This window comes from Stenella coeruleoalba (assembly GCF_951394435.1).
Source record: "Stenella coeruleoalba genome assembly, contig: scaffold_37, whole genome shotgun sequence".
Lineage (NCBI taxonomy): Eukaryota > Metazoa > Chordata > Mammalia > Artiodactyla > Delphinidae > Stenella > Stenella coeruleoalba.
Genome location: NW_027645927.1, coordinates 19,560 through 1,039,983, shown reverse-complemented (window position 1 = coordinate 1,039,983; position 1,020,424 = coordinate 19,560). Strand labels below are relative to the sequence as shown.

Here is a 1,020,424-nt window from a genome sequence, read left to right as displayed (position 1 = left end):
CCTTAAACCTGGAGAGTTGAGACCCGTGTAATGGGTACCATGCAATATGACTTCAAAGGGTCTTCATTTGCTCACCGAACCTCTCCAATCCTATCACTGCTGCGTTTATGCCCCTGTACACATGCTTGATTCTCTTTCGGAGACATAGCAATCCATAGGTTTTAAGATACTTACTAGTCAGGTACATTCTTAGGCGTTTAATATGGGGTGTTGAGTCCATTTCGTTGAGCAAGGAGTAGCTCTTGTCTATTCCATATTTGGCTTAAGGAACTTTATCTGTGCTCATTTCAATCTCTGGTTTTATGCAGCACCCCAACTCACCTTTACCCTTAAGCAAGAATAAGTTGGTTTTCTAAATTTGAGACCCTGTTCTGTTCTGTAATTCAGTTCCTGTGTAGCCAAGTTTACATTCCGTGTATTACTGATATCTTATGATGTTTCTTTTTCTGTGTGACTTATTTCAGTTAGAATCATCATACCTGAATCCACTCATTGTGCTGCTAAGGGCCTGATGACACAGATTTCATTGCTGAGTGATATTGCTTTGTAAGTAAATACCACAACTTCTTTATCCATTTTTCACTTTCTGCGATGTTGAACTTGTACTGTAAACGAGGTTCTTGTAAACAGAGCCGTTCCAAACTTTGGGGTGGCTGTGTCTTTTTGATTTTAATTTCCCTAAGCTATAGGACCATAAGTGGAAGTGCCCTAGGTTCTGTTGCTTTGTTTTTTAGATGTTTCAGGAAACAGCATACACTTCTCCCGAGTGGTTGTTGGCAATTTACATCCTGCCCATCAGCATAACAAGGCTCCCAGTTCTCCATGGCCTGTCCTGCCTTTCTGGATTTTACACTTTTTTCAGATGGCCCTTTTGACCGGGGGGAAGTGAGACTTCATTGTAGTGCAGATTTCCTTTGCAAGCTTGCTTGGTTGGCCAGAAAGGGCGTATGCGATTTTTCCTGAATATATTCAGGAAAAAACGCATACGCCCTTTTTGGCCAAGTGCATCATTGTGGACGTTCTGCCTCTTTTCCTATGCTTTCAATGCAATTCCAGTCTACCTCCTGAAATCGGTTTCCTGCAATTCTGCCCCGCTTTCAAGTCCTTTGGCAGCCTTACTTCAGTCTATTTTTGGACGATAGCTGTCATTTATAACTCTGCAGGTTTGTGAATTACAGTGCCCCTGAGCTCCTTTCTTCAACTCGCTTTCTTGTGACCTGGCCGCAACACCGCAGGATGGCTTCAGGCCCTAATCTGGTTCCGGTACGGCACGCTGAGCCTTTGGTTATTTCCTCTTCCTGTTGGGAAATGAGAGTTAAATTTGCCCGTCCAGACACCTCCAGCTAGCCTCTCATTGGTTCTCGCTATTCCTGTTCATCTTCCGCAGAAATTGCAAACTGTGCCAAACAGGAGGTTAAAGGCGCTGACTCTCCAAGTGGGGAGAGTGTTAGTAAAGCGTCTGGAATGTTGCACCCGAGTACCAGGGGAGGAAAACTGAGACATATTTGAACACGTCTCCCGATCACATGGTTGATCATACTCTGGGTTCCACATGCATGTTTTAGCTGAAGGAAGAATACCTAAAACCTGGGTAGTTGAAACCCGTGTAATGGGTACCATGCAATATGACTTCAAAGGGTCTTCATTTGCTCACCGAACCTCTCCAATCCTATCACTGCTGCGTTTATGCCCCTGTACACATGCTTGATTCTCTTTCGGAGACATAACAATCCATAGGTTTTAAGATACTTAGTAGTCAGGTACATTCTTAGGCGTTTAATATGCGGTGTTGAGTCCATTTCGTTGAGCAAGGAGTAGCTCTTGTCTATTCCATATTTGGCTTAAGGAACTTTATCTGTGCTCATTTCAATCTCTGGTTTTATGCAGCAACCCAACTCACCTTTCCCCTTAAGCAAGCATAAGTTGCTTTTCTAAATTTGAGAACCTGTTCTGTTTTGGAATTCAGTTCCTGTGTAGCCCAGTTTACATTCCGTGTATTAGTGATATCTTATGATGTTTCTTTTTCTGTGTGACTTATTTCAGTTAGAATCATCATACCTGAATCTACTCATTATGCTGCTACGGGCCTGATGACATAGATTTCATTGCTGAGTGATACTGCATTGTACGTAAGTACCACAAGTTCTTTATCCATTTTTCACTTTCTGCGATGTTGAACTTGTACTGTAAACGAGGTTCTTGTAAACAGAGCCGTTCCAAACTTTGGGGTGGCTGTGTCTTTTTGATTTTAATTTCCCTAAGCTATAGGACCATAAGTGGAAGTGCCCTAGGCTCTGTTGCTTTGTTTTTTAGATGTTTCAGGAAACACCATACACTTCTCCCGAGTGTCTGTTGGCAATTTACATCCCGCCCATCAGCATAACAAGGCTCCCAGTTCTCCATGGCCTGTCCTGCCTTTCTGGATTTTACACTTTTTTCAGATGGCCCTTTTGACCGGGGGGAAGTGAGACTTCATTGTAGTGCAGATTTCCTTTGCAAGCTTGCTTGGTTGGCCAAAAAGGGCGTATGCGTTTTTTCCTGAATATATTCAGGAAAAAACGCATACGCCCTTTTTGGCCAAGTGCATCAATGTGGACGTTCTGCCTCTTTTCCTATGCTTTCAATGCAATTCCAGTCTACCTCCTGAAATCGGTTTCCTGCAATTCTGCCCCGCTTTCAAGTCCTCTTGGCAGCCTTACTTCAGTCTATTTTTGGACGATAGCTGTCATTTATAACTCTGCAGGTTTGTGAATTACAGTGCCCCTGAGCTCCTTTCTTCAACTCGCTTTCTTGTGACCTGGCCGCAACACCGCAGGATGGCTTCAGGCCCTAATCTGGTTCCGGCACGGCACGCTGAGCCTTTCGTTATTTCCTCTTCCTGGTGGGAAATGAGAGTTAAATTTGCCCGTCCAGACACCTCCAGCTAGTCTCTCATTGGTTCTCGCTATTCCTGTTCATCTTCCGCAGAAATTGCAAACTGGGCCAAACAGGAGGTTAAAGGGACTGACTCTCTAAGTGGGGAGAGTGTTAGTAAAGCGTCTGGAATGTTGCACCCGAGTACCAGGGGAGGAAAACTGAGACATATTTGAACACGTCTCCCGATCACATGGTTGATCATACTCTAGGTTCCACATGCATGTTTTAGCTGAAGGAAGAATACCTTAAACCTGGGTAGTTGAAACCCGTGGAATGGGTACCATGCAATATGACTTCAAAGGGTCTTCATTTGCTCACCGAACCTCTCCAATCGTATCACTGCTGCATTTATGCCCCTGTACACATGCTTGATTCTCTTTCGGAGACATAGCAATCCATAGGTTTTACGATACTTACTAGTCAGGTACATTCTTAGGCGTTTAATATGTGGTGTTGAGTCCATTTCGTTGAGCAAGGAGTAGCTCTTGTCTATTCCATATTTGACTTAAGGAACTTTATCTGTGCTCATTTCAATCTCTGGTTTTATGCAGCACCACAACTCACCTTTACCCTTAAGCAAGCATAAGTTGGTTTTCTAAATTTGAGACCCTGTTCTGTTCTGTAATTCAGTTCCTGTGTAGCCAAGTTTACATTCCGTGTATTACTGATATCTTATGATGTTTCTTTTTCTGTGTGACTTATTTCAGTTAGAATCATCATACCTGAATCCACTCATTGTGATGCTAAGGGCCTGATGACATAGATTTCATTGCTGAGTGATATTGCTTTGTAAGTAAATACCACAACTTCTTTATCCATTTTTCACTTTCTGCGATGTTGAACTTGTACTGTAAACGAGGTTCTTGTAAACAGAGCCGTTCCAAACTTTGGGGTGGCTGTGTCTTTTTGATTTTAATTTCCCTAAGCTATAGGACCATAAGTGGAAGTGCCCTAGGTTCTGTTGCTTTGTTTTTTAGATGTTTCAGGAAACACCATACACTTCTCCCGAGTGTCTGTTGGCAATTTACATCCCGCCCATCAGCATAACAAGGCTCCCAGTTCTCCATGGCCTGTCCTGCCTTTCTGGATTTTACACTTTTTTCAGATGGCCCTTTTGACCTGGGGGAAGTGAGACTTCATTGTAGTGCAGATTTCCTTTGCAAGCTTGCTTGGTTGGCCAAAAAGGGCGTATGCATTTTTTCCTGAATATATTCAGGAAAAAACGCATACACCCTTTTTGGCCAAGTGCATCATTGTGGACGTTCGGCCTCTTTTCCTATGCTTTCAATGCAATTCCAGTCTACCTCCTGAAATCGGTTTCCTGCAATTCTGCCCCGCTTTCAAGTCCTCTTGGCAGCCTTACTTCAGTCTATTCTTGGACAATAGCTGTCATTTATAACTCTGCAGGTTTGTGAATTACAGTGCCCCTGAGCTCCTTTCTTCAACTTGCTTTCTTGTGACCTGGCCGCAACACCGCAGGATGGCTTCAGGCCCTAATCTGGTTCCGGCACGGGACGCTGAGCCTTTCGTTATTTCCTCTTCCTGGTTGGAAATGAGAGTTAAATTTGCCCGTCCAGACACCTCCAGCTAGTCTCTCATTGGTTCTCGCTATTCCTGTTCATCTTCCGCAGAAATTGCAAACTGGGACAAACAGGAGGTTAAAGGCGCTGACTCTCCAAGTGGGGAGAGTGTTAGTAAAGCGTCTGGAATGTTGCACCCGAGTACCAGGGGAGGAAAACTGAGACATATTTGAACACGTCTCCCGTTCACATGGTTGATCATACTTGGGTTCCACATGCATGTTTTAGCTGAAGGAAGAATACCTTAAACCTGGAGAGTTAAGACCCGTGTAAAGGGTACCATGCAATATGACTTCAAAGCGTCTTCATTTGCTCACCGAACCTCTCCAATCCTATCACTGCTGCGTTTATGCCCCTGTACACATGCTTGATTCTCTTTCGGAGACATAGCAATCCATAGGTTTTAAGATACTTACTAGTCAGGTACATTCTTAGGCGTTTAATATGGGGTGTTGAGTCCATTTCGTTGAGCAAGGAGTAGCTCTTGTCTATTCCATATTTGGCTTAAGGAACTTTATCTGTGCTCATTTCAATCTCTGGTTTTATGCAGCACCCCAACTCACCTTTACGCTTAAGCAAGAATAAGTTGGATTTCTAAATTTGAGACCCTGTTCTGTTCTGTAATTCAGTTCCTGTGTAGCCAAGTTTACATTCCGTGTATTAGTGATATCTTATGATGTTTCTTTTTCTGTGTGACTTATTTCAGTTAGAATCATCATACCTGAATCCACTCATTGTGCTGCTAAGGGCCTGATGACACAGATTTCATTGCTGAGTGATATTGCTTTGTAAGTAAATACCACAACTTCTTTATCCATTTTTCACTTTCTGCGATGTTGAACTTGTACTGTGAATGAGGTTCTTGTAAACAGAGCCGTTCCAAACTTTGGGGTGGCTGTGTCTTTTTGATTTTAATTTCCCTAAGCTATAGGACCATAAGTGGAAGTGCCCTAGGCTCTGTTGCTTTGTTTTTTAGATGTTTCAGGAAACACCATACACTTCTCCCGAGTGGTTGTTGGCAATTTACATCCCGTCCATCAGCATAACAAGGCTCCCAGTTCTCCATGGCCTGTTCTGCCTTTCTGGATTTTACACTTTTTTCAGATGGCCCTTTTGACCGGGGGGAAGTGAGACTTCATTGTAGTGCAGATTTCCTTTGCAAGCTTGCTTGGTTGGCCAAAAAGGGCGTATGCGTTTTTTCCTGAATATATTCAGGAAAAAACGCATACGCCCTTTTTGGCCAAGTGCATCACTGTGGACGTTCTGCCTCTTTTCCTATGCTTTCAATGCAATTCCAGTCTACCTCCTGAAATCGGTTTCCTGCAATTCTGCCCCGCTTTCAAGTCCTCTTGGCAGCCTTACTTCAGTCTATTTTTGGATGATAGCTGTCATTTATAACTCTGCAGGTTTGTGAATTACAGTGCCCCTGAGCTCCTTTCTTCAACTCGCTTTCTTGTGACCTGGCCGCAACACCGCAGGATGGCTTCAGGCCCTAATCTGGTTCCGGCCCGGCATGCTGAGCCTTTGGTTAATTCCTCTTCCTGGTGGGAAATGAGAGTTAAATTTGCCCGTCCAGACACCTCCAGCTAGCCTCTCATTGGTTCTCACTATTCCTGTTCATCTTCCGCAGAAATTGCAAACTGGGCCAAACAGGAGGTTAAAGGGACTGACTCTCCAAGTCGGGAGAGTGTTAGTAAAGCGTCTGGAATGTTGCACCCGAGTACCAGGGTACGAAAACTGAGACATATTTGAACACGTCTCCCAATCACATGGTTGATCATACTCTAGGTTCCACATGCATGTTTTAGCTGAAGGAAGAATACCTTAAACCTGGGTAGTTGAAACCCGTGGAATGGGTACCATGCAATATGACTTCAAAGGGTCTTCATTTGCTCACCGAACCTCTCCAATCCTATCACTGCTGCGTTTATGCCCCTGTACACATGCTTGATTCTCTTTCGGAGACATAGCAATCCATAGGTTTTAAGATACTTACTAGTCAGGTACATTCTTAGGCGTTTAATATGGGGTGTTGAGTCCATTTCGTTGAGCAAGGAGTAGCTCTTGTCTATTCCATATTTGGCTTAAGGAACTTTATCTGTGCTCATTTCAATCTCTGGTTTTATGCAGCACCCCAACTCACCTTTACCCTTAAGCAAGCATAAGTTGGTTTTCTAAATTTGAGACCCTGTTCTGTTCTGTAATTCAGTTCCTGTGTAGCCAAGTTTACATTCCGTGTATTAGTGATATCTTATGATGTTTCTTTTTCTGTGTGACTTATTTCAGTTAGAATCATCGTACCTGAATCCACTCATTATGCTGCTACGGGCCTGATGACATAGATTTCATTGCTGAGTGATACAGCATTGTACGTAAGTACCACAAGTTCTTTATCCATTTTTCACTTTCTGTGATATTGAACTTGTACGATAAACGAGGTTCTTGTAAACGGAGGCGTCCCAAACTTTGGGGTGGCTGTGTCTTTTTGATTTTAATTTCCCTAAGCTATAGGACCATAAGTGGAAGAGCCCTATGCTCTGTTGCTTTGTTTTTTAGATGTTTCAGGAAACACCATACACTTCTCCTGAGTGTCTGTTGGCAATTTACTTCCCGCCCATCAGCATAACAAGGCTCCCAGTTCTCCATGGCCTGTCCTGCCTTTCTGGATTTTACACTTTTTTCAGATGGCCCTTTTGACCGGGGAGAAGTGAGACTTCATTGTAGTGCAGATTTCCTTTGCAAGTTTGCTTGGTTGGCCAAAAAGGGCGTATGCGTTTTTTCCTGAATATATTCAGGAAAAAACGCATACGCCCTTTTTGGCCAAGTGCATCATTGTGGACGTTCTGCCTCTTTTCCTATGCTTTCAATGCAATTCCAGTCTACCTCCTGAAATCGGTTTCCTGCAATTCTGCCCCGCTTTCAAGTCCTCTTGGCAGCCTTACTTCAGTCTATTTTTGGACGATAGCTGTCATTTATAACTCTGCAGGTTTGTGAATTACAGTGCCCCTGAGCTCCTTTCTTCAACTCGCTTTCTTGTGACATGGCCGCAACACCGCAGGATGGCTTCAGGCCCTAATCTGGTTCCGGCACGGCATGCTGAGCCTTTGGTTATTTCCTCCTCCTGGTGGGAAATGAGAGTTAAATTTGCCCGTCCAGACACCTCCAGCTAGCCTCTCATTGGTTCTCACTATTCCTGTTCATCTTCCGCAGAAATTGCAAACTGGGCCAAACAGGAGGTTAAAGGGACTGACTCTCCAAGTCGGGAGAGTGTTAGTAAAGCGTCTGGAATGTTGCACCCGAGTACCAGGGTACGAAAACAGAGACATATTTGAACACGTCTCCCGATCACATGGTTGATCATACTCTAGGTTCCACATGCATGTTTTAGCTGAAGGAAGAATACCTTAAACCTGGGTAGTTGAAACCCGTGGAATGGGTACCATGCAATATGACTTCAAAGGGTCTTCATTTGCTCACCGAACCTCACCAATCCTATCACTGCTGCGTTTATGCCCCTGAACACATGCTTGATTCTCTTTCGGAGACATAGCAATCCATAGGTTTTAAGATACTTACTAGTCAGGTACATTCTTAGGCGTTTAATATGCGGTGTTGAGTCCATTTCGTTGAGCAAGGAGTAGCTCTTGTCTATTCCATATTTGGCTTAAGGAACTTTATCTGAGCTCATTTCAATCTCTGGTTTTATGCAGCACCCCAACTCACCTTTCCCCTTAAGCAAGCATAAGTTGGTTTTCTAAATTTGAGACCCTGTTCTGTTCTGTAATTCAGTTCCTGTGTAGCCAAGTTTACGTTCCGTGTATTACTGATATCTTATGATGTTTCTTTTTCTGTGTGACTTATTTCAGTTAGAATCATCATACCTGAATCCACTCATTGTGCTGCTAAGGGCCTGATGACATATATTTCATTGCTGAGTGATATTGCTTTGTAAGTAAATACCACAACTTCTTTATCCATTTTTCACTTTCTGCGATGTTGAACTTGTACTGTAAACGAGGTTCTTGTAAACAGAGGCGTCCCAAACTTTGGGGTGGCTGTGTCTTTTTGATTTTAATTTCCCTAAGCTATAGGACCATAAGTGGAAGTGCCCTAGGCTCTGTTGCTTTGTTTTTTAGATGTTTCAGGAAACACCATACACTTCTCCTGAGTGTTTGTCAGCAAATTACATCCCGCCCATCAGCATAACAAGGCTCCCAGTTCTCCATTGCCTGTCCTGCCTTTCTGGATTTTACACTTTTTTCAGATGGCCCTTTTGACCGGGGGGAAGTGAGACTTCATTGTAGTGCAGATTTCCTTTGCAAGCTTGCTTGTTTGGCCAAAAAGGGCGTATGCGTTTTTTCCTGAATATATTCAGGAAGAAACGCATACGCCCTTTTTGGCCAAGTGCATCATTGTGGACGTTCTGCCTCTTTTCCTATGCTTTCAATGCAATTCCAGTCTACCTCCTGAAATCGGTTTCCTGCAATTCTGCCCCGCTTTCAAGTCCTCTTGGCAACCTTACTTCAGTCTATTTTTGGACGATAGCTGTCATTTATAACTCTGCAGGTTTGTGAATTACAGTGCCCCTGAGCTCCTTTCTTCAACTCGCTTTCTTGTGACCTGGCCGCAACACCGCAGGATGGCTTCAGGCCCTAATCTGGTTCCGGCACGGCACGCTGAGCCTTTGGTTATTTCCTCCTCCTTGTGGGAAATGAGAGTTAAATTTGCCCGTCCAGACACCTCCAGCTAGCCTCTCATTGGTTCTCGCTATTCCTGTTCATCTTCCGCAGAAATTGCAAACTGGGCCAAACAGGAGGTAAAAGGCGCTGACTCTCCAAGTCGGGAGAGTGTTAGTAAAGCGTCTGGAATGTTGCACCCGAGTACCAGGGGAGGAAAACTGAGACATATTTGAACACGTCTCCCGATCACATGGTTGATCATACTCTGGGTTCCACATGCATGTTTTAGCTGAAGGAAGAATACCTTAAACCTGGGTAGTTGAAACCCGTGGAATGGGTACCATGCAATATGACTTCAAAGGGTCTTCATTTGCTCACCGAACCTCTCCAATCCTATCACTGCTGCGTTTATGCCCCTGTTCAAATGCTTGATTCTCTTTCGGAGACATAGCAATCCATACGTTTTAAGATACTTATTAGTCAGGTACATTCTTAGCCGTTTAATATGCGGTGTTGAGTCCATTTCGTTGAGCAAGGAGTAGCTCTTGTCTATTCCATATTTGGCTTAAGGAACTTTATCTGTGCTCATTTCAATCTCTGGTTTTATGCAGCACCCCAACTCACCTTTCCCCTTAAGCAAGCATAAGTTGGTTTTCTAAATTTGAGAACCTGTTCTGTTTTGGAATTCAGTTCCTGTGTAGCCAAGTTTACATTCCGTGTATTAGTGATATCTTATGATGTTTCTTTTTCTGTGTGACTTATTTCAGTTAGAATCATCGTACCTGAATCCACTCATTATGCTGCTACGGGCCTGATGACATAGATTTCATTGCTGAGTGATACTGCATTGTACGTAAGTACCACAAGTTCTTTATCCATTTTTCACTTTCTGTGATATTGAACTTGTACAGTAAACGAGGTTCTTGTAAACAGAGGCGTCCCAAACTTTGGGGTGGCTGTGTCTTTTTGATTTTAATTTCCCTAAGCTATAGGACCATAAGTGGAAGTGCCCTAGGCTCTGTTGCTTTGTTTTTTAGATGTTTCAGGAAACACCATACACTTCTCCCCAGTGTCTGTTGGCAATTTACATCCCGCCCATCAGCATAACAAGGCTCCCAGTTCTCCATGGCCTGTCCTGCCTTTCTGGATTTTACACTTTTTTCAGATGGCCCTTTTGACCGGGGGGAAGTGAGACTTCATTGTAGTGCAGATTTCCTTTGCAAGCTTGCTTGGTTGGCCAAAAAGGGCGTATGCGTTTTTTCCTGAATATATTCAGGAAAAAACGCATACGCCCTTTTTGGCCAAGTGCATCATTGTGGACGTTCTTCCTCTTTTCCTATGCTTTCAATGCAATTTCAGTCTACCTCCTGAAATCGGTTTCCTGCAATTCTGCCCCGCTTTCAAGTCCTCTTGGCAGCCTTACTTCAGTCTATTTTTGGACGATAGCTGTCATTTATAAGTCTGCAGGTTTGTGAATTACAGTGCCCCTGAGCTCCTTTCTTCAACTCGCTTTCTTGTGACCTGGCCGCAACACCGCAGGATGGCTTCAGGCCCTAATCGGGTTCTGGCACGGCATGCTGAGCCTTTGGTTATTTCCTCCTCCTGGTGGGAAATGAGAGTTAAATTTGCCCGTCCAGACACCTCCAGCTAGCCTCTCATTGGTTCTCGCTATTCCTGTTCATCTTCCGCAGAAATTGCAAACTGTGCCAAACAGGAGGTTAAAGGCGCTGACTCTCCAAGTGGGGAGAGTGTTAGTAAAGCGTCTGGAATGTTGCACCCGAGTACCAGGGGAGGAAAACTGAGACATATTTGAGCACGTCTCCCGATCACATGGTTGACCATACTCTGGGTTCCACATGCATGTTTTAGCTGAAGGAAGAATACCAAAAACCTGGGTAGTTGAAACCCGTGGAATGGGTACCATGCAATATGACTTCAAAGGGTCTTCATTTGCTCACCGAACCTCTCCAATCTTACCACTGCTGCGTTTATGCCCCTGTACACATGCTTGATTCTCTTTCGGAGACATAGCAATCCATAGGTTTTAAGATACTTACTAGTCAGGTACATTCTTAGGCGTTTAATATGCGGTGTTGAGTCCATTTCGTTGAGCAAGGAGTAGCTCTTGTCTATTCCATATTTGGCTTAAGGAACTTTATCTGTGCTCATTTCAATCTCTGGTTTTATGCAGCACCCCAACTCACATTTCCCCTTAAGCAAGCATAAGTTGCTTTTCTAAATTTGAGACCCTGTTCTGTTTTGGAATTCAGTTCCTGTATAGCCAAGTTTACATTCTGTGTATTAGTGATATCTTATGATGTTTCTTTTTCTGTGTGACTTATTTCAGTTAGAATCATCGTACCTGAATCCACTCATTGTGCTGCTAAGGGCCTGATGACATAGATTTCATTGCTGAGTGATATTGCTTTGTAAGTGAATACCACAACTTCTTTATCCATTTTTCACTTTCTGCGATGTTGAACTTGTACTTTAAACGAGGCTCTTGTAAACAGAGCCATTCCAAACTTTGGGGTGGCTGTTTTTTTTTTATTTTAATTTCCCTAATCTATAGGACCATAAGTGGAAGTGCCCTAGGCTCTGTTGCTTTGTTTTTTAGATGTTTCAGGAAACAGCATACACTTCTCCCGAGTGTCTGTTGGCAATTTACATCCCGCCCATCAGCATAACAAGGCTCCCAGTTCTCCATGGCCTGTCCTGCCTTTCTGGATTTTACACTTTTTTCAGATGGCCCTTTTGACCGGGGGGAAGTGAGACTTCATTGTAGTGCAGATTTCCTTTGCAAGCTTGCTTGGTTGGCCAAAAAGGGCGTATACGTTTTTTCCTGAATATATTCAGGAAAAAACGCATACGCCCTTTTTGGCCAAGTGCATCATTGTGGACGTTCTGCCTCTTTTCCTATGCTTTCAATGCAATTCCAGTCTACCTCCTGAAATCGGTTTCCTGCAATTCTGCCCCGCTTTCAAGTCCTCTTGGCAGCCTTACTTCAGTCTATTTTTGGACGATAGCTGTCATTTATAACTCTGCAGGTTTGTGAATTACAGTGACCCTGAGCTCCTTTCTTCAACTCGCTTTCTTTTGAGCTGGCCGCAACACCGCAGGATGGCTTCAGGCCCTAATCTGGTTCCGGTATGGCACGCTGAGCCTTTGGTTAATTCCTCTTCCTGGTGGGAAATGAGAGTTAAATTTGCCCGTCCAGATACCTCCAGCTAGCCCCTCACTGGTTCTCGCTATTCCTGTTCATCTTCCGCAGAAATTGCAAACTGGGCCAAACAGGAGGTTAAAGGCGCTGACTCTCCAAGTGGGGAGAGTGTTAGTAAAGCGTCTGGAATGTTGCACCCGAGTACCAGGGGAGGAAAACTGAGACATATTTGAACACGTCTCCCGTTCACATGGTTGATCATACTCTGGGTTTCACATGCATGTTTTAGCTGAAGGGAGAATACCTTAAACCTGGAGAGTTGAGACCCGTGTAATGGGTACCATGCAATATGACTTCAAAGGGTCTTCATTTGCTCACCGAACCTCTCCAATCCTATCACTGCTGCATTTATGCCCCTGTACACACGCTTGATTCTCTTTTGGAGACATAGCAATCCATAGGTTTTAAGATACTTACTAGTCAGGTACATTCTTAGGCGTTTAATATGGGGTGTTGAGTCCATTTCGTTGAGCAAGGAGTAGCTCTTGTCTATTCCATATTTGGCTTAAGGAACTTTATCTGTGCTCATTTCAATCTCTGGTTTTATGCAGCACCCCAACTCACCTTTCCCCTTAAGCAAGCATAAGTTGCTTTTCTAAATTTGAGACCCTGTTCTGTTTTGGAATGCAGTTCCTGTGTAGCCAAGTTTACATTCCGTGTATTAGTGATATCTTATGATGTTTCTTTTTCTGTGTGACTTATTTCAGTTAGAATCATCATACCTGAATCCACTCATTATGCTGCTACGGGCCTGATGACATAGATTTCATTGCTGAGTGATACTGCATTGTACGTAAGTTCCACAAGTTCTTTATCCATTTTTCACTTTCTGTGATATTGAACTTGTACGGTAAACGAGGTTCTTGTAAACGGAGGCGTCCCAAATTTTGGGGTGGCTGTGTCTTTTTGATTTTAATTTCCCTAAGCTATAGGACCATAAGTGGAAGTGCCCTAGGTTCTGTTGCTTTGTTTTTTAGATGTTTCAGGAAACACCATACACTTCTCCTGAGTGTCTGTTGGCAATTTACATCCCGCCCATCAGCATAACAAGGCTCCCATTTCTCAATGGCCTGTTGCCTTTCTGGATTTTACACTTTTTTCAGATGGCCCTTTTGACCGGGGGGAAGTGAGACTTCATTGTAGTGCAGATTTCCTTTGCAAGCTTGCTTGGTTGGCCAAAAAGGGCGTATGCGTTTTTTCCTGAATATATTCAGGAAAAAACGCATACGCCCTTTTTGGCCAAGTGCATCATTGTGGCCGTTTTGCCTCTTTTCCTATGCTTTCAATGCAATTCCAGTCTACCTCCTGAAATCGGTTTCCTGCAATTCTGCCCCGCTTTCAAGTCCTCTTGGCAGCCTTACTTCAGTCTATTTTTGGACGATAGCTGTCATTTATAACTCTGCAGGTTTGTGAATTACAGTGCCCCTGAGCTCCTTTCTTCAACTCGCTTTCTTGTGACCTGGCCACAACACCGCAGGATGGCTTCAGGCCCTAATCTGGTTCCGGCACGGCACACTGAGCCTTTGGTTATTTCCTCTTCCTGGTGGGAAATGAGAGTTAAATTTGCCCGTCCAGACACCTCCATCTAGCCTCTCATTGGTTCTCGCTATTGTTGTTCATCTTCCGCAGAAATTGCAAACTGGGCCAAACAGGAGGTTAAAGGCGCTGACTTTCCAAGTGGGGAGAGTGTTAGTAAAGCGTCTGGAATGTTGCACCCGAGTACCAGGGGAGGAAAACTGAGACATATTTGAACACGTCTCCCGTTCACATGGTTGATCATACTTGGGTTCCACATGCATGTTTTAGCTGAAGGAAGAATACCTAAAACCTGGGTAGTTGAAACCCGTGGAATGGGTACCATGCAATATGACTTCAAAGGGTCTTCATTTGCTCACCGAACCTCTCCAATCCTATCACTGCTTCGTTTATGCCCCTGTACACATGCTTGATTCTCTTTCGGAGACATAGCAATCCATAGGTTTTAAGATACTTACTAGTCAGGTACATTCTTAGGCGTTTAATATGCGGTGTTGAGTCGATTTCGTTGAGCAAGGAGTAGCTCTTGTCTATTCCATATTTGGCTTAAGGAACTTTATCTGTGCTCATTTCAATCTCTGGTTTTATGCAGCACCCCAACTCACCTTTCCCCTTAAGCAAGCATAAGTTGGTTTTCTAAATTTGAGACACTGTTCTGTTCTGTAATTCAGTTCCTGTGTACCGAAGTTTCCATTCCGTGTATTACTGATATCTTATGATGTTTCTTTTTCTGTGTGACTTATTTCAGTTAGAATCATCGTACCTGAATCCACTCATTGTGCTGCTAAGGACCTGATGACATAGATTTCATTGCTGAGTGATATTGCTTTGTAAGTGAATACCACAACTTCTTTATCCATTTTTCACTTTCTGCGATGTTGAACTTCTACTTTAAACGAGGTTCTTGTAAACAGAGCCGTTCCAAACTTTGGGGTGGCTGTGTCTTTTTGATTTTAATTTCCCTAAGCTATAGGACCATAAGTGGAAGTGCCCTAGGCTCTGTTGCTTTGTTTTTTAGATGTTTCAGGAAACACCATACACTTCTCCCAAGTGGTTGTTGGCAATTTACATCCCGCCCATCAGCATAACAAGGCTCCCAGTTGTCCATGGCCTGTCCTGCCTTTCTGGATTTTACACTTTTTTCAGATGGCCCTTTTGACCGGGGGGAAGTGAGACTTCATTGTAGTGCAGATTTCCTTTGCAAGCTTGCTTGGTTGGCCAAAAAGGGCGTATGCGTTTTTTCCTGAATATATTCAGGAAAAAACGCATACGCCCTTTTTGGCCAAGTGCATCATTGTGGACGTTCTGCCTCTTTTCCTATGCTTTCAATGCAATTCCAGTCTACCTCCTGAAATCGGTTTCCTGCAATTCTGCCCCGCTTTCAAGTCCTCTTGGCAGTCTTACTTCAGTCTATTTTTGGACGATAGCTGTCATTTATAACTCTGCAGGTTTGTGAATTACAGTGCCCCTGAGCTCCTTTCTTCAACTCGCTTTCTTGTGACCTGGCCGCAACACCGCAGGATGGATTCAGGCCCTAATCTGGTTCCGGCACGGCATGCTGAGCCTTTGGTTATTTCCTCTTCCTGGTGGGAAATGAGAGTTAAATTTGCCCGTCCAGACACCTCCAGCTAGTCTCTCATTGGTTCTCGCTATTCCTGTTCATCTTCCGCAGAAATTGCAAACTGGGCCAAACAGGAGGTTAAAGGCGTTGACTCTCCAAGTGGGGAGAGTGTTAGTAAAGCGTCTGGAATGTTGCACCCGAGTACCAGGGGAGGAAAACTGAGACATATTTGAACACGTCTCCCGATCACATGGTTGATCATACTCTAGGTTCCACATGCATGTTTTAGCTGAAGGAAGAATACCTTAAACCTGGGTAGTTGAAACCCGTGGAATGGGTACCATGCAATATGACTTCAAAGGGTCTTCATTTGCTCTCCGAACCTCTCCAATCCTATCACTGCTGCGTTTATGCCCCTGTACACATGCTTGATTCTCTTTCGGAGACATAGCAATCCATAGGTTTTAAGATACTTACTAGTTAGGTACATTCTTAGGCATTTAATATGCGGTGTTGAGTCCATTTCGTTGAGCAAGGAGTAGCTCTTGTCTATTCCATATTTGGCTTAAGGAACTTTATCTGTGCTCATTTCAATCTCTGGTTTTATGCAGCACCCCAACTCACCTTTCCCCTTAAGCAAGCATAAGTTGGTTTTCTAAATTTGAGACCCTGTTCTGTTCTGTAATTCAGTTCCTGTGTAGCCAAGTTTACATTCCGTGTATTACTGATATCTTATGATGTTTCTTTTTCTGTGTGACTTATTTCAGTTAGAATCATCATACCTGAATCCACTCATTGTGCTGCTAAGGGCCTGATGACACAGATTTCATTGCTGAGTGATATTGCTTTGTAAGTAAATACCACAAGTTCTTTATCCATTTTTCACTTTCTGCGATGTTGAACTTGTACTGTAAACGAGGTTCTTGTAAACAGAGCCGTTCCAAACTTTGGGGTGGCTGTGTCTTTTTGATTTTAATTTCCCTGAGCTATAGTACCATAAGTGGAATTGCCCTAGGTTCTGTTGCTTTGTTTTTTCGATGTTTCAGGAAACACCATACACTTCTCCCAAGTGGTTGTTGGCAATTTACATCCCGCCCATCAGCATAACAAAGCTCCCAGTTCTCCATGGCCTGTCCTGCCTTTCTGGATTTTACACTTTTTTCAGATGGCCCTTTTGACCGGGGGGAAGTGAGACTTCATTGTAGTGCAGATTTCCTTTGCAAGCTTGCTTGGTTGGCCAAAAAGGGCGTATGCGTTTTCTCCTGAATATATTCAGGAAAAAACGCATACGCCCTTTTTGGCCAAGTGCATCATTGTGGACGTTCTGCCTCTTTTCCTATGCTTTCAATGCAATTCCAGTCTACCTCCTGAAATCAGTTTCCTGCAATTCTGCCCCGCTTTCAAGTCCTCTTGGCAGCCTTACTTCAGTCTATTTTTGGACGATAGCTGTCATTTATAACTCTGCAGGTTTGTGAATTACAGTGCCCCTGAGCTCCTTTCTTCAACTCGCTTTCTTGTGACCTGGCCGCAACACCGCAGGATGGCTTCAGGCCCTAATCTGGTTCCGGCACGACACGCTGAGCCTTTGGTTAATTCCTCTTCCTGGTGGGAAATGAGAGTTAAATTTGCCCGTGCAGACACCTCCAGCTAGTCTCTCATTGGTTCTCGCTATTCCTGTTCATCTTCCGCAGAAATTGCAAACTGGGCCAAACAGGAGGTTAAAGGGACTGACTCTCCAAGTCGGGAGAGTGTTAGTAAAGCGTCTGGAATGTTGCACCCGAGTACCAGGGGAGGAAAACTGAGACATATTTGAACACGTCTCCCGATCACATGGTTGATCATACTCTGGGTTCCACATGCATGTTTTAGCTGAAGGAAGAATACCTAAAACCTGGGTAGTTGAAACCCGTGGAATGGGTACCATGCAATATGACTTCAAAGGGTTTTCATTTGCTCAGCGAACCTCTCCAATCCTATCACTGCTGCGTTTATGCCCCTGTACACATGCTTGATTCTCTTTCGGAGACATAGCAATCCATAGGTTTTAAGATACTTACTAGTCAGGTACATTCTTAGGCGTTTAATATGCGGTGTTGAGTCTATTTCGTTGAGCAAGGAGTAGCTCTTGTCTATTCCATATTTGGCTTAAGGAACTTTATCTGTGCTCATTTCAATCTCTGGTTTTATGCAGCACCCCAACTCACCTTTACCCTTAAGCAAGCATAAGTTGGTTTTCTAAATTTGAGAACCTGTTCTGTTTTGGAATTCAGTTCCTGTGTAGCCAAGTTTACATTCCATGTATTAGTGATATCTTATGATGTTTCTTTTTCTGTGTGACTTATTTCAGTTAGAATCATCGTACCTGAATCTACTCATTATGCTGCTATGGGCCTGATGACATGGATTTCATTGCTGAGTGATACTGCATTGTACGTAAGAACCACAAGTTCTTTATCCATTTTTTACTTTCTGCGATGTTGAACTTGTACTGTAAACGAGGTTCTTGTAAACAGAGCCGTTCCAAACTTTGGGGTGGCTGTGTCTTTTTGATTTTAATTTCCCTAAGCTATAGGACCATAAGTGGAAGTGCCCTAGGCTCTGTTGCTTTGTTTTTTAGATGTTTCAGGAAACACCATACACTTCTCCCGAGTGTCTGTTGGCAATTCACATCCCGCCCATCAGCATAACAAGGCTCCCAGTTCTCCATGGCCTGTCCTGCCTTTCTGGATTTTACACTTTTTTCAGATGGCCCTTTTGACCGGGGGGAAGTGAGACTTCATTGTAGTGCAGATTTCCTTTGCAAGCTTGCTTGGTTGGCCAAAAAGGGCGTATGCGTTTTTTCCTGAATATATTCAGGAAAAAACGCATACGCCCTTTTTGGCCAAGTGCATCATTGTGGACGTTCTGCCTCTTTTCCTATGCTTTCAATGCAATTCCAGTCTACCTCCTGAAATCGGTTTCCTGCAATTCTGCCCCGCTTTCAAGTCCTCTTGGCAGCCTTACTTCAGTCTATTTTTGGACGATAGCTGTCATTTATAACTCTGCAGGTTTGTGAATTACAGTGCCCCTGAGCTCCTTTCTTCAACTCGCTTTCTTTTGAGCTGGCCGCATCACCGCAGGATGGCTTCAGGCCCTAATCTGGTTCCGGCACGGCACGCTGAGACTTTGGTTAATTCCTCTTCCTGGTGGGAAATGAGAGTTAAATTTGCCCGTCCAGACACCTCCAGCTAGCCTCTCATTGGTTCTCGCTATTCCTGTTCATCTTCCGCAGAAATTGCAAACTGGGCCAAACAGGAGGTTAAAGGGACTGACTCTCCAAGTCGGGAGAGTGTTAGTAAAGCATCTGGAATGTTGCACCCGAGTACCAGGGTACGAAAACTGGGACATATTTGAACACGTCTCCCGATCACATGGTTGATCATACTCTAGGTTCCACATGCATGTTTTAGCTGAAGGAAGAATACCTTAAACCTGGGTAGTTGAAACCCGTGGAATGGGTACCATGCAATATGACTTCAAAGGGTCTTCATTTGCTCACCGAACCTCTCCAATCCTATCACTGCTGCGTTTATGCCCCTGTACACATGCTTGATTCTCTTTCGGAGACATAGCAATCCATAGGTTTTAAGATACTTACTAGTCAGGTACATTCTTAGGCGTTTAATATGGGGTGTTGAGTCCATTTCATTGAGCAAGGAGTAGCTCTTGTCTATTCCATATTTGGCTTAAGGAACTTTATCTGTGCTCATTTCAATCTCTGGTTTTATGCAGCACTCCAACTCACCTTTCCCCTTAAGCAAGAATAAGTTGGTTTTCTAAATTTGAGACCCTGTTCTGTTCTGTAATTCAGTTCCTGTGTAGCCAAGTTTACATTCCGTGTATTACTGACATCTTATGATGTTTCTTTTTCTGTGTGACTTATTTAAGTTAGAATCATCATACCTGAATCCACTCATTGTGCTGCTAAGGGCCTGATGACACAGATTTCATTGCTGAGTGTTATTGCTTTGTAAGTAAATACCACAACTTCTTTATCCATTTTTCACTTTCTGCGATGTTGAACTTGTACTGTAAACGAGGTTCTTGTAAACAGAGCCGTTCCAAACTTTGGGGTGGCTGTGTCTTTTTGATTTTAATTTCCCTAAGCTATAGGACCATAAGTGGAAGTGCCCTAGGTTCTGTTGCTTTGTTTTTTAGATGTTTCAGGAAACACCATACACTTCTCCCGAGTGGTTGTTGGCAATTTACATCCCGCCCATCAGCATAACAAGGCTCCCAGTTCTCCATGGCCTGTCCTGCCTTTCTGGATTTTACCCTTTTTTCAGATGGCCCTTTTGACCGGGGGGAAGTGAGACTTCATTGTAGTGCAGATTTCCTTTGCAAGCTTGCTTGGTTGGCCAAAAAGGGCGTATGCGTTTTTTCCTGAATATATTCAGGAAAAAACGCATACGCCCTTTTTGGCCAAGTGCATCATTGTGGACGTTCTGCCTCTTTTCCTATGCTTTCAATGCAATTCCAGTCTACGTCCTGAAATCGGTTTCCTGCAATTCTGCCCCGCTTTCAAGTCCTTTGGCAGCCTTACTTCAGTATATTTTTGGACGATAGCTGTCATTTATAACTCTGCAGGTTTGTGAATTACAGTGCCCCTGAGCTCCTTTCTTCAACTCGCTTTCTTTTGAGCTGGCCGCAACACCGCAGGATGGCTTCAGGCCCTAATCTGGTTCCGGCATGGCACGCTGAGCCTTTGGTTATTTCCTCTTCCTGGTGGGAAATGAGAGTTAAATTTGCCCGTCCAGACACCTCCAGCTAGGCTCTCATTGGTTCTCGCTATTCCTGTTCATCTTCCGCAGAAATTGCAAACTGGGGCAAACAGGAGGTTAAAGGCACTGACTCACCAAGTAGGGAGAGTGTTAGTAAAGCGTCTGGAATGTTGCACCCGAGTACCAGGGTATGAAAACTGAGACATATTTGAACACGTCTCCCGATCACATGGTTGATCATACTCTAGGTTCCACATGCATGTTTTAGCTGAAGGAAGAATACCTAAAACCTGGGTAGTTGAAACCCGTGGAATGGGTACCAGGCAATATGACTTCAAAGGGTCTTCATTTGCTCACTGAACCTCTCCAATCCTATCACTGCTGCGTTTATGCCCCTGTTCAAATGCTTGATTCTCTTTCGGAGACATAGCAATCCATAGGTTTTAAGATACTTACAAGTCAGGTACATTCTTAGGCGTTTAATATGCGGTGTTGAGTCCATTTCATTGAGCAAGGAGTAGCTCTTGTCTATTCCATATTTGGCTTAAGGAACTTTATCTGTGCTCATTTCAATCTCTGGTTTTATGCAGCACCCCAACTCACCTTTACCCTTAAGCAAGCATAAGTTGGTTTTCTAAATTTGAGACCCTGTTCTGTTCTGTAATTCAGTTCCTGTGTAGCCAAGTTTACATTCCGTGTATTACTGATATCTTATGATGTTTCTTTTTCTGTGTGACTTATTTCAGTTAGAATCATCATACCTGAATCCACTCATTGTGCTGCTAAGGGCCTGATGACACAGATTTCATTGCTGAGTGATATTGCTTTGTAAGTAAATACCACAACTTCTTTATCCATTTTTCACTTTCTGCGATGTTGAACTTGTACTGTAAACGAGGTTCTTGTAAACAGAGGCGTCCCAAACTTTGGGGTGGCTGTGTCTTTTTGATTTTAATTTCCCTAAGCTATAGGACCATAAGTGGAAGTGCCCTAGGCTCTGTTGCTTTGTTTTTTAGATGTTTCAGGAAACACCATACACTTCTCCCCAGTGTCTGTTGGCAATTTACATCCCGCCCATCAGCATAACAAGGCTCCCAGTTCTCCATGGCCTGTCCTGCCTTTCTGGATTTTACACTTTTTTCAGATGGCCCTTTTGACCGGGGGGAAGTGAGACTTCATTGTAGTGCAGATTTCCTTTGCAAGCTTGCTTGGTTGGCCAAAAAGGGCGTATGCGTTTTTTCCTGAATATATTCAGGAAAAAACGCATACGCCCTTTTTGGCCAAGTGCATCATTGTGGACGTTCTGCCTCTTTTCCTATGCTTTCAATGCAATTCCAGTCTACCTCCTGAAATCGGTTTCCTGCAATTCTGCCCCGCTTTCAAGTCCTCTTGGCAGCCTTACTTCAGTCTATTTTTGGACGATAGCTGTCATTTATAACTCTGCAGGTTTGTGAATTACAGTGCCCCTGAGCTCCTTTCTTCAACTCGCTTTCTTGTGAGCTGGCCGCAACACCGCAGGATGGCTTCAGGCCCTAATCTGGTTCCGGAACGGCACGCTGAGCCTTTGGTTAATTCCTCTTCCTGGTGGGAAATGAGAGTTAAATTTGCCCGTCCAGACACCTCCAGCTAGCCTCTCATTGGTTCTCGCTATTCCTGTTCATCTTCCGCAGAAATTGCAAACTGGGGCAAACAGGAGGTTAAAGGCACTGACTCACCAAGTAGGGAGAGTGTTAGTAAAGCGTCTGGAATGTTGCACCCGAGTACCAGGGTACGAAAACTGAGACATATTTGAGCACGTCTCCCGATCACATGGTTGATCATACTCTAGGTTCCACATGCATGTTTTAGCTGAAGGAAGAATACCTTAAACCTGGGTAGTTGAAACCCGTGGAATGGGTACCATGCAATATGACTTCAAAGGGTCTTCATTTGCTCACTGAACCTCTCCAATCCTATCACTGCTGCGTTTATGCCCCTGTACAAATGCTTGATTCTCTTTCGGAGACATAGCAATCCATAGGTTTTAAGATACTTACAAGTCAGGTACATTCTTAGGCGTTTAATATGTGGTGTTGAGTCCATTTCGCTGAGCAAGGAGTAGCTCTTGTCTATTCCATATTTAGCTTAAGGAACTTTATCTGTGCTCATTTCAATCTCTGGTTTTATGCAGCACCCCAACTCACCTTTCCCCTTAAGCAAGCATAAGTTGGTTTTCTAAATTTGAGACCCTATTCTGTTCTGTAATTCAGTTCCTGTGTAGCCAAGTTTACATTCCGTGTATTACTGATATCTTATGATGTTTCTTTTTCTGTGTGACTTATTTCAGTGAGAATCATCATACCTGAATCCACTCATTGTGCTGCTAAGGGCCTGATGACACAGATTTCATTGCTGAGTGATATTGCTTTGTAAGTAAATACCACAACTTCTTTCTCCATTTTTCACTTTCTGCGATGTTGAACTTGTACTGTAAACGAGGTTCTTGTAAACAGAGCCGTTCCAAACTTTGGGGTGGCTGTGTCTTTTTGATTTTAAATTCTCTAAGCTATAGGACCATAAGTGGAAGTGCCCTAGGCTCTGTTGCTTTGTTTTTTAGATGTTTCAGGAAACACCATACACTTCTCCTGAGTGGTTGTTGGCAATTTACATCCCGCCCATCAGCATAACAAGGCTCCCAGTTGTCCATGGCCTGTCCTGCCTTTCTGGATTTTACACTTTTTTCAGATGGCCCTTTTGACCGGGGGGAAGTGAGACTTCATTGTAGTGCAGATTTCCTTTGCAAGCTTGCTTGGTTGGCCAAAAAGGGCGTATGCGTTTTTTCCTGAATATATTCAGGAAAAAACGCATACGCCCTTTTTGGCCAAGTGCATCATTGTGGACGTTCTGCCTCTTTTCCTATGCTTTCAATGCAATTCCAGTCTACCTCCTGAAATCGGTTTCCTGCAATTCTGCCCCGCTTTCAAGTCCTCTTGGCAGCCTTACTTCAGTCTATTTTTGGACGATAGCTGTCATTTATAACTCTGCATGTTTGTGAATTACAGTGCCCCTGAGATCCTTTCTTCAACTCGCTTTCTTTTGAGCTGGCCGCAACACCGCAGGATGGCTTCAGGCCCTAATCTGGTTCTGGCACGGCACGCTGAGCCTTTGGTTATTTCCTCTTCCTGGTGGGAAATGAGAGTTAAATTTGCCCGTCCAGACACCTCCAGCTAGGCTCTCATTGGTTCTCGCTATTCCTGTTCATCTTCCGCAGAAATTGCAAACTGGGGCAAACAGGAGGTTAAAGGCACTGACTCACCAAGTAGGGAGAGTGTTAGTAAAGCGTCTGGAATGTTGCACCCGAGTACCAGGGTATGAAAACTGAGACATATTTGAACACGTCTCCCGATCACATGGTTGATCATACTCTAGGTTCCACATGCATGTTTTAGCTGAAGGAAGAATACCTAAAACCTGGGTAGTTGAAACCCGTGGAATGGGTACCATGCAATATGACTTCAAAGGGTCTTCATTTGCTCACTGAACCTCTCCAATCCTATCACTGCTGCGTTTATGCCCCTGTACAAATGCTTGATTCTCTTTCGGAGACATAGCAATCCATAGGTTTTAAGATACTTACAAGTCAGGTACATTCTTAGGCGTTTAATATGCGGTGTTGAGTCCATTTCGTTGAGCAAGGAGTAGCTCTTGTCTATTCCATATTTGGCTTAAGGAACTTTATCTGTGCTCATTTCAATCTCTGGTTTTATGCAGCACCCCAACTCACCTTTACCCTTAAGCAAGCATAAGTTGGTTTTCTAAATTTGAGACCCTGTTCTGTTCTGTAATTCAGTTCCTTTGTAGCCAAGTTTACATTCCGTGTATTACTGATATCTTATGATGTTTCTTTTTCTGTGTGACTTATTTCAGTTAGAATCATCATACCTGAATCCACTCATTGTGCTGCTAAGGGCCTGATGACACAGATTTCATTGCTGAGTGATATTGCTTTGTAAGTAAATACCACAACTTGTTTATCCATTTTTCACTTTCTGCGATGTTGAACTTGTACTGTAAACGAGGTTCTTGTAAACAGAGGCGTCCCAAACTTTGGGGTGGCTGTGTCTTTTTGATTTTAATTTCCCTAAGCTATAGGACCATAAGTGGAAGTGCCCTAGGCTCTGTTGCTTTGTTTTTTAGATGTTTCAGGAAACACCATACACTTCTGCCAAGTGTCTGTTGGCAATTTACATCCCGCCCATCAGCATAACAAGGCTCCCAGTTTTCCATGGCCTGTCCTGCTTTTCTGGATTTTACACTTTTTTCAGATGGCCCTTTTGACCGGGGGGGGGGGGTAGTGAGACTTCATTGTAGTGCAGATTTCCTTTGCAAGCTTGCTTGGTTGGCCAAAAAGGGCGTTTGCGTTTTTTCCTGAATATATTCAGGAAAAAACGCATACGCCCTTTTTGGCCAAGTGCATCATTGTGGACGTTCTGCCTCTTTTCCTATGCTTTCAATGCAATTCCAGTCTACCTCCTGAAATCGGTTTCCTGCAATTCTGCCCCGCTTTCAAGTCCTCTTGGCAGCCTTACTTCAGTCTATTTTTGGATGATAGCTGTCATTTATAACTCTGCAGGTTTGTGAATTACAGTGCCCCTGAGCTCCTTTCTTCAACTCGCTTTCTTGTGACCTGGCCGCAACACCGCAGGATGGCTTCAGGCCCTAATCTGGTTCCGGCCCGGCATGCTGAGCCTTTGGTTAATTCCTCTTCCTGGTGGGAAATGAGAGTTAAATTTGCCCGTCCAGACACCTCCAGCTAGTCTCTCATTGGTTCTCGCTATTCCTGTTCATCTTCCGCAGAAATTGCAAACTGGGCCAAACACGAGGTTAAAGACACTGACTCTCCAAGTCGGGAGAGTGTTAGTAAAGCGTCTGGAATGTTGCACCCGAGTACCAGGGTACAAAAACTGAGACATATTTGAACACGTCTCCCGATCACATGGTTGATCATACTCTGGGTTCCACATGCATGTTTTAGCTGAAGGAAGAATACCTAAAACCTGGGTAGTTGAAAACCGTGGAATGGGTAACATGCAATATGACTTCAAAGGGTCTTCATTTGCTCACCGAACCTCTCCAATCCTATCACTGCTGCGTTTATGCCCCTGTACAAATGCTTGATTCTCTTTCTGAGACATAGCAATCCATAGGTTTTAAGATACTTACTAGTCAGGTACATTCTTAGGCGTTTAATATGCGGTGTTGAGTCCATTTCGTTGAGCAAGGAGTAGCTCTTGTCTATTCCATATTTGGCTTAAGGAACGTTATCTGTGCTCATTTCAATCTCTGGTTTTATGCAGCACCCCAACTCACCTTTCCCCTTAAGCAAGCATAAGTTGGTTTTCTAAATTTGAGACCCTGTCCTGTTCTGTAATTCAGTTCCTGTGTAGCCAAGTTTACATTCCGTGTATTACTGATATCTTATGATGTTTCTTTTTCTGTGTGACTTATTTCAGTTAGAATCATCATACCTGAATCCACTCATTGTGCTGCTAAGGGCCTGATGACACAGATTTCATTGCTGAGTGATATTGCTTTGTAAGTAAATACCACAACTTCTTTATCCATTTTTCACTTTCTGCGATGTTGAACTTGTACTGTAAACGAGGTTCTTGTAAACAGAGCCGTTCCAAACTTTGGGGTGGCTGTGTCTTTTTGATTTTAATTTCCCTAATCTATAGGACCATAAGTGGAAGTGCCCTAGGTTCTGTTGCTTTGTTTTTTAGATGTTTCAGGAAACAGCATACACTTCTCCCGAGTGGTTGTTGGCAATTTACATCCCGCCCATCAGCATAACAAGGCTCCCAGTTCTCCATGGCCTGTCCTGCCTTTCTGGATTTTACACTTTTTTCAGATGGCCCTTTTGACCAGGGGGAAGTGAGACTTCATTGTAGTGCAGATTTCCTTTGCAAGCTTGCTTGGTTGGCCAAAAAGGGCGTATGCGTTTTTTCCCTGAATATATTCAGGAAAAAACGCATACGCCCTTTTTGGCCAAGTGCATCATTGTGGACGTTCGGCCTCTTTTCCTATGCTTTCAATGCAATTCCAGTCTACCTCCTGAAATCGGTTTCCTGCAATTCTGCCCCGCTTTCAAGTCCTCTTGGCAGCCTTACTTCAGTCTATTTTTGGACGATAGCTGTCATTTATAACTCTGCAGGTTTGTGAATTACAGTGCCCCTGAGCTTCTTTCTTCAACTCGCTTTCTTGTGAGCTGGCCGCAACACCGCAGGATGGCTTCAGGCCCTAATCTGGTTCCGGAACGGCACGCTGAGCCTTTGGTTAATTCCTCTTCCTGGTGGGAAATGAGAGTTAAATTTGCCCGTCCAGACACCTCCAGCTAGTCTCTCATTGGTTCTCGCTATTCCTGTTCATCTTCCGCAGAAATTGCAAACTGGGGCAAACAGGAGGTTAAAGGCACTGACTCACCAAGTAGGGAGAGTGTTAGTAAAGGATCTGGAATGTTGCACCCGAGTACCAGGGTACGAAAACTGAAACATATTTGAACACGTCTCCCGATCACATGGTTGATCATACTCTAGGTTCCACATGCATGTTTTAGCTGAAGGAAGAATACCTTAAACCTGGGTAGTTGAAACCCGTGGAATGGGTACCATGCAATATGACTTCAAAGGGTCTTCATTTGCTCACTGAACCTCTCCAATCCTATCACTGCTGCGTTTATGCCCCTGTACAAATGCTTGATTCTCTTTCGGAGACATAGCAATCCATAGGTTTTAAGATACTTACAAGTCAGGTACATTCTTAGGCGTTTAATATGCGGTGTTGAGTCCATTTCGTTGAGCAAGGAGTAGCTCTTGTCTATTCCATATTTGGCTTAAGGAACTTTATCTGTGCTCATTTCAATCTCTGGTTTTATGCAGCACCCCAACTCACCTTTCCCCTTAAGCAAGCATAAGTCGGTTTTCGAAATTTGAGACCCTGTTCTGTTCTGTAATTCAGTTCCTCTGTAGCCAAGTTTACATTCCGTGTATTACTGATATCTTATGAAGTTTCTTTTTCTGTGTGACTTATTTCAGTTAGAATCATCATACCTGAATCCACTCATTGTGCTGCTAAGGGCCTGATGACACAGATTTCATTGCTGAGTGATATTGCTTTGTAAGAAAATACCACAACTTCTTTCTCCATTTTTCACTTTCTGCGATGTTGAACTTGTACTGTAAACGAGGTTCTTGTAAACAGAGCCGTTCCAAACTTTGGGGTGGCTGTGTCTTTTTGATTTTAATTTCCCTAATCTATAGGACCATAAGTGGAAGTGCCCTAGGTTTTGTTGCTTTGTTTTTTAGATGTTTCAGGAAACACCATACACTTCTCCCGAGTGCTTGTTGGCAATTTACATCCCGCCCATCAGCATAACAAGGCTCCCAGTTCTCCATGGCCTGTCCTGCCTTTCTGGATTTTACACTTTTTTCAGATGGCCCTTTTGACCAGGGGGAAGTGAGACTTCATTGTAGTGCAGATTTCCTTTGCAAGCTTGCTTGGTTGGCCAAAAAGGGCGTATGCGTTTTTTCCTGAATATATTCAGGAAAAAACGCATACGCCCTTTTTGGCCAAGTGCATCATTGTGGACGTTCGGCCTCTTTTCCTATGCTTTCAATGAAATTCCAGTCTACCTCCTGAAATCGGTTTCCTGCAATTCTGCCCCGCTTTCAAGTCCTCTTGGCAGCCTTACTTCAGTCTATTTTTGGACGATAGCTGTCATTTATAACTCTGCAGGTTTGTGAATTACAGTGCCCCTGAGCTTCTTTCTTCAACTCGCTTTCTTGTGAGCTGGCCACAACACCGCAGGATGGCTTCAGGCCCTAATCTGGTTCTGGCACGCTACGCTGAGCCTTTGGTTAATTCCTCTTCCTGGTGGGAAATGAGAGTTAAATTTGCCCGTCCAGACACCTCCAGCTAGTCTCTCATTGGTTCTCGCTATTCCTGTTCATCTTCCGCAGAAATTGCAAACTGAGGCAAACAGGAAGTTAAAGGCACTGACTCACCAAGTAGGGAGAGTGTTAGTAAAGCGTCTGGAATGTTGCACCCGAGTACCAGGGTACGAAAACTGAGACATATTTGAACACGTCTCCCGATCACATGGTTGATCATACTCTAGGTTCCACATGCATGTTTTAGCTGAAGGAAGAATACCTTAAACCTGGGTAGTTGAAACCCGTGGAATGGGTACCATGCAATATGACTTCAAAGGGTCTTCATTTGCTCACCGAACCTCTCCAATCCTATCACTGCTGCGTTTATGCCCCTGTACACATGCTTGATTCTCTTTCGGAGACATAGCAATCCATAGGTTTTAAGATACTTACTAGTCAGGTACATTCTTAGGCGTTTAATATGCGGTGTTGAGTCCATTTCGTTGAGCAAGGAGTAGCTCTTGTCTATTCCATATTTGGCTTAAGGAACTTTATCTGTGCTCATTTCAATCTCTGGTTTTATGCAGCACCCCAACTCACCTTTCCCCTTAAGCAAGCATAAGTCGGTTTTCGAAATTTGAGACCCTGTTCTGTTCTGTAATTCAGTTCCTGTGTAGCCAAGTTTACATTCCGTGTATTACTGATATCTTATGAAGTTTCTTTTTCTGTGTGACTTATTTCAGTTAGAATCATCATACCTGAATCCACTCATTGTGCTGCTAAGGGCCTGATGACACAGATTTCATTGCTGAGTGATATTGCTTTGTAAGAAAATACCACAACTTCTTTATCCATTTTTCACTTTCTGCGATGTTGAACTTGTACTGTAAACGAGGTTCTTGTAAACAGAGGCGTCCCAAACTTTGGGGTGGCTGTGTCTTTTTGATTTTAATTTCCCTAAGCTATAGGACCATAAGTGGAAGTGCCCTAGGCTCTGTTGCTTTGTTTTTTAGATGTTTCAGGAAACACCATACACTTCTCCGGAATGGTTGTTGGCAATTTACATCCCGCCCATCAGCATAACAAGGCTCCCAGTTCTCCATGGCCTGTCCTGCCTTTCTGGATTTTCCACTTTTTTTCAGATGGCCCTTTTGACCAGGGGTGGGGGGGAAGTGAGACTTCATTGTAGTGCAGATTTCCTTTGCAAGCTTGCTTGGTTGGCCAAAAAGGGCGTATGCGTTTTTTCCTGAATATATTCAGGAAAAAACGCATACGCCCTTTTTGGCCAAGTGCATCATTGTGGACGTTCTGCCTCTTTTCCTATGCTTTCAATGCAATTCCAGTCTACCTCCTGAAATCAGTTTCCTGCAATTCTGCCCCGCTTTCAAGTCCTCTTGGCAGCCTTACTTCAGTCTATTTTTGGACGATAGCTGTCATTTATAACTCTGCAGGTTTGTGAATTACAGTGCCCCTGAGCTCCTTTCTTCAACTCGCTTTCTTGTGACCTGGCCGCAACACCGCAGGATGGCTTCAGGCCCTAATCTGGTTCCGGCCCGGCATGCTGAGCCTTTGGTTAATTCCTCTTCCTGGTGGGAAATGAGAGTTAAATTTGCCCGTCCAGACACCTCCAGCTAGTCTCTCATTGGTTCTCGCTATTCCTGTTCATCTTCCGCAGAAATTGCAAACTGGGCCAAACAGGAGGTTAAAGACACTGACTCTCCAAGTCGGGAGAGTGTTAGTAAAGCGTCTGGAATGTTGCACCCGAGTACCAGGGTACAAAAACTGAGACATATTTGAACACGTCTCCCGATCACATGGTTGATCATACTCTGGGTTCCACATGCATGTTTTAGCTGAAGGAAGAATACCTAAAACCTGGGTAGTTGAAAACCGTGGAATGGGTAACATGCAATATGACTTCAAAGGGTCTTCATTTGCTCACCGAACCTCTCCAATCCTATCACTGCTGCGTTTATGCCCCTGTACAAATGCTTGATTCTCTTTCTGAGACATAGCAATCCATAGGTTTTAAGATACTTACTAGTCAGGTACATTCTTAGGCGTTTAATATGCGGTGTTGAGTCCATTTCGTTGAGCAAGGAGTAGCTCTTGTCTATTCCATATTTGGCTTAAGGAACGTTATCTGTGCTCATTTCAATCTCTGGTTTTATGCAGCACCCCAACTCACCTTTCCCCTTAAGCAAGCATAAGTTGGTTTTCTAAATTTGAGACCCTGTCCTGTTCTGTAATTCAGTTCCTGTGTAGCCAAGTTTACATTCCGTGTATTACTGATATCTTATGATGTTTCTTTTTCTGTGTGACTTATTTCAGTTAGAATCATCATACCTGAATCCACTCATTGTGCTGCTAAGGGCCTGATGACATAGATTTCATTGCTGAGTGATATTGCTTTGTAAGTAAATACCACAACTTCTTTATCCATTTTTCACTTTCTGCGATGTTGAACTTGTACTGTAAACGAGGTTCTTGTAAACAGAGCCGTTCCAAACTTTGGGGTGGCTGTGTCTTTTTGATTTTAATTTCCCTAATCTATAGGACCATAAGTGGAAGTGCCCTAGGTTCTGTTGCTTTGTTTTTTAGATGTTTCAGGAAACAGCATACACTTCTCCCGAGTGGTTGTTGGCAATTTACATCCCGCCCATCAGCATAACAAGGCTCCCAGTTCTCCATGGCCTGTCCTGCCTTTCTGGATTTTACACTTTTTTCAGATGGCCCTTTTGACCAGGGGGAAGTGAGACTTCATTGTAGTGCAGATTTCCTTTGCAAGCTTGCTTGGTTGGCCAAAAAGGGCGTATGCGTTTTTTCCCTGAATATATTCAGGAAAAAACGCATACGCCCTTTTTGGCCAAGTGCATCATTGTGGACGTTCGGCCTCTTTTCCTATGCTTTCAATGCAATTCCAGTCTACCTCCTGAAATCGGTTTCCTGCAATTCTGCCCCGCTTTCAAGTCCTCTTGGCAGCCTTACTTCAGTCTATTTTTGGACGATAGCTGTCATTTATAACTCTGCAGGTTTGTGAATTACAGTGCCCCTGAGCTTCTTTCTTCAACTCGCTTTCTTGTGAGCTGGCCGCAACACCGCAGGATGGCTTCAGGCCCTAATCTGGTTCCGGAACGGCACGCTGAGCCTTTGGTTAATTCCTCTTCCTGGTGGGAAATGAGAGTTAAATTTGCCCGTCCAGACACCTCCAGCTAGTCTCTCATTGGTTCTCGCTATTCCTGTTCATCTTCCGCAGAAATTGCAAACTGGGGCAAACAGGAGGTTAAAGGCACTGACTCACCAAGTAGGGAGAGTGTTAGTAAAGGATCTGGAATGTTGCACCCGAGTACCAGGGTACGAAAACTGAAACATATTTGAACACGTCTCCCGATCACATGGTTGATCATACTCTAGGTTCCACATGCATGTTTTAGCTGAAGGAAGAATACCTTAAACCTGGGTAGTTGAAACCCGTGGAATGGGTACCATGCAATATGACTTCAAAGGGTCTTCATTTGCTCACTGAACCTCTCCAATCCTATCACTGCTGCGTTTATGCCCCTGTACAAATGCTTGATTCTCTTTCGGAGACATAGCAATCCATAGGTTTTAAGATACTTACAAGTCAGGTACATTCTTAGGCGTTTAATATGCGGTGTTGAGTCCATTTCGTTGAGCAAGGAGTAGCTCTTGTCTATTCCATATTTGGCTTAAGGAACTTTATCTGTGCTCATTTCAATCTCTGGTTTTATGCAGCACCCCAACTCACCTTTCCCCTTAAGCAAGCATAAGTCGGTTTTCGAAATTTGAGACCCTGTTCTGTTCTGTAATTCAGTTCCTCTGTAGCCAAGTTTACATTCCGTGTATTACTGATATCTTATGAAGTTTCTTTTTCTGTGTGACTTATTTCAGTTAGAATCATCATACCTGAATCCACTCATTGTGCTGCTAAGGGCCTGATGACACAGATTTCATTGCTGAGTGATATTGCTTTGTAAGAAAATACCACAACTTCTTTCTCCATTTTTCACTTTCTGCGATGTTGAACTTGTACTGTAAACGAGGTTCTTGTAAACAGAGCCGTTCCAAACTTTGGGGTGGCTGTGTCTTTTTGATTTTAATTTCCCTAATCTATAGGACCATAAGTGGAAGTGCCCTAGGTTTTGTTGCTTTGTTTTTTAGATGTTTCAGGAAACACCATACACTTCTCCCGAGTGCTTGTTGGCAATTTACATCCCGCCCATCAGCATAACAAGGCTCCCAGTTCTCCATGGCCTGTCCTGCCTTTCTGGATTTTACACTTTTTTCAGATGGCCCTTTTGACCAGGGGGAAGTGAGACTTCATTGTAGTGCAGATTTCCTTTGCAAGCTTGCTTGGTTGGCCAAAAAGGGCGTATGCGTTTTTTCCTGAATATATTCAGGAAAAAACGCATACGCCCTTTTTGGCCAAGTGCATCATTGTGGACGTTCGGCCTCTTTTCCTATGCTTTCAATGAAATTCCAGTCTACCTCCTGAAATCGGTTTCCTGCAATTCTGCCCCGCTTTCAAGTCCTCTTGGCAGCCTTACTTCAGTCTATTTTTGGACGATAGCTGTCATTTATAACTCTGCAGGTTTGTGAATTACAGTGCCCCTGAGCTTCTTTCTTCAACTCGCTTTCTTGTGAGCTGGCCACAACACCGCAGGATGGCTTCAGGCCCTAATCTGGTTCTGGCACGCTACGCTGAGCCTTTGGTTAATTCCTCTTCCTGGTGGGAAATGAGAGTTAAATTTGCCCGTCCAGACACCTCCAGCTAGTCTCTCATTGGTTCTCGCTATTCCTGTTCATCTTCCGCAGAAATTGCAAACTGAGGCAAACAGGAAGTTAAAGGCACTGACTCACCAAGTAGGGAGAGTGTTAGTAAAGCGTCTGGAATGTTGCACCCGAGTACCAGGGTACGAAAACTGAGACATATTTGAACACGTCTCCCGATCACATGGTTGATCATACTCTAGGTTCCACATGCATGTTTTAGCTGAAGGAAGAATACCTTAAACCTGGGTAGTTGAAACCCGTGGAATGGGTACCATGCAATATGACTTCAAAGGGTCTTCATTTGCTCACCGAACCTCTCCAATCCTATCACTGCTGCGTTTATGCCCCTGTACACATGCTTGATTCTCTTTCGGAGACATAGCAATCCATAGGTTTTAAGATACTTACTAGTCAGGTACATTCTTAGGCGTTTAATATGCGGTGTTGAGTCCATTTCGTTGAGCAAGGAGTAGCTCTTGTCTATTCCATATTTGGCTTAAGGAACTTTATCTGTGCTCATTTCAATCTCTGGTTTTATGCAGCACCCCAACTCACCTTTCCCCTTAAGCAAGCATAAGTCGGTTTTCGAAATTTGAGACCCTGTTCTGTTCTGTAATTCAGTTCCTGTGTAGCCAAGTTTACATTCCGTGTATTACTGATATCTTATGAAGTTTCTTTTTCTGTGTGACTTATTTCAGTTAGAATCATCATACCTGAATCCACTCATTGTGCTGCTAAGGGCCTGATGACACAGATTTCATTGCTGAGTGATATTGCTTTGTAAGAAAATACCACAACTTCTTTATCCATTTTTCACTTTCTGCGATGTTGAACTTGTACTGTAAACGAGGTTCTTGTAAACAGAGGCGTCCCAAACTTTGGGGTGGCTGTGTCTTTTTGATTTTAATTTCCCTAAGCTATAGGACCATAAGTGGAAGTGCCCTAGGCTCTGTTGCTTTGTTTTTTAGATGTTTCAGGAAACACCATACACTTCTCCGGAATGGTTGTTGGCAATTTACATCCCGCCCATCAGCATAACAAGGCTCCCAGTTCTCCATGGCCTGTCCTGCCTTTCTGGATTTTCCACTTTTTTTCAGATGGCCCTTTTGACCAGGGGTGGGGGGGAAGTGAGACTTCATTGTAGTGCAGATTTCCTTTGCAAGCTTGCTTGGTTGGCCAAAAAGGGCGTATGCGTTTTTTCCTGAATATATTCAGGAAAAAACGCATACGCCCTTTTTGGCCAAGTGCATCATTGTGGACGTTCTGCCTCTTTTCCTATGCTTTCAATGCAATTCCAGTCTACCTCCTGAAATCAGTTTCCTGCAATTCTGCCCCGCTTTCAAGTCCTCTTGGCAGCCTTACTTCAGTCTATTTTTGGACGATAGCTGTCATTTATAACTCTGCAGGTTTGTGAATTACAGTGCCCCTGAGCTCCTTTCTTCAACTCGCTTTCTTGTGAGCTGGCTGCAACACCGCAGGATGGCTTCAGGCCCTAATCTGGTTCTGGCACGGCACGCTGAGCCTTTGGTTAATTCCTCTTCCTGGTGGGAAATGAGAGTTAAATTTGCCCGTCCAGACACCTCCAGCTAGTCTCTCATTGGTTCTCGCTATTCCTGTTCATCTTCCGCAGAAATTGCAAACTGGGCCAAACAGGAGGTTAAAGACACTGACTCTCCAAGTCGGGAGAGTGTTAGTAAAGCGTCTGGAATGTTGCACCCGAGTACCATGGTACGAAAACTGAGACATATTTGAACACGTCTCCCAATCACATGGTTGATCATACTCTGGGTTCCACATGCATGTTTTAGCTGAAGGAAGAATACCTAAAACCTGGGTAGTTGAAACCCGTGGAATGGGTACCATGCAATATGACTTCAAAGGGTCTTCATTTGCTCACCGAACCTCTCAAGTGCTATCACTGCTGCGTTTATGCCCCTGTACACATGCTTGATTCTCTTTCGGAGACATAGCAATCCATAGGTTTTAAGATACTTACTAGTCAGGTACATTCTTAGGCGTTTAATATGCGGTGTTGAGTCCATTTCGTTGAGCAAGGAGTAGCTCTTGTCTATTCCATATTTGGCTTAAGGAACTTTATCTGTGCTCATTTCAATCTCTGGTTTTATGCAGCACCCCAACTCACCTTTACCCTTAAGCAAGCATAAGTTGGTTTTCTAAATTTGAGACCATGTTGTAAAGTAATTATACCCCAATAAAGATGTTAAAAAAAAAAAATTTGAGACCATGTCCTGTTCTGTAATTCAGTTCCTGTGTAGCCAAGTTTTCATTCCGTGTATTACTGATATCTTATGATGTTTCTTTTTCTGTGTGACTTATTTCAGTTAGAATCATCATACCTGAATCCACTCATTGTGCTGCTAAGGGCCTGATGACACAGATTTCATTGCTGAGTGATATTGCTTTGTAAGTAAATACCACAACTTCTTTATCCATTTTTCACTTTCTGCGATGTTGAACTTGTACTGTAAACGAGGTTCTTGTAAACAGAGCCGTTCCAAACTTTGGGGTGGCTGTGTCTTTTTGATTTTAATTTCCCTAAGCTATAGGACCATAAGTGGAAGTGCCCTAGGTTCTGTTGCTTTGTTTTTTAGATGTTTCAGGAAACACCATACACTTCTCCGGAATGGTTGTTGGCAATTTACATCCCGCCCATCAGCATAACAAGGCTCCCAGTTCTCCATGGCCTGTCCTGCCTTTCTGGATTTTACACTTTTTTCAGATGGCCCTTTTGACCGGGGGGAAGTGAGACTTCATTGTAGTGCAGATTTCCTTTGCAAGCTTGCTTGGTTGGCCAAAAAGGGCGTATGCGTTTTTTCCTGAATATATTCAGGAAAAAACGCATACGCCCTTTTTGGCCAAGTGCATTATTGTGGACGTTCTGCCTCTTTTCCTATGCTTTCAATGCAATTCCAGTCTACCTCCTGAAATCGGTTTCCTGCAATTCTGCCCCGCTTTCAAGTCCTCTTGGCAGCCTTACTTCAGTCTATTTTTGGACGATAGCTGTCATTTATAACTCTGCAGGTTTGTGAATTACAGTGCCCCTGAGCTCCTTTCTTCAACTCGCTTTCTTGTGACCTGGCCGCAACACCGCAGGATGGCTTCAGGCCCTAATCTGGTTCCGGCCCGGCATGCTGAGCCTTTGGTTAATTCCTCTTCCTGTTGGGAAATGAGAGTTAAATTTGCCCGTCCAGACACCTCCAGCTAGCCTCTCATTGGTTCTCGCTATTCCTGTTCATCTTCCGCAGAAATTGCAAACTGGGCCAAACAGGAGGTTAAAGGGACTGACTCTCCAAGTCGGGAGAGTGTTAGTAAAGCGTCTGGAATGTTGCACCCGAGTACCAGGGGAGGAAAACTGAGACATATTTGAACACGTCTCCCGTTCACATGGTTGATCATACTCTGGGTTCCACATGCATGTTTTAGCTGAAGGAAGAATACCTTAAACCTGGAGAGTTGAGACCCGTGTAATGGGTACCATGCAATATGACTTAAAAGGGTCTTCATTTGCTCACCGAACCTCTCCAATCCTATCACTGCTGCGTTTATTCCCCTGTACACATGCTTGATTCTCTTTTGGAGACATAGCAATCCATAGGTTTTAAGATACTTACTAGTCAGGTACATTCTTAGGGGTTTAATATGGGGTTTTGAGTCCATTTCGTTGAGCAAGGAGTAGCTCTTGTCTATTTCATATTTGGCTTAAGGAACTTTATCTGTGCTCATTTCAATCTCTGGTTTTATGCAGCACCCCAACTCACCTTTCCCCTTAAGCAAGCATAAGTTGGTTTTCTAAATTTGAGACCCTGTTCTGTTCTGTAATTCAGTTCCTGTGTAGCCAAGTTTACATTCCGTGTATTACTGATATCGTATGATGTTTCTTTTTCTGTGTGACTTATTTCAGTTAGAATCATCATACCTGAATCCACTCATTGTGCTGCTAAGGGCCTGATGACACAGATTTCATTGCTGAGTGATATTGCTTTGTAAGTAAATACCACAACTTCTTTATCCATTTTTCACTTTCTGCGATGTTGAACTTGTACTGTAAACGAGGTTTTGTAAACAGAGCCGTTCCAAACTTTGGGGTGGCTGTGTCTTTTTGATTTTAATTTCCCTAAGCTATAGGACCATAAGTGGAAGTGCCCTAGGTTCTGTTGCTTTGTTTTTTAGATGTTTCAGGAAACACCATACACTTTTCCCAAGTGGTTGTTGGCAATTTACATCCCGCCCATCAGCATAACAAGGCTCCCAGTTCTCCATGGCCTGTCCTGCCTTTCTGGATTTTACACTTTTTTCAGATGGCCCTTTTGCCCGGGGGGAAGTGAGACTTCATTGTAGTGCAGATTTCCTTTGCAAGCTTGCTTGGTTGGCCAAAAAGGGCGTATGCGTTTTTTCCTGAATATATTCAGGAAAAAACGCATACGCCCTTTTTGGCCAAGTGCATCATTGTGGACGTTCTGCCTCTTTTCCTATGCTTTCAATGCAATTCCAGTCTACCTCCTGAAATCGGTTTCCTGCAATTCTGCCCCGCTTTCAAGTCCTCTTGGCAGCCTTACTTCAGTCTATTTTTGGACGATAGCTGTCATTTATAACTCTGCAGGTTTGTGAATTACACTGCCCCTGAGCTCCTTTCTTCAACTCGGTTTCTTTTGAGCTGGCCGCAACACCGCAGGATGGCTTCAGGCCCTAATCTGGTTCCGGCCCGGCATGCTGAGCCTTTGGTTAATTCCTCTTCCTGTTGGGAAATGAGAGTTAAATTTGCCCGTCCAGACACCTCCAGCTAGCCTCTCATTGGTTCTCGCTATTCCTGTTCATCTTCTGCAGAAATTACAAACTGTGCCAAACAGGAGGTTAAAGGCGCTGACTCTCCAAGTGGGGAGAGTGTTAGTAAAGCGTCTGGAATGTTGCACCCGAGTACCAGGGGAGGAAAACTGAGACATATTTGAACACGTCTCCCGATCACATGGTTGATCATACTCTGGGTTCCACATGCATGTTTTAGCTGAAGGAAGAATACCTAAAACCTGGGTAGTTGAAACCCGTGGAATGGGTACCATGCAATATGACTTCAAAGGGTCTTCATTTGCTCACCGAACCTCTCCAATCCTATCACTGCTGCGTTTATGCCCCTGTACACATGCTTGATTCTCTTTCGGAGACATAGCAATCCATAGGTTTTAAGATACTTACTAGTCAGGTACATTCTTAGGCGTTTAATATGCGGTGTTGAGTCCATTTCGTTGAGCAAGGAGTAGCTCTTGTCTATTCCATATTTGGCTTAAGGAACTTTATCTGTGCTCATTTCAATCTCTGGTTTTATGCAGCAACCCAACTCACCTTTACCCTTAAGCAAGCATAAGTTGGTTTTCTAAATTTGAGACCGTCTTCTGTTTTGGAATGCAGTTCCTGTGTAGCCAAGTTTACATTCCGTGTATTAGTGATATCTTATGATGTTTCTTTTTCTGTGTGACTTATTTCAGTTAGAATCATCATACCTGAATCTACTTATTATGCTGCTACGGGCCTGATGACATAGATTTCATTGCTGAGTGATATTGCTTTGTAAGTAAATACCACAACTTCTTTATCCATTTTTCACTTTCTGCGATGTTGAACTTGTACTGTAAACGAGGTTCTTGTAAACAGAGCCGTTCCAAACTTTGGGGTGGCTGTGTCTTTTTGATTTTAATTTCCCTAAGCTATAGGACCATAAGTGGAAGTGCCCTAGGCTCTGTTGCTTTGTTTTTTAGATGTTTCAGGAAACACCATACACTTCTCCCAAGTGTCTGTTGGCAATTTACATCCCACCCATCAGCATAACAAGGCTCCCAGTTCTCAATGGCCTGTTGCCTTCCTGGATTTTACACTTTTTTCAGATGGCCCTTTTGACCGGGGGGAAGTGAGACTTCATTGTAGTGCAGATTTCCTTTGCAAGCTTGCTTGGTTGGCCAAAAAGGGCGTATGCGTTTTTTCCTGAATATATTCAGGAAAAAACGCATACGCCCTTTTTGGCCAAGTGCATCATTGTGGACGTTCTGCCTCTTTTCCTATGCTTTCAATGCAATTCCAGTCTACCTCCTGAAATCGGTTTCCTGCAATTCTGCCCCGCTTTCAAGTCCTCTTGGCAGCCTTACTTCAGTCTATTTTTGGACGATAGCTGTCATTTATAACTCTGCAGGTTTGTGAATTACAGTGCCCCTGAGCTCCTTTCTTCAACTCGCTTTCTTGTGACCTGGCCGCAACACCGCAGGATGGCTTCAGGCCCTAATCTGGTTCCGGCCCGGCATGCTGAGCCTTTGGTTAATTCCTCTTCCTGGTGGGAAATGAGAGTTAAATTTGCCCGTCCAGACACCTCCAGCTAGCCTCTCATTGGTTCTCGCTATTCCTGTTCATCTTCCGCAGAAATTGCAAACTGGGCCAAACAGGAGGTTAAAGGGACTGACTCTCCAAGTCGGGAGAGTGTTAGTAAAGCGTCTGGAATGTTGCACCCGAGTACCAGGGGAGGAAAACTGAGACATATTTGAACACGTCTCCCGATCACATGGTTGATCATACTCTAGGTTCCACATGCATGTTTTAGCTGAAGGAAGAATACCTTAAACCTGGGTAGTTGAAACCCGTGGAATGGGTACCATGCAATATGACTTCAAAGGGTCTTCATTTGCTCACCGAACCTCTCCAATCCTATCACTGCTGCGTTTATGCCCCTGTACACATGCTTGATTCTCTTTCGGAGACATAGCAATCCATAGGTTTTAAGATACTTACTAGTCAGGTACATTCTTAGGCGTTTAATATGCGGTGTTGAGTCCATTTCGTTGAGCAAGGAGTAGCTCTTGTCTATTCCATATTTGACTTAAGGAACTTTATCTGTACTCATTTCAATCTCTGGTTTTATGCAGCACCACAACTCACCTTTACCCTTAAGCAAGCATAAGTTGGTTTTCTAAATTTGAGACCCTGTTCTGTTCTGTAATTCAGTTCCTGTGTAGTCAAGTTTCCATTCCGTGTATTACTGATATCTTATGATGTTTCTTTTTCTGTGTGACTTATTTCAGTTAGAATCATCATACCTGAATCCACTCATTGTGCTGCTATGGGCCTGATGACATAGATTTCATTGCTGAGTGATATTGCTTTGTAAGTGAATACCACAACTTCTTTATCCATTTTTCACTTTCTGCAATGTTGAACTTGTACTGTAAACGAGGTTCTTGTAAACAGAGCTGTTCCAAACTTTGGGGTGGCTGTGTCTTTTTGATTTTAATTTCCCTAAGCTATAGGACCATAAGTGGAATTGCCCTAGGCTCTGTTGCTTTGTTTTTTAGATGTTTCAGGAAACACCATACACTTCTCCCAAGTGTCTGTGGCAATTTACATCCCACCCATCAGCATAACAAGGCTCCCAGTTCTCAATGGCCTGTTGCCTTTCTGGATTTTACACTTTTTTCAGATGGCCCTTTTGACCGGGGGGAAGTGAGACTTCATTGTAGTGCAGATTTCCTTTGCAAGCTTGCTTGGTTGGCCAAAAAGGGCGTATGCGTTTTTTCCTGAATATATTCAGGAAAAAACGCATACGCCCTTTTTGGCCAAGTGCATCATTGTGGACGTTCTGCCTCTTTTCCTATGCTTTCAATGCAATTCCAGTCTACCTCCTGAAATCGGTTTCCTGCAATTCTGCCCCGCTTTCAAGTCCTCTTGGCAGCCTTACTTCAGTCTATTTTTGGACGATAGCTGTCATTTATAAGTCTGCAGGTTTGTGAATTACAGTGCCCCTGAGCTCCTTTCTTCAACTTGCTTTCTTGTGACCTAGCCGCAACACCGCAGGATGGCTTCAGGCCCTAATCTGGTTCCAGCACGGCACGCTGAGCCTTTGGTTATTTCCTCTTCCTGTTGGGAAATGAGAGTTAAATTTGCCCGTCCAGACACCTCCAGCTAGCCTCTCATTGGTTCTTGCTATTCCTGCTCATCTTCCGCAGAAATTGCAAACTGGGCCAAACAGGAGGTTAAAGGCGCTGACTCTCCAAGTGGGGAGAGTGTTAGTAAAGCGTCTGGAATGTTGCACCCGAGTACCAGGGGAGGAAAACTGAGACATATTTGAACACGTCTCCCGATCACATGGTTGATCATACTCTGGGTTCCACATGCATGTTTTAGCTGAAGGAAGAATACCTTAAACCTGGAGAGTTAAGACCCGTGTAATGGGTACCATGCAATATGACTTCAAAGGGTCTTCATTTGCTCACCGAACCTCTCCAATCCTATCACTGCTGCGTTTATGCCCCTGTACACATGCTTGATTCTCTTTCGGAGACATAGCAATCCATAGGTTTTAAGATACTTACTAGTCAGGTACATTCTTAGGCGTTTAATGTGCGGTGTTGAGTCCATTTCGTTGAGCAAGGAGTAGCTCTTGTCTATTCCATATTTGACTTAAGGAACTTTATCTGTGCTCATTTCAATCTCTGGTTTTATCCAGCACCCCAACTCACCTTTACCCTTAAGCAAGCATAAGTTGGTTTTCTAAATTTGAGACCCTGTTCTGTTCTGTAATTCAGTTCCTGTGTAGCCAAGTTTACATTCCGTGTATTACTGATATCTTATGATGTTCCTTTTTCTGTGTGACTTATTTCAGTTAGAATCATCATACCTGAAGCCACTCATTGTGATGCTAAGGGCCTGATGACACAGATTTCATTGCTGAGTGATATTGCTTTGTAAGTAAATACCACAACTTCTTTATCCATTTTTCACTTTCTGCGATGTTGAACTTGTACTGTAAACGAGGTTCTTGTAAACAGAGCCGTTCCAAACTTTGGGGTGGCTGTGTCTTTTTGATTTTAATTTCCCTAAGCTATAGGACCATAAGTGGAAGTGCCCTAGGTTCTGTTGCTTTGTTTTTTAGATGTTTCAGGAAACACCATACACTTCTCCCGAGTGGTTGTTGGCAATTTACATCCCGCCCATCAGCATAACAAGGCTCCCAGTTCTCCATGGCCTGTCCTGCCTTTCTGGATTTTACACTTTTTTCAGATGGCCCTTTTGACCGGGGGGAAGTGAGACTTCATTGTAGTGCAGATTTCCTTTGCAAGCTTGCTTGGTTGGCCAAAAAGGGCGTATGCGTTTTTTCCTGAATATATTCAGGAAAAAACGCATACGCCCTTTTTGGCCAAGTGCATCATTGTGGACGTTCTGCCTCTTTTCCTATGCTTTCAATGCAATTCCAGTCTACCTCCTGAAATCGGTTTCCTGCAATTCTGCCCCGCTTTCAAGTCCTCTTGGCAGCCTTACTTCAGTCTATTTTTGGACGATAGCTGTCATTTATAACTCTGCAGGTTTGTGAATTACAGTGCCCCTGAGCTCCTTTCTTCAACTCGCTTTCTTGTGACCTGGCCGCAACACCGCAGGATGGCTTCAGGCCCTAATCTGGTTCCGGCACTGCACGCTGAGCCTTTGGTTATTTCCTTTTCCTGGTGGGAAATGAGAGTTAAATTTGCCCGTCCAGACACCTCCAGCTAGCCTCTCATTGGTTCTCGCTATTCCTGTTCATCTTCCGCAGAAATTGCAAACTGGGCCAAACAGGAGGTTAAAGGCGCTGACTCTCCAAGTGGGGAGAGTGTTAGTAAAGCGTCTGGAATGTTGCACCCGAGTACCAGGGGAGGAAAACTGAGACATATTTGAACACGTCTCCCGTTCACATGGTTGATCATACTTGGGTTCCACATGCATGTTTTAGCTGAAGGAAGAATACCTTAAACCTGGAGAGTTAAGACCCGTGTAATGGTTACCATGCAATATGACTTCAAAGGGTCTTCATTTGCTCACCGAACCTCTCCAATCCTATCACTGCTGCTTTTATGCCCCTGTACAAATGCTTGATTCTCTTTCGGAGACATAGCAATCCATAGGTTTTAAGATACTTACTAGTCAGGTACATTCTTAGGCGTTTAATATGCGGTGTTGAGTCCATTTCGTTGAGCAAGGAGTAGCTCTTGTCTATTCCATATTTGACTTAAGGAACTTTATCTGTGCTCATTTCAATCTCTGGTTTTATGCAGCACCCCAACTCACCTTTACCCTTAAGCAAGCATAAGTTGGTTTTCTAAATTTGAGACCCTGTTCTGTTCTGTAATTCAGTTCCTGTGTAGCCAAGTTTACATTCCGTGTATTACTGATATCTTATGATGTTTCTTTTTCTGTGTGACTTACTTCAGTTAGAATCATCATACCTGAATCCACTCATTGTGCTGCTAAGGGCCTGATGACACAGATTTCATTGCTGAGTGATATTGCTTTGTAAGTAAATACCACAACTTCTTTATCCATTTTTCACTTTCTGCGATGTTGAACTTGTACTGTAAACGAGGTTCTTGTAATCAGAGCCGTTCCAAACTTTGGGGTGGCTGTGTCTTTTTGATTTTAATTTCCCTAAGCTATAGGACCATAAGTGGAAGTGCCCTAGGTTCTGTTGCTTTGTTTTTTAGATGTTTCAGGAAACACCATACACTTCTCCCGAGTGGTTGTTGGCAATTTACATCCCGCCCTTCAGCATAACAAGGCTCCCAGTTCTCCATGGCCTGTCCTGCCTTTCTGGATTTTACACTTTTTTCAGATGGCCCTTTTGACCGGAGGGAATTGAGACTTCATTGTAGTGCAGATTTCCTTTGCAAGCTTGCTTGGTTGGCCAAAAAGGGCGTATGCGTTTTTTCCTGAATATATTCAGGAAAAAACGCATACGCCCTTTTTGGCCAAGTGCATCATTGTGGACGTTCTGCCTCTTTTCCTATGCTTTCAATGCAATTCCAGTCTACCTCCTGAAATCGGTTTCCTGCAATTCTGCCCCGCTTTCAAGTCCTCTTGGCAGCCTTACTTCAGTATATTTTTGGACGATAGCTGTCATTTATAACTCTGCAGGTTTGTGAATTACAGTGCCCCTGAGCTCCTTTCTTCAACTCGCTTTCTTTTGAGCTGGCCGCAACACCGCAGGATGGCTTCAGGCCCTAATCTGGTTCCGGTACGGCACGTTGAGCCTTTGGTTATTTCCTCTTCCTGGTGGGAAATGAGAGTTAAATTTGCCCGTCCAGACACCTCCAGCTAGCCTCTCATTGGTTCTCGCTATTCCTGTTCATCTTCCGCAGAAATTGCAAACTGGGCCAAACAGGAGGTTAAAGGCGCTGACTCTCCAAGTGGGGAGAGTGTTAGTAAAGCGTCTGGAATGTTGCACCCGAGTACCAGGGGAGGAAAACTGAGACATATTTGAACACGTCTCCCGTTCACATGGTTGATCATACTTGGGTTCCACATGCATGTTTTAGCTGAAGGAAGAATACCTTAAACCTGGAGAGTTGAGACCCGTGTAATGGGTACCATGCAATATGACTTCAAAGGGTCTTCATTTGCTCACCGAACCTCTCCAATCCTATCACTGCTGCGTTTATGCCCCTGTACACATGCTTGATTCTCTTTTGGAGACATAGCAATCCATAGGTTTTACGATACTTACTAGTCAGGTACATTCTTAGGCGTTTAATATGCGGTGTTGAGTCCATTTCGTTGAGCAAGGAGTAGCTCTTGTCTATTCCATATTTGACTTAAGGAACTTTATCTGTGCTCATTTCAATCTCTGGTTTTATGCAGCACCCCAACTCACCTTTCCCCTTAAGCAAGCATAAGTTGGTTTTCTAAATTTGAGACCCTGTTCTGTTCTGTAATTCAGTTCCTGTGTAGCCAAGTTTACATTCCGTGTATTACTGATATCTTATGATGTTTCTTTTTCTGTGTGACTTATTTCAGTTAGAATCATCATACCTGAAGCCACTGATTGTGATGCTAAGGGCATGATGACACAGATTTCATTGCTGAGTGATATTGCTTTGTAAGTAAATACCACAACTTCTTTATCCATTTTTCACTTTCTGCGATGTTGAACTTGTACTGTAAACGAGGTTCTTGTAAACAGAGGCGTCCCAAACTTTGGGGTGGCTGTGTCTTTTTGATTTTAATTTCCCTAAGCTATAGGACCATAAGTGGCAGTGCCCTAGGCTCTGTTGCTTTGTTTTTTAGATGTTTCAGGAAACACCATACAATTCTCCCGAGTGGTTGTTGGCAATTTACATCCCGCCCATCAGCATAACAAGGCTCCCAGTTCTCCATGGCCTGTCCTGCCTTTCTGGATTTTACACTTTTTTCAGATGGCCCTTTTGACCGGGGGGAAGTGAGACTTCATTGTAGTGCAGATTTCCTTTGCAAGCTTGCTTGGTTGGCCAAAAAGGGCGTATGCGTTTTTTCCTGAATATATTCAGGAAAAAACGCATACGCCCTTTTTGGCAAAGTGCATCATTGTGGACGTTCTGCCTCTTTTCCTATGCTTTCAATGCAATTCCAGTCTACCTCCTGAAATCGGTTTCCTGCAATTCTGCCCCGCTTTCAAGTCCTCTTGGCAGCCTTACTTCAGTCTATTTTTGGACGATAGCTGTCATTTATAACTCTGCAGGTTTGTGAATTACAGTGTCCCTGAGCTCCTTTCCTCAACTCGCTTTCTTGTGACCTGGCCGCAACACCGCAGGATGGCTTCAGGCCCTAATTTGGTTCCGGCCCGGCATGCTGAGCCTTTGGTTAATTCCTCTTCCTGGTGGGAAATGAGAGTTAAATTTGCCCGTCCAGACACCTCCAGCTAGCCTCTCATTGGTTCTCGCTATTCCTGTTCATCTTCCGCAGAAATTGCAAACTGGGACAAACAGGAGGTTAAAGGGACTGACTCTCCAAGTGGGGAGAGTGTTAGTAAAGCGTCTGGAATGTTGCACCCGAGTACCAGGGGAGGAAAACTGAGACATATTTGAACACGTCTCCCGATCACATGGTTGATCATACTCTAGGTTCCACATGCATGTTTTAGCTGAAGGAATAATACCTTAAACCTGGGTAGTTGAAACCCGTGGAATGGGTACCATGCAATATGACTTCAAAGGGTCTTCATTTGCTCACCGAACCTCTCCAATCCTATCACTGCTGCGTTTATGCCCCTGTACACATGCTTGATTCTCTTTTGGAGACATAGCAATCCATAGGTTTTAAGATACTTACTAGTCAGGTACATTCTTAGGCGTTTAATATGGGGTGTTGAGTCCATTTCGTTGAGCAAGGAGTAGCTCTTGTCTATTCCATATTTGGCTTAAGGAACTTTATCTGTGCTCATTTCAATCTCTGGTTTTATGCAGCACCCCAACTCACCTTTACCCTTAAGCAAGAATAAGTTGGTTTTCTAAATTTGAGACCCTGTTCTGTTCTGTAATTCAGTTCCTGTGTAGCCAAGTTTACATTCTGTGTATTACTGATATCTTATGATGTTTCTTTTTCTGTGTGACTTATTTCAGTTAGAATCATCATACCTGAATCCACTCATTGTGCTGCTAAGGGCCTGATGACACAGATTTCATTGCTGAGTGATATTGCTTTGTAAGTAAATACCACAACTTCTTTATCCATTTTTCACTTTCTGCGATGTTGAACTTGTACTGTAAACGAGGTTCTTGTAAACAGAGCCGTTCCAAACTTTGGGGTGGCTGTGTCTTTTTGATTTTAATTTCCCTAAGCTATAGGACCATAAGTGGAAGTGCCCTAGGTTCTGTTGCTTTGTTTTTTAGATGTTTCAGGAAACACCATACACTTCTCCCGAGTGGTTGTTGGCAATTTACATCCCGCCCATCAGCATAACAAGGCTCCCAGTTCTCCATGGCCTGTCCTGCCTTTCTGGATTTTACACTTTTTTCAGATGGCCCTTTTGACCGGGGGGAAGTGAGACTTCATTGTAGTGCAGATTTCCTTTGCAAGCTTGCTTGGTTGGCCAAAAAGGGCGTATGCGTTTTTTCCTGAATATATTCAGGAAAAAACGCATATGCCATTTTTGGCCAAGTGCATCATTGTGGACGTTCTGCCTCTTTTCCTATGCTTTCAATGCAATTCCAGTCTACCTCCTGAAATCGGTTTCCTGCAATTCTGACCCGCTTTCAAGTCCTCTTGGCAGCCTTACTTCAGTCTATTTTTGGACGATAGCTGTCATTTATAACTCTGCAGGTTTGTGAATTACAGTGCCCCTGAGCTCCTTTCTTCAACTCGCTTTCTTGTGACCTGGCCGCAACACCGCAGGATGGCTTCAGGCCCTAATCTGGTTCCGGCCCGGCATGCTGAGCCTTTGGTTAATTCCTCTTCCTGGTGGGAAATGAGAGTTAAATTTGCCCGTCCAGACACCTCCAGCTAGCCTCTCATTGGTTCTCGCTATTCCTGTTCATCTTCCGCAGAAATTGCAAAGTGGGCCAAACAGGAAGTTAAACGGACTGACTCTCCAAGTGGGGAGAGTGTTAGTAAAGCGTCTGGAATGTTGCACCCGAGTACCAGGGGAGGAAAACTGAGACATATTTGAACACGTCTCCCGATCACATGGTTGATCATACTCTAGGTTCCACATGCATGTTTTAGCTGAAGGAAGAATACCTTAAACCTGGGTAGTTGAAACCCGTGGAATGGGTACCATGCAATATGACTTCAAAGGGTCTTCATTTGCTCACCGAACCTCTCCAATCCTATCACTGCTGCGTTTATGCCCCTGTACACATGCTTGATTCTCTTTCGGAGACATAGCAATCCATAGGTTTTAAGATACTTACTAGTCAGGTACATTCTTAGGCGTTTAATATGGGGTGTTGAGTCCATTTCGTTGAGCAAGGAGTAGCTCTTGTCTATTCCATATTTGGCTTAAGGAACTTTATCTGTGCTCATTTCAATCTCTGGTTTTATGCAGCACCCCAACTCACCTTTCCCCTTAAGCAAGAATAAGTTGGTTTTCTAAATTTGAGACCCTGTTCTGTTCTGTAATTCAGTTCCTGTGTACCAACGTTTACATTCCGTGTATTACTGATATCTTATGATGTTTCTTTTTCTGTGTGACTTATTTCAGTTAGAATCATCGTACCTGAATCTACTCATTATGCTGCTACGGGCCTGATGACATAGATTTCATTGCTGAGTGATACTGCATTGTACGTAAGTACCACAAGTTCTTTATCCATTTTTCACTTTCTGCGATGTTGAACTTGTACTGTAAACGAGGTTCTTGTAAACAGAGGCGTCCCAAACTTTGGGGTGGCTGTGTCTTTTTGATTTTAATTTCCCTAAGCTATAGGACCATAAGTGGAAGTGCCCTAGGCTCTGTTGCTTTGTTTTTTAGATGTTTCAGGAAACACCATACACTTCTCCCGAGTGTCTGTTGGCAATTTACATCCCGCCCATCAGCATAACAAGGCTCCCAGTTCTCCATGGCCTGTTGCCTTTCTGGATTTTACACTTTTTTCAGATGGCCCTTTTGACCGGGGGGAAGTGAGACTTCATTGTAGTGCAGATTTCCTTTGCAAGCTTGCTTGGTTGGCAAAAAAGGGCGTATGCGTTTTTTCCTGAATATATTCAGGAAAAAACGCATACGCCCTTTTTGGCCAAGTGCATCAATGTGGACGTTCTGCCTCTTTTCCTATGCTTTCAATGCAATTCCAGTCTACCTCCTGAAATCAGTTTCCTGCAATTCTGCCCCGCTTTCAAGTCCTCTTGGCAGCCTTACTTCAGTCTATTTTTGGACGATAGCTGTCATTTATAACTCTGCAGGTTTGTGAATTACAGTGCCCCTGAGCTCCTTTCTTCAACTCGCTTTCTTGTGAGCTGGCCGCAACACCGCAGGATGGCTTCAGGCCCTAATCTGGTTCCGGCACGGCACGCTGAGCCTTTGGTTATTTCCTCTTCCTGGTGGGAAATGAGAGTTAAATTTGCCCGTCCAGACACCTCCAGCTAGTCTCTCATTGGTTCTCGCTATTCCTGTTCATCTTCCGCAGAAATTGCAAACTGGGCCAAACAGGAGGTTAAAGACACTGACTCTCCATGTCGGGAGAATGTTAGTAAAGCATCTGGAATGTTGCACCCGAGTACCAGGGTACGAAAACTGAGACATATTTGAACACGTCTCCCGATCACATGGTTGATCATACTCTGGGTTCCACATGCATGTTTTAGCTGAAGGAAGAATACCTAAAACCTGGGTATTTGAAACCCGTGGAATGGGTACCATGCAATATGATTTCAAAGGGTCTTCATTTGCTCACCGAACCTCTCCAATCCTATCACTGCTGCGTTTATGCCCCTGTACACATGCTTGATTCTCTTTCAGAGACATAGCAATCCATAGGTTTTAAGATACTTACTAGTCAGGTACATTCTTAGGCGTTTAATATGCGGTGTTGAGTCCATTTCGTTGAGCAAGGAGTAGCTCCTGTCTATTCCATATTTGGCTTAAGGAACTTTATCTGTGCTCATTTCAATCTCTGGTTTTATGCAGCACCCCAACTCACCTTTCCCCTTAAGCAAGCATAAGTTGGTTTTCTAAATTTGAGACCCTGTCCTGTTCTGTAATTCAGTTCCTGTGTAGCCAAGTTTACATTCCGTGTATTACTGATATCTTATGATGTTTCTTTTTCTGTGTGACTTATTTCAGTTAGAATCATCATACCTGAATCCACTCATTGTGCTGCTAAGGGCCTGATGACACAGATTTCATTGCTGAGTGATATTGCTTTGTAAGTAAATACCACAACTTCTTTATCCATTTTTCACTTTCTGCGATGTTGAACTTGTACTGTAAACGAGGTTCTTGTAAACAGAGCCGTTCCAAACTTTGGGGTAGCTGTGTCTTTTTGATTTTAATTTCCCTAAGCTATAGGACCGTAAGTGGAAGTGCCCTAGGTTCTGTTGCTTTGTTTTTTAGATGTTTCAGGAAACACCATACACTTCTCCTGAGTGGTTGTTGGCAATTTACATCCCGCCCATCAGCATAACAAGGCTCCCAGTTCTCCATGGCCTGTCCTGCCTTTCTGGATTTTACACTTTTTTCAGATGGCCCTTTTGACCGGGGGGAAGTGAGACTTCATTGTAGTGCAGATTTCCTTTGCAAGCTTGCTTGGTTGGCCAAAAAGGGCGTATGCGTTTTTTCCTGAATATATTCAGGAAAAAACGCATACGCCCTTTTTGGCCAAGTGCATCATTGTGGACGTTCTGCCTCTTTTCCTATGCTTTCAATGCAATTCCAGTCTACCTCCTGAAATCGGTTTCCTGCAATTCTGCCCCGCTTTCAAGTCCTCTTGGCAGCCTTACTTCAGTCTATTTTTGGACGATAGCTGTCATTTATAACTCTGCAGGTTTGTGAATTACAGTGCCCCTGAGCTCCTTTCTTCAACTCGCTTTCTTTTGAGCTGGCCGCAACACCGCAGGATGGCTTCAGGCCCTAATCTGGTTCCGGCACGGCACACTGAGCCTTTGGTTATTTCCTCTTCCTGGTGGGAAATGAGAGTTAAATTTGCCCGTCCAGACACCTCCAGCTAGCCTCTCATTGGTTCTCGCTATTCCTGTTCATCTTCCGCAGAAATTGCAAACTGAGCCAAACAGGAGGTTCGCTGACTCTCCAAGTGGGGAGAGTGTTAGTAAAGCGTCTGGAGTGTTGCACCCGAGTACCAGGGGAGGAAAACTGAGACATATTTGAACACGTCTCCCATTCACATGGTTGATCATACTTGGGTTCCACATGCATGTTTTAGCTGAAGGAAGAATACCTTAAACCTGGAGAGTTAAGACCCGTGTAATGGGTACCATGCAATATGACTTCAAAGGGTCTTCATTTGCTCACCGAACCTCTCCAATCCTATCACTGCTGCGTTTATGCCCCTGTACACATGCTTGATTCTCTTTCGGAGACATAGCAATCCATAGGTTTTAAGATACTTACTAGTCAGGTACATTCTTAGGCGTTTAATATGCGGTGTTGAGTCCATTTCGTTGAGCAAGGAGTAGCTCTTGTCTATTCCATATTTGGCTTAAGGAACTTTATCTGTGCTCATTTCAATCTCTGGTTTTATGCAGCACCCCAACTCACCTTTACCCTTAAGCAAGAATAAGTTGGTTTTCTAAATTTGAGTCCCTGTTCTGTTCTGTAATTCAGTTCCTGTGTAGCCAAGTTTACATTCCGTGTATTACTGATATCTTATGATGTTTCTTTTTCTGTGTGACTTACTTCAGTTAGAATCATCATACCTGAATCCACTCATTGTGCTGCTAAGGGCCTGATGACACAGATTTCATTGCTGAGTGATATTGCTTTGTAAGTAAATACCACAACTTCTTTATCCATTTTTCACTTTCTGCGATGTTGAACTTGTACTGTAAACGAGGTTCTTGTAAACAGAGCCGTTCCAAACTTTGGGGTGGCTGTGTCTTTTTGATTTTAATTTCCCTAAGCTATAGGACCATAAGTGGAAGTGCCCTAGGTTCTGTTGCTTTGTTTTTTAGATGTTTCAGGAAACACCATACACTTCTCCCGAGTGGTTGTTGGCAATTTACATCCCGCCCATCAGCATAACAAGGCTCCCAGTTCTCCATGGCCTGTCCTGCCTTTCTGGATTTTACACTTTTTTCAGATGGCCCTTTTTACCAGGGGGAAGTGAGACTTCATTGTAGTGCAGATTTCCTTTGCAAGCTTGCTTGGTTGGCCAAAAAGGGCGTATGCGTTTTTTCCTGAATATATTCAGGAAAAAACGCATACGCCCTTTTTGGCCAAGTGCATCATTGTGGACGTTCTGCCTCTTTTCCTATGCTTTCAATGCAATTCCAGTCTACCTCCTGAAATCGGTTTCCTGCAATTCTGCCCCGATTTCAAGTCCTCTTGGCAGCCTTACTTCAGTCTATTTTTGGACGATAGCTGTCATTTATAACTCTGCAGGTTTGTGAATTACAGTGCCCCTGAGCTCCTTTCTTCAACTTGCTTTCTTGTGACCTGGCCGCAACACCGCAGGATGGCTTCAGGCCCTAATCTGGTTCCGGCACGGCACGCTGAGCCTTTGGTTAATTCCTCTTCCTGGTGGGAAATGAGAGTTAAATTTGCCCGTCCAGACACCTCCAGCTAGCCTCTCATTGGTTCTCCCTATTCCTGTTCATCTTCCGCAGAAATTGCAAACTGGGCCAAACAGGAGGTTAAAGGGACTGACTCTCCAAGTGGGGGAGAGTGTTAGTAAAGCGTCTGGAATGTTGCACCCGAGTACCAGGGGAGGAAAACTGAGACATATTTGAACACGTCTCCCGATCACATGGTTGATCATACTCTAGGTTCCACATGCATGTTTTAGCTGAAGGAAGAATACCTTAAACCTGGGTAGTTGAAACCCGTGGAATGGGTACCATGCAATATGACTTCAAAGGGTCTTCATTTGCTCACCGAACCTCTCCAATCCTATCACTGCTGCGTTTATGCCCCTGTACACATGCTTGATTCTCTTTCGGAGACATAGCAATCCATAGGTTTTAAGATACTTACTAGTCAGGAATATTCTTAGGCGTTTAATATGGGGTGTTGAGTCCATTTCGTTGAGCAAGGAGTAGCTCTTGTCTATTCCATATTTGGCTTAAGGAACTTTATCTGTGCTCATTTCAATCTCTGGTTTTATGCAGCACCCCAACTCACCTTTACCCTTAAGCAAGAATAAGTTGGTTTTCTAAATTTGAGACCCTGTTCTGTTCTGTAATTCAGTTCCTGTGTAGCCAAGTTTCCATTCCGTGTATTACTGATATCTTATGATGTTTCTTTTTCTGTGTGACTTATTTCAGTTAGAATCATCATACCTGAATCCACTCACTGTGCTGCTAAGGGCCTGATGACACAGATTTCATTGCTGAGTGATATTGCTTTGTAAGTAAATACCACAACTTCTTTATCCATTTTTCACTTTCTGCGATGTTGAACTTGTACTGTAAACGAGGTTCTTGTAAACAGAGCCGTTCCAAACTTTGGGGTGGCTGTGTCTTTTTGATTTTAATTTCCCTAAGCTATAGGACCATAAGTGGAAGTGCCCTAGGTTCTGTTGCTTTGTTTTTTAGATGTTTCAGGAAACACCATACACTTCTCCCGAGTGGTTGTTGGCAATTTACATCCCGCCCATCAGCATAACAAGGCTCCCAGTTCTCCATGGCCTGTCCTGCCTTTCTGGATTTTACACTTTTTTCAGATGGCCCTTTTGACCGGGGGGAAGTGAGACTTCATTGTAGTGCAGATTTCCTTTGCAAGCTTGCTTGGTTGGCCAAAAAGGGCGTATGCGTTTTTTCCTGAATATATTCAGGAAAAAACGCATACGCCCTTTTTGGCCAAGTGCATCATTGTGGACGTTCTGCCTCTTTTCCTATGCTTTCAATGCAATTCCAGTCTACCTCCTGAAATCGGTTTCCTGCAATTCTGCCCCGCTTTCAAGTCCTCTTGGCAGCCTTACTTCAGTCTATTTTTGGACGATAGCTGTCATTTATAACTCTGCAGGTTTGTGAATTACAGTGCCCCTGAGCTCCTTTCTTCAACTTGCTTTCTTGTGACCTGGCCGCAACACCGCAAGATGGCTTCAGGCCCTAATCTGGTTCCGGCACGGCACGCTGAGCCTTTGGTTATTTCCTTTTCCTGGTGGGAAATGAGAGTTAAATTTGCCCGTCCAGACACCTCCAGCTAGTCTCTCATTGGTTCTCGCTATTCCTGTTCATCTTCCGCAGAAATTGCAAACTGGGCCAATCAGGAGGTTAAAGGCGCTGAGTCTCCAAGTGGGGAGAGTGTTAGTAAAGCGTCTGGAATGTTGCACCCGAGTACCAGGGGCGGAAAACTGAGACATATTTGAACACGTCTCCCGTTCACATGGTTGATCATACTTGGGTTCCACATGCATGTTTTAGCTGAAGGAAGAATACCTTAAACCTGGAGAGTTAAGACCCGTGTAATGGGTACCATGCAATATGACTTCAAAGGGTCTTCATTTGCTCACCAAACCTCTCCAATCCTATCACTGCTGCGTTTATGCCCCTGTACACATGCTTGATTCTCTTTCGGAGACATAGCAATCCATAGGTTTTAAGATACTTACTAGTCAGGTACATTCTTAGGCGTTTAATATGCGGTGTTGAGTCCATTTCGTTGAGCAAGGAGTAGTTCTTGTCTATTCCATATTTGGCTTAAGGAACTTTATCTGTGCTCATTTCAATCTCTGGTTTTATGCAGCACCCCAACTCACCTTTACCCTTGAGCAAGAATAAGTTGGTTTTCTAAATTTGAGACCCTGTTCTGTTCTGTAATTCAGTTCCTGTGTAGCCAAGTTTACATTCCGTGTATTACTGATATCTTATGATGTTTCTTTTTCTGTGTGACTTATTTCAGTTAGAATCATCATACCTGAATCCACTCATTGTGCTGCTAAGGGCCTGATGACACAGATTTCATTGCTGAGTGATATTGCTTTGTAAGTAAATACCACAACTTCTTTATCCATTTTTCACTTTCTGCGATGTTGAACTTGTACTGTAAACGAGGTTCTTGTAAACAGAGCCGTTCCAAACTTTGGGGTGGCTGTGTCTTTTTGATTTTAATTTCCCTAAACTATAGGACCATAAGTGGAAGTGCCCTAGGTTCTGTTGCTTTGTTTTTTAGATGTTTCAGGAAACACCATACACTTCTCCCGAGTGGTTGTTGGCAATTTACATCCCGCCCATCAGCATAACAAGGCTCCCAGTTCTCCATGGCCTGTCCTGCCTTTCTGGATTTTACACTTTTTTCAGATGGCCCTTTTGACCGGGGGGAAGTGAGACTTCATTGTAGTGCAGATTTCCTTTGCAAGCTTGCTTGGTTGGCCAAAAAGGGCGTATGCGTTTTTTCCTGAATATATTCAGGAAAAAACGCATACGCCCTTTTTGGCCAAGTGCATCATTGTGGACGTTCTGCCTCTTTTCCTATGCTTTCAATGCAATTCCAGTCTACCTCCTGAAATCGGTTTCCTGCAATTCTGCCCCGCTTTCAAGTCCTCTTGGCAGCCTTACTTCAGTCTATTTTTGGACGATAGCTGTCATTTATAACTCTGCAGGTTTGTGAATTACAGTGCCCCTGAGCTCCTTTCTTCAACTTGCTTTCTTGTGACCTGGCCGCAACACTGCAGGATGGCTTCAGGCCCTAATCTGGTTCCGGCACGGCACGCTGAGCCTTTGGTTAATTCCTCTTCCTGGTGGGAAATGAGAGTTAAATTTGCCCGTCCAGACACCTCCAGCTAGCCTCTCATTGGTTCTTGCTATTCCTGTTCATCTTCCGCAGAAATTGCAAACTGGGCCAAACAGGAGGTTAAAGGCGCTGACTCTCCAAGTGGGGAGAGTGTTAGTAAAGCGTCTGGAATGTTGCACCCGAGTACCAGGGGAGGAAAACTGAGACATATTTGAACACGTCTCCCGTTCACATGGTTGATCATACTTGGGTTCCACATGCATGTTTTAGCTGAAGGAAGAATACCTTAAACCTGGAGAGTTGAGACCCGTGTAATGGGTACCATGCAATATGACTTCAAAGGGTCTTCATTTGCTCACCGAACCTCTCCAATCCTATCACTGCTGCGTTTATGCCCCTGTACACATGCTTGATTCTCTTTTGGAGACATAGCAATCCATAGGTTTTAAGATACTTACTAGTCAGGTACATTCTTAGGCGTTTAATATGCGGTGTTGAGTCCATTTCGTTGAGCAAGGAGTAGCTCTTGTCTATTCCATATTTGACTTAAGGAACTTTATCTGTGCTCATTTCAATCTCTGGTTTTATGCAGCACCCCACCTCACCTTTCCCCTTAAGCAAGCATAAGTTGGTTTTCTAAATTTGAGACCCTGTTCTGTTCTGTAATTCAGTTCCTGTGTAGCCAAGTTTACATTCCGTGTATTACTGATATCTTATGATGTTTCTTTTTCTGTGTGACTTATTTCAGTTAGAATCATCATACCTGAATCCACTCATTGTGCTGCTAAGGGCCTGATGACACAGATTTCATTGCTGAGTGATATTGCTTTGTAAGTAAATACCACAACTTTTTTATCCATTTTTCACTTTCTGCGATGTTGAACTTGTACTGTAAACGAGGTTCTTGTAAACAGAGCCGTTCCAAACTTTGGGGTGGCTGTGTCTTTTTGATTTTAAATTCCCTAAGCTATAGGACCATAAGTGGAAGTACCCTAGGCTCTGTTGCTTTGTTTTTTAGATGTTTCAGGAAACACCATACACTTCTCCCGAGTGTTTGTTGGCAATTTACATCCCGCCCTTCAGCATAACAAGGCTCCCAGTTCTCCATGGCCTGTCCTGCCTTTCTGGATTTTACCCTTTTTTCAGATGGCCCTTTTGACCAGGGGGAGTGAGATTTCATTGTAGTGCAGATTTCCTTTGCAAGCTTGCTTGGTTGGCCAAAAAGGGCGTATGCGTTTTTTCCTGAATATATTCAGGAAAAAACGCATACGCCCTTTTTGGCCAAGTGCATCATTGTGGACGTTCTGCCTCTTTTCCTATGGTTTCAATGCAATTCCAGTCTACCTTCTGAAATCGGTTTCCTGCAATTCTGCCCCGCTTTCAAGTCCTCTTGGCAGCCTTACTTCAGTCTATTTTTCGACGATAGCTGTCATTTATAACTCTGCAGGTTTGTGAATTACAGTGCCCCTGAGCTCCTTTCTTCAACTTGCTTTCTTGTGACCTGGCCGCAACACCGCAGGATGGCTTCAGGCCCTAATCTGGTTCCGGCACGGCACGCTGAGCCTTTGGTTAATTCCTCTTCCTGGTGGGAAATGAGAGTTAAATTTGCCCGTCCAGACACCTCCAGCTAGCCTCTCATTGGTTCTTGCTATTCCTGTTCATCTTCCACAGAAATTGCAAACTGGGCCAAACAGGAGGTTAAAGGGACTGACTCTCCAGGTCGGGAGAGTGTTAGTAAAGCGTCTGGAATGTTGCACCCGAGTACCAGGGGAGGAAAACTGAGTCATATTTGAACACATCTCCCGATCACATGGTTGATCATACTCTAGGTTCCACATGCATGTTTTAGCTGAAGGAAGAATACCTTAAACCTGGGTAGTTGAAACCCGTGGAATGGGTACCATGCAATATGACTTCAAAGGGTCTTCATTTGCTCACCGAACCTCTCCAATCCTATCACTGCTGCGTTTATGCCCCTGTACACATGCTTGATTCTCTTTCGGAGACATAGCAATCCATAGGTTTTAAGATACTTACTAGTCAGGAATATTCTTAGGCGTTTAATATGGGGTGTTGAGTCCATTTCGTTGAGCAAGGAGTAGCTCTTGCCTATTCCATATTTGGCTTAAGGAACTTTATCTGTGCTCATTTCAATCTCTGGTTTTATGCAGCACCCCAACTCACCTTTACCCTTGAGCAAGAATAAGTTCGTTTTCTAAATTTGAGACCCTGTTCTGTTCTGTAATTCAGTTCCTGTGTAGCCAAGTTTACATTCCGTGTATTACTGATATCTTATGATGTTTCTTTTTCTGTGTGACTTATTTCAGTTAGAATCATCATACCTGAATCCACTCACTGTGCTGCTAAGGGCCTGATGACACAGATTTCATTGCTGAGTGATATTGCTTTGTAAGTAAATACCACAACTTCTTTATCCATTTTTCACTTTCTGCGATGTTGAACTTGTACTGTAAACGAGGTTGTTGTAAACAGAGCCGTTCCAAACTTTGGGGTGGCTGTGTCTTTTTGATTTTAATTTCCCTAAGCTATAGGACCATAAGTGGAAGTGCCCTAGGTTCTGTTGCTTTGTTTTTTAGATGTTTCAGGAAACACCATACACTTCTCCCGAGTGGTTGTTGGCAATTTACATCCCGCCCATCAGCATAACAAGGCTCCCAGTTCTCCATGGCCTGTCCTGCCTTTCTGGATTTTACACTTTTTTCAGATGGCCCTTTTGACCGGGGGGAAGTGAGACTTCATTGTAGTGCAGATTTCCTTTGCAAGCTTGCTTGGTTGGCCAAAAAGGGCGTATGCGTTTTTTCCTGAATATATTCAGGAAAAAACGCATACGCCCTTTTTGGCCAAGTGCATCATTGTGGACGTTCTGCCTCTTTTCCTATGCTTTCAATGCAATTCCAGTCTACCTCCTGAAATCGGTTTCCTGCAATTCTGCCCCGCTTTCAAGTCCTCTTGGCAGCCTTACTTCAGTCTATTTTTGGACGATAGCTGTCATTTATAACTCTGCAGGTTTGTGAATTACAGTGCCCCTGAGCTCCTTTCTTCAACTCGCTTTCTTGTGACCTGGCCGCAACACCGCAGGATGGCTTCAGGCCCTAATCTGGTTCCGGTACGGCACGCTGAGGCTTTGGTTAATTCCTCTTCCTGGTGGGAAATGAGAGTTAAATTTGCCCGTCCAGACACCTCCAGCTAGCCTCTCATTGGTTCTCGCTATTCCTGTTCATCTTCCGCAGAAATTGCAAACTGGGCCAAACAGGAGGTTAAAGGCGCTGACTCTCCAGGTCGGGAGAGTGTTAGTAAAGCGTCTGGAATGTTGCACCCGAGTACCAGGGGAGGAAAACTGAGACATATTTGAACACGTCTCCCGATCACATGGTTGATCATACTCTAGGTTCCACATGCATGTTTTAGCTGAAGGAAGAATACCTTAAACCTGGGTAGTTGAAACCCGTGGAATGGGTACCATGCAATATGACTTCAAAGGGTCTTCATTTGCTCACCGAACCTCTCCAATCCTATCACTGCTGCGTTTATGCCCCTGTACACATGCTTGATTCTCTTTTGGAGACATAGCAATCCATAGGTTTTAAGATACTTACTAGTCAGGTACATTCTTAGGCGTTTAATATGCGGTGTTGAGTCCATTTCGTTGAGCAAGGAGTAGCTCTTGTCTATTCCATATTTGACTTAAGGAACTTTATCTGTGCTCATTTCAATCTCTGGTTTTATGCAGCACCCCACCTCACCTTTCCCCTTAAGCAAGCATAAGTTGGTTTTCTAAATTTGAGACCCTGTTCTGTTCTGTAATTCAGTTCCTGTGTAGCCAAGTTTACATTCCGTGTATTACTGATATCTTATGATGTTTCTTTTTCTGTGTGACTTATTTCAGTTAGAATCATCATACCTGAATCCACTCATTGTGCTGCTAAGGGCCTGATGACACAGATTTCATTGCTGAGTGATATTGCTTTGTAAGTAAATACCACAACTTCTTTATCCATTTTTCACTTTCTGCGATGTTGAACTTGTACTGTAAACGAGGTTCTTGTAAACAGAGCCGTTCCAAACTTTGGGGTGGCTGTGTCTTTTTGATTTTAAATTCCCTAAGCTATAGGACCATAAGTGGAAGTACCCTAGGCTCTGTTGCTTTGTTTTTTAGATGTTTCAGGAAACACCATACACTTCTCCCCAGTGTTTGTTGGCAATTTACATCCCGCCCTTCAGCATAACAAGGCTCCCAGTTCTCCATGGCCTGTCCTGCCTTTCTGGATTTTACCCTTTTTTCAGATGGCCCTTTTGACCAGGGGGAAGTGAGACTTCATTGTAGTGCAGATTTCCTTTGCAAGCTTGCTTGGTTGGCCAAAAAGGGCGTATGCGTTTTTTCTTGAATATATTCAGGAAAAAACGCATACGCCCTTTTTGGCCAAGTGCATCATTGTGGACGTTCTGCCTCTTTTCCTATGCTTTCAATGCAATTCCAGTCTACCTTCTGAAATCGGTTTCCTGCAATTCTGCCCCGCTTTCAAGTCCTCTTGGCAGCCTTACTTCAGTCTATTTTTCGACGATAGCTGTCATTTATAACTCTGCAGGTTTGTGAATTACAGTGCCCCTGAGCTCCTTTCTTCAACTTGCTTTCTTGTGACCTGGCCGCAACACCGCAGGATGGCTTCAGGCCCTAATCTGGTTCCGGCACGGCACGCTGAGCCTTTGGTTAATTCCTCTTCCTGGTGGGAAATGAGAGTTAAATTTGCCCGTCCAGACACCTCCAGCTAGCCTCTCATTGGTTCTCGCTATTCCTGTTCATCTTCCACAGAAATTGCAAACTGGGCCAAACAGGAGGTTAAAGGGACTGACTCTCCAGGTCGGGAGAGTGTTAGTAAAGCGTCTGGAATGTTGCACCCGAGTACCAGGGGAGGAAAACTGAGACATATTTGAACACGTCTCCCGATCACATGGTTGATCATACTCTAGGTTCCACATGCATGTTTTAGCTGAAGGAAGAATACCTTAAACCTGGGTAGTTGAAACCCGTGGAATGGGTACCATGCAATATGACTTCAAAGGGTCTTCATTTGCTCACCGAACCTCTCCAATCCTATCACTGCTGCGTTTATGCCCCTGTACACATGCTTGATTCTCTTTCGGAGACATAGCAATCCATAGGTTTTAAGATACTTACTAGTCAGGAATATTCTTAGGCGTTTAATATGGGGTGTTGAGTCCATTTCGTTGAGCAAGGAGTAGCTCTTGCCTATTCCATATTTGGCTTAAGGAACTTTATCTGTGCTCATTTCAATCTCTGGTTTTATGCAGCACCCCAACTCACCTTTACCCTTAAGCAAGAATAAGTTGGTTTTCTAAATTTGAGACCCTGTTCTGTTCTGTAATTCAGTTCCTGTGTAGCCAAGTTTACATTCCGTGTATTACTGATATCTTATGATGTTTCTTTTTCTGTGTGACTTATTTCAGTTAGAATCATCATACCTGAATCCACTCACTGTGCTGCTAAGGGCCTGATGACACAGATTTCATTGCTGAGTGATATTGCTTTGTAAGTAAATACCACAACTTCTTTATCCATTTTTCACTTTCTGCGATGTTGAACTTGTACTGTAAACGAGGTTCTTGTAAACAGAGCCGTTCCAAACTTTGGGGTGGCTGTGTCTTTTTGATTTTAATTTCCCTAAGCTATAGGACCATAAGTGGAAGTGCCGTAGGTTCTGTTGCTTTGTTTTTTAGATGTTTCAGGAAACACCATACACTTCTCCGGAGTGGTTGTTGGCAATTTACATCCCGCCCATCAGCATAACAAGGCTCCCAGTTCTCCATGGCCTGTCCTGCCTTTCTGGATTTTACACTTTTTTCAGATGGCCCTTTTGACCGGGGGGAAGTGAGACTTCATTGTAGTGCAGATTTCCTTTGCAAGCTTGCTTGGTTGGCCAAAAAGGGCGTATGCGTTTTTTCCTGAATATATTCAGGAAAAAACGCATACGCCCTTTTTGGCCAAGTGCATCATTGTGGACGTTCTGCCTCTTTTCCTATGCTTTCAATGCAATTCCAGTCTACCTCCTGAAATCGGTTTCCTGCAATTCTGCCCCGCTTTCAAGTCCTCTTGGCAGCCTTACTTCAGTCTATTTTTGGACGATAGCTGTCATTTATAACTCTGCAGGTTTGTGAATTACAGTGCCCCTGAGCTCCTTTCTTCAACTTGCTTTCTTTTGACCTGGCCGCAACACCGCAAGATGGCTTCAGGCCCTAATCTGGTTCCGGCACGGCACGCTGAGCCTTTGGTTATTTCCTTTTCCTGGTGGGAAATGAGAGTTAAATTTGCCCGTCCAGACACCTCCAGCTAGTCTCTCATTGGTTCTCGCTATTCCTGTTCATCTTCCGCAGAAATTGCAAACTGGGCCAATCAGGAGGTTAAAGGCGCTGACTCTCCAAGTGGGGAGAGTGTTAGTAAAGCGTCTGGAATGTTGCACACGATTACCAGGGGCAGAAAACTGAGACATATTTGAACACGTCTCCCGTTCACATGGTTGATCATACTTGGGTTCCACATGCATGTTTTAGCTGAAGGAAGAATACCTTAAACCTGGAGAGTTAAGACCCGTGTAATGGGTACCATGCAATATGACTTCAAAGGGTCTTCATTTGCTCACCAAACCTCTCCAATCCTATCACTGCTGCGTTTATGCCCCTGTACACATGCTTGATTCTCTTTCGGAGACATAGCAATCCATAGGTTTTAAGATACTTACTAGTCAGGTACATTCTTAGGCGTTTAATATGCGGTGTTGAGTCCATTTCGTTGAGCAAGGAGTAGCTATTGTCTATTCCATATTTGACTTAAGGAACTTTATCTGTGCTCATTTCAATCTCTGGTTTTATGCAGCACCCCAACTCACCTTTACCCTTAAGCAAGAATAAGTTGGTTTTCTAAATTTGAGACCCTGTTCTGTTCTGTAATTCAGTTCCTGTGTAGCCAAGTTTACATTCCGTGTATTACTGATATCTTATGATGTTTCTTTTTCTGTGTGACTTATTTCAGTTAGAATCATCGTACCTGAATCCACTCATTGTGCTGCTAAGGGCCTGATGACACAGATTTCATTGCTGAGTGATATTCTTTGTAAGTAAATACCACAACTTCTTTATCCATTTTTCACTTTCTGCGATGTTGAACTTGTACTGTAAACGAGGTTGTTGTAAACAGAGCCGTTCCAAACTTTGGGGTGGCTGTGTCTTTTTGATTTTAATTTCCCTAAGCTATAGGACCATAAGTGGAAGTGCCCTAGGTTCTGTTGCTTTGTTTTTTAGATGTTTCAGGAAACACCATACACTTCTCCCGAGTGGTTGTTGGCAATTTACATCCCGCCCATCAGCATAACAAGGCTCCCAGTTCTCCATGGCCTGTCCTGCCTTTCTGGATTTTACACTTTTTTCAGATGGCCCTTTTGACCGGGGGGAAGTGAGACTTCATTGTAGTGCAGATTTCCTTTGCAAGCTTGCTTGGTTGGCCAAAAAGGGCGTATGCGTTTTTTCCTGAATATATTCAGGAAAAAACGCATACGCCCTTTTTGGCCAAGTGCATCATTGTGGACGTTCTGCCTCTTTTCCTATGCTTTCAATGCAATTCCAGTCTACCTCCTGAAATCGGTTTCCTGCAATTCTGCCCCGCTTTCAAGTCCTCTTGGCAGCCTTACTTCAGTCTATTTTTGGACGATAGCTGTCATTTATAACTCTGCAGGTTTGTGAATTACAGTGCCCCTGAGCTCCTTTCTTCAACTTGCTTTCTTGTGACCTGGCCGCAACACCGCAGGATGGCTTCAGGCCCTAATCTTGTTCCGGCACGGCATGCTGAGGCTTTGGTTAATTCCTCTTCCTGGTGGGAAATGAGAGTTAAATTTGCCCGTCCAGACACCTCCAGCTAGCCTCTCATTGGTTCTCGCTATTCCTGTTCATCTTCCGCAGAAATTGCAAACTGGGCCAAACAGGAGGTTAAAGGCGCTGACTCTCCAAGTGGGGAGAGTGTTAGTAAAGCGTCTGGAATGTTTCACCCGAGTACCATGGGAGGAAAACTGAGACATATTTGAACACGTCTCCCGTTCACATGGTTGATCATACTTGGGTTCCACATGCATGTTTTAGCTGAAGGAAGAATACCTTAAACCTGGAGAGTTGAGACCCGTGTAATGGGTACCATGCAATATGACTTCAAAGGGTCTTCATTTGCTCACCGAACCTCTCCAATCCTATCACTGCTGTGTTTATGCCCCTGTACACATGCTTGATTCTCTTTTGGAGACATAGCAATCCATAGGTTTTAAGATACTTACTAGTCAGGTACATTCTTAGGCATTTAATATGCGGTGTTGAGTCCATTTCGTTGAGCAAGGAGTAGCTCTTGTCTATTCCATATTTGACTTAAGGAACTTTATCTGTGCTCATTTCAATCTCTGGTTTTATGCAGCACCCCAACTCACCTTTCCCCTTAAGCAAGAATAAGTTGGTTTTCTAAATTTGAGACCCTGTTCTGTTCTGTAATTCAGTTCCTGTGTAGCCAAGTTTACATTCCGTGTATTACTGATATCTTATGATGTTTCTTTTTCTGTGTGACTTATTTCAGTTAGAATCATCATACCTGAATCCACTCACTGTGCTGCTAAGGGCCTGATGACACAGATTTCATTGCTGAGTGATATTGCTTTGTAAGTAAATACCACAACTTCTTTATCCATTTTTCACTTTCTGTGATGTTGAACTTGTACTGTAAACGAGGTTCTTGTAAACAGAGCCGTTCCAAACTTTGGGGTGGCTGTGTCTTTTTGATTTTAATTTCCCTAAACTATAGGACCATAAGTGGAAGTGCCCTAGGTTCTGTTGCTTTGTTTTTTAGATGTTTCAGGAAACACCATACACTTCTCCCGAGTGGTTGTTGGCAATTTACATCCCGCCCATCAGCATAACAAGGCTCCCAGTTCTCCATGGCCTGTCCTGCCTTTCTGGATTTTACACTTTTTTCAGATGGCCCTTTTGACCGGGGGGAAGTGAGACTTCATTGTAGTGCAGATTTCCTTTGCAAGCTTGCTTGGTTGGCCAAAAAGGGCGTATGCGTTTTTTCCTGAATATATTCAGGAAAAACCGCATACGCCCTTTTTGGCCAAGTGCATCATTGTGGACGTTCTGCCTCTTTTCCTATGCTTTCAATGCAATTCCAGTCTACCTCCTGAAATCGGTTTCCTGCAATTCTGCCCCGCTTTCAAGTCCTCTTGGCAGCCTTACTTCAGTCTATTTTTGGACGATAGCTGTCATTTATAACTCTGCAGGTTTGTGAATTACAGTGCCCCTGAGCTCCTTTCTTCAACTTGCTTTCTTGTGACCTGGCCGCAACACCGCAGGATGGCTTCAGGCCCTAATCTGGTTCCGGCACGGCACGCTGAGCCTTTCGTTATTTCCTTTTCCTGGTGGGAAATGAGAGTTAAATTTGCCCGTCCAGATACCTCCAGCTAGTCTCTCATTGGTTCTCGCTATTCCTGTTCATCTTCCGCAGAAATTGCAAACTGGGCCAAACAGGAGGTTAAAGGCGCTGACTCTCCAAGTGGGGAGAGTGTTAGTAAAGCGTCTGGAATGTTGCACCCGAGTACCAGGGGAGGAAAACTGAGAAATATTTGAACACGTCTCCCGTTCACATGGTTGATCATACTTGGATTCCACATGCATGTTTTAGCTGAAGGAAGAATACCTTAAACCTGGAGAGTTAAGACCCGTGTAATGGGTACCATGCAATATGACTTCAAAGGGTCTTCATTTGCTCACCGAACCTCTCCAATCCTATCACTGCTGCGTTTATGCCCCTGTACACATGCTTGATTCTCTTTCGGAGACATAGCAATCCATAGGTTTTAAGATACTTACTAGTCAGGTACATTCTTAGGCATTTAATATGCGGTGTTGAGTCCATTTCGTTGAGCAAGGAGTAGCTCTTGTCTATTCCATATTTGACTTAAGGAACTTTATCTGTGCTCATTTCAATCTCTGGTTTTATGCAGCACCCCAACTCACCTTTACCCTTAAGCAAGCATAAGTTGGTTTTCTAAATTTGAGACCCTGTTCTGTTCTGTAATTCAGTTCCTGTGTAGCCAAGTTTACATTCCGTGTATTACTGATATCTTATGATGTTTCTTTTTCTGTGTGACTTACTTCAGTTAGAATCATCATACCTGAATCCAGTCATTGTGCTGCTAAGGGCCTGATGACACAGATTTCATTGCTGAGTGATATTGCTTTGTAAGTAAATACCACATCTTCTTTATCCATTTTTCACTTTCTGCGATGTTGAACTTGTACTGTAAACGAGGTTCTTGTAAACAGAGCCGTTCCAAACTTTGGGGTGGCTGTGTCTTTTTGATTTTAATTTCCCTAAGCTATAGGACCATAAGTGGAAGTGCCCTAGGTTCTGTTGCTTTGTTTTTAAGATGTTTCAGGAAACACCATACACTTCTCCCGAGTGGTTGTTGGCAATTTACATCCCGCCCATCAGCATAACAAGGCTCCCAGTTCTCCATGGCCTGTCCTGCCTTTCTGGATTTTACACTTTTTTCAGATGGCCCTTTTGACCGGGGGGAAGTGAGACTTCATTGTAGTGCACATTTCCTTTGCAAGCTTGCTTGGTTGGCCAAAAAGGGCGTATGCGTTTTTTCCTGAATATATTCAGGAAAAAACGCATACGCCCTTTTTGGCCAAGTGCATCATTGTGGACGTTCTGCCTCTTTTCCTATGCTTTCAATGCAATTCCAGTCTACCTCCTGAAATCGGTTTCCTGCAATTCTGCCCCGCTTTCAAGTCCTCTTGGCAGCCTTACTTCAGTCTATTTTTGGACGATAGCTGTCATTTATAACTCTGCAGCTTTGTGAATTACAGTGCCCCTGAGCTCCTTTCTTCAACTCGCTTTCTTGTGACCTGGCCGCAACACCGCAGGATGGCTTCAGGCCCTAATCTGGTTCCGGCCCGGCATGCTGAGTCTTTGGTTAATTCCTCTTCCTGGTGGGAAATGAGAGTTAAATTTGCCCGTCCAGACACCTCCAGCTAGCCTCTCATTGGTTCTCGCTATTCCTGTTCATCTTACGCAGAAATTGCAAACTGGGCCAAACAGGAGGTTAAAGGGACTGACTCTCCAAGTGGGGAGAGTGTTACTAAAGCGTCTGGAATGTTGCACCCGAGTACCAGGGGAGGAAAACTGAGACATATTTGAACACGTCTCCCGTTCACATGGTTGATCATACTCTGGGTTCCACATGCATGTTTTAGCTGAAGGAAGAATACCTTAAACCTGGAGAGTTGAGACCCGTGGAATGGGTACCATGCAATATGACTTCAAAGGGTCTTCATTTGCTCACCGAACCTCTCCAATCCTATCACTGCTGCGTTTATGCCCCTGTACACATGCTTGATTCTCTTTCGGAGACATAGCAATCCATAGGTTTTAAGATACTTACTAGTCAGATACATTCTTAGGCGTTTAATATGGGGTGTTGAGTCCATTTCGTTGAGCAAGGAGTAGCTCTTGTCTATTCCATATTTGGCTTAAGGAACTTTATCTGTGCTCATTTCAATCTCTGGTTTTATGCAGCACCCCAACTCACCTTTACCCTTAAGCAAGAATAAGTTGGTTTTCTAAATTTGAGACCCTGTTCTGTTCTGTAATTCAGTTCCTGTGTAGCCAAGTTTCCATTCCGTGTATTACTGATATCTTATGATGTTTCTTTTTCTGTGTGACTTATTTCAGTTAGAATCATCATACCTGAATCCACTCATTGTGCTGCTAAGGGCCTGATGACACAGATTTCATTGCTGAGTGATATTGCTTTGTAAGTAAATACCACAACTTCTTTATCCATTTTTCACTTTCTGCGATGTTGAACTTGTACTGTAAACGAGGTTCTTGTAAACAGAGCCGTTCCAAACTTTGGGGTGGCTGTGTCTTTTTGATTTTAATTTCCCTAAGCTATAGGACCATAAGTGGAAGTGCCCTAGGTTCTGTTGCTTTGTTTTTTAGATGTTTCAGGAAACACCATACACTTCTCCCGAGTGGTTGTTGGCAATTTACATCCCGCCCATCAGCATAACAAGGCTCCCAGTTCTCCATGGCCTGTCCTGCCTTTCTGGATTTTACACTTTTTTCAGATGGCCCTTTTGACCGGGGGGAAGTGAGACTTCATTGTAGTGCACATTTCCTGTGCAAGCTTGCTTGGTTGGCCAAAAAGGGCGTATGCGTTTTTTCCTGAATATATTCCTGAATCCTGAATATATTTCCTGATTCAGGATTCAGAATATATTACTGAATCCTGATTATATTTCCTGAATATATTCAGGAAAAAACGCATACGCCCTTTTTAGCCAAGTGCATCATTGTGGACGTTCTGCCTCTTTTCCTATGCTTTCAATGCAATTCCAGTCTACCTCCTGAAATCGGTTTCCTGCAATTCTGCCCCGCTTTCAAGTCCTCTTGGCAGCCTTACTTCAGTCTATTTTTGGACGATAGCTGTCATTTATAACTCTGCAGGTTTGTGAATTACAGTGCCCCTGAGCTCCTTTCTTCAACTCGCTTTCTTTTGAGCTGGCCGCAACACCGCAGGATGGCTTCAGGCCCTAATCTGGTTCCGGTACGGCACGCTGAGCCTTTGGTTATTTCCTCTTCCTGGTGGGAAATGAGAGTTAAATTTGCCCGTCCAGACACCTGCAGCTAGCCTCTCATTGGTTCTCGCAATTCCTGTTCATCTTCCGCAGAATTTGCAAACTGGGCCAAACAGGAGGTTAAAGGCGCTGACTCTCCAAGTGGGGAGAGTGTTAGTAAAGCGTCTGGAATGTTGCACCCGAGTACCAGGGGAGGAAAACTGAGACATATTTGAACACGTCTCCCGTTCACATGGTTGATCATACTTGGGCTCCACATGCATGTTTTAGCTGAAGGAAGAATACCTTAAACCTGGAGAGTTGAGACCCGTGTAATGGCTACCATGCAATATGACTTCAAAGGGTCTTCATTTGCTCACCGAACCTCTCCAATCCTATCACTGCTGCGTTTATGCCCCTGTACACATGATTGATTCTCTTTTGGAGACATAGCAATCCATAGGTTTTACGATACTTACTAGTCAGGTACATTCTTAGGCGTTTAATATGCGGTGTTGAGTCCATTTCGTTGAGCAAGGAGTAGCTCTTGTCTATTCCATATTTGACTTAAGGAACTTTATCTGTGCTCATTTCAATCTCTGGTTTTATGCAGCACCCCAACTCACCTTTACCCTTAAGCAAGCATAAGTTGTTTTTCTAAATTTGAGACCCTGTTCTGTTCTGTAATTCAGTTCCTGTGTGGCCAAGTTTACATTCCGTGTATTACTGATATCTTATGATGTTTCTTTTTCTGTGTGACTTATTTCACTTAGAATCATCATACCTGAATCCACTCATTGTGATGCTAAGGGCCTGATGACATAGATTTCATTGCTGAGTGATATTGCTTTGTACGTAAGTACCACAAGTTCTTTATCCATTTTTCACTTTCTGCGATGTTGAACTTGTACTGTAAACGAGGTTCTTGTAAACAGAGCCGTTCCAAACTTTGGGGTGGCTGTGTCTTTTTGATTTTAATTTCCCTAAGCTATAGGACCATAAGTGGAAGTGCCCTAGGTTCTGTTGCTTTGTTTTTTAGATGTTTCAGGAAACACCATACACTTCTCCCGAGTGGTTGTTGGCAATTTTCATCCCGCCCATCAGCATAACAAGGCTCCCAGTTCTCCATGGCCTGTCCTGCCTTTCTGGATTTTACACTTTTTTCAGATGGCCCTTTTGACCGGGGGGAAGTGAGACTTCATTGTAGTGCAGATTTCCTTTGCAAGCTTGCTTGGTTGGCCAAAAAGGGCGTATGCGTTTTTTCCTGAATATATTCAGGAAAAAACGCATACGCCCTTTTTGGCCAAGTGCATCATTGTGGACGTTCTGCCTCTTTTCCTATGCTTTCAATGCAATTCCAGTCTACCTCCTGAAATCGGTTTCCTGCAATTCTGCCCCGCTTTCAAGTCCTCTTGGCAGCCTTACTTCAGTCTATTTTTGGACGATAGCTGTCATTTATAAGTCTGCAGGTTTGTGAATTACAGTGCCCCTGAGCTCCTTTCTTCAACTCGCTTTCTTGTGACCTGGCCGCAACACCGCTGGATGGCTTCAGGCCCTAATCTGGTTCCGGCCCGGCATGCTGAGCCTTTGGTTAATTCCTCTTCCTGGTGGGAAATGAGAGTTAAATTTGCCCGTTCAGACACCTCCAGCTAGCCTCTCGTTGGTTCTCGCTATTCCTGTTCATCTTACACAGAAATTGCAAACTGGGCCAAACAGGAGGTTAAAGGGACTGACTCTCCAAGTCGGGAGAGTGTTAGTAAAGCGTCTGGAATGTTGCACCCGAGTACCAGGGGAGGAAAACTGAGACATATTTGAACACGTCTCCCGTTCACATGGTTGATCATACTCTGGGTTCCACATGCATGTTTTAGCTGAAGGAAGAATACCTTAAACCTGGAGAGTTGAGACCCGTGGAATGGGTACCATGCAATATGACTTCAAAGGGTCTTCATTTGCTCACCGAACCTCTCCAATCCTATCACTGCTGCGTTTATGCCCCTGTACACACGCTTGATTCTCTTTTGGAGACATAGCAATCCATAGGTTTTAAGATACTTACTAGTCAGGTACATTCTTAGGCGTTTAATATGGGGTGTTGAGTCCATTTACTTGAGCAAGGAGTAGCTCTTGTCTATTCTATATTTGGCTTAAGGAACTTTATCTGTGCTCATTTCAATCTCTGGTTTTATGCAGCACCCCAACTCACCTTTCCCCTTAAGCAAGCATAAGTTGGTTTTCTAAATTTGAGACCCTGTTCTGTTTTGGAATGCAGTTCCTGTGTAGCGAAGTTCACATTCCGTGTATTACTGATATCTTATGATGTTTCTTTTTCTGTGTGACTTATTTCAGTTAGAATCATCGTACCTGAATCCACTCATTATGCTGCTACGGGCCTGATGACATAGATTTCATTGCTGAGTGATACTGCATTGTACGTAAGTACCACAAGTTCTTTATCCATTTTTCACTTTCTGTGATATTGAACTTGTACAGTAAACGAGGTTCTTGTAAACGGAGGCATCCCAAACTTTGGGGTGGCTGTGTCTTTTTGATTTTAATTTCCCTAAGCTATAGGACCATAAGTGGAAGTGCCCTAGGCTCTGTTGCTTTGTTTTTTCGATGTTTCAGGAAACACCATACACTTCTCCGAAGTTTCTGTTGGCAATTTACATCCCGCCCATCAGCATAACAAGGCTCCCAGTTCTCCATGGCCTGTCCTGCCTTTCTGGATTTTACACTTTTTTCAGATGGCCCTTTTGACCGGGGGGAAGTGAGACTTCATTGTAGTGCAGATTTCCTTTGCAAGCTTGCTTGGTTGGCCAAAAAGGGCGTATGCGTTTTTACCTGAATATATTCAGGAAAAAACGCATACGCCCTTTTTGGCCAAGTGCATCATTGTGGACGTTCTGCCTCTTTTCCTATGCTTTCAATGCAATTCCAGTCTACCTCCTGAAATTGGTTTCCTGCAATTCTGCCCCGCTTTCAAGTCCTCTTGGCAGCCTTACTTCAGTCTATTTTTGGACGATAGCTGTCATTTATAACTCTGCAGGTTTGTGAATTACAGTGCCCCTGAGCTCCTTTCTTCAACTCGCTTTCTTTTGAACTGGCCGCAACACCGCAGGATGGCTTCAGGCCCTAATCTGGTTCCGGCCCGGCATGCTGAGCCTTTGGTTAATTCCTCTTCCTGGTGGGAAATGAGAGTTAAATTTGCCCGTCCAGACACCTCCAGCTAGCCTCTCATTGGTTCTCGCTATTCCTGTTCATCTTCCGCAGAAATTGCAAACTGGGCCAAACAGGAGGTTAAAGGCGCTGACTCTCCAAAGTGGGGAGAGTGTTAGTAAAGCGTCTGGAATGTTGCACCCGAGTACCAGGGGAGGAAAACTGAGACATATTTGAACACGTCTCCCGTTTACATGGTTGATCATACTTGGGTTCCACATGCATGTTTTAGCTGAAGGAAGAATACCTTAAACCTGGAGAGTTAAGACCCGTGTAATGGGTACCATGCAATATGACTTCAAAGGGTCTTCATTTGCTCACCGAACCTCTCCAATCCTATCACTGCTGCGTTTATGCCCCTGTACACATGCTTGATTCTCTTTCGGAGACATTGCAATCCATAGGTTTTAAGATACTTACTAGTCAGGTACATTCTTAGGCGTTTAATATGCGGTGTTGAGTCCATTTCGTTGAGCAAGGAGTAGCTCTTGTCTATTCCATATTTGACTTAAGGAACTTTATCTGTGCTCATTTCAATCTCTGGTTTTATGCAGCACCCCAACTCACCATTACCCTTAAGCAAGCATAAGTTGGTTTTCTAAATTTGAGACCCTGTTCTGTTCTGTAATTCAGTTCCTGTGTAGCCAAGTTTACATTCCGTGTATTACTGATATCTTATGATGTTTCTTTTTCTGTGTGACTTATTTCAGTTAGAATCATCATACCTGAATCCACTCATTGTGATGCTAAGGGCCTGATGACAGAGATTTCATTGCTGAATGATATTGCTTTGTAAGTAAATACCACAACTTCTTTATCCATTTTTCACTTTCTGCGATGTTGAACTTGTACTGTAAACGAGGTTCTTGTAAACAGAGGCGTCCCAAACTTTGGGGTGGCTGTGTCTTTTTGATTTTAATTTCCCTAAGCTATAGGACCATAAGTGGAAGTGCCCTAGGCTCTGTTGCTTTGTTTTTTAGATGTTTCAGGAAACACCATACACTTCTCCCCAGTGTCTGTTGGCAATTTACATCCCGCCCATCAGCATAACAAGGCTCCCAGTTCTCCATGGCCTGTCCTGCCTTTCTGGATTTTACACATTTTTCAGATGGCCCTTTTGACCGGGGGGAAGTGAGACTTCATTGTAGTGCAGATTTCCTTTGCAAGCTTGCTTGGTTGGCCAAAAAGGGCGTATGCGTTTTTTCCTGAATATATTCAGGAAAAAACGCATACGCCCTTTTTGGCCAAGTGCATCATTGTGGACGTTCTGCCTCTTTTCCTATGCTTTCAATGCAATTCCAGTCTACCTCCTGAAATCGGTTTCCTGCAATTCTACCCCGCTTTCAAGTCCTCTTGGCAGCCTTACTTCAGTCTATTTTTGGACGATAGCTGTCATTTATAACTCTGCAGGTTTGTGAATTACAGTGCCCCTGAGCTCCTTTCTTCAACTCGCTTTCTTGGGACCTGGCCGCAACACCGCAGGATGGCTTCAGGCCCTAATCTTGTTCCGGCCCGGCATGCTGAGCCTTTGGTTAATTCCTCTTCCTGGTGGGAAATTAGAGTTAAATTTGCCCGTCCAGACACCTCCAGCTAGCCTCTCATTGGTTCTCGCTATTCCTGTTCATCTTCCGCAGAAATTGCAAACTGGGCCAAACAGGAGGTTAAAGGCGCTGACTCTCCAAGTGGGGAGAGTGTTAGTAAAGCGTCTGGAATGTTGCACCCGAGTACCAGGGGAGGAAAACTGAGACATATTTGAACACGTCTCCCGATCACATGGTTGATAATACTCTAGGTTCCACATGCATGTTTTAGCTGAAGGAAGAATACCTTAAACCTGGGTAGTTGAAACCCGTGGAATGGGTACCATGCAATATGACTTCAAAGGGTCTTCATTTGCTCACCGAACCTCTCCAATCCTATCACTGCTGCGTTTATGCCCCTGTACACATGCTTGATTCTCTTTCGGAGACATAGCAATCCATAGGTTTTAAGATACTTACTAGTCAGGTACATTCTTAGGCGTTTAATATGGGGTGTTGAGTCCATTTCGTTGAGCAAGGAGTAGCTCTTGTCTATTCCATATTTGGCTTAAGGAACTTTATCTGTGCTCATTTCAATCTCTGGTTTTATGCAGCACCCCAACTCACCTTTACCCTTAAGCAAGAATAAGTTGGTTTTCTAAATTTGAGACCCTGTTCTGTTCTGTAATTCAGTTCCTGTGTAGCCAAGTTTACATTCCGTGTATTACTGATATCTTATGATGTTTCTTTTTCTGTGTGACTTATTTCAGTTAGAATCATCATACCTGAATCCACTCATTATGCTGCTAAGGGCCTGATGACACAGATTTCATTGCTGAGTGATATTGCTTTGTAAGTAAATACCACAACTTCTTTATCCATTTTTCACTTTCTGCGATGTTGAACTTGTACTGTAAACGAGGTTCTTGTAAACAGAGCCGTTCCAAACTTTGGGGTGGCTGTGTCTTTTTGATTTTAATTTCCCTAAGCTATAGGACCATAAGTGGAAGTGCCCTAGGTTCTGTTGCTTTGTTTTTTAGATGTTTCAGGAAACACCATACACTTCTCCCGAGTGGTTGTTGGCAATTTACATCCCGCCCATCAGCATAACAAGGCTCCCAGTTCTCCATGGCCTGTCCTGCCTTTCTGGATTTTACACTTTTTTCAGATGGCCCTTTTGACCGGGGGGAAGTGAGACTTCATTGTAGTGCAGATTTCCTTTGCAAGCTTGCTTGGTTGGCCAAAAAGGGCGTATGCGTTTTTTCCTGAATATGTTCAGGAAAAAACGCATACGCCCTTTTTGGCCAAGTGCATCATTGTGGACGTTCTGCCTCTTTTCCTATGCTTTCAATGCAATTCCAGTCTACCTCCTGAAATCGGTTTCCTGCAATTCTGCCCCGCTTTCAAGTCCTCTTGGCAGCCTTACTTCAGTCTATTTTTGGACGATAGCTGTCATTTATAACTCTGCAGGTTTGTGAATTACAGTGCCCCTGAGCTCCTTTCTTCAACTCGCTTTCTTGTGACCTGGCCGCAACACCGCAGGATGGCTTCAGGCCCTAATCTTGTTCCGGCCCGGCATGCTGAGTCTTTGGTTAATTCCTCTTCCTGGTGGGAAATGAGAGTTAAATTTGCCCGTCCAGACACCTCCAGCTAGCCTCTCGTTGGTTCTCGCTATTCCTGTTCATCTTCCGCAGAAATTGCAAACTGGGCCAAACAGGAGGTTAAAGGGACTGACTCTCCAAGTGGGGAGAGTGTTAGTAAAGCGTCTGGAATGTTGCACCCGAGTACCAGGGGAGGAAAACTGAGACATATTTGAACACGTCTCCCGATCACATGGTTGATCATACTCTGGGTTCCACATGCATGTTTTAGCTGAAGGAAGAATACCTAAAACCTGGGTAGTTGAAACCCGTGGAATGGGTACCATGCAATATGACTTCAAAGGGTCTTCATTTGCTCACCGAACCTCTCCAATCCTATCACTGCTGCATTTATGCCCCTGTACACATGCTTGATTCTTTTTCGGATACATAGCAATCCATAGGTTTTAAGATACTTACTAGTCAGGTACATTCTTTGGTGTTTAATATGCAGTGTTGAGTCCATTTCGTTGAGCAAGGAGTAGCTCTTGTCTATTCCATATTTGGCTTAAGGAACTTTATCTGTGCTCATTTCAATCTCTGGTTTTATGCAGCAACCCAACTCACCTTTCCCCTTAAGCAAGCATAAGTTGGTTTTCTAAATTTGAGAACCTGTTCTGTTTTGGAATTCAGTTCCTGTGTAGCCAAGTTTACATTCCGTGTATTACTGATATCTTATGATGTTTCTTTTTCTGTGTGACTTATTTCAGTTAGAATCATCATACCTGAATCCACTCATTGTGATGCTAAGGGCCTGATGACAGAGATTTCATTGCTGAATGATATTGCTTTGTAAGTAAATACCACAACTTCTTTATCCATTTTTCACTTTCTGCGATGTTGAACTTGTACTGTAAACGAGGTTCTTGTAAACAGAGGCGTCCCAAACTTTGGGGTGGCTGTGTCTTTTTGATTTTAATTTCCCTAAGCTATAGGACCATAAGTGGAAGTGCCCTAGGCTCTGTTGCTTTGTTTTTTAGATGTTTCAGGAAACACCATACACTTCTCCCCAGTGTCTGTTGGCAATTTACATCCCGCCCATCAGCATAACAAGGCTCCCAGTTCTCCATGGCCTGTCCTGCCTTTCTGGATTTTACACTTTTTTCAGATGGCCCTTTTGACCGGGGGGAAGTGAGACTTCATTGTAGTGCAGATTTCCTTTGCAAGCTTGCTTGGTTGGCCAAAAAGGGCGTATGCGTTTTTTCCTGAATATATTCAGGAAAAAACGCATACGCCCTTTTTGGCCAAGTGCATCATTGTGGACGTTCTGCCTCTTTTCCTATGCTTTCAATGCAATTCCAGTCTACCTCCTGAAATCGGTTTCCTGCAATTCTACCCCGCTTTCAAGTCCTCTTGGCAGCCTTACTTCAGTCTATTTTTGGACGATAGCTGTCATTTATAACTCTGCAGGTTTGTGAATTACAGTGCCCCTGAGCTCCTTTCTTCAACTCGCTTTCTTGGGACCTGGCCGCAACACCGCAAGATGGCTTCAGGCCCTAATCTTGTTCCGGCCCGGCATGCTGAGCCTTTGGTTAATTCCTCTTCCTGGTGGGAAATTAGAGTTAAATTTGCCCGTCCAGACACCTCCAGCTAGCCTCTCATTGGTTCTCGCTATTCCTGTTCATCTTCCGCAGAAATTGCAAACTGGGCCAAACAGGAGGTTAAAGGGACTGACTCTCCAAGTGGGGAGAGTGTTAGTAAAGCGTCTGGAATGTTGCACCCGAGTACCAGGGGAGGAAAACTGAGACATATTTGAACACGTCTCCTGATCACATGGTTGATAATACTCTAGGTTCCACATGCATGTTTTAGCTGAAGGAAGAATACCTTAAACCTGGGTAGTTGAAACCCGTGGAATGGGTACCATGCAATATGACTTCAAAGGGTCTTCATTTGCTCACCGAACCTCTCCAATCCTATCACTGCTGCGTTTATGCCCCTGTACACATGCTTGATTCTCTTTCGGAGACATAGCAATCCATAGGTTTTAAGATACTTACTAGTCAGGTACATTCTTAGGCGTTTAATATGGGGTGTTGAGTCCATTTCGTTGAGCAAGGAGTAGCTCTTGTCTATTCCATATTTGGCTTAAGGAACTTTATCTGTGCTCATTTCAATCTCTGGTTTTATGCAGCACCCCAACTCACCTTTACCCTTAAGCAAGAATAAGTTGGTTTTCTAAATTTGAGACCCTGTTCTGTTCTGTAATTCAGTTCCTGTGTAGCCAAGTTTACATTCCGTGTATTACTGATATCTTATGATGTTTCTTTTTCTGTGTGACTTATTTCAGTTAGAATCATCATACCTGAATCCACTCATTATGCTGCTAAGGGCCTGATGACACAGATTTCATTGCTGAGTGATATTGCTTTGTAAGTAAATACCACAACTTCTTTATCCATTTTTCACTTTCTGCGATGTTGAACTTGTACTGTAAACGAGGTTCTTGTAAACAGAGCCGTTCCAAACTTTGGGGTGGCTGTGTCTTTTTGATTTTAATTTCCCTAAGCTATAGGACCATAAGTGGAAGTGCCCTAGGTTCTGTTGCTTTGTTTTTTAGATGTTTCAGGAAACACCATACACTTCTCCCGAGTGGTTGTTGGCAATTTACATCCCGCCCATCAGCATAACAAGGCTCCCAGTTCTCCATGGCCTGTCCTGCCTTTCTGGATTTTACACTTTTTTCAGATGGCCCTTTTGACCGGGGGGAAGTGAGACTTCATTGTAGTGCAGATTTCCTTTGCAAGCTTGCTTGGTTGGCCAAAAAGGGCGTATGCGTTTTTTCCTGAATATGTTCAGGAAAAAACGCATACGCCCTTTTTGGCCAAGTGCATCATTGTGGACGTTCTGCCTCTTTTCCTATGCTTTCAATGCAATTCCAGTCTACCTCCTGAAATCGGTTTCCTGCAATTCTGCCCCGCTTTCAAGTCCTCTTGGCAGCCTTACTTCAGTCTATTTTTGGACGATAGCTGTCATTTATAACTCTGCAGGTTTGTGAATTACAGTGCCCCTGAGCTCCTTTCTTCAACTCGCTTTCTTGTGACCTGGCCGCAACACCGCACGATGGCTTCAGGCCCTAATCTTGTTCCGGCCCGGCATGCTGAGCCTTTGGTTAATTCCTCTTCCTGGTGGGAAATTAGAGTTAAATTTGCCCGTCCAGACACCTCCAGCTAGCCTCTCATTGGTTCTCGCTATTCCTGTTCATCTTCCGCAGAAATTGCAAACTGGGCCAAACAGGAGGTTAAAGGCGCTGACTCTCCAAGTGGGGAGAGTGTTAGTAAAGCGTCTGGAATGTTGCACCCGAGTACCAGGGGAGGAAAACTGAGACATATTTGAACACGTCTCCCGATCACATGGTTGATAATACTCTAGGTTCCACATGCATGTTTTAGCTGAAGGAAGAATACCTTAAACCTGGGTAGTTGAAACCCGTGGAATGGGTACCATGCAATATGACTTCAAAGGGTCTTCATTTGCTCACCGAACCTCTCCAATCCTATCACTGCTGCGTTTATGCCCCTGTACACATGCTTGATTCTCTTTCGGAGACATAGCAATCCATAGGTTTTAAGATACTTACTAGTCAGGTACATTCTTAGGCGTTTAATATGGGGTGTTGAGTCCATTTCGTTGAGCAAGGAGTAGCTCTTGTCTATTCCATATTTGGCTTAAGGAACTTTATCTGTGCTCATTTCAATCTCTGGTTTTATGCAGCACCCCAACTCACCTTTACCCTTAAGCAAGAATAAGTTGGTTTTCTAAATTTGAGACCCTGTTCTGTTCTGTAATTCAGTTCCTGTGTAGCCAAGTTTACATTCCGTGTATTACTGATATCTTATGATGTTTCTTTTTCTGTGTGACTTATTTCAGTTAGAATCATCATACCTGAATCCACTCATTATGCTGCTAAGGGCCTGATGACACAGATTTCATTGCTGAGTGATATTGCTTTGTAAGTAAATACCACAACTTCTTTATCCATTTTTCACTTTCTGCGATGTTGAACTTGTACTGTAAACGAGGTTCTTGTAAACAGAGCCGTTCCAAACTTTGGGGTGGCTGTGTCTTTTTGATTTTAATTTCCCTAAGCTATAGGACCATAAGTGGAAGTGCCCTAGGTTCTGTTGCTTTGTTTTTTAGATGTTTCAGGAAACACCATACACTTCTCCCGAGTGGTTGTTGGCAATTTACATCCCGCCCATCAGCATAACAAGGCTCCCAGTTCTCCATGGCCTGTCCTGCCTTTCTGGATTTTACACTTTTTTCAGATGGCCCTTTTGACCGGGGGGAAGTGAGACTTCATTGTAGTGCAGATTTCCTTTGCAAGCTTGCTTGGTTGGCCAAAAAGGGCGTATGCGTTTTTTCCTGAATATGTTCAGGAAAAAACGCATACGCCCTTTTTGGCCAAGTGCATCATTGTGGACGTTCTGCCTCTTTTCCTATGCTTTCAATGCAATTCCAGTCTACCTCCTGAAATCGGTTTCCTGCAATTCTGCCCCGCTTTCAAGTCCTCTTGGCAGCCTTACTTCAGTCTATTTTTGGACGATAGCTGTCATTTATAACTCTGCAGGTTTGTGAATTACAGTGCCCCTGAGCTCCTTTCTTCAACTCGCTTTCTTGTGACCTGGCCGCAACACCGCAGGATGGCTTCAGGCCCTAATCTTGTTCCGGCCCGGCATGCTGAGTCTTTGGTTAATTCCTCTTCCTGGTGGGAAATGAGAGTTAAATTTGCCCGTCCAGACACCTCCAGCTAGCCTCTCGTTGGTTCTCGCTATTCCTGTTCATCTTCCGCAGAAATTGCAAACTGGGCCAAACAGGAGGTTAAAGGGACTGACTCTCCAAGTGGGGAGAGTGTTAGTAAAGCGTCTGGAATGTTGCACCCGAGTACCAGGGGAGGAAAACTGAGACATATTTGAACACGTCTCCCGATCACATGGTTGATCATACTCTGGGTTCCACATGCATGTTTTAGCTGAAGGAAGAATACCTAAAACCTGGGTAGTTGAAACCCGTGGAATGGGTACCATGCAATATGACTTCAAAGGGTCTTCATTTGCTCACCGAACCTCTCCAATCCTATCACTGCTGCATTTATGCCCCTGTACACATGCTTGATTCTTTTTCGGATACATAGCAATCCATAGGTTTTAAGATACTTACTAGTCAGGTACATTCTTTGGTGTTTAATATGCAGTGTTGAGTCCATTTCGTTGAGCAAGGAGTAGCTCTTGTCTATTCCATATTTGGCTTAAGGAACTTTATCTGTGCTCATTTCAATCTCTGGTTTTATGCAGCAACCCAACTCACCTTTCCCCTTAAGCAAGCATAAGTTGGTTTTCTAAATTTGAGAACCTGTTCTGTTTTGGAATTCAGTTCCTGTGTAGCCAAGTTTACATTCCGTGTATTACTGATATCTTATGATGTTTCTTTTTCTGTGTGACTTATTTCAGTTAGAATCATCATACCTGAATCCACTCATTGTGATGCTAAGGGCCTGATGACAGAGATTTCATTGCTGAATGATATTGCTTTGTAAGTAAATACCACAACTTCTTTATCCATTTTTCACTTTCTGCGATGTTGAACTTGTACTGTAAACGAGGTTCTTGTAAACAGAGGCGTCCCAAACTTTGGGGTGGCTGTGTCTTTTTGATTTTAATTTCCCTAAGCTATAGGACCATAAGTGGAAGTGCCCTAGGCTCTGTTGCTTTGTTTTTTAGATGTTTCAGGAAACACCATACACTTCTCCCCAGTGTCTGTTGGCAATTTACATCCCGCCCATCAGCATAACAAGGCTCCCAGTTCTCCATGGCCTGTCCTGCCTTTCTGGATTTTACACTTTTTTCAGATGGCCCTTTTGACCGGGGGGAAGTGAGACTTCATTGTAGTGCAGATTTCCTTTGCAAGCTTGCTTGGTTGGCCAAAAAGGGCGTATGCGTTTTTTCCTGAATATATTCAGGAAAAAACGCATACGCCCTTTTTGGCCAAGTGCATCATTGTGGACGTTCTGCCTCTTTTCCTATGCTTTCAATGCAATTCCAGTCTACCTCCTGAAATCGGTTTCCTGCAATTCTACCCCGCTTTCAAGTCCTCTTGGCAGCCTTACTTCAGTCTATTTTTGGACGATAGCTGTCATTTATAACTCTGCAGGTTTGTGAATTACAGTGCCCCTGAGCTCCTTTCTTCAACTCGCTTTCTTGGGACCTGGCCGCAACACCGCAAGATGGCTTCAGGCCCTAATCTTGTTCCGGCCCGGCATGCTGAGCCTTTGGTTAATTCCTCTTCCTGGTGGGAAATTAGAGTTAAATTTGCCCGTCCAGACACCTCCAGCTAGCCTCTCATTGGTTCTCGCTATTCCTGTTCATCTTCCGCAGAAATTGCAAACTGGGCCAAACAGGAGGTTAAAGGGACTGACTCTCCAAGTGGGGAGAGTGTTAGTAAAGCGTCTGGAATGTTGCACCCGAGTACCAGGGGAGGAAAACTGAGACATATTTGAACACGTCTCCTGATCACATGGTTGATAATACTCTAGGTTCCACATGCATGTTTTAGCTGAAGGAAGAATACCTTAAACCTGGGTAGTTGAAACCCGTGGAATGGGTACCATGCAATATGACTTCAAAGGGTCTTCATTTGCTCACCGAACCTCTCCAATCCTATCACTGCTGCGTTTATGCCCCTGTACACATGCTTGATTCTCTTTCGGAGACATAGCAATCCATAGGTTTTAAGATACTTACTAGTCAGGTACATTCTTAGGCGTTTAATATGGGGTGTTGAGTCCATTTCGTTGAGCAAGGAGTAGCTCTTGTCTATTCCATATTTGGCTTAAGGAACTTTATCTGTGCTCATTTCAATCTCTGGTTTTATGCAGCACCCCAACTCACCTTTACCCTTAAGCAAGAATAAGTTGGTTTTCTAAATTTGAGACCCTGTTCTGTTCTGTAATTCAGTTCCTGTGTAGCCAAGTTTACATTCCGTGTATTACTGATATCTTATGATGTTTCTTTTTCTGTGTGACTTATTTCAGTTAGAATCATCATACCTGAATCCACTCATTATGCTGCTAAGGGCCTGATGACACAGATTTCATTGCTGAGTGATATTGCTTTGTAAGTAAATACCACAACTTCTTTATCCATTTTTCACTTTCTGCGATGTTGAACTTGTACTGTAAACGAGGTTCTTGTAAACAGAGCCGTTCCAAACTTTGGGGTGGCTGTGTCTTTTTGATTTTAATTTCCCTAAGCTATAGGACCATAAGTGGAAGTGCCCTAGGTTCTGTTGCTTTGTTTTTTAGATGTTTCAGGAAACACCATACACTTCTCCCGAGTGGTTGTTGGCAATTTACATCCCGCCCATCAGCATAACAAGGCTCCCAGTTCTCCATGGCCTGTCCTGCCTTTCTGGATTTTACACTTTTTTCAGATGGCCCTTTTGACCGGGGGGAAGTGAGACTTCATTGTAGTGCAGATTTCCTTTGCAAGCTTGCTTGGTTGGCCAAAAAGGGCGTATGCGTTTTTTCCTGAATATGTTCAGGAAAAAACGCATACGCCCTTTTTGGCCAAGTGCATCATTGTGGACGTTCTGCCTCTTTTCCTATGCTTTCAATGCAATTCCAGTCTACCTCCTGAAATCGGGTTCCTGCAATTCTGCCCCGCTTTCAAGTCCTCTTGGCAGCCTTACTTCAGTCTATTTTTGGACGATAGCTGTCATTTATAACTCTGCAGGTTTGTGAATTACAGTGCCCCTGAGCTCCTTTCTTCAACTCGCTTTCTTGTGACCTGGCCGCAACACCGCACGATGGCTTCAGGCCCTAATCTTGTTCCGGCCCGGCATGCTGAGTCTTTGGTTAATTCCTCTTCCTGGTGGGAAATGAGAGTTAAATTTGCCCGTCCAGACACCTCCAGCTAGCCTCTCGTTGGTTCTCGCTATTCCTGTTTATCTTCCGCAGAAATTGCAAACTGGGCCAAACAGGAGGTTAAAGGGACTGACTCTCCAAGTGGGGAGAGTGTTGGTAAAGCGTCTGGAATGTTGCACCCGAGTACCAGGGGAGGAAAACTGAGACATATTTGAACACGTCTCCCGATCACATGGTTGATCATACTCTGGGTTCCACATGCATGTTTTAGCTGAAGGAAGAATACCTAAAACCTGGGTAGTTGAAACCCGTGGAATGGGTACCATGCAATATGACTTCAAAGGGTCTTCATTTGCTCACCGAACCTCTCCAATCCTATCACTGCTGCATTTATGCCCCTGTACACATGCTTGATTCTTTTTCGGATACATAGCAATCCATAGGTTTTAAGATACTTACTAGTCAGGTACATTCTTAGGTGTTTAATATGCGGTGTTGAGTCCATTTCGTTGAGCAAGGAGTAGCTCTTGTCTATTCCATATTTGGCTTAAGGAACTTTATCTGTGCTCATTTCAATCTCTGGTTTTATGCAGCAACCCAACTCACCTTTCCCCTTAAGCAAGCATAAGTTGGTTTTCTAAATTTGAGAACCTGTTCTGTTTTGGAATTCAGTTCCTGTGTAGCCAAGTTTACATTCCGTGTATTAGTGATATCTTATGATGTTTCTTTTTCTGTGTGACTTATTTCAGTTAGAATCATCGTACCTGAATCTACTCATTATGCTGCTACGGGCCTGATGACATAGATTTCATTGCTGAGTGATACTGCATTGTACGTAAGTACCACAAGTTCTTTATCCATTTTTCACTTTCTGCGATGTTGAACTTGTACTGTAAATGAGGTTCTTGTAAACAGAGCCGTTCCAAACTTTGGGGTGGCTGTGTCTTTTTGATTTTAATTTCCCTAAGCTATAGGACCATAAGTGGAAGTGCCCTAGGTTCTGTTGCTTTGTTTTTTAGATGTTTCAGGAAACACCATACACTTCTCCCGAGTGGTTGTTGGCAATTTACATCCCGCCCATCAGCATAACAAGGCTCCCAGTTCTCCATGGCCTGTCCTGCCTTTCTGGATTTTACACTTTTTTCAGATGGCCCTTTTGACCGGGGGGAAGTGAGACTTCATTGTAGTGCACATTTCCTGTGCAAGCTTGCTTGGTTGGCCAAAAAGGGCGTATGCGTTTTTTCCTGAATATATTCCTGAATCCTGAATATATTTCCTGATTCAGGATTCAGAATATATTCCTGAATCCTGAATATATTTCCTGAATATATTCAGGAAAAAACGCATACGCCCTTTTTAGCCAAGTGCATCATTGTGGACGTTCTGCCTCTTTTCCTATGCTTTCAATGCAATTCCAGTCTACCTCCTGAAATCGGTTTCCTGCAATTCTGCCCCGCTTTCAAGTCCTCTTGGCAGCCTTACTTCAGTCTATTTTTGGACGATAGCTGTCATTTATAACTCTGCAGGTTTGTGAATTACAGTGCCCCTGAGCTCCTTTCTTCAACTCGCTTTCTTTTGAGCTGGCCGCAACACCGCAGGATGGCTTCAGGCCCTAATCTGGTTCCGGTACGGCACGCTGAGCCTTTGGTTATTTCCTCTTCCTGGTGGGAAATGAGAGTTAAATTTGCCCGTCCAGACACCTCCAGCTAGCCTCTCATTGGTTCTCGCTATTCCTGTTCATCTTCCGCAGAATTTGCAAACTGGGCCAAACAGGAGGTTAAAGGCGCTGACTCTCCAAGTGGGGAGAGTGTTAGTAAAGCGTCTGGAATGTTGCACCCGAGTACCAGGGGAGGAAAACTGAGACATATTTGAACACGTCTCCCGTTCACATGGTTGATCATACTTGGGCTCCACATGCATGTTTTAGCTGAAGGAAGAATACCTTAAACCTGGAGAGTTGAGACCCGTGTAATGGCTACCATGCAATATGACTTCAAAGGGTCTTCATTTGCTCACCGAACATCTCCAATCCTATCACTGCTGCGTTTATGCCCCTGTACACATGATTGATTCTCTTTTGGAGACATAGCAATCCATAGGTTTTACGATACTTACTAGTCAGGTACATTCTTAGGCGTTTAATATGCGGTGTTGAGTCCATTTCGTTGAGCAAGGAGTAGCTCTTGTCTATTCCATATTTGACTTAAGGAACTTTATCTGTGCTCATTTCAATCTCTGGTTTTATGCAGCACCCCAACTCACCTTTACCCTTAAGCAAGCATAAGTTGTTTTTCTAAATTTGAGACCCTGTTCTGTTCTGTAATTCAGTTCCTGTGTGGCCAAGTTTACATTCCGTGTATTACTGATATCTTATGATGTTTCTTTTTCTGTGTGACTTATTTCACTTAGAATCATCATACCTGAATCCACTCATTGTGATGCTAAGGGCCTGATGACATAGATTTCATTGCTGAGTGATATTGCTTTGTAAGTAAATACCACAACTTCTTTATCCATTTTTCACTTTCTGCGATGTTGAACTTGTACTGTAAACGAAGTTCTTGTAAACAGAGGCGTCCCAAACTTTGGGGTGGCTGTGTCTTTTTGATTTTAATTTCCCTAAGCTATAGGACCATAAGTGGAAGTGCCCTAGGCTCTGTTGCTTTGTTTTTTAGATGTTTCAGGAAACACCATACACTTCTCCCGAGTGTCTGTTGGCAATTTACATCCCGCCCATCAGCATAACAAGGCTCCCAGTTCTCCATGGCCTGTCCTGCCTTTCTGGATTTTACACTTTTATCAGATGGCCCTTTTGACCGGGGGGAAGTGAGACTTCATTGTAGTGCAGATTTCCTTTGCAAGCTTGCTTGGTTGGCCAAAAAGTGCGTATGCGTTTTTTCCTGAATATATTCAAGAAAAAACGTATACGCCCTTTTTGGCCAAGTGCATCATTGTGGACGTTCTGCCTCTTTTCCTATGCTTTCAATGCAATTCCAGTCTACCTCCTGAAATCGGTTTCCTGCAATTCTGCCCCGCTTTCAAGTCCTCTTGGCAGCCTTACTTCAGTCTATTTTTGGACGATAGCTGTCATTTATAACTCTGCAGGTTTGTGAATTACAGTGCCCCTGAGCTCCTTTCTTCAACTCGCTTTCTTGGGACCTGGCCGCAACACCGCAGGATGGCTTCAGGCCCTAATCTGGTTCCGGCCCGGCATGCTGAGCCTTTGGTTAATTCCTCTTCCTGGTGGGAAATGAGAGTTAAATTTGCCCGTCCAGACACCTCCAGCTAGCCTCTCATTGGTTCTCGCTATTCCTGTTCATCTTCCGCAGAAATTGCAAACTGGGCCAAACAGGAGGTTAAAGGGACTGACTCTCCAAGTGGGGAGAGTGTTAGTAAAGCGTCTGGAATGTTGCACCCGAGTACCAGGGGAGGAAAACTGAGACATATTTGAACACGTCTCCTGATCACATGGTTGATCATACTCTAGGTTCCACATGCATGTTTTAGCTGAAGGAAGAATACCTTAAACCTTGGTAGCTGAAACCCGTGGAATGGGTACCATGCAATATGACTTCAAAGGGTCTTCATTTGCTCACCGAACCTCTCCAATCCTATCACTGCTGCGTTTATGCCCCTGTACACATGCTTGATTCTCTTTCGGAGACATAGCAATCCATAGGTTTTAAGATACTTACTAGTCAGGTACATTCTTAGGCGTTTAATATGCGGTGTTGAGTCCATTTCGTTGAGCAAGGAGTAGCTCTTGTCTATTCCATATTTGGCTTAAGGAACTTTATCTGTGCTCATTTCAATCTCTGGTTTTATGCAGCAACCCAACTCACCTTTCCCCTTAAGCAAGCATAAGTTGGTTTTCTAAATTTGAGAACCTGTTCTGTTTTGGAATTCAGTTCCTGTGTAGCCAAGTTTACATTCCGTGTATTAGTGATATCTTATGATGTTTCTTTTTCTGTGTGACTTATTTCAGTTAGAATCATCGTACCTGAATCTACTCATTATGCTGCTACGGGCCTGATGACATAGATTTCATTGCTGAGTGATACTGCATTGTACGTAAGTACCACAAGTTCTTTATCCATTTTTCACTTTCTGCGATGTTGAACTTGTACTGTAAACGAGGTTCTTGTAAACAGAGCCGTTCCAAACTTTGGGGTGGCTGTGTCTTTTTGATTTTAATTTCCCTAAGCTATAGGACCATAAGTGGAAGTGCCCTAGGTTCTGTTGCTTTGTTTTTTAGATGTTTCAGGAAACACCATACACTTCTCCCGAGTGGTTGTTGGCAATTTACATCCCGCCCATCAGCATAACAAGGCTCCCAGTTCTCCATGGCCTGTCCTGCCTTTCTGGATTTTACACTTTTTTCAGATGGCCCTTTTGACCGGGGGGAAGTGAGACTTCATTGTAGTGCAGATTTCCTTTGCAAGCTTGCTTGGTTGGCCAAAACGGGCGTATGCGTTTTTTCCTGAATATATTCAGGAAAAAACGCATACGCCCTTTTTGGCCAAGTGCATCATTGTGGACGTTCTGCCTCTTTTCCTATGCTTTCAATGCAATTCCAGTCTACCTCCTGAAATTGGTTTCCTGCAATTCTGCCCCGCTTTCAAGTCCTCTTGGCAGCCTTACTTCAGTCTATTTTTGGACGATAGCTGTCATTTATAACTCTGCAGGTTTGTGAATTACAGTGCCCCTGAGCTCCTTTCTTCAACTCGCTTTCTTTTGACCTGGCCGCAACACCGCAGGATGGCTTCAGGCCCTAATCTGGTTCCGGCCCGGCATGCTGAGCCTTTGGTTAATTCCTCTTCCTGGTGGGAAATGAGAGTTAAATTTGCCCGTCCAGACACCTCCAGCTAGCCTCTCATTGGTTCTCGCTATTCCTGTTCATCTTCCGCAGAAATTGCAAACTGGGCCAAACAGGAGGTTAAAGGCGCTGACTCTCCAAGTGGGGAGAGTGTTAGTAAAGCGTCTGGAATGTTGCACCCGAGTACCAGGGGAGGAAAACTGAGACATATTTGAACACGTCTCCCGTTTACATGGTTGATCATACTTGGGTTCCACATGCATGTTTTAGCTGAAGGAAGAATACCTTAAACCTGGAGAGTTAAGACCCGTGTAATGGGTACCATGCAATATGACTTCAAAGGGTCTTCATTTGCTCACCGAACCTCTCCAATCCTATCACTGCTGCATTTATGCCCCTGTACACATGCTTGATTCTTTTTCGGATACATAGCAATCCATAGGTTTTAAGATACTTACTAGTCAGGTACATTCTTAGGTGTTTAATATGCGATGTTGAGTCCATTTCGTTGAGCAAGGAGTAGCTCTTGTCTATTCCATATTTGGCTTAAGGAACTTTATCTGTGCTCATTTCAATCTCTGGTTTTATGCAGCAACCCAACTCACCTTTCCCCTTAAGCAAGCATAAGTTGGTTTTCTAAATTTGAGACCCTGTTCTGTTTTGGAATGCAGTTCCTGTGTAGCCAAGTTTACATTCCGTGTATTAGTGATATCTTATGATGTTTCTTTTTCTGTGTGACTTATTTCAGTTAGAATCATCGTACCTGAATCCACTCATTATGCTGCTACGGGCCTGATGACATAGATTTCATTGCTGAGTGATACTGAATTGTACGTAAGTACCACAAGTTCTTTATCCATTTTTCACTTTCTGTGATATTGAACTTGTACGGTAAATGAGGTTCTTGTAAACGGAGGCGTCCCAAATTTTGGGGTGGCTGTGTCTTTTTGATTTTAATTTCCCTAAGCTATAGGACCATAAGTGGCAGTGCCCTAGGCTCTGTTGCTTTGTTTTTTAGATGTTTCAGGAAACACCATACACTTCTCCCGAGTGGTTGTTGGCAATTTACATCCCGCCCATCAGCATAACAAGGCTCCCAGTTCTCCATGGCCTGTCCTGCCTTTCTGGATTTTACACTTTTTTCAGATGGCCCTTTTTACCGGGGGGAAGTGAGACTTCATTGTAGTGCAGATTTCCTTTGCAAGCTTGCTTGGTTGGCCAAAAAGGGCGTATGCGTTTTTTCCTGAATATATTCAGGAAAAAACGCATACGCCCTTTTTGGCCAAGTGCATCATTGTGGACGTTCTGCCTCTTTTCCTATGCTTTCAATGCAATTCCAGTCTACCTCCTGAAATCGGTTTCCTGCAATTCTGCCCCGCTTTCAAGTCCTCTTGGCAGCCTTACTTCAGTCTATTTTTGGACGATAGCTGTCATTTATAACTCTGCAGGTTTGTGAATTACAGTGCCCCTGAGCTCCTTTCTTCAACTCGCTTTCTTTTGAGCTGGCCGCAACACCGCAGGATGGCTTCAGGCCCTAATCTGGTTCTGGCATGGCACGCTGAGCCTTCGGTTATTTCCTCTTCCTGGTGGGAAATGAGAGTTAAATTTGCCCGTCCAGACACCTCCAGCTAGCCTCTCATTGGTTCTCGCTATTCCTGTTCATCTTCCGCAGAAATTGCAAACTGGGCCAAACAGGAGGTTAAAGGCGCTGACTCTCCAAGTGGGGAGAGTGTTAGTAAAGCGTCTGGAATGTTGCACCCGAGTACCTGGGGAGGAAAACTGAGACATATTTGAACACGTCTCCCGTTCACATGGTTGATCATACTTGGGTTCCACATGCATGTTTTAGCTGAAGGAAGAATACCTGAAACCTGGAGAGTTGAGACCCGTGTAATGGGTACCATGCAATATGACTTCAAAGGGTCTTCATTTGCTCACCGAACCTCTCCAATCCTATCACTGCTGCGTTTATGCCCCTGTACACATGCTTGATTCTCTTTCGGAGACATAGCAATCCATAGGTTTTAAGATACTTACTAGTCAGGTACATTCTTAGGCGTTTAATATGGGGTGTTGAGTCCATTTCGTTGAGCAAGGAGTAGCTCTTGTCTATTCCATATTTGGCTTAAGGAACTTTATCTGTGCTCATTTCAATCTCTGGTTTTATGCAGCACCCCAACTCACCTTTACCCTTAAGCAAGAATAAGTTGGTTTTCTAAATTTGAGACCCTGTTCTGTTCTGTAATTCAGTTCCTGTGTAGCCAAGTTTGAATTCCGTGTATTACTGATATCTTATGATGTTTCTTTTTCTGTGTGACTTATTTCAGTTAGAATCATCATACCTGAATCCACTCATTGTGCTGCTAAGGGCCTGATGACACAGATTTCATTGCTGAGTGATATTGCTTTGTAAGTAAATACCACAACTTCTTTATCCATTTTTCACTTTCTGCGATGTTGAACTTGTACTGTAAAGGAGGTTCTTGTAAACAGAGCCATTCCAAACTTTGGGGTGGCTGTGTTCTTTTGATTTTAATTTCCCTAAGCTATAGGCCCATAAGTGGAAGTGCCCTAGGTTCTGTTGCTTTGTTTTTTAGATGTTTCAGGAAACACCATACACTTCTCCCGAGTGGTTGTTGGCAATTTACATCCCACCCATCAGCATAACAAGGCTCCCAGTTCTCCATGGCCTGTCCTGCCTTTCTGGATTTTACACTTTTTTCAGATGGCCCTTTTGAGCAGGGGGAAGTGAGACTTCATTGTAGTGCAGATTTCCTTTGCAAGCTTGCTTGGTTGGCCAAAAAGGGCGTATGCGTTTTTTCCTGAATATATTCAGAAAAAAACGCATACGCCCTTTTTGGCCAAGTGCATCATTGTGGACGTTCTGCCTCTTTTCCTATGCTTTCAATGCAATTCCAGTCTACCTCCTGAAATCGGTTTCCTGCAATTCTGCCCCGCTTTCAAGTCCTCTTGGCAGCCTTACTTCAGTCTATTTTTGGACGATAGCTGTCATTTATAACTCTGCAGGTTTGTGAATTACAGTGCCCCTGAGCTCCTTTCTTCAACTCGCTTTCTTGTGACCTGGCCGCAACACCGCAGGATGGCTTCAGGCCCTAATCTGGTTCCGGCCCGGCATGCTGAGCCTTTGGTTAATTCCTCTTCCTGGTGGGAAATGAGAGTTAAATTTGCCCGTCCAGACACCTCCAGCTAGCCTCTCATTGGTTCTCGCTATTCCTGTTCATCTTCCGCAGAAATTGCAAACTGGGCCAAACAGGAGGTTAAAGGGACTGACTCTCCAAGTGGGGAGAGTGTTAGTAAAGCGTCTGGAATGTTGCACCCGAGTACCAGGGGAGGAAAACTGAGACATATTTGAACACGTCTCCCGATCACATGGTTGATCATACTCTAGGTTCCACATGCATGTTTTAGCTGAAGGAAGAATACCTTAAACCTGGGTAGTTGAAACCCGTGGAATGGGTACCATGCAATATGACTTCAAAGGGTCTTCATTTGCTCACCGAACCTCTCCAATCCTATCACTGCTGCGTTTATGCCCCTGTACACACGCTTGATTCTCTTTCGGAGACATAGCAATCCATAGGTTGTAAGATACTTACTAGTCAGGTACATTCTTAGGCGTTTAATATGGGGTGTTGAGTCCATTTCGTTGAGCAAGGAGTAGCTCTTGTCTATTCCATATTTGGCTTAAGGAACTTTATCTGTGCTCATTTCAATCTCTGGTTTTATGCAGCACCCCAACTCACCTTTACCCTTAAGCAAGAATAAGTTGGTTTTCTAAATTTGAGACACTGTTCTGTTCTGTAATTCAGTTCCTGTGTAGCCAAGTTTCCATTCCGTGTATTACTGATAACTTATGATGTTTCTTTTTCTGTGTCTTATTTCAGTTAGAATCATCATACCTGAATCCACTCATTGTGCTGCTAAGGGCCTGATGACACAGATTTCATTGCTGAGTGATATTGCTTTGTAAGTAAATACCACAACTTCTTTATCCATTTTTCACTTTCTGCGATGTTGAACTTGTACTGTAAAGGAGGTTCTTGTAAACAGAGCCGTTCCAAACTTTGGGGTGGCTGTGTCCTTTTGATTTTAATTTCCCTAAGCTATAGGACCATAAGTGGAAGTGCCCTAGGTTCTGTTGCTTTGTTTTTTAGATGTTTCAGGAAACACCATACACTTCTCCCGAGTGTCTGCTGGCAATTTACATCCCGCCCATCAGCATAACAAGGCTCCCAGTTCTCCATGGCCTGTCCTGCCTTTCTGGATTTTACACTTTTTTCAGATGTCCCTTTTGACCGGGGGGAAGTGAGACTTCATTGTAGTGCAGATTTCCTTTGCAAGCTTGCTTGGTTGGCTAAAAAGGGCGTATGCGTTTTTTCCTGAATATATTCAGGAAAAAACGCATACGCCCTTTTTGGCCAAGTGCATCATTGTGGACGTTCTGCCTCTTTTCCTATGCTTTCAATGCAATTCCAGTGTACCTCCTGAAATCGGTTTCCTGCAATGCTGCCCCGCTTTCAAGTCCTCTTGGCAGCCTTACTTCAGTCTATTTTTGGACGATAGCTGTCATTTATAACTCTGCAGGTTTGTGAATTACAGTGCCCCAAGCTCCTTTCTTCAACTCGCTTTCTTGTGACCTGGCCGCAACACAGCAGTATGGCTTCAGGCCCTAATCTGGTTCCGGCACGGCATGCTGAGCCTTTGGTTATTTCCTCTTTCTGGTGGGAAATGAGAGTTAAATTTGCCCGTCCAGACACCTCCAGCTAGTCTGTAATTGGTTCTCCCTATTCCTGTTCATCTTCCGCAGAAATTGCAAACGGGGCCAAACAGGAGGTTAAAGGTGCTGACTCTCCAAGTGGGGAGAGTGTTAGTAAAGCGTCTGGAATGTTGCACCCGAGTACCAGGGGAGGCAAACTGAGACATATTTGAACACGTCTCCCGTTCACACGGTTGATCATACTCTGGGTTCCACATGCATGTTTTAGCTGAAGGAAGAATACCTTAAACCTGGAGAGTTGAGACCCGTGTAATGGTTACCATGCAATATGACTTCAAAGGGTCTTCATTTGCTCACCGAACCTCTCCAATCCTATCACTGCTGCGTTTATGCCCCTGTACACACGCTTGATTCTCTTTTGGAGACATAGCAATCCATAGGTTTTAAGATACTTACTAGTCAGGTACATTCTTAGGCGTTTAATATGGGGTGTTGAGTCCATTTCGTTGAGCAAGGAGTAGCTCTTGTCTATTCCATATTTGGCTTAAGGAACTTTATCTGTGCTCATTTCAATCTCTGGTTTTATGCAGCACCCCAACTCACCTTCCCCCTTAAGCAAGCATAAGTTGGTTTTCTAAACTTGAGACCCTGTTCTGTTTTGTAATTCAGTTCATGTGTAGCCAAGTTCACATTCTGTGTATTAGTGATACCTTATGATGTTTCTTTTCTGTGTGACTTATTTCAGTTCGAATCATCATACCTGAATCCACTCATTATGCTGCTACGGGCCTGATGACATAGATTTCATTGCTGTGTGATATTGCATTGTACGTAAGTACCACAAGTTCTTTATCCATTTTTCACTTTCTGCGATATTGAACTTGTACTGTAAACGAGGTTCTTGTAAACAGAGCCGTCCCAAACTTTGGGGTGGCTGTGTCTTTTTGATTTTAATTTCCCTAAGCTATAGGACCATAAGTGGAAGTGCCCTAGTCTCTGTTGCTTTGTTTTTTAGATGTTTCAGGAAACACCATACACTTCTCCAGAGTGGCTGTTGGCAATTTACATCCCGCCCATCAGCATAAGAAGGCTCCCAGTTCTCCATGGCCTGTCGTGCCTTTATGGATTTTACACTTTTTTCAGATGGCCCTTTTGACCAGGTGCAAGTGAGACTTCATTGTAGTGCAGATTTCCTTTGCAAGCTTGCTTGGTTGGCCAAAAAGTGCGTATGCGTTTTTTCCTGAATATATTCAGGAAAAAACACATACGCCCTTTTTGGCCAAGTGCATCATTGTCGAGTTTCTGACTCTCTTCATATGCTTTCAATGCAATTCCAGTCTACCTCCTGAAATCGGTTTCCTGCAATTCTGCCTTGCTTTCAATGCCTCTTCATAGCCTTACCTCAATATATTTTTTAAAAATAGTTGGCCTTTATAACTCTGCAGGTTTTTGAATTGCAGTGGCCCTTAGCTCCATTTTTTAGCTCTTATCTTTGTGGTATTGCCCCATAACCACAGGATTCCTTGAAGCCCTATTTTTCTTCTGGGGCACCTGCTGTGCCTTTGGTTAATTCTTCTTACTGATGTGATATTAGAGTGACATGTGCCCATTGAAACCGCTACAGCTAGTTTCTCACTGGTTCCCCCTATTCCCATTCATCCTCTGCACTAACTGCAGACTGTGCGATACCAGAACTTAAAGGCATTGACTCCATGTGGGGATGTTGTTAGTAAAGCGGCTGGAATGTCGATCCGGAGCCCCAGGAGAGGAAAAATGAGGTGCGTTTTAGAAACCTTTCCCGATCATATGGTATACCAGTCGCTGGGTTTCCCAAGCATGGTTTAGCTGTAGGAAGATTCCCTTCAACCTGGAGTGTTGGGACCCTTGGACTGAGTAGCATGAAGTATTGCATTAAACTTTCGGCAGTTGCTCACCAAAGCTCACCAATCCTGTCAGCCCCAAGTGTCCAGCCTTATGTCTTATCCAGCTGTGGGTTTATATGTGGTCAATCCAGGTTGCATCACAGCCCCTGAGCGAATTTTGTAAGAATTTTTCTCTCTTTCATTGTTTCAGCGTTTTGTTTTTAAAATTTATTTCTATAATGGGGTTTAGCTCCTTTTCACTGCTGTGTTTGTGCCGCTCTGCACACACTTGATTCCCTTATGGAGATATATCAATACATGGGTTTTAAGATTCTTATTCCTCAGATATATTTCTCTGCGGTGTATAGGGTGTGTTGAGGCCTGTTCATTGAGCAAGGTGTAGATCTTGTCTAATACCTATTTGGTTTATTGAACGGTATCTGTGCTAATTTCAAACTCTGGTTTTATGCATCACCCCACCTCTCCTTTCCCCTTAAGCTGACATAAGTGTGTTTTCTAAATGTGAGACACTGTTCTGTTCTGTAATTCATTTCTTGTGCAGCCATATTTACCCTCCCTCTATAAGTGATATCTTATGATATGTTTCTTTTTCTGTTTGACTTATTTCAAGTAGTATTATCGGACCTAAATCCACTCTTTATCCTTCTACTAGCCTTATTACATTGATTTCATGGTGAAGAGATATTCCATTGTACATAAGTACCACATCTTCTTTATCCATTGTTCTCTTTCCTGGGATATTTAAGGTGTACTGAAGTTGAGGTTCTTGTAGACAGAGTAGCCCTAAACTGTGGTGTGCTTGTGTCTTGTTGATTTTTAGACTTCCCTAGATATACTCCCATGATTGGAAGTGTCCTATGCTCTGTAGCTCTGTTTTTTAGATGATTTAGGAACCACCATACACTTCTCCAGAGTGGCTCTCGGCAGTTCACACACTGCCCATCAGCGTATAAAGGCTCCCTGTTCTCCATGGCCTGTCCTGCATTTCTGGTTTTTACAATTTTTTAGGATGGCCCTTTTGACCGGTGGGAAGTGAGACTTCTTTGTTGTGCACATTTGCATTGCTTGCTTGCTTCGTTGCCCATAAAGTGCGTATGCGTTTTTTCCTGGATATAATCAGGAAAAAACGCATATGCCCTTTTGGGCCAACTGCATCATTGTCGAAATTCTGCCGCTTTTCATGTGCGTTAAAGACGAGTCCAATCTATCTCTTGAAATCTGTTTCTTGCAATTCTGTCTTGCATTCAGATCCTCTTCTTTGCCTTACCTCAACATATTTTTGGACGTTAGTTTTCATTTATAACTCTGCAGGTTTGTGAATTGCAGTGACCCTGAGCTCCATTTTTTAAGTTGCTCTTTTGTGAGCTGGCCTCAAACCCGCAGGATTGCTTCAGGCCCTATTTTGGCTCCGGCGAGGCAGGCTGAGCCTTTCTTTAATTCTTACTCTTAATGGGAAATTAGAGTGATATGTGCCCGTCCAAACTCCTACAACTCTTCTCTCATTGGTTCCCCCTCTTCCCGTTCATCCTCCTCACAATTTGCAAAATGTGTGAAACAGAAGTTTAAATGTGCTGATTCTCCAAGTGGGGAGATTCTAAGTAGCGTGGCTGGAATGGTGAACAGGAGCACCAGGAGAGGATAAATGAGGTGCATTTTAGACACATCTCCCGATCACATGGTGTACAGTCCTCTGGGTTTTCCATGCATGTTTTAGCTGTAGGAAGATCCCTTGAACCTGCAGATTTGGGACCCATTGAATGGGTACCAGGTAGTATTACTTTAAAGGGTGTGCATTTCCTCACCCAACCTCACATTTCTCTTAGCGCAAACAGTTTCCAGCCTTATGTCTCATCCTGCTGTGGGTCTAGATGTGTTCAATCCATGTTGCATCACCGTCCCTGAGGAAAAGTTGTAAGAGGTTTCCTCTGTCTCTCTGTCGTTTATTTTTTTCAATTTATTACTATATTGGTTACAGCTGATTTTCAAAGCTCTGTTTCTTGCTGCTGTACATCCACTTGATTCGCGTACAGAGAGACATCAATAAATTCTTTTTCAGATTCTTACCAGTCGTATATATTCTTTTCCGGTGACTTGAGTGTGCTGAGTGCAGTTCTTTTAGCTACCGTGTAGGCCTTGTTGATTATCAGTTTGGTATTTGGAATGGTATCTTTGCTAATTTCAACCTCCTGGATGATGCCTCACCCCTCCCCACCTTTCCCGTTTAGCAGCCTTATGCGTGTTTTCTACATATTTGACTATGTTTTTGTTTTGTAATTTATTTCATGTGTAGCCATTTTGGATTCCACCTTTAAGTGATATCTTATGATATGTGTCTTTTTCTTTTTGAATTCTGTCACTTAGAATGATCATACGTAACTCCTCCGGAGTTGTTACAACTGGCCATATTTCATTGATTTCCAGGCTGAATAATATTCCACTCTACCTAAGTACCACATCTCTATCCATTTTTTCCCTCCAGAGACATTTAAGTTATATCCTAGTCGAGGATCTTTTAAACAGAGAGGGGGTAAACATTGGGGTGCCTGTGTCCTCTCGATTTTTGTTTTTCCCAAGATATACGCCCATGAGTGCAAGTGCCCTATGCTCTGTAGCTCATTTTTTAGATGCTTTAGTAAACACAATACACTTCTCCAGAATGGCCGTTGGCAATATACATTTCCACTATAAGTCTCACAGGGCTCCCTCTTCTCGTTGCCCTGTCCTGCATTTCTGTTGTTTACGCTTTATGAGGATGGCTCTTCTGACTGATGCGAAGTGATATCTTTTGTAGTATTGACTTCCAGTGCCCACCTGTTTGGTTGGCTAAAAAAGTGTATGCCCTTTTCTTGAATATATACAGAAAAGAATGCATACACCCTTTTTGGCCAACTGCAATGTTGGCAATGTTGGCAATGTTCAGCTCCTTTTCTTGTGCTTAATGGCGAGTCCTTTCTACCTCCTCAAATCCCTTTCCTGCCATTCTCCCTTGCTTACAAGTCCTTTTCTCTGACTTTCCTCAAGACATTTTTCAGTGATGGATATTTTCAACTCTGCAGTTTTGTGAATTTTACTGCCCCTGAGTTCCATTGTTCAACTCGTGTTTATGGGAACTGGCCACAAAGCAGCGGGATTTCCTCAAGCCCTATACTGTTTCCATGGGCAACCCTAGCCTTTGGTCAATTCGTCTTCCTGATTGGAAATTAGAGTGACATGTGCCTGTCTGAACACCTAGGACTTGTCTCTCATTGTTCCTCATCCTTCCGCTTCATCCTCTGGACAAATTCCAAACTGTACGCAACAGGATGTTGACAGTGCTGACATCTCCAAGTGGGGAGACTGTTAGTAAAGACGCTGGAGGGGTGAACCCGAGCACCAGGAGATGAGGAGATGAGATGCCTTTTCCAAACTCTTCCCGATCAGACGGTATACCATCCTCTGGGTGTGACAGACATGTTTTAGCAGTAGGAAGAGTCCCATTCATGTAAGGAGAACACCAGGGCTTTTTCAAAATCAGTGTCTCCCCGAAACCCAAACTGGGGAATTTTTTAAGCTACGGCTACACATATGTTCATTAAGGGCCTTGGGAAGTAGGCAGAGTCCAAACTTTAGATGATTGAAGTCTTCAGGGTCAGAAGCACTCACCACCAGCTTCCCTTAGGCTACACTTTAACTGTCATTGATAGATGATGTCAATAAAAATATCTATTCTTTTTCAGATTATTTCCCCTTATAGGTTATTGCAAAATGTTGAGTGTAGTTCCCTGTGCTATACAGTAGTTCCTTGTTGATGATCTATTTTATACATAGCAGTGTGTATGTGTTCATTCCAAACTGTTAATTTATCCCTCCTCCCACCTTTCCCCTTTGGTAATAATAAATTATAAGATTTTATACTTCTCAGAAATGGGGGAGCTGAAAGAGAGGTATCATTTTCAATGGAAAAGCATTTAAAACAAGATTGAAGGTTTAACCAAGATTATTAGCTGTACATCCTTGGAAAGAAATCACTTCGTTTCTCTAATATTGACCTGACAAATAAGACAAACCTTTTCACTGAACTTGCTTATAAAAAGTGATGGAAATATCAAATGGAAGTGTTAAAAACATCTTATTTTACCCGAGCCTTATACACTGTTCTATGTTAACTACAGTTTGGCTCACACATCTGTTCATTGAGGTTACAATAGTCTCAATTTCTGTTACTGATCCTCCAGAGTGGACCCCAACAAGTGTCCCCCTGCCCAGTGTCATTGGGGCCAACAGATCGAGACTGAGTTTGGTTCACAAGCAAAGGAAACTTTATATTTTGATCAGAGAATGGAGAGGTGAGAGCATGCACTACCCCGTGGGCTGTGGGCTGGGCTGCTGTGTAGAGATCCTGTCAGAGTCAGTGGGAGGGAGGGAGGCGGCGGAGCTCTCGAGGGCCGGGTTGGCTGTAGCTCAGGCTCTATATCGTGGAGTCTGCACTGGGCCCCAGGAGCTGAGGTGTCGACCCAGCCATTCTGCACTAGGAAATCTGGTCTGAAGTGCCGGGTGTGGAACCTCTGCATGCGGGACCCTAGGAGCACGTGAAATTAGACAAAGCACAAAGGATAAAAAAGGTTAGACTTGACTTTATTGCCCAGATTCTATTTTTATCTCCCAGGGATTTTTAATGGGCTTTGCTGGGGACAAACCCCTCCTCTGCCTTTTGTCCCGTTCCTCATTCTTGGAGTGCTGAGGGTGCAGACCCTTCTTCTGTAACTGCTGAGTGCTGAGTTGGGAGCCCTCATACCCTGGGGCGAGGGTCAGAGCTTCTCCCCAGCAGCCTCCCTGTGACGTTGATTGTCCCCAGGACCCCTGCCTCCCTGCTCGTCCACCTGAGCACCAGCATTGGAAGTGTTATAGATTCTAATGACCTTTAAGGGTCCAGGAAAGAGATGTGCAGAGACGCTGTGGGGGCCGGTTTCACCCCGCCCCACATTTGTTCGGCCACCTTAGGCTGACCGTCTCTGCCAGCCTAGATGCTCTGACCAGTAGTCTGCGCTTTCTTCAATTAGGCCCCTGAATTAACGTACAAACAGCACCAGGTGTCAGAGCCCTGCCCGCTCAACTCCCAGACAGTCCAGGGTCAGTGGTGACCAAGGACCATGATGGCTACTGAGTCAACAGCCTTTTGAAGTAAACAGGAGTCCAGCCGGTCTTATTGGCCACCATCATCACGGTGTCTGTAGGCTTTTCTATGGTGACAGTGTGGTATACTGTTCCCCCGCCAAGATTATTAGCTCCCCTCTGGGTGCAGTAAGTCCTGCAAGCAGTAGTCTACTCTTTTGGGACACACTCTTGTTGTTTTATGAGAGAAACTCCAGGTCAAGTGATGTTCACACGAGTCGTCATGGTGCCCTGTTGCCCCCGGTTATCTCTCTGGATGTTGGAGTTGGAGGGCCTCCTCACTCGAGGTCGGTGTGCCCACGGAGCGAACCCTGCAACTTCAGGGCATGGTTGGTGGTTAGGATCACCACGTGGGGTCCTTTTCCCTTAGGAGGGAGGTGGCCTTTTGGGCTGCTGATTTCCAGGTTTTTAGATACCGCCAGTATCTTGGCCAGATGTGGCAGTGGGCCAAGCCCCTTAGTGACCGTAGTTTATCCTACCTGGATGGCAATCTTGCATTGTTCCATTTCAAGCGGTCCCAGTTTTTGCACTAATTCTCCAATGGCGATTCACCTTTCACCGGGAATGTAAAGGTCAAAGGGTTTAGCTAAATTAGGGAGTTCCAGGGCAAGTGTCTGAATTGACTGCTCTTTCCATTCTTGAAAGGCCACTTCTGGATTCTATTCAAAAGGATCATCATCTTTTCCTTTCAGTGTTTCATATAGAGGCCCAGCTAGTAGACTGTAGTTAGGGATCCAGAAGCAGCAAACCCTGGCCTCCCCAGGAACCCCTAAGCTGTCTTCTAGTTTTAGAAAGGGGTAAGGCTGAAAATGGTTTCTTCCCTTTCCTGGGATGGGCTTCTCTGACCTTCTGTGAGAATGAAGCCCAGGCAGGTCACCGCAGTCTGTGATATTTGAGCTTTTTCTTGGACAACTTCTATCCTTTATTGGCTTGGTAGTTCAGAGGCCTCCTTAGTAGGGCTGGTGATCAGAATGTCGTCTGCATATTGAAGGAGGGTTTCCTTTTCCAGAGGTAGAACTTTTAGGTCTTTAGCTAAGCTTTCCCCAAAGATGGTGTGGGAATTTTTGCACCCTTGGGGCCAGACGGCCCGGAAGTATTGTTTTAGTTGTATGTGGAGTCCTGCCACTCACAAGCCAAAATTTCTTGTGACTCTGGGACTAATGGAATACAAAAGAAGGCATCATTGAAGACTAATACAGAATACCATGTCCTGGTGGTTGGTAGAATGACCAGCAGGGTGTAGGAATTAGGAGCAACTGGAGGTATATCCTCGGTGGCTTCACTGACTGTCCTGACATCCTTTACCAGGTCCCCAGCAGCCCATGGGGCTCTCGTGGTCAGACCAATCCCAGAATATGGAGCTCACCTGGGCAGGTACCCCACCCCCACCCCAGCCCACGGGGCTCTCGTGGTCAGGCCCCTCCCAGGATACAGAGCTACCCTTGCAGGTACTGTGGCAGGGCTGGGCACACAGGAACCGTGCACATAGCCCTCATTGCAGAGCACCCCCAGCTCACCTGTCGCTCAGAGCTGACACAGAGCACCTCAGAGCAGGACTTGAACTAACAAACAGCAGCTGTGACAGGTCTGTGACCCTGGGCATCACTCCGTGAGGCCTCCCTCCACCTGGTCTTCCAGAGACTTCCACTGCACCCGGGGCACCAGGCCTCTGTCTCCAACCACCACCCACCCCTCCTCTCCCTGACTCCTGGGTTCCTCTCATTAGGAGAGGGTTTTCTTGAAGTTGTCTCCCACTCATGGGCCAGATAAAATGATTAGAAAACAAGCCAAAGCTGCAGCCCCTTGTCTATCCTGACTCTCAGGAGCCCACACCTGTTCCTTGGACCTGGCCGGTTCAGCAAGTTCCATTTTCTGCAACTGTGAGCCCCTGAGGGGTGATGATTGGCTGACCTGGGCAGCCTTACCGTGCCGGCCAGCCCTCCCCAGGTGTGCCTGGGTTGAGATCAATATAAATACCACTCCAGGCAGCAAGAGCCCCTGCAGCCGTGCCTGACGCCATTTTCTCTGCCCTGTCAGCAGTCTCGGGGCTGGGCTGGTGGGAGGGAGTGAGAGGCCACGGCTTTGTGGGTGGCCCAGTGTGAGTGGGGCTCTGCTGGACTTTCTGCAGCAGTTGCCAGGCTGCCACCTGCTAAAGAAGAGGATGTGTCACCCATACCTGCTGCTGGAATTTCTCCCTGGGCAGAGGTGAGGAAGGAAAAAAGCAATGGGGGCAGGGACAGGACGAGTATCTCAGGCAGGGAAATGGAAATCTTCCAGAAGAGCACCCAGGGCCAGGACCATCCTGGCTGGCCTGCAGGCACCAAGTCGGCCGGCATGCTGTCACTCGTGTGGCTCTATGGCCCTTCCTCTAGGCTTTCAAGTCCTTGTATATATTCAGGTGTTTTACCTGGGACGGGTGGGAATAGTTCAGCAGCAACTGGCCTGGGGCTCAGCTCACGTTTACTCACAGATGCCTCGGCACGGTGCCCCAGCTTTGCAATGAGGACGCTTGTTGCGTGGGGGCTGCTGGCTGAATGGGAGACGATTCCCCACCACTGACCAACTTCAGAATTGTTTACAACTGGAGCAAGTGCCCTGATACGGTTTTCCTCTGTGTAACTGGTGGGTTCTGTGTTTTTTTTCTCTTTTTCGTTTTTGGTTCAAGGTAGATTTTATTCCTCTTTTTTGTATTTACAGATATAAGCATGGAAATAATTTATTCATATAAATACATGTATGTGCAGGGAATAATTGTTTTTTCTGTTTTATTTTTTAAATTTTACTTCTTTTTAATTTTGAATTTTATTTTATATTTTTATACAGCAGGTTCTTATTGGTTATCTATTTTATACATATAAATGTATACATGCCAATCCCAGTCTCTCAACTCCTCCCACCACCACCCCCCCAACAGCTTTCCCCCCTTGTTGTCCATACGTTTGTTGTCTACATCTGTTGCTCTATTTATGCCTTGCAAAATGGTTAATCTGTACAGTTTTTCTAGGTTCCACATATATGCATGAATATACAAGATTTGTTTTTCTCTTTCTGACTTACTTCACTCTGTATGACAGTCTCTAGATCCATCGACGTCTCTACAAATGACCCAATTTCATTCCTTTTCATGGCTTAGTAATATTCCATTTTATATATGTACCACAGCTTTATGCATTCGTCTGTCTGTGGGCATTTAGGTTGCTTCCATTACCTCGATATTGTAAATAGTGATGCAATGAACATTGCGGTGAATGACTCTTTTGGATTTATGGTTTTGTCTGGGTATATGTCCAGTACTGGGATTGCTGTATCATATGGTAATTCTATTGTTAGTTTCTTAAGAAATTCCATATTGTTCTCCATAATGACTGTATCAATTTATATTCCCAACAATAGTGGAAGAGGGTTCCTTTTCTCCACACCCTTTCCAGCATTTTTTGTTTGTAGATTTTCAATGATGCCTATTCTACCAGGTGTGAGGTGATACCTCATTGTTGAATCCATTTCGTTGAGCAAGGGGTAGCTCTTGTCTATTACATATTTGGCTTATGGAACGGTATCTGTGCTAATTTCAAACTCTGCTTTTATGCAGCACCCCAACTCACCTTCCCCTTAAGCAGGCATAAGTTGGTTCTCTAAACTTGAGACCCTGTTCTGTTTTGTAATTCAGTTCATGTGTAGCCAAGTTCACATTCCGTGTATTAGTGATACCTTATGATGTTTCTTTTTCTGTGTGACTTATTTCACTTAGAATCATCGTGCCTCAATCCACTCATTATGCTGGTACGGGCCTGGTGACATAAATTTCATTGCTGAGTGGTATTCTGTTGTACAGAAGTACCGCAACTTCTTTATCCATTATTTGCTCTCTGGGATATTTAACTTGTGCCGTAGAACAGATTCCTGTAAAAAGAGCCGTCCCAAATTTTGGGGTTGCTGTGTCTTTTTGATATTAATTTCCCTAAGCTATAGGACCATAAGTGGAAGTGCCCTAGGCTCTGTTGCTTTGTTTTTTAGATGTTTCAGGAAACACCATACACATCTCCCAAGTGTCTGTTGGCAATTTACATCCCGCCCATCAGCATAACAAGGCTCCCAGTTCTCCATGGCCTGTCCTGCCTTTCTGGGTTTTACACTTTTTTCAGATGGCCCTTTTGACCGGGGGGAAGTGAGACTTCATTGTAGTGCAGATTTCCTTTGCAAGCTTGCTTGGTTGGCCAAAAAGGGCGTATGCGTTTTTTCCTGAATATATTCAGGAAAAAACGCATACGCCCTTTTGGCAAAGTGCATCATTGTGGACGTTCTGCCTCTTTTCCTATGCTTTCAATGCAATTCCAGTCTACCTCCTGAAATCGGTATCCTGCAATTCTGCCCCGCTTTCAAGTCCTCTTGGCAGCTTTACTTCAGTCTATTTTTCGACGATAGCTGTCATTTATAACTCTGCAGGTTTGTGAATTACAGAGACCCTGAGCTCCTTTCTTCAACTCGCTTTCTTTTGAGCTGGCCGCAACACCGCAGGATGGCTTCAGGCCGTAATCTGGTTCCGGCACGGCACGCTGAGCCTTTGGTTATTTCCTCTTCCTGGTGGGAAATGAGAGTTAAATTTGCCCGTCCAGACACCTCCAGCTAGTCTCTCATTGGTTCTCGCTATTCCTGTTCATCTTCCGCAGAAATTGCAAACTGGGCCAAACAGGAGGTTAAAGGCGCTGACTCTCCAAGTCGGGAGAGTGTTAGTAAAGGGTCTGGAATGTTGCACCCGAGTACCAGGGGAGGAAAACTGAGACATATTTGAACACGTCTCCCGTTCACACGGTTGATCATACTCGGGGTTCCACATGCATGTTTTAGCTGAAGGAAGAATACCTTAAACCTGGAGAGTTGAGACCCGTGTAATGGGTACCATGCAATATGACTTCAAAGGGTCTTCATTTGCTCACCGAACCTCTCCAATCCTATCACTGCTGCATTCATGCCCCTGTACACATGCTTGATTCTCTTTCGGAGACATAGCAATCCATAGGTTTTAAGATACTTACTAGTCAGGTACATTCTTAGGCGTTTAATATGCGGTGTTGAGTCCATTTCGTTGAGCAAGGAGTAGCTCTTGTCTATTCCATATTTGGCTTAAGGAACTTTATCTGTGCTCATTTCAATCTCTGGTTTTATGCAGCACCCCAACTCACCTTTCCCCTTAAGCAAGCATAAGTTAGTTTTCTAAATTTGAGACCCTGTTCTGTTCTGTAATTCAGTTCCTGTGTAGCCAAGTTTACATTCCGTGTATTACTGATATCTTATGATGTTTCTTTTTCTGTGTGACTTATTTCAGTTAGAATCATCATACCTGAATCCACTCATTGTGCTGCTAAGGGCCTGATGACACAGATTTCATTGCTGAGTGATATTGCTTTGTAAGTAAATACCACAACTTCTTTATCCATTTTTCACTTTCTGCGATGTTGAACTTGTACTGTAAACGAGCTTCTTGTAAACAGAGCCATTCCAAACTTTGGGGTGGCTGTGTCTTTTTGATTTTAATTTCCCTAAGCTATAGGACCATAAGTGGAAGTGCCCTAGGTTCTGTTGCTTTGTTTTTTAGTTGTTTCAGGAAACACCATAAACTTCTCCCAAGTGGTTCTTGGCAATTTACATCCCGCCCATCAGCATAACAAGGCTCCCAGTTCTCCATGGCCTGTCCTGCCTTTCTGGATTTTACACTTTTTTCAGATGGCCCTTTTGACCGGGGGGAAGTGAGACTTCATTGTAGTGCAGATTTCCTTTGCAAGCTTGCTTGGTTGGCCAAAAAGGGCGTATGCGTTTTTTCCTGAATATATTCAGGAAAAAACGCATACGCCCTTTTTGGTCAAGTGCATCATTGTGGACGTTCTGCCTCTTTTCCTATGCTTTCAATGCAATTCCAGTCTACCTCCTGAAATCGGTTTCCTGCAATTCTGCCCCGCTTTCAAGTCCTCTTGGCAGCCTTACTTCAGTCTATTTTTGGACGATAGCTGTCATTTATAACTCTGCAGGTTTCTGAATTACAGTGCCCATGAGCTCCTTTCTTCAACTCGCTTTCTTGTGACCTGGCCGCAACACCGCAGGATGGCTTCAGGCCCTAATCTGGTTCTGGCACGGCACGCTGAGCCTTTGGTTAATTCCTCTTCCTGGTGGGAAATGAGAGTTAAATTTGCCCATCCAGACACCTCCAGCTAGTCTTTCATTGGTTCTCGCTATTCCTGTTCATCTTCCACAGAAATTGCAAACTGGGCCAAACAGGAAGTTAAAGGGACTGACTCTCCAAGTGGGGAGAGTGTAATAAAGCGTCTGGAATGTTGCACCCGAGTACCAGGGTACGAAAACTGAGACATATTTGAACACGTCTCCCGATCACATGGTTGATCATACTCTAGGTTCCACATGCATGTTTTAGCTGAAGGAAGAATACCTTAAACCTGGGTAGTTGAAACCCGTGGAATGGGTACCATGCAATATGACTTCAAAGGGTCTTCATTTGCTCACGAACCTCTCCAATCCTATCACTGCTGCGTTTATGCCCCTGTACACATGCTTGATTCTCTTTCGGAGACATAGCAATCCATAGGTTTTAAGATACTTACTAGTCAGGTACATTCTTAGGCGTTTAATATGCAGTGTTGAGTCCATTTCGTTGAGCAAGGAGTAGCTCTTGTCTATTCCATATTTGGCTTAAGGAACTTTATCTGTGCTCATTTCAATCTCTGGTTTTATGCAGCACCCCAACTCACCTTTCCCCTTAAGCAAGCATAAGTTAGTTTTCTAAATTTGAGACCCTGTTCTGTTCTGTAATTCAGTTCCTGTGTAGCCAAGTTTACATTCCGTGTATTACTGATATCTTATGATGTTTCTTTTTCTGTGTGACTTATTTCAGTTAGAATCATCATACCTGAATCCACTCATTGTGCTGCTAAGGGCCTGATGACACAGATTTCATTGCTGAGTGATATTGCTTTGTAAGTAAATACCACAACTTCTTTATCCATTTTTCACTTTCTGCGATGTTGAACTTGTACTGTAAACGAGGTTCTTGTAAACAGAGCCGTTCCAAACTTTGGGGTGGCTGTGTCTTTTTGATTTTAATTTCCCTAAGCTATAGGACCATAAGTGGAAGTGCCCTAGGTTCTGTTGCTTTGTTTTTTAGATGTTTCAGGAAACACCATACACTTCTCCCAAGTGGTTGTTGGCAATTTACATCCCGCCCATCAGCATAACAAGGTTCCCAGTTCTCCATGGCCTGTCCTGCCTTTCTGGATTTTACACTTTTTTCAGATGGCCCTTTTGACCGGGGGGAAGTGAGACTTCATTGTAGTGCAGATTTCCTTTGCAAGCTTGCTTGGTTGGCCAAAAAGGGCGTATGCGTTTTTTCCTGAATATATTCAGGAAAAAACGCATACGCCCTTTTTGGCCAAGTGCATCATTGTGGACGTTCTGCCTCTTTTCCTATGCTTTCAATGCAATTCCAGTCTACCTCCTGAAATCGGTTTCCTGCAATTCTGCCCCGCTTTCAAGTCCTCTTGGCAGCCTTACTTCAGTCTATTTTTGGACGATAGCTGTCATTTATAACTCTGCAGGTTTGTGAATTACAGTGCCCCTGAGCTCCTTTCTTCAACTCGCTTTCTTGTGACCTGGCCGCAACACCGCAGGATGGCTTCAGGCCCTAATCTGGTTTTGGCACGGAACGCTGAGCCTTTGGTTAATTCCTCTTCCTGGTGGGAAATGAGAGTTAAATTTGCCCATCCAGACACCTCCAGGTAGTCTCTCATTGGTTCTCACTATTCCTGTTCATCTTCCGCAGAAATTGCAAACTGGGCCAAACAGGAGGTTAAAGGCGCTGACTCTCCAAGTGGGGAGAGTGTTAGTAAAGCGTCTGGAATGTTGCACCCGAGTACCAGGGTACGAAAACTGAGACATATTTGAACACGTCTCCCGATCACATGGTTGATCATACTCTAGGTTCCACATGCATGTTTTAGCTGAAGGAACAATACCTTACACCTGGGTAGTTGAAACCCGTGGAATGGGTACCATGCAATATGACTTCAAAGGGTCTTCATTTGCTCACGAACCTCTCCAATCCTATCACTGCTGCATTTATGCCCCTGTACACATGCTTGATTCTCTTTCGGAGACATAGCAATCCATAGGTTTTAAGATACTTACTAGTCAGGTACATTCTTAGGCGTTTAATATGCGGTGTTGAGTCCATTTCGTTGAGCAAGGAGTAGCTCTTGTCTATTCCATATTTGGCTTAAGGAACTTTATCTGTGCTCATTTCAATCTCTGGTTTTATGCAGCACCCCAACTCACATTTCCCCTTAAGCAAGCATAAGTTGGTTTTCTAAATTTGAGACCCTGTTCTGTTCTGTAATTCAGTTCCTGTGTAGCCAAGTTTCCATTCCGTGTATTACTGATATCTTATGATGTTTCTTTTTCTGTGTGACTTATTTCAGTTAGAATCATCATACCTGAATCCACTCATTGTGATGCTAAGGGCCTGATGACACAGATTTCATTGCTGAGTGATATTGCTTTGTAAGTAAATACCACAACTTCTTTATCCATTTTTCACTTTCTGCGATGTTGAACTTGTACTGTAAACGAGGTTTTTGTAAACATAGCCGTTCCACACTTTGGGGTGGCTGTGTCTTTTTGATTTTAATTTCCCTAAGCTATAGGACCATAAGTGGAAGTGCCCTAGGTTCTGTTGCTTTGTTTTTTAGTTGTTTCAGGAAACACCATACACTTCTCCCAAGTGGTTCTTGGCAATTTACATCCCGCCCATCAGCATAACAAGGCTCCCAGTTCTCCATGGCCTGTCCTGCCTTTCTGGATTTTACACTTTTTTCAGATGGCCCTTTTGACCGGGGGGAAGTGAGACTTCATTGTAGTGCAGATTTCCTTTGCAAGCTTGCTTGGTTGGCCAAAAAGGGCGTATGCGTTTTTTCCTGAATATATTCAGGAAAAAACGCATACGCCCTTTTTGGCCAAGTGCATCATTGTGGACGTTCTGCCTCTTTTCCTATGCTTTCAATGCAATTCCAGTCTACCTCCTGAAATCGGTTTCCTGCAATTCTGCCCCGCTTTCAAGTCCTCTTGGCAGCCTTACTTCAGTCTATTTTTGGACGATAGCTGTCATTTATAACTCTGCAGGTTTGTGAATTACAGTGCCCCTGAGCTCCTTTCTTCAACTCGCTTTCTTGTGACCTGGCCGCAACACCGCAGGATGGCTTCAGGCCCTAATCTGGTTCCGGCCCGGCATGCTGAGCCTTTGGTTAATTCCTCTTCCTGGTGGGAAATGAGAGTTAAATTTGCCCGTCCAGACACCTCCAGCTAGCCTCTCATTGGTTCTCGCTATTCCTGTTCATCTTCCGCAGAAATTGCAAACTGGGCCAAACAGGAGGTTAAAGGGACTGACTCTCCAAGTCGGGAGACTGTTAGTAAAGCGTCTGGAATGTTGCACCCGAGTACCAGGGGAGGAAAACTGAGACATATTTGAACACGTCTCCCGTTCACATGGTTGATCATACTCTGGGTTCCACATGCATGTTTTAGCTGAAGGAAGAATACCTTAAACCTGGGTAGGTGAAACCCGTGGAAAGGGTACCATGCAATATGACTTCAAAGGGTCTTCATTTGCTCACCGAACCACTCCAATCCTATCACTGCTGCGTTTATGCCCCTGTACACATGCTTGATTCTCTTTCGGAGACATAGCAATCCATAGGTTTTAAGATACTTACTAGTCAGGTACATTCTTAGGCATTTAATATGCGGTGTTGAGTCCATTTCGTTGAGCAAGGAGTAGCTCTTGTCTATTCCATATTTGGCTTAAGGAACTTTATCTGTGCTCATTTCAATCTCTGGTTTTATGCAGCACCCCAACTCACCTTTCCCCTTAAGCAAGCATAAGTTGGTTTTCTAAATTTGAGACACTGTCCTGTTCTGTAATTCAGTTCCTGTGTAGCCAAGTTTCCATTCCGTGTATTACTGATATCTTATGATGTTTCTTTTTCTGTGTGACTTATTTCAGTTAGAATCATCATACCTGAATCCACTCATTGTGCTGCTAAGGGCCTGATGACATAGATTTCATTACTGAGTGATATTGCTTTGTAAGTGATTACCACAACTTCTTTATCCATTTTTCACTTTCTGCGATGTTGAACTTGTACTGTAAACGAGGTTCTTGTAAACAGAGCTGTTCCAAACTTTGGGGTGGCTGTGTCTTTTTGATTTTAATTTCCCTAAGCTATAGGACCATAAGTGGAAGTGCCCTAGGCTCTGTTGCTTTGTTTTTTAGATGTTTCAGGAAACACCATACACTTCTCCCAAGTGTCTGTTGGCAATTTACATCCCGCCCATCAGCATAACAAGGCTCCCAGTTCTCAATGGCCTGTTGCCTTTCTGGTTTTTACACTTTTTTCAGATGGCCCTTTTGAACGGGGGGAAGTGAGACTTCATTGTAGTGCAGATTTCCTTTGCAAGCTTGCTTGGTTGGCCAAAAAGGGCGTATGCGTTTTTTCCTGAATATATTCAGGAAAAAACGCATACGCCCTTTTTGGCCAAGTGCATCATTGTGGACGTTCTGCCTCTTTTCCTATGCTTTCAATGCAATTCCAGTCTACCTCCTGAAATTGGTTTCCTGCAATTCTGCCCCGCTTTCAAGTCCTCTTGGCAGCCTTACTTCAGTCTATTTTTGGACGATAGCTGTCATTTATAACTCTGCAGGTTTGTGAATTACAGTGCCCCTGAGCTCCTTTCTTCAACTCGCTTTCTTGTGACCTGGCCGCAACACCGCAGGATGGCTTCAGGCCCTAATCTGGTTCCGGCCCGGCATGCTGAGCCTTTGGTTAATTCCTCTTCCTGGTGGGAAATGAGAGTTAAATTTGCCCATCCAGACACCTCCAGCTAGCCTCTCATTGGTTCTCGCTATTCCTGTTCATCTTCCACAGAAATTGCAAACTGGGCCAAACAGGAGGTTAAAGGGACTGACTCTCCAAGTGGGGAGAGTGTTAGTAAAGCGTCTGGAATGTTGCACCCGAGTACCAGGGGAGGAAAACTGAGACATATTTGAACACGTCTCCCGATCACATGGTTGATCATACTCTAGGTTCCACATGCATGTTTTAGCTGAAGGAAGAATACCTTAAACCTGGGTAGTTGAAACCCGTGGAATGGGTACCATGCAATATGACTTCAAAGGGTCTTCATTTGCTCACGAACCTCTCCAATCCTATCACTGCTGCGTTTATGCCCCTGTACACATGCTTGATTCTCTTTTGGAGACATAGCAATCCATAGGTTTTAAGATACTTACTAGTCAGGTGCATTCTTAGGCGTTTAATATGGGGTTTTGTGTCCATTTCGTTGAGCAAGGAGTAGCTCTTGTCTATTCCATATTTGGCTTAAGGAACTTTATCTGTGCTCATTTCAATCTCTGGTTTTATGCAGCACCCCAACTCACCTTTCCCCTTAAGCAAGCATAAGTTGGTTTTCTAAATTTGAGACCCTGTTCTGTTTTGGAATGCAGTTCCTGTGTAGCCAAGTTTACATTCCGTGTATTAGTGATATCTTATGATGTTTCTTTTTCTGTGTGACTTATTTCAGTTAGAATCATCGTACCTGAATCCACTCATTATGCTGCTACGGGCCTGATGACATAGATTTCATTGCTGAGTGATACTGCATTGTACGTAAGTTCCACAAGTTCTTTATCCATTTTTCACTTTCTGTGATATTGAACTTGTACGGTAAACGCGGTTCTTGTAAACGGAGGCGTCCCAAACTTTGGGGTGGCTGTGTCTTTTTGATTTTAATTTCCCTAAGCTATAGGACCATAAGCGGAAGTGCCCTAGGCTCTGTTGCTTGGTTTTTAGATGTTTCAGGAAACAGCATACACTTCTCCCGAGTGGTTGTTGGCAATTTACATCCCGCCCATCAGCATAACAAGGCTCCCAGTTCTCCATGGCCTGTCCTGCCTTTCTGGATTTTACACTTTTTTCAGATGGCCCTTTTGACCGGAGGGAAGTGAGACTTCATTGTAGTGCAGATTTCCTTTGCAAGCTTGCTTGGTTGGCCAAAAAGGGCATATGCGTTTTTTCCTGAATATATTCAGGAAAAAACGCATACGCCCTTTTTGGCCAAGTGCATCATTGTGGACGTTCTGCCTCTTTTCCTATGCTTTCAAAGCAATTCCAGTCTACCTCCTGAAATCGGTTTCCTGCAATTCTGCCCTGCTTTCAAGTCCTCTTGGCAGCCTTATTTCAGTCTATTTTTGGACGATAGCTGTCATTTATAACTCTGCAGGTTTGTGAATTACAGTGCCCCTGAGCTCCTTTCTTCAACTCGCTTTCTTGTGACGTGGCCGCAACACCGCAGGACGTCTTCAGGCCCTAATCTGGTTCTGGCACGGCATGCTGAGCCTTTGGTTAATTCCTCTTCCTGGTGGGAAATGAGAGTTAAATTTGCCCATCCAGACACCTCCAGCTAGTCTTTCATTGGTTCTCGCTATTCCTGTTCATCTTCCACAGAAATTGCAAACTGGGCCAAACAGGAAGTTAAATGGACTGACTCTCCAAGTAGGGAGAGTGTTAGTAAGCGTCTGGAATGTTGCACCCGAGTACCAGGGTACGAAAACTGAGACATATTTGAACACGTCTCCCGATCACATGGTTGATCATACTCTAGGTTCCGCATGCATGTTTTAGCTGAAGGAAGAATACCTTAAACCTGGGTAGTTGAAACCCGTGGAATGGGTACCATGCAATATGACTTCAAAGGGTCTTCATTTGCTCACCGAACCTCTCCAATCCTATCACTGCTTCGTTTATGCCCCTGTACACATGCTTGATTCTCTTTCGGAGACATAGCAATCCATAGGTTTTAAGATACTTACTAGTCAGGTACATTCTTAGGCGTTTAATATGCAGTGTTGAGTCCATTTCGTTGAGCAAGGAGTAGCTCTTGTCTATTCCATATTTGGCTTAAGGAACTTTATCTGTGCTCATTTCAATCTCTGGTTTTATGCAGCACCCCAACTCACCTTTCCCCTTAAGCAAGCATAAGTTGGTTTTCTAAATTTGAGACCCTGTTCTGTTCTGTAATTCAGTTCCTGTGTAGCCAAGTTTCCATTCCGTGTATTACTGATATCTTATGATGTTTCTTTTTCTGTGTGACTTATTTCAGTTAGAATCATCATACCTGAATCCACTCATTGTGCTGCTAAGGGCCTGATGACATAGATTTCATTACTGAGTGATATTGCTTTGTAAGTGATTACCACAACTTCTTTATCCATTTTTCACTTTCTGCGATGTTGAACTTGTACTGTAAACGAGGTTCTTGTAAACAGAGCCGTTCCAAACTTTGGGGTGGCTGTGTCTTTTTGATTTTAATTTCCCTAAGCTATAGGACCATAAGTGGAAGTGCCCTAGGCTCTGTTGCTTTGTTTTTTAGATGTTTCAGGAAACACCATACACTTCTCCCAAGTGTCTGTTGGCAATTTATATCCCGCCCATCAGCATAACAAGGCTCCCAGTTCTCAATGGCCTGTTGCCTTTCTGGATTTTACACTTTTTTCAGATGGCCCTTTTGAACGGGGGGAAGTGAGACTTCATTGTAGTGCAGATTTCCTTTGCAAGCTTGCTTGGTTGGCCAAAAAGGGCGTATGCGTTTTTTCCTGAATATATTCAGGAAAAAACGCATACGCCCTTTTTGGCCAAGTGCATCATTGTGGACGTTCTGCCTCTTTTCCTATGCTTTCAATGCAATTCCAGTCTACCTCCTGAAATCGGTTTCCTGCAATTCTGCCCCGCTTTCAAGTCCTCTTGGCAGCCTTACTTCAGTCTATTTTTGGACGATAGCTGTCATTTATAACTCTGCAGGTTTGTGAATTACAGTGCCCCTGAGCTCCTTTCTTCAACTCGCTTTCTTGTGACCTGGCCGCAACACCGCAGGATGGCTTCAGGCCCTAATCTGGTTCCGGCCCGGCATGCTGAGCCTTTGGTTAATTCCTCTTCCTGGTGGGAAATGAGAGTTAAATTTGCCCGTCCAGACACCTCCAGCTAGCCTCTCATTGGTTCTCGCTATTCCTGTTCATCTTCCACAGAAATTGCAAACTGGGCCAAACAGGAGGTTAAAGGGACTGACTCTCCAAGTTGGGAGACTGTTAGTAAAGCGTCTGGAATGTTGCACCCGAGTACCAGGGGAGGAAAACTGAGACATATTTGAACACGTCTCCCGATCACATGGTTGATCATACTCTAGGTTCCACATGCATGTTTTAGCTGAAGGAAGAATACCTTAAACCTGGGTAGTTGAAACCCGTGGAATGGGTACCATGCAATATGACTTCAAAGGGTCTTCATTTGCTCACGAACCTCTCCAATCCTATCACTGCTGCGTTTATGCCCCTGTACACATGCTTGATTCTCTTTTGGAGACATAGCAATCCATAGGTTTTAAGATACTTACTAGTCAGGTGCATTCTTAGGCGTTTAATATGGGGTTTTGTGTCCATTTCGTTGAGCAAGGAGTAGCTCTTGTCTATTCCATATTTGGCTTAAGGAACTTTATCTGTGCTCATTTCAATCTCTGGTTTTATGCAGCACCCCAACTCACCTTTCCCCTTAAGCAAGCATAAGTTGGTTTTCTAAATTTGAGACCCTGTTCTGTCTTGGAATGCAGTTCCTGTGTAGCCAAGTTTACATTCCGTGTATTAGTGATATCTTATGATGTTTCTTTTTCTGTGTGACTTATTTCAGTTAGAATCATCGTACCTGAATCCACTCATTATGCTGCTACGGGCCTGATGACATAGATTTCATTGCTGAGCGATACTGCATTGTACGTAAGTACCACAAGTTCTTTATCCATTTTTCACTTTCTGTGATATTGAACTTGTACGGTAAACGCGGTTCTTGTAAACGGAGGCGTCCCAAACTTTGGGGTGGCTGTGTCTTTTTGATTTTAATTTCCCTAAGCTATAGGACCATAAGCGGAAGTGCCCTAGGCTCTGTTGCTTGGTTTTTAGATGTTTCAGGAAACAGCATACACTTCTCCCAAGTGGTTGTTGGCAATTTACATCCCGCCCATCAGCATAACAAGGCTCCCAGTTCTCCATGGCCTGTCCTGCCTTTCTGGATTTTACACTTTTTTCAGATGGCCCTTTTGACCGGGGGGAAGTGAGACTTCATTGTAGTGCCGATTTCCTTTGCAAGCTTGCTTGGTTGGCCAAAAAGGGCGTATGCGTTTTTTCCTGAATATATTCAGGAAAAAACGCATACGCCCTTTTTGGCCAAGTGCATCATTGTGGACGTTCTGCCTCTTTTCCTATGCTTTCAATGCAATTCCAGTCTACCTCCTGAAATCGGTTTCCTGCAATTCTGCCCCGCTTTCAAGTCCTCTTGGCAGCCTTACTTCAGTCTATTTTTGGACGATAGCTGTCATTTATAACTCTGCAGGTTTGTGAATTACAGTGCCCCTGAGCTCCTTTCTTCAACTCGCTTTCTTGTGACCTGGCCGCAACACCGCAGGATGGCTTCAGGCCCTAATCTGGTTCCGGCCCGGCATGCTGAGCCTTTGGTTAATTCCTCTTCCTGGTGGGAAATGAGAGTTAAATTTGCTTGTCCAGACACCTCCAGCTAACCTCTCATTGGTTCTCGCTATTCCTGTTCATCTTCCGCAGAAATTGCAAACTGGGCCAAACAGGAGGTTAAAGGGACTGACTCTTCAAGTCGGGAGACTGTTAGTAAAGCGTCTGGAATGTTGCACCCGAGTACCAGGGGAGGAAAACTGAGACATATTTGAACACGTCTCCCGTTCACATGGTTGATCATACTCTGGGTTCCACATGCATGTTTTAGCTGAAGGAAGAATACCTTAAACCTGGGTAGGTGAAACCCGTGGAATGGGTACCATGCAATATGACTTCAAAGGGTCTTCATTTGCTCACCGAACCTCTCCAAACCTATCACTGCTGCGTTTATGCCCCTGTACACATGCTTGATTCTCTTTCGGAGACATAGCAATCCATAGGTTTTAAGATACTTACTAGTCAGGTACATTCTTAGGCGTTTAATATGCGGTGTTGAGTCCATTTCGTTGAGCAAGGAGTAGCTCTTGTCTATTCCATATTTGGCTTAAGGAACTTTATCTGTGCTCATTTCAATCTCTGGTTTTATGCAGCACCCCAACTCACCTTTCCCCTTAAGCAAGCATAAGTTGGTTTTCTAAATTTGAGACCCTGTTCTGTTCTGTAATTCAGTTCCTGTGTAGCCAAGTTTCCATTCCGTGTATTACTGATATCTTATGATGTTTCTTTTTCTGTGTGACTTATTTCAGTTAGAATCATCATACCTGAATCCACTCATTGTGCTGCTAAGGGCCTGATGACATAGATTTCATTACTGAGTGATATTGCTTTGTAAGTGATTACCACAACTTCTTTATCCATTTTTCAGTTTCTGCGATGTTGAACTTGTACTGTAAACGAGGTTCTTGTAAACAGAGCCGTTCCAAACTTTGGGGTTGCTGTGTCTTTTTGATTTTAATTTCCCTAAGCTATAGGACCATAAGTGGAAGTGCCCTAGGCTCTGTTGCTTTGTTTTTTAGATGTTTCAGGAAACACCATACACTTCTCCCAAGTGTCTGTTGGCAATTTACATCCCGCCCATCAGCATAACAAGGCTCCCAGTTCTCAATGGCCTGTTGCCTTTCTGGATTTTACACTTTTTTCAGATGGCCCTTTTGAACGGGGGGAAGTGAGACTTCATTGTAGTGCAGATTTCCTTTGCAAGCTTGCTTGGTTGGCCAAAAAGGGCGTATGCGTTTTTTCCTGAATATATTCAGGAAAAAACGCATACGCCCTTTTTGGCCAAGTACATCATTGTGGACGTTCTGCCTCTTTTCCTATGCTTTCAATGCAATTCCAGTCTACCTCCTGAAATCGGTTTCCTGCAATTCTGCCCCGCTTTCAAGTCCTCTTGGCAGCCTTACTTCAGTCTATTTTTGGACGATAGCTGTCATTTATAACTCTGCAGGTTTGTGAATTACAGTGCCCCTGAGCTCCTTTCTTCAACTCGCTTTCTTGTGACCTGGCCGCAACACCGCAGGATGGCTTCAGGCCCTAATCTGGTTCCGGCCCGGCATGCTGAGCCTTTGGTTAATTCCTCTTCCTGGTGGGAAATGAGAGTTAAATTTGCCCGTCCAGACACCTCCAGCTAGCCTCTCATTGGTTCTCGCTATTCCTGTTCATCTTCCGCAGAAATTGCAAACTGGGCCAAACAGGAGGTTAAAGGGACTGACTCTCCAAGTGGGGAGAGTGTTAGTAAAGCGTCTGGAATGTTGCACCCGAGTACCAGGGGAGGAAAACTGAGACATATTTGAACACGTCTCCCGATCACATGGTTGATCATACTCTAGGTTCCACATGCATGTTTTAGCTGAAGGAAGAATACCTTAAACCTGGGTAGTTGAAGCCGTGGAATGGGTACCATGCAATATGACTTCAAAGGGTCTTCATTTGCTCACCGAACCTCTCCAATCCTATCACTGCTGCGTTTATGCCCCTGTACACATGCTTGATTCTCTTTCGGAGATATAGCAATCCATAGGTTTTAAGATACTTACAAGTCATGTACATTCTTAGGCGTTTAATATGCGGTGTTGAGTCCATTTCGTTGAGCAAGGAGTAGCTCTTGTCTATTCCATATTTGGCTTAAGGAACTTTATCTGTGCACATTTCAATCTCTGGTTTTACGCAGCACCCCAACTCACCTTTACCCTTAAGCAAGCATAAGTTGTTTTTCTAAATTTGAGACCTTGTTCTGTTCTGTAATTCAGTTCCTGTGTAGCCAAGTTTCAATTCCGTGTATTACTGATATCTCATGATGTTTCTTTTTCTGTGTGACTTATTTCAGTTAGAATCATCATACCTGAATCCACTCATTGTGTTGCTAAGGGCCTGATGACATAGATTTCATTGCTGAGTGATATTGCTTTGTAAGTGAATACCACAACTTCTTTATCCATTCTTCACTTTCTGCGATGTTGAACTTGTACTGTAAACGAGGTTCTTGTAAACAGAGGCGTCCCAAACTTTGGGGTGGCTGTGTCTTTTTGATTTTAATTTCCCTAAGCTATAGGACCATAAGTGGCAGTGCCCTAGGCTCTGTTGCTTTGTTTTTTAGATGTTTCAGGAAACACCATACACTTCTCCCGAGTGGTTGTTGGCAATTTACATCCCGCCCATCAGCATAACAAGGCTCCCAGTTCTCCATGGCCTGTCCTGCCTTTCTGGATTTTACACTTTTTTCAGAAAGCCCTTTTGACCGGGGGGAAGTGAGACTTCATTGTAGTGCAGATTTCCTTTGCAAGCTTGCTTGGTTGGCCAAAAAGGGCGTATGCGTTTTTTCCTGAATATATTCAGGAAAAAACGCATACGCCCTTTTTGGCCAAGTGCATCATTGTGGACGTTCTGCCTCTTTTCCTATGCTTTCAATGCAATTCCAGTCTACCTCCTGAAATCGGTTTCCTGCAATTCTGCCCCACTTTCAAGTCCTCTTGGCAGCCTTACTTCAGTCTATTTTTGGACGATAGCTGTCATTTATAACTCTGCAGGTTTGTGAATTACAGTGCCCCTGAGCTCCTTTCTTCAACTCGCTTTCTTGTGACCTGGCCGCAACACCGCAGGATGGCTTCAGGCCCTAATCTGGTTCCGGTACGGCACGCTGAGCCTTTGGTTATTTCCTCTTCCTGGTGGGAAATGAGAGTTAAATTTGCCCGTCCAGGCACCTCCAGCTAGCCTCTCATTGGTTCTCACTATTCCTGTTCATCTTCCGCAGAAATTGCAAACTGGGCCAAACAGGAGGTTAAAGGCGCTGACTCTCCAAGTGGGGAGAGTGTTAGTAAAGCGTCTGGAATGTTGCACCCGAGTACCAGGGGAGGAAAACTGAGACATATTTGAACACGTCTCCCGTTCACATGGTTGATCATACTTGGGTTCCACATGCATGTTTTAGCTGAAGGAAGAATACCTTAAACCTGGAGAGTTGAGACCCGTGTAATGGGTACCATGCAATATGACTTCAAAGGGTCTTCATTTGCTCACCGAACCTCTCCAATCCTATCACTGCTGCGTTTATGCCCCTGTACACATGCTTGATTCTCTTTTGGAGACATAGCAATCCATAGGTTTTACGATACTTACTAGTCAGGTACATTCTTAGGCGTTTAATATGCGGTGTTGTGTCCATTTCGTTGAGCAAGGAGTAGCTCTTGTCTATTCCATATTTGACTTAAGGAACTTTATCTGTGCTCATTTCAATCTCTGGTTTTATGCAGCACCCCAACTCACCTTTCCCCTTAAGCAAGCATAAGTTGGTTTTCTAAATTTGAGACCCTGTTCTGTTCTGTAATTCAGTTTCTGTTTAGCCAAGTTTACATTCCGTGTATTACTGATATCTTATGATGTTTCTTTTTCTGTGTGACTTATTTCAGTTAGAATCATCGTACCTGAATCCACTCATTGTGATGCTAAGGGCCTGATGACATAGATTTCATTGCTGAGTGATATTGTTTTGTAAGTAAATACCACAACATCTTTATCCATTTTTCACTTTCTGCGATGTTGAACTTGTACTGTAAATGAGGTTCTTGTAAACAGAGGCGTCCCAAACTTTGGGGTGGCTGTGTCTTTTTGATTTTAATTTCCCTAAGCTATAGGACCATAAGTGGCAGTGCCCTAGGCTCTGTTGCTTTGTTTTTTAGATGTTTCAGGAAACACCATACACTTCTCCTGAGTGTCTGTTGGCAATTTACATCCCGCCCATCAGCATAACAAGGCTCCCAGTTCTCCATGGCCTGTCCTGCCTTTCTGGATTTTACACTTTTTTCAGATGGCCCTTTTGACTGGGGGGAAGTGAGACTTCATTGTAGTGCAGATTTCCTTTGCAAGCTTGCTTGGTTGGCCAAAAAGGGCGTATGCGTTTTTTCCTGAATATATTCAGGAAAAAACGCATACGCCCTTTTTGGCCAAGTGCATCATTGTGGACGTTCTGCCTCTTTTCCTATGCTTTCAATGCAATTCCAGTCTACCTCCTGAAATCGGTTTCCTGCAATTCTGCCCCGCTTTCAAGTCCTCTTGGCAGCCTTACTTCAGTCTATTTTTGGACGATAGCTGTCATTTATAACTCTGCAGGTTTGTGAATTACAGTGCCCCTGAGCTCCTTTCTTCAACTCGCTTTCTTGTGACCTGGCCGCAACACCGCAGGATGGCTTCAGGCCCTAATCTGGTTCCGGCACGGCACGCTGAGCCTCTGGTTATTTCCTCCTCCTGTTGGGAAATGAGAGTTAAATTTGCCTGTCCAGACACCTCCAGCTAGTCTCTCATTGGTTCTCGCTATTCCTGTTCATCTTCCGCAGAAATTGCAAACTGGGCCAAACAGGAGGTTAAAGGCGCTGACTCTCCAAGTGGGGAGAGTGTTAGTAAAGCGTCTGGAATGTTGCACCCGAGTACCAGGGGAGGAAAACTGAGACATATTTGAACACGTCTCCCGTTCACACGGTTGATCATACTTGGGGTTCCACATGCATGTTTTAGCTGAAGGAAGAATACCTTAAACCTGGAGAGTTGAGACCCGTGGAATGGGTACCATGCAATATGACTTCTAAGGGTCTTCATTTGCTCACCGAACCTCTCCAATCCTATCACTGCTGCGTTTATGCCCTTGTACACACGCTTGATTCTCTTTCAGAGACATAGCAATCCATAGGTTTTAAGATACTTACTAGTCAGGTACATTCTTAGGCGTTTAATATGGGGTGTTGAGTCCATTTCGTTGAGCAAGGAGTAGCTCTTGTCTATTCCATATTTGGCTTAAGGAACTTTATCTGTGCTCATTTCAATCTCTGGTTTTATGCAGCACCCCAACTCACCTTCCCCCTTAAGCAAGCGTAAGTTGGTTTTCTAAACTTGAGACACTGTTCTGTTTTGTAATTCAGTTCATGTGTAGCCAAGTTCACATTCTGTGTATTAGTGATACCTTATGATGTTTCTTTTCTGTGTGACTTATTTCAGTTCGAATCATCATACCTGAATCCACTCATTATGCTGCCACGGGCCTGATGACATAGATTTCATTGCTGAGTGATATTGCATTGTACGTAAGTACCACAAGTTCTTTATCCATTTTTCACTTTCTGCGATATTGAACTTGTACCGTAAACGAGGTTCTTGTAAACAGAGCCGTTCCAAACTTTGGGGTGGCTGTGTCTTTTTGATTTTAATTTCCCTAAGCTATAGGACCATAAGTGGAAGTGCCCTAGGCTCTGTTGCTTTGTTTTTTAGATGTTTCAGGAAACACCATACACTTCTCCAGAATGGCTGTTGGCAATTTACATCCCGCCCATCAGCATAAGAAGGCTCCCAGTTCTCCATGGCCTGTCCTGCCTTTATGGATTTTACACTTTTTTCAGATGGCCCTTTTGACCGGGTGCAAGTGAGACTTCATTGTAGTGCAGATTTCCTTTGCAAGCTTGCTTGTTTGGCCAAAAAGGGCGTATGCGTTTTTTCCTGAATATATTCAGGAAAAAACGCATACGCCCTTTTTGGCCAAGTGCATCATTGTCGAGTTTCTGACTCTCTTCATATGCTTTCAATGCAATTCCAGTCTACCTCCTGAAATCGGTTTCCTGCAATTCTGCCTTGCTTTCAATGCCTCTTCATAGCCTTACCTCAATATATTTTTTAAAAATAGTTGGCCTTTATAACTCTGCAGGTTTTTGAATTGCAGTGGCCCTTAGCTCCATTTTTTAGCTCTTATTTTTGTGGTCTTGCCCCATAACCACAGGATTCCTTGAAGCCCTATTTTTCTTCTGGGGCACCTTGCTGTGCCTTTGGTTAATTCTTCTTACTGATGTGATATTAGAGTGACATGTGCCCATTGAAACCGCTACAGCTAGTTTCTCACTGGTTCCCCCTATTCCCATTCATCCTCTGCACTAACTGCAGACTGTGCGATACCAGAACTTAAAGGCATTGACTCCATGTGGGGATGTTGTTAGTAAAGCGGCTGGAATGTCGATCCGGAGCCCCAGGAGAGGAAAAATGAGGTGCGTTTTAGAAACCTTTCCCGATCATATGGTATACCAGTCGCTGGGTTTCCCAAGCATGGTTTAGCTGTAGGAAGATTCCCTTCAACCTGGAGTGTTGGGACCCTTGGACTGAGTAGCATGAAGTATTGCATTAAACTTTCGGCAGTTGCTCACCAAAGCTCACCAATCCTGTCAGCCCCAAGTGTCCAGCCTTATGTCTTATCCAGCTGTGGGTTTATATGTGGTCAATCCAGGTTGCATCACAGCCCCTGAGCGAATTTTGTAAGAATTTTTCTCTCTTTCATTGTTTCAGCGTTTTGTTTTTAAAATTTATTTCTATAATGGGGTTTAGCTCCTTTTCACTGCTGTGTTTGTGCCGCTCTGCACACACTTGATTCCCTTATGGAGATATATCAATACATGGGTTTTAAGATTCTTATTCCTCAGATATATTTCTCTGCGGTGTATAGGGTGTGTTGAGGCCTGTTCATTGAGCAAGGTGTAGATCTTGTCTAATACCTATTTGGTTTATTGAACGGTATCTGTGCTAATTTCAAACTCTGGTTTTATGCATCACCCCACCTCTCCTTTCCCCTTAAGCTGACATAAGTGTGTTTTCTAAATGTGAGACACTGTTCTGTTCTGTAATTCATTTCTTGTGCAGCCATATTTACCCTCCCTCTATAAGTGATATCTTATGATATGTTTCTTTTTCTGTTTGACTTATTTCAAGTAGTATTATCGGACCTAAATCCACTCTTTATCCTTCTACTAGCCTTATTACATTGATTTCATGGTGAAGAGATATTCCATTGTACATAAGTACCACATCTTCTTTATCCATTGTTCTCTTTCCTGGGATATTTAAGGTGTACTGAAGTTGAGGTTCTTGTAAACAGAGTAGCCCTAAACTGTGGTGTGCTTGTGTCTTGTTGATTTTTAGACTTCCCTAGATATACTCCCATGATTGGAAGTGTCCTATGCTCTGTAGCTCTGTTTTTTAGATGATTTAGGAACCACCATACACTTCTCCAGAGTGGCTCTCGGCAGTTCACACACTGCCCATCAGCGTATAAAGGCTCCCTGTTCTCCATGGCCTGTCCTGCATTTCTGGTTTTTACAATTTTTTAGGATGGCCCTTTTGACCGGTGGGAAGTGAGACTTCTTTGTTGTGCACATTTGCATTGCTTGCTTGCTTCGTTGCCCATAAAGTGCGTATGCGTTTTTTCCTGGATATAATCAGGAAAAAACGCATACGCCCTTTTGGGCCAACTGCATCGTTGTCGAAATTCTGCCGCTTTTCATGTGCGTTAAAGACGAGTCCAATCTATCTCTTGAAATCTGTTTCTTGCAATTCTGTCTTGCATTCAGATCCTCTTCTTTGCCTTACCTCAACATATTTTTGGACGTTAGTTTTCATTTATAACTCTGCAGGTTTGTGAATTGCAGTGACCCTGAGCTCCATTTTTTAAGTTGCTCTTTTGTGAGCTGGCCTCAAACCCGCAGGATTGCTTCAGGCCCTATTTTGGCTCCGGCGAGGCAGGCTGAGCCTTTCTTTAATTCTTATTCTTAATGGGAAATTAGAGTGATATGTGCCCGTCCAAACCCCTACAACTCTTCTCTCATTGGTTCCCCCTCTTCCCGTTCATCCTCCTCACAATTTGCAAAATGTGTGAAACAGAAGTTTAAATGTGCTGATTCTCCAAGTGGGGAGATTCTAAGTAGCGTGGCTGGAATGGTGAACAGGAGCACCAGGAGAGGATAAATGAGGTGCATTTTAGACACATCTCCCGATCACATGGTGTACAGTCCTCTGGGTTTTCCATGCATGTTTTAGCTGTAGGAAGATCCCTTGAACCTGCAGATTTGGGACCCATTGAATGGGTACCAGGTAGTATTACTTTAAAGGGTGTGCATTTCCTCACCCAACCTCACATTTCTCTTAGCGCAAACAGTTTCCAGCCTTATGTCTCATCCTGCTGTGGGTCTAGATGTGTTCAATCCATGTTGCATCACCGTCCCTGAGGAAAAGTTGTAAGAGGTTTTCTCTGTCTCTCTGTCGTTTATTTTTTTCAATTTATTACTATATTGGTTACAGCTGATTTTCAAAGCTCTGTTTCTTGCTGCTGTACATCCACTTGATTCGCGTACAGAGAGACATCAATAAATTCTTTTTCAGATTCTTACCAGTCGTATATATTCTTTTCCGGTGACTTGAGTGTGCTGAGTGCAGTTCTTTTAGCTACCGTGTAGGCCTTGTTGATTATCAGTTTGGTATTTGGAATGGTATCTTTGCTAATTTCAACCTCCTGGATGATGCCTCACCCCTCCCCACCTTTCCCGTTTAGCAGCCTTATGCGTGTTTTCTACATATTTGACTATGTTTTTGTTTTGTAATTTATTTCATGTGTAGCCATTTTGGATTCCACCTTTAAGTGATATCTTATGATATGTGTCTTTTTCTTTTTGAATTCTGTCACTTAGAATGATCATACGTAACTCCTCCGGAGTTGTTACAACTGGCCATATTTCATTGATTTCCAGGCTGAATAATATTCCACTCTACCTAAGTACCACATCTCTATCCATTTTTTCCCTCCAGAGACATTTAAGTTATATCCTAGTCGAGGATCTTTTAAACAGAGAGGGGGTAAACATTGGGGTGCCTGTGTCCTCTCGATTTTTGTTTTTCCCAAGATATACGCCCATGAGTGCAAGTGCCCTATGCTCTGTAGCTCATTTTTTAGATGCTTTAGTAAACACAATACACTTCTCCAGAATGGCCGTTGGCAATATACATTTCCACTATAAGTCTCACAGGGCTCCCTCTTCTCGTTGCCCTGTCCTGCATTTCTGTTGTTTACGCTTTATGAGGATGGCTCTTCTGACTGATGCGAAGTGATATCTTTTGTAGTATTGACTTCCAGTGCCCACCTGTTTGGTTGGCTAAAAAAGTGTATGCCCTTTTCTTGAATATATACAGAAAAGAACGCATACACCCTTTTTGGCCAACTGCAATGTTGGCAATGTTGGCAATGTTCAGCTCCTTTTCTTGTGCTTAATGGCGAGTCCTTTCTACCTCCTCAAATCCCTTTCCTGCCATTCTCCCTTGCTTACAAGTCCTTTTCTCTGACTTTCCTCAAGACATTTTTCAGTGATGGATATTTTCAACTCTGCAGTTTTGTGAATTTTACTGCCCCTGAGTTCCATTGTTCAACTCGTGTTTATGGGAACTGGCCACAAAGCAGCGGGATTTCCTCAAGCCCTATACTGTTTCCATGGGCAACCCTAGCCTTTGGTCAATTCGTCTTCCTGATTGGAAATTAGAGTGACATGTGCCTGTCTGAACACCTAGGACTTGTCTCTCATTGTTCCTCATCCTTCCGCTTCATCCTCTGGACAAATTCCAAACTGTACGCAACAGGATGTTGACAGTGCTGACATCTCCAAGTGGGGAGACTGTTAGTAAAGACGCTGGAGGGGTGAACCCGAGCACCAGGAGATGAGGAGATGAGATGCCTTTTCCAAACTCTTCCCGATCAGACGGTATACCATCCTCTGGGTGTGACAGACATGTTTTAGCAGTAGGAAGAGTCCCATTCATGTAAGGAGAACACCAGGGCTTTTTCAAAATCAGTGTCTCCCCGAAACCCAAACTGGGGAAGTTTTTAAGCTACGGCTACACATATGTTCATTAAGGGCCTTGGGAAGTAGGCAGAGTCCAAACTTTAGATGATTGAAGTCTTCAGGGTCAGAAGCACTCACCACCAGCTTCCCTTAGGCTACACTTTAACTGTCATTGATAGATGATGTCAATAAAAATATCTATTCTTTTTCAGATTATTTCCCCTTATAGGTTATTGCAAAATGTTGAGTGTAGTTCCCTGTGCTATACAGTAGTTCCTTGTTGATGATCTATTTTATACATAGCAGTGTGTATGTGTTCATTCCAAACTGTTAATTTATCCCTCCTCCCACCTTTCCCCTTTGGTAATAATAAATTATAAGATTTTATACTTCTCAGAAATGGGGGAGCTGAAAGAGAGGTATCATTTTCAATGGAAAAGCATTTAAAACAAGATTGAAGGTTTAACCAAGATTATTAGCTGTACATCCTTGGAAAGAAATCACTTCGTTTCTCTAATATTGACCTGACAAATAAGACAAACCTTTTCACTGAACTTGCTTATAAAAAGTGATGGAAATATCAAATGGAAGTGTTAAAAACATCTTATTTTACCCGAGCCTTATACACTGTTCTATGTTAACTACAGTTTGGCTCACACATCTGTTCATTGAGGTTACAATAGTCTCAATTTCTGTTACTGATCCTCCAGAGTGGACCCCAACAAGTGTCCCCCTGCCCAGTGTCATTGGGGCCAACAGATCGAGACTGAGTTTGGTTCACAAGCAAAGGAAACTTTATATTTTGATCAGAGAATGGAGAGGTGAGAGCATGCACTACCCCGTGGGCTGTGGGCTGGGCTGCTGTGTAGAGATCCTGTCAGAGTCAGTGGGAGGGAGGGAGGCGGCGGAGCTCTCGAGGGCCGGGTTGGCTGTAGCTCAGGCTCTATATCGTGGAGTCTGCACTGGGCCCCAGGAGCTGAGGTGTCGACCCAGCCATTCTGCACTAGGAAATCTGGTCTGAAGTGCCGGGTGTGGAACCTCTGCATGCGGGACCCTAGGAGCACGTGAAATTAGACAAAGCACAAAGGATAAAAAAGGTTAGACTTGACTTTATTGCCCAGATTCTATTTTTATCTCCCAGGGATTTTTAATGGGCTTTGCTGGGGACAAACCCCTCCTCTGCCTTTTGTCCCGTTCCTCATTCTTGGAGTGCTGAGGGTGCAGACCCTTCTTCTGTAACTGCTGAGTGCTGAGTTGGGAGCCCTCATACCCTGGGGCGAGGGTCAGAGCTTCTCCCCAGCAGCCTCCCTGTGACGTTGATTGTCCCCAGGACCCCTGCCTCCCTGCTCGTCCACCTGAGCACCAGCATTGGAAGTGTTATAGATTCTAATGACCTTTAAGGGTCCAGGAAAGAGATGTGCAGAGACGCTGTGGGGGCCGGTTTCACCCCGCCCCACATTTGTTCGGCCACCTTAGGCTGACCGTCTCTGCCAGCCTAGATGCTCTGACCAGTAGTCTGCGCTTTCTTCAATTAGGCCCCTGAATTAACGTACAAACAGCACCAGGTGTCAGAGCCCTGCCCGCTCAACTCCCAGACAGTCCAGGGTCAGTGGTGACCAAGGACCATGATGGCTACTGAGTCAACAGCCTTTTGAAGTAAACAGGAGTCCAGCCGGTCTTATTGGCCACCATCATCACGGTGTCTGTAGGCTTTTCTATGGTGACAGTGTGGTATACTGTTCCCCCGCCAAGATTATTAGCTCCCCTCTGGGTGCAGTAAGTCCTGCAAGCAGTAGTCTACTCTTTTGGGACACACTCTTGTTGTTTTATGAGAGAAACTCCAGGTCAAGTGATGTTCACACGAGTCGTCATGGTGCCCTGTTGCCCCCGGTTATCTCTCTGGATGTTGGAGTTGGAGGGCCTCCTCACTCGAGGTCGGTGTGCCCACGGAGCGAACCCTGCAACTTCAGGGCATGGTTGGTGGTTAGGATCACCACGTGGGGTCCTTTTCCCTTAGGAGGGAGGTGGCCTTTTGGGCTGCTGATTTCCAGGTTTTTAGATACCGCCAGTATCTTGGCCAGATGTGGCAGTGGGCCAAGCCCCTTAGTGACCGTAGTTTATCCTACCTGGATGGCAATCTTGCATTGTTCCATTTCAAGCGGTCCCAGTTTTTGCACTAATTCTCCAATGGCGATTCACCTTTCACCGGGAATGTAAAGGTCAAAGGGTTTAGCTAAATTAGGGAGTTCCAGGGCAAGTGTCTGAATTGACTGCTCTTTCCATTCTTGAAAGGCCACTTCTGGATTCTATTCAAAAGGATCATCATCTTTTCCTTTCAGTGTTTCATATAGAGGCCCAGCTAGTAGACTGTAGTTAGGGATCCAGAAGCAGCAAACCCTGGCCTCCCCAGGAACCCCTAAGCTGTCTTCTAGTTTTAGAAAGGGGTAAGGCTGAAAATGGTTTCTTCCCTTTCCTGGGATGGGCTTCTCTGACCTTCTGTGAGAATGAAGCCCAGGCAGGTCACCGCAGTCTGTGATATTTGAGCTTTTTCTTGGACAACTTCTATCCTTTATTGGCTTGGTAGTTCAGAGGCCTCCTTAGTAGGGCTGGTGATCAGAATGTCGTCTGCATATTGAAGGAGGGTTTCCTTTTCCAGAGGTAGAACTTTTAGGTCTTTAGCTAAGCTTTCCCCAAAGATGGTGTGGGAATTTTTGCACCCTTGGGGCCAGACGGCCCGGAAGTATTGTTTTAGTTGTATGTGGAGTCCTGCCACTCACAAGCCAAAATTTCTTGTGACTCTGGGACTAATGGAATACAAAAGAAGGCATCATTGAAGACTAATACAGAATACCATGTCCTGGTGGTTGGTAGAATGACCAGCAGGGTGTAGGAATTAGGAGCAACTGGAGGTATATCCTCGGTGGCTTCACTGACTGTCCTGACATCCTTTACCAGGTCCCCAGCAGCCCATGGGGCTCTCGTGGTCAGACCAATCCCAGAATATGGAGCTCACCTGGGCAGGTACCCCACCCCCACCCCAGCCCACGGGGCTCTCGTGGTCAGGCCCCTCCCAGGATACAGAGCTACCCTTGCAGGTACTGTGGCAGGGCTGGGCACACAGGAACCGTGCACATAGCCCTCATTGCAGAGCACCCCCAGCTCACCTGTCGCTCAGAGCTGACACAGAGCACCTCAGAGCAGGACTTGAACTAACAAACAGCAGCTGTGACAGGTCTGTGACCCTGGGCATCACTCCGTGAGGCCTCCCTCCACCTGGTCTTCCAGAGACTTCCACTGCACCCGGGGCACCAGGCCTCTGTCTCCAACCACCACCCACCCCTCCTCTCCCTGACTCCTGGGTTCCTCTCATTAGGAGAGGGTTTTCTTGAAGTTGTCTCCCACTCATGGGCCAGATAAAATGATTAGAAAACAAGCCAAAGCTGCAGCCCCTTGTCTATCCTGACTCTCAGGAGCCCACACCTGTTCCTTGGACCTGGCCGGTTCAGCAAGTTCCATTTTCTGCAACTGTGAGCCCCTGAGGGGTGATGATTGGCTGACCTGGGCAGCCTTACCGTGCCGGCCAGCCCTCCCCAGGTGTGCCTGGGTTGAGATCAATATAAATACCACTCCAGGCAGCAAGAGCCCCTGCAGCCGTGCCTGACGCCATTTTCTCTGCCCTGTCAGCAGTCTCGGGGCTGGGCTGGTGGGAGGGAGTGAGAGGCCACGGCTTTGTGGGTGGCCCAGTGTGAGTGGGGCTCTGCTGGACTTTCTGCAGCAGTTGCCAGGCTGCCACCTGCTAAAGAAGAGGATGTGTCACCCATACCTGCTGCTGGAATTTCTCCCTGGGCAGAGGTGAGGAAGGAAAAAAGCAATGGGGGCAGGGACAGGACGAGTATCTCAGGCAGGGAAATGGAAATCTTCCAGAAGAGCACCCAGGGCCAGGACCATCCTGGCTGGCCTGCAGGCACCAAGTCGGCCGGCATGCTGTCACTCGTGTGGCTCTATGGCCCTTCCTCTAGGCTTTCAAGTCCTTGTATATATTCAGGTGTTTTACCTGGGACGGGTGGGAATAGTTCAGCAGCAACTGGCCTGGGGCTCAGCTCACGTTTACTCACAGATGCCTCGGCACGGTGCCCCAGCTTTGCAATGAGGACGCTTGTTGCGTGGGGGCTGCTGGCTGAATGGGAGACGATTCCCCACCACTGACCAACTTCAGAATTGTTTACAACTGGAGCAAGTGCCCTGATACGGTTTTCCTCTGTGTAACTGGTGGGTTCTGTGTTTTTTTTCTCTTTTTCGTTTTTGGTTCAAGGTAGATTTTATTCCTCTTTTTTGTATTTACAGATATAAGCATGGAAATAATTTATTCATATAAATACATGTATGTGCAGGGAATAATTGTTTTTTCTGTTTTATTTTTTAAATTTTACTTCTTTTTAATTTTGAATTTTATTTTATATTTTTATACAGCAGGTTCTTATTGGTTATCTATTTTATACATATAAATGTATACATGCCAATCCCAGTCTCTCAACTCCTCCCACCACCACCCCCCCAACAGCTTTCCCCCCTTGTTGTCCATACGTTTGTTGTCTACATCTGTTGCTCTATTTATGCCTTGCAAAATGGTTAATCTGTACAGTTTTTCTAGGTTCCACATATATGCATGAATATACAAGATTTGTTTTTCTCTTTCTGACTTACTTCACTCTGTATGACAGTCTCTAGATCCATCGACGTCTCTACAAATGACCCAATTTCATTCCTTTTCATGGCTTAGTAATATTCCATTTTATATATGTACCACAGCTTTATGCATTCGTCTGTCTGTGGGCATTTAGGTTGCTTCCATTACCTCGATATTGTAAATAGTGATGCAATGAACATTGCGGTGAATGACTCTTTTGGATTTATGGTTTTGTCTGGGTATATGTCCAGTACTGGGATTGCTGTATCATATGGTAATTCTATTGTTAGTTTCTTAAGAAATTCCATATTGTTCTCCATAATGACTGTATCAATTTATATTCCCAACAATAGTGGAAGAGGGTTCCTTTTCTCCACACCCTTTCCAGCATTTTTTGTTTGTAGATTTTCAATGATGCCTATTCTACCAGGTGTGAGGTGATACCTCATTGTTGAATCCATTTCGTTGAGCAAGGGGTAGCTCTTGTCTATTACATATTTGGCTTATGGAACGGTATCTGTGCTAATTTCAAACTCTGCTTTTATGCAGCACCCCAACTCACCTTCCCCTTAAGCAGGCATAAGTTGGTTCTCTAAACTTGAGACCCTGTTCTGTTTTGTAATTCAGTTCATGTGTAGCCAAGTTCACATTCCGTGTATTAGTGATACCTTATGATGTTTCTTTTTCTGTGTGACTTATTTCACTTAGAATCATCGTGCCTCAATCCACTCATTATGCTGGTACGGGCCTGGTGACATAAATTTCATTGCTGAGTGGTATTCTGTTGTACAGAAGTACCGCAACTTCTTTATCCATTATTTGCTCTCTGGGATATTTAACTTGTGCCGTAGAACAGATTCCTGTAAAAAGAGCCGTCCCAAATTTTGGGGTTGCTGTGTCTTTTTGATATTAATTTCCCTAAGCTATAGGACCATAAGTGGAAGTGCCCTAGGCTCTGTTGCTTTGTTTTTTAGATGTTTCAGGAAACACCATACACATCTCCCAAGTGTCTGTTGGCAATTTACATCCCGCCCATCAGCATAACAAGGCTCCCAGTTCTCCATGGCCTGTCCTGCCTTTCTGGGTTTTACACTTTTTTCAGATGGCCCTTTTGACCGGGGGGAAGTGAGACTTCATTGTAGTGCAGATTTCCTTTGCAAGCTTGCTTGGTTGGCCAAAAAGGGCGTATGCGTTTTTTCCTGAATATATTCAGGAAAAAACGCATACGCCCTTTTGGCAAAGTGCATCATTGTGGACGTTCTGCCTCTTTTCCTATGCTTTCAATGCAATTCCAGTCTACCTCCTGAAATCGGTATCCTGCAATTCTGCCCCGCTTTCAAGTCCTCTTGGCAGCTTTACTTCAGTCTATTTTTCGACGATAGCTGTCATTTATAACTCTGCAGGTTTGTGAATTACAGAGACCCTGAGCTCCTTTCTTCAACTCGCTTTCTTTTGAGCTGGCCGCAACACCGCAGGATGGCTTCAGGCCGTAATCTGGTTCCGGCACGGCACGCTGAGCCTTTGGTTATTTCCTCTTCCTGGTGGGAAATGAGAGTTAAATTTGCCCGTCCAGACACCTCCAGCTAGTCTCTCATTGGTTCTCGCTATTCCTGTTCATCTTCCGCAGAAATTGCAAACTGGGCCAAACAGGAGGTTAAAGGCGCTGACTCTCCAAGTCGGGAGAGTGTTAGTAAAGGGTCTGGAATGTTGCACCCGAGTACCAGGGGAGGAAAACTGAGACATATTTGAACACGTCTCCCGTTCACACGGTTGATCATACTCGGGGTTCCACATGCATGTTTTAGCTGAAGGAAGAATACCTTAAACCTGGAGAGTTGAGACCCGTGTAATGGGTACCATGCAATATGACTTCAAAGGGTCTTCATTTGCTCACCGAACCTCTCCAATCCTATCACTGCTGCATTCATGCCCCTGTACACATGCTTGATTCTCTTTCGGAGACATAGCAATCCATAGGTTTTAAGATACTTACTAGTCAGGTACATTCTTAGGCGTTTAATATGCGGTGTTGAGTCCATTTCGTTGAGCAAGGAGTAGCTCTTGTCTATTCCATATTTGGCTTAAGGAACTTTATCTGTGCTCATTTCAATCTCTGGTTTTATGCAGCACCCCAACTCACCTTTCCCCTTAAGCAAGCATAAGTTGGTTTTCTAAATTTGAGACCCTGTTCTGTTTTGGAATGCAGTTCCTGTGTAGCCAAGTTTACATTCCGTGTATTAGTGATATCTTATGATGTTTCTTTTTCTGTGTGACTTATTTCAGTTAGAATCATCGTACCTGAATCCACTCATTATGCTGCTACGGGCCTGATGACATAGATTTCATTGCTGAGTGATACTGCATTGTACGTAAGTACCACAAGTTCTTTATCCATTTTTCACTTTCTGTGATATTGAACTTGTACGGTAAACGAGGTTCTTGTAAACGGAGGCGTCCCAAACTTTGGGGTGGCTGTGTCTTTTTGATTTTAATTTCCCTAAGCTATAGGACCATAAGTGGAAGTGCCCTAGGCTCTGTTGCTTTGTTTTTTCGATGTTTCAGGAAACACCATACACTTCTCCCGAGTGTCTGTTGGCAATTTACATTCCGCCCATCAGCATAACAAGGCTCCCAGTTCTCCATGGCCTGTCCTGCCTTTCTGGATTTTACACTTTTTTCAGATGGCCCTTTTGACCGGGGGGAAGTGAGACTTCATTGTACTGCAGATTTCCTTTGCAAGCTTGCTTGGTTGGCCAAAAAGGGCGTATGCGTTTTTTCCTGAATATATTCAGGAAAAAACGCATACGCCCTTTTTGGCCAAGTGCATCATTGTCGAGTTTCTGACTCTCTTCATATGTTTTCAATGCAATTCCAGTCTACCTCCTGAAATCGGTTTCCTGCAATTCTGCCTTGCTTTCAATGCCTCTTCATAGCCTTACCTCAATATATTTTTTAAAAATAGTTGGCCTTTATAACTCTGCAGGTTTTTGAATTGCAGTGGCCCTCAGCTCCATTTTTTAGCTCTTATTTTTGTGGTCTTGCCCCGTAACCACAGGATTCCTTGAAGCCCTATTTTTCTTCTGGGGCACCTTGCTGTGCCTTTGGTTAATTCTTCTTACTGATGTGATATTAGAGTGACATGTGCCCATTGAAACCGCTACAGCTAGTTTCTCACTGGTTCCCCCTATTCCCATTCATCCTCTGCACTAACTGCAGACTGTGCGATACCAGAACTTAAAGGCATTGACTCCATGTGGGGATGTTGTTAGTAAAGCGGCTGGAATGTCGATCCGGAGCCCCAGGAGAGGAAAAATGAGGTGCGTTTTAGAAACCTTTCCCGATCATATGGTATACCAGTCGCTGGGTTTCCCAAGCATGGTTTAGTTGTAGGAAGATTCCCTTCAACCTGGAGTGTTGGGACCCTTGGACTGAGTAGCATGAAGTATTGCATTAAACTTTCGGCAGTTGCTCACCAAAGCTCACCAATCCTGTCAGCCCCAAGTGTCCAGCCTTATGTCTTATCCAGCTGTGGGTTTATATGTGGTCAATCCAGGTTGCATCACAGCCCCTGAGCGAATTTTGTAAGAATTTTTCTCTCTTTCATTGTTTCAGCGTTTTGTTTTTAAAATTTATTTCTATAATGGGGTTTAGCTCCTTTTCACTGCTGTGTTTGTGCCGCTCTGCACACACTTGATTCCCTTATGGAGATATATCAATACATGGGTTTTAAGATTCTTATTCCTCAGATATATTTCTCTGCGGTGTATAGGGTGTGTTGAGGCCTGTTCATTGAGCAAGGTGTAGATCTTGTCTAATACCTATTTGGTTTATTGAACGGTATCTGTGCTAATTTCAAACTCTGGTTTTATGCATCACCCCACCTCTCCTTTCCCCTTAAGCTGACATAAGTGTGTTTTCTAAATGTGAGACACTGTTCTGTTCTGTAATTCATTTCTTGTGCAGCCATATTTACCCTCCCTCTATAAGTGATATCTTATGATATGTTTCTTTTTCTGTTTGACTTATTTCAAGTAGTATTATCGGACCTAAATCCACTCTTTATCCTTCTACTAGCCTTATTACATTGATTTCATGGTGAAGAGATATTCCATTGTACATAAGTACCACATCTTCTTTATCCATTGTTCTCTTTCCTGGGATATTTAAGGTGTACTGAAGTTGAGGTTCTTGTAAACAGAGTAGCCCTAAACTGTGGTGTGCTTGTGTCTTGTTGATTTTTAGACTTCCCTAGATATACTCCCATGATTGGAAGTGTCCTATGCTCTGTAGCTCTGTTTTTTAGATGATTTAGGAACCACCATACACTTCTCCAGAGTGGCTCTCGGCAGTTCACACACTGCCCATCAGCGTATAAAGGCTCCCTGTTCTCCATGGCCTGTCCTGCATTTCTGGTTTTTACAATTTTTTAGGATGGCCCTTTTGACCGGTGGGAAGTGAGACTTCTTTGTTGTGCACATTTGCATTGCTTGCTTGCTTCATTGCCCATAAAGTGCGTATGCGTTATTTCCTGGATATAATCAGGAAAAAACGCATACGCCCTTTTGGGCCAACTGCATCATTGTCGAAATTCTGCCGCTTTTCATGTGCGTTAAAGACGAGTCCAATCTATCTCTTGAAATCTGTTTCTTGCAATTCTGTCTTGCATTCAGATCCTCTTCTTTGCCTTACCTCAACATATTTTTGGACGTTAGTTTTCATTTATAACTCTGCAGGTTTGTGAATTGCAGTGACCCTGAGCTCCATTTTTTAAGTTGCTCTTTTGTGAGCTGGCCTCAAACCCGCAGGATTGCTTCAGGCCCTATTTTGGCTCCGGCGAGGCAGGCTGAGCCTTTCTTTAATTCTTATTCTTAATGGGAAATTAGAGTGATATGTGCCCGTCCAAACCCCTACAACTCTTCTCTCATTGGTTCCCCCTCTTCCCGTTCATCCTCCTCACAATTTGCAAAATGTGTGAAACAGAAGTTTAAATGTGCTGATTCTCCAAGTGGGGAGATTCTAAGTAGCGTGGCTGGAATGGTGAACAGGAGCACCAGGAGAGGATAAATGAGGTGCATTTTAGACACATCTCCCGATCACATGGTGTACAGTCCTCTGGGTTTTCCATGCATGTTTTAGCTGTAGGAAGATCCCTTGAACCTGCAGATTTGGGACCCATTGAATGGGTACCAGGTAGTATTACTTTAAAGGGTGTGCATTTCCTCACCCAACCTCACATTTCTCTTAGCGCAAACAGTTTCCAGCCTTATGTCTCATCCTGCTGTGGGTCTAGATGTGTTCAATCCATGTTGCATCACCGTCCCTGAGGAAAAGTTGTAAGAGGTTTTCTCTGTCTCTCTGTCGTTTATTTTTTTCAATTTATTACTATATTGGTTACAGCTGATTTTCAAAGCTCTGTTTCTTGCTGCTGTACATCCACTTGATTCGCGTACAGAGAGACATCAATAAATTCTTTTTCAGATTCTTACCAGTCGTATATATTCTTTTCCGGTGACTTGAGTGTGCTGAGTGCAGTTCTTTTAGCTACCGTGTAGGCCTTGTTGATTATCAGTTTGGTATTTGGAATGGTATCTTTGCTAATTTCAACCTCCTGGATGATGCCTCACCCCTCCCCACCTTTCCCGTTTAGCAGCCTTATGCGTGTTTTCTACATATTTGACTATGTTTTTGTTTTGTAATTTATTTCATGTGTAGCCATTTTGGATTCCACCTTTAAGTGATATCTTATGATATGTGTCTTTTTCTTTTTGAATTCTGTCACTTAGAATGATCATACGTAACTCCTCCGGAGTTGTTACAACTGGCCATATTTCATTGATTTCCAGGCTGAATAATATTCCACTCTACCTAAGTACCACATCTCTATCCATTTTTTCCCTCCAGAGACATTTAAGTTATATCCTAGTCGAGGATCTTTTAAACAGAGAGGGGGTAAACATTGGGGTGCCTGTGTCCTCTCGATTTTTGTTTTTCCCAAGATATACGCCCATGAGTGCAAGTGCCCTATGCTCTGTAGCTCATTTTTTAGATGCTTTAGTAAACACAATACACTTCTCCAGAATGGCCGTTGGCAATATACATTTCCACTATAAGTCTCACAGGGCTCCCTCTTCTCGTTGCCCTGTCCTGCATTTCTGTTGTTTACGCTTTATGAGGATGGCTCTTCTGACTGATGCGAAGTGATATCTTTTGTAGTATTGACTTCCAGTGCCCACCTGTTTGGTTGGCTAAAAAAGTGTATGCCCTTTTCTTGAATATATACAGAAAAGAACGCATACACCCTTTTTGGCCAACTGCAATGTTGGCAATGTTGGCAATGTTCAGCTCCTTTTCTTGTGCTTAATGGCGAGTCCTTTCTACCTCCTCAAATCCCTTTCCTGCCATTCTCCCTTGCTTACAAGTCCTTTTCTCTGACTTTCCTCAAGACATTTTTCAGTGATGGATATTTTCAACTCTGCAGTTTTGTGAATTTTACTGCCCCTGAGTTCCATTGTTCAACTCGTGTTTATGGGAACTGGCCACAAAGCAGCGGGATTTCCTCAAGCCCTATACTGTTTCCATGGGCAACCCTAGCCTTTGGTCAATTCGTCTTCCTGATTGGAAATTAGAGTGACATGTGCCTGTCTGAACACCTAGGACTTGTCTCTCATTGTTCCTCATCCTTCCGCTTCATCCTCTGGACAAATTCCAAACTGTACGCAACAGGATGTTGACAGTGCTGACATCTCCAAGTGGGGAGACTGTTAGTAAAGACGCTGGAGGGGTGAACCCGAGCACCAGGAGATGAGGAGATGAGATGCCTTTTCCAAACTCTTCCCGATCAGACGGTATACCATCCTCTGGGTGTGACAGACATGTTTTAGCAGTAGGAAGAGTCCCATTCATGTAAGGAGAACACCAGGGCTTTTTCAAAATCAGTGTCTCCCCGAAACCCAAACTGGGGAAGTTTTTAAGCTACGGCTACACATATGTTCATTAAGGGCCTTGGGAAGTAGGCAGAGTCCAAACTTTAGATGATTGAAGTCTTCAGGGTCAGAAGCACTCACCACCAGCTTCCCTTAGGCTACACTTTAACTGTCATTGATCGATGATGTCAATAAAAATATCTATTCTTTTTCAGATTATTTCCCCTTATAGGTTATTGCAAAATGTTGAGTGTAGTTCCCTGTGCTATACAGTAGTTCCTTGTTGATGATCTATTTTATACATAGCAGTGTGTATGTGTTCATTCCAAACTGTTAATTTATCCCTCCTCCCACCTTTCCCCTTTGGTAATAATAAATTATAAGATTTTATACTTCTCAGAAATGGGGGAGCTGAAAGAGAGGTATCATTTTCAATGGAAAAGCATTTAAAACAAGATTGAAGGTTTAACCAAGATTATTAGCTGTACATCCTTGGAAAGAAATCACTTCGTTTCTCTAATATTGACCTGACAAATAAGACAAACCTTTTCACTGAACTTGCTTATAAAAAGTGATGGAAATATCAAATGGAAGTGTTAAAAACATCTTATTTTACCCGAGCCTTATACACTGTTCTATGTTAACTACAGTTTGGCTCACACATCTGTTCATTGAGGTTACAATAGTCTCAATTTCTGTTACTGATCCTCCAGAGTGGACCCCAACAAGTGTCCCCCTGCCCAGTGTCATTGGGGCCAACAGATCGAGACTGAGTTTGGTTCACAAGCAAAGGAAACTTTATATTTTGATCAGAGAATGGAGAGGTGAGAGCATGCACTACCCCGTGGGCTGTGGGCTGGGCTGCTGTGTAGAGATCCTGTCAGAGTCAGTGGGAGGGAGGGAGGCGGCGGAGCTCTCGAGGGCCGGGTTGGCTGTAGCTCAGGCTCTATATCGTGGAGTCTGCACTGGGCCCCAGGAGCTGAGGTGTCGACCCAGCCATTCTGCACTAGGAAATCTGGTCTGAAGTGCCGGGTGTGGAACCTCTGCATGCGGGACCCTAGGAGCACGTGAAATTAGACAAAGCACAAAGGATAAAAAAGGTTAGACTTGACTTTATTGTCCAGATTCTATTTTTATCTCCCAGGGATTTTTAATGGGCTTTGCTGGGGACAAACCCCTCCTCTGCCTTTTGTCCCGTTCCTCATTCTTGGAGTGCTGAGGGTGCAGACCCTTCTTCTGTAACTGCTGAGTGCTGAGTTGGGAGCCCTCATACCCTGGGGCGAGGGTCAGAGCTTCTCCCCAGCAGCCTCCCGGTGACGTTGATTGTCCCCAGGACCCCTGCCTCCCTGCTCGTCCACCTGAGCACCAGCATTGGAAGTGTTATAGATTCTAATGACCTTTAAGGGTCCAGGAAAGAGATGTGCAGAGACGCTGTGGGGGCCGGTTTCACCCCGCCCCACATTTGTTCGGCCACCTTAGGCTGACCGTCTCTGCCAGCCTAGATGCTCTGACCAGTAGTCTGCGCTTTCTTCAATTAGGCCCCTGAATTAACGTACAAACAGCACCAGGTGTCAGAGCCCTGCCCGCTCAACTCCCAGACAGTCCAGGGTCAGTGGTGACCAAGGACCATGATGGCTACTGAGTCAACAGCCTTTTGAAGTAAACAGGAGTCCAGCCGGTCTTATTGGCCACCATCATCACGGTGTCTGTAGGCTTTTCTATGGTGACAGTGTGGTATACTGTTCCCCCGCCAAGATTATTAGCTCCCCTCTGGGTGCAGTAAGTCCTGCAAGCAGTAGTCTACTCTTTTGGGACACACTCTTGTTGTTTTATGAGAGAAACTCCAGGTCAAGTGATGTTCACACGAGTCGTCATGGTGCCCTGTTGCCCCCGGTTATCTCTCTGGATGTTGGAGTTGGAGGGCCTCCTCACTCGAGGTCGGTGTGCCCACGGAGCGAACCCTGCAACTTCAGGGCATGGTTGGTGGTTAGGATCACCACGTGGGGTCCTTTTCCCTTAGGAGGGAGGTGGCCTTTTGGGCTGCTGATTTCCAGGTTTTTAGATACCGCCAGTATCTTGGCCAGATGTGGCAGTGGGCCAAGCCCCTTAGTGACCGTAGTTTATCCTACCTGGATGGCATTCTTGCATTGTTCCATTTCAAGCGGTCCCAGTTTTTGCACTAATTCTCCAATGGCGATTCACCTTTCACCGGGAATGTAAAGGTCAAAGGGTTTAGCTAAATTAGGGAGTTCCAGGGCAAGGGTCTGAATTGACTGCTCTTTCCATTCTTGAAAGGCCACTTCTGGATTCTATTCAAAAGGATCATCATCTTTTCCTTTCAGTGTTTCATATAGAGGCCCAGCTAGTAGACTGTAGTTAGGGATCCAGAAGCAGCAAACCCTGGCCTCCCCAGGAACCCCTAAGCTGTCTTCTAGTTTTAGAAAGGGGTAAGGCTGAAAATGGTTTCTTCCCTTTCCTGGGATGGGCTTCTCTGACCTTCTGTGAGAATGAAGCCCAGGCAGGTCACCGCAGTCTGTGATATTTGAGCTTTTTCTTGGACAACTTCTATCCTTTATTGGCTTGGTAGTTCAGAGACCTCCTTAGTAGGGCTGGTGATCAGAATGTCGTCTGCATATTGAAGGAGGGTTTCCTTTTCCAGAGGTAGAACTTTTAGGTCTTTAGCTAAGCTTTCCCCAAAGATGGTGTGGGAATTTTTGCACCCTTGGGGCCAGACGGCCCGGAAGTATTGTTTTAGTTGTATGTGGAGTCCTGCCACTCACAAGCCAAAATTTCTTGTGACTCTGGGACTAATGGAATACAAAAGAAGGCATCATTGAAGACTAATACAGAATACCATGTCCTGGTGGTTGGTAGAATGACCAGCAGGGTGTAGGAATTAGGAGCAACTGGAGGTATATCCTCGGTGGCTTCACTGACTGTCCTGACATCCTTTACCAGGTCCCCAGCAGCCCATGGGGCTCTCGTGGTCAGACCAATCCCAGAATATGGAGCTCACCTGGGCAGGTACCCCACCCCCACCCCAGCCCACGGGGCTCTCGTGGTCAGGCCCCTCCCAGGATACAGAGCTACCCTTGCAGGTACCGTGGCAGGGCTGGGCACACAGGAACCGTGCACATAGCCCTCATTGCAGAGCACCCCCAGCTCACCTGTCGCTCAGAGCTGACACAGAGCACCTCAGAGCAGGACTTGAACTAACAAACAGCAGCTGCGACAGGTCTGTGACCCTGGGCATCACTCCGTGAGGCCTCCCTCCACCTGGTCTTCCAGAGACTTCCACTGCACCCGGGGCACCAGGCCTCTGTCTCCAACCACCACCCACCCCTCCTCTGCCTGACTCCTGGGTTCCTCTCATTAGGAGAGGGTTTTCTTGAAGTTGTCTCCCACTCATGGGCCAGATAAAATGATTAGAAAACAAGCCAAAGCTGCAGCCCCTTGTCTATCCTGACTCTCAGGAGCCCACACCTGTTCCTTGGACCTGGCCGGTTCAGCAAGTTCCATTTTCTGCAACTGTGAGCCCCTGAGGGGTGATGATTGGCTGACCTGGGCAGCCTTACCGTGCCGGCCAGCCCTCCCCAGGTGTGCCTGGGTTGAGATCAATATAAATACCACTCCAGGCAGCAAGAGCCCCTGCAGCCGTGCCTGACGCCATTTTCTCTGCCCTGTCAGCAGTCTCGGGGCTGGGCTGGTGGGAGGGAGTGAGAGGCCACGGCTTTGTGGGTGGCCCAGTGTGAGTGGGGCTCTGCTGGACTTTCTGCAGCAGTTGCCAGGCTGCCACCTGCTAAAGAAGAGGATGTGTCACCCATACCTGCTGCTGGAATTTCTCCCTGGGCAGAGGTGAGGAAGGAAAAAAGCAGTGGGGGCAGGGACAGGACGGGTATCTCAGGCAGGGAAATGGAAATCTTCCAGAAGAGCACCCAGGGCCAGGACCATCCTGGCTGGCCTGCAGGCACCAAGTCGGCCGGCATGCTGTCACTCGTGTGGCTCTATGGCCCTTCCTCTAGGCTTTCAAGTCCTTGTATATATTCAGGTGTTTTACCTGGGACGGGTGGGAATAGTTCAGCAGCAACTGGCCTGGGGCTCAGCTCACGTTTACTCACAGATGCCTCGGCACGGTGCCCCAGCTTTGCAATGAGGACGCTTGTTGCGTGGGGGCTGCTGGCTGAATGGGAGACGATTCCCCACCACTGACCAACTTCAGAATTGTTTACAACTGGAGCAAGTGCCCTGATACGGTTTTCCTCTGTGTAACTGGTGGGTTCTGTGTTTTTTTTCTCTTTTTCGTTTTTGGTTCAAGGTAGATTTTATTCCTCTTTTTTGTATTTACAGATATAAGCATGGAAATAATTTATTCATATAAATACATGTATGTGCAGGGAATAATTGTTTTTTCTGTTTTATTTTTTAAATTTTACTTCTTTTTAATTTTGAATTTTATTTTATATTTTTATACAGCAGGTTCTTATTGGTTATCTATTTTATACATATAAATGTATACATGCCAATCCCAGTCTCTCAACTCCTCCCACCACCACCCCCCCAACAGCTTTCCCCCCTTGTTGTCCATACGTTTGTTGTCTACATCTGTTGCTCTATTTATGCCTTGCAAAATGGTTAATCTGTACAGTTTTTCTAGGTTCCACATATATGCATGAATATACAAGATTTGTTTTTCTCTTTCTGACTTACTTCACTCTGTATGACAGTCTCTAGATCCATCGACGTCTCTACAAATGACCCAATTTCATTCCTTTTCATGGCTTAGTAATATTCCATTTTATATATGTACCACAGCTTTATGCATTCGTCTGTCTGTGGGCATTTAGGTTGCTTCCATTACCTCGATATTGTAAATAGGGATGCAATGAACATTGCGGTGAATGACTCTTTTTGATTTATGGTTTTGTCTGGGTATATGTCCAGTACTGGGATTGCTGTATCATATGGTAATTCTATTGTTAGTTTCTTAAGAAATTCCATATTGTTCTCCATAATGACTGTATCAATTTATATTCCCAACAATAGTGGAAGAGGGTTCCTTTTCTCCACACCCTTTCCAGCATTTTTTGTTTGTAGATTTTCAATGATGCCTATTCTACCAGGTGTGAGGTGATACCTCATTGTTGAATCCATTTCGTTGAGCAAGGGATAGCTCTTGTCTATTACATATTTGGCTTATGGAACGGTATCTGTGCTAATTTCAAACTCTGCTTTTATGCAGCACCCCAACTCACCTTCCCCCTTAAGCAGGCATAAGTTGGTTTTCTAAACTTGAGACCCTGTTCTGTTTTGTAATTCAGTTCATGTGTAGCCAAGTTCACATTCCGTGTATTAGTGATACCTTATGATGTTTCTTTTTCTGTGTGACTTATTGCACTTAGAATCATCGTGCCTCAATCCACTCATTATGCTGGTACGGGCCTGGTGACATAGATTTCATTGCTGAGTGGTATTCTGTTGTACAGAAGTACCGCAACTTCTTTATCCATTATTTGCTCTCTGGGATATTTAACTTGTGCCGTAGAAGAGATTCCTGTAAAAAGAGCCGTCCCAAATTTTGGGGTTGCTGTGTCTTTTTGATATTAATTTCCCTAAGCTATAGGACCATAAGTGGAAGTGCCCTAGGCTCTGTTGCTTTGTTTTTTAGATGTTTCAGGAAACACCATACACTTCTCCTGAGTGTCTGTTGGCAATTTACATCCCGCACATCAGCATAACAAGGCTCCCAGTTCTCCATGGCCTGTCCTGCCTTTCTGGATTTTACACTTTATTCTGATGGCCCTTTTGACCGGGGGGAAGTGAGACTTCATTGTAGTGCAGATTTCCTTTGCAAGCTTGCTTGGTTGGCCAAAAAGGGCGTATGCGTTTTTTCCTGAATATATTCAGGAAAAAACGCATACGCCCTTTTTGGCCAAGTGCATCATTGTGGACGTTCTGCCTCTTTTCCTATGCTTTCAATGCAATTCCAGTCTACCTCCTGAAATCGGTTTCCTGCAATTCTGCCCCGCTTTCAAGTCCTCTTGGCAGCCTTACTTCAGTCTATTTTTGGACGATAGCTGTCATTTATAACTCTGCAGGTTTGTGAATTACAGTGCCCCTGAGCTCCTTTCTTCAACTCGCTTTCTTTTGAGCTGGCCGCAACACCGCAGGATGGCTTCAGGCCCTAATCTGGTTCCGGCCCGGCATGCTGAGCCTTTGTTTAATTCCTCTTCCTGGTGGGAAATTAGAGTTAAATTTGCCCGTCCAGACACCTCCAGCTAGCCTCTCATTGGTTCTCGCTATTCCTGTTCATCTTCCGCAGAAATTGCAAACTGGGCCAAACAGGAGGTTAAAGGGACTGACTCTCCAAGTGGGGAGAGTGTTAGTAAAGCGTCTGGAATGTTGCACCCGAGTACCAGGGTACGAAAACTGAGACATATTTGAATACGTCTCCCGTTCACATGGTTGATCATACTCTGGGTTCCACATGCATATTTTAGCTGAAGGAAGAATACCTTAAACCTGGAGAGTTGAGACCCGTGTAATGTGTACCATGCAATATGACTTCAAAGGGTCTTCATATGCTCACCGAACCTCTCCAATCCTATCACTGCTGCGTTTATGCCCCTGTACACATGCTTGATTCTCTTTCGGAGACATAGCAATCCATAGGTTTTAAGATACTTACTAGTCAGGTACATTCTTAGGCGTTTAATATGGGGTGTTGAGTCCATTTCGTTGAGCAAGGAGTAGCTCTTGTCTATTCCATATTTGGCTTAAGGAACTTTATCTGTGCTCATTTCAATCTCTGGTTTTATGCAGCACCCCAACTCACCTTTCCCCTTAAGCAAGCATAAGTTGGTTTTCTAAATTTGAGACCCTGTTCTGTTCTGTAATTCAGTTCCTGTGTAACCAAGTTTACATTCCGTGTATTACTGATATCTTATGATGTTTCTTTTTCTGTGTGACTTATTTCAGTTAGAATCATCATACCTGAATCCACTCATTGTGCTGCTAAGGGCCTGATGACACAGATTTCATTGCTGTGTGATATTGCTTTGTAAGTAAATACCACAACTTCTTTATCCATTTTTCACTTTCTGCGATGTTGAACTTGTACTGTAAACGAGGTTCTTGTAAACAGAGCCGATCCAAACTTTGGGGTGGCTGTGTCTTTTTGATTTTAATTTCCCTAAGCTATAGGACCATAAGTGGAAGTGCCCTAGGCTCTGTTGCTTTGTTTTTTAGATGTTTCAGGAAACACCATACACTTCTCCTGAGTGGTTGTTGGCAATTTACATCCCGCCCATCAGCATAACAAGGCTCCCAGTTCTCCATGGCCTGTCCTGCCTTTCTGGATTTTACCCTTTTTTCAGATGGCCCTTTTGACCGGGGGGAAGTGAGACTTCATTGTAGTGCAGATTTCCTTTGCAAGCTTGCTTGGTTGGCCAAAAAGGGCGTATGCGTTTTTTCCTGAATATATTCAGGAAAAAACGCATACGCCCTTTTTGGACAAGTGCATCATTGTGGACGTTCTGCCTCTTTTCCTATGCTTTCAATGCAATTCCAGTCTACCTCCTGAAATTGGTTTCCTGCATTTCTGCCCCGCTTTCAAGTCCTCTTGGCAGCCTTACTTCAGTCTATTTTTGGACGATAGCTGTCATTTATAACTCTGCAGGTTTGTGAATTAAAGTGCCCCTGAGCTCCTTTCTTCAACTCGCTTTATTTTGAGCTGGCCGCAACACCGCAGGATGGCTTCAGGCCCTAATCTGGTTCCGGTACGGCACGCTGAGACTTTGGTTATTTCCTCTTCCTGGTGGGAAATGAGAGTTATATTTGCCCGTCCAGACACCTCCAGCTAGCCTCTCATTGGTTCTCGCTATTCCTGTTCATCTTCCGCAGAAATTGCAAACTGGGCCAAACAGGAGGTTAAAGGGATTGACTCTCCAAGTGGGGAGAGTGTTAGTAAAGCGTCTGGAATGTTGCACCCGAGTACCAGGGTACAAAAACTGAGACATATTTGAACACGTCTCCCGATCACATGGTTGATCATACTCTAGGTTCCACATGCATGTTTTAGCTGAAGGAACAATACCTTACACCTGGGTAGTTGAAACCCGTGGAATGGGTACCATGCAATATGACTTCAAAGGGTCTTCATTTGCTCACGAACCTCTCCAATCCTATCACTGCTGCAGGTATGCCCCTGTACACATGCTTGATTCTTTTTCGGAGACATAGCAATCCATAGGTTTTAAGATACTTACTACTCAGGTACATTCTTAGGCGTTTAATATGCGGTGTTGAGTCCATTTCGTTGAGCAAGGAGTAGCTCTTGTCTATTCCATATTTGGCTTAAGGAACTTTATCTGTGCTCATTTCAATCTCTGGTTTTATGCAGCACCCCAACTCACCTTTCCCCTTAAGCAAGCATAAGTTGGTTTTCTAAATTTGAGACCCTGTTCTGTTTTGGAGTGCAGTTCCTGTGTAACCAAGTTTACATTCCGTGTATTACTGATATCTTATGATGTTTCTTTTTCTGTGTGACTTATTTCAGTTAGAATCATCGTACCTGAATCCACTCATTATGCTGCTACGGGCCTGATGACATAGATTTCATTGCTGAGTGATACTGCATTGTACGTAAGTACCACAAGTTCTTTATCCATTTTTCACTTTCTGTGATATTGAACTTGTATGGTAAAGGAGGTTCTTGTAAACAGAGGCGTCCCAAACTTTGGGGTGGCTGTGTCTTTTTGATTTTAATTTCCCTAAGCTATAGGACCATAAATGGAAGTGCCCTAGGTTCTGTTGCTTTGTTTTTTAGATGTTTCAGGAAACACCATACACTTCTCCTGAGTGTCTGTTGGCAATTTACATCCCGCCCATCAGCATAACAAGGCTCCCAGTTCTCAATGGCCTGTTGCCTTTCTGGATTTTACACTTTTTTCAGATGGCCCTTTTGACCGGGGAGAAGTGAGACTTCATTGTAGTGCAGATTTCCTTTGCAAGCTTGCTTGGTTGGCCAAAAAGGGCGTATGCGTTTTTTCCTGAATATATTCAGGAAAAAACGCATACGCCCTTTTTGGCCAAGTGCATCATTGTGGACGTTCTGCCTCTTTTCCTATGCTTTCAATGCAATTCCAGTCTACCTCCTGAAATCGGTTTCCTGCAATTCTGCCCCGCTTTCAAGTCCTCTTGGCAGCCTTACTTCAGTCTATTTTTGGACGATAGCTGTCATTTATAACTCTGCAGCTTTGTGAATTACAGTGCCCCTGAGCTCCTTTCTTCAACTCGCTTTCTTTTGAGCTGGCCGCAACACCGCAGGATGGCCTCAGGCCCTAATCTGGTTCCGGCCCGGCATGCTGAGCCTTTGGTTAATCCTCTTCCTGGTGGGAAATTAGAGTTAAATTTGCCCGTCCAGACACCTCCAGCTAGCCTCTCATTGGTTCTCGCTATTCCTGTTCATCTTCCGCAGAAATTGCAAACTGGGCCAAACAGGAGGTTAAAGGGACTGACTCTCCAAGTAGGGAGAGTGTTAGTAAAGCGTCTGGAATGTTGCACCCGAGTACCAGGGGAGGAAAACTGAGACATATTTGAATACGTCTCCCGTTCACATGTTTGATCATACTCTGGGTTCCACATGCATGTTTTAGCTGAAGGAAGAATACCTTAAACCTGGAGAGTTGAAACCCGTGTAATGGGTACCATGCAATATGACTTCAAAGGGTCTTCATATGCTCACCGAACCTCTCCAATCCTATCACTGCTGCGTTTATGCCCCTGTACACATGCTTGATTCTCTTTTGGAGACATAGCAATCCATAGGTTTTAAGATACTTACTAGTCAGGTACATTCTTAGGCGTTTAATATGGGGTGTTGAGTCCATTTCGTTGAGCAAGGAGTAGCTCTTGTCTATTCCATATTTGGCTTAAGGAACTTTATCTGTGCTCATTTCAATCTCTGGTTTTATGCAGCACCCCAACTCACCTTTCCCCTTAAGCAAGCATAAGTTGGTTTTCTAAATTTGAGACCCTGTTCTGTTCTGTAATTCAGTTCCTGTGTAGCCAAGTTTACATTCCGTGTATTACTGATATCTTATGATGTTTCTTTTTCTTTGTGACTTATTTCAGTTAGAATCATCATACCTGAATCCACTCATTGTGCTGCTAAGGGCCTGATGACACAGATTTCATTGCTGTGTGATATTGCTTTGTAAGTAAATACCACAACTTCTTTATCCATTTTTCACTTTCTGCGATGTTGAACTTGTACTGTTAACGAGGTTCTTGTAAACAGAGCCGTTCCAAACTTTGGGGTGGCTGTGTCTTTTTGATTTTAATTTCCCTAAGCTATAGGACCATAAGTGGAAGTGCCCTAGGTTCTGTTGCTTTGTTTTTTAGATGTTTCAGGAAACACCATACACTTCTCCCAAGTGGTTCTTGGCAATTTACATCCCGCCCATCAGCATAACAAGGCTCCCAGTTCTCCATGGCCTGTCCTGCCTTTCTGGATTTTACCCTTTTTTCAGATGGCCCTTTTGACCGGGGGGAAGTGAGACTTCATTGTAGTGCAGATTTCCTTTGCAAGCTTGCTTGGTTGGCCAAAAAGGGCGTATGCGTTTTTTCCTGAATATATTCAGGAAAAAACGCATATGCCCTTTTTGGCCAAGTGCATCATTGTGGACGTTCTGCCTCTTTTCCTATGCTTTCAATGCAATTCCAGTCTACCTCCTGAAATTGGTTTCCTGCAATTCTGCCCCGCTTTCAAGTCCTCTTGGCAGCCTTACTTCAGTATATTTTTGGACGATAGCTGTCATTTATAACTCTGCAGGTTTGTGAATTACAGTGCCCCTGAGCTCCTTTCTTCAACTCGCTTTCTTTTGAGCTGGCCGCAACACCGCAGGATGGCTTCAGGCCCTAATCTGGTTCCGGTACGGCACGCTGAGCCTTTGGTTATTTCCTCTTCCTGGTGGGAAATGAGAGTTAAATTTGCCCGTCCAGACACCTCCAGCTAGTCTCTCATTGGTTCTCGCTATTCCTGTTCATCTTCCGCAGAAATTGCAAACTGGGCCAAACAGGAGGTTAAAGGGACTGACTCTCCAAGTCGGGAGAGTGTTAGTAAAGCGTCTTGAATGTTCCACCGAAGTACCAGGGGACGAAAACTGAGACATATTTGAACACGTCTCCCGTTCACACGGTTGATCATACTCTGGGTTCCACATGCATGTTTTAGCTGAAGAAAGAATACCTTAAACCTGGAGAGTTGAGACCCGTGTAATGGGTACCATGCAATATGACTTCAAAGGGTTTTCATTTGCTCACCGAATCTCTCCAATCTTATCACTGCTGCGTTTATGACCCTTGTACACACGCTTGATTCTCTTTTGGAGACATAGCAATCCATAGGTTTTAAGATACTTACTAGTCAGCTATATTCTTAGGCGTTTAATATGGGGTGTGGAGTCCATTTCGTTGAGCAAGGAGTAGCTCTTGTCTATTCCATATTTGGCTTAAGGAACTTTATCTGTGCTCATTTCAATCTCTGGTTTTATGCAGCACCCCAACTCACGTTTCCACTTAAGCAAGCATAAGTTGGTTTTCTAAATTTGAGACCCTGTTCTGTTTTGTAATTCAGTTCCTCTGTAGCCAAGTTTAAATTCCATGTATTAGTGATATTTTTTGATGTTTCTTTTTCTGTGTGACTTATTTCAGTTAGAATCACCATACCCGAATCCACTCATTATGCTACTACGGGCCTGGTGACATAGATTTCATTGCTGAGTGATATTGCTTTGTACATGAGTACCACAACTTCTTTATCCATTTTTCACTTTCTGTGATATTGAACTTGTACGGTAAACGAGGTTCTTGTAAACAGAGGCGTCCCAAACTTTGGGGTGGCTGTGTCTTTTTGATTTTAATTTCCCTAAGCTATAGGACCATAAGTGGAAGTGCACTAGGCTCTGTTGCTTTGTTTTTTAGATGTTTCAGGAAACACCATACACTTCTCCGGAGTGGCTGTTGGCAATTTACATCCCGCCCATCAGCATAACAAGGCTCCCAGTTCTCCATGTCCTGTCCTGCCTTTCTGGATTTTACACTTTTTTCAGATGGCCCTTTTGACCGGGGGGAAGTGAGACTTCATTGTAGTGCAGATTTCCTTTGCAAGCTTGCTTGGTTGGCCAAAAAGGGCGTATGCGTTTTTTCCTGAATATATTCAGGAAAAAACGCATACGCCCTTTTTGGCCAAGTGCATCATTGTGGACGTTCTGCCTCTTTTCCTATGCTTTCAATGCAATTCCAGTCTACCTCCTGAAATCGGTTTCCTGCAATTCTGCCCCGCTTTCAAGTCCTCTTGGCAGCCTTACTTCAGTCTATTTTTGGACGATAGCTGTCATTTATAACTCTGCAGGTTTGTGAATTACAGTGCCCCTGAGCTCCTTTCTTCAACTCGCTTTCTTGTGAGCTGGCCGCAACACCGCAGGATGGCTTCAGGCCCTAATCTGGTTCCGGTACGGCACGCTGAGCCTTTGGTTATTTCCTCTTCCTGGTGGGAAATGAGAGTTAAATTTGCCCGTCCAGACACCTCCAGCTAGCCTCTCATTGGTTCTCACTATTCCTGTTCATCTTCCGCAGAAATTGCAAACTGGGCCAAACAGGAGGTTAAAGGGACTGACTCTCCAAGTGGGGAGAGTGTTAGTAAAGCGTCTGGAATGTTGCATCCGAGTACCAGGGGAGGAAAACTGAGACATATTTGAACACGTCTCCCGATCACATGGTTGATCATACTCTGGGTTCCACATGCATGTTTTAGCTGAAGGAAGAATACCTAAAATCTGCGTAGTTGAAACCCATGGAATGGGTACCATGCAATATGACTTCAAAGGTCTTCATTTGCTCACTGAACCTCTCCAATCCTATCACTGCTGCGTTTATGCCCCTGTACACATGCTTGATTCTCTTTCAGAGACATAGCAATCTATAGGTTTTAAGATACTTACCAGTCAGGTACATTCTTAGGCGTTTAATATGCGGTGTTGAGTCCATTTCGTTGAGCAAGGAGTAGCTCTTGTCTATTCCATATTTGGCTTAAGGAACTTTATCTGTGCTCATTTCAATCTCTGGTTTTATGCAGCACCCCAACTCACCTTTCCCCTTAAGCAAGCATAAGTTGGTTTTCTAAATTTGAGACCCTGTTCTGTTCTGTAATTCAGTTCCTGTGTAGCCAAGTTTACATTCCGTGTATTACTGATATCTTATGATGTTTCTTTTTCTGTGTGACTTATTTCAGTTAGAATCATCATACCTGAATCCACTCATTGTGCTGCTAAGGGCCTGATGACACAGATTTCATTGCTGAGTGATATTGCTTTGTAAGTAAATACCACAACTTCTTTATCCATTTTTCACTTTCTGTGATGTTGAACTTGTACTGTAAACGAGGTTCTTGTAAACAGAGCCGTTCGAAACTTTGGGGTGGCTGTGTCTTTTTGATTTTAATTTCCCGAAGCTATAGGACCATAAGTGGAAGTGCCCTAGGCTCTGTTGCTTTGTTTTTTAGATGTTTCAGGAAACACCATACACTTCTCCCAAGTGTCTGTTGGCAATTTACATCCCGCCCATCAGCATAACAAGGCTCCCAGTTCTCAATGGCCTGTTGCCTTTCTGGATTTTACACTTTTTTCAGATGGCCCTTTTGACCGGGGGGAAGTGAGACTTCATTGTAGTGTAGATTTCCTTTGCAAGCTTGCTTGGTTGGCCAAAAAGGGCGTATGCGTTTTTTCCTGAATATATTCAGGAAAAAACGCATACGCCCTTTTTGGCCAAGTGCATCATTGTGGACGTTCTGCCTCTTTTCCTATGCTTTCAATGCAATTCCAGTCTACCTCCTGAAATCGGTTTCCTGCAATTCTGCCCCGCTTTCAAGTCCTCTTGGCAGCCTTACTTCAGTCTATTTTTGGACGATAGCTGTCATTTATAACTCTGCAGGTTTGTGAATTACAGTGCCCCTGAGCTCCTTTCTTCAACTCGCTTTCTTGTGACCTGGCCGCAACACCGCAGGATGGCTTCAGGCCCTAATCTGGTTCCGGCCCGGCATGCTGAGCCTTTGGTTAATTCCTCTTCCTGGTGGGAAATGAGAGTTAAATTTGCCCGTCCAGACACCTCCAGCTAGCCTCTCATTGGTTCTCGCTATTCCTGTTCATCTTCCGCAGAAATTGCAAACTGGGCCAAACAGGAGGTTAAAGGGCCTGACTCTCCAAGTGGGGAGAGTGTTAGTAAAGCGTCTGGAATGTTGCACCCGAGTACCAGGGGAGGAAAACTGAGACATATTTGAACACGTCTCCCGATCACATGGTTGATCATACTCTAGGTTCCACATGCATGTTTTAGCTGAAGGAAGAATACCTTAAACCTGGGTAGTTGAAACCCGTGGAATAGGTACCATGCAATATGACTTCAAAGGGTCTTCATTTGCTCACCGAACCTCTCCAATCCTATCACTGCTGCGTTTATGCCCCTGTACACATGCTTGATTCTCTTTCGGAGACATAGCAATCCATAGGTTTTAAGATACTTACTAGTCAGGTACATTCTTAGGCGTTTAATATGCGGTGTTGAGTCCATTTCGTTGAGCAAGGAGTAGCTCTTGTCTATTCCATATTTGGCCTAAGGAACTTTATCTGTGCTCATTTCAATCTCTGGTTTTATGCAGCACCCCAACTCACCTTTACCCTTAAGCAAGCATAAGTTGGTTTTCTAAATTTGAGACCCTGTTCTGTTCTGTAATTCAGTTCCTGTGTAGCCAAGTTTACATTCCGTGTATTACTGATATCTTATGATGTTTCTTTTTCTGTGTGACTTATTTCAGTTAGAATCATCATACCTGAATCCACTCATTGTGTTGCTAATGGCCTGATGACATAGATTTCATTGCTGAGTGATATTGCTTTGTAAGTAAATACCACAACTTCTTTATCCATTTTTCACTTTCTGCGATGTTGAACTTGTACTGTAAACGAGGTTCTTGTAAACAGAGGCGTCCCAAACTTTGGGGTGGCTGTGTCTTTTTGATTTTAATTTCCCTAAGCTCTAGGACCATAAGTGGCAGTGCCCTAGGCTCTGTTGCTTTGTTTTTTAGATGTTTCAGGAAACACCATACACTTCTCCCGAGTGTCTGTTGGCAATTTACATCACTCCCATCAGCATAACAAGGCTCCCAGTTCTCCATGGCCTGTCCTGCCTTTCTGGATTTTACACTTTTTTCAGATGGCCCTTTTGACCGGGGGGAAGTGAGACTTCATTGTAGTGCAGATTTCCTTTGCAAGCTTGCTTGGTTGGCCAAAAAGGGCGTATGCGTTTTTTCCTGAATATATTCAGGAAAAAACGCATACGCCCTTTTTGGCCAAGTGCATCATTGTGGACGTTCTGCCTCTTTTCCTATGCTTTCAATGCAATTCCAGTCTACCTCCTGAAATCGGTTTCCTGCAATTCTGCCCCGCTTTCAAGTCCTCTTGGCAGCCTTACTTCAGTATATTTTTGGACGATAGCTGTCATTTATAACTCTGCAGGTTTGTGAATTATAGTGCCCCTGAGCTCCTATCTTCAACTCGGTTTCTTTTGAGCTGGCCGCAACACCACAGGATGGCTTCAGGCCCTAATCTGGTTCCGGTACGGCACGCTGAGCCTTTGGTTATTTCCTCTTCCTGTTGGGAAATGAGAGTTAAATTTGCCCGTCCAGACACCTCCAGCTAACCTCTCATTGGTTCTCGCTATTCCTGTTCATCTTCCGCAGAAATTGCAAACTGGGCCAAGCAGGAGGTTAAAGGGACTGACTCTCCAAGTGGGGAGAGTGTTAGTAAAGCGTCTGGAATGTTGCACCCGAGTACCAGGGGAGGAAAACTGAGACATATTTGAACACATCTCCCGATCACATGGTTGATCATACTCTAGGTTCCACATGCATGTTTTAGCTGAAGGAAGAATACCTTAAACCTGGGTAGTTGAAACCCGTGTAATGGGTACCATGCAATATGACTTCAAAGGGTCTTCATATGCTCACCGAACCTCTCCAATCCTATCACTGCTGCGTTTATGCCCCTGTACACATGCTTGATTCTCTTTTGGAGACATAGCAATCCATAGGTTTTAAGATACTTACTAGTCAGGTACATTCTTAGGCGTTTAATATGGGGTGTTGAGTCCATTTCGTTGAGCAAGGAGTAGCTCTTGTCTATTCCATATTTGGCTTAAGGAACTTTATCTGTGCTCATTTCAATCTCTGGTTTTATGCAGCACCCCAACTCACCTTTCCCCTTAAGCAAGCATAAGTTGGTTTTCTAAATTTGAGACCCTGTTCTGTTCTGTAATTCAGTTCCTGTGTAGCCAAGTTTACATTCCGTGTATTACTGATATCTTATGATGTTTCTTTTTCTGTGTGACTTATTTCAGTTAGAATCATCATACCTGAATCCACTCATTGTGCTGCTAAGGGCCTGATGACACAGATTTCATTGCTGTGTGATATTGCTTTGTAAGTAAATACCACAACTTCTTTATCCATTTTTCACTTTCTGCGATGTTGAACTTGTACTGTTAACGAGGTTCTTGTAAACAGAGCCGTTCAAAACTTTGGGGTGGCTGTGTCTTTTTGATTTTAATTTCCCTAAGCTATAGGACCATAAGTGGAAGTGCCCTAGGTTCTGTTGCTTTGTTTTTTAGATGTTTCAGGAAACACCATACACTTCTCCCGAGTGGTTCTTGGCAATTTACATCCCGCCCATCAGCATAACAAGGCTCCCATTTCTCCATGGCCTGTCCTGCCTTTCTGGATTTTACCCTTTTTTCAGATGGCCCTTTTGACCGGGGGGAAGTGAGACTTCATTGTAGTGCAGATTTCCTTTGCAAGCTTGCTTGGTTGGCCAAAAAGGGCGTATGCGTTTTTTCCTGAATATATTCAGGAAAAAACGCATACGCCCTTTTTGGCCAAGTGCATCATTGTGGACGTTCTGCTTCTTTTCCTATGCTTTCAATGCAATTCCAGTCTACCTCCTGAAATTAGTTTCCTGCAATTCTGCCCCGCTTTCAAGTCCTCTTGGCAGCCTTACTTCAGTATATTTTTGGACGATAGCTGTCATTTATAACTCTGCAGGTTTGTGAATTACAGTGCCCCTGAGCTCCTTTCTTCAACTCGCTTTCTTTTGAGCTGGCCGCAACACCGCAGGATGGCTTCAGGCCCTAATCTGGTTCCGGTACGGCACGCTGAGCCTTTGGTTATTTCCTCTTCCTGGTGGGAAATGAGAGTTAAATTTGCCCGTCCAGACACCTCCAGCTAGTCTCTCATTGGTTCTCGCTATTCCTGTTCATCTTCCGCAGAAATTGCAAACTGGGCCAAACAGGAGGTTAAAGGGACTGGCTCTCCAAGTCGGGAGAGTGTTAGTAAAGCGTCTGGAATGTTCCACCGAAGTACCAGGGGACGAAAACTGAGACATATTTGAACACGTCTCCCGTTCACACGGTTGATCATACTCTGGGTTCCACATGCATGTTTTAGCTGAAGAAAGAATACCTTAAACCTGGAGAGTTGAGACCCGTGTAATGGGTACCATGCAATATGACTTCAAAGGGTTTTCATTTGCTCACCGAATCTCTCCAATCTTATCACTGCTGCGTTTATGACCCTTGTACACACGCTTGATTCTCTTTTGGAGACATAGCAATCCATAGGTTTTAAGATACTTACTAGTCAGCTATATTCTTAGGCGTTTAATATGGGGTGTGGAGTCCATTTCGTTGAGCAAGGAGTAGCTCTTGTCTATTCCATATTTGGCTTAAGGAACTTTATCTGTGCTCATTTCAATCTCTGGTTTTATGCAGCACCCCAACTCACGTTTCCACTTAAGCAAGCATAAGTTGGTTTTCTAAATTTGAGACCCTGTTCTGTTTTGTAATTCAGTTCCTCTGTAGCCAAGTTTAAATTCCATGTATTAGTGATATTTTTTGATGTTTCTTTTTCTGTGTGACTTATTTCAGTTAGAATCACCATACCCGAATCCACTCATTATGCTACTACGGGCCTGGTGACATAGATTTCATTGCTGAGTGATATTGCTTTGTACATGAGTACCACAACTTCTTTATCCATTTTTCACTTTCTGTGATATTGAACTTGTACAGTAAACGAGGTTCTTGTAAACAGAGGCGTCCCAAACTTTGGGGTGGCTGTGTCTTTTTGATTTTAATTTCCCTAAGCTATAGGACCATAAGTGGAAGTGCACTAGGCTCTGTTGCTTTGTTTTTTAGATGTTTCAGGAAACACCATACACTTCTCCGGAGTGGCTGTTGGCAATTTACATCCCGCCCATCAGCATAACAAGGCTCCCAGTTCTCCATGTCCTGTCCTGCCTTTCTGGATTTTACACTTTTTTCAGATGGCCCTTTTGACCGGGGGGAAGTGAGACTTCATTGTAGTGCAGATTTCCTTTGCAAGCTTGCTTGGTTGGCCAAAAAGGGCGTATGCGTTTTTTCCTGAATATATTCAGGAAAAAACGCATACGCCCTTTTTGGCCAAGTGCATCATTGTGGACGTTCTGCCTCTTTTCCTATGCTTTCAATGCAATTCCAGTCTACCTCCTGAAATCGGTTTCCTGCAATTCTGCCCCGCTTTCAAGTCCTCTTGGCAGCCTTACTTCAGTCTATTTTTGGACGATAGCTGTCATTTATAACTCTGCAGGTTTGTGAATTACAGTGCCCCTGAGCTCCTTTCTTCAACTCGCTTTCTTTTGAGCTGGCCGCAACACCGCAGGATGGCTTCAGGCCCTAATCTGGTTCCGGTACGGCACGCTGAGCCTTTGGTTATTTCCTCTTCCTGGTGGGAAATGAGAGTTAAATTTGCCCGTCCAGACACCTCCAGCTAGCCTCTCATTGGTTCTCACTATTCCTGTTCATCTTCCGCAGAAATTGCAAACTGGGCCAAACAGGAGGTTAAAGGGACTGACTCTCCAAGTGGGGAGAGTGTTAGTAAAGCGTCTGGAATGTTGCACCCGAGTACCAGGGGAGGAAAACTGAGACATATTTGAACACGTCTCCCGATCACATGGTTGATCATACTCTGGGTTCCACATGCATGTTTTAGCTGAAGGAAGAATACCTAAAATCTGCGTAGTTGAAACCCATGGAATGGGTACCATGCAATATGACTTCAAAGGTCTTCATTTGCTCACTGAACCTCTCCAATCCTATCACTGCTGCGTTTATGCCCCTGTACACATGCTTGATTCTCTTTCAGAGACATAGCAATCTATAGGTTTTAAGATACTTACCAGTCAGGTACATTCTTAGGCGTTTAATATGCGGTGTTGAGTCCATTTCGTTGAGCAAGGAGTAGCTCTTGTCTATTCCATATTTGGCTTAAGGAACTTTATCTGTGCTCATTTCAATCTCTGGTTTTATGCAGCACCCCAACTCACCTTTCCCCTTAAGCAAGCATAAGTTGGTTTTCTAAATTTGAGACCCTGTTCTGTTCTGTAATTCAGTTCCTGTGTAGCCAAGTTTACATTCCGTGTATTACTGATATCTTATGATGTTTCTTTTTCTGTGTGACTTATTTCAGTTAGAATCATCATACCTGAATCCACTCATTGTGCTGCTAAGGGCCTGATGACACAGATTTCATTGCTGAGTGATATTGCTTTGTAAGTAAATACCACAACTTCTTTATCCATTTTTCACTTTCTGTGATGTTGAACTTGTACTGTAAACGAGGTTCTTGTAAACAGAGCCGTTCCAAACTTTGGGGTGGCTGTGTCTTTTTGATTTTAATTTCCCGAAGCTACAGGACCATAAGTGGAAGTGCCCTAGGCTCTGTTGCTTTGTTTTTTAGATGTTTCAGGAAACACCATACACTTCTCCCAAGTGTCTGTTGGCAATTTACATCCCGCCCATCAGCATAACAAGGCTCCCAGTTCTCAATGGCCTGTTGCCTTTCTGGATTTTACACTTTTTTCAGATGGCCCTTTTGACCGGGGGGAAGTGAGACTTCATTGTAGTGTAGATTTCCTTTGCAAGCTTGCTTGGTTGGCCAAAAAGGGCGTATGCGTTTTTTCCTGAATATATTCAGGAAAAAACGCATACGCCCTTTTTGGCCAAGTGCATCATTGTGGACGTTCTGCCTCTTTTCCTATGCTTTCAATGCAATTCCAGTCTACCTCCTGAAATCGGTTTCCTGCAATTCTGCCCCGCTTTCAAGTCCTCTTGGCAGCCTTACTTCAGTCTATTTTTGGACGATAGCTGTCATTTATAACTCTGCAGGTTTGTGAATTACAGTGCCCCTGAGCTCCTTTCTTCAACTCGCTTTCTTGTGACCTGGCCGCAACACCGCAGGATGGCTTCAGGCCCTAATCTGGTTCCGGCCCGGCATGCTGAGCCTTTGGTTAATTCCTCTTCCTGGTGGGAAATGAGAGTTAAATTTGCCCGTCCAGACACCTCCAGCTAGCCTCTCATTGGTTCTCGCTATTCCTGTTCATCTTCCGCAGAAATTGCAAACTGGGCCAAACAGGAGGTTAAAGGGACTGACTCTCCAAGTGGGGAGAGTGTTAGTAAAGCGTCTGGAATGTTGCACCCGAGTACCAGGGGAGGAAAACTGAGACATATTTGAACACGTCTCCCGATCACATGGTTGATCATACTCTAGGTTCCACATGCATGTTTTAGCTGAAGGAAGAATACCTTAAACCTGGGTAGTTGAAACCCGTGGAATAGGTACCATGCAATATGACTTCAAAGGGTCTTCATTTGCTCACCGAACCTCTCCAATCCTATCACTGCTGCGTTTATGCCCCTGTACACATGCTTGATTCTCTTTCGGAGACATAGCAATCCATAGGTTTTAAGATACTTACTAGTCAGGTACATTCTTAGGCGTTTAATATGCGGTGTTGAGTCCATTTCGTTGAGCAAGGAGTAGCTTTGTCTATTCCATATTTGGCCTAAGGAACTTTATCTGTGCTCATTTCAATCTCTGGTTTTATGCAGCACCCCAACTCACCTTTACCCTTAAGCAAGCATAAGTTGGTTTTCTAAATTTGAGACCCTGTTCTGTTCTGTAATTCAGTTCCTGTGTAGCCAAGTTTACATTCCGTGTATTACTGATATCTTATGATGTTTCTTTTTCTGTGTGACTTATTTCAGTTAGAATCATCATACCTGAATCCACTCATTGTGTTGCTAATGGCCTGATGACATAGATTTCATTGCTGAGTGATATTGCTTTGTAAGTAAATACCACAACTTCTTTATCCATTTTTCACTTTCTGCGATGTTGAACTTGTACTGTAAACGAGGTTCTTGTAAACAGAGGCGTCCCAAACTTTGGGGTGGCTGTGTCTTTTTGATTTTAATTTCCCTAAGCTATAGGACCATAAGTGGCAGTGCCCTAGGCTCTGTTGCTTTGTTTTTTAGATGTTTCAGGAAACACCATACACTTCTCCCGAGTGTCTGTTGGCAATTTACATCACTCCCATCAGCATAACAAGGCTCCCAGTTCTCCATGGCCTGTCCTGCCTTTCTGGATTTTACACTTTTTTCAGATGGCCCTTTTGACCGGGGGGAAGTGAGACTTCATTGTAGTGCAGATTTCCTTTGCAAGCTTGCTTGGTTGGCCAAAAAGGGCGTATGCGTTTTTTCCTGAATATATTCAGGAAAAAACGCATACGCCCTTTTTGGCCAAGGGCATCATTGTGGACGTTCTGCCTCTTTTCCTATGCTTTCAATGCAATTCCAGTCTACCTCCTGAAATCGGTTTCCTGCAATTCTGCCCCGCTTTCAAGTCCTCTTGGCAGCCTTACTTCAGTCTATTTTTGGACGATAGCTGTCATTTATAACTCTGCAGGTTTGTGAATTACAGTGCCCCTGAGCTCCTTTCTTCAACTCGCTTTCTTTTGAGCTGGCCGCAACACCGCAGGATGGCTTCAGGCCCTAATCTGGTTCCGGCACGGCACGCTGAGCCTTTGGTTAATTCCTCTTCCTGGTGGGAAATGAGAGTTAAATTTGCCCGTCCAGACACCTCCAGCTAGCCTCTCATTGGTTCTCGCTATTCCTGTTCATCTTCCGCAGAAATTGCAAACTGGGCCAAACAGGAGGTTAAAGGGAGTGACTCTCCAAGTGGGGAGAGTGTTAGTAAAGCGTCTGGAATGTTGCACCCGAGTACCAGGGGAGGAAAACTGAGACATATTTGAACACATCTCCCGATCACATGGTTGATCATACTCTAGGTTCCACATGCATGTTTTAGCTGAAGGAAGAATACCTTAAACCTGGGTAGTTGAAACCCGTGGAATGGGTACCATGCAATATGACTTCAAAGGGTCTTCATTTGCTCACCGAACCTCTCCAATCCTATCACTGCTGCGTTTATGCCCCTGTACACATGCTTGATTCTCTTTCGGAGACATAGCAATCCATAGGTTTTAAGATACTTACTAGTCAGGTACATTCTTAGGCGTTTAATATGCGGTGTTGAGTCCATTTCGTTGAGCAAGGAGTAGCTCTTGTCTATTCCATATTTGGCTTAAGGAACTTTATCTGTGCTCATTTCAATCTCTGGTTTTATGCAGCACCCCAACTCACCTTTACCCTTAAGCAAGAATAAGTTGGTTTTCTAAATTTGAGACCCTGTTCTGTTCTGTAATTCAGTTCCTGTGTAGCCAAGTTTACATTCCGTGTATTACTGATATCTTATGATGTTTCTTTTTCTGTGTGACTTATTTCAGTTAGAATCATCATACCTGAATCCACTCATTGTGCTGCTAAGGGCCTGATGACACAGATTTCATTGCTGAGTGATATTGCTTTGTAAGTAAATACCACAACTTCTTTATCCATTTTTCACTTTCTGCGATGTTGAACTTGTACTGTAAACGAGGTTCTTGTAAACAGAGCCGTTCCAAACTTTGGGGTGGCTGTGTCTTTTTGATTTTAATTTCCCTAAGCTATAGGACCATAAGTGGAAGTGCCCTAGGTTCTGTTGCTTTGTTTTTTAGATGTTTCAGGAAACACCATACACTTCTCCCGAGTGGTTGTTGGCAATTTACATCCCGCCCATCAGCATAACAAGGCTCCCAGTTCTCCATGGCCTGTCCTGCCTTTCTGGATTTTACACTTTTTTCAGATGGCCCTTTTGACCGGGGGGAAGTGAGACTTCATTGTAGTGCAGATTTCCTTTGCAAGCTTGCTTGGTTGGCCAAAAAGGGCGTATGCGTTTTTTCCTGAATATATTCAGGAAAAAACGCATACGCCCTTTTTGGCCAAGTGCATCATTGTGGACGTTCTGCCTCTTTTCCTATGCTTTCAATGCAATTCCAGTCTACCTCCTGAAATCGGTTTCCTGCAATTCTGCCCCGCTTTCAAGTCCTCTTGGCAGCCTTACTTCAGTCTATTTTTGGACGATAGCTGTCATTTATAACTCTGCAGGTTTGTGAATTATAGTGCCCCTGAGCTCCTATCTTCAACTCGGTTTCTTTTGAGCTGGCCGCAACACCACAGGATGGCTTCAGGCCCTAATCTGGTTCCGGTACGGCACGCTGAGCCTTTGGTTATTTCCTCTTCCTGTTGGGAAATGAGAGTTAAATTTGCCCGTCCAGACACCTCCAGCTAACCTCTCATTGGTTCTCGCTATTCCTGTTCATCTTCCGCAGAAATTGCAAACTGGGCCAAGCAGGAGGTTAAAGGGACTGACTCTCCAAGTGGGGAGAGTGTTAGTAAAGCGTCTGGAATGTTGCACCCGAGTACCAGGGGAGGAAAACTGAGACATATTTGAACACATCTCCCGATCACATGGTTGATCATACTCTAGGTTCCACATGCATGTTTTAGCTGAAGGAAGAATACCTTAAACCTGGGTAGTTGAAACCCGTGGAATGGGTACCATGCAATATGACTTCAAAGGGTCTTCATTTGCTCACCGAACCTCTCCAATCCTATCACTGCTGCGTTTATGCCCCTGTCCACATGCTTGATTCTCTTTCGGAGACATAGCAATCCATAGGTTTTAAGATACTTACTAGTCAGGTACATTCTTAGGCGTTTAATATGCGGTGTTGAGTCCATTTCGTTGAGCAAGGAGTAGCTCTTTTCTATTCCATATTTGGCTTAAGGAACTTTATCTGTGCTCATTTCAATCTCTGGTTTTATGCAGCACCCCAACTCACCTTTACCCTTAAGCAAGAATAAGTTGGTTTTCTAAATTTGAGACCCTGTTCTGTTCTGTAATTCAGTTCCTGTGTAGCCAAGTTTACATTCCGTGTATTACTGATATCTTATGATGTTTCTTTTTCTGTGTGACTTATTTCAGTTAGAATCATCATACCTGAATCCACTGATTGTGCTGCTAAGGGCCTGATGACACAGATTTCATTGCTGAGTGATATTGCTTTGTAAGTAAATACCACAACTTCTTTATCCATTTTTCACTTTCTGCGATGTTGAACTTGTACTGTAAACGAGGTTCTTGTAAACAGAGCCGTTCCAAACTTTGGGGTGGCTGTGTCTTTTTGATTTTAATTTCCCTAAGCTATAGGACCATAAGTGGAAGTGCCCTAGGTTCTGTTGCTTTGTTTTTTAGATGTTTCAGGAAACACCATACACTTCTCCCGAGTGGTTGTTGGCAATTTCCATCCCGCCCATCAGCATAACAAGGCTCCCAGTTCTCCATGGCCTGTCCTGCCTTTCTGGATTTTACACTTTTTTCAGATGGCCCTTTTGACCGGGGGGAAGTGAGACTTCATTGTAGTGCAGATTTCCTTTGCAAGCTTGCTTGGTTGGCCAAAAAGGGCGTATGCGTTTTTTCCTGAATATATTCAGGAAAAAACGCATACGCCCTTTTTGACCAAGTGCATCATTGTGGACGTTCTGCCTCTTTTCCTATGCTTTCAATGCAATTCCAGTCTACCTCCTGAAATCGGTTTCCTGCAATTCTGCCCCGTTTTCAAGTCCTCTTGGCAGCCTTACTTCAGTCTATTTTTGGACGATAGCTGTCATTTATAACTCTGCAGGTTTGTGAATTACAGTGCCCCTGAGCTCCTTTCTTCAACTCGCTTTCTTTTGAGCTGGCCGCAACACCGCAGGATGGCTTCAGGCCCTAATCTGGTTCCGGTAAGGCACGCTGAACCTTTGGTTATTTCCTCTTCCTGTTGGGAAATGAGAGTTAAATTTGCCCGTCCAGACACCTCCAGCTAGCCTCTCATTGGTTCTCGCTATTCCTGTTCATCTTCCGCAGAAATTGCAAACTGTGCCAAACAGGATGTTAAAGGCGCTGACTCTCCAAGTGGGGAGAGTGTTAGTAAAGCGTCTGGAATGTTGCACCCGAGTACCAGAGGAGGAAAACTGAAACATATTTGAACACATCTCCCGATCACATGGTTGATCATACTCTGGGTTCCACATGCATATTTTAGCTGAAGGAAGAATACCTAAAACCTTGGTAGTTGAAACCCGTGGAATGGGTACCATGCAATATGACTTCAAAGGGTCTTCATTTGCTCACCGAACCTCTCCAATCCTATCACTGCTGCGTTTATGCCCCTGTACACATGCTTGATTCTCTTTCGGAGACATAGCAATCCATAGGTTTTAAGATACTTACTAGTCAGGTACATTCTTAGGCGTTTAATATGGGGTGTTGAGTCCATTTCGTTGAGCAAGGAGTAGCTCTTGTCTATTCCATATTTGGCTTAAGGAACTTTACCTGTGCTCATTTCAATCTCTGGTTTTATGCAGCACCCCAACTCACCTTTCCCCTTAAGCAAGCATAAGTTGGTTTTCTAAATTTGAGACCCTGTTCTGTTTTGGAATGCAGTTCCTGTGTAGCCAAGTTTACATTCCGTGTATTAGTGATATCTTATGATGTTTCTTTTTCTGTGTGACTTATTTCAGTTAGAATCATCGTACCTGAATCCACTCATTATGCTGCTACGGGCCTGATGGCATAGATTTCATTGCTGAGTGATACTGCATTGTACGTAAGTACCACAAGTTCTTTATCCATTTTTCACTTTCTGTGATATTGAACTTCTACGGTAAATGAGGTTCTTGTAAACGGAGGCGTCCCAAACTTTGGGGTGGCTGTGTCTTTTTGATTTTAATTTCCCTAAGCTATAGGACCATAAATGGAAGTGCCCTAGGTTCTGTTGCTTTGTTTTTTAGATGTTTCAGGAAACACCATACACTTCTCCTGAGTGTCTGTTGGCAATTTACATCCCGCCCATCAGCATAACAAGGCTCCCAGTTCTCAATGGCCTGTTGCCTTTCTGGATTTTACACTTTTTTCAGATGGCCCTTTTGACCGGGGGGAAGTGAGACTTCATTGTAGTGCAGATTTCCTTTGCAAGCTTGCTTGGTTGGCCAAAAAGGGCGTATGCGTTTTTTCCTGAATATATTCAGGAAAAAACGCATACGCCCTTTTTGGCCAAGTGCATCATTGTGGACGTTCTGCCTCTTTTCCTATGCTTTCAATGCAATTCCAGTCTACCTCCTGAAATCGGTTTCCTGCAATTCTGCCCCGCTTTCAAGTCCTCTTGGCAGCCTTACTTCAGTATATTTTTGGACGATAGCTGTCATTTATAACTCTGCAGGTTTGTGAATTATAGTGCCCCTGAGCTCCTATCTTCAACTCGGTTTCTTTTGAGCTGGCCGCAACACCACAGGATGGCTTCAGGCCCTAATCTGGTTCCGGTACGGCACGCTGAGCCTTTGGTTATTTCCTCTTCCTGTTGGGAAATGAGAGTTAAATTTGCCCGTCCAGACACCTCCAGCTAGCCTCTCATTGGTTCTCGCTATTCCTGTTCATCTTCCGCAGAAATTGCAAACTGGGCCAAGCAGGAGGTTAAAGGGACTGACTCTCCAAGTGGGGAGAGTGTTAGTAAAGCATCTGGAATGTTGCACCCGAGTACCAGGGGAGGAAAACTGAGACATATTTGAACACGTCTCCCGTTCACGTGGTTGATCATACTTGGGTTCCACATGGATGTTTTAGCTGAAGGAAGAATACCTTAAACCTGGAGAGTTAAGACCCGTGTAATGGGTACCATGCAATATGACTTCAAAGGGTCTTCATTTGCTCACCGAACCTCTCCAATCCTATCACTGCTGCGTTTATGCCCCTATACACATGCTTGATTCTCTTTCGGAGACATAGCAATCCATAGGTTTTAAGATACTTACTAGTCAGGTACATTCTTAGGCGTTTAATATGCGAAGCTGAGTCCATTTCGTTGAGCAAGGACTAGCTCTTGTCTATTCCATATTTGACTTAAGGAACTTTATCTGTGCTCATTTCAATCTCTGGTTTTATGCAGCACCCCACCTCACCTTTACCCTTAAGCAAGCATAAGTTGGTTTTCTAAATTTGAGACCCTGTTCTGTTCTGTAATTCAGTTCCTGTGTAGCCAAGTTTACATTCCGTGTATTACTGATATCTTATGATGTTTCTTTTTCTGTGTGACTTACTTCAGTTAGAATCATCATACCTGAATCCACTCATTGTGCTGCTAAGGGCCTGATGACATAGATTTCATTGCTGAGTGATATTGCTTTGTAAGTAAATACCACAACTTCTTTATCCATTTTTCACTTTCTGCGATGTTGAACTTGTACTGTAAACGAGGTTCTTGTAAACAGAGGCGTCCCAAACTTTGGGGTGGCTGTGTTTTTGATTTTAATTTCCCTAAGCTATAGGACCATAAGTGGCAGTGCCCTAGGCTCTGTTGCTTTGTTTTTTAGATGTTTCAGGAAACACCATACACTTCTCCCGAGTGGTTGTTGGCAATTTACATCCCGCCCATCAGCATAACAAGGCTCCCAGTTCTCCATGGCCTGTCCTGACTTTCTGGATTTTACACTTTTTTCAGATGGCCCTTTTGACCGGGGGGAAGTGAGACTTCATTGTAGTGCAGATTTCCTTTGCAAGCTTGCTTGGTTGGCCAAAAAGGGCGTATGCGTTTTTTCCTGAATATATTCAGGAAAAAACGCATACGCCCTTTTTGGCCAAGTGCATCATTGTGGACGTTCTGCCTCTTTTCCTATGCTTTCAATGCAATTCCAGTCTACCTCCTGAAATCGGTTTCCTGCAATTCTGCCCCGCTTTCAAGTCCTCTTGGCAGCCTTACTTCAGTCTATTTTTGGACAATAGCTGTCATTTATAACTCTGCAGGTTTGTGAATTACAGTGCCCCTGAGCTCCTTTCTTCAACTTGCTTTTTTGTGACCTGGCCGCAACACCGCAGGATGGCTTCAGGCCCTAATTTGTTTCCGGCACGGCACGCTGAGCCTTTGGTTATTTCCTCTTCCTGGTGGGAAATGAGAGTTAAATTTGCCCGTCCAGACACCTCCATCTAGTCTCTCATTGGTTCTCGCTATTCCTGTTCATCTTCCGCAGAAATTGCAAACTGGGCCAAACAGGAGGTTAAAGGCGCTGACTCTCCAAGTGGGGAGAGTGTTAGTAAAGCGTCTGGAATGTTGCACCCGAGTACCAGAGGAGGAAAACTGAAACATATTTGAACACGTCTCCCGATCACATGGTTGATCATACTCTGGGTTCCACATGCATATTTTAGCTGAAGGAAGAATACCTTAAACCTGGGTAGTTGAAACCCGTGGAATGGGTACCATGCAATATGACTTCAAAGGGTCTTCATTTGCTCACCGAACCTCTCCAATCCTATCACTGCTGCGTTTATGCCCCTGTACACATGCTTGATTCTCTTTCAGAGACATAGCAATCCATAGGTTTTAAGATACTTACTAGTCAGGTACATTCTTAGGCGTTTAATATGCGGTGTTGAGTCCATTTCATTGAGCAAGGAGTAGCTCTTGTCTATTCCATATTTGGCTTAAGGAACTTTATCTGTGCTCATTTCAATCTCTGGTTTTATGCAGCACCCCAACTCACCTTTCCCCTTAAGCAAGCGTAAGTTGGTTTTCTAAATTTGAGACCCTGTTCTGTTTTGGAATGCAGTTCCTGTGTAGCCAAGTTTACATTCCGTGTATTAGTGATATCTTATGATGTTTCTTTTTCTGTGTGACTTATTTCAGTTAGAATCATCGTACCTGAATCCACTCATTATGCTGCTACGGGCCTGATGGCATAGATTTCATTGCTGAGTGATACTGCATTGTACGTAAGTACCACAAGTTCTTTATCCATTTTTCACTTTCTGTGATATTGAACTTGTACGGTAAATGAGGTTCTTGTAAACGGAGGCGTCCCAAACTTTGGGGTGGATGTGTCTTTTTGATTTTAATTTCCCTAAGCTATAGGACCATAAGTGGAAGTGCCCTAGGCTCTGTTGCTTTGTTTTTTAGATGTTTCAGGAAACACCATACACTTCTCCCGAGTGGTTGTTGGCAATTTACATCCCGCCCATCAGCATAACAAGGCTCCCAGTTCTCCATGGCCTGTCCTGACTTTCTGGATTTTACACTTTTTTCAGATGGCCCTTTTGACCGGGGGGAAGTGAGACTTCATTGTAGTGCAGATTTCCTTTGCAAGCTTGCTTGGTTGGCCAAAAAGGGCGTATGCGTTTTTTCCTGAATATATTCAGGAAAAAACGCATACGCCCTTTTTGGCCAAGTGCATCATTGTGGACGTTCTGCCTCTTTTCCTATGCTTTCAATGCAATTCCAGTCTACCTCCTGAAATCGGTTTCCTGCAATTCTGCCCCGCTTTCAAGTCCTCTTGGCAGCCTTACTTCAGTCTATTTTTGGACAATAGCTGTCATTTATAACTCTGCAGGTTTGTGAATTACAGTGCCCCTGAGCTCCTTTCTTCAACTTGCTTTCTTGTGACCTGGCCGCAACACCGCAGGATGGCTTCAGGACCTAATTTGGTTCCGGCACGGCACGCTGAGCCTTTGGTTATTTCCTCTTCCTGGTGGGAAATGAGAGTTAAATTTGCCCGTCCAGACACCTCCAGCTAGTCTCTCATTGGTTCTCGCTATTCCTGTTCATCTTCCGCAGAAATTGCAAACTGGGCCGAACAGGAGGTTAAAGGCGCTGACTCTCCAAGTGGGGAGAGTGTTAGTAAAGCGTCTGGAAGGTTGCACCCGAGTACCAGGGGAGGAAAACTGAGACATATTTGAACACATCTCCCGATCACATGGTTGATCATACTCTAGGTTCCACATGCATGTTTTAGCTGAAGGAAGAATACCTTAAACCTGGGTAGTTGAAACCCGTGGAATGGGTACCATGCAATATGACTTCAAAGGGTCTTCATTTGCTCACCGAACCTCTCCAATCCTATCACTGCTGCGTTTATGCCCCTGTACACATGCTTGATTCTCTTTCGGAGACATAGCAATCCATAGGTTTTAAGATACTTACTAGTCAGGTACATTCTTAGGCGTTTAATATGGGGTGTTGAGTCCATTTCGTTGAGCAAGGAGTAGCTCTTGTCTATTCCATATTTGACTTAAGGAACTTTATCTGTGCTCATTTCAATCTCTGGTTTTATGCAGCACCCCAACTCACCTTTACCCTTAAGCAAGAATAAGTTGGTTTTCTAAATTTGAGACCCTGTTCTGTTCTGTAATTCAGTTCCTGTGTAGCCAAGTTTACATTCCGTGTATTACTGATATCTTATGATGTTTCTTTTTCTGTGTGACTTATTTCAGTTAGAATCATCATACCTGAATCCACTCATTGTGCTGCTAAGGGCCTGATGACACAGATTTCATTGCTAAGTGATATTGCTTTGTAAGTAAATACCACAACTTCTTTATCCATTTTTCACTTTCTGCGATGTTGAACTTGTACTGTAAACGAGGTTCTTGTAAACAGAGCCGTTCCAAACTTTGGGGTGGCTGTGTGTTTTTGATTTTAATTTCCCTAAGCTATAGGACCATAAGTGGAAGTGCCCTAGGTTCTGTTGCTTTGTTTTTTAGATGTTTCAGGAAACACCATACACTTCTCCCGAGTGGTTGTTGGCAATTTACATCCCGCCCATCAGCATAACAAGGCTCCCAGTTCTCCATGGCCTGTCCTTCCTTTCTGGATTTTACACTTTTTTCAGATGGCCCTTTTGACCGGGGGGAAGTGAGACTTCATTGTAGTGCAGATTTCCTTTGCAAGCTTGCTTGGTTGGCCAAAAAGGGCGTATGCGTTTTTTCCTGAATATATTCAGGAAAAAACGCATACGCCCTTTTTGGCCAAGTGCATCATTGTGGACGTTCTGCCTCTTTTCCTATGCTTTCAATGCAATTCCAGTCTACCTCCTGAAATCGGTTTCCTGCAATTCTGCCCCGCTTTCAAGTCCTCTTGGCAGCCTTACTTCAGTCTATTTTTGGACGATAGCTGTCATTTGTAACTCTGCAGGTTTGTGAATTATAGTGCCCCTGAGCTCCTTTCTTCAACTCGGTTTCTTTTGAGCTGGCCGCAACACCGCAGGATGGCTTCAGGCCCTAATCTGGTTCCGGTACGGCACGCTGAGCCTTTGGTTATTTCCTCTTCCTGTTGGGAAATGAGAGTTAAATTTGCCCGTCCAGACACCTCCAGCTAGCCTCTCATTGGTTCTCGCTATTCCTGTTCATCTTCCGCAGAAATTGCAAACTGGGCCAAACAGGAGGTTAAAGGCGCTGACTCTCCAAGTGGGGAGAGTGTTAGTAAAGCGTCTGGAATGTTGCACCCGAGTACCAGGGGAGGAAAACTGAGACATATTTGAACACGTCTCCCGATCACATGGATGATCATACTCTGGGTTCCACATGCATATTTTAGCTGAAGGAAGAATACCTAAAACCTGGGTAGTTGAAACCCGTGGAATGGGTACCATGCAATATGACTTCAAAGGGTCTTCATTTGCTCACCGAACCTCTCCAATCCTATCACTGCTGCGTTTATGCCCCTGTACACATGCTTGATTCTCTTTCGGAGACATAGAAATCCATAGGTTTTAAGATACTTACTAGTCAGGTACATTCTTAGGCGTTTAATATGGGGTGTTGAGTCCATTTCGTTGAGCAAGGAGTAGCTCTTGTCTATTCCATATTTGACTTAAGGAACTTTATCTGTGCTCATTTCAATCTCTGGTTTTATGGAGCACCCCAACTCACCTTTACCCTTAAGCAAGCATAAGTTGGTTTTCTAAATTTGAGACCCTGTTCTGTTCTGTAATTCAGTTCCTGTGTAGCCAAGTTTACATTCCGTGTATTACTGATATCTTATGATGTTTCTTTTTCTGTGTGACTTACTTCAGTTAGAATCATCATACCTGAATCCACTCATTGTGCTGCTAAGGGCCTGATGACACAGATTTCATTGCTGAGTGATATTGCTTTGTAAGTAAATACCACAACTTCTTTATCCATTTTTCACTTTCTGCAATGTTGAACTTGTACTGTAAACGAGGTTCTTGTAAACAGAGCAGTTCCAAACTTTGGGGTGGCTGTGTCTTTTTGATTTTAATTTCCCTAAGCTATAGGACCATAAGTGGAAGTGCCCTAGGTTCTGTTGCTTTGTTTTTTAGATGTTTCAGGAAACACCATACACTTCTCCCGAGTGGTTGTTGGCAATTTACATCCCGCCCATCAGCATAACAAGGCTCCCAGTTCTCCATGGCCTGTCCTGCCTTTCTGGATTTTACACTTTTTTCAGATGGCCCTTTTGACCGGGGGGAAGTGAGACTTCATTGTAGTGCAGATTTCCTTTGCAAGCTTGCTTGGTTGGCCAAAAAGGGCGTATGCGTTTTTTCCTGAATATATTCAGGAAAAAACGCATACGCCCTTTTTGGCCAAGTGCATCATTGTGGACGTTCTGCCTCTTTTCCTATGCTTTCAATGCAATTCCAGTCTACCTCCTGAAATCGGTTTCCTGCAATTCTGCCCCGCTTTCAAGTCCTCTTGGCAGCCTTACTTCAGTATATTTTTGGACGATAGCTGTCATTTATAACTCTGCAGGTTTGTGAATTATAGTGCCCCTGAGCTCCTATCTTCAACTCGGTTTCTTTTGAGCTGGCCGCAACACCACAGGATGGCTTCAGGCCCTAATCTGGTTCCGGTACGGCACGCTGAGCCTTTGGTTATTTCCTCTTCCTGTTGGGAAATGAGAGTTAAATTTGCCCGTCCAGACACCTCCAGCTAGCCTCTCATTGGTTCTCGCTATTCCTGTTCATCTTCCGCAGAAATTGCAAACTGGGCCAAGCAGGAGGTTAAAGGGACTGACTCTCCAAGTGGGGAGAGTGTTAGTAAAGCATCTGGAATGTTGCACCCGAGTACCAGGGGAGGAAAACTGAGACATATTTGAACACATCTCCCGATCACATGGTTGATCATACTCTAGGTTCCACATGCATGTTTTAGCTGAAGGAAGAATACCTTAAACCTGGGTAGTTGAAACCCGTGGAATGGGTACCATGCAATATGACTTAAAAGGGTCTTCATTTGCTCACCGAACCTCTCCAATCCTATCACTGCTGCGTTTATGCCCCTGTACACATGCTTGATTCTCTTTCGGAGACATAGCAATCCATAGGTTTTAAGATACTTACTAGTCAGGTACATTCTTAGGCGTTTAATATGGGGTGTTGAGTCCATTTCGTTGAGCAAGGAGTAGCTCTTTTCTATTCCATATTTGGCTTAAGGAACTTTATCTGTGCTCATTTCAATCTCTGGTTTTATGCAGCACCCCAACTCACCTTTACCCTTAAGCAAGAATAAGTTGGTTTTCTAAATTTGAGACCCTGTTCTGTTCTGTAATTCAGTTCCTGTGTAGCCAAGTTTACATTCCGTGTATTACTGATATCTTATGATGTTTCTTTTTCTGTGTGACTTATTTCAGTTAGAATCATCATACCTGAATCCACTCATTGTGCTGCTAAGGGCCTGATGACACAGATTTCATTGCTGAGTGATATTGCTTTGTAAGTAAATACCACAACTTCTTTATCCATTTTTCACTTTCTGCGATGTTGAACTTGTACTGTAAACGAGGTTCTTGTAAACAGAGCCGTTCCAAACTTTGGGGTGGCTGTGTCTTTTTGATTTTAATTTCCCTAAGCTATAGGACCATAAGTGGAAGTGCCCTAGGTTCTGTTGCTTTGTTTTTTAGATGTTTCAGGAAACACCATACACTTCTCCCGAGTGGTTGTTGGCAATTTACATCCCGCCCATCAGCATAACAAGGCTCCCAGTTCTCCATGGCCTGTCCTGACTTTCTGGATTTTACACTTTTTTCAGATGGCCCTTTTGACCGGGGGGAAGTGAGACTTCATTGTAGTGCAGATTTCCTTTGCAAGCTTGCTTGGTTGGCCAAAAAGGGCGTATGCGTTTTTTCCTGAATATATTCAGGAAAAAACGCATACGCCCTTTTTGGCCAAGTGCATCATTGTGGACGTTCTGCCTCTTTTCCTATGCTTTCAATGCAATTCCAGTCTACCTCCTGAAATCGGTTTCCTGCAATTCTGCCCCGCTTTCAAGTCCTCTTGGCAGCCTTACTTCAGTCTATTTTTGGACGATAGCTGTCATTTATAACTCTGCAGGTTTGTGAATTATAGTGCCCCTGAGCTCCTTTCTTCAACTCGGTTTCTTTTGAGCTGGCCGCAACACCGCAGGATGGCTTCAGGCCCTAATCTGGTTCCGGTACGGCACGCTGAGCCTTTGGTTATTTCCTCTTCCTGTTGGGAAATGAGAGTTAAATTTGCCCGTCCAGACACCTCCAGCTAGCCTCTCATTGGTTCTCGCTATTCCTGTTCATCTTCCGCAGAAATTGCAAACTGGGCCAAACAGGAGGTTAAAGGCGCTGACTCTCCAAGTGGGGAGAGTGTTAGTAAAGCGTCTGGAATGTTGCACCCGAGTACCAGGGGAGGAAAACTGAGACATATTTGAACACGTCTCCCGATCACATGGTTGATCATACTCTGGGTTCCACATGCATATTTTAGCTGAAGGAAGAATACCTAAAACCTGGGTAGTTGAAACCCGTGGAATGGGTACCATGCAATATGACTTCAAAGGGTCTTCATTTGCTCACCGAACCTCTCCAATCCTATCACTGCTGCGTTTATGCCCCTGTACACATGCTTGATTCTCTTTCGGAGACATAGAAATCCATAGGTTTTAAGATACTTACTAGTCAGGTACATTCTTAGGCGTTTAATATGGGGTGTTGAGTCCATTTCGTTGAGCAAGGAGTAGCTCTTGTCTATTCCATATTTGACTTAAGGAACTTTATCTGTGCTCATTTCAATCTCTGGTTTTATGGAGCACCCCAACTCACCTTTACCCTTAAGCAAGCATAAGTTGGTTTTCTAAATTTGAGACCCTGTTCTGTTCTGTAATTCAGTTCCTGTGTAGCCAAGTTTACATTCCGTGTATTACTGATATCTTATGATGTTTCTTTTTCTGTGTGACTTACTTCAGTTAGAATCATCATACCTGAATCCACTCATTGTGCTGCTAAGGGCCTGATGACACAGATTTCATTGCTGAGTGATATTGCTTTGTAAGTAAATACCACAACTTCTTTATCCATTTTTCACTTTCTGCAATGTTGAACTTGTACTGTAAACGAGGTTCTTGTAAACAGAGCCGTTCCAAACTTTGGGGTGGCTGTGTGTTTTTGATTTTAATTTCCCTAAGCTATAGGACCATAAGTGGAAGTGCCCTAGGTTCTGTTGCTTTGTTTTTTAGATGTTTCAGGAAACACCATACACTTCTCCCGAGTGGTTGTTGGCAATTTACATCCCGCCCATCAGCATAACAAGGCTCCCAGTTCTCCATGGCCTGTCCTGCCTTTCTGGATTTTACACTTTTTTCAGATGGCCCTTTTGACCGGGGGGAAGTGAGACTTCATTGTAGTGCAGATTTCCTTTGCAAGCTTGCTTGGTTGGCCAAAAAGGGCGTATGCGTTTTTTCCTGAATATATTCAGGAAAAAACGCATACGCCCTTTTTGGCCAAGTGCATCATTGTGGACGTTCTGCCTCTTTTCCTATGCTTTCAATGCAATTCCAGTCTACCTCCTGAAATCGGTTTCCTGCAATTCTGCCCCGCTTTCAAGTCCTCTTGGCAGCCTTACTTCAGTATATTTTTGGACGATAGCTGTCATTTATAACTCTGCAGGTTTGTGAATTATAGTGCCCCTGAGCTCCTATCTTCAAATCGGTTACTTTTGAGCTGGCCGCAACACCACAGGATGGCTTCAGGCCCTAATCTGTTTCCGGTACGGCACGCTGAGCCTTTGGTTATTTCCTCTTCCTGTTGGGAAATGAGAGTTAAATTTGCCCGTCCAGACACCTCCAGCTAGCCTCTCATTGGTTCTCGCTATTCCTGTTCATCTTCCGCAGAAATTGCAAACTGGGCCAAGCAGGAGGTTAAAGGGACTGACTCTCCAAGTGGGGAGAGTGTTAGTAAAGCGTCTGGAAGATTGCACCCGAGTACCAGGGGAGGAAAACTGAGACATATTTGAACACATCTCCCGATCACATGGTTGATCATACTCTAGGTTCCACATGCATGTTTTAGCTGAAGGAAGAATACCTTAAACCTGGGTAGTTGAAACCCGTGGAATGGGTACCATGCAATATGACTTAAAAGGGTCTTCATTTGCTCACCAAACCTCTCCAATCCTATCACTGCTGCGTTTATGCCCCTGTCCACATGCTTGATTCTCTTTCGGAGACATAGCAATCCATAGGTTTTAAGATACTTACTAGTCAGGTACATTCTTAGGCGTTTAATATGCGGTGTTGAGTCCATTTCGTTGAGCAAGGAGTAGCTCTTTTCTATTCCATATTTGGCTTAAGGAACTTTATCTGTGCTCATTTCAATCTCTGGTTTTATGCAGCACCCCAACTCACCTTTACCCTTAAGCAAGAATAAGTTGGTTTTCTAAATTTGAGACCCTGTTCTGTTCTGTAATTCAGTTCCTGTGTAGCCAAGTTTACATTCCGTGTATTACTGATATCTTATGATGTTTCTTTTTCTGTGTGACTTATTTCAGTTAGAATCATCATACCTGAATCCACTCATTGTGCTGCTAAGGGCCTGATGACACAGATTTCATTGCTGAGTGATATTGCTTTGTAAGTAAATACCACAACTTCTTTATCCATTTTTCACTTTCTGCGATGTTGAACTTGTACTGTAAACGAGGTTCTTGTAAACAGAGCCGTTCCAAACTTTGGGGTGGCTGTGTCTTTTTGATTTTAATTTCCCTAAGCTATAGGACCATAAGTGGAAGTGCCCTAGGTTCTGTTGCTTTGTTTTTTAGATGTTTCAGGAAACACCATACACTTCTCCCGAGTGGTTGTTGGCAATTTACATCCCGCCCATCAGCATAACAAGGCTCCCAGTTCTCCATGGCCTGTCCTGACTTTCTGGATTTTACACTTTTTTCAGATGGCCCTTTTGACCGGGGGGAAGTGAGACTTCATTGTAGTGCAGATTTCCTTTGCAAGCTTGCTTGGTTGGCCAAAAAGGGCGTATGCGTTTTTTCCTGAATATATTCAGGAAAAAACGCATACGCCCTTTTTGGCCAAGTGCATCATTGTGGACGTTCTGCCTCTTTTCCTATGCTTTCAATGCAATTCCAGTCTACCTCCTGAAATCGGTTTCCTGCAATTCTGCCCCGCTTTCAAGTCCTCTTGGCAGCCTTACTTCAGTCTATTTTTGGACGATAGCTGTCATTTATAACTCTGCAGGTTTGTGAATTACAGTGCCCCTGAGCTCCTTTCTTCAACTCGCTTTCTTTTGAGCTGGCCGCAACACCGCAGGATGGCTTCAGGCCCTAATCTGGTTCCGGTAAGGCACGCTGAGCCTTTGGTTATTTCCTCTTCCTGTTGGGAAATGAGAGTTAAATTTGCCCGTCCAGACACCTCCAGCTAGTCTCTCATTGGTTCTCGCTATTCCTGTTCATCTTCCGCAGAAATTGCAAACTGTGCCAAACAGGATGTTAAAGGCGCTGACTCTCCAAGTGGGGAGAGTGTTAGTAAAGCGTCTGGAATGTTGCACCCGAGTACCAGAGGAGGAAAACTGAAACATATTTGAACACGTCTCCCGATCACATGGTTGATCATACTCTGGGTTCCACATGCATATTTTAGCTGAAGGAAGAATACCTTAAACCTGGGTAGTTGCAACCCGTGGAATGGGTACCATGCAATATGACTTCAAAGGGTCTTCATTTGCTCACCGAACCTCTCCAATCCTATCACTGCTGCGTTTATGCCCCTGTACACATGCTTGATTCTCTTTCAGAGACATAGCAATCCATAGGTTTTAAGATACTTACTAGTCAGGTACATTCTTAGGCGTTTAATATGCGGTGTTGAGTCCATTTCATTGAGCAAGGAGTAGCTCTTGTCTATTCCATATTTGGCTTAAGGAACTTTATCTGTGCTCATTTCAATCTCTGGTTTTATGCAGCACCCCAACTCACCTTTCCCCTTAAGCAAGCATAAGTTGGTTTTCTAAATTTGAGACCCTGTTCTGTTTTGGAATGCAGTTCCTGTGTAGCCAAGTTTACATTCCGTGTATTAGTGATATCTTATGATGTTTCTTTTTCTGTGTGACTTATTTCAGTTAGAATCATCGTACCTGAATCCACTCATTATGCTGCTACGGGCCTGATGGCATAGATTTCATTGCTGAGTGATACTACATTGTACGTAAGTACCACAAGTTCTTTATCCATTTTTCACTTTCTGTGATATTGAACTTGTACGGTAAATGAGGTTCTTGTAAACGGAGGCGTCCCAAACTTTGGGGTGGCTGTGTCTTTTTGATTTTAATTTCCCTAAGCTATAGGACCATAAGTGGAAGTGCCCTAGGCTCTGTTGCTTTGTTTTTTAGATGTTTCAGGAAACACCATACACTTCTCCCGAGTGGTTGTTGGCAATTTACATCCCGCCCATCAGCATAACAAGGCTCCCAGTTCTCCATGGCCAGTCCTGACTTTCTGGATTTTACACTTTTTTCAGATGGCCCTTTTGACCGGGGGGAAGTGAGACTTCATTGTAGTGCAGATTTCCTTTGCAAGCTTGCTTGGTTGGCCAAAAAGGGCGTATGCGTTTTTTCCTGAATATATTCAGGAAAAAACGCATACGCCCTTTTTGGCCAAGTGCATCATTGTGGACGTTCTGCCTCTTTTCCTATGCTTTCAATGCAATTCCAGTCTACCTCCTGAAATCGGTTTCCTGCAATTCTGCCCCGCTTTCAAGTCCTCTTGGCAGCCTTACTTCAGTCTATTTTTGGACAATAGCTGTCATTTATAACTCTGCAGGTTTGTGAATTACAGTGCCCCTGAGCTCCTTTCTTCAACTTGCTTTCTTGTGACCTGGCCGCAACACCGCAGGATGGCTTCAGGACCTAATTTGGTTCCGGCACGGCACGCTGAGCCTTTGGTTATTTCCTCTTCCTGGTGGGAAATGAGAGTTAAATTTGCCGGTCCAGACACCTCCAGCTAGTCTCTCATTGGTTCTCGCTATTCCTGTTCATCTTCCGCAGAAATTGCAAACTGGGCCAAACAGGAGGTTAAAGGCGCTGACTCTCCAAGTGGGGAGAGTGTTAGTAAAGCGTCTGGAATGTTGCACCCGAGTACCAGGGGAGGAAAACTGAGACATATTTGAACACATCTCCCGATCACATGGTTGATCATACTCTAGGTTCCACATGCATGTTTTAGCTGAAGGAAGAATACCTTAAACCTGGGTAGTTGAAACCCGTGGAATGGGTACCATGCAATGTGACTTCAAAGGGTCTTCATTTGCTCACCGAACCTCTCCAATCCTATCACTGCTGCGTTTATGCCCCTGTACACATGCTTGATTCTCTTTCGGAGACATAGCAATCCATAGGTTTTAAGATACTTACTAGTCAGGTACATTCTTAGGCGTTTAATATGGGGTGTTGAGTCCATTTCGTTGAGCAAGGAGTAGCTCTTGTCTATTCCATATTTGGCTTAAGGAACTTTATCTGTGCTCATTTCAATCTCTGGTTTTATGCAGCACCCCAGCTCACCTTTACCCTTAAGCAAGAATAAGTTGGTTTTCTAAATTTGAGACCCTGTTCTGTTCTGTAATTCAGTTCCTGTGTAGCCAAGTTTACATTCCGTGTATTACTGATATCTTATGATGTTTCTTTTTCTGTGTGACTTATTTCAGTTAGAATCATCATACCTGAATCCACTCATTGTGCTGCTAAGGGCCTGATGACACAGATTTCATTGCTAAGTGATATTGCTTTGTAAGTAAATACCACAACTTCTTTATCCATTTTTCACTTTCTGCGATGTTGAACTTGTACTGTAAACGAGGTTCTTGTAAACAGAGCCGTTCCAAACTTTGGGGTGGCTGTGTGTTTTTGATTTTAATTTCCCTAAGCTATAGGACCATAAGTGGAAGTGCCCTAGGTTCTGTTGCTTTGTTTTTTAGATGTTTCAGGAAACACCATACACTTCTCCCGAGTGGTTGTTGGCAATTTACATCCCGCCCATCAGCATAACAAGGCTCCCAGTTCTCCATGGCCTGTCCTGCCTTTCTGGATTTTACACTTTTTTCAGATGGCCCTTTTGACCGGGGGGAAGTGAGACTTCATTGTAGTGCAGATTTCCTTTGCAAGCTTGCTTGGTTGGCCAAAAAGGGCGTATGCGTTTTTTCCTGAATATATTTCCTGAATATATTTCCTGAATATATTCAGGAAAAAACGCATACGCCCTTTTTGGCCAAGTGCATCATTGTGGACGTTCTGCCTCTTTTCCTATGCTTTCAATGCAATTCCAGTCTACCTCCTGAAATCGGTTTCCTGCAATTCTGCCCCGCTTTCAAGTCCTCTTGGCAGCCTTACTTCAGTCTATTTTTGGACGATAGCTGTCATTTATAACTCTGCAGCTTTGTGAATTACAGTGCCCCTGAGCTCCTTTCTTCAACTCGCTTTCTTGTGACCTGGCCGCAACACCGCAGGATGGCTTCAGGCCCTAATCTGGTTCCGGTACGGCACGCTGAGCCTTTGGTTATTTCCTCTTCCTGGTGGGAAATGAGAGTTAAATTTGCCCGTCCAGACACCTCCAGCTAGCCTCTCATTGGTTCTCGCTATTCCTGTTCATCTTCCGCAGAAATTGCAAACTGGGCCAAACAGGAGGTTAAAGGCGCTGACTCTCCAAGTGGGGAGAGTGTTAGTAAAGCGTCTGGAATGTTGCACCCGAGTACCAGGGGAGGAAAACTGAGACATATTTGAACACGTCTCCCGATCACATGGTTTATCATACTCTGGGTTCCACATGCATATTTTAGCTGAAGGAAGAATACCTAAAACCTGGGTAGTTGAAACCCGTGGAATGGGTACCATGCAATATGACTTCAAAGGGTCTTCATTTGCTCACCGAACCTCTCCAATCCTATCACTGCTGCGTTTATGCCCCTGTACACATGCTTGATTCTCTTTCGGAGACATAGCAATCCATAGGTTTTAAGATACTTACTAGTCAGGTACATTCTTAGGCGTTTAATATGCGGTGTTGAGTCCATTTCATTGAGCAAGGAGTAGCTCTTGTCTATTCCATATTTGGCTTAAGGAACTTTATCTGTGCTCATTTCAATCTCTGGTTTTATGCAGCACCCCAACTCACCTTTCCCCTTAAGCAAGCATAAGTTGGTTTTCTAAATTTGAGACCCTGTTCTGTTTTGGAATGCAGTTCCTGTGTAGCCAAGTTTACATTCCGTGTATTAGTGATATCTTATGATGTTTCTTTTTCTGTGTGACTTATTTCAGTTAGAATCATCGTACCTGAATCCACTCATTATGCTGCTACGGGCCTGATGGCATAGATTTCATTGCTGAGTGATACTACATTGTACGTAAGTACCACAAGTTCTTTATCCATTTTTCACTTTCTGTGATATTGAACTTGTACGGTAAATGAGGTTCTTGTAAACGGAGGCGTCCCAAACTTTGGGGTGGCTGTGTCTTTTTGATTTTAATTTCCCTAAGCTATAGGACCATAAGTGGAAGTGCCCTAGGCTCTGTTGCTTTGTTTTTTAGATGTTTCAGGAAACACCATACACTTCTCCCGAGTGGTTGTTGGCAATTTACATCCCGCCCATCAGCATAACAAGGCTCCCAGTTCTCCATGGCCTGTCCTGACTTTCTGGATTTTACACTTTTTTCAGATGGCCCTTTTGACCGGGGGGAAGTGAGACTTCATTGTAGTGCAGATTTCCTTTGCAAGCTTGCTTGGTTGGCCAAAAAGGGCGTATGCGTTTTTTCCTGAATATATTCAGGAAAAAACGCATACGCCCTTTTTGGCCAAGTGCATCATTGTGGACGTTCTGCCTCTTTTCCTATGCTTTCAATGCAATTCCAGTCTACCTCCTGAAATCGGTTTCCTGCAATTCTGCCCCGCTTTCAAGTCCTCTTGGCAGCCTTACTTCAGTCTATTTTTGGACAATAGCTGTCATTTATAACTCTGCAGGTTTGTGAATTACAGTGCCCCTGAGCTCCTTTCTTCAACTTGCTTTCTTGTGACCTGGCCGCAACACCGCAGGATGGCTTCAGGACCTAATTTGGTTCCGGCACGGCACGCTGAGCCTTTGGTTATTTCCTCTTCCTGGTGGGAAATGAGAGTTAAATTTGCCGGTCCAGACACCTCCAGCTAGTCTCTCATTGGTTCTCGCTATTCCTGTTCATCTTCCGCAGAAATTGCAAACTGGGCCAAACAGGAGGTTAAAGGCGCTGACTCTCCAAGTGGGGAGAGTGTTAGTAAAGCGTCTGGAAGGTTGCACCCGAGTACCAGGGGAGGAAAACTGAGACATATTTGAACACATCTCCCGATCACATGGTTGATCATACTCTAGGTTCCACATGCATGTTTTAGCTGAAGGAAGAATACCTTAAACCTGGGTAGTTGAAACCCGTGGAATGGGTACCATGCAATATGACTTCAAAGGGTCTTCATTTGCTCACCGAACCTCTCCAATCCTATCACTGCTGCGTTTATGCCCCTGTACACATGCTTGATTCTCTTTCGGAGACATAGCAATCCATAGGTTTTAAGATACTTACTAGTCAGGTACATTCTTAGGCGTTTAATATGGGGTGTTGAGTCCATTTCGTTGAGCAAGGAGTAGCTCTTGTCTATTCCATATTTGGCTTAAGGAACTTTATCTGTGCTCATTTCAATCTCTGGTTTTATGCAGCACCCCAGCTCACCTTTACCCTTAAGCAAGAATAAGTTGGTTTTCTAAATTTGAGACCCTGTTCTGTTCTGTAATTCAGTTCCTGTGTAGCCAAGTTTACATTCCGTGTATTACTGATATCTTATGATGTTTCTTTTTCTGTGTGACTTATTTCAGTTAGAATCATCATACCTGAATCCACTCATTGTGCTGCTAAGGGCCTGATGACACAGATTTCATTGCTAAGTGATATTGCTTTGTAAGTAAATACCACAACTTCTTTATCCATTTTTCACTTTCTGCGATGTTGAACTTGTACTGTAAACGAGGTTCTTGTAAACAGAGCCGTTCCAAACTTTGGGGTGGCTGTGTGTTTTTGATTTTAATTTCCCTAAGCTATAGGACCATAAGTGGAAGTGCCCTAGGTTCTGTTGCTTTGTTTTTTAGATGTTTCAGGAAACACCATACACTTCTCCCGAGTGGTTGTTGGCAATTTACATCCCGCCCATCAGCATAACAAGGCTCCCAGTTCTCCATGGCCTGTCCTGCCTTTCTGGATTTTACACTTTTTTCAGATGGCCCTTTTGACCGGGGGGAAGTGAGACTTCATTGTAGTGCAGATTTCCTTTGCAAGCTTGCTTGGTTGGCCAAAAAGGGCGTATGCGTTTTTTCCTGAATATATTCAGGAAAAAACGCATACGCCCTTTTTGGCCAAGTGCATCATTGTGGACGTTCTGCCTCTTTTCCTATGCTTTCAATGCAATTCCAGTCTACCTCCTGAAATCGGTTTCCTGCAATTCTGCCCCGCTTTCAAGTCCTCTTGGCAGCCTTACTTCAGTCTATTTTTGGACGATAGCTGTCATTTATAACTCTGCAGCTTTGTGAATTACAGTGCCCCTGAGCTCCTTTCTTCAACTCGCTTTCTTGTGACCTGGCCGCAACACCGCAGGATGGCTTCAGGCCCTAATCTGGTTCCGGTACGGCACGCTGAGCCTTTGGTTATTTCCTCTTCCTGGTGGGAAATGAGAGTTAAATTTGCCCGTCCAGACACCTCCAGCTAGCCTCTCATTGGTTCTCGCTATTCCTGTTCATCTTCCGCAGAAATTGCAAACTGGGCCAAACAGGAGGTTAAAGGCGCTGACTCTCCAAGTGGGGAGAGTGTTAGTAAAGCGTCTGGAATGTTGCACCCGAGTACCAGGGGAGGAAAACTGAGACATATTTGAACACGTCTCCCGATCACATGGTTTATCATACTCTGGGTTCCACATGCATATTTTAGCTGAAGGAAGAATACCTAAAACCTGGGTAGTTGAAACCCGTGGAATGGGTACCATGCAATATGACTTCAAAGGGTCTTCATTTGCTCACCGAACCTCTCCAATCCTATCACTGCTGCGTTTATGCCCCTGTACACATGCTTGATTCTCTTTCGGAGACATAGCAATCCATAGGTTTTAAGATACTTACTAGTCAGGTACATTCTTAGGCGTTTAATATGGGGTGTTGAGTCCATTTCGTTGAGCAAGGAGTAGCTCTTGTCTATTCCATATTTGGCTTAAGGAACTTTATCTGTGCTCATTTCAATCTCTGGTTTTATGCAGCACCCCAACTCACCTTTACCCTTAAGCAAGAATAAGTTGGTTTTCTAAATTTGAGACCCTGTTCTGCTCTGTAATTCAGTTCCTGTGTAGCCAAGTTTACATTCCGTGTATTACTGATATCTTATGATGTTTCTTTTTCTGTGTGACTTATTTCAGTTAGAATCATCATACCTGAATCCACTCATTGTGCTGCTAAGGGCCTGATGACACAGATTTCATTGCTAAGTGATATTGCTTTGTAAGTAAATACCACAACTTCTTTATCCATTTTTCACTTTCTGCGATGTTGAACTTGTACTGTAAACGAGGTTCTTGTAAACAGAGCCGTTCCAAACTTTGGGGTGGCTGTGTGTTTTTGATTTTAATTTCCCTAAGCTATAGGACCATAAGTGGAAGTGCCCTAGGTTCTGTTGCTTTGTTTTTTAGATGTTTCAGGAAACACCATACACTTCTCCCGAGTGGTTGTTGGCAATTTACATCCCGCCCATCAGCATAACAAGGCTCCCAGTTCTCCATGGCCTGTCCTGCCTTTCTGGATTTTACACTTTTTTCAGATGGCCCTTTTGACCGGGGGGAAGTGAGACTTCATTGTAGTGCAGATTTCCTTTGCAAGCTTGCTTGGTTGGCCACAAAGGGCGTATGCGTTTTTTCCTGAATATATTCAGGAAAAAACGCATACGCCCTTTTTGGCCAAGTGCATCATTGAGGATGTTCTGCCTCTTTTCCTATGCTTTCAATGCAATTCCAGTCTACTTCCTGAAATCGGTTTCCTGCAATTCTGCCCCGCTTTCAAGTCCTCTTGGCAGCCTTACTTCAGTCTATTTTTGGACGATAGCTGTCATTTATAACTCTGCAGGTTTGTGAATTATAGTGCCCCTGAGCTCCTTTCTTCAACTCGGTTTCTTTTGAGCTGGCCGCAACACCGCAGGATGGCTTCAGGCCCTAATCTGGTTCCGGTACGGCACGCTGAGCCTTTGGTTATTTCCTCTTCCTGTTGGTAAATGAGAGTTAAATTTGCCCGTCCAGACACCTCCAGCTAGTCTCTCATTGGTTCTCGCTATTCCTGTTCATCTTCCGCAGAAATTGCAAACTGGGCCAAACAGGAGGTTAAAGGGACTGACTCTCCAAGTGGGGAGAGTGTTAGTAAAGCGTCTGGAATGTTGCACCCGAGTACCAGGGGAGGAAAACTGAGACATATTTGAACACGTCTCCCGATCACATGGTTGATCATACTCTGGGTTCCACATGCATATTTTAGCTGAAGTAAGAATACCTAAAACCTGGGTAGTTGAAACCCGTGGAATGGGTACCATGCAATATGACTTCAAAGGGTCTTCATTTGCTCACCGAACCTCTCCAATCCTATCACTGTTGCGTTTATGCCCCTGTCCACATGCTTGATTCTCTTTCGGAGACATAGCAATCCATAGGTTTTAAGATACTTACTAGTCAGGTACATTCTTAGGCGTTTAATATGCCGTGTTGAGTCCATTTCGTTGAGCAAGGAGTAGCTCTTGTCTATTCCATATTTGACTTAAGGAACTTTATCTGTGCTCATTTCAATCTCTGGTTTTATGGAGCACCCCAACTCACCTTTACCCTTAAGCAAGCATAAGTTGGTTTTCTAAATTTGAGACCCTGTTCTGTTCTGTAATTCAGTTCCTGTGTAGTCAAGTTTACATTCCGTGTATTACTGATATCTTATGATGTTTCTTTTTCTGTGTGACTTACTTCAGTTAGAATCATCATACCTGAATCCACTCATTGTGCTGCTAAGGGCCTGATGACACAGATTTCATTGCTGAGTGATATTGCTTTGTAAGTAAATACCAGAACTTCTTTATCCATTTTTCACTTTCTGCGATGTTGAACTTGTACTGTAAACGAGGTTCTTGTAAACAGAGCCGTTCCAAACTTTGGGGTGGCTGTGTCTTTTTGATTTTAATTTCCCTAAGCTATAGGACCATAAGTGGAAGTGCCCTAGGTTCTGTTGCTTTGTTTTTTAGATGTTTCAGGAAACACCATACACTTCTCCCGAGTGGTTGTTGGCAATTTACATCCCGCCCATCAGCATAACAAGGCTCCCAGTTCTCCATGGCCTGTCCTGCCTTTCTGGATTTTACACTTTTTTCAGATGGCCCTTTTGACCGGGGGGAAGTGAGACTTCATTGTAGTGCAGATTTCCTTTGCAAGCTTGCTTGGTTGGCCAAAAAGGGCGTATGCGTTTTTTCCTGAATATATTCAGGAAAAAACGCATACGCCCTTTTTGGCCAAGTGCATCATTGTGGACGTTCTGCCTCTTTTCCTATGCTTTCAATGCAATTCCAGTCTACCTCCTGAAATCGGTTTCCTGCAATTCTGCCCCGTTTTCAAGTCCTCTTGGCAGCCTTACTTCAGTCTATTTTTGGACGATAGCTGTCATTTATAACTCTGCAGGTTTGTGAATTACAGTGCCCCTGAGCTCCTTTCTTCAACTTGCTTTCTTGTGACCTGGCCGCAACACCGCAGGATGGCTTCAGGCCCTAATCTGGTTCCGGCATGGCACGCTGAGCCTTTGGTTATTTCCTCTTCCTGGTGGGAAATGAGAGTTAAATTTGCCCGTCCAGACACCTCCAGCTAGCCTCTCATTGGTTCTCGCTATTCCTGTTCATCTTCCGCAGAAATTGCAAACTGGGCCAAACAGGAGGTTAAAGGCGCTGACTCTCCAAGTGGGGAGAGTGTTAGTAAAGCGTCTGGAATGTTGCACCCGAGTACCAGGGGAGGAAAACTGAGACATATTTGAACACGTCTCCCGATCACATGGTTGATCATACTCTGGGTTCCACATGCATATTTTAGCTGAAGGAAGAATACCTAAAACCTGGGTAGTTGAAACCCGTGTAATGGGTACCATGCAATATGACTTCAAAGGGTCTTCATTTGCTCACCGAACCTCTCCAATCCTATCACTGCTGCGTTTATGCCCCTGTACACATGCTTGATTCTCTTTTGGAGACATAGCAATCCATAGGTTTTACGATACTTACTAGTCAGGTACATTCTTAGGCGTTTAATATGGGGTGTTGAGTCCATTTCGTTGAGCAAGGAGTAGCTCTTGTCTATTCCATATTTGACTTAAGGAACTTTATCTGTGCTCATTTCAATCTCTGGTTTTATGCAGCACCCCAACTCACCTTTACCCTTAAGCAAGCATAAGTTGGTTTTCTAAATTTGAGACCCTGTTCTGTTCTGTAATTCAGTTCCTGTGTAGCCAAGTTTACATTCCGTGTATTACTGATATCTTATGATGTTTCTTTTTCTGTGTGACTTATTTCAGTTAGAATCATCATACCTGAATCCACTCATTGTGATGCTAAGGGCCTGATGACACAGATTTCATTGCTGAGTGATATTACTTTGTAAGTAAATACCACAAATTCTTTATCCATTTTTCACTTTCTGCGATGTTGAACTTGTACTGTAAACGAGGTTCTTGTAAACAGAGCCGTTCCAAACTTTGGGGTGGCTGTGTCTTTTTGATTTTAATTTCCCTAAGCTATAGGACCATAAGTGGAAGTGCCCTAGGCTCTGTTGCTTTGTTTTTTAGATGTTTCAGGAAACACCATACACTTCTCCCGAGTGGTTGTTGGCAATTTACATCCCGCCCATCAGCATAACAAGGCTCCCAGTTCTCCATGGCCTGTCCTGACTTTCTGGATTTTACACTTTTTTCAGATGGCCCTTTTGACCGGGGGGAAGTGAGACTTCATTGTAGTGCAGATTTCCTTTGCAAGCTTGCTTGGTTGGCCAAAAAGGGCGTATGCGTTTTTTCCTGAATATATTCAGGAAAAAACGCATACGCCCTTTTTGGCCAAGTGCATCATTGTGGACGTTCTGCCTCTTTTCCTATGCTTTCAATGCAATTCCAGTCTACCTCCTGAAATCGGTTTCCTGCAATTCTGCCCCGCTTTCAAGTCCTCTTGGCAGCCTTACTTCAGTCTATTTTTGGACGATAGCTGTCATTTATAACTCTGCAGGTTTGTGAATTACAGTGCTCCTGAGCTCCTTTCTTCAACTCGCTTTCTTTTGAGCTGGCCGCAACACCGCAGGATGGCTTCAGGCCCTAATCTGGTTCCGGTACGGCACGCTGAGCCTTTGGTTATTTCCTCTTCCTGTTGGGAAATGAGAGTTAAATTTGCCCGTCCAGACACCTCCAGCTAGCCTCTCATTGGTTCTCGCTATTCCTGTTCATCTTCCGCGGAAATTGCAAACTGGGCCAAACAGGAGGTTAAAGGCGCTGACTCTCCAAGTGGGGAGAGTGTTAGTAAAGCGTCTGGAATGTTGCACCCGAGTACCAGGGGAGGAAAACTGAGACATATTTGAACACGTCTCCCGATCACATGGTTGATCATACTCTGGGTTCCACATGCATATTTTAGCTGAAGGAAGAATACCTAAAACCTGGGTAGTTGAAACCCGTGGAATGGGTACCATGCAATATGACTTCAAAGGGTCTTCATTTGCTCACCGAACCTCTCCAATCCTATCACTGCTGCGTTTATGCCCCTGTACACATGCTTGATTCTCTTTCGGAGACATAGCAATCCATAGGTTTTAAGATACTTACTAGTCAGGTACATTCTTAGGCGTTTAATATGGGGTGTTGAGTCCATTTCGTTGAGCAAGGAGTAGCTCTTGTCTATTCCATATTTGGCTTAAGGAACTTTATCTGTGCTCATTTCAATCTCTGGTTTTATGCAGCACCCCAACTCACCTTTCCCCTTAAGCAAGAATAAGTTGGTTTTCTAAATTTGAGACCCTGTTCTGTTCTGTAATTCAGTTCCTGTGTAGCCAAGTTTACATTCCGTGTATTACTGATATCTTATGATGTTTCTTTTTCTGTGTGACTTATTTCAGTTAGAATCATCATACCTGAATCCACTCATTGTGCTGCTAAGGGCCTGATGACACAGATTTCATTGCTGAGTGATATTGCTTTGTAAGTAAATACCACAACTTCTTTATCCATTTTTCACTTTCTGCGATGTTGAACTTGTACTGTAAACGAGGTTCTTGTAAACAGAGCCGTTCCAAACTTTGGGGTGGCTGTGTCTTTTTGATTTTAATTTCCCTAAGCTATAGGACCATAAGTGGAAGTGCCCTAGGCTCTGTTGCTTTGTTTTTTAGATGTTTCAGGAAACAGGATACACTTCTCCGGAGTGTCTGTTGGCAATTTACATCCGGCCCATCAGCATAACAAGGCTCCCAGTTCTCCATGGCCTGTCCTGCCTTTCTGGATTTTACCCTTTTTTCAGATGGCCCTTTTGACCGGGGGGAAGTGAGACTTCATTGTAGTGCAGATTTCCTTTGCAAGCTTGCTTGGTTGGCCAAAAAGGGCGTATGCGTTTTTTCCTGAATATATTCAGGAAAAAACGCATACGCCCTTTTTGGCCAAGTGCATCATTGTGGACGTTCTGCCTCTTTTCCTATGCTTTCAATGCAATTCCAGTCTACCTCCTGAAATCGGTTTCCTGCAAGTCTGCCCCGCTTTCAAGTCCTCTTGGCAGCCTTACTTCAGTCTATTTTTGGACGATAGCTGTCATTTATAACTCTGCAGCTTTGTGAATTACAGTGCCCCTGAGCTCCTTTCTTCAACTCGCTTTCTTGTGACCTGGCCGCAACACCGCAGGATGGCTTCAGGCCCTAATCTGGTTCCGGTACGGCACGCTGAGCCTTTGGTTATTTCCTCTTCCTGGTGGGAAATGAGAGTTAAATTTGCCCGTCCAGACACCTCCAGCTAGCCTCTCATTGGTTCTCGCTATTCCTGTTCATCTTCCGCAGAAATTGCAAACTGGGCCAAACAGGAGGTTAAAGGCGCTGACTCTCCAAGTGGGGAGAGTGTTAGTAAAGCGTCTGGAATGTTGCACCCAAGTACCAGGGGAGGAAAACTGAGACATATTTGAACACGTCTCCCGTTCACATGGTTGATCATACTTGGGTTCCACATGCATGTTTTAGCTGAAGGAAGAATACCTTAAACCTGGAGAGTTGAGACCCGTGGAATGGGTCCCATGCAATATGACTTCAAAGGGTCTTCATTTGCTCACCGAACCTCTCCAATCCTATCACTGCTGCGTTTATGCCCCTGTACACATGCTTGATTCTCTTTCGGAGACATAGCAATCCATAGGTTTTACGATACTTACTAGTCAGGTACATTCTTAGGCGTTTAATATGCGGTGTTGAGTCCATTTCGTTGAGCAAGGAGTAGCTCTTGTGTATTCCATATTTGGCCTAAGGAACTTTATCTGTGCTCATTTCAATCTCTGGTTTTATGCAGCACCCCAACTCACCTTTCCCCTTAAGCAAGCATAAGTTGGTTTTCTAAATTTGAGAACCTGTTCTGTTTTGGAATTCAGTTCCTGTGTAGCCAAGTTTACATTCCGTGTATTAGTGATATCTTATGATGTTTCTTTTTCTGTGTGACTTATTTCAGTTAGAATCATCGTACCTGAATCTACTCATTATGCTGCTACGGGCCTGATGACATAGATTTCATTGCTGAGTGATACTGCATTGTACGTAAGTACCACAAGTTCTTTATCCATTTTTCACTTTCTGCGATGTTGAACTTGTACTGTAAACGAGGTTCTTGTAAACAGAGCCGTTCCAAACTTTGGGGTGGCTGTGTCTTTTTGATTTTAATTTCCCTAAGCTATAGGACCATAAGTGGAAGTGCCCTAGGCTCTGTTGCTTTGTTTTTTAGATGTTTCAGGAAACACCATACACATCTCCCAAGTGTCTGTTGGCAATTTACATCCCACCCATCAGCATAAGAAGGCTCCCAGTTCTCAATGGCCTGTTGCCTTTCTGGATTTTACACTTTTTTCAGATGGCCCTTTTGACCGGGGGGAAGTGAGACTTCATTGTAGTGCAGATTTCCTTTGCAAGCTTGCTTGGTTGGCCAAAAAGGGCGTATGCGTTTTTTCCTGAATATATTCAGGAAAAAACGCATACGCCCTTTTTGGCCAAGTGCATCATTGTGGACGTTCTGCCTCTTTTCCTATGCTTTCAATGCAATTCCAGTCTACCTCCTGAAATCGGTTTCCTGCAATTCTACCCCGCTTTCAAGTCCTCTTAGCAGCCTTACTTCAGTCTATTTTTGGACGATAGCTGTCATTTATAACTCTGCAGGTTTGTGAATTACAGTGCCCCTGAGCTCCTTTCTTCAACTCGCTTTCTTGTGACCTGGCCGTAACACCGCAGGATGGCTTCAGGCCCTAATCTGGTTCCGGCACGGCACGCTGAGCCTTTGGTTAATTCCTCTTCCTGGTGGGAAATGAGAGTTAAATTTGCCCGTCCAGACACCTCCAGCTAGTCTCTCATTGGTTCTCGCTATTCCTGTTCATCTTCCGCAGAAATTGCAAACTGGGCCAAATAGGAGGTTAAAGGGACTAACTCTCCAGGTCGGGAGAGTGTTAGTAAAGCGTCTGGAATGTTGCACCCGAGTACCAGGGGAGGAAAACTGAGACATATTTGAACACGTCTCCCGATCACATGGTTGATCATACTCTAGGTTCCACATGCATGTTTTAGCTGAAGGAAGAATACCTTAAACCTGGGTAGTTGAAACCCGTGGAATGGGTACCATGCAATATGACTTCAAAGGGTCTTCATTTGCTCACCGAACCTCTCCAATCCTATCACTGCTGCGTTTATGCCCCTGTACACATGCTTGATTCTCTTTTGGAGGCATAGCAATCCATAGGTTTTAAGATACTTACTAGTCAGGTACATTCTTAGGCGTTTAATATGGGGTGTTGAGTCCATTTCGTTGAGCAAGGAGTAGCTCTTGTCTATTCCATATTTGGCTTAAGGAACTTTATCTGTGCTCATTTCAATCTCTGGTTTTATGCAGCACCCCAACTCACGTTTACCCTTAAGCAAGAATAAGTTGGTTTTCTAAATTTGAGACCCTGTTCTGTTCTGTAATTCAGTTCCTGTGTAGCCAAGTTTACATTCCGTGTATTACAGATATCTTATGATGTTTCTTTTTCTGTGTGACTTATTTCAGTTAGAATCATCATAACTGAATCCACTCACTGTGCTGCTAAGGGCCTGATGACACAGATTTCATTGCTGAGTGATATTGCTTTGTAAGTAAATACCACAACTTCTTTATCCATTTTTCACTTTCTGCGATGTTGAACTTGTACTGTAAACGAGGTTCTTGTAAACAGAGCCGTTCCAAACTTTGGGGTGGCTGTGTCTTTTTGATTTTAATTTCCCTAAGCTATAGGACCATAAGTGGAAGTTCCCTAGGCTCTGTTGTTTCGTTTTTTAGATGTTTCAGGAAACACCATACACTTCTCCCGAGTGTCTGTTGGCAATTTACATCCCGCCCATCAGCATAACAAGGCTCCCAGTTCTCAATGGCCTGTTGCCTTTCTGGATTTTACACTTTTTTCAGATGGCCCTTTTGACCGGGGGGAAGTGAGACTTCATTGTAGTGCAGATTTCCTTTGCAAGCTTGCTTGGTTGGCCAAAAAGGGCGTATGCGTTTTTTCCTGAATATATTCAGGAAAAAACGCATACGCCCTTTTTGGCCAAGTGCATCATTGTGGACGTTCTGCCTCTTTTCCTATGCTTTCAATGCAATTCCAGTCTACCTCCTGAAATCGGTTTCCTGCAATTTTGCCCCGCTTTCAAGTCCTCTTGGCAGCCTTACTTCAGTCTATTTTTGGACGATAGCTGTCATGTATAACTCTGCAGGTTTGTGAATTGCAGTGCCCCTGAGCTCCTTTCTTCAACTCGCTTTCTTGTGACCTGGACGCAACTCCGCAGGATGGCTTCAGGCCCTAATCTGGTTCCGACCCGGCATGCTGAGCCTTTGGTTATTTCCTCTTCCTGGTGGGAAATGAGAGTTAAATTTGCCCGTCCAGACACCTCCAGCTAGCCTCTCATTGGTTCTCGCTATTCCTGTTCATCTTCCGCTGAAATTGCAAACTGGGCCAAACAGGAGGTTAAAGGCGCTGACTCTCCAAGTGGGGAGAGTGTTAGTAAAGCGTCTGGAATGTTGCACCCGAGTACCAGGGGAGGAAAACTGAGACATATTTGAACACGTCTCACGTTCACATGGTTGATCATACTCTGGGTTCCACATGCATGTTTTAGCTGATGGAAGAATACCTTAAACCTGGAGAGTTGAGACCCGTGGAATGGGTACCATGCAATATGACTTCAAAGGGTCTTCATTTGCTCACCGAACCTCTCCAATCCTATCACTGCTGCGTTTATGCCCCTGTACACATGCTTGATTCTCTTTTGGAGGCATAGCAATCCATAGGTTTTAAGATACTTACTAGTCAGGTACATTCTTAGGCGTTTAATATGGGGTTTTGAGTCCATTTCGTTGAGCAAGGAGTAGCTCTTGTCTATTCCATATTTGGCTTAAGGAACTTTATCTGTGCTCATTTCAATCTCTGGTTTTATGCAGCACCCCAACTCACCTTTCCCCTTAAGCAAGCATAAGTTGGTTTTGTAAATTTGAGACCCTGTTCTGTTCTGTAATTCAGTTCCTGTGTAGCCAAGTTTACATTCCGTGTATTACTGATATCTTATGATGTTTCTTTTTCTGTGTGACTTACTTCAGTTAGAATCATCATACCTGAATCCACTCATTGTGCTGCTAAGGGCCTGATGACACAGATTTCATTGCTGAGTGATATTGCTTTGTAAGTAAATACCACAACTTCTTTATCCATTTTTCACTTTCTGCGATGTTGAACTTGTACGGTAAACGAGGTTCTTGTAAACAGAGCCGTTCCAAACTTTGGGGTGGCTGTGTCTTTTTGATTTTAATTTCCCTAAGCTATAGGACCATAAGTGGAAGTGCCTTAGGTTCTGTTGCTTTGTTTTTTAGATGTTTCAGAAAACACCATACACTTCTCCCGAGTGGTTGTTGGCAATTTCCATCCCGCCCATCAGCATAACAAGGCTCCCAGTTCTCCATGGCCTGTCCTGCCTTTCTGGATTTTACACTTTTTTCAGATGGCCCTTTTGACCGGGGGGAAGTGAGACTTCATTGTAGTGCAGATTTCCTTTGCAAGCTTGCTTGGTTGGCCAAAAAGGGCGTATGCGTTTTTTCCTGAATATATTCAGGAAAAAACGCATACGCCCTTTTTGGCCAAGTGCATCATTGTGGACGTTCTGCCTCTTTTCCTATGCTTTCAATGCCATTCCAGTCTACCTCCTGAAATCGGTTTCCTGCAATTCTGCCCCGCTTTCAAGTCCTCTTGGCAGCCTTACTTCAGTCTATTTTTGGACGATAGCTGTCATTTATAATTCTGCAGGTTTGTGAATTACAGTGCCCCTGAGCTCCTTTCTTCAACTCGCTTTCTTTTGAGCTGGCCGCAACACCGCAGGATGTCTTCAGGCCCTAATCTGGTTCCGGTACGGCACGCTGAGCCTTTGGTTATTTCCTCTTCCTGGTGGGAAATGAGAGTTAAATTTGCCCGTCCAGACACCTCCAGCTAGTCTCTCATTGGTTCTCGCTATTCCTGTTCATCTTCCACAGAAATTGCAAACTGGGCCAAACAGGAGGTTAAAGGGACTGACTCTCCAAGTGGGGAGAGTGTTAGTAAAGCGTCTGGAATGTTGCACCCGAGTACCAGGGGAGGAAACCTGAGACATATTTGAACACGTCTCCCGTTCACATGTTTGATCATACTTGGGTTCCACATGCATGTTTTAGCTGAAGGAAGAATACATTAAACCTGTAGAGTTAAGACCCGTGTAATGGGTACCATGCAATATGACTTCAAAGGGTCTTCATTTGCTCACCGAACCTCTCCAATCCTATCACTGCTGCGTTTATGCCCCTGTACACATGCTTGATTCTCTTTCGGAGACATAGCAATCCATAGGTTTTAAGATACTTACTAGTCAGGTACATTCTTAGGCGTTTAATATGGGGTGTTGAGTCCATTTCGTTGAGCAAGGAGAAGCTCTTGTCTATTCCATATTTGACTTAAGGAACTTTATCTGTGCTCATTTCAATCTCTGGTTTTATGCAGCACCCCAACTCACCTTTCCCCTTAAGCAAGAATAAGTTGGTTTTCTAAATTTGAGACCCTGTTCTGTTCTGTAATTCAGTTCCTGTGTAGCCAAGTTTACATTCCGTGTATTACTGATATCTTATGATGTTTCTTTTTCTGTGTGACTTATTTCAGTTAGAATCATCATACCTGAATCCACTCATTGTGCTGCTAAGGGCCTTGTGACACAGATTTCATTGCTGAGTGATATTGCTTTGTAAGTAAATACCACAACTTCTTTATCCATTTTTCACTTTCTGCGATGTTGAACTTGTACTGTAAACGAGGTTCTTGTAAACAGAGCCGTTCCAAACTTTGGGGTGGCTGCGTCTTTTTGATTTTAATTTCCCTAAGCTATAGGACCATAAGTGGAAGTGCCCTAGGTTCTATTGCTTTGTTTTTTAGATGTTTCAGGAAACACCATACACTTCTCCCGAGTGGTTGTTGGCAATTTACATCCCGCCCATCAGCATAACAAGGCTCCCAGTTCTCCATGGCCTGTCCTGCCTTTCTGGATTTTACACTTTTTTCAGATGGCCCTTTTGACCGGGGGGAAGTGAGACTTCATTGTAGTGCAGATTTCCTTTGCAAGCTTGCTTGGTTGGCCAAAAAGGGCGTATGCGTTTTTTCCTGAATATATTCAGGAAAAAACGCATACGCCCTTTTTGGCCAAGTGCATCATTGTGGACGTTCTGCCTCTTTTCCTATGCTTTCAATGCAATTCCAGTCTACCTCCTGAAATCGGTTTCCTGCAATTCTGCCCCGCTTTCAAGTCCTCTTGGCAGCCTTACTTCAGTCTATTTTTGGACGATAGCTGTCATTTATAACTCTGCAGGTTTGTGAATTACAGTGCCCCTGAGCTCCTTTCTTCAACTCGCTTTCTTGTGACCTGGCCGCAACACCGCAGGATGGCTTCAGGCCCTAATCTGGTTCCGGCCCGGCATGCTGCGCCTTTGGTTAATTCGTCTTGCTGGTGGGAAATGAGAGTTAAATTTGCCCGTCCAGACACCTCCAGCTAGTCTCTCATTGGTTCTCGCTATTCCTGTTCATCTTCCGCAGAAATTGCAAACTGGGCCAAACAGGAGGTTAAAGGGACTGACTCTCCAAGTCGGGAGAGTGTTAGTAAAGCGTCTGGAATGTTGCACCCGAGTACCAGGGGAGGAAAACTGAGACATATTTGAACACGTCTCCCGTTCACATGGTTGATCATACTTGGGTTCCACATGCATGTTTTAGCTGAAGGAAGAATACCTTAAACCTGGAGAGTTGAGACCCTTGAAATGGGTACCATGCAATATGACTTCAAAGGGTCTTCATTTGCTCACCGAACCTCTCCAATCCTATCACTGCTGCGTTTATGCCCCTGTACACACGCTTGATTCTCTTTTGGAGACCTAGCAATCCATAGGTTTTAAGATACTTACTAGTCAGGTACATTCTTAGGCGTTTAATATGGGGTTTTGAGTCCATTTCGTTGAGCAAGGAGTAGCTCTTGTCTATTCCATATTTGGCTTAAGGAACTTTATCTGTGCTCATTTCAATCTCTGGTTTTATGCAGCACCCCAACTCACCTTTCCCCTTAAGCAAGCATAAGTTGCTTTTCTAAATTTGAGACACTGTTCTGTTTTGGAATGCAGTTCCTGTGTAGCCAAGTTTACATTCCGTGTATTACTGATATCTTATGATGTTTCTTTTTCTGTGTGACTTATTTCAGTTAGAATCATCGTACCTGAATCCACTCATTATGCTGCTACGGGCCTGATGACATAGATTTCATTGCTGAGTGATACTGCATTGTACGTAAGTACCACAAGTTCTTTATCCATTTTTCACTTTCTGTGATATTGAACTTGTACGGTAAACGAGGTTCTTGTAAACGGAGGCGTCCCAAACTTTGGGGTGGCTGTGTCTTTTTGATTTTAATTTCCCTAAGCTATAGGACCATAAGTGGAAGTGCCCTAGGCTCTGTTGCTTTGTTTTTTAGATGTTTCAGGAAACACCATACACTTCTCCCGAGTGGTTGTTGGCAATTTACATCCCGCCCATCAGCATAACAAGGCTCCCACTTCTCCATGGCCTGTCCTGCCTTTCTGGATTTTACACTTTTTTCAGATGGCCCTTTTGACCGGGGAGAAGTGAGTCTTCATTGTAGTGCAGATTTCCTTTGCAAGTTTGCTTGGTTGGCCAAAAAGGGCGTATGCGTTTTTTCCTGAATATATTCAGGAAAAAACGCATACGCCCTTTTTGGCCAAGTGCATCATTGTGGACGTTCTGCCTCTTTTCCTATGCTTTCAATGCAATTCCAGTCTACCTCCTGAAATCGGTTTCCTGCAATTCTGCCCCGCTTTCAAGTCCTCTTGGCAGCCTTACTTCAGTCTATTTTTGGACGATAGCTGTCATTTATAACTCTGCAGGTTTGTGAATTACAGCGTCCCTGATCTTCTGTCTTCAACTCGCTTTCTTGTGACCTGGCCGCAACACCGCACGATGTCTTCAGGCCCTAATCTGGTTCTGGCACGGCACGCTGAGCCTTTGGTTAATTCCTCTTCCTGGTGGGAAATGAGAGTTAAATTTGCCCATCCAGACATCTCCAGCTAGCCTCTCATTGGTTCTCGCTATTCCTGTTCATCTTCCGCAGAAATTGCAAACTGGGCCAAACAGGAGGTTAAAGGGACTGACTCTCCACGTGGGGAGAGTGTTAGTAAGCGTCTGGAATGTTGCACCCGAGTACCAGGGTACGAAAACTGAGACATATTTGAACACGTCTCCCGATCACATGGTTGATCATACTCTAGGTTCCACATGCATGTTTTAGCTGAAGGAAGAATACCTTAAACCTGGGTAGTTGAAACCCGTGGAATGGGTACCATGCAATATGACTTCAAAGGGTCTTCATTTGCTCACGAACCTCTCCAATCCTATCACTGCTGCGTTTATGCCCCTGTACACATGCTTGATTCTCTTTCGGAGACATAGCAATCCATAGGTTTTAAGATACTTACTAGTCAGGTACATTCTTAGGCGTTTAATATGCGGTGTTGAGTCCATTTCGTTGAGCAAGGAGTAGCTCTTGTCTATTCCATATTTGGCTTAAGGAACTTTATCTGTGCTCATTTCAATCTCTGGTTTTATGCAGCACCCCAACTCACCTTTCCCCTTAAGCAAGCATAAGTTAGTTTTCTAAATTTGAGACCCTGTTCTGTTCTGTAATTCAGTTCCTGTGTAGCCAAGTTTACATTCCGTGTATTACTGATATCTTATGATGTTTCTTTTTCTGTGTGACTTATTTCAGTTAGAATCATCATAACTGAATCCACTCATTGTGCTGCTAAGGGCCTGATGACACAGATTTCATTGCTGAGTGATATTGCTTTGTAAGTAAATACCACAACTTCTTTATCCATTTTTCACTTTCTGCGATGTTGAACTTGTACTGTAAACGAGGTTCTTATAAACAGAGCCGTTCCAAACTTTGGGGTGGCTGTGTCTTTTTGATTTTAATTTCCCTAAGCTATAGGAGCATAAGTGGAAGTGCCCTAGGTTCTGTTGCTTTGTTTTTTAGTTGTTTCAGGAAACACCATACACTTCTCCCGAGTGGTTCTTGGCAATTGACATCCCGCCCATCAGCATAAGAAGGCTCCCATTTCTCCATGGCCTGTCCTGCCTTTCTGGATTTTACACTTTTTTCAGATGGCCCTTTTGACCGGGGGGAAGTGAGACTTCATTGTAGTGCAGATTTCCTTTGCAAGCTTGCTTGGTTGGCCAAAAAGAGCGTATGCGTTTTTTCCTGAATATATTCAGGAAAAAACGCATACGCCCTTTTTGGCCAAGTGCATCATTGTGGACGTTCTGCCTCTTTTCCTATGCTTTCAATGCAATTCCAGTCTACCTCCTGAAATCGGTTTCCTGCAATTCTGCCCCGCTTTCAAGTCCTCTTGGCAGCCTTACTTCAGTCTATTTTTGGACGATAGCTGTCATTTATAACTCTGCAGGTTTGTGAATTACAGTGCCCCTGAGCTCCTTTCTTCAACTCGCTTTCTTGTGACCTGGCCGCAACACCGCAGGACGGCTTCAGGCCCTAATCTGGTTCCGGCCCGGCATGCTGAGCCTTTGGTTAATTCCTCTTCCTGGTGGGAAATGAGAGTTAAATTTGCCCGTCCAGACACCTCCAGCTAGCCTCTCATTGGTTCTCGCTATTCCTGTTCATCTTCCGCAGAAATTGCAAACTGGGCCAAACAGGAGGTTAAAGGGACTGACTCTCCAAGTCGGGAGAGTGTTAGTAAAGCATCTGGAATGTTGCACCTGAGTACCAGGGGAGGAAAACTGAGACATATTTGAACACATCTCCCGTTCACATGGTTGATCATACTCTGGGTTCCACATGCATGTTTTAGCTGAAGGAAGAATACCTTAAACCTGGAGAGTTGAGACCCGTGTAATGGGTACCATGCAATATGACTTCAAAGGGTCTTCATTTGCTCACCAAACCTCTCCAATCCTATCACTGCTGCGTTTATGCCCCTGTACACATGCTTGATTCTCTTTCGGAGACATAGCAATCCATAGGTTTTAAGATACTTACTAGTCAGGTACATTCTTAGGCGTTTAATATGGGGTGTTGAGTCCATTTCGTTGAGCAAGGAGTAGCTCTTGTCTATTCCATATTTGGCTTAAGGAACTTTATCTGTGCTCATTTCAATCTCTGGTTTTATGCAGCACCCCAACTCACCTTTCCCCTTAAGCAAGCATAAGTTGCTTTTCTAAATTTGAGACCCTGTTCTGTTTTGGAATGCAGTTCCTGTGTAGCCAAGTTTACATTCCGTGTATTAGTGATATCTTATGATGTTTCTTTTTCTGTGTGACTTATTTCAGTTAGAATCATCGTACCTGAATCCACTCATTATGCTACTACGGGCCTGATGACATAGATTTCATTGCTGAGTGATACTGCATTGTACGTAAGTACCACAAGTTCTTTATCCATTTTTCACTTTCTGTGATATTGAACTTGTACGGTAAACGAGGTTTTTGTAAACAGAGGCATCCCAAACTTTGGGGTGGCTGTGTCTTTTTGATTTTAATTTCCCTAAGCTATAGGACCATAAAGGGAAGTGCCCTAGGCTCTGTTGCTTTGTTTTTTAGATGTTTCAGGAAACACCATACACTTCTCCCAAGTGTCTGTTGGCAATTTACATCCCGCCCATCAGCATAACAAGGCTCCCAGTTCTCCATGGCCTGTCCTGCCTTTCTGGATTTTACACTTTTTTCAGATGGCCCTTTTGACCGGGGGGAAGTGAGACTTCATTGTAGTGCAGATTTCCTTTGCAAGTTTGCTTGGTTGGCCAAAAAGGGCGTATGCGTTTTTTCCTGAATATATTCAGGAAAAAACGCATACGCCCTTTTTGACCAAGTGCATCATTGTGGACGTTCTGCCTCTTTTCCTATGCTTTCAATGCAATTCCAGTCTACCTCCTGAAATCGGTTTCCTGCAATTCTGCCCCGCTTTCAAGTCCTCTTGGCAGCCTTACTTCAGTCTATTTTTGGACGGTAGCTGTCATTTATAACTCTGCAGGTTTGTGAATTACAGTGCCCCTGAGCTCCTTTCTTCAACTCGCTTTCTTGTGACCTGGCCGCAACTCCGCAGGATGTCTTCAGGCACTAATCTGGTTCCGGCACGGCACGCTGAGCCTTTGGTTATTTCCTCTTCCTGGTGGGAAATGAGAGTTAAATTTGCCCATCCAGACACCTCCAGCTAGTCTCTCATTGGTTCTCGCTATTCCTGTTCATCTTCCACAGAAATTGCAAACTGGGCCAAACAGGAGGTTAAAGGGACAGACTCTCCAAGTGGGGAGAGTGTTAGTAAAGCATCTGGAATGTTGCACCCGAGTACCAGGGTACGAAAACTGAGACATATTTGAACACGTCTCCCGATCACATGGTTGATCATACTCTAGGTTCCACATGCATGTTTTAGCTGAAGGAAGAATACCTTAAACATGGGTAGTTGAAACCCGTGGAATGGGTACCATGCAATATGACTTCAAAGGGTCTTCATTTGCTCACGAACCTCTCCAATCCTAACACTGCTGCGTTTATGCCCCTGTACACATGCTTGATTCTCTTTCGGAGACATAGCAATCCATAGGTTTTAAGATACTTACTAGTCAGGTACATTCTTAGGCGTTTAATATGCGGTGTTGAGTCCATTTCGTTGAGCAAGGAGTAGCTCTTGTCTATTCCATATTTGGCTTAAGGAACTTTATCTGTGCTCATTTCAATCTCTGGTTTTATGCAGCACCCCAACTCACCTTTCCCCTTAAGCAAGCATAAGTTGGTTTTCTAAATTTGAGACCCTGTTTTGTTCTGTAATTCAGTTCCTGTGTAGCCAAGTTTACATTCCGTGTATTACTGATACCTTATGATGTTTCTTTTTCTGTGTGACTTATTTCAGTTAGAATCATCATACCTGAATCCACTCATTGTGCTGCTAAGGGCCTGATGACACAGATTTCATTGCTGAGTGATATTGCTTTGTAAGTAAATACCACAACTTCTTTATCCATTTTTCACTTTCTGCGATGTTGAACTTGTACTGTAAACGAGGTTCTTGTAAACAGAGCCGTTCCAAACATTGGGGTGGCTGTGTCTTTTTGATTTTAAATTCCCTAAGCTATAGGACCATAAGTGGCAGTGCCCTAGGCTCAGTTGCTTTGCTTTTTAGATGTTTAAGGAAACACCATACACTTCTCCCGAGTGTCTGTTGGCAATTTACATCCCGCCCATCAGCATAACAAGGCTCCCAGTTCTCCATGGCCTGTCCTGCCTTTCTGGATTTTACACTTTTTTCAGATGGCCCTTTTGACCAGGGGGAAGTGAGACTTCATTGTAGTGCAGATTTCCTTTGCAAGCTTGCTTGGTTGGCCAAAAAGGGCGTATGCGTTTTTTCCTGAATATATTCAGGAAAAAACGCATACGCCCTTTTTGGCCAAGTGTATCATTGTGTACGTTCTGCCTCTTTTCTTATGCTTTCAATGCAATTCCACTCTACCTCCTGAAATCGGTTTCCTGCAATTCTGCCCCGCTTTCAAGTCCTCTTGGCAGCCTTACTTCAGTCTATTTTTGGACGATAGCTGTCATTTATAACTCTGCAGGTTTGTGAATTACAGTGCCCCTGAGCTCCTTTCTTCAACTCGCTTTCTTTTGAGCTGGCCGCAACACTGCAGGATGGCTTCAGGCCCTAATCTGGTTCCGGTACGGCACGCTGAGCCTTTGGTTAATTCCTCTTCCTGGTGGGAAATGAGAGTTAAATTTGCCCGTCCAGACACCTCCAGCTAGTCTCTCATTGGTTCTCGCTATTCCTGTTCTTCTTCCACAGAAATTGCAAACTGGGCCAAACAGGAGGTTAAAGGCGCTGACTCTCCAAGTGGGGAGAGTGTTAGTAAAGCTTCTGGAATGTTGCACCCGAGTACCAGGGGAGGAAAACTGAGACATATTTGAACACATCTCCCGTTCACATGGTTTATCATACTTGGGTTCCACATGCATGTTTTAGCTGAAGGAAGAATACCTTAAACCTGTGTATTTGAAACCCGTGGAATGGGTACCATGCAATATGACTTCAAAGGGTCTTCATTTGCTCACCGAACCTCTCCAATCCTATCACTGCTGCATTTATGCCCCTGTACACATGCTTGATTCTCTTTCGGAGACATAGCAATCCATAGGTTTTAAGATACTTACAAGTCAGGTACATTCTTAGGCGTTTAATATGTGGTGTTGAGTCCATTTCGTTGAGCAAGGAGTAGCTCTTGTCTATTCCATATTTGGCTTAAGGAACTTTATCTGTGCTCATTTCAATCTCTGGTTTTATGCAGCACCCCAACTCACCTTTACCCTTAAGCAAGCATAAGTTGGTTTTCTAAATTTGAGACCCTGTTCTGTTCTGTAATTCAGTTCCTGTGTAGCCAAGTTTACATTCCGTGTATTACTGATATCTTATGATGTTTCATTTTCTGTGTGACTTATTTCAGTTAGAATCATCATACCTGAATCCACTCATTGTGCTGCTAAGGGCCTGATGACATAGATTTCATTGCTGAGTGATATTGCTTTGTAAGTAAATACCACAACTTCTTTATCCATTTTTCACTTTCTGCGATGTTGAACTTGTACTGTAAACGATGTTCTTGTAAACAGAGGCGTCCCAAACTTTGGGGTGGCTGTGTCTTTTTGATTTTAATTTCCCTAAGCTATAGGACCATATGTGGCAGTGCCCTAGGCTCTGTTGCTTTGTTTTTTAGATGTTTCAGGAAACACCATACACTTCTCCCGAGTGTCTGTTGGCAATTTACATCCCGCCCATCAGCATAACAAGGCTCCCAGTTCTCCATGGCCTGTCCTGCCTTTCTGGATTTTACACTTTTTTTAGATGGCCCTTTTGACCAGGGGGAAGTGAGACTTCATTGTAGTGCAGATTTCCTTTGCAAGCTTGCTTGGTTGGCCAAAAAGGGCGTATGCGTTTTTTCCTGAATATATTCAGGAAAAAACGCATACGCCCTTTTTGGCCAAGTGCATCATTGTGGACGTTCTGCCTCTTTTCCTATGCTTTCAATGCAATTCCAGTCTACCTCCTGAAATCGGTTTCCTGCAATTCTGCCCCGCTTTCAAGTCCTCTTGGCAGCCTTACTTCAGTCTATTTTTGGACGATAGCTGTCATTTATAACTCTGCAGGTTTGTGAATTACAGTGCCCCTGAGCTCCTTTCTTCAACTCGCTTTCTTTTGAGCTGGCCGCAACACTGCAGGATGGCTTCAGGCCCTAATCTGGTTCCGGCACGGCACGCTGAGCCTCTGGTTATTTCCTCTTCCTGTTGGGAAATGAGAGTTAAATTTGCCCATCCAGACACCTCCAGCTAGTCTCTCATTGGTTCTCGCTATTCCTGTTCATCTTCCGCAGAAATTGCAAACTGGGCCAAACAGGAGGTTAAAGGCGCTGTCTCTCCAAGTGGGGAGAGTGTTAGTAAAGCGTCTGGAATGTTGCACCCGAGTACCAGGGGAGGAAAACTGAGACATATTTGAACACGTCTCCCGATCACATGGTTGATAATACTCTGGGTTCCACATGCATGTTTTAGCTGAAGGAAGAATACCTTAAACCTGGGTAGTTGAAACCCGTGGAATGGGTACCATGCAATATGACTTCAAAGGGTCTTCATTTGCTCACCGAACCTCTCCAATCCTATCACTGCTGCGTTTATGCCCCTGTACACATGCTTGATTCTCTTTCAGAGACATAGCAATCCCTAGGTTTTAAGATACTTACTAGTCAGGTACATTCTTAGGCGTTTAATATGCGGTGTTGAGTCCATTTCGTTGAGCAAGGAGTAGCTCTTCTCTATTCCATATTTGGCTTAAGGAACTTTATCTGTGCTCATTTCAATCTCTGGTTTTATGCAGCACCCCAACTCACCTTTACCCTTAAGCAAGCATAAGTTGGTTTTCTAAATTTGAGACCCTGTTCTGTTCTGTCATTCAGTTCCTGTGTAGCCAAGTTTACAATCCGTGTATTAGTGATATCTTATGATGTTTCTTTTTCTGTGTGACTTATTTCAGTTAGAATCATCGTACCTGAATCCACTCATTATGATGCTACGGGCCTGATGACATAGATTTCATTGCTGAGTGATACTGCATTGTACGTAAGTACCACAAGTTCTTTATCCATTTTTCACTTTCTGTGATATTGAACTTGTACGGTAAACGAGGTTTTTGTAAACAGAGGCATCCCAAACTTTGGGGTGGCTGTGTCTTTTTGATTTTAATTTCCCTAAGCTATAGGACCATAAGGGGAAGTGCCCTAGGCTCTGTTGCTTTGTTTTTTAGATGTTTCAGGAAACACCATACACTTCTCCCGAGTGTCTGTTGGCAATTTACATCCCGCCCATCAGCATAACAAGGCTCCCAGTTCTCCATGGCCTGTCCTGCCTTTCTGGATTTTACACTTTTTTCAGATGGCCCTTTTGACCGGGGGGAAGTGAGACTTCATTGTAGTGCAGATTTCCTTTGCAAGCTTGCTTGGTTGGCCAAAAAGGGCGTATGCGTTTTTTCCTGAATATATTCAGGAAAAAACGCATACGCCCTTTTTGGCCAAGTGCATCATTGTGGACGTTCTGCCTCTTTTCCTATGCTTTCAATGCAATTCCAGTCTACCTCCTGAAATCGGTTTCCTGCAATTCTGCCCCGCTTTCAAGTCCTCTTGGCAGCCTTACTTCAGTCTATTTTTGGACGATAGCTGTCATTTATAACTCTGCAGGTTTGTGAATTACAGTGCCCCTGAGCTCCTTTCTTCAACTCGCTTTCTTGTGACCTGGCCGCAACACCGCAGGATGTCTTCAGGCCCTAATCTGGTTCCGGCACGGCACGCTGAGCCTTTGGTTATTTCCTCTTCCTGGTGGGAAATGAGAGTTAAATTTGCCCATCCAGACACCTCCAGCTAGTCTCTCATTGGTTCTCGCTATTCCTGTTCATCTTCCACAGAAATTGCAAACTGGGCCAAACAGGAGGTTAAAGGGACAGACTCTCCAAGTGGGGAGAGTGTTAGTAAAAAGTCTGGAATGTTGCACCCGAGTACCAGGGTACGAAAACTGAGACATATTTGAACACGTCTCCCGATCACATGGTTGATCATACTCTAGGTTCCACATGCATGTTTTAGCTGAAGGAAGAATACCTTAAACCTGGGTAGTTGAAACCCGTGGAATGGGTACCATGCAATATGACTTCAAAGGGTCTTCATTTGCTCACGAACCTCTCCAATCCTAACACTGCTGCGTTTATGCCCCTGTACACATGCTTGATTCTCTTTCGGAGACATAGCAATCCATAGGTTTTAAGATACTTACTAGTCAGGTACATTCTTAGGCGTTTAATATGCGGTGTTGAGTCCATTTCGTTGAGCAAGGAGTAGCTCTTGTCTATTCCATATTTGGCTTAAGGAACTTTATCTGTGCTCATTTCAATCTCCGGTTTTATGCAGCACCCCAACTCACCTTTCCCCTTAAGCAAGCATAAGTTGGTTTTCTAAATTTGAGACCCTGTTTTGTTCTGTAATTCAGTTCCTGTGTAGCCAAGTTTACATTCCGTGTATTACTGATACCTTATGATGTTTCTTTTTCTGTGTGACTTATTTCAGTTAGAATCATCATACCTGAATCCACTCATTGTGCTGCTAAGGGCATGATGACACAGATTTCATTGCTGAGTGATATTGCTTTTTAAGTAAATACCACAACTTCTTTATCCATTTTTCACTTTCTGCGATGTTGAACTTGTACTGTAAACGAGGTTCTTGTAAACAGAGCCGTTCCAAACATTGGGGTGGCTGTGTCTTTTTGATTTTAATTTCCCTAAGCTATAGGACCATAAGTGGCAGTGCCCTAGGCTCAGTTGCTTTGTTTTTTAGATGTTTAAGGAAACACCATACACTTCTCCCGAGTGTCTGTTGGCAATTTACATCCCGCCCATCAGCATAACAAGGCTCCCAGTTCTCCATGGCCTGTCCTGCCTTTCTGGATTTTACACTTTTTTCAGATGGCCCTTTTGACCAGGGGGAAGTGAGACTTCATTGTAGTGCAGATTTCCTTTGCGAGCTTGCTTGGTTGGCCAAAAAGGGCGTATGCGTTTTTTCCTGAATATATTCAGGAAAAAACGCATACGCCCTTTTTGGCCAAGAGTATCATTGTGTACGTTCTGCCTCTTTTCTTATGCTTTCAATGCAATTCCACTCTACCTCCTGAAATCGGTTTCCTGCAATTCTGCCCCGCTTTCAAGTCCTCTTGGCAGCCTTACTTCAGTGTATTTTTGGACGATAGCTGTCATTTATAACTCTGCAGGTTTGTGAATTACAGTGCCCCTGAGCTCCTTTCTTCAACTCGCTTTCTTTTGAGCTGGCCGCAACACTGCAGGATGGCTTCAGGCCCTAATCTGGTTCCGGTACGGCACGCTGAGCCTTTGGTTAATTCCTCTTCCTGGTGGGAAATGAGAGTTAAATTTGCCCGTCCAGACACCTCCAGCTAGTCTCTCATTGGTTCTCGCTATTCCTGTTCTTCTTCCACAGAAATTGCAAACTGGGCCAAACAGGAGGTTAAAGGCGCTGACTCTCCAAGTGGGGAGAGTGTTAGTAAAGCTTCTGGAATGTTGCACCCGAGTACCAGGGGAGGAAAACTGAGACATATTTGAACACGTCTCCCGTTCACATGGTTGATCATACTTGGGTTCCACATGCATGTTTTAGCTGAAGGAAGAATACCTTAAACCTGTGTATTTGAAACCCGTGGAATGGGTACCATGCAATATGACTTCAAAGGGTCTTCATTTGCTCACCGAACCTCTCCAATCCTATCACTGCTGCGTTTATGCCCCTGTACACATGCTTGATTCTCTTTCGGAGACATAGCAATCCATAGGTTTTAAGATACTTACAAGTCAGGTACATTCTTAGGCGATTAATATGCCGTGTTGAGTCCATTTCGTTGAGCAAGGAGTAGCTCTTGTCTATTCCATATTTGACTTAAGGAACTTTATCTGTGCTCATTTCAATCTCTGGTTTTATGCAGCACCCCAACTCACCTTTACCCTTAAGCAAGCATAAGTTGGTTTTCTAAATTTGAGACCCTGTTCTGTTCTGTAATTCAGTTCCTGTGTAGCCAAGTTTACATTCCGTGTATTACTGATATCTTATGATGTTTCTTTTTCTGTGTGACTTATTTCAGTTAGAATCATCATACCTGAATCCACTCATTGTGCTGCTAAGGGCCTGATGACATAGATTTCATTGCTGAGTGATATTGCTTTGTAAGTAAATACCACAACTTCTTTATCCATTTTTCACTTTCTGCGATGTTGAACTTGTACTGTAAACGAGGTTCTTGTAAACAGAGGCGTCCCAAACTTTGGGGTGGCTGTGTCTTTTTGATTTTAATTTCCCTAAGCTATAGGACCATAAGTGGCAGTGCCCTAGGCTCTGTTGCTTTGTTTTTTAGATGTTTCAGGAAACACCATACACTTCTCCCGAGTTTTTGTTGGCAATTTACATCCCGCCCTTCAGCATAACAAGGCTCCCAGTTCTCCATGGCCTGTCCTGCCTTTCTGGATTTTACACTTTTTTCAGATGGCCCTTTTGACCGGGGGGAAGTCAGACTTCATTGTAGTGCAGATTTCCTTTGCAAGCTTGCTTGGTTGGCCAAAAAGGGCGTATGCGTTTTTTCCTGAATATATTCAGGAAAAAACGCATACGCCCTTTTTGGCCAAGTGCATCATTGTGGACGTTCTGCCTCTTTTCCTATGCTTTCAATGCAATTCCAGTCTACCTCCTGAAATCGGTTTCCTGCAATTCTGCCCCGCTTTCAAGTCCTCTTGGCAGCCTTACTTCAGTCTATTTTTGGACGATAGCTGTCATTTATAACTCTGCAGGTTTGTGAATTACAGTGCCCCTGAGCTCCTTTCTTCAACTCGCTTTCTTGTGACCTGGCCGCAACACCGCAGGACGGCTTCAGGCCCTAATCTGGTTCCGGCCCGGCATGCTGAGCCTTTGGTTAATTCCTCTTCCTGGTGGGAAATGAGAGTTAAATTTGCCCGTCCAGACACCTCCAGCTAGCCTCTCATTGGTTCTCGCTATTCCTGTTCATCTTCCGCAGAAATTGCAAACTGGGCCAAACAGGAGGTTAAAGGGACTGACTCTCCAAGTCGGGAGAGTGTTAGTAAAGCGTCTGGAATGTTGCACCTGAGTACCAGGGGAGGAAAACTGAGACATATTTGAACACATCTACCGTTCACATGGTTGATCATACTCTGGGTTCCACATGCATGTTTTAGCTGAAGGAAGAATACCTTAAACCTGGAGAGTTGAGACCCGTGTAATGGGTACCATGCAATATGACTTCAAAGGGTCTTCATTTGCTCACCAAACCTCTCCAATCCTATCACTGCTGCGTTTATGCCCCTGTACACATGCTTGATTCTCTTTCGGAGACATAGCAATCCATAGGTTTTAAGATACTTACTAGTCAGGTACATTCTTAGGCGTTTAATATGCGGTGTTGAGTCCATTTCGTTGAGCAAGGAGTAGCTCTTGTCTATTCCATATTTGGCTTAAGGAACTTTATCTGTGCTCATTTCAATCTCTGGTTTTATGCAGCACCCCAACTCACCTTTCCCCTTAAGCAAGCATAAGTTTGTTTTCTAAATTTGAGACCCTGTTCTGTTCTGCAATTCAGTTCCTCTGTAGCCAAGTTTACATTCCGTGTATTAGTGATATCTTATGATGTTTCTTTTTCTGTGTGACTTATTTCAGTTAGAATCATCATACCTGAATCCACTCATTGTGATGCTAAGGGCCTGATGACACAGATTTCATTGCTGAGTGATATTGCTTTGTAAGTAAATACCACAACTTCTTTATCCATTTTTCACTTTCTGCGATGTTGAACTTGTACTGTAAACGAGTTTCTTGTAAACAGAGGCGTCCCAAACTTTGGGGTGGCTGTGTCTTTTTGATTTTAATTTGCCTAAGCTATAGGACCATAAGTGGAAGTGCCCTAGGTTCTGTTGCTTTGTTTTTTAGATGTTTCAGGAAAGACAATACACTTCTCCCTAGTGTCTGTTGGCAATTTACATCCCGCCCATCAGCATAACAAGGCTCCCAGTTCTCCATGGCCTGTCCTGCCTTTCTGGATTTTACACTTTTTTCAGATGGCCCTTTTGACCGGGGGGAAGTGAGACTTCATTGTAGTGCAGATTTCTTTGCAAGCTTGCTTGGTTGGCCAAAAAGGGCGTATGCGTTTTTCCTGAATATATTCAGGAAAAACGCATACGCCCTTTTTGGCCAAGTGCATCATTGTGGACGTTCTGCCTCTTTTCCTATGCTTTCAATGCAATTCCAGTCTACCTCCTGAAATCGGTTTCCTGCAATTCTGCCCCGCTTTCAAGTCCTCTTGGCAGACTTACTTCAGTATATTTTTGGACAATAGCTGTCATTTATAACTCTGCAGGTTTGTGAATTACAGTGCCCCTGAGCGCCTTTCTTCAACTCGCTTTCTTGTGACCTGGCCGCAACACCGCAGGACGTCTTCAGGCCCTAATCTGGTTCTGGCACGGCACGCTGAGCCTTTGGTTAATTCCTCTTCCTGGTGCGAAATGAGAGTTAAATTTGCCCATCCAGACACCTCCAGCTAGTCTTTCATTGGTTCTCCCTATTCCTGTTCATCTTCCACAGAAATTGCAAACTGGGCCAAACAGGAAGTTAAAGGGACTGACTCTCCAAGTGGGGAGAGTGTTAGTAAAGCGTCTGGAATGTTGCACCCGAGTACCAGGGTACGAAAACTGAGACATATTTGAACACGTCTCCCGATCACATGGTTGATCATACTCTAGGTTCCACATGCATGTTTTAGATGAAGGAAGAATACCTTAAACCTGGAGAGTTGAAACCCGTGGAATGGGTACCATGCAATATGACTTCAAAGGGTCTTCATTTGCTCACCGAACCTCTCCAATCCTATCACTGCTGCGTTTATGCCCCTGTACACATGCTTGATTCTCTTTCGGAGACATAGCAATCCATAGGTTTTAAGATACTTACTAGTCAGGTACATTCTTAGGCGTTTAATATGGGGTTTTGTGTCCATTTCGTTGAGCAAGGAGTAGCTCTTGTCTATTCCATATTTGGCTTAAGGAACTTTATCTGTGCTCATTTCAATCTCTGGTTTTATGCAGCACCCCAACTCACCTTTCCCCTTAAGCAAGCATAAGTTGGTTTTCTAAATTTGAGACCCTGTTCTGTTTTGGAATGCAGTTCCTGTGTAGCCAAGTTTACAATCCGTGTATTAGTGATATCTTATGATGTTTCTTTTTCTGTGTGACTTATTTCAGTTAGAATCATCGTACCTGAATCCACTCATTATGATGCTACGGGCCTGATGACATAGATTTCATTGCTGAGTGATACTGCATTGTACGTAAGTACCACAAATTCTTTATCCATTTTTCACTTTCTGTGATATTGAACTTGTACGGTAAACGAGGTTTTTGTAAACAGAGGCATCCCAAACTTTGGGGTGGCTGTGTCTTTTTGATTTTAATTTCCCTAAGCTATAGGACCATAAGGGGAAGTGCCCTAGGCTCTGTTGCTTTGTTTTTTAGATGTTTCAGGAAACACCATACACTTCTCCCGAGTGTCTGTTGGCAATTTACATCCCGCCCATCAGCATAACAAGGCTCCCAGTTCTCCATGGCCTGTCCTGCCTTTCTGGATTTTACACTTTTTTCAGATGGCCCTTTTGACCGCGGGGAAGTGAGACTTCATTGTACTGCAGATTTCCTTTGCAAGTTTGCTTGGTTGGCCAAAAAGGGCGTATGCGTTTTTTCCTGAATATATTCAGGAAAAAACGCATACGCCCTTTTTGGCCAAGTGCATCATTGTGGACGTTCTGCCTCTTTTCCTATGCTTTCAATGCAATTCCAGTCTACCTCCTGAAATCGGTTTCCTGCAATTCTGCCCCGCTTTCAAGTCCTCTTGGCAGCCTTACTTCAGTCTATTTTTGGACGATAGCTGTCATTTATAACTCTGCAGGTTTGTGAATTACAGTGCCCCTGAGCTCCTTTCTTCAACTCGCTTTCTTGTGACCTGGCCGCAACACCGCAGGATGTCTTCAGGCCCTAATCTGGTTCCGGCACGGCACGCTGAGCCTTTGGTTATTTCCTCTTCCTGGTGGGAAATGAGAGTTAAATTTGCCCATCCAGACACCTCCAGCTAGTCTCTCATTGGTTCTCGCTATTCCTGTTCATCTTCCACAGAAATTGCAAACTGGGCCAAACAGGAGGTTAAAGGGACAGACTCTCCAAGTGGGGAGAGTGTTAGTAAAGCGTCTGGAATGTTGCACCCGAGTACCAGGGGAGGAAAACTGAGACATATTTGAACACGTCTCCCGATCACATGGTTGATCATACTCTAGGTGCCACATGCATGTTTTAGCTGAAGGAAGAATACCTTAAACCTGTGTATTTGAAACCCGTGGAATGGGTACCATGCAATATGACTTCAAAGGGTCTTCATTTGCTCACCGAACCTCTCCAATCCTATCACTGCTGCGTTTATGCCCCTGTACACATGCTTGATTCTCTTTCGGAGACATAGCAATCCATAGGTTTTAAGATACTTACTAGTCAGGTACATTCTTAGGCGTTTAATATGGGGTGTTGAGTCCATTTCGTTGAGCAAGGAGTAGCTCTTGTCTATTCCATATTTGGCTTAAGGAACTTTATCTGTGCTCATTTCAATCTCTGGTTTTATGCAGCACCCCAACTCACCTTTACCCTTAAGCAAGCATAAGTTGGTTTTCTAAATTTGAGACCCTGTTCTGTTCTGTAATTCAGTTCCTGTGTAGCCAAGTTTACATTCCGTGTATTACTGATATCTTATGATGTTTCTTTTTCTGTGTGACTTATTTCGGTTAGAATCATCATACCTGAATCCACTCATTGTGCTGCTAAGGGCCTGATGACATAGATTTCATTGCTGAGTGATATTGCTTTGTAAGTAAATACCACAACTTCTTTATCCATTTTTCACTTTCTGCGATGTTGAACTTGTACTGTAAACGATGTTCTTGTAAACAGAGGCGTCCCAAACTTTGGGGTGGCTGTGTCTTTTTGATTTTAATTTCCCTAAGCTATAGGACCATAAGTGGCAGTGCCCTAGGCTCTGTTGCTTTGTTTTTTAGATGTTTCAGGAAACACCATACACTTCTCCCGAGTGTCTGTTGGCAATTTACATCCCGCCCATCAGCATAACAAGGCTCCCAGTTCTCCATGGCCTGTCCTGCCTTTCTGGATTTTACACTTTTTTCAGATGGCCCTTTTGACCGGGGGGAAGTGAGACTTCATTGTAGTGCAGATTCCCTTTGCAAGCTTGCTTGGTTGGCCAAAAAGGGCGTATGCGTTTTTTCCTGAATATATTCAGGAAAAAACGCATACGCCCTTTTTGGCCAAGTGCATCATTGTGGACGTTCTGCCTCTTTTCCTATGCTTTCAATGCAATTCCAGTCTACCTCCTGAAATCGGTTTCCTGCAATTCTGCCCCGCTTTCAAGTCCTCTTGGCAGCCTTACTTCAGTCTATTTTTGGACGATAGCTGTCATTTATAACTCTGCAGGTTTGTGAATTACAGTGCCCCTGAGCTCCTTTCTTCAACTCGCTTTCTTTTGAGCTGGCCGCAACACTGCAGGATGGCTTCAGGCCCTAATCTGGTTCCGGCACGGCACGCTGAGCCTCTGGTTATTTCCTCTTCCTGTTGGGAAATGAGAGTTAAATTTGCCCATCCAGACACCTCCAGCTAGTCTCTCATTGGTTCTCGCTATTCCTGTTCATCTTCCGCAGAAATTGCAAACTGGGCCAAACAGGAGGTTAAAGGCGCTGTCTCTCCAAGTGGGGAGAGTGTTAGTAAAGCGTCTGGAATGTTGCACCCGAGTACCAGGGGAGGAAAACTGAGACATATTTGAACACGTCTCCCGATCACATGGTTGATCATACTCTGGGTTCCACATGCATGTTTTAGCTGAAGGAAGAATACTTTAAACCTGGGTAGTTGAAACCCGTGGAATGGGTACCATGCAATATGACTTCAAAGGGTCTTCATTTGCTCACCGAACCTCTCCAATCCTATCACTGCTGCGTTTATGCCCCTGTACACATGCTTGATTCTCTTTCAGAGACATAGCAATCCCTAGGTTTTAAGATACTTACTAGTCAGGTACATTCTTAGGCGTTTAATATGCGGTGTTGAGTCCATTTCGTTGAGCAAGGAGTAGCTCTTCTCTATTCCATATTTGGCTTAAGGAACTTTATCTGTGCTCATTTCAATCTCTGGTTTTATGCAGCACCCCAACTCACCTTTACCCTTAAGCAAGCATAAGTTGGTTTTCTAAATTTGAGACCCTGTTCTGTTCTGTAATTCAGTTCCTGTGTAGCCAAGTTTACATTCCGTGTATTAGTGATATCTTATGATGTTTCTTTTTCTGTGTGACTTATTTCAGTTAGAATCATCATACCTGAATCCACTCATTGTGCTGCTAAGGGCCTGATGACACAGATTTCATTGCTGAGTGATATTGCTTTGTAAGTAAATACCACAACTTTTTTATCCATTTTTCACTTTCTGCGATGTTGAACTTGTACTGTAAACGAGGTTCTTGTAAACAGAGCCGTTCCAAACTTTGGGGTGGCTGTGTCTTTTTGATTTTAAATTCCCTAAGCTATAGGACCATAAGTGGAAGTGCCCTAGGCTCTGTTGCTTTGTTTTTTAGATGTTTCAGGAAACACCATACACTTCTCCTGAGTTTTTGTTGGCAATTTACATCCCGCCCTTCAGCATAACAAGGCTCCCAGTTCTCCATGGCCTGTCCTGCCTTTCTGGATTTTACACTTTTTTCAGATGGCCCTTTTGCCCGGGGGGAAGTGAGACTTCATTGTAGTGCAGATTTCCTTTGCAAGCTTGCTTGGTTGGCCAAAAAGGGCGTATGCGTTTTTTCCTGAATATATTCAGGAAAAAACGCATACGCCCTTTTTGGCCAAGTGCATCATTGTGGACGTTCTGCCTCTTTTCCTATGCTTTCAATGCAATTCCAGTCTACCTCCTGAAATCGGTTTCCTGCAATTCTGCCCCGCTTTCAAGTCCTCTTGGCAGCCTTACTTCAGTCTATTTTTGGACGATAGCTGTCATTTATAACTCTGCAGGTTTGTGAATTACAGTGCCCCTGAGCTCCTTTCTTCAACTCGCTTTCTTGTGACCTGGCCGCAACACCGCAGGATGGCTTCAGGCCCTAATCTGGTTCCGGCCCGGCATGCTGAGCCTTTGGTTAATTCCTCTTCCTGGTGGGAAATGAGAGTTAAATTTGCCCGTCCAGACACCTCCAGCTAGTCTCTCATTGGTTCTCGCTATTCCTGTTCATCTTCCGCAGAAATTGCAAACTAGGCCAAACAGGAGGTTAAAGGGACTGACTCTCCAAGTGGGGAGAGTGTTAGTAAAGCGTCTGGAATGTTGCACCCGAGTACCAGGGTACAAAAACTGAGACATATTTGAACACGTCTCCCGATCACATGGTTGATCATACTCTAGGTTCCACATGCATGTTTTAGCTGAAGGAAGAATACCTTAAACCTGGGTAGTTGAAACCCGTGGAATGGGTACCATGCAATATGACTTCAAAGGGTCTTCATTTGCTCACGAACCTCTCCAATCCTATCACTGCTGCGTTTATGCCCCTGTACACATGCTTGATTCTCTTTCAGAGACATAGCAATCCATAGGTTTTAAGATACTTACTAGTCAGGTACATTCTTAGGCGTTTAATATGCGGTGTTGAGTCCATTTCGTTGAGCAAGGAGTAGCTCTTGTCTATTCCATATTTGGCTTAAGGAACTTTATCTGTGCTCATTTCAATCTCTGGTTTTATGCAGCACCCCAACTCACCTTTACCCTTAAGCAAGCATAAGTTGGTTTTCTAAATTTGAGACCCTGTTCTGTTCTGTAATTCAGTTCCTGTGTAGCCAAGTTTACATTCCGTGTATTAGTGATATCTTATGATGTTTCTTTTTCTGTGTGACTTATTTCAGTTAGAATCATCATACCTGAATCCACTCATTGTGCTGCTAAGGGCCTGATGACACAGATTTCATTGCTGAGTGATATTGCTTTGTAAGTAAATACCACAACTTTTTTATCCATTTTTCACTTTCTGCGATGTTGAACTTGTACTGTAAACGAGGTTCTTGTAAACAGAGCCGTTCCAAACTTTGGGGTGGCTGTGTCTTTTTGATTTTAAATTCCCTAAGCTATAGGACCATAAGTGGAAGTGCCCTAGGCTCTGTTGCTTTGTTTTTTAGATGTTTCAGGAAACACCATACACTTCTCCCGAGTTTTTGTTGGCAATTTACATCCCGCCCTTCAGCATAACAAGGCTCCCAGTTCTCCATGGCCTGTCCTGCCTTTCTGGATTTTACACTTTTTTCAGATGGCCCTTTTGACCGGGGGGAAGTGAGACTTCATTGTAGTGCAGATTTCCTTTGCAAGCTTGCTTGGTTGGCCAAAAAGGGCGTATGCGTTTTTTCCTGAATATATTCAGGAAAAAACGCATACGCCCTTTTTGGCCAAGTGCATCATTGTGGACGTTCTGCCTCTTTTCCTATGCTTTCAATGCAATTCCAGTCTACCTCCTGAAATCGGTTTCCTGCAATTCTGCCCCGCTTTCAAGTCCTCTTGGCAGCCTTACTTCAGTCTATTTTTGGACGATAGCTGTCATTTATAACTCTGCAGCTTTGTGAATTACAGTGCCGCTGAGCTCCTTTCTTCAACTCGCTTACTTGTGACCTGGCCGTAACACTGAAGGATGGCTTCAGGCCCTAATCTGGTTCCGGCCCGGCATGCTGAGCCTTTGGTTAATTCCTCTTCCTGGTGGGAAATGAGAGTTAAATTTGCCCGTCCAGACACCTCCAGCTAGTCTCTCATTGGTTCTCGCTATTCCTGTTCATCTTCCGCAGAAATTGCAAACTGGGCCAAACAGGAGGTTAAAGGTGCTGACTCTCCAAGTGGGGAGAGTGTTAGTAAAGCGTCTGGAATGTTGCACCCGAGTACCAGGGGAGGAAAACTGAGACATATTTGAACACGTCTCCCGATCACATGGTTGATCATACTCTGGGTTCCACATGCATGTTTTAGCTGAAGGAAGAAAACCTAAAACCTGGGTAGTTGAAACCCGTGGAATGGGTACCATGCAATATGACTTCAAAGGGTCTTCATTTGCTCACCGAACCTCTCCAATCCTATCACTGCTGCGTTTATGCCCCTGTATACATGCTTGATTCTCTTTCGGAGACATAGCAATCCATAGGTTTTAAGATACTTACTAGTCAGGTACATTCTTAGGCGTTTAATATGCGGTGTTGAGTCCATTTCTTTGAGCAAGGAGTAGCTCTTCTCTATTCCATATTTGGCTTAAGGAACTTTATCTGTGCTCATTTCAATCTCTGGTTTTATGCAGCACCCCAACTCACCTTTACCCTTAAGCAAGCATAAGTTGGTTTTCTAAATTTGAGACCCTGTTCTGTTCTGTAATTCAGTTCCTGTGTAGCCAAGTTTACATTCCGTGTATTACTGATATCTTATGATGTTTCTTTTTCTGTGTGACTTATTTCAGTTAGAATCATCATACCTGAATCCACTCACTGTGCTGCTAAGGGCCTGATGACACACATTTCATTGCTGAGTGATATTGCTTTGTAAGTAAATACCACAATTTTTTATCCATTTTTCACTTTCTGCGATGTTGAACTTGTACTGTAAACGAGGTTCTTGTAAACAGAGCCGTTCCAAACTTTGGGGTGGCTGTGTCTTTTTGATTTTAAATTCCCTAAGCTATAGGACCATAAGTGGAAGTGCCCTAGGCTCTGTTGCTTTGTTTTTTAGATGTTTCAGGAAACAGGATACACTTCTCCGGAGTGTCTGTTGGCAATTTACATCCCGCCCATCAGCATAACAAGGCTCCCAGTTCTCCATGGCCTGTCCTGCCTTTCTGGATTTTACACTTTTTTCAGATGGCCCTTTTGACCGGGGGGAAGTGAGACTTCATTGTAGTGCAGATTTCCTTTGCAAGCTTGCTTGGTTGGCCAAAAAGGGCGTATGCGTTTTTTCCTGAATATATTCAGGAAAAAACGCATACGCCCTTTTTGGCCAAGTGCATCATTGTGGACGTTCTGCCTCTTTTCCTATGCTTTCAATGCAATTCCAGTCTACCTCCTGAAATCGGTTTCCTGCAATTCTGCCCCGCTTTCAAGTCCTCTTGGCAGCCTTACTTCAGTCTATTTTTGGACGATAGCTGTCATTTATAACTCTGCAGGTTTGTGAATTACAGTGCCCCTGAGCTCCTTTCTTCAACTCGCTTTCTTGTGAACTGGCCGCAACACCGCAGGATGGTTTCAGGCCCTAATCTGGTTCCGGCACGGCACGCTGAGCCTCTGGTTATTTCCTCTTCCTGGTGGGAAATGAGAGTTAAATTTGCCCATCCAGACACCTCCAGCTAGTCTCTCATTGGTTCTCGCTATTCCTGTTCATCTTCCGCAGAAATTGCAAACTGGGCCAAACAGGAGGTTAAAGGCGCTGACTCTCCAAGTGGGGAGAGTGTTAGTAAAGCGTCTGGAATGTTGCACCCGAGTACCAGGGGAGGAAAACTGAGACATATTTGAACACGTCTCCCGATCACATGGTTGATCATACTCTTGGTTCCACATGCATGTTTTAGCTGAAGGAAGAATACCTAAAACCTGGGTAGTTGAAACCCGTGGAATGGGTACCATGCAATATGACTTCAAAGGGTCTTCATTTGCTCACCGAACCTCTCCAATCCTATCACTGCTGCGTTTATGCCCCTGTACACATGCTTGATTCTCTTTCGGAGACATAGCAATCCCTAGGTTTTAAGATACTTACTAGTCAGGTACATTCTTAGGCGTTTAATATGCGGTGTTGAGTCCATTTCGTTGAGCAAGGAGTAGCTTTGTCTATTCCATATTTGGCTTAAGGAACTTTATCTGTGCTCATTTCAATCTCTGGTTTTATGCAGCACCCCAACTCACCTTTACCCTTAAGCAAGCATAAGTTGGTTTTCTAAATTTGAGACCCTGTTCTGTTCTGTAATTCAGTTCCTGTGTAGCCAAGTTTACATTCCGTGTATTACTGATATCTTATGATGTTTCTTTTTCTCTGTGACTTATTTCAGTTAGAATCATCATACCTGAATCCACTCATTGTGCTGCTAAGGGCCTGATGACACAGATTTCATTGCTGACTGATATTGCTTTGTAAGTAAATACCACAACTTCTTTATCCATTTTTCACTTTCTGCGATGTTGAACTTGTACTGTAAACGAGGTTCTTGTAAATAGAGCCGTTCCAAACTTTGGGGTGGCTGTGTCTTTTTGAGTTTAATTTCCCTAAGCTATAGGACCATAAGTGGAAGTGCCCTAGGTTCTGTTGCTTTGTTTTTTAGATGTTTTAGGAAACACCATACACTTCTCCCGAGTGGTTGTTGGCAATTTATATCCTGCCCATCAGCATAACAAGGCTCCCAGTTCTCCATGGCCTGTCCTGCCTTTCTGGATTTTACACTTTTTTCAGATGGCCCTTTTGACCGGGGGGAAGTGAGACTTCATTGTAGTGCAGATTTCCTTTGCAAGCTTGCTTGGTTGGCCAAAAAGGGCATATGCGTTTTTTCCTGAATATATTCAGGAAAAAACGCATACGCCCTTTTTGGCCAAGTGCATCATTGTGGACGTTCTGCCTCTTTTCCTATGCTTTCAATGCAATTCCAGTCTACCTCCTGAAATCGGTATCCTGCAATTCTGCCCCGCTTTCAAGTCCTCTTGGCAGCCTTACTTCAGTCTATTTTTGGACGATAGCTGTCATTTATAACTCTGCAGCTTTGTGAATTACAGTGCCCCTGAGCTCCTTTCTTCAACTCGCTTTCTTTTGAGCTGGCCGCAACACCGCAGGATGGCTTCAGGCCCTAATCTGGTTCCGGTACGGCACACTGAGCCTTTGGTTATTTCCTCTTCCTGGTGGGAAATGAGAGTTAAATTTGCCCGTCCAGACACCTCCAGCTAGTCTCTCATTGGTTCTCGCTATTCCTGTTCATCTTCCGCAGAAATTGCAAACTGTGCCAAACAGGAGGTTAAAGGCGCTGACTCTCCAAGTGGGGAGAGTGTTAGTAAAGCGTCTGGAATGTTGCACCCGAGTACCAGGGGAGGAAAACTGAGACATATTTGAACACGTCTCCCGATCACATGGTTGATCATACTCTGGGTTCCACATGCATGTTTTAGCTGAAGGAAGAATACCTAAAACCTGGGTAGTTGAAACCCGTGGAATGGGTACCATGCAATATGACTTCAAAGGATCTTCATTTGCTCACCGAACCTCTCCAATCCTATCACTGCTGCGTTTATGCCCCTGTACACATGCTTGATTCTCTTTCGGAGACATAGCAATCCATAGGTTTTAAGATACTTACTAGTCAGGTACATTCTTAGGCGTTTAATATGCGGTGTTGAGTCCATTTCGTTGAGCAAGGAGTAGCTCTTGTCTATTCCATATTTGGCTTAAGGAACTTTATCTGTGCTCATTTCAATCTCTGGTTTTATGCAGCACCCCAACTCACCTTTCCCCTTAAGCAAGCATAAGTTGGTTTTCTAAATTTGAGAACCTGTTCTGTTTTGGAATTCAGTTCCTGTGTAGCCAAGTTTACATTCCGTGTATTAGTGATATCTTATGATGTTTCTTTTTCTGTGTGACTTATTTCAGTTAGAATCATCGTACCTGAATCTACTCATTATGCTACTACGGGCCTGATGACATAGATTTCATTGCTGAGTGATACTGCATTGTACGTAAGTACCACAAGTTCTTTATCCATTTTTCACTTTCTGTGATATTGAACTTGTACGGTAAACGAGGTTCTTGTAAACAGAGGCGTCCCAAACTTTGGGGTGGCTGTGTCTTTTTGATTTTAATTTCCCTAAGCTATCGACCATAAGTGGAAGTGCCCTAGGTTCTGTTGCTTTGTTTTTTCGATGTTTCAGGAAACACCATACACTTCTCCCGAGTGGTTGTTGGCAATTTACATCCCGCCCATCAGCATAACAAGGCTCCCAGTTCTCCATGGCCTGTCCTGCCTTTCTGGATTTTACACTTTTTTCAGATGGCCCTTTTGACCGGGGGGAAGTGAGACTTCATTGTAGTGCAGATTTCCTTTGCAAGCTTGCTTGGTTGGCCAAAAAGGGCGTATGCGTTTTTTCCTGAATATATTCAGGAAAAAACGCATACGCCCTTTTTGGCCAAGTGCATCATTGTGGACGTTCTGCCTCTTTTCCTATGCTTTCAATGCAATTCCAGTCTACCTCCTGAAATCGGTTTCCTGCAATTCTGCCCCGCTTTCAAGTCCTCTTGGCAGCCTTACTTCAGTCTATTTTTGGACGATAGCTGTCATTTATAACTCTGCAGGTTTGTGAATTACAGTGCCCCTGAGCTCCTTTCTTCAACTCGCTTTCTTTGAGCTGGCCGCAACACCGCAGGATGGCTTCAGGCCCTAATCTGGTTCCGGCACGGCACGCTGAGCCTTTGGTTAATTCCTCTTCCTGGTGGGAAATGAGAGTTAAATTTGCCCGTCCAGACACCTCCAGCTAGCCTCTCATTGGTTCTCGCTATTCCTGTTCATCTTCCGCAGAAATTGCAAACTGGGCCAAACAGGAGGTTAAAGGGACTGACTCTCCAAGTCGGGAGAGTGTTAGTAAAGCGTCTGGAATGTTGCACCCGAGTACCAGGGGAGGAAAACTGAGACATATTTGAACACGTCTCCCGTTCACATGGTTGATCATACTTGGGTTCCACATGCATGTTTTAGCTGAAGGAAGAATACCTTAAACCTGGAGAGTTAAGACCCGTGTAATGGGTACCATGCAATATGACTTCAAAGGGTCTTCATTTGCTCACCAAACATCTCCAATCTTATCACTGCTGCGTTTATGCCCCTGTACACATGCTTGATTCTCTTTCGGAGACATAGCAATCCATAGGTTTTAAGATACTTACTAGTCAGGTACATTCTTAGGCGTTTAATATGGGGTGTTGAGTCCATTTCGTTGAGCAAGGAGTAGCTCTTGTCTATTCCATATTTGGCTTAAGGAACTTTATCTGTGCTCGTTTCAATCTCTGGTTTTATGCAGCACCCCAACTCACCTTTACCCTTAAGCAAGCATAAGTTGGTTTTCTAAATTTGAGACCCTGTTCTGTTCTGTAATTCAGTTCCTGTGTAGCCAAGTTTACATTCCGTGTATTACTGATATCTTATGATGTTCCTTTTTCTGTGTGACTTATTTCAGTTAGAATCATCATACCTGAATCCACTCATTGTGCTGCTAAGGGCCTGATGACACAGATTTCATTGCTGAGTGATATTGCTTTGTAAGTAAATACCACAACTTCTTTATCCATTTTTCACTTTCTGCGATGTTGAACTTGTACTGTAAACGAGGTTCTTGTAAACAGAGCCGTTCCAAACTTTGGGGTGGCTGTGTCTTTTTGATTTTAATTTCCCTAAGCTATAGGACCATAAGTGGAAGTGCCCTAGGCTCTGTTGCTTTGTTTTTTAGATGTTTCAGGAAACACCATACACTTCTCCCGAGTGTCTGTTGGCAATTTACATCCCGCCCATCAGCATAACAAGGCTCCCAGTTCTCAATGGCCTGTTGCCATTCTGGATTTTACACTTTTTTCAGATGGCCCTTTTGACCGGGGGGAAGTGAGACTTCATTGTAGTGCAGATTTCCTTTGCAAGCTTGCTTGGTTGGCCAAAAAGGGCGTATGCGTTTTTTCCTGAATATATTCAGGAAAAAACGCATACGCCCTTTTTGGCCATGTGCATCATTGTGGACGTTCTGACTCTTTTCCTATGCTTTCAATGCAATTCCAGTCTACCTCCTGAAATCGGTTTCCTGCAATTCTGCCCCGCTTTCAAGTCCTCTTGGCAGTCTTACTTCAGTCTATTTTTGGACGATAGCTGTCATTTATAACTCTGCAGGTTTGTGAATTACAGTGCCCCTGAGCTCCTTTCTTCAACTCGCTTTCTTGTGACCTGGCCGCAACACCGCAGGATGTCTTCAGGCCCTAATCTGGTTCCGGCCCGGCATGCTGAGCCTTTGGTTAATTCCTCTTCCTGGTGGGAAATGAGAGTTAAATTTGCCCGTCCAGACACCTCCAGCTAGCCTCTCATTGGTTCTCGCTATTCCTGTTCATCTTCCGCAGAAATTGCAAACTGTGCCAAACAGGAGGTTAAAGGCGCTGACTCTCCAAGTGGGGAGAGTGTTAGTAAAGCGTCTGGAATGTTGCACCCGAGTACCAGGGGAGGAAAACTGAGACATATTTGAACACGTCTCCCGATCACATGGTTGATCATACTCTGGGTTCCACATGCATGTTTTAGCTGAAGGAAGAATACCTAAAACCTGGGTAGTTGAAACCCGTGTAATGGGTACCATGCAATATGACTTCAAAGGGTCTTCATTTGCTCACCAAACCTCTCCAATCCTATCACTGCTGCGTTTATGCCCCTGTACACATGCTTGATTCTCTTTCGGAGACATAGCAATCCATAGGTTTTAAGATACTTACTAGTCAGGTACATTCTTAGGCGTTTAATATTCGGTGTTGAGTCCATTTCCTTGAGCAAGGAGTAGCTCTTGTCTATTCCATATTTGGCTTAAGGAACTTTATCTGTGCTCATTTCAATCTCTGGTTTTATGCAGCACCCCAACTCACCTTTACCCTTAAGCAAGCATAAGTTGCTTTTCTAAATTTGAGACCCTGTTCTGTTTTGGAATGCAGTTCCTGTGTAGCCAAGTTTACATTCCGTGTATTAGTGATATCTTATGATGTTTCTTTTTCTGTGTGACTTATTTCAGTTAGAATCATCGTACCTGAATCCACTCATTATGCTAGTACGGGCCTGATTACATAGATTTCATTGCTGAGTGATACTGCATTGTACGTAAGTACCACAAGTTCTTTATCCATTTTTCACTTTCTGTGATATTGAACTTGTACGGTAAACGAGGTTCTTGTAAACGGAGGCGTCCCAAACTTTGGGGTGGCTGTGTCTTTTTGATTTTAATTTCCCTAAGCTATAGGACCATAAGTGGAAGTGCCCTAGGCTCTGTTGCTTTGTTTTTTAGATGTTTCAGGAAACACCATACACTTCTCCCGAGTGGTTGTTGGCAATTTACATCCCGTCCATCAGCATAACAAGGCTCCCAGTTCTCCATGGCCTGTCCTGCCTTTCTGGATTTTACACTTTTTTCAGATGGCCCTTTTGACCGGGGGGAAGTTAGACTTCATTGTAGTGCACATTTCCTTTGCAAGCTTGCTTGGTTGGCCAAAAAGGGCGTATGCGTTTTTTCCTGAATATATTCAGAATAAAACGCATACGCCCTTTTTGGCCAAGTGCATCATTGTGGACGTTCTGCCTCTTTTCCTATGCTTTCAATGCAATTCCAGTCTACCTCCTGAAATCGGTTTCCTGCAATTCTGCCCCGCTTTCAAGTACTCTTGGCAGCCTTACTTCAGTCTATTTTTGGATGATAGCTGTCATTTATAACTCTGCAGGTTTGTGAATTACAGTGCCCCTGAGCTCCTTTCTTCAACTCGCTTTCTTGTGACCTGGCCGCAACACCGCAGGATGGCTTCAGGCCCTAATCTGGTTCTGGCATGGCACGCTGAGCCTTTGGTTAATTCCTCTTCCTGGTAGGAAATGAGAGTTAAATTTGCCCGTCCAGACACCTCCAGCTAGTCTCCATTGGTTCTCGCTATTCCTGTTCATCTTCCGCAGAAATTGCAAACTGGGCCAAACAGGAGGTTAAAGGGACTGACTCTCCAAGTGGGGAGAGTGTTAGTAAAGCGTCTGGAATGTTGCACCCGAGTACCAGGGGAGGAAAACTTAGACATATTTGAACACGTCTCCCGATCACATGGTTGATCATACTCTGGGTTCCACATGCATGTTTTAGCTGAAGGAAGAATACCTAAAACCTGGGTAGTTGAAACCCGTGTAATGGGTACCATGCAATATGACTTCAAAGGGTCTTCATTTGCTCACCGAACCTCTCCAATCCTATCACTGCTGCGTTTATGCCCCTGTACACATGCTTGATTCTCTTTCGGAGACATAGCAATCCATAGGTTTTAAGATACTTACTAGTCAGGTACATTCTTAGGCGTTTAATATGCGGTGTTGAGTCCATTTCGTTGAGCAAGGAGTAGCTCTTGTCTATTTCATATTTGACTTAAGGAACTTTATCTGTGCTCATTTCAATCTCTGGTTTTATGCAGCAACCCAACTCACCTTTCCCCTTAAGCAAGCATAAGTTGGTTTTCTAAATTTTTGAACCTGTGCTGTTTTGGAATTCAGTTCCTGTGTAGCCAAGTTTACATTCCGTGTATTACTGATATCTTATGATGTTTCTTTTTCTGTGTGACTTATTTCAGTTAGAATCATCGTACCTGAATCCACTCATGATGCTGCTACGGGCCTGATGACATAGATTTCATTGCTGAGTGATACTGCATTGTACGTAAGTACCACAAGTTCTTTATCCATTTTTCACTTTCTGTGATATTGAACTTGTACTGTAAACGAGGTTCTTGTAAACGGAGGCGTCCCAAACTTTGGGGTGGTTGTGTCTTTTTGATTTTAATTTCCCTAAGGTATAGGACCATAAGTGGAAGTGCCCTAGGCTCTGTTGCTTTGTTTTTTAGATGTTTCAGGAAACACCATACACTTCTCCCGAGTGTCTGTTGGCAATTTACATCCCGCCCTTCAGCATAACAAGGCTCCCAGTTCTCCATGGCCTGTCCTGCCTTTCTGGATTTTACACTTTTTTCAGATGGCCCTTTTGACCGGGGGGAAGTGAGACTTCATTGTAGTGCAGATTTCCTTTGCAAGCTTGCTTGGTTGGCCAAAAAGGGCGTATGCGTTTTTTCCTGAATATATTCAGGAAAAAACGCATACGCCCTTTTTGGCCAAGTGCATCATTGTGGACGTTCTGCCTCTTTTCCTATGCTTTCAATGCAATTCCAGTCTACCTCCTGAAATCGGTTTCCTGCAATTCTGCCCCGCTTTCAAGTCCTCTTGGCAGCCTTACTTCAGTCTATTTTTGGACGATAGCTGTCATTTATAACTCTGCAGCTTTGTGAATTACAGTGCCCCTGAGCTCCTTTCTTCAACTCGCTTTCTTTTGAGCTGGCCGCAACACCGCAGGATGGCTTCAGGCCCTAATCTGGTTCCGGCACGGCACGCTGAGCCTTTGGTTATTTCCTCTTCCGGGTGGGAAATGAGAGTTAAATTTGCCCGTCCAGACACCTCCAGCTAGCCTCTCATTGGTTCTCGCTATTCCTGTTCATCTTCCGCAGAAATTGCAAACTGTGCCAAACAGGAGGTTAAAGTGACTGACTCTCCAAGTGGGGAGAGTGTTAGTAAAGCGTCTGGAATGTTGCACCCGAGTACCAGGGGAGGAAAACTGAGACATATTTGAACACGTCTCCCGATCACATGGTTGATTATACTCTGGGTTCCACATGCATGTTTTAGCTGAAGGAAGAATACCTAAAACCTGGGTAGTTGAAACCCGTGTAATGGGTACCATGCAATATGACTTCAAAGGGTCTTCATTTGCTCACCAAACCTCTCCAATCCTATCACTGCTGCGTTTATGCCCCTGTACACATGCTTGATTCTCTTTCGGAGACATAGCAATCCATAGGTTTTAAGATACTTACTAGTCAGGTACATTCTTAGGCGTTTAATATGGGGTGTTGAGTCCATTTCGTTGAGCAAGGAGTAGCTCTTGTCTATTCCATATTTGGCTTAAGGAACTTTATCTGTGCTCATTTCAATCTCTGGTTTTATGCAGCACCCCAACTCACCTTTCCCCTTAAGCAAGCATAAGTTGGTTTTCTAAATTTGAGACCCTGTTCTGTTTTGGAATGCAGTTCCTGTGTAGCCAAGTTTACATTCCGTGTATTAGTGATATCTTATGATGTTTCTTTTTCTGTGTGACTTATTTCAGTTAGAATCATCGTACCTGAATCCACTCATTATGCTGCTACGGGCCTGATGACATAGATTTCATTGCTGAGTGATACTGCATTGTACGTAAGTACCACAAGTTCTTTATCCATTTTTCACTTTCTGTGATATTGAACTTGTACGGTAAACGAGGTTCTTGTAAACGGAGGCGTCCCAAACTTTGGGGTGGCTGTGTCTTTTTGATTTTAATTTCCCTAAGCTATAGGACCATAAGTGGAAGTGCCCTAGGCTCTGTTGCTTTGTTTTTTAGATGTTTCAGGAAACACCATACACTTCTCCCGAGTGGTTGTTGGCAATTTACATCCCGCCCATCAGTATAACAAGGCTCCCAGTTCTCCATGGCCTGTCCTGCCTTTCTGGATTTTACACTTTTTTCAGATGGCCCTTTTGACCGGGGGGAAGTGAGACTTCATTGTAGTGCAGATTTCCTTTGCAAGCTTGCTTGGTTGGCCAAAAAGGGCGTATGCGTTTTTTCCTGAATATATTCAGAAAAAAACGCATACGCCCTTTTTGGCCAAGTGCATCATTGTGGACGTTCTGCCTCTTTTCCTATGCTTTCAATGCAATTCCAGTCTACCTCCTGAAATCGGTTTCCTGCAATTCTGCCCCGCTTTCAAGTCCTCTTGGCAGCCTTACTTCAGTCTATTTTTGGACGATAGCTGTCATTTATAACTCTGCAGGTTTGTGAATTACAGTGCCCCTGAGCTCCTTTCTTCAACTCGCTTTCTTGTGACCTGGCCGCAACACCGCAGGATGGCTTCAGGCCCTAATCTGGTTCTGGCATGGCACGCTGAGCCTTTGGTTAATTCCTCTTCCTGGTAGGAAATGAGAGTTAAATTTGCCCGTCCAGACACCTCCAGCTAGTCTCCATTGGTTCTCGCTATTCCTGTTCATCTTCCGCAGAAATTGCAAACTGGGCCAAACAGGAGGTTAAAGGGACTGACTCTCCAAGTGGGGAGAGTGTTAGTAAAGCGTCTGGAATGTTGCACCCGAGTACCAGGGGAGGAAAACTGAGACATATTTGAACACGTCTCCCGATCACATGGTTGATCATACTCTGGGTTCCACATGCATGTTTTAGCTGAAGGAAGAATACCTAAAACCTGGGTAGTTGAAACCCGTGTAATGGGTACCATGCAATATGACTTCAAAGGGTCTTCATTTGCTCACCGAACCTCTCCAATCCTATCGCTGCTGCGTTTATGCCCCTGTACACATGCTTGATTCTCTTTCGGAGACATAGCAATCCATAGGTTTTAAGATACTTACTAGTCAGGTACATTCTTAGGCGTTTAATATGCGGTGTTGAGTCCATTTCGTTGAGCAAGGAGTAGCTCTTGTCTATTCCATATTTGGCTTAAGGAACTTTATCTGTGCTCATTTCAATCTCTGGTTTTATGCAGCAACCCAACTCACCTTTCCCCTTAAGCAAGCATATGTTGGTTTTCTAAATTTGAGAACCTGTGCTGTTTTGGAATTCAGTTCCTGTGTAGCCAAGTTTACATTCCGTGTATTACTGATATCTTATGATGTTTCTTTTTCTGTGTGACTTATTTCAGTTAGAATCATCGTACCTGAATCTACTCATTATGCTGCTACAGGCCTGATGACATAGATTTCATTGCTGAGTGATACTGCATTGTACGTAAGTACCACAAGTTCTTTATCCATTTTTCACTTTCTGCGATGTTGAACTTGTACTGTAAACGAGGTTCTTGTAAACAGAGCCGTTCCAAACTTTGGGGTGGCTGTGTCTTTTTGATTTTAATTTCCCTAAGCTATAGGACCATAAGTGGAAGTGCCCTAGGCTCTGTTGCTTTGTTTTTTCGATGTTTCAGGAAACACCATACACTTCTCCCGAGTGTCTGTTGGCAATTTACATCCCGCCCATCAGCATAACAAGGCTCCCAGTTCTCAATGGCCTGTTGCCATTCTGGATTTTACACTTTTTTCAGATGGCCCTTTTGACCGGGGGGAAGTGAGACTTCATTGTAGTGCAGATTTCCTTTGCAAGCTTGCTTGGTTGGCCAAAAAGGGCGTATGCGTTTTTTCCTGAATATATTCAGGAAAAAACACATACGCGCTTTTTGGCCAAGTGCATCATTGTGGACGTTCTGCCTCTTTTCCTATGCTTTCAATGCAATTCCAGTCTACCTCCTGAAATCGGTTTCCTGCAATTCTGCCCCGCTTTCAAGTCCTCTTGGCAGCCTTACTTCAGTCTATTTTTGGACGATAGCTGTCATTTATAACTCTGCAGTTTGTGAATTACAGTGCCCCTGAGCTCCTTTCTTCAACTTGCTTTCTTGTGACCTGGCCGCAACACCGCAGGACGGCTTCATGCCCTAATCTGGTTCCGGCCCGGCATGCTGAGCCTTTGGTTAATTCCTCTTCCTGGTGGGAAATGAGAGTTAAATTTGCCCGTCCAGACACCTTCAGCTAGCCTCTCATTGGTTCTCGCTATTCCTGTTCATCTTCCGCAGAAATTGCAAACTGTGCCAAACAGGAGGTTAAAGGGACTGACTCTCCAAGTGGGGAGAGTGTGAGTAAAGCGTCTGGAATGTTGCACCCGAGTACCAGGGGAGGAAAACTGAGACATATTTGAACACGTCTCCCGATCACATGGTTGATTATACTCTGGGTTCCACATGCATGTTTTAGCTGAAGGAAGAATACCTAAAACCTGGGTAGTTGAAACCCGTGGAATGGGTACCATGCAATATGACTTCAAAGGGTCTTCATTTGCTCACCAAACCTCTCCAATCCTATCACTGCTGCGTTTATGCCCCTGTACACATGCTTGATTCTCTTTCGGAGACATAGCAATCCATAGGTTTTAAGATACTTACTAGTCAGGTACATTCTTAGGCGTTTAATATGGGGTTTTGAGTCCATTTCCTTGAGCAAGGAGTAGCTCTTGTCTATTCCATATTTGGCTTAAGGAACTTTATCTGTGCTCATTTCAATCTCTGGTTTTATGCAGCACCCCAACTCACCTTTCCCCTTAAGCAAGCATAAGTTGGTTTTCTAAATTTGAGACCCTGTTCTGTTTTGGAATGCAGTTCCTGTGTAGCCAAGTTTACATTCCGTGTATTAGTGATATCTTATGATGTTTCTTTTTCTGTGTGACTTATTTCAGTTAGAATCATCGTACCTGAATCCACTCATTATGCTGCTACGGGCCTGATGACATAGATTTCATTGCTGAGTGATACTGCATTGTACGTAAGTACCACAAGTTCTTTATCCATTTTTCACTTTCTGTGATATTGAACTTGTACGGTAAACGAGGTTCTTGTAAACGGAGGCGTCCCAAACTTTGGGGTGGCTGTGTCTTTTTGATTTTAATTTCCCTAAGCTATAGGACCATAAGTGGGAGTGCCCTAGGTTCTGTTGCTTTGTTTTTTACATGTTTCAGGAAACACCATACACTTCTCCCAAGTGGTTGTTGGCTATTTACATCCCGCCCATCAGCATAACAAGGCTCCCAGTTCTCCATGGCCTGTCCTGCCTTTCTGGATTTTACACTTTTTTCAGATGGCCCTTTTGACCGGGGGGAAGTGAGACTTCATTGTACTGCAGATTTCCTTTGCAAGCTTGCTTCGTTGGCCAAAAAGGGCGTATGAGTTTTTTCCTGAATATATTCAGGAAAAAACGCATACGCCCTTTTTGGCCAAGTGCATCATTGTGGACGTTCTGCCTCTTTTCCTATGCTTTCAATGCAATTCCAGTCTACCTCCTGAAATCGGTTTCCTGCAATTCTGCCCCGCTTTCAAGTCCTCTTGGCAGCCTTACTTCAGTCTATTTTTGGACGATAGCTGTCATTTATAACTCTGCAGGTTTGTGAATTACAGTGCCCCTGAGCTCCTTTCTTCAACTCGCTTTCTTGTGACCTGGCCGCAACACCGCAGGATGGCTTCAGGCCCTAATCTGGTTCTGGCATGGCACGCTGAGCATTTGGTTAATTCCTCTTCCTGGTAGGAAATGAGAGTTAAATTTGCCCGTCCAGACACCTCCAGCTAGTCTCCATTGGTTCTCGCTATTCCTGTTCATCTTCCGCAGAAATTGCAAACTGGGCCAAACAGGAGGTTAAAGGGACTGACTCTCCAAGTGGGGAGAGTGTTAGTAAAGCGTCTGGAATGTTGCACCCGAGTACCAGGGGAGGAAAACTGAGACATATTTGAACACGTCTCCCGATCACATGGTTGATCATACTCTGGGTTCCACATGCATGTTTTAGCTGAAGGAAGAATACCTAAAACCTGGGTAGTTGAAACCCGTGTAATGGGTACCATGCAATATGACTTCAAAGGGTCTTCATTTGCTCACCGAACCCCTCCAATCCTATCACTGCTGCGTTTATGCCCCTGTACACATGCTTGATTCTCTTTCGGAGACGTAGCAATCCATAGGTTTTAAGATACTTACTAGTCAGGTACATTCTTAGGCGTTTAATATGCGGTGTTGAGTCCATTTCGTTGAGCAAGGAGTAGCTCTTGTCTATTCCATATTTGGCTTAAGGAACTTTATCTGTGCTCATTTCAATCTCTGGTTTTATGCAGCAACCCAACTCACCTTTACCCTTAAGCAAGCATAAGTTGGTTTTCTAAATTTGAGAACCTGTGCTGTTTTGGAATTCAGTTCCTGTGTAGCCAAGTTTACATTCCGTGTATTACTGATATCTTATGATGTTTCTTTTTCTGTGTGACTTATTTCAGTTAGAATCATCATACCTGAATCCACTCATTGTGATGCTAAGGGCCTGATGACATAGATTTCATTGCTGAGTGATATTGCTTTGTAAGTAAATACCACAACTTCTTTATCCATTTTTCACTTTCTGCGATGTTGAACTTGTACTGTAAACGAGGTTCTTGTAAACAGAGGCGTCCCAAACATTGGGGTGGCTGTGTCTTTTTGATTTTAATTTCCCTAAGCTATAGGACCATAAGTGGCAGTGCCCTAGGCTCTGTTGCTTTGTTTTTTAGATGTTTCAGGAAACACCATACACTTCTCCCGAGTGTCTGTTGGCAATTTACATCCCGCCCATCAGCATAACAAGGCTCCCAGTTCTCCATGGCCTGTCCTGCCTTTCTGGATTTTACACTTTATTCAGATGGCCCTTTTGACCGGGGGGAAGTGAGACTTCATTGTAGTGCAGATTTCCTTTGCAAGCTTGCTTGGTTGGCCAAAAAGGGCGTATGCGTTTTTTCCTGAATATATTCAGGAAAAAACGCATACGCCCTTTTTGGCCAAGTGCATCATTGTGGACGTTCTGCCTCTTTTCCTATGCTTTCAATGCAATTCCAGTCTACCTCCTGAAATCGGTTTCCTGCAATTCTGCCCCGCTTTCAAGTCCTCTTGGCAGCCTTACTTCAGTCTATTTTTGGACGATAGCTGTCATTTATAACTCTGCAGGTTTGTGAATTACAGTGCCCCTGAGCTCCTTTGTTCAACTCGCTTTCTTGTGAGCTAGCTGCAACACCGCAGGATGGCTTCAGGCCCTAATCTGGTTGCGGCCCGGCATGCTGAGCCTTTGGTTAATTCCTCTTCCTGGTGGGAAATGAGAGTTAAATTTGCCCGTCCAGACACCTCCAGCTAGCCTCTCATTGGTTCTCGCTATTCCTGTTCATCTTCCGCAGAAATTGCAAACTGGGCCAAACAGGAGGTTAAAGGGACTGACTCTCCAAGTGGGGAGAGTGTTAGTAAAGCGTCTGGAATGTTGCACCCGAGTACCAGGGGAGGAAAACTGAGACATATTTGAACACGTCTCCCGATCACATGGTTGATCATACTCTGGGTTCCACATGCATGTTTTAGCTGAAGGAAGAATACTTTAAACCTGGGTAGTTGAAACCCGTGGAATGGGTACCATGCAATATGACTTCAAAGGGTCTTCATTTGCTCACCGAACCTCTCCAATCCTATCACTGCTGCGTTTATGCCCCTGTACACATGCTTGATTCTCTTTTGGAGACATAGCAATCCATAGGTTTTAAGATACTTACTAGTCAGGTACATTCTTAGGCGTTTAATATGCGGTGTTGAGTCCATTTCGTTGAGCAAGGAGTAGCGCTTGTCTATTCCATATTTGGCTTAAGGAACTTTATCTGTGCTCATTTCAATCTCTGGTTTTATGCAGCACCCCAACTCACCTTTCCCCTTAAGCAAGCATAAGTTGGTTTTCTAAATTTGAGACCCTGTTCTGTTCTGTAATTCAGTTCCTGTGTAGCCAAGTTTACATTCCGTGTATTACTGATATCTTATGATGTTTCTTTTTCTGTGTGACTTATTTCAGTTAGAATCATCATACCTGAATCCACTCATTGTGCTGCTAAGGGTCTGATGACACAGATTTCATTGCTGAGTGATATTGCTTTGTAAGTAAATACCACAACTTCTTTATCCATTTTTCACTTTCTGCGATGTTGAACTTGTACTGTAAATGAGGTTCTTGTAAACAGAGCCGTTCCAAACTTTGGGGTGGCTGTGTCTTTTTGATTTTAATTTCCCTAAGCTATAGGACCATAAGTGGAAGTGCCCTAGGTTCTGTTGCTTTGTTTTTTAGATGTTTCAGGAAACACCATACACTTCTCCCGAGTGGTTGTTGGCAATTTACATCCCGCCCATCAGCATAACAAGGCTCCCAGTTCTCCATGGCCTGTCCTGCCTTTCTGGATTTTACACTTTTTTCAGATGGCCCTTTTGACCGGGGGGAAGTGAGACTTCATTGTAGTGCAGATTTCCTTTGCAAGCTTGCTTGGTTGGCCAAAAAGGGCGTATGCGTTTTTTCCTGAATATATTCAGGAAAAAACGCATACGCCCTTTTTGGCCAAGTGCATCATTGTGGACGTTCTGCCTCTTTTCCTATGCTTTCAATGCAATTCCAGTCTACCTCCTGAAATCGGTTTCCTGCAATTCTGCCCCGCTTTCAAGTCCTCTTGGCAGCCTTACTTCAGTCTATTTTTGGACGATAGCTGTCATTTATAACTCTGCAGGTTTGTGAATTACAGTGCCCCTGAGCTCCTTTCTTCAACTCGGTTTCTTTTGAGCTGGCCGCAACACCGCAGGATGGCTTCAGGCCCTAATCTGGTTCCGGTACGGCACGCTGAGCCTTTGGTTATTTCCACTTCCTGTTGGGAAATGAGAGTTAAATTTGCCCGTCCAGACACCTCCAGCTAGCCTCTCATTGGTTCTCGCTATTCCTGTTCATCTTCCGCAGAAATTGCAAACTGGGCCAAACAGGAGGTTAAAGGCGCTGACTCTCCAAGTGGGGAGAGTGTTAGTAAAGCGTCTGGAATGTTGCACCCGAGTACCAGGGGAGGAAAACTGAGACATATTTGAACACGTCTCCCGATCACATGGTTGATCATACTCTGGGTTCCACATGCATATTTTAGCTGAAGGAAGAATACCTAAAACCTGGGTAGTTGAAACCCGTGGAATGGGTACCATGCAATATGACTTCAAAGGGTCTTCATTTGCTCACCGAACCTCTCCAGTCCTATCACTGCTGCGTTTATGACCCTGTACACATGCTTGATTCTCTTTCGGAGACATAGCAATCCATAGGTTTTAAGATACTTACTAGTCAGGTACATTCTTAGGCGTTTAATATGCGGTGTTGAGTCCATTTCGTTGAGCAAGGAGTAGCTCTTGTCTATTCCATATTTGGCTTAAGGAACTTTATCTGTGCTCATTTCAATCTCTGGTTTTATGCAGCACCCCAACTCACCTTTCCCCTTAAGCAAGCATAAGTTGGTTTTCTAAATTTGAGACCCTGTTCTGTTTTGGAATGCAGTTCCTGTGTAGCCAAGTTTACATTCCGTGTATTAGTGATATCTTATGATGTTTCTATTTCTGTGTGACTTATTTCAGTTAGAATCATCGTACCTGAATCCACTCATTATGCTGCTACGGGCCTGATGACATAGATTTCATTGCTGAGTGATACTGCATTGTACGTAAGTACCACAAGTTCTTTATCCATTTTTCACTTTCTGTGATATTGAACTTGTACGGTAAACGAGGTTCTTGTAAACGGAGGCGTTCCAAATTTTGGGGTGGCTGTGTCTTTTTGATTTTAATTTCCCTAAGCTATAGGACCATAAGTGGAAGTGCCCTAGGCTCTGTTGCTTTGTTTTTTAGATGTTTCAGGAAACACCATACACTTCTCCCGAGTGGTTGTTGGCAATTTACATCCCGCCCATCAGCATAACAAGGCTCCCAGTTCTCCATGGCCTGTCCTGCCTTTCTGGATTTTACACTTTTTTCAGATGGCCCTTTTGACCGGGGGGAAGTGAGACTTCATTGTAGTGCAGATTTCCTTTGCAAGCTTGCTTGGTTGGCCAAAAAGGGCGTATGCGTTTTTTCCTGAATATATTCAGGAAAAAACGCATACGCCGTTTTTGGCCAAGTGCATCATTGTGGACGTTCTGCCTCTTTTCCTATGCTTTCAATGCAATTCCAGTCTACCTCCTGAAATCGGTTTCCTGCAATTCTGCCCCGCTTTCAAGTCCTCTTGGCAGCCTTACTTCAGTCTATTTTTGGACGATAGCTGTCATTTATAACTCTGCAGGTTTGTGAATTACAGTGCCCCTGAGCTCCTTTCTTCAACTTGCTTTCTTGTGACCTGGCCGCAACACCACAGGATGGCTTCAGGCCCTAATCTGGTTCTGGCACGGCACGCTGAGCCTTTGGTTATTTCCTCTTCCTCGTGGGAAATGAGAGTTAAATTTGCCCGTCCAGACACCTCCAGCTAGCCTCTCATTGGTTCTCGCTATTCCTGTTCATCTTCCGCAGAAATTGCAAACTGGGCCAAACAGGAGTTTAAAGGCGCTGACTCTCCAAGTGGGGAGAGTGTTAGTAAAGCGTCTGGAATGTTGCACCCGAGTACCAGGGGAGGAAAACTGAGACATATTTGAACACGTCTCCCGTTCACATGGTTGATCATACTTGGGTTCCACATGCATGTTTTAGCTGAAGGAAGAATACCTTAAACCTGGAGAGTTAAGACCCGTGTAATGGGTACCATGCAATATGACTTCAAAGGTTCTTCATTTGCTCACCGAACCTCTCCAATCCTATCACTGCTGCGTTTATGCCCCTGTACACATGCTTGATTCTCTTTCGGAGACATAGCAATCCATAGGTTTTAAGATACTTACTAGTCAGGTACATTCTTAGGCGTTTAATATGCGGTGTTGAGTCCATTTCGTTGAGCAAGGAGTAGCTCTTGTCTATTCCATATTTGACTTAAGGAACTTTATCTGTGCTCATTTCAATCTCTGGTTTTATGCAGCACCCCAACTCACCTTTCCCCTTAAGCAAGCATAAGTTGGTTTTCTAAATTTGAGACCCTGTTCTGTTCTGTAATTCAGTTCCTGTGTAGCCAAGTTTACATTCCGTGTATTACTGATATCTTATGATGTTTCTTTTTCTGTGTGACTTATTTCAGTTAGAATCATCATACCTGAATCCACTCATTGTGCTGCTAAGGGCCTGATGACACAGATTTCATTGCTGAGTGATATTGCTTTGTAAGTAAATACCACAACTTCTTTTTCCATTTTTCACTTTCTGCGATGTTGAACTTGTACTGTAAACGAGGTTCTTGTAAACAGAGCCGTTCCAAACTTTGGGGTGGCTGTGTCTTTTTGATTTTAATTTCCCTAACTATAGGACCATAAGTGGAAGTGCCCTAGGTTCTGTTGCTTTGTTTTTTAGATGTTTCAGGAAACACCATACACTTCTCCCGAGTGGTTGTTGGCAATTTACATCCCGCCCATCAGCATAACAAGGCTCCCAGTTCTCCATGGCCTCTTCTGCCTTTCTGGATTTTACACTTTTTTCAGATGGCCCTTTTGACCGGGGGGAAGTGAGACTTCATTGTAGTGCAGATTTCCTTTGCAAGCTTGCTTGGTTGGCCAAAAAGGGCGTATGCGTTTTTTCCTGAATATATTCAGGAAAAAACGCATACGCCCTTTTTGGCCAAGTGCATCATTGTGGACGTTCTGCCTCTTTTCCTATGCTTTCAATGCAATTCCAGTCTACCTCCTGAAATCGGTTTCCTGCAATTCTGCCCCGCTTTCAAGTCCTCTTGGCAGCCTTACTTCAGTCTATTTTTGGACGATAGCTGTCATTTATAACTCTGCAGGTTTGTGAATTACAGTGCCCCTGAGCTCCTTTCTTCAACTCGCTTTCTTGTGACCTGGCCGCAACACCGCAGGATGGCTTCAGGCCCTAATCTGGTTCCGTTACGGCACGCTGAACCTTTGGTTATTTCCTCTTCCTGTTGGGAAATGAGAGTTAAATTTGCCCGCCCAGACACCTCCAGCTAGCCTCTCATTGGTTCTCGCTATTCCTGTTCATCTTCCGCAGAAATTGCAAACTGGGCCAAACAGGAGGTTAAAGGCGCTGACTCTCCAAGTGGGGAGAGTGTTAGTAAAGCGTCTGGAATGTTGCACCCGAGTACCAGGGGAGGAAAACTGAGACATATTTGAACACGTCTCCCGATCACATGGTTGATCATACTCTGGGTTCCACATGCATATTTTAGCTGAAGGAAGAATACCTAAGACCTGGGTAGTTGAAACCCGTGGAATGGGTACCATGCAATATGACTTCAAAGGGTCTTCATTTGCTCACCGAACCTCTCCAATCCTATCACTGCTGCGTTTATGCCCCTGTACACATGCTTGATTCTCTTTCGGAGACATAGCAATCCATAGGTTTTAAGATACTTACTAGTCAGGTACATTCTTAGGCGTTTAATATTCGGTGTTGAGTCCATTTCTTTGAGCAAGGAGTAGCTCTTGTCTATTCCATATTTGGCTTAAGGAACTTTATCTGTGCTCATTTCAATCTCTGGTTTTATGCAGCACCCCAACTCACCTTTCCCCTTAAGCAAGCATAAGTTCCTTTTCTAAATTTGAGACCCTGTTCTGTTTTGGAATGCAGTTCCTGTGTAGCCAAGTTTACATTCCGTGTATTAGTGATATCTTATGATGTTTCTTTTTCTGTGTGACTTATTTCAGTTAGAATCATCGTACCTGAATCCACTCATTATGCTGCTACGGGCCTGATGACATAGATTTCATTGCTGAGTGATACTGCATTGTACGTAAGTACCACAAGTTCTTTATCCATTTTTCACTTTCTGTGATATTGAACTTGTACGGTAAACGAGGTTCTTGTAAACGGAGGCGTCCCAAACATTGGGGTGGCTGTGTCTTTTTGATTTTAATTTCCCTAAGCTATAGGACCATAAGTGGAAGTGCCCTAGGCTCTGTTGCTTTGTTTTTTAGATGTTTCAGGAAACACCATACACTTCTCCCGAGTGGTTGTTGGCAATTTACATCCCGCCCATCAGCATAACAAGGCTCCCAGTTCTCCATGGCCTGTCCTGCCTTTCTGGATTTTACACTTTTTTCAGATGGCCCTTTTGACCGGGGGGAAGTGAGACTTCATTGTAGTGCAGATTTCCTTTGCAAGCTTGCTTGGTTGGCCAAAAAGGGCGTATGCGTTTTTTCCTGAATATATTCAGGAAAAAACGCATACGCCCTTTTTGGCCAAGTGCATCATTGTGGACGTTCTGCCTCTTTTCATATGCTTTCAATGCAATTCCTGTCTACCTCATGAAATCGGTTTCCTGCAATTCTGCCCCGCTTTCAAGTCCTCTTGGCAGCCTTACTTCAGTCTATTTTTGGACGATAGCTGTCATTTATAACTCTGCAGGTTTATGAATTACAGTGCCCCTGAGCTCCTTTCTTCAACTCGCTTTCTTGTGACCTGGCCGCAACACCGCAGGATGGCTTCAGGCCCTAATCTGGTTCCGGCATGGCACGCTGGGCCTTTCGTTATTTCCTTTTCCTGGTGGGAAATGAGAGTTAAATTTGCCCGTCCAGACACCTCCAGCTAGCCTCTCATTGGTTCTCGCTATTCCTGTTCATCTTCCGCAGAAATTGCAAACTGGGCCAAACAGGAGGTTAAAGGCGCTGACTCTCCAAGTGGGGAGAGTGTTAGTAAAGCGTCTGGAATGTTGCACCCGAGTACCAGGGGAGGAAAACTGAGACATATTTGAACACGTCTCCCGTTCACATGGTTGATCATACCTGGGTTCCACATGCATGTTTTAGCTGAAGGAAGAATACCTTAAACCTGGAGAGTTAAGACCCGTGTAATGGGTACCATGCAATATGACTTCAAAGGGTCTTCATTTGCTCACCGAACCTCTCCAATCCTATCACTGCTGCGTTTATGCCCCTGTACACATGCTTGATTCTCTTTCGGAGACATAGCAATCCATAGGTTTTAAGATACTTACTAGTCAGGTACATTCTTAGGCATTTAATATGCGGTGTTGAGTCCATTTCATTGAGCAAGGAGTAGCTCTTGTCTATTCCATATTTGGCTTAAGGAACTTTATCTGTGCTCATTTCAATCTCTGGTTTTATGCAGCACCCCAACTCACCTTTACCCTTAAGCAAGCATAAGTTGGTTTTCTAAATTTGAGACCCTGTTCTGTTCTGTAATTCAGTTCCTGTGTAGCCAAGTTTACATTCCGTGTATTACTGATATCTTATGATGTTTCTTTTTCTGTGTGACTTATTTCAGTTAGAATCATCATACCTGAATCCACTCATTGTGCTGCTAAGGGCCTGATGACACAGATTTCATTGCTGAGTGATATTGCTTTGTAAGTAAATACCACAACTTCGTTTTCCATTTTTCACTTTCTGCGATGTTGAACTTGTACTGTAAACGAGGTTCTTGTAAACAGAGCCGTTCCAAACTTTGGGGTGGCTGTGTCTTTTTGATTTTAATTTCCTTAAGCTATAGGACCATAAGTGGAAGTGCCCTAGGTTCTGTTGCTTTGTTTTTTAGATGTTTCAGGAAACACCATACACTTCTCCCGAGTGGTTCTTGGCAATTTACATCCCGCCCATCAGCATAACAAGGCTCCCAGTTCTCCATGGCCTGTTCTGCCTTTCTGGATTTTACACTTTTTTCAGATGGCCCTTTTGACCGGGGGGAAGTGAGACTTCATTGTAGTGCAGATTTCCTTTGCAAGCTTGCTTGGTTGGCCAAAAAGGGCGTATGCGTTTTTTCCTGAATATATTCAGGAAAAAACGCATATGCCCTTTTTGGCCAAGTGCATCATTGTGGACGTTCTGCCTCTTTTCCTATGCTTTCAATGCAATTCCAGTCTACCTCCTGAAATCGGTTTCCTGCAATTCTGCCCCGCTTTCAAGTCCTCTTGGCAGCCTTACTTCAGTCTATTTTTGGACGATAGCTGTCATTTGTAACTCTGCAGGTTTGTGAATTACAGTGCCCCTGAGCTCCTTTCTTCAACTCGCTTTCTTGTGACCTGGCCACAACACCGCAGGATGGCTTCAGGCCCTAATCTGGTTCCGGTACGGCACGCTGAACCTTTGGTTATTTCCTCTTCCTGTTGGGAAATGAGAGTTAAATTTGCCCGCCCAGACACCTCCAGCTAGCCTCTCATTGGTTCTCGCTATTCCTGTTCATCTTCCGCAGAAATTGCAAACTGGGCCAAACAGGAGGTTAAAGGCGCTGACTCTCCAAGTGGGGAGAGTGTTAGTAAAGCGTCTGGAATGTTGCAACCGAGTACCAGGGGAGGAAAACTGAGACATATTTGAACACGTCTCCCGATCACATGGTTGATCATACTCTGGGTTCCACATGCATATTTTAGCTGAAGGAAGAATACCTAAGACCTGGGTAGTTGAAACCCGTGGAATGGGTACCATGCAATATGACTTCAAAGGGTCTTCATTTGCTCACCGAACCTCTCCAATCCTATCACTGCTGCGTTTATGCCCCTGTACACATGCTTGATTCTCTTTCGGAGACATAGCAATCCATAGGTTTTAAGATACTTACTAGTCAGGTACATTCTTAGGCGTTTAATATGCGGTGTTGAGTCCATTTCGTTGAGCAAGGAGTAGCTCTTGTCTATTCCATATTTGGCTTAAGGAACTTTATCTGTGCTCATTTCAATCTCTGGTTTTATGCAGCACCCCAACTCACCTTTCCCCTTAAGCAAGCATAAGTTGGTTTTCTAAAGTTGAGACCCTGTTCTGTTTTGGAATGCAGTTCCTGTGTAGCCAAGTTTACATTCCGTGTATTAGTGATATCTTATGATGTTTCTTTTTCTGTGTGACTTATTTCAGTTAGAATCATCGTACCTGAATCCACTCATTATGCTGCTACGGGCCTGATGACATAGATTTCATTGCTGAGTGATACTGCATTGTACGTAAGTACCACAAGTTCTTTATCCATTTTTCACTTTCTGTGATATTGAACTTGTACGGTAAACGAGGTTCTTGTAAACGGAGGCGTCCCAAACTTTGGGGTGGCTGTGTCTTTTTGATTTTAATTTCCCTAAGCTATAGGACCATAAGTGGAAGTGCCCTAGGCTCTGTTGCTTTGTTTTTTAGATGTTTCAGGAAACACCATACACTTCTCCCGAGTGGTTGTTGGCAATTTACATCCCGCCCATCAGCATAACAAGGCTCCCACTTCTCCATGGCCTGTCCTGCCTTTCTGGATTTTACACTTTTTTCAGATGGCCCTTTTGACCGGGGAGAAGTGAGTCTTCATTGTAGTGCAGATTTCCTTTGCAAGTTTGCTTGGTTGGCCAAAAACGGCGTATGCGTTTTTTCCTGAATATATTCAGGAAAAAACGCATACGCCCTTTTTGGCCAAGTGCATCATTGTGGACGTTCTGCCTCTTTTCCTATGCTTTCAATGCAATTCCTGTCTACCTCATGAAATCGGTTTCCTGCAATTCTGCCCCGCTTTCAAGTCCTCTTGGCAGCCTTACTTCAGTCTATTTTTGGACGATAGCTGTCATTTATAACTCTGCAGGTTTGTGAATTACAGTGCCCCTGAGCTCCTTTCTTCAACTTGCTTTCTTGTGACCTGGCCGCAACACCGCAGGATGGCTTCAGGCCCTAATCTGGTTCCCTCACGGCACGCTGAGCCTTTCGTTATTTCCTTTTCCTGGTGGGAAATGAGAGTTAAATTTGCCCGTCCAGACACCTCCAGCTAGCCTCTCATTGGTTCTCACTATTCCTGTTCATCTTCCGCAGAAATTGCAAACTGGGCCAAACAGGAGGTTAAAGGCGCTGACTCTCCAAGTGGGGAGAGTGTTAGTAAAGCGTCTGGAATGTTGCACCCGAGTACCAGGGGAGGAAAACTGAGACATATTTGAACACGTCTCCCGTTCACATGGTTGATCATACTTGGGTTCCACATGCATGTTTTAGCTGAAGGAAGAATACCTTAAACCTGGAGAGTTAAGACCCGTGTAATGGGTACCATGCAATATGACTTCAAAGGGTCTTCATTTGCTCACCGAACCTCTCCAATCCTATCACTGCTGCGTTTATGCCCCTGTACACATGCTTGATTCTCTTTCGGAGACATAGCAATCCATAGGTTTTAAGATACTTACTAGTCAGGTACATTCTTAGGCATTTAATATGCGGTGTTGAGTCCATTTCGTTGAGCAAGGAGTAGCTCTTGTCTATTCCATATTTGGCTTAAGGAACTTTATCTTTGCTCATTTCAATCTCTGGTTTTATGCAGCACCCCAACTCACCTTTCCCCTTAAGCAAGCATAAGTTTGTTTTCTAAATTTGAGACCCTGTTCTGTTCTGTAATTCAGTTCCTGTGTAGCCAAGTTTACATTCCGTGTATTACTGATATCTTATGATGTTTCTTTTTCTGTGTGACTTACTTCAGTTAGAATCATCATACCTGAATCCACTCATTGTGCTGCTAAGAGCCTGATGACATAGATTTCATTGCTGAGTGATATTGCTTTGTAAGTGAATACCACAACTTCTTTATCCATTTTTCACTTTCTGCGATGTTGAACTTGTACTGTAAACGAGGTTCTTGTAAACAGAGGCGTCCCCAACTTTGGGGTGGCTGTGTCTTTTTGATTTTAATTTCCCTAAGCTATAGGACCATAAGTGGCAGTGCCCTAGGCTCTGTTGCTTTGTTTTTTAGATGTTTCAGGAAACACCGTACACTTCTCCCGAGTGTCTGTTGGCAATTTACATCCCGCCCATCAGCATAACAAGGCTCCCAGTTCTCCATGGCCTGTCCTGCCTTTCTGGATTTTACACTTTTTTCAGATGGCCCTTTTGACCGGGGGGAAGTGAGACTTCATTGTAGTGCAGATTTCCTTTGCAAGCTTGCTTGGTTGGCCAAAAAGGGCGTATGCGTTTTTTCCTGAATATATTCAGGAAAAAACGCATACGCCCTTTTTGGCCAAGTGCATCATTGTGGACGTTCTGCCTCTTTTCCTATGCTTTCAATGCAATTCCAGTCTACCTACTGAAATCGGTTTCCTGCAATTCTGCCCCTCTTTCAAGTCCTCTTGGCAGCCTTACTTCAGTCTATTTTTGGACGATAGCTGTCATTTATAACTCTGCAGGTTGGTGAATTACTGTGCCCCTGAGCTCCTTTCTTCAACTCGCTTTCTTGTGACCTGGCCGCAACACCGCAGGATGGCTTCAGGCCCTAATCTGGTTCCGGCCCGGCATGCTGAGCCTTTGGTTAATTCCTCTTCCTGGTGGGAAATGAGAGTTAAATTTGCCCGTCCAGACACCTCCAGCTAGCCTCTCATTGTTTCTCGCTATTCCTGTTCATCTTCCGCAGAAATTGCAAACTGGGCCAAACAGGAGGTTAAAGGGACTGACTCTCCAAGTGGGGAGAGTGTTAGTAAAGCGTCTGGAATGTTGCACTCGAGTACCAGGGGAGGAAAACTGAGACATATTTGAACACGTCTCCCGATCACATGGTTGATCATACTCTAGGTTCCACATGCATGTTTTAGCTGAAGGAAGAATACCTTAAACCTGGGTAGTTGAAACCCGTGGAATGGGTACCATGCAATATGACTTCAAAGGGTCTTCATTTGCTCACCGAACCTCTCCAATCCTATCACTGCTGCGGTTATGCCCCTGTACACATGCTTGATTCTTTTTAAGAGACATAGCAATCCATAGGTTTTAAGATACTTACAAGTCAGGTACATTCTTAGGCGTTTAATATGCGGTGTTGAGTCCATTTTGTTGAGCAAGGAGTAGCTCTTGTCTATTCCATATTTGGCTTAAGGAACTTTATCTGTGCTCATTTCAATCTCTGGTTTTATGCAGCACCCCAACTCACCTTTACCCTTAAGCAAGCATAAGTTGTTTTTCTAAATTTGAGGCCCTGTTCTGTTCTGTAATTCAGTTCCTGTGTAGCCAAGTTTCCATTCCGTGTATTACTGATATCTTATGATGTTTCTTTTTCTGTGTGACTTATTTCAGTTAGAATCATCATACCTGAATCCACTCATTGTGCTGCTAAGGGCCTGATGACATAGATTTCATTGCTGAGTGATATTGCTTTGTAAGTGAATACCACAACTTCTTTATCCATTTTTCACTTTCTGCGATGTTGAACTTGTACTGTAAACGAGGTTCTTGTAAACAGAGCCGTTCCAAACTTTGGGGTGGCTGTGTCTTTTGGATTTTAATTTCCCTAAGCTATAGGACCATAAGTGGAAGTGCCCTAGGCTCTGTTGCTTTGTTTTTTAGATGTTTCAGGAAACACCATACACTTCTCCCAAGTGTCTGTTGGCAATTTACATCCCGCCCATCAGCATAACAAGGCTCCCAGTTCTCCATGGCCTGTCCTGCCTTTCTGGATTTTACACTTTTTTCAGATGGCCCTTTTGACCGGGGGGAAGTGAGACTTCATTGTAGTGCAGATTTCCTTTGCAAGCTTGCTTGGTTGGCCAAAAAGGGCGTATGCGTTTTTTCCTGAATATATTCAGGAAAAAACGCATACGCCCTTTTTGGCCAAGTGCATCATTGTGGACGTTCTGCCTCTTTTCCTATGCTTTCAATGCAATTCCTGTCTACCTCATGAAATCGGTTTCCTGCAATTCTGCCCCGCTTTCAAGTCCTCTTGGCAGCCTTACTTCAGTCTATTTTTGGACGATAGCTGTCATTTATAACTCTGCAGGTTTGTGAATTACAGTGCCCCTGAGCTCCTTTCTTCAACTTGCTGTCTTGTGACCTGGCCGCAGCACCGCAGGATGGCTTCAGGCCCTAATCTGGTTCCGGCACGGCACGCTGAGCCTTTCGTTATTTCCTTTTCCTGGTGGGAAATGAGAGTTAAATTTGCCCGTCCAGAAACCTCCAGCTAGCCTCTCATTGGTTCTCGCTATTCCTGTTCATCTTCCGCAGAAATTGCAAACTGGGCCAAACAGGAGGTTAAAGGCGCTGACTCTCCAAGTGGGGAGAGTGTTAGTAAAGCGTCTGGAATGTTGCACCCGAGTACCAGGGGAGGAAAACTGAGACATATTTGAACACGTCTCCCGATCACATGGTTGATCATACTTGGGTTCCACATGCATGTTTTAGCTGAAGGAAGAATACCTTAAACCTGGAGAGTTAAGACCCGTGTAATGGGTACCATGCAATATGACTTCAAAGGGTCTTCATTTGCTCACCGAACCTCTCCAATCCTATCACTGCTGCGTTTATGCCCCTGTACACATGCTTGATTCTCTTTCGGAGACATAGCAATCCATAGGTTTTAAGATACTTACTAGTCAGGTACATTCTTAGGCATTTAATATGCGGTGTTGAGTCCATTTCGTTGAGCAAGGAGTAGCTCTTGTCTATTCCATATTTGGCTTAAGGAACTTTATCTGTGCTCATTTCAATCTCTGGTTTTATGCAGCACCCCAACTCACCTTTACCCTTAAGCAAGCATAAGTTGGTTTTCTAAATTTGAGACCCTGTTCTGTTCTGTAATTCAGTTCCTGTGTAGCCAAGTTTACATTCCGTGTATTACTGATATCTTATGATGTTTCTTTTTCTGTGTGACTTACTTCAGTTAGAATCATCATACCTGAATCCACTCATTGTGCTGCTAAGAGCCTGATGACATAGATTTCATTGCTGAGTGATATTGCTTTGTAAGTGAATACCACAACTTCTTTATCCATTTTTCACTTTCTGCGATGTTGAACTTGTACTGTAAACGAGGTTCTTGTAAACAGAGGCGTCCCCAACTTTGGGGTGGCTGTGTCTTTTTGATTTTAATTTCCCTAAGCTATAGGACCATAAGTGGCAGTGCCCTAGGCTCTGTTGCTTTGTTTTTTAGATGTTTCAGGAAACACCGTACACTTCTCCCGAGTGTCTGTTGGCAATTTACATCCCGCCCATCAGCATAACAAGGCTCCCAGTTCTCCATGGCCTGTCCTGCCTTTCTGGATTTTACACTTTTTTCAGATGGCCCTTTTGACCGGGGGGAAGTGAGACTTCATTGTAGTGCAGATTTCCTTTGCAAGCTTGCTTGGTTGGCCAAAAAGGGCGTATGCGTTTTTTCCTGAATATATTCAGGAAAAAACGCATACGCCCTTTTTGGCCAAGTGCATCATTGTGGACGTTCTGCCTCTTTTCCTATGCTTTCAATGCAATTCCAGTCTACCTCCTGAAATCGGTTTCCTGCAATTCTGCCCCGCTTTCAAGTCCTCTTGGCAGCCTTACTTCAGTCTATTTTTGGACGATAGCTGTCATTTATAACTCTGCAGGTTTGTGAATTACAGTGCCCCTGAGCTCCTTTCTTCAACTCGCTTTCTTTTGAGCTGGCCGCAACACCGCAGGATGGCTTCAGGCCCTAATCTGGTTCCGGCCCGGCATGCTGAGCCTTTGGTTAATTCCTCTTCCTGGTGGGAAATGAGAGTTAAATTTGCCCGTCCAAACACCTCCAGCTAGCCTCTCATTGGTTCTCGCTATTCCTGTTCATCTTCCGCAGAAATTGCAAACTGGGCCAAACAGGAGGTTAAAGGGACTGACTCTCCAAGTGGGGAGAGTGTTAGTAAAGCGTCTGGAATGTTGCACCCGAGTACCAGGGGAGGAAAACTGAGACATATTTGAACACGTCTCCCGATCACATGGTTGATCATACTCTAGGTTCCACATGCATGTTTTAGCTGAAGGAAGAATACCTTAAACCTGGGTAGTTGAAACCCGTGGAATGGGTACCATGCAATATGACTTCAAAGGGTCTTCATTTGCTCACCGAACCTCTCCAATCCTATCACTGCTGCGTTTATGCCCCTGTACACATGCTTGATTCTCTTTCGGAGACATAGCAATCCATAGGTTTTAAGATACTTACTAGTCAGGTACATTCTTAGGCGTTTAATATGCGGTGTTGAGTCCATTTCGTTGAGCAAGGAGTAGCTCTTGTCTATTCCATATTTGGCTTAAGGAACTTTATCTGTGCTCATTTCAATCTCTGGTTTTATGCAGCACCCCAACTCACCTTTACCCTTAAGCAAGCATAAGTTGGTTTTCTAAATTTGAGACCCTGTTCTGTTCTGTAATTCAGTTCCTGTGTAGCCAAGTTTACATTCCGTGTATTACTGATATCTTATGATGTTTCTTTTTCTGTGTGACTTACTTCAGTTAGAATCATCATACCTGAATCCACTCATTGTGCTGCTAAGGGCCTGATGACACAGATTTCATTGCTGAGTGATATTGCTTTGTAAGTAAATACCACAACTTCTTTATCCATTTTTCACTTTCTGCGATGTTGAACTTGTACTGTAAACAAGGTTCTTGTAAACAGAGCCGTTCCAAACTTTGGGGTGGCTGTGTCTTTTTGATTTTAATTTCCCTAAGCTATAGGACCATAAGTGGAAGTGCCCTAGGCTCTGTTGCTTTGTTTTTTAGATGTTTCAGGAAACACCATACACTTCTCCCGAGTGGTTGTTGGCAATTTACATCCCGCCCATCAGCATAACAAGGCTCCCAGTTCTCCATGGCCTGTCCTGCCTTTCTGGATTTTACACTTTTTTCAGATGGCCCTTTTGACCGGGGGGAAGTGAGACTTCATTGTAGTGCAGATTTCCTTTGCAAGCTTGCTTGGTTGGCCAAAAAGGGCGTATGCGTTTTTTCCTGAATATATTCAGGAAAAAACGCATACGCCCTTTTTGGCCAAGTGCATCATTGTGGACGTTCTGCCTCTTTTCCTATGCTTTCAATGCAATTCCAGTCTACCTCCTGAAATCGGTTTCCTGCAATTCTGCCCCGCTTTCAAGTCCTCTTGGCAGCCTTACTTCAGTCTATTTTTGGATGATAGCTGTCATTTATAACTCTGCAGGTTTGTGAATTACAGTGCCCCTGAGCTCCTTTCTTCAACTCGCTTTCTTGTGACCTGGCCGCAACAACGCAGGATGGCTTCAGGCCCTAATCTGGTTCCGGCACGGCACGCTGAGCCTTTGGTTATTTCCTCTTCCTGGTGGGAAATGAGAGTTAAATTTGCCCGTCCAGACACCTCCAGCTAGCCTCTCATTGGTTCTCGCTATTCCTGTTCATCTTCCGCAGAAATTGCAAACTGGGCCAAACAGGAGGTTAAAGGCGCTGACTCTGCAACTGGGGAGAGTGTTAGTAAAGCGTCTGGAATGTTGCACCCGAGTACCAGGGGAGGAAAACTGAGACATATTTGAACACGTCTCCCGTTCACATGGTTGATCATACTTGGGTTCCACATGCATGTTTTAGCTGAAGGAAGAATACCTTAAACCTGGAGAGTTAAGACCCGTGTAATGGGTACCATGCAATATGACTTCAAAGGGTCTTCATTTGCTCACCGAACCTCTCCAATCCTATCACTGCTGCGTTTATGCCCCTGTACACATGCTTGATTCTCTTTCGGAGACATAGCAATCCATAGGTTTTAAGATACTTACTAGTCAGGTACATTCTTAGGCGTTTAATATGCGGTGTTGAGTCCATTTCGTTGAGCAAGGAGTAGCTCTTGTCTATTCCATATTTGGCTTAAGGAACTTTATCTGTGCTCATTTCAATCTCTGGTTTTATGCAGCACCCCAACTCACCTTTACCCTTAAGCAAGCATAAGTTGGTTTTCTAAATTTGAGACCCTGTTCTGTTCTGTAATTCAGTTCCTGTGTAGCCAAGTTTACATTCCGTGTATTACTGATATCTTATGATGTTTCTTTTTCTGTGTGACTTACTTCAGTTAGAATCATCATACCTGAATCCACTCATTGTGCTGCTAAGGGCCTGATGACACAGATTTCATTGCTGAGTGATATTGCTTTGTAAGTAAATACCACAACTTCTTTATCCATTTTTCACTTTCTGCGATGTTGAACTTGTACTGTAAACGAGGTTCTTGTAAACAGAGCCGTTCCAAACTTTGGGGTGGCTGTGTCTTTTTTATTTTAATTTCCCTAAGCTATAGGACCATAAGTGGAAGTGCCCTAGGTTCTGTTGCTTTGTTTTTTAGATGTTTCAGGAAACACCATACACTTCTCCCGAGTGGTTGTTGGCAATTTACATCCCGCCCATCAGCATAACAAGGCTCCCAGTTCTCCATGGCCTGTCCTGCCTTTCTGGATTTTACACTTTTTTCAGATGGCCCTTTTGACCGGGGGGAAGTGAGACTTCATTGTAGTGCAGATTTCCTTTGCAAGCTTGCTTGGTTGGCCAAAAAGGGCGTATGCGTTTTTTCCTGAATATATTCAGGAAAAAACGCATACGCCCTTTTTGGCCAAGTGCATCATTGTGGACGTTCTGCCTCTTTTCCTATGCTTTCAATGCAATTCCAGTCTACCTCCTGAAATCGGTTTCCTGCAATTCTGCCCCGCTTTCAAGTCCTCTTGGCAGCCTTACTTCAGTCTATTTTTGGACGATAGCTGTCATTTATAACTCTGCAGGTTTGTGAATTACAGTGCCCCTGAGCTCCTTTCTTCAACTCGCTTTCTTTTGAGCTGGCCGCAACACCGCAGGATGGTTTCAGGCCCTAATCTGGTTCCGGTACGGCACGCTGAGCCTTTGGTTATTTCCTCTTCCTGGTGGGAAATGAGAGTTAAATTTGCCCGTCCAGACACCTCCAGCTAGCCTCTCATTGGTTCTTGCTATTCCTGTTCATCTTCCGCAGAAATTGCAAACTGGGCCAAACAGGAGTTTAAAGGGACTGACTCTCAAAGTGGGGAGAGTGTTAGTAAAGCGTCTGGAATGTTGCACCCGAGTACCAGGGGAGGAAAACTGAGACATATTTGAACACGTCTCCCGATCACATGGTTGATCATACTCTGGGTTCCACATGCATATTTTAGCTGAAGGAAGAATACCTAAAACCTGGGTAGTTGAAACCCGTGGAATGGGTACCATGCAATATGACTTCAAAGGGTCTTCATTTGCTCACCGAACCTCTCCAATCCTATCACTGCTGCGTTTATGCCCCTGTACACATGCTTGATTCTCTTTCGGAGACATAGCAATCCATAGGTTTTAAGATACTTACTAGTCAGGTACATTCTTAGGCGTTTAATATGCGGTGTTGAGTCCATTTCGTTGAGCAAGGAGTAGCTCTTGTCTATTCCATATTTGGCTTAAGGAACTTTATCTGTGCTCATTTCAATCTCTGGTTTTATGCAGCACCCCAACTCACCTTTACCCTTAAGCAAGCATAAGTTGGTTTTCTAAATTTGAGACCCTGTTCTGTTCTGTAATTCAGTTCCTGTGTAGCCAAGTTTACATTCCGTGTATTAGTGATATCTTATGATGTTTCTTTTTCTGTGTGACTTATTTCAGTTAGAATCATCGTACCTGAATCCACTCATTATGCTGCTACGGGCCTGATGACATAGATTTCATTGCTGAGTGATACTGCATTGTACGTAAGTACCACAAGTTCTTTATCCATTTTTCACTTTCTGTGATATTGAACTTGTACGGTAAACGAGGTTCTTGTAAACGGAGGCGTCCCAAACTTTGGGGTGGCTGTGTCTTTTTGATTTTAATTTCCCTAAGCTATAGGACCATAAGTGGAAGTGCCCTAGGCTCTGTTGCTTTGTTTTTTAGATGTTTCAGGAAACACCATACACTTCTCCCGAGTGGTTGTTGGCAATTTACATCCCGCCCATCAGCATAACAAGGCTCCCAGTTCTCCATGGCCTGTCCTGCCTTTCTGGATTTTACACTTTTTTCAGATGGCCCTTTTGACCGGGGGGAAGTGAGACTTCATTGTAGTGCAGATTTCCTTTGCAAGCTTGCTTGGTTGGCCAAAAAGGGCGTATGCGTTTTTTCCTGAATATATTCAGGAAAAAACGCATACGCCCTTTTTGGCCAAGTGCATCATTGTGGACGTTCTGCCTCTTTTCCTATGCTTTCAATGCAATTCCAGTCTACCTCCTGAAATCGGTTTCCTGCAATTCTGCCCCGCTTTCAAGTCCTCTTGGCAGCCTTACTTCAGTCTATTTTTGGATGATAGCTGTCATTTATAACTCTGCAGGTTTGTGAATTACAGTGCCCCTGAGCTCCTTTCTTCAACTCGCTTTCTTGTGACCTGGCCGCAACACCGCAGGATGGCTTCAGGCCCTAATCTGGTTCCGGCACGGCACGCTGAGCCTTTGGTTATTTCCTCTTCCTGGTGGGAAATGAGAGTTAAATTTGCCCGTCCAGACACCTCCAGCTAGCCTCTCATTGGTTCTCGCTATTCCTGTTCATCTTCCGCAGAAATTGCAAACTGGGCCAAACAGGAGGTTAAAGGCGCTGACTCTGCAACTGGGGAGAGTGTTAGTAAAGCGTCTGGAATGTTGCACCCGAGTACCAGGGGAGGAAAACTGAGACATATTTGAACACGTCTCCCGTTCACATGGTTGATCATACTTGGGTTCCACATGCATGTTTTAGCTGAAGGAAGAATACCTTAAACCTGGAGAGTTAAGACCCGTGTAATGGGTACCATGCAATATGACTTCAAAGGGTCTTCATTTGCTCACCGAACCTCTCCAATCCTATCACTGCTGCATTTATGCCCCTGTACACATGCTTGATTCTCTTTCGGAGACATAGCAATCCATAGGTTTTAAGATACTTACTAGTCAGGTACATTCTTAGGCGTTTAATATGCGGTGTTGAGTCCATTTCGTTGAGCAAGGAGTAGCTCTTGTCTATTCCATATTTGACTTAAGGAACTTTATCTGTGCTCATTTCAATCTCTGGTTTTATGCAGCACCCCAACTCACCTTTACCCTTAAGCAAGCATAAGTTGGTTTTCTAAATTTGAGACCCTGTTCTGTTCTGTAATTCAGTTCCTGTGTAGCCAAGTTTACATTCCGTGTATTACTGATATCTTATGATGTTTCTTTTTCTGTGTGACTTACTTCAGTTAGAATCATCATACCTGAATCCACTCATTGTGCTGCTAAGGGCCTGATGACACAGATTTCATTGCTGAGTGATATTGCTTTGTAAGTAAATACCACAACTTCTTTATCCATTTTTCACTTTCTGCGATGTTGAACTTGTACTGTAAACGAGGTTCTTGTAAACAGAGCCGTTCCAAACTTTGGGGTGGCTGTGTCTTTTTGATTTTAATTTCCCTAAGCTATAGGACCATAAGTGGAAGTGCCCTAGGTTCTGTTGCTTTGTTTTTTAGATGTTTCAGGAAACACCATACACTTCTCCCGAGTGGTTGTTGGCAATTTACATCCCGCCCATCAGCATAACAAGGCTCCCAGTTCTCCATGGCCTGTCCTGCCTTTCTGGATTTTACACTTTTTTCAGATGGCCCTTTTGACCGGGGGGAAGTGAGACTTCATTGTAGTGCAGATTTCCTTTGCAAGCTTGCTTGGTTGGCCAAAAAGGGCGTATGCGTTTTTTCCTGAATATATTCAGGAAAAAACGCATACGCCCTTTTTGGCCAAGTGCATCATTGTGGACGTTCTGCCTCTTTTCCTATGCTTTCAATGCAATTCCAGTCTACCTCCTGAAATCGGTTTCCTGCAATTCTGCCCAGCTTTCAAGTCCTCTTGGCAGCCTTACTTCAGTCTATTTTTGGACGATAGCTGTCATTTATAACTCTGCAGGTTTGTGAATTACATGGCCCTGAGCTCCTTTCTTCAACTCGCTTTCTTTTGAGCTGGCCGCAACACCGCAGGATGGCTTCAGGCCCCAATCTGGTTCCGGTACGGCACGCTGAGCCTTTGGTTATTTCCTCTTCCTGTTGGGAAATGAGAGTTAAATTTGCCCGTCCAGACACCTCCAACTAGCCTCTCATTGGTTCTCGCTATTCCTGTTCATCTTCCGCAGAAATTGCAAACTGTGCCAAACAGGAGGTTAAAGGCGCTGACTCTCCAAGTGGGGAGAATGTTAGTAAAGCGTCTGGAATGTTGCACCCGAGTACCAGGGGAGGAAACCTGAGACATATTTGAACACGCCTCCCGATCACATGGTTGATCATACTCTGGGTTCCACATGCATATTTTAGCTGAAGGAAGAATACCTAAAATCTGGGTAGTTGAAACCCGTGGAATGGGTACCATGCAATATGACTTCAAAGGGTCTTCATTTGCTCACCGAACCTCTCCAATCCTATCACTGCTGCGTTTATGCCCCTGTACACATGCTTGATTCTCTTTCGGAGACATAGCAATCCATAGGTTTTAAGATACTTACTAGTCAGGTACATTCTTAGGCGTTTAATATGCGGTGTTGAGTCCATTTCGTTGAGCAAGGAGTAGCTCTTGTCTATTCCATATTTGACTTAAGGAACTTTATCTGTGCTCATTTCAATCTCTGGTTTTATGCAGCACCCCAACTCACCTTTCCCCTTAAGCAAGCATAAGTTGGTTTTCTAAATTTGAGACCCTGTTCTGTTCTGTAATTCAGTTCCTGTGTAGCCAAGTTTACATTCCGTGTATTAGTGATATCTTATGATGTTTCTTTTTCTGTGTGACTTATTTCAGTTAGAATCATCATACCTGAATCCACTCATTGTGATGCTAAGGGCCTGATGACATAGATTTCATTGCTGAGTGATATTGTTTTGTAAGTAAATACCACAACTTCTTTATCCATTTTTCACTTTCTGCGATGTTGAACTTGTACTGTAAACGAGGTTCTTGTAAACAGAGGCGTCCCAAACTTTGGGGTGGCTGTGTCTTTTTGATTTTAATTTCCCTAAGCTATAGGACCATAAGTGGCAGTGCCCTAGGCTCTGTTGCTTTGTTTTTTAGATGTTTCAGGAAACACCATACACTTCTCCCGAGTGTCTGTTGGCAATTTACATCCCGCCCATCAGCATAACAAGGCTCCCAGTTCTCCATGGCCTGTCCTGCCTTTCTGGATTTTACACTTTTTTCAGATGGCCCTTTTGACCGGGGGGAAGTGAGACTTCATTGTAGTGCAGATTTCCTTTGCAAGCTTGCTTGGTTGGCCAAAAAGGGCGTATGCGTTTTTTCCTGAATATATTCAGGAAAAAACGCATACGCCCTTTTTGGCCAAGTGCATCATTGTGGACGTTCTGCCTCTTTTCCTATGCTTTCAATGCAATTCCAGTCTACCTCCTGAAATCGGTTTATTGCAATTCTGTCCCGCTTTCAAGTCCTCTTGGCAGCCTTACTTCAGTCTATTTTTGGATGATAGCTGTCATTTATAACTCTGCAGGTTTGTGAATTACAGTGCCCCTGAGCTCCTTTCTTCAACTCGCTTTCTTGTGACCTGGCCGCAACACCGCAGGATGGCTTCAGGCCCTAATCTGGTTCCGGGCCGGCATACTGAGCCTTTGGTTAATTCCTCTTCCTGGTGGGAAATGAGAGTTAAATTTGCCCGTCCAGAAACCTCCAGCTAGCCTCTCATTGGTTCTCGCTATTCCTGTTCATCTTCCGCAGAAATTGCAAACTGGGCCAAACAGGAGGTTAAAGGGACTGACTCTCCAAGTCGGGAGAGTGTTAGTAAAGCGTCTGGAATGTTGCACCCGAGTACCAGGGGAGGAAAACTGAGACATATTTGAACACGTCTCCTGATCACATGGTTGATCATACTCTAGGTTCCACATGCATGTTTTAACTGAAGGAAGAATACCTTAAACCTGGGTAGTTGAAACCCGTGTAATGGGTACCATGCAATATGACTTCAAAGGGTCTTCATTTGCTCACCGAACCTCTCCAATCCTATCACTGCTGCATTTATGCCCCTGTACACATGCTTGATTCTCTTTCGGAGACATAGCAATCCATAGGTTTTAAGATACTTACTAGTCAGGTACATTCTTAGGCGTTTAATATGCGGTGTTGAGTCCATTTCGTTGAGCAAGGAGTAGCTCTTGTCTATTCCATATTTGGCTGAAGGAACTTTATCTGTGCTCATTTCAATCTCTGGTTTTATGCAGCACCCCAACTCACCTTTACCCTTAAGCAGGAATAAGTTGGTTTTCTAAATTGGAGACCCTGTTCTGTTCTGTAATTCAGTTCCTGTGTAGCCAAGTTTACATTCCGTGTATTACTGATATCTTATGATGTTTCTTTTTCTGTGTGACTTATTTCAGTTAGAATCATCATACCTGAATCCACTCATTGTGCTGCTAAGGGCCTGATGACACAGATTTCATTGCTGAGTGATATTGCTTTGTAAGTAAATACCACAACTTCTTTATCCATTTTTCACTTTCTGCGATGTTGAACTTGTACTGTAAACGAGGTTCTTGTAAACAGAGCCGTTCCAAACTTTGGGGTGGCTGTGTCTTTTTGATTTTAATTTCCCTAAGCTATAGGACCATAAGTGGAAGTGCCCTAGGTTCTGTTGCTTTGTTTTTTAGATGTTTCAGGAAACACCATACACTTCTCCCGAGTGGTTGTTGGCAATTTACATCCCGCCCATCAGCATAACAAGGCTCCCAGTTCTCCATGGCCTGTCCTGCCTTTCTGGATTTTACACTTTTTTCAGATGGCCCTTTTGACCGGGGGGAAGTGAGACTTCATTGTAGTGCAGATTTCCTTTGCAAGCTTGCTTGGTTGGCCAAAAAGGGCGTATGCGTTTTTTCCTGAATATATTCAGGAAAAAACGCATACGCCCTTTTTGGCCAAGTGCATCATTGTGGACGTTCTGCCTCTTTTCCTATGCTTTCAATGCAATTCCAGTCTACCTCCTGAAATCGGTTTCCTGCAATTCTGCCCCGCTTTCAAGTCCTCTTGGCAGCCTTACTTCAGTCTATTTTTGGACGATAGCTGTCATTTATAACTCTGCAGGTTTGTGAATTACAGTGCCCCTGAGCTCCTTTCTTCAACTCGCTTTCTTTTGAGCTGTCCGCAACACCGCAGGATGGCTTCAGGCCCTAATCTGGTTCCGGCACGGCACGCTGAGCCTTTGGTTATTTCCTCTTCCTGGTGGGAAATGAGAGTTAAATTTGCCCGTCCAGACACCTCCAGCTAGCCTCTCATTGGTTCTCGCTATTCCTGTTCATCTTCCGCAGAAATTGCAAACTGGGCCAAACAGGAGGTTAAAGGCGCTGACTCTCCAAGTGGGGAGAGTGTTAGTAAAGCGTCTGGAATGTTGAACCCGAGTACCAGGGGAGGAAAACTGAGACATATTTGAACACGTCTCCCGTTCACATGGTTGATCATACTTGGGTTCCACATGCATGTTTTAGCTGAAGGAAGAATACCTTAAACCTGGAGAGTTGAGACCCGTGTAATGGGTACCATGCAATATGACTTCAAATGGTCTTCATTTGCTCACCGAACCTCTCCAATCCTATCACTGCTGCGTTTATGCCCCTGTACACATGCTTGATTCTCTTTCGGAGACATAGCAATCCCTAGGTTTTAAGATACTTACTAGTCAGGTACATTCTTAGGCGTTTAATATGCGGTGTTGAGTCCATTTCATTGAGCAAGGAGTAGCTCTTGTCTATTCCTTATTTGACTTAAGGAACTTTATCTGTGCTCATTTCAATCTCTGGTTTTATGCAGCACCCCAACTCACCTTTCCCCTTAAGCAAGCATAAATTGGTTTTCTAAATTTGAGACCCTGTTCTGTTCTGTAATTCAGTTCCTGTGTAGCCAAGTTTACATTCCGTGTATTACTGATATCTTATGATGTTTCTTTTTCTGTGTGACTTATTTCAGTTAGAATCATCATACCTGAATCCACTCATTGTGCTGCTAAGGGCCTGATGACACAGATTTCATTGCTGAGTGATATTGTTTTGTAAGTAAATACCACAACTTCTTTATCCATTTTTCACTTTCTGCGATGTTGAACTTGTACTGTAAACGAGGTTCTTGTAAACAGAGCCGTTCCAAACTTTGGGGTGGCTGTGTCTTTTTGATTTTAATTTCTCTAAGCTATAGGACCATAAGTGGAAGTGCCCTAGGCTCTGTTGCTTTGTTTTTTAGATGTTTCAGGAAACACCATACACTTCTCCCGAGTGTCTGTTGGCAATTTACATCCCGCCCATCAGCATAACAAGGCTCCCAGTTCTCCATGGCCTGTCCTGCCTTTCTGGATTTTACACTTTTTTCAGATGGCCCTTTTGACCGGGGGGAAGTGAGACTTCATTGTAGTGCAGATTTCCTTTGCAAGCTTGCTTGGTTGGCCAAAAAGGGCGTATGCGTTTTTTCCTGAATATATTCAGGAAAAAACGCATACACCCTTTTTGGCCAAGTGCATCATTGTGGACGTTCTGCCTCTTTTCCTATGCTTTCAATGCAATTCCTGTCTACCTCCTGAAATCGGTTTCCTGCAATTCTGCCCCGCTTTCAAGTCCTCTTGGCAGCCTTACTTCAGTCTATTTTTGGACGATAGCTGTCATTTATAACTCTGCAGGTTTGTGAATTACAGTGCCCCTGAGCTCCTTTCTTCAACTCGCTTTCTTTTGAGCTGGCCGCAACACCGCAGGATGGCTTCAGGCCCCAATCTGGTTCCGGTACGGCACGCTGAGCCTTTGGTTATTTCCTCTTCCTGTTGGGAAATGAGAGTTAAATTTGCCCGTCCAGACACCTCCAACTAGCCTCTCATTGGTTCTCGCTATTCCTGTTCATCTTCCGCAGAAATTGCAAACTGTGCCAAACAGGAGGTTAAAGGCGCTGACTCTCCAAGTGGGGAGAATGTTAGTAAAGCGTCTGGAATGTTGCACCCGAGTACCAGGGGAGGAAACCTGAGACATATTTGAACACGCCTCCCGATCACATGGTTGATCATACTCTGGGTTCCACATGCATATTTTAGCTGAAGGAAGAATACCTAAAATCTGGGTAGTTGAAACCCGTGGAATGGGTACCATGCAATATGACTTCAAAGGGTCTTCATTTGCTCACCGAACCTCTCCAATCCTATCACTGCTGCGTTTATGCCCCTGTACACATGCTTGATTCTCTTTCGGAGACATAGCAATCCATAGGTTTTAAGATACTTACTAGTCAGGTACATTCTTAGGCGTTTAATATGCGGTGTTGAGTCCATTTCGTTGAGCAAGGAGTAGCTCTTGTCTATTCCATATTTGACTTAAGGAACTTTATCTGTGCTCATTTCAATCTCTGGTTTTATGCAGCACCCCAACTCACCTTTCCCCTTAAGCAAGCATAAGTTGGTTTTCTAAATTTGAGACCCTGTTCTGTTCTGTAATTCAGTTCCTGTGTAGCCAAGTTTACATTCCGTGTATTACTGATATCTTATGATGTTTCTTTTTCTGTGTGACTTATTTCAGTTAGAATCATCATACCTGAATCCACTCATTGTGATGCTAAGGGCCTGATGACATAGATTTCATTGCTGAGTGATATTGTTTTGTAAGTAAATACCACAACTTCTTTATCCATTTTTCACTTTCTGCGATGTTGAACTTGTACTGTAAACGAGGTTCTTGTAAACAGAGGCGTCCCAAACTTTGGGGTGGCTGTGTCTTTTTGATTTTAATTTCCCTAAGCTATATGACCATAAGTGGCAGTGCCCTAGGCTCTGTTGCTTTGTTTTTTAGATGTTTCAGGAAACACCATACACTTCTCCCGAGTGTCTGTTGGCAATTTACATCCCGCCCATCAGCATAACAAGGCTCCCAGTTCTCCATGGCCTGTCCTGCCTTTCTGGATTTTACACTTTTTTCAGATGGCCCTTTTGACCGGGGGGAAGTGAGACTTCATTGTAGTGCAGATTTCCTTTGCAAGCTTGCTTGGTTGGCCAAAAAGGGCGTATGCGTTTTTTCCTGAATATATTCAGGAAAAAACGCATACGCCCTTTTTGGCCAAGTGCATCATTGTGGACGTTCTGCCTCTTTTCCTATGCTTTCAATGCAATTCCAGTCTACCTCCTGAAATCGGTTTCCTGCAATTCTGTCCCGCTTTCAAGTCCTCTTGGCAGCCTTACTTCAGTCTATTTTTGGATGATAGCTGTCATTTATAACTCTGCAGGTTTGTGAATTACAGTGCCCCTGAGCTCCTTTCTTCAACTCGCTTTCTTGTGACCTGGCCGCAACACCGCAGGATGGCTTCAGGCCCTAATCTGGTTCCGGGCCGGCATACTGAGCCTTTGGTTAATTCCTCTTCCTGCTGGGAAATGAGAGTTAAATTTGCCCGTCCAGACACCTCCAGCTAGCCTCTCATTGGTTCTCGCTATTCCTGTTCATCTTCCGCAGAAATTGCAAACTGGGCCAAACAGGAGGTTAAAGGGACTGACTCTCCAAGTGGGGAGAGTGTTAGTAAAGCGTCTGGAATGTTGCACCCGTGTACCAGGGGAGGAAAACTGAGACATATTTGAACACGTCTCCTGATCACATGGTTGATCATACTCTAGGTTCCACATGCATGTTTTAACTGAAGGAAGAATACCTTAAACCTGGGTAGTTGAAACCCGTGTAATGGGTACCATGCAATATGACTTCAAAGGGTCTTCATTTGCTCACCGAACCTCTCCAATCCTATCACTGCTGCATTTATGCCCCTGTACACATGCTTGATTCTCTTTCGGAGACATAGCAATCCATAGGTTTTAAGATACTTACTAGTCAGGTACATTCTTAGGCGTTTAATATGCGGTGTTGAGTCCATTTCGTTGAGCAAGGAGTAGCTCTTGTCTATTCCATATTTGGCTGAAGGAACTTTATCTGTGCTCATTTCAATCTCTGGTTTTATGCAGCACCCCAACTCACCTTTACCCTTAAGCAGGAATAAGTTGGTTTTCTAAATTTGAGACCCTGTTCTGTTCTGTAATTCAGTTCCTGTGTAGCCAAGTTTACATTCCGTGTATTACTGATATCTTATGATGTTTCTTTTTCTGTGTGACTTACTTCAGTTAGAATCATCATACCTGAATCCACTCATTGTGATGCTAAGGGCCTGATGACAGAGATTTCATTGCTGAGTGATATTGCTTTGTAAGTAAATACCACAACTTGTTTATCCATTTTTCACTTTCTGCGATGTTGAACTTGTACTGTAAACGAGGTTCTTGTAAACAGAGGCGTCCCAAACTTTGGGGTGGCTGTGTCTTTTTGATTTTAATTTCCCTAAGCTATAGGACCATAAGTGGCAGTGCCCTAGGTTCTGTTGCTTTGTTTTTTAGATGTTTCAGGAAACACCATACACTTCTCCCGAGTGTCTGTTGGCAATTTACATCCCGCCCATCAGCATAACAAGGCTCCCAGTTCTCCATGGCCTGTCCTGCCTTTCTGGATTTTACACTTTTTTCAGATGGCCCTTTCGACCGGGGGGAAGTGAGACTTCATTGTAGTGCAGATTTCCTTTGCAAGCTTGCTTGGTTGGCCAAAAAGGGCGTATGCGTTTTTTCCTGAATATATTCAGGAAAAAACGCATACGCCCTTTTTGGCCAAGTGCGTCATTGTGGACGTTCTGCCTCTTTTCCTATGCTTTCAATGCAATTCCAGTCTACCTCCTGAAATCGGTTTCCTGCAATTCTGCCCCGCTTTCAAGTCCTCTTGGCAGCCTTACTTCAGTCTATTTTTGGACGATAGCTGTCATTTATAACTCTGCAGGTTTGTGAATTACAGTGCCCCTGAGCTCCTTTCTTCAACTCGCTTTCTTTTGAGCTGGCCGCAACACGGCAGGATGGCTTCAGGCCCTAATCTGGTTCTGGCATGGCACGCTGAGCCTTTGATTAATTCCTCTTCCTGGTAGGAAATGAGAGTTAAATTTGCCCGTCCAGACACCTCCAGCTAGTCTCCATTGGTTCTCGCTATTCCTGTTCATCTTCCGCAGAAATTGCAAACTGGGCCAAACAGGAGGTTAAAGGGACTGACTCTCCAAGTCGGGAGAGTGTTAGTAAAGCGTCTGGAATGTTGCACCCGAGTACCAGGGTACGAAAACTGAGACATATTTGAACACGTCTCCCGATCACATGGTTCTTCATACTCTAGGTTCCACATGCATGTTTTAGCTGAAGGAAAAATACCTTAAACCTGGGTAGTTGAAACCCGTGGAATGGGTACCATGCAATATGACTTCAAAGGGTCTTCATTTGTTCACCGAACCTCTCCAATCCTATCACTGCTGCGTTTATGCCCCTGTACACATGCTTGATTCTCTTTTGGAGACATAGCCATCCATAGGTTTTAAGATACTTACAAGTCAGGTACATTCTTAGGCGTTTAATATGCGGTGTTGAGTCCATTTCGTTGAGCAAGGAGTAGCTCTTGTCTATTCCATATTTGGCTTAAGGAACTTTATCTGTGCTCATTTCAATCTCTGGTTTTATGCAGCACCCCAACTCACCTTTACCCTTAAGAAAGCATAAGTTGTTTTTCTAAATTTGAGTCCCTGTTCTGTTCTGTAATTCAGTTCCTGTGTAGCCAAGTTTACATTCCGTGTATTACTGATATCTTATGATATTTCTTTTTCTGTGTGACTTACTTCAGTTAGAATCATCATACCTGAATCCACTCATTGTGATGCTAAGGGCCTGATGACACAGATTTCATTGCTGAGTGATATTGCTTTGTAAGTAAATACCAGAACTTCTTTATCCATTTTTCACTTTCTGCGATGTTGAACTTGTACTGTAAACGAGGTTCTTGTAAACAGAGCCGTTCCAAACTTTGGGGTGGCTGTGTCTTTTTGATTTTAATTTCCCTAAGCTATAGGACCATAAGTGGAAGTGCCCTAGGTTCTGTTGCTTTGTTTTTTAGATGTTTCAGGAAACACCATACACTTCTCCCGAGTGGTTGTTGGCAATTTACATCCCGCCCATCAGCATAACAAGGCTCCCAGTTCTCCATGGCCTGTCCTGCCTTTCTGGATTTTACACTTTTTTCAGATGGCCCTTTTGACCGGGGGGAAGTGAGACTTCATTGTAGTGCAGATTTCCTTTGCAAGCTTGCTTGGTTGGCCAAAAAGGGCGTATGCGTTTTTTCCTGAATATATTCAGGAAAAAACGCATACGCCCTTTTTGGCCAAGTGCATCATTGTGGACGTTCTGCCTCTTTTCCTATGCTTTCAATGCAATTCCAGTCTACCTCCTGAAATCGGTTTCCTGCAATTCTGCCCCGCTTTCAAGTCCTCTTGGCAGCCTTACTTCAGTCTATTTTTGGACGATAGCTGTCATTTATAACTCTGCAGGTTTGTGAATTACAGTGCCCCTGAGCTCCTTTCTTCAACTCGCTTTCTTGTGACCTGGCCGCAACACCGCAGGATGGCTTCAGGCCCTAATCTGGTTCCGGCACGGCACACTGAGCCTTTGGTTATTTCCTCTTCCTGGTGGGAAATGAGAGTTAAATTTGCCCGTCCAGACACCTCCAGCTAGCCTCTCATTGGTTCTCGCTATTCCTGTTCATCTTCCGCAGAAATTGCAAACTGGGCCAAACAGGAGGTTAAAGGAACTGACTCTCCAAGTGGGGAGAGTGTTAGTAAAGCGTCTGGAATGTTGCACCCGAGTACCAGGGGAGGAAAACTGAGACATATTTGAACACGTCTCCCGATCACATGGTTGATCATACTCTAGGTTCCACATGCATGTTTTAGCTGAAGGAAGAATACCTGAAACCTGGGTAGTTGAAACCCGTGGAATGTGTACCATGCAATATGACTTCAAAGGGTCTTCATTTGCTCACCGAACCTCTCCAATCCTATCACTGCTGCGTTTATGCCCCTGTACACATGCTTGATTCTCTTTCGGAGACATAGCAATCCATAGGTTTTAAGATACTTACAAGTCAGGTACATTCTTAGGCATTTAATATGCGGTGTTGAGTCCATTTTGTTGAGCAAGGAGTAGCTCTTGTCTATTCCATATTTGGCTTAAGGAACTTTATCTGTGCTCATTTCAATCTCTGGTTTTATGCAGCACCCCAACTCACCTTTCCCCTTAAGCAAGCATAAGTTGGTTTTCTAAATTTGAGACCCTGTTCTGTTCTGTAATTCAGTTCCTGTGTAGCCAAGTTTCCATTCCGTGTATTACTGATATCTTATGATGTTTCTTTTTCTGTGTGACTTATTTCAGTTAGAATCATCATACCTGAATCCACTCATTGTGCTGCTAAGGGCCTGATGACATAGATTTCATTGCTGAGTGATATTGCTTTGTAAGTGAATACCACAACTTCTTTATCCATTTTTCACTTTCTGCGATGTTGAACTTGTACTGTAAACGAGGTTCTTGTAAACAGAGCCGTTCCAAACTTTGGGGTGGCTGTGTCTTTTTGATTTTAATTTCCCTAAGCTATAGGACCGTAAGTGGAAGTGCCCTAGGTTCTGTTGCTTTGTTTTTTAGATGTTTCAGGAAACACCATACACTTCTCCCGAGTGGTTGTTGGCAATTTACATCCCGCCCATCAGCATAACAAGGCTCCCAGTTCTCCATGGCCTGTCCTGCCTTTCTGGATTTTACACTTTTTCAGATGGCCCTTTTGACCGGGGGGAAGTGAGACTTCATTGTAGTGCAGATTTCCTTTGCAAGCTTGCTTGGTTGGCCAAAAAGGGCGTATGCGTTTTTTCCTGAATATATTCAGGAAAAAACGCATACGCCCTTTTTGGCCAAGTGCATCATTGTGGACGTTCTGCCTCTTTTCCTATGCTTTCTATGCAATTCCAGTCTACCTCCTGAAATCGGTTTCCTGCAATTCTGCCCCGCTTTCAAGTCCTCTTGGCAGCCTTACTTCAGTCTATTTTTGGACGATAGCTGTCATTTATAACTCTGCAGGTTTGTGAATTACAGTGCCCCTGAGCTCCTTTCTTCAACTCGCTTTCTTGTGACCTGGCCGCAACACGGCAGGATGGCTTCAGGCCCTAATCTGGTTCCGGCACGGCACGCTGAGCCTTTGGTTATTTCCTCTTCCTGGTGGGAAATGAGAGTTAAATTTGCCCGTCCAGACACCTCCAGCTAGTCTCTCATTGGTTCTCGCTATTCCTGTTCATCTTCCGCAGAAATTGCAAACTGGGCCAAAGAGTAGGTTAAAGGCGCTGACTCTCCAAATGGGGAGAGTGTTAGTAAAGCGTCTGGAATGTTGCACCCGAGTACCAGGGGAGGAAAACTGAGACATATTTGAACACGTCTCCCGTTCACATGGTTGATCATACTTGGGTTCCACATGCATGTTTTAGCTGAAGGAAGAATACCTTAAACCTGGAGAGTTAAGACCCGTGTAATTGGTACCATGCAATATGACTTCAAAGGGTCTTCATTTGCTCACCGAACCTCTCCAATCCTATCACTGCTGCGTTTATGCCCCTGTACACATGCTTGATTCTCTTTTGGAGACATAGCAATCCATAGGTTTTACGATACTTACTAGTCAGGTACATTCTTAGGCGTTTAATATGCGGTGTTGAGTCCATTTCGTTGAGCAAGGAGTAGCTCTTGTCTATTCCATATTTGACTTAAGGAACATTATCTGTGCTCATTTCACTCTCTGGTTTTATGCAGCACCCCAACTCACCTTTACCCTTAAGCAAGCATAAGTTGGTTTTCTAAATTTGAGACCCTGTTCTGTTCTGTAATTCAGTTCCTTTGTAGCCAAGTTTCCATTCCGTGTATTACTGATATCTTATGATGTTTCTTTTTCTTTGTGACTTACTTCAGTTAGAATCATCATACCTGAATCCACTCATTGTGCTTCTAAGGGCCTGATGACATAGATTTCATTGCTGAGTGATATTGCTTTGTAAGTAAATACCACAACTTCTTTATCCATTTTTCACTTTCTGCGATGTTGAACTTGTACTGTAAACGAGGTTCTTGTAAACAGAGGCGTCCCAAACTTTGGGGTGGCTGTGTCTTTTTGATTTTAATTTCCCTAAGCTATAGGACCATAAGTGGCAGTGCCCTAGGCTCTGTTGCTTTGTTTTTTAGATGTTTCAGGAAACACCATACACTTCTCCCAAGTGTCTGTTGGCAATTTACATCCCGCCCATCAGCATAACAAGGCTCCCAGTTCTCCATGGCCTGTCCTGCCTTTCTGGATTTTACACTTTTTTCAGATGGTCCTTTTGACCGGGGGGAAGTGAGACTTCATTGTAGTGCAGATTTCCTTTGCAAGCTTGCTTGGTTGGCCAAAAAGGGCGTATGCGTTTTTTCCTGAATATATTCAGGAAAAAACGCATACGCCCTTTTTGGCCAAGTGCATCATTGTGGACGTTCTGCCTCTTTTCCTATGCTTTCAATGCAATTCCAGTCTACCTCCTGAAATCGGTTTCCTGCAATTCTGCCCGGCTTTCAAGTCCTCTTGGCAGCCTTACTTCAGTCTATTTTTGGACGATAGCTGTCATTTATAACTCTGCAGGTTTGTGAATTACAGTGCCCCTGAGCTCCTTTCTTCAACTCGCTTTCTTGTGACCTGGCCGCAACACCGCAGGATGGCTTCAGGCCCTAATCTGGTTCCGGCCCGGCATGCTGAGCCTTTGGTTAATTCCTCTTCCTGGTGGGAAATGAGAGTTAAATTTGCCCGTCCAGACACCTCCAGCTAGCCTCTCATTGGTTCTCGCTATTCCTGTTCATCTTCCGCAGAAATTGCAAACTGTGCCAAACAGGAGGTTAAAGGGACTGACTCTCCAAGTGGGGAGAGTGTTAGTAAAGCGTCTGGAATGTTGCACCCGAGTACCAGGGGAGGAAAACTGAGACATATTTGAACACGTCTCCCGATCACATGGTTGATCATACTCTAGGTTCCACATGCATGTTTTAGCTGAAGGAAGAATACCTTAAACCTGGGTAGTTGAAACCCGTGGAATGGGTACCATGCAATATGACTTCAAAGGGTCTTCATTTGCTCACCGAACCTCTCCAATCCTATCACTGCTGCGTTTATGCCCCTGTACACATGCTTGATTCTCTTTCGGAGACATAGCAATCCATAGGTTTTAAGATACTTACTAGTCAGGTACATTCTTAGGCGTTTAATATGGGGTTTTGAGTCCATTTCGTTGAGCAAGGAGTAGCTCTTGTCTATTCCATATTTGACTTAAGGAACTTTATCTGTGCTCATTTCAATCTCTGGTTTTATGCAGCACCCCAACTCACCTTTCCCCTTAAGCAAGCATAAGTTGGTTTTCTAAATTTGAGACCCTGTTCTGTTCTGTAATTCAGTTCCTGTGTAGCCAAGTTTACATTCCGTGTATTACTGATATCTTATGATGTTTCTTTTTCTGTGTGACTTACTTCAGGTAGAATCATCATACCTGAATCCACTCATTGTGCTGCTAAGGGCCTGATGACACAGATTTCATTGCTGAGTGATATTGCTTTGTAAGTAAATACTACAACTTCTTTATCCATTTTTCACTTTCTGCGATGTTGAACTTGTACTGTAAACGAGGTTCTTGTAAACAGAGCCGTTCCAAACTTTGGGGTGGCTGTGTCTTTTGGATTTTAATTTCCCTAAATATAGGACCATAAGTGGAAGTGCCCTAGGCTCTGTTGCTTTGTTTTTTAGATGTTTCAGGAAACACCATACACTTCTCCCGAGTGGTTGTTGGCAATTTACATCCCGCCCATCAGCATAACAAGGCTCCCAGTTCTCCATGGCCTGTCCTGCCTTTCTGGATTTTACACTTTTTTCAGATGGCCCTTTTGACCAGGGGGAAGTGAGACTTCATTGTAGTGCAGATTTCCTTTGCAAGCTTGCTTGGTTGGCCAAAAAGGGCGTATGCGTTTTTTCCTGAATATATTCAGGAAAAAACGCATACGCCCTTTTTGGCCAAGTGCATCATTGTGGACGTTCTGCCTCTTTTCCTATGCTTTCAATGCAATTCCAGTCTACCTCCTGAAATCGGTTTCCTGCAATTCTGCCCCGCTTTCAAGTCCTCTTGGCAGCCTTAATTCAGTCTATTTTTGGACGATAGCTGTCATTTATAACTCTGCAGGTTTGTGAATTACAGTGCCCCTGAGCTCCTTTCTTCAACTCGCTTTCTTTTGAGCTGGCCGCAACACCGCAGGATGGCTTCAGGCCCTAATCTGGCTCCGGTATGGCACGCTGAGCCTTTGGTTATTTCCTCTTCCTGGTGGGAAATGAGAGTTAAATTTGCCCGTCCAGACACCTCCAGCTAGCCTCTCATTGGTTCTCGCTATTCCTGTTCATCTTCCGCAGAAATTGCAACCTCGGCCAAACAGGAGGTTAAAGGCGCTGACTCTCCAAGTGGGGAGAGTGTTAGTAAAGCGTCTGGAGTGTTGCACCCGAGTACCAGGGGAGGAAAACTGAGACATATTTGAACACGTCTCCCGATCACATGGTTGATCATACTTGGGTTCCACATGCATGTTTTAGCTGAAGGAAGAATACCTTAAACCTGGTTAGTTGAAACCCGTGGAATGGGTACCATGCAATATGACTTCAAAGGGTCTTCATTTGCTCACTGAACCTCTCCAATCCTATCACTGCTGCGTTTATGCCCCTGTACACATGCTTGATTCTCTTTCGGAGACATAGCAATCCATAGGTTTAAGATACTTACTACTCAGGTACATTCTTAGGCGTTTAATATGGGGTGTTGAGTCCATTTCGTTGAGCAAGGAGTAGCTCTTGTCTATTCCATATTTGGCTTAAGGAACTTTATCTGTGCTCATTTCAATCTCTGGTTTTATGCAGCACCCCAACTCACCTTTACCCTTAAGCAAGAATAAGTTGGTTTTCTAAATTTGAGACCCTGTTCTGTTCTGTAATTCAGTTCCTGTGTAGCCAAGTTTCCATTCCGTGTATTACTGATATCTTATGATGTTTCTTTTTCTGTGTGACTTATTTCAGTTAGAATCATCATACCTGAATCCACTCATTGTGCTGCTAAGGGCCTGATGACACAGATTTCATTGCTGAGTGATATTGCTTTGTAAGTAAATACCACAACTTCTTTATCCATTTTTCACTTTCTGCGATGTTGAACTTGTACTGTAAACGAGGTTCTTGTAAACAGAGCCGTTCCAAACTTTGGGGTGGCTGTGTCTTTTTGATTTTAATTTCCCTAAGCTATAGGACCATAAGTGGAAGTGCCCTAGGTTCTGTTGCTTTGTTTTTTAGATGTTTCAGGAAACACCATACACTTCTCCCGAGTGTTTGTTGGCAATTTACATCCCGCCCATCAGCATAACAAGGCTCCCAGTTCTCCATGTCCTGTCCTGCCTTTCTGGATTTTACACTTTTTTCAGATGGCCCTTTTGACCGGGGAGAAGTGAGACTTCATTGTAGTGCAGATTTCCTTTGCAAGCTTGCTTGGTTGGCCAAAAAGGGCGTATGCGTTTTTTCCTGAATATATTCAGGAAAAAACGCATACGCCCTGTTTGGCCAAGTGCATCATTGTGGACGTTCTGCCTCTTTTCCTATGCTTTCAATGCAATTCCAGTCTACCTCCTGAAATCGGTTTCCTGCAATTCTACCCCGCTTTCAAGTCCTCTTGGCAGCCTTACTTCAGTCTATTTTTGGACGATAGCTGTCATTTATAACCCTGCAGGTTTGCGAATTACAGTGCCCCTGAGCTCCTTTCTTCAACTCGCTTTCTTGTGACCTGGCCGCAACACCGCAGGATGGCTTCAGGCCCTAATCTGGTTCCGGTACGGCACGCTGAGCCTTTGGTTATTTCCTCTTCCTGGTGGGAAATGAGAGTTAAATTTGCCCGTCCAGACACCTCCAGCTAGCCTCTCATTGGTTCTCGCTATTCCTGTTCATCTTCCGCAGAAATTGCAAACTGGGCCAAACAGGAGGTTAAAGGCGCTGACTCTCCAAGTGGGGAGAGTGTTAGTAAAGCGTCTGGAATGTTGCACCCGAGTACCAGGGGAGGAAAACTGAGACATATTTGAACACGTCTCCCGATCACATGGTTGATCATACTCTGGGTTCCACATGCATGTTTTAGCTGAAGGAAGAATACCTGAAACCTGGGTAGTTGAAACCCGTGGAATGGGTACCATGCAATATGACTTCAAAGGGTCTTCATTTGCTCACCGAACCTCTCCAATCCTATCACTGCTGCGTTTAGGCCCCTGTACACACGCTTGATTCTCTTTCGGAGACATAGCAATCCATAGGTTTTAAGGTACTCACTAGTCAGGTACATTCTTAGGCGTTTAATATGCGGTGTTGAGTCCATTTCGTTGAGCAAGGAGTAGCTCTTGTCTATTCCATATTTGGCTTAAGGAACTTTATCTGTGCTCATTTCAATCTCTGGTTTTATGCAGCACCCCAACTCACCTTTCCCCTTAAGCAAGCATAAGTTGGTTTTCTAAATTTGAGACCCTGTTCTGTTTTGGAATGCAGTTCCTGTGTAGCCAAGTTCACATTCCGTGTATTAGTGATATCTTATGATGTTTCTTTTTCTGTGTGACTTACTTCAGTTAGAATCATCATACCTGAATCCACTCATTGTGCTGCTAAGTGCCTGATGACACAGATTTCATTGCTGAGTGATATTGCTTTGTAAGTAAATACCACAACTTCTTTATCCATTTTTCACTTTCTGCGATGTTGAACTTGTACTGTAAACGAGGTTCTTGTAAACAGAGGCGTCTCAAACTTTGGGGTGGCTGTGTCTTTTTGATTTTAATTTCCCTAAGCTATAGGACCATAAGTGGCAGTGCCCTAGGCTCTGTTGCTTTGTTTTTTAGATGTTTCAGGAAACACCATACACTTCTTCCGAGTGGTTGTTGGCAATTTACATCCCGCCCATCAGCATAACAAGGCTCCCAGTTCTCCATGGCCTGTCCTGCCTTTCTGGATTTTACACTTTTTTCAGATGGCCCTTTTGACCGGGGGGAAGTGAGACTTCATTGTAGTGCAGATTTCCTTTGCAAGCTTGCTTGGTTGGCCAAAAAGGGCGTATGCGTTTTTTCCTGAATATATTCAGGAAAAAACGCATACGCCCTTTTTGGCCAAGTGCATCATTGTGGACGTTCTGCCTCTTTTCCTATGCTTTCAATGCAATTCCAGTCTACCTCCTGAAATCGGTTTCCTGCAATTCTGCCCCGCTTTCAAGTCCTCTTGGCAGCCTTACTTCAGTCTATTTTTGGACGATAGCTGTCATTTATAACTCTGCAGGTTTGTGAATTACAGTGCCCCTGAGCTCCTTTCTTCAACTCGCTTTCTTGTGAACTGGCCGCAACACCGCAGGATGGCTTCAGGCCCTAATCTGGTTCCGGCACGGCACGCTGAGCCTCTGGTTATTTCCTCTTCCTGGTGGGAAATGAGAGTTAAATTTGCCCATCCAGACACCTCCAGCTAGTCTCTCATTGGTTCTCGCTATTCCTGTTCATCTTCCGCAGAAATTGCAAACTGGGCCAAACAGGAGGTTAAAGGCGCTGACTCTCCAAGTGGGGAGAGTGTTAGTAAAGCGTCTGGAATGTTGCACCCGAGTACCAGGGGAGGAAAACTGAGACATATTTGAACACGTCTCCCGATCACATGGTTGATCATACTCTGGGTTCCACATGCATGTTTTAGCTGAAGGAAGAATACCTAAAACCTGGGTAGTTGAAACCCGTGGAATGGGTACCATGCAATATGACTTCAAAGGATCTTCATTTGCTCACCGAACCTCTCCAATCCTATCACTGCTGCGTTTATGCCCCTGTACACATGCTTGATTCTCTTTCGGAGACATAGCAATCCATAGGTTTTAAGATACTTACTAGTCAGGTACATTCTTAGGCGTTTAATATGCGGTGTTGAGTCCATTTCGTTGAGCAAGGAGTAGCTCTTGTCTATTCCATATTTGGCTTAAGGAACTTTATCTGTGCTCATTTCAATCTCTGGTTTTATGCAGCACCCCAACTCACCTTTCCCCTTAAGCAAGCATAAGTTGGTTTTCTAAATTTGAGAACCTGTTCTGTTTTGGAATTCAGTTCCTGTGTAGCCAAGTTTACATTCCGTGTATTAGTGATATCTTATGATGTTTCTTTTTCTGTGTGACTTATTTCAGTTAGAATCATCGTACCTGAATCTACTCATTATGCTACTACGGGCCTGATGACATAGATTTCATTGCTGAGTGATACTGCATTGTACGTAAGTACCACAAGTTCTTTATCCATTTTTCACTTTCTGTGATATTGAACTTGTACGGTAAACGAGGTTCTTGTAAACAGAGGCGTCCCAAACTTTGGGGTGGCTGTGTCTTTTTGATTTTAATTTCCCTAAGCTATCGACCATAAGTGGAAGTGCCCTAGGTTCTGTTGCTTTGTTTTTTCGATGTTTCAGGAAACACCATACACTTCTCCCGAGTGGTTGTTGGCAATTTACATCCCGCCCATCAGCATAACAAGGCTCCCAGTTCTCCATGGCCTGTCCTGCCTTTCTGGATTTTACACTTTTTTCAGATGGCCCTTTTGACCGGGGGGAAGTGAGACTTCATTGTAGTGCAGATTTCCTTTGCAAGCTTGCTTGGTTGGCCAAAAAGGGCGTATGCGTTTTTTCCTGAATATATTCAGGAAAAAACGCATACGCCCTTTTTGGCCAAGTGCATCATTGTGGACGTTCTGCCTCTTTTCCTATGCTTTCAATGCAATTCCAGTCTACCTCCTGAAATCGGTTTCCTGCAATTCTGCCCCGCTTTCAAGTCCTCTTGGCAGCCTTACTTCAGTCTATTTTTGGACGATAGCTGTCATTTATAACTCTGCAGGTTTGTGAATTACAGTGCCCCTGAGCTCCTTTCTTCAACTCGCTTTCTTTGAGCTGGCCGCAACACCGCAGGATGGCTTCAGGCCCTAATCTGGTTCCGGCACGGCACGCTGAGCCTTTGGTTAATTCCTCTTCCTGGTGGGAAATGAGAGTTAAATTTGCCCGTCCAGACACCTCCAGCTAGCCTCTCATTGGTTCTCGCTATTCCTGTTCATCTTCCGCAGAAATTGCAAACTGGGCCAAACAGGAGGTTAAAGGGACTGACTCTCCAAGTCGGGAGAGTGTTAGTAAAGCGTCTGGAATGTTGCACCCGAGTACCAGGGGAGGAAAACTGAGACATATTTGAACACGTCTCCCGTTCACATGGTTGATCATACTTGGGTTCCACATGCATGTTTTAGCTGAAGGAAGAATACCTTAAACCTGGAGAGTTAAGACCCGTGTAATGGGTACCATGCAATATGACTTCAAAGGGTCTTCATTTGCTCACCAAACATCTCCAATCTTATCACTGCTGCGTTTATGCCCCTGTACACATGCTTGATTCTCTTTCGGAGACATAGCAATCCATAGGTTTTAAGATACTTACTAGTCAGGTACATTCTTAGGCGTTTAATATGGGGTGTTGAGTCCATTTCGTTGAGCAAGGAGTAGCTCTTGTCTATTCCATATTTGGCTTAAGGAACTTTATCTGTGCTCGTTTCAATCTCTGGTTTTATGCAGCACCCCAACTCACCTTTACCCTTAAGCAAGCATAAGTTGGTTTTCTAAATTTGAGACCCTGTTCTGTTCTGTAATTCAGTTCCTGTGTAGCCAAGTTTACATTCCGTGTATTACTGATATCTTATGATGTTCCTTTTTCTGTGTGACTTATTTCAGTTAGAATCATCATACCTGAATCCACTCATTGTGCTGCTAAGGGCCTGATGACACAGATTTCATTGCTGAGTGATATTGCTTTGTAAGTAAATACCACAACTTCTTTATCCATTTTTCACTTTCTGCGATGTTGAACTTGTACTGTAAACGAGGTTCTTGTAAACAGAGCCGTTCCAAACTTTGGGGTGGCTGTGTCTTTTTGATTTTAATTTCCCTAAGCTATAGGACCATAAGTGGAAGTGCCCTAGGCTCTGTTGCTTTGTTTTTTAGATGTTTCAGGAAACACCATACACTTCTCCCGAGTGTCTGTTGGCAATTTACATCCCGCCCATCAGCATAACAAGGCTCCCAGTTCTCAATGGCCTGTTGCCATTCTGGATTTTACACTTTTTTCAGATGGCCCTTTTGACCGGGGGGAAGTGAGACTTCATTGTAGTGCAGATTTCCTTTGCAAGCTTGCTTGGTTGGCCAAAAAGGGCGTATGCGTTTTTTCCTGAATATATTCAGGAAAAAACGCATACGCCCTTTTTGGCCATGTGCATCATTGTGGACGTTCTGACTCTTTTCCTATGCTTTCAATGCAATTCCAGTCTACCTCCTGAAATCGGTTTCCTGCAATTCTGCCCCGCTTTCAAGTCCTCTTGGCAGTCTTACTTCAGTCTATTTTTGGACGATAGCTGTCATTTATAACTCTGCAGGTTTGTGAATTACAGTGCCCCTGAGCTCCTTTCTTCAACTCGCTTTCTTGTGACCTGGCCGCAACACCGCAGGATGTCTTCAGGCCCTAATCTGGTTCCGGCCCGGCATGCTGAGCCTTTGGTTAATTCCTCTTCCTGGTGGGAAATGAGAGTTAAATTTGCCCGTCCAGACACCTCCAGCTAGCCTCTCATTGGTTCTCGCTATTCCTGTTCATCTTCCGCAGAAATTGCAAACTGTGCCAAACAGGAGGTTAAAGGCGCTGACTCTCCAAGTGGGGAGAGTGTTAGTAAAGCGTCTGGAATGTTGCACCCGAGTACCAGGGGAGGAAAACTGAGACATATTTGAACACGTCTCCCGATCACATGGTTGATCATACTCTGGGTTCCACATGCATGTTTTAGCTGAAGGAAGAATACCTAAAACCTGGGTAGTTGAAACCCGTGTAATGGGTACCATGCAATATGACTTCAAAGGGTCTTCATTTGCTCACCAAACCTCTCCAATCCTATCACTGCTGCGTTTATGCCCCTGTACACATGCTTGATTCTCTTTCGGAGACATAGCAATCCATAGGTTTTAAGATACTTACTAGTCAGGTACATTCTTAGGCGTTTAATATTCGGTGTTGAGTCCATTTCCTTGAGCAAGGAGTAGCTCTTGTCTATTCCATATTTGGCTTAAGGAACTTTATCTGTGCTCATTTCAATCTCTGGTTTTATGCAGCACCCCAACTCACCTTTACCCTTAAGCAAGCATAAGTTGCTTTTCTAAATTTGAGACCCTGTTCTGTTTTGGAATGCAGTTCCTGTGTAGCCAAGTTTACATTCCGTGTATTAGTGATATCTTATGATGTTTCTTTTTCTGTGTGACTTATTTCAGTTAGAATCATCGTACCTGAATCCACTCATTATGCTAGTACGGGCCTGATTACATAGATTTCATTGCTGAGTGATACTGCATTGTACGTAAGTACCACAAGTTCTTTATCCATTTTTCACTTTCTGTGATATTGAACTTGTACGGTAAACGAGGTTCTTGTAAACGGAGGCGTCCCAAACTTTGGGGTGGCTGTGTCTTTTTGATTTTAATTTCCCTAAGCTATAGGACCATAAGTGGAAGTGCCCTAGGCTCTGTTGCTTTGTTTTTTAGATGTTTCAGGAAACACCATACACTTCTCCCGAGTGGTTGTTGGCAATTTACATCCCGTCCATCAGCATAACAAGGCTCCCAGTTCTCCATGGCCTGTCCTGCCTTTCTGGATTTTACACTTTTTTCAGATGGCCCTTTTGACCGGGGGGAAGTTAGACTTCATTGTAGTGCACATTTCCTTTGCAAGCTTGCTTGGTTGGCCAAAAAGGGCGTATGCGTTTTTTCCTGAATATATTCAGAATAAAACGCATACGCCCTTTTTGGCCAAGTGCATCATTGTGGACGTTCTGCCTCTTTTCCTATGCTTTCAATGCAATTCCAGTCTACCTCCTGAAATCGGTTTCCTGCAATTCTGCCCCGCTTTCAAGTACTCTTGGCAGCCTTACTTCAGTCTATTTTTGGATGATAGCTGTCATTTATAACTCTGCAGGTTTGTGAATTACAGTGCCCCTGAGCTCCTTTCTTCAACTCGCTTTCTTGTGACCTGGCCGCAACACCGCAGGATGGCTTCAGGCCCTAATCTGGTTCTGGCATGGCACGCTGAGCCTTTGGTTAATTCCTCTTCCTGGTAGGAAATGAGAGTTAAATTTGCCCGTCCAGACACCTCCAGCTAGTCTCCATTGGTTCTCGCTATTCCTGTTCATCTTCCGCAGAAATTGCAAACTGGGCCAAACAGGAGGTTAAAGGGACTGACTCTCCAAGTGGGGAGAGTGTTAGTAAAGCGTCTGGAATGTTGCACCCGAGTACCAGGGGAGGAAAACTTAGACATATTTGAACACGTCTCCCGATCACATGGTTGATCATACTCTGGGTTCCACATGCATGTTTTAGCTGAAGGAAGAATACCTAAAACCTGGGTAGTTGAAACCCGTGTAATGGGTACCATGCAATATGACTTCAAAGGGTCTTCATTTGCTCACCGAACCTCTCCAATCCTATCACTGCTGCGTTTATGCCCCTGTACACATGCTTGATTCTCTTTCGGAGACATAGCAATCCATAGGTTTTAAGATACTTACTAGTCAGGTACATTCTTAGGCGTTTAATATGCGGTGTTGAGTCCATTTCGTTGAGCAAGGAGTAGCTCTTGTCTATTTCATATTTGACTTAAGGAACTTTATCTGTGCTCATTTCAATCTCTGGTTTTATGCAGCAACCCAACTCACCTTTCCCCTTAAGCAAGCATAAGTTGGTTTTCTAAATTTTTGAACCTGTGCTGTTTTGGAATTCAGTTCCTGTGTAGCCAAGTTTACATTCCGTGTATTACTGATATCTTATGATGTTTCTTTTTCTGTGTGACTTATTTCAGTTAGAATCATCGTACCTGAATCCACTCATGATGCTGCTACGGGCCTGATGACATAGATTTCATTGCTGAGTGATACTGCATTGTACGTAAGTACCACAAGTTCTTTATCCATTTTTCACTTTCTGTGATATTGAACTTGTACTGTAAACGAGGTTCTTGTAAACGGAGGCGTCCCAAACTTTGGGGTGGTTGTGTCTTTTTGATTTTAATTTCCCTAAGGTATAGGACCATAAGTGGAAGTGCCCTAGGCTCTGTTGCTTTGTTTTTTAGATGTTTCAGGAAACACCATACACTTCTCCCGAGTGTCTGTTGGCAATTTACATCCCGCCCTTCAGCATAACAAGGCTCCCAGTTCTCCATGGCCTGTCCTGCCTTTCTGGATTTTACACTTTTTTCAGATGGCCCTTTTGACCGGGGGGAAGTGAGACTTCATTGTAGTGCAGATTTCCTTTGCAAGCTTGCTTGGTTGGCCAAAAAGGGCGTATGCGTTTTTTCCTGAATATATTCAGGAAAAAACGCATACGCCCTTTTTGGCCAAGTGCATCATTGTGGACGTTCTGCCTCTTTTCCTATGCTTTCAATGCAATTCCAGTCTACCTCCTGAAATCGGTTTCCTGCAATTCTGCCCCGCTTTCAAGTCCTCTTGGCAGCCTTACTTCAGTCTATTTTTGGACGATAGCTGTCATTTATAACTCTGCAGCTTTGTGAATTACAGTGCCCCTGAGCTCCTTTCTTCAACTCGCTTTCTTTTGAGCTGGCCGCAACACCGCAGGATGGCTTCAGGCCCTAATCTGGTTCCGGCCCGGCATGCTGAGCCTTTGGTTAATTCCTCTTCCGGGTGGGAAATGAGAGTTAAATTTGCCCGTCCAGACACCTCCAGCTAGCCTCTCATTGGTTCTCGCTATTCCTGTTCATCTTCCGCAGAAATTGCAAACTGTGCCAAACAGGAGGTTAAAGTGACTGACTCTCCAAGTGGGGAGAGTGTTAGTAAAGCGTCTGGAATGTTGCACCCGAGTACCAGGGGAGGAAAACTGAGACATATTTGAACACGTCTCCCGATCACATGGTTGATTATACTCTGGGTTCCACATGCATGTTTTAGCTGAAGGAAGAATACCTAAAACCTGGGTAGTTGAAACCCGTGTAATGGGTACCATGCAATATGACTTCAAAGGGTCTTCATTTGCTCACCAAACCTCTCCAATCCTATCACTGCTGCGTTTATGCCCCTGTACACATGCTTGATTCTCTTTCGGAGACATAGCAATCCATAGGTTTTAAGATACTTACTAGTCAGGTACATTCTTAGGCGTTTAATATGGGGTGTTGAGTCCATTTCGTTGAGCAAGGAGTAGCTCTTGTCTATTCCATATTTGGCTTAAGGAACTTTATCTGTGCTCATTTCAATCTCTGGTTTTATGCAGCACCCCAACTCACCTTTCCCCTTAAGCAAGCATAAGTTGGTTTTCTAAATTTGAGACCCTGTTCTGTTTTGGAATGCAGTTCCTGTGTAGCCAAGTTTACATTCCGTGTATTAGTGATATCTTATGATGTTTCTTTTTCTGTGTGACTTATTTCAGTTAGAATCATCGTACCTGAATCCACTCATTATGCTGCTACGGGCCTGATGACATAGATTTCATTGCTGAGTGATACTGCATTGTACGTAAGTACCACAAGTTCTTTATCCATTTTTCACTTTCTGTGATATTGAACTTGTACGGTAAACGAGGTTCTTGTAAACGGAGGCGTCCCAAACTTTGGGGTGGCTGTGTCTTTTTGATTTTAATTTCCCTAAGCTATAGGACCATAAGTGGAAGTGCCCTAGGCTCTGTTGCTTTGTTTTTTAGATGTTTCAGGAAACACCATACACTTCTCCCGAGTGGTTGTTGGCAATTTACATCCCGCCCATCAGTATAACAAGGCTCCCAGTTCTCCATGGCCTGTCCTGCCTTTCTGGATTTTACACTTTTTTCAGATGGCCCTTTTGACCGGGGGGAAGTGAGACTTCATTGTAGTGCAGATTTCCTTTGCAAGCTTGCTTGGTTGGCCAAAAAGGGCGTATGCGTTTTTTCCTGAATATATTCAGAAAAAAACGCATACGCCCTTTTTGGCCAAGTGCATCATTGTGGACGTTCTGCCTCTTTTCCTATGCTTTCAATGCAATTCCAGTCTACCTCCTGAAATCGGTTTCCTGCAATTCTGCCCCGCTTTCAAGTCCTCTTGGCAGCCTTACTTCAGTCTATTTTTGGACGATAGCTGTCATTTATAACTCTGCAGGTTTGTGAATTACAGTGCCCCTGAGCTCCTTTCTTCAACTCGCTTTCTTGTGACCTGGCCGCAACACCGCAGGATGGCTTCAGGCCCTAATCTGGTTCTGGCATGGCACGCTGAGCCTTTGGTTAATTCCTCTTCCTGGTAGGAAATGAGAGTTAAATTTGCCCGTCCAGACACCTCCAGCTAGTCTCCATTGGTTCTCGCTATTCCTGTTCATCTTCCGCAGAAATTGCAAACTGGGCCAAACAGGAGGTTAAAGGGACTGACTCTCCAAGTGGGGAGAGTGTTAGTAAAGCGTCTGGAATGTTGCACCCGAGTACCAGGGGAGGAAAACTGAGACATATTTGAACACGTCTCCCGATCACATGGTTGATCATACTCTGGGTTCCACATGCATGTTTTAGCTGAAGGAAGAATACCTAAAACCTGGGTAGTTGAAACCCGTGTAATGGGTACCATGCAATATGACTTCAAAGGGTCTTCATTTGCTCACCGAACCTCTCCAATCCTATCGCTGCTGCGTTTATGCCCCTGTACACATGCTTGATTCTCTTTCGGAGACATAGCAATCCATAGGTTTTAAGATACTTACTAGTCAGGTACATTCTTAGGCGTTTAATATGCGGTGTTGAGTCCATTTCGTTGAGCAAGGAGTAGCTCTTGTCTATTCCATATTTGGCTTAAGGAACTTTATCTGTGCTCATTTCAATCTCTGGTTTTATGCAGCAACCCAACTCACCTTTCCCCTTAAGCAAGCATATGTTGGTTTTCTAAATTTGAGAACCTGTGCTGTTTTGGAATTCAGTTCCTGTGTAGCCAAGTTTACATTCCGTGTATTACTGATATCTTATGATGTTTCTTTTTCTGTGTGACTTATTTCAGTTAGAATCATCGTACCTGAATCTACTCATTATGCTGCTACAGGCCTGATGACATAGATTTCATTGCTGAGTGATACTGCATTGTACGTAAGTACCACAAGTTCTTTATCCATTTTTCACTTTCTGCGATGTTGAACTTGTACTGTAAACGAGGTTCTTGTAAACAGAGCCGTTCCAAACTTTGGGGTGGCTGTGTCTTTTTGATTTTAATTTCCCTAAGCTATAGGACCATAAGTGGAAGTGCCCTAGGCTCTGTTGCTTTGTTTTTTCGATGTTTCAGGAAACACCATACACTTCTCCCGAGTGTCTGTTGGCAATTTACATCCCGCCCATCAGCATAACAAGGCTCCCAGTTCTCAATGGCCTGTTGCCATTCTGGATTTTACACTTTTTTCAGATGGCCCTTTTGACCGGGGGGAAGTGAGACTTCATTGTAGTGCAGATTTCCTTTGCAAGCTTGCTTGGTTGGCCAAAAAGGGCGTATGCGTTTTTTCCTGAATATATTCAGGAAAAAACACATACGCGCTTTTTGGCCAAGTGCATCATTGTGGACGTTCTGCCTCTTTTCCTATGCTTTCAATGCAATTCCAGTCTACCTCCTGAAATCGGTTTCCTGCAATTCTGCCCCGCTTTCAAGTCCTCTTGGCAGCCTTACTTCAGTCTATTTTTGGACGATAGCTGTCATTTATAACTCTGCAGTTTGTGAATTACAGTGCCCCTGAGCTCCTTTCTTCAACTTGCTTTCTTGTGACCTGGCCGCAACACCGCAGGACGGCTTCATGCCCTAATCTGGTTCCGGCCCGGCATGCTGAGCCTTTGGTTAATTCCTCTTCCTGGTGGGAAATGAGAGTTAAATTTGCCCGTCCAGACACCTTCAGCTAGCCTCTCATTGGTTCTCGCTATTCCTGTTCATCTTCCGCAGAAATTGCAAACTGTGCCAAACAGGAGGTTAAAGGGACTGACTCTCCAAGTGGGGAGAGTGTGAGTAAAGCGTCTGGAATGTTGCACCCGAGTACCAGGGGAGGAAAACTGAGACATATTTGAACACGTGTCCCGATCACATGGTTGATTATACTCTGGGTTCCACATGCATGTTTTAGCTGAAGGAAGAATACCTAAAACCTGGGTAGTTGAAACCCGTGGAATGGGTACCATGCAATATGACTTCAAAGGGTCTTCATTTGCTCACCAAACCTCTCCAATCCTATCACTGCTGCGTTTATGCCCCTGTACACATGCTTGATTCTCTTTCGGAGACATAGCAATCCATAGGTTTTAAGATACTTACTAGTCAGGTACATTCTTAGGCGTTTAATATGGGGTTTTGAGTCCATTTCCTTGAGCAAGGAGTAGCTCTTGTCTATTCCATATTTGGCTTAAGGAACTTTATCTGTGCTCATTTCAATCTCTGGTTTTATGCAGCACCCCAACTCACCTTTCCCCTTAAGCAAGCATAAGTTGGTTTTCTAAATTTGAGACCCTGTTCTGTTTTGGAATGCAGTTCCTGTGTAGCCAAGTTTACATTCCGTGTATTAGTGATATCTTATGATGTTTCTTTTTCTGTGTGACTTATTTCAGTTAGAATCATCGTACCTGAATCCACTCATTATGCTGCTACGGGCCTGATGACATAGATTTCATTGCTGAGTGATACTGCATTGTACGTAAGTACCACAAGTTCTTTATCCATTTTTCACTTTCTGTGATATTGAACTTGTACGGTAAACGAGGTTCTTGTAAACGGAGGCGTCCCAAACTTTGGGGTGGCTGTGTCTTTTTGATTTTAATTTCCCTAAGCTATAGGACCATAAGTGGGAGTGCCCTAGGTTCTGTTGCTTTGTTTTTTACATGTTTCAGGAAACACCATACACTTCTCCCAAGTGGTTGTTGGCTATTTACATCCCGCCCATCAGCATAACAAGGCTCCCAGTTCTCCATGGCCTGTCCTGCCTTTCTGGATTTTACACTTTTTTCAGATGGCCCTTTTGACCGGGGGGAAGTGAGACTTCATTGTACTGCAGATTTCCTTTGCAAGCTTGCTTGGTTGGCCAAAAAGGGCGTATGAGTTTTTTCCTGAATATATTCAGGAAAAAACGCATACGCCCTTTTTGGCCAAGTGCATCATTGTGGACGTTCTGCCTCTTTTCCTATGCTTTCAATGCAATTCCAGTCTACCTCCTGAAATCGGTTTCCTGCAATTCTGCCCCGCTTTCAAGTCCTCTTGGCAGCCTTACTTCAGTCTATTTTTGGACGATAGCTGTCATTTATAACTCTGCAGGTTTGTGAATTACAGTGCCCCTGAGCTCCTTTCTTCAACTCGCTTTCTTGTGACCTGGCCGCAACACCGCAGGATGGCTTCAGGCCCTAATCTGGTTCTGGCATGGCACGCTGAGCATTTGGTTAATTCCTCTTCCTGGTAGGAAATGAGAGTTAAATTTGCCCGTCCAGACACCTCCAGCTAGTCTCCATTGGTTCTCGCTATTCCTGTTCATCTTCCGCAGAAATTGCAAACTGGGCCAAACAGGAGGTTAAAGGGACTGACTCTCCAAGTGGGGAGAGTGTTAGTAAAGCGTCTGGAATGTTGCACCCGAGTACCAGGGGAGGAAAACTGAGACATATTTGAACACGTCTCCCGATCACATGGTTGATCATACTCTGGGTTCCACATGCATGTTTTAGCTGAAGGAAGAATACCTAAAACCTGGGTAGTTGAAACCCGTGTAATGGGTACCATGCAATATGACTTCAAAGGGTCTTCATTTGCTCACCGAACCCCTCCAATCCTATCACTGCTGCGTTTATGCCCCTGTACACATGCTTGATTCTCTTTCGGAGACGTAGCAATCCATAGGTTTTAAGATACTTACTAGTCAGGTACATTCTTAGGCGTTTAATATGCGGTGTTGAGTCCATTTCGTTGAGCAAGGAGTAGCTCTTGTCTATTCCATATTTGGCTTAAGGAACTTTATCTGTGCTCATTTCAATCTCTGGTTTTATGCAGCAACCCAACTCACCTTTACCCTTAAGCAAGCATAAGTTGGTTTTCTAAATTTGAGAACCTGTGCTGTTTTGGAATTCAGTTCCTGTGTAGCCAAGTTTACATTCCGTGTATTACTGATATCTTATGATGTTTCTTTTTCTGTGTGACTTATTTCAGTTAGAATCATCATACCTGAATCCACTCATTGTGATGCTAAGGGCCTGATGACATAGATTTCATTGCTGAGTGATATTGCTTTGTAAGTAAATACCACAACTTCTTTATCCATTTTTCACTTTCTGCGATGTTGAACTTGTACTGTAAACGAGGTTCTTGTAAACAGAGGCGTCCCAAACATTGGGGTGGCTGTGTCTTTTTGATTTTAATTTCCCTAAGCTATAGGACCATAAGTGGCAGTGCCCTAGGCTCTGTTGCTTTGTTTTTTAGATGTTTCAGGAAACACCATACACTTCTCCCGAGTGTCTGTTGGCAATTTACATCCCGCCCATCAGCATAACAAGGCTCCCAGTTCTCCATGGCCTGTCCTGCCTTTCTGGATTTTACACTTTATTCAGATGGCCCTTTTGACCGGGGGGAAGTGAGACTTCATTGTAGTGCAGATTTCCTTTGCAAGCTTGCTTGGTTGGCCAAAAAGGGCGTATGCGTTTTTTCCTGAATATATTCAGGAAAAAACGCATACGCCCTTTTTGGCCAAGTGCATCATTGTGGACGTTCTGCCTCTTTTCCTATGCTTTCAATGCAATTCCAGTCTACCTCCTGAAATCGGTTTCCTGCAATTCTGCCCCGCTTTCAAGTCCTCTTGGCAGCCTTACTTCAGTCTATTTTTGGACGATAGCTGTCATTTATAACTCTGCAGGTTTGTGAATTACAGTGCCCCTGAGCTCCTTTGTTCAACTCGCTTTCTTGTGAGCTAGCTGCAAAACCGCAGGATGGCTTCAGGCCCTAATCTGGTTGCGGCCCGGCATGCTGAGCCTTTGGTTAATTCCTCTTCCTGGTGGGAAATGAGAGTTAAATTTGCCCGTCCAGACACCTCCAGCTAGCCTCTCATTGGTTCTCGCTATTCCTGTTCATCTTCCGCAGAAATTGCAAACTGGGCCAAACAGGAGGTTAAAGGGACTGACTCTCCAAGTGGGGAGAGTGTTAGTAAAGCGTCTGGAATGTTGCACCCGAGTACCAGGGGAGGAAAACTGAGACATATTTGAACACGTCTCCCGATCACATGGTTGATCATACTCTGGGTTCCACATGCATGTTTTAGCTGAAGGAAGAATACTTTAAACCTGGGTAGTTGAAACCCGTGGAATGGGTACCATGCAATATGACTTCAAAGGGTCTTCATTTGCTCACCGAACCTCTCCAATCCTATCACTGCTGCGTTTATGCCCCTGTACACATGCTTGATTCTCTTTTGGAGACATAGCAATCCATAGGTTTTAAGATACTTACTAGTCAGGTACATTCTTAGGCGTTTAATATGCGGTGTTGAGTCCATTTCGTTGAGCAAGGAGTAGCGCTTGTCTATTCCATATTTGGCTTAAGGAACTTTATCTGTGCTCATTTCAATCTCTGGTTTTATGCAGCACCCCAACTCACCTTTCCCCTTAAGCAAGCATAAGTTGGTTTTCTAAATTTGAGACCCTGTTCTGTTCTGTAATTCAGTTCCTGTGTAGCCAAGTTTACATTCCGTGTATTACTGATATCTTATGATGTTTCTTTTTCTGTGTGACTTATTTCAGTTAGAATCATCATACCTGAATCCACTCATTGTGCTGCTAAGGGTCTGATGACACAGATTTCATTGCTGAGTGATATTGCTTTGTAAGTAAATACCACAACTTCTTTATCCATTTTTCACTTTCTGCGATGTTGAACTTGTACTGTAAATGAGGTTCTTGTAAACAGAGCCGTTCCAAACTTTGGGGTGGCTGTGTCTTTTTGATTTTAATTTCCCTAAGCTATAGGACCATAAGTGGAAGTGCCCTAGGTTCTGTTGCTTTGTTTTTTAGATGTTTCAGGAAACACCATACACTTCTCCCGAGTGGTTGTTGGCAATTTACATCCCGCCCATCAGCATAACAAGGCTCCCAGTTCTCCATGGCCTGTCCTGCCTTTCTGGATTTTACACTTTTTTCAGATGGCCCTTTTGACCGGGGGGAAGTGAGACTTCATTGTAGTGCAGATTTCCTTTGCAAGCTTGCTTGGTTGGCCAAAAAGGGCGTATGCGTTTTTTCCTGAATATATTCAGGAAAAAACGCATACGCCCTTTTTGGCCAAGTGCATCATTGTGGACGTTCTGCCTCTTTTCCTATGCTTTCAATGCAATTCCAGTCTACCTCCTGAAATCGGTTTCCTGCAATTCTGCCCCGCTTTCAAGTCCTCTTGGCAGCCTTACTTCAGTCTATTTTTGGACGATAGCTGTCATTTATAACTCTGCAGGTTTGTGAATTACAGTGCCCCTGAGCTCCTTTCTTCAACTCGGTTTCTTTTGAGCTGGCCGCAACACCGCAGGATGGCTTCAGGCCCTAATCTGGTTCCGGTACGGCACGCTGAGCCTTTGGTTATTTCCACTTCCTGTTGGGAAATGAGAGTTAAATTTGCCCGTCCAGACACCTCCAGCTAGCCTCTCATTGGTTCTCGCTATTCCTGTTCATCTTCCGCAGAAATTGCAAACTGGGCCAAACAGGAGGTTAAAGGCGCTGACTCTCCAAGTGGGGAGAGTGTTAGTAAAGCGTCTGGAATGTTGCACCCGAGTACCAGGGGAGGAAAACTGAGACATATTTGAACACGTCTCCCGATCACATGGTTGATCATACTCTGGGTTCCACATGCATATTTTAGCTGAAGGAAGAATACCTAAAACCTGGGTAGTTGAAACCCGTGGAATGGGTACCATGCAATATGACTTCAAAGGGTCTTCATTTGCTCACCGAACCTCTCCAGTCCTATCACTGCTGCGTTTATGACCCTGTACACATGCTTGATTCTCTTTCGGAGACATAGCAATCCATAGGTTTTAAGATACTTACTAGTCAGGTACATTCTTAGGCGTTTAATATGCGGTGTTGAGTCCATTTCGTTGAGCAAGGAGTAGCTCTTGTCTATTCCATATTTGGCTTAAGGAACTTTATCTGTGCTCATTTCAATCTCTGGTTTTATGCAGCACCCCAACTCACCTTTCCCCTTAAGCAAGCATAAGTTGGTTTTCTAAATTTGAGACCCTGTTCTGTTTTGGAATGCAGTTCCTGTGTAGCCAAGTTTACATTCCGTGTATTAGTGATATCTTATGATGTTTCTATTTCTGTGTGACTTATTTCAGTTAGAATCATCGTACCTGAATCCACTCATTATGCTGCTACGGGCCTGATGACATAGATTTCATTGCTGAGTGATACTGCATTGTACGTAAGTACCACAAGTTCTTTATCCATTTTTCACTTTCTGTGATATTGAACTTGTACGGTAAACGAGGTTCTTGTAAACGGAGGCGTTCCAAATTTTGGGGTGGCTGTGTCTTTTTGATTTTAATTTCCCTAAGCTATAGGACCATAAGTGGAAGTGCCCTAGGCTCTGTTGCTTTGTTTTTTAGATGTTTCAGGAAACACCATACACTTCTCCCGAGTGGTTGTTGGCAATTTACATCCCGCCCATCAGCATAACAAGGCTCCCAGTTCTCCATGGCCTGTCCTGCCTTTCTGGATTTTACACTTTTTTCAGATGGCCCTTTTGACCGGGGGGAAGTGAGACTTCATTGTAGTGCAGATTTCCTTTGCAAGCTTGCTTGGTTGGCCAAAAAGGGCGTATGCGTTTTTTCCTGAATATATTCAGGAAAAAACGCATACGCCGTTTTTGGCCAAGTGCATCATTGTGGACGTTCTGCCTCTTTTCCTATGCTTTCAATGCAATTCCAGTCTACCTCCTGAAATCGGTTTCCTGCAATTCTGCCCCGCTTTCAAGTCCTCTTGGCAGCCTTACTTCAGTCTATTTTTGGACGATAGCTGTCATTTATAACTCTGCAGGTTTGTGAATTACAGTGCCCCTGAGCTCCTTTCTTCAACTTGCTTTCTTGTGACCTGGCCGCAACACCACAGGATGGCTTCAGGCCCTAATCTGGTTCTGGCACGGCACGCTGAGCCTTTGGTTATTTCCTCTTCCTCGTGGGAAATGAGAGTTAAATTTGCCCGTCCAGACACCTCCAGCTAGCCTCTCATTGGTTCTCGCTATTCCTGTTCATCTTCCGCAGAAATTGCAAACTGGGCCAAACAGGAGTTTAAAGGCGCTGACTCTCCAAGTGGGGAGAGTGTTAGTAAAGCGTCTGGAATGTTGCACCCGAGTACCAGGGGAGGAAAACTGAGACATATTTGAACACGTCTCCCGTTCACATGGTTGATCATACTTGGGTTCCACATGCATGTTTTAGCTGAAGGAAGAATACCTTAAACCTGGAGAGTTAAGACCCGTGTAATGGGTACCATGCAATATGACTTCAAAGGTTCTTCATTTGCTCACCGAACCTCTCCAATCCTATCACTGCTGCGTTTATGCCCCTGTACACATGCTTGATTCTCTTTCGGAGACATAGCAATCCATAGGTTTTAAGATACTTACTAGTCAGGTACATTCTTAGGCGTTTAATATGCGGTGTTGAGTCCATTTCGTTGAGCAAGGAGTAGCTCTTGTCTATTCCATATTTGACTTAAGGAACTTTATCTGTGCTCATTTCAATCTCTGGTTTTATGCAGCACCCCAACTCACCTTTACCCTTAAGCAAGCATAAGTTGGTTTTCTAAATTTGAGACCCTGTTCTGTTCTGTAATTCAGTTCCTGTGTAGCCAAGTTTACATTCCGTGTATTACTGATATCTTATGATGTTTCTTTTTCTGTGTGACTTATTTCAGTTAGAATCATCATACCTGAATCCACTCATTGTGCTGCTAAGGGCCTGATGACACAGATTTCATTGCTGAGTGATATTGCTTTGTAAGTAAATACCACAACTTCTTTTTCCATTTTTCACTTTCTGCGATGTTGAACTTGTACTGTAAACGAGGTTCTTGTAAACAGAGCCGTTCCAAACTTTGGGGTGGCTGTGTCTTTTTGATTTTAATTTCCCTAACTATAGGACCATAAGTGGAAGTGCCCTAGGTTCTGTTGCTTTGTTTTTTAGATGTTTCAGGAAACACCATACACTTCTCCCGAGTGGTTGTTGGCAATTTACATCCCGCCCATCAGCATAACAAGGCTCCCAGTTCTCCATGGCCTCTTCTGCCTTTCTGGATTTTACACTTTTTTCAGATGGCCCTTTTGACCGGGGGGAAGTGAGACTTCATTGTAGTGCAGATTTCCTTTGCAAGCTTGCTTGGTTGGCCAAAAAGGGCGTATGCGTTTTTTCCTGAATATATTCAGGAAAAAACGCATACGCCCTTTTTGGCCAAGTGCATCATTGTGGACGTTCTGCCTCTTTTCCTATGCTTTCAATGCAATTCCAGTCTACCTCCTGAAATCGGTTTCCTGCAATTCTGCCCCGCTTTCAAGTCCTCTTGGCAGCCTTACTTCAGTCTATTTTTGGACGATAGCTGTCATTTATAACTCTGCAGGTTTGTGAATTACAGTGCCCCTGAGCTCCTTTCTTCAACTCGCTTTCTTGTGACCTGGCCGCAACACCGCAGGATGGCTTCAGGCCCTAATCTGGTTCCGTTACGGCACGCTGAACCTTTGGTTATTTCCTCTTCCTGTTGGGAAATGAGAGTTAAATTTGCCCGCCCAGACACCTCCAGCTAGCCTCTCATTGGTTCTCGCTATTCCTGTTCATCTTCCGCAGAAATTGCAAACTGGGCCAAACAGGAGGTTAAAGGCGCTGACTCTCCAAGTGGGGAGAGTGTTAGTAAAGCGTCTGGAATGTTGCACCCGAGTACCAGGGGAGGAAAACTGAGACATATTTGAACACGTCTCCCGATCACATGGTTGATCATACTCTGGGTTCCACATGCATATTTTAGCTGAAGGAAGAATACCTAAGACCTGGGTAGTTGAAACCCGTGGAATGGGTACCATGCAATATGACTTCAAAGGGTCTTCATTTGCTCACCGAACCTCTCCAATCCTATCACTGCTGCGTTTATGCCCCTGTACACATGCTTGATTCTCTTTCGGAGACATAGCAATCCATAGGTTTTAAGATACTTACTAGTCAGGTACATTCTTAGGCGTTTAATATTCGGTGTTGAGTCCATTTCTTTGAGCAAGGAGTAGCTCTTGTCTATTCCATATTTGGCTTAAGGAACTTTATCTGTGCTCATTTCAATCTCTGGTTTTATGCAGCACCCCAACTCACCTTTCCCCTTAAGCAAGCATAAGTTCCTTTTCTAAATTTGAGACCCTGTTCTGTTTTGGAATGCAGTTCCTGTGTAGCCAAGTTTACATTCCGTGTATTAGTGATATCTTATGATGTTTCTTTTTCTGTGTGACTTATTTCAGTTAGAATCATCGTACCTGAATCCACTCATTATGCTGCTACGGGCCTGATGACATAGATTTCATTGCTGAGTGATACTGCATTGTACGTAAGTACCACAAGTTCTTTATCCATTTTTCACTTTCTGTGATATTGAACTTGTACGGTAAACGAGGTTCTTGTAAACGGAGGCGTCCCAAACATTGGGGTGGCTGTGTCTTTTTGATTTTAATTTCCCTAAGCTATAGGACCATAAGTGGAAGTGCCCTAGGCTCTGTTGCTTTGTTTTTTAGATGTTTCAGGAAACACCATACACTTCTCCCGAGTGGTTGTTGGCAATTTACATCCCGCCCATCAGCATAACAAGGCTCCCAGTTCTCCATGGCCTGTCCTGCCTTTCTGGATTTTACACTTTTTTCAGATGGCCCTTTTGACCGGGGGGAAGTGAGACTTCATTGTAGTGCAGATTTCCTTTGCAAGCTTGCTTGGTTGGCCAAAAAGGGCGTATGCGTTTTTTCCTGAATATATTCAGGAAAAAACGCATACGCCCTTTTTGGCCAAGTGCATCATTGTGGACGTTCTGCCTCTTTTCATATGCTTTCAATGCAATTCCTGTCTACCTCATGAAATCGGTTTCCTGCAATTCTGCCCCGCTTTCAAGTCCTCTTGGCAGCCTTACTTCAGTCTATTTTTGGACGATAGCTGTCATTTATAACTCTGCAGGTTTATGAATTACAGTGCCCCTGAGCTCCTTTCTTCAACTCGCTTTCTTGTGACCTGGCCGCAACACCGCAGGATGGCTTCAGGCCCTAATCTGGTTCCGGCATGGCACGCTGGGCCTTTCGTTATTTCCTTTTCCTGGTGGGAAATGAGAGTTAAATTTGCCCGTCCAGACACCTCCAGCTAGCCTCTCATTGGTTCTCGCTATTCCTGTTCATCTTCCGCAGAAATTGCAAACTGGGCCAAACAGGAGGTTAAAGGCGCTGACTCTCCAAGTGGGGAGAGTGTTAGTAAAGCGTCTGGAATGTTGCACCCGAGTACCAGGGGAGGAAAACTGAGACATATTTGAACACGTCTCCCGTTCACATGGTTGATCATACCTGGGTTCCACATGCATGTTTTAGCTGAAGGAAGAATACCTTAAACCTGGAGAGTTAAGACCCGTGTAATGGGTACCATGCAATATGACTTCAAAGGGTCTTCATTTGCTCACCGAACCTCTCCAATCCTATCACTGCTGCGTTTATGCCCCTGTACACATGCTTGATTCTCTTTCGGAGACATAGCAATCCATAGGTTTTAAGATACTTACTAGTCAGGTACATTCTTAGGCATTTAATATGCGGTGTTGAGTCCATTTCATTGAGCAAGGAGTAGCTCTTGTCTATTCCATATTTGGCTTAAGGAACTTTATCTGTGCTCATTTCAATCTCTGGTTTTATGCAGCACCCCAACTCACCTTTACCCTTAAGCAAGCATAAGTTGGTTTTCTAAATTTGAGACCCTGTTCTGTTCTGTAATTCAGTTCCTGTGTAGCCAAGTTTACATTCCGTGTATTACTGATATCTTATGATGTTTCTTTTTCTGTGTGACTTATTTCAGTTAGAATCATCATACCTGAATCCACTCATTGTGCTGCTAAGGGCCTGATGACACAGATTTCATTGCTGAGTGATATTGCTTTGTAAGTAAATACCACAACTTCGTTTTCCATTTTTCACTTTCTGCGATGTTGAACTTGTACTGTAAACGAGGTTCTTGTAAACAGAGCCGTTCCAAACTTTGGGGTGGCTGTGTCTTTTTGATTTTAATTTCCTTAAGCTATAGGACCATAAGTGGAAGTGCCCTAGGTTCTGTTGCTTTGTTTTTTAGATGTTTCAGGAAACACCATACACTTCTCCCGAGTGGTTCTTGGCAATTTACATCCCGCCCATCAGCATAACAAGGCTCCCAGTTCTCCATGGCCTGTTCTGCCTTTCTGGATTTTACACTTTTTTCAGATGGCCCTTTTGACCGGGGGGAAGTGAGACTTCATTGTAGTGCAGATTTCCTTTGCAAGCTTGCTTGGTTGGCCAAAAAGGGCGTATGCGTTTTTTCCTGAATATATTCAGGAAAAAACGCATATGCCCTTTTTGGCCAAGTGCATCATTGTGGACGTTCTGCCTCTTTTCCTATGCTTTCAATGCAATTCCAGTCTACCTCCTGAAATCGGTTTCCTGCAATTCTGCCCCGCTTTCAAGTCCTCTTGGCAGCCTTACTTCAGTCTATTTTTGGACGATAGCTGTCATTTGTAACTCTGCAGGTTTGTGAATTACAGTGCCCCTGAGCTCCTTTCTTCAACTCGCTTTCTTGTGACCTGGCCACAACACCGCAGGATGGCTTCAGGCCCTAATCTGGTTCCGGTACGGCACGCTGAACCTTTGGTTATTTCCTCTTCCTGTTGGGAAATGAGAGTTAAATTTGCCCGCCCAGACACCTCCAGCTAGCCTCTCATTGGTTCTCGCTATTCCTGTTCATCTTCCGCAGAAATTGCAAACTGGGCCAAACAGGAGGTTAAAGGCGCTGACTCTCCAAGTGGGGAGAGTGTTAGTAAAGCGTCTGGAATGTTGCACCCGAGTACCAGGGGAGGAAAACTGAGACATATTTGAACACGTCTCCCGATCACATGGTTGATCATACTCTGGGTTCCACATGCATATTTTAGCTGAAGGAAGAATACCTAAGACCTGGGTAGTTGAAACCCGTGGAATGGGTACCATGCAATATGACTTCAAAGGGTCTTCATTTGCTCACCGAACCTCTCCAATCCTATCACTGCTGCGTTTATGCCCCTGTACACATGCTTGATTCTCTTTCGGAGACATAGCAATCCATAGGTTTTAAGATACTTACTAGTCAGGTACATTCTTAGGCGTTTAATATGCGGTGTTGAGTCCATTTCGTTGAGCAAGGAGTAGCTCTTGTCTATTCCATATTTGGCTTAAGGAACTTTATCTGTGCTCATTTCAATCTCTGGTTTTATGCAGCACCCCAACTCACCTTTCCCCTTAAGCAAGCATAAGTTGGTTTTCTAAAGTTGAGACCCTGTTCTGTTTTGGAATGCAGTTCCTGTGTAGCCAAGTTTACATTCCGTGTATTAGTGATATCTTATGATGTTTCTTTTTCTGTGTGACTTATTTCAGTTAGAATCATCGTACCTGAATCCACTCATTATGCTGCTACGGGCCTGATGACATAGATTTCATTGCTGAGTGATACTGCATTGTACGTAAGTACCACAAGTTCTTTATCCATTTTTCACTTTCTGTGATATTGAACTTGTACGGTAAACGAGGTTCTTGTAAACGGAGGCGTCCCAAACTTTGGGGTGGCTGTGTCTTTTTGATTTTAATTTCCCTAAGCTATAGGACCATAAGTGGAAGTGCCCTAGGCTCTGTTGCTTTGTTTTTTAGATGTTTCAGGAAACACCATACACTTCTCCCGAGTGGTTGTTGGCAATTTACATCCCGCCCATCAGCATAACAAGGCTCCCACTTCTCCATGGCCTGTCCTGCCTTTCTGGATTTTACACTTTTTTCAGATGGCCCTTTTGACCGGGGAGAAGTGAGTCTTCATTGTAGTGCAGATTTCCTTTGCAAGTTTGCTTGGTTGGCCAAAAACGGCGTATGCGTTTTTTCCTGAATATATTCAGGAAAAAACGCATACGCCCTTTTTGGCCAAGTGCATCATTGTGGACGTTCTGCCTCTTTTCCTATGCTTTCAATGCAATTCCTGTCTACCTCATGAAATCGGTTTCCTGCAATTCTGCCCCGCTTTCAAGTCCTCTTGGCAGCCTTACTTCAGTCTATTTTTGGACGATAGCTGTCATTTATAACTCTGCAGGTTTGTGAATTACAGTGCCCCTGAGCTCCTTTCTTCAACTTGCTTTCTTGTGACCTGGCCGCAACACCGCAGGATGGCTTCAGGCCCTAATCTGGTTCCCTCACGGCACGCTGAGCCTTTCGTTATTTCCTTTTCCTGGTGGGAAATGAGAGTTAAATTTGCCCGTCCAGACACCTCCAGCTAGCCTCTCATTGGTTCTCACTATTCCTGTTCATCTTCCGCAGAAATTGCAAACTGGGCCAAACAGGAGGTTAAAGGCGCTGACTCTCCAAGTGGGGAGAGTGTTAGTAAAGCGTCTGGAATGTTGCACCCGAGTACCAGGGGAGGAAAACTGAGACATATTTGAACACGTCTCCCGTTCACATGGTTGATCATACTTGGGTTCCACATGCATGTTTTAGCTGAAGGAAGAATACCTTAAACCTGGAGAGTTAAGACCCGTGTAATGGGTACCATGCAATATGACTTCAAAGGGTCTTCATTTGCTCACCGAACCTCTCCAATCCTATCACTGCTGCGTTTATGCCCCTGTACACATGCTTGATTCTCTTTCGGAGACATAGCAATCCATAGGTTTTAAGATACTTACTAGTCAGGTACATTCTTAGGCATTTAATATGCGGTGTTGAGTCCATTTCGTTGAGCAAGGAGTAGCTCTTGTCTATTCCATATTTGGCTTAAGGAACTTTATCTTTGCTCATTTCAATCTCTGGTTTTATGCAGCACCCCAACTCACCTTTCCCCTTAAGCAAGCATAAGTTTGTTTTCTAAATTTGAGACCCTGTTCTGTTCTGTAATTCAGTTCCTGTGTAGCCAAGTTTACATTCCGTGTATTACTGATATCTTATGATGTTTCTTTTTCTGTGTGACTTACTTCAGTTAGAATCATCATACCTGAATCCACTCATTGTGCTGCTAAGAGCCTGATGACATAGATTTCATTGCTGAGTGATATTGCTTTGTAAGTGAATACCACAACTTCTTTATCCATTTTTCACTTTCTGCGATGTTGAACTTGTACTGTAAACGAGGTTCTTGTAAACAGAGGCGTCCCCAACTTTGGGGTGGCTGTGTCTTTTTGATTTTAATTTCCCTAAGCTATAGGACCATAAGTGGCAGTGCCCTAGGCTCTGTTGCTTTGTTTTTTAGATGTTTCAGGAAACACCGTACACTTCTCCCGAGTGTCTGTTGGCAATTTACATCCCGCCCATCAGCATAACAAGGCTCCCAGTTCTCCATGGCCTGTCCTGCCTTTCTGGATTTTACACTTTTTTCAGATGGCCCTTTTGACCGGGGGGAAGTGAGACTTCATTGTAGTGCAGATTTCCTTTGCAAGCTTGCTTGGTTGGCCAAAAAGGGCGTATGCGTTTTTTCCTGAATATATTCAGGAAAAAACGCATACGCCCTTTTTGGCCAAGTGCATCATTGTGGACGTTCTGCCTCTTTTCCTATGCTTTCAATGCAATTCCAGTCTACCTACTGAAATCGGTTTCCTGCAATTCTGCCCCTCTTTCAAGTCCTCTTGGCAGCCTTACTTCAGTCTATTTTTGGACGATAGCTGTCATTTATAACTCTGCAGGTTGGTGAATTACTGTGCCCCTGAGCTCCTTTCTTCAACTCGCTTTCTTGTGACCTGGCCGCAACACCGCAGGATGGCTTCAGGCCCTAATCTGGTTCCGGCCCGGCATGCTGAGCCTTTGGTTAATTCCTCTTCCTGGTGGGAAATGAGAGTTAAATTTGCCCGTCCAGACACCTCCAGCTAGCCTCTCATTGTTTCTCGCTATTCCTGTTCATCTTCCGCAGAAATTGCAAACTGGGCCAAACAGGAGGTTAAAGGGACTGACTCTCCAAGTGGGGAGAGTGTTAGTAAAGCGTCTGGAATGTTGCACTCGAGTACCAGGGGAGGAAAACTGAGACATATTTGAACACGTCTCCCGATCACATGGTTGATCATACTCTAGGTTCCACATGCATGTTTTAGCTGAAGGAAGAATACCTTAAACCTGGGTAGTTGAAACCCGTGGAATGGGTACCATGCAATATGACTTCAAAGGGTCTTCATTTGCTCACCGAACCTCTCCAATCCTATCACTGCTGCGGTTATGCCCCTGTACACATGCTTGATTCTTTTTAAGAGACATAGCAATCCATAGGTTTTAAGATACTTACAAGTCAGGTACATTCTTAGGCGTTTAATATGCGGTGTTGAGTCCATTTTGTTGAGCAAGGAGTAGCTCTTGTCTATTCCATATTTGGCTTAAGGAACTTTATCTGTGCTCATTTCAATCTCTGGTTTTATGCAGCACCCCAACTCACCTTTACCCTTAAGCAAGCATAAGTTGTTTTTCTAAATTTGAGGCCCTGTTCTGTTCTGTAATTCAGTTCCTGTGTAGCCAAGTTTCCATTCCGTGTATTACTGATATCTTATGATGTTTCTTTTTCTGTGTGACTTATTTCAGTTAGAATCATCATACCTGAATCCACTCATTGTGCTGCTAAGGGCCTGATGACATAGATTTCATTGCTGAGTGATATTGCTTTGTAAGTGAATACCACAACTTCTTTATCCATTTTTCACTTTCTGCGATGTTGAACTTGTACTGTAAACGAGGTTCTTGTAAACAGAGCCGTTCCAAACTTTGGGGTGGCTGTGTCTTTTGGATTTTAATTTCCCTAAGCTATAGGACCATAAGTGGAAGTGCCCTAGGCTCTGTTGCTTTGTTTTTTAGATGTTTCAGGAAACACCATACACTTCTCCCAAGTGTCTGTTGGCAATTTACATCCCGCCCATCAGCATAACAAGGCTCCCAGTTCTCCATGGCCTGTCCTGCCTTTCTGGATTTTACACTTTTTTCAGATGGCCCTTTTGACCGGGGGGAAGTGAGACTTCATTGTAGTGCAGATTTCCTTTGCAAGCTTGCTTGGTTGGCCAAAAAGGGCGTATGCGTTTTTTCCTGAATATATTCAGGAAAAAACGCATACGCCCTTTTTGGCCAAGTGCATCATTGTGGACGTTCTGCCTCTTTTCCTATGCTTTCAATGCAATTCCTGTCTACCTCATGAAATCGGTTTCCTGCAATTCTGCCCCGCTTTCAAGTCCTCTTGGCAGCCTTACTTCAGTCTATTTTTGGACGATAGCTGTCATTTATAACTCTGCAGGTTTGTGAATTACAGTGCCCCTGAGCTCCTTTCTTCAACTTGCTGTCTTGTGACCTGGCCGCAGCACCGCAGGATGGCTTCAGGCCCTAATCTGGTTCCGGCACGGCACGCTGAGCCTTTCGTTATTTCCTTTTCCTGGTGGGAAATGAGAGTTAAATTTGCCCGTCCAGAAACCTCCAGCTAGCCTCTCATTGGTTCTCGCTATTCCTGTTCATCTTCCGCAGAAATTGCAAACTGGGCCAAACAGGAGGTTAAAGGCGCTGACTCTCCAAGTGGGGAGAGTGTTAGTAAAGCGTCTGGAATGTTGCACCCGAGTACCAGGGGAGGAAAACTGAGACATATTTGAACACGTCTCCCGATCACATGGTTGATCATACTTGGGTTCCACATGCATGTTTTAGCTGAAGGAAGAATACCTTAAACCTGGAGAGTTAAGACCCGTGTAATGGGTACCATGCAATATGACTTCAAAGGGTCTTCATTTGCTCACCGAACCTCTCCAATCCTATCACTGCTGCGTTTATGCCCCTGTACACATGCTTGATTCTCTTTCGGAGACATAGCAATCCATAGGTTTTAAGATACTTACTAGTCAGGTACATTCTTAGGCATTTAATATGCGGTGTTGAGTCCATTTCGTTGAGCAAGGAGTAGCTCTTGTCTATTCCATATTTGGCTTAAGGAACTTTATCTGTGCTCATTTCAATCTCTGGTTTTATGCAGCACCCCAACTCACCTTTACCCTTAAGCAAGCATAAGTTGGTTTTCTAAATTTGAGACCCTGTTCTGTTCTGTAATTCAGTTCCTGTGTAGCCAAGTTTACATTCCGTGTATTACTGATATCTTATGATGTTTCTTTTTCTGTGTGACTTACTTCAGTTAGAATCATCATACCTGAATCCACTCATTGTGCTGCTAAGAGCCTGATGACATAGATTTCATTGCTGAGTGATATTGCTTTGTAAGTGAATACCACAACTTCTTTATCCATTTTTCACTTTCTGCGATGTTGAACTTGTACTGTAAACGAGGTTCTTGTAAACAGAGGCGTCCCCAACTTTGGGGTGGCTGTGTCTTTTTGATTTTAATTTCCCTAAGCTATAGGACCATAAGTGGCAGTGCCCTAGGCTCTGTTGCTTTGTTTTTTAGATGTTTCAGGAAACACCGTACACTTCTCCCGAGTGTCTGTTGGCAATTTACATCCCGCCCATCAGCATAACAAGGCTCCCAGTTCTCCATGGCCTGTCCTGCCTTTCTGGATTTTACACTTTTTTCAGATGGCCCTTTTGACCGGGGGGAAGTGAGACTTCATTGTAGTGCAGATTTCCTTTGCAAGCTTGCTTGGTTGGCCAAAAAGGGCGTATGCGTTTTTTCCTGAATATATTCAGGAAAAAACGCATACGCCCTTTTTGGCCAAGTGCATCATTGTGGACGTTCTGCCTCTTTTCCTATGCTTTCAATGCAATTCCAGTCTACCTCCTGAAATCGGTTTCCTGCAATTCTGCCCCGCTTTCAAGTCCTCTTGGCAGCCTTACTTCAGTCTATTTTTGGACGATAGCTGTCATTTATAACTCTGCAGGTTTGTGAATTACAGTGCCCCTGAGCTCCTTTCTTCAACTCGCTTTCTTTTGAGCTGGCCGCAACACCGCAGGATGGCTTCAGGCCCTAATCTGGTTCCGGCCCGGCATGCTGAGCCTTTGGTTAATTCCTCTTCCTGGTGGGAAATGAGAGTTAAATTTGCCCGTCCAAACACCTCCAGCTAGCCTCTCATTGGTTCTCGCTATTCCTGTTCATCTTCCGCAGAAATTGCAAACTGGGCCAAACAGGAGGTTAAAGGGACTGACTCTCCAAGTGGGGAGAGTGTTAGTAAAGCGTCTGGAATGTTGCACCCGAGTACCAGGGGAGGAAAACTGAGACATATTTGAACACGTCTCCCGATCACATGGTTGATCATACTCTAGGTTCCACATGCATGTTTTAGCTGAAGGAAGAATACCTTAAACCTGGGTAGTTGAAACCCGTGGAATGGGTACCATGCAATATGACTTCAAAGGGTCTTCATTTGCTCACCGAACCTCTCCAATCCTATCACTGCTGCGTTTATGCCCCTGTACACATGCTTGATTCTCTTTCGGAGACATAGCAATCCATAGGTTTTAAGATACTTACTAGTCAGGTACATTCTTAGGCGTTTAATATGCGGTGTTGAGTCCATTTCGTTGAGCAAGGAGTAGCTCTTGTCTATTCCATATTTGGCTTAAGGAACTTTATCTGTGCTCATTTCAATCTCTGGTTTTATGCAGCACCCCAACTCACCTTTACCCTTAAGCAAGCATAAGTTGGTTTTCTAAATTTGAGACCCTGTTCTGTTCTGTAATTCAGTTCCTGTGTAGCCAAGTTTACATTCCGTGTATTACTGATATCTTATGATGTTTCTTTTTCTGTGTGACTTACTTCAGTTAGAATCATCATACCTGAATCCACTCATTGTGCTGCTAAGGGCCTGATGACACAGATTTCATTGCTGAGTGATATTGCTTTGTAAGTAAATACCACAACTTCTTTATCCATTTTTCACTTTCTGCGATGTTGAACTTGTACTGTAAACAAGGTTCTTGTAAACAGAGCCGTTCCAAACTTTGGGGTGGCTGTGTCTTTTTGATTTTAATTTCCCTAAGCTATAGCACCATAAGTGGAAGTGCCCTAGGTTCTGTTGCTTTGTTTTTTAGATGTTTCAGGAAACACCATACACTTCTCCCGAGTGGTTGTTGGCAATTTACATCCCGCCCATCAGCATAACAAGGCTCCCAGTTCTCCATGGCCTGTCCTGCCTTTCTGGATTTTACACTTTTTTCAGATGGCCCTTTTGACCGGGGGGAAGTGAGACTTCATTGTAGTGCAGATTTCCTTTGCAAGCTTGCTTGGTTGGCCAAAAAGGGCGTATGCGTTTTTTCCTGAATATATTCAGGAAAAAACGCATACGCCCTTTTTGGCCAAGTGCATCATTGTGGACGTTCTGCCTCTTTTCCTATGCTTTCAATGCAATTCCAGTCTACCTCCTGAAATCGGTTTCCTGCAATTCTGCCCAGCTTTCAAGTCCTCTTGGCAGCCTTACTTCAGTCTATTTTTGGACGATAGCTGTCATTTATAACTCTGCAGCTTTGTGAATTCCAGTGCCCCTGAGCTCCTTTCTTCAACTCGCTTTCTTTTGAGCTGGCCGCAACACCGCAGGATGGTTTCAGGCCCTAATCTGGTTCCGGTACTGCATGCTGAGCCTTTGGTTATTTCCTCTTCCTGGTGGGAAATGAGAGTTAAATTTGCCCATCCAGACACCTCCAGCTAGCCTCTCATTGGTTCTTGCTATTCCTGTTCATCTTCCGCAGAAATTGCAAACTGGGCCAAACAGGAGTTTAAAGGGACTGACTCTCCAAGTGGGGAGAGTGTTAGTAAAGCGTCTGGAATGTTGCACCCGAGTACCAGGGGAGGAAAACTGAGACATATTTGAACACGTCTCCCGATCACATGGTTGATCATACTCTGGGTTCCACATGCATATTTTAGCTGAAGGAAGAATACCTAAAACCTGGGTAGTTGAAACCCGTGGAATGGGTACCATGCAATATGACTTCAAAGGGTCTTCATTTGCTCACCGAACCTCTCCAATCCTATCACTGCTGCGTTTATGCCCCTGTACACATGCTTGATTCTCTTTCGGAGACATAGCAATCCATAGGTTTTAAGATACTTACTAGTCAGGTACATTCTTAGGCGTTTAATATGCGGTGTTGAGTCCATTTCGTTGAGCAAGGAGTAGCTCTTGTCTATTCCATATTTGGCTTAAGGTACTTTATCTGTGCTCATTTCAATCTCTGGTTTTATGCAGCACCCCAACTCACCTTTCCCCTTAAGCAAGCATAAGTTGGTTTTCTAAATTTGAGACCCTGTTCTGTTCTGTAATTCAGTTCCTGTGTAGCCAAGTTTACATTCCGTGTATTAGTGATATCTTATGATGTTTCTTTTTCTGTGTGACTTATTTCAGTTAGAATCATCGTACCTGAATCCACTCATTATGCTGCTACGGGCCTGATGACATAGATTTCATTGCTGAGTGATACTGCATTGTACGTAAGTACCACAAGTTCTTTATCCATTTTTCACTTTCTGTGATATTGAACTTGTACGGTAAACGAGGTTCTTGTAAACGGAGGCGTCCCAAACTTTGGGGTGGCTGTGTCTTTTTGATTTTAATTTCCCTAAGCTATAGGACCATAAGTGGAAGTGCCCTAGGCTCTGTTGCTTTGTTTTTTAGATGTTTCAGGAAACACCATACACTTCTCCCGAGTGGTTGTTGGCAATTTACATCCCGCCCATCAGCATAACAAGGCTCCCAGTTCTCCATGGCCTGTCCTGCCTTTCTGGATTTTACACTTTTTTCAGATGGCCCTTTTGACCGGGGGGAAGTGAGACTTCATTGTAGTGCAGATTTCCTTTGCAAGCTTGCTTGGTTGGCCAAAAAGGGCGTATGCGTTTTTTCCTGAATATATTCAGGAAAAAACGCATACGCCCTTTTTGGCCAAGTGCATCATTGTGGACGTTCTGCCTCTTTTCCTATGCTTTCAATGCAATTCCAGTCTACCTCCTGAAATCGGTTTCCTGCAATTCTGCCCCGCTTTCAAGTCCTCTTGGCAGCCTTACTTCAGTCTATTTTTGGATGATAGCTGTCATTTATAACTCTGCAGGTTTGTGAATTACAGTGCCCCTGAGCTCCTTTCTTCAACTCGCTTTCTTGTGACCTGGCCGCAACAACGCAGGATGGCTTCAGGCCCTAATCTGGTTCCGGCACGGCACGCTGAGCCTTTGGTTATTTCCTCTTCCTGGTGGGAAATGAGAGTTAAATTTGCCCGTCCAGACACCTCCAGCTAGCCTCTCATTGGTTCTCGCTATTCCTGTTCATCTTCCGCAGAAATTGCAAACTGGGCCAAACAGGAGGTTAAAGGCGCTGACTCTGCAACTGGGGAGAGTGTTAGTAAAGCGTCTGGAATGTTGCACCCGAGTACCAGGGGAGGAAAACTGAGACATATTTGAACACGTCTCCCGTTCACATGGTTGATCATACTTGGGTTCCACATGCATGTTTTAGCTGAAGGAAGAATACCTTAAACCTGGAGAGTTAAGACCCGTGTAATGGGTACCATGCAATATGACTTCAAAGGGTCTTCATTTGCTCACCGAACCTCTCCAATCCTATCACTGCTGCGTTTATGCCCCTGTACACATGCTTGATTCTCTTTCGGAGACATAGCAATCCATAGGTTTTAAGATACTTACTAGTCAGGTACATTCTTAGGCGTTTAATATGCGGTGTTGAGTCCATTTCGTTGAGCAAGGAGTAGCTCTTGTCTATTCCATATTTGGCTTAAGGAACTTTATCTGTGCTCATTTCAATCTCTGGTTTTATGCAGCACCCCAACTCACCTTTACCCTTAAGCAAGCATAAGTTGGTTTTCTAAATTTGAGACCCTGTTCTGTTCTGTAATTCAGTTCCTGTGTAGCCAAGTTTACATTCCGTGTATTACTGATATCTTATGATGTTTCTTTTTCTGTGTGACTTACTTCAGTTAGAATCATCATACCTGAATCCACTCATTGTGCTGCTAAGGGCCTGATGACACAGATTTCATTGCTGAGTGATATTGCTTTGTAAGTAAATACCACAACTTCTTTATCCATTTTTCACTTTCTGCGATGTTGAACTTGTACTGTAAACGAGGTTCTTGTAAACAGAGCCGTTCCAAACTTTGGGGTGGCTGTGTCTTTTTTATTTTAATTTCCCTAAGCTATAGGACCATAAGTGGAAGTGCCCTAGGTTCTGTTGCTTTGTTTTTTAGATGTTTCAGGAAACACCATACACTTCTCCCGAGTGGTTGTTGGCAATTTACATCCCGCCCATCAGCATAACAAGGCTCCCAGTTCTCCATGGCCTGTCCTGCCTTTCTGGATTTTACACTTTTTTCAGATGGCCCTTTTGACCGGGGGGAAGTGAGACTTCATTGTAGTGCAGATTTCCTTTGCAAGCTTGCTTGGTTGGCCAAAAAGGGCGTATGCGTTTTTTCCTGAATATATTCAGGAAAAAACGCATACGCCCTTTTTGGCCAAGTGCATCATTGTGGACGTTCTGCCTCTTTTCCTATGCTTTCAATGCAATTCCAGTCTACCTCCTGAAATCGGTTTCCTGCAATTCTGCCCCGCTTTCAAGTCCTCTTGGCAGCCTTACTTCAGTCTATTTTTGGACGATAGCTGTCATTTATAACTCTGCAGGTTTGTGAATTACAGTGCCCCTGAGCTCCTTTCTTCAACTCGCTTTCTTTTGAGCTGGCCGCAACACCGCAGGATGGTTTCAGGCCCTAATCTGGTTCCGGTACGGCACGCTGAGCCTTTGGTTATTTCCTCTTCCTGGTGGGAAATGAGAGTTAAATTTGCCCGTCCAGACACCTCCAGCTAGCCTCTCATTGGTTCTTGCTATTCCTGTTCATCTTCCGCAGAAATTGCAAACTGGGCCAAACAGGAGTTTAAAGGGACTGACTCTCAAAGTGGGGAGAGTGTTAGTAAAGCGTCTGGAATGTTGCACCCGAGTACCAGGGGAGGAAAACTGAGACATATTTGAACACGTCTCCCGATCACATGGTTGATCATACTCTGGGTTCCACATGCATATTTTAGCTGAAGGAAGAATACCTAAAACCTGGGTAGTTGAAACCCGTGGAATGGGTACCATGCAATATGACTTCAAAGGGTCTTCATTTGCTCACCGAACCTCTCCAATCCTATCACTGCTGCGTTTATGCCCCTGTACACATGCTTGATTCTCTTTCGGAGACATAGCAATCCATAGGTTTTAAGATACTTACTAGTCAGGTACATTCTTAGGCGTTTAATATGCGGTGTTGAGTCCATTTCGTTGAGCAAGGAGTAGCTCTTGTCTATTCCATATTTGGCTTAAGGAACTTTATCTGTGCTCATTTCAATCTCTGGTTTTATGCAGCACCCCAACTCACCTTTACCCTTAAGCAAGCATAAGTTGGTTTTCTAAATTTGAGACCCTGTTCTGTTCTGTAATTCAGTTCCTGTGTAGCCAAGTTTACATTCCGTGTATTAGTGATATCTTATGATGTTTCTTTTTCTGTGTGACTTATTTCAGTTAGAATCATCGTACCTGAATCCACTCATTATGCTGCTACGGGCCTGATGACATAGATTTCATTGCTGAGTGATACTGCATTGTACGTAAGTACCACAAGTTCTTTATCCATTTTTCACTTTCTGTGATATTGAACTTGTACGGTAAACGAGGTTCTTGTAAACGGAGGCGTCCCAAACTTTGGGGTGGCTGTGTCTTTTTGATTTTAATTTCCCTAAGCTATAGGACCATAAGTGGAAGTGCCCTAGGCTCTGTTGCTTTGTTTTTTAGATGTTTCAGGAAACACCATACACTTCTCCCGAGTGGTTGTTGGCAATTTACATCCCGCCCATCAGCATAACAAGGCTCCCAGTTCTCCATGGCCTGTCCTGCCTTTCTGGATTTTACACTTTTTTCAGATGGCCCTTTTGACCGGGGGGAAGTGAGACTTCATTGTAGTGCAGATTTCCTTTGCAAGCTTGCTTGGTTGGCCAAAAAGGGCGTATGCGTTTTTTCCTGAATATATTCAGGAAAAAACGCATACGCCCTTTTTGGCCAAGTGCATCATTGTGGACGTTCTGCCTCTTTTCCTATGCTTTCAATGCAATTCCAGTCTACCTCCTGAAATCGGTTTCCTGCAATTCTGCCCCGCTTTCAAGTCCTCTTGGCAGCCTTACTTCAGTCTATTTTTGGATGATAGCTGTCATTTATAACTCTGCAGGTTTGTGAATTACAGTGCCCCTGAGCTCCTTTCTTCAACTCGCTTTCTTGTGACCTGGCCGCAACACCGCAGGATGGCTTCAGGCCCTAATCTGGTTCCGGCACGGCACGCTGAGCCTTTGGTTATTTCCTCTTCCTGGTGGGAAATGAGAGTTAAATTTGCCCGTCCAGACACCTCCAGCTAGCCTCTCATTGGTTCTCGCTATTCCTGTTCATCTTCCGCAGAAATTGCAAACTGGGCCAAACAGGAGGTTAAAGGCGCTGACTCTGCAACTGGGGAGAGTGTTAGTAAAGCGTCTGGAATGTTGCACCCGAGTACCAGGGGAGGAAAACTGAGACATATTTGAACACGTCTCCCGTTCACATGGTTGATCATACTTGGGTTCCACATGCATGTTTTAGCTGAAGGAAGAATACCTTAAACCTGGAGAGTTAAGACCCGTGTAATGGGTACCATGCAATATGACTTCAAAGGGTCTTCATTTGCTCACCGAACCTCTCCAATCCTATCACTGCTGCATTTATGCCCCTGTACACATGCTTGATTCTCTTTCGGAGACATAGCAATCCATAGGTTTTAAGATACTTACTAGTCAGGTACATTCTTAGGCGTTTAATATGCGGTGTTGAGTCCATTTCGTTGAGCAAGGAGTAGCTCTTGTCTATTCCATATTTGACTTAAGGAACTTTATCTGTGCTCATTTCAATCTCTGGTTTTATGCAGCACCCCAACTCACCTTTACCCTTAAGCAAGCATAAGTTGGTTTTCTAAATTTGAGACCCTGTTCTGTTCTGTAATTCAGTTCCTGTGTAGCCAAGTTTACATTCCGTGTATTACTGATATCTTATGATGTTTCTTTTTCTGTGTGACTTACTTCAGTTAGAATCATCATACCTGAATCCACTCATTGTGCTGCTAAGGGCCTGATGACACAGATTTCATTGCTGAGTGATATTGCTTTGTAAGTAAATACCACAACTTCTTTATCCATTTTTCACTTTCTGCGATGTTGAACTTGTACTGTAAACGAGGTTCTTGTAAACAGAGCCGTTCCAAACTTTGGGGTGGCTGTGTCTTTTTGATTTTAATTTCCCTAAGCTATAGGACCATAAGTGGAAGTGCCCTAGGTTCTGTTGCTTTGTTTTTTAGATGTTTCAGGAAACACCATACACTTCTCCCGAGTGGTTGTTGGCAATTTACATCCCGCCCATCAGCATAACAAGGCTCCCAGTTCTCCATGGCCTGTCCTGCCTTTCTGGATTTTACACTTTTTTCAGATGGCCCTTTTGACCGGGGGGAAGTGAGACTTCATTGTAGTGCAGATTTCCTTTGCAAGCTTGCTTGGTTGGCCAAAAAGGGCGTATGCGTTTTTTCCTGAATATATTCAGGAAAAAACGCATACGCCCTTTTTGGCCAAGTGCATCATTGTGGACGTTCTGCCTCTTTTCCTATGCTTTCAATGCAATTCCAGTCTACCTCCTGAAATCGGTTTCCTGCAATTCTGCCCAGCTTTCAAGTCCTCTTGGCAGCCTTACTTCAGTCTATTTTTGGACGATAGCTGTCATTTATAACTCTGCAGGTTTGTGAATTACATGGCCCTGAGCTCCTTTCTTCAACTCGCTTTCTTTTGAGCTGGCCGCAACACCGCAGGATGGCTTCAGGCCCCAATCTGGTTCCGGTACGGCACGCTGAGCCTTTGGTTATTTCCTCTTCCTGTTGGGAAATGAGAGTTAAATTTGCCCGTCCAGACACCTCCAACTAGCCTCTCATTGGTTCTCGCTATTCCTGTTCATCTTCCGCAGAAATTGCAAACTGTGCCAAACAGGAGGTTAAAGGCGCTGACTCTCCAAGTGGGGAGAATGTTAGTAAAGCGTCTGGAATGTTGCACCCGAGTACCAGGGGAGGAAACCTGAGACATATTTGAACACGCCTCCCGATCACATGGTTGATCATACTCTGGGTTCCACATGCATATTTTAGCTGAAGGAAGAATACCTAAAATCTGGGTAGTTGAAACCCGTGGAATGGGTACCATGCAATATGACTTCAAAGGGTCTTCATTTGCTCACCGAACCTCTCCAATCCTATCACTGCTGCGTTTATGCCCCTGTACACATGCTTGATTCTCTTTCGGAGACATAGCAATCCATAGGTTTTAAGATACTTACTAGTCAGGTACATTCTTAGGCGTTTAATATGCGGTGTTGAGTCCATTTCGTTGAGCAAGGAGTAGCTCTTGTCTATTCCATATTTGACTTAAGGAACTTTATCTGTGCTCATTTCAATCTCTGGTTTTATGCAGCACCCCAACTCACCTTTCCCCTTAAGCAAGCATAAGTTGGTTTTCTAAATTTGAGACCCTGTTCTGTTCTGTAATTCAGTTCCTGTGTAGCCAAGTTTACATTCCGTGTATTAGTGATATCTTATGATGTTTCTTTTTCTGTGTGACTTATTTCAGTTAGAATCATCATACCTGAATCCACTCATTGTGATGCTAAGGGCCTGATGACATAGATTTCATTGCTGAGTGATATTGTTTTGTAAGTAAATACCACAACTTCTTTATCCATTTTTCACTTTCTGCGATGTTGAACTTGTACTGTAAACGAGGTTCTTGTAAACAGAGGCGTCCCAAACTTTGGGGTGGCTGTGTCTTTTTGATTTTAATTTCCCTAAGCTATAGGACCATAAGTGGCAGTGCCCTAGGCTCTGTTGCTTTGTTTTTTAGATGTTTCAGGAAACACCATACACTTCTCCCGAGTGTCTGTTGGCAATTTACATCCCGCCCATCAGCATAACAAGGCTCCCAGTTCTCCATGGCCTGTCCTGCCTTTCTGGATTTTACACTTTTTTCAGATGGCCCTTTTGACCGGGGGGAAGTGAGACTTCATTGTAGTGCAGATTTCCTTTGCAAGCTTGCTTGGTTGGCCAAAAAGGGCGTATGCGTTTTTTCCTGAATATATTCAGGAAAAAACGCATACGCCCTTTTTGGCCAAGTGCATCATTGTGGACGTTCTGCCTCTTTTCCTATGCTTTCAATGCAATTCCAGTCTACCTCCTGAAATCGGTTTATTGCAATTCTGTCCCGCTTTCAAGTCCTCTTGGCAGCCTTACTTCAGTCTATTTTTGGATGATAGCTGTCATTTATAACTCTGCAGGTTTGTGAATTACAGTGCCCCTGAGCTCCTTTCTTCAACTCGCTTTCTTGTGACCTGGCCGCAACACCGCAGGATGGCTTCAGGCCCTAATCTGGTTCCGGGCCGGCATACTGAGCCTTTGGTTAATTCCTCTTCCTGGTGGGAAATGAGAGTTAAATTTGCCCGTCCAGAAACCTCCAGCTAGCCTCTCATTGGTTCTCGCTATTCCTGTTCATCTTCCGCAGAAATTGCAAACTGGGCCAAACAGGAGGTTAAAGGGACTGACTCTCCAAGTCGGGAGAGTGTTAGTAAAGCGTCTGGAATGTTGCACCCGAGTACCAGGGGAGGAAAACTGAGACATATTTGAACACGTCTCCTGATCACATGGTTGATCATACTCTAGGTTCCACATGCATGTTTTAACTGAAGGAAGAATACCTTAAACCTGGGTAGTTGAAACCCGTGTAATGGGTACCATGCAATATGACTTCAAAGGGTCTTCATTTGCTCACCGAACCTCTCCAATCCTATCACTGCTGCATTTATGCCCCTGTACACATGCTTGATTCTCTTTCGGAGACATAGCAATCCATAGGTTTTAAGATACTTACTAGTCAGGTACATTCTTAGGCGTTTAATATGCGGTGTTGAGTCCATTTCGTTGAGCAAGGAGTAGCTCTTGTCTATTCCATATTTGGCTGAAGGAACTTTATCTGTGCTCATTTCAATCTCTGGTTTTATGCAGCACCCCAACTCACCTTTACCCTTAAGCAGGAATAAGTTGGTTTTCTAAATTGGAGACCCTGTTCTGTTCTGTAATTCAGTTCCTGTGTAGCCAAGTTTACATTCCGTGTATTACTGATATCTTATGATGTTTCTTTTTCTGTGTGACTTATTTCAGTTAGAATCATCATACCTGAATCCACTCATTGTGCTGCTAAGGGCCTGATGACACAGATTTCATTGCTGAGTGATATTGCTTTGTAAGTAAATACCACAACTTCTTTATCCATTTTTCACTTTCTGCGATGTTGAACTTGTACTGTAAACGAGGTTCTTGTAAACAGAGCCGTTCCAAACTTTGGGGTGGCTGTGTCTTTTTGATTTTAATTTCCCTAAGCTATAGGACCATAAGTGGAAGTGCCCTAGGTTCTGTTGCTTTGTTTTTTAGATGTTTCAGGAAACACCATACACTTCTCCCGAGTGGTTGTTGGCAATTTACATCCCGCCCATCAGCATAACAAGGCTCCCAGTTCTCCATGGCCTGTCCTGCCTTTCTGGATTTTACACTTTTTTCAGATGGCCCTTTTGACCGGGGGGAAGTGAGACTTCATTGTAGTGCAGATTTCCTTTGCAAGCTTGCTTGGTTGGCCAAAAAGGGCGTATGCGTTTTTTCCTGAATATATTCAGGAAAAAACGCATACGCCCTTTTTGGCCAAGTGCATCATTGTGGACGTTCTGCCTCTTTTCCTATGCTTTCAATGCAATTCCAGTCTACCTCCTGAAATCGGTTTCCTGCAATTCTGCCCCGCTTTCAAGTCCTCTTGGCAGCCTTACTTCAGTCTATTTTTGGACGATAGCTGTCATTTATAACTCTGCAGGTTTGTGAATTACAGTGCCCCTGAGCTCCTTTCTTCAACTCGCTTTCTTTTGAGCTGTCCGCAACACCGCAGGATGGCTTCAGGCCCTAATCTGGTTCCGGCACGGCACGCTGAGCCTTTGGTTATTTCCTCTTCCTGGTGGGAAATGAGAGTTAAATTTGCCCGTCCAGACACCTCCAGCTAGCCTCTCATTGGTTCTCGCTATTCCTGTTCATCTTCCGCAGAAATTGCAAACTGGGCCAAACAGGAGGTTAAAGGCGCTGACTCTCCAAGTGGGGAGAGTGTTAGTAAAGCGTCTGGAATGTTGAACCCGAGTACCAGGGGAGGAAAACTGAGACATATTTGAACACGTCTCCCGTTCACATGGTTGATCATACTTGGGTTCCACATGCATGTTTTAGCTGAAGGAAGAATACCTTAAACCTGGAGAGTTGAGACCCGTGTAATGGGTACCATGCAATATGACTTCAAATGGTCTTCATTTGCTCACCGAACCTCTCCAATCCTATCACTGCTGCGTTTATGCCCCTGTACACATGCTTGATTCTCTTTCGGAGACATAGCAATCCCTAGGTTTTAAGATACTTACTAGTCAGGTACATTCTTAGGCGTTTAATATGCGGTGTTGAGTCCATTTCATTGAGCAAGGAGTAGCTCTTGTCTATTCCTTATTTGACTTAAGGAACTTTATCTGTGCTCATTTCAATCTCTGGTTTTATGCAGCACCCCAACTCACCTTTCCCCTTAAGCAAGCATAAATTGGTTTTCTAAATTTGAGACCCTGTTCTGTTCTGTAATTCAGTTCCTGTGTAGCCAAGTTTACATTCCGTGTATTACTGATATCTTATGATGTTTCTTTTTCTGTGTGACTTATTTCAGTTAGAATCATCATACCTGAATCCACTCATTGTGCTGCTAAGGGCCTGATGACACAGATTTCATTGCTGAGTGATATTGTTTTGTAAGTAAATACCACAACTTCTTTATCCATTTTTCACTTTCTGCGATGTTGAACTTGTACTGTAAACGAGGTTCTTGTAAACAGAGCCGTTCCAAACTTTGGGGTGGCTGTGTCTTTTTGATTTTAATTTCTCTAAGCTATAGGACCATAAGTGGAAGTGCCCTAGGCTCTGTTGCTTTGTTTTTTAGATGTTTCAGGAAACACCATACACTTCTCCCGAGTGTCTGTTGGCAATTTACATCCCGCCCATCAGCATAACAAGGCTCCCAGTTCTCCATGGCCTGTCCTGCCTTTCTGGATTTTACACTTTTTTCAGATGGCCCTTTTGACCGGGGGGAAGTGAGACTTCATTGTAGTGCAGATTTCCTTTGCAAGCTTGCTTGGTTGGCCAAAAAGGGCGTATGCGTTTTTTCCTGAATATATTCAGGAAAAAACGCATACACCCTTTTTGGCCAAGTGCATCATTGTGGACGTTCTGCCTCTTTTCCTATGCTTTCAATGCAATTCCTGTCTACCTCCTGAAATCGGTTTCCTGCAATTCTGCCCCGCTTTCAAGTCCTCTTGGCAGCCTTACTTCAGTCTATTTTTGGACGATAGCTGTCATTTATAACTCTGCAGGTTTGTGAATTACAGTGCCCCTGAGCTCCTTTCTTCAACTCGCTTTCTTTTGAGCTGGCCGCAACACCGCAGGATGGCTTCAGGCCCCAATCTGGTTCCGGTACGGCACGCTGAGCCTTTGGTTATTTCCTCTTCCTGTTGGGAAATGAGAGTTAAATTTGCCCGTCCAGACACCTCCAACTAGCCTCTCATTGGTTCTCGCTATTCCTGTTCATCTTCCGCAGAAATTGCAAACTGTGCCAAACAGGAGGTTAAAGGCGCTGACTCTCCAAGTGGGGAGAATGTTAGTAAAGCGTCTGGAATGTTGCACCCGAGTACCAGGGGAGGAAACCTGAGACATATTTGAACACGCCTCCCGATCACATGGTTGATCATACTCTGGGTTCCACATGCATATTTTAGCTGAAGGAAGAATACCTAAAATCTGGGTAGTTGAAACCCGTGGAATGGGTACCATGCAATATGACTTCAAAGGGTCTTCATTTGCTCACCGAACCTCTCCAATCCTATCACTGCTGCGTTTATGCCCCTGTACACATGCTTGATTCTCTTTCGGAGACATAGCAATCCATAGGTTTTAAGATACTTACTAGTCAGGTACATTCTTAGGCGTTTAATATGCGGTGTTGAGTCCATTTCGTTGAGCAAGGAGTAGCTCTTGTCTATTCCATATTTGACTTAAGGAACTTTATCTGTGCTCATTTCAATCTCTGGTTTTATGCAGCACCCCAACTCACCTTTCCCCTTAAGCAAGCATAAGTTGGTTTTCTAAATTTGAGACCCTGTTCTGTTCTGTAATTCAGTTCCTGTGTAGCCAAGTTTACATTCCGTGTATTACTGATATCTTATGATGTTTCTTTTTCTGTGTGACTTATTTCAGTTAGAATCATCATACCTGAATCCACTCATTGTGATGCTAAGGGCCTGATGACATAGATTTCATTGCTGAGTGATATTGTTTTGTAAGTAAATACCACAACTTCTTTATCCATTTTTCACTTTCTGCGATGTTGAACTTGTACTGTAAACGAGGTTCTTGTAAACAGAGGCGTCCCAAACTTTGGGGTGGCTGTGTCTTTTTGATTTTAATTTCCCTAAGCTATATGACCATAAGTGGCAGTGCCCTAGGCTCTGTTGCTTTGTTTTTTAGATGTTTCAGGAAACACCATACACTTCTCCCGAGTGTCTGTTGGCAATTTACATCCCGCCCATCAGCATAACAAGGCTCCCAGTTCTCCATGGCCTGTCCTGCCTTTCTGGATTTTACACTTTTTTCAGATGGCCCTTTTGACCGGGGGGAAGTGAGACTTCATTGTAGTGCAGATTTCCTTTGCAAGCTTGCTTGGTTGGCCAAAAAGGGCGTATGCGTTTTTTCCTGAATATATTCAGGAAAAAACGCATACGCCCTTTTTGGCCAAGTGCATCATTGTGGACGTTCTGCCTCTTTTCCTATGCTTTCAATGCAATTCCAGTCTACCTCCTGAAATCGGTTTCCTGCAATTCTGTCCCGCTTTCAAGTCCTCTTGGCAGCCTTACTTCAGTCTATTTTTGGATGATAGCTGTCATTTATAACTCTGCAGGTTTGTGAATTACAGTGCCCCTGAGCTCCTTTCTTCAACTCGCTTTCTTGTGACCTGGCCGCAACACCGCAGGATGGCTTCAGGCCCTAATCTGGTTCCGGGCCGGCATACTGAGCCTTTGGTTAATTCCTCTTCCTGCTGGGAAATGAGAGTTAAATTTGCCCGTCCAGACACCTCCAGCTAGCCTCTCATTGGTTCTCGCTATTCCTGTTCATCTTCCGCAGAAATTGCAAACTGGGCCAAACAGGAGGTTAAAGGGACTGACTCTCCAAGTGGGGAGAGTGTTAGTAAAGCGTCTGGAATGTTGCACCCGTGTACCAGGGGAGGAAAACTGAGACATATTTGAACACGTCTCCTGATCACATGGTTGATCATACTCTAGGTTCCACATGCATGTTTTAACTGAAGGAAGAATACCTTAAACCTGGGTAGTTGAAACCCGTGTAATGGGTACCATGCAATATGACTTCAAAGGGTCTTCATTTGCTCACCGAACCTCTCCAATCCTATCACTGCTGCATTTATGCCCCTGTACACATGCTTGATTCTCTTTCGGAGACATAGCAATCCATAGGTTTTAAGATACTTACTAGTCAGGTACATTCTTAGGCGTTTAATATGCGGTGTTGAGTCCATTTCGTTGAGCAAGGAGTAGCTCTTGTCTATTCCATATTTGGCTGAAGGAACTTTATCTGTGCTCATTTCAATCTCTGGTTTTATGCAGCACCCCAACTCACCTTTACCCTTAAGCAGGAATAAGTTGGTTTTCTAAATTTGAGACCCTGTTCTGTTCTGTAATTCAGTTCCTGTGTAGCCAAGTTTACATTCCGTGTATTACTGATATCTTATGATGTTTCTTTTTCTGTGTGACTTACTTCAGTTAGAATCATCATACCTGAATCCACTCATTGTGATGCTAAGGGCCTGATGACAGAGATTTCATTGCTGAGTGATATTGCTTTGTAAGTAAATACCACAACTTGTTTATCCATTTTTCACTTTCTGCGATGTTGAACTTGTACTGTAAACGAGGTTCTTGTAAACAGAGGCGTCCCAAACTTTGGGGTGGCTGTGTCTTTTTGATTTTAATTTCCCTAAGCTATAGGACCATAAGTGGCAGTGCCCTAGGTTCTGTTGCTTTGTTTTTTAGATGTTTCAGGAAACACCATACACTTCTCCCGAGTGTCTGTTGGCAATTTACATCCCGCCCATCAGCATAACAAGGCTCCCAGTTCTCCATGGCCTGTCCTGCCTTTCTGGATTTTACACTTTTTTCAGATGGCCCTTTCGACCGGGGGGAAGTGAGACTTCATTGTAGTGCAGATTTCCTTTGCAAGCTTGCTTGGTTGGCCAAAAAGGGCGTATGCGTTTTTTCCTGAATATATTCAGGAAAAAACGCATACGCCCTTTTTGGCCAAGTGCGTCATTGTGGACGTTCTGCCTCTTTTCCTATGCTTTCAATGCAATTCCAGTCTACCTCCTGAAATCGGTTTCCTGCAATTCTGCCCCGCTTTCAAGTCCTCTTGGCAGCCTTACTTCAGTCTATTTTTGGACGATAGCTGTCATTTATAACTCTGCAGGTTTGTGAATTACAGTGCCCCTGAGCTCCTTTCTTCAACTCGCTTTCTTTTGAGCTGGCCGCAACACGGCAGGATGGCTTCAGGCCCTAATCTGGTTCTGGCATGGCACGCTGAGCCTTTGATTAATTCCTCTTCCTGGTAGGAAATGAGAGTTAAATTTGCCCGTCCAGACACCTCCAGCTAGTCTCCATTGGTTCTCGCTATTCCTGTTCATCTTCCGCAGAAATTGCAAACTGGGCCAAACAGGAGGTTAAAGGGACTGACTCTCCAAGTCGGGAGAGTGTTAGTAAAGCGTCTGGAATGTTGCACCCGAGTACCAGGGTACGAAAACTGAGACATATTTGAACACGTCTCCCGATCACATGGTTCTTCATACTCTAGGTTCCACATGCATGTTTTAGCTGAAGGAAAAATACCTTAAACCTGGGTAGTTGAAACCCGTGGAATGGGTACCATGCAATATGACTTCAAAGGGTCTTCATTTGTTCACCGAACCTCTCCAATCCTATCACTGCTGCGTTTATGCCCCTGTACACATGCTTGATTCTCTTTTGGAGACATAGCCATCCATAGGTTTTAAGATACTTACAAGTCAGGTACATTCTTAGGCGTTTAATATGCGGTGTTGAGTCCATTTCGTTGAGCAAGGAGTAGCTCTTGTCTATTCCATATTTGGCTTAAGGAACTTTATCTGTGCTCATTTCAATCTCTGGTTTTATGCAGCACCCCAACTCACCTTTACCCTTAAGAAAGCATAAGTTGTTTTTCTAAATTTGAGTCCCTGTTCTGTTCTGTAATTCAGTTCCTGTGTAGCCAAGTTTACATTCCGTGTATTACTGATATCTTATGATATTTCTTTTTCTGTGTGACTTACTTCAGTTAGAATCATCATACCTGAATCCACTCATTGTGATGCTAAGGGCCTGATGACACAGATTTCATTGCTGAGTGATATTGCTTTGTAAGTAAATACCAGAACTTCTTTATCCATTTTTCACTTTCTGCGATGTTGAACTTGTACTGTAAACGAGGTTCTTGTAAACAGAGCCGTTCCAAACTTTGGGGTGGCTGTGTCTTTTTGATTTTAATTTCCCTAAGCTATAGGACCATAAGTGGAAGTGCCCTAGGTTCTGTTGCTTTGTTTTTTAGATGTTTCAGGAAACACCATACACTTCTCCCGAGTGGTTGTTGGCAATTTACATCCCGCCCATCAGCATAACAAGGCTCCCAGTTCTCCATGGCCTGTCCTGCCTTTCTGGATTTTACACTTTTTTCAGATGGCCCTTTTGACCGGGGGGAAGTGAGACTTCATTGTAGTGCAGATTTCCTTTGCAAGCTTGCTTGGTTGGCCAAAAAGGGCGTATGCGTTTTTTCCTGAATATATTCAGGAAAAAACGCATACGCCCTTTTTGGCCAAGTGCATCATTGTGGACGTTCTGCCTCTTTTCCTATGCTTTCAATGCAATTCCAGTCTACCTCCTGAAATCGGTTTCCTGCAATTCTGCCCCGCTTTCAAGTCCTCTTGGCAGCCTTACTTCAGTCTATTTTTGGACGATAGCTGTCATTTATAACTCTGCAGGTTTGTGAATTACAGTGCCCCTGAGCTCCTTTCTTCAACTCGCTTTCTTGTGACCTGGCCGCAACACCGCAGGATGGCTTCAGGCCCTAATCTGGTTCCGGCACGGCACACTGAGCCTTTGGTTATTTCCTCTTCCTGGTGGGAAATGAGAGTTAAATTTGCCCGTCCAGACACCTCCAGCTAGCCTCTCATTGGTTCTCGCTATTCCTGTTCATCTTCCGCAGAAATTGCAAACTGGGCCAAACAGGAGGTTAAAGGAACTGACTCTCCAAGTGGGGAGAGTGTTAGTAAAGCGTCTGGAATGTTGCACCCGAGTACCAGGGGAGGAAAACTGAGACATATTTGAACACGTCTCCCGATCACATGGTTGATCATACTCTAGGTTCCACATGCATGTTTTAGCTGAAGGAAGAATACCTGAAACCTGGGTAGTTGAAACCCGTGGAATGTGTACCATGCAATATGACTTCAAAGGGTCTTCATTTGCTCACCGAACCTCTCCAATCCTATCACTGCTGCGTTTATGCCCCTGTACACATGCTTGATTCTCTTTCGGAGACATAGCAATCCATAGGTTTTAAGATACTTACAAGTCAGGTACATTCTTAGGCATTTAATATGCGGTGTTGAGTCCATTTTGTTGAGCAAGGAGTAGCTCTTGTCTATTCCATATTTGGCTTAAGGAACTTTATCTGTGCTCATTTCAATCTCTGGTTTTATGCAGCACCCCAACTCACCTTTCCCCTTAAGCAAGCATAAGTTGGTTTTCTAAATTTGAGACCCTGTTCTGTTCTGTAATTCAGTTCCTGTGTAGCCAAGTTTCCATTCCGTGTATTACTGATATCTTATGATGTTTCTTTTTCTGTGTGACTTATTTCAGTTAGAATCATCATACCTGAATCCACTCATTGTGCTGCTAAGGGCCTGATGACATAGATTTCATTGCTGAGTGATATTGCTTTGTAAGTGAATACCACAACTTCTTTATCCATTTTTCACTTTCTGCGATGTTGAACTTGTACTGTAAACGAGGTTCTTGTAAACAGAGCCGTTCCAAACTTTGGGGTGGCTGTGTCTTTTTGATTTTAATTTCCCTAAGCTATAGGACCGTAAGTGGAAGTGCCCTAGGTTCTGTTGCTTTGTTTTTTAGATGTTTCAGGAAACACCATACACTTCTCCCGAGTGGTTGTTGGCAATTTACATCCCGCCCATCAGCATAACAAGGCTCCCAGTTCTCCATGGCCTGTCCTGCCTTTCTGGATTTTACACTTTTTCAGATGGCCCTTTTGACCGGGGGGAAGTGAGACTTCATTGTAGTGCAGATTTCCTTTGCAAGCTTGCTTGGTTGGCCAAAAAGGGCGTATGCGTTTTTTCCTGAATATATTCAGGAAAAAACGCATACGCCCTTTTTGGCCAAGTGCATCATTGTGGACGTTCTGCCTCTTTTCCTATGCTTTCTATGCAATTCCAGTCTACCTCCTGAAATCGGTTTCCTGCAATTCTGCCCCGCTTTCAAGTCCTCTTGGCAGCCTTACTTCAGTCTATTTTTGGACGATAGCTGTCATTTATAACTCTGCAGGTTTGTGAATTACAGTGCCCCTGAGCTCCTTTCTTCAACTCGCTTTCTTGTGACCTGGCCGCAACACGGCAGGATGGCTTCAGGCCCTAATCTGGTTCCGGCACGGCACGCTGAGCCTTTGGTTATTTCCTCTTCCTGGTGGGAAATGAGAGTTAAATTTGCCCGTCCAGACACCTCCAGCTAGTCTCTCATTGGTTCTCGCTATTCCTGTTCATCTTCCGCAGAAATTGCAAACTGGGCCAAAGAGTAGGTTAAAGGCGCTGACTCTCCAAATGGGGAGAGTGTTAGTAAAGCGTCTGGAATGTTGCACCCGAGTACCAGGGGAGGAAAACTGAGACATATTTGAACACGTCTCCCGTTCACATGGTTGATCATACTTGGGTTCCACATGCATGTTTTAGCTGAAGGAAGAATACCTTAAACCTGGAGAGTTAAGACCCGTGTAATTGGTACCATGCAATATGACTTCAAAGGGTCTTCATTTGCTCACCGAACCTCTCCAATCCTATCACTGCTGCGTTTATGCCCCTGTACACATGCTTGATTCTCTTTTGGAGACATAGCAATCCATAGGTTTTACGATACTTACTAGTCAGGTACATTCTTAGGCGTTTAATATGCGGTGTTGAGTCCATTTCGTTGAGCAAGGAGTAGCTCTTGTCTATTCCATATTTGACTTAAGGAACATTATCTGTGCTCATTTCACTCTCTGGTTTTATGCAGCACCCCAACTCACCTTTACCCTTAAGCAAGCATAAGTTGGTTTTCTAAATTTGAGACCCTGTTCTGTTCTGTAATTCAGTTCCTTTGTAGCCAAGTTTCCATTCCGTGTATTACTGATATCTTATGATGTTTCTTTTTCTTTGTGACTTACTTCAGTTAGAATCATCATACCTGAATCCACTCATTGTGCTTCTAAGGGCCTGATGACATAGATTTCATTGCTGAGTGATATTGCTTTGTAAGTAAATACCACAACTTCTTTATCCATTTTTCACTTTCTGCGATGTTGAACTTGTACTGTAAACGAGGTTCTTGTAAACAGAGGCGTCCCAAACTTTGGGGTGGCTGTGTCTTTTTGATTTTAATTTCCCTAAGCTATAGGACCATAAGTGGCAGTGCCCTAGGCTCTGTTGCTTTGTTTTTTAGATGTTTCAGGAAACACCATACACTTCTCCCAAGTGTCTGTTGGCAATTTACATCCCGCCCATCAGCATAACAAGGCTCCCAGTTCTCCATGGCCTGTCCTGCCTTTCTGGATTTTACACTTTTTTCAGATGGTCCTTTTGACCGGGGGGAAGTGAGACTTCATTGTAGTGCAGATTTCCTTTGCAAGCTTGCTTGGTTGGCCAAAAAGGGCGTATGCGTTTTTTCCTGAATATATTCAGGAAAAAACGCATACGCCCTTTTTGGCCAAGTGCATCATTGTGGACGTTCTGCCTCTTTTCCTATGCTTTCAATGCAATTCCAGTCTACCTCCTGAAATCGGTTTCCTGCAATTCTGCCCGGCTTTCAAGTCCTCTTGGCAGCCTTACTTCAGTCTATTTTTGGACGATAGCTGTCATTTATAACTCTGCAGGTTTGTGAATTACAGTGCCCCTGAGCTCCTTTCTTCAACTCGCTTTCTTGTGACCTGGCCGCAACACCGCAGGATGGCTTCAGGCCCTAATCTGGTTCCGGCCCGGCATGCTGAGCCTTTGGTTAATTCCTCTTCCTGGTGGGAAATGAGAGTTAAATTTGCCCGTCCAGACACCTCCAGCTAGCCTCTCATTGGTTCTCGCTATTCCTGTTCATCTTCCGCAGAAATTGCAAACTGTGCCAAACAGGAGGTTAAAGGGACTGACTCTCCAAGTGGGGAGAGTGTTAGTAAAGCGTCTGGAATGTTGCACCCGAGTACCAGGGGAGGAAAACTGAGACATATTTGAACACGTCTCCCGATCACATGGTTGATCATACTCTAGGTTCCACATGCATGTTTTAGCTGAAGGAAGAATACCTTAAACCTGGGTAGTTGAAACCCGTGGAATGGGTACCATGCAATATGACTTCAAAGGGTCTTCATTTGCTCACCGAACCTCTCCAATCCTATCACTGCTGCGTTTATGCCCCTGTACACATGCTTGATTCTCTTTCGGAGACATAGCAATCCATAGGTTTTAAGATACTTACTAGTCAGGTACATTCTTAGGCGTTTAATATGGGGTTTTGAGTCCATTTCGTTGAGCAAGGAGTAGCTCTTGTCTATTCCATATTTGACTTAAGGAACTTTATCTGTGCTCATTTCAATCTCTGGTTTTATGCAGCACCCCAACTCACCTTTCCCCTTAAGCAAGCATAAGTTGGTTTTCTAAATTTGAGACCCTGTTCTGTTCTGTAATTCAGTTCCTGTGTAGCCAAGTTTACATTCCGTGTATTACTGATATCTTATGATGTTTCTTTTTCTGTGTGACTTACTTCAGGTAGAATCATCATACCTGAATCCACTCATTGTGCTGCTAAGGGCCTGATGACACAGATTTCATTGCTGAGTGATATTGCTTTGTAAGTAAATACTACAACTTCTTTATCCATTTTTCACTTTCTGCGATGTTGAACTTGTACTGTAAACGAGGTTCTTGTAAACAGAGCCGTTCCAAACTTTGGGGTGGCTGTGTCTTTTGGATTTTAATTTCCCTAAATATAGGACCATAAGTGGAAGTGCCCTAGGCTCTGTTGCTTTGTTTTTTAGATGTTTCAGGAAACACCATACACTTCTCCCGAGTGGTTGTTGGCAATTTACATCCCGCCCATCAGCATAACAAGGCTCCCAGTTCTCCATGGCCTGTCCTGCCTTTCTGGATTTTACACTTTTTTCAGATGGCCCTTTTGACCAGGGGGAAGTGAGACTTCATTGTAGTGCAGATTTCCTTTGCAAGCTTGCTTGGTTGGCCAAAAAGGGCGTATGCGTTTTTTCCTGAATATATTCAGGAAAAAACGCATACGCCCTTTTTGGCCAAGTGCATCATTGTGGACGTTCTGCCTCTTTTCCTATGCTTTCAATGCAATTCCAGTCTACCTCCTGAAATCGGTTTCCTGCAATTCTGCCCCGCTTTCAAGTCCTCTTGGCAGCCTTAATTCAGTCTATTTTTGGACGATAGCTGTCATTTATAACTCTGCAGGTTTGTGAATTACAGTGCCCCTGAGCTCCTTTCTTCAACTCGCTTTCTTTTGAGCTGGCCGCAACACCGCAGGATGGCTTCAGGCCCTAATCTGGCTCCGGTATGGCACGCTGAGCCTTTGGTTATTTCCTCTTCCTGGTGGGAAATGAGAGTTAAATTTGCCCGTCCAGACACCTCCAGCTAGCCTCTCATTGGTTCTCGCTATTCCTGTTCATCTTCCGCAGAAATTGCAACCTCGGCCAAACAGGAGGTTAAAGGCGCTGACTCTCCAAGTGGGGAGAGTGTTAGTAAAGCGTCTGGAGTGTTGCACCCGAGTACCAGGGGAGGAAAACTGAGACATATTTGAACACGTCTCCCGATCACATGGTTGATCATACTTGGGTTCCACATGCATGTTTTAGCTGAAGGAAGAATACCTTAAACCTGGTTAGTTGAAACCCGTGGAATGGGTACCATGCAATATGACTTCAAAGGGTCTTCATTTGCTCACTGAACCTCTCCAATCCTATCACTGCTGCGTTTATGCCCCTGTACACATGCTTGATTCTCTTTCGGAGACATAGCAATCCATAGGTTTAAGATACTTACTACTCAGGTACATTCTTAGGCGTTTAATATGGGGTGTTGAGTCCATTTCGTTGAGCAAGGAGTAGCTCTTGTCTATTCCATATTTGGCTTAAGGAACTTTATCTGTGCTCATTTCAATCTCTGGTTTTATGCAGCACCCCAACTCACCTTTACCCTTAAGCAAGAATAAGTTGGTTTTCTAAATTTGAGACCCTGTTCTGTTCTGTAATTCAGTTCCTGTGTAGCCAAGTTTCCATTCCGTGTATTACTGATATCTTATGATGTTTCTTTTTCTGTGTGACTTATTTCAGTTAGAATCATCATACCTGAATCCACTCATTGTGCTGCTAAGGGCCTGATGACACAGATTTCATTGCTGAGTGATATTGCTTTGTAAGTAAATACCACAACTTCTTTATCCATTTTTCACTTTCTGCGATGTTGAACTTGTACTGTAAACGAGGTTCTTGTAAACAGAGCCGTTCCAAACTTTGGGGTGGCTGTGTCTTTTTGATTTTAATTTCCCTAAGCTATAGGACCATAAGTGGAAGTGCCCTAGGTTCTGTTGCTTTGTTTTTTAGATGTTTCAGGAAACACCATACACTTCTCCCGAGTGTTTGTTGGCAATTTACATCCCGCCCATCAGCATAACAAGGCTCCCAGTTCTCCATGTCCTGTCCTGCCTTTCTGGATTTTACACTTTTTTCAGATGGCCCTTTTGACCGGGGAGAAGTGAGACTTCATTGTAGTGCAGATTTCCTTTGCAAGCTTGCTTGGTTGGCCAAAAAGGGCGTATGCGTTTTTTCCTGAATATATTCAGGAAAAAACGCATACGCCCTGTTTGGCCAAGTGCATCATTGTGGACGTTCTGCCTCTTTTCCTATGCTTTCAATGCAATTCCAGTCTACCTCCTGAAATCGGTTTCCTGCAATTCTACCCCGCTTTCAAGTCCTCTTGGCAGCCTTACTTCAGTCTATTTTTGGACGATAGCTGTCATTTATAACCCTGCAGGTTTGCGAATTACAGTGCCCCTGAGCTCCTTTCTTCAACTCGCTTTCTTGTGACCTGGCCGCAACACCGCAGGATGGCTTCAGGCCCTAATCTGGTTCCGGTACGGCACGCTGAGCCTTTGGTTATTTCCTCTTCCTGGTGGGAAATGAGAGTTAAATTTGCCCGTCCAGACACCTCCAGCTAGCCTCTCATTGGTTCTCGCTATTCCTGTTCATCTTCCGCAGAAATTGCAAACTGGGCCAAACAGGAGGTTAAAGGCGCTGACTCTCCAAGTGGGGAGAGTGTTAGTAAAGCGTCTGGAATGTTGCACCCGAGTACCAGGGGAGGAAAACTGAGACATATTTGAACACGTCTCCCGATCACATGGTTGATCATACTCTGGGTTCCACATGCATGTTTTAGCTGAAGGAAGAATACCTGAAACCTGGGTAGTTGAAACCCGTGGAATGGGTACCATGCAATATGACTTCAAAGGGTCTTCATTTGCTCACCGAACCTCTCCAATCCTATCACTGCTGCGTTTAGGCCCCTGTACACACGCTTGATTCTCTTTCGGAGACATAGCAATCCATAGGTTTTAAGGTACTCACTAGTCAGGTACATTCTTAGGCGTTTAATATGCGGTGTTGAGTCCATTTCGTTGAGCAAGGAGTAGCTCTTGTCTATTCCATATTTGGCTTAAGGAACTTTATCTGTGCTCATTTCAATCTCTGGTTTTATGCAGCACCCCAACTCACCTTTCCCCTTAAGCAAGCATAAGTTGGTTTTCTAAATTTGAGACCCTGTTCTGTTTTGGAATGCAGTTCCTGTGTAGCCAAGTTCACATTCCGTGTATTAGTGATATCTTATGATGTTTCTTTTTCTGTGTGACTTACTTCAGTTAGAATAATCGTACCTGAATCCACTCATTATGCTGCTACGGGCCTGATGACATAGATTTCATTGCTGAGTGATACTGCATTGTACGTAAGTACCACAAGTTCTTTATCCATTTTTCACTTTCTGTGATATTGAACTTGTACGGTAAACGAGGTTCTTGTAAACGGAGGCGTCCCAAACTTTGGGGTGGCTGTGTCTTTTTGATTTTAATTTCCCTAAGCTATAGGACCATAAGTGGCAGTGCCCTAGGCTCTGTTGCTTTGTTTTTTAGATGTTTCAGGAAACACCATACACTTCTCCCGAGTGGTTGTTGGCAATTTACATCCCGCCCATCAGCATAACAAGGCTCCCAGTTCTCCATGGCCTGTCCTGCCTTTCTGGATTTTACACTTTTTTCAGATGGCCCTTTTGACCGGGGGGAAGTGAGACTTCATTGTAGTGCAGATTTCCTTTGCAAGCTTGCTTGGTTGGCCAAAAAGTGCGTATGCGTTTTTTCCTGAATATATTCAGGAAAAAACGCATACGCCCTTTTTGGCCAAGTGCATCATTGTGGACGTTCTGCCTCTTTTCCTATGCTTTCAATGCAATTCCAGTCTACCTCCTGAAATCGGTTTCCTGCAATTCTGCCCCGCTTTCAAGTCCTCTTGGCAGCCTTACTTCAGTCTATTTTTGGACGATAGCTGTCATTTATAACTCTGCAGGTTTGTGAATTACAGTGCCCCTGAGCTCCTTTCTTCAACTCGGTTTCTTTTGAGCTGGCCGCAACACCGCAGGATGGCTTCAGGCCCTAATCTGGTTGCGGCCCGGCACGCTTAGCCTTTGGTTATTTCCTCTTCCTGTTGGGAAATGAGAGTTAAATTTGCCCATCCAGACACCTCCAGCTAGCCTCTCATTGGTTCTCTCTATTCCTGTTCATCTTCCGCAGAAATTGCAAACTGGGCCAAACAGGAGGTTAAAGGGACTGACTCTCCAAGTCGGGAGAGTGTTAGTAAAGCGTCTGGAATGTTGCACCCGAGTACCAGGGTACGAAAACGGAGACATATTTGAACACGTCTCCCGATCACATGGTTGATCATACTCTAGGTTCCACATGCATGTTTTAGCTGAAGGAAGAATACCTTAAACCTGGGTAGTTGAAACCCGTGGAGTGGGTACCATGCAATATGACTTCAAAGGGTCTTCATTTGCTCACCGAACCTCTCCAATCCTATCACTGCTGCGTTTATGCCCCTGTACACATGCTTGATTCTCTTTTGGAGACATACCAATCCATAGGTTTTAAGATACTTACAAGTCAGGTACATGCTTAGGCGTTTAATATGCGGTGTTGAGTCCATTTCGTTGAGCAAGGAGTAGCTCTTGTCTATTCCATATTTGGCTTAAGGAACTTTATCTGTGCTCATTTCAATCTCTGGTTTTATGCAGCACCCCAACTCACCTTTACCCTTAAGCAAGCATAAGTTGTTTTTCTAAATTTGAGTCCCTGTTCTGTTCTGTAATTCAGTTCCTGTGTAGCCAAGTTTACATTCCGTGTATTACTGATATCTTATGATGTTTCTTTTTCTGTGTGACTTACTTCAGTTAGAATCATCATACCTGAATCCACTCATTGTGCTGCTAAGGGCCTGATGACACAGATTTCATTGCTGAGTGATATTGCTTTGTAAGTAAATACCACAACTTCTTTATCCATTTTTCACTTTCAGCGATGTTGAACTTGTACTGTAAACGAGGTTCTTGTAAACAGAGCCGTTCCAAACTTTGGGGTGGCTGTGTGTTTTTGATTTTAATTTCCCTAAGCTATAGGACCATAAGTGGAAGTGCCCTAGGTTCTGTTGCTTTGTTTTTTAGATGTTTCAGGAAACACCATACACTTCTCCTGAGTGGTAGTTGGCAATTTACATCCCGCCCATCAGCATAACAATGATCCCAGTTCTCCATGGCCTGTCCTGCCTTTCTGGATTTTACACTTTTTTCAGATGGCCCTTTTGACCGGGGGGAAGTGAGACTTCATCGTAGTGCAGATTTTCTTTGCAAGCTTGCTTGGTTGGCCAAAAAGGGCGTATGCGTTTTTTCCTGAATATATTCAGGAAAAAACGCATACGCCCTTTTTGGCCAAGTGCATCATTGTGGACGTTCTGCCTCTTTTCCTATGCTTTCAATGCAATTCCAGTCTACCTCCTGAAATTGGTTTCCTGCAATTCTGCCCCGCTTTCAAGTCCTCTTGGCAGCCTTACTTCAGTATATTTTTGGACGATAGCTGTCATTTATAACTCTGCAGGTTTGTGAATTACAGTGCCCCTGAGCTCCTTTCTTCAACTCACTTTCTTTTGAGCTGGCCGCAACACCGCAGGATGGCTTCAGGCCCTAATCTGGTTCCGGTACGGCACGCTGAGCCTTTGGTTTTTTCCTCTTCCTGGTGGGAAATGAGAGTTAAATTTGCCCGTCCAGACACCTCCAGCTAGCCTATCATTGGTTCTCGCTATTCCTGTTCATCTTCCGCAGAAATTGCAAACTGGGCCAAACAGGAGGTTAAAGGCGCTGACTCTGCAATTGGAGAGAGTGTTAGTAAAGCGTCTGGAATATTGCACCCGAGTACCAGGGGAGGAAAACTGAGACATATTTGAACACGTCTCCCGTTCACATGGTTGATCATACTTGGGTTCCACATGCATGTTTTAGCTGAAGGAAGAATACCTTAAACCTGGAGAGTTGAGACCCGTGTAATGGGTACCATGCAGTATGACTTCAAAGGGTCTTCATTTGCTCACCGAACCTCTCCAATCCTATCACTGCTGCGTTTATGCCCCTGTACACATGCTTGATTCTCTTTCGGAGACATAGCAATCCATAGGTTTTAAGATACTTACTAGTCAGGTACATTCTTAGGCGTTTAATATGCGGTGTTGAGTCCATTTCGTTGAGCAAGGAGTAGCTCTTGTCTATTCCATATTTGACCTAAGGAACTTTATCTGTGCTCATTTCAATCTCTGGTTTTATGCAGCACCCCAACTCACCTTTACCCTTAAGCAAGCATAAGTTGGTTTTCTAAATTTGAGACCCTGTTCTGTTCTGTAATTCAGTTCCTGTGTAGCCAAGTTTACATTCTGTGTATTACTGATATCTTATGATGTTTCTTTTTCTGTGTGACTTATTTCAGTTAGAATCATCATACCTGAATCCACTCATTGTGATGCTAAGGGCCTGATGACATAGATTTCATTGCTGAGTGATATTGCTTTGTAAGTAAATACCACAACTTCTTTATCCATTTTTCACTTTCTGCGATGTTGAACTTGTACTGTAAACGAGGTTCTTGTAAACAGAGGCGTCCCAAACTTTGGGGTGGCTGTGTCTGTTTGATTTTAATTTCCCTAAGCTATAGGACCATAAGTGGCAGTGCCCTAGGCTCTGTTGCTTTGTTTTTTAGATGTTTCAGGAAACACCATACACTTCTCCCGAGTGTCTGTTGGCAATTTACATCCCGCCCATCAGCATAACAAGGCTCCCAGTTCTCCATGGCCTGTCCTGCCTTTCTGGATTTTACACTTTTTTCAGATGGCCCTTTTGACCGGGGGGAAGTGAGACTTCATTGTAGTGCAGATTTCCTTTGCAAGCTTGCTTGGTTGGCCAAAAAGGGCGTATGCGTTTTTTCCTGAATATATTCAGGAAAAAACGCATACGCCCTTTTTGGCCAAGTGCGTCATTGTGGACGTTCTGCCTCTTTTCCTATGCTTTCAATGCAATTCCAGTCTACCTCCTGAAATCGGTTTCCTGCAATTCTGCCCCGCTTTCAAGTCCTCTTGGCAGCCTTACTTCAGTCTATTTTTGGACGATAGCTGTCATTTATAACTCTGCAGGTTTGTGAATTACAGTGCCCCTGAGCTCCTTTCTTCAACTCGCTTTCTTGTGAGCTGACAGCAACACCGCAGGATGGCTTCAGGCCCTAATCTGGTTCCGGCACGGCACGCTGAGCCTTTGGTTATTTCCTCTTCCTGTTGGGAAATGAGAGTTAAATTTGCCCGTCCAGACACCTCCAGCTAGCCTCTCATTGGTTCTCGCTATTCCTGTTCATCTTCCGCAGAAATTGCAAACTGGGCCAAACAGGAGGTTAAAGGGAGTGACTCTCCAAGTCGGGAGAGTGTTAGTAAAGCGTCTAGAATGTTGCACCCGAGTACCAGGGTACGAAAACTGAGACATATTTGAACACGTCTCCCGATCACATGGTTGATCATACTCTGGGTTCCACATGCATGTTTTAGCTGAAGGAAGAATACCTTAAACCTGGGTAGTTGAAACCCGTGGAATAGGTACCATGCAATATGAGTTCAAAGGGTCTTCATTTGCTCACCGAACCTCTCCAATCCTATCACTGCTGCATTTATGGCCCTGTACACATGCTTGATTCTTTTTCGGAGACATAGCAATCCATAGGTTTTAAGATACTTACTAGTCAGGTACATTCTTAGGCGTTTAATATGTGGTGTTGAGTCCATTTCGTTGAGCAAGGAGTAGCTCTTGTCTATTCCATATTTGGCTTAAGGAACTTTATCTGTGCTCATTTCAATCTCTGGTTTATTGCAGCACCCCAACTCACCTTTCCCCTTAAGCAAGCATAAGTTGGTTTTCTAAATTTGAGACCCTGTCCTGTTCTGTAATTCAGTTCCTGTGTAGCCAAGTTTACATTCCGTGTATTACTGATATCTTATGATGTTTCTTTTTCTGTGTGACTTATTTCAGTTAGAATCATCATACCTGAATCCACTCATTGTGCTGCTAAGGGCCTGATGACACAGATTTCATTGCTGAGTGATATTGCTTTGTAAGTAAATACCACAACTTCTTTATCCATTTTTCACTTTCTGTGATGTTGAACTTGTACTGTAAACGAGGATCTTGTAAACAGAGCCGTTCCAAACATTGGGGTGGCTGTGTCTTTTTGATTTTAATTTCCCTAAGCTATAGGACCAGAAGTGGAAGTGCCCTAGGTTCTGTTGCTTTGTTTTTTAGATGTTTCAGGAAACACCATACACTTCTCCCGAGTGTTTGTTGGCAATTTACATCCCGCCCATCAGCATAACAAGGCTCCCAGTTCTCCATGTCCTGTCCTGCCTTTCTGGATTTTACACTTTTTTCAGATGGCCCTTTTGACCGGGGAGAAGTGAGACTTCATTGTAGTGCAGATTTCCTTTGCAAGCTTGCTTGGTTGGCCAAAAAGGGCGTATGCGTTTTTTCCTGAATATATTCAGGAAAAAACGCATACGCCCTGTTTGGCCAAGTGCATCATTGTGGACGTTCTGCCTCTTTTCCTATGCTTTCAATGCAATTCCAGTCTACCTCCTGAAATCGGTTTCCTGCAATTCTACCCCGCTTTCAAGTCCTCTTGGCAGCCTTACTTCAGTCTATTTTTGGACGATAGCTGTCATTTATAACTCTGCAGGTTTGCGAATTACAGTGCCCCTGAGCTCCTTTCTTCAACTCGCTTTCTTGTGACCTGGCCGCAACACCGCAGGATGGCTTCAGGCCCTAATCTGGTTCCGGTACGGCACGCTGAGCCTTTGGTTATTTCCTCTTCCTGGTGGGAAATGAGAGTTAAATTTGCCCGTCCAGACACCTCCAGCTAGCCTCTCATTGGTTCTCGCTATTCCTGTTCATCTTCCGCAGAAATTGCAAACTGGGCCAAACAGGAGGTTAAAGGCGCTGACTCTCCAAGTGGGGAGAGTGTTAGTAAAGCGTCTGGAATGTTGCACCCGAGTACCAGGGGAGGAAAACTGAGACATATTTGAACACGTCTCCCGATCACATGGTTGATCATACTCCGGGTTCCACATGCATGTTTTAGCTGAAGGAAGAATACCTGAAACCTGGGTAGTTGAAACCCGTGGAATGGGTACCATGCAATATGACTTCAAAGGGTCTTCATTTGCTCACCGAACCTCTCCAATCCTATCACTGCTGCGTTTAGGCCCCTGTACACACGCTTGATTCTCTTTCGGAGACATAGCAATCCATAGGTTTTAAGGTACTTACTAGTCAGGTACATTCTTAGGCGTTTAATATGCGGTGTTGAGTCCATTTCGTTGAGCAAGGAGTAGCTCTTGTCTATTCCATATTTGGCTTAAGGAACTTTATCTGTGCTCATTTCAATCTCTGGTTTTATGCAGCACCCCAACTCACCTTTCCCCTTAAGCAAGCATAAGTTGGTTTTCTAAATTTGAGACCCTGTTCTGTTTTGGAATGCAGTTCCTGTGTAGCCAAGTTCACATTCCGTGTATTAGTGATATCTTATGATGTTTCTTTTTCTGTGTGACTTACTTCAGTTAGAATAATCGTACCTGAATCCACTCATTATGCTGCTACGGGCCTGATGACATAGATTTCATTGCTGAGTGATACTGCATTGTACGTAAGTACCACAAGTTCTTTATCCATTTTTCACTTTCTGTGATATTGAACTTGTACGGTAAACGAGGTTCTTGTAAACGGAGGCGTCCCAAACTTTGGGGTGGCTGTGTCTTTTTGATTTTAATTTCCCTAAGCTATAGGACCATAAGTGGCAGTGCCCTAGGCTCTGTTGCTTTGTTTTTTAGATGTTTCAGGAAACACCATACACTTCTCCCGAGTGGTTGTTGGCAATTTACATCCCGCCCATCAGCATAACAAGGCTCCCAGTTCTCCATGGCCTGTCCTGCCTTTCTGGATTTTACACTTTTTTCAGATGGCCCTTTTGACCGGGGGGAAGTGAGACTTCATTGTAGTGCAGATTTCCTTTGCAAGCTTGCTTGGTTGGCCAAAAAGTGCGTATGCGTTTTTTCCTGAATATATTCAGGAAAAAACGCATACGCCCTTTTTGGCCAAGTGCATCATTGTGGACGTTCTGCCTCTTTTCCTATGCTTTCAATGCAATTCCAGTCTACCTCCTGAAATCGGTTTCCTGCAATTCTGCCCCGCTTTCAAGTCCTCTTGGCAGCCTTACTTCAGTCTATTTTTGGACGATAGCTGTCATTTATAACTCTGCAGGTTTGTGAATTACAGTGCCCCTGAGCTCCTTTCTTCAACTCGGTTTCTTTTGAGCTGGCCGCAACACCGCAGGATGGCTTCAGGCCCTAATCTGGTTGCGGCCCGGCACGCTTAGCCTTTGGTTATTTCCTCTTCCTGTTGGGAAATGAGAGTTAAATTTGCCCATCCAGACACCTCCAGCTAGCCTCTCATTGGTTCTCTCTATTCCTGTTCATCTTCCGCAGAAATTGCAAACTGGGCCAAACAGGAGGTTAAAGGGACTGACTCTCCAAGTCGGGAGAGTGTTAGTAAAGCGTCTGGAATGTTGCACCCGAGTACCAGGGTACGAAAACGGAGACATATTTGAACACGTCTCCCGATCACATGGTTGATCATACTCTAGGTTCCACATGCATGTTTTAGCTGAAGGAAGAATACCTTAAACCTGGGTAGTTGAAACCCGTGGAGTGGGTACCATGCAATATGACTTCAAAGGGTCTTCATTTGCTCACCGAACCTCTCCAATCCTATCACTGCTGCGTTTATGCCCCTGTACACATGCTTGATTCTCTTTTGGAGACATACCAATCCATAGGTTTTAAGATACTTACAAGTCAGGTACATGCTTAGGCGTTTAATATGCGGTGTTGAGTCCATTTCGTTGAGCAAGGAGTAGCTCTTGTCTATTCCATATTTGACCTAAGGAACTTTATCTGTGCTCATTTCAATCTCTGGTTTTATGCAGCACCCCAACTCACCTTTACCCTTAAGCAAGCATAAGTTGGTTTTCTAAATTTGAGACCCTGTTCTGTTCTGTAATTCAGTTCCTGTGTAGCCAAGTTTACATTCTGTGTATTACTGATATCTTATGATGTTTCTTTTTCTGTGTGACTTATTTCAGTTAGAATCATCATACCTGAATCCACTCATTGTGATGCTAAGGGCCTGATGACATAGATTTCATTGCTGAGTGATATTGCTTTGTAAGTAAATACCACAACTTCTTTATCCATTTTTCACTTTCTGCGATGTTGAACTTGTACTGTAAACGAGGTTCTTGTAAACAGAGGCGTCCCAAACTTTGGGGTGGCTGTGTCTGTTTGATTTTAATTTCCCTAAGCTATAGGACCATAAGTGGCAGTGCCCTAGGCTCTGTTGCTTTGTTTTTTAGATGTTTCAGGAAACACCATACACTTCTCCCGAGTGTCTGTTGGCAATTTACATCCCGCCCATCAGCATAACAAGGCTCCCAGTTCTCCATGGCCTGTCCTGCCTTTCTGGATTTTACACTTTTTTCAGATGGCCCTTTTGACCGGGGGGAAGTGAGACTTCATTGTAGTGCAGATTTCCTTTGCAAGCTTGCTTGGTTGGCCAAAAAGGGCGTATGCGTTTTTTCCTGAATATATTCAGGAAAAAACGCATACGCCCTTTTTGGCCAAGTGCGTCATTGTGGACGTTCTGCCTCTTTTCCTATGCTTTCAATGCAATTCCAGTCTACCTCCTGAAATCGGTTTCCTGCAATTCTGCCCCGCTTTCAAGTCCTCTTGGCAGCCTTACTTCAGTCTATTTTTGGACGATAGCTGTCATTTATAACTCTGCAGGTTTGTGAATTACAGTGCCCCTGAGCTCCTTTCTTCAACTCGCTTTCTTGTGAGCTGACAGCAACACCGCAGGATGGCTTCAGGCCCTAATCTGGTTCCGGCACGGCACGCTGAGCCTTTGGTTATTTCCTCTTCCTGTTGGGAAATGAGAGTTAAATTTGCCCGTCCAGACACCTCCAGCTAGCACCTCATTGGTTCTCGCTATTCCTGTTCATCTTCCGCAGAAATTGCAAACTGGGCCAAACAGGAGGTTAAAGGGAGTGACTCTCCAAGTCGGGAGAGTGTTAGTAAAGCGTCTAGAATGTTGCACCCGAGTACCAGGGTACGAAAACTGAGACATATTTGAACACGTCTCCCGATCACATGGTTGATCATACTCTGGGTTCCACATGCATGTTTTAGCTGAAGGAAGAATACCTTAAACCTGGGTAGTTGAAACCCGTGGAATAGGTACCATGCAATATGAGTTCAAAGGGTCTTCATTTGCTCACCGAACCTCTCCAATCCTATCACTGCTGCATTTATGGCCCTGTACACATGCTTGATTCTTTTTCGGAGACATAGCAATCCATAGGTTTTAAGATACTTACTAGTCAGGTACATTCTTAGGCGTTTAATATGTGGTGTTGAGTCCATTTCGTTGAGCAAGGAGTAGCTCTTGTCTATTCCATATTTGGCTTAAGGAACTTTATCTGTGCTCATTTCAATCTCTGGTTTATTGCAGCACCCCAACTCACCTTTCCCCTTAAGCAAGCATAAGTTGGTTTTCTAAATTTGAGACCCTGTCCTGTTCTGTAATTCAGTTCCTGTGTAGCCAAGTTTACATTCCGTGTATTACTGATATCTTATGATGTTTCTTTTTCTGTGTGACTTATTTCAGTTAGAATCATCATACCTGAATCCACTCATTGTGCTGCTAAGGGCCTGATGACACAGATTTCATTGCTGAGTGATATTGCTTTGTAAGTAAATACCACAACTTCTTTATCCATTTTTCACTTTCTGCGATGTTGAACTTGTACTGTAAACGAGGTTCTTGTAAACAGAGCCGTTCCAAACTTTGGGGTGGCTGTGTCTTTTTCATTTTAATTTCCCTAAGCTATAGGACCATAAGTGGAAGTGCCCTAGGTTCTGTTGCTTTGTTTTTTAGATGTTTCAGGAAACACCATACACTTCTCCCGAGTGGTTGTTGGCAATTTACATCCCGCCCATCAGCATAACAAGGCTCCCAGTTCTCCATGGCCTGTCCTGCCTTTCTGGATTTTACACTTTTTTCAGATGGCCCTTTTGACCGGGGGGAAGTGAGACTTCATTGTAGTGCAGATTTCCTTTGCAAGCTTGCTTGGTTGGCCAAAAAGGGCGTATGCGTTTTTTCCTGAATATATTCAGGAAAAAACGCATACGCCCTTTTTGGCCAAGTGCATCATTGTGGACGTTCGGCCTCTTTTCTTATGCTTTCAATGCAATTCCAGTCTACCTCCTGAAATCGGTTTCCTGCAATTCTGCCCCGCTTTCAAGTCCTCTTGGCAGCCTTACTTCAGTCTATTTTTGGACGATAGCTGTCATTTATAACTCTGCAGGTTTGTGAATTACAGTGCCCCTGAGCTCCTTTCTTCAACTCGCTTTCTTGTGAGCTGGCCGCAACACCGCAGGATGGCTTCAGGCCCTAATCTGGTTCCGGCCCGGCACGCTGAGCCTTTGGTTAATTCCTCTTCCTGGTGGGAAATGAGAGTTAAATTTGCCCGTCCAGACACCTCCAGCTAGTCTCTCATTGGTTCTCGCTATTCCTGTTCATCTTCCGCTGAAATTGCAAACTGGGGCAAACAGGAGGTTAAAGGCACTGACTCTCCAAGTAGGGAGAGTGTTAGTAAAGTGTCTGGAATGTTGCACCCGAGTACCAGGGGAGGAAAACTGAGACATATTTGAACACGTCTCCCGATCACATGGTTGATCATACTCTAGGTTCCACATGCATGTTTTAGCTGAAGGAAGAATACCTTAAACCTGGGTAGTTGAAACCCGTGGAATGGGTACCATGCAATATGACTTCAAAGGGTCTTCATTTGCTCACTGAACCTCTCCAATCCTATCACTGCTGCGTTTATGCCCCTGTACAAATGCTTGATTCTCTTTCGGAGACATAGCAATCCATAGGTTTTAAGATACTTACAAGTCAGGTACATTCTTAGGCGTTTAATATGCGGTGTTGAGTCCATTTCGTTGAGCAAGGAGTAGCTCTTGTCTATTCCATATTTGGCTTAAGGAACTTTATCTGTGCTCATTTCAATCTCTGGTTTTATGTAGCACCCCAACTCACCTTTCCCCTTAAGCAAGCATAAGTTGGTTTTCTAAATTTGAGACCCTGTTCTGTTCTGTAATTCAGTTCCTGTGTAGCCAAGTTTACATTCTGTGTATTACTGATATCTTATGATGTTTCTTTTTCTGTGTGACTTATTTCAGTTAGAATCATCATACCTGAATCCCCTCATTGTGCTGCTAAGGGCCTGATGACACAGATTTCATTGCTGAGTGATAGTGCATTGTAAGTAAATACCACAAGTTCTTTATCCATTTTTCACTTTCTGCGATGTTGAACTTGTACTGTAAATGAGGTTCTTGTAAACAGAGGCGTCCTAAACTTTGGGGTGGCTGTGTCTTTTTGATTTTAATTTCCCTAAGCTATAGGACCATAAGTGGAAGTGCCCTAGGTTCTGTTGCTTTGTTTTTTAGATGTTTCAGGAAACACCATACACTTCTCCCGAGTGGTTGTTGGCAATTTACAACCCGCCCATCAGCATAACAAGGCTCCCAGTTCTCCATGGCCTGTCCTGCCTTTCTGGATTTTACACTTTTTTCAGATGGCCCTTTTGACCGGGGGGAAGTGAGACTTCATTGTAGTGCAGATTTCCTTTGCAAGCTTGCTTGGTTGGCCAAAAAGGGCGTATGCGTTTTTTCGTGAATATATTCAGGAAAAAACGCATATGCCCTTTTTGGCCAAGTGCATCATTGTGGACGTTCTGCCTCTTTTCCTATGCTTTCAATGCAATTCCAGTCTACCTCCTGAAATCGGTTTCCTGCAATTCTGCCCCGCTTTCAAGTCCTCTTGGCAGCCTTACTTCAGTCTATTTTTGGACGATAGCTGTCATTTATAACTCTGCAGGTTTGTGAATTACAGTGCCCCTGAGCTCCTTTCTTCAACTCGCTTTCTTTTGAGCTGGCCGCAACACCGCAGGATGGCTTCAGGCCCTAATCTGGTTCTGGCATGGCACGCTGAGCCTTTGGTTAATTCCTCTTCCTGGTAGGAAATGAGAGTTAAATTTGCCCGTCCAGACACCTCCAGCTAGTCTCCATTGGTTCTCGCTATTCCTGTTCATCTTCCGCAGAAATTGCAAACTGGGCCAAACAGGAAGTTAAAGGGACTGACTCTCCAAGTCGGGAGAGTGTTAGTAAAGCGTCTGGAATGTTGCACCCGAGTACCAGGGTACGAAAACTGAGACATATTTGAACACGTCTCCCGATCACATGGTTGATCATACTCTAGGTTCCACATGCATGTTTTAGCTGAAGGTAGAATACCTTAAACCTGGGTAGTTGAAACCCGTGGAATGGGTACCATGCAATATGAGTTCAAAGGGTCTTCATTTGCTCACCGAACCTCTCCAATCCTATCACTGCTGCGTTTATGCCCCTGTACACATGCTTGATTCTCTTTTGGAGACATAGCAATCCATAGGTTTTAAGATACTTACAAGTCAGGTACATTCTTAGGCGTTTAATATGCGGTGTTGAGTCCATTTCGTTGAGCAAGGAGTAGCTCTTGTCTATTCCATATTTGGCTTAAGGAACTTTATCTGTGCTCATTTCAATCTCTGGTTTTATGCAGCACCCCAACTCACCTTTACCCTTAAGCAAGCATAAGTTGTTTTTCTAAATTTGAGACCCTGTTCTGTTCTGTAATTCAGTTCCTGTGTAGCCAAGTTTCCATTCCGTGTATTACTGATATCTTATGATGTTTCTTTTTCTGTGTGACTTATTTCAGTTAGAATCATCATACCTGAATCCACTCATTGTGCTGCTAAGGGCCTGATGACACAGATTTCATTGCTGAGTGATATTGCTTTGTAAGTAAATACCACAACTTCTTTATCCATTTTTCACTTTCTGCGATGTTGAACTTGTACTGTAAACGAGGTTGTTGTAAACAGAGCCGTTCCAAACTTTGGGGTGGCTGTGTCTTTTTGATTTTAATTTCCCAAAGCTATAGGACCATAAGTGGGAGTGCCCTAGGTTCTGTTGCTTTGTTTTTTACATGTTTCAGGAAACACCATACACTTCTCCCAAGTGGTTGTTGGCTATTTACATCCCGCCCATCAGCATAACAAGGCTCCCAGTTCTCCATGGCCTGTCCTGCCTTTCTGGATTTTACACTTTTTTCAGATGGCCCTTTTGACCGGGGGGAAGTGAGACTTCATTGTACTGCAGATTTCCTTTGCAAGCTTGCTTGGTTGGCCAAAAAGGGCGTATGAGTTTTTTCCTGAATATATTCAGGAAAAAACGCATACGCCCTTTTTGGCCAAGTGCATCATTGTGGACGTTCTGCCTCTTTTCCTATGCTTTCAATGCAATTCCAGTCTACCTCCTGAAATCGGTTTCCTGCAATTCTGCCCCGCTTTCAAGTCCTCTTGGCGGCCTTACTTCAGTCTATTTTTGGACGATAGCTGTCATTTATAACTCTGCAGGTTTGTGAATTACAGTGCCCCTGAGCTCCTTTCTTCAACTCGCTTTCTTGTGAGCTGGCCGCAACACCGCAGGATGGCTTCAGGCCCTAATCTGGTTCTGGCATGGCACGCTGAGCCTTTGGTTAATTCCTCTTCCTGGTAGGAAATGAGAGTTAAATTTGCCCGTCCAGACACCTCCAGCTAGTCTCCATTGGTTCTCGCTATTCCTGTTCATCTTCCGCAGAAATTGCAAACTGGGCCAAACAGGAAGTTAAAGGGACTGACTCTCCAAGTCGGGAGAGTGTTAGTAAAGCGTCTGGAATGTTGCACCCGAGTACCAGGGTACGAAAACTGAGACATATTTGAACACGTCTCCCGATCACATGGTTGATCATACTCTGGGTTCCACATGCATGTTTTAGCTGAAGGAAGAATACCTTAAACCTGGGTAGTTGAAACCCGTGGAATGGGTACCATGCAATATGACTTCAAAGGGTCTTCATTTGCTCACCGAACCTCTCCAATCCTATCACTGCTGCGTTTATGCCCCTGTACACATGCTTGATTCTCTTTTGGAGACATAGCAATCCATAGGTTTTAAGATACTTACAAGTCAGGTACATTCTTAGGCGTTTAATATGCGGTGTTGTGTCCATTTCGTTGAGCAAGGAGTAGCTCTTGTCTATTCCATATTTGGCTTAAGGAACTTTATCTGTGCTCATTTCAATCTCTGGTTTTATGCAGCACCCCAACTCACCTTTACCCTTAAGCAAGCATAAGTTGTTTTTCTAAATTTGAGACCCTGTTCTGTTCTGTAATTCAGTTCCTGTGTAGCCAAGTTTCCATTCCGTGTATTACTGATATCTTATGATGTTTCTTTTTCTGTGTGACTTATTTCAGTTAGAATCATCATACCTGAATCCACTCATTGTGCTGCTAAGGGCCTGATGACACAGATTTCATTGCTGAGTGATATTGCTTTGTAAGTAAATACCACAACTTCTTTATCCATTTTTCACTTTCTGCGATGTTGAACTTGTACTGTAAACGAGGTTGTTGTAAACAGAGCCGTTCCAAACTTTGGGGTGGCTGTGTCTTTTTGATTTTAATTTCCCTAAGCTATAGGACCATAAGTGGAAGTGCCCTAGGTTCTGTTGCTTTGTTTTTTACATGTTTCAGGAAACACCATACACTTCTCCCAAGTGGTTGTTGGCTATTTACATCCCGCCCATCAGCATAACAAGGCTCCCAGTTCTCCATGGCCTGTCCTGCCTTTCTGGATTTTACACTTTTTTCAGATGGCCCTTTTGACCGGGGGGAAGTGAGACTTCATTGTAGTGCAGATTTCCTTTGCAAGCTTGCTTGGTTGGCCAAAAAGGGCGTATGCGTTTTTTCCTGAATATATTCAGGAAAAAACGCATACGCCCTTTTTGGCCAAGTGCATCATTGTGGACGTTCTGCCTCTTTTCCTATGCTTTCAATGCAATTCCAGTCTACCTCCTGAAATCGGTTTCCTGCAATTCTGCCCCGCTTTCAAGTCCTCTTGGCAGCCTTACTTCAGTCTATTTTTGGACGATAGCTGTCATTTATAACTCTGCAGGTTTGTGAATTACAGTGCCCCTGAGCTCCTTTCTTCAACTCGCTTTCTTTTGAGCTGGCCGCAACACCGCAGGATGGCTTCAGGCCCTAATCTGGTTCTGGCATGGCACGCTGAGCCTTTGGTTAATTCCTCTTCCTGGTAGGAAATGAGAGTTAAATTTGCCCGTCCAGACACCTCCAGCTAGTCTCCATTGGTTCTCGCTATTCCTGTTCATCTTCCGCAGAAATTGCAAACTGGGCCAAACAGGAAGTTAAAGGGACTGACTCTCCAAGTCGGGAGAGTGTTAGTAAAGCGTCTGGAATGTTGCACCCGAGTACCAGGGGAGGAAAACTGAGACATATTTGAACACGTCTCCCGTTCACATGGTTGATCATACTCTGGGTTCCACATGCATGTTTTAGCTGAAGGAAGAATACCTTAAACCTGGAGAGTTGAGACCCTTGTAATGGGTACCATGCAATATGACTTCAAAGGGTCTTCATTTGCTCACCGAACCTCTCCAATCCTATCACTGCTGCGTTTATGCCCCTGTACACACGCTTGATTCTGTTTTGGAGACCTAGCTATCCATAGGTTTTAAGACACTTTCTAGTCAGGTACATTCTTAGGCGTTTAATATGGGGTTTTGAGTCCATTTCGTTGAGCAAGGAGTAGCTCTTGTCTATTCCATATTTGGCTTAAGGAACTTTATCTGTGCTCATTTCAATCTCTGGTTTTATGCAGCACCCCAACTCACCTTTCCCCTTAAGCAAGCATAAGTTGGTTTTCTAAATTTGAGACCCTGTTCTGTTTTGGAATGCAGTTCCTGTGTAGCCAAGTTTACATTCCGTGTATTACTGATATCTTATGATGTTTCTTTTTCTGTGTGACTTATTTCAGTTAGAATCATCATACCTGAATCCACTCATTATGCTGCTACGGGCCTGATGACATAGATTTCATTGCTGAGTGATACTGCATTGTACGTAAGTACCACAAGTTCTTTATCCATTTTTCACTTTCTGTGATATTGAACTTGTACGGTAAACGAGGTTCTTGTAAACGGAGGCGTCCCAAACTTTGGGGTGGCTGTGTCTTTTTGATTTTAATTTCCCTAAGCTATAGGACCATAAGTGGAAGTGCCCTAGGCTCTGTTGCTTTGTTTTTTAGATGTTTCAGGAAACACCATACACTTCTCCCAGGTGTCTGTTGGCAATTTACATCCCGCCCATCAGCATAACAAGGCTCCCAGTTCTCCATGGCCTGTCCTGCCTTTCTGGATTTTACACTTTTTTCAGATGGCCCTTTTGACCGGGGGGAAGTGAGACTTCATTGTAGTGCAGATTTCCTTTGCAAGCTTGCTTGGTTGGCCAAAAAGGGCGTATGCGTTTTTTCCTGAATATATTCAGGAAAAAACGCATACGCCCTTTTTGGCCAAGTGCATCATTGTGGACGTTCTGCCTCTTTTCCTATGCTTTCAATGCAATTCCAGTCTACCTCCTGAAATCGGTTTCCTGCAATTCTGCCCCGCTTTCAAGTCCTCTTGGCAGCCTTACTTCAGTCTATTTTTGGACGATAGCTGTCATTTATAACTCTGCAGGTTTGTGAATTACAGTGTCCCTGAGCTCCTTTCTTCAACTCGCTTTCTTTTGAGCTGGCCGCAACACCGCAGGATGGCTTCAGGCCCTAATCTGGTTCCGGCCCGGCATGCTGAGCCTTTGGTTAATTCCTCTTCCTGGTGGGAAATGAGAGTTAAATTTGCCCGTCCAGACACCTCCAGCTATCCTCTCATTGCTTCTCGCTATTCCTGTTCATCTTCCGCAGAAATTTCAAACTGGGCCAAACAAGAGGTTAAAGGGACTGACTCTCCAAGTCGGGAGAGTGTTAGTAAAGCGTCTGGAATGTTGCACCCGAGTACCAGGGGAGGAAAACTGAGACATATTTGAACACGTCTCCCGTTCACATGGTTGATCATACTTGGGTTCCACATGCATGTTTTAGCTGAAGGAAGAATACCTTAAACCTGGAGAGTTAAGACCCATGTAATGGGTACCATGCAATATGACTTCAAAGGGTCTTCATTTGCTCACCGAACCTCTCCAATCCTATCACTGCTGCGTTTATGCCTCTGTACACATGCTTGATTCTCTTTCGGAGACATAGCAATCCATAGGTTTTAAGATACTTACTAGTCAGGTACATTCTTAGGCGTTTAATATGCGGTGTTGAGTCCATTTCGTTGAGCAAGGAGTAGCTCTTGTCTATTCCATATTTGACTTAAGGAACTTTATCTGTGCTCATTTCAATCTCTGGTTTTATGCAGCACCCCAACTCACCTTTACCCTTAAGCAAGCATAAGTTGGTTTTCTAAATTTGAGACCCTGTTCTGTTCTGTAATTCAGTTCCTGTGTAGCCAAGTTTCCATTCCGTGTATTACTGATATCTTATGATGTTTCTTTTTCTGTGTGACTTATTTCAGTTAGAATCATCATACCTGAATCCACTCATTGTGCTGCTAAGGGCCTGATGACACAGATTTCATTGCTGAGTGATATTGCTTTGTAAGTAAATACCACAACTTCTTTATCCATTTTTCACTTTCTGTGATGTTGAACTTGTACTGTAAACAAGGTTCTTGTAAACAGAGCCATTCCAAACTTTGGGGTGGCTGTGTCTTTTTGATTTTAATTTCCCTAAGGTATAGGACCATAAGTGGAAGTGCCCTAGGTTCTGTTGCTTTGTTTTTTAGATGTTTCAGGAAACACCATACACTTCTCCCGAGTGGTTGTTGGCAATTTACATCCCGCCCATCAGCATAACAAGGCTCCCAGTTCTCCATGGCCTGTCCTGTCTTTCTGGATTTTACACTTTTTTCAGATGGCCCTTTTGACCGGGGGGAAGTGAGACTTCATTGTAGTGCAGATTTCCTTTGCAAGCTTGCTTGGTTGGCCAAAAAGGGCGTATGCGTTTTTTCCTGAATATATTCAGGAAAAAACGCATACGCCCTTTTTGGCCAAGTGCATCATTGTGGACGTTCTGCCTCTTTTCCTATGCTTTCAATGCAATTCCAGTCTACCTCCTGAAATCGGTTTCCTGCAATTCTGCCCCGCTTTCAAGTCCTCTTGGCAGCCTTACCTCAGTCTATTTTTGGACGATAGCTGTCATTTATAAATTTGCAGGTTTGTGAATTACAGTGCCCCTGAGCTCCTTTCTTCAACTCGGTTTCTTTTGAGCTGGCCGCAACACCGCAGGATGGCTTCAGGCCCTAATCTAGTTCCGGTACGGCACGCTGAGCCTTTGGTTATATCCTCTTCCTGGTGGGAAATGAGAGTTAAATTTGCCCGTCCAGACACCTCCAGCTATCCTCTCATTGCTTCTCGCTATTCCTGTTCATCTTCCGCAGAAATTTCAAACTGGGCCAAACAAGAGGTTAAAGGGACTGACTCTCCAAGTCGGGAGAGTGTTAGTAAAGCGTCTGGAATGTTGCACCCGAGTACCAGGGGAGGAAAACTGAGACATATTTGAACACGTCTCCCGTTCACATGGTTGATCATACTTGGGTTCCACATGCATGTTTTAGCTGAAGGAAGAATACCTTAAACCTGGAGAGTTAAGACCCATGTAATGGGTACCATGCAATATGACTTCAAAGGGTCTTCATTTGCTCACCGAACCTCTCCAATCCTATCACTGCTGCGTTTATGCCTCTGTACACATGCTTGATTCTCTTTCGGAGACATAGCAATCCATAGGTTTTAAGATACTTACTAGTCAGGTACATTCTTAGGCGTTTAATATGCGGTGTTGAGTCCATTTCGTTGAGCAAGGAGTAGCTCTTGTCTATTCCATATTTGACTTAAGGAACTTTATCTGTGCTCATTTCAATCTCTGGTTTTATGCAGCACCCCAACTCACCTTTACCCTTAAGCAAGCATAAGTTGGTTTTCTAAATTTGAGACCCTGTTCTGTTCTGTAATTCAGTTCCTGTGTAGCCAAGTTTCCATTCCGTGTATTACTGATATCTTATGATGTTTCTTTTTCTGTGTGACTTATTTCAGTTAGAATCATCATACCTGAATCCACTCATTGTGCTGCTAAGGGCCTGATGACACAGATTTCATTGCTGAGTGATATTGCTTTGTAAGTAAATACCACAACTTCTTTATCCATTTTTCACTTTCTGTGATGTTGAACTTGTACTGTAAACAAGGTTCTTGTAAACAGAGCCATTCCAAACTTTGGGGTGGCTGTGTCTTTTTGATTTTAATTTCCCTAAGGTATAGGACCATAAGTGGAAGTGCCCTAGGTTCTGTTGCTTTGTTTTTTAGATGTTTCAGGAAACACCATACACTTCTCCCGAGTGGTTGTTGGCAATTTACATCCCGCCCATCAGCATAACAAGGCTCCCAGTTCTCCATGGCCTGTCCTGTCTTTCTGGATTTTACACTTTTTTCAGATGGCCCTTTTGACCGGGGGGAAGTGAGACTTCATTGTAGTGCAGATTTCCTTTGCAAGCTTGCTTGGTTGGCCAAAAAGGGCGTATGCGTTTTTTCCTGAATATATTCAGGAAAAAACGCATACGCCCTTTTTGGCCAAGTGCATCATTGTGGACGTTCTGCCTCTTTTCCTATGCTTTCAATGCAATTCCAGTCTACCTCCTGAAATCGGTTTCCTGCAATTCTGCCCCGCTTTCAAGTCCTCTTGGCAGCCTTACCTCAGTCTATTTTTGGACGATAGCTGTCATTTATAAATTTGCAGGTTTGTGAATTACAGTGCCCCTGAGCTCCTTTCTTCAACTCGGTTTCTTTTGAGCTGGCCGCAACACCGCAGGATGGCTTCAGGCCCTAATCTAGTTCCGGTACGGCACGCTGAGCCTTTGGTTATATCCTCTTCCTGGTGGGAAATGAGAGTTAAATTTGCCCGTCCAGACACCTCCAGCTATCCTCTCATTGGTTCTCGCTATTCCTGTTCATCTTCCGCAGAAATTGCAAACTGGGCCAAACAGGAGGTTAAAGGCGCTGACTCTCCAAGTGGGGAGAGTGTTAGTAAAGCGTCTGGAATGTTGCACCCGAGTACCAGGGGCGGAAAACTGAGACATATTTGAACACGTCTCCCGATCACATGGTGGATCATACTCTGGGTTCCACATGCATGTTTTAGCTGAAGGAGGAATACCTAAAATCTGGGTAATTGAAACCCGTGGAATGGGTACCATGCAATATGACTTCAAAGGGTCTTCATTTGCTCACCGAACCTCTCCAATCCTATCACTGCTGCGTTTATGCCCCTGTACACATGCTTGATTCTCTTTCGGAGGCATAGCAATCCTTAGGTTTTAAGATACTTACTAGTCAGTTACATTCTTAGGCGTTTAATATGCGGTGTTGAGTCCATTTCGTTGAGCAAGGAGTAGCTCTTGTCTATTCCATATTTGGCTTAAGGAACTTTATCTGTGCTCATTTCAATCTCTGGTTTTATGCAGCAACCCCAACTCACCTTTCCCCTTAAGCAAGCATAAGTTGGTTTTCTAAATTTGAGACCCTGTTCTGTTCTATAATTCAGTTCCTGTGTAGCCAAGTTTACATTCTGTGTATTACTGATATCTTATGATGTTTCTTTTTCTGTGTGACTTATTTCAGTTAGATTCATCGTACCTGAATCCACTCATTGTGCTGCTAAGGGCCTGATGACACAGATTTCATTGCTGAGTGATATTGCTTTGTAAGTAAATACCACAACTTCTTTATCCATTTTTCATTTTCTGCGATGTTGAACTTGTACTGTAAACGAGGTTCTTGTAAACAGAGCCGTTCGAAACTTTGGGGTGGCTGTGTCTTTTTGATTTTAATTTCCCTAAGCTATAGGACCATAAGTGGAAGTGCTCTAGGCTGTGTTGTTTCGTTTTTTAGATGTTTCAGGAAACACCATACACTTCTCCCCAGGGTTTGTTGGCAATTTACATCCCGCCTATCAGCATAACAAGGCTCCCAGTTCTCCATGGCCTGTCCTGCCTTTCTGGATTTTACACTTTTTTCAGATGGCCCTTTTGACCGGGGGGTAGTGAGACTTCATTGTAGTGAAGATTTCCTTTGCAAGCTTGCTTGGTTGGCCAAAAAGGGCGTATGCGTTTTTTCCTGAATATATTCAGGAAAAAACGCATACGCCCTTTTTGGCCAAGTGCATCATTGTGGACGTTCTGCCTCTTTTCCCATGCTTTCAATGCAATTCCAGTCTACCTCCTGAAATCGGTTTCCTGCAATTCTGCCCCGCTTTCAAGTCCTCTTGGCAGCCTTACTTCAGTCTATTTTTGGACGATAGCTGTCATTTGTAACTCTGCAGGTTTGTGAATTACAGTGCCCCTGAGCTCCTTTCTTCAACTCGCTTTCTTTTGAGCTGGCCGCAACACCGCAGGATGACTTCAGGCCCTAATCTGGTTCCGGCACGGCACACTGAGCCTTTGGTTATTTCCTCTTCCTGTTGGGAAATGAGAGTTAAATTTGTCCGTCCAGACACCTCCAGCTAGTCTCTCATTGGTTCTCGCTATTCCTGTTCATCTTCCGCAGAAATTGCAAACTGGGCCAAACAGGAGGTTAAAGGCGCTGACTTTCCAAGTGGGGAGAGTGTTAGTAAAGCGTCTGGAATGTTGCACCCGAGTACCAGGGGAGGAAAACTGAGACATATTTGAACACGTCTCCCGTTCACATGGTTGATCATACTTGGGTTCCACATGCATGTTTTAGCTGAAGGAAGAATACCTAAAACCTGGGTAGTTGAAACCCGTGGAATGGGTACCATGCAATATGACTTCAAAGGGTCTTCATTTGCTCACCGAACCTCTCCAATCCTATCACTGCTGCGTTTATGCCCCTGTACACATGCTTGATTCTCTTTCGGAGACATAGCAATCCATAGGTTTTAAGATACTTACTAGTCAGGTACATTCTTAGGCGTTTAATATGCGGTGTTGAGTCCATTTCGTTGAGCAAGGAGTAGCTCTTGTCTATTCCATATTTGGCTTAAGGAACTTTATCTGTGCTCATTTCAATCTCTGGTTTTATGAAGCACCCCAACTCACCTTTCCCCTTAAGCAAGCATAAGTTGGTTTTCTAAATTTGAGACCCTGTTCTGTTCTGTAATTCAGTTCCTGTGTAGCCAAGTTTACATTCCGTGTATTACTGATATCTTATGATGTTTCTTTTTCTGTGTGACTTATTTCAGTTAGAATCATCATACCTGAATCCACTCATTGTGCTGCTAAGGGCCTGATGACACAGATTTCATTGCTGAGTGATATTGCTTTGTAAGTAAATACCACAACTTCTTTATCCATTTTTCAATTTCTGCGATGTTGAACTTGTACTGTAAACGAGGTTCTTGTAAACAGAGCCATTCCAAACTTTGGAGTGGCTGTGTCTTTTTGATTTTAAATTCCCTAAGCTATAGGACCATAAGTGGAAGTGCCCTAGGCTCTGTTGCTTTGTTTTTTAGATGTTTCAGGAAACACCATACACTTCTCCCGAGTGGTTGTTGGCAATTTACATCCCACCCATCAGCATAACAAGTCTCCCAGTTCTCCATGGCCTGTCCTGCCTTTCTGGATTTTACACTTTTTTCAGATGGCCCTTTTGACCGGGGGGAAGTGAGACTTCATTGTAGTGCAGATTTCCTTTGCAAGCTTGCTTGGTTGGCCAAAAAGGGCGTATGCGTTTTTTACTGAATATATTCAGGAAAAAACGCATACGCCCTTTTTGGCCAAGTGCATCATTGTGGACGTTCTGCCTCTTTTCCTATGCTTTCAATGCAATTCCAGTCTACCTCCTGAAATCGGTTTCCTGCAATTCTGCCCCGCTTTCAAGTCCTCTTGGCAGCCTTACTTCAGTCTATTTTTGGACGATAGCTGTCATTTATAACTCTGCAGGTTTGTGAATTACAGTGCCCCTGAGCTCCTTTCTTCAACTCGCTTTCTTTTGAGCTGGCCGCAACACCGCAGGATGGCTTCAGGCCCTAATCTGGTTCCGGCACGGCACACTGAGCCTTTGGTTATTTCCTCTTCCTGGTGGGAAATGAGAGTTAAAATTGTCCGTCCAGACACCTCCAGCTAGCCTCTCATTGGTTCTCGCTATTCCTGTTCATCTTCCGCAGAAATTGCAAACTGGGCCAAACAGGAGGTTAAAGGCGCTGACTTTCCAAGTGGGGAGAGTGTTAGTAAAGCATCTGGAATGTTGCACCCGAGTACCAGGGGAGGAAAACTGAGACATATTTGAACACGTCTCCCATTCACATGGTTGATCATACTTGGGTTCCACATGCATGTTTTAGCTGAAGGAAGAATACCTAAAACCTGGGTAGTTGAAACCCGTGGAATGGGTACCATGCAATATGACTTGAAAGGGTCTTCATTTGCTCACCGAACCTCTCCAATCCTATCACTGCTGCGTTTATGCCCCTGTACACATGCTTGATTCTGTTTCAGAGACATAGCAATCCATAGGTTTTAAGATACTTACTAGTCAGGTACATTCTTAGGCGTTTAATATGCGGTGTTGAGTCCATTTCGTTGAGCAAGGAGTAGCTCTTGTCTATTCCATATTTGGCTTAAGGAACTTTATCTGTGCTCATGTCAATCTCTGGTTTTATACAGCACCCCAACTCACCTTTCCCCTTAAGCAAGCATAAGTTGGTTTTCTAAATTTGAGACCCTGTTCTGTTCTGTAATTCAGTTCCTGTGTAGCCAAGTTTACATTCCGTGTATTACTGATATCTTATGATGTTTCTTTTTCTGTGTGACTTATTTCAGTTAGAATCATCATACCTGAATCCACTCATTGTGCTTCTAAGGGCCTGATGACACAGATTTCATTGCTGAGTGATATTGCTTTGTAAGTAAATACCACAACTTCTTTATCCATTTTTCACTTTCTGTGATATTGAACTTGTACGGTAAACGAGGTTCTTGTAAACAGAGGCGTCCCAAACTTTGGGGTGGCTGTGTCTTTTTCATTTTAATTTCCCTAAGCTATAGGACCATAAGTGGAAGTGCCCTAGGCTCTGTTGCTTTGTTTTTTAGATGTTTCAGGAAACACCATACACTTCTCCGGAGTGGTTGTTGGCAATTTACATCCCGCCCATCAGCATAACAAGGCTCCCAGTTCTCCATGGCCTGTCCTGCCTTTCTGGATTTTACACTTTTTTCAGATGGCCCTTTTGACCGGGGGGAAGTGAGACTTCATTGTAGTGCAGATTTCCTTTGCAAGCTTGCTTGGTTGGCCAAAAAGGGCGTATGCGTTTTTTCCTGAATATATTCAGGAAAAAACGCATACGCCCTTTTTGGCCAAGTGCATCATTGTGGACGTTCTGCCTCTTTTCCTATGCTTTCAATGCAATTCCAGTCTACCTCCTGAAATCGGTTTCCTGCAATTCTGCCCCGCTTTCAAGTCCTCTTGGCAGCCTTACTTCAGTCTATTTTTGGACGATAGCTGTCATTTATAACTCTGCAGGTTTGTGAATTATAGTGCCCCTGAGCTCCTTTCTTCAACTCGGTTTCTTTTGAGCTGGCCGCAACACCGCAGGATGGCTTCAGGCCCTAATCTGGTTCCGGTACGGCACGCTGAGCCTTTGGTTATTTCCTCTTCCTGTTGGGAAATGAGAGTTAAATTTGCCCGTCCAGACACCTCCAGCTAGCCTCTCATTGGTTCTCGCTATTCCTGTTCATCTTCCGCAGAAATTGCAAACTGGGCCAAACAGGAGGTTAAAGGGACTGACTCTCCAAGTGGGGAGAGTGTTAGTAAAGCGTCTGGAATGTTGCACCCGAGTACCAGGGGAGGAAAACTGAGACATATTTGAACACGTCTCCCGATCACATGGTTGATCATACTCTGGGTTCCACATGCATATTTTTGCTGAAGGAAGAATACCTAAAACCTGGGTAGTTGAAACCCGTGGAATGGGTACCATGCAATATGACTTCAAAGGGTCTTCATTTGCTCACCGAACCTCTCCAATCCTATCACTGCTGCGTTTATGCCCCTGTACACATGCTTGATTCTCTTTTGGAGACATAGCAATCCATAGGTTTTAAGATACTTACAAGTCAGGTACATTCTTAGGCGTTTAATATGCGGTGTTGAGTCCATTTCATTGAGCAAGGAGTAGCTCTTGTCTATTCCATATTTGGCTTAAGGAACTTTATCTGTGCTCATTTCAATCTCTGGTTTTATGCAGCACCCCAACTCCCCTTTAACCTTAAGCAAGCATAAGTTGTTTTTCAAAATTTGAGTCCCTGTTCTGTTCTGTAATTCAGTTCCTGTGTAGCCAAGTTTACATTCCGTGTATTACTGATATCTTATGATGTTTCTTTTTCTGTGTGACTTACTTTAGTTAGAATCATCATACCTGAATCCACTCATTGTGCTGCTAAGGGCCTGATGACACAGATTTCATTGCTGAGTGATATTGCTTTGTAAGTAAATACCACAACTTCTTTATCCATTTTTCACTTTCTGCGATGTTGAACTTGTACTGTAAACGAGGTTCTTGTAAACAGAGCCGTTCCAAACTTTGGGGTGGCTGTGTCTTTTTGATTTTAATTTCCCTAAGCTATAGGACCATAAATGGAGGTGCCCAAGGTTCTGTTGCTTTGTTTTTTAGATGTTTCAGGAAGCACCATACACTTCTCCCGAGTGGTTGTTGGCAATTTACATCCCGCCCATCAGCATAACAAGGCTCCCAGTTCTCCATGGCCTGTCCTGCCTTTCTGGATTTTACACTTTTTTCAGATGGCCCTTTTGACCGGGGGGAAGTGAGACTTCATTGTAGTGCAGATTTCCTTTGCAAGCTTGCTTGGTTGGCCAAAAAGGGCGTATGCGTTTTTTCCTGAATATATTCAGGAAAAAACGCATACGCCCTTTTTGGCCAAGTGCATCATTGTGGACGTTCTGCCTCTTTTCCTATGCTTTCAATGCAATTCCAGTCTACCTCCTGAAATCGGTTTCCTGCAATTCTGCCCCGCTTTCAAGTCCTCTTGGCAGCCTTACTTCAGTCTATTTTTGGACGATAGCTGTCATTTATAACTCTGCAGGTTTGTGAATTACAGTGCCCCTGAGCTCCTTTCTTCAACTCGCTTTCTTTTGAGCTGGCCGCAACACCGCAGGATGGCTTCAGGCCCTAATCTGGTTCTGGCATGGCACGCTGAGCCTTTGGTTAATTCCTCTTCCTGGTAGGAAATGAGAGTTAAATTTGCCCGTCCAGACACCTCCAGCTAGTCTCCATTGGTTCTCGCTATTCCTGTTCATCTTCCGCAGAAATTGCAAACTGGGCCAAACAGGAGGTTAAAGGGACTGACTCTCCAAGTGGGGAGAGTGTTAGTAAAGCGTCTGGAATGTTGCACCCGAGTACCAGGGTACGAAAACTGAGACATATTTGAACACGTCTCCCGATCACATGGTTGATCATACTCTAGGTTCCACATGCATGTTTTAGCTGAAGGAAGAATACCTTAAACCTGGGTAGTTGAAACCCGTGTAATGGGTACCATGCAATATGACTTCAAAGGGTCTTCATTTGCTCACCGAACCTCTCCAATCCTATCACTGCTGCGTTTATGCCCCTGTACACACGCTTGATTCTCTTTTGGAGACCTAGCTATCCATAGGTTTTAAGACACTTTCTAGTCAGGTACATTCTTAGGCGTTTAATATGGGGTTTTGAGTCCATTTCGTTGAGCAAGGAGTAGCTCTTGTCTATTCCATATTTGGCTTAAGGAACTTTATCTGTGCTCATTTCAATCTCTGGTTTTATGCAGCACCCCAACTCACCTTTCCCCTTAAGCAAGCATAAGTTGGTTTTCTAAATTTGAGACCCTGTTCTGTTTTGGAATGCAGTTCCTGTGTAGCCAAGTTTACATTCCGTGTATTACTGATATCTTATGATGTTTCTTTTTCTGTGTGACTTATTTCAGTTAGAATCATCATACCTGAATCCACTCATTATGCTGCTACGGGCCTGATGACATAGATTTCATTGCTGAGTGATACTGCATTGTACGTAAGTACCACAAGTTCTTTATCCATTTTTCACTTTCTGTGATATTGAACTTGTACGGTAAACGAGGTTCTTGTAAACGGAGGCGTCCCAAACTTTGGGGTGGCTGTGTCTTTTTGATTTTAATTTCCCTAAGCTATAGGACCATAAGTGGAAGTGCCCTAGGCTCTGTTGCTTTGTTTTTTAGATGTTTCAGGAAACACCATACACTTCTCCCAGGTGTCTGTTGGCAATTTACATCCCGCCCATCAGCATAACAAGGCTCCCAGTTCTCCATGGCCTGTCCTGCCTTTCTGGATTTTACACTTTTTTCAGATGGCCCTTTTGACCGGGGGGAAGTGAGACTTCATTGTAGTGCAGATTTCCTTTGCAAGCTTGCTTGGTTGGCCAAAAAGGGCGTATGCGTTTTTTCCTGAATATATTCAGGAAAAAACGCATACGCCCTTTTTGGCCAAGTGCATCATTGTGGACGTTCTGCCTCTTTTCCTATGCTTTCAATGCAATTCCAGTCTACCTCCTGAAATCGGTTTCCTGCAATTCTGCCCCGCTTTCAAGTCCTCTTGGCAGCCTTACTTCACTCTATTTTTGGACGATAGCTGTCATTTATAACTCTGCAGGTTTGTGAATTACAGTGTCCCTGAGCTCCTTTCTTCAACTCGCTTTCTTTTGAGCTGGCCGCAACACCGCAGGATGGCTTCAGGCCCTAATCTGGTTCCGGCCCGGCATGCTGAGCCTTTGGTTAATTCCTCTTCCTGGTGGGAAATGAGAGTTAAATTTGCCCGTCCAGACACCTCCAGCTATCCTCTCATTGCTTCTCGCTATTCCTGTTCATCTTCCGCAGAAATTTCAAACTGTGCCAAACAAGAGGTTAAAGGGACTGACTCTCCAAGTCGGGAGAGTGTTAGTAAAGCGTCTGGAATGTTGCACCCGAGTACCAGGGGAGGAAAACTGAGACATATTTGAACACGTCTCCCGTTCACATGGTTGATCATACTTGGGTTCCACATGCATGTTTTAGCTGAAGGAAGAATACCTTAAACCTGGAGAGTTAAGACCCATGTAATGGGTACCATGCAATATGACTTCAAAGGGTCTTCATTTGCTCACCGAACCTCTCCAATCCTATCACTGCTGCGTTTATGCCTCTGTACACATGCTTGATTCTCTTTCGGAGACATAGCAATCCATAGGTTTTAAGATACTTACTAGTCAGGTACATTCTTAGGCGTTTAATATGCGGTGTTGAGTCCATTTCGTTGAGCAAGGAGTAGCTCTTGTCTATTCCATATTTGACTTAAGGAACTTTATCTGTGCTCATTTCAATCTCTGGTTTTATGCAGCACCCCAACTCACCTTTACCCTTAAGCAAGCATAAGTTGGTTTTCTAAATTTGAGACCCTGTTCTGTTCTGTAATTCAGTTCCTGTGTAGCCAAGTTTCCATTCCGTGTATTACTGATATCTTATGATGTTTCTTTTTCTGTGTGACTTATTTCAGTTAGAATCATCATACCTGAATCCACTCATTGTGCTGCTAAGGGCCTGATGACACAGATTTCATTGCTGAGTGATATTGCTTTGTAAGTAAATACCACAACTTCTTTATCCATTTTTCACTTTCTGTGATGTTGAACTTGTACTGTAAACAAGGTTCTTGTAAACAGAGCCATTCCAAACTTTGGGGTGGCTGTGTCTTTTTGATTTTAATTTCCCTAAGGTATAGGACCATAAGTGGAAGTGCCCTAGGTTCTGTTGCTTTGTTTTTTAGATGTTTCAGGAAACACCATACACTTCTCCCGAGTGGTTGTTGGCAATTTACATCCCGCCCATCAGCATAACAAGGCTCCCAGTTCTCCATGGCCTGTCCTGTCTTTCTGGATTTTACACTTTTTTCAGATGGCCCTTTTGACCGGGGGGAAGTGAGACTTCATTGTAGTGCAGATTTCCTTTGCAAGCTTGCTTGGTTGGCCAAAAAGGGCGTATGCGTTTTTTCCTGAATATATTCAGGAAAAAACGCATACGCACTTTTTGGCCAAGTGCATCATTGTGGACGTTCTGCCTCTTTTCCTATGCTTTCAATGCAATTCCAGTCTACCTCCTGAAATCGGTTTCCTGCAATTCTGCCCCGCTTTCAAGTCCTCTTGGCAGCCTTACCTCAGTCTATTTTTGGACGATAGCTGTCATTTATAAATTTGCAGGTTTGTGAATTACAGTGCCCCTGAGCTCCTTTCTTCAACTCGGTTTCTTTTGAGCTGGCCGCAACACCGCAGGATGGCTTCAGGCCCTAATCTAGTTCCGGTACGGCACGCTGAGCCTTTGGTTATATCCTCTTCCTGGTGGGAAATGAGAGTTAAATTTGCCCGTCCAGACACCTCCAGCTATCCTCTCATTGCTTCTCGCTATTCCTGTTCATCTTCCGCAGAAATTTCAAACTGGGCCAAACAAGAGGTTAAAGGGACTGACTCTCCAAGTCGGGAGAGTGTTAGTAAAGCGTCTGGAATGTTGCACCCGAGTACCAGGGGAGGAAAACTGAGACATATTTGAACACGTCTCCCGTTCACATGGTTGATCATACTTGGGTTCCACATGCATGTTTTAGCTGAAGGAAGAATACCTTAAACCTGGAGAGTTAAGACCCATGTAATGGGTACCATGCAATATGACTTCAAAGGGTCTTCATTTGCTCACCGAACCTCTCCAATCCTATCACTGCTGCGTTTATGCCTCTGTACACATGCTTGATTCTCTTTCGGAGACATAGCAATCCATAGGTTTTAAGATACTTACTAGTCAGGTACATTCTTAGGCGTTTAATATGCGGTGTTGAGTCCATTTCGTTGAGCAAGGAGTAGCTCTTGTCTATTCCATATTTGACTTAAGGAACTTTATCTGTGCTCATTTCAATCTCTGGTTTTATGCAGCACCCCAACTCACCTTTACCCTTAAGCAAGCATAAGTTGGTTTTCTAAATTTGAGACCCTGTTCTGTTCTGTAATTCAGTTCCTGTGTAGCCAAGTTTCCATTCCGTGTATTACTGATATCTTATGATGTTTCTTTTTCTGTGTGACTTATTTCAGTTAGAATCATCATACCTGAATCCACTCATTGTGCTGCTAAGGGCCTGATGACACAGATTTCATTGCTGAGTGATATTGCTTTGTAAGTAAATACCACAACTTCTTTATCCATTTTTCACTTTCTGTGATGTTGAACTTGTACTGTAAACAAGGTTCTTGTAAACAGAGCCATTCCAAACTTTGGGGTGGCTGTGTCTTTTTGATTTTAATTTCCCTAAGGTATAGGACCATAAGTGGAAGTGCCCTAGGTTCTGTTGCTTTGTTTTTTAGATGTTTCAGGAAACACCATACACTTCTCCCGAGTGGTTGTTGGCAATTTACATCCCGCCCATCAGCATAACAAGGCTCCCAGTTCTCCATGGCCTGTCCTGTCTTTCTGGATTTTACACTTTTTTCAGATGGCCCTTTTGACCGGGGGGAAGTGAGACTTCATTGTAGTGCAGATTTCCTTTGCAAGCTTGCTTGGTTGGCCAAAAAGGGCGTATGCGTTTTTTCCTGAATATATTCAGGAAAAAACGCATACGCCCTTTTTGGCCAAGTGCATCATTGTGGACGTTCTGCCTCTTTTCCTATGCTTTCAATGCAATTCCAGTCTACCTCCTGAAATCGGTTTCCTGCAATTCTGCCCCGCTTTCAAGTCCTCTTGGCAGCCTTACCTCAGTCTATTTTTGGACGATAGCTGTCATTTCTAAATTTGCAGGTTTGTGAATTACAGTGCCCCTGAGCTCCTTTCTTCAACTCGGTTTCTTTTGAGCTGGCCGCAACACCGCAGGATGGCTTCAGGCCCTAATCTAGTTCCGGTACGGCACGCTGAGCCTTTGGTTATTTCCTCTTCCTGTTGGGAAATGAGAGTTAAATTTGTCCGTCCAGACACCTCCAGCTAGTCTCTCATTGGTTCTCGCTATTCCTGTTCATCTTCCGCAGAAATTGCAAACTGGGCCAAACAGGAGGTTAAAGGCGCTGACTTTCCAAGTGGGGAGAGTGTTAGTAAAGCGTCTGGAATGTTGCACCCGAGTACCAGGGGAGGAAAACTGAGACATATTTGAACACGTCTCCCGTTCACATGGTTGATCATACTTGGGTTCCACATGCATGTTTTAGCTGAAGGAAGAATACCTAAAACCTGGGTAGTTGAAACCCGTGGAATGGGTACCATGCAATATGACTTCAAAGGGTCTTCATTTGCTCACCGAACCTCTCCAATCCTATCACTGCTGCGTTTATGCCCCTGTACACATGCTTGATTCTCTTTCGGAGACATAGCAATCCATAGGTTTTAAGATACTTACTAGTCAGGTACATTCTTAGGCGTTTAATATGCGGTGTTGAGTCCATTTCGTTGAGCAAGGAGTAGCTCTTGTCTATTCCATATTTGGCTTAAGGAACTTTATCTGTGCTCATTTCAATCTCTGGTTTTATGCAGCACCCCAACTCACCTTTCCTCTTAAGCAAGCATAAGTTGGTTTTCTAAATTTGAGACCCTGTTCTGTTCTGTAATTCAGTTCCTGTGTAGCCAAGTTTACATTCCGTGTATTACTGATATCTTATGATGTTTCTTTTTCTGTGTGACTTATTTCAGTTAGAATCATCATACCTGAATCCACTCATTGTGCTGCTAAGGGCCTGATGACACAGATTTCATTGCTGAGTGATATTGCTTTGTAAGTAAATACCACAACTTCTTTATCCATTTTTCAATTTCTGCGATGTTGAACTTGTACTGTAAACGAGGTTCTTGTAAACAGAGCCATTCCAAACTTTGGAGTGGCTGTGTCTTTTTGATTTTAAATTCCCTAAGCTATAGGACCATAAGTGGAAGTGCCCTAGGCTCTGTTGCTTTGTTTTTTAGATGTTTCAGGAAACACCATACACTTCTCCCGAGTGGTTGTTGGCAATTTACATCCCACCCATCAGCATAACAAGTCTCCCAGTTCTCCATGGCCTGTCCTGCCTTTCTGGATTTTACACTTTTTTCAGATGGCCCTTTTGACCGGGGGGAAGTGAGACTTCATTGTAGTGCAGATTTCCTTTGCAAGCTTGCTTGGTTGGCCAAAAAGGGCGTATGCGTTTTTTACTGAATATATTCAGGAAAAAACGCATACGCCCTTTTTGGCCAAGTGCATCATTGTGGACGTTCTGCCTCTTTTCCTATGCTTTCAATGCAATTCCAGTCTACCTCCTGAAATCGGTTTCCTGCAATTCTGCCCCGCTTTCAAGTCCTCTTGGCAGCCTTACTTCAGTCTATTTTTGGACGATAGCTGTCATTTATAACTCTGCAGGTTTGTGAATTACAGTGCCCCTGAGCTCCTTTCTTCAACTCGCTTTCTTTTGAGCTGGCCGCAACACCGCAGGATGGCTTCAGGCCCTAATCTGGTTCCGGCACGGCACACTGAGCCTTTGGTTATTTCCTCTTCCTGGTGGGAAATGAGAGTTAAAATTGTCCGTCCAGACACCTCCAGCTAGCCTCTCATTGGTTCTCGCTATTCCTGTTCATCTTCCGCAGAAATTGCAAACTGGGCCAAACAGGAGGTTAAAGGCGCTGACTTTCCAAGTGGGGAGAGTGTTAGTAAAGCATCTGGAATGTTGCACCCGAGTACCAGGGGAGGAAAACTGAGACATATTTGAACACGTCTCCCATTCACATGGTTGATCATACTTGGGTTCCACATGCATGTTTTAGCTGAAGGAAGAATACCTAAAACCTGGGTAGTTGAAACCCGTGGAATGGGTACCATGCAATATGACTTGAAAGGGTCTTCATTTGCTCACCGAACCTCTCCAATCCTATCACTGCTGCGTTTATGCCCCTGTACACATGCTTGATTCTGTTTCGGAGACATAGCAATCCATAGGTTTTAAGATACTTACTAGTCAGGTACATTCTTAGGCGTTTAATATGCGGTGTTGAGTCCATTTCGTTGAGCAAGGAGTAGCTCTTGTCTATTCCATATTTGGCTTAAGGAACTTTATCTGTGCTCATGTCAATCTCTGGTTTTATACAGCACCCCAACTCACCTTTACCCTTAAGCAAGCATAAGTTGGTTTTCTAAATTTGAGACCCTGTTCTGTTCTGTAATTCAGTTCCTGTGTAGCCAAGTTTACATTCCGTGTATTACTGATATCTTATGATGTTTCTTTTTCTGTGTGACTTATTTCAGTTAGAATCATCATACCTGAATCCACTCATTGTGCTGCTAAGGGCCTGATGACACAGATTTCATTGCTGAGTGATATTGCTTTGTAAGTAAATACCACAACTTCTTTATCCATTTTTCACTTTCTGTGATATTGAACTTGTACGGTAAACGAGGTTCTTGTAAACAGAGGCGTCCCAAACTTTGGGGTGGCTGTGTCTTTTTCATTTTAATTTCCCTAAGCTATAGGACCATAAGTGGAAGTGCCCTAGGCTCTGTTGCTTTGTTTTTTAGATGTTTCAGGAAACACCATACACTTCTCCGGAGTGGTTGTTGGCAATTTACATCCCGCCCATCAGCATAACAAGGCTCCCAGTTCTCCATGGCCTGTCCTGCCTTTCTGGATTTTACACTTTTTTCAGATGGCCCTTTTGACCGGGGGGAAGTGAGACTTCATTGTAGTGCAGATTTCCTTTGCAAGCTTGCTTGGTTGGCCAAAAAGGGCGTATGCGTTTTTTCCTGAATATATTCAGGAAAAAACGCATACGCCCTTTTTGGCCAAGTGCATCATTGTGGACGTTCTGCCTCTTTTCCTATGCTTTCAATGCAATTCCAGTCTACCTCCTGAAATCGGTTTCCTGCAATTCTGCCCCGCTTTCAAGTCCTCTTGGCAGCCTTACTTCAGTCTATTTTTGGACGATAGCTGTCATTTATAACTCTGCAGGTTTGTGAATTATAGTGCCCCTGAGCTCCTTTCTTCAACTCGGTTTCTTTTGAGCTGGCCGCAACACCGCAGGATGGCTTCAGGCCCTAATCTGGTTCCGGTACGGCACGCTGAGCCTTTGGTTATTTCCTCTTCCTGTTGGGAAATGAGAGTTAAATTTGCCCGTCCAGACACCTCCAGCTAGCCTCTCATTGGTTCTCGCTATTCCTGTTCATCTTCCGCAGAAATTGCAAACTGGGCCAAACAGGAGGTTAAAGGGACTGACTCTCCAAGTGGGGAGAGTGTTAGTAAAGCGTCTGGAATGTTGCACCCGAGTACCAGGGGAGGAAAACTGAGACATATTTGAACACGTCTCCCGATCACATGGTTGATCATACTCTGGGTTCCACATGCATATTTTTGCTGAAGGAAGAATACCTAAAACCTGGGTAGTTGAAACCCGTGGAATGGGTACCATGCAATATGACTTCAAAGGGTCTTCATTTGCTCACCGAACCTCTCCAATCCTATCACTGCTGCGTTTATGCCCCTGTACACATGCTTGATTCTCTTTTGGAGACATAGCAATCCATAGGTTTTAAGATACTTACAAGTCAGGTACATTCTTAGGCGTTTAATATGCGGTGTTGAGTCCATTTCATTGAGCAAGGAGTAGCTCTTGTCTATTCCATATTTGGCTTAAGGAACTTTATCTGTGCTCATTTCAATCTCTGGTTTTATGCAGCACCCCAACTCCCCTTTAACCTTAAGCAAGCATAAGTTGTTTTTCAAAATTTGAGTCCCTGTTCTGTTCTGTAATTCAGTTCCTGTGTAGCCAAGTTTACATTCCGTGTATTACTGATATCTTATGATGTTTCTTTTTCTGTGTGACTTACTTTAGTTAGAATCATCATACCTGAATCCACTCATTGTGCTGCTAAGGGCCTGATGACACAGATTTCATTGCTGAGTGATATTGCTTTGTAAGTAAATACCACAACTTCTTTATCCATTTTTCACTTTCTGCGATGTTGAACTTGTACTGTAAACGAGGTTCTTGTAAACAGAGCCGTTCCAAACTTTGGGGTGGCTGTGTCTTTTTGATTTTAATTTCCCTAAGCTATAGGACCATAAATGGAGGTGCCCAAGGTTCTGTTGCTTTGTTTTTTAGATGTTTCAGGAAGCACCATACACTTCTCCCGAGTGGTTGTTGGCAATTTACATCCCGCCCATCAGCATAACAAGGCTCCCAGTTCTCCATGGCCTGTCCTGCCTTTCTGGATTTTACACTTTTTTCAGATGGCCCTTTTGACCGGGGGGAAGTGAGACTTCATTGTAGTGCAGATTTCCTTTGCAAGCTTGCTTGGTTGGCCAAAAAGGGCGTATGCGTTTTTTCCTGAATATATTCAGGAAAAAACGCATACGCCCTTTTTGGCCAAGTGCATCATTGTGGACGTTCTGCCTCTTTTCCTATGCTTTCAATGCAATTCCAGTCTACCTCCTGAAATCGGTTTCCTGCAATTCTGCCCCGCTTTCAAGTCCTCTTGGCAGCCTTACTTCAGTCTATTTTTGGACGATAGCTGTCATTTATAACTCTGCAGGTTTGTGAATTACAGTGTCCCTGAGCTCCTTTCTTCAACTCGCTTTCTTTTGAGCTGGCCGCAACACCGCAGGATGGCTTCAGGCCCTAATCTGGTTCCGGCCCGGCATGCTGAGCCTTTGGTTAATTCCTCTTCCTGGTGGGAAATGAGAGTTAAATTTGCCCGTCCAGACACCTCCAGCTATCCTCTCATTGCTTCTCGCTATTCCTGTTCATCTTCCGCAGAAATTTCAAACTGGGCCAAACAAGAGGTTAAAGGGACTGACTCTCCAAGTCGGGAGAGTGTTAGTAAAGCGTCTGGAATGTTGCACCCGAGTACCAGGGGAGGAAAACTGAGACATATTTGAACACGTCTCCCGTTCACATGGTTGATCATACTTGGGTTCCACATGCATGTTTTAGCTGAAGGAAGAATACCTTAAACCTGGAGAGTTAAGACCCATGTAATGGGTACCATGCAATATGACTTCAAAGGGTCTTCATTTGCTCACCGAACCTCTCCAATCCTATCACTGCTGCGTTTATGCCTCTGTACACATGCTTGATTCTCTTTCGGAGACATAGCAATCCATAGGTTTTAAGATACTTACTAGTCAGGTACATTCTTAGGCGTTTAATATGCGGTGTTGAGTCCATTTCGTTGAGCAAGGAGTAGCTCTTGTCTATTCCATATTTGACTTAAGGAACTTTATCTGTGCTCATTTCAATCTCTGGTTTTATGCAGCACCCCAACTCACCTTTACCCTTAAGCAAGCATAAGTTGGTTTTCTAAATTTGAGACCCTGTTCTGTTCTGTAATTCAGTTCCTGTGTAGCCAAGTTTCCATTCCGTGTATTACTGATATCTTATGATGTTTCTTTTTCTGTGTGACTTATTTCAGTTAGAATCATCATACCTGAATCCACTCATTGTGCTGCTAAGGGCCTGATGACACAGATTTCATTGCTGAGTGATATTGCTTTGTAAGTAAATACCACAACTTCTTTATCCATTTTTCACTTTCTGTGATGTTGAACTTGTACTGTAAACAAGGTTCTTGTAAACAGAGCCATTCCAAACTTTGGGGTGGCTGTGTCTTTTTGATTTTAATTTCCCTAAGGTATAGGACCATAAGTGGAAGTGCCCTAGGTTCTGTTGCTTTGTTTTTTAGATGTTTCAGGAAACACCATACACTTCTCCCGAGTGGTTGTTGGCAATTTACATCCCGCCCATCAGCATAACAAGGCTCCCAGTTCTCCATGGCCTGTCCTGTCTTTCTGGATTTTACACTTTTTTCAGATGGCCCTTTTGACCGGGGGGAAGTGAGACTTCATTGTAGTGCAGATTTCCTTTGCAAGCTTGCTTGGTTGGCCAAAAAGGGCGTATGCGTTTTTTCCTGAATATATTCAGGAAAAAACGCATACGCCCTTTTTGGCCAAGTGCATCATTGTGGACGTTCTGCCTCTTTTCCTATGCTTTCAATGCAATTCCAGTCTACCTCCTGAAATCGGTTTCCTGCAATTCTGCCCCGCTTTCAAGTCCTCTTGGCAGCCTTACCTCAGTCTATTTTTGGACGATAGCTGTCATTTATAAATTTGCAGGTTTGTGAATTACAGTGCCCCTGAGCTCCTTTCTTCAACTCGGTTTCTTTTGAGCTGGCCGCAACACCGCAGGATGGCTTCAGGCCCTAATCTAGTTCCGGTACGGCACGCTGAGCCTTTGGTTATATCCTCTTCCTGGTGGGAAATGAGAGTTAAATTTGCCCGTCCAGACACCTCCAGCTATCCTCTCATTGCTTCTCGCTATTCCTGTTCATCTTCCGCAGAAATTTCAAACTGGGCCAAACAAGAGGTTAAAGGGACTGACTCTCCAAGTCGGGAGAGTGTTAGTAAAGCGTCTGGAATGTTGCACCCGAGTACCAGGGGAGGAAAACTGAGACATATTTGAACACGTCTCCCGTTCACATGGTTGATCATACTTGGGTTCCACATGCATGTTTTAGCTGAAGGAAGAATACCTTAAACCTGGAGAGTTAAGACCCATGTAATGGGTACCATGCAATATGACTTCAAAGGGTCTTCATTTGCTCACCGAACCTCTCCAATCCTATCACTGCTGCGTTTATGCCTCTGTACACATGCTTGATTCTCTTTCGGAGACATAGCAATCCATAGGTTTTAAGATACTTACTAGTCAGGTACATTCTTAGGCGTTTAATATGCGGTGTTGAGTCCATTTCGTTGAGCAAGGAGTAGCTCTTGTCTATTCCATATTTGACTTAAGGAACTTTATCTGTGCTCATTTCAATCTCTGGTTTTATGCAGCACCCCAACTCACCTTTACCCTTAAGCAAGCATAAGTTGGTTTTCTAAATTTGAGACCCTGTTCTGTTCTGTAATTCAGTTCCTGTGTAGCCAAGTTTCCATTCCGTGTATTACTGATATCTTATGATGTTTCTTTTTCTGTGTGACTTATTTCAGTTAGAATCATCATACCTGAATCCACTCATTGTGCTGCTAAGGGCCTGATGACACAGATTTCATTGCTGAGTGATATTGCTTTGTAAGTAAATACCACAACTTCTTTATCCATTTTTCACTTTCTGTGATGTTGAACTTGTACTGTAAACAAGGTTCTTGTAAACAGAGCCATTCCAAACTTTGGGGTGGCTGTGTCTTTTTGATTTTAATTTCCCTAAGGTATAGGACCATAAGTGGAAGTGCCCTAGGTTCTGTTGCTTTGTTTTTTAGATGTTTCAGGAAACACCATACACTTCTCCCGAGTGGTTGTTGGCAATTTACATCCCGCCCATCAGCATAACAAGGCTCCCAGTTCTCCATGGCCTGTCCTGTCTTTCTGGATTTTACACTTTTTTCAGATGGCCCTTTTGACCGGGGGGAAGTGAGACTTCATTGTAGTGCAGATTTCCTTTGCAAGCTTGCTTGGTTGGCCAAAAAGGGCGTATGCGTTTTTTCCTGAATATATTCAGGAAAAAACGCATACGCCCTTTTTGGCCAAGTGCATCATTGTGGACGTTCTGCCTCTTTTCCTATGCTTTCAATGCAATTCCAGTCTACCTCCTGAAATCGGTTTCCTGCAATTCTGCCCCGCTTTCAAGTCCTCTTGGCAGCCTTACCTCAGTCTATTTTTGGACGATAGCTGTCATTTATAAATTTGCAGGTTTGTGAATTACAGTGCCCCTGAGCTCCTTTCTTCAACTCGGTTTCTTTTGAGCTGGCCGCAACACCGCAGGATGGCTTCAGGCCCTAATCTAGTTCCGGTACGGCACGCTGAGCCTTTGGTTATATCCTCTTCCTGGTGGGAAATGAGAGTTAAATTTGCCCGTCCAGACACCTCCAGCTATCCTCTCATTGGTTCTCGCTATTCCTGTTCATCTTCCGCAGAAATTGCAAACTGGGCCAAACAGGAGGTTAAAGGCGCTGACTCTCCAAGTGGGGAGAGTGTTAGTAAAGCGTCTGGAATGTTGCACCCGAGTACCAGGGGCGGAAAACTGAGACATATTTGAACACGTCTCCCGATCACATGGTGGATCATACTCTGGGTTCCACATGCATGTTTTAGCTGAAGGAGGAATACCTAAAATCTGGGTAATTGAAACCCGTGGAATGGGTACCATGCAATATGACTTCAAAGGGTCTTCATTTGCTCACCGAACCTCTCCAATCCTATCACTGCTGCGTTTATGCCCCTGTACACATGCTTGATTCTCTTTCGGAGGCATAGCAATCCATAGGTTTTAAGATACTTACTAGTCAGTTACATTCTTAGGCGTTTAATATGCGGTGTTGAGTCCATTTCGTTGAGCAAGGAGTAGCTCTTGTCTATTCCATATTTGGCTTAAGGAACTTTATCTGTGCTCATTTCAATCTCTGGTTTTATGCAGCAACCCCAACTCACCTTTCCCCTTAAGCAAGCATAAGTTGGTTTTCTAAATTTGAGACCCTGTTCTGTTCTATAATTCAGTTCCTGTGTAGCCAAGTTTACATTCTGTGTATTACTGATATCTTATGATGTTTCTTTTTCTGTGTGACTTATTTCAGTTAGATTCATCGTACCTGAATCCACTCATTGTGCTGCTAAGGGCCTGATGACACAGATTTCATTGCTGAGTGATATTGCTTTGTAAGTAAATACCACAACTTCTTTATCCATTTTTCATTTTCTGCGATGTTGAACTTGTACTGTAAACGAGGTTCTTGTAAACAGAGCCGTTCGAAACTTTGGGGTGGCTGTGTCTTTTTGATTTTAATTTCCCTAAGCTATAGGACCATAAGTGGAAGTGCTCTAGGCTGTGTTGTTTCGTTTTTTAGATGTTTCAGGAAACACCATACACTTCTCCCCAGGGTTTGTTGGCAATTTACATCCCGCCTATCAGCATAACAAGGCTCCCAGTTCTCCATGGCCTGTCCTGCCTTTCTGGATTTTACACTTTTTTCAGATGGCCCTTTTGACCGGGGGGTAGTGAGACTTCATTGTAGTGAAGATTTCCTTTGCAAGCTTGCTTGGTTGGCCAAAAAGGGCGTATGCGTTTTTTCCTGAATATATTCAGGAAAAAACGCATACGCCCTTTTTGGCCAAGTGCATCATTGTGGACGTTCTGCCTCTTTTCCCATGCTTTCAATGCAATTCCAGTCTACCTCCTGAAATCGGTTTCCTGCAATTCTGCCCCGCTTTCAAGTCCTCTTGGCAGCCTTACTTCAGTCTATTTTTGGACGATAGCTGTCATTTGTAACTCTGCAGGTTTGTGAATTACAGTGCCCCTGAGCTCCTTTCTTCAACTCGCTTTCTTTTGAGCTGGCCGCAACACCGCAGGATGACTTCAGGCCCTAATCTGGTTCCGGCACGGCACACTGAGCCTTTGGTTATTTCCTCTTCCTGTTGGGAAATGAGAGTTAAATTTGTCCGTCCAGACACCTCCAGCTAGTCTCTCATTGGTTCTCGCTATTCCTGTTCATCTTCCGCAGAAATTGCAAACTGGGCCAAACAGGAGGTTAAAGGCGCTGACTTTCCAAGTGGGGAGAGTGTTAGTAAAGCGTCTGGAATGTTGCACCCGAGTACCAGGGGAGGAAAACTGAGACATATTTGAACACGTCTCCCGTTCACATGGTTGATCATACTTGGGTTCCACATGCATGTTTTAGCTGAAGGAAGAATACCTAAAACCTGGGTAGTTGAAACCCGTGGAATGGGTACCATGCAATATGACTTCAAAGGGTCTTCATTTGCTCACCGAACCTCTCCAATCCTATCACTGCTGCGTTTATGCCCCTGTACACATGCTTGATTCTCTTTCGGAGACATAGCAATCCATAGGTTTTAAGATACTTACTAGTCAGGTACATTCTTAGGCGTTTAATATGCGGTGTTGAGTCCATTTCGTTGAGCAAGGAGTAGCTCTTGTCTATTCCATATTTGGCTTAAGGAACTTTATCTGTGCTCATTTCAATCTCTGGTTTTATGAAGCACCCCAACTCACCTTTCCCCTTAAGCAAGCATAAGTTGGTTTTCTAAATTTGAGACCCTGTTCTGTTCTGTAATTCAGTTCCTGTGTAGCCAAGTTTACATTCCGTGTATTACTGATATCTTATGATGTTTCTTTTTCTGTGTGACTTATTTCAGTTAGAATCATCATACCTGAATCCACTCATTGTGCTGCTAAGGGCCTGATGACACAGATTTCATTGCTGAGTGATATTGCTTTGTAAGTAAATACCACAACTTCTTTATCCATTTTTCAATTTCTGCGATGTTGAACTTGTACTGTAAACGAGGTTCTTGTAAACAGAGCCATTCCAAACTTTGGAGTGGCTGTGTCTTTTTGATTTTAAATTCCCTAAGCTATAGGACCATAAGTGGAAGTGCCCTAGGCTCTGTTGCTTTGTTTTTTAGATGTTTCAGGAAACACCATACACTTCTCCCGAGTGGTTGTTGGCAATTTACATCCCACCCATCAGCATAACAAGTCTCCCAGTTCTCCATGGCCTGTCCTGCCTTTCTGGATTTTACACTTTTTTCAGATGGCCCTTTTGACCGGGGGGAAGTGAGACTTCATTGTAGTGCAGATTTCCTTTGCAAGCTTGCTTGGTTGGCCAAAAAGGGCGTATGCGTTTTTTACTGAATATATTCAGGAAAAAACGCATACGCCCTTTTTGGCCAAGTGCATCATTGTGGACGTTCTGCCTCTTTTCCTATGCTTTCAATGCAATTCCAGTCTACCTCCTGAAATCGGTTTCCTGCAATTCTGCCCCGCTTTCAAGTCCTCTTGGCAGCCTTACTTCAGTCTATTTTTGGACGATAGCTGTCATTTATAACTCTGCAGGTTTGTGAATTACAGTGCCCCTGAGCTCCTTTCTTCAACTCGCTTTCTTTTGAGCTGGCCGCAACACCGCAGGATGGCTTCAGGCCCTAATCTGGTTCCGGCACGGCACACTGAGCCTTTGGTTATTTCCTCTTCCTGGTGGGAAATGAGAGTTAAAATTGTCCGTCCAGACACCTCCAGCTAGCCTCTCATTGGTTCTCGCTATTCCTGTTCATCTTCCGCAGAAATTGCAAACTGGGCCAAACAGGAGGTTAAAGGCGCTGACTTTCCAAGTGGGGAGAGTGTTAGTAAAGCATCTGGAATGTTGCACCCGAGTACCAGGGGAGGAAAACTGAGACATATTTGAACACGTCTCCCATTCACATGGTTGATCATACTTGGGTTCCACATGCATGTTTTAGCTGAAGGAAGAATACCTAAAACCTGGGTAGTTGAAACCCGTGGAATGGGTACCATGCAATATGACTTGAAAGGGTCTTCATTTGCTCACCGAACCTCTCCAATCCTATCACTGCTGCGTTTATGCCCCTGTACACATGCTTGATTCTGTTTCAGAGACATAGCAATCCATAGGTTTTAAGATACTTACTAGTCAGGTACATTCTTAGGCGTTTAATATGCGGTGTTGAGTCCATTTCGTTGAGCAAGGAGTAGCTCTTGTCTATTCCATATTTGGCTTAAGGAACTTTATCTGTGCTCATGTCAATCTCTGGTTTTATACAGCACCCCAACTCACCTTTCCCCTTAAGCAAGCATAAGTTGGTTTTCTAAATTTGAGACCCTGTTCTGTTCTGTAATTCAGTTCCTGTGTAGCCAAGTTTACATTCCGTGTATTACTGATATCTTATGATGTTTCTTTTTCTGTGTGACTTATTTCAGTTAGAATCATCATACCTGAATCCACTCATTGTGCTTCTAAGGGCCTGATGACACAGATTTCATTGCTGAGTGATATTGCTTTGTAAGTAAATACCACAACTTCTTTATCCATTTTTCACTTTCTGTGATATTGAACTTGTACGGTAAACGAGGTTCTTGTAAACAGAGGCGTCCCAAACTTTGGGGTGGCTGTGTCTTTTTCATTTTAATTTCCCTAAGCTATAGGACCATAAGTGGAAGTGCCCTAGGCTCTGTTGCTTTGTTTTTTAGATGTTTCAGGAAACACCATACACTTCTCCGGAGTGGTTGTTGGCAATTTACATCCCGCCCATCAGCATAACAAGGCTCCCAGTTCTCCATGGCCTGTCCTGCCTTTCTGGATTTTACACTTTTTTCAGATGGCCCTTTTGACCGGGGGGAAGTGAGACTTCATTGTAGTGCAGATTTCCTTTGCAAGCTTGCTTGGTTGGCCAAAAAGGGCGTATGCGTTTTTTCCTGAATATATTCAGGAAAAAACGCATACGCCCTTTTTGGCCAAGTGCATCATTGTGGACGTTCTGCCTCTTTTCCTATGCTTTCAATGCAATTCCAGTCTACCTCCTGAAATCGGTTTCCTGCAATTCTGCCCCGCTTTCAAGTCCTCTTGGCAGCCTTACTTCAGTCTATTTTTGGACGATAGCTGTCATTTATAACTCTGCAGGTTTGTGAATTATAGTGCCCCTGAGCTCCTTTCTTCAACTCGGTTTCTTTTGAGCTGGCCGCAACACCGCAGGATGGCTTCAGGCCCTAATCTGGTTCCGGTACGGCACGCTGAGCCTTTGGTTATTTCCTCTTCCTGTTGGGAAATGAGAGTTAAATTTGCCCGTCCAGACACCTCCAGCTAGCCTCTCATTGGTTCTCGCTATTCCTGTTCATCTTCCGCAGAAATTGCAAACTGGGCCAAACAGGAGGTTAAAGGGACTGACTCTCCAAGTGGGGAGAGTGTTAGTAAAGCGTCTGGAATGTTGCACCCGAGTACCAGGGGAGGAAAACTGAGACATATTTGAACACGTCTCCCGATCACATGGTTGATCATACTCTGGGTTCCACATGCATATTTTTGCTGAAGGAAGAATACCTAAAACCTGGGTAGTTGAAACCCGTGGAATGGGTACCATGCAATATGACTTCAAAGGGTCTTCATTTGCTCACCGAACCTCTCCAATCCTATCACTGCTGCGTTTATGCCCCTGTACACATGCTTGATTCTCTTTTGGAGACATAGCAATCCATAGGTTTTAAGATACTTACAAGTCAGGTACATTCTTAGGCGTTTAATATGCGGTGTTGAGTCCATTTCATTGAGCAAGGAGTAGCTCTTGTCTATTCCATATTTGGCTTAAGGAACTTTATCTGTGCTCATTTCAATCTCTGGTTTTATGCAGCACCCCAACTCCCCTTTAACCTTAAGCAAGCATAAGTTGTTTTTCAAAATTTGAGTCCCTGTTCTGTTCTGTAATTCAGTTCCTGTGTAGCCAAGTTTACATTCCGTGTATTACTGATATCTTATGATGTTTCTTTTTCTGTGTGACTTACTTTAGTTAGAATCATCATACCTGAATCCACTCATTGTGCTGCTAAGGGCCTGATGACACAGATTTCATTGCTGAGTGATATTGCTTTGTAAGTAAATACCACAACTTCTTTATCCATTTTTCACTTTCTGCGATGTTGAACTTGTACTGTAAACGAGGTTCTTGTAAACAGAGCCGTTCCAAACTTTGGGGTGGCTGTGTCTTTTTGATTTTAATTTCCCTAAGCTATAGGACCATAAATGGAGGTGCCCAAGGTTCTGTTGCTTTGTTTTTTAGATGTTTCAGGAAGCACCATACACTTCTCCCGAGTGGTTGTTGGCAATTTACATCCCGCCCATCAGCATAACAAGGCTCCCAGTTCTCCATGGCCTGTCCTGCCTTTCTGGATTTTACACTTTTTTCAGATGGCCCTTTTGACCGGGGGGAAGTGAGACTTCATTGTAGTGCAGATTTCCTTTGCAAGCTTGCTTGGTTGGCCAAAAAGGGCGTATGCGTTTTTTCCTGAATATATTCAGGAAAAAACGCATACGCCCTTTTTGGCCAAGTGCATCATTGTGGACGTTCTGCCTCTTTTCCTATGCTTTCAATGCAATTCCAGTCTACCTCCTGAAATCGGTTTCCTGCAATTCTGCCCCGCTTTCAAGTCCTCTTGGCAGCCTTACTTCAGTCTATTTTTGGACGATAGCTGTCATTTATAACTCTGCAGGTTTGTGAATTACAGTGCCCCTGAGCTCCTTTCTTCAACTCGCTTTCTTTTGAGCTGGCCGCAACACCGCAGGATGGCTTCAGGCCCTAATCTGGTTCTGGCATGGCACGCTGAGCCTTTGGTTAATTCCTCTTCCTGGTAGGAAATGAGAGTTAAATTTGCCCGTCCAGACACCTCCAGCTAGTCTCCATTGGTTCTCGCTATTCCTGTTCATCTTCCGCAGAAATTGCAAACTGGGCCAAACAGGAGGTTAAAGGGACTGACTCTCCAAGTGGGGAGAGTGTTAGTAAAGCGTCTGGAATGTTGCACCCGAGTACCAGGGTACGAAAACTGAGACATATTTGAACACGTCTCCCGATCACATGGTTGATCATACTCTAGGTTCCACATGCATGTTTTAGCTGAAGGAAGAATACCTTAAACCTGGGTAGTTGAAACCCGTGTAATGGGTACCATGCAATATGACTTCAAAGGGTCTTCATTTGCTCACCGAACCTCTCCAATCCTATCACTGCTGCGTTTATGCCCCTGTACACACGCTTGATTCTCTTTTGGAGACCTAGCTATCCATAGGTTTTAAGACACTTTCTAGTCAGGTACATTCTTAGGCGTTTAATATGGGGTTTTGAGTCCATTTCGTTGAGCAAGGAGTAGCTCTTGTCTATTCCATATTTGGCTTAAGGAACTTTATCTGTGCTCATTTCAATCTCTGGTTTTATGCAGCACCCCAACTCACCTTTCCCCTTAAGCAAGCATAAGTTGGTTTTCTAAATTTGAGACCCTGTTCTGTTTTGGAATGCAGTTCCTGTGTAGCCAAGTTTACATTCCGTGTATTACTGATATCTTATGATGTTTCTTTTTCTGTGTGACTTATTTCAGTTAGAATCATCATACCTGAATCCACTCATTATGCTGCTACGGGCCTGATGACATAGATTTCATTGCTGAGTGATACTGCATTGTACGTAAGTACCACAAGTTCTTTATCCATTTTTCACTTTCTGTGATATTGAACTTGTACGGTAAACGAGGTTCTTGTAAACGGAGGCGTCCCAAACTTTGGGGTGGCTGTGTCTTTTTGATTTTAATTTCCCTAAGCTATAGGACCATAAGTGGAAGTGCCCTAGGCTCTGTTGCTTTGTTTTTTAGATGTTTCAGGAAACACCATACACTTCTCCCAGGTGTCTGTTGGCAATTTACATCCCGCCCATCAGCATAACAAGGCTCCCAGTTCTCCATGGCCTGTCCTGCCTTTCTGGATTTTACACTTTTTTCAGATGGCCCTTTTGACCGGGGGGAAGTGAGACTTCATTGTAGTGCAGATTTCCTTTGCAAGCTTGCTTGGTTGGCCAAAAAGGGCGTATGCGTTTTTTCCTGAATATATTCAGGAAAAAACGCATACGCCCTTTTTGGCCAAGTGCATCATTGTGGACGTTCTGCCTCTTTTCCTATGCTTTCAATGCAATTCCAGTCTACCTCCTGAAATCGGTTTCCTGCAATTCTGCCCCGCTTTCAAGTCCTCTTGGCAGCCTTACTTCACTCTATTTTTGGACGATAGCTGTCATTTATAACTCTGCAGGTTTGTGAATTACAGTGTCCCTGAGCTCCTTTCTTCAACTCGCTTTCTTTTGAGCTGGCCGCAACACCGCAGGATGGCTTCAGGCCCTAATCTGGTTCCGGCCCGGCATGCTGAGCCTTTGGTTAATTCCTCTTCCTGGTGGGAAATGAGAGTTAAATTTGCCCGTCCAGACACCTCCAGCTATCCTCTCATTGCTTCTCGCTATTCCTGTTCATCTTCCGCAGAAATTTCAAACTGTGCCAAACAAGAGGTTAAAGGGACTGACTCTCCAAGTCGGGAGAGTGTTAGTAAAGCGTCTGGAATGTTGCACCCGAGTACCAGGGGAGGAAAACTGAGACATATTTGAACACGTCTCCCGTTCACATGGTTGATCATACTTGGGTTCCACATGCATGTTTTAGCTGAAGGAAGAATACCTTAAACCTGGAGAGTTAAGACCCATGTAATGGGTACCATGCAATATGACTTCAAAGGGTCTTCATTTGCTCACCGAACCTCTCCAATCCTATCACTGCTGCGTTTATGCCTCTGTACACATGCTTGATTCTCTTTCGGAGACATAGCAATCCATAGGTTTTAAGATACTTACTAGTCAGGTACATTCTTAGGCGTTTAATATGCGGTGTTGAGTCCATTTCGTTGAGCAAGGAGTAGCTCTTGTCTATTCCATATTTGACTTAAGGAACTTTATCTGTGCTCATTTCAATCTCTGGTTTTATGCAGCACCCCAACTCACCTTTACCCTTAAGCAAGCATAAGTTGGTTTTCTAAATTTGAGACCCTGTTCTGTTCTGTAATTCAGTTCCTGTGTAGCCAAGTTTCCATTCCGTGTATTACTGATATCTTATGATGTTTCTTTTTCTGTGTGACTTATTTCAGTTAGAATCATCATACCTGAATCCACTCATTGTGCTGCTAAGGGCCTGATGACACAGATTTCATTGCTGAGTGATATTGCTTTGTAAGTAAATACCACAACTTCTTTATCCATTTTTCACTTTCTGTGATGTTGAACTTGTACTGTAAACAAGGTTCTTGTAAACAGAGCCATTCCAAACTTTGGGGTGGCTGTGTCTTTTTGATTTTAATTTCCCTAAGGTATAGGACCATAAGTGGAAGTGCCCTAGGTTCTGTTGCTTTGTTTTTTAGATGTTTCAGGAAACACCATACACTTCTCCCGAGTGGTTGTTGGCAATTTACATCCCGCCCATCAGCATAACAAGGCTCCCAGTTCTCCATGGCCTGTCCTGTCTTTCTGGATTTTACACTTTTTTCAGATGGCCCTTTTGACCGGGGGGAAGTGAGACTTCATTGTAGTGCAGATTTCCTTTGCAAGCTTGCTTGGTTGGCCAAAAAGGGCGTATGCGTTTTTTCCTGAATATATTCAGGAAAAAACGCATACGCCCTTTTTGGCCAAGTGCATCATTGTGGACGTTCTGCCTCTTTTCCTATGCTTTCAATGCAATTCCAGTCTACCTCCTGAAATCGGTTTCCGGCAATTCTGCCCCGCTTTCAAGTCCTCTTGGCAGCCTTACCTCAGTCTATTTTTGGACGATAGCTGTCATTTATAAATTTGCAGGTTTGTGAATTACAGTGCCCCTGAGCTCCTTTCTTCAACTCGGTTTCTTTTGAGCTGGCCGCAACACCGCAGGATGGCTTCAGGCCCTAATCTAGTTCCGGTACGGCACGCTGAGCCTTTGGTTATATCCTCTTCCTGGTGGGAAATGAGAGTTAAATTTGCCCGTCCAGACACCTCCAGCTATCCTCTCATTGCTTCTCGCTATTCCTGTTCATCTTCCGCAGAAATTTCAAACTGGGCCAAACAAGAGGTTAAAGGGACTGACTCTCCAAGTCGGGAGAGTGTTAGTAAAGCGTCTGGAATGTTGCACCCGAGTACCAGGGGAGGAAAACTGAGACATATTTGAACACGTCTCCCGTTCACATGGTTGATCATACTTGGGTTCCACATGCATGTTTTAGCTGAAGGAAGAATACCTTAAACCTGGAGAGTTAAGACCCATGTAATGGGTACCATGCAATATGACTTCAAAGGGTCTTCATTTGCTCACCGAACCTCTCCAATCCTATCACTGCTGCGTTTATGCCTCTGTACACATGCTTGATTCTCTTTCGGAGACATAGCAATCCATAGGTTTTAAGATACTTACTAGTCAGGTACATTCTTAGGCGTTTAATATGCGGTGTTGAGTCCATTTCGTTGAGCAAGGAGTAGCTCTTGTCTATTCCATATTTGACTTAAGGAACTTTATCTGTGCTCATTTCAATCTCTGGTTTTATGCAGCACCCCAACTCACCTTTACCCTTAAGCAAGCATAAGTTGGTTTTCTAAATTTGAGACCCTGTTCTGTTCTGTAATTCAGTTCCTGTGTAGCCAAGTTTCCATTCCGTGTATTACTGATATCTTATGATGTTTCTTTTTCTGTGTGACTTATTTCAGTTAGAATCATCATACCTGAATCCACTCATTGTGCTGCTAAGGGCCTGATGACACAGATTTCATTGCTGAGTGATATTGCTTTGTAAGTAAATACCACAACTTCTTTATCCATTTTTCACTTTCTGTGATGTTGAACTTGTACTGTAAACAAGGTTCTTGTAAACAGAGCCATTCCAAACTTTGGGGTGGCTGTGTCTTTTTGATTTTAATTTCCCTAAGGTATAGGACCATAAGTGGAAGTGCCCTAGGTTCTGTTGCTTTGTTTTTTAGATGTTTCAGGAAACACCATACACTTCTCCCGAGTGGTTGTTGGCAATTTACATCCCGCCCATCAGCATAACAAGGCTCCCAGTTCTCCATGGCCTGTCCTGTCTTTCTGGATTTTACACTTTTTTCAGATGGCCCTTTTGACCGGGGGGAAGTGAGACTTCATTGTAGTGCAGATTTCCTTTGCAAGCTTGCTTGGTTGGCCAAAAAGGGCGTATGCGTTTTTTCCTGAATATATTCAGGAAAAAACGCATACGCCCTTTTTGGCCAAGTGCATCATTGTGGACGTTCTGCCTCTTTTCCTATGCTTTCAATGCAATTCCAGTCTACCTCCTGAAATCGGTTTCCTGCAATTCTGCCCCGCTTTCAAGTCCTCTTGGCAGCCTTACCTCAGTCTATTTTTGGACGATAGCTGTCATTTCTAAATTTGCAGGTTTGTGAATTACAGTGCCCCTGAGCTCCTTTCTTCAACTCGGTTTCTTTTGAGCTGGCCGCAACACCGCAGGATGGCTTCAGGCCCTAATCTAGTTCCGGTACGGCACGCTGAGCCTTTGGTTATTTCCTCTTCCTGTTGGGAAATGAGAGTTAAATTTGTCCGTCCAGACACCTCCAGCTAGTCTCTCATTGGTTCTCGCTATTCCTGTTCATCTTCCGCAGAAATTGCAAACTGGGCCAAACAGGAGGTTAAAGGCGCTGACTTTCCAAGTGGGGAGAGTGTTAGTAAAGCGTCTGGAATGTTGCACCCGAGTACCAGGGGAGGAAAACTGAGACATATTTGAACACGTCTCCCGTTCACATGGTTGATCATACTTGGGTTCCACATGCATGTTTTAGCTGAAGGAAGAATACCTAAAACCTGGGTAGTTGAAACCCGTGGAATGGGTACCATGCAATATGACTTCAAAGGGTCTTCATTTGCTCACCGAACCTCTCCAATCCTATCACTGCTGCGTTTATGCCCCTGTACACATGCTTGATTCTCTTTCGGAGACATAGCAATCCATAGGTTTTAAGATACTTACTAGTCAGGTACATTCTTAGGCGTTTAATATGCGGTGTTGAGTCCATTTCGTTGAGCAAGGAGTAGCTCTTGTCTATTCCATATTTGGCTTAAGGAACTTTATCTGTGCTCATTTCAATCTCTGGTTTTATGCAGCACCCCAACTCACCTTTCCTCTTAAGCAAGCATAAGTTGGTTTTCTAAATTTGAGACCCTGTTCTGTTCTATAATTCAGTTCCTGTGTAGCCAAGTTTACATTCCGTGTATTACTGATATCTTATGATGTTTCTTTTTCTGTGTGACTTATTTCAGTTAGAATCATCATACCTGAATCCACTCATTGTGCTGCTAAGGGCCTGATGACACAGATTTCATTGCTGAGTGATATTGCTTTGTAAGTAAATACCACAACTTCTTTATCCATTTTTCAATTTCTGCGATGTTGAACTTGTACTGTAAACGAGGTTCTTGTAAACAGAGCCATTCCAAACTTTGGAGTGGCTGTGTCTTTTTGATTTTAAATTCCCTAAGCTATAGGACCATAAGTGGAAGTGCCCTAGGCTCTGTTGCTTTGTTTTTTAGATGTTTCAGGAAACACCATACACTTCTCCCGAGTGGTTGTTGGCAATTTACATCCCACCCATCAGCATAACAAGTCTCCCAGTTCTCCATGGCCTGTCCTGCCTTTCTGGATTTTACACTTTTTTCAGATGGCCCTTTTGACCGGGGGGAAGTGAGACTTCATTGTAGTGCAGATTTCCTTTGCAAGCTTGCTTGGTTGGCCAAAAAGGGCGTATGCGTTTTTTACTGAATATATTCAGGAAAAAACGCATACGCCCTTTTTGGCCAAGTGCATCATTGTGGACGTTCTGCCTCTTTTCCTATGCTTTCAATGCAATTCCAGTCTACCTCCTGAAATCGGTTTCCTGCAATTCTGCCCCGCTTTCAAGTCCTCTTGGCAGCCTTACTTCAGTCTATTTTTGGACGATAGCTGTCATTTATAACTCTGCAGGTTTGTGAATTACAGTGCCCCTGAGCTCCTTTCTTCAACTCGCTTTCTTTTGAGCTGGCCGCAACACCGCAGGATGGCTTCAGGCCCTAATCTGGTTCCGGCACGGCACACTGAGCCTTTGGTTATTTCCTCTTCCTGGTGGGAAATGAGAGTTAAAATTGTCCGTCCAGACACCTCCAGCTAGCCTCTCATTGGTTCTCGCTATTCCTGTTCATCTTCCGCAGAAATTGCAAACTGGGCCAAACAGGAGGTTAAAGGCGCTGACTTTCCAAGTGGGGAGAGTGTTAGTAAAGCATCTGGAATGTTGCACCCGAGTACCAGGGGAGGAAAACTGAGACATATTTGAACACGTCTCCCATTCACATGGTTGATCATACTTGGGTTCCACATGCATGTTTTAGCTGAAGGAAGAATACCTAAAACCTGGGTAGTTGAAACCCGTGGAATGGGTACCATGCAATATGACTTGAAAGGGTCTTCATTTGCTCACCGAACCTCTCCAATCCTATCACTGCTGCGTTTATGCCCCTGTACACATGCTTGATTCTGTTTCGGAGACATAGCAATCCATAGGTTTTAAGATACTTACTAGTCAGGTACATTCTTAGGCGTTTAATATGCGGTGTTGAGTCCATTTCGTTGAGCAAGGAGTAGCTCTTGTCTATTCCATATTTGGCTTAAGGAACTTTATCTGTGCTCATGTCAATCTCTGGTTTTATACAGCACCCCAACTCACCTTTACCCTTAAGCAAGCATAAGTTGGTTTTCTAAATTTGAGACCCTGTTCTGTTCTGTAATTCAGTTCCTGTGTAGCCAAGTTTACATTCCGTGTATTACTGATATCTTATGATGTTTCTTTTTCTGTGTGACTTATTTCAGTTAGAATCATCATACCTGAATCCACTCATTGTGCTGCTAAGGGCCTGATGACACAGATTTCATTGCTGAGTGATATTGCTTTGTAAGTAAATACCACAACTTCTTTATCCATTTTTCACTTTCTGTGATATTGAACTTGTACGGTAAACGAGGTTCTTGTAAACAGAGGCGTCCCAAACTTTGGGGTGGCTGTGTCTTTTTCATTTTAATTTCCCTAAGCTATAGGACCATAAGTGGAAGTGCCCTAGGCTCTGTTGCTTTGTTTTTTAGATGTTTCAGGAAACACCATACACTTCTCCGGAGTGGTTGTTGGCAATTTACATCCCGCCCATCAGCATAACAAGGCTCCCAGTTCTCCATGGCCTGTCCTGCCTTTCTGGATTTTACACTTTTTTCAGATGGCCCTTTTGACCGGGGGGAAGTGAGACTTCATTGTAGTGCAGATTTCCTTTGCAAGCTTGCTTGGTTGGCCAAAAAGGGCGTATGCGTTTTTTCCTGAATATATTCAGGAAAAAACGCATACGCCCTTTTTGGCCAAGTGCATCATTGTGGACGTTCTGCCTCTTTTCCTATGCTTTCAATGCAATTCCAGTCTACCTCCTGAAATCGGTTTCCTGCAATTCTGCCCCGCTTTCAAGTCCTCTTGGCAGCCTTACTTCAGTCTATTTTTGGACGATAGCTGTCATTTATAACTCTGCAGGTTTGTGAATTATAGTGCCCCTGAGCTCCTTTCTTCAACTCGGTTTCTTTTGAGCTGGCCGCAACACCGCAGGATGGCTTCAGGCCCTAATCTGGTTCCGGTACGGCACGCTGAGCCTTTGGTTATTTCCTCTTCCTGTTGGGAAATGAGAGTTAAATTTGCCGTCCAGACACCTCCAGCTAGCCTCTCATTGGTTCTCGCTATTCCTGTTCATCTTCCGCAGAAATTGCAAACTGGGCCAAACAGGAGGTTAAAGGGACTGACTCTCCAAGTGGGGAGAGTGTTAGTAAAGCGTCTGGAATGTTGCACCCGAGTACCAGGGGAGGAAAACTGAGACATATTTGAACACGTCTCCCGATCACATGGTTGATCATACTCTGGGTTCCACATGCATATTTTTGCTGAAGGAAGAATACCTAAAACCTGGGTAGTTGAAACCCGTGGAATGGGTACCATGCAATATGACTTCAAAGGGTCTTCATTTGCTCACCGAACCTCTCCAATCCTATCACTGCTGCGTTTATGCCCCTGTACACATGCTTGATTCTCTTTTGGAGACATAGCAATCCATAGGTTTTAAGATACTTACAAGTCAGGTACATTCTTAGGCGTTTAATATGCGGTGTTGAGTCCATTTCATTGAGCAAGGAGTAGCTCTTGTCTATTCCATATTTGGCTTAAGGAACTTTATCTGTGCTCATTTCAATCTCTGGTTTTATGCAGCACCCCAACTCCCCTTTAACCTTAAGCAAGCATAAGTTGTTTTTCAAAATTTGAGTCCCTGTTCTGTTCTGTAATTCAGTTCCTGTGTAGCCAAGTTTACATTCCGTGTATTACTGATATCTTATGATGTTTCTTTTTCTGTGTGACTTACTTTAGTTAGAATCATCATACCTGAATCCACTCATTGTGCTGCTAAGGGCCTGATGACACAGATTTCATTGCTGAGTGATATTGCTTTGTAAGTAAATACCACAACTTCTTTATCCATTTTTCACTTTCTGCGATGTTGAACTTGTACTGTAAACGAGGTTCTTGTAAACAGAGCCGTTCCAAACTTTGGGGTGGCTGTGTCTTTTTGATTTTAATTTCCCTAAGCTATAGGACCATAAATGGAGGTGCCCAAGGTTCTGTTGCTTTGTTTTTTAGATGTTTCAGGAAGCACCATACACTTCTCCCGAGTGGTTGTTGGCAATTTACATCCCGCCCATCAGCATAACAAGGCTCCCAGTTCTCCATGGCCTGTCCTGCCTTTCTGGATTTTACACTTTTTTCAGATGGCCCTTTTGACCGGGGGGAAGTGAGACTTCATTGTAGTGCAGATTTCCTTTGCAAGCTTGCTTGGTTGGCCAAAAAGGGCGTATGCGTTTTTTCCTGAATATATTCAGGAAAAAACGCATACGCCCTTTTTGGCCAAGTGCATCATTGTGGACGTTCTGCCTCTTTTCCTATGCTTTCAATGCAATTCCAGTCTACCTCCTGAAATCGGTTTCCTGCAATTCTGCCCCGCTTTCAAGTCCTCTTGGCAGCCTTACTTCAGTCTATTTTTGGACGATAGCTGTCATTTATAACTCTGCAGGTTTGTGAATTACAGTGCCCCTGAGCTCCTTTCTTCAACTCGCTTTCTTTTGAGCTGGCCGCAACACCGCAGGATGGCTTCAGGCCCTAATCTGGTTCTGGCATGGCACGCTGAGCCTTTGGTTAATTCCTCTTCCTGGTAGGAAATGAGAGTTAAATTTGCCCGTCCAGACACCTCCAGCTAGTCTCCATTGGTTCTCGCTATTCCTGTTCATCTTCCGCAGAAATTGCAAACTGGGCCAAACAGGAGGTTAAAGGGACTGACTCTCCAAGTGGGGAGAGTGTTAGTAAAGCGTCTGGAATGTTGCACCCGAGTACCAGGGTACGAAAACTGAGACATATTTGAACACGTCTCCCGATCACATGGTTGATCATACTCTAGGTTCCACATGCATGTTTTAGCTGAAGGAAGAATACCTTAAACCTGGGTAGTTGAAACCCGTGGAATGGGTACCATGCAATATGACTTCAAAGGGTCTTCATTTGCTCACCGAACCTCTCCAATCCTATCACTGCTGCGTTTATGCCCCTGTACACATGCTTGATTCTCTTTTGGAGACATAGCAATCCATAGGTTTTAAGATACTTACAAGTCAGGTACATTCTTAGGCGTTTAATATGCGGTGTTGAGTCCATTTCGTTGAGCAAGGAGTAGCTCTTGTCTATTCCATATTTGGCTTAAGGAACTTTATCTGTGCTCATTTCAATCTCTGGTTTTATGCAGCACCCCAACTCACCTTTACCCTTAAGCAAGCATAAGTTGGTTTTCTAAATTTGAGTCCCTGTTCTGTTCTGTAATTCAGTTCCTGTGTAGCCAAGTTTACATTCCGTGTATTACTGATATCTTATGATGTTTCTTTTTCTGTGTGACTTACTTTAGTTAGAATCATCATACCTGAATCCACTCATTGTGCTGCTAAGGGCCTGATGACACAGATTTCATTGCTGAGTGATATTGCTTTGTAAGTAAATACCACAACTTCTTTATCCATTTTTCACTTTCTGCGATGTTGAACTTGTACTGTAAACGAGGTTCTTGTAAACAGAGCCGTTCCAAACTTTGGGGTGGCTGTGTCTTTTTGATTTTAATTTCCCTAAGCTATAGGACCATAAGTGGAAGTGCCCTAGGTTCTGTTGCTTTGTTTTTTAGATGTTTCAGGAAGCACCATACACTTCTCCCGAGTGGTTGTTGGCAATTTACATCCCGCCCATCAGCATAACAAGGCTCCCAGTTCTCCATGGCCTGTCCTGCCTTTCTGGATTTTACACTTTTTTCAGATGGCCCTTTTGACCGGGAGGAAGTGAGACTTCATTGTAGTGCAGATTTCCTTTGCAAGCTTGCTTGGTTGGCCAAAAAGGGCGTATGCGTTTTTTCCTGAATATATTCAGGAAAAAACGCATACGCCCTTTTTGGCCAAGTGCATCATTGTGGACGTTCTGCCTCTTTTCCTATGCTTTCAATGCAATTCCAGTCTACCTCCTGAAATCGGTTTCCTGCAATTCTGCCCCGCTTTCAAGTCCTCTTGGCAGCCTTACTTCAGTCTATTTTTGGACGATAGCTGTCATTTATAACTCTGCAGGTTTGTGAATTACAGTGCCCCTGAGCTCCTTTCTTCAACTCGCTTTCTTTTGAGCTGGCCGCAACACCGCAGGATGGCTTCAGGCCCTAATCTTGTTGCGGCCCGGCATGCTGAGCCTTTGGTTAATTCCTCTTCCTGGTGGGAAATGAGAGTTAAATTTGCCCGTCCAGACACCTCCAGCTAGCCTCTCATTGGTTCTCGCTATTCCTGTTCATCTTCCGCAGAAATTGCAAACTGGGCCAAACAGGAGGTTAAAGGCGCTGACTCTCCAAGTGGGGAGAGTGTTAGTAAAGCGTCTGGAATGTTGCACCCGAGTACCAGGGTACGAAAACTGAGACATATTTGAACACGTCTCCCGATCACATGGTTGATCATACTTGGGTTCCACATGCATGTTTTAGCTGAAGGAAGAATACCTTAAACCTGGAGAGTTGAGACCCGTGGAATGGGTACCATGCAATATGACTTCAAAGGGTCTTCATTTGCTCACCGAACCTCTCCAATCCTATCACTGCTGCGTTTATGCCCCTGTACACATGCTTGATTCTCTTTCGGAGACATAGCAATCCATAGGTTTTAAGATACTTACTAGTCAGGTACATTCTTAGGCGTTTAATATGCGGTGTTGAGTCCATTTCGTTGAGCAAGGAGTAGCTCTTGTCTATTCCATATTTGGCTTAAGGAACTTTATCTGTGCTCATTTCAATCTCTGGTTTTATGCAGCACCCCAACTCACCTTTACCCTTAAGCAAGCATAAGTTGGTTTTCTAAATTTGAGACCCTGTTCTGTTCTGTAATTCAGTTCCTGTGTAGCCAAGTTTACATTCCGTGTATTACTGATATCTTATGATGTTTCTTTTTCTGTGTGACTTACTTCAGTTAGAATCATCATACCTGAATCCACTCATTGTGCTGCTAAGGGCCTGATGACACAGATTTCATTGCTGAGTGATATTGCTTTGTAAGTAAATACCACAACTTCTTTATCCATTTTTCACTTTCTGCGATGTTGAACTTGTACTGTAAACGAGGTTCTTGTAAACAGAGCCGTTCCAAACTTTGGGGTGGCTGTGTCTTTTTGATTTTAATTTCCCTAAGCTATAGGACCATAAATGGAGGTGCCCTAGGTTCTGTTGCTTTGTTTTTTAGATGTTTCAGGAAGCACCATACACTTCTCCCGAGTGGTTGTTGGCAATTTACATCCCGCCCATCAGCATAACAAGGCTCCCAGTTCTCCATGGCCTGTCCTGCCTTTCTGGATTTTACACTTTTTTCAGATGGCCCTTTTGACCGGGGGGAAGTGAGACTTCATTGTAGTGCAGATTTCCTTTGCAAGCTTGCTTGGTTGGCCAAAAAGGGCGTATGCGTTTTTTCCTGAATATATTCAGGAAAAAACGCATACGCCCTTTTTGGCCAAGTGCATCATTGTGGACGTTCTGCCTCTTTTCCTATGCTTTCAATGCAATTCCAGTCTACCTCCTGAAATCGGTTTCCTGCAATTCTGCCCCGCTTTCAAGTCCTCTTGGCAGCCTTACTTCAGTCTATTTTTGGACGATAGCTGTCATTTATAACTCTGCAGGTTTGTGAATTACAGTGCCCCTGAGCTCCTTTCTTCAACTCGCTTTCTTTTGAGCTGGCCGCAACACCGCAGGATGGCTTCAGGCCCTAATCTGGTTGCGGCCCGGCATGCTGAGCCTTTGGTTAATTCCTCTTCCTGGTGGGAAATGAGAGTTAAATTTGCCCGTCCAGACACCTCCAGCTAGCCTCTCATTGGTTCTCGCTATTCCTGTTCATCTTCCGCAGAAATTGCAAACTGGGCCAAACAGGAGGTTAAAGGCGCTGACTCTCCAAGTGGGGAGAGTGTTAGTAAAGCGTCTGGAATGTTGCACCCGAGTACCAGGGTACGAAAACTGAGACATATTTGAACACGTCTCCCGATCACATGGTTGATCATACTTGGGTTCCACATGCATGTTTTAGCTGAAGGAAGAATACCTTAAACCTGGAGAGTTGAGACCCGTGGAATGGGTACCATGCAATATGACTTCAAAGGGTCTTCATTTGCTCACCGAACCTCTCCAATCCTATCACTGCTGCGTTTATGCCCCTGTACACATGCTTGATTCTCTTTCGGAGACATAGCAATCCATAGGTTTTAAGATACTTACTAGTCAGGTACATTCTTAGGCGTTTAATATGCGGTGTTGAGTCCATTTCGTTGAGCAAGGAGTAGCTCTTGTCTATTCCATATTTGGCTTAAGGAACTTTATCTGTGCTCATTTCAATCTCTGGTTTTATGCAGCACCCCAACTCACCTTTCCCCTTAAGCAAGCATAAGTTGGTTTTCTAAATTTGAGACCCTGTTCTGTTCTGTAATTCAGTTCCTGTGTAGCCAAGTTTACATTCCGTGTATTACTGATATCTTATGATGTTTCTTTTTCTGTGTGACTTATTTCAGTTAGAATCATCATACCTGAATCCACTCATTGTGCTGCTAAGGGCCTGATGACACAGATTTCATTGCTGAGTGATATTGCTTTGTAAGTAAATACCACAACTTCTTTATCCATTTTTCACTTTCTGTGATATTGAACTTGTACGGTAAATGAGGTTCTTGTAAACGGAGGCGTCCCAAACTTTGGGGTGGCTGTGTCTTTTTCATTTTATTTTCCCTAAGCTATAGGACCATAAGTGGAAGTGCCCTAGGCTCTGTTGCTTTGTTTTTTAGATGTTTCAGGAAACACCATACACTTCTCCGGAGTGGTTGTTGGCAATTTACATCCCGCCCATCAGCATAACAAGGCTCCCAGTTCTCCATGGCCTGTCCTGCCTTTCTGGATTTTACACTTTTTTCAGATGGCCCTTTTGACCGGGGGGAAGTGAGACTTCATTGTAGTGCAGATTTCCTTTGCAAGCTTGCTTGGTTGGCCAAAAAGGGCGTATGCGTTTTTTCCTGAATATATTCAGGAAAAAACGCATACGCCCTTTTTGGCCAAGTGCATCATTGTGGACGTTCTGCCTCTTTTCCTATGCTTTCAATGCAATTCCAGTCTACCTCCTGAAATCGGTTTCCTGCAATTCTGCCCCGCTTTCAAGTCCTCTTGGCAGCCTTACTTCAGTCTATTTTTGGACGATAGCTGTCATTTATAACTCTGCAGGTTTGTGAATTATAGTGCCCCTGAGCTCCTTTCTTCAACTCGGTTTCTTTTGAGCTGGCCGCAACACCGCAGGATGGCTTCAGGCCCTAATCTGGTTCCGGTACGGCACGCTGAGCCTTTGGTTATTTCCTCTTCCTGTTGGGAAATGAGAGTTAAATTTGCCCGTCCAGACACCTCCAGCTAGCCTCTCATTGGTTCTCGCTATTCCTGTTCATCTTCCGCAGAAATTGCAAACTGGGCCAAACAGGAGGTTAAAGGGACTGACTCTCCAAGTGGGGAGAGTGTTAGTAAAGCGTCTGGAATGTTGCACCCGAGTACCAGGGGAGGAAAACTGAGACATATTTGAACACGTCTCCCGATCACATGGTTGATCATACTCTGGGTTCCACATGCATATTTTTGCTGAAGGAAGAATACCTTAAACCTGGGTAGTTGAAACCCGTGGAATGGGTACCATGCAATATGACTTCAAAGGGTCTTCATTTGCTCACCGAACCTCTCCAATCCTATCACTGCTGCGTTTATGCCCCTGTACACATGCTTGATTCTCTTTTGGAGATATAGCAATCCATAGGTTTTAAGATACTTACAAGTCAGGTACATTCTTAGGCGTTTAATATGCGGTGTTGAGTCCATTTCATTGAGCAAGGAGTAGCTCTTGTCTATTCCATATTTGGCTTAAGGAACTTTATCTGTGCTCATTTCAATCTCTGGTTTTATGCAGCACCCCAACTCCCCTTTACCCTTAAGCAAGCATAAGTTGTTTTTCTAAATTTGAGTCCCTGTTCTGTTCTGTAATTCAGTTCCTGTGTAGCCAAGCTTACATTCCGTGTATTACTGATATCTTATGATGTTTCTTTTTCTGTGTGACTTACTTTAGTTAGAATCATCATACCTGAATCCACTCATTGTGCTGCTAAGGGCCTGATGACACAGATTTCATTGCTGAGTGATATTGCTTTGTAAGTAAATACCACAACTTCTTTATCCATTTTTCACTTTCTGCGACGTTGAACTTGTACTGTAAACGAGGTTCTTGTAAACAGAGCCGTTCCAAACTTTGGGGTGGCTGTGTCTTTTTGATTTTAATTTCCCTAAGCTATAGTACCATAAATGGAAGTGCCCTAGGTTCTGTTGCTTTGTTTTTTAGATGTTTCAGGAAGCACCATACACTTCTCCCGAGTGGTTGTTGGCAATTTACATCCCGCCCATCAGCATAACAAGGCTCCCAGTTCTCCATGGCCTGTCCTGCCTTTCTGGATTTTACACTTTTTTCAGATGGCCCTTTTGACCGGGGGGAAGTGAGACTTCATTGTAGTGCAGATTTCCTTTGCAAGCTTGCTTGGTTGGCCAAAAAGGGCGTATGCGTTTTTTCCTGAATATATTCAGGAAAAAACGCATACGCCCTTTTTGGCCAAGTGCATCATTGTGGACGTTCTGCCTCTTTTCCTATGCTTTCAATGCAGTTCCAGTCTACCTCCTGAAATCGGTTTCCTGCAATTCTGCCCCGCTTTCAAGTCCTCTTGGCAGCCTTACTTCAGTCTATTTTTGGACGATAGCTGTCATTTATAACTCTGCAGGTTTGTGAATTACAGTGCCCCTGAGCTCCTTTCTTCAACTCGCTTTCTTTTGAGCTGGCCGCAACACCGCAGGATGGCTTCAGGCCCTAATCTGGTTGCGGCCCGGCATGCTGAGCCTTTGGTTAATTCCTCTTCCTGGTGGGAAATGAGAGTTAAATTTGCCCGTCCAGACACCTCCAGCTAGCCTCTCATTGGTTCTCGCTATTCCTGTTCATCTTCCGCAGAAATTGCAAACTGGGCCAAACAGGAGGTTAAAGGCGCTGACTCTCCAAGTGGGGAGAGTGTTAGTAAAGCGTCTGGAATGTTGCACCCGAGTACCAGGGGAGGAAAACTGAGACATATTTGAACACGTCTCCCGTTCACATGGTTGATCATACTTGGGTTCCACATGCATGTTTTAGCTGAAGGAAGAATACCTTAAACCTGGAGAGTTGAGACCCGTGGAATGGGTACCATGCAATATGACTTCAAAGGGTCTTCATTTGCTCACCGAACCTCTCCAATCCTATCACTGCTGCGTTTATGCCCCTGTACACATGCTTGATTCTCTTTCGGAGACATAGCAATCCATAGGTTTTAAGATACTTACTAGTCAGGTACATTCTTAGGCGTTTAATATGGGGTGTTGAGTCCATTTCGTTGAGCAAGGAGTAGCTCTTGTCTATTCCATATTTGGCTTAAGGAACTTTATCTGTGCTCATTTCAATCTCTGGTTTTATGCAGCACCCCAACTCACCTTTACCCTTAAGCAAGAATAAGTTGGTTTTCTAAATTTGAGACCCTGTTCTGTTCTGTAATTCAGTTCCTGTGTAGCCAAGTTTACATTCCGTGTATTACTGATATCTTATGATGTTTCTTTTTCTGTGTGACTTATTTCAGTTAGAATCATCGTACCTGAATCCACTCATTGTGCTGCTAAGGGCCTGATGACACAGATTTCATTGCTGAGTGATATTGCTTTGTAAGTAAATACCACAACTTCTTTATCCATTTTTCACTTTCTGCGATGTTGAACTTGTACTGTAAACGAGGTTCTTGTAAACAGAGCCGTTCCAAACTTTGGGGTGGCTGTGTCTTTTTGATTTTAATTTCCCTAAGCTATAGGACCATAAGTGGAAGTGCCCTAGGTTCTGTTGCTTTGTTTTTTAGATGTTTCAGGAAACACCATACACTTCTCCCGAGTGGTTGTTGGCAATTTACATCCCGCCCATCAGCATAACAAGGCTCCCAGTTCTCCATGGCCTGTCCTGCCTTTCTGGATTTTACACTTTTTTCAGATGGCCCTTTTGACCGGGGGGAAGTGAGACTTCATTGTAGTGCAGATTTCCTTTGCAAGCTTGCTTGGTTGGCCAAAAAGGGCGTATGCGTTTTTTCCTGAATATATTCAGGAAAAAACGCATACGCCCTTTTTGGCCAAGTGCATCATTGTGGACGTTCTGCCTCTTTTCCTATGCTTTCAATGCAATTCCAGTCTACCTCCTGAAATCGGTTTCCTGCAATTCTGCCCCGCTTTCAAGTCCTCTTGGCAGCCTTACTTCAGTCTATTTTTGGACGATAGCTGTCATTTATAACTCTGCAGGTTTGTGAATTACAGTGCCCCTGAGCTCCTTTCTTCAACTCGCTTTCTTTTGAGCTGGCCGCAACACCGCAGGATGGCTTCAGGCCCTAATCTGGTTCTGGCATGGCACGCTGAGCCTTTGGTTAATTCCTCTTCCTGGTAGGAAATGAGAGTTAAATTTGCCCGTCCAGACACCTCCAGCTAGTCTCCATTGGTTCTCGCTATTCCTGTTCATCTTCCGCAGAAATTGCAAACTGGGCCAAACAGGAGGTTAAAGGGACTGACTCTCCAAGTGGGGAGAGTGTTAGTAAAGCGTCTGGAATGTTGCACCCGAGTACCAGGGGAGGAAAACTGAGACATATTTGAACACGTCTCCCGATCACATGGTTGATCATACTCTAGGTTCCACATGCATGTTTTAGCTGAAGGAAGAATACCTTAAACCTGGGTAGTTGAAACCCGTGGAATGGGTACCATGCAATATGACTTCAAAGGGTCTTCATTTGCTCACCGAACCTCTCCAATCCTATCACTGCTGCGTTTATGCCCCTGTACACATGCTTGATTCTCTTTTGGAGACATAGCAATCCATAGGTTTTAAGATACTTACAAGTCAGGTACATTCTTAGGCGTTTAATATGCGGTGTTGAGTCCATTTCGTTGAGCAAGGAGTAGCTCTTGTCTATTCCATATTTGGCTTAAGGAACTTTATCTGTGCTCATTTCAATCTCTGGTTTTATGCAGCACCCCAACTCACCTTTACCCTTAAGCAAGCATAAGTTGTTTTTCTAAATTTGAGTCCCTGCTCTGTTCTGTAATTCAGTTCCTGTGTAGCCAAGTTTACATTCCGTGTATTACTGATATCTTATGATGTTTCTTTTTCTGTGTGACTTACTTTAGTTAGAATCATCATACCTGAATCCACTCATTGTGCTGCTAAGGGCCTGATGACACAGATTTCATTGCTGAGTGATATTGCTTTGTAAGTAAATACCACAACTTCTTTATCCATTTTTCACTTTCTGCGATGTTGAACTTGTACTGTAAACGAGGTTCTTGTAAACAGAGCCGTTCCAAACTTTGGGGTGGCTGTGTCTTTTTGATTTTAATTTCCCTAAGCTATAGGACCATAAGTGGAAGTGCCCTAGGTTCTGTTGCTTTGTTTTTTAGATGTTTCAGGAAGCACCATACACTTCTCCCGAGTGGTTGTTGGCAATTTACATCCCGCCCATCAGCATAACAAGGCTCCCAGTTCTCCATGGCCTGTCCTTCCTTTCTGGATTTTACACTTTTTTCAGATGGCCCTTTTGACCGGGGGGAAGTGAGACTTCATTGTAGTGCAGATTTCCTTTGCAAGCTTGCTTGGTTGGCCAAAAAGGGCGTATGCGTTTTTTCCTGAATATATTCAGGAAAAAACGCATACGCCCTTTTTGGCCAAGTGCATCATTGTGGACGTTCTGCCTCTTTTCCTATGCTTTCAATGCAATTCCAGTCTACCTCCTGAAATCGGTTTCCTGCAATTCTGCCCCGCTTTCAATTCCTCTTGGCAGCCTTACTTCAGTCTATTTTTGGACGATAGCTGTCATTTATAACTCTGCAGGTTTGTGAATTACAGTGCCCCTGAGCTCCTTTCTTCAACTCGCTTTCTTTTGAGCTGGCCGCAACACCGCAGGATGGCTTCAGGCCCTAATCTGGTTCCGGCCCGGCATGCTGAGCCTTTGGTTAATTCCTCTTCCTGGTGGGAAATGAGAGTTAAATTTGCCCGTCCAGACACCTCCAGCTAGCCTCTCATTGGTTCTCGCTATTCCTGTTCATCTTCCGCAGAAATTGCAAACTGGGCCAAACAGGAGGTTAAAGGCGCTGACTCTCCAAGTGGGGAGAGTGTTAGTAAAGCGTCTGGAATGTTGCACCCGAGTACCAGGGTACGAAAACTGAGACATATTTGAACACGTCTCCCGATCACATGGTTGATCATACTTGGGTTCCACATGCATGTTTTAGCTGAAGGAAGAATACCTTAAACCTGGAGAGTTGAGACCCGTGTAATGGGTACCATGCAATATGACTTCAAAGGGTCTTCATTTGCTCACCGAACCTCTCCAATCCTATCACTGCTGCATTTATGCCCCTGTACACATGCTTGATTCTCTTTCGGAGACATAGCAATCCATAGGTTTTAAGATACTTACTAGTCAGGTACATTCTTAGGCGTTTAATATGCGGTGTTGAGTCCATTTCGTTGAGCAAGGAGTAGCTCTTGTCTATTCCATATTTGGCTTAAGGAACTTTATCTGTGCTCATTTCAATCTCTGGTTTTATGCAGCACCCCAACTCACCTTTACCCTTAAGCAAGAATAAGTTGGTTTTCTAAATTTGAGACCCTGTTCTGCTCTGTAATTCAGTTCCTGAGTAGCCAAGTTTACATTCCGTGTATTACTGATATCTTATGATGTTTCTTTTTCTGTGTGACTTACTTCAGTTAGAATCATCATACCTGAATCCACTCATTGTGCTGCTAAGGGCCTGATGACACAGATTTCATTGCTGAGTGATATTGCTTTGTAAGTAAATACCACAACTTCTTTATCCATTTTTCACTTTCTGCGATGTTGAACTTGTACTGTAAACGAGGTTCTTGTAAACAGAGCCGTTCCAAACTTTGGGGTGGCTGTGTCTTTTTGATTTTAATTTCCCTAAGCTATAGGACCATAAGTGGAAGTGCCCTAGGTTCTGTTGCTTTGTTTTTTAGATGTTTCAGGAAACACCATACACTTCTCCCGAGTGGTTGTTAGCAATTTACATCCCGCCCATCAGCATAACAAGGCTCCCAGTTCTCCATGGCCTGTCCTGCCTTTCTGGATTTTACACTTTTTTCAGATGGCCCTTTTGACCGGGGGGAAGTGAGACTTCATTGTAGTGCAGATTTCCTTTGCAAGCTTGCTTGGTTGGCCAAAAAGGGCGTATGCGTTTTTTCCTGAATATATTCAGGAAAAAACGCATACGCCCTTTTTGGCCAAGTGCATCATTGTGGACGTTCTGCCTCTTTTCCTATGCTTTCAATGCAATTCCAGTCTACCTCCTGAAATCGGTTTCCTGCAATTCTGCCCCGCTTTCAAGTCCTCTTGGCAGCCTTACTTCAGTCTATTTTTGGACGATAGCTGTCATTTATAACTCTGCAGGTTTGTGAATTACAGTGCCCCTGAGCTCCTTTCTTCAACTCGCTTTCTTTTGAGCTGGCCGCAACACCGCAGGATGGCTTCAGGCCCTAATCTGGTTCTGGCATGGCACGCTGAGCCTTTGGTTAATTCCTCTTCCTGGTGGGAAATGAGAGTTAAATTTGCCCGTCCAGACACCTCCAGCTAGCCTCTCATTGGTTCTCGCTATTCCTGTTCATCTTCCGCAGAAATTGCAAACTGGGCCAAACAGGAGGTTAAAGGCGCTGACTCTCCAAGTGGGGAGAGTGTTAGTAAAGCGTCTGGAATGTTGCACCCGAGTACCAGGGGAGGAAAACTGAGACATATTTGAACACGTCTCCCGATCACATGGTTGATCATACTCTAGGTTCCACATGCATGTTTTAGCTGAAGGAAGAATACCTTAAACCTGGGTAGTTGAAACCCGTGGAATGGGTACCATGCAATATGACTTCAAAGGGTCTTCATTTGCTCACCGAACCTCTCCAATCCTATCACTGCTGCGTTTATGCCCCTGTACACACACTTGATTCTCTTTTGGAGACATAGCAATCCATAGGTTTTAAGATACTTACAAGTCAGGTACATTCTTAGGCGTTTAATATGCGGTGTTGAGTCCATTTCGTTGAGCAAGGAGTACCTCTTGTCTATTCCATATTTGGCTTAAGGAACTTTATCTGTGCTCATTTCAATCTCTGGTTTTATGCAGCACCCCAACTCACCTTTACCCTTAAGCAAGCATAAGTTGTTTTTCTAAATTTGAGTCCCTGTTCTGTTCTGTAATTCAGTTCCTGGGTAGCCAAGTTTACATTCCGTGTATTACTGATATCTTATGATGTTTCTTTTTCTGTGTGACTTACTTCAGTTAGAATCATCATACCTGAATCCACTCATTGTGCTGCTAAGGGCCTGATGACACAGATTTCATTGCTGAGTGATATTGCTTTGTAAGTAAATACCACAACTTCTTTATCCATTTTTCACTTTCTGCGATGTTGAACTTGTACTGTAAACGAGGTTCTTGTAAACAGAGCCATTCCAAACTTTGGGGTGGCTGTGTCTTTTTGATTTTAATTTCCCTAAGCTATAGGACCATAAGTGGAAGTGCCCTAGGTTCTGTTGCTTTGTTTTTTAGATGTTTCAGGAAACACCATACACTTCTCCCGAGTGGTTGTTGGCAATTTACATCCCGCCCATCAGCATAACAAGGCTCCCAGTTCTCCATGGCCTGTCCTGCCTTTCTGGATTTTACACTTTTTTCAGATGGCCCTTTTGACCGAGGGGAAGTGAGACTTCATTGTAGTGCAGATTTCCTTTGCAAGCTTGCTTGGTTGGCCAAAAAGGGCGTATGCGTTTTTTCCTGAATATATTCAGGAAAAAACGCATACGCCCTTTTTGGCCAAGTGCATCATTGTGGAAGTTCTGCCTCTTTTCCTATGCTTTCAATGCCATTCCAGTCTACCTCCTGAAATCGGTTTCCTGCAATTCTGCCCCGCTTTCAAGTCCTCTTGGCAGCCTTACTTCAGTCTATTTTTGGACGATAGCTGTCATTTATAACTCTGCAGGTTTGTGAATTACAGTGCCCCTGAGCTCCTTTCTTCAACTTGCTTTCTTGTGACCTGGCCGCAACACCACAGGATGGCTTCAGGCCCTAATCTGGTTCCGGCACGGCACGCTGAGCCTTTGGTTATTTCCTTTTCCTGGTGGGAAATGAGAGTTAAATTTGCCCGTCCAGACACCTCCAGCTAGTCTCTCATTGGTTCTCGCTATTCCTGTTCATCTTCCGCAGAAATTGCAAACTGGGCCAAACAGGAGGTTAAAGGCGCTGACTCTCCAAGTCGGGAGAGTGTTAGTAAAGCGTCTGGAATGTTGCACCCGAGTACCAGGGGAGGAAAACTGAGACATATTTGAACACGTCTCCCGTTCACATGGTTGATCATACTTGGGTTCCACATGCATGTTTTAGCTGAAGGAAGAATACCTTAAACCTGGAGAGTTAAGACCCGTGTAATGGGTACCATGCAATATGACTTGAAAGGGTCTTCATTTGCTCACCGAACCTCTCCAATCCTATCACTGCTGCGTTTATGCCCCTGTACACATGCTTGATTCTCTTTTGGAGACATAGCAATCCATAGGTTTTAAGATACTTACTAGTCAGGTACATTCTTAGGCGTTTAATATGCGGTGTTGAGTCCATTTCATTGAGCAAGGAGTAGCTCTTGTCTATTCCATATTTGACTTAAGGAACTTTATCTGTGCTCATTTCAATCTCTGGTTTTATGCAGCACCCCAACTCACCTTTACCCTTAAGCAAGCATAAGTTGGTTTTCTAAATTTGAGACCCTGTTCTGTTCTGTAATTCAGTTCCTGTGTAGCCAAGTTTACATTCCGTGTATTACTGATATCTTATGATGTTTCTTTTTCTGTGTGACTTACTTCAGTTAGAATCATCATACCTGAATCCACTCATTGTGCTGCTAAGGGCCTGATGACACAGATTTCATTGCTGAGTGATATTGCTTTGTAAGTAAATACCACAACTTCTTTATCCATTTTTCACTTTCTGCGATTTTGAACTTTTACTGTAAACGAGGTTCTTGTAAACAGAGCCGTTCCAAACTTTGGGGTGGCTGTGTCTTTTTGATTTTAATTTCCCTAAGCTGTAGGACCATAAGTGGAAGTGCCCTAGGTTCTGTTGCTTTGTTTTTTAGATGTTTCAGGAAACACCATACACTTCTCCCGAGTGGTTGTTCGCAATTTACATCCCGCCCATCAGCATAACAAGGCTCCCAGTTCTCCATGGCCTGTCCTGCCTTTCTGGATTTTACACTTTTTTCAGATGGCCCTTTTGACCGGGGGGAAGTGAGACTTCATTGTAGTGCAGATTTCCTTTGCAAGCTTGCTTGGTTGGCCAAAAAGGGCGTATGCGTTTTTTCCTGAATATATTCAGGAAAAAACGCATACGCCCTTTTTGGCCAAGTGCATCATTGTGGAAGTTCTGCCTCTTTTCCTATGCTTTCAATGCAATTCCAGTCTACCTCCTGAAATCGGTTTCCTGCAATTCTGCCCCGCTTTCAAGTCCTCTTGGCAGCCTTACTTCAGTCTATTTTTGGATGATAGCTGTCATTTATAACTCTGCAGGTTTGTGAATTACAGTGCCCCTGAGCTCCTTTCTTCAACTCGCTTTCTTGTGACCTGGCCGCAACACCGCAGGATGGCTTCAGGCCCTAATCTGGTTCCGGTACGGCACGCTGAGCCTTTGGTTATTTCCTCTTCCTGGTGGGAAATGAGAGTTAAATTTGCCCGTCCAGACACCTCCAGCTAGCCTCTCATTGGTTCTCGCTATTCCTGTTCATCTTCCGCAGAAATTGCAAACTGGGCCAAACAGGAGGTTAAAGGGACTGACTCTCCAAGTGGGGAGAGTGTTAGTAAAGCGTCTGGAATGTTGCACCCGAGTACCAGGGGAGGAAAACTGAGACATATTTGAACACGTCTCCCGTTCACATGGTTGATCATACTTGGGTTCCACATGCATGTTTTAGCTGAAGGAAGAATACCTTAAACCTGGAGAGTTGAGACCCGTGGAATGGGTACCATGCAATATGACTTCAAAGGGTCTTCATTTGCTCACCGAACCTCTCCAATCCTATCACTGCTGCGTTTATGCCCCTGTACACATGCTTGATTCTCTTTCGGAGACATAGCAATCCATAGGTTTTACGATACTTACTAGTCAGGTACATTCTTAGGCGTTTAATATGCGGTGTTGAGTCCATTTCGTTGAGCAAGGAGTAGCTCTTGTCTCTTCCATATTTGACTTAAGGAACTTTATCTGTGCTCATTTCAATCTCTGGTTTTATGCAGCACCCCAACTCACCTTTACCCTTAAGCAAGCATAAGTTGGTTTTCTAAATTTGAGACCCTGTTCTGTTCTGTAATTCAGTTCCTGTGTAGCCAAGTTTACATTCCGTGTATTACTGATATCTTATGATGTTTCTTTTTCTGTGTGACTTATTTCAGTTAGAATCATCATACCTGAATCCACTCATTGTGATGCTAAGGGCCTGATGACAAAGATTTCATTGCTGAGTGATATTGCTTTGTAAGTGAATACCACAACTTCTTTATCCATTTTTCACTTTCTGCGATGTTGAACTTGTACTGTAAACGAGGTTCTTGTAAACAGAGGCGTCCCAAACTTTGGGGTGGCTGTGTCTTTTTGATTTTAATTTCCCTAAGCTATAGGACCATAAGTGGCAGTGCCCTAGGCTCTGTTGCTTTGTTTTTTAGATGTTTCAGGAAACACCATACACTTCTCCCGAGTGGTTGTTGGCAATTTACATCCCGCCCATCAGCATAACAAGGCTCCCAGTTCTCCATGGCCTGTCCTGCCTTTCTGGATTTTACACTTTTTTCAGATGGCCCTTTTGACCGGGGGGAAGTGAGACTTCATTGTAGTGCAGATTTCCTTTGCAAGCTTGCTTGGTTGGCCAAAAAGGGCGTATGCGTTTTTTCCTGAATATATTCAGGAAAAAACGCATACACCCTTTTTGGCCAAGTGCATCATTGTGGACGTTCTGCCTCTTTTCCTATGCTTTCAATGCAATTCCAGTCTACCTCCTGAAATCGGTTTCCTGCAATTCTGCCCCGCTTTCAAGTCCTCTTGGCAGCCTTACTTCAGTCTATTTTTGGACGATAGCTGTCATTTATAACTCTGCAGGTTTGTGAATTACAGTGCCCCTGAGCTCCTTTCTTCAACTCGCTTTCTTGTGACCTGGCCGCAACACCGCAGGATGGCTTCAGGCCCTAATCTGGTTCCGGCACGGCACGCTGAGCCTTTGGTTAATTCCTCTTCCTGGTGGGAAATGAGAGTTAAATTTGCCCGTCCAGACACCTCCAGCTAGCCTCTCATTGGTTCTCGCTATTCCTGTTCATCTTCCGCAGAAATTGCAAACTGGGCCAAACAGGAGGTTAAAGGCGCTGACTCTCCAAGTGGGGAGAGTGTTAGTAAAGCGTCTGGAATGTTGCACCCGAGTTCCAGGGGAGGAAAACTGAGACATATTTGAACACGTCTCCCATTCACATGGTTGATCATACTTGGGTTCCACATGCATGTTTTAGCTGAAGGAAGAATACCTTAAACCTGGAGAGTTGAGACCCGTGTAATGGGTACCATGCAATATGACTTCAAAGGGTCTTCATTTGCTCACCAAACCTCTCCAATCCTATCACTGCTGCGTTTATGCCCCTGTACACATGCTTGATTCTCTTTTGCAGACATAGCAATCCATAGGTTTTAAGATACTTACTAGTCAGGTACATTCTTAGGCGTTTAATATGCGGTGTTGAGTCCATTTCGTTGAGCAAGGAGTAGCTCTTGTCTATTCCATATTTGGCTTAAGGAACTTTATCTGTGCTCATTTCAATCTCTGGTTTTATGCAGCACCCCAACTCACCTTTACCCTTAAGCAAGAATAAGTTGGTTTTCTAAATTTGAGACCCTGTTCTGTTCTGTAATTCAGTTCCTGTGTAGCCAAGTTTACATTCCGTGTATTACTGATATCTTATGATGTTTCTTTTTCTGTGTGACTTATTTCAGTTAGAATCATCATACCTGAATCCACTCATTGTGATGCTAAGGGCCTGATGACATAGATTTCATTGCTGAGGGATATTGCTTTGTAAGTAAATACCACAACTTCTTTATCCATTTTTCACTTTCTGCGATGTTGAACTTGTACTGTAAACGAGGTTCTTGTAAACAGAGCCGTTCCAAACTTTGGGGTGGCTGTGTCTTTTTGATTTTAATTTCCCTAAGCTATAGGACCATAAGTGGCAGTGCCCTAGGCTCTGTTGCTTTGTTTTTTAGATGTTTCAGGAAACACCATACACTTCTCCCGAGTGGTTGTTGGCAATTTACATCCCGCCCATCAGCATAACAAGGCTCCCAGTTCTCCATGGCCTGTCCTGCCTTTCTGGATTTTACACTTTTTTCAGATGGCCCTTTTGACCGGGGGGAAGTGAGACTTCATTGTAGTGCAGATTTCCTTTGCAAGCTTGCTTGGTTGGCCAAAAAGGGCGTATGCGTTTTTTCCTGAATATATTCAGGAAAAAACGCATACGCCCTTTTTGGCCAAGTGCATCAATGTGGACGTTCTGCCTCTTTTCCTATGCTTTCAATGCAATTCCAGTCTACCTCCTGAAATCGGTTTTCTGCAATTCTGCCCCGCTTTCAAGTCCTCTTGGCAGCCTTACTTCAGTCTATTTTTGGACGATAGCTGTCATTTATAACTCTGCAGGTTTGTGAATTACAGTGCCCCTGAGCTCCTTTGTTCAACTCGCTTTCTTTTGAGCTGGCCGCAACACCGCAGGATGGCTTCAGGCCCTAATCTGGTTCCGGTACGGCACGCTGAGCCTTTGGTTATTTCCTCTTCCTGGTGGGAAATGAGAGTTAAATTTGCCCGTCCAGACACCTCCAGCTAGCCTCTCATTGGTTCTCGCTATTCCTGTTCATCTTCCGCAGAAATTGCAAACTGGGCCAAACAGGAGGTTAAAGGCGCTGACTTTCCAAGTGGGGAGAGTGTTAGTAAAGCATCTGGAATGTTGCACCCGAGTACCAGGGGAGGAAAACTGAGACATATTTGAACACGTCTCCCGTTCACATGGTTGATCATACTTGGGTTCCACATGCATGTTTTAGCTGAAGGAAGAATACCTAAAACCTGGGTAGTTGAAACCCGTGGAATGGGTACCATGCAATATGACTTGAAAGGGTCTTCATTTGCTCACCGAACCTCTCCAATCCTATCACTGCTGCGTTTATGCCCCTGTACACATGCTTGATTCTGTTTCGGAGACATAGCAATCCATAGGTTTTAAGATACTTACTAGTCAGGTACATTCTTAGGCGTTTAATATGCGGTGTTGAGTCCATTTCGTTGAGCAAGGAGTAGCTCTTGTCTATTCCATATTTGGCTTAAGGAACTTTATCTGTGCTCATGTCAATCTCTGGTTTTATACAGCACCCCAACTCACCTTTCCCCTTAAGCAAGCATAAGTTGGTTTTCTAAATTTGAGACCCTGTTCTGTTCTGTAATTCAGTTCCTGTGTAGCCAAGTTTACATTCCGTGTATTACTGATATCTTATGATGTTTCTTTTTCTGTGTGACTTATTTCAGTTAGAATCATCATACCTGAATCCACTCATTGTGCTGCTAAGGGCCTGATGACACAGATTTCATTGCTGAGTGATATTGCTTTGTAAGTAAATACCACAACTTCTTTATCCATTTTTCACTTTCTGTGATATTGAACTTGTACGGTAAACGAGGTTCTTGTAAACAGAGGCGTCCCAAACTTTGGGGTGGCTGTGTCTTTTTCATTTTAATTTCCCTAAGCTATAGGACCATAAGTGGAAGTGCCCTAGGCTCTGTTGCTTTGTTTTTTAGATGTTTCAGGAAACACCATACACTTCTCCGGAGTGGTTGTTGGCAATTTACATCCCGCCCATCAGCATAACAAGGCTCCCAGTTCTCCATGGCCTGTCCTGCCTTTCTGGATTTTACACTTTTTTCAGATGGCCCTTTTGACCGGGGGAAGTGAGACTTCATTGTAGTGCAGATTTCCTTTGCAAGCTTGCTTGGTTGGCCAAAAAGGGCGTATGCGTTTTTTCCTGAATATATTCAGGAAAAAACGCATACGCCCTTTTTGGCCAAGTGCATCATTGTGGACGTTCTGCCTCTTTTCCTATGCTTTCAATGCAATTCCAGTCTACCTCCTGAAATCGGTTTCCTGCAATTCTGCCCCGCTTTCAAGTCCTCTTGGCAGCCTTACTTCAGTCTATTTTTGGACGATAGCTGTCATTTATAACTCTGCAGGTTTGTGAATTACAGTGCCCCTGGGCTCCTTTCTTCAACTCGGTTTCTTTTGAGCTGGCCGCAACACCGCAGGATGGCTTCAGGCTCTAATCTGGTTCCGGTACGGCACGCTGAGCCTTTGGTTATTTCCTCTTCCTGTTGGGAAATGAGAGTTAAATTTGCCCGTCCAGACACCTCCAGCTAGCCTCTCATTGGTTCTCGCTATTCCTGTTCATCTTCCGCAGAAATTGCAAACTGGGCCAAACAGGAGGTTAAAGGGACTGACTCTCCAAGTGGGGAGAGTGTTAGTAAAGCGTCTGGAATGTTGCACCCGAGTACCAGGGGAGGAAAACTGAGACATATTTGAACACGTCTCCCGATCACATGGTTGATCATACTCTGGGTTCCACATGCATATTTTTGCTGAAGGAAGAATACCTAAAACCTGGGTAGTTGAAACCCGTGGAATGGGTACCATGCAATATGACTTCAAAGGGTCTTCATTTGCTCACCGAACCTCTCCAATCCTATCACTGCTGCGTTTATGCCCCTGTACACATGCTTGATTCTCTTTTGGAGACATAGCAATCCATAGGTTTTAAGATACTTACAAGTCAGGTACATTCTTAGGCGTTTAATATGCGGTGTTGAGTCCATTTCATTGAGCAAGGAGTAGCTCTTGTCTATTCCATATTTGGCTTAAGGAACTTTATCTGTGCTCATTTCAATCTCTGGTTTTATGCAGCACCCCAACTCCCCTTTAACCTTAAGCAAGCATAAGTTGTTTTTCAAAATTTGAGTCCCTGTTCTGTTCTGTAATTCAGTTCCTGTGTAGCCAAGTTTACATTCCGTGTATTACTGATATCTTATGATGTTTCTTTTTCTGTGTGACTTACTTTAGTTAGAATCATCATACCTGAATCCACTCATTGTGCTGCTAAGGGCCTGATGACACAGATTTCATTGCTGAGTGATATTGCTTTGTAAGTAAATACCACAACTTCTTTATCCATTTTTCACTTTCTGCGATGTTGAACTTGTACTGTAAACGAGGTTCTTGTAAACAGAGCCGTTCCAAACTTTGGGGTGGCTGTGTCTTTTTGATTTTAATTTCCCTAAGCTATAGGACCATAAATGGAGGTGCCCTAGGTTCTGCTGCTTTGTTTTTTAGATGTTTCAGGAAGCACCATACACTTCTCCCGAGTGGTTGTTGGCAATTTACATCCCGCCCATCAGCATAACAAGGCTCCCAGTTCTCCATGGCCTGTCCTGCCTTTCTGGATTTTACACTTTTTTCAGATGGCCCTTTTGACCGGGGGGAAGTGAGACTTCATTGTAGTGCACATTTCCTTTGCAAGCTTGCTTGGTTGGCCAAAAAGGGCGTATGCGTTTTTTCCTGAATATATTCAGGAAAAAACGCATACGCCCTTTTTGGCCAAGTGCATCATTGTGGACGTTCTGCCTCTTTTCCTATGCTTTCAATGCAATTCCAGTCTACCTCCTGAAATCGGTTTCCTGCAATTCTGCCCCGCTTTCAAGTCCTCTTGGCAGCCTTACTTCAGTCTATTTTTGGACGATAGCTGTCATTTATAACTCTGCAGGTTTGTGAATTACAGTGCCCCTGAGCTCCTTTCTTCAACTCGCTTTCTTTTGAGCTGGCCGCAACACCGCAGGATGGCTTCAGGCCCTAATCTGGTTCTGGCATGGCACGCTGAGCCTTTGGTTAATTCCTCTTCCTGGTAGGAAATGAGAGTTAAATTTGCCCGTCCAGACACCTCCAGCTAGTCTCCATTGGTTCTCGCTATTCCTGTTCATCTTCCGCAGAAATTGCAAACTGGGCCAAACAGGAGGTTAAAGGGACTGACTCTCCAAGTGGGGAGAGTGTTAGTAAAGCGTCTGGAATGTTGCACCCGAGTACCAGGGTACGAAAACTGAGACATATTTGAACACGTCTCCCGATCACATGGTTGATCATACTCTAGGTTCCACATGCATGTTTTAGCTGAAGGAAGAATACCTTAAACCTGGGTAGTTGAAACCCGTGGAATGGGTACCATGCAATATGACTTCAAAGGGTCTTCATTTGCTCACCGAACCTCTCCAATCCTATCACTGCTGCGTTTATGCCCCTGTACACATGCTTGATTCTCTTTTGGAGACATAGCAATCCATAGGTTTTAAGATACTTACAAGTCAGGTACATTCTTAGGCGTTTAATATGCGGTGTTGAGTCCATTTCGTTGAGCAAGGAGTAGCTCTTGTCTATTCCATATTTGGCTTAAGGAACTTTATCTGTGCTCATTTCAATCTCTGGTTTTATGCAGCACCCCAACTCACCTTTACCCTTAAGCAAGCATAAGTTGGTTTTCTAAATTTGAGTCCCTGTTCTGTTCTGTAATTCAGTTCCTGTGTAGCCAAGTTTACATTCCGTGTATTACTGATATCTTATGATGTTTCTTTTTCTGTGTGACTTACTTTAGTTAGAATCATCATACCTGAATCCACTCATTGTGCTGCTAAGGGCCTGATGACACAGATTTCATTGCTGAGTGATATTGCTTTGTAAGTAAATACCACAACTTCTTTATCCATTTTTCACTTTCTGCGATGTTGAACTTGTACTGTAAACGAGGTTCTTGTAAACAGAGCCGTTCCAAACTTTGGGGTGGCTGTGTCTTTTGGATTTTAATTTCCCTAAGCTATAGGACCATAAGTGGAAGTGCCCTAGGTTCTGTTGCTTTGTTTTTTAGATGTTTCAGGAAGCACCATACACTTCTCCCGAGTGGTTGTTGGCAATTTACATCCCGCCCATCAGCATAACAAGGCTCCCAGTTCTCCATGGCCTGTCCTGCCTTTCTGGATTTTACACTTTTTTCAGATGGCCCTTTTGACCGGGAGGAAGTGAGACTTCATTGTAGTGCAGATTTCCTTTGCAAGCTTGCTTGGTTGGCCAAAAAGGGCGTATGCGTTTTTTCCTGAATATATTCAGGAAAAAACGCATACGCCCTTTTTGGCCAAGTGCATCATTGTGGACGTTCTGCCTCTTTTCCTATGCTTTCAATGCAATTCCAGTCTACCTCCTGAAATCGGTTTCCTGCAATTCTGCCCCGCTTTCAAGTCCTCTTGGCAGCCTTACTTCAGTCTATTTTTGGACGATAGCTGTCATTTATAACTCTGCAGGTTTGTGAATTACAGTGCCCCTGAGCTCCTTTCTTCAACTCGCTTTCTTTTGAGCTGGCCGCAACACCGCAGGATGGCTTCAGGCCCTAATCTTGTTGCGGCCCGGCATGCTGAGCCTTTGGTTAATTCCTCTTCCTGGTGGGAAATGAGAGTTAAATTTGCCCGTCCAGACACCTCCAGCTAGCCTCTCATTGGTTCTCGCTATTCCTGTTCATCTTCCGCAGAAATTGCAAACTGGGCCAAACAGGAGGTTAAAGGCGCTGACTCTCCAAGTGGGGAGAGTGTTAGTAAAGCGTCTGGAATGTTGCACCCGAGTACCAGGGTACGAAAACTGAGACATATTTGAACACGTCTCCCGATCACATGGTTGATCATACTTGGGTTCCACATGCATGTTTTAGCTGAAGGAAGAATACCTTAAACCTGGAGAGTTGAGACCCGTGGAATGGGTACCATGCAATATGACTTCAAAGGGTCTTCATTTGCTCACCGAACCTCTCCAATCCTATCACTGCTGCGTTTATGCCCCTGTACACATGCTTGATTCTCTTTCGGAGACATAGCAATCCATAGGTTTTAAGATACTTACTAGTCAGGTACATTCTTAGGCGTTTAATATGCGGTGTTGAGTCCATTTCGTTGAGCAAGGAGTAGCTCTTGTCTATTCCATATTTGGCTTAAGGAACTTTATCTGTGCTCATTTCAATCTCTGGTTTTATGCAGCACCCCAACTCACCTTTACCCTTAAGCAAGCATAAGTTGGTTTTCTAAATTTGAGACCCTGTTCTGTTCTGTAATTCAGTTCCTGTGTAGCCAAGTTTACATTCCATGTATTACTGATATCTTATGATGTTTCTTTTTCTGTGTGACTTACTTCAGTTAGAATCATCATACCTGAATCCACTCATTGTGCTGCTAAGGGCCTGATGACACAGATTTCATTGCTGAGTGATATTGCTTTGTAAGTAAATACCACAACTTCTTTATCCATTTTTCACTTTCTGCGATGTTGAACTTGTACTGTAAACGAGGTTCTTGTAAACAGAGCCGTTCCAAACTTTGGGGTGGCTGTGTCTTTTTGATTTTAATTTCCCTAAGCTATAGGACCATAAATGGAGGTGCCCTAGGTTCTGTTGCTTTGTTTTTTAGATGTTTCAGGAAGCACCATACACTTCTCCCGAGTGGTTGTTGGCAATTTACATCCCGCCCATCAGCATAACAAGGCTCCCAGTTCTCCATGGCCTGTCCTGCCTTTCTGGATTTTACACTTTTTTCAGATGGCCCTTTTGACCGGGGGGAAGTGAGACTTCATTGTAGTGCAGATTTCCTTTGCAAGCTTGCTTGGTTGGCCAAAAAGGGCGTATGCGTTTTTTCCTGAATATATTCAGGAAAAAACGCATACGCCCTTTTTGGCCAAGTGCATCATTGTGGACGTTCTGCCTCTTTTCCTATGCTTTCAATGCAATTCCAGTCTACCTCCTGAAATCGGTTTCCTGCAATTCTGCCCCGCTTTCAAGTCCTCTTGGCAGCCTTACTTCAGTCTATTTTTGGACGATAGCTGTCATTTATAACTCTGCAGGTTTGTGAATTACAGTGCCCCTGAGCTCCTTTCTTCAACTCGCTTTCTTTTGAGCTGGCCGCAACACCGCAGGATGGCTTCAGGCCCTAATCTGGTTCTGGCATGGCACGCTGAGCCTTTGGTTAATTCCTCTTCCTGGTAGGAAATGAGAGTTAAATTTGCCCGTCCAGACACCTCCAGCTAGTCTCCATTGGTTCTCGCTATTCCTGTTCATCTTCCGCAGAAATTGCAAACTGGGCCAAACAGGAGGTTAAAGGGACTGACTCTCCAAGTGGGGAGAGTGTTAGTAAAGCGTCTGGAATGTTGCACCCGAGTACCAGGGTACGAAAACTGAGACATATTTGAACACGTCTCCCGATCACATGGTTGATCATACTCTAGGTTCCACATGCATGTTTTAGCTGAAGGAAGAATACCTTAAACCTGGGTAGTTGAAACCCGTGGAATGGGTACCATGCAATATGACTTCAAAGGGTCTTCATTTGCTCACCGAACCTCTCCAATCCTATCACTGCTGCGTTTATGCCCCTGTACACATGCTTGATTCTCTTTTGGAGACATAGCAATCCATAGGTTTTAAGATACTTACAAGTCAGGTACATTCTTAGGCGTTTAATATGCGGTGTTGAGTCCATTTCGTTGAGCAAGGAGTAGCTCTTGTCTATTCCATATTTGGCTTAAGGAACTTTATCTGTGCTCATTTCAATCTCTGGTTTTATGCAGCACCCCAACTCACCTTTACCCTTAAGCAAGCATAAGTTGGTTTTCTAAATTTGAGTCCCTGTTCTGTTCTGTAATTCAGTTCCTGTGTAGCCAAGTTTACATTCCGTGTATTACTGATATCTTATGATGTTTCTTTTTCTGTGTGACTTACTTTAGTTAGAATCATCATACCTGAATCCACTCATTGTGCTGCTAAGGGCCTGATGACACAGATTTCATTGCTGAGTGATATTGCTTTGTAAGTAAATACCACAACTTCTTTATCCATTTTTCACTTTCTGCGATGTTGAACTTGTACTGTAAACGAGGTTCTTGTAAACAGAGCCGTTCCAAACTTTGGGGTGGCTGTTTCTTTTTGATTTTAATTTCCCTAAGCTATAGGACCATAAGTGGAAGTGCCCTAGGTTCTGTTGCTTTGTTTTTTAGATGTTTCAGGAAGCACCATACACTTCTCCCGAGTGGTTGTTGGCAATTTACATCCCGCCCATCAGCATAACAAGGCTCCCAGTTCTCCATGGCCTGTCCTTCCTTTCTGGATTTTACACTTTTTTCAGATGGCCCTTTTGACCGGGAGGAAGTGAGACTTCATTGTAGTGCAGATTTCCTTTGCAAGCTTGCTTGGTTGGCCAAAAAGGGCGTATGCGTTTTTTCCTGAATATATTCAGGAAAAAACGCATACGCCCTTTTTGGCCAAGTGCATCATTGTGGACGTTCTGCCTCTTTTCCTATGCTTTCAATGCAATTCCAGTCTACCTCCTGAAATCGGTTTCCTGCAATTCTGCCCCGCTTTCAAGTCCTCTTGGCAGCCTTACTTCAGTCTATTTTTGGACGATAGCTGTCATTTATAACTCTGCAGGTTTGTGAATTACAGTGCCCCTGAGCTCCTTTCTTCAACTCGCTTTCTTTTGAGCTGGCCGCAACACCGCAGGATGGCTTCAGGCCCTAATCTGGTTGCGGCCCGGCATGCTGAGCCTTTGGTTAATTCCTCTTCCTGGTGGGAAATGAGAGTTAAATTTGCCCGTCCAGACACCTCCAGCTAGCCTCTCATTGGTTCTCGCTATTCCTGTTCATCTTCCGCAGAAATTGCAAACTGGGCCAAACAGGAGGTTAAAGGCGCTGACTCTCCAAGTGGGGAGAGTGTTAGTAAAGCGTCTGGAATGTTGCACCCGAGTACCAGGGTACGAAAACTGAGACATATTTGAACACGTCTCCCGATCACATGGTTGATCATACTTGGGTTCCACATGCATGTTTTAGCTGAAGGAAGAATACCTTAAACCTGGAGAGTTGAGACCCGTGGAATGGGTACCATGCAATATGACTTCAAAGGGTCTTCATTTGCTCACCGAACCTCTCCAATCCTATCACTGCTGCGTTTATGCCCCTGTACACATGCTTGATTCTCTTTCGGAGACATAGCAATCCATAGGTTTTAAGATACTTACTAGTCAGGTACATTCTTAGGCGTTTAATATGCGGTGTTGAGTCCATTTCGTTGAGCAAGGAGTAGCTCTTGTCTATTCCATATTTGGCTTAAGGAACTTTATCTGTGCTCATTTCAATCTCTGGTTTTATGCAGCACCCCAACTCACCTTTCCCCTTAAGCAAGCATAAGTTGGTTTTCTAAATTTGAGACCCTGTTCTGTTCTGTAATTCAGTTCCTGTGTAGCCAAGTTTACATTCCGTGTATTACTGATATCTTATGATGTTTCTTTTTCTGTGTGACTTATTTCAGTTAGAATCATCATACCTGAATCCACTCATTGTGCTGCTAAGGGCCTGATGACACAGATTTCATTGCTGAGTGATATTGCTTTGTAAGTAAATACCACAACTTCTTTATCCATTTTTCAATTTCTGCGATGTTGAACTTGTACTGTAAACGAGGTTCTTGTAAACAGAGCCATTCCAAACTTTGGAGTGGCTGTGTCTTTTTGATTTTAAATTCCCTAAGCTATAGGACCATAAGTGGAAGTGCCCTAGGCTCTGTTGCTTTGTTTTTTAGATGTTTCAGGAAACACCATACACTTCTCCCGAGTGGTTGTTGGCAATTTACATCCCACCCATCAGCATAACAAGGCTCCCAGTTCTCCATGACCTGTCCTGCCTTTCTGGATTTTACACTTTTTTCAGATGGCCCTTTTGACCGGGGGGAAGTGAGACTTCATTGTAGTGCAGATTTCCTTTGCAAGCTTGTTTGGTTGGCCAAAAAGGGCGTATGCGTTTTTTACTGAATATATTCAGGAAAAAACGCATACGCCCTTTTTGGCCAAGTGCATCATTGTGGACGTTCTGCCTCTTTTCCTATGCTTTCAATGCAATTCCAGTCTACCTCCTGAAATCGGTTTCCTGCAATTCTGCCCCGCTTTCAAGTCCTCTTGGCAGCCTTACTTCAGTCTATTTTTGGACGATAGCTGTCATTTATAACTCTGCAGGTTTGTGAATTACAGTGCCCCTGAGCTCCTTTCTTCAACTCGCTTTCTTTTGAGCTGGCCGCAACACCGCAGGATGGCTTCAGGCCCTAATCTGGTTCCGGCACGGCACACTGAGCCTTTGGTTATTTCCTCTTCCTGGTGGGAAATGAGAGTTAAAATTGTCCGTCCAGACACCTCCAGCTAGCCTCTCATTGGTTCTCGCTATTCCTGTTCATCTTCCGCAGAAGTTGCAAACTGGGCCAAACAGGAGGTTAAAGGCGCTGACTTTCCAAGTGGGGAGAGTGTTAGTAAAGCATCTGGAATGTTGCACCCGAGTACCAGGGGAGGAAAACTGAGACATATTTGAACACGTCTCCCGTTCACATGGTTGATCATACTTGGGTTCCACATGCATGTTTTAGCTGAAGGAAGAATACCTAAAACCTGGGTAGTTGAAACCCGTGGAATGGGTACCATGCAATATGACTTGAAAGGGTCTTCATTTGCTCACCGAACCTCTCCAATCCTATCACTGCTGCGTTTATGCCCCTGTACACATGCTTGATTCTGTTTCGGAGACATAGCAATCCATAGGTTTTAAGATACTTACTAGTCAGGTACATTCTTAGGCGTTTAATATGCGGTGTTGAGTCCATTTCGTTGAGCAAGGAGTAGCTCTTGTCTATTCCATATTTGGCTTAAGGAACTTTATCTGTGCTCATGTCAATCTCTGGTTTTATGCAGCACCCCAACTCACCTTTCCCCTTAAGCAAGCATAAGTTGGTTTTCTAAATTTGAGACCCTGTTCTGTTCTGTAATTCAGTTCCTGTGTAGCCAAGTTTACATTCCGTGTATTACTGATATCTTATGATGTTTCTTTTTCTGTGTGACTTATTTCAGTTAGAATCATCATACCTGAATCCACTCATTGTGCTGCTAAGGGCCTGATGACACAGATTTCATTGCTGAGTGATATTGCTTTGTAAGTAAATACCACAACTTCTTTATCCATTTTTCACTTTCTGTGATATTGAACTTGTACGGTAAACGAGGTTCTTGTAAACGGAGGCGTCCCAAACTTTGGGGTGGCTGTGTCTTTTTCATTTTATTTTCCCTAAGCTATAGGACCATAAGTGGAAGTGCCCTAGGCTCTGTTGCTTTGTTTTTTAGATGTTTCAGGAAACACCATACACTTCTCCGGAGTGGTTGTTGGCAATTTACATCCCGCCCATCAGCATAACAAGGCTCCCAGTTCTCCATGGCCTGTCCTGCCTTTCTGGATTTTACACTTTTTTCAGATGGCCCTTTTGACCGGGGGGAAGTGAGACTTCATTGTAGTGCAGATTTCCTTTGCAAGCTTGCTTGGTTGGCCAAAAAGGGCGTATGCGTTTTTTCCTGAATATATTCAGGAAAAAACGCATACGCCCTTTTTGGCCAAGTGCATCATTGTGGACGTTCTGCCTCTTTTCCTATGCTTTCAATGCAATTCCAGTCTACCTCCTGAAATCGGTTTCCTGCAATTCTGCCCCGCTTTCAAGTCCTCTTGGCAGCCTTACTTCAGTCTATTTTTGGACGATAGCTGTCATTTATAACTCTGCAGGTTTGTGAATTATAGTGCCCCTGAGCTCCTTTCTTCAACTCGGTTTCTTTTGAGCTGGCCGCAACACCGCAGGATGGCTTCAGGCCCTAATCTGGTTCCGGTACGGCACGCTGAGCCTTTGGTTATTTACTCTTCCTGTTGGGAAATGAGAGTTAAATTTGCCCGTCCAGACACCTCCAGCTAGCCTCTCATTGGTTCTCGCTATTCCTGTTCATCTTCCGCAGAAATTGCAAACTGGGCCAAACAGGAGGTTAAAGGGACTGACTCTCCAAGTGGGGAGAGTGTTAGTAAAGCGTCTGGAATGTTGCACCCGAGTACCAGGGGAGGAAAACTGAGACATATTTGAACACGTCTCCCGATCACATGGTTGATCATACTCTGGGTTCCACATGCATATTTTTGCTGAAGGAAGAATACCTAAAACCTGGGTAGTTGAAACCCGTGGAATGGGTACCATGCAATATGACTTCAAAGGGTCTTCATTTGCTCACCGAACCTCTCCAATCCTATCACTGCTGCGTTTATGCCCCTGTACACATGCTTGATTCTCTTTTGGAGATATAGCAATACATAGGTTTTAAGATACTTACAAGTCAGGTACATTCTTAGGCGTTTAATATGCGGTGTTGAGTCCATTTCATTGAGCAAGGAGTAGCTCTTGTCTATTCCATATTTGGCTTAAGGAACTTTATCTGTGCTCATTTCAATCTCTGGTTTTATGCAGCACCCCAACTCCCCTTTACCCTTAAGCAAGCATAAGTTGTTTTTCTAAATTTGAGTCCCTGTTCTGTTCTGTAATTCAGTTCCTGTGTAGCCAAGCTTACATTCCGTGTATTACTGATATCTTATGATGTTTCTTTTTCTGTGTGACTTACTTTAGTTAGAATCATCATACCTGAATCCACTCATTGTGCTGCTAAGGGCCTGATGACACAGATTTCATTGCTGAGTGATATTGCTTTGTAAGTAAATACCACAACTTCTTTATCCATTTTTCACTTTCTGCGACGTTGAACTTGTACTGTAAACGAGGTTCTTGTAAACAGAGCCGTTCCAAACTTTGGGGTGGCTGTGTCTTTTTGATTTTAATTTCCCTAAGCTATAGGACCATAAATGGAAGTGCCCTAGGTTCTGTTGCTTTGTTTTTTAGATGTTTCAGGAAGCACCATACACTTCTCCCGAGTGGTTGTTGGCAATTTACATCCCGCCCATCAGCATAACAAGGCTCCCAGTTCTCCATGGCCTGTCCTGCCTTTCTGGATTTTACACTTTTTTCAGATGGCCCTTTTGACCGGGGGGAAGTGAGACTTCATTGTAGTGCAGATTTCCTTTGCAAGCTTGCTTGGTTGGCCAAAAAGGGCGTATGCGTTTTTTCCTGAATATATTCAGGAAAAAACGCATACGCCCTTTTTGGCCAAGTGCATCATTGTGGACGTTCTGCCTCTTTTCCTATGCTTTCAATGCAATTCCAGTCTACCTCCTGAAATCGGTTTCCTGCAATTCTGCCCCGCTTTCAAGTCCTCTTGGCAGCCTTACTTCAGTCTATTTTTGGACGATAGCTGTCATTTATAACTCTGCAGGTTTGTGAATTACAGTGCCCCTGAGCTCCTTTCTTCAACTCGCTTTCTTTTGAGCTGGCCGCAACACCGCAGGATGGCTTCAGGCCCTAATCTGGTTGCGGCCCGGCATGCTGAGCCTTTGGTTAATTCCTCTTCCTGGTGGGAAATGAGAGTTAAATTTGCCCGTCCAGACACCTCCAGCTAGCCTCTCATTGGTTCTCGCTATTCCTGTTCATCTTCCGCAGAAATTGCAAACTGGGCCAAACAGGAGGTTAAAGGCGCTGACTCTCCAAGTGGGGAGAGTGTTAGTAAAGCGTCTGCAATGTTGCACCCGAGTACCAGGGGAGGAAAACTGAGACATATTTGAACACGTCTCCCGTTCACATGGTTGATCATACTTGGGTTCCACATGCATGTTTTAGCTGAAGGAAGAATACCTTAAACCTGGAGAGTTGAGACCCGTGGAATGGGTACCATGCAATATGACTTCAAACGGTCTTCATTTGCTCACCGAACCTCTCCAATCCTATCACTGCTGCGTTTATGCCCCTGTACACATGCTTGATTCTCTTTCGGAGACATAGCAATCCATAGGTTTTAAGATACTTACTAGTCAGGTACATTCTTAGGCGTTTAATATGGGGTGTTGAGTCCATTTCGTTGAGCAAGGAGTAGCTCTTGTCTATTCCATATTTGGCTTAAGGAACTTTATCTGTGCTCATTTCAATCTCTGGTTTTATGCAGCACCCCAACTCACCTTTACCCTTAAGCAAGAATAAGTTGGTTTTCTAAATTTGAGACCCTGTTCTGTTCTGTAATTCAGTTCCTGTGTAGCCAAGTTTACATTCCGTGTATTACTGATATCTTATGATGTTTCTTTTTCTGTGTGACTTATTTCAGTTAGAATCATCGTACCTGAATCCACTCATTGTGCTGCTAAGGGCCTGATGACACAGATTTCATTGCTGAGTGATATTGCTTTGTAAGTAAATACCACAACTTCTTTATCCATTTTTCACTTTCTGCGATGTTGAACTTGTACTGTAAACGAGGTTCTTGTAAACAGAGCCGTTCCAAACTTTGGGGTGGCTGTGTCTTTTTGATTTTAATTTCCCTAAGCTATAGGACCATAAGTGGAAGTGCCCTAGGTTCTGTTGCTTTGTTTTTTAGATGTTTCAGGAAACACCATACACTTCTCCCGAGTGGTTGTTGGCAATTTACATCCCGCCCATCAGCATAACAAGGCTCCCAGTTCTCCATGGCCTGTCCTGCCTTTCTGGATTTTACACTTTTTTCAGATGGCCCTTTTGACCGGGGGGAAGTGAGACTTCATTGTAGTGCAGATTTCCTTTGCAAGCTTGCTTGGTTGGCCAAAAAGGGCGTATGCGTTTTTTCCTGAATATATTCAGGAAAAAACGCATACGCCCTTTTTGGCCAAGTGCATCATTGTGGACGTTCTGCCTCTTTTCCTATGCTTTCAATGCAATTCCAGTCTACCTCCTGAAATCGGTTTCCTGCAATTCTGCCCCGCTTTCAAGTCCTCTTGGCAGCCTTACTTCAGTCTATTTTTGGACGATAGCTGTCATTTATAACTCTGCAGGTTTGTGAATTACAGTGCCCCTGAGCTCCTTTCTTCAACTCGCTTTCTTTTGAGCTGGCCGCAACACCGCAGGATGGCTTCAGGCCCTAATCTGGTTCTGGCATGGCACGCTGAGCCTTTGGTTAATTCCTCTTCCTGGTAGGAAATGAGAGTTAAATTTGCCCGTCCAGACACCTCCAGCTAGTCTCCATTGGTTCTCGCTATTCCTGTTCATCTTCCGCAGAAATTGCAAACTGGGCCAAACAGGAGGTTAAAGGGACTGACTCTCCAAGTGGGGAGAGTGTTAGTAAAGCGTCTGGAATGTTGCACCCGAGTACCAGGGGAGGAAAACTGAGACATATTTGAACACGTCTCCCGATCACATGGTTGATCATACTTGGGTTCCACATGCATGTTTTAGCTGAAGGAAGAATACCTTAAACCTGGAGAGTTGAGACCCGTGTAATGGGTACCATGCAATATGACTTCAAAGGGTCTTCATTTGCTCACCGAACCTCTCCAATCCTATCACTGCTGCGTTTATGCCCCTGTACACATGCTTGATTCTCTTTCGGAGACATAGCAATCCATAGGTTTTAAGATACTTACTAGTCAGGTACATTCTTAGGCGTTTAATATGGGGTGTTGAGTCCATTTCGTTGAGCAAGGAGTAGCTCTTGTCTATTCCATATTTGGCTTAAGGAACTTTATCTGTGCTCATTTCAATCTCTGGTTTTATGCAGCACCCCAACTCACCTTTACCCTTAAGCAAGAATAAGTTGGTTTTCTAAATTTGAGACCCTGTTCTGCTCTGTAATTCAGTTCCTGAGTAGCCAAGTTTACATTCCGTGTATTACTGATATCTTATGATGTTTCTTTTTCTGTGTGACTTACTTCAGTTAGAATCATCATACCTGAATCCACTCATTGTGCTGCTAAGGGCCTGATGACACAGATTTCATTGCTGAGTGATATTGCTTTGTAAGTAAATACCACAACTTCTTTATCCATTTTTCACTTTCTGCGATGTTGAACTTGTACTGTAAACGAGGTTCTTGTAAACAGAGCCGTTCCAAACTTTGGGGTGGCTGTGTCTTTTTGATTTTAATTTCCCTAAGCTATAGGACCATAAGTGGAAGTGCCCTAGGTTCTGTTGCTTTGTTTTTTAGATGTTTCAGGAAACACCATACACTTCTCCCGAGTGGTTGTTGGCAATTTACATCCCGCCCATCAGCATAACAAGGCTCCCAGTTCTCCATGGCCTGTCCTGCCTTTCTGGATTTTACACTTTTTTCAGATGGCCCTTTTGACCGGGGGGAAGTGAGACTTCATTGTAGTGCAGATTTCCTTTGCAAGCTTGCTTGGTTGGCCAAAAAGGGCGTATGCGTTTTTTCCTGAATATATTCAGGAAAAAACGCATACGCCCTTTTTGGCCAAGTGCATCATTGTGGACGTTCTGCCTCTTTTCCTATGCTTTCAATGCAATTCCAGTCTACTTCCTGAAATCGGTTTCCTGCAATTCTGCCCCGCTTTCAAGTCCTCTTGGCAGCCTTACTTCAGTCTATTTTTGGACGATAGCTGTCATTTATAACTCTGCAGGTTTGTGAATTACAGTGCCCCTGAGCTCCTTTCTTCAACTCGCTTTCTTTTGAGCTGGCCGCAACACCGCAGGATGGCTTCAGGCCCTAATCTGGTTCTGGCATGGCACGCTGAGCCTTTGGTTAATTCCTCTTCCTGGTGGGAAATGAGAGTTAAATTTGCCCGTCCAGACACCTCCAGCTAGCCTCTCATTGGTTCTCGCTATTCCTGTTCATCGTCCGCAGAAATTGCAAACTGGGCCAAACAGGAGGTTAAAGGCGCTGACTCTCCAAGTGGGGAGAGTGTTAGTAAAGCGTCTGGAATGTTGCACCCGAGTACCAGGGGAGGAAAACTGAGACATATTTGAACACGTCTCCCGATCACATGGTTGATCATACTCTAGGTTCCACATGCATGTTTTAGCTGAAGGAAGAATACCTTAAACCTGGGTAGTTGAAACCCGTGGAATGGGTACCATGCAATATGACTTCAAAGGGTCTTCATTTGCTCACCGAACCTCTCCAATCCTATCACTGCTGCGTTTATGCCCCTGTACACACACTTGATTCTCTTTTGGAGACATAGCAATCCATAGGTTTTAAGATACTTACAAGTCAGGTACATTCTTAGGCGTTTAATATGCGGTGTTGAGTCCATTTCGTTGAGCAAGGAGTACCTCTTGTCTATTCCATATTTGGCTTAAGGAACTTTATCTGTGCTCATTTCAATCTCTGGTTTTATGCAGCATGCCAACTCACCTTTACCCTTAAGCAAGCATAAGTTGTTTTTCTAAATTTGAGTCCCTGTTCTGTTCTGTAATTCAGTTCCTGGGTAGCCAAGTTTACATTCCGTGTATTACTGATATCTTATGATGTTTCTTTTTCTGTGTGACTTACTTCAGTTAGAATCATCATACCTGAATCCACTCATTGTGCTGCTAAGGGCCTGATGACACAGATTTCATTGCTGAGTGATATTGCTTTGTAAGTAAATACCACAACTTCTTTATCCATTTTTCACTTTCTGCGATGTTGAACTTGTACTGTAAACGAGGTTCTTGTAAACAGAGCCATTCCAAACTTTGGGGTGGCTGTGTCTTTTTGATTTTAATTTCCCTAAGCTATAGGACCATAAGTGGAAGTGCCCTAGGTTCTGTTGCTTTGTTTTTTAGATGTTTCAGGAAACACCATACACTTCTCCCGAGTGGTTGTTGGCAATTTACATCCCGCCCATCAGCATAACAAGGCTCCCAGTTCTCCATGGCCTGTCCTGCCTTTCTGGATTTTACACTTTTTTCAGATGGCCCTTTTGACCGAGGGGAAGTGAGACTTCATTGTAGTGCAGATTTCCTTTGCAAGCTTGCTTGGTTGGCCAAAAAGGGCGTATGCGTTTTTTCCTGAATATATTCAGGAAAAAACGCATACGCCCTTTTTGGCCAAGTGCATCATTGTGGAAGTTCTCCCTCTTTTCCTATGCTTTCAATGCCATTCCAGTCTACCTCCTGAAATCGGTTTCCTGCAATTCTGCCCCGCTTTCAAGTCCTCTTGGCAGCCTTACTTCAGTCTATTTTTGGACGATAGCTGTCATTTATAACTCTGCAGGTTTGTGAATTACAGTGCCCCTGAGCTCCTTTCTTCAACTTGCTTTCTTGTGACCTGGCCGCAACACCACAGGATGGCTTCAGGCCCTAATCTGGTTCCGGCACGGCACGCTGAGCCTTTGGTTATTTCCTTTTCCTGGTGGGAAATGAGAGTTAAATTTGCCCGTCCAGACACCTCCAGCTAGTCTCTCATTGGTTCTCGCTATTCCTGTTCATCTTCCGCAGAAATTGAAACTGGGCCAAACAGGAGGTTAAAGGCGCTGACTCTCCAAGTCGGGAGAGTGTTAGTAAAGCGTCTGGAATGTTGCACCCGAGTACCAGGGGAGGAAAACTGAGACATATTTGAACACGTCTCCCGTTCACATGGTTGATCATACTTGGGTTCCACATACATGTTTTAGCTGAAGGAAGAATACCTTAAACCTGGAGAGTTAAGACCCGTGTAATGGGTACCATGCAATATGACTTGAAAGGGTCTTCATTTGCTCACCGAACCTCTCCAATCCTATCACTGCTGCGTTTATGCCCCTGTACACATGCTTGATTCTCTTTTGGAGACATAGCAATCCATAGGTTTTAAGATACTTACTAGTCAGGTACATTCTTAGGCGTTTAATATGCGGTGTTGAGTCCATTTCATTGAGCAAGGAGTAGCTCTTGTCTATTCCATATTTGACTTAAGGAACTTTATCTGTGCTCATTTCAATCTCTGGTTTTATGCAGCACCCCAACTCACCTTTACCCTTAAGCAAGCATAAGTTGGTTTTCTAAATTTGAGACCCTGTTCTGTTCTGTAATTCAGTTCCTGTGTAGCCAAGTTTACATTCCGTGTATTACTGATATCTTATGATGTTTCTTTTTCTGTGTGACTTACTTCAGTTAGAATCATCATACCTGAATCCACTCATTGTGCTGCTAAGGGCCTGATGACACAGATTTCATTGCTGAGTGATATTGCTTTGTAAGTAAATACCACAACTTCTTTATCCATTTTTCACTTTCTGCGATGTTGAACTTGTACTGTAAACGAGGTTCTTGTAAACAGAGCCGTTCCAAACTTTGGGGTGGCTGTGTCTTTTTGATTTTAATTTCCCTAAGCTATAGGACCATAAGTGGAAGTGCCCTAGGTTCTGTTGCTTTGTTTTTTAGATGTTTCAGGAAACACCATACACTTCTCCCGAGTGGTTGTTCGCAATTTACATCCCGCCCATCAGCATAACAAGGCTCCCAGTTCTCCATGGCCTGTCCTGCCTTTCTGGATTTTACACTTTTTTCAGATGGCCCTTTTGACCGGGGGGAAGTGAGACTTCATTGTAGTGCAGATTTCCTTTGCAAGCTTGCTTGGTTGGCCAAAAAGGGCGTATGCGTTTTTTCCTGAATATATTCAGGAAAAAACGCATACGCCCTTTTTGGCCAAGTGCATCATTGTGGAAGTTCTGCCTCTTTTCCTATGCTTTCAATGCAATTCCAGTCTACCTCCTGAAATCGGTTTCCTGCAATTCTGCCCCGCTTTCAAGTCCTCTTGGCAGCCTTACTTCAGTCTATTTTTGGATGAGAGCTGTCATTTATAACTCTGCAGGTTTGTGAATTACAGTGCCCCTGAGCTCCTTTCTTCAACTCGCTTTCTTGTGACCTGGCCGCAACACCGCAGGATGGCTTCAGGCCCTAATCTGGTTCCGGTACGGCACGCTGAGCCTTTGGTTATTTCCTCTTCCTGGTGGGAAATGAGAGTTAAATTTGCCCGTCCAGACACCTCCAGCTAGCCTCTCATTGGTTCTCGCTATTCCTGTTCATCTTCCGCAGAAATTGCAAACTGGGCCAAACAGGAGGTTAAAGGCGCTGACTCTCCAAGTGGGGAGAGTGTTAGTAAAGCGTCTGGAATGTTGCACCCGAGTACCAGGGGAGGAAAACTGAGACATATTTGAACACGTCTCCCGTTCACATGGTTGATCATACTTGGGTTCCACATGCATGTTTTAGCTGAAGGAAGAATACCTTAAACCTGGAGAGTTGAGACCCGTGGAATGGGTACCATGCAATATGACTTCAAAGGGTCTTCATTTGCTCACCGAACCTCTCCAATCCTATCACTGCTGCGTTTATGCCCCTGTACACATGCTTGATTCTCTTTCGGAGACATAGCAATCCATAGGTTTTACGATACTTACTAGTCAGGTACATTCTTAGGCGTTTAATATGCGGTGTTGAGTCCATTTCGTTGAGCAAGGAGTAGCTCTTGTCTCTTCCATATTTGACTTAAGGAACTTTATCTGTGCTCATTTCAATCTCTGGTTTTATGCAGCACCCCAACTCACCTTTACCCTTAAGCAAGCATAAGTTGGTTTTCTAAATTTGAGACCCTGTTCTGTTCTGTAATTCAGTTCCTGTGTAGCCAAGTTTACATTCCGTGTATTACTGATATCTTATGATGTTTCTTTTTCTGTGTGACTTATTTCAGTTAGAATCATCATACCTGAATCCACTCATTGTGATGCTAAGGGCCTGATGACATAGATTTCATTGCTGAGTGATATTGCTTTGTAAGTGAATACCACAACTTCTTTATCCATTTTTCACTTTCTGCGATGTTGAACTTGTACTGTAAACGAGGTTCTTGTAAACAGAGGCGTCCCAAACTTTGGGGTGGCTGTGTCTTTTTGATTTTAATTTCCCTAAGCTATAGGACCATAAGTGGCAGTGCCCTAGGCTCTGTTGCTTTGTTTTTTAGATGTTTCAGGAAACACCATACACTTCTCCCGAGTGGTTGTTGGCAATTTACATCCCGCCCATCAGCATAACAAGGCTCCCAGTTCTCCATGGCCTGTCCTGCCTTTCTGGATTTTACACTTTTTTCAGATGGCCCTTTTGACCGGGGGGAAGTGAGACTTCATTGTAGTGCAGATTTCCTTTGCAAGCTTGCTTGGTTGGCCAAAAAGGGCGTATGCGTTTTTTCCTGAATATATTCAGGAAAAAACGCATACGCCCTTTTTGGCCAAGTGCATCATTGTGGACGTTCTGCCTCTTTTCCTATGCTTTCAATGCAATTCCAGTCTACCTCCTGAAATCGGTTTCCTGCAATTCTGCCCCGCTTTCAAGTCCTCTTGGCAGCCTTACTTCAGTCTATTTTTGGACGATAGCTGTCATTTATAACTCTGCAGGTTTGTGAATTACAGTGCCCCTGAGCTCCTTTCTTCAACTCGCTTTCTTGTGACCTGGCCGCAACACCGCAGGATGGCTTCAGGCCCTAATCTGGTTCCGGCACGGCACGCTGAGCCTTTGGTTAATTCCTCTTCCTGGTGGGAAATGAGAGTTAAATTTGCCCGTCCAGACACCTCCAGCTAGCCTCTCATTGGTTCTCGCTATTCCTGTTCATCTTCCGCAGAAATTGCAAACTGGGCCAAACAGGAGGTTAAAGGCGCTGACTCTCCAAGTGGGGAGAGTGTTAGTAAAGCGTCTGGAATGTTGCACCCGAGTTCCAGGGGAGGAAAACTGAGACATATTTGAACACGTCTCCCGTTCACATGGTTGATCATACTTGGGTTCCACATGCATGTTTTAGCTGAAGGAAGAATACCTTAAACCTGGAGAGTTGAGACCCGTGTAATGGGTACCATGCAATATGACTTCAAAGGGTCTTCATTTGCTCACCGAACCTCTCCAATCCTATCACTGCTGCGTTTATGCCCCTGTACACATGCTTGATTCTCTTTTGCAGACATAGCAATCCATAGGTTTTAAGATACTTACTAGTCAGGTACATTCTTAGGCGTTTAATATGCGGTGTTGAGTCCATTTCGTTGAGCAAGGAGTAGCTCTTGTCTATTCCATATTTGGCTTAAGGAACTTTATCTGTGCTCATTTCAATCTCTGGTTTTATGCAGCACCCCAACTCACCTTTACCCTTAAGCAAGAATAAGTTGGTTTTCTAAATTTGAGACCCTGTTCTGTTCTGTAATTCAGTTCCTGTGTAGCCAAGTTTACATTCCGTGTATTACTGATATCTTATGATGTTTCTTTTTCTGTGTGACTTATTTCAGTTAGAATCATCATACCTGAATCCACTCATTGTGATGCTAAGGGCCTGATGACATAGATTTCATTGCTGAGGGATATTGCTTTGTAAGTAAATACCACAACTTCTTTATCCATTTTTCACTTTCTGCGATGTTGAACTTGTACTGTAAACGAGGTTCTTGTAAACAGAGCCGTTCCAAACTTTGGGGTGGCTGTGTCTTTTTGATTTTAATTTCCCTAAGCTATAGGACCATAAGTGGCAGTGCCCTAGGCTCTGTTGCTTTGTTTTTTAGATGTTTCAGGAAACACCATACACTTCTCCCGAGTGGTTGTTGGCAATTTACATCCCGCCCATCAGCATAACAAGGCTCCCAGTTCTCCATGGCCTGTCCTGCCTTTCTGGATTTTACACTTTTTTCAGATGGCCCTTTTGACCGGGGGGAAGTGAGACTTCATTGTAGTGCAGATTTCCTTTGCAAGCTTGCTTGGTTGGCCAAAAAGGGCGTATGCGTTTTTTCCTGAATATATTCAGGAAAAAACGCATACGCCCTTTTTGGCCAAGTGCATCAATGTGGACGTTCTGCCTCTTTTCCTATGCTTTCAATGCAATTCCAGTCTACCTCCTGAAATCGGTTTTCTGCAATTCTGCCCCGCTTTCAAGTCCTCTTGGCAGCCTTACTTCAGTCTATTTTTGGACGATAGCTGTCATTTATAACTCTGCAGGTTTGTGAATTACAGTGCCCCTGAGCTCCTTTGTTCAACTCGCTTTCTTTTGAGCTGGCCGCAACACCGCAGGATGGCTTCAGGCCCTAATCTGGTTCCGGTACGGCACGCTGAGCCTTTGGTTATTTCCTCTTCCTGGTGGGAAATGAGAGTTAAATTTGCCCATCCAGACACCTCCAGCTAGCCTCTCATTGGTTCTCGCTATTCCTGTTCATCTTCCGCAGAAATTGCAAACTGGGCCAAACAGGAGGTTAAAGGCGCTGACTCTCCAAGTGGGGAGAGTGTTAGTAAAGCGTCTGGAATGTTGCACCCGAGTACCAGGGGAGGAAAACTTAGACATATTTGAACACGTCTCCCGTTCACATGGTTGATCATACTTGGGTTCCACATGCATGTATTAGCTGAAGGAAGAATACCTTAAACCTGGAGAGTTGAGACCCGTGTAATGGGTACCATGCAATATGACTTCAAAGGGTCTTCATTTGCTCACCGAACCTCTCCAATCCTATCACTGCTGCGTTTATGCCCCTGTACACACGCTTGATTCTCTTTTGGAGACATAGCAATCCATAGGTTTTAAGATACTTACTAGTCAGGTACATTCTTAGGCATTTAATATGGGGTGTTGAGTCCATTTCGTTGAGCAAGGAGTAGCTCTTGTCTAGTCCATATTTGGCTTAAGGAACTTTATCTGTGCTCATTTCAATCTCTGGTTTTATGCAGCACCCCAACTCACCTTTCCCCTTAAGCAAGCATAAGTTGGTTTTCTAAATTTGAGACCCTGTTCTGTTTTGGAATGCAGTTCCTGTGTTGCCAAGTTTACATTCCGTGTATTAGTGATATCTTATGATGTTTCTTTTTCTGTGTGACTTATTTCAGTTAGAATCATCGTACCTGAATCCACTCATTATGCTGCTACGGGCCTGATGACATAGATTTCATTGCTGAGTGATACTGCATTGTACGTAAGTACCACATGTTCTTTATCCATTTTTCACTTTCTTTGATATTGAACTTGTATGGTGAACGAGGTTCTTGTAAACGGAGGCGTCCCAAACTTTGGGGTGGCTGTGTCTTTTTGATTTTAATTTCCCTAAGCTATAGGACCATAAGTGGCAGTGCCCTAGGCTCTGTTGCTTTGTTTTTTAGATGTTTCAGGAAACACCATACACTTCTCCCAAGTGTCTGTTGGCAATTTACATCCCGCCCATCAGCATAACAAGGCTCCCAGTTCTCCATGGCCTGTCCTGCCTTTCTGGATTTTACACTTTTTTCAGATGGCCCTTTTGACCGGGGGGAAGTGAGACTTCATTGTAGTGCACATTTCCTTTGCAAGCTTGCTTGGTTGGCCAAAAAGGGCGTATGCATTTTTTCCTGAATATATTCAGGAAAAAACGCATACGCCCTTTTTGGCCAAGTGCATCATTGTGGACGTTCTGCCTCTTTTCCTATGCTTTCAATGCAATTCCAGTCTACCTCCTGAAATCGGTTTCCTGCAATTCTGCCCCGCTTTCAAGTCCTCTTGGCAGCCTTACTTCAGTCTATTTTTGGACGATAGCTGTCATTTATAACTCTGCAGGTTTGTGAATTACAGTGCCCCTGAGCTCCTTTCTTCAACTCGCTTTCTTGTGACCTGGCCGCAACACCGCAGGATGGCTTCAGGCCCTAATCTGGTTCTGGCACGGCACGCTGAGCCTTTGGTTAATTCCTCTTCCTGGTGGGAAATGAGAGTTAAATTTGCCCGTCCAGACACCTCCAGCTAGTCTCTCATTGGTTCTCGCTATTCCTGTTCATCTTCCGCAGAAATTGCAAACTGTGCCAAACAGGAGGTTAAAGGGACTGACTCTCCAAGTCGGGAGAGTGTTAGTAAAGCGTCTGGAATGTTGCACCCGAGTACCAGGGGAGGAAAACTGAGACATATTTGAACACGTCTCCCGTTCACATGGTTGCTCATACTCTAGGTTCCACATGCATGTTTTAGCTGAAGGAAGAATACCTTAAACCTGGAGACTTGAGACCCGTGTAATGCGTACCATGCAATATGACTTCAAAGGGTCTTCATTTGCTCACCGAACCTCTCCAATCCTATCACTGCTGCGTTTATGTCCCTGTACACATGCTTGATTCTCTTTTGGAGACATAGCAATCCATAGGTTTTAAGATACTTAGTAGTCAGGTACATTCTTAGGCGTTAATATGCGGTGTTGAGTCCATTTCGTTGAGCAAGGAGTAGCTCTTGTCTATTCCATATTTGACTTAAGGAACTTTATCTGTGCTCATTTCAATCTCTGGTTTTATGCAGCACCCCAACTCACCTTTCCCCTTAAGAAAGCATAAGTTGGTTTTCTAAATTTGAGACCCTGTTCTGTTCTGTAATTCAGTTCCTGTGTAGCCAAGTTTACATTCCGTGTATTACTGATATCTTATGATGTTTCTTTTCTGTGTGACTTATTTCAGTTAGAATCATCATACCTGAATCCACTCATTGTGATGCTAAGGGCCTGATGACATAGATTTCATTGCTGAGTGATATTGCTTTGTAAGTAAATACCACAACTTCTTTATCCATTTTTCACTTTCTGCGATGTTGAACTTGTACTGTAAACGAGGTTCTTGTAAACAGAGCCGTTCCAAACTTTGGGGTGGCTGTGTCTTTTTGATTTTAATTTCCCTAAGCTATAGGACCATAAGTGGAAGTGCCCTAGGCTCTGTTGCTTTGTTTTTTAGATGTTTCAGGAAACACCATACACTTCTCCCGAGTGTCTGTTGGCAATTTACATCCCGCCCATCAGCATAACAAGGCTCCCAGTTCTCCATGGCCTGTCCTGCCTTTCTGGATTTTACACTTTTTTCAAATGGCCCTTTTGACCGGGGGCAGTGAGACTTCATTGTAGTGCAGATTTCCTTTGCAAGCTTGCTTGGTTGGCCAAAAAGTGCGTATGCGTTTTTTACTGAATATATTCAGGAAAAAACGCATACGCCCTTTTTGGCCAAGTGCATCATTGTGGACGTTCTGCCTCTTTTCCTATGCTTTCAATGCAATTCCAGTCTACCTCCTGAAATCGGTTTCCTGCAATTCTGCCCCGCTTTCAAGGCCTCTTGGCAGCCTTACTTCAGTCTATTTTTGGACGATAGCTGTCATTTATAACTCTGCAGGTTTGTGAATTACTGTGCCCCTGAGCTCCTTTCTTCAACTCGCTTTCTTGTGACCTGGCCGCAACACCGCAGGATGGCTTCAGGCCCTAATCTGGTTCCGGCATGGCATGCTGAGCCTTTGGTTATTTCCTCTTCCTGGTGGGAAATGAGAGTTAAATTTGCCCGTCCAGACACCTCCAGCTAGTCTGTCATTGGTTCTCGCTATTCCTGTTCATCTTCCGCAGAAATTGCAAACTGGGCCAAACAGGAGGTTAAAGGCGCTGACTCTCCAAGTGGGGAGAGTGTTAGTAAAGCGTCTGGAATGTTGAACCCGAGTACCAGGGGAGGAAAACTGAGACATATTTGAACACGTCTCCCTTTCACATGGTTGATCATACTTGGGTTCCACATGCATGTTTTAGCTGAAGGAAGAATACCTTAAACCTGGAGAGTTAAGACCCGTGTAATGGGTACCATGCAATATGACTTCAAAGGGTCTTCATTTGCTCACCGAACCTCTCCAATCCTATCACTGCTGCGTTTATGCCCCTGTACACATGCTTGATTCTCTTTTGGAGACATAGCAATCCATAGGTTTTAAGATACTTACTAGTCAGGTACATTCTTAGGCGTTTAATATGCGGTGTTGAGTCCATTTCGTTGAGCAAGGAGTAGCTCTTGTCTATTCCATATTTGACTTAAGGAACTTTATCTGTGCTCATTTCAATCTCTGGTTTTATGCAGCACCCCAACTCACCTTTACCCTTAAGCAAGCATAAGTTGGTTTTCTAAATTTGAGACCCTGTTCTGTTCTGTAATTCAGTTCCTGTGTAGCCAAGTTTACATTCCGTGTATTACTGATATCTTATGATGTTTCTTTTTCTGTGTGACTTACTTCAGTTAGAATCATCATACCTGAATCCACTCATTGTGCTGCTAAGGGCCTGATGACACAGATTTCATTGCTGAGTGATATTGCTTTGTAAGTAAATACCACAACTTCTTTATCCATTTTTCACTTTCTGCGATGTTGAACTTGTACTGTAAACGAGGTTCTTGTAAACAGAGGCGTCCCAAACTTTGGGGTGGCTGTGTCTTTTTGATTTTAATTTCCCTAAGCTATAGGACCATAAGTGGCAGTGCCCTAGGCTCTGTTGCTTTGTTTTTTAGATGTTTCAGGAAACACCATACACTTCTCCCGAGTGTCTGTTGGCAATTTACATCCCGCCCATCAGCATAACAAGGCTCCCAGTTCTCCATGGCCTGTCCTGCCTTTCTGGATTTTACACTTTTTTCAGATGGCCCTTTTGACCGGGGGGAAGTGAGACTTCATTGTAGTGCAGATTTCCTTTGCAAGCTTGCTTGGTTGGCCAAAAAGGGCGTATGCGTTTTTTCCTGAATATATTCAGGAAAAAACGCATACGCCCTTTTTGGCCAAGTGCATCATTGTGGACGTTCTGCCTCTTTTCCTATGCTTTCAATGCAATTCCAGTCTACCTCCTGAAATCGGTTTCCTGCAATTCTGCCCCGCTTTCAAGTCCTCTTGGCAGCCTTACTTCAGTCTATTTTTGGACGATAGCTGTCATTTATAACTCTGCAGGTTTGTGAATTACAGTGCCCCTGAGCTCCTTTCTTCAACTCGCTTTCTTGTGACCTGGCCGCAACACCGCAGGATGGCTTCAGGCCCTAATCTGGTTCCGGCACGGCACGCTGAGCCTTTGGTTATTTCCTCTTCCTTGTGGGAAATGAGAGTTAAATTTGCCCGTCCAGACACCTCCAGCTAGTCTCTCATTGGTTCCCGCTATTCCTGTTCATCTTCCGCAGAAATTGCAAACTGGGCCAAACAGGAGGTTAAAGGAGCTGACTCTCCAAATGGGGAGAGTGTTAGTAAAGCGTCTGGAATGTTGCACCCGAGTACCAGGGGAGGAAAACTGAGACATATTTGAACACGTCTCCCGTTCACATGGTTGATCATACTTGGGTTCCACATGCATGTTTTAGCTGAAGGAAGAATACCTTAAACCTGGAGAGTTAAGACCCGTGTAATGGGTACCATGCAATATGACTTCAAAGGGTCTTCATTTGCTCACCGAACCTCTCCAATCCTATCACTGCTGCGTTTATGCCCCTGTACACATGCTTGATTCTCTTTCGGAGACATAGCAATCCATAGGTTTTAAGATACTTACTAGTCAGGTACATTCTTAGGCGTTTAATATGGGGTGTTGAGTCCATTTCGTTGAGCAAGGAGTAGCTCTTGTCTATTCCATATTTGGCTTAAGGAACTTTATCTGTGCTCATTTCAATCTCTGGTTTTATGCAGCACCCCAACTCACCTTTCCCCTTAAGCAAGCATAAGTTGGTTTTCTAAATTTGAGACCCTGTTCTGTTTTGGAATGCAGTTCCTGTGTAGCCAAGTTTACATTCCGTGTATTAGTGATATCTTATGATGTTTCTTTTTCTGTGTGACTTATTTCAGTTAGAATCATCGTACCTGAATCCACTCATTATGCTGCTACGGGCCTGATGACATAGATTTCATTGCTGAGTGATACTGCATTGTACGTAAGTACCACAAGTTCTTTATCCATTTTTCACTTTCTGTGATATTGAACTTGTATGGTAAACGAGGTTCTTGTAAACAGAGGCGTCCCAAACTTTGGGGTGGCTGTGTCTTTTTGATTTTAATTTCTCTAAGCTATAGGACCATAAGTGGAAGTGCCCTAGGCTCTGTTGCTTTGTTTTTTAGATGTTTCAGGAAACACCATACACTTCTCCCGAGTGGTTGTTGGCAATTTACACCCCGCCCATCAGCATAACAAGGCTCCCAGTTCTCCATGGCCTGTCCAGCCTTTCTGGATTTTACACTTTATTCAGATGGCCCTTTTGCCCGGGGGGAAGTGAGACTTCATTGTAGTGCAGATTTCCTTTGCAAGCTTGCTTGGTTGGCCAAAAAGGGCGTATGCATTTATTCCTGAATATATTCAGGAAAAAACGCATAGGCCCTTTTTGGCCAAGTGCATCATTGTGGACGTTCTGCCTCTTTTCCTATGCTTTCCATGCAATTCCAGTCTACCTCCTGAAATCGGTTTCCTGCAATTCTGCCCCGCTTTCAAGTCCTCTTGGCAGCCTTACTTCAGTCTATTTTTGGACGATAGCTGTCATTTATAACTCTGCAGGTTTGTGAATTACAGTGCCCCTGAGCTCCTTCCTTCAACTCGCTTTCTTTGAGCTGGCCACAACTCCGCAGGATGGCTTCAGGCCCTAATCTGGTTCCGGCACGGCACGCTGAGCCTTTGGTTAATTCCTCTTCATGGTGGGAAATGAGAGTTAAATTTGCCCGTCCAGACACCTCCAGCTAGCCTCTCATTGGTTCTCGCTATTCCTGTTCATCTTCCGCAGAAATTGCAAACTGGGCCAAACAGGAGGTTAAAGGGACTGACTCTCCAAGTGGGGAGAGTGTTAGTAAAGCGTCTGGAATGTTGCACCCGAGTACCAGGGTACGAAAACTGAGACATATTTGAACACGTCTCCCGATCACATGGTTGATCATACTCTAGGTTCCACATGCATGTTTTTGCTGAAGGAAGAATACCTTAAACCTGGGTAGTTGAAACCCGTGGAATGGGTACCATGCAATATGACTTCAAAGGGTCTTCATTTGCTCACCGAACCTCTCCAATCCTATCACTGCTGCGTTTATGCCCCTGTACACATGCTTGATTCTCTTTCAGAGACATAGCAATCCATAGGTTTTAAGATACTTACTAGTCAGGTACATTCTTAGGCGTTTAATATGCGGTGTTGAGTCCATTTCGTTGAGCAAGGAGTAGCTCTTGTCTATTCCATATTTGGCTTAAGGAACTTTATCTGTGCTCATTTCAATCTCTGGTTTTATGCAGCACCCCAACTCACCTTTACCCTTAAGCAAGCATAAGATGGTTTTCTAAATTTGAGTCCCTGTTCTGTTGTGTAATTCAGTTCCTGTGTAGCCAAGTTTACATTCCGTGTATTACTGATATCTTATCATGTTTCTTTTTCTGTGTGACTTACTTCAGTTAGAATCATCATACCTGAATCCACTCATTGTGCTGCTAAGGGCCTGATGACACAGATTTCATTGCTGAGTGATATTGCTTTGTAAGTAAATACCACAACTTCTTTATCCATTTTTCACTTTCTGCGATGTTGAACTTGTACGGTAAACGAGGTTCTTGTAAACAGAGCCGTTCCAAACTTTGGGGTGGCTGTGTCTTTTTGATTTTAATTTCCCTAAGCTATAGGACCATAAGTGGAAGTGCCCTAGGCTCTGTTGCTTTGTTTTTTAGATGTTTCAGGAAACACCATACACTTCTCCCGAGTGTCTGTTGGCAATTTACATCCCACCCATCAGCATAACAAGGCTCCCAGTTCTCCATGGCCTGTCCTGCCTTTCTGGATTTTACACTTTTTTCAGATGGCCCTTTTGACGGGGGAAGTGAGACTTCATTGTAGTGCAGATTTCCTTTGCAAGCTTGCTTGGTTGGCCAAAAAGGGCGTATACGTTTTTTCCTGAATATATTCAGGAAAAAACGCTTACGCCCTTTTTGGCCAAGTGCATCATTGTGGACGTTCTGCCTCTTTTCCTATGCTTTCAATGCAATTCCAGTCTACCTCCAGAAATCGGTTTCTTGCAATTCTGCCCCGCTTTCAAGTCCTCTTGGCAGCCTTACTTCAGTCTATTTTTGGACGATAGCTGTCATTTATAAGTCTGCAGGTTTGTGAATTACAGTGCCACTGAGCTCCTTTCTTCAACTCGCTTTCTTGTGACCTGGCCGCAACACCGCAGGATGGCTTCAGGCCCTAATCTGGTTCTGGCACGGCACGCTTAGCCTTTGGTTAATTCCTCTTCCTGGTGGGAAATGAGAGTTAAATTTGCCCGTCCAGACACCTCCAGCTAGTCTCTCATTGGTTCTCGCTATTCCTGTTCATCTTCCGCAGAAATTGCAAACTGGGCCAAACAGGAGGTTAAAGGGACTGACTCTCCAAGTCGGGAGAGTGTTAGTAAAGCGTCTGGAATGTTGCACCCGAGTACCAGGGGAGGAAAACTGAGACATATTTGAACATGTCTCCCGATCACATGGTTGATCATACTCTAGGTTCCACATGCATGTTTTAGCTGAAGGAAGAATACCTTAAACCTGGAGAGTTGAGACCCGTGTAATGCGTACCATGCAATATGACTTCAAAGGGTCTTCATTTGCTCACCGAACCTCTCCAATCCTATCACTGCTGCGTTTATGCCCCTGTACACATGCTTGATTCTCTTTTGGAGACATAGCAATCCATAGGTTTTCCGATACTTACTAGTCAGGTACATTCTTAGGCGTTTAATATGCGGTGTTGAGTCCATTTCGTTGAGCAAGGAGTAGCTCTTGTCTATTCCATATTTGACTTAAGGAACTTTATCTGTGCTCATTTCAATCTCTGGTTTTATGCAGCACCCCAACTCACCTTTACCCTTAAGCAAGCGTAAGTTGGTTTTCTAAATTTGAGACCCTGTTCTGTTCTGTAATTCAGTTCCTGTGTAGCCAAGTTTACATTCCGTGTATTACTGATATCTTATTATGTTTCTTTTCTGTGTGACTTATTTCAGTTAGAATCATCGTACCTGAATCCACTCATTATGCTGCTACGGGCCTGATGACATAGATTTCATTGCTGAGTGATACTGCATTGTACGTAAGTACCACAAGTTCTTTATCCATTTTTCACTTTCTGTGATATTGAACTTGTATGATAAACGAGGTTCTTGTAAACGGAGGCGTCCCAAACTTTGGGGTGGCTGTGTCTTTTTGATTTTAATTTCCCTAAGCTATAGGACCATAAGTGGAAGTGCCCTAGGCTCTGTTGCTTTGTTTTTTAGATGTTTCAGGAAACACCATACACTTCTCCCGAGTGGTTGTTGGCAATTTACATCCCGCCCATCAGCATAACAAGGCTCCCAGTTCTCCATGGCCTGTCCTGCCTTTCTGGATTTTACACTTTTTTCAGATGGCCCTTTTGACCGGGGGGAAGTGAGACTTCATTGTAGTGCACATTTCCTGTGCAAGCTTGCTTGGTTGGCCAAAAAGGGCGTATGCGTTTTTTCCTGAATATATTCAGGAAAAAACGCATACGCCCTTTTTTCCAAGTGCGGCGAGCCGTTTCCGACCAGCAGAATAACGAGCCGCCACACGCAAGATTCTTCTCGTATCACACTTTATTGGAGCACAGCTTGGTTGAAGAAAGATGAAAGGAAGACCCCGCAATCCTATAGCAGTCTGCTTATATAGGGATTAAGAACATGTGTCGCTCTGTGATTGGCTTTCGCCGATGGTGCGATTTGTGAGCCAGCATCGGATAGGTCGCTACTTTAAAACCTCATTAGTATACTTAGCGCAAGCGCAGTGGCCACAGGAAGGATGACTCAGCTTATTTCAGCTTCCTGCCGCGTAGCAGTTAGCTGACCGCGCCCTACATCTCCCCCTTTTTTATTTATTAGAACACCAAGCAGAACATAGCCCGTACGAGGGCAGTTTTCTGTTGGCATGTCTGAGGCACCCTCCTGCGTGCAATGCCAACAAGGGCCGCAGGGTGCAAGGGCTGCCTCAGAATAATGGCTGATTCCCTATAGAGGTGCGATGGCGACAAGGCCTCTCTGTGCAAGGGCAATCAGGACTCCCTATAGAGGTGAATGGATGACTCCCTATAGAGGTGCAATGGCAACAAGGCCTCTCTGTGCAAGGGCAATCATTTCGAATTATTCAGGGCGGAGAGCCAGGCTGCGGGAGAATCTCCTTCATTAATAGCCAGAAGTGCCTGAGTGAGCAGGACCCTATCTCGATGTGCCCTGATGCGCACACGACAGACCAACCAGAGACACAGCATAATCCCAAATACACAGCAGACTCCAAAGATTCCTACCCCCACCCACTCCCCAAAGAAGGAAAAGGCAGAAGAGAGCCAAGAGGCAAAATCTCCAAAGGCAACGGGCTCCAGCCCGGCAGCACTCAGTTGCACAATCTGAATTATCCTTTGTGGAATTCCAACTAATACAAAGACTTCGATTAAGAATCATCAGGAACATCCAGCTCAGCATCTTCTCCGAAGTTTTCTTCAACAATTCTCGTCAGTCTTGATGGCACCCAGATCGGATCTTGATCCTGACTGGACTACTCACCGACGGTTACCACTCCGTGTGTCGAGTTCTGAATCGGTCCTCCATGCAGGGCGCGAAGTTCCCGGGTTTCGGCACCAAATGCGGCGAGCCGTTTCCGACCAGCAGAATAACGAGCCGCCACACGCAAGATTCTTCTCGTATCACACTTTATTGGAGCACAGCTTGGTTGAAGAAAGATGGAAGGAAGACCCCGCAATCCTATAGCAGTCTGCTTATATAGGGATTAAGAACATGTGTCGCTCTGTGATTGGCTTTCGCCGATGGTGCGATTTGTGAGCCAGCATCGGATAGGTCGCTACTTTAAAACCTCATTAGTATACTTAGCGCAAGCGCAGTGGCCACAGGAAGGATGACTCAGCTTATTTCAGCTTCCTGCCGCGTAGCAGTTAGCTGACCGCGCCCTACAGCCAAGTGCATCATTGTGGACGTTCTGCCTCTTTTCCTATGCTTTCAATGCAATTCCAGTCTACCTCCTGAAATCGGTTTCCTGCAATTCTGCCCCGCTTTCAAGTCCTCTTGGCAGCCTTACTTCAGTCTATTTTTGGACGATAGCTGTCATTTATAACTCTGCAGGTTTTTGAATTACAGTGCCCCTGAGCTCCTTTCTTCAACTCGCTTTCTTTTGAGCTGGCCACAACACCGCAGGATGGCTTCAGGCCCTAATCTGGTTCCGGCACGGCACACTGAGCCTTTGGTTATTTCCTCTTCCTGGTGGGAAATGAGAGTTAAATTTGCCCGTCCAGACACCTCCAGCTAGCCTCTCATTGGTTCTCGCTATTCCTGTTCATCTTCCGCAGAAATTGCAAACTGAGCCAAACAGGAGGTTAAAGGCGCTGACTCTCCAAGTGGGGAGAGTGTTAATAAAGCGTCTGGAATGTTGCACCTGAGTACCAGGGGAGGAAAACTGAGACATATTTGAACACGTCTCCCGTTCACACGGTTGATCATACTTGGGTTCCACATGCATGTTTTAGCTGAAGGAAGAATACCTTAAACCTGGAGAGTTGAGACCCGTGGAATGGGTCCCATGCAATATGACTTCAAAGGGTCTTCATTTGCTCACCGAACCTCTCCAATCCTATCACTGCTGCGTTTATGCCCCTGTACACACACTTGATTCTCTTTTGGAGACATAGCAATCCATAGGTTTTAAGATACTTACTAGTCAGGTACATTCTTAGGCGTTTAATATGGGGTGTTGAGTCCATTTCGTTGAGCAAGGAGTAGCTCTTGTCTATTCCATATTTGGCTTAAGGAACTTTATCTGTGCTCATTTCAATCTCTGGTTTTATGCAGCACCCCAACTCACCTTTCCCCTTAAGCAAGCATAAGTTGCTTTTCTAAATTTGAGACCCTGTTCTGTTCTGTAATTCAGTTCCTGTGTAGCCAAGTTTACATTCTGTGTATTAGTGATATCTTATGATGTTTCTTTTTCTGTGTGACTTATTTCAGTTAGAATCATCGTACCTGAATCCACTCATTATGCTGCTACGGGCCTGATGACATAGATTTCATTGCTGAGTGATACTGCATTGTACGTAAGTACCACAAGTTCTTTATCCATTTTTCACTTTCTGTGATATTGAACTTGTACTGTAAACGAGGTTCTTGTAAACAGAGGCGTCCCAAACTTTGGGGTGGCTGTGTCTTTTTTATTTTAATTTCCCTAAGCTATAGGACCATAAGTGGCAGTGCCCTAGGCTCTGTTGCTTTGTTTTTTAGATGTTTCAGGAAACACCATACACTTCTCCCGAGTGTCTGTTGGCAATTTACATCCCGCCCATCAGCATAACAGGGCTCCCAGTTCTCCATGGCCTGTCCTGTCTTTCTGGATTTTACACTTTTTTCAGATGGCCCTTTTGACCGGGGGGAAGTGAGACTTCATTGTAGTGCAGATTTCCTTTGCAAGCTTGCTTGGTTGGCCAAAAAGGGCGTATGCGTTTTTTCCTGAATATATTCAGGAAAAAACGCATACGCCCTTTTTGGCCAAGTGCATCATTGTGGACGTTCTGCCTCTTTTCCTATGCTTTCAATGCAATTCCAGTCTACCTCCTGAAATCGGTTTCCTGCAATTCTGCCCCACTTTCAAGTCCTCTTGGCAGCCTTACCTCAGTATATTTTTGGACGATAGCTGTCATTTATAACTCTGCAGGTTTGTGAATTACAGTGCCCCTGAGCTCCTTTCTTCAACTCGCTTTCTTGTGACCTGGCCGGAACACCGCACGATGGCTTCAGGCCCTAATCTGGTTCTGGCACGGCACGCTGAGCCTTTGGTTAATTCCTCTTCCTGGTGGGAAATGAGAGTTAAATTTGCCCGTCCAGACACCTCCAGCTAGTCTCTCATTGGTTCTCGCTATTCCTGTTCATCTTCCGCAGAAATTGCAAACTGGGCCAAACAGGAGGTTAAAGGGACTGACTCTCCAAGTCGGGAGAGTGTTAGTAAAGCGTCTGGAATGTTGCACCCGACTACCAGGGTACGAAAACTGAGACATATTTGAACACGTCTCCCGATCACATGGTTGATCATACTCTAGGTTCCACATGCATGTTTTAGCTGAAGGAAGAATACCTTAAACCTGGGTAGTTGAAACCCGTGGAATGGGTACCATGCAATGTGACTTCAAAGGGTCTTCATTTGCTCACCGAACCTCTCCAATCCTATCACTGCTGCGTTTATGCCCCTGTACACATGCTTGATTCTCTTTCGGAGACATAGCAATCCATAGGTTTTAAGATACTTACTAGTCAGGTACATTCTTAGGCGTTTAATATGCGGTGTTGAGTCCATTTCGTTGAGCAAGGAGTAGCTCTTGTCTATTCCATATTTGACTTAAGGAACTTTATCTGTGCTCATTTCAATCTCTGGTTTTATGCAGCACCCCAACTCACCTTTACCCTTAAGCAAGCATAAGTTGGTTTTCTAAATTTGAGACCCTGTTCTGTTCTGTAATTCAGTTCCTGTGTAGCCAAGTTTACATTCCGTGTATTACTGATATCTTATGATGTTTCTTTTCTGTGTGACTTATTTCAGTTAGAATCATCATACCTGAATCCACTCATTGTGCTGCTACGGGCCTGATGACACAGATTTCATTGCTGAGTGATATTGCTTTGTAAGTAAATACCACAACTTCTTTATCCATTTTTCACTTTCTGCAATGTTGAACTTGTACTGTAAACGAGGTTCTTGTAAACAGAGCCGTTCAAAACTTTGGGGTGGCTGTGTCTTTTTGATTTTAATTTCCCTAAGCTATAGGACCATAAGTGGCAGTGCCCTAGGCTCTGTTGCTTTGTTTTTTAGATGTTTCAGGAAACACCATACACTTCTCCCGAGTGTCTGTTGGCAATTTACATCCCGCCCATCAGCATAACAAGGCTCCCAGTTCTCCATGGCCTGTCCTGCCTTTCTGGATTTTACACTTTTTTCAGATGGCCCTTTTGACCGGGGGAAAGTGAGACTTCATTGTAGTGCAGATTTCCTTTGCAAGCTTGCTTGGTTGGCCAAAAAGGGCGTATGCGTTTTTTCCTGAATATATTCAGGAAAAAACGCATACGCCCTTTTTGGCCAAGTGCATCATTGTGGACGTTCTGCCTCTTTTCCTATGCTTTCAATGCAATTCCAGTCTACCTCCTGAAATCGGTTTCCTGCAATTCTGCCCCGCTTTCAAGTCCTCTTGGCAGCCTTACTTCAGTCTATTTTTGGACGATAGCTGTCATTTATAACTCTGCAGGTTTGTGAATTACAGTGCCCCTGAGCTCCTTTCTTCAACTCGCTTTCTTTGAGCTGGCCGCAACTCCGCAGGATGGCTTCAGGCCCTAATCTGGTTCCGGCACGGCACGCTGAGCCTTTGGTTAATTCCTCTTCCTGGTGGGAAATGAGAGTTAAATTTGCCCGTCCAGACACCTCCAGCTAGCCTCTCATTGGTTCTCGCTATTCCTGTTCATCTTCCGCAGAAATTGCAAACTGGGCCAAACAGGAGGTTAAAGGGACTTACTCTCCAAGTCGGGAGAGTGTTAGTAAAGCGTCTGGAATGTTGCACCCGAGTACCAGGGGAGGAAAACTGAGACATATTTGAACACGTCTCCCGTTCACATGGTTGATCATACTTGGGTTCCACATGCATGTTTTAGCTGAAGGAAGAATACCTTAAACCTGGAGAGTTGAGACCCGTGTAATGGGTACCATGCAATATGACTTCAAAGGGTCTTCATTTGCTCACCGAACCTCTCCAATCCTATCACTGCTGCGTTTATGCCCCTGTACACATGCTTGATTCTCTTTTGGAGACATAGCAATCCATAGGTTTTCCGATACTTACTAGTCAGGTACATTCTTAGGCGTTTAATATGCGGTGTTGAGTCCATTTCGTTGAGCAAGGAGTAGCTCTTGTCTATTCCATATTTGGCTTAAGGAACTTTATCTGTGCTCATTTCAATCTCTGGTTTTATGCAGCACCCCAACTCACCTTTACCCTTAAGCAAGCATAAGTTGCTTTTCTAAATTTGAGACCCTGTTCTGTTCTGTAATTCAGTTCCTGTGTAGCCAAGTTTACATTCCGTGTATTACTGATATCTTATGATGTTTCTTTTTCTGTGTGACTTATTTCAGTTAGAATCATCATACCTGAATCCACTCATTGTGATGCTAAGGGCCTGATGACATAGATTTCATTGCAGAGTGATATTGTTTGTAAGTAAATACCACAACTACTTTATCCATTTTTCACTTTCTGCGATGTTGAACTTGTACTGTAAACGAGGTTCTTGTAAACAGAGGCGTCCCAAACTTTGGGGTGGCTGTGTCTTTTTGATTTTAATTTCCCTAAGCTATAGGACCATAAGTGGCAGTGCCCTAGGCTCTGTTGCTTTGTTTTTTAGATGTTTCAGGAAACACCATACACTTCTCCCGAGTGGTTGTTGGCAATTTACATCCCGCCCATCAGCATAACAAGGCTCCCAGTTCTCCATGGCCTGTCCTGCCTTTCTGGATTTTACACTTTTTTCAGATGGCCCTTTTGACCGGGGGGAAGTGAGACTTCATTGTAGTGCAGATTTCCTTTGCAAGCTTGCTTGGTTGGCCAAAAAGGGCGTATGCGTTTTTTCCTGAATATATTCAGGAAAAAACGCATACGCCCTTTTTGGCCAAGTGCATCATTGTGGACGTTCTGCCTCTTTTCCTATGCTTTCAATGCAATTCCAGTCTACCTCCTGAAATCGGTTTCCTGCAATTCTGCCCCGCTTTCAAGTCCTCTTGGCAGCCTTACTTCAGTCTATTTTTGGACGATAGCTGTCATTTATGACTCTGCAGGTTTGTGAATTACAGTGCCCCTGAGCTCCTTTCTTCAACTCGCTTTCTTTTGAGCTGGCCGCAACACCGCAGGATGGCTTCAGGCCCTAATCTGGTTCCGGTACGGCACGCTGAGCCTTTGGTTATTTCCTCTTCCTGGTGGGAAATGAGAGTTAAATTTGCCCGTCCAGACACCTCCAGCTAGCCTCTCATTGGTTCTCGCTATTCCTGTTCATCTTCCGCAGAAATTGCAAACTGGGCCAAACGGGAGGTTAAAGGCGCTGACTCTCCAAGTGGGGAGAGTGTTAGTAAAGCGTCTGGAATGTTGCACCCGAGTACCAGGGGAGGAAAACTGAGATATGTTTGAACACATCTCCCATTCACATGGTTGATCATACTTGGGTTCCACATGCATGTTTTAGCTGAAGGAAGAATACCTTAAATCTGGAGAGTTGAGACCCGTGTAATGGGTACCATGCAATATGACATCAAAGGGTCTTCATTTGCTCACCGAACCTCTCCAATCCTATCACTGCTGCGTTTATGCCCCTGTACACACGCTTGATTCTCTTTTGGAGACATAGCAATCCATAGGTTTTAGGATACTTACTAGTCAGGTACATTCTTAGGCGTGTAATATGCGGTGTTGAGTCCATTTCGTTGAGCAAGGAGTAGCTCTTGTCTATTCCATATTTGACTTAAGGAACTTTATCTGTGCTCATTTCAATCTCTGGTTTTATGCAGCACCCCAACTCACCTTTACCCTTAAGCAAGCATAAGTTGGTTTTCTAAATTTGAGACCCTATTCTGTTCTGTAATTCAGTTCCTGTGTAGCCAAGTTTACATTCCATGTATTACTGATATCTTATGATGTTTCATTTTCTGTGTGACTTATTTCAGTTAGAATCATCATACCTGAATCCACTCATTGTGATGCTAAGGGCCTGATGACATAGATTTCATTGCTGAGTGATATTGCTTTGTAAGTAAATACCACAACTTCTTTTTCCATTTTTCACTTTCTGCGATGTTGAACTTGTACTGTAAACGAGGTTCTTGTAAACAGAGGCGTCCCAAACTTTGGGGTGGCTGTGTCTTTTTGATTTTAATTTCCCTAAGCTATAGGACCATAAGTGGCAGTGCCCTAGGCTCTGTTGCTTTGTTTTTTAGATGTTTCAGGAAACACCATACACTTCTCCCGAGTGTCTGTTGGCAATTTACATCCCGCCCATCAGCATAACAAGGCTCCCAGTTCTCCATGGCCTGTCCTGCCTTTCTGGATTTTACACTTTTTTCAGATGGCCCTTTTGACTGGGGGGAAGTGAGACTTCATTGTAGTGCAGATTTCCTTTGCAAGCTTGCTTGGTTGGCCAAAAAGGGCGTATGCGTTTTTTCCTGAATATATTCAGGAAAAAACGCATACGCCCTTTTTGGCCAAGTGCATCATTGTGGACGTTCTGCCTCTTTTCCTATGCTTTCAATGCAATTCCAGTCTACCTCCTGAAATCGGTTTCCTGCAATTCTGCCCCGATTTCAAGTCCTCTTGGCAGCCTTACTTCAGTCTATTTTTGGACGATAGCTGTCATTTATAACTCTGCAGGTTTGTGAATTACAGTGCCCCTGAGCTCCTTTCTTCAACTCGCTTTCTTGTGACCTGGCCGCAACACCGCAGGATGGCTTCAGGCCCTAATCTGGTTCTGGCACGGCACGCTGAGCCTTTGGTTATTTCCTCCTCCTGGTGGGAAATGAGAGTTAAATTTGCCCGTCCAGACACCTCCAGCTAGCGTCTAATTGGTTCTCGCTATTCCTGTTCATCTTCCGCAGAAATTGCAAACTGTGCCAAACAGGAGGTTAAAGGCGCTGACTCTCCAAGTGGGGAGAGTGTTAGTAAAGCGTCTGGAATGTTGCACCCGAGTACCAGGGGAGGAAAACTGAGACATATTTGAACACGTCTCCCGATCACATGGTTGATCATACTCTGGGTTCCACATGCATGTTTTAGCTGAAGGAAGAATACCTAAAACCTGGGTAGTAGAAACCCGTGGAATGGGTACCATGCAATATGACTTCAAAGGGTCTTCATTTGCTCACCGAACCTCTCCAATCCTATCACTGCTGCGTTTATGCCCCTGTACACATGCTTGATTCTCTTTCGGAGACATAGCAATCTATAGGTTTTAAGATACTTACTAGTCAGGTACATTCTTAGGCGTTTAATATGCGGTGTTGAGTCCATTTCGTTGAGCAAGGAGTAGCTCTTGTCTATTCCATATTTGGCTTAAGGAACTTTATCTGTGCTCATATCAATCTCTGGTTTTATGCAGCACCCCAACTCACCTTTACCCTTAAGCAAGCATAAGTTGGTTTTCTAAATTTGAGACCCTGTTCTGTTCTGTAATTCAGTTCCTGTGTAGCCAAGTTTACATTCCGTGTATTACTGATATCTTATGATGTTTCTTTTTCTGTGTGATTTATTTCAGTTAGAATCATCATACCTGAATCCACTCATTGTGATGCTAAGGGCCTGATGACACAGATTTCATTGCTGAGTGATATTGCTTTGTAAGTAAATACCACAACTTCTTTATCCTTTTTTCACTTTCTGCGATGTTGAACTTGTACTGTAAACGAGGTTCTTGTAAACAGAGCCGTTCCAAACTTTGGGGTGGCTGTGTCTTTTTGATTTTAATTTCCCTAAGCTATAGGACCATAAGTGGAAGTGCCCTAGGTTCTGTTGCTTTGTTTTTTAGATGATTCAGGAAACACCATACACTTCTCCCGAGTGTCTGTTGGCAATTTACATCCCGCCCATCAGCATAACAAGGCTCCCAGTTCTCCATGGCCTGTCCTGCCTTTCTGGATTTTACACTTTTTTCAGATGGCCCTTTTGACCGGGGGGAAGTGAGACTTCATTGTAGTGCAGATTTCCTTTGCAAGCTTGCTTGGTTGGCCAAAAAGGGCGTATGCGTTTTTTCCTGAATATATTCAGGAAAAAACGCATACGCCCTTTTTGGCCAAGTGCATCATTGTGGACGTTCTGCCTCTTTTCCTATGCTTTCAATGCAATTCCAGTCTACCTCCTGAAATCGGTTTCCTGCAATTCTGCCCCGCTTTCAAGTCCTCTTGGCAGCCTTACTTCAGTCTATTTTTGGACGATAGCTGTCATTTATAACTCTGCAGGTTTGTGAATTACAGTGCCCCTGAGCTCCTTTCTTCAACTCGCTTTCTTTTGAGCTGGCCGCAACACCGCAGGATGGCTTCAGGCCCTAATCTGGTTCCGGTACGGCACACTGAGCCTTTGGTTATTTCCTCTTCCTGGTGGGAAATGAGAGTTAAATTTGCCTGTCCAGACACCTCCAGCTAGCCTCTCATTGGTTCTCGCTATTCCTGTTCATCTTCCGCAGAAATTGCAAACTGGGCCAAACAGGAGGTTAAAGGCGCTAACTCTCCAAGTGGGGAGAGTGTTAGTAAAGCGTCTGGAATGTTGCACCCGAGTACCAGGGGAGGAAGACTGAGACATATTTGAACACGTCTCCCGTTCACATGGTTGATCATACTCTGGGTTCCACATGCATGTTTTAGCTGAAGGAAGAATACCTTAAACCTGGAGAGTTGAGACCCGTGTAATGGGTACCATGCAATATGACTTCAAAGGGTCTTCATTTGCTCACCGAACCTCTCCAATCCTATCACTGCTGCGTTTATTCCCCTGTACACACGCTTGATTCTCTTTTGGAGACATAGCAATCCATAGGTTTTAAGATACTTACTAGTCAGGTACATTCTTAGGGGTTTAATATGGGGTTTTGAGTCCATTTCGTTGAGCAAGGAGTAGCTCTTGTCTATTCCATATTTGGCTTAAGGAACTTTATCTGTGCTCATTTCAATCTCTGGTTTTATGCAGCACCCCAACTCACCTTTACCCTTAAGCAAGCATAAGTTGGGTTTCTAAATTTGAGACCCTGTTCTGTTTTGGAATGCAGTTCCTGTGTAGCCAAGTTTACATTCCGTGTATTAGTGATATCTTATGATGTTTCTTTTTCTGTGTGACTTATTTCAGTTAGAATCATCGTACCTGAATCCACTCATTATGCTGCTACGGGCCTGATGACATAGATTTCATTGCTGAGTGACACTGCATTGTACGTAAGTACCACAAGTTCTTTATCCATTTTTCACTTTCTGCGATGTTGAACTTGTACTGTAAACGAGGTTCTTGTAAACAGAGGCGTCCCAAACATTGGGGTGGCTGTGTCTTTTTGATTTTAATTTCCCTAAGCTATAGGACCATAAGTGGCAGTGCCCTAGGCTCTGTTGCTTTGTTTTTTAGATGTTTCAGGAAACACCATACACTTCTCCCGAGTGTCTGTTGGCAATTTACATCCCGCCCATCAGCATAACAAGGCTCCCAGTTCTCCATGGCCTGTCCTGCCTTTCTGGATTTTACACTTTTTTCAGATGGCCCTTTTGACCGGGGGGAAGTGAGACTTCATTGTAGTGCAGATTTCCTTTGCAAGCTTGCTTGGTTGGCCAAAAAGGGCGTATGCGTTTTTTCCTGAATATATTCAGGAAAAAACGCATACACCCTTTTTGGCCAAGTGCATCATTGTGGACGTTCTGCCTCTTTTCCTATGCTTTCAATGCAATTCCAGTCTACCTCCTGAAATCGGTTTCCTGCAATTCTGCCCCGCTTTCAAGTCCTCTTGGCAGCCTTACTTCAGTCTATTTTTGGACGATAGCTGTCATTTATAACTCTGCAGGTTTGTGAATTACAGTGCCCCTGAGCTCCTTTCTTCAACTTGCATTCTTGTGACCTGGCCGCAACACCGCAGGATGGCTTCAGGCCCTAATCTGGTTCCGGCACGGCACGCTGAGCGTTTGGTTATTTCCTCTTCCTGGTGGGAAATGAGAGTTAAATTTGCCCGTCCAGACACCTCCAGCTAGTCTCTCATTGGTTCTCGCTATTCCTGTTCATCTTCCGCAGAAATTGCAAACTGGGCCAAACAGGAGGTTAAAGGCGCTGACTCTCCAAGTGGGGAGAGTGTTAGTAAAGCGTCTGGAATGTTGCACCCGAGTACCAGGGGAGGAAAACTGAGACATATTTGAACACGTCTCCCGTTCACATGGTTGATCATAGTTGGGTTCCACATGCATGTTTTAGCTGAAGGAAGAATACCTTAAACCTGGATAGTTGAAACCCGTGGAATGGGTACCATGCAATATGACTTCAAAGGGTCTTCATTTGCTCACCGAACCTCTCCAATCGTATCACTGCTGCGTTTATGCCCCTGTACACATGCTTGATTCTCTTTCGGAGACATAGCAATACATAGGTTTTCGGATACTTACTAGTCAGGTACATTCTTTGGCGTTTAATATGCGGTGTTGAGTCCATTTCGTTGAGCAAGGAGTAGCTCTTGTCTATTCTATATTTGACTTAAGGAACTTTATCTGTGCTCATTTCAATCTCTGGTTTTATGCAGCACCCCAACTCACCTTTACCCTTAAGCAAGCATAAGTTGGTTTTCTAAATTTGAGACCCTGTTCTGTTCTGTAATTCAGTTCCTGTGTAGCCAAGTTTACATTCCGTGTATTACTGGTATCTTATGATGTTTCTTTTTCTGTGTGACTTATTTCAGTTAGAATCATCATACCTGAATCCACTCATTGTGCTGCTAAGGGCCTGATGACACAGATTTCATTGCTGAGTGATATTGCTTTGTAAGTAAATACCACAACTTCTTTATCCATTTTTCACTTTCTGCGATGTTGAACTTGTACTGTAAACGAGGTTCTTGTAAACAGAGCCGTTCCAAACTTTGGGGTGGCTGTGTCTTTTTGATTTTAATTTCCCTAAGCTATAGGACCATAAGTGGAAGTGCCCTAGGTTCTGTTGCTTTGTTTTTTAGATGTTTCAGGAAACACCATACACTTCTCCCGAGTGGTTGTTGGCAATTTACATCCTGCCCATCAGCATAACAAGGCTCCCAGTTCTCCATGGCCTGTCCTGCCTTTCTGGATTTTACACTTTTTTCAGATGGCCCTTTCGACCGGGGGGAAGTGAGACTTCATTGTAGTGCAGATTTCCTTTGCAAGCTTGCTTGGTTGGCCAAAAAGGGCGTATGCGTTTTTTCCTGAATATATTCAGGAAAAAACGCATACGCCCTTTTTGGCCAAGTGCATCATTGTGGACGTTCTGCCTCTTTTCCTATGCTTTCAATGCAATTCCAGTCTACCTCCTGAAATCGGTTTCCTGCAATTCTGCCCCGCTTTCAAGTCCTCTTGGCAGCCTTACTTCAGTATATTTTTGGACGATAGCTGTCATTTATAACTCTGCAGGTTTGTGAATTACAGTGCCCCTGAGCTCCTTTCTTCAACTCGCTTTCTTTTGAGCTGGCCGCAACACCGCAGGATGGCTTCAGGCCCTAATCTGGTTCCGGTACGGCACGCTGAGCCTTTGGTTATTTCCTCTTCCTGGTGGGAAATGAGAGTTAAATTTGCCCGTCCAGACACCTCCAGCTAGCCTCTCATTGGTTCTCACTATTCCTGTTCATCTTCCTTAGAAATTGCAAACTGTGCCAAACAGGAGGTTAAAGGCGCTGACTCTCCAAGTGGGGAGAGTGTTAGTAAAGCGTCTGGAATGTTGCACCCGAGTACCAGGGGAGGAAAACTGAGACATATTTGAACACGTCTCCCGATCACATGGTTGATCATACTCTGGGTTCCACATGCATGGTTTAGCTGAAGGAAGAATACCTTAAACCTGTAGAGTTGAGACCCGTGTAATGGGTACCATGCAATATGACTTCAAAGGGTCTTCATTTGCTCACCGAACCTCTCCAATCCTATCACTGCTGCGTTTATGCCCCTGTACACATGCTTGATTCTCTTTCGGAGACATAGCAATCCATAGGTTTTAAGATACTTACTAGTCAGGTACATTCTTAGGCGTTTAATATGCGGTGTTGAGTCCATTTCGTTGAGCAAGGAGTAGCTCTTGTCTATTCCATATTTGACTTAAGGAACTTTATCTGTGCTCATTTCAATCTCTGGTTTTATGCAGCACCCCAACTCACCTTTACCCTTAAGCAAGCATAAGTTGGTTTTCTAAATTTGAGACCCTGTTCTGTTCTGTAATTCAGTTCCTGTGTAGCCACGTTTCCATTCCGTGTATTACTGATATCTTATGATGTTTCTTTTTCTGTGTGATTTACTTCAGTTAGAATCATCATACCTGAATCCACTCACTGTGCTGCTAAGGGCCTGATGACACAGATTTCATTGCTGAGTGATATTGCTTTGTAAGTAAATACCACAAGTTCTTTATCCATTTTTCACTTTCTGCGATGTTGAACTTGTACTGTAAACGAGGTTCTTGTAAACAGAGCCGTTCCAAACTTTGGGGTGGCTGTGTCTTTTTGATTTTAATTTCCCTAAGCTATAGGACCATAAGTGGAAGTGCCCTAGGCTCTGTTGCTTTGTTTTTTAGATGTTTCAGGAAACACCATACACTTCTCCCGAGTGTCTGTTGGCAATTTACATCCCGCCCATCAGCATAACAAGGCTCCCAGTTCTCAATGGCCTGTTGCCTTTCTGGATTTTACACTTTTTTCAGATGGCCCTTTTGACCGGGGGGAAGTGAGACTTCATTGTAGTGCAGATTTCCTTTGCAAGCTTGCTTGGTTGGCCAAAAAGGGCGTATGCGTTTTTTCCTGAATATATTCAGGAAAAAACGCATACGCCCTTTTTGGCCAAGTGCATCATTGTGGACGTTCTGCCTCTTTTCCTATGCTTTCAATGCAATTCCAGTCTACCTCCTGAAATCGGTTTCTTGCAATTCTGCCCCGCTTTCAAGTCCTCTTGGCAGCCTTACTTCAGTCTATTTTTGGACGATAGCTGTCATTTATAACTCTGCAGGTTTGTGAATTACAGTGCCCCTGAGCTCCTTTCTTCAACTCGCTTTCTTGTGACCTGGCCGCAACACCGCAGGATGGCTTCAGGCCCTAATCTGGTTCCGGCCCGGCATGCTGAGCCTTTGGTTAATTCTTCTTCCTGGTGGGAAATGAGAGTTAAATTTGCCCGTTCAGACACCTCCAGCTAGTCTCTCATTGGTTCTCGCTATTCCTGTTCATCTTCCGCAGAAATTGCAAACTGGGCCAAACAGGAGGTTAAAGGGACTGACTCTCCAAGTCGGGAGAGTGTTAGTAAAGCGTCTGGAATGTTGCACCCTAGTACCAGGGGAGGAAAACTGAGACATATTTGAACACGTCTCCCGTTCACATGGTTGATCATACTCTGGGTTCCACATGCATGTTTTAGCTGAAGGAAGAATACCTTAAACCTGGAGAGTTGAGACCCGTGGAATGGGTACCATGCAATATGACTTCAAAGGGTCTTCATTTGCTCACCGAACCTCTCCAATCCTATCACTGCAGCGTTTATGCCCCTGTACACACGCTTGATTCTCTTTTGGAGACATAGCAATCCATAGGTTTTAAGATACTTACTAGTCAGGTACATTCTTAGGCGTTTAATATGGGGTGTTGAGTCCATTTCATTGAGCAAGGAGTAGCTCTTGTCTATTCTATATTTGGCTTAAGGAACTTTATCTGTGCTCATTTCAATCTCTGGTTTTATGCAGCACCCCAACTCACCTTTCCCCTTAAGAAAGCATAAGTTGGTTTTCTAAATTTGAGACCCTGTTCTGTTTTGGAATGCAGTTCCTGTGTAGCGAAGTTTACATTCTGTGTATTACTGATATCTTATGATGTTTCTTTTTCTGTGTGACTTATTTCAGTTAGAATCATCATACCTGAATCCACTCATTGTGATGCTAAGGGCCTGATGACAGAGATTTCATTGCTGAGTGATATTGCTTTGTAAGTAAATACCACAACTTCTTTATCCATTTTTCACTTTCTGCGATGTTGAACTTGTACTGTAAACGAGGTTCTTGTAAACAGAGGCGTCCCAAACTTTGGGGTGGCTGTGTCTTTTTGATTTTAATTTCCCTAAGCTATAGGACCATAAGTGGCAGTGCCCTAGGCTCTGTTGCTTTGTTTTTTAGATGTTTCAGGAAACACCATACACTTCTCCCGAGTGTCTGTTGGCAATTTACATCCCGCCCATCAGCATAACAAGGCTCCCAGTTCTCCATGGCCTGTCCTGCCTTTCTGGATTTTACACTTTTTTCAGATGGCCCTTTCGACCGGGGGGAAGTGAGACTTCATTGTAGTGCAGATTTCCTTTGCAAGCTTGCTTGGTTGGCCAAAAAGGGCGTATGCGTTTTTTTCTGAATATATTCAGGAAAAAACGCATACGCCCTTTTTGGCCAAGTGCATCATTGTGGACGTTCTGCCTCTTTTCCTATGCTTTCAATGCAATTCCAGTCTACCTCCTGAAATCGGTTTCCTGCAATTCTGCCCCGCTTTCAAGTCCTTTGGCAGCCTTACTTCAGTCTATTTTTGGACGATAGCTGTCATTTATAACTCTGCAGGTTTGTGAATTACAGTGCCCCTGAGCTCCTTTCTTCAACTCGCTTTCTTGTGACCTGGCCGCAATACCGCAGGATGGCTTCAGGCCCTAATCTGGTTCCGGTACGGCACGCTGAGCCTTTGGTTATTTCCTCTTCCTGTTGGGAAATGAGAGTTAAATTTGCCCGTCCAGACACCTCCAGCTAGCCTCTCATTGGTTCTCGCTATTCCTGTTCATCTTCCGCAGAAATTGCAAACTGTGCCAAACAGGAGGTTAAAGGCGCTGACTCTCCAAGTGGGGAGAGTGTTAGTAAAGCGTCTGGAATGTTGCACCCGAGTACCAGGGGAGGAAAACTGAGACATATTTGAACACGTCTCCCGATCACATGGTTGATCATACTCTGGGTTCCACATGCATGTTTTAGCTGAAGGAAGAATACCTAAAACCTGGGTAGTTGAAACCCGTGGAATGGGTACCATGCAATATGACTTCAAAGGGTCTTCATTTGCTCACTGAACCTCTCCAATCCTATCACTGCTGCGTTTATGCCCCTTACACATGCTTGATTCTCTTTCGGAGACATAGCAATCCACAGGTTTTAAGATACTTACTAGTCAGGTACATTCTTAGGCGTTTAATATGCGGTGTTGAGTCCATTTCGTTGAGCAAGGAGTAGCTCTTGTCTATTCCATATTTGGCTTAAGGAACTTTATCTGTGCTCATTTCAATCTCTGGTTTTATGCAGCAACCCAACTCACCTTTCCCCTTAAGCAAGCATAAGTTGGTTTTCTAAATTTGAGAACCTGTTCTGTTTTGGAATTCAGTTCCTGTGTAGCCAAGTTTACATTCCGTGTATTAGTGATATCTTATGATGTTTCTTTTTCTGTGTGACTTATTTCAGTTAGAATCATCGTACCTGAATCTACTCATTATGCTGCTACGGGCCTGATGACATAGATTTCATTGCTGAGTGATACTGCATTGTACGTAAGTACCACAAGTTCTTTATCCATTTTTCACTTTCTGCGATGTTGAACTTGTACTGTAAACGAGGTTCTTGTAAACAGAGCCGTTCCAAACTTTGGGGTGGCTGTGTCTTTTTGATTTTAATTTCCCTAAGCTATAGGACCATAAGTGGCAGTGCCCTAGGCTCTGTTGCTTTGTTTTTTAGATGTTTCAGGAAACACCATACACTTCTCCCGAGTGTCTGTTGGCAGTTTACATCCCGCCCATCAGCATAACAAGGCTCCCAGTTCTCCATGGCCTGTCCTGCCTTTCTGGATTTTACACTTTTTTCAGATGGCCCTTTTGACCGGGGGGAAGTGAGACTTCATTGTAGTGCAGATTTCCTTTGCAAGCTTGCTTGGTTGGCCAAAAAGGGCGTATGCGTTTTTTCCTGAATATATTCAGGAAAAAACGCATATGCCCTTTTTGGCCAAGTGCATCATTGTGGACGTTCTGCCTCTTTTCCTATGCTTTCAATGCAATTCCAGTCTACCTCCTGAAATCGGTTTCCTGCAATTCTGCCCCGCTTTCAAGTCCATTGGCAGCCTTACTTCAGTCTATTTTTGGACGATAGCTGTCATTTATAACTCTGCAGGTTTGTGAATTACAGTGCCCCTGAGCTCCTTTCTTCAACTCGCTTTCTTGTGACCTGGCCGCAATACCGCAGGATGGCTTCAGGCCCTAATCTGGTTTCGGTACGGCACGCTGAGCCTTTGGTTATTTCCTCTTCCTGGTGGGAAATGAGAGTTAAATTTGCCCGTCCAGACACCTCCAGCTAGCCTCTCATTGGTTCTCGCTATTCCTGTTCATCTTCCGCAGAAATTGCAAACTGTGCCAAACAGGAGGTTAAAGGCGCTGACTCTCCAAGTGGGGAGACTGTTAGTAAAGCGTCTGGAATGTTGCACCCGAGTACCAGGGGAGGAAAACTGAGACATATTTGAACACGTCTCCCGATCACAGGGTTGATCATACTCTGGGTTCCACATGCATGTTTTAGCTGAAGGAAGAATACCTAAAACCTGGGTAGTTGAAACCCGTGGAATGGGTACCATGCAATATGACTTCAAAGGGTCTTCATTTGCTCACCGAACCTCTCCAATCCTATCACTGCTGCGTTTATGCCCCTGTACACATGCTTGATTCTCTTTCGGAGACATAGCAATCCATAGGTTTTAAGATACTTACTAGTCAGGTACATTCTTAGGCGTTTAATATGGGGTGTTGAGTCCATTTCGTTGAGCAAGGAGTAGCTCTTGTCTATTCCATATTTGGCTTAAGGAACTTTATCTGTGCTCATTTCAATCTCTGGTTTTATGCAGCAACCCAACTCACCTTTCCCCTTAAGCAAGCATAAGTTGGTTTTCTAAATTTGAGAACCTGTTCTGTTTTGGAATGCAGTTCCTGTGTAGCCAAGTTTACATTCCGCGTATTAGTGATATCTTATGATGTTTCTTTTTCTGTGTGACTTATTTCAGTTAGAATCATCGTACCTGAATCTACTCATTATGCTGCTACGGGCTGATGACATAGATTTCATTGCTGAGTGATACTGCATTGTACGTAAGTACCACAAGTTCTTTATCCATTTTTCACTTTCTGCGATGTTGAACTTGTACTGTAAACGAGGTTCTTGTAAACAGAGCCGTTCCAAACGTTGGGGTGGCTGTGTCTTTTTGATTTTAATTTCCCTAAGCTATAGGACCATAAGTGGAAGTGCCCTAGGTTCTATTGCTTTGTTTTTTAGATGTTTCAGGAAACACCATACACTTCTCCCGAGTGGTTGTTGGCAATTTACATCCCGCCCTTCAGCATAACAAGGCTCCCAGTTCTCCATGGCCTGTCCTGCCTTTCTGGATTTTACACTTTTTTCAGATGGCCCTTTTGACCGGGGGGAAGTGAGACTTCATTGTAGTGCAGATTTCCTTTGCAAGCTTGCTTGGTTGGCCAAAAAGGGCGTATGCGTTTTTTCCTGAATATATTCAGGAAAAAACGCATACGCCCTTTTTGGCCAAGTGCATCATTGTGGACGTTCTGCCTCTTTTCCTATGCTTTCAATGCAATTCCAGTCTACCTCCTGAAATCGGTTTCCTGCAATTCTGCCCCGCTTTCAAGTCCTCTTGGCAGCCTTACTTCAGTCTATTTTTGGACGATAGCTGTCATTTATAACTCTGCAGGTTTGTGAATTACAGTGCCCCTGAGCTCCTTTCTTCAACTCGCTTTCTTGTGACCTGGCCGCAACACCGCAGGATGGCTTCAGGCCCTAATCTGGTTCCGGCACGGCACGCTGAGCCTTTGGTTAATTCCTCTTCCTGGTGGAAATGAGAGTTAAATTTGCCCGTCCAGACACCTCCAGCTAGTCTCTCATTGGTTCTCGCTATTCCTGTTCATCTTCCGCAGAAATTGAAAACTGGGCCAAACAGGAGGTTAAAGGCGCTGACTCTCCAAGTGGGGAGAGTGTTAGTAAAGCGTCTGGAATGTTGCACCCGAGTACCAGGGGAGGAAAACTGAGACATATTTGAACACGTCTCCCGTTCACACGGTTGATCATACTCGGGGTTCCACATGCATGTTTTAGCTGAAGGAAGAATACCTTAAACCTGGAGAGTTGAGACCCGTGGAATGGGTACCATGCAATATTACTTCTAAGGGTCTTCATTTGCTCACCGAACCTCTCCAATCCTATCACTGCTGCGTTTATGCCCCTGTACACACGCTTGATTCTCTTTCGGAGACATAGCAATCCATAGGTTTTAAGGTACTTACTAGTCAGGTACATTCTTAGGCGTTTAATATGGGGTGTTGAGTCCATTTCGTTGAGCAAGGAGTAGCTCTTGTCTATTCCATATTTGGCTTAAGGAACTTTATCTGTGCTCATTTCAATCTCTGGTTTTATGCAGCACCCCAACTCACCTTCCCCCTTAAGCAAGCGTAAGTTGGTTTTCTAAACTTGAGACACTGTTCTGTTTTGTAATTCAGTTCATGTGTAGCCAAGTTCACATTCTGTGTATTAGTGATACCTTATGATGTTTCTTTTCTGTGTGACTTATTTCAGTTCGAATCATCATACCTGTATCCACTCATTATGCTGCTACGGGCCTGATGACATAGATTTCATTGCTGAGTCATATTGCATTGTACGTAAGTACCACAAGTTCTTTATCCATTTTTCACTTTCTGCGATATTGAACTTGTACCGTAAATGAGGTTCTTGTAAACAGAGCCGTTCCAAACTTTGGGGTGGCTGTGTCTTTTTGATTTTAATTTCCCTAAGCTATAGGACCATAAGTGGAAGTGCCCTAGGCTCTGTTGCTTTGTTTTTTAGATGTTTCAGGAAACACCATACAATTCTCCAGAATGGCTGTTGGCAATTTACATCCCGCCCATCAGCATAAGAAAGCTCCCAGTTCTCCATGGCCTGTCGTGCCTTTATGGATTTTACACTTTTTTCAGATGGCCCTTTTGACCGGGGGGAAGTGAGACTTCATTGTAGTGCAGATTTCCTTTGCAAGCTTGCTTGGTTGGCCAAAAAGGGCGTATGCGTTTTTTCCTGAATATATTCAGGAAAAAACGCATACGCCCTTTTTGGCCAAGTGCATCATTGTCGAGTTTCTGACTCTCTTCATATGCTTTCAATGCAATTCCAGTCTACCTCCTGAAATCGGTTTCCTGCAATTCTGCCTTGCTTTCAATGCCTCTTCATAGCCTTACCTCAATATATTTTTTAAAAATAGTTGGCCTTTATAACTCTGCAGGTTTTTGAATTGCAGTGGCCCTTAGCTCCATTTTTTAGCTCTTATTTTTGTGGTCTTGCCCCATAACCACAGGATTCCTTGAAGCCCTATTTTTCTTCTGGGGCACCTTGCTGTGCCTTTGGTTAATTCTTCTTACTGATGTGATATTAGAGTGACATGTGCCCATTGAAACCGCTACAGCTAGTTTCTCACTGGTTCCCCCTATTCCCATTCATCCTCTGCACTAACTGCAGACTGTGCGATACCAGAACTTAAAGGCATTGACTCCATGTGGGGATGTTGTTAGTAAAGCGGCTGGAATGTCGATCCGGAGCCCCAGGAGAGGAAAAATGAGGTGCGTTTTAGAAACCTTTCCCGATCATATGGTATACCAGTCGCTGGGTTTCCCAAGCATGGTTTAGCTGTAGGAAGATTCCCTTCAACCTGGAGTGTTGGGACCCTTGGACTGAGTAGCATGAAGTATTGCATTAAACTTTCGGCAGTTGCTCACCAAAGCTCACCAATCCTGTCAGCCCCAAGTGTCCAGCCTTATGTCTTATCCAGCTGTGGGTTTATATGTGGTCAATCCAGGTTGCATCACAGCCCCTGAGCGAATTTTGTAAGAATTTTTCTCTCTTTCATTGTTTCAGCGTTTTGTTTTTAAAATTTATTTCTATAATGGGGTTTAGCTCCTTTTCACTGCTGTGTTTGTGCCGCTCTGCACACACTTGATTCCCTTATGGAGATATATCAATACATGGGTTTTAAGATTCTTATTCCTCAGATATATTTCTCTGCGGTGTATAGGGTGTGTTGAGGCCAGTTCATTGAGCAAGGTGTAGATCTTGTCTAATACCTATTTGGTTTATTGAACGGTATCTGTGCTAATTTCAAACTCTGGTTTTATGCATCACCCCACCTCTCCTTTCCCCTTAAGCTGACATAAGTGTGTTTTCTAAATGTGAGACACTGTTCTGTTCTGTAATTCATTTCTTGTGCAGCCATATTTACCCTCCCTCTATAAGTGATATCTTATGATATGTTTCTTTTTCTGTTTGACTTATTTCAAGTAGTATTATCGGACCTAAATCCACTCTTTATCCTTCTACTAGCCTTATTACATTGATTTCATGGTGAAGAGATATTCCATTGTACATAAGTACCACATCTTCTTTATCCATTGTTCTCTTTCCTGGGATATTTAAGGTGTACTGAAGTTGAGGTTCTTGTAAACAGAGTAGCCCTAAACTGTGGTGTGCTTGTGTCTTGTTGATTTTTAGACTTCCCTAGATATACTCCCATGATTGGAAGTGTCCTATGCTCTGTAGCTCTGTTTTTTAGATGATTTAGGAACCACCATACACTTCTCCAGAGTGGCTCTCGGCAGTTCACACACTGCCCATCAGCGTATAAAGGCTCCCTGTTCTCCATGGCCTGTCCTGCATTTCTGGTTTTTACAATTTTTTAGGATGGCCCTTTTGACCGGTGGGAAGTGAGACTTCTTTGTTGTGCACATTTGCATTGCTTGCTTGCTTCATTGCCCATAAAGTGCGTATGCGTTTTTTCCTGGATATAATCAGGAAAAAACGCATACGCCCTTTTGGGCCAACTGCATCATTGTCGAAATTCTGCCGCTTTTCATGTGCGTTAAAGACGAGTCCAATCTATCTCTTGAAATCTGTTTCTTGCAATTCTGTCTTGCATTCAGATCCTCTTCTTTGCCTTACCTCAACATATTTTTGGACGTTAGTTTTCATTTATAACTCTGCAGGTTTGTGAATTGCAGTGACCCTGAGCTCCATTTTTTAAGTTGCTCTTTTGTGAGCTGGCCTCAAACCCGCAGGATTGCTTCAGGCCCTATTTTGGCTCCGGTGAGGCAGGCTGAGCCTTTCTTTAATTCTTATTCTTAATGGGAAATTAGAGTGATATGTGCCCGTCCAAACCCCTACAACTCTTCTCTCATTGGTTCCCCCTCTTCCCGTTCATCCTCCTCACAATTTGCAAAATGTGTGAAACAGAAGTTTAAATGTGCTGATTCTCCAAGTGGGGAGATTCTAAGTAGCGTGGCTGGAATGGTGAACAGGAGCACCAGGAGAGGATAAATGAGGTGCATTTTAGACACATCTCCCGATCACATGGTGTACAGTCCTCTGGGTTTTCCATGCATGTTTTAGCTGTAGGAAGATCCCTTGAACCTGCAGATTTGGGACCCATTGAATGGGTACCAGGTAGTATTACTTTAAAGGGTGTGCATTTCCTCACCCAACCTCACATTTCTCTTAGCGCAAACAGTTTCCAGCCTTATGTCTCATCCTGCTGTGGGTCTAGATGTGTTCAATCCATGTTGCATCACCGTCCCTGAGGAAAAGTTGTAAGAGGTTTTCTCTGTCTCTCTGTCGTTTATTTTTTTCAATTTATTACTATATTGGTTACAGCTGATTTTCAAAGCTCTGTTTCTTGCTGCTGTACATCCACTTGATTCGCGTACAGAGAGACATCAATAAATTCTTTTTCAGATTCTTACCAGTCGTATATATTCTTTTCCGGTGACTTGAGTGTGCTGAGTGCAGTTCTTTTAGCTACCGTGTAGGCCTTGTTGATTATCAGTTTGGTATTTGGAATGGTATCTTTGCTAATTTCAACCTCCTGGATGATGCCTCACCCCTCCCCACCTTTCCCGTTTAGCAGCCTTATGCGTGTTTTCTACATATTTGACTATGTTTTTGTTTTGTAATTTATTTCATGTGTAGCCATTTTGGATTCCACCTTTAAGTGATATCTTATGATATGTGTCTTTTTCTTTTTGAATTCTGTCACTTAGAATGATCATACGTAACTCCTCCGGAGTTGTTACAACTGGCCATATTTCATTGATTTCCAGGCTGAATAATATTCCACTCTACCTAAGTACCACATCTCTATCCATTTTTTCCCTCCAGAGACATTTAAGTTATATCCTAGTCGAGGATCTTTTAAACAGAGAGGGGGTAAACATTGGGGTGCCTGTGTCCTCTCGATTTTTGTTTTTCCCAAGATATACGCCCATGAGTGCAAGTGCCCTATGCTCTGTAGCTCATTTTTTAGATGCTTTAGTAAACACAATACACTTCTCCAGAATGGCCGTTGGCAATATACATTTCCACTATAAGTCTCACAGGGCTCCCTCTTCTCGTTGCCCTGTCCTGCATTTCTGTTGTTTACGCTTTATGAGGATGGCTCTTCTGACTGATGCGAAGTGATATCTTTTGTAGTATTGACTTCCAGTGCCCACCTGTTTGGTTGGCTAAAAAAGTGTATGCCCTTTTCTTGAATATATACAGAAAAGAACGCATACACCCTTTTTGGCCAACTGCAATGTTGGCAATGTTCAGCTCCTTTTCTTGTGCTTAATGGCGAGTCCTTTCTACCTCCTCAAATCCCTTTCCTGCCATTCTCCCTTGCTTACAAGTCCTTTTCTCTGACTTTCCTCAAGACATTTTTCAGTGATGGATATTTTCAACTCTGCAGTTTTGTGAATTTTACTGCCCCTGAGTTCCATTGTTCAACTCGTGTTTATGGGAACTGGCCACAAAGCAGCGGGATTTCCTCAAGCCCTATACTGTTTCCATGGGCAACCCTAGCCTTTGGTCAATTCGTCTTCCTGATTGGAAATTAGAGTGACATGTGCCTGTCTGAACACCTAGGACTTGTCTCTCATTGTTCCTCATCCTTCCGCTTCATCCTCTGGACAAATTCCAAACTGTACGCAACAGGATGTTGACAGTGCTGACATCTCCAAGTGGGGAGACTGTTAGTAAAGACGCTGGAGGGGTGAACCCGAGCACCAGGAGATGAGGAGATGAGATGCCTTTTCCAAACTCTTCCCGATCAGACGGTATACCATCCTCTGGGTGTGACAGACATGTTTTAGCAGTAGGAAGAGTCCCATTCATGTAAGGAGAACACCAGGGCTTTTTCAAAATCAGTGTCTCCCCGAAACCCAAACTGGGGAAGTTTTTAAGCTACGGCTACACATATGTTCATTAAGGGCCTTGGGAAGTAGGCAGAGTCCAAACTTTAGATGATTGAAGTCTTCAGGGTCAGAAGCACTCACCACCAGCTTCCCTTAGGCTACACTTTAACTGTCATTGATCGATGATGTCAATAAAAATATCTATTCTTTTTCAGATTATTTCCCCTTATAGGTTATTGCAAAATGTTGAGTGTAGTTCCCTGTGCTATACAGTAGTTCCTTGTTGATGATCTATTTTATACATAGCAGTGTGTATGTGTTCATTCCAAACTGTTAATTTATCCCTCCTCCCACCTTTCCCCTTTGGTAATAATAAATTATAAGATTTTATACTTCTCAGAAATGGGGGAGCTGAAAGAGAGGTATCATTTTCAATGGAAAAGCATTTAAAACAAGATTGAAGGTTTAACCAAGATTATTAGCTGTACATCCTTGGAAAGAAATCACTTCGTTTCTCTAATATTGACCTGACAAATAAGACAAACCTTTTCACTGAACTTGCTTATAAAAAGTGATGGAAATACCAAATGGAAGTGTTAAAAACATCTTATTTTACCCGAGCCTTATACACTGTTCTATGTTAACTACAGTTTGGCTCACACATCTGTTCATTGAGGTTACAATAGTCTCAATTTCTGTTACTGATCCTCCAGAGTGGACCCCAACAAGTGTCCCCCTGCCCAGTGTCATTGGGGCCAACAGATCGAGACTGAGTTTGGTTCACAAGCAAAGGAAACTTTATATTTTGATCAGAGAATGGAGAGGTGAGAGCATGCACTACCCCGTGGGCTGTGGGCTGGGCTGCTGTGTAGAGATCCTGTCAGAGTCAGTGGGAGGGAGGGAGGCGGCGGAGCTCTCGAGGGCCGGGTTGGCTGTAGCTCAGGCTCTATATCGTGGAGTCTGCACTGGGCCCCAGGAGCTGAGGTGTCGACCCAGCCATTCTGCACTAGGAAATCTGGTCTGAAGTGCCGGGTGTGGAACCTCTGCATGCGGGACCCTAGGAGCACGTGAAATTAGACAAAGCACAAAGGATAAAAAAGGTTAGACTTGACTTTATTGCCCAGATTCTATTTTTATCTCCCAGGGATTTTTAATGGGCTTTGCTGGGGACAAACCCCTCCTCTGCCTTTTGTCCCGTTCCTCATTCTTGGAGTGCTGAGGGTGCAGACCCTTCTTCTGTAACTGCTGAGTGCTGAGTTGGGAGCCCTCATACCCTGGGGCGAGGGTCAGAGCTTCTCCCCAGCAGCCTCCCAGTGACGTTGATTGTCCCCAGGACCCCTGCCTCCCTGCTCGTCCACCTGAGCACCAGCATTGGAAGTGTTATAGATTCTAATGACCTTTAAGGGTCCAGGAAAGAGATGTGCAGAGACGCTGTGGGGGCCGGTTTCACCCCGCCCCACATTTGTTCGGCCACCTTAGGCTGACCGTCTCTGCCAGCCTAGATGCTCTGACCAGTAGTCTGTGCTTTCTTCAATTAGGCCCCTGAATTAACGTACAAACAGCACCAGGTGTCAGAGCCCTGCCCGCTCAACTCCCAGACAGTCCAGGGTCAGTGGTGACCAAGGACCATGATGGCTACTGAGTCAACAGCCTTTTGAAGTAAACAGGAGTCCAGCCGGTCTTATTGGCCACCATCATCACGGTGTCTGTAGGCTTTTCTATGGTGACAGTGTGGTATACTGTTCCCCCGCCAAGATTATTAGCTCCCCTCTGGGTGCAGTAAGTCCTGCAAGCAGTAGTCTACTCTTTTGGGACACACTCTTGTTGTTTTATGAGAGAAACTCCAGGTCAAGTGATGTTCACACGAGTCGTCATGGTGCCCTGTTGCCCCCGGTTATCTCTCTGGATGTTGGAGTTGGAGGGCCTCCTCACTCGAGGTCGGTGTGCCCACGGAGCGAACCCTGCAACTTCAGGGCATGGTTGGTGGTTAGGATCACCACGTGGGGTCCTTTTCCCTTAGGAGGGAGGTGGCCTTTTGGGCTGCTGATTTCCAGGTTTTTAGATACCGCCAGTATCTTGGCCAGATGTGGCAGTGGGCCAAGCCCCTTAGTGACCGTAGTTTATCCTACCTGGATGGCATTCTTGCATTGTTCCATTTCAAGCGGTCCCAGTTTTTGCACTAATTCTCCAATGGCGATTCACCTTTCACCGGGAATGTAAAGGTCAAAGGGTTTAGCTAAATTAGGGAGTTCCAGGGCAAGGGTCTGAATTGACTGCTCTTTCCATTCTTGAAAGGCCACTTCTGGATTCTATTCAAAAGGATCATCATCTTTTCCTTTCAGTGTTTCATATAGAGGCCCAGCTAGTAGACTGTAGTTAGGGATCCAGAAGCAGCAAACCCTGGCCTCCCCAGGAACCCCTAAGCTGTCTTCTAGTTTTAGAAAGGGGTAAGGCTGAAAATGGTTTCTTCCCTTTCCTGGGATGGGCTTCTCTGACCTTCTGTGAGAATGAAGCCCAGGCAGGTCACCGCAGTCTGTGATATTTGAGCTTTTTCTTGGACAACTTCTATCCTTTATTGGCTTGGTAGTTCAGAGGCCTCCTTAGTAGGGCTGGTGATCAGAATGTCGTCTGCATATTGAAGGAGGGTTTCCTTTTCCAGAGGTAGAACTTTTAGGTCTTTAGCTAAGCTTTCCCCAAAGATGGTGTGGGAATTTTTGCACCCTTGGGGCCAGACGGCCCGGAAGTATTGTTTTAGTTGTATGTGGAGTCCTGCCACTCACAAGCCAAAATTTCTTGTGACTCTGGGACTAATGGAATACAAAAGAAGGCATCATTGAAGACTAATACAGAATACCATGTCCTGGTGGTTGGTAGAATGACCAGCAGGGTGTAGGAATTAGGAGCAACTGGAGGTATATCCTCGGTGTCTTCACTGACTGTCCTGACATCCTTTACCAGGTCCCCAGCAGCCCATGGGGCTCTCGTGGTCAGACCAATCCCAGAATATGGAGCTCACCTGGGCAGGTACCCCACCCCCACCCCAGCCCACGGGGCTCTCGTGGTCAGGCCCCTCCCAGGATACAGAGCTACCCTTGCAGGTACCGTGGCAGGGCTGGGCACACAGGAACCGTGCACATAGCCCTCATTGCAGAGCACCCCCAGCTCACCTGTCGCTCAGAGCTGACACAGAGCACCTCAGAGCAGGACTTGAACTAACAAACAGCAGCTGCGACAGGTCTGTGACCCTGGGCATCACTCCGTGAGGCCTCCCTCCACCTGGTCTTCCAGAGACTTCCACTGCACCCGGGGCACCAGGCCTCTGTCTCCAACCACCACCCACCCCTCCTCTGCCTGACTCCTGGGTTCCTCTCATTAGGAGAGGGTTTTCTTGAAGTTGTCTCCCACTCATGGGCCAGATAAAATGATTAGAAAACAAGCCAAAGCTGCAGCCCCTTGTCTATCCTGACTCTCAGGAGCCCACACCTGTTCCTTGGACCTGGCCGGTTCAGCAAGTTCCATTTTCTGCAACTGTGAGCCCCTGAGGGGTGATGATTGGCTGACCTGGGCAGCCTTACCGTGCCGGCCAGCCCTCCCCAGGTGTGCCTGGGTTGAGATCAATATAAATACCACTCCAGGCAGCAAGAGCCCCTGCAGCCGTGCCTGACGCCATTTTCTCTGCCCTGTCAGCAGTCTCGGGGCTGGGCTGGTGGGAGGGAGTGAGAGGCCACGGCTTTGTGGGTGGCCCAGTGTGAGTGGGGCTCTGCTGGACTTTCTGCAGCAGTTGCCAGGCTGCCACCTGCTAAAGAAGAGGATGTGTCACCCATACCTGCTGCTGGAATTTCTCCCTGGGCAGAGGTGAGGAAGGAAAAAAGCAGTGGGGGCAGGGACAGGACGGGTATCTCAGGCAGGGAAATGGAAATCTTCCAGAAGAGCACCCAGGGCCAGGACCATCCTGGCTGGCCTGCAGGCACCAAGTCGGCCGGCATGCTGTCACTCGTGTGGCTCTATGGCCCTTCCTCTAGGCTTTCAAGTCCTTGTATATATTCAGGTGTTTTACCTGGGACGGGTGGGAATAGTTCAGCAGCAACTGGCCTGGGGCTCAGCTCACGTTTACTCACAGATGCCTCGGCACGGTGCCCCAGCTTTGCAATGAGGACGCTTGTTGCGTGGGGGCTGCTGGCTGAATGGGAGACGATTCCCCACCACTGACCAACTTCAGAATTGTTTACAACTGGAGCAAGTGCCCTGATACGGTTTTCCTCTGTGTAACTGGTGGGTTCTGTGTTTTTTTTCTCTTTTTCGTTTTTGGTTCAAGGTAGATTTTATTCCTCTTTTTTGTATTTACAGATATAAGCATGGAAATAATTTATTCATATAAATACATGTATGTGCAGGGAATAATTGTTTTTTCTGTTTTATTTTTTAAATTTTACTTCTTTTTAATTTTGAATTTTATTTTATATTTTTATACAGCAGGTTCTTATTGGCTATCTATTTTATACATATAAATGTATACATGCCAATCCCAGTCTCTCAACTCCTCCCACCACCACCCCCCCAACAGCTTTCCCCCCTTGTTGTCCATACGTTTGTTGTCTACATCTGTTGCTCTATTTATGCCTTGCAAAATGGTTAATCTGTACAGTTTTTCTAGGTTCCACATATATGCATGAATATACAAGATTTGTTTTTCTCTTTCTGACTTACTTCACTCTGTATGACAGTCTCTAGATCCATCGACGTCTCTACAAATGACCCAATTTCATTCCTTTTCATGGCTTAGTAATATTCCATTTTATATATGTACCACAGCTTTATGCATTCGTCTGTCTGTGGGCATTTAGGTTGCTTCCATTACCTCGATATTGTAAATAGTGATGCAATGAACATTGCGGTGAATGACTCTTTTTGATTTATGGTTTTGTCTGGGTATATGTCCAGTACTGGGATTGCTGTATCATATGGTAATTCTATTGTTAGTTTCTTAAGAAATTGCATATTGTTCTCCATAATGACTGTATCAATTTATATTCCCAACAATAGTGGAAGAGGGTTCCTTTTCTCCACACCCTTTCCAGCATTTTTTGTTTGTAGATTTTCAATGATGCCTATTCTACCAGGTGTGAGGTGATACCTCATTGTTGAATCCATTTCGTTGAGCAAGGGGTAGCTCTTGTCTATTACATATTTGGCTTATGGAACGGTATCTGTGCTAATTTCAAACTCTGCTTTTATGCAGCACCCCAACTCACCTTCCCCCTTAAGCAGGCATAAGTTGGTTTTCTAAACTTGAGACCCTGTTCTGTTTTGTAATTCAGTTCATGTGTAGCCAAGTTCACATTCCGTGTATTAGTGATACCTTATGATGTTTCTTTTTCTGTGTGACTTATTGCACTTAGAATCATCGTGCCTCAATCCACTCATTATGCTGGTACGGGCCTGGTGACATAGATTTCATTGCTGAGTGGTATTCTGTTGTACAGAAGTACCGCAACTTCTTTATCCATTATTTGCTCTCTGGGATATTTAACTTGTGCCGTAGAAGAGATTTCTGTAAAAAGAGCCATCCCAAATTTTGGGGTTGCTGTGTCTTTTTGATATTAATTTGCCTAAGCTATAGGACCATAAGTGGAAGTGCCCTAGGCTCTGTTGCTTTGTTTTTTAGATGTTTCAGGAAACACCATACACATCTCCCAAGTGTCTGTTGGCAATTTACATCCCGCCCATCAGCATAACAAGGCTCCCAATTCTCCATGGCCTGTCCTGCCTTTCTGGGTTTTACACTTTTTTCAGATGGCCCTTTTGACCTGGGGGAAGTGAGACTTCATTGTAGTGCAGATTTCCTTTGCAAGCTTGCTTGGTTGGCCAAAAAGGGCGTATGCGTTTTTTCCTGAATATATTCAGGAAAAAACGCATACGCCCTTTTGGCAAAGTGCATCATTGTGGACGTTCTGCCTCTTTTCCTATGCTTTCAATGCAATTCCAGTCTACCTCCTGAAATCGGTATCCTGCAATTCTGCCCCGCTTTCAAGTCCTCTTGGCAGCCTTACTTCAGTCTATTTTTGGACGATAGCTGTCATTTATAACTCTGCAGGTTTGTGATTTACAGAGACCCTGAGCTCCTTTCTTCAACTCGCTTTCTTTTGAGCTGGCCGCAACACCGCAGGATGGCTTCAGGCCCTAATCTGGTTCCGGCACGGCACGCTGAGCCTTTGGTTATTTCCTCTTCCTGGTGGGAAGTGAGAGTTAAATTTGCCCGTCCAGACACCTCCAGCTAGTCTCTCATTGGTTCTCCCTATTCCTGTTCATCTTCCGCAGAAATTGCAAACTGGGCCAAACAGGAGGTTAAAGGCGCTGACTCTCCAAGTCGGGAGAGTGTTAGTAAAGGGTCTGGAATGTTGCACCCGAGTACCAGGGGAGGAAAACTGAGACATATTTGAACACGTCTCCCGTTCACACGGTTGATCATACTCGGGGTTCCACATGCATGTTTTAGCTGAAGGAAGAATACCTTAAACCTGGAGAGTTGAGACCCGTGTAATGGGTACCATGCAATATGACTTCAAAGGGTCTTCATTTGCTCACCGAACCTCTCCAATCCTATCACTGCTGCGTTCATGCCCCTGTACACATGCTTGATTCTCTTTCGGAGACATAGCAATCCATAGGTTTTAAGATACTTAATAGTCAGGTACATTCTTAGGCGTTTAATATGGGGTGTTGAGTCCATTTCGTTGAGCAAGGAGTAGCTCTTGTCTATTCCATATTTGGCTTAAGGAACTTTATCTGTGCTCATTTCAATCTCTGGTTTTATGCAGCACCCCAACTCACCTTTACCCTTAAGCAAGCATAAGTTGGTTTTCTAAATTTGAGACCCTGTTCTGTTCTGTAATTCAGTTCCTGTGTAGCCAAGTTTACATTCCATGTATTACTGATATCTTATGATGTTTCTTTTTCTGTGTGACTTATTTCAGTTCGAATCATCATACCTGAATCCACTCATTGTGCTGCTAAGGGCCTGATGACATAGATTTCATTGCTGAGTGATATTGCTTTGTAAGTGAATACCACAACTTCTTTATCCATTTTTCACTTTCTGCGATGTTGAACTTGTACTGTATACGAGGTTCTTGTAAACAGAGGCGTCCCAAACTTTGGGGTGGCTGTGTCTTTTTGATTTTAATTTCCCTAAGCTATAGGACCATAAGTGGAAGTGCCCTAGGCTCTGTTGCTTTGTTTTTTAGATGTTTCAGGAAACACCATACACTTCTCCCAAGTGTCTGTTGGCAATTTACATCCGGCCCATCAGCATAACAAGGCTCCCAGTTCTCAATGGCCTGTCCTGCCTTTCTGGATTTTACACTTTTTTCAGATGGCCCTTTTGACCGGGGGGAAGTGAGACTTCATTGTAGTGCAGATTTCCTTTGCAAGCTTGCTTGGTTGGCCAAAAAGGGCGTATGCGTTTTTTCCTGAATATATTCAGGAAAAAACGCATACGCCCTTTTTGGCCAAGTGCATCATTGTGGACGTTCTGCCTCTTTTCCTATGCTTTCAATGCAATTCCAGTCTACCTCTTGAAATCGGTTTCCTGCAATTCTGCCCCGCTTTCAAGTCCTCTTGGCAGCCTTACTTCAGTCTATTTTTGGACGATAGCTGTCATTTATAACTCTGCAGGTTTGTGAATTACAGTGCCCCTGAGCTCCTTTCTTCAACTCGCTTTCTTGTGACCTGGCCGCAACACCGCAGCATGGCTTCAGGCCCTAATCTGGTTCCGGCCCGGCACGCTGAGCCTTTGGTTAATTCCTCTTCCTGGTGGGAAATGAGAGTTAAATTTGCCCGTTTAGACACCTCCAGCTAGCCTCTCATTGGTTCTCGCTATTCCTGTTCATCTTCCGCAGAAATTGCAAACTGGGCCAAACAGGAGGTTAAAGGCACTTACTCTCCAAGTCGGGAGAGTGTTAGTAAAGCGTCTGGAATGTTGCACCCGAGTACCAGGGGAGGAAAACTGAGACATATTTGAACACGTCTCCCGTTCACATGGTTGATCATACTTGGGTTCCACATGCATGTTTTAGCTGAAGGAAGAATACCTTAAACCTGGAGAGTTGAGACCCGTGTAATGGGTACCATGCAATATGACTTCAAAGGGTCTTCATTTGCTCACCGAACCTCTCCAATCCTATCACTGCTGCGTTTATACCCCTGTACACACGCTTGATTCTCTTTTGGAGACATAGCAATCCATAGGTTTTAAGATACTTACTAGTCAGGTACATTCTTAGGCGTTTAATATGGGGTGTTGAGTCCATTTCGTTGAGCAAGGAGTAGCTCTTGTCTATTCCATGTTTGGCTTAAGGAACTTTATCTGTGCTCATTTCAATCTCTGGTTTTATGCAGCACCCCAACTCACCTTTCCCCTTAAGCAAGCATAAGTTGGTTTTCTAAATTTGAGACCCTGTTCTGTTTTGGAATGCAGTTCCTGTGTAGTCAAGTTTACATTCCGTGTATTAGTGATATCTTATGATGTTTCTTTTTCTGTGTGACTTATTTCAGTTAGAATCATCGTACCTGAATCCACTCATTATCCTGCTAAGGGCCTGATGACATAGATTTCATTGCTGAGTGATACTGCATTGTACGTAAGTACCTCAAGTTCTTTATCCATTTTTCACTTTTTGTGATATTGAACTTGTATGGTAAACGAGGTTCTTGTAAACGGAGGTGTCCCAAACTTTGGGGTGGCTGTGTCTTTTTGATTTTAATTTCCCTAAGCTATAGGACCATAAGTGGAAATGCCCTAGGCTCTGTTGCTTTGTTTTTTAGATGTTTCAGGAAACACCATACACTTCTCCAGAGTGGCTGTTGGCAATTTACATCCCGCCCATCAGCATAAGAAGGCTCCCAGTTCTCCATGGCCTGTCGTGCCTTTATGGATTTTACACTTTTTCCAGATGGCCCATTTGACCGGGGGGAAGTGAGACTTCATTGTAGTGTAGGTTTCATTTGCAAGCTTGCTTGGTTGGCCAAAAAGGGCGTATGCGTTTTTCCTGAATATATTCAGGAAAAAACGCATACGCCCTTTTTGGCCAAGTGCATCATTGTGGACGTTCTGCCTCTTTTCCTATGCTTTCAGTGCAATTCCAGTCTACCTCCTGAAATCGGTTTCCTGCAATTTTGCCCCGCTTTCAAGTCCTCTTGGCAGCCTTACTTCAGTCTATTTTTGGACGATAGCTGTCATTTATAACTCTGCAGGTTTGTGAATTACAGTGCCCCTGAGCTCCTTTCTTCAACTCGCTTTCTTGTGACCTGGCCGCAACACCGCAGGATGGCTTCAGGCCCTAATCTGGTTCCGGCACGGCACGCTGAGCCTTTGGTTAATTCCTCTTCCTGGTGGGAAATGAGAGTTAAATTTGCCCGTCCAGACACCTCCAGCTAGTCTCTCATTGGTTCTCGCTATTCCTGTTCATCTTCCGCAGAAATTGCAAACTGGGCCAAACAGGAGGTTAAAGGGACTGACTCTCCAAGTCGGGAGAGTGTTAGTAAAGCGTCTGGAATGTTGCACCCGAGTACCAGGGTACAAAAACTGAGACATATTTGAACACGTCTCCCGATCACATGGTTGATCATACTCTGGGTTCCACATGCATGTTTTAGCTGAAGGAAGAATACCTAAAACCTGGGTAGTTGAAACCCGTGGAATGGGTACCATGCAATATGACTTCAAAGGGTCTTCATTTGCTCACCGAACCTCTCCAATCCTATCACTGCTGCGTTTATGCCCCTTACACATGCTTGATTCTCTTTCGGAGACATAGCAATCTATAGGTTTTAAGATACTTACTAGTTAGGTACATTCTTAGGCGTTTAATATGCGGTGTTGAGTCCATTTCGTTGAGCAAGGAGTAGCTCTTGTCTATTCCATATTTGGCTTAAGGAACTTTATCTGTGCTCATTTCAATCTCTGGTTTTATGCAGCACCCCAACTCACCTTTCCCCTTAAGCAAGCATAAGTTGGTTTTCTAAATTTGAGACCCTGTTCTGTTCTGTAATTCAGTTCCTGTGTAGCCAAGTTTACATTCCGTGTATTACTGATATCTTATGATGTTTCTTTTTCTGTGTGACTTATTTCAGTTAGAATCATCATACCTGAATCCACTCATTGTGCTGCTAAGGGCCTGATGACATAGATTTCATTGCTGAGTGATATTGCTTTGTAAGTAAATACCACAACTTCTTTATCCAATTTTCACTTTCTGCGATGTTGAACTTGTACTGTAAACGAGGTTCTTGTAAACAGAGCCGTTCCAAACTTTGGGGTGGCTGTGTCTTTTTGATTTTAATTTCCCTAAGCTATAGGACCATAAGTGGAAGTGCCCTAGGTTCTGTTGCTTTGTTTTTTAGATGTTTCAGGAAGCACCATACACTTCTCCCGAGTGGTTGTTGGCAATTTACATCCCGCCCATCAGCATAACAAGGCTCCCAGTTCTCCATGGCCTGTCCTGCCTTTCTGGATTTTACACTTTTTTCAGATGGCCCTTTTGACCGGGGGGAAGTGAGACTTCATTGTAGTGCAGATTTCCTTTGCAAGCTTGCTTGGTTGGCCAAAAAGGGCGTATGCGTTTTTTCCTGAATATATTCAGGAAAAAACGCATACGCCCTTTTTGGCCAAGTGCATCATTGTGGACGTTCTGCCTCTTTTCCTATGCTTTCAATGCAATTCCAGTCTACCTCCTGAAATCGGTTTCCTGCAATGCTGCCCCGCTTTCAAGTCCTCTTGGCAGCCTTACTTCAGTCTATTTTTGGATGATAGCTGTCATTTATAACTCTGCAGGTTTGTGAATTACAGTGCCCCTGAACTCCTTTCTTCAACTCGCTTTCTTGTGACCTGGCCGCAACACCGCAGGATGGCTTCAGGCCCTAATCTGGTTCTGGCACGGCACGCTGAGCCTTTGGTTAATTCCTCTTCCTGGTGGGAAATGAGAGTTAAATTTGCCCGTCCAGACTCCTCCAGCTAGTCTCTCATTGTTTCTCGCTATTCCTGGTCATCTTCCGTAGAAATTGCAAACTGGGCCAAACAGGAGGTTAAAGGGACTGACTCTCCAAGTCGGGAGAGTGTTAGTAAAGCATCTGGAATGTTGCACCCGAGTACCAGGGGAGGAAAACTGAGACATATTTGAACACGTCTCCCGTTCACATGGTTGATCATACTCTGGGTTCCACATGCATGTTTTAGCTGAAGGAAGAATAACCTAAAACCTGGAGAGTTGAGACCCGTGTAATGGGTACCATGCAATATGACTTCAAAGGGTCTTCATTTGCTCACCGAACCTCTCCAATCCTATCACTGCAGCGTTTATGCCCCTGTACACACGCTTGATTCTCTTTTGGAGACATAGCAATCCATAGGTTTTAAGATACTTACTAGTCAGGTACATTCTTAGGCGTTTAATATGGGGTGTTGAGTCCATTTCGTTGAGCAAGGAGTAGCTCTTGTCTATTCCATATTTGGCTTAAGGAACTTTATCTGTGCTCATTTCAATCTCTGGTTTTATGCAGCACCCCAACTCACCTTCCTCCTTAAGCAAGCATAAGTTGGTTTTCTAAACTTGAGACACTGTTCTGTTTTGTAATTCAGTTCATGTGTAGCCAAGTTCACATTCTGTGTATTAGTGATACCTTATGATGTTTCTTTTCTGTGTGACTTATTTCAGTTCGAATCATCATACCTGAATCCACTCATTATGCTGCTACGGGCCTGATGACATAGATTTCATTGCTGAGTGATATTGCATTGTACGTAAGTATCACAAGTTTTTTATCCATTTTTCACTTTCTGCGATATTGAACTTGTACTGTAAATGAGGTTCTTGTAAACAGAGCCGTCCCAAACTTTGGGGTGGCTGTGTCTTTTTGATTTTAATTTCCCTAAGCTATAGGACCATAAGTGGAAGTGCCCTAGGCTCTGTTGCTTTGTTTTTTAGATGTTTCAGGAAACACCATACACTTCTCCAGAGTGGCTGTTGGCAATTTACATCCTGCCCATCAGCATAAGAAGGCTCCCAGTTCTGCATGGCCTGTCGTGCCTTTCTGGATTTTACACTTTTTTCAGATGGCCCTTTTGACCAGTTGGAAGTGAGACTTCATTGTAGTGCAGATTTCCTTTGCAAGCTTGCTTGGTTGGCCAAAAAGTGCGTATGCGTTTTTTCCTGAATATATTCAGGAAAACACACATACGCCCTTTTTGGCCAAGTGCATCATTGTCGAGTTTCTGACTCTCTTCATATGCTTTGAATGCAATTCCAGTCTACCTCCTGAAATCGGTTTCCTGCAATTCTGCCTTGCTTTCAATGCCTCTTCATAGCCTTACCTCAATATATTTTTTAAAAATAGTTGGCCTTTATAACTCTGCAGGTTTTTGAATTGCAGTGGCCCTTAGCTCCATTTTGTAGCTCTTATTTTTGTGGTATTGCCCCATAACCACAGGATTCCTTGAAGCCCTATTTTTCTTCTGGGGCACCTGCTGTGCCTTTGGTTAATTCTTCTTACTGATGTGATATTAGAGTGACATGTGCCCATTGAAACCGCTACAGCTAGTTTCTCACTGGTTCCCCCTATTCCCATTCATCCTCTGCACTAACTGCAGACTGTGCGATACCAGAACTTAAAGGCATTGACTCCATGTGGGGATGTTGTTAGTAAAGCGGCTGGAATGTCGATCCGGAGCCCCAGGAGAGGAAAAATGAGGTGCGTTTTAGAAACCTTTCCCGATCATATGGTATACCAGTCGCTGGGTTTCCCAAGCATGGTTTAGCTGTAGGAAGATTCCCTTCAACCTGGAGTGTTGGGACCCTTGGACTGAGTAGCATGAAGTATTGCATTAAACTTTCGGCAGTTGCTCACCAAAGCTCACCAATCCTGTCAGCCCCAAGTGTCCAGCCTTATGTCTTATCCAGCTGTGGGTTTATATGTGGTCAATCCAGGTTGCATCACAGCCCCTGAGCGAATTTTGTAAGAATTTTTCTCTCTTTCATTGTTTCAGCGTTTTGTTTTTAAAATTTATTTCTATAATGGGGTTTAGCTCCTTTTCACTGCTGTGTTTGTGCCGCTCTGCACACACTTGATTCCCTTATGGAGATATATCAATACATGGGTTTTAAGATTCTTATTCCTCAGATATATTTCTCTGCGGTGTATAGGGTGTGTTGAGGCCTGTTCATTGAGCAAGGTGTAGATCTTGTCTAATACCTATTTGGTTTATTGAACGGTATCTGTGCTAATTTCAAACTCTGGTTTTATGCATCACCCCACCTCTCCTTTCCCCTTAAGCTGACATAAGTGTGTTTTCTAAATGTGAGACACTGTTCTGTTCTGTAATTCATTTCTTGTGCAGCCATATTTACCCTCCCTCTATAAGTGATATCTTATGATATGTTTCTTTTTCTGTTTGACTTATTTCAAGTAGTATTATCGGACCTAAATCCACTCTTTATCCTTCTACTAGCCTTATTACATTGATTTCATGGTGAAGAGATATTCCATTGTACATAAGTACCACATCTTCTTTATCCATTGTTCTCTTTCCTGGGATATTTAAGGTGTACTGAAGTTGAGGTTCTTGTAAACAGAGTAGCCCTAAACTGTGGTGTGCTTGTGTCTTGTTGATTTTTAGACTTCCCTAGATATACTCCCATGATTGGAAGTGTCCTATGCTCTGTAGCTCTGTTTTTTAGATGATTTAGGAACCACCATACACTTCTCCAGAGTGGCTCTCGGCAGTTCACACACTGCCCATCAGCGTATAAAGGCTCCCTGTTCTCCATGGCCTGTCCTGCATTTCTGGTTTTTACAATTTTTTAGGATGGCCCTTTTGACCGGTGGGAAGTGAGACTTCTTTGTTGTGCACATTTGCATTGCTTGCTTGCTTCGTTGCCCATAAAGTGCGTATGCGTTTTTTCCTGGATATAATCAGGAAAAAACGCATACGCCCTTTTGGGCCAACTGCATCATTGTCGAAATTCTGCCGCTTTTCATGTGCGTTAAAGACGAGTCCAATCTATCTCTTGAAATCTGTTTCTTGCAATTCTGTCTTGCATTCAGATCCTCTTCTTTGCCTTACCTCAACATATTTTTGGACGTTAGTTTTCATTTATAACTCTGCAGGTTTGTGAATTGCAGTGACCCTGAGCTCCATTTTTTAAGTTGCTCTTTTGTGAGCTGGCCTCAAACCCGCAGGATTGCTTCAGGCCCTATTTTGGCTCCGGCGAGGCAGGCTGAGCCTTTCTTTAATTCTTACTCTTAATGGGAAATTAGAGTGATATGTGCCCGTCCAAACCCCTACAACTCTTCTCTCATTGGTTCCCCCTCTTCCCGTTCATCCTCCTCACAATTTGCAAAATGTGTGAAACAGAAGTTTAAATGTGCTGATTCTCCAAGTGGGGAGATTCTAAGTAGCGTGGCTGGAATGGTGAACAGGAGCACCAGGAGAGGATAAATGAGGTGCATTTTAGACACATCTCCCGATCACATGGTGTACAGTCCTCTGGGTTTTCCATGCATGTTTTAGCTGTAGGAAGATCCCTTGAACCTGCAGATTTGGGACCCATTGAATGGGTACCAGGTAGTATTACTTTAAAGGGTGTGCATTTCCTCACCCAACCTCACATTTCTCTTAGCGCAAACAGTTTCCAGCCTTATGTCTCATCCTGCTGTGGGTCTAGATGTGTTCAATCCATGTTGCATCACCGTCCCTGAGGAAAAGTTGTAAGAGGTTTTCTCTGTCTCTCTGTCGTTTATTTTTTTCAATTTATTACTATATTGGTTACAGCTGATTTTCAAAGCTCTGTTTCTTGCTGCTGTACATCCACTTGATTCGCGTACAGAGAGACATCAATAAATTCTTTTTCAGATTCTTACCAGTCGTATATATTCTTTTCCGGTGACTTGAGTGTGCTGAGTGCAGTTCTTTTAGCTACCGTGTAGGCCTTGTTGATTATCAGTTTGGTATTTGGAATGGTATCTTTGCTAATTTCAACCTCCTGGATGATGCCTCACCCCTCCCCACCTTTCCCGTTTAGCAGCCTTATGCGTGTTTTCTACATATTTGACTATGTTTTTGTTTTGTAATTTATTTCATGTGTAGCCATTTTGGATTCCACCTTTAAGTGATATCTTATGATATGTGTCTTTTTCTTTTTGAATTCTGTCACTTAGAATGATCATACGTAACTCCTCCGGAGTTGTTACAACTGGCCATATTTCATTGATTTCCAGGCTGAATAATATTCCACTCTACCTAAGTACCACATCTCTATCCATTTTTTCCCTCCAGAGACATTTAAGTTATATCCTAGTTGAGGATCTTTTAAACAGAGAGGGGGTAAACATTGGGGTGCCTGTGTCCTCTCGATTTTTGTTTTTCCCAAGATATACGCCCATGAGTGCAAGTGCCCTATGCTCTGTAGCTCATTTTTTAGATGCTTTAGTAAACACAATACACTTCTCCAGAATGGCCGTTGGCAATATACATTTCCACTATAAGTCTCACAGGGCTCCCTCTTCTCGTTGCCCTGTCCTGCATTTCTGTTGTTTACGCTTTATGAGGATGGCTCTTCTGACTGATGCGAAGTGATATCTTTTGTAGTATTGACTTCCAGTGCCCACCTGTTTGGTTGGCTAAAAAAGTGTATGCCCTTTTCTTGAATATATACAGAAAAGAATGCATACACCCTTTTTGGCCAACTGCAATGTTGGCAATGTTGGCAATGTTCAGCTCCTTTTCTTGTGCTTAATGGCGAGTCCTTTCTACCTCCTCAAATCCCTTTCCTGCCATTCTCCCTTGCTTACAAGTCCTTTTCTCTGACTTTCCTCAAGACATTTTTCAGTGATGGATATTTTCAACTCTGCAGTTTTGTGAATTTTACTGCCCCTGAGTTCCATTGTTCAACTCGTGTTTATGGGAACTGGCCACAAAGCAGCGGGATTTCCTCAAGCCCTATACTGTTTCCATGGGCAACCCTAGCCTTTGGTCAATTCGTCTTCCTGATTGGAAATTAGAGTGACATGTGCCTGTCTGAACACCTAGGACTTGTCTCTCATTGTTCCTCATCCTTCCGCTTCATCCTCTGGACAAATTCCAAACTGTACGCAACAGGATGTTGACAGTGCTGACATCTCCAAGTGGGGAGACTGTTAGTAAAGACGCTGGAGGGGTGAACCCGAGCACCAGGAGATGAGGAGATGAGATGCCTTTTCCAAACTCTTCCCGATCAGACGGTATACCATCCTCTGGGTGTGACAGACATGTTTTAGCAGTAGGAAGAGTCCCATTCATGTAAGGAGAACACCAGGGCTTTTTCAAAATCAGTGTCTCCCCGAAACCCAAACTGGGGAAGTTTTTAAGCTACGGCTACACATATGTTCATTAAGGGCCTTGGGAAGTAGGCAGAGTCCAAACTTTAGATGATTGAAGTCTTCAGGGTCAGAAGCACTCACCACCAGCTTCCCTTAGGCTACACTTTAACTGTCATTGATAGATGATGTCAATAAAAATATCTATTCTTTTTCAGATTATTTCCCCTTATAGGTTATTGCAAAATGTTGAGTGTAGTTCCCTGTGCTATACAGTAGTTCCTTGTTGATGATCTATTTTATACATAGCAGTGTGTATGTGTTCATTCCAAACTGTTAATTTATCCCTCCTCCCACCTTTCCCCTTTGGTAATAATAAATTATAAGATTTTATACTTCTCAGAAATGGGGGAGCTGAAAGAGAGGTATCATTTTCAATGGAAAAGCATTTAAAACAAGATTGAAGGTTTAACCAAGATTATTAGCTGTACATCCTTGGAAAGAAATCACTTCGTTTCTCTAATATTGACCTGACAAATAAGACAAACCTTTTCACTGAACTTGCTTATAAAAAGTGATGGAAATATCAAATGGAAGTGTTAAAAACATCTTATTTTACCCGAGCCTTATACACTGTTCTATGTTAACTACAGTTTGGCTCACACATCTGTTCATTGAGGTTACAATAGTCTCAATTTCTGTTACTGATCCTCCAGAGTGGACCCCAACAAGTGTCCCCCTGCCCAGTGTCATTGGGGCCAACAGATCGAGACTGAGTTTGGTTCACAAGCAAAGGAAACTTTATATTTTGATCAGAGAATGGAGAGGTGAGAGCATGCACTACCCCGTGGGCTGTGGGCTGGGCTGCTGTGTAGAGATCCTGTCAGAGTCAGTGGGAGGGAGGGAGGCGGCGGAGCTCTCGAGGGCCGGGTTGGCTGTAGCTCAGGCTCTATATCGTGGAGTCTGCACTGGGCCCCAGGAGCTGAGGTGTCGACCCAGCCATTCTGCACTAGGAAATCTGGTCTGAAGTGCCGGGTGTGGAACCTCTGCATGCGGGACCCTAGGAGCACGTGAAATTAGACAAAGCACAAAGGATAAAAAAGGTTAGACTTGACTTTATTGCCCAGATTCTATTTTTATCTCCCAGGGATTTTTAATGGGCTTTGCTGGGGACAAACCCCTCCTCTGCCTTTTGTCCCATTCCTCATTCTTGGAGTGCTGAGGGTGCAGACCCTTCTTCTGTAACTGCTGAGTGCTGAGTTGGGAGCCCTCATACCCTGGGGCGAGGGTCAGAGCTTCTCCCCAGCAGCCTCCCGGTGACGTTGATTGTCCCCAGGACCCCTGCCTCCCTGCTCGTCCACCTGAGCACCAGCATTGGAAGTGTTATAGATTCTAATGACCTTTAAGGGTCCAGGAAAGAGATGTGCAGAGACGCTGTGGGGGCCGGTTTCACCCCGCCCCACATTTGTTCGGCCACCTTAGGCTGACCGTCTCTGCCAGCCTAGATGCTCTGACCAGTAGTCTGCGCTTTCTTCAGTTAGGCCCCTGAATTAACGTACAAACAGCACCAGGTGTCAGAGCCCTGCCCGCTCAACTCCCAGACAGTCCAGGGTCAGTGGTGACCAAGGACCATGATGGCTACTGAGTCAACAGCCTTTTGAAGTAAACAGGAGTCCAGCCGGTCTTATTGGCCACCATCATCACGGTGTCTGTAGGCTTTTCTATGGTGACAGTGTGGTATACTGTTCCCCCGCCAAGATTATTAGCTCCCCTCTGGGTGCAGTAAGTCCTGCAAGCAGTAGTCTACTCTTTTGGGACACACTCTTGTTGTTTTATGAGAGAAACTCCAGGTCAAGTGATGTTCACACGAGTCGTCATGGTGCCCTGTTGCCCCCGGTTATCCCTCTGGATGTTGGAGTTGGAGGGCCTCCTCACTCGAGGTCGGTGTGCCCACGGAGCGAACCCTGCAACTTCAGGGCATGGTTGGTGGTTAGGATCACCACGTGGGGTCCTTTTCCCTTAGGAGGGAGGTGGCCTTTTGGGCTGCTGATTTCCAGGTTTTTAGATACCGCCAGTATCTTGGCCAGATGTGGCAGTGGGCCAAGCCCCTTAGTGACCGTAGTTTATCCTACCTGGATGGCATTCTTGCATTGTTCCATTTCAAGCGGTCCCAGTTTTTGCACTAATTCTCCAATGGCGATTCACCTTTCACCGGGAATGTAAAGGTCAAAGGGTTTAGCTAAATTAGGGAGTTCCAGGGCAAGGGTCTGAATTGACTGCTCTTTCCATTCTTGAAAGGCCACTTCTGGATTCTATTCAAAAGGATCATCATCTTTTCCTTTCAGTGTTTCATATAGAGGCCCAGCTAGTAGACTGTAGTTAGGGATCCAGAAGCAGCAAACCCTGGCCTCCCCAGGAACCCCTAAGCTGTCTTCTAGTTTTAGAAAGGGGTAAGGCTGAAAATGGTTTCTTCCCTTTCCTGGGATGGGCTTCTCTGACCTTCTGTGAGAATGAAGCCCAGGCAGGTCACCGCAGTCTGTGATATTTGAGCTTTTTCTTGGACAACTTCTATCCTTTATTGGCTTGGTAGTTCAGAGGCCTCCTTAGTAGGGCTGGTGATCAGAATGTCGTCTGCATATTGAAGGAGGGTTTCCTTTTCCAGAGGTAGAACTTTTAGGTCTTTAGCTAAGCTTTCCCCAAAGATGGTGTGGGAATTTTTGCACCCTTGGGGCCAGACGGCCCGGAAGTATTGTTTTAGTTGTATGTGGAGTCCTGCCACTCACAAGCCAAAATTTCTTGTGACTCTGGGACTAATGGAATACAAAAGAAGGCATCATTGAAGACTAATACAGAATACCATGTCCTGGTGGTTGGTAGAATGACCAGCAGGGTGTAGGAATTAGGAGCAACTGGAGGTATATCCTCGGTGTCTTCACTGACTGTCCTGACATCCTTTACCAGGTCCCCAGCAGCGCATGGGGCTCTCGTGGTCAGACCAATCCCAGAATATGGAGCTCACCTGGGCAGGTACCCCACCCCCACCCCAGCCCACGGGGCTCTCGTGGTCAGGCCCCTCCCAGGATACAGAGCTACCCTTGCAGGTACCGTGGCAGGGCTGGGCACACAGGAACCGTGCACATAGCCCTCATTGCAGAGCACCCCCAGCTCACCTGTCGCTCAGAGCTGACACAGAGCACCTCAGAGCAGGACTTGAACTAACAAACAGCAGCTGCGACAGGTCTGTGACCCTGGGCATCACTCCGTGAGGCCTCCCTCCACCTGGTCTTCCAGAGACTTCCACTGCACCCGGGGCACCAGGCCTCTGTCTCCAACCACCACCCACCCCTCCTCTGCCTGACTCCTGGGTTCCTCTCATTAGGAGAGGGTTTTCTTGAAGTTGTCTCCCACTCATGGGCCAGATAAAATGATTAGAAAACAAGCCAAAGCTGCAGCCCCTTGTCTATCCTGACTCTCAGGAGCCCACACCTGTTCCTTGGACCTGGCCGGTTCAGCAAGTTCCATTTTCTGCAACTGTGAGCCCCTGAGGGGTGATGATTGGCTGACCTGGGCAGCCTTACCGTGCCGGCCAGCCCTCCCCAGGTGTGCCTGGGTTGAGATCAATATAAATACCACTCCAGGCAGCAAGAGCCCCTGCAGCCGTGCCTGACGCCATTTTCTCTGCCCTGTCAGCAGTCTCGGGGCTGGGCTGGTGGGAGGGAGTGAGAGGCCACGGCTTTGTGGGTGGCCCAGTGTGAGTGGGGCTCTGCTGGACTTTCTGCAGCAGTTGCCAGGCTGCCACCTGCTAAAGAAGAGGATGTGTCACCCATACCTGCTGCTGGAATTTCTCCCTGGGCAGAGGTGAGGAAGGAAAAAAGCAGTGGGGGCAGGGACAGGACGGGTATCTCAGGCAGGGAAATGGAAATCTTCCAGAAGAGCACCCAGGGCCAGGACCATCCTGGCTGGCCTGCAGGCACCAAGTCGGCCGGCATGCTGTCACTCGTGTGGCTCTATGGCCCTTCCTCTAGGCTTTCAAGTCCTTGTATATATTCAGGTGTTTTACCTGGGACGGGTGGGAATAGTTCAGCAGCAACTGGCCTGGGGCTCAGCTCACGTTTACTCACAGATGCCTCGGCACGGTGCCCCAGCTTTGCAATGAGGACGCTTGTTGCGTGGGGGCTGCTGGCTGAATGGGAGACGATTCCCCACCACTGACCAACTTCAGAATTGTTTACAACTGGAGCAAGTGCCCTGATACGGTTTTCCTCTGTGTAACTGGTGGGTTCTGTGTTTTTTTTCTCTTTTTCGTTTTTGGTTCAAGGTAGATTTTATTCCTCTTTTTTGTATTTACAGATATAAGCATGGAAATAATTTATTCATATAAATACATGTATGTGCAGGGAATAATTGTTTTTTCTGTTTTATTTTTAAATTTTACTTCTTTTTAATTTTGAATTTTATTTTATATTTTTATACAGCAGGTTCTTATTGGTTATCTATTTTATACATATAAATGTATACATGCCAATCCCAGTCTCTCAACTCCTCTCACCACCACCCCCCCAACAGCTTTCCCCCCTTGTTGTCCATACGTTTGTTGTCTACATCTGTTGCTCTATTTATGCCTTGCAAAATGGTTAATCTGTACAGTTTTTCTAGGTTCCACATATATGCATGAATATACAAGATTTGTTTTTCTCTTTCTGACTTACTTCACTCTGTATGACAGTCTCTAGATCCATCGACGTCTCTACAAATGACCCAATTTCATTCCTTTTCATGGCTTAGTAATATTCCATTTTATATATGTACCACAGCTTTATGCATTCGTCTGTCTGTGGGCATTTAGGTTGCTTCCATTACCTCGATATTGTAAATAGGGATGCAATGAACATTGCGGTGAATGACTCTTTTTGATTTATGGTTTTGTCTGGGTATATGTCCAGTACTGGGATTGCTGTATCATATGGTAATTCTATTGTTAGTTTCTTAAGAAATTCCATATTGTTCTCCATAATGACTGTATCAATTTATATTCCCAACAATAGTGGAAGAGGGTTCCTTTTCTCCACACCCTTTCCAGCATTTTTTGTTTGTAGATTTTCAATGATGCCTATTCTACCAGGTGTGAGGTGATACCTCATTGTTGAATCCATTTCGTTGAGCAAGGGGTAGCTCTTGTCTATTACATATTTGGCTTATGGAACGGTATCTGTGCTAATTTCAAACTCTGCTTTTATGCAGCACCCCAACTCACCTTCCCCCTTAAGCAGGCATAAGTTGGTTTTCTAAACTTGAGACCCTGTTCTGTTTTGTAATTCAGTTCATGTGTAGCCAAGTTCACATTCCGTGTATTAGTGATACCTTATGATGTTTCTTTTTCTGTGTGACTTATTTCACTTAGAATCATCGTGCCTCAATCCAATCATTATGCTGGTACGGGCCTGGTGACATAGATTTCATTGCTGAGTGGTATTCTGTTGTACAGAAGTACCGCAACTTCTTTATCCATTATTTGCTCTCTGGGATATTTAACTTGTGCCGTAGAAGAGATTTCTGTAAAATGAGCCATCCCAAATTTTGGGGTTGCTGTGTCTTTTTGATATTAATTTCCCTAAGCTATAGGACCATAAGTGGCAGTGCCCTGGGCTCTGTTGCTTTGTTTTTTAGATGTTTCAGGAAACACCATACACATCTCCCAAGTGTCTGTTGGCAATTTACATCCCGCCCATCAGCATAACAAGGCTCCCAGTTCTCCATGGCCTGTCCTGCCTTTCTGGGTTTTACACTCTTTTCAGATGGCCCTTTTGACCCGGGGGAAGTGAGACTTCATTGTAGTGCAGATTTCCTTTGCAAGCTTGCTTGGTTGGCCAAAAAGGGCATATGCGTTTTTTCCTGAATATATTCAGGAAAAAACGCATACGCCCTTTTGGCAAAGTGCATCATTGTGGACGTTCTGCCTCTTTTCCTATGCTTTCAATGCAATTCCAGTCTACCTCCTGAAATCGGTATCCTGCAATTCTGCCCCGCTTTCAAGTCCTCTTGGCAGCCTTAGTTCAGTATATTTTTGGACGATAGCTGTCATTTATAACTCTGCAGGTTTGTGAATTACAGAGACCCTGAGCTCCTTTCTTCAACTCGCTTTCTTTTGAGCTGGCCGCAACACCGCAGGATGGCTTCAGGCCCTAATCTGGTTCCGGCACGGCACGCTGAGCCTTTGGTTATTTCCTCTTCCTGGTGGGAAATGAGAGTTAAATTTGCCCGTCCAGACACCTCCAGCTAGTCTCTCATTGGTTCTCCCTATTCCTGTTCATCTTCCACAGAAATTGCAAACTGGGCCAAACAGGAGGTTAAAGGCGCTGACTCTCCAAGTCGGGAGAGTGTTAGTAAAGGGTCTGGAATGTTGCACCCGAGTACCAGGGGAGGAAAACTGAGACATATTTGAACACGTCTCCCGTTCACACGGTTGATCATACTCGGGGTTCCACATGCATGTTTTAGCTGAAGGAAGAATACCTTAAACCTGGAGAGTTGAGACCCGTGTAATGGGTACCATGCAATATGACTTCAAAGGGTCTTCATTTGCTCACTGAACCTTTCCAATCCTATCACTGCTGCGTTCATGCCCCCGTACACATGCTTGATTCTCTTTCGGAGACATAGCAATCCATAAGTTTTAAGATACTTACTAGTCAGGTACATTCTTAGGCGTTTAATATGCGGTGTTGAGTCCATTTCGTTGAGCAAGGAGTAGCTCTTGTCTATTCCATATTTGGCTTAAGGAACTTTATCTGTGCTCATTTCAATCTCTGGTTTTATGCAGCACCCCAACTCACCTTTCCCCTTAAGCAAGCATAAGTTGGTTTTCTAAATTTGAGACCCTGTTCTGTTCTGTAATTCAGTTCCTGTGTAGACAAGTTTACATTCCGTGTATTAGTGATATCTTATGATGTTTCTTTTTCTGTGTGACTTATTTCAGTTAGAATCATCATACCTGAATCCACTCATTGTTCTGCTAAGGGCCTGATGACATAGATTTCATTGCTGAGTGATATTGCTTTGTAAGTAAATACCACAACTTCTTTATCCATTTTTCACTTTCTGTGATGATGAACTTGTACTGTAAACGAGGTTCTTGTAAACAGAGGCATCCCAAACTTTGGGGTGGCTGTGTCTTTTTGATTTTAATTTCCCTAAGCTATAGGACCATAAGTGGCAGTGCCCTAGGCTCTGTTGCTTTGTTTTTTAGATGTTTCAGGAAACACCATACACTTCTCCCGAGTGTCTGTTGGCAATTTACATCCCGCCCATCAGCATAACAAGGCTCCCAGTTCTCCATGGCCTGTCCTGCCTTTCTGGATTTTACACTTTTTTCAGATGGCCCTTTTGACCGGGGGGAAGTGAGACTTCATTGTAGTGCAGATTTCCTTTGCAAGCTTGCTTGGTTGGCCAAAAAGGGCGTATGCGTTTTTTCCTGAATATATTCAGGAAAAAACGCATACGCCCTTTTTGGCCAAGTGCATCATTGTGGACGTTCTGCCTCTTTTCCTATGCTTTCAATGCAATTCCAGTCTACCTCCTGAAATCGGTTTCCTGCAATTCTGCCCCGCTTTCAAGTCCTCTTGGCAGCCTTACTTCAGTCTATTTTTGGACGATAGCTGTCATTTATAACTCTGCAGGTTTGTGAATTACAGTGCCCCTGAGCTCCTTTCTTCAACTCGCTTTCTTGTGAGCTGGCCGCAACACCAAAGGATGGCTTCAGGTCCTAATCTGGTTCCGGCACGGCACGCTGAGCCTTTGGTTAATTCCTCTTCCTGGTGGGAAATGAGAGTTAAATTTGCCCGTCCAGACACCTCCAGCTAGTCTCTCATTGGTTCTCGCTATTCCTGTTCATCTTGCGCAGAAATTGCAAACTGTGCCAAACAGGAGGTTAAAGGCACTGACTCTCCAAGTGGGGAGAGTGTTAGTAAAGCGTCTGGAATGTTGCACCCGAGTACCAGGGTACGAAAACTGAGACATATTTGAACACGTCTCCCGTTCACATGGTTGATCATACTCTAGGTTCCACATGCATGTTTTAGCTGAAGGAAGAATACCTTAAACCTGGGTAGTTGAAACCCGTGGAATGGGTACCATGGAATATGACTTCAAAGGGTCTTCATTTGCTCACCGAACCTCTCCAATCCTATCACTGCTGCGTTTATGCCCCTGTACACATGCTTGATTCTCTTTTGGAGACATAGCAATCCATAGGTTTTAAGATACTTACAAGTCAGGTACATTCTTAGGCGTTTAATATGCGGTGTTGAGTCCATTTCGTTGAGCAAGGAGTAGCTCTTGTCTATTCCATATTTGGCTTAAGGAAGTTTATCTGTGCTCATTTCAATCTCTGGTTTTATGCAGCACCCCAACTCACCTTTACCCTTAAGCAAGCATAAGTTGGTTTTCTAAATTTGAGACCCTGTTCTGTTTTGGAATTCAGTTCCTGTGTAGCCAAGTTTACATTCCGTGTATTAGTGATATCTTATGATGTTTCTTTTTCTGTGTGACTTACTTCAGTTAGAATCATCATACCTGAATCCACTCATTGTGCTGCTAAGGGCCTGATGACACAGATTTCATTGCTGAGTGATATTGCTTTGTAAGTAAATACCACAACTTCTTTATCCATTTTTCACTTTCTGCGATGTTGAATTTGTACTGTAAATGACGTTCTTGTAAACAGAGGCGTCCCAAACTTTGGGGTGGCTGTGTCTTTTTTATTTTAATTTCCCTAAGCTATAGGACCATAAGTGGCAGTGCCCTAGGCTCTGTTGCTTTGTTTTTTAGATGTTTCAGGAAACACCATAGACTTCTCCCGAGTGTCTGTTGGCAATTTACATCCCGCCCATCAGCATAACAAGGCTCCCAATTCTCCATGGCCTGTCCTGCCTTTCTGGATTTTACACTTTTTTCAGATGGCCCTTTTGACCGGGGGGAAGTGAGACTTCACTGTAGTGCAGATTTCCTTTGCTAGCTTGCTTGGTTGGCCAAAAAGGGCGTATGCGTCTTTTCCTGAATATATTCAGGAAAAAACGCATACGCCCTTTTTGGCCAAGTGCATCATTGTGGACGTTCTGCCTCTTTTCCTATGCTTTCAATGCAATTCCAGTCTACCTCCTGAAATCGGTTTCCTGCAATTCTGCCCTGCTTTCAAGTCCTCTTGGCAGCCTTACTTCAGTCTATTTTTGGACGATAGCTGTCATTTATAACTCTGCAGGTTTGTGAATTACAGTGCCCCTGAGCTCCTTTCTTCAACTCGCTTTCTTTTGAGCTGGCCGCAACACCGCAGGATGGCTTCAGGCCCTAATCTGGTTCCGGTATGGCACGCTGAGCCTTTGGTTATTTCCTCTTCCTGGTGGGAAATGAGAGTTAAATTTGCCCGTCCAGACACCTCCAGCTAGCCTCTCATTGGTTCTTGCTATTCCTGTTCATCTTCCGCAGAAATTGCAAACTGGGCCAAACAGGAGGTTAAAGGCGCTGACTCTCCAAGTGGGGAGAGTGTTAGTAAAGCGTCTGGAATGTTGCACCCGAGTACCAGGGGAGGAAAACTGAGACATATTTGAACACGTCTCCCGTTCACATGGTTGATCATACTTGGGTTCCACATGCATGTTTTAGCTGAAGGAAGAATACCTAAAACCTGGAGAGTTGAGACCCGTGTAATGGGTACCATGCAATATGACTTCAAAGGGTCTTCATTTGCTCACCGAACCTCTCCAATCCTATCACTGCTGCGTTTATGCCCCTGTACACATGCTTGATTCTCTTTCGGAGACATAGCAATCCATAGGTTTTAAGATACTTACTAGTCAGGTACATTCTTAGGCGTTTAATATGCGGTGTTGAGTCCATTTCGTTGAGCAAGGAGTAGCTCTTGTCTATTCCATATTTGACTTAAGGAACTTTATCTGTGCTCATTTCAATCTCTGGTTTTATGCAGCACCCCAACTCACCTTTACCCTTAAGCAAGCATAAGTTGGTTTTCTAAATTTGAGACCCTGTTCTGTTCTGTAATTCAGTTCTTGTGTAGCCAAGTTTACATTCCGTGTATTACTGATATCTTATGATGTTTCTTTTTCTGTGTGACTTATTTCAGTTAGAATCATCATACCTGAATCCACTCATTGTGATGCTAAGGGCCTGATGACATAGATTTCATTGCTGAGTGATATTGTTTTGTAAGTAAATACCACAACTTCTTTATCCATTTTTCACTTTCTGCGATGTTGAACTTGTACTGTAAACGAGGTTCTTGTAAACAGAGGCATCCCAAAGTTTGGGGTGGCTGTGTCTTTTGGATTTTAATTTCCCTAAGCTATAGGACCATAAGTGGCAGTGCCCTAGGCTCTGTTGCTTTGTTTTTTAGATGTTTCAGGAAACACCATACACTTCTCCCGAGTGTCTGTTGGCAATTTACATCCCGCCCATCAGCATAACAAGGCTCCCAGTTCTCCATGGCCTGTCCTGCCTTTCTGGATTTTACACTTTTTTCAGATGGCCCTTTTGACCGGGGGGAAGTGAGACTTCATTGTAGTGCAGATTTCCTTTGCAAGCTTGCTTGGTTGGCCAAAAAGGGCGTATGCGTTTTTTCCTGAATATATTCAGGAAAAAACGCATACGCCCTTTTTGGCCAAGTGCATCATTGTGGACGTTCTGCCTCTTTTCCTATGCTTTCAATGCAATTCCAGTCTACCTCCTGAAATCGGTTTCCTGCAATTCTGCCCCGCTTTCAAGTCCTCTTGGCAGCCTTACTTCAGTCTATTTTTGGACGATAGCTGTCATTTATAACTCTGCAGGTTTGTGAATTACAGTGCCCCTGAGCTCCTTTCTTCAACTTGCTTTCTTTTGAGCTGGCCGCAACACCGCAGGATGGCTTCAGGCCCTAATCTGGTTCCGGCACGGCACGCTGAGCCTTTGGTTATTTCCTCTTCCTGGTGGGAAATGAGAGTTAAATTTGCCCGTCCAGACACCTCCAGCTAGTCTCTCATTGGTTCTCGCTATTCCTGTTCATCTTCCGCAGAAATTGCAAACTGGGCCAAACAGGAGGTTAAAGGCGCTGACTCTCCAAGTGGGGAGAGTGTTAGTAAAGCGTCTGGAATGTTGCACCCGAGTACCAGGGGAGGAAAACTGAGATATATTTGAACACGTCTCCCGTTCACATGGTTGATCATACTTGGGTTCCACATGCATGTTTTAGCTGAAGGAAGAATACCTTAAACCTGGAGAGTTAAGACCCGTGGAATGGGTACCATGCAATATGACTTCAAAGGGTCTTCATTTGCTCACCGAACCTCTCCAATCCTATCACTGCTGCGTTTATGCCCCTGTACACATGCTTGATTCTCTTTCGGAGACTTAGCAATCCATAGGTTTTAAGATACTTACTAGTCAGGTACATTCTTAGGCGTTTAATATGCGGTGTTGAGTCCATTTCGTTGAGCAAGGAGTAGCTCTTGTCTATTCCATATTTGGCTTAAGGAACTTTATCTGTGCTCATTTCAATCTCTGGTTTTATGCAGCACCCCAACTCACCTTTACCCTTAAGCAAGCATAAGTTGGTTTTCTAAATTTGAGACCCTGTTCTGTTCTGTAATTCAGTTCCTGTGTAGCCAAGTTTACATTCCGTGTATTACTGATATCTTATGATGTTTCATTTTCTGTGTGACTTATTTCAGTTAGAATCATCATACCTGAATCCACTCATTGTGCTGCTAAGGGCCTGATGACATAGATTTCATTGCTGAGTGATATTGCTTTGTAAGTAAATACCACAACTTCTTTATCCATTTTTCACTTTCTGCGATGTTGAACTTGTACTGTAAACGATGTTCTTGTAAACAGAGGCGTCCCAAACTTTGGGGTGGCTGTGTCTTTTTGATTTTAATTTCCCTAAGCTATAGGACCATATGTGGCAGTGCCCTAGGCTCTGTTGCTTTGTTTTTTAGATGTTTCAGGAAACACCATACACTTCTCCCGAGTGTCTGTTGGCAATTTACATCCCGCCCATCAGCATAACAAGGCTCCCAGTTCTCCATGGCCTGTCCTGCCTTTCTGGATTTTACACTTTTTTCAGATGGCCCTTTTGACCAGGGGGAAGTGAGACTTCATTGTAGTGCAGATTTCCTTTGCAAGCTTGCTTGGTTGGCCAAAAAGGGCGTATGCGTTTTTTCCTGAATATATTCAGGAAAAAACGCATACGCCCTTTTTGGCCAAGTGCATCATTGTGGACGTTCTGCCTCTTTTCCTATGCTTTCAATGCAATTCCAGTCTACCTCCTGAAATCGGTTTCCTGCAATTCTGCCCCGCTTTCAAGTCCTCTTGGCAGCCTTACTTCAGTCTATTTTTGGACGATAGCTGTCATTTATAACTCTGCAGGTTTGTGAATTACAGTGCCCCTGAGCTCCTTTCTTCAACTCGCTTTCTTTTGAGCTGGCCGCAACACCGCAGGATGGCTTCAGGCCCTAATCTGGTTCCGGTACGGCACGCTGAGCCTTTGGTTATTTCCTCTTCCTGGTGGGAAATGAGAGTTAAATTTGCCCGTCCAGACACCTCCAGCTAGCCTCTCATTGGTTCTTGCTATTCCTGTTCATCTTCCGCAGAAATTGCAAACTGGGCCAAACAGGAGGTTAAAGGCGCGGACTCTCCAAGTGTGGAGAGTGTTAGTAAAGCAACTGGAATGTTGCACCCGAGTACCAGGGGCGGAAAACTGAGACATATTTGAACACGTCTCCCGATCACATGGTTGATCATACTCTGGGTTCCACATGCATGTTTTAGCTGAAGGAAGAATACCTAAAATCTGGGTAGTTGAAACCCGTGGAATGGGTAACATGCAATATGACTTCAAAGGGTCTTCATTTGCTCACTGAACCTCTCCAATCCTATCACTGCTGCGTTTATGCCCCTGTACACATGCTTGATTCTCTTTCGGAGACATAGCAATCTATAGGTTTTAAGATACTTACTAGTCAGGTACATTCTTAGGCGTTTAATATGCGGTGTTGAGTCCATTTCGTTGAGCAAGGAATAGCTTTTGTCTATTCCATATTTGGCTTAAGGAACTTTGTGCTCATTTCAATCTCTGGTTTTATGCAGCACCCCAACTCACCTTTACCCTTAAGCAAGCATAAGTTGGTTTTCTAAATTTGAGACCCTGTTCTGTTCTGTAATTCAGTTCCTGTGTAGCCAAGTTTACATTCCGTGTATTACTGATATCTTATGATGTTTCTTTTTCTGTGTGACTTATTTCAGTTAGAATCATCATACCTGAATCCACTCATTGTGCTGCTAAGGGCCTGATGACACAGATTTCATTGCTGAGTGATATTGCTTTGTAAGTAAATACCACAACTTCTTTATCCATTTTTCACTTCCTGCGATGTTGAACTTGTATTGTAAACGAGGTTCTTGTAAACAGAGGCGTCCCAAACTTTGGGGTGGCTGTGTCTTTTTGATTTTAATTTCCCTAAGCTATAGGACCATAAGTGGAAGTGCCCTAGGTTCTGTTGCTTTGTTTTTTAGATGTTTCAGGAAACACCATACACTTCTCCCGAGTGTCTGTTGGCAATTTACATCCCGCCCATCAGCATAACAAGGCTCCCAGTTCTCCATGGCCTGTCCTGCCTTTCTGGATTTTACACTTTTTTCAGATGGCCCTTTTGACCGGGGGGAAGTGAGACTTCATTGTAGTGCAGATTTCCTTTGCAAGCTTGCTTGGTTGGCCAAAAAGGGCGTATGCGTTTTTTCCTGAATATATTCAGGAAAAAACGCATACGCCCTTTTTGGCCAAGTGCATCATTGTGGACGTTCTGCCTCTTTTCCTATGCTTTCAATGCAATTCCAGTCTACCTCCTGAAATCGGTTTCCTGCAATTCTGCCCCGCTTTCAAGTCCTCTTGGCAGCCTTACTTCAGTCTATTTTTGGACGATAGCTGTCATTTATAACTCTGCAGGTTTGTGAATTACAGTGCCCCTGAGCTCCTTTCTTCAACTCGCTTTCTTGTGACCTGGCCGCAACACCGCAGGATGGCTTCAGGCCCTAATCTGGTCCCGGCACGGCACACTGAGCCTTTGGTTATTTCCTCTTCCTGGTGGGAAATGAGAGTTAAGTTTGCCCGTCCAGACACCTCCAGCTAGCCTCTCATTGGTTCTCGCTATTCCTGTTCATCTTCCGCAGAAATTGCAAACTGGGCCAAACAGGAGGTTAAAGGCGCTGACTCTCCAAGTGGGGAGAGTGTTAGTAAAGCGTCTGGAATGTTGCACCCGAGTACCAGGGGAGGAAAACTGAGACATATTTGAACACGTCTCCCGTTCACATGGTTGATCATACTTGGGTTCCCCATGCATGTTTTAGCTGAAGGAAGAATACCTAAAACCTGGGTAGTTGAAACCCGTGGAATGGGTACCATGCAATATGACTTCAAAGGGTCTTCATTTGCTCACCGAACCTCTCCAATCCTATCACTGCTGCGTTTATGCCCCTGTACACATGCTTGATTCTGTTTCGGAGACATAGCAATCCATAGGTTTTAAGATACTTACTAGTCAGGTACATTCTTAGGCGTTTAATATGCGGTGTTGAGTCCATTTCGTTGAGCAAGGAGTAGCTCTTGTCTATTCCATATTTGGCTTAAGGAACTTTATCTGTGCTCATGTCAATCTCTGCTTTTATACAGCACCCCAACTCACCTTTCCCCTTAAGCAAGCATAAGTTGGTTTTCTAAATTTGAGACCCTGTTCTGTTCTGTAATTCAGTTCCTGTGTAGCCAAGTTTACATTCCGTGTATTACTGATATCTTATGATGTTTCTTTTTCTGTGTGACTTATTTCAGTTAGAATCATCATACCTGAATCCACTCATTGTGCTGCTAAGGGCCTGATGACACAGATTTCATTGCTGAGTGATATTGCTTTGTAAGTAAATACCACAACTTCTTTATCCATTTTTCAATTTCTGCGATGTTGAACTTGTACTGTAAACGAGGTTCTTGTAAACAGAGCCGTTCCAAACGTTGGAGTGGCTGTGTCTTTTTGATTTTAAATTCCCTAAGCTATAGGACCATAAGTGGAAGTGCCGTAGGCTCTGTTGCTTTGTTTTTTAGATGTTTCAGGAAACACCATACACTTCTCCAGAGTGGTTGTTGGCAATTTACATCCCGCCCATCAGCATAACAAGGCTCCCAGTTCTCCATGGCCTGTCCTGCCTTTCTGGATTTTACACTTTTTTCAGATGGCCCTTTTGACCGGGGGGAAGTGAGACTTCATTGTAGTGCAGATTTCCTTTGTAAGCTTGCTTGGTTGGCCAAAAAGGGCGTATGCGTTTTTTCCTGAATATATTCAGGAAAAAACGCATACGCCCTTTTTGGCCAAGTGCATCATTGTGGACGTTCTGCCTCTTTTCCTATGCTTTCAATGCAATTCCAGTCTACCTCCTGAAATCGGTTTCCTGCAATTCTGCCCCGCTTTCAAGTCCTCTTGGCAGCCTTACTTCAGTCTATTTTTGGACGATAGCTGTCATTTATAACTCTGCAGGTTTGTGAATTACAGTGCCCCTGAGCTCCTTTCTTCAACTCGCTTTCTTGTGACCTGGCCGCAACACCGCAGGATGGCTTCAGGCCCTAATCTGGTTCCGGCACGGCACACTGAGCCTTTGGTTATTTCCTCTTCCTGGTGGGAAATGAGAGTTAAATTTGTCCGTCCAGACACCTCCAGCTAGCCTCTCATTGGTTCTCGCTATTCCTGTTCATCTTCCGCAGAAATTGCAAACTGGGCCAAACAGGAGGTTAAAGGCGCTGACTTTCCAAGTAGGGAGAGTGTTAGTAAAGCGTCTGGAATGTTGCACCCGAGTACCAGGGGAGGAAAACTGAGACATATTTGAACACGTCTCCCGTTCACATGGTTGATCATACTTGGGTTCCACATGCATGTTTTAGCTGAAGGAAGAATACCTTAAACCTGGGTAGTTGAAACCCGTGGAATGGGTACCATGCAATATGACTTCAAAGGGTCTTCATTTGCTCACCGAACCTCTCCAATCCTATCACTGCTGCGTTTATGCCCCTGTACACATGCTTGATTGTCTTTCGGAGACATAGCAATCCATAGGTTTTAAGATACTTACTAGTCAGGTACCTTTTTAGGCGTTTAATATGCGGTGTTGAGTCCATTTCGTTGAGCAAGGAGTAGCTCTTGTCTATTCCATATTTGGCTTAAGGAACTTTATCTGTGCTCATGTCAATCTCTGGTTTTATACAGCACCCCAACTCACCTTTCCCCTTAAGCAAGCATAAGTTGGTTTTCTAAATTTGAGACCCTGTTCTGTTCTGTAATTCAGTTCCTGTGTAGCCAAGTTTACATTCCGTGTATTACTGATATCTTATGATGTTTCTTTTTCTGTGTGACTTATTTCAGTTAGAATCATCGTACCTGAATCCACTCATTATGCTGCTACGGGCCTGATGACATAGATTTCATTGCTGAGTGATACTGCATTGTACGTAAGTACCACAAGTTCTTTATCCATTTTTCACTTTCTGCGATGTTGAACTTGTACTTTAAACGAAGTTCTTGTAAACAGAGCCGTTCCAAACTTTGGGGTGGTTGTGTCTTTTTGATTTTAATTTCCCTAAGCTATAGGACCATAAGTGGAAGTGCCCTAGGCTCTGTTGCTTTGTTTTTTAGATGTTTCAGGAAACACCATACACTTCTCCCGAGTGGTTGTTGGCAATTTACATCCCGCCCATCAGCATAACAAGGCTCCCAGTTCTCCATGGCCTGTCCTGCCTTTCTGGATTTTACACTTTTTTCAGATGGCCCTTTTGACCAGGGGGAAGTGAGACTTCATTGTAGTGCAGATTTCCTTTGCAAGCTTGCTTGGTTGGCCAAAAAGGGCGTATGCGTTTTTTCCTGAATATATTCAGGAAAAAACGCATACGCCCTTTTTGGCCAAGTGCATCATTGTGGACGTTCTGCCTCTTTTCCTATGCTTTCAATGCAATTCCAGTCTACCTCCTGAAATCGGTTTCCTGCAATTCTGCCCCGCTTTCAAGTCCTCTTGGCAGCCTTACTTCAGTCTATTTTTGGACGATAGCTGTCATTTATAACTCTGCAGGTTTGTGAATTACAGTGCCCCTGAGCTCCTTTCTTCAACTCGCTTTCTTCTGACTTGGCCGCAACACTGCAGGATGTCTTCAGGCCCTAATCTGGTTCTGGCACGGCACGCTGAGCCTTTGGTTAATTCCTCTTCCTGGTGGGAAATGAGAGTTAAATTTGCCCATCCAGACACCTCCAGCTAGTCTCTCATTGGTTCTCGCTATTCCTGTTCATCTTCCACAGAAATTGCAAACTGGGCCAAACAGGAGGTTAAAGGGACTTACTCTCCAAGTCGGGAGAGTGTTAGTAAAGCGTCTGGAATGTTGCACCCGAGTACCAGGGGAGGAAAACTGAGACATATTTGAACACGTCTCCCGTTCACATGGTTGATCATACTTGGGTTCCACATGCATGTTTTAGCTGAAGGAAGAATACCTTAAACCTGGAGAGTTAAGACCCGTGTAATGGGTACAATGCAATATGACTTCAAAGGGTCTTCATTTGCTCACCGAACCTCTCCAATCCTATCAATGCTGCGTTTATGCCCCTGTACACATGCTTGATTCTCTTTCGGAGACATAGCAATCCATAGGTTTTAAGATACTTACTAGTCAGGTACATTCTTAGGCGTTTAATATGCGGTGTTGAGTCCATTTTGTTGAGCAAGGAGTAGCTCTTGTCTATTCCATATTTGGCTTAAGGAACTTTATCTGTGCTCATTTCAATCTCTGGTTTTACACAGCATCCCAACTCACCTTTCCCCTTAAGCAAGCATAAGTTGGTTTTCTAAATTTGAGACCCTGTTCTGTTCTGTAATTCAGTTCCTGTGTAGCCAAGTTTACATTCCGTGTATTACTGATATCTTATGATGTTTCTTTTTCTGTGTGACTTATTTCAGTTAGAATCATCATACCTGAATCCACTCATTGTGCTGCTAAGGGCCTGATGACACAGATTTCATTGCTGAGTGATATTGCTTTGTAAGTAAATACCACAACTTCTTTATCCATTTTTCACTTTCTGCGATGTTGAACTTGTACTGTAAACGAGGTTCTTGTAAACAGAGCCATTCAAAACTTTGGGCTGGCTGTGTCTTTTTGATTTTAATTTCCCTAAGCTATAGGACCATAAGTGGAAGTGCCCTAGGCTCTGTTGCTTTGTTTTTTAGATGTTTCAGGAAACACCATACACTTCTCCCGAGTGGTTGTTGGCAATTTACATCCCTCCCATCAGCATAACAAGGCTCCCAGTTCTCCATGGCCTGTCCTGCCTTTCTGGATTTTACACTTTTTTCAGATGGCCCATTTGACCGGGGGAAAGTGAGACTTCATTGTAGTGCAGATTTCCTTTGCAAGCTTGCTTGGTTGGCCAAAAAGGGCGTATGCGTTTTTTCCTGAATATATTCAGGAAAAAACGCATACGCCCTTTTTGGCCAAGTGCATCATTGTGGACGTTCTGCCTCTTTTCCTATGCTTTCAATGCAATTCCAGTCTACCTCCTGAAATCGGTTTCCTGCAATTCTGCCCCGCTTTCAAGTCCTCTTGGCAGCCTTACTTCAGTCTATTTTTGGACGATAGCTGTCATTTATAACTCTGCAGGTTTGTGAATTACAGTGCCCCTGAGCTCCTTTCTTCAACTCGCTTTCTTGTGACCTGGCCGCAACACCGCAGGATGTCTTCAGGCCCTAATCTGGTTCTGGCATGGCACGCTGAGCCTTTGGTTATTTCCTCCTCCTGGTGGGAAATGAGAGTTGAATTTGCCCATCCAGACACCTCCAGCTAGTCTTTCATTGGTTCTCGCTATTCCTGTTCAACTTCCACAGAAATTGCAAACTGGGCCAAACAGGAAGTTAAAGGGAATGATCTCCAAGTGGGGAGAGTGTTAGTAAAGCGTCTGGAATGTTGCACCCGAGTACCAGGGTACGAAAATTGAGACATATTTGAACACGTCTCCCGATCACATGGTTGATCATACTCTAGGTTCCACATGCATGTTTTAGATGAAGGAAGAATACCTTAAACCTGGGTAGTTGAAACCCGTGGAATGGGTACCATGCAATATGACTTCAACGGTTCTTCATTTGCTCACGAACCTCTCCAATCCTCTCACTGCTGCGTTTATGCCCCTGTACACATGCTTGATTGTCTTTCGGAGACATAGCAATCCATAGGTTTTAAGATACTTACTAGTCAGGTACATTCTTAGGCGTTTAATATGCGGTGTTGAGTCCATTTCGTTGAGCAAGGAGTAGCTCTTGTCTATTCCATATTTGGCTTAAGGAACTTTATCTGTGCTCATGTCAATCTCTGGTTTTATACAGCACCCCAACTCACCTTTCCCCTTAAGCAAGCATAAGTTGGTTTTCTAAATTTGAGACCCTGTTCTGTTCTGTAATTCAGTTCCTGTGTAGCCAAGTTTACATTCCGTGTATTACTGATATCTTATGATGTTTCTTTTTCTGTGTGACTTATTTCAGTTAGAATCATCATACCTGAATCCACTCATTGTGCTGCTAAGGGCCTGATGACACAGATTTCATTGCTGAGTGATATTGCTTTGTAAGTAAATACCACAACTTCTTTATCCATTTTTCACTTTCTGCGATGTTGAACTTGTACTGTAAATGAGGTTCTTGTAAACAGAGCCGTTCCAAACTTTGGGGTGGCTGTGTCTTTTTGATTTTAATTTCCCTAAGCTATAGGACCATAAGTGGAAGTGCCCTAGGTTCTGTTGCTTTGTTTTTTAGATGTTTCAGGAAACACCATACACTTCTCCCGAGTGGTTGTTGGCAATTTACATCCCGCCCATCAGCATAACAAGGCTCCCAGTTCTCCATGGCCTGTCCTGCCTTTCTGGATTTTACACTTTTTTCAGATGGCCCTTTTGACCGGGGGGAAGTGAGACTTCATTGTAGTGCAGATTTCCTTTGCAAGCTTGCTTGGTTGGCCAAAAAGGGCGTATGCGTTTTTTCCTGAATATATTCAGGAAAAAACGCATACGCCCTTTTTGGACAAGTGCATCATTGTGGACGTTAGGCCTCTTTTCCTATGCTTTCAATGCAATTTCAGTCTACCTCCTGAAATCGGTTTCCTGCAATTCTGCCCCGCTTTCAAGTCCTCTTGGCAGCCTTACATCAGTCTATTTTTGGACGATAGCTGTCATTTATAACTCTGCAGGTTTGTGAATTACAGTGCCCCTGAGCTCCTTTCTTCAACTCGCTTTCTTGTGACCTGGCCGCAACACCACAGGATGGCTTCAGGCCCTAATCTTGTCCCGGCACGGCACACTGAGCCTTTGGTTATTTCCTCTTCCTGGTGGGAAATGAGAGTTAAATTTGCCCGTCCAGACACCTCCAGCTAGTCTCTCATTGGTTCTCGCTATTCCTGTTCATCTTCCGCAGAAATTGCAAACTGGGCCAAACAGGAGGTTAAAGGGACTGACTCTCCAAGTCGGGAGAGTGTTAGTAAAGCGTCTGGAATGTTGCACCCGAGTACCAGGGGAGGAAAACTGAGACATATTTGAACACGTCTCTCGATCACATGGTTGATCATACTCTAGGATCCACATGCATGTTTTAGCTGAAGGAAGAATACCTTAAACCTGGGTAGTTGAAACCCGTGGAATGGGTACCATGCAATATGACTTCAAAGGGTCTTCATTTGCTCACCGAACCTCTCCAATCCTATCACTGCTGCGTTTATGCCCCTGTACACATGCTTGATTCTCTTTCGGAGACATAGCAATCCATAGGTTTTAAGATACTTACTAGTCAGGTACATTCTTAGGCGTTTAATATGCGGTGTTGAGTCCATTTCGTTGAGCAAGGAGTAGCTCTTGTCTATTCCATATTTGGCTTAAGGAACTTTATCTGTGCTCATTTCAATCTCTGGTTTTATGCAGCACCCCAACTCACCTTTCCCCTTAAGCAAGCATAAGTTGGTTTTCTAAATTTGAGACCCTGTTCTGTTCTGTAATTCAGTTCCTGTGTAGCCAAGTTTACATTCCGTGTATTACTGATATCTTATGATGTTTCTTTTTCTGTGTGACTTATTTCAGTTAGAATCATCATACCTGAATCCACTCATTGTGCTGCTAAGGGCCTGATGACACAGATTTCATTGCTGAGTGATATTGCTTTGTAAGTAAATACCACAACTTCTTTCTCCATTTTTCACTTTCTGCGATGTTGAACTTGTACTGTAAACGAGGTTCTTGTAAACAGAGCCGTTCCAAACTTTGGGGTGGCTGTGTCTTTTTGATTTTAATTTCCCTAAGCTATAGGACCATAAGTGGAAGTGCCCTAGATTCTGTTGCTCTGTTTTGTAGATGTTTCAGGAAACACCATACACTTCTCCCGAGTGTCTGTTGGCAATTTACATCCCGCCCATCAGCATAACAAGGCTCCCAGTTCTCCATGGCCTGTCCTGCCTTTCTGGATTTTACACTTTTTTCAGATGGCCCTTTTGACCGGGGGGAAGTGAGACTTCATTGTAGTGCAGATTTCCTTTGCAAGCTTGCTTGGTTGGCCAAAAAGGGCGTATGCGTTTTTTCCTGAATATATTCAGGAAAAAACGCATACGCCCTTTTTGGCCAAGTGCATCATTGTGGACGTTCTGCCTCTTTTCCTATGCTTTCAATGCAATTCCAGTCTACCTCCTGAAATCGGTTTCCTGCAATTCTGCCCCGCTTTCAAGTCCTCTTGGCAGCCTTACTTCAGTCTATTTTTGGACGATAGCTGTCATTTATAACTCTGCAGGTTTGTGAATTACAGTGCCCCTGAGCTCCTTTCTTCAACTCGCTTTCTTGTGACCTGGCCGCAACACCGCAGGATGGCTTCAGGCCCTAATCTGGTTCCGGCACGGCACGCTGAGCCTTTGGTTATTTCCTCTTCCTGGTGGGAAATGAGAGTTAAATTTGCCCGTCCAGACACCTCCAGCTAGCCTCTCATTGGTTCTCGCTATTCCTGTTCATCTTCCGCAGAAATTGCAAACTGGGCCAAACAGGAGGTTAAAGGCGCTGACTCTCCAAGTGGGGAGAGTGTTAGTAAAGCGTCTGGAATGTTGCACCCGAGTACCAGGGGAGGAAAACTGAGACATATTTGAACACGTCTCCCGATCACATGGTTGATCATACTCTAGGTTCCACATGCATGTTTTAGCTGAAGGAAGAATACCTGAAAACTTGGTAGTTGAAACCCGTGGAATGGGTACCATGCAATATGACTTCAAAGGGTCTTCATTTGCTCACCGAACCTCTCCAATCCTATCACTGTTGCGTTTATGCCCCCGTACACATGCTTGATTCTCTTTCGGAGACATAGCAATCCATAGGTTTTAAGATACTTACAAGTCAGGTACATTCTTAGGCGTTTAATATGCGGTGTTGAGTCCATTTTGTTGAGCAAGGAGTAGCTCTTGTCTATTCCATATTTGGCTTAAGGAACTTTATCTGTGCTCATTTCAATCTCTGGTTTTATGCAGCACCCCAACTCACCTTTACCCTTAAGCAAGCATAAGTTGTTTTTCTAAATTTGAGACCCTGTTCTGTTCTGTAATTCAGTTCCTGTGTAGCCAAGTTTCCATTCCGTGTATTACTGATATCTTATGATGTTTCATTTTCTGTGTGACTTATTTCAGTTAGAATCATCATACCTGAATCCACTCATTGTGCTGCTAAGGGCCTGATGACATAGATTTCATTGCTGAGTGATATTGCTTTGTAAGTGAATACCACAACTTCTTTATCCATTTTTCACTTTCTGCGATGTTGAACTTGTACTGTAAACGAGGTTCTTGTAAACAGAGCCGTTCCAAACTTTGGGGTGGCTGTGTCTTTTTGATTTTAATTTCCCTAAGCTATAGGACCATAAGTGGAAGTGCCCTAGGTTCTGTTGCTTTGTTTTTTAGATGTTTCAGGAAACACCATACACTTCTCCCGAGTGGTTGTTGGCAATTTACATCCCGCCCATCAGCATAACAAGGCTCCCAGTTCTCTATGGCCTGTCCTGCCTTTCTGGATTTTACACTTTTTTCAGATGGCCCTTTTGACCGGGGGGAAGTGAGACTTCATTGTAGTGCAGATTTCCTTTGCAAGCTTGCTTGGTTGGCCAAAAAGGGCGTATGCGTTTTTTCCTGAATATATTCAGGAAAAAACGCATATGCCCTTTTTGGCCAAGTGCATCATTGTGGACGTTCTGCCTCTTTTCCTATGCTTTCAATGCAATTCCAGTCTACCTCCTGAAATCGGTTTCCTGCAATTCTGCCCCGCTTTCAAGTCCTCTTGGCAGCCTTACTTCAGTCTATTTTTGGACGATAGCTGTCATTTATAACTCTGCAGGTTTGTGAATTACAGTGCCCCTGAGCTCCTTTCTTCAACTCGCTTTCTTTTGAGCTGGCCGCAACACCGCAGGATGGCTTCAGGCCCTAATCTGGTTCCGGTACGGCACGCTGAGCCTTTGGTTATTTCCTCTTCCTGGTGGGAAATGAGAGTTAAATTTGCCCGTCCAGACACCTCCAGCTAGCCTCTCATTGGTTCTCGCTATTCCTGTTCATCTTCCGCAGAAATTGCAAACTGGGCCAAACAGGAGGTTAAAGGCGCTGACTCTCCAAGTGGGGAGAGTGTTAGTAAAGCGTCTGGAATGTTGCACCCGAGTACCAGGGGAGGAAAACTGAGACATATTTGAACACATCTCCCGTTCACATGGTTGATCATACTTAGGTTCCACATGCATGTTTTAGCTGAAGGAAGAATACCTTAAACCTGGAGAGTTGAGACCCGTGTAATGGGTACCATGCAATATGACTTCAAAGGGTCTTCATTTGCTCACCGAACCTCTCCAATCCTATCACTGCTGCGTTTATGCCCCTGTACACATGCTTGATTCTCTTTCGGAGACATAGCAATCCATAGGTTTTAAGATACTTACTAGTCAGGTACATTCTTAGGCGTTTAATATGCGGTGTTGAGTCCATTTCGTTGAGCAAGGAGTAGCTCTTGTCTATTCCATATTTGACTTAAGGAACTTTATCTGTGCTCATTTCAATCTCTGGTTTTATGCAGCACCCCAACTCACCTTTCCCCTTAAGCAAGCATAAGTTGGTTTTCTAAATTTGAGACCCTGTTCTGTTCTGTAATTCAGTTCCTGTGTAGCCAAGTTTACATTCCGTGTATTACTGATATCTTATGATGTTTCTTTTTCTGTGTGACTTATTTCAGTTAGAATCATCATACCTGAATCCACTCATTGTGCTGCTAAGGGCCTGATGACATAGATTTCATTGCTGAGTGATATTGCTTTGTAAGTAAATACCACAACTTCTTTATCCATTTTTCACTTTCTGCGATGTTGAACTTGTACTGTAAACGAGGTTCTTGTAAACAGAGGCGTCCCAAACTTTGGGGTGCCTGTGTCTTTTTGATTTTAATTTCCCTAAGCTATAGGACCATAAGTGGCAGTGCCCTAGGCTCTGTTGCTTTGTTTTTTCGATGTTTCAGGAAACACCATACACTTCTCCCGAGTGTCTGTTGGCAATTTACATCCCGCCCATCAGCATAACAAGGCTCCCAGTTCTCCATGGCCTGTCCTGCCTTTCTGGATTTTACACTTTTTTCAGATGGCCCTTTTGACCGGGGGGAAGTGAGACTTCATTGTAGTGCAGATTTCCTTTGCAAGCTTGCTTGGTTGGCCAAAAAGGGCGTATGCGTTTTTTCCTGAATATATTCAGGAAAAAACGCATACGCCCTTTTTGGCCAAGTGCATCATTGTGGACGTTCTCCCTCTTTTCCTATGCTTTCAATGCAATTCCAGTCTACCTCCTGAAATCGGTTTCCTGCAATTCTGCCCCGCTTTCAAGTCCTCTTGGCAGCCTTACTTCAGTCTATTTTTGGACGATAGCTGTCATTTATAACTCTGCAGGTTTGTGAATTACAGTGCCCCTGAGCTCCTTTCTTCAACTCGCTTTCTTGTGACCTGGCCGCAACACCGCAGGATGGCTTCAGGCCCTAATCTGGTTCCGGCACGGCACGCTGAGCCTTTGGTTATTTCCTCTTCCTGGTGGGAAATGAGAGTTAAATTTCCCCGTCCAGACACCTCCAGCTAGCCTCTCATTGGTTCTCGCTATTCCTGTTCATCTTCCGCAGAAATTGCAAACTGGGCCAAACAGGAGGTTAAAGGCGCTGACTCTCCAAGTGGGGAGAGTGTTAGTAAAGCGTCTGGAATGTTGCACCCGAGTACCAGGGGAGGAAAACTGAGACATATTTGAACACGTCTCCCGTTTACATGGTTGATCATACTTGGGTTCCACATGCATGTTTTAGCTTAAGGAAGAATACCTTAAACCTGGAGAGTTAAGACCCGTGTAATGGGTACCATGCAATATGACTTCAAAGGGTCTTCATTTGCTCACCGAACCTCTCCAATCCTATCACTGCTGCGTTTATGCCCCTGTACACATGCTTGATTCTCTTTCGGAGACATAACAATCCATAGGTTTTAAGATACTTACTAGTCAGGTACATTCTTAGGCATTTAATATGCGGTGTTGAGTCCATTTCGTTGAGCAAGGAGTAGCTCTTGTCTATTCCATATTTGGCTTAAGGAACTTTATCTGTGCTCATTTCAATCTCTGGTTTTATGCAGCACCCCAACTCACCTTTACCCTTAAGCAAGCATAAGTTGTTTTTCTAAATTTGAGACCCTGTTCTGTTCTGTAATTCAGTTCCTGTGTAGCCAAGTTTCCATTCCGTGTATTACTGATATCTTATGATGTTTCATTTTCTGTGTGACTTATTTCAGTTAGAATCATCATACCTGAATCCACTCATTGTGCTGCTAAGGGCCTGATGACATAGATTTCATTGCTGAGTGATATTGCTTTGTAAGTGAATACCACAACTTCTTTATCCATTTTTCACTTTCTGCGATGTTGAACTTGTACTGTAAACGAGGTTCTTGTAAACAGAGCCGTTCCAAACTTTGGGGTGGCTGTGTCTTTTTGATTTTAATTTCCCTAAGCTATAGGACCATAAGTGGAAGTGCCCTAGGTTCTGTTGCTTTGTTTTTTAGATGTTTCAGGAAACACCATACACTTCTCCCGAGTGGTTGTTGGCAATTTACATCCCGCCCATCAGCATAACAAGGCTCCCAGTTCTCTATGGCCTGTCCTGCCTTTCTGGATTTTACACTTTTTTCAGATGGCCCTTTTGACCGGGGGGAAGTGAGACTTCATTGTAGTGCACATTTCCTTTGCAAGCTTGCTTGGTTGGCCAAAAAGGGCGTATGCGTTTTTTCCTGAATATATTCAGGAAAAAACGCATACGCCCTTTTTGGCCAAGTGCATCATTGTGGACGTTCTGCCTCTTTTCCTATGCTTTCAATGCAATTCCAGTCTACCTCCTGAAATCGGTTTCCTGCAATTCTGCCCCGCTTTCAAGTCCTCTTGGCAGCCTTACTTCAGTCTATTTTTGGACGATAGCTGTCATGTATAACTCTGCAGGTTTGTGAATTACAGTGCCCCTGAGCTCCTTTCTTCAACTCGCTTTCTTTTGAGCTGGCCGCAACACCGCAGGATGGCTTCAGGCCCTAATCTGGTTCCGGTACGGCACGCTGAGCCTTTGGTTATTTCCTCTTCCTGGTGGGAAATGAGAGTTAAATTTGCCCGTCCAGACACCTCCAGCTAGCCTCTCATTGGTTCTCGCTATTCCTGTTCATCTTCCGCAGAAATTGCAAACTGGGCCAAACAGGAGGTTAAAGGCGCTGACTCTCCAAGTGGGGAGAGTGTTAGTAAAGCGTCTGGAATGTTGCACCCGAGTACCAGGGGAGGAAAACTGAGACATATTTGAACACATCTCCCGTTCACATGGTTGATCATACTTAGGTTCCACATGCATGTTTTAGCTGAAGGAAGAATACCTTAAACCTGGAGAGTTGAGACCCGTGTAATGGGTACCATGCAATATGACTTCAAAGGGTCTTCATTTGCTCACCGAACCTCTCCAATCCTATCACTGCTGCGTTTATGCCCCTGTACACATGCTTGATTCTCTTTCGGAGACATAGCAATCCATAGGTTTTAAGATACTTACTAGTCAGGTACATTCTTAGGCGTTTAATATGCGGTGTTGAGTCCATTTCGTTGAGCAAGGAGTAGCTCTTGTCTATTCCATATTTGACTTAAGGAACTTTATCTGTGCTCATTTCAATCTCTGGTTTTATGCAGCACCCCAACTCACCTTTCCCCTTAAGCAAGCATAAGTTGGTTTTCTAAATTTGAGACCCTGTTCTGTTCTGTAATTCAGTTCCTGTGTAGCCAAGTTTCCATTCCGTGTATTACTGATATCTTATGATGTTTCATTTTCTGTGTGACTTATTTCAGTTAGAATCATCATACCTGAATCCACTCATTGTGCTGCTAAGGGCCTGATGACATAGATTTCATTGCTGAGTGATATTGCTTTGTAAGTGAATACCACAACTTCTTTATCCATTTTTCACTTTCTGCGATGTTGAACTTGTACTGTAAACGAGGTTCTTGTAAACAGAGCCGTTCCAAACTTTGGGGTGGCTGTGTCTTTTTGATTTTAATTTCCCTAAGCTATAGGACCATAAGTGGAAGTGCCCTAGGTTCTGTTGCTTTGTTTTTTAGATGTTTCAGGAAACACCATACACTTCTCCCGAGTGGTTGTTGGCAATTTACATCCCGCCCATCAGCATAACAAGGCTCCCAGTTCTCTATGGCCTGTCCTGCCTTTCTGGATTTTACACTTTTTTCAGATGGCCCTTTTGACCGGGGGGAAGTGAGACTTCATTGTAGTGCAGATTTCCTTTGCAAGCTTGCTTGGTTGGCCAAAAAGGGCGTATGCGTTTTTTCCTGAATATATTCAGGAAAAAACGCATACGCCCTTTTTGGCCAAGTGCATCATTGTGGACGTTCTGCCTCTTTTCCTATGCTTTCAATGCAATTCCAGTCTACCTCCTGAAATCGGTTTCCTGCAATTCTGCCCCGCTTTCAAGTCCTCTTGGCAGCCTTACTTCAGTCTATTTTTGGACGATAGCTGTCATTTATAACTCTGCAGGTTTGTGAATTACAGTGACCCTGAACTCCTTTCTTCAACTCGCTTTCTTTTGAGCTGGCCGCAACACCGCAGGATGGCTTCAGGCCCTAATCTGGTTCCGGTACGGCACGCTGAGCCTTTGGTTATTTCCTCTTCCTGGTGGGAAATGAGAGTTAAATTTGCCCGTCCAGACACCTCCAGCTAGCCTCTCATTGGTTCTCGCTATTCCTGTTCATCTTCCGCAGAAATTGCAAACTGGGCCAAACAGGAGGTTAAAGGCGCTGACTCTCCAAGTGGGGAGAGTGTTAGTAAAGCGTCTGGAATGTTGCACCTGAGTACCAGGGGAGGAAAACTGAGACATATTTGAACACGTCTCCCGTTCACATGGTTGATCATACTTGGGTTCCACATGCATGTTTTAGCTGAAGGAAGAATACCTTAAACCTGGAGAGTTGAGACCCGTGTAATGGGTACCATGCAATATGACTTCAAAGGGTCTTCATTTGCTCACCGAACCTCTCCAATCCTATCACTGCTGCGTTTATGCCCCTGTACACATGCTTGATTCTCTTTCGGAGACATAGGAATCCATAGGTTTTAAGATACTTACTAGTCAGGTACATTCTTAGGCGTTTAATATGCGGTGTTGAGTCCATTTCGTTGAGCAAGGAGTAGCTCTTGTCTATTCCATATTTGACTTAAGGAACTTTATCTGTGCTCATTTCAATCTCTGGTTTTATGCAGCACCCCAACTCACCTTTACCCTTAAGCAAGCATAAGTTGGTTTTCTAAATTTGAGACCCTGTTCTGTTCTGTAATTCAGTTCCTGTGTAGCCAAGTTTCCATTCCGTGTATTACTGATATCTTATGATGTTTCTTTTTCTGTGTGACTTATTTCAGTTAGAATCATCATACCTGAATCCACTCATTGTGCTGCTAAGGGCCTGATGACATAGATTTCATTGCTGAGTGATATTGCTTTGTAAGTATATACCACAACTTCTTTATCCATTTTTCACTTTCTGCGATGTTGAACTTGTACTGTAAACAAGGTTCTTGTAAACAGAGGCGTCCCAAACTTTGGGGTGGCTGTGTCTTTTTGATTTTAATTTCCCTAAGCTATAGGACCATAAGTGGTAGTGCCCTAGGCTCTGTTGCTTTGTTTTTTAGATGTTTCAGGAAACACCATACACTTCTCCCGAGTGTCTGTTGGCAATTTACATCCCGCCCATCAGTATAACAAGGCTCGCAGTTCTCCATGGCCTGTCCTGCCTTTCTGGATTTTACACTTTTTTCAGATGGCCCTTTTGACCGGGGAGAAGTGAGACTTCATTGTAGTGCAGATTTCCTTTGCAAGCTTGCTTGGTTGGCCAAAAAGGGCGTATGCGTTTTTTCCTGAATATATTCAGGAAAAAACGCATACGCCCTTTTTGGCCAAGTGCATCACTGTGGACGTTCTGCCTCTTTTCCTATGCTTTCAATGCAATTCCAGTCTACCTCCTGAAATCGGTTTCCTGCAATTCTGCCCCGCTTTCAAGTCCTCTTGGCAGCCTTACTTCAGTCTATTTTTGGACGATAGCTGTCATTTATAACTCTGCAGGTTTGTGAATTACAGTGCCCCCGAGCTCCTTTCTTCAACTCGCTTTCTTTTGAGCTGGCCGCAACACCGCAGGATGGCTTCAGGCCCTAATCTGGTTCCGGTACGGCACGCTGAGCCTTTGGTTATTTCCTCTTCCTGTTGGGAAATGAGAGTTAAATTTGCCCGTCCAGACACCTCCAGCTAGCCTCTCATTGGTTCTCGCTATTCCTGTTCATCTTCCGCAGAAATTGCAAACTTTGCCAAACAGGAGGTTAAAGGCGCTGACTCTCCAAGTGGGGAGAGTGTTAGTAAAGCGTCTGGAATGTTGCACCTGAGTACCAGGGGAGGAAAACTGAGACATATTTGAACACGTCTCCCGTTCACATGGTTGATCATACTTGGGTTCCACATGCATGTTTTAGCTGAAGGAAGAATACCTTAAACCTGGAGAGTTGAGACCCGTGTAATGGGTACCATGCAATTTGACTTCAAAGGGTCTTCATTTGCTCACCGAACCTCTCCAATCCTATCACTGCTGCGTTTATGCCCCTGTACACATGCTTTATTCTCTTTCGGAGACATAGCAATCCATAGGTTTTAAGATACTTACTAGTCAGGTACATTCTTAGGTGTTTAATATGCGGTGTTGAGTCCATTTCGTTGAGCAAGGAGTAGCTCTTGTCTATTCCATATTTGACTTAAGGAACTTTATCTGTGCTCATTTCAATCTCTGGTTTTATGCAGCACCCCAACTCACCTTTCCCTTTAAGCAAGCATAAGTTGGTTTTCTAAATTTGAGACCCTGTTCTGTTCTGTAATTCAGTTCCTGTGTAGCCAAGTTTCCATTCCGTGTATTACTGATATCTTATGATGTTTCTTTTTCTGTGTGACTTATTTCAGTTAGAATCATCATACCTGAATCCTCTCATTGTGATGCTAAGGGCCTGATGACATAGATTTCATTGCTGAGTGATATTGCTTTGTAAGTAAATACCACAACTTCTTTATCCATTTTTCACTTTCTGCGATGTTGAACTTGTACTGTAAACGAGGTTCTTGTAAACAGAGGCGTCCCAAACTTTGGGGTGGCTGTGTCTTTTTGATTTTAATTTCCCTAAGCTATAGGACCATAAGTTGCAGTGCCCTAGGCTCTGTTGCTTTGTTTTTTAGATGTTTCAGGAAACACCATACACTTCTCCCGAGTGTCTGTTGGCAATTTACATCCCGCCCATCAGCATAACAAGGCTCCCAGTTCTCCATGGCCTGTCCTGCCTTTCTGGATTTTACACTTTTTTCAGATGGCCCTTTTGACCGGGGGGAAGTGAGACTTCATTGTAGTGCAGATTTCCTTTGCAAGCTTGCTTGGTTGGCCAAAAAGGGCGTATGCGTTTTTTCCTGAATATATTCAGGAAAAAACGCATACGCCCTTTTTGGCCAAGTGCATCATTGTGGACGTTCTGCCTCTTTTCCTATGCTTTCAATGCAATTCCAGTCTACCTCCTGAAATCGGTTTCCTGCAATTCTGCCCCGCTTTCAAGTCCTCTTGGCAGCCTTACTTCAGTCTATTTTTGGACGATAGCTGTCATTTATAACTCTGCAGGTTTGTGAATTACAGTGCCCCTGAGCTCCTTTCTTCAACTCGCTTTCTTGTGACCTGGCCGCAACACCGCAGGATGGCTTCAGGCCCTAATCTGGTTCCGGCACGGCACGCTGAGCCTTTGGTTATTTCCTCTTCCTGGTGGGAAATGAGAGTTAAATTTGCCCGTCCAGACACCTCCAGCTAGTCTCTCATTGGTTCTCGCTATTCCTGTTCATCTTCCGCAGAAATTGCAAACTGGGCCAAACAGGAGGTTAAAGGCGCTGACTCTCCAAGTGGGGAGAGTGTTAGTAAAGCGTCTGGAATGTTGCACCCGAGTACCAGGGGAGGAAAACTGAGACATATTTGAACACGTCTCCCGATCACATGGTTGATCATACTCTAGGTTCCACATGCATGTTTTAGCTGAAGGAAGAATACCTGAAACCTTGGTAGTTGAAACCCGTGGAATGGGTACCATGCAATATGACTTCAAAGGGTCTTCATTTGCTCACCGAACCTCTCCAATCCTATCACTGTTGCGTTTATGCCCCCGTACACATGCTTGATTCTCTTTCGGAGACATAGCAATCCATAGGTTTTAAGATACTTACAAGTCAGGTACATTCTTAGGCGTTTAATATGCGGTGTTGAGTCCATTTTGTTGAGCAAGGAGTAGCTCTTGTCTATTCCATATTTGGCTTAAGGAACTTTATCTGTGCTCATTTCAATCTCTGGTTTTATGCAGCACCCCAACTCACCTTTACCCTTAAGCAAGCATAAGTTGTTTTTCTAAATTTGAGACCCTGTTCTGTTCTGTAATTCAGTTCCTGTGTAGCCAAGTTTCCATTCCGTGTATTACTGATATCTTATGATGTTTCATTTTCTGTGTGACTTATTTCAGTTAGAATCATCATACCTGAATCCACTCATTGTGCTGCTAAGGGCCTGATGACATAGATTTCATTGCTGAGTGATATTGCTTTGTAAGTGAATACCACAACTTCTTTATCCATTTTTCACTTTCTGCGATGTTGAACTTGTACTGTAAACGAGGTTCTTGTAAACAGAGCCGTTCCAAACTTTGGGGTGGCTGTGTCTTTTTGATTTTAATTTCCCTAAGCTATAGGACCATAAGTGGAAGTGCCCTAGGCTCTGTTGCTTTGTTTTTTAGATGTTTCAGGAAACACCATACACTTCTCCCAAGTGTCTGTTGGCAATTTACATCCCGCCCATCCGCATAACAAGGCTCCCAGTTCTCAATGGCCTGTTGCCTTTCTGGATTTTACACTTTTTTCAGATGGCCCTTTTGACCGGGGGGAAGTGAGACTTCATTGTAGTGCAGATTTCCTTTGCAAGCTTGCTTGGTTGGCCAAAAAGGGCGTATGCGTTTTTTCCTGAATATATTCAGGAAAAAACGCATACGCCCTTTTTGGCCAAGTGCATCATTGTGGACGTTCTGCCTCTTTTCCTATGCTTTCAATGCAATTCCAGTCTACCTCCTGAAATCGGTTTCCTGCAATTCTGCCCCGCTTTCAAGTCCTCTTGGCAGCCTTACTTCAGTCTATTTTTGGACGATAGCTGTCATTTATAACTCTGCAGGTTTGTGAATTACAGTGCCCCTGAGCTCCTTTCTTCAACTCGCTTTCTTGTGACCTGGCCGCAACACCGCAGGATGGCTTAAGGCCCTAATCTGGTTCCGGCCCGGCACGCAGAGCCTTTGGTTAATTCCTCTTCCTGGTGGGAAATGAGAGTTAAATTTGCCCGTCCAGACACCTCCAGCTAGCCTCTCATTGGTTCTCGCTATTCCTGTTCATCTTCCGCAGAAATTGCAAACTGGGCCAAACAGGAGGTTAAAGGGACTGACTCTCCAAGTGGGGAGAGTGTTAGTAAAGCGTCTGGAATGTTGCACCCGAGTACCAGGGGAGGAAAACTGAGACATATTTGAACACGTCTCCCGATCACATGGTTGATCATACTCTAGGTTCCACATGCATGTTTTAGCTGAAGGAAGAATACCTGAAACCTGGGTAGTTGAAACCCGTGGAATGGGTACCATGCAATATGACTTCAAAGGGTCTTCATTTGCTCACCGAACCTCTCCAATCCTATCACTGCTGCGTTTATGCCCCTGTACACATGCTTGATTCTCTTTCGGAGACATAGCAATCCATAGGTTTTAAGATACTTACAAGTCAGGTACATTCTTAGGCGTTTAATATGCGGTGTTGAGTCCATTTTGTTGAGCAAGGAGTAGCTCTTGTCTATTCCATATTTGGCTTAAGGAACTTTATCTGTGCTCATTTCAATCTCTGGTTTTATGCAGCACCCCAACTCACCTTTACCCTTAAGCAAGCATAAGTTGTTTTTCTAAATTTGAGACCCTGTTCTGTTCTGTAATTCAGTTCCTGTGTAGCCAAGTTTCCATTCCGTGTATTACTGATATCTTATGATGTTTCATTTTCTGTGTGACTTATTTCAGTTAGAATCATCATACCTGAATCCACTCATTGTGCTGCTAAGGGCCTGATGACATAGATTTCATTGCTGAGTGATATTGCTTTGTAAGTAAATACCACAACTTCTTTATCCATTTTTCACTTTCTGCGATGTTGAACTTGTACTGTAAGCGAGGTTCTTGTAAACAGAGCCGTTCCAAACTTTGGGGTGGCTGTGTCTTTTTGATTTTAATTTCCCTAAGCTATAGGACCATAAGTGGAAGTGCCCTAGGTTCTGTTGCTTTGTTTTTTAGATGTTTCAGGAAACACCATACACTTCTCCCGAGTGGTTGTTGGCAATTTACATCCCGCCCATCAGCATAACAAGGCTCCCAGTTCTCCATGGCCTGTCCTGCCTTTCTGGATTTTACACTGTTTTCAGATGGCCCTTTTGACCGGGGGGAAGTGAGACTTCATTGTAGTGCAGATTTCCTTTGCAAGCTTGCTTGGTTGGCCAAAAAGGGCGTATGCGTTTTTTCCTGAATATATTCAGGAAAAAACGCATACGCCCTTTTTGGCCAAGTGCATCATTGTGGACGTTCTGCCTCTTTTCCTATGCTTTCAATGCAATTCCAGTCTACCTCCTGAAATCGGTTTCCTGCAATTCTGCCCCGCTTTCAAGTCCTCTTGGCAGCCTTACTTCAGTCTATTTTTGGACGATAGCTGTCATTTATAACTCTGCAGGTTTGTGAATTACAGTGCCCCTGAGCTCCTTTCTTCAACTCGCTTTCTTGTGACCTGGCCGCAACACCGCAGGATGGCTTCAGGCCCTAATCTGGTTCCGGTACGGCACGCTGAGCCTTTGGTTATTTCCTCTTCCTGGTGGGAAATGAGAGTTAAATTTGCCCGTCCAGACACCTCCAGCTAGCCTCTCATTGGTTCTCGCTATTCCTGTTCATCTTCCGCAGAAATTGCAAACTGGGCCAAACAGGAGGTTAAAGGGACTGACTCTCCAAGTGGGGATAGTGTTAGTAAAGCGTCTGGAATGTTGCACCCGAGTACCAGGGGAGGAAAACTGAGACATATTTGAACACGTCTCCCGATCACATGGTTGATCATACTCTAGGTTCCACATGCATGTTTTAGCTGAAGGAAGAATACCTGAAACCTGGGTAGTTGAAACCCGTGGAATGGGTACCATGCAATATGACTTCAAAGGGTCTTCATTTGCTCACCGAACCTCTCCAATCCTATCACTGCTGCGTTTATGCCCCTGTACACATGCTTGATTCTCTTTCGGAGACATAGCAATCCATAGGTTTTAAGATACTTACAAGTCAGGTACATTCTTAGGCGTTTAATATTCGGTGTTGAGTCCATTTTGTTGAGCAAGGAGTAGCTCTTGTCTATTCCATATTTGGCTTAAGGAACTTTATCTGTGCTCATTTCAATCTCTGGTTTTATGCAGCACCCCAACTCACCTTTACCCTTAAGCAAGCATAAGTTGTTTTTCTAAATTTGAGACCCTGTTCTGTTCTGTAATTCAGTTCCTGTGTAGCCAAGTTTCCATTCCGTGTATTACTGATATCTTATGATGTTTCATTTTCTGTGTGACTTATTTCAGTTAGAATCATCATACCTGAATCCACTCATTGTGCTGCTAAGGGCCTGATGACATAGATTTCATTGCTGAGTGATATTGCTTTGTAAGTGAATACCACAACTTCTTTATCCATTTTTCACTTTCTGCGATGTTGAACTTGTACTGTAAACGAGGTTCTTGTAAACAGAGCCGTTCCAAACTTTGGGGTGGCTGTGTCTTTTTGATTTTAATTTCCCTAAGCTATAGGACCATAAGTGGAAGTGCCCTAGGCTCTGTTGCTTTGTTTTTTAGATGTTTCAGGAAACACCATACACTTCTCCCAAGTGTCTGTTGGCAATTTACATCCCGCCCATCCGCATAACAAGGCTCCCAGTTCTCAATGGCCTGTTGCCTTTCTGGATTTTACACTTTTTTCAGATGGCCCTTTTGACCGGGGGGAAGTGAGACTTCATTGTAGTGCAGATTTCCTTTGCAAGCTTGCTTGGTTGGCCAAAAAGGGCGTATGCGTTTTTTCCTGAATATATTCAGGAAAAAACGCATACGCCCTTTTTGGCCAAGTGCATCATTGTGGACGTTCTGCCTCTTTTCCTATGCTTTCAATGCAATTCCAGTCTACCTCCTGAAATCGGTTTCCTGCAATTCTGCCCCGCTTTCAAGTCCTCTTGGCAGCCTTACTTCAGTATGTTTTTGGACGATAGCTGTCATTTATAACTCTGCAGGTTTGTGAATTACAGTGCCCCTGAGCTCCTTTCTTCAACTCGCTTTCTTGTGACCTGGCCGCAACACCGCAGGATGGCTTAAGGCCCTAATCTGGTTCCGGCCCGGCACGCTGAGCCTTTGGTTAATTCCTCTTCCTGGTGGGAAATGAGAGTTAAATTTGCCCGTCCAGACACCTCCAGCTAGCCTCTCATTGGTTCTCGCTATTCCTGTTCATCTTCCGCAGAAATTGCAAACTGGGCCAAACAGGAGGTTAAAGGGACTGACTCTCCAAGTGGGGATAGTGTTAGTAAAGCGTCTGGAATGTTGCACCCGAGTACCAGGGGAGGAAAACTGAGACATATTTGAACACGTCTCCCGATCACATGGTTGATCATACTCTAGGTTCCACATGCATGTTTTAGCTGAAGGAAGAATACCTGAAACCTGGGTAGTTGAAACCCGTGGAATGGGTACCATGCAATATGACTTCAAAGGGTCTTCATTTGCTCACCGAACCTCTCCAATCCTATCACTGCTGCGTTTATGCCCCTGTACACATGCTTGATTCTCTTTCGGAGACATAGCAATCCATAGGTTTTAAGATACTTACAAGTCAGGTACATTCTTAGGCGTTTAATATTCGGTGTTGAGTCCATTTTGTTGAGCAAGGAGTAGCTCTTGTCTATTCCATATTTGGCTTAAGGAACTTTATCTGTGCTCATTTCAATCTCTGGTTTTATGCAGCACCCCAACTCACCTTTACCCTTAAGCAAGCATAAGTTGTTTTTCTAAATTTGAGACCCTGTTCTGTTCTGTAATTCAGTTCCTGTGTAGCCAAGTTTCCATTCCGTGTATTACTGATATCTTATGATGTTTCTTTTTCTGTGTGACTTATTTCAGTTAGAATCATCATACCTGAATCCACTCATTGTGCTGCTAAGGGCCTGATGACACAGATTTCATTGCTGAGTGATATTGCTTTGTAAGTAAATACCACAACTTCTTTATCCATTTTTCACTTTCTGCGATGTTGAACTTGTACTGTAAACGAGGTTCTTGTAAACAGAGCCGTTCCAAACTTTGGGGTGGCTGTGTCTTTTTGATTTTAATTTCCCTAAGCTATAGGACCATAAGTGGAAGTGCCCTAGGTTCTGTTGCTTTGTTTTTTAGATGTTTCAGGAAACACCATACACTTCTCCCGAGTGGTTGTTGGCAATTTACATCCCGCCCATCAGCATAACAAGGCTCCCAGTTCTCCATGGCCTGTCCTGCCTTTCTGGATTTTACACTTTTTTCAGATGGCCCTTTTGACCGGGGGGAAGTGAGACTTCATTGTAGTGCAGATTTCCTTTGCAAGCTTGCTTGGTTGGCCAAAAAGGGCGTATGCGTTTTTTCCTGAATATATTCAGGAAAAAACGCATACGCCCTTTTTGGCCAAGTGCATCATTGTGGACGTTCTGCCTCTTTTCCTATGCTTTCAATGCAATTCCAGTCTACCTCCTGAAATCGGTTTCCTGCAATTCTGCCCCGCTTTCAAGTCCTCTTGGCAGCCTTACTTCAGTCTATTTTTGGACGATAGCTGTCATTTATAACTCTGCAGGTTTGTGAATTACAGTGCCCCTGAGCTCCTTTCTTCAACTTGCTTTCTTGTGACCTGGCCGCAACACCGCAGGATGGCTTCAGGCCCTAATCTGGTTCCGGCAGGGCACGCTGAGCCTTTGGTTATTTCCTCTTCCTGGTGGGAAATGAGAGTTAAATTTGCCCGTCCAGACACCTCCAGCTAGCCTCTCATTGGTTCTCGCTATTCCTGTTCATCTTCCGCAGAAATTGCAAACTGGGCCAAACAGGAGGTTAAAGGCGCTGACTCTCCAAGTGGGGAGAGTGTTAGTAAAGCGTCTGGAATGTTGCACCCGAGTACCAGGGGAGGAAAACTGAGACATATTTGAACACGTCTCCCGTTCACATGGTTGATCATACTTGGGTTCCACATGCATGTTTTAGCTGAAGGAAGAATACCTTAAACCTGGAGAGTTGAGACCCGTGTAATGGGTACCATGCAATATGACTTCAAAGGGTCTTCATTTGCTCACCGAACATCTCCAATCCTATCACTGCTGCGTTTATGCCCCTGTACACATGCTTGATTCTCGTTCGGAGACATAGCAATCCATAGGTTTTAAGATACTTACTAGTCAGGTACATTCTTAGGCGTTTAATATGCGGTGTTGAGTCCATTTCTTTGAGCAAGGAGTAGCTCTTGTCTATTCCATATTTGACTTAAGGAACTTTATCTGTGCTCATTTCAATCTCTGGTTTTATGCAGCACCCCAACTCACCTTTACCCTTAAGCAAGCATAAGTTGGTTTTCTAAATTTGAGACCCTGTTCTGTTCTGTAATTCAGTTCCTGTGTAGCCAAGTTTACATTCCGTGTATTACTGATATCTTATGATGTTTCTTTTTCTGTGTGACTTACTTCAGTTAGAATCATCATACCTGAATCCACTCATTGTGCTGCTAAGGGCCTGATGACACAGATTTCATTGCTGAGTGATATTGCTTTGTAAGTAAATACCACAACTTCTTTATCCATTTTTCACTTTCTGCGATGTTGAACTTGTACTGTAAACGAGGTTCTTGTAAACAGAGCCGTTCCAAACTTTGGGGTGGCTGTGTCTTTTTGATTTTAATTTCCCTAAGCTATAGGACCATAAGTGGAAGTGCCCTAGGTTCTGTTGCTTTGTTTTTTAGATGTTTCAGGAAACACCATACACTTCTCCCGAGTGGTTGTTGGCAATTTACATCCCGCCCATCAGCATAACAAGGCTCCCAGTTCTCCATGGCCTGTCCTGCCTTTCTGGATTTTACACTTTTTTCAGATGGCCCTTTTGACCGGGGGGAAGTGAGACTTCATTGTAGTGCAGATTTCCTTTGCAAGCTTGCTTGGTTGGCCAAAAAGGGCGTATGCGTTTTTTCCTGAATATATTCAGGAAAAAACGCATACGCCCTTTTTGGCCAAGTGCATCATTGTGGACGTTCTGCCTCTTTTCCTATGCTTTCAATGCAATTCCAGTCTACCTCCTGAAATCGGTTTCCTGCAATTCTGCCCCGCTTTCAAGTCCTCTTGGCAGCCTTACTTCAGTCTATTTTTGGACGATAGCTGTCGTTTATAACTCTGCAGGTTTGTGAATTACAGTGCCCCTGAGCTCCTTTCTTCAACTTGCTTTCTTGTGACCTGGCCGCAACACCGCAGGATGGCTTCAGGCCCTAATCTGGTTCCGGCACGGCACGCTGAGCCTTTGGTTGTTTCCTCTTCCTGGTGGGAAATGAGAGTTAAATTTGCCCGTCCAGACACCTCCAGCTAGTCTCTCATTGGTTCTCGCTATTCCTGTTCATCTTCCGCAGAAATTGCAAACTGGGCCAAACAGGAGGTTAAAGGCGCTGACTCTACAAGTGGGGAGAGTGTTAGTAAAGCATCTGGAATGTTGCATCCGAGTACCAGGGGAGGAAAACTGAGACATATTTGAACACGTCTCCCGTTCACATGGTTGATCATACTTGGGTTCCACATGCATGTTTTAGCTGAAGGAAGAATACCTTAAACCTGGAGAGTTAAGACCCGTGTAATGGGTACCATGCAATATGACTTCAAAGGGTCTTCATTTGCTCACCGAACCTCTCCAATCCTATCACTGCTGCGTTTATGCCCCTGTACACATGCTTGATTCTCTTTCGGAGACATAGCAATCCATAAGTTTTAAGATACTTACTAGTCAGGTACATTCTTAGGCGTTTAATATGCGGTGTTGAGTCCATTTCGTTGAGCAAGGAGTAGCTCTTGTCTATTCCATATTTGACTTAAGGAACTTTATCTGTGCTCATTTCAATCTCTGGTTTTATGCAGCACCCCAACTCACCTTTACCCTTAAGCAAGCATAAGTTGGTTTTCTAAATTTGAGACCCTGTTCTGTTCTGTAATTCAGTTCCTGTGTAGCCAAGTTTACATTCCGTGTATTACTGATATCTTATGATGTTTCTTTTTCTGTGTGACTTACTTCAGTTAGAATCATCATACCTGAATCCACTCATTGTGCTGCTAAGGGCCTGATGACACAGATTTCATTGCTGAGTGATATTGCTTTGTAAGTAAATACCACAACTTCTTTATCCATTTTTCACTTTCTGCGATGTTGAACTTGTACTGTAAACGAGGTTCTTGTAAACAGAGCCGTTCCAAACTTTGGGGTGGCTGTGTCTTTTTGATTTTAATTTCCCTAAGCTATAGGACCATAAGTGGAAGTGCCCTAGGTTCTGTTGCTTTGTGTTTTAGATGTTTCAGGAAACACCATACACTTCTCCCGAGTGGTTGTTGGCAATTTACATCCCGCCCATCAGCATAACAAGGCTCCCAGTTCTCCATGGCCTGTCCTGCCTTTCTGGATTTTACACTTTTTTCAGATGGCCCTTTTGACCGGGGGGAAGTGAGACTTCATTGTAGTGCAGATTTCCTTTGCAAGCTTGCTTGGTTGGCCAAAAAGGGCGTATGCGTTTTTTCCTGAATATATTCAGGAAAAAACGCATACGCCCTTTTTGGCCAAGTGCATCATTGTGGACGTTCTGCCTCTTTTCCTATGCTTTCAATGCAATTCCAGTCTACCTCCTGAAATCGGTTTCCTGCAATTCTGCCCCGCTTTCAAGTCCTCTTGGCAGCCTTACTTCAGTCTATTTTTGGACGATAGCTGTCATTTATAACTCTGCAGGTTTGTGAATTACAATGCCCCTGAGCTCCTTTCTTCAACTCGGTTTCTTTTGAGCTGGCCGCAACACCGCAGGATGGCTTCAGGCCCTAATCTGGTTCCGGTACGGCACGCTGAGCCTTTGGTTATTTCCTCTTCCTGGTGGGAAATGAGAGTTAAATTTGCCCGTCCAGACACCTCCAGCTAGCCTCTCATTGGTTCTCGCTATTCCTGTTCATCTTCCGCAGAAATTGCAAACTGTGCCAAACAGGAGGTTAAAGGCGCTGACTCTCCAAGTGGGGAGAGTGTTAGTAAAGCGTCTGGAATGTTGCACCCGAGTACCAGGGGAGGAAAACTGAGACATATTTGAACACGTCTCCCGTTCACATGGTTGATCATACTTGGGTTCCACATGCATGTTTTAGCTGAAGGAAGAATACCTTAAACCTGGAGAGTTGAGACCCGTGTAATGGGTACCATGCAATATGACTTCAAAGGGTCTTCATTTGCTCACCGAACCTCTCCAATCCTATCACTGCTGCGTTTATGCCCCTGTACACATGCTTGATTATCTTTCGGAGACATAGCAATCCATAGGTTTTAAGATACTTACTAGTCAGGTACATTCTTAGGCGTTTAATATGGGGTGTTGAGTGCATTTCGTTGAGCAAGGAGTAGCTCTTGTCTATTCCATATTTGGCTTAAGGAAATTTATCTGTGCTCATTTCAATCTCTGGTTTTATGCAGCACCCCAACTCACCTTTACCCTTAAGCAGGAATAAGTTGGTTTTCTAAATTTGAGACCCTGTTCTGTTCTGTAATTCAGTTCCTGTGTAGCCAAGTTTCCATTCCGTGTATTACTGATATCTTATGATGTTTCTTTTTCTGTGTGACTTATTTCAGTTAGAATCATCATACCTGAATCCACTCATTGTGCTGCTAAGGGCCTGATGACACAGATTTCATTGCTGAGTGATATTGCTTTGTAAGTAAATACCACAACTTCTTTATCCATTTTTCACTTTCTGCGATGTTGAACTTGTACTGGAAACGAGGTTCTTGTAAACAGAGCCGTTCCAAACTTTGGGGTGGCTGTGTCTTTTTGATTTTAATTTCCCTAAGCTATAGGACCATAAGTGGAAGTGCCCTAGGTTCTGTTGCTTTGTTTTTTAGATGTTTCAGGAAACACCATACACTTCTCCCGAGTGGTTGTTGGCAATTTACATCCCGCCCATCAGCATAACAAGGCTCCCAGTTCTCCATGGCCTGTCCTGCCTTTCTGGATTTTACACTTTTTTCAGATGGCCCTTTTGACCGGGGGGAAGTGAGACTTCATTGTAGTGCAGATTTCCTTTGCAAGCTTGCTTGGTTGGCCAAAAAGGGCGTATGCGTTTTTTCCTGAATATATTCAGGAAAAAACGCATACGCCCTTTTTGGCCAAGTGCATCATTGTGGACGTTCTGCCTCTTTTCCTATGCTTTCAATGCAATTCCAGTCTACCTCCTGAAATCGGTTTCCTGCAATTCTGCCCCGCTTTCAAGTCCTCTTGGCAGCCTTACTTCAGTCTATTTTTGGACGATAGCTGTCATTTATAACTCTGCAGGTTTGTGAATTACAGTGCCCCTGAGCTCCTTTCTTCAACTCGCTTTCTTTTGAGCTGGCCGCAACACCGCAGGATGGCTTCAGGCCCTAATCTGGTTCCGGTACGGCACGCTGAGCCTTTGGTTATTTCCTCTTCCTGTTGGGAAATGAGAGTTAAATTTGCCCGTCCAGACACCTCCAGCTAGCCTCTCATTGGTTCTCGCTATTCCTGTTCATCTTCCGCAGAAATTGCAAACTTTGCCAAACAGGAGGTTAAAGGCGCTGACTCTCCAAGTGGGGAGAGTGTTAGTAAAGCGTCTGGAATGTTGCACCTGAGTACCAGGGGAGGAAAACTGAGACATATTTGAACACGTCTCCCGTTCACATGGTTGATCATACTTGGGTTCCACATGCATGTTTTAGCTGAAGGAAGAATACCTTAAACCTGGAGAGTTGAGACCCGTGTAATGGGTACCATGCAATTTGACTTCAAAGGGTCTTCATTTGCTCACCGAACCTCTCCAATCCTATCACTGCTGCGTTTATGCCCCTGTACACATGCTTGATTCTCTTTCGGAGACATAGCAATCCATAGGTTTTAAGATACTTACTAGTCAGGTACATTCTTAGGTGTTTAATATGCGGTGTTGAGTCCATTTCGTTGAGCAAGGAGTAGCTCTTGTCTATTCCATATTTGACTTAAGGAACTTTATCTGTGCTCATTTCAATCTCTGGTTTTATGCAGCACCCCAACTCACCTTTCCCTTTAAGCAAGCATAAGTTGGTTTTCTAAATTTGAGACCCTGTTCTGTTCTGTAATTCAGTTCCTGTGTAGCCAAGTTTCCATTCCGTGTATTACTGATATCTTATGATGTTTCTTTTTCTGTGTGACTTATTTCAGTTAGAATCATCATACCTGAATCCACTCATTGTGCTGCTAAGGGCCTGATGACATAGATTTCATTGCTGAGTGATATTGCTTTGTAAGTGAATACCACAACTTCTTTATCCATTTTTCACTTTCTGCGATGTTGAACTTGTACTGTAAACGAGGTTCTTGTAAACAGAGCCGTTCCAAACTTTGGGGTGGCTGTGTCTTTTTGATTTTAATTTCCCTAAGCTATAGGACCATAAGTGGAAGTGCCCTAGGCTCTGTTGCTTTGTTTTTTAGATGTTTCAGGAAACACCATACACTTCTCCCAAGTGTCTGTTGGCAATTTACATCCCGCCCATCCGCATAACAAGGCTCCCAGTTCTCAATGGCCTGTTGCCTTTCTGGATTTTACACTTTTTTCAGATGGCCCTTTTGACCGGGGGGAAGTGAGACTTCATTGTAGTGCAGATTTCCTTTGCAAGCTTGCTTGGTTGGCCAAAAAGGGCGTATGCGTTTTTTCCTGAATATATTCAGGAAAAAACGCATACGCCCTTTTTGGCCAAGTGCATCATTGTGGACGTTCTGCCTCTTTTCCTATGCTTTCAATGCAATTCCAGTCTACCTCCTGAAATCGGTTTCCTGCAATTCTGCCCCGCTTTCAAGTCCTCTTGGCAGCCTTACTTCAGTATATTTTTGGACGATAGCTGTCATTTATAACTCTGCAGGTTTGTGAATTACAGTGCCCCTGAGCTCCTTTCTTCAACTCGCTTTCTTGTGACCTGGCCGCAACACCGCAGGATGGCTTAAGGCCCTAATCTGGTTCCGGCCCGGCACGCTGAGCCTTTGGTTAATTCCTCTTCCTGGTGGGAAATGAGAGTTAAATTTGCCCGTCCAGACACCTCCAGCTAGCCTCTCATTGGTTCTCGCTATTCCTGTTCATCTTCCGCAGAAATTGCAAACTGGGCCAAACAGGAGGTTAAAGGGACTGACTCTCCAAGTGGGGAGAGTGTTAGTAAAGCGTCTGGAATGTTGCACCCGAGTACCAGGGGAGGAAAACTGAGACATATTTGAACACGTCTCCCGATCACATGGTTGATCATACTCTAGGTTCCACATGCATGTTTTAGCTGAAGGAAGAATACCTGAAACCTGGGTAGTTGAAACCCGTGGAATGGGTACCATGCAATATGACTTCAAAGGGTCTTCATTTGCTCACCGAACCTCTCCAATCCTATCACTGCTGCGTTTATGCCCCTGTACACATGCTTGATTCTCTTTCGGAGACATAGCAATCCATAGGTTTTAAGATACTTACAAGTCAGGTACATTCTTAGGCGTTTAATATGTGATGTTGAGTCCATTTCGTTGAGCAAGGAGTAGCTCTTGTCTATTCCATATTTGGCTTAAGGAACTTTATCTGTGCTCATTTCAATCTCTGGTTTTATGCAGCACCCCAACTCACCTTTACCCTTAAGCAAGCATAAGTTGTTTTTCTAAATTTGAGACCCTGTTCTGTTCTGTAATTCAGTTCCTGTGTAGCCAAGTTTCCATTCCGTGTATTACTGATATCTTATGATGTTTCTTTTTCTGTGTGACTTACTTCAGTTAGAATCATCATACCTGAATCCACTCATTGTGCTGCTAAGGGCCTGATGACACAGATTTCATTGCTGAGTGATATTGCTTTGTAAGTAAATACCACAACTTCTTTATCCATTTTTCACTTTCTGCGATGTTGAACTTGTACTGTAAACGAGGTTCTTGTAAACAGAGCCGTTCCAAACTTTGGGGTGGCTGTGTCTTTTTGATTTTAATTTCCCTAAGCTATAGGACCATAAGTGGAAGTGCCCTAGGTTCTGTTGCTTTGTTTTTTAGATGTTTCAGGAAACACCATACACTTCTCCCGAGTGGTTGTTGGCAATTTACATCCCGCCCATCAGCATAACAAGGCTCCCAGTTCTCCATGGCCTGTCCTGCCTTTCTGGATTTTACACTTTTTTCAGATGGCCCTTTTGACCGGGGGGAAGTGAGACTTCATTGTAGTGCAGATTTCCTTTGCAAGCTTGCTTGGTTGGCCAAAAAGGGCGTATGCGTTTTTTCCTGAATATATTCAGGAAAAAACGCATACGCCCTTTTTGGCCAAGTGCATCATTGTGGACGTTCTGCCTCTTTTCCTATGCTTTCAATGCAATTCCAGTCTACCTCCTGAAATCGGTTTCCTGCAATTCTGCCCCGCTTTCAAGTCCTCTTGGCAGCCTTACTTCAGTCTATTTTTGGACGATAGCTGTCATTTATAACTCTGCAGGTTTGTGAATTACAGTGCCCCTGAGCTCCTTTCTTCAACTCGCTTTCTTTTGAGCTGGCCGCAACACCGCAGGATGGCTTCAGGCCCTAATCTGGTTCCGGCACGGCACGCTGAGCCTTTGGTTATTTCCTCTTCCTGGTGGGAAATGAGAGTTAAATTTGCCCGTCCAGACACCTCCAGCTAGTCTCTCATTGGTTCTCGCTATTCCTGTTCATCTTCCGCAGAAATTTCAAACTGGGCCAAACAGGAGGTTAAAGGCGCTGACTCTCCAAGTGGGGAGAGTGTTAGTAAAGCGTCTGGAATGTTGCACCCGAGTACCAGGGGAGGAAAACTGAGACATATTTGAACACGTCTCCCGTTCACATGGTTGATCATACTTGGGTTCCACATGCATGTTTTAGCTGAAGGAAGAATACCTTAAACCTGGAGAGTTGAGACCCGTGTAATGGGTACCATGCAATATGACTTCAAAGGGTCTTCATTTGCTCACCGAACCTCTCCAATCCTATCACTGCTGCGTTTATGCCCCTGTACACATGCTTGATTCTCTTTCGGAGACATAGCAATCCATAGGTTTTAAGATACTTACTAGTCAGGTACATTCTTAGGCATTTAATATGCGATGTTGAGTCCATTTCGTTGAGCAAGGAGTAGCTCTTGTCTATTCCATATTTGACTTAAGGAACTTTATCTGTGCTCATTTCAATCTCTGGTTTTATGCAGCACCCCAACTCACCTTTACCCTTAAGCAAGCATAAGTTGGTTTTCTAAATTTGAGACCCTGTTCTGTTCTGTAATTCAGTTCCTGTGTAGCCAAGTTTACATTCCGTGTATTACTGATATCTTATGATGTTTCTTTTTCTGTGTGACTTACTTCAGTTAGAATCATCATACCTGAATCCACTCATTGTGCTGCTAAGGGCCTGATGACACAGATTTCATTGCTGAGTGATATTGCTTTGTAAGTAAATACCACAACTTCTTTATCCATTTTTCACTTTCTGCGATGTTGAACTTGTACTGTAAACGAGGTTCTTGTAAACAGAGGCGTCCCAAACTTTGGGGTGGCTGTGTCTTTTTGATTTTAATTTCCCTAAGCTATAGGACCATAAGTGGCAGTTTCCTAGGCTCTGTTGCTTTGTTTTTTAGATGTTTCAGGAAACACCATACACTTCTCCCGAGTGGTTGTTGGCAATTTACATCCCGCCCATCAGCATAACAAGGCTCCCAGTTCTCCATGGCCTGTCCTGCCTTTCTGGATTTTACACTTTTTTCAGATGGCCCTTTTGACCGGGGGGAAGTGAGACTTCATTGTAGTGCAGATTTCCTTTGCAAGCTTGCTTGGTTGGCCAAAAAGGGCGTATGCGTTTTTTCCTGAATATATTCAGGAAAAAACGCATACGCCCTTTTTGGCCAAGTGCATCATTGTGGACGTTCTGCCTCTTTTCCTATGCTTTCAATGCAATTCCAGTCTACCTCCTGAAATCGGTTTCCTGCAATTCTGCCCTGCTTTCAAGTCCTCTTGGCAGCCTTACTTCAGTCTATTTTTGGACGATAGCTGTCATTTATAACTCTGCAGGTTTGTGAATTACAGTGCCCCTGAGCTCCTTTCTTCAACTCGCTTTCTTGTGACCTGGCCGCAACACCGCAGGATGGCTTCAGGCCCTAATCTGGTTCCGGCCCGGCATGCTGAGCCTTTGGTTAATTCCTCTTCCTGGTGGGAAATGAGAGTTAAATTTGCCCGTCCAGACACCTCCAGCTAGCCTCTCATTTGTTCTCACTATTCCTGTTCATCTTCCGCAGAAATTGCAAACTGGGCCAAACAGGAGGTTAAAGGGACTGACTCTCCAAGTGGGGAGAGTGTTAGTAAAGCGTCTGGAATGTTGCACCCGAGTACCAGGGGAGGAAAACTGAGACATATTTGAACACGTCTCCCGATCACATGGTTGATTATACTCTAGGTTCCACATGCATGTTTTAGCTTAAGGAAGAATACCTTAAACCTGGGTAGTTGAAACCCGTGGAATGGGTACCATGCAATATGACTTCAAAGGGTCTTCATTTGCTCACCGAACCTCTCCAATCCTATCACTGCTGCGTTTATGCCCCTGTACACATGCTTGATTCTCTTTCGGAGACATAGCAATCCATAGGTTTTAAGATACTTACTAGTCAGGTACATTCTTAGGCGTTTAATATGCGATGTTGAGTCCATTTCGTTGAGCAAGGAGTAGCTCTTGTCTATTCCATATTTGGCTTAAGGAACTTTATCTGTGCTCATTTCAATCTCTGGTTTTATGCAGCACCCCAACTCACCTTTACCCTTAAGCAAGCATAAGTTGTTTTTCTAAATTTGAGACCCTGTTCTGTTCTGTAATTCAGTTCCTGTGTAGCCAAGTTTCCATTCCGTGTATTACTGATATCTTATGATGTTTCTTTTTCTGTGTGACTTATTTCAGTTAGAATCATCGTACCTGAATCCACTCATTATGCTGCTACGGGCCTGATGACATAGATTTCATTGCTGAGTGATACTGCATTGTACGTAAGTACCACAAGTTCTTTATCCATTTTTCACTTTCTGCAATGTTGAACTTGTACTGTAAACGAGGTTCTTGTAAACAGAGGCGTCCCAAACTTTGGGGTGGCTGTGTCTTTTTGATTTTAATTTCCCTAAGCTATAGGACCATAAGTGGTAGTGCCCTAGGTTCTGTTGCTTTGTTTTTTAGATGTTTCAGGAAACACCATACACTTCTCCCGAGTGGTTGTTGGCAATTTACATCCCGCCCATCAGCATAACAAGGCTCTCAGTTCTCCATGGCGTGTCCTGCCTTTCTGGATTTTACACTTTTTTCAGATGGCCCTTTTGACCGGGGGGAAGTGAGACTTCATTGTAGTGCAGATTTCCTTTGCAAGCTTGCTTGGTTGGCCAAAAAGGGCGTATGCGTTTTTTCCTGAATATATTCAGGAAAAAACGCATACGCCCTTTTTGGCCAAGTGCATCATTGTGGACGTTCTGCCTCTTTTCCTATGCTTTCAATGCAATTCCAGTCTACCTCCTGAAATCGGTTTCCTGCAATTCTGCCCCGCTTTCAAGTCCTCTTGGCAGCCTTACTTCAGTCTATTTTTGGACGATAGCTGTCATTTATAACTCTGCAGGTTTGTGAATTACAGTGCCCCTGAGCTCCTTTCTTCAACTCGCTTTCTTTTGAGCTGGCCGCAACACCGCAGGATGGCTTCAGTCCCTAATCTGGTTACGGCACGGCACGCTGAGCCTTTGGTTATTTCCTCTTCCTGGTGGGAAATGAGAGTTAAATTTGCCCGTCCAGACACCTCCAGCTAGTCTCTCATTGGTTCTCGCTATTCCTGTTCATCTTCCGCAGAAATTGCAAACTGGGCCAAACAGGAGGTTAAAGGCGCTGACTCTCCAAGTGGGGAGAGTGTTAGTAAAGCGTCTGGAATGTTGCACCCGAGTACCAGGGGAGGAAAACTGAGACATATTTGAACACGTCTCCCGTTCACATGGTTGATCATACTTGGGTTCCACATGCATGTTTTAGCTGAAGGAAGAATACCTTACACCTGGAGAGTTAAGACCCGTGTTATGGGTACCATGCAATATGACTTCAAAGGGTCTTCATTTGCTCACCGAACCTCTCCAATCCTATCACTGCTGCGTTTATGCCCCTGTACACATGCTTGATTCTCTTTCGGCGACATAGCAATCCATAGGTTTTAAGATACTTACTAGTCAGGTACATTCTTAGGCGTTTAATATGGGGTGTTGAGTCCATTTCGTTGAGCAAGGAGTAGCTCTTGTCTATTCCATATTTGACTTAAGGAACTTTATCTGTGCTCATTTCAATCTCTGGTTTTATGCAGCACCCCAACTCACCTTTACCCTTAAGCAAGCATAAGTTGGTTTTCTAAATTTGAGACCCTGTTCTGTTCTGTAATTCAGTTCCTGTGTAGCCAAGTTTCCATTCCGTGTATTACTGATATCTTATGATGTTTCTTTTTCTGTGTGACTTACTTCAGTTAGAATCATCATACCTGAATCCACTCATTGTGCTGCTAAGGGCCTGATGACAGAGATTTCATTGCTGAGTGATATTGCTTTGTAAGTAAATACCACAAGTTCTTTATCCATTTTTCACTTTCTGCGATGTTGAACTTGTACTGTAAACGAGGTTCTTGTAAACAGAGCCGTTCCAAACTTTGGGGTGGCTGTGTCTTTTTGATTTCAATTTCCCTAAGCTATAGGACCATAAGTGGAAGTGCCCTAGGTTCTGTTGCTTTGTTTTTTAGATGTTTCAGGAAACACCATACACTTCTCCCGAGTGTCTGTTGGCAATTTACATCCCGCCCATCAGCATAACAAGGCTCCCAGTTCTCCATGACCTGTCCTGCCTTTCTGGATTTTACACTTTTTTCAGATGGCCCTTTTGACCGGGGGGAAGTGAGACTTCATTGTAGTGCAGATTTCCTTTGCAAGCTTGCTGGGTTGGCCAAAAAGGGCGTATGCGTTTTTTCCTGAATATATTCAGGAAAAAACGCATACGCCCTTTTTGGCCAAGTGCATCATTGTGGACGTTCTGCCTCTTTTCCTATGCTTTCAATGCAATTCAAGTCTACCTCCTGAAATCGGTTTCCTGCAATTCTGCCCCGTTTTCAAGTCCTCTTGGCAGCCTTACTTCAGTCTATTTTTGGACGATAGCTGTCATTTATAACTCTGCAGGTTTGTGAATTACAGTGCCCCTGAGCTCCTTTCTTCAACTCGCTTTCTTTTGAGCTGGCCGCAACACCGCAGGATGGCTTCAGGCCCTAATCTGGTTCCGGTACGGCAAGCTGAGCCTTTGGTTATTTCCTCTTCCTGGTGGGAAATGAGAGTTAAATTTGCCCGTCCAGACACCTCCAGCTAGCCTCTCATTGGTTCTCGCTATTCCTGTTCATCTTCCGCAGAAATTGCAAACTGGGCCAAACAGGAGGTTAAAGGCGCTGACTCTCCAAGTGGGAAGAGTGTTAGTAAAGCGTCTGGAATGTTGCACCCGAGTACCAGGGGAGGAAAACTGAGACATATTTGAACACGTCTCCTGATCACATGGTTGATCATACTTGGGTTCCACATGCATGTTTTAGCTGAAGGAAGAATACCTTAAACCAGGAGAGTTGAGACCCGTGTAATGGGTACCATGCAATATGACTTCAATGGGTCTTCATTTGCTCACTGAACCTCTCCAATCCTATCACTGCTGCGTTTATGCCCCTGTACACATGCTTGATTCTCTTTCGGAGACATAGCAATCCATAGGTTTTAAGATACTTACTAGTCAGGTACATTCTTAGGCGTTTAATATGGGGTGTTGAGTCCATTTCATTGAGCAAGGAGTAGCTCTTGTCTCTTCCATATTTGACTTAAGGAACTTTATCTGTGCTCATTTCAATCTCTGGTTTTATGCAGCACCCCAACTCACCTTTACCCTTAAGCAAGCATAAGTTGGTTTTCTAAATTTGAGACCCTGTTCTGTTCTGTAATTCAGTTCCTGTGTAGCCAAGTTTACATTCCGTGTATTACTGATATCTTATGATGTTTCTTTTTCTGTGTGACTTACTTCAGTTAGAATCATCATACCTGAATCCACTCATTGTGCTGCTAAGGGCCTGATGACACAGATTTCATTGCTGAGTGATATTGCTTTGTAAGTAAATACCACAACTTCTTTATCCATTTTTCACTTTCTGCGATGTTGAACTTGTACTGTAAACGAGGTTCTTGTAAACGGAGCCGTTCCAAACTTTGGGGTGGCTGTGTCCTTTTGATTTTAATTTCCCTAAGCTATAGGACCATAAGTGGCAGTGCCCTAGGTTCTGTTGCTTTGTTTTTTAGATGTTTCAGGAAACACCATACACTTCTCCGGAGTGTCTGTTGGCAATTTACATCCCGCCCATCAGCATAACACGGCTCCCAGTTCTCCATGGCCTGTCCTGCCTTTCTGGATTTTACACTTTTTTCAGATGGCCCTTTTGACCGGGGGGAAGTGAGACTTCATTGTAGTGCAGATTTCCTTTGCAAGCTTGCTTGCTTGGCCAAAAAGGGCGTATGCGTTTTTTCCTGAATATATTCAGGAAAAAACGCATACGCCCTTTTTGGCCAAGTGCATCATTGTGGACGTTCTGCCTCTTTTCCTATGCTTTCAATGCAATTCCAGTCTACCTCCTGAAATCGGTTTCCTGCAATTCTGCCCCGCTTTCAAGTCCTCTTGGCAGCCTTACTTCAGTCTATTTTTGGACGATAGCTGTCATTTATAACTCTGCAGGTTTGTGAATTACAGTGCCCCTGAGCTCCTTTCTTCAACTCGCTTTCTTGTGACCTGGCCGCAACACCGCAGGATGGCTTCAGGCCCTAATCTGGTTCCGGCCCGGCATGCTGAGCCTTTGGTTAATTCCTCTTCCTGGTGGGAAATGAGAGTTAAATTTGCCCGTCCAGACACCTCCAGCTAGCCTCTCATTGGTTCTCGCTATTCCTGTTCATCTTCCGCAAAAATTGCAAACTGGGCCAAACAGGTGGTTAAAGGCGCTGACTCTCCAAGTGGGGAGAGTGTTAGTAAAGCGTCTGGAATGTTGCACCCGAGTACCAGGGGAGGAAAACTGAGACATATTTGAACACGTCTCCCGTTCACATGGTTGATCATACTTGGGTTCCACATGCATGTTTTAGCTGAAGGAAGAATACCTTAAACCTGGAGAGTTGAGACCCGTGTAATGGGTACCACGCAATATGACTTCAAAGGGTCTTCATTTGCTCACCGAACCTCTCCAATCCTATCACTGCTGCATTTATGCCCCTGTACACATGCTTGATTCTCTTTTGGAGACATAGCAATCCATAGGTTTTACGATACTTACTAGTCAGGTACATTCTTAGGCGTTTAATATGCGGTGTTGAGTCCATTTCGTTGAGCAAGGAGTAGCTCTTCTCTATTCCATATTTGACTTAAGGAACTTTATCTGTGCTCATTTCAATCTCTGGTTTTATGCAGCACCCCAACTCACCTTTACCCTTAAGCAAGCATAAGTTGGTTTTCTAAATTTGAGACCCTGTTCTGTTCTGTAATTCAGTTCCTGTGTAGCCAAGTTTCCATTCCGTGTATTACTGATATCTTATGATGTTTCTTTTTCTGTGTGACTTATTTCAGTTAGAATCATCATACCTGAATCCACTCATTGTGATGCTAAGGGCCTGATGACATAGATTTCATTGCTGAGTGATATTGCTTTGTAAGTAAATACCACAACTTCTTTATCCATTTTTCACTTTCTGCGATGTTGAACTTGTACTGTAAACGAGGTTCTTGTAAACAGAGGCGTCCCAAACTTTGGGGTGGCTGTGTCTTTTTGATTTTAATTTCCCTAAGCTATAGGACCATAAGTGGCAGTGCCCTAGGCTCTGTTGCTTTGGTTTTAGATGTTTCAGGAAACACCATACACTTCTCCCGAGTGTCTGTTGGCAATTTACATCCCGCCCATCAGCATAACAAGGCTCCCAGTTCTCCATGGCCTGTCCTGCCTTTCTGGATTTTACACTTTTTTCAGATGACCCTTTTGACCGGGGGGAAGTGAGACTTCATTGTAGTGCAGATTTCCTTTGCAAGCTTGCTTGGTTGGCCAAAAAGGGCGTATGCGTTTTTTCCTGAATATATTCAGGAAAAAACGCATACGCCCTTTTTGGCCAAGTGCATCATTGTGGACGTTCTGCCTCTTTTCCTATGCATTCAATGCAATTCCAGTCTACCTCCTGAAATCGGTTTGCTGCAATTCTGCCCCGCTTTCAAGTCCTCTTGGCAGCCTTACTTCAGTCTATTTTTGGACGATAGCTGTCATTTATAACTCTGCAGGTTTGTGAATTACAGTGCCCCTGAGCTCCTTTCTTCAACTCGCTTTCTTGTTACCTGGCCGCAACACCGCAGGATGGCTTCAGGCCCTAATCTGGTTCCGGCCCGGCATGCTGAGCCTTTGGTTAATTCCTCTTCCTAGTGGGAAATGAGAGTTAAATTTGCCCGTCCAGACACCTCCAGCTAGTCTCTCATTGGTTCTCGCTATTCCTGTTCATCTTCCGCAGAAATTGCAAACTGGGCCAAACAGGAGGTTAAAGGCGCTGACTCTCCAAGTGGGGAGAGTGTTAGTAAAGCATCTGGAATGTTGCACCCGAGTACCAGGGGAGGAAAACTGAGACATATTTGAACACGTCTCCCGTTCACATGGTTGATCATACTTGGGTTCCACATGCATGTTTTAGCTGAAGGAAGAATACCTTAAACCTGGAGAGTTAAGACCCGTGGAATGGGTACCATGCAATATGACTTCAAAGGGTCTTCATTTGCTCACCGAACCTCTCCAATCCTATCACTGCTGCGTTTATGCCCCTGTACACATGCTTGATTCTCTTTCGGAGACATAGCAATCCATAGGTTTTAAGATACTTACTAGTCAGGTACATTCTTAGGCGTTTAATATGCGGTGTTGAGTCCATTTCGTTGAGCAAGGAGTAGCTCTTGTCTATTCCATATTTGACTTAAGGAACTTTATCTGTGCTCATTTCAATCTCTGGTTTTATGCAGCACCCCAACTCACCTTTACCCTTAAGCAAGCATAAGTTGGTTTTCTAAATTTGAGACCCTGTTCTGTTCTGTAATTCAGTTCCTGTGTAGCCAAGTTTACATTCCGTGTATTACTGATATCTTATGATGTTTCTTTTTCTGTGTGACTTACTTCAGTTAGAATCATCATACCTGAATCCACTCATTGTGCTGCTAAGGGCCTGATGACACAGATTTCATTGCTGAGTGATATTGCTTTGTAAGTAAATACCACAACTTCTTTATCCATTTTTCACTTTCTGCGATGTTGAACTTGTACTGTAAACGAGGTTCTTGTAAACAGAGCCGTTCCAAACTTTGGGGTGGCTGTGTCTTTTTGATTTTAATTTCCCTAAATATAGGACCATAAGTGGAAGTGCCCTAGGTTCTGTTGCTTTGTTTTCTAGATGTTTCAGGAAACACCATACACTTCTCCCGAGTGGTTGTTGGCAATTTACATCCCGCCCATCAGCATAACAAGGCTCCCAGTTCTCCATGGCCTGTCCTGCCTTTCTGGATTTTACACTTTTTTCAGATGGCCCTTTTGACCGGGGGGAAGTGAGACTTCATTGTAGTGCAGATTTCCTTTGCAAGCTTGCTTGGTTGGCCAAAAAGGGCGTATGCGTTTTTTCCTGAATATATTCAGGAAAAAACGCATACGCCCTTTTTGGCCAAGTGCATCATTGTGGACGTTCTGCCTCTTTTCCTATGCTTTCAATGCAATTCCAGTCTACCTCCTGAAATCGGTTTCCTGCAATTCTGCCCCGCTTTCAAGTCCTCTTGGCAGCCTTACTTCAGTCTATTTTTGGACGATAGCTGTCATTTATAACTCTGCAGGTTTGTGAATTACAGTGCCCCTGAGCTCCTTTCTTCAACTCGCTTTCTTTTGAGCTGACCGCAACACCGCAGGATGGCTTCAGGCCCTAATCTGGCTCTGGTACGGCACGCTGAGCCTTTGGTTATTTCCTCTTCCTGGTGGGAAATGAGAGTTAAATTTGCCCGTCCAGACACCTCCAGCTAGCCTCTCATTGGTTCTCGCTATTCCTGTTCATCTTCCGCAGAAATTGCAAACTGGGCCAAACAGGAGGTTAAGGCGCTGACTCTCCAAGTGGGGAGAGTGTTAGTAAAGCGTCTGGAATGTTGCACCCGAGTACCAGGGGAGGAAAACTGAGACATATTTGAACACATCTCCCGTTCACATGGTTGATCATACTTGGGTTCCACATGCATGTTTTAGCTGAAGGAAGAATACCTTAAACCTGGAGAGTTGAGACCCGTGTAATGGGTACCATGCAATATGACTTCAAAGGGTCTTCATTTGCTCACCGAACCTCTCCAATCCTATCACTGCTGCGTTTATGCCCCTGTACACATGCTTGATTCTCTTTTGGAGACATAGCAATCCATAGGTTTTACGATACTTACTAGTCAGGTACATTCTTAGGCGTTTAATATGCGGTGTTGAGTCCATTTCGTTGAGCAAGGAGTAGCTCTTGTCTATTCCATATTTGACTTAAGGAACTTTATCTGTGCTCATTTCAATCTCTGGTTTTATGCAGCACCCCAACTCACCTTTACCCTTAAGCAAGCATAAGTTGGTTTTCTAAATTTGAGACCCTGTTCTGTTCTGTAATTCAGTTCCTGTGTAGCCAAGTTTCCATTCCGTGTATTACTGATATCTTATGATGTTTCTTTTTCTGTGTTTCTTATTTCAGTAAGAATCATCATACCTGAATCCACTCATTATGATGCTAAGGGCCTGATGACATAGATTTCATTGCTGAGTGATATTGCTTTGTAAGTAAATACCACAACTTCTTTATCCATTTTTCACTTTCTGCGATGTTGAACTTGTACTGTAAACGAGGTTCTTGTAAACAGAGGCGTCCCAAACTTTGGGGTGGCTGTGTCTTTTTGATTTTAATTTCCCTAAATATAGGACCATAAGTGGAAGTGCCCTAGGTTCTGTTGCTTTGTTTTTTAGATGTTTCAGGAAACACCATACACTTCTCCCGAGTGGTTGTTGGCAATTTACATCCCGCCCATCAGCATAACAAGGCTCCCAGTTCTCCATGGCCTGTCCTGCCTTTCTGGATTTTACACTTTTTTCAGATGGCCCTTTTGACCGGGGGGAAGTGAGACTTCATTGTAGTGCAGATTTCCTTTGCAAGCTTGCTTGGTTGGCCAAAAAGGGCGTATGCGTTTTTTCCTGAATATATTCAGGAAAAAACGCATACGCCCTTTTTGGCCAAGTGCATCATTGTGGACGTTCTGCCTCTTTTCCTATGCTTTCAATGCAATTCCAGTCTACCTCCTGAAATCGGTTTCCTGCAATTCTGCCCCGCTTTCAAGTCCTCTTGGCAGCCTTACTTCAGTCTATTTTTGGACGATAGCTGTCATTTATAACTCTGCAGGTTTGTGAATTACAGTGCCCCTGAGCTCCTTTCTTCAACTCGCTTTCTTTTGAGCTGGTCGCAACACCGCAGGATGGCTTCAGGCCCTAATCTGGCTCCGGTACGGCACGCTGAGCCTTTGGTTATTTCCTCTTCCTGGTGGGAAATGAGAGTTAAATTTGCCCGTCCAGACACCTCCAGCTAGCCTCTCATTGGTTCTCGCTATTCCTGTTCATCTTCCGCAGAAATTGCAAACTGGGCCAAACAGGAGGTTAAAGGCGCTGACTCTCCAAGTGGGGAGAGTGTTAGTAAAGCGTCTGGAATGTTGCACCCGAGTACCAGGGGAGGAAAACTGAGACATATTTGAACACATCTCCCGTTCACATGGTTGATCATACTTGGGTTCCACATGCATGTTTTAGCTGAAGGAAGAATACCTTAAACCTGGAGAGTTGAGACCCGTGGAATGGGAACCATGCAATATGACTTCAAAGGGTCTTCATTTGCTCACCGAACCTCTCCAATCCTATCACTGCTGCGTTTATGCCCCTGTACACATGCTTGATTCTCTTTTGGAGACATAGCAATCCATAGGTTTTACGATACTTACTAGTCAGGTACATTCTTAGGCGTTTAATATGGGGTGTTGAGTCCATTTCGCTGAGCAAGGAGTAGCTCTTGTCTATTCCATATTTGACTTAAGGAACTTTATCTGTGCTCATTTCAATCTCTGGTTTTATGCAGCATCCCAACTCACCTTTACCCTTAAGCAAGCATAAGTTGGTTTTCTAAATTTGAGACCCTGTTCTGTTCTGTAATTCAGTTCCTGTGTAGCCAAGTTTCCATTCCGTGTATTACTGATATCTTATGATGTTTCTTTTTCTGTGTGACTTATTTCAGTAAGAATCATCATACCTGAATCCACTCATTATGATGCTAAGGGCCTGATGACATAGATTTCATTGCTGAGTGATATTGCTTTGTAAGTAAATACCACAACTTCTTTATCCATTTTTCACTTTCTGCGATGTTGAACTTGTACTGTAAACGAGGTTCTTGTAAACAGAGGCGTCCCAAACTTTGGGGTGGCTGTGTCTTTTTGATTTTAATTTCCCTAAGCTATAGGACCATAAGTGGCAGTGCCCTAGGCTCTGTTGCTTTGTTTTTTAGATGTTTCAGGAAACACCATACACTTCTCCCGAGTGTCTGTTGGCAATTTACATCCCGCCCATCAGCATAACAAGGCTCCCAGTTCTCCATGGCCTGTCCTGCCTTTCTGGATTTTACACTTTTTTCAGATGGCCCTTTTGACCGGGGGGAAGTGAGACTTCATTGTAGTGCAGATTTCCTTGGCAAGCTTGCTTGGTTGGCCAAAAAGGGCGTATGCGTTTTTTCCTGAATATATTCAGGAAAAAACGTATACGCCCTTTTTGGCCAAGTGCATCATTGTGGACGTTCTGCCTCTTTTCCTATGCTTTCAATGCAATTCCAGTCTACCTCCTGAAATCAGTTTCCTGCAATTCTGCCCCGCTTTCAAGTCCTCTTGGCAGCCTTACTTCAGTCTATTTTTGGACGATAGCTGTCATTTATAACTCTGCAGGTTTGTGAATTACAGTGCCCCTGAGCTCCTTTCTTCAACTCGCTTTCTTGTGACCTGGCCGCAACACCGCAGGATGGCTTCAGGCCCTAATCTGGTTCCGGCCCGGCATGCTGAGCCTTTGGTTAATTCCTCTTCCTGGTGGGAAATGAGAGTTAAATTTGCCCGTCCAGACACCTCCAGCTAGCCTCTCATTGGTTCTCGCTATTCCTGTTCATCTTCGGCAGAAATTGCAAACTGGGCCAAACAGGAGGTTAAAGGGACTGACTCTCCAAGTGGGGAGAGTGTTAGTAAAGCGTCTGGAATGTTGCACCCGAGTACCAGGGGAGGAAAACTGAGACATATTTGAACACGTCTCCCGATCACATGGTTGATCATACTCTAGGTTCCACATGCATGTTTTAGCTGAAGGAAGAATACCTTAAACCTGGGTAGTTGAAACCCGTGGAATGGGTACCATGCAATATGACTTCAAAGGGTCTTCATTTGCTCACTGAACCTCTCCAATCCTATCACTGCTGCGTTTATGCCCCTGTACACATGCTTGATTCTCTTTCGGAGACATAGCAATCCATAGGTTTTAAGGTACTTACTAGTCAGGTACATTCTTAGGCGTTTAATATGGGGTGTTGAGTCCATTTCGTTGAGCAAGGAGTAGCTCTTGTCTATTCCATATTTGGCTTAAGGAACTTTATCTGTGCTCATTTCAATCTCTGGTTTTATGCAGCACCCCAACTCACCTTTACCCTTAAGCAAGAATAAGTTGGTTTTCTAAATTTGAGACCCTGTTCTGTTCTGTAATTCAGTTCCTGTGTAGCCAAGTTTCCATTCCGTGTATTACTGATATCTTATGATGTTTCTTTTTCTGTGTGACTTATTTCAGTTAGAATCATCATACCTGAATCCACTCATTGTGCTGCTAAGGGCCTGATGACACAGATTTCATTGCTGAGTGATATTGCTTTGTAAGTAAATACCACAACTTCTTTATCCATTTTTCACTTTCTGCGATGTTGAACTTGTACTGTAAACGAGGTTCTTGTAAACAGAGCCGTTCCAAACTTTGGGGTGGCTGTGTCTTTTTGATTTTAATGTCCCTAAGCTATAGGACCATAAGTGGAAGTGCCCTAGGTTCTGTTGCTTTGTTTTTTAGATGTTTCAGGAAACACCATACACTTCTCCCGAGTGGTTGTTGGCAATTTACATCCCGCCCATCAGCATAACAAGGCTCCCAGTTCTCCATGGCCTGTCCTGCCTTTCTGGATTTTACACTTTTTTCAGATGGCCCTTTTGACCGGGGGGAAGTGAGACTTCATTGTAGTGCAGATTTCCTTTGCAAGCTTGCTTGGTTGGCCAAAAAGGGCGTATGCGTTTTTTCCTGAATATATTCAGGAAAAAACGCATACGCCCTTTTTGGCCAAGTGCATCATTGTGGACGTTCTGCCTCTTTTCCTATGCTTTCAATGCAATTCCAGTCTACCTCCTGAAATCGGTTTCCTGCAATTCTGCCCCGCTTTCAAGTCCTCTTGGCAGCCTTACTTCAGTCTATTTTTGGACGATAGCTGTCATTTATAACTCTGCAGGTTTGTGAATTACAGTGCCCCTGAGCTCCTTTCTTCAACTCGCTTTCTTGTGACCTGGCCGCAACACCGCAGGATGACTTCAGGCCCTAATCTGGTTCCGGTACGGCACGCTGAGCCTTTGGTTATTTCCTCTTCCTGGTGGGAAATGAGAGTTAAATTTGCCCGTCCAGACACCTCCAGCTAGCCTCTCATTGGTTCTCGCTATTCCTGTTCATCTTCCGCAGAAATTGCAAACTGTGCCAAACAGGAGGTTAAAGGCGCTGACTCTCCAAGTGGGGAGAGTGTTAGTAAAGCGTCTGGAATGTTGCACCCGAGTACCAGGGGAGGAAAACTGAGACATATTTGAACACGTCTCCCGATCACATGGTTGATCATACTCTGGGTTCCACATGCATGTTTTAGCTGAAGGAAGAATACCTAAAACCTGGGTAGTTGAAACCCGTGGAATGGGTACCATGCAATATGACTTCAAAGGGTCTTCATTTGCTCACCGAACCTCTCCAATCCTATCACTGCTGCGTTTATGCCCCTGTACACACGCTTGATTCTCTTTCGGAGACATAGCAATCCATAGGTTTTAAGGTACTTACTAGTCAGGTACATTCTTAGGCGTTTAATATGCGGTGTTGAGTCCATTTCGTTGAGCAAGGAGTAGCTCTTGTCTATTCCATATTTGACTTAAGGAACTTTATCTGTGCTCATTTCAATCTCTGGTTTTATGCAGCACCCCAACTCACCTTTACCCTTAAGCAAGCATAAGTTGGTTTTCTAAATTTGAGACCCTGTTCTGTTCTGTAATTCAGTTCCTGTGTAGCCAAGTTTACATTCCGTGTATTACTGATATCTTATGATGTTTCTTTTTCTGTGTGACTTACTTCAGTTAGAATCATCATACCTGAATCCACTCATTGTGCTGCTAAGGGCCTGATGACACAGATTTCATTGCTGAGTGATATTGTTTTGTAAGTAAATACCACAACTTCTTTATCCATTTTTCACTTTCTGCGATGTTGAACTTGTACTGTAAACGAGGTTCTTGTAAACAGAGCCGTTCCAAACTTTGGGGTGGCTGTGTCTTTTTGATTTTAATTTCCCTAAGCTATAGGACCATAAGTGGAAGTGCCCTAGGTTCTGTTGCTTTGTTTTTTAGATGTTTCAGGAAACACCATACACTTCTCCCGAGTGGTTGTTGGCAATTTACATCCCGCCCATCAGCATAACAAGGCTCCCAGTTCTCCATGGCCTGTCCTGCCTTTCTGGATTTTACACTTTTTTCAGATGGCCCTTTTGACCGGGGGGAAGTGAGACTTCATTGTAGTGCAGATTTCCTTTGCAAGCTTGCTTGGTTGGCCAAAAAGTGCGTATGCGTTTTTTCCTGAATATATTCATGAAAAAATGCATACGCCCTTTTTGGCCAAGTGCATCATTGTGGACGTTCTGCCTCTTTTCCTATGCTTTCAATGCAATTCCAGTCTACCTCCTGAAATCGGTTTCCTGCAATTCTGCCCCGCTTTCAAGTCCTCTTGGCAGCCTTACTTCAGTCTATTTTTGGACGATAGCTGTCATTTATAACTCTGCAGGTTTGTGAATTACAGTGCCCCTGAGCTCCTTTCTTCAACTCGCTTTCTTTTGAGCTGGCCGCAACTACGCAGGATGGCTTCAGGCCCTAATCTGGTTCCGGTACGGCACGCTGAGCCTTTGGTTATTTCCTCTTCCTGGTGGGAAATGAGAGTTAAATTTGCCCGTCCAGACACCTCCAGCTAGCCTCTCATTGGTTCTCGCTATTCCTGTTCATCTTCCGCAGAAATTGCAAACTGGTCCAAACAGGAGGTTAAAGGGACTGACTCTCCAAGTGGGGAGAGTGTTAGTAAAGCGTCTGGAATGTTGCACCCGAGTACCAGGGGAGGAAAACTGAGACATATTTGAACACGTCTCCCGTTCACATGGTTGATCATACTTGGGTTCCACATGCATGTTTTAGCTGAAGGAAGAATACCTTAAACCTGGAGAGTTGGGACCCGTGTAATGGGTACCATGCAATATGACTTCAAAGGGTCTTCATTTGCTCACCGAACCTCTCCAATCCTATCACTGCTGCGTTTATGCCCCTGTACACATGCTTGATTCTCTTTCGGAGACATAGCAATCCATAGGTTTTAAGATACTTACTAGTCAGGTACATTCTTAGGCGTTTAATATGCAGTGTTGAGTCCATTTCGTTGAGCAAGGAGTAGCTCTTGTCTATTCCATATTTGACTTAAGGAACTTTATCTGTGCTCATTTCAATCTCTGGTTTTATGCAGCACCCCAACTCACCTTTACCCTTAAGCAAGAATAAGTTGGTTTTCTAAATTTGACACCCTGTTCTGTTCTGTAATTCAGTTCCTGTGTAGCCAAGTTTACATTCCGTGTATTACTGATATCTTATGATGTTTCTTTTTCTGTGTGACTTATTTCAGTTAGAATCATCATACCTGAATCCACTCATTGTGCTGCTAAGGGCCTGATGACACAGATTTCATTGCTGTGTGATATTGCTTTGTAAGTAAATACCACAACTTCTTTATCCATTTTTCACTTTCTGCGATGTTGAACTTGTACTGTAAACGAGGTTCTTGTAAACAGAGCCGTTCCAAACTTTGGGGTGGCTGTGTGTTTTTGATTTTAATTTCCCTAAGATATAGGACCATAAGTGGAAGTGCCCTAGGTTCTGTTGCTTTGTTTTTTAGATGTTTCAGGAAACACCATACACTTCTCCCGAGTGGTTGTTGGCAATTTACATCCCGCCCATCAGCATAACAAGGCTCCCAGTTCTCCATGGCCTGTCCTGCCTTTCTGGATTTTACACTTTTTTCAGATGGCCCTTTTGACCGGGGGGAAGTGAGACTTCATTGTAGTGCAGATTTCCTTTGCAAGCTTGCTTGGTTGGCCAAAAAGGGCGTATGCGTTTTTTCCTGAATATATTCAGGAAAAAACGCATACGCCCTTTTTGGCCAAGTGCATCATTGTGGACGTTCTGCCTCTTTTCCTATGCTTTCAATGCAATTCCAGTCTACCTCCTGAAATCGGTTTCCTGCAATTCTGCCCCGCTTTCAAGTCCTCTTGGCAGCCTTACTTCAGTCTATTTTTGGACGATAGCTGTCATTTATAACTCTGCAGGTTTGTGAATTACAGTGCCCCTGAGCTCCTTTCTTCAACTCGCTTTCTTTTGAGTTGGCCGCAACACCGCAGGATGGCTTCAGGCCCTAATCTGGTTCCGGCACGGCACGCTGAGCCTTTGGTTATTTCCTCTTCCTGTTGGGAAATGAGAGTTAAATTTGCCCGTCCAGACACCTCCAGCTAGCCTCTCATTGGTTCTCGCTATTCCTGTTCATCTTCCACAGAAATTGCAAACTGTGCCAAACAAGAGGTTAAAGGGACTGACTCTCCAAGTGGGGAGAGTGTTAGTAAAGCGTCTGGAATGTTGCACCCGAGTACCAGGGGAGGAAAACTGAGACATATTTGAACACGTCTCCCGTTCACATGGTTGATCATACTCTGGGTTCCACATGCATGTTTTAGCTGAAGGAAGAATACCTTAAACCTGGAGAGTTGAGACCCGTGGAATGGGTACCATGCAATATGACTTCAAAGGGTCTTCATTTGCTCACCGAACCTCTCCAATCCTATCACTGCTGCGTTTATGCCCCTGTACACACGCTTGATTCTCTTTCGGAGACATAGCAATCCATAGGTTTTAAGATACTTACTAGTCAGGTACATTCTTAGGCGTTTAATATGGGGTGTTGAGTCCATTTCGTTGAGCAAGGAGTAGCTCTTGTCTAGTCCATATTTGGCTTAAGGAACTTTATCTGTGTTCATTTCAATCTCTGGTTTTATGCAGCACCCCAACTCACCTTTCCCCTTAAGCAAGCATAAGTTGGTTTTCTAAATTTGAGACCGTGTTCTGTTTTGGAATGCAGTTCCTGTGTAGCCAAGTTTACATTCCGTGTATTAGTGATATCTTATGATGTTTCTTTTTCTGTGTGACTTATTTCAGTTAGAATCATCGTACCTGAATCCACTCATTATGCTGCTACGGGCCTGATGACATAGATTTCATTGCTGAGTGATACTGCATTGTACGTAAGTACCACAAGTTCTTTCTCCATTTTTCACTTTCTGTGATATTGAACTTGTACGGTAAACGAGGTTCTTGTAAACGGAGGCGTCCCAAACTTTGGGGTGGCTGTGTCTTTTTGATTTTAATTTCCCTAAGCTATAGGACCATAAGTGGAAGTGCCCTAGGCTCTGTTGCTTTGTTTTTTAGATGTTTCAGGAAACACCATACACTTCTCCCGAGTGGTTGTTGGCAATTTACATCCCGCCCATCAGCATAACAAGGCTCCCAGTTCTCCATGGCCTGTCCTGCCTTTCTGGATTTTACACTTTTTTCAGATGGCCCTTTTGACCGGGGGGAAGTGAGACTTCATTGTAGTGCAGATTTCCTTTGCAAGCTTGCTTGGTTGGCCAAAAAGGGCGTATGCGTTTTTTCCTGAATATATTCAGGAAAAAACGCATACGCCCTTTTTGGCCAAGTGCATCATTGTGGACGTTCTGCCTCTTTTCCTATGCTTTCAATGCAATTCCAGTCTACCTCCTGAAATCGGTTTCCTGCAATTCTGCCCCGCTTTCAAGTCCTCTTGGCAGCCTTACTTCAGTCTATTTTTGGACGATAGCTGTCATTTATAACTCTGCAGGTTTGTGAATTACAGTGCCCCTGAGCTCCTTTCTTCAACTTGCTTTCTTGTGACCTGGCCGCAACACCGCAGGATGGCTTCAGGCCCTAATCTGGTTCCGGCAGGGCACGCAGAGCCTTTGGTTATTTCCTCTTCCTGGTGGGAAATGAGAGTTAAATTTGCCCGTCCAGACACCTCCAGCTAGTCTCTCATTGGTTCTCGCTATTCCTGTTCATCTTCCGCAGAAATTGCAAACTGGGCCAAACAGGAGGTTAAAGGCGCTGACTCTCCAAGTGGGGAGAGTGTTAGTAAAGCGTCTGGAATGTTGCACCCGAGTACCAGGGGAGGAAAACTGAGACATATTTGAACACGTCTCCCGTTCACATGGTTGATCATACTTGGGTTCCACATGCATGTTTTAGCTGAAGGAAGAATACCTTAAACCTGGATAGTTGAGACCCGTGCAATGGGTACCATGCAATATGACTTCAAAGGGTCTTCATTTGCTCACCGAACCTCTCCAATCCTATCACTGCTGCGTTTATGCCCCTGTACACATGCTTGATTCTCTTTCGGAGACATAGCAATCCATAGGTTTTAAGATACTTACTAGTCAGGTACATTCTTAGGCGTTTAATATGCGATGTTGAGTCCATTTCGTTGAGCAAGGAGTAGCTCTTGTCTATTCCATATTTGACTTAAGGAACTTTATCTGTGCTCATTTCAATCTCTGGTTTTATGCAGCACCCCAACTCACCTTTACCCTTAAGCAAGCATAAGTTGGTTTTCTAAATTTGAGACCCTGTTCTGTTCTGTAATTCAGTTCCTGTGTAGCCAAGTTTCCATTCCGTGTATTACTGATATCTTATGATGTTTCTTTTTCTGTGTGACTTACTTCAGTTAGAATCATCATACCTGAATCCACTCATTGTGCTGCTAAGGGCCTGATGACACAGATTTCATTGCTGAGTGATATTGCTTTGTAAGTAAATACCACAACTTCTTTATCCATTTTTCACTTTCTGCGATGTTGAACTTGTACTGTAAACGAGGTTCTTGTAAACAGAGCCGTTCCAAACTTTGGGGTGGCTGTGTCTTTTTGATTTTAATTTCCCTAAGCTATAGGACCATAAGTGGAAGTGCCCTAGGTTCTGTTGCTTTGTTTTTTAGATGTTTCAGGAAACACCATACACTTCTCCCGAGTGGTTGTTGGCAATTTACATCCCGCCCATCAGCATAACAAGGCTCCCAGTTCTCCATGGCCTGTCCTGCCTTTCTGGATTTTACACTTTTTTCAGATGGCCCTTTTGACCGGGGGAAAGTGAGACTTCATTGTAGTGCAGATTTCCTTTGCAAGCTTGCTTGGTTGGCCAAAAAGTGCGTATGCGTTTTTTCCTGAATATATTCAGGAAAAAACGCATACGCTCTTTTTGGCCAAGTGCATCATTGTGGACGTTCTGCCTCTTTTCCTATGCTTTCAATGCAATTCCAGTCTACCTCCTGAAATCGGTTTCCTGCAATTCTGCCCCGCTTTCAAGTCCTCTTGGCAGCCTTACTTCAGTCTATTTTTGGACGATAGCTGTCATTTATAACTCTGCAGGTTTGTGAATTACAGTGCCCCTGAGCTCCTTTCTTCAACTCGCTTTCTTTTGAGCTGGCCGCAACACCGCAGGATGGCTTCAGGCCCTAATCTGGTTCCGGCATGGCACACTGAGCCTTTGGTTATTTCCTCTTCCTGGTGGGAAATGAGAGTTAAATTTGCCCGTCCAGACACCTCCAGCTAGTCTCTCATTGGTTCTCGCTATTCCTGTTCATCTTCCGCAGAAATTGCAAACTGGGCCAAACAAGAGGTTAAAGGCGCTGACTCTCCAAGTGGGGAGAGTGTTAGTAAAGCGTCTGGAATGTTGCACCCGAGTACCAGGGGAGGAAAACTGAGACATATTTGAACACGTCTCCCGTTCACATGGTTGATCATACTTGGGTTCCACATGCATGTTTTAGCTGAAGGAAGAATACCTTAAACCTGGAGAGTTGAGACCCGTGTAATGGGTACCATGCAATATGACTTCAAAGGGTCTTCATTTGCTCACCGAACCTCTCCAATCCTATCACTGCTGCGTTTATGCCCCTGTACACATGCTTGATTCTCTTTCGGAGACATAGCAATCCATAGGTTTTAAGATACTTACAAGTCAGGTACATTCTTAGGCGTTTAATATGCGATGTTGAGTCCATTTCGTTGAGCAAGGAGTAGCTCTTGTCTATTCCATATTTGACTTAAGGAACTTTATCTGTGCTCATTTCAATCTCTGGTTTTATGCAGCACCCCAACTCACCTTTACCCTTAAGCAAGCATAAGTTGGTTTTCTAAATTTGAGACCCTGTTCTGTTCTGTAATTCAGTTCCTGTGTAGCCAAGTTTACATTCCGTGTATTACTGATATCTTATGATGTTTCTTTTTCTGTGTGACTTACTTCAGTTAGAATCATCATACCTGAATCCACTCATTGTGCTGCTAAGGGCCTGATGACACAGATTTCATTGCTGAGTGATATTGCTTTGTAAGTAAATACCACAACTTCTTTATCCATTTTTCACTTTCTGCGATGTTGAACTTGTACTGTAAACGAGGTTCTTGTAAACAGAGGCGTCCCAAACTTTGGGGTGGCTGTGTCTTTTTGATTTTAATTTCCCTAAGCTATAGGACCATAAGTGGCAGTTTCCTAGGCTCTGTTGCTTTGTTTTTTAGATGTTTCAGGAAACACCATACACTTCTCCCGAGTGGTTGTTGGCAATTTACATCCCGCCCATCAGCATAACAAGGCTCCCAGTTCTCCATGGCCTGTCCTGCCTTTCTGGATTTTACACTTTTTTCAGATGGCCCTTTTGACCGGGGGGAAGTGAGACTTCATTGTAGTGCAGATTTCCTTTGCAAGCTTGCTTGGTTGGCCAAAAAGGGCGTATGCGTTTTTTCCTGAATATATTCAGGAAAAAACGCATACGCCCTTTTTGGCCAAGTGCATCATTGTGGACGTTCTGCCTCTTTTCCTATGCTTTCAATGCAATTCCAGTCTACCTCCTGAAATCGGTTTCCTGCAATTCTGCCCTGCTTTCAAGTCCTCTTGGCAGCCTTACTTCAGTCTATTTTTGGACGATAGCTGTCATTTATAACTCTGCAGGTTTGTGAATTACAGTGCCCCTGAGCTCCTTTCTTCAACTCGCTTTCTTGTGACCTGGCCGCAACACCGCAGGATGGCTTCAGGCCCTAATCTGGTTCCGGCCCGGCATGCTGAGCCTTTGGTTAATTCCTCTTCCTGGTGGGAAATGAGAGTTAAATTTGCCCGTCCAGACACCTCCAGCTAGCCTCTCATTTGTTCTCACTATTCCTGTTCATCTTCCGCAGAAATTGCAAACTGGGCCAAACAGGAGGTTAAAGGGACTGACTCTCCAAGTGGGGAGAGTGTTAGTAAAGCGTCTGGAATGTTGCACCCGAGTACCAGGGGAGGAAAACTGAGACATATTTGAACACGTCTCCCGATCACATGGTTGATTATACTCTAGGTTCCACATGCATGTTTTAGCTTAAGGAAGAATACCTTAAACCTGGGTAGTTGAAACCCGTGGAATGGGTACCATGCAATATGACTTCAAAGGGTCTTCATTTGCTCACCGAACCTCTCCAATCCTATCACTGCTGCGTTTATGCCCCTGTACACATGCTTGATTCTCTTTCGGAGACATAGCAATCCATAGGTTTTAAGATACTTACAAGTCAGGTACATTCTTAGGCGTTTAATATGCGATGTTGAGTCCATTTCGTTGAGCAAGGAGTAGCTCTTGTCTATTCCATATTTGGCTTAAGGAACTTTATCTGTGCTCATTTCAATCTCTGGTTTTATGCAGCACCCCAACTCACCTTTACCCTTAAGCAAGCATAAGTTGTTTTTCTAAATTTGAGACCCTGTTCTGTTCTGTAATTCAGTTCCTGTGTAGCCAAGTTTCCATTCCGTGTATTACTGATATCTTATGATGTTTCTTTTTCTGTGTGACTTATTTCAGTTAGAATCATCGTACCTGAATCCACTCATTATGCTGCTACGGGCCTGATGACATAGATTTCATTGCTGAGTGATACTGCATTGTACGTAAGTACCACAAGTTCTTTATCCATTTTTCACTTTCTGCAATGTTGAACTTGTACTGTAAACGAGGTTCTTGTAAACAGAGGCGTCCCAAACTTTGGGGTGGCTGTGTCTTTTTGATTTTAATTTCCCTAAGCTATAGGACCATAAGTGGAAGTGCCCTAGGTTCTGTTGCTTTGTTTTTTAGATGTTTCAGGAAACACCATACACTTCTCCCGAGTGGTTGTTGGCAATTTACATCCCGCCCATCAGCATAACAAGGCTCTCAGTTCTCCATGGCCTGTCCTGCCTTTCTGGATTTTACACTTTTTTCAGATGGCCCTTTTGACCGGGGGGAAGTGAGACTTCATTGTAGTGCAGATTTCCTTTGCAAGCTTGCTTGGTTGGCCAAAAAGGGCGTATGCGTTTTTTCCTGAATATATTCAGGAAAAAACGCATACGCCCATTTTGGCCAAGTGCATCATTGTGGACGTTCTGCCTCTTTTCCTATGCTTTCAATGCAATTCCAGTCTACCTCCTGAAATCGGTTTCCTGCAATTCTGCCCCGCTTTCAAGTCCTCTTGGCAGCCTTACTTCAGTCTATTTTTGGACGATAGCTGTCATTTATAACTCTGCAGGTTTGTGAATTACAGTGCCCCTGAGCTCCTTTCTTCAACTCGCTTTCTTGTGACCTGGCCGCAACACCGCAGGATGGCTTCAGGCCCTAATCTGGTTCCGGCACGGCATGCTGAGCCTTTGGTTATTTCCTCTTCCTGTTGGGAAATGAGAGTTAAATTTGCCCGTCCAGACACCTCCAGCTAGCCTCTCATTGGTTCTCGCTATTCCTGTTCATCTTCCGCAGAAATTGCAAACTGTGCCAAACAGGAGGTTAAAGGCGCTGACTCTCCAAGTGGGGAGAGTGTTAGTAAAGCGTCTGGAATGTTGCACCCGAGTACCAGGGGAGGAAAACTGAGACATATTTGAACACGTCTCCCGTTCACATGGTTGATCATACTCTGGGTTCCACATGCATGTTTTAGCTGAAGGAAGAATACCTTAAAACTGGAGAGTTAAGACCCGTGTAATGGGAACCATGCAATATGACTTCAAAGGGTCTTCATTTGATCACCGAACCTCTCCAATCCTATCACTGCTGCGTTTATGCCCCTGTACACATGCTTGATTCTCTTTCGGAGACATAGCAATCCATAGGTTTTAAGATACTTACTAGTCAGGTACATTCTTAGGCGTTTAATATGCGGTGTTGAGTCCATTTCATTGAGCAAGGAGTAGCTCTTGTCTATTCCATATTTGACTTAAGGAACTTTATCTGTGCTCATTTCAATCTCTGGTTTTATGCAGCACCCCAACTCACCTTTACCCTTAAGCAAGCATAAGTTGGTTTTCTAAATTTGAGAACCTGTTCTGTTCTGTAATTCAGTTCCTGTGTAGCCAAGTTTACATTCCGTGTATTACTGATATCTTATGATGTTTCTTTTTCTGTGTGACTTACTTCAGTTAGAATCATCATACCTGAATCCACTCATTGTGCTGCTAAGGGGCTGATGACACAGATTTCATTGCTGAGTGATATTGCTTTGTAAGTAAATACCACAACTTCTTTATCCGTTTTTCACTTTCTGCGATGTTGAACTTGTACTGTAAACGAGGTTCTTGTAAACAGAGCCGTTCCAAACTTTGGGGTGGCTGTGTCTTTTTGATTTTAATTTCCCTAAGCTATAGGACCATAAGTGGAAGTGCCCTAGGTTCTGTTGCTTTGTTTTTTAGATGTTTCAGGAAACACCATACACTTCTCCCAAGTGGTTGTTGGCAATTTACATCCCGGCCATCAGCATAACAAGGCTCCCAGTTCTCCATGGCCTGTCCTGCCTTTCTGGATTTTACCCTTTTTTCAGATGGCCCTTTTGACCGGGGGGAAGTGAGACTTCATTGTAGTGCAGATTTCCTTTGCAAGCTTGCTTGGTTGGCCAAAAAGGGCATATGCGTTTTTTCCTGAATATATTCAGGAAAAAACGCATACGCCCTTTTTGGCCAAGTGCATCATTGTGGACGTTCTGCCTCTTTTCCTATGCTTTCAATGCAATTCCAGTCTACCTCCTGAAATCGGTTTCCTGCAATTCTGCCCCGCTTTCAAGTCCTCTTGGCAGCCTTACTTCAGTCTATTTTTGGACGATAGCTGTCATTTATAACTCTGCAGGTTTGTGAATTACAGTGCCCCTGAGCTCCTTTCTTCAACTCGCTTTCTTTTGAGCTGGCCGCAACACCGCAGGATGGCTTCAGGCCCTAATCTGGTTCTGGTACTGCATGCTGAGCCTTTGGTTATTTCCTCTTCCTGGTGGGAAATGAGAGTTAAATTTGCCCGTCCAGACACCTCCAGCTAGCCTCTCATTGGTTCTCGCTATTCCTGTTCATCTTCCGCAGAAATTGCAAACTGGGCCAAACAGGAGGTTAAAGGGACTGACTCTCCAAGTGGGGAGAGTGTTAGTAAAGCGTCTGGAATGTTGCACCCGAGTACCAGGGGAGGAAAACTGAGACATATTTGAACACGTCTCCCGTTCTCATGGTTGATGATACTCTGGGTCCCACATGCATGTTTTAGCTGAAGGAAGAATACCTTAAACCTGGAGAGTTGAGACCCGTGTAATGGGTAACATGCAATATGACTTCAAAGGGTCTTCATTTGCTCACCGAACCTCTCCAATCCTATCACTGCTGTGTTTATTCCCCTGTACACACGCTTGATTCTCTTTTGGAGACATAGCAATCCATAGGTTTTAAGATACTTACTAGTCAGGTACATTCTTAGGGGTTTAATATGGGGTTTTGAGTCCATTTCGTTGAGCAAGGAGTAGCTCTTGTCTATTCCATATTTGGCTTAAGGAACTTTATCTGTGCTCATTTCAATCTCTGGTTTTATGCAGCACCCCAACTCACCTTTCCCCTTAAGCAAGCATAAGTTGGTTTTCTAAATTTGAGACCCTGTTCTGTTTTGGAATGCAGTTCCTGTGTAGCCAAGTTTATATTCCGTGTATTACTGATATCTTATGATGTTTCTTTTTCTGTGTGACTTACTTCAGTTAGAATCATCATACCTGAATCCACTCATTGTGCTGCTAAGGGCCTGATGACACAGATTTCATTGCTGTGTGATATTGCTTTGTAAGTAAATACCACAACTTCTTTATCCATTTTTCACTTTTTGCGATGTTGAATTTGTACTGTAAACGAGGTTCTTGTAAACAGAGGCGTCCCAAACTTTGGGGTGGCTGTGTCTTTTTGATTTTAATTTCCCTAAGCTATAGGACCATAAGTGGCAGTGCCCTAGGCTCTGTTGCTTTGTTTTTTAGATGTTTCAGGAAACACCATACACTTCTCCAGAGTGTCTGTTGGCAATTTACATCCCGCCCATCAGCATAACAAGGCTCCCAGTTCTCCATGGCCTGTCCTGCCTTTCTGGATTTTACACTTTTTTCAGATGGCCCTTTTGACCGGGGGGAAGTGAGACTTCAATGTAGTGCAGATTTCCTTTGCAAGCTTGCTTGGTTGGCCAAAAAGGGCGTATGCGTTTTTTCCTGAATATATTCAGGAAAAAACGCATACGCCCTTTTTGGCCAAGTGCATCATTGTGGACGTTCTGCCTCTTTTCCTATGCTTTCAATGCAATTCCAGTCTACCTCCTGAAATCGGTTTCCTGCAATTCTGCCCCGCTTTCAAGTCCTCTTGGCAGCCTTACTTCAGTCTATTTTTGGACGATAGCTGTCATTTATAACTCTGCAGGTTTGTGAATTACAGTGCCCTTGAGCTCCTTTCTTCAACTCGCTTTCTTTTGAGCTGGCCGCAACACCGCAGGATGGCTTCAGGCCCTAATCTGGTTCTGGCACGGCACGCTGAGCCTTTGGTTATTTCCTCTTCCTGGTGGGAAATGAGAGTTAAATTTGCCCGTCCAGACACCTCCAGCTAGTCTCTCATTGGTTCTCGCTATTCCTGTTCATCTTCCGCAGAAATTGCAAACTGGGCCAAACAGGAGGTTAAAGGCGCTGACTCTGCAAGTGGGGAGAGTGTTAGTAAAGCGTCTGGAATGTTGCACCCGAGTACCAGGGGAGGAAAACTGAGACATATTTGAACACGTCTCCCGTTCACATGGTTGATCATACTTGGGTTCCACATGCATGATTTAGCTGAAGGAAGAATACCTTAAACCTGGAGAGTTAAGACCCGTGTTATGGGTACCATGCAATATGACTTCAAAGGGTCTTCATTTGCTCACCGAACCTCTCCAATCCTATCACTGCTGCGTTTATTCCCCTGTACACACGCTTGATTCTCTTTTGGAGACATAGCAATCCATAGGTTTTAAGATACTTACTAGTCAGGTACATTCTTAGGGGTTTAATATGGGGTTTTGAGTCCATTTCGTTGAGCAAGGAGTAGCTCTTGTCTATTCCATATTTGGCTTAAGGAACTTTATCTGTGCTCATTTCAATCTCTGGTTTTATGCAGCACCCCAACTCACCTTTCCCCTTAAGCAAGCATAAGTTGGTTTTCTAAATTTGAGACCCTGTTCTGTTTTGGAATGCAGTTCCTGTGTAGCCAAGTTTACATTCCGTGTATTACTGATATCTTATGATGTTTCTTTTTCTGTGTGACTTATTTCAGTTAGAATCATCATACCTGAATCCACTCATTGTGCTGCTAAGGGCCTGATGACACAGATTTCATTGCTGAGTGATATTGCTTTGTAAGTAAATACCACAACTTCTTTATCCATTTTTCACTTTCTGCGATGTTGAACTTGTACTGTAAACGAGGTTCTTGTAAACAGAGGCGTCCCAAACTTTGGGGTGGCTGTGTCTTTTTGATTTTAATTTCCCTAAGCTATAGGACCATAAGTGGCAGTGCCCTAGGCTCTGTTGCTTTGTTTTTTAGATGTTTCAGGAAACACCATACACTTCTCCAGAGTGTCTGTTGGCAATTTACATCCCGCCCATCAGCATAACAAGGCTCCCAGTTCTCCATGGCCTGTCCTGCCTTTCTGGATTTTACACTTTTTTCAGATGGCCCTTTTGACCGGGGGGAAGTGAGACTTCATTGTAGTGCAGATTTCCTTTGCAAGCTTGCTTGGTTGGCCAAAAAGGGCGTATGCGTTTTTTCCTGAATATATTCAGGAAAAAACGCATACGCCCTTTTTGGCCAAGTGCATCATTGTGGACGTTCTGCCTCTTTTCCTATGCTTTCAATGCAATTCCAGTCTACCTCCTGAAATCGGTTTCCTGCAATTCTGCCCCGCTTTCAAGTCCTCTTGGCAGCCTTACTTCAGTCTATTTTTGGACGATAGCTGTCATTTATAACTCTGCAGGTTTGTGAATTACAGTGCCCCTGAGCTCCTTTCTTCAACTCGCTTTCTTTTGAGCTGGCCGCAACACCGCAGGATGGCTTCAGGCCCTAATCTGGTTACGGCACGGCACGCTGAGCCTTTGGTTATTTCCTCTTCCTGGTGGGAAATGAGAGTTAAATTTGCCCGTCCAGACACCTCCAGCTAGTCTCTCATTGGTTCTCGCTATTCCTGTTCATCTTCCGCAGAAATTGCAAACTGGGCCAAACAGGAGGTTAAAGGCGCTGACTCTCTAAGTGGGGAGAGTGTTAGTAAAGCGTCTGGAATGTTGCACCCGAGTACCAGGGGAGGAAAACTGAGACATATTTGAACACGTCTCCCGTTCACATGGTTGATCATACTTGGGTTCCACATGCATGTTTTAGCTGAAGGAAGAATACCTTACACCTGGAGAGTTAAGACCCGTGTTATGGGTACCATGCAATATGACTTCAAAGGGTCTTCATTTGCTCACCGAACCTCTCCAATCCTATCACTGCTGCGTTTATGCCCCTGTACACATGCTTGATTCTCTTTCGGAGACATAGCAATCCATAGGTTTTAAGATACTTACTAGTCAGGTACATTCTTAGGCGTTTAATATGGGGTGTTGAGTCCATTTCGTTGAGCAAGGAGTAGCTCTTGTCTATTCCATATTTGACTTAAGGAACTTTATCTGTGCTCATTTCAATCTCTGGTTTTATGCAGCACCCCAACTCACCTTTACCCTTAAGCAAGCATAAGTTGGTTTTCTAAATTTGAGACCCTGTTCTGTTCTGTAATTCAGTTCCTGTGTAGCCAAGTTTCCATTCCGTGTATTACTGATATCTTATGATGTTTCTTCTTCTGTGTGACTTACTTCAGTTAGAATCATCATACCTGAATCCACTCATTGTGCTGCTAAGGGCCTGATGACAGAGATTTCATTGCTGAGTGATATTGCTTTGTAAGTAAATACCACAAGTTCTTTATCCATTTTTCACTTTCTGCGATGTTGAACTTGTACTGTAAACGAGGTTCTTGTAAACAGAGCCGTTCCAAACTTTGGGGTGGCTGTGTCTTTTTGATTTCAATTTCCCTAAGCTATAGGACCATAAGTGGAAGTGCCCTAGGTTCTGTTGCTTTGTTTTTTAGATGTTTCAGGAAACACCATACACTTCTCCCGAGTGTCTGTTGGCAATTTACATCCCGCCCATCCGCATAACAAGGCTCCCAGTTCTCCATGGCCTGTCCTGCCTTTCTGGATTTTATACTTTTTTCAGATGGCCCTTTTGACCGGGGGGAAGTGAGACTTCATTGTAGTGCAGATTTCCTTTGCAAGCTTGCTTGGTTGGCCAAAAAGGGCGTATGCGTTTTTTCCTGAATATATTCAGGAAAAACCGCATACGCCCTTTTTGGCCAAGTGCATCATTGTGGACGTTCTGCCTCTTTTCCTATGCTTTCAATGCAATTCCAGTCTACCTCCTGAAATCGGTTTCCTGCAATTCTGCCCCGCTTTCAAGGCCTCTTGGCAGCCTTACTTCAGTCTATTTTTGGATGATAGCTGTCATTTATAACTCTGCAGGTTTGTGAATTACAGTGCCCCTGAGCTCCTTTCTTCAACTTGCTTTCTTGTGACCTGGCCGCAACACCGCAGGATGGCTTCAGGCCCTAATCTGGTTCCGGTACGGCACGCTGAGCCTTTGGTTATTTCCTTTTCCTGGTGGGAAATGAGAGTTAAATTTGCCCGTCCAGACACCTCCAGGTAGTCTCTCATTGGTTCTCGCTATTCCTGTTCATCTTCCGCAGAAATTGCAAACTGGGCCAAACAGGAGGTTAAAGGCGCTGACTCTCCAAGTGGGGAGAGTGTTAGTAAAGCGTCTGGAATGTTGCACCCGAGTACCAGGGGAGGAAAACTGAGACATATTTGAACACGTCTCTCGTTCACATGGTTGATCATACTTGGGTTCCACATGCATGTTTTAGCTGAAGGAAGAATACCTTAAACCTGGAGAGTTAAGACCCGTGTAATGGGTCCCATGCAATATGACTTCAAAGGGTCTTCATTTGCTCACCGAACCTCTCCAATCCTATCACTGCTGCGTTTATGCCCCTGTACACATGCTTGAATCTCTTTCGGAGAAATAGCAATCCATAGGTTTTAAGATACTTACTAGTCAGGTACATTCTTAGGCGTTTAATATGCGGTGTTGAGTCCATTTCGTTGAGCAAGGAGTAGCTCTTGTCTATTCCATATTTGGCCTAAGGAACTTTATCTGTGCTCATTTCAATCTCTGGTTTTATGCAGCACCCCAACTCACCTTTACCCTTAAGCAAGCATAAGTTGGTTTTCTAAATTTGAGACCCTGTTCTGTTCTGTAATTCAGTTCCTATGTAGCCAAGTTTCCATTCCGTGTATTACTGATATCTTATGATGTTTCTTTTTCTGTGTGACTTATTTCAGTTAGAATCATCATACCTGAATCCACTCATTGTGATGCTAAGGGCCTGATGAAATAGATTTCATTGCTGAGTTATATTGCTTTGTAAGTAAATACCACAACTTCTTTATCCATTTTTCACTTTCTGCGATGTTGAACTTGTACTGTAAACGAGGTTCTTGTAAACAGAGGCGTCCCAAACATTGGGGTGGCTGTGTCTTTTTGATTTTAATTTCCCTAAGCTATAGGACCATAAGTGGCAGTGCCCTAGGCTCTGTTGCGTTGTTTTTTAGATGTTTCAGGAAACACCATACACTTCTCCCGAGTGTCTGTTGGCAATTTACATCCCGCCCATCAGCATAACAAGGCTCCCAGTTCTCCATGGCCTGTCCTGCCTTTCTGGATTTTACACTTTTATCAGATGGCTCTTTTGACCAGGGGGAAGTGAGACTTCATTGTAGTGCAGATTTCCTTTGCAAGCTTGCTTGGTTGGCCAAAAAGGGCGTATGCGTTTTTTCCTGAATATATTCAGGAAAAAACGCATACGCCCTTTTTGGCCAAGTGCATCATTGTGGACGTTCTGCCTCTTTTCCTATGCTTTCAATGCAATTCCAGTCTACCTCCTGAAATCGGTTTCCTGCAATTCTGCCCCGCTTTCAAGTCCTCTTGGCAGCCTTATTTCAGTCTATTTTTGGACGATAGCTGTCATTTATAACTCTGCAGGTTTGTGAATTACAGTGCCCCTGAGCTCCTTTCTTCAACTCGCTTTCTTGTGACCTGGCCGCAACACCGCAGGATGGCTTCAGGCCCTAATCTGGTTCCGGCTCGGCACGCTGAGCGTTTGGTTATTTCCTCTTCCTGGTGGGAAATGAGAGTTAAATTTGCCCGTCCAGACACCTCCAGCTAGCCTCTCATTGGTTCTCGCTATTCCTGTTCATCTTCCGCAGAAATTGCAAACTGGGCCAAACAGGAGGTTAAAGGCGCTGACTCTCCAAGTGGGGAGAGTGTTAGTAAAGCGTCTGGAATGTTGCACCCGAGTACCAGGGGAGGAAAACTGAGACATATTTGAACACGTCTCCGGATCACATGGTTGATCATACTTGGGTTCCACATGCATGTTTTAGCTGAAGGAAGAATACCTTAAACCTGGAGAGTTGAGACCCGTGTAATGGGTACCATGCAATATGACTTCAATGGGTCTTCATTTGCTCACTGAACCTCTCCAATCCTATCACTGCTGCGTTTATGCCCCTGTACACATGCTTGATTCTCTTTCGGAGACATAGCAATCCATAGGTTTTAAGATACTTACTAGTCAGGTACATTCTTAGGCGTTTAATATGGGGTGTTGAGTCCATTTCATTGAGCAAGGAGTAGCTCTTGTCTCTTCCATATTTGACTTAAGGAACTTTATCTGTGCTCATTTCAATCTCTGGTTTTATGCAGCACCCCAACTCACCTTTACCCTTAAGCAAGCATAAGTTGGTTTTCTAAATTTGAGACCCTGTTCTGTTCTGTAATTCAGTTCCTGTGTAGCCAAGTTTACATTCCGTGTATTACTGATATCTTATGATGTTTCTTTTTCTGTGTGACTTATTTCAGTTAGAATCATCATACCTGAATCCACTCATTGTGCTGCTAAGGGCCTGATGACACAGATTTCATTGCTGAGTGATATTGCTTTGTAAGTAAATACCACAACTTCTTTATCCATTTTTCACTTTCTGCGATGTTGAACTTGTACTGTAAACGAGGTTCTTGTAAACAGAGCCGTTCCAAACTTTGGGGTGGCTGTGTCTTTTTGATTTTAATTTCCCTAAGCTATAGGACCATAAGTGGAAGTGCCCTAGGTTCTGTTGCTTTGTTTTTTAGATGTTTCAGGAAACACCATACACTTCTCCCGAGTGTCTGTTGGCAATTTACATCCCGCCCATCAGCATAACAAGGCTCCCAGTTCTCCATGACCTGTCCTGCCTTTCTGGATTTTACACTTTTTTCAGATGGCCCTTTTGACCGGGGGGAAGTGAGACTTCATTGTAGTGCAGATTTCCTTTGCAAGCTTGCTTGGTTGGCCAAAAAGGGCGTATGCGTTTTTTCCTGAATATATTCAGGAAAAAACGCATACGCCCTTTTTGGCCAAGTGCATCATTGTGGACGTTCTGCCTCTTTTCCTATGCTTTCAATGCAATTCCAGTCTACCTCCTGAAATCGGTTTCCTGCAATTCTGCCCCGCTTTCAAGTCCTCTTGGCAGCCTTACTTCAGTCTATTTTTGGACGATAGCTGTCATTTATAACTCTGCAGGTTTGTGAATTACAGTGCCCCTGAGCTCCTTTCTTCAACTTGCTTTCTTTTGAGCTGGCCGCAACACCGCAGGATGGCTTCAGGCCCTAATCTGGTTCCGGTACGGCACGCTGAGCCTTTGGTTATTTCCTCTTCCTGGTGGGAAATGAGAGTTAAATTTGCCCGTCCAGACACCTCCAGCTAGCCTCTCATTGGTTCTCGCTATTCCTGTTCATCTTCCGCAGAAATTGCAAACTGGGCCAAACAGGTGGTTAAAGGCGCTGACTCTCCAAGTGGGGAGAGTGTTAGTAAAGCGTCTGGAATGTTGCACCCGAGTACCAGGGGAGGAAAACTGAGACATATTTGAACACGTCTCCCGTTCACATGGTTGATCATACTTGGGTTCCACATGCATGTTTTAGCTGAAGGAAGAATACCTTAAACCTGGAGAGTTGAGACCCGTGTAATGGGTACCATGCAATATGACTTCAAAGGGTCTTCATTTGCTCACCGAACCTCTCCAATCCTATCACTGCTGCGTTTATGCCCCTGTACACATGCTTGATTCTCTTTCGGAGACATAGCAATCCATAGGTTTTACGATACTTACTAGTCAGGTACATTCTTAGGCGTTTAATATGCGGTGTTGAGTCCATTTCGTTGAGCAAGGAGTAGCTCTTGTCTATTCCATATTTGGCCTAAGGAACTTTATCTGTGCTCATTTCAATCTCTGGTTTTATGCAGCACCCCAACTCACCTTTACCCTTAAGCAAGCATAAGTTGGTTTTCTAAATTTGAGACCCTGTTCTGTTCTGTAATTCAGTTCCTGTGTAGCCAAGTTTCCATTCCGTGTATTACTGATATCTTATGATGTTTCTTTTTCTGTGTGACTTATTTCAGTTAGAATCATCATACCTGAATCCACTCATTGTGATGCTAAGGGCCTGATGACATAGATTTCATTGCTGAGTTATATTGCTTTGTAAGTAAATACCACAACTTCTTTATCCATTTTTCACTGTCTGCGATGTTGAACTTGTACTGTAAACGAGGTTCTTGTAAACAGAGGCGTCCCAAACTTTGGGGTGGCTGTGTCTTTTTGATTTTAATTTCCCTAAGCTATAGGACCATAAGTGGCAGTGCCCTAGGCTCTGTTGCTTTGTTTTTTAGATGTTTCAGGAAACACCATACACTTCTCCCGAGTGTCTGTTGGCAATTTACATCCCGCCCATCAGCATAACAAGGCTCCCAGTTCTCCATGGCCTGTCCTGCCTTTCTGGATTTTACACTTTTTTCACATGGCTCTTTTGACCGGGGGGAAGTGAGACTTCATTGTAGTGCAGATTTCCTTTGCAAGCTTGCTTGGTTGGCCAAAAAGGGCGTATGCGTTTTTTCCTGAATATATTCAGGAAAAAACGCATACGCCCTTTTTGGCCAAGTGCATCATTGTGGACGTTCTGCCTCTTTTCCTATGCTTTCAATGCAATTCCAGTCTACCTCCTGAAATCGGTTTCCTGCAATTCTGCCCCGCTTTCAAGTCCTCTTGGCAGCCTTACTTCAGTCTATTTTTGGACGATAGCTGTCATTTATAACTCTGCAGGTTTGTGAATTACAGTGCCCCTGAGCTCCTTTCTTCAACTCGCTTTCTTTTGAGCTGGCCGCAACACCGCAGGATGGCTTCAGGCCCTAATCTGGTTCCGGTACGGCAAGCTGAGCCTTTGGTTATTTCCTCTTCCTGGTGGGAAATGAGAGTTAAATTTGCCCGTCCAGACACCTCCAGCTAGCCTCTCATTGGTTCTCGCTATTCCTGTTCATCTTCCGCAAAAATTGCAAACTGGGCCAAACAGGTGGTTAAAGGCGCTGACTCTCCAAGTGGGGAGAGTGTTAGTAAAGCGTCTGGAATGTTGCACCCGAGTACCAGGGGAGGAAAACTGAGACATATTTGAACACGTCTCCCGTTCACATGGTTGATCATACTTGGGTTCCACATGCATGTTTTAGCTGAAGGAAGAATACCTTAAACATGGAGAGTTGAGACCCGTGTAATGGGTACCATGCAATATGACTTCAAAGGGTCTTCATTTGCTCACCGAACCTCTCCAATCCTATCACTGCTGCGTTTATGCCCCTGTACACATGCTTGATTCTCTTTCGGAGACATAGCAATCCATAGGTTTTACGATACTTACTAGTCAGGTACATTCTTAGGCGTTTAATATGCGGTGTTGAGTCCATTTCGTTGAGCAAGGAGTAGCTCTTGTCTATTCCATATTTGGCCTAAGGAACTTTATCTGTGCTCATTTCAATCTCTGGTTTTATGCAGCACCCCAGCTCACCTTTACCCTTAAGCAAGCATAAGTTGGTTTTCTAAATTTGAGACCCTGTTCTGTTCTGTAATTCAGTTCCTGTGTAGCCAAGTTTCCATTCCGTGTATTACTGATATCTTATGATGTTTCTTTTTCTGTGTGACTTATTTCAGTTAGAATCATCATACCTGAATCCACTCATTGTGATGCTAAGGGCCTGATGACACAGATTTCATTGCTGAGTGATATTGCTTTGTAAGTAAATACCACAAATTCTTTATCCATTTTTCACTTTCTGCGATGTTGAACTTGTACTGTAAACGAGGTTCTTGTAAACAGAGGCGTCCCAAACTTTAGGGTGGCTGTGTCTTTTTGATTTTAATTTCCCTAAGCTATAGGACCATAAGTGGCAGTGCCCTAGGCTCTGTTGCTTTGTTTTTTAGATGTTTCAGGAAACACCATACACTTCTCCCGAGTGTCTGTTGGCAGTTTACATCCCGCCCATCAGCATAACAAGGCTCCCAGTTCTCCATGGCCTGTCCTGCCTTTCTGGATTTTACACTTTTTTCAGATGGCTCTTTTGACCGGGGGGAAGTGAGACTTCATTGTAGTGCAGATTTCCTTTGCAAGCTTGCTTGGTTGGCCAAAAAGGGCGTATGCGTTTTTTCCTGAATATATTCAGGAAAAAACGCATACGCCCTTTTTGGCCAAGTGCATCATTGTGGACGTTCTGCCTCTTTTCCTATGCTTTCAATGCAATTCCAGTCTACCTCCTGAAATCGGTTTCCTGCAATTCTGCCCGGCTTTCAAGTCCTCTTGGCAGCCTTATTTCAGTCTATTTTTGGACGATAGCTGTCATTTATAACTCTGCAGGTTTGTGAATTACAGTGCCCCTGAGCTCCTTTCTTCAACTCGCTTTCTTGTGACCTGGCCGCAACACCGCAGGATGGCTTCAGGCCCTAATCTGGTTCCGGCCCGGCATGCTGCGCCTTTGGTTAATTCCTCTTCCTGGTGGGAAATGAGAGTTAAATTTGCCCGTCCAGACACCTCCAGCTAGCCTCTCATTGGTTCTCGCTATTCCTGTTCATCTTCCACAGAAATTGCAAACTGGGCGAAACAGGAGGTTAAAGGGACTGACTCTCCAAGTGGGGAGAGTGTTAGTAAAGCGTCAGGAATGTTGCACCCGAGTACCAGGGGAGGAAAACTGAGACATATTTGAACACGTCTGCCGATCACATGGTTGATCATACTCTAGGTTCCACATGCATGTTTTAGCTGAAGGAAGAATACCTTAAACCTGGGTAGTTGAAACCCGTGGAATGGGTACCATGCAATATGACTTCAAAGGGTCTTCATTTGCTCACCGAACCTCTCCAATCCTATCACTGCTGCGTTTATGCCCCTGTACACATGCTTGATTCTCTTTCGGAGACATAGCAATCCATAGGTTTTAAGATACTTACAAGTCAGGTACATTCTTAGGCGTTTAGTATGCGGTGTTGAGTCCATTTCGTTGAGCAAGGAGTAGCTCTTGTCTATTCCATATTTGGCTTAAGGAACTTTATCTGTGCTCATTTCAATCTCTGGTTTTATGCAGCACCCCAACTCACCTTTACCCTTAAGCAAGCATAAGTTGGTTTTCTAAATTTGAGACCCTGTTCTGTTCTGTAATTCAGTTCCTATGTAGCCAAGTTTCCATTCCGTGTATTACTGATATCTTATGATGTTTCTTTTTCTGTGTGACTTATTTCAGTTAGAATCATCATACCTGAATCCACTCATTGTGATGCTAAGGGCCTGATGACATAGATTTCATTGCTGAGTGATATTGCTTTGTAAGTGAATACCACAACTTCTTTATCCATTTTTCACTTTCTGCGATGTTGAACTTGTACTGTAAACGAGGTTCTTGTAAACAGAGGCGTCCCAAACTTTTGTGTGGCTGTGTCTTTTTGATTTTAATTTCCCTAAGCTATAGGACCATAAGTGGCAGTGCCCTAGGCTCAGTTGCTTTGTTTTTTAGATGTTTCAGGAAACACCATACACTTCCCCGAGTGTCTGTTGGCAATTTACATCCCGCCCATCAGCATAACAAGGCTCCCAGTTCTCAATGGCCTGTTGCCTTTCTGGATTTTACACTTTTTTCAGATGGCCCTTTTGACCGGGGGGAAGTGAGACTTCATTGTAGTGCAGATTTCCTTTGCAAGCTTGCTTGGTTGGCCAAAAAGGGCGTATGCGTTTTTTCCTGAATATATTCAGGGAAAAACGCATACGCCCTTTTTGGCCAAGTGCATCATTGTGGACGTTCTGCCTCTTTTCCTATGCTTTCAATGCAATTCCTGTCTACCTCCTGAAATCGATTTCCTGCAATTCTGCCCCGCTTTCAAGTCCTCTTGGCAGCCTTACTTCAGTCTATTTTTGGACGATAGCTGTCATTTATAACTCTGCAGGTTTGTGAATTACAGTGCCCCTGAGCTCCTTTCTTCAACTCGGTTTCTTTTGAGCTGGCCGCAACACCGCAGGATGGCTTCAGGCCCTAATCTGGTTCCGGTACGGCACGCTGAGCCTTTGGTTATTTCCTCTTCCTGGTGGGAAATGAGAGTTAAATTTGCCCGTCCAGACACCTCCAGCTAGCCTCTCATTGGTTTTCGCTATTCCTGTTCATCTTCCGCAGAAATTGCAAACTGTGCCAAACAGGAGGTTAAAGGCGCTGACTCTCCAATTGGGGAGAGTGTTAGTAAAGCGTCTGGAATGTTGCACCCAAGTACCAGGGGAGGAAAACTGAGACATATTTGAACACGTCTCCCGTTCACATGGTTGATCATACTTGGGTTCCACATGCATGTTTTAGATGAAGGAAGAATACCTTAAACCTGGAGAGTTGAGACCCGTGTAATGGGTACCACGCAATATGACTTCAAAGGGTCTTCATTTGCTCACCGAACCTCTCCAATCCTATCACTGCTGCATTTATGCCCCTGTACACATGCTTGATTCTCTTTTGGAGACATAGCAATCCATAGGTTTTACGATACTTACTAGTCAGGTACATTCTTAGGCGTTTAATATGCGGTGTTGAGTCCATTTCGTTGAGCAAGGAGTAGCTCTTCTCTATTCCATATTTGACTTAAGGAACTTTATCTGTGCTCATTTCAATCTCTGGTTTTATGCAGCACCCCAACTCACCTTTACCCTTAAGCAAGCATAAGTTGGTTTTCTAAATTTGAGACCCTGTTCTGTTCTGTAATTCAGTTCCTGTGTAGCCAAGTTTCCATTCCGTGTATTACTGATATCTTATGATGTTTCTTTTTCTGTGTGACTTATTTCAGTTAGAATCATCATACCTGAATCCACTCATTGTGATGCTAAGGGCCTGATGACATAGATTTCATTGCTGAGTGATATTGCTTTGTAAGTAAATACCACAACTTCTTTATCCATTTTTCACTTTCTGCGATGTTGAACTTGTACTGTAAACGAGGTTCTTGTAAACAGAGGCGTCCCAAACTTTGGGGTGGCTGTGTCTTTTTGATTTTAATTTCCCTAAGCTATAGGACCATAAGTGGCAGTGCCCTAGGCTCTGTTGCTTTGGTTTTAGATGTTTCAGGAAACACCATACACTTCTCCCGAGTGTCTGTTGGCAATTTACATCCCGCCCATCAGCATAACAAGGCTCCCAGTTCTCCATGGCCTGTCCTGCCTTTCTGGATTTTACACTTTTTTCAGATTACCCTTTTGACCGGGGGGAAGTGAGACTTCATTGTAGTGCAGATTTCCTTTGCAAGCTTGCTTGGTTGGCCAAAAAGGGCGTATGCGTTTTTTCCTGAATATATTCAGGAAAAAACGCATACGCCCTTTTTGGCCAAGTGCATCATTGTGGACGTTCTGCCTCTTTTCCTATGCATTCAATGCAATTCCAGTCTACCTCCTGAAATCGGTTTGCTGCAATTCTGCCCCGCTTTCAAGTCCTCTTGGCAGCCTTACTTCAGTCTATTTTTGGACGATAGCTGTCATTTATAACTCTGCAGGTTTGTGAATTACAGTGCCCCTGAGCTCCTTTCTTCAACTCGCTTTCTTGTTACCTGGCCGCAACACCGCAGGATGGCTTCAGGCCCTAATCTGGTTCCGGCCCGGCATGCTGAGCCTTTGGTTAATTCCTCTTCCTGGTGGGAAATGAGAGTTAAATTTGCCCGTCCAGACACCTCCAGCTAGTCTCTCATTGGTTCTCGCTATTCCTGTTCATCTTCCGCAGAAATTGCAAACTGGGCCAAACAGGAGGTTAAAGGCGCTGACTCTCCAAGTGGGGAGAGTGTTAGTAAAGCGTCTGGAATGTTGCACCCGAGTACCAGGGGAGGAAAACTGAGACATATTTGAACACGTCTCCCGTTCACATGGTTGATCATACTTGGGTTCCACATGCATGTTTTAGCTGAAGGAAGAATACCTTAAACCTGGAGAGTTAAGACCCGTGGAATGGGTACCATGCAATATGACTTCAAAGGGTCTTCATTTGCTCACCGAACCTCTCCAATCCTATCACTGCTGCGTTTATGCCCCTGTACACATGCTTGATTCTCTTTCGGAGACATAGCAATCCATAGGTTTTAAGATACTTACTAGTCAGGTACATTCTTAGGCGTTTAATATGCGGTGTTGAGTCCATTTCGTTGAGCAAGGAGTAGCTCTTGTCTATTCCATATTTGACTTAAGGAACTTTATCTGTGCTCATTTCAATCTCTGGTTTTATGCAGCACCCCAACTCACCTTTACCCTTAAGCAAGCATAAGTTGGTTTTCTAAATTTGAGACCCTGTTCTGTTCTGTAATTCAGTTCCTGTGTAGCCAAGTTTACATTCCGTGTATTACTGATATCTTATGATGTTTCTTTTTCTGTGTGACTTACTTCAGTTAGAATCATCATACCTGAATCCACTCATTGTGCTGCTAAGGGCCTGATGACACAGATTTCATTGCTGAGTGATATTGCTTTGTAAGTAAATACCACAACTTCTTTATCCATTTTTCACTTTCTGCGATGTTGAACTTGTACTGTAAACGAGGTTCTTGTAAACAGAGGCGTCCCAAACTTTGGGGTGGCTGTGTCTTTTTGATTTTAATTTCCCTAAGCTATAGGACCATAAGTGGCAGTGCCCTAGGCTCTGTTGCTTTGTTTTTTAGATGTTTCAGGAAACACCATACACTTCTCCAGAGTGTCTGTTGGCAATTTACATCCCGCCCATCAGCATAACAAGGCTCCCAGTTCTCCATGGCCTGTCCTGCCTTTCTGGATTTTACACTTTTTTCAGATGGCCCTTTTGACCGGGGGGAAGTGAGACTTCATTGTAGTGCAGATTTCCTTTGCAAGCTTGCTTGGTTGGCCAAAAAGGGCGTATGCGTTTTTTCCTGAATATATTCAGGAAAAAACGCATACGCCCTTTTTGGCCAAGTGCATCATTGTGGACGTTCTGCCTCTTTTCCTATGCTTTCAATGCAATTCCAGTCTACCTCCTGAAATCGGTTTCCTGCAATTCTGCCCCGCTTTCAAGTCCTTTGGCAGCCTTACTTCAGTCTATTTTTGGACGATAGCTGTCATTTATAACTCTGCAGGTTTGTGAATTACAGTGCCCCTGAGCTCCTTTCTTCAACTCGCTTTCTTGTGACCTGGCCGCAACACCGCAGGATGGCTTCAGGCCCTAATCTGGTTCCGGCCCGGCATGCTGAGCCTTTGGTTAATTCCTCTTCCTGTTGGGAAATGAGAGTTAAATTTGCCCGTCCAGACACCTCCAGCTAGTCTCTCATTGGTTCTCGCTATTCCTGTTCATCTTCCGCAGAAATTGCAAACTGGGCCAAACAGGAGGTTAAAGGCGCTGACTCTCCAAGTGGGGAGAGTGTTAGTAAAGCGTCTGGAATGTTGCACCCGAGTACCAGGGTAGGAAAACTGAGACATATTTGAACACGTCTCCCGCTCACATGGTTGATCATACTTGGGTTCCACATGCATGTTTTAGCTGAAGGAAGAATACCTTAAACCTGGAGAGTTAAGACCCGTGGAATGGGTACCATGCAATATGACTTCAAAGGGTCTTCATTTGCTCACCGAACCTCTCCAATCCTATCGCTGCTGCGTTTATGCCCCTGTACACATGCTTGATTCTCTTTCGGAGACATAGCAATCCATAGGTTTTAAGATACTTACTAGTCAGGTACATTCTTAGGCGTTTAATATGCGGTGTTGAGTCCATTTCGTTGAGCAAGGAGTAGCTCTTGTCTATTCCATATTTGACTTAAGGAACTTTATCTGTGCTCATTTCAATCTCTGGTTTTATGCAGCACCCCAACTCACCTTTCCCCTTAAGCAAGCATAAGTTGGTTTTCTAAATTTGAGACCCTGTTCTGTTCTGTAATTCAGTTCCTGTGTAGCCAAGTTTACATTCCGTGTATTACTGATATCTTATGATGTTTCTTTTTCTGTGTGACTTACTTCAGTTAGAATCATCATACCTGAATCCACTCATTGTGCTGCTAAGGGCCTGATGACACAGATTTCATTGCTGAGTGATATTGCTTTGTAAGTAAATACCACAACTTCTTTATCCATTTTTCACTTTCTGCGATGTTGAACTTGTACTGTAAACGAGGTTCTTGTAAACAGAGCCGTTCCAAACTTTGGGGTGCCTGTGTCTTTTTGATTTTAATTTCCCTAAATATAGGACCATAAGTGGAAGTGCCCTAGGTTCTGTTGCTTTGTTTTTTAGATGTTTCAGGAAACACCATACACTTCTCCCGAGTGGTTGTTGGCAATTTACATCCCGCCCATCAGCATAACAAGGCTCCCAGTTCTCCATGGCCTGTCCTGCCTTTCTGGATTTTACACTTTTTTCAGATGGCCCTTTTGACCGGGGGGAAGTGAGACTTCATTGTAGTGCAGATTTCCTTTGCAAGCTTGCTTGGTTGGCCAAAAAGGGCGTATGCGTTTTTTCCTGAATATATTCAGGAAAAAACGCATACGCCCTTTTTGGCCAAGTGCATCATTGTGGACGTTCTGCCTCTTTTCCTATGCTTTCAATGCAATTCCAGTCTACCTCCTGAAATCGGTTTCCTGCAATTCTGCCCCGCTTTCAAGTCCTCTTGGCAGCCTTACTTCAGTCTATTTTTGGACGATAGCTGTCATTTATAACTCTGCAGGTTTGTGAATTACAGTGCCCCTGAGCTCCTTTCTTCAACTCGCTTTCTTTTGAGCTGGTCGCAACACCGCAGGATGGCTTCAGGCCCTAATCTGTCTCCGGTACGGCACGCTGAGCCTTTGGTTATTTCCTCTTCCTGGTGGGAAATGAGAGTTAAATTTGCCCGTCCAGACACCTCCAGCTAGCCTCTCATTGGTTCTCGCTATTCCTGTTCATCTTCCGCAGAAATTGCAAACTGGGCCAAACAGGAGGTTAAAGGCGCTGACTCTCCAAGTGGGGAGAGTGTTAGTAAAGCGTCTGGAATGTTGCACCCGAGTACCAGGGGAGGAAAACTGAGACATATTTGAACACATCTCCCGTTCACATGGTTGATCATACTTGGGTTCCACATGCATGTTTTAGCTGAAGGAAGAATACCTTAAACCTGGAGAGTTGAGACCCGTGGAATGGGTACCATGCAATATGACTTCAAAGGGTCTTCATTTGCTCACCGAACCTCTCCAATCCTATCACTGCTGCGTTTATGCCCCTGTACACATGCTTGATTCTCTTTTGGAGACATAGCAATCCATAGGTTTTACGATACTTACTAGTCAGGTACATTCTTAGGCGTTTAATATGCGGTGTTGAGTCCATTTCGTTGAGCAAGGAGTAGCTCTTGTCTATTCCATATTTGACTTAAGGAACTTTATCTGTGCTCATTTCAATCTCTGGTTTTATGCAGCACCCCAACTCACCTTTACCCTTAAGCAAGCATAAGTTGGTTTTCTAAATTTGAGACCCTGTTCTGTTCTGTAATTCAGTTCCTGTGTAGCCAAGTTTCCATTCCGTGTATTACTGATATCTTATGATGTTTCTTTTTCTGTGTGACTTATTTCAGTAAGAATCATCATACCTGAATCCACTCATTATGATGCTAAGGGCCTGATGACATAGATTTCATTGCTGAGTGATATTGCTTTGTAAGTAAATACCACAACTTCTTTATCCATTTTTCACTTTCTGCGATGTTGAACTTGTACTGTAAACGAGGTTCTTGTAAACAGAGGCGTCCCAAACTTTGGGGTGGCTGTGTCTTTTTGATTTTAATTTCCCTAAGCTATAGGACCATAAGTGGCAGTGCCCTAGGCTCTGTTGCTTTGTTTTTTAGATGTTTCAGGAAACACCATACACTTCTCCCGAGTGTCTGTTGGCAATTTACATCCCGCCCATCAGCATAACAAGGCTCCCAGTTCTCCATGGCCTGTCCTGCCTTTCTGGATTTTACACTTTTTTCAGATGGCCCTTTTGACCGGGGGGAAGTGAGACTTCATTGTAGTGCAGATTTCCTTGGCAAGCTTGCTTGGTTGGCCAAAAAGGGCGTATGCGTTTTTTCCTGAATATATTCAGGAAAAAACGTATACGCCCTTTTTGGCCAAGTGCATCATTGTGGACGTTCTGCCTCTTTTCCTATGCTTTCAATGCAATTCCAGTCTACCTCCTGAAATCAGTTTCCTGCAATTCTGCCCCGCTTTCAAGTCCTCTTGGCAGCCTTACTTCAGTCTATTTTTGGACGATAGCTGTCATTTATAACTCTGCAGGTTTGTGAATTACAGTGCCCCTGAGCTCCTTTCTTCCACTCGCTTTCTTGTGACCTGGCCGCAACACCGCAGGATGGCTTCAGGCCCTAATCTGGTTCCGGCCCGGCATGCTGAGCCTTTGGTTAATTCCTCTTCCTGGTGGGAAATGAGAGTTAAATTTGCCCGTCCAGACACCTCCAGCTAGCCTCTCATTGGTTCTCGCTATTCCTGTTCATCTTCCGCAGAAATTGCAAACTGGGCCAAACAGGAGGTTAAAGGGACTGACTCTCCAAGTGGGGAGAGTGTTAGTAAAGCGTCTGGAATGTTGCACCCGAGTACCAGGGGAGGAAAACTGAGACATATTTGAACACGTCTCCCGATCACATGGTTGATCATACTCTAGGTTCCACATGCATGTTTTAGCTGAAGGAAGAATACCTTAAACCTGGGTAGTTGAAACCCGTGGAATGGGTACCATGAAATATGACTTCAAAGGGTCTTCATTTGCTCACCGAACCTCTCCAATCCTATCACTGCTGCGTTTATGCCCCTGTACACATGCTTGATTCTCTTTCGGAGACATAGCAATCCATAGGTTTTAAGGTACTTACTAGTCAGGTACATTCTTAGGCGTTTAATATGGGGTGTTGAGTCCATTTCGTTGAGCAAGGAGTAGCTCTTGTCTATTCCATATTTGGCTTAAGGAACTTTATCTGTGCTCATTTCAATCTCTGGTTTTATGCAGCACCCCAACTCACCTTTACCCTTAAGCAAGAATAAGTTGGTTTTCTAAATTTGAGACCCTGTTCTGTTCTGTAATTCAGTTCCTGTGTAGCCAAGTTTCCATTCCGTGTATTACTGATATCTTATGATGTTTCTTTTTCTGTGTGACTTATTTCAGTTAGAATCATCATACCTGAATCCACTCATTGTGCTGCTAAGGGCCTGATGACACAGATTTCATTGCTGAGTGATATTGCTTTGTAAGTAAATACCACAACTTCTTTATCCATTTTTCACTTTCTGTGATGTTGAACTTGTACTGTAAACGAGGTTCTTGTAAACAGAGCCGTTCCAAACTTTGGGGTGGCTGTGTCTTTTTGATTTTAATTTCCCTAAGCTATAGGACCATAAGTGGAAGTGCCCTAGGTTCTGTTGCTTTGTTTTTTAGATGTTTCAGGAAACACCATACACTTCTCCCGAGTGGTTGTTGGCAATTTACATCCCGCCCATCAGCATAACAAGGCTCCCAGTTCTCCATGGCCTGTCCTGCCTTTCTGGATTTTACACTTTTTTCAGATGGCCCTTTTGACCGGGGGGAAGTGAGACTTCATTGTAGTGCAGATTTCCTTTGCAAGCTTGCTTGGTTGGCCAAAAAGGGCGTATGCGTTTTTTCCTGAATATATTCAGGAAAAACGCATACGCCCTGTTTGGCCAAGTGCATCATTGTGGACGTTCTGCCTCTTTTCCTATGCTTTCAATGCAATTCCAGTCTACCTCCTGAAATCGGTTTCCTGCAATTCTGCCCCGCTTTCAAGTCCTCTTGGCAGCCTTACTTCAGTCTATTTTTGGACGATAGCTGTCATTTATAACTCTGCAGGTTTGTGAATTACAGTGCCCCTGAGCTCCTTTCTTCAACTCGCTTTCTTGTGACCTGGCCGCAACACCGCAGGATGACTTCAGGCCCTAATCTGGTTCCGGTACGGCACGCTGAGCCTTTGGTTATTTCCTCTTCCTGGTGGGAAATGAGAGTTAAATTTGCCCGTCCAGACACCTCCAGCTAGCCTCTCATTGGTTCTCGCTATTCCTGTTCATCTTCCGCAGAAATTGCAAACTGTGCCAAACAGGAGGTTAAAGGCGCTGACTCTCCAAGTGGGGAGAGTGTTAGTAAAGCGTCTGGAATGTTGCACCCGAGTACCAGGGGAGGAAAACTGAGACATATTTGAACACGTCTCCCGATCACATGGTTGATCATACTCTGGGTTCCACATGCATGTTTTAGCTGAAGGAAGAATACCTAAAACCTGGGTAGTTGAAACCCGTGGAATGGGTACCATGCAATATGACTTCAAAGGGTCTTCATTTGCTCACCGAACCTCTCCAATCCTATCACTGCTGCGTTTATGCCCCTGTACACACGCTTGATTCTCTTTCGGAGACATAGCAATCCATAGGTTTTAAGGTTCTTACTAGTCAGGTACATTCTTAGGCGTTTAATATGCGGTGTTGAGTCCATTTCGTTGAGCAAGGAGTAGCTCTTGTCTATTCCATATTTGTCTTAAGGAACTTTATCTGTGCTCATTTCAATCTCTGGTTTTATGCAGCACCCCAACTCACCTTTCCCCTTAAGCAAGCATAAGTTGGTTTTCTAAATTTGAGACCCTGTTCTGTTTTGGAATGCAGTTCCTGTGTAGCCAAGTTCACATTCCGTGTATTAGTGATATCTTATGATGTTTCTTTTTCTGTGTGACTTATTTCAGTTAGAATCATCGTACCTGAATCCACTCATTATGCTGCTACGGGCCTGATGACATAGATTTCATTGCTGAGTGATACTGCATTGTACGTAAGTACCACAAGTTCTTTATCCATTTTTCACTTTCTGCGATATTGAACTTGTACGGTAAACGAGGTTCTTGTAAACGGAGGCGTCCCAAACTTTGGGGTGGCTGTGTCTTTTTGATTTTAATTTCCCTAAGCTATAGGACCATAAGTGGAAGTGCCCTAGGCTCTGTTGCTTTGTTTTTTAGATGTTTCAGGAAACACCATACACTTCTTCCGAGTGGTTGTTGGCAATTTACATCCCGCCCATCAGCATAACAAGGCTCCCAGTTCTCCATGGCCTGTCCTGCCTTTCTGGATTTTACACTTTTTTCAGATGGCCCTTTTGACCGGGGGGAAGTGAGACTTCATTGTAGTGCAGATTTCCTTTGCAAGCTTGCTTGGTTGGCCAAAAAGGGCGTATGCGTTTTTTCCTGAATATATTCAGGAAAAAACGCATACGCCCTTTTTGGCCAAGTGCATCATTGTGGACGTTCTGCCTCTTTTCCTATGCTTTCAATGCAATTCCAGTCTACCTCCTGAAATCGGTTTCCTGCAATTCTGCCCAGATTTCAAGTCCTCTTGGCAGCCTTACTTCAGTCTATTTTTGGACGATAGCTGTCATTTATAACTCTGCAGGTTTGTGAATTACAGTGCCCCTGAGCTCCTTTCTTCAACTCGCTTTCTTGTGAGCTGGCCGCAACACCGCAGGATGGCTTCAGGCCCTAATCTGGTTCCGGTACGGCACGCTGAGCCTTTGGTTATTTCCTCTTCCTGGTGGGAAATGAGAGTTAAATTTGCCCGTCCAGACACCTCCAGCTAGCCTCTCATTGGTTCTCGCTATTCCTGTTCATCTTCCGCAGAAATTGCAAACTGGGCCAAACAGGAGGTTAAAGGCGCTGACTCTCCAAGTGGGGAGAGTGTTAGTAAAGCATCTGGAATGTTGCACCCGAGTACCAGGGGAGGAAAACTGAGACATATTTGAACACGTCTCCCGTTCACATGGTTGATCATACTTGGGTTCCACATGCATGTTTTAGCTGAAGGAAGAATACCTTAAACCTGGAGAGTTAAGACCCGTGTAATGGGTACCATGCAATATGACTTCAAAGGGTCTTCATTTGCTCACCGAACCTCTCCAATCCTATCACTGCTGCGTTTATGCCCCTGTACACATGCTTGATTCTCTTTCGGAGACATAGCAATCCATAGGTTTTAAGATACTTACTAGTCAGGTACATTCTTAGGCGTTTAATATGCGGTGTTGAGTCCATTTCGTTGAGCAAGGAGTAGCTCTTGTCTATTCCATATTTGACTTAAGGAACTTTATCTGTGCTCATTTCAATCTCTGGTTTTATGCAGCACCCCAACTCACCTTTACCCTTAAGCAAGCATAAGTTGGTTTTCTAAATTTGAGACCCTGTTCTGTTCTGTAATTCAGTTCCTGTGTAGCCAAGTTTACATTCCGTGTATTACTGATATCTTATGATGTTTCTTTTTCTGTGTGACTTACTTCAGTTAGAATCATCATACCTGAATCCACTCATTGTGCTGCTAAGGGCCTGATGACACAGATTTCATTGCTGAGTGATATTGTTTTGTAAGTAAATACCACAAATTCTTTATCCATTTTTCACTTTCTGCGATGTTGAACTTGTACTGTAAACGAGGTTCTTGTAAACAGAGCCGTTCCAAACTTTGGGGTGGCTGTGTCTTTTTGATTTTAATTTCCCTAAGCTATAGGACCATAAGTGGAAGTGCCCTAGGTTCTGTTGCTTTGTTTTTTAGATGTTTCAGGAAACACCATACACTTCTCCCGAGTGGTTGTTGGCAATTTACATCCCGCCCATCAGCATAACAAGGCTCCCAGTTCTCCATGGCCTGTCCTGCCTTTCTGGACTTTACACTTTTTTCAGATGGCCCTTTTGACCGGGGGGAAGTGAGACTTCATTGTAGTGCAGATTTCCTTTGCAACCTGCTTGGTTGGCCAAAAAGGGCGTATGCGTTTTTTCCTGAATATATTCAGGAAAAAACGCATACGCCCTTTTTGGCCAAGTGCATCATTGTGGACGTTCTGCCTCTTTTCCTATGCTTTCAATGCAATTCCAGTCTACCTCCTGAAATCGGTTTCCTGCAATTCTGCCCCGCTTTCAAGTCCTCTTGGCAGCCTTACTTCAGTCTATTTTTGGACGATAGCTGTCATTTATAACTCTGCAGGTTTGTGAATTACAGTGCCCCTGAGCTCCTTTCTTCAACTCGCTTTCTTGTGACCTGGCCGCAACACCGCAGGATGGCTTCAGGCCCTAATTTTGTTCCGGCCCGGCACGCTGAGCCTTTGGTTAATTCCTCTTCCTGGTGGGAAATGAGAGTTAAATTTGCCCGTCCAGACACCTCCAGCTAGCCTCTCATTGGTTCTCGCTATTCCTGTTCATCTTCCGCAGAAATTGCAAACTGGGCCAAACAGGAGGTTAAAGGCGCTGACTCTCCAAGTCGGGAGAGTGTTAGTAAAGCGTCTGGAATGTTGCACCCGAGTACCAGGGGAGGAAAACTGAGACATATTTGAACACGTCTCCCGTTCACATGGTTGATCATACTCTGGGTTCCACATGCATGTTTTAGCTGAAGGAAGAATACCTTAAACCTGGAGAGTTGAGACCCGTGGAATGGGTACCATGCAATATGACTTCAAAGGGTCTTCATTTGCTCACCGAACCTCTCCAATCCTATCACTGCTGCGTTTATGCCCCTGTACACATGCTTGATTCTCTTTCGGAGACATAGCAATCCATAGGTTTTAAGATACTTACTAGTCAGGTACATTCTTAGGCGTTTAATATGCGGTGTTGAGTCCATTTCGTTGAGCAAGGAGTAGCTCTTGTCTATTCCATATTTGACTTAAGGAACTTTATCTGTGCTCATTTCAATCTCTGGTTTTATGCAGCACCCCAACTCACCTTTACCCTTAAGCAAGCATAAGTTGGTTTTCTAAATTTGAGACCCTGTTCTGTTCTGTAATTCAGTTCCTGTGTAGCCAAGTTTACATTCCGTGTATTACTGATATCTTATGATGTTTCTTTTTCTGTGTGACTTATTTCAGTTAGAATCATCATACCTGAATCCACTCATTGTGCTGCTAAGGGCCTGATGACACAGATTTCATTGCTGTGTGATATTGCTTTGTAAGTAAATACCACAACTTCTTTATCCATTTTTCACTTTCTGCGATGTTGAACTTGTACTGTAAACGAGGTTCTTGTAAACAGAGCCGTTCCAAACTTTGGGGTGGCTGTGTGTTTTTGATTTTAATTTCCCTAAGATATAGGACCATAAGTGGAAGTGCCCTAGGTTCTGTTGCTTTGTTTTTTAGATGTTTCAGGAAACACCATACACTTCTCCCGAGTGGTTGTTGGCAATTTACATCCCGCCCATCAGCATAACAAGGCTCCCAGTTCTCCATGGCCTGTCCTGCCTTTCTGGATTTTACACTTTTTTCAGATGGCCCTTTTGACCGGGGGGAAGTGAGACTTCATTGTAGTGCAGATTTCCTTTGCAAGCTTGCTTGGTTGGCCAAAAAGGGCGTATGCGTTTTTTCCTGAATATATTCAGGAAAAAACGCATACGCCCTTTTTGGCCAAGTGCATCATTGTGGACGTTCTGCCTCTTTTCCTATGCTTTCAATGCAATTCCAGTCTACCTCCTGAAATCGGTTTCCTGCAATTCTGCCCCGCTTTCAAGTCCTCTTGGCAGCCTTACTTCAGTCTATTTTTGGACGATAGCTGTCATTTATAACTCTGCAGGTTTGTGAATTACAGTGCCCCTGAGCTCCTTTCTTCAACTCGCTTTCTTTTGAGTTGGCCGCAACACCGCAGGATGGCTTCAGGCCCTAATCTGGTTCCGGCACGGCACGCTGAGCCTTTGGTTATTTCCTCTTCCTGTTGGGAAATGAGAGTTAAATTTGCCCGTCCAGACACCTCCAGCTAGCCTCTCATTGGTTCTCGCTATTCCTGTTCATCTTCCACAGAAATTGCAAACTGTGCCAAACAAGAGGTTAACGGGACTGACTCTCCAAGTGGGGAGAGTGTTAGTAAAGCGTCTGGAATGTTGCACCCGAGTACCAGGGGAGGAAAACTGAGACATATTTGAACACGTCTCCCGTTCACATGGTTGATCATACTCTGGGTTCCACATGCATGTTTTAGCTGAAGGAAGAATACCTTAAACCTGGAGAGTTGAGACCCGTGGAATGGGTACCATGCAATATGACTTCAAAGGGTCTTCATTTGCTCACCGAACCTCTCCAATCCTATCACTGCTGCGTTTATGCCCCTGTACACACGCTTGATTCTCTTTCGGAGACATAGCAATCCATAGGTTTTAAGATACTTACTAGTCAGGTACATTCTTAGGCGTTTAATATGGGGTGTTGAGTCCATTTCGTTGAGCAAGGAGTAGCTCTTGTCTAGTCCATATTTGGCTTAAGGAACTTTATCTGTGTTCATTTCAATCTCTGGTTTTATGCAGCACCCCAACTCACCTTTCCCCTTAAGCAAGCATAAGTTGGTTTTCTAAATTTGAGACCGTGTTCTGTTTTGGAATGCAGTTCCTGTGTAGCCAAGTTTACATTCCGTGTATTAGTGATATCTTATGATGTTTCTTTTTCTGTGTGACTTATTTCAGTTAGAATCATCGTACCTGAATCCACTCATTATGCTGCTACGGGCCTGATGACATAGATTTCATTGCTGAGTGATACTGCATTGTACGTAAGTACCACAAGTTCTTTATCCATTTTTCACTTTCTGTGATATTGAACTTGTACGGTAAACGAGGTTCTTGTAAACGGAGGCGTCCCAAACTTTGGGGTGGCTGTGTCTTTTTGATTTTAATTTCCCTAAGCTATAGGACCATAAGTGGAAGTGCCCTAGGCTCTGTTGCTTTGTTTTTTAGATGTTTCAGGAAACACCATACACTTCTCCCGAGTGGTTGTTGGCAATTTACATCCCGCCCATCAGCATAACAAGGCTCCCAGTTCTCCATGGCCTGTCCTGCCTTTCTGGATTTTACACTTTTTTGAGATGGCCCTTTTGACCGGGGGGAAGTGAGACTTCATTGTAGTGCAGATTTCCTTTGCAAGCTTGCTTGGTTGGCCAAAAAGGGCGTATGCGTTTTTTCCTGAATATATTCAGGAAAAAACGCATACGCCCTTTTTGGCCAAGTGCATCATTGTGGACGTTCTGCCTCTTTTCCTATGCTTTCAATGCAATTCCAGTCTACCTCCTGAAATCGGTTTCCTGCAATTCTGCCCCGCTTTCAAGTCCTCTTGGCAGCCTTACTTCAGTCTATTTTTGGACGATAGCTGTCATTTATAACTCTGCAGGTTTGTGAATTACAGTGCCCCTGAGCTCCTTTCTTCAACTCGCTTTCTTTTGAGCTGGCCGCAACACCGCAGGATGGCTTCAGGCCCTAATCTGGTTCTGGCATGGCACGCTGAGCCTTTGGTTAATTCCTCTTCCTGGTAGGAAATGAGAGTTAAATTTGCCCGTCCAGACACCTCCAGCTAGTCTCCATTGGTTCTCGCTATTCCTGTTCATCTTCCGTAGAAATTGCAAACTGGGCCAAACAGGAGGTTAAAGGGACTGACTCTCCAAGTCGGGAGAGTGTTAGTAAAGCGTCTGGAATGTTGCACCCGAGTACCAGGGGAGGAAAACTGAGACATATTTGAACACGTCTCCCGTTCACATGGTTGATCATACTTGGGTTCCACATGCATGTTTTAGCTGAAGGAAGAATACCTTAAACCTTGAAAGTTGAGACCCGTGTAATGGGTACCATGCAATATGACTTCAAAGGGTCTTCATTTGCTCACCGAACCTCTCCAATCCTATCACTGCTGCGTTTATGCCCCTGTACACATGCTTGATTCTCTTTCGGAGACATAGCAATCCATAGGTTTTAAGATACTTACTAGTCAGGTACATTCTTAGGCGTTTAATATGCGGTGTTGAGTCCATTTCGTTGAGCAAGGAGTAGCTCTTGTCTATTCCATATTTGACTTAAGGAACTTTATCTGTGCTCATTTCAATCTCTGGTTTTATGCAGCACCCCAACTCACTTTTACCCTTAAGCAAGCATAAGTTGGTTTTCTAAATTGGAGACCCTGTTCTGTTCTGTAATTCAGTTCCTGTGTAGCCAAGTTTACATTCCGTGTATTACTGATATCTTATGATGTTTCTTTTTCTGTGTGACTTATTTCAGTTAGAATCATCATACCTGAATCCACTCATTGTGATGCTAAGGGCCTGATGACATAGATTTCATTGCTGAGTGATATTGCTTTGTAAGTAAATACCACAACTTCTTTATCCATTTTTCACTTTCTGCGATGTTGAACTTGTACTGTAAACGAGGTTCTTGTAAACAGAGGCGTCCCAAACTTTGGGGTGGCTGTGTCTGTTTGATTTTAATTTCCCTAAGCTATAGGACCATAAGTGGCAGTGCCCTAGGCTCTGTTGCTTTGTTTTTTAGATGTTTCAGGAAACACCATACACTTCTCCCGAGTGTCTGTTGGCAATTTACATCCCGCCCATCAGCATAACAAGGCTCCCAGTTCTCCATGGCCTGTCCTGCCTTTCTAGATTTTACACTTTTTTCAGATGGCCCTTTTGACCGGGGGGAAGTGAGACTTCATTGTAGTGCAGATTTCCTTTGCAAGCTTGCTTGGTTGGCCAAAAAGGGCGTATGCGTTTTTTCCTGAATATTTTCAGGAAAAAACGCATACGCCCTTTTTGGCCAAGTGCATCATTGCGGACGTTCTGCCTCTTTTCCTATGCTTTCAATGCAATTCCAGTCTACCTCCTGAAATCGGTTTCCTGCAATTCTGCCCCGCTTTCAAGTCCTCTTGGCAGCCTTACTTCAGTCTATTTTTGGACGATAGCTGTCATTTATAACTCTGCAGGTTTGTGAATTACAGTGCCCCTGAGCTCCTTTCTTCAACTCGCTTTCTTTTGAGCTGGTCGCAACACCACAGGATGGCTTCAGGCCCTAATCTGGTTCCGGGCCGGCATGTTGAGCCTTTGGTTAATTCCTCTTCCTGGTGGGAAATGAGAGTTAAATTTGCCCGTCCAGACACCTCCAGCTAGCCTCTCATTGGTTCTCGCTATTCCTGTTCATCTTCCGCAGAAATTGCAAACTGGGCCAAACAGGAGGTTAAAGGGACTGACTCTCCAAGTGGGGAGAGTGTTAGTAAAGCGTCTGGAATGTTGCACCCGAGTACCAGGGGAGGAAAACTGAGACATATTTGAACACGTCTCCTGATCACATGGTTGATCATACTCTAGGTTCCACATGCATGTTTTAGCTGAAGGAAGAATACCTTAAACCTGGGTAGTTGAAACCCGTGGAATGGGTACCATGCAATATGACTTCAAAGGGTCTTCATTTGATCACCGAACCTCTCCAATCCTATCACTGCTGCGTTTATGCCCCTGTACACATGCTTGATTCTCTTTCAGAGACATAGCAATCCATAGGTTTTAAGATACTTACAAGTCAGGTACATTCTTAGGCGTTTAATATGGGGTGTTGAGTCCATTTCGTTGAGCAAGGAGTAGCTCTTGTCTATTCCATATTTGGCTTAAGGAACTTTATCTGTGCTCATTTCAATCTCTGGTTTTATGCAGCACCCCAACTCACCTTTACCCTTAAGCAAGAATAAGTTGGTTTTCTAAATTTGAGACCCTGTTCTGTTCTGTAATTCAGTTCCTGTGTAGCCAAGTTTACATTCCGTGTATTAGTGATATCTTATGATGTTTCTTTTTCTGTGTGACTTATTTCAGTTAGAATCATCGTACCTGAATCCACTCATTATGCTGCTACGGGCCTGATGACATAGATTTCATTGCTGAGTGATACTGCATTGTACGTAAGTACCACAAGTTCTTTATCCATTTTTCACTTTCTGTGATATTGAACTTGTACGGTAAACGAGGTTCTTGTAAACGGAGGCGTCCCAAACTTTGGGGTGGCTGTGTCTTTTTGATTTTAATTTCCCTAAGCTATAGGACCATAAGTGGAAGTGCCCTAGGCTCTGTTGCTTTGTTTTTTAGATGTTTCAGGAAACACCATACACTTCTCCCGAGTGGTTGTTGGCAATTTACATCCCGCCCATCAGCATAACAAGGCTCCCAGTTCTCCATGGCCTGTCCTGCCTTTCTGGATTTTACACTTTTTTCAGATGGCCCTTTTGACCGGGGGGAAGTGAGACTTCATTGTAGTGCAGATTTCCTTTGCAAGCTTGCTTGGTTGGCCAAAAAGGGCGTATGCGTTTTTTCCTGAATATATTCAGGAAAAAACGCATACGCCCTTTTTGGCCAAGTGCATCATTGTGGACGTTCTGCCTCTTTTCCTATGCTTTCAATGCAATTCCAGTCTACCTCCTGAAATCGGTTTCCTGCAATTCTGCCCCGCTTTCAAGTCCTCTTGGCAGCCTTACTTCAGTCTATTTTTGGACGATAGCTGTCATTTATAACTCTGCAGGTTTGTGAATTACAGTGCCCCTGAGCTCCTTTCTTCAACTCGCTTTCTTTTGAGCTGGCCGCAACACCGCAGGATGGCTTCAGGCCCTAATCTGGTTCTGGCATGGCACGCTGAGCCTTTGGTTAATTCCTCTTCCTGGTAGGAAATGAGAGTTAAATTTGCCCGTCCAGACACCTCCAGCTAGTCTCCATTGGTTCTCGCTATTCCTGTTCATCTTCCGTAGAAATTGCAAACTGGGCCAAACAGGAGGTTAAAGGGACTGACTCTCCAAGTCGGGAGAGTGTTAGTAAAGCGTCTGGAATGTTGCACCCGAGTACCAGGGGAGGAAAACTGAGACATATTTGAACACGTCTCCCGTTCACATGGTTGATCATACTTGGGTTCCACATGCATGTTTTAGCTGAAGGAAGAATACCTTAAACCTGGAGAGTTGAGACCCGTGTAATGGGTACCATGCAATATGACTTCAAAGGGTCTTCATTTGCTCACCGAACCTCTCCAATCCTATCACTGCTGCGTTTATGCCCCTGTACACATGCTTGATTCTCTTTCGGAGACATAGCAATCCATAGGTTTTAAGATACTTACTAGTCAGGTACATTCTTAGGCGTTTAATATGCGGTGTTGAGTCCATTTCGTTGAGCAAGGAGTAGCTCTTGTCTATTCCATATTTGACTTAAGGAACTTTATCTGTGCTCATTTCAATCTCTGGTTTTATGCAGCACCCCAACTCACTTTTACCCTTAAGCAAGCATAAGTTGGTTTTCTAAATTTGAGACCCTGTTCTGTTCTGTAATTCAGTTCCTGTGTAGCCAAGTTTACATTCCGTGTATTACTGATATCTTATGATGTTTCTTTTTCTGTGTGACTTATTTCAGTTAGAATCATCATACCTGAATCCACTCATTGTGATGCTAAGGGCCTGATGACATAGATTTCATTGCTGAGTGATATTGCTTTGTAAGTAAATACCACAACTTCTTTATCCATTTTTCACTTTCTGCGATGTTGAACTTGTACTGTAAACGAGGTTCTTGTAAACAGAGGCGTCCCAAACTTTGGGGTGGCTGTGTCTGTTTGATTTTAATTTCCCTAAGCTATAGGACCATAAGTGGCAGTGCCCTAGGCTCTGTTGCTTTGTTTTTTAGATGTTTCAGGAAACACCATACACTTCTCCCGAGTGTCTGTTGGCAATTTACATCCCGCCCATCAGCATAACAAGGCTCCCAGTTCTCCATGGCCTGTCCTGCCTTTCTAGATTTTACACTTTTTTCAGATGGCCCTTTTGACCGGGGGGAAGTGAGACTTCATTGTAGTGCAGATTTCCTTTGCAAGCTTGCTTGGTTGGCCAAAAAGGGCGTATGCGTTTTTTCCTGAATATTTTCAGGAAAAAACGCATACGCCCTTTTTGGCCAAGTGCATCATTGCGGACGTTCTGCCTCTTTTCCTATGCTTTCAATGCAATTCCAGTCTACCTCCTGAAATCGGTTTCCTGCAATTCTGCCCCGCTTTCAAGTCCTCTTGGCAGCCTTACTTCAGTCTATTTTTGGACGATAGCTGTCATTTATAACTCTGCAGGTTTGTGAATTACAGTGCCCCTGAGCTCCTTTCTTCAACTCGCTTTCTTTTGAGCTGGTCGCAACACCACAGGATGGCTTCAGGCCCTAATCTGGTTCCGGGCCGGCATGTTGAGCCTTTGGTTAATTCCTCTTCCTGGTGGGAAATGAGAGTTAAATTTGCCCGTCCAGACACCTCCAGCTAGCCTCTCATTGGTTCTCGCTATTCCTGTTCATCTTCCGCAGAAATTGCAAACTGGGCCAAACAGGAGGTTAAAGGGACTGACTCTCCAAGTGGGGAGAGTGTTAGTAAAGCGTCTGGAATGTTGCACCCGAGTACCAGGGGAGGAAAACTGAGACATATTTGAACACGTCTCCTGATCACATGGTTGATCATACTCTAGGTTCCACATGCATGTTTTAGCTGAAGGAAGAATACCTTAAACCTGGGTAGTTGAAACCCGTGGAATGGGTACCATGCAATATGACTTCAAAGGGTCTTCATTTGATCACCGAACCTCTCCAATCCTATCACTGCTGCGTTTATGCCCCTGTACACATGCTTGATTCTCTTTCAGAGACATAGCAATCCATAGGTTTTAAGATACTTACAAGTCAGGTACATTCTTAGGCGTTTAATATGGGGTGTTGAGTCCATTTCGTTGAGCAAGGAGTAGCTCTTGTCTATTCCATATTTGGCTTAAGGAACTTTATCTGTGCTCATTTCAATCTCTGGTTTTATGCAGCACCCCAACTCACCTTTACCCTTAAGCAAGAATAAGTTGGTTTTCTAAATTTGAGACCCTGTTCTGTTCTGTAATTCAGTTCCTGTGTAGCCAAGTTTACATTCCGTGTATTAGTGATATCTTATGATGTTTCTTTTTCTGTGTGACTTATTTCAGTTAGAATCATCGTACCTGAATCCACTCATTATGCTGCTACGGGCCTGATGACATAGATTTCATTGCTGAGTGATACTGCATTGTACGTAAGTACCACAAGTTCTTTATCCATTTTTCACTTTCTGTGATATTGAACTTGTACGGTAAACGAGGTTCTTGTAAACGGAGGCGTCCCAAACTTTGGGGTGGCTGTGTCTTTTTGATTTTAATTTCCCTAAGCTATAGGACCATAAGTGGAAGTGCCCTAGGCTCTGTTGCTTTGTTTTTTAGATGTTTCAGGAAACACCATACACTTCTCCCGAGTGGTTGTTGGCAATTTACATCCCGCCCATCAGCATAACAAGGCTCCCAGTTCTCCATGGCCTGTCCTGCCTTTCTGGATTTTACACTTTTTTCAGATGGCCCTTTTGACCGGGGGGAAGTGAGACTTCATTGTAGTGCAGATTTCCTTTGCAAGCTTGCTTGGTTGGCCAAAAAGGGCGTATGCGTTTTTTCCTGAATATATTCAGGAAAAAACGCATACGCCCTTTTTGGCCAAGTGCATCACTGTGGACGTTCTGCCTCTTTTCCTATGCTTTCAATGCAATTCCAGTCTACGTCCTGAAATCGGTTTCCTGCAATTCTGCCCCGCTTTCAAGTCCTCTTGGCAGCCTTACTTCAGTCTATTTTTGGATGATAGCTGTCATTTATAACTCTGCAGGTTTGTGAATTACAGTGCCCCTGAGCTCCTTTCTTCAACTCGCTTTCTTGTGACCTGGCCGCAACACCGCAGGATGGCTTCAGGCCCTAATCTGGTTCCGGCCCGGCATGCTGAGCCTTTGGTTAATTCCTCTTCCTGGTGGAAATGAGAGTTAAATTTGCCCGTTCAGACACCTCCAGCTAGTCTCTCATTGGTTCTCGCTATTCCTGTTCATCTTCCGCAGAAATTGCAAACTGGGCCAAACAGGAGGTTAAAGGGACTGACTCTCCAAGTCGGGAGAGTGTTAGTAAAGCGTCTGGAATGTTGCACCCGAGTACCAGGGGAGGAAAACTGAGACATATTTGAACACGTCTCCCGTTCACATGCTTGATCATACTCTGGGTTCCACATGAATGTTTTAGCTGAATGAAGAATACCTTAAACCTGGAGAGTTGAGACCCGTGGAATGGGTACCATGCAATATGACTTCAAAGGGTCTTCATTTGCTCACCGAACCTCTCCAATCCTATCACTGCTGCGTTTATGCCCCTGTACACACGCTTGATTCTCTTTTGGAGACATAGCAATCCATAGGTTTTAAGATACTTACTAGTCAGGTACATTCTTAGGCGTTTAATATGGGGTGTTGAGTCCATTTCGTTGAGCAAGGAGTAGCTCTTGTCTAGTCCATATTTGGCTTAAGGAACTTTATCTGTGCTCATTTCAATCTCTGGTTTTATGCAGCACCCCAACTCACCTTTCCCCTTAAGCAAGCATAAGTTGGTTTTCTAAATTTGAGACCCTGTTCTGTTTTGGAATGCAGTTCCTGTGTAGCCAAGTTTACATTCCGTGTATTAGTGATATCTTATGATGTTTCTTTTTCTGTGTGACTTATTTCAGTTAGAATCATCGTACCTGAATCCACTCATTATGCTGCTACGGGCCTGATGACATAGATTTCATTGCTGAGTGATACTGCATTGTACGTAAGTACCACAAGTTCTTTATCCATTTTTCACTTTCTGTGATATTGAACTTGTACGGTAAACGAGGTTCTTGTAAACGGAGGCGTCCCAAACTTTGGGGTGGCTGTGTCTTTTTGATTTTAATTTCCCTAAGCTATAGGACCATAAGTGGAAGTGCCCTAGGCTCTGTTGCTTTGTTTTTTAGATGTTTCAGGAAACACCATACACTTCTCCCGAGTGGTTGTTGGCAATTTACATCCCGCCCATCAGCATAACAAGGCTCCCAGTTCTCCATGGCCTGTCCTGCCTTTCTGGATTTTACACTTTTTTCAGATGGCCCTTTTGACCGGGGGGAAGTGAGACTTCATTGTAGTGCAGATTTCCTTTGCAAGCTTGCTTGGTTGGCCAAAAAGGGCGTATGCGTTTTTTCCTGAATATATTCAGGAAAAAACGCATACGCCCTTTTTGGCCAAGTGCATCATTGTGGACGTTCTGCCTCTTTTCCTATGCTTTCAATGCAATTCCAGTCTACCTCCTGAAATCGGTTTCCTGCAATTCTGCCCCGCTTTCAAGTCCTCTTGGCAGCCTTACTTCAGTCTATTTTTGGACGATAGCTGTCATTTATAACTCTGCAGGTTTGTGAATTACAGTGCCCCTGAGCTCCTTTCTTCAACTCGCTTTCTTTTGAGCTGGCCGCAACACCGCAGGATGGCTTCAGGCCCTAATCTGGTTCTGGCATGGCACGCTGAGCCTTTGGTTAATTCCTCTTCCTGGTAGGAAATGAGAGTTAAATTTGCCCGTCCAGACACCTCCAGCTAGTCTCCATTGGTTCTCGCTATTCCTGTTCATCTTCCGTAGAAATTGCAAACTGGGCCAAACAGGAGGTTAAAGGGACTGACTCTCCAAGTCGGGAGAGTGTTAGTAAAGCGTCTGGAATGTTGCACCCGAGTACCAGGGGAGGAAAACTGAGACATATTTGAACACGTCTCCCGTTCACATGGTTGATCATACTTGGGTTCCACATGCATGTTTTAGCTGAAGGAAGAATACCTTAAACCTGGAGAGTTGAGACCCGTGTAATGGGTACCATGCAATATGACTTCAAAGGGTCTTCATTTGCTCACCGAACCTCTCCAATCCTATCACTGCTGCGTTTATGCCCCTGTACACATGCTTGATTCTCTTTCGGAGACATAGCAATCCATAGGTTTTAAGATACTTACTAGTCAGGTACATTCTTAGGCGTTTAATATGCGGTGTTGAGTCCATTTCGTTGAGCAAGGAGTAGCTCTTGTCTATTCCATATTTGACTTAAGGAACTTTATCTGTGCTCATTTCAATCTCTGGTTTTATGCAGCACCCCAACTCACTTTTACCCTTAAGCAAGCATAAGTTGGTTTTCTAAATTTGAGACCCTGTTCTGTTCTGTAATTCAGTTCCTGTGTAGCCAAGTTTACATTCCGTGTATTACTGATATCTTATGATGTTTCTTTTTCTGTGTGACTTATTTCAGTTAGAATCATCATACCTGAATCCACTCATTGTGATGCTAAGGGCCTGATGACATAGATTTCATTGCTGAGTGATATTGCTTTGTAAGTAAATACTACAACTTCTTTATCCATTTTTCACTTTCTGCGATGTTGAACTTGTACTGTAAACGAGGTTCTTGTAAACAGAGGCGTCCCAAAATTTGGGGTGGCTGTGTCTGTTTGATTTTAATTTCCCTAAGCTATAGGACCATAAGTGGCAGTGCCCTAGGCTCTGTTGCTTTGTTTTTTAGATGTTTCAGGAAACACCATACACTTCTCCCGAGTGTCTGTTGGCAATTTACATCCCGCCCATCAGCATAACAAGGCTCCCAGTTCTCCATGGCCTGTCCTGCCTTTCTGGATTTTACACTTTTTTCAGATGGCCCTTTTGACCGGGGGGAAGTGAGACTTCATTGTAGTGCAGATTTCCTTTGCAAGCTTGCTTGGTTGGCCAAAAAGGGCGTATGCGTTTTTTCCTGAATATTTTCAGGAAAAAACGCATACGCCCTTTTTGGCCAAGTGCATCATTGCGGACGTTCTGCCTCTTTTCCTATGCTTTCAATGCAATTCCAGTCTACCTCCTGAAATCGGTTTCCTGCAATTCTGCCCCGCTTTCAAGTCCTCTTGGCAGCCTTACTTCAGTCTATTTTTGGACGATAGCTGTCATTTATAACTCTGCAGGTTTGTGAATTACAGTGCCCCTGAGCTCCTTTCTTCAACTCGCTTTCTTTTGAGCTGGTCGCAACACCACAGGATGGCTTCAGGCCCTAATCTGGTTCCGGGCCGGCATGTTGAGCCTTTGGTTAATTCCTCTTCCTGGTGGGAAATGAGAGTTAAATTTGCCCGTCCAGACACCTCCAGCTAGCCTCTCATTGGTTCTCGCTATTCCTGTTCATCTTCCGCAGAAATTGCAAACTGGGCCAAACAGGAGGTTAAAGGGACTGACTCTCCAAGTGGGGAGAGTGTTAGTAAAGCGTCTGGAATGTTGCACCCGAGTACCAGGGGAGGAAAACTGAGACATATTTGAACACGTCTCCTGATCACATGGTTGATCATACTCTAGGTTCCACATGCATGTTTTAGCTGAAGGAAGAATACCTTAAACCTGGGTAGTTGAAACCCGTGGAATGGGTACCATGCAATATGACTTCAAAGGGTCTTCATTTGATCACCGAACCTCTCCAATCCTATCACTGCTGCGTTTATGCCCCTGTACACATGCTTGATTCTCTTTCGGAGACATAGCAATCCATAGGTTTTAAGATACTTACAAGTCAGGTACATTCTTAGGCGTTTAATATGGGGTGTTGAGTCCATTTCGTTGAGCAAGGAGTAGCTCTTGTCTATTCCATATTTGGCTTAAGGAACTTTATCTGTGCTCATTTCAATCTCTGGTTTTATGCAGCACCCCAACTCACCTTTACCCTTAAGCAAGAATATGTTGGTTTTCTAAATTTGAGACCCTGTTCTGTTCTGTAATTCAGTTCCTGTGTAGCCAAGTTTACATTCCGTGTATTACTGATATCTTATGATGTTTCTTTTTCTGTGTGACTTATTTCAGTTAGAATCATCATACCTGAATCTACTCATTATGCTGCTACGGGCCTGATGACATAGATTTCATTGCTGAGTGATACTGCATTGTACGTAAGTACCACAAGTTCTTTATCCATTTTTCACTTTCTGCGATGTTGAACTTGTACTGTAAACGAGGTTCTTGTAAACAGAGCCGTTCCAAACTTTGGGGTTGCTGTGTCTTTTTGATTTTAATTTCCCTAAGCTATAGGACCATAAGTGGAAGTGCCCTAGGCTCTGTTGCTTTGTTTTTTAGATGTTTCAGGAAACACCATACACTTCTCCCGAGTGTCTGTTGGCAATTTACATCCCGCCCATCAGCATAACAAGGCTCCCAGTTCTCAATGGCCTGTTGCCTTTCTGGATTTTACACTTTTTTCAGATGGCCCTTTTGACCGGGGGGAAGTGAGACTTCATTGTAGTGCAGATTTCCTTTGCAAGCTTGCTTGGTTGGCCAAAAAGGGCGTATGCGTTTTTTCCTGAATATATTCAGGAAAAAACGCATACGCCCTTTTTGGCCAAGTGCATCACTGTGGACGTTCTGCCTCTTTTCCTATGCTTTCAATGCAATTCCAGTCTACGTCCTGAAATCGGTTTCCTGCAATTCTGCCCCGCTTTCAAGTCCTCTTGGCAGCCTTACTTCAGTCTATTTTTGGATGATAGCTGTCATTTATAACTCTGCAGGTTTGTGAATTACAGTGCCCCTGAGCTCCTTTCTTCAACTCGCTTTCTTGTGACCTGGCCGCAACACCGCAGGATGGCTTCAGGCCCTAATCTGGTTCCGGCCCGGCATGCTGAGCCTTTGGTTAATTCCTCTTCCTGGTGGAAATGAGAGTTAAATTTGCCCGTTCAGACACCTCCAGCTAGTCTCTCATTGGTTCTCGCTATTCCTGTTCATCTTCCGCAGAAATTGCAAACTGGGCCAAACAGGAGGTTAAAGGGACTGACTCTCCAAGTCGGGAGAGTGTTAGTAAAGCGTCTGGAATGTTGCACCCGAGTACCAGGGGAGGAAAACTGAGACATATTTGAACACGTCTCCCGTTCACATGCTTGATCGTACTCTGGGTTCCACATGAATGTTTTAGCTGAATGAAGAATACCTTAAACCTGGAGAGTTGAGACCCGTGGAATGGGTACCATGCAATATGACTTCAAAGGGTCTTCATTTGCTCACCGAACCTCTCCAATCCTATCACTGCTGCGTTTATGCCCCTGTACACATGCTTGATTCTCTTTTGGAGACATAGCAATCCATAGGTTTTAAGATACTTACTAGTCAGGTACATTCTTAGGCGTTTAATATGGGGTGTTGAGTCCATTTCGTTGAGCAAGGAGTAGCTCTTGTCTAGTCCATATTTGGCTTAAGGAACTTTATCTGTGCTCATTTCAATCTCTGGTTTTATGCAGCACCCCAACTCACCTTTCCCCTTAAGCAAGCATAAGTTGGTTTTCTAAATTTGAGACCCTGTTCTGTTTTGGAATGCAGTTCCTGTGTAGCCAAGTTTACATTCCGTGTATTAGTGATATCTTATGATGTTTCTTTTTCTGTGTGACTTATTTCAGTTAGAATCATCGTACCTGAATCCACTCATTATGCTGCTACGGGCCTGATGACATAGATTTCATTGCTGAGTGATACTGCATTGTACGTAAGTACCACAAGTTCTTTATCCATTTTTCACTTTCTGTGATATTGAACTTGTACGGTAAACGAGGTTCTTGTAAACGGAGGCGTCCCAAACTTTGGGGTGGCTGTGTCTTTTTGATTTTAATTTCCCTAAGCTATAGGACCATAAGTGGCAGTGCCCTAGGCTCTGTTGCTTTGTTTTTTAGATGTTTCAGGAAACACCATACACTTCTCCCGAGTGGTTGTTGGCAATTTACATCCCGCCCATCAGCATAACAAGGCTCCCAGTTCTCCATGGCCTGTCCTGCGTTTCTGGATTTTACACTTTTTTCAGATGGCCCTTTTGACCGGGGGGAAGTGAGACTTCATTGTAGTGCAGATTTCCTTTGCAAGCTTGCTTGGTTGGCCAAAAAGGGCGTATGCGTTTTTTCCTGAATATATTCAGGAAAAAACGCATACGCCCTTTTTGGCCAAGTGCATCATTGTGGACGTTCTGCCTCTTTTCCTATGCTTTCAATGCAATTCCAGTCTACCTCCTGAAATCGGTTTCCTGCAATTCTGCCCCGCTTTCAAGTCCTCTTGGCAGCCTTACTTCAGTCTATTTTTGGACGATAGCTGTCATTTATAACTCTGCAGGTTTGTGAATTACAGTGCCCCTGAGCTCCTTTCTTCAACTCGCTTTCTTTTGAGCTGGCCGCAACACCGCAGGATGGCTTCAGGCCCTAATCTGGTTCTGGCATGGCACGCTGAGCCTTTGGTTAATTCCTCTTCCTGGTAGGAAATGAGAGTTAAATTTGCCCGTCCAGACACCTCCAGCTAGTCTCCATTGGTTCTCGCTATTCCTGTTCATCTTCCGCAGAAATTGCAAACTGGGCCAAACAGGAGGTTAAAGGGACTGACTCTCCAAGTGGGGAGAGTGTTAGTAAAGCATCTGGAATGTTGCACCCGAGTACCAGGGGAGGAAAACTGAGACATATTTGAACACGTCTCCCGTTCACATGGTTGATCATACTTGGGTTCCACATGCATGTTTTAGCTGAAGGAAGAATACCTTAAACCTGGAGAGTTGAGACCCGTGTAATGGGTACCATGCAATATGATTTCAAAGGGTCTTCATTTGCTCACCGAACCTCTCCAATCCTATCACTGCTGCGTTTATGCCCCTGTACACATGCTTGATTCTCTTTCGGAGACATAGCAATCCATAGGTTTTAAGATACTTACTAGTCAGGTACATTCTTAGGCGTTTAATATGCGGTGTTGAGTCCATTTCGTTGAGCAAGGAGTAGCTCTTGTCTATTCCATATTTGACTTAAGGAACTTTATCTGTGCTCATTTCAATCTCTGGTTTTATGCAGCACCCCAACTCACTTTTACCCTTAAGCAAGCATAAGTTGGTTTTCTAAATTTGAGACCATGTTCTGTTCTGTAATTCAGTTCCTGTGTAGCCAAGTTTACATTCCGTGTATTACTGATATCTTATGATGTTTCTTTTTCTGTGTGACTTATTTCAGTTAGAATCATCATACCTGAATCCACTCATTGTGATGCTAAGGGCCTGATGACATAGATTTCATTGCTGAGTGATATTGCTTTGTAAGTAAATACCACAACTTCTTTATCCATTTTTCACTTTCTGCGATGTTGAACTTGTACTGTAAACGAGGTTCTTGTAAACAGAGGCGTCCCAAACTTTGGGGTGGCTGTGTCTGTTTGATTTTAATTTCCCTAAGCTATAGGACCATAAGTGGCAGTGCCCTAGGCTCTGTTGCTTTGTTTTTTAGATGTTTCAGGAAACACCATACACTTCTCCCGAGTGGTTGTTGGCAATTTACATCCCGCCCATCAGCATAACAAGGCTCCCAGTTCTCCATGGCCTGTCCTGCGTTTCTGGATTTTACACTTTTTTCAGATGGCCCTTTTGACCGGGGGGAAGTGAGACTTCATTGTAGTGCAGATTTCCTTTGCAAGCTTGCTTGGTTGGCCAAAAAGGGCGTATGCGTTTTTTCCTGAATATATTCAGGAAAAAACGCATACGCCCTTTTTGGCCAAGTGCATCATTGTGGACGTTCTGCCTCTTTTCCTATGCTTTCAATGCAATTCCAGTCTACCTCCTGAAATCGGTTTCCTGCAATTCTGCCCCGCTTTCAAGTCCTCTTGGCAGCCTTACTTCAGTCTATTTTTGGACGATAGCTGTCATTTATAACTCTGCAGGTTTGTGAATTACAGTGCCCCTGAGCTCCTTTCTTCAACTCGCTTTCTTTTGAGCTGGCCGCAACACCGCAGGATGGCTTCAGGCCCTAATCTGGTTCTGGCATGGCACGCTGAGCCTTTGGTTAATTCCTCTTCCTGGTAGGAAATGAGAGTTAAATTTGCCCGTCCAGACACCTCCAGCTAGTCTCCATTGGTTCTCGCTATTCCTGTTCATCTTCCGCAGAAATTGCAAACTGGGCCAAACAGGAGGTTAAAGGGACTGACTCTCCAAGTGGGGAGAGTGTTAGTAAAGCATCTGGAATGTTGCACCCGAGTACCAGGGGAGGAAAACTGAGACATATTTGAACACGTCTCCCGTTCACATGGTTGATCATACTTGGGTTCCACATGCATGTTTTAGCTGAAGGAAGAATACCTTAAACCTGGAGAGTTGAGACCCGTGTAATGGGTACCATGCAATATGATTTCAAAGGGTCTTCATTTGCTCACCGAACCTCTCCAATCCTATCACTGCTGCGTTTATGCCCCTGTACACATGCTTGATTCTCTTTCGGAGACATAGCAATCCATAGGTTTTAAGATACTTACTAGTCAGGTACATTCTTAGGCGTTTAATATGCGGTGTTGAGTCCATTTCGTTGAGCAAGGAGTAGCTCTTGTCTATTCCATATTTGACTTAAGGAACTTTATCTCTGCTCATTTCAATCTCTGGTTTTATGCAGCACCCCAACTCACTTTTACCCTTAAGCAAGCATAAGTTGGTTTTCTAAATTTGAGACCATGTTCTGTTCTGTAATTCAGTTCCTGTGTAGCCAAGTTTACATTCCGTGTATTACTGATATCTTATGATGTTTCTTTTTCTGTGTGACTTATTTCAGTTAGAATCATCATACCTGAATCCACTCATTGTGATGCTAAGGGCCTGATGACATAGATTTCATTGCTGAGTGATATTGCTTTGTAAGTAAATACCACAACTTCTTTATCCATTTTTCACTTTCTGCGATGTTGAACTTGTACTGTAAACGAGGTTCTTGTAAACAGAGGCGTCCCAAACTTTGGGGTGGCTGTGTCTGTTTGATTTTAATTTCCCTAAGCTATAGGACCATAAGTGGCAGTGCCCTAGGCTCTGTTGCTTTGTTTTTTAGATGTTTCAGGAAACACCATACACTTCTCCCGAGTGTCTGTTGGCAGTTTACATCCCGCCCATCAGCATAACAAGGCTCCCAGTTCTCCATGGCCTGTCCTGCCTTTCTGGATTTTACACTTTTTTCAGATGGCCCTTTTGACCGGGGGGAAGTGAGACTTCATTGTAGTGCAGATTTCCTTTGCAAGCTTGCTTGGTTGGCCAAAAAGGGCGTATGCGTTTTTTCCTGAATATATTCAGGAAAAAACGCATACGCCCTTTTTGGCCAAGTGCATCATTGTGGACGTTCTGCCTCTTTTCCTATGCTTTCAATGCAATTCCAGTCTACCTTCTGAAATCGGTTTCCTGCAATTCTGCCCCGCTTTCAAGTCCTCTTGGCAGCCTTACTTCAGTCTATTTTTGGACGATAGCTGTCATTTATAACTCTGCAGGTTTGTGAATTACAGTGCCCCTGAGCTCCTTTCTTCAACTCACTTTCTTGTGACCTGGCCGCAACACCGCAGGATGGCTTCAGGCCCTAATCTGGTTCCGGCCCGGCATGCTGAGCCTTTGGTTAATTCCTCTTCCTGGTGGGAAATGAGAGTTAAATTTGCCCGTCCAGACACCTCCAGCTAGCCTCTCATTGGTTCTCGCTATTCCTGTTCATCTTCCGCAGAAATTGCAAACTGGGCCAAACAGGAGGTTAAAGGGACTGACTCTCCAAGTGGGGAGAGTGTTAGTAAAGCGTCTGGATTGTTGCACCCGAGTACCAGGGGAGGAAAACTGAGACATATTTGAACACGTCTCCCGATCACATGGTTGATCATACTCTAGGTTCCACATGCATGGTTTAGCTGAAGGAAGAATACCTTAAACCTGGGTAGTTGAAACCCGTGGAATGGGTACCATGCAATATGACTTCAAAGGGTCTTCATTTGCTCACCGAACCTCTCCAATCCTATCACTGCTGCGTTTATGCCCCTGTACACATGCTTGATTCTCTTTCGGAGACATAGCAATCCATAGGTTTTAAGATACTTACTAGTCAGGTACATTCTTAGGCGTTTAATATGGGGTGTTGAGTCCATTTCGTTGAGCAAGAGTAGCTCTTGTCTATTCCATATTTGGCTTAAGGAACTTTATCTGTGCTCATTTCAATCTCTGGTTTTATGCAGCACCCCAACTCACCTTTACCCTTAAGCAAGAATAAGTTGGTTTTCTAAATTTGAGACCCTGTTCTGTTCTGTAATTCAGTTCCTGTGTAGCCAAGTTTACATTCCGTGTATTACTGATATCTTATGATGTTTCTTTTTCTGTGTGACTTATTTCAGTTAGAATCATCATACCTGAATCCACTCATTGTGCTGCTAAGGGCCTGATGACACAGATTTCATTGCTGAGTGATATTGCTTTGTAAGTGAATACCACAACTTCTTTATCCATTTTTCACTTTCTGCGATGTTGAACTTGTACTGTAAACGAGGTTCTTGTAAACAGAGCCGTTCCAAACTTTGGGGTGGCTGTGTCTTTTTGATTTTAATTTCCCTAAGCTATAGGACCATAAGTCGAAGTACCCTAGGCTCTGTTGCTTTGTTTTTAGATGTTTCAGGAAACACCATACACTTCTCCCAAGTGTCTGTTGGCAATTTACATCCCGCCCATCAGCATAACAAGGCTCCCAGTTCTCAATAGCCTGTTGCCTTTCTGGATTTTACACTTTTTTCAGATGGCCCTTTTGACCGGGGGGAAGTGAGACTTCATTGTAGTGCAGATTTCCTTTGCAAGCTTGCTTGGTTGACCAAAAAGGGTGTATGCGTTTTTTCCTGAATATATTCAGGAAAAAACGCATACGCCCTTTTTGGCCAAGTGCATCATTGTGGACGTTCTGCCTCTTTTCCTATGCTTTCAATGCAATTCCAGTCTACCTCCTGAAATCGGTTTCCTGCAATTCTGCCCCGCATTCAAGTCCTCTTGGCAGCCTTACTTCAGTCTATTTTTGGACGATAGCTGTCATTTATAACTCTGCAGGTTTGTGAATTACAGTGCCCCTGAGCTCCGTTCTTCAACTCGGTTTCTTTTGAGCTGGCCGCAACACCGCAGGATGGCTTCAGGCCCTAATCTGGTTCCGGCACGGCACGCTGAGCCTTTGGTTATTTCCTCTTCCTGGTGGGAAATGAGAGTTAAATTTGCCCGTCCAGACACCTCCAGCTAGTCTCTCATTGGTTCTCGCTATTCCTGTTCATCTTCCGCAGAAATTGCAAACTGTGCCAAACAGGAGGTTAAAGGCGCTGACTCTCCAAGTGGGGAGAGTGTTAGTAAAGCGTCTGGAATGTTGCACCCGAGTACCAGGGGAGGAAAACTGAGACATATTTGAACACGTCTCCCGTTCACATGGTTGATCATACTTGGGTTCCACATGCATGTTTTAGCTGAAGGAAGAATACCTTAAACCTGGAGAGTTGAGACCCGTGTAATGGGTACCATGCAGTATGACTTCAAAGGGTCTTCATTTGCTCACCGAGCCTCTCCAATCCTATCACTGCTGCGTTTATGCCCCTGTACACATGCTTGATTCTCTTTTGGAGACATAGCAATCCATAGGTTTTACGATACTTACTAGTCAGGTACATTCTTAGGCGTTTAATATGCGGTGTTGAGTCCATTTCGTTGAGCAAGGAGTAGCTCTTGTCTATTCCATATTTGACTTAAGGAACTTTATCTGTGCTCATTTCAATCTCTGGTTTTATGCAGCACCCCAACTCACCTTTACCCTTAAGCAAGCATAAGATGGTTTTCTAAATTTGAGACCCTGTTCTGTTCTGTAATTCAGTTCCTGTGTAGCCAAGTTTACATTCCGTGTATTACTGATATCTTATGATGTTTCTTTTTCTGTGTGACTTATTTCAGTTAGAATCATCATACCTGAATCCACTCATTGTGATGCTAAGGGCCTGATGACATAGATTTCATTGCTGAGTGATATTGCTTTGTAAGTAAATACCACAACTTCTTTATCCATTTTTCACTTTCTGCGATGTTGAACTTGTACTGTAAACGAGGTTCTTGTAAACAGAGGCGTCCCAAACTTTGGGGTGGCTGTGTCTTTTTGATTTTAATTTCCCTAAGCTATAGAACCATAAGTGGAAGTACCCTAGGCTCTGTTGCTTTCTTTTTTAGATGTTTCAGGAAACACCATACACTTCTCCCGAGTGTCTGTTGGCAATTTACATCCCGCCCATCAGCATAACAAGGCTCCCAGTTCTCCATGGCCTGTCCTGCCTTTCTGGATTTTACACTTTTTTCAGATGGCCCTTTTGACCGGGGGGAAGTGAGACTTCATTGTAGTGCAGATTTCCTTTCCAAGCTTGCTTGGTTGGCCAAAAAGGGCGTATGCGTTTTTTCCTGAATATATTCAGGAAAAAACGCATACGCCCTTTTTGGCCAAGTGCATCATTGTGGACGTTCTGCCTCTTTTCCTATGCTTTCAATGCAATTCCAGTCTACCTCCTGAAATCGGTTTCCTGCAATTCTGCCCCGCTTTCAAGTCCTCTTGGCAGCCTTACTTCAGTCTATTTTTGGACGATAGCTGTCATTTATAACTCTGCAGGTTTGTGAATTACAGTGCCCCTGAGCTCCTTTCTTCAACTTGCTTTCTTGTGACCTGGCCGCAACACCGCAGGATGGCTTCAGGCCCTAATCTGGTTCCGGCACGGCACGCTGAGCCTTTGGTTATTTCCTCTTCCTGGTGGGAAATGAGAGTTAAATTTGCCCGTCCAGACACCTCCAGCTAGTCTCTCATTGGTTCTCGCTATTCCTGTTCATCTTCCGCAGAAATTGCAAACTGGGCCAAACAGGAGGTTAAAGGCGCTGACTCTCCAAGTGGGGAGAGTGTTAGTAAAGCGTCTGGAATGTTGCACCCGAGTACCAGGGGAGGAAAACTGAGACATATTTGAACACGTCTCCTGATCACATGGTTGATCATACTTGGGTTCCACATGCATGTTTTAGCTGAAGGAAGAATACCTTAAACCTGGGTAGTTGAAACCCGTGGAATGGGTACCATGCAATATGACTTCAAAGGGTCTTCATTTGCTCACCGAACCTCTCCAATCCTATCACTGCTGCGTTTATGCCCCTGTACACATGCTTGATTCTCTTTCGGAGACATAGCAATCCATAGGTTTTAAGATACTTACAAGTCAGGTATATTCTTAGGCGTTTAATATGCGGTGTTGAGTCCATTTCGTTGAGCAAGGAGTAGCTCTTGTCTATTCCATATTTGGCTTAAGGAACTTTATCTGTGCTCATTTCAATCTCTGGTTTTATGCAGCACCCCAACTCACCTTTACCCTTAAGCAAGCATAAGTTGGTTTTCTAAATTTGAGACCCTGTTCTGTTCTGTAATTCAGTTCCTGTGTAGCCAAGTTTACATTCCGTGTATTACTGATATCTTATGATGTTTCTTTTTCTGTGTGACTTATTTCAGTTAGAATCATCATACCTGAATCCACTCATTTTGCTGCTAAGGGCCTGATGACACAGATTTCATTGCTGAGTGATATTGCTTTGTAAGTAAATACCACAACTTCTTTATCCATTTTTCACTTTCTGCGATGTTGAACTTGTACTGTAAAGGAGGTTCTTGTAAACAGAGCCATTCCAAACTTTGGGGTGGCTGTGTCTTTTTGATTTTAATTTCCCTAAGCTATAGGACCATAAGTGGAAGTGCCCTTGGCTCTGTTGCTTTGTTTTTTAGATGTTTCAGGAAACACCATACACTTCTCCTGAGTGCCTCTTGGCAATTTACATCCCGCCCATCAGCATAACAAGGCTCCCAGTTCTCCATGGCCTGTCCTGCCTTTCTGGATTTTACACTTTTTTCAGATGGCCCTTTTGACCGGGGGGAAGTGAGACTTCATTGTAGTGCAGATTTCCTTTGCAAGCTTGCTTGGTTGGCCAAAAAGGGCGTATGCGTTTTTTCCTGAATATATTCAGGAAAAAACGCATACGCCCTTTTTGGCCAAGTGCATCATTGTGGACGTTCTGCCTCTTTTCCTATGCTTTCAATGCAATTCCAGTCTACCTCCTGAAATCGGTTTCCTGCAATTCTGCCCCGCTTTCAAGTCCTCTTGGCAGCCTTACTTCAGTCTATTTTTGGACGATAGCTGTCATTTATAACTCTGCAGGATTGTGAATTACAGTGCCCCTGAGCTCCTTTCTTCAACTTGCTTTCTTGTGACCTGGCCGCAACACCGCAGGATGGCTTCAGGTCCTAATCTGGTTCCGGAACGGCACGCTGAGCCTTTGGTTATTTCCTCTTCCTGGTGGGAAATGAGAGTTAAATTTGCCCGTCCAGACACCTCCAGCTAGTCTCTCATTGGTTCTCGCTATTCCTGTTCATCTTCCGCAGAAATTGCAAACTGGGCCAAACAGGCGGTTAAAGGCGCGGACTCTCCAAGTGGGGAGAGTGTTAGTAAAGCGTCTGGAATGTTGCACCCGAGTACCAGGGGAGGAAAACTGACACATATTTGAACACGTCTCCTGATCACATGATTGATCATACTCTAGGTTCCACATGCATGTTTTAGCTGAAGGAAGAATACCTTAAACCTGGGTAGTTGAAACCCGTGGAATGGGTACCATGCAATATGACTTCAAAGGGTCTTCATTTGCTCACCGAACCTCTCCAATCCTATCACTGCTGCGTTTATGCCCCTGTACACATGCTTGATTCTCTTTCGGAGACATAGCAATCCATAGGTTTTAAGATACTTACAAGTCAGGTACATTCTTAGGCGTTTAATATGGGGTGTTGAGTCCATTTCGTTGAGCAAGGAGTAGCTCTTGTCTATTCCATATTTGGCTTAAGGAACTTTATCTGTGCTCATTTCAATCTCTGGTTTTATGCAGCACCCCAACTCACCTTTACCCTTAAGCAAGCATAAGTTGTTTTTCTAAATTTGAGACCCTGTTCTGTTCTGTAATTCAGTTCCTGTGTAGCCAAGTTTCCATTCCGTGTATTACTGATATCTTATGATGTTTCTTTTTCTGTGTGACTTATTTCAGTTAGAATCATCATACCTGAATCCACTCATTGTGCTGCTAAGGACCTGATGACATAGATTTCATTGCTGAGTGATATTGCTTTGTAAGTGAATACCACAACTTCTTTATCCATTTTTCACTTTCTGCGATGTTGAACTTGTACTGTAAACGAGGTTCTTGTAAACAGAGGCGTCCCAAACTTTGGGGTGGCTGTGTCTTTTTGATTTTAATTTCCCTAAGCTATAGGACCATAAGTGGCAGTGCCCTAGGCTCTGTTGCTTTGGTTTTAGATGTTTCAGGAAACACCATACACTTCTCCCGAGTGTCTGTTGGCAATTTACATCCCGCCCATCAGCATAACAAGGCTCCCAGTTCTCCATGGCCTGTCCTGCCTTTCTGGATTTTACACTTTTTTCAGATGACCCTTTTGACCGGGGGGAAGTGAGACTTCATTGTAGTGCAGATTTCCTTTGCAAGCTTGCTTGGTTGGCCAAAAAGGGCGTATGCGTTTTTTCCTGAATATATTCAGGAAAAAACGCATACGCCCTTTTTGGCCAAGTGCATCATTGTGGACGTTCTGCCTCTTTTCCTATGCATTCAATGCAATTCCAGTCTACCTCCTGAAATCGGTTTGCTGCAATTCTGCCCCGCTTTCAAGTCCTCTTGGCAGCCTTACTTCAGTCTATTTTTGGACGATAGCTGTCATTTATAACTCTGCAGGTTTGTGAATTACAGTGCCCCTGAGCTCCTTTCTTCAACTCGCTTTCTTGTGACCTGGCCGCAACACCGCAGGATGGCTTCAGGCCCTAATCTGCTTCCGGCCCGGCATGCTGAGCCTTTGGTTAATTCCTCTTCCTGGTGGGAAATGAGAGTTAAATTTGCAAGTCCAGACACCTCCAGCTAGCCTCTCATTGGTTCTCGCTATTCCTGTTCATCTTCCGCAGAAATTGCAAACTGGGCCAAACAGGAGGTTAAAGGGACTTACTCTCCAAGTGGGGGAGAGTGTTAGTAAAGCGTCTGGAATGTTGCACCCGAGTACCAGGGGAGGAAAACTGAGACATATTTGAACACGTCTCCCGATCACATGGTTGATCATACTCTAGGTTCCACATTCATGTTTTAGCTGAAGTAATCATACCTTAAACCTGGGTAGTTGAAACCCGTGGAATGGGTACCATGCAATATGACTTCAAAGGGTCTTCATTTGCTCACCGAACCTCTGCAATCCTATCACTGCTGCGTTTATGCCCCTGTACACAAGCTTGATTCTCTTTCGGAGACATAGCAATCCATAGGTTTTAAGATACTTACTAGTCAGGTACATTCTTAGGCGTTTAATATGGGGTGTTGAGTCCATTTCGTTGAGCAAGGAGTAGCTCTTGTCTCTTCCATATTTGACTTAAGGAACTTTATCTGTGCTCATTTCAATCTCTGGTTTTATGCAGCACCCCAACTCACCTTTCCCCTTAAGCAAGCATAAGTTGGTTTTCTAAATTTGAGACCCTGTTCTGTTCTGTAATTCAGTTCCTGTGTAGCCAAGTTTACATTACGTGTATTAGTGATATCTTATGATGTTTCTTTTTCTGTGTGACTTATTTCAGTTAGAATCATCGTACCTCAATCTACTCATTATGCTGCTACGGGCCTGATGACATAGATTTCATTGCTGAGTGATACTGCATTGTACGTAAGTACCACAAGTTCTTTATCCATTTTTCACTTTCTGCGATGTTGAACTTGTACTGTAAACGAGGTTCTTGTAAACAGAGCCGTTCCAAACTTTGGGGTGGCTGTGTCTTTTTGATTTTAATTTCCCTAAGCTATAGGACCATAAGTGGAAGTGCCCTAGGCTCTGTTGCTTTGTTTTTTAGATGTTTCAGGAAACACCATACACTTCTCCCAAGTGTCTGTTGGCAATTTACATCCCACCCATCAGCATAACAAGGCTCCCAGTTCTCAATGGCCTGTTGCCTTTCTGGATTTTACACTTTTTTCAGATGGCCCTTTTGACCGGGGGGAAGTGAGACTTCATTGTAGTGCAGATTTCCTTTGCAAGCTTGCTTGGTTGGCCAAAAAGGGCGTATGCGCAGGAAAAAACGCATACGCCCTTTTTGGCCAAGTGCATCATTGTGGACGTTCTGCCTCTTTTCCTATGCTTTCAATGCAATTCCAGTCTACCTCCTGAAATCGGTTTCCTGCAATTCTGCCCCGCTTTCAAGTCCTCTTGGCAGCCTTACTTCAGTCTATTTTTGGACGATAGCTGTCATTTATAACTCTGCAGGTTTGTGAATTACAGTGCCCCTGAGCTCCTTTCTACAACTTGCTTTCTTGTGACCTGGCCGCAACACCGCAGGATGGCTTCAGGCCCTAATCTGGTTCCGGCCCGGCATGCTGAGCCTTTGGTTAATTCCTCTTCCTGGTGGGAAATGAGAGTTAAATTTGCCCGTCCAGACACCTCCAGCTAGCCTCTCATTGGTTCTCGCTATTCCTGTTCATCTTCCGCAGAAATTGCAAACTGGGCCAAACAGGAGGTTAAAGGGACTGACTCTCCAAGTGGGGAGAGTGTTAGTAAAGCGTCTGGAATGTTGCACCCGAGTACCAGGGGAGGAAAACTGAGACATATTTGAACACGTCTCCCGATCACATGGTTGATCATACTCTAGGTTCCACATGCATGTTTTAGCTGAAGGAAGAATACCTTAAACCTGGGTAGTTGAAACCCGTGGAATGGGTACCATGCAATATGACTTCAAAGGGTCTTCATTTGCTCACCGAACCTCTCCAATCCTATCACTGCTGCATTTATGCCCCTGTACACATGCTTGATTCTCTTTCAGAGACATAGCAATCCATAGGTTTTAAGATACTTACTAGTCAGGTACATTCTTAGGCGTTTAATATGGGGTGTTGAGTCCATTTCGTTGAGCAAGGAGTAGCTCTTGTCTATTCCATATTTGGCTTAAGGAACTTTATCTGTGCTCATTTCAATCTCTGGTTTTATGCAGCACCGCAACTCACCTTTCCCCTTAAGCAAGCATAAGTTGGTTTTCTAAATTTGAGACCCTGTTCTGTTCTGTAATTCAGTTCCTGTGTAGCCAAGTTTCCATTCCGTGTATTACTGATATCTTATGATGTTTCTTTTTCTGTGTGACTTATTTCAGTTAGAATCATCATACCTGAATCCACTCATTGTGCTGCTAAGGGCCTGATGACACAGATTTCATTGCTGAGTGATATTGCTTTGTAAGTAAATACCACAACTTCTTTATCCATTTTTCACTTTCTGCGATGTTGAACTTGTACTGTAAACGAGGTTCTTGTAAACAGAGCCGTTCCAAACTTTGGGGTGGCTGTGTCTTTTTGATTTTAATTTCCCTAAGCTATAGGACCATAAGTGGAAGTGCCCTAGGTTCTGTTGCTTTGTTTTTTAGATGTTTCAGGAAACACCATACACTTCTCCCGAGTGGTTGTTGGCAATTTACATCCGGCCCATCAGCATAACAAGGCTCCCAGTTCTCCATGGCCTGTCCTGCCTTTCTGGATTTTACACTTTTTTCAGTTGGCCCTTTTGACCGGGCGGAAGTGAGACTTCATTGTAGTGCAGATTTCCTTTGCAAGCTTGTTTGGTTGGCCAAAAAGGGCGTATGCGTTTTTTCCTGAATATATTCAGGAAAAAACGCATACGCCCTTTTTGGCCAAGTGCATCATTGTGGACGTTCTGCCTCTTTTCCTATGCTTTCAATGCAATTCCAGTCTACCTCCTGAAATCGGTTTCCTGCAATTCTGCCCCGCTTTCAAGTCCTCTTGGCAGCCTTACTTCAGTATATTTTTGGACGATAGCTGTCATTTATAAATTTGCAGGTTTGTGAATTACAGTGCCCCTGAGCTCCTTTCTTCAACTCGCTTTCTTGTGACCTGGCCGCAACACCGCAGGATGGCTTCAGGCCCTAATCTGGTTCCGGTACGGCACGCTGAGCCTTTGGTTATTTCCTCTTCCTGTTGGGAAATGAGAGTTAAATTTGCCCGTCCAGACACCTCCAGCTAGCCTCTCATTGGTTCTCGCTATTCCTGTTCATCTTCCGCAGAAATTGCAAACTGTGCCAAACAGGAGGTTAAAGGCGCTGACTCTCCAAGTGGGGAGAGTGTTAGTAAAGCGTCTGGAATGTTGCACCCGAGTACCAGGGGAGGAAAACTGAGACATATTTGAACACGTCTCCCGATCACATGGTTGATCATACTCTGGGTTCCACATGCATGTTTTAGCTGAAGGAAGAATACCTAAAACCTGGGTAGTTGAAACCCGTGGAATGGGTACCATGCAATATGACTTCAAAGGGTCTTCATTTGCTCACCGAACCTCTCCAATCCTATCACTGCTGCGTTTATGCCCCTGTACACATGCTTGATTCTCTTTCGGAGACATAGCAATCCATAGGTTTTAAGATACTTACTAGTCAGGTACATTCTTAGGCGTTTAATATGCGGTGTTGAGTCCATTTCGTTGAGCAAGGAGTAGCTCTTGTCTATTCCATATTTGGCTTAAGGAACTTTATCTGTGCTCATTTCAATCTCTGGTTTTATGCAGCAACCCAACTCACCTTTCCCCTTAAGCAAGCATAAGTTGGTTTTCTAAATTTGAGAACCTGTTCTGTTTTGGAATTCAGTTCCTGTGTAGCCAAGTTTACATTCCGTGTATTACTGATATCTTATGATGTTTCTTTTTCTGTGTGACTTATTTCAGTTAGAATCATCATACCTGAATCCACTCATTGTGCTGCTAAGGGCCTGATGACACAGATTTCATTTCTGAGTGATATTGCTTTGTAAGTAAATACCACAACTTCTTTATCCATTTTTCACTTTCTGCGATGTTGAACTTGTACTGTAAACGAGGTTCTTGTAAACAGAGCTGTTCCAAACTTTGGGGTGGCTGTGTCTTTTTGATTTTAATTTCCCTAAGCTATAGGACCATAAGTGGAAGTGCCCTAGGTTCTGTTGCTTTGTTTTTTAGATGTTTCAGGAAACACCATACACTTCTCCCGAGTGGTTGTTGGCAATTTACATCCCGCCCATCAGCATAACAAGGCTCCCAGTTCTCCATGGCCTGTCCTGCCTTTCTGGATTTTACACTTTTTTCAGTTGGCCCTTTTGACCGGGCGGAAGTGAGACTTCATTGTAGTGCAGATTTCCTTTGCAAGCTTGTTTGGTTGGCCAAAAAGGGCGTATGCGTTTTTTCCTGAATATATTCAGGAAAAAACGCATACGCCCTTTTTGGCCAAGTGCATCATTGTGGACGTTCTGCCTCTTTTCCTATGCTTTCAATGCAATTCCAGTCTACCTCCTGAAATCGGTTTCCTGCAATTCTGCCCCGCTTTCAAGTCCTCTTGGCAGCCTTACTTCAGTATATTTTTGGACGATAGCTGTCATTTATAAATTTGCAGGTTTGTGAATTACAGTGCCCCTGAGCTCCTTTCTTCAACTCGCTTTCTTGTGACCTGGCCGCAACACCGCAGGATGGCTTCAGGCCCTAATCTGGTTCCGGTACGGCACGCTGAGCCTTTGGTTATTTCCTCTTCCTGTTGGGAAATGAGAGTTAAATTTGCCCGTCCAGACACCTCCAGCTAGCCTCTCATTGGTTCTCGCTATTCCTGTTCATCTTCCGCAGAAATTGCAAACTGTGCCAAACAGGAGGTTAAAGGCGCTGACTCTCCAAGTGGGGAGAGTGTTAGTAAAGCGTCTGGAATGTTGCACCCGAGTACCAGGGGAGGAAAACTGAGACATATTTGAACACGTCTCCCGATCACATGGTTGATCATACTCTGGGTTCCACATGCATGTTTTAGCTGAAGGAAGAATACCTAAAACCTGGGTAGTTGAAACCCGTGGAATGGGTACCATGCAATATGACTTCAAAGGGTCTTCATTTGCTCACCGAACCTCTCCAATCCTATCACTGCTGCGTTTATGCCCCTGTACACATGCTTGATTCTCTTTCGGAGACATAGCAATCCATAGGTTTTAAGATACTTACTAGTCAGGTACATTCTTAGGCGTTTAATATGCGGTGTTGAGTCCATTTCGTTGAGCAAGGAGTAGCTCTTGTCTATTCCATATTTGGCTTAAGGAACTTTATCTGTGCTCATTTCAATCTCTGGTTTTATGCAGCAACCCAACTCACCTTTACCCTTAAGCAAGCATAAGTTGGTTTTCTAAATTTGAGACCTTGTTCTGTTCTGTAATTCAGTTCCTGTGTAGCCAAGTTTACATTCCGTGTATTACTGATATCTTATGATGTTTCTTTTTCTGTGTGACTTATTTCAGTTAGAATCATCATACCTGAATCCACTCATTGTGCTGCTAAGGGCCTGATGACACAGATTTCATTGCTGAGTGATATTGCTTTGTAAGTAAATACCACAACTTCTTTATCCATTTTTCACTTTCTGCGATGTTGAACTTGTACTGTAAACGAGGTTCTTGTAAACAGAGCCGTTCCAAACTTTGGGGTGGCTGTGTCTTTTTGATTTTAATTTCCCTAAGCTATAGGACCATAAGTGGAAGTGCCCTAGGTTCTGTTGCTTTGTTTTTTAGATGTTTCAGGAAACACCATACACTTCTCCCGAGTGGTTGTTGGCAATTTACATCCCGCCCATCAGCAAAACAAGGCTCCCAGTTCTCCATGGCCTGTCCTGCCTTTCTGGATTTTACACTTTTTTCAGATGGCCCTTTTGACCGGGGGGAAGTGAGACTTCATTGTAGTGCAGATTTCCTTTGCAAGCTTGCTTGGTTGGCCAAAAAGGGCGTATGCGTTTTTTCCTGAATATATTCAGGAAAAAACGCATACGCCCTTTTTGGCCAAGTGCATCATTGTGGACGTTCTGCCTCTTTTCCTATGCTTTCAATGCAATTCCAGTCTACCTCCTGAAATCGGTTTCCTGCAATTCTGCCCCGCTTTCAAGTCCTCTTGGCAGCCTTACTTCAGTATATTTTTGGACGATAGCTGTCATTTATAAATTTGCAGGTTTGTGAATTACAGTGCCCCTGAGCTCCTTTCTTCAACTCGCTTTCTTGTGACCTGGCCGCAACACCGCAGGATGGCTTCAGGCCCTAATCTGGTTCCGGTACGGCACGCTGAGCCTTTGGTTATTTCCTCTTCCTGTTGGGAAATGAGAGTTAAATTTGCCCGTCCAGACACCTCCAGCTAGCCTCTCATTGGTTCTCGCTATTCCTGTTCATCTTCCGCAGAAATTGCAAACTGTGCCAAACAGGAGGTTAAAGGCGCTGACTCTCCAAGTGGGGAGAGTGTTAGTAAAGCGTCTGGAATGTTGCACCCGAGTACCAGGGGAGGAAAACTGAGACATATTTGAACACGTCTCCCGATCACATGGTTGATCATACTCTGGGTTCCAGATGCATGTTTTAGCTGAAGGAAGAATACCTTAAACCTGGGTAGTTGAAACCCGTGGAATGGGTACCATGCAATATGACTTCAAAGGGTCTTCATTTGCTCACCGAACCTCTCCAATCCTATCACTGCTGCGTTTATGCCCCTGTACACATGCTTGATTCTCTTTCGGAGACATAGCAATCCATAGGTTTTAAGATACTTACTAGTCAGGTACATTCTTAGGCGTTTAATATGCGGTGTTGAGTCCATTTCATTGAGCAAGGAGTAGCTCTTGTCTATTCCATATTTGGCTTAAGGAACTTTATCTGTGCTCATTTCAATCTCTGGTTTTATGCAGCAACCCAACTCACCTTTCCCCTTAAGCAAGCATAAGTTGGTTTTCTAAATTTGAGAACCTGTTCTGTTTTGGAATTCAGTTCCTGTGTAGCCAAGTTTACATTCCGTGTATTACTGATATCTTATGATGTTTCTTTTTCTGTGTGACTTATTTCAGTTAGAATCATCATACCTGAATCCACTCATTGTGCTGCTAAGGGCCTGATGACACAGATTTCATTGCTGAGTGATATTGCTTTGTAAGTAAATACCACAACTTCTTTATCCATTTTTCACTTTCTGCGATGTTGAACTTGTACTGTAAACGAGGTTCTTGTAAACAGAGCCGTTCCAAACTTTGGGGTGGCTGTGTCTTTTTGATTTTAATTTCCCTAAGCTATAGGACCATAAGTGGAAGTGCCCTAGGTTCTGTTGCTTTGTTTTTTAGATGTTTCAGGAAACACCATACACTTCTCCCGAGTGGTTGTTGGCAATTTACATCCCGCCCATCAGCATAACAAGGCTCCCAGTTCTCCATGGCCTGTCCTGCCTTTCTGGATTTTACACTTTTTTCAGATGGCCCTTTTGACCGGGGGGAAGTGAGACTTCATTGTAGTGCAGATTTCCTTTGCAAGCTTGCTTGGTTGGCCAAAAAGGGCGTATGCGTTTTTTCCTGAATATATTCAGGAAAAAACGCATACGCCCTTTTTGGCCAAGTGCATCATTGTGGACGTTCTGCCTCTTTTCCTATGCTTTCAATGCAATTCCAGTCTACCTCCTGAAATCGGTTTCCTGCAATTCTGCCCCGCTTTCAAGTCCTCTTGGCAGCCTTACTTCAGTCTATTTTTGGACGATAGCTGTCATTTATAACTCTGCAGGTTTGTGAATTACAGTGCCCCTGAGCTCCTTTCTTCAACTCGCTTTCTTGTGACCTGGCCGCAACACCGCAGGATGGCTTCAGGCCCTAATCTGGTTCCGGCCCGGCATGCTGAGCCTTTGGTTATTTCCTCTTCCTGGTGGGAAATGAGAGTTAAATTTGCCCGTCCACACACCTCCAGCTAGCCTCTCATTGGTTCTCGCTATTCCTGTTCATCTTCCGCAGAAATTGCAAACTGGGCCAAACAGGAGGTTAAAGGGACTGACTCTCCAAGTCGGGAGAGTGTTAGTAAAGCGTCTGGAACGTTGCACCCGAGTACCAGGGAAGGAAAACTGAGACATATTTGAACACGTCTCCCATTCACATGGTTGATCATACTCTGGGTTCCACATGCATGTTTTAGCTGAAGGAAGAATACCTTAAACCTGGAGAGTTGAGACCCGTGTAATGGGTACCATGCAATATGACTTCAAAGGGTCTTCATTTGCTCACCGAATCTCTCCAATCCTATCACTGCTGCGTTTATTCCCCTGTACACACGCTTGATTCTCTTTTGGAGACATAGCAATCCATAGGTTTTAAGATACTTACTAGTCAGGTACATTCTTAGGGGTTTAATGTGGGGTTTTGAGTCCATTTCGTTGAGCAAGGAGTAGCTCTTGTCTATTCCATATTTGGCTTAAGGAACTTTATCTGTGCTCATTTCAATCTCTGGTTTTATGCATCAACCCAACTCACCTTTCCCCTTAAGCAAGCATAAGTTGGTTTTCTAAATTTGAGAACCTGTTCTGTTTTGGAATTCAGTTCCTGTGTAGCCAAGTTTACATTCCGTGTATTAGTGATATCTTATGATGTTTCATTTTCTGTCTGACTTATTTCAGTTAGAATCATCGTACCTGAATCTACTTATTATGCTGCTACGGGCCTGATGACATAGATTTCAGTGCTGAGTGATACTGCATTGTACGTAAGTACCACAAGTTCTTTATCCATTTTTCACTTTCTGCGATGTTGAACTTGTACTGTAAACGAGGTTCTTGTAAACAGAGCCATTCCAAACTTTGGGGTGGCTGTGTCTTTTTGATTTTAATTTCCCTAAGCTATAGGACCAGAAGTGGAAGTGCCCTAGGCTCTGTTGCTTTGTTTTTTAGATGTTTCAGGAAACACCATACACTTCTCCCAAGTGTCTGTTGGCAATTTACATCCCGCCCATCAGCATAACAAGGCTCCCAGTTCTCAATGGCCTGTTGCCTTTCTGGATTTTACACTTTTTTCAGATGGCCCTTTTGACCGGGGGGAAGTGAGACTTCATTGTAGTGCAGATTTCCTTTGCAAGCTTGCTTGGTTGGCCAAAAAGGGCGTATGCGTTTTTTCCTGAATATATTCAAGAAAAAACGCATACGCCCTTTTTGGCCAAGTGCATCATTGTGGACGTTCTGCCTCTTTTCCTATGCTTTCAATGCAATTCCAGTCTACCTCCTGAAATCGGTTTCCTGCAATTCTGCCCCGCTTTCAAGTCCTCTTGGCAGCCTTACTTCAGTCTATTTTTGGACGATAGCTGTCATTTATAACTCTGCAGGTTTGTGAATTACAGTGCCCCTGAGCTCCTTTCTTCAACTCGCTTTCTTGTGACCTGGCCGCAACACCGCAGGATGGCTTCAGGCCCTAATTTGGTTCCGGCCCGGCATGCTGAGCCTTTGGTTAATTCCTCTTCCTGGTGGGAAATGAGAGTTAAATTTGCCCGTCCAGACACCTCCAGCTAGCCTCTCATTGGTTCTCGCTATTCCTGTTCATCTTCCGCAGAAATTGCAAACTGGGCCAAACAGGAGGTTAAAGGGACTGACTCTCCAAGTCGGGAGAGTGTTAGTAAAGCGTCTGGAACGTTGCACCCGAGTACCAGGGGAGGAAAACTGACACATATTTGAACACGTCTCCCATTCACGTGGTTGATCATACTCTGGGTTCCACATGCATGTTTTAGCTGAAGGAAGAATACCTTAAACCTGGAGAGTTGAGACCCGTGGAATGGGTACCATGCAATATGACTTCAAAGGGTCTTCATTTGCTCACCGAATCTCTCCAATCCTATCACTGCTGCGTTTATTCCCCTGTACACACGCTTGATTCTCTTTTGGAGACATAGCAATCCATAGGTTTTAAGATACTTACTAGTCAGGTACATTCTTAGGGGTTTAATGTGGGGTTTTGAGTCCATTTCGTTGAGCAAGGAGTAGCTCTTGTCTATTCCATATTTGGCTTAAGGAACTTTATCTGTGCTCATTTCAATCTCTGGTTTTATGCAGCACCCCAACTCACCTTTACCCTTAAGCAAGCATAAGTTGGTTTTCTAAATTTGAGACCCTGTTCTGTTTTGGAATGCAGTTCCTGTGTAGCCAAGGTTACATTCCGTGTATTAGTGATATCTTATGATGTTTCTTTTTCTGTGTGACTTATTTCAGTTAGAATCATCGTACCTGAATCCACTCATTATGCTGCTACGGGCCTGATGACATAGATTTCATTGCTGAGTGATACTGCATTGTACGTAAGTACCACAAGTTCTTTATCCATTTTTCACTTTCTGTGATGTTGAACTTGTACTGTAAACGAGGTTCTTGTAAACAGAGGCGTCCCAAACTTTGGGGTGGCTGTGTCTTTTTGATTTTAATTTCCCTAAGCTATAGGACCATAAGTGGCAGTGCCCTAGGCTCTGTTGCTTTGTTTTTTAGATGTTTCAGGAAACACCATACACTTCTCCCGAGTGTCTGTTGGCAATTTACATCCCGCCCATCAGCATAACAAGGCTCCCAGTTCTCAATGGCCTGTCCTGCCTTTCTGGATTTTACACTTTTTTCAGATGGCCCTTTTGACCGGGGGGAAGTGAGACTTCATTGTAGTGCAGATTTCCTTTGCAAGCTTGCTTGGTTGGCCAAAAAGGGCGTATGCGTTTTTTCCTGAATATATTCAGGAAAAAACGCATACGCCCTTTTTGGCCAAGTGCATCATTGTGGACGTTCTGCCTCTTTTCCTATGCTTTCAATGCAATTCCAGTCTACCTCCTGAAATCGGTTTCCTGCAATTCTGCCCCGCTTTCAAGTCCTCTTGGCAGCCTTACTTCAGTCTATTTTTGGACGATAGCTGTCATTTATAACTCTGCAGGTTTGTGAATTACAGTGCCCCTGAGCTCCTTTCTTCAACTCGCTTTCTTGTGACCTGGCCGCAACACCGCAGGATGGCTTCAGGCCCTAATCTGGTTCCGGTACGGCACGCTGAGCCTTTGGTTATTTCCTCTTCCTGTTGGGAAATGAGAGTTAAATTTGCCCGTCCAGACACCTCCAGCTAGCCTCTCATTGGTTCGCGCTATTCCTGTTCATCTTCCGCAGAAATTGCAAACTGTGCCAAACAGGAGGTTAAAGGCGCTGACTCTCCAAGTGGGGAGAGTGTTAGTAAAGCGTCTGGAATGTTGCACCCGAGTACCAGGGGAGGAAAACTGAGACATATTTGAACACGTCTCCCGATCACATGGTTGATCATACTCTGGGTTCCACATGCATGTTTTAGCTGAAGGAAGAATACCTTAAACCTGGGTAGTTGAAACCCGTGTAATGGGTACCATGCAATATGACTTCAAAGGGTCTTCATTTGCTCACCGAACCTCTCCAATCCTATCACTGCTGCGTTTATGCCCCTGTACACATGCTTGATTCTCTTTCGGAGACATAGCAATCCATAGGTTTTAAGATACTTACTAGTCAGGTACATTCTTAGGCGTTTAATATGCGGTGTTCAGTCCATTTCGTTGAGCAAGGAGTAGCTCTTGTTTATTCCATATTTGGCTTAAGGAACTTTATCTGTGCTCATTTCAATCTCTGGTTTTATGCAGCAACCCAACTCACCTTTCCCCTTAAGCAAGCATAAGTTGGTTTTCTAAATTTGAGAACCTGTTCTGTTTTGGAATTCAGTTCCTGTGTAGCCAAGTTTACATTCCGTGTATTAGTGATATCTTATGATGTTTCTTTTTCTGTGTGACTTATTTCAGTTAGAATCATCGTACCTGAATCTACTTATTATGCTGCTACGGGCCTGATGACATAGATTTCATTGCTGAGTGATACTGCATTGTACGTAAGTACCACAAGTTCTTTATCCATTTTTCACTTTCTGCGATGTTGAACTTGTACTGTAAACGAGGTTCTTGTAAACAGAGCCGTTCCAAACTTTGGGGTGGCTGTGTCTTTTTGATTTTAATTTCCCTAAGCTATAGGACCATAAGTGGAAGTGCCCTAGGCTCTGTTGCTTTGTTTTTTAGATGTTTCAGGAAACACCATACACTTCTCCCAAGTGTCTGTTGGCAATTTACATCCCGCCCATCAGCATAACAAGGCTCCCAGTTCTCAATGGCCTGTTGCCTTTCTGGATTTTACACTTTTTTCAGATGGCCCTTTTGACCGAGGGGAAGTGAGACTTCATTGTAGTGCAGATTTCCTTTGCAAGCTTGCTTGGTTGGCCAAAAAGGGCGTATGCGTTTTTTCCTGAATATATTCAAGAAAAAACGCATACGCCCTTTTTGGCCAAGTGCATCATTGTGGACGTTCTGCCTCTTTTCCTATGCTTTCAATGCAATTCCAGTCTACCTCCTGAAATCGGTTTCCTGCAATTCTGCCCCGCTTTCAAGTCCTCTTGGCAGCCTTACTTCAGTGTATTTTTGGACGATAGCTGTCATTTATAACTCTGCAGGTTTGTGAATTACAGTGCCCCTGAGCTCCTTTCTTCAACTCGCTTTCTTGTGACCTGGCCGCAACACCGCAGGATGGCTTCAGGCCCTAATCTGGTTCCGGCCCGGCATGCTGAGCCTTTGGTTAATTCCTCTTCCTGGTGGGAAATGAGAGTTAAATTTGCCCGTCCAGACACCTCCAGCTAGCCTCTCATTGGTTCTCGCTATTCCTGTTCATCTTCCGCAGAAATTGCAAACTGGGCCAAACAGGAGGTTAAAGGGACTGACTCTCCAAGTCGGGAGAGTGTTAGTAAAGCGTCTGGAATGTTGCACCCGAGTACCAGGGGAGGAAAACTGAGACATATTTGAACACGTCTCCCATTCACATGTTTGATCATACTCTGGGTTCCACATGCATGTTTTAGCTGAAGGAAGAATACCTTAAACCTGGAGAGTTGAGACCCGTGTAATGGGTACCATGCAATATGACTTCAAAGGGTCTTCATTTGCTCACCGAATCTCTCCAATCCTATCACTGCTGTGTTTATTCCCCTGTACACACGCTTGATTCTCTTTTGGAGACATAGCAATCCATAGGTTTTAAGATACTTACTAGTCAGGTACATTCTTAGGGGTTTAATGTGGGGTTTTGAGTCCATTTCGTTGAGCAAGGAGTAGCTCTTGTCTATTCCATATTTGGCTTAAGGAACTTTATCTGTGCTCATTTCAATCTCTGGTTTTATGCAGCACCCCAACTCACCTTTCCCCTTAAGCAAGCATAAGTTGGTTTTCTAAATTTGAGACCCTGTTCTGTTTTGGAATGCAGTTCCTGTGTAGCCAAGTTTACATTCCGTGTATTAGTGATATCTTATGATGTTTCTTTTTCTGTGTGACTTATTTCAGTTAGAATCATCGTACCTGAATCCACTCATTATGCTGCTACGGGCCTGATGACATAGATTTCATTGCTGAGTGATACTGCATTGTACGTAAGTACCACAAGTTCTTTATCCATTTTTCACTTTCTGCGATGTTGAACTTGTACTGTAAACGAGGTTCTTGTAAACAGAGGCGTCCCAAACTTTGGGGTGGCTGTGTCTTTTTGATTTTAATTTCCCTAAGCTATAGGACCATAAGTGGCAGTGCCCTAGGCTCTGTTGCTTTGTTTTTTAGATGTTTCAGGAAACACCATACACTTCTCCCGAGTGGTTGTTGGCAATTTACATCCCGCCCATCAGCATAACAAGGCTCCCAGTTCTCCATGGCCTGTCCTGCCTTTCTGGATTTTACACTTATTTCAGATGGCCCTTTTGACCGGGCAGAAGTGAGACTTCATTGTAGTGCAGATTTCCTTTGCAAGCTTGCTTGGTTGGCCAAAAAGGGTGTATGCGTTTTTTCCTGAATATATTCAAGAAAAAACGCATACACCCTTTTTGGCCAAGTGCATCATTGTGGACGTTCTGCCTCTTTTCCTATGCTTTCAATGCAATTCCAGTCTACCTCCTGAAATCGGTTTCCTGCAATTCTGCCCCGCTTTCAAGTCCTCTTGGCAGCCTTACTTCAGTCTATTTTTGGACGATAGCTGTCATTTATAACTCTGCAGGTTTGTGAATTACAGTGCCCCTGAGCTCCTTTCTTCAACTCGCTTTCTTGTGACCTGGCCGCAACACCGCAGGATGGCTTCAGGCCCTAATCTGGTTCCGGCCCGGCATGCTGAGCCTTTGGTTAATTCCTCTTCCTGGTGGGAAATGAGAGTTAAATTTGCCCGTCCAGACACCTCCAGCTAGCCTCTCATTGGTTCTCGCTATTCCTGTTCATCTTCCGCAGAAATTGCAAACTGGGCCAAACAGGAGTTTAAAGGGACTGACTCTCCAAGTCGGGAGAGTGTTAGTAAAGCGTCTGGAATGTTGCACCCGAGTACCAGGGGAGGAAAACTGAGACATATTTGAACACGTCTCCCGTTCACATGGTTGATCATACTCTGGGTTCCACATGCATGTTTTAGCTGAAGGAAGAATACCTAAAACCTGGGTAGTTGAAACCCGTGGAATGGGTACCATGCAATATGACTTCAAAGGGTCTTCATTTGCTCACCGAACCTCTCCAATCCTATCACTGCTGCGTTTATGCCCCTGTACACATGCTTGATTCTCTTTCGGAGACATAGCAATCCATAGGTTTTAAGATACTTACTAGTCAGGTACATTCTTAGGCGTTTAATATGCGGTGTTGAGTCCATTTCGTTGAGCAAGGAGTAGCTCTTGTCTATTCCATATTTGGCTTAAGGAACTTTATCTGTGCTCATTTCAATCTCTGGTTTTATGCAGCACCCCAACTCACCTTTCCCCTTAAGCAAGCATAAGTTGGTTTTCTAAATTTGAGACCCTGTTCTGTTCTGTAATTCAGTTCCTGTGTAGCCAAGTTTACATTCCGTGTATTAGTGATATCTTATGATGTTTCTTTTTCTGTGTGACTTATTTCAGTTAGAATCATCGTACCTGAATCTACTTATTATGCTGCTACGGGCCTGATGACATAGATTTCATTGCTGAGTGATACTGCATTGTACGTAAGTACCACAAGTTCTTTATCCATTTTTCACTTTCTGCGATGTTGAACTTGTACTGTAAACGAGGTTCTTGTAAACAGAGCCGTTCCAAACTTTGGGGTGGCTGTGTCTTTTTGATTTTAATTTCCCTAAGCTATAGGACCATAAGTGGAAGTGCCCTAGGCTCTGTTGCTTTGTTTTTTAGATGTTTCAGGAAACACCATACACTTCTCCCAAGTGTCTGTTGGCAATTTACATCCCGCCCATCAGCATAACAAGGCTCCCAGTTCTCAATGGCCTGTTGCCTTTCTGGATTTTACACTTTTTTCAGATGGCCCTTTTGACCGAGGGGAAGTGAGACTTCATTGTAGTGCAGATTTCCTTTGCAAGCTTGCTTGGTTGGCCAAAAAGGGCGTATGCGTTTTTTCCTGAATATATTCAGGAAAAAACGCATACGCCCTTTTTGGCCAAGTGCATCATTGTGGACGTTCTGCCTCTTTTCCTATGCTTTCAATGCAATTCCAGTCTACCTCCTGAAATCGGTTTCCTGCAATTCTGCCCCGCTTTCAAGTCCTCTTGGCAGCCTTACTTCAGTCTATTTTTGGACGATAGCTGTCATTTATAACTCTGCAGGTTTGTGAATTACAGTGCCCCTGAGCTCCTTTCTTCAACTCGCTTTCTTGTGACCTGGCCGCAACACCGCAGGATGGCTTCAGGCCCTAATCTGGTTCCGGCCCGGCATGCTGAGCCTTTGGTTAATTCCTCTTCCTGGTGGGAAATGAGAGTTAAATTTGCCCGTCCAGACACCTCCAGCTAGCCTCTCATTGGTTCTCGCTATTCCTGTTCATCTTCCGCAGAAATTGCAAACTGGGCCAAACAGGAGGTTAAAGGGACTGACTCTCCAAGTCGGGAGAGTGTTAGTAAAGCGTCTGGAATGTTGCACCCGAGTACCAGGGGAGGAAAACTGAGACATATTTGAACACGTCTCCCGTTCACATGGTTGATCATACTCTGGGTTCCACATGCATGTTTTAGCTGAAGGAAGAATACCTAAAACCTGGGTAGTTGAAACCCGTGGAATGGGTACCATGCAATATGACTTCAAAGGGTCTTCATTTGCTCACCGAACCTCTCCAATCCTATCACTGCTGCGTTTATGCCCCTGTACACATGCTTGATTCTCTTTCGGAGACATAGCAATCCATAGGTTTTAAGATACTTACTAGTCAGGTACATTCTTAGGCGTTTAATATGCGGTGTTGAGTCCATTTCGTTGAGCAAGGAGTAGCTCTTGTCTATTCCATATTTGGCTTAAGGAACTTTATCTGTGCTCATTTCAATCTCTGGTTTTATGCAGCAACCCAACTCACCTTTCCCCTTAAGCAAGCATAAGTTGGTTTTCTAAATTTGAGAACCTGTTCTGTTTTGGAATTCAGTTCCTGTGTAGCCAAGTTTACATTCCGTGTATTAGTGATATCTTATGATGTTTCTTTTTCTGTGTGACTTATTTCAGTTAGAATCATCGTACCTGAATCTACTTATTATGCTGCTACGGGCCTGATGACATAGATTTCATTGCTGAGTGATACTGCATTGTACGTAAGTACCACAAGTTCTTTATCCATTTTTCACTTTCTGCGATGTTGAACTTGTACTGTAAACGAGGTTCTTGTAAACAGAGCCGTTCCAAACTTTGGGGTGGCTGTGTCTTTTTGATTTTAATTTCCCTAAGCTATAGGACCATAAGTGGAAGTGCTCTAGGGTCTGTTGCTTTGTTTTTTAGATGTTTCAGGAAACACCATACACTTCTCCCAAGTGTCTGTTGGCAATTTACATCCCGCCCATCAGCATAACAAGGCTCCCAGTTCTCAATGGCCTGTTGCCTTTCTGGATTTTACACTTTTTTCAGATGGCCCTTTTGACCGAGGGGAAGTGAGACTTCATTGTAGTGCAGATTTCCTTTGCAAGCTTGCTTGGTTGGCCAAAAAGGGCGTATGCGTTTTTTCCTGAATATATTCAAGAAAAAACGCATACGCCCTTTTTGGCCAAGTGCATCATTGTGGACGTTCTGCCTCTTTTCCTCTGCTTTCAATGCAATTCCAGTCTACCTCCTGAAATCGGTTTCCTGCAATTCTGCCCCGCTTTCAAGTCCTCTTGGCAGCCTTACTTCAGTCTATTTTTGGACGATAGCTGTCATTTATAACTCTGCAGGTTTGTGAATTACAGTGCCCCTGAGCTCCTTTCTTCAACTCGCTTTCTTGTGACCTGGCCGCAACACCGCAGGATGGCTTCAGGCCCTAATCTGGTTCCGGCCCGGCATGCTGAGCCTTTGGTTAATTCCTCTTCCTGGTGGGAAATGAGAGTTAAATTTGCCCGTCCAGACACCTCCAGCTAGCCTCTCATTGGTTCTCGCTATTCCTGTTCATCTTCCGCAGAAATTGCAAACTGGGCCAAACAGGAGGTTAAAGGGACTGACTCTCCAAGTCGGGAGAGTGTTAGTAAAGCGTCTGGAACGTTGCACCCGAGTACCAGGGGAGGAAAACTGAGATATATTTGAACACGTCTCCCATTCACATGGTTGATCATACTCTGGGTTCCACATGCATGTTTTAGCTGAAGGAAGAATACCTTAAACCTGGAGAGTTGAGACCCGTGTAATGGGTACCATGCAATATGACTTCAAAGGGTCTTCATTTGCTCACCGAATCTCTCCAATCCTATCACTGCTGCATTTATTCCCCTGTACACACGCTTGATTCTCTTTTGGAGACATAGCAATCCATAGGTTTTAAGATACTTACTAGTCAGGTACATTCTTAGGGGTAATGTGGGGTTTTGAGTCCATTTCGTTGAGCAAGGAGTAGCTCTTGTCTATTCCATATTTGGCTTAAGGAACTTTATCTGTGCTCATTTCAATCTCTGGTTTTATGCAGCACCCCAACTCACCTTTACCCTTAAGCAAGCATAAGTTGGTTTTCTAAATTTGAGACCCTGTTCTGTTTTGGAATGCAGTTCCTGTGTAGCCAAGTTTACATTCCGTGTATTAGTGATATCTTATGATGTTTCTTTTTCTGTGTGACTTATTTCAGTTAGAATCATCGTACCTGAATCCACTCATTATGCTGCTACGGGCCTGATGACATAGATTTCATTGCTGAGTGATACTGCATTGTACGTAAGTACCACAAGTTCTTTATCCATTTTTCACTTTCTGCGATGTTGAACTTGTACTGTAAACGAGGTTCTTGTAAACAGAGGCGTCCCAAACTTTGGGGTGGCTGTGTCTTTTTGATTTTAATTTCCCTAAGCTATAGGACCATAAGTGGCAGTGCCCTAGGCTCTGTTGCTTTGTTTTTTAGATGTTTCAGGAAACACCATACACTTCTCCCGAGTGTCTGTTGGCAATTTACATCCCGCCCATCAGCATAACAAGGCTCCCAGTTCTCAATGGCCTGTCCTGCCTTTCTGGATTTTACACTTTTTTCAGATGGCCCTTTTGACCGGGGGGAAGTGAGACTTCATTGTAGTGCAGATTTCCTTTGCAAGCTTGCTTGGTTGGCCAAAAAGGGCGTATGCGTTTTTTCCTGAATATATTCAGGAAAAAACGCATACGCCCTTTTTGGCCAAGTGCATCATTGTGGACGTTCTGCCTCTTTTCCTATGCTTTCAATGCAATTCCAGTCTACCTCCTGAAATCGGTTTCCTGCAATTCTGCCCCGCTTTCAAGTCCTCTTGGCAGCCTTACTTCAGTCTATTTTTGGACGATAGCTGTCATTTATAACTCTGCAGGTTTGTGAATTACAGTGCGCCTGAGCTCCTTTCTTCAACTCGCTTTCTTGTGACCTGGCCGCAACACCGCAGGATGGCTTCAGGCACTAATCTGGTTCCGGCACGGCACGCTGAGCCTTTGGTTATTTCCTCTTCCTGGTGGGAAATGAGAGTTAAATTTGCCCGTCCAGACACCTCCAGCTAGTCTCTCATTGGTTCTCGCTATTCCTGTTCATCTTCCGCAGAAATTGCAAACTGGGCCAAACAGGAGGTTAAAGGCGCTGACTCTCCAAGTGGGAAGAGTGTTAGTAAAGCGTCTGGAATGTTGCACCCGAGTACCAGGGGAGGAAAACTGAGACATATTTGAACACGTCTCCCGTTCACATGGTTGATCATACTTGGGTTCCACATGCATGTTTTAGCTGAAGGAAGAATACCTTAAACCTGGAGAGTTAAGACCCGTGTAATGGGTACCATGCAATATGATTTCAAAGGGTCTTCATTTGCTCACCGAACCTCTCCAATCCTTACACTGCTGCGTTTATGCCCCTGTACACATGCTTGATTCTCTTTCGGAGACATAGCAATCCATAGGTTTTAAGATACTTACTAGTCAGGTACATTCTTAGGCGTTTAATATGCGGTGTTGAGTCCATTTCGTTGAGCAAGGAGTAGCTCTTGTCTATTCCATATTTGGCCTAAGGAACTTTATCTGTGCTCATTTCAATCTCTGCTTTTATGCAGCACCCCAACTCACCTTTACCCTTAAGCAAGCATAAGTTGGTTTTCTAAATTTGAGACCCTGTTCTGTTCTGTAATTCAGTTCCTGTGTAGCCAAGTTTACATTCCGTGTATTACTGATATCTTATGATGTTTCTTTTTCTGTGTGACTTATTTCAGTTAGAATCATCATACCTGAATCCACTCATTGTGTTGCTAAGGGCCTGATGACATAGATTTCATTGCTGAGTGATATTGCATTGTAAGTAAATACCACAACTTCTTTATCCATTTTTCACTTTCTGCGATGTTGAACTAGTACTGTAAACGAGGTTCTTGTAAACAGAGGCGTCCCAAACTTTGGGGTGGCTGTGTCTTTTTGATTTTAATTTCCCTAAGCTATAGGACCATAAGTGGCAGTGCCCTAGGCTCTGTTGCTTTGTTTTTTAGATGTTTCAGGAAACACCATACACTTCTCCCGAGTGGTTGTTGGCAATTTACATCCCGCCCATCAGCATAACAAGGCTCCCAGTTCTCCATGGCCTGTCCTGCCTTTCTGGATTTTACACTTTTTTCAGATGGCTCTTTTGACCGGGGGGAAGTGAGACTTCATTGTAGTGCAGATTTCCTTTGCAAGCTTGCTTGGTTGGCCAAAAAGGGCGTATGCGTTTTTTCCTGAATATATTCAGGAAAAAACGCATACGCCCTTTTTGGCCAAGTGCATCATTGTGGACGTTCTGCCTCTTTTCCTATGCTTTCAATGCAATTCCAGTCTACCTCCTGAAATCGGTTTCCTGCAATTCTGCCCCGCTTTCAAGTCCTCTTGGCAGCCTTACTTCAGTCTATTTTTGGACGATAGCTGTCATTTATAACTCTGCAGGTTTGTGAATTACAGTGCCCCTGAGCTCCTTTCTTCAACTCGCTTTCTTGTGACCTGGCCGCAACACCGCAGGATGGCTTCAGGCCCTAATCTGGTTCCGGCCCGGCATGCTGAGCCTTTGGTTAATTCCTCTTCCTGGTGGGAAATGAGAGTTAAATTTGCCCGTCCAGACACCTCCAGCTAGCCTCTCATTGGTTCTCGCTATTCCTGTTCATCTTCCGCAGAAATTGCAAACTGGGCCAAACAGGAGGTTAAAGGGACTGACTCTCCAAGTGGGGAGAGTGTTAGTAAAGCGTCTGGAACGTTGCACCCGAGTACCAGGGGAGGAAAACTGAGACATATTTGAACACGTCTCCCATTCACATGGTTGATCATACTCTGGGTTCCACATGCATGTTTTAGCTGAAGGAAGAATACCTTAAACCTGGAGAGTTGAGACCCGTGTAATGGGTACCATGCAATATGACTTCAAAGGGTCTTCATTTGCTCACCGAATCTCTCCAATCCTATCACTGCTGTGTTTATTCCCCTGTACACACGCTTGATTCTCTTTTGGAGACATAGCAATCCATAGGTTTTAAGATACTTACTAGTCAGGTACATTCTTAGGGGTTTAATGTGGGGTTTTGAGTCCATTTCGTTGAGCAAGGAGTAGCTCTTGTCTATTCCATATTTGGCTTAAGGAACTTTATCTGTGCTCATTTCAATCTCTGGTTTTATGCAGCACCCCAACTCACCTTTCCCCTTAAGCAAGCATAAGTTGGTTTTCTAAATTTGAGACCCTGTTCTGTTTTGGAATGCAGTTCCTGTGTAGCCAAGTTTACATTCCGTGTATTAGTGATATCTTATGATGTTTCTTTTTCTGTGTGACTTATTTCAGTTAGAATCATCGTACCTGAATCCACTCATTATGCTGCTACGGGCCTGATGACATAGATTTCATTGCTGAGTGATACTGCATTGTACGTAAGTACCACAAGTTCTTTATCCATTTTTCACTTTCTGCGATGTTGAACTTGTACTGTAAACGAGGTTCTTGTAAACAGAGGCGTCCCAAACTTTGGGGTGGCTGTGTCTTTTTGATTTTAATTTCCCTAAGCTATAGGACCATAAGTGGCAGTGCCCTAGGCTCTGTTGCTTTGTTTTTTAGATGTTTCAGGAAACACCATACACTTCTCCCGAGTGGTTGTTGGCAATTTACATCCCGCCCATCAGCATAACAAGGCTCCCAGTTCTCCATGGCCTGTCCTGCCTTTCTGGATTTTACACTTATTTCAGATGGCCCTTTTGACCGGGCAGAAGTGAGACTTCATTGTAGTGCAGATTTCCTTTGCAAGCTTGCTTGGTTGGCCAAAAAGGGTGTATGCGTTTTTTCCTGAATATATTCAAGAAAAAACGCATACACCCTTTTTGGCCAAGTGCATCATTGTGGACGTTCTGCCTCTTTTCCTATGCTTTCAATGCAATTCCAGTCTACCTCCTGAAATCGGTTTCCTGCAATTCTGCCCCGCTTTCAAGTCCTCTTGGCAGCCTTACTTCAGTCTATTTTTGGACGATAGCTGTCATTTATAACTCTGCAGGTTTGTGAATTACAGTGCCCCTGAGCTCCTTTCTTCAACTCGCTTTCTTGTGACCTGGCCGCAACACCGCAGGATGGCTTCAGGCCCTAATCTGGTTCCGGCCCGGCATGCTGAGCCTTTGGTTAATTCCTCTTCCTGGTGGGAAATGAGAGTTAAATTTGCCCGTCCAGACACCTCCAGCTAGCCTCTCATTGGTTCTCGCTATTCCTGTTCATCTTCCGCAGAAATTGCAAACTGGGCCAAACAGGAGGTTAAAGGGACTGACTCTCCAAGTCGGGAGAGTGTTAGTAAAGCGTCTGGAATGTTGCACCCGAGTACCAGGGGAGGAAAACTGAGACATATTTGAACACGTCTCCCGTTCACATGGTTGATCATACTCTGGGTTCCACATGCATGTTTTAGCTGAAGGAAGAATACCTAAAACCTGGGTAGTTGAAACCCGTGGAATGGGTACCATGCAATATGACTTCAAAGGGTCTTCATTTGCTCACCGAACCTCTCCAATCCTATCACTGCTGCGTTTATGCCCCTGTACACATGCTTGATTCTCTTTCGGAGACATAGCAATCCATAGGTTTTAAGATACTTACTAGTCAGGTACATTCTTAGGCGTTTAATATGCGGTGTTGAGTCCATTTCGTTGAGCAAGGAGTAGCTCTTGTCTATTCCATATTTGGCTTAAGGAACTTTATCTGTGCTCATTTCAATCTCTGGTTTTATGCAGCACCCCAACTCACCTTTCCCCTTAAGCAAGCATAAGTTGGTTTTCTAAATTTGAGACCCTGTTCTGTTCTGTAATTCAGTTCCTGTGTAGCCAAGTTTACATTCCGTGTATTAGTGATATCTTATGATGTTTCTTTTTCTGTGTGACTTATTTCAGTTAGAATCATCGTACCTGAATCTACTTATTATGCTGCTACGGGCCTGATGACATAGATTTCATTGCTGAGTGATACTGCATTGTACGTAAGTACCACAAGTTCTTTATCCATTTTTCACTTTCTGCGATGTTGAACTTGTACTGTAAACGAGGTTCTTGTAAACAGAGCCGTTCCAAACTTTGGGGTGGCTGTGTCTTTTTGATTTTAATTTCCCTAAGCTATAGGACCATAAGTGGAAGTGCCCTAGGCTCTGTTGCTTTGTTTTTTAGATGTTTCAGGAAACACCATACACTTCTCCCAAGTGTCTGTTGGCAATTTACATCCCGCCCATCAGCATAACAAGGCTCCCAGTTCTCAATGGCCTGTTGCCTTTCTGGATTTTACACTTTTTTCAGATGGCCCTTTTGACCGAGGGGAAGTGAGACTTCATTGTAGTGCAGATTTCCTTTGCAAGCTTGCTTGGTTGGCCAAAAAGGGCGTATGCGTTTTTTCCTGAATATATTCAGGAAAAAACGCATACGCCCTTTTTGGCCAAGTGCATCATTGTGGACGTTCTGCCTCTTTTCCTATGCTTTCAATGCAATTCCAGTCTACCTCCTGAAATCGGTTTCCTGCAATTCTGCCCCGCTTTCAAGTCCTCTTGGCAGCCTTACTTCAGTCTATTTTTGGACGATAGCTGTCATTTATAACTCTGCAGGTTTGTGAATTACAGTGCCCCTGAGCTCCTTTCTTCAACTCGCTTTCTTGTGACCTGGCCGCAACACCGCAGGATGGCTTCAGGCCCTAATCTGGTTCCGGCCCGGCATGCTGAGCCTTTGGTTAATTCCTCTTCCTGGTGGGAAATGAGAGTTAAATTTGCCCGTCCAGACACCTCCAGCTAGCCTCTCATTGGTTCTCGCTATTCCTGTTCATCTTCCGCAGAAATTGCAAACTGGGCCAAACAGGAGGTTAAAGGGACTGACTCTCCAAGTCGGGAGAGTGTTAGTAAAGCGTCTGGAATGTTGCACCCGAGTACCAGGGGAGGAAAACTGAGACATATTTGAACACGTCTCCCGTTCACATGGTTGATCATACTCTGGGTTCCACATGCATGTTTTAGCTGAAGGAAGAATACCTAAAACCTGGGTAGTTGAAACCCGTGGAATGGGTACCATGCAATATGACTTCAAAGGGTCTTCATTTGCTCACCGAACCTCTCCAATCCTATCACTGCTGCGTTTATGCCCCTGTACACATGCTTGATTCTCTTTCGGAGACATAGCAATCCATAGGTTTTAAGATACTTACTAGTCAGGTACATTCTTAGGCGTTTAATATGCGGTGTTGAGTCCATTTCGTTGAGCAAGGAGTAGCTCTTGTCTATTCCATATTTGGCTTAAGGAACTTTATCTGTGCTCATTTCAATCTCTGGTTTTATGCAGCAACCCAACTCACCTTTCCCCTTAAGCAAGCATAAGTTGGTTTTCTAAATTTGAGAACCTGTTCTGTTTTGGAATTCAGTTCCTGTGTAGCCAAGTTTACATTCCGTGTATTAGTGATATCTTATGATGTTTCTTTTTCTGTGTGACTTATTTCAGTTAGAATCATCGTACCTGAATCTACTTATTATGCTGCTACGGGCCTGATGACATAGATTTCATTGCTGAGTGATACTGCATTGTACGTAAGTACCACAAGTTCTTTATCCATTTTTCACTTTCTGCGATGTTGAACTTGTACTGTAAACGAGGTTCTTGTAAACAGAGCCGTTCCAAACTTTGGGGTGGCTGTGTCTTTTTGATTTTAATTTCCCTAAGCTATAGGACCATAAGTGGAAGTGCTCTAGGGTCTGTTGCTTTGTTTTTTAGATGTTTCAGGAAACACCATACACTTCTCCCAAGTGTCTGTTGGCAATTTACATCCCGCCCATCAGCATAACAAGGCTCCCAGTTCTCAATGGCCTGTTGCCTTTCTGGATTTTACACTTTTTTCAGATGGCCCTTTTGACCGAGGGGAAGTGAGACTTCATTGTAGTGCAGATTTCCTTTGCAAGCTTGCTTGGTTGGCCAAAAAGGGCGTATGCGTTTTTTCCTGAATATATTCAAGAAAAAACGCATACGCCCTTTTTGGCCAAGTGCATCATTGTGGACGTTCTGCCTCTTTTCCTCTGCTTTCAATGCAATTCCAGTCTACCTCCTGAAATCGGTTTCCTGCAATTCTGCCCCGCTTTCAAGTCCTCTTGGCAGCCTTACTTCAGTCTATTTTTGGACGATAGCTGTCATTTATAACTCTGCAGGTTTGTGAATTACAGTGCCCCTGAGCTCCTTTCTTCAACTCGCTTTCTTGTGACCTGGCCGCAACACCGCAGGATGGCTTCAGGCCCTAATCTGGTTCCGGCCCGGCATGCTGAGCCTTTGGTTAATTCCTCTTCCTGGTGGGAAATGAGAGTTAAATTTGCCCGTCCAGACACCTCCAGCTAGCCTCTCATTGGTTCTCGCTATTCCTGTTCATCTTCCGCAGAAATTGCAAACTGGGCCAAACAGGAGGTTAAAGGGACTGACTCTCCAAGTCGGGAGAGTGTTAGTAAAGCGTCTGGAACGTTGCACCCGAGTACCAGGGGAGGAAAACTGAGATATATTTGAACACGTCTCCCATTCACATGGTTGATCATACTCTGGGTTCCACATGCATGTTTTAGCTGAAGGAAGAATACCTTAAACCTGGAGAGTTGAGACCCGTGTAATGGGTACCATGCAATATGACTTCAAAGGGTCTTCATTTGCTCACCGAATCTCTCCAATCCTATCACTGCTGCATTTATTCCCCTGTACACACGCTTGATTCTCTTTTGGAGACATAGCAATCCATAGGTTTTAAGATACTTACTAGTCAGGTACATTCTTAGGGGTAATGTGGGGTTTTGAGTCCATTTCGTTGAGCAAGGAGTAGCTCTTGTCTATTCCATATTTGGCTTAAGGAACTTTATCTGTGCTCATTTCAATCTCTGGTTTTATGCAGCACCCCAACTCACCTTTACCCTTAAGCAAGCATAAGTTGGTTTTCTAAATTTGAGACCCTGTTCTGTTTTGGAATGCAGTTCCTGTGTAGCCAAGTTTACATTCCGTGTATTAGTGATATCTTATGATGTTTCTTTTTCTGTGTGACTTATTTCAGTTAGAATCATCGTACCTGAATCCACTCATTATGCTGCTACGGGCCTGATGACATAGATTTCATTGCTGAGTGATACTGCATTGTACGTAAGTACCACAAGTTCTTTATCCATTTTTCACTTTCTGCGATGTTGAACTTGTACTGTAAACGAGGTTCTTGTAAACAGAGGCGTCCCAAACTTTGGGGTGGCTGTGTCTTTTTGATTTTAATTTCCCTAAGCTATAGGACCATAAGTGGCAGTGCCCTAGGCTCTGTTGCTTTGTTTTTTAGATGTTTCAGGAAACACCATACACTTCTCCCGAGTGTCTGTTGGCAATTTACATCCCGCCCATCAGCATAACAAGGCTCCCAGTTCTCAATGGCCTGTCCTGCCTTTCTGGATTTTACACTTTTTTCAGATGGCCCTTTTGACCGGGGGGAAGTGAGACTTCATTGTAGTGCAGATTTCCTTTGCAAGCTTGCTTGGTTGGCCAAAAAGGGCGTATGCGTTTTTTCCTGAATATATTCAGGAAAAAACGCATACGCCCTTTTTGGCCAAGTGCATCATTGTGGACGTTCTGCCTCTTTTCCTATGCTTTCAATGCAATTCCAGTCTACCTCCTGAAATCGGTTTCCTGCAATTCTGCCCCGCTTTCAAGTCCTCTTGGCAGCCTTACTTCAGTCTATTTTTGGACGATAGCTGTCATTTATAACTCTGCAGGTTTGTGAATTACAGTGCGCCTGAGCTCCTTTCTTCAACTCGCTTTCTTGTGACCTGGCCGCAACACCGCAGGATGGCTTCAGGCACTAATCTGGTTCCGGCACGGCACGCTGAGCCTTTGGTTATTTCCTCTTCCTGGTGGGAAATGAGAGTTAAATTTGCCCGTCCAGACACCTCCAGCTAGTCTCTCATTGGTTCTCGCTATTCCTGTTCATCTTCCGCAGAAATTGCAAACTGGGCCAAACAGGAGGTTAAAGGCGCTGACTCTCCAAGTGGGAAGAGTGTTAGTAAAGCGTCTGGAATGTTGCACCCGAGTACCAGGGGAGGAAAACTGAGACATATTTGAACACGTCTCCCGTTCACATGGTTGATCATACTTGGGTTCCACATGCATGTTTTAGCTGAAGGAAGAATACCTTAAACCTGGAGAGTTAAGACCCGTGTAATGGGTACCATGCAATATGATTTCAAAGGGTCTTCATTTGCTCACCGAACCTCTCCAATCCTTACACTGCTGCGTTTATGCCCCTGTACACATGCTTGATTCTCTTTCGGAGACATAGCAATCCATAGGTTTTAAGATACTTACTAGTCAGGTACATTCTTAGGCGTTTAATATGCGGTGTTGAGTCCATTTCGTTGAGCAAGGAGTAGCTCTTGTCTATTCCATATTTGGCCTAAGGAACTTTATCTGTGCTCATTTCAATCTCTGCTTTTATGCAGCACCCCAACTCACCTTTACCCTTAAGCAAGCATAAGTTGGTTTTCTAAATTTGAGACCCTGTTCTGTTCTGTAATTCAGTTCCTGTGTAGCCAAGTTTACATTCCGTGTATTACTGATATCTTATGATGTTTCTTTTTCTGTGTGACTTATTTCAGTTAGAATCATCATACCTGAATCCACTCATTGTGTTGCTAAGGGCCTGATGACATAGATTTCATTGCTGAGTGATATTGCATTGTAAGTAAATACCACAACTTCTTTATCCATTTTTCACTTTCTGCGATGTTGAACTAGTACTGTAAACGAGGTTCTTGTAAACAGAGGCGTCCCAAACTTTGGGGTGGCTGTGTCTTTTTGATTTTAATTTCCCTAAGCTATAGGACCATAAGTGGCAGTGCCCTAGGCTCTGTTGCTTTGTTTTTTAGATGTTTCAGGAAACACCATACACTTCTCCCGAGTGGTTGTTGGCAATTTACATCCCGCCCATCAGCATAACAAGGCTCCCAGTTCTCCATGGCCTGTCCTGCCTTTCTGGATTTTACACTTTTTTCAGATGGCTCTTTTGACCGGGGGGAAGTGAGACTTCATTGTAGTGCAGATTTCCTTTGCAAGCTTGCTTGGTTGGCCAAAAAGGGCGTATGCGTTTTTTCCTGAATATATTCAGGAAAAAACGCATACGCCCTTTTTGGCCAAGTGCATCATTGTGGACGTTCTGCCTCTTTTCCTATGCTTTCAATGCAATTCCAGTCTACCTCCTGAAATCGGTTTCCTGCAATTCTGCCCCGCTTTCAAGTCCTCTTGGCAGCCTTACTTCAGTCTATTTTTGGACGATAGCTGTCATTTATAACTCTGCAGGTTTGTGAATTACAGTGCCCCTGAGCTCCTTTCTTCAACTCGCTTTCTTGTGACCTGGCCGCAACACCGCAGGATGGCTTCAGGCCCTAATCTGGTTCCGGCCCGGCATGCTGAGCCTTTGGTTAATTCCTCTTCCTGGTGGGAAATGAGAGTTAAATTTGCCCGTCCAGACACCTCCAGCTAGCCTCTCATTGGTTCTCGCTATTCCTGTTCATCTTCCGCAGAAATTGCAAACTGGGCCAAACAGGAGGTTAAAGGGACTGACTCTCCAAGTGGGGAGAGTGTTAGTAAAGCGTCTGGAACGTTGCACCCGAGTACCAGGGGAGGAAAACTGAGACATATTTGAACACGTCTCCCATTCACATGGTTGATCATACTCTGGGTTCCACATGCATGTTTTAGCTGAAGGAAGAATACCTTAAACCTGGAGAGTTGAGACCCGTGTAATGGGTACCATGCAATATGACTTCAAAGGGTCTTCATTTGCTCACCGAATCTCTCCAATCCTATCACTGCTGCGTTTATTCCCCTGTACACACGCTTGATTCTCTTTTGGAGACATAGCAATCCATAGGTTTTAAGATACTTACTAGTCAGGTACATTCTTAGGGGTTTAATGTGGGGTTTTGAGTCCATTTCGTTGAGCAAGGATAGCTCTTGTCTATTCCATATTTGGCTTAAGGAACTTTATCTGTGCTCATTTCAATCTCTGGTTTTATGCAGCACCCCAACTCACCTTTACCCTTAAGCAAGCATAAGTTGGTTTTCTAAATTTGAGACCCTGTTCTGTTTTGGAATGCAGTTCCTGTGTAGCCAAGTTTACATTCCGTGTATTAGTGATATCTTATGATGTTTCTTTTTCTGTGTGACTTATTTCAGTTAGAATCATCGTACCTGAATCCACTCATTATGCTGCTACGGGCCTGATGACATAGATTTCATTGCTGAGTAATACTGCATTGTACGTAAGTACCACAAGTTCTTTATCCATTTTTCACTTTCTGCGATGTTGAACTTGTACTGTAAACGAGGTTCTTGTAAACAGAGGCGTCCCAAACATTTGGGGTGGCTGTGTGTTTTTGATTTTAATTTCCCTAAGCTATAGGACCATAAGTGGCAGTGCCCTAGGCTCTGTTGCTTTGTTTTTTAGATGTTTCAGGAAACACCATACACTTCTCCCAAGTGTCTGTTGGCAATTTACATCCCGCCCATCAGCATAACAAGGCTCCCAGTTCTCAATGGCCTGTCCTGCCTTTCTGGATTTTACACTTTTTTCAGATGGCCCTTTTGACCGGGGGGAAGTGAGACTTCATTGTAGTGCAGATTTCCTTTGCAAGCTTGCTTGGTTGGCCAAAAAGGGCGTATGCGTTTTTTCCTGAATATATTCAGGAAAAAACGCATACGCCCTTTTTGGCCAAGTGCATCATTGTGGACGTTCTGCCTCTTTTCCTATGCTTTCAATGCAATTCCAGTCTACCTCCTGAAATCGGTTTCCTGCAATTCTGCCCCGCTTTCAAGTCCTCTTGGCAGCCTTACTTCAGTCTATTTTTGGACGATAGCTGTCATTTATAACTCTGCAGGTTTGTGAATTACAGTGCCCCTGAGCTCCTTTCTTCAACTCGCTTTCTTGTGACCTGGCCGCAACACCGCAGGATGGCTTCAGGCCCTAATCTGGTTCCGGCACGGCACGCTGAGCCTTTGGTTATTTCCTCTTCCTGGTGGGAAATGAGAGTTAAATTTGCCCGTCCAGACACCTCCAGCTAGTCTCTCATTGGTTCTCGCTATTCCTGTTCATCTTCCGCAGAAATTGCAAACTGGGCCAAACAGGAGGTTAAAGGCGCTGACTCTCCAAGTGGGGAGAGTGTTAGTAAAGCGTCTGGAATGTTGCACCCGAGTACCAGGGGAGGAAAACTGAGACATATTTGAACACGTCTCCCGTTCACATGGTTGATCATACTTGGGTTCCACATGCATGTTTTAGCTGAAGGAAGAATACCTTAAACCTGGAGAGTTGAGACCCGTGTAATGGGTACCATGCAATATGACTTCAAAGGGTCTTCATTTGCTCACCGAATCTCTCCAATCCTATCACTGCTGCGTTTATTCCCCTGTACACACGCTTGATTCTCTTTTGGAGACATAGCAATCCATAGGTTTTAAGATACTTACTAGTCAGGTACATTCTTAGGGGTTTAATGTGGGGTTTTGAGTCCATTTCGTTGAGCAAGGATAGCTCTTGTCTATTCCATATTTGGCTTAAGGAACTTTATCTGTGCTCATTTCAATCTCTGGTTTTATGCAGCACCCCAACTCACCTTTACCCTTAAGCAAGCATAAGTTGGTTTTCTAAATTTGAGACCCTGTTCTGTTTTGGAATGCAGTTCCTGTGTAGCCAAGTTTACATTCCGTGTATTAGTGATATCTTATGATGTTTCTTTTTCTGTGTGACTTATTTCAGTTAGAATCATCGTACCTGAATCCACTCATTATGCTGCTACGGGCCTGATGACATAGATTTCATTGCTGAGTAATACTGCATTGTACGTAAGTACCACAAGTTCTTTATCCATTTTTCACTTTCTGCGATGTTGAACTTGTACTGTAAACGAGGTTCTTGTAAACAGAGGCGTCCCAAACTTTGGGGTGGCTGTGTGTTTTTGATTTTAATTTCCCTAAGCTATAGGACCATAAGTGGCAGTGCCCTAGGCTCTGTTGCTTTGTTTTTTAGATGTTTCAGGAAACACCATACACTTCTCCCAAGTGTCTGTTGGCAATTTACATCCCGCCCATCAGCATAACAAGGCTCCCAGTTCTCAATGGCCTGTCCTGCCTTTCTGGATTTTACACTTTTTTCAGATGGCCCTTTTGACCGGGGGGAAGTGAGACTTCATTGTAGTGCAGATTTCCTTTGCAAGCTTGCTTGGTTGGCCAAAAAGGGCGTATGCGTTTTTTCCTGAATATATTCAGGAAAAAACGCATATGCCCTTTTTGGCCAAGTGCATCATTGTGGACGTTCTGCCTCTTTTCCTATGCTTTCAATGCAATTCCAGTCTACCTCCTGAAATCGGTTTCCTGCAATTCTGCCCCGCTTTCAAGTCCTCTTGGCAGCCTTACTTCAGTCTATTTTTGGACGATAGCTGTCATTTATAACTCTGCAGGTTTGTGAATTACAGTGCCCCTGAGCTCCTTTCTTCAACTCGCTTTCTTGTGACCTGGCCGCAACACCGCAGGATGGCTTCAGGCCCTAATCTGGTTCCGGCACGGCACGCTGAGCCTTTGGTTATTTCCTCTTCCTGGTGGGAAATGAGAGTTAAATTTGCCCGTCCAGACACCTCCAGCTAGTCTCTCATTGGTTCTCGCTATTCCTGTTCATCTTCCGCAGAAATTGCAAACTGGGCCAAACAGGAGGTTAAAGGCGCTGACTCTCCAAGTGGGGAGAGTGTTAGTAAAGCGTCTGGAATGTTGCACCCGAGTACCAGGGGAGGAAAACTGAGACATATTTGAACACGTCTCCCGTTCACATGGTTGATCATACTTGGGTTCCACATGCATGTTTTAGCTGAAGGAAGAATACCTTAATCCTGGAGAGTTAAGACCCGTGTAATGGGTACCATGCAATATGACTTCAAAGGGTCTTCATTTGCTCACCGAACCTCTCCAATCCTATCACTGCTGCGTTTATGCCCCTGTACACATGCTTGATTCTCTTTCGGAGACATAGCAATCCATAGGTTTTAAGATACTTACTAGTCAGGTACATTCTTAGGCGTTTAATATGCGGTGTTGTGTCCATTTCGTTGAGCAAGGAGTAGCTCTTGTCTATTCCATATTTGGCTTAAGGAACTTTATCTGTGCTCATTTCAATCTCTGGTTTTATGCAGCACCCCAACTCACCTTTACCCTTAAGCAAGCATAAGTTGGTTTTCTAAATTTGAGACCCTGTTCTGTTCTGTAATTCAGTTCCTGTGTAGCCAAGTTTACATTCCGTGTATTACTGATATCTTATGATGTTTCTTTTTCTGTGTGACTTATTTCAGTTAGAATCATCATACCTGAATCCACTCATTGTGTTGCTAAGGGCCTGATGACATAGATTTCATTGCTGAGTGATATTGCATTGTAAGTAAATACCACAACTTCTTTATCCATTTTTCACTTTCTGCGATGTTGAACTAGTACTGTAAACGAGGTTCTTGTAAACAGAGGCGTCCCAAACTTTGGGGTGGCTGTGTCTTTTTGATTTTAATTTCCCTAAGCTATAGGACCATAAGTGGCAGTGCCGTAGGTTCTGTTGCTTTGTTTTTTAGATGTTTCAGGAAACACCATACACTTCTCCCGAGTGGTTGTTGGCAATTTACATCCCGCCCATCAGCATAACAAGGCTCCCAGTTCTCCATGGCCTGTCCTGCCTTTCTGGATTTTACACTTTTTTCAGATGGCTCTTTTGACCGGGGGGAAGTGAGACTTCATTGTAGTGCAGATTTCCTTTGCAAGCTTGCTTGGTTGGCCAAAAAGGGCGTATGCGTTTTTTCCTGAATATATTCAGGAAAAAACGCATACGCCCTTTTTGGCCAAGTGCATCATTGTGGACGTTCTGCCTCTTTTCCTATGCTTTCAATGCAATTCCAGTCTACCTCCTGAAATCGGTTTCCTGCAATTCTGCCCCGCTTTCAAGTCCTCTTGGCAGCCTTACTTCAGTCTATTTTTGGACGATAGCTGTCATTTATAACTCTGCAGGTTTGTGAATTACAGTGCCCCTGAGCTCCTTTCTTCAACTCGCTTTCTTGTGACCTGGCCGCAACACCGCAGGATGGCTTCAGGCCCTAATCTGGTTCCGGCCCGGCATGCTGAGCCTTTGGTTAATTCCTCTTCCTGGTGGGAAATGAGAGTTAAATTTGCCCGTCCAGACACCTCCAGCTAGCCTCTCATTGGTTCTCGCTATTCCTGTTCATCTTCCGCAGAAATTGCAAACTGGGCCAAACAGGAGGTTAAAGGGACTGACTCTCCAAGTGGGGAGAGTGTTAGTAAAGCGTCTGGAACGTTGCACCCGAGTACCAGGGGAGGAAAACTGAGACATATTTGAACACGTCTCCCATTCACATGGTTGATCATACTCTGGGTTCCACATGCATGTTTTAGCTGAAGGAAGAATACCTTAAACCTGGAGAGTTGAGACCCGTGTAATGGGTACCATGCAATATGACTTCAAAGGGTCTTCATTTGCTCACCGAATCTCTCCAATCCTATCACTGCTGCGTTTATTCCCCTGTACACACGCTTGATTCTCTTTTGGAGACATAGCAATCCATAGGTTTTAAGATACTTACTAGTCAGGTACATTCTTAGGGGTTTAATGTGGGGTTTTGAGTCCATTTCGTTGAGCAAGGATAGCTCTTGTCTATTCCATATTTGGCTTAAGGAACTTTATCTGTGCTCATTTCAATCTCTGGTTTTATGCAGCACCCCAACTCACCTTTTCCCTTAAGCAAGCATAAGTTGGTTTTCTAAATTTGAGACACTGTTCTGTTTTGGAATGCAGTTCCTGTGTAGCCAAGTTTACATTCCGTGTATTAGTGATATCTTATGATGTTTCTTTTTCTGTGTGACTTATTTCAGTTAGAATCATCGTACCTGAATCCACTCATTATGCTGCTACGGGCCTGATGACATAGATTTCATTGCTGAGTGATACTGCATTGTACGTAAGTACCACAAGTTCTTTATCCATTTTTCACTTTCTGCGATGTTGAACTTGTACTGTAAACGAGGTTCTTGTAAACAGAGGCGTCCCAAACTTTGGGGTGGCTGTGTGTTTTTGATTTTAATTTCCCTAAGCTATAGGACCATAAGTGGCAGTGCCCTAGGCTCTGTTGCTTTGTTTTTTAGATGTTTCAGGAAACACCATACACTTCTCCCGAGTGTCTGTTGGCAATTTACATCCCGCCCATCAGCATAACAAGGCTCCCAGTTCTCAATGGCCTGTCCTGCCTTTCTGGATTTTACACTTTTTTCAGATGGCCCTTTTGACCGGGGGGAAGTGAGACTTCATTGTAGTGCAGATTTCCTTTGCAAGCTTGCTTGGTTGGCCAAAAAGGGCGTATGCGTTTTTTCCTGAATATATTCAGGAAAAAATGCATATGCCCTTTTTGGCCAAGTGCATCATTGTGGACGTTCTGCCTCTTTTCCTATGCTTTCAATGCAATTCCAGTCTACCTCCTGAAATCGGTTTCCTGCAATTCTGCCCCGCTTTCAAGTCCTCTTGGCAGCCTTACTTCAGTCTATTTTTGGACGATAGCTGTCATTTATAACTCTGCAGGTTTGTGAATTATTACAGTGCCCCTGAGCTCCTTTCTTCAACTCGCTTTCTTGTGACCTGGCCGCAACACCGCAGGATGGCTTCAGGCCCTAATCTGGTTCCGGCCCGGCATGCTGAGCCTTTGGTTAATTCCTCTTCCTGGTGGGAAATGAGAGTTAAATTTGCCCGTCCAGACACCTCCAGCTAGCCTCTCATTGGTTCTCGCTATTCCTGTTCATCTTCCGCAGAAATTGCAAACTGGGCCAAACAGGAGGTTAAAGGGACTGACTCTCCAAGTGGGGAGAGTGTTAGTAAAGCGTCTGGAATGTTGCACCCGAGTACCAGGGGAGGAAAACTGAGACATATTTGAACACGTCTCCCGATCACATGGTTGATCATACTCTAGGTTCCACATGCATGTTTTAGCTGAAGGAAGAATACCTTAAACCTGGAGAGTTGAGACCCGTGGAATGGGTACCATGCAATATGACTTCAAAGGGTCTTCATTTGCTCACCGAACCTCTCCAATCCTATCACTGCTGCGTTTATGCCCCTGTACACATGCTTGATTCTCTTTCGGAGACATAGCAATCCATAGGTTTTAAGATACTTACAAGTCAGGTACATTCTTAGGCGTTTAATATGCGGTGTTGAGTCCATTTCGTTGAGCAAGGAGTAGCTCTTGTCTATTCCATATTTGGCTTAAGGAACTTTATCTGTGCTCATTTCAATCTCTGGTTTTATGCAGCACCCCAACTCACCTTTACCCTTAAGCAAGCATAAGTTGTTTTTCTAAATTTGAGACCCTGTTCTGTTCTGTAATTCAGTTCCTGTGTAGCCAAGTTTCCATTCCGTGTATTACTGATATCTTATGATGTTTCTTTTTCTGTGTGACTTATTTCAGTTAGAATCATCATTCCTGAATCCACTCATTGTGCTGCTAAGGGCCTGATGACATAGATTTCATTGCTGAGTGATATTGCTTTGTAAGTGAATACCACAACTTCTTTATCCATTTTTCACTTTCTGCGATGTTGAACTTGTACTGTAAACGAGGTTCTTGTAAACAGAGCCGTTCCAAACTTTGGGGTGGCTGTGTCTTTTTGATTTTAATTTCCCTAAGCTATAGGACCATAAGTGGAAGTGCCCTAGGCTCTGTTGCTTTGTTTTTTCGATGTTTCAGGAAACACCATACACTTCTCCCAAGTGTCTGTTGGCAATTTACATCCCACCCATCAGCATAACAAGGCTCCCAGTTCTCAATGGCCTGTTGCCTTTCTGGATTTTACACTTTTTTCAGATGGCCCTTTTGACCGGGTGGAAGTGAGACTTCATTGTAGTGCAGATTTCCTTTGCAAGCTTGCTTGGTTGGCCAAAAAGGGCATACGCGTTTTTTCCTGAATATATTCAGGAAAAAACGCATACGCACTTTTTGGCCAAGTGCATCATTGTGGACGTTCTGCCTCTTTTCCTATGCTTTCAATGCAATTCCAGTCTACCTCCTGAAATCGGTTTCCTGCAATTCTGCCCCGCTTTCAAGTCCTCTTGGCAGCCTTACTTCAGTCTATTTTTGGACGACAGCTGTCATTTATAACTCTGCAGGTTTGTGAATTACAGTGCCCCTGAGCTCCTTTCTTCAACTCGCTTTCTTGTGACCTGGCCGCAACACCGCAGGATGGCTTCAGGCCCTAATCTGGTTCCGGCCCGGCATGCTGAGCCTTTGGTTAATTCCTCTTCCTGGTGGGAAATGAGAGTTAAATTTGCCCGTCCAGACACCTCCAGCTAGCCTCTCATTGGTTCTCGCTATTCCTGTTCATCTTCCGCAGAAATTGCAAACTGGGCCAAACAGGAGGTTAAAGGGACTGACTCTCCAAGTGGGGAGAGTGTTAGTAAAGCGTCTGGAATGTTGCACCCGAGTACCAGGGGAGGAAAACTGAGACATATTTGAACACGTCTCCCGATCACATGGTTGATCATACTCTAGGTTCCACATGCATGTTTTAGCTGAAGGAAGAATACCTTAAACCTGGGTAGTTGAAACCCGTGGAATGGGTACCATGCAATATGACTTCAAAGGGTCTTCATTTGCTCACCGAACCTCTCCAATCCTATCACTGCTGCGTTTATGCCCCTGTACACATGCTTGATTCTCTTTCGGAGACATAGCAATCCATAGGTTTTAAGATACTTACTAGTCAGGTACATTCTTAGGCGTTTAATATGGGGTGTTGAGTCCATTTCGTTGAGCAAGGAGTAGCTCTTGTCTATTCCATATTTGGTTTAAGGAACTTTATCTGTGCTCATTTCAATCTCTGGTTTTATGCAGCACCCCAACTCACCTTTCCCCTTAAGCAAGCATAAGTTGGTTTTCTAAATTTGAGACCCTGTTCTGTTCTGTAATTCAGTTCCTGTGTAGCCAAGTTTACATTCCGTGTATTACTGATATCTTATGATGTTTCTTTTTCTGTGTGACTTATTTCAGTTAGAATCATCATACCTGAATCCACTCATTGTGCTGCTAAGGGCCTGATGACTCAGATTTCATTGCTGAGTGATATTGCTTTGTAAGTAAATACCACAACTTCTTTATCCATTTTTCACTTTCTGCGATGTTGAACTAGTACTGTAAACGAGGTTCTTGTAAACAGAGCTGTTCCAAACTTTGGGGTGGCTGTGTCTTTTTGATTTTAATTTCCCTAAGCTATAGGACCATAAGTGGAAGTGCCCTAGGTTCTGTTGCTTTGTTTTTTAGATGTTTCAGGAAACACCATACACTTCTCCCAAGTGGTTGTTGGCAATTTACATCCCGCCCATCAGCATAACAAGGCTCCCAGTTCTCCATGGCCTGTCCTGCCTTTCTGGATTTTACACTTTTTTCAGATGGCTCTTTTGACCGGGGGGAAGTGAGACTTCATTGTAGTGCAGATTTCCTTTGCAAGCTTGCTTGGTTGGCCAAAAAGGGCGTATGCGTTTTTTCCTGAATATATTCAGGAAAAAATGCATACGCCCTTTTTGGCCAAGTGCATCATTGTGGACGTTCTGCCTCTTTTCCTATGCTTTCAATGCAATTCCAGTCTACCTCCTGAAATCGGTTTCCTGCAATTCTGCCCCGCTTTCAAGTCCTCTTGGCAGCCTTACTTCAGTCTATTTTTGGACGATAGCTGTCATTTATAACTCTGCAGGTTTGTGAATTACAGTGCCCCTGAGCTCCTTTCTTCAACTCGCTTTCTTGTGACCTGGCCACAACACCGCAGGATGTCTTCAGGCCCTAATCTGGTTCCGGCCCGGCATGTTGAGCCTTTGGTTAATTCCTCTTCCTGGTGGGAAATGAGAGTTAAATTTGCCCGTCCAGACACCTCCAGCTAGCCTCTCATTGGTTCTCGCTATTCCTGTTCATCTTCCGCAGAAATTGCAAACTGGGCCAAACAGGAGGTTAAAGGGACTGACTCTCCAAGTGGGGAGAGTGTTAGTAAAGCGTCTGGAATGTTGCACCCGAGTACCAGGGGAGGAAAACTGAGACATATTTGAACACGTCTCCCGATCACATGGTTGATCATACTCTAGGTTCCACATGCATGTTTTAGCTGAAGGAAGAATACCTTAAACCTGGGTAGTTGAAACCCGTGGAATGGGTACCATGCAATATGACTTCAAAGGGTCTTCATTTGCTCACCGAACCTCTCCAATCCTATCACTGCTGCGTTTATGCCCCTGTACACATGCTTGATTCTCTTTCGGAGACATAGCAATCCATAGGTTTTAAGATACTTACAAGTCAGGTACATTCTTAGGCGTTTAATATGCGGTGTTGAGTCCATTTCGTTGAGCAAGGAGTAGCTCTTGTCTATTCCATATTTGGCTTAAGGAACTTTATCTGTGCTCATTTCAATCTCTGGTTTTATGCAGCACCCCAACTCACCTTTACCCTTAAGCAAGAATAAGTTGGTTTTCTAAATTTGAGACCCTGTTCTGTTCTGTAATTCAGTTCCTGTGTAGCCAAATTTCCATTCCGTGTATTACTGATATCTTATGATGTTTCTTTTTCTGTGTGACTTATTTCAGTTAGAATCATCATACCTGAATCCACTCATTGTGCTGCTAAGGGCCTGATGACATAGATTTCATTGCTGAGTGATACTGCATTGTACGTAAGTACCACAAGTTCTTTATCCGTTTTTCACTTTCTGTGATATTGAACTTGTACGGTAAACGAGGTTCTTGTAAACGGAGGCGTCCCAAACTTTGGGGTGGCTGTGTCTTTTTGATTTTAATTTCCCTAAGCTATAGGACCATAAGTGGAAGTGCCCTAGGCTCTTTTGCTTTGTTTTTTATATGTTTCAGGAAACACCATACACTTCTCCCGAGTGGTTGTTGGCAATTTACATCCCGCCCATCAGCATAACAAGGCTCCCAGTTCTCCATGGCCTGTCCTGCCTTTCTGGATTTTACACTTTTTTCAGATGGCCCTTTGGACCGGGGGGAAGTGAGACTTCATTGTACTGCAGATTTCCTTTGCAAGCTTGCTTGGTTGGCCAAAAAGGGCATATGCGTTTTTTCCTGAATATATTCAGGAAAAAACGCATACGCCCTTTTTGGCCAAGTGCATCATTGTGGACGTTCTGCCTCTTTTCCTATGCTTTCAGTGCAATTCCAGTCTACCTCCTGAAATCGGTTTCCTGCAATTCTGCCCCACTTTCAAGTCCTCTTGGCAGCCTTACTTCAGTCTATTTTTGGACGATAGCTGTCATTTATAACTCTGCAGGTTTGTGAATTACAGTGCCCCTGAGCTCCTTTCTTCAACTCGCTTTCTTGTGACCTGGCCGCAACACCGCAGGATGGCTTCAGGCCCTAATCTGGTTCCGGTACGGCACACTGAGCCTTTGGTTATTTCCTCTTCCTGGTGGGAAATGAGAGTTAAATTTGCCCGTCCAGACACCTCCAGCTAGCCTCTCATTGGTTCTCGCTATTCCTGTTCATCTTCCGCAGAAATTGCAAATGGGCCAAACAGGAGGTTAAAGGCGCTGACTCTCCAAGTGGGGAGAATGTTAGTAAAGCGTCTGGAATGTTGCACCCGAGTACCAGGGGAGGAAAACTGAGACATATTTGAACACGTCTCCTGATCACATGGTTGATCATACTCTGGGTTCCACATGCATGTTTTAGCTGAAGGAAGAATACCTAAAATCTGGGTAGTTGAAACCCGTGGAATGGGTACCATGCAATATGACTTCAAAGGGTCTTCATTTGCTCACTGAACCTCTCCAATCCTATCACTGCTGCGTTTATGACCCTGTACACATGCTTGATTCTCTTTCGGAGACATAGCAATCCATAGGTTTTAAGATACTTACTAGTCAGGTACATTCTTAGGCGTTTAATATGCGGTGTTGAGTCCATTTAATTGAGCAAGGAGTAGCTCTTGTCTATTCCATATTTGGCTTAAGGAACTTTATCTGTGCTCATTTCAATCTCTGGTTTTATGCAGCACCCCAACTCACCTTTACCCTTAAGCAAGCATAAGTTGGTTTTCTAAATTTGAGACCCTGTTCTGTTTTGGAATGAAGTTCCTGTGTAGCCAAGTTTACATTCCGTGTATTACTGATATCTTATGATGTTTCTTTTTCTGTGTGACTTATTTCAGTTAGAATCATCATACCTGAATCCACTCATTGTGCTGCTAAGGGCCTGATGACACAGATTTCATTGCTGAGTGATATTGCTTTGTAACTAAATACCACAACTTCTTTATCCATTTTTCACTTTCTGCGACGTTGAACTTGTACTGTAAACGAGGTTCTTGTAAACAGAGCCGTTCCAAACTTTGGGGTGGCTGTGTCTTTTTGATTTTAATTTCCCTAAGCTATGGGACCATAAGTGGAAGTGCACTAGGCTCTGTTGCTTTGTTTTTTAGATGTTTCAGGAAACACCATACACTTCTCCAGAGTGGCTGTTGGCAATTTACATCCCGCCCATCAGCATAACAAGGCTCCCAGTTCTCCATGTCCTGTCCTGCCTTTCTGGATTTTACACTTTTTTCAGATGGCCCTTTTGACCGGGGGGAAGTGAGACTTCATTGTAGTGCAGATTTCCTTTGCAAGTTTGCTTGGTTGGCCAAAAAGGGCGTATGCGTTTTTTCCTGAATATATTCAGGAAAAAACGCATACGCCCTTTTTGGCCAAGTGCATCATTGTGGACGTTCTGCCTCTTTTCCTATGCTTTCAATGCAATTCCATTCTACCTCCTGAAATCGGTTTCCTGCAATTCTGCCCCACTTTCAAGTCCTCTTGGCAGCCTTACTTCAGTCTATTTTTGGACGATAGCTGTCATTTATAACTCTGCAGGTTTGTGAATTACAGTGCCCCTGAGCTCCTTTCTTCAACTCGCTTTCTTGTGACCTGGCCGCAACACCGCAGGATGGCTTCAGGCCCTAATCTGGTTCCGGCACGGCACACTGAGCCTTTGGTTATTTCCTCTTCCTGGTGGGAAATGAGAGTTAAATTTGCCCGTCCAGACACCTCCAGCTAGCCTCTCATTGGTTCTCGCTATTCTTGTTCATCTTCCGCAGAAATTGCAAACTGGGCCAAACAGGAGGTTAAAGGCGCTGACTTTCCAAGTGGGGAGAGTATTAGTAAAGCATCTGGAATGTTGCACCCGAGTACCAGGGGAGGAAAACTGAGACATATTTGAACACGTCTCCCGTTCACATGGTTGATCATACTTGGGATCCACATGCATGTTTTAGCTGAAGGAAGAATACCTAAAACCTGGGTAGTTGAAACCCGTGGAATGGGTACCATGCAATATGACTTCAAAGGGTCTTCATTTGCTCACCGAACCTCTCCAATCCTATCACTGCTTCGTTTATGCCCCTGTACACATGCTTGATTCTCTTTCGGAGACATAGCAATCCATAGGTTTTAAGATACTTACTAGTCAGGTACATTCTTAGGCGTTTAATATGCGGTGTTGAGTCCATTTCGTTGAGCAAGGAGTAGCTCTTGTCTATTCCATATTTGGCTTAAGGAACTTTATCTGTGCTCATTTCAATCTCTGGTTTTATGCAGCACCCCAACTCACCTTTACCCTTAAGCAAGCATAAGTTGGTTTTCTAAATTTGAGACCCTGTTCTGTTTTGGAATGCAGTTCCTGTGTAGCCAAGTTTACATTCCGTGTATTAGTGATATCTTATGATGTTTCTTTTTCTGTGTGACTTATTTCAGTTAGAATCATCGTACCTGAATCCACTCATTATGCTGCTACGGGCCTGATGACATAGATTTCATTGCTGAGTGATACTGCATTGTACGTAAGTACCACAAGTTCTTTATCCATTTTTCACTTTCTGCGATGTTGAACTTGTACTGTAAACGAGGTTCTTGTAAACAGAGCCGTTCCAAACTTTGGGGTGGCTGTGTGTTTTTGATTTTAATTTCCCTAAGCTATAGGACCATAAGTGGAAGTGCCCTAGGCTCTGTTGCTTTGTTTTTTAGATGTTTCAGGAAACACCATACACTTCTCCCGAGTGGTTGTTGGCAATTTACATCCCGCCCATCAGCATAACAAGGCTCCCAGTTCTCCATGGCCTGTCCTGCCTTTCTGGATTTTACACTTTTATCAGATGGCCCTTTTGACCGGGGGGAAGTGAGACTTCATTGTAGTGCAGATTTCCTTTGCAAGCTTGCTTGGTTGGCCAAAAAGGGCGTATGCGTTTTTTCCTGAATATATTCAGGAAAAAACGCATACGCCCTTTTTGGCCAAGTGCATCATTGTGGACGTTCTGCCTCTTTTCCTATGCTTTCAATGCAATTCCAGTCTACCTCCTGAAATCGGTTTCCTGCAATTCTGACCCGCATTCAAGTCCTCTTGGCAGCCTTACTTCAGTCTATTTTTGGACGATAGCTCTCATTTATAACTCTGCAGGTTTGTGAATTACAGTGCCCCTGAGCTCCTTTCTTCAACTCGCTTTCTTGTGACCTGGCCGCAACACCGCAGGATGGCTTCAGGCCCTAATCTGGTTCCGGCACGGCATGCTGAGCCTTTGGTTATTTCCTCTTCCTGGTGGGAAATGAGAGTTAAATTTGCCCGTCCAGACACCTCCAGCTAGTCTCTCATTGGTTCTCGCTATTCCTGTTCATCTTCCGCAGAAATTGCAAACTGGGCCAAACAGGAGGTTAAAGGCGCTGACTCTCCAAGTGGGGAGAGTGTTAGTAAAGCGTCTGGAATGTTGCACCCGAGTACCAGGGGAGGAAAACTGAGACATATTTGAACACGTCTCCCGTTCACATGGTTGATCATACTTGGGTTCCACATGCATGTTTTAGCTGAAGGAAGAATACCTTAAACCTGGAGAGTTGAGACCCGTGTAATGGGTACCATGCAACATGACTTCAAAGGGTCTTCATTTGCTCTCCGAACCTCTCCAATCCTATCACTGCTGCGTTTATGACCCTGTACACATGCTTGATTCTCTTTCGGAGACATAGCAATCCATAGGTTTTACGCTACTTACTAGTCAGGTACATTCTTAGGCATTTAATATGGGGTGTTGAGTCCATTTCGTTGAGCAAGGAGTAGCTCTTGTCTATTCCATATTTGGCTTAAGGAACTTTATCTGTGCTCATTTCAATCTCTGGTTTTATGCAGCACCCCAACTCACCTTTCCCCTTAAGCAAGCATAAGTTGGTTTTCTAAATTTGAGACCCTGTTCTGTTCTGTAATTCAGTTCCTGTGTAGCCAAGTTTACATTCCGTGTATTACTGATATCTTATGATGTTTCTTTTTCTGTGTGACTTATTTCAGTTAGAATCATCATACCTGAATCCATTCATTGTGCTGCTAAGGGCCTGATGACACAGATTTCATTGCTGAGTGATATTGCTTTGTAAGTAAATACCACAACTTCTTTATCCATTTTCCACTTTCTGCGATGTTGAACTTGTACTGTAAACGAGGTTCTTGTAAACAGAGCCGTTCCAAACTTTGGGGTGGCTGTGTCTTTTTGATTTTAATTTCCCTAAGCTATAGGACCATAAGTGGAAGTGCCCTAGGTTCTGTTGCTTTGTTTTTTAGATGTTTCAGGAAACACCATACACTTCTCCCGAGTGTCTGTTGGCAATTTACATCCCGCCCATCAGCATAACAAAGCTCCCAGTTCTCCATGGCCTGTCCTGCCTTTCTGGATTTTACACTTTTTTCAGATGGCCCTTTTGACCGGGGGGAAGTGAGACTTCATTGTAGTGCAGATTTCCTTTGCAAGCTTGCTTGGTTGGCCAAAAAGGGCGTATGCATTTTTTCCTGAATATATTCAGGAAAAAACGCATACGCCCTTTTTGGCCAAGTGCATCATTGTGGACGTTCTGCCTCTTTTCCTATGCTTTCAATGCAATTCCAGTCTACCTCCTGAAATCGGTTTCCTGCAATTCTGCCCCGCTTTCAAGTCCTCTTGGCAGCCTTACTTCAGTCTATTTTTGGACGATAGCTGTCATTTATAACTCTGCAGGTTTGTGAATTACAGTGCCCCTGAGCTCCTTTCTTCAACTCGCTTTCTTTTGAGCTGGCCGCAACACCGCAGGATGGCTTCAGGCCCTAATCTGGTTACGGTACGGCACGCTGAGCCTTTGGTTATTTCCTCTTCCTGGTGGGAAATGAGAGTTAAATTTGCCCGTCCAGACACCTCCAGCTAGCCTCTCATTGGTTCTCACTATTCCTGTTCATCTTCCGCAGAAATTGCAAACTGGGCCAAACAGGAGGTTAAAGGCGCTGACTCTCCAAGTGGGGAGAGTGTTAGTAAAGCGTCTGGAATGTTGCACCCGAGTACCAGGGGAGGAAAACTGAGACATATTTGAACACGTCTCCCGTTCACATGGTTGATCATACTTGGGTTCCACATGCATGTTTTAGCTGAAGGAAGAATACCTTAAACCTGGAGAGTTGAGACCCGTGTAATGGGTACCATGCAATATGACTTCAAAGGGTCTTCATTTGCTCACCGAACCTCTCCAATCCTATCACTGCTGCGTTTATGCCCCTGTACACATGCTTGATTCTCTTTTGGAGACATAGCAATCCATAGGTTTTAAGATACTTACAAGTCAGGTACATTCTTAGACGTTTAATATGCGGTGTTGAGTCCATTTCGTTGAGCAAGGAGTAGCTCTTGTCTATTCCATATTTGGCTTAAGGAACTTTATCTGTGCTCATTTCAATCTCTGGTTTTATGCAGCACCCCTACTCACCTTTCCCCTTAAGCAAGCATAAGTTGTTTTTCTAAATTTGAGTCCCTGTTCTGTTCTGTAACTCAGTTCCTGTGTAGCCAAGTTTACATTCCGTGTATTACTGATATCTTATGATGTTTCTTTTTCTGTGTGACTTACTTTAGTTAGAATCATCATACCTGAATCCACTCATTGTGCTGCTAAGGGCCTGATGACATAGATTTCATTGCTGAGTGATATTGCTTTGTAAGTAAATACCACAACTTCTTTATCCATTTTTCACTTTCTGCGATGTTGAACTTGTACTGTAAACGAGGTTCTTGTAAACAGAGCCGTTCCAAACTTTGGGGTGGCTGTGTGTTTTTGATTTTAATTTCCCTAAGCTATAGGACCATAAGTGGAAGTGCCCTAGGTTCTGTTGCTTTGTTTTTTAGATGTTTCAGGAAACACCATACACTTCTCCCGAGTGGTTGTTGGCAATTTACATCCCGCCCATCAGCATAACAAGGCTCCCAGTTCTCTATGGCCTGTCCTGCCTTTCTGGATTTTACACTTTTTTCAGATGGCCCTTTTGACCGGGGGGAAGTGAGACTTCATTGTAGTGCAGATTTCCTTTGCAAGCTTGCTTGGTTGGCCAAAAAGGGCGTATGCGTTTTTTCCTGAATATATTCAGGAAAAAACGCATACGCCCTTTTTGGCCAAGTGCATCATTGTGGACGTTCTGCCTCTTTTCCTATGCTTTCAATGCAATTGCAGTCTACCTCCTGAAATCGGTTTCCTGCAATTCTGCCCCGCTTTCAAGTCCTCTTGGCAGCCTTACTTCAGTATATTTTTGGACGATAGCTGTCATTTATAACTCTGCAGGTTTGTGAATTACAGTGCCCCTGAGCTCCTTTCTTCCACTCGCTTTCTTGTGAGCTGGCCGCAACACCGCAGGATGGCTTCAGGCCCTAATCTGGTTCCGGTACGGCACGCTGAGCCTTTGGTTATTTCCTCTTCCTGGTGGGAAATGAGAGTTAAATTTGCCCGTCCAGACACCTCCAGCTAGCCTTTCATTGGTTCTCGCTATTCCTGTTCATCTTCCGCAGAAATTGCAACCTGGGCCAAACAGGAGGTTAAAGGGACTGACTCTCCACGTGGGGAGAGTGTTAGTAAAGCGTCTGGAATGTTGCACCCGAGTACCAGGGGAGGAAAACTGAGACATATTTGAACACGTCTCCCTTTCACATGGTTGATCATACTTGGGTTCCACATGCATGTTTTAGCTGAAGGAAGAATACCTTAAACCTGTAGAGTTGAGACCCGTGTAATGGGTACCATGCAATATGACTTCAAAGGGTCTTCATTTGCTCACCGAACCTCTCCAATCCTATCACTGCTGCGTTTATGACCCTGTACACATGCTTGATTCTCTTTCGGAGACATAGCAATCCATAGGTTTTAAGATACTTGCTAGTCAGGTACATTCTTAGGCGTTTAATATGCGGTGTTGAGTCCATTTCGTTGAGCAAGGAGTAGCTCTTGTCTATTCAATATTTGACTTAAGTTACTTTATCTGTGCTCATTTCAATCTCTGGTTTTATGCAGCACCCCAACTCACCTTTCCCCTTAAGCAAGCATAAGTTGGTTTTCTAAATTTGAGACCCTGTTCTGTTCTGTAATTCAGTTCCTGTGTAGCCAAGTTTACATTCCGTGTATTACTGATATCTTATGATGTTTCTTTTTCTGTGTGACTTATTTCAGTTAGAATCATCATACCTGAATCCACTCATTGTGATGCTAAGGGCCTGATGACATAGATTTCATTGCTGAGTGATATTGCTTTGTAAGTAAATACCACAAGTTCTTTATCCATTTTTCACTTTCTGCGATGTTGAACTTGTACTGTAAACGAGGTTCTTGTAAACAGAGGCGTCCCAAACTTTGGGGTGGCTGTGTCTTTTTGATTTTAATTTCCCTAAGCTATAGGACCATAAGTGGCAGTGCCCTAGGCTCTGTTGCTTTGTTTTTTAGATGTTTCAGGAAACACCATACACTTCTCCCGAGTGTCTGTTGGCAATTTACATCCCGCCCATCAGCATAACAAGGCTCCCAGTTCTCCATGGCCTGTCCTGCCTTTCTGGATTTTACACTTTTTTCAGATGGCCCTTTTGACCGGGGGGAAGTGAGACTTCATTGTAGTGCAGATTTCCTTTGCAAGCTTGCTTGGTTGGCCAAAAAGGGCGTATGCGTTTTTTCCTGAATATATTCAGGAAAAAACGCATACGCCCTTTTTGGCCAAGTGCATCATTGTGGACGTTCTGCCTCTTTTCCTATGCTTTCAGTGCAATTCCAGTCTACCTCCTGAAATCGGTTTCCTGCAATTCTGCCCCGCTTTCAAGTCCTCTTGGCAGCCTTACTTCAGTCTATTTTTGGACGATAGCTGTCATTTATAACTCTGCAGGTTTGTGAATTACAGTGTCCCTGAGCTCCTTTCTTCAACTCGCTTTCTTTTGAGCTGGCCGCAACACCGCAGGATGGCTTCAGGCCCTAATCTGGTTCCGGACCGGCATGCTGAGCCTTTGGTTAATTCCTCTTCCTGGTGGGAAATGAGAGTTCAATTTGCCCGTCCAGACACCTCCAGCTAGCCTCTCATTGGTTCTCGCTATTCCTGTTCATCTTCCGCAGAAATTGCAAACTGGGCCAAACAGGAGGTTAAAGGCGCTGACTCTCCAAGTGGGGAGAGTGTTAGTAAAGCGTCTGGAATGTTGCACCCGAGTACCAGGGTACGAAAACTGAGACATATTTGAACACGTCTCCCGATCACATGGTTGATCATACTCTAGGTTCCACATGCATGTTTTAGCTGAAGGAAGAATACCTTAAACCTGGGTAGTTGAAACCCGTGGAATGGGTACCATGCAATATGACTTCAAAGGGTCTTCATTTGCTCACCGAACCTCTCCAATCCTATCACTGCTGCGTTTATGCCCCTGTACACATGCTTGATTCTCTTTCGGAGACATAGCAATCCATAGGTTTTAAGATACTTACTAGTCAGGTACATTCTTAGGCGTTTAATATGCGGTGTTGAGTCCATTTCGTTGAGCAAGGAGTAGCTCTTGTCTATTCCATATTTGGCTTAAGGAACTTTATCTGTGCTCATTTCAATCTCTGGTTTTATGCAGCACCCCAACTCACCTTTCCCCTTAAGCAAGCATAAGTTGGTTTTCTAAATTTGAGACCCTGTTCTGTTTTGGAATGCAGTTCCTGTGTAGCCAAGTTTACATTCCGTGTATTACTGATATCTTATGATGTTTCTTTTTCTGTGTGACTTATTTCAGTTAGAATCATCGTACCTGAATCCACTCATTATGCTGCTACGGGCCTGATGACATAGATTTCATTGCTGAGTGATACTGCATTGTACGTAAGTACCACAAGTTCTTTTTCCATTTTTCACTTTCTGTGATATTGAACTTGTACGGTAAACGAGGTTCTTGTAAACGGAGGCGTCCCAAACTTTGGGGTGGCTGTGTCTTTTTGATTTTAATTTCCCTAAGCTATAGGACCATAAGTGGAAGTGCCCTAGGCTCTGTTGCTTTGTTTTTTAGATGTTTCAGGAAACACCATACACTTCTCCCGAGTGGTTGTTGGCAATTTACATCCCGCCCATCAGCATAACAAGGCTCCCAGTTCTCCATGGCCTGTCCTGCCTTTCTGGATTTTACACTTTTTTCAGATGGCCCTTTTGACCTGGGGGAAGTGAGACTTCATTGTAGTGCAGATTTCCTTTGCAAGCTTGCTTGGTTGGCCAAAAAGGGCGTATGCGTTTTTTCCTGAATATATTCAGGAAAAAACGCATACGCCCTTTTTGGCCAAGTGCATCATTGTGGACGTTCTGCCTCTTTTCCTATGCTTTCAATGCAATTCCAGTCTACCTCCTGAAATCGGTTTCCTGCAATTCTGCCCCGCTTTCAAGTCCTCTTGGCAGCCTTACTTCAGTATACTTTTGGACGATAGCTGTCATTTATAACTCTGCAGGTTTGTGAATTACAGTGCCCCTGAGCTCCTTTCTTCAACTCGCTTTCTTGTGAGCTGGCCGCAACACCGCAGGATGGCTTCAGGCCCTAATCTGGTTCCGGTACGGCACGCTGAGCCTTTGGTTATTTCCTGTTCCTGGTGGGAAATGAGAGTTAAATTTGCCCGTCCAGACACCTCCAGCTAGCCTTTCATTAGTTCTCGCTATTCCTGTTCATCTTCCGCAGAAATTGCAAACTGGGCCAAACAGGAGGTTAAAGGCACTGACTCTCCAAGTGGGGAGAGTGTTAGTAAAGCGTCTGGAATGTTGCACCCGAGTACCAGGGGAGGAAAACTGAGACATATTTGAACACGTCTCCCTTTCACATGGTTGATCATACTTGGGTTCCACATGCATGTTTTAGCTGAAGGAAGAATACCTTAAACCTGTAGAGTTGAGACCCGTGTAATGGGTACCATGCAATATGACTTCAAAGGGTCTTCATTTGCTCACCGAACCTCTCCAATCCTATCACTGCTGCGTTTATGACCCTGTACACATGCTTGATTCTCTTTCGGAGACATAGCAATCCATAGGTTTTAAGATACTTGCTAGTCAGGTACATTCTTAGGCGTTTAATATGCGGTGTTGAGTCCATTTCGTTGAGCAAGGAGTAGCTCTTGTCTATTCCATATTTGACTTAAGGAACTTTATCTGTGCTCATTTCAATCTCTGGTTTTATGCAGCACCCCAACTCACCTTTCCCCTTAAGCAAGCATAAGTTGGTTTTCTAAATTTGAGACCCTGTTCTGTTCTGTAATTCAGTTCCTGTGTAGCCAAGTTTACATTCCGTGTATTACTGATATCTTATGATGTTTCTTTTTCTGTGTGACTTATTTCAGTTAGAATCATCATACCTGAATCCACTCATTGTGATGCTAAGGGCCTGATGACATAGATTTCATTGCTGAGTGATATTGCTTTGTAAGTAAATACCACAAGTTCTTTATCCATTTTTCACTTTCTGCGATGTTGAACTTGTACTGTAAACGAGGTTCTTGTAAACAGAGGCGTCCCAAACTTTGGGGTGGCTGTGTCTTTTTGATTTTAATTTCCCTAAGCTATAGGACCATAAGTGGCAGTGCCCTAGGCTCTGTTGCTTTGTTTTTTAGATGTTTCAGGAAACACCATACACTTCTCCCGAGTGTCTGTTGGCAATTTACATCCCGCCCATCAGCATAACAAGGCTCCCAGTTCTCCATGGCCTGTCCTGCCTTTCTGGATTTTACACTTTTTTCAGATGGCCCTTTTGACCGGGGGGAAGTGAGACTTCATTGTAGTGCAGATTTCCTTTGCAAGCTTGCTTGGTTGGCCAAAAAGGGCGTATGCGTTTTTTCCTGAATATATTCAGGAAAAAACGCATACGCCCTTTTTGGCCAAGTGCATCATTGTGGACGTTCTGCCTCTTTTCCTATGCTTTCAGTGCAATTCCAGTCTACCTCCTGAAATCGGTTTCCTGCAATTCTGCCCCGCTTTCAAGTCCTCTTGGCAGCCTTACTTCAGTATATTTTTGGACGATAGCTGTCATTTATAACTCTGCAGGTTTGTGAATTACAGTGCCCCTGAGCTCCTTTCTTCAACTCACTTTCTTTTGAGCTGGCCGCAACACCGCAGGATGGCTTCAGGCCCTAATCTGGTTCCGGCCCGGCATGCTGAGCCTTTGGTTAATTCCTCTTCCTGGTGGGAAATGAGAGTTAAATTTGCCCGTCCAGACACCTCCAGCTAGCCTCTCATTGGTTCTCGCTATTCCTGTTCAACTTCCGCAGAAATTGCAAACTGTGCCAAACAGGAGGTTAAAGGCGCTGACTCTCCAAGTGGGGAGAGTGTTAGTAAAGCATCTGGAATGTTGCACCTGAGTACCAGGGGAGGAAAACTGAAACATATTTGAACACGTCTCCCGATCACATGGTTGATCATACTCTGGGTTCCACATGCATATTTTAGCTGAAGGAAGAATACCTAAAACCTGGGTAGTTGAAACCCGTGGAATGGGTACCATGCAATATGACTTCAAAGGGTCTTCATTTGCTGACCGAACCTCTCCAATCCTATCACTGCTGCGTTTATGCCCCTGTACACATGCTTGATTCTCTTTCGGAGACATAGCAATCCATAGGTTTTAAGATACTTACTAGTCAGGTACATTCTTAGGCGTTTAATATGCGGTGTTGAGTCCATTTCGTTGAGCAAGGAGTAGCTCTTGTCTATTCCATATTTGGCTTAAGGAACTTTATCTGTGCTCATTTCAATCTCTGGTTTTATGCAGCACCCCAACTCACCTTTGACCTTAAGCAAGCATAAGTTGGTTTTCTAAATTTGAGACCCTGTTCTGTTTTGGAATGCAGTTCCTGTGTAGCCAAGTTTACATTCCGTGTATTAGTGATATCTTATGATGTTTCTTTTTCTGTGTGACTTATTTCAGTTAGAATCATCGTACCTGAATCCACTCATTATGCTGCTACGGGCCTGATGACATAGATTTCATTGCTGAGTGATACTGCATTGTACGTAAGTACCACAAGTTCTTTATCCATTTTTCACTTTCTGTGATATTGAACTAGTACGGTAAACGAGGTTCTTGTAAACGGAGGCGTCCCAAACTTTGGGGTGGCTGTGTCTTTTTGATTTTAATTTCCCTAAGCTATAGAACCATAAGTGGAAGTGCCCTAGGCTCTGTTGCTTTGTTTTTTAGATGTTTCAGGAAACACCATACACATCTCCCGAGTGGTTGTTGGCAATTTACATCCCGCCCATCAGCATAACAAGGCTCCCAGTTCTCCATGGCCTGTCCTGCCTTTCTGGATTTTACACTTTTTTCAGATGGCCCTTTTGACCGGGGGGAAGTGAGACTTCATTGTAGTGCAGATTTCCCTTGCAAGCTTGCTTGGTTGGCCAAAAAGTGCGTATGCGTTTTTTCCTGAATATATTCAGGAAAAAACGCATACGCCCTTTTTGGCCAAGTGCATCATTGTGGACGTTCTGCCTCTTTTCCTATGCTTTCAATGCAATTCCAGTCTACCTCCTGAAATCGGTTTCCTGCAATTCTGCCCCGCATTCAAGTCCTCTTGGCAGCCTTACTTCAGTCTATTTTTGGACGATAGCTGTCATTTATAACTCTGCAGGTTTGTGAATTACAGTGCCCCTGAGCTCCTTTCTTCAACTTGTTTTCTTGTGACCTGGCCGCAACACCGCAGGATGGCTTCAGGCCCTAATTTGGTTCCGACACGGCACGCTGAGCCTTTGGTTATTTCCTCTTCCTGGTGGGAAATGAGAGTTAAATTTGCCCGTCCAGACACCTCCAGCTAGTCTCTCATTGGTTCTCGCTATTCCTGTTCATCTTCCGCAGAAATTGCAAACTGGGCCAAACAGGAGGTTAAAGGCGCTGACTCTCCAAGTGGGGAGAGTGTTAGTAAAGCATCTGGAATGTTGCACCCGAGTACCAGGGGAGGAAAACTGAGACATATTTGAACACGTCTCCCGTTCACATGGTTGATCATACTTGGGTTCCACATGCATGTTTTAGCTGAAGGAAGAATACCTTAAACCTGGAGAGTTAAGACCCGTGTAATGGGTACCATGCAATATGACTTCAAAGGGTCTTCATTTGCTCACCGAACCTCTCCAATCCTATCACTGCTGCGTTTATGCCCCTGTACACATGCTTGATTCTCTTTCGGAGACATAGCAATCCATAGGTTTTAAGATACTTACTAGTCAGGTACATTCTTAGGCGTTTAATATGCGGTGTTGAGTCCATTTCGTTGAGCAAGGAGTAGCTCTTGTCTATTCCATATTTGACTTAAGGAACTTTATCTGTGCTCATTTCAATCTCTGGTTTTATGCAGCACCCCAACTCACCTTTACCCTTAAGCAAGCATAAGTTGGTTTTCTAAATTTCAGACCCTGTTCTGTTCTGTAATTCAGTTCCTGTGTAGCCAAGTTTACATTCCGTGTATTACTGATATCTTATGATGTTTCTTTTTCTGTGTGACTTACTTCAGTTAGAATCATCATACCTGAATCCACTCATTGTGCTGCTAAGGGCCTGATGACACAGCTTTCATTGCTGAGTGATATTGCTTTGTAAGTAAATACCACAACTTCTTTATCCATTTTTCACTTTCTGCGATGTTGAACTTGTACTGTAAACGAGGTTCTTGTAAACAGAGGCGTCCCAAACTTTGGGGTGGCTGTGTCTTTTTGATTTTAATTTCCCTAAGCTATAGGACCATAAGTGGCAGTGCCCTAGGCTGTGTTGCTTTGTTTTTTAGATGTTTCAGGAAACACCATACACTTCTCCCGAGTGTCTGTTGGCAATTTACATCCCGCCCATCAGCATAACAAGGCTCCCAGTTCTCCATGGCCTGTCCTGCCTTTCTGGATTTTACACTTTTTTCAGATGGCCCTTTTGACCGGGGGGAAGTGAGACTTCATTGTAGTGCAGATTTCCTTTGCAAGCTTGCTTGGTTGGCCAAAAAGGGCGTATGCGTTTTTTCCTGAATATATTCAGGAAAAAACGCATACGCCCTTTTTGGCCAAGTGCATCATTGTGGACGTTCTGCCTCTTTTCCTATGCTTTCAATGCAATTCCAGTCTACCTCCTGAAATCGGTTTCCTGCAATTCTGCCCCGCTTTCAAGTCCTCTTGGCAGCCTTACTTCAGTCTATTTTTGGACGATAGCTGTCATTTATAACTCTGCAGGTTTGTGAATTACAGTGCCCCTGAGCTCCTTTCATCAACTCGCTTTCTTGTGAGCTGGCCGCAACACCGCAGGATGGCTTCAGGCCCTAATCTGGTTCCGCAACGGCACGCTGAGCCTTTGGTTATTTCCTCTTCCTGGTGGGAAATGAGAGTTAAATTTGCCCGTCCAGACACCTCCAGCTAGTCTCTCATTGGTTCTCGCTATTCCTGTTCATCTTCCGCAGAAATTGCAAACTGGGCCAAACAGGAGGTTAAAGGCGCTGACTCTCCAAGTGGGGAGAGTGTTAGTAAAGCGTCTGGAATGTTGCACCCGAGTACCAGGGGAGGAAAACTGAGACATATTTGAACACGTCTCCCGTTCACATGGTTGATCATACTTGGGTTCCACATGCATGTTTTAGCTGAAGGAAGAATACCTTAAACCTGGAGAGTTAAGACCCGTGTAATGGGAACCACGCAATATGACTTCAAAGGGTCTTCATTTGCTCACCGAACCTCTCCAATCCTATCACTGCTGCGTTTATGCCCCTGTACACATGCTTGATTCTCTTTCGGAGACTTAACAATCCATAGGTTTTAAGATACTTACTAGTCAGGTACATTCTTAGGCGTTTAATATGGGGTGTTGAGTCCATTTCGTTGAGCAAGGAGTAGCTCTTGTCTATTCCATATTTGGCTTAAGGAACTTTATCTGCGCTCATTTCAATCTCTGGTTTTATGCAGCACCCCAACTCACCTTTACCCTTAAGCAAGCATAAGTTGGTTTTCTAAATTTGAGACCCTGTTCTGTTCTGTAATTCAGTTCCTGTGTAGCCAAGTTTCCATTCCGTGTATTACTGATATCTTATGATGTTTCTTTTTCTGTGTGACTTACTTCAGTTAGAATCATCATACCTGAATCCACTCATTGTGCTGCTAAGGGCCTGATGACACAGATTTCATTGCTGAGTGATATTGCTTTGTAAGTAAATACCACATCTTCTTTATCCATTTTTCACTTTCTGCGATGTTGAACTTGTACTGTAAACGAGGTTCTTGTAAACAGAGGCGTCCCAAACTTTGGGGTGGCTGTGTCTTTTTGATTTTAATTTCCCTAAGCTATAGGACCATAAGTGGAAGTGCCCTAGGCTCTGTTGCTTTGTTTTTTAGATGTTTCAGGAAACACCATACACTTCTCCCGAGTGGTTGTTGGCAATTTACATCCCGCCCATCAGCATAACAAGGCTCCCAGTTTTCCATGGCCTGTCCTGCCTTTCTGGATTTTACACTTTTTTCAGATGGCCCTTTTGACCGGGGGGAAGTGAGACTTCATTGTAGTGCAGATTTCCTTTGCAAGCTTGCTTGGTTGGCCAAAAAGGGCGTATGCGTTTTTTCCTGAATATATTCAGGAAAAAACGCATACGCCCTTTTTGGCCAAGTGCATCATTGTGGACGTTCTGCCTCTTTTCCTATGCTTTCAATGCAATTCCAGTCTACCTCCTGAAATCGGTTTCCTGCAATTCTGCCCCACTTTCAAGTCCTCTTGGCAGCCTTACTTCAGTATATTTTTGGACGATAGCTGTCATTTATAACTCCGCAGTATTGTGAATTACAGTGCCCCTGAGCTCCTTTCTTCAACTCGCTTTCTTGTGTGCTGGCCGCAACACCGCAGGATGGCTTCAGGCCCTAATCTGGTTCCGGCACGGCACGCTGAGCCTTTGGTTAATTCCTCTTCCTGGTGGGAAATGAGAGTTAAATTTGCCCGTCCAGACACCTCCAGCTAGTCTCTCATTGGTTCTCGCTATTCCTGTTCATCTTCCGCAGAAATTGCAAACTGGGGCAAACAGGAGGTTAAAGGCACTGACTCTCCAAGTAGGGAGAGTGTTAGTAAAGCGTCTGGAATGTTGCACCCGAGTACCAGGGTACGAAAACTGAGACATATTTGAACACGTCTCCCGATCACATGGTTGATCATACTCTAGGTTCCACATGCATGTTTTAGCTGAAGGAAGAATACCTTAAACCTGGGTAGTTGAAACCCGTGGAATGGGTACCATGCAATATGACTTCAAAGGGTCTTCATTTGCTCACCGAACCTCTCCAATCCTATCACTGCTGCGTTTATGCCCCTCTACAAATGCTTGATTCTCTTTCGGAGACATAGCAATCCATAGGTTTTAAGATAATTACAAGTCAGGTACATTCTTAGACGTTTAATATGCGGTGTTGAGTCCATTTCGTTGAGCAAGGAGTAGCTCTTGTCTATTCCATATTTGGCTTAAGGAACTTTATCTGTGCTCATTTCAATCTCTGGTTTTATGCAGCACCCCAACTCACCTTTGACCTTAAGCAAGCATAAGTTGGTTTTCTAAATTTGAGACCCTGTTCTGTTTTGGAATGCAGTTCCTGTGTAGCCAAGTTTACATTCCGTGTATTAGTGATATCTTATGATGTTTCTTTTTCTGTGTGACTTATTTCAGTTAGAATCATCGTACCTGAATCCACTCATTATGCTGCTACGGGCCTGATGACATAGATTTCATTGCTGAGTGATACTGCATTGTACGTAAGTACCACAAGTTCTTTATCCATTTTTCACTTTCTGTGATATTGAACTAGTACGGTAAACGAGGTTCTTGTAAACGGAGGCGTCCCAAACTTTGGGGTGGCTGTGTCTTTTTGATTTTAATTTCCCTAAGCTATAGAACCATAAGTGGAAGTGCCCTAGGCTCTGTTGCTTTGTTTTTTAGATGTTTCAGGAAACACCATACACATCTCCCGAGTGGTTGTTGGCAATTTACATCCCGCCCATCAGCATAACAAGGCTCCCAGTTCTCCATGGCCTGTCCTGCCTTTCTGGATTTTACACTTTTTTCAGATGGCCCTTTTGACCGGGGGGAAGTGAGACTTCATTGTAGTGCAGATTTCCCTTGCAAGCTTGCTTGGTTGGCCAAAAAGTGCGTATGCGTTTTTTCCTGAATATATTCAGGAAAAAACGCATACGCCCTTTTTGGCCAAGTGCATCATTGTGGACGTTCTGCCTCTTTTCCTATGCTTTCAATGCAATTCCAGTCTACCTCCTGAAATCGGTTTCCTGCAATTCTGCCCCGCATTCAAGTCCTCTTGGCAGCCTTACTTCAGTCTATTTTTGGACGATAGCTGTCATTTATAACTCTGCAGGTTTGTGAATTACAGTGCCCCTGAGCTCCTTTCTTCAACTTGTTTTCTTGTGACCTGGCCGCAACACCGCAGGATGGCTTCAGGCCCTAATTTGGTTCCGACACGGCACGCTGAGCCTTTGGTTATTTCCTCTTCCTGGTGGGAAATGAGAGTTAAATTTGCCCGTCCAGACACCTCCAGCTAGTCTCTCATTGGTTCTCGCTATTCCTGTTCATCTTCCGCAGAAATTGCAAACTGGGCCAAACAGGAGGTTAAAGGCGCTGACTCTCCAAGTGGGGAGAGTGTTAGTAAAGCATCTGGAATGTTGCACCCGAGTACCAGGGGAGGAAAACTGAGACATATTTGAACACGTCTCCCGTTCACATGGTTGATCATACTTGGGTTCCACATGCATGTTTTAGCTGAAGGAAGAATACCTTAAACCTGGAGAGTTAAGACCCGTGTAATGGGTACCATGCAATATGACTTCAAAGGGTCTTCATTTGCTCACCGAACCTCTCCAATCCTATCACTGCTGCGTTTATGCCCCTGTACACATGCTTGATTCTCTTTCGGAGACATAGCAATCCATAGGTTTTAAGATACTTACTAGTCAGGTACATTCTTAGGCGTTTAATATGCGGTGTTGAGTCCATTTCGTTGAGCAAGGAGTAGCTCTTGTCTATTCCATATTTGACTTAAGGAACTTTATCTGTGCTCATTTCAATCTCTGGTTTTATGCAGCACCCCAACTCACCTTTACCCTTAAGCAAGCATAAGTTGGTTTTCTAAATTTCAGACCCTGTTCTGTTCTGTAATTCAGTTCCTGTGTAGCCAAGTTTACATTCCGTGTATTACTGATATCTTATGATGTTTCTTTTTCTGTGTGACTTACTTCAGTTAGAATCATCATACCTGAATCCACTCATTGTGCTGCTAAGGGCCTGATGACACAGCTTTCATTGCTGAGTGATATTGCTTTGTAAGTAAATACCACAACTTCTTTATCCATTTTTCACTTTCTGCGATGTTGAACTTGTACTGTAAACGAGGTTCTTGTAAACAGAGGCGTCCCAAACTTTGGGGTGGCTGTGTCTTTTTGATTTTAATTTCCCTAAGCTATAGGACCATAAGTGGCAGTGCCCTAGGCTGTGTTGCTTTGTTTTTTAGATGTTTCAGGAAACACCATACACTTCTCCCGAGTGTCTGTTGGCAATTTACATCCCGCCCATCAGCATAACAAGGCTCCCAGTTCTCCATGGCCTGTCCTGCCTTTCTGGATTTTACACTTTTTTCAGATGGCCCTTTTGACCGGGGGGAAGTGAGACTTCATTGTAGTGCAGATTTCCTTTGCAAGCTTGCTTGGTTGGCCAAAAAGGGCGTATGCGTTTTTTCCTGAATATATTCAGGAAAAAACGCATACGCCCTTTTTGGCCAAGTGCATCATTGTGGACGTTCTGCCTCTTTTCCTATGCTTTCAATGCAATTCCAGTCTACCTCCTGAAATCGGTTTCCTGCAATTCTGCCCCGCTTTCAAGTCCTCTTGGCAGCCTTACTTCAGTCTATTTTTGGACGATAGCTGTCATTTATAACTCTGCAGGTTTGTGAATTACAGTGCCCCTGAGCTCCTTTCATCAACTCGCTTTCTTGTGAGCTGGCCGCAACACCGCAGGATGGCTTCAGGCCCTAATCTGGTTCCGCAACGGCACGCTGAGCCTTTGGTTATTTCCTCTTCCTGGTGGGAAATGAGAGTTAAATTTGCCCGTCCAGACACCTCCAGCTAGTCTCTCATTGGTTCTCGCTATTCCTGTTCATCTTCCGCAGAAATTGCAAACTGGGCCAAACAGGAGGTTAAAGGCGCTGACTCTCCAAGTGGGGAGAGTGTTAGTAAAGCGTCTGGAATGTTGCACCCGAGTACCAGGGGAGGAAAACTGAGACATATTTGAACACGTCTCCCGTTCACATGGTTGATCATACTTGGGTTCCACATGCATGTTTTAGCTGAAGGAAGAATACCTTAAACCTGGAGAGTTAAGACCCGTGTAATGGGAACCACGCAATATGACTTCAAAGGGTCTTCATTTGCTCACCGAACCTCTCCAATCCTATCACTGCTGCGTTTATGCCCCTGTACACATGCTTGATTCTCTTTCGGAGACTTAACAATCCATAGGTTTTAAGATACTTACTAGTCAGGTACATTCTTAGGCGTTTAATATGGGGTGTTGAGTCCATTTCGTTGAGCAAGGAGTAGCTCTTGTCTATTCCATATTTGGCTTAAGGAACTTTATCTGCGCTCATTTCAATCTCTGGTTTTATGCAGCACCCCAACTCACCTTTACCCTTAAGCAAGCATAAGTTGGTTTTCTAAATTTGAGACCCTGTTCTGTTCTGTAATTCAGTTCCTGTGTAGCCAAGTTTCCATTCCGTGTATTACTGATATCTTATGATGTTTCTTTTTCTGTGTGACTTACTTCAGTTAGAATCATCATACCTGAATCCACTCATTGTGCTGCTAAGGGCCTGATGACACAGATTTCATTGCTGAGTGATATTGCTTTGTAAGTAAATACCACATCTTCTTTATCCATTTTTCACTTTCTGCGATGTTGAACTTGTACTGTAAACGAGGTTCTTGTAAACAGAGGCGTCCCAAACTTTGGGGTGGCTGTGTCTTTTTGATTTTAATTTCCCTAAGCTATAGGACCATAAGTGGAAGTGCCCTAGGCTCTGTTGCTTTGTTTTTTAGATGTTTCAGGAAACACCATACACTTCTCCCGAGTGGTTGTTGGCAATTTACATCCCGCCCATCAGCATAACAAGGCTCCCAGTTTTCCATGGCCTGTCCTGCCTTTCTGGATTTTACACTTTTTTCAGATGGCCCTTTTGACCGGGGGGAAGTGAGACTTCATTGTAGTGCAGATTTCCTTTGCAAGCTTGCTTGGTTGGCCAAAAAGGGCGTATGCGTTTTTTCCTGAATATATTCAGGAAAAAACGCATACGCCCTTTTTGGCCAAGTGCATCATTGTGGACGTTCTGCCTCTTTTCCTATGCTTTCAATGCAATTCCAGTCTACCTCCTGAAATCGGTTTCCTGCAATTCTGCCCCACTTTCAAGTCCTCTTGGCAGCCTTACTTCAGTATATTTTTGGACGATAGCTGTCATTTATAACTCCGCAGTATTGTGAATTACAGTGCCCCTGAGCTCCTTTCTTCAACTCGCTTTCTTGTGTGCTGGCCGCAACACCGCAGGATGGCTTCAGGCCCTAATCTGGTTCCGGCACGGCACGCTGAGCCTTTGGTTAATTCCTCTTCCTGGTGGGAAATGAGAGTTAAATTTGCCCGTCCAGACACCTCCAGCTAGTCTCTCATTGGTTCTCGCTATTCCTGTTCATCTTCCGCAGAAATTGCAAACTGGGGCAAACAGGAGGTTAAAGGCACTGACTCTCCAAGTAGGGAGAGTGTTAGTAAAGCGTCTGGAATGTTGCACCCGAGTACCAGGGTACGAAAACTGAGACATATTTGAACACGTCTCCCGATCACATGGTTGATCATACTCTAGGTTCCACATGCATGTTTTAGCTGAAGGAAGAATACCTTAAACCTGGGTAGTTGAAACCCGTGGAATGGGTACCATGCAATATGACTTCAAAGGGTCTTCATTTGCTCACCGAACCTCTCCAATCCTATCACTGCTGCGTTTATGCCCCTCTACAAATGCTTGATTCTCTTTCGGAGACATAGCAATCCATAGGTTTTAAGATAATTACAAGTCAGGTACATTCTTAGACGTTTAATATGCGGTGTTGAGTCCATTTCGTTGAGCAAGGAGTAGCTCTTGTCTATTCCATATTTGGCTTAAGGAACTTTATCTGTGCTCATTTCAATCTCTGGTTTTATGCAGCACCCCAACTCACCTTTCCCCTTAAGCAAGCATAAGTTGGTTTTCTAAATTTGAGACCCTGTTCTGTTCTGTAATTCAGTTCCTGTGTAGCCAAGTTTACATTCTGTGTATTACTGATATCTTATGATGTTTCTTTTTCTGTGTGACTTATTTCAGTTAGAATCATCATACCTGAATCCACTCATTGTGCTGCTAATGGCCTGATGACACAGATTTCATTGCTGAGTGATAGTGCATTGTAAGTAAATACCACAAGTTCTTTATCCATTTTTCACTTTCTGCGATGTTGAACTTGTACTGTAAACGAGGTTCTTGTAAACAGAGGCGTCCCAAACTTTGGGGTGGCTGTGTCTTTTTGATTTTAATTTCCCTAAGCTATAGGACCATAAGTGGAAGTGCCCTAGGCTCTGTTGCTTTGTTTTTTAGATGTTTCAGGAAACACCATACACTTCTCCCGAGTGGTTGTTGACAATTTACATCCCGCCCTTCAGCATAACAGGGTTCCCAGTTCTCCATGGCCTGTCCTGCCTTTCTGGATTTTACACTTTTTTCAGATGGCCCTTTTGACAGGGGGGAAGTGAGACTTCATTGTAGTGCAGATTTCCTTTGCAAGCTTGCTTGGTTGGCCAAAAAGGGCGTATGCGTTTTTTCCTGAATATATTCAGGAAAAAACGCATACGCCCTTTTTGGCCAAGTGCATCATTGTGGACGTTCTGCCTCTTTTCCTATGCTTTCAATGCAATTCCAGTCTACCTCCTGAAATCGGTTTCCTGCAATTCTGCCCCGCTTTCAAGTCCTCTTGGCAGCCTTACTTCAGTCTATTTTTGGACGATAGCTGTCATTTATAACTCTGCAGGTTTGTGAATTACAGTGCCCCTGAGCTCCTTTCTTCAACTCGCTTTCTTGTGACCTGGCCGCAACACCGCAGGATGGCTTCAGGCCCTAATCTGGTTCCGGCCCGGCATTCTGAGCCTTTGGTTAATTCCTCTTCCTGGTGGGAAATGAGAGTTAAATTTGCCCATCCAGACACCTCCAGCTAGCCTCTCATTGGTTCTCGCTATTCCTGTTCATCTTCCGCAGAAATTGCAAACTGGGCCAAACAGGAGGTTAAAGGGACTGACTCTCCAAGTGGGGAGAGTGTTAGTAAAGCGTCTGGAATGTTGCACCCGAGTACCAGGGGAGGAAAACTGAGACATATTTGAACACGTCTCCTGATCACATGGTTGATCATACTCTAGGTTCCACATGCATGTTTTAGCTGAAGGAAGAATACCTTAAACCTGGGTAGTTGAAACCCGTGGAATGGGTACCATGCAATATGACTTCAAAGGGTCTTCATTTGCTCACCGAACCTCTCCAATCCTATCACTGCTGCGTGTATGCCCCTGTACACATGCTTGATTCTCTTTCGGAGACATAGCAATCCATAGGTTTTAAGATACTTACTAGTCAGGTACATTCTTAGGCGTTTAATATGGGGTGTTGAGTCCATTTCGTTGAGCAAGGAGTAGCTCTTGTCTATTCCATATTTGGCTTAAGGAACTTTATCTGTGCTCATTTCAATCTCTGGTTTTATGCAGCACCCCAACTCACCTTTACCCTTAAGCAAGAATAAGTTGGTTTTCTAAATTTGAGACCCTGTTCTGTTCTGTAATTCAGTTCCTGTGTAGCCAAGTTTACATTCCGTGTATTACTGATATCTTATGATGTTTCTTTTTCTGTGTGACTTATTTCAGTTAGAATCATCATACCTGAATCCACTCATTGTGCTGCTAAGGGCCTGATGACACAGATTTCATTGCTGAGTGATATTGCTTTGTAAGTAAATACCACAACTTCTTTATCCATTTTTCACTTTCTGCGATGTTGAACTTGTACTGTAAACGAGGTTCTTGTAAACAGAGCCGTTCCAAACTTTGGGGTGGCTGTGTCTTTTTGATTTTATTTCCCTAAGCTATAGGACCATAAGTGGAAGTGCCCTAGGTTCTGTTGCTTTGATTTTTAGATGTTTCAGGAAACACCATACACTTCTCCCGAGTGGTTGTTGGCAATTTACAACCCGCCCATCAGCATAACAAGGCTCCCAGTTCTCCATGGCCTGTCCTGCCTTTCTGGATTTTACACTTTTTTCAGATGGCCCTTTTGACCGGGGGTAAGTGAGACTTCATTGTAGTGCAGATTTCCTTTGCAAGCTTGCTTGGTTGGCCAAAAAGGGCGTATGCGTTTTTTCCTGAATATATTCAGGAAAAAACGCATACGCCCTTTTTGGCCAAGTGCATCATTGTGGACGTTCTGCCTCTTTTCCTATGCTTTCAATGCAATTCCAGTCTACCTCCTGAAATCGGTTTCCTGCAATTCTGCCCCGCTTTCAAGTCCTCTTGGCAGCCTTACTTCAGTCTATTTTTGGATGATAGCTGTCATTTATAACTCTGCAGGTTTGTGAATTACAGTGCCCCTGAGCTCCTTTCTTCAACTCGGTTTCTTTTGAGCTGGCCGCAACACCGCAGGATGGCTTCAGGCCCTAATCTGGTTCCGGCACGGAACGCTGAGCCTTTGGTTATTTCCTCTTCATGTTGGGAAATGAGAGTTAAATTTGCCCGTCCAGACACCTCCAGCTAGCCTCTCATTGGTTCTCGCTATTCCTGTTCATCTTCCGCAGAAATTGCAAACTGTGCCAAACAGGAGGTTAAAGGCGCTGACTCTCCAAGTGGGGAGAGTGTTAGTAAAGCATCTGGAATGTTGCACCCGAGTACCAGGGGAGGAAAACTGAGACATATTTGAACACGTCTCCCGATCACATGGTTGATCATACTCCGGGTTCCACATGCATGTTTTAGCTGAAGGAAGAATACCTAAAACCTGGGTAGTTGAAACCCGTGGAATGGGTACCATGCAATATGACTTCAAAGGGTCTTCATTTGCTCACCAAACCTCTCCAATCCTATCACTGCTGCGTTTATGCCCCTGTACACACGCTTGATTCTCTTTTGGAGACATAGCAATCCATAGGTTTTAAGATACTTACTAGTCAGGTACATTCTTAGGCGTTTAATATGCGGTGTTGAGTCCATTTCGTTGAGCAAGGAGTAGCTCTTGTCTATTCCATATTTGGCTTAAGGAACTTTATCTGTGCTCATTTCAATCTCTGGTTTTATGCAGCACCCCAACTCACCTTTCCCCTTAAGCAAGCATAAGTTGGTTTTCTAAATTTGAGACCCTGTTCTGTTTTGGAATGCAGTTCCTGTGTAGCCAAGTTTACATTCCGTGTATTAGTGATATCTTATGATGTTTCTTTTTCTGTGTGACTTATTTCAGTTAGAATCATCGTACCTGAATCCACTCATTATGCTGCTACGGGCCTGATGACATAGATTTCATTGCTGAGTGATACTGCATTGTACGTAAGTACCACAAGTTCTTTATCCATTTTTCACTTTCTGTGATATTGAACTTGTACGGTAAACGAGGTTCTTGTAAACGGAGGCGTCCCAAACTTTGGGGTGGCTGTGTCTTTTTGATTTTAATTTCCCTAAGCTATAGGACCATAAGTGGAAGTGCCCTAGGCTCTGTTGCTTTGTTTTTTAGATGTTTCAGGAAACACCATACACTTCTCTCGAGTGGTTGTTGGCAATTTACATCCCGCCCATCAGCATAACAAGGCTCCCAGTTCTCCATGGCCTGTCCTGCCTTTCTGGATTTTACACTTTTTTCAGATGGCCCTTTTGACCGGGGGGAAGTGAGACTTCATTGTAGTGCAGATTTCCTTTGCAAGCTTGCTTGGTTGGCCAAAAAGGGCGTATGCGTTTTTTCCTGAATATATTCAGGAAAAAACGCATACGCCCTTTTTGGCCAAGTGCATCATTGTGGACGTTCTGCCTCTTTTCCTATGCTTTCAATGCAATTCCAGTCTACCTCCTGAAATCGGTTTCCTGCAATTCTGCCCCGCTTTCAAGTCCTCTTGGCAGCCTTACTTCAGTCTATTTTTGGACGATAGCTGTCATTTATAACTCTGCAGGTTTGTGAATTACAGTGCCCCTGAGCTCCTTTCTTCAACTCGCTTTCTTGTGACCTGGCCGCAACACCGCAGGATGGCTTCAGGCCCTAAGCTGGTTCTGGTACGGCACGCTGAGCCTTTGGTTATTTCCTCTTCCTGTTGGGAAATGAGAGTTAAATTTGCCCGTCCAGACACCTCAAGCTAGCCTCTCATTGGTTCTCGCTATTCCTGTTCATCTTCCGCAGAAATTGCAAACTGGGCCAAACAGGAGGTTAAAGGCGCTGACTCTCCAAGTGGGGAGAGTGTTAGTAAAGCGTCTGGAATGTTGCACCCGAGTACCAGGGGAGGAAAACTGAGACATATTTGAACACGTCTCCCGTTCACATGGTTGATCATACTTGGGTTCCACATGCATGTTTTAGATGAAGGAAGAATACCTTAAACCTGGAGAGTTGAGACCCGTGTAATGGGTACCATGCAATATGACTTCAAAGGGTCTTCATTTGCTCACCGAACCTCTCCAATCCTATCACTGCTGCGTTTATGCCCCTGTACACATGCTTGATTCTCTTTCGGAGACATAGCAATCCATAGGTTTTACGATACTTACTAGTCAGGTACATTCTTAGGCGTTTAATATGCGGTGTTGAGTCCATTTCGTTGAGCAAGGAGTAGCTCTTGTCTATTCCATATTTGACTTAAGGAACTTTATCTGTGCTCATTTCAATCTCTGGTTTTATGCAGCACCCCAACTCACCTTTACCCTTAAGCAAGCATAAGATGGTTTTCTAAATTTGAGACCCTGTTCTGTTCTGTAATTCAGTTCCTGTGTAGCCAAGTTTCCATTCCGTGTATTACTGATATCTTATGATGTTTCTTTTTCTGTGTGACTTATTTCAGTTAGAATCATCATACCTGAATCCACTCATTGTGATGCTAAGGGCCTGATGACATAGATTTCATTGCTGAGTGATATTGCTTTGTAAGTAAATACCACAACTTCTTTATCCATTTTTCACTTTCTGCGATGTTGAACTTGTACTGTAAACGAGGTTCTTGTAAACAGAGGCGTCCCAAACTTTGGGGTGGCTGTGTCTTTTTGATTTTAATTTCCCTAAGCTATAGGACCATAAGTGGCAGTGCCCTAGGCTCTGTTGCTTTGTTTTTTAGATGTTTCAGGAAACACCATACACTTCTCCGGAGTGTCTGTTGGCAATTTACATCCCGCCCATCAGCATAACAAGGCTCCCAGTTCTCCATGGCCTGTCCTGCCTTTCTGGATTTTACACTTTTTTCAGATGGCCCTTTTGACCGGGGGGAAGTGAGACTTCATTGTAGTGCAGATTTCCTTTGCAAGCTTGCTTGGTTGGCCAAAAAGGGCGTATGCGTTTTTTCCTGAATATTTTCAGGAAAAAACGCATACGCCCTTTTTGGCCAAGTGCATCATTGCGGACGTTCTGCCTCTTTTCCTATGCTTTCAATGCAATTCCAGTCTACCTCCTGAAATCGGTTTCCTGCAATTCTGCCCCGCTTTCAAGTCCTCTTGGCAGCCTTACTTCAGTCTATTTTTGGACGATAGCTGTCATTTATAACTCTGCAGGTTTGTGAATTACAGTGCCCCTGAGCTCCTTTCTTCAACTCGCTTTCTTGTGACCTGGCCGCAACACCACAGGATGGCTTCAGGCCCTAATCTGGTTCCGGGCCGGCATGCTGAGCCTTTGGTTAATTCCTCTTCCTGGTGGGAAATGAGAGTTAAATTTGCCCGTCCAGACACCTCCAGCTAGCCTCTCATTGGTTCTCGCTATTCCTGTTCATCTTCCGCAGAAATTGCAAACTGGGCCAAACAGGAGGTTAAAGGGACTGACTCTCCAAGTGGGGAGAGTGTTAGTAAAGCGTCTGGAATGTTGCACCCGAGTACCAGGGGAGGAAAACTGAGACATATTTGAACACGTCTCCTGATCACATGGTTGATCATACTCTAGGTTCCACATGCATGTTTTAGCTGAAGGAAGAATACCTTAAACCTGGGTAGTTGAAACCCGTGGAATGGGTACTATGCAATATGACTTCAAAGGGTCTTCATTTGATCACCGAACCTCTCCAATCCTATCACTGCTGCGATTATGCCCCTGTACACATGCTTGATTCTCTTTCGGAGACATAGCAATCCATAGGTTTTAAGATACTTACTAGTCAGGTACATTCTTAGGCGTTTAATATGGGGTGTTGAGTCCATTTCGTTGAGCAAGGAGTAGCTCTTGTCTAGTCCATATTTGGCTTAAGGAACTTTATCTGTGCTCATTTCAATCTCTGGTTTTATGCAGCACCCCAACTCACCTTTCCCCTTAAGCAAGCATAAGTTGGTTTTCTAAATTTGAGACCCTGTTCTGTTTTGGAATGCAGTTCCTGTGTAGCCAAGTTTACATTCCGTGTATTAGTGATATCTTATGATGTTTCTTTTTCTGTGTGACTTATTTCAGTTAGAATCATCGTACCTGAATCCACTCATTATGCTGCTACGGGCCTGATGACATAGATTTCATTGCTGAGTGATACTGCATTGTACGTAAGTACCACAAGTTCTTTATCCATTTTTCACTTTCTGTGATATTGAACTTGTACGGTAAACGAGGTTCTTGTAAACGGAGGCGTCCCAAACTTTGGGGTGGCTGTGTCTTTTTGATTTTAATTTCCCTAAGCTATAGGACCATAAGTGGAAGTGCCCTAGGCTCTGTTGCTTTGTTTTTTAGATGTTTCAGGAAACACCATACACTTCTCCCAAGTGGTTGTTGGCAATTTACATCCCGCCCATCAGCATAACAAGGCTCCCATTTCTCCATAGCCTGTCCTGTGTTTCTGGATTTTACACTTTTTTCAGATGGCCCTTTTGACCGGGGGGAAGTGAGACTTCATTGTAGTGCAGATTTCCTTTGCAAGCTTGCTTGGTTGGCCAAAAATGGTGTATGCGTTTTTTCCTGAATATATTCAGGAAAAAACGCATACGCCCTTTTTGGCCAAGTGCATCATTGTGGACGTTCTGCCTCTTTTCCTATGCTTTCAATGCAATTCCAGTCTACCTCCTGAAATCGGTTTCCTGCAATTCTGCCCCGCTTTCAAGTCCTCTTGGCAGCCTTACTTCAGTCTATTTTTGGACGATAGCTGTCATTTATAACTCTGCAGGTTTGTGAATTACAGTGCCCCTGAGCTCGTTCTTCAACTCGCTTTCTTTTGAGCTGGCCGCAACACCGCAGGATGGCTTCAGGCCCTAATCTGGTTCTGGCATGGCACGCTGAGCCTTTGGTTAATTCCTCTTCCTGGTAGGAAATGAGAGTTAAATTTGCCCGTCCAGACACCTCCAGCTAGTCTCCATTGGTTCTCGCTATTCCTGTTCATCTTCCGCAGAAATTGCAAACTGGGCCAAACAGGAGGTTAAAGGGACTGACTCTTCAAGTCGGGAGAGTGTTAGTAAAGCGTCTGGAATGTTGCACCCGAGTACCAGGGGAGGAAAACTGAGACATATTTGAACACGTCTCCCGTTCACATGGTTGATCATACTTGGGTTCCACATGCATGTTTTAGCTGAAGGAAGAATACCTTAAACCTGGAGAGTTGAGACCCGTGTAATGGGTACCATGCAATATGATTTCAAAGGGTCTTCATTTGCTCACCGAACCTCTCCAATCCTATCACTGCTGCGTTTATGCCCCTGTACACATGCTTGATTCTCTTTCGGAGACATAGCAATCCATAGGTTTTAAGATACTTACTAGTCAGGTACATTCTTAGGCGTTTAATATGCGGTGTTGAGTCCATTTCGTTGAGCAAGGAGTAGCTCTTGTCTATTCCATATTTGGCTTAAGGAACTTTATCTGTGCTCATTTCAATCTCTGGTTTTATGCAGCACCCCAACTCACTTTTACCCTTAAGCAAGCATAAGTTGGTTTTCTAAATTTGAGACCCTGTTCTGTTCTGTAATTCAGTTCCTGTGTAGCCAAGTTTACATTCCGTGTATTACTGATATCTTATGATGTTTCTTTTTCTGTGTGACTTATTTCAGTTAGAATCATCATACCTGAATCCACTCATTGTGATGCTAAGGGCCTGATGACATAGATTTCATTGCTGAGTGATATTGCTTTGTAAGTAAATACCACAACTTCTTTATCCATTTTTCACTTTCTGCGATGTTGAACTTGTACTGTAAACGAGGTTCTTGTAAACAGAGGCGTCCCAAACTTTGGGGTGGCTGTGTCTGTTTGATTTTAATTTCCCTAAGCTATAGGACCATAAGTGGCAGTGCCCTAGGCTCTGTTGCTTTGTTTTTTAGATGTTTCAGGAAACACCATACACTTCTCCCAAGTGTCTGTTGGCAGTTTACATCCCGCCCATCAGCATAACAAGGCTCCCAGTTCTCCATGGCCTGTCCTGCCTTTCTGGATTTTACACTTTTTTCAGATGGCCCTTTTGACCGGGGGGAAGTGAGACTTCATTGTAGTGCAGATTTCCTTTGCAAGCTTGCTTGGTTGGCCAAAAAGGGCGTATGCGTTTTTTCCTGAATATATTCAGGAAAAAACGCATACGCCCTTTTTGGCCAAGTGCATCATTGTGGACGTTCTGCCTCTTTTCCTATGCTTTCAATGCAATTCCAGTCTACCTCCTGAAATCGGTTTCCTGCAATTCTGCCCCGCTTTCAAGTCCTCTTGGCATCCTTACTTCAGTCTATTTTTGGACGATAGCTGTCATTTATAACTCTGCAGGTTTGTGAATTACAGTGCCCCTGAGCTCCTTTCTTCAACTCGCTTTCTTTTGAGCTGGCCGCAACACCGCAGAATGGCTTCAGGCCCTAATCTGGTTCCGGCCCGGCATGCTGAGCCTTTGGTTAATTCCTCTTCCTGGTGGGAAATGAGAGTTAAATTTGCCCGTCCAGACACCTCCATCTAGCCTCTCATTGGTTCTCGCTATTCCTGTTCATCTTCCGCAGAAATTGCAAACTGGGCCAAACAGGAGGTTAAAGGGACTGACTCTCCAAGTGGGGAGAGTGTTAGTAAAGCGTCTGGAATGTTGCACCCGAGTACCAGGGGAGGAAAACTGAGACATATTTGAACACGTCTCCCGATCACATGGTTGATCATACTCTAGGTTCCACATGCATGTTTTAGCTGAAGGAAGAATACCTTAAACCTGGGTAGTTGAAACCCGTGGAATGGGTACCATGCAATATGACTTCAAAGGGTCTTCATTTGCTCACCGAACCTCTCCAATCCTATCACTGCTGCGTTTATGCCCCTGTACACATGCTTGATTCTCTTTCGGAGACATAGCAATCCATAGGTTTTAAGATACTTACTAGTCAGGTACATTCTTAGGCGTTTAATATGCGGTGTTGAGTCCATTTCGTTGAGCAAGGAGTAGCTCTTGTCTATTCCATATTTGGCTTAAGGAACTTTATCTGTGCTCATTTCAATCTCTGGTTTTATGCAGCACCCCAACTCAACTTTACCCTTAAGCAAGCATAAGTTGTTTTTCTAAATTTGAGTCCCTGTTCTCTTCTGTAATTCAGTTCCTGTGTAGCCAAGTTTACATTCCATGTATTACTGATATCTTATGATGTTTCTTTTTCTGTGTGACTTATTTCAGTTAGAATCATCATACCTGAATCCACTCATTGTGCTGCTAAGGGCCTGATGACACAGATTTCATTGCTGAGTGATATTGCTTTGTTAGTAAATACCACAACTTCTTTATCCATTTTTCACTTTCTGCGATGTTGAACTTGTACTGTAAACGAGGTTCTTGTAAACAGAGGCGTCCCAAACTTTGGGGTGGCTGTGTCTGTTTGATTTTAATTTCCCTAAGCTATAGGACCATAAGTGGCAGTGCCCTAGGCTCTGTTGCTTTGTTTTTTAGATGTTTCAGGAAACACCATACACTTCTCCGGAGTGTCTGTTGGCAATTTACATCCCGCCCATCAGCATAACAAGGCTCCCAGTTCTCCATGGCCTGTCCTGCCTTTCTGTATTTTACACTTTATTCAGATGGCCCTTTTGACCGGGGGGAAGTGAGACTTCATTGTAGTGCAGATTTCCTTTGCAAGCTTGCTTGGTTGGCCAAAAAGGGCGTATGCGTTTTTTCCTGAATATATTCAGGAAAAAACGCATACGCCCTTTTTGGCCAAGTGCATCATTGTGGACGTTCTGCCTCTTTTCCTATGCTTTCAATGCAATTCCAGTCTACCTCCTGAAATCGGTTTCCTGCAATTCTGCCCCGCTTTCAAGTCCTCTTGGCAGCCTTACTTCAGTGTATTTTTGGACGATAGCTGTCATTTATAACTCTGCAGGTTTGTGAATTACAGTGCCCCTGAGCTCCTTTCTTCAACTAGCTTTCTTGCGACCTGGCCGCAACACCGCAGGATGGCTTCAGGCCCTAATCTGGTTCTGGTACGGCACGCTGAGCCTTTGGTTAATTCCTCGTCCTGGTGGGAAATGAGAGTTAAATTTGCCCGTCCAGACACCTCCAGCTAGCCTCTCATTGGTTCTCGCTATTCCTGTTCATCTTCCGCAGAAATTGCAAACTGGGCCAAACAGGAGGTTAAAGGGACTGACTCTCCAAGTGGGGAGAGTGTTAGTAAAGCATCTGGAATGTTGCACCCGAGTACCAGGGGAGGAAAACTGAGACATATTTGAACACGTCTACCATTCACATGGTTGATCATACTTGGGTTCCACATGCATGTTTTAGCTGAAGGAAGAATACCTTAAACCTGGGTAGTTGAAACCCGTGGAATGGGTACCATGCAATATGACTTCAAAGGGTCTTCATTTGCTCACCGAACCTATCCAATCCTATCACTGCTGCGTTTATGCCCCTGTACACATGCTTGATTCTCTTTTGGAGACATAGCAATCCATAGGTTTTAAGATACTTACTAGTCAGGTACATTCTTAGGCGTTTAATATGGGGTGTTGAGTCCATTTCGTTGAGCAAGGAGTAGCTCTTGTCTATTCCATATTTGGCTTAAGGAACTTTATCTGTGCTCATTTCAATCTCTGGTTTTATGCAGCACCCCAACTCACCTTTACCCTTAAGCAAGAATAAGTTGGTTTTCTAAATTTGAGACCCTGTTCTGTTCTGTAATTCAGTTCCTGTGTAACCAAGTTTACCTTCCGTGTATTACTGATATCTTATGATGTTTCTTTTTCTGTGTGACTTATTTCAGTTAGAATCATCATACCTGAATCCACTCATTGTGCTGCTAAGGGCCTGATGACACAGATTTCATTGCTGAGTGATATTGCTTTGTAAGTGAATACCACAACTTCTTTATCCATTTTTCACTTTCTGCGATGTTGAACTTGTACTGTAAACGAGGTTCTTGTAAACAGAGGCGTCCCAAACTTTGGGGTGGCTGTGTCTTTTTGATTTTAATTTCCCTAAGCTATAGGACCATAAGTGGAAGTGCCCTAGGCTCTGTTGCTTTGTTTTTTAGATGTTTCAGGAAACACCATACACTTCTCCCGAGTGTCTGTTGGCAATTTACATCCCGCCCATCAGCATAACAAGGCTCCCAGTTCTCAATGGCCTGTCCTGCCTTTCTGGATTTTACACTTTTTTCAGATGGCCCTTTTGACCGGGGGGAAGTGAGACTTCATTGTAGTGCAGATTTCCTTTGCAAGCTTGCTTGGTTGGCCAAAAAGGGCGTATGCGTTTTTTCCTGAATATATTCAGGAAAAAACGCATACGCCCTTTTTGGCCAAGTGCATCATTGTGGACGTTCTGCCTCTTTTCCTATGCTTTCAATGCAATTCCAGTCTACCTCCTGAAATCGGTTTCCTGCAATTCTGCCCCGCTTTCAAGTCCTCTTGGCATCCTTACTTCAGTCTATTTTTGGACGATAGCTGTCATTTATAACTCTGCAGGTTTGTGAATTACAGTGCCCCTGAGCTCCTTTCTTCAACTCGCTTTCTTGTGACCTGGCCGCAACACCGCAGGATGGCTTCAGGCCCTAATCTGGTTCCGGCCCGGCATGCTGAGCCTTTGGTTAATTCCTCTTCCTGGTGGGAAATGAGAGTTAAATTTGCCCGTCCAGACACCTCCAGCTAGCCTCTCATTGGTTCTCGCTATTCCTGTTCATCTTCCGCAGAAATTGCAAACTGGGCCAAACAGGAGGTTAAAGGGACTGACTCTCCAAGTGGGGAGAGTGTTAGTAAAGCGTCTGGAATGTTGCACCCGAGTACCAGGGGAGGAAAAGTGAGACATATTTGAACACGTCTCCCATTCACATGGTTGATCATACTTGGGTTCCACATGCATGTTTTAGCTGAAGGAAGAATACCTTAAACCTGGAGAGTTGAGACCCGTGTAATGGGTACCATGCAATATGACTTCAAAGGGTCTTCATTTGCTCACCGAACCTCTCCAATCCTATCACTGCTGCGTTTATGCCCCTGTACACATGCTTGATTCTCTTTCGGAGACATAGCAATCCATAGGTTTTACGATACTTACTAGTCAGGTACATTCTTAGGCGTTTAATATGCGGTGTTGAGTCCATTTCGTTGAGCAAGGAGTAGCTCTTGTCTATTCCATATTTGACTTAAGGAACTTTATCTGTGCTCATTTCAATCTCTGGTTTTATGCAGCACCCCAACTCACCTTTACCCTTAAGCAAGCATAAGATGGTTTTCTAAATTTGAGACCCTGTTCTGTTCTGTAATTCAGTTCCTGTGTAGCCAAGTTTACATTCCGTGTATTACTGATATATTATGATGTTTCTTTTTCTGTGTGACTTATTTCAGTTAGAATCATCATACCTGAATCCACTCATTGTGATGCTAAGGGCCTGATGACATAGATTTCATTGCTGAGTGATATTGCTTTGTAAGTAAATACCACAACTTCTTTATCCATTTTTCACTTTCTGCAATGTTGAACTTGTACTGTAAACGAGGTTCTTGTAAACAGAGTCGTCCCAAACTTTGGGGTGGCTGTGTCTTTTTGATTTTAATTTCCCTAAGCTATAGGACCATAAGTGGCAGTGCCCTAGGCTCTGTTGCTTTGTTTTTTAGATGTTTCAGGAAACACCATACACTTCTCCCGAGTGTCTGTTGGCAGTTTACATCCCACCCATCAGCATAACAAGGCTCCCAGTTCTCCATGGCCTGTCCTGCCTTTCTGGATTTTACACTTTTTTCAGATGGCCCTTTTGACCGGGGGGAAGTGAGACTTCATTGTAGTGCAGATTTCCTTTGCAAGCTTGCTTGGTTGGCCAAAAAGGGCGTATGCGTTTTTTCCTGAATATATTCAGGAAAAAACGCATACGCCCTTTTTGGCCAAGTGCATCATTGTGGACGTTCTGCCTCTTTTCCTATGCTTTCAATGCAATTCCAGTCTACCTCCTGAAATCGGTTTCCTGCAATTCTGCCCCGCTTTCAAGTCCTCTTGGCATCCTTACTTCAGTCTATTTTTGGACGATAGCTGTCATTTATAACTCTGCAGGTTTGTGAATTACAGTGCCCCTGAGCTCCTTTCTTCAACTCGCTTTCTTTTGAGCTGGCCGCAACACCGCAGGGTGGCTTCAGGCCCTAATCTGGTTCCGGCCCGGCATGCTGAGCCTTTGGTTAATTCCTCTTCCTGGTGGGAAATGAGAGTTAAATTTGCCCGTCCAGACACCTCCAGCTAGCCTCTCATTGGTTCTCGCTATTCCTGTTCATCTTCCGCAGAAATTGCAAACTGGGCCAAACAGGAGGTTAAAGGGACTAACTCTCCAAGTGGGGAGAGTGTTAGTAAAGCGTCTGGAATGTTGCACCCGAGTACCAGGGGAGGAAAACTGAGACATATTTGAACACGTCTCCCGATCACATGGTTGATCATACTCTAGGTTCCACATGCATGTTTTAGCTGAAGGAAGAATACCTTAAACCTGGGTAGTTGAAACCCGTGGAATGGGTACCATGCAATATGACTTCAAAGGGTCTTCATTTGCTCACCGAACCTCTCCAATCCTATCACTGCTGCGTTTATGCCCCTGTACACATGCTTGATTCTCTTTCGGAGACATAGCAATCCATAGGTTTTAAGATACTTACAAGTCAGGTACATTCTTAGGCGTTTAATATGCGGTGTTGAGTCCATTTCATTGAGCAAGGAGTAGCTCTTGTCTATTCCATATTTGGCTTAAGGAACTTTATCTGTGCTCATTTCAATCTCTGGTTTTATGCAGCACCCCAACTCACCTTTACCCTTAAGCAAGCATAAGTTGTTTTTCTAAATTTGAGTCCCTGTTCTCTTCTGTAATTCAGTTCCTGTGTAGCCAAGTTTACATTCCATGTATTACTGATATCTTATGATGTTTCTTTTTCTGTGTGACTTATTTCAGTTAGAATCATCATACCTGAATCCACTCATTGTGCTGCTAAGGGCCTGATGACACAGATTTCATTGCTGAGTTATATTGCTTTGTTAGTAAATACCACAACTTCTTTATCCATTTTTCACTTTCTGCGATGTTGAACTTGTACTGTAAATGAGGTTCTTGTAAACAGAGCCGTCCCAAACTTTGGGGTGGCTGTGTCTTTTTGATTTTAATTTCCCTAAGCTATAGGACCATAAGTGGCAGTGCCCTAGGCTCTGTTGCTTTGTTTTTTAGATGTTTCAGGAAACACCATACACTTCTCCGGAGTGTCTGTTGGCAATTTACATCCCGCCCATCAGCATAACAAGGCTCCCAGTTCTCCATGGCCTGTCCTGCCTTTCTGTATTTTACACTTTATTCAGATGGCCCTTTTGACTGGGGGGAAGTGAGACTTCATTGTAGTGCAGATTTCCTTTGCAAGCTTGCTTGGTTGGCCAAAAAGGGCGTATGCGTTTTTTCCTGAATATATTCAGGAAAAAACGCATACACCCTTTTCGACCAAGTGCATCATTGTGGACGTTCGGCCTCTTTTCCTATGCTTTCAATGCAATTCCAGTCTACCTCCTGAAATCGGTTTCCTGCAATTCTGCCCCGCTTTCAAGTCCTCTTGGCAGCCTTACTTCAGTGTATTTTTGGACGATAGCTGTCATTTATAACTCTGCAGGTTTGTGAATTACAGTGCCCCTGAGCTCCTTTCTTCAACTAGCTTTCTTGCGACCTGGCCGCAACACCGCAGGATGGCTTCAGGCCCTAATCTGGTTCTGGTACGGCACGCTGAGCCTTTGGTTAATTCCTCGTCCTGGTGGGAAATGAGAGTTAAATTTGCCCGTCCAGACACCTCCAGCTAGCCTCTCATTGGTTCTCGCTATTCCTGTTCATCTTCCGCAGAAATTGCAAACTGGGCCAAACAGGAGGTTAAAGGGACTGACTCTCCAAGTGGGGAGAGTGTTAGTAAAGCATCTGGAATGTTGCACCCGAGTACCAGGGGAGGAAAACTGAGACATATTTGAACACGTCTACCATTCACATGGTTGATCATACTTGGGTTCCACATGCATGTTTTAGCTGAAGGAAGAATACCTTAAACCTGGGTAGTTGAAACCCGTGGAATGGGTACCATGCAATATGACTTCAAAGGGTCTTCATTTGCTCACCGAACCTATCCAATCCTATCACTGCTGCGTTTATGCCCCTGTACACATGCTTGATTCTCTTTTGGAGACATAGCAATCCATAGGTTTTAAGATACTTACTAGTCAGGTACATTCTTAGGCGTTTAATATGGGGTGTTGAGTCCATTTCGTTGAGCAAGGAGTAGCTCTTGTCTATTCCATATTTGGCTTAAGGAACTTTATCTGTGCTCATTTCAATCTCTGGTTTTATGCAGCACCCCAACTCACCTTTACCCTTAAGCAAGAATAAGTTGGTTTTCTAAATTTGAGACCCTGTTCTGTTCTGTAATTCAGTTCCTGTGTAACCAAGTTTACCTTCCGTGTATTACTGATATCTTATGATGTTTCTTTTTCTGTGTGACTTATTTCAGTTAGAATCATCATACCTGAATCCACTCATTGTGCTGCTAAGGGCCTGATGACACAGATTTCATTGCTGAGTGATATTGCTTTGTAAGTGAATACCACAACTTCTTTATCCATTTTTCACTTTCTGCGATGTTGAACTTGTACTGTAAACGAGGTTCTTGTAAACAGAGGCGTCCCAAACTTTGGGGTGGCTGTGTCTTTTTGATTTTAATTTCCCTAAGCTATAGGACCATAAGTGGAAGTGCCCTAGGCTCTGTTGCTTTGTTTTTTAGATGTTTCAGGAAACACCATACACTTCTCCCGAGTGTCTGTTGGCAATTTACATCCCGCCCATCAGCATAACAAGGCTCCCAGTTCTCAATGGCCTGTCCTGCCTTTCTGGATTTTACACTTTTTTCAGATGGCCCTTTTGACCGGGGGGAAGTGAGACTTCATTGTAGTGCAGATTTCCTTTGCAAGCTTGCTTGGTTGGCCAAAAAGGGCGTATGCGTTTTTTCCTGAATATATTCAGGAAAAAACGCATACGCCCTTTTTGGCCAAGTGCATCATTGTGGACGTTCTGCCTCTTTTCCTATGCTTTCAATGCAATTCCAGTCTACCTCCTGAAATCGGTTTCCTGCAATTCTGCCCCGCTTTCAAGTCCTCTTGGCATCCTTACTTCAGTCTATTTTTGGACGATAGCTGTCATTTATAACTCTGCAGGTTTGTGAATTACAGTGCCCCTGAGCTCCTTTCTTCAACTCGCTTTCTTGTGACCTGGCCGCAACACCGCAGGATGGCTTCAGGCCCTAATCTGGTTCCGGCCCGGCATGCTGAGCCTTTGGTTAATTCCTCTTCCTGGTGGGAAATGAGAGTTAAATTTGCCCGTCCAGACACCTCCAGCTAGCCTCTCATTGGTTCTCGCTATTCCTGTTCATCTTCCGCAGAAATTGCAAACTGGGCCAAACAGGAGGTTAAAGGGACTGACTCTCCAAGTGGGGAGAGTGTTAGTAAAGCGTCTGGAATGTTGCACCCGAGTACCAGGGGAGGAAAACTGAGACATATTTGAACACGTCTCCCATTCACATGGTTGATCATACTTGGGTTCCACATGCATGTTTTAGCTGAAGGAAGAATACCTTAAACCTGGAGAGTTGAGACCCGTGTAATGGGTACCATGCAATATGACTTCAAAGGGTCTTCATTTGCTCACCGAACCTCTCCAATCCTATCACTGCTGCGTTTATGCCCCTGTACACATGCTTGATTCTCTTTCGGAGACATAGCAATCCATAGGTTTTACGATACTTACTAGTCAGGTACATTCTTAGGCGTTTAATATGCGGTGTTGAGTCCATTTCGTTGAGCAAGGAGTAGCTCTTGTCTATTCCATATTTGACTTAAGGAACTTTATCTGTGCTCATTTCAATCTCTGGTTTTATGCAGCACCCCAACTCACCTTTACCCTTAAGCAAGCATAAGATGGTTTTCTAAATTTGAGACCCTGTTCTGTTCTGTAATTCAGTTCCTGTGTAGCCAAGTTTACATTCCGTGTATTACTGATATATTATGATGTTTCTTTTTCTGTGTGACTTATTTCAGTTAGAATCATCATACCTGAATCCACTCATTGTGATGCTAAGGGCCTGATGACATAGATTTCATTGCTGAGTGATATTGCTTTGTAAGTAAATACCACAACTTCTTTATCCATTTTTCACTTTCTGCAATGTTGAACTTGTACTGTAAACGAGGTTCTTGTAAACAGAGTCGTCCCAAACTTTGGGGTGGCTGTGTCTTTTTGATTTTAATTTCCCTAAGCTATAGGACCATAAGTGGCAGTGCCCTAGGCTCTGTTGCTTTGTTTTTTAGATGTTTCAGGAAACACCATACACTTCTCCCGAGTGTCTGTTGGCAGTTTACATCCCACCCATCAGCATAACAAGGCTCCCAGTTCTCCATGGCCTGTCCTGCCTTTCTGGATTTTACACTTTTTTCAGATGGCCCTTTTGACCGGGGGGAAGTGAGACTTCATTGTAGTGCAGATTTCCTTTGCAAGCTTGCTTGGTTGGCCAAAAAGGGCGTATGCGTTTTTTCCTGAATATATTCAGGAAAAAACGCATACGCCCTTTTTGGCCAAGTGCATCATTGTGGACGTTCTGCCTCTTTTCCTATGCTTTCAATGCAATTCCAGTCTACCTCCTGAAATCGGTTTCCTGCAATTCTGCCCCGCTTTCAAGTCCTCTTGGCAGCCTTACTTCAGTGTATTTTTGGACGATAGCTGTCATTTATAACTCTGCAGGTTTGTGAATTACAGTGCCCCTGAGCTCCTTTCTTCAACTAGCTTTCTTGTGACCTGGCCGCAACACCGCAGGATGGCTTCAGGCCCTAATCTGGTTCTGGTACGGCACGCTGAGCCTTTGGTTAATTCCTCGTCCTGGTGGGAAATGAGAGTTAAATTTGCCCGTCCAGACACCTCCAGCTAGCCTCTCATTGGTTCTCACTATTCCTGTTCATCTTCCGCAGAAATTGCAAACTGGGCCAAACAGGAGGTTAAAGGGACTGACTCTCCAAGTGGGGAGAGTGTTAGTAAAGCATCTGGAATGTTGCACCCGAGTACCAGGGGAGGAAAACTGAGACATATTTGAACACGTCTACCATTCACATGGTTGATCATACTTGGGTTCCACATGCATGTTTTAGCTGAAGGAAGAATACCTTAAACCTGGGTAGTTGAAACCCGTGGAATGGGTACCATGCAATATGACTTCAAAGGGTCTTCATTTGCTCACCGAACCTATCCAATCCTATCACTGCTGCGTTTATGCCCCTGTACACATGCTTGATTCTCTTTTGGAGACATAGCAATCCATAGGTTTTAAGATACTTACTAGTCAGGTACATTCTTAGGCGTTTAATATGGGGTGTTGAGTCCATTTCGTTGAGCAAGGAGTAGCTCTTGTCTATTCCATATTTGGCTTAAGGAACTTTATCTGTGCTCATTTCAATCTCTGGTTTTATGCAGCACCCCAACTCACCTTTACCCTTAAGCAAGAATAAGTTGGTTTTCTAAATTTGAGACCCTGTTCTGTTCTGTAATTCAGTTCCTGTGTAACCAAGTTTACCTTCCGTGTATTACTGATATCTTATGATGTTTCTTTTTCTGTGTGACTTATTTCAGTTAGAATCATCATACCTGAATCCACTCATTGTGCTGCTAAGGGCCTGATGACACAGATTTCATTGCTGAGTGATATTGCTTTGTAAGTGAATACCACAACTTCTTTATCCATTTTTCACTTTCTGCGATGTTGAACTTGTACTGTAAACGAGGTTCTTGTAAACAGAGGCGTCCCAAACTTTGGGGTGGCTGTGTCTTTTTGATTTTAATTTCCCTAAGCTATAGGACCATAAGTGGCAGTGCCCTAGGCTCTGTTGCTTTGTTTTTTAGATGTTTCAGGAAACACCATACACTTCTCCCGAGTGTCTGTTGGCAATTTACATCCCGCCCATCAGCATAACAAGGCTCCCAGTTCTCAATGGCCTGTCCTGCCTTTCTGGATTTTACACTTTTTTCAGATGGCCCTTTTGACCGGGGGGAAGTGAGACTTCATTGTAGTGCAGATTTCCTTTGCAAGCTTGCTTGGTTGGCCAAAAAGGGCGTATGCGTTTTTTCCTGAATATATTCAGGAAAAAACGCATACGCCCTTTTTGGCCAAGTGCATCATTGTGGACGTTCTGCCTCTTTTCCTATGCTTTCAATGCAATTCCAGTCTACCTCCTGAAATCGGTTTCCTGCAATTCTGCCCCGCTTTCAAGTCCTCTTGGCAGCCTTACTTCAGTCTATTTTTGGACGATAGCTGTCATTTATAACTCTGCAGGTTTGTGAATTACAGTGCCCCTGAGCTCCTTTCTTCAACTCGCTTTCTTTTGAGCTGGCCGCAACACCGCAGGATGGCTTCAGGCCCTAATCTGGTTCTGGCATGGCACGCTGAGCCTTTGGTTAATTCCTCTTCCTGGTAGGAAATGAGAGTTAAATTTGCCCGTCCAGACACCTCCAGCTAGTCTCCATTGGTTCTCGCTATTCCTGTTCATCTTCCGCAGAAATTGCAAACTGGGCCAAACAGGAGGTTAAAGGGACTGACTCTCCAAGTCGGGAGAGTGTTAGTAAAGCGTCTGGAATGTTGCACCCGAGTACCAGGGGAGGAAAACTGAGACATATTTGAACACGTCTCCCGTTCACATGGTTGATCATACTTGGGTTCCACATGCATGTTTTAGCTGAAGGAAGAATACCTTAAACCTGGAGAGTTAAGACCCGTGTAATGGGTACCATGCAATATGATTTCAAAGGGTCTTCATTTGCTCACCGAACCTCTCCAATCCTATCACTGCTGCGTTTATGCCCCTGTACACATGCTTGATTCTCTTTTGGAGACATAGCAATCCATAGGTTTTAAGATACTTACTAGTCAGGTACATTCTTAGGCGTTTAATATGCGGTGTTGAGTCCATTTCGTTGAGCAAGGAGTAGCTCTTGTCTATTCCATATTTGACTTAAGGAACTTTATCTGTGCTCATTTCAATCTCTGGTTTTATGCAGCACCCCAACTCACTTTTACCCTTAAGCAAGCATAAGTTGGTTTTCTAAATTTGAGACCCTGTTCTGTTCTGTAATTCAGTTCCTGTGTAGCCAAGTTTACATTCCGTGTATTACTGATATCTTATGATGTTTCTTTTTCTGTGTGACTTATTTCAGTTAGAATCATCATACCTGAATCCACTCATTGTGATGCTAAGGGCCTGATGACATAGATTTCATTGCTGAGTGATATTGCTTTGTAAGTAAATACCACAACTTCTTTATCCATTTTTCACTTTCTGCGATGTTGAACTTGTACTGTAAACGAGGTTCTTGTAAACAGAGGCGTCCCAAACTTTGGGGTGGCTGTGTCTGTTTGATTTTAATTTCCCTAAGCTATAGGACCATAAGTGGCAGTGCCCTAGGCTCTGTTGCTTTGTTTTTTAGATGTTTCAGGAAACACCATACACTTCTCCCGAGTGTCTGTTGGCAGTTTACATCCCTCCCATCAGCATAACAAGGCTCCCAGTTCTCCATGGCCTGTCCTGCCTTTCTGGATTTTACACTTTTTTCAGATGGCCCTTTTGACCGGGGGGAAGTGAGACTTCATTGTAGTGCAGATTTCCTTTGCAAGCTTGCTTGGTTGGCCAAAAAGGGCGTATGCGTTTTTTCCTGAATATTTTCAGGAAAAAACGCATATGCCCTTTTTGGCCAAGTGCATCATTGTGGACGTTCTGCCTCTTTTCCTATGCTTTCAATGCAATTCCAGTCTACCTCCTGAAATCAGTTTCCTGCAATTCTGCCCCGCTTTCAAGTCCTCTTGGCATCCTTACTTCAGTCTATTTTTGGACGATAGCTGTCATTTATAACTCTGCAGGTTTGTGAATTACAGTGCCCCTGAGCTCCTTTCTTCAACTCGCTTTCTTGTGACCTGGCCGCAACACCGCAGGATGGCTTCAGGCCCTAATCTGGTTCCGGCCCGGCATGCTGAGCCTTTGGTTAATTCCTCTTCCTGGTGGGAAATGAGAGTTAAATTTGCCCGTCCAGACACCTCCAGCTAGCCTCTCATTGGTTCTCGCTATTCCTGTTCATCTTCCGCAGAAATTGCAAACTGGGCCAAACAGGAGGTTAAAGGGACTGACTCTCCAAGTGGGGAGAGTGTTAGTAAAGCGTCTGGAATGTTGCACCCGAGTACCAGGGGAGGAAAACTGAGACATATTTGAACACGTCTCCCATTCACATGGTTGATCATACTTGGGTTCCACATGCATGTTTTAGCTGAAGGAAGAATACCTTAAACCTGGAGAGTTGAGACCCGTGTAATGGGTACCATGCAATATGACTTCAAAGGGTCTTCATTTGCTCACCGAACCTCTCCAATCCTATCACTGCTGCGTTTATGCCCCTGTACACATGCTTGATTCTCTTTCGGAGACATAGCAATCCATAGGTTTTAAGATACTTACTAGTCAGGTACATTCTTAGGCGTTTAATATGCGGTGTTGAGTCCATTTCGTTGAGCAAGGAGTAGCTCTTGTCTATTCCATATTTGACTTAAGGAACTTTATCTGTGCTCATTTCAATCTCTGGTTTTATGCAGCACCCCAACTCACCTTTACCCTTAAGCAAGCATAAGATGGTTTTCTAAATTTGAGACCCTGTTCTGTTCTGTAATTCAGTTCCTGTGTAGCCAAGTTTCCATTCCGTGTATTACTGATATCTTATGATGTTTCTTTTTCTGTGTGACTTATTTCAGTTAGAATCATCATACCTGAATCCACTCATTGTGCTGCTAAGGGCCTGATGACACAGATTTCATTGCTGAGTGATATTGCTTTGTAAGTAAATACCACAACATCTTTATCCATTTTTCACTTTCTGCAATGTTGAACTTGTACTGTAAACGAGGTTCTTGTAAACAGAGCCGTCCCAAACTTTGGGGTGGCTGTGTCTTTTTGATTTTAATTTCCCTAAGCTATAGGACCATAAGTGGCAGTGCCCTAGGCTCTGTTGCTTTGTTTTTTAGATGTTTCAGGAAACACCATACACTTCTCCCGAGTGTCTGTTGGCAGTTTACATCCCGCCCATCAGCATAACAAGGCTCCCAGTTCTCCATGGCCTGTCCTGCCTTTCTGGATTTTACACTTTTTTCAGATGGCCCTTTTGACCGGGGGGAAGTGAGACTTCATTGTAGTGCAGATTTCCTTTGCAAGCTTGCTTGGTTGGCCAAAAAGGGCGTATGCGTTTTTTCCTGAATATATTCAGGAAAAAACGCATACACCCATTTCGACCAAGTGCATCATTGTGGACGTTCGGCCTCTTTTCCTATGCTTTCAATGCAATTCCAGTCTACCTCCTGAAATCGGTTTCCTGCAATTCTGCCCCGCTTTCAAGTCCTCTTGGCAGCCTTACTTCAGTGTATTTTTGGACGATAGCTGTCATTTATAACTCTGCAGGTTTGTGAATTACAGTGCCCCTGAGCTCCTTTCTTCAACTAGCTTTCTTGTGACCTGGCCGCAACACCGCAGGATGGCTTCAGGCCCTAATCTGGTTCCGGTACGGCACGCTGAGCCTTTGGTTAATTCCTCGTCCTGGTGGGAAATGAGAGTTAAATTTGCCCGTCCAGACACCTCCAGCTAGCCTCTCATTGGTTCTCGCTATTCCTGTTCATCTTCCGCAGAAATTGCAAACTGGGCCAAACAGGAGGTTAAAGGGACTGACTCTCCAAGTGGGGAGAGTGTTAGTAAAGCGTCTGGAATGTTGCACCCGAGTACCAGGGGAGGAAAACTGAGACATATTTGAACACGTCTACCATTCACATGGTTGATCATACTTGGGTTCCACATGCATGTTTTAGCTGAAGGAAGAATACCTTAAACCTGGGTAGTTGAAACCCGTGGAATGGGTACCATGCAATATGACTTCAAAGGGTCTTCATTTGCTCACCGAACCTATCCAATCCTATCACTGCTGCGTTTATGCCCCTGTACACATGCTTGATTCTCTTTTGGAGACATAGCAATCCATAGGTTTTAAGATACTTACTAGTCAGGTACATTCTTAGGCGTTTAATATGGGGTGTTGAGTCCATTTCGTTGAGCAAGGAGTAGCTCTTGTCTATTCCATATTTGGCTTAAGGAACTTTATCTGTGCTCATTTCAATCTCTGGTTTTATGCAGCACCCCAACTCACCTTTACCCTTAAGCAAGAATAAGTTGGTTTTCTAAATTTGAGACCCTGTTCTGTTCTGTAATTCAGTTCCTGTGTAACCAAGTTTACCTTCCGTGTATTACTGATATCTTATGATGTTTCTTTTTCTGTGTGACTTATTTCAGTTAGAATCATCATACCTGAATCCACTCATTGTGCTGCTAAGGGCCTGATGACACAGATTTCATTGCTGAGTGATATTGCTTTGTAAGTGAATACCACAACTTCTTTATCCATTTTTCACTTTCTGCGATGTTGAACTTGTACTGTAAACGAGGTTCTTGTAAACAGAGCCGTTCCAAACTTTGGGGTGGCTGTGTCTTTTTGATTTTAATTTCCCTAAGCTATAGGACCATAAGTGGAAGTACCCTAGGCTCTGTTGCTTTGTTTTTTAGATGTTTCAGGAAACACCATACACTTCTCCCAAGTGTCTGTTGGCAATTTACATCCCGCCCATCAGCATAACAAGGCTCCCAGTTCTCAATGGCCTGTTGCCTTTCTGGATTTTACACTTTTTTCAGATGGCCCTTTTGACCGGGGGGAAGTGAGACTTCATTGTAGTGCAGATTTCCTTTGCAAGCTTGCTTGGTTGGCCAAAAAGGGCGTATGCGTTTTTTCCTGAATATATTCAGGAAAAAACGCATACGCCCTTTTTGGCCAAGTGCATCATTGTGGACGTTCTGCCTCTTTTCCTATGCTTTCAATGCAATTCCAGTCTACCTCCTGAAATCGGTTTCCTGCAATTCTGCCCCGCTTTCAAGTCCTCTTGGCAGCCTTACTTCAGTCTATTTTTGGACGATAGCTGTCATTTATAACTCTGCAGGTTTGTGAATTACAGTGCCCCTGAGCTCCTTTCTTCAACTCGCTTTCTTTTGAGCTGGCCGCAACACCGCAGGATGGCTTCAGGCCCTAATCTGGTTCTGGTATGGCACGCTGAGCCTTTGGTTAATTCCTCTTCCTGGTAGGAAATGAGAGTTAAATTTGCCCGTCCAGACACCTCCAGCTAGTCTCCATTGGTTCTCGCTATTCCTGTTCATCTTCCGCAGAAATTGCAAACTGGGCCAAACAGGAGGTTAAAGGGACTGACTCTCCAAGTCGGGAGAGTGTTAGTAAAGCGTCTGGAATGTTGCACCCGAGTACCAGGGGAGGAAAACTGAGACATATTTGAACACGTCTCCCGTTCACATGGTTGATCATACTTGGGTTCCACATGCATGTTTTAGCTGAAGGAAGAATACCTTAAACCTGGAGAGTTGAGACCCGTGTAATGGGTACCATGCAATATGATTTCAAAGGGTCTTCATTTGCTCACCGAACCTCTCCAATCCTATCACTGCTGCGTTTATGCCCCTGTACACATGCTTGATTCTCTTTCGGAGACATAGCAATCCATAGGTTTTAAGATACTTACTAGTCAGGTACATTCTTAGTCGTTTAATATGCGGTGTTGAGTCCATTTCGTTGAGCAAGGAGTAGCTCTTGTCTATTCCATATTTGACTTAAGGAACTTTATCTGTGCTCATTTCAATCTCTGGTTTTATGCAGCACCCCAACTCACTTTTACCCTTAAGCAAGCATAAGTTGGTTTTCTAAATTTGAGACCCTGTTCTGTTCTGTAATTCAGTTCCTGTGTAGCCAAGTTTACATTCCGTGTATTACTGATATCTTATGATGTTTCTTTTTCTGTGTGACTTATTTCAGTTAGAATCATCATACCTGAATCCACTCATTGTGATGCTAAGGGCCTGATGACATAGATTTCATTGCTGAGTGATATTGCTTTGTAAGTAAATACCACAACTTCTTTATCCATTTTTCACTTTCTGCGATGTTGAACTTGTACTGTAAACGAGGTTCTTGTAAACAGAGGCGTCCCAAACTTTGGGGTGGCTGTGTCTGTTTGATTTTAATTTCCCTAAGCTATAGGACCATAAGTGGCAGTGCCCTAGGCTCTGTTGCTTTGTTTTTTAGATGTTTCAGGAAACACCATACACTTCTCCCGAGTGTCTGTTGGCAGTTTACATCCCGCCCATCAGCATAACAAGGCTCCCAGTTCTCCATGGCCTGTCCTGCCTTTCTGGATTTTACACTTTTTTCAGATGGCCCTTTTGACCGGGGGGAAGTGAGACTTCATTGTAGTGCAGATTTCCTTTGCAAGCTTGCTTGGTTGGCCAAAAAGGGCGTATGCGTTTTTTCCTGAATATATTCAGGAAAAAACGCATACGCCCTTTTTGGCCAAGTGCATCATTGTGGACGTTCTGCCTCTTTTCCTATGCTTTCAATGCAATTCCAGTCTACCTCCTGAAATCGGTTTCCTGCAATTCTGCCCCGCTTTCAAGTCCTCTTGGCAGCCTTACTTCAGTCTATTTTTGGACGATAGCTGTCATTTATAACTCTGCAGGTTTGTGAATTACAGTGCCCCTGAGCTCCTTTCTTCAACTCGCTTTCTTGTGACCTGGCCGCAACACCGCAGGATGGCTTCAGGCCCTAATCTGTTTCCGGCCCGGCATGCTGAGCCTTTGGTTAATTCCTCTTCCTGGTGGGAAATGAGAGTTAAATTTGCCCGTCCAGACACCTCCAGCTAGCCTCTCAATGGTTCTCGCTATTCCTGTTCGTCTTCCGCAGAAATTGCAAACTGGGCCAAACAGGAGGTTAAAGGGAATGCCTCTCCAAGTGGGGAGAGTATTAGTAAAGCGTCTGGAATGTTGCACCCGAGTACCAGGGGAGGAAAACTGAGACATATTTGAACACGTCTCCCGATCACATGGTTGATCATACTCTAGGTTCCACATGCATGTTTTAGCTGAAGGAAGAATACCTTAAACCTGGGTAGTTGAAACCCGTGGAATGGGTACCATGCAATATGACTTCAAAGGGTCTTCATTTGCTCACCGAACCTCTCCAATCCTATCACTGCTGCGTTTATGCCCCTGGACACATGCTTGATTCTCTTTCAGAGACATAGCAATCCATAGGTTTTAAGATACTTACTAGTCAGGTACATTCTTAGGCGTTTAATATGGGGTGTTGAGTCCATTTCGTTGAGCAAGGAGTAGCTCTTGTCTATTCCATATTTGGCTTAAGGAACTTTATCTGTGCTCATTTCAATCTCTGGTTTTATGCAGCACCCCAACTCACCATTACCCTTAAGCAAGAATAAGTTGGTTTTCTAAATTTGAGACCCTGTTCTGTTCTGTAATTCAGTTCCTGTATAGCCAAGTTTACATTCCGTGTATTACTGATATCTTATGATGTTTCTTTTTCTGTGTGACTTATTTCAGTTAGAATCATCATACCTGAATCCACTCATTGTGCTGCTAAGGGCCTGATGACACAGATTTCATTGCTGAGTGATATTGCTTTGTAAGTAAATACCACAACTTCTTTATCCATTTTTCACTTTCTGCAATGTTGAACTTGTACTGTAAACGAGGTTCTTGTAAACAGAGCCGTTCCAAACTTTGGGGTGGCTGTGTCCTTTTGATTTTAATTTCCCTAAGCTATAGGACCATAAGTGGAAGTGCCCTTGGCTCTGTTGCTTTGTTTTTTAGATGTTTCAGGAAACACCATACACTTCTCCCGAGTGCCTCTTGGCAATTTACATCCCGCCCATCAGCATAACAAGGCTCCCAGTTCTCCATGGCCTGTCCTGCCTTTCTGGATTTTACACTTTTTTCAGATGGCCCTTTTGACCGGGGGGAAGTGAGACTTCATTGTAGTGCAGATTTCCTTTGCAAGCTTGCTTGGTTGGCCAAAAAGGGCGTATGCGTTTTTTCCTGAATATATTCAGGAAAAAACGCATACGCCCTTTTTGGCCAAGTGCATCATTGTGGACGTTCTGCCTCTTTTCCTATGCTTTCAATGCAATTCCAGTCTACCTCCTGAAATCGGTTTCCTGCAATTCTGCCCCGCTTTCAAGTCCTCTTGGCAGCCTTACTTCAGTCTATTTTTGGACGATAGCTGTCATTTATAACTCTGCAGGTTTGAGAATTACAGTGCCCCTGAGCTCCTTTCTTCAACTTGCTTTCTTGTGACCTGGCCGCAACACCGCAGGATGGCTTCAGGTCCTAATCTGGTTCCGCAACGGCACGCTGAGCCTTTGGTTATTTCCTCTTCCTGGTGGGAAATGAGAGTTAAATTTGCCCGTCCAGACACCTCCAGCTAGTCTCTCATTGGTTCTCGCTATTCCTGTTCATCTTCCGCAGAAATTGCAAACTGGGCCAAACAGGCCGTTAAAGGGACTGACTCTCCAAGTGGGGAGAGTGTTAGTAAAGCGTCTGGAATGTTGCACCCGAGTACCAGGGGAGGAAAACTGAGACATATTTGAACACGTCTCCTGATCACATGGTTGATCATACTTGGGTTCCACATGCATGTTTTAGCTGAAGGAAGAATACCTTAAACCTGGGTAGTTGAAACCCGTGGAATGGGTACCATGCAATATGACTTCAAAGGGTCTTCATTTGATCACCGAACCTCTCCAATCCTATCACTGCTGCGTTTATGCCCCTGTACACATGCTTGATTCTCTTTCGGAGACATAGCAATCCATAGGTTTTAAGATACTTACTAGTCAGGTACATTCTTAGGCGTTTAATATGGGGTGTTGAGTCCATTTCGTTGAGCAAGGAGTAGCTCTTGTCTATTCCATATTTGGCTTAAGGAACTTTATCTGTGCTCATTTCAATCTCTGGTTTTATGCAGCACCCCAACTCACCTTTACCCTTAAGCAAGAATAAGTTGGTTTTCTAAATTTGAGACCCTGTTCTGTTCTGTAATTCAGTTCCTGTGTAGCCAAGTTTACATTCCGTGTATTACTGATATCTTATGATGTTTCTTTTTCTGTGTGACTTATTTCAGTTAGAATCATCATACCTGAATCCACTCATTGTGCTGCTAAGGGCCTGATGACACAGATTTCATTGCTGATTGATATTGCTTTGTAAGTGAATACCACAACTTCTTTATCCATTTTTCACTTTCTGCGATGTTGAACTTGTACTGTAAAGGAGGTTCTTGTAAACAGAGCCGTTCCAAACTTTGGGGTGGCTGTGTCTTTTTTATTTTAATTTCCCTAAGCTATAGGACCATAAGTGGAAGTACCCTAGGCTCTGTTGCTTTGTTTTTTAGATGTTTCAGGAAACACCATACACTTCTCCCAAGTGTCTGTTGGCAATTTACATCCCGCCCATCAGCATAACAAGGCTCCCAGTTCTCAATGGCCTGTTGCCTTTCTGGATTTTACACTTTTTTCAGATGGCCCTTTTGACCGGGGGGAAGTGAGACTTCATTGTAGTGCAGATTTCCTTTGCAAGCTTGCTTGGTTGGCCAAAAAGGGCGTATGCGTTTTTTCCTGAATATATTCAGGAAAAAACGCATACGCCCTTTTTGGCCAAGTGCATCATTGTGGACGTTCTGCCTCTTTTCCTATGCTTTCAATGCAATTCCAGTCTACCTCCTGAAATTGGTTTCCTGCAATTCTGCCCCGCTTTCAAGTCCTCTTGGCAGCCTTACTTCAGTCTATTTTTGGACGATAGCTGTCATTTATAACTCTGCAGGTTTGTGAATTACAGTGCCCCTGAGCTCCTTTCTTCAACTTGCTTTCTTGTGACCTGGCCGCAACACCGCAGGATGGCTTCAGGCCCTAATCTGGTTCCGGCACGGCACGCTGAGCCTTTGGTTATTTCCTCTTCCTGGTGGGAAATGAGAGTTAAATTTGCCCGTCCAGACACCTCCAGCTAGTCTCTCATTGGTTCTCGCTATTCCTGTTCATCTTCCGCAGAAATTGCAAACTGGGCCAAACAGGAGGTTAAAGGCGCTGACTCTCCAAGTGGGGAGAGTGTTAGTAAAGCGTCTGGAATGTTGCACCCGAGTACCAGGGGAGGAAATCTGAGACATATTTGAACACGTCTCCCGTTCACATGGTTGATCATACTTGGGTTCCACATGCATGTTTTAGCTGAAGGAAGAATACCTTAAACCTGGAGAGTTGAGACCCATGTAATGGGTACCATGCAGTATGACTTCAAAGGGTCTTCATTTGCTCACCGAACCTCTCCAATCCTATCACTGCTGCGTTTATGCCCCTGTACACATGCTTGATTCTCTTTCGGAGACATAGCAATCCATAGGTTTTACGATACTTACTAGTCAGGTACATTCTTAGGCGTTTAATATGGGGTGTTGAGTCCATTTCGTTGAGCAAGGAGTAGCTCTTGTCTATTCCATATTTGACTTAAGGAACTTTATCTGTGCTCATTTCAATCTCTGGTTTTATGCAGCACCCCAACTCACCTTTACCCTTAAGCAAGCATAAGTTGGTTTTGTAAATTTGAGACCCTCTTCTGTTCTGTAATTCAGTTCCTGTGTAGCCAAGTTTACATTCCGTGTATTACTGATATCTTATGATGTTTCTTTTTCTGTGTGACTTATTTCAGTTAGAATCATCATACCCGAATCCACTCATTGTGCTGCTAAGGGCCTGATGACACAGATTTCATTGCTGAGTGATATTGCTTTGTAAGTAAATACCACAACTTCTTTATCCATTTTTCACTTTCTGCGATGTTGAACTTGTACTGTAAATGAGGTTCTTGTAAACAGAGGCGTCCCAAACTTTGGGGTGGCTGTGTCTTTTTGATTTTAATTTCCCTAAGCTATAGGACCATAAGTGGAAGTGCCCTTGGCTCGGTTGCTTTGTTTTTTAGATGTTTCAGGAAACACCATACACTTCTCCGGAGTGGCTGTTGGCAATTTACATCCCGCCCATCAGCATAACAAGGCTCCCAGTTCTCCATGGCCTGTCCTGCCTTTCTGGATTTTACACTTTTTTCAGATGGCCCTTTTGACCGGGGGGAAGTGAGACTTCATTGTAGTGCAGATTTCCTTTGCAAGCTTGCTTGGTTGGCCAAAAAGAGCGTATGCGTTTTTTCCTGAATATATTCAGGAAAAAACGCATACGCCCTTTTTGGCCAAGTGCATCATTGTGGACGTTCTGCCTCTTTTCCTATGCTTTCAATGCAATTCCAGTCTACCTCCTGAAATTGGTTTCCTGCAATTCTGCCCCGCTTTCAAGTCCTCTTGGCAGCCTTACTTCAGTCTATTTTTGGACGATAGCTGTCATTTATAACTCTGCAGGTTTGTGAATTACAGTGCCCCTGAGCTCCTTTCTTCAACTTGCTTTCTTGTGACCTGGCCGCAACACCGCAGGATGGCTTCAGGTCCTAATCTGGTTCCGCAACGGCACGCTGAGCCTTTGGTTATTTCCTCTTCCTGGTGGGAAATGAGAGTTAAATTTGCCCGTCCAGACACCTCCAGCTAGTCTCTCATTGGTTCTCGCTATTCCTGTTCATCTTCCGCAGAAATTGCAAACTGGGCCAAACAGGCGGTTAAAGGGACTGACTCTCCAAGTGGGGAGAGTGTTAGTAAAGCGTCTGGAATGTTGCACCCGAGTACCAGGGGAGGAAAACTGAGATATATTTGAACACGTCTCCCGTTCACATGGTTGATCATACTTGGGTTCCACATGCATGTTTTAGCTGAAGGAAGAATACCTTAAACCTGGGTAGTTGAAACCCGTGGAATGGGTACCATGCAGTATGACTTCAAAGGGTCTTCATTTGCTCACCGAACCTCTCCAATCCTATCACTGCTGCGTTTATGCCCCTGTACACATGCTTGATTCTCTTTTGGAGACATAGCAATCCATAGGTTTTACGATACTTACTAGTCAGGTACATTCTTAGGCGTTTAATATGGGGTGTTGAGTCCATTTCATTGAGCAAGGAGTAGCTCTTGTCTATTCCATATTTGACTTAAGGAACTTTATCTGTGCTCATTTCAATCTCTGGTTTTATGCAGCACCCCAACTCACCTTTACCCTTAAGCAAGCATAAGTTGGTTTTCTAAATTTGAGACCCTGTTCTGTTCTGTAATTCAGTTCCTGTGTAGCCAAGTTTACATTCCGTGTATTACTGATATGTTATGATGTTTCTTTTTCTGTGTGACTTATATCAGTTAGAATCATCATACCTGAATCCACTCATTGTGCTGCTAAGGGCCTGATGACACAGATTTCATTGCTGATTGATATTGCTTTGTAAGTGAATACCACAACTTCTTTATCCATTTTTCACTTTCTGCGATGTTGAACTTGTACTGTAAAGGAGGTTCTTGTAAACAGAGCCGTTCCAAACTTTGGGGTGGCTGTGTCTTTTTTATTTTAATTTCCCTAAGCTATAGGACCATAAGTGGAAGTACCCTAGGCTCTGTTGCTTTGTTTTTTAGATGTTTCAGGAAACACCATACACTTCTCCCAAGTGTCTGTTGGCAATTTACATCCCGCCCATCAGCATAACAAGGCTCCCAGTTCTCAATGGCCTGTTGCCTTTCTGGATTTTACACTTTTTTCAGATGGCCCTTTTGACCGGGGGGAAGTGAGACTTCATTGTAGTGCAGATTTCCTTTGCAAGCTTGCTTGGTTGGCCAAAAAGGGCGTATGCGTTTTTTCCTGAATATATTCAGGAAAAAACGCATACGCCCTTTTCGGCCAAGTGCATCATTGTGGACGTTCTGCCTCTTTTCCTATGCTTTCAATGCAATTCCTGTCTACCTCCTGAAATCGGTTTCCTGCAATTCTGCCCCGCTTTCAAGTCCTCTTGGCAGCCTTACTTCAGTCTATTTTTGGACGATAGCTGTCATTTATAACTCTGCAGGTTTGTGAATTACAGTGCCCCTGAGCTCCTTTCTTCAACTTGCTTTCTTGTGACCTGGCCGCAACACCGCAGGATGGCTTCAGGCCCTAATCTGGTTCCGGCACGGCACGCTGAGCCTTTGGTTATTTCCTCTTCCTGGTGGGAAATGAGAGTTAAATTTGCCCGTCCAGACACCTCCAGCTAGTCTCTCATTGGTTCTCGCTATTCCTGTTCATCTTCCGCAGAAATTGCAAACTGAGCCAAACAGGAGGTTAAAGGCGCTGACTCTCCAAGTGGGGAGAGTGTTAGTAAAGCGTCTGGAATGTTGCACCCGAGTACCAGGGGAGGAAAACTGAGACATATTTGAACACGTCTCCCGTTCACATGGTTGATCATACTTGGGTTCCACATGCATGTTTTAGCTGAAGGAAGAATACCTTAAACCTGGAGAGTTGAGACCCGTGTAATGGGTACCATGCAGTATGACTTCAAAGGGTCTTCATTTGCTCACCGAACCTCTCCAATCCTATCACTGCTGCGTTTATGCCCCTGGACACATGCTTGATTCTCTTTTGGAGACATAGCAATCCATAGGTTTTACGATACTTACTAGTCAGGTACATTCTTAGGCGTTTAATATGGGGTGTTGAGTCCATTTCGTTGAGCAAGGAGTAGCTCTTGTCTATTCCATATTTGACTTAAGGAACTTTATCTGTGCTCATTTCAATCTATGGTTTTATGCAGCACCCCAACTCACCTTTACCCTTAAGCAAGCATAAGTTGGTTTTCTAAATTTGAGACCCTGTTCTGTTCTGTAATTCAGTTCCTGTGTAGCCAAGTTTACATTCCGTGTATTACTGATATCTTATGATGTTTCTTTTTCTGTGTGACTTATTTCAGTTAGAATCATCATACCTGAATCCACTCATTGTGATGCTAAGGGCCTGATGACATAGATTTCATTGCTGAGTGATATTGCTTTGTAAGTAAATACCACAACTTCTTTATCCATTTTTCACTTTCTGCGATGTTGAACTTGTACTGTAAACGAGGTTCTTGTAAACAGAGGCGTCCCAAACTTTGGGGTGGCTGTGTCTTTTTGATTTTAATTTCCCTAAGCTATAGAACCATAAGTGGCAGTGCCCTAGGCTCTGTTGCTTTGTTTTTTAGATGTTTCAGGAAACACCATACACTTCTCCCGAGTGTCTGTTGGCAATCTACATCCCGCCCATCAGCATAACAAGGCTCCCAGTTCTCCACGGCCTGTCCTGCCTTTCTGGATTTTACACTTTTTTCAGATGGCCCTTTTGACCGGGGGGAAGTGAGACTTCATTGTAGTGCAGATTTCCTTTGCAAGCTTGCTTGGTTGGCCAAAAAGGGCATATGCGTTTTTTCCTGAATATATTCAGGAAAAAACGCATACGCCCGTTTTGGCCAAGTGCATCATTGTGGACGTTCTGCCTCTTTTTCTATGCTTTCAATGCAATTCCAGTCTACCTCCTGAAATCGGTTTCCTGCAATTCTGCCCTGCTTTCAAGTCCTCTTGGCAGCCTTACTTCAGTATATTTTGGATGATAGCTGTCATTTATAACTCTGCAGGTTTGTGAATTACAGTGCCCCTGAGCTCCTTTCTTCAACTTGCTTTCTTGTGACCTGGCCGCAACACCGCAGGATGGCTTCAGGCCCTAATCTGGTTCCGGCACGGCACGCTGAGCCTTTGGTTATTTCCTCTTCCTGGTGGGAAATGAGAGTTAAATTTGCCCGTCCAGACACCTCCAGCTAGTCTCTCATTGGATCTCGCTATTCCTGTTCATCTTCCGCAGAAATTGCAAACTGGGCCAAACAGGAGGTTAAAGGGACTGACTCTCCAAGTGGGGAGAGTGTTAGTAAAGCGTCTGGAATGTTGCACCCGAGTACCAGGGAAGGAAAACTGAGACATATTTGAACACGTCTCCCGTTCACATGGTTGATCATACTTGGGTTCCACATGCATGTTTTAGCTGAAGGAAGAATACCTTAAACCTGGAGATTTGAGACCCGTGTAATGGGTACCACGCAATATGACTTCAAAGGGTCTTCATTTGCTCACCGAACCTCTCCAATCCTATCACTGCTGCGTTTATGACCCTGTACTCATGCTTGATTCTCTTTTGGAGACATAGCAATCCATAGGTTTTACGATACTTACTAGTCAGGTACATTCTTAGGCATTTAATATGCGGTGTTGAGTCCATTTCGTTGAGCAAGGAGTAGCTCTTGTCTATTCCATATTTGACTTAAGGAACTTTATCTGTGCTCATTTCAATCTCTGGTTTTATGCAGCACCCCAACTCACCTTTACCCTTAAGCAAGCATAAGTTGGTTTTCTAAATTTGAGACCCTGTTCTGTTCTGTAATTCAGTTCCTGTGTAGCCAAGTTTACATTCCGTGTATTACTGATATGTTATGATGTTTCTTTCTGTGTGACTTATTTCAGTTAGAATCATCATACCTGAATCCACTCATTGTGATGCTAAGGGCCTGATGACATAGATTTCATTGCTGAGTGATATTGCTTTGTAAGTAAATACCACAACTTCTTTATCCATTTTTCACTTTCTGCGATGTTGAACTTGTACTGTAAACGAGGTTCTTGTAAACAGAGGCGTCCCAAACTTTGGGGTGGCTGTGTCTTTTTGATTTTAATTTCCCTAAGCTATAGAACCATAAGTGGCAGAGCCGTAGGCTTTGTTGCTTTGTTTTTTAGATGTTTCAGGAAACACCATACACTTCTCCCGAGTGTCTGTTGGCAATTTACATCCCGCCCATCAGCATAACAAGGCTCCCACTTCTCCATGGCCTGTCCTGCCTTTCTGGATTTTACACTTTTTTCAGATGGCCCTTTTGACCGGGGGGAAGTGAGACTTCATTGTAGTGCAGATTTCCTTTGCAAGCTTGCTTGGTTGGCCAAAAAGGGCGTATGCGTTTTTTCCTGAATATATTCAGGAAAAAACACATACACCCTTTTTGGCCAAGTGCATCATTGTGGACGTTCTGCCTCTTTTCCTATGCTTTCAATGCAATTCCAGTCTACCTCCTGAAATCGGTTTCCTGCAATTCTGCCCCGCTTTCAAGTCCTCTTGGCAGCCTTACTTCAGTCTATTTTTGGACGATAGCTGTCATTTATAACTCTGCAGGTTTGTGAATTACAGTGCCCCTGAGCTCCTTTCTTCAACTCGCTTTCTTGTGACCTGGCCGCAACACCGCAGGATGGCTTCAGGCCCTAAGCTGGTTCCGGCCCGGCACGCTGAGCCTTTGGTTAATTCCTCTTCCTGGTGGGAAATGAGAGTTAAATTTGCCCGTCCAGACACCTCCAGCTAGCCTCTCATTGGTTCTCGCTATTCCTGTTCATCTTCCGCAGAAATTGCAAACTGGGCCAAACAGGAGGTTAAAGGGACTGACTCTCCAAGTGGGGAGAGTGTTAGTAAAGCGTCTGGAATGTTGCACCCGAGTACCAGGGGAGGAAAACTGAGACATATTTGAACACGTCTACCGATCACATGGTTGATTATACTCTAGGTTCCACATGCATGTTTTAGCTGAAGGAAGAATACCTTAAACCTGGAGAGTTAAGACCCGTGTAATGGATACCATGCAATATGACTTCAAAGGGTCTTCATTTGCTCACCGAACCTCTCCAATCCTATCACTGCTGCGTTTATGCCCCTGTACACATGCTTGATTCTCTTTCGGAGACATAGCAATCCATAGGTTTTACGATACTTACTAGTCAGGTACATTCTTAGGCATTTAATATGCGGTGTTGAGTCCATTTCGTTGAGCAAGGTGTAGCTCTTGTCTATTCCATATTTGACTTAAGGAACTTTATCTGTGCTCATTTCAATCTCTGGTTTTATGCAGCACCCCAACTCACCTTTACCCTTAAGCAAGCATAAGTTGGTTTTCTAAATTTGAGACCCTGTTCTGTTCTGTAATTCAGTTCCTGTGTAGCCAAGTTTACATTCCGTGTATTACTGATATGTTATGATGTTTCTTTCTGTGTGACTTATTTCAGTTAGAATCATCATACCTGAATCCACTCATTGTGATGCTAAGGGCCTGATGACACAGATTTCATTGCTGAGTGATATTGCTTTGTAAGTAAATACCACAACTTCTTTATCCATTTTTCACTTTCTGCGATGTTGAACTTGTACTGTAAACGAGGTTCTTGTAAACAGAGCCGTTCCAAACTTTGGGGTGGCTGTGTCTTTTTGATTTTAATTTCCCTAAGCTATAGGACCATAAGTGGAAGTGCCCTAGGTTCTGTTGCTTTGTTTTTTAGATGTTTCAGGAAACACCATACACTTCTCCCGAGTGGTTGTTGGCAATTTACATCCCGCCCATCAGCATAACAAGGCTCCCAGTTCTCCATGGCCTGTCCTGCCTTTCTGGATTTTACACTTTTTTCAGATGGCCCTTTTTCCCAGGGGGAAGTGATACTTCATTGTAGTGCAGATTTCCTTTGCAAGCTTGCTTGGTTGGCCAAAAAGGGCATATGCGTTTTTTCCTGAATATATTCAGGAAAAAACACATACACCCTTTTTGGCCAAGTGCATCATTGTGGACGTTCTGCCTCTTTTCCTATGCTTTCAATGCAATTCCAGTCTACCTCCTGAAATCGGTTTCCTGCCATTCTGCCCCGCTTTCAAGTCCTCTTGGCAGCCTTACTTCAGTCTATTTTTGGACGATAGCTGTCATTTATAACTCTGCAGGTTTGTGAATTACAGTGCCCCTGAGCTCCTTTCTTCAACTCGCTTTCTTTTGAGCTGGCCGCAACACCGCGGGATGGCTTCAGGCCCTAATATGGTTCCGGTACGGCACGTTGAGCCTTTGGTTATTTCCTCTTCCTGTTGGGAAATGAGAGTTAAATTTGCCCGTCCAGACACCTCCAGCTAGCCTCTCATTGGTTCTCGCTATTCCTGTTCATCTTCCGCAGAAATTGCAAACTGGGCCAAACAGGAGGTTAAAGGGACTGACTCTCCAAGTGGGGAGAGTGTTAGTAAAGCGTCTGGAATGTTGCACCCGAGTTTCAGGGGAGGAAAACTGAGACATATTTGAACACGTCTCCCATTCACATGGTTGATCATACTTGGGTTCCACATGCATGTTTTAGCTGAAGGAAGAATACCTTAAACCTGGAGAGTTGAGACCCGTGTAATGGGTACCATGCAATATGACTTCAAAGGGTCTTCATTTGCTCACCGAACCTCTCCAATCCTATCACTGCTGCGTTTATGCCCCTGTACACATGCTTGATTCTCTTTTGGAGACATAGCAATCCATAGGTTTTACGATACTTACTAGTCAGGTACATTCTTAGGTGTTTAATATGCGGTGTTGAGTCCATTTCGTTGAGCAAGGAGTAGCTCTTGTCTATTCCATATTTGACTTAAGGAACTTTATCTGTGCTCATTTAAATCTCTGGTTTTATGCAGCACCCCAACTCACCTTTACCCTTAAGCAAGCATAAGTTGGTTTTCTAAATTTGAGACCCTGTTCTGTTCTGTAATTCAGTTCCTGTGTAGCCAAGTTTACATTCCGTGTATTACTGATATCTTATGATGTTTCTTTTTCTGTGTGACTTATTTCATTTAGAATCATCATACCCGAATCCACTCATTGTGATGCTAAGGGCCTGATGACATAGATTTCATTGCTGAGTGATATTGCTTTGTAAGTAAATACCACAACTTCTTTATCCATTTTTCACTTTCTGCGATGTTGAACTTGTACTGTAAACGAGGTTCTTGGAAACAGAGGCGTCCCAAACTTTGGGGTGGCTGTGTCTTTTTGATTTTAATTTCCCTAAGCTATAGGACCGTAAGTGGAAGTGCCCTAGGCTCTGTTGCTTTGTTTTTTAGATGTTTCAGGAAACACCATACACTTCTCCCGAGTGTCTGTTGGCAATTTATATCCCGCCCATCAGCATAACAAGGCTCCCAGTTCTCCATGGCCTGTCCTGCCTTTCTGGATTTTACACTTTTTTCAGATGGCCCTTTTGACCGGGGGGAAGTGAGACTTCATTGTAGTGCAGATTTCCTTTGCAAGCTTGCTTGGTTGGCCAAAAAGGGCGTATGCGTTTTTTCCTGAATATATTCAGGAAAAAACGCATACGCCCTTTTTGGCCAAGTGCATCATTGTGGACGTTCTGCCTCTTTTCCTATGCTTTCAATGCAATTTCAGTCTACCTCCTGAAATCGGTTTCCTGCAATTCTGCCCCGCTTTCAAGTCCTCTTGGCAGCCTTACTTCAGTCTATTTTTGGACGATAGCTGTCATTTATAACTCTGCAGGTTTGTGAATTACAGTGTCCCTGAGCTATTTTCTTCAACTCGCTTTCTTGTGACCTGGCCGCAACACCGCAGGATGGCTTCAGGCCCTAATCTGGTTCTGGCACGGCACGCTGAGCCTTTGGTTATTTCCTCCTCCTGGTGGGAAATGAGAGTTAAATTTGCCCGTCCAGACACCTCCAGCTAACCTCTCATTGGTTCTCGCTATTCCTGTTCATCTTCCGCAGAAATCGCAATCTGTGCCAAACAGGAGGTTAAAGGCGCTGACTCTCCAAGTGGGGAGAGTGTTAGTAAGGCGTCTGGAATGTTGCACCCGAGTACCAGGGGAGGAAAACTGAGACATATTTGAACATGTCTCCCAATCACATGGTTGATCATACTCTGGGTTCCACATGCATGTTTTAGCTGAAGGAAGAATACCTAAAACCTGGGTAGTTGAAATCCGTGGAATGGGTACCATGCAATATGACTTCAAAGGGTCTTCATTTGCTCACCGAACCTCTCCAATCCTATCACTGCTGCGTTTATGCCCCTGTACACATGCTTGATTCTCTTTCGGAGACATAGCAATCCATAGGTTTTAAGATACTTACTAGTCAGGTACATTCTTAGGCGTTTAATATGCGGTGTTGAGTCCATTTCGTTGAGCAAGGAGTAGCTCTTGTCTATTCCATATTTGGCTTAAGGAACTTTATCTGTGCTCATTTCAATCTCTGGTTTTATGCAGCACCCCAACTCACCTTTACCCTTAAGCAAGCATAAGTTGGTTTTCTAAATTTGAGACCCTGTTCTGTTCTGTAATTCAGTTCCTGTGTAGCCAAGTTTACATTCCGTGTATTACTGATATCTTATGATGTTTCTTTTTCTGTGTGACTTATTTCAGTTAGAATCATCATACCTGAATCCACTCATTGTGCTGCTAAGGGCCTGATGACACAGATTTCATTGCTGAGTGATATTGCTTTGTAAGTAAATACCACAACTTCTTTATCCATTTTTCACTTTCTGCGATGTTGAACTTGTACTGTAAACGAGGTTCTTGTAAACAGAGCCGTTCCAAACTTTGGGGTGGCTGTGTCTTTTTGATTTTAATTTCCCTAAGCTATAGGACCATAAGTGGAAGTGCCCTAGGTTCTGTTGCTTTGTTTTTTAGATGTTTCAGGAAACACCATACACTTCTCCCGAGTGGTTGTTGGCAATTTACATCCCGACCATCAGCATAACAAGGCTCCCAGTTCTCCATGGCCTGTCCTGCCTTTCTGGATTTTACACTTTTTTCAGATGGCCCTTTTGACCGGGGGGAAGTGAGACTTCAAGCTTGCTTGGTTGGCCAAAAAGGGCGTATGCGTTTTTTCCTGAATATATTCAGGAAAAAACGCATACGCCCTTTTTGGCCAAGTGCATCATTGTGGACGTTCTGCCTCTTTTCCTATGTTTTCAGTGGAATTCCAGTCTACCTCCTGAAATCGGTTTCCTGCAATTCTGCCCTGCTTTCAAGTCCTCTTGGCAGACTTACTTCAGTCTATTTTTGGACGATAGCTGTCATTTATAACTCTGCAGGTTTGTGAATTACAGTACCCCTGAGCTCCTTTCTTCAACTCGCTTTCTTTTCAGCTGGCCGCAACACCGCAGGATGGCTTCAGGCCCTAATCTGGTTCCGGTACGGCATGCTGAGCCTTTGGTTATTTCCTCTTCCTGGTGGGAAATGAGAGTTAAATTTGCCCGTCCAGACACCTCCAGCTAGCCTCTCATTGGTTCTCGCTATTCCTGTTCATCTTCCGCAGAAATTGCAAACTGGGCCAAACAGGAGGTTAAAGGCGCTGACTCTCCAAGTGGGGAGAGTGTTAGTAAAGCGTCTGGAATGTTGCACCCGAGTACCAGGGGAGGAAAACTGAGACATATTTGAACACGTCGCCCGTTCACATGGTTGATCAAACTTGGGTTCCACATGCATGTTTTACCTGAAGGAAGAATACCTTAAACCTGGGTAGTTGAAACCCGTGGAATGGGTACCATGCAATATGACTTCAAAGGGTCTTCATTTGCTCACCGAACCTCTCCAATCCTATCACTGCTGCGTTATGCCCCTGTACACATGCTTGATTCTCTTTCGGAGACACAGCAATCCATAGGTTTTAAGATACTTACTAGTCAGGAACATTCTTAGGCGTTTAATATGGGGTGTTGAGTCCATTTCGTTGAGCAAGGAGTAGCTCTTGTCTATTACATATTTGGCTTAAGGAACTTTATCTGTGCTCATTTCAATCTCTGGTTTTATGCAGCACCCCAACTCACCTTTACCCTTAAGCAAGCATAAGTTGGTTTTCTAAATTTGAGACCCTGTTCTGTTTTGGAATGCAGTTCCTGTGTAGCCAAGTTTACATTCCGTGTATTACTGATATCTTATGATGTTTCTTTTTCTGTGTGACTTATTTCAGTTAGAATCATCATACCTGAAGCCACTCATTGTGATGCTAAGGGCCTGATGACATAGATTTCATTGCTGAGTGATATTGCTTTGTAAGTAAATACCACAACTTCTTTATCCATTTTTCACTTTCTGCGATGTTGAACTTGTACTGTAAACGAGGTTCTTGTAAACAGAGGCGTCCCAAACCTTGGGGTGGCTGTGTCTTTTTGATTTTAATTTCCCTAAGCTATAGGACCATAAGTGGCAGTGCCCTAGGCTCTGTTGCTTTGTTTTTTAGATGTTTCAGGAAACACCATACACTTCTCCCGAGTGGTTGTTGGCAATTTACATCCCGCCCATCAGCATAACAAGGCTCCCAGTTCTCCATGGCCTGTCCTGCCTTTCTGGATTTTACACTTTTTTCAGATGGCCCTTTTGACCGGGGGGAAGTGAGACTTCATTGTAGTGCAGATTTCCTTTGCAAGCTTGCTTGGTTGGCCAAAAAGGGCGTATGCGTTTTTTCCTGAATATATTCAGGAAAAAACGCATACGCCCTTTTTGGCCAAGTGCATCATTGTGGACGTTCTGCCTCTTTTCCTATGCTTTCAATGCAATTCCAGTCTACCTGCTGAAATCGGTTTCCTGCAATTCTGCCCCGCTTTCAAGTCCTCTTGGCAGCCTTACTTCAGTCTATTTTTGGACGATAGCTGTCATTTATAACTCTGCAGGTTTGTGAATTACAGTGTCCCTGAGCTCCTTTCCTCAACTCGCTTTCTTGTGACCTGGCCGCAACACGGCAGGATGGCTTCAGGCCCTAATCTGGTTCCGGCCCGGCATGCTGAGCCTTTGGTTAATTCCTCTTCCTGGTGGGAAATGAGAGTTAAATTTGCCCGTCCAGACACCTCCAGCTAGCCTCTCATTGGTTCTCGCTATTCCTGTTCATCTTCCGCAGAAATTGCAAACTGGGCCAAACAGGAGGTTAAAGGGACTGACTCTCCAAGTGGGGAGAGTGTTAGTAAAGCGTCTGGAATGTTGCACCCGAGTACCAGGGGAGGAAAACTGAGACATATTTGAACACGTCTCCCGATCACATGGTTGATCATACTCTAGGTTCCACATGCATGTTTTAGCTGAAGGAAGAATACCTTAAACCTGGGTAGTTGAAACCCGTGGAATGGGTACCATGCAATATGACTTCAAAGGGTCTTCATTTGCTCACCGAACCTCTCCAATCCTATCACTGCTGCGTTTATGCCCCTGTACACATGCTTGATTCTCTTTCGGAGACATAGCAATCCATAGGTTTTAAGATACTTACTAGTCAGGTACATTCTTAGGCGTTTAATATGGGGTGTTGAGTCCATTTCGTTGAGCAAGGAGTAGCTCTTGTCTATTCCATATTTGGCTTAAGGAACTTTATCTGTGCTCATTTCAATCTCTGGTTTTATGCAGCACCCCAACTCACCTTTCCCCTTAAGCAAGCATAAGTTGGTTTTCTAAATTTGAGACCCTGTTCTGTTCTGTAATTCAGTTCCTGTGTAGCCAAGTTTACATTCTGTGTATTACTGATATCTTATGATGTTTCTTTTTCTGTGTGACTTATTTCAGTTAGAATCATCATACCTGAATCCACTCATTGTGCTGCTAAGGGCCTGATGACACAGATTTCATTGCTGAGTGATATTGCTTTGTAAGTAAATACCACAACTTCTTTATCCATTTTTCACTTTCTGCGATGTTGAACTTGTACTGTAAACGAGGTTCTTGTAAACAGAGCCGTTCCAAACTTTGGGGTGGCTGTGTCTTTTTGATTTTAATTTCCCTAAGCTATAGGACCATAAGTGGAAGTGCCCTAGGTTCTGTTGCTTTGTTTTTTAGATGTTTCAGGAAACACCATACACTTCTCCCGAGTGGTTGTTGGCAATTTACATCCCGCCCATCAGCATAACAAGGCTCCCAGTTCTCCATGGCCTGTCCTGCCTTTCTGGATTTTACACTTTTTTCAGATGGCCCTTTTGACCGGGAGGAAGTGAGACTTCATTGTAGTGCAGATTTCCTTTGCAAGCTTGCTTGGTTGGCCAAAAAGGGCGTATGCGTTTTTTCCTGAATATATTCAGGAAAAAACGCATACGCCCTTTTTGGCCAAGTGCATCATTGTGGACGTTCTGCCTCTTCTCCTGTGCTTTCAATGCAATTCCAGTCTACCTCCTGAAATCGGTTTCCTGCAATTCTGCCCCGCTTTCAAGTCCTCTTGGCAGCCTTACTTCAGTCTATTTTTGGACGATAGCTGTCATTTATAACTCTGCAGGTTTGTGAATTACAGGGCCCCTGAGCTCCTTTCTTCAACTTGCTTTCTTGTGACCTGGCCGCAACACCGCAGGATGGCTTCAGGCCCTAATCTGGTTCTGGCACGGCACGCTGAGCCTTTGGTTATTTCCTCTTCCTGGTGGGAAATGAGAGTTAAATTTGCCCGTCCAGACACCTCCAGCTAGCCTCTCATTGGTTCTCGCTATTGCTGTTCATCTTCCGCAGAAATTGCAAACTGTGCCAAACAGGAGGTTAAAGGGACTGACTCTCCAAGTGGGGAGAGTGTTAGTAAAGCGTCTGGAATGTTGCACCCGAGTACCAGGGGAGGAAAACTGAGACATATTTGAACACGTCTCCCGATCACATGGTTGATCATACTCTGGGTTCCACATGCATGTTTTAGCTGAAGGAAGAATACCTAAAACATGGGTAGTTGAAACCCGTGGAATGGGTACCATGCAATATGACTTCAAAGGGTCTTCATTTGCTCACCGAACCTCTCCAATCCTATCACTGCTGCGTTTATGCCCCTGTACACATGCTTGATTCTCTTTTGGAGACATAGCAATCTATAGGTTTTAAGATACTTACTAGTCAGGTACATTCTTAGGCGTTTAATATGCGGTGTTGAGTCCATTTCGTTGAGCAAGGAGTAGCTCTTGTCTATTCCATATTTGGCTTAAGGAACTTTATCTGTGCTCATTTCAATCTCTGGTTTTATGCAGCACCCCAACTCACCTTTCCCCTTAAGCAAGCATAAGTTGTTTTTCTAAATTTGAGACCCTGTTCTGTTCTGTAATTCAGTTCCTGTGTAGCCAAGTTTACATTCCGTGTATTACTGATATCTTATGATGTTTCTTTTTCTGTGTGACTTACTTCAGTTAGAATCATCATACCTGAATCCACTCATTGTGCTGCTAAGGGCCTGATGACACAGATTTCATTGCTGAGTGATATTGCTTTGTAAGTAAATACCACAACTTCTTTATCCATTTTTCACTTTCTGCGATGTTGAACTTGTACTGTAAACGAGGTTCTTGTAAACAGAGCCGTTCCAAACTTTGGGGTGGCTGTGTCTTTTTGATTTTAATTTCCCTAAGCTATAGGACCATAAGTGGAAGTGCCCTAGGTTCTGTTGCTTTGTTTTTTAGATGTTTCAGGAAACACCATACACTTCTCCCGAGTGGTTGTTGGCAATTTACATCCCGCCCATCAGCATAACAAGGCTCCCAGTTCTCCATGGCCTGTCCTGCCTTTCTGGATTTTACACTTTTTTCAGATGGCCCTTTTGACCGGGGGGAAGTGAGACTTCATTGTAGTGCAGATTTCCTTTGCAAGCTTGCTTGGTTGGCCAAAAAGGGCGTATGCGTTTTTTCCTGAATATATTCAGGAAAAAACGCATACGCCCTTTTTGGCCAAGTGCATCATTGTGGACGTTCTGCCTCTTCTCCTGTGCTTTCAATGCAATTCCAGTCTACCTCCTGAAATCGGTTTCCTGCAATTCTGCCCCGCTTTCAAGTCCTCTTGGCAGCCTTACTTCAGTCTATTTTTGGACGATAGCTGTCATTTATAACTCTGCAGGTTTGTGAATTACAGGGCCCCTGAGCTCCTTTCTTCCACTCGCTTTCTTGTGACCTGGCCGCAACACCGCAGGATGGCTTCAGGCCCTAATCTGGTTCTGGCACGGCACGCTGAGCCTTTGGTTAATTCCTCCTCCTGGTGGGAAATGAGAGTTAAATTTGCCCGTCCAGACACCTCCAGCTAGCCTCTCATTGGTTCTCGCTATTCCTGTTCATCTTCCGCAGAAATTGCAAACTGGACCAAACAGGAGGTTAAAGGGACTGACTCTCCAAGTGGGGAGAGTGTTAGTAAAGCGTCTGGAATGTTGCACCCGAGTACCAGGGGAGGAAAACTGAGACATATTTGAACACGTCTCCCGATCACATGGTTGATCATACTCTGGGTTCCACATGCATGTTTTAGCTGAAGGAAGAATACCTAAAACCTGGGTAGTTGAAACCCGTGGAATGGGTACCATGCAGTATGACTTCAAAGAGTCTTCATTTGCTCACCAAACCTCTCCAATCCTATCACTGCTGCGTTTATGCCCCTGTACACATGCTTGATTCTCTTTCGGAGACATAGCAATCCATAGGTTTTAAGATACTTACTAGTCAGGTACATTCTTAGGCGTTTAATATGCGGTGTTGAGTCCATTTCGTTGAGCAAGGAGTAGCTCTTGTCTATTCCATATTTGGCTTAAGGAACTTTATCTGTGCTCATTTCAATCTCTGGTTTTATGCAGCAACCCAACTCACTTTTCCCCTTAAGCAAGCATAAGTTGGTTTTCTAAATTTGAGAACCTGTTCTGTTTTGGAATTCAGTTCCTGTGTAGCCAAGTTTACATTCCGTGTATTAGTGATATCTTATGATGTTTCTTTTTCTGTGTGACTTATTTCAGTTAGAATCATCGTACCTGAATCTACTCATTATGCTGCTATGGGCCTGATGACATAGATTTCATTGTTGAGTGATACTGCATTGTACGTAAGTACAACAAGTTCTTTATCCATTTTTCAATTTCTGCGATGTTGAACTTGTACTGTAAACGAGGTTCTTGTAAACAGAGCCGTTCCAAACTTTGGGGTGGCTGTGTCTTTTTGATTTATTTTCCCTAAGCTATAGGACCATAAGTGGAAGTGCCCTAGGCTCTGTTGCTTTGTTTTTTAGATGTTTCAGGAAACACCATACACTTCTCCCAAGTGTCTGTTGGCAATTTACATCCCGCCCATCAGCATAACAAGGCTCCCAGTTCTCAATGGCCTGTTGCCTTTCTGGATTTTACACTTTTTTCGGATGTCCCTTTTGACCAGGGGGAAGTGAGACTTCATTGTAGTGCAGATTTCCTTTGCAAGCTTGCTTGGTTGGCCAAAAAGTGCGTATGTGTTTTTTCCTGAATATATTCAGGAAAAATATATTTCCTGGTGGGAAATGAGAGTTAAATTTGCCCGTCCAGACACCTCCAGCTAGCCTCTCATTGGTTCTCGCTATTCCTGTTCATCTTCCGCAGAAATTGCAAACTGGACCAAACAGGAGGTTAAAGGGACTGACTCTCCAAGTGGGGAGAGTGTTAGTAAAGCGTCTGGAATGTTGCACCCGAGTACCAGGGGAGGAAAACTGAGACATATTTGAACACGTCTCCCGATCACATGGTTGATCATACTCTGGGTTCCACATGCATGTTTTAGCTGAAGGAAGAATACCTAAAACCTGGGTAGTTGAAACCCGTGGAATGGATACCATGCAGTATGACTTCAAAGAGTCTTCATTTGCTCACCAAACCTCTCCAATCCTATCACTGCTGCGTTTACGCCCCTGTACACATGCTTGATTCTCTTTCGGAGACATAGCAATCCATAGGTTTTAAGATACTTACTAGTCAGGTACATTCTTAGGCGTTTAATATGCGGTGTTGAGTCCATTTCGTTGAGCAAGGAGTAGCTCTTGTCTATTCCATATTTGGCTTAAGGAACTTTATCTGTGCTCATTTCAATCTCTGGTTTTATGCATCAACCCAACTCACCTTTCCCCTTAAGCAAGCATAAGTTGGTTTTCTAAATTTGAGAACCTGTTCTGTTTTGGAATTCAGTTCCTGTGTAGCCAAGTTTACATTCCGTGTATTAGTGATATCTTATGATGTTTCTTTTTCTGTGTGACTTATTTCAGTTAGAATCATCGTACCTGAATCTACTCATTATGCTGCTATGGGCCTGATGACATAGATTTCATTGTTGAGTGATACTGCATTGTACGTAAGTACAACAAGTTCTTTATCCATTTTTCAATTTCTGCGATGTTGAACTTGTACGGTAAACGAGGTTCTTGTAAACAGAGGCGTCCCAAACTTTGGGGTGGCTGTGTCTTTTTGATTTTAATTTCCCTAAGCTATAGGACCATAAGTGGAAGTGCCTTAGGTTCTGTAGCTTTGTTTTTTAGATGTTTCAGGAAATACCATACACTTCTCCTGAGTGGTTGTTGGCAATTTACATCCCGCCCATCAGCATAACAAGGCTCCCAGTTCTCCATGGCCTGTCCTGCCTTTCTGGATTTTACACTTTTTTCAGATGGCCCTTTTGACCGGGGGGAAGTGAGACTTCATTGTAGTGCAGATTTCCTTTGCAAGCTTGCTTGGTTGGCCAAAAAGGGCGTATGCGTTTTTTCCTGAATATATTCAGGAAAAAACGCATACGCCCTTTTTGGCCAAGTGCATCATTGTGGACGTTCTGAATCTTTTCCTATGCTTTCAATGCAATTCCAGTCTACCTCCTGAAATCGGTTTCCTGCAATTCTGCCCCGCTTTCAAGTCCTCTTGGCAGCCTTACTTCAGTCTATTTTTGGACGATAGCTGTCATTTATAACTCTGCAGGTTTCTGAATTACAGTGCCCCTGAGCTCCTTTCTTCAACTCGCTTTCTTGTGACCTGGCCGCAACACCGCAGGATGGCTTCAGGCCCTAATCTGGTTCCGGCACGGCACGCTGAGCCTTTGGTTAATTCCTCTTCCTGGTGGGAAATGAGAGTTAAATTTGCCCGTCCAGACACCTCCAGCTAGTCTCTCATTGGTTCTCGCTATTCCTGTTCATCTTCCGCAGAAATTGCAAACTGGGCCAAACAGGAGGTTAAAGGGACTGACTCTCCAAGTGGGGAGAGTGTTAGTAAAGCGTCTGGAATGTTGCACCCGAGTACCAGGGTACGAAAACTGAGACATATTTGAACACGTCTCCCGATCACATGGTTGATCATACTCTAGGTTCCACATGCATGTTTTAGCTGAAGGAAGAATACCTTAAACCTGGGTAGTTGAAACCCGTGGAATGGGTACCATGCAATATGACTTCAAAGGGTCTTCATTTGCTCACCGAACCTCTCCAATCCTATCACTGCTGCGTTTATGCCCCTGTACACATGCTTGATTCTCTTTCGGAGACATAGCAATCCATAGGTTTTAAGATACTTACTAGTCAGGAACATTCTTAGGCGTTTAATATGCGGTGTTGAGTCCATTTCGTTGAGCAAGGAGTAGCTCTTGTCTGTTCCATATTTGGCTTAAGGAACTTTATCTGTGCTCATTGCAATCTCTGGTTTTATGCAGCAACCCAACTCACCTTTACCCTTAAGCAAGAATAAGTTGGTTTTCTAAATTTGAGACACTGTTCTGTTCTGTAATTCAGTTCCTGTGTAGCCAAGTTTACATTCCGTGTATTACTGATATCTTATGATGTTTCTTTTTCTGTGTGACTTACTTCAGTTAGAATCATCATACCTGAATCCACTCATTGTGCTGCTAAGGGCCTGATGACACAGATTTCATTGCTGAGTGATATTGCTTTGTAAGTAAATACCACAACTTCTTTATCCATTTTTCACTTTCTGCGATGTTGAACTTGTACTGTAAACGAGGTTCTTGTAAACAGAGCCGTTCCAAACTTTGGGATGGCTGTGTCTTTTTGATTTTAATTTCCCTAAGCTATAGGACCATAAGTGGAAGTGCCCTAGGTTCTGTTGCTTTGTTTTTTAGATGTTTCAGGAAACACCATACACTTCTCCCGAGTGGTTGTTGGCAATTTACATCCCGCCCATCAACATAACAAGTCTCCCAGTTCTCCATGGCCTGTCCTGCCTTTCTGGATTTTACACTTTTTTCAGATGGCCCTTTTGACCGGAGGGAAGTGAGACTTCATTGTAGTGCAGATTTCCTTTGCAAGCTTGCTTGGTTGGCCAAAAAGGGCGTATGCGTTTTTTCCTGAATATATTCAGGAAAAAACGCATACGCCCTTTTTGGCCAAGTGCATCATTGTGGACGTTCTGAATCTTTTCCTATGCTTTCAATGCAATTCCAGTCTACCTCCTGAAATCGGTTTCCTGCAATTCTGCCCCGCTTTCAAGTCCTCTTGGCAGCCTTACTTCAGTCTATTTTTGGACGATAGCTGTCATTTATAACTCTGCAGGTTTCTGAATTACAGTGCCCCTGAGCTCCTTTCTTCAACTCGCTTTCTTGTGACCTGGCCGCAACACCGCAGGATGGCTTCAGGCCCTAATCTGGTTCCGGCACGGCACGCTGAGCCTTTGGTTAATTCCTCTTCCTGGTGGGAAATGAGAGTTAAATTTGCCCGTCCAGACACCTCCAGCTAGTCTCTCATTGGTTCTCGCTATTCCTGTTCATCTTCCGCAGAAATTGCAAACTGGGCCAAACAGGAGGTTAAAGGGACTGACTCTCCAAGTGGGGAGAGTGTTAGTAAAGCGTCTGGAATGTTGCACCCGAGTACCAGGGTACGAAAACTGAGACATATTTGAACACGTCTCCCGATCACATGGTTGATCATACTCTAGGTTCCACATGCATGTTTTAGCTGAAGGAAGAATACCTTAAACCTGGGTAGTTGAAACCCGTGGAATGGGTACCATGCAATATGACTTCAAAGGGTCTTCATTTGCTCACCGAACCTCTCCAATCCTATCACTGCTGCGTTTATGCCCCTGTACACATGCTTGATTCTCTTTCGGAGACATAGCAATCCATAGGTTTTAAGATACTTACTAGTCAGGAACATTCTTAGGCGTTTAATATGCGGTGTTGAGTCCATTTCGTTGAGCAAGGAGTAGCTCTTGTCTGTTCCATATTTGGCTTAAGGAACTTTATCTGTGCTCATTGCAATCTCTGGTTTTATGCAGCAACCCAACTCACCTTTACCCTTAAGCAAGAATAAGTTGGTTTTCTAAATTTGAGACACTGTTCTGTTCTGTAATTCAGTTCCTGTGTAGCCAAGTTTACATTCCGTGTATTACTGATATCTTATGATGTTTCTTTTTCTGTGTGACTTACTTCAGTTAGAATCATCATACCTGAATCCACTCATTGTGCTGCTAAGGGCCTGATGACACAGATTTCATTGCTGAGTGATATTGCTTTGTAAGTAAATACCACAACTTCTTTATCCATTTTTCACTTTCTGCGATGTTGAACTTGTACTGTAAACGAGGTTCTTGTAAACAGAGCCGTTCCAAACTTTGGGATGGCTGTGTCTTTTTGATTTTAATTTCCCTAAGCTATAGGACCATAAGTGGAAGTGCCCTAGGTTCTGTTGCTTTGTTTTTTAGATGTTTCAGGAAACACCATACACTTCTCCCGAGTGGTTGTTGGCAATTTACATCCCGCCCATCAACATAACAAGTCTCCCAGTTCTCCATGGCCTGTCCTGCCTTTCTGGATTTTACACTTTTTTCAGATGGCCCTTTTGACCGGAGGGAAGTGAGACTTCATTGTAGTGCAGATTTCATTTGCAAGCTTGCTTGGTTGGCCAAAAAGGGCGTATGCGTTTTTTCCTGAATATATTCAGGAAAAAACGCATACGCCCTTTTTGGCCAAGTGCATCATTGTGGACGTTCTGCCTCTTTTCCTATGCTTTCAATGCAATTCCAGTCTACCTCCTGAAATCGGTTTCCTGCAATTCTGCCCCGCTTTCAAGTCCTCTTGGCAGCCTTACTTCAGTCTATTTTTGGACGATAGCTGTCATTTATAACTCTGCAGGTTTGTGAATTACAGTGCCCCTGAGCTCCTTTCTTCAACTCACTTTCTTTTGAGCTGGCCGCAACACCGCAGGATGGCTTCAGGCCCTAATCTGGTTCCGGTACGGCACGCTGAGCCTTTGGTTATTTCCTCTTCCTGGTGGGAAATGAGAGTTAAATTTGCCCGTCCAGACACCTCCAGCTAGCCTCTCATTGGTTCTCGCTATTCCTGTTCATCTTCCGCAGAAATTGCAAACTGGGCCAAACAGGAGGTTAAAGGCGCTGACTCTCCAAGTTGGGAGAGTGTTAGTAAAGCGTCTGGAATGTTGCACCCGAGTACCAGGGGAGGAAAACTGAGACATATTTGAACACGTCTCCCGTTCACATGGTTGATCATACTTGGGTTCCACATGCATGTTTTAGCTGAAGGAAGAATACCTTAAACCTGGAGAGTTGAGACCCGTGTAATGGGTACCATGCAATATGACTTCAAAGGGTCTTCATTTGCTCACCGAACCTCTCCAATCCTATCACTGCTGCGTTTATGCCCCTGTACACATGCTTGATTCTCTTTTGGAGACATAGCAATCCATAGGTTTTACGATACTTACTAGTCAGGTACATTCTTAGGCGTTTAATATGCGGTGTTGAGTCCATTTCGTTGAGCAAGGAGTAGCTCTTGTCTATTCCATATTTGACTTAAGGAACTTTATCTGTGCTCATTTCAATCTCTGGTTTTATGCAGCACCCCAACTCACCTTTACCCTTAAGCAAGCATAAGTTGGTTTTCTAAATTTGAGACCCTGTTCTGTTCTGTAATTCAGTTCCTGTGTAGCCAAGTTTACATTCCATGTATTACTGATATCTTATGATGTTTCTTTTTCTGTGTGACTTATTTCAGTTAGAATCATCATACCTGAAGCCACTCATTGTGATGCTAAGGGCCTGATGACACAGATTTCATTGCTGAGTGATATTGCTTTGTAAGTAAATACCACAACTTCTTTATCCATTTTTCACTTTCTGCGATGTTGAACTTGTACTGTAAACGAGGTTCTTGTAAACAGAGGCGTCCCAAACTTTGGGGTGGCTGTGTCTTTTTGATTTTAATTTCCCTAAGCTATAGGACCATAAGTGGCAGTGCCCTAGGCTCTGTTGCTTTGTTTTTTAGATGTTTTAGGAAACACCATACACTTCTCCCGAGTGGTTGTTGGCAATTTACATCCCGCCCATCAGCATAACAAGGCTCCCAGTTCTCCATGGCCTGTCCTGCCTTTCTGGATTTTACACTTTTTTCAGATGGCCCTTTTGACCGGGGGGAAGTTAGACTTCATTGTAGTGCAGATTTCCTTTGCAAGCTTGCTTGGTTGGCCAAAAAGGGCGTATGCGTTTTTTCCTGAATATATTCAGGAAAAAACGCATATACCCTTTTTGGCCAAGTGCATCATTGTGGACATTCTGCCTCTTTTCCTATGCTTTCAATGCAACTCCAGTCTACCTCCTGAAATCGGTTTCCTGCAATTCTGCCCCGCTTTCAAGTCCTCTTGGCAGCCTTACTTCAGTCTATTTTTGGACGATAGCTGTCATTTATAACTCTGCAGGTTTGTGAATTACAGTGCCCCTGAGCTCCTTTCTTCAACTCGCTTTCTTGTGACCTGGCCGCAACACCGCAGGATGGCTTCAGGCCCTAATCTGGTTCCGGCCCGGCATGCTGAGCCTTTGGTTAATTCCTCTTCCTGGTGGGAAATGAGAGTTAAATTTGCCCGTCCAGACACCTCCAGCTAGCCTCTCATTGGTTCTCGCTATTCCTGTTCATCTTCCGCAGAAATTGCAAACTCGGCCAAACAGGAGGTTAAAGGGACTGACTCTCCAAGTGGGGAGAGTGTTAGTAAAGCGTCTGGAATGTTGCACCCGAGTACCAGGGGAGGAAAACTGAGACATATTTGAACACGTCTCCCGATCACATGGTTGATCATACTCTAGGTTCCACATGCATGTTTTAGCTGAAGGAAGAATACCTTAAACCTGGGTAGTTGAAACCCGTGGAATGGGTACCATGCAATATGACTTCAAAGGGTCTTCATTTGCTCACCGAACCTCTCCAATCCTATCACTGCTGCGTTTATGCCCCTGTACACATGCTTGATTCTCTTTTGGAGACATAGCAATCCATAGGTTTTAAGATACTTACTAGTCAGGTACATTCTTAGGCGTTTAATATGGGGTGTTGAGTCCATTTCGTTGAGCAAGGAGTAGCTCTTGTCTATTCCATATTTGGCTTAAGGAACTTTATCTGTGCTCATTTCAATCTCTGGTTTTATGCAGCACCCCAACTCACCTTTACCCTTAAGCAAGCATAAGTTGGTTTTCTAAATTTGAGACCCTGTTCTGTTCTGTAATTCAGTTCCTGTGTAGCCAAGTTTACATTCTGTGTATTACTGATATCTTATGATGTTTCTTTTTCTGTGTGACTTACTTCAGTTAGAATCATCATACCTGAATCCACTCATTGTGCTGCTAAGGGCCTGATGACACAGATTTCATTGCTGAGTGATATTGCTTTGTAAGTAAATACCACAACTTCTTTATCCATTTTTCACTTTCTGCGATGTTGAACTTGTACTGTAAACGAGGTTCTTGTAAACAGAGCCGTTCCAAACTTTGGGGTGGCTGTGTCTTTTTGATTTTAATTTCCCTAAGCTATAGGACCATAAGTGGAAGTGCCCTAGGTTCTGTTGCTTTGTTTTTTAGATGTTTCAGGAAACAGCATACACTTCTCCCCAGTGGTTGTTGGCAATTTACATCCCGCCCATCAGCATAACAAGGCTCCCAGTTCTCCTTGGCCTGTCCTGCCTTTCTGGATTTTACACTTTTTTCAGATGTCCCTTTTGACCGGGGGGAAGTGAGACTTCATTGTAGTGCAGATTTCCTTTGCAAGCTTGCTTGGTTGGCCAAAAAGGGCGTATGCGTTTTTTCCTGAATATATTCAGGAAAAAACGCATACGCCCTTTTTGGCCAAGTGCATCATTGTGGACGTTCTGCCTCTTTTCCTATGCTTTCAATGCAATTCCAGTCTACCTCCTGAAATCGGTTTCCTGCAATTCTGCCCCGCTTTCAAGTCCTCTTGGCAGCCTTACTTCAGTCTATTTTTGGACGATAGCTGTCATTTATAACTCTGCAGGTTTGTGAATTACAGTGCCCCTGAGCTCCTTTCTTCAACTCGCTTTCTTGTGAGCTGGCCGCAACACCGCAGGATGGCTTCAGGCCCTAATCTGGTTCCGGCCCGGCATGCTGAGCCTTTGGTTAATTCCTCTTCCTGGTGGGAAATGAGAGTTAAATTTGCCCGTCCAGACACCTCCAGCTAGCCTCTCATTGGTTCTCGCTATTCCTGTTCATCTTCCGCAGAAATTGCAAACTGGGCCAAACAGGAGGTTAAAGGGACTGACTCTCCAAGTGGGGAGAGTGTTAGTAAAGCGTCTGGAATGTTGCACCCGAGTACCAGGGGAGGAAAACTGAGACATATTTGAACACGTCTCCCGATCACATGGTTGATCATACTCTAGGTTCCACATGCATGTTTTAGCTGAAGGAAGAATACCTTAAACCTGGGTAGTTGAAACCCGTGGAATGGGTACCATGCAATATGACTTCAAAGGGTCTTCATTTGCTCACCGAACCTCTCCAATCCTATCACTGCTGCGTTTATGCCCCTGTACACATGCTTGATTCTCTTTTGGAGACATAGCAATCCATAGGTTTTAAGATACTTACTAGTCAGGTACATTCTTAGGCGTTTAATATGGGGTGCTGAGTCCATTTCGTTGAGCAAGGAGTAGCTCTTGTCTATTCCATATTTGGCTTAAGGAACTTTATCTGTGCTCATTTCAATCTCTGCTTTTATGCAGCACCCCAACTCACCTTTACCCTTAAGCAAGCATAAGATGGTTTTCTAAATTTGAGACCCTGTTCTGTTCTGTAATTCAGTTCCTGTGTAGCCAAGTTTACATTCTGTGTATTACTGATATCTTATGATGTTTCTTTTTCTGTGTGACTTACTTCAGTTAGAATCATCATACCTGAATCCACTCATTGTGCTGCTAAGGGCCTGATGACACAGATTTCATTGCTGAGTGATATTGCTTTGTAAGTAAATACCACAACTTCTTTATCCATTTTTCACTTTCTGCGCTGTTGAACTTGTACTGTAAACGAGGTTCTTGTAAACAGAGCCGTTCGAAACTTTGGGGTGGCTGTGTCTTTTTGATTTTAATTTCCCTAAGCTATAGGACCATAAGTGGAAGTGCACTAGGCTCTGTTGCTTTGTTTTTTAGATGTTTCAGGAAACACCATACACTTCTCCCAAGTGTCTGTTGGCAATTTACATCCCGCCCATCAGCATAACAAGGCTCCCAGTTCTCAATGGCCTGTTGCCTTTCTGGATTTTACACTTTTTTCAGATGGCCCTTTTGACCGGGGGGAAGTGAGACTTCATTGTAGTGCAGATTTCCTTTGCAAGCTTGCTTGGTTGGCCAAAAAGGGCGTATGCGTTTTTTCCTGAATACATTCAGGAAAAAACGCATACGCCCTTTTTGGCCAAGTGCATCATTGTGGACGTTCTGCCTCTTTTCCTATGCTTTCAATGCAATTCCAGTCTACCTCCTGAAATCGGTTTCCTGCAATTCTGCCCCGCTTTCAGGTCCTCTTGGCAGCCTTACTTCAGTCTATTTTTGGACGATAGCTGTCATTTATAACTCTGCAGGTTTGTGAATTACAGTGCCCCTGAGCTCCTTTCTTCAACTCGCTTTCTTGTGACCTGGCCGCAACACCGCAGGATGGCTTCAGGCCCTAATCTGGTTCCGGCACGGCACGCTGAGCCTTTGGTTAATTCCTCTTCCTGGTGGGAAATGAGAGTTAAATTTGCCCGTCCAGACACCTCCAGCTAGTCTCTCATTGGTTCTCGCTATTGCTGTTCATCTTCCGCAGAAATTGCAAACTGGGCCAAACAGGAGGTTAAAGGGACTGACTCTCCAAGTCGGGAGAGTGTTAGTAAAGCGTCTGGAATGTTGCACCCGAGTACCAGGGTACGAAAACTGAGACATATTTGAACACGTCTGCCGATCACATGGTTGATCATACTCTGGGTTCCACATGCATGTTTAGCTGAAGGAAGAATACCTAAAACCTGGGTAGTTGAAACCCGTGGAATGGGTACCATGCAATATGACTTCAAAGGGTCTTCATTTGCTCACCGAACCTCTCCAATCCTATCACTGCTGCGTTTATGCCCCTGTACACATGCTTGCTTCTCTTTCGGAGACATAGCAATCTATAGGTTTTAAGATACTTACTAGTCAGGTACATTCTTAGGCGTTTAATATGCGATGTTGAGTCCATTTCGTTGAGCAAGGAGTAGCTCTTGTCTATTCCATATTTGGCTTAAGGAACTTTATCTGTGCTCATTGCAATCTCTGGTTTTATGCAGCACCCCAACTCACCTTTCCCCTTAAGCAAGCATAAGTTGGTTTTCTAAATTTGAGACCCTGTTCTGTTCTGTAATTCAGTTCCTGTGTAGCCAAGTTTACATTCTGTGTATTACTGATATCTTATGATGTTTCTTTTTCTGTGTGACTTACTTCAGTTAGAATCATCATACCTGAATACACTCATTGTGCTGCTAAGGGCCTGATGACACAGATTTCATTGCTGAGTGATATTGCTTTGTAAGTAAATACCACAACTTCTTTATCCATTTTTCACTTTCTGCGATGTTGAACTTGTACTGTAAACGAGGTTCTTGTAAACAGAGCCGTTCCAAACTTTGGGGTGGCTGTGTCTTTTTGATTTTAATTTCCCTAAGCTATAGGACCATAAGTGGAAGTGCACTAGGCTCTGTTGCTTTGTTTTTTAGATGTTTCAGGAAACACGATACACTTCTCCCAAGTGTCTGTTGGCAATTTACATCCCGCCCATCAGCATAACAAGGCTCCCAGTTCTCAATGGCCTGTTGCCTTTCTGGATTTTACACTTTTTTCAGATGGCCCTTTTGACCGGGGGGAAGTGAGACTTCATTGTAGTGCAGATTTCCTTTGCAAGCTTGCTTGGTTGGCCAAAAAGGGCGTATGCATTTTTTCCTGAATATATTCAGGAAAAAACGCATACGCCCTTTTTGGCCAAGTGCATCATTGTGGACGTTCTGCCTCTTTTCCTATGCTTTCAATGCAATTCCAGTCTACCTCCTGAAATCGGTTTCCTGCAATTCTGCCCCGCTTTCAGGTCCTCTTGGCAGCCTTACTTCAGTCTATTTTTGGACGATAGCTGTCATTTATAACTCTGCAGGTTTGTGAATTACAGTGCCCCTGAGCTCCTTTCTTCAACTCGCTTTCTTGTGACCTGGCCGCAACACCGCAAGATGGCTTCAGGCCCTAATCTGGTTCCGGCATGGCACGCTGAGCCTTTGGTTAATTCCTCTTCCTGGTGGGAAATGAGAGTTAAATTTGCCCGTCCAGACACCTCCAGCTAGTCTCTCATTGGTTCTCGCTATTGCTGTTCATCTTGCGCAGAAATTGCAAACTGGGCCAAACAGGAGGTTAAAGGGACTGACTCTCCAAGTGGGGAGAGTGTTAGTAAAGCGTCTGGAATGTTGCACCCGAGTACCAGGGGAGGAAAACTGAGACATATTTGAACACGTCTCCCGATCACATGGTTGATCATACTCTAGGTTCCACATGCATGTTTTAGCTGAAGGAAGAATACCTTAAACCTGGGTAGTTGAAACCCGTGGAATGGGTACCATGCAATATGACTTCAAAGGGTCTTCATTTGCTCACCGAACCTCTCCAATCCTATCACTGCTGCGTTTATGCCCCTGTACACATGCTTGATTCTCTTTCGGAGACATAGCAATCCATAGGTTTTAAGATACTTACTAGTCAGGAACATTCTTAGGCGTTTAATATGCGGTGTTGAGTCCATTTCGTTGAGCAAGGAGTAGCTCTTGTCTGTTCCATATTTGGCTTAAGGAACTTTATCTGTGCTCATTGCAATCTCTGGTTTTATGCAGCACCCCAACTCACCTTTACCCTTAAGCAAGAATAAGTTGGTTTTCTAAATTTGAGACCCTGTTCTGTTCTGTAATTCAGTTCCTGTGTAGCCAAGTTTACATTCCGTGTATTACTGATATCTTATGATGTTTCTTTTTCTGTGTGACTTACTTCAGTTAGAATCATCATACCTGAATCCACTCATTGTGCTGCTAAGGGCCTGATGACACAGATTTCATTGCTGAGTGATACTGCATTGTACGTAAGTACCACAAGTTCTTTATCCATTTTTCACTTTCTGCGATGTTGAACTTGTACTGTAAACGAGGTTCTTGTAAACAGAGACGTTCCAAACTTTGGGGTGGCTGTGTCTTTTTGATTTATTTTCCCTAAGCTATAGGACCATAAGTGGAAGTGCCCTAGGCTCTGTTGCTTTGTTTTTTAGATGTTTCAGGAAACACCATACACTTCTCCCTAGTGTCTGTTGGCAATTTACATCCCGCCCATCAGCATAACAAGGCTCCCAGTTCTCCATGGCCTGTCCTGCCTTTCTGGATTTTACACTTTTTTCAGATGGCCCTTTTGACCGGGGGGAAGTGAGACTTCATTGTAGTGCAGATTTCCTTTGCAAGCTTGCTTGGTTGGCCAAAAAGGGCGTATGCGTTTTTTCCTGAATATATTCAGGAAAAAACGCATACGCCCTTTTTGGCCAAGTGCATCATTGTGGACGTTCTGCCTCTTTGCCTATGCTTTCAATGCAATTCCAGTCAACTCCTGAAATCGGTTTCCTGCAATTCTGCCCCGCTTTCAAGTCCTCTTGGCAGCCTTACTTCAGTCTATTTTTGGACGATAGCTGTCATTTATAACTCTGCAGGTTTGTGAATTACAGTGCCCCTGAGCTCCTTTCTTCAACTCGCTTTCTTGTGACCTGGCCGCAACACCGCAGGATGGCTTCAGGCCCTAATCTGGTTCCGGCACGGCACGCTGAGCCTTTGGTTAATTCCTCTTCCTGGTGGGAAATGAGAGTTAAATTTGCCCGTCCAGACACCTCCAGCTAGTCTCTCATTGGTTCTCGCTATTCCTGTTCATCTTCCGCAGAAATTGCAAACTGGGCCAAACAGGAGGTTAAAGGCGCTGACTCTCCAAGTGGGGAGAGTGTTAGTAAAGCGTCTGGAATGTTGCACCCGAGTACCAGGGTACGAAAACTGAGACATATTTGAATACGTCTCCCGATCACATGGTTGATCATACTCTAGGTTCCACATGCATATTTTAGCTGAAGGAAGAATACCTTAAACATGGGTAGTTGAAACCCGTGGAATGGGTACCATGCAATATGACTTCAAAGGGTCTTCATTTGCTCACCGAACCTCTCCAATCCTATCACTGGTGCGTTTATGCCCCTGTACACATGCTTGATTCTCTTTTGGAGACATAGCAATCCATAGGTTTTAAGATACTTACTAGTCAGGTACATTCTTAGGCGTTTAATATGCGGTGTTGAGTCCATTTCGTTGAGCAAGGAGTAGCTCTTGTCTATTCCATATTTGACTTAAGGAACTTTATCTGTGCTCATTTCAATCTCTGGTTTTATGCAGCACCCCAACTCACCTTAACCTTAAGCAAGAATAAGTTGGTTTTCTAAATTTGAGACCCTGTTCTGTTGTGTAATTCAGTTCCTGTGTAGCCAAGTTTACATTCCGTGTATTACTGATATCTTATGATGTTTCTTTTTCTGTGTGACTTACTTCAGTTAGAATCATCATACCTGAATCCACTCATTGTGCTGCTAAGGGCCTGATGACACAGATTTCATTGCTGAGTGATATTGCTTTGTAAGTAAATACCACAACTTCTTTATCCATTTTTCACTTTCTGCGATGTTGAACTTGTACTGTAAACGAGGTTCTTGTAAACAGAGCCGTTCCATACTTTGGGGTGGCTGTGTCTTTTTGATTTTAATTTCCCTAAGCTATAGGACCATAAGTGGAAGTGCCCTAGGTTCTGGTGCTTTGTTTTTTAGATGTTTCAGGAAACACCATACACTTCTCCCGAGTGGTTGTTGGCAATTTACATCCCGCCCATCAGCATAACAAGGCTCCCAGTTCTCCATGGCCTGTCCTGCCTTTCTGGATTTTACACTTTTTTCAGATGGCCCTTTTGACCGGGGGGAAGTGAGACTTCATTGTAGATCAGATTTCCTTTGCAAGCTTGCTTGGTTGGCCAAAAAGGGCGTATGCGTTTTTTCCTGAATATATTCAGGAAAAAACGCATATGCCCTTTTTGGCCAAGTGCATCATTGTGGACGTTCTGCCTCTTTTCCTATGCTTTCAATGCAATTCCAGTCTACCTCCTGAAATCGGTTTCCTGCAATTCTGCCCCGCTTTCAAGTCCTCTTGGCAGCCTTACTTCAGTCTATTTTTGGACGATAGCTGTCATTTATAACTCTGCAGGTTTGTGAATTACAGTGCCCCTGAGCTCCTTTCTTCAACTTGCTTTCTTGTGACCTGGCCGCAACACCGCAGGATGGCTTCAGGCCCTAATCTGGTTCCGGCACGGCACGCTGAGCCTTTGGTTATTTCCTCTTCCTGGTGGGAAATGAGAGTTAAATTTGCCCGTCCAGACACCTCCAGCTAGTCTCTCATTGGTTCTCACTATTCCTGTTCATCTTCCGCAGAAATTGCAAACTGGGCCAAACAGGAGGTTAAAGGCGCTGACTCTCCAAGTGGGGAGAGTGTTAGTAAAGCGTCTGGAGTGTTGCACCCGAGTACCAGGGGAGGAAAACTGAGACATATTTGAACACGTCTCCCGTTCACATGGTTGATCATACTTGGGTTCCACATGCATGTTTTAGCTGAAGGAAGAATACCTTAAACCTGGAGAGTTAAGACCCGTGTAATGGGTACCATGCAATATGACTTCAAAGGGTCTTCATTTGCTCACCGAACCTCTCCAATCCTATCACTGCTGCGTTTATGCCCCTGTACACATGCTTGATTCTCTTTCGGAGACATAGCAATCCATAGGTTTTACGATACTTACTAGTCAGGTACATTCTTAGGCGTTTAATATGCGGTGTTGAGTCGATTTCGTTGAGCAAGGAGTAGCTCTTGTCTATTCCATATTTGACTTAAGGAACTTTATCTGTGCTCATTTCAATCTCTGGTTTTATGCAGCACCCCAACTCACCTTTACCCTTAAGCAAGCATAAGTTGGTTTTCTAAATTTGAGACCCTGTTCTGTTCTGTAATTCAGTTCCTGTGTAGCCAAGTTTACATTCCGTGTATTACTGATATCTTATGATGTTTCTTTTTCTGTGTGACTTACTTCAGTTAGAATCACCATACCTGAATCCACTCATTGTGCTGCTAAGGGCCTGATGACACAGATTTCATTGCTGAGTGATATTGCTTTGTAAGTAAATACCACAACTTCTTTATCCATTTTTCACTTTCTGCGATGTTGAACTTGTACTGTAAACGAGGTTCTTGTAAACAGAGCCGTTCCAAACTTTGGGGTGGCTGTGTCTTTTTGATTTTAATTTCCCTAAGCTATAGGACCATAAGTGGAAGTGCCCTAGGTTCTGTTGCTTTGTTTTTTAGATGTTTCAGGAAACACCATACACTTCTCCCGAGTGGTTGTTGGCAATTTACATCCCGCCCATCAGCATAACAAGGCTCCCAGTTCTCCATGGCCTGTCCTGCCTTTCTGGATTTTACACTTTTTTCAGATGGCCCTTTTGACCGGGGGGAAGTGAGACTTCATTGTAGTGCAGATTTCCTTTGCAAGCTTGCTTGGTTGGCCAAAAAGGGCGTTTGCGTTTTTTCCTGAATATATTCAGGAAAAAACGCATACGCCCTTTTTGGCCAAGTGCATCATTGTGGACGTTCTGCCTCTTTTCCTATGCTTTCAATGCAATTCCAGTCTACCTCCTGAAATCGGTTTCCTGCAATTCTGCCCCGCTTTCAAGTCCTCTTGGCAGCCTTACTTCAGTCTATTTTTGGACGATAGCTGTCATTTATAACTCTGCAGGTTTGTGAATTACAGTGCCCCTGAGCTCCTTTCTTCAACTCGCTTTCTTTTGAGCTGGCCGCAACACCGCAGGATGGCTTCAGGCCCTAATCTGGTTCCGGTACGGCACGCTGAGCCTTTGGTTATTTCCTCTTCCTGGTGGGAAATGAGAGTTAAATTTGCCCGTCCAGACACCTCCAGCTAGCCTCTCATTGGTTCTCGCTATTCCTGTTCATCTTCCGCAGAAATTGCAAACTGGGCCAAACAGGAGGTTAAAGGCGCTGACTCTCCAAGTGGGGAGAGTGTTAGTAAAGCGTCTGGAATGTTGCACCCGAGTACCAGGGGAGGAAAACTGAGACATATTTGAACACGTCTCCCATTCACATTTTTGATCATACTTGGGTTCCTCATGTATGATTTAGCTGAAGGAAGAATACCTTAAACCTGGAGAGTTAAGACCCGTGTAATGGGTACCATGCAATATGACTTCAAAGGGTCTTCATTTGCTCACCGAACCTCTCCAATCCTATCACTGCTGCGTTTATGCCCCTGTACACATGCTTGATTCTCTTTTGGAGACATAGCAGTCCATAGGTTTTACGATACTTACTAGTCAGGTACATTCTTAGGCGTTTAATATGCGGTGTTGAGTCCATTTCGTTGAGCAAGGAGTAGCTCTTGTCTCTTCCATATTTGACTTAAGGAACTTTATCTGTGCTCATTTCAATCTCTGGTTTTATGCAGCACCCCAACTCACCTTTACCCTTAAGCAAGCATAAGTTGGTTTTCTAAATTTGAGACCCTGTTCTGTTCTGTAATTCAGTTCCTGTGTAGCCAAGTTTACATTCCGTGTATTAGTGATATCTTATGATGTTTCTTTTTCTGTGTGACTTATTTCAGTTAGAATCATCATACCTGAATCCACTCATTGTGATGCTAAGGGCCTGATGACATAGATTTCATTGCTGAGTGATATTGCTTTGTAAGTAAATACCACAACTTCTTTATCCATTTTTCACTTTCTGCGATGTTGAACTTGTACTGTAAATGAGGTTCTTGTAAACAGAGGCGTCCCAAACTTTGGGGTGGCTGTGTCTTTTTGATTTTAATTTCCCTAAGCTATAGGACCATAAGTGGCAGTGCCCTAGGCTCTGTTGCTTTGTTTTTTCGATGTTTCAGGAAACACCATACAATTCTCCCGAGTGGTTGTTGGCAATTTACATCCCGCCCATCAGCATAACAAGGCTCCCAGTTCTCCATGGCCTGTCCTGCCTTTCTGGATTTTACACTTTTTTCAGATGGCCCTTTTGACCGGGGGGAAGTGAGACTTCATTGTAGTGCAGATTTTCTTTGCAAGCTTGCTTGGTTGGCCAAAAAGGGCGTATGCTTTTTTTCCTGAATATATTCAGGAAAAAAAGCATACGCCCTTCTTGGCCAAGTGCATCATTGTGGACGTTCTGCCTCTTTTCCTATGCTTTCAATGCAATTCCAGTCTACCTCCTGAAATCGGTTTCCTGCAATTCTGCCCCGCTTTCAAGTCCTCTTGGCAGCCTTACTTCAGTATATTTTTGGACGATAGCTGTCATTTATAACTCTGCAGGTTTGTGAATTACAGTGCCCCTGAGCTCCTTTCTTCAACTCGCTTTCTTGTGACCTGGCCGCAACACCGCAGGATGGCTTCAGGCCCTAATCTGGTTCCGGCACGGCACGCTGAGCCTTTGGTTAATTCCTCTTCCTGGTGGGAAATGAGAGTTAAATTTGCCCGTCCAGACACCTCCAGCTAGTCTCTCATTGGTTCTCGCTATTCCTGTTCATCTTCCGCAGAAATTGCAAACTGGGGCAAACAGGAGGTTAAAGGCACTGACTCTCCAAGTAGGGAGAGTGTTAGTAAAGCGTCTGGAATGTTGCACCCGAGTACCAGGGTACGAAAACTGAGACATATTTGAACACGTCTCCCGATCACATGGTTGATCATACTCTAGGTTCCACATGCATGTTTTAGCTGAAGGAAGAATACCTTAAACCTGGGTAGTTGAAACCCGTGGAATGGGTTTCCCCCTTAAGCAAGCATAAGTTGGTTTTCTAAACTTGAGACACTGTTCTGTTTTGTAATTCAGTTCATGTGTAGCCAAGTTCACATTCTCTGTATTAGTGATACCTTATGATGTTTCTTTTCTGTGTGACTTATTTCAGTTCAAATCATCATACCTGAATCCACTCATTATGCTGCTAAGGGCCTGATGACATAGATTTCATTGCTGAGTGATATTGCATTGTACGTAAGTACCACAAGTTCTTTATCCATTTTTCACTTTCTGCGATATTGAACTTGTACTGTAAACGAGGTTCTTGTAAACAGAGCCGTCCCAAACTTTGGGGTGGCTGTGTCTTTTTGATTTTAATTTCCCTAAGCTATAGGACCATAAGTGGCAGTGCCCTAGGCTCTGTTGCTTTGTTTTTTAGATGTTTCAGGAAACACCATACACTTCTCCAGAGTGGCTGTTGGCAATTCACATCCCGCCCATCAGCATAATAAGGCTCCCAGTTCCCCATGCCCTGTCGTGCCTTTCTGGATTTTACACTTTTTTCAGATGGCCCTTTTGACCAGGTGGAAGTGAGACTTCATTGTAGTGCAGATTTCCTTTGCAAGCTTGCTTGGTTGGCCAAAAGGTGCGTATGCGTTTTTTCCTGAATATATTCAGGAAAAAACACATACGCCCTTTTTGGCCAAGTGCATCATTGTCGAGTTTCTGACTCTCTTCATATGCTTTCAATGCAATTCCAGTCTACCTCCTGAAATCGGTTTCCTGCAATTCTGCCCCGCTTTCAAGTCCTCTTGGCATCCTTACTTCAGTCTATTTTTGGACGATAGCTGTCATTTATAACTCTGCAGGTTTGTGAATTACAGTGCCCCTGAGCTCCTTTCTTCAACTCGCTTTCTTTTGAGCTGGCCGCAACACCGCAGGATGGCTTCAGGCCCTAATCTGGTTCTGGTATGGCACGCTGAGCCTTTGGTTAATTCCTCTTCCTGGTAGGAAATGAGAGTTAAATTTGCCCGTCCAGACACCTCCAGCTAGTCTCCATTGGTTCTCGCTATTCCTGTTCATCTTCCGCAGAAATTGCAAACTGGGCCAAACAGGAGGTTAAAGGGACTGACTCTCCAAGTCGGGAGAGTGTTAGTAAAGCGTCTGGAATGTTGCACCCGAGTACCAGGGGAGGAAAACTGAGACATATTTGAACACGTCTCCCGATCACATGGTTGATCATACTCTGGGTTCCACATGCATGTTTTAGCTGAAGGAAGAATACCTTAAACCTGGAGAGTTGAGACCCGTGTAATGGGTACCATGCAATATGACTTCAAAGGGTCTTCATTTGCTCACCGAACCTCTCCAATCCTATCACTGCTGCGTTTATGCCCCTGTACACATGCTTGATTCTCTTTTGGAGACATAGCAATCCATAGGTTTTAAGATACTTACTAGTCAGGTACATTCTTAGGCGTTTAATATGGGGTTTTGAGTCCATTTCGTTGAGCAAGGAGTAGCTCTTGTCTATTCCATATTTGGCTTAAGGAACTTTACCTGTGCTCATTTCAATCTCTGGTTTTATGCAGCACCCCAACTCACCTTTCCCCTTAAGCAAGCATAAGTTGGTTTTCTAAATTTGAGACCCTGTTTTGTTTTGGAATGCAGTTCCTGTGTAGCCAAGTTTACATTCCGTGTATTAGTGATATCTTATGTTGTTTCTTTTTCTGTGTGACTTATTTCAGCTAGAATCATCGTACCTGAATCCACTCATTATGCTGCTACGGGCCTGATGACATAGATTTCATTGCTGAGTGATACTGCATTGTACGTAAGTACCACAAGTTCTTTATCCATTTTTCACTTTTTGTGATATTGAACTTGTACGGTAAACGAGGTTCTTGTAAACGGAGGCGTCCCAAACTTTGGGGTGGCTGTGTCTTTTTGATTTTAATTTCCCTAAGCTATAGGACCATAAGTGGAAGTGCCCTAGGCTCTGTTGCTTTGTTTTTTAGATGTTTCAGGAAACACCATACACTTCTCTCTAGTGTCTGTTGGCAATTTACATCCCGCCCATCAGCATAACAAGGCTCCCAGTTCTCCATGGCCTGTCCTGCCTTTCTGTATTTTACACTTTTTTCAGATGGCCCTTTTGACCGGGGGGAAGTGAGACTTCATTTTAGTGCAGATTTCCTTTGCAAGCTTGCTTGGTTGGCCAAAAAGTGCGTATGCGTTTTTCCGTGAATATATTCAGGAAAAAACGCATACGCCCTTTTTGGCCAAGTGCATCATTGTGGACGTTCTGCCTCTTTTCCTATGCTTTCAATGCAATTCCAGTCTACCTCCTGAAATCGGTTTCCTGCAATTCTGCCCCGCTTTCAAGTCCTCTTGGCAGCCTTACTTCAGTCTATTTTTGGACGATTGCTGTCATTTATAACTCTGCAGGTTTGTGAATTACAGTGCCCCTGAGCTCCTTTCTTCAACTCGCTTTCTTGTGACCTGGCCGCAACACCGCAGGATGGCTTCAGGCCCTAATCTGGTTCCGGCACGGCACGCTGAGCCTTTGGTTAATTCCTCTTCCTGGTGGGAAATGAGAGTTAAATTTGCCCGTCCAGACACCTCCAGCTAGTCTCTCATTGGTTCTCGCTATTCCTGTTCATCTTCCGCAGAAATTGCAAACTGGGCCAAACAGGAGGTTAAAGGTGCTGACTGACCAAGTAGGGAGAGTGTTAGTAAAGCGTCTGGAATGTTGCACCCGAGTACCAGGGTACGAAAACTGAGACATATTTGAACACGTCTCCTGATCACATGGTTGATCATACTCTGGGTTCCACATGCATGTTTTAGCTGAAGGAAGAATACCTAAAACCTGGGTAGTTGAAACCCGTGGAATGGGTACCATGCAATATGACTTCAAAGGGTCTTCATTTGCTCACAGAACCTCTCCAATCCTATCACTGCTGCGTTTATGCCCCTGTACACATGCTTGATTCTCTTTCGGAGACATAGCAATCCATAGGTTTTAAGATACTTACTAGTCAGGTACATTCTTAGGCGTTTAATATGCGGTGTTGAGTCCATTTCGTTGAGCAAGTAGTAGCTCTTGTCTATTCCATATTTGACTTAAGGAACTTTATCTGTGCTCATTTCAATCTCTGGTTTTATGCAGCACCCCAACTCACCTTTACCCTTAAGCAAGCATAAGTTGGTTTTCTAAATTTGAGACCCTGTTCTGTTCTGTAATTCAGTTCCTGTGTAGCCAAGTTTACATTCCGTGTATTACTGATATCTTATGATGTTTCTTTTTCTGTGTGACTTACTTCAGTTAGAATCATCATACCTGACTCTACTCATTGTGCTGCTAAGGGCCTGATGACACAGATTTCATTGCTGAGTGATATTGCTTTGTAAGTAAATACCACAACTTCTTTATCCATTTTTCACTTTCTGCGATGTTGAACTTGTACTGTAAACGAGGTTCTTGTAAACAGAGCCGTTCCAAACTTTGGGGTGGCTGTGTCTTTTTGATTTTAATTTTCCTAAGCTATAGGACCATAAGTGGAAGTGCCCTAGGTTCTGTTGCTTTGTTTTTTAGATGTTTCAGGAAACACCATACACTTCTCCCGAGTGGTTGTTGGCAATTTACATCCCGCCCATCAGCATAACAAGGCTCCCAGTTCTCCATGGCCTGTCCTGCCTTTCTGGATTTTACACTTTTTTCAGATGGCCCTTTTGACCGGGGGGAAGTGAGACTTCATTGTAGTGCAGATTTCCTTTGCAAGCTTGCTTGGTTGGCCAAAAAGGGCGTATGCGTTTTTTCCTGAATATATTCAGGAAAAAACGCATACGCCCTTTTTGGCCAAGTGCATCATTGTGGACGTTCTGCCTCTTTTCCTATGCTTTCAATGCAATTCCAGTCTACCTCCTGAAATCGGTTTCCTGCAATTCTGCCCCGCTTTCAAGTCCTCTTGGCAGCCTTACTTCAGTCTATTTTTGGACGATAGCTGTCATTTATAACTCTGCAGGTTTGTGAATTACAGTGCCCCTGAACTCCTTTCTTCAACTCGCTTTCTTTTGAGCTGGCCGCAACACCGCAGGATGGCTTCAGGCCCTAATCTGGTTCCGGTACGGCACGCTGAGCCTTTGGTTATTTCCTCTTCCTGGTGGGAAATGAGAGTTAAATTTGCCCGTCCAGGCACCTCCAGCTAGCCTCTCATTGGTTCTCGCTATTCCTGTTCATCTTCCGCAGAAATTGCAAACTGGGCCAAACAGGAGGTTAAAGGCGCTGACTCTCCAAGTGGGGAGAGTGTTAGTAAAGCGTCTGGAATGTTGCACCCGAGTACCAGGGGAGGAAAACTGAGACATATTTGAACACGTCTCCCGTTCACATGGTTGATCATACTTGGGTTCCACATGCATGTTTTAGCTCAAGGAAGAATACCTTAAACCTGGAGAGTTGAGACCCGTGTAATGGGTACCATGCAATATGACTTCAAAGGGTCTTTATTTGCTCACCGAACCTCTCCAATCCTATCACTGCTGCGTTTATGCCCCTGTACACATGCTTGATTCTCTTTTGTAGACATAGCAATCCATAGGTTTTACGATACTTACTAGTCAGGTACATTCTTAGGCGTTTAATATGCGGTGTTGAGTCCATTTCGTTGAGCAAGGAGTAGCTCTTGTCTATTCCATATTTGACTTAAGGAACTTTATCTGTGCTCATTTCCATCTCTGGTTTTATGCAGCACCCCAACTCACCTTTACCCTTAAGCAAGCATAAGTTGGTTTTCTAAATTTGAGACCCTGTTCTGTTCTGTAATTCAGTTCCTGTGTAGCCAAGTTTACATTCCGTGTATTACTGATATCTTATGATGTTTCTTTTTCTGTGTGACTTATTTCAGTTAGAATCATCATACCTGAATCCACTCATTGTGATGCTAAGGGCCTGATGACATAGATTTCATTGTTGAGTGATATTGCTTTGTAAGTAAATACCACAACATCTTTATCCATTTTTCACTTTCTGCGATGTTGAACTTGTACTGTAAACGAGGTTCTTGTAAACAGAGGCGTCCCAAACTTTGGGGTGGCTGTGTCTTTTTGATTTTAATTTCCCTAAGCTATAGGACCATAAGTGGCAGTGCCCTAGGCTCTGTTGCTTTGTTTTTTAGATGTTTCAGGAAACACCATACACTTCTCCCAAGTGTCTGTTGGCAATTTACATCCCGCCCATCAGCATAACAAGGCTCCCAGTTCTCCATGGCCTGTCCTGCCTTTCTGGATTTTACACTTTTTTCAGATGGCCCTTTTGACCGGGGGGAAGTGAGACTTCATTGTAGTGCAGATTTCCTTTGCAAGCTTGGTTGGTTGGCCAAAAAGGGCGTATGCTTTTTTTCCTGAATATATTCAGGAAAAAACGCATACGCCCTTTTTGGCCAAGTGCATCATTGTGGACGTTCTGCCTCTTTTCCTATGCTTTCAATGCAATTCCAGTCTACCTCCTGAAATCGGTTTCCTGCAATTCTGCCCCGCTTTCAAGTCCTCTTGGCAGCCTTACTTCAGTCTATTTTTGGACGATAGCTGTCATTTATAACTCTGCAGGTTTGTGAATTACAGTGCCCCTGAGCTCCTTTCTTCAACTCGCTTTCTTGTGACCTGGCCACAACACCGCAGGATGGCTTCAGGCCCTAATCTGGTTCCGGCACGGCACGCTGAGCCTTTGGTTAATTCCTCTTCCTGGTGGGAAATGAGAGTTAAATTTGCCCATCCAGACACCTCCAGCTAGTCTCTCATTGGTTCTGGCTATTCCTGTTCATCTTCCGCAGAAATTGCAAACTGGCCAAACAGGAGGTTAAAGGCGCTGACTCTCCAAGTGGGGAGAGTGTTAGTAAAGCGTCTGGAATGTTGCACCCGAGTACCAGGGGAGGAAAACTGAGACATATTTGAACACGTCTCCCGTTCACACGGTTGATCATACTCTGGGTTCCACATGCATGTTTTAGCTGAAGGAAGAATACCTTAAACCTGGAGAGTTGAGACCCGTGGAATGGGTACCATGCAATATGACTTCTAAGGGTCTTCATTTGCTCACCGAACCTCTCCAATCCTATCACTGCTGCGTTTATGCCCCTGTACACATGCTTGATTCTCTTTCGGAGACATAGCAATCCATAGGTTTTAAGATACTTACTAGTCAGGTACATTCTTAGGCGTTTAATATGCGGTGTTGAGTCCATTTCGTTGAGCAAGGAGTAGCTCTTGTCTATTCCATATTTGACTTAAGGAACTTTATCTGTGCTCATTTCAATCTCTGGTTTTATGCAGCACCCCAACTCACCTTCCCCCTTAAGCAAGCGTAAGTTGGTTTTCTAAACTTGAGACACTGTTCTGTTTTGTAATTCAGTTCATGTGTAGCCAAGTTCACATTCTGTGTATTAGTGATACCTTATGATGTTTCTTTTCTGTGTGACTTATTTCAGTTCGAATCATCATACCTGAATCCACTCATTATGCTGCTACGGGCCTGATGACATAGATTTCATTGCTTAGTGATATTGCATTGTACGTAAGTACCACAAGTTCTTTATCCATTTTTCACTTTCTGTGATATTGAACTTGTACCGTAAACGAGGTTCTTGTAAACAGAGCCGTTCCAAACTTTGGGGTGGCTGTGTCTTTTTGATTTTAATTTCCCTAAGCTATAGGACCATAAGTGGAAGTGCCCTAGGTTCTGTTGCTTTGTTTTTTAGATGTTTCAGGAAACACCATACACTTCTCCAGAATGGCTGTTGGCAATTTACATCCCGCCCATCAGCATAAGAAGGCTCCCAGTTCTCCATGGCCTGTCGTGCCTTTGTGGATTTTACACTTTTTTCAGATGGCCCTTTTGACCGGGGGGAAGTGAGACTTCATTGTAGTGCAGATTTCCTTTGCAAGCTTGCTTGGTTGGCCAAAAAGGGCGTATGCGTTTTTTCCTGAATATATTCAGGAAAAAACGCATACGCCCTTTTTGGCCAAGTGCATCATTGTCGAGTTTCTGACTCTCTTCATATGCTTTCAATGCAATTCCAGTCTACCTCCTGAAATCGGTTTCCTGCAATTCTGCCTTGCTTTCAATGCCTCTTCATAGCCTTACCTCAATATATTTTTTAAAAATAGTTGGCCTTTATAACTCTGCAGGTTTTTGAATTGCAGTGGCCCTTAGCTCCATTTTTTAGCTCTTATTTTTGTGGTCTTGCCCCATAACCACAGGATTCCTTGAAGCCCTATTTTTCTTCTGGGGCACCTTGCTGTGCCTTTGGTTAATTCTTCTTACTGATGTGATATTAGAGTGACATGTGCCCATTGAAACCGCTACAGCTAGTTTCTCACTGGTTCCCCCTATTCCCATTCATCCTCTGCACTAACTGCAGACTGTGCGATACCAGAACTTAAAGGCATTGACTCCATGTGGGGAGTTGTTAGTAAAGCGGCTGGAATGTCGATCCGGAGCCCCAGGAGAGGAAAAATGAGGTGCGTTTTAGAAACCTTTCCCGATCATATGGTATACCAGTCGCTGGGTTTCCCAAGCATGGTTTAGCTGTAGGAAGATTCCCTTCAACCTGGAGTGTTAGGACCCTTGGACTGAGTAGCATGAAGTATTGCATTAAACTTTCGGCAGTTGCTCACCAAAGCTCACCAATCCTGTCAGCCCCAAGTGTCCAGCCTTATGTCTTATCCAGCTGTGGGTTTATATGTGGTCAATCCAGGTTGCATCACAGCCCCTGAGCGAATTTTGTAAGAATTTTTCTCTCTTTCATTGTTTCAGCGTTTTGTTTTTAAAATTTATTTCTATAATGGGGTTTAGCTCCTTTTCACTGCTGTGTTTGTGCCGCTCTGCACACACTTGATTCCCTTATGGAGATATATCAATACATGGGTTTTAAGATTCTTATTCCTCAGATATATTTCTCTGCGGTGTATAGGGTGTGTTGAGGCCTGTTCATTGAGCAAGGTGTAGATCTTGTCTAATACCTATTTGGTTTATTGAACGGTATCTGTGCTAATTTCAAACTCTGGTTTTATGCATCACCCCACCTCTCCTTTCCCCTTAAGCTGACATAAGTGTGTTTTCTAAATGTGAGACACTGTTCTGTTCTGTAATTCATTTCTTGTGCAGCCATATTTACCCTCCCTCTATAAGTGATATCTTATGATATGTTTCTTTTTCTGTTTGACTTATTTCAAGTAGTATTATCGGACCTAAATCCACTCTTTATCCTTCTACTAGCCTTATTACATTGATTTCATGGTGAAGAGATATTCCATTGTACATAAGTACCACATCTTTTTTATCCATTGTTCTCTTTCCTGGGATATTTAAGGTGTACTGAAGTTGAGGTTCTTGTAAACAGAGTAGCCCTAAACTGTGGTGTGCTTGTGTCTTGTTGATTTTTAGACTTCCCTAGATATACTCCCAATGATTGGAAGTGTCCTATGCTCTGTAGCTCTGTTTTTTAGATGATTTAGGAACCACCATACACTTCTCCAGAGTGGCTCTCGGCAGTTCACACACTGCCCATCAACGTATAAAGGCTCCCTGTTCTCCATGGCCTGTCCTGCATTTCTGGTTTTTACAATTTTTTAGGATGGCCCTTTTGACCGGTGGGAAGTGAGACTTCTTTGTTGTGCACATTTGCATTGCTTGCTTGCTTCGTTGCCCATAAAGTGCGTATGCGTTTTTTCCTGGATATAATCAGGAAAAAACGCATACGCCCTTTTGGGCCAACTGCATCATTGTCGAAATTCTGCCGCTTTTCATGTGCGTTAAAGACGAGTCCAATCTATCTCTTGAAATCTGTTTCTTGCAATTCTGTCTTGCATTCAGATCCTCTTCTTTGCCTTACCTCAACATATTTTTGGACGTTAGTTTTCATTTATAACTCTGCAGGTTTGTGAATTGCAGTGACCCTGAGCTCCATTTTTTAAGTTGCTCTTTTGTGAGCTGGCCTCAAACCCGCAGGATTGCTTCAGGCCCTATTTTGGCTCCGGCGAGGCAGGCTGAGCCTTTCTTTAATTCTTACTCTTAATGGGAAATTAGAGTGATATGTGCCCGTCCAAACCCCTACAACTCTTCTCTCATTGGTTCCCCCTCTTCCCGTTCATCCTCCTCACAATTTGCAAAATGTGTGAAACAGAAGTTTAAATGTGCTGATTCTCCAAGTGGGGAGATTCTAAGTAGCGTGGCTGGAATGGTGAACAGGAGCACCAGGAGAGGATAAATGAGGTGCATATTAGACACATCTCCCGATCACATGGTGTACAGTCCTCTGGGTTTTCCATGCATGTTTTAGCTGTAGGAAGATCCCTTGAACCTGCAGATTTGGGACCCATTGAATGGGTACCAGGTAGTATTACTTTAAAGGGTGTGCATTTCCTCACCCAACCTCACATTTCTCTTAGCGCAAACAGTTTCCAGCCTTATGTCTCATCCTGCTGTGGGTCTAGATGTGTTCAATCCATGTTGCATCACCGTCCCTGAGGAAAAGTTGTAAGAGGTTTTCTCTGTCTCTCTGTCGTTTATTTTTTTCAATTTATTACTATATTGGTTACAGCTGATTTTCAAAGCTCTGTTTCTTGCTGCTGTACATCCACTTGATTCGCGTACAGAGAGACATCAATAAATTCTTTTTCAGATTCTTACCAGTCGTATATATTCTTTTCCGGTGACTTGAGTGTGCTGAGTGCAGTTCTTTTAGCTACCGTGTAGGCCTTGTTGATTATCAGTTTGGTATTTGGAATGGTATCTTTGCTAATTTCAACCTCCTGGATGATGCCTCACCCCTCCCCACCTTTCCCGTTTAGCAGCCTTATGCGTGTTTTCTACATATTTGACTATGTTTTTGTTTTGTAATTTATTTCATGTGTAGCCATTTTGGATTCCACCTTTAAGTGATATCTTATGATATGTGTCTTTTTCTTTTTGAATTCTGTCACTTAGAATGATCATACGTAACTCCTCCGGAGTTGTTACAACTGGCCATATTTCATTGATTTCCAGGCTGAATAATATTCCACTCTACCTAAGTACCACATCTCTATCCATTTTTTCCCTCCAGAGACATTTAAGTTATATCCTAGTCGAGGATCTTTTAAACAGAGAGGGGGTAAACATTGGGGTGCCTGTGTCCTCTCGATTTTTGTTTTTCCCAAGATATACGCCCATGAGTGCAAGTGCCCTATGCTCTGTAGCTCATTTTTTAGATGCTTTAGTAAACACAATACACTTCTCCAGAATGGCCGTTGGCAATATACATTTCCACTATAAGTCTCACAGGGCTCCCTCTTCTCGTTGCCCTGTCCTGCATTTCTGTTGTTTACGCTTTATGAGGATGGCTCTTCTGACTGATGCGAAGTGATATCTTTTGTAGTATTGACTTCCAGTGCCCACCTGTTTGGTTGGCTAAAAAAGTGTATGCCCTTTTCTTGAATATATACAGAAAAGAACGCATACACCCTTTTTGGCCAACTGCAATGTTGGCAATGTTGGCAATGTTCAGCTCCTTTTCTTGTGCTTAATGGCGAGTCCTTTCTACCTCCTCAAATCCCTTTCCTGCCATTCTCCCTTGCTTACAAGTCCTTTTCTCTGACTTTCCTCAAGACATTTTTCAGTGATGGATATTTTCAACTCTGCAGTTTTGTGAATTTTACTGCCCCTGAGTTCCATTGTTCAACTCGTGTTTATGGGAACTGGCCACAAAGCAGCGGGATTTCCTCAAGCCCTATACTGTTTCCATGGGCAACCCTAGCCTTTGGTCAATTCGTCTTCCTGATTGGAAATTAGAGTGACATGTGCCTGTCTGAACACCTAGGACTTGTCTCTCATTGTTCCTCATCCTTCCGCTTCATCCTCTGGACAAATTCCAAACTGTACGCAACAGGATGTTGACAGTGCTGACATCTCCAAGTGGGGAGACTGTTAGTAAAGACGCTGGAGGGGTGAACCCGAGCACCAGGAGATGAGGAGATGAGATGCCTTTTCCAAACTCTTCCCGATCAGACGGTATACCATCCTCTGGGTGTGACAGACATGTTTTAGCAGTAGGAAGAGTCCCATTCATGTAAGGAGAACACCAGGGCTTTTTCAAAATCAGTGTCTCCCCGAAACCCAAACTGGGGAAGTTTTTAAGCTACGGCTACACATATGTTCATTAAGGGCCTTGGGAAGTAGGCAGAGTCCAAACTTTAGATGATTGAAGTCTTCAGGGTCAGAAGCACTCACCACCAGCTTCCCTTAGGCTACACTTTAACTGTCATTGATCGATGATGTCAATAAAAATATCTATTCTTTTTCAGATTATTTCCCCTTATAGGTTATTGCAAAATGTTGAGTGTAGTTCCCTGTGCTATACAGTAGTTCCTTGTTGATGATCTATTTTATACATAGCAGTGTGTATGTGTTCATTCCAAACTGTTAATTTATCCCTCCTCCCACCTTTCCCCTTTGGTAATAATAAATTATAAGATTTTATACTTCTCAGAAATGGGGGAGCTGAAAGAGAGGTATCATTTTCAATGGAAAAGCATTTAAAACAAGATTGAAGGTTTAACCAAGATTATTAGCTGTACATCCTTGGAAAGAAATCACTTCGTTTCTCTAATATTGACCTGACAAATAAGACAAACCTTTTCACTGAACTTGCTTATAAAAAGTGATGGAAATATCAAATGGAAGTGTTAAAAACATCTTATTTTACCCGAGCCTTATACACTGTTCTATGTTAACTACAGTTTGGCTCACACATCTGTTCATTGAGGTTACAATAGTCTCAATTTCTGTTACTGATCCTCCAGAGTGGACCCCAACAAGTGTCCCCCTGCCCAGTGTCATTGGGGCCAACAGATCGAGACTGAGTTTGGTTCACAAGCAAAGGAAACTTTATATTTTGATCAGAGAATGGAGAGGTGAGAGCATGCACTACCCCGTGGGCTGTGGGCTGGGCTGCTGTGTAGAGATCCTGTCAGAGTCAGTGGGAGGGAGGGAGGCGGCGGAGCTCTCGAGGGCCGGGTTGGCTGTAGCTCAGGCTCTATATCGTGGAGTCTGCACTGGGCCCCAGGAGCTGAGGTGTCGACCCAGCCATTCTGCACTAGGAAATCTGGTCTGAAGTGCCGGGTGTGGAACCTCTGCATGCGGGACCCTAGGAGCACGTGAAATTAGACAAAGCACAAAGGATAAAAAAGGTTAGACTTGACTTTATTGCCCAGATTCTATTTTTATCTCCCAGGGATTTTTAATGGACTTTGCTGGGGACAAACCCCTCCTCTGCCTTTTGTCCCGTTCCTCATTCTTGGAGTGCTGAGGGTGCAGACCCTTCTTCTGTAACTGCTGAGTGCTGAGTTGGGAGCCCTCATACCCTGGGGCGAGGGTCAGAGCTTCTCCCCAGCAGCCTCCCGGTGACGTTGATTGTCCCCAGGACCCCTGCCTCCCTGCTCGTCCACCTGAGCACCAGCATTGGAAGTGTTATAGATTCTAATGACCTTTAAGGGTCCAGGAAAGAGATGTGCAGAGACGCTGTGGGGGCCGGTTTCACCCCGCCCCACATTTGTTCGGCCACCTTAGGCTGACCGTCTCTGCCAGCCTAGATGCTCTGACCAGTAGTCTGCGCTTTCTTCAATTAGGCCCCTGAATTAACGTACAAACAGCACCAGGTGTCAGAGCCCTGCCCGCTCAACTCCCAGACAGTCCAGGGTCAGTGGTGACCAAGGACCATGATGGCTACTGAGTCAACAGCCTTTTGAAGTAAACAGGAGTCCAGCCGGTCTTATTGGCCACCATCATCACGGTGTCTGTAGGCTTTTCTATGGTGACAGTGTGGTATACTGTTCCCCCGCCAAGATTATTAGCTCCCCTCTGGGTGCAGTAAGTCCTGCAAGCAGTAGTCTACTCTTTTGGGACACACTCTTGTTGTTTTATGAGAGAAACTCCAGGTCAAGTGATGTTCACACGAGTCGTCATGGTGCCCTGTTGCCCCCGGTTATCTCTCTGGATGTTGGAGTTGGAGGGCCTCCTCACTCGAGGTCGGTGTGCCCACGGAGCGAACCCTGCAACTTCAGGGCATGGTTGGTGGTTAGGATCACCACGTGGGGTCCTTTTCCCTTAGGAGGGAGGTGGCCTTTTGGGCTGCTGATTTCCAGGTTTTTAGATACCGCCAGTATCTTGGCCAGATGTGGCAGTGGGCCAAGCCCCTTAGTGACCGTAGTTTATCCTACCTGGATGGCATTCTTGCATTGTTCCATTTCAAGCGGTCCCAGTTTTTGCACTAATTCTCCAATGGCGATTCACCTTTCACCGGGAATGTAAAGGTCAAAGGGTTTAGCTAAATTAGGGAGTTCCAGGGCAAGGGTCTGAATTGACTGCTCTTTCCATTCTTGAAAGGCCACTTCTGGATTCTATTCAAAAGGATCATCATCTTTTCCTTTCAGTGTTTCATATAGAGGCCCAGCTAGTAGACTGTAGTTAGGGATCCAGAAGCAGCAAACCCTGGCCTCCCCAGGAACCCCTAAGCTGTCTTCTAGTTTTAGAAAGGGGTAAGGCTGAAAATGGTTTCTTCCCTTTCCTGGGATGGGCTTCTCTGACCTTCTGTGAGAATGAAGCCCAGGCAGGTCACCGCAGTCTGTGATATTTGAGCTTTTTCTTGGACAACTTCTATCCTTTATTGGCTTGGTAGTTCAGAGGCCTCCTTAGTAGGGCTGGTGATCAGAATGTCGTCTGCATATTGAAGGAGGGTTTCCTTTTCCAGAGGTAGAACTTTTAGGTCTTTAGCTAAGCTTTCCCCAAAGATGGTGTGGGAATTTTTGCACCCTTGGGGCCAGACGGCCCGGAAGTATTGTTTTAGTTGTATGTGGAGTCCTGCCACTCACAAGCCAAAATTTCTTGTGACTCTGGGACTAATGGAATACAAAAGAAGGCATCATTGAAGACTAATACAGAATACCATGTCCTGGTGGTTGGTGGTTGGTAGAATGACCAGCAGGGTGTAGGAATTAGGAGCAACTGGAGGTATATCCTCGGTGGCTTCACTGACTGTCCTGACATCCTTTACCAGGTCCCCAGCAGCCCATGGGGCTCTCGTGGTCAGACCAATCCCAGAATATGGAGCTCACCTGGGCAGGTACCCCACCCCCACCCCAGCCCACGGGGCTCTCGTGGTCAGGCCCCTCCCAGGATACAGAGCTACCCTTGCAGGTACCGTGGCAGGGCTGGGCACACAGGAACCGTGCACATAGCCCTCATTGCAGAGCACCCCCAGCTCACCTGTCGCTCAGAGCTGACACAGAGCACCTCAGAGCAGGACTTGAACTAACAAACAGCAGCTGCGACAGGTCTGTGACCCTGGGCATCACTCCGTGAGGCCTCCCTCCACCTGGTCTTCCAGAGACTTCCACTGCACCCGGGGCACCAGGCCTCTGTCTCCAACCACCACCCACCCCTCCTCTCCCTGACTCCTGGGTTCCTCTCATTAGGAGAGGGTTTTCTTGAAGTTGTCTCCCACTCATGGGCCAGATAAAATGATTAGAAAACAAGCCAAAGCTGCAGCCCCTTGTCTATCCTGACTCTCAGGAGCCCACACCTGTTCCTTGGACCTGGCCGGTTCAGCAAGTTCCATTTTCTGCAACTGTGAGCCCCTGAGGGGTGATGATTGGCTGACCTGGGCAGCCTTACCGTGCCGGCCAGCCCTCCCCAGGTGTGCCTGGGTTGAGATCAATATAAATACCACTCCAGGCAGCAAGAGCCCCTGCAGCCGTGCCTGACGCCATTTTCTCTGCCCTGTCAGCAGTCTCGGGGCTGGGCTGGTGGGAGGGGGTGAGAGGCCACGGCTTTGTGGGTGGCCCAGTGTGAGTGGGGCTCTGCTGGACTTTCTGCAGCAGTTGCCAGGCTGCCACCTGCTAAAGAAGAGGATGTGTCACCCATACCTGCTGCTGGAATTTCTCCCTGGGCAGAGGTGAGGAAGGAAAAAAGCAATGGGGGCAGGGACAGGACGGGTATCTCAGGCAGGGAAATGGAAATCTTCCAGAAGAGCACCCAGGGCCAGGACCATCCTGGCTGGCCTGCAGGCACCAAGTCGGCCGGCATGCTGTCACTCGTGTGGCTCTATGGCCCTTCCTCTAGGCTTTCAAGTCCTTGTATATATTCAGGTGTTTTACCTGGGACGGGTGGGAATAGTTCAGCAGCAACTGGCCTGGGGCTCAGCTCACGTTTACTCACAGATGCCTCGGCACGGTGCCCCAGCTTTGCAATGAGGACGCTTGTTGCGTGGGGGCTGCTGGCTGAATGGGAGACGATTCCCCACCACTGACCAACTTCAGAATTGTTTACAACTGGAGCAAGTGCCCTGATACGGTTTTCCTCTGTGTAACTGGTGGGTTCTGTGTTTTTTTTCTCTTTTTCGTTTTTGGTTCAAGGTAGATTTTATTCCTCTTTTTTGTATTTACAGATATAAGCATGGAAATAATTTATTCATATAAATACATGTATGTGCAGGGAATAATTGTTTTTTCTGTTTTATTTTTTAAATTTTACTTCTTTTTAATTTTGAATTTTATTTTATATTTTTATACAGCAGGTTCTTATTGGTTATCTATTTTATACATATAAATGTATACATGCCAATCCCAGTCTCTCAACCCCTCCCACCACCACCCCCCCAACAGCTTTCCCCCCTTGTTGTCCATACGTTTGTTGTCTACATCTGTTGCTCTATTTATGCCTTGCAAAATGGTTAATCTGTACAGTTTTTCTAGGTTCCACATATATGCATGAATATACAAGATTTGTTTTTCTCTTTCTGACTTACTTCACTCTGTATGACAGTCTCTAGATCCATCGACGTCTCTACAAATGACCCAATTTCATTCCTTTTCATGGCTTAGTAATATTCCATTTTATATATGTACCACAGCTTTATGCATTCGTCTGTCTGTGGGCATTTAGGTTGCTTCCATTACCTCGATATTGTAAATAGTGATGCAATGAACATTGCGGTGAATGACTCTTTTTGATTTATGGTTTTGTCTGGGTATATGTCCAGTACTGGGATTGCTGTATCATATGGAAATTCTATTGTTAGTTTCTTAAGAAATTCCATATTGTTCTCCATAATGACTGTATCAATTTATATTCCCAACAATAGTGGAAGAGGGTTCCTTTTCTCCACACCCTTTCCAGCATTTTTTGTTTGTAGATTTTCAATGATGCCTATTCTACCAGGTGTGAGGTGATACCACATTGTTGAATCCATTTCGTTGAGCAAGGGGTAGCTCTTGTCTATTACATATTTGGCTTATGGAACGGTATCTGTGCTAATTTCAAACTCTGCTTTAATGCAGCACCCCAAATCACCTTCCCCTTAAGCAGGCATAAGTTGGTTTTCTAAACTTGAGACCCTGTTCTGTTTTGTAATTCAGTTCATGTGTAGCCAAGTTCACATTCCGTGTATTAGTGATACCTTATGATGTTTCTTTTTCTGTGTGACTTATTTCACTTAGAATCATCGTGCCTCAATCCACTCATTATGCTGGTACGGGCCTGGTGACATAGATTTCATTGCTGAGTGGTATTCTGTTGTACAGAAGTACCGCAACTTCTTTATCCATTATTTGCTCTCTGGGATATTTAACTTGTGCCGTAGAAGAGATTCCTGTAAAAAGAGCCGTCCCAAATTTTGGGGTTGCTGTGTCTTTTTGATATTAATTTCCCTAAGCTATAGGACCATAAGTGGAAGTGCCCTAGGCTCTGTTGCTTTGTTTTTTAGATGTTTCAGGAAACACCATACACTTCTCCCGAGTGTCTGTTGGCAATTTACATCCCGCCCATCAGCATAACAAGGCTCCCAGTTCTCCATGGCCTGTCCTGCCTTTCTGGATTTTACACTTTATTCTGATGGCCCTTTTGACCGGGGGGAAGTGAGACTTCATTGTAGTGCACATTTCCTTTGCAAGCTTGCTTGGTTGGCCAAAAAGGGCGTATGCGTTTTTTCCTGAATATATTCAGGAAAAAACGCATATGCCCTTTTGGCAAAGTGCATCATTGTGGACGTTCTGCCTCTTTTCCTACACTTTCAATGCAATTCCAGTCTACCTCCTGAAATCGGTATCCTGCAATTCTGCCCCGCTTTCAAGTCCTCTTGGAAGCCTTACTTCAGTATATTTTTGGACGATAGCTGTCATTTATAACTCTGCAGGTTTGTGAATTACAGTGCCCCTGAGCTCCTTTCTTCAACTCGCTTTCTTTTGAGCTGGCCGCAACACCGCAGGATGGCTTCAGGCCCTAATCTGGTTCTGGCACGGCACGCTGAGCCTTTGGTTATTTCCTCTTCCTGGTGGGAAATGAGAGTTAAATTTGCCCGTCCAGACACCTCCAGCTAGTCTCTCATTGGTTCTCCCTTTTCCTGTTCATCTTCCGCAGAAATTGCAAACTGGGCCAAACAGGAGGTTAAAGGCAGTGACTCTCCAAGTTGGGAGAGTGTTAGTAAAGGGTCTGGAATGTTGCACCCGAGTACCAGGGGAGGAAAACTGAGACATATTTGAACACGTCTCCCGTTCACACGGATGATCATACTCGGGGTTCCACATGCATGTTTTAGCTGAAGGAAGAATACCTTAAACCTGGAGAGTTGAGACCCGTGGAATGGGTACCATGCAATATGACTTCTAAGGGTCTTCATTTGCTCACCGAACCTCTCCAATCCTATCACTGCTGCGTTTATGCCCCTGTACACACGCTTGATTCTCTTTCGGAGACATAGCAATCCATAGGTTTTAAGATACTTACTAGTCAGGTACATTCTTAGGCGTTTAATATGGGGTGTTGAGTCCATTTCGTTGAGCAAGGAGTAGCTCTTGTCTATTCCATATTTGGCTTAAGGAAGTTTATCTGTGCTCATTTCAATCTCTGGTTTTATGCAGCACCCCAACTCACCTTCCCCCTTAAGCAAGCGTAAGTGGGTTTTCTAAACTTGAGACACTGTTCTGTTTTGTAATTCAGTTCATGTGTAGCCAAGTTCACATTCTGTGTATTAGTGATACCTTATGATGTTTCTTTTCTGTGTGACTTATTTCAGTTCGAATCATCATACCTGAATCCACTCATTATGCTGCTACAGGCCTGATGACATAGATTTCATTGCTGAGTGATATTGCATTGTACGTAAGTACCACAAGTTCTTTATCCATTTTTCACTTTCTGCGATATTGAACTTGTACCGTAAACGAGGTTCTTGTAAACAGAGGCGTCCCAAACTTTGGGGTGGCTGTGTCTTTTTGATTTTAATTTCCCTAAGCTATAGGACCATAAGTGGAAGTGCCCTAGGCTCTGTTGCTTTGTTTTTTAGATGTTTCAGGAAACACCATACACTTCTCCAGAATGGCTGTTGGCAATTTACATCCCGCCCATCAGCATAAGAAGGCTCCCAGTTCTCCATGGCCTGTCGTGCCTTTATGGATTTTACACTTTTTTCAGATGGCCCTTTTGACCGGGTGGAAGTGAGACTTCATTGTAGTGCAGATTTCCTTTGCAAGCTTGCTTGGTTGGCCAAAAAGGGTGTATGCGTTTTTTCCTGAATATATTCAGGAAAAAACGCATACGCCCTTTTTGGCCAAGTGCATCATTGTCGAGTTTCTGACTCTCTTCATATGCTTTCAATGCAATTCCAGTCTACCTCCTGAAATCGGTTTCCTGCAATTCTGCCTTGCTTTCAATGCCTCTTCATAGCCTTACTTCTGTATATTTTTGGACGATAGCTGTCATTTATAACTCTGCAGGTTTTTGAATTGCAGTGGTCCTTAGCTCCATTTTTTAGCTCTTATTTTTGTGGTCTTTCCCCATAACCACAGGATTCCTTGAAGCCCTATTTTTCTTCTGGGGCACCTTGCTGTGCCTTTGGTTAATTCTTCTTACTGATGTGATATTAGAGTGACATGTGCCCATTGAAACCGCTACAGCTAGTTTCTCACTGGTTCCCCCTATTCCCATTCATCCTCTGCACTAACTGCAGACTGTGCGATACCAGAACTTAAAGGCATTGACTCCATGTGGGGATGTTGTTAGTAAAGCGGCTGGAATGTCGATCCGGAGCCCCAGGAGAGGAAAAATGAGGTGCGTTTTAGAAACCTTTCCCGATCATATGGTATACCAGTCGCTGGGTTTCCCAAGCATGGTTTAGCTGTAGGAAGATTCCCTTCAACCTGGAGTGTTGGGACCCTTGGACTGAGTAGCATGAAGTATTGCATTAAACTTTCGGCAGTTGCTCACCAAAGCTCACCAATCCTGTCAGCCCCAAGTGTCCAGCCTTATGTCTTATCCAGCTGTGGGTTTATATGTGGTCAATCCAGGTTGCATCACAGCCCCTGAGCGAATTTTGTAAGAATTTTTCTCTCTTTCATTGTTTCAGCGTTTTGTTTTTAAAATTTATTTCTATAATGGGGTTTAGCTCCTTTTCACTGCTGTGTTTGTGCCGCTCTGCACACACTTGATTCCCTTATGGAGATATATCAATACATGGGTTTTAAGATTCTTATTCCTCAGATATATTTCTCTGCGGTGTATAGGGTGTGTTGAGGCCTGTTCATTGAGCAAGGTGTAGATCTTGTCTAATACCTATTTGGTTTATTGAACGGTATCTGTGCTAATTTCAAACTCTGGTTTTATGCATCACCCCACCTCTCCTTTCCCCTTAAGCTGACATAAGTGTGTTTTCTAAATGTGAGACACTGTTCTGTTCTGTAATTCATTTCTTGTGCAGCCATATTTACCCTCCCTCTATAAGTGATATCTTATGATATGTTTCTTTTTCTGTTTGACTTATTTCAAGTAGTATTATCGGACCTAAATCCACTCTTTATCCTTCTACTAACCTTATTACATTGATTTCATGGTGAAGAGATATTCCATTGTACATAAGTACCACATCTTCTTTATCCATTGTTCTCTTTCCTGGGATATTTAAGGTGTACTGAAGTTGAGGTTCTTGTAAACAGAGTAGCCCTAAACTGTGGTGTGCTTGTGTCTTGTTGATTTTTAGACTTCCCTAGATATACTCCCATGATTGGAAGTGTCCTATGCTCTGTAGCTCTGTTTTTTAGATGATTTAGGAACCACCATACACTTCTCCAGAGTGGCTCTCGGCAGTTCACACACTGCCCATCAGCGTATAAAGGCTCCCTGTTCTCCATGGCCTGTCCTGCATTTCTGGTTTTTACAATTTTTTAGGATGGCCCTTTTGACCGGTGGGAAGTGAGACTTCTTTGTTGTGCACATTTGCATTGCTTGCTTGCTTCGTTGCCCATAAAGTGCGTATGCGTTTTTTCCTGGATATAATCAGGAAAAAACGCATACGCCCTTTTGGACCAACTGCATCATTGTCGAAATTCTGCCGCTTTTCATGTGCGTTAAAGACGAGTCCAATCTATCTCTTGAAATCTGTTTCTTGCAATTCTGTCTTGCATTCAGATCCTCTTCTTTGCCTTACCTCAACATATTTTTGGACGTTAGTTTTCATTTATAACTCTGCAGGTTTGTGAATTGCAGTGACCCTGAGCTCCATTTTTTAAGTTGCTCTTTTGTGAGCTGGCCTCAAACCCGCAGGATTGCTTCAGGCCCTATTTTGGCTCCGGTGAGGCAGGCTGAGCCTTTCTTTAATTCTTACTCTTAATGGGAAATTAGAGTGATATGTGCCCGTCCAAACCCCTACAACTCTTCTCTCATTGGTTCCCCCTCTTCCCGTTCATCCTCCTCACAATTTGCAAAATGTGTGAAACAGAAGTTTAAATGTGCTGATTCTCCAAGTGGGGAGATTCTAAGTAGCATGGCTGGAATGGTGAACAGGAGCACCAGGAGAGGATAAATGAGGTGCATTTTAGACACATCTCCCGATCACATGGTGTACAGTCCTCTGGGTTTTCCATGCATGTTTTAGCTGTAGGAAGATCCCTTGAACCTGCAGATTTGGGACCCATTGAATGGGTACCAGGTAGTATTACTTTAAAGGGTGTGCATTTCCTCACCCAACCTCACATTTCTCTTAGCGCAAACAGTTTCCAGCCTTATGTCTCATCCTGCTGTGGGTCTAGATGTGTTCAATCCATGTTGCATCACCGTCCCTGAGGAAAAGTTGTAAGAGGTTTTCTCTGTCTCTCTGTCGTTTATTTTTTTCAATTTATTACTATATTGCTTACAGCTGATTTTCAAAGCTCTGTTTCTTGCTGCTGTACATCCACTTGATTCGCGTACAGAGAGACATCAATAAATTCTTTTTCAGATTCTTACCAGTCGTATATATTCTTTTCCGGTGACTTGAGTGTGCTGAGTGCAGTTCTTTTAGCTACCGTGTAGGCCTTGTTGATTATCAGTTTGGTATTTGGAATGGTATCTTTGCTAATTTCAACCTCCTGGATGATGCCTCACCCCTCCCCACCTTTCCCGTTTAGCAGCCTTATGCGTGTTTTCTACATATTTGACTATGTTTTTGTTTTGTAATTTATTTCATGTGTAGCCATTTTGGATTCCACCTTTAAGTGATATCTTATGATATGTGTCTTTTTCTTTTTGAATTCTGTCACTTAGAATGATCATACGTAACTCCTCCGGAGTTGTTACAACTGGCCATATTTCATTGATTTCCAGGCTGAATAATATTCCACTCTACCTAAGTACCACATCTCTATCCATTTTTTCCCTCCAGAGACATTTAAGTTATATCCTAGTCGAGGATCTTTTAAACAGAGAGGGGGTAAACATTGGGGTGCCTGTGTCCTCTCGATTTTTGTTTTTCCCAAGATATACGCCCATGAGTGCAAGTGCCCTATGCTCTGTAGCTCATTTTTTAGATGCTTTAGTAAACACAATACACTTCTCCAGAATGGCCGTTGGCAATATACATTTCCACTATAAGTCTCACAGGGCTCCCTCTTCTCGTTGCCCTGTCCTGCATTTCTGTTGTTTACGCTTTATGAGGATGGCTCTTCTGACTGATGCGAAGTGATATCTTTTGTAGTATTGACTTCCAGTGCCCACCTGTTTGGTTGGCTAAAAAAGTGTATGCCCTTTTCTTGAATATATACAGAAAAGAACGCATACACCCTTTTTGGCCAACTGCAATGTTGGCAATGTTCAGCTCCTTTTCTTGTGCTTAATGGCGAGTCCTTTCTACCTCCTCAAATCCCTTTCCTGCCATTCTCCCTTGCTTACAAGTCCTTTTCTCTGACTTTCCTCAAGACATTTTTCAGTGATGGATATTTTCAACTCTGCAGTTTTGTGAATTTTACTGCCCCTGAGTTCCATTGTTCAACTCGTGTTTATGGGAACTGGCCACAAAGCAGCGGGATTTCCTCAAGCCCTATACTGTTTCCATGGGCAACCCTAGCCTTTGGTCAATTCGTCTTCCTGATTGGAAATTAGAGTGACATGTGCCTGTCTGAACACCTAGGACTTGTCTCTCATTGTTCCTCATCCTTCCGCTTCATCCTCTGGACAAATTCCAAACTGTACGCAACAGGATGTTGACAGTGCTGACATCTCCAAGTGGGGAGACTGTTAGTAAAGACGCTGGAGGGGTGAACCCGAGCACCAGGAGATGAGGAGATGAGATGCCTTTTCCAAACTCTTCCCGATCAGACGGTATACCATCCTCTGGGTGTGACAGACATGTTTTAGCAGTAGGAAGAGTCCCATTCATGTAAGGAGAACACCAGGGCTTTTTCAAAATCAGTGTCTCCCCGAAACCCAAACTGGGGAAGTTTTTAAGCTACGGCTACACATATGTTCATTAAGGGCCTTGGGAAGTAGGCAGAGTCCAAACTTTAGATGATTGAAGTCTTCAGGGTCAGAAGCACTCACCACCAGCTTCCCTTAGGCTACACTTTAACTGTCATTGATCGATGATGTCAATAAAAATATCTATTCTTTTTCAGATTATTTCCCCTTATAGGTTATTGCAAAATGTTGAGTGTAGTTCCCTGTGCTATACAGTAGTTCCTTGTTGATGATCTATTTTATACATAGCAGTGTGTATGTGTTCATTCCAAACTGTTAATTTATCCCTCCTCCCACCTTTCCCCTTTGGTAATAATAAATTATAAGATTTTATACTTCTCAGAAATGGGGGAGCTGAAAGAGAGGTATCATTTTCAATGGAAAAGCATTTAAAACAAGATTGAAGGTTTAACCAAGATTATTAGCTGTACATCCTTGGAAAGAAATCACTTCGTTTCTCTAATATTGACCTGACAAATAAGACAAACCTTTTCACTGAACTTGCTTATAAAAAGTGATGGAAATATCAAATGGAAGTGTTAAAAACATCTTATTTTACCCGAGCCTTATACACTGTTCTATGTTAACTACAGTTTGGCTCACACATCTGTTCATTGAGGTTACAATAGTCTCAATTTCTGTTACTGATCCTCCAGAGTGGACCCCAACAAGTGTCCCCCTGCCCAGTGTCATTGGGGCCAACAGATCGAGACTGAGTTTGGTTCACAAGCAAAGGAAACTTTATATTTTGATCAGAGAATGGAGAGGTGAGAGCATGCACTACCCCGTGGGCTGTGGGCTGGGCTGCTGTGTAGAGATCCTGTCAGAGTCAGTGGGAGGGAGGGAGGCGGCGGAGCTCTCGAGGGCCGGGTTGGCTGTAGCTCAGGCTCTATATCGTGGAGTCTGCACTGGGCCCCAGGAGCTGAGGTGTCGACCCAGCCATTCTGCACTAGGAAATCTGGTCTGAAGTGCCGGGTGTGGAACCTCTGCATGCGGGACCCTAGGAGCACGTGAAATTAGACAAAGCACAAAGGATAAAAAAGGTTAGACTTGACTTTATTGCCCAGATTCTATTTTTATCTCCCAGAGATTTTTAATGGGCTTTGCTGGGGACAAACCCCTCCTCTGCCTTTTGTCCCGTTCCTCATTCTTGGAGTGCTGAGGGTGCAGACCCTTCTTCTGTAACTGCTGAGTGCTGAGTTGGGAGCCCTCATACCCTGGGGCGAGGGTCAGAGCTTCTCCCCAGCAGCCTCCCGGTGACGTTGATTGTCCCCAGGACCCCTGCCTCCCTGCTCGTCCACCTGAGCACCAGCATTGGAAGTGTTATAGATTCTAATGACCTTTAAGGGTCCAGGAAAGAGATGTGCAGAGACGCTGTGGGGGCCGGTTTCACCCCGCCCCACATTTGTTCGGCCACCTTAGGCTGACCGTCTCTGCCAGCCTAGATGCTCTGACCAGTAGTCTGCGCTTTCTTCAATTAGGCCCCTGAATTAACGTACAAACAGCACCAGGTGTCAGAGCCCTGCCCGCTCAACTCCCAGACAGTCCAGGGTCAGTGGTGACCAAGGACCATGATGGCTACTGAGTCAACAGCCTTTTGAAGTAAACAGGAGTCCAGCCGGTCTTATTGGCCACCATCATCACGGTGTCTGTAGGCTTTTCTATGGTGACAGTGTGGTATACTGTTCCCCCGCCAAGATTATTAGCTCCCCTCTGGGTGCAGTAAGTCCTGCAAGCAGTAGTCTACTCTTTTGGGACACACTCTTGTTGTTTTATGAGAGAAACTCCAGGTCAAGTGATGTTCACACGAGTCGTCATGGTGCCCTGTTGCCCCCGGTTATCTCTCTGGATGTTGGAGTTGGAGGGCCTCCTCACTCGAGGTCGGTGTGCCCACGGAGCGAACCCTGCAACTTCAGGGCATGGTTGGTGGTTAGGATCACCACGTGGGGTCCTTTTCCCTTAGGAGGGAGGTGGCCTTTTGGGCTGCTGATTTCCAGGTTTTTAGATACCGCCAGTATCTTGGCCAGATGTGGCAGTGGGCCAAGCCCCTTAGTGACTGTAGTTTATCCTACCTGGATGGCATTCTTGCATTGTTCCATTTCAAGCGGTCCCAGTTTTTGTACTAATTCTCCAATGGCGATTCACCTTTCACCGGGAATGTAAAGGTCAAAGGGTTTAGCTAAATTAGGGAGTTCCAGGGCAAGGGTCTGAATTGACTGCTCTTTCCATTCTTGAAAGGCCACTTCTGGATTCTATTCAAAAGGATCATCATCTTTTCCTTTCAGTGTTTCATATAGAGGCCCAGCTAGTAGACTGTAGTTAGGGATCCAGAAGCAGCAAACCCTGGCCTCCCCAGGAACCCCTAAGCTGTCTTCTAGTTTTAGAAAGGGGTAAGGCTGAAAATGGTTTCTTCCCTTTCCTGGGATGGGCTTCTCTGACCTTCTGTGAGAATGAAGCCCAGGCAGGTCACCGCAGTCTGTGATATTTGAGCTTTTTCTTGGACAACTTCTATCCTTTATTGGCTTGGTAGTTCAGAGGCCTCCTTAGTAGGGCTGGTGATCAGAATGTCGTCTGCATATTGAAGGAGGGTTTCCTTTTCCAGAGGTAGAACTTTTAGGTCTTTAGCTAAGCTTTCCCCAAAGATGGTGTGGGAATTTTTGCACCCTTGGGGCCAGACGGCCCGGAAGTATTGTTTTAGTTGTATGTGGAGTCCTGCCACTCACAAGCCAAAATTTCTTGTGACTCTGGGACTAATGGAATACAAAAGAAGGCATCATTGAAGACTAATACAGAATACCATGTCCTGGTGGTTGGTAGAATGACCAGCAGGGTGTAGGAATTAGGAGCAACTGGAGGTATATCCTCGGTGGCTTCACTGACTGTCCTGACATCCTTTACCAGGTCCCCAGCAGCCCATGGGGCTCTCGTGGTCAGACCAATCCCAGAATATGGAGCTCACCTGGGCAGGTACCCCACCCCCACCCCAGCCCACGGGGCTCTCGTGGTCAGGCCCCTCCCAGGATACAGAGCTACCCTTGCAGGTACCGTGGCAGGGCTGGGCACACAGGAACCGTGCACATAGCCCTCATTGCAGAGCACCCCCAGCTCACCTGTCGCTCAGAGCTGACACAGAGCACCTCAGAGCAGGACTTGAACTAACAAACAGCAGCTGCGACAGGTCTGTGACCCTGGGCATCACTCCGTGAGGCCTCCCTCCACCTGGTCTTCCAGAGACTTCCACTGCACCCGGGGCACCAGGCCTCTGTCTCCAACCACCACCCACCCCTCCTCTCCCTGACTCCTGGGTTCCTCTCATTAGGAGAGGGTTTTCTTGAAGTTGTCTCCCACTCATGGGCCAGATAAAATGATTAGAAAACAAGCCAAAGCTGCAGCCCCTTGTCTATCCTGACTCTCAGGAGCCCACACCTGTTCCTTGGACCTGGCCGGTTCAGCAAGTTCCATTTTCTGCAACTGTGAGCCCCTGAGGGGTGATGATTGGCTGACCTGGGCAGCCTTACCGTGCCGGCCAGCCCTCCCCAGGTGTGCCTGGGTTGAGATCAATATAAATACCACTCCAGGCAGCAAGAGCCCCTGCAGCCGTGCCTGACGCCATTTTCTCTGCCCTGTCAGCAGTCTCGGGGCTGGGCTGGTGGGAGGGGGTGAGAGGCCACGGCTTTGTGGGTGGCCCAGTGTGAGTGGGGCTCTGCTGGACTTTCTGCAGCAGTTGCCAGGCTGCCACCTGCTAAAGAAGAGGATGTGTCACCCATACCTGCTGCTGGAATTTCTCCCTGGGCAGAGGTGAGGAAGGAAAAAAGCAGTGGGGGCAGGGACAGGACGGGTATCTCAGGCAGGGAAATGGAAATCTTCCAGAAGAGCACCCAGGGCGGGCCAGGACCATCCTGGCTGGCCTGCAGGCACCAAGTCGGCCGGCATGCTGTCACTCGTGTGGCTCTATGGCCCTTCCTCTAGGCTTTCAAGTCCTTGTATATATTCAGGTGTTTTACCTGGGACGGGTGGGAATAGTTCAGCAGCACCTGGCCTGGGGCTCAGCTCACGTTTACTCACAGATGCCTCGGCACGGTGCCCCAGCTTTGCAATGAGGACGCTTGTTGCGTGGGGGCTGCTGGCTGAATGGGAGACGATTCCCCACCACTGACCAACTTCAGAATTGTTTACAACTGGAGCAAGTGCCCTGATACGGTTTTCCTCTGTGTAACTGGTGGGTTCTGTGTTTTTTTTCTCTTTTTCGTTTTTGGTTCAAGGTAGATTTTATTCCTCTTTTTTGTATTTACAGATATAAGCATGGAAATAATTTATTCATATAAATACATGTATGTGCAGGGAATAATTGTTTTTTCTGTTTTATTTTTTAAATTTTACTTCTTTTTAATTTTGAATTTTATTTTATATTTTTATACAGCAGGTTCTTATTGGTTATCTATTTTATACATATAAATGTATACATGCCAATCCCAGTCTCTCAACCCCTCCCACCACCACCCCCCCAACAGCTTTCCCCCCTTGTTGTCCATACGTTTGTTGTCTACATCTGTTGCTCTATTTATGCCTTGCAAAATGGTTAATCTGTACAGTTTTTCTAGGTTCCACATATATGCATGAATATACAAGATTTGTTTTTCTCTTTCTGACTTACTTCACTCTGTATGACAGTCTCTAGATCCATCGACGTCTCTACAAATGACCCAATTTCATTCCTTTTCATGGCTTAGTAATATTCCATTTTATATATGTACCACAGCTTTATGCATTCGTCTGTCTGTGGGCATTTAGGTTGCTTCCATTACCTCGATATTGTAAATAGTGATGCAATGAACATTGCGGTGAATGACTCTTTTTGATTTATGGTTTTGTCTGGGTATATGTCCAGTACTGGGATTGCTGTATCATATGGAAATTCTATTGTTAGTTTCTTAAGAAATTCCATATTGTTCTCCATAATGACTGTATCAATTTATATTCCCAACAATAGTGGAAGAGGGTTCCTTTTCTCCACACCCTTTCCAGCATTTTTTGTTTGTAGATTTTCAATGATGCCTATTCTACCAGGTGTGAGGTGATACCTCATTGTTGAATCCATTTCATTGAGCAAGGGGTAGCTCTTGTCTATTACATATTTGGCTTATGGAACGGTATCTGTGCTAATTTCAAACTCTGCTTTAATGCAGCACCCCAACTCACCTTCCCCTTAAGCAGGCATAAGTTGGTTTTCTAAACTTGAGACCCTGTTCTGTTTTGTAATTCAGTTCATGTGTAGCCAAGTTCACATTCCGTGTATTAGTGATACCTTATGATGTTTCTTTTTCTGTGTGACTTATTTCACTTAGGATCATCGTGCCTCAATGCACTCATTATGCTGGTACGGGCCTGGTGACATAGATTTCATTGCTGAGTGGTATTCTGTTGTACAGAAGTACCGCAACTTCTTTATCCATTATTTGCTCTCTGGGATATTTAACTTGTGCCATAGAAGAGATTCCTGTAAAAAGAGCCGTCCCAAATTTTGGGGTTGCTGTGTCTTTTTGATATTAATTTCCCTAAGCTATAGGACCATAAGTGGAAGTGCCCTAGGCTCTGTTGCTTTGTTTTTTAGATGTTTCAGGAAACACCATACACTTCTCCCGAGTGTCTGTTGGCAATTTACATCCCGCCCATCAGCATATCAGGGCTCCCAGTTCTCCATGGCCTGTCCTGCCTTTCTGGATTTTACACTTTATTCTGATGGCCCTTTTGACCGGGGGGAAGTGAGACTTCATTGTAGTGCAGATTTCCTTTGCAAGCTTGCTTGGTTGGCCAAAAAGGGCGTATGCGTTTTTTCCTGAATATATTCAGGAAAAAACGCATATGCCCTTTTGGCAAAGTGCATCATTGTGGACGTTCTGCCTCTTTTCCTACGCTTTCAATGCAATTCCAGTCTACCTCCTGAAATCGGTATCCTGCAATTCTGCCCCGCTTTCAAGTCCTCTTGGAAGCCTTACTTCAGTCTATTTTTGGACGATAGCTGTCATTTATAACTCTGCAGGTTTGTGAATTACAGTGCCCCTGAGCTCCTTTCTTCAACTCGCTTTCTTTTGAGCTGGCCGCAACACCGCAGGATGGCTTCAGGCCCTAATCTGGTTCTGGCACGGCACGCTGAGCCTTTGGTTATTTCCTCTTCCTGGTGGGAAATGAGAGTTAAATTTGCCCGTCCAGACACCTCCAGCTAGTCTCTCATTGGTTCTCCCTTTTCCTGTTCATCTTCCGCAGAAATTGCAAACTGGGCCAAACAGGAGGTTAAAGGCAGTGACTCTCCAAGTTGGGAGAGTGTTAGTAAAGGGTCTGGAATGTTGCACCCGAGTACCAGGGGAGGAAAACTGAGACATATTTGAACACGTCTCCCGTTCACACGGATGATCATACTCGGGGTTCCACATGCATGTTTTAGCTGAAGGAAGAATACCTTAAACCTGGAGAGTTGAGACCCGTGGAATGGGTACCATGCAATATGACTTCTAAGGGTCTTCATTTGCTCACCGAACCTCTCCAATCCTATCACTGCTGCGTTTATGCCCCTGTACACACGCTTGATTCTCTTTCGGAGACATAGCAATCCATAGGTTTTAAGATACTTACTAGTCAGGTACATTCTTAGGCGTTTAATATGGGGTGTTGAGTCCATTTCGTTGAGCAAGGAGTAGCTCTTGTCTATTCCATATTTGGCTTAAGGAAGTTTATCTGTGCTCATTTCAATCTCTGGTTTTATGCAGCACCCCAACTCACCTTCCCCCTTAAGCAAGCGTAAGTGGGTTTTCTAAACTTGAGACACTGTTCTGTTTTGTAATTCAGTTCATGTGTAGCCAAGTTCACATTCTGTGTATTAGTGATACCTTATGATGTTTCTTTTCTGTGTGACTTATTTCAGTTCGAATCATCATACCTGAATCCACTCATTATGCTGCTACAGGCCTGATGACATAGATTTCATTGCTGAGTGATATTGCATTGTACGTAAGTACCACAAGTTCTTTATCCATTTTTCACTTTCTGCGATATTGAACTTGTACCGTAAACGAGGTTCTTGTAAACAGAGGCGTCCCAAACTTTGGGGTGGCTGTGTCTTTTTGATTTTAATTTCCCTAAGCTATAGGACCATAAGTGGAAGTGCCCTAGGCTCTGTTGCTTTGTTTTTTAGATGTTTCAGGAAACACCATACACTTCTCCAGAATGGCTGTTGGCAATTTACATCCCGCCCATCAGCATAAGAAGGCTCCCAGTTCTCCATGGCCTGTCGTGCCTTTATGGATTTTACACTTTTTTCAGATGGCCCTTTTGACCGGGTGGAAGTGAGACTTCATTGTAGTGCAGATTTCCTTTGCAAGCTTGCTTGGTTGGCCAAAAAGGGTGTATGCGTTTTTTCCTGAATATATTCAGGAAAAAACGCATACGCCCTTTTTGGCCAAGTGCATCATTGTCGAGTTTCTGACTCTCTTCATATGCTTTCAATGCAATTCCAGTCTACCTCCTGAAATCGGTTTCCTGCAATTCTGCCTTGCTTTCAATGCCTCTTCATAGCCTTACTTCTGTATATTTTTGGACGATAGCTGTCATTTATAACTCTGCAGGTTTTTGAATTGCAGTGGTCCTTAGCTCCATTTTTTAGCTCTTATTTTTGTGGTCTTTCCCCATAACCACAGGATTCCTTGAAGCCCTATTTTTCTTCTGGGGCACCTTGCTGTGCCTTTGGTTAATTCTTCTTACTGATGTGATATTAGAGTGACATGTGCCCATTGAAACCGCTACAGCTAGTTTCTCACTGGTTCCCCCTATTCCCATTCATCCTCTGCACTAACTGCAGACTGTGCGATACCAGAACTTAAAGGCATTGACTCCATGTGGGGATGTTGTTAGTAAAGCGGCTGGAATGTCGATCCGGAGCCCCAGGAGAGGAAAAATGAGGTGCGTTTTAGAAACCTTTCCCGATCATATGGTATACCAGTCGCTGGGTTTCCCAAGCATGGTTTAGCTGTAGGAAGATTCCCTTCAACCTGGAGTGTTGGGACCCTTGGACTGAGTAGCATGAAGTATTGCATTAAACTTTCGGCAGTTGCTCACCAAAGCTCACCAATCCTGTCAGCCCCAAGTGTCCAGCCTTATGTCTTATCCAGCTGTGGGTTTATATGTGGTCAATCCAGGTTGCATCACAGCCCCTGAGCGAATTTTGTAAGAATTTTTCTCTCTTTCATTGTTTCAGCGTTTTGTTTTTAAAATTTATTTCTATAATGGGGTTTAGCTCCTTTTCACTGCTGTGTTTGTGCCGCTCTGCACACACTTGATTCCCTTATGGAGATATATCAATACATGGGTTTTAAGATTCTTATTCCTCAGATATATTTCTCTGCGGTGTATAGGGTGTGTTGAGGCCTGTTCATTGAGCAAGGTGTAGATCTTGTCTAATACCTATTTGGTTTATTGAACGGTATCTGTGCTAATTTCAAACTCTGGTTTTATGCATCACCCCACCTCTCCTTTCCCCTTAAGCTGACATAAGTGTGTTTTCTAAATGTGAGACACTGTTCTGTTCTGTAATTCATTTCTTGTGCAGCCATATTTACCCTCCCTCTATAAGTGATATCTTATGATATGTTTCTTTTTCTGTTTGACTTATTTCAAGTAGTATTATCGGACCTAAATCCACTCTTTATCCTTCTACTAGCCTTATTACATTGATTTCATGGTGAAGAGATATTCCATTGTACATAAGTACCACATCTTCTTTATCCATTGTTCTCTTTCCTGGGATATTTAAGGTGTACTGAAGTTGAGGTTCTTGTAAACAGAGTAGCCCTAAACTGTGGTGTGCTTGTGTCTTGTTGATTTTTAGACTTCCCTAGATATACTCCCATGATTGGAAGTGTCCTATGCTCTGTAGCTCTGTTTTTTAGATGATTTAGGAACCACCATACACTTCTCCAGAGTGGCTCTCGGCAGTTCACACACTGCCCATCAGCGTATAAAGGCTCCCTGTTCTCCATGGCCTGTCCTGCATTTCTGGTTTTTACAATTTTTTAGGATGGCCCTTTTGACCGGTGGGAAGTGAGACTTCTTTGTTGTGCACATTTGCATTGCTTGCTTGCTTCGTTGCCCATAAAGTGCGTATGCGTTTTTTCCTGGATATAATCAGGAAAAAACGCATACGCCCTTTTGGACCAACTGCATCATTGTCGAAATTCTGCCGCTTTTCATGTGCGTTAAAGACGAGTCCAATCTATCTCTTGAAATCTGTTTCTTGCAATTCTGTCTTGCATTCAGATCCTCTTCTTTGCCTTACCTCAACATATTTTTGGACGTTAGTTTTCATTTATAACTCTGCAGGTTTGTGAATTGCAGTGACCCTGAGCTCCATTTTTTAAGTTGCTCTTTTGTGAGCTGGCCTCAAACCCGCAGGATTGCTTCAGGCCCTATTTTGGCTCCGGTGAGGCAGGCTGAGCCTTTCTTTAATTCTTACTCTTAATGGGAAATTAGAGTGATATGTGCCCGTCCAAACCCCTACAACTCTTCTCTCATTGGTTCCCCCTCTTCCCGTTCATCCTCCTCACAATTTGCAAAATGTGTGAAACAGAAGTTTAAATGTGCTGATTCTCCAAGTGGGGAGATTCTAAGTAGCATGGCTGGAATGGTGAACAGGAGCACCAGGAGAGGATAAATGAGGTGCATTTTAGACACATCTCCCGATCACATGGTGTACAGTCCTCTGGGTTTTCCATGCATGTTTTAGCTGTAGGAAGATCCCTTGAACCTGCAGATTTGGGACCCATTGAATGGGTACCAGGTAGTATTACTTTAAAGGGTGTGCATTTCCTCACCCAACCTCACATTTCTCTTAGCGCAAACAGTTTCCAGCCTTATGTCTCATCCTGCTGTGGGTCTAGATGTGTTCAATCCATGTTGCATCACCGTCCCTGAGGAAAAGTTGTAAGAGGTTTTCTCTGTCTCTCTGTCGTTTATTTTTTTCAATTTATTACTATATTGCTTACAGCTGATTTTCAAAGCTCTGTTTCTTGCTGCTGTACATCCACTTGATTCGCGTACAGAGAGACATCAATAAATTCTTTTTCAGATTCTTACCAGTCGTATATATTCTTTTCCGGTGACTTGAGTGTGCTGAGTGCAGTTCTTTTAGCTACCGTGTAGGCCTTGTTGATTATCAGTTTGGTATTTGGAATGGTATCTTTGCTAATTTCAACCTCCTGGATGATGCCTCACCCCTCCCCACCTTTCCCGTTTAGCAGCCTTATGCGTGTTTTCTACATATTTGACTATGTTTTTGTTTTGTAATTTATTTCATGTGTAGCCATTTTGGATTCCACCTTTAAGTGATATCTTATGATATGTGTCTTTTTCTTTTTGAATTCTGTCACTTAGAATGATCATACGTAACTCCTCCGGAGTTGTTACAACTGGCCATATTTCATTGATTTCCAGGCTGAATAATATTCCACTCTACCTAAGTACCACATCTCTATCCATTTTTTCCCTCCAGAGACATTTAAGTTATATCCTAGTCGAGGATCTTTTAAACAGAGAGGGGGTAAACATTGGGGTGCCTGTGTCCTCTCGATTTTTGTTTTTCCCAAGATATACGCCCATGAGTGCAAGTGCCCTATGCTCTGTAGCTCATTTTTTAGATGCTTTAGTAAACACAATACACTTCTCCAGAATGGCCGTTGGCAATATACATTTCCACTATAAGTCTCACAGGGCTCCCTCTTCTCGTTGCCCTGTCCTGCATTTCTGTTGTTTACGCTTTATGAGGATGGCTCTTCTGACTGATGCGAAGTGATATCTTTTGTAGTATTGACTTCCAGTGCCCACCTGTTTGGTTGGCTAAAAAAGTGTATGCCCTTTTCTTGAATATATACAGAAAAGAACGCATACACCCTTTTTGGCCAACTGCAATGTTGGCAATGTTCAGCTCCTTTTCTTGTGCTTAATGGCGAGTCCTTTCTACCTCCTCAAATCCCTTTCCTGCCATTCTCCCTTGCTTACAAGTCCTTTTCTCTGACTTTCCTCAAGACATTTTTCAGTGATGGATATTTTCAACTCTGCAGTTTTGTGAATTTTACTGCCCCTGAGTTCCATTGTTCAACTCGTGTTTATGGGAACTGGCCACAAAGCAGCGGGATTTCCTCAAGCCCTATACTGTTTCCATGGGCAACCCTAGCCTTTGGTCAATTCGTCTTCCTGATTGGAAATTAGAGTGACATGTGCCTGTCTGAACACCTAGGACTTGTCTCTCATTGTTCCTCATCCTTCCGCTTCATCCTCTGGACAAATTCCAAACTGTACGCAACAGGATGTTGACAGTGCTGACATCTCCAAGTGGGGAGACTGTTAGTAAAGACGCTGGAGGGGTGAACCCGAGCACCAGGAGATGAGGAGATGAGATGCCTTTTCCAAACTCTTCCCGATCAGACGGTATACCATCCTCTGGGTGTGACAGACATGTTTTAGCAGTAGGAAGAGTCCCATTCATGTAAGGAGAACACCAGGGCTTTTTCAAAATCAGTGTCTCCCCGAAACCCAAACTGGGGAAGTTTTTAAGCTACGGCTACACATATGTTCATTAAGGGCCTTGGGAAGTAGGCAGAGTCCAAACTTTAGATGATTGAAGTCTTCAGGGTCAGAAGCACTCACCACCAGCTTCCCTTAGGCTACACTTTAACTGTCATTGATCGATGATGTCAATAAAAATATCTATTCTTTTTCAGATTATTTCCCCTTATAGGTTATTGCAAAATGTTGAGTGTAGTTCCCTGTGCTATACAGTAGTTCCTTGTTGATGATCTATTTTATACATAGCAGTGTGTATGTGTTCATTCCAAACTGTTAATTTATCCCTCCTCCCACCTTTCCCCTTTGGTAATAATAAATTATAAGATTTTATACTTCTCAGAAATGGGGGAGCTGAAAGAGAGGTATCATTTTCAATGGAAAAGCATTTAAAACAAGATTGAAGGTTTAACCAAGATTATTAGCTGTACATCCTTGGAAAGAAATCACTTCGTTTCTCTAATATTGACCTGACAAATAAGACAAACCTTTTCACTGAACTTGCTTATAAAAAGTGATGGAAATATCAAATGGAAGTGTTAAAAACATCTTATTTTACCCGAGCCTTATACACTGTTCTATGTTAACTACAGTTTGGCTCACACATCTGTTCATTGAGGTTACAATAGTCTCAATTTCTGTTACTGATCCTCCAGAGTGGACCCCAACAAGTGTCCCCCTGCCCAGTGTCATTGGGGCCAACAGATCGAGACTGAGTTTGGTTCACAAGCAAAGGAAACTTTATATTTTGATCAGAGAATGGAGAGGTGAGAGCATGCACTACCCCGTGGGCTGTGGGCTGGGCTGCTGTGTAGAGATCCTGTCAGAGTCAGTGGGAGGGAGGGAGGCGGCGGAGCTCTCGAGGGCCGGGTTGGCTGTAGCTCAGGCTCTATATCGTGGAGTCTGCACTGGGCCCCAGGAGCTGAGGTGTCGACCCAGCCATTCTGCACTAGGAAATCTGGTCTGAAGTGCCGGGTGTGGAACCTCTGCATGCGGGACCCTAGGAGCACGTGAAATTAGACAAAGCACAAAGGATAAAAAAGGTTAGACTTGACTTTATTGCCCAGATTCTATTTTTATCTCCCAGAGATTTTTAATGGGCTTTGCTGGGGACAAACCCCTCCTCTGCCTTTTGTCCCGTTCCTCATTCTTGGAGTGCTGAGGGTGCAGACCCTTCTTCTGTAACTGCTGAGTGCTGAGTTGGGAGCCCTCATACCCTGGGGCGAGGGTCAGAGCTTCTCCCCAGCAGCCTCCCGGTGACGTTGATTGTCCCCAGGACCCCTGCCTCCCTGCTCGTCCACCTGAGCACCAGCATTGGAAGTGTTATAGATTCTAATGACCTTTAAGGGTCCAGGAAAGAGATGTGCAGAGACGCTGTGGGGGCCGGTTTCACCCCGCCCCACATTTGTTCGGCCACCTTAGGCTGACCGTCTCTGCCAGCCTAGATGCTCTGACCAGTAGTCTGCGCTTTCTTCAATTAGGCCCCTGAATTAACGTACAAACAGCACCAGGTGTCAGAGCCCTGCCCGCTCAACTCCCAGACAGTCCAGGGTCAGTGGTGACCAAGGACCATGATGGCTACTGAGTCAACAGCCTTTTGAAGTAAACAGGAGTCCAGCCGGTCTTATTGGCCACCATCATCACGGTGTCTGTAGGCTTTTCTATGGTGACAGTGTGGTATACTGTTCCCCCGCCAAGATTATTAGCTCCCCTCTGGGTGCAGTAAGTCCTGCAAGCAGTAGTCTACTCTTTTGGGACACACTCTTGTTGTTTTATGAGAGAAACTCCAGGTCAAGTGATGTTCACACGAGTCGTCATGGTGCCCTGTTGCCCCCGGTTATCTCTCTGGATGTTGGAGTTGGAGGGCCTCCTCACTCGAGGTCGGTGTGCCCACGGAGCGAACCCTGCAACTTCAGGGCATGGTTGGTGGTTAGGATCACCACGTGGGGTCCTTTTCCCTTAGGAGGGAGGTGGCCTTTTGGGCTGCTGATTTCCAGGTTTTTAGATACCGCCAGTATCTTGGCCAGATGTGGCAGTGGGCCAAGCCCCTTAGTGACTGTAGTTTATCCTACCTGGATGGCATTTTTGCATTGTTCCATTTCAAGCGGTCCCAGTTTTTGTACTAATTCTCCAATGGCGATTCACCTTTCACCGGGAATGTAAAGGTCAAAGGGTTTAGCTAAATTAGGGAGTTCCAGGGCAAGGGTCTGAATTGACTGCTCTTTCCATTCTTGAAAGGCCACTTCTGGATTCTATTCAAAAGGATCATCATCTTTTCCTTTCAGTGTTTCATATAGAGGCCCAGCTAGTAGACTGTAGTTAGGGATCCAGAAGCAGCAAACCCTGGCCTCCCCAGGAACCCCTAAGCTGTCTTCTAGTTTTAGAAAGGGGTAAGGCTGAAAATGGTTTCTTCCCTTTCCTGGGATGGGCTTCTCTGACCTTCTGTGAGAATGAAGCCCAGGCAGGTCACCGCAGTCTGTGATATTTGAGCTTTTTCTTGGACAACTTCTATCCTTTATTGGCTTGGTAGTTCAGAGGCCTCCTTAGTAGGGCTGGTGATCAGAATGTCGTCTGCATATTGAAGGAGGGTTTCCTTTTCCAGAGGTAGAACTTTTAGGTCTTTAGCTAAGCTTTCCCCAAAGATGGTGTGGGAATTTTTGCACCCTTGGGGCCAGACGGCCCGGAAGTATTGTTTTAGTTGTATGTGGAGTCCTGCCACTCACAAGCCAAAATTTCTTGTGACTCTGGGACTAATGGAATACAAAAGAAGGCATCATTGAAGACTAATACAGAATACCATGTCCTGGTGGTTGGTAGAATGACCAGCAGGGTGTAGGAATTAGGAGCAACTGGAGGTATATCCTCGGTGGCTTCACTGACTGTCCTGACATCCTTTACCAGGTCCCCAGCAGCCCATGGGGCTCTCGTGGTCAGACCAATCCCAGAATATGGAGCTCACCTGGGCAGGTACCCCACCCCCACCCCAGCCCACGGGGCTCTCGTGGTCAGGCCCCTCCCAGGATACAGAGCTACCCTTGCAGGTACCGTGGCAGGGCTGGGCACACAGGAACCGTGCACATAGCCCTCATTGCAGAGCACCCCCAGCTCACCTGTCGCTCAGAGCTGACACAGAGCACCTCAGAGCAGGACTTGAACTAACAAACAGCAGCTGCGACAGGTCTGTGACCCTGGGCATCACTCCGTGAGGCCTCCCTCCACCTGGTCTTCCAGAGACTTCCACTGCACCCGGGGCACCAGGCCTCTGTCTCCAACCACCACCCACCCCTCCTCTCCCTGACTCCTGGGTTCCTCTCATTAGGAGAGGGTTTTCTTGAAGTTGTCTCCCACTCATGGGCCAGATAAAATGATTAGAAAACAAGCCAAAGCTGCAGCCCCTTGTCTATCCTGACTCTCAGGAGCCCACACCTGTTCCTTGGACCTGGCCGGTTCAGCAAGTTCCATTTTCTGCAACTGTGAGCCCCTGAGGGGTGATGATTGGCTGACCTGGGCAGCCTTACCGTGCCGGCCAGCCCTCCCCAGGTGTGCCTGGGTTGAGATCAATATAAATACCACTCCAGGCAGCAAGAGCCCCTGCAGCCGTGCCTGACGCCATTTTCTCTGCCCTGTCAGCAGTCTCGGGGCTGGGCTGGTGGGAGGGGGTGAGAGGCCACGGCTTTGTGGGTGGCCCAGTGTGAGTGGGGCTCTGCTGGACTTTCTGCAGCAGTTGCCAGGCTGCCACCTGCTAAAGAAGAGGATGTGTCACCCATACCTGCTGCTGGAATTTCTCCCTGGGCAGAGGTGAGGAAGGAAAAAAGCAGTGGGGGCAGGGACAGGACGGGTATCTCAGGCAGGGAAATGGAAATCTTCCAGAAGAGCACCCAGGGCGGGCCAGGACCATCCTGGCTGGCCTGCAGGCACCAAGTCGGCCGGCATGCTGTCACTCGTGTGGCTCTATGGCCCTTCCTCTAGGCTTTCAAGTCCTTGTATATATTCAGGTGTTTTACCTGGGACGGGTGGGAATAGTTCAGCAGCACCTGGCCTGGGGCTCAGCTCACGTTTACTCACAGATGCCTCGGCACGGTGCCCCAGCTTTGCAATGAGGACGCTTGTTGCGTGGGGGCTGCTGGCTGAATGGGAGACGATTCCCCACCACTGACCAACTTCAGAATTGTTTACAACTGGAGCAAGTGCCCTGATACGGTTTTCCTCTGTGTAACTGGTGGGTTCTGTGTTTTTTTTCTCTTTTTCGTTTTTGGTTCAAGGTAGATTTTATTCCTCTTTTTTGTATTTACAGATATAAGCATGGAAATAATTTATTCATATAAATACATGTATGTGCAGGGAATAATTGTTTTTTCTGTTTTATTTTTTAAATTTTACTTCTTTTTAATTTTGAATTTTATTTTATATTTTTATACAGCAGGTTCTTATTGGTTATCTATTTTATACATATAAATGTATACATGCCAATCCCAGTCTCTCAACCCCTCCCACCACCACCCCCCCAACAGCTTTCCCCCCTTGTTGTCCATACGTTTGTTGTCTACATCTGTTGCTCTATTTATGCCTTGCAAAATGGTTAATCTGTACAGTTTTTCTAGGTTCCACATATATGCATGAATATACAAGATTTGTTTTTCTCTTTCTGACTTACTTCACTCTGTATGACAGTCTCTAGATCCATCGACGTCTCTACAAATGACCCAATTTCATTCCTTTTCATGGCTTAGTAATATTCCATTTTATATATGTACCACAGCTTTATGCATTCGTCTGTCTGTGGGCATTTAGGTTGCTTCCATTACCTCGATATTGTAAATAGTGATGCAATGAACATTGCGGTGAATGACTCTTTTTGATTTATGGTTTTGTCTGGGTATATGTCCAGTACTGGGATTGCTGTATCATATGGAAATTCTATTGTTAGTTTCTTAAGAAATTCCATATTGTTCTCCATAATGACTGTATCAATTTATATTCCCAACAATAGTGGAAGAGGGTTCCTTTTCTCCACACCCTTTCCAGCATTTTTTGTTTGTAGATTTTCAATGATGCCTATTCTACCAGGTGTGAGGTGATACCTCATTGTTGAATCCATTTCATTGAGCAAGGGGTAGCTCTTGTCTATTACATATTTGGCTTATGGAACGGTATCTGTGCTAATTTCAAACTCTGCTTTAATGCAGCACCCCAACTCACCTTCCCCTTAAGCAGGCATAAGTTGGTTTTCTAAACTTGAGACCCTGTTCTGTTTTGTAATTCAGTTCATGTGTAGCCAAGTTCACATTCCGTGTATTAGTGATACCTTATGATGTTTCTTTTTCTGTGTGACTTATTTCACTTAGAATCATCGTGCCTCAATGCACTCATTATGCTGGTACGGGCCTGGTGACATAGATTTCATTGCTGAGTGGTATTCTGTTGTACAGAAGTACCGCAACTTCTTTATCCATTATTTGCTCTCTGGGATATTTAACTTGTGCCACAGAAGAGATTCCTGTAAAAAGAGCCGTCCCAAATTTTGGGGTTGCTGTGTCTTTTTGATATTAATTTCCCTAAGCTATAGGACCATAAGTGGAAGTGCCCTAGGCTCTGTTGCTTTGTTTTTTAGATGTTTCAGGAAACACCATACACTTCTCCCGAGTGTCTGTTGGCAATTTACATCCCGCCCATCAGCATATCAGGGCTCCCAGTTCTCCATGGCCTGTCCTGCCTTTCTGGATTTTACACTTTATTCTGATGGCCCTTTTGACCGGGGGGAAGTGAGACTTCATTGTAGTGCAGATTTCCTTTGCAAGCTTGCTTGGTTGGCCAAAAAGGGCGTATGCGTTTTTTCCTGAATATATTCAGGAAAAAACGCATATGCCCTTTTGGCGAAGTGCATCATTGTGGACGTTCTGCCTCTTTTCCTACGCTTTCAATGCAATTCCAGTCTACCTCCTGAAATCGGTATCCTGCAATTCTGCCCCGCTTTCAAGTCATCTTGGAAGCCTTACTTCAGTCTATTTTTGGACGATAGCTGTCATTTATAACTCTGCAGGTTTGTGAATTACAGTGCCCCTGAGCTCCTTTCTTCAACTCGCTTTCTTTTGAGCTGGCCGCAACACCGCAGGATGGCTTCAGGCCCTAATCTGGTTCTGGCACGGCACGCTGAGCCTTTGGTTATTTCCTCTTCCTGGTGGGAAATGAGAGTTAAATTTGCCCGTCCAGACACCTCCAGCTAGTCTCTCATTGGTTCTCCCTTTTCCTGTTCATCTTCCGCAGAAATTGCAAACTGGGCCAAACAGGAGGTTAAAGGCAGTGACTCTCCAAGTTGGGAGAGTGTTAGTAAAGGGTCTGGAATGTTGCACCCGAGTACCAGGGGAGGAAAACTGAGACATATTTGAACACGTCTCCCGTTCACACGGATGATCATACTCGGGGTTCCACATGCATGTTTTAGCTGAAGGAAGAATACCTTAAACCTGGAGAGTTGAGACCCGTGGAATGGGTACCATGCAATATGACTTCTAAGGGTCTTCATTTGCTCACCGAACCTCTCCAATCCTATCACTGCTGCGTTTATGCCCCTGTACACACGCTTGATTCTCTTTCGGAGACATAGCAATCCATAGGTTTTAAGATACTTACTAGTCAGGTACATTCTTAGGCGTTTAATATGGGGTGTTGAGTCCATTTCGTTGAGCAAGGAGTAGCTCTTGTCTATTCCATATTTGGCTTAAGGAACTTTATCTGTGCTCATTTCAATCTCTGGTTTTATGCAGCACCCCAACTCACCTTCCCCCTTAAGCAAGCGTAAGTGGGTTTTCTAAACTTGAGACACTGTTCTGTTTTGTAATTCAGTTCATGTGTAGCCAAGTTCACATTCTGTGTATTAGTGATACCTTATGATGTTTCTTTTCTGTGTGACTTATTTCAGTTCGAATCATCATACCTGAATCCACTCATTATGCTGCTACAGGCCTGATGGCATAGATTTCATTGCTGAGTGATATTGCATTGTACGTAAGTACCACAAGTTCTTTATCCATTTTTCACTTTCTGCGATATTGAACTTGTACCGTAAACGAGGTTCTTGTAAACAGAGGCGTCCCAAACTTTGGGGTGGCTGTGTCTTTTTGATTTTAATTTCCCTAAGCTATAAGACCATAAGTGGAAGTGCCCTAGGCTCTGTTGCTTTGTTTTTTAGATGTTTCAGGAAACACCATACACTTCTCCAGAATGGCTGTTGGCAATTTACATCCCGCCCATCAGCATAAGAAGGCTTCCAGTTCTCCATGGCCTGTCGTGCCTTTATGGATTTTACACTTTTTTCAGATGGCCCTTTTGACCGGGTGGAAGTGAGACTTCATTGTAGTGCAGATTTCCTTTGCAAGCTTGCTTGGTTGGCCAAAAAGGGTGTATGCGTTTTTTCCTGAATATATTCAGGAAAAAACGCATACGCCCTTTTTGGCCAAGTGCATCATTGTGGACGTTCTGCCTCTTTTCCTATGCTTTCAATGCAATTCCAGTCTACCTCCTGAAATCGGTTTCCTGCAATTCTGCCTTGCTTTCAATGCCTCTTCATAGCCTTACTTCTGTATATTTTTGGACGATAGCTGTCATTTATAACTCTGCAGGTTTTTGAATTGCAGTGGCCCTTAGCTCCATTTTTTAGCTCTTATTTTTGTGGTCTTTCCCCATAACCACAGGATTCCTTGAAGCCCTATTTTTCTTCTGGGGCACCTTGCTCTGCCTTTGGTTAATTCTTCTTACTGATGTGATATTAGAGTGACATGTGCCCATTGAAACCGCTACAGCTAGTTTCTCACTGGTTCCCCCTATTCCCATTCATCCTCTGCACTAACTGCAGACTGTGCGATACCAGAACTTAAAGGCATTGACTCCATGTGGGGATGTTGTTAGTAAAGCGGCTGGAATGTCGATCCGGAGCCCCAGGAGAGGAAAAATGAGGTGCGTTTTAGAAACCTTTCCCGATCATATGGTATACCAGTCGCTGGGTTTCCCAAGCATGGTTTAGCTGTAGGAAGATTCCCTTCAACCTGGAGTGTTGGGACCCTTGGACTGAGTAGCATGAAGTATTGCATTAAACTTTCGGCAGTTGCTCACCAAAGCTCACCAATCCTGTCAGCCCCAAGTGTCCAGCCTTATGTCTTATCCAGCTGTGGGTTTATATGTGGTCAATCCAGGTTGCATCACAGCCCCTGAGCGAATTTTGTAAGAATTTTTCTCTCTTTCATTGTTTCAGCGTTTTGTTTTTAAAATTTATTTCTATAATGGGGTTTAGCTCCTTTTCACTGCTGTGTTTGTGCTGCTCTGCACACACTTGATTCCCTTATGGAGATATATCAATACATGGGTTTTAAGATTCTTATTCCTCAGATATATTTCTCTGTGGTGTATAGGGTGTGTTGAGGCCTGTTCATTGAGCAAGGTGTAGATCTTGTCTAATACCTATTTGGTTTATTGAACGGTATCTGTGCTAATTTCAAACTCTGGTTTTATGCATCACCCCACCTCTCCTTTCCCCTTAAGCTGACATAAGTGTGTTTTCTAAATGTGAGACACTGTTCTGTTCTGTAATTCATTTCTTGTGCAGCCATATTTACCCTCCCTCTATAAGTGATATCTTATGATATGTTTCTTTTTCTGTTTGACTTATTTTAAGTAGTATTATCGGACCTAAATCCACTCTTTATCCTTCTACTAGCCTTATTACATTGATTTCATGGTGAAGAGATATTCCATTGTACATAAGTACCACATCTTCTTTATCCATTGTTCTCTTTCCTGGGATATTTAAGGTGTACTGAAGTTGAGGTTCTTGTAAACAGAGTAGCCCTAAACTGTGGTGTGCTTGTGTCTTGTTGATTTTTAGACTTCCCTAGATATACTCCCATGATTGGAAGTGTCCTATGCTCTGTAGCTCTGTTTTTTAGATGATTTAGGAACCACCATACACTTCTCCAGAGTGGCTCTCGGCAGTTCACACACTGCCCATCAGCGTATAAAGGCTCCCTGTTCTCCATGGCCTGTCCTGCATTTCTGGTTTTTACAATTTTTTAGGATGGCCCTTTTGACCGGTGGGAAGTGAGACTTCTTTGTTGTGCACATTTGCATTGCTTGCTTGCTTCGTTGCCCATAAAGTGCGTATGCGTTTTTTCCTGGATATAATCAGGAAAAAACGCATACGCCCTTTTGGGCCAACTGCATCATTGTCGAAATTCTGCCGCTTTTCATGTGCGTTAAAGACGAGTCCAATCTATCTCTTGAAATCTGTTTCTTGCAATTCTGTCTTGCATTCAGATCCTCTTCTTTGCCTTACCTCAACATATTTTTGGACGTTAGTTTTCATTTATAACTCTGCAGGTTTGTGAATTGCAGTGACCCTGAGCTCCATTTTTTAAGTTGCTCTTTTGTGAGCTGGCCTCAAACCCGCAGGATTGCTTCAGGCCCTATTTTGGCTCCGGTGAGGCAGGCTGAGCCTTTCTTTAATTCTTACTCTTAATGGGAAATTAGAGTGATATGTGCCCGTCCAAACCCCTACAACTCTTCTCTCATTGGTTCCCCCTCTTCCCGTTCATCCTCCTCACAATTTGCAAAATGTGTGAAACAGAAGTTTAAATGTGCTGATTCTCCAAGTGGGGAGATTCTAAGTAGCATGGCTGGAATGGTGAACAGGAGCACCAGGAGAGGATAAATGAGGTGCATTTTAGACACATCTCCCGATCACATGGTGTACAGTCCTCTGGGTTTTCCATGCATGTTTTAGCTGTAGGAAGATCCCTTGAACCTGCAGATTTGGGACCCATTGAATGGGTACCAGGTAGTATTACTTTAAAGGGTGTGCATTTCCTCACCCAACCTCACATTTCTCTTAGCGCAAACAGTTTCCAGCCTTATGTCTCATCCTGCTGTGGGTCTAGATGTGTTCAATCCATGTTGCATCACCGTCCCTGAGGAAAAGTTGTAAGAGGTTTTCTCTGTCTCTCTGTCGTTTATTTTTTTCAATTTATTACTATATTGGTTACAGCTGATTTTCAAAGCTCTGTTTCTTGCTGCTGTACATCCACTTGATTCGCGTACAGAGAGACATCAATAAATTCTTTTTCAGATTCTTACCAGTCGTATATATTCTTTTCCGGTGACTTGAGTGTGCTGAGTGCAGTTCTTTTAGCTACCGTGTAGGCCTTGTTGATTATCAGTTTGGTATTTGGAATGGTATCTTTGCTAATTTCAACCTCCTGGATGATGCCTCACCCCTCCCCACCTTTCCCGTTTAGCAGCCTTATGCGTGTTTTCTACATATTTGACTATGTTTTTGTTTTGTAATTTATTTCATGTGTAGTCATTTTGGATTCCACCTTTAAGTGATATCTTATGATATGTGTCTTTTTCTTTTTGAATTCTGTCACTTAGAATGATCATACGTAACTCCTCCGGAGTTGTTACAACTGGCCATATTTCATTGATTTCCAGGCTGAATAATATTCCACTCTACCTAAGTACCACATCTCTATCCATTTTTTCCCTCCAGAGACATTTAAGTTATATCCTAGTCGAGGATCTTTTAAACAGAGAGGGGGTAAACATTGGGGTGCCTGTGTCCTCTCGATTTTTGTTTTTCCCAAGATATACGCCCATGAGTGCAAGTGCCCTATGCTCTGTAGCTCATTTTTTAGATGCTTTAGTAAACACAATACACTTCTCCAGAATGGCCGTTGGCAATATACATTTCCACTATAAGTCTCACAGGGCTCCCTCTTCTCGTTGCCCTGTCCTGCATTTCTGTTGTTTACGCTTTATGAGGATGGCTCTTCTGACTGATGCGAAGTGATATCTTTTGTAGTATTGACTTCCAGTGCCCACCTGTTTGGTTGGCTAAAAAAGTGTATGCCCTTTTCTTGAATATATACAGAAAAGAACGCATACACCCTTTTTGGCCAACTGCAATGTTGGCAATGTTGGCAATGTTCAGCTCCTTTTCTTGTGCTTAATGGCGAGTCCTTTCTACCTCCTCAAATCCCTTTCCTGCCATTCTCCCTTGCTTACAAGTCCTTTTCTCTGACTTTCCTCAAGACATTTTTCAGTGATGGATATTTTCAACTCTGCAGTTTTGTGAATTTTACTGCCCCTGAGTTCCATTGTTCAACTCGTGTTTATGGGAACTGGCCACAAAGCAGCGGGATTTCCTCAAGCCCTATACTGTTTCCATGGGCAACCCTAGCCTTTGGTCAATTCGTCTTCCTGATTGGAAATTAGAGTGACATGTGCCTGTCTGAACACTTAGGACTTGTCTCTCATTGTTCCTCATCCTTCCGCTTCATCCTCTGGACAAATTCCAAACTGTACGCAACAGGATGTTGACAGTGCTGACATCTCCAAGTGGGGAGACTGTTAGTAAAGACGCTGGAGGGGTGAACCCGAGCACCAGGAGATGAGGAGATGAGATGCCTTTTCCAAACTCTTCCCGATCAGACGGTATACCATCCTCTGGGTGTGACAGACATGTTTTAGCAGTAGGAAGAGTCCCATTCATGTAAGGAGAACACCAGGGCTTTTTCAAAATCAGTGTCTCCCCGAAACCCAAACTGGGGAAGTTTTTAAGCTACGGCTACACATATGTTCATTAAGGGCCTTGGGAAGTAGGCAGAGTCCAAACTTTAGATGATTGAAGTCTTCAGGGTCAGAAGCACTCACCACCAGCTTCCCTTAGGCTACACTTTAACTGTCATTGATCGATGATGTCAATAAAAATATCTATTCTTTTTCAGATTATTTCCCCTTATAGGTTATTGCAAAATGTTGAGTGTAGTTCCCTGTGCTATACAGTAGTTCCTTGTTGATGATCTATTTTATACATAGCAGTGTGTATGTGTTCATTCCAAACTGTTAATTTATCCCTCCTCCCACCTTTCCCCTTTGGTAATAATAAATTATAAGATTTTATACTTCTCAGAAATGGGGGAGCTGAAAGAGAGGTATCATTTTCAATGGAAAAGCATTTAAAACAAGATTGAAGGTTTAACCAAGATTATTAGCTGTACATCCTTGGAAAGAAATCACTTCGTTTCTCTAATATTGACCTGACAAATAAGACAAACCTTTTCACTGAACTTGCTTATAAAAAGTGATGGAAATATCAAATGGAAGTGTTAAAAACATCTTATTTTACCCGAGCCTTATACACTGTTCTATGTTAACTACAGTTTGGCTCACACATCTGTTCATTGAGGTTACAATAGTCTCAATTTCTGTTACTGATCCTCCAGAGTGGACCCCAACAAGTGTCCCCCTGCCCAGTGTCATTGGGGCCAACAGATCGAGACTGAGTTTGGTTCACAAGCAAAGGAAACTTTATATTTTGATCAGAGAATGGAGAGGTGAGAGCATGCACTACCCCGTGGGCTGTGGGCTGGGCTGCTGTGTAGAGATCCTGTCAGAGTCAGTGGGAGGGAGGGAGGCGGCGGAGCTCTCGAGGGCCGGGTTGGCTGTAGCTCAGGCTCTATATCGTGGAGTCTGCACTGGGCCCCAGGAGCTGAGGTGTCGACCCAGCCATTCTGCACTAGGAAATCTGGTCTGAAGTGCCGGGTGTGGAACCTCTGCATGCGGGACCCTAGGAGCACGTGAAATTAGACAAAGCACAAAGGATAAAAAAGGTTAGACTTGACTTTATTGCCCAGATTCTATTTTTATCTCCCAGGGATTTTTAATGGACTTTGCTGGGGACAAACCCCTCCTCTGCCTTTTGTCCCGTTCCTCATTCTTGGAGTGCTGAGGGTGCAGACCCTTCTTCTGTAACTGCTGAGTGCTGAGTTGGGAGCCCTCATACCCTGGGGCGAGGGTCAGAGCTTCTCCCCAGCAGCCTCCCGGTGACGTTGATTGTCCCCAGGACCCCTGCCTCCCTGCTCGTCCACCTGAGCACCAGCATTGGAAGTGTTATAGATTCTAATGACCTTTAAGGGTCCAGGAAAGAGATGTGCAGAGACGCTGTGGGGGCCGGTTTCACCCCGCCCCACATTTGTTCGGCCACCTTAGGCTGACCGTCTCTGCCAGCCTAGATGCTCTGACCAGTAGTCTGCGCTTTCTTCAATTAGGCCCCTGAATTAACGTACAAACAGCACCAGGTGTCAGAGCCCTGCCCGCTCAACTCCCAGACAGTCCAGGGTCAGTGGTGACCAAGGACCATGATGGCTACTGAGTCAACAGCCTTTTGAAGTAAACAGGAGTCCAGCCGGTCTTATTGGCCACCATCATCACGGTGTCTGTAGGCTTTTCTATGGTGACAGTGTGGTATACTGTTCCCCCGCCAAGATTATTAGCTCCCCTCTGGGTGCAGTAAGTCCTGCAAGCAGTAGTCTACTCTTTTGGGACACACTCTTGTTGTTTTATGAGAGAAACTCCAGGTCAAGTGATGTTCACATGAGTCGTCATGGTGCCCTGTTGCCCCCGGTTATCTCTCTGGATGTTGGAGTTGGAGGGCCTCCTCACTCGAGGTCGGTGTGCCCACGGAGCGAACCCTGCAACTTCAGGGCATGGTTGGTGGTTAGGATCACCACGTGGGGTCCTTTTCCCTTAGGAGGGAGGTGGCCTTTTGGGCTGCTGATTTCCAGGTTTTTAGATACCGCCAGTATCTTGGCCAGATGTGGCAGTGGGCCAAGCCCCTTAGTGACCGTAGTTTATCCTACCTGGATGGCATTCTTGCATTGTTCCATTTCAAGCGGTCCCAGTTTTTGCACTAATTCTCCAATGGCGATTCACCTTTCACCGGGAATGTAAAGGTCAAAGGGTTTAGCTAAATTAGGGAGTTCCAGGGCAAGGGTCTGAATTGACTGCTCTTTCCATTCTTGAAAGGCCACTTCTGGATTCTATTCAAAAGGATCATCATCTTTTCCTTTCAGTGTTTCATATAGAGGCCCAGCTAGTAGACTGTAGTTAGGGATCCAGAAGCAGCAAACCCTGGCCTCCCCAGGAACCCCTAAGCTGTCTTCTAGTTTTAGAAAGGGGTAAGGCTGAAAATGGTTTCTTCCCTTTCCTGGGATGGGCTTCTCTGACCTTCTGTGAGAATGAAGCCCAGGCAGGTCACCGCAGTCTGTGATATTTGAGCTTTTTCTTGGACAACTTCTATCCTTTATTGGCTTGGTAGTTCAGAGGCCTCCTTAGTAGGGCTGGTGATCAGAATGTCGTCTGCATATTGAAGGAGGGTTTCCTTTTCCAGAGGTAGAACTTTTAGGTCTTTAGCTAAGCTTTCCCCAAAGATGGTGTGGGAATTTTTGCACCCTTGGGGCCAGACGGCCCGGAAGTATTGTTTTAGTTGTATGTGGAGTCCTGCCACTCACAAGCCAAAATTTCTTGTGACTCTGGGACTAATGGAATACAAAAGAAGGCATCATTGAAGACTAATACAGAATACCATGTCCTGGTGGTTGGTAGAATGACCAGCAGGGTGTAGGAATTAGGAGCAACTGGAGGTATATCCTCGGTGGCTTCACTGACTGTCCTGACATCCTTTACCAGGTCCCCAGCAGCCCATGGGGCTCTCGTGGTCAGACCAATCCCAGAATATGGAGCTCACCTGGGCAGGTACCCCACCCCCACCCCAGCCCACGGGGCTCTCGTGGTCAGGCCCCTCCCAGGATACAGAGCTACCCTTGCAGGTACCGTGGCAGGGCTGGGCACACAGGAACCGTGCACATAGCCCTCATTGCAGAGCACCCCCAGCTCACCTGTCGCTCAGAGCTGACACAGAGCACCTCAGAGCAGGACTTGAACTAACAAACAGCAGCTGCGACAGGTCTGTGACCCTGGGCATCACTCCGTGAGGCCTCCCTCCACCTGGTCTTCCAGAGACTTCCACTGCACCCGGGGCACCAGGCCTCTGTCTCCAACCACCACCCACCCCTCCTCTCCCTGACTCCTGGGTTCCTCTCATTAGGAGAGGGTTTTCTTGAAGTTGTCTCCCACTCATGGGCCAGATAAAATGATTAGAAAACAAGCCAAAGCTGCAGCCCCTTGTCTATCCTGACTCTCAGGAGCCCACACCTGTTCCTTGGACCTGGCCGGTTCAGCAAGTTCCATTTTCTGCAACTGTGAGCCCCTGAGGGGTGATGATTGGCTGACCTGGGCAGCCTTACCGTGCCGGCCAGCCCTCCCCAGGTGTGCCTGGGTTGAGATCAATATAAATACCACTCCAGGCAGCAAGAGCCCCTGCAGCCGTGCCTGACGCCATTTTCTCTGCCCTGTCAGCAGTCTCGGGGCTGGGCTGGTGGGAGGGGGTGAGAGGCCACGGCTTTGTGGGTGGCCCAGTGTGAGTGGGGCTCTGCTGGACTTTCTGCAGCAGTTGCCAGGCTGCCACCTGCTAAAGAAGAGGATGTGTCACCCATACCTGCTGCTGGAATTTCTCCCTGGGCAGAGGTGAGGAAGGAAAAAAGCAGTGGGGGCAGGGACAGGACGGGTATCTCAGGCAGGGAAATGGAAATCTTCCAGAAGAGCACCCAGGGCCAGGACCATCCTGGCTGGCCTGCAGGCACCAAGTCGGCCGGCATGCTGTCACTCGTGTGGCTCTATGGCCCTTCCTCTAGGCTTTCAAGTCCTTGTATATATTCAGGTGTTTTACCTGGGACGGGTGGGAATAGTTCAGCAGCAACTGGCCTGGGGCTCAGCTCACGTTTACTCACAGATGCCTCGGCACGGTGCCCCAGCTTTGCAATGAGGACGCTTGTTGCGTGGGGGCTGCTGGCTGAATGGGAGACGATTCCCCACCACTGACCAACTTCAGAATTGTTTACAACTGGAGCAAGTGCCCTGATACGGTTTTCCTCTGTGTAACTGGTGGGTTCTGTGTTTTTTTTCTCTTTTTCGTTTTTGGTTCAAGGTAGATTTTATTCCTCTTTTTTGTATTTACAGATATAAGCATGGAAATAATTTATTCATATAAATACATGTATGTGCAGGGAATAATTGTTTTTTCTGTTTTATTTTTTAAATTTTACTTCTTTTTAATTTTGAATTTTATTTTATATTTTTATACAGCAGGTTCTTATTGGTTATCTATTTTATACATATAAATGTATACATGCCAATCCCAGGCTCTCAACTCCTCCCACCACCACCCCCCCAACAGCTTTCCCCCTTTGTTGTCCATACGTTTGTTGTCTACATCTGTTGCTCTATTTATGCCTTGCAAAATGGTTAATCTGTACAGTTTTTCTAGGTTCCACATATATGCATGAATATACAAGATTTGTTTTTCTCTTTCTGACTTACTTCACTCTGTATGACAGTCTCTAGATCCATCGACGTCTCTACAAATGACCCAATTTCATTCCTTTTCATGGCTTAGTAATATTCCATTTTATATATGTACCACAGCTTTATGCATTCGTCTGTCTGTGGGCATTTAGGTTGCTTCCATTACCTCGATATTGTAAATAGTGATGCAATGAACATTGCGGTGAATGACTCTTTTTGATTTATGGTTTTGTCTGGGTATATGTCCAGTACTGGGATTGCTGTATCATATGGAAATTCTATTGTTAGTTTCTTAAGAAATTCCATATTGTTCTCCATAATGACTGTATCAATTTATATTCCCAACAATAGTGGAAGAGGGTTCCTTTTCTCCACACCCTTTCCAGCATTTTTTGTTTGTAGATTTTCAATGATGCCTATTCTACCAGGTGTGAGGTGATACCTCATTGTTGAATCCATTTCGTTGAGCAAGGGGTAGCTCTTGTCTATTACATATTTGGCTTATGGAACGGTATCTGTGCTAATTTCAAACTCTGCTTTTATGCAACACCCCAACTCACCTTCCCCCTTAAGCAGGCATAAGTTGGTTTTCTAAACTTGAGAACCTGTTCTGTTTTGTAATTCAGTTCATGTGTAGCCAAGTTCACATTCCGTGTATTAGTGATACCTTATGATGTTTCTTTTTCTGTGTGACTTATTTCACTTAGAATCATCGTGCCTCAATCCACTCATTATGCTGGTACGGGCCTGGTGACATAGATTTCATTGCTGAGTGGTATTCTGTTGTACAGAAGTACCGCAACTTCTTTATCCATTATTTGCTCTCTGGGATATTTAACTTGTGCCATAGAAGAGATTCCTGTAAAAAGAGCCGTCCCAAATTTTGGGGTTGCTGTGTCTTTTTGATATTAATTTCCCTAAGCTATAGGACCATAAGTGGAAGTGCCCTAGGCTCTGTTGCTTTGTTTTTTAGATGTTTCAGGAAACACCATACACTTCTCCTGAGTGTCTGTTGGCAATTTACATCCCGCCCATCAGCATAACAAGGCTCCCAGTTCTCCATGGCCTGTCCTGCCTTTCTGGATTTTACACTTTATTCTGATGGCCCTTTTGACCGGGGGGAAGTGAGACTTCATTGTAGTGCAGATTTCCTTTGCAAGCTTGCTTGGTTGGCCAAAAAGGGCGTATGCGTTTTTTCCTGAATATATTCAGGAAAAAACGCATATGCCCTTTTGGCAAAGTGCATCATTGTGGACGTTCTGCCTCTTTTCCTACGCTTTCAATACAATTCCAGTCTACCTCCTGAAATTGGTATCCTGCAATTCTGCCCCGCTTTCAAGTCCTCTTGGAAGCCTTACTTCTGTCTATTTTTGGACGATAGCTGTCATTTATAACTCTGCAGGTTTGTGAATTACAGAGCCCCTGAGCTCCTTTCTTCAACTCACTTTCTTGTGAGCTGGCCGCAACACCGCAGGATGGCTTCAGGCCCTAATCTGTTTCCGCCACGGCACGCTGAGCCTTTGGTTAATTCCTCTTCCTAGTGGGAAATGAGAGTTAAATTTGCCCGTCCAGACACCTCCAGCTAGTCTCTCATTGGTTCTCCCTATTCCTGTTCATCTTCCGCAGAAATTACAAACTGGGCCAAACAGGAGGTTAAAGGCACTGACTGTCCAAGTCGGGAGAGTGTTAGTAAAGCGTCTGGAATGTTGCACCCGAGTACCAGGGTATGAAAACTGAGACATATTTGAACACGTCTCCCGATCACACGGTTGATCATACTCTGGGTTCCACATGCATGTTTTAGCTGAAGGAAGAATACCTTAAACCTGGAGAGTTGAGACCCGTGGAATGGGTACTATGCAATATGACTTCAAAGGGTCTTCATTTGCTCACCGAACCTCTCCAATCCTATCACTGCTGCATTTATGCCCCAGTACACACGCTTGATTCTCTTTCGGAGACATAGCAATCCATAGGTTTTAAGATACTTACTAGTCAGGTACATTCTTAGACGTTTAATATGGGGTGTTGAGTCCATTTCGTTGAGCTAGGAGTAGCTCTTGTCTATTCCATATTTGGCTTAAGGAATTTATCTGTGCTCATTTCAATCTCTGGTTTTATGCAGCACCCCAACTCACCTTTCCCCTTAAGCAAGCATAAGTTGGTTTTCTAAATTTGAGACCCTGTTCTGTTCTGTAATTCAGTTCCTGTGTATCCAAGTTTACATTCCGTGTATTACTGATATCTTATGATGTTTCTTTTTCTGTGTGACTTATTTCAGTTAGAATCATCATACCTGAATCCACTCATTGTGCTGCTAAGGGCCTGATGACACAGATTTCATTGCTGTGTGATATTGCTTTGTAAGTAAATACCACAACTTCTTTATCCATTTTTCACTTTCTGCGATGTTGAACTTGTACTGTAAACGAGGTTCTTGTAAACAGAGCCGATCCAAACTTTGGGGTGGCTGTGTCTTTTTGATTTTAATTTCCCTAAGCTATAGGACCGTAAGTGGAAGTGCCCTAGGTTCTGTTGCTTTGTTTTTTAGACGTTTCAGGAAACACCATACACTTCTCCCGAGTGGTTGTTGGCAATTTACATCCCGCCCATCAGCATAACAAGGCTCCCAGTTCTCCATGGCCTGTCCTGCCTTTCTGGATTTTACCCTTTTTTCAGATGGCCCTTTTGACCGGGGGGAAGTGAGACTTCATTGTAGTGCAGATTTCCTTTGGAAGCTTGCTTGGTTGGCCAAAAAGGGCGTATGCGTTTTTTCCTGAATATATTCAGGAAAAAACGCATACGCCCTTTTTGGCCAAGTGCATCATTGTGGACGTTCTGCCTCTTTTCCTATGCTTTCAATGCAATTCCAGTCTACCTCCTGAAATTGGTTTCCTGCAATTCTGCCCCGCTTTCAAGTCCTCTTGGCAGCCTTACTTCAGTATATTTTTGGACGATAGCTGTCATTTATAACTCTGCAGGTTTGTGAATTATAGTGCCCCTGAGCTCCTTTCTTCAACTCGCTTTCTTTTGAGCTGGCCGCAACACCGCAGGATGGCTTCAGGCCCTAATCTGGTTCCGGTTCGGCACGCTGAGCCTTTGGTTATTTCCTCTTCCTGGTGGGAAATGAGAGTTAAATTTGCCCGTCCAGACACCTCCAGCTAGCCTCTCATTGGTTCTCGCTATTCCTGTTCATCTTCCGCAGAAATTGCAAACTGAGCCAAACAGGAGGTTAAAGGAACTGACTGTCCAAGTCGGGAGAGTGTTAGTAAAGCGTCTGGAATGTTCCACCGAAGTACCAGGGGACGAAAACTGAGACATATTTGAACACGTCTCCCGTTCACACGGTTGATCATACTCTGGGTTCCACATGCATTTTTTAGCTGAAGAAAGAATACCTTAAACCTGGAGAGTTGGGACCCGTGGAATGGGTACCATGCAATATGACTTCAAAGAGTCTTCATTTGCTCACCGAATCTCTCCAATCCTATCACTGCTGCGTTTATGACCCTTGTACACACGCTTGTTTCTCTTTTGGAGACATAGCAATCCATAGGTTTTAAGATACTTACTAGTCAGGTATATTCTTAGGCGTTTAATATGGGGTGTGGAGTCCATTTCGTTGAGCAAGGAGTAGCTCTTGTCTATTCCATATTTGGCTTAAGGAACTTTATCTGTGATCATTTCAATCTCTGGTTTTATGCAGCACCCCAACTCACCTTTCCACTTAAGCAAGCATAAGTTGGTTTTCTAAATTTGAGACCCTGTTCTGTTTTGCAATTCAGTTCCTCTGTAGCCAAGTTTAAATTCCATGTATTAGTGATATTTTTTGATGTTTCTTTTTCTGTGTGACTTATTTCAGTTAGAATCACCATACCCGAATCCACTCATTATGCTGCTACGGGCCTGGTGACATAGATTTCATTGCTGAGTGATATTGCTTTGTACATGAGTACCACAACTTCTTTATCCATTTTTCACTTTCTGTGATATTGAACTTGTACTGTAAACGAGGTTCTTGTAAACAGAGGCGTCCCAAACTTTGGGGTGGCTGTGTCTTTTTGATTTTAATTTCCCTAAGCTATAGGACCATAAGTGGAAGTGCACTAGGCTCTGTTGCTTTGTTTTTTAGATGTTTCAGGAAACACCATACACTTCTCCGGAGTGGCTGTTGGCAATTTACATCCCGCCCATCAGCATAACAAGGCTCCCAGTTCTCCATGTCCTGTCCTGCCTTTCTGGATTTTACACTTTTTTCAGATGGCCCTTTTGACCGGGGGGAAGTGAGACTTCATTGTAGTGCAGATTTCCTTTACAAGCTTGCTTGGTTGGCCAAAAAGGGCGTATGCGTTTTTTCCTGAATATATTCAGGAAAAAACGCATACGCCCTTTTTGGCCAAGTGCATCATTGTGGACGTTCTGCCTCTTTTCCTATGCTTTCAATGCAATTCCAGTCTACTTCCTGAAATCGGATTCCTGCAATTCTGCCCCGCTTTCAAGTCCTCTTGGCTGCCTTACTTCAGTCTATTTTTGGACGATAGCTGTCATTTATAACTTTGCAGGTTTGTGAATTACAGTGCCCCTGAGCTCCTTTCTTCAACTCGCTTTCTTTTGAGCTGGCCGCAACACCGCAGGATGGCTTCAGGCCCTAATCTGGTTCCGGTACGGCACGCTGAGCCTTTGGTTATTTCCTCTTCCTGGTGGGAAATGAGAGTTAAATTTGCCCGTCCAGACACCTCCAGCTAGCCTCTCATTGGTTCTCGCTATTCCTGTTCATCTTCCGCAGAAATTGCAAACTGGGCCAAACAGGAGGTTAAAGGGACTGACTCTCCAAGTGGGGAGAGTGTTAGTAAAGCGTCTGGAATGTTGCACCCGAGTACCAGGGGAGGAAAACTGAGACATATTTGAACACGTCTCCCGATCACATGGTTGATCATACTCTGGGTTCCACATGCATGTTTTAGCTGAAGGAAGAATACCTAAAATCTGTGTAGTTGAAACCCGTGGAATGGGTACCATGCAATATGACTTCAAAGGTCTTCATTTGCTCACTGAACCTCTCCAATCCTATCACTGCTGCGTTTATGCCCCTGTACACATGCTTGATTCTCTTTCGGAGACATAGCAATCTATAGGTTTTAAGATACTTACTAGTCAGGTACATTCTTAGGCGTTTAATATGCGGTGTTGAGTCCATTTCGTTGAGCAAGGAGTAGCTCTTGTCTATTCCATATTTGGCTTAAGGAACTTTGTGCTCATTTCAATCTCTGGTTTTATGCAGCACCCCAACTCACCTTTACCCTTAAGCAAGCATAAGTTGGTTTTCTAAATTTAAGACCCTGTTCTGTTCTGTAATTCACTTCCTGTGTAGCCAAGTTTACATTCCGTGTATTACTGATATCTTATGATGTTTCTTTTTCTGTGTGACTTATTTCAGTTAGAATCACCATACCCGAATCCACTCATTATGCTGCTACGGGCCTGGTGACATAGATTTCATTGCTGAGTGATATTGCTTTGTACATGAGTACCACAACTTCTTTATCCATTTTTCACTTTCTGTGATATTGAACTTGTACGGTAAACGAGGTTCTTGTAAACAGAGGCGTCCCAAACTTTGGGGTGGCTGTGTCTTTTTGATTTTAATTTCCCTAAGCTATAGGACCATAAGTGGAAGTGCACTAGGCTCTGTTGCTTTGTTTTTTAGATGTTTCAGGAAACACCATACACTTCTCCGGAGTGGCTGTTGGCAATTTACATCCCGCCCATCAGCATAACAAGGCTCCCAGTTCTCCATGTCCTGTCCTGCCTTTCTGGATTTTACACTTTTTTCAGATGGCCCTTTTGACCGGGGGGAAGTGAGACTTCATTGTAGTGCAGATTTCCTTTGCAAGCTTGCTTGGTTGGCCAAAAAGGGCGTATGCGTTTTTTCCTGAATATATTCAGGAAAAAATGCATACGCCCTTTTTGGCCAAGTGCATCATTGTGGACGTTCTGCCTCTTTTCCTATGCTTTCAATGCAATTCCAGTCTACCTCCTGAAATCGGTTTCCTGCAATTCTGCCCCGCTTTCAAGTCCTCTTGGCAGCCTTACTTCAGTCTATTTTTGGACGATAGCTGTCATTTATAACTCTGCAGGTTTGTGAATTACAGTGCCCCTGAGCTCCTTTCTTCAACTCGCTTTCTTTTGAGCTGGCCGCAACACCGCAGGATGGCTTCAGGCCCTAATCTGGTTCCGGTACGGCACGCTGAGCCTTTGGTTATTTCCTCTTCCTGGTGGGAAATGAGAGTTAAATTTGCCCGTCCAGACACCTCCAGCTAGCCTCTCATTGGTTCTCGCTATTCCTGTTCATCTTCCGCAGAAATTGCAAACTGGGCCCAACAGGAGGTTAAAGGGACTGACTCTCCAAGTGGGGAGAGTGTTAGTAAAGCGTCTGGAATGTTGCACCCGAGTACCAGGGGAGGAAAACTGAGACATATTTGAACACGTCTCCCGATCACATGGTTGATCATACTCTGGGTTCCACATGCATGTTTTACCTGAAGGAAGAATACCTAAAATCTGCGTAGTTGAAATCCGTGGAATGGGTACCATGCAATATGACTTCAAAGGTCTTCATTTGCTCACTGAACCTCTCCAATCCTATCACTGCTGCGTTTATGCCCCTGTACACATGCTTGATTCTCTTTCGGAGACATAGCAATCTATAGGTTTTAAGATACTTACTAGTCAGGTACATTCTTAGGCGTTTAATATGGGGTGTTGAGTCCATTTCGTTGAGCAAGGAGTAGCTCTTGTCTATTCCATATTTGGCTTAAGGAACTTTGTGCTCATTTCAATCTCTGGTTTTATGCAGCACCCCAACTCACCTTTCCCCTTAAGCAAGCATAAGTTGGTTTTCTAAATTTGAGACCCTGTTCTGTTCTGTAATTCAGTTCCTGTGTAGCCAAGTTTACATTCCGTGTATTACTGATATCTTATGATGTTTCTTTTTCTGTGTGACTTATTTCAGTTAGAATCACCATACCCGAATCCACTCATTATGCTGCTACGGGCCTGGTGACATAGATTTCATTGCTGAGTGATATTGCTTTGTACATGAGTACCACAACTTCTTTATCCATTTTTCACTTTCTGTGATATTGAACTTGTACGGTAAACGAGGTTCTTGTAAACAGAGGCGTCCCAAACTTTGGGGTGGCTGTGTCTTTTTGATTTTAATTTCCCTAAGCTATAGGACCATAAGTGGAAGTGCACTAGGCTCTGTTGCTTTGTTTTTTAGATGTTTCAGGAAACACCATACACTTCTCCGGAGTGGCTGTTGGCAATTTACATCCCGCCCATCAGCATAACAAGGCTCCCAGTTCTCCATGTCCTGTCCTGCCTTTCTGGATTTTACACTTTTTTCAGATGGCCCTTTTGACCGGGGGGAAGTGAGACTTCATTGTAGTGCAGATTTCCTTTGCAAGCTTGCTTGGTTGGCCAAAAAGGGCGTATGCGTTTTTTCCTGAATATATTCAGGAAAAAACGCATACGCCCTTTTTGGCCAAGTGCATCATTGTGGACGTTCTGCCTCTTTTCCTATGCTTTCAATGCAATTCCAGTCTACCTCCTGAAATTGGTTTCCTGCAATTCTGCCCCGCTTTCAAGTCCTCTTGGCAGCCTTACTTCAGTATATTTTTGGACGATAGCTGTCATTTATAACTCTGCAGGTTTGTGAATTACAGTGCCCCTGAGCTCCTTTCTTCAACTCGCTTTCTTTTGAGCTGGCCGCAACACCGCAGGATGGCTTCAGGCCCTAATCTGGTTCCGGTTCGGCACGCTGAGCCTTTGGTTATTTCCTCCTCCTGGTGGGAAATGAGAGTTAAATTTGCCCGTCCAGACACCTCCAGCTAGCCTCTCATTGGTTCTCGCTATTCCTGTTCATCTTCCGCAGAAATTGCAAACTGAGCCAAACAGGAGGTTAAAGGAACTGACTGTCCAAGTCGGGAGAGTGTTAGTAAAGCGTCTGGAATGTTCCACCGAAGTACCAGGGGACGAAAACTGAGACATATTTGAACACGTCTCCCGTTCACACGGTTGATCATACTCTGGGTTCCACATGCATTTTTTAGCTGAAGAAAGAATACCTTAAACCTGGAGAGTTGAGACCCGTGGAATGGGTACCATGCAATATGACTTCAAAGGGTCTTCATTTGCTCACCGAATCTCTCCAATCCTATCACTGCTGCGTTTATGACCCTTGTACACACGCTTGTTTCTCTTTTGGAGACATAGCAATCCATAGGTTTTAAGATACTTACTAGTCAGGTATATTCTTAGGCGTTTAATATGGGGTGTTGAGTCCATTTCATTGAGCAAGGAGTAGCTCTTGTCTATTCCATATTTGGCTTAAGGAACTTTATCTGTGATCATTTCAATCTCTGGTTTTATGCAGCACCCCAACTCACCTTTCCACTTAAGCAAGCATAAGTTGGTTTTCTAAATTTGAAACCCTGTTCTGTTTTGCAATTCAGTTCCTCTGTAGCCAAGTTTAAATTCCATGTATTAGTGATATTTTTTGATGTTTCTTTTTCTGTGTGACTTATTTCAGTTAGAATCACCATACCCGAATCCACTCATTATGCTGCTACGGGCCTGGTGACATAGATTTCATTGCTGAGTGATATTGCTTTGTACATGAGTACCACAACTTCTTTATCCATTTTTCACTTTCTGTGATATTGAACTTGTACTGTAAACGAGGTTCTTGTAAACAGAGGCGTCCCAAACTTTGGGGTGGCTGTGTCTTTTTGATTTTAATTTCCCTAAGCTATAGGACCATAAGTGGAAGTGCACTAGGCTCTGTTGCTTTGTTTTTTAGATGTTTCAGGAAACACCATACACTTCTCCGGAGTGGCTGTTGGCAATTTACATCCCGCCCATCAGCATAACAAGGCTCCCAGTTCTCCATGTCCTGTCCTGCCTTTCTGGATTTTACACTTTTTTCAGATGGCCCTTTTGACCGGGGGGAAGTGAGACTTCATTGTAGTGCAGATTTCCTTTGCAAGCTTGCTTGGTTGGCCAAAAAGGGCGTATGCGTTTTTTCCTGAATATATTCAGGAAAAAACGCATACGCCCTTTTTGGCCAAGTGCATCATTGTGGACGTTCTGCCTCTTTTCCTATGCTTTCAATGCAATTCCAGTCTACCTCCTGAAATCGGTTTCCTGCAATTCTGCCCCGCTTTCAAGTCCTCTTGGCAGCCTTACTTCAGTCTATTTTTGGACGATAGCTGTCATTTATAACTCTGCAGGTTTGTGAATTACAGTGCCCCTGAGCTCCTTTCTTCAACTCGCTTTCTTTTGAGCTGGCCGCAACACCGCAGGATGGCTTCAGGCCCTAATCTGGTTCCGGTACGGCACGCTGAGCCTTTGGTTATTTCCTCTTCCTGGTGGGAAATGAGAGGTAAATTTGCCCGTCCAGACACCTCCAGCTAGCCTCTCATTGGTTCTCGCTATTCCTGTTCATCTTCCGCAGAAATTGCAAACTGGGCCAAACAGGAGGTTAAAGGGACTGACTCTCCAAGTGGGGAGAGTGTTAGTAAAGCGTCTGGAATGTTGCACCCGAGTACCAGGGGAGGAAAACTGAGACATATTTGAACACGTCTCCCGATCACATGGTTGATCATACTCTGGGTTCCACATGCATGTTTTAGCTGAAGGAAGAATACCTAAAATCTGCGTAGTTGAAATCCGTGGAATGGGTACCATGCAATATGACTTCAAAGGTCTTCATTTGCTCACTGAACCTCTCCAATCCTATCACTGCTGCGTTTATGCCCCTGTACACATGCTTGATTCTCTTTCGGAGACATAGCAATCTATAGGTTTTAAGATACTTACTAGTCAGGTACATTCTTAGGCGTTTAATATGCGGTGTTGAGTCCATTTCGTTGAGCAAGGAGTAGCTCTTGTCTATTCCATATTTGGCTTAAGGAACTTTGTGCTCATTTCAATCTCTGGTTTTATGCAGCACCCCAACTCACCTTTCCCCTTAAGCAAGCATAAGTTGGTTTTCTAAATTTGAGACCCTGTTCTGTTCTGTAATTCAGTTCCTGTGTAGCCAAGTTTACATTCCGTGTATTACTGATATCTTATGATGTTTCTTTTTCTGTGTGACTTATTTCAGTTAGAATCACCATACCCGAATCCACTCATTATGCTGCTACGGGCCTGGTGACATAGATTTCATTGCTGAGTGATATTGCTTTGTACATGAGTACCACAACTTCTTTATCCATTTTTCACTTTCTGTGATATTGAACTTGTACGGTAAACGAGGTTCTTGTAAACAGAGGCGTCCCAAACTTTGGGGTGGCTGTGTCTTTTTGATTTTAATTTCCCTAAGCTATAGGACCATAAGTGGAAGTGCACTAGGCTCTGTTGCTTTGTTTTTTAGATGTTTCAGGAAACACCATACACTTCTCCGGAGTGGCTGTTGGCAATTTACATCCCGCCCATCAGCATAACAAGGCTCCCAGTTCTCCATGTCCTGTCCTGCCTTTCTGGATTTTACACTTTTTTCAGATGGCCCTTTTGACCGGGGGGAAGTGAGACTTCATTGTAGTGCAGATTTCCTTTGCAAGCTTGCTTGGTTGGCCAAAAAGGGCGTATGCGTTTTTTCCTGAATATATTCAGGAAAAAACGCATACGCCCTTTTTGGCCAAGTGCATCATTGTGGACGTTCTGCCTCTTTTCCTATGCTTTCAATGCAATTCCAGTCTACCTCCTGAAATCGGTTTCCTGCAATTCTGCCCCGCTTTCAAGTCCTCTTGGCAGCCTTACTTCAGTCTATTTTTGGACGATAGCTGTCATTTATAACTCTGCAGGTTTGTGAATTACAGTGCCCCTGAGCTCCTTTCTTCAACTCGCTTTCTTTTGAGCTGGCCGCAACACCGCAGGATGGCTTCAGGCCCTAATCTGGTTCCGGTACGGCACGCTGAGCCTTTGGTTATTTCCTCTTCCTGGTGGGAAATGAGAGTTAAATTTGCCCGTCCAGACACCTCCAGCTAGCCTCTCATTGGTTCTCGCTATTCCTGTTCATCTTCCGCAGAAATTGCAAACTGGGCCAAACAGGAGGTTAAAGGGACTGACTCTCCAAGTGGGGAGAGTGTTAGTAAAGCGTCTGGAATGTTGCACCCGAGTACCAGGGGAGGAAAACTGAGACATATTTGAACACGTCTCCCGATCACATGGTTGATCATACTCTGGGTTCCACATGCATGTTTTAGCTGAAGGAAGAATACCTAAAATCTGCGTAGTTGAAATCCGTGGAATGGGTACCATGCAATATGACTTCAAAGGTCTTCATTTGCTCACTGAACCTCTCCAATCCTATCACTGCTGCGTTTATGCCCCTGTACACATGCTTGATTCTCTTTCGGAGACATAGCAATCTATAGGTTTTAAGATACTTACTAGTCAGGTACATTCTTAGGCGTTTAATATGGGGTGTTGAGTCCATTTCGTTGAGCAAGGAGTAGCTCTTGTCTATTCCATATTTGGCTTAAGGAACTTTGTGCTCATTTCAATCTCTGGTTTTATGCAGCACCCCAACTCACCTTTCCCCTTAAGCAAGCATAAGTTGGTTTTCTAAATTTGAGACCCTGTTCTGTTCTGTAATTCAGTTCCTGTGTAGCCAAGTTTACATTCCGTGTATTACTGATATCTTATGATGTTTCTTTTTCTGTGTGACTTATTTCAGTTAGAATCACCATACCCGAATCCACTCATTATGCTGCTACGGGCCTGGTGACATAGATTTCATTGCTGAGTGATATTGCTTTGTACATGAGTACCACAAGTTCTTTATCCATTTTTCACTTTCTGTGATATTGAACTTGTACGGTAAACGATGTTCTTGTAAACAGAGGCGTCCCAAACTTTGGGGTGGCTGTGTCTTTTTGATTTTAATTTCCCTAAGCTATAGGACCATAAGTGGAAGTGCACTAGGCTCTGTTGCTTTGTTTTTTAGATGTTTCAGGAAACACCATACACTTCTCCGGAGTGGCTGTTGGCAATTTACATCCCGCCCATCAGCATAACAAGGCTCCCAGTTCTCCATGTCCTGTCCTGCCTTTCTGGATTTTACACTTTTTTCAGATGGCCCTTTTGACCGGGGGGAAGTGAGACTTCATTGTAGTGCAGATTTCCTTTGCAAGCTTGCTTGGTTGGCCAAAAAGGGCGTATGCGTTTTTTCCTGAATATATTCAGGAAAAAACGCATACGCCCTTTTTGGCCAAGTGCATCATTGTGGACGTTCTGCCTCTTTTCCTATGCTTTCAATGCAATTCCAGTCTACCTCCTGAAATCGGTTTCCTGCGATTCTGCCCCGCTTTCAAGTCCTCTTGGCAGCCTTACTTCAGTCTATTTTTGGACGATAGCTGTCATTTATAACTCTGCAGGTTTGTGAATTACAGTGCCCCTGAGCTCCTTTCTTCAACTCGCTTTCTTTTGAGCTGGCCGCAACACCGCAGGATGGCTTCAGGCCCTAATCTGGTTCCGGTACGGCACGCTGAGCCTTTGGTTATTTCCTCTTCCTGGTGGGAAATGAGAGGTAAATTTGCCCGTCCAGACACCTCCAGCTAGCCTCTCATTGGTTCTCGCTATTCCTGTTCATCTTCCGCAGAAATTGCAAACTGGGCCAAACAGGAGGTTAAAGGGACTGACTCTCCAAGTGGGGAGAGTGTTAGTAAAGCGTCTGGAATGTTGCACCCGAGTACCAGGGGAGGAAAACTGAGACATATTTGAACACGTCTCCCGATCACATGGTTGATCATACTCTGGGTTCCACATGCATGTTTTAGCTGAAGGAAGAATACCTAAAATCTGCGTAGTTGAAATCCGTGGAATGGGTACCATGCAATATGACTTCAAAGGTCTTCATTTGCTCACTGAACCTCTCCAATCCTATCACTGCTGCGTTTATGCCCCTGTACACATGCTTGATTCTCTTTCGGAGACATAGCAATCTATAGGTTTTAAGATACTTACTAGTCAGGTACATTCTTAGGCGTTTAATATGGGGTGTTGAGTCCATTTCGTTGAGCAAGGAGTAGCTCTTGTCTATTCCATATTTGGCTTAAGGAACTTTGTGCTCATTTCAATCTCTGGTTTTATGCAGCACCCCAACTCACCTTTCCCCTTAAGCAAGCATAAGTTGGTTTTCTAAATTTGAGACCCTGTTCTGTTCTGTAATTCAGTTCCTGTGTAGCCAAGTTTACATTCCGTGTATTACTGATATCTTATGATGTTTCTTTTTCTGTGTGACTTATTTCAGTTAGAATCACCATACCCGAATCCACTCATTATGCTGCTACGGGCCTGGTGACATAGATTTCATTGCTGAGTGATATTGCTTTGTACATGAGTACCACAAGTTCTTTATCCATTTTTCACTTTCTGTGATATTGAACTTGTACGGTAAACGATGTTCTTGTAAACAGAGGCGTCCCAAACTTTGGGGTGGCTGTGTCTTTTTGATTTTAATTTCCCTAAGCTATAGGACCATAAGTGGAAGTGCACTAGGCTCTGTTGCTTTGTTTTTTAGATGTTTCAGGAAACACCATACACTTCTCCGGAGTGGCTGTTGGCAATTTACATCCCGCCCATCAGCATAACAAGGCTCCCAGTTCTCCATGTCCTGTCCTGCCTTTCTGGATTTTACACTTTTTTCAGATGGCCCTTTTGACCGGGGGGAAGTGAGACTTCATTGTAGTGCAGATTTCCTTTGCAAGCTTGCTTGGTTGGCCAAAAAGGGCGTATGCGTTTTTTCCTGAATATATTCAGGAAAAAACGCATACGCCCTTTTTGGCCAAGTGCATCATTGTGGACGTTCTGCCTCTTTTCCTATGCTTTCAATGCAATTCCAGTCTACCTCCTGAAATCGGTTTCCTGCGATTCTGCCCCGCTTTCAAGTCCTCTTGGCAGCCTTACTTCAGTCTATTTTTGGACGATAGCTGTCATTTATAACTCTGCAGGTTTGTGAATTACAGTGCCCCTGAGCTCCTTTCTTCAACTCGCTTTCTTTTGAGCTGGCCGCAACACCGCAGGATGGCTTCAGGCCCTAATCTGGTTCCGGTACGGCACGCTGAGCCTTTGGTTATTTCCTCTTCCTGGTGGGAAATGAGAGGTAAATTTGCCCGTCCAGACACCTCCAGCTAGCCTCTCATTGGTTCTCGCTATTCCTGTTCATCTTCCGCAGAAATTGCAAACTGGGCCAAACAGGAGGTTAAAGGGACTGACTCTCCAAGTGGGGAGAGTGTTAGTAAAGCGTCTGGAATGTTGCACCCGAGTACCAGGGGAGGAAAACTGAGACATATTTGAACACGTCTCCCGATCACATGGTTGATCATATTCTGGGTTCCACATGCATGTTTTAGCTGAAAGAAGAATACCTAAAATCTGCGTAGTTGAAATCCGTGGAATGGGTACCATGCAATATGACTTCAAAGGTCTTCATTTGCTCACTGAACCTCTCCAATCCTATCACTGCTGCGTTTATGCCCCTGTACACATGCTTGATTCTCTTTCGGAGACATAGCAATCTATAGGTTTTAAGATACTTACTAGTCAGGTACATTCTTAGGCGTTTAATATGCGGTGTTGAGTCCATTTCGTTGAGCAAGGAGTAGCTCTTGTCTATTCCATATTTGGCTTAAGGAACTTTGTGCTCATTTCAATCTCTGGTTTTATGCAGCACCCCAACTCACCTTTCCCCTTAAGCAAGCATAAGTTGGTTTTCTAAATTTGAGACCCTGTTCTGTTCTGTAATTCAGTTCCTGTGTAGCCAAGTTTACATTCCGTGTATTACTGATATCTTATGATGTTTCTTTTTCTGTGTGACTTATTTCAGTTAGAATCATCATACCTGAATCCACTCATTGTGCTGCTAAGGGCCTGATGACACAGATTTCATTGCTGAGTGATATTGCTTTGTAACTAAATACCACAACTTCTTTATCCATTTTTCACTTTCTGCAATGTTGAACTTGTACTGTAAACGAGGTTCTTGTAAACAGAGCCGTTCCAAACTTTGGGGTGGCTGTGTCTTTTTGATTTTAATTTCCCTAAGCTATAGGACCATAAGTGGAAGTGCCCTAGGTTCTGTTGCTTTGTATTTTAGATGTTTCAGGAAACACCATACACTTCTCCCGAGTGGTTGTTGGCAATTTACATCCCGCCCATCAGCATAACAAGGCTCCCAGTTCTCCATGGCCTGTCCTGCCTTTCTGGATTTTACACTTTTTTCAGATGGCCCTTTTGACCGGGGGGAAGTGAGACTTCATTGTAGTGCAGATTTCCTTTGCAAGCTTGCTTGGTTGGCCAAAAAGGGCGTATGCGTTTTTTCCTGAATATATTCAGGAAAAAACGCATACGCCCTTTTTGGCCAAGTGCATCATTGTGGACGTTCTGCCTCTTTTCCTATGCTTTCAATGCAATTCCAGTCTACCTCCTGAAATCGGTTTCCTGCAATTCTGCCCCGCTTTCAAGTCCTCTTGGCAGCCTTAGTTCAGTCTATTTTTGGACGATAGCTGTCATTTATAACTCTGCAGGTTTGTGAATTACAGTGCCCCTGAGCTCCTTTCTTCAACTCGCTTTCTTGTGACCTGGCCGCAACACCACAGGATGGCTTCAGGCCCTAATCTGGTTCCGGCACGGCACGCTGAGCCTTTGGTTAATTCCTCTTCCTGGTAGGAAATGAGAGTTAAATTTGCCCGTCCAGACACCTCCAGCTAGTCTCCATTGGTTCTCGCTCTTCCTGTTCATCTTCCGCAGAAATTGCAAACTGGGCCAAACAGGAGGTTAAAGGGACTGACTCTCCAAGTGGGGAGAGTGTTAGTAAAGCGTCTGGAATGTTGCACCCGAGTACCAGGGTACGAAAACTGAGACATATTTGAACACGTCTCCCGATCACATGGTTGATCATACTCTAGGTTCCACATGCATGTTTTAGCTGAAGGAAGAATACCTTAAACCTGGGTAGTTGAAACCCGAGGAATGGGTACCATGCAATATGACTTCAAAGGGTCTTCATTTGCTCACCGAACCTCTCCAATCCTATCACTGCTGCGTTTATGCCCCTGTACACATGCTTGATTCTCTTTTGGAGACATAGCAATCCATAGGTTTTAAGATACTTACAAGTCAGGTACATTCTTAGGCGTTTAATATGCGGTGTTGAGTCCATTTCTTTGAGCAAGGAGTAGCTCTTGTCTATTCCATATTTGGCTTAAGGAACTTTATCTGTGCTCATTTCAATCTCTGGTTTTATGCAGCACCCCAACTCACCTTTCCCCTTAAGCAAGAATAAGTTGGTTTTCTAAATTTGAGACCCTGTTCTGTTCTGTAATTCAGTTCCTGTGTAGCCAAGTTTCCATTCCGTGTATTACTGATATCTTATGATGTTTCTTTTTCTGTGTGACTTATTTCAGTTAGAATCATCATACCTGAATCCACTCATTGTGCTGCTAAGGGCCTGATGACACAGATTTCATTGCTGAGTGATATTGCTTTGTAAGTAAATACCACAACTTCTTTATCCATTTTTCACTTTCTGCGATGTTGAACTTGTACTGTAAACGAGGTTCTTGTAAACAGAGCCGTTCCAAACTTTGGGGTGGCTGTGTCTTTTTGATTTTAAATTCCCTAAGCTATAGGACCATAAGTGGAAGTGCCCTAGGCTCTGTTGCTTTGTTTTTTAGATGTTTCAGGAAACACCATACACTTCTCCCGAGTGGTTGTTGGCAATTTACATCCCACCCATCAGCATAACAAGGCTCCCAGTTCTCCATGGCCTGTCCTGCATTTCTGGATTTTACACTTTTTTCAGATGGCCCTTTTGACCGGGGGGAAGTGAGACTTCATTGTAGTGCAGATTTCCTTTGCAAGCTTGCTTGGTTGGCCAAAAAGGGCGTATGCGTTTTTTCCTGAATATATTCAGGAAAAAACGCATACGCCCTTTTTGGCCAAGTGCATCATTGTGGACATTCTGCCTCTTTTCCTATGCTTTCAATGCAATTCCAGTCTACCTCCTGAAATCGGTTTCCTGCAATTCTGCCCCGCTTTCAAGTCCTCTTGGCAGCCTTACTTCAGTCTATTTTTGGACGATAGCTGTCATTTATAACTCTGCAGGTTTGTGAATTACAGTGCCCCTGAGCTCCTTTCTTCAACTCGCTTTCTTGTGACCTGGCCGCAACACCGCAGGATGCCTTCTCAGGCCCTAATCTGGTTCCGGCCCGGCATGCTGAGCCTTTGGTTAATTCCTCTTCCTGGTGGGAAATGAGAGTTAAATTTGCCCGTCCAGACACCTCCAGCTAGCCTCTCATTGGTTCTCGCTATTCCTGTTCATCTTCCACAGAAATTGCAAACTGGGCCAAACAGGAGGTTAAAGGCGCTGACTCTCCAAGTGCGGAGAGTGTTAGTAAAGCGTCTGGAATGTTGCACCCGAGTACCAGGGGAGGAAAACTGAGACATATTTGAACACGTCTCCCGTTCACATGGTTGATCATACTTGGGTTCCACATGCATGTTTTAGCTGAAGGAAGAATACCTTAAACCTGGAGAGTTGAGACCCGTGGAATGGGTACCATGCAATATGACTTCAAAGGGTCTTCATTTGCTCACCGAACCTCTCCAATCCTATCACTGCTGCGTTTATGCCCCTGTACACATGCTTGATTCTCTTTTGGAGACATAGCAATCCATAGGTTTTACGATACTTACTAGTCAGGTACATTCTTAGGCGTTTAATATGCGGTGTTGAGTCCATTTCGTTGAGCAAGGAGTAGCTCTTGTCTATTCCATATTTGACTTAAGGAACTTTATCTGTGCTCATTTCAATCTCTGGTTTTATGCAGCACCCCAACTCACCTTTACCCTTAAGCAAGCATAAGTTGGTTTTCTAAATTTGAGACCCTGTTCTGTTCTGTAATTCAGTTCCTGTGTAGCCAAGTTTACATTCCGTGTATTACTGATATCTTATGGTGTTTCTTTTTCTGTGTGACTTATTTCAGTTAGAATCATCATACCTGAATCCACTCATTGTGATGCTAAAGGCCTGATGACATAGATTTCATTGCTGAGTGATATTTTTTTGAAAGTGAATACCACAACTTCTTTATCCATTTTTCACTTTCTGCGATGTTGAACTTGAACTGTAAACGAGGTTCTTGTAAACAGAGGCGTCCCAAACTTTGGGGTGGCTGTGTCTTTTTGATTTTAATTTCCCTAAGCTATAGGACCATAAGTGGCAGTGCCCTAGGCTCTGTTGCTTTGTTTTTTAGATGTTTCAGGAAACACCATACACTTCTCCCGAGTGTCTGTTGGCAATTTACATCACGCCCATCAGCATAACAAGGCTCCCAGTTCTCCATGGCCTGTCCTGCCTTTCTGGATTTTACACTTTTTTCAGATGGCCCTTTTGACCGGGGGGAAGTGAGACTTCATTGTAGTGCAGATTTCCTTTGCAAGCTTGCTTGGTTGGCCAAAAAGGGCGTATGCGTTTTTTCCTGAATATATTCAGGAAAAAACGCATACGCCCTTTTTGGCCAAGTGCATCATTGTGGACGTTCTGCCTCTTTTCCTATGCTTTCAATGCAATTCCAGTCTACCTCCTGAAATCGGTTTCCTGCAATTCTGCCCCGCTTTCAAGTCCTCTTGGCAGCCTTACTTCAGTCTATTTTTGGACGATAGCTGTCATTTATAACTCTGCAGGTTTGTGAATTACAGTGCCCCTGAGCTCCTTTCTTCAACTCGCTTTCTTGTGACCTGGCCGCAACACCGCAGGATGGCTTCAGGCCCTAATCTGGTTCCGGCCCGGCATTCTGAGCCTTTGGTTAATTCCTCTTCCTGGTGGGAAATGAGAGTTAAATTTGCCCATCCAGACACCTCCAGCTAGCCTCTCATTGGTTCTCGCTATTCCTGTTCATCTTCCGCAGAAATTGCAAACTGGGCCAAACAGGAGGTTAAAGGGACTGACTCTCCAAGTGGGGAGAGTGTTAGTAAAGCGTCTGGAATGTTGCACCCGAGTACCAGGGGAGGAAAACTGAGACATATTTGAACACGTCTCCTGATCACATGGTTGATCATACTCTAGGTTCCACATGCATGTTTTAGCTGAAGGAAGAATACCTTAAACCTGGGTAGTTGAAACCCGTGGAATGGGTACCATGCAATATGACTTCAAAGGGTCTTCATTTGCTCACCGAACCTCTCCAATCCTATCACTGCTCCGTGTATGCCCCTGTACACATGCTTGATTCTCTTTCGGAGACATAGCAATCCATAGGTTTTAAGATACTTACTAGTCAGGTACATTCTTAGGCGTTTAATATGGGGTGTTGAGTCCATTTCGTTGAGCAAGGAGTAGCTCTTGTCTATTCCATATTTGGCTTAAGGAACTTTATCTGTGCTCATTTCAATCTCTGGTTTTATGCAGCACCCCAACTCACCTTTACCCTTAAGCAAGAATAAGTTGGTTTTCTAAATTTGAGACCCTGTTCTGTTCTGTAATTCAGTTCCTGTGTAGCCAAGTTTACATTCCGTGTATTACTGATATCTTATGATGTTTCTTTTTCTGTGTGACTTATTTCAGTTAGAATCATCATACCTGAATCCACTCATTGTGCTGCTAAGGGCCTGATGACACAGATTTCATTGCTGAGTGATATTGCTTTGTAAGTAAATACCACAACTTCTTTATCCATTTTTCACTTTCTGCGATGTTGAACTTGTACTGTAAACGAGGTTCTTGTAAACAGAGCCGTTCCAAACTTTGGGGTGGCTGTGTCTTTTTGATTTTAATTTCCCTAAGCTATAGGACCATAAGTGGAAGTGCCCTAGGTTCTGTTGCTTTGATTTTTAGATGTTTCAGGAAACACCATACACTTCTCCCGAGTGGTTGTTGGCAATTTACAACCCGCCCATCAGCATAACAAGGCTCCCAGTTCTCCATGGCCTGTCCTGCCTTTCTGGATTTTACACTTTTTTCAGATGGCCCTTTTGACCGGGGGTAAGTGAGACTTCATTGTAGTGCAGATTTCCTTTGCAAGCTTGCTTGGTTGGCCAAAAAGGGCGTATGCGTTTTTTCCTGAATATATTCAGGAAAAAACGCATACGCCCTTTTTGGCCAAGTGCATCATTGTGGACGTTCTGCCTCTTTTCCTATGCTTTCAATGCAATTCCAGTCTACCTCCTGAAATCGGTTTCCTGCAATTCTGCCCCGCTTTCAAGTCCTCTTGGCAGCCTTACTTCAGTCTATTTTTGGATGATAGCTGTCATTTATAACTCTGCAGGTTTGTGAATTACAGTGCCCCTGAGCTCCTTTCTTCAACTCGCTTTCTTTTGAGCTGGCCGCAACACCGCAGGATGGCTTCAGGCCCTAATCTGGTTCCGGCACGGAACGCTGAGCCTTTGGTTATTTCCTCTTCATGTTGGGAAATGAGAGTTAAATTTGCCCGTCCAGACACCTCCAGCTAGCCTCTCATTGGTTCTCGCTATTCCTGTTCATCTTCCGCAGAAATTGCAAACTGTGCCAAACAGGAGGTTAAAGGCGCTGACTCTCCAAGTGGGGAGAGTGTTAGTAAAGCGTCTGGAATGTTGCACCCGAGTACCAGGGGAGGAAAACTGAGACATATTTGAACACGTCTCCCGATCACATGGTTGATCATACTCCGGGTTCCACATGCATGTTTTAGCTGAAGGAAGAATACCTAAAACCTGGGTAGTTGAAACCCGTGGAATGGGTACCATGCAATATGACTTCAAAGGGTCTTCATTTGCTCACCAAACCTCTCCAATCCTATCACTGCTGCGTTTATGCCCCTGTACACACGCTTGATTCTCTTTTGGAGACATAGCAATCCATAGGTTTTAAGATACTTACTAGTCAGGTACATTCTTAGGCGTTTAATATGCGGTGTTGAGTCCATTTCGTTGAGCAAGGAGTAGCTCTTGTCTATTCCATATTTGGCTTAAGGAACTTTATCTGTGCTCATTTCAATCTCTGGTTTTATGCAGCACCCCAACTCACCTTTCCCCTTAAGCAAGCATAAGTTGGTTTTCTAAATTTGAGACCCTGTTCTGTTTTGGAATGCAGTTCCTGTGTAGCCAAGTTTACATTCCGTGTATTAGTGATATCTTATGATGTTTCTTTTTCTGTGTGACTTATTTCAGTTAGAATCATCGTACCTGAATCCACTCATTATGCTGCTACGGGCCTGATGACATAGATTTCATTGCTGAGTGATACTGCATTGTACGTAAGTACCACAAGTTCTTTATCCATTTTTCACTTTCTGTGATATTGAACTTGTACGGTAAACGAGGTTCTTGTAAACGGAGGCGTCCCAAACTTTGGGGTGGCTGTGTCTTTTTGATTTTAATTTCCCTAAGCTATAGGACCATAAGTGGAAGTGCCCTAGGCTCTGTTGCTTTGTTTTTTAGATGTTTCAGGAAACACCATACACTTCTCTCGAGTGGTTGTTGGCAATTTACATCCCGCCCATCAGCATAACAAGGCTCCCAGTTCTCCATGGCCTGTCCTGCCTTTCTGGATTTTACACTTTTTTCAGATGGCCCTTTTGACCGGGGGGAAGTGAGACTTCATTGTAGTGCAGATTTCCTTTGCAAGCTTGCTTGGTTGGCCAAAAAGGGCGTATGCGTTTTTTCCTGAATATATTCAGGAAAAAACGCATACGCCCTTTTTGGCCAAGTGCATCATTGTGGACGTTCTGCCTCTTTTCCTATGCTTTCAATGCAATTCCAGTCTACCTCCTGAAATCGGTTTCCTGCAATTCTGCCCCGCTTTCAAGTCCTCTTGGCAGCCTTACTTCAGTCTATTTTTGGACGATAGCTGTCATTTATAACTCTGCAGGTTTGTGAATTACAGTGCCCCTGAGCTCCTTTCTTGAACTCGCTTTCTTGTGACCTGGCCGCAACACCGCAGGATGGCTTCAGGCCCTAAGCTGGTTCTGGTACGGCACGCTGAGCCTTTGGTTATTTCCTCTTCCTGTTGGGAAATGAGAGTTAAATTTGCCCGTCCAGACACCTCCAGCTAGCCTCTCATTGGTTCTCGCTATTCCTGTTCATCTTCCGCAGAAATTGCAAACTGGGCCAAACAGGAGGTTAAAGGCGCTGACTCTCCAAGTGGGGAGAGTGTTAGTAAAGCGTCTGGAATGTTGCACCCGAGTACCAGGGGAGGAAAACTGAGACATATTTGAACACGTCTCCCGTTCACATGGTTGATCATACTTGGGTTCCACATGCATGTTTTAGATGAAGGAAGAATACCTTAAACCTGGAGAGTTGAGACCCGTGTAATGGGTACCATGCAATATGACTTCAAAGGGTCTTCATTTGCTCACCGAACCTCTCCAATCCTATCACTGCTGCGTTTATGCCCCTGTACACATGCTTGATTCTCTTTCGGAGACATAGCAATCCATAGGTTTTACGATACTTACTAGTCAGGTACATTCTTAGGCGTTTAATATGCGGTGTTGAGTCCATTTCGTTGAGCAAGGAGTAGCTCTTGTCTATTCCATATTTGACTTAAGGAACTTTATCTGTGCTCATTTCAATCTCTGGTTTTATGCAGCACCCCAACTCACCTTTACCCTTAAGCAAGCATAAGATGGTTTTCTAAATTTGAGACCCTGTTCTGTTCTGTAATTCAGTTCCTGTGTAGCCAAGTTTCCATTCCGTGTATTACTGATATCTTATGATGTTTCTTTTTCTGTGTGACTTATTTCAGTTAGAATCATCATACCTGAATCCACTCATTGTGATGCTAAGGGCCTGATGACATAGATTTCATTGCTGAGTGATATTGCTTTGTAAGTAAATACCACAAGTTCTTTATCCATTTTTCACTTTCTGCGATGTTGAACTTGTACTGTAAACGAGGTTCTTGTAAACAGAGGCGTCCCAAACTTTGGGGTGGCTGTGTCTTTTTGATTTTAATTTCCCTAAGCTATAGGACCATAAGTGGCAGTGCCCTAGGCTCTGTTGCTTTGTTTTTTAGATGTTTCAGGAAACACCATACACTTCTCCCGAGTGTCTGTTGGCAATTTACATCCCGCCCATCAGCATAACAAGGCTCCCAGTTCTCCATGGCCTGTCCTGCCTTTCTGGATTTTACACTTTTTTCAGATGGCCCTTTTGACCGGGGGGAAGTGAGACTTCATTGTAGTGCAGATTTCCTTTGCAAGCTTGCTTGGTTGGCCAAAAAGGGCGTATGCGTTTTTTCCTGAATATTTTCAGGAAAAAACGCATACGCCCTTTTTGGCCAAGTGCATCATTGCGGACGTTCTGCCTCTTTTCCTATGCTTTCAATGCAATTCCAGTCTACCTCCTGAAATCGGTTTCCTGCAATTCTGCCCCGCTTTCAAGTCCTCTTGGCAGCCTTACTTCAGTCTATTTTTGGACGATAGCTGTCATTTATAACTCTGCAGGTTTGTGAATTACAGTGCCCCTGAGCTCCTTTCTTCAACTCGCTTTCTTGTGACCTGGCCGCAACACCACAGGATGGCTTCAGGCCCTAATCTGGTTCCGGGCCGGCATGCTGAGCCTTTGGTTAATTCCTCTTCCTGGTGGGAAAAGAGAGTTAAATTTGCCCGTCCAGACACCTCCAGCTAGCCTCTCATTGGTTCTCGCTATTCCTGTTCATCTTCCGCAGAAATTGCAAACTGGGCCAAACAGGAGGTTAAAGGGACTGACTCTCCAAGTGGGGAGAGTGTTAGTAAAGCGTCTGGAATGTTGCACCCGAGTACCAGGGGAGGAAAACTGAGACATATTTGAACACGTCTCCTGATCACATGGTTGATCATACTTGGGTTCCACATGCATGTTTTAGCTGAAGGAAGAATACCTTAAACCTGGGTAGTTGAAACCCGTGGAATGGGTACTATGCAATATGACTTCAAAGGGTCTTCATTTGATCACCGAACCTCTCCAATCCTATCACTGCTGCGATTATGCCCCTGTACACATGCTTGATTCTCTTTCGGAGACATAGCAATCCATAGGTTTTAAGATACTTACTAGTCAGGTACATTCTTAGGCGTTTAATATGGGGTGTTGAGTCCATTTCGTTGAGCAAGGAGTAGCTCTTGTCTAGTCCATATTTGGCTTAAGGAACTTTATCTGTGCTCATTTCAATCTCTGGTTTTATGCAGCACCCCAACTCACCTTTCCCCTTAAGCAAGCATAAGTTGGTTTTCTAAATTTGAGACCCTGTTCTGTTTTGGAATGCAGTTCCTGTGTAGCCAAGTTTACATTCCGTGTATTAGTGATATCTTATGATGTTTCTTTTTCTGTGTGACTTATTTCAGTTAGAATCATCGTACCTGAATCCACTCATTATGCTGCTACGGGCCTGATGACATAGATTTCATTGCTGAGTGATACTGCATTGTACGTAAGTACCACAAGTTCTTTATCCATTTTTCACTTTCTGTGATATTGAACTTGTACGGTAAACGAGGTTCTTGTAAACGGAGGCGTCCCAAACTTTGGGGTGGCTGTGTCTTTTTGATTTTAATTTCCCTAAGCTATAGGACCATAAGTGGAAGTGCCCTAGGCTCTGTTGCTTTGTTTTTTAGATGTTTCAGGAAACACCATACACTTCTCCCAAGTGGTTGTTGGCAATTTACATCCCGCCCATCAGCATAACAAGGCTCCCATTTCTCCATAGCCTGTCCTGTGTTTCTGGATTTTACACTTTTTTCAGATGGCCCTTTTGACCGGGGGGAAGTGAGACTTCATTGTAGTGCAGATTTCCTTTGCAAGCTTGCTTGGTTGGCCAAAAATGGTGTATGCGTTTTTTCCTGAATATATTCAGGAAAAAACGCATACGCCCTTTTTGGCCAAGTGCATCATTGTGGACGTTCTGCCTCTTTTCCTATGCTTTCAATGCAATTCCAGTCTACCTCCTGAAATCGGTTTCCTGCAATTCTGCCCCGCTTTCAAGTCCTCTTGGCAGCCTTACTTCAGTCTATTTTTGGACGATAGCTGTCATTTATAACTCTGCAGGTTTGTGAATTACAGTGCCCCTGAGCTCGTTCTTCAACTCGCTTTCTTTTGAGCTGGCCGCAACACCGCAGGATGGCTTCAGGCCCTAATCTGGTTCTGGCATGGCACGCTGAGCCTTTGGTTAATTCCTCTTCCTGGTAGGAAATGAGAGTTAAATTTGCCCGTCCAGACACCTCCAGCTAGTCTCCATTGGTTCTCGCTATTCCTGTTCATCTTCCGCAGAAATTGCAAACTGGGCCAAACAGGAGGTTAAAGGGACTGACTCTTCAAGTCGGGAGAGTGTTAGTAAAGCGTCTGGAATGTTGCACCCGAGTACCAGGGGAGGAAAACTGAGACATATTTGAACACGTCTCCCGTTCACATGGTTGATCATACTTGGGTTCCACATGCATGTTTTAGCTGAAGGAAGAATACCTTAAACCTGGAGAGTTGAGACCCGTGTAATGGGTACCATGCAATATGATTTCAAAGTGTCTTCATTTGCTCACCGAACCTCTCCAATCCTATCACTGCTGCGTTTATGCCCCTGTACACATGCTTGATTCTCTTTCGGAGACATAGCAATCCATAGGTTTTAAGATACTTACTAGTCAGGTACATTCTTAGGCGTTTAATATGCGGTGTTGAGTCCATTTCGTTGAGCAAGGAGTAGCTCTTGTCTATTCCATATTTGGCTTAAGGAACTTTATCTGTGCTCATTTCAATCTCTGGTTTTATGCAGCACCCCAACTCACTTTTACCCTTAAGCAAGCATAAGTTGGTTTTCTAAATTTGAGACCCTGTTCTGTTCTGTAATTCAGTTCCTGTGTAGCCAAGTTTACATTCCGTGTATTACTGATATCTTATGATGTTTCTTTTTCTGTGTGACTTATTTCAGTTAGAATCATCATACCTGAATCCACTCATTGTGATGCTAAGGGCCTGATGACATAGATTTCATTGCTGAGTGATATTGCTTTGTAAGTAAATACCACAACTTCTTTATCCATTTTTCACTTTCTGCGATGTTGAACTTGTACTGTAAACGAGGTTCTTGTAAACAGAGGCGTCCCAAACTTTGGGGTGGCTGTGTCTGTTTGATTTTAATTTCCCTAAGCTATAGGACCATAAGTGGCAGTGCCCTAGGCTCTGTTGCTTTGTTTTTTAGATGTTTCAGGAAACACCATACACTTCTCCCAAGTGTCTGTTGGCAGTTTACATCCCGCCCATCAGCATAACAAGGCTCCCAGTTCTCCATGGCCTGTCCTGCCTTTCTGGATTTTACACTTTTTTCAGATGGCCCTTTTGACCGGGGGGAAGTGAGACTTCATTGTAGTGCAGATTTCCTTTGCAAGCTTGCTTGGTTGGCCAAAAAGGGCGTATGCGTTTTTTCCTGAATATATTCAGGAAAAAACGCATACGCCCTTTTTGGCCAAGTGCATCATTGTGGACGTTCTGCCTCTTTTCCTATGCTTTCAATGCAATTCCAGTCTACCTCCTGAAATCGGTTTCCTGCAATTCTGCCCCGCTTTCAAGTCCTCTTGGCATCCTTACTTCAGTCTATTTTTGGACGATAGCTGTCATTTATAACTCTGCAGGTTTGTGAATTACAGTGCCCCTGAGCTCCTTTCTTCAACTCGCTTTCTTTTGAGCTGGCCGCAACACCGCAGAATGGCTTCAGGCCCTAATCTGGTTCCGGCCCGGCATGCTGAGCCTTTGGTTAATTCCTCTTCCTGGTGGGAAATGAGAGTTAAATTTGCCCGTCCAGACACCTCCATCTAGCCTCTCATTGGTTCTCGCTATTCCTGTTCATCTTCCGCAGAAATTGCAAACTGGGCCAAACAGGAGGTTAAAGGGACTGACTCTCCAAGTGGGGAGAGTGTTAGTAAAGCGTCTGGAATGTTGCACCCGAGTACCAGGGGAGGAAAACTGAGACATATTTGAACACGTCTCCCGATCACATGGTTGATCATACTCTAGGTTCCACATGCATGTTTTAGCTGAAGGAAGAATACCTTAAACCTGGGTAGTTGAAACCCGTGGAATGGGTACCATGCAATATGACTTCAAAGGGTCTTCATTTGCTCACCGAACCTCTCCAATCCTATCACTGCTGCGTTTATGCCCCTGTACACATGCTTGATTCTCTTTCGGAGACATAGCAATCCATAGGTTTTAAGATACTTACAAGTCAGGTACATTCTTAGGCGTTTAATATGCGGTGTTGAGTCCATTTCGTTGAGCAAGGAGTAGCTCTTGTCTATTCCATATTTGGCTTAAGGAACTTTATCTGTGCTCATTTCAATCTCTGGTTTTATGCAGCACCCCAACTCAACTTTACCCTTAAGCAAGCATAAGTTGTTTTTCTAAATTTGAGTCCCTGTTCTCTTCTGTAATTCAGTTCCTGTGTAGCCAAGTTTACATTCCATGTATTACTGATATCTTATGATGTTTCTTTTTCTGTGTGACTTATTTCAGTTAGAATCATCATACCTGAATCCACTCATTGTGCTGCTAAGGGCCTGATGACACAGATTTCATTGCTGAGTGATATTGCTTTGTTAGTAAATACCACAACTTCTTTATCCATTTTTCACTTTCTGCGATGTTGAACTTGTACTGTAACCGAGGTTCTTGTAAACAGAGGCGTCCCAAACTTTGGGGTGGCTGTGTCTGTTTGATTTTAATTTCCCTAAGCTATAGGACCATAAGTGGCAGTGCCCTAGGCTCTGTTGCTTTGTTTTTTAGATGTTTCAGGAAACACCATACACTTCTCCGGAGTGTCTGTTGGCAATTTACATCCCGCCCATCAGCATAACAAGGCTCCCAGTTCTCCATGGCCTGTCCTGCCTTTCTGTATTTTACACTTTATTCAGATGGCCCTTTTGACCGGGGGGAAGTGAGACTTCATTGTAGTGCAGATTTCCTTTGCAAGCTTGCTTGGTTGGCCAAAAAGGGCGTATGCGTTTTTTCCTGAATATATTCAGGAAAAAACGCATACGCCCTTTTTGGCCAAGTGCATCATTGTGGACGTTCTGCCTCTTTTCCTATGCTTTCAATGCAATTCCAGTCTACCTCCTGAAATCGGTTTCCTGCAATTCTGCCCCGCTTTCAAGTCCTCTTGGCAGCCTTACTTCAGTGTATTTTTGGACGATAGCTGTCATTTATAACTCTGCAGGTTTGTGAATTACAGTGCCCCTGAGCTCCTTTCTTCAACTAGCTTTCTTGCGACCTGGCCGCAACACCGCAGGATGGCTTCAGGCCCTAATCTGGTTCTGGTACGGCACGCTGAGCCTTTGGTTAATTCCTCGTCCTGGTGGGAAATGAGAGTTAAATTTGCCCGTCCAGACACCTCCAGCTAGCCTCTCATTGGTTCTCGCTATTCCTGTTCATCTTCCGCAGAAATTGCAAACTGGGCCAAACAGGAGGTTAAAGGGACTGACTCTCCAAGTGGGGAGAGTGTTAGTAAAGCATCTGGAATGTTGCACCCGAGTACCAGGGGAGGAAAACTGAGACATATTTGAACACGTCTACCATTCACATGGTTGATCATACTTGGGTTCCACATGCATGTTTTAGCTGAAGGAAGAATACCTTAAACCTGGGTAGTTGAAACCCGTGGAATGGGTACCATGCAATATGACTTCAAAGGGTCTTCATTTGCTCACCGAACCTATCCAATCCTATCACTGCTGCGTTTATGCCCCTGTACACATGCTTGATTCTCTTTTGGAGACATAGCAATCCATAGGTTTTAAGATACTTACTAGTCAGGTACATTCTTAGGCGTTTAATATGGGGTGTTGAGTCCATTTCGTTGAGCAAGGAGTAGCTCTTGTCTATTCCATATTTGGCTTAAGGAACTTTATCTGTGCTCATTTCAATCTCTGGTTTTATGCAGCACCCCAACTCACCTTTACCCTTAAGCAAGAATAAGTTGGTTTTCTAAATTTGAGACCCTGTTCTGTTCTGTAATTCAGTTCCTGTGTAACCAAGTTTACCTTCCGTGTATTACTGATATCTTATGATGTTTCTTTTTCTGTGTGACTTATTTCAGTTAGAATCATCATACCTGAATCCACTCATTGTGCTGCTAAGGGCCTGATGACACAGATTTCATTGCTGAGTGATATTGCTTTGTAAGTGAATACCACAACTTCTTTATCCATTTTTCACTTTCTGCGATGTTGAACTTGTACTGTAAACGAGGTTCTTGTAAACAGAGGCGTCCCAAACTTTGGGGTGGCTGTGTCTTTTTGATTTTAATTTCCCTAAGCTATAGGACCATAAGTGGCAGTGCCCTAGGCTCTGTTGCTTTGTTTTTTAGATGTTTCAGGAAACACCATACACTTCTCCCGAGTGTCTGTTGGCAATTTACATCCCGCCCATCAGCATAACAAGGCTCCCAGTTCTCAATGGCCTGTCCTGCCTTTCTGGATTTTACACTTTTTTCAGATGGCCCTTTTGACCGGGGGGAAGTGAGACTTCATTGTAGTGCAGATTTCCTTTGCAAGCTTGCTTGGTTGGCCAAAAAGGGCGTATGCGTTTTTTCCTGAATATATTCAGGAAAAAACGCATACGCCCTTTTTGGCCAAGTGCATCATTGTGGACGTTCTGCCTCTTTTCCTATGCTTTCAATGCAATTCCAGTCTACCTCCTGAAATCGGTTTCCTGCAATTCTGCCCCGCTTTCAAGTCCTCTTGGCATCCTTACTTCAGTCTATTTTTGGACGATAGCTGTCATTTATAACTCTGCAGGTTTGTGAATTACAGTGCCCCTGAGCTCCTTTCTTCAACTCGCTTTCTTGTGACCTGGCCGCAACACCGCAGGATGGCTTCAGGCCCTAATCTGGTTCCGGCACGGCACGCTGAGCCTTTGGTTATTTCCTCTTCCTGGTGGGAAATGAGAGTTAAATTTGCCCGTCCAGACACCTCCAGCTAGTCTCTCATTGGATCTCGCTATTCCTGTTCATCTTCCGCAGAAATTGCAAACTGGGCCAAACAGGAGGTTAAAGGGACTGACTCTCCAAGTGGGGAGAGTGTTAGTAAAGCGTCTGGAATGTTGCACCCGAGTACCAGGGAAGGAAAACTGAGACATATTTGAACACGTCTCCCGTTCACATGGTTGATCATACTTGGGTTCCACATGCATGTTTTAGCTGAAGGAAGAATACCTTAAACCTGGAGATTTGAGACCCGTGTAATGGGTACCACGCAATATGACTTCAAAGGGTCTTCATTTGCTCACCGAACCTCTCCAATCCTATCACTGCTGCGTTTATGACCCTGTACTCATGCTTGATTCTCTTTTGGAGACATAGCAATCCATAGGTTTTACGATACTTACTAGTCAGGTACATTCTTAGGCATTTAATATGCGGTGTTGAGTCCATTTCGTTGAGCAAGGAGTAGCTCTTGTCTATTCCATATTTGACTTAAGGAACTTTATCTGTGCTCATTTCAATCTCTGGTTTTATGCAGCACCCCAACTCACCTTTACCCTTAAGCAAGCATAAGTTGGTTTTCTAAATTTGAGACCCTGTTCTGTTCTGTAATTCAGTTCCTGTGTAGCCAAGTTTACATTCCGTGTATTACTGATATGTTATGATGTTTCTTTCTGTGTGACTTATTTCAGTTAGAATCATCATACCTGAATCCACTCATTGTGATGCTAAGGGCCTGATGACATAGATTTCATTGCTGAGTGATATTGCTTTGTAAGTAAATACCACAACTTCTTTATCCATTTTTCACTTTCTGCGATGTTGAACTTGTACTGTAAACGAGGTTCTTGTAAACAGAGGCGTCCCAAACTTTGGGGTGGCTGTGTCTTTTTGATTTTAATTTCCCTAAGCTATAGAACCATAAGTGGCAGAGCCGTAGGCTCTGTTGCTTTGTTTTTTAGATGTTTCAGGAAACACCATACACTTCTCCCGAGTGTCTGTTGGCAATTTACATCCCGCCCATCAGCATAACAAGGCTCCCACTTCTCCATGGCCTGTCCTGCCTTTCTGGATTTTACACTTTTTTCAGATGGCCCTTTTGACCGGGGGGAAGTGAGACTTCATTGTAGTGCAGATTTCCTTTGCAAGCTTGCTTGGTTGGCCAAAAAGGGCGTATGCGTTTTTTCCTGAATATATTCAGGAAAAAACACATACACCCTTTTTGGCCAAGTGCATCATTGTGGACGTTCTGCCTCTTTTCCTATGCTTTCAATGCAATTCCAGTCTACCTCCTGAAATCGGTTTCCTGCAATTCTGCCCCGCTTTCAAGTCCTCTTGGCAGCCTTACTTCAGTCTATTTTTGGACGATAGCTGTCATTTATAACTCTGCAGGTTTGTGAATTACAGTGCCCCTGAGCTCCTTTCTTCAACTCGCTTTCTTGTGACCTGGCCGCAACACCGCAGGATGGCTTCAGGCCCTAAGCTGGTTCCGGCCCGGCACGCTGAGCCTTTGGTTAATTCCTCTTCCTGGTGGGAAATGAGAGTTAAATTTGCCCGTCCAGACACCTCCAGCTAGCCTCTCATTGGTTCTCGCTATTCCTGTTCATCTTCCGCAGAAATTGCAAACTGGGCCAAACAGGAGGTTAAAGGGACTGACTCTCCAAGTGGGGAGAGTGTTAGTAAAGCGTCTGGAATGTTGCACCCGAGTACCAGGGGAGGAAAACTGAGACATATTTGAACACGTCTACCGATCACATGGTTGATTATACTCTAGGTTCCACATGCATGTTTTAGCTGAAGGAAGAATACCTTAAACCTGGAGAGTTAAGACCCGTGTAATGGGTACCATGCAATATGACTTCAAAGGGTCTTCATTTGCTCACCGAACCTCTCCAATCCTATCACTGCTGCGTTTATGCCCCTGTACACATGCTTGATTCTCTTTCGGAGACATAGCAATCCATAGGTTTTACGATACTTACTAGTCAGGTACATTCTTAGGCATTTAATATGCGGTGTTGAGTCCATTTCGTTGAGCAAGGTGTAGCTCTTGTCTATTCCATATTTGACTTAAGGAACTTTATCTGTGCTCATTTCAATCTCTGGTTTTATGCAGCACCCCAACTCACCTTTACCCTTAAGCAAGCATAAGTTGGTTTTCTAAATTTGAGACCCTGTTCTGTTCTGTAATTCAGTTCCTGTGTAGCCAAGTTTACATTCCGTGTATTACTGATATGTTATGATGTTTCTTTCTGTGTGACTTATTTCAGTTAGAATCATCATACCTGAATCCACTCATTGTGATGCTAAGGGCCTGATGACACAGATTTCATTGCTGAGTGATATTGCTTTGTTAGTAAATACCACAACTTCTTTATCCATTTTTCACTTTCTGCGATGTTGAACTTGTACTGTAAACGAGGTTCTTGTAAACAGAGCCGTTCCAAACTTTGGGGTGGCTGTGTCTTTTTGATTTTAATTTCCCTAAGCTATAGGACCATAAGTGGAAGTGCCCTAGGTTCTGTTGCTTTGTTTTTTAGATGTTTCAGGAAACACCATACACTTCTCCCGAGTGGTTGTTGGCAATTTACATCCCGCCCATCAGCATAACAAGGCTCCCAGTTCTCCATGGCCTGTCCTGCCTTTCTGGATTTTACACTTTTTTCAGATGGCCCTTTTTACCAGGGGGAAGTGATACTTCATTGTAGTGCAGATTTCCTTTGCAAGCTTGCTTGGTTGGCCAAAAAGGGCATATGCGTTTTTTCCTGAATATATTCAGGAAAAAACACATACACCCTTTTTGGCCAAGTGCATCATTGTGGACGTTCTGCCTCTTTTCCTATGCTTTCAATGCAATTCCAGTCTACCTCCTGAAATCGGTTTCCTGCAATTCTGCCCCGCTTTCAAGTCCTCTTGGCAGCCTTACTTCAGTCTATTTTTGGACGATAGCTGTCATTTATAACTCTGCAGGTTTGTGAATTACAGTGCCCCTGAGCTCCTTTCTTCAACTCGCTTTCTTGTGACCTGGCCGCAACACCGCAGGATGGCTTCAGGCCCTAAGCTGGTTCCGGCCCGGCATGCTGAGCCTTTGGTTAATTCCTCTTCCTGGTGGGAAATGAGAGTTAAATTTGCCCGTCCAGACACCTCCAGCTAGCCTCTCATTGGTTCTCGCTATTCCTGTTCATCTTCCGCAGAAATTGCAAACTGGGCCAAACAGGAGGTTAAAGGGACTGACTCTCCAAGTGGGGAGAGTGTTAGTAAAGCGTCTGGAATGTTGCACCCGAGTACCAGGGGAGGAAAACTGAGACATATTTGAACACGTCTACCGATCACATGGTTGATTATACTCTAGGTTCCACATGCATGTTTTAGCTGAAGGAAGAATACCTTAAACCTGGGTAGTTGAAACCCGTGGAATGGGTACCATGCAATATGACTTCAAAGGGTCTTCATTTGCTCACCGAACCTCTCCAATCCTATCACTGCTGCGTTTATGCCCCTGTACACATGCTTGATTCTCTTTCGGAGACATAGCAATCCATAGGTTTTAAGATACTTACTAGTCAGGTACATTCTTAGGCGTTTAATATGCGGTGTTGAGTCCATTTCGTTGAGCAAGGAGTAGCTCTTGTCTATTCCATATTTGGCTTAAGGAACTTTATCTGTGCTCATTTCAATCTCTGGTTTTATGCAGCACCCCAACTCACCTTTACCCTTAAGCAAGCATAAGTTGGTTTTCTAAATTTGAGACCCTGTTCTGTTCTGTAATTCAGTTCCTGTGTAGCCAAGTTTACATTCCGTGTATTACTGATATCTTATGATGTTTCTTTTTCTGTGTGACTTATTTCAGTTAGAATCATCATACCTGAATCCACTCATTGTGCTGCTAAGGGCCTGATGACACAGATTTCATTGCTGAGTGATATTGCTTTGTAAGTAAATACCACAAATTCTTTATCCATTTTTCACTTTCTGCGATGTTGAACTTGTACTGTAAACGAGGTTCTTGTAAACAGAGCCATTCCAAACTTTGGGGTGGCTGTGTCTTTTTGATTTTAATTTCCCTAAGCTATAGGACCATAAGTGGAAGTGCCCTAGGTTCTGTTGCTTTGTTTTTTAGATGTTTCAGGAAACACCATACACTTCTCCCGAGTGGTTGTTGGCAATTTACATCCCGCCCATCAGCATAACAAGGCTCCCAGTTCTCCATGGCCTGTCCTGCCTTTCTGGATTTTACACTTTTTTCAGATGGCCCTTTTGACCGGGGGGAAGTGAGACTTCATTGTAGTGCAGATTTCCTTTGCAAGCTTGCTTGGTTGGCCAAAAAGGGCGTATGCGTTTTTTCCTGAATATATTCAGGAAAAAACACATACGCCCTTTTTGGCCAAGTGCATCATTGTGGACGTTCTGCCTCTTTTCCTATGCTTTCAATGCAATTCCAGTCTACCTCCTGAAATCGGTTTCCTGCCATTCTGCCCCGCTTTCAAGTCCTCTTGGCAGCCTTACTTCAGTCTATTTTTGGACGATAGCTGTCATTTATAACTCTGCAGGTTTGTGAATTACAGTGCCCCTGAGCTCCTTTCTTCAACTCGCTTTCTTTTGAGCTGGCCGCAACACCGCGGGATGGCTTCAGGCCCTAATATGGTTCCGGTACGGCACGTTGAGCCTTTGGTTATTTCCTCTTCCTGTTGGGAAATGAGAGTTAAATTTGCCCGTCCAGACACCTCCAGCTAGCCTCTCATTGGTTCTCGCTATTCCTGTTCATCTTCCGCAGAAATTGCAAACTGGGCCAAACAGGAGGTTAAAGGGACTGACTCTCCAAGTGGGGAGAGTGTTAGTAAAGCGTCTGGAATGTTGCACCCGAGTTTCAGGGGAGGAAAACTGAGACATATTTGAACACGTCTCCCATTCACATGGTTGATCATACTTGGGTTCCACATGCATGTTTTAGCTGAAGGAAGAATACCTTAAACCTGGAGAGTTGAGACCCGTGTAATGGGTACCATGCAATATGACTTCAAAGGGTCTTCATTTGCTCACCGAACCTCTCCAATCCTATCACTGCTGCGTTTATGCCCCTGTACACATGCTTGATTCTCTTTTGGAGACATAGCAATCCATAGGTTTTACGATACTTACTAGTCAGGTACATTCTTAGGTGTTTAATATGCGGTGTTGAGTCCATTTCGTTGAGCAAGGAGTAGCTCTTGTCTATTCCATATTTGACTTAAGGAACTTTATCTGTGCTCATTTAAATCTCTGGTTTTATGCAGCACCCCAACTCACCTTTACCCTTAAGCAAGCATAAGTTGGTTTTCTAAATTTGAGACCCTGTTCTGTTCTGTAATTCAGTTCCTGTGTAGCCAAGTTTACATTCCGTGTATTACTGATATCTTATGATGTTTCTTTTTCTGTGTGACTTATTTCATTTAGAATCATCATACCCGAATCCACTCATTGTGATGCTAAGGGCCTGATGACATAGATTTCATTGCTGAGTGATATTGCTTTGTAAGTAAATACCACAACTTCTTTATCCATTTTTCACTTTCTGCGATGTTGAACTTGTACTGTAAACGAGGTTCTTGGAAACAGAGGCGTCCCAAACTTTGGGGTGGCTGTGTCTTTTTGATTTTAATTTCCCTAAGCTATAGGACCGTAAGTGGAAGTGCCCTAGGCTCTGTTGCTTTGTTTTTTAGATGTTTCAGGAAACACCATACACTTCTCCGGAGTGTCTGTTGGCAATTTATATCCCGCCCATCAGCATAACAAGGCTCCCAGTTCTACATGGCCTGTCCTGCCTTTCTGGATTTTACACTTTTTTCAGATGGCCCTTTTGACCGGGGGGAAGTGAGACTTCATTGTAGTGCAGATTTCCTTTGCAAGCTTGCTTGGTTGGCCAAAAAGGGCGTATGCGTTTTTTCCTGAATATATTCAGGAAAAAACGCATACGCCCTTTTTGGCCAAGTGCATCATTGTGGACGTTCTGCCTCTTTTCCTATGCTTTCAATGCAATTTCAGTCTACCTCCTGAAATCGGTTTCCTGCAATTCTGCCCCGCTTTCAAGTCCTCTTGGCAGCCTTACTTCAGTCTATTTTTGGACGATAGCTGTCATTTATAACTCTGCAGGTTTGTGAATTACAGTGTCCCTGAGCTATTTTCTTCAACTCGCTTTCTTGTGACCTGGCCGCAACACCGCAGGATGGCTTCAGGCCCTAATCTGGTTCTGGCACGGCACGCTGAGCCTTTGGTTATTTCCTCCTCCTGGTGGGAAATGAGAGTTAAATTTGCCCGTCCAGACACCTCCAGCTAGCCTCTCATTGGTTCTCGCTATTCCTGTTCATCTTCCGCAGAAATCGCAATCTGTGCCAAACAGGAGGTTAAAGGCGCTGACTCTCCAAGTGGGGAGAGTGTTAGTAAGGCGTCTGGAATGTTGCACCCGAGTACCAGGGGAGGAAAACTGAGACATATTTGAACATGTCTCCCAATCACATGGTTGATCATACTCTGGGTTCCACATGCATGTTTTAGCTGAAGGAAGAATACCTAAAACCTGGGTAGTTGAAATCCGTGGAATGGGTACCATGCAATATGACTTCAAAGGGTCTTCATTTGCTCACCGAACCTCTCCAATCCTATCACTGCTGCGTTTATGCCCCTGTACACATGCTTGATTCTCTTTCGGAGACATAGCAATCCATAGGTTTTAAGATACTTACTAGTCAGGTACATTCTTAGGCGTTTAATATGCGGTGTTGAGTCCATTTCGTTGAGCAAGGAGTAGCTCTTGTCTATTCCATATTTGGCTTAAGGAACTTTATCTGTGCTCATTTCAATCTCTGGTTTTATGCAGCACCCCAACTCACCTTTACCCTTAAGCAAGCATAAGTTGGTTTTCTAAATTTGAGACCCTGTTCTGTTCTGTAATTCAGTTCCTGTGTAGCCAAGTTTCCATTCCGTGTATTACTGATATCTTATGATGTTTCTTTTTCTGTGTGACTTATTTCAGTTAGAATCATCATACCTGAATCCACTCATTGTGCTGCTAAGGGCCTGATGACACAGATTTCATTGCTGAGTGATATTGCTTTGTAAGTAAATACCACAACTTCTTTATCCATTTTTCACTTTCTGCGATGTTGAACTTGTACTGTAAACGAGGTTCTTGTAAACAGAGCCGTTCCAAACTTTGGGGTGGCTGTGTCTTTTTGATTTTAATTTCCCTAAGCTATAGGACCATAAGTGGAAGTGCCCTAGGTTCTGTTGCTTTGTTTTTTAGATGTTTCAGGAAACACCATACACTTCTCCCGAGTGGTTGTTGGCAATTTACATCCCGACCATCAGCATAACAAGGCTCCCAGTTCTCCATGGCCTGTCCTGCCTTTCTGGATTTTACACTTTTTTCAGATGGCCCTTTTGACCGGGGGGAAGTGAGACTTCAAGCTTGCTTGGTTGGCCAAAAAGGGCGTATGCGTTTTTTCCTGAATATATTCAGGAAAAAACGCATACGCCCTTTTTGGCCAAGTGCATCATTGTGGACGTTCTGCCTCTTTTCCTATGTTTTCAGTGGAATTCCAGTCTACCTCCTGAAATCGGTTTCCTGCAATTCTGCCCTGCTTTCAAGTCCTCTTGGCAGACTTACTTCAGTCTATTTTTGGACGATAGCTGTCATTTATAACTCTGCAGGTTTGTGAATTACAGTACCCCTGAGCTCCTTTCTTCAACTCGCTTTCTTTTGAGCTGGCCGCAACACCGCAGGATGGCTTCAGGCCCTAATCTGGTTCCGGTACGGCATGCTGAGCCTTTGGTTATTTCCTCTTCCTGGTGGGAAATGAGAGTTAAATTTGCCCGTCCAGACACCTCCAGCTAGCCTCTCATTGGTTCTCGCTATTCCTGTTCATCTTCCGCAGAAATTGCAAACTGGGCCAAACAGGAGGTTAAAGGCGCTGACTCTCCAAGTGGGGAGAGTGTTAGTAAAGCGTCTGGAATGTTGCACCCGAGTACCAGGGGAGGAAAACTGAGACATATTTGAACACGTCGCCCGTTCACATGGTTGATCAAACTTGGGTTCCACATGCATGTTTTACCTGAAGGAAGAATACCTTAAACCTGGGTAGTTGAAACCCGTGGAATGGGTACCATGCAATATGACTTCAAAGGGTCTTCATTTGCTCACCGAACCTCTCCAATCCTATCACTGCTGCGTTATGCCCCTGTACACATGCTTGATTCTCTTTCGGAGACACAGCAATCCATAGGTTTTAAGATACTTACTAGTCAGGAACATTCTTAGGCGTTTAATATGGGGTGTTGAGTCCATTTCGTTGAGCAAGGAGTAGCTCTTGTCTATTACATATTTGGCTTAAGGAACTTTATCTGTGCTCATTTCAATCTCTGGTTTTATGCAGCACCCCAACTCACCTTTACCCTTAAGCAAGCATAAGTTGGTTTTCTAAATTTGAGACCCTGTTCTGTTTTGGAATGCAGTTCCTGTGTAGCCAAGTTTACATTCCGTGTATTACTGATATCTTATGATGTTTCTTTTTCTGTGTGACTTATTTCAGTTAGAATCATCATACCTGAAGCCACTCATTGTGATGCTAAGGGCCTGATGACATAGATTTCATTGCTGAGTGATATTGCTTTGTAAGTAAATACCACAACTTCTTTATCCATTTTTCACTTTCTGCGATGTTGAACTTGTACTGTAAACGAGGTTCTTGTAAACAGAGGCGTCCCAAACCTTGGGGTGGCTGTGTCTTTTTGATTTTAATTTCCCTAAGCTATAGGACCATAAGTGGCAGTGCCCTAGGCTCTGTTGCTTTGTTTTTTAGATGTTTCAGGAAACACCATACACTTCTCCCGAGTGGTTGTTGGCAATTTACATCCCGCCCATCAGCATAACAAGGCTCCCAGTTCTCCATGGCCTGTCCTGCCTTTCTGGATTTTACACTTTTTTCAGATGGCCCTTTTGACCGGGGGGAAGTGAGACTTCATTGTAGTGCAGATTTCCTTTGCAAGCTTGCTTGGTTGGCCAAAAAGGGCGTATGCGTTTTTTCCTGAATATATTCAGGAAAAAACGCATACGCCCTTTTTGGCCAAGTGCATCATTGTGGACGTTCTGCCTCTTTTCCTATGCTTTCAATGCAATTCCAGTCTACCTGCTGAAATCGGTTTCCTGCAATTCTGCCCCGCTTTCAAGTCCTCTTGGCAGCCTTACTTCAGTCTATTTTTGGACGATAGCTGTCATTTATAACTCTGCAGGTTTGTGAATTACAGTGTCCCTGAGCTCCTTTCCTCAACTCGCTTTCTTGTGACCTGGCCGCAACACGGCAGGATGGCTTCAGGCCCTAATCTGGTTCCGGCCCGGCATGCTGAGCCTTTGGTTAATTCCTCTTCCTGGTGGGAAATGAGAGTTAAATTTGCCCGTCCAGACACCTCCAGCTAGCCTCTCATTGGTTCTCGCTATTCCTGTTCATCTTCCGCAGAAATTGCAAACTGGGCCAAACAGGAGGTTAAAGGGACTGACTCTCCAAGTGGGGAGAGTGTTAGTAAAGCGTCTGGAATGTTGCACCCGAGTACCAGGGGAGGAAAACTGAGACATATTTGAACACGTCTCCCGATCACATGGTTGATCATACTCTAGGTTCCACATGCATGTTTTAGCTGAAGGAAGAATACCTTAAACCTGGGTAGTTGAAACCCGTGGAATGGGTACCATGCAATATGACTTCAAAGGGTCTTCATTTGCTCACCGAACCTCTCCAATCCTATCACTGCTGCGTTTATGCCCCTGTACACATGCTTGATTCTCTTTCGGAGACATAGCAATCCATAGGTTTTAAGATACTTACTAGTCAGGTACATTCTTAGGCGTTTAATATGGGGTGTTGAGTCCATTTCGTTGAGCAAGGAGTAGCTCTTGTCTATTCCATATTTGGCTTAAGGAACTTTATCTGTGCTCATTTCAATCTCTGGTTTTATGCAGCACCCCAACTCACCTTTCCCCTTAAGCAAGCATAAGTTGGTTTTCTAAATTTGAGACCCTGTTCTGTTCTGTAATTCAGTTCCTGTGTAGCCAAGTTTACATTCTGTGTATTACTGATATCTTATGATGTTTCTTTTTCTGTGTGACTTATTTCAGTTAGAATCATCATGCCTGAATCCACTCATTGTGCTGCTAAGGGCCTGATGACACAGATTTCATTGCTGAGTGATATTGCTTTGTAAGTAAATACCACAACTTCTTTATCCATTTTTCACTTTCTGCGATGTTGAACTTGTACTGTAAACGAGGTTCTTGTAAACAGAGCCGTTCCAAACTTTGGGGTGGCTGTGTCTTTTTGATTTTAATTTCCCTAAGCTATAGGACCATAAGTGGAAGTGCCCTAGGTTCTGTTGCTTTGTTTTTTAGATGTTTCAGGAAACACCATACACTTCTCCCGGGTGGTTGTTGGCAATTTACATCCCGCCCATCAGCATAACAAGGCTCCCAGTTCTCCATGGCCTGTCCTGCCTTTCTGGATTTTACACTTTTTTCAGATGGCCCTTTTGACCGGGAGGAAGTGAGACTTCATTGTAGTGCAGATTTCCTTTGCAAGCTTGCTTGGTTGGCCAAAAAGGGCGTATGCGTTTTTTCCTGAATATATTCAGGAAAAAACGCATACGCCCTTTTTGGCCAAGTGCATCATTGTGGACGTTCTGCCTCTTCTCCTGTGCTTTCAATGCAATTCCAGTCTACCTCCTGAAATCGGTTTCCTGCAATTCTGCCCCGCTTTCAAGTCCTCTTGGCAGCCTTACTTCAGTCTATTTTTGGACGATAGCTGTCATTTATAACTCTGCAGGTTTGTGAATTACAGGGCCCCTGAGCTCCTTTCTTCAACTTGCTTTCTTGTGACCTGGCCGCAACACCGCAGGATGGCTTCAGGCCCTAATCTGGTTCTGGCACGGCACGCTGAGCCTTTGGTTATTTCCTCTTCCTGGTGGGAAATGAGAGTTAAATTTGCCCGTCCAGACACCTCCAGCTAGCCTCTCATTGGTTCTCGCTATTGCTGTTCATCTTCCGCAGAAATTGCAAACTGTGCCAAACAGGAGGTTAAAGGGACTGACTCTCCAAGTGGGGAGAGTGTTAGTAAAGCGTCTGGAATGTTGCACCCGAGTACCAGGGGAGGAAAACTGAGACATATTTGAACACGTCTCCCGATCACATGGTTGATCATACTCTGGGTTCCACATGCATGTTTTAGCTGAAGGAAGAATACCTAAAACATGGGTAGTTGAAACCCGTGGAATGGGTACCATGCAATATGACTTCAAAGGGTCTTCATTTGCTCACCGAACCTCTCCAATCCTATCACTGCTGCGTTTATGCCCCTGTACACATGCTTGATTCTCTTTTGGAGACATAGCAATCTATAGGTTTTAAGATACTTACTAGTCAGGTACATTCTTAGGCGTTTAATATGCGGTGTTGAGTCCATTTCGTTGAGCAAGGAGTAGCTCTTGTCTATTCCATATTTGGCTTAAGGAACTTTATCTGTGCTCATTTCAATCTCTGGTTTTATGCAGCACCCCAACTCACCTTTCCCCTTAAGCAAGCATAAGTTGTTTTTCTAAATTTGAGACCCTGTTCTGTTCTGTAATTCAGTTCCTGTGTAGCCAAGTTTACATTCCGTGTATTACTGATATCTTATGATGTTTCTTTTTCTGTGTGACTTACTTCAGTTAGAATCATCATACCTGAATCCACTCATTGTGCTGCTAAGGGCCTGATGACACAGATTTCATTGCTGAGTGATATTGCTTTGTAAGTAAATACCACAACTTCTTTATCCATTTTTCACTTTCTGCGATGTTGAACTTGTACTGTAAACGAGGTTCTTGTAAACAGAGCCGTTCCAAACTTTGGGGTGGCTGTGTCTTTTTGATTTTAATTTCCCTAAGCTATAGGACCATAAGTGGAAGTGCCCTAGGTTCTGTTGCTTTGTTTTTTAGATGTTTCAGGAAACACCATACACTTCTCCCGAGTGGTTGTTGGCAATTTACATCCCGCCCATCAGCATAACAAGGCTCCCAGTTCTCCATGGCCTGTCCTGCCTTTCTGGATTTTACACTTTTTTCAGATGGCCCTTTTGACCGGGGGGAAGTGAGACTTCATTGTAGTGCAGATTTCCTTTGCAAGCTTGCTTGGTTGGCCAAAAAGGGCGTATGCGTTTTTTCCTGAATATATTCAGGAAAAAACGCATACGCCCTTTTTGGCCAAGTGCATCATTGTGGACGTTCTGCCTCTTCTCCTGTGCTTTCAATGCAATTCCAGTCTACCTCCTGAAATCGGTTTCCTGCAATTCTGCCCCGCTTTCAAGTCCTCTTGGCAGCCTTACTTCAGTCTATTTTTGGACGATAGCTGTCATTTATAACTCTGCAGGTTTGTGAATTACAGGGCCCCTGAGCTCCTTTCTTCAACTCGCTTTCTTGTGACCTGGCCGCAACACCGCAGGATGGCTTCAGGCCCTAATCTGGTTCTGGCACGGCACGCTGAGCCTTTGGTTAATTCCTCCTCCTGGTGGGAAATGAGAGTTAAATTTGCCCGTCCAGACACCTCCAGCTAGCCTCTCATTGGTTCTCGCTATTCCTGTTCATCTTCCGCAGAAATTGCAAACTGGACCAAATAGGAGGTTAAAGGGACTGACTCTCCAAGTGGGGAGAGTGTTAGTAAAGCGTCTGGAATGTTGCACCCGAGTACCAGGGGAGGAAAACTGAGACATATTTGAACACGTCTCCCGATCACATGGTTGATCATACTCTGGGTTCCACATGCATGTTTTAGCTGAAGGAAGAATACCTAAAACCTGGGTAGTTGAAACCCGTGGAATGGGTACCATGCAGTATGACTTCAAAGAGTCTTCATTTGCTCACCAAACCTCTCCAATCCTATCACTGCTGCGTTTATGCCCCTGTACACATGCTTGATTCTCTTTCGGAGACATAGCAATCCATAGGTTTTAAGATACTTACTAGTCAGGTACATTCTTAGGCGTTTAATATGCGGTGTTGAGTCCATTTCGTTGAGCAAGGAGTAGCTCTTGTCTATTCCATATTTGGCTTAAGGAACTTTATCTGTGCTCATTTCAATCTCTGGTTTTATGCAGCAACCCAACTCACTTTTCCCCTTAAGCAAGCATAAGTTGGTTTTCTAAATTTGAGAACCTGTTCTGTTTTGGAATTCAGTTCCTGTGTAGCCAAGTTTACATTCCGTGTATTAGTGATATCTTATGATGTTTCTTTTTCTGTGTGACTTATTTCAGTTAGAATCATCGTACCTGAATCTACTCATTATGCTGCTATGGGCCTGATGACATAGATTTCATTGTTGAGTGATACTGCATTGTACGTAAGTACAACAAGTTCTTTATCCATTTTTCAGTTTCTGCGATGTTGAACTTGTACTGTAAACGAGGTTCTTGTAAACAGAGCCGTTCCAAACTTTGGGGTGGCTGTGTCTTTTTGATTTATTTTCCCTAAGCTATAGGACCATAAGTGGAAGTGCCCTAGGCTCTGTTGCTTTGTTTTTTAGATGTTTCAGGAAACACCATACACTTCTCCCAAGTGTCTGTTGGCAATTTACATCCCGCCCATCAGCATAACAAGGCTCCCAGTTCTCAATGGCCTGTTGCCTTTCTGGATTTTACACTTTTTTCGGATGTCCCTTTTGACCAGGGGGAAGTGAGACTTCATTGTAGTGCAGATTTCCTTTGCAAGCTTGCTTGGTTGGCCAAAAAGTGCGTATGTGTTTTTTCCTGAATATATTCAGGAAAAATATATTTCCTGGTGGGAAATGAGAGTTAAATTTGCCCGTCCAGACACCTCCAGCTAGCCTCTCATTGGTTCTCGCTATTCCTGTTCATCTTCCGCAGAAATTGCAAACTGGACCAAACAGGAGGTTAAAGGGACTGACTCTCCAAGTGGGGAGAGTGTTAGTAAAGCGTCTGGAATGTTGCACCCGAGTACCAGGGGAGGAAAACTGAGACATATTTGAACACGTCTCCCGATCACATGGTTGATCATACTCTGGGTTCCACATGCATGTTTTAGCTGAAGGAAGAATACCTAAAACCTGGGTAGTTGAAACCCGTGGAATGGATACCATGCAGTATGACTTCAAAGAGTCTTCATTTGCTCACCAAACCTCTCCAATCCTATCACTGCTGCGTTTACGCCCCTGTACACATGCTTGATTCTCTTTCGGAGACATAGCAATCCATAGGTTTTAAGATACTTACTAGTCAGGTACATTCTTAGGCGTTTAATATGCGGTGTTGAGTCCATTTCGTTGAGCAAGGAGTAGCTCTTGTCTATTCCATATTTGGCTTAAGGAACTTTATCTGTGCTCATTTCAATCTCTGGTTTTATGCAGCAACCCAACTCACCTTTCCCCTTAAGCAAGCATAAGTTGGTTTTCTAAATTTGAGAACCTGTTCTGTTTTGGAATTCAGTTCCTGTGTAGCCAAGTTTACATTCCGTGTATTAGTGATATCTTATGATGTTTCTTTTTCTGTGTGACTTATTTCAGTTAGAATCATCGTACCTGAATCTACTCATTATGCTGCTATGGGCCTGATGACATAGATTTCATTGTTGAGTGATACTGCATTGTACGTAAGTACAACAAGTTCTTTATCCATTTTTCAATTTCTGCGATGTTGAACTTGTACGGTAAACGAGGTTCTTGTAAACAGAGGCGTCCCAAACTTTGGGGTGGCTGTGTCTTTTTGATTTTAATTTCCCTAAGCTATAGGACCATAAGTGGAAGTGCCTTAGGTTCTGTAGCTTTGTTTTTTAGATGTTTCAGGAAATACCATACACTTCTCCTGAGTGGTTGTTGGCAATTTACATCCCGCCCATCAGCATAACAAGGCTCCCAGTTCTCCATGGCCTGTCCTGCCTTTCTGGATTTTACACTTTTTTCAGATGGCCCTTTTGACCGGGGGGAAGTGAGACTTCATTGTAGTGCAGATTTCCTTTGCAAGCTTGCTTGGTTGGCCAAAAAGGGCGTATGCGTTTTTTCCTGAATATATTCAGGAAAAAACGCATACGCCCTTTTTGGCCAAGTGCATCATTGTGGACGTTCTGCCTCTTTTCCTATGCTTTCAATGCAATTCCAGTCTACCTCCTGAAATCGGTTTCCTGCAATTCTGCCCCGCTTTCAAGTCCTCTTGGCAGCCTTACTTCAGTCTATTTTTGGACGATAGCTGTCATTTATAACTCTGCAGGTTTCTGAATTACAGTGCCCCTGAGCTCCTTTCTTCAACTCGCTTTCTTGTGACCTGGCCGCAACACCGCAGGATGGCTTCAGGCCCTAATCTGGTTCCGGCACGGCACGCTGAGCCTTTGGTTAATTCCTCTTCCTGGTGGGAAATGAGAGTTAAATTTGCCCGTCCAGACACCTCCAGCTAGTCTCTCATTGGTTCTCGCTATTCCTGTTCATCTTCCGCAGAAATTGCAAACTGGGCCAAACAGGAGGTTAAAGGGACTGACTCTCCAAGTGGGGAGAGTGTTAGTAAAGCGTCTGGAATGTTGCACCCGAGTACCAGGGTACGAAAACTGAGACATATTTGAACACGTCTCCCGATCACATGGTTGATCATACTCTAGGTTCCACATGCATGTTTTAGCTGAAGGAAGAATACCTTAAACCTGGGTAGTTGAAACCCGTGGAATGGGTACCATGCAATATGACTTCAAAGGGTCTTCATTTGCTCACCGAACCTCTCCAATCCTATCACTGCTGCGTTTATGCCCCTGTACACATGCTTGATTCTCTTTCGGAGACATAGCAATCCATAGGTTTTAAGATACTTACTAGTCAGGAACATTCTTAGGCGTTTAATATGCGGTGTTGAGTCCATTTCGTTGAGCAAGGAGTAGCTCTTGTCTGTTCCATATTTGGCTTAAGGAACTTTATCTGTGCTCATTGCAATCTCTGGTTTTATGCAGCAACCCAACTCACCTTTACCCTTAAGCAAGAATAAGTTGGTTTTCTAAATTTGAGACACTGTTCTGTTCTGTAATTCAGTTCCTGTGTAGCCAAGTTTACATTCCGTGTATTACTGATATCTTATGATGTTTCTTTTTCTGTGTGACTTACTTCAGTTAGAATCATCATACCTGAATCCACTCATTGTGCTGCTAAGGGCCTGATGACACAGATTTCATTGCTGAGTGATATTGCTTTGTAAGTAAATACCACAACTTCTTTATCCATTTTTCACTTTCTGCAATGTTGAACTTGTACTGTAAACGAGGTTCTTGTAAACAGAGCCGTTCCAAACTTTGGGATGGCTGTGTCTTTTTGATTTTAATTTCCCTAAGCTATAGGACCATAAGTGGAAGTGCCCTAGGTTCTGTTGCTTTGTTTTTTAGATGTTTCAGGAAACACCATACACTTCTCCCGAGTGGTTGTTGGCAATTTACATCCCGCCCATCAACATAACAAGGCTCCCAGTTCTCCATGGCCTGTCCTGCCTTTCTGGATTTTACACTTTTTTCAGATGGCCCTTTTGACCGGAGGGAAGTGAGACTTCATTGTAGTGCAGATTTCATTTGCAAGCTTGCTTGGTTGGCCAAAAAGGGCGTATGCGTTTTTTCCTGAATATATTCAGGAAAAAACGCATACGCCCTTTTTGGCCAAGTGCATCATTGTGGACGTTCTGCCTCTTTTCCTATGCTTTCAATGCAATTCCAGTCTACCTCCTGAAATCGGTTTCCTGCAATTCTGCCCCGCTTTCAAGTCCTCTTGGCAGCCTTACTTCAGTCTATTTTTGGACGATAGCTGTCATTTATAACTCTGCAGGTTTGTGAATTACAGTGCCCCTGAGCTCCTTTCTTCAACTCACTTTCTTTTGAGCTGGCCGCAACACCGCAGGATGGCTTCAGGCCCTAATCTGGTTCCGGTACGGCACGCTGAGCCTTTGGTTATTTCCTCTTCCTGGTGGGAAATGAGAGTTAAATTTGCCCGTCCAGACACCTCCAGCTAGCCTCTCATTGGTTCTCGCTATTCCTGTTCATCTTCCGCAGAAATTGCAAACTGGGCCAAACAGGAGGTTAAAGGCGCTGACTCTCCAAGTGGGGAGAGTGTTAGTAAAGCGTCTGGAATGTTGCACCCGAGTACCAGGGGAGGAAAACTGAGACATATTTGAACACGTCTCCCGTTCACATGGTTGATCATACTTGGGTTCCACATGCATGTTTTAGCTGAAGGAAGAATACCTTAAACCTGGAGAGTTGAGACCCGTGTAATGGGTACCATGCAATATGACTTCAAAGGGTCTTCATTTGCTCACCGAACCTCTCCAATCCTATCACTGCTGCGTTTATGCCCCTGTACACATGCTTGATTCTCTTTTGGAGACATAGCAATCCATAGGTTTTACGATACTTACTAGTCAGGTACATTCTTAGGCGTTTAATATGCGGTGTTGAGTCCATTTCGTTGAGCAAGGAGTAGCTCTTGTCTATTCCATATTTGACTTAAGGAACTTTATCTGTGCTCATTTCAATCTCTGGTTTTATGCAGCACCCCAACTCACCTTTACCCTTAAGCAAGCATAAGTTGGTTTTCTAAATTTGAGACCCTGTTCTGTTCTGTAATTCAGTTCCTGTGTAGCCAAGTTTACATTCCATGTATTACTGATATCTTATGATGTTTCTTTTTCTGTGTGACTTATTTCAGTTAGAATCATCATACCTGAAGCCACTCATTGTGATGCTAAGGGCCTGATGACACAGATTTCATTGCTGAGTGATATTGCTTTGTAAGTAAATACCACAACTTCTTTATCCATTTTTCACTTTCTGCGATGTTGAACTTGTACTGTAAACGAGGTTCTTGTAAACAGAGGCGTCCCAAACTTTGGGGTGGCTGTGTCTTTTTGATTTTAATTTCCCTAAGCTATAGGACCATAAGTGGCAGTGCCCTAGGCTCTGTTGCTTTGTTTTTTAGATGTTTCAGGAAACACCATACACTTCTCCCGAGTGGTTGTTGGCAATTTACATCCCGCCCATCAGCATAACAAGGCTCCCAGTTCTCCATGGCCTGTCCTGCCTTTCTGGATTTTACACTTTTTTCAGATGGCCCTTTTGACCGGGGGGAAGTTAGACTTCATTGTAGTGCAGATTTCCTTTGCAAGCTTGCTTGGTTGGCCAAAAAGGGCGTATGCGTTTTTTCCTGAATATATTCAGGAAAAAACGCATATACCCTTTTTGGCCAAGTGCATCATTGTGGACATTCTGCCTCTTTTCCTATGCTTTCAATGCAACTCCAGTCTACCTCCTGAAATCGGTTTCCTGCAATTCTGCCCCGCTTTCAAGTCCTCTTGGCAGCCTTACTTCAGTCTATTTTTGGACGATAGCTGTCATTTATAACTCTGCAGGTTTGTGAATTACAGTGCCCCTGAGCTCCTTTCTTCAACTCGCTTTCTTGTGACCTGGCCGCAACACCGCAGGATGGCTTCAGGCCCTAATCTGGTTCCGGCATGGCACGCTGAGCCTTTGGTTAATTCCTCTTCCTGGTGGGAAATGAGAGTTAAATTTGCCCGTCCAGACACCTCCAGCTAGCCTCTCATTGGTTCTCGCTATTCCTGTTCATCTTCCGCAGAAATTGCAAACTCGGCCAAACAGGAGGTTAAAGGGACTGACTCTCCAAGTGGGGAGAGTGTTAGTAAAGCGTCTGGAATGTTGCACCCGAGTACCAGGGGAGGAAAACTGAGACATATTTGAACACGTCTCCCGATCACATGGTTGATCATACTCTAGGTTCCACATGCATGTTTTAGCTGAAGGAAGAATACCTTAAACCTGGGTAGTTGAAACCCGTGGAATGGGTACCATGCAATATGACTTCAAAGGGTCTTCATTTGCTCACCGAACCTCTCCAATCCTATCACTGCTGCGTTTATGCCCCTGTACACATGCTTGATTCTCTTTTGGAGACATAGCAATCCATAGGTTTTAAGATACTTACTAGTCAGGTACATTCTTAGGCGTTTAATATGGGGTGTTGAGTCCATTTCGTTGAGCAAGGAGTAGCTCTTGTCTATTCCATATTTGGCTTAAGGAACTTTATCTGTGCTCATTTCAATCTCTGGTTTTATGCAGCACCCCAACTCACCTTTACCCTTAAGCAAGCATAAGTTGGTTTTCTAAATTTGAGACCCTGTTCTGTTCTGTAATTCAGTTCCTGTGTAGCCAAGTTTACATTCTGTGTATTACTGATATCTTATGATGTTTCTTTTTCTGTGTGACTTACTTCAGTTAGAATCATCATACCTGAATCCACTCATTGTGCTGCTAAGGGCCTGATGACACAGATTTCATTGCTGAGTGATATTGCTTTGTAAGTAAATACCACAACTTCTTTATCCATTTTTCACTTTCTGCGATGTTGAACTTGTACTGTAAACGAGGTTCTTGTAAACAGAGCCGTTCCAAACTTTGGGGTGGCTGTGTCTTTTTGATTTTAATTTCCCTAAGCTATAGGACCATAAGTGGAAGTGCCCTAGGTTCTGTTGCTTTGTTTTTTAGATGTTTCAGGAAACAGCATACACTTCTCCCCAGTGGTTGTTGGCAATTTACATCCCGCCCATCAGCATAACAAGGCTCCCAGTTCTCCTTGGCCTGTCCTGCCTTTCTGGATTTTACACTTTTTTCAGATGTCCCTTTTGACCGGGGGGAAGTGAGACTTCATTGTAGTGCAGATTTCCTTTGCAAGCTTGCTTGGTTGGCCAAAAAGGGCGTATGCGTTTTTTCCTGAATATATTCAGGAAAAAACGCATACGCCCTTTTTGGCCAAGTGCATCATTGTGGACGTTCTGCCTCTTTTCCTATGCTTTCAATGCAATTCCAGTCTACCTCCTGAAATCGGTTTCCTGCAATTCTGCCCCGCTTTCAAGTCCTCTTGGCAGCCTTACTTCAGTCTATTTTTGGACGATAGCTGTCATTTATAACTCTGCAGGTTTGTGAATTACAGTGCCCCTGAGCTCCTTTCTTCAACTCGCTTTCTTGTGAGCTGGCCGCAACACCGCAGGATGGCTTCAGGCCCTAATCTGGTTCCGGCCCGGCATGCTGAGCCTTTGGTTAATTCCTCTTCCTGGTGGGAAATGAGAGTTAAATTTGCCCGTCCAGACACCTCCAGCTAGCCTCTCATTGGTTCTCGCTATTCCTGTTCATCTTCCGCAGAAATTGCAAACTGGGCCAAACAGGAGGTTAAAGGGACTGACTCTCCAAGTGGGGAGAGTGTTAGTAAAGCGTCTGGAATGTTGCACCCGAGTACCAGGGGAGGAAAACTGAGACATATTTGAACACGTCTCCCGATCACATGGTTGATCATACTCTAGGTTCCACATGCATGTTTTAGCTGAAGGAAGAATACCTTAAACCTGGGTAGTTGAAACCCGTGGAATGGGTACCATGCAATATGACTTCAAAGGGTCTTCATTTGCTCACCGAACCTCTCCAATCCTATCACTGCTGCGTTTATGCCCCTGTACACATGCTTGATTCTCTTTTGGAGACATAGCAATCCATAGGTTTTAAGATACTTACTAGTCAGGTACATTCTTAGGCGTTTAATATGGGGTGCTGAGTCCATTTCGTTGAGCAAGGAGTAGCTCTTGTCTATTCCATATTTGGCTTAAGGAACTTTATCTGTGCTCATTTCAATCTCTGCTTTTATGCAGCACCCCAACTCACCTTTACCCTTAAGCAAGAATAAGTTGGTTTTCTAAATTTGAGACCCTGTTCTGTTCTGTAATTCAGTTCCTGTGTAGCCAAGTTTACATTCTGTGTATTACTGATATCTTATGATGTTTCTTTTTCTGTGTGACTTATTTCAGTTAGAATCATCATACCTGAATCCACTCATTGTGCTGCTAAGGGCCTGATGACACAGATTTCATTACTGAGTGATATTGCTTTGTAAGTAAATACCACAACTTCTTTATCCATTTTTCACTTTCTGCGATGTTGAACTTGTACTGTAAACGAGGTTCTTGTAAACAGAGCCGTTCCAAACTTTGGGGTGGCTGTGTCTTTTTGATTTTAATTTCCCTAAGCTATAGGACCATAAGTGGAAGTGCCCTAGGTTCTGTTGCTTTGTTTTTTAGATGTTTCAGGAAACACCATACACTTCTCCCGAGTGGTTTTTGGCAATTTACATCCCGCCCATCAGCATAACAAGGCTCCCAGTTCTCCATGGCCTGTCCTGCCTTTCTGGATTTTACACTTTTTTCAGATGGCCCTTTTGACCGGGGGGAAGTGAGACTTCATTGTAGTGCAGATTTCCTTTGCAAGCTTGCTTGGTTGGCCAAAAAGGGCGTATGCGTTTTTTCCTGAATATATTCAGGAAAAAACGCATACGCCCTTTTTGGCCAAGTGCATCATTGTGGACGTTCTGCCTCTTCTCCTATGCTTTCAATGCAATTCCAGTCTACCTCCTGAAATCGGTTTCCTGCAATTCTGCCCCGCTATCAAGTCCTCTTGGCAGCCTTACTTCAGTCTATTTTTGGACGATAGCTGTCATTTATAACTCTGCAGGTTTGTGAATTACAGTGCCCCTGAGCTCCTTTCTTCAACTCGCTTTCTTGTGACCTGGCCGCAACACCGCAGGATGGCTTCAGGCCCTAATCTGGTTCCGGCACGGCATGCTGAGCCTTTGGTTATTTCCTCCTCCTGGTGGGAAATGAGAGTTAAATTTGCCCGTCCAGACACCTCCAGCTAGCCTCTCATTGGTTCTTGCTATTCCTGTTCATCTTCCGCAGAAATTGCAAACTGTGCCAAACAGGAGGTTAAAGGGACTGACTCTCCAAGTGGGGAGAGTGTTAGTAAAGCGTCTGGAATGTTGCACCCGAGTACCAGGGGAGGAAAACTGAGACATATTTGAACACGTCTCCCGATCACATGGTTGATCATACTCTGGGTTCCACATGCATGTTTTAGCTGAAGGAAGAATACCTAAAACCTGGGTAGTTGAAACCCGTGGAATGGGTACCATGCAATATGACTTCAAAGGGTCTTCATTTGCTCACCGAACCTCTCCAATCCTATCACTGCTGCGTTTATGCCCCTGTACACATGCTTGATTCTCTTTCGGAGACATAGCAATCTATAGGTTTTAAGATACTTACTAGTCAGGTACATTCTTAGGCGTTTAATATGCGATGTTGAGTCCATTTCGTTGAGCAAGGAGTAGCTCTTGTCTATTCCATATTTGGCTTAAGGAACTTTATCTGTGCTCATTTCAATCTCTGGTTTTATGCAGCACCCCAACTCACCTTTCCCCTTAAGCAAGCATAAGTTGGTTTTCTAAATTTGAGACCCTGTTCTGTTCTGTAATTCAGTTCCTGTGTAGCCAAGTTTACATTCCATGTATTACTGATATCTTATGATGTTTCTTTTTCTGTGTGACTTACTTCAGTTAGAATCATCATACCTGAATCCACTCATTGTGCTGCTAAGGGCCTGATGACACAGATTTCATTGCTGAGTGATATTGCTTTGTAAGTAAATACCACAACTTCTTTATCCATTTTTCACTTTCTGCGATGTTGAACTTGTACTGTAAACGAGGTTCTTGTAAACAGAGCCGTTCGAAACTTTGGGGTGGCTGTGTCTTTTTGATTTTAATTTCCCTAAGCTATAGGACCATAAGTGGAAGTGCACTAGGCTCTGTTGCTTTGTTTTTTAGATGTTTCAGGAAACACCATACACTTCTCCCAAGTGTCTGTTGGCAATTTACATCCCGCCCATCAGCATAACAAGGCTCCCAGTTCTCAATGGCCTGTTGCCTTTCTGGATTTTACACTTTTTTCAGATGGCCCTTTTGACCGGGGGGAAGTGAGACTTCATTGTAGTGCAGATTTCCTTTGCAAGCTTGCTTGGTTGGCCAAAAAGGGCGTATGCGTTTTTTCCTGAATATATTCAGGAAAAAACGCATACGCCCTTTTTGGCCAAGTGCATCATTGTGGACGTTCTGCCTCTTTTCCTATGCTTTCAATGCAATTCCAGTCTACCTCCTGAAATCGGTTTCCTGCAATTCTGCCCCGCTTTCAGGTCCTCTTGGCAGCCTTACTTCAGTCTATTTTTGGACGATAGCTGTCATTTATAACTCTGCAGGTTTGTGAATTACAGTGCCCCTGAGCTCCTTTCTTCAACTCGCTTTCTTGTGACCTGGCCGCAACACCGCAGGATGGCTTCAGGCCCTAATCTGGTTCCGGCACGGCACGCTGAGCCTTTGGTTAATTCCTCTTCCTGGTGGGAAATGAGAGTTAAATTTGCCCGTCCAGACACCTCCAGCTAGTCTCTCATTGGTTCTCGCTATTGCTGTTCATCTTCCGCAGAAATTGCAAACTGGGCCAAACAGGAGGTTAAAGGGACTGACTCTCCAAGTCGGGAGAGTGTTAGTAAAGCGTCTGGAATGTTGCACCCGAGTACCAGGGTACGAAAACTGAGACATATTTGAACACGTCTGCCGATCACATGGTTGATCATACTCTGGGTTCCACATGCATGTTTAGCTGAAGGAAGAATACCTAAAACCTGGGTAGTTGAAACCCGTGGAATGGGTACCATGCAATATGACTTCAAAGGGTCTTCATTTGCTCACCGAACCTCTCCAATCCTATCACTGCTGCGTTTATGCCCCTGTACACATGCTTGCTTCTCTTTCGGAGACATAGCAATCTATAGGTTTTAAGATACTTACTAGTCAGGTACATTCTTAGGCGTTTAATATGCGATGTTGAGTCCATTTCGTTGAGCAAGGAGTAGCTCTTGTCTATTCCATATTTGGCTTAAGGAACTTTATCTGTGCTCATTGCAATCTCTGGTTTTATGCAGCACCCCAACTCACCTTTCCCCTTAAGCAAGCATAAGTTGGTTTTCTAAATTTGAGACCCTGTTCTGTTCTGTAATTCAGTTCCTGTGTAGCCAAGTTTACATTCTGTGTATTACTGATATCTTATGATGTTTCTTTTTCTGTGTGACTTACTTCAGTTAGAATCATCATACCTGAATCCACTCATTGTGCTGCTAAGGGCCTGATGACACAGATTTCATTGCTGAGTGATATTGCTTTGTAAGTAAATACCACAACTTCTTTATCCATTTTTCACTTTCTGCGATGTTGAACTTGTACTGTAAACGAGGTTCTTGTAAACAGAGCCGTTCCAAACTTTGGGGTGGCTGTGTCTTTTTGATTTTAATTTCCCTAAGCTATAGGACCATAAGTGGAAGTGCACTAGGCTCTGTTGCTTTGTTTTTTAGATGTTTCAGGAAACACGATACACTTCTCCCAAGTGTCTGTTGGCAATTTACATCCCGCCCATCAGCATAACAAGGCTCCCAGTTCTCAATGGCCTGTTGCCTTTCTGGATTTTACACTTTTTTCAGATGGCCCTTTTGACCGGGGGGAAGTGAGACTTCATTGTAGTGCAGATTTCCTTTGCAAGCTTGCTTGGTTGGCCAAAAAGGGCGTATGCATTTTTTCCTGAATATATTCAGGAAAAAACGCATACGCCCTTTTTGGCCAAGTGCATCATTGTGGACGTTCTGCCTCTTTTCCTATGCTTTCAATGCAATTCCAGTCTACCTCCTGAAATCGGTTTCCTGCAATTCTGCCCCGCTTTCAGGTCCTCTTGGCAGCCTTACTTCAGTCTATTTTTGGACGATAGCTGTCATTTATAACTCTGCAGGTTTGTGAATTACAGTGCCCCTGAGCTCCTTTCTTCAACTCGCTTTCTTGTGACCTGGCCGCAACACCGCAGGATGGCTTCAGGCCCTAATCTGGTTCCGGCATGGCACGCTGAGCCTTTGGTTAATTCCTCTTCCTGGTGGGAAATGAGAGTTAAATTTGCCCGTCCAGACACCTCCAGCTAGTCTCTCATTGGTTCTCGCTATTGCTGTTCATCTTGCGCAGAAATTGCAAACTGGGCCAAACAGGAGGTTAAAGGGACTGACTCTCCAAGTGGGGAGAGTGTTAGTAAAGCGTCTGGAATGTTGCACCCGAGTACCAGGGGAGGAAAACTGAGACATATTTGAACACGTCTCCCGATCACATGGTTGATCATACTCTAGGTTCCACATGCATGTTTTAGCTGAAGGAAGAATACCTTAAACCTGGGTAGTTGAAACCCGTGGAATGGGTACCATGCAATATGACTTCAAAGGGTCTTCATTTGCTCACCGAACCTCTCCAATCCTATCACTGCTGCGTTTATGCCCCTGTACACATGCTTGATTCTCTTTCGGAGACATAGCAATCCATAGGTTTTAAGATACTTACTAGTCAGGAACATTCTTAGGCGTTTAATATGCAGTGTTGAGTCCATTTCGTTGAGCAAGGAGTAGCTCTTGTCTGTTCCATATTTGGCTTAAGGAACTTTATCTGTGCTCATTGCAATCTCTGGTTTTATGCAGCACCCCAACTCACCTTTACCCTTAAGCAAGAATAAGTTGGTTTTCTAAATTTGAGACCCTGTTCTGTTCTGTAATTCAGTTCCTGTGTAGCCAAGTTTACATTCCGTGTATTACTGATATCTTATGATGTTTCTTTTTCTGTGTGACTTACTTCAGTTAGAATCATCATACCTGAATCCACTCATTGTGCTGCTAAGGGCCTGATGACACAGATTTCATTGCTGAGTGATACTGCATTGTACGTAAGTACCACAAGTTCTTTATCCATTTTTCACTTTCTGCGATGTTGAACTTGTACTGTAAACGAGGTTCTTGTAAACAGAGACGTTCCAAACTTTGGGGTGGCTGTGTCTTTTTGATTTATTTTCCCTAAGCTATAGGACCATAAGTGGAAGTGCCCTAGGCTCTGTTGCTTTGTTTTTTAGATGTTTCAGGAAACACCATACACTTCTCCCTAGTGTCTGTTGGCAATTTACATCCCGCCCATCAGCATAACAAGGCTCCCAGTTCTCAATGGCCTGTCCTGCCTTTCTGGATTTTACACTTTTTTCAGATGGCCCTTTTGACCGGGGGGAAGTGAGACTTCATTGTAGTGCAGATTTCCTTTGCAAGCTTGCTTGGTTGGCCAAAAAGGGCGTATGCGTTTTTTCCTGAATATATTCAGGAAAAAACGCATACGCCCTTTTTGGCCAAGTGCATCATTGTGGACGTTCTGCCTCTTTTCCTATGCTTTCAATGCAATTCCAGTCTACCTCCTGAAATCGGTTTCCTGCAATTCTGCCCCGCTTTCAAGTCCTCTTGGCAGCCTTACTTCAGTCTATTTTTGGACGATAGCTGTCATTTATAACTCTGCAGGTTTGTGAATTACAGTGCCCCTTAGCTCCTTTCTTCAACTCGCTTTCTTGTGACCTGGCCGCAACACCGCAGGATGGCTTCAGGCCCTAATCTGGTTCCGGCACGGCACGCTGAGCCTTTGGTTATTTCCTCTTCCTGGTGGGAAATGAGAGTTAAATTTGCCCGTCCAGACACCTCCAGCTAGTCTCTCATTGGTTCTCGCTATTCCTGTTCATCTTCCGCAGAAATTGCAAACTGGGCCAAACAGGAGGTTAAAGGCGCTGACTCTCCAAGTGGGGAGAGTGTTAGTAAAGCGTCTGGAGTGTTGCACCCGAGTACCAGGGGAGGAAAACTGAGACATATTTGAACACGTCTCCCGTTCACATGGTTGATCATACTTGGGTTCCACATGCATGTTTTAGCTGAAGGAAGAATACCTTAAACCTGGAGAGTTAAGACCCGTGTAATGGGTACCATGCAATATGACTTCAAAGGGTCTTCATTTGCTCACCGAACCTCTCCAATCCTATCACTGCTGCGTTTATGCCCCTGTACACATGCTTGATTCTCTTTCGGAGACATAGCAATCCATAGGTTTTACGATACTTACTAGTCAGGTACATTCTTAGGCGTTTAATATGCGGTGTTGAGTCGATTTCGTTGAGCAAGGAGTAGCTCTTGTCTATTCCATATTTGACTTAAGGAACTTTATCTGTGCTCATTTCAATCTCTGGTTTTATGCAGCACCCCAACTCACCTTTACCCTTAAGCAAGCATAAGTTGGTTTTCTAAATTTGAGACCCTGTTCTGTTCTGTAATTCAGTTCCTGTGTAGCCAAGTTTACATTCCGTGTATTACTGATATCTTATGATGTTTCTTTTTCTGTGTGACTTACTTCAGTTAGAATCACCATACCTGAATCCACTCATTGTGCTGCTAAGGGCCTGATGACACAGATTTCATTGCTGAGTGATATTGCTTTGTAAGTAAATACCACAACTTCTTTATCCATTTTTCACTTTCTGCGATGTTGAACTTGTACTGTAAACGAGGTTCTTGTAAACAGAGCCGTTCCAAACTTTGGGGTGGCTGTGTCTTTTTGATTTTAATTTCCCTAAGCTATAGGACCATAAGTGGAAGTGCCCTAGGTTCTGTTGCTTTGTTTTTTAGATGTTTCAGGAAACACCATACACTTCTCCCGAGTGGTTGTTGGCAATTTACATCCCGCCCATCAGCATAACAAGGCTCCCAGTTCTCCATGGCCTGTCCTGCCTTTCTGGGTTTTACACTTTTTTCAGATGGCCCTTTTGACCGGGGGGAAGTGAGACTTCATTGTAGTGCAGATTTCCTTTGCAAGCTTGCTTGGTTGGCCAAAAAGGGCGTTTGCGTTTTTTCCTGAATATATTCAGGAAAAAACGCATACGCCCTTTTTGGCCAAGTGCATCATTGTGGACGTTCTGCCTCTTTTCCTATGCTTTCAATGCAATTCCAGTCTACCTCCTGAAATCGGTTTCCTGCAATTCTGCCCCGCTTTCAAGTCCTCTTGGCAGCCTTACTTCAGTCTATTTTTGGACGATAGCTGTCATTTATAACTCTGCAGGTTTGTGAATTACAGTGCCCCTGAGCTCCTTTCTTCAACTCGCTTTCTTTTGAGCTGGCCGCAACACCGCAGGATGGCTTCAGGCCCTAATCTGGTTCCGGTACGGCACGCTGAGCCTTTGGTTATTTCCTCTTCCTGGTGGGAAATGAGAGTTAAATTTGCCCGTCCAGACACCTCCAGCTAGCCTCTCATTGGTTCTCGCTATTCCTGTTCATCTTCCGCAGAAATTGCAAACTGGGCCAAACAGGAGGTTAAAGGCGCTGACTCTCCAAGTGGGGAGAGTGTTAGTAAAGCGTCTGGAATGTTGCACCCGAGTACCAGGGGAGGAAAACTGAGACATATTTGAACACGTCTCCCATTCACATTTTTGATCATACTTGGGTTCCTCATGTATGATTTAGCTGAAGGAAGAATACCTTAAACCTGGAGAGTTAAGACCCGTGTAATGGGTACCATGCAATATGACTTCAAAGGGTCTTCATTTGCTCACCGAACCTCTCCAATCCTATCACTGCTGCGTTTATGCCCCTGTACACATGCTTGATTCTCTTTTGGAGACATAGCAGTCCATAGGTTTTACGATACTTACTAGTCAGGTACATTCTTAGGCGTTTAATATGCGGTGTTGAGTCCATTTCGTTGAGCAAGGAGTAGCTCTTGTCTATTCCATATTTGACTTAAGGAACTTTATCTGTGCTCATTTCAATCTCTGGTTTTATGCAGCACCCCAACTCACCTTTACCCTTAAGCAAGCATAAGTTGGTTTTCTAAATTTGAGACCCTGTTCTGTTCTGTAATTCAGTTCCTGTGTAGCCAAGTTTACATTCCGTGTATTACTGATATCTTATGATGTTTCTTTTTCTGTGTGACTTATTTCAGTTAGAATCATCATACCTGAATCCACTCATTGTGATGCTAAGGGCCTGATGACATAGATTTCATTGCTGAGTGATATTGCTTTGTAAGTAAATACCACAACTTCTTTATCCATTTTTCACTTTCTGCGATGTTGAACTTGTACTGTAAATGAGGTTCTTGTAAACAGAGGCGTCCCAAACTTTGGGGTGGCTGTGTCTTTTTGATTTTAATTTCCCTAAGCTATAGGACCATAAGTGGCAGTGCCCTAGGCTCTGTTGCTTTGTTTTTTCGATGTTTCAGGAAACACCATACAATTCTCCCGAGTGGTTGTTGGCAATTTACATCCCGCCCATCAGCATAACAAGGCTCCCAGTTCTCCATGGCCTGTCCTGCCTTTCTGGATTTTACACTTTTTTCAGATGGCCCTTTTGACCGGGGGGAAGTGAGACTTCATTGTAGTGCAGATTTTCTTTGCAAGCTTGCTTGGTTGGCCAAAAAGGGCGTATGCTTTTTTTCCTGAATATATTCAGGAAAAAAAGCATACGCCCTTCTTGGCCAAGTGCATCATTGTGGACGTTCTGCCTCTTTTCCTATGCTTTCAATGCAATTCCAGTCTACCTCCTGAAATCGGTTTCCTGCAATTCTGCCCCGCTTTCAAGTCCTCTTGGCAGCCTTACTTCAGTATATTTTTGGACGATAGCTGTCATTTATAACTCTGCAGGTTTGTGAATTACAGTGTCCCTGAGCTCCTTTCTTCAACTCGCTTTCTTGTGACCTGGCCGCAACACCGCAGGATGGCTTCAGGCCCTAATCTGGTTCCGGCACGGCACGCTGAGCCTTTGGTTAATTCCTCTTCCTGGTGGGAAATGAGAGTTAAATTTGCCCGTCCAGACACCTCCAGCTAGTCTCTCATTGGTTCTCGCTATTCCTGTTCATCTTCCGCAGAAATTGCAAACTGGGGCAAACAGGAGGTTAAAGGCACTGACTCTCCAAGTAGGGAGAGTGTTAGTAAAGCGTCTGGAATGTTGCACCCGAGTACCAGGGTACGAAAACTGAGACATATTTGAACACGTCTCCCGATCACATGGTTGATCATACTCTAGGTTCCACATGCATGTTTTAGCTGAAGGAAGAATACCTTAAACCTGGGTAGTTGAAACCCGTGGAATGGGTTTCCCCCTTAAGCAAGCATAAGTTGGTTTTCTAAACTTGAGACACTGTTCTGTTTTGTAATTCAGTTCATGTGTAGCCAAGTTCACATTCTCTGTATTAGTGATACCTTATGATGTTTCTTTTCTGTGTGACTTATTTCAGTTCAAATCATCATACCTGAATCCACTCATTATGCTGCTAAGGGCCTGATGACATAGATTTCATTGCTGAGTGATATTGCATTGTACGTAAGTACCACAAGTTCTTTATCCATTTTTCACTTTCTGCGATATTGAACTTGTACTGTAAACGAGGTTCTTGTAAACAGAGCCGTCCCAAACTTTGGGGTGGCTGTGTCTTTTTGATTTTAATTTCCCTAAGCTATAGGACCATAAGTGGCAGTGCCCTAGGCTCTGTTGCTTTGTTTTTTAGATGTTTCAGGAAACACCATACACTTCTCCAGAGTGGCTGTTGGCAATTCACATCCCGCCCATCAGCATAATAAGGCTCCCAGTTCTCCATGCCCTGTGGTGCCTTTCTGGATTTTACACTTTTTTCAGATGGCCCTTTTGACCAGGTGGAAGTGAGACTTCATTGTAGTGCAGATTTCCTTTGCAAGCTTGCTTGGTTGGCCAAAAGGTGCGTATGCGTTTTTTCCTGAATATATTCAGGAAAAAACACATACGCCCTTTTTGGCCAAGTGCATCATTGTCGAGTTTCTGACTCTCTTCATATGCTTTCAATGCAATTCCAGTCTACCTCCTGAAATCGGTTTCCTGCAATTCTGCCCCGCTTTCAAGTCCTCTTGGCATCCTTACTTCAGTCTATTTTTGGACGATAGCTGTCATTTATAACTCTGCAGGTTTGTGAATTACAGTGCCCCTGAGCTCCTTTCTTCAACTCGCTTTCTTTTGAGCTGGCCGCAACACCGCAGGATGGCTTCAGGCCCTAATCTGGTTCTGGTATGGCACGCTGAGCCTTTGGTTAATTCCTCTTCCTGGTAGGAAATGAGAGTTAAATTTGCCCGTCCAGACACCTCCAGCTAGTCTCCATTGGTTCTCGCTATTCCTGTTCATCTTCCGCAGAAATTGCAAACTGGGCCAAACAGGAGGTTAAAGGGACTGACTCTCCAAGTCGGGAGAGTGTTAGTAAAGCGTCTGGAATGTTGCACCCGAGTACCAGGGGAGGAAAACTGAGACATATTTGAACACGTCTCCCGATCACATGGTTGATCATACTCTGGGTTCCACATGCATGTTTTAGCTGAAGGAAGAATACCTTAAACCTGGAGAGTTGAGACCCGTGTAATGGGTACCATGCAATATGACTTCAAAGGGTCTTCATTTGCTCACCGAACCTCTCCAATCCTATCACTGCTGCGTTTATGCCCCTGTACACACGCTTGATTCTCTTTTGGAGACATAGCAATCCATAGGTTTTAAGATAATTACTAGTCAGGTACATTCTTAGGCGTTTAATATGGGGTTTTGAGTCCATTTCGTTGAGCAAGGAGTAGCTCTTGTCTATTCCATATTTGGCTTAAGGAACTTTACCTGTGCTCATTTCAATCTCTGGTTTTATGCAGCACCCCAACTCACCTTTCCCCTTAAGCAAGCATAAGTTGGTTTTCTAAATTTGAGACCCTGTTTTGTTTTGGAATGCAGTTCCTGTGTAGCCAAGTTTACATTCCGTGTATTAGTGATATCTTATGTTGTTTCTTTTTCTGTGTGACTTATTTCAGCTAGAATCATCGTACCTGAATCCACTCATTATGCTGCTACGGGCCTGATGACATAGATTTCATTGCTGAGTGATACTGCATTGTACGTAAGTACCACAAGTTCTTTATCCATTTTTCACTTTTTGTGATATTGAACTTGTACGGTAAACGAGGTTCTTGTAAACGGAGGCGTCCCAAACTTTGGGGTGGCTGTGTCTTTTTGATTTTAATTTCCCTAAGCTATAGGACCATAAGTGGAAGTGCCCTAGGCTCTGTTGCTTTGTTTTTTAGATGTTTCAGGAAACACCATACACTTCTCTCTAGTGTCTGTTGGCAATTTACATCCCGCCCATCAGCATAACAAGGCTCCCAGTTCTCCATGGCCTGTCCTGCCTTTCTGTATTTTACACTTTTTTCAGATGGCCCTTTTGACCGGGGGGAAGTGAGACTTCATTTTAGTGCAGATTTCCTTTGCAAGCTTGCTTGGTTGGCCAAAAAGTGCGTATGCGTTTTTCCGTGAATATATTCAGGAAAAAACGCATACGCCCTTTTTGGCCAAGTGCATCATTGTGGACGTTCTGCCTCTTTTCCTATGCTTTCAATGCAATTCCAGTCTACCTACTGAAATCGGTTTCCTGCAATTCTGCCCCGCTTTCAAGTCCTCTTGGCAGCCTTACTTCAGTCTATTTTTGGACGATTGCTGTCATTTATAACTCTGCAGGTTTGTGAATTACAGTGCCCCTGAGCTCCTTTCTTCAACTCGCTTTCTTGTGACCTGGCCGCAACACCGCAGGATGGCTTCAGGCCCTAATCTGGTTCCGGCACGGCACGCTGAGCCTTTGGTTAATTCCTCTTCCTGGTGGGAAATGAGAGTTAAATTTGCCCGTCCAGACACCTCCAGCTAGTCTCTCATTGGTTCTCGCTATTCCTGTTCATCTTCCGCAGAAATTGCAAACTGGGCCAAACAGGAGGTTAAAGGTGCTGACTGACCAAGTAGGGAGAGTGTTAGTAAAGCGTCTGGAATGTTGCACCCGAGTACCAGGGTACGAAAACTGAGACATATTTGAACACGTCTCCTGATCACATGGTTGATCATACTCTGGGTTCCACATGCATGTTTTAGCTGAAGGAAGAATACCTAAAACCTGGGTAGTTGAAACCCGTGGAATGGGTACCATGCAATATGACTTCAAAGGGTCTTCATTTGCTCACAGAACCTCTCCAATCCTATCACTGCTGCGTTTATGCCCCTGTACACATGCTTGATTCTCTTTCGGAGACATAGCAATCCATAGGTTTTAAGATACTTACTAGTCAGGTACATTCTTAGGCGTTTAATATGCGGTGTTGAGTCCATTTCGTTGAGCAAGTAGTAGCTCTTGTCTATTCCATATTTGACTTAAGGAACTTTATCTGTGCTCATTTCAATCTCTGGTTTTATGCAGCACCCCAACTCACCTTTACCCTTAAGCAAGCATAAGTTGGTTTTCTAAATTTGAGACCCTGTTCTGTTCTGTAATTCAGTTCCTGTGTAGCCAAGTTTACATTCCGTGTATTACTGATATCTTATGATGTTTCTTTTTCTGTGTGACTTACTTCAGTTAGAATCATCATACCTGACTCTACTCATTGTGCTGCTAAGGGCCTGATGACACAGATTTCATTGCTGAGTGATATTGCTTTGTAAGTAAATACCACAACTTCTTTATCCATTTTTCACTTTCTGCGATGTTGAACTTGTACTGTAAACGAGGTTCTTGTAAACAGAGCCGTTCCAAACTTTGGGGTGGCTGTGTCTTTTTGATTTTAATTTTCCTAAGCTATAGGACCATAAGTGGAAGTGCCCTAGGTTCTGTTGCTTTGTTTTTTAGATGTTTCAGGAAACACCATACACTTCTCCCGAGTGGTTGTTGGCAATTTACATCCCGCCCATCAGCATAACAAGGCTCCCAGTTCTCCATGGCCTGTCCTGCCTTTCTGGATTTTACACTTTTTTCAGATGGCCCTTTTGACCGGGGGGAAGTGAGACTTCATTGTAGTGCAGATTTCCTTTGCAAGCTTGCTTGGTTGGCCAAAAAGGGCGTATGCGTTTTTTCCTGAATATATTCAGGAAAAAACGCATACGCCCTTTTTGGCCAAGTGCATCATTGTGGACGTTCTGCCTCTTTTCCTATGCTTTCAATGCAATTCCAGTCTACCTCCTGAAATCGGTTTCCTGCAATTCTGCCCCGCTTTCAAGTCCTCTTGGCAGCCTTACTTCAGTCTATTTTTGGACGATAGCTGTCATTTATAACTCTGCAGGTTTGTGAATTACAGTGCCCCTGAACTCCTTTCTTCAACTCGCTTTCTTTTGAGCTGGCCGCAACACCGCAGGATGGCTTCAGGCCCTAATCTGGTTCCGGTACGGCACGCTGAGCCTTTGGTTATTTCCTCTTCCTGGTGGGAAATGAGAGTTAAATTTGCCCGTCCAGGCACCTCCAGCTAGCCTCTCATTGGTTCTCGCTATTCCTGTTCATCTTCCGCAGAAATTGCAAACTGGGCCAAACAGGAGGTTAAAGGCGCTGACTCTCCAAGTGGGGAGAGTGTTAGTAAAGCGTCTGGAATGTTGCACCCGAGTACCAGGGGAGGAAAACTGAGACATATTTGAACACGTCTCCCGTTCACATGGTTGATCATACTTGGGTTCCACATGCATGTTTTAGCTCAAGGAAGAATACCTTAAACCTGGAGAGTTGAGACCCGTGTAATGGGTACCATGCAATATGACTTCAAAGGGTCTTTATTTGCTCACCGAACCTCTCCTATCCTATCACTGCTGCGTTTATGCCCCTGTACACATGCTTGATTCTCTTTTGTAGACATAGCAATCCATAGGTTTTACGATACTTACTAGTCAGGTACATTCTTAGGCGTTTAATATGCGGTGTTGAGTCCATTTCGTTGAGCAAGGAGTAGCTCTTGTCTATTCCATATTTGACTTAAGGAACTTTATCTGTGCTCATTTCCATCTCTGGTTTTATGCAGCACCCCAACTCACCTTTACCCTTAAGCAAGCATAAGTTGGTTTTCTAAATTTGAGACCCTGTTCTGTTCTGTAATTCAGTTCCTGTGTAGCCAAGTTTACATTCCGTGTATTACTGATATCTTATGATGTTTCTTTTTCTGTGTGACTTATTTCAGTTAGAATCATCATACCTGAATCCACTCATTGTGATGCTAAGGGCCTGATGACATAGATTTCATTGTTGAGTGATATTGCTTTGTAAGTAAATACCACAACATCTTTATCCATTTTTCACTTTCTGCGATGTTGAACTTGTACTGTAAACGAGGTTCTTGTAAACAGAGGCGTCCCAAACTTTGGGGTGGCTGTGTCTTTTTGATTTTAATTTCCCTAAGCTATAGGACCATAAGTGGCAGTGCCCTAGGCTCTGTTGCTTTGTTTTTTAGATGTTTCAGGAAACACCATACACTTCTCCCAAGTGTCTGTTGGCAATTTACATCCCGCCCATCAGCATAACAAGGCTCCCAGTTCTCCATGGCCTGTCCTGCCTTTCTGGATTTTACACTTTTTTCAGATGGCCCTTTTGACCGGGGGGAAGTGAGACTTCATTGTAGTGCAGATTTCCTTTGCAAGCTTGCTTGGTTGGCCAAAAAGGGCGTATGCTTTTTTTCCTGAATATATTCAGGAAAAAACGCATACGCCCTTTTTGGCCAAGTGCATCATTGTGGACGTTCTGCCTCTTTTCCTATGCTTTCAATGCAATTCCAGTCTACCTCCTGAAATCGGTTTCCTGCAATTCTGCCCCGCTTTCAAGTCCTCTTGGCAGCCTTACTTCAGTCTATTTTTGGACGATAGCTGTCATTTATAACTCTGCAGGTTTGTGAATTACAGTGCCCCTGAGCTCCTTTCTTCAACTCGCTTTCTTGTGACCTGGCCGCAACACCGCAGGATGGCTTCAGGCCCTAATCTGGTTCCGGCACGGCACGCTGAGCCTTTGGTTAATTCCTCTTCCTGGTGGGAAATGAGAGTTAAATTTGCCCATCCAGACACCTCCAGCTAGTCTCTCATTGGTTCTGGCTATTCCTGTTCATCTTCCGCAGAAATTGCAAACTGGCCAAACAGGAGGTTAAAGGCGCTGACTCTCCAAGTGGGGAGAGTGTTAGTAAAGCGTCTGGAATGTTGCACCCGAGTACCAGGGGAGGAAAACTGAGACATATTTGAACACGTCTCCCGTTCACACGGTTGATCATACTCTGGGTTCCACATGCATGTTTTAGCTGAAGGAAGAATACCTTAAACCTGGAGAGTTGAGACCCGTGGAATGGGTACCATGCAATATGACTTCTAAGGGTCTTCATTTGCTCACCGAACCTCTCCAATCCTATCACTGCTGCGTTTATGCCCCTGTACACATGCTTGATTCTCTTTCGGAGACATAGCAATCCATAGGTTTTAAGATACTTACTAGTCAGGTACATTCTTAGGCGTTTAATATGCGGTGTTGAGTCCATTTCGTTGAGCAAGGAGTAGCTCTTGTCTATTCCATATTTGACTTAAGGAACTTTATCTGTGCTCATTTCAATCTCTGGTTTTATGCAGCACCCCAACTCACCTTCCCCCTTAAGCAAGCGTAAGTTGGTTTTCTAAACTTGAGACACTGTTCTGTTTTGTAATTCAGTTCATGTGTAGCCAAGTTCACATTCTGTGTATTAGTGATACCTTATGATGTTTCTTTTCTGTGTGACTTATTTCAGTTCGAATCATCATACCTGAATCCACTCATTATGCTGCTACGGGCCTGATGACATAGATTTCATTGCTTAGTGATATTGCATTGTACGTAAGTACCACAAGTTCTTTATCCATTTTTCACTTTCTGTGATATTGAACTTGTACCGTAAACGAGGTTCTTGTAAACAGAGCCGTTCCAAACTTTGGGGTGGCTGTGTCTTTTTGATTTTAATTTCCCTAAGCTATAGGACCATAAGTGGAAGTGCCCTAGGTTCTGTTGCTTTGTTTTTTAGATGTTTCAGGAAACACCATACACTTCTCCAGAATGGCTGTTGGCAATTTACATCCCGCCCATCAGCATAAGAAGGCTCCCAGTTCTCCATGGCCTGTCCTGCCTTTCTGGATTTTACACTTTTTTCAGATGGCCCTTTTGACCGGGGGGAAGTGAGACTTCATTGTAGTGCAGATTTCCTTTGCAAGCTTGCTTGGTTGGCCAAAAAGGGCGTATGCGTTTTTTCCTGAATATATTCAGGAAAAAACGCATACGCTCTTTTTGGCCAAGTGCATCATTGTCGAGTTTCTGACTCTCTTCATATGCTTTCAATGCAATTCCAGTCTACCTCCTGAAATCGGTTTCCTGCAATTCTGCCTTGCTTTCAATGCCTCTTCATAGCCTTACCTCAATATATTTTTTAAAAATAGTTGGCCTTTATAACTCTGCAGGTTTTTGAATTGCAGTGGCCCTTAGCTCCATTTTTTAGCTCTTATTTTTGTGGTCTTGCCCCATAACCACAGGATTCCTTGAAGCCCTATTTTTCTTCTGGGGCACCTTGCTGTGCCTTTGGTTAATTCTTCTTACTGATGTGATATTAGAGTGACATGTGCCCATTGAAACCGCTACAGCTAGTTTCTCACTGGTTCCCCCTATTCCCATTCATCCTCTGCACTAACTGCAGACTGTGCGATACCAGAACTTAAAGGCATTGACTCCATGTGGGGAGTTGTTAGTAAAGCGGCTGGAATGTCGATCCGGAGCCCCAGGAGAGGAAAAATGAGGTGCGTTTTAGAAACCTTTCCCGATCATATGGTATACCAGTCGCTGGGTTTCCCAAGCATGGTTTAGCTGTAGGAAGATTCCCTTCAACCTGGAGTGTTGGGACCCTTGGACTGAGTAGCATGAAGTATTGCATTAAACTTTCGGCAGTTGCTCACCAAAGCTCACCAATCCTGTCAGCCCCAAGTGTCCAGCCTTATGTCTTATCCAGCTGTGGGTTTATATGTGGTCAATCCAGGTTGCATCACAGCCCCTGAGCGAATTTTGTAAGAATTTTTCTCTCTTTCATTGTTTCAGCGTTTTGTTTTTAAAATTTATTTCTATAATGGGGTTTAGCTCCTTTTCACTGCTGTGTTTGTGCCGCTCTGCACACACTTGATTCCCTTATGGAGATATATCAATACATGGGTTTTAAGATTCTTATTCCTCAGATATATTTCTCTGCGGTGTATAGGGTGTGTTGAGGCCTGTTCATTGAGCAAGGTGTAGATCTTGTCTAATACCTATTTGGTTTATTGAACGGTATCTGTGCTAATTTCAAACTCTGGTTTTATGCATCACCCCACCTCTCCTTTCCCCTTAAGCTGACATAAGTGTGTTTTCTAAATGTGAGACACTGTTCTGTTCTGTAATTCATTTCTTGTGCAGCCATATTTACCCTCCCTCTATAAGTGATATCTTATGATATGTTTCTTTTTCTGTTTGACTTATTTCAAGTAGTATTATCGGACCTAAATCCACTCTTTATCCTTCTACTAGCCTTATTACATTGATTTCATGGTGAAGAGATATTCCATTGTACATAAGTACCACATCTTCTTTATCCATTGTTCTCTTTCCTGGGATATTTAAGGTGTACTGAAGTTGAGGTTCTTGTAAACAGAGTAGCCCTAAACTGTGGTGTGCTTGTGTCTTGTTGATTTTTAGACTTCCCTAGATATACTCCCAATGATTGGAAGTGTCCTATGCTCTGTAGCTCTGTTTTTTAGATGATTTAGGAACCACCATACACTTCTCCAGAGTGGCTCTCGGCAGTTCACACACTGCCCATCAACGTATAAAGGCTCCCTGTTCTCCATGGCCTGTCCTGCATTTCTGGTTTTTACAATTTTTTAGGATGGCCCTTTTGACCGGTGGGAAGTGAGACTTCTTTGTTGTGCACATTTGCATTGCTTGCTTGCTTCGTTGCCCATAAAGTGCGTATGCGTTTTTTCCTGGATATAATCAGGAAAAAACGCATACGCCCTTTTGGGCCAACTGCATCATTGTCGAAATTCTGCCGCTTTTCATGTGCGTTAAAGACGAGTCCAATCTATCTCTTGAAATCTGTTTCTTGCAATTCTGTCTTGCATTCAGATCCTCTTCTTTGCCTTACCTCAACATATTTTTGGACGTTAGTTTTCATTTATAACTCTGCAGGTTTGTGAATTGCAGTGACCCTGAGCTCCATTTTTTAAGTTGCTCTTTTGTGAGCTGGCCTCAAACCCGCAGGATTGCTTCAGGCCCTATTTTGGCTCCGGCGAGGCAGGCTGAGCCTTTCTTTAATTCTTACTCTTAATGGGAAATTAGAGTGATATGTGCCCGTCCAAACCCCTACAACTCTTCTCTCATTGGTTCCCCCTCTTCCCGTTCATCCTCCTCACAATTTGCAAAATGTGTGAAACAGAAGTTTAAATGTGCTGATTCTCCAAGTGGGGAGATTCTAAGTAGCGTGGCTGGAATGGTGAACAGGAGCACCAGGAGAGGATAAATGAGGTGCATATTAGACACATCTCCCGATCACATGGTGTACAGTCCTCTGGGTTTTCCATGCATGTTTTAGCTGTAGGAAGATCCCTTGAACCTGCAGATTTGGGACCCATTGAATGGGTACCAGGTAGTATTACTTTAAAGGGTGTGCATTTCCTCACCCAACCTCACATTTCTCTTAGCGCAAACAGTTTCCAGCCTTATGTCTCATCCTGCTGTGGGTCTAGATGTGTTCAATCCATGTTGCATCACCGTCCCTGAGGAAAAGTTGTAAGAGGTTTTCTCTGTCTCTCTGTCGTTTATTTTTTTCAATTTATTACTATATTGGTTACAGCTGATTTTCAAAGCTCTGTTTCTTGCTGCTGTACATCCACTTGATTCGCGTACAGAGAGACATCAATAAATTCTTTTTCAGATTCTTACCAGTCGTATATATTCTTTTCCGGTGACTTGAGTGTGCTGAGTGCAGTTCTTTTAGCTACCGTGTAGGCCTTGTTGATTATCAGTTTGGTATTTGGAATGGTATCTTTGCTAATTTCAACCTCCTGGATGATGCCTCACCCCTCCCCACCTTTCCCGTTTAGCAGCCTTATGCGTGTTTTCTACATATTTGACTATGTTTTTGTTTTGTAATTTATTTCATGTGTAGTCATTTTGGATTCCACCTTTAAGTGATATCTTATGATATGTGTCTTTTTCTTTTTGAATTCTGTCACTTAGAATGATCATACGTAACTCCTCCGGAGTTGTTACAACTGGCCATATTTCATTGATTTCCAGGCTGAATAATATTCCACTCTACCTAAGTACCACATCTCTATCCATTTTTTCCCTCCAGAGACATTTAAGTTATATCCTAGTCGAGGATCTTTTAAACAGAGAGGGGGTAAACATTGGGGTGCCTGTGTCCTCTCGATTTTTGTTTTTCCCAAGATATACGCCCATGAGTGCAAGTGCCCTATGCTCTGTAGCTCATTTTTTAGATGCTTTAGTAAACACAATACACTTCTCCAGAATGGCCGTTGGCAATATACATTTCCACTATAAGTCTCACAGGGCTCCCTCTTCTCGTTGCCCTGTCCTGCATTTCTGTTGTTTACGCTTTATGAGGATGGCTCTTCTGACTGATGCGAAGTGATATCTTTTGTAGTATTGACTTCCAGTGCCCACCTGTTTGGTTGGCTAAAAAAGTGTATGCCCTTTTCTTGAATATATACAGAAAAGAACGCATACACCCTTTTTGGCCAACTGCAATGTTGGCAATGTTGGCAATGTTCAGCTCCTTTTCTTGTGCTTAATGGCGAGTCCTTTCTACCTCCTCAAATCCCTTTCCTGCCATTCTCCCTTGCTTACAAGTCCTTTTCTCTGACTTTCCTCAAGACATTTTTCAGTGATGGATATTTTCAACTCTGCAGTTTTGTGAATTTTACTGCCCCTGAGTTCCATTGTTCAACTCGTGTTTATGGGAACTGGCCACAAAGCAGCGGGATTTCCTCAAGCCCTATACTGTTTCCATGGGCAACCCTAGCCTTTGGTCAATTCGTCTTCCTGATTGGAAATTAGAGTGACATGTGCCTGTCTGAACACTTAGGACTTGTCTCTCATTGTTCCTCATCCTTCCGCTTCATCCTCTGGACAAATTCCAAACTGTACGCAACAGGATGTTGACAGTGCTGACATCTCCAAGTGGGGAGACTGTTAGTAAAGACGCTGGAGGGGTGAACCCGAGCACCAGGAGATGAGGAGATGAGATGCCTTTTCCAAACTCTTCCCGATCAGACGGTATACCATCCTCTGGGTGTGACAGACATGTTTTAGCAGTAGGAAGAGTCCCATTCATGTAAGGAGAACACCAGGGCTTTTTCAAAATCAGTGTCTCCCCGAAACCCAAACTGGGGAAGTTTTTAAGCTACGGCTACACATATGTTCATTAAGGGCCTTGGGAAGTAGGCAGAGTCCAAACTTTAGATGATTGAAGTCTTCAGGGTCAGAAGCACTCACCACCAGCTTCCCTTAGGCTACACTTTAACTGTCATTGATCGATGATGTCAATAAAAATATCTATTCTTTTTCAGATTATTTCCCCTTATAGGTTATTGCAAAATGTTGAGTGTAGTTCCCTGTGCTATACAGTAGTTCCTTGTTGATGATCTATTTTATACATAGCAGTGTGTATGTGTTCATTCCAAACTGTTAATTTATCCCTCCTCCCACCTTTCCCCTTTGGTAATAATAAATTATAAGATTTTATACTTCTCAGAAATGGGGGAGCTGAAAGAGAGGTATCATTTTCAATGGAAAAGCATTTAAAACAAGATTGAAGGTTTAACCAAGATTATTAGCTGTACATCCTTGGAAAGAAATCACTTCGTTTCTCTAATATTGACCTGACAAATAAGACAAACCTTTTCACTGAACTTGCTTATAAAAAGTGATGGAAATATCAAATGGAAGTGTTAAAAACATCTTATTTTACCCGAGCCTTATACACTGTTCTATGTTAACTACAGTTTGGCTCACACATCTGTTCATTGAGGTTACAATAGTCTCAATTTCTGTTACTGATCCTCCAGAGTGGACCCCAACAAGTGTCCCCCTGCCCAGTGTCATTGGGGCCAACAGATCGAGACTGAGTTTGGTTCACAAGCAAAGGAAACTTTATATTTTGATCAGAGAATGGAGAGGTGAGAGCATGCACTACCCCGTGGGCTGTGGGCTGGGCTGCTGTGTAGAGATCCTGTCAGAGTCAGTGGGAGGGAGGGAGGCGGCGGAGCTCTCGAGGGCCGGGTTGGCTGTAGCTCAGGCTCTATATCGTGGAGTCTGCACTGGGCCCCAGGAGCTGAGGTGTCGACCCAGCCATTCTGCACTAGGAAATCTGGTCTGAAGTGCCGGGTGTGGAACCTCTGCATGCGGGACCCTAGGAGCACGTGAAATTAGACAAAGCACAAAGGATAAAAAAGGTTAGACTTGACTTTATTGCCCAGATTCTATTTTTATCTCCCAGGGATTTTTAATGGACTTTGCTGGGGACAAACCCCTCCTCTGCCTTTTGTCCCGTTCCTCATTCTTGGAGTGCTGAGGGTGCAGACCCTTCTTCTGTAACTGCTGAGTGCTGAGTTGGGAGCCCTCATACCCTGGGGCGAGGGTCAGAGCTTCTCCCCAGCAGCCTCCCGGTGACGTTGATTGTCCCCAGGACCCCTGCCTCCCTGCTCGTCCACCTGAGCACCAGCATTGGAAGTGTTATAGATTCTAATGACCTTTAAGGGTCCAGGAAAGAGATGTGCAGAGACGCTGTGGGGGCCGGTTTCACCCCGCCCCACATTTGTTCGGCCACCTTAGGCTGACCGTCTCTGCCAGCCTAGATGCTCTGACCAGTAGTCTGCGCTTTCTTCAATTAGGCCCCTGAATTAACGTACAAACAGCACCAGGTGTCAGAGCCCTGCCCGCTCAACTCCCAGACAGTCCAGGGTCAGTGGTGACCAAGGACCATGATGGCTACTGAGTCAACAGCCTTTTGAAGTAAACAGGAGTCCAGCCGGTCTTATTGGCCACCATCATCACGGTGTCTGTAGGCTTTTCTATGGTGACAGTGTGGTATACTGTTCCCCCGCCAAGATTATTAGCTCCCCTCTGGGTGCAGTAAGTCCTGCAAGCAGTAGTCTACTCTTTTGGGACACACTCTTGTTGTTTTATGAGAGAAACTCCAGGTCAAGTGATGTTCACACGAGTCGTCATGGTGCCCTGTTGCCCCCGGTTATCTCTCTGGATGTTGGAGTTGGAGGGCCTCCTCACTCGAGGTCGGTGTGCCCACGGAGCGAACCCTGCAACTTCAGGGCATGGTTGGTGGTTAGGATCACCACGTGGGGTCCTTTTCCCTTAGGAGGGAGGTGGCCTTTTGGGCTGCTGATTTCCAGGTTTTTAGATACCGCCAGTATCTTGGCCAGATGTGGCAGTGGGCCAAGCCCCTTAGTGACCGTAGTTTATCCTACCTGGATGGCATTCTTGCATTGTTCCATTTCAAGCGGTCCCAGTTTTTGCACTAATTCTCCAATGGCGATTCACCTTTCACCGGGAATGTAAAGGTCAAAGGGTTTAGCTAAATTAGGGAGTTCCAGGGCAAGGGTCTGAATTGACTGCTCTTTCCATTCTTGAAAGGCCACTTCTGGATTCTATTCAAAAGGATCATCATCTTTTCCTTTCAGTGTTTCATATAGAGGCCCAGCTAGTAGACTGTAGTTAGGGATCCAGAAGCAGCAAACCCTGGCCTCCCCAGGAACCCCTAAGCTGTCTTCTAGTTTTAGAAAGGGGTAAGGCTGAAAATGGTTTCTTCCCTTTCCTGGGATGGGCTTCTCTGACCTTCTGTGAGAATGAAGCCCAGGCAGGTCACCGCAGTCTGTGATATTTGAGCTTTTTCTTGGACAACTTCTATCCTTTATTGGCTTGGTAGTTCAGAGGCCTCCTTAGTAGGGCTGGTGATCAGAATGTCGTCTGCATATTGAAGGAGGGTTTCCTTTTCCAGAGGTAGAACTTTTAGGTCTTTAGCTAAGCTTTCCCCAAAGATGGTGTGGGAATTTTTGCACCCTTGGGGCCAGACGGCCCGGAAGTATTGTTTTAGTTGTATGTGGAGTCCTGCCACTCACAAGCCAAAATTTCTTGTGACTCTGGGACTAATGGAATACAAAAGAAGGCATCATTGAAGACTAATACAGAATACCATGTCCTGGTGGTTGGTGGTTGGTAGAATGACCAGCAGGGTGTAGGAATTAGGAGCAACTGGAGGTATATCCTCGGTGGCTTCACTGACTGTCCTGACATCCTTTACCAGGTCCCCAGCAGCCCATGGGGCTCTCGTGGTCAGACCAATCCCAGAATATGGAGCTCACCTGGGCAGGTACCCCACCCCCACCCCAGCCCACGGGGCTCTCGTGGTCAGGCCCCTCCCAGGATACAGAGCTACCCTTGCAGGTACCGTGGCAGGGCTGGGCACACAGGAACCGTGCACATAGCCCTCATTGCAGAGCACCCCCAGCTCACCTGTCGCTCAGAGCTGACACAGAGCACCTCAGAGCAGGACTTGAACTAACAAACAGCAGCTGCGACAGGTCTGTGACCCTGGGCATCACTCCGTGAGGCCTCCCTCCACCTGGTCTTCCAGAGACTTCCACTGCACCCGGGGCACCAGGCCTCTGTCTCCAACCACCACCCACCCCTCCTCTCCCTGACTCCTGGGTTCCTCTCATTAGGAGAGGGTTTTCTTGAAGTTGTCTCCCACTCATGGGCCAGATAAAATGATTAGAAAACAAGCCAAAGCTGCAGCCCCTTGTCTATCCTGACTCTCAGGAGCCCACACCTGTTCCTTGGACCTGGCCGGTTCAGCAAGTTCCATTTTCTGCAACTGTGAGCCCCTGAGGGGTGATGATTGGCTGACCTGGGCAGCCTTACCGTGCCGGCCAGCCCTCCCCAGGTGTGCCTGGGTTGAGATCAATATAAATACCACTCCAGGCAGCAAGAGCCCCTGCAGCCGTGCCTGACGCCATTTTCTCTGCCCTGTCAGCAGTCTCGGGGCTGGGCTGGTGGGAGGGGGTGAGAGGCCACGGCTTTGTGGGTGGCCCAGTGTGAGTGGGGCTCTGCTGGACTTTCTGCAGCAGTTGCCAGGCTGCCACCTGCTAAAGAAGAGGATGTGTCACCCATACCTGCTGCTGGAATTTCTCCCTGGGCAGAGGTGAGGAAGGAAAAAAGCAATGGGGGCAGGGACAGGACGGGTATCTCAGGCAGGGAAATGGAAATCTTCCAGAAGAGCACCCAGGGCCAGGACCATCCTGGCTGGCCTGCAGGCACCAAGTCGGCCGGCATGCTGTCACTCGTGTGGCTCTATGGCCCTTCCTCTAGGCTTTCAAGTCCTTGTATATATTCAGGTGTTTTACCTGGGACGGGTGGGAATAGTTCAGCAGCAACTGGCCTGGGGCTCAGCTCACGTTTACTCACAGATGCCTCGGCACGGTGCCCCAGCTTTGCAATGAGGACGCTTGTTGCGTGGGGGCTGCTGGCTGAATGGGAGACGATTCCCCACCACTGACCAACTTCAGAATTGTTTACAACTGGAGCAAGTGCCCTGATACGGTTTTCCTCTGTGTAACTGGTGGGTTCTGTGTTTTTTTTCTCTTTTTCGTTTTTGGTTCAAGGTAGATTTTATTCCTCTTTTTTGTATTTACAGATATAAGCATGGAAATAATTTATTCATATAAATACATGTATGTGCAGGGAATAATTGTTTTTTCTGTTTTATTTTTTAAATTTTACTTCTTTTTAATTTTGAATTTTATTTTATATTTTTATACAGCAGGTTCTTATTGGTTATCTATTTTATACATATAAATGTATACATGCCAATCCCAGTCTCTCAACCCCTCCCACCACCACCCCCCCAACAGCTTTCCCCCCTTGTTGTCCATACGTTTGTTGTCTACATCTGTTGCTCTATTTATGCCTTGCAAAATGGTTAATCTGTACAGTTTTTCTAGGTTCCACATATATGCATGAATATACAAGATTTGTTTTTCTCTTTCTGACTTACTTCACTCTGTATGACAGTCTCTAGATCCATCGACGTCTCTACAAATGACCCAATTTCATTCCTTTTCATGGCTTAGTAATATTCCATTTTATATATGTACCACAGCTTTATGCATTCGTCTGTCTGTGGGCATTTAGGTTGCTTCCATTACCTCGATATTGTAAATAGTGATGCAATGAACATTGCGGTGAATGACTCTTTTTGATTTATGGTTTTGTCTGGGTATATGTCCAGTACTGGGATTGCTGTATCATATGGAAATTCTATTGTTAGTTTCTTAAGAAATTCCATATTGTTCTCCATAATGACTGTATCAATTTATATTCCCAACAATAGTGGAAGAGGGTTCCTTTTCTCCACACCCTTTCCAGCATTTTTTGTTTGTAGATTTTCAATGATGCCTATTCTACCAGGTGTGAGGTGATACCACATTGTTGAATCCATTTCGTTGAGCAAGGGGTAGCTCTTGTCTATTACATATTTGGCTTATGGAACGGTATCTGTGCTAATTTCAAACTCTGCTTTAATGCAGCACCCCAACTCACCTTCCCCTTAAGCAGGCATAAGTTGGTTTTCTAAACTTGAGACCCTGTTCTGTTTTGTAATTCAGTTCATGTGTAGCCAAGTTCACATTCCGTGTATTAGTGATACCTTATGATGTTTCTTTTTCTGTGTGACTTATTTCACTTAGAATCATCGTGCCTCAATCCACTCATTATGCTGGTACGGGCCTGGTGACATAGATTTCATTGCTGAGTGGTATTCTGTTGTACAGAAGTACCGCAACTTCTTTATCCATTATTTGCTCTCTGGGATATTTAACTTGTGCCGTAGAAGAGATTCCTGTAAAAAGAGCCGTCCCAAATTTTGGGGTTGCTGTGTCTTTTTGATATTAATTTCCCTAAGCTATAGGACCATAAGTGGAAGTGCCCTAGGCTCTGTTGCTTTGTTTTTTAGATGTTTCAGGAAACACCATACACTTCTCCCGAGTGTCTGTTGGCAATTTACATCCCGCCCATCAGCATAACAAGGCTCCCAGTTCTCCATGGCCTGTCCTGCCTTTCTGGATTTTACACTTTATTCTGATGGCCCTTTTGACCGGGGGGAAGTGAGACTTCATTGTAGTGCAGATTTCCTTTGCAAGCTTGCTTGGTTGGCCAAAAAGGGCGTATGCGTTTTTTCCTGAATATATTCAGGAAAAAACGCATATGCCCTTTTGGCAAAGTGCATCATTGTGGACGTTCTGCCTCTTTTCCTACACTTTCAATGCAATTCCAGTCTACCTCCTGAAATCGGTATCCTGCAATTCTGCCCCGCTTTCAAGTCCTCTTGGAAGCCTTACTTCAGTATATTTTTGGACGATAGCTGTCATTTATAACTCTGCAGGTTTGTGAATTACAGTGCCCCTGAGCTCCTTTCTTCAACTCGCTTTCTTTTGAGCTGGCCGCAACACCGCAGGATGGCTTCAGGCCCTAATCTGGTTCTGGCACGGCACGCTGAGCCTTTGGTTATTTCCTCTTCCTGGTGGGAAATGAGAGTTAAATTTGCCCGTCCAGACACCTCCAGCTAGTCTCTCATTGGTTCTCCCTTTTCCTGTTCATCTTCCGCAGAAATTGCAAACTGGGCCAAACAGGAGGTTAAAGGCAGTGACTCTCCAAGTTGGGAGAGTGTTAGTAAAGGGTCTGGAATGTTGCACCCGAGTACCAGGGGAGGAAAACTGAGACATATTTGAACACGTCTCCCGTTCACACGGATGATCATACTCGGGGTTCCACATGCATGTTTTAGCTGAAGGAAGAATACCTTAAACCTGGAGAGTTGAGACCCGTGGAATGGGTACCATGCAATATGACTTCTAAGGGTCTTCATTTGCTCACCGAACCTCTCCAATCCTATCACTGCTGCGTTTATGCCCCTGTACACACGCTTGATTCTCTTTCGGAGACATAGCAATCCATAGGTTTTAAGATACTTACTAGTCAGGTACATTCTTAGGCGTTTAATATGGGGTGTTGAGTCCATTTCGTTGAGCAAGGAGTAGCTCTTGTCTATTCCATATTTGGCTTAAGGAAGTTTATCTGTGCTCATTTCAATCTCTGGTTTTATGCAGCACCCCAACTCACCTTCCCCCTTAAGCAAGCGTAAGTGGGTTTTCTAAACTTGAGACACTGTTCTGTTTTGTAATTCAGTTCATGTGTAGCCAAGTTCACATTCTGTGTATTAGTGATACCTTATGATGTTTCTTTTCTGTGTGACTTATTTCAGTTCGAATCATCATACCTGAATCCACTCATTATGCTGCTACAGGCCTGATGACATAGATTTCATTGCTGAGTGATATTGCATTGTACGTAAGTACCACAAGTTCTTTATCCATTTTTCACTTTCTGCGATATTGAACTTGTACCGTAAACGAGGTTCTTGTAAACAGAGGCGTCCCAAACTTTGGGGTGGCTGTGTCTTTTTGATTTTAATTTCCCTAAGCTATAGGACCATAAGTGGAAGTGCCCTAGGCTCTGTTGCTTTGTTTTTTAGATGTTTCAGGAAACACCATACACTTCTCCAGAATGGCTGTTGGCAATTTACATCCCGCCCATCAGCATAAGAAGGCTCCCAGTTCTCCATGGCCTGTCGTGCCTTTATGGATTTTACACTTTTTTCAGATGGCCCTTTTGACCGGGTGGAAGTGAGACTTCATTGTAGTGCAGATTTCCTTTGCAAGCTTGCTTGGTTGGCCAAAAAGGGTGTATGCGTTTTTTCCTGAATATATTCAGGAAAAAACGCATACGCCCTTTTTGGCCAAGTGCATCATTGTCGAGTTTCTGACTCTCTTCATATGCTTTCAATGCAATTCCAGTCTACCTCCTGAAATCGGTTTCCTGCAATTCTGCCTTGCTTTCAATGCCTCTTCATAGCCTTACTTCTGTATATTTTTGGACGATAGCTGTCATTTATAACTCTGCAGGTTTTTGAATTGCAGTGGTCCTTAGCTCCATTTTTTAGCTCTTATTTTTGTGGTCTTTCCCCATAACCACAGGATTCCTTGAAGCCCTATTTTTCTTCTGGGGCACCTTGCTGTGCCTTTGGTTAATTCTTCTTACTGATGTGATATTAGAGTGACATGTGCCCATTGAAACCGCTACAGCTAGTTTCTCACTGGTTCCCCCTATTCCCATTCATCCTCTGCACTAACTGCAGACTGTGCGATACCAGAACTTAAAGGCATTGACTCCATGTGGGGATGTTGTTAGTAAAGCGGCTGGAATGTCGATCCGGAGCCCCAGGAGAGGAAAAATGAGGTGCGTTTTAGAAACCTTTCCCGATCATATGGTATACCAGTCGCTGGGTTTCCCAAGCATGGTTTAGCTGTAGGAAGATTCCCTTCAACCTGGAGTGTTGGGACCCTTGGACTGAGTAGCATGAAGTATTGCATTAAACTTTCGGCAGTTGCTCACCAAAGCTCACCAATCCTGTCAGCCCCAAGTGTCCAGCCTTATGTCTTATCCAGCTGTGGGTTTATATGTGGTCAATCCAGGTTGCATCACAGCCCCTGAGCGAATTTTGTAAGAATTTTTCTCTCTTTCATTGTTTCAGCGTTTTGTTTTTAAAATTTATTTCTATAATGGGGTTTAGCTCCTTTTCACTGCTGTGTTTGTGCCGCTCTGCACACACTTGATTCCCTTATGGAGATATATCAATACATGGGTTTTAAGATTCTTATTCCTCAGATATATTTCTCTGCGGTGTATAGGGTGTGTTGAGGCCTGTTCATTGAGCAAGGTGTAGATCTTGTCTAATACCTATTTGGTTTATTGAACGGTATCTGTGCTAATTTCAAACTCTGGTTTTATGCATCACCCCACCTCTCCTTTCCCCTTAAGCTGACATAAGTGTGTTTTCTAAATGTGAGACACTGTTCTGTTCTGTAATTCATTTCTTGTGCAGCCATATTTACCCTCCCTCTATAAGTGATATCTTATGATATGTTTCTTTTTCTGTTTGACTTATTTCAAGTAGTATTATCGGACCTAAATCCACTCTTTATCCTTCTACTAGCCTTATTACATTGATTTCATGGTGAAGAGATATTCCATTGTACATAAGTACCACATCTTCTTTATCCATTGTTCTCTTTCCTGGGATATTTAAGGTGTACTGAAGTTGAGGTTCTTGTAAACAGAGTAGCCCTAAACTGTGGTGTGCTTGTGTCTTGTTGATTTTTAGACTTCCCTAGATATACTCCCATGATTGGAAGTGTCCTATGCTCTGTAGCTCTGTTTTTTAGATGATTTAGGAACCACCATACACTTCTCCAGAGTGGCTCTCGGCAGTTCACACACTGCCCATCAGCGTATAAAGGCTCCCTGTTCTCCATGGCCTGTCCTGCATTTCTGGTTTTTACAATTTTTTAGGATGGCCCTTTTGACCGGTGGGAAGTGAGACTTCTTTGTTGTGCACATTTGCATTGCTTGCTTGCTTCGTTGCCCATAAAGTGCGTATGCGTTTTTTCCTGGATATAATCAGGAAAAAACGCATACGCCCTTTTGGGCCAACTGCATCATTGTCGAAATTCTGCCGCTTTTCATGTGCGTTAAAGACGAGTCCAATCTATCTCTTGAAATCTGTTTCTTGCAATTCTGTCTTGCATTCAGATCCTCTTCTTTGCCTTACCTCAACATATTTTTGGACGTTAGTTTTCATTTATAACTCTGCAGGTTTGTGAATTGCAGTGACCCTGAGCTCCATTTTTTAAGTTGCTCTTTTGTGAGCTGGCCTCAAACCCGCAGGATTGCTTCAGGCCCTATTTTGGCTCCGGTGAGGCAGGCTGAGCCTTTCTTTAATTCTTACTCTTAATGGGAAATTAGAGTGATATGTGCCCGTCCAAACCCCTACAACTCTTCTCTCATTGGTTCCCCCTCTTCCCGTTCATCCTCCTCACAATTTGCAAAATGTGTGAAACAGAAGTTTAAATGTGCTGATTCTCCAAGTGGGGAGATTCTAAGTAGCATGGCTGGAATGGTGAACAGGAGCACCAGGAGAGGATAAATGAGGTGCATTTTAGACACATCTCCCGATCACATGGTGTACAGTCCTCTGGGTTTTCCATGCATGTTTTAGCTGTAGGAAGATCCCTTGAACCTGCAGATTTGGGACCCATTGAATGGGTACCAGGTAGTATTACTTTAAAGGGTGTGCATTTCCTCACCCAACCTCACATTTCTCTTAGTGCAAACAGTTTCCAGCCTTATGTCTCATCCTGCTGTGGGTCTAGATGTGTTCAATCCATGTTGCATCACCGTCCCTGAGGAAAAGTTGTAAGAGGTTTTCTCTGTCTCTCTGTCGTTTATTTTTTTCAATTTATTACTATATTGCTTACAGCTGATTTTCAAAGCTCTGTTTCTTGCTGCTGTACATCCACTTGATTCGCGTACAGAGAGACATCAATAAATTCTTTTTCAGATTCTTACCAGTCGTATATATTCTTTTCCGGTGACTTGAGTGTGCTGAGTGCAGTTCTTTTAGCTACCGTGTAGGCCTTGTTGATTATCAGTTTGGTATTTGGAATGGTATCTTTGCTAATTTCAACCTCCTGGATGATGCCTCACCCCTCCCCACCTTTCCCGTTTAGCAGCCTTATGCGTGTTTTCTACATATTTGACTATGTTTTTGTTTTGTAATTTATTTCATGTGTAGCCATTTTGGATTCCACCTTTAAGTGATATCTTATGATATGTGTCTTTTTCTTTTTGAATTCTGTCACTTAGAATGATCATACGTAACTCCTCCGGAGTTGTTACAACTGGCCATATTTCATTGATTTCCAGGCTGAATAATATTCCACTCTACCTAAGTACCACATCTCTATCCATTTTTTCCCTCCAGAGACATTTAAGTTATATCCTAGTCGAGGATCTTTTAAACAGAGAGGGGGTAAACATTGGGGTGCCTGTGTCCTCTCGATTTTTGTTTTTCCCAAGATATACGCCCATGAGTGCAAGTGCCCTATGCTCTGTAGCTCATTTTTTAGATGCTTTAGTAAACACAATACACTTCTCCAGAATGGCCGTTGGCAATATACATTTCCACTATAAGTCTCACAGGGCTCCCTCTTCTCGTTGCCCTGTCCTGCATTTCTGTTGTTTACGCTTTATGAGGATGGCTCTTCTGACTGATGCGAAGTGATATCTTTTGTAGTATTGACTTCCAGTGCCCACCTGTTTGGTTGGCTAAAAAAGTGTATGCCCTTTTCTTGAATATATACAGAAAAGAACGCATACACCCTTTTTGGCCAACTGCAATGTTGGCAATGTTCAGCTCCTTTTCTTGTGCTTAATGGCGAGTCCTTTCTACCTCCTCAAATCCCTTTCCTGCCATTCTCCCTTGCTTACAAGTCCTTTTCTCTGACTTTCCTCAAGACATTTTTCAGTGATGGATATTTTCAACTCTGCAGTTTTGTGAATTTTACTGCCCCTGAGTTCCATTGTTCAACTCGTGTTTATGGGAACTGGCCACAAAGCAGCGGGATTTCCTCAAGCCCTATACTGTTTCCATGGGCAACCCTAGCCTTTGGTCAATTCGTCTTCCTGATTGGAAATTAGAGTGACATGTGCCTGTCTGAACACCTAGGACTTGTCTCTCATTGTTCCTCATCCTTCCGCTTCATCCTCTGGACAAATTCCAAACTGTACGCAACAGGATGTTGACAGTGCTGACATCTCCAAGTGGGGAGACTGTTAGTAAAGACGCTGGAGGGGTGAACCCGAGCACCAGGAGATGAGGAGATGAGATGCCTTTTCCAAACTCTTCCCGATCAGACGGTATACCATCCTCTGGGTGTGACAGACATGTTTTAGCAGTAGGAAGAGTCCCATTCATGTAAGGAGAACACCAGGGCTTTTTCAAAATCAGTGTCTCCCCGAAACCCAAACTGGGGAAGTTTTTAAGCTATGGCTACACATATGTTCATTAAGGGCCTTGGGAAGTAGGCAGAGTCCAAACTTTAGATGATTGAAGTCTTCAGGGTCAGAAGCACTCACCACCAGCTTCCCTTAGGCTACACTTTAACTGTCATTGATCGATGATGTCAATAAAAATATCTATTCTTTTTCAGATTATTTCCCCTTATAGGTTATTGCAAAATGTTGAGTGTAGTTCCCTGTGCTATACAGTAGTTCCTTGTTGATGATCTATTTTATACATAGCAGTGTGTATGTGTTCATTCCAAACTGTTAATTTATCCCTCCTCCCACCTTTCCCCTTTGGTAATAATAAATTATAAGATTTTATACTTCTCAGAAATGGGGGAGCTGAAAGAGAGGTATCATTTTCAATGGAAAAGCATTTAAAACAAGATTGAAGGTTTAACCAAGATTATTAGCTGTACATCCTTGGAAAGAAATCACTTCGTTTCTCTAATATTGACCTGACAAATAAGACAAACCTTTTCACTGAACTTGCTTATAAAAAGTGATGGAAATATCAAATGGAAGTGTTAAAAACATCTTATTTTACCCGAGCCTTATACACTGTTCTATGTTAACTACAGTTTGGCTCACACATCTGTTCATTGAGGTTACAATAGTCTCAATTTCTGTTACTGATCCTCCAGAGTGGACCCCAACAAGTGTCCCCCTGCCCAGTGTCATTGGGGCCAACAGATCGAGACTGAGTTTGGTTCACAAGCAAAGGAAACTTTATATTTTGATCAGAGAATGGAGAGGTGAGAGCATGCACTACCCCGTGGGCTGTGGGCTGGGCTGCTGTGTAGAGATCCTGTCAGAGTCAGTGGGAGGGAGGGAGGCGGCGGAGCTCTCGAGGGCCGGGTTGGCTGTAGCTCAGGCTCTATATCGTGGAGTCTGCACTGGGCCCCAGGAGCTGAGGTGTCGACCCAGCCATTCTGCACTAGGAAATCTGGTCTGAAGTGCCGGGTGTGGAACCTCTGCATGCGGGACCCTAGGAGCACGTGAAATTAGACAAAGCACAAAGGATAAAAAAGGTTAGACTTGACTTTATTGCCCAGATTCTATTTTTATCTCCCAGAGATTTTTAATGGGCTTTGCTGGGGACAAACCCCTCCTCTGCCTTTTGTCCCGTTCCTCATTCTTGGAGTGCTGAGGGTGCAGACCCTTCTTCTGTAACTGCTGAGTGCTGAGTTGGGAGCCCTCATACCCTGGGGCGAGGGTCAGAGCTTCTCCCCAGCAGCCTCCCGGTGACGTTGATTGTCCCCAGGACCCCTGCCTCCCTGCTCGTCCACCTGAGCACCAGCATTGGAAGTGTTATAGATTCTAATGACCTTTAAGGGTCCAGGAAAGAGATGTGCAGAGACGCTGTGGGGGCCGGTTTCACCCCGCCCCACATTTGTTCGGCCACCTTAGGCTGACCGTCTCTGCCAGCCTAGATGCTCTGACCAGTAGTCTGCGCTTTCTTCAATTAGGCCCCTGAATTAACGTACAAACAGCACCAGGTGTCAGAGCCCTGCCCGCTCAACTCCCAGACAGTCCAGGGTCAGTGGTGACCAAGGACCATGATGGCTACTGAGTCAACAGCCTTTTGAAGTAAACAGGAGTCCAGCCGGTCTTATTGGCCACCATCATCACGGTGTCTGTAGGCTTTTCTATGGTGACAGTGTGGTATACTGTTCCCCCGCCAAGATTATTAGCTCCCCTCTGGGTGCAGTAAGTCCTGCAAGCAGTAGTCTACTCTTTTGGGACACACTCTTGTTGTTTTATGAGAGAAACTCCAGGTCAAGTGATGTTCACACGAGTCGTCATGGTGCCCTGTTGCCCCCGGTTATCTCTCTGGATGTTGGAGTTGGAGGGCCTCCTCACTCGAGGTCGGTGTGCCCACGGAGCGAACCCTGCAACTTCAGGGCATGGTTGGTGGTTAGGATCACCACGTGGGGTCCTTTTCCCTTAGGAGGGAGGTGGCCTTTTGGGCTGCTGATTTCCAGGTTTTTAGATACCGCCAGTATCTTGGCCAGATGTGGCAGTGGGCCAAGCCCCTTAGTGACCGTAGTTTATCCTACCTGGATGGCATTCTTGCATTGTTCCATTTCAAGCGGTCCCAGTTTTTGCACTAATTCTCCAATGGCGATTCACCTTTCACCGGGAATGTAAAGGTCAAAGGGTTTAGCTAAATTAGGGAGTTCCAGGGCAAGGGTCTGAATTGACTGCTCTTTCCATTCTTGAAAGGCCACTTCTGGATTCTATTCAAAAGGATCATCATCTTTTCCTTTCAGTGTTTCATATAGAGGCCCAGCTAGTAGACTGTAGTTAGGGATCCAGAAGCAGCAAACCCTGGCCTCCCCAGGAACCCCTAAGCTGTCTTCTAGTTTTAGAAAGGGGTAAGGCTGAAAATGGTTTCTTCCCTTTCCTGGGATGGGCTTCTCTGACCTTCTGTGAGAATGAAGCCCAGGCAGGTCACCGCAGTCTGTGATATTTGAGCTTTTTCTTGGACAACTTCTATCCTTTATTGGCTTGGTAGTTCAGAGGCCTCCTTAGTAGGGCTGGTGATCAGAATGTCGTCTGCATATTGAAGGAGGGTTTCCTTTTCCAGAGGTAGAACTTTTAGGTCTTTAGCTAAGCTTTCCCCAAAGATGGTGTGGGAATTTTTGCACCCTTGGGGCCAGACGGCCCGGAAGTATTGTTTTAGTTGTATGTGGAGTCCTGCCACTCACAAGCCAAAATTTCTTGTGACTCTGGGACTAATGGAATACAAAAGAAGGCATCATTGAAGACTAATACAGAATACCATGTCCTGGTGGTTGGTAGAATGACCAGCAGGGTGTAGGAATTAGGAGCAACTGGAGGTATATCCTCGGTGGCTTCACTGACTGTCCTGACATCCTTTACCAGGTCCCCAGCAGCCCATGGGGCTCTCGTGGTCAGACCAATCCCAGAATATGGAGCTCACCTGGGCAGGTACCCCACCCCCACCCCAGCCCACGGGGCTCTCGTGGTCAGGCCCCTCCCAGGATACAGAGCTACCCTTGCAGGTACCGTGGCAGGGCTGGGCACACAGGAACCGTGCACATAGCCCTCATTGCAGAGCACCCCCAGCTCACCTGTCGCTCAGAGCTGACACAGAGCACCTCAGAGCAGGACTTGAACTAACAAACAGCAGCTGCGACAGGTCTGTGACCCTGGGCATCACTCCGTGAGGCCTCCCTCCACCTGGTCTTCCAGAGACTTCCACTGCACCCGGGGCACCAGGCCTCTGTCTCCAACCACCACCCACCCCTCCTCTCCCTGACTCCTGGGTTCCTCTCATTAGGAGAGGGTTTTCTTGAAGTTGTCTCCCACTCATGGGCCAGATAAAATGATTAGAAAACAAGCCAAAGCTGCAGCCCCTTGTCTATCCTGACTCTCAGGAGCCCACACCTGTTCCTTGGACCTGGCCGGTTCAGCAAGTTCCATTTTCTGCAACTGTGAGCCCCTGAGGGGTGATGATTGGCTGACCTGGGCAGCCTTACCATGCCGGCCAGCCCTCCCCAGGTGTGCCTGGGTTGAGATCAATATAAATACCACTCCAGGCAGCAAGAGCCCCTGCAGCCGTGCCTGACGCCATTTTCTCTGCCCTGTCAGCAGTCTCGGGGCTGGGCTGGTGGGAGGGGGTGAGAGGCCACGGCTTTGTGGGTGGCCCAGTGTGAGTGGGGCTCTGCTGGACTTTCTGCAGCAGTTGCCAGGCTGCCACCTGCTAAAGAAGAGGATGTGTCACCCATACCTGCTGCTGGAATTTCTCCCTGGGCAGAGGTGAGGAAGGAAAAAAGCAGTGGGGGCAGGGACAGGACGGGTATCTCAGGCAGGGAAATGGAAATCTTCCAGAAGAGCACCCAGGGCGGGCCAGGACCATCCTGGCTGGCCTGCAGGCACCAAGTCGGCCGGCATGCTGTCACTCGTGTGGCTCTATGGCCCTTCCTCTAGGCTTTCAAGTCCTTGTATATATTCAGGTGTTTTACCTGGGACGGGTGGGAATAGTTCAGCAGCACCTGGCCTGGGGCTCAGCTCACGTTTACTCACAGATGCCTCGGCACGGTGCCCCAGCTTTGCAATGAGGACGCTTGTTGCGTGGGGGCTGCTGGCTGAATGGGAGACGATTCCCCACCACTGACCAACTTCAGAATTGTTTACAACTGGAGCAAGTGCCCTGATACGGTTTTCCTCTGTGTAACTGGTGGGTTCTGTGTTTTTTTTCTCTTTTTCGTTTTTGGTTCAAGGTAGATTTTATTCCTCTTTTTTGTATTTACAGATATAAGCATGGAAATAATTTATTCATATAAATACATGTATGTGCAGGGAATAATTGTTTTTTCTGTTTTATTTTTTAAATTTTACTTCTTTTTAATTTTGAATTTTATTTTATATTTTTATACAGCAGGTTCTTATTGGTTATCTATTTTATACATATAAATGTATACATGCCAATCCCAGTCTCTCAACCCCTCCCACCACCACCCCCCCAACAGCTTTCCCCCCTTGTTGTCCATACGTTTGTTGTCTACATCTGTTGCTCTATTTATGCCTTGCAAAATGGTTAATCTGTACAGTTTTTCTAGGTTCCACATATATGCATGAATATACAAGATTTGTTTTTCTCTTTCTGACTTACTTCACTCTGTATGACAGTCTCTAGATCCATCGACGTCTCTACAAATGACCCAATTTCATTCCTTTTCATGGCTTAGTAATATTCCATTTTATATATGTACCACAGCTTTATGCATTCGTCTGTCTGTGGGCATTTAGGTTGCTTCCATTACCTCGGTATTGTAAATAGTGATGCAATGAACATTGCGGTGAATGACTCTTTTTGATTTATGGTTTTGTCTGGGTATATGTCCAGTACTGGGATTGCTGTATCATATGGAAATTCTATTGTTAGTTTCTTAAGAAATTCCATATTGTTCTCCATAATGACTGTATCAATTTATATTCCCAACAATAGTGGAAGAGGGTTCCTTTTCTCCACACCCTTTCCAGCATTTTTTGTTTGTAGATTTTCAATGATGCCTATTCTACCAGGTGTGAGGTGATACCTCATTGTTGAATCCATTTCGTTGAGCAAGGGGTAGCTCTTGTCTATTACATATTTGGCTTATGGAACGGTATCTGTGCTAATTTCAAACTCTGCTTTAATGCAGCACCCCAACTCACCTTCCCCTTAAGCAGGCATAAGTTGGTTTTCTAAACTTGAGACCCTGTTCTGTTTTGTAATTCAGTTCATGTGTAGCCAAGTTCACATTCCGTGTATTAGTGATACCTTATGATGTTTCTTTTTCTGTGTGACTTATTTCACTTAGAATCATCGTGCCTCAATGCACTCATTATGCTGGTACGGGCCTGGTGACATAGATTTCATTGCTGAGTGGTATTCTGTTGTACAGAAGTACCGCAACTTCTTTATCCATTATTTGCTCTCTGGGATATTTAACTTGTGCCATAGAAGAGATTCCTGTAAAAAGAGCCGTCCCAAATTTTGGGGTTGCTGTGTCTTTTTGATATTAATTTCCCTAAGCTATAGGACCATAAGTGGAAGTGCCCTAGGCTCTGTTGCTTTGTTTTTTAGATGTTTCAGGAAACACCATACACTTCTCCCGAGTGTCTGTTGGCAATTTACATCCCGCCCATCAGCATATCAGGGCTCCCAGTTCTCCATGGCCTGTCCTGCCTTTCTGGATTTTACACTTTATTCTGATGGCCCTTTTGACCGGGGGGAAGTGAGACTTCATTGTAGTGCAGATTTCCTTTGCAAGCTTGCTTGGTTGGCCAAAAAGGGCGTATGCGTTTTTTCCTGAATATATTCAGGAAAAAACGCATATGCCCTTTTGGCAAAGTGCATCATTGTGGACGTTCTGCCTCTTTTCCTACGCTTTCAATGCAATTCCAGTCTACCTCCTGAAATCGGTATCCTGCAATTCTGCCCCGCTTTCAAGTCCTCTTGGAAGCCTTACTTCAGTCTATTTTTGGACGATAGCTGTCATTTATAACTCTGCAGGTTTGTGAATTACAGTGCCCCTGAGCTCCTTTCTTCAACTCGCTTTCTTTTGAGCTGGCCGCAACACCGCAGGATGGCTTCAGGCCCTAATCTGGTTCTGGCACGGCACGCTGAGCCTTTGGTTATTTCCTCTTCCTGGTGGGAAATGAGAGTTAAATTTGCCCGTCCAGACACCTCCAGCTAGTCTCTCATTGGTTCTCCCTTTTCCTGTTCATCTTCCGCAGAAATTGCAAACTGGGCCAAACAGGAGGTTAAAGGCAGTGACTCTCCAAGTTGGGAGAGTGTTAGTAAAGGGTCTGGAATGTTGCACCCGAGTACCAGGGGAGGAAAACTGAGACATATTTGAACACGTCTCCCGTTCACACGGATGATCATACTCGGGGTTCCACATGCATGTTTTAGCTGAAGGAAGAATACCTTAAACCTGGAGAGTTGAGACCCGTGGAATGGGTACCATGCAATATGACTTCTAAGGGTCTTCATTTGCTCACCGAACCTCTCCAATCCTATCACTGCTGCGTTTATGCCCCTGTACACACGCTTGATTCTCTTTCGGAGACATAGCAATCCATAGGTTTTAAGATACTTACTAGTCAGGTACATTCTTAGGCGTTTAATATGGGGTGTTGAGTCCATTTCGTTGAGCAAGGAGTAGCTCTTGTCTATTCCATATTTGGCTTAAGGAACTTTATCTGTGCTCATTTCAATCTCTGGTTTTATGCAGCACCCCAACTCACCTTCCCCCTTAAGCAAGCGTAAGTGGGTTTTCTAAACTTGAGACACTGTTCTGTTTTGTAATTCAGTTCATGTGTAGCCAAGTTCACATTCTGTGTATTAGTGATACCTTATGATGTTTCTTTTCTGTGTGACTTATTTCAGTTCGAATCATCATACCTGAATCCACTCATTATGCTGCTACAGGCCTGATGGCATAGATTTCATTGCTGAGTGATATTGCATTGTACGTAAGTACCACAAGTTCTTTATCCATTTTTCACTTTCTGCGATATTGAACTTGTACCGTAAACGAGGTTCTTGTAAACAGAGGCGTCCCAAACTTTGGGGTGGCTGTGTCTTTTTGATTTTAATTTCCCTAAGCTATAAGAGCATAAGTGGAAGTGCCCTAGGCTCTGTTGCTTTGTTTTTTAGATGTTTCAGGAAACACCATACACTTCTCCAGAATGGCTGTTGGCAATTTACATCCCGCCCATCAGCATAAGAAGGCTTCCAGTTCTCCATGGCCTGTCGTGCCTTTATGGATTTTACACTTTTTTCAGATGGCCCTTTTGACCGGGTGGAAGTGAGACTTCATTGTAGTGCAGATTTCCTTTGCAAGCTTGCTTGGTTGGCCAAAAAGGGTGTATGCGTTTTTTCCTGAATATATTCAGGAAAAAACGCATACGCCCTTTTTGGCCAAGTGCATCATTGTGGACGTTCTGCCTCTTTTCCTATGCTTTCAATGCAATTCCAGTCTACCTCCTGAAATCGGTTTCCTGCAATTCTGCCTTGCTTTCAATGCCTCTTCATAGCCTTACTTCTGTATATTTTTGGACGATAGCTGTCATTTATAACTCTGCAGGTTTTTGAATTGCAGTGGCCCTTAGCTCCATTTTTTAGCTCTTATTTTTGTGGTCTTGCCCCATAACCACAGGATTCCTTGAAGCCCTATTTTTCTTCTGGGGCACCTTGCTGTGCCTTTGGTTAATTCTTCTTACTGATGTGATATTAGAGTGACATGTGCCCATTGAAACCGCTACAGCTAGTTTCTCACTGGTTCCCCCTATTCCCATTCATCCTCTGCACTAACTGCAGACTGTGCGATACCAGAACTTAAAGGCATTGACTCCATGTGGGGATGTTGTTAGTAAAGCGGCTGGAATGTCGATCCGGAGCCCCAGGAGAGGAAAAATGAGGTGCGTTTTAGAAACCTTTCCCGATCATATGGTATACCAGTCGCTGGGTTTCCCAAGCATGGTTTAGCTGTAGGAAGATTCCCTTCAACCTGGAGTGTTGGGACCCTTGGACTGAGTAGCATGAAGTATTGCATTAAACTTTCGGCAGTTGCTCACCAAAGCTCACCAATCCTGTCAGCCCCAAGTGTCCAGCCTTATGTCTTATCCAGCTGTGGGTTTATATGTGGTCAATCCAGGTTGCATCACAGCCCCTGAGCGAATTTTGTAAGAATTTTTCTCTCTTTCATTGTTTCAGCGTTTTGTTTTTAAAATTTATTTCTATAATGGGGTTTAGCTCCTTTTCACTGCTGTGTTTGTGCTGCTCTGCACACACTTGATTCCCTTATGGAGATATATCAATACATGGGTTTTAAGATTCTTATTCCTCAGATATATTTCTCTGTGGTGTATAGGGTGTGTTGAGGCCTGTTCATTGAGCAAGGTGTAGATCTTGTCTAATACCTATTTGGTTTATTGAACGGTATCTGTGCTAATTTCAAACTCTGGTTTTATGCATCACCCCACCTCTCCTTTCCCCTTAAGCTGACATAAGTGTGTTTTCTAAATGTGAGACACTGTTCTGTTCTGTAATTCATTTCTTGTGCAGCCATATTTACCCTCCCTCTATAAGTGATATCTTATGATATGTTTCTTTTTCTGTTTGACTTATTTTAAGTAGTATTATCGGACCTAAATCCACTCTTTATCCTTCTACTAGCCTTATTACATTGATTTCATGGTGAAGAGATATTCCATTGTACATAAGTACCACATCTTCTTTATCCATTGTTCTCTTTCCTGGGATATTTAAGGTGTACTGAAGTTGAGGTTCTTGTAAACAGAGTAGCCCTAAACTGTGGTGTGCTTGTGTCTTGTTGATTTTTAGACTTCCCTAGATATACTCCCATGATTGGAAGTGTCCTATGCTCTGTAGCTCTGTTTTTTAGATGATTTAGGAACCACCATACACTTCTCCAGAGTGGCTCTCGGCAGTTCACACACTGCCCATCAGCGTATAAAGGCTCCCTGTTCTCCATGGCCTGTCCTGCATTTCTGGTTTTTACAATTTTTTAGGATGGCCCTTTTGACCGGTGGGAAGTGAGACTTCTTTGTTGTGCACATTTGCATTGCTTGCTTGCTTCGTTGCCCATAAAGTGCGTATGCGTTTTTTCCTGGATATAATCAGGAAAAAACGCATACGCCCTTTTGGGCCAACTGCATCATTGTCGAAATTCTGCCGCTTTTCATGTGCGTTAAAGACGAGTCCAATCTATCTCTTGAAATCTGTTTCTTGCAATTCTGTCTTGCATTCAGATCCTCTTCTTTGCCTTACCTCAACATATTTTTGGACGTTAGTTTTCATTTATAACTCTGCAGGTTTGTGAATTGCAGTGACCCTGAGCTCCATTTTTTAAGTTGCTCTTTTGTGAGCTGGCCTCAAACCCGCAGGATTGCTTCAGGCCCTATTTTGGCTCCGGTGAGGCAGGCTGAGCCTTTCTTTAATTCTTACTCTTAATGGGAAATTAGAGTGATATGTGCCCGTCCAAACCCCTACAACTCTTCTCTCATTGGTTCCCCCTCTTCCCGTTCATCCTCCTCACAATTTGCAAAATGTGTGAAACAGAAGTTTAAATGTGCTGATTCTCCAAGTGGGGAGATTCTAAGTAGCATGGCTGGAATGGTGAACAGGAGCACCAGGAGAGGATAAATGAGGTGCATTTTAGACACATCTCCCGATCACATGGTGTACAGTCCTCTGGGTTTTCCATGCATGTTTTAGCTGTAGGAAGATCCCTTGAACCTGCAGATTTGGGACCCATTGAATGGGTACCAGGTAGTATTACTTTAAAGGGTGTGCATTTCCTCACCCAACCTCACATTTCTCTTAGCGCAAACAGTTTCCAGCCTTATGTCTCATCCTGCTGTGGGTCTAGATGTGTTCAATCCATGTTGCATCACCGTCCCTGAGGAAAAGTTGTAAGAGGTTTTCTCTGTCTCTCTGTCGTTTATTTTTTTCAATTTATTACTATATTGGTTACAGCTGATTTTCAAAGCTCTGTTTCTTGCTGCTGTACATCCACTTGATTCGCGTACAGAGAGACATCAATAAATTCTTTTTCAGATTCTTACCAGTCGTATATATTCTTTTCCGGTGACTTGAGTGTGCTGAGTGCAGTTCTTTTAGCTACCGTGTAGGCCTTGTTGATTATCAGTTTGGTATTTGGAATGGTATCTTTGCTAATTTCAACCTCCTGGATGATGCCTCACCCCTCCCCACCTTTCCCGTTTAGCAGCCTTATGCGTGTTTTCTACATATTTGACTATGTTTTTGTTTTGTAATTTATTTCATGTGTAGTCATTTTGGATTCCACCTTTAAGTGATATCTTATGATATGTGTCTTTTTCTTTTTGAATTCTGTCACTTAGAATGATCATACGTAACTCCTCCGGAGTTGTTACAACTGGCCATATTTCATTGATTTCCAGGCTGAATAATATTCCACTCTACCTAAGTACCACATCTCTATCCATTTTTTCCCTCCAGAGACATTTAAGTTATATCCTAGTCGAGGATCTTTTAAACAGAGAGGGGGTAAACATTGGGGTGCCTGTGTCCTCTCGATTTTTGTTTTTCCCAAGATATACGCCCATGAGTGCAAGTGCCCTATGCTCTGTAGCTCATTTTTTAGATGCTTTAGTAAACACAATACACTTCTCCAGAATGGCCGTTGGCAATATACATTTCCACTATAAGTCTCACAGGGCTCCCTCTTCTCGTTGCCCTGTCCTGCATTTCTGTTGTTTACGCTTTATGAGGATGGCTCTTCTGACTGATGCGAAGTGATATCTTTTGTAGTATTGACTTCCAGTGCCCACCTGTTTGGTTGGCTAAAAAAGTGTATGCCCTTTTCTTGAATATATACAGAAAAGAACGCATACACCCTTTTTGGCCAACTGCAATGTTGGCAATGTTGGCAATGTTCAGCTCCTTTTCTTGTGCTTAATGGCGAGTCCTTTCTACCTCCTCAAATCCCTTTCCTGCCATTCTCCCTTGCTTACAAGTCCTTTTCTCTGACTTTCCTCAAGACATTTTTCAGTGATGGATATTTTCAACTCTGCAGTTTTGTGAATTTTACTGCCCCTGAGTTCCATTGTTCAACTCGTGTTTATGGGAACTGGCCACAAAGCAGCGGGATTTCCTCAAGCCCTATACTGTTTCCATGGGCAACCCTAGCCTTTGGTCAATTCGTCTTCCTGATTGGAAATTAGAGTGACATGTGCCTGTCTGAACACTTAGGACTTGTCTCTCATTGTTCCTCATCCTTCCGCTTCATCCTCTGGACAAATTCCAAACTGTACGCAACAGGATGTTGACAGTGCTGACATCTCCAAGTGGGGAGACTGTTAGTAAAGACGCTGGAGGGGTGAACCCGAGCACCAGGAGATGAGGAGATGAGATGCCTTTTCCAAACTCTTCCCGATCAGACGGTATACCATCCTCTGGGTGTGACAGACATGTTTTAGCAGTAGGAAGAGTCCCATTCATGTAAGGAGAACACCAGGGCTTTTTCAAAATCAGTGTCTCCCCGAAACCCAAACTGGGGAAGTTTTTAAGCTACGGCTACACATATGTTCATTAAGGGCCTTGGGAAGTAGGCAGAGTCCAAACTTTAGATGATTGAAGTCTTCAGGGTCAGAAGCACTCACCACCAGCTTCCCTTAGGCTACACTTTAACTGTCATTGATCGATGATGTCAATAAAAATATCTATTCTTTTTCAGATTATTTCCCCTTATAGGTTATTGCAAAATGTTGAGTGTAGTTCCCTGTGCTATACAGTAGTTCCTTGTTGATGATCTATTTTATACATAGCAGTGTGTATGTGTTCATTCCAAACTGTTAATTTATCCCTCCTCCCACCTTTCCCCTTTGGTAATAATAAATTATAAGATTTTATACTTCTCAGAAATGGGGGAGCTGAAAGAGAGGTATCATTTTCAATGGAAAAGCATTTAAAACAAGATTGAAGGTTTAACCAAGATTATTAGCTGTACATCCTTGGAAAGAAATCACTTCGTTTCTCTAATATTGACCTGACAAATAAGACAAACCTTTTCACTGAACTTGCTTATAAAAAGTGATGGAAATATCAAATGGAAGTGTTAAAAACATCTTATTTTACCCGAGCCTTATACACTGTTCTATGTTAACTACAGTTTGGCTCACACATCTGTTCATTGAGGTTACAATAGTCTCAATTTCTGTTACTGATCCTCCAGAGTGGACCCCAACAAGTGTCCCCCTGCCCAGTGTCATTGGGGCCAACAGATCGAGACTGAGTTTGGTTCACAAGCAAAGGAAACTTTATATTTTGATCAGAGAATGGAGAGGTGAGAGCATGCACTACCCCGTGGGCTGTGGGCTGGGCTGCTGTGTAGAGATCCTGTCAGAGTCAGTGGGAGGGAGGGAGGCGGCGGAGCTCTCGAGGGCCGGGTTGGCTGTAGCTCAGGCTCTATATCGTGGAGTCTGCACTGGGCCCCAGGAGCTGAGGTGTCGACCCAGCCATTCTGCACTAGGAAATCTGGTCTGAAGTGCCGGGTGTGGAACCTCTGCATGCGGGACCCTAGGAGCACGTGAAATTAGACAAAGCACAAAGGATAAAAAAGGTTAGACTTGACTTTATTGCCCAGATTCTATTTTTATCTCCCAGGGATTTTTAATGGACTTTGCTGGGGACAAACCCCTCCTCTGCCTTTTGTCCCGTTCCTCATTCTTGGAGTGCTGAGGGTGCAGACCCTTCTTCTGTAACTGCTGAGTGCTGAGTTGGGAGCCCTCATACCCTGGGGCGAGGGTCAGAGCTTCTCCCCAGCAGCCTCCCGGTGACGTTGATTGTCCCCAGGACCCCTGCCTCCCTGCTCGTCCACCTGAGCACCAGCATTGGAAGTGTTATAGATTCTAATGACCTTTAAGGGTCCAGGAAAGAGATGTGCAGAGACGCTGTGGGGGCCGGTTTCACCCCGCCCCACATTTGTTCGGCCACCTTAGGCTGACCGTCTCTGCCAGCCTAGATGCTCTGACCAGTAGTCTGCGCTTTCTTCAATTAGGCCCCTGAATTAACGTACAAACAGCACCAGGTGTCAGAGCCCTGCCCGCTCAACTCCCAGACAGTCCAGGGTCAGTGGTGACCAAGGACCATGATGGCTACTGAGTCAACAGCCTTTTGAAGTAAACAGGAGTCCAGCCGGTCTTATTGGCCACCATCATCACGGTGTCTGTAGGCTTTTCTATGGTGACAGTGTGGTATACTGTTCCCCCGCCAAGATTATTAGCTCCCCTCTGGGTGCAGTAAGTCCTGCAAGCAGTAGTCTACTCTTTTGGGACACACTCTTGTTGTTTTATGAGAGAAACTCCAGGTCAAGTGATGTTCACACGAGTCGTCATGGTGCCCTGTTGCCCCCGGTTATCTCTCTGGATGTTGGAGTTGGAGGGCCTCCTCACTCGAGGTCGGTGTGCCCACGGAGCGAACCCTGCAACTTCAGGGCATGGTTGGTGGTTAGGATCACCACGTGGGGTCCTTTTCCCTTAGGAGGGAGGTGGCCTTTTGGGCTGCTGATTTCCAGGTTTTTAGATACCGCCAGTATCTTGGCCAGATGTGGCAGTGGGCCAAGCCCCTTAGTGACCGTAGTTTATCCTACCTGGATGGCATTCTTGCATTGTTCCATTTCAAGCGGTCCCAGTTTTTGCACTAATTCTCCAATGGCGATTCACCTTTCACCGGGAATGTAAAGGTCAAAGGGTTTAGCTAAATTAGGGAGTTCCAGGGCAAGGGTCTGAATTGACTGCTCTTTCCATTCTTGAAAGGCCACTTCTGGATTCTATTCAAAAGGATCATCATCTTTTCCTTTCAGTGTTTCATATAGAGGCCCAGCTAGTAGACTGTAGTTAGGGATCCAGAAGCAGCAAACCCTGGCCTCCCCAGGAACCCCTAAGCTGTCTTCTAGTTTTAGAAAGGGGTAAGGCTGAAAATGGTTTCTTCCCTTTCCTGGGATGGGCTTCTCTGACCTTCTGTGAGAATGAAGCCCAGGCAGGTCACCGCAGTCTGTGATATTTGAGCTTTTTCTTGGACAACTTCTATCCTTTATTGGCTTGGTAGTTCAGAGGCCTCCTTAGTAGGGCTGGTGATCAGAATGTCGTCTGCATATTGAAGGAGGGTTTCCTTTTCCAGAGGTAGAACTTTTAGGTCTTTAGCTAAGCTTTCCCCAAAGATGGTGTGGGAATTTTTGCACCCTTGGGGCCAGACGGCCCGGAAGTATTGTTTTAGTTGTATGTGGAGTCCTGCCACTCACAAGCCAAAATTTCTTGTGACTCTGGGACTAATGGAATACAAAAGAAGGCATCATTGAAGACTAATACAGAATACCATGTCCTGGTGGTTGGTGGTTGGTAGAATGACCAGCAGGGTGTAGGAATTAGGAGCAACTGGAGGTATATCCTCGGTGGCTTCACTGACTGTCCTGACATCCTTTACCAGGTCCCCAGCAGCCCATGGGGCTCTCGTGGTCAGACCAATCCCAGAATATGGAGCTCACCTGGGCAGGTACCCCACCCCCACCCCAGCCCACGGGGCTCTCGTGGTCAGGCCCCTCCCAGGATACAGAGCTACCCTTGCAGGTACCGTGGCAGGGCTGGGCACACAGGAACCGTGCACATAGCCCTCATTGCAGAGCACCCCCAGCTCACCTGTCGCTCAGAGCTGACACAGAGCACCTCAGAGCAGGACTTGAACTAACAAACAGCAGCTGCGACAGGTCTGTGACCCTGGGCATCACTCCGTGAGGCCTCCCTCCACCTGGTCTTCCAGAGACTTCCACTGCACCCGGGGCACCAGGCCTCTGTCTCCAACCACCACCCACCCCTCCTCTCCCTGACTCCTGGGTTCCTCTCATTAGGAGAGGGTTTTCTTGAAGTTGTCTCCCACTCATGGGCCAGATAAAATGATTAGAAAACAAGCCAAAGCTGCAGCCCCTTGTCTATCCTGACTCTCAGGAGCCCACACCTGTTCCTTGGACCTGGCCGGTTCAGCAAGTTCCATTTTCTGCAACTGTGAGCCCCTGAGGGGTGATGATTGGCTGACCTGGGCAGCCTTACCGTGCCGGCCAGCCCTCCCCAGGTGTGCCTGGGTTGAGATCAATATAAATACCACTCCAGGCAGCAAGAGCCCCTGCAGCCGTGCCTGACGCCATTTTCTCTGCCCTGTCAGCAGTCTCGGGGCTGGGCTGGTGGGAGGGGGTGAGAGGCCACGGCTTTGTGGGTGGCCCAGTGTGAGTGGGGCTCTGCTGGACTTTCTGCAGCAGTTGCCAGGCTGCCACCTGCTAAAGAAGAGGATGTGTCACCCATACCTGCTGCTGGAATTTCTCCCTGGGCAGAGGTGAGGAAGGAAAAAAGCAGTGGGGGCAGGGACAGGACGGGTATCTCAGGCAGGGAAATGGAAATCTTCCAGAAGAGCACCCAGGGCCAGGACCATCCTGGCTGGCCTGCAGGCACCAAGTCGGCCGGCATGCTGTCACTCGTGTGGCTCTATGGCCCTTCCTCTAGGCTTTCAAGTCCTTGTATATATTCAGGTGTTTTACCTGGGACGGGTGGGAATAGTTCAGCAGCAACTGGCCTGGGGCTCAGCTCACGTTTACTCACAGATGCCTCGGCACGGTGCCCCAGCTTTGCAATGAGGACGCTTGTTGCGTGGGGGCTGCTGGCTGAATGGGAGACGATTCCCCACCACTGACCAACTTCAGAATTGTTTACAACTGGAGCAAGTGCCCTGATACGGTTTTCCTCTGTGTAACTGGTGGGTTCTGTGTTTTTTTTCTCTTTTTCGTTTTTGGTTCAAGGTAGATTTTATTCCTCTTTTTTGTATTTACAGATATAAGCATGGAAATAATTTATTCATATAAATACATGTATGTGCAGGGAATAATTGTTTTTTCTGTTTTATTTTTTAAATTTTACTTCTTTTTAATTTTGAATTTTATTTTATATTTTTATACAGCAGGTTCTTATTGGTTATCTATTTTATACATATAAATGTATACATGCCAATCCCAGGCTCTCAACTCCTCCCACCACCACCCCCCCAACAGCTTTCCCCCTTTGTTGTCCATACGTTTGTTGTCTACATCTGTTGCTCTATTTATGCCTTGCAAAATGGTTAATCTGTACAGTTTTTCTAGGTTCCACATATATGCATGAATATACAAGATTTGTTTTTCTCTTTCTGACTTACTTCACTCTGTATGACAGTCTCTAGATCCATCGACGTCTCTACAAATGACCCAATTTCATTCCTTTTCATGGCTTAGTAATATTCCATTTTATATATGTACCACAGCTTTATGCATTCGTCTGTCTGTGGGCATTTAGGTTGCTTCCATTACCTCGATATTGTAAATAGTGATGCAATGAACATTGCGGTGAATGACTCTTTTTGATTTATGGTTTTGTCTGGGTATATGTCCAGTACTGGGATTGCTGTATCATATGGAAATTCTATTGTTAGTTTCTTAAGAAATTCCATATTGTTCTCCATAATGACTGTATCAATTTATATTCCCAACAATAGTGGAAGAGGGTTCCTTTTCTCCACACCCTTTCCAGCATTTTTTGTTTGTAGATTTTCAATGATGCCTATTCTACCAGGTGTGAGGTGATACCTCATTGTTGAATCCATTTCGTTGAGCAAGGGGTAGCTCTTGTCTATTACATATTTGGCTTATGGAACGGTATCTGTGCTAATTTCAAACTCTGCTTTTATGCAACACCCCAACTCACCTTCCCCCTTAAGCAGGCATAAGTTGGTTTTCTAAACTTGAGAACCTGTTCTGTTTTGTAATTCAGTTCATGTGTAGCCAAGTTCACATTCCGTGTATTAGTGATACCTTATGATGTTTCTTTTTCTGTGTGACTTATTTCACTTAGAATCATCGTGCCTCAATCCACTCATTATGCTGGTACGGGCCTGGTGACATAGATTTCATTGCTGAGTGGTATTCTGTTGTACAGAAGTACCGCAACTTCTTTATCCATTATTTGCTCTCTGGGATATTTAACTTGTGCCATAGAAGAGATTCCTGTAAAAAGAGCCGTCCCAAATTTTGGGGTTGCTGTGTCTTTTTGATATTAATTTCCCTAAGCTATAGGACCATAAGTGGAAGTGCCCTAGGCTCTGTTGCTTTGTTTTTTAGATGTTTCAGGAAACACCATACACTTCTCCTGAGTGTCTGTTGGCAATTTACATCCCGCCCATCAGCATAACAAGGCTCCCAGTTCTCCATGGCCTGTCCTGCCTTTCTGGATTTTACACTTTATTCTGATGGCCCTTTTGACCGGGGGGAAGTGAGACTTCATTGTAGTGCAGATTTCCTTTGCAAGCTTGCTTGGTTGGCCAAAAAGGGCGTATGCGTTTTTTCCTGAATATATTCAGGAAAAAACGCATATGCCCTTTTGGCAAAGTGCATCATTGTGGACGTTCTGCCTCTTTTCCTACGCTTTCAATACAATTCCAGTCTACCTCCTGAAATTGGTATCCTGCAATTCTGCCCCGCTTTCAAGTCCTCTTGGAAGCCTTACTTCTGTCTATTTTTGGACGATAGCTGTCATTTATAACTCTGCAGGTTTGTGAATTACAGAGCCCCTGAGCTCCTTTCTTCAACTCACTTTCTTGTGAGCTGGCCGCAACACCGCAGGATGGCTTCAGGCCCTAATCTGTTTCCGCCACGGCACGCTGAGCCTTTGGTTAATTCCTCTTCCTAGTGGGAAATGAGAGTTAAATTTGCCCGTCCAGACACCTCCAGCTAGTCTCTCATTGGTTCTCCCTATTCCTGTTCATCTTCCGCAGAAATTACAAACTGGGCCAAACAGGAGGTTAAAGGCACTGACTGTCCAAGTCGGGAGAGTGTTAGTAAAGCGTCTGGAATGTTGCACCCGAGTACCAGGGTATGAAAACTGAGACATATTTGAACACGTCTCCCGATCACACGGTTGATCATACTCTGGGTTCCACATGCATGTTTTAGCTGAAGGAAGAATACCTTAAACCTGGAGAGTTGAGACCCGTGGAATGGGTACTATGCAATATGACTTCAAAGGGTCTTCATTTGCTCACCGAACCTCTCCAATCCTATCACTGCTGCATTTATGCCCCAGTACACACGCTTGATTCTCTTTCGGAGACATAGCAATCCATAGGTTTTAAGATACTTACTAGTCAGGTACATTCTTAGACGTTTAATATGGGGTGTTGAGTCCATTTCGTTGAGCTAGGAGTAGCTCTTGTCTATTCCATATTTGGCTTAAGGAATTTATCTGTGCTCATTTCAATCTCTGGTTTTATGCAGCACCCCAACTCACCTTTCCCCTTAAGCAAGCATAAGTTGGTTTTCTAAATTTGAGACCCTGTTCTGTTCTGTAATTCAGTTCCTGTGTATCCAAGTTTACATTCCGTGTATTACTGATATCTTATGATGTTTCTTTTTCTGTGTGACTTATTTCAGTTAGAATCATCATACCTGAATCCACTCATTGTGCTGCTAAGGGCCTGATGACACAGATTTCATTGCTGTGTGATATTGCTTTGTAAGTAAATACCACAACTTCTTTATCCATTTTTCACTTTCTGCGATGTTGAACTTGTACTGTAAACGAGGTTCTTGTAAACAGAGCCGATCCAAACTTTGGGGTGGCTGTGTCTTTTTGATTTTAATTTCCCTAAGCTATAGGACCGTAAGTGGAAGTGCCCTAGGTTCTGTTGCTTTGTTTTTTAGACGTTTCAGGAAACACCATACACTTCTCCCGAGTGGTTGTTGGCAATTTACATCCCGCCCATCAGCATAACAAGGCTCCCAGTTCTCCATGGCCTGTCCTGCCTTTCTGGATTTTACCCTTTTTTCAGATGGCCCTTTTGACCGGGGGGAAGTGAGACTTCATTGTAGTGCAGATTTCCTTTGGAAGCTTGCTTGGTTGGCCAAAAAGGGCGTATGCGTTTTTTCCTGAATATATTCAGGAAAAAACGCATACGCCCTTTTTGGCCAAGTGCATCATTGTGGACGTTCTGCCTCTTTTCCTATGCTTTCAATGCAATTCCAGTCTACCTCCTGAAATTGGTTTCCTGCAATTCTGCCCCGCTTTCAAGTCCTCTTGGCAGCCTTACTTCAGTATATTTTTGGACGATAGCTGTCATTTATAACTCTGCAGGTTTGTGAATTATAGTGCCCCTGAGCTCCTTTCTTCAACTCGCTTTCTTTTGAGCTGGCCGCAACACCGCAGGATGGCTTCAGGCCCTAATCTGGTTCCGGTTCGGCACGCTGAGCCTTTGGTTATTTCCTCTTCCTGGTGGGAAATGAGAGTTAAATTTGCCCGTCCAGACACCTCCAGCTAGCCTCTCATTGGTTCTCGCTATTCCTGTTCATCTTCCGCAGAAATTGCAAACTGAGCCAAACAGGAGGTTAAAGGAACTGACTGTCCAAGTCGGGAGAGTGTTAGTAAAGCGTCTGGAATGTTCCACCGAAGTACCAGGGGACGAAAACTGAGACATATTTGAACACGTCTCCCGTTCACACGGTTGATCATACTCTGGGTTCCACATGCATTTTTTAGCTGAAGAAAGAATACCTTAAACCTGGAGAGTTGGGACCCGTGGAATGGGTACCATGCAATATGACTTCAAAGAGTCTTCATTTGCTCACCGAATCTCTCCAATCCTATCACTGCTGCGTTTATGACCCTTGTACACACGCTTGTTTCTCTTTTGGAGACATAGCAATCCATAGGTTTTAAGATACTTACTAGTCAGGTATATTCTTAGGCGTTTAATATGGGGTGTGGAGTCCATTTCGTTGAGCAAGGAGTAGCTCTTGTCTATTCCATATTTGGCTTAAGGAACTTTATCTGTGATCATTTCAATCTCTGGTTTTATGCAGCACCCCAACTCACCTTTCCACTTAAGCAAGCATAAGTTGGTTTTCTAAATTTGAGACCCTGTTCTGTTTTGCAATTCAGTTCCTCTGTAGCCAAGTTTAAATTCCATGTATTAGTGATATTTTTTGATGTTTCTTTTTCTGTGTGACTTATTTCAGTTAGAATCACCATACCCGAATCCACTCATTATGCTGCTACGGGCCTGGTGACATAGATTTCATTGCTGAGTGATATTGATTTGTACATGAGTACCACAACTTCTTTATCCATTTTTCACTTTCTGTGATATTGAACTTGTACTGTAAACGAGGTTCTTGTAAACAGAGGCGTCCCAAACTTTGGGGTGGCTGTGTCTTTTTGATTTTAATTTCCCTAAGCTATAGGACCATAAGTGGAAGTGCACTAGGCTCTGTTGCTTTGTTTTTTAGATGTTTCAGGAAACACCATACACTTCTCCGGAGTGGCTGTTGGCAATTTACATCCCGCCCATCAGCATAACAAGGCTCCCAGTTCTCCATGTCCTGTCCTGCCTTTCTGGATTTTACACTTTTTTCAGATGGCCCTTTTGACCGGGGGGAAGTGAGACTTCATTGTAGTGCAGATTTCCTTTACAAGCTTGCTTGGTTGGCCAAAAAGGGCGTATGCGTTTTTTCCTGAATATATTCAGGAAAAAACGCATACGCCCTTTTTGGCCAAGTGCATCATTGTGGACGTTCTGCCTCTTTTCCTATGCTTTCAATGCAATTCCAGTCTACTTCCTGAAATCGGATTCCTGCAATTCTGCCCCGCTTTCAAGTCCTCTTGGCTGCCTTACTTCAGTCTATTTTTGGACGATAGCTGTCATTTATAACTTTGCAGGTTTGTGAATTACAGTGCCCCTGAGCTCCTTTCTTCAACTCGCTTTCTTTTGAGCTGGCCGCAACACCGCAGGATGGCTTCAGGCCCTAATCTGGTTCCGGTACGGCACGCTGAGCCTTTGGTTATTTCCTCTTCCTGGTGGGAAATGAGAGTTAAATTTGCCCGTCCAGACACCTCCAGCTAGCCTCTCATTGGTTCTCGCTATTCCTGTTCATCTTCCGCAGAAATTGCAAACTGGGCCAAACAGGAGGTTAAAGGGACTGACTCTCCAAGTGGGGAGAGTGTTAGTAAAGCGTCTGGAATGTTGCACCCGAGTACCAGGGGAGGAAAACTGAGACATATTTGAACACGTCTCCCGATCACATGGTTGATCATACTCTGGGTTCCACATGCATGTTTTAGCTGAAGGAAGAATACCTAAAATCTGTGTAGTTGAAACCCGTGGAATGGGTACCATGCAATATGACTTCAAAGGTCTTCATTTGCTCACTGAACCTCTCCAATCCTATCACTGCTGCGTTTATGCCCCTGTACACATGCTTGATTCTCTTTCGGAGACATAGCAATCTATAGGTTTTAAGATACTTACTAGTCAGGTACATTCTTAGGCGTTTAATATGGGGTGTTGAGTCCATTTCGTTGAGCAAGGAGTAGCTCTTGTCTATTCCATATTTGGCTTAAGGAACTTTGTGCTCATTTCAATCTCTGGTTTTATGCAGCACCCCAACTCACCTTTCCCCTTAAGCAAGCATAAGTTGGTTTTCTAAATTTGAGACCCTGTTCTGTTCTGTAATTCACTTCCTGTGTAGCCAAGTTTACATTCCGTGTATTACTGATATCTTATGATGTTTCTTTTTCTGTGTGACTTATTTCAGTTAGAATCACCATACCCGAATCCACTCATTATGCTGCTACGGGCCTGGTGACATAGATTTCATTGCTGAGTGATATTGCTTTGTACATGAGTACCACAACTTCTTTATCCATTTTTCACTTTCTTTGATATTGAACTTGTACGGTAAACGAGGTTCTTGTAAACAGAGGCGTCCCAAACTTTGGGGTGGCTGTGTCTTTTTGATTTTAATTTCCCTAAGCTATAGGACCATAAGTGGAAGTGCACTAGGCTCTGTTGCTTTGTTTTTTAGATGTTTCAGGAAACACCATACACTTCTCCGGAGTGGCTGTTGGCAATTTACATCCCGCCCATCAGCATAACAAGGCTCCCAGTTCTCCATGTCCTGTCCTGCCTTTCTGGATTTTACACTTTTTTCAGATGGCCCTTTTGACCGGGGGGAAGTGAGACTTCATTGTAGTGCAGATTTCCTTTGCAAGCTTGCTTGGTTGGCCAAAAAGGGCGTATGCGTTTTTTCCTGAATATATTCAGGAAAAAATGCATACGCCCTTTTTGGCCAAGTGCATCATTGTGGACGTTCTGCCTCTTTTCCTATGCTTTCAATGCAATTCCAGTCTACCTCCTGAAATCGGTTTCCTGCAATTCTGCCCCGCTTTCAAGTCCTCTTGGCAGCCTTACTTCAGTCTATTTTTGGACGATAGCTGTCATTTATAACTCTGCAGGTTTGTGAATTACAGTGCCCCTGAGCTCCTTTCTTCAACTCGCTTTCTTTTGAGCTGGCCGCAACACCGCAGGATGGCTTCAGGCCCTAATCTGGTTCCGGTACGGCACGCTGAGCCTTTGGTTATTTCCTCTTCCTGGTGGGAAATGAGAGTTAAATTTGCCCGTCCAGACACCTCCAGCTAGCCTCTCATTGGTTCTCGCTATTCCTGTTCATCTTCCGCAGAAATTGCAAACTGGGCCCAACAGGAGTTTAAAGGGACTGACTCTCCAAGTGGGGAGAGTGTTAGTAAAGCGTCTGGAATGTTGCACCCGAGTACCAGGGGAGGAAAACTGAGACATATTTGAACACGTCTCCCGATCACATGGTTGATCATACTCTGGGTTCCACATGCATGTTTTAGCTGAAGGAAGAATACCTAAAATCTGCGTAGTTGAAATCCGTGGAATGGGTACCATGCAATATGACTTCAAAGGTCTTCATTTGCTCACTGAACCTCTCCAATCCTATCACTGCTGCGTTTATGCCCCTGTACACATGCTTGATTCTCTTTCGGAGACATAGCAATCTATAGGTTTTAAGATACTTACTAGTCAGGTACATTCTTAGGCGTTTAATATGGGGTGTTGAGTCCATTTCGTTGAGCAAGGAGTAGCTCTTGTCTATTCCATATTTGGCTTAAGGAACTTTGTGCTCATTTCAATCTCTGGTTTTATGCAGCACCCCAACTCACCTTTCCCCTTAAGCAAGCATAAGTTGGTTTTCTAAATTTGAGACCCTGTTCTGTTCTGTAATTCAGTTCCTGTGTAGCCAAGTTTACATTCCGTGTATTACTGATATCTTATGATGTTTCTTTTTCTGTGTGACTTATTTCAGTTAGAATCACCATACCCGAATCCACTCATTATGCTGCTACGGGCCTGGTGACATAGATTTCATTGCTGAGTGATATTGCTTTGTACATGAGTACCACAACTTCTTTATCCATTTTTCACTTTCTGTGATATTGAACTTGTACGGTAAACGAGGTTCTTGTAAACAGAGGCGTCCCAAACTTTGGGGTGGCTGTGTCTTTTTGATTTTAATTTCCCTAAGCTATAGGACCATAAGTGGAAGTGCACTAGGCTCTGTTGCTTTGTTTTTTAGATGTTTCAGGAAACACCATACACTTCTCCGGAGTGGCTGTTGGCAATTTACATCCCGCCCATCAGCATAACAAGGCTCCCAGTTCTCCATGTCCTGTCCTGCCTTTCTGGATTTTACACTTTTTTCAGATGGCCCTTTTGACCGGGGGGAAGTGAGACTTCATTGTAGTGCAGATTTCCTTTGCAAGCTTGCTTGGTTGGCCAAAAAGGGCGTATGCGTTTTTTCCTGAATATATTCAGGAAAAAACGCATACGCCCTTTTTGGCCAAGTGCATCATTGTGGACGTTCTGCCTCTTTTCCTATGCTTTCAATGCAATTCCAGTCTACCTCCTGAAATCGGTTTCCTGCAATTCTGCCCCGCTTTCAAGTCCTCTTGGCAGCCTTACTTCAGTCTATTTTTGGACGATAGCTGTCATTTATAACTCTGCAGGTTTGTGAATTACAGTGCCCCTGAGCTCCTTTCTTCAACTCGCTTTCTTTTGAGCTGGCCGCAACACCGCAGGATGGCTTCAGGCCCTAATCTGGTTCCGGTACGGCACGCTGAGCCTTTGGTTATTTCCTCTTCCTGGTGGGAAATGAGAGTTAAATTTGCCCGTCCAGACACCTCCAGCTAGCCTCTCATTGGTTCTCGCTATTCCTGTTCATCTTCCGCAGAAATTGCAAACTGGGCCAAACAGGAGGTTAAAGGGACTGACTCTCCAAGTGGGGAGAGTGTTAGTAAAGCGTCTGGAATGTTGCACCCGAGTACCAGGGGAGGAAAACTGAGACATATTTGAACACGTCTCCCGATCACATGGTTGATCATACTCTGGGTTCCACATGCATGTTTTAGCTGAAGGAAGAATACCTAAAATCTGCGTAGTTGAAATCCGTGGAATGGGTACCATGCAATATGACTTCAAAGGTCTTCATTTGCTCACTGAACCTCTCCAATCCTATCACTGCTGCGTTTATGCCCCTGTACACATGCTTGATTCTCTTTCGGAGACATAGCAATCTATAGGTTTTAAGATACTTACTAGTCAGGTACATTCTTAGGCGTTTAATATGGGGTGTTGAGTCCATTTCGTTGAGCAAGGAGTAGCTCTTGTCTATTCCATATTTGGCTTAAGGAACTTTGTGCTCATTTCAATCTCTGGTTTTATGCAGCACCCCAACTCACCTTTCCCCTTAAGCAAGCATAAGTTGGTTTTCTAAATTTGAGACCCTGTTCTGTTCTGTAATTCAGTTCCTGTGTAGCCAAGTTTACATTCCGTGTATTACTGATATCTTATGATGTTTCTTTTTCTGTGTGACTTATTTCAGTTAGAATCACCATACCCGAATCCACTCATTATGCTGCTACGGGCCTGGTGACATAGATTTCATTGCTGAGTGATATTGCTTTGTACATGAGTACCACAACTTCTTTATCCATTTTTCACTTTCTGTGATATTGAACTTGTACGGTAAACGAGGTTCTTGTAAACAGAGGCGTCCCAAACTTTGGGGTGGCTGTGTCTTTTTGATTTTAATTTCCCTAAGCTATAGGACCATAAGTGGAAGTGCACTAGGCTCTGTTGCTTTGTTTTTTAGATGTTTCAGGAAACACCATACACTTCTCCGGAGTGGCTGTTGGCAATTTACATCCCGCCCATCAGCATAACAAGGCTCCCAGTTCTCCATGTCCTGTCCTGCCTTTCTGGATTTTACACTTTTTTCAGATGGCCCTTTTGACCGGGGGGAAGTGAGACTTCATTGTAGTGCAGATTTCCTTTGCAAGCTTGCTTGGTTGGCCAAAAAGGGCGTATGCGTTTTTTCCTGAATATATTCAGGAAAAAACGCATACGCCCTTTTTGGCCAAGTGCATCATTGTGGACGTTCTGCCTCTTCTCCTATGCTTTCAATGCAATTCCAGTCTACCTCCTGAAATCGGTTTCCTGCAATTCTGCCCCGCTTTCAAGTCCTCTTGGCAGCCTTACTTCAGTCTATTTTTGGACGATAGCTGTCATTTATAACTCTGCAGGTTTGTGAATTACAGTGCCCCTGAGCTCCTTTCTTCAACTCGCTTTCTTTTGAGCTGGCCGCAACACCGCAGGATGGCTTCAGGCCCTAATCTGGTTCCGGTACGGCACGCTGAGCCTTTGGTTATTTCCTCTTCCTGGTGGGAAATGAGAGTTAAATTTGCCCGTCCAGACACCTCCAGCTAGCCTCTCATTGGTTCTCGCTATTCCTGTTCATCTTCCGCAGAAATTGCAAACTGGGCCAAACAGGAGGTTAAAGGGACTGACTCTCCAAGTGGGGAGAGTGTTAGTAAAGCGTCTGGAATGTTGCACCCGAGTACCAGGGGAGGAAAACTGAGACATATTTGAACACGTCTCCCGATCACATGGTTGATCATACTCTGGGTTCCACATGCATGTTTTAGCTGAAGGAAGAATACCTAAAATCTGCGTAGTTGAAACCCGTGGAATGGGTACCATGCAATATGACTTCAAAGGTCTTCATTTGCTCACTGAACCTCTCCAATCCTATCACTGCTGCGTTTATGCCCCTGTACACATGCTTGATTCTCTTTCGGAGACATAGCAATCTATAGGTTTTAAGATACTTACTAGTCAGGTACATTCTTAGGCGTTTAATATGCGGTGTTGAGTCCATTTCGTTGAGCAAGGAGTAGCTCTTGTCTATTCCATATTTGGCTTAAGGAACTTTGTGCTCATTTCAATCTCTGGTTTTATGCAGCACCCCAACTCACCTTTCCCCTTAAGCAAGCATAAGTTGGTTTTCTAAATTTGAGACCCTGTTCTGTTCTGTAATTCAGTTCCTGTGTAGCCAAGTTTACATTCCGTGTATTACTGATATCTTATGATGTTTCTTTTTCTGTGTGACTTATTTCAGTTAGAATCATCATACCTGAATCCACTCATTGTGCTGCTAAGGGCCTGATGACACAGATTTCATTGCTGAGTGATATTGCTTTGTAACTAAATACCACAACTTCTTTATCCATTTTTCACTTTCTGTGATATTGAACTTGTACAGTAAACGAGGTTCTTGTAAACAGAGGCGTCCCAAACTTTGGGGTGGCTGTGTCTTTTTGATTTTAATTTCCCTAAGCTATAGGACCATAAGTGGAAGTGCCCTAGGCTCTGTTGCTTTGTTTTTTAGATGTTTCAGGAAACACCATACACTTCTCCGGAGTGGCTGTTGGCAATTTACATCCCGCCCATCAGCATAACAAGGCTCCCAGTTCTCCATGTCCTGTCCTGCCTTTCTGGATTTTACACTTTTTTCAGATGGCCCTTTTGACCGGGGGGAAGTGAGACTTCATTGTAGTGCAGATTTCCTTTGCAATCTTGCTTGGTTGGCCAAAAAGGGCGTATGCGTTTTTTCCTGAATATATTCAGGAAAAAACGCATACGCCCTTTTTGGCCAAGTGCATCATTGTGGACGTTCTGCCTCTTTTCCTATGCTTTCAATGCAATTCCAGTCTACCTCCTGAAATCGGTTTCCTGCAATTCTGCCCCGCTTTCAAGTCCTCTTGGCAGCCTTACTTCAGTCTATTTTTGGACGATAGCTGTCATTTATAACTCTGCAGGTTTGTGAATTACAGTGCCCCTGAGCTCCTTTCTTCAACTCGCTTTCATTTGAGCTGGCCGCAACACCGCAGGATGGCTTCAGGCCCTAATCTGGTTCCGGTACGGCACGCTGAGCCTTTGGTTATTTCCTCTTCCTGGTGGGAAATGAGAGTTAAATTTGCCCGTCCAGACACCTCCAGCTAGCCTCTCATTGGTTCTCGCTATTCCTGTTCATCTTCCGCAGAAATTGCAAACTGGGCCAAACAGGAGGTTAAAGGGACTGACTCTCCAAGTGGGGAGAGTGTTAGTAAAGCGTCTGGAATGTTGCACCCGAGTACCAGGGGAGGAAAACTGAGACATATTTGAACACGTCTCCCGATCACATGGTTGATCATACTCTGGGTTCCACATGCATGTTTTAGCTGAAGGAAGAATACCTAAAATCTGCGTAGTTGAAAGCCGTGGAATGGGTACCATGCAATATGACTTCAAAGGTCTTCATTTGCTCACTGAACCTCTCCAATCCTATCACTGCTGCGTTTATGCCCCTGTACACATGCTTGATTCTCTTTCGGAGACATAGCAATCTATAGGTTTTAAGATACTTACTAGTCAGGTACATTCTTAGGCGTTTAATATGCGGTGTTGAGTTCATTTCGTTGAGCAAGGAGTAGCGCTTGTCTATTCCATATTTGGCTTAAGGAACTTTGTGCTCATTTCAATCTCTAGTTTTATGCAGCACCCCAACTCACCTTTCCCCTTAAGCAAGCATAAGTTGGTTTTCTAAATTTGAGACCCTGTTCTGTTCTGTAATTCAGTTCCTGTGTAGCCAAGTTTACATTCCGTGTATTACTGATATCTTATGATGTTTCTTTTTCTGTGTGACTTATTTCAGTTAGAATCATCATACCTGAATCCACTCATTGTGCTGCTAAGGGCCTGATGACACAGATTTCATTGCTGAGTGATATTGCTTTGTAACTAAATACCACAACTTCTTTATCCATTTTTCACTTTCTGCAATGTTGAACTTGTACTGTAAACGAGGTTCTTGTGAACAGAACCGTTCGAAACTTTGGGGTGGTTGTGTCTTTTTGATTTTAAATTCCCTAAGCTATAGGATCATAAGTGACAGTGCCCTAGGCTCTGTTGCTTTGTTTTTTAGATGTTTCAGGAAACACCATACACTTCTCCCGAGTGTTTGTTGACAATTTATATCCCGCCCTTCAGCATAACAAGGCTCCCAGTTCTCCATGGCCTGTCCTGCCTTTCTGGATTTTACACTTTTTTCAGATGGCCCTTTTGACCGGGGGGAAGTGAGACTTCATTGTAGTGCAGATTTCCTTTGCAAGCTTGCTTGGTTGGCCAAAAAGGGCGTATGCGTTTTTCCCTGAATATATTCAGGAAAAAACGCATACGCCCTTTTTGGCCAAGTGCATCATTGTGGACGTTCTGCCTCTTTTCCTATGCTTTCAATGCAATTCCAGTCTACCTCCTGAAATCGGTTTCCTGCAATTCTGCCCCGCTTTCAAGTCCTCTTGGCAGCCTTACTTCAGTCTATTTTTGGACGATAGGTGTCATTTATAACTCTGCAGGTTTGTGAATTACAGTGCCCCTGAGCTCCTTTCTTCAACTCGCTTTCTTGTGACCTGGCCGCAACACCGCAGGATGGCTTCAGGCCCTAATCTGGTTCCGGCACGGCACACTGAGCCTTTGGTTATTTCCTCTTCCTGGTGGGAAATGAGAGTTAAATTTGCCCGTCCAGACACCTCCAGCTAGCCTCTCATTGGTTCTCGCTATTCTTGTTCATCTTCCGCAGAAATTGCAAACTGGGCCAAACAGGAGTTTAAAGGCGCTCACTTTCCAAGTGGGGAGAGTGTTAGTAAAGCGTCTGGAATGTTGCACCCGAGTACCAGGGGAGGAAAACTGAGACATATTTGAACACGTCTCCCGTTCACATGGTTGATCATACTCTGGGTTCCACATGCATGTTTTAGCTGAAGGAAGAATACCTAAAACCTGGGTAGTTGAAACCCGTGGAATGGGTACCATGCAATATGACTTCAAAGGGTCTTCATTTGCTCACCGAACCTCTCCAGTCCTATCACTGCTTCGTTTATGTCCCTGTCCACATGCTTGATTCTCTTTCAGAGACATAGCAATCCATAGGTTTTAAGATACTTACTAGTCAGGTACATTCTTAGGCGTTTAATATGCGGTGTTGAGTCGATTTCGTTGAGCAAGGAGTAGCTCTTGTCTATTCCATATTTGGCTTAAGGAACTTTATCTGTGCTCATTTCAATCTCTGGTTTTATGCAGCACCCCAACTCACCTTTACCCTTAAGCAAGCATAAGTTGGTTTTCTAAATTTGAGACCCTGTTCTGTTCTGTAATTCAGTTCCTGTGTACCGAAGTTTCCATTCCGTGTATTACTGATATCTTATGATGTTTCTTTTTCTGTGTGACTTATTTCAGTTAGAATCATCGTACCTGAATCCACTCATTGTGCTGCTAAGGGCCTGATGACATAGATTTCATTGCTGAGTGATATTGCTTTTTAAGTGAATACCACAACTTCTTTATCCATTTTTCACTTTCTGCGATGTTGAACTTGTACTTTAAACGAGGTTCTTGTAAACAGAGCCATTCCAAACTTTGGGGTGGCTGTGTCTTTTTGATTTTAATTTCCCTAAGCTATAGGACCATAAGTGGAAGTGCCCTAGGCTCTGTTGCTTTGTTTTTTAGATGTTTCAGGAAACACCATACACTTCTCCCAAGTGGTTGTTGGCAATTTACATCCCGCCCATCAGCATAACAAGGCTCCCAGTTCTCCATGGCCTGTCCTGCCTTTCTGGATTTTACACTTTTTTCAGATGGCCCTTTTGACCGGGGGGAAGTGAGACTTCATTGTAGTGCAGATTTCCTTTGCAAGCTTGCTTGGTTGGCCAAAAAGGGCGTATGCGTTTTTTCCTGAATATATTCAGGAAAAAACGCATACGCCCTTTTTGGCCAAGTGCATCATTGTGGACGTTCTGCCTCTTTTCCTATGCTTTCAATGCAATTCCAGTCTACCTCCTGAAATAGGTTTCCTGCAATTCTGCCCCGCTTTCAAGTCCTCTTGGCAGCCTTACTTCAGTCTATTTTTGGACGATAGCTGTCATTTATAACTCTGCAGGTTTGTGAATTACAGTGCCCCTGAGCTCCTTTCTTCAACTCGCTTTCTTTTGAGCTGGCCGCAACACCGCAGGATGGCTTCAGGCCCTAATCTGGTTCCGGTACGGCACGCTGAGCCTTTGGTTATTTCCTCTTACTGGTGGGAAATGAGAGTTAAATTTGCCCGTCCAGACACCTCCAGCTAGCCTCTCATTGGTTCTCGCTATTCCTGTTCATCTTCCGCAGAAATTGCAAACTGGGCCAAACAGGAGGTTAAAGGCGCTGACTCTCCAAGTGGGGAGAGTGTCAGTAAAGCGTCTGGAATGTTGCACCCGAGTACCAGGGGAGGAAAACTGAGACATATTTGAACACGTCTTCCGTTCACATGGTTGATCATACTCTGGGTTCCACATGCATGTTTTAGCTGAAGGAAGAATACCTAAAACCTGGGTAGTTGAAACCCGTGGAATGGGTACCATGCAATATGACTTCAAAGGGTCTTCATTTGCTCACCGAACATCTCCAATCCTATCACTGCTGCGTTTATGCCCCTGTACACATGCTTGATTCTCTTTCGGAGACATAGCAATCCATAGGTTTTAAGATACTTACTAGTCAGGTACATTCTTAGGCGTTTAATATGCGGTGTTGAGTCCATTTCGTTGAGCAAGGAGTAGCTCTTGTCTATTCCATATTTGGCTTAAGGAACTTTATCTGTGCTCATTTCAATCTCTGGTTTTATGCAGCACCCCAACTCACCTTTCCCCTTAAGCAAGCATAAGTTGGTTTTCTAAATTTGAGACCCTGTTCTGTTCTGTAATTCAGTTCCTGTGTAGCCAAGTTTACATTCCGTGTATTACTGATATCTTATGATGTTTCTTTTTCTGTGTGACTTATTTCAGTTAGAATCATCATACCTGAATCCACTCATTGTGCTGCTAAGGGCCTGATGACACAGATTTCATTGCTGAGTGATATTGCTTTGTAAGTAAATACCACAACTTCTTTATCCATTTTTCACTTTCTGCGATGTTGAACTTGTACTGCAAACGAGGTTCTTGTAAACAGAGTCGTCCCAAACTTTGGGGTGGCTGTGTCTTTTTGATTTTAATTTCCCTAAGCTATAGGACCATAAGTGGAAGTGCCCTAGGCTCTGTTGCTTTGTTTTTTAGATGTTTCAGGAAACACCATACACTTCTCCCAAGTGGTTGTTGGCAATTTACATCCCGCCCATCAGCATAACAAGGCTCCCAGTTCTCCATGGCCTGTCCTGCCTTTCTGGATTTTACACTTTTTTCAGATGGCCCTTTTGACCGGGGGTGGGGGGGAAGTGAGACTTCATTGTAGTGCAGATTTCCTTTGCAAGCTTGCTTGGTTGGCCAAAAAGGGCGTATGCGTTTTTTCCTGAATATATTCAGGAAAAAACGCATACGCCCTTTTTGGCCAAGTGCATCATTGTGGACGTTCTGCCTCTTTTCCTATGCTTTCAATGCAATTCCAGTCTACCTCCTGAAATCGGTTTCCTGCAATTCTGCCCCGCTTTCAAGTCCTCTTGGCAGCCTTACTTCAGTCTATTTTTGGACGATAGCTGTCATTTATAACTCTGCAGGTTTGTGAATTACAGTGCCCCTGAGCTCCTTTCTTCAACTCGCTTTCTTGTGAGCTGGCCGCAACACCGCAGGATGGCTTCAGGCCGTAATCTGGTTCTGGCACGGCACGCTGAGCCTTTGGTTAATTCCTATTCCTGGTGGGAAATGAGAGTTAAATTTGCCCGTCCAGACACCTCCAGCTAGTCTCTCATTGGTTCTCGCTATTCCTGTTCATCTTCCGCAGAAATTGCAAACTGGGCCAAACAGGAGGTTAAAGGGACTGACTCTCCAAGTCGGGAGAGTGTTAGTAAAGCGTCTGGAATGTTGCACCCGAGTACCAGGGTACGAAAACTGAGACATATTTGAACACGTCTCCCGATCACATGGTTGATCATACTCTGGGTTCCACATGCATGTTTTAGCTGAAGGAAGAATACCTAAAACCTGGGTAGTTGAAACCCGTGGAATGGGTACCATGCAATATGACTTCAAAGGGTCTTCATTTGCTCACCGAACCTCTCCAATCCTATCACTGCTGCGTTTATGCCCCTGTACACATGCTTGATTCTCTTTCGGAGACATAGCAATCCATAGGTTTTAAGATACTTACTAGTCAGGTACATTCTTAGGCGTTTAATATGCGGTGTTGAGTCCATTTCGTTGAGCAAGGAGTAGCTCTTGTCTATTACATATTTGGCTTAAGGAACTTTATCTGTGCTCATTTCAATCTCTGGTTTTATGCAGCACCCCAACTCACCTTTACCCTTAAGCAAGCATAAGTTGGTTTTCTAAATTTGAGACCCTGTCCTGTTCTGTAATTCAGTTCCTGTGTAGCCAAGTTTACATTCCATGTATTACTGATATCTTATGATGTTTCTTTTTCTGTGTGACTTATTTCAGTTAGAATCATCATACCTGAATCCACTCATTGTGCTGCTAAGGGCCTGATGACACAGATTTCATTGCTGAGTGATATTGCTTTGTAAGTAAATACCACAACTTCTTTATCCATTTTTCACTTTCTGCGATGTTGAACTTGTACTGTAAACGAGGTTCTTGTAAACAGAGCCGTTCCAAACTTTGGGGTGGCTGTGTCTTTTTGATTTTAATTTCCCTAAGCTATAGGACCATAAGTGGAAGTGCCCTAGGTTCTGTTGCTTTGTTTTTTAGATGTTTCAGGAAACACCATACACTTCTCCCGAGTGGTTGTTGGCAATTTACATCCCGCCCATCAGCATAACAAGGCTCCCAGTTCTCCATGGCCTGTTCTGCCTTTCTGGATTTTACACTTTTTTCAGATGGCCCTTTTTACCGGGGGAAGTGAGACTTCATTGTAGTGCAGATTTCCTTTGCAAGCTTGCTTGGTTGGCCAAAAAGGGCGTATGCGTTTTTTCCTGAATATATTCAGGAAAAAACGCATACGCCCTTTTTGGCCAAGTGCATCATTGTGGACGTTCTGCCTCTTTTCCTATGCTTTCAATGCAATTCCAGTCTACCTCCTGAAATCGGATTCCTGCAATTCTGCCCCGCTTTCAAGTCCTCTTGGCAGCCTTACTTCAGTCTATTTTTGGACGATAGCTGTCATTTATAACTCTGCAGGTTTGTGAATTACAGTGCCCCTGAGCTCCTTTCTTCAACTCGCTTTCTTTTGAGCTGGCCGCAACACCGCAGGATGGCTTCAGGCCCTAATCTGGTTCCGGTACGGCACGCTGAGCCTTTGGTTATTTCCTCTTCCTGGTGGGAAATGAGAGTTAAATTTGCCCGTCCAGACACCTCCAGCTAGCCTCTCATTGGTTCTCGCTATTCCTGTTCATCTTCCGCAGAAATTGCAAACTGGGCCAAACAGGAGGTTAAAGGGACTGACTCTCCAAGTGGGGAGAGTGTTAGTAAAGCGTCTGGAATGTTGCACCCGAGTACCAGGGGAGGAAAACTGAGACATATTTGAACACGTCTCCCGATCACATGGTGGATCATACTCTGGGTTCCACATGCATGTTTTAGCTGAAGGAAGAATACCTAAAATCTGCGTAGTTGAAACCCGTGGAATGGGTACCATGCAATATGACTTCAAAGGTCTTCATTTGCTCACTGAACCTCTCCAATCCTATCACTGCTGCGTTTATGCCCCTGTACACATGCTTGATTCTCTTTCGGAGACATAGCAATCTATAGGTTTTAAGATACTTACTAGTCAGGTACATTCTTAGGCGTTTAATATGCGGTGTTGAGTCCATTTCGTTGAGCAAGGAGTAGCTCTTGTCTATTCCATATTTGGCTTAAGGAACTTTGTGCTCATTTCAATCTCTGGTTTTATGCAGCACCCCAACTCACCTTTCCCCTTAAGCAAGCATAAGTTGGTTTTCTAAATTTGAGACCCTGTTCTGTTCTGTAATTCAGTTCCTGTGTAGCCAAGTTTACATTCCGTGTATTACTGATATCTTATGATGTTTCTTTTTCTGTGTGACTTATTTCAGTTAGAATCATCATACCTGAATCCAGTCATTGTGCTGCTAAGGGCCTGATGACACAGATTTCATTGCTGAGTGATATTGCTTTGTAACTAAATACCACAACTTCTTTATCCATTTTTCACTTTCTGCAATGTTGAACTTGTACTGTAAACGAGGTTCTTGTAAACAGAGCCGTTCCAAACTTTGGGGTGGCTGTGTCTTTTTGATTTTAATTTCCCTAAGCTATAGGACCATAAGTGGAAGTGCCCTAGGTTCTGTTGCTTTGTTTTTTAGATGTTTCAGGAAACACCATACACTTCTCCCGAGTGGTTGTTGGCAATTTACATCCCGCCCATCAGCATAACAAGGCTCCCAGTTCTCCATGGCCTGTCCTGCCTTTCTGGATTTTACACTTTTTTCAGATGGCCCTTTTGACCGGGGGGAAGTGAGACTTCATTGTAGTGCAGATTTCCTTTGCAAGCTTGCTTGGTTGGCCAAAAAGGGCGTATGCGTTTTTTCCTGAATATATTCAGGAAAAAACGCATACGCCCTTTTTGGCCAAGTGCATCATTGTGGACGTTCTGCCTCTTTTCCTATGCTTTCAATACAATTCCAGTCTACCTCCTGAAATAGGTTTCCTGCAATTCTGCCCCACTTTCAAGTCCTCTTGGCAGCCTTACTTCAGTCTATTTTTGGACGATAGCTGTCATTTATAACTCTGCAGGTTTGTGAATTACAGTGCCCCTGAGCTCCTTTCTTCAACTCGCTTTCTTTTGAGCTGGCCGCAACACCGCAGGATGGCTTCAGGCCCTAATCTGGTTCCGGTACGGCACGCTGAGCCTTTGGTTATTTCCTCTTACTGGTGGGAAATGAGAGTTAAATTTGCCCGTCCAGACACCTCCAGCTAGCCTCTCATTGGTTCTCGCTATTCCTGTTCATCTTCCGCAGAAATTGCAAACTGGGCCAAACAGGAGGTTAAAGGCGCTGACTCTCCAAGTGGGGAGAGTGTTAGTAAAGCGTCTGGAATGTTGCACCCGAGTACCAGGGGAGGAAAACTGAGACATATTTGAACACGTCTCCCGTTCACATGGTTGATCATACTCTGGGTTCCACATGCATGTTTTAGCTGAAGGAAGAATACCTTAAACCTGGAGAGTTGAGACCCTTGTAATGGGTACCATGCAATATGACTTCAAAGGGTCTTCATTTGCTCACCGAACCTCTCCAATCCTATCACTGCTGCGTTTATGCCCCTGTACACACGCTTGATTCTCTTTCGGAGACATAGCAATCCATAGGTTTTAAGATACTTACTAGTCAGGTACATTCTTAGGCGTTTAATATGCGGTGTTGAGTCCATTTCGTTGAGCAAGGAGTAGCTCTTGTCTGTTCCATATTTGGCTTAAGGAACTTTATCTGTGCTCATTTCAATCTCTGGTTTTATGCAGCACCCCAACTCACCTTTACCCTTAAGCAAGCATAAGTTGGTTTTCTAAATTTGAGACCCTGTTCTGTTCTGTAATTCAGTTCCTGTGTAGCCAAGTTTACATTCCGTGTATTACTGATATCTTATGATGTTTCTTTTTCTGTGTGACTTATTTCAGTTAGAATCATCATACCTGAATCCACTCATTGTGCTGCTAAGGGCCTGATGACACAGATTTCATTGCTGAGTGATATTGCTTTGTAAGTAAATACCACAACTTCTTTATCCATTTTTCACTTTCTGCGATGTTGAACTTGTACTGTAAACGAGGTTCTTGTAAACAGAGCCGTTCCAAACTTTGGGGTGGCTGTGTCTTTTTGATTTTAATTTCCCTAAGCTATAGGACCATAAGTGGAAGTGCCCTAGGTTCTGTTGCTTTGTTTTTTAGATGTTTCAGGAAACACCATACACTTCTCCCAAGTGGTTGTTGGCAATTTACATCCCGCCCATCAGCATAACAAGGCTCCCAGTTCTCCATGGCCTGTCCTGCCTTTCTGGATTTTACACTTTTTTCAGAGGGCCCTTTTGACCGGGGGGAAGTGAGACTTCATTGTAGTGCAGATTTCCTTTGCAAGCTTGCTTGGTTGGCCAAAAAGGGCGTATGCGTTTTTTCCTGAATATATTCAGGAAAAAACGCATACGCCCTTTTCGGCCAAGTGCATCATTGTGGACGTTCTGCCTCTTTTCCTATGCTTTCAATGCAATTCCAGTCTACCTCCTGAAATCGGTTTCCTGCAATTCTGCCCCGCTTTCAAGTCCTCTTGGCAGCCTTACTTCAGTCTATTTTTGGACGATAGCTGTCATTTATAACTCTGCAGGTTTGTGAATTACAGTGCCCCTGAGCTCCTTTCTTCAACTCGCTTTCTTTTGAGCTGGCCGCAACACCGCAGGATGGCTTCAGGCCCTAATCTGGTTCCGGCACGGCACGCTGAGCCTTTGGTTATTTCCTCTTCCTGGTGGGAAATGAGAGTTAAATTTGCCCGTCCAGACACCTCCAGCTAGCCTCTCATTGGTTCTCGCTATTCCTGTTCATCTTCCGCAGAAATTGCAAACTGGGCCAAACAGGAGGTTAAAGGGACTGACTCTCCAAGTGGGGAGAGTGTTAGTAAAGCGTCTGGAATGTTGCACCCGAGTACCAGGGGAGGAAAACTGAGACATATTTGAACACGTCTCCCGATCACATGGTTGATCATACTCTGGGTTCCACATGCATGTTTTAGCTGAAGGAAGAATACCTAAAATCTGCGTAGTTGAAACCCGTGGAATGGGTACCATGCAATATGACTTCAAAGGTCTTCATTTGCTCACTGAACCTCTCCAATCCTATCACTGCTGCGTTTATGCCCCTGTACACATGCTTGATTCTCTTTCGGAGACATAGCAATCTATAGGTTTTAAGATACTTACTAGTCAGGTACATTCTTAGGCGTTTAATATGCGGTGTTGAGTCCATTTCGTTGAGCAAGGAGTAGCTCTTGTCTATTCCATATTTGGCTTAAGGAACTTTGTGCTCATTTCAATCTCTGGTTTTATGCAGCACCCCAACTCACCTTTCCCCTTAAGCAAGCATAAGTTGGTTTTCTAAATTTGAGACCCTGTTCTGTTCTGTAATTCAGTTCCTGTGTAGCCAAGTTTACATTCCGTGTATTACTGATATCTTATGATGTTTCTTTTTCTGTGTGACTTATTTCAGTTAGAATCATCATACCTGAATCCACTCATTGTGCTGCTAAGGGCCTGATGACACAGATTTCATTGCTGAGTGATATTGCTTTGTAACTAAATACCACAACTTCTTTATCCATTTTTCACTTTCTGTGATATTGAACTTGTACAGTAAACGAGGTTCTTGTAAACAGAGGCGTCCCAAACTTTGGGGTGGCTGTGTCTTTTTGATTTTAATTTCCCTAAGCTATAGGACCATAAGTGGAAGTGCACTAGGCTCTGTTGCTTTGTTTTTTAGATGTTTCAGGAAACACCATACACTTCTCCGGAGTGGCTGTTGGCAATTTACATCCCGCCCATCAGCATAACAAGGCTCCCAGTTCTCCATGGCCTGTCCTGCCTTTCTGGATTTTACACTTTTTTCAGATGGCCCTTTTGACCGGGGGGAAGTGAGACTTCATTGTAGTGCAGATTTCCTTTGCAAGCTTGCTTGGTTGGCCAAAAAGGGCGTATGCGTTTTTTCCTGAATATATTCAGGAAAAAACGCATACGCCCTTTTTGGCCAAGTGCATCATTGTGGACGTTCTGCCTCTTTTCCTATGCTTTCAATGCAATTCCAGTCTACCTCCTGAAATCGGTTTCCTGCAATTCTGCCCCGCTTTCAAGTCCTCTTGGCAGCCTTACTTCAGTCTATTTTTGGACGATAGCTGTCATTTATAACTCTGCAGGTTTGTGAATTACAGTGCCCCTGAGCTCCTTTCTTCAACTCGCTTTCTTTTGGGCTGGCCGCAACACCGCAGGATGGCTTCAGGCCGTAATCTGGTTCCGGTACGGCACGCTGAGCCTTTGGTTATTTCCTCTTCCTGGTGGGAAATGAGAGTTAAATTTGCCCGTCCAGACACCTCCAGCTAGCCTCTCATTGGTTCTCGCTATTCCTGTTCATCTTCCGCAGAAATTGCAAACTGGGCCAAACAGGAGGTTAAAGGGACTGACTCTCCAAGTGGGGAGAGTGTTAGTAAAGCGTCTGGAATGTTGCACCCGAGTACCAGGGGAGGAAAACTGAGACATATTTGAACACGTCTCCCGATCACATGGTTGATCATACTCTGGGTTCCACATGCATATTTTAGCTTAAGGAAGAATACCTAAAATCTGCTTAGTTGAAACCCGTGGAATGGGTACCATGCAATATGACTTCAAAGGTCTTCATTTGCTCACTGAACCTCTCCAATCCTATCACTGCTGCGTTTATGCCCCTGTACACATGCTTGATTCTCTTTCGGAGACATAGCAATCTATAGGTTTTAAGATACTTACTAGTCAGGTACATTCTTAGGCGTTTAATATGCGGTGTTGAGTCCATTTCGTTGAGCAAGGAGTAGCTCTTGTCTATTCCATATTTGGCTTAAGGAACTTTGTGCTCATTTCAATCTCTAGTTTTATGCAGCACCCCAACTCACCTTTCCCCTTAAGCAAGCATAAGTTGGTTTTCTAAATTTGAGACCCTGTTCTGTTCTGTAATTCAGTTCCTGTGTAGCCAAGTTTACATTCCGTGTATTACTGATATCTTATGATGTTTCTTTTTCTGTGTGACTTATTTCAGTTAGAATCATCATACCTGAATCCACTCATTGTGCTGCTAAGGGCCTGATGACACAGATTTCATTGCTGAGTGATATTGCTTTGTAACTAAATACCACAACTTCTTTATCCATTTTTCACTTTCTGCAATGTTGAACTTGTACTGTAAACGAGGTTCTTGTAAACAGAACCGTTCGAAACTTTGGGGTGGCTGTGTCTTTTTGATTTTAAATTCCCTAAGCTATAGGATCATAAGTGGCAGTGCCCTAGGCTCTGTTGCTTTGTTTTTTAGATGTTTCAGGAAACACCATACACTTCTCCCGAGTGTTTGTTGGCAATTTATATCCCGCCCTTCAGCATAACAAGGCTCCCAGTTCTCCATGGCCTGTCCTGCCTTTCTGGATTTTACACTTTTTTCAGATGGCCCTTTTGACCGGGGGGAAGTGAGACTTCATTGTAGTGCAGATTTCCTTTGCAAGCTTGCTTGGTTGGCCAAAAAGGGCGTATGCGTTTTATCCTGAATATATTCAGGAAAAAACGCATACGCCCTTTTTGGCCAAGTGCATCATTGTGGACGTTCTGCCTCTTTTCCTATGCTTTCAATGCAATTCCAGTCTACCTCCTGAAATCGGTTTCCTGCAATTCTGCCCTGCTTTCAAGTCCTCTTGGCAGCCTTACTTCAGTCTATTTTTGGACGATAGGTGTCATTTATAACTCTGCAGGTTTGTGAATTACAGTGCCCCTGAGCTCCTTTCTTCAACTCGCTTTCTTGTGACCTGGCCGCAACACCGCAGGATGGCTTCAGGCCCTAATCTGGTTCCGGCACGGCACACTGAGCCTTTGGTTATTTCCTCTTCCTGGTGGGAAATGAGAGTTAAATTTGCCCGTCCAGACACCTCCAGCTAGCCCTCATTGGTTCTCGCTATTCTTGTTCATCTTCCGCAGAAATTGCAAACTGGGCCAAACAGGAGGTTAAAGGCGCTCACTTTCCAAGTGGGGTGAGTGTTAGTAAAGCGTCTGGAATGTTGCACCCGAGTACCAGGGGAGGAAAACTGAGACATATTTGAACACGTCTCCTGTTCACATGGTTGATCATACTTGGGTTCCACATGCATGTTTTAGCTGAAGGAAGAATACCTAAAATCTGTGTAGTTGAAACCCGTGGATTGGTACCATGCAATATGACTTCAAAGGTCTTCATTTGCTCACTGAACCTCTCCAATCCTATCACTGCTGCGTTTATGCCCCTGTACACATGCTTGATTCTCTTTTGGAGACATAGCAATCTATAGGTTTTAAGATACTTACTAGTCAGGTACATTCTTAGGCGTTTAATATGCGGTGTTGAGTCCACTTCGTTGAGCAAGGAGTAGCTCTTGTCTATTCCATATTTGGCTTAAGGAACTTTGTGCTCATTTCAATCTCTGGTTTTATGCAGCACCCCAACTCACCTTTCCCCTTAAGCAAGCATAAGTTGGTTTTCTAAATTTGAGACCCTGTTCTGTTCTGTAATTCAGTTCCTGTGTAGCCAAGTTTACATTCCGTGTATTACTGATATCTTATGATGTTCCTTTTTCTGTGTGACTTATTTCAGTTAGAATCACCATACCCGAATCCACTCATTATGCTGCTACGGGCCTGGTGACATAGATTTCATTGCTGAGTGATATTGTTTGTACATGAGTACCACAACTTCTTTATCCATTTTTCACTTTCTGTGATATTGAACTTGTACGGTAAACGAGGTTCTTGTAAACAGAGGCGTCCCAAACTTTGGGGTGGCTGTGTCTTTTTGATTTTAATTTCCCTAAGCTATAGGACCATAAGTGGAAGTGCACTAGGCTCTGTTGCTTTGTTTTTTAGATGTTTCAGGAAACACCATACACTTCTCCGGAGTGGCTGTTGGCAATTTACATCCCGCCCATCAGCATAACAAGGCTCCCAGTTCTCCATGTCTTGTCCTGCCTTTCTGGATTTTACACTTTTTTCAGATGGCCCTTTTGACCGGGGGGAAGTGAGACTTCATTGTAGTGCAGATTTCCTTTGCAAGCTTGCTTGGTTGGCCAAAAAGGGCGTATGCGTTTTTTCCTGAATATATTCAGGAAAAAACGCATACGCCCTTTTTGGCCAAGTGCATCATTGTGGACGTTCTGCCTCTTTTCCTATGCTTTCAATGCAATTCCAGTCTACCTCCCGAAATCGGTTTCCTGCAATTCTGCCCCGCTTTCAAGTCCTCTTGGCAGCCTTACTTCAGTCTATTTTTGGACGATAGCTGTCATTTATAACTCTGCAGGTTTGTGAATTACAGTGCCCCTGAGCTCCTTTCTTCAACTCGCTTTCTTTTGAGCTGGCCGCAACACCGCAGGATGGCTTCAGGCCCTAATCTGGTTCCGGCACGGCACGCTGAGCCTTTGGTTATTTCCTCTTCCTGGTGGGAAATGAGAGTTAAATTTGCCCGTCCAGACACCTCCAGCTAGCCTCTCATTGGTTCTCGCTATTCCTGTTCATCTTCCGCAGAAATTGCAAACTGGGCCAAACAGGAGGTTAAAGGGACTGACTCTCCAAGTGGGGAGAGTGTTAGTAAAGCGTCTGGAATGTTGCACCCGAGTACCAGGGGAGGAAAACTGAGACATATTTGAACACGTCTCCCGATCACATGGTTGATCATACTCTGGGTTCCACATGCATGTTTTAGCTGAAGGAAGAATACCTAAAATCTGCGTAGTTGAAACCCGTGGAATGGGTACCATGCAATATGACTTCAAAGGTCTTCATTTGCTCACTGAACCTCTCCAATCCTATCACTGCTGCGTTTATGCCCCTGTACACATGCTTGATTCTCTTTCGGAGACATAGCAATCTATAGGTTTTAAGATACTTACTAGTCAGGTACATTCTTAGGCGTTTAATATGCGGTGTTGAGTCCATTTCGTTGAGCAAGGAGTAGCTCTTGTCTATTCCATATTTGGCTTAAGGAACTTTGTGCTCATTTCAATCTCTGGTTTTATGCAGCACCCCAACTCACCTTTCCCCTTAAGCAAGCATAAGTTGGTTTTCTAAATTTGAGACCCTGTTCTGTTCTGTAATTCAGTTCCTGTGTAGCCAAGTTTACATTCCGTGTATTACTGATATCTTATGATGTTTCTTTTTCTGTGTGACTTATTTCAGTTAGAATCACCATACCCGAATCCACTCATTATGCTGCTACGGGCCTGGTGACATAGATTTCATTGCTGAGTGATATTGCTTTGTACATGAGTACCACAACTTCTTTATCCATTTTTCACTTTCTGTGATATTGAACTTTTACGGTAAACGAGGTTCTTGTAAACAGAGGCGTCCCAAACTTTGGGGTGGCTGTGTCTTTTTGATTTTAATTTCCCTAAGCTATAGGACCATAAGTGGAAGTGCACTAGGCTCTGTTGCTTTGTTTTTTAGATGTTTCAGGAAACACCATACACTTCTCCGGAGTGGCTGTTGGCAATTTACATCCCGCCCATCAGCATAACAAGGCTCCCAGTTCTCCATGTCCTGTCCTGCCTTTCTTGATTTTACACTTTTTTCAGATGGCCCTTTTGACCGGGGGGAAGTGAGACTTCATTGTAGTGCAGATTTCCTTTGCAAGCTTGCTTGGTTGGCCAAAAAGGGCGTATGCGTTTTTTCCTGAATATATTCAGGAAAAAACGCATACGCCCTTTTTGGCCAAGTGCATCATTGTGGACGTTCTGCCTCTTTTCCTATGCTTTCAATGCAATTCCAGTCTACCTCCTGAAATCGGTTTCCTGCAATTCTGCCCCGCTTTCAAGTCCTCTTGGCAGCCTTACTTCAGTCTATTTTTGGACGATAGCTGTCATTTATAACTCTGCAGGTTTGTGAATTACAGTGCCCCTGAGCTCCTTTCTTCAACTCGCTTTCTTTTGAGCTGGCCGCAACACCGCAGGATGGCTTCAGGCCCTAATCTGGTTCCGGTACGGCACGCTGAGCCTTTGGTTATTTCCTCTTCCTGGTGGGAAATGAGAGTTAAATTTGCCCGTCCAGACACCTCCAGTAGACTCTCATTGGTTCTCGCTATTCCTGTTCATCTTCCGCAGAAATTGCAAACTGGGCCAAACAGGAGGTTAAAGGGACTGACTCTCCAAGTCGGGAGAGTGTTAGTAAAGCGTCTGGAATGTTGCACCCGAGTACCAGGGGAGGAAAGCTGAGACATATTTGAACACGTCTCCCGATCACATGGTTGATCATACTCTGGGTTCCACATGCATGTTTTAGCTGAAGGAAGAATACCTAAAATCTGCGTAGTTGAAACCCGTGGAATGGGTACCATGCAATATGACTTCAAAGGTCTTCATTTGCTCACTGAACCTCTCCAATCCTATCACTGCTGCGTTTATGCCCCTGTACACATGCTTGATTCTCTTTCGGAGACATAGCAATCTATAGGTTTTAAGATACTTACTAGTCAGGTACATTCTTAGGCGTTTAATATGCGGTGTTGAGTCCATTTCGTTGAGCAAGGAGTAGCTCTTGTCTATTCCATATTTGGCTTAAGGAACTTTGTGCTCATTTCAATCTCTGGTTTTATGCAGCACCCCAACTCACCTTTACCCTTAAGCAAGCATAAGTTGGTTTTCGAAATTTGAGACCCTGTTCTGTTCTGTAATTCAGTTCCTGTGTAGCCAAGTTTACATTCCGTGTATTACTGATATCTTATGATGTTTCTTTTTCTGTGTGACTTATTTCAGTTAGAATCATCATACCTGAATCCACTCATTGTGCTGCTAAGGGCCTGATGACACAGATTTCATTGCTGAGTGATATTGTTTGTAACTAAATACCACAACTTCTTTATCCATTTTTCACTTTCTGCAATGTTGAACTTGTACTGTAAACGAGGTTCTTGTAAACAGAGCCGTTCCAAACTTTGGGGTGGCTGTGTCTTTTTGATTTTAATTTCCCTAAGCTATAGGATCATAAGTGGAAGTGCCCTAGGTTCTGTTGCTTTGTTTTTTCGATGTTTCAGGAAACACCATACACTTCTCCCGAGTGGTTGTTGGCAATTTACATCCCGCCCATCAGCATAACAAGGCTCCCAGTTCTCCATGGCCTGTCCTGCCTTTCTGGATTTTACACTTTTTTCAGATGGCCCTTTTGACCGGGGGGAAGTGAGACTTCATTGTAGTGCAGATTTCCTTTGCAAGCTTGCTTGGTTGGCCAAAAAGGGCATATGCGTTTTTTCCTGAATATATTCAGGAAAAAACGCATACGCCCTTTTTGGCCAAGTGCATCATTGTGGACGTTCTGCCTCTTTTCCTATGCTTTCAATGCAATTCCAGTCTACCTCCTGAAATCGGTTTCCTGCAATTCTGCCCCGCTTTCAAGTCTTCTTGGCAGCCTTACTTCAGTCTATTTTTGGACGATAGCTGTCATTTATAACTCTGCAGGTTTGTGAATTACAGTGCCCCTGAGCTCCTTTCTTCAACTCGCTTTCTTTTGAGCTGGCCGCAACACCGCAGGATGGCTTCAGGCCCTAATCTGGTTCCGGCACGGCACGCTGAGCCTTTGGTTATTTCCTCTTCCTGGTGGGAAATGAGAGTTAAATTTGCCCGTCCAGACACCTCCAGCTAGCCTCTCATTGGTTCTCGCTATTCCTGTTCATCTTCCGCAGAAATTGCAAACTGGGCCAAACAGGAGGTTAAAGGGACTGACTCTCCAAGTGGGGAGAGTGTTAGTAAAGCGTCTGGAATGTTGCACCCGAGTACCAGGGGAGGAAAACTGAGACATATTTGAACACGTCTCCCGATCACATGGTTGATCATACTCTGGGTTCCACATGCATGTTTTAGCTGAAGGAAGAATACCTAAAATCTGCGTAGTTGAAACCCGTGGAATGGGTACCATGCAATATGACTTCAAAGGTCTTCATTTGCTCACTGAACCTCTCCAATCCTATCACTGCTGCGTTTATGCCCCTGTACACATGCTTGATTCTCTTTCGGAGACATAGCAATCTATAGGTTTTAAGATACTTACTAGTCAGGTACATTCTTAGGCGTTTAATATGCGGTGTTGAGTCCATTTCGTTGAGCAAGGAGTAGCTCTTGTCTATTCCATATTTGGCTTAAGGAACTTTGTGCTCATTTCAATCTCTGGTTTTATGCAGCACCCCAACTCACCTTTCCCCTTAAGCAAGCATAAGTCGGTTATCGAAATTTGAGACCCTGTTCTGTTCTGTAATTCAGTTCCTGTGTAGCCAAGTTTACATTCCGTGTATTACTGATATCTTATGATGTTTCTTTTTCTGTGTGACTTATTTCAGTTAGAATCATCATACCTGAATCCACTCATTGTGCTGCTAAGGGCCTGATGACACAGATTTCATTGCTGAGTGATATTGCTTTGTAAGTAAATACCACAACTTCTTTATCCATTTTTCACTTTCTGCGATGTTGAACTTGTACTGTAAACGAGGTTCTTGTAAACAGAGCCGTTCCAAACTTTGGGGTGGCTGTGTCTTTTTGATTTTAATTTCCCTAAGCTATAGGACCATAAGTGGAAGTGCCCTAGGCTCTGTTGCTTTGTTTTTTAGATGTTTCAGGAAACACCATACACTTCTCCCAAGTGGTTGTTGGCAATTTACATCCCGCCCATCAGCATAACAAGGCTCCCATTTCTCCATGGCCTGTCCTGCCTTTCTGGATTTTACACTTTTTTCAGATGGCCCTTTTGACCGGGGGTGGGGGGGAAGTGAGACTTCATTGTAGTGCAGATTTCCTTTGCAAGCTTGCTTGGTTGGCCAAAAAGGGCGTATGCGTTTTTTCCTGAATATATTCAGGAAGAAACGCATACGCCCTTTTTGGCCAAGTGCATCATTGTGGACGTTCTGCCTCTTTTCCTATGCTTTCAATGCAATTCCAGTCTACCTCCTGAAATCGGTTTCCTGCAATTCTGCCCCGCTTTCAAGTCCTCTTGGCAGCCTTACTTCAGTCTATTTTTGGACGATAGCTGTCATTTATAACTCTGCAGGTTTGTGAATTACAGTGCCCCTGAGCTCCTTTCTTCAACTCGCTTTCTTGTGAGCTGGCCGCAACACCGCAAGATGGCTTCAGGCCCTAATCTGGTTCTGGCACGGCACCATGAGCCTTTGGTTAATTCCTCTTCCTGGTGGGAAATGAGAGTTAAATTTGCCCGTCCAGACACCTCCAGCTAGTCTCTCATTGGTTCTCGCTATTCCTGTTCATCTTCCGCAGAAATTGCAAACTGGGCCAAACAGGAGGTTAAAGGCACTGACTCTCCAAGTCGGGAGAGTGTTAGTAAAGCGTCTGGAGTGTTGCACCCGAGTACCAGGGTACGAAAACTGAGACATATTTGAACACGTCTCCCGATCACATGGTTGATCATACTCTGGGTTCCACATGCATGTTTTAGCTGAAGGAAGAATACCTAAAACCTGGGTAGTTGAAACCCGTGGAATGGGTACCATGCAATATGACTTCAAAGGGTCTTCATTTGCTCACCGAACCTCTCCAATCCTATCACTGCTGCGTTTATGCCCCTGTACACATGCTTGATTCTCTTTCAGAGACATAGCAATCCATAGGTTTTAAGATACTTACTAGTCAGGTACATTCTTAGGCGTTTAATATGCGGTGTTGAGTCCATTTCGTTGAGCAAGGAGTAGCTCTTGTCTATTCCATATTTGGCTTAAGGAACTTTATCTGTGCTCATTTCAATCTCTGGTTTTATGCAGCACCCCAACTCACCTTTCCCCTTAAGCAAGCATAAGTTGGTTTTCTAAATTTGAGACCCTGTCCTGTTCTGTAATTCAGTTCCTGTGTAGCCAAGTTTACATTCCGTGTATTACTGATATCTTATGATGTTTCTTTTTCTGTGTGACTTATTTCAGTGAGAATCATCATACCTGAATCCACTCATTGTGCTGCTAAGGGCCTGATGACACAGATTTCATTGCTGAGTGATATTGCTTTGTAAGTAAATACCACAACTTCTTTATCCATTTTTCACTTTCTGCGATGTTGAACTTGTACTGTAAACGAGGTTCTTGTAAACAGAGACGTCCCAAACTTTGGGGTGGCTGTGTCATTTTGATTTTAATTTCCCTAAGCTATAGGACCATAAGTGGAAGTGCCCTAGGTTCTGTTGCTTTGTTTTTTAGATGTTTCAGGAAACACCATACACTTCTCCCCTGTGGTTGTTGGCAATTTACATCACGCCCATCAGCATAACAAGGCTCCCAGTTCTCCATGGCCTGTCCTGCCTTTCTGGATTTTACACTTTTTTCAGATGGCCCTTTTGACCGGGGGGAAGTGAGACTTCATTGTAGTGCAGATTTCCTTTGCAAGCTTGCTTGGTTGGCCAAAAAGGGCGTATGCGTTTTTTCCTGAATATATTCAGGAAAAAACGCATACGCCCTTTTTGGCCAAGTGCATCATTGTGGACGTTCTGCCTCTTTTCCTATGCTTTCAATGCAATTCCAGTCTACCTCCTGAAATCGGTTTCCTGCAATTCTGCCCCGCTTTCAAGTCCTCTTGGCAGCCTTACTTCAGTCTATTTTTGGACGATAGCTGTCATTTATAACTCTGCAGGTTTGTGAATTACAGTGCCCCTGAGCTCCTTTCTTCAACTCGCCTTCTTTTGAGCTGGCCGCAACACCGCAGGATGGCTTCAGGCCCTAATCTGGTTCCGGCACGGCACACTGAGCCTTTGGTTATTTCCTCTTCCTGGTGGGAAATGAGAGTTAAATTTGCCCGTCCAGACACCTCCAGCTAGTCTCCATTGGTTCTCGCTATTCCTGTTCATCTTCCGCAGAAATTGCAAACTGAGCCAAACAGGAGGTTAAAGGCGCTGACTCTCCAAGTGGGGAGAGTTTTAATAAAGCGTCTGGAATGTTGCACCCGAGTACCAGGGGAGGAAAACTGAGACATATTTGAACACGTCTCCCGTTCACATGGTTGATCATACTTGGGTTCCACATGCATGTTTTAGCTGAAGGAAGAATACCTTAAACCTGGAGAGTTGAGACCCGTGGAATGGGTCCCATGCAATATGACTTCAAAGGGTCTTCATTTGCTCACCGAACCTCTCCAATCCTATCACTGCTGCGTTTATGCCCCTGTACACACGCTTGATTCTCTTTTGGAGACATAGCAATCCATAGGTTTTAAGATACTTACTAGTCAGGTACATTCTTAGGCGTTTAATATGGGGTGTTGAGTCCATTTCGTTCAGCAAGGAGTAGCTCTTGTCTATTCCATATTTGGCTTAAGGAACTTTATCTGTGCTCATTTCAATCTCTGGTTTTATGCAGCACCCCAACTCACCTTTCCCCTTAAGCAAGCATAAGTTGCTTTTCTAAATTTGAGACCCTGTTCTGTTTTGGAATTCAGTTCCTGTGTAGCCAAGTTTACATTCTGTGTATTAGTGATATCTTATGATGTTTCTTTTTCTGTGTGACTTATTTCAGTTAGAATCATCGTACCTGAATCCACTCATTATGCTGCTACGGGCCTGATGACATAGATTTCATTGCTGAGTGATACTGCATTGTACGTAAGTACCACAAGTTCTTTATCCATTTTTCACTTTCTGTGATATTGAACTTGTACGGTAAACAAGGTTCTTGTAAACAGAGGCGTCCCAAACTTTGGGGTGGCTGTGTCTTTTTGATTTTAATTTCCCTAAGCTATAGAACCATAAGTGGAAGTGCCCTAGGTTCTGTTGCTTTGTTTTTTAGATGTTTCAGGAAACACCATACACTTCTCCCGAGTGGTTGTTGGCAATTTACATCCCGCCCATCAGCATAACAAGGCTCCCAATTCTCCATGGCCTGTCCTGCCTTTCTGGATTTTACACTTTTTTCAGATGGCCCTTTTGACCGGGGGGAAGTGAGACTTCATTGTAGTGCAGATTTCCTTTGCAAGCTTGCTTGGTTGGCCAAAAAGGGCGTATGCGTTTTTTCCTGAATATATTCAGGAAAAAACGCATACGCCCTTTTTGGCCAAGTGCATCATTGTGGACGTTCTGCCTCTTTTCCTATGCTTTCAATGCAATTCCAGTCTACCTCCTGAAATCGGTTTCCTGCAATTCTGCCCCGCTTTCAAGTCCTCTTGGCAGCCTTACTTCAGTCTATTTTTGGACGATAGCTGTCATTTATGACTCTGCAGGTTTGTGAATTACAGTGCCCCTGAGCTCCTTTCTTCAACTCGCTTTCTTTTGAGCTGGCCGCAACACCGCAGGATGGCTTCAGGCCCTAATCTGGTTCCGGCACGGCTCACTGAGCCTTTGGTTATTTCCTCTTCCTGGTGGGAAATGAGAGTTAAATTTGCCCGTCCAGACACCTCCAGCTAGCCTCTCATTGGTTCTCGCTATTCCTGTTCATCTTCCGCAGAAATTGCAAACTGAGCCAAACAGGAGGTTAAAGGCGCTGACTCTCCAAGTGGGGAGAGTGTTAGTAAAGCGTCTGGAATGTTGCACCCGAGTACCAGGGGAGGAAAACTGAGACATATTTGAACACGTCTCCCGATCACATGGTTGATCATACTCTAGGTTCCACATGCATGTTTTACCTGAAGGAAGAATACCTTAAACCTGTGTAGTTGAAACCCGTGGAATGGGTACCATGCAATACGACTTCAAAGGGTCTTCATTTGCTCTCCGAACCTCTCCAATCCTATCACTGCTGCGTTTATGCCCCTGTACACATGCTTGATTCTCTTTCGGAGACATAGCAATCCATAGGTTTTAAGATACTTACTAGTCAGGTACATTCTTAGGCGTTTAATATGGGGTGTTGAGTCCATTTTGTTGAGCAAGGAGTAGCTCTTGTCTATTCCATATTTGGCTTAAGGAACTTTATCTGTGCTCATTTCAATCTCTGGTTTTATGCAGCACCCCAACTCACCTTTACCCTTAAGCAAGAATAAGTTGGTTTTCTAAATTTGAGACCCTGTTCTGTTCTGTAATTCAGTTCCTGTGTAGCCAAGTTTACATTCCGTGTATTACTGACATCTTATGATGTTTCTTTTTCTGTGTGACTTATTTCAGTTAGAATCATCATACCTGAATCCACTCATTGTGCTGCTAAGGGCCTGATGACACAGATTTCATTGCTGTGTGATATTGCTTTGTAAGTAAATACCACAACTTCTTTATCCATTTTTCACTTTCTGCGATGTTGAACTTGTACTGTAAACGAGGTTCTTGTAAACAGAGCCGTTCCAAACTTTGGGGTGGCTGTGTCTTTTTGATTTTAAATTCCCTAAGCTATAGGACCATAAGTGGAAGTGCACTAGGCTCTGTTGCTTTGTTTTTTAGATGTTTCAGGAAACACCATACACTTCTCCCGAGTGGTTGTTGGCAATTTACATCCCGCCCATCAGCATAACAAGGCTCCCAGTTCTCCATGGCCTGTCCTGCCTTTCTGGATTTTACACTTTTTTCAGATGGCCCTTTTGACCGGGGGGAAGTGAGACTTCATTGTAGTGCAGATTTCCTTTGCAAGCTTGCTTGGTTGGCCAAAAAGGGCGTATGCGTTTTTTCCTGAATATATTCAGGAAAAAACGCATACGCCCTTTTTGGCCAAGTGCATCATTGTGGACGTTCTGCCTCTTTTCCTATGCTTTCAATGCAATTCCAGTCTACCTCCTGAAATCGGTTTCCTGCAATTCTGCCCCGCTTTCAAGTCCTCTTGGCAGCCTTACTTCAGTCTATTTTTGGACGATAGCTGTCATTTATAACTCTGCAGGTTTGTGAATTACAGTGCCCCTGAGCTCCTTTCTTCAACTCGCTTTCTTTTGAGCTGGCCGCAACACCGCAGGATGGCTTCAGGCCCTAATCTGGTTCCGGCACGGCCCGCTGAGCCTTTGGTTATTTCCTCTTCCTGGTGGGAAATGAGAGTTAAATTTGCCCGTCCAGACACCTCCAGCTAGCCTCTCATTGGTTCTCGCTATTCCTGTTCATCTTCTGCAGAAATTGCAAACTGGGCCAAACAGGAGGTTAAAGGCGCTGACTCTCCAAGTGGGGAGAGTGTTAGTAAAGCATCTGGAATGTTGCACCCGAGTACCAGGGGAGGAAAACTGAGACATATTTGAACACGTCTCCCGTTCACATGGTTGATCATACTTGGGTTCCACATGCATGTTTTAGCTGAAGGAAGAATACCTAAAATCTGTGTAGTTGAAACCCGTGGAATTGGTACCATGCAATATGACTTCAAAGGTCTTCATTTGCTCACTGAACCTCTCCAATCCTATCACTGCTGCGTTTATGCCCCTGTACACATGCTTGATTCTCTTTCGGAGACATAGCAATCTATAGGTTTTAAGATACTTACTAGTCAGGTACATTCTTAGGCGTTTAATATGCGGTGTTGAGTCCACTTCGTTGAGCAAGGAGTAGCTCTTGTCTATTCCATATTTGGCTTAAGGAACTTTGTGCTCATTTCAATCTCTGGTTTTATGCAGCACCCCAACTCACCTTTCCCCTTAAGCAAGCATAAGTTGGTTTTCTAAATTTGAGACCCTGTTCTGTTCTGTAATTCAGTTCCTGTGTAGCCAAGTTTACATTCCGTGTATTACTGATATCTTATGATGTTCCTTTTTCTGTGTGACTTATTTCAGTTAGAATCACCATACCCGAATCCACTCATTATGCTGCTACGGGCCTGGTGACATAGATTTCATTGCTGAGTGATATTGCTTTGTACATGATTACCACAACTTCTTTATCCATTTTTCACTTTCTGTGATATTGAACTTGTACGGTAAACGAGGTTCTTGTAAACAGAGGCGTCCCAAACTTTGGGGTGGCTGTGTCTTTTTGATTTTAATTTCCCTAAGCTATAGGACCATAAGTGGAAGTGCACTAGGCTCTGTTGCTTTGTTTTTTAGATGTTTCAGGAAACACCATACACTTCTCCGGAGTGGCTGTTGGCAATTTACATCCCGCCCATCAGCATAACAAGGCTCCCAGTTCTCCATGTCTTGTCCTGCCTTTCTGGATTTTACACTTTTTTCAGATGGCCCTTTTGACCGGGGGGAAGTGAGACTTCATTGTAGTGCAGATTTCCTTTGCAAGCTTGCTTGGTTGGCCAAAAAGGGCGTATGCGTTTTTTCCTGAATATATTCAGGAAAAAACGCATACGCCCTTTTTGGCCAAGTGCATCATTGTGGACGTTCTGCCTCTTTTCCTATGCTTTCAATGCAATTCCAGTCTACCTCCTGAAATCGGTTTCCTGCAATTCTGCCCCGCTTTCAAGTCCTCTTGGCAGCCTTACTTCAGTCTATTTTTGGACGATAGCTGTCATTTATAACTCTGCAGGTTTGTGAATTACAGTGCCCCTGAGCTCCTTTCTTCAACTCGCTTTCTTTTGAGCTGGCCGCAACACCGCAGGATGGCTTCAGGCTCTAATCTGGTTCCGGTACGGCACGCTGAGCCTTTGGTTATTTCCTCTTCCTGGTGGGAAATGAGAGTTAAATTTGCCCGTCCAGACACCTCCAGCTAGACTCTCATTGGTTCTCGCTATTCCTGTTCATCTTCCGCAGAAATTGCAAACTGGGCCAAACAGGAGGTTAAAGGGACTGACTCTCCAAGTGGGGAGAGTGTTAGTAAAGCGTCTGGAATGTTGCACCCGAGTACCAGGGGAGGAAAACTGAGACATATTTGAACACGTCTCCCGATCACATGGTTGATCATACTCTGGGTTCCACATGCATGTTTTAGCTGAAGGAAGAATACCTAAAATCTGCGTAGTTGAAACCCATGGAATGGGTACCATGCAATATGACTTCAAAGGTCTTCATTTGCTCACTGAACCTCTCCAATCCTATCACTGCTGCGTTTATGCCCCTGTACACATGCTTGATTCTCTTTCGGAGACATAGCAATCTATAGGTTTTAAGATACTTACTAGTCAGGTACATTCTTAGGCGTTTAATATGCGGTGTTGAGTCCATTTCGTTGAGCAAGGAGTAGCTCTTGTCTATTCCATATTTGGCTTAAGGAACTTTGTGCTCATTTCAATCTCTGGTTTTATGCAGCACCCCAACTCACCTTTCCCCTTAAGCAAGCATAAGTTGGTTTTCTAAATTTGAGACCCTGTTCTGTTCTGTAATTCAGTTCCTGTGTAGCCAAGTTTACATTCCGTGTATTACTGATATCTTATGATGTTTCTTTTTCTGTGTGACTTATTTCAGTTAGAATCATCATACCTGAATCCACTCATTGTGCTGCTAAGGGCCTGATGACACAGATTTCATTGCTGAGTGATATTGCTTTGTAACTAAATACCACAACTTCTTTATCCATTTTTCACTTTCTGCAATGTTGAACTTGTACTGTAAACGAGGTTCTTGTAAACAGAGCCGTTCCAAACTTTGGGGTGGCTGTGTCTTTTCGATTTTAATTTCCCTAAGCTATAGGATCATAAGTGGAAGTGCCCTAGGTTCTGTTGCTTTGTTTTTTCGATGTTTCAGGAAACACCATACACTTCTCCCGAGTGGTTGTTGGCAATTTACATCCCGCCCATCAGCATAACAAGGCTCCCAGTTCTCCATGGCCTGTCCTGCCTTTCTGGATTTTACACTTTTTTCAGATGGCCCTTTTGACCGGGGGGAAGTGAGACTTCATTGTAGTGCAGATTTCCTTTGCAAGCTTGCTTGGTTGGCCAAAAAGGGCATATGCGTTTTTTCCTGAATATATTCAGGAAAAAAACGCATACGCCCTTTTTGGCCAAGTGCATCATTGTGGACGTTCTGCCTCTTTTCCTATGCTTTCAATGCAATTCCAGTCTACCTCCTGAAATCGGTTTCCTGCAATTCTGCCCCGCTTTCAAGTCTTCTTGGCAGCCTTACTTCAGTCTATTTTTGGACGATAGCTGTCATTTATAACTCTGCAGGTTTGTGAATTACAGTGCCCCTGAGCTCCTTTCTTCAACTCGCTTTCTTTTGAGCTGGCCGCAACACCACAGGATGGCTTCAGGCCCTAATCTGGTTCCGGCACGGCACGCTGAGCCTTTGGTTATTTCCTCTTCCTGGTGGGAAATGAGAGTTAAATTTGCCCGTCCAGACACCTCCAGCTAGCCTCTCATTGGTTCTCGCTATTCCTGTTCATCTTCCGCAGAAATTGCAAACTGGGCCAAACAGGAGGTTAAAGGGACTGACTCTCCAAGTGGGGAGAGTGTTAGTAAAGCGTCTGGAATGTTGCACCCGAGTACCAGGGGAGGAAAACTGAGACATATTTGAACACGTCTCCCGATCACATGGTTGATCATACTCTGGGTTCCACATGCATGTTTTAGCTGAAGGAAGAATACCTAAAATCTGCGTAGTTGAAACCCGTGGAATGGGTACCATGCAATATGACTTCAAAGGTCTTCATTTGCTCACTGAACCTCTCCAATCCTATCACTGCTGCGTTTATGCCCCTGTACACATGCTTGATTCTCTTTCGGAGACATAGCAATCTATAGGTTTTAAGATACTTACTAGTCAGGTACATTCTTAGGCGTTTAATATGCGGTGTTGAGTCCATTTCGTTGAGCAAGGAGTAGCTCTTGTCTATTCCATATTTGGCTTAAGGAACTTTGTGCTCATTTCAATCTCTGGTTTTATGCAGCACCCCAACTCACCTTTCCCCTTAAGCAAGCATAAGTCGGTTTTCGAAATTTCAGACCCTGTTCTGTTCTGTAATTCAGTTCCTGTGTAGCCAAGTTTACATTCCGTGTATTACTGATATCTTATGATGTTTCTTTTTCTGTGTGACTTATTTCAGTTAGAATCATCATACCTGAATCCACTCATTGTGCTGCTAAGGGCCTGATGACACAGATTTCATTGCTGAGTGATATTGCTTTGTAAGTAAATACCACAACTTCTTTATCCATTTTTCACTTTCTGCGATGTTGAACTTGTACTGTAAACGAGGTTCTTGTAAACAGAGGCGTCCCAAACTTTGGGGTGGCTGTGTCTTTTTGATTTTAATTTCCCTAAGCTATAGGACCATAAGTGGAAGTGCCCTAGGCTCTGTTGCTTTGTTTTTTAGATGTTTCAGGAAACACCATACACTTCTCCCAAGTGGTTGTTGGCAATTTACATCCCGGCCATCAGCATAACAAGGCTCCCAGTTCTCCATGGCCTGTCCTGCCTTTCTGGATTTTACACTTTTTTCAGATGGCCCTTTTGACCGGGGGTGGGGGGGAAGTGAGACTTCATTGTAGTGCAGATTTCCTTTGCAAGCTTGCTTGGTTGGCCAAAAAGGGCATATGCGTTTTTTCCTGAATATATTCAGGAAGAAACGCATACGCCCTTTTTGGCCAAGTGCATCATTGTGGACGTTCTGCCTCTTTTCCTATGCTTTCAATGCAATTCCAGTCTACCTCCTGAAATCGGTTTCCTGCAATTCTGCCCCGCTTTCAAGTCCTCTTGGCAGCCTTACTTCAGTCTATTTTTGGACGATAGCTGTCATTTATAACTCTGCAGGTTTGTGAATTACAGTGCCCCTGAGCTCCTTTCCTCAACTCGCTTTCTTGTGAGCTGGCCGCAACACCGCAAGATGGCTTCAGGCCCTAATCTGGTTCTGGCACGGCACCATGAGCCTTTGGTTAATTCCTCTTCCTGGTGGGAAATGAGAGTTAAATTTGCCCGTCCAGACACCTCCAGCTAGTCTCTCATTGGTTCTCGCTATTCCTGTTCATCTTCCGCAGAAATTGCAAACTGGGCCAAACAGGAGGTTAAAGACACTGACTCTCCAAGTCGGGAGAGTGTTAGTAAAGCGTCTGGAGTGTTGCACCCGAGTACCAGGGTACGAAAACTGAGACATATTTGAACACGTCTCCCGATCACATGGTTGATCATACTCTGGGTTCCACATGCATGTTTTAGCTGAAGGAAGAATACCTAAACCTGGGTAGTTGAAACCCGTGGAATGGGTACCATGCAATATGACTTCAAAGGGTCTTCATTTGCTCACCGAACCTCTCCAATCCTATCACTGCTGCGTTTATGCCCCTGTACACATGCTTGATTCTCTTTCGGAGACATAGCAATCCATAGGTTTTAAGATACTTACTAGTCAGGTACATTCTTAGGCGTTTAATATGCGGTGTTGAGTCCATTTCGTTGAGCAAGGAGTAGCTCTTGTCTATTCCATATTTGGCTTAAGGAACTTTATCTGTGCTCATTTCAATCTCTGGTTTTATGCAGCACCCCAACTCACCTTTCCCCTTAAGCAAGCATAAGTTGGTTTTCTAAATTTGAGACCCTGTCCTGTTCTGTAATTCAGTTCCTGTGTAGCCAAGTTTACATTCCGTGTATTACTGATATCTTATGATGTTTCTTTTTCTGTGTGACTTATTTCAGTGAGAATCATCATACCTGAATCCACTCATTGTGCTGCTAAGGGCCTGATGACACAGATTTCATTGCTGAGTGATATTGCTTTGTAAGTAAATACCACAACTTCTTTATCCATTTTTCACTTTCTGTGATGTTGAACTTGTACTGTAAACGAGGTTCTTGTAAACAGAGACGTCCCAAACTTTGGGGTGGCTGTGTCTTTTTGATTTTAATTTCCCTAAGCTATAGGACCATAAGTGGAAGTGCCCTAGGTTCTGTTGCTTTGTTTTTTAGATGTTTCAGGAAACACCATACACTTCTCCCCTGTGGTTGTTGGCAATTTACATCCCGCCCATCAGCATAACAAGGCTCCCAGTTCTCCATGGCCTGTCCTGCCTTTCTGGATTTTACACTTTTTTCAGATGGCCCTTTTGACCGGGGGGAAGTGAGACTTCATTGTAGTGCAGATTTCCTTTGCAAGCTTGCTTGGTTGGCCAAAAAGGGCGTATGCGTTTTTTCCTGAATATATTCAGGAAAAAACGCATACGCCCTTTTTGGCCAAGTGCATCATTGTGGACGTTCTGCCTCTTTTCCTATGCTTTCAATGCAATTCCAGTCTACCTCCTGAAATCGGTTTCCTGCAATTCTGCCCCGCTTTCAAGTCCTCTTGGCAGCCTTACTTCAGTCTATTTTTGGACGATAGCTGTCATTTATAACTCTGCAGGTTTGTGAACTACAGTGCCCCTGAGCTCCTTTCTTCAACTCGCCTTCTTTTGAGCTGGCCGCAACACCGCAGGATGGCTTCAGGCCCTAATCTGGTTCTGGCATGGCACGCTGAGCCTTTGGTTAATTCCTCTTCCTGGTAGGAAATGAGAGTTAAATTTGCCCGTCCAGACACCTCCAGCTAGTCTCCATTGGTTCTCGCTATTCCTGTTCATCTTCCGCAGAAATTGCAAACTGGGCCAAACAGGAGGTTAAAGGGACTGACTCTCCAAGTCGGGAGAGTGTTAGTAAAGCGTCTGGAATGTTGCACCCGAGTACCAGGGTACGAAAACTGAGACATATTTGAACACGTCTCCCGATCACATGGTTGATCATACTCTAGGTTCCACATGCATGTTTTAGCTGAAGGAAGAATACCTTAAACCTGGAGAGTTGAAACCCGTGGAATGGGTACCATGCAATATGACTTTAAAGGATCTTCATTTGCTCACCGAACCTCTCCAATCCTATCACTGCTGCGTTTATGCCCCTGTACACATGCTTGATTCTCTTTCAGAGACATAGCAATCCATAGGTTTTAAGATACTTACTAGTCAGGTACATTCTTAGGCGTTTAATATGCGGTGTTGAGTCCATTTCGTTGAGCAAGGAGTAGCTCTTGTCTATTCCATATTTGGCTTAACGAACTTTATCTGTGCTCATTTCAATCTCTGGTTTTATGCAGCACCCAAACTCACCTTTCCCCTTAAGCAAGCATAAGTTGTTTTTCTAAATTTGAGACCCTGTTCTGTTCTGTAATTCAGTTCCTGTGTAGCCAAGTTTACATTCCGTGTATTACTGATATCTTATGATGTTTCTTTTTCTGTGTGACTTATTTCAGTTAGAATCATCATACCTGAATCCACTCATTGTGCTGCTAAGGGCCTGATGACACAGATTTCATTGCTGAGTGATATTGCTTTGTAAGTAAATACCACAACTTCTTTATCCATTTTTCACTTTCTGCGGTGTTGAACTTGTACTGTAAACGAGGTTCTTGTAAACAGAGGCATCCCAAACTTTGGGGTGGCTGTGTCTTTTTGATTTTAATTTCCCTAAGCTATAGGACCATAAGTGGAAGTGCCCTAGGTTCTGTTGCTTTGTTTTTTTGATGTTTCAGGAAACACCATACACTTCTCCCGAGTGGTTGTTGGCAATTTACATCCCGCCCATCAGCATAACAAGGCTCCCAGTTCTCCATGGCCTGTCCTGCCTTTCTGGATTTTACACTTTTTTCAGATGGCCCTTTTGACCAGGGGGAAGTGAGACTTCATTGTAGTGCAGGTTTCCTTTGCAAGCTTGCTTGGTTGGCCAAAAAGGGCGTATGCGTTTTTTCCTGAATATATTCAGGAAAAAACGCATACGCCCTTTTTGGCCAAGTGCATCATTGTGGACGTTCTGCCTCTTTTCCTATGCTTTCAATGCAATTCCAGTCTACCTCCTGAAATCGGTTTCCTGCAATTCTGCCCCGCTTTCAAGTCCTCTTGGCAGCCTTACTTCAGTCTATTTTTGGACGATAGCTGTCATTTATAACTCTGCAGGTTTGTGAATTACAGTGCCCCTGAGCTCCTTTCTTCAACTCGCCTTCTTTTGAGCTGGCCGCAACACCGCAGGATGGCTTCAGGCCCTAATCTGGTTCTGGCATGGCACGCTGAGCCTTTGGTTAATTCCTCTTCCTGGTAGGAAATGAGAGTTAAATTTGCCCGTCCAGACACCTCCAGCTATTCTCCATTGGTTCTCGCTATTCCTGTTCATCTTCCGCAGAAATTGCAAACTGGACCAAACAGGAGGTTAAAGGGACTGACTCTCCAAGTCGGGAGAGTGTTAGTAAAGCGTCTGGAATGTTGCACCCGAGTACCAGGGTACGAAAACTGAGACATATTTGAACACGTCTCCCGATCACATGGTTGATCATACTCTAGGTTCCACATGCATGTTTTAGCTGAAGGAAGAATACCTTAAACCTGGGTAGTTGAAACCCGTGGAATGGGTACCATGCAATATGACTTCAAAGGGTCTTCATTTGCTCACCGAACCTCTCCAATCCTATCACTGCTGCGTTTATGCCCCTGTACACATGCTTGATTCTCTTTTGGAGACATAGCAATCCATAGGTTTTAAGATACTTACAAGTCAGGTACATTCTTAGGCGTTTAATATGCGGTGTTGAGTCCATTTCGTTGAGCAAGGAGTAGCTCTTGTCTATTCCATATTTGGCTTAAGGAACTTTATCTGTGCTCATTTCAATCTCTGGTTTTATGCAGCACCCCAACTCACCTTTACCCTTAAGCAAGCATAAGTTGGTTTTCTAAATTTGAGACCCTGTTCTGTTCTGTAATTCAGTTCCTGTGTAGCCAAGTTTACATTCCGTGTATTACTGATATCTTATGATGTTTCTTTTTCTGTGTGACTTATTTCAGTTAGAATCATCATACCTGAATCCACTCATTGTGCTGCTAAGGGCCTGATGACACAGATTTCATTGCTGAGTGATACTGCATTGTAAGTAAATACCACAAGTTCTTTATCCATTTTTCACTTTCTGCGATGTTGAACTTGTACTGTAAACGAGGTTCTTGTAAACAGAGGCGTCCCAAACTTTGGGGTGGCTGTGTCTTTTTGATTTTAATTTCCCTAAGCTATAGGACCATAAGTGGAAGTGCCCTAGGTTCTGTTGCTTTGTTTTTTAGATGTTTCAGGAAACACCATACACTTCTCCCGAGTGGTTGTTGGCAATTTACATCCCGCCCATCAGCATAACAAGGCTCCCAGTTCTCCATGGCCTGTCCTGCCTTTCTGGATTTTACACTTTTTTCAGATGGCCCTTTTGACCAGGGGGAAGTGAGACTTCATTGTAGTGCAGGTTTCCTTTGCAAGCTTGCTTGGTTGGCCAAAAAGGGCGTATGCGTTTTTTCCTGAATATATTCAGGAAAAAACGCATACGCCCTTTTTGGCCAAGTGCATCATTGTGGACGTTCTGCCTCTTTTCCTATGCTTTCAATGCAATTCCAGTCTACCTCCTGAAATCGGTTTCCTGCAATTCTGCCCCGCTTTCAAGTCCTCTTGGCAGCCTTACTTCAGTCTATTTTTGGACGATAGCTGTCATTTATAACTCTGCAGGTTTGTGAATTACAGTGCCCCTGAGCTCCTTTCTTCAACTCGCCTTCTTTTGAGCTGGCCGCAACACCGCAGGTTGGCTTCAGGCCCTAATCTGGTTCTGGCATGGCACGCTGAGCCTTTGGTTAATTCCTCTTCCTGGTAGGAAATGAGAGTTAAATTTGCCCGTCCAGACACCTCCAGCTAGTCTCCATTGGTTCTCGCTATTCCTGTTCATCTTCCGCAGAAATTGCAAACTGGGCCAAACAGGAGGTTAAAGGGACTGACTCTCCAAGTCGGGAGAGTGTTAGTAAAGCGTCTGGAATGTTGCACCCGAGTACCAGGGTACGAAAACTGAGACATATTTGAACACGTCTCCCGATCACATGGTTGATCATACTCTAGGTTCCACATGCATGTTTTAGCTGAAGGAAGAATACCTTAAACCTGGAGAGTTGAGACCCGTGTAATGGGTACCATGCAATATGACTTCAAAGGGTCTTCATTTGCTCACCGAACCTCTCCAATCCTATCACTGCTGCGTTTATGCCCCTGTACACATGCTTGATTCTCTTTCGGAGACATAGCAATCCATAGGTTTTAAGATACTTACTAGTCAGGTACATTCTTAGGCGTTTAATATGCGGTGTTGAGTCCATTTCGTTGAGCAAGGAGTAGCTCTTGTCTATTCCATATTTGACTTAAGGAACTTTATCTGTGCTCATTTCAATCTCTGGTTTTATGCAGCACCCCAACTCACCTTTACCCTTAAGCAAGCATAAGATGGTTTTCTAAATTTGAGACCCTGTTCTGTTCTGTAATTCAGTTCCTGTGTAGCCAAGTTTCCATTCCGTGTATTACTGATATATTATGATGTTTCTTTTTCTGTGTGACTTATTTCAGTTAGAATCATCATACCTGAATCCACTCATTGTGCTGCTAAGGGCCTGATGACACAGATTTCATTGCTGAGTGATATTGCTTTGTAACTAAATACCACAACTTCTTTATCCATTTTTCACTTTCTGTGATATTGAACTTGTACAGTAAACGAGGTTCTTGTAAACAGAGGCGTCCCAAACTTTGGGGTGGCTGTGTCTTTTTGATTTTAATTTCCCTAAGCTATAGGACCATAAGTGGCAGTGCCCTAGGCTCTGTTGCTTTGTTTTTTAGATGTTTCAGGAAACACCATACACTTCTCCCGAGTGTCTGTTGGCAGTTTACATCCCACCCATCAGCATAACAAGGCTCCCAGTTCTCCATGGCCTGTCCTGCCTTTCTGGATTTTACACTTTTTTCAGATGGCCCTTTTGACCGGGGGGAAGTGAGACTTCATTGTAGTGCAGATTTCCTTTGCAAGCTTGCTTGGTGGCCAAAAAGGGCGTATGCGTTTTTTCCTGAATATATTCAGGAAAAAACGCATACGCCCTTTTTGGCCAAGTGCATCATTGTGGACGTTCTGCCTCTTTTCCTATGCTTTCAATGCAATTCCAGTCTACCTCCTGAAATCGGTTTCCTGCAATTCTGCCCCGCTTTCAAGTCCTCTTGGCATCCTTACTTCAGTCTATTTTTGGACGATAGCTGTCATTTATAACTCTGCAGGTTTGTGAATTACAGTGCCCCTGAGCTCCTTTCTTCAACTCGCTTTCTTTTGAGCTGGCCGCAACACCGCAGGGTGGCTTCAGGCCCTAATCTGGTTCCGGCCCGGCATGCTGAGCCTTTGGTTAATTCCTCTTCCTGGTGGGAAATGAGAGTTAAATTTGCCCGTCCAGACACCTCCAGCTAGCCTCTCATTGGTTCTCGCTATTCCTGTTCATCTTCCGCAGAAATTGCAAACTGGGCCAAACAGGAGGTTAAAGGGACTAACTCTCCAAGTGGGGAGAGTGTTAGTAAAGCGTCTGGAATGTTGCACCCGAGTACCAGGGGAGGAAAACTGAGACATATTTGAACACGTCTCCCGATCACATGGTTGATCATACTCTAGGTTCCACATGCATGTTTTAGCTGAAGGAAGAATACCTTAAACCTGGGTAGTTGAAACCCGTGGAATGGGTACCATGCAATATGACTTCAAAGGGTCTTCATTTGCTCACCGAACCTCTCCAATCCTATCACTGCTGCGTTTATGCCCCTGTACACATGCTTGATTCTCTTTCGGAGACATAGCAATCCATAGGTTTTAAGATACTTACTAGTCAGGTACATTCTTAGGCGTTTAATATGGGGTGTTGAGTCCATTTCGTTGAGCAAGGAGTAGCTCTTGTCTATTCCATATTTGGCTTAAGGAACTTTATCTGTGCTCATTTCAATCTCTGGTTTTATGCAGCACCCCAACTCACCTTTACCCTTAAGCAAGCATAAGTTGTTTTTCTAAATTTGAGTCCCTGTTCTCTTCTGTAATTCAGTTCCTGTGTAGCCAAGTTTACATTCCATGTATTACTGATATCTTATGATGTTTCTTTTTCTGTGTGACTTATTTCAGTTAGAATCATCATACCTGAATCCACTCATTGTGCTGCTAAGGGCCTGATGACACAGATTTCATTGCTGAGTGATATTGCTTTGTTAGTAAATACCACAACTTCTTTATCCATTTTTCACTTTCTGCGATGTTGAACTTGTACTGTAAATGAGGTTCTTGTAAACAGAGCCGTCCCAAACTTTGGGGTGGCTGTGTCTTTTTGATTTTAATTTCCCTAAGCTATAGGACCATAAGTGGCAGTGCCCTAGGCTCTGTTGCTTTGTTTTTTAGATGTTTCAGGAAACACCATACACTTCTCCGGAGTGTCTGTTGGCAATTTACATCCCGCCCATCAGCATAACAAGGCTCCCAGTTCTCCATGGCCTGTCCTGCCTTTCTGTATTTTACACTTTATTCAGATGGCCCTTTTGACTGGGGGGAAGTGAGACTTCATTGTAGTGCAGATTTCCTTTGCAAGCTTGCTTGGTTGGCCAAAAAGGGCGTATGCGTTTTTTCCTGAATATATTCAGGAAAAAACGCATACACCCTTTTCGACCAAGTGCATCATTGTGGACGTTCGGCCTCTTTTCCTATGCTTTCAATGCAATTCCAGTCTACCTCCTGAAATCGGTTTCCTGCAATTCTGCCCCGCTTTCAAGTCCTCTTGGCAGCCTTACTTCAGTGTATTTTTGGACGATAGCTGTCATTTATAACTCTGCAGGTTTGTGAATTACAGTGCCCCTGAGCTCCTTTCTTCAACTAGCTTTCTTGCGACCTGGCCGCAACACCGCAGGATGGCTTCAGGCCCTAATCTGGTTCTGGTACGGCACGCTGAGCCTTTGGTTAATTCCTCGTCCTGGTGGGAAATGAGAGTTAAATTTGCCCGTCCAGACACCTCCAGCTAGCCTCTCATTGGTTCTCGCTATTCCTGTTCATCTTCCGCAGAAATTGCAAACTGGGCCAAACAGGAGGTTAAAGGGACTGACTCTCCAAGTGGGGAGAGTGTTAGTAAAGCATCTGGAATGTTGCACCCGAGTACCAGGGGAGGAAAACTGAGACATATTTGAACACGTCTACCATTCACATGGTTGATCATACTTGGGTTCCACATGCATGTTTTAGCTGAAGGAAGAATACCTTAAACCTGGGTAGTTGAAACCCGTGGAATGGGTACCATGCAATATGACTTCAAAGGGTCTTCATTTGCTCACCGAACCTATCCAATCCTATCACTGCTGCGTTTATGCCCCTGTACACATGCTTGATTCTCTTTTGGAGACATAGCAATCCATAGGTTTTAAGATACTTACTAGTCAGGTACATTCTTAGGCGTTTAATATGGGGTGTTGAGTCCATTTCGTTGAGCAAGGAGTAGCTCTTGTCTATTCCATATTTGGCTTAAGGAACTTTATCTGTGCTCATTTCAATCTCTGGTTTTATGCAGCACCCCAACTCACCTTTACCCTTAAGCAAGAATAAGTTGGTTTTCTAAATTTGAGACCCTGTTCTGTTCTGTAATTCAGTTCCTGTGTAACCAAGTTTACCTTCCGTGTATTACTGATATCTTATGATGTTTCTTTTTCTGTGTGACTTATTTCAGTTAGAATCATCATACCTGAATCCACTCATTGTGCTGCTAAGGGCCTGATGACACAGATTTCATTGCTGAGTGATATTGCTTTGTAAGTGAATACCACAACTTCTTTATCCATTTTTCACTTTCTGCGATGTTGAACTTGTACTGTAAACGAGGTTCTTGTAAACAGAGGCGTCCCAAACTTTGGGGTGGCTGTGTCTTTTTGATTTTAATTTCCCTAAGCTATAGGACCATAAGTGGAAGTGCCCTAGGCTCTGTTGCTTTGTTTTTTAGATGTTTCAGGAAACACCATACACTTCTCCCGAGTGTCTGTTGGCAATTTACATCCCGCCCATCAGCATAACAAGGCTCCCAGTTCTCAATGGCCTGTCCTGCCTTTCTGGATTTTACACTTTTTTCAGATGGCCCTTTTGACCGGGGGGAAGTGAGACTTCATTGTAGTGCAGATTTCCTTTGCAAGCTTGCTTGGTTGGCCAAAAAGGGCGTATGCGTTTTTTCCTGAATATATTCAGGAAAAAACGCATACGCCCTTTTTGGCCAAGTGCATCATTGTGGACGTTCTGCCTCTTTTCCTATGCTTTCAATGCAATTCCAGTCTACCTCCTGAAATCGGTTTCCTGCAATTCTGCCCCGCTTTCAAGTCCTCTTGGCATCCTTACTTCAGTCTATTTTTGGACGATAGCTGTCATTTATAACTCTGCAGGTTTGTGAATTACAGTGCCCCTGAGCTCCTTTCTTCAACTCGCTTTCTTGTGACCTGGCCGCAACACCGCAGGATGGCTTCAGGCCCTAATCTGGTTCCGGCCCGGCATGCTGAGCCTTTGGTTAATTCCTCTTCCTGGTGGGAAATGAGAGTTAAATTTGCCCGTCCAGACACCTCCAGCTAGCCTCTCATTGGTTCTCGCTATTCCTGTTCATCTTCCGCAGAAATTGCAAACTGGGCCAAACAGGAGGTTAAAGGGACTGACTCTCCAAGTGGGGAGAGTGTTAGTAAAGCGTCTGGAATGTTGCACCCGAGTACCAGGGGAGGAAAACTGAGACATATTTGAACACGTCTCCCATTCACATGGTTGATCATACTTGGGTTCCACATGCATGTTTTAGCTGAAGGAAGAATACCTTAAACCTGGAGAGTTGAGACCCGTGTAATGGGTACCATGCAATATGACTTCAAAGGGTCTTCATTTGCTCACCGAACCTCTCCAATCCTATCACTGCTGCGTTTATGCCCCTGTACACATGCTTGATTCTCTTTCGGAGACATAGCAATCCATAGGTTTTACGATACTTACTAGTCAGGTACATTCTTAGGCGTTTAATATGCGGTGTTGAGTCCATTTCGTTGAGCAAGGAGTAGCTCTTGTCTATTCCATATTTGACTTAAGGAACTTTATCTGTGCTCATTTCAATCTCTGGTTTTATGCAGCACCCCAACTCACCTTTACCCTTAAGCAAGCATAAGATGGTTTTCTAAATTTGAGACCCTGTTCTGTTCTGTAATTCAGTTCCTGTGTAGCCAAGTTTACATTCCGTGTATTAGTGATATCTTATGATGTTTCTTTTTCTGTGTGACTTATTTCAGTTAGAATCATCATACCTGAATCCACTCATTGTGATGCTAAGGGCCTGATGACATAGATTTCATTGCTGAGTGATATTGCTTTGTAAGTAAATACCACAACTTCTTTATCCATTTTTCACTTTCTGCAATGTTGAACTTGTACTGTAAACGAGGTTCTTGTAAACAGAGTCGTCCCAAACTTTGGGGTGGCTGTGTCTTTTTGATTTTAATTTCCCTAAGCTATAGGACCATAAGTGGCAGTGCCCTAGGCTCTGTTGCTTTGTTTTTTAGATGTTTCAGGAAACACCATACACTTCTCCCGAGTGTCTGTTGGCAGTTTACATCCCACCCATCAGCATAACAAGGCTCCCAGTTCTCCATGGCCTGTCCTGCCTTTCTGGATTTTACACTTTTTTCAGATGGCCCTTTTGACCGGGGGGAAGTGAGACTTCATTGTAGTGCAGATTTCCTTTGCAAGCTTGCTTGGTTGGCCAAAAAGGGCGTATGCGTTTTTTCCTGAATATATTCAGGAAAAAACGCATACGCCCTTTTTGGCCAAGTGCATCATTGTGGACGTTCTGCCTCTTTTCCTATGCTTTCAATGCAATTCCAGTCTACCTCCTGAAATCGGTTTCCTGCAATTCTGCCCCGCTTTCAAGTCCTCTTGGCATCCTTACTTCAGTCTATTTTTGGACGATAGCTGTCATTTATAACTCTGCAGGTTTGTGAATTACAGTGCCCCTGAGCTCCTTTCTTCAACTCGCTTTCTTTTGAGCTGGCCGCAACACCGCAGGGTGGCTTCAGGCCCTAATCTGGTTCCGGCCCGGCATGCTGAGCCTTTGGTTAATTCCTCTTCCTGGTGGGAAATGAGAGTTAAATTTGCCCGTCCAGACACCTCCAGCTAGCCTCTCATTGGTTCTCGCTATTCCTGTTCATCTTCCGCAGAAATTGCAAACTGGGCCAAACAGGAGGTTAAAGGGACTAACTCTCCAAGTGGGGAGAGTGTTAGTAAAGCGTCTGGAATGTTGCACCCGAGTACCAGGGGAGGAAAACTGAGACATATTTGAACACGTCTCCCGATCACATGGTTGATCATACTCTAGGTTCCACATGCATGTTTTAGCTGAAGGAAGAATACCTTAAACCTGGGTAGTTGAAACCCGTGGAATGGGTACCATGCAATATGACTTCAAAGGGTCTTCATTTGCTCACCGAACCTCTCCAATCCTATCACTGCTGCGTTTATGCCCCTGTACACATGCTTGATTCTCTTTCGGAGACATAGCAATCCATAGGTTTTAAGATACTTACAAGTCAGGTACATTCTTAGGCGTTTAATATGCGGTGTTGAGTCCATTTCATTGAGCAAGGAGTAGCTCTTGTCTATTCCATATTTGGCTTAAGGAACTTTATCTGTGCTCATTTCAATCTCTGGTTTTATGCAGCACCCCAACTCACCTTTACCCTTAAGCAAGCATAAGTTGTTTTTCTAAATTTGAGTCCCTGTTCTCTTCTGTAATTCAGTTCCTGTGTAGCCAAGTTTACATTCCATGTATTACTGATATCTTATGATGTTTCTTTTTCTGTGTGACTTATTTCAGTTAGAATCATCATACCTGAATCCACTCATTGTGCTGCTAAGGGCCTGATGACACAGATTTCATTGCTGAGTGATATTGCTTTGTTAGTAAATACCACAACTTCTTTATCCATTTTTCACTTTCTGCGATGTTGAACTTGTACTGTAAATGAGGTTCTTGTAAACAGAGCCGTCCCAAACTTTGGGGTGGCTGTGTCTTTTTGATTTTAATTTCCCTAAGCTATAGGACCATAAGTGGCAGTGCCCTAGGCTCTGTTGCTTTGTTTTTTAGATGTTTCAGGAAACACCATACACTTCTCCGGAGTGTCTGTTGGCAATTTACATCCCGCCCATCAGCATAACAAGGCTCCCAGTTCTCCATGGCCTGTCCTGCCTTTCTGTATTTTACACTTTATTCAGATGGCCCTTTTGACTGGGGGGAAGTGAGACTTCATTGTAGTGCAGATTTCCTTTGCAAGCTTGCTTGGTTGGCCAAAAAGGGCGTATGCGTTTTTTCCTGAATATATTCAGGAAAAAACGCATACACCCTTTTCGACCAAGTGCATCATTGTGGACGTTCGGCCTCTTTTCCTATGCTTTCAATGCAATTCCAGTCTACCTCCTGAAATCGGTTTCCTGCAATTCTGCCCCGCTTTCAAGTCCTCTTGGCAGCCTTACTTCAGTGTATTTTTGGACGATAGCTGTCATTTATAACTCTGCAGGTTTGTGAATTACAGTGCCCCTGAGCTCCTTTCTTCAACTAGCTTTCTTGTGACCTGGCCGCAACACCGCAGGATGGCTTCAGGCCCTAATCTGGTTCCGGTACGGCACGCTGAGCCTTTGGTTAATTCCTCGTCCTGGTGGGAAATGAGAGTTAAATTTGCCCGTCCAGACACCTCCAGCTAGCCTCTCATTGGTTCTCGCTATTCCTGTTCATCTTCCGCAGAAATTGCAAACTGGGCCAAACAGGAGGTTAAAGGGACTGACTCTCCAAGTGGGGAGAGTGTTAGTAAAGCGTCTGGAATGTTGCACCCGAGTACCAGGGGAGGAAAACTGAGACATATTTGAACACGTCTACCATTCACATGGTTGATCATACTTGGGTTCCACATGCATGTTTTAGCTGAAGGAAGAATACCTTAAACCTGTGTAGTTGAAACCCGTGGAATGGGTACCATGCAATATGACTTCAAAGGGTCTTCATTTGCTCACCGAACCTATCCAATCCTATCACTGCTGCGTTTATGCCCCTGTACACATGCTTGATTCTCTTTTGGAGACATAGCAATCCATAGGTTTTAAGATACTTACTAGTCAGGTACATTCTTAGGCGTTTAATATGGGGTGTTGAGTCCATTTCGTTGAGCAAGGAGTAGCTCTTGTCTATTCCATATTTGGCTTAAGGAACTTTATCTGTGCTCATTTCAATCTCTGGTTTTATGCAGCACCCCAACTCACCTTTCCCCTTAAGCAAGCATAAGTCGGTTTTCGAAATTTGAGACCCTGTTCTGTTCTGTAATTCAGTTCCTGTGTAGCCAAGTTTACATTCCGTGTATTACTGATATCTTATGATGTTTCTTTTTCTGTGTGACTTATTTCAGTTAGAATCATCATACCTGAATCCACTCATTGTGCTGCTAAGGGCCTGATGACACAGATTTCATTGCTGAGTGATATTGCTTTGTAAGTAAATACCACAACTTCTTTATCCATTTTTCACTTTCTGCGATGTTGAACTTGTACTGTAAACGAGGTTCTTGTAAACAGAGGCGTCCCAAACTTTGGGGTGGCTGTGTCTTTTTGATTTTAATTTCCCTAAGCTATAGGACCATAAGTGGAAGTGCCCTAGGCTCTGTTGCTTTGTTTTTTAGATGTTTCAGGAAACACCATACACTTCTCCCAAGTGGTTGTTGGCAATTTACATCCCGGCCATCAGCATAACAAGGCTCCCAGTTCTCCATGGCCTGTCCTGCCTTTCTGGATTTTACACTTTTTTCAGATGGCCCTTTTGACCGGGGGTGGGGGGGAAGTGAGACTTCATTGTAGTGCAGATTTCCTTTGCAAGCTTGCTTGGTTGGCCAAAAAGGGCGTATGCGTTTTTTCCTGAATATATTCAGGAAGAAACGCATACGCCCTTTTTGGCCAAGTGCATCATTGTGGACGTTCTGCCTCTTTTCCTATGCTTTCAATGCAATTCCAGTCTACCTCCTGAAATCGGTTTCCTGCAATTCTGCCCCGCTTTCAAGTCCTCTTGGCAGCCTTACTTCAGTCTATTTTTGGACGATAGCTGTCATTTATAACTCTGCAGGTTTGTGAATTACAGTGCCCCTGAGCTCCTTTCTTCAACTCGCTTTCTTGTGAGCTGGCCGCAACACCGCAAGATGGCTTCAGGCCCTAATCTGGTTCTGGCACGGCACCATGAGCCTTTGGTTAATTCCTCTTCCTGGTGGGAAATGAGAGTTAAATTTGCCCGTCCAGACACCTCCAGCTAGTCTCTCATTGGTTCTCGCTATTCCTGTTCATCTTCCGCAGAAATTGCAAACTGGGCCAAACAGGAGGTTAAAGACACTGACTCTCCAAGTCGGGAGAGTGTTAGTAAAGCGTCTGGAGTGTTGCACCCGAGTACCAGGGTACGAAAACTGAGACATATTTGAACACGTCTCCCGATCACATGGTTGATCATACTCTGGGTTCCACATGCATGTTTTAGCTGAAGGAAGAATACCTAAAACCTGGGTAGTTGAAACCCGTGGAATGGGTACCATGCAATATGACTTCAAAGGGTCTTCATTTGCTCACCGAACCTCTCCAATCCTATCACTGCTGCGTTTATGCCCCTGTACACATGCTTGATTCTCTTTCGGAGACATAGCAATCCATAGGTTTTAAGATACTTACTAGTCAGGTACATTCTTAGGCGTTTAATATGCGGTGTTGAGTCCATTTCGTTGAGCAAGGAGTAGCTCTTGTCTATTCCATATTTGGCTTAAGGAACTTTATCTGTGCTCATTTCAATCTCTGGTTTTATGCAGCACCCCAACTCACCTTTCCCCTTAAGCAAGCATAAGTTGGTTTTCTAAATTTGAGACCCTGTCCTGTTCTGTAATTCAGTTCCTGTGTAGCCAAGTTTACATTCCGTGTATTACTGATATCTTATGATGTTTCTTTTTCTGTGTGACTTATTTCAGTGAGAATCATCATACCTGAATCCACTCATTGTGCTGCTAAGGGCCTGATGACACAGATTTCATTGCTGAGTGATATTGCTTTGTAAGTAAATACCACAACTTCTTTATCCATTTTTCACTTTCTGTGATGTTGAACTTGTACTGTAAACGAGGTTCTTGTAAACAGAGACGTCCCAAACTTTGGGGTGGCTGTGTCTTTTTGATTTTAATTTCCCTAAGCTATAGGACCATAAGTGGAAGTGCCCTAGGTTCTGTTGCTTTGTTTTTTAGATGTTTCAGGAAACACCATACACTTCTCCCCTGTGGTTGTTGGCAATTTACATCCCGCCCATCAGCATAACAAGGCTCCCAGTTCTCCATGGCCTGTCCTGCCTTTCTGGATTTTACACTTTTTTCAGATGGCCCTTTTGACCGGGGGGAAGTGAGACTTCATTGTAGTGCAGATTTCCTTTGCAAGCTTGCTTGGTTGGCCAAAAAGGGCGTATGCGTTTTTTCCTGAATATATTCAGGAAAAAACGCATACGCCCTTTTTGGCCAAGTGCATCATTGTGGACGTTCTGCCTCTTTTCCTATGCTTTCAATGCAATTCCAGTCTACCTCCTGAAATCGGTTTCCTGCAATTCTGCCCCGCTTTCAAGTCCTCTTGGCAGCCTTACTTCAGTCTATTTTTGGACGATAGCTGTCATTTATAACTCTGCAGGTTTGTGAACTACAGTGCCCCTGAGCTCCTTTCTTCAACTCGCCTTCTTTTGAGCTGGCCGCAACACCGCAGGATGGCTTCAGGCCCTAATCTGGTTCTGGCATGGCACGCTGAGCCTTTGGTTAATTCCTCTTCCTGGTAGGAAATGAGAGTTAAATTTGCCCGTCCAGACACCTCCAGCTAGTCTCCATTGGTTCTCGCTATTCCTGTTCATCTTCCGCAGAAATTGCAAACTGGGCCAAACAGGAGGTTAAAGGGACTGACTCTCCAAGTCGGGAGAGTGTTAGTAAAGCGTCTGGAATGTTGCACCCGAGTACCAGGGTACGAAAACTGAGACATATTTGAACACGTCTCCCGATCACATGGTTGATCATACTCTAGGTTCCACATGCATGTTTTAGCTGAAGGAAGAATACCTTAAACCTGGAGAGTTGAAACCCGTGGAATGGGTACCATGCAATATGACTTTAAAGGATCTTCATTTGCTCACCGAACCTCTCCAATCCTATCACTGCTGCGTTTATGCCCCTGTACACATGCTTGATTCTCTTTCAGAGACATAGCAATCCATAGGTTTTAAGATACTTACTAGTCAGGTACATTCTTAGGCGTTTAATATGCGGTGTTGAGTCCATTTCGTTGAGCAAGGAGTAGCTCTTGTCTATTCCATATTTGGCTTAACGAACTTTATCTGTGCTCATTTCAATCTCTGGTTTTATGCAGCACCCAAACTCACCTTTCCCCTTAAGCAAGCATAAGTTGTTTTTCTAAATTTGAGACCCTGTTCTGTTCTGTAATTCAGTTCCTGTGTAGCCAAGTTTACATTCCGTGTATTACTGATATCTTATGATGTTTCTTTTTCTGTGTGACTTATTTCAGTTAGAATCATCATACCTGAATCCACTCATTGTGCTGCTAAGGGCCTGATGACACAGATTTCATTGCTGAGTGATATTGCTTTGTAAGTAAATACCACAACTTCTTTATCCATTTTTCACTTTCTGCGGTGTTGAACTTGTACTGTAAACGAGGTTCTTGTAAACAGAGGCATCCCAAACTTTGGGGTGGCTGTGTCTTTTTGATTTTAATTTCCCTAAGCTATAGGACCATAAGTGGAAGTGCCCTAGGTTCTGTTGCTTTGTTTTTTTGATGTTTCAGGAAACACCATACACTTCTCCCGAGTGGTTGTTGGCAATTTACATCCCGCCCATCAGCATAACAAGGCTCCCAGTTCTCCATGGCCTGTCCTGCCTTTCTGGATTTTACACTTTTTTCAGATGGCCCTTTTGACCAGGGGGAAGTGAGACTTCATTGTAGTGCAGGTTTCCTTTGCAAGCTTGCTTGGTTGGCCAAAAAGGGCGTATGCGTTTTTTCCTGAATATATTCAGGAAAAAACGCATACGCCCTTTTTGGCCAAGTGCATCATTGTGGACGTTCTGCCTCTTTTCCTATGCTTTCAATGCAATTCCAGTCTACCTCCTGAAATCGGTTTCCTGCAATTCTGCCCCGCTTTCAAGTCCTCTTGGCAGCCTTACTTCAGTCTATTTTTGGACGATAGCTGTCATTTATAACTCTGCAGGTTTGTGAATTACAGTGCCCCTGAGCTCCTTTCTTCAACTCGCCTTCTTTTGAGCTGGCCGCAACACCGCAGGATGGCTTCAGGCCCTAATCTGGTTCTGGCATGGCACGCTGAGCCTTTGGTTAATTCCTCTTCCTGGTAGGAAATGAGAGTTAAATTTGCCCGTCCAGACACCTCCAGCTAGTCTCCATTGGTTCTCGCTATTCCTGTTCATCTTCCGCAGAAATTGCAAACTGGACCAAACAGGAGGTTAAAGGGACTGACTCTCCAAGTCGGGAGAGTGTTAGTAAAGCGTCTGGAATGTTGCACCCGAGTACCAGGGTACGAAAACTGAGACATATTTGAACACGTCTCCCGATCACATGGTTGATCATACTCTAGGTTCCACATGCATGTTTTAGCTGAAGGAAGAATACCTTAAACCTGGGTAGTTGAAACCCGTGGAATGGGTACCATGCAATATGACTTCAAAGGGTCTTCATTTGCTCACCGAACCTCTCCAATCCTATCACTGCTGCGTTTATGCCCCTGTACACATGCTTGATTCTCTTTTGGAGACATAGCAATCCATAGGTTTTAAGATACTTACAAGTCAGGTACATTCTTAGGCGTTTAATATGCGGTGTTGAGTCCATTTCGTTGAGCAAGGAGTAGCTCTTGTCTATTCCATATTTGGCTTAAGGAACTTTATCTGTGCTCATTTCAATCTCTGGTTTTATGCAGCACCCCAACTCACCTTTACCCTTAAGCAAGCATAAGTTGGTTTTCTAAATTTGAGACCCTGTTCTGTTCTGTAATTCAGTTCCTGTGTAGCCAAGTTTACATTCCGTGTATTACTGATATCTTATGATGTTTCTTTTTCTGTGTGACTTATTTCAGTTAGAATCATCATACCTGAATCCACTCATTGTGCTGCTAAGGGCCTGATGACACAGATTTCATTGCTGAGTGATACTGCATTGTAAGTAAATACCACAAGTTCTTTATCCATTTTTCACTTTCTGCGATGTTGAACTTGTACTGTAAACGAGGTTCTTGTAAACAGAGGCGTCCCAAACTTTGGGGTGGCTGTGTCTTTTTGATTTTAATTTCCCTAAGCTATAGGACCATAAGTGGAAGTGCCCTAGGTTCTGTTGCTTTGTTTTTTAGATGTTTCAGGAAACACCATACACTTCTCCCGAGTGGTTGTTGGCAATTTACATCCCGCCCATCAGCATAACAAGGCTCCCAGTTCTCCATGGCCTGTCCTGCCTTTCTGGATTTTACACTTTTTTCAGATGGCCCTTTTGACCAGGGGGAAGTGAGACTTCATTGTAGTGCAGGTTTCCTTTGCAAGCTTGCTTGGTTGGCCAAAAAGGGCGTATGCGTTTTTTCCTGAATATATTCAGGAAAAAACGCATACGCCCTTTTTGGCCAAGTGCATCATTGTGGACGTTCTGCCTCTTTTCCTATGCTTTCAATGCAATTCCAGTCTACCTCCTGAAATCGGTTTCCTGCAATTCTGCCCCGCTTTCAAGTCCTCTTGGCAGCCTTACTTCAGTCTATTTTTGGACGATAGCTGTCATTTATAACTCTGCAGGTTTGTGAATTACAGTGCCCCTGAGCTCCTTTCTTCAACTCGCCTTCTTTTGAGCTGGCCGCAACACCGCAGGTTGGCTTCAGGCCCTAATCTGGTTCTGGCATGGCACGCTGAGCCTTTGGTTAATTCCTCTTCCTGGTAGGAAATGAGAGTTAAATTTGCCCGTCCAGACACCTCCAGCTAGTCTCCATTGGTTCTCGCTATTCCTGTTCATCTTCCGCAGAAATTGCAAACTGGGCCAAACGGGAGGTTAAAGGGACTGACTCTCCAAGTCGGGAGAGTGTTAGTAAAGCGTCTGGAATGTTGCACCCGAGTACCAGGGTACGAAAACTGAGACATATTTGAACACGTCTCCCGATCACATGGTTGATCATACTCTAGGTTCCACATGCATGTTTTAGCTGAAGGAAGAATACCTTAAACCTGGGTAGTTGAAACCTGTGGAATGGGTACCATGCAATATGACTTCAAAGGGTCTTCATTTGCTCACCGAACCTCTCCAATCCTATCACTGCTGCGTTTATGCCCCTGTACACATGCTTGATTCTCTTTTGGAGACATAGCAATCCATAGGTTTTAAGATACTTACAAGTCAGGTACATTCTTAGGCGTTTAATATGCGGTGTTGAGTCCATTTCGTTGAGCAAGGAGTAGCTCTTGTCTATTCCATATTTGGCTTAAGGAACTTTATCTGTGCTCATTTCAATCTCTGGTTTTATGCAGCACCCCAACTCACCTTTACCCTTAAGCAAGCATAAGTTGGTTTTCTAAATTTGAGACCCTGTTCTGTTCTGTAATTCAGTTCCTGTGTAGCCAAGTTTACATTCCGTGTATTACTGATATCTTATGATGTTTCTTTTTCTGTGTGACTTATTTCAGTTAGAATCATCATACCTGAATCCACTCATTGTGCTGCTAAGGGCCTGATGACACAGATTTCATTGCTGAGTGATACTGCATTGTAAGTAAATACCACAAGTTCTTTATCCATTTTTCACTTTCTGCGATGTTGAACTTGTACTGTAAACGAGGTTCTTGTAAACAGAGGCGTCCCAAACTTTGGGGTGGCTGTGTCTTTTTGATTTTAATTTCCCTAAGCTATAGGACCATAAGTGGAAGTGCCCTAGGTTCTGTTGCTTTGTTTTTTAGATGTTTCAGGAAACACCATACACTTCTCCCGAGTGGTTGTTGGCAATTTACATCCCGCCCATCAGCATAACAAGGCTCCCAGTTCTCCATGGCCTGTCCTGCCTTTCTGGATTTTACACTTTTTTCAGATGGCCCTTTTGACCGGGGGGAAGTGAGACTTCATTGTAGTGCAGATTTCCTTTGCAAGCTTGCTTGGTTGGCCAAAAAGGGCGTATGCGTTTTTTCCTGAATATATTCAGGAAAAAACGCATACGCCCTTTTTGGCCAAGTGCATCATTGTGGACGTTCTGCCTCTTTTCCTATGCTTTCAATGCAATTCCAGTCTACCTCCTGAAATCGGTTTCCTGCAATTCTGCCCCGCTTTCAAGTCCTCTTGGCAGCCTTACTTCAGTCTATTTTTGGACGATAGCTGTCATTTATAACTCTGCAGGTTTGTGAATTACAGTGCCCCTGAGCTCCTTTCTTCAACTCGCTTTCTTTTGAGCTGGCCGCAACACCGCAGGATGGCTTCAGGCCCTAATCTGGTTCTGGCATGGCACGCTGAGCCTTTGGTTAATTCCTCTTCCTGGTAGGAAATGAGAGTTAAATTTGCCCGTCCAGACACCTCCAGCTAGTCTCCATTGGTTCTCGCTATTCCTGTTCATCTTCCGCAGAAATTGCAAACTGGACCAAACAGGAGGTTAAAGGGACTGACTCTCCAAGTCGGGAGAGTGTTAATAAAGCGTCTGGAATGTTGCACCCGAGTACCAGGGGAGGAAAACTGAGACCTATTTGAACATGTCTCCCGTTCACATGGTTGATCATACTTGGGTTCCACATGCATGTTTTAGCTGAAGGAAGAATACCTTAAACCTGGAGAGTTGAGACCCGTGGAATGGGTCCCATGCAATATGACTTCAAAGGGTCTTCATTTGCTCACCGAACCTCTCCAATCCTATCACTGCTGCGTTTATGCCCCTGTACACACGCTTGATTCTCTTTTGGAGACATAGCAATCCATAGGTTTTAAGATACTTACTAGTCAGGTACATTCTTAGGCGTTTAATATGGGGTGTTGAGTCCATTTCGTTGAGCAAGGAGTAGCTCTTGTCTATTCCATATTTGGCTTAAGGAACTTTATCTGTGCTCATTTCAATCTCTGGTTTTATGCAGCACCCCAACTCACCTTTCCCCTTAAGCAAGTATAAGTTGCTTTTCTAAATTTGAGACCCTGTTCTGTTTTGGAATTCAGTTCCTGTGTAGCCAAGTTTACATTCTGTGTATTAGTGATATCTTATGATGTTTCTTTTTCTGTGTGACTTATTTCAGTTAGAATCATCATACCTGAATCCACTCATTATGCTGCTACGGGCCTGATGACATAGATTTCATTGCTGAGTGATATTGCATTGTACGTAAGTACCACAAGTTCTTTATCCATTTTTCACTTTCTGTGATATTGAACTTGTACGGTAAACAAGTTTCTTGTAAACAGAGGCGTCCCAAACTTTGGGGTGGCTGTTTCTTTTTGATTTTAATTTCCCTAAGCTATAGGACCATAAGTGGAAGTGCCCTAGGTTCTGTTGCTTTGTTTTTTAGATGTTTCAGGAAACACCATACACTTCTCCCGAGTGGTTGTTGGCAATTTACATCCCGCCCATCAGCATAACAAGGCTCCCAGTTCTCCATGGCCTGTCCTGCCTTTCTGGATTTTACACTTTTTTCAGATGGCCCTTTTGACCGGGGGGAAGTGAGACTTCATTGTAGTGCAGATTTCCTTTGCAAGCTTGCTTGGTTGGCCAAAAAGGGCGTATGCGTTTTTTCCTGAATATATTCAGGAAAAAACGCATACGCCCTTTTTGGCCAAGTGCATCATTGTGGACGTTCTGCCTCTTTTCCTATGCTTTCAATGCAATTCCAGTCTACCTCCTGAAATCGGTTTCCTGCAATTCTGCCCCGCTTTCAAGTCCTCTTGGCAGCCTTACTTCAGTCTATTTTTGGACGATAGCTGTCATTTATGACTCTGCAGGTTTGTGAATTACAGTGCCCCTGAGCTCCTTTCTTCAACTCGGTTTCTTTTGAGCTGGCCGCAACACCGCAGGATGGCTTCAGGCCCTAATCTGGTTCCGGCACGGCACGCTGAGCCTTTGGTTATTTCCTCTTCCTGGTGGGAAATGAGAGTTAAATTTGCCCGTCCAGACACCTCCAGCTTGTCTCTCATTGGTTCTCGCTATTCCTGTTCATCTTCCGCAGAAATTGCAAACTGGGCCAAACAGGAGGTTATAGGCGCTGACTCTCCAAGTGGGGAGAGTGTTAGTAAAGCGTCTGGAATGTTGCACCCGAGTACCAGGGGAGGAAAACTGAGACACATTTGAACACGTCTCCCGTTCACATGGTTGATCATACTTGGGTTCCACATGCATGTTTTAGCTGAAGGAAGAATACCTTAAACCTGGAGAATTGAGACCCGTGGAATGGGTCCCATGCAATATGACTTCAAAGGGTCTTCATTTGCTCACCGAACCTCTCCAATCCTATCACTGCTGCGTTTATGCCCCTGTACACACGCTTGATTCTCTTTTGGAGACATAGCAATCCATAGGTTTTAAGATACTTACTAGTCAGGTACATTCTTAGGCGTTTAATATGGGGTGTTGAGTCCATTTCGTTGAGCAAGGAGTAGCTCTTGTCTATTCCATATTTGGCTTAAGGAACTTTATCTGTGCTCATTTCAATCTCTGGTTTTATGCAGCACCCCAACTCACCTTTCCCCTTAAGCAAGCATAAGTTGCTTTTCTAAATTTGAGACCCTGTTCTGTTTTGGAATTCAGTTCCTGTGTAGCCAAGTTTACATTCTGTGTATTAGTGATATCTTATGATGTTTCTTTTTCTGTGTGACTTATTTCAGTTAGAATCATCGTACCTGAATCCACTCATTATGCTGCTACGGGCCTGATGACATAGATTTCATTGCTGAGTGATACTGCATTGTACGTAAGTACCACAAGTTCTTTATCCATTTTTCACTTTCTGTGATATTGAACTTGTACGGTAAACAAGTTTCTTGTAAACAGAGGCGTCCCAAACTTTGGGGTGGCTGTGTCTTTTTGATTTTAATTTCCCTAAGCTATAGGACCATAAGTGGAAGTGCCCTAGGTTCTGTTGCTTTGTTTTTTAGATGTTTCAGGAAACACCATACACTTCTCCCGAGTGGTTGTTGGCAATTTACATCCCGCCCATCAGCATAACAAGGCTCCCAGTTCTCCATGGCCTGTCCTGCCTTTCTGGATTTTACACTTTTTTCAGATGGCCCTTTTGACCGGGGGGAAGTGAGACTTCATTGTAGTGCAGATTTCCTTTGCAAGCTTGCTTGGTTGGCCAAAAAGGGCGTATGCGTTTTTTCCTGAATATATTCAGGAAAAAACGCATACGCCCTTTTTGGCCAAGTGCATCATTGTGGACGTTCTGCCCCTTTTCCTATGCTTTCAATGCAATTCCAGTCTACCTCCTGAAATCGGTTTCCTGCAATTCTGCCCCGCTTTCAAGTCCTCTTGGCAGCCTTACTTCAGTCTATTTTTGGACGATAGCTGTCATTTATAACTCTGCCGGTTTGTGAATTACAGTGCCCCTGAGCTCCTTTCTTAACTCGCCTTCTTTTGAGCTGGGCGCAACACCGCAGGATGGATTCAGGCCCTAATCTGGTTCTGGCATGGCACGCTGAGCCTTTGGTTAATTCCTCTTCCTGGTAGGAAATGAGAGTTAAATTTGCCCGTCCAGACACCTCCAGCTAGTCTCCATTGGTTCTCGCTATTCCTGTTCATCTTCCGCAGAAATTGCAAACTGGACCAAACAGGAGGTTAAAGGGACTGACTCTCCAAGTCGGGAGAGTGTTAGTAAAGCGTCTGGAATGTTGCACCCGAGTACCAGGGTACGAAAACTGAGACATATTTGAACACGTCTCCCGATCACATGGTTGATCATACTCTAGGTTCCACATGCATGTTTTAGCTGAAGGAAGAATACCTTAAACCTGGGTAGTTGAAACCCGTGGAATGGGTACCATGCAATATGACTTCAAAGGGTCTTCATTTGCTCACCGAACCTCTCCAATCCTATCACTGCTGCGCTTATGCCCCTGTACACATGCTTGATTCTCTTTTGGAGACATAGCAATCCATAGGTTTTAAGATACTTACAAGTCAGGTACATTCTTAGGCGTTTAATATGCGGTGTTGAGTCCATTTCGTTGAGCAAGGAGTAGCTCTTGTCTATTCCATATTTGGCTTAAGGAACTTTATCTGTGCTCATTTCAATCTCTGGTTTTATGCAGCACCCCAACTCACCTTTCCCCTTAAGCAAGCATAAGTTGGTTTTCTAAATTTGAGACCCTGTTCTGTTCTGTAATTCAGTTCCTGTGTAGCCAAGTTTACATTCCGTGTATTACTGATATCTTATGATGTTTCTTTTTCTGTGTGACTTATTTCAGTTAGAATCATCATACCTGAATCCACTCATTGTGCTGCTAAGGGCCTGATGACACAGATTTCATTGCTGAGTGATACTGCATTGTAAGTAAATATCACAAGTTCTTTATCCATTTTTCACTTTCTGCGATGTTGAACTTGTACTGTAAATGAGGTTCTTGTAAACAGAGGCGTCCCAAACTTTGGGGTGGCTGTGTCTTTTTGATTTTAATTTCCCTAAGCTATAGGACCATAAGTGGAAGTGCCCTAGGTTCTGTTGCTTTGTTTTTTAGATGTTTCAGGAAACACCATACACTTCTCCCGAGTGGTTGTTGGCAATTTACATCCCGCCCATCAGCATAACAAGGCTCCCAGTTCTCCATGGCCTGTCCTGCCTTTCTGGATTTTACACTTTTTTCAGATGGCCCTTTTGACCGGGGGGAAGTGAGACTTCATTGTAGTGCAGATTTCCTTTGCAAGCTTGCTTGGTTGGCCAAAAAGGGCGTATGCGTTTTTTCCTGAATATATTCAGGAAAAAACGCATACGCCCTTTTTGGCCAAGTGCATCATTGTGGACATTCTGCCTCTTTTCCTATGCTTTCAATGCAATTCCAGTCTACCTCCTGAAATCGGTTTCCTGCAATTCTGCCCCGCTTTCAAGTCCTCTTGGCAGCCTTACTTCAGTCTATTTTTGGACGATAGCTGTCATTTATAACTCTGCAGGTTTGTGAATTACAGTGCCCCTGAGCTCCTTTCTTCAACTCGCCTTCTTTTGAGCTGGCCGCAACACCGCAGGATGGCTTCAGGCCGTAATCTGGTTCTGGCATGGCACGCTGAGCCTTTGGTTAATTCCTCTTCCTGGTAGGAAATGAGAGTTAAATTTGCCTGTCTAGACACCTCCAGCTAGTCTCCATTGGTTCTCGCTATTCCTGTTCATCTTCCGCAGAAATTGCAAACTGGGCCAAACAGGAGGTTAAAGGGACTGACTCTCCAAGTCGGGAGAGTGTTAGTAAAGCGTCTGGAATGTTGCACCCGAGTACCAGGGTACGAAAACTGAGACATATTTGAACACGTCTCCCGATCACATGGTTGATCATACTCTAGGTTCCACATGCATGTTTTAGCTGAAGGAAGAATACCTTAAACCTGGGTAGTTGAAACCCGTGGAATGGGTACCATGCAATATGACTTCAAAGGGTCTTCATTTGCTCACCGAACCTCTCCAATCCTACCACTGCTGCATTTATGCCCCTGTACACATGCTTGATTCTCTTTTGGAGACATAGCAATCCATAGGTTTTAAGATACTTACAAATCAGGTACATTCTTAGGCGTTTAATATGCGGTGTTGAGTCCATTTCGTTGAGCAAGGAGTAGCTCTTGTCTATTCCATATTTGGCTTAAGGAACTTTATCTGTGCTCATTTCAATCTCTGGTTTTATGCAGCACCCCAACTCACCTTTACCCTTAAGCAAGCATACGTTGTTTTTCTAAATTTGAGACCCTGTTCTGTTCTGTAATTCAGTTCCTGTGTAGCCAAGTTTACATTCCGTGTATTACTGATATCTTATGATGTTTCTTTTTCTGTGTGACTTATTTCAGTTAGAATCATCATACCTGAATCCACTCATTGTGCTGCTAAGGGCCTGATGACACAGATTTCATTACTGAGTGATATTGCTTTGTAAGTAAATACCACAACTTCTTTATCCATTTTTCACTTTCTGCGATGTTGAACTTGTACTGTAAATGAGGTTCTTGTAAACAGAGCCGTTCGAAAATTTGGGGTGGCTGTGTCTTTTTTATTTTAATTTCCCTAAGCTATAGGACCATAAGTGGCAGTGCCCTAGGCTCTGTTGCTTTGTTTTTTAGATGTTTCAGGAAACACCATACACTTCTCCGGAGTGTCTGTTGGCAATTTACATCTCGCCCATCAGCATAACAAGGCTCCCAGTTCTCCATGGCCTGTCCTGCCTTTCTGGATTTTACACTTTTTTCAGATGGCCCTTTTGACCGGGGGGAAGTGAGACTTCATTGTAGTGCAGATTTCCTTTGCAAGCTTGCTTGGTTGGCCAAAAAGGGCGTATGCGTTTTTTCCTGAATATATTCAGGAAAAAACGCATACGCCCTTTTTGGCCAAGTGCATCATTGTGGACGTTCTGCCTCTTTTCCTATGCTTTCAATGCAATTCCAGTCTACCTCCTGAAATCGGTTTCCTGCAATTCTGCCTCGCTTTCAAGTCCTCTTGGCAGCCTTACCTCAGTATATTTTTGGACGATAGCTGTCATTTATAACTCTGCAGGTTTGTGAATTACAGTGCCCCTGAGCTCCTTTCTTCAACTCGCCTTCTTTTGAGCTGGCCGCAACACCGCAGGATGGCTTCAGGCCGTAATCTGGTTCTGGCATGGCACGCTGAGCCTTTGGTTAATTCCTCTTCCTGGTAGGAAATGAGAGTTAAATTTGCCTGTCTAGACACCTCCAGCTAGTCTCCATTGGTTCTCGCTATTCCTGTTCATCTTCCGCAGAAATTGCAAACTGGGCCAAACAGGAGGTTAAAGGGACTGACTCTCCAAGTCGGGAGAGTGTTAGTAAAGCGTCTGGAATGTTGCACCCGAGTACCAGGGTACGAAAACTGAGACATATTTGAACACGTCTCCCAATCACATGGTTGATCATACTCTAGGTTCCACATGCATGTTTTAGCTGAAGGAAGAATACCTTAAACCTGGGTAGTTGAAACCCGTGGAATGGGTACCATGCAATATGACTTCAAAGGGTCTTCATTTGCTCACCGAACCTCTCCAATCCTACCACTGCTGCATTTATGCCCCTGTACACATGCTTGATTCTCTTTTGGAGACATAGCAATCCATAGGTTTTAAGATACTTACAAATCAGGTACATTCTTAGGCGTTTAATATGCGGTGTTGAGTCCATTTCGTTGAGCAAGGAGTAGCTCTTGTCTATTCCATATTTGGCTTAAGGAACTTTATCTGTGCTCATTTCAATCTCTGGTTTTATGCAGCACCCCAACTCACCTTTACCCTTAAGCAAGCATAAGTTGTTTTTCTAAATTTGAGACCCTGTTCTGTTCTGTAATTCAGTTCCTGTGTAGCCAAGTTTACATTCCGTGTATTACTGATATCTTATGATGTTTCTTTTTCTGTGTGACTTATTTCAGTTAGAATCATCATACCTGAATCCACTCATTGTGCTGCTAAGGGCCTGATGACACAGATTTCATTACTGAGTGATATTGCTTTGTAAGTAAATACCACAACTTCTTTATCCATTTTTCACTTTCTGCGATGTTGAACTTGTACTGTAAATGAGGTTCTTGTAAACAGAGCCGTTCGAAAATTTGGGGTGGCTGTGTCTTTTTTATTTTAATTTCCCTAAGCTATAGGACCATAAGTGGCAGTGCCCTAGGCTCTGTTGCTTTGTTTTTTAGATGTTTCAGGAAACACCATACACTTCTCCGGAGTGTCTGTTGGCAATTTACATCTCGCCCATCAGCATAACAAGGCTCCCAGTTCTCCATGGCCTGTCCTGCCTTTCTGGATTTTACACTTTTTTCAGATGGCCCTTTTGACCGGGGGGAAGTGAGACTTCATTGTAGTGCAGATTTCCTTTGCAAGCTTGCTTGGTTGGCCAAAAAGTGCGTATGCATTTTTTCCTGAATATATTCAGGAAAAAACGCATACGCCCTTTTTGGCCAAGTGCATCATTGTGGACGTTCTGCCTCTTTTCCTATGCTTTCAATGCAATTCCAGTCTACCTCCTGAAATTGGTTTCCTGCAATTCTGCCTCGCTTTCAAGTCCTCTTGGCAGCCTTACCTCAGTATATTTTTGGACGATAGCTGTCATTTATAACTCTGCAGGTTTGTGAATTACAGTGCCCCTGAGCTCCTTTCTTCAACTCGCTTTCTTGTGACCTGGCCGCAACACCGCAGGATGGCTTCAGGCCCTAAACTGCTACCGGCACGGCACGCTGAGCCTTTGGTTATTTCCTCTTCCTGGTGGGAAATGAGAGTTAAATTTGCCCGTCCAGACACCTCCAGCTAGTCTCTCATTGGTTCTCCCTATTCCTGTTCATCTTGCGCAGAAATTGCAAACTGGGCCAAACAGGAGGTTAAAGGCGCTGACTCTCCAAGTGGGGAGAGTGTTAGTAAAGCGTCTGGAATGTTGCACCCGAGTACCAGGGTATGAAAACTGAGACATATTTGAACACGTCTCCTGATCACATGGTTGATCATACTCTAGGTTCTACATGCATGTTTTAGCTGAAGGAAGAATACCTTAAAACTGGGTAGTTGAAACCCATGGAATGGGTACCATGCAATATGACTTCAAAGGGTCTTCATTTGCTCACCGAACCTCTCCAATCCTATCACTGCTGCGTTTATGCCCCTGTACACATGCTTGATTCTCTTTCGGAGACATAGCAATCCATAGGTTTTAAGATACTTACTAGTCAGGTACATTCTTAGGCATTTAACATGCGGTGTTGAGTCCATTTAGTTGAGCAAGGAGTAGCTCTTGTCTATTCCGTATTTGGCTTAAGGACCTTTATCTGTGCTCATTTCAATCTCTGGTTTTATGCAGCACCCCAACTCACCTTTCCCCTTAAGCAAGCATAAGTTGGTTTTCTAAATTTGAGAACCTGTTCTGTTTTGGAATTCAGTTCCTGTGTAGCCAAGTTTACATTCCGTGTATTAGTGATATCTTATGATATTTCTTTTTCTGTGTGACTTACTTCAGTTAGAATCATCGTACCTGAATCTACTCATTATGCTGCTACGGGCCTGATGACATAGATTTCATTGCTGAGTGATACTGCATTGTACGTAAGTACCACAAGTTCTTTATCCATTTTTCACTTTCTGTGATATTGAACTTGTACTGTAAACGAGGTTCTTGTAAACAGAGGCGTCCCAAACTTTGGGGTGGCTGTGTCTTTTTGATTTTAATTTCCCTAAGCTATAGGACCATAAGTGGCAGTGCCCTAGGCTCTGTTGCTTTGTTTTTTAGATGTTTCAGGAAACACCATACACTTCTCCCGAGTGGTTGTTGGCAATTTACATCCCGCCCATCAGCATAACAAGGCTCCCAGTTCTCCATGGCCTGTCCTGCCTTTCTGGATTTTACACATTTTTCAGATGGCCCTTTTGACCGGGGGGAAGTGAGACTTCATTGTAGTGCAGATTTCCTTTGCAAGCTTGCTTGGTTGGCCAAAAAGGGCGTATGCGTTTTTTCCTGAATATATTCAGGAAAAAACGCATACGCCCTTTTTGGCCAAGTGCATCATTGTGGACGTTCTGCCTCTTTTCCTATACTTTCAATGCAATTCCAGTCTACCTCCTGAAATCGGTTTTCTGCAATTCTGCCCCGCTTTCAAGTCCTCTTGGCAGCCTTACTTCAGTCTATTTTTGGACGATAGCTGTCATTTATAACTCTGCAGGTTTGTGAATTACAGTGCCCCTGAGCTCCTTTCTTCAACTTGCTTTCTTGTGACCTGGCCGCAACACCGCAGGATGGCTTCAGGCCCTAATATGGTTCCGGCACGGCATGCCGAGCCTTTGGTTATTTCCTCTTCCTGGTGGGAAATGAGAGTTAAATTTGCCCGTCCAGACACCTCCAGCTAGTCTCTCATTGGTTCTCGCTATTCCTGTTCATCTTCCGCAGAAATTGCAAACTGGGCCAAACAGGAGGTTATAGGCGCTGACTCTCCAAGTGGGGAGAGTGTTAGTAAGGCGTCTGGAATGTTGCACCCGAGTACCAGGGGAGGAAGACTGAGACATATTTGAACACGTCTCCCGTTCACACGGTTGATCATACTCTGGGTTCCACCTGCATGTTTTAGCTGAAGGAAGAATACTTTAAACCTGCAGAGTTGAGACCCGTGGAATGGGTCCCATGCAATATGACTTCAAAGGGTCTTCATTTGCTCACCGAACCTCTCCAATCCTATCACTGCTGCGTTTATGCCCCTGTACACACGCTTGATTCTCTTTTGGAGACATAGCAATCCATAGGTTTTAAGATACTTACTAGTCAGGTACATTCTTAGGCATTTAATATGGGGTGTTGAGTCCATTTCGTTGAGCAAGGAGTAGCTCTTGTCTATTCCATATTTGGCTTAAGGAACTTTATCTGTGCTCATTTCAATCTCTGGTTTTATGCAGCACCCCAACTCATCTTTCCCCTTAAGCAAGCATAAGTTGCTTTTCTAAATTTGAGACCCTGTTCTGTTTTGGAATTCAGTTCCTGTGTAGCCAAGTTTACATTCCGTGTATTACTGATATCTTATGATGTTTCTTTTTCTGTGTGACTTATTTCAGTTAGAATCATCATACCTGAATCCACTCATTGTGCTGCTAAGGGCCTGATGACACAGATTTCATTGCTGAGTGATATTGCTTTGTAAGTAAATACCATAACTTCTTTATCCATTTTTCACTTTCTGCGATGTTGAACTTGTACTGTAAACGAGGTTCTTGTAAACAGAGGCGTCCCAAACTTTGGGGTGGCTGTGTCTTTTTGATTTTAATTTCCCTAAGCTATAGGACCGTAAGTGGAAGTGCCCTAGGCTCTGTTGCTTTGTTTTTTAGATGTTTCAGGAAACACCATACCCTTCTCCCGAGTGGTTGTTGGCAATTTATATCCCGCCCATCAGCATAACAAGGCTCCCAGTTCTCCATGGCCTGTCCTGCCTTTCTGGATTTTACACTTTTTTCAGATTGCCCTTTTGACCAGGGGGAAGTGAGACTTCATTGTAGTGCAGATTTCCTTTGCAAGCTTGCTTGGTTGGCCAAAAAGGGCGTATGCGTTTTTTCCTGAATATATTCAGGAAAAAACGCATACGCCCTTTTTGGCCAAGTGCATCATTGTGGACGTTCTGCCTCTTTTCCTATGCTTTCAATGCAATTCCAGTCTACCTCCTGAAATCGGTTTCCTGCAATTCTGCCCCGCTTTCAAGTCCTCTTGGCAGCCTTACTTCAGTCTATTTTTGGACGATAGCTGTCATTTATAACTCTGCAGGTTTGTGAATTACAGTGCCCCTGAGCTCCTTTCTTCAACTCGCTTTCTTGTGAGCTGGCCGCAACACCGCAGGATGGCTTCAGGCCCTAATCTGATTCCGGCACGGCACGCTGAGCCTTCGGTTAATTCCTCTTCCTGGTGGGAAATGAGAGTTAAATTTGCCCGTCCAGACACCTCCAGCTAGTCTCTCATTGGTTCTCGCTATTCCTGTTCATCTTCCGCAGAAATTGCAAACTGGGCCAATCAGGAGGTTAAAGACACTGACCCTCCAAGTCGGGAGAGTGTTACTAAAGCGTCTGGAATGTTGCACCCGAGTACCAGGGTACGATAACTGAGACATATTTGAACACGTTTCCCGATCACATGGTTGATCATACTCTGGGTTCCACATGCATGTTTTAGCTGAAGGAAGAATACCTAAAACCTGGGTAGTTGAAACCCGTGGAATGGGTACCATGCAATATGACTTCAAAGGGCCTTCATTTGCTCACCGAACCTCTCCAATCCTATCACTGCTGCGTTTATGCCCCTTTACACATGCTTGATTCTCTTTCGGAGACATAGCAATCCATAGGTTTTAAGATACTTACTAGTCAGGTACATTCTTAGGCGTTTAATATGCGGTGTTGAGTCCATTTCGTTGAGCAAGGAGTAGCTCTTGTCTATTCCATATTTGGCTTAAGGAACTTTATCTGTGCTCATTTCAATCTCTGGTTTTATGCAGCACCCCAACTCACCTTTCCCCTTAAGCAAGCATAAGTTGGTTTTCTAAATTTGAGAACCTGTTCTGTTTTGGAATGCAGTTCCTGTGTAGCCAAGTTTACATTCCGTGTATTAGTGATATCTTATGATGTTTCTTTTTCTGTGTGACTTATTTCAGTTAGAATCATCGTACCTGAATCTACTCATTATGCTGCTACGGGCCTGATGACATAGATTTCATTGCTGAGTGATACTGCATTGTACGTAAGTACCACAAGTTGTTTATCCATTTTTCACTTTCTGCGATGTTGAACTTGTACTGTAAACGAGGTTCTTGTAAACAGAGCCGTTCCAAACTTTGGGGTGGCTGTGTCTTTTTGATTTTAATTTCCCTAAGCTATAGGACCATAAGTGGAAGTGCCCTAGGCTCTGTTGCTTTGTTTTTTAGATGTTTCAGGAAACACCATACACTTCTCCCGAGTGTCTGTTGGCAATTTACATCCCGCCCATCAGCATAACAAGGCTCCCAGTTCTCCATGGCCTGTTGCCTTTCTGGATTTTACACTTTTTTCAGATGGCCCTTTTGACCGGGGGGAAGTGAGACTTCATTGTAGTGCAGATTTCCTTTGCAAGCTTGCTTGGTTGGCCAAAAAGGGCGTATGCGTTTTTTCCTGAATATATTCAGGAAAAAACGCATACGCCCTTTTTGGCCAAGTGCATCATTGTGGACGTTCTGCCTCTTTTCCTATGCTTTCAATGCAATTCCAGTCTACCTCCTGAAATCGGTTTCCTGCAATTCTGCCCCGCTTTCAAGTCCTCTTGGCAGCCTTACTTCAGTCTATTTTTGGACGATAGCTGTCATTTATAACTCTGCAGGTTTGTGAATTACAGTGCCCCTGAGCTCCTTTCTTCAACTCGCTTTCTTGTGAGCTGGCCGCAACACCGCAGGATGGCTTCAGGCCCTAATCTGGTTCCGGCACGGCACGCTGAGCCTTTGGTTAATTCCTCTTCCTGGTGGGAAATGAGAGTTAAATTTGCCCGTCCAGACACCTCCAGCTAGTCTCTCATTGGTTCTCGCTATTCCTGTTCATCTTCCGCAGAAATTGCAAACTGGGCCAAACAGGAGGTTAAAGACACTGACTCTCCAAGTCGGGAGAGTGTTAGTAAAGCGTCTGGAATGTTGCACCCGAGTACCAGGGTACGAAAACTGAGACATATTTGAACACGTCTCCCGATCACATGGTTGATCATACTCTGGGTTCCACATGCATGTTTTAGCTGAAGGAAGAATACCTAAAACCTGGGTAGTTGAAACCCGTGGAATGGGTACCATGCAATATGACTTCAAAGGGTCTTCATTTGCTCACCGAACCTCTCCAATCCTATCACTGCTGCGTTTATGCCCCTGTACACATGCTTGATTCTCTTTCGGAGACATAGCAATCCATAGGTTTTAAGATACTTACTAGTCAGGTACATTCTTAGGCGTTTAATATGCGGTGTTGAGTCCATTTCGTTGAGCAAGGAGTAGCTCTTGTCTATTCCATATTTGGCTTAAGGAACTTTATCTGTGCTCATTTCAATCTCTGGTTTTATGCAGCAACCCAACTCACCTTTCCCCTTAAGCAAGCATAAGTTGGTTTTCTAAATTTGAGAACCTGTTCTGTTTTGGAATTCAGTTCCTGTGTAGCCAAGTTTACATTCCGTGTATTACTGATATCTTATGATGTTTCTTTTTCTGTGTGACTTATTTCAGTTAGAATCATCATACCTGAATCCACTCATTGTGCTGCTAAGGGCCTGATGACACAGATTTCATTGCTGAGTGATATTGCTTTGTAAGTAAATACCACAACTTCTTTATCCATTTTTCACTTTCTGCGATGTTGAACTTGTACTGTAAACGAGGTTCTTGTAAACAGAGCCGTTCCAAACTTTGGGGTGGCTGTGTCTTTTTGATTTTAATTTCCCTAAGCTATAGGACCATAAGTGGAAGTGCCCTAGGCTCTGTTGCTTTGTTTTTTAGATGTTTCAGGAAACACCATACACTTCTCCCGAGTGGTTGTTGGCAATTTACATCCCGCCCATCAGCATAACAAGGCTCCCAGTTCTCCATGGCCTGTCCTGCCTTTCTGGATTTTACACTTTTTTCAGATGGCCCTTTTGACCGGGGGGAAGTGAGACTTCATTGTAGTGCAGATTTCCTTTGCAAGCTTGCTTGGTTGGCCAAAAAGGGCGTATGCGTTTTTTCCTGAATATATTCAGGAAAAAACGCATACGCCCTTTTTGGCCAAGTGCATCATTGTGGACGTTCTGCCTCTTTTCCTATGCTTTCAATGCAATTCCAGTCTACCTCCTGAAATCGGTTTCCTGCAATTCTGCCCCGCTTTCAAGTCCTCTTGGCAGCCTTACTTCAGTCTATTTTTGGACGATAGCTGTCATTTATAACTCTGCAGGTTTGTGAATTACAGTGCCCCTGAGCTCCTTTCTTCAACTCGCTTTCTTGTGACCTGGCCGCAACACCGCAGGATGGCTTCAGGCCCTAATTTTGTTCCGGGCCGGCATGCTGAGCCTTTGGTTAATTCCTCTTCCTGGTGGGAAATGAGAGTTAAATTTGCCCGTCCAGACACCTCCAGCTAGCCTCTCATTGGTTCTCGCTATTCCTGTTCATCTTCCGCAGAAATTGCAAACTGGGCCAAACAGGAGGTTAAAGGCGCTGACTCTCCAAGTCGGGAGAGTGTTAGTAAAGCGTCTGGAATATTGCACCCGAGTACCAGGGGAGGAAAACTGAGACATATTTGAACACGTCTCCCATTCACATGGTTGATCATACTCTGGGTTCCACATGCATGTTTTAGCTGAAGGAAGAATACCTTAAACCTGGAGAGTTGAGACCCGTGTAATGGGTACCATGCAATATGACTTCAAAGGGTCTTCATTTGCTCACCGAACCTCTCCAATCCTATCACTGCTGCGTTTATGCCCCTGTACACATGCTTGATTCTCTTTCGGAGACATAGCAATCCATAGGTTTTAAGATACTTACTAGTCAGGTACATTCTTAGGTGTTTAATATGCGGTGTTGAGTCCATTTCATTGAGCAAGGAGTAGCTCTTGTCTATTCAATATTTGACTTAAGGAACTTTATCTGTGCTCATTTCAATCTCTGGTTTTATGCAGCACCCCAACTCACCTTTACCCTTAAGCAAGCATAAGTTGGTTTTCTAAATTTGAGACCCTGTTCTGTTCTGTAATTCAGTTCCTGTGTAGCCAAGTTTACATTCCGTGTATTAGTGATATCTTATGATGTTTCTTTTTCTGTGTGACTTATTTCAGTTAGAATCATCGTACCTGAATCCAATCATTATGCTGCTACGGGCCTGATGACATAGATTTCATTGCTGAGTGATACTGCATTGTACGTAAGTACCACAAGTTCTTTATCCATTTTTCACTTTCTGTGATATTGAACATGTATGGTAAACGAGGTTCTTGTAAACGGAGGCGTCCCAAACTTTGGGGTGGCTGTGTCTTTTTGATTTTAATTTCCCTAAGCTATAGGACCATAAGTGGAAGTGCCCTAGGCTCTGTTGCTTTGTTTTTTAGATGTTTCAGGAAACACCATACACTTCTCCCGAGTGGTTGTTGGCAATTTACATCCCGCCCATCAGCATAACAAGGCTCCCAGTTCTCCATGGCCTGTCCTGCCTTTCTGGATTTTACACTTTTTTCAGATGGCCCTTTTGACCGGGGGGAAGTGAGACTTCATTGTAGTGCAGATTTCCTTTGCAAGCTTGCTTGGTTGGCCAAAAAGGGCGTATGCGTTTTTTCCTGAATATATTCAGGAAAAAACGCATACGCCCTTTTTGGCCAAGTGCATCATTGTGGACGTTCTGCCTCTTTTCCTATGCTTTCAATGCAATTCCAGTCTACCTCCTGAAATCGGTTTCCTGCAATTCTGACCCGCTTTCAAGTCCTCTTGGCAGCCTTACTTCAGTCTATTTTTGGACGATAGCTGTCATTTATAACTCTGCAGGTTTGTGAATTACAGTGCCCCTGAGCTCCTTTCTTCAACTCGCTTTCTTGTGACCTGGCCGCAACACCGCAGGATGGCTTCAGGCCCTAATTTGGTTCCGGCACGGCACGCTGAGCCTTTGGTTATTTCCTCTTCCTGGTGGAAAATGAGAGTTAAATTTGCCCGTCCAGACACCTCCAGCTAGTCTCTCATTGGTTCTCGCTATTCCTGTTCATCTTCCGCAGAAATTGCAAACTGGGCCAAACAGGAGGTTAAAGGCGCTGACTCTCCAAGTGGGGAGAGTGTTAGTAAAGGGTCTGGAATGTTGCACCCGAGTACCAGGGGAGGAAAACTGAGACATATTTGAACACGTCTCGCGTTCACATGGTTGATCATACTTGGGTTCCACATGCATGTTTTAGCTGAAGGAAGAATACCTTAAACCTGGAGAGTTGAGACCCGTGTAATGAGTACCATGCAATATGACTTCAAAGGGTCTTCATTTGCTCACCGAACCTCTCCAATCCTATCACTGCTGCGTTTATGCCCCTGTACACATGCTTGATTCTCTTTCGGAGACATAGCAATCCATAGGTTTTAAGATACTTACTAGTCAGGTACATTCTTAGGCGTTTAATATGCGGTGTTGAGTCCATTTCGTTGAGCAAGGAGTAGCTCTTGTCTATTCCATATTTGGCTTAAGGAACTTTATCTGTGCTCATTTCAATCTCTGGTTTTATGCAGCACCCCAACTCACCTTTCCCCTTAAGCAAGCATAAGTTGGTTTTCTAAATTTGAGAACCTGTTCTGTTTTGGAATTCAGTTCCTGTGTAGCCACGTTTACATTCCGTGTATTACTGATATCTTATGATGTTTCTTTTTCTGTGTGACTTATTTCAGTTAGAATCATCGTACCTGAATCTACTCATTATGCTGCTACGGGCCTGATGACATAGATTTCATTGCTGAGTGATACTGCATTGTACGTAAGTACCACAAGTTCTTTATCCATTTTTCACTTTCTGCGATGTTGAACTTGTACTGTAAACGAGGTTCTTGTAAACAGAGGCGTCCCAAACTTTGGGGTGGCTGTGTCTTTTTTATTTTAATTTCCCTAAGCTATAGGACCATAAGTGGAAGTGCCCTAGGCTCTGTTGCTTTGTTTTTTAGATGTTTCAGGAAACACCATACACTTCTCCCAAGTGTCTGTTGGCAATTTACATCCCGCCCATCAGCATAACAAGGCTCCCAGTTCTCCATGGCCTGTTGCCTTTCTGGATTTTACACTTTTTTCAGATGGCCCTTTTGACCAGGGGGAAGTGAGACTTCATTGTAGTGCAGATTTCCTTTGCAAGCTTGCTTGGTTGGCCAAAAAGGGCGTATGCGTTTTTTCCTGAATATATTCAGGAAAAAACGCATACGCCCTTTTTGGCCAAGTGCATCATTGTGGACGTTCTGCCTCTTTTCCTATGCTTTCAATGCAATTCCAGTCTACCTCCTGAAATCGGTTTCCTGCAATTCTGCCCCGCTTTCAAGTCCTCTTGGCAGCCTTACTTCAGTCTATTTTTGGACGATAGCTGTCATTTATAACTCTGCAGGTTTGTGAATTACAGTGCCCCTGAGCTCCTTTCTTCAACTCGCTTTCTTGTGACCTGGCCGCAACACCGCAGGATGGCTTCAGGCCCTAATCTGGTTCCGGCACGGCACGCTGAGCCTTTGGTTATTTCCTCTTCCTGGTGGGAAATGAGAGTTAAATTTGCCCGTCCAGACACCTCCAGCTAGTCTCTCATTGGTTCTCGCTATTCCTGTTCATCTTCCGCAGAAATTGCAAACTGGGCCAAACAGGAGGTTAAAGACACTGACTCTCCAAGTCGGGAGAGTGTTAGTAAAGCGTCTGGAATGTTGCACCCGAGTACCAGGGTACGAAAACTGAGACATATTTGAACACGTCTCCCGATCACATGGTTGATCATACTCTGGGTTCCACATGCATGTTTTAGCTGAAGGAAGAATACCTAAAACCTGGGTATTTGAAACCCGTGGAATGGGTACCATGCAATATGATTTCAAAGGGTCTTCATTTGCTCACCGAACCTCTCCAATCCTATCACTGCTGCGTTTATGCCCCTGTACACATGCTTGATTCTCTTTCAGAGACATAGCAATCCATAGGTTTTAAGATACTTACTAGTCAGGTACATTCTTAGGCGTGTAATATGCGGTGTTGAGTCCATTTCGTTGAGCAAGGAGTAGCTCTTGTCTATTCCATATTTGGCTTAAGGAACTTTATCTGTGCTCATTTCAATCTCTGGTTTTATGCAGCACCCCAACTCACCTTTCCCCTTAAGCAAGCATAAGTTGGTTTTCTAAATTTGAGACCCTGTCCTGTTCTGTAATTCAGTTCCTGTGTAGCCAAGTTTCCATTCCGTGTATTACTGATATCTTATGATGTTTCTTTTTCTGTGTGACTTATTTCAGTTAGAATCATCATACCTGAATCCACTCATTGTGCTGCTAAGGGCCTGATGACACAGATTTCATTGCTGAGTGATATTGCTTTGTAAGTAAATACCACAACTTCTTTATCCATTTTTCACTTTCTGCGATGTTGAACTTGTACTGTAAACGAGGTTCTTGTAAACAGAGCCGTTCCAAACTTTGGGGTGGCTGTGTCTTTTTGATTTTAATTTCCCTAAGCTATAGGACCATAAGTGGAAGTGCCCTAGGTTCTGTTGCTTTGTTTTTTAGATGTTTCAGGAAACACCATACACTTCTCCTGAGTGGTTGTTGGCAATTTACATCCCGCCCATCAGCATAACAAGGCTCCCAGTTCTCCATGGCCTGTCCTGCCTTTCTGGATTTTACACTTTTTTCAGATGGCCCTTTTGACCGGGGGGAAGTGAGACTTCATTGTAGTGCAGATTTCCTTTGCAAGCTTGCTTGGTTGGCCAAAAAGGGCGTATGCGTTTTTTCCTGAATATATTCAGGAAAAAACGCATACGCCCTTTTTGGCCAAGTGCATCATTGTGGACGTTCTGCCTCTTTTCCTATGCTTTCAATGCAATTCCAGTCTACCTCCTGAAATCGGTTTCCTGCAATTCTGCCCCGCTTTCAAGTCCTCTTGGCAGCCTTACTTCAGTCTATTTTTGGACGATAGCTGTCATTTATAACTCTGCAGGTTTGTGAATTACAGTACCCCTGAGCTCCTTTCTTCAACTCGCTTTCTTGTGAGCTGGCCGCAACACCGCAGGATGGCTTCAGGCCCTAATCTGGTTCCGGCACGGCACGCTGAGCCTTTGGTTATTTCCTCTTCCTGGTGGGAAATGAGAGTTAAATTTGCCCGTCCTGACACCTCCAGCTAGTCTCTCATTGGTTCTCGCTATTCCTGTTCATCTTCCGCAGAAATTGCAAACTGGGCCAAACAGGAGGTTAAAGACACTGACTCTCCAAGTCGGGAGAGTGTTAGTAAAGCGTCTGGAATGTTGCACCCGAGTACCAGGGTACGAAAACTGAGACATATTTGAACACGTCTCCCGATCACATGGTTGATCATACTCTGGGTTCCACATGCATGTTTTAGCTGAAGGAAGAATACCTAAAACCTGGGTATTTGAAACCCGTGGAATGGGTACCATGCAATATGATTTCAAAGGGTCTTCATTTGCTCACCGAACCTCTCCAATCCTATCACTGCTGCGTTTATGCCCCTGTACACATGCTTGATTCTCTTTCAGAGACATAGCAATCCATAGGTTTTAAGATACTTACTAGTCAGGTACATTCTTAGGCGTGTAATATGCGGTGTTGAGTCCATTTCGTTGAGCAAGGAGTAGCTCTTGTCTATTCCATATTTGGCTTAAGGAACTTTATCTGTGCTCATTTCAATCTCTGGTTTTATGCAGCACCCCAACTCACCTTTCCCCTTAAGCAAGCATAAGTTGGTTTTCTAAATTTGAGACCCTGTCCTGTTCTGTAATTCAGTTCCTGTGTAGCCAAGTTTACATTCCGTGTATTACTGATATCTTATGATGTTTCTTTTTCTGTGTGACTTATTTCAGTTAGAATCATCATACCTGAATCCACTCATTGTGCTGCTAAGGGCCTGATGACACAGATTTCATTGCTGAGTGATATTGCTTTGTAAGTAAATACCACAACTTCTTTATCCATTTTTCACTTTCTGCGATGTTGAACTTGTACTGTAAACGAGGTTCTTGTAAACAGAGCCGTTCCAAACTTTGGGGTGGCTGTGTCTTTTTGATTTTAATTTCCCTAAGCTATAGGACCATAAGTGGAAGTGCCCTAGGCTCTGTTGCTTTGTTTTTTAGATGTTTCAGGAAACACCATACACTTCTCCCAAGTGTCTGTTGGCAATTTACATCCCGCCCATCAGCATAACAAGGCTCCCAGTTCTCCATGGCCTGTTGCCTTTCTGGATTTTACACTTTTTTCAGATGGCCCTTTTGACCGGGGGGAAGTGAGACTTCATTGTAGTGCAGATTTCCTTTGCAAGCTTGCTTGGTTGGCCAAAAAGGGCGTATGCGTTTTTTCCTGAATATATTCAGGAAAAAACGCATACGCCCTTTTTGGCCAAGTGCATCATTGTGGACGTTCTGCCTCTTTTCCTATGCTTTCAATGCAATTCCAGTCTACCTCCTGAAATCGGTTTCCTGCAATTCTGCCCCGCTTTCAAGTCCTCTTGGCAGCCTTACTTCAGTCTATTTTTGGACGATAGCTGTCATTTATAACTCTGCAGGTTTGTGAATTACAGTACCCCTGAGCTCCTTTCTTCAACTCGCTTTCTTGTGAGCTGGCCGCAACACCGCAGGATGGCTTCAGGCCCTAATCTGGTTCCGGCACGGCACGCTGAGCCTTTGGTTATTTCCTCTTCCTGGTGGGAAATGAGAGTTAAATTTGCCCGTCCTGACACCTCCAGCTAGTCTCTCATTGGTTCTCGCTATTCCTGTTCATCTTCCGCAGAAATTGCAAACTGGGCCAAACAGGAGGTTAAAGACACTGACTCTCCAAGTCGGGAGAGTGTTAGTAAAGCGTCTGGAATGTTGCACCCGAGTACCAGGGTACGAAAACTGAGACATATTTGAACACGTCTCCCGATCACATGGTTGATCATACTCTGGGTTCCACATGCATGTTTTAGCTGAAGGAAGAATACCTAAAACCTGGGTATTTGAAACCCGTGGAATGGGTACCATGCAATATGATTTCAAAGGGTCTTCATTTGCTCACCGAACCTCTCCAATCCTATCACTGCTGCGTTTATGCCCCTGTACACATGCTTGATTCTCTTTCAGAGACATAGCAATCCATAGGTTTTAAGATACTTACTAGTCAGGTACATTCTTAGGCGTGTAATATGCGGTGTTGAGTCCATTTCGTTGAGCAAGGAGTAGCTCTTGTCTATTCCATATTTGGCTTAAGGAACTTTATCTGTGCTCATTTCAATCTCTGGTTTTATGCAGCACCCCAACTCACCTTTCCCCTTAAGCAAGCATAAGTTGGTTTTCTAAATTTGAGACCCTGTCCTGTTCTGTAATTCAGTTCCTGTGTAGCCAAGTTTACATTCCGTGTATTACTGATATCTTATGATGTTTCTTTTTCTGTGTGACTTATTTCAGTTAGAATCATCATACCTGAATCCACTCATTGTGCTGCTAAGGGCCTGATGACACAGATTTCATTGCTGAGTGATATTGCTTTGTAAGTAAATACCACAACTTCTTTATCCATTTTTCACTTTCTGCGATGTTGAACTTGTACTGTAAACGAGGTTCTTGTAAACAGAGCCGTTCCAAACTTTGGGGTGGCTGTGTCTTTTTGATTTTAATTTCCCTAAGCTATAGGACCATAAGTGGAAGTGCCCTAGGCTCTGTTGCTTTGTTTTTTAGATGTTTCAGGAAACACCATACACTTCTCCCAAGTGTCTGTTGGCAATTTACATCCCGCCCATCAGCATAACAAGGCTCCCAGTTCTCCATGGCCTGTTGCCTTTCTGGATTTTACACTTTTTTCAGATGGCCCTTTTGACCGGGGGGAAGTGAGACTTCATTGTAGTGCAGATTTCCTTTGCAAGCTTGCTTGGTTGGCCAAAAAGGGCGTATGCGTTTTTTCCTGAATATATTCAGGAAAAAACGCATACGCCCTTTTTGGCCAAGTGCATCATTGTGGACGTTCTGCCTCTTTTCCTATGCTTTCAATGCAATTCCAGTCTACCTCCTGAAATTGGTTTCCTGCAATTCTGCCCCGCTTTCAAGTCCTCTTGGCAGCCTTACTTCAGTCTATTTTTGGACGATAGCTGTCATTTATAACTCTGCAGGTTTGTGAATTACAGTGCCCCTGAGCTCCTTTCTTCAACTCGCTTTCTTGTGAGCTGGCCGCAACACCGCAGGATGGCTTCAGGCCCTAATCTGGTTCCGGCACGGCACACTGAGCCTTTGGTTATTTCCTCTTCCTGGTGGGAAATGAGAGTTAAATTTGCCCGTCCAGAAACCTCCAGCTAGCCTCTCATTGGTTCTCGCTATTCCTGTTCATCTTCCGCAGAAATTGCAAACTGAGCCAAACAGGAGGTTAAAGGCGCTGACTCTCCAAGTGGGGAGAGTGTTAGTAAAGCGTCTGGAATGTTGCACCTGAGTACCAGGGGAGGAAAACTGAGACATATTTGAACACGTCTCCCGTTCACATGGCTGATCATACTTGGGTTCCACATGCATGTTTTAGCTGAAGGAAGAATACCTTAAACCTGGAGAGTTGAGACCCGTGTAATGGGTACCATGCAATATGACTTCAAAGGGTCTTCATTTGCTCACCGAACCTCTCCAATCCTATCACTGCTGCGTTTATGCCCCTGTACACACGCTTGATTCTCTTTTGGAGACATAGCAATCCATAGGTTTTACGATACTTACTAGTCAGGTACATTCTTAGGCATTTAATATGCGGTGTTGAGTCCATTTCGTTGAGCAAGGAGTAGCTCTTGTCTATTCCATATTTGACTTAAGGAAATTTATCTGTGCTCATTTCAATCTCTGGTTTTATGCAGCACCCCAACTCACCTTTACCCTTAAGCAAGCATAAGTTGGTTTTCTAAATTTGAGACCCTCTTCTGTTTTGGAATGCAGTTCCTGTGTAGCCAAGTTTACATTCCGTGTATTAGTGATATCTTATGATGTTTCTTTTTCTGTGTGACTTATTTCAGTTAGAATCATCGTACCTGAATCCACTCATTATGCTGCTACGGGCCTGATGACATAGATTTCATTGCTGAGTGATACTGCGTTGTAAGTAAATACCACAAGTTCTTTATCCATTTTTCACTTTCTGCGATGTTGAACTTGTACTGTAAACGAGGTTCTTGTAAACAGAGGCGTCCCAAACTATGGGGTGGCTGTGTCTTTTTGATTTTAATTTCCCTAAGCTATAGGACCATAAGTGGCAGTGCCCTAGGCTCTGTTGCTTTGTTTTTTAGATGTTTCAGGAAATACCATACACTTCTCCCGAGTGTCTGTTGGCAATTTACATCCCGCCCATCAGCATAACAAGGCTCCCAGTTCTCCATGGCCTGTCCTGCCTTTCTGGATTTTACACTTTTTTCAGATGGCCCTTTTGACCGGGGGGAAGTGAGACTTCATTGTAGTGCAGATTTCCTTTGCAAGCTTGCTTGGTTGGCCAAAAAGGGCGTATGCGTTTTTTCCTGAATATATTCAGGAAAAAACGCATACGCCCTTTTTGGCCAAGTGCATCATTGTGGACGTTCTGCCTCTTTTCCTATGCTTTCAATGCAATTCCAGTCTACCTCCTGAAATCGGTTTCCTGCAATTCTGCCCCGCTTTCAAGTCCTCTTGGCAGCCTTACTTCAGTCTATTTTTGGACGATAGCTGTCATTTATAACTCTGCAGGTTTGTGAATTACAGTGCCCCTGAGCTCCTTTCTTCAACTCGCTTTCTTGTGAGCTGGCCGCAACACCGCAGGATGGCTTCAGGCCCTAATCTGCTACCGGCACGGCACGCTGAGCCTTTGGTTATTTCCTCTTCCTGGTGGGAAATGAGAGTTAAATTTACCCGTCCAGACACCTCCAGCTAGTCTCTCATTGGTTCTCCCTATTCCTGTTCATCTTCCGCAGAAATTGCAAACTGGGCCAAACAGGAGGTTAAAGGCGCTGACTCTCCAAGTGGGGAGAGTGTTAGTAAAGCGTCTGGAATGTTGCACCCGAGTACCAGGGTACGAAAACTGAGACATATTTGAACACGTCTCCTGATCACATCGTTGATCATACTCTAGGTTCTACATGCATGTTTTAGCTGAAGGAAGAATACCTTAAACCTGGGTAGTTGAAACCCGTGGAATGGGTACCATGCAATATGACTTCAAAGGGTCTTCATTTGCTCACCGAACCTCTCCAATCCTATCACTGCTGCGTTTATGCCCCTGTACACACGCTTGATTCTCTTTTGGAGTCATAGCAATCCATAGGTTTTACGATACTTACTAGTCAGGTACATTCTTAAGCGTTTAATATGCGGTGTTGAGTCCATTTCGTTGAGCAAGGAGTAGCTCTTGTCTATTCCATATTTGGCTTAAGGACCTTTATCTGTGCTCATTTCAATCTCTGGTTTTATGCAGCACCCCAACTCACCTTTCCCCTTAAGCAAGCATAAGTTGCTTTTCTAAATTTGAGACCCTGTTGTGTTTTGGAATTCAGTTCCTGTGTAGCCAAGTTTACATTCTGTGTATTAGTGATACCTTATGATGTTTCTTTTTCTGTGTGACTTATTTCAGTTAGAATCATCGTACCTGAATCCACTCATTATGCTGCTACGGGCCTGATGACATAGATTTCATTGCTGAGTGATACTGCATTGTACGTAAGTACCACAAGTTCTTTATCCATTTTTCACTCTCTGTGATATTGAACTTGTACGGTAAATGAGGTTCTTGTAAACAGAGGCGTCCCAAACTTTGGGGTGGCTGTGTCTTTTTGATTTTAATTTTCCTAAGCTATAGGACCATAAGTGGAAGTGCCCTAGGTTCTGTTGCTTTGTTTTTTAGATGTTTCAGGAAGCACCATACACTTCTCCCGAGTGGTTGTTGGCAATTTACATCCCTCCCATCAGCATAACAAGGCTCCCAGTTCTCCATGGCCTGTCCTGCCTTTCTGGATTTTACACTTTTTTCAGATGGCCCTTTTGACCGGGGGGAAGTGAGACTTCATTGTAGTGCAGATTTCCTTTGCAAGCTTGCTTGGTTGGCCAAAAAGGGCGTATGCGTTTTTTCCTGAATATATTCAGGAAAAAACGCATACGCCCTTTTTGGCCAAGTGCATCATTGTGGACGTTCTGCCTCTTTTCCTATGCTTTCAATGCAATTCCAGTCTACCTCCTGAAATTGGTTTCCTGCAATTCTGCCCCTCTTTCAAGTCCTCTTGGCAGCCTTACTTCAGTCTATTTTTGGACGATAGCTGTCATTTATAACTCTGCAGGTTTGTGAATTACAGTGCCCCTGAGCTCCTTTCTTCAACTTGCTTTCTTGTGACCTGGCCGCAACACTGCAGGATGGCTTCAGGCCCTAATCTGGTTCCGGCACGGCACGCTGAGCCTTTGGTTATTTCCTCTTCCTGGTGGGAAATGAGAGTTAAATTTGCCCGTCCAGACACCTCCAGCTAGTCTCTCATTGGTTCTCGCTATTCCTGTTCATCTTCCGCAGAAATTGCAAACTGGGCCAAACAGGAGGTTAAAGGCGCTGACTCTCCAAGTGGGGAGAGTGTTAGTAAAGCGTCTGGAATGTTGCACCCGAGTACCAGGGGAGGAAAACTGCGACACATTTGAACACGTCTCCCGTTCACATGGTTGATCATACTTGGGTTCCACATGCATGTTTTAGCTGAAGGAAGAATACCTTAAACCTGGAGAGTTGAGACCCGTGGAATGGGTCCCATGCAATATGACTTCAAAGGGTCTTCATTTGCTCACCGAACCTCTCCAATCCTATCACTGCTGCGTTTATGCCCCTGTACACACGCTTGATTCTCTTTTGGAGACATAGCAATCCATAGGTTTTAAGATACTTACTAGTCAGGTACATTCTTAGGCGTTTAATATGGGGTGTTGAGTCCATTTCGTTGAGCAAGGAGTAGCTCTTGTCTATTCCATATTTGGCTTAAGGAACTTTATCTGTGCTCATTTCAATCTCTGGTTTTATGCAGCACCCCAACTCACCTTTCCCCTTAAGCAAGCATAAGTTGCTTTTCTAAATTTGAGACCCTGTTCTGTTTTGGAATTCAGTTCCTGTGTAGCCAAGTTTACATTCTGTGTATTAGTGATATCTTATGATGTTTCTTTTTCTGTGTGACTTATTTCAGTTAGAATCATCGTACCTGAATCCACTCATTATGCTGCTACGGGCCTGATGACATAGATTTCATTGCTGAGTGATACTGCATTGTACGTAAGTACCACAAGTTCTTTATCCATTTTTCACTTTCTGTGATATTGAACTTGTACGGTAAACAAGTTTCTTGTAAACAGAGGCGTCCCAAACTTTGGGGTGGCTGTGTCTTTTTGATTTTAATTTCCCTAAGCTATAGGACCATAAGTGGAAGTGCCCTAGGTTCTGTTGCTTTGTTTTTTAGATGTTTCAGGAAACACCATACACTTCTCCCGAGTGGTTGTTGGCAATTTACATCCCGCCCATCAGCATAACAAGGCTCCCAGTTCTCCATGGCCTGTCCTGCCTTTCTGGATTTTACACTTTTTTCACATGGCCCTTTTGACCGGGGGGAAGTGAGACTTCATTGTAGTGCAGATTTCCTTTGCAAGCTTGCTTGGTTGGCCAAAAAGGGCGTATGCGTTTTTTCCTGAATATATTCAGGAAAAAACGCATACGCCCTTTTTGGCCAAGTGCATCATTGTGGACGTTCTGCCTCTTTTCCTATGCTTTCAATGCAATTCCAGTCTACCTCCTGAAATCGGTTTCCTGCAATTCTGCCCCGCTTTCAAGTCCTCTTGGCAGCCTTACTTCAGTCTATTTTTGGACGATAGCTGTCATTTATGACTCTGCAGGTTTGTGAATTACAGTGCCCCTGAGCTCCTTTCTTCAACTCGGTTTCTTTTGAGCTGGCCGCAACACCGCAGGATGGCTTCAGGCCCTAATCTGGTTCCGGCACGGCACACTGAGCCTTTGGTTATTTCCTCTTCCTGGTGGGAAATGAGAGTTAAATTTGCCCGTCCAGACACTTAAAGCTAGCCTCTCATTGGTTCTCGCTATTCCTGTTCATCTTCCGCAGAAATTGCAAACTGAGCCAAACAGGAGGTTAAAGGCGCTGACTCTCCAAGTGGGGAGAGTGTTAATAAAGCGTCTGGAATGTTGCACCCGAGTACCAGGGGAGGAAAACTGAGACCTATTTGAACACGTCTCCCGTTCACATGGTTGATCATACTTGGGTTCCACATGCATGTTTTAGCTGAAGGAAGAATACCTTAAACCTGGAGAGTTGAGACCCGTGGAATGGGTCCCATGCAATATGACTTCAAAGGGTCTTCATTTGCTCACCGAACCTCTCCAATCCTATCACTGCTGCGTTTATGCCCCTGTACACACGCTTGATTCTCTTTTGGAGACATAGCAATCCATAGGTTTTAAGATACTTACTAGTCAGGTACATTCTTAGGCGTTTAATATGGGGTGTTGAGTCCCACAGAACGTCCACAATGATGCACTTGGCCAAAAAGGGCGTATGCGTTTTTTCCTGAATATATTCAGGAAAAAACCCATACGCCCTTTTTGGCCAACCAAGCAAGCTTGCAAAGGAAATCTGCACTACAATGAAGTCTCACTTCCCCCCGGTCAAAAGGGCCATCTGAAAAAAGTGTAAAATCCAGAAAGGCAGGACAGGCCATGGAGAACTGGGAGCCTTGTTATGCTGATGGGCGGGATGTAAATTGCCAACAACCACTCGGGAGAAGTGTATGGTGTTTCTGAAACATCTAAAAAACAAAGCAACAGAACCTAGGGCACTTCCACTTATGGTCCTATAGCTTAGGGAAATTAAAATCAATTAATTTCGTTGAGCAATTAAATTAAAATCAATAAAATTTCGTTGAGCAAGGAGTAGCTCTTGTCTATTCCATATTTGGCTTAAGGAACTTTATCTGTGCTCATTTCAATCTCTGGTTTTATGCAGCACCCCAACTCACCTTTACCCTTAAGCAAGCATAAGTTGCTTTTCTAAATTTGAGACCCTGTTCTGTTTTGGAATTCAGTTCCTGTGTAGCCAAGTTTACATTCTGTGTATTAGTGATATCTTATGATGTTTCTTTTTCTGTGTGACTTATTTCAGTTAGAATCATCGTACCTGAATCCACTCATTATGCTGCTACGGGCCTGATGACATAGATTTCATTGCTGAGTGATACTGCATTGTACGTAAGTACCACAAGTTCTTTATCCATTTTTCACTTTCTGTGATATTGAACTTGTACGGTAAACAAGGTTCTTGTAAACAGAGGCGTCCCAAACTTTGGGGTGGCTGTGTCTTTTTTATTTTAATTTCCCTAAACTATAGGACCATAAGTGGCAGTGCCCTAGGCTCTGTTGCTTTGTTTTTTAGATGTTTCAGGAAACACCATACACTTCTCCGGAGTGTCTGTTGGCAATTTACATCCCGCCCATCAGCATAACAAGGCTCCCAGTTCTCCATGGCCTGTCCTGCCTTTCTGGATTTTACACTTTTTTCACATGGCCCTTTTGACCGGGGGGAAGTGAGACTTCATTGTAGTGCAGATTTCCTTTGCAAGCTTGCTTGGTTGGCCAAAAAGGGCGTATGCGTTTTTTCCTGAATATATTCAGGAAAAAACGCATACGCCCTTTTTGGCCAAGTGCATCATTGTGGACGTTCTGCCTCTTTTCCTATGCTTTCAATGCAATTCCAGTCTACCTCCTGAAATTGGTTTCCTGCAATTCTGCCCCGCTTTCAAGTCCTCTTGGCAGCCTTACTTCAGTCTATTTTTGGACGATAGCTGTCATTTATAACTCTGCAGGTTTGTGAATTACAGTGCCCCTGAGCTCCTTTCTTCAACTCGCTTTCTTGTGAGCTGGCCGCAACACCGCAGGATGGCTTCAGGCCCTAATCTGGTTCCGGCACGGCACGCTGAGCCTTCGGTTAATTCCTCTTCCTGGTGGGAAATGAGAGTTAAATTTGCCCGTCCAGACACCTCCAGCTAGTCTCTCATTGGTTCTCGCTATTCCTGTTCATCTTCCGCAGAATTTGCAAACTGGGCCAATCAGGAGGTTAAAGACACTGACCCTCCAAGTCGGGAGAGTGTTAGTAAAGCGTCTGGAATGTTGCACCCGAGTACCAGGGTACGAAAACTGAGACATATTTGAACACGTTTCCCGATCACATGGTTGATCATACTCTGGGTTCCACATGCATGTTTTAGCTGAAGGAAGAATACCTAAAACCTGGGTAGTTGAAACCCGTGGAATGGGTACCATGCAATATGACTTCAAAGGGCCTTCATTTGCTCACCGAACCTCTCCAATCCTATCACTGCTGCGTTTATGCCCCTGTACACATGCTTGATTCTCTTTCGGAGACATAGCAATCCATAGGTTTTAAGATACTTACTAGTCAGGTACATTCTTAGGCGTTTAATATGCGGTGTTGAGTCCATTTCGTTGAGCAAGGAGTAGCTCTTGTCTATTCCATATTTGGCTTAAGGAACTTTATCTGTGCTCATTTCAATCTCTGGTTTTATGCAGCACCCCAACTCACCTTTCCCCTTAAGCAAGCATAAGTTGGTTTTCTAAATTTGAGAACCTGTTCTGTTTTGGAATTCAGTTCCTGTGTAGCCAAGTTTACATTCCGTGTATTAGTGATATCTTATGATGTTTCTTTTTCTGTGTGACTTATTTCAGTTAGAATCATCGTACCTGAATCTACTCATTATGCTGCTACGGGCCTGATGACATAGATTTCATTGCTGAGTGATACTGCATTGTACGTAAGTACCACAAGTTGTTTATCCATTTTTCACTTTCTGCGATGTTGAACTTGTACTGTAAACGAGGTTCTTGTAAACAGAGCCGTTCCAAACATTGGGGTGGCTGTGTCTTTTTGATTTTAATTTCCCTAAGCTATAGGACCATAAGTGGAAGTGCCCTAGGCTCTGTTGCTTTGTTTTTTAGATGTTTCAGGAAACACCATACACTTCTCCCGAGTGTCTGTTGGCAATTTACATCCCGCCCATCAGCATAACAAGGCTCCCAGTTCTCCATGGCCTGTTGCCTTTCTGGATTTTACACTTTTTTCAGATGGCCCTTTTGACCGGGGGGAAGTGAGACTTCATTGTAGTGCAGATTTCCTTTGCAAGCTTGCTTGGTTAGCCAAAAAGGGCGTATGCGTTTTTTCCTGAATATATTCAGGAAAAAACGCATACGCCCTTTTTGGCCAAGTGCATCATTGTGGACGTTCTGCCTCTTTTCCTATGCTTTCAATGCAATTCCAGTCTACCTCCTGAAATCGGTTTCCTGCAATTCTGCCCCGCTTTCAAGTCCTCTTGGCAGCCTTACTTCAGTCTATTTTTGGACGATAGCTGTCATTTATAACTCTGCAGGTTTGTGAATTACAGTGCCCCTGAGCTCCTTTCTTCAACTCGCTTTCTTGTGAGCTGGCCGCAACACCGCAGGATGGCTTCAGGCCCTAATCTGGTTCCGGCACGGCACGCTGAGCCTTTGGTTAATTCCTTTCCTGGTGGGAAATGAGAGTTAAATTTGCCCGTCCAGACACCTCCAGCTAGTCTCTCATTGGTTCTCGCTATTCCTGTTCATCTTCCGCAGAAATTGCAAACTGGGCCAAACAGGAGGTTAAAGACACTGACTCTCCAAGTCGGGAAGTGTTAGTAAAGCGTCTGGAATGTTGCACCCGAGTACCAGGGTACGAAAACTGAGACATATTTGAACACGTCTCCCGATCACATGGTTGATCATACTCTGGGTTCCACATGCATGTTTTAGCTGAAGGAAGAATACCTAAAACCTGGGTAGTTGAAACCCGTGGAATGGGTCCCATGCAATATGACTTCAAAGGGTCTTCATTTGCTCACCGAACCTCTCCAATCCTATCACTGCTGCGTTTATGCCCCTGTACACATGCTTGATTCTCTTTCGGAGACATAGCAATCCATAGGTTTTAAGATACTTACTAGTCAGGTACATTCTTAGGCGTTTAATATGCGGTGTTGAGTCCATTTCGTTGAGCAAGGAGTAGCTCTTGTCTATTCCATATTTGGCTTAAGGAACTTTATCTGTGCTCATTTCAATCTCCGGTTTTATGCAGCAACCCAACTCACCTTTCCCCTTAAGCAAGCATAAGTTGGTTTTCTAAATTTGAGAACCTGTTCTGTTTTGGAATTCAGTTCCTGTGTAGCCAAGTTTACATTCCGTGTATTACTGATATCTTATGATGTTTCTTTTTCTGTGTGACTTATTTCAGTTAGAATCATCATACCTGAATCCACTCATTGTGCTGCTAAGGGCCTGATGACACAGATTTCATTGCTGAGTGATATTGCTTTGTAAGTAAATACCACAACTTCTTTATCCATTTTTCACTTTCTGCGATGTTGAACTTGTACTGTAAACGAGGTTCTTGTAAACAGAGCCGTTCCAAACTTTGGGGTGGCTGTGTCTTTTTGATTTTAATTTCCCTAAGCTATAGGACCATAAGTGGAAGTGCCCTAGGCTCTGTTGCTTTGTTTTTTAGATGTTTCAGGAAACACCATACACTTCTCCCGAGTGGTTGTTGGCAATTTACATCCCGCCCATCAGCATAACAAGGCTCCCAGTTCTCCATGGCCTGTCCTGCCTTTCTGGATTTTACACTTTTTTCACATGGCCCTTTTGACCGGGGGGAAGTGAGACTTCATTGTAGTGCAGATTTCCTTTGCAAGCTTGCTTGGTTGGCCAAAAAGGGCGTATGCGTTTTTTCCTGAATATATTCAGGAAAAAACGCATACGCCCTTTTTGGCCAAGTGCATCATTGTGGACGTTCTGCCTCTTTTCCTATGCTTTCAATGCAATTCCAGTCTACCTCCTGAAATCGGTTTCCTGCAATTCTGCCCCGCTTTCAAGTCCTCTTGGCAGCCTTACTTCAGTCTATTTTTGGACGATAGCTGTCATTTATAACTCTGCAGGTTTGTGAATTACAGTGCCCCTGAGCTCCTTTCTTCAACTCGCTTTCTTTTGAGCTGGCCGCAACACCGCAGGATGGCTTCAGGCCCTAATTTTGTTCCGGCCCGGCATGCTGAGCCTTTGGTTAATTCCTCTTCCTGGTGGGAAATGAGAGTTAAATTTGCCCGTCCAGACACCTCCAGCTAGCCTCTCATTGGTTCTCGCTATTCCTGTTCATCTTCCGCAGAAATTGCAAACTGGGCCAAACAGGAGGTTAAAGGCGCTGACTCTCCAAGTCGGGAGAGTGTTAGTAAAGCGTCTGGAATATTGCACCCGAGTACCAGGGGAGGAAAACTGAGACATATTTGAACACGTCTCCCGTTCACATGGTTGATCATACTCTGGGTTCCACATGCATGTTTTAGCTGAAGGAAGAATACCTTAAACCTGGAGAGTTGAGACCCGTGTAATGGGTACCATGCAATATGACTTCAAAGGGTCTTCATTTGCTCACCGAACCTCTCCAATCCTATCACTGCTGCGTTTATGCCCCTGTACACATGCTTGATTCTCTTTCGGAGACATAGCAATCCATAGGTTTTAAGATACTTACAAGTCAGGTACATTCTTAGGCGTTTAATATGCGGTGTTGAGTCCATTTCGTTGAGCAAGGAGTAGCTCTTGTCTATTCCATATTTGGCTTAAGGAACTTTATCTGTGCTCATTTCAATCTCTGGTTTTATGCAGCACCCCAACTCACCTTTACCCTTAAGCAAGCATAAGTTGGTTTTCTAAATTTGAGACACTGTTCTGTTCTGTAATTCAGTTCCTGTGTAGCCAAGTTTCCATTCCGTGTATTACTGATATCTTATGATGTTTCTTTTTCTGTGTGACTTATTTCAGTTAGAATCATCATACCTGAATCCACTCATTGTGCTGCTAAGGGCCTGATGACATAGATTACATTGCTGAGTGATATTGCTTTGTAAGTGAATACCACAACTTCTTTATCCATTTTTCACTTTCTGCGATGTTGAACTTGTACTGTAAACGAGGTTCTTGTAAACAGAGCCGTTCCAAACTTTGGGGTGGCTGTGTCTTTTTGATTTTAATTTCCCTAAGCTATAGGACCATAAGTGGAAGTGCCCTAGGCTCTGTTGCTTTGTTTTTTAGATGTTTCTGGAAACACTATACACTTCTCCGAGTGGTTGTTGGCAATTTACGTCCCGCCCATCAGCATAACAAGGCTCCCAGTTCTCCATGGCCTGTCCTGCCTTTCTGGATTTTACACTTTTTTCAGATGGCCCTTTTGACCGGGGGGAAGTGAGACTTCATTGTAGTGCAGATTTCCTTTGCAAGCTTGCTTGGTTGGCCAAAAAGGGCGTATGCGTTTTTTCCTGAATATATTCAGGAAAAAACGCATACGCCCTTTTTGGCCAAGTGCATCATTGTGGACGTTCTGCCTCTTTTCCTATGCTTTCAATGCAATTCCAGTCTACCTCCTGAAATCGGTTTCCTGCAATTCTGCCCCGCTTTCAAGTCCTCTTGGCAGCCTTACTTCAGTCTATTTTTGGACGATAGCTGTCATTTATAACTCTGCAGGTTTGTGAATTACAGTGCCCCTGAGCTCCTTTCTTCAACTCGCTTTCTTGTGAGCTGGCCGCAACACCGCAGGATGGCTTCAGGCCCTAATCTGGTTCCGGCCCGGCATGCTGAGCCTTTGGTTAATTCCTCTTCCTGGTGGGAAATGAGAGTTAAATTTGCCCGTCCAGACACCTCCAGCTAGCCTCTCATTGGTTCTCACTATTCCTGTTCATCTTCCGCAGAAATTGCAAACTGGGCCAAACAGGAGGTTAAACGGACTGACTCTCCAAGTGGGGAGAGTGTTAGTAAAGCGTCTGGAATGTTGCACCCGAGTACCAGGGGAGGAAAACTGAGACATATTTGAACACGTCTCCCGATCACATGGTTGATCATTCTCTAGGTTCCACATGCATGTTTTAGCTGAAGGAAGAATACCTTAAACCTGGGTAGTTGAAACCCGTGGAATGGGTACCATGTAATATGACTTCAAAGGGTCTTCATTTGCTCACCGAACCTCTCCAATCCTATCACTGCTGCGTTTATGCCCCTGTACACATGCTTGATTCTCTTTCGGAGACATAGCAATCCATAGGTTTTAAGATACTTACTAGTCAGGTACATTCTTAGGCGTTTAATATGGGGTGTTGAGTCCATTTCGTTGAGCAAGGAGTAGATCTTGTCTATTCCATATTTGTCTTAAGGAACTTTATCTGTGCTCATTTCAATCTCTGGTTTTATGCAGCACCCCAACTCACCTTTACCCTTAAGCAAGAATAAGTTGGTTTTCTAAATTTGAGACCCTGTTCTGTTCTGTAATTCAGTTCCTGTGTAGCCAAGTTTACATTCCGTGTATTACTGATATCTTATGATGTTTCTTTTTCTGTGTGACTTATTTCAGTTAGAATCATCATACCTGAATCCACTCATTGTGCTGCTAAGGGCCTGATGACACAGATTTCATTGCTGAGTGATATTGCTTTGTAAGTAAATACCACAACTTCTTTATCCATTTTTCACTTTCTGCGATGTTGAACTTGTACTGTAAACGAGGTTCTTGTAAACAGAGGCGTCCCAAACTTTGGGGTGGCTGTGTCTTTTTGATTTTAATTTCCCTAAGCTATAGGACCATAAGTGGAAGTGCCCTAGGTTCTGTTGCTTTGTTTTTTAGATGTTTCAGGAAACACCATACACTTCTCCCGAGTGGTTGTTGGCAATTTACATCCCGCCCATCAGCATAACAAGGCTCCCAGTTCTCCATGGCCTGTCCTGCCTTTCTGGATTTTACACTTTTTTCAGATGGCCCTTTTGACCAGGGGGAAGTGAGACTTCATTGTAGTGCAGATTTCCTTTGCAAGCTTGCTTGGTTGGCCAAAAAGGGCGTATGCGTTTTTTCCTGAATATATTCAGGAAAAAACGCATACGCCCTTTTTGGCCAAGTGCATCATTGTGGACGTTCTGCCTCTTTTCCTATGCTTTCAATGCAATTCCAGTCTACCTCCTGAAATCGGTTTCCTGCAATTCTGACCCGCTTTCAAGTCCTCTTGGCAGCCTTACTTCAGTCTATTTTTGGACGATAGCTGTCATTTATAACTCTGCAGGTTTGTGAATTACAGTGCCCCTGAGCTCCTTTCTTCAACTCGCTTTCTTGTGACCTGGCCGCAACACCGCAGGATGGCTTCAGGCCCTAATTTGGTTCCGGCACGGCACGCTGAGCCTTTGGTTATTTCCTCTTCCTGGTGGGAAATGAGAGTTAAATTTGCCCGTCCAGACACCTCCAGCTAGTCTCTCATTGGTTCTCGCTATTCCTGTTCATCTTCCGCAGAAATTGCAAACTGGGCCAAACAGGAGGTTAAAGACACTGACTCTCCAAGTCGGGAGAGTGTTAGTAAAGCGTCTGGAATGTTGCACCCGAGTACCAGGGTACGAAAACTGAGACATATTTGAACACGTCTCCCGATCACATGGTTGATCATACTCTGGGTTCCACATGCATGTTTTAGCTGAAGGAAGAATACCTAAAACCTGGGTATTTGAAACCCGTGGAATGGGTACCATGCAATATGATTTCAAAGGGTCTTCATTTGCTCACCGAACCTCTCCAATCCTATCACTGCTGCGTTTATGCCCCTGTACACATGCTTGATTCTCTTTCAGAGACATAGCAATCCATAGGTTTTAAGATACTTACTAGTCAGGTACATTCTTAGGCGTGTAATATGCGGTGTTGAGTCCATTTCGTTGAGCAAGGAGTAGCTCTTGTCTATTCCATATTTGGCTTAAGGAACTTTATCTGTGCTCATTTCAATCTCTGGTTTTATGCAGCACCCCAACTCACCTTTCCCCTTAAGCAAGCATAAGTTGGTTTTCTAAATTTGAGACCCTGTCCTGTTCTGTAATTCAGTTCCTGTGTAGCCAAGTTTACATTCCGTGTATTACTGATATCTTATGATGTTTCTTTTTCTGTGTGACTTATTTCAGTTAGAATCATCATACCTGAATCCACTCATTGTGCTGCTAAGGGCCTGATGACACAGATTTCATTGCTGAGTGATATTGCTTTGTAAGTAAATACCACAACTTCTTTATCCATTTTTCACTTTCTGCGATGTTGAACTTGTACTGTAAACGAGGTTCTTGTAAACAGAGCCGTTCCAAACTTTGGGGTGGCTGTGTCTTTTTGATTTTAATTTCCCTAAGCTATAGGACCATAAGTGGAAGTGCCCTAGGTTCTGTTGCTTTGTTTTTTAGATGTTTCAGGAAACACCATACACTTCTCCTGAGTGGTTGTTGGCAATTTACATCCCGCCCATCAGCATAACAAGGCTCCCAGTTCTCCATGGCCTGTCCTGCCTTTCTGGATTTTACACTTTTTTCAGATGGCCCTTTTGACCGGGGGGAAGTGAGACTTCATTGTAGTGCAGATTTCCTTTGCAAGCTTGCTTGGTTGGCCAAAAAGGGCGTATGCGTTTTTTCCTGAATATATTCAGGAAAAAACGCATACGCCCTTTTTGGCCAAGTGCATCATTGTGGACGTTCTGCCTCTTTTCCTATGCTTTCAATGCAATTCCAGTCTACCTCCTGAAATCGGTTTCCTGCAATTCTGCCCCGCTTTCAAGTACTCTTGGCAGCCTTACTTCAGTCTATTTTTGGATGATAGCTGTCATTTATAACTCTGCAGGTTTGTGAATTACAGTGCCCCTGAGCTCCTTTCTTCAACTCGCTTTCTTGTGAGCTGGCCGCAACACCGCAGGATGGCTTCAGGCCCTAATCTGGTTCCGGCACGGCACGCTGAGCCTTTGGTTAATTCCTCTTCCTGGTGGGAAATGAGAGTTAAATTTGCCCGTCCAGACACCTCCAGCTAGTCTCTCATTGGTTCTCGCTATTCCTGTTCATCTTCCGCAGAAATTGCAAACTGGGCCAAACAGGAGGTTAAAGACACTGACTCTCCAAGTCGGGAGAGTGTTAGTAAAGCGTCTGGAATGTTGCACCCGAGTACCAGGGGAGGAAAACTGAGACATATTTGAACACGTCTCCCGATCACATGGTTGATCATACTCTGGGTTCCACATGCATGTTTTAGCTGAAGGAAGAATACCTAAAACCTGGGTAGTTGAAACCCGTGGAATGGGTACCATGCAATATGACTTCAAAGGGTCTTCATTTGCTCACCGAACCTCTCCAAAACTATCACTGCTGCGTTTATGCCCCTGTACACATGCTTGATTCTCTTTCGGAGACATAGCAATCCATAGGTTTTAAGATACTTACAAGTCAGGTACATTCTTAGGCGTTTAATATGCGGTGTTGAGTCCATTTCGTTGAGTAAGGAGTAGCTCTTGTCTATTACATATTTGGCTTAAGGAACTTTATCTGTGCTCATTTCAATCTCTGGTTTTATGCAGCAACCCAACTCACCTTTCCCCTTAAGCAAGCATAAGTTGGTTTTCTAAATTTGAGAACCTGTTCTGTTTTGGAATTCAGTTCCTGTGTAGCCAAGTTTACATTCCGTGTATTAGTGATATCTTATGATGTTTCTTTTTCTGTGTGACTTATTTCAGTTAGAATCATCGTACCTGGATCTACTCATTATGCTGCTACGGGCCTGATGACATAGATTTCATTGCTGAGTGATACTGCATTGTACGTAAGTACCACAAGTTCTTTATCCATTTTTCACTTTCTGCGATGTTGAACTTGTACTGTAAACGAGGTTCTTGTAAACAGAGCCCTTCCAAACTTTGGGGTGGCTGTGTCTTTTTGATTTTAATTTCCCTAAGCTATAGGACCATAAGTGGAAGTGCCTTGGGCTCTGTTGCTTTGTTTTTTAGATGTTTCAGGAAACACCATACACTTCTCCCAAGTGTCTGTTGGCAATTTACATCCCGCCCATCAGCATAACAAGGCTCCCAGTTCTCCATGGCCTGTTGCCTTTCTGGATTTTACACTTTTTTCAGATGGCCCTTTTGACCGGGGGGAAGTGAGACTTCATTGTAGTGCAGATTTCCTTTGCAAGCTTGCTTGGTTGGCCAAAAAGGGCGTATGCGTTTTTTCCTGAATATATTCAGGAAAAAACGCATACGCCCTTTTTGGCCAAGTGCATCATTGTGGACGTTCTGCCTCTTTTCCTATGCTTTCAATGCAATTCCAGTCTACCTCCTGAAATCGGTTTCCTGCAATTCTGCCCCGCTTTCAAGTCCTCTTGGCAGCCTTACTTCAGTCTATTTTTGGACGATAGCTGTCATTTATAACTCTGCAGGTTTGTGAATTACAGTGCCCCTGAGCTCCTTTCTTCAACTCGCTTTCTTGTGAGCTGGCCGCAACACCGCAGGATGGCTTCAGGCCCTAATCTGGTTCCGGCACGGCACACTGAGCCTTTGGTTATTTCCTCTTCCTGGTGGGACATGAGAGTTAAATTTGCCCGTCCAGAAACCTCCAGCTAGCCTCTCATTGGTTCTCGCTATTCCTGTTCATCTTCCGCAGAAATTGCAAACTGAGCCAAACAGGAGGTTAAAGGCGCTGACTCTCCAAGTGGGGAGAGTGTTAGTAAAGCGTCTGGAATGTTGCACCTGAGTACCAGGGGAGGAAAACTGAGACATATTTGAACACGTCTCCCGTTCACATGGTTGATCATACTTGGGTTCCACATGCATGTTTTAGCTGAAGGAAGAATACCTTAAACCTGGAGAGTTGAGACCCGTGTAATGGGTACCATGCAATATGACTTCAAAGGGTCTTCATTTGCTCACCGAACCTCTCCAATCCTATCACTGCTGCGTTTATGCCCCTGTACACACGCTTGATTCTCTTTTGGAGACATAGCAATCCATAGGTTTTACGATACTTACTAGTCAGGTACATTCTTAGGCGTTTAATATGCGGTGTTGAGTCCATTTCGTTGAGCAAGGAGTAGCTCTTGTCTATTCCATATTTGACTTAAGGAAATTTATCTGTGCTCATTTCAATCTCTGGTTTTATGCAGCACCCCAACTCACCTTTACCCTTAAGCAAGCATAAGTTGGTTTTCTAAATTTGAGACCCTCTTCTGTTTTGGAATGCAGTTCCTGTGTAGCCAAGTTTACATTCCGTGTATTAGTGATATCTTATGATGTTTCTTTTTCTGTGTGACTTATTTCAGTTAGAATCATCGTACCTGAATCCACTCATTATGCTGCTACGGGCCTGATGACATAGATTTCATTGCTGAGTGATACTGCGTTGTAAGTAAATACCACAAGTTCTTTATCCATTTTTCACTTTCTGCGATGTTGAACTTGTACTGTAAACGAGGTTCTTGTAAACAGAGGCGTCCCAAACTATGGGGTGGCTCTGTCTTTTTGATTTTAATTTCCCTAAGCTATAGGACCATAAGTGGCAGTGCCCTAGGCTCTGTTGCTTTGTTTTTTAGATGTTTCAGGAAATACCATACACTTCTCCCGAGTGTCTGTTGGCAATTTACATCCCGCCCATCAGCATAACAAGGCTCCCAGTTCTCCATGGCCTGTCCTGCCTTTCTGGATTTTACACATTTTTCAGATGGCCCTTTTGACCGGGGGGAAGTGAGACTTCATTGTAGTGCAGATTTCCTTTGCAAGCTTGCTTGGTTGGCCAAAAAGGGCGTATGCGTTTTTTCCTGAATATATTCAGGAAAAAACGCATACGCCCTTTTTGGCCAAGTGCATCATTGTGGACGTTCTGCCTCTTTTCCTATGCTTTCAATGCAATTCCAGTCTACCTCCTGAAATCGGTTTCCTGCAATTCTGCCCCGCTTTCAAGTCCTCTTGGCAGCCTTACTTCAGTCTATTTTTGGACGATAGCTGTCATTTATAACTCTGCAGGTTTGTGAATTACAGTGCCCCTGAGCTCCTTTCTTCAACTCGCTTTCTTGTGAGCTGGCCGCAACACCGCAGGATGGCTTCAGGCCCTAATCTGCTACCGGCACGGCACGCTGAGCCTTTGGTTATTTCCTCTTCCTGGTGGGAAATGAGAGTTAAATTTACCCGTCCAGACACCTCCAGCTAGTCTCTCATTGGTTCTCCCTGTTCCTGTTCATCTTCCGCAGAAATTGCAAACTGGGCCAAAAAGGAGGTTAAAGGCGCTGACTCTCCAAGTGGGGAGAGTGTTAGTAAAGGGTCTGGAATGTTGCACCCGAGTACCAGGGTACGAAAACTGAGACATATTTGAACACGTCTCCTGATCACATCGTTGATCATACTCTAGGTTCTACATGCATGTTTTAGCTGAAGGAAGAATACCTTAAACCTGGGTAGTTGAAACCCGTGGAATGGGTACCATGCAATATGACTTCAAAGGGTCTTCATTTGCTCACCGAACCTCTCCAATCCTATCACTGCTGCGTTTATGCCCCTGTACACACGCTTGATTCTCTTTTGGAGTCATAGCAATCCATAGGTTTTACAATACTTACTAGTCAGGTACATTCTTAAGCGTTTAATATGCGGTGTTGAGTCCATTTCGTTGAGCAAGGAGTAGCTCTTGTCTATTCCATATTTGGCTTAAGGACCTTTATCTGTGCTCATTTCAATCTCTGGTTTTATGCAGCACCCCAACTCACCTTTCCCCTTAAGCAAGCATAAGTTGCTTTTCTAAATTTGAGACCCTGTTGTGTTTTGGAATTCAGTTCCTGTGTAGCCAAGTTTACATTCTGTGTATTAGTGATACCTTATGATGTTTCTTTTTCTGTGTGACTTATTTCAGTTAGAATCATCGTACCTGAATCCACTCATTATGCTGCTACGGGCCTGATGACATAGATTTCATTGCTGAGTGATACTGCATTGTACGTAAGTACCACAAGTTCTTTATCCATTTTTCACTCTCTGTGATATTGAACTTGTATGGTAAATGAGGTTCTTGTAAACAGAGGCGTCCCAAACTTTGGGGTGGCTGTGTCTTTTTGATTTTAATTTTCCTAAGCTATAGGACCATAAGTGGAAGTGCCCTAGGTTCTGTTGCTTTGTTTTTTAGATGTTTCAGGAAGCACCATACACTTCTCCCGAGTGGTTGTTGGCAATTAACATCCCTCCCATCAGCATAACAAGGCTCCCAGTTCTCCATGGCCTGTCCTGCCTTTCTGGATTTTACACTTTTTTCAGATGGCCCTTTTGACCGGGGGGAAGTGAGACTTCATTGTAGTGCAGATTTCCTTTGCAAGCTTGCTTGGTTGGCCAAAAAGGGCGTATGCGTTTTTTCCTGAATATATTCAGGAAAAAACGCATACGCCCTTTTTGGCCAAGTGCATCATTGTGGACGTTCTGCCTCTTTTCCTATGCTTTCAATGCAATTCCAGTCTACCTCCTGAAATTGGTTTCCTGCAATTCTGCCCCTCTTTCAAGTCCTCTTGGCAGCCTTACTTCAGTCTATTTTTGGACGATAGCTGTCATTTATAACTCTGCAGGTTTGTGAATTACAGTGCCCCTGAGCTCCTTTCTTCAACTTGCTTTCTTGTGACCTGGCCGCAACACCACAGGATGGCTTCAGGCCCTAATCTGGTTCCAGCACGGCACGCTGAGCCTTTGGTTATTTCCTCTTCCTGGTGGGAAATGAGAGTTAAATTTGCCCGTCCAGACACCTCCAGCTAGCCTCTCATTGGTTCTCGCTATTCCTGTTCATCTTCCGCAGAAATTGCAAACTGGGCCAAACAGGAGGTTAAAGGCGCTGACTCTCCAAGTGGGGAGAGTGTTAGTAAAGCGTCTGGAATGTTGCACCCGAGTACCAGGGGAGGAAAACTGAGACACATTTGAACACGTCTCCCGTTCACATGGTTGATCATACTTGGGTTCCACATGCATGTTTTAGCTGAAGGAAGAATACCTTAAACCTGCAGAGTTAAGACCCGTGGAATGGGTACCATGCAATATGACTTCAAAGGGTCTTCATTTGCTCACCGAACCTCTCCAGTCCTATCACTGCTGCGTTTATGCCCCTGTACACATGCTTGATTCTCTTTCGGAGACTTAGCAATCCATAGCTTTTAAGATACTTACTAGTCAGGTACATTCTTAGGCGTTTAATATGCGGTGTTGAGTCCATTTCGTTGAGCAAGGAGTAGCTCTTGTCTATTCCATATTTGGCTTAAGGAACTTTATCTGTGCTCATTTCAATCTCTGGTTTTATGCAGCACCCCAACTCACCTTTACCCTTAAGCAAGCATAAGTTGGTTTTCTAAATTTGAGACCCTGTTCTGTTCTGTAATTCAGTTCCTGTGTAGCCAAGTTTCCATTCCGTGTATTACTGATATCTTATGATGTTTCTTTTTCTGTGTGACTTACTTCAGTTAGAATCATCATACCTGAATCCACTCATTCTGCTGCTAAGGGCCTGATGACACAGATTTCATTGCTGAGTGATATTGCTTTGTAAGTAAATACCACAACTTCTTTATCCATTTTTCACTTTCTGCGATGTTGAACTTGTACTGTAAACGAGGTTCTTGTAAACAGAGGCGTCCCAAACTTTGGGGTGGCTGTGTCTTTTTGATTTTAATTTCCCTAATCTATAGGACCATAAGTGGAAGTGCCCTAGGTTCTGTTGCTTTGTTTTTTAGATGTTTCAGGAAACACCATACACTTCTCCCCAGTGGTTGTTGGCAATTTACATCCCGCCCATCAGCATAACAAGGCTCCCAGTTCTCCATGGCCTGTCCTGCCTTTCTGGATTTTACACTTTTTTCAGATGGCCCTTTTGACCGGGGGGAAGTGAGACTTCATTGTAGTGCAGATTTCCTTTGCAAGCTTGCTTGGTTGGCCAAAAAGGGCGTATGCGTTTTTTCCTGAATATATTCAGGAAAAAACGCATACGCCCTTTTTGGCCAAGTGCATCATTGTGGACGTTCTGCCTCTTTTCCTATGCTTTCAATGCAATTCCAGTCTACCTCCTGAAATTGGTTTCCTGCAATTCTGCCCCGCTTTCAAGTCCTCTTGGCAGCCTTACTTCAGTCTAGTTTTGGACGATAGCTGTCATTTATAACTCTGCAGGTTTGTGAATTACAGTGCCCCTGAGCTCCTTTCTTCAACTCGCTTTCTTGTGACCTGGCCGCAACACCGCAGGATGGCTTTAGGCCCTAATCTGGTTCCGGCATGGCACGCTGAGCCTTTGGTTATTTCCTCTTCCTGGTGGGAAATGAGAGTTAAATTTGCCCGTCCAGACACCTCCAGTTAGTCTCTCATTGGTTCTCGCTATTCCTGTTCATCTTCCGCAGAAATTGCAAACTGGGCCAAACAGGAGGTTAAAGGCGCTGACTCTCCAAGTGGGGAGAGTGTTAGTAAAGCGTCTGGAATGTTGCACCCGAGTACCAGGGGAGGAAAACTGAGACATATTTGACCACGTCTCCCGTTCACATGGTTGATCATACTTGGGTTCCACATGCATGTTTTAGCTGAAGGAAGAATACCTTAAACCTGGAGAGTTGAGACCCGTGTAATGGGTACCATGCAATATGACTTCAAAGGGTCTTCATTTGCTCACCGAACCTCTCCAATCCTATCACTGCTGCGTTTATGCCCCTGTACACACGCTTGATTCTCTTTCGGAGACATAGCAATCCATAGGTTTTAAGATACTTACTAGTCAGGTACATTCTTAGGCGTTTAATATGCGGTGTTGAGTCCATTTCGTTGAGCAAGGAGTAGCTCTTGTCTATTCCATATTTGACTTAAGGAACTTTATCTGTGCTCATTTCAATCTCTGGTTTTATGCAGCACCCCAACTCACCTTTCCCCTTAAGCAAGCATAAGTTGGTTTTCTAAATTTGAGACCCTGTTCTGTTCTGTAATTCAGTTCCTGTGTAGCCAAGTTTACATTCCGTGTATTACTGATATCTTATGATGTTTCTTTTTCTGTGTGACTTACTTCAGTTAGAATCATCATACCTGAATCCACTCATTGTGATGCTAAGGGCCTGATGACATAGATTTCATTGCTGAGTGATATTGCTTTGTAAGTAAATACCACAACTTCTTTATCCATTTTTCACTTTCTGCGATGTTGAACTTGTACTGTAAACGAGGTTCTTGTAAACAGAGCCGTTCCAAACTTTGGGGTGGCTGTGTCTTTTTAATTTTAATTTCCCTAAGCTATAGGACCATAAGTGGAAGTGCCCTAGGTTCTGTTGCTTTGTTTTTTAGATGTTTCAGGAAACACCATACACTTCTCCCAAGTGGTTCTTGGCAATTTACATCCCGCCCATCAGCATAACAAGGCTCCCAGTTCTCCATGGCCTGTCCTGCCTTTCTGGATTTTACACTTTTTTCAGATGGCCCTTTTGACCGGGGGGAAGTGAGACTTCATTGTAGTGCAGATTTCCTTTGCAAGCTTGCTTGGTTGGCCAAAAAGGGCGTATGCGTTTTTTCCTGAATATATTCAGGAAAAAACGCATACGCCCTTTTTGGCCAAGTGCATCATTGTGGACGTTCTGCCTCTTTTCCTATGCTTTCAATGCAATTCCAGTCTACCTCCTGAAATCGGTTTCCTGCAATTCTGCCCCGCTTTCAAGTCCTCTTGGCAGCCTTACTTCAGTCTATTTTTGGACGATAGCTGTCATTTATAACTCTGCAGGTTTGTGAATTACAGTGCCCCTGAGCTCCTTTCTTCAACTCGCTTTCTTGTGAGCAGGCCGCAACACCGCAGGATGGCTTCAGGCCCTAATCTGGTTCCGGTACGGCACGCTGAGCCTTTGGTTATTTCCTCTTCCTGGTGGGAAATGAGAGTTAAATTTGCCCGTCCAGACACCTCCAGCTAGCCTCTCATTGGTTCTCGCTATTCCTGTTCATCTTCCGCAGAAATTGCAAACTGGGCCAAACAGGAGGTTAAAGGCGCTGACTCTCCAAGTGGGGAGAGTGTTAGTAAAGCGTCTGGAATGTTGCACCCGAGTACCAGGGGAGGAAAACTGAGACATATTTGAACACGTCTCGCGTTCACATGGTTGATCATACTTGGGTTCCACATGCATGTTTTAGCTGAAGGAAGCATACCTTAAACCTGGAGAGTTGAGACCCGTGTAATGGGTACCATGCAATACGACTTCAAAGGGTCTTCATTTGCTCACCGAACCTCTCCAATCCTATCACTGCTGCGTTTATGCCCCTGTACACATGCTTGATTCTCTTTTGGAGACATAGCAATCCATAGGTTTTAAGATACTTACTAGTCAGGTACATTCTTAGGCGTTTAATATGCGGTGTTGAGTCCATTTCGTTGAGCAAGGAGTAGCTCTTGTCTATTCCATATTTGACTTAAGGAACTTTATCTGTGCTCATTTCAATCTCTGGTTTTATGCAGCACCCCAACTCACCTTTACCCTTAAGCAAGCATAAGTTGGTTTTCTAAATTTGAGACCCTGTTCTGTTCTGTAATTCAGTTCCTGTGTAGCCAAGTTTACATTCCATGTATTACTGATATCTTATGATGTTTCTTTTTCTGTGTGACTTACTTCAGTTAGAATCATCATACCTGAATCCACTCATTGTGCTGCTAAGGGCCTGATGACACAGATTTCATTGCTGAGTGATATTGCTTTGTAAGTAAATACCACAACTTCTTTATCCATTTTTCACTTTCTGCGATGTTGAACTTGTACTGTAAACGAGGTTCTTGTAAACAGAGCCGTTCCAAACTTTGGGGTGGCTGTGTCCTTTTGATTTTAATTTCCCTAAGCTATAGGACCATAAGTGGAAGTGCCCTAGGTTCTGTTGCTTTGTTTTTTAGATGTTTCAGGAAACACCATACACTTCTCCCGAGTGGTTGTTGGCAATTTACATCCCGCCCATCAGCATAACAAGGCTCCCAGTTCTCCATGGCCTGTCCTGCCTTTCTGGATTTTACACTTTTTTCAGATGGCCCTTTTGACCGGGGGGAAGTGAGACTTCATTGTAGTGCAGATTTCCTTTGCAAGCTTGCTTGGTTGGCCAAAAAGGGCGTATGCGTTTTTTCCTGAATATATTCAGGAAAAAACGCATACGCCCTTTTTGGCCAAGTGCATCATTGTGGACGTTCTGCCTCTTTTCCTATGCTTTCAATGCAATTCCAGTCTACCTCCTGAAATCGGTTTCCTGCAATTCTGCCCCGCTTTCAAGTCCTCTTGGCAGCCTTACTTCAGTCTATTTTTGGACGATAGCTGTCATTTATAACTCTGCAGGTTTGTGAATTACAGTGCCCCTGAGCTCCTTTCTTCAACTCGCTTTCTTTTGAGCTGGCCGCAACACCGCATGATGGCTTCAGGCCCTAATCTTGTTCCAGTACGGCACGCTGAGCCTTTGGTTATTTCCTCTTCATGGTGGGAAATGAGAGTTAAATTTGCCCGTCCAGACACCTCCAGCTAGCCTCTCATTGGTTCTCGCTATTCCTGTTCATCTTCCGCAGAAATTGCAAACTGGGCCAAACAGGAGGTTAAAGGCACTGACTCTCCAAGTGGGGAGAGTGTTAGTAAAGCGTCTGGAATGTTGCACCCGAGTACCAGGGGAGGAAAACTGAGACATATTTGAACACGTCTCCCGATCACATGGTTGATCATACTCTAGGTTCCACATGCATGTTTTAGCTGAAGGAAGAATACCTTAAACCTTGGTAGTTGAAACCCTTGGAATGGGTACCATGCAATATGACTTCAAAGGGTCTTCATTTGCTCACCGAACCTCTCCAGTCCTATCACTGCTGCGTTTATGCCCCTGTACACATGCTTGATTCTCTTTCGGAGACATAGCAATCCATAGGTTTTAAGATACTTACAAGTCAGGTACATTCTTAGTCGATTAATATGCGGTGTTGAGTCCATTTCGTTGAGCAAGGAGTAGCTCTTGTCTATTCCATATTTGGCTTAAGGAACTTTATCTGTGCTCATTTCAATCTCTGGTTTTATGCAGCACCCCAACTCACCTTTACCCTTAAGCAAGCATAAGTTGTTTTTCTAAATTTGAGACCCTGTTCTGTTCTGTAATTCAGTTCCTGTGTAGCCAAGTTTACATTCCGTGTATTACTGATATCTTATGATGTTTCTTTTTCTGTGTGACTTATTTCAGTTAGAATCATCGTACCTGAATCTACTCATTATGCTGCTACGGGCCTGATGACATAGATTTCATTGCTGAGTGATACTGCATTGTACGTAAGTACCACAAGTTCTTTATCCATTTTTCAATTTCTGCGATGTTGAACTTGTACTGTAAACGAGGTTCTTGTAAACAGAGCCGTTCCAAACTTGGGGTGGCTGTGTCTTTTTCATTTTAATTTCCCTAAGCTATAGGACCATAAGTGGAAGTGCCCTAGGCTCTGTTGCTTTGTTTTTTAGATGTTTCAGGAAACACCATACACTTCTCCCGAGTGGTTGTTGGCAATTTACATCCCGCCCATCAGCATAACAAGGCTCCCAGTTCTCCATGGCCTGTCCTGCCTTTCTGGATTTTACACTTTTTTCAGATGGCCCTTTTGACCGGGGGGAAGTGAGACTTCATTGTAGTGCAGATTTCCTTTGCAAGCTTGCTTGGTTGGCCAAAAAGGGCGTATGCGTTTTTTCCTGAATATATTCAGGAAAAAACGCATACGCCCTTTTTGGCCAAGTGCATCATTGTGGACGTTCTGCCTCTTTTCCTATGCTTTCAATGCAATTCCAGTCTACCTCCTGAAATCGGTTTCCTGCAATTCTGCCCCGCTTTCAAGTCCTCTTGGCAGCCTTACTTCAGTCTATTTTTGGACGATAGCTGTCATTTATAACTCTGCAGGTTTGTGAATTACAGTGCCCCTGAGCTCCTTTCTTCAACTCGCTTTCTTTTGAGCTGGCCGCAACACCGCAGGATGGCTTCAGGCCCTAATCTGGTTCCGGCACGGCACTCTGAGCCTTTGGTTATTTCCTCTTTCTGGTGGGAAATGAGAGTTAAATTTGCCCGTCCAGACACCTCCAGCTAGCCTCTCATTGGTTCTCGCTATTCCTGTTCATCTTCCGCAGAAATTGCAAACTGAGCCAAACAGGAGGTTAAAGGCGCTGACTCTCCAAGTGGGGAGAGTGTTAGTAAAGCGTCTGGAATGTTGCACCTGAGTACCAGGGGAGGAAAACTGAGACATATTTGAACACGTCTCCCGTTCACATGGTTGATCATACTTGGGTTCCACATGCATGTTTTAGCTGAAGGAAGAATACCTTAAACCTGGAGAGTTGAGACCCGTGTAATGGGTACCATGCAATATGACTTCAAAGGGTCTTCATTTGCTCACCGAACCTCTCCAATCCTATCACTGCTGCGTTTATGCCCCTGTACACACGCTTGATTCTCTTTTGGAGACATAGCAATCCATAGGTTTTACGATACTTACTAGTCAGGTACATTCTTAGGCGTTTAATATGCGGTGTTGAGTCCATTTCGTTGAGCAAGGAGTAGCTCTTGTCTATTCCATATTTGACTTAAGGAACTTTATCTGTGCTCATTTCAATCTCTGGTTTTATGCAGCACCCCAACTCACCTTTACCCTTAAGCAAGCATAAGTTGTTTTTCTAAATTTGAGACCCTGTTCTGTTCTGTAATTCAGTTCCTGTGTAGCCAAGTTTACATTCCGTGTATTACTGATATCTTATGATGTTTCTTTTTCTGTGTGACTTATTTCAGTTAGAATCATCGTACCTGAATGTACTCATTATGCTGCTACGGGCCTGATGACATAGATTTCATTGCTGAGTGATACTGCATTGTACGTAAGTACCACAAGTTCTTTATCCATTTTTCACTTTCTGCGATGTTGAACTTGTACTGTAAATGAGGTTCTTGTAAACAGAGCCGTTCCAAACTTTGGGGTGGCTGTGTCTTTTTCATTTTAATTTCCCTAAGCTATAGGACCATAAGTGGAAGTGCCCTAGGCTCTGTTGCTTTGTTTTTTAGATGTTTCAGGAAACACCATACACTTCTCCCGAGTGGTTGTTGGCAATTTACATCCCGCCCATCAGCATAACAAGGCTCCCAGTTCTCCATGGCCTGTCCTGCCTTTCTGGATTTTACACTTTTTTCAGATGGCCCTTTTGACCGGGGGGAAGTGAGACTTCATTGTAGTGCAGATTTCCTTTGCAAGCTTGCTTGGTTGGCCAAAAAGGGCGTATGCGTTTTTTCCTGAATATATTCAGGAAAAAACGCATACGCCCTTTTTGGCCAAGTGCATCATTGTGGACGTTCTGCCTCTTTTCCTATGCTTTCAATGCAATTCCAGTCTACCTCCTGAAATCGGTTTCCTGCAATTCTGCCCCGCTTTCAAGTCCTCTTGGCAGCCTTACTTCAGTCTATTTTTGGACGATAGCTGTCATTTATAACTCTGCAGGTTTGTGAATTACAGTGCCCCTGAGCTCCTTTCTTCAACTCGCTTTCTTTTGAGCTGGCCGCAACACCGCAGGATGGCTTCAGGCCCTAATCTGGTTCCGGCACGGCACTCTGAGCCTTTGGTTATTTCCTCTTTCTGGTGGGAAATGAGAGTTAAATTTGCCCGTCCAGACACCTCCAGCTAGCCTCTCATTGGTTCTCGCTATTCCTGTTCATCTTCCGCAGAAATTGCAAACTGAGCCAAACAAGAGGTTAAAGGCGCTGACTCTCCAAGTGGGGAGAGTGTTAGTAAAGCGTCTGGAATGTTGCACCTGAGTACCAGGGGAGGAAAACTGAGACATATTTGAACACGTCTCCCGTTCACATGGTTGATCATACTTGGGTTCCACATGCATGTTTTAGCTGAAGGAAGAATACCTTAAACATGGAGAGTTGAGACCCGTGTAATGGGTACCATGCAATATGACTTCAAAGGGTCTTCATTTGCTCACCGAACCTCTCCAATCCTATCACTGCTGCGTTTATGCCCCTGTACACATGCTTGATTCTCTTTTGGAGACATAGCAATCCATAGGTTTTACGATACTTACTAGTCAGGTACATTCTTAGGCGTTTAATATGCGGTGTTGAGTCCATTTCGTTGAGCAAGGAGTAGCTCTTGTCTATTCCATATTTGACTTAAGGAACTTTATCTGTGCTCATTTCAATCTCTGGTTTTATGCAGCACCCCAACTCACCTTTACCCTTAAGCAAGCATAAGTTGGTTTTCTAAATTTGAGACCCTCTTCTGTTTTGGAATGCAGTTCCTGTGTAGCCAAGTTTACATTCCGTGTATTAGTGATATCTTATGATGTTTCTTTTTCTGTGTGACTTATTTCAGTTAGAATCATCGTACCTGAATCCACTCATTATGCTGCTACGGACCTGATGACATAGATTTCATTGCTGAGTGATACTGCGTTGTAAGTAAATACCACAAGTTCTTTATCCATTTTTCACTTTCTGCGATGTTGAACTTGTACTGTAAACGAGGTTCTTGTAAACAGAGGCGTCCCAAACTATGGGGTGGCTGTGTCTTTTTGATTTTAATTTCCCTAAGCTATAGGACCATAAGTGGAAGTGCCCTAGGCTCTGTTGCTTTGTTTTTTAGATGTTTCAGGGAACACCATACACTTCTCCTGAGTGGTTGTTGGCAATTTACATCCCGCCCATCAGCATAACAAGGCTCCCAGTTCTCCATGGCCTGTCCTGCCTTTCTGGATTTTACACTTTTTTCAGATGGCCCTTTTGACCGGGGGGAAGTGAGACTTCATTGTAGTGCAGATTTCCTTTGCAAGCTTGCTTGGTTGGCCAAAAAGGGCGTATGCGTTTTTTCCTGAATATATTCAGGAAAAAACGCATACGCCCTTTTTGGCCAAGTGCATCATTGTGGACGTTCTGCCTCTTTTCCTATGCTTTCAATGCAATTCCAGTCTACCTCCTGAAATCGGTTTCCTGCAATTCTGCCCCGCTTTCAAGTCCTCTTGGCAGCCTTACTTCAGTCTATTTTTGGACGATAGCTGTCATTTATAACTCTGCAGGTTTGTGAATTACAGTGCCCCTGAGCTCCTTTCTTCAACTCGCTTTCTTGTGAGCTGGCCGCAACACCGCAGGATGGCTTCAGGCCCTAATCTGGTTCCGGCACGGCACGCTGAGCCTTTGGTTATTTCCTCATCCTGGTGGGAAATGAGAGTTAAAATTGCCCGTCCAGACACCTCCAGCTAGTCTCTCATTGGTTCTCGCTATTCCTGTTCATCTTCCGCAGAAATTGCAAACTGGGCCAAACAGGAGGTTAAAGGCGCTGACTCTCCAAGTGGGGAGAGTGTTAGTAAAGCGTCTGGAATGTTGCACCCGAGTACCAGGGGAGAAAAACTGAGACATATTTGAACACGTCTCCCGTTCACACGGTTGATCATACTCTGGGTTCCACCTGCATGTTTTAGCTGAAGGAAGAATACTTTAAATCTGCAGAGTTGAGACCCGTGGAATGGGTCCCATGCAATATGACTTCAAAGGGTCTTCATTTGCTCACCGAACCTCTCCAATCCTATCACTGCTGCGTTTATGCCCCTGTACACACGCTTGATTCTCTTTTGGAGACATAGCAATCCATAGGTTTTAAGATACTTACTAGTCAGGTACATTCTTAGGCGTTTAATATGGGGTGTTGAGTCCATTTCGTTGAGCAAGGAGTAGCTCTTGTCTATTCCATATTTGGCTTAAGGAACTTTATCTGTGCTCATTTCAATCTCTGGTTTTATGCAGCACCCCAACTCACCTTTCCCCTTAAACAAGCATAAGTTGCTTTTCTAAATTTGAGACCCTGTTCTGTTTTGGAATTCAGTTCCTGTGTAGCCAAGTTTACATTCTGTGTATTAGTGATATCTTATGATGTTTCTTTTTCTGTGTGACTTATTTAAGTTAGAATCATCGTTCCTGAATCCACTCATTATGCTGCTACGGGCCTGATGACATAGATTTCATTGCTGAGTGATACTGCATTGTACGTAAGTACCACAAGTTCTTTATCCATTTTTCACTTTCTGTGATATTGAACTTGTACGGTAAACGAGGTTCTTGTAAACAGAGGCGTCCCAAACTTTGGGGTGGCTGTGTCTTTTTGATTTTAATTTCCCTAAGCTATAGGACCATAAGTGGCAGTGCCCTAGGCTCTGTTGCTTTGTTTTTTAGATGTTTCAGGAAACACCATACACTTCTCCCGAGTGTCTGTTGGCAATTTCCATCCCGCCCATCAGCATAACAAGGCTCCCAGTTCTCCATGGCCTGTCCTGCCTTTCTGGATTTTACACTTTTTTCAGATGGCCCTTTTGACCGGGGGGAAGTGAGACTTCATTGTAGTGCAGATTTCCTTTGCAAGCTTGCTTGGTTGGCCAAAAAGGGCGTATGCGTTTTTTCCTGAATATATTCAGGAAAAAACGCATACGCCCTTTTTGGCCAAGTGCATCATTGTGGACGTTCTGCCTCTTTTCCTATGCTTTCAATGCAATTCCAGTCTACCTCCTGAAATCGGTTTCCTGCAATTCTGCCCCGCTTTCAAGTCCTCTTGGCAACCTTACTTCAGTCTATTTTTGGACGATAGCTGTCATTTATAACTCTGCAGGTTTGTGAATTACAGTGCCCCTGAGCTCCTTTCTTCAACTCGCTTTCTTGTGAGCTGGCCGCAACACCGCAGGATGGCTTCAGGCCCTAATCTGCTACCGGCACGGCACGCTGAGCCTTTGGTTATTTCCTCTTCCTGGTGGGAAATGAGAGTTAAATTTGCCCGTCCAGACACCTCCAGCTAGTCTCTCATTGGTTCTCCCTATTCCTGTTCATCTTGCGCAGAAATTGCAAACTGGGCCAAACAGGAGGTTAAAGGCGCTGACTCTCCAAGTGGGGAGAGTGTTAGTAAAGCGTCTGGAATGTTGCACCCGAGTACCAGGGGAGGAAAACTGAGACATATTTGAACACGTCTCCCGATCACATGGTTGATCATACTCTAGGTTCCACATGCATGTTTTAGCTGAAGGAAGAATACCTTAAACCTGGGTAGTTGAAACCCTTGGAATGGGTACCATGCAATATGAATTCAAAGGGTCTTCATTTGCTCACCGAACCTCTCCAATCCTATCACTGCTGCGTTTATGCCCCTGTACACATGCTTGATTCTCTTTCGGAGACATAGCAATCCATAGGTTTTAAGATACTTACAAGTCAGGTACATTCTTAGTCGATTAATATGCGGTGTTGAGTCCATTTCGTTGAGCAAGGAGTAGCTCTTGTCTATTCCATATTTGGCTTAAGGAACTTTATCTGTGCTCATTTCAATCTCTGGTTTTATGCAGCACCCCAACTCACCTTTACCCTTAAGCAAGCATAAGTTGTTTTTCTAAATTTGAGACCCTGTTCTGTTCTGTAATTCAGTTCCTGTGTAGCCAAGTTTACATTCCGTGTATTACTGATATCTTATGATGTTTCTTTTTCTGTGTGACTTATTTCAGTTAGAATCATCGTACCTGAATCTACTCATTATGCTGCTACGGGCCTGATGACATAGATTTCATTGCTGAGTGATACTGCATTGTACGTAAGTACCACAAGTTCTTTATCCATTTTTCACTTTCTGCGATGTTGAACTTGTACTGTAAACGAGGTTCTTGTAAACAGAGCCGTTCCAAACTTTGGGGTGGCTGTGTCTTTTTCATTTTAATTTCCCTAAGCTATAGGACCATAAGTGGAAGTGCCCTAGGCTCTGTTGCTTTGTTTTTTAGATGTTTCAGGAAACACCATACACTTCTCCCGAGTGGTTGTTGGCAATTTCCATCCCGCCCATCAGCATAACAAGGCTCCCAGTTCTCCATGGCCTGTCCTGCCTTTCTGGATTTTACACTTTTTTCAGATGGCCCTTTTGACCGGGGGGAAGTGAGACTTCATTGTAGTGCAGATTTCCTTTGCAAGCTTGCTTGGTTGGCCAAAAAGGGCGTATGCGTTTTTTCCTGAATATATTCAGGAAAAAACGCATACGCCCTTTTTGGCCAAGTGCATCATTGTGGACGTTCTGCCTCTTTTCCTATGCTTTCAATGCAATTCCATTCTACCTCCTGAAATCGGTTTCCTGCAATTCTGCCCCGCTTTCAAGTCCTCTTGGCAGCCTTACTTCAGTCTATTTTTGGACGATAGCTGTCATTTATAACTCTGCAGGTTTGTGAATTACAGTGCCCCTGAGCTCCTTTCTTCAACTCGCTTTCTTTTGAGCTGGCCGCAACACCGCAGGATGGCTTCAGGCCCTAATCTGGTTCCGGCACGGCACTCTGAGCCTTTGGTTATTTCCTCTTTCTGGTGGGAAATGAGAGTTAAATTTGCCCGTCCAGACACCTCCAGCTAGCCTCTCATTGGTTCTCGCTATTCCTGTTCATCTTCCGCAGAAATTGCAAACTGAGCCAAACAGGAGGTTAAAGGCGCTGACTCTCCAAGTGGGGAGAGTGTTAGTAAAGCGTCTGGAATGTTGCACCTGAGTACCAGGGGAGGAAAACTGAGACATATTTGAACACGTCTCCCGTTCACATGGTTGATCATACTTGGGTTCCACATGCATGTTTTAGCTGAAGGAAGAATACCTTAAACCTGGAGAGTTGAGACCCGTGTAATGGGTACCATGCAATATGACTTCAAAGGGTCTTCATTTGCTCACCGAACCTCTCCAATCCTATCACTGCTGCGTTTATGCCCCTGTACACACGCTTGATTCTCTTTTGGAGACATAGCAATCCATAGGTTTTACGATACTTACTAGTCAGGTACATTCTTAGGCGTTTAATATGCGGTGTTGAGTCCATTTCGTTGAGCAAGGAGTAGCTCTTGTCTATTCCATATTTGACTTAAGGAACTTTATCTGTGCTCATTTCAATCTCTGGTTTTATGCAGCACCCCAACTCACCTTTCCCCTTAAGCAAGCATAAGTTGGTTTTCTAAATTTGAGACCCTCTTCTGTTTTGGAATGCAGTTCCTGTGTAGCCAAGTTTACATTCCGTGTATTAGTGATATCTTATGATGTTTCTTTTTCTGTGTGACTTATTTCAGTTAGAATCATCGTACCTGAATCCACTCATTATGCTGCTACGGGCCTGATGACATAGATTTCATTGCTGAGTGATACTGCGTTGTAAGTAAATACCACAAGTTCTTTATCCATTTTTCACTTTCTGCGATGTTGAACTTGTACTGTAAACGAGGTTCTTGTAAACAGAGGCGTCCCAAACTATGGGGTGGCTGTGTCTTTTTGATTTTAATTTCCCTAAGCTATAGGACCATAAGTGGAAGTGCCCTAGGCTCTGTTGCTTTGTTTTTTAGATGTTTCAGGGAACACCATACACTTCTCCTGAGTGGTTGTTGGCAATTTACATCCCGCCCATCAGCATAACAAGGCTCCCAGTTCTCCATGGCCTGTCCTGCCTTTCTGGATTTTACACTTTTTTCAGATGGCCCTTTTGACCGGGGGGAAGTGAGACTTCATTGTAGTGCAGATTTCCTTTGCAAGCTTGCTTGGTTGGCCAAAAAGGGCGTATGCGTTTTTTCCTGAATATATTCAGGAAAAAACGCATACGCCCTTTTTGGCCAAGTGCATCATTGTGGACGTTCTGCCTCTTTTCCTATGCTTTCAATGCAATTCCAGTCTACCTCCTGAAATCGGTTTCCTGCAATTCTGCCCCGCTTTCAAGTCCTCTTGGCAGCCTTACTTCAGTCTATTTTTGGACGATAGCTGTCATTTATAACTCTGCAGGTTTGTGAATTACAGTGCCCCTGAGCTCCTTTCTTCAACTCGCTTTCTTGTGAGCTGGCCGCAACACCGCAGGATGGCTTCAGGCCCTAATCTGCTACCGGCACGGCACGCTGAGCCTTTGGTTATTTCCTCTTCCTGGTGGGAAATGAGAGTTAAATTTGCCCGTCCAGACACCTCCAGCTAGTCTCTCATTGGTTCTCGCTATTCCTGTTCATCTTGCGCAGAAATTGCAAACTGGGCCAAACAGGAGGTTAAAGGCGCTGACTCTCCAAGTGGGGAGAGTGTTAGTAAAGCGTCTGGAATGTTGCACCCGAGTACCAGGGTACGAAAACTGAGACATATTTGAACACGTCTCCTGATCACATCGTTGATCATACTCTAGGTTCTACATGCATGTTTTAGCTGAAGGAAGAATACCTTAAACCTGGGTAGTTGAAACCCGTGGAATGGGTACCATGCAATATGACTTCAAAGGGTCTTCATTTGCTCACCGAACCTCTCCAATCCTATCACTGCTGCGTTTATGCCCCTGTACACACGCTTGATTCTCTTTTGGAGACATAGCAATCCATAGGTTTTACGATACTTACTAGTCAGGTACATTCTTAAGCGTTTAATATGCGGTGTTGAGTCCATTTCGTTGAGCAAGGAGTAGCTCTTGTCTATTCCATATTTGGCTTAAGGACCTTTATCTGTGCTCATTTCAATCTCTGGTTTTATGCAGCACCCCAACTCACCTTTCCCCTTAAGCAAGCATAAGTTGCTTTTCTAAATTTGAGACCCTGTTGTGTTTTGGAATTCAGTTCCTGTGTAGCCAAGTTTACATTCTGTGTATTAGTGATACCTTATGATGTTTCTTTTTCTGTGTGACTTATTTCAGTTAGAATCATCGTACCTGAATCCACTCATTATGCTGCTACGGGCCTGATGACATAGATTTCATTGCTGAGTGATACTGCATTGTACGTAAGTACCACAAGTTCTTTATCCATTTTTCACTCTCTGTGATATTGAACTTGTACGGTAAATGAGGTTCTTGTAAACAGAGGCGTCCCAAACTTTGGGGTGGCTGTGTCTTTTTGATTTTAATTTTCCTAAGCTATAGGACCATAAGTGGAAGTGCCCTAGGTTCTGTTGCTTTGTTTTTTAGATGTTTCAGGAAACACCATACACTTCTCCCGAGTGGTTGTTGGCAATTTACATCCCTCCCATCAGCATAACAAGGCTCCCAGTTCTCCATGGCCTGTCCTGCCTTTCTGGATTTTACACTTTTTTCAGATGGCCCTTTTGACCGGGGGGAAGTGAGACTTCATTGTAGTGCAGATTTCCTTTGCAAGCTTGCTTGGTTGGCCAAAAAGGGCGTATGCGTTTTTTCCTGAATATATTCAGGAAAAAACGCATACGCCCTTTTTGGCCAAGTGCATCATTGTGGACGTTCTGCCTCTTTTCCTATGCTTTCAATGCAATTCCAGTCTACCTCCTGAAATTGGTGTCCTGCAATTCTGCCCCTCTTTCAAGTCCTCTTGGCAGCCTTACTTCAGTCTATTTTTGGACGATAGCTGTCATTTATAACTCTGCAGGTTTGTGAATTACAGTGCCCCTGAGCTCCTTTCTTCAACTTGCTTTCTTGTGACCTGGCCGCAACACCGCAGGATGGCTTCAGGCCCTAATCTGGTTCCGGCACGGCACGCTGAGCCTTTGGTTATTTCCTCTTCCTGGTGGGAAATGAGAGTTAAATTTGCCCGTCCAGACACCTCCAGCTAGTCTCTCATTGGTTCTCGCTATTCCTGTTCATCTTCCGCAGAAATTGCAAACTGGGCCAAACAGGAGGTTAAAGGCGCTGACTCTCCAAGTGGGGAGAGTGTTAGTAAAGCGTCTGGAATGTTGCACCCGAGTACCAGGGGTGGAAAACTGAGACACATTTGAACACGTCTCCCGTTCACATGGTTGATCATACTTGGGTTCCATATGCATGTTTTAGCTGAAGGAAGAATACCTTAAACCTGGAGAGTTAAGACCCGTGGAATGGGTACCATGCAATATGACTTCAAAGGGTCTTCATTTGCTCACCGAACCTCTCCAGTCCTATCACTGCTGCGTTTATGCCCCTGTACACATGCTTGATTCTCTTTCGGAGACTTAGCAATCCATAGCTTTTAAGATACTTACTAGTCAGGTACATTCTTAGGCGTTTAATATGCGGTGTTGAGTCCATTTCGTTGAGCAAGGAGTAGCTCTTGTCTATTCCATATTTGGCTTAAGGAACTTTATCTGTGCTCATTTCAATCTCTGGTTTTATGCAGCACCCCAACTCACCTTTACCCTTAAGCAAGCATAAGTTGGTTTTCTAAATTTGAGACCCTGTTCTGTTCTGTAATTCAGTTCCTGTGTAGCCAAGTTTCCATTCCGTGTATTACTGATATCTTATGATGTTTCTTTTTCTGTGTGACTTACTTCAGTTAGAATCATCATACCTGAATCCACTCATTGTGCTGCTAAGGGCCTGATGACACAGATTTCATTGCTGAGTGATATTGCTTTGTAAGTAAATACCACAACTTCTTTATCCATTTTTCACTTTCTGCGATGTTGAACTTGTACTGTAAACGAGGTTCTTGTAAACAGAGGCGTCCCAAACTTTGGGGTGGCTGTGTCTTTTTGATTTTAATTTCCCTAAGCTATAGGACCATAAGTGGAAGTGCCCTAGGTTCTGTTGCTTTGTTTTTTAGATGTTTCAGGAAACACCATACACTTCTCCCCAGTGGTTGTTGGCAATTTACATCCCGCCCATCAGCATAACAAGGCTCCCAGTTCTCCATGGCCTGTCCTGCCTTTCTGGATTTTACACTTTTTTCAGATGGCCCTTTTGACCGGGGAGAAGTGAGACTTCATTGTAGTGCAGATTTCCTTTGCAAGCTTGCTTGGTTGGCCAAAAAGGGCGTATGCGTTTTTTCCTGAATATATTCAGGAAAAAACGCATACGCCCTTTTTGGCCAAGTGCATCATTGTGGACGTTCTGCCTCTTTTCCTATGCTTTCAATGCAATTCCAGTCTACCTCCTGAAATCGGTTTCCTGCAATTCTGCCCCGCTTTCAAGTCCTCTTGGCAGCCTTACTTCAGTCTATTTTTGGACGATAGCTGTCATTTATAACTCTGCAGGTTTGTGAATTACAGTGCCCCTGAGCTCCTTTCTTCAACTCGCTTTCTTTTGAGCTGGCCGCAACACCGCATGATGGCTTCAGGCCCTAATCTTGTTCCAGTACGGCACGCTGAGCCTTTGGTTATTTCCTCTTCATGGTGGGAAATGAGAGTTAAATTTGCCCGTCCAGACACCTCCAGCTAGCCTCTCATTGGTTCTCGCTATTCCTGTTCATCTTCCGCAGAAATTGCAAACTGGGCCAAACAGGAGGTTAAAGGCACTGACTCTCCAAGTGGGGAGAGTGTTAGTAAAGCGTCTGGAATGTTGCACCCGAGTACCAGGGGAGGAAAACTGAGACATATTTGAACACGTCTCCCGATCACATGGTTGATCATACTCTAGGTTCCACATGCATGTTTTAGCTGAAGGAAGAATACCTTAAACCTGGGTAGTTGAAACCCTTGGAATGGGTACCATGCAATATGACTTCAAAGGGTCTTCATTTGCTCACCGAACCTCTCCAATCCTATCACTGCTGCGTTTATGCCCCTGTACACACGCTTGATTCTCTTTTGGAGACATAGCAATCCATAGGTTTTACGATACTTACTAGTCAGGTACATTCTTAAGCGTTTAATATGCGGTGTTGAGTCCATTTCGTTGAGCAAGGAGTAGCTCTTGTCTATTCCATATTTGGCTTAAGGACCTTTATCTGTGCTCATTTCAATCTCTGGTTTTATGCAGCACCCCAACTCACCTTTCCCCTTAAGCAAGCATAAGTTGCTTTTCTAAATTTGAGACCCTGTTGTGTTTTGGAATTCAGTTCCTGTGTAGCCAAGTTTACATTCTGTGTATTAGTGATACCTTATGATGTTTCTTTTTCTGTGTGACTTATTTCAGTTAGAATCATCGTACCTGAATCCACTCATTATGCTGCTACGGGCCTGATGACATAGATTTCATTGCTGAGTGATACTGCATTGTACGTAAGTACCACAAGTTCTTTATCCATTTTTCACTCTCTGTGATATTGAACTTGTACGGTAAATGAGGTTCTTGTAAACAGAGGCGTCCCAAACTTTGGGGTGGCTGTGTCTTTTTGATTTTAATTTTCCTAAGCTATAGGACCATAAGTGGAAGTGCCCTAGGTTCTGTTGCTTTGTTTTTTAGATGTTTCAGGAAACACCATACACTTCTCCCGAGTGGTTGTTGGCAATTTACATCCCTCCCATCAGCATAACAATGCTCCCAGTTCTCCATGGCCTGTCCTGCCTTTCTGGATTTTACACTTTTTTCAGATGGCCCTTTTGACCGGGGGGAAGTGAGACTTCATTGTAGTGCAGATTTCCTTTGCAAGCTTGCTTGGTTGGCCAAAAAGGGCGTATGCGTTTTTTCCTGAATATATTCAGGAAAAAACGCATACGCCCTTTTTGGCCAAGTGCATCATTGTGGACGTTCTGCCTCTTTTCCTATGCTTTCAATGCAATTCCAGTCTACCTCCTGAAATTGGTGTCCTGCAATTCTGCCCCTCTTTCAAGTCCTCTTGGCAGCCTTACTTCAGTCTATTTTTGGACGATAGCTGTCATTTATAACTCTGCAGGTTTGTGAATTACAGTGCCCCTGAGCTCCTTTCTTCAACTTGCTTTCTTGTGACCTGGCCGCAACACCGCAGGATGGCTTCAGGCCCTAATCTGGTTCCGGCACGGCACGCTGAGCCTTTGGTTATTTCCTCTTCCTGGTGGGAAATGAGAGTTAAATTTGCCCGTCCAGACACCTCCAGCTAGTCTCTCATTGGTTCTCGCTATTCCTGTTCATCTTCCGCAGAAATTGCAAACTGGGCCAAACAGGAGGTTAAAGGCGCTGACTCTCCAAGTGGGGAGAGTGTTAGTAAAGCGTCTGGAATGTTGCACCCGAGTACCAGGGGTGGAAAACTGAGACACATTTGAACACGTCTCCCGTTCACATGGTTGATCATACTTGGGTTCCACATGCATGTTTTAGCTGAAGGAAGAATACCTTAAACCTGGAGAGTTAAGACCCGTGGAATGGGTACCATGCAATATGACTTCAAAGGGTCTTCATTTGCTCACCGAACCTCTCCAGTCCTATCACTGCTGCGTTTATGCCCCTGTACACATGCTTGATTCTCTTTCGGAGACTTAGCAATCCATAGCTTTTAAGATACTTACTAGTCAGGTACATTCTTAGGCGTTTAATATGCGGTGTTGAGTCCATTTCGTTGAGCAAGGAGTAGCTCTTGTCTATTCCATATTTGGCTTAAGGAACTTTATCTGTGCTCATTTCAATCTCTGGTTTTATGCAGCACCCCAACTCACCTTTACCCTTAAGCAAGCATAAGTTGGTTTTCTAAATTTGAGACCCTGTTCTGTTCTGTAATTCAGTTCCTGTGTAGCCAAGTTTCCATTCCGTGTATTACTGATATCTTATGATGTTTCTTTTTCTGTGTGACTTACTTCAGTTAGAATCATCATACCTGAATCCACTCATTGTGCTGCTAAGGGCCTGATGACACAGATTTCATTGCTGAGTGATATTGCTTTGTAAGTAAATACCACAACTTCTTTATCCATTTTTCACTTTCTGCGATGTTGAACTTGTACTGTAAACGAGGTTCTTGTAAACAGAGGCGTCCCAAACTTTGGGGTGGCTGTGTCTTTTTGATTTTAATTTCCCTAAGCTATAGGACCATAAGTGGAAGTGCCCTAGGTTCTGTTGCTTTGTTTTTTAGATGTTTCAGGAAACACCATACACTTCTCCCCAGTGGTTGTTGGCAATTTACATCCCGCCCATCAGCATAACAAGGCTCCCAGTTCTCCATGGCCTGTCCTGCCTTTCTGGATTTTACACTTTTTTCAGATGGCCCTTTTGAACGGGGAGAAGTGAGACTTCATTGTAGTGCAGATTTCCTTTGCAAGCTTGCTTGGTTGGCCAAAAAGGGCGTATGCGTTTTTTCCTGAATATATTCAGGAAAAAACGCATACGCCCTTTTTGGCCAAGTGCATCATTGTGGACGTTCTGCCTCTTTTCCTATGCTTTCAATGCAATTCCAGTCTACCTCCTGAAATCGGTTTCCTGCAATTCTGCCCCGCTTTCAAGTCCTCTTGGCAGCCTTACTTCAGTCTATTTTTGGACGATAGCTGTCATTTATAACTCTGCAGGTTTGTGAATTACAGTGCCCCTGAGCTCCTTTCTTCAACTCGCTTTCTTTTGAGCTGGCCGCAACACCGCATGATGGCTTCAGGCCCTAATCTTGTTCCAGTACGGCACGCTGAGCCTTTGGTTATTTCCTCTTCATGGTGGGAAATGAGAGTTAAATTTGCCCGTCCAGACACCTCCAGCTAGCCTCTCATTGGTTCTCGCTATTCCTGTTCATCTTCCGCAGAAATTGCAAACTGGGCCAAACAGGAGGTTAAAGGCACTGACTCTCCAAGTGGGGAGAGTGTTAGTAAAGCGTCTGGAATGTTGCACCCGAGTACCAGGGGAGGAAAACTGAGACATATTTGAACACGTCTCCCGATCACATGGTTGATCATACTCTAGGTTCCACATGCATGTTTTAGCTGAAGGAAGAATACCTTAAACCTGGGTAGTTGAAACCCTTGGAATGGGTACCATGCAATATGACTTCAAAGGGTCTTCATTTGCTCACCGAACCTCTCCAATCCTATCACTGCTGCGTTTATGCCCCTGTACACATGCTTGATTCTCTTTCGGAGACATAGCAATCCATAGGTTTTAAGATACTTACAAGTCAGGTACATTCTTAGTCGATTAATATGCGGTGTTGAGTCCATTTCGTTGAGCAAGGAGTAGCTCTTGTCTATTCCATATTTGGCTTAAGGAACTTTATCTGTGCTCATTTCAATCTCTGGTTTTATGCAGCACCCCAACTCACCTTTACCCTTAAGCAAGCATAAGTTGTTTTTCTAAATTTGAGACCCTGTTCTGTTCTGTAATTCAGTTCCTGTGTAGCCAAGTTTACATTCCGTGTATTACTGATATCTTATGATGTTTCTTTTTCTGTGTGACTTATTTCAGTTAGAATCATCGTACCTGAATCTACTCATTATGCTGCTACGGGCCTGATGACATAGATTTCATTGCTGAGTGATACTGCATTGTACGTAAGTACCACAAGTTCTTTATCCATTTTTCACTTTCTGCGATGTTGAACTTGTACTGTAAACGAGGTTCTTGTAAACAGAGCCGTTCCAAACTTTGGGGTGGCTGTGTCTTTTTCATTTTAATTTCCCTAAGCTATAGGACCATAAGTGGAAGTGCCCTAGGCTCTGTTGCTTTGTTTTTTAGATGTTTCAGGAAACACCATACACTTCTCCCGAGTGGTTGTTGGCAATTTACATCCCGCCCATCAGCATAACAAGGCTCCCAGTTCTCCATGGCCTGTCCTGCCTTTCTGGATTTTACACTTTTTTCAGATGGCCCTTTTGACCGGGGGGAAGTGAGACTTCATTGTAGTGCAGATTTCCTTTGCAAGCTTGCTTGGTTGGCCAAAAAGGGCGTATGCGTTTTTTCCTGAATATATTCAGGAAAAAACGCATACGCCCTTTTTGGCCAAGTGCATCATTGTGGACGTTCTGCCTCTTTTCCTATGCTTTCAATGCAATTCCAGTCTACCTCCTGAAATCGGTTTCCTGCAATTCTGCCCCGCTTTCAAGTCCTCTTGGCAGCCTTACTTCAGTCTATTTTTGGACGATAGCTGTCATTTATAACTCTGCAGGTTTGTGAATTACAGCGCCCCTGAGCTCCTTTCTTCAACTCGCTTTCTTTTGAGCTGGCCGCAACACCGCAGGATGGCTTCAGGCCCTAATCTGGTTCCGGCACGGCACTCTGAGCCTTTGGTTATTTCCTCTTTCTGGTGGGAAATGAGAGTTAAATTTGCCCGTCCAGACACCTCCAGCTAGCCTCTCATTGGTTCTCGCTATTCCTGTTCATCTTCCGCAGAAATTGCAAACTGAGCCAAACAGGAGGTTAAAGGCGCTGACTCTCCAAGTGGGGAGAGTGTTAGTAAAGCGTCTGGAATGTTGCACCTGAGTACCAGGGGAGGAAAACTGAGACATATTTGAACACGTCTCCCGTTCACATGGTTGATCATACTTGGGTTCCACATGCATGTTTTAGCTGAAGGAAGAATACCTTAAACCTGGAGAGTTGAGACCCGTGTAATGGGTACCATGCAATATGACTTCAAAGGGTCTTCATTTGCTCACCGAACCTCTCCAATCCTATCACTGCTGCGTTTATGCCCCTGTACACACGCTTGATTCTCTTTTGGAGACATAGCAATCCATAGGTTTTACGATACTTACTAGTCAGGTACATTCTTAGGCGTTTAATATGCGGTGTTGAGTCCATTTCGTTGAGCAAGGAGTAGCTCTTGTCTATTCCATATTTGACTTAAGGAACTTTATCTGTGCTCATTTCAATCTCTGGTTTTATGCAGCACCCCAACTCACCTTTCCCCTTAAGCAAGCATAAGTTGGTTTTCTAAATTTGAGACCCTCTTCTGTTTTGGAATGCAGTTCCTGTGTAGCCAAGTTTACATTCCGTGTATTAGTGATATCTTATGATGTTTCTTTTTCTGTGTGACTTATTTCAGTTAGAATCATCGTACCTGAATCCACTCATTATGCTGCTACGGGCCTGATGACATAGATTTCATTGCTGAGTGATACTGCGTTGTAAGTAAATACCACAAGTTCTTTATCCATTTTTCACTTTCTGCGATGTTGAACTTGTACTGTAAACGAGGTTCTTGTAAACAGAGGCGTCCCAAACTTTGGGGTGGCTGTGTCTTTTTGATTTTAATTTCCCTAAGCTATAGGACCATAAGTGGAAGTGCCCTAGGCTCTGTTGCTTTGTTTTTTAGATGTTTCAGGGAACACCATACACTTCTCCTGAGTGGTTGTTGGCAATTTACATCCCGCCCATCAGCATAACAAGGCTCCCAGTTCTCCATGGCCTGTCCTGCCTTTCTGGATTTTACACTTTTTTCAGATGGCCCTTTTGACCGTGGGGAAGTGAGACTTCATTGTAGTGCAGATTTCCTTTGCAAGCTTGCTTGGTTGGCCAAAAAGGGCGTATGCGTTTTTTCCTGAATATATTCAGGAAAAAACGCATACGCCCTTTTTGGCCAAGTGCATCATTGTGGACGTTCTGCCTCTTTTCCTATGCTTTCAATGCAATTCCAGTCTACCTCCTGAAATCGGTTTCCTGCAATTCTGCCCCGCTTTCAAGTCCTCTTGGCAGCCTTACTTCAGTCTATTTTTGGACGATAGCTGTCATTTATAACTCTGCAGGTTTGTGAATTACAGTGCCCCTGAGCTCCTTTCTTCAACTCGCTTTCTTTTGAGCTGGCCGCAACACCGCATGATGGCTTCAGGCCCTAATCTTGTTCCAGTACGGCACGCTGAGCCTTTGGTTATTTCCTCTTCATGGTGGGAAATGAGAGTTAAATTTGCCCGTCCAGACACCTCCAGCTAGCCTCTCATTGGTTCTCGCTATTCCTGTTCATCTTCCGCAGAAATTGCAAACTGGGCCAAACAGGAGGTTAAAGGTACTGACTCTCCAAGTGGGGAGAGTGTTAGTAAAGCGTCTGGAATGTTGCACCCGAGTACCAGGGGAGGAAAACTGAGACATATTTGAACACGTCTCCCGATCACATGGTTGATCATACTCTAGGTTCCACATGCATGTTTTAGCTGAAGGAAGAATACCTTAAACCTGGGTAGTTGAAACCCTTGGAATGGGTACCATGCAATATGACTTCAAAGGGTCTTCATTTGCTCAACGAACCTCTCCAATCCTATCACTGCTGCGTTTATGCCCCTGTACACATGCTTGATTCTCTTTCGGAGACATAGCAATCCATAGGTTTTAAGATACTTACAAGTCAGGTACATTCTTAGTCGATTAATATGCGGTGTTGAGTCCATTTCGTTGAGCAAGGAGTAGCTCTTGTCTATTCCATATTTGGCTTAAGGAACTTTATCTGTGCTCATTTAAATCTCTGGTTTTATGCAGCACCCCAACTCACCTTTACCCTTAAGCAAGCATAAGTTGTTTTTCTAAATTTGAGACCCTGTTCTGTTCTGTAATTCAGTTCCTGTGTAGCCAAGTTTACATTCCGTGTATTACTGATATCTTATGATGTTTCTTTTTCTGTGTGACTTATTTCAGTTAGAATCATCGTACCTGAATGTACTCATTATGCTGCTACGGGCCTGATGACATAGATTTCATTGCTGAGTGATACTGCATTGTACGTAAGTACCACAAGTTCTTTATCCATTTTTCACTTTCTGCGATGTTGAACTTGTACTGTAAATGAGGTTCTTGTAAACAGAGCCGTTCCAAACTTTGGGGTGGATGTGTCTTTTTCATTTTAATTTCCCTAAGCTATAGGACCATAAGTGGAAGTGCCCTAGGCTCTGTTGCTTTGTTTTTTAGATGTTTCAGGAAACACCATACACTTCTCCCGAGTGGTTGTTGGCAATTTACATCCCGCCCATCAGCATAACAAGGCTCCCAGTTCTCCATGGCCTGTCCTGCCTTTCTGGATTTTACACTTTTTTCAGATGGCCCTTTTGACCGGGGGGAAGTGAGACTTCATTGTAGTGCAGATTTCCTTTGCAAGCTTGCTTGGTTGGCCAAAAAGGGCGTATGCGTTTTTTCCTGAATATATTCAGGAAAAAACGCATACGCCCTTTTTGGCCAAGTGCATCATTGTGGACGTTCTGCCTCTTTTCCTATGCTTTCAATGCAATTCCAGTCTACCTCCTGAAATCGGTTTCCTGCAATTCTGCCCCGCTTTCAAGTCCTCTTGGCAGCCTTACTTCAGTCTATTTTTGGACGATAGCTGTCATTTATAACTCTGCAGGTTTGTGAATTACAGTGCCCCTGAGCTCCTTTCTTCAACTCGCTTTCTTTTGAGCTGGCCGCAACACCGCAGGATGGCTTCAGGCCCTAATCTGGTTCCGGCACGGCACTCTGAGCCTTTGGTTATTTCCTCTTTCTGGTGGGAAATGAGAGTTAAATTTGCCCGTCCAGACACCTCCAGCTAGCCTCTCATTGGTTCTCGCTATTCCTGTTCATCTTCCGCAGAAATTGCAAACTGAGCCAAACAAGAGGTTAAAGGCGCTGACTCTCCAAGTGGGGAGAGTGTTAGTAAAGCGTCTGGAATGTTGCACCTGAGTACCAGGGGAGGAAAACTGAGACATATTTGAACACGTCTCCCGTTCACATGGTTGATCATACTTGGGTTCCACATGCATGTTTTAGCTGAAGGAAGAATACCTTAAACCTGGAGAGTTGAGACCCGTGTAATGGGTACCATGCAATATGACTTCAAAGGGTCTTCATTTGCTCACCGAACCTCTCCAATCCTATCACTGCTGCGTTTATGCCCCTGTACACATGCTTGATTCTCTTTTGGAGACATAGCAATCCATAGGTTTTACGATACTTACTAGTCAGGTACATTCTTAGGCGTTTAATATGCGGTGTTGAGTCCATTTCGTTGAGCAAGGAGTAGCTCTTGTCTATTCCATATTTGACTTAAGGAACTTTATCTGTGCTCATTTCAATCTCTGGTTTTATGCAGCACCCCAACTCACCTTTACCCTTAAGCAAGCATAAGTTGGTTTTCTAAATTTGAGACCCTCTTCTGTTTTGGAATGCAGTTCCTGTGTAGCCAAGTTTACATTCCGTGTATTAGTGATATCTTATGATGTTTCTTTTTCTGTGTGACTTATTTCAGTTAGAATCATCGTACCTGAATCCACTCATTATGCTGCTACGGACCTGATGACATAGATTTCATTGCTGAGTGATACTGCGTTGTAAGTAAATACCACAAGTTCTTTATCCATTTTTCACTTTCTGCGATGTTGAACTTGTACTGTAAACGAGGTTCTTGTAAACAGAGGCGTCCCAAACTATGGGGTGGCTGTGTCTTTTTGATTTTAATTTCCCTAAGCTATAGGACCATAAGTGGAAGTGCCCTAGGCTCTGTTGCTTTGTTTTTTAGATGTTTCAGGGAACACCATACACTTCTCCTGAGTGGTTGTTGGCAATTTACATCCCGCCCATCAGCATAACAAGGCTCCCAGTTCTCCATGGCCTGTCCTGCCTTTCTGGATTTTACACTTTTTTCAGATGGCCCTTTTGACCGGGGGGAAGTGAGACTTCATTGTAGTGCAGATTTCCTTTGCAAGCTTGCTTGGTTGGCCAAAAAGGGCGTATGCGTTTTTTCCTGAATATATTCAGGAAAAAACGCATACGCCCTTTTTGGCCAAGTGCATCATTGTGGACGTTCTGCCTCTTTTCCTATGCTTTCAATGCAATTCCAGTCTACCTCCTGAAATCGGTTTCCTGCAATTCTGCCCCGCTTTCAAGTCCTCTTGGCAGCCTTACTTCAGTCTATTTTTGGACGATAGCTGTCATTTATAACTCTGCAGGTTTGTGAATTACAGTGCCCCTGAGCTCCTTTCTTCAACTCGCTTTCTTGTGAGCTGGCCGCAACACCGCAGGATGGCTTCAGGCCCTAATCTGGTTCCGGCACGGCACGCTGAGCCTTTGGTTATTTCCTCATCCTGGTGGGAAATGAGAGTTAAAATTGCCCGTCCAGACACCTCCAGCTAGTCTCTCATTGGTTCTCGCTATTCCTGTTCATCTTCCGCAGAAATTGCAAACTGGGCCAAACAGGAGGTTAAAGGCGCTGACTCTCCAAGTGGGGAGAGTGTTAGTAAAGCGTCTGGAATGTTGCACCCGAGTACCAGGGGAGAAAAACTGAGACATATTTGAACACGTCTCCCGTTCACACGGTTGATCATACTCTGGGTTCCACCTGCATGTTTTAGCTGAAGGAAGAATACTTTAAACCTGCAGAGTTGAGACCCGTGGAATGGGTCCCATGCAATATGACTTCAAAGGGTCTTCATTTGCTCACCGAACCTCTCCAATCCTATCACTGCTGCGTTTATGCCCCTGTACACACGCTTGATTCTCTTTTGGAGACATAGCAATCCATAGGTTTTAAGATACTTACTAGTCAGGTACATTCTTAGGCGTTTAATATGGGGTGTTGAGTCCATTTCGTTGAGCAAGGAGTAGCTCTTGTCTATTCCATATTTGGCTTAAGGAACTTTATCTGTGCTCATTTCAATCTCTGGTTTTATGCAGCACCCCAACTCACCTTTCCCCTTAAACAAGCATAAGTTGCTTTTCTAAATTTGAGACCCTGTTCTGTTTTGGAATTCAGTTCCTGTGTAGCCAAGTTTACATTCTGTGTATTAGTGATATCTTATGATGTTTCTTTTTCTGTGTGACTTATTTAAGTTAGAATCATCGTTCCTGAATCCACTCATTATGCTGCTACAGGCCTGATGACATAGATTTCATTGCTGAGTGATACTGCATTGTACGTAAGTACCACAAGTTCTTTATCCATTTTTCACTTTCTGTGATATTGAACTTGTACGGTAAACGAGGTTCTTGTAAACAGAGGCGTCCCAAACTTTGGGGTGGCTGTGTCTTTTTTATTTTAATTTCCCTAAGCTATAGGACCATAAGTGGCAGTGCCCTAGGCTCTGTTGCTTTGTTTTTTAGATGTTTCAGGAAACACCATACACTTCTCCCGAGTGTCTGTTGGCAATTTCCATCCCGCCCATCAGCATAACAAGGCTCCCAGTTCTCCATGGCCTGTCCTGCCTTTCTGGATTTTACACTTTTTTCAGATGGCCCTTTTGACCGGGGGGAAGTGAGACTTCATTGTAGTGCAGATTTCCTTTGCAAGCTTGCTTGGTTGGCCAAAAAGGGCGTATGCGTTTTTTCCTGAATATATTCAGGAAAAAACGCATACGCCCTTTTTGGCCAAGTGCATCATTGTGGACGTTCTGCCTCTTTTCCTATGCTTTCAATGCAATTCCAGTCTACCTCCTGAAATCGGTTTCCTGCAATTCTGCCCCGCTTTCAAGTCCTCTTGGCAGCCTTACTTCAGTCTATTTTTGGACGATAGCTGTCATTTATAACTCTGCAGGTTTGTGAATTACAGTGCCCCTGAGCTCCTTTCTTCAACTCGCTTTCTTGTGAGCTGGCCGCAACACCGCAGGATGGCTTCAGGCCCTAATCTGCTACCGGCACGGCACGCTGAGCCTTTGGTTATTTCCTCTTCCTGGTGGGAAATGAGAGTTAAATTTGCCCGTCCAGACACCTCCAGCTAGTCTCTCATTGGTTCTCCCTATTCCTGTTCATCTTGCGCAGAAATTGCAAACTGGGCCAAACAGGAGGTTAAAGGCGCTGACTCTCCAAGTGGGGAGAGTGTTAGTAAAGCGTCTGGAATGTTGCACCCGAGTACCAGGGGAGGAAAACTGAGACATATTTGAACACGTCTCCCGATCACATGGTTGATCATACTCTAGGTTCCACATGCATGTTTTAGCTGAAGGAAGAATACCTTAAACCTGGGTAGTTGAAACCCTTGGAATGGGTACCATGCAATATGAATTCAAAGGGTCTTCATTTGCTCACTGAACCTCTCCAATCCTATCACTGCTGCGTTTATGCCCCTGTACACATGCTTGATTCTCTTTCGGAGACATAGCAATCCATAGGTTTTAAGATACTTACAAGTCAGGTACATTCTTAGTCGATTAATATGCGGTGTTGAGTCCATTTCGTTGAGCAAGGAGTAGCTCTTGTCTATTCCATATTTGGCTTAAGGAACTTTATCTGTGCTCATTTCAATCTCTGGTTTTATGCAGCACCCCAACTCACCTTTACCCTTAAGCAAGCATAAGTTGTTTTTCTAAATTTGAGACCCTGTTCTGTTCTGTAATTCAGTTCCTGTGTAGCCAAGTTTACATTCCGTGTATTACTGATAACTTATGATGTTTCTTTTTCTGTGTGACTTATTTCAGTTAGAATCATCGTACCTGAATCTACTCATTATGCTGCTACGGGCCTGATGACATAGATTTCATTGCTGAGTGATACTGCATTGTACGTAAGTACCACAAGTTCTTTATCCATTTTTCACTTTCTGCGATGTTGAACTTGTACTGTAAACGAGGTTCTTGTAAACAGAGCCGTTCCAAACTTTGGGGTGGCTGTGTCTTTTTCATTTTAATTTCCCTAAGCTATAGGACCATAAGTGGAAGTGCCCTAGGCTCTGTTGCTTTGTTTTTTAGATGTTTCAGGAAACACCATACACTTCTCCCGAGTGGTTGTTGGCAATTTCCATCCCGCCCATCAGCATAACAAGGCTCCCAGTTCTCCATGGCCTGTCCTGCCTTTCTGGATTTTACACTTTTTTCAGATGGCCCTTTTGACCGGGGGGAAGTGAGACTTCATTGTAGTTCAGATTTCCTTTGCAAGCTTGCTTGGTTGGCCAAAAAGGGCGTATGCGTTTTTTCCTGAATATATTCAGGAAAAAACGCATACGCCCTTTTTGGCCAAGTGCATCATTGTGGACGTTCTGCCTCTTTTCCTATGCTTTCAATGCAATTCCAGTCTACCTCCTGAAATCGGTTTCCTGCAATTCTGCCCCGCTTTCAAGTCCTCTTGGCAGCCTTACTTCAGTCTATTTTTGGACGATAGCTGTCATTTATAACTCTGCAGGTTTGTGAATTACAGTGCCCCTGAGCTCCTTTCTTCAACTCGCTTTCTTTTGAGCTGGCCGCAACACCGCAGGATGGCTTCAGGCCCTAATCTGGTTCCGGCACGGCACTCTGAGCCTTTGGTTATTTCCTCTTTCTGGTGGGAAATGAGAGTTAAATTTGCCCGTCCAGACACCTCCAGCTAGCCTCTCATTGGTTCTCGCTATTCCTGTTCATCTTCCGCAGAAATTGCAAACTGAGCCAAACAGGAGGTTAAAGGCGCTGACTCTCCAAGTGGGGAGAGTGTTAGTAAAGCGTCTGGAATGTTGCACCTGAGTACCAGGGGAGGAAAACTGAGACATATTTGAACACGTCTCCCGTTCACATGGTTGATCATACTTGGGTTCCACATGCATGTTTTAGCTGAAGGAAGAATACCTTAAACCTGGAGAGTTGAGACCCGTGTAATGGGTACCATGCAATATGACTTCAAAGGGTCTTCATTTGCTCACCGAACCTCTCCAATCCTATCACTGCTGCGTTTATGCCCCTGTACACACGCTTGATTCTCTTTTGGAGACATAGCAATCCATAGGTTTTACGATACTTACTAGTCAGGTACATTCTTAGGCGTTTAATATGCGGTGTTGAGTCCATTTCGTTGAGCAAGGAGTATCTCTTGTCTATTCCATATTTGACTTAAGGAACTTTATCTGTGCTCATTTCAATCTCTGGTTTTATGCAGCACCCCAACTCACCTTTCCCCTTAAGCAAGCATAAGTTGGTTTTCTAAATTTGAGACCCTCTTCTGTTTTGGAATGCAGTTCCTGTGTAGCCAAGTTTACATTCCGTGTATTAGTGATATCTTATGATGTTTCTTTTTCTGTGTGACTTATTTCAGTTAGAATCATCGTACCTGAATCCACTCATTATGCTGCTACGGGCCTGATGACATAGATTTCATTGCTGAGTGATACTGCGTTGTAAGTAAATACCACAAGTTCTTTATCCATTTTTCACTTTCTGCGATGTTGAACTTGTACTGTAAACGAGGTTCTTGTAAACAGAGGCGTCCCAAACTATGGGGTGGCTGTGTCTTTTTGATTTTAATTTCCCTAAGCTATAGGACCATAAGTGGAAGTGCCCTAGGCTCTGTTGCTTTGTTTTTTAGATGTTTCAGGGAACACCATACACTTCTCCTGAGTGGTTGTTGGCAATTTACATCCCGCCCATCAGCATAACAAGGCTCCCAGTTCTCCATGGCCTGTCCTGCCTTTCTGGATTTTACACTTTTTTCAGATGGCCCTTTTGACCGGGGGGAAGTGAGACTTCATTGTAGTGCAGATTTCCTTTGCAAGCTTGCTTGGTTGGCCAAAAAGGGCGTATGCGTTTTTTCCTGAATATATTCAGGAAAAAACGCATACGCCCTTTTTGGCCAAGTGCATCATTGTGGACGTTCTGCCTCTTTTCCTATGCTTTCAATGCAATTCCAGTCTACCTCCTGAAATCGGTTTCCTGCAATTCTGCCCCGCTTTCAAGTCCTCTTGGCAGCCTTACTTCAGTCTATTTTTGGACGATAGCTGTCATTTATAACTCTGCAGGTTTGTGAATTACAGTGCCCCTGAGCTCCTTTCTTCAACTCGCTTTCTTGTGAGCTGGCCGCAACACCGCAGGATGGCTTCAGGCCCTAATCTGCTACCGGCACGGCACGCTGAGCCTTTGGTTATTTCCTCTTCCTGGTGGGAAATGAGAGTTAAATTTGCCCGTCCAGACACCTCCAGCTAGTCTCTCATTGGTTCTCCCTATTCCTGTTCATCTTGCGCAGAAATTGCAAACTGGGCCAAACAGGAGGTTAAAGGCGCTGACTCTCCAAGTGGGGAGAGTGTTAGTAAAGCGTCTGGAATGTTGCACCCGAGTACCAGGGTACGAAAACTGAGACATATTTGAACACGTCTCCTGATCACATCGTTGATCATACTCTAGGTTCTACATGCATGTTTTAGCTGAAGGAAGAATACCTTAAACCTGGGTAGTTGAAACCCGTGGAATGGGTACCATGCAATATGACTTCAAAGGGTCTTCATTTGCTCACCGAACCTCTCCAATCCTATCACTGCTGCGTTTATGCCCCTGTACACACGCTTGATTCTCTTTTGGAGACATAGCAATCCATAGGTTTTACGATACTTACTAGTCAGGTACATTCTTAAGCGTTTAATATGCGGTGTTGAGTCCATTTCGTTGAGCAAGGAGTAGCTCTTGTCTATTCCATATTTGACTTAAGGAACTTTATCTGTGCTCATTTCAATCTCTGGTTTTATGCAGCACCCCAACTCACCTTTCCCCTTAAGCAAGCATAAGTTGCTTTTCTAAATTTGAGACCCTGTTGTGTTTTGGAATTCAGTTCCTGTGTAGCCAAGTTTACATTCTGTGTATTAGTGATACCTTATGATGTTTCTTTTTCTGTGTGACTTATTTCAGTTAGAATCATCGTACCTGAATCCACTCATTATGCTGCTACGGGCCTGATGACATAGATTTCATTGCTGAGTGATACTGCATTGTACGTAAGTACCACAAGTTCTTTATCCATTTTTCACTCTCTGTGATATTGAACTTGTACGGTAAATGAGGTTCTTGTAAACAGAGGCGTCCCAAACTTTGGGGTGGCTGTGTCTTTTTGATTTTAATTTTCCTAAGCTATAGGACCATAAGTGGAAGTGCCCTAGGTTCTGTTGCTTTGTTTTTTAGATGTTTCAGGAAACACCATACACTTCTCCCGAGTGGTTGTTGGCAATTTACATCCCGCCCATCAGCATAACAAGGCTCCCAGTTCTCCATGGCCTGTCCTGCCTTTCTGGATTTTACACTTTTTTCAGATGGCCCTTTTGACCGGGGGGAAGTGAGACTTCATTGTAGTGCAGATTTCCTTTGCAAGCTTGCTTGGTTGGCCAAAAAGGGCGTATGCGTTTTTTCCTGAATATATTCAGGAAAAAACGCATACGCCCTTTTTGGCCAAGTGCATCATTGTGGACGTTCTGCCTCTTTTCCTATGCTTTCAATGCAATTCCAGTCTACCTCCTGAAATTGGTTTCCTGCAATTCTGCCCCTCTTTCAAGTCCTCTTGGCAGCCTTACTTCAGTCTATTTTTGGACGATAGCTGTCATTTATAACTCTGCAGGTTTGTGAATTACAGTGCCCCTGAGCTCCTTTCTTCAACTTGCTTTCTTGTGACCTGGCCGCAACACCGCAGGATGGCTTCAGGCCCTAATCTGGTTCCGGCACGGCACGCTGAGCCTTTGGTTATTTCCTCTTCCTGGTGGGAAATGAGAGTTAAATTTGCCCGTCCAGACACCTCCAGCTAGTCTCTCATTGGTTCTCGCTATTCCTGTTCATCTTCCGCAGAAATTGCAAACTGGGCCAAACAGGAGGTTAAAGGCGCTGACTCTCCAAGTGGGGAGAGTGTTAGTAAAGCGTCTGGAATGTTGCACCCGAGTACCAGGGGTGGAAAACTGAGACACATTTGAACACGTCTCCCGTTCACATGGTTGATCATACTTGGGTTCCACATGCATGTTTTAGCTGAAGGAAGAATACCTTAAACCTGGAGAGTTAAGACCCGTGGAATGGGTACCATGCAATATGACTTCAAAGGGTCTTCATTTGCTCACCGAACCTCTCCAGTCCTATCACTGCTGCGTTTATGCCCCTGTACACATGCTTGATTCTCTTTCGGAGACTTAGCAATCCATAGCTTTTAAGATACTTACTAGTCAGGTACATTCTTAGGCGTTTAATATGCGGTGTTGAGTCCATTTCGTTGAGCAAGGAGTAGCTCTTGTCTATTCCATATTTGGCTTAAGGAACTTTATCTGTGCTCATTTCAATCTCTGGTTTTATGCAGCACCCCAACTCACCTTTACCCTTAAGCAAGCATAAGTTGGTTTTCTAAATTTGAGACCCTGTTCTGTTCTGTAATTCAGTTCCTGTGTAGCCAAGTTTCCATTCCGTGTATTACTGATATCTTATGATGTTTCTTTTTCTGTGTGACTTACTTCAGTTAGAATCATCATACCTGAATCCACTCATTGTGCTGCTAAGGGCCTGATGACACAGATTTCATTGCTGAGTGATATTGCTTTGTAAGTAAATACCACAACTTCTTTATCCATTTTTCACTTTCTGCGATGTTGAACTTGTACTGTAAACGAGGTTCTTGTAAACAGAGGCGTCCCAAACTTTGGGGTGGCTGTGTCTTTTTGATTTTAATTTCCCTAAGCTATAGGACCATAAGTGGAAGTGCCCTAGGTTCTGTTGCTTTGTTTTTTAGATGTTTCAGGAAACACCATACACTTCTCCCGAGTGGTTGTTGGCAATTTACATCCCGCCCATCAGCATAACAAGGCTCCCAGTTCTCCATGGCCTGTCCTGCCTTTCTGGATTTTACACTTTTTTCAGATGGCCCTTTTGACCGGGGAGAAGTGAGACTTCATTGTAGTGCAGATTTCCTTTGCAAGCTTGCTTGGTTGGCCAAAAAGGGCGTATGCGTTTTTTCCTGAATATATTCAGGAAAAAACGCATACGCCCTTTTTGGCCAAGTGCATCATTGTGGACGTTCTGCCTCTTTTCCTATGCTTTCAATGCAATTCCAGTCTACCTCCTGAAATCGGTTTCCTGCAATTCTGCCCCGCTTTCAAGTCCTCTTGGCAGCCTTACTTCAGTCTAGTTTTGGACGATAGCTGTCATTTATAACTCTGCAGGTTTGTGAATTACAGTGCCCCTGAGCTCCTTTCTTCAACTCGCTTTCTTGTGACCTGGCCGCAACACCGCAGGATGGCTTTAGGCCCTAATCTGGTTCCGGCACGGCACGCTGAGCCTTTGGTTATTTCCTCTTCCTGGTGGGAAATGAGAGTTAAATTTGCCCGTCCAGACACCTCCAGCTAGTCTCTCATTGGTTCTCGCTATTCCTGTTCATCTTCCGCAGAAATTGCAAACTGGACCAAACAGGAGGTTAAAGGCGCTGACTCTCCAAGTGGGGAGAGTGTTAGTAAAGCGTCTGGAATGTTGCACCCGAGTACCAGGGTACGAAAACTGAGACATATTTGAACACGTCTCCGGATCACATCGTTGATCATACTCTAGGTTCTACATGCATGTTTTAGCTGAAGGAAGAATACCTTAAACCTGGGTAGTTGAAACCCGTGGAATGGGTACCATGCAATATGACTTCAAAGGGTCTTCATTTGCTCACCGAACATCTCCAATCCTATCACTGCTGCGTTTATGCCCCTGTACACACGCTTGATTCTCTTTTGGAGACATAGCAATCCATAGGTTTTACGATACTTACTAGTCAGGTACATTCTTAAGCGTTTAATATGCGGTGTTGAGTCCATTTCGTTGAGCAAGGAGTAGCTCTTGTCTATTCCATATTTGGCTTAAGGACCTTTATCTGTGCTCATTTCAATCTCTGGTTTTATGCAGCACCCCAACTCACCTTTCCCCTTAAGCAAGCATAAGTTGCTTTTCTAAATTTGAGACCCTGTTGTGTTTTGGAATTCAGTTCCTGTGTAGCCAAGTTTACATTCTGTGTATTAGTGATACCTTATGATGTTTCTTTTTCTGTGTGACTTATTTCAGTTAGAATCATCGTACCTGAATCCACTCATTATGCTGCTACGGGCCTGATGACATAGATTTCATTGCTGAGTGATACTGCATTGTACGTAAGTACCACAAGTTCTTTATCCATTTTTCACTCTCTGTGATATTGAACTTGTACGGTAAATGAGGTTCTTGTAAACAGAGGCGTCCCAAACTTTGGGGTGGCTGTGTCTTTTTGATTTTAATTTTCCTAAGCTATAGGACCATAAGTGGAAGTGCCCTAGGTTCTGTTGCTTTGTTTTTTAGATGTTTCAGGAAACACCATACACTTCTCCCGAGTGGTTGTTGGCAATTTACATCCCTCCCATCAGCATAACAAGGCTCCCAGTTCTCCATGGACTGTCCTGCCTTTCTGGATTTTACACTTTTTTCAGATGGCCCTTTTGACCGGGGGGAAGTGAGACTTCATTGTAGTGCAGATTTCCTTTGCAAGCTTGCTTGGTTGGCCAAAAAGGGCGTATGCGTTTTTTCCTGAATATATTCAGGAAAAAACGCATACGCCCTTTTTGGCCAAGTGCATCATTGTGGACGTTCTGCCTCTTTTCCTATGCTTTCAATGCAATTCCAGTCTACCTCCTGAAATTGGTTTCCTGCAATTCTGCCCCTCTTTCAAGTCCTCTTGGCAGCCTTACTTCAGTCTATTTTTGGACGATAGCTGTCATTTATAACTCTGCAGGTTTGTGAATTACAGTGCCCCTGAGCTCCTTTCTTCAACTTGCTTTCTTGTGACCTGGCCGCAACACCGCAGGATGGCTTCAGGCCCTAATCTGGTTCCGGCACGGCACGCTGAGCCTTTGGTTATTTCCTCTTCCTGGTGGGAAATGAGAGTTAAATTTGCCCGTCCAGACACCTCCAGCTAGTCTCTCATTGGTTCTCGCTATTCCTGTTCATCTTCCGCAGAAATTGCAAACTGGGCCAAACAGGAGGTTAAAGGCGCTGACTCTCCAAGTGGGGAGAGTGTTAGTAAAGCGTCTGGAATGTTGCACCCGAGTACCAGGGGAGGAAAACTGAGACACATTTGAACACGTCTCCCGTTCACATTGTTGATCATACTTGGGTTCCACATGCATGTTTTAGCTGAAGGAAGAATACCTTAAACCTGGAGAGTTAAGACCCGTGTAATGGGTACCATGCAATATGACTTCAAAGGGTCTTCATTTGCTCACCGAACCTCTCCAGTCCTATCACTGCTGCCTTTATGCCCCTGTACACATGCTTGATTCTCTTTCGGAGACTTAGCAATCCATAGCTTTTAAGATACTTACTAGTCAGGTACATTCTTAGGCGTTTAATATGCGGTGTTGAGTCCATTTCGTTGAGCAAGGAGTAGCTCTTGCCTATTCCATATTTGGCTTAAGGAACTTTATCTGTGCTCATTTCAATCTCTGGTTTTATGCAGCACCCCAACTCACCTTTACCCTTAAGCAAGCATAAGTTGGTTTTCTAAATTTGAGACCCTGTTCTGTTCTGTAATTCAGTTCCTGTGTAGCCAAGTTTCCATTCCGTGTATTACTGATATCTTATGATGTTTCTTTTTCTGTGTGACTTACTTCAGTTAGAATCATCATACCTGAATCCACTCATTGTGCTGCTAAGGGCCTGATGACACAGATTTCATTGCTGAGTGATATTGCTTTGTAAGTAAATACCACAACTTCTTTATCCATTTTTCACTTTCTGCGATGTTGAACTTGTACTGTAAACGAGGTTCTTGTAAACAGAGGCGTCCCAAACTTTGGGGTGGCTGTGTCTTTTTGATTTTAATTTCCCTAAGCTATAGGACCATAAGTGGAAGTGCCCTAGGTTCTGTTGCTTTGTTTTTTAGATGTTTCAGGAAACACCATACACTTCTCCCCAGTGGTTGTTGGCAATTTACATCCCGCCCATCAGCATAACAAGGCTCCCAGTTCTCCATGGCCTGTCCTGCCTTTCTGGATTTTACACTTTTTTCAGATGGCCCTTTTGACCGGGGGGAAGTGAGACTTCATTGTAGTGCAGATTTCCTTTGCAAGCTTGCTTGGTTGGCCAAAAAGGGCGTATGCGTTTTTTCCTGAATATATTCAGGAAAAAACGCATACGCCCTTTTTGGCCAAGTGCATCATTGTGGACGTTCTGCCTCTTTTCCTATGCTTTCAATGCAATTCCAGTCTACCTCCTGAAATCGGTTTCCTGCAATTCTGCCCCGCTTTCAAGTCCTCTTGGCAGCCTTACTTCAGTCTAGTTTTGGACGATAGCTGTCATTTATAACTCTGCAGGTTTGTGAATTACAGTGCCCCTGAGCTCCTTTCTTCAACTCGCTTTCTTTTGAGCTGGCCGCAACACCGCAGGATGGCTTCAGGCCCTAATCTGGTTCCGGTACGGCACGCTGAGCCTTTGGTTATTTCCTCTTCCTGGTGGGAAATGAGAGTTAAATTTGCCCGTCCAGACACCTCCAGCTAGCCTCTCATTGGTTCTCGCTATTCCTGTTCATCTTCCGCAGAAATTGCAAACTGGGCCAAACAGGAGGTTAAAGGCGCTGACTCTCCAAGTGGGGAGAGTGTTAGTAAAGCGTCTGGAATGTTGCACCCGAGTACCAGGGGAGGAAAACTGAGACATATTTGAACACGTCTCCCGTTCACATGGTTGATCATACTTGGGTTCCACATGCATGTTTTAGCTGAAGGAAGCATACCTTAAACCTGGAGAGTTGAGACCCGTGTAATGGGTACCATGCAATACGACTTCAAAGGGTTTTCATTTGCTCACCGAACCTCTCCAATCCTATCACTGCTGCGTTTATGCCCCTGTACACATGCTTGATTCTCTTTTGGAGACATAGCAATCCATAGGTTTTAAGATACTTACTAGTCAGGTACATTCTTAGGCGTTTAATATGCAGTGTTGAGTCCATTTCGTTGAGCAAGGAGTAGCTCTTGTCTATTCCATATTTGACTTAAGGAACTTTATCTGTGCTCATTTCAATCTCTGGTTTTATGCAGCACCCCAACTCACCTTTACCCTTAAGCAAGCATAAGTTGGTTTTCTAAATTTGAGACCCTGTTCTGTTCTGTAATTCAGTTCCTGTGTAGCCAAGTTTACATTCCGTGTATTACTGATATCTTATGATGTTTCTTTTTCTGTGTGACTTACTTCAGTTAGAATCATCATACCTGAATCCACTCATTGTGCTGCTAAGGGCCTGATGACACAGATTTCATTGCTGAGTGATATTGCTTTGTAAGTAAATACCACAACTTCTTTATCCATTTTTCACTTTCTGCGATGTTGAACTTGTACTGTAAACGAGGTTCTTGTAAACAGAGCCGTTCCAAACTTTGGGGTGGCTGTGTCCTTTTGATTTTAATTTCCCTAAGCTATAGGACCATAAGTGGAAGTGCCCTAGGTTCTGTTGCTTTGTTTTTTAGATGTTTCAGGAAACACCATACACTTCTCCCGAGTGGTTGTTGGCAATTTACATCCCGCCCATCAGCATAACAAGGCTCCCAGTTCTCCATGGCCTGTCCTGCCTTTCTGGATTTTACACTTTTTTCAGATGGCCCTTTTGACCGGGGGGAAGTGAGACTTCATTGTAGTGCAGATTTCCTTTGCAAGCTTGCTTGGTTGGCCAAAAAGGGCGTATGCGTTTTTTCCTGAATATATTCAGGAAAAAACGCATACGCCCTTTTTGGCCAAGTGCATCATTGTGGACGTTCTGCCTCTTTTCCTATGCTTTCAATGCAATTCCAGTCTACCTCCTGAAATCGGTTTCCTGCAATTCTGCCCCGCTTTCAAGTCCTCTTGGCAGCCTTACTTCAGTCTATTTTTGGACGATAGCTGTCATTTATAACTCTGCAGGTTTGTGAATTACAGTGCCCCTGAGCTCCTTTCTTCAACTCGCTTTCTTTTGAGCTGGCCGCAACACCGCAGGATGGCTTCAGGCCCTAATCTTGTTCCGGTACGGCACGCTGAGCCTTTGGTTATTTCCTCTTCATGGTGGGAAATGAGAGTTAAATTTGCCCGTCCAGACACCTCCAGCTAGCCTCTCATTGGTTCTCACTATTCCTGTTCATCTTCCGCAGAAATTGCAAACTGGGCCAAACAGGAGGTTAAAGGCACTGACTCTCCAAGTGGGGAGAGTGTTAGTAAAGCGTCTGGAATGTTGCACCCGAGTACCAGGGGAGGAAAACTGAGACATATTTGAACACGTCTCCCGTTCACATGGTTGATCATACTTGGGTTCCACATGCATGTTTTAGCTGAAGGAAGAATACCTTAAACCTGGAGAGTTGAGACCCGTGGAATGGGTACCATGCAATATGACTTCAAAGGGTCTTCATTTGCTCACCGAACCTCTCCAATCCTATCACTGCTGCGTTTATGCCCCTGTACACATGCTTGATTCTCTTTTGGAGACATAGCAATCCATAGGTTTTACGATACTTACTAGTCAGGTACATTCTTAGGCGTTTAATATGCGGTGTTGAGTCCATTTCGTTGAGCAAGGAGTAGCTCTTGTCTATTCCATATTTGACTTAAGGAACTTTATCTGTGCTCATTTCAATCTCTGGTTTTATGCAGCACCCCAACTCACCTTTCCCCTTAAGCAAGCATAAGTTTGTTTTCTAAATTTGAGACCCTGTTCTGTTCTGTAATTCAGTTCCTGTGTAGCCAAGCTTACATTCCGTGTATTACTAATATCTTATGATGTTTCTTTTTCTGTGTGACTTATTTCAGTTAGAATCATCATACCTGAATCCACTCATTGTGATGCTAAGGGCCTGATGACATAGATTTCATTGCTGAATGATATTGCTTTGTAAGTAAATTCCACAACTTCTTTATCCATTTTTCACTTTCTGTGATATTGAACTTGTACGGTAAACGAGGTTCTTGTAAACAGAGTCGTCCCAAACATTGGGATGGCTGTGTCTTTTTGATTTTAATTTCCCTAAGCTATAGGACCATAAGTGGCAGTGCCCTAGGCTCTGTTGCTTTGTTTTTTAGATGTTTCAGGAAACACCATACACTTCTCCCAAGTGTCTGTTGGCAATTTACATCCCGCCCATCAGCATAACAAGGCTCCCAGTTCTCAATGGCCTGTTGCCTTTCTGGATTTTACACTTTTTTCAGATGGCCCTTTTGACCGGGGGGAAGTGAGACTTCATTGTAGTGCAGATTTCCTTTGCAAGCTTGCTTGGTTGGCCAAAAAGGGCGTATGCGTTTTTTCCTGAATATATTCAGGAAAAAACGCATACGCCCTTTTTGGCCAAGTGCATCATTGTGGACGTTCTGCCTCTTTTCCTATGCTTTCAATGCAATTCCAGTCTACCTCCTGAAATCGGTTTCCTGCAATTCTGCCCCGCTTTCAAGTCCTCTTGGCAGCCTTACCTCAGTATATTTTTGGACGATAGCTGTCATTTATAACTCTGCAGGTTTGTGAATTACAGTGCCCCTGAGCTCCTTTCTTCAACTCGCTTTCTTGTGAGCTGGCCGCAACACCGCAGGATGGCTTCAGGCCCTAATCTGCTACCGGCACGGCACGCTGAGCCTTTGGTTATTTCCTCTTCCTGGTGGGAAATGAGACTTAAATTTGCCCGTCCAGACACCTCCAGCTAGTCTCTCATTGGTTCTCCCTATTCCTGTTCATCTTGCGCAGAAATTGCAAACTGGGCCAAACAGTAGGTTAAAGGCGCTGACTCTCCAAGTGGGGAGAGTGTTAGTAAAGCGTCTGGAATGTTGCACCCGAGAACCAGGGTACGAAAACTGAGACATATTTGAACACGTCTCCTGATCACATGGTTGATCATAATCTAGGTTCCACATGCATGTTTTAGCTGAAGGAAGAATACCTTAAACCTGGGTAGTTGAAACCCGTGGAATGGGTACCATGCAATATGACTTCAAAGGGTCTTCATTTGCTCACCGAACCTCTCCAATCCTATCACTGCTGCGTTTATGCCCCTGTACACACGCTTGATTCTCTTTTGGAGACATAGCAATCCATAGGTTTTACGATACTTACTAGTCAGGTACATTCTTAAGCGTTTAATATGCGGTGTTGAGTCCATTTCGTTGAGCAAGGAGTACCTCTTGTCTATTCCATATTTGGATTAAGGACCTTTATCTGTGCTCATTTCAATCTCTGGTTTTATGCAGCACCCCAACTCACCTTTCCCCTTAAGCAAGCATAAGTTGCTTTTCTAAATTTGAGACCCTGTTGTGTTTTGGAATTCAGTTCCTGTGTAGCCAAGTTTACATTCTGTGTATTAGTGATACCTTATGATGTTTCTTTTTCTGTGTGACTTATTTCAGTTAGAATCATCGTACCTGAATCCACTCATTATGCTGCTACGGGCCTGATGACATAGATTTCATTGCTGAGTGATACTGCATTGTACGTAAGTACCACAAGTTCTTTATCAATTTTTCACTTTCTGTGATATTGAACTTGTATGGTAAATGAGGTTCTTGTAAACAGAGGCGTCCCAAACTTTGGGGTGGCTGTGTCTTTTTGATTTTAATTTCCCTAAGCTATAGGACCATAAGTGGAAGTGCCCTAGGTTCTGTTGCTTTGTTTTTTAGATGTTTCAGGAAACACCATACACTTCTCCCGAGTGGTTGTTGGCAATTTACATCCCGCCCATCAGCATAACAAGGCTCCCAGTTCTCAATGGCCTGTTGCCTTTCTGGATTTTACACTTTTTTCAGATGGCCCTTTTGACCGGGGGGAAGTGAGACTTCATTGTAGTGCAGATTTCCTTTGCAAGCTTGCTTGGTTGGCCAAAAAGGGCGTATGCGTTTTTTCCTGAATATATTCAGGAAAAAACGCATACGCCCTTTTTGGCCAAGTGCATCATTGTGGACGTTCTGCCTCTTTTCCTATGCTTTCAATGCAATTCCAGTCTACCTCCTGAAATCGGTTTCCTGCAATTCTGCCCCTCTTTCAAGTCCTCTTGGCAGCCTTACTTCAGTCTATTTTTGGACGATAGCTGTCATTTATAACTCTGCAGGTTTGTGAATTACAGTGCCCCTGAGCTCCTTTCTTCAACTTGCTTTCTTGTGACCTGGCCGCAACACCGCAGGATGGCTTCAGGCCCTAATCTGGTTCCGGCACGGCACGCTGAGCCTTTGGTTATTTCCTCTTCCTGGTGGGAAATGAGAGTTAAATTTGCCCGTCCAGACACCTCCAGCTAGTCTCTCATTGGTTCTCGCTATTCCTGTTCATCTTCCGCAGAAATTGCAAACTGGGCCAAACAGGAGGTTAAAGGCGCTGACTCTCCAAGTGGGGAGAGTGTTAGTAAAGCGTCTGGAATGTTGCACCCGAGTACCAGGGGAGGAAAACTGAGACACATTTGAACACGTCTCCCGTTCACATGGTTGATCATACTTGGGTTCCACATGCATGTTTTAGCTGAAGGAAGAATACCTTAAACCTGGGTAGTTGAAACCCGTGGAATGGGTACCATGCAATATGACTTCAAAGGGTCTTCATTTGCTCACCGAACCTCTCCAATCCTATCACTGCTGCGTTTATGCCCCTGTACACATGCTTGATTCTCTTTCGGAGACTTAGCAATCCATAGCTTTTAAGATACTTACAAGTCAGGTACATTCTTAGGCGTTTAATATGCGGTGTTGAGTCCATTTCGTTGAGCAAGGAGTAGCTCTTGTCTATTCCATATTTGACTTAAGGAACTTTATCTGTGCTCATTTCAATCTCTGGTTTTATGCAGCACCCCAACTCACCTTTACCCTTAAGCAAGCATAAGTTGTTTTTCTAAATTTGAGACCCTGTTCTGTTCTGTAATTCAGTTCCTGTGTAGCCAAGTTTCCATTCCGTGTATTACTGATATCTTATGATGTTTCTTTTTCTGTGTGACTTATTTCAGTTAGAATCATCATACCTGAATCCACTCATTGTGCTGCTAAGGGCCTGATGACATAGATTTCATTGCTGAGTGATATTGCTTTGTAAGTGAATACCACAACTTCTTTATCCATTTTTCACTTTCTGCGGTGTTGAACTTGTACTGTAAACGAGGTTCTTGTTAACAGAGCCGTTCCAAACTTTGGGGTGGCTGTGTCTTTTTGATTTTAATTTCCCTAAGCTATAGGACCATAAGTGGACGTGCCCTAGGCTCTGTTGCTTTGTTTTTTAGATGTTTCAGGAAACACCATACACTTCTCCCAAGTGTCTGTTGGCAATTTACATCCCACCCATCAGCATAACAAGGCTCCCAGTTCTCCATGGCCTGTCCTGCCTTTCTGGATTTTACACTTTTTTCAGATGGCCCTTTTGACCGGGGGGAAGTGAGACTTCATTGTAGTGCAGATTTCCTTTGCAAGCTTGCTTGGTTGGCCAAAAAGGGCGTATGCGTTTTTTCCTGAATATATTCAGGAAAAAACGCATACGCCCTTTTTGGCCAAGTGCATCATTGTGGACGTTCTGCCTCTTTTCCTATGCTTTCAATGCAATTCCAGTCTACCTCCTGAAATCGGTTTCCTGCAATTCTGCCCCGCTTTCAAGTCCTCTTGGCAGCCTTACTTCAGTCTATTTTTGGACGATAGCTGTCATTTATAACTCTGCAGGTTTGTGAATTACAGTGCCCCTGAGCTCCTTTCTTCAACTCGCTTTCTTGTGACCTGGCCGCAACACCGCAGGATGGCTTCAGGCCCTAATCTGGTTCCGGCACGGCACGCTGAGCCTTTGGTTATTTCCTCTTCCTGGTGGGAAATGAGAGTTAAATTTGCCCGTCCAGACACCTCCAGCTAGTCTCTCATTGGTTCTCGCTATTCCTGTTCATCTTCCGCAGAAATTGCAAACTGGGCCAAACAGGAGGTTAAAGACACTGACTCTCCAGGTCGGGAGAGTGTTAGTAAAGCGTCTGGAATGTTGCACCCGAGTACCAGGGGAGGAAAACTGAGACATATTGGAACACGTCTCCCGATCACATGGTTGATCATACTCTGGGTTCCACATGCATGTTTTAGCTGAAGGAAGAATACCTAAAACCTGGGTAGTTGAAACCCGTGGAATGGGTACCATGCAATATGACTTCAAAGGGTCTTCATTTGCTCACCGAACCTCTCCAATCCTATCACTGCTGCGTTTATGACCCTGTACACATGCTTGATTCTCTTTCGGAGACATAGCAATCCATAGGTTTTAAGATACTTACTAGTCAGGTACATTCTTAGGCGTTTAATATGCGGTGTTGAGTCCATTTCGTTGAGCAAGGAGTAGCTCTTGTCTATTCCATATTTGGCTTAAGGAACTTTATCTGTGCTCATTTCAATCTCTGGTTTTATACAGCACCCCAACTCACCTTTCCCCTTAAGCAAGCATAAGTTGGTTTTCTAAATTTGAGAACCTGTTCTGTTTTGGAATTCAGTTCCTGTGTAGCCAAGTTTACATTCCGTGTATTAGTGATATCTTATGATGTTTCTTTTTCTGTGTGACTTATTTCAGTTAGAATCATCGTACCTGAATCTACTCATTATGCTACTACGGGCCTGATGACATAGATTTCATTGCTGAGTGATACTGCATTGTACGTAAGTACCACAAGTTCTTTATCCATTTTTCACTTTCTGCGATGTTGAAATTGTACTGTAAACGAGGTTCTTGTAAACAGAGGCGTCCGAAACTTTGGGGTGGCTGTGTCTTTTTGATTTTAATTTCCCTAAGCTATAGGACCAAGTGGAAGTGCCCTAGGCTCTGTTGCTTTGTTTTTTAGATGTTTCAGGAAACACCATACACTTCTCCCGAGTGGTTGTTGGCAATTTACATCCCGCCCTTCAGCATAACAAGGCTCCCAGTTCTCCATGGCCTGTTGCCTTTCTGAATTTTACACTTTTTTCAGATGGCCCTTTTGACCGGGGGGAAGTGAGACTTCATTGTAGTGCAGATTTCCTTTGCAAGCTTGCTTGGTTGGCCAAAAAGGGCGTATGCGTTTTTTCCTGAATATATTCAGGAAAAAACGCATACGCCCTTTTTGGCCAAGTGCATCATTGTGGACGTTCTGCCTCTTTTCCTATGCTTTCAATGCAATTCCAGTCTACCTCCTGAAATCGGTTTCCTGCAATTCTGCCCCGCTTTCAAGTCCTCTTGGCAGCCTTACTTCAGTCTATTTTTGGACGATAGCTGTCATTTATAACTCTGCAGGTTTGTGAATTACAGTGCCCCTGAGCTCCTTTCTTCAACTTGCTTTCTTGTGACCTGGCCGCAACACCGCAGGATGGCTTCAGGCCCTAATCTGGTTCCGGCACGGCACGCTGAGCCTTTGGTTAATTCCTCTTCCTGGTGGGAAATGAGAGTTAAATTTGCCCGTCCAGACACCTCCAGCTAGTCTCTCATTGGTTCTCGCTATTCCTGTTCATCTTCCGCAGAAATTGCAAACTGGGCCAAACAGGAGGTTAAAGGGACTGACTCTCCAAGTCGGGAGAGTGTTAGTAAAGCGTCTGGAATGTTGCACCCGAGTACCAGGGGAGGAAAACTGAGACATATTTGAACACGTCTCCCGTTCACATGGTTGATCATACTTGGGTTCCACATGCATGTTTTAGCTGAAGGAAGAATACCTAAAAGCTGGGTAGTTGAAACTCGTGGAATGGGTACCATGCAATATGACTTCAAAGGGTCTTCATTTGCTCACCGAACCTCTCCAATCCTATCACTGCTGCGTTTATGCCCCTGTACACATGCTTGATTCTCTTTTGGAGACATAGCAATCCATAGGTTTTAAGATACTTACTAGTCAGGTACATTCTTAGGCGTTTAATATGCGGTGTTGAGTGCATTTCGTTGAGCAAGGAGTAGCTCTTGTCTATTCCATATTTGGCTTAAGGAACTTTATCTGTGCTCATATCAATCTCTGGTTTTATGCAGCACCCCAACTCACCTTTACCCTTAAGCAAGCATAAGTTGGTTTTCTAAATTTGAGACCCTCTTCTGTTTTGGAATGCCGTTCCTGTGTAGCCAAGTTTACATTCCGTGTATTAGTGATATCTTATGATGTTTCTTTTTCTGTGTGACTTATTTCAGTTAGAATCATCGTACCTGAATCCACTCATTATGCTGCTACGGGCCTGATGACATAGATTTCATTGCTGAGTGATACTGCGTTGTAAGTAAATACCACAAGTTCTTTATCCATTTTTCACTTTCTGCGATGTTGAACTTGTACTGTAAACGAGGTTCTTGTAAACAGAGGCGTCCCAAACTATGGGGTGGCTGTGTCTTTTTGATTTTAATTTCCCTAAGCTATAGGACCATAAGTGGAAGTGCCCTAGGCTCTGTTGCTTTGTTTTTTAGACGTTTCAGGGAACACCATACACTTCTCCTGAGTGGTTGTTGGCAATTTACATCCCGCCCATCAGCATAACAAGGCTCCCAGTTCTCCATGGCCTGTCCTGCCTTTCTGGATTTTACACTTTTTTCAGATGGCCCTTTTGACCGGGGGGAAGTGAGACTTCATTGTAGTGCAGATTTCCTTTGCAAGCTTGCTTGGTTGGCCAAAAAGGGCGTATGCGTTTTTTCCTGAATATATTCAGGAAAAAACGCATACGCCCTTTTTGGCCAAGTGCATCATTGTGGACGTTCTGCCTCTTTTCCTATGCTTTCAATGCAATTCCAGTCTACCTCCTGAAATCGGTTTCCTGCAATTCTGACCCGCTTTCAAGTCCTCTTGGCAGCCTTACTTCAGTCTATTTTTGGACGATAGCTGTCATTTATAACTCTGCAGGTTTGTGAATTACAGTGCCCCTGAGCTCCTTTCTTCAACTCGCTTTCTTGTGACCTGGCCGCAACACCGCAGGATGGCTTCAGGCCCTAATTTGGTTCCGGCACGGCACGCTGAGCCTTTGGTTATTTCCTCTTCCTGGTGGGAAATGAGAGTTAAATTTGCCCGTCCAGACACCTCCAGCTAGTCTCTCATTGGTTCTCGCTATTCCTGTTCATCTTCCGCAGAAATTGCAAACTGGGCCAAACAGGAGGTTAAAGGCGCTGACTCTCCAAGTGGGGAGAGTGTTAGTAAAGGGTCTGGAATGTTGCACCCGAGTACCAGGGGAGGAAAACTGAGACATATTTGAACACGTCTCGCGTTCACATGGTTGATCATACTTGGGTTCCACATGCATGTTTTAGCTGAAGGAAGAATACCTTAAACCTGGAGAGTTGAGACCCGTGTAATGAGTACCATGCAATATGACTTCAAAGGGTCTTCATTTGCTCACCGAACCTCTCCAATCCTATCACTGCTGCGTTTATGCCCCTGTACACATGCTTGATTCTCTTTCGGAGACATAGCAATCCATAGGTTTTAAGATACTTACTAGTCAGGTACATTCTTAGGCGTTTAATATGCGGTGTTGAGTCCATTTCGTTGAGCAAGGAGTAGCTCTTGTCTATTCCATATTTGGCTTAAGGAACTTTATCTGTGCTCATTTCAATCTCTGGTTTTATGCAGCACCCCAACTCACCTTTCCCCTTAAGCAAGCATAAGTTGGTTTTCTAAATTTGAGAACCTGTTCTGTTTTGGAATTCAGTTCCTCTGTAGCCACGTTTACATTCCGTGTATTACTGATATCTTATGATATTTCTTTTTCTGTGTGACTTATTTCAGTTAGAATCATCGTACCTGAATCTACTCATTATGCTGCTACGGGCCTGATGACATAGATTTCATTGCTGAGTGATACTGCATTGTACGTAAGTACCACAAGTTCTTTATCCATTTTTCACTTTCTGCGATGTTGAACTTGTACTGTAAACGAGGTTCTTGTAAACAGAGGCGTCCCAAACTTTGGGGTGGCTGTGTCTTTTTGGTTTTAATTTCCCTAAGCTATAGGACCATAAGTGGAAGTGCCCTAGGCTCTGTTGCTTTGTTTTTTAGATGTTTCAGGAAACACCATACACTTCTCCCGAGTGTCTGTTGGCAATTTACATCCCGCCCATCAGCATAACAAGGCTCCCAGTTCTCCATGGCCTGTTGCCTTTCTGGATTTTACACTTTTTTCAGATGGCCCTTTTGACCGGGGGGAAGTGAGACTTCATTGTAGTGCAGATTTCCTTTGCAAGCTTGCTTGGTTGGCCAAAAAGGGCGTATGCGTTTTTTCCTGAATATATTCAGGAAAAAACGCATACGCCCTTTTTGGCCAAGTGCATCATTGTGGACGTTCTGCCTCTTTTCCTATGCTTTCAATGCAATTCCAGTCTACCTCCTGAAATCGGTTTCCTGCAATTCTGCCCCGCTTTCAAGTCCTCTTGGCAGCCTTACTTCAGTCTATTTTTGGACGATAGCTGTCATTTATAACTCTGCAGGTTTGTGAATTACAGTGCCCCTGAGCTCCTTTCTTCAACTCGCTTTCTTGTGAGCTGGCCGCAACACCACAGGATGGCTTCAGGCCCTAATCTGGTTCTGGCACGGCACGCTGAGCCTTTGGTTATTTCCTCTTCCTGGTGGGAAATGAGAGTTAAATTTGCCCGTCCAGACACCTCCAGCTAGTCTCTCATTGGTTCTCGCTATTCCTGTTCATCTTCCGCAGAAATTGCAAACTGGGCCAAACAGGAGGTTAAAGACACTGACTCTCCAAGTCGGGAGAGTGTTAGTAAAGCATCTGGAATGTTGCACCCGAGTACCAGGGTACGAAAACTGAGACATATTTGAACACGTCTCCCGATCACATGGTTGATCATACTCTGGGTTCCACATGCATGTTTTAGCTGAAGGAAGAATACCTAAAACCTGGGTATTTGAAACCCGTGGAATGGGTACCATGCAATATGATTTCAAAGGGTCTTCATTTGCTCACCGAACCTCTCCAATCCTATCACTGCTGCGTTTATGCCCCTGTACACATGCTTGATTCTCTTTCAGAGACATAGCAATCCATAGGTTTTAAGATACTAGTCAGGTACATTCTTAGGCGTGTAATATGCGGTGTTGAGTCCATTTCGTTGAGCAAGGAGTAGCTCTTGTCTATTCCATATTTGGCTTAAGGAACTTTATCTGTGCTCATTTCAATCTCTGGTTTTATGCAGCACCCCAACTCACCTTTCCCCTTAAGCAAGCATAAGTTGGTTTTCTAAATTTGAGACCCTGTCCTGTTCTGTAATTCAGTTCCTGTGTAGCCAAGTTTACATTCCGTGTATTACTGATATCTTATGATGTTTCTTTTTCTGTGTGACTTATTTCAGTTAGAATCATCATACCTGAATCCACTCATTGTGCTGCTAAGGGCCTGATGACACAGATTTCATTGCTGAGTGATATTGCTTTGTAAGTAAATACCACAACTTCTTTATCCATTTTTCACTTTCTGCGATGTTGAACTTGTACTGTAAACGAGGTTCTTGTAAACAGAGCCGTTCCAAACTTTGGGGTGGCTGTGTCTTTTTGATTTTAATTTCCCTAAGCTATAGGACCATAAGTGGAAGTGCCCTAGGTTCTGTTGCTTTGTTTTTTAGATGTTTCAGGAAACACCATACACTTCTCCTGAGTGGTTGTTGGCAATTTACATCCCGCCCATCAGCATAACAAGGCTCCCAGTTCTCCATGGCCTGTCCTGCCTTTCTGGATTTTACACTTTTTTCAGATGGCCCTTTTGACCGGGGGGAAGTGAGACTTCATTGTAGTGCAGATTTCCTTTGCAAGCTTGCTTGGTTGGCCAAAAAGGGCGTATGCGTTTTTTCCTGAATATATTCAGGAAAAAACGCATACGCCCTTTTTGGCCAAGTGCATCATTGTGGACGTTCTGCCTCTTTTCCTATGCTTTCAATGCAATTCCAGTCTACCTCCTGAAATCGGTTTCCTGCAATTCTGCCCCGCTTTCAAGTCCTCTTGGCAGCCTTACTTCAGTCTATTTTTGGACGATAGCTGTCATTTATAACTCTGCAGGTTTGTGAATTACAGTGCCCCTGAGCTCCTTTCTTCAACTCGCTTTCTTGTGAGCTGGCCGCAACACCGCAGGATGGCTTCAGGCCCTAATCTGGTTCCGGCACGGCATGCTGAGCCTTTGGTTAATTCCTCTTCCTGGTGGGAAATGAGAGTTAAATTTGCCCGTCCAGACACCTCCAGCTAGTCTCTCATTGGTTCTCGCTATTCCTGTTCATCTTCCGCAGAAATTGCAAACTGGGCCAAACAGGAGGTTAAAGACACTGACTCTCCAAGTCGGGAGAGTGTTAGTAAAGCGTCTGGATTGTTGCACCCGAGTACCAGGGGAGGAAAACTGAGACATATTTGAACACGTCTCCCGATCACATGGTTGATCATACTCTGGGTTCCACATGCATGTTTTAGCTGAAGGAAGAATACCTAAAACCTGGGTAGTTGAAACCCGTGGAATGGGTACCATGCAATATGACTTCAAAGGGTCTTCATTTGCTGACCGAACCTCTCCAAACCTATCACTGCTGCGTTTATGCCCCTGTACACATGCTTGATTCTCTTTCGGAGACATAGCAATCCATAGGTTTTAAGATACTTACAAGTCAGGTACATTCTTAGGCGTTTAATATGCGGTGTTGAGTCCATTTCGTTGAGTAAGGAGTAGCTCTTGTCTATTACATATTTGGCTTAAGGAACTTTATCTGTGCTCATTTCAATCTCTGGTTTTATGCAGCAACCCAACTCACCTTTACCCTTAAGCAAGCATAAGTTGGTTTTCTAAATTTGAGAACCTGTTCTGTTTTGGAATTCAGTTCCTGTGTAGCCAAGTTTACATTCCGTGTATTAGTGATATCTTATGATGTTTCTTTTTCTGTGTGACTTATTTCAGTTAGAATCATCGTACCTGGATCTACTCATTATGCTGCTACGGGCCTGATGACATAGATTTCATTGCTGAGTGATACTGCATTGTACGTAAGTACCACAAGTTCTTTATCCATTTTTCACTTTCTGCGATGTTGAACTTGTACTGTAAACGAGGTTCTTGTAAACAGAGCCCTTCCAAACATTGGGGTGGCTGTGTCTTTTTGATTTTAATTTCCCTAAGCTATAGGACCATAAGTGGAAGTGCCCTAGGCTCTGTTGCTTTGTTTTTTAGATGTTTCAGGAAACACCATACACTTCTCCCAAGTGTCTGTTGGCAATTTACATCCCGCCCATCAGCATAACAAGGCTCCCAGTTCTCCATGGCCTGTTGCCTTTCTGGATTTTACACTTTTTTCAGATGGCCCTTTTGACCGGGGGGAAGTGAGACTTCATTGTAGTGCAGATTTCCTTTGCAAGCTTGCTTGGTTGGCCAAAAAGGGCGTATGCGTTTTTTCCTGAATATATTCAGGAAAAAACGCATACGCCCTTTTTGGCCAAGTGCATCATTGTGGACGTTCTGCCTCTTTTCCTATGCTTTCAATGCAATTCCAGTCTACCTCCTGAAATCGGTTTCCTGCAATTCTGCCCCGCTTTCAAGTCCTCTTGGCAGCCTTACTTCAGTCTATTTTTGGACGATAGCTGTCATTTATAACTCTGCAGGTTTGTGAATTACAGTGCCCCTGAGCTCCTTTCTTCAACTCGCTTTCTTGTGAGCTGGCCGCAACACCGCAGGATGGCTTCAGGCCCTAATCTGGTTCCGGCACGGCACACTGAGCCTTTGGTTATTTCCTCTTCCTGGTGGGAAATGAGAGTTAAATTTGCCCGTCCAGAAACCTCCAGCTAGCCTCTCATTGGTTCTCGCTATTCCTGTTCATCTTCCGCAGAAATTGCAAACTGAGCCAAACAGGAGGTTAAAGGCGCTGACTCTCCAAGTGGGGAGAGTGTTAGTAAAGCGTCTGGAATGTTGCACCTGAGTACCAGGGGAGGAAAACTGAGACATATTTGAACACGTCTCCCGTTCACATGGTTGATCATACTTGGGTTCCACATGCATGTTTTAGCTGAAGGAAGAATACCTTAAACCTGGAGAGTTGAGACCCGTGTAATGGGTACCATGCAATATGACTTCAAAGGGTCTTCATTTGCTCACCGAACCTCTCCAATCCTATCACTGCTGCGTTTATGCCCCTGTACACACGCTTGATTCTCTTTTGGAGACATAGCAATCCATAGGTTTTACGATACTTACTAGTCAGGTACATTCTTAGGCGTTTAATATGCGGTGTTGAGTCCATTTCGTTGAGCAAGGAGTAGCTCTTGTCTATTCCATATTTGACTTAAGGAACTTTATCTGTGCTCATTTCAATCTCTGGTTTTATGCAGCACCCCAACTCACCTTTACCCTTAAGCAAGCATAAGTTGGTTTTCTAAATTTGAGACCCTCTTCTGTTTTGGAATGCAGTTCCTGTGTAGCCAAGTTTACATTCCGTGTATTAGTGATATCTTATGATGTTTCTTTTTCTGTGTGACTTATTTCAGTTAGAATCATCGTACCTGAATCCACTCATTATGCTGCTACGGGCCTGATGACATAGATTTCATTGCTGAGTGATACTGCGTTGTAAGTAAATACCACAAGTTCTTTATCCATTTTTCACTTTCTGCGATGTTGAACTTGTACTGTAAACGAGGTTCTTGTAAACAGAGGCGTCCCAAACTATGGGGTGGCTGTGTCTTTTTGATTTTAATTTCCCTAAGCTATAGGACCATAAGTGGAAGTGCCCTAGGCTCTGTTGCTTTGTTTTTTAGACGTTTCAGGGAACACCATACACTTCTCCTGAGTGGTTGTTGGCAATTTACATCCCGCCCATCAGCATAACAAGGCTCCCAGTTCTCCATGGCCTGTCCTGCCTTTCTGGATTTTACACTTTTTTCAGATGGCCCTTTTGACCGGGGGGAAGTGAGACTTCATTGTAGTGCAGATTTCCTTTGCAAGCTTGCTTGGTTGGCCAAAAAGGGCGTATGCGTTTTTTCCTGAATATATTCAGGAAAAAACGCATACGCCCTTTTTGGCCAAGTGCATCATTGTGGACGTTCTGCCTCTTTTCCTATGCTTTCAATGCAATTCCAGTCTACCTCCTGAAATCGGTTTCCTGCAATTCTGCCCCGCTTTCAAGTCCTCTTGGCAGCCTTACTTCAGTCTAGTTTTGGACGATAGCTGTCATTTATAACTCTGCAGGTTTGTGAATTACAGTGCCCCTGAGCTCCTTTCTTCAACTCGCTTTCTTGTGAGCTGGCCGCAACACCGCAGGATGGCTTCAGGCCCTAATCTGGTTCCGGCACGGCACGCTGAGCCTTTGGTTATTTCCTCATCCTGGTGGGAAATGAGAGTTAAAATTGCCCGTCCAGACACCTCCAGCTAGTCTCTCATTGGTTCTCGCTATTCCTGTTCATCTTCCGCAGAAATTGCAAACTGGGCCAAACAGGAGGTTAAAGGCGCTGACTCTCCAAGTGGGGAGAGTGTTAGTAAAGCGTCTGGAATGTTGCACCCGAGTACCAGGGGAGAAAAACTGAGACATATTTGAACACGTCTCCCGTTCACATGGTTGATCATACTCTGGGTTCCACCTGCATGTTTTAGCTGAAGGAAGAATACTTTAAACCTGCAGAGTTGAGACCCGTGGAATGGGTCCCATGCAATATGACTTCAAAGGGTCTTCATTTGCTCACCGAACCTCTCCAATCCTATCACTGCTGCGTTTATGCCCCTATACACACGCTTGATTCTCTTTTGGAGACATAGCAATCCATAGGTTTTAAGATACTTACTAGTCAGGTACATTCTTAGGCGTTTAATATGGGGTGTTGAGTCCATTTCGTTGAGCAAGGAGTAGCTCTTGTCTATTCCATATTTGGCTTAAGGAACTTTATCTGTGCTCATTTCAATCTCTGGTTTTATGCAGCACCCCAACTCACCTTTCCCCTTAAACAAGCATAAGTTGCTTTTCTAAATTTGAGACCCTGTTCTGTTTTGGAATTCAGTTCCTGTGTAGCCAAGTTTACATTCTGTGTATTAGTGATATCTTATGATGTTTCTTTTTCTGTGTGACTTATTTAAGTTAGAATCATCGTTCCTGGATCCACTCATTATGCTGCTACGGGCCTGATGACATAGATTTCATTGCTGAGTGATACTGCATTGTACGTAAGTACCACAAGTTCTTTATCCATTTTTCACTTTCTGTGATATTGAACTTGTACGGTAAACGAGGTTCTTGTAAACAGAGGCGTTCCAAACTTTGGGGTGGCTGTGTCTTTTTTATTTTAATTTCCCTAAGCTATAGGACCATAAGTGGCAGTGCCCTAGGCTCTGTTGCTTTGTTTTTTAGATGTTTCAGGAAATACCATACACTTCTCCCGAGTGTCTGTTGGCAATTTACATCCCGCCCATCAGCATAACAAGGCTCCCAGTTCTCCATGGCCTGTCCTGCCTTTCTGGATTTTACACATTTTTCAGATGGCCCTTTTGACCGGGGGGAAGTGAGACTTCATTGTAGTGCAGATTTCCTTTGCAAGCTTGCTTGGTTGGCCAAAAAGTGCGTATGCGTTTTTTCCTGAATATATTCAGGAAAAAACGCATACGCCCTTTTTGGCCAAGTGCATCATTGTGGACGTTCTGCCTCTTTTCCTATGCTTTCAATGCAATTCCAGTCTACCTCCTGAAATCGGTTTCCTGCAATTCTGCCCCGCTTTCAAGTCCTCTTGGCAGCCTTACTTCAGTCTATTTTTGGACGATAGCTGTCATTTATAACTCTGCAGGTTTGTGAATTACAGTGCCCCTGAGCTCCTTTCTTCAACTCGCTTTCTTGTGAGCTGGCCGCAACACCGCAGGATGGCTTCAGGCCCTAATCTGCTACCGGCACGGCACGCTGAGCCTTTGGTTATTTCCTCTTCCTGGTGGGAAATGAGAGTTAAATTTACCCGTCCAGACACCTCCAGCTAGTCTCTCATTGGTTCTCCCTATTCCTGTTCATCTTGCGCAGAAATTGCAAACTGGGCCAAACAGGAGGTTAAAGGCGCTGACTCTCCAAGTGGGGAGAGTGTTAGTAAAGCGTCTGGAATGTTGCACCCGAGTACCAGGGTACGAAAACTGAGACATATTTGAACACGTCTCCTGATCACATCGTTGATCATACTCTAGGTTCTACATGCATGTTTTAGCTGAAGGAAGAATACCTTAAACCTGGGTAGTTGAAACCCGTGGAATGGGTACCCTGCAATATGACTTCAAAGGGTCTTCATTTGCTCACCGAACCTCTCCAATCCTATCACTGCTGCGTTTATGCCCCTGTACACACGCTTGATTCTCTTTTGGAGTCATAGCAATCCATAGGTTTTACGATACTTACTAGTCAGGTACATTCTTAAGCGTTTAATATGCGGTGTTGAGTCCATTTTGTTGAGCAAGGAGTAGCTCTTGTCTATTCCATATTTGGCTTAAGGACCTTTATCTGTGCTCATTTCAATCTCTGGTTTTATGCAGCACCCCAACTCACCTTTCCCCTTAAGCAAGCATAAGTTGCTTTTCTAAATTTGAGACCCTGTTGTGTTTTGGAATTCAGTTCCTGTGTAGCCAAGTTTACATTCTGTGTATTAGTGATACCTTATGATGTTTCTTTTTCTGTGTGACTTATTTCAGTTAGAATCATCGTACCTGAATCCACTCATTATGCTGCTACGGGCCTGATGACATAGATTTCATTGCTGAGTGATACTGCATTGTACGTAAGTACCACAAGTTCTTTATCCATTTTTCACTCTCTGTGATATTGAACTTGTACGGTAAATGAGGTTCTTGTAAACAGAGGCGTCCCAAACATTGGGGTGGCTGTGTCTTTTTGATTTTAATTTTCCTAAGCTATAGGACCATAAGTGGAAGTGCCCTAGGTTCTGTTGCTTTGTTTTTTAGATGTTTCAGGAAGCACCATACACTTCTCCCGAGTGGTTGTTGGCAATTTACATCCCTCCCATCAGCATAACAAGGCTCCCAGTTCTCCATGGCCTGTCCTGCCTTTCTGGATTTTACACTTTTTTCAGATGGCCCTTTTGACCGGGGGGAAGTGAGACTTCATTGTAGTGCAGATTTCCTTTGCAAGCTTGCTTGGTTGGCCAAAAAGGGCGTATGCGTTTTTTCCTGAATATATTCAGGAAAAAACGCATACGCCCTTTTTGGCCAAGTGCATCATTGTGGACGTTCTGCCTCTTTTCCTATGCTTTCAATGCAATTCCAGTCTACCTCCTGAAATTGGTTTCCTGCAATTCTGCCCCTCTTTCAAGTCCTCTTGGCAGCCTTACTTCAGTCTATTTTTGGACGATAGCTGTCATTTATAACTCTGCAGGTTTGTGAATTACAGTGCCCCTGAGCTCCTTTCTTCAACTTGCTTTCTTGTGACCTGGCCGCAACACCGCAGGATGGCTTCAGGCCCTAATCTGGTTCCGGCACGGCACGCTGAGCCTTTGGTTAATTCCTCTTCCTGGTAGGAAATGAGAGTTAAATTTGCCCGTCCAGACACCTCCAGCTAGTCTCTCATTGGTTCTCGCTATTCCTGTTCATCTTCCGCAGAAATTGCAAACTGGGCCAAACAGGAGGTTAAAGGCGCTGACTCTCCAAGTGGGGAGAGTGTTAGTAAAGCGTCTGGAATGTTGCACCCGAGTACCAGGGGAGGAAAACTGAGACACATTTGAACACGTCTCCCGTTCACATGGTTGATCATACTTGGGTTCCACATGCATGTTTTAGCTGAAGGAAGAATACCTTAAACCTGGAGAGTTAAGACCCGTGGAATGGGTACCATGCAATATGACTTCAAAGGGTCTTCATTTGCTCACCGAACCTCTCCAGTCCTATCACTGCTGCGTTTATGCCCCTGTACACATGCTTGATTCTCTTTTGGTGACTTAGCAATCCATAGGTTTTAAGATACTTACTAGTCAGGTACATTCTTAGGCGTTTAATATGCGGTGTTGAGTCCATTTCGTTGATCAAGGAGTAGCTCTTGTCTATTCCATATTTGACTTAAGGAACTTTATCTGTGCTCATTTCAATCTCTGGTTTTATGCAGCACCCCAACTCACCTTTACCCTTAAGCAAGCATAAGTTGGTTTTCTAAATTTGAGACCCTGTTCTGTTCTGTAATTCAGTTCCTGTGTAGCCATGTTTACATTCCGTGTATTACTGATATCTTATGATGTTTCTTTTTCTGTGTGACTTACTTCAGTTAGAATCATCATACCTGAATCCACTCATTGTGCTGCTAAGGGCCTGATGACACAGATTTCATTGCTGAGTGATATTGCTTTGTAAGTAAATACCACAACTTCTTTATCCATTTTTCACTTTCTGCGATGTTGAACTTGTACTGTAAACGAGGTTCTTGTAAACAGAGCCGTTCCAAACTTTGGGGTGGCTGTGTCTTTTTGAGTTTAATTTCCCTAAGCTATAGGACCATAAGTGGAAGTGCCCTAGGTTCTGTTGCTTTGTTTTTTAGATGTTTCAGGAAACACCATACACTTCTCCCGAGTGGTTGTTGGCAATTTACATCCCGCCCATCAGCATAACAAGGCTCCCAGTTCTCCATGGCCTGTCCTGCCTTTCTGGATTTTACACTTTTTTCAGATGGCCCTTTTGACCGGGGGGAAGTGAGACTTCATTGTAGTGCAGATTTCCTTTGCAAGCTTGCTTGGTTGGCCAAAAAGGGCGTATGCGTTTTTTCCTGAATATATTCAGGAAAAAACGCATACGCCCTTTTTGGCCAAGTGCATCATTGTGGACGTTCTGCCTCTTTTCCTATGCTTTCAATGCAATTCCAGTCTACCTCCTGAAATCGGTTTCCTGCAATTCTGCCCCGCTTTCAAGTCCTCTTGGCAGCCTTACTTCAGTCTATTTTTGGACGATAGCTGTCATTTATAACTCTGCAGGTTTGTGAATTACAGTGCCCCTGAGCTCCTTTCTTCAACTCGCTTTCTTTTGAGCTGGCCGCAACACCGCAGGATGGCTTCAGGCCCTAATCTTGTTCCAGTACGGCACGCTGAGCCTTTGGTTATTTCCTCTTCCTGGTGGGAAATGAGAGTTAAATTTGCCCGTCCAGACACCTCCAGCTAGTCTCTCATTGGTTCTCCCTATTCCTGTTCATCTTGCGCAGAAATTGCAAACTGGGCCAAACAGGAGGTTAAAGGCGCTGACTCTCCAAGTGGGGAGAGTGTTAGTAAAGCGTCTGGAATGTTGCACCCGAGTACCAGGGTACGAAAACTGAGACATATTTGAACACGTCTCCTGATCACATCGTTGATCATACTCTAGGTTCTACATGCATGTTTTAGCTGAAGGAAGAATACCTTAAACCTGGGTAGTTGAAACCCGTGGAATGGGTACCATGCAATATGACTTCAAAGGGTCTTCATTTGCTCACCGAACCTCTCCAATCCTATCACTGCTGCGTTTATGCCCCTGTACACACGCTTGATTCTCTTTTGGAGACATAGCAATCCATAGGTTTTACGATACTTACTAGTCAGGTACATTCTTAGGCGTTTAATATGCGGTGTTGAGTCCATTTCGTTGAGCAAGGAGTAGCTCTTGTCTATTCCATATTTGGCTTAAGGACCTTTATCTGTGCTCATTTCAATCTCTGGTTTTATGCAGCACCCCAACTCACCTTTCCCCTAAAGCAAGCATAAGTTGCTTTTCTAAATTTGAGACCCTGTTGTGTTTTGGAATTCAGTTCCTGTGTAGCCAAGTTTACATTCTGTGTATTAGTGATACCTTATGATGTTTCTTTTTCTGTGTGACTTATTTCAGTTAGAATCATCGTACCTGAATCCACTCATTATGCTGCTACGGGCCTGATGACATAGATTTCATTGCTGAGTGATACTGCGTTGTACGTAAATACCACAAGTTCTTTATCCATTTTTCACTCTCTGTGATATTGAACTTGTACGGTAAATGAGGTTCTTGTAAACAGAGGCATCCCAAACTTTGGGGTGGCTGTGTCTTTTTGATTTTAATTTTCCTAAGCTATAGGACCATAAGTGGAAGTGCCCTAGGTTCTGTTGCTTTGTTTTTTAGATGTTTCAGGAAACACCATACACTTCTCCCGAGTGGTTGTTGGCAATTTACATCCCTCCCATCAGCATAACAAGGCTCCCAGTTCTCCATGGCCTGTCCTGCCTTTCTGGATTTTACACTTTTTTCAGATGGCCCTTTTGACCGGGGGGAAGTGAGACTTCATTGTAGTGCAGATTTCCTTTGCAAGCTTGCTTGGTTGGCCAAAAAGGGCGTATGCGTTTTTTCCTGAATATATTCAGGAAAAAACGCATACGCCCTTTTTGGCCAAGTGCATCATTGTGGACGTTCTGCCTCTTTTCCTATGCTTTCAATGCAATTCCAGTCTACCTCCTGAAATTGGTTTCCTGCAATTCTGCCCCTCTTTCAAGTCCTCTTGGCAGCCTTACTTCAGTCTATTTTTGGACGATAGCTGTCATTTATAACTCTGCAGGTTTGTGAATTACAGTGCCCCTGAGCTCCTTTCTTCAACTTGCTTTCTTGTGACCTGGCCGCAACACCGCAGGATGGCTTCAGGCCCTAATCTGGTTCCGGCACGGCACGCTGAGCCTTTGGTTATTTCCTCTTCCTGGTGGGAAATGAGAGTTAAATTTGCCCGTCCAGACACCTCCAGCTAGTCTCTCATTGGTTCTCGCTATTCCTGTTCATCTTCCGCAGAAATTGCAAACTGGGCCAAACAGGAGGTTAAAGGCGCTGACTCTCCAAGTGGGGAGAGTGTTAGTAAAGCGTCTGGAATGTTGCACCCGAGTACCAGGGGTGGAAAACTGAGACACATTTGAACACGTCTCCCGTTCACATGGTTGATCATACTTGGGTTCCACATGCATGTTTTAGCTGAAGGAAGAATACCTTAAACCTGCAGAGTTAAGACCCGTGGAATGGGTACCATGCAATATGACTTCAAAGGGTCTTCATTTGCTCACCGAACCTCTCCAGTCCTATCACTGCTGCGTTTATGCCCCTGTACACATGCTTGATTCTCTTTCGGAGACTTAGCAATCCATAGCTTTTAAGATACTTACTAGTCAGGTACATTCTTAGGCGTTTAATATGCGGTGTTGAGTCCATTTCGTTGAGCAAGGAGTAGCTCTTGTCTATTCCATATTTGGCTTAAGGAACATTATCTGTGCTCATTTCAATCTCTGGTTTTATGCAGCACCACAACTCACCTTTACCCTTAAGCAAGCATAAGTTGGTTTTCTAAATTTGAGACCCTGTTCTGTTCTGTAATTCAGTTCCTGTGTAGCCAAGTTTCCATTCCGTGTATTACTGATATCTTATGATGTTTCTTTTTCTGTGTGACTTACTTCAGTTAGAATCATCATACCTGAATCCACTCATTGTGCTGCTAAGGGCCTGATGACACAGATTTCATTGCTGAGTGATATTGCTTTGTAAGTAAATACCACAACTTCTTTATCCATTTTTCACTTTCTGCGATGTTGAACTTGTACTGTAAACGAGGTTCTTGTAAACAGAGGCGTCCCAAACTTTGGGGTGGCTGTGTCTTTTTGATTTTAATTTCCCTAAGCTATAGGACCATAAGTGGAAGTGCCCTAGGTTCTGTTGCTTTGTTTTTTAGATGTTTCAGGAAACACCATACACTTCTCCCCAGTGGTTGTTGGCAATTTACATCCCGCCCATCAGCATAACAAGGCTCCCAGTTCTCCATGGCCTGTCCTGCCTTTCTGGATTTTACACTTTTTTCAGATGGCCCTTTTGACCGGGGAGAAGTGAGACTTCATTGTAGTGCAGATTTCCTTTGCAAGCTTGCTTGGTTGGCCAAAAAGGGCGTATGCGTTTTTTCCTGAATATATTCAGGAAAAAACGCATACGCCCTTTTTGGCCAAGTGCATCATTGTGGACGTTCTGCCTCTTTTCCTATGCTTTCAATGCAATTCCAGTCTACCTCCTGAAATCGGTTTCCTGCAATTCTGCCCCGCTTTCAAGTCCTCTTGGCAGCCTTACTTCAGTCTAGTTTTGGACGATAGCTGTCATTTATAACTCTGCAGGTTTGTGAATTACAGTGCCCCTGAGCTCCTTTCTTCAACTCGCTTTCTTGTGACCTGGCCGCAACACCGCAGGATGGCTTCAGGCCCTAATCTGGTTCCAGCACGGCACGCTGAGCCTTTGGTTATTTCCTCTTCCTGGTGGGAAATGAGAGTTAAATTTGCCCGTGCAGACACCTCCAGCTAGCCTCTCATTGGTTCTCGCTATTCCTGTTCATCTTCCGCAGAAATTGCAAACTGGGCCAAACAGGAGGTTAAAGGCGCTGACTCTCCAAGTGGGGAGAGTGTTAGTAAAGCGTCTGGAATGTTGCACCTGAGTACCAGGGGAGGAAAACTGAGACATATTTGAACACGTCTCCCGTTCACATGGTTGATCATACGTGGGTTCCACATGCATGTTTTAGCTGAAGGAAGAATACCTTAAACCTGGAGAGTTGAGACCCCTGTAATGGCTACCATGCAATATGACTTCAAAGGGTCTTCATTTGCTCACCGAACCTCTCCAATCCTATCACTGCTGCGTTTATGCCCCTGTACACACGCTTGATTCTCTTTTGGAGACATAGCAATCCATAGGTTTTACGATACTTACTAGTCAGGTACATTCTTAGGCGTTTAATATGCGGTGTTGAGTCCATTTCGTTGAGCAAGGAGTAGCTCTTGTCTATTCCATATTTGGCTTAAGGAACTTTATCTGTGCTCATTTCAATCTCTGGTTTTATGCAGCACCCCAACTCACCTTTACCCTTAAGCAAGCATAAGTTGGTCTTTTAAATTTGAGACCCTGTTCTGTTCTGTAATTCAGTTCCTGTGTAGCCAAGTTTCCATTCCGTGTATTACTGATATCTTATGAAGTTTCTTTTTCTGTGTGACTTACTTCAGTTAGAATCATCATACCTGAATCCACTCATTGTGCTGCTAAGGGCCTGATGACACAGATTTCATTGCTGAGTGATATTGCTTTGTAAGTAAATACCACAACTTCTTTATCCATTTTTCACTTTCTGCGATGTTGAACTTGTACTGTAAACGAGGTTCTTGTAAACAGAGCCGTTCCAAACTTTGGGGTGGCTGTGTCTTTTTGATTTTAATTTCCCTAAGCTATAGGACCATAAGTGGAAGTGCCCTAGGTTCTGTTGCTTTGTTTTTTAGATGTTTCAGGA

At 44.0% G+C, this 1,020,424-nt stretch overlaps 4 long non-coding RNA genes across 5 annotated transcripts; all 4 read left to right on the top strand.

Annotated features, from left to right (window-relative positions):
• Positions 1 to 63,702: 63,702 nt before the first annotated feature.
• LOC307181460 lies at positions 63,703 to 680,906 on the top strand. Of its 2 annotated transcripts, none has more exons than XR_013826826.1 (4): positions 63,703 to 63,799; positions 92,303 to 92,388; positions 202,966 to 203,051; positions 680,792 to 680,906. It is a non-coding gene; the product is annotated as an uncharacterized lncRNA (long non-coding RNA). The 2 variants fall into 2 exon arrangements; XR_013826827.1 differs by lacking the exon at positions 63,703 to 63,799 and adding an exon at positions 84,402 to 84,490.
• Positions 457,619 to 466,734, top strand: LOC307181463. The gene is made up of 3 exons (XR_013826830.1): positions 457,619 to 457,704; positions 462,971 to 463,081; positions 466,378 to 466,734. It is a non-coding gene; the product is annotated as an uncharacterized lncRNA (long non-coding RNA).
• Positions 680,907 to 713,325: 32,419 nt separating the features above from the next.
• LOC307181461 lies at positions 713,326 to 722,161 on the top strand. Its single transcript, XR_013826828.1, has 3 exons — positions 713,326 to 713,411; positions 718,679 to 718,789; positions 722,093 to 722,161. It is a non-coding gene; the product is annotated as an uncharacterized lncRNA (long non-coding RNA).
• Positions 722,162 to 858,720: 136,559 nt separating this feature from the next.
• LOC307181462 lies at positions 858,721 to 917,194 on the top strand. The gene is made up of 3 exons (XR_013826829.1): positions 858,721 to 858,799; positions 869,754 to 869,839; positions 917,114 to 917,194. It is a non-coding gene; the product is annotated as an uncharacterized lncRNA (long non-coding RNA).
• The last annotated feature ends 103,230 nt before the right edge of the window (positions 917,195 to 1,020,424 follow it).